General features: G+C 46.0%; 1 protein-coding gene and 1 long non-coding RNA gene across 3 annotated transcripts; both read left to right on the top strand.

Moving 5' to 3' along the window:
- The first annotated feature begins 43,098 nt into the window (after window positions 1-43,098).
- On the top strand, window positions 43,099-88,094 carry LOC146859040 (uncharacterized). 2 transcript variants are annotated; one of them, XR_014980054.1, is made up of 6 exons: window positions 43,099-43,394; window positions 46,940-46,981; window positions 52,690-52,731; window positions 84,306-84,537; window positions 85,264-85,480; window positions 86,294-88,094. It is a non-coding gene; the product is annotated as an uncharacterized LOC146859040 (long non-coding RNA). The 2 variants fall into 2 exon arrangements; XR_014980055.1 differs by having other exon boundaries at window positions 43,213-43,546.
- Window positions 88,095-213,429: 125,335 nt separating this feature from the next.
- On the top strand, window positions 213,430-949,308 carry MLXIPL (MLX interacting protein like). Its single transcript, XM_085649671.1, has 17 exons — window positions 213,430-213,711; window positions 539,927-540,033; window positions 545,912-545,994; window positions 581,296-581,385; window positions 593,485-593,532; window positions 593,994-594,189; window positions 594,739-594,819; window positions 840,465-840,616; window positions 841,101-841,680; window positions 843,458-843,528; window positions 848,823-849,021; window positions 854,777-854,871; window positions 856,646-856,765; window positions 901,243-901,370; window positions 901,626-901,749; window positions 906,282-906,411; window positions 947,820-949,308. The coding sequence occupies exons 1-17, from the start codon at window positions 213,488-213,490 to the stop codon at window positions 947,939-947,941; spliced, it is 2,550 nt and encodes an 849-aa protein (XP_085505797.1). The 5' UTR covers window positions 213,430-213,487; the 3' UTR covers window positions 947,942-949,308.
- The last annotated feature ends 83,832 nt before the right edge of the window (window positions 949,309-1,033,140 follow it).

The raw sequence follows: 1,033,140 nt of genomic DNA, 5'->3' as shown, positions 1-1,033,140 counted from the left end.
GTAAAGTTCAGTGGAATACCACCCCGTGTGTATGCCAGTCACTGCAAAAAATAACACAGAAATGAACGGCTCCTGCCTTGCATTGGCTTCGCCGCCCACATGCCAAAGCTCTGTTATGCATCCTGCCCCAGTGATAAACGTACCTCATTGGCTGAAAGAAGCCTCTTCTACTAACTTAATCCATCCCTGCCCTCGCAAGGATGCACCTCCTCCTACTTTCCACAGATACCACCTCCATCCTATGTTGTTGGAAATCTCCCAGTACTTGTATTCTCTAGAGGTCTGGTCATCCCACTTTGCTACAAGCACCATTGTTTGGCTCGCTGAGTGGTTCTGTCGAGAGTGGTATGTGGCATGTGTCCACCTTTGAGATCTGAACTCTTTGTAAATCGAAGATACCTTTTTTGTACCTTTTCGAGCCATACCAACTCCATCTTTCCCCTTGCTGGATTTGACCCCGCTTACCCACTACAGCTCGAGGGTGTGAGCCTGTGGTCCAAGGACCTTTTAAGAAAGAAGAACAATGTCTTGCTATATATCTGCATGGGCACTTCCCAGTGAAAGGTGAAAAACCTTCTGCCCCTTTCCCCTTACAGATTGATGAAGACATCATGGCTACTGCTGTTGAGCTTGTTGACACTGCCTATGAAATGACTTGTGAAACTTGAAATGGAAGCATCTATGTGAGCGACAGTGATTGTGATTTGTTCCTTGCAGACAGACCGGATTCCCAACTTGATTCTTACCATTTTGAACTTCCCTCAAGGGTCCTTTATTCCCACAGCTGCTCGCAAGAGTAACCTGGTCCTTTCTTTGTGTGTGGAGACTGAGCCTATACCCGGCTACTGCAGGACAGGTCTGGATCCTGCTGTCCCGCTTCCATCATCCCTGCCATAGAGTCTGCTACACTGCTCTGCCCAGAAAAATATCCCAAACTGGTCATTTATTTGCTGAAAGTTCAGACTGAGGCTAAGGTTTTAGATAAAATTGCCAATTCTACCGCCATTGTGTTAGGATTAAGCTACAACAATTAAAAGCTCAAAGAACTGTCCTTTTCATAACCGAATGGCTATTGATGTTGTCCTGGCTGCCCAGGATCAAGCTTGTGCCCCTAATGGATTCAAAGGCTGCTCCCTCATTCCAAATATTTCATTGAGTATACCTGACCAAAGTGATCAAATCCACAATCGCGTCGGGGAGTTACACCAACGTAATCATGGTTGTAGTCTTGAAGGATTGAGCTATGGTATGGTACGAAAATCTCATTGTGGTTCAATTGAATGTTTGAATGATGATATGTCTGACAGCGTAAACAGACTTGTGATAAGTGATTTGCTTCAAAAGTTGCAGAATAAATAGTTCAAAAAGGAGAGATTGTGGAATTGCAAATATTGCCTTAACATAACTGTAATAGTGGCAGCCATCGTTTTGCTTGGTGATATCCAATGCTACAAAGTTATACCCATCTCTGACGTGTTAACTCACTCTCATTTCTGTTAATTTAGACAGGAAATTCTGGAACAGCTTGATCGGCTCTGAAAGTTTTCATTTTTGTATCAGTTTGAAAGTCACCACTGTACTACCCCATTGTTTTAGTTTCTGCGGTAAACATCGTTTACAACGATGTTTACACATCGCATGCAATTACAACGCGGACATTACAACGACTGCCTTGTTACATCGCATGCCGTTATAACGCAAGCCGTTACAACGACTTGCTGTAAGGGGCAGAAGGTGTTGGATTTTAAATCCAACGCCTTCCCTACTGTTGCACAGAAACAGACTGGAGTTGGAAAAGTAAATTATACTATTCCAACATCCAGGGCCCCCCTACAGCAAGTCGTTGTAATGACTAGCGCTGTAATGGTCTGCGATGTAACAACGCAGTCGTTGTAATGGCATGCGTTCTAAACGCATGCTTAGTAACGTGGCATATTGTTCTCTACTTGTGTGCTTTAGATTTATGCTGTTGGGTGCCAGAGTCTTGTCATCCGGCTCTGTGATTCACAGACTATTTTTCTATTTGCTAATAAACATTTCCAGGCTTCTAATTCGGAGTGAGGCCAGATTTCTTTGACAGCACCGACGAGCAGGCTGTTATTGGGGGCGTTATCTTGCACTTTATCAGATTCCCATCCTGATAGAACATGCTGCACGGCAGTGTGTACCAACGACAAATTTGGAAGATACAGAAGAGATGCATATTGAAAGGATGCCATCGGCTCTGTCATCAGACACAACATTATACAAATTAATTCAGAAATTACCTACATAACAAAAGTAATCCTTATTTGTAAGTAAAACAAAATATATATTTATGATGACTTGAAAATGTAGCAACAAATGTATATGTTACACCGCAAAATACCCTATGTTCTGACAGATCCACCCCACCTCCACACTATTATCAACAGATCTTGGCAGCTCCAACCCAACACCAACATGCCCTGGCAGTTCCATTCCACACCCACCATAATCCAAAATGACACAGTTTTGGTCCGCACTGTCCTACCCGACCTCATCCCTGGCGAGGACCGAGTGGCCTCGCCAGGAACTGTACTAGAGTTTCTTGAATGGTCGGTTGCAAAGTATGGGGGAAAGTTGTGTTGTATGGCCGATGACCTCCTCGACTGTGGTGGGGACGTCTGGGAAAACGCAGTGGGATAGGAGAAGGGGAGAGAGGATTGGGTCGGAATTGTACTCACACAGAAGGCAAAGATCTGAGAGAAGGACACCTGCTTCTCCAGGACCATACCAAGTGCTTCAAATGCTGCCCAAAGTGGTCGTGGCCCTCTGCTACTGATACCTTGCTGTTTGGATGCCGTCAATCTGTTTATTGCATGGCATAGCGCCCATTTGTGGTGGTTGTGCTCTGCCACTAGCAACATGCAGATGTTTAATATTACTGTGATGTGATTTGGCCTCCTTCCGTAGGATGTTTCATATTCCAGTGATGTCTCTACACAGGGATGCAGTAAGTTGGCATTCTCCACACCTCGCCTGCCTCCAGAGAGTCGGTCCTCCTAAAGAGATCTTGGAGGACTTTATGATGTCACTTTCTCAATCACTGTCAGGTTCTAAACAGGTGAATGAGGCATGATCTCTGTATCCTCCTCTGTGATGACGGTGAGGATATCCCCGGGCTGTAGTTGCATGACGCTCCATGGCCACCATGGGTGGGGATGTGTCAGTGGTGATGATCAGCATGGTGGGCAGCTGGGTTTGCTGGTAGCGGGTGCACATGGGTGTGTTGTTGAGACTAACCCATCGTCATTCATCTTATATGAGTCAGAATGCTGTAGAGGAACATGGTGGTGACCAGTTTGTGGTTCATGCATATTCACCCTCTCTCCAAGTTACAGTTGCTATCACTTTTTAGAGCCAGCTGTAGGAATTACCGTCACTGCACCGTTGCGGCAGCACATCAGGCATGCCAGTTTCAGCATCAGTTCTGAAGTTTTTCCTGTTTGGTTGGGATAGTACACTCAGTTTTGACATTACTGATCAGTAAACCCACACCGTATACCGCTTTCTGTACCTTTTATTTTTCTGAAATTGATCCAGTAATTACATTCAGGTATTTGCGTGGGCAAAAACTCTGGTCCAAGTGTTATTTCACCCGAATTCACCCGAATCAGAATGTGAACTCAGGCGCTAACATCATTTGGGCCAAATTTCACATTTGCCACTGGACTCTGGATCTACGTGATGAGCCGTTTCTGATTGGTGAAAGTACCCGTACATCTCTGCTGCTGGAAGGGCCCTTCAACCCCAGTGCCTCTTGGGACAGAATCCTCTTGCCTGGATCAAAGGGTCAATTCCCTGCTTGAAGTCGCTCCACGTCTTCTTGGTCTCCTGCACTTCCCAGGATAGGTATTCATGGCATTGATTAGGTCTGTATCGATGTGCCCTCTCTTCAGCATTTCTGAGATTGTTTGTCATGAGATCACAAAACATCTTAGCCTCCTTCTCTGACCTCCTCCTCAGCAGCTGCAAGCCTCTGGTCAGAACACGTGAATATGAGCTTCCTGGCAGCTGTGGCTGCGGTGGTGGTCAGATAGGCAGTGTTGAGGGTCAGAAGGATGCCTGGCTTGGCAGCTGGATGAGGAAGAAGGTATTGGGTGGTGCTTCTTCACCACACAAACACAGTGACCTCATGATCTGCACCGCTCAGGGTAATGGCAGCATACAGACAGCAGGAGTGTCTTCAGGTGCCTCAGGGTCTCTGTCTTCTCAGGGATCTCCATTGTGCTCCTGGACACACAGGGTTGCTCCAGGGCAGCGACATTGTGATCTACATGTTTAAGTGCGAGCTCTTGCTTTGCGCCATCACCCGGTGGCTAGACCGCAACTACATTGTTCAAAAACATTATGCTTGTTTAACATTTTTGTGGCTGGATAAACTGGAATTTTGGAAGAAAAAGCTAATGGAGGGAGGAGGATGTGGATCAGGTCTTTGTTTTGGTCTGACTAGTGTTGTGTAGGTTTATCAACCAGGTGCACCGGAGAGGTTGAAATGTACTGCATTAAATTAATTTCGCAGTATTTTACATAGCGCAGCGTACCTCCAAAATCGTTATTTTGATGCGTTAAGAGTGGAACAGCATTTTTATTGCTCACTTTCACTGTGGATCCACAATGCCGTGTTTTTTGTTAAGCAAACATGAAAGACTTTGCGTGGTAGATTTGATCTCGCAGTGAGAGGGCTGGTTGCCTTTTCTGTCTATTCAGAAAGGGAGGTTTTTTTTAGGTGTTTATTCTAAGCAAAATATAATTAATTACTAGTAGTAATTTTACACTCGGAAATCCTGTTTTGGCAGGTTCCACCCCTGGCTTTAAGAGGGAGGAGACATGCAAGTCTGCACCTCATAGTAAATTTACACTTAGAAATGATAAATAGCAAAAAAGTGTAAAGTTACGACTAGATGCAGTAGTAAGTGTATACATAAGTAAATCGGCAAAAAAGAAAAAAAAACTTTTACAGTGAATAGTGAGGGAAGATCTTGAAATAAAATCTTTTTCTGCGTCAACTCCTCTTGTGCAGCATACTGACCCTGTACTAAGGTTGGGAAACTCCAGACTATGGTTAAAACGGCTGTCCTAGGCTTGGCACACAGCAGGCTATATTTCTAAATGTTTAAATGATGTGAACACATGGACTCGCATGTATACGCTGTCTGCCATGGATATGGAGCACTTTGGATAATCTTGATTCTTTCTACAGCTTACCTCCTCAAGGTGCCGCTATCTTAGAAAGCCTTCTCCACTATATTCCTAATAACCTGCATGAAAAATTGCCATTGACTAACTTCCGTTTGATTCATCTGGTTTCTTTTTTTCAGGTTGACAATCTTCCTACCTTCCGTCCTCTGCATGCTTTTTATTTCTGAGAATAGTTCTTACAGTCTCATGTCTTCTGAGACTCATAATCCCTCTTATAGTAATTCTGCAATTGGCTGACATGCTATTTCATACATCACAAACTCTCTTTCTTTAAAAACTCTTTCCCTGTAATCTAACATTACCTAATCTCCCCAAGCCTATCTCACCAACCAGTCACCTGAAACCACATAGCCCCCACTAATGATCACACCTAACTGGTATTATATAATGTATCACAGAGTAACTGTAGTAAATGCATCGATTTCTTTTTTCTTGAAAGCACAAATAATCCCAATAGTCAATAATACCACTGGACTAACTACTAATTTTGGGTTCCAGACATGCTGCTCAGCGTAAAGCGTGTCAACACCTTCTCAGGGTTAGTAAGCCCTACATAAATACAATTACAAATCTGCTCGCTAGAAATGTTCAAAAGTGTTGCGTACGAAAATACCGCTGCTGAAAAACTCGGTTCTTACTAAGCATTGTTTACAATGTGTTTTTTTCACGTGACAGTGGAATTATCAGATGTGTCTTTTTCTTGTGGTTTCACTGAGAGTCCTGGTATGAGACAACTAATGTTTCTGGTTTTTGGTGGTAATGGAGAGTCCTCCAATTTCAGGGGGAAGTGCTAAATGGAGTGGACAATCCACCATAGGTGCAGTCTGCTGGAGGATATTCCACTGGTAGATTCTCCTCTAAATTTAGCAGTTCCCCCCCAAATCGGTGGATCTTTCATTACTGCCTACCTGTAAACTAGACCTCAAGCTGGTCTTTGCCTTCTTGAATTAAGAGTCAATACAATTGTCCGAGATTTGCATTGGTGCCCATGCTTGACTCAACAGTGCACCACTGAGGCAAAGCTAGGACCTCATACTCTTCTGAGCATCAACACATGTCCACACTGCACCAATCTAAAAGAAGTCCTCCAAACACCATCTGTATGGGTGTGTCATCCTCGCTGGAATTACAGTGACATGCCTCTACTGAATCAAACGGAATACCTTCTTTAGCAAACGTACCCCATTGAACCAAAAATGATCCGCCTCTATTTTGTTGAATGGGATTGCCCACTTAAAGAGCTCACTTTGTCATCGCTGGAGAAGCAAGAAGCTAACACACATTCTGTCAATCACGCAGACACATTAAGACAGACATGTAGACAACCAGACAAAGTTACATTAGACTGCTCTATATGTAAACCAGGGATTCCTACTTTGACCTTCTAAAATAAAACTAAACCCCTTGGCAAATGTACAAGCAGACCCCAGAACCCCACCCCACATGCCAAGACCAGATAGGCTTAGTACATTTTTATTACTTATTATACATAATGTGCCGAGAACTTAGCATCCGTGTCCTTAAATAATCAAAAGACACACAATAATCAACCAGCTTTCTTTGAAAACAAATGACGTTATGTTGTTAAATGGTGTGTTATGCTAGGTACCTGGATTAGCATTTAGAGTAGCAGGCACAGGAATGCAACGCCCATTGGGCTAAAGGGGCTTAAGCCCACGTTGCATGTCTTAGCAGGGCTGCTGCAGCTTCCAGGACACAGACTATTCTTCAGCTGATGTGTGCTGAGCTGCACTGGGGGCGGGGCATCAGTGACAGCCTCCTACAAATTATTTTGCAGTTCATCCAGAGGTTTAAGCGTGTAAAATGTACAGGAACTGTGTTAAAGTAATCAATGGGAAAGGCATTATTTTATGGTATGAAAGCTCAGTTGATCAGTGTGATAACTGCAGATGTCTGTGGGTGTGTAACAGGGCAGGAGTGGGAACCATCTACTAACATTGGTAGACATCCGTCTGCGCCAAAAACGTATGCCCTTCTCAAGGTAGATATAACAGTGGAACAATTTAAAAAGTCACCACATTTTTCCTACTTTGCATTTATACTACACTGTACAGCACACATGCAAAGTTGGAAAAGTATTAAAGCATAGTTTTTTGTCCTGGAAGACCCTCCTTTCAGTACAAAATCTATGCTCGACATCATGCTCACTGCCATGCACTATGGTGCAAGGGTGTGTGCACAGTGCAAGGCAGCTTAGAATGCAACAGCACAGGGAGAGAGGAAAACAGTACCATATCTTAGAAAATATCTTGCCCTGCTCTGCTCTCCCTTTCATGCAACTCAGTGGAGCAATTTTGGTTGCTGAGCTGAGTTCTGTGAAAAGTTTCTACATTTGTCTTTCAGTTTTTCACATAAAATAAGAGTATTACAAATACATTAAAAATAAAGTTTTTAGTAATACACAACCAGACTGTACTACTGCAAACGTGTTTTTTAAAAATACGTTCCCATTAGAAGTAAATAAGCCAGTGCATAAGAGGGCTCAGTTCAAACTACTCTGTCACACGTATAGGTCTCTGCATAGCTCCGTCCCACTGCTCCTGAGAATAGGGCTGAATTTTATCCACCCACAAGAAATCTAAGATCATATTGCTTGTCCTTAGCTAAAGTAATTAGCCACTCTTTTGGCAGCCACCCATTGGATTTTGCTCCCCCTGGATGTTCGTTGTACCGAGGATTATCTCAAATTTAGGAAAAACCGGAAGACATGGCTTTTCCCTGACTAATGTAGCTCTGACTCCACCCTTCACGCTGCGGAAATCTAAAGGCAGTTACAAGCGCTGTGATATCCCCGTGGGGAAGAATGTTTGCGGTCTATAAAAAACGTCAAATAAAAGAAGGGCACACCCCTGATCTGATCTAAGCTGCAGCATCCTTACATTACCTCTCAAACAGAAGACATCTTTCTCGCCATGATGCCTCAAATGACTCCATCAATTAAATCTATATACTGGCTCTAAAGCTGCCTTTAGATTTTCTGATTAACCAATTGCACACATTGAAAACATTTCTGGTTACACAGACCAGGAGAATGAAGAAACATGGAGGGACCCTGAAATGTTAGGTGGGAGGGGAAAGGAGTCAGGGAATAATCAGTACAAAAAACAGGAACACATTCCCCCCACTAGCACAGTATATACAGGCAATACGTCCGTTTGTTGACCATCATAATCTTCTGGATGACACGCAGTTCGGATTTAGGAAATATCATGGCACTGAAACGGCCTTGATAAAAGCTTCTGATGAGATTAGGACCATCATGGATCAGGGGGGGGCAGCAGTCCTGGTGCTCCTCGACCTGTCCGCCGCCTTCGACACGGTCGACCATTCCATCTTGGTCGACCGTGTCGCATCCATGGGGGTAACCCATCTTGCAAAGAACCTAATCGCTTCGTTTCTTGCCAACCGAACTCAAACGGTTAAGATGGGTAATTTTTACTCACCCACTTTTGTTCTTCCTTGCGGGGTTCCTCAGGGATCCTCGCTAAGTCCCACTTTATTTAATATATATGTGGCAGATTTGGCGAAGGTTATAAAAACTCATAAGCTGCGGTTAACCACTTATGCCGACGACACCCAATTGGTGCTGTCTATTCAAAAAGACGGTCCTGCAGTCGCCGCCCAATTTCAGGAAGGGATGTTGGCCATTAGCTCATGGATGGCGGATAATAGTTTAAAATTGAATTCGGACAAGACCGAGGTGCTGACCTTTGGTAGGCTCTCCCCTGAGTGGTCTGCGATTTGGTGGCCCAGTGATATGGGTCCCCCTCCCACTCCTGTAACCAAGGTCAGGAATCTCGGTATCATGTTCGATGACAAACTGTCTTTCAAGTATCATGCCAACGCTGTGGCGGCATCTTCCTTTTATATGCTTAGAAAGATTAAGAAGTTGCTGCCATACCTTCCTTCAATGGCGGGAAAAACTTTAATTACTACACTTGTCTTTTCAAAAATGGATTATAGTAATGGCCTTTTTCTTAACGCTCGGGAGCAAGTTCTAGCTAAGCTGCAATCTGTACAGAATGCGGCAGCTAGATTAATGCTTAATGTTCCATTCCGTCACCCCACATCTGCGGCTATTCATCAGTTGCACTGGCTGAGAGTAAAGAGTCGGATAAAATTTAAGGCTCTATGTATCGCTTATAAAGCCATTCATGATTCGGGACCTAAGTTCCTGAAGGATGCTTTTCGGATTTATGTTCCCAATAGAACTTTACGATCAGCCTCTACTCATCTTCTCCCAGTGCCACGCACTAGAACCTCCACATGGGGAGACAGACGTTTTTTGGTAGCTACTCCTAAGCTGTGGAACTCCCTTCCCTTTGCTATAAAAACTGCCCCTACCCTTATCATGTTTCGTAAACTCCTGAAGACTTGGTTATTTAACCAATAGCTTCTTCATATGTCTTTGTCAGGAGGATGTTCTGTATGCGCCGAGACACCTTAGGGTAGTCGTGCGCAATAAAAGTTGAGTAAACATAAACAAACATAAACATAAACATGAATCGAGCTGTGTCCACAGACCAAACAAAGAAATGTAAATTATTTTTTCTTTCATTTTTTCATTTTTTTATCTAAAATGATGCTATACATTATGTTATGAATGCTGTAGTGAAATCACTACTAATGTGTTCCTGTTTTTTACACAGACCAGGAGAACCCCTCCCGTTCCCTTGCAGCCAGAGGCACCTGCAGATGAGAATGATCTGTTTTGGGATTGGTTGTTTTTTTTAACACATAGTAAGGGAAGTGTTATTATAAACTTAAAACAAACTGGGAACACCTTTCCTACTAGATCCCACCACCCCCGTCAATCACTGAGAACATCCAAAAGCCATTTCCAGAAGGAGGAGGCTTTGTTTTTTCAAAGCTTTTACTTCCTTATGGCGTTGTGCTCTCTCTGGCTCTTCAGCCCACTTGCAAAGTGACTATGAAAGGCGTGGGCCTCAACTGGGAACTGTGTGGGGCAGAATTCCAGTATGGAAATCCGTTCCACACTAGTAAACACGTTTTATGCACGTGATTTACTGGAAGAAAAACAGGTACAATCAGGAAAAGGTTGCATTGTAGCCGTAACCCCTTCTGTTACCCCTGCCTGTATCTCAGACAAGACACAGGGGGGGGGGGGGGGGCAATACCTACTCTCCTCTTGCCAGCCAACATGCTCCTCCTGCTCCTTCCTTCAGCCCCAAACACCCATTCCCCCACACGCCCACCTTGCAGCAGCTCCCTGCACATTTTTACCACCTGCTCAGACCAGGTGGAAACGTGTGTGTTAAATCCTATGGAAAAGGGAATACCCTGCAAAATACCGGCTGGTAAATCCAGGTCTGTACAGTAATTCACCATTTGTGGGATATAACTCGTAATTAAATCATGGACATCATTTAGGGGTCGAGAGGAGTTGCTGCTGCTACCCCTGGCATGCCCCTTGTGGCATGCCCCTTGTGGCGCCTGGCACTGATTTGCGACCCCTGGCATCCGCAGTGGCAAAATCAGTGGCAGGAACAGACGCAGCTCTTCCTTGTGGACGTCAGTGGGGGCCTCACTCACCTCGTTTAGTGTTCATTTTTTAGTATACTAATAGTGAATGATATTACATTATTCACTATTCGTTCAATAAAAAATGTAGTACAAATAGCTGGAATATGACTTTCCCTGGCAGCTGAGGTAAGTTAAACACAACTGCTTTTAAATGTATGTCGGTTGTGTGCGTGCTTGCAGTTTTATTTTTAAAGTGCACAGGGGATCCCTATTTTCGTGCATCGGCTCTAAGGATATCTCCGCCCCATTGTTTGGAGTGCTAGCTTCACCGCCATTGGTTGAACTGTTATTCTCTCCCCCACACACCCATTACCCCCACCCAAAGGTCGGGTCTGGTGTCGACCGTGGGTGGACAGTCAAGATTCAAAAGCATATTTAAGTGTAGGGGTTTGACTAGTTTTTAAAGTGCGAATGGCCTTGTAAGTATTTCTTCTATCACTAGATGGTACTGTTGCTCCAATAAATTTAAGAGGGACTGACTAGGTTACAACTTGACTTTGTAAACATGCTTTTTGTCCTGCAACATTGTACTGATAGAGCAAATGCAAAGTTTCGGAAGCTTTCGTGTTTGTGGACGTCTGCGAAGAAATGAGAAAGTGTATATATACATATAATGCTCTTCGAAAGAATCCGGTGGCCTCATTTAAGATGGTTTAAGGGAGGATGGAAGCATCTCTGCCTTATTTATAACAAGAGATGTCATCAGGGGTCGCAGCTGCGTCCCTGGCAGCACCCGTGTGACCCCTGGCAATGCTCTTGCGACCCCTGGCCTCTGAGGGGGCTATGGCAGCACCAGGAAGACGACCAGGACATTTTACTGAGAAAAATAACTCCAGGTTCAGAAACCAGGGGCTGCCGATTGCAGCAGCTCGCTCAGATGGTAGCAGCTGCAGGTTGCAAATGTTACAATTCAGAATGGGGGTGGAATCTCTACACGAGAAATGAGTTGGCACAGCCAGCATGCCGATGCGTGCATTGTTGTACTAGGACTGCGGTGAGCGGCAGAGCTGCTTGTGAGGCCAGTACTAGCAGATCAGTGGTAGTTGCTTTGGGTCCAGAGGCCCATAGAAGAGCCTCACAGAGGTCTCAATACCTGGATAGCAGGAGGTGGGGACTACAGGCCAGGAGGTGAACGGCAGAGCTGCTTGTGAGGCCAGTACTAGCAGATCAGTGGTAGTTGCTTTGGGTCCAGAGGCCCATAGAAGAGCCTCACAGAGGTCTCACTACCTGGATAGCAGGAGGTGGGGACTACAGGCCAGGAGGTGAACGGCAGAGCTGCTTGTGAGGCCAGTACTAGCAGATCAGTGGTAGTTGCTTTGGGTCCAGAGGCCCATAGAAGAGCCTCACAGAGGTCTCAATACCTGGATAGCAGGAGGTGGGGACTACAGGCCAGGAGGTGAACGGCAGAGCTGCTTGTGAGGCCAGTACTAGCAGATCAGTGGTAGTTGCTTTGGGTCCAGAGGCCCATAGAAGAGCCTCACAGAGGTCTCACTACCTGGATAGCAGGAGGTGGGGACTGCAGGCCAGGAGGTGAACGGCAGAGCTGCTTGTGAGGCCAGTACTAGCAGATCAGTGGTAGTTGCTTTGGGTCCAGAGGCCCATAGAAGAGCCTCACAGAGGTCTCACTACCGGGATAGCAGGAGGTGGGGACTGCAGGTCAGGAGGTGAACGGCAGAGCTGCTTGTGAGGCCAGTACTAGCAGACCAGTGGTAGTTGCTTTGGGTCCAGAGGCCCATAGAAGAGCCTCACAGAGGTCTCACTACCTGGATAGCAGGAGGTGGGGACTACAGGTCAGGAGGTGAACGGCAGAGCTGCTTGTGAGGCCAGTACTAGCAGATCAGTGGTAGTTGCTTTGGGTCCAGAGGCCCATAGAAGAGCCTCACAGAGGTCTCAATACCTGGATAGCAGGAGGTGGGGACTGCAGGTCAGGAGGTGAACGGCAGAGCTGCTTGTGAGGCCAGAACTAGCAGACCAGTGGTAGTTGCCTTGGGTCCAGAGGCCCATAGAAGAGCCTCACAGAGGTCTCAATACCTGGATAGCAGGAGGTGGGGACTGCAGGTCAGGAGGTGAACGGCAGAGCTGCTTGTGAGGCCAGTACTAGCAGACCAGTGGTAGTTGCCTTGGGTCCAGAGGCCCATAGAAGAGCCTCACAGAGGTCTCAATACCTGGATAGCAGGAGGTGGGGACTACAGGCCAGGAGGTGAACGGCAGAGCTGCTTGTGAGGCCAGTACTAGCAGACCAGTGGTAGTTGCCTTGGGTCCAGAGGCCCATAGAAGAGCCTCACAGAGGTCTCACTACCTGGATAGCAGGACGTGGGGACTACAGGTCAGGAGGTGAACGGCAGAGCTGCATGTGAGGCCAGTACTAGCAGATCAGTGGTAGTTGCTTTGGGTCCAGAGGCCCATAGAAGAGCCTCACAGAGGTCTCAATACCTGGATAGCAGGAGGTGGGGACTGCAGGTCAGGAGGTGAACGGCAGAGCTGCTTGTGAGGCCAGTACTAGCAGATCAGTGGTAGTTGCTTTGGGTCCAGAGGCCCATAGAAGAGCCTCACAGAGGTCTCAATACCTGGATGGCAGGAGGTGGGGACTGCAGGTCAGGAGGTGAACGGCAGAGCTGCTTGTGAGGCCAGTACCAGCAGATCAGTGGTAGTTGTCTTGGGTCCAGAGGCCCATAGAAGAGCCTCACAGAGGTCTCAATACCTGGATAGCAGGAGGTGGGGACTGCAGGTCAGGAGGTGAACGGCAGAGCTGCTTGTGAGGCCAGTACCAGCAGATCAGTGGTAGTTGTCTTGGGTCCAGAGGCCCATAGAAGAGCCTCACAGAGGTCTCACTACCTGGATAGCAGGAGGTGGGGACTGCAGGTCAGGAGGTGAACGGCAGAGCTGCTTGTGAGGCCAGTACTAGCAGACCAGTGGTAGTTGCCTTGGGTCCAGAGGCCCATAGAAGAGCCTCACAGAGGTCTCACTACCTGGATAGCAGGAGGTGGGGACTACAGGTCAGGAGGTGAACGGCAGAGCTGCTTGTGAGGCCAGTACTAGCAGATCAGTGGTAGTTGCTTTGGGTCCAGAGGCCCATAGAAGAGCCTCACAGAGGTCTCAATACCTGGATAGCAGGAGGTGGGGACTGCAGGTCAGGAGGTGAACGGCAGAGCTGCTTGTGAGGCCAGTACTAGCAGACCAGTGGTAGTTGCCTTGGGTCCAGAGGCCCATAGAAGAGCCTCACAGAGGTCTCAATACCTGGATAGCAGGAGGTGGGGACTACAGGCCAGGAGGTGAACGGCAGAGCTGCTTGTGAGGCCAGTACTAGCAGACCAGTGGTAGTTGCCTTGGGTCCAGAGGCCCATAGAAGAGCCTCACAGAGGTCTCACTACCTGGATAGCAGGAGGTGGGGACTACAGGTCAGGAGGTGAACGGCAGAGCTGCTTGTGAGGCCAGTACTAGCAGATCAGTGGTAGTTGCTTTGGGTCCAGAGGCCCATAGAAGAGCCTCACAGAGGTCTCAATACCTGGATAGCAGGAGGTGGGGACTGCTGGTCAGGAGGTGAACGGCAGAGCTGCTTGTGAGGCCAGTACTAGCAGACCAGTGGTAGTTGCCTTGGGTCCAGAGGCCCATAGAAGAGCCTCACAGAGGTCTCAATACCTGGATAGCAGGAGGTGGGGACTACAGGCCAGGAGGTGAACGGCAGAGCTGCTTGTGAGGCCAGTACTAGCAGCCCAGTGGTAGTTGCCTTGGGTCCAGAGGCCCATAGAAGAGCCTCACAGAGGTCTCACTACCTGGATAGCAGGAGGTGGGGACTACAGGTCAGGAGGTGAACGGCAGAGCTGCTTGTGAGGCCAGTACTAGCAGATCAGTGGTAGTTGCTTTGGGTCCAGAGGCCCATAGAAGAGCCTCACAGAGGTCTCAATACCTGGATAGCAGGAGGTGGGGACTACAGGCCAGGAGGTGAACGGCAGAGCTGCTTGTGAGGCCAGTACTAGCAGATCAGTGGTAGTTGCTTTGGGTCCAGAGGCCCATAGAAGAGCCTCACAGAGGTCTCACTACCTGGATAGCAGGAGGTGGGGACTACAGGCCAGGAGGTGAACGGCAGAGCTGCTTGTGAGGCCAGTACTAGCAGATCAGTGGTAGTTGCTTTGGGTCCAGAGGCCCATAGAAGAGCCTCACAGAGGTCTCACTACCGGGATAGCAGGAGGTGGGGACTGCAGGTCAGGAGGTGAACGGCAGAGCTGCTTGTGAGGCCAGTACTAGCAGACCAGTGGTAGTTGCTTTGGGTCCAGAGGCCCATAGAAGAGCCTCACAGAGGTCTCACTACCTGGATAGCAGGAGGTGGGGACTACAGGTCAGGAGGTGAACGGCAGAGCTGCTTGTGAGGCCAGTACTAGCAGATCAGTGGTAGTTGCTTTGGGTCCAGAGGCCCATAGAAGAGCCTCACAGAGGTCTCAATACCTGGATAGCAGGAGGTGGGGACTGCAGGTCAGGAGGTGAACGGCAGAGCTGCTTGTGAGGCCAGTACTAGCAGACCAGTGGTAGTTGCCTTGGGTCCAGAGGCCCATAGAAGAGCCTCACAGAGGTCTCAATACCTGGATAGCAGGAGGTGGGGACTGCAGGTCAGGAGGTGAACGGCAGAGCTGCTTGTGAGGCCAGTACTAGCAGACCAGTGGTAGTTGCCTTGGGTCCAGAGGCCCATAGAAGAGCCTCACAGAGGTCTCAATACCTGGATAGCAGGAGGTGGGGACTACAGGCCAGGAGGTGAACGGCAGAGCTGCTTGTGAGGCCAGTACTAGCAGACCAGTGGTAGTTGCCTTGGGTCCAGAGGCCCATAGAAGAGCCTCACAGAGGTCTCACTACCTGGATAGCAGGAGGTGGGGACTACAGGTCAGGAGGTGAACGGCAGAGCTGCATGTGAGGCCAGTACTAGCAGATCAGTGGTAGTTGCTTTGGGTCCAGAGGCCCATAGAAGAGCCTCACAGAGGTCTCAATACCTGGATAGCAGGAGGTGGGGACTGCAGGTCAGGAGGTGAACGGCAGAGCTGCTTGTGAGGCCAGTACTAGCAGATCAGTGGTAGTTGCTTTGGGTCCAGAAGCCCATAGAAGAGCCTCACAGAGGTCTCAATACCTGGATGGCAGGAGGTGGGGACTGCAGGTCAGGAGGTGAACGGCAGAGCTGCTTGTGAGGCCAGTACCAGCAGATCAGTGGTAGTTGTCTTGGGTCCAGAGGCCCATAGAAGAGCCTCACAGAGGTCTCAATACCTGGATAGCAGGAGGTGGGGACTGCAGGTCAGGAGGTGAACGGCAGAGCTGCTTGTGAGGCCAGTACCAGCAGATCAGTGGTAGTTGTCTTGGGTCCAGAGGCCCATAGAAGAGCCTCACAGAGGTCTCACTACCTGGATAGCAGGAGGTGGGGACTGCAGGTCAGGGGGTGAACGGCAGAGCTGCTTGTGAGGCCAGTACTAGCAGACCAGTGGTAGTTGCCTTGGGTCCAGAGGCCCATAGAAGAGCCTCACAGAGGTCTCACTACCTGGATAGCAGGAGGTGGGGACTACAGGTCAGGAGGTGAACGGCAGAGCTGCTTGTGAGGCCAGTACTAGCAGATCAGTGGTAGTTGCTTTGGGTCCAGAGGCCCATAGAAGAGCCTCACAGAGGTCTCAATACCTGGATAGCAGGAGGTGGGGACTGCAGGTCAGGAGGTGAACGGCAGAGCTGCTTGTGAGGCCAGTACTAGCAGACCAGTGGTAGTTGCCTTGGGTCCAGAGGCCCATAGAAGAGCCTCACAGAGGTCTCAATACCTGGATAGCAGGAGGTGGGGACTACAGGCCAGGAGGTGAACGGCAGAGCTGCTTGTGAGGCCAGTACTAGCAGACCAGTGGTAGTTGCCTTGGGTCCAGAGGCCCATAGAAGAGCCTCACAGAGGTCTCACTACCTGGATAGCAGGAGGTGGGGACTACAGGTCAGGAGGTGAACGGCAGAGCTGCTTGTGAGGCCAGTACTAGCAGATCAGTGGTAGTTGCTTTGGGTCCAGAGGCCCATAGAAGAGCCTCACAGAGGTCTCAATACCTGGATAGCAGGAGGTGGGGACTGCTGGTCAGGAGGTGAACGGCAGAGCTGCTTGTGAGGCCAGTACTAGCAGACCAGTGGTAGTTGCCTTGGGTCCAGAGGCCCATAGAAGAGCCTCACAGAGGTCTCAATACCTGGATAGCAGGAGGTGGGGACTACAGGCCAGGAGGTGAACGGCAGAGCTGCTTGTGAGGCCAGTACTAGCAGCCCAGTGGTAGTTGCCTTGGGTCCAGAGGCCCATAGAAGAGCCTCACAGAGGTCTCACTACCTGGATAGCAGGAGGTGGGGACTACAGGTCAGGAGGTGAACGGCAGAGCTGCATGTGAGGCCAGTACTAGCAGATCAGTGGTAGTTGCTTTGGGTCCAGAGGCCCATAGAAGAGCCTCACAGAGGTCTCAATACCTGGATGGCAGGAGGTGGGGACTGCAGGTCAGGAGGTGAACGGCAGAGCTGCTTGTGAGGCCAGTACCAGCAGATCAGTGGTAGTTGTCTTGGGTCCAGAGGCCCATAGAAGAGCCTCACAGAGGTCTCAATACCTGGATAGCAGGAGGTGGGGACTGCAGGTCAGGAGGTGAACGGCAGAGCTGCTTGTGAGGCCAGTACCAGCAGATCAGTGGTAGTTGTCTTGGGTCCAGAGGCCCATAGAAGAGCCTCACAGAGGTCTCACTACCTGGATAGCAGGAGGTGGGGACTGCAGGTCAGGAGGTGAACGGCAGAGCTGCTTGTGAGGCCAGTACTAGCAGACCAGTGGTAGTTGCCTTGGGTCCAGAGGCCCATAGAAGAGCCTCACAGAGGTCTCACTACCTGGATAGCAGGAGGTGGGGACTACAGGTCAGGAGGTGAATGGCAGAGCTGCTTGTGAGGCCAGTACTAGCAGATCAGTGGTAGTTGCTTTGGGTCCAGAGGCCCATAGAAGAGCCTCACAGAGGTCTCAATACCTGGATAGCAGGAGGTGGGGACTGCAGGTCAGGAGGTGAACGGCAGAGCTGCTTGTGAGGCCAGTACTAGCAGACCAGTGGTAGTTGCCTTGGGTCCAGAGGCCCATAGAAGAGCCTCACAGAGGTCTCAATACCTGGATAGCAGGAGGTGGGGACTACAGGCCAGGAGGTGAACGGCAGAGCTGCTTGTGAGGCCAGTACTAGCAGACCAGTGGTAGTTGCCTTGGGTCCAGAGGCCCATACAAGAGCCTCACAGAGGTCTCACTACCTGGATAGCAGGAGGTGGGGACTACAGGTCAGGAGGTGAACGGCAGAGCTGCTTGTGAGGCCAGTACTAGCAGATCAGTGGTAGTTGCTTTGGGTCCAGAGGCCCATAGAAGAGCCTCACAGAGGTCTCAATACCTGGATAGCAGGAGGTGGGGACTACAGGCCAGGAGGTGAACGGCAGAGCTGCTTGTGAGGCCAGTACTAGCAGATCAGTGGTAGTTGCCTTGGGTCCAGAGGCCCATAGAAGAGCCTCACAGAGGTCTCAATACCTGGATAGCAGGAGGTGGGGACTGCTGGTCAGGAGGTGAACGGCAGAGCTGCTTGTGAGGCCAGTACTAGCAGACCAGTGGTAGTTGCTTTGGGTCCAGAGGCCCATAGAAGAGCCTCACAGAGGTCTCAATACCTGGATAGCAGGAGGTGGGGACTGCAGGTCAGGAGGTGAACGGCAGAGCTGCTTGTGAGGCCAGTACCAGCAGATCAGTGGTAGTTGCTTTGGGTCCAGAGGCCCATAGAAGAGCCTTACAGAGGTCTCAATACCTGGATAGCAGGAGGTGGGGACTGCAGGTCAGGAGGTGAACGGCAGAGCTGCTTGTGAGGCCAGTACTAGCAGATCAGTGGTAGTTGCTTTGGGTCCAGAGGCCCATAGAAGAGCCTCACAGAGGTCTCAATACCTGGATAGCAGGAGGTGGGGACTGCAGGTCAGGAGGTGAACGGCAGAGCTGCTTGTGAGGCCAGTACTAGCAGATCAGTGGTAGTTGCTTTGGGTCCAGAGGCCCATAGAAGAGCCTCACAGAGGTCTCAATACCTGGATAGCAGGAGGTGGGGACTGCAGGTCCAGGAGGTGAACGGCAGGGCTGCTTGTGAGGCCAGTATTAGCAGATCAGTGGTAGTTGCTTTGGGTCCAGAGGCCCATAGAAGAGCCACACAGAGGTCTCACTACCTGGATAGCAGGAGGTGGGGACTGCAGGTCAGGAGGTGAACGGCAGAGCTGCTTGTGAGGCCAGTACTAGCAGATCAGTGGTAGTTGCTTTGGGTCCAGAGGTCCATAGAATAGCCTCACTGAGGTCTCACTACCTGGATAGCAGGAGGTGGGGACTGCTGGTCAGGAGGTGAACGGCAGAGCTGCTTGTGAGGCCAGTACTAGCAGATCAGTGGTAGTTGCTTTGGGTCCGGAGGCCCATAGAAGAGCCTCACAGAGGTCTCAATACCTGGATAGCAGGAGGTGGGGACTGCAGGTCAGGAGGTGAACGGCAGAGCTGCTTGTGAGGCCAGTACTAGCAGATCAGTGGTAGTTGCTTTGGGTCCAGAGGCCCATAGAAGAGCCTCACAGAGGTCTCTCTACCTGGATAGCAGGAGGTGGGGACTGCAGGTCAGGAGGTGAGCGGCAGAGCTGCTTGTGAGGCCAGTACTAGCAGACCAGTGGTAGTTGCTTTGGGTCCAGAGGCCCATAGAAGAGCCTCACAGAGGTCTCACTACCTGGATAGCAGGAGGTGGGGACTGCAGGTCAGGAGGTGAACGGCAGAGCTGCTTGTGAGGCCAGTACTAGCAGATCAGTGGTAGTTGCTTTGGGTCCAGAGGCCCATAGAAGAGCCTCACAGAGGTCTCAATACCTGGATAGCAGGAGGTGGGGACTGCAGGCCAGGAGGTGAACGGCAGAGCTGCTTGTGAGGCCAGTACTAGCAGATCAGTGGTAGTTGCCTTGGGTTCAGAGGCCCATAGAAGAGCCTCGCAGAGGTCTCAATACCTGGATAGCAGGAGGTGGGGACTGCAGGTCAGGAGGTGAACGGCAGAGCTGCTTGTGAGGCCAGTACTAGCAGACCAGTGGTAGTTGCTTTGGGTCCAGAGGCCCATAGAAGAGCCTCACAGAGGTCTCACTACCTGGATAGCAGGAGGTGGGGACTGCAGGTCAGGAGGTGAGCGGCAGAGCTGCTTGTGAGGCCAGTACTAGCAGACCAGTGGTAGTTGCTTTGGGTCCAGAGGCCCATAGAAGAGCCTCACAGAGGTCTCAATACCTGGATAGCAGGAGGTGGGGACTGCAGGTCAGGAGGTGAATGGCAAAGCTGCATGTGGGTCCCAGTATTGGCGCAGCATCTGTGTGAGGAGGATACGGAATAAGAAAGGCAGCCACAGATTTATTTAGTTTCAAGAAATTCCTATGGATTAACATTTGTACCCAGCTTCTTTCCAGTCTACTGCTTAAAGGATGTCTGTCAGGAGAGGCTGAATTGACATTCCAAAACATGTTTGGATGTTGTATTACTAGCCCTGTAACACAAGAAAACATGACCCATGCTGCTACTACCACTGTTTCACCAGAGTACACAACCTGCACACTATATAGAAATATATTACTACACGTATAGCGCAAGCGTTACTGCCACCATTTTATACGATCACTTCCAGCACTGGCAAACAGTCTCTGATTCTATAACATGAATAAAACCTGGTCACGCACTCATGTTGAAGGAATACTAACATCACCCATTTTGCAGTGTCATGTGTTTCTGGCATGGGCCACTGTCGTTTTCCGTATGTTATCCTAGTTGTACACTTTGTAGGACGCATTTCTTTTGCGCACGTTACTACATAAACATGCTTGCTTTTGTGCCACTTTGTATTTTCACACAGACCCTGCATAGGTTTTTGTGTTGTGTGCTTTTCCTGGCATTTAGTCTGAACACCATAGACAAGGCAAAGAGTAATGCTCCTTGTTATTCTCACTGGTCGGACACTAACACCTAGACATACCATGAAAATGCAACTTCTGTTTTTGAGCACCTATGTCTTGTCCTGTGACTAAAGATGAGCGTTAAAAAAACACACAGCGAAGGTCCTGGGGAAATATTACTGCATCAGCTGAGATGTAGAGCATCCATCTATGTATGCTAAGGGTACGGGGTCCGCCACTCATCCCAGAGATCTTCTATACATACTCATATAGCTTCAGTCGGAAGGGGCGGGGGGTTTAGACTAATCTATCATAACATGACAGGGCTTTTTATGGTATATGGTTTGTTAACCATGCTAGTGATTTTTTTGCTATCCATTTGTTTTTTAATCATGGCGCAAATACTGCATCTTCGAGCACAATAGTTTAAATCAATATGCAAAACTTCCTTTGTGTCTCTTGCTTATCTGATTGTGGACAAGTATGAGAGCGAGAGCAAAAGGGTGTGTCCTGTTACCGCAATCCCTGAGAGGATTGAGAGCGTTGTGTTCTGGCGTGCCAGCTCACTTGTTCCTCTGGAAAGGTTAGGAGAGCAAGCAAGGCACTATAGCTAGTCGGACTCGGTCTCATGGATACTGATATGGTATGTTGACTCAGTCTCTACATGCTGATGTTCTATGGTCCCAAGCATAGTTCTGTTCCTGAGCAGAATCACTGCAACAGCAGCCTGGAGATTCAGTATGAGAAAATCAATGGAATTACTTAATTATTTTATTACCTACATTTCTTATCCCTGTATTTTCTTGAAATAAACTTAGCTTCAGTGTTTACCATTCACATTTGTGGCTGGCCTCCTGCTGTTTACACCTCTTCTTTCATTTCCACGCCTAAACTCTCCAGAAACTCTGTCGGTCACTTGCTAGACTTCAAAACCTTCAGCTCAGAAAAAGCGAAGGAACTTTACTCTCGGACTCCCAGGTGATTTACCCCAGTAATTATATATCCTACAACACTATAGTTTTTGAAAAAGGAGACCTTCCCACAACACTATAGTTTTTGAAAAATGAGACCTTTCTCAGACATGTAGAGTCAAACATAATATAGAAGTAAAAAAACGTGCAGTCAAGGAAGTGGTGATCCTTTGCTGGAATACTTACCATTGTGGGCATAACCAAGCCAACCTTCCTTGAACTTGACCAACGGAGAGGCAAGACAAACAGAAGTTCATAAGATTAAGTACATATGTTATGTTAAAATTATTTATAGAGAGCTCGTTCACCAATTGGTTTCATGGCTCCTACTATAGGAGTGACCAGAGTCCTGGATGGATAGTCAGATATCTGATTGGGCAGCCATGTTTGAATTAATCATATGCCTGAATAAAAAGCCATGTTTTGTGGAGCTTCTTGAATCTCAGGAGATCTGTGCAGGATCTGATGTCAGGGGGCACGGTATTCCAAAAGCGGGGGGCTAGTACCACGAATCTGCTGCCACCGAGCCGTTTTGATTTGTAATACAGGACGACCAGCAGATTTGTGTGGGCTGAATGCAGATTGCTGGTAGGTGCATATTTTTGAATGAAACTGGAAATGAATTCTGGACATGCGCCGTGTAATAATTAAAACATTAGACAGCCAATTTTGAAGGTACATCGTTGGAGTACAGGGAGCCATGGTAGTTTCTTCGTGGGAGGGGAAGCATGTTGCCATCTAGGCTGTCGATAGAAGAGTCTTGCAGCCTGATTCTGTACAAGTTGTAGTCTCTTTATTAGGTATGCGGGTAGACCGAAATATAGAGAATTAGCATAATAGATGCGCGACATGACCAAGGCTAAGACTACCTGCATCAGGTTTTCCCTTGTGAGAAATCTTCTTATTATCCTTATTTTCCAAAGCTGAAAAAACAGGTGGAAACGACCGTTCCAATCTGAGATTTCATGGATAAGTCGCAGTTGATTGTAACTCCAAGGCTTTTAGCAGAGTAGGATGGAAAGGGAGGAGAGCCCAGCTCTGCTGGCCAGAAATGAGGACTCCAGGGGTTGCAAATGCCACCTATCAATACCAGCTCAGTTGTGTCTGGGCTCAATTTCAAATGATTGTTGTTCATCCAATTCCGGATGTGCAGCATGGTGGCTTGAAATTCGGATACGGCGTCAGCTGTATTATCAATGGAGAATATTAATTGCAGGTCATCTGCATAATTAAATGTACTCTCATTCCTTACTCTTAAGGAAAGTATGAGAGGAAGTAGATATCAGCTAAACAGCTGTGGGGATAATGAGGAGCCCTGGGGTACACCGCATGTGATCTTCATATTAGGTTCAGTGAACTGGGAGAGGTGACCAGACTGAAAACGGTTCTCCAAAAAGGACGTGATCCAGCTGAGGGCTGGCCCCTGGATACCTGCTTCCCTGACACGGTCCACCAGAATATCATGGTCGACCGTGTCAAAAGCAGCCGATAGATCCAAAAACACCAAGTCCTGCAGGGACCCCCTATCTGCTTCCCTCCATAGCTCATCCAATACAATCAATATCACTGTCTCAGTTGAATGTGCTGGTCCGAAGCTTGTCTGCCTAGGGTCCAGATAATGAGACTGTTCACTGAACGAGCAAAGGCAGTTTGCCACATAGAATTCCAAAACCTTGGCCAAGAAAGGGAGGAGGGAAATGAGGCGGTAGTTCATCAGGGTCAGAGGATCTGCCCCTGTTTTTTTCAAAAGGGGAGCTATGATAGCTTTTTTAAAGGCTCTTGGAACATAGCCCTGAGTTAATTATTTATTCATGAGAGACAGAGACGGCTCATGGTTTGCGGTAAAAACTTCTCTCAAAATGCAGGGAGGACAGCTATCAGTAGGAGATCCAGATTTAGCTTTCGACAGGAGCTCTAAAAAGGTGTCTCTACTGATTGCCGGAAAATGGTGGAGGAGGCAGGCATTCCATAACATCTAAGGTAATGCCTTATGAGCATGGTTAGCATGGATGCTAGCTTTAATCGAAGTGACTTTGTTGATAAAAAAAGGTGTTTAACAAATTGCAGAGTGCCTGAGAAGGTATAGGTTTTGTAGTAACTCTGTCCGGGTTAAATAGCTCATTAACGATTAAGAATATTTCTTTTGATTTATTGGTGGAACTCATGATCCTAGCGGAGAGATAAGTGGCCTTCGTAGATTGAATCGATTTTTTGTATTCCTCGAGTTGAACTACGTAGATCTTTTTTTTTTATCCAGAGAATAACTCCTTCTCCACTTCCTTTCAGTTGGGCGCAAAGCTAGTTTTAGATTTTTTAAGTCTTCTGAGAACCAGCACTGGGCGTCATGGCGTCCAGCTGCTTTTATTGTCTTCAGGGGGGGCGTGTTCGTTACTAGCTACTGTGACCCATGCACTAATGCTTTCCTCATTTAGGTCAACAGAAGCTTTGTTTGGCGGGAACAGCAATGGCCAGTGACCTATAGAAGGCATTCATGTCGATCTTGTTCCAGCCCGGAGTCCTTCTTTTGCAAGGGGCTTGTTTGTCATCCTATTGTTGATCACAAATTCTATTAGAAAGCGATCTGACCAAGTGCACTGCGACACTGTTAGAGCGGACACTGTAAGGTTAGATGTCTAAATTTGGTCAAGTGTGTGTCCTTTGATATGCGTAGGGGATGTTACGTGCTGGATGCAATTTAGTCCACTAAGTACATCGGTCAATTTCGGCGAGTGTGGACCGCCTGTTGTGTCATTGGCCCAGTAGTTAAAATCACAGATCAGCGGAATTTTGGCTTGATTAATTATTAAGTGGACCATGTGCTCGCCCAATATTTGGGGAAAGAGGGGCATGTTCTGAGGGGGTCTGTTTAGCAGTTCACATATTAGGGGGGCCAGAACTGACTCCAGTTTAATAAAAAGGTTATCCACCGAGGTAATGTCTAGTGTTGTTTGTCTGGTGAATTTCAGTTCCTTGTGTATGATGGCAGCAACACCTCCGCCAACTTTCCCCATGGGACGGTTTGCCTGAAGGATGTAATAATTGTTGGGTAGGGCGGCCAGGATGTCGGGAGCGGACTCCTGTGTAAGCCAGGTTTCAGTTAGTAAAAGAACATATGTCTTTGTATATGACAGGTCATTCTCTTGGGATAGCAACATATTTATTTTTTGGTAGGGCGTATTAAACACATTCTTATAAGAGTCGTAGGGCCAGATGTACAACCGTTTTCTGCGGTCGCAAACAGGAAATCAGCCTGTTTGCGAATGCAAAATTGGTCTGCCCTATGTACAAACCCTATTTTGTGAGTTAGTAACCTATTACCGAGTCACAAAATAGGGTTTGCGACTCGCTATTAGGAAGGGACATACCATTGTTTTGCAATCACAATTGTGGTTGCAAAACACTTGCAGTTTAACATCTAGTTCAAGTATGTGGTAAGCCACTCGCAAACGGGAAGGGGTTCCCAGGGGACTACTTTCCCTTTGTGAATGGATGCGAAAATATTTTATAAGAGGAGGCAGTGGTTGCACGGACCACTGCCTATTCTCAAAATATGAAACAGAAATGTTTAATTTTGCTTTTTTAAATGCATCCCATTTTCCTTTGAGGAAAACGGGCTGCATTTTTTTATTTTACAAAACTCCTTTATTAAATGAGCAGTCACAGATATGGTGGTCTTCTGACCCCAGCAGGCCACCATCCCTGCGAGTGCTAGCCATTCCCTATAGGGTCACAAATTGCACCTGTCTCATGAATATTAACGAGGCATGCAATTTGCGACACCATTAGGAATCGCAAATAGTGTCTGAGACACTGTTGTGATTTACATTTTGCAAGTCCTCAAATTGTGAGTCGCAAAACGATGCAATTTGGAACTCGCAAATTGTAAGGGTCGTACATCTGGCCCATAGTCAGTGCAAAAATACTATAAATATAAATATATGACTTTTGGTTCACATTTACCATTTTCTGTTGTAAAGTCAGGGTCCGTAAAAGAATCATAGAAATAAAAGAAACCATGTAAGAAGAGAATATTTGCAAGAGATGACGATGAGAAGTCATGGACAAACTGTGATCATGTAGTTCACACTTAAACTGTTACAGTTGGTGAAAATGCATAATTCCCATGTAATTCTGTGCTGGTTTCTGTAAATCAGCATACATCACACTTACCACAGGATAATGACCTATGACTTGGGTTAATCGCAAAGTTGAGAGTGGGATGTTGGAGTAGTTCACTTGGGTCTAGTATGTACTAATATGTCCTTCAAAGTTTGCTCTGTTTGAAAGCAAAAGAGGGTTTGTCTAGTAATAAATTGCCAGCGTTAAGAATGTGCCAATTCGGTTGCTCACCATTTTTAACTTAGTTGCCAGAATAAGTGCTCACACACACTAACTGATCTGATGGATGTTTATTGTGGGTCTCTTAAACGGCTGCTCTGTTATTGTTTTTGACCTTGTTTCCAGCTCATTCGGCCACTCTTCCCTTGTAGGCTCTCTCAGTCAGTTTGATGGTAAGTTTTAGTGAATGGTCATCAAAAGTACTAAGGTTATAGCAGTTCCTCTTGAGATGAAGGAACTGTCCCAACTGTAAATGTATCTTTCTGTATCCTTGGATGGAAACTACTGAAATGCAGTAATTTATACCTCAGTTGCTAATTTGCCATTTGCAGTGTAAATGAGAAGGTCTAGAAAGGTAAGGAAGTCTGTGCTGCATTCAAAATTGAGATATGGATTATATGTGTTGAGCCAAATGATGAAAGCATTGATAGAAGTTTCATCATCATCCCATAATTTTAAGATATCATCAATAGAACTTTTCCATGATTTGCTATTCATTTGATACATGTGGAAGGAGGTAAATATGAGTACTTAAAAATGTGTGCATGTATAGATTCACCATGGTGGGGACAGTAGTACTGTCCATAGAGGTTCTGGTGATCTGAAGGTATAATTGTTTCTCAAACTGAAAGTTTTCTTTCATGGCTACCATGGCACATGACACCATGAAACTAACCGGTGGCGTCTGTTAGCTTGGGGCTGATTTCAGCAATTCTTCCAGTGTTTTAAGGTTTCATCTTGAGGAATACTAGTGTATAATGCCTCAACATCTATGTTACTGAAAAGTACTTTCCTGGTACAAAAGAAACATTCTCCAAAAGGTTAATGAATACCTATGGGGGTTTTATCTTAGGGATGTGTGTCTTGCAATTCCAGATTGTGTACTTCTTTCCTATGAATATGCATGGTCCTTGAGATATCTTTTAATTAGAGTGGAGTCCGCCAGCAATCATAACTCTATTGAGGTATGTTTGACTTAAAAAACCTTTGCTTGCAATAGGCTAGCCAGAATACCAGATGATTATCATCAACAACAATTTGCATAGTAAAGTAGGATAATAATACTCCTTCAAACCTCACACACTTACTATTTTTGTGGAGAGACGTTGGCCAACCTTTAAAATTGACAACTTTAAGTGTTTGTGAAAATTTCACAAACAGTTTGTCAACGCGATTGGAAAAAAATCTCCTCTAGAATAAAAGAAAGGGAAATTGCATTTCTCTTAACGCCTTCCCATTAGGCAAGCTGACGAACTGGAGGTAGCAAAACCCTGATATAACATTAACAATACATTATCTAAGGGAATCATGCAACAGTTCTCGTTTGATGTTGCTACTATGATAGAAACTGGCGTTCCAAAATGCTGGATCCCGTAGGCGGAACACCTTGCTGTACCCATTTTCAAGATCCATATAAAACATTCAATTAGCTACTAACACGCCATGGGATTTTTATAACTCATACCCAAAATTGTTGAACCAGAACTATGGTTTACCGAAGATAACATTCACAAGTATATCAAGTCTTGCAGATCCTTCATGCCAGACGGGCCAGATGGAACTCCTTTTACATTGTATCAAACAGATCATACAGTTTGAGCAAAGATCTTATTTAAACAATTTTAAATTTGTATTGAAACATTCATTATCCCATCTACTTACAGAGGCTTGCTAATTATTTACGTATATAGAAGGGATATAGACCGCTTCTTCAAAACTAACCTCCAATTGCCTTACTTGAATTTGCGGGTAAATATTTGCAAAAAATGTATTATCTTCTCTCTCAGATTGGGTGGAAAGTAATAATCTTCTTGCATTTGAACAAATGGGTTCTGGAAGACAACAATTGACAGCATACTGGTACTTAACACAAAGAGAAGTATTATCTTGATTTCAAAATGATTATGTGTGTTGCATTTGTCAATCTTTAGTCAGCATTTAATTAAGTAAACTATTTGGATTAAACTTGTTAACTCCTACCTGCACTCTTAGCTATTTTGAATCAACGCCACTGCAACGCATGGACCAGGGTTCTTTTGGGCTCACATAGTCAATGTTTAAAAAAGATATAGGTGAAGAAACGAACTAAACCATGGGTGTGTTCTAGCTCTCCTTTTTTTTCATTTTATATCACCGGACTCCCACAATATCTAGAAACAGTTGACTCTTCTATTTTAATAGGAAAGAAGATACATCTTTTAATGTATGCAGATGCCATTATATTATTTGATTGAACCACTGTTGGACTTAAAAATAAGCTACATTATTTCACACAATACCTAAATAAAAGTATGATTATGGTCATAAGTCGTTTGACTCTTCCAAACAGATACAAAGGGCTCGTTAAAGCCCAGAAGTTGGAGATTGTCTATCTCAGAATATAAATCTGGGTGTTTTAATGCTGAGCAACGTTTCTACTAAAGTTCAGGTTGCTAATGTCTTATGCAGACAGAAAAATGCTGCTCTTTTAAAAGGTTGTATATCTAAGATACCCGGAATCATATTATACAATTTTGAATGCTACAAGATTTGAGATGATCACTTTTTGACATATGTTGAAGGTTTACTCTGGAAATCTTATTTAATGAGCCCAAAAAGTTGCTATATCAAAGTGTTAAGATTAGAATTAGACATGGCAGGTTTATTATATCGGGTATATATGCCCAACTATTTCAGACCTGATTTCCTCTAAAAACAAGTGAGATACTGTCATTAAGAAGACTAGTACCCAATGAACTTTGGAAATTAATTTCTAAATCAACTTTTTATTTTGCTGTAAAAAATACAGCTAACCATTTCTTAATTAATCTCGATGAAACTGTTAATACAATATTCAAGACCAATGTAAAGAAATGTTTAAAAAGGCTGGTGAAGAAGAAACATCAGTTATATGAATTTAATTGTTGCCAAAATGTTCAGAGACTAGGGGGCATATGTATCAAAGGATACATTTGCGATTCTCAAATAGTGATTTTTAGAGAATCGCTATTTGAGAATCGCAAAACGCTATTTATGTAGGATTTGCAAATAATTTTGTGAATCCTAAATATTCCTTAATTGCGAATCGTAAATTGCGATTCGCAATTAAGGAATACCTCACCATTCATTCCTATGGGCCTATAAGCCCATAGGAATGAATGGGAAGACATTCTCAATTTGCGATTCTCAATTAGAGAATCGCAAATTGAGAATGCAATGCCAAGGGTGCCTGGGTGTCAAAAGGACACCCTGTTGCACCCCTGAAATGTGCATGTGTGCACATGTGGCACACATACATGCCCTAAGGGCGTGTATGTGTGCCACATGGCACTATGAAAAATGCAAAAAAGTGCATTTTTCAAAGAAATCGCAAATTACCACCAACTTGAAGTTGGTGGTAATTTGCGATTTCGTAAGGAGAAATCGCACAACTTGGGTGTTTTTTACATCGCATTTAAGGAATCGCAATTTGTGATTCCTTAATTGCTTTTGCAAAATAAGGAATCGCACATTTCCCTATTTTGCAAGGGCCTTTTGGGATGATACATCCCAAAAGGCTTTTTCCCGTTCGCAAACGGGCCGATTCTGAGAATCGGCCCGTTTGCAAACAGGAAATGGGCTTCATACATATGCCCCTTGGACTCTTTTTAAAAAAATTTTTTTACTAAATCATAACATGAAGTTTTATCTAAAAGCAAACTTACACATACATGTTGGTTATTTCTATCTTTTTTTCCCAACACATTTGATTGATTTTAACAATTTGGAACAACGTACATCAGTGGTAGTAGACCACATTCGCAATCAGTATATGACTGTCGGATATGCAGGGTCAGATTCTTGGTGATGATTCCACCACATACCCCACACCATGTGATACCTCTGTGGGAATAACCTTGATCTATATACATGTTCTTCCATCTTAACACAGTAGTTGATACAGTGGGTCCATTTCCCTATAGAAGGGGCTCTATTCAGCCGCCAATGGTGGGCAATTTCTCTTCTTGTAAATAGTAAGCCCATTGCCACCAGATGTTTTGTGGCCCATCGGCTCCCCACTCATCCATCAGGCTCAAGAGTGCCATCTTGAGATCAGCTATGATCATCTGAGTCAGTATTTCTGTATGACGGGTCATTCCCAAACTGTGTGAAAGAAGGTACACAGCTCCACCTTACACCTCAATGGCGATCTATTCCTTTCTTCATTCTACTTAGTCTAGTGAGGCTATAGTATACACAGTGTGAATATTTTAATTGAATAAGCCTCTATAGTGTGGACAAAGCAAGGATTCTAGAGGACCACCTTTGCTTCTGCCCAATCTGCATCATTCAAGGTGCATACATCCTGCACCCACAGCAGTTGTGGAAGGGGGTCTGGGGTGTTGGTCAACAATGTTGGATTTAATTTAGAGATACTCTTCCCATCAAGACATGTTATTGTAATGTTAGATTCTAGAGGGCGGTATTCGGGAAGAACACCAGGCCCGCACTATGCATTTCCAGGGCATGGCATAGTTGCAAATAACTGTAGAATTATGACATATGAATGACATGGGTCTCTATTATGTGTGTAAATGGTCGGATATGATCGATTGCTCAAAGGTTTCCCAATGTGGATGTGTCCAACAGTGGAAACACTAAAATACCACTGTGTGTTTAGCCACATACCACACCAAAAAGGGGTTTCAGCAGTCATGCCCCTCTCCCATTTGATCCAGCAAAAAGGGTGATGCAAAAGAAGTAGTGTCATCTTCATGTCCAGGAGAAAGTTTGAACATTTAGTTGGCATATAAAGCAAGTTGAATGCGTATTGAAGGTATTTTAGACATTCCAGTTCGGAACTAACACAAGGGTCATTTCAGTCCTCCCACAAAGAGCCCATCATTGATGGGTACCAATTGGTTTGCAAATAGTAAAGTTTAACATCTGCCAATTCTAGCCCTCCTCGTGACCTGCACAATTTGAAATCAGAAAACCTGGGGTCAGTCCTTGTTTCCCCACTTTCTCCAAATTGTGTAAACCTAAGCAATTGTTTTATTTTACCTTTGTCTTCATTACCACATATGAGAGCACATTGAAATACATAAGCTCAGGATGTGTTCTGTACAAAACCTTCTCTTCTGTTTGAATTAATAAAACGTAGGCTATACAAGAGGTGCACCTGACAAAGGATTGCATCTTTGAACATTAATGGCATTGTTGTCAGTATGGGGAATAAATGTTTCCCAGTTCATGTTTGAAAAGAATCCCTTCTAATAAACGCCTCTCAATGCAGGGATATGATCTGATGCAGTACAGTAAAATGCTTATACACATTAATGAAATAAACTTTCTTCAAAAAAGTGTATAATGTTTTTACATGTTTAGTGCAAGATGTCTTTAAAAATAAAGGTATTCCTAAAGATAAGTTGGTCAGGACACCATATTTGCTTCTTTACTGTTGCTTTAGCTGAGGTGTAAGTAAATGTTTGCCAGATTAACAGCTTTCTGAATGTTTTTGCTCTATCAAGTGAACAGCAGTTCAGCGCTGGTGTTCACCAGGGGCCCGCAATTAAAGATCAGAAGGGCCACACTGAGTATTCCTGATATAGAAGAACGAGGCCAAAGGCAAAATAGCTTTACAGGATTATGGAACTCCAAGGTGACTTACAATATTTTTATCATGGTCGGCAGGGGGTAAATTATCCCTTATAATACATGGATACACCATCATCTTTCCCACAAACCACTTAAACCCTTGGTACATAGTTTTTTCTTATAAAGAATAAAAATGTAATCTGTAGTGCAAAATAATTAACAACAAAAACGCTGTGAGATATTTGTTGTTAGAAGATATTATAATCCATTTAATACAAGTCAATTTTTTTTTAAGTTGCAGTAGCTTGGATTCTTTAGAAGCCTACAGAAAGATTCTAACTTTTCTATAATTACCAATGGAGTGCCATCAAATAAACCTGTTGCCATAAATATCTCCTTTCTGGTTGTCACTGTACAGCTAGATAAAAAAAACAGAGCAGAATGAAGAAAAGCCACATTTTTCCCCTCCTTTAAACTGCTGTTTTAATTATGCTCCATGTCTTACATCTCCCCTTTGCCGCTGGCCCTGGCAGTAGGCATCGTCAGTTCAGTTGAGTTCTGATGTAATTTCTTCATAATCAGCAACTAGGTGTGTCACAATTTGCTGATTCTAAAGAAATTTGAGGCAGGATTTTAGACAGAAATTGCAGAATCCCATGAATAATAACGTTTTTACTAAGCTGTAGATCAACAGGTTGCTAATATTGTTAGAATTTTGAATTCATCCAGACCAGAACGTCTTTGCTCCTAAGACAAATATTGCAATAAAGGTAAATTTTCTCATAGAAGCCATAGATTTGCTGCAAACAAACAGAGTACCTATACTGGATGCCATAGGGAGGGAATGCTTATTTATTGCACCAACAACAATGGGTTTTACCTCATTATCAATTATAATAACTAGAGAAATAGATACAGGAGTACAAATATTGATCATTATTAATGCCCCAAAATTTGGGATGGTACCAATATCTAGGGGCACACGAGAGGGTTGCCTACTGCTCTTTCATTTATTTAGAGACCAGTTGGCAATGGCCTCGTCTAGTTCTTGGAACATACAAGCAACATTAATTAGTGATGAGCAAGCTAAACACTACGAAGACAACCTGGTGTAGTTTCTGAAAGCAGGTCAATAATAGAAAGACAGAGTATGACAGTTAGTAGAGAAAATCACAACCCATTAATTTCAATAAAAACTGACACATTTTTGATACACACAGTGACAGAGCCATCATCTCAGGATATCATAAAAAATAAAGCAATGCACCTTCATGGTCCAGATGGTTTTCCCTGACATATAAATTTACCCAACCCCAAGCCGATCCTGGTTCCGGAGAGGGAGGGAGTCTGAAGGGGAATGATGTGAGTATCAATAGGGATTGCACGTATTAGAAAATCCATTAGTTGTGGAGCAGTTCATGTTGGGAGGTGAAGTGGGTGTATTGTGGCGGAATGCAGTGGACGGATTTTGAGAGTGACCATTATGTGGCTTTGATCGTTGGATTTGTGAGAGCAATAGTTTTTGTATTCTTGGTGATGTTTTGGGGCATTTGAAATTGATCGGTATATTAGTACTTCTACATGTTGTACAGCTAAGAAGAGGTATCTCCAGTTAGAACACTGAATTGTTGAACATGCCTGCTAAGGTGAGGTATGCTGTGAGGCGCTAACAGCTACAGCCAGATAGGGAGGGATATCATCTTTTCTTACATGAATGTACTAAACTTGGTGGTGGCACGATCCGTAGTGCTTGGGAGGAAGGTACCAAGCATAGTGACTTTCCCAGGTCGAGGGCTCACTGTTGGATAAAAGTAGGTAGTATTTTTACTGTAATAGAAATGTCCTGTTTAGTGGAAGTAGGCAAACAGTGAAAAATGTTGCAAAGGTGGTGCAGAAGCGGTCTGGTGGTATTGGAGTGTTGCATCATCAAGGTATCCTGCAGGGATTGGATGTCAGATGCCGAAGCTGCGCTGTGATACGGTGACCTTTGACAGAGGTGTGCTAGTATTGGCAGACTGATTGTGAGCTTGTTGCTGTGGAGCAAGTGAGAGTTTGAATCAGGGAGAAACTGAGAGCTTGCTAAAATGGGGAATCACTTGTCAAAGAGTGAGAAAGATGTAAATAAGGAGGAGAAGTCCCCCCCCCCCCCACCTCCCCAGCTAGGGAAGTGGCGGCAAAAAAGGGTTACACATGAGCATGTGGCTCAGCCAATGGCACTAATATTTTTCCAAAGATGGAGAACGTTAATTCCCAGTGAGCTGGACTTTTCATCTTCCTTGAATAGAGAATCCGAGAAGGAGAATGTGCGATTTAAAACCACGGCTCAGGTCCACACAATTTGAAGCTCTACATTAAGGTGGCAAGCGAAAAGAAAAATATTATTTTGAATGAAAAATTTGCAGTAGAGCTCATTCATGGAGAAGTGTGCAGGACAAGGAAGGACAGCGGAAATGGAAGGAGGAGGTCATTGAGACCATTGGGGCTTATCTTTTAATAGAAAATGAGGAGGAGGAGAAGAATAAACTAAAAGGAGACACAGAGTCAAGGAATGAAGAGGAAGACGCCTTTATAGATGAACTCTTCAGTGTAAGACCATCCCGTGCAATATTACAGCAGCTGCCCGAGTGCCACTGCCCTGGCCATAAATGAGGACGTGACTAGTGTAGGACCCTCCACAGACATCCGTGCACCCACAAGCTATACATAAACTGCAGTCCCATCCTTTGCAAGTGCTACAATAATTTCTCCTGATGAGGCACCATTCCGAGGCAGCCTATCCCAAGTATACCTCAGGACTCAGCACTGAGTCTGGAGGGATTACACTGCTACCCCTACAAGGAGGAAACTCAGCCAGTGGTGGGATAGGAGGTCAGACAACCAGCAAAGACTCGCTGAGTGCAGGGCAACCCCCATAAGGAATTAACATCGACATGCTGAAACCTGAATTTGAGGAAATCGTTTAGGGAAATGTGGGAATGGACTATTAGGAACATTATGGTGAGAATGAGATGTTTTACATGAGTAAAGAAGCACCATGAGTGGCAAGAGTAGTGCGTATAAGGATGAAAAAAGTGGCGGATGAATGTGGGCTTGACGTAACCCTGTGAATGAAATTACGGAAGAATGCTTGGATGGCAATGGGTGAGAAGGAGCTAAGAATGTTAAAATTGAGGGGGCTTAGGACACACATGAGGGAAGTAAGAGAAAATATTAGAGAATGGAGTGATTCTGAAAAGGTTAGGGAGTTGTGGTCCCAGAAAGAGAAGGTCAAGGTACGGTAAAAGAGAGAAGGATCAAGGGAAGATGAGGGAGAAGCTGTAGGAGGGGCAGTAAAAGAGTACCCGATGTGAGAAGTGCATCCCTATGATGCTGGAGACTTCCAAAGGTTTCAATCAGGACCTATGGTGGTGCCTGAGGGAGAGGAGGAGAGCATGCTTGGTGCAGTCCTGGAAGTGGATCAGAGCAGACCGTATGTGGACAGAGAGGTTACAGACATCCTATTTCTTTCCTAATAGACACAGGAGCCTCTTGTTCGACGTTTAGGACAATTGAGGACTGTCACCAAACTATTGCTGCTGGAGCTGAAACCGCGATTCAGGATGCCAGTTCACCTTGAATCGGAACAAGGAACACACTTTAAGAGTAAAGTGATGCAGTTACTGTGCAAAGCCCTTAGGGTTGACCAAAGATTCCACTGTAGTTACAGGACTCAGGCATCAGGTATTGTAGAGACACTGAACAGGACAAATAAAGCCAAACTGGCCAAAGCATGTGCTTCCATTTTGCTCAAAGGGCCTAACTCTCTTCGTTTAGTACTAATGAACATCCAAAGTACCCCCTGAAGAGAACAGGATTGTCTCCTCATGAGGTGCTGATGGGGAGAGGTATGCACATTCCTTCAGTCCCAGCAGCCATCCATGTGAATATCACAGATGACCTGGTCCTCGAGTACCTTAAGGGATTGTCTGATGGGGTGCGTTCTATCTCTCCTCAGGTCGGCTCTGCTACTCCAGCTCTCCGAAGTTCTTCAGGACATGATCTGAACCCTGGTGATTGGGTTCACATCAAGAAGCACGTCTGCAAGTCTTGCTTGGAGGAGCACTGTAGAGGGCTCTACAAGATGATCCTGGTCACCAACACTGCTGTTAAGTGTGCTGGTCTGCTGAACTGGATACATGCCTCCCATACCAAGAGGGCAAGGCACAAAGAGGAAGAAGCGGAGCCAACATCCAATAATTTCTCAAATTGTAGCAGGTTTGAGGTGTCTAAGGTTTTGTCGTGTACCCGCTGGTTTCTTCTCCTCAGGATGACGCTGATGCTTATAGGGGTCCACCTCCCATCTGCCCCTAGTCCGGAGAATGTATAACACACTCGGACGGAGGAGGCAGGTGAGCGAGGGAAGGGAGGATAGGGACGGCTGGGAGGGAGATCTGAAATGAGACAAACACACTATAAGCGATAGTCTACTCTATTCGTCTCCCCTGGTTCCCTTATGTGGGTGGCTCGCTTACCTGACGTCTCCTCCCGCCTTGTTGTTGGGAAGCGCGAAGGGAAGCAACTCCTTCTCTGAGGCAAAGGAAGAGAGGTGGGGACCAGGCAGGGCGGAATGCACCGCTTAGTTGGTATGACCCCAACAGGGTGGTTGCGCCTCTCGTACGAGGCGGTCCGGTAAGGGTATCTTTGGTGGCGCTGCTACTACAAGGCTCCTTTAAGTCTTGTGAGCCGAGGAGCGCGATACCCCGAAATCGCGGCGGCCCGGAAATCCTTGGGCAGAGCGGGAACGCTACCACTCAATGCTTCCCGGTGGAGCCCGGAGCAGAGGAGCGTAACCCCACTAGGCGTAGCCCGGTAATCCGTGGGCTGGTGTAGACACAAGGCGCTACTACTCACGACTCTCGGGGGAGCCGGGAGCCAGGGAGCGCGGTCTCAGGAGGAGCCTCACGGATAGCCGAGGGTGGGAAGGATCGCGCTGTGCCTCAACTCTCTGCTCGCGGAGGAGCCGGGAGGGGAGGAGCGCGACAGCAAAGCAGGAACAGCCTTTTGGATTCCACGGGACTCAGGACGGGTGAGGCTTCCGGGAAAGCCGAGGCGGAGAGTCTCTGGTCTTCAGGGTTCGTAGAGGTTTTCGCCGAGTTGTACGTCTACGCGTACCGATGATCACTGAATACATCTGGGAATATTCGGCGCCCGCTTGCGGGTGAGTCGAGCTTATATGCGTATCGGCCATGTGACCGATTACTTGAAACGGGAACTTCCGGAGGGTTTCTGGGATACGTAGTTCATGTTCGAGCTGGGTTGTTCCGTTTTGTTTTGTCCCGGGGTTTGAAGGGCGAGGCACTCAGCGCCTTTACTGAGTGCGATCATGACAGTATCCCCTCTCACCCCTCAGGGGGTGCGAGGCTCTGGACCGGGTTTGTCCGGACACCGGCGATGGAAAGCCGCCACCAGACGGTCAGCGTGGAGCGACGACGCCGGTTCCCACGAGTTCTCCTCCGGCCCATACCCTTTCCAAGCCAGGAGATACCAGATCCTTCCACGCACCTTCTTGGAGTCCAGCACCCGTTGCACCACGTATTCGCGCTCATGGCGGACCCATACGGGAGCAGGGAGCCTCCGGACGGGGCCGAGCGAGGGTTTGAGCAAGGAGACGTGGAATACAGGGTGGATGTGTAAACGAGCTGGAAGTTTCAGTTGCACAGCTACAGGATTTACGTGTTTCATGACTGGGTAGGGGCCTATGAATTTAGGGTTAAAGAGGCTGGGACGTTTAAACCTGATGTGCTTTGTGGACAGCCATACCCTATCCCCTTTATGGTACACTGGATCGGGCCTGCGCCGCTTGTCAGCCTGGTGTTTGTATCGAGCCTTTGCTGACCTAAGGCTCGCGCGTGCCTTCGTGAGGGTTAGACGAATTGAGGTTAGCCTGTTTTGTACGTCTGGTATGCTGAGATCAGTGTGAGGGAGCAGGAATGGTGTGAACCGAGGATGGAACCCTGATGAGAGAAAAAATGGGGTGTGTTGTGTGGAAGCATGTATGGAATCGTTATAGGCCACTTCGGCGACCCACAACCAGTCTACCCACGCGTTGGAGGCCTGGTCCACATAGCACCGGAGATACTGTTTCAGGGTCTGGTTGAGCCTCTCAGTCTGTCCATCGGTCTGCGGGTGGAAGCTGGTGGATAAGGAGGACTGGATCCCCAGTTCGGCACACCATACCTTCCAAAACCTTGCTGTGAATTGGGATCCCCGGTCCGATACGATGCCAAGAGGAAGGCCATGGAGCCGGACAATGTTGACCAACAGAAGTCTTGCGAGGGCACCGGCCGTAGGTAGTTGTTTACATGCCAGGAAGTGCCCCATTTCCGTAAGGTAGTCGACCACCACCACTATGGCCGTACATTTCTGGTCTTTAGGCAATCCAACGATGAAGTCCACCGAGATCCTCTCCCAGGGAGTGCGGGGGGTTGGCAGTGGACGCAAGAGGCCTTGCGGTTTGCGATGGTCGGCTTTCATTTGGGAGCAAATGGTACAGTGAGCGACCCATAGCAGAACGTCCGGTCTGACCGATGGCCACCAGAATTGTCGAAGGACCTTCTCGAGGGTTTTTGTTCCTCCCATATGCCCGGCACAGGGCAGTTCATGGCACCAATGGAAGACGAGCTTCCGTAACTTGAGCGTGGGGACCAGCAGTTGTGAGCCCCGCATGGGGATGCCATTTCGAAGGCGCCATTCCTTGTGTCCTTTCAACCACGAGATCCACGAAAACGAGGCGACCCCTCGCTTTACCTCGATCAGGAAGGTTTCCGATTCGGTTCTTCCGATCACTTGTCCAGGGGACAGGATAGCCTGCTTGGGCTCCACCGCAGGGAGGCGGTTCTTTAGGCATTAAATGAATCCCTAGTCGGTCTGCTTCGAGTTTATCCAGAAAACATCCGGTGGCTCCGGAGTCTATCATGGCTCTTATGGTTCGTGTTCGCTGGTTGATTACCGCCTTCAGCGAGATAAAGAAGTGGTCGGGTTCTTGCTCCTGGTCGGATTCCATCGAAGGGATGAAGTGTGGGCTTGAAGGCTTCCCTCCCTGGTCCTTCAACCTTTGTAGTTTCCCTTGGCCCCTTCTTCTGTTGTGAGTGCGGCTTGACTGGGACGTGGTCTGCTCGTCTTGGGTCTAACCGGGCATTCCCGTAGGAAGTGGCCTTTTTTGCCACAGTATAAACAGAGGCCCTGTTTGCGGCGATGGTCGCGTTCGCTCAAGGTCAGCGAGGCCCTTACTGTCCCGATCTCCATAGGATCCGATCTGGGATCAGCTGGGTCGGGAGCTCGGTGATTCTCAAACGTGGACGACGTCTTGTCCCTCCGTTTCGGGTCTCCTTTTCTTTCCCGGAGACGATGCTCCAACCGGGAAGCCAATTCGACCATGGCAGAGCAGGTCTGAGGTTGCGGGTCGATCTGGGCGATGACGTCTTTTAATTCGTCCGTGAGCCCTTGGTAAAAGATGGCCGACTGCTTGGTTTCAGGCCAGTCGGTTTCTGCCACCAACCGACGAAAGCTGTTGAGATAGCCTATAAAGTCATTGGGTTTTTGCCGGAGGGCCAGGAGGTCGCGGTCTGCTGAAAAGGTGTCAGCTCGTCGGTCGAAGGTCCCTTCAAACGCACAGCAGAAGGCGTCCCAATCGTATAGTAGGGCTTCGTCCCTACGGACTATAGGGACTGCCCATTGAGCCGCGTCTCCTGCTAGGTAGAAAATCAGGAAGGCAACCCGGGCCTGGTTGGTTAGGAAGAGTGTTGGCTTGCAGTGGAAGTGTAGCATGACTTGCGTCATGAAGACTTGGACTTTGTGTATGTCCCCATGAAATCTTTCGGGTGGAGCCAATGGAACGTGGGCCGGCATTTCTACCACTACCTGCGGGGTCTGCGGGGAAAAAGGGGCCCCTGCATCGAAAGGGTTCTTCTGCAGACGATCTATGCGTGCGTGTAAGGCGGCTGTTTCTGACCGGGAAGCGGCTAACTCCACCTGCATGTTGGCTAGCGCAGCCAACACGTCTTCTAAGGTGGCCATAGCTAGATCAGCGTGATCGGGAGGATAATAAGTCGTGGGCCGAATATTCTGTCGTGTACCCGCTGGTTTCTTCTCCTCAGGATGACGCTGATGCTTATAGGGGTCCACCTCCCATCTGCCCCTAGTCCGGAGAATGTATAACACACTCGGACGGAGGAGGCAGGTGAGTGAGGGAAGGGAGGATAGGGACGGCTGGGAGGGAGATCTGAAATGAGACAAACACACTATAAGCGATAGTCTACTCTATTCGTCTCCCCTGGTTCCTTTATGTGGGTGGCTCGCTTACCTGACGTCTCCTCCCGCCTTGTTGTTGGGAAGCGCGAAGGGAAGCAACTCCTTCTCTGAGGCAAAGGAAGAGAGGTGGGGACCAGGCAGGGCGGAATGCACCGCTTAGTTGGTATGACCCCCAACAGGGTGGTTGTGCCTCTCGTACGAGGCGGTCCGGTAAGGGTATCTTTGGTGGCGCTGCTACTACAAGGCTCCTTTAAGTCTTGTGAGCCGAGGAGCGCGATACCCCAAAATCGCGGCGGCCCGGAAATCCTTGGGCAGAGCGGGAACGCTACCACTCAATGCTTCCCGGTGGAGCCCGGAGCAGAGGAGCGTAACCCCACTAGGCGTAGCCCGATAATCCGTGGGCTGGTGTAGACACAAGGCGCTACTACTCACGACTCTCGGGGGAGCCGGGGAGCGCGGTCTCAGGAGGAGCCTCACGGATAGCCGAGGGTGGGAAGGATCGCGCTGTGCCTCAACTCTCTGCTCGCGGAGGAGCCGGGAGGGGAGGAGCGCGACAGCAAAGCAGGAACAGCCTTTTGGATTCCACGGGACTCAGGACGGGTGAGGCTTCCGGGAAAGCCGAGGCGGAGAGTCTCTGGTCTTCAGGGTTCGTAGAGGTTTTCGCCGAGTTGTACGTCTACGCGTACCGATGATCACTGGATACATCCGGGAATATTCGGCGCCCGCTTGTGGGTGAGTCGAGCTTATATGCGTATCGGCCATGTGACCGATTACTTGAAACGGGAACTTCCGGAGGGTTTCTGGGATATGTAGTTCATGTTCGAGCTGGGTTGTTCCGTTTCGTTTTGTCCCGGGGTTTGAAGGGCGAGGCACTCAGCGCCTTTACTGAGTGCGATCATGACAGGTTTAAAGAAGAAGAAGAGGGAGAACAGGCTGAGGATCACAATCTCTATCAGACAAGCATCATTCGGAGCGAGAGACTAATGAGAGTGATGTTGTTCCTTAGACTACTGTGATACCCACAACAGGATTGAGAATACTAAACTACTGGGACAATGAAAACTCACGGAAGGCCAAAACTAATCTATTGCAGCAAAGGCTGCAAGACGTAGAGGTTGGTGCGGGACAATGAAGCTCCACCTCATCAGCGAATCAGCTTCATCAGAACCAGAGATCTCAAGCACCTCCAAAGATCGAGATTAATCTGAGGAAAGCTGGCCTAAAACTACAACTAATCAGAAAAAAGACTGTTGACGGCTACGAAGAGACCAGAGATGATTAGGGAAGATAGTGAGTTAGAAGAACTGATGCAGCTTTACCAGACCGACACTAAGGACCGCAGCTCGGACTTAATCCATACCAAACGACCCAGAAGGGAGAAAAACATCAATCCAAAGTATTCAGGCCCAGACCGGACAGATCTTTTCAAAATCAAGTTTGACTCTGATGACTGCCCAACTGACATTGACGAGCCTCCCTGAAGACTAAGACAAGCCACAACAATAATATATTCACATTGATCACTTACAACGTTGAAAAAACGTGAGAAAGTTAGGGTAAAGGTTAGGGTAATTGACAGAGGACCATAGCTTCTTTAGGCCTCCAGTTGACGCCGAATAAAAATCCTGGTAGCATTCGAGATAGGGTAGAGACAATAGAATTTATTTCTTGCAAATTTGGAAGTTGCCACTTCTGTTTCCATGTTTGGATGGCTGTTGGATGTGTATTCACTGGTAGGAGATATCCCTCACGTTCCGACAAGCTTCACTCTTGAACCTGTAGTCAGATCTTCCCCACCCAAGACCAAGGCATCACATGTTCTACAGCATGAGAGTGATTGCAGTTATAACATGCATTATAAAATGTTGGCTGAGTATGTAAAAGGTATGGAAGTAGAGGATTGCTTGGTTTGCTCTTACCTTCCAGCTCCTGCAGCCAAGGGAGCAGCATATTTTCACTTGTCCCTTTCTTATTCTTTCTCCTTCTCTGTCTTCTTAAATCTTTTCTATTACCAAAATTCAATTAAACTGTTTTATTCTGACTTTCATGATCCATTATAAAATGTGCCAATTGTTAGTGGTGCAAATCTGTACTTGTGGGATACTAAACATGTTTCTCGTTCTACAAAAGATTTAAGACAAGGGATCAGCGTGAGTATATGATGAAATTCGTTACCCCCGTGGCTAACTTGAGCTTCACTAATCAGAGCATGTATGATGTAACCGGCAAAATTATCAAGGAGGAGAGGGTATTTGTAGATGAATTAAATGAGAGGATAAGAATAGATGAGGAAAGGGGGAAAAGGAAGGCAAGTGCTGAACACATCATTGGAAAAGGTGAAGAGACTTTAAAGGAACCACCCTCAAGATTAAGCATTGATGTCACCAAGAAGGGATCTTTATGTATAATACGGCAGCCAGAGGTGAATGAGATCCCAAGAAACTAGGATGGAGCGAGTGCGAGCACTATTATTTAGTTAGGGGAAAAACTTTCTCAAATTTAGAGGTGAGCATAAAGGGTATCTATTATGTGTGTGGTAAGGCAGTTTATTTTTAGCTTACATACAGCCTTACAGGTAGTTGTTATGCAGCCCTAGTTGTTTCTAGGATTTATCACAATAACAAGCTAGAGTTTCCCCTTGAGCAATATATAAGGTGAAGTAAACCTTGTTTCAAACAGATTATCGATATCTTTGGAGCACTTATACCGTCTATAGGAGTGTCATTAAACAATGTAAACATCAGAAAGTTGTCCACCTTAGTTGATCGGCTTGCCTCTAACACCGCAGGTGCTTTAACTGTAATCAATAAAGAATTGCTTGCAATAAGAGCTATGATTATGTAGAATCGCCTTCCATTTGATTTACTACTCGCGAAGGAAGGCATAGTTTGCAAAGTCATTCATGGTCGGGAATGCTGTGCCTACATTCCATGCATAGATAAGCAGCTTGACGGCTGTATCACTATAAACTTAATGCATAAATTAACTGAGCTGGACGAGTCGGAATGGTTAAGATCTATATTTGGATCGCTTGCAAAGCGATTTGCTAAGATAGGAGAATGGCGTGGTTGTGTAGGTAGAGGAATTGTGAAAAAGCTTCTAACCCCTTTGTGATGGTTTTGTGCCATCGGACGGCGGCGACCTATCCAGCATGGCCGCTGCCATCGAACAACCAGTAAGTAGGGTCAGCGGTCTAGCTGACACGCTACGTCGGGCGGACGTGCCTGCTGAAGAAGGCTGGTGGGAGGTGAAAGCGGCATCTGGCGGGTCCGAGTGGAGTTCAGAAAGAGAAAGGACTACGCGACCGGGACCAGAGAGAGAGTGGAGAGCGAACGTCAGGAGTCACGCAGAGGAAGAGACCGGCGTCTGGAGCAGAGAGGGGAAGACGCGGGACGACCACAACAACCGGGAGGAAGAAGGAGAGGACAGAGGCCGCTCAAGGAGCACTGCGCACGAGACCACTGCTTTCCCCACGAACGAGGAGGCAGGGTCTTCCATCACCACGGCCCAGGAGGGTCGTGGGAGCAGGCATGTGCCAAAAGCATGCACTGTATTGGTTGAGGGGTTGTGGGCGCGTTTAAAGGGCACCAGGGAGTGAGCACTTACATCCCTACACTAGGCACCCACAACGATAGGGCTCTGGTGGTGGTGCACTTCTCCCTCCCCCTTCATTTAAAAAGGTACAACAGTAGTCTGAGCCTTTCCTTTTTTTTTTTTGTTTCATTCGCTGGGTCAACGCTCGCCTGCCCTTCCAGAAGAACCCAAGAGTACAGAGACCAGAGGAGCCAGGAACAAGGACTCAACCTGCGAAAAAAAAAACCTTCCCCAGAGACTTAAAATACGTACTGTTTCGAGTGTGTGCTATCAACATACTTAACACATTAATAAAACAGAAAAGCGCACCTTCTGTGTATCTGACCTGCCTAAAAAGAGGGTTGGGAGGTCCGGGGTGGGAGTTCACGACCACACCCTCTTTGGATCATATTAATCGGCATCGCATGTTTGCTTATCTTTTTAAAGTTTTGCAAAGGAAATTCATCACAGAATGGTATGGATTGTGGGTATAAAAAGCTGTCAGCAACGAAAGTAAGAAGGAGAAAGAGACTTGACGTAAAGGTTGAGGAAATGCAAAGTCAGCTCCACAACACCTTGAAGGATTTGGGAGAATCTAAGAAGAACCCAAAGCTAATTAATGATGTTTTCTAATAAAGAAATGGAGTGATGATTCAAAATCATTAGAGGGGGGTTGTGGGAGTGTCCTGTTCTTTCTTACATTAAACACAAATGAGCTAAGCTTATGCTAACCTCAGATGAGTTAACTCTATCCTCCATCTTTTTTTTTTTAAACTTCGATTTGTTGAACAGGTGTCAGTATCAATATATATTTTACACAATCAATGGTTTAAATACAAATTACACATCGTACTTCAAAACCTTCAACATATGGATATTTGGGAACAATCTATAATGTAAGTGGATTCCTCAGTAATGTGACCCCCCCCATCAACCACCCCCTCCTCTTCTAGCAGTCAGGTACCCCCAGTTTCATCTCTACACTTCCCACCATTGCCAAACTTTCTCCCATTTTTTGGGACACCCCCGGCTCTCATAGATTGTCTTTTCCGCAGCACAGCACCAGTCCATATCTCTCTTCCATTGTGAAACTTTTGGCGGTTGAATAGGCCCCCAGAGCCCAGCAATATTTCTCTTGGGCACCATTGCAGCCACTAGTAGCCAAATTCTTTGGTATTTGGGCCATATCTGTCCCCAGAGACACATAACACGTGCCACCTGGCGTCCAGAGGGACTTCCTGCTTAATCTCCTCCGACATAATCCGTGTCACCTTCCTCCGATATCTCTGTATAATTGGGCATTCCCACAGAATATGGAAGAAGGTACCCCTCTGAGTGCATCCCCTCTGACATTCCTCTGTCAATATACTAAGGGTGGGCGTAGTTCGCGAAGTAGCACTTCGCGAAGCTACGCAAAGTGAAGTTCGCACTACGCGAGCTACGCGTAGCACTTCGCGAACTGCGAAGTAACATGTTCGCACTGTGCAAGATGTTGTTTTCAATGATTGCACAGTGCGGACAAGCAACCGGCACTGTGCAATCATTGAAAATGGCATCTTGCACAGTGCGAGCTGTAGTTTTCTGCTGTTCGAGTAGATGTTTCCTCGAGCTTCAGCTTTCTCAACGCGAACTGGTAGTTTCTCATCGCGAGCGGTCGTGAGCATACGCGACCCCTCGCAATGAGAAACCTGACCTTCTCGCGTTGGGAATCTCGCCGGGAGGTTTATTTTCCATGCTCGCGATCGCGAACAAGGAAAAAGTCTCGCCAGGATGTCATTTTGCTTGCTCGCGGTCGCCAACTTGACGTTGAGGACCGCGAGCAAGCAAAAAATGACCGCAGCACTACGCAACACTACGCTACGCGTGTTCGCACTGTGCTACGTGCAGTTCGCGTAGCGCGAAGTAGCGCGAACTTCGCAAACTACGCGAGCGTAGCGTAGTGCTTCGCCCAGGCCTACAATATACACCCCAACTGAAATATGAGCGTGATGGTGGAGTACGACCTATGCAGGATTCTTAGTTGGATAAGTCTAAATCTCGCCCGGAACCCTACCTTCCTTGGACTCTGCACTGCCTCCGCCCAATCATCGTCTTCTAACAAGCCCACATCGGACTCCCGGGCCTCCCTCTTCTTTGTGAGTAGATCCGCGGAGTTGTTGATTATCTTCTTGTACGTACATGACAGTGCTTTCTCCAGAATTGGGTCTAATACTAATCTGTCATTTAACGAGCTATATTCGGGGATCTGATCACCATCTTTGAGGTGTCTGCCCAGCGCATGTTTCAGTTGCAAATACCTGTAGTGCTCTGTGGGCGCAAATTGATATTCTTTCTGTAGCTCAGGGAACAAAAGCACGGCCTGTCTCCTCCACACATCTCCTAGGCGTACGCTATCAATTTCCATTTAGAAAAGCCCTGCAGTCTACCCACTTCCAGGAGCAATTCGCTGTTCCACAGAGGGGTCTGTTCCATCAGTCGGTTGGCCCACCCAGAAATTGATTGTTCCTTGATCACACTTTCAGCACTATCTGTGTATGTGATGGAATGTTTCCTTTCCTTCCTCGCCCCTAAGTAGCCGCTAGCCCCCATCACCCAGTTATCCACCCTATACGCCGGGTCATTTCTATCCGCAAATACCCAATCAATAATGACCATTAGATGCGAGGCCCAGTAATATTTTTAAAACGACCGCTCTTCCCATGAGGGATATAGGTAGCATCCTCCAGTGAGCTACGTCTCTCCTTAAGCGTTCCAACTGTGCCTGCAGATTCCACGCCAAAAATGCTGATTCTGTTTTGGCTCTCTGTATACCCAGGTATTTAAAACAATCTATAACCTGTAGTTTGGAATCTGCACCCAGTAGCGGCGGTGGCCTGTTCGATAAAATGTATAGGAGTGACTTATCTCAATTGATCTGATATCCAGAATACCCTTCAAAGAGCTTAAAGATCTGCAGTAGCCGGTTGATTGTGAACCGTGGTCTCGTCACTGTCGAACAGTACCTCCTCCCTAGTCTCACTCAACTGCTTCTGCAACCCTTTCAAGTACTGACGCCAAAGCCTTAACATCGATACCTTCAGCCATTCTGCTCAAGTGTAGGAGAAGTAAGGCACTTCAATCTGTCGAACAGTACCTGATAAGTGTGCCTCCACAGGAGCAGAAGGGCTGAACCGATCTCAAGATGAAATTTGCCCAACCCCACTGCGCACCAGAATATGCTCTGCCCGCAGTAGAGAGGGAGAAAGGGGAATGGGAGATAAACAGAGAGACTGACACAGCGGTGCCTACTGGAGCTCTTTCTTTCGGGTCTCTCAGCACCTGTAATTAGAAGCACAACATTACTCGGAATCCAATCCCATTATAACGACACTAAATGGCCACCTAGTCACACTTTTTTTCTTATACCTGTATTACACTGTGGTCTAGCTTCTCTCTTTGAAGTATATGATTTGTAATTGCTTTTGCCAGCACTAGGAATTTACAATTCTTCTTTTCTGTAGGTGCACTAGATTGCGCTGATGGCGGCAGTTCCAGTAGAGTTGGTAAGTATAAATATATATATATATTTCTATTTACTTGCAGGTAGTTGCTAGAGCGCAGCATGTTAGTAGATAAGAAGATGTGGCACAATTGAATTGAAAGTCTCTCAAACGTTTCTGTAATAGACTGGCGAAAGATATGCGCTAAATCCTAAACAGTTTTTTGAAAGCGATAATTCTGAAAACCTCTGAGAACACAGCTGAGTTTGACTAAACGGATGATATTACTGTGAACTCTCAGTCTGCTGAAAAAATCACTTCAAAGAATGGTCTGTCAAGTTCAAGTAAAAATGAGTTTAAAGTACTGTCCTGAACTCACCAAATACGCTCTCAGATTAAGGAAAAAATGTGGTAATGGTTGGCAGACTGTAGAGAGTAACACTGACCAGTCACTCTCCCAGCCCGCTGACGAAATCCATGAGAAGTCCTGCGAAGGCTGAAAAAGATGCCGCAACTGACCTTGAGGATTCAGGGACTATAGACTGGATACTAGGGAAAAGCGAGTGGAAAATCCCTTGCGGAAATTCCTGTCGGAAAACTGGAGCAAGGAGAAATACTTCTTCTCTCAGTAAAAATGACGGTTGAAGTGCGACGCTCTAAGTTGCGCAAGCACAATAACCGGCAAGTCAGAGTGAAAAATGTGAAACGCTATAATGCTATCTTAGATTTGGGTCAGACGCCATGTTGGAATTCCGCTCCTGAAACAATCCGCTTTCAATGAGCTTGCAGAGGAAAATCCTTTAGCGACCAACTGACTCCAACTCCCTGAACCTTGCCTGTAACTAAATATTTTCATAATACCAGGAACAGGTAAGTATTGTTTTGGCCTAGAAATGGGTCGCTCATCCCTGACAGTACCCCCAACCATGAACCCTCCTCCTCCTTCTTTAGGCTTCAGGGGATGAGTCTTATGGAATTCTCTAACCAACCTGGGGCATGAACATCAGAACTGGGTTACCAGGACCTCTCCTCTGGGCAAAAATCTTTCCAGTCAATCAGGTAAAATAATATCCTCCTTCTAATTTTGAAATCTAGTATTCTCTTCACCTAAAACTCTTCCTCACAGTTCACTAGAACCGGAGCTGGTGGCGAAACCTTCCTTAAGTTTGGGGGATTTCTTTTAATCAAAGAAACATGAAAAACTGGGTGTAACTTAAACCTCTTGGGAAGTCGGACCTTCACACTAACTGGGTTTATCATTCTTTCCACAGCATATGGGCCTACAAATCTGGGCTGAAATTTCCTGTTTCCCTTTAAGCGCATGTTTCGAGTGGAGATCCAAACCTGGTCTCCAGGCTCAAAAACTGGACTTTCCCTTCTACTCTATCTGCCTGTTCCTTGTGTGAATTCTTTGCTCTTACAAAATTTTCAGTAGCTACTTGATAGGCCTTCTCTAACCCCTGCATCACTTCTTCCACAGCAGGCACCTCACTCTCGATCTTATCTACTAGCGTGTTTGGCTGTCTGCCAAAATTCAGAAAGAAGGGAGAGAAACCTGTGGATGAGTGTATAGAGTTATTATAGGAAAATTCTGCAGTCCAGAGCAGAGCGGGCCAATCTCCCTCCTGATCCATAAGATATTAAAGCAAGTATTGCTCCAAATCCTGATTCACTCTTTCCATCTGTCCATCAGTCTCCGGATGGAAACTGGTTGACAAACGGGAATCCACTCCCAAACACTTCAGAAATGATCTCCAAAAGTGAGAAACAAATTGTGATTCCCGATCGGAAATCACCACCTTGGGAATTCCATGCAATTTAATAATTTGCTGTGAGAACAAGGTGGCTAATTGGGTTGCATTGGGAAGGGCTGTTAATGGAATGAAATGGCTCATCTTGGTAAAGTGATCAACCACTACCCAAATTGTGGAAAACCCTTGACTAGAAGGCAAGTCTAGAATAAAATCCATAGAGACTGTATGCCAAGGATAAGGGGCTACTGGCAGGGGCATTAATAGTCGCTGAGGTGCCTGTCTGCTGACCTTTCCCTTCACACACTGTTCGCAAGATGCAACATACTGCCTCACCTGAGATTCCATGCCTGGCCACCAAAATGATTGTTTCAACAATTCCAAGGTCTTCTTAACTCCCTTGTGACCAGCAAGTGGATTATCATGAAACAACTGGTTCACTTCATTCTGAAAATTGTGGTCGGGTACATACAGCTTTCCTTGGAAATATGGTTTCCCTTCCTTTAATTTTCGATCTGGACCTGGCAAAATCCAAGCCTGGATTTCTGCTTGTGGTACACTAGCTCGTATCTTGTCTTCCAATTCTGGGTACAAATTCGTTCCTACTATCTTTTCTTTTGGAATAATGTGACCTTCTTTAGGAATATTTCTTTCTTCTCCAGTGTGCAACCGGGATAAAGCATCTGCCTTGCCATTTACTGAACCAGGCTTATAGGTAAGAACAAAGTTATAGTCGGCAAAGAAGAGTGACAACCTTAATTGTTGTGGGGTAAGTGTTCTAGCTGATTTGAGGAATGGTAAATTCCAATGATCTGTAAAGACTGTGATCTCATGTTTAGCCCCCAACAAATAATACCTCCATTCTTGAAACGCATCTTTTACAGCTAACAATTCTTTGTCCGCTATGGAGTATTTGATTTCTACCGCTGTTAACTTACAGGAGCGAAACACCACTGGATGCAGTTGGCCAGTCTCCTTATGACTTTGTGAGAGAATTCCTCTGATGGCTAAATTGGAAGCATCCGCATCAACATAGAAAGGTTCCTCTGGATTCGGATGAGCCAATACCGGGGCTGTGATGAAGGTGTTCTTCAGTAGTTGGAAGGCAATCCCTGTTTCGTCGTCCCAGATAAACTTTTCCTTCTTCTTCAGCAAGTGAGTGATAGGACTAACCTTCTCAGAGAAATTTGAAATGAATCGCCTGTAGAAGTTTGCAAATCCAAGGAAACTTTATATCTCCTTGACAGAACGGGGAGCTGGCCAATCTTTTATAGCTCTCACTTTTGAATCATCCATCGATACTCCTTTAGAGGAAAGGATGAAACCCAAGAACTCCACTCGGTTGGAATGAAATACACCTTTCTCTAATTTCACATACAATTGATTCTCCAATAATCGTTCTGAGATTGCTCTAACATGTTGGACATGTTCCTCTAAGTATGCAGAGACTATTAAGATGTCTTCAATGTAGACGACTGCAAAGCGATCCAAAAACTCACGTAGAATGTCATTAACAAAATTCTGAAAAGTGGCGGGTGCATTACACAGGCCAAATGGCATGACCTGGTATTCAAACAGGCCAAAACGAGTTCAGAAAGCAGTCTTCCACTGATCTCCTTCAGCCATGCGAACCAGATGGTAGGCCCCTCTCAAATCCAACTTCGTATAGATGTGGGCTTCCTTGACCTGGTCCAATAATTCTGAGATCAAGGGTAAGGGGTATCAATTTTTGTTTGTGACTTGGTTCAGCGCTTGATAGTCAATGCAAGGTCTGAATTTTCCATCCTTCTTAGGAATAAAGAACAATGGGGAGGAAACTGGTGACTGAGATGGTCGAATGAAACCATTGGCTAAATATCTGTCCAGGTAATCCTTCCGATGTTTGTTTTCCAGATCAGATAGAGCGTAAATACGACTGCAAGGCAACGATGCTCCGCGTTCTAGGTCTATCTTGCAATCGTATTCTCGGTGCGGAGGTAGTTTCTCAGCCTCCATCTCATCAAAGACCGCTGTCAATTCCTGTATTCTTCCAGAATGCTCTGAGTCTCCACTGCACAAATCATCCGTGCCTGGTCTGCTAAAAGAACTGATGCAGTGTACCTGCTGCGCGAGATTCTAAGCAATGTTTCTGACAATACTCTGAATCCAATTCAATGGTTCTTTTTGCCCAATCTATCTTCGGGTTGTGTTCCATCAGCCATGGCAGGCCCAAAACCAATTGAAATTGTGGGGCATCAATGAGGCTAAAACTCAAGATACTCAGATGTCTCCCTGGACCGACCAGTGTTATATCTTCTGTGTCATGGATGATTGGGCCAGAAGATAAATTGGTGCCATTCGCTGCACAAACAGGTTCCGGCTTCTCCTTCTGGACAAAATGAATTCCCAGGGCCATAGCGAATTTGATGTCACAAAAATTCCTGGTTGCCTCCGAGTCCACCATGACCAAGGCCTCGCCCACCTCAAAATGACAAAATCTTATCAAGCTGGAAATTATGAGATGAGGTGCTTCAGACTGCAAGGTATTAGCTAAGGACTGAGAATTTGGAGTTGTCTCCTCTTCAGCACCCACCAGAGCAACTCCATCTACTGTTGGGGCCTGTCTTTTACCCATGTGTTATTCTTGCGTCCCTTCGGGCATTCTTTGACAAAATGACCCGCACTACTACAATACATACACAGTTTGCCGCTTCGTCTTTTCTCTCTTTCTTCTTTGGTTAAAGTTCCCCGCACTGAACCAATCTGCATTGGCTCCTCACCAGGTCCCACTTCAGTGGGCTTGGTTACTTCAGTCTTTGATCGATCAAACCGGGGTGGTAACTGTCTGAATTCCTTCCAACGCTCGCTTCTTCTCTCAAACTGTCTCTGGTCAATTTGTAGACCAGATCAATTAATTTGGACAACTCAGTGGGTCTTTTGGGAATTTGGGCTAAACCGTCCTTCAACTCATCGTTTAGCACTCTTTAACAGATGGCAGCTTTCTTAGCTTCCACCCAATTAGTTTCCACTATTAACTTGTTAAAGTGTGCCAGGTAGGCTACCAACTCTCGATTTCCCTGTTTCAGATCTAACAGTTCATTGTCGGTAGTTTGCGAGATGGCTCTTCGATCAAAAATGCGGTTCAACTCCAACTTAAGTTCCTCCAAATTATAAAGATTTGGATCATTGGTGTTCACTAAAGGCATAGACCAAGCAGCAGCATCTCCACTCAGGTAAGACAGTTTGAAAGCTACCTTGGATTGGTCTTCCTTGAAGATTATTGGTCTACACAGGAAATGTAAAAAACACTGCGTGAAGAAAATCTGTGCCTTATGTGGGTCCCCATGAAACCTATAAGGAGGAGCCAAAGGGATAGTTGGTGAGATGGCATGGATAACTTGGGTAGTTAACTCTGCGGCCAAGGGAGAGGGGGAAAAAGACTGGGACTTAGGTTCTCTAGTACTGGCACTGGTACCTGCAGTGAATTCCTCAAACCTCTGGCGAAGATAACTAGCCTCCTGACTAGATTTCCTAAACTCCTCCCTAGTATCACTCAACTGCTTCTGCAACCCTTCAAGCACTGACGCCAAAGCCTTAACATCGATACCTTCAGCCATTCTGCTCAAGTGTAGGAGAAGTAAGGCACTTCAATCTGTCGAACAGTACCTGATAAGTGTGCCTCCATGGGAGCAGAAGGGCTGAACCAATTTCAAGATTAAGTTTTTCCAACTCCCCAACCCCACTGCACACCAGAATATGCTCTGCCTGCAGTAGAGAGGGGGAAAGGGGAATGGGAGATAAACAGAGAGACTGCCAAAGCGGTGCTTACTGGAGCTCTTCCTTTCGGGTCTCTCAGCACCTGTAATTAGGAGCGCAACATTACTCGGAACCCAACCCCATTATAACTACACTAAATAGCTGCCTAGTCACGCTTTTGTTCTTATACCTGTAGTACATTGTGGTCTAGCTTCTCTCTTTGAAGTATATGATTTGTAATTGCTTTTGCCAGCACTAGGAATTTACATTTCTTCTTTTCTTTAGGTGCTCTAGATTGCGCTGATGGCGGCAGTTCCAGTAGAGTTGGTAAGTATAAATATATATATATATTTCTATTTACTTGCAGGTAGTTGCTAGAGCGCAGCTTGTTAGTAGATAAGAAGATGTTGCAAAATTGAATTGAAAGTCTCTCAAACTTTTCTGTGATAGACTGGCGACAGATATGCGCTAAATCCTAAACAGTTTTTTGATAGCGCTAATTCTGAAAACCTCTGTGAACACAGCTGAGCTTGACTAAATGGATGACATTACTGTGAACTCTCAGTCTGCTGAAAATATCACTTCAAAGAATGCTCTGTCAAGTTCAAGTAAAAATGAGTCCAAAGTACTGTCCTGAACTTCCCGAATACGCTCTCAGATTAAGGAAAATATTTGGTAATGGTTGGCAGACTGTAGAGAGTAACACTGACCTGTCATTCTCCCAGCCCGCTGACGAAAAACCTGAGAAGTCCCGCGAAGGCTGAAAAAAGATGCCGCAACTGACCTCAAAGATTCAGGGACTATAGGCTGGATAGTAGGGAAAAGCGAGCTGAAAATCCCTTCTTCTCTCAGTAAAAACGACGGTTGAAGTGCAACGCTCTAAGGTGCGCGAGCACAATAACCGGCAAGTCGGAGGGAAAAAATGTGGAACGCTAGTACGCTAACTTAGATTTGGGTCAGACGCCATGTTGGAATTCCGCTGCTGAAACAATCCGCTTTCAATGGGCTTGCAGAGGAAAATCCTTTAGCGACCAACTGACTCCAACTCCCTGAACCTTGCCTGTAACTAAATCTTTTCTTAATTCCAGGAACATTTGAGTATTGTTTTGGCCTAGAAATGGGTCGCTCAGCCTTGACAGTCGCATACAAGAGGACCTCGTCTGCGTATAACGATATCCTCTCTTCCCACTGATCTCCCCCGTAGATGCCCAATATCACCAGGTCCCACCTTACCCATCCTGCGGTTGGATCGAGCGCCAATGCAAATAAAATCGGTGATAGAGGGCACCCCTGCCTCGTACCCTTCCGGAGAGCAAAAGAGCGGGACACCGAACCATTCACTCGAACTCTGGCCAGGGGCTGTGTATACAGCAGCTTAATCCTGGACCGGAATTAAGGACTTCGAATAGATAGTGCCACTCTATACTATCAAATGCCATACGGGCGTCCAGCGACAGTAGCGCTGCCTCCACCCCGGTTGGTCTTTACCAGGTGCATCACCCATAGAGCCGACGAAGATTGAGCCTGGTACTTCGGTGAGGCATAAAGCATGATTGGTCTGGGTGTATCAGTGTCGTGATTGGCGCCAGAAGTCTGTTCACCAGGACCTTGGCCAATATTTTAACCTCTAAATGTAACAGGGATATTGGCCGGTACGAACTACACTGGTCCGCTGGCTTGCCCGCCATGGGATTACCACAATAGTTGCAGTCCGCTGGTCAAGCGGCAAGCACACCCATTCTCTTGCCTCGTTAAACATATCTAAGAGATATGGGGCCACAATGTTGGCCGTGCATTTAAAGAGTTCCGCTGGCAGACCACTAGGTCCCGTTGCCTTCCCTGCCTGTATATCCTGTATGGCACCTACTATTTCTTCCATCGTTATGTCCCGCTCAATGTTTTCTCTATCTTCCTCTGACAGTACTGGCAGTTGCATTTCTTCCAGCAGCTCACAACAGTCTGTGGCTGACCTAACATGATTCGTCTCACATAATTCCTCATAATAATCGGCAAATACTGGTGCCAATGCCTCCCCAGCGGAGTGTGCACTTCCGCTTTTGTCCTGTATTTCCGCAACCCAACTCCTTTCTCTGTCTCGTTTCTCTAGTCAGGCGATCATTTTATTAGCTTTATCTCCCAGATCGTATACTCTTTTCTGTGTTGTCAGTGCAGCCGATCTTGCCGCATTATTTGCCAACTCTTTTAGCTCATGTCTCCGAAGGTCTAACTGGTGAGCTAATTCCTTATCCTTCCTCCCACCCTCCAGAAAGGCAGCCTTCATCTCCATTATTGTCGCCTCCAACCTATCCCATAGCAGACTCTTTTCTTTGTTATTGCCTCCTATGAAGACTTGGACGTGCCCCCTCATAACTGGCTTAAACGCTTCCCAGAGAGTACAGGCCTCCTCTACCGGCCCCTCATTTTCCTGGAAATAGAGTTGAGCTCGTTCCCGGACCTTTTGAGCGTTGTCTTTGTTCTTAAAGAACCATGCACTCAGTCTGGGTGGCAGAGTATATTGATGAACCGGACCTCTCACCTTTACCTCCACTGGGGAATGGTCCGAGATACCCCGTGGACATATCCGTGCATTGGAAAACCATACCTCCCTTCCTCTATGTGTCAATATGTGATCGAGCCACGAGTAGCTGCCATGGGCAGCTGAGTAGAATGTGTATTGGCGAGTGCTCGGGTTATGCGACCGCCAGAGGTCTATCAAACCCATCGCCTCGATGACCGCGCGAAGTGGCTCCAACTATACTCCATCTTGAACCGACGTCACAATATGTCACGTGATGACTATTGCAGTCCTTTTTTTTTACTCTTTTTGTTGCCATTTCTATCAGAAAAAGGACAAGTACTGTGCAGCTCACTTTAGGTGATTGTACCATTACATATACGTCCGTCAAACAACCCACATGCATTGCAAATAACCATTAAGTCTTCCCTACCCTCTCCAATCCTTGATCTCCTGGACCTTCCCGACCCACCCTACATCATCACCCGCCATGTGGAACAGATTTTGTGGTATTTCGTGGGGGAACCCTCTACTCGTTCAGGTATACCCGTTGCTCAGCAGAAGTACAAAAGCCCCTGGCCCTGGTCCAGCTGAGAGTGATGGCAGATGTAGATCCCTGGTTTCGGGCTAATTCTCTTTTTGGCGATCATCATTCCGAGTGCAACTGGCTTCTTTCCGGCCCAATTACCATCCCAACCTGACATTGCTCCCGGTATTGCTCTCTGAGAACCGTGTCGCTGGGTATGCCCAGCTCCCTAGTTAGAGATGCCTGTACTTTTCCCCAAGTATTTAGATATAATTGGGCATTCCCAAACCATGTGTATGAGTGACCCTATGTAGGATGCACCGATTGCAATCCAGTGCAGAGGTCCTTCCCATTAAGTGTAGCAGCACAGGTGTAAAATAGACCCAGTGAAAGTGGTTGAATTGGATTAGATTAAGTCTTGCTGAGATCAAAAGCATTGTTCCCTGTGACACGTGTGCACACACACTGCATTCCCCCAGCATGCACATGCTTGCGCACACGTCACTGCTTCACGCGAGATTAAGAGATCGTTCACTAGCCAAGGCCTTTAAAATGTGAGTGCTGTGAAAAGAATGGTCTTTTGCTTGTCACTGAAGTACAGGGAGAAGTGGCGGCACATTTATAAGGCCTGACGCAGGAGCAGGACATCGTGCAACAAGACTTTCAGGAGGTAAGTCTTTTTCTGCCATGGGCCAGTGGAATTTTAAGAGCCCCGAGCAGACGACAGTTACACATGCCATTTGCGCTATTCATGTCAAGGGCCTGCAAGCAGTGTCCCGATTGGTAACGCGGGCACTCGGGCAATGCCCGAGGGGCTGGCATCCGAATTTCAGCTGTGGGATGCTTTTTTGAGCAGCCTGGGGGGCCGATTTGGGCGGTTTCTGCGTTGTTCGATGCCGCTAGTAGGTGCCTGAGTGGCCTTTCTGGAGGTAGATTGGCGTCCATTACCTCCCTTTTATCAATGGCAGATGTGTCACTCCCTTTTTCTCGCTGGCCCGGCCCATTAATATATGCATATTGAGCGGAGGCAGGTGGCCTGAGTAAAAGTGGCCTCACTTGTTTTCAGGTGTGTTTCACCAGTGTAAACTAATCCGTGCATTTTTTTAACCCTATTCCCCCCTTTTTATAAAATTTCGCAGACACAGTGTTTTGCGGAAAGGCAATATGCAAATGTGGGCCGCATTTATTTTAGCGTGCCCGGCCGATATATAATTCCAATCCAACCTCGCCTGCAAGGATCATCACATACGGAGTCACAGTACAGAAATATTTATTTTATTGTCCGTGGCACTGGTTTTGATTTACTCCCCGCAGAGTGACCCTGATGTTGGTCACGGGGTGCGTGGCTGTGTCCTTTCTCTCTCTGGTGCTTAGCCTCCTTGCACAGTCCTGTCTCTGGAAGAGGAAACCCGGGCTTAGTTCTCCACCTTGTTCTCGGCAGAGAAATAGGAGATAGCTATTTTGGTGCCGATTCGGATCCTGGAAAAATGTCCCCCGTCCGAATTGAATCTGGACTTTTTTCCGTCCGAATCGTACAAGTAGCGTACAAACTGCCAAGTACGATTCGCATGGGAAAAACTCCATACGAATCACATCCGGAACATTGCCCCACACGTCCTCGGGTCGGAAATTGTGTCCGACACATCCCCGGACGATTTACCGTACGATTCGGAAAAATGAAGTCCGACCGCGCAAGTACGATCACTCCCGTCCTTTCGATTTCACAACTGTATGCAAAAAACACCGTACGGATCGAACTCCCACAGCAAGCATGGAGACACGTGACCGCATACGCGCCGAACACCCCACCACAGACCCAGCATGTACGCGCAAAATGCCCCCCGGCCGCAGATGTACGTGCCGAACCCCCACCCGTGTATGTACGGATCGTACCCCCACCCCACCCGTGTATGTACGGACCGTACCCCCACCCGTGTATGAATGGAGCGTACCAACACCCCACCCGTGTATGTACAGACCGTACCCCCACCCCACCAGTGTATGTACGGACTGTACCCCCACCCCACCAGTGTATGTACGGACCGTACCCCCACCCCACCCGTGTATGTATGGACCGAACCCCCACCCGTGTATGAATGGAGCGTACCAACACCCCACCCGTGTATGTACGGACCGTACCCCCACCCCACCAGTGTATGTACGGAACGTACCCCCACCCCACCCGTTATTTATGGACCGTACCCCCACCCCACCAGTGTATGTACGGACCGTACCCCCACCCCACTCGTGCATGTACGGACAGAACCCCCACCCGTGTATGAATGGAGCATACCAACACCCCACCCGTGTCTGTACGGAAAGCACCCCCACCCCACCAGTGTATGTACGGACCGTACCCCCACCCGTGTATGAATGGAGCATACCAACACCCCACCCGTGTATGTACGGACCGTACCCCCACCCCACCAGTGTATGTACGGACCGTACCCCCACCCCACCCGTGTATGTACGGACCGTACCCCCACCCCACCAGTGTATGTACGGACCGTACCCCCACCCCACCCGTGTATGTACGGACCGAACCCCCACCCGTGTATGAATGGAGCGTACCAACGTCCCACCAGTGTATGTACGGACCGTACCCCCACCCCATCCGTGTATGTACGGACCGAACCCCCACCCATGTATGAATGGAACGTACCCCCACCCGTGTATGTACGGACCGTACCCCCACCCCACCCGTGTATGTACGGACCGTACCCCCACCCCACCCGTGTATGTACAGACCGAACCCCCACCCGTGTATGAATGGAGCGTACCAACACCCCACCAGTGTATGTACGGACCGTACCCCCACCCCACCAGTGTATGTACGGACCGTACCCCCACCCCACCAGTGTATGTACGGACCCTACACCCAGCCCCCCTTGTATGTACCATGCGAAACACCACCACCGATGGACGGTGCGGACCAACACCCTGCCCGTGTTTGTACGCACCCTACCCCAGGCCCACACACCAGCACCCTCACCCAACATCGGGCATGTACAAGTCGTACTAAGCCATAGCAAAGGACAGCACTGTACAACAACATGGCCCATGTATGCACCGTACAGAGGCTAAAAACACTCCTACTGAACCAGAACTAACCAAAAAAACACAAGGACAGTCAATCCGAGGCACACAACACCACAAAACAGATCCAACAAGGCCAAATACATCCTATACACTGACCTCCAACTGACAAACAGATAAACAGAGGCCCAAACCACTACCACTCCTTATAACACACCCACCCAAAGTTCAAACACAGCCACACCCACAAATGGACCAATAAAAAGACCCAACACACAAAAACCATGATCCTTTGCAACAGATCCACTGCTGCCAGACCCCAGAGACAACGCACTGCACCATACTTCAACCATCAATACACCTTACACTTGCACTCCTTCACACAACCACCATCACAAACACACCCTCATCACATTCACACACACACACCTGCACACCCACAACCATCCACACCCACACCCATCCACACCCCCACCCCCACAACCATCCACACCCACACCCCACACCATGCCCACCAACAAGAATCCAAAGTTCACAAAGGACGAGCTGGAGTCCCTTGTCGCCGAAATCATCAGAGTCGAGCCACAGCTCTTTGGAACATTGGTCAGACAGACCAGCATATCAGAAAAAACTGCCATGTGGGAGAGGATAGTCAATTCCGTGAATGCTGTTGGGGCCACCAGAAGGACCAGGCATGAGTGCCAAGCCAGGTGGTACGATCTGCGGAGAACGGTCCGCCGCAAAATGACAGACGAGCACAACCAGGCCAACATCACTGGAGGAGGGCCGGCCCGCAGACCGGTACACTACCATCCCTGGGAGGAGAAGGTGATGGCCACGCTGGAGCCGTTGGCAGTAGACGGACTAGAAGGAGTCCGAGAGCCTGGTGAGTACACAAACAACTCACCTCACATGGGGGGAACGCCATATACAACCCAAATACCAATCATGCACGCAACCCCCCCAAAGCCAGCACCGGACACAACCACACTCCAAAAACACACACATGCCACTAGCGCCTCCATGCCCCATGCCCCAAGCAAGGCCATGCCAAGTCACAGGCCACACAAAACACTAACACAAGACAGGATGTCGCCCGCTCACTACACTGCTGACTGCGTTCCCAAAATATGCATCAACTGAGATTGTGTCACACATAGGTAAAGTGTCGAAAGCTGTGGCCAAGGGACATACCCATGCACAAGTGCACTGTGTGAGGAATGCTAGCTAAATCCAACCACCCAGAGGAACTGTGCCAAATCAAAAAAGAATGAAACATGGATGTCGCATGTAACACAATTAACACTGTCTCTCTCACACACAGGTCAACGTCGTCGATCTCCCCCCAACACTGGGGGGGAAGACTCACAGGACCAGGCTCTGCGTGAAGAGGACCCCACCGGCAGCGACGACTCTCACCACTCCGTGGATGACCCAGACCAACCTGGCCCCTCTGGTGTCCAAGCACCTGCAGCACCTGCGTCAGGTACAACTGTGCCAACCACCACCCCCATTCCTGCCACATCCCAGGAGACACCCAGGAGCCCTTCCCGCACACAACAACGCAGCCAGTCTGTCCAGGAGGGACAAGGTTCTCCGGGCACCCAGGAGGAGGCAGGCGACACTGCAAATGCCATCCCTCAGGGGTCCCGGAGACCCGATGTGCCCACAACGGCAGGCCAGGCGCCAGTGGGCAGGGGTGGTGGGAGTGGAGGACGGCAGAGGCCCGAACCTGCCCAGTTGGCTCAGGACCCGGCTATGGCACACGTCAGAACTATCCTGGACGCATACCGGCGTGACTCCAGAGGCATCGCCCAGGTAGTGGAGACCCTCAATGAGATGAAGGCCCTGCAGGTTGAGCATCATGCCAGGATGGAGGCAAGACATGCAGAGCACTTGGCGGTGCACAGGGACGTGAGCCAATCCCTCCGTCAGATCGCCCAAAGCCTGGCAAGCCCTCCCTGTGCCACCAGGCGTAGAGCAGCACCAGACCCAGGGAGGGAGGAGGAGGATTCATCTGACGGAGCGTCCCTTGCACTGTCAAGCCAGGTGTCTGAGGGTCCCCGCAGGAAGGTGGGTCGTCCACGCAAAAGACCGTGAGAGTCAGCGGAACATCACCATCTCCCAGGTCACCTGGCCTGGCACCTGGCCCTATGGCCCAACAGCAGCACAGCAGCAAAGGACATTCTCTGCCACATGGCCTTGCTGGTCACTGTCTGACCAATGTTGACAAAGACTGTGGCACAGACTCTGATGACTGTCAATGGCAAGGACACCAACTCCCCCTGTGAACTTTGGATTCTACACTCCTGCCAAGCACCTCTTGTCACCCCCCCAAACACGTACCCCAGCACTAAAAAAAATTCATCACAATCACAAGATGATGCCGTCATTTTGCATTATTCCACTACATGTGTGTGTTGTAAAGTCAAACCATGCCTGATTTCTGAATTAACTCCGAACCACCATACCCTGGGGTCTGAGTCTGGCACAGGACACACATGGGTCACAACGTACCATCCAAGACAGACATGGAGCACCATACTCACCCGTGATGGGCCCAACCAGCTGAGGGGGTGCCCGCACAACTGTGCCCACAGACCTATTTAGAAGAGCAACAGTCATGCGCAGAGGTCAGGGATCATGTGGAGTGTCCTGGGGTGGGAGTCCCAGGTATGTGTAGACACGTGGCAGAACCATGTCCTGCATGCTTGAGTCAGGTGGATGTGGAGAATGGTGGGCCAGCCAAGGTTGGATGCATGGAGATGGCACAATTGGGTGTTGGATCACAGTGCCACAAGGTTGTTTTGTGGGTGTGGGCTGCATCCTGAGGGTGTGCGTGGATTGAGAAGGTCATTCTGCAGCTGGCAGTGATCCACTCCCCCCATCTCTGTTGGACGTTGATATGGCCTGGTCGCCGGATGTAGTAGCAGAGCTGTGCAGATGCACCCTGGATGTGGACAAGTATCATGGGATTTCTAACGCACATGTCCGTAGAGTGCAGGGTAGGAGTAGACACGGATGTCATAGTTGACCTGGGAGATGGTCTCCCTCTTGCCTTGAGGTGGATGGAACTGGGGATCTTGTGCATAATGCAGAGTGTGCTGCCGCATAAGGCACAGATGCTGCTGATCAGCATAGCACATGTCAGCAAGCAATCCATGATGGACACCAGCTCGTTTGCGTGGACACTGGGTGCCCTTGCAGCAGGGCCTGCAGCATCATGCGCCATGTCAAGGAAACAATGCCACAAGTAGCACACAAAGACAAGGATCTCAGGAAGGAACCATGCAAAAGGTGTATGTCAAGGAATGAATGTCTGGTTCAACATGGCACACACACACACACACAATGGATTCACATGCGGCACAGTGGCCGTCGTGGAGACTGACATGCCACAAAACCTACACAGCCATGGACATCATGCACAATACAGAATCTAATCCCTGACAAACAGCTTGCATCTTGCTACTCTACACATAGACTCATATGCACCATCTCAGAGAACAATGCCAGACATGCCGCATGCACAGTGGCAACAGACCACCATTGACAGAGATGAGGCACCTTGGAGGCAGAGGGACACCTTTATTACTCATGTGTGTCGGAATGCTAATGCAACTCTGTCAACACATACACAGGTCATGTGGATGAACACGTGGGACCAACACTGGCACCCCCCTTAGCACCACAGATGCTGGAAATCCATGGCACTGGCACACAAGTGACGGGTTACAGCTAAACACCCCCTGCTGCTCACGGAGAGCCTGCTATACACCATTGAGCCCCTAATGGGGAATTCACACACCATGTCAACCCAGTGCAACCCATATGTTTCCGAGGCCAGTGTTACACAAATTGATGGCTCCATCACAATCCCATTACAGATGACTGTCACCAAGTCTGACCATCAATTCAGGTGAATTCTGCTCCAGGTCATGTGCCCCATGGTGATTCTACATGTATGCAAAGTAACCAAACATGAACAGGAGCAGTGCACACACATTCAAAACAAATACCACTCCCAAAAAGCCGTGCTGCATCCCTTACCCGAAGGAGATTTTCAAACTTGTCCGTGCATGTAACGCTGATTCAGCACATGTTGCTGTGTTCATGAGGAATAGCAGGAGCACAACAATGCCACCAGCAGACAGCATGCGCAAGTACCTGTGGATGGGAGACACACCAGAAGTCAGCCAAAAGAAGTACATCCGCATGCATGTGCATGTACTCGACACGTATTAGGTTGTCAACATGCTAGGTGACAATGATGACTCTGGAAAAACATTCTTCTATTGCACCATCACTCGAGTGACACATCCAAACACACCTCAGACTCACTTGGAAGACATGCAGATGGACACACACATTGTAACACATGCCACACACAGCCCAATGCGTGCACACTCAGACACTGGAACTCACCACTAAGCAAAGAAGTCGCGTATGAGCCGACTCCGCATGTCCTCTACCGCCTCCTCCTCCTCCACATCACTTGCCTCGTGCCCAAGCCCTTCATCCTCCACGGGTGGATGGTCCTGCTCATCTGGATCCAGGATGAGTGGCACAGCTTTCTCCACTGCCATGTTGTGCAGCATGCAGCACACGAGGAATATCTTGCAGACCTTCACCGGTGCATATGGGAGTGCGCCACCGGTCTTGTGGAGGCAACGGAATCGGCTCTTCAGGAGGCCAAACGTCCTCTCTATCACTCGCCTGGTCCGCCCATGGGCGTTGTTGTAGCGGTGATCGGCAGCCGTGCTGGGGTTGCGGAGAGGCGTGATCAGCCATGGCATGTTGGGATAGCCCGCGTCCCCTACATGGAAACATCATGGACAAGAGTGGGTCAGGAGAAGCAGTAAGACAGGAAGATGACGTTAAATACAGGACTGCCACAGTATACCCACCAACAATACATGCTCTTTCGTTGTGCAGCTGCAGCATCATTTCAGGCACCCTGCTATGCCTCATGATGTACGCATCGTGTGCTGATGCTGGAAAACGAGCACAGACATGTGAAATCACCATGTTGGCAAGACACACCGCAAGGGAATTAATGGAGTGGTAATGCTTGCGGTTACGGAAGGCTACCTCCTGTGCCTGTGGTGGTACCAAAGCCACATGTGTTCCATCTATGGACCCAATGACATGGGGCATCCCTCCCAGGGCAGAGAACTCATGCTTGACAGCTGTCAACTGCTCAGGAGTTGGGAATTTTATGAACTCATCAAGGTGCTCCAACAAGGCCTCTAAAAAATCATGCAGAACGCGGCTTAACATGGTTTGGGACATCCCACCGACATGGGCAATGGTATGTTGAAAGGTACCCGTGGCCAAGAAATGTAGGGCTGCCAACACCTTCATCTTGGGTGTCAGTGCACCAGGATACCTGTGTAGCGGTTGGAGGTGTGCTGCCAGCCGTATCGTCAAGTCCTCAATCAAACGTTGGGGGAAGCGGTAGCGGCGTATACAGTCATTTTCCCGCATGTCAGCCAAGTCCGGAATTGCTCGAGGGAGAGGCGGAGCCCAGCAGTGAATTAGAAGGGACAACGAAGAGTGAGTACAGTACACCACCAATGTCAATGTACTGAGCACATGGTCAACAGGCAATACACATATGCTACATACAGAGTCAGGTCTGTGCAATATGCCCTGGACACGTATGCCAGCCATGTGACACTCCTACCAAGAGACAGCTCCAAACGTTTATTCTCAACCTCATAATGCCATGCAACTAGCTGTGGGCCAGTGTAAGTGAGCAGGCAGACGCATTACAGGAGTTACAGACAACCAAATATGTGCAGAGGAAGGATGTTTATTGTACAGACAGGTTGCGGAACACTAGAGGCACAGGTCACATGTAATAGAAAAAGGACAGACCACACACCTTGCCATGAAGGATTACATTTCAAGAATGATCACACATACATTGAGAGTATGCAGATATGTCCTTGTTTTGAAACTCCGTGTCGATGCATACACACACACCTTACGTCGGATTCCACATGTGGCCTGGTATGCGTAACACTGTGCCATGGCCATCTACACACAGACACATGTTGGTTGCAGCAACTGCAGATGCATTTGACCAAACACCTACAGCAAGCTAATGGGAACACACGACACATACATGACATAGTCACATCGTGCAACGCGGGTAGTCACATGTCAGGTGTGAAAACCCCTGTAGCTGGCATCAGGGGACAGTTGCGTGTGTTGTTGACTGTGCCATGGCAGTGCCTCTTTTCACAAGTGTTCTGTACTACATGCACACATGTCAAAGGAGAGAAGGGGATGTCTGGCACATAGTCCACCATCACACATGACATCTGTACACATCTCATCATACATCTATTGCCTTCACAACTCAGGAGTAATGTGCCACATTACAGCCTGACACACCTGTGCCCCACACATGTAGTACTGCACAGACAATGCCTTGATGTCCAGCCTTGGACAAGTATGTCAGCTCTATTCCTTTCTGTGTGCTGCCTGTCACCACTGTCAGGTGTGAAATGCACCGTACATGCGCTCTGAGGGCGTGTGTACGTTCCCCATCACTATGGGAGTGCTGCCATAGGCCTACCCATAGTGAAACGGCCCGTACACGCGTGTGTACGGGGCGTATCACTATGGGTACGCATACGCGAGCAAAGCCATAGTGAAACGGCCCGTACACGCGTGTGTACAGGGCGTATCACTATGGGTACGCATACGCGAGCAAAGCCATAGTGATACGCGCGTGTACGGGCTGTTTCACTATGGCTTTGCTCGCGTATGCGTACCCATAGTGATACGCCCCGTACACGCGCGTGTACGGGCCGTTTCACTATGGCTTTGCTCGCGTATGCGTACCCATAGTGATACGCCCCGTACACGCGCTTGTACGGGCCGTTTCTATGCATTTGGGGTGCCCTAGGGCCCTGGAACTCAACGTACCTGTGTGTGAATGTCCAAATTACATAGGGGACACATGAGGGACAAGTATAAAGCCCTACATGCATGCTGGTTGTCATGGAGACCGAGTTTAAAGTTTGAATTTTTTTCATCAGGTGCCCAGCTAAAGTCGGTTTGAAAGAATCTACTTTGTTGCAAAGTGGTTGTTGAGTTGACATCATGCTAAAAAAAAAAAAAAGCAAAGCCACTGACTGTGGTAGGTTTAAAGGGATTGGAGGAAACATAGGATGCAAATGTGAGTGACCAATCACTCTGTACTCCTGTGAATGAAACAGGGCAGCAAGGTAGATATAAGGCAGCCAGGTCCCATGAGAGAGCACTTGCCTGCACATCCTTTGATTCAACTACACTGCTGCTGCTCGTGAATCCTCTGGCACCATGTCCAGGTCTGTGGAGAGGGCCCAGCCTTTCACCCAGGAGGAGAACCAAGCCCTGCTGGATGTGATCCTCCCACAGTACCCCATGCTGTATGGTCGACCAGGGGTTCAGGTGAGTGCTGAGTCCACTAGCAAAGACTGTGCCCCTTTTTTGTGACTGTGACTTCTGCCATTGTGTCCAGGTGTAACACACATGCAGTGTACTGTAGGGTGGGTCCCGGGTGGGGGAATGCCTAATGTCTCCCAGCCAGACCATGCTGTGGTGCATGTCTGCTCTCCTCACTTGCATTGTGTGTACTGTGACAATCACTGCATGTGGCATTACACATTCTGCCTGTCTAATCCTCCTGGGAATGTTGTTACTACAGTCCTTATGTGAATCTGTGGTCCCCCCAGTGTGACAGGTGGCAGTACCCACAGATGTGTGTTTGTTTAGTGTACATGTGCTGAGAGTGTACAAATGATGTGTTTGTCCCCTGGACATTGGTGTGTGTGTGTAAGTCCCCTGTCATGTGGGTGAGTGCATATGTGGAGTGTAGCACCCCAGCTGCATGAGGGATGGATATACCCTGCCCATCTGATGTGAGCAGGGAGCAGTGCTGTGTGTCTGCGGTGATGGGCCAGCCCCACACCTGTGACACCCCCCAGTCTAGTGGCACATGTGCAGAGTGAGGTGTGTAGCTGCAGTTGGCAATGGCAGGTGATTGTCCTGTGGCTATGTGTGTCTGTGTACTCTGCTGAGTGCGCCTCAGTGGCCTGTGGCATGTGACTGCATTGAGGTGCTGAACATAATCCTGGTGTCGCTTGTGATGCACAGTGTGAGCCTGGATGATTGATTGTGTCGTACCCCTCATGCCACTTGTGTACTCTACAATGCCACCTAGTGCTTTTTGCCTTCCACAGAGGAAAGTGTCCCTATGACACAGGTGTAATGAGCTTGATGCATTCTATGCCCTGTTAAAACCAGCCAAATTGCTCTAATGTGTGTCTCTGTGACATGTCGCAGGTGTATTGATGTTGTCTCACTTTTTCATCCTCACAGGTAGGCGCCTGTGCCAAGGAGCAGATCTGGAAGGACGCCGTCAGTGCCGTGAGGCAGACGGATGGTCGGAAGCGGCGCCTAGCCCAGGTGAGGAAACGCTGGCAGGATATCCGGTGCTGGACGCGGAGGATCGCACGGGTCCTGCTGGGGGACTCACCTGTGAGCCAAAAGAACCATGGGCGCCGCCGTCTGACCCACATCCACAAGCGTGTGCTGGCGGTCGTCTTCCCTGACATGGACAGGCGCTTACGGGAAAAGCAGCAGCAGGAAGGGGGTAGGTACATGTGTGTTTGTTGTGTGTCACCAGCATTTGTAAGTGCACAGTTGCATGGATACACTGCCAGGGTTTACATGTGCAGTGCAGTTCCTGGTCCCCAAAGTGTAGCGGTGCTGTCCTTCCTCCCTTCCCCTCCTTGGCATGTGTACCCTGGTCTGTGTGTAGTCACACTTGCAAAAGGTTATCTAGGCTGCCAGTTTATCGATGTGCCCAATGCTTGCAGCTTCATGTGTGGGGGTGGTGTGTAACAGGTTTTGGGACCTTGCCTGTGCCCTGTCCAGTTCAGTACTTGTGGGGTGCATGTCAGATGTCACTGATGCTGAGTCCAGACATAGGAGTGTGTCTCTAAAGTGTATTGCTATACAGCATGCATGTCCTATTTTGTGGCCTGTGACATGATGTGCATGAGTGTGAGATATGCAGAGTGCAGGGATGGTGGCTTGTGTTGCAGTCATTACCATTCAGGACCATGGAGTAGTGTGGCCACTACTGTCCCCTGGGGCATCTTTTCCAAGGTATCATGTGTGTAATCCAAAAATGTCGACAATCTCTGTGTCTACAGCATAGGTTGTGCTCTGTGCCATTGTACCCTGGCACCATTTGTGTTTACGTAAACTCTGCTACATGTGTCCACTGTACAGGCTGACCAAATGTCCCTTGTTCATACTCACGGGGCCAGTGCCTGTGTGTCTTGGTACAATGATCTGATGATGGCCATATGTAGATGATGTATTTGTACCGGCGCACCAGGGGTATTTTGTGTCCAATCTGGAATTCTTGCAGGCCATGTGTTTTTATTCCAGACTAAGAGATGTAAGTGCTTCCTGTGTCTCAAAAAATTGTCTCATGTAGGGGGTGGTTGGTGCGGGCAAGGCCTACATGTCTAGACCTGAAGTCTCCTTGCTAGGTCTGGCCAGTGTGTGATGTTTGTCTGGACATACACTCAAGGTGCAGTGACCCATTAATGTTGGGCATGTTTTTAAGTATTGCCTTTGCAGCATGTGCCTACAGTTAATAGACATGGTTCCTGCTCATCCCTTTTTACGCCAACGCTGTGTGCTGCAGATGCTGTGCTGGATTGTCCCCAGTGCCTGGTTCCTCTGTCCAAATCCATATCATGTTATTTGCTTTTGTGTCATGCACTCCATAGTTGGTCAGTGGCATGGTGGGTCAACCAACTGTGTGTTGCAGGGCCTACATATGTACCTTGTATTGTAGATGTTACTCATGTTGCTTTTCAGGCTATGCACTGTGACCTATGTGGATTTGAGTCATGTGACATATGTATACAGGTGTCTGATTATTTCCTGTCTCTTCACCTTGCCCACAGCATCGTCGGGGGACTCCGAGGGAGACACTGACACGGACCATGAGGAGGGAGCGAGCACCAGTGCCAGCAGTGCAGAGTTGTCTGGCACATCGAGTGGCACGGAGGCCGACGGGAGTGCAGCGGAGGACCTGTCCAGTCAATCCACCACCGACTATGACGCAGACGGGTCCGAGGCTGAGCACTCCGAGGGGGCGGTGGCTGGTCCCACAGCTGACACCAGCACTCCATCACTACCCGCCCCCTCCATTCCGATCACCGACCTCCCACTTGCTTGTGTCCCTTCCCGCCGTGCTCGGTCAGCACGTGTCTACGTCTTGCCAGGCACCGCACCCCCTGCCCCTGTCTCCACTGCTGCCACCAATGCCGAGTCTGTGGACATCCTGCGGCAGTTGCGGGTTGGTCAGACTGCGACGCTTAATGTCCTCCATGGCTACAGCCAAGTGCTCAACCAGATGGAGGCATACTTGGAGGGCATTTCAGCCGCGCAGTCTGACCAACGCAACTTGCTGAGGTCCATAGACTCGACACTGACTACAGCAGTGGGTCTCCTGCAGCGCTACGTCCCACCCCCTACCCCTGCCCCATCCACACTTCCCACTCCCATGCCTGTCCCACGTACACCCAGACGTCAGCATGCACGCACCCCACCAGACACAGGCACCACACCAGCAGGGCAGGGCAAGCGCACACCTCCTGGCACGCACACACAGGGTGAGGTAGGCACACCCACTGGGTCGGGGGGCAAACGTAAGTCACGCAGCCAGAGTGGGAGTCCGCTTTCCGCAAAATCCACTCCCTCCAAATCCACTCCCCTCAGCTCTCCTGGCCACGAATCCAGCAAAGATTCCTTCATGGCCGCTCTGTCCCTGAGCCCAACAGTGACACCACCCCGCAAGCGGGCAAAGGAGTCCCCGGTCAGGGTAGTTGAGTGCCCCCCCCTGTCCACGCCCTCCCCCAGTGGCGCTGTGACCCATTCCTCCGCCCCCCCCCTCCTTGGGGCCTGTGGTTCCTTCGGGTGCAGGGGATACGCTGGGGGACCTTGCTGACGTGTGCAGCGCCATCCTCACCACCTCCTTTGGCGCTGCCCCACCCCCTGTGGTGGAGTCCTCCGTCCCTGCACCCACAACGCCTGCCCTTGCCCCTCCTGTCCCTGCGGTGCCTGGTCCTTCCCCCCACATGATGCCCCTCCCCCTGTGGAAGACAGGGTGGTCTGAACTGTGCAGGCAAGCTAGGGGACACGCGTCCCACTGTGTCCCCCATCCAGCTGTGACTTATGGACTGCCCTATGGGTTTTGTAAATATTGAACTTTATCCACACAAACATTTTTTGATAATGCTGAATAAAGCCATTTTTTTTTCCTTAGAACACTACTGCTTTTGTGGTATTGCTGTTGGTGGGGCTGCTACATGATTTTGGGTGGTGATCATGTGTTGGGTGTGTGGGAAATGTAGCAGTGTGCTGGTCATAGGGGGGACCCTGGTATCTGTGTGCCATCACAAGGTGTTAGCTAAGTTTCTTTGTTCATGTAAGCAGTTACTGCATGGTGAAATTGTCCCAAGGTGTGTTCCTTCCTCTGTGTACCCTGACATCTTCCCTGCAGGGTGTTTCCAATATGTTGTGCTGAGCTGTGTCTACATTAGCTGGGTGTAAATGTAAATGTAAATGTCAAGGTACTTATAGAGCGCACTGTCACCAGACGGCCACCTTGCGGTGTCACCTTTGCGGTTTCCTGGCGCTGATACTCATACCGCTGTGGAACCCCTCCTGGCTTTCCCTGTGAAGTGTCCACTCCTGGGCACCCCCAGGGTTAGCCAGGCATCCTTAGCGCTGTTGGGGCCGGTGTGGAGGCTAAGCAAGCTATTGCCCAGAGTTGCAGCGTGGGGCCCGTGATTAGAATAGGCACCGAGGCGAGAATAGACAGGTCCGAGGAAATTGAGCCCGAGCCCCGCTGAGGCGGGAATCGAACCCTGGTCCCAGGCCAGAACTCTGCTTCAGGGTCTGCCGCTCTAACCATTGAGCCACACATTGACCCCTTCAACTTTGGCCATGCATGCAGAGCGATGTCTCCACCTGCATCATTCGTGGCATCCTTGGTGATCACTGTACTTGTGTATGTAGTCTGTTGACATGACTTCATGTGGACATGTTCCCTTTTAGGCAGTATGCATGTGTGTACTCCCAGCCTCGCACACATGTGTTACATGTATTGCAGGGTCTTTGTGCACCTGACTGACAATTGTGGCCATTGGATCTGTGGGTACTCCACCGTTTTTCTTTCCATGGGCACTGCTGGGGGCCTCTGCACCCACCCCTCCTATGTCTGGGCACTGCTGGGAGTGATAGGCACCCACCCCTCCTGTGTCTGGGCACTGCTGGGGGGACTCTGCACCCACCCCTCCTGCGTCTGGTCACTGCTGGGAGGACTCTGCACCCACCCCTCTTGCGTCTGGGCACTGCTGGGAGTGATAGGCACCCACCCCTCCTGTGTCTGGGCACTGCTGGGGGGACTCTACACCCACCCCTTCTGTGTCTGGGCACTGCTGGGAGGACTCTGCACCCACCCCTCCTGCGTCTGGGCACTGCTGGGAGGACTCTGCACCCACCCCTCCTGTGTCTGGGCACTGCTGGGGGGACTCTACACCCACCCCTCCTGCGTCTGGGCACTGCTGGGAGGACTCTGCACACACCCCTCCTGCGTCTGGGCACTGCTGGGAGGACTCTACCCCACCCCTCCTGCGTCTGGGCACTGCTGGGAGGACTCTGCACACACCCCTCCTGTGTCTGGGCACTGCTGGGAGGACTCTGCACACACCCCTCCTGTGTCTGGGCACTGCTGGGGGGACACTACACCCACCCCTCCTGCGTCTGGGCACTGCTGGGAGGACTCTGCACACACCCCTCCTGTGTCTGGGCACTGCTGGGAGTGATAGGCACCCACCCCTCCTGTGTCTGTGCACTGCTGGGAGTGATAGGCACCCACCCCTCCTGCGTCTGGGCACTGCTGGGAGGACTCTGCACCCACCCCTCCTGTGTCTGGGCACTGCTGGGGGGACTCTACACCCACCCCTCCTGCGTCTGGGCACTGCTGGGAGGACTCTGCACACACCCCTCCTGTGTCTGGGCACTGCTGGGAGGACTCTGCACACACCCCTCCTGTGTCTGTGCACTGCTGGGAGTGATAGGCACCCACCCCTCCTGTGTCTGGGCACTGCTGGGGGGACTCTACACCCACCCCTCCTGTGTCTGGGCACTGCTGGGAGGACTCTGCACCCACCCCTCCTGCGTCTGGGCACTGCTGGGAGGACTCTGCACCCACCCCTCCTGTGTCTGGGCACTGCTGGGGGGACTCTACACCCACCCCTCCTTTGTCTGGGCACTGCTGGGAGGACTCTGCACACACCCCTCCTGTGTCTGTGCACTGCTGGGAGTGATAGGCACCCACCCCTCCTGTGTCTGGGCACTGCTGGGGGGACTCTACACCCACCCCTCCTGCGTCTGGCACTGCTGGGAGGACTCTGCACCCACCCCTCCTGTGTCTGTGCACTGCTGGGGAGACTCTGCACCCAGCCCTCCTGTGTCTGGCCATGTACGCTCCATACATACACGGGTGGGGGTACGGTCCGTACATACACTGTTGGGGTGGGGGTACGCTCCATACATACACTGTTGGGGTGGGGGTACGCTCCATACATACACTGTTGGGGTGGGGGTACGCTCCATACGTACGCGGGTGTGGGTACGGTCCGTACATACACGGGTGGGGGTACGCTCCGACCATACGCGGGTCTGGGTACGCTCCATGCATACACGGGTGGGGGCACGGTCCGTACATACACTGTTGGGGTGGGGGTACGTTCCATACGTACGCGGGTGTGGGTACGGTCCGTACATACACGGGTGGGGGTACGCTCCGAACATACGCGGGTCTGGGTACGCTCCATGCATACACGGGTGGGTGTACGGTCCGTACATACACTGTTGCGGTGGAGGTACGCTCCATACGTACGTGGGTGTGGGTACGGTCCGTACATCCACGGGTGGGGTGTTGGTACGCGTCGTACATACACGGGTTGGGGTACGGCCCGTACCCAGGCCTTTGGAACGTGGGTACGGGCCGAACCACCATTATTGGGGTGACGTAGGGGTGGGCGTGGTACGACTCGTACCCACGCTCTTAAGGCGTGGGTACGGTACGTACCGGACTTGTTGTGTTGCCGGTTCGCGTGTACATCCACTTCCGTTGCTGGACACACCCCCACCCCCTCGAAGTGACCAGGCCCTGAAGGTCAGGTATGTCCAGGGCATGTATGATTTGTGACTTGGGTGGGGGTTTTGTGTCCTGCACCTGCCCCCCCCTTTGCCCCTGGGTGTTGTTCTGACCTTCTGCGGCATCTGCGTCAGTTCCTGTAGAGCAGGTGGACTGCTATGAGTGCTGGGATGACACGTAGGTTCGGGTCCATGACTGTCCGTCGCGTACAGGTGCTCCTTGTGCGCATCGTCCTGATTTCCCGGCAGTTTTTGGCAGGCGGAGAATTTTATCCGTGTGGGGTGACGTCGGTGCGGATCGTACTTCCTGGTTCGTGAAGCGCAGCCTGCATGCGTCCCGACGTCACGTCGGCGCTTTCCCGGATCACATTTGCATGTATATTTTCGTCGGTCGGTGTTTTTTACGATTCGTACGGAAATGGTGTTTCCGTGCGAATCGTACTTCCATGTTTGTAATGTTTTTTTCCCGGGTACGAGTCGGACGGAGAAAACGCTCCGACCGACGGTTCGTACCCGGTTTTTCCAGGATCGGAATCGCCACCCTATCAATCAATCAATCAATGACACTTGTAGAGCGCGCTACATACCCGTAGGGTCTCAAGGCGCTGGGGGGGGGGGGGGGGGGGGTGCCGCTACTGCTCGAACAGCCAGGTCTTCAGCTTCTTCCTGAAGGAGAGGTGGTCTTGGGTCAGGCGCAGGTCGGGGGGGAGGGAGTTCCAGGTCTTGGCGGCCAGGTAGGAGAAGGACCTTCCTCCTGTAGTAGCTCTTCGGATGCGGGGGACGGCGGCGAGGGCGTGGTTGGCTGAGCGGAGGTGGCGTTTGGGGGCGTAGAAGTTGACTCGGCTGTTGAGGTAACTCGGGCCTCGGTCGTGTAGAGCTTTGTGTGCGTGGGTGAGGAGGCGGAAGGTGATTCTTTTGTTGACGGGGAGCCAGTGAAGGTCTCTCAGAGGTCCGGAGATGTGGCTGGTTCGTGGGATGTCGAGGATGAGTCTGGCTGAGGCGTTCTGGATCCGCTGGAGTCTCTTCTGGAGCTTGGCGGTGGTACCGGCGTAGAGGGCGTTGCCGTAGTCCAGACGGCTGGTGACGAGGGCCTGGGTGACGGTCTTCCTGGTCTCGGTGGGGATCCACCAGAAGATCTTCCGTAGCATGCGTAGGATGTTGAAGCACGTCGAGGAGACATTGTTAACTTGCCTGGTCATGGAGAGGGAGGAGTCCAGGACGAAGCCCAGGTTGCGTGCGTGGTCTGTCGGTTTGGGTGCGGTGCCCAGGGCGGGAGGCCACCAGGAGTCGTCCCAGGCGGAGGGTGAGGAGCCCAGGATGAGGATCTCCGTCTTGTCCGAGTTCAGTTTCAGGCGGCTGATCGTCATCCACTCGGCTACCTCTTTCATCCCGTCGTGCAGGTTGGCTCTGGCGGCGGCGGGGTTGTTGGTCAGGGAGAGGATCAGCTGGGTGTCGTCGGCGTAGGAGATTATGCTGAGGTTGTGTTTGCGTACGATGGCCGCGAGGGGGCTCATGTAGACGTTGAAGAGGGTGGGACTCAGAGATGATCCTTGGGGGACGCCGCAGATGACTTCGGAGGCCTCTGACTTGTACGGTGGTAGGCGGACTCTCTGTGTTCTTCCGTCGAGGAAGGAGATGATCCATTCCAGCGCCTTGTCCTGGATTCCGACGTTGCTGAGGCGCTGTACTAGGGTGCGGTGGCAGACAGTGTCGAATGCCGCGGAGAGGTCCAGGAGGATGAGGGCCGCTGTGATGAGTTGATCAACTGCTGAGAGAGATTTGTGAACAGTGTTGACGCCTTTCCAGGGGAAAATACCACCATTTGTTGTTGTTTTAAGAGCCTGCAAAGGCCCGAGCATGAGACTAAGTAGGACTTGAAATGAAGTAGTATGTATTCATTTGTAACATGAATTGTCTGCCTTTGTTTATTTAAATATTAGCCTGGGATTGTTAACCCAGTTCTAGAACACATGTAAAGGTGCTTTCTATTTATATTTGCTGTTTGAAGTATGTAGAGATAAGGGCCAAAGATACCGGCTTTAGGTGATTTTGGTGATGCCGGTAGAAAACCTTCCCAGTGGCAACCCTATTTGTGAAAGACGTTTGGTGAGCAGGTGAAATACACAGTAAAACTCACTTCTCTACTCTTACCTTTGCTTCCACCTCACTGAACACTGCACATATCAGTGGCAGCTGGCATCTGCTGAGGGGGGCATACAAATGGGAAGGTGAGCGCATGGGTAAACAAAATAAAAAGAGAAAGCAAAAAGAAAACACTTACCGAATCGTGACGTCCTCCTCACTCCGAACCTCTTCTGTTGGGGCTGCAGTGCAGGCCCCAGCAAGCTCCCTCAACTGTTAAGCAGCATGTGAGCAGCTCCCTGATTGGTGGGAGCGGCCTCTCCCGGTGCTCCCAAGGCACTGGAGGCCTGCACTTGCTCTCAGCACAGCTGTCTTAAGACAGCTAGGTTGAATGGTTTAAAGTGCGCATGTCTGGCTGGCCATCGCAAGAACGCTGGCCAAAGAGACATGGGCACTTTAAACAGTGCAAAGGAAGCCCTCTGCCCACCACTTCTCTCTTCTGTCACTCAGCAGGCCCCACAACGTCCTGACGCTCGGTTAAGGACGGGCTGATGAAAAATATAATGGTATTGAATTAGCATTTTATTTTTCATCTTTGGGGCTTTGTGGGGCACTTAAATGGGGCAAAGCTCTCCCGCTCCAATAGAGGAGCTGCCCCAGTAAAATTCTTGCATGCAAGCCTTCTCACTGCAGCAAACCAGGCTCTACAAACTGTAAATTTCGATTCACTGCCACCAGGTGCCTAGCACTTCCGAACCCCACAGAGGAAGGCACCATTTCTGGAGACAGCGTCACAATTGCTCTACCCCGTGAGATTCTCTTTTTAACGTTATTTAGTATGTCTCAAATAACCCCAGGTCCACGGGGTCATTCAGTCAACATATATCCGGCTCCATCTTTTTCTATCGCCCTCACCCCGAACCCAGCTGACAGGTTAGTTGTACTTGGTGGAGGACAAATTGACCAGTCAAGGGACATTCCCTAATAAAAAAAAAGACAGACTCCGGCTTCACTTTAGAATAAATACTTAAAGCACACCATATTCAGCAGCGACTGATGGATCCATCGGCATTCCAGGACAGTGGTCACTGGCCAGCTGTTGAGGATCAAATTGAAATACACTGGGCAGAATAGATTCAATTGTGGGGCCGCTCCATCTCTAAGCTGGAAGACATTGGGTAGATTAGACTCAATTGTGGGGCCGCTCTACCTCTCAGCTGGAAGACATTGGGTAGAATAGACTCAATATTGGGGCCGCTCCATCTCTCAGCTGGAAGACATTGGTTAGAATAGACTCAATTGTGGGGCCGCTCCATCTCTCAGCTGGAAGACATTGGATAGAATAGACTCAATTGTGGGGCCGCTCCATCTCTCAGCTGGAAGACATTGGGTAGAATAGACTCAATTGTGGGACCGCTCCACCTCTCAGCTGGAAGACATTGGGCAGAATAGACTCAATTGTGGGACCGATCCACCTCTCAGCTAGAAGACATTGGGTAGAATAGACTCAATTGTAGGGCCACTCCACCTCTCAGCTGGAAGACATTGGATAGAATAGACTCAATTGTGGGGCCGCTCCATCTCTCAGCTGGAAGACATTGGGTAGAATAGACTCAATTGTGGGGCCGCTCCATCTCTCAGCTGGAAGACATTGGATAGAAGAGACTCAATTGTGGGGCCGCTCCATCTCTCAGCTGGAAGACATTGGGTAGAATAGACTCAATTGTGGGGCCGCTCCATCTCTCAGCTGGAAGACATTGGATAGAATAGACTCAATTGTGGGGCCGCTCCATCTCTCAGCTGGAAGACATTGGATAGAATAGACTCAATTGTGGGGCCGCTCCATCTCTCAGCTGGAAGACATTGGGTAGAATAGACTCACTTGTGGGGCCGCTCCACCTCTCAGCTGGAAGACATTCGGCAGAATAGACTTAATTGTGGGACCGATCCACCTCTCAGCTAGAAGACATTGGGTAGAATAGACTAAATTGTAGGGCCACTCCACCTCTCAGCTGGAAGACATTGGGTAGAATAGACTCAATTGTAGGACCACTCCACCTCTCAGCTGGAAGACATTGGGTAGAATAGACTCAATTGTAGGACCACTCCACCTCTCAGCTGGAAGACATTGGGTAGAATAGACTCAATTGTAGGGCCACTCCACCTCTCAGCTGGAAGACATTGGGTAGAATAGACTCAATTGTAGGACCACTCCACCTCTCAGCTGGAAGACATTGGGTAGAATAGACTCAATTGTAGGGCCACTCCACCTCTCAGCTGGAAGACATTGGGTAGAATAGACTCAATTGTAGGACCACTCCACCTCTCAGCTGGAAGACATTGGGTAGAATAGATTCCATAGGGGCAGGCTCCGGCTCCAAGCTGTCATGAATATAATGGGCAGGCAGAACAGACTGAGAGTGAGGCAGGTTTCGGCTCCATATTGGAATACACTGGGTAGAAAAGATTCAAAAGTTCGGGAGGCTCTGGCTGCAATAAAAGGGAGGAAGCCTGTGCTCAGACAGCAGGGCTAGGGAAGACGATGTTTCAATACAATTTTACAGGCTTGTTTCTTTGTTTCTGGCGCTGAGGAGAGTATTCAACCGCCCACTATCAGTGGAGTTGTGCACTTAGCAGCTTTCACTTCACATTAAGAAGGATAACAGCTTGTGTTTTGTAAAGCACTGCATTCCACACTTCTAAACGCTGTAAATTACAGATATTAACATTGCCCAATGTTGGTGCCCCCAGACTTTCAGGCAGGGGAAAGTTGACTTGGCACACGCCCTCTTTCCCTAGCTCTTCTTCCTTCACAATCCCACCTGCGTGGTTGAAGTCTGAAGTGAGCCTTCTACAAGCAACGGCAGGCGACACACTACAGGGACCTATGATATCATTTTCTTTTCTCCACTTTCTGCTACGCTGTCATCTCCTCCTTAAAAAAAGTATAATTCCCTTTGTGACCTTTCCTCTCTCATGCTCACCCACAACCCTTCAGGGCGGCCTGAGGACAATAAAAGCGCTATACGTGACCAACATGACAACACAATTTTCCCATTCCCCCATTATCGGTTCTGAGACACCTCAATGCTTTGAAGTGGCTTAAATGCTGTGTTGGCGCTATCTGAGCAGAAAAGTAACTTAACATGATGCCCTTTCTTCACTCGTCTCTCACTACTCATTCCAGCCCAGCTCTTACTTCTCCTTTCCACCAGCTCTCTCTGTTTCGTTTACAGTGTTTTGAAGCAGTCCAATAGTACATTTAGGGGCATATTCTCAAGGAGTTATCGCTGAGTTATCGGCATCTTTTCGCAGCCAAAGTCGCGATAAATCTATTGCCCCATTCACAAGCTGGTGCAAACAGTCGATATCACCAGTTTTCCTGCGAAAGCATCCTCAAAAAACATCACCACAGATGACCTCGGCAACTATCGCTAACGAGATGCAGAGTAGGCGTTCCCGAGCAAAAAGCCGTGACAATACCACACCTCAACATTCTCAACGACCAGCCAGATCAGCGATAAGAACACAAAACAAGCGATAACAGCAGAATAGTAACACCTGCTCTGACCTGGTGCAAAGCAGGACGACAACCGGCACAAGAAAAGGGATCCCAGACCACAGCCACACCTGAAGACCAACAGTTGCCATGGAGCCACTGATCATGCAGCTCGGAGCCCCAACAGGACCACAACATCCACCACCACCAAGACCGCCACCGCCCCCGGACCACCACCGAGTCAGCGCAGCCAAAGACAGCGGACCCTCAGAAAACACACCAGCCCCACAGACCCAACACCAGAGAATGTCAGTGCCCACCACAGGCTCAAAAGGACAACCATCCCACACATCCTGACCACCATTGCCCACAGGCAGTCGGCACCAACACAGCGGACAACCAACATCCCACCTCAGACAAAGCTGCTGGCCGTGCTGCACGTGTTGGCCTCTGGTACCTTCCATCCAACAACTGCCAGAGTCGGAGGAGTCTCACAGCCAGCCCAATCCAAGTTCCCCACAACTGTCTTGGATGCCATCATCAGCTTGGTACCACACTACCTATACTTCCCCCACACTGCGCAGGAACAGCTGGAGACCAAGCAAGGCGTCTATGCCAAAGCTGGCTTTCCGCATGTCTTAGGGGGCAATTGATTGCACACATGTCCTACTTGTGCACCCTGGCAACACTGCACACAATAACCCCATCCTAAAGCACACGTATCCCATCAATTTGCAGGCAACTGTGGATCACTGGGTAATCTCCACCAACCTCGACACCAAACACCCAGGCAGTGTGCATGATTCCTACATCTTCCGACAGTCCATCATCAACCAGCGCTTCCAGGCTGGCACCTACGGAAATACACAGCTTGTTGGCAAGTACCAAATGAACACACCACACACCTCAACTGCACAATCATGCAACTCACAACACTGGGAATGCACACGTCACAAACTTACAAACAACATGCCCACCCACCAGACACAACAGCACAACTTACTGTGGCAACCTGGGCCAGCCATGCACATAAGCCATCAACGGCATGGCACCTCAGCCACACAATAGCAGATTGTGGGAAGAGGTGGGGACCAGGCATGTGCGAAGGAGGCAAGTGACCTATGAATGAGAATGTACACAATGCCAAGTGTGGCGTGGATGTGATGGCCAGACTGCAGTATGCAGACAACACGCATATCCATGTCGACATACACCGCTGGTGTCTGGAGTGTAGTGGACAGTGAACGCAACCATATCACCCCAGCCAGTGGGGAAGATCCTGGAAATGTAGCTTGTTACGTCCCCCTCTGTAAGCGTGAGCCGAGTGGGCTGGTCCGGTGTATGCCAGGCACGCGTAGGGGTGTGAATAGAAAGCACGTAGCTCTGGGCGTGGTTCTCTTCCGGAATGCCCAACATCTCTGCCAGGGCAGCACCCCTCACCCCGCCACGAGGCCGATGCCGTCACCGTGAGCAGTGTTGCCTGTGATCCTGTGCGCCTGCTGCACCCCGGGCCGCTGGTCTCAGAACCAGTCCTGGTTGAGGCCTGCGCACCCAGGCCTCAATGCATACCTGCCGACACCGGCGTGTGTCGAAGAGGGCCCACCATGTGCCGGTGCAAGCTGCAAGCCCGAGTGCCACGACCCTGGCAGCCTCCTCAGACTATCACGGCCTCCGCGACACAGTCCCGCAGTACTCCTTTCTCGTTGATGTACCCCACCAGCATACACAGCGGACTAGTAGGTCACACATTTGGAACTGAGTCTTGATTACACTATGGCAGAGAACATCAATTATGGCTGATTTTATGTCACTATACTCCCTTCAATGTGGTGACACCAAGTCTGTGCATAGCATCCCAACCACACTTGTCTGTGGGCCCTTGATGATTACGCCTTTGGCCTACACTGGGGGCCAGCAGGTCTCACACCAATCCAATCCAGTCCGTACCAGGCAGGACACGGCATCGTCGCTGACTGAACACCCGCTCAGCTCTGGTGCTCCTACCTCCGTCAACCACAAGTCACCCCCACATGCCATTTCAACGTCATGTGTTAGAGTTCTAGGAGGAGCTCGCTGAACAGAGGTTGTCCCAAGCTGACTGCTGCCTTGGGCCTACACTGCGGTCGAGTAGGACACACTTTCAGAACTCAGTCTTGATTTATGCATGGCAGATTTTATATCTGTGTACAGGCCTCATCACAGACTGCATCCCCTTTCAGCTCCGGTGCCATTAAGTCTGTTCTCCCACATCCATGGACACTTTCTGGTTGAACTTTGGTGGCGACTGAGACTATGGACTGGGGGGTGTCATCATCATCTTGTCAGTGATACTGACTTGGTGGCAAAAACGAGGCAGTAGCATTCCACTCCTCCATTTGCCGCTTCCGGCCAGCTTCTACCCTCTGCATCATGCCCTGGAGGACACCTTCCACTGTCCCCCGCAACACTCTGCCACATTCACCTCGGACATTTATGAGGACCCACTCAGCTCGTGTGGCCCTATCTCACTGCACCGCAAGTCACTGACCCATGGTGGTGTGCCTGTGTCCCGGCCGCAGTGCATCTGAGGCCACTAACTCTGTGCAGCTCAAGTCAGGGACCGTGTCTGCTGAGATATTGGATGGCCTCTGAGACGATGGCCTTGGGTCATCGACGCCATGTGTCTGTGGCCCTGCGCTGTCCGCTGCCTACGGCCTCAACTGCGGTCCAACAGGGATCACATGTCAAACCGAGTCCTGACCGGCCGGGACGTCACAGCACCGCAGGAGGCACACGCCAATCCCACCAGGACCACCTCCAAACGTCAACTGCAAGATTCGGAAATGTCTTACTGTCAAACTATCAGAGTTGCTCACACCTGTCGTGGATGCCATCATCTGCCTGATACCCTGATCAGCACTACAGGTGCCACTGACTCATTGGGTGACCTCTGAACTTGCTCTGACTACCACCATGATGCTCCGCAGTTGTCTCTGTAATGCAGGTGTTTTTTGTTTCCGTTTTGATGGTGTTCGCTGTTGTTGCCAGCACCATCCACTCATTGCGGGCTGGCTTACACTCACACCACCACATCAAGCACAGGCGTCACTGTACATGTGACCCTGCCAATAAAGGGGCCGGGCGCACGTGCCTGTAGTAAGACCCACAAACTATCTGCTTGTGTCCGTGTGGTCATAATGTATGCATGAGGGCCCTGTCCCTACAACATTACATTGTGCTGTATACAGTGGCCACAACCATGTCCCTGCTGGCAGCGGGTAGGACCTTGAATGTGCAGCTTTGTCATCACCCACTCTATACGTTAGGGGGTGGACTGGGCCGTCGTACGGAGGTCCGGTGTGGGTGTGTGCATGATGATTCCGGGGCTCTGGGAGTGGTTCATTACAGGACATGTGCAAATGCATGTGTCTCTGTCGCAGTGTGGGTCTCCTTTGTGGGGTGTATGTGGTTCCTGATGGGACTGAGACACCCACGTATGGGATCTAGTTTGGCTTCCATAAGCTCTGACCCCACCTGCACCTGTTCTGCTACCTCCTTTTGGCATTCTGACACCTGGCATTGGAATGCGATGTGTGCCTCGGTGGAGTGTTGGGAGCCAGCCGTGGTGGCGGGTGCTTCCTGCTGTGTGGTCTGTGCAGGGGCTGGGGTCTCCTCTATGTAGCTTGACTGCCCTGCTCCTGGGCGTGAGTTGCCGAAGATGTCCATGAGCTGTTGTAGGGCATCGGTGTCAGAGGTGTGGTGGTCCTCTCCAGCATCACTGAGGAGTTGTCTGGTCTGCTCTGCTGGAGGTGTTGCTTGTCCCTCTGCAATGTGAAGGGGAGATGCATGTTGACATTGTGTTGACATGTATGTTGGCGCATTGTTCTTGTTTACATGCAGACTGTATGACAATGTACATTGTGACTGTTTGGGAGGTGCTGCAATTTGATGCGTGACATTGGACATGTGGACTACATGACGGATGTGAGTTTGTACACATACATTTCAATCTCACAGTTTCCTGCTATGTTAGATGTGATTGGCCTGTTTCTGCGCACGGGCGGACCCAGTTGTGTCCTCTGTTCTGCAGTGTCGGTGTTGCACTTTGTACCACATTGTCGTGGGATGTGCTGTGATTGCTATGTGTGTGTGCTGCAGTGTGCCACAGGGATGAGAGACATGATTCAGAGTCATTGTGGGTGTGAGGTGAGCTACACATCGTTGTGCATGTGTGCCATTGTGCCCGTCAGCCCCTATCCCCCCAGTCCCTGTTCGTTACTCGCCCTGTTGATGTTGTGTCAGGTCCTATCGAGCTATGGTTGTACTCCCAACTCCTTGCACCGTCTCCACACTGATGACTGTGGCCTCCATTTGCTCCTGCTGTGGCGCACGACTCCCACCTCCAGTCACCGTTGCTGCCTTCCTGTTGGCAGCGGGTTTGTGCTTGGTTTGGCTTTTCACTTCATGCCAGCGCCTCTTGTCCTCCTCCATAGACCTCCTGGACACTCCGACTGCATTCACGTTTGTCATATTGACGTTCAGTTGATGGTAGAGTTCTGTCACCTCCGTGGCGCTGATCTGGTTTTCCTGCGGACTGCACCCCGTCTTCCTCTCTTCTCCTTGGCCTTCCCTGACACGTTGTTCCTTGCTGGTGGTCTGTGGGGCTTATGGGGTTCGCGTTGCCCTCTGCATTAGGTCCAGGGGCATCCATGGTGCTACGCAGTTTCTTTTGGTTTTGGTGTGGTTTTTTGTTGCTTTTATGGTGCATTTTCCCACATGACCCGTGGTAATTGCTGGTTTATGCTGATTTTTGTATCGCGATTGGCATTATCGCAGCTTTTTTTGTGTTTGTGTTTCGCTTTTTTGCAGCATCGCGTTGACTTTATCGCGGACATTTGACACGTTCTCGTGAGCCTATTGCATAGTACCCCCGGCTTGTGAATACCACGCTAACACGAAGTTATTTTCCGGCGACAGACTGCGATGTGAAGGGTTGCGTTAAGCTACTTTTGCAATGAATATCACACGTTCTTGAGAATATCCCCCTTAGTTTATTGAATATACCCATGGCTTAAGCACTCGCCTCAAAGTGCTACACGCGCAGCAATCTTTGCCTGATTCTCAGATTGAATGAGACTTCTTTACATAAACAAAAAATGGTGCAATTACAACAGACTCAAAGTAGGACTGTGCTGCCAGATGTGAGACTCGCGGTTAATGTGTGAGTTTCGAAGTAACCAGGTGTTTGCTCTATACACACACACACACTTTCAGGTCATATTCTCTCTCTCTCTCTCTCTCTCTCTCTCTCTCTCTCTCTCTCTCTCTGTCTCTCTCTCTGTCTCTCTCTGTCTCCTCTATGCCCCATACCCACTCCCACCGACAACCTGCTCAAGTGCAGAACAGGCCTCTGGATGAGGTAGCTAAAAATTTAGCTCTTTTTGTTTGGGTGTGTGCAGACATCTTTGAGTCAAGAGGTTGCCGGAGTCAAAGGTGAGGGATTGGAACCAAAATGTTATGTTCCAACAGAAAAAGGTGCTGAATCTCACGCCTGAGACTGAAGCTGACACCCGCCTCTGTGCCAGTAATATTGGAGGTTCTACTGATTACCGCATACACCAGTCTGCCTTCACTGAAATCAACAGTCCTCTCATATGGGGCCATGTAAAAGTGCACCTGGAAACTACATTCATTTGTCACACCTGACGAACCCCTGTAAATCAAGTAGTTACTGAGAAGGCCACTTCAGCTTAGAACTAGTTGTCTGTCTGCCGAATGGCTACAAGAAGTCCTTCTGGTTGATTTTTGTGAAAAATAAATTGAATCTCACTCATTGTTTATTTTGGGCTATTAGATTGATAAGTGCTGCCTTCAATGTGTTTTATTACAAATTTGTACATACTATATTGTAGTTTGCTATAGCTGTGCTACACCAGGTGGACTTTTGGTGCTTGTCTGTGGTGAAAGAGCAGTTGCGTCTGTGTGCTCATTCAGTCCTTGTCTTCTACTCATAGATATCGATTCACCAAAATGCCAGGGGTAGCGGAAGTGATATCACATGCCCTTTGACGTCTGATTACATCTGATAACATCACAGGATGTGACATCACATACCCTCACTGCGCTCCGTCCATCATCCCCTTTGGTATCGCTTCGTTCGCCCTAAGTTGGCAGGGTATGCCCAGACGTGGGTCCCTTGCTTCACTTTCATGAAGATCGGGCGGGAAGGATAGATTCCCGTTATTGGTAAGTTTTAGCCTATATTGTTTGAACTTTTTTACTTTTAACTTTGGGCGCTACCTCTTAATGGGTGTAACCTTTGGGAATATCAAGTGGCACTAAAGAGTCCGGGGATCGAGTCCGTCAGCTTATACCCTTTAAATAAACAATTTTGCTATTATTTTGGGCTCTATTTACTATTCTTGTGATTTTAGCAATATATGTTGGCTCTACATTTTGACAGCACTGTTTGTTGGAATGTGAGTAGCGCGTTGACGCTTTTTGGTGAAATATACGCCCTGTGTTGCTTAGCGCTATTCTCTGCGTAAATTTGGGATCTGCAATCTGTTTAGTAATGTTAACCTCCTGTTGGTAGCGCATTGGTGCTTTTCGGTGAAATGTACGCTTTGTGTTGTCTAGCGCTACTCACTGCGAAAATTTGGGACTTGCAAATTGTTTCACATTTATCGATTTCCTGTTGGGGATTGATGGCTGCACGCATTATATCAATTTTGTGAAAAAACTCTTTATATGAGTGATCTTGAGGATCCGAATAATTTCTTGAATAGATTGTAAGCCATGTGTGTTAATGTAATGTTACATATGGCTTAATTTGATATTAAATAATAATTTAAATTGTCCGAGTGGGTGTATATCACACTCCTCAATAGGAATATATGTCATTTATTTGCTGGTACAGGACTTCACTACTATTGGGTCATGCGGTTTTGTTGTTTCTTTTTTACCTTGTAGTCCTTTATGCAGGACCCCCCATTATGGGATGTTGGAAATCCATTAATATGCTGAACTAAGAACTGCAGTAATATTGCCTTGATCCTATTCTACCGGTTGTCCAGCTATCATACTGGATGAGATGGTTGTTTCTTTGGGACTGGAATGAAGCCACCCTTTCGCACCTGTTTGGATGTTGGTGATTACCTCCAATACAGTAATAAGTGGAACAGTAAAGGTAGGCTTTATTTAACTTTGTATTAATATCACTCCTTATAGGATGGATATATTATATTACAGAATGGATGTTTGATTTTGGTGTATTGGTTATTGATTACAGAAGTATAATACCTTTGGAAAACGATTGATCTTGCGACATATGATCTCTTCATCTTTGAGAATCGTCGCCAAGATTATATAGTTGGTAGGTAACACGGTGTTTGGGAAATATTGTAGTTTTATGAAATTAAATATATGTTCTTTATATGATCACACTGCTGGTGATTTTGGATATTTTGGATCTATCTCTTTGGATATGTCCCTCTTTTCTTTGGGTGCACTTTCTGTTATTGTCTCTTTAGATTAGGTAATCAACCAAGTATGAAGTCTCTATGTGCTTTAGATTGATTTTTCTGATTGTGACAACGGGGGGTTCTGCTTTTTGCACAACTCCCCTTGTGAAAACATTCCATAACGTTCTGGCTAGTCACTAGGGGACTTTTTTCTATGTAAAATTATCTCTATGTGAAAGAAGGACCCTGTGGTTACTGTTGCTATATGTCACTGTCACCTTGGAGTTGGTGATTTAATTAAATAGCAAAAATAATTGGCTATGCACTGAATGTATAAAGATGATAATTCAAGTAAAATTGTTTTTTAATGAGTCGTTGGTTAGGTTTTATACTTATATTTGTATGTGAATTTGTATGTTTACTTAATGCTTTATGTATGAAATGACTTGTCTTAAATTTAGATCGGATGTGAAATAATGTCAAAATAAGATAAGTCATTTATGCGATGCTCCCCTTCTTTTTCTTTTTGTAAATTTCAGCCCTGAAGAAGTCCTATCAGAATAGGACGAAACGCGTTGGCTGAAGGATTGTTTGAATAATAACAGTCATCAATTGGATTAAGTGGCCTCTCCTATATGTATTGGATCGAATGAGAATTTATGGACATTTAAGATTTGTGTGTGGAAGAGTGGTGCGATTCTGATCTAGTAGAAAAAGGAAGTGTACTGGGTATCTTTTGGGGCAACACCAAGAGGCTTTCACTCTGTGGATGGACTTCAATGCTAAAAAACCCTGAGAGAGAAAAATACTCTGCCTCTACAGGTATAGATGATAATATAGTATTGGTGTCAGGCACAACAGGCTCTAAGGGATCCACAAGGTCATAAGGTAATCACATTCATCATATCTCAACACATACACAAGTCCCAATTGAAATGTAATATCCATAGTTCTTTGTTAGTCCTGAAGGCGTTTGATCATGAGGCCCAAATGTTTAGGGCAAAACCTATTTCTTCAGCTATAGACCGTGTTGTTCTGAAGCTAGCACTAAAATAATCTCTCTACTTGTGGGCCTAATTTCATACTAACTGACACCCTTCTTTTCCTACATTCAATGCGTCCACAAGCAACTCCATTTTCCAGTACAAATGTTTGTCTGCCATGTAGGCGTACCATTCAGGCGCTGACCCTGTGAAAAATGCTGTAGTACAGAGTACAGGCTCAGGAACTAATGTCAACTGCACTAAATGAGTGACAAAGTCACTCTCAATGTTGGAGTTGTATTTAAACTCTTCTTGAAACATATTCTTATCGTAATCTCCCTGTAAAGGAGGTGCACATAACAGAGAATCCTTACTTAAGTGGCAAGCAGTAAGTGCTTTATTCTAACCTGTCCTCAGGTATTTGTAAGTAAAATCTATTTATTGAAAAATATACTGTTGCAAAAAAAAAGTTTGCCGGCGAGGTATATCCCCAGCAAATCAGTGGGGCACATCCATTTTAAAATTTAAGAAATTGATCCCTTTATCACTTATTTTAGGTCGAAACTTAACATTTTCTTTGGGCGTATCTGATACTTTCATCTTGAAACTCTGGGATGGGTGTTCCGCTATGCTGAATCTTTGTTTTCCCTGGAAAATGTTCCTCATGTAGCATTTGTTCTCCTGTAAGACTTTTGGCATCGGCAACAATAACACTGATCCTTACTCTTGGCTCCTCTCTGGTATTTGAGCTGCGTCCTTTTGTAATGTTATTCAGTAGGGTAAGCTCCACCTTGCGTATCTTCCCCAAAGGTACTATTCCTCAAGAAACCAGTGATGTCCGCTCTGCCTCTAACAGAATTTGCAATGCTTCCCATAGCCAGTCTTGTTAGTGGCATTGTGATGGTCCTTGAAGCAAGTTACTATTCAGTGACACACTGTTTCTTTCTTTTAGTAATGTGTTTATTGACACTGCAAGATGCACCATAAAGGGATCAATAATTTGTGTTCTAGGGCCTAGAACAGACCTGTGGTATCCAATCTAATTCCAGGAGGGCTGAATCAAGCCCATAAGTTAATTGCAACCACTATGTCAATTCTTTCATTTATTAAATGTAGTTAAATTACTAATGACGATATCCTGAAAATCTTACCATGTATTTACCACCAATTTGACCCTATTTTTCCTAGGCACATAAAAGCTTCAGACATCATCAGAGCCAAGTTCAATTTACCATTTTTATACATCAGCACATTTGAACTGCTATGTTCTTGTCTGTACATCACCCGAATTGTGTTATCCCATCATGGAATATTTAGGAAATATAATACAATTAAATTAAGTTTTTGTTAAACTATTATTCAAATTTATAAGCATTTTTTATATTTCCTCTGGTCTGGAGTGCCTATTTAGAACAAGTTGCAATCTAGTGTGTGTTTGCTTAACATGTAGGAAACTGTTCTTCATTCAGTGTGGTGATAGCTAACACAACATGTGCGTGTGTGGTTACAAGCTTTTTTACACAATGATTTGCTGCAGACCAAAATAGAAGAACAACTGCTGAAAAGAAACATCTTACCCTCCAACCAGTTCAACCTGTTTATTTTCTTTATTATTACTACAAGGGCTATAGACTAAATATATAAATCGCATTTACACAATTAAAAATGTACATGTATACACGAGGATCTGCTTTACCGAAAAGTTCGGACATATTTATTTAAATACTACTTTTAGCTTGCGCTAGTGAGCTTGTGCGTGCTACTCTCTCAAATTATTTAGATAAAATCAATTTTATCAGTGAACTTCTACAAATGGTGTAAAAAAAGGACTGTCCCAGTGGCTAACTTCATATTTAAAAAAATGCTTAGAACCCCTGGACAACAGTTTGCTTCCAGCAATGCTAGTACGTGCTAAATATAGAACTAGGTATCTGACACTTAAACATGTTGTCGTAAAATCAGTCCTTTGTCTTAGCTCAGTCACCATAAGTGTTTGACCTATTTCAAAGTCCCATCAGAGCTCTGCACGGCCAGACTGGCTGAATATGCCTTTGCGCCACCAACTTTGAGTTTGTGAAAAGGTAGGATCTAAACTTTGCTGCTTTTTTTAAAATTGTATTTCTTTGCATTGCGATCTGTAACACCTATTAACACCAGTAGTTGAGAATGCCAGCATGCGCCTAGAAAGTTTGTGCAAAAGGACAGGAAATGTAGTCCATATGTCTCCAGAACTACTCTCTTCTTTGAATAACTTTGAATAGACGGTCTATTTTAAGACATACTGCAGCCATAAGGCCACACTGAAAATCACACTTTAATTCTGTCACTAAGATGCTAGGATATTGGCATTATTTTATTTTGATAATCAACTTTATTGGCATTTGAGAAACAAACAAGATGACAGCACACAGGTTGCATGGTAAATCAAAATCCATCTCCCAACAGACAGCAGGAGCCAAAGCCCTGATAGGGATAATCAGGCAAGCTGTCCCAACTGAAAGGCAATACATTGGTGCATAAAAGTCAGAGCAAATAATTTAAAACAGTAAGTTCAGCCACTTGCCCCATACCTTGTGGAACTTCCCAGGACATACCCGGGCCTCAAAGAGAGGTTCCCCCTGGGCCACACACCAGTTCACCCCTCGGCTCCACTTTCGCAGGGTAGGGGGTTTGGCCTGAGCCCAGGCCGCCGCAATATCCCGCTTGGCCACAGCAACCGCAGTGCCCAGAAAGTGCTTGTCGGCTCTAGAGCTGTCCAATCCATCAAACACCCCCAGAAGAAGACGCAGGAGATCGTGGGGAACCTGCCAACCCAGAGTCTGCGTAAGCTCAGATTCCACTCCCGACCAGAAATGGGGCAAGGCCCGGACACAAACAGACCATGTGGTAAAAATCAGCCAGAGCTTGGCCACATCATATGCAGTCCGGGGAGGGGCGCAGTCCCGCCTTTTTGTAGGCGCTCAGGAGTGAGGAAGGCCATGTGTAGATAGTAAAGTTGAATGAGACGGACTTTAGAGGAGGTTGTATGGGTTTTGGGAGCCATGAGGGCATCACACCAGTCAGCCTCTTCTAGGGGACCCAATCATCCCTCCCAGCGGGTCCACAGCGGGTCCAGGGTAGTGGGGCCATTCTTCACTAAGGAGCGGTATATCCGTGACACAACTCGTCTTCCCAGGTTTCCCATCATAACCTGCGCTTTCAACGGGCTAAACTCGGCCAGCGACGGGCCTGGTGGGATGTGTACGGTGAGGGCGTGACGGAGTTGTAAATACTTATAAAATTGGGAGGCGTGAAGGGAATGGCGCTGCTGTCGATCGGAGAAGGCCCTGACGTGATCCCCCACCCAGACATCCCCAAGGAGTGAGATCCCAATGTGATCCCACTGCCGAAAACCTGCAAGGGTCGATGCTTCTCGCAGCCACATGCCCTGCCACAGAGGTGTATGTTGAGTGAGTCGCTTGTCCAAGTGTGTGTATCGCAGGGCAGAGTTCCAGGCCATGAGGACCATTCTGGTGATTGGTGGGGTCGCCTGTGGAATGATGGGAGCCCGGTATAAGTAGGCTTGGATTTGCGGGAAGTCCATGGTTCTAAGTTCAGTCCAATAGGCCGAGTCAGACCACTCCCAGTGAACCAATCGTGGATGACAAGGAGTCTGGTAGCCAAGTAGTAGAGCGGAAGGTTTGTCATACCCATGCCTCCATCAAAGGGCAGGATCCAACAGCGGGCTAAGGCGATACGTGGCCTCCACCCCCCCCCCCCCCCCCCCCCAAGACACCTTGTAATCACCCCATCAAAGTCTCGGAACCAACTACTCGGGAGATGAAAGGTGGTATTCTGAATGATGTAGAGGAAGTGGGGAAGGCTCATCATTTTAAAAAGTGCCCCTCTTCCAAGGGGGTTAAGCGGTAGTGTTTGCCAGCGCTTGAGGTCAGTTTTGGCTTTCGTGACCAGGGGGATAACACTAAGCGCCCATTCACCCAGATCCCAAGGTACTTGAATGATTGTCTCCTGATAGGGATATTAGACTGCCAATCAAAGCAAGCCCTTGAAAGATGGAGGGGGATCAGGATGAACTTAGCCAGGTTGAGTCGCAGGCCTGAGACATTCTCGAAAGCCCGGAGCACCTCCAGGCAGCGGGGACCAGAGCACTGTGGATCAGCCAAGAAAAGCAGGACATCGTTCGTGTATAGGGCGATTTTGTCCACTTGGTGGGGGACCCAGGACCAGCCGCAGATTTGGGCGTATTTACATATGAGGGAGGCCAGAGGTTCCATCGCAAGCGTGAATAAAAGGGGTGAGAGGGTGCACCCCTGATGCGTGCAGCTCCGGATTTGAAATGCCTCTGAGAGGGCACCATTGGCAAGGACCCTAGCTTTGCGGCTGGAAGACAGGACATGGATGAGGCATCGGAACTGAGGGCTGAAACTCATTGTCACAAGGACGTCTTCTAGGTATTTCCAGTCAACCGTATCAAAGGCCTTCTCAAAGTCTATAAGTAGCAGTGCCAGATATGGTGTTCGGGTGTGGCTGTGGGCCAGGGCAAGATGGAGGCGCCGTATACAGTGCCAAGTGCCGCGTACCGGCATGAAGCCACATTGGTCCGGGTGGACCAGTTTATGCAAAAGGGGGCGGAGACGTTGGGCCAGGGCTGTGGCAAAAATCTTCATTTCAGTATTGATTAAAGAGATCGGACGGTAGTCCGCACAAGAGGAAGTGGGTGGCTGGGTCTTCGGGAAGACCACGATAGTGGCCACGTCGGTCTCTGAGGGAAAGGAGCACTCCTCGGCCACGTGTTGGAAGAGGTCTACCAAACGGGGCACCAACAAGTCTCTGTAAGCCGCGTAGGATTCCTGCGGGAAGCCATCCGGCTCTGGTGTCCTCCCAGGATTCAACAAGGAAATGCGCCCCTTGTATCTCCTCTGGTGTAAAGGGGAGGCTCAAGGTCTATCGAATCTGCCTGGATAAGGCAGGGGAGCTGGACAGCCACCTGCCCCAGCAAGTCGAGCAGAGAGGCCCCGGGGGGTGAGTGGAATACAGCTGGGCATAGAAGCCCGCAAAAGCCTGGGCAATTGCTTGTGAGGTGCAGTATTGGGTTCCAGAGGCCTCACGGATTTTGGGGACGATTCTGTTGGCCCTGAGGTAAGAAACCAAGTTATGAAGCAGTTTCCCATTCTTGTCACCCCATCCATAGACACGGGCCACAGAGGAGCGCCACTGCATGTTGGCAGAATCGAGGGAAATCTGGTGGATTTCATCCCGGATTGCTACCAGCTAGATAGCAGGTTGAGCTTCGGCTGTATCTGTGAGTGTCAGTTCCAGTCGTGTGGCCTGCGCCTCAAGTTGGATCAGTCGAACAGGCTGCGCCACACGTTTCGTGTGCACTTAGCCCGATATTGGCATTACTTAAGCTCAAAATCATCTTATTTTTTACACTAATTTAGCTTTAGTCATTATTAACTAATAATCACTAACAATTTTGGTGCTTTTTTTATATCACATGTTTAATTTCTTTCATTAAGTTTAATTCTAATGTGGAGTTTATTTCATGCAAACCTAACAATTGCCTGTACATGCATTTATTTATAATACTTACAAAATGTCTTTTGAAACTAAGCACAAAATGGTTGTCACCCCGAAGTAAGCTTTACTGAAACATAGAAATATTTGTTTTACCCTTTAGTAATAAGTAATTATTTAACAACAAGACTACAAATGTGCTTCCAAATGTAAGAAATAGTAAGATAATGTATAAAAATGAAAAAGAGTTTTGCCTTTCATCTTGTTTTTATCCAAAATACTAAAATAATATTTCTAAACTTTCAAGACTTGTAGCTTATAATGCAAGTGTGTAGGTTTGGCTGCTCTGTGCCATTTGCAGCCAGCCCATCACTTCTGTTCCTGGGTTTTGGTCTATTTATACCTTTGCACAGGTGCCCATAAATCTTACCAAAACACTATGTTTGAATGAAAAACTGCCACAGCATGTCCCAAGTCAAATGGATATTTTTTAAAGAGGAGGAAAGTGAACGAAATTGGATTAGCTGCCATGGCGTGAGTGGATGGCATGCAAAACTCTGTATCAACCCTTGTATCTAGCTTTGCACCCCTTACACTAATCTTAGTTGTCCCTGTTTGCTGGACGGTGCACTGAAAAGAACGCGAGAATAGACCTTGTTCAATACCAGTTATTGGGTGGATCTCAGCAGCTTGTTAAAGCTCTCTTGCTGATGTATACCATGTTCCCAGGTCCTGCAAATTAAATGCGAGTAGTGGGCCTGCTTCTTCCACCTTCTTCAGCCTTCCAAACCTGTCCCACTCTGCATGTGCTGTTTACTACTACTTTGAGTTGGCATTTAAAACTACTTGCCATGGCTTAAATTCCCATTTTACTACATATAAGTCACAACTAAGGTAGGTGCTAGGTAGCTAATAAGGAACAGCTGTTGAAGCTTGTCCAGGAAAGGTCACATGTGTATTAAGTGCATACATATGGCGATATATATATTTTTCCTCAACGCTGCTCTTTGGAAACAAGACGTCCTCATGGGACTCCACCTGGTGGCCATCAGAGCTAGAACCAACACCCACACCTATATACCACGCAAGAAATCTAGGGATCATTCTAGAAAATGAGCTCAATATGACGGGTCAAGTCAATCCAGTGTGCACCTCCTGCTTCCCCAACCTACGCATGCTAAGAAAGATCTTCAAATGGTTGCCTTAGAACACCAGCCGGACCATCACACATGCACTCACCACCAGCAGGCTGAACTACAGCAACACACTCTATGCCAGAATCTCCAAACCACTCCTACACAGACTCCAGCACATCCAGAACACAACAGTAGGACTCAACCTCCCATGCCACACCCACATCACACCACACCTCAGAAAGCTTTACTGACTCCCCATTCACAAGTCCAGCCAATTCAAACTTCTCACACACACATAAGAAGCCCTACACAACATGGGACGAGAATACATGAACAGCCGCATACACTTTCTCCAGCCCACCAGACTCCTATTTTCTGCCTCACTCTCACTCACACATACTCCCCGCGTCCACATAAACAAAACTGGAGGTCACTCATTCTCCTACATCCCACTGAAGACATGGAATGCCTCCCTCAACTCATAAGAGCATCCTCTTCACTTCTTGAATTCCGCATGAAGCTGAAGACCTGGCTCTTCGTATAAGCATCTTGGAGACGACACATCTGTCCAAGCACCTCTCGGGTGATTAGTGCGCTATATGAATCAATATACCTTAACTGTCACAATTGGCCTACGAGTGGTGTGCTGCCCTCCAACACATATAATTTGCTGTTCGGGGCACTCACAAACTTCATAAGGCAGTATAGCCTCACAGTAATTGGAAAGCCATGGACAGAACTGCAACTGACTATGATTCACCGTACTGACAGATTGTTCTAAAATGCCTGACTCTTCAACCTGACAAGTAGGCTCCTTTGACCCTGATGTGGCTGTTGGTCATTCCACCCGCAATGATTCAGCAACATGAACCAGCAAAGACAGCAAAGAGTGCCACCAAACTTTTGACAGTGATTGCCACAAGGGAGTGCACTGGGTCAATTTATTTGACCATTGTACATGGCGCAAGGAGGCCCGCCAGGCCAAGAACACTCTGCGTGTGACCTCCGGGAGAGCTTGGGAAACAGTGTTTCCGTATAGCATCCCCTGAATATTAGACAGCCTGGGTGTGCAGTTCCAGACGATATGCCGGGTCGGACCAGCTGCCATTAAACCAGTCGTGCACGGTAAGGAGTTGAGTCGCTAAATAATAAAGATATAGGCTCGTCATCCCAAGACCTCTGTCAAAGAGTGGGATCCGGCATTGGACCAGGGCCAGCCTGGGCCTCCGCTCTCCCCATAAAAACTTGATGGCCTAGCTGTCCATCTCGCGAAACCAGGATCTGGAGAAGGAGAGAGGCGTATTTTGGAGCATGTATAGGAATTGCGATTCTCCTATTAACATGACAAGAGAATCTGGATTTCATTAAAGACTCGAAGGCTAACATTATGCATTAACTTTTAATGCGTCTCCAAGCAGCCGCATACATCATAAAGCATAGGTGTTCCAAAATAGCACATTCAAAACAAATTAAAGGCATGAGCCCATAATAAACAGCCTCTTTGAATGTGGCGTAAAACAGGAAAGGTCTTCTAACGTTGAAGAAGTCGTTCAAACAGTCCATTAAATCAACACCAAACGAAAAATGTGAAGAACAGAGAGAGCGATGAATGTCGGGATCAGTTCATGAGAGATTATCTGAAAAAAGGTAAAAAATAAGTAGATAAATTCTCCAAAAGAGAAAGTAAGGAGTAAAAGGTTACTTGGGTTAAACAATGAAATTCCAATAAGGCATTCCTGAAAGGAGAGAACAAAATGTGAGTTAGGTATAATGATAAAAGGCACAATCGAAAAATAAAGATGAAAATATGTTTTAAGAAACAAATTCAGTAATAGAAAACAAGGATAACATTAAATGAACAGTAAGTATTTATTAAAGTCTCAGGAGAAAGGGAGGGTGGGATAATGTTAGCCTCCGAGTCTTTAATGAAATCCAGATTCTCTTGTCATGTTAATAGGAGAATCGCAATTTAATTATAAGATCGGAGGCTACATTATGCATTTTGGTAGCCATGTAAAACTACATCAGACATGTGACTAATTGGTTTGCAGTAATGCTGAGCAAAATTACTAGCATTAGACCAGTGGGCAGCTTTTAGAATATCATCCAACTTACCACCAGACCAAAAGGATTTGCTGGCCATAGCACCTCTGATCGAATGAGCTTGGAACAACTTCAAATCGATGCCAGCTAAATTCATAACTATTTTGACCCATCTAGAGATAGAAGTAGAGGATATAGCTTTGTGCGGTTTAACAAAGGAAATAAGTAGTTGGTTATGGAGGGCGAAGAGGATTAATTCTGCAATCATATTCTTTCATACAGTCGAATACGCAAAGTTTTTTGCATGAATTGAAGCGGGGATAGAAAATAGAATCGGACATAGTCTTAGTTCTTTTAAAAAGATCGAATTTGACTCCGAACATGTTATAGGACCTACATGAAATCTCGAGAGCTTTAACATCAGAGACCCCACAACAAGAAATTAGGCAAAGTAAAGTGGCCAGCTTGATAGAGAGGTTTTTTCTATTGAGGTGAATATTATCGGGCCAGCTAGAAAAAAGATTAAGAATTAGGTTAACGTCCCAGAGAGACTGGTATCGGGGTTTAGGCGGTCTCCTGAGTCTAATGCTTTTGAGGATTCTACAGATGATGGCGTTTTTACCTACCGTCTTGCCCTTGACGAGAGAGTGACCTGCAGAAATAGCTGACCTAAACCAATTAATAGATCTATAGCTAAGACCTCGATCGAATTGTTCGACAAGAAAGTTGAGTATGTCAACAATAGGTGCTTCCACGGGATCCAGGTTCCATTCCATGCACCAACGTGACCATAATTTCCAGATATTGTTATATCTGTAATGTGTACCGGGGGCCCGAGATTCTCCGAGGAGAGCTGCAGCTGATTACGAAAGTTTTGAGAGATGATTGGATCTCCTGACACTCTCCAGGCAAGTAAGTTCAATGTCCCTGTTTGGACTAGTCGGTGAATTTGCCCGTCTACGTCTGTAAGGAGGTCCGGTAGGGAAGGAATTAGGAAGGGAAGATCGTAAGCTAGTTCCAAGGTAGTGGGGAACCAAGCCTGAGATGGCCAGAAGAGAGTTACTAGGACTATGGAGCATTGTTGTTGTCTCACTTTCTGAAGGACTCTCTGGATCATTGAGAAGGGGGGAAAGGCGTATGCATTGGTCCCCTTCCAGCATTGAAGGAAGGCGCTCACTGCTAGAGCACCCGGGTCGAGCATCCAGCTGAAGTAGTTGTCTAATTGGAAGGTTAGCCTGCTCGCATAGAGGTCTAAATCTAAAGGACCCCAAAATGTGTTGATGGAATTGAAGACTGAGACGTTTAGTTTCCAGTCGCTGCGATCTAAGAGGAACCTCGAGTTCCAATCTGCAGAAAGATTGGTTTCTCCTGGAAGATATTCGGCTTTTAGGGCGATCTTGTGTTCCAGGCAGAACATCCAGAGTTTTTTGGCTAAATTCGAGAGATCCGCAGATTTCGTTCCTCCCAGACGGTTTATATAAGCAACCGCTGACATATTATCCATCTTTAAGATGACTGATCTGCCCTGAAGAGAATGTTTGAAACTCATCAGTGCATAGAGACCGGCAGTGAGTTCTAGGTAATTTATATGGTGAGAGGATTCTTCTTGAGACCAAACTCCGCCAGTGTTTTGGTCTAGGAGGCAGGCTCCCCAGCCATGAAGGCTTACGTCTGATTCTAGAATAAATTCTGGTGCAGATCCAAAGATTGCTCTGCCATTCCAGACATCCAGGTTGTCTAGCCACCATGTCAGTTCCAGTCTGGCTTCCTGGTTTAGAGAAATGAGATCCCCATACCAGAGCCCCGATCTTAAAGCTCTCCCTTTTACTCTTTGGAGAGCTCGATAGTTCAGAGGGCCCGGAAAGATAGCTTGAATAGAGGAGGAAAGGAGACCTAGAAGTCTGGCGAGTTCTCTTAAGGATAATTTCTCTTGTTTCAGGACGTGTCTTATCTCCTTCCGGATCCTGGAAATTTTCTTCGGTGGGAGTAGGAGAAGGCAGTTCGTGGTATCTATTGTGAAACCCAGGAATTCCAGGGATCTTGAGGGAGATAATATCGATTTCTCTCAGTTTATAATGAACCCTAGGCTCTCTAGAAGATCTATTACCGACTTCAAGTCCCGAAGGATTGAGAATGGTCCTGGGAAAGGATGAGGATGTCGTCTAGGTATATGATTAGACAAATGCCCTTTTCTCTTAGGGAGGAGACGATCGATCTCATCACCTTGGTGAAACACCAAGGGGTGGAGGAGAGGCCGAAAGGGAGAGCTTGGAACTGGAAGAGGTGATTCTTCCACATAAACTGGAGAAAGGGTTGGTGATCTTTGGCCATAGGGATGGTGAAGTAAGCGTCTTTTAGGTCTAACTTTACTAGCCAGTCCCCTTCCAGTAATAAGTCTCTCAGAAGATGGATGCCTTCCATCTTGAAATATGAGAGATGAGGTACTTGTTGAGCTCCCTTAAATTTATGACCGGCCTCCAACCTTTGTCCTTTTTCTTTACGAGGAACAGAGTACTTAAAAAGGTTAGCATTTCCAGATGAACTTCTATCGTCGCACCCTTCTGAAGCATAGAGTGTATCTCTTCTTCTATTATTTTCTCCTGATCTAGGGTGAGAGGGATGTCTCTGGGGAAAGAAGATTGAATCGGAGTTTGAATGAAATCTATTATAAACCCTTGCACAGTATTTAGTACCCAAGGATCTTGAGTAATCAATTCCCAATTCTGATAGAAAAATTTGTGTCTACCTCCGACCTTCGGGGAAAAGCAGGGGGGGGGAGAAAGAAAAGTTGTACTCACTTTGGGAGTTGATGTCATTGGAGATTCCTCTTGTTCTGAAGCCTCTGGAGCATGGGCCTCTTCCTCTTTGAGGGTAAAATTGAGGGGTATTCGAGGGTTGGTAGCCTCTCCTGAATCCTCTAGATCTTGGATATGGCCTGCTGTTGAAGCGGCCGGAAGGTAGGCCCCTTCTTCCGGCCCTGCCAAAAAGGTTATTGTTGAAGACCCTTTTCATGTTTTGGTGTGCCTTGTCCAAGGCCGTAAAGGTCATAACATATTTGCCAAGGGTCTTGATGAGATCCTCTCCGAAAAGTAAGCCTCTTGGATTAGCTGAGAGTTCTTTATCCACTAGGTCGCCTAATTTAGGGCTGATTTTGGTGAGGACCACCCTTCTCCTCTCAGAGTTTAGGCTTGCGTTTGCGTTGCCCAGGAGGATTAAGGTCCTTTGGGACCAACCTCTAATAGCTTCTGTGTCCAGGGGTGTGCCACTGATGTGGCTGTCTTCTGCAGAGTCAATGATTCTTGCCAGGGGGCCTAGGATGTCTAACACGCGATCCTGGCAACCTTTAAGGGACCTCTCCATTCCTTTTCTTGGGTCCCTACCGAGTTTGAAAAGGTATTTGATTAGCTCGGGATCGAGATTAGGAGATTGACATACTTTATCATCAATACAGGGTCTGGAGCATTCCGCTCTGAGTAAGTTACGGGTATACCTCTCCAAAGTGTTTCTAAGCCACTTCTTAATTAATTTACTGACATGTTCTTGAGGGTACCATTCAGAGCTGTGAGGGTGTTTGATATTAAGGGGGGAAAACATCTCTTCCCCTGAGGGGTCTAGGATTACGTCTTTGGAAGTAGAGGGGAATTCATCATCCAAGGGATGTTCTTAAGATTCTTGATCATCATCATCTAAGTCCAAGACGTATTCGTCGAAAAGGTCTGAGCCATCATCGTGTAGTGACTCCTCATCCTCTCCCAAAAAATTACATTGAGCACTAGGATAGTTGTGCCGCTAGGGACACTCATAAATTGTGTGCCGCTAAGGACACATTTATAAGTCGTGCCGCCAAGGACACCCGATGTATTCGAGGTGCGGTGACCTCCCGTGAGAGGAGTTTTGAACTCCTGAAGTGCTCTTGGGGGTCATGTAATCGATGTTTTTATTCTTTTTCATTCTTTTCCCCCTTGTTTCAGTGAGATCGTCAGAAAGGCTATTTTGCATGTCACTGGTATCGTCCACCACGATAGGAAGTGACCTTTTGGGTGGCATAACTTTTGATAGGGTCTCCAGCATGCAAGATCTCATCTCGTTGTGGATGATGCTCTTAAAGGCTTGGTTATCCATACTAGGGATAGGGGCACTGGCCTCATCGGAGTCTATGTCAGACATTATGTCTGTGTGCCCTTAATCTTCTTTATTATTAATTTTAAGAATATTTGTTAAATAGATCAATGGGACCTTTAATCTAACACTCTTTTTTTAAATTAAAAAAAATATATATTTTATGTTAAATGAATGGCACCCTTTTTTTTTATATGGAGAGAGTGCGAGGAATCAAAGGTATATGGCACTAGGAGGTAGAAGTAGCAATAAAGAGCTTTAAAAAATTCTTTTTTTAAGAGCGCGTCGTTAAAATTCCCAGCTGATCATGAAATGCGAGCAACTGAAGGCAGGCTCGAGCATCGATCAGCTGGAGATTGTTTTGACAAAGCGAAGGATCGTGCGAGGTTGAGGAAAGATCCCTGGCAACGCGACTTCGTGACTTGAGCGTTGCCAGGGTATCTCCCTCTAAAGCACGATAAACAGACTCCGAAGGAGAAACGCGATGAGTGGTGTGAAGCGGGTAGAGGGAGGCGCCGGTCTCTGTAAATTGGAGAGCAGGGTGATCGGGGTGAAGGAAAAGAGGAGCACGAGCGCCCTGAAAGGTAAAGAGGTAGTGAAGCAGCAAAATAATAAAAGGCATGGCAATTCACAAAGCAGCAAGTGAAAAGACAACAAGTAAAGTATTAGGCAATGAAGAAACATCGACTAGCAATTTAGTATTAAGTAAAAGGAGGCATAAAGGTAAATTAACTTATCTGCATGGAGCCGCATTCAAAAGAGGCTGTTTATTATGGGCTCATGCCTTTTATTTGTTTTGAATGTTCTATTCTGGAACACCTATGCTTTATGATGTATGCGGCTGCTTGGAGACGCATTAAAAGTTAATGCATAATGTAGCCTCTGATCTTGTAATGAAATCTGGGCAGAGTCATCATTTTAAATAGGGCTATTCTGCCCCGAGGGTTCAGTGGTAGCGTTCACCATTTTAGGAGGTCAGCGCAGACTCGCTTAACCAGCGGGGTGACATTAAGTGACCAGGCGAGGTCGGGGAGAAGGGCCACCCGGATCCCAAAGTACTTGAAGGACTGTCGTTGAAGAGGGATCGTCAACTGCCAATCAAAGCACTGCCACGAAAGGTGAAGGGGAACCAGAACGGACTTTGTCGGGTTCAGCCCGAGGTGCGCTCAAAGAGATCCAAGGCCCGAAGGCATCGGGGTCCAGACCAAGCAGGGTCAGCCAAAAATAACAGCACGTCGTCGGCATATAGCGCGATCTTGTCCTCTTCGAAGCCGGGCCATCTCCACCCCTTGAGAGACTGATCAGAACGGACAAGACAAGCAAAGGGCTCCATTGCCAATGCAAAAAGAAGCGGCGACAGGGAGTACCCCTGCCTCGTGCCCCTCCTGATGGGAAAGGGACGGGACGGAGCTCCGTTGACTAGAACCTGAGCCCATGGCTGACAATACAACGCCTAAATCAGGTCGCGGAAGGGGATGCCAAAATCCATCTCTACCAACACCGCCTCCCGGTAGCTCCAATCCACCGAATCGAAGGCCTTCTCAAAGTCTACGAGAAGGAGACACAAATAGGGGGACAGCAGGTGCCGGTTTGCGAGGGAAAGGTGAAGGCATCTGAGGCAATACCTGGTTCCTCTGAGGGGCATAAAGCCGCATTGGTCGGGGTGGATCAGACTGGTCAAGTGCGGCCGTATACGGTTGGCCAAGACGGAGGCGAATATTTTAAGCTCCGAATTAATAAGGGAGATGAGACGACAGTCAGAGCAACAGCTCGAGGGGGGCTGAGACTTAGGGATCACCACAATGGTGGGCAAGTCCGTCTCTGGACGGAAGGAACCGCGATCCACCGCCTCTTGGTACATCTCCAGGAGTGGCGAAACCAGGTTGTCCTGGTAGGACGCGAAAAACTCCTGGGCGTGCACGATATGGCGTCGAGAACCTCCTCAGGGGTGATCAGAAGGTCAAGCGCCTCCTCCTCAGATTCACTATGGCGCGAAAGGGTGAACCATTCATGCCAGAGGAGCTCCAAGAGTGAAAGGCTAGGTGTCCCGAGCCGAGTAGAGAGTGGCGTAGTAAGTGGCGAAGCATTGGGCCACTGCCGCCGGGGCACGATGGATCTCGCCGCCTGAGCCAATCACCTCCGGGATTATACGGTTGGCCATGGGGTAGGTGGCCAGGCGATGGAGGAGCTTCCCATTTTTATCTCCCCACTCATACACTCGGGCTACGGAAGATCTCCATAGCAGTTTGGCAGCCTCCAAGGAGGTCTGTCTGATCTCATCTCTTAGAAACGTAAGCCTCCTATCCTGAGCCTCTGTTCTGTTCTCAGGGGGCAGAGTCTCGAATTGGGCGACCTGGGACTCCAGAAGTGTGAGCTGGGAATCTCGTGTGGGGCGGGTATGTTTGAGTTGGCCCTTGGCAAAGCCACGAATGGTAGCCTTTCCAGCCTCCTAAAGGGTACAGGAAGAGGACACGAACCTTGATTGTTGGCGAAATAGAAGCGAAGCTCGGCACCTACTTGCTCTTTGAACCCCTTGTCCTGGAGGAACCAAGAGTTGAGTCGCCAGATCGAGCGTGAGGATGGAGGAAGAGAGCCTACCCGCAGCGCCACCGGAGAGTGATCCGATAAGCCCCTGGGGAGGATGGTGATAGCTTGGATCGCTTGACAGTCCTGAGCCGGCAGGAAAGCATAGTCTTTTCGCGCCTGCATGTGGTGGGAGGCTGAGGTATGGGTGTATTGTCGAGTTGTCGGATGCCAGAGTCTCCAGGTATTCCCGAGACCCAGGCTGGTAGTCCAGGTCGAGAGGAGGCCGGATTGGGCAATCCTAGAGGCGGAGGGGGGCGAAGCAGTGTCAAGGCCGGGATCCATAACTGCGTTAAAGTCTCCCCCAATAACGGTCAACCCCAAGGGCAAGGCAGCCACAATGGAGGTGAGTCATTGGAGTGCACTGGCCAGCATGGAAGGAGGAGAGTAGACAGCAAGCAGGTTTAGGGGCCGACCCCCAAGGGTCCCCTCCAGGAGGACGAAACAGCCCTCAGCCCTGGGGGTCATATGCTACTCTGCGTGCCACCAGTGGAAGAGCACAGCGCCTCAGGAAAGCCACCCCCCTCGATCCCCTATTGAATCCAGAGTGCCAGACTCCGCCATAACCATGTCGCGCCAGGAAGGGGCAGTGGTTGCTTATCAGATGAGTCTCCTGAAGCAGGAGTATGTCTGCGGCGTGACGCTGGGCATATCTCAGGACCGCTGCGAGCTTAACCTTATCTAACAGGCCATTAACATTCCAGGACACTATATGGAGCGGTGTCGCCCCATTACGATCATCAGGCAGTGGGAAGGCGGACAAAGGGCCGGACAGCCGGCAAGGATGTTAGGCTGGGACAGGAGGTGATGGATGTGTTACCTTAGTGTCGAAAGGTGCACACCTGCCTTGTTGCAGAAAGGGGATGCTGGTGCAAAGAACACTAAAAACAAAAAGCAATACAAACCGGGGCCCTGGCCCCTTCCCTCCCAACCCCCCTCCCCCACCCTCTACTTCAGGAATGGAAGCATCTGTCGCCCGAACAGTAAACAACTAAGATTAAAACCAAGCTAAAACGCTTGGGAACAGGGAATCGTGGAGGACCCCTCCTCATATTAGGATGTTCATATCAGTGTCCATCGGGGGATAAAATTAATGGCTAAGCAGAGCACAGGCTCTGTGCGAAACCGGTCACCATCTGAGGAGACAGGGAGGTTCAAGGGGGGCCTGGAAGAAGCGTCGGGCTGAGGGAAAGGTCAGTGTCTTGTAGGTCCAGCAGTGATGGATGAGGCGATGCATTTCCTTGATCGCAGAGGCCAGAAGAGCCGGATCACCGCCTGGCAGGAGAAGCCCGGCAAGTGGCTCGGGTGTAAGCCGCCGAGAAGGGCCCAACTTAGAGAGTCTGAACGGGCGCGCCTCTGGCCCCTGTGCCTACTGGAGCGGTTACGTCTCGGTCAGAGAACTGGCATGTCTCGTCGGGCACCCCCAGCACCGTTTGAAGGGGGCGGATCCGGGGCGCTAAGTCTCAGCGGGCGGTCCTCTGTCACCCATGTCCATGCTTCACCAGGGTATCAAAGAAGAGAGTCCTGTCTTGAAACAACACTCACTGATGGGCCGGGAAAAGGAGCCTATATTGTATGTTAAGAGAGCGGAGCTTCTGTTTAACTTCTCTGAATGAGCGGCGCTGGCCCTGGTCCTTCTGGGTGTAATCAGGAAAGATCATGATTGTCCAATTCTCATGCTTAAGATGTTGTTTCTTACGGGACTGGGCCAGTATAGCGTCACGATCCTTGAAGTTGAGGATCTGCAGGATGAATGACCTGGAGGGCACTCCCGGCTGTGGTCGGAGAGCAAGTGAGCAGTGCGCCCGTTCAACTGTGAACCATGGGGAGAGGGAGCCCTCGTGCATCCATGAGCGCAGCCAGCGTTCGACAAAATCCACCGTCTGACCCTGCTCCACACCCTCCGAAAATCCGACCAGGTGAAGGTTGTTACGGCAGGACCTATTTTCGGCATCTTCGGCCGGCGATGCAGCTCCTGAGTATGAGACTGGAGTTGGGTAACCTGGATCTTGAGTTGTTGAACGTCGTCTTCCACGGTGGATATGCGGGATTCAGTCTCTTTAATCCGGTCTGTGGCGTTGCGGAGATCCTGCCGGATAAGAGTCCTATCAACCCGGACTTCCGCAATCTTACCTTCAACCAAGGCTTGCGATGCGTGGATAGCCTGGAGGATGGCAGAGAGTCCGCAGTGGTGGGGGTCCCCTTGTCCGCAGACCCCCCCAACCGCTCCAGAATCCGTGGTGGTGAAACGGTCCATTTTAGTTTGGGTGGCGGGAGTCTTGGGTGCCCTGTTTCTACCCATGACTACCATTCAGCAAAGAGAGAGATGCAGTCCGGGCTTCGGGTGTCGAGGCAAGCAGATGAAGGAATAAAGGAAGTTGCCTAAGGGGGGAGGGGGCAAAGCCCGGCTACTGCACACCCACCGCTCGATTCACAGCCAACGCCCGCCAGCAGTGGATCCACGAGGGTCGGCAGGAGACAGCCCCAAGCGCGCAAGTCTGCAATGGGGCTGAAGTTGACATCAGGCCAGGGCCCCAGGGCCCCAGGGCCCGGCATGGGCAGAGAATAGAAAGCAGTCTCTAGACGCCGAGGCGAGGGACGAGGCCAGAGTCACGGGAGGGAGCAGAGAAGAGACAAGGTGACCAACTGCGCACCGCTACCCGATACAGTGGCTGAAATCTTCCAGTGGAGGTTCCAGTAAACCCCCACGCCTGGCATGGAGCCGCCCCGGGAGGAGGTGCCGCTACAGATGGGGCCACCACTACCCGAAATGGCAGTCGAGGTACCCCCCGCACCCCACCAGAGCGCCGGGAGGGCCGCCGTGGGCCAGACCGTCTCACCACATTGATACAGTCCAGGACCAAGCAGGACGCGGGGTGCCCACCATAACATGGCCTCAGCTCGCATCAGTGGTGGGGGGTGAGAGAGGGGACGAGAGCCACACCAGTGAACAGGTCGCTCCCGCCGCCCGATCGTCGGCCGAGTCTCCACTACCCAGGGCCAGGCAGAGCAGCAGGTCAGCTCTAGTAGGCAGGCACCCCCACTCCTCACCTCGGCAACAGGTCGTCGCTAGGTCTTCAGGCCTCCAGGCCTCCTCATCACCCCACACGGACAGGCAGGATGAGGGCCCACAACAGACTCCGGCACCTGCTTCCCTGGCCCCGTACTCACGTGGTGGGCCGGAGGAGGCAGAGGGAGCGCACAGTCCTCGCCGCTGCCACTCAGATCGCCACCCCGGTATTTCCAGGTCTCCGGCACCTGGCCGGTGCACATGGCAGCTTCGCAGAGTCGCCGCAGGGGAGCCAGCGAACAGGCCCAGTCTCTCCTCGGGGCAGCAGGTGGGCACCAGACGGTGAAGCGCTGCAAAACACCAGGGCAGGAGATGTGGATTTCTGCTGCTCGCTGCCCATTCGGTGGCCGATCACGCCCCCGGACACAATCAGGCCGCAGGAACGTCACCTGAGTGTGGGACAGGTCGGCCCTCCTAGGCCGCCCGGGGCACTGCAGGTCTGGCAGAGCGGGTTGCCGCCAGGGAGGGCCGGCACACAGGATCAGCTGGGCCGCACCAGGTGCCGTTGAGGGCCAACAGCTCCAGTCTGGACCAGTCAGGACCGCAGGCTAGGTGGGGATCGACAGATCTCTACGACGGCTGCCATCTTAGATATGCCGCACGGCAGACCCATCAGTCACAGGCCGCCTGCATCGCTCGGAATCAGCATACATCGCTCCTGAAGGGGGCCTCAGGGGTCCCAGGCAGCAAGGCACTCAGTGTGAGGGTCGAAGGGGCCCGATGGCGGCGGATTACAGAGCAGATGACGGAGGGGTCCGGAGCACTCCTAAGGTGCGACCACCATCTTGATGTTCTTGGCCAAGCCCCCTTTAAAGTATTTTGTTATTAAATGCACTCTGTTTTACATAAAGGAAACAGAGCTACATTTAACAAAAGAAAATCTTTTTTGAAAAGTTTGAGAGTAAGGATTGGTCCCTTGGACCACTGTCATTGCCCTAATATTTTTTTCTAACAAACCAAGGGGATCCGTTACCATTTGCAAATGTGTCACTACCCCAACTCACACACTTTTCGCCCTAAGTGGGATGGGTATGCCCAGACGTGGGTCCCTTGCTCCCGGTGCCACTGGAGTCAAGCTAGCCTGACTGAAGAAGGGTGACATACCCTGAAACCAGTCCCAGGATGCTTGTTTCCGGTTCAGGAAGGACCTGGCCTGGAAGTTCGGTCTGGACTGTTTCCATGGGGCACAGGCTCAAGACTGATTTGCATATGGCTGGGTCCAAACTGGGGTGGTGTAGTGGGCAAAAGATTGATGAATTTAACCCAGATCTTTTGACTGGAGGCATTGGTAACTTTTCAATGTTTTGTGACCAGATTTGAGTCACAAAACATGGCCACATTACTTTGTGAATTGCAATTTCGAAGGGACTCGTTAAACACATCTATTTCATAAAACGATTTGTTATGTATTTCAAAACCCATTTTACGACTCAGTAACTACTTGCAGTGGTGATGCAGGGGTACGCGTGGTATGGACCGTACCACGCGTACCCCTACATCACAACTACAATGGTGGTACGGACCGTACCCATCGCCTCAGAGCGTGGGTACGGTCCGTACCACGCATACCCCTACATCACCACTACAATGGTGGTACGGACCGTACCCACGCCCTCAGAGCGTGGGTACGGACCGTACCACGCGTACCCCTACATCACCACTGCAATGGTGGTACGGACCGTACCCACGCTCTGAGGGCGTGGGTACGGTCCGTACCACGCGTACCCCTACATCACCACTGCAATGGTGGTACGGACCGTACCCGCGCTCTGAGGGCGTGGGTACGGTCCATACCACGCGTACCCCTACATCACCACTACAATGGTGGTACGGACCGTACCCACGCCCTCAGAGCGTGGGTACGGTCCGTACCACCATTGCAGTGGTGATGTAGGGGTACGCGTAGTACGGACCGTACCCACGCTATGAGGCCGTGGGTACGTTCCATACCATGCGTACCCCTACATCACAACTGCCATGGTGGTACGGACCGTACCCACGCTCTGAGAGCGTGGGTACGGTCCGTACCACGCGTACCCCTACATCACCACTTCAATGGTGGTACGGACCGTACCCACGGCCTCAGAGCATGGGTACAGTCTGTACCACGCGTACCCCTACATCACCACTGCAATGGTGGTACGAACCGCCTCACGCTCTGAGGGCGCGGGTACCGTCCGTACCACGCGTACCCCTACATCACCACTGCAATGGTGGTACGGACCGTACCCACGCTCTGAGAGCGTGGGTACGGTCCATACCACGCGTACCCTTACATCACCACTACAATGGTGGTACAGACCGTACCCACGCCCTTGGAGTGTGGGTACTGTCTGTACCACCATTGTAGTGGTGATGTAGGGGTACGCGTGGTACGGACCGTACCCACGCCCTCAGAGCGTGGGTACAGTCCATACCACCGTTGTAGTGGTGATGTAGGGGTACGCGTGGTACGGACCTTACCACGCCCTCATAGCGTGGGTACGGTCCGCACCACGCGTACTCCTACATCACCACTACAATGGTGGTACGGACCGTACCCACGGCCTCAGAGCGTGGGTACGGTCCGTACCACGCGTACCCCTACATCACCACTGCAATGGTGGTACGGACCTCCGTACCACCATTGTAGCGGTGATGTAGGGGTACGCATGGTACGGACCGTACCCACGCCCTCAGAGCGTGGGTACGGTCTGTACCACCATTGCAGTGGTGATGTAGGGGTACGCGTGGTACGGACCGTACCCACGCTATGAGGCCGTGGGTATGTTCCGTACCCCCATTGCAGTGGTGATGTAGGTGTACGCGTGGTACGGACCGTACCCACGCTCTGAGGGCGTGGGTTCGGTCCGTACCACCATTGTAGTGGTGATGTAGGAGTATGCGTGGTACGGACCGTACCCACGCCCTCAGAGCGTGGGTACGGTCCGTACCACCATTGCAGTGGTGATGTAGGGGTACGCGTGGTACAGACCGTACCCACGCCCTCAGAGTGTGGGTACGGTCCGTACCACCATTGCAGTGGTGATGTAGGTGTACGCGTGGTATGGACCGTACCCACGCCCTCATAGTGTGGATACGGTCCGTACCATGCGTACCCCTACATCACTACAATGGTGGTACGGACCGTACCCACGCCCTCAGAGCGTGGGTACGGTCCGTACCACGCGTACACCTACATCACCACTACAATGGTGGTACGGACCGTACCCACGCTCTGAGGGCGTGGGTACGGTCCATACAATACGTACCCCTACATCTCCACTGCAATGGTGGTTCGGACCGTACCCACGCTCTGAGGGCGTGGGTACAGTCCGTACCACGCGTACCCCTACATCACCACTACAATGGTGGTACGGACCGTACCCACGCCCTCAGAGCGTGGGTACGGTCCGTACCACCATTGCAGTGGTGATGTAGGGGCACGCGTGGTACGGACCCTACCCAAACGATGAATGCGGGGGTACGGACCGCATCACCCGTACCCCTAGGGCACCAGTACATTTGTGAGACAAGGCGTACACACGCCACGAATGTTGGTTTAGGGCCTAGTGCAGCATATAACCAGTACATTGGGGGGGGGGGTGTATGGCCAGGACAGCAGTGTACTGCACCAAGGGTGCAGGTGGGTGGGTAGCTGCCTAGGATTCTCAGCAGTGGACAAAGACATGTGAGGTGTGGGTGCAGAGGAATACCAGCAGTGGACAGAGACATGTGAGTGGTGGGTGCAGAGGACTCCCAGCAGTGAACAGATACATGTGAGGGGTGGGTGTAGAGTACTCCCAACAGTGGACAGAGACATGTGAGGGGTGGGTGCCTATCACTCCCAGCAGTGGACAGAGACATGTGAGGGGTGGGTGCCTATCACTCCCATCAGTGGACAGAGACATGTGAGGGGTGGATGCAGAGTACTCCCAGCAGTGGACAGAGACATGGGGGTGGATGCAGAGGACTCCCAGCAGTGGACAGAGACATGGGGTGGTTGCAGAGGACTCCCAGCAGTGGACAGAGACATGTGAGGGGTGGGTGCCTATCACACCCAGCAGTGGACAGAGACATGTGAGGGGTGGGTGCAGAGTACTCCCAGCAGTGAACAGAGACATGTGAGGGGTGGGTGCCTATCACTCCCATGAATGGACAGAGACATGTGAGGGGTGGGTGCCTATCACTCCCATCAGTGGACAGAGACATGTGAGGGGTGAGTGCAGAGTACTCCCAGCAGTGGACAGAGCCATGGGGGTGGATGCAGAGGACTCCCAGCAGTGGACAGAGACATGTGAGGGGTGGGTGCCTATCACTCCCAGCAGTGGACAGAGACATGTGAGGGGTGGGTGCCTATCACTCCCATCAGTGGACAGAGACATGTGAGGGGTGGGTGCAGGGTACTCCCAGCAGTGGACAGAGACATGGGGGTGGATGCAGAGGACTCCCAGCAGTGGACAGAGACATGTGAGGGGTGGGTGCCTATCACTCCCAGCAGTGGACAGAGACATGTGAAGGTTGGGTGCCTATCACTCCCATCAGTGGACAGAGACATGTGAGGGGTGGGTGCAGAGTACTCCCAGCAGTGGACAGAGACATGTGAGGGGTGGGTGCAGAGTACTCCCAGCAGTGGACAGAGACAGGTGAGGGGTGGGTGCCTATCACTCCCATCAGTGGACAGAGACATTTGAGGGGTGGGTGCCTATCACTCCCATCAGTGGACAGAGACATGTGAGGGATGGGTGCAGAGTACTCCCAGCAGTGGACAGAGACATGGGGTGTGTACATCATTATCAGATGACCACAACTCCATGGGTGAATGTACGCATCCCTAATTTTCGACTATGTTGAAAGTGCCATAACAACACATCACTGACAGCAGTGTCCCACTCCCATGAGGATGGATGTCTTTCCCCCACTGCATGACACACCACATGTGGGTGTGAGGACAAATGACACATGCACACCCACCCCTGGCGGATGCAGCACAATACACACACAGAGATCATGCCACAAGACTGTATAGTCATGTCAATGCCTACTAAACTAAGAGAGCCAAAGGGAACACACACTGTCACGCACATCCCAGGACTGATAGGAACGTACAGGTGCTGGGACAGCCACCAAGATGTTGTCTCTCATGGAAGGAATAGGGTGGAGTTCCCGCAGATACAATGCCCACAATTGTCAGTCAGGTGCCCAAATACCCTGCAGAACAAGTACCATATGTGTGCTAGGCTGGGATTACACACATGCATAGTGCGGAAAAGGGAGAATTACTCCCTGAAGGCATGGCAACATACTCAATACACAAGTACAGCTACTAGCAAGGATGGCACAGACGATGCAGCCGGAGACATTGCTGAGCAGGCATGGCCATAGTTGAAGGGACCCATCACCAACAAAGGGAATGTATACACAGGTCAGCACAACAATTGTGCAACTCTCTGCAGGGAAGATGTCAGGTGCCAAGGAGGAAGGGACACACCTTGGTACAATGTCTCAAAAAACAAATAAGACACACAACCAAAGATCCTTTGCAGAGACCTTGTGATGGCACGCAGATCCCATGGGCCACCTCCTGACCATCAGACTCGAACCTTTGCCCGAAACATAACACATTACCACAACCCCAACTCCTGGAGCATCAGCACCAACATCAATACCTGAAATGCAATAGTGTGCAAAGTCAAAAGAAAATGCTTTAATCAGCATAAGATAAAAATTGTATCAACGACACTATATACAAAGGCCAATGGCCAGTCCAGAATAGAAGTCCTTGGGGGGACACATGGGCACGTGTCTCCCCTAGCTTGCCTGCACATTAGAACCCTCAGGTTCGTCGACTAGGGGGGAGGGGGGCATCATGTGGGGAAGGACCAGGCACCGCAGGGACAGGAGATGGAAGGGTAGGTGTGGTGGGTGCAGGGCTGGACGCCTCCACCACAGGGGGTGGGGCAGCGCCAAAGGTGCAGGTGAGCTCGACGCTGCACACTTCTGCCAGGGCGTCCAGAGTATCCCCTGCACCGGAAGAAGCCACAGGCACAAAGGAGGGGGGGGGGTCGGAGGGATGGGGTGCAGCGCTACTGGTGGAGGGGGTGGACGGGGGGGGTATCAACTCCCCTAACCGGGGAGTGCCTTGCCCGTTTGCAGGCTGGTGACCCAGTGGGGCTGAGGCCCAGGACAGCCAAGTAGCTCTCCTTGTCTGACTGTGTGGCAGGGGAGCCAAGGGGAGTGCCTTTGGAGTGACCGGGTAGGTAGGCATGCGGACTCAGACTGTGGCTGCGTGTATGCCTGTGTTCCCCAGACCCAGTGGGTGTGCCTTTATCCCCCTGAGTGTGCGTGCCAGGAGGTGTGTGCTTGCCCTTACGTGTTTGTGTGCTGCCTGTGTCTGGTGGGGTGCGTGCTTGGGAATGTCTGGGTGTGCATGGGACAGGCATGGGAGTGGGAAGTGTGGATGGTGCAGGGGTAGGGGGGGACGAAGCGCTGCAGGAGACTCACTGCTGCCGTCAGTGAAGAGTCCATGGACCTCAGCAACATCCGTTGGTCAGACATCGCTGCTGACATGCCCTCCATGAACGACACCATCTGTGTCAGCAGTCTGGTGTGGCCATGGAGGACATTCAGCATCGATGTCTGGCCAACCTGCAACTACCACTGAATGTCCATAGACTCTGCAGTGAGGGCAGCAGGGGGGACAGGGGCAGGGGGTGCGGTGCCTGGCACGAAGGAGACACTCTGGTGCCCTGCACGGACAGAAGGGACCGGAGCAACTAGGAGGGCGTTGATGGGAATGGAAGAGGCGGTGACAGAAGTTGTGCTGCTGCCAGGTGTTGTAGCAGCCTCCGCCCCCTCGAGGAGTTCAGCCTCAGACTCGTCAGCGTCGTAGTCGGTGTCGCCACCAGACAGGTCCTCCGCCTGACTCCCCTCGCCCTCCGTGCCACTTGCTCCCGCAGACTCGCCAGCAGTAGTGGCACCGGTGCTGGATCCCTCCTCAAGGTCCGTGCAGGTGTCTCCCTCGGTGTCCTCCGATGATGCTGTGGGCAAGGTGAAGATACAGAAAATAATCAGTTACCTGTATACATCTGACACATGAGTCCAAACAAAATAGGTCACAGTGCATATCAGGAAAAGCATCATGAGTACCATCTACATTACTCCGCACATATGTAAGCCCTGCACTCCCCAGTTGGTTGACCCACCATGCCACTTGGAAACAAGGAAAATTAGGACACAACAGCAAATGACTTGATATCGAATTATACTGAGAAGGTAGTGTCTGGGAACAGTTGAACACAGCAATACTATGAAGGCATGCCACCTCTTGTTTACTGTGAACGAAACAGTATTGGTGCACCTAAGGCTAAATAACAGACCGCAATGCTGAAGGTGTCCCCACAATCAGAGACCTGTGAGTACTTTGGAAACCCAAACGAAATACATTGTGATCCCTTGGGAATCACAACACTTTACACAATCTACATGTTTAGAATGTGTGAATGTGCCACTTTGTGAACAGAACACACATGTGCCTGTATAAAAGAAGTCACACAAGGAGGTGCACACAAAACTACATTTACACAGTCATTGTATGAGCTGCCAGCCTTTTTCAAACAAGCCACTGTTAGAAAGAAATGGGGTTTCAGTAAGTACATATACATGGCCCCACGGCGGTCTGGATGACTTGACACTCGTAAGTTGGTATCAGCAACAACCAAGGACTTACCCAAATGCCACCACACTGTGGGAACATGGATATGTATAACCTTGAAAAAAGTGTTATTCGAACTGTGCCTTTTTTTAATATGTGCCAGCGTGTCCCCTGAAAGTGTAAAGGTGGTTTCTTGTGCACTTCCGTGGGAGAAATCTGTCATGCAGGCACATTACTGTCCTACACAACAAAACATCAAAGTCAAGCATTGAAAACATGAAGACATGTTGACAAGTGTAGTGAGTGCCAGGGTACAAGACTTCTTGACCAACAACTTGAATCATGCCACCTGTCACATGGCCATCCGTACCATGATGACACAGTTGGCAACACATCTGACCCACTGTCTGTCATGTGGAGTGGCACACATGTCCAAACACAGGACAATGCATACGATAATGGGCCTGCAATTGTGTCGGAATAAGGAGCACATGTCAAGCAAGAATGTCCACACAGATGTAACCACACAAAGACCAAACTACGTAGCATCTGGACCACACACTGGTGCCTACCACCATTGCAGTGGTGATGTAGGAGTACACGTGGTACGGACCGTACCCACGCTCTGAGGCCGTGGGTATGGTCCGTACCACCATTGTAGTGGTGATGTAGGGGTACGCGTGGTACGAACCGTACCCACGCTCTCAGAGCGTGGGTACGGTCCGTACCACCATTGCAGTGGTGATGTAGGGGTACGCGTGGTATGGACCGTACCCACATAGCGTGGGTACGGTCCGTACCACGCGTACCCCTACATCACCACTACAATGGTGGTACCGACCGTACCCATCGCCTCAGAGCGTGGGTACGGTCCGTACCACGCATACCCCTACATCACCACTACAATGGTGGTACGGACCGTACCCACGCCCTCAGAGCGTGGGTACGGTCCGTACCACGCGTACCCCTACATCACCACTGCAATGGTGGTACGGACCGTACCCACGCTCTGAGGGCGTGGGTACGGTCCGTACCATGCGTACCCCTACATCACCACTACAATGGTGGTATGGACCGTACCCACGCCCTCAGAGCGTGGGTACGGTCCGTACCACCATTGCAGTGGTGATGTAGGGATACGCGTAGTACGGACCGTACCCACGGTATGAGGCCGTGGGTACGTTCCATACCATGCGTACCCCTACATCACCACTGCAATGGTGGTACGGACCGTACCCACGCTCTGAGAGCGTGGGTACGTTCCGTACCACGCGTACCCCTACATCACCACTTCAATGGTGGTACGGACCGTACCCACGGCCTCAGAGCGTGGGTACGGTCCGTACCACGCGTACCCCTACATCACCACTGCAATGGTGGTACGAACCGGACCCACGCTCTGAGGGCGTGGGTACGGTCTGTACCACGCGTACCCCTACATCACCACTGCAATGGTGGTACGGACCGTACCCACACTTTGACGGCGTGGGTACGGTCCGTACCACGCGTACCCCTACATCACCACTACAATGGACCGTACCCACGCCCTCAGAGTGTGGGTACGGTCCGTACCACCATTGCAGTGGTGATGTAGGGGTACACGTGGTACGGACCGTACCCACGCTCTGAGGCCGTGGGTACGGTCCGTACCACCATTGTAGTGGTGATGTAGGGGTACGCGTGGTACGGACCGTACCCACGCTATGAGGGCGTGGGTACGGTCCTTACCACGCGTCCCCCTACATCACCACTGCAATGATGGTATGGACCGTACCCACGCTCTGAGGGCGTGGGCACTGTCCGTACCACCATTGTAGTGGTGATGTAGGGGTACGTGTGGTACGGACCGTACCCATGCCCTCAGAGCGTGGGTACAGTCCGTACCACCATTGTAGTGGTGATGTAGGGGTACGCGTAGTACAGACCGTACCCACGCAATGAGGCCGTGGGTACGTTCCGTACCACCATTGCAGTGGTGATGTAGGGGTACACGTGGTACGGACCGTACCCACGCTCTGAGGCCGTGGGTGCAGTCCGTACCACCATTGTAGTGGTGATGTAGGGGTACGCGTGGTACGGACCGTACCCACGCTATGAGGGCGTGGGTACGGTCCGTACCACGCGTACCCCTACATCACCACTGCAATGATGGTACGGACCGTACCCACGCTCTGAGGGCGGGGGTACTGTCCGTACCACCATTGTAGTGGTGATGTAGGGGTACGCGTGGTACGGACCGTACCCACGCCCTCAGAGCGTGGGTACAGTCCGTACCACCATTGCAGTGGTGATGTAGGGGTACGCGTTGTACGGACCGTACCCACGCCCTCATAGCGTGGGTACGGTCCGTACCACGGGTACTCGTACATCACCACTACAATGGTGGTACGGACCGTACCCACGGCCACAGAGCGTGGGTACGGTCCATACCACGCGTACCCCTACATCACCACTGCAATGGTACCACCATTGTAGTGGTGATGTAGGGGTACGCGTGGTACGGACCGTACCCACGCCCTCAGAGCGTGGGTACGGTCCGTACCACCATTGCAGTGGTGATATAGGGGTACGCGTGGTACGGACCGTACCCACGCTCTGAGGCCGTGGGTACGGTCCGTACCACCATTGTAGTGGTGATGTAGGGGTACGTGTGGTACGGACCGTACCCACGCTCTCAGAGCGTGGGTACGGTCAATACCACCATTGCAGTGGTGATGTAGGGGTACGTGTGGTATGGACCTTACCCACGCCCTCATAGCGTGGGTACGGTCTGTACCACGCGTACCCCTACATCACCACTACAATGGTGGTACGGACCGTACCCACGCCCTCATAGCATGGGTACTATCCGTACCACGTGTACCCCTACATCACCACTACAATGGTGGTACGGAACGTACCCACGGCCTCATAGCATGGGTATGGTCCATACTACGTGTACCCCTACATCACCACTGCAATGGTGGTACGGCCGTACCCACGCTCTGAGGGCGTGGGTACGGTCCGTACCACCATTGTAGTGGTGATGTAGGGGTATGCGTGGTACGGACCGTACCCACGCCCTCAGAGCGTGGGTACGGTCCCTACCACCATTGCAGTGGTGATGTAGGGGTACACGTGGTACGGACCGTACCCACGCCCTCATAGTGTGGGTACGGTCCGTACCACCATTGCAGTGGTGATGTACGGGTACACGTGGTACGGACCGTACCCACGCTCTGAGGCCGTGGGTACAGTCCGTACCACCATTGTAGTGGTGATGTAGGGGTACGCATGGTACGGACCGTACCCACGCTCTCAGAGTGTGGGTACGGTCCGTACCACCATTGCAGTGGTGATGTAGGGGTACGCGTGGTATGGACCGTACCCACGCCCTCATAGTGTGGGTACGGTCCGTACCACGCGTACCCCTACATCACCACTACAATGGTGGTACGGACCGTACCCACGCCCTCAGAGCGTGGGTACGGTCCGTACCACGCATATACCTACATAACCACTACAATGGTGGTACGGACCGTACCCACGCTCTGAGGGCGTGGGTACGGTCCGTACAATATGTACCCCTACATCTCCACTGCAATGGTGGTACGGACCGTACCCACGCTCTGAGGGCGTGGGTACGGTCCGTACCACGCGTACCCCTACATCACCACTACAATGGTGGTACGGACCGTACCCACGCCCTCAGAGCGTGGGTACGGTCCGTACCACCATTGCAGTGGTGATGTAGGGGCACGCGTGGTACAGACCCTACCCAAACGATGAATGCGGGGGTACGGACCGCATCACCCGTACCCCTAGGGCACCAGTACATTTGTGAGACAAGGCGTACACACGCCACGAATGTTGGTTTAGGGCCTAGTGCAGCATATAACCAGTACATTGGGGGGGGGGTGTATGGCCAGGACAGCAGTGTACTGCACCAAGGGTGCAGGTGGGTGGGTAGCTGCCTAGGATTCTCAGCAGTGGACAAAGACATGTGAGGTGTGGGTGTAGAGGAATACCAGCAGTGGACAGAGACATGTGAGTGGTGGGTGCAGAGGACTCCCAGCAGTGAACAGATACATGTGAGGGGTGGGTGTAGAGTACTCCCAACAGTGGACAGAGACATGTGAGGGGTGGGTGCCTATCACTCCCAGCAGTGGACAGAGACATGTGAGGGGTGGGTGCCTATCACTCCCATCAGTGGACAGAGACATGTGAGGGGTGGGTGCAGAGTACTCCCAGCAGTGGACAGAGACATGGGGGTGGATGCAGAGGACTCCCAGCAGTGGACAGAGACATGGGGTGGTTGCAGAGGACTCCCAGCAGTGGACAGAGACATGTGAGGGGTGGGTGCCTATCACACCCAGCAGTGGACAGAGACATGTGAGGAGTGGGTGCAGAGTACTCCCAGCAGTGAACAGAGACATGTGAGGGGTGGGTGCCTATCACTCCCATGAATGGACAGAGACATGTGAGGGGTGGGTGCCTATCACTCCCATCAGTGGACAGAGACATGTGAGGGGTGGGTGCAGAGTACTCCCAGCAGTGGACAGAGACATGGGGGTGGATGCAGAGGACTCCCAGCAGTGGACAGAGACATGTGAGGGGTGGGTGCCTATCACTCCCAGCAGTTGACAGAGACATGTGAGGGGTGGGTGCCTATCACTCCCATCAGTGGACAGAGACATGTGAGGGGTGGGTGCAGGGTACTCCCAGCAGTGGACAGAGACATGGGGGTGGATGCAGAGGACTCCCAGCAGTGGACAGAGACATGTGAGGTGTGGGTGCCTATCACTCCCAGCAGTGGACAGAGACATGTGAAGGTTGGGTGCCTATCACTCCCATCAGTGGACAGAGACATGTGAGGGGTGGGTGCAGAGTACTCCCAGCAGTGGACAGAGACATGTGAGGGGTGGGTGCAGAGTACTCCCAGCAGTGGACAGAGACAGGTGAGGGGTGGGTGCCTATCACTCCCATCAGTGGACAGAGACATTTGAGGGGTGGGTGCCTATCACTCCCATCAGTGGACAGAGACATGTGAGGGGTGGGTGCAGAGTACTCCTAGCAGTGGACAGAGACATGGGGGTGGATGCCGAGGACTCCCAGCAGTGGACAGAGACATGTGAGGGGTGGGTGCCTATCACTCCCAGCAGTGGACAGAGACATGTGAAGGTTGGGTGCCTATCACTCCCATCAGTGGACAGAGACATGTGAGGGGTGGGTGCAGAGTACTCCCAGCAGTGGACAGAGACATGTGAGGGGTGGGTGCCTATCACTCCCATGAATGGACAGAGACATGTGAGGGGTGGGTGCCTATCACTCCCATCAGTGGACAGAGACATGTGAGGGGTGGGTGCCTATCACTCCCATCAGTGGACAGAGACATGTGAGGGGTGGGTACCTATCACTCCCATCAGTGGACAGAGACATGTGAGGGGTGGGTGCAGAATACTCCCAGCAGTGGACAGAGACATGGGGTGTGTACATCATTATCAGATGACCACAACTCCATGGGTGAATGTACGTATCCCTAATTTTCGACTATGTTGAAAGTGCCATAACAACACATCACTGACAGCAGTGTCCCACTCCCATGAGGATGGATGTCTTTCCCCCACTGCATGACACACCACATGTGGGTGTGAGGACAAATGACACATGCATACCCACCCCTGGCGGATGCAGCACAATACACACACAGAGATCATGCCACAAGACTGTATAGTCATGTCAATGCCTACTAAACTAAGAGAGCCAAAGGGAACACACACTGTCACGCACATCCCAGGACTGATAGGAATGTACAGGTGCTGGGACAGCCACCAAGATGTTGTCTCTCATGGAAGGAATAGGGTGGAGTTCCCACAGATACAATGCCCACAATTGTCAGTCAGGTGCCCAAATACCCTGCAGAACAAGTACCATATGTGTGCTAGGCTGGGATTACACACATGCATAGTGCGGAAAAGGGAGAATTACTCACTGAAGGCATGGCAACATACTCAATACACAAGTAAAGCGACTAGCAAGGATGGCACAGACGATGCAGCCGGAGACATTGCTGAGCAGGCATGGCCATAGTTGAAAGGATCCGTCACCAACAAAGGGAATGTATACACAGGTCAGCACAACAATTGTGCAACTCTCTGCAGGGAAGATGTCAGGTGCCACGGAGGAAGGGACAAACCTTGGTACAATGTCTCAAAAAACAAATAACACACACAACCAAAGATCCTTTGCAGAGACCTTGTGATGGCACGCAGATCCCATGGGCCACCTCCTGACCATCAGACTCGAACCTTTGCCCGAAACATAACACATTACCACAACCCCAACTCCTGGAGCATCAGCACCAACATCAATACCTGAAATGCAATAGTGTGCAAAGTCAAAAGAAAATGCTTTAATCAGCATAAGATAAAAATTGTATCAACAACACTATATACAAAGGCCAATGGCCAGTCCAGAATAGAAGTCCTTGGGGGGACACATGGGCACGTGTCTCCCCTAGCTTGCCTGCACATTAGAACCCTCAGGTTCGTCGACTAGGGGGGAGGGGGGGCATCATGTGGGAAAGGACCAGGCACCGCAGGGACAGGAGGTGGAAGGGTAGGTGTGGTGGGTGCAGGGCTGGACGCCTCCACCACAGGGGGTGGGGCAGCGCCAAAGGTGGAGGTGAGCTCGGCGCTGCTCACTTCTGCCAGGGCGTCCAGAGTATCCCCTGCACCGGAAGAAGCCACAGGCACAAAGGGGGGGGGTCGGAGGGATGGGGTGCAGCGCTACTGGTGGAGGGGGTGGACAGGGGGGGGGATCAACTCCCCTAACCCGGGAGTGCCTTGCCCGTTTGCGGGCTGGTGACCCAGTGGGGCTGAGGCCCAGCACAGCCAAGTAGCTCTCCTTGTCTGACTGTGTGGCAGGGGAGCCAAGGGGAGTGCCTTTGGAGCGACTGGGTAGTTAGCCATGCGGACTCAGACTGTGGCTGCGTGTATGCCTGTGTGCCCCAGACCCAGTGGGTGTGCCTTTATCCCCCTGAGTGTGCGTGCCAGGAGGTGTGTGCTTGCCCTTACGTGTTTGTGTGCTGCCTGTGTCTGGTGGGGTGCGTGCTTGGGAATGTCTGGGTGTGCATGGGACAGGCATGGGAGTGGGAAGTGTGGATGGTGCAGGGGTGGGGGGGACGAAGCGCTGCAGGAGACTCACTGCTGCCGTCAGTGAATAGTCCATGGACCTCAGCAACATCCGTTGGTCAGACATCGCTGCTGACATGCCCTCCATGAACGACACCATCTGTGTCAGCAGTCTGGTGTGGCCATGGAGGACATTCAGCATCGATGTCTGGCCAACCTGCAACTACCACTGAATGTCCATAGACTCTGCAGTGAGGGCAGCAGGGGGGACAGGGGCAGGGGGTGCGGTGCCTGGCACGAAGGAGACACGCTGGTGCCCTGCACGGACAGAAGGGACCGGAGCAACTAGGAGGGCGATGATGGGAATGGAGGAGGCGGTGACAGATGTTGTGCTGCTGCCAGGTGTGTAGCAGCCTCTGCCCCCTCGAGGAGTTCAGCCTCAGACTCGTCAGCATCGTAGTCGGTGTCGCCACCAGACAGGTCCTCCGCCTGACTCCCCTCGCCCTCCGTGCCACTTGCTCCCACAGACTCGCCAGCAGTGGTGGCACCGTTGCTGGATCCCTCCTCAAGGTCCGTGCAGGTGTCTCCCTCGGTGTCCTCCGATGATGCTGTGGGCAAGGTGAAGATACAGAAAATAATCAGTCACCTGTATACATCTGACACATGAGTCCAAACAAAATAGGTCACAGTGCATATCAGGAAAAGCATCATGAGTAACATCTACATTACTCCGCACATATGTAAGCCCTGCACTCCCCAGTTGGTTGACCCACCATGCCACTTGGAAACAAGGAAAATTAGGACACAACAGCAAATGACTTGATATCGAATTATACTGAGAAGCTAGTGTCTGGGAACAGTTGAAAACAGCAATACTATGAAGGCATGCCACCTCTTGTTTACTGTGAACGAAACAGTATTGGTGCACCTAAGGCTAAATGACAGACCGCAATGCTGAAGGTGTCCCCACAATCAAAGACCTGTGAGTACTTTGGAAACCCAAACGAAATACATTGTGATCCCTTGGGAATCACAACACTTTACACAATCTACATGTTTAGAATGTGTGAATGTGCCACTTTGTGAACAGAACACACATGTGCCTGTATAAAAGAAGTCACACAAGGAGGTGCACACAAAACTACATTTACACAGTCATTGTATGAGCTGCCAGCCTTATTCAAACAAGCCACTGTTAGAAAGAAATGGGGTTTCAGTAAGTACATATACATGGCCCCACGGCGGTCTGGATGACTTGACACTCGTAAGTTGGTATCAGCAACAACCAAGGACTTACCCAAATGCCACCACACTGTGGGAACATGGATATGTATAACTTTGAAAAAAGTGTTATTCGAACTGTGCCTTTTTTTAATATGTGCCAGCGTGTCCCCTGAAAGTGTAAAGGTGGTTTCTTGTGCACTTCCGTGGGAGAAATCTGTCATGCAGGCACATTATTGTCCTACACAACAAAACATCAAAGTCAAGCATTGAAAACATGAAGACATGTTGACAAGTGTAGTGAGTGCCAGGGTACAAGACTTCTTGACTAACAACTTGAATCATGCCACCTGTCACATGGCCATCCGTGCCATGATGACACAGTTGGCAACACATCTGACCCACTGTCTGTCATGTGGAGTGGCACACATGTCCAAACACAGGACAATGCATAAGATAATGGGCCTGCAATTGTGTCGGAATAAGGAGCACATGGCAAGCAAGAATGTCCACACAGATGTAACCACACAAAGACCAAACTACGTAGCATCTGGACCACACACTGGTGCCAAAAATGGATGAGCAGGAATCATGTATTTAAACTTTTGACACATGCTGCAAAGCACTAAAATTAAACCCTGCACAACATAACTGGGTCACTGCATGTTGAGTGTCTGTCCAGACAATTATCACACACAGGTCAGACCTGGCAAGGAGACATAAGCTTTGGACATGCAGGCCTTGCCCGCACAAACCCCCCATACCTGACACAATGTGATTGAGACAGATCAAGAAGTTACACCTCTTAATCTGGGCTTACTAAAATGTGCATCAAGAAATCCTAAATGTACTCCACATCACCTCGTGAGGCTGCCAACACATATTTGTGACAAACAACCATCAACAGATAGTTGTACATAGACACTCAGGCACGGCCCAGTGTGAGGATGCACAAGCCAAATGGGGTCACCCTGTCCAGTGGACACTTGTAGCACACTTTACATTAATACACATGAGGCCAGGGAACAATGCCACAGAGGCCAACCTATGCTGAACACACTGAAAATGGGCACAGTGTTGGATGACACACATGAATCAGAGGCAAGAGTGTCTCAGGGGACTGTAGTGGGCACACTGCTCCATGGTCCTGGAATGATCTGACTGTAACATGAGCAACCGTCCCGGCACTATGCATATCTCCCACTCATGCACATCATGTCTGAGGCCACAACATCGGTCATGCATGCTGCAAGTCTGTTAATTTGAATCCTCACACTCCTATGTTGAGACTCAGCATCAGTGCCAACAAATATGGACCCCCAAATGACTGAACAGGACAGGGCACAGGCAAGGTACCAACACATGTCACAGACCACCCCCACACATGATGCAGAAAGCAATGTGCAATGTTAACTGGCAGCCTAGATTACCATGTGCAATAGTGTTTACACACAGACCAGGGAACACATGTCAAGGAGGGGAAGAGAGGAAGAACAGCACCGGTTGACTTGGGGGAAAAGGATATGCACTGCACATATAAACCCTGGCAGTGTATCCAGGCGACTGAGCACTTCCAAAAGCTGGTGACACACAACAAACACACATGTACCTACCCCCTTGCTGCTGCTGCTGTTTCTCCTGTAACCGCCCATACATCTCAGGGAAGACCACCGCCAGGACACGCTTCATCTGGTGGGTCAGGCGTCGGCGCCCGCCGTGGCGGCGTGGAGGTGAGTCCTCCAGCAGGACCCGGGCGATCCTCCGGGTCCAGCACCGGATGTCCTGCCACCATTTTCTTACTTGTGCTAGGCGCCGACTGCGACCCTCCACCGATCTCACAGCCCTGACAGCCTGCTTCCAGATCTCCTCCTTGGCGTAGGCAGTTACTTGTGAGGATGACAAAGTGAGACAACATCACTACACCTGCTCCATGTCAGAGAGACACACATTTGAACATATTTGAAATGTTGAACAGGGCATAGGATGCTGCCAAGGAATTGCATCTTAGTCATATGGACATTGGCCTCTGTGGAAGCCCCAATGCACTACATGGCATATGAAGTACACAGGTGGCATGAGGGGTGCGACACACTCCATGAACATGGCACACACTGTGCATCACAAGAGACACCAGGCTGATGGACAGCACCTCCAAGCAGTTACATGCCCCAGGCCACTGACGCAACCTCAGCAGAGTACACAGACACACACAGGCACAGATCAATCACATGCCATTGGCAACAGCGGATACAAACCTCACTCTGCACATGTGCCACTTGCCTGTGGGGTGTCACAGGTGTGGGGCTAGCTCAGCAAGTCAGACACACAGCACGGCTTACTTCTCACATCAGATGGGTAGAGCTGTTGCCTCCTCCATGGAGCTGTGGTGCAACACTTCACATAGACCCTCACCAACATGACAAGGAACATTCACACACATCAATGTCCAGGGGGCGTACACATCACTTGGACACTCTCACCACAGCTCCACTCAACTCAGACACATCTGTGGAAACAGTCACCTGTCACACCGGGGGACCACTGAATCACCTCAGGACAATAGACAAAAAATGCCACAAAGGATTAGCCAGGCTGAATATGTCATGCACTATGCAGTGAATGTCACAGTAAGCACAATGCAAGTGAGGAGTGCACACATGAATTACATCATGCTCTGCATGGGAGACATAAGCCATTCCCCCCCTGGGACCCACTCTAAACAACATTGCATGTCTGTCACACCTGGACACAATTCTAGAAGTGACAGTCCCAAAAAAGGTGCACAGTCAAAGCAAGTGGAGTCAGCACTCACCTGCTCCCCTGGTCTCCCATACAGGCTGGGGTACTGTGGGAGGATGACATCCAGCAATGCCTCATTCTCCTCCTGGGTGAATGGCTGGGCCCTATCCACAGACCTTGACATGGTGCCAGAGGAAGCACAGACAGCAGCAGCGTTGTCGACAGGAAACTTGTGCAGGCAAGTGCCCTCTCATGGGTTCTGGCTGACTTATATCTGTCTTGCTGAGGGGCATTCATTTGGAGGAGTACATAGTGACTGGTCAGATTCATTTGCATCTTACGTTTACTCCAAATCCTTTCCACAAACACCAGTGACAGCATTTGCATCGTTCAAAATTTCAGAATCATGTCAAGTCAACAACCACTTTGAAACATTGTATTTTGTGGCCAACTGACTTTTCCAGGCCACCTGATGGAAAATTTTAACTGAAAACTCTGTATGCATGACAACCAGCATGCATTTAGTGCCTAATACTTGTCCTTTATGTGTCCCCTATGTAATTTTCAAATCCACACACAGGTACGGTGTGTTTCACACGTAACCCTACGGCACCAGTTGCACAGTGCCTTTGACACGTACGTGTCGGCACTGGTAGTACACGTACGTGTCCACAATGGTAGTACACGTACAGGTACGTGTACTACCAGTGCCTACACGTACGTGTACTTACAGTGCCTACACGTATGTGTAGGCACTGGGAGTACACGTACCCGTACGTGTACTACCATTGCGGACACGTACGTGTAGGCACTGTTAGTACACGTACCCATACGTGTACTCACAGTGCCAACACGTACGTGTAGGCACTGGTAGTACACGTACGGGTACGTGTACTACCAGTGCCTACGCATACGTGTACTACCAGTGCCTACACGTACGTGTAGGCACTGGTAGTACACATACGGGTACGTGTACTACCAGTGCCTACACGTACGTGTACTCCCAGTGCCTACACATACGTGTAGGCACTGGTAGTACACGTACGTGTAGGCACTGGTAGTACACGTACGGGTATGTGTACTACCAGACCAGTGCCTACACGTACGTGTACTCACAGTGCCAACACGTACGTGTAGGCATTGAGAGTACACGTATGGGTACGTGTACTACCAGTGCCAACACGTACGTGTAGGCATTGGGAGTACACGTACGTGTAGGCACTGGTAGTACACGTACCCGTCAAGTCAACAACTCCTTTGAGACATTGTATTTTGTGGCCAACTGACTTTTCCAGGCCACCTGATGGAAAATTTTAACTGAAAACTCTGTATGCATGACAACCAGCATGCATTTAGTGCCTAATACTTGTCCTTTATGTGTCCCCTATGTAATTTTCTAATCCACACACAAGTACGGTGTGTTTCACACGTAACCCTATGGCACCAGTTGCACAGTGCCTTTGACACGTACGTGTCGGCACTGGTAGTACACGTACGTGTCCGCAATGGTAGTACACGTACAGGTACGTGTACTACCAGTGCCTACACGTACGTGTACTTACAGTGCCTACACGTACGTGTAGGCACTGGGAGTACATGTACCCGTACGTGTACTACCATTGCGGACACGTACGTGTAGGCACTGTTAGTACACGTACCCATACGTGTACTCACAGTGCCAACACATACGTGTAGGCACTGGTAGTACACGTACAGGTACGTCTACTACCAGTGCCTACACATACGTGTACTACCAGTGTCTACACGTACGTGTAGGCACTGGTAGTACACGTACGGGTACGTGTACTACCTGTGCCTACACGTACATGTACTCCCAGTGCCTACACATACGTGTACTCACAATGCCTACACGTACGTGTAGGCACTGGTAGTACACGTACGTGTAGGCACTGGTAGTACACGTACGGGTATGTGTACTACCAGACCAGTGCCTACACGTACGTGTACTCACAGTGCCAACACGTACGGGTAGGCATTGAGAGTACACGTACGGGTACGTGTACTACCAGTGCCAACACGTACGTGTAGGCATTGGGAGTACACGTACGTGTAGGCACTGGTAGTACATGTACCCGTACGTGTACTACCAATGCCTACGCGTACGTGTACTCACAGTGCCTACACGTACGTGTAGGCACTGGGAGTACCCGTACCCATACGTGTACTACTATTTCGGACACGTACGTGTAGGCACTGGTAGTACACGTACCCGTATGTGTACTACCAGTGCCTACACGTACGTGTCCGCAATGGTAGTTCACGGACCCATACGTGTACTACCAGTGCCTACACGTACATGTAGGAACTGATAGTACACGTACGTGTAGGCACTGGTAGTACACGTACCCGTACATGTACTACCATTGCGGACACGTACGAGTAGGCACTGGTAGTACACGTACGTGTAGGCACTGGTAGTACACATACCCATACGTGTACTACCAGTGCCTACACGTACGTGTACTCACAGTGCCTACACGTACGTGTACTCACAGTGCCTACACGTACGTGTAGGCACTGGGAGTACACGTACGTGTACTACCATTGCGGACACGTACGTGTAGGCACTGGTAGTACACGTACCCGTACGTGTACTACCAGTGCCTACACGTATGTGCCTACACGTACGTGTAGGCACTGATAGTACACGTACGTGTAGGCACTGGTAGTACACATACCCATACGTGTACTACCATTGCGGACACGTACGTGTAGGCACTGGTAGTACACGTACGTGTAGGCACTGGTAGTACACATACCCATACGTGTACTACCAGTGCCTACACGTACGTGTACTACCATTGCGGACACGTACGTGTAGGCACTGGTAGTACACGTACCCGTACGTGTATTCACAGTGCCTACACGTACGTGTAGGCATTGGGAGTACACGTACGGGTACGTGTACTACCAGTGCCTACACGTACGTGTACTCACAGTGCCTACACGTACGTGTGGGCACTGGTAGTACACGTACGTGTGTATGGTCCGTACCACGAGTGCTCCTACGGGCACACAACTCTAGTGATACGGACGTACACACGCCCTCAGAGCGTGTGTACGGTGCGTTTCACACGCTTACACTGTTGATAGGATGCCCACATGAAAGGAATGGAGGTCTCAGACCCGCAGAAGGATGTACATCAAGTCATTGTCATTGCTGTCCTATATGTGCAGGGCCTAGGTGTGTCAGGCAGTGATATTGCACATGTCTCCTCGTGTATTTGCACAATTGATGTGTGATGACCTGTGTACACATGTCATGTGTGATGGGGCACTATGTGGCACACTTCCCCTTCACACTTTGCACATGTGTGCATGTAGTATAAACGTGTCAAGCACAGCATCACTGGTATGGCACAGTCACCACCACCCGCAACTGTCCCCTGATGCCAGGGACAGGGACACTAACAACTTACATTTAACGACCAGCGTGCACCGATGTGACTATGTCATGTGTGTGTCATGTGTTCCCATGAGCTTGCTGTTGGTGTCCCGTCAACTGCATCTGCTGTTCCTGCATCCAACATGTGTCTGTGTTTAGATGGGCATGGCACACATCTACGCACACCATGCCACATGTGGATTTCCACATAACGTGTGTCTGTATGCATCGAACTTGATATTTTGACATGAGGACATATCTGCATCGTCTCAATGTCTGTGTTTTCTGTTTTCACATGTACCCCTTCATCGCAATGTGTGTGATCTGTACATTTGACCTTCCATGTGATCTGTGCGTCTAGCTTGCCGTCAGCTGTCTGTATGAGATGACATCCTTAAAATGCAGAAATGTTGATGTATGTCACTCTTGTGATTTCTCTGGCTATTCACTGACACTGGCCCACAGCTCGTTTCAGGGCATGTCATGTACACTTGCCAATCAACGGGTGTAGCTGGCTTTTCGTAGGAGTATCATCTGGCTGGCATACGTGTCCTGGATGTATTGCACAGACCAGACTCTGTATTTAGCAGATGTGTTTTAGCAGTTGAGCATGTGCTCAGTTCATTGACATTGATGTTGTTATGTTCTCACTCTTCGTTATTTATTCCCAATTTATGCAGGGCACCGCCTGTCCCCAGACCAATGCCAGACTTGGGTGCCATGAGGGAACGTGACTGCATACACCGTTACAGATTCACCCAACAGTTGAGTGAGGACCTGACAATTCACCATGGCTGATGTTGGTGGCATGTCCCAGACTATGTTCAGCCGTGTCCTGCATGATGTTTTGGCAGCCATGTTGGAGCACCTGGATGAATTCATCCATTTTCCGACTCCTGAGGAGTTGACAGGTGTCAAGGATGATTTCTATGCCCTGGGAGGGATGCCCCATGTCATTGGGTCCATTGATGGGACACATGTGGCTTTTGTACCACCACAGGCACAGGAGGTCGCCTATCGCAACCGTAAACATTACCACTCTATAAATGCCCTTGTGGTGTGTCTTGCTAACATGCTGATTTCCCATGTATGTGCACGTTTTCCAGGGTCAGCACACGATGCCTACATCATGAGGCATAGCAGGGTGCCAGAAATTATGCTGCGGCTGCACAATGAACGAGCATGTCTTGTTGGTGGGTATACTCTGTTTGTCCTGTGTTTTGCTGTATCTTTGTATCTTACAGCATCTCCTGACCCACTTTTTTACATGATGTTTCCATGTAGGGGACTCTGGCTATCCCAACATGCCATGGCTGATGACACTTCTCCGCAACCCAAGATCAGCTGCAGATCACCGTTACAACGATGCACACGGGCAGACCAGGAGAGTGATTGAGAGGACGTTTGGCCTCCTGAAGAGCCGATTCCGGTGCCTTCACAAGACAGGCGGGTCCCTTCCATATGCCACTCATCCTGGAGCAGCATGAGCAGGAACATCCACCCGTGGAGGATGAAGGGCTTGGTCACGAGGCAAGTGAGGAGGAGGAGGAGGAAGATATCCGGAGTCAGCTCATACGCAACTTCTTCTCATAATGGTGAGTCACTGGGTCTGAGTGTGCACGTTTGGAGCCTTGTGTGGCATGTGTTGCAATGTGTGTGTCCAGCTGACTGTATGCTAAGTGACTTAGATGTGTGTTCTGATGTGTCACTCGGGTGATGATGTCATTCCAATCATTTTAGCTGTGTCCCTAATTTTTCTAATCGCATGGTGAGAACATTATTCCTGTAGAGTAAATGACCATGTATGCGGATAACAATCTTTTAGCTGACTGCTTGTGTTTCCGTCATCCACAGGTTCTTGTGCATGTTGTCTGGTCGTGTCATCATTGGCCTCCTGCTATTCCTCATGAGTATTGCAACGTGTGCTGAATCAGCGTTCCATGCACGGACATGTGGAAAAGTCATTTTGGGTGAGGATTGCAGCAAGGCATTTTGGGGTTTTTAGGTGTTTGAAATGTGTGGGGAATGCTCCTGTGCATGTTGGGTTACCATGCATACATGTCGACTCACCATGGGGCACATGACATGTAGCATGACTCCCATGAATTGATAGTCTACCTTCATGACAGTCATCTCTAATGGTTTGTGGATTCTGATGAAGGCATCAATATGTGTATAACTTCCCTCAGAAACATACGGGATGCTATGGGTGGACATGGTGTGGGACATCCCCATAACAGGCTCAATGGGGAATTGCAGCCTCTCCGTGTGCAGAAGGGGGTGCTTGGCTCATCCCCTTAACTTGTGTGCCAGGCCATTAGGATTTACTACATCTGTGTTGTGAAGGGGGTGTCCTGTGTAGGTCCCACATGTTCAGCCAAATGACCTGTGTGTCTGTTCATATTGATGCTTTTCCCTTAGTGTGAGCCTGAGTAATAAAGGGGTTCCTCACTCTCCAAGGTGCCTCATCTCTGTAAATGCAGGTCTCTTGCCACTTTGCATGCGGCATCTCTGGCATAGTTGTCAAAGATTGTGCATATGAGTCTATGTGTAGTTTGGCTACATGCATGCAGGTCTTCATGGGTCAGAATCTCGATTGTGCATGAAGTCCATGGTTGTGTATGTATTTGGGCATGTTGGTCCACACGACGGGCCGTCAACGCCTGCTGAGGGTGTGTCTCCTGTGCGCAGCTCGGCCTTCTGTTTCCTGATCCTGTGTAAGTCATCTTTGGTGATTGTGCATCCATTTTCTCTGGGTGTTCCATGGGTAACCGGACACTCCTTCCTTTACTTACGCCTGTTGCATTTGTCCTTTCTGACATCCTTGTCTTTATGTGCTACTTTTGGCATAGTTTCAAGGACATGCCACCTGCTGCTGCGGCCCCTGCAGCAAGGACCCACAAAGTGGCGGGATTCGGCAACACACACGCCTCAAAGATGCTCCTCCCTGCCTACCTCCAGCCATTCATTTAGCTGTCATCACCTTGTCTGTGCCACTGTTGGGTACACGCGGTGCCAAAGGCAAGACCGTCAGCACATGCAATGTGCACATTGCACGACCCTCATGTCCTTGCATGACCCACATCACACTACAGTCTGAGGTTGTAGCCACCCTCCAAGCAATGTCTATCCGAAACTCAACCGCCTGCTCTCAGCCATACCCTAAGCACACACATGACACGTTTGCATGCTGAGTGTGCAACTCCAACTGCCTACACAGCGCTGCCTCGCCTACCAGGCCCTGTCACACCAACCAGATCATGTCCCTCCTGCTCCACACCGGCTCCATACACCAGCAAGGCCATGGGAGTGGGACTCAGGCCTTCAGCATGTGGTATAGTGGCATCATCTGCCACATGGCCCAGGATCATCTCTCAGCGTGTCAATCTTCAATGTGTCCAGGACCCCCCTCTCCACCATCACATGCGCACACAACCTCATCATCATGTCGTATGCCATTGACACCCAAGTGCTCCTCACGCTCACCAAAGACCCAGCCATTGCCAGTTCCAACATTCAAGAAGGCATGAGGTCCGTGGATGAATGGCTGAACATCAGCCACCTGAGGCTGGACTTGTACAGGACTGAGGTAAGCATCGGAGGATTGTCCCCTTACAGCTGGCTCAACTCCTTGTGTCCCACCCACAGGGGCCCTACACAAGCACCCAGTGGCCACGCACACAAGATGTTGTGCATCATGGATTTGTCACTCACATTTGCCATGCAAATCACCATCATCTGTACCTCATGCTGCAGCACCCTCTGCATGATGCACATGATCCTCTGATAGATCCACTCCAAGGAAAGACAGACCATCCCCCAGGTCCATGACACCAGCCGTGTCAACTACTGCCCCGCCCTCTACGGAGCAAGTACATCCAAACACACAGGAAACTTGTCCACATCCAGGGTGCATCTGCACAACTCAGCTTCAACATCACCGTCCACCTGAGATAGCTGCAAGGGATCACTGTGTGCTGCAGGATGACCTTCACACTCCTCACACACACTCAAGCGGCAGTCAACAACCCTAGACCCCAAAACCAACGTCTGTTATCCAAGACCCCGTTGGCCCAACTCAATGCATCCGAACTTGGCCTGGCCACCATTCTTCACATCGACAACACTCCAACATGAAGGAGATGGTTCTCCCACCTGGCCAAACATACCTCGGACTCACTCCCCGGGAACCTCCACATGAGCCATGACCTGTAGGCCTTCATCATCGTCTTCCTGATTGGTGTGTGCGCACAGTACTACAAGCCCCCCCTCAGCAGCTTGAGGCCATCACAGGTGAGTATTGGGCTCCCAGGCTGTATTGGATGATACATTGTGACCCATGTGTGTCCTGTACCGGACTCAGATCCCAGGGTATGGATGGCTGGAGTTAGTTCAACACTCAGGCATAGTTTGACATTAACACACACGTATGTTGTAGACTAATGCAAAATGACGGCAACATCTCATGACAAAAAAATAGTTTTATTCTCGGTGGGGTGCGAGTTTTGGTAGATAACATAAGGTGCTCTAACAGGTGCATAGAATCCAAAGTTCACAGGGGGAGATGCTATCCTTGGCATTTGAAGTCATCAGAGTCCAGACCACAGTGTTGGTCATCATTGGTCAGACTGTGACCAGCAAGTTCATGTGGCAGAGAATGTCAGTGAATGATGTGCTGCTGTTGCGCATGAAGGCCAGGTGCTAGGCCAGGTGACCTGGGAGATGTGGATGGTCCCCTGCCTCTCACGGTCTTTTCCGTGGATGACCCACCTTCCTCCGGGGACCCTCAGATGCAGGCCTTGATGATGTTTGGGACGCTCCGTCGGACGAATCCTCCTCCTCCCGCACCTGGTGTCACAGGGAGGGTTGCCCATGTTGTTGGCGATCCGACGGAGTGAATGGCTTATGTCCCTTTGCACTGCCATGAGCTCAGCCAGTCTTGCCTCCATCCGTCCTTGGTGTTGTTGTTCACTGGCGTGTTTCTTAGCCTGCTGATTCTTAATGTCTGTGAGGGTCGCCACTACCTGACTGATGGCCCTGGTGTCACGCCAGTATGCCTCCATGATGTTGCGGACGTGTGACATACCGGTCCCTTCAGCTGGCTGGTCAGGTTCTCACCTCCGCCTGCCTCCACTCCTACCACCCCTGCCCACACGGGCCTGGCCTGCCATTGTGGGCACATCGGGTCTACGGGACCCCTGAGGGATGGCAGTGTCGGTGTTGGCTGCCTCCTCCTGGGTGCCCGGCGAACCTTGTCCCTCCAGGTCAGACTGGCTCAGTTGTTCAGTGTGGGCAGGGCTCCTGGGTGTCTCCTGGGATGTGGCAGGAATGGTGGTGGTGGTTGGCACAGATGTACCTGAAGCGGGTGCTGCAGGGGCTTGGACACCAGAGGGGCCAGGTGGGTTGGGGTCATCCGCGGAGTGTTGTGAGGTGTCGCTGCCGGCGGGATCAAGTTCCTCCCGAGCCTGGGACTGTGGTTCTTCTCCCCCATTGTTGGGGGAGATCCATGATGTTGCCCTGTGTGTGAGAGAGAGACAATGTTAATGCTGTTTAATACGACATCCATGTTTCACACATATTCTATTTGCCACAGTTCCTCCAGGTAGTTGTATGTGCCTAGCATTCACATCAATGTTCACTTGTGGATGGGTATGTTGCCGGGGACTGATTGAAATGTTCTCCACAGTGTTTGAAATGTCGAATTTGGGCTTGGATGCTTCTTTGGCTGTGGCTTGATCTTGTTGTGTCACATGTCCATTGTGAGAGTGGGTAACTCCATTGGGTGTGTGCTTGTGTAAGGGGTGAGTGATCATCCCTCAGCCCGATGCTGTTCAACATCCACATGGCCCCCCTCACACAAGTGGCCCGCCACCACCACCTCAAAACCATCTCCTACGCCAACGACACCCAGCTCATCCTCTCTCTCACCAAGGACCCTCACACCGCTAAAACAAACATCCACAAGGGCTGAGGTCCATCGCCGACTGGATGCGGAGCGGCCATCTGAAACCGAACTCGGACAAGACGGAGGTCCTCATTCTGGGACCCACACCCTCAGCCTGGGACGACTCCTGGTGGTCGGTCGCTCTGGGGACAGCACTGACACCCACCCACCACCCACGCAACCTAGGATTGATCCTCACATTCTCCCTCTCCATGTCCAAGCAGGTCAATGCCGTCTCCTCCTCCTGCTACGACACCCTACGCATGCTCCGCCGGATCTACTGGTGGATCCCGACCAAAACAAGTAGAACAGTGACACAGGCCCTCGTCAGCAGCTGACTGGACTACGGCAATGCACTCTACGCAGGACTCCCAACCATACACCAACGGCGGATAAAACGCTTCCAAAAACCCCCCTCCTGAGTGACCTGCACTGGCTCCACATTGACAAGAGGATCACCTTCAAGCTCCTCACCCACTCACACAAGGCACTCCACAACGCCGGACAAGCCTACCTGAACATCAGACTCAGCTTCTACAACCCCACCCGCCAGCTCTGCTCTGGCAGCCTCGCTCTCGCAGCTATCCCCCGCTTCCAACGTACGACCGCCTGCGGGAGATTCTTCTCCTACCTCACCGCCAAGACCTGGAACACCCTCCCAACCCATCTACGACTGACCCAAGACCTACTTGCCTTCAGATGACTCCTCAAGACCTGGCTCTTCGAGCATTAGTGGAACCTCCCCCCCCCCCTCAGCTCCTTGAGACCCTCACAGGTAAGTAGCGTGCCTTACAAGTACCCTGATTGATTGTTGATTGATTGACGGTGCCTGCTGGTGGGTGTAGTGTGATTTGGCAGGGGGTCTCCCAGGTGATGTATCTGTCCCCCCATGGAGCATGCTGCCATGTCAGTGAGTGTGAGTTCCTGTCCTAGATATCTGAGCTGGTTGTGTTTGTGTTGCAGTTGTCACAGGAGGGCCTTGTGCTGCCTACAGCAGGGCCAAGTGTCAGCTCCCTTGTCAGTACTTTGCCAGTCCCTGTGCACTGTGCATGGTGCATAGGTATGTACCTGGGCCATATGGGCTGAGGGCAATAGTGTCTGTTTCTGAGTTGTACAATATGTTTAGTGATCCCCACCCTCCCAGCATCCCGGACCTTCAGTCTTGGGTTTGTGGTTTGTGTAGGCTGGGACATGGCATGGCCTTGCTTTGTGAATGGGGCATACACATGTTAGTGGCATGAGCGTTGTTTTTGAGTTTGGTTGTGTCCGGTGAGGGCTTGGGGGATAGGTGTGTGCATTTGTTGTAGTTGGGGTGTGGATGCCATTACCCCCATGTTACGTACGTTGTTTGTGTACTCACCAGGCTCGGCAACTCCTTCGACTCCGTGTACTCCCACCGGCGGAAGCAGGGCCATCACCTTCTCCTCCCAGGGATGGTAATGTACCGGTCTGCGGGGCAGCCCACCTCCTGTAATGTTACTCTGGGCATAGTCCTCGTTCATTTTGCGCTTGACTGCCCTGCGCAGATCATACCACCTGGCTTGGCATTCATTCCTGGTCCTTCTGATGGGCGCAACAGCATTCACCCGATCGACGATCCTCTGCCACAGGCGTGATTTTTCAGCTATGCTGTTCTGTCTGACCAATGTTCCAAAGAGCTGTGGGTCGACTCTGATGACTTCGTTGACAAGGATGTCCAGCTCCTCCCTTGTGAACTTTGGATTCTTGTCTGTGGGCATGGTGTGGGGTGTGGGTGTGGATGGTTGTGGGTGTGTGGGAGTGAATGTGTAGGTGTGAATGTGTAGAGGGGGAATGTGTGAAGGAGGTTGTGTGATGGTGTGTAAGTTAAGGTGTATGGGTGCTGTTGTTTGTGTGTGGTGTCTGTCAGCAGTGGGTCTGTTGCAAAGGCTCATGGTTTGTGAGTGTGGGCCCTTTTTATTGGTCCATTTGTGGGTGTGGCTGGGTTTGAAATTTTGGTGGGTGTGTTATAAGAGGTGGTTGTGAGTTTGGGCCTCTGTTTGCCTGTTTGGATGTGCCAGGACAGTCTTTTAGATGTTTTTAGTACTGTAGATGTGTTTTGTGGTGTTGTGCGATTCGAATTGACCCTCCTTGTGCTGTTTTGCAGTGTCCTGGTTCTGTACGAATCGTTTTAGCGTATGTAACGTGTGTACATACGCGGTGTTGTTGTACAGTGCTCACATATGCAATGTTGTTGTACGGTTCGTACATACGGGATGCTGGGGTACGGTGGTGGGGTACGGTGCATCCAAGTACGCGGCTGGGGTACGGTGGTGGGGTACGGTTGTGGGGTACGGTGGTGGGGTACGGTGGTGGGGTACGGTGCGTCCAAGTACGCGGCTGGGGTACGGAGGTGGGGTACGGTGCATACAAGTAAGGGGCTGGGGTAGGGTGGTGGGGTACGGTGCGTCCCAGTACGGGGCTGGGGTACGGCGCTGGGGTACGGTGCGTCCAAGTACGCGGCTGGGGTATGGTGGTGGGGTACGGAGCATACAAGTATGGGGCTGAGGGACGGTGTTGGGGTACGGTGCGTACAAGTAAGGGGCTGGGGTAGGCTGGTGGGGTATGGTGCGTTCATGTATGGGGCTAGGGTACGGTGGTGGGGTACGGTGCGTCCAAGTACGCGGCTGGGGTACGGTGGTGGGGTATGGTGCGTACAAGTTTGGGGCTGGGGGACGGTGTTGGGGTACGGTGCGTACAAGTAAGGGGCTGGGGTAGGGTGGTGGGGTACGGTGCGTACATGTACGGGGCTGGGGTACGGTGATGGGGTATGGTGGTGGGGTATGGTGCATCCAAGTATGCAGCTGGGGTACGGTGGCGGGTTACGGTGCGTACAAGTAAGGGGCTGGGGGACGGTCGTGGGGTACGGTGCGTACAAGTTAGGGGCTGGGGTAGGGTGGTGGGGTACGGTGCGTACATGTACGGGGCTGGGGTACGGCGCTGGGTACGGTGGTGGGGTACGGTGCGTACACATACGGGGCTGGGGTACAGTGCGGACATGTGGGGGTATGATGCAGACATGCGGGGGGAGGGGGGGCTGTATGACTCGTATCCCGGGCACAAGTTTACCCGGATACGAGTGGTACGGCGTTCGATCCGTACGGAGCCTTTTCCATGCGCTTGTGTTTTCGGACGGCCGGTACGGATCGTACTTGCACGCTCGGACTTCACTTTTACAATTTGTATGTAAAAATGTCCGGGGACGTCTCGTAGACTTTTCCCGAAGTCATTCGTATGGATTTTTCACGTACGAATCGTACTTCGCCGTTTGAACGGGACTTGTACGATTCGTATGTAAAAAAATACGGATGCAAGTCGGACGGTAATTTTTTTTGACGGATCGGAATCGGCACCATAATAATTAATATATATATTTACTTTTAAACAAATAATAAACTATTATTTTTAATGTATTTTACAATTTTTACTTTATATAAAATTGTACATATATATATGTATGTGCACAGAAACACCTTCTCCTTGCCGAAAAGATGAGAGGGACACAGCGGAGCACGGTGAGGCAGTCTTTATTAATCTTTAAGGCATGACGCGTTTCGGAAATATCTTTTTCCTTTCTCAAATGCCAGAGTTCTCATAGCTGTTTAGACTGCTTGTATGTCTTAAAGTAGTCCAGCCTCTCCTTAAATAGAGTGAGCACACCTGATCCCCATGGATTCTAGCACCAGCCATGCAGCTTGAGATGTAAAAACTACATGTCCCACAATGCAGCGCGATGTCAGGCTGTGGCGGGTGATACATGTGGCCTGGATTGTAGTTACTCACAGTGAGTCAAGGGCCAATTTGAGAGCGTGGTCAGGTGAAAATTACAGCTTGAATTGAAGAAAACTGCCTCGCTTGCCCCTACTTCCAGCCGCACTTCCCCACTTTGGGCCAAAACCGGAGATGACGGCACAGTGTCCACGGCTCTCCATGCAATGATGGACTGGCTTGGCCAGCAGTTCTTCTTCCCTCGTAGGTCGGGTGGCGGTTCTCAGCTACCGATTCCTCGGAAAAACGAAAGTGTTGCCACTGGTGCCTTTGTTGCTGAGAACACTTGAACGGAAGGGTCCCTCTTGCGTGCCAAGGGCCAACACGCTAAACATGCACAGAAACACCTTCTCCTTGCCGAAAAGATGAGAGGGACACAGCGGAGCACGGTGAGGCAGTCTTTATTAATCTTTAAGGCATGACGCGTTTCGGAAATATCTTTTTCCTTTCTCAAATGCCAGAGTTCTCATAGCTGTTTAGACTGCTTGTATGTCTCAAAGTAGTCCAGCCTCTCCTTAAATAGAGTGAGCACACCTGATCCCCATGGATTCTAGCACCACCCATGCAGCTTGAGATGTAAAAACTACATGTCCCACAATGCAGCGCGATGTCAGGCTGTGGCAGGTGATACTTGTGGCCTGGATTGTAGTTACTCACAGTGAGTCAAGGGCCAATTTGAGAGCGTGGTCAGGTGAAAATTACAGCTTGAATTGAAGAAAACTGCCTCGCTTGCCCCTACTTCCAGCCGCACTTCCCCACTTTGGGCCAAAACCGGAGACGACGGCACAGTGTCCACGGCTCTCCATGCAATGATGGACTGGCTTGGCCAGCAGTTCTTCTTCCCTCGTAGGTCAGGTGGCGGTTCTCAGCTACCGATTCCTCGGAAAAACAAAAGTGTTGCCACTGGTGCCTTTGTTGCTGAGAACACTTGAACGGAAGGGTCCCTCTTGCGTGCCAAGGGCCAACACGCTAAACATGCACAGAAACACCTTCTCCTTGCCGAAAAGATGGGAGGGACACAGCGGAGCACGGTGAGGCAGTCTTTATTAATCTTTAAGGCATGACGCGTTTCAGAAATATCTTTTTCCTTTCTCAAATGCCAAATATATGTATGTGTGTATGTATAGATATCTTTAAAAGACCAACTAGTACAGAGTCATTTAACTAAATAATTTTCTCTCTCAGGACTGCAGAACCTTCATGGTTCATTCTCATGTGGGAAATGCAAAGCATGCAGTACCAGTAAGAGAGTTTTGACTTACCAAATTCCAGATAAAAATTCTTGTAATAAGATTACTAAATTCATGACCTGTACTACAACGCATGTGGTGTACTGTCTTGAGTGCCCATGTGGCTATCGCTACATAGGTAGCACTGTGAATGCAGTAAAAATGCACATACTAGAACATCAAAGAGCTATTGTCAACAAAGATGAAAACTACCCTGTAGCGCGCCACTTTGCTAATCACCATAATAGCAACAGAACCCTTCTAAAGTTTTTCTGTCTAGACTGCATCCCAAATGACATCAGGGGAGGTGACAGAGAGAAAAGGCTACGACGTCTGGAATCAAGATACATTATTGAACTCCAGACAAAGTCACCTAATGGCTTAAATGCTGGAGAAGAGTTAATAACTGATTTATAATGTATATATAAATACAGAACTCTATACAGTATTCTACATGTTTGGGTTATGTAAACTTGGGAGGACTAAAAAAATGATGTATCTATGGATTAAATTATATAAGGGGGATGGTCAATGCAATATGATTCAAATATAAGCAAGCCCATCTAGGGCGTAATAACGACCAATCATGTTGGTTCCTTTGATTGAAAATATTGAAACTATGTATAGTAGTAAAATCAATTGGGGATTATTATAGATTTCTTTAGGAATCCCTTATTAACGAACCAGGAATTATATTACTTAAAATGGCACACTCTGATATGATAATAGAAATTGATTATGTTAGTCCTTCCTTTAGTTTGGTCAATATTTGTTATGAAATTGAGGAGGACCCAAATACGATATGCTCATGAACCAGATGATATACGAGTTATGAATAAGGTAATGTGATTGAAGCACAAATGAGAAGATTTAATTGAATTTCTTTTTGCAAACTGAACGGCAACCCATCCAGGGTGTATTATCAAAAAATCATGTTGGTTCCTTGAAATCGGGCTATTTTGATTGAAATCATTTTAGGTTTATTATTTATTTTGTAGGAATCGCATTACAATGAACTAAGAATTGTATTGCTCATGAAAAATAGAAAAAACTGAAAAAACGTAAATGCACTGTTACGAAGCTCTTTTTGCACATTCCAATATGGCGACTGAATACTATTATGTGAGTTCTTCCTCTAGTCTGATTAATTGTTGTGAATATAAACTTCCGCCTCAAGACACCTGCCGACACTGACGAAAGCTACGGCTGAAACGCGTCTGTTTTGATTTTTTTTGTATGAATAAAATCCTAACCGGGATTGGAACTAATGTGAGTGCTGGTCCTTAGTTGTTTAACATTGGAGCGTTATGTATATATATATATACCAATAACATAAATATAATCAAAAAACAGTCTATTATAAATTAAAATATTAGCCTATTGAAAAATATTTACACTTACATTTCCCAATACAGTCAGTGCAACAGTAGGGAAAGTGTTGGATAGCGGAGGGGTAGAAATTATTATTCCCACTCCAATGGGTGCAACAGTAGTGAAAGTGTTGGATAGCGAAAGGGTAAAATGTACTATTCCAACTCCATTGAGTTCAACAGTAGGGAAAGTCTTGGATAGCGGAGGGATTACATTTACTATTCCAACTCCAGTCAGTGCAACAATAGGGAAAGTGTTGGGTAGCGGAGGGGTAAAAATTACTATTCCCACTCCGATGAGTATAACAGTAAGGAAAGTGTTGGATAGCGGATGGGTAACAATTACTATTCCCACTCCAGTGAATATAACAGTAGGGAAAGTGTTGGATAGCAGAGGGGTAAAATGTACTATTCCCAATGCAATAAGTGCAACAGTAGGGAAAGTGTTGGATAGTGGAGGGGTAAAAATTACTATTCCCACTCCAGTGAGTGCAACAGTAGGGAAAGTGTTGGACAGCGGCAAGATCAAATTTACTATTCCCACTCCAGTGAGTGCAACAGAAGGGAAAGTGTTGGATAGCGGAGGGGTAAAAATTACTATTCCCCCTCCAGTGGTTGTAACAGTAGAGAAAGTGTTGGATAGCAGAGGGGTAAAAATTACTATTCCCACTCCAGTGAGTGCAACAGTAGGGAAAGTGTTGGATAGCGGAGGGACAAGATTTACTATTCCCACTCCAGTCAGTTCAAAAATAAAAATAAAACAAATATTTAAAAAAATCTAAATATTTTAAAAAACAAAATAAATAAAGAAGTGTATGTTAAAAATTAAAATAAAAATATATTTAATATTAAAAATACAAAAATAAAAACATATAATGTTAATTACATATGACCAATACCTACAAATATTATATAAAATAAAATAGAAAATAAACTTCAAACAAATAAATATGTTTAACTAGAAAATATTTACAAACAAAAACATTAATTATTACATAAATTGCACCACACAAATTACAACCCACATCTAAATAAAAAAAATGTACTTGTATACTTAAAATAATTAATTACTGATTAAAGAAATGTTATTAATAAAAAATAAAATAACGAATAAAAATATATTAACTTCCCACACTTTAACCCTATAATCCCCACAACACACAGCTAAAATTAAACTGTATAACAATTAATGACACAATTAAAACTTATTTTCAAATAAAAAACTAATACTACTAAATACCAAAATATAAAGTAAGTAACATTTATTCAATACTGACCCTTTACCCCTTTAAAAGTAGAAAATCATACACAACAAAATAAACAATTACCCTAAATAAATATCAATTAATAATAATAATTAACAACAAATTATTAATTAAACCCAAATTACTTCCCAACCTTTACCACTATAAACCCCACAACAAACACCTAAAAGTAATTACGCAATTTTCATATTTAATTTACAATTAATTAATTAATATTAATTAACATCTAATTATTAATTAATCAAAAAGAAATTACTTTCCACCCTTTACCCCTATAAACCCCAAACACACACTTAAAATTAGTTATACAATTACTATAATTATTAACCAATTAATTGCTTAATATTAAGTAACAACCAATTATTAATTAATTAATTAAAAAATACTTTACACAAATAACACTATAAAATCTCAATTAAATAAATATTAATAAATAAAAAAGTATCATTATTTAATATAATTAAATTACTTTCCACCCTATTCCCCTATAAACCCACAACCTGGTACAGAACTAAAAAACACAACATTCAATAAAAATAAAATTGAAAACTACTAAAAATTTAACACACATATTAAAAAATATAAACCTGAAAATGTAGAAGGGTTCACTCTGACTGAAGTGTTGAATGCTATTGGGAAGCTTCCCCTTGGAAAGGCCCCTGGTTTAGATAAGATCCCTGGGGACTTATTTCTGGAACAACCTAATATCTGGGGCCCCTATCTGTGGGTAATATTTAACGCCATTTTAAATGGCATGAAAATACCGGCTACCTGGTTAGGGGCTGACATTTTTCCAGTATATAAGAAGAGCTCACCCCTCCTGCCCACTAATTACAGGCCAATCAGCCTGATTGACGTCACTCAGAAGTTGTTTGCCAGGATTGTCCTGGAGCGTCTCCAGTCCTGGGTTGACGAGCACGAAATCCTGAGTGCGTACCAGGCTGGTTTTCGTAAAAATATGACCAAATCTTCAGGCTCCAATTATTATATTGGAAGACGGTGTCAATAGAGGGTGGGAGCCTCTATTTGATTTTTGTTGATCTTAAATCAGCCTTTGATTTGGTAACTCAAGATAAACTGTGTGTGGTTCTTGAGCAAATGGGCATTCAGCCCTACTTGCTGAGTTTGATTAAGCGCCTGCATACTGGAAATTTAGCCCAGGTGAGATACGGGAAATATGGGGAACTAATCCCCCGTTTCCCAGTAAATAGAGGTGTAAAGCAGGGGTGTGTTCTGGCTCCTACACTGTTCTGTCTTTTTATTAATGCTCTGGTGGACCAATTAAATGAGGTAGCTAGCAATGATGCCCCAAAGCTGATCCGTGACAAGGTGCCAGCAATGATGTTTGCAGACGACACCTTGTTACTATCCAAGTCTCCCATGGGCATCCAAAGGATCCTTGACAGCTTCTCTTTATTTTGTAAAGACAGGGGGTTGGAGATCAACACATCAAAAACCAAGTATATGGTTTTTAACCCAAGCAAAATATCTCACCCAAATCCCTCTCTAAATGGCACCCAGCTGAATTGATTACCTTGGTGTTACGCTGACAGAAACATTTGGATGTGGCCCGCAGCAAGAAAAGGCAGGCTTAAGGCTAGTGCAGATGGCTGGGGTTATAATAACATCATTCAGGAACTCATCAAATAGACTGTCGGGCCCGCTGGCCGAGATTTACAAGGTCCAAATCAGGAGTGCTATAATGTATGTGGCAGAGCTTTGGGGTTATCTCCCTGCAGGTGGATTTGCCAAATCTGGGAATAAGCTTATGAGGAAGCTCTTGTGTCTACCACTAAGTACACCTCTCATCTCCCTATGTATGGATCTTGGGATTAGACCCACAGAGGAGGAGATTGGACTGCGACCCTTGACTTTCTGGCGTAGACTATGGGCGACCCCAGAACTAAGAGGCCTATTAGGATGGCGATCGGAAAACCACCCGACTGCCATGGAAGCGGAAAACAACCGCCCGCCGGCACCGTGGAAAAACCGGCAGCCAAATTAGGATCATCTGCCAAAAAACACTGGGCCCGATTCACAGAACAAACTTAAGACAAAATCCTAAACTTAGTACCATTTTGGTATTCACAGAATGCACTTACTACTTCTGGTATTCACAGAATGAGCTTGCTACTTTTGCGATTCACAGAATAAACTTACTACTTTTGCTATTCACAGAATGGATTTACGACTACTAACTTTACGTCCGCACTCGGGCTGGAAATTCCGGCCCGGAGGCGGAGCTTCGGGCCCGGAGGCGGGGCTTCCGGCCCGGAGGCGGAGCTTCCGGCCCAGAGGTGGGGATTCCAGCCAGTGGCGGAGATTTAGCCATGGCCAAAATCTCCACCTCTGGGCCGGAAGCTCTGCCTCCGGCCCGGAAGCCCCGCCTCCGGGCCGGAAGCTCCGCCTCCGGGCCGGAAGCTCCGCCTCTGGGCCGGAAGCTCCGCCTCCGGGCCGGAATTTCCGGCCCGAGTGCGGACGTAAAGTTAGTAGTCGTAAATCCATTCTGTGAATAGCAAAAGTAGTAAGTTTATTCTGTGAATAGCAAAAGTAGTAAGTTCATTCTGTGAATACCAGAAGTAGTTAGTGCATTCTGTGAATACCAAAATGGTACTAAGTTTAGGATTTTGTCTTAAGTTTGTTCTGTGAATCGGGCCCACTGACCGCAGCGGAACAGGGCCAAGAAAAACCACCCGCGGTGGACGGAGTCGCAGCGGAAAACACCAACCCGCCGCAAGTATAGCGGAGACACCGCACGGGAAATTAGGATATCCCCGACGGTTCCACGGTACGTACCGTTGTCTCCGACTGCCACGGTCGCACAATGGGATGAATGGGAGAGCCAGCGGAAGACCTGAAGCACAGCCACCGCTGCGGACGATCCGTAAAAAATATGGCGGACGAAGCAAAAAGCCCACAATAAGGCCAAAAATTGCACACAGAATACTAGCTATGCCCCCCAAATACACAAAACACACCCCAATGACACAACCACATGGCAAAAAGAAACATACAAATCCCAGGACAACCACCTGACAGCAATACCCCAATTGGACACACCCACATTGCTGAGTATAAAACCAGCCCCTTCCCTCACCACAATCCTTTGCAATACTCCATGAGAGAAGAGACACACACCCCAGCTGACAGGAGAGGCGAGGGACACAACAGCACTAGCCACACCACACACAGCATCACCACCACTTCCACACCTGCACAACTAACCCCCCTGCACAACACACGCCATACGCATCACAACCACAACCACCACTCACACCCCTGCACCCACAACCACTTTGCACATCACACACCATGGCCACACAGAAAATGCCTAAATTCACAGAGAGTGAGTTGACAGTCATGGTAGATGAGATAGTCAGAGTGGAACCACAGCTTTTTGGTAGCCTGGTCCAACAGACACCATTAGCTACAAGGACACAAATGTGGGCAAGGATAGTCCAAAGGGTCAATGCAGTAGGGAACACCCCAAGATCAAAAAAGGAGATCATGAAGCGGTGGCATGATCTGAAGAGGGTGGTCAAGGAGAGAAGGAGCAAGAACCGTGAGCTGGCTCAGTGGACTGGCGGTGGCCCTCCCATTCCACAAAAACCATTCACACCATGGGAGAAGAAGGTGCTTGTCATACTGCATCCAGAGAGTCTCACAGGAGTGGCCGGGGGAGTGGAGGCTGGTAAGTACAAACAAATGTCTACCACCACTCTGCTATGTACAGTCCCGCACAGCTACAAAGCTACACCACCTAGGACAAATTCCATCCATCTGCACCACACACTCACAAAAACATGTCTCACAGATCCAACATTCACCCACGCCCATTCACCCCAAACGTAGCTACCAACATTACCCTGGGGACATGTGTACAGGCAGATAGCACTACAACTCCCACCAGGCCCCCTTGTCCCACAGCATCAGCAAGATGGAGCCCTCCAGCCACCTCACCCAGAAGCATGTGTCAGCCATTACATTACCCACATCAAACTCACAAGTAGGTAGCCATCTTCCCTGGGAGGGTGTTTGGGGGTGGGAGGCCTGCACTACCACTCCCACCAAGCCCCCTGCCCCCCACCTCAGCAGGATGGAGCCCTCCCCCCACCCCACCCAGAGGCAGTTGGAAGCCATTGCAGTACACCAAACAAACTTACAGGTAGGTAGCCACCTTCACAATGAGAGTTTGTGGGTGGGAGGCCTGCACTGCCACTCCCACCATGCCCCCTGACCCCCACCTCAGCAGGATGGAGCACTCCCCCCACCCCACCCGAAGCAGTTGGAAGGCATTATTTCACCCTCATCAAACTAACAGGTAGGTAGCCATCTTCACAGTGAGGGTGTCTGGGTGTGGGAGGCCTCTACCACTACTCCCACCATGCACCCTGGCCCCCACCTCAGCAGGATGGAGCCCTCCCCCCACCCCACCCAGAAGCAGTTGGAAGCCATTACATCACCCTCATCAAACTAACAGGTAGGTAGCCATCTTCACAGTGAGGGTGTCTGGGTGTGGGAGGCCTGTACCACTACTCACACCATGAACCCTGCCCCCCACCTCAGCAGGATGGAGCCCCACCCCACCCAGAAGCAGTTGGAAGCCATTGCAGTACAACAAACACACTTACAGGAGGTAGCCATCTTCCCTGGGAGGGTGTTTGGGGGTGTGAGGCCTGCACTACCACTCCCACCATGCCCCCACCTCAGCAGGATAGAGCACTCCCCCACCACACCCCGAAGCAGTTGGAAGTCATTACATCACCCTCATCAAACTAACAGGTAGGTAGCCATCTTTACAGTGAGGGTGTCTGGGTGTGGGAGGCCTGTACCACTACTCCCACCATACCCCCTGCCCTCCACCTCAGCAGGATGGAGCCCTCCCCCACCCCACCCAGAAGCAGTTGGAAGCCATTACATCTCTCATCAAACTAACAGGTAGGTAGCCATCTTCACAGTGAGGGTGTCTGGGTGTGGGAGGCCTGTACCACTACTCACACCATGCCACCTGTCCCCCACCTCAGCAGGATGGAGCCCTCCCCCCACCCCACCCAGAGGCAGTTGGAAGCCATTGCAGTACAACAAACAAACTTACAGGTAGGTAGCCACCTTCACAATGACGGTGTTTGTGGGTGGGAGGCCTGCACTGCGACTCCCACCATGCTCCCACCTCAGCAGGATGGAGCCCTCCCCCACCCCACCCAGAAGCAGTTGGAAGCCATTGCAGTACAACAAACAAACTTACAGGTAGGTAGCCATCTTCCCTGGGAGGGTGTTTGGGGGTAGGAGGCCTGCACTACACTCCCACCATGCCCCCTGCCCCCACCTCAGCAGGATGGAGCCCTCCCCCCTCCCCACCCAGAGGCAGTTGGAAGCCATTGCAGTACACCAAACAAACGTACAGGTAGGTAGACATATGATTCTGTCCTGTGGCCCCACTGAGCAGGATGTAAGCCACCATCACACACACATGTGTGACATAACCACCCCAAATGTGGGCACATTACAGGTAAGTAGCCAGTATGTGCACCCACCCATTTGTCACAAATTAAATGGTGCCATATGACAACACCAACCCTCTCATTGCACAAAGAGGCACACCTACCCCATTGCCAAGCACAGTGTGCACACAGGTAAGCTAAGGAAACTGTCACAGCTACCAACATGTGACACACCAATGCACAAGTAGAAGAAAGTCAGGGCACAATCATGCACAGCACCTATTTACATGTGCATCGCCATGGGGAAAGTGCAACAAGGACCATTCGAAAAATACGAAAGCATGTGTGGTGGTACAAATCAAGATATGAACATGACAGGAGGTATGCAGGAGATGACAATGGCCAGTCCATGGCCAGATGTAACGCCTGCCAGGTCAGACAAATCAACAATGAGTCCTCAATTAAAAACATGTTGTGCCAGGCCCTAGATGGCAACGAGTCCCTGTAATCATTAATTGTGCACGGGTCGCATGGTATGGCTTGACACCTCACACCATGGACAAGTAATGCATGTACCACTGCATCATGTCAGGAAGCACAGTAGTGCACATAGGAAACAATGTGATGATCTGTCAATTGTGCAGTGTACAAAAAGTGAATGACATACAGCTAACACAAAGCTTGCCGGGTACACTACAATGACCATTTCCCATCTGACCCACAGATGACCAAGAACTAACTGCAGAGGACAACACTAGCAACCTGCAGAGCCAGTCTCCCCCCCTCCGGTACATGGACTCCCGGATGTTGACTCCCAGGATTCCATGGACGATGAGCTCGAAGCCGGCCCATCTGGTGCGCCAGGGAGCTGCAGGTCCCAGGACCCCATCGTCCCCCCACCACATCTGCGGCAACAACAACTTCACAGCAGACCCCTGCTGTCACGGCCTGTGCAGCCACCACCAATACCACCACCACCACCCGTGCTGCCTGCAACACACTCCCTGTCCCAGAGGATGACCAGCACACCCCCCTGTCTGAGGAGGGCAGGGAGAGGATGCGGGTGCCCACAGTGGTGAGGCAACAGGTCTGTGGCAGCAGGGCAGGTGAGAGGGGAAGGGTCACCCACGGACACCAGGAGGCTGGGACCCAATCCCTGGAACACATCACCAGAGTCCTGGGTGCATACGAACAGACCCAGGGACGAACGGGCCGGTCGGACGAACTGTTGCACGAGCTCATCCTGCTGATGAGTTCCATCGACACCCGCATGGGACAAATCGTGGACATCTTGGGCCAGCAAGTGGCGGTACTGAGGGACAGGCACCTCCCTCTGGTGGGCCGCAGGATGACAGTTCACCATGCTCCCCTGCGGCCACAGAGAGGGGTGAGTCCTCAGACCCCACTGGCCCTGTAGCAGGGCCCCCCATTCCAAACGACGAAGGGGCTGTCCTAAGAAGACCCTGGGAGTATCTGGAGGCAAAGCACCTGCCAGACGCCAGTCACAGAGCCAGCCATGATGGCAACCCTCTCCACCACTGCATTGACTTTTTGGACTGTCCTCCCCCACACTGCCTTGTGAATGGCATCTGTCTGTTGGACAGGGTCACCACATCAATGTGGTGACTACTCGATTATCTCATCTACCACAACTGTCAACTCACTGCTCCACCCCCCAATGGAAATGTACACCCCCCCTTGCATATCACCATTGCAAATAAAATATCCTTACACACATGTTGTTGTGTCTGCTCCGTCTTTATTGTAGGATGTACAGTCTTCAACATGATCACAATGTACCAGGAGCATGGACTGCATGTAGGCTAAGATAAGTTGAAGGCACCTAGGGAAACACAACAGAACTACTTTCACTGGTCTGGGTGTGGCATCACAGACATCACACAACCCCTTCGAACAGGATAACCCAACATGCACACGTCACAATGGGCAACAAGTGTCAACATACACGTCCTGTCGATGTTCCCAAATGACTTCTTCCAGAAACATTGCCAAACACCGCTGAGTTTACAACTGGCTGCTGTTAAAATTCTCACATGCCCCTTCATGACAACAGCAATATCAGCAGACAATGGGTATGTTGCACATTGTCACCCACCTTCAAGTGAAGTAGCGTGTGATGAGCTGTTGACGCAGGTCAACACCTTCCTCCTCTCCACTGTCCTCATCACTGGACACGGGTTGGTTTGCAGGCTGGGGCCTTGGGTCCTCACCATCATCCAGGAGCAGGGGAATGTCCTTGCGAATGGCTAGGTTGTGGAGCATGCAGCATGCCACTACAATCTGACACACCTTCCCGGGCAAGTATGCCAGTGTACCTCCGGTCTTGTCCAGGCAGCGGAAACGTGACTTGAGCAGACCAATAGTACGCTCTACCACACGACGTGTCCTCCCATGGCCTCATTGTAGCAGACATCAGCTGGGGTCCTGGGATTCCTCAGTGGGCTCAGCAACCAGGGACGGTTGGGATATGCAAAGTCACCTAGGTATGACAAACACAAATAGACATTGCAATGTCACTGAGGCTGAGGGCAGCAGCTCACACACCCAGCACACAATACGACTAGGCATACTCACCCACAATCCATGCACGCTCGGGAAGCAGATTAGCCATCAGCTGGGGCACAATGCTGTTCCGCAGGATGTAGCAGTCATGGGCCGAGCTTGGGAATTTGGCACACACATGGGAGATGATCCTATCTGCCAGGCACACCACCTGCACATTTATGGAGTGGTAATGCTTGAGATTCCTGAAAATGTGCTCACTTGCCTGTGGTGGCACAAGCCCGACATGGGTGCAATAATAATAATAATCCACATTTGTAAAGCATGAACAATCACCCGTAAGGGTCTCTAGGCGCTGGGGGCCGTCGGAAAGATTAAGCAAGCTATTGCCCAGAGTTTCATGGTGCTGGGCTAATCTGCCGCCAGCGCTGGGGTTCGAACCGTGATCCCCAGATTCCGGAGTCAGTCGCCCTGGCAGCGGCGCCACACCTCTTTGCAATCAATGGCACCAACAACATTGGGGATGTGTCCAAGGGGATAGAAGTCTCCTTTCACAGCTGGCAATTCAGCACCCCTGGGGAAATTGATGTATCTGTCCTTGTATATCATCATGGCGGAAAGTACATCACGCAGCACCATGCTGAACATCAGTTGTGACATCCCACCTGTGCTGGCCACTGTCTCTTGGAACGATCCAGTGGCAAAAAAATGCAGGGCCTCCATCACCTTATAAGTAGGGGTGAAAGCTGTTGGATATGTCCGGCGAGGCTGCAGGTGGGGCTCCAACAGAGCACAAAGGGTTTTCAGGGTGGCTCTATCCAGACGGCATTTCCGTATGATCGCAACATCCTACATGTCCTCCACCACCGTCAAGGGACGAATCAAATTTGGCCTCCTCCTATTTGAGATAATAGTGGACACATGTCAATGCAATACATCATGAGATGTGCACAGTATATCACGTCCTGGATGACACAACAACAACAATGACTGACATCAATATTGACTGACAGACCAGCTTACATGTAGGGACACCTTCAGCTACACAAAGGGCTCACCTGTCAACTTACACAAGACAAGTACCTCAAACACCATCTTGGTTAATGTGAATGCACATAGGGAGATGGCCACATTTCACATGGGCACGCCTGGGAGTATAGCATCCAGCATATGTGCAACAAATCAAACCCACTGTCTCATACCTAGCTGCTGTACTGGTCACACCTTAATGCGTCATTACAACCTGGCATACATCCACCATACAATGACCACCATCGGCGCAGGAATGACGAATGTGTGCATGAGCAGACATGAGAGGCAATGTAAAATGGATCATCATTCATTAAGACGAGCATTGCTGTGATTGTCACTGCACCTCAACACATTGACATGTGTACACATAGCAGAGCCCAGAACAACACTGTCCTGTCAACCCAACCATCGAATCCATAAATGACATGTGAGTGAGTACAGGCCAATCTACGAAATCACACACACAAACATGGCATGTGTAGCCATCAGTGGAGTAAATGGAACATTGCCATTGTGTGCACAATGATGTGCCATTGACCATGTGGGCACTGTGCACAGTTGATGTTTGCCAGATGGCCATTGCGATTGTATGGCACCCATATCGCGGTAGCTACCGCCTGGCCCCGGCAGTGTGTCACCACCACCCCCATTCACACATGTGCGGTAGTGATAGGCATGGAGACATGGGGAGATGGCGGTTGGCATGCTCAGCCATCCATATCGTGGTAGCTACCGCCTGGCCCCGGTGGTGTGTCACCAGCACCCCCATTCACACATGTGGGGTAGTGATAGGCATGGAGACATGGGGAGATGGCGGTTGGCATGCTTCGACACCCATATCGCAGTAGCTACCGCCTAGCCCCGGCGGTGTGTCACCAGCACCCCCATGCACACATGTGTGGTTGTGATAGGCATGGAGACATGGGGAGATGGCGGTTGGCATGCTCCGCCGCCTGAATGGCGGTGTCTCGTGTCAATGTATGGCGCCCATATTGCAGTAGCTACCGCCTGGCCCCGGCGGTGTGTCACCAGCACCCCGATGCACACATGTGCGGTAGAAATCGGCATGGAGACATGGGGAGATGGCGGTTGGCATGATCTGCCATCCATATCGCGGTAGCTACAGCCTGGCCCCGGCAGTGTGACACCAGCACCCCCATTCACACATGTGCGGTAGTGATAGGCATGGAGACATGGGGAGATGGCGGTTGGCATGCTCCGCCGCCTGAATGGTGGTGCCTCGTGTCAATGTATGGCACCCATAACGCGGTAGCTAGCGCCTGGCCCCGGAGGTGTGTCACCAGCACCCCCATTCACACATGTGCGGTAGTGATAGGCATGGAGACATGGGGAGATGGCGGTTGGCATGATCTGCCATCCATATCGCGGTAGCTACAGCCTGGCCCCGGCAGTGTGACACCAGCACCCCCATTCACACATGTGCGGTAGTGATAGGCATGGAGACATGGGGAGATGGCGGTTGTATGGCACCCATATCGCGGTAGCTACCGCCTGGCCCCGGGGTGTGTCACCACCATGGAGCTTGCCCTAGAGCCAATGGAAGCTCGATAGCGGTAGCATGATGCAATTTTGAAAATCGGGGTAGGCGTGCTCCGCCTCCGAGGAGGTGGTCATTAGATGCATTTGAAAGATGCACCATCCCGCTAGCGCACACCAGACCCCTGCGGTGTGTCACCGCCATGGAGCTTGCCCTAGAGCCAATGGGAAGCTCGATAGCGGTGGCATGATGCAATTTTGAAGATCACGGTAGGCGTGCTCCGCCACCGCGGAGGCGGTCATTGGATGCATTTGAAAGATGCACCATCGTGCTAGCGCAACCGGCCCCCGCGGTGTGTCACTGCCATGGAGCTTGCCCTAGAGCCAATGGGAAGCTCGATAGCGGTGGCATGATGCAATTTTGAAAATCGCGGTAGGCGTGCTCCGCCACCGCGGGGGCGGTCATTGGATGCATTTGAAAGAGGCAGACCTGGACCACCAATTGCTGCAGCTTGGCACCTTCGAAACGACCCCAGGGGGCTATATATGTGTGGAATTGAGCCTCACATTTCCACTGCTCCCAGAGCCTGCTGCCAGAGACCCCTCACCTGCTGCTGCCTCCAGGGACTGCTGCCTGAGACCCCTCACCTGCTTCTGCCTCCAGGGACTGCTGCCTGAGACCCCTCACCTGCAGCTGCCTCCAGGGACTGCTGCCTGAGACCCCTCACCTGCTCCTGCCTCCAGGGACTCCTGTCTGAGACCCCTCATCTGCTGCTGCCTCCAGGGACTCCTGCCAGAGACCCCTCATCTGCTGTGCCTCCAGGGACTCCTGCCAGAGAACCCTCACCACCCAATTCCACCGCTGTTGTCTCATGTCCACAGTGATAGCAAGGACAGAGAAGATCCGTGCCAGTCCCTTCATGAGCGAGGAGCTGGAGGTCCTGGTGGACGAGGTGCTCACACAGTACCCAAGGCTATATGGTGCCCCAAATGTCGTGGTAAGTCGTAAACGTGGGGGGAGGGCAGAGGGGCAACACATGTAGTTGGACTGATGCAGTATGTACCTGGGAGTGTGGGGTAGTGTCATGCACTGCATGACATGCTGTCTCCAGGAGAAAGGTGTGTGTACCCAATGCCACAGGTTTCCCTGCCTGCACATGTATGCATGAGTGACCTGTGCTGTGTTGTCAGCCATACAGTGACACAGAAGGTTTTTCATGTTGTAGTCAGGACAGTGATTGCTTGGCTGGATGGCTGTGTGTGCCCCTGTAGTCCATGTGAGCCCAGGTGGGCAGCACAGTCCCCGTCTACAAAGACAAGGACATATCACTTCACTTACAGAGTATGACCTCAGTCTTTTCACATTACACTCCAGCTATGGGCCATCTCAGCACTGTAGATTGCACACAACCACCCTTGTGAATGGCATTTTGTAGTTGTGAGATCATGTCCCTCAATGTGACATCCATGACACAGTTATCTATTCACAGGGCAGGGACATTGGGGCTGCGCAGTCTTGGACACAGTGGGTGACCCCCCAAACACGGGTTGATATGTAATATATGTGTTGCTCAACCCAACAATGGACTGGAGATGTGGGCAGGCTACATAGGGGTTCCAGTGCTGGCATCCTGCATGTGTGTGAGATGAGCAGGGACTGTGTTCCCCCTCACACCTGCATGCATTCACATCAGCTTTTCCCATGCAGATGTACCATGTGAGATGTACTCTAGTCTCTGATAGACATATCATTGGATATATGATGAGTTTGTATCTTGCTGCTATACTGATAGATGTCGGTACATAACACTGTGTCACTGATCATTTCCCCCTCTTGTCTCCCATGCCTGCAGCTCAAGGTACACCAACGTAAGGCCGTGTGGAGGGACATTGCAGCGAAGGTTCGAGCTCTGGGGTTCTCAAACCGACAGCGCACCCACTGCCACAAGAGGTGGGACGACATCAACAGGCTGGCAAAGAATGTGGCGGAGATGACCTTGGGGCTGCTTCCTCGCACTGGGTGTTTGGCACGGCGCAGCATGACATCACTAATGGGGCGCATCTTGGCGGTGACACAGCCTGAGCTGGATGCACGTTTGAAGGAGCATCAGCAGCAAGCCAGGGGTGAGCATTTGGGAAGGGTGACTTTGGCTGGGAGTGGCTACATGTGTACAGAGCCTGTGCCAGCGCTGGCCTATGTGATCTTGGTAGTGTGATGCTGTGGCATGTAAGTGGCTGATGGGCTGGGTGCCGGTGTCATGCATTTGCCCTACCTGTACTGACAACGGTGATTCGGATGCTGTGCATTCACATTACATTCTGAGTTGTGCTCTTCAGGTTTCTTCTGCATTGGGGTAGTCTTGGGAATCCCATGGGAGGGAACGGCAGTGTGCCCAATCTGACTGTGCCTTCATCAATGCGTCCATTGCATGCACCCACATTGGGGAGGCCTACACATCTGACAGCAATGTGCACCAATCTGTTGTCCCCATAGTACAACATGGTGGGTGGCATGGGCTAATGTCCATTGTGGACTGTTATGTTGTAGTCTGGGTCTGTGTTGTCCCATCCTGTTCCATCCAGATCTGTCATTGGCAAGAAGTAGTGTGCCCCCATCATGCCCCTAGGTGTGCTCAGAGCTAGTTATGTGTCTGGTTGAACAGAGCCACAAGCAGGGTGTTGTGCTGTGTGGTCATCACATGGCTCACTCATGCCTGAATTTCCAGTTTCCACGCACTGCTTGAGTCTATATTGTGAGTTGGCACAATGTGATTGCACAGGGTGGTGTGCAACATGTAGATTGGTCATCTTTTGTAATGCATTGCTTGCATATGTTTGTTCTGTTCCTGTCACTGACCTGACCCTACATCTCTCTCATGCAGCATCTCCTGTGGTCACGGAGGGACAGGGGACGGACACTAGTGGGGGTAAAATTAGCACAACAGCTGCACAGGAGCCCAGTGACACAGATGTCACCAGCACCTCACGAGGACAGGAGTCTGCTGGAGGAATCCCAGCCAGAGACGCAAAGCACCACATCATCTGATGCCATGTTGGAGGGCACAGGGAACGGGGACTCTGCATCGTCTTCCACCACACAGGGGCCAGTGCCCACCCTCCCAGCCACTTCCGCTGGTGCTGCCCGTGTCCGCCTCAGTAAGAGGGGAAGAGTGTCCTTCACCCCTGGCACCGGTGCCCCTGCCCCTGTCCCCCCTGCTGCCATCAGTGCTGAGTCTGTGGACCTTTTGCGCCAGCTGTGTGTAGGCCAGACAGCTCTCCTCAATGCCTTCATTGACCACGACAAAAAATTAGCCTAGGTGGTTGCTTTCATGGAGGGCACCGGACAGTCCAGGCTTTGTCATCGACAGTGACGTCTGCCCTTCAACAGGCACATACTCACAGTCCAGCTCCGGTCCCTTTGTCCACGCTCCTGGCAGTGGCCACGTCTGACGATAGTGACCACGGTCCTCATACATCAAAGTCACGATACAGCACACGAAGCACACAGCAGCAGCAATCCAAGCGGTTCCGGTCGCAGACACCATCCCCACAGAAGACCAAAGCCACCCCAGAGAGCAGGGAGAAAAGCTTGTCAGGCGACACCAGTGGACAAAAAGCAAAGCAGCAGGCCTTAGGCACACATGCCTCAGAGGCATCCCCATCCAAGGACTCTCCTGCCCTTAAAGCATCGTGCAAAGAGAAGCATACAGTGTCTGTGCCCACCAAGGAGGTGGTGCATGCCAAGGGTACACCTAGGAAGGGCTCCAAGGCAGATTCACCCACCACCTCGACTCCCATTCCAAGCCCAGTGAAGCAGGGGCTGGAGCGCACTGTAGGGGTAACAACTAGTAAACAGGGGAAGGGGGGGGGCAGAGGCGAAGACAGGCAAAGCGTTACACTGGGTCCAGCACATCACCAGAGGGGGTGCCAGTGCCTGCACCTGATGCAGCTTTGGTGGTGAGTGTGCCTGTTGTGCCCACACCACTTCCCATTGATCCAAAGTCAGGCAAGCCATTTAGAATCCCCAAGAAGTGGAAAGGCACCTCCCAGCCCCACCATGTCTCCCCTCTGCATGACTCCACCTCCACTACACCACCTGGTCCAAGGAGCCCTATCTACCCTCTACCTGACAGCCAAATCTGAGTGTTAGTCACCCTCACACACCTGTCTCTCACACAGGTGGGCCAGCACTGCACATTGTTACCCCCTGACTGTGTTGCTGACCATGGAAAGGTACAGTCACACACATTCCCTGTGCAGCTTCTCATGGACTCACTCTGCACCTTGGACTGGCCACTGGCCTTGTCGTTCACTGCTGTGTGCCCCCTGCCTGTGTAGCTTCTCATGGACTCACTCTGCACCTTGGACTGGCCACTGGCCTCGTGTTTTGCCCCCTGCCTGTGCAGCTTCTCATGGACTCAGTCTGCACTTTGTCCTGCCCACTGGCCTTGTCGTTCACTGCTTTGTGCCCCTGCCTGTGCAGCTTCTCATGGACTCACTCTGCACCTTGGACTGGCCACTGGCCTTGTGTTTTGCCCCCTGCCTGTGCAGCTTCTCATGGACTCAGTCTGCACCTTGGACTGGCCACTGGCCTTGTGTTTTGCCCCCTGCCTGTGCAGCTTCTCATGGACATGCTCTGAACTTTGTCCTGCCCACTGGCCTTGTCGTTCACTGCTGTGTGCCCCCTGCCTATGCAGCTTCTCATGGACATGCTCTGCACTTTGTCCTGCCCACTGGCCTGGTCGTTCACAGCTGTGTGCCCCTGCCTGTGCAGCTTCTCATGGACTCACTCTGCACCTTGGACTGGCCACTGGCCTTGTGTTTTGCCCCCTGCCTGTGCAGCTTCTCATGGACTCAGTCTGCACCTTGGACTGGCCACTGGCCTTGTGTTTTGCCCCCTGCCTGTGCAGCCTCTCATGGACATTCTCTGCACTTTGTCCTGCCCACTGGCCTGTTCATTCACTGATGTGTGTCCCCTGCCTGTGCAGCTTCTCATGGACATGCTCTGCACTTTGTCCTGCCCACTGGCCTTGTCGTTCACTGCTGTGTGCCCCCTGCCTGTGCAGCTTCTCATGGACTCAGTCTGCACTTTGTCCTGCCCACTGGCCTTGTCGTTTACTGCTATATGCCCCCTAGTTGTGCAGCTTCTCATGGACATGCTCTGCACTCTGCCCTGGCCACTGGACTTGTCGTTCACTGCTGTTTTGGCCTTGCCTGTGCAGCTTCATGGACATGCTCTGCATTTTGTGCCTTGCTCTTCTCTTGTCATTGTGCCTATCTGTGCAATATGTGAATAAAGACAGTTGCTCCTGTTGTCTATTTTGTTAGTGTCCTTACTGAATAAAGTTATTTTGCTGTGTGTATATGGTTTACTGTGCCACATGCTCTGCGTGCCACTTCAACATGGGCAATGTTTGGGCTCACTTACGAATCAGTTTTCTGGGGTGACAGGGTCTTCAGTTCTTCCTGAACCAGATACTTGTGGGGGAAATTGTGTAATTTTACAATGTGCAGCAGTTGTCATTTACTTGATTAGTTCATGTTGACTATATTGTACACATGTCAGGTTGGGGGGCACTGCCGGCACAGAGTGGGTTTCTGCACACAGTTTTGCAGGCAGGCTGTCCAGGGTCATCATGTATGTGAGTTCTTCATTTATGTGTGTCCAGTGGTGTATGTGTGTGGTCATCTTGTGAAGGCCATTCATCCTAGTCCCATGGCTTACTTTCCATGTGTGCTCTTGGATGTCAGGTGGTGTGCAGTGTGAAGGGGGTGAGTTTGTGGGGAGTGTTGATGTGTGCATGCCCCTGCATTGTGAACTACACATGTCACCCAGGAGTTGTATGCCTGTTGTTTTGATTGTTCAGCCCTGTGGATGTGGTTGTATGCACATGTGTGAGTTGTATGTAGTGCACTGTGCAGTGTGTTGGTGTGTCCTTGCAGTTTTGTCTGACTCCTACTTGTTGTTTTTGTCACTTGTGAGTATGCAGAGTGTGTGACTGGCGAGTCAGTGTTGTGTTTTGTTGCACATCCATGTGTCTGGTGGCTGTTTGTGCGGACTGTGCAGACCTGCTGTTCCACACTGCCATTGTGGTTGTGTTTTCTCATGCCTTGCTGTCAGATGGTGCCTTCTTGCCTCCAGTGTGGCATGTTGTGTGTGTTGTCATGCCATCCCCTATCTGTGCTTCAGATGCCTACCCATTGTGGGTCTGCACTCCCTCTCTTTGTGTATGGTACACTCCTGCCATGTCCCCTACTGGCATGCAGTACACTTCACTTTGGTGTCAGCTGTCCCCTTGGTTTCCATGTGTGTATGCCCCCCATCACTTCATTTGTGAGACTGTGCTTTGTGGTGCAGTTCTTTGTCCAGGGTCAATGTGTCACTCAGGGCATTTCCCCAATGGGTTGTATGTGATGTGCTGGTGCTGTTTGGCAGTCATGGTTGCTCCTATGCAGTCCAACTGTGTGTGCTGCCAAGTCCTCTGGTCAAGTTGTTTCCACCTTTGTGTCCCGGACTTGTGCATCTGTTGGTGTTGTGTTGGATGTATGTGTGTTGTCTGTGCTATTGCTTCACTTCCTGGGTGTGCTGTTGTCTTTGTGCTGTGCTGTATGGTGTTGTGTGGGTTGCTGTTCTGTCACTGATGTGTGTGTGTGGCTGGTATGCTTGGTGTGCACACACTGCTTGTTGTGCATGCAGTGCTGTGTGTGTCTGTTGCCTTGTCATTGCCTGGTATGCATCCCATGATGTCCTGCTGTGTTTGCTGTGTGATTTTTGTGCCTGTGCATCTTTTGTTTGTTTGATGTGGCTGTGTTTTTCTGTGATGGTGCACTTCTTGTGTGTGTTATTGTATGTTGTCTGTGCATTGTTCCTTAGTAATGATGTTGTGCCCTCCAGTTGTGTCTGTGCTCCCATTGCCTTTCCCCAGTTTAGCTGCACAGGGCATGTCTGTTCTTGTTGTGGTTCTGTGTGTGTTTCTGTTGGGTTATGTGTTTGTGTGTTGGTTTTGTGCAGACATTTGTTGTGGCATCCCTGTGTGTGTGTGATGTTTGTGGCTCCCCCAGGGCGTGTGAGTGTTTCTGTGTGTGTTGACTGGCAAGTATTGGCAGCCTTCAGTGTGTTTGGCACTGGTGTTTTGTGCTGCTGGTGTGAGGGGGGTATGAGTATAGATTCCTAATGGTGTTTATCAGTCATGGCATGTGTCAATGGTCCCTCTGTGTAGTGCTGCTGGTGTACTCCTGTGAAGTAGTTGTATAGATGTGTGTCTGTTCACAGTTTGACTTCAGGGCCTTCCTTTCATCCTTGTGACTCTGCATGGTTTGCCTTTCTGTAGCCCTGTGTTGTTGCACTGTGATGTCTGTGGTTTGACCTCACTGACTGTACCAGCCATGTGTGCATTGATGGTGTGAGGGTGTTGTTCTCTGTTCCTTGTCTTGCATGTGATGTACACATGCTTATTGTGTTGCTCATTGGCCTTCCATTTGTGTGCATCCCACTTTCCTATTTGTTGTGCTCCATTGCTGTTGGCATGTGGGGTGTGTATGTTTCTGTGTGTCAGTCTGTGGTATGTATGTGTGACTATGCAGGCTGTGTGTCAATTTGGATGTTAGTTCCTTGTATGTGTTCATTTGGTGCTTGTCCTCATTTTAGTTTCCCTGTGTGTGGTGGTCTGTGTGTTTCCCTGGCCCTGTGCACTGTGCTGTGTGTTCCTGTGCAGCCACTCCTGCAGTGTCTGTCTCCCTGGTTGTTTGTTGTGTGGTGCAGGGTGTGTATTGACCTGGCTTGTTGTTGTGCATGGGGTGCACAGGAGGGGCACATGGCATGTGCCTTCATGGGGTGTGCTAGTGTGTGGTGGGAGGGGTTGTGGCCCTGTGGTCTTTGTGCCCTGCGCATGCCTGGCACTGGTCCTGCCTTCTGCATTGTGCGCATGTATTTACTTGTGTTCACCGCTGCGGTGACATGACCGGGACATTGCTGCATGGTCGTGGAAAATGTGTGTCCAGGATGCAGAGAGGTGACTTGGTGGCAGGTGGGTGATCTGTGGGTGCTCTTGTGGATGTGTTCCTGTCCCCACCAGAGTGTCTGATGTGGATTTGGAGCCTGTGTCAGCCCATGTGTTGTGTGTTGTGTTATTGCGTACCGCGGCGGTCCATGAGTTCCTGGTGATGTAGCAGGTACAGCACCGGAAAGACGTGTAGAGCTGGTTCCATGGCGGTCGTGACCGGGACTCTGGTTTCGCGCTCCGCTGTCGTACTTCCACCGTCTCTGGTTGGGCGGTTTCTCCGCTGCGGTGCGCCTGCTTGTTCGGGTCATCCTAATTTGTGGAGCGGGGCGGACGTCATTCCGCACGGCGGAGAGTCTCCATTGGCTCCCACCGCCACGGTGGCGGCCACACTTTGATGGCGGTGCGCGTCGCACCGCGGCGGTCGGGAAATGGGCTATGTTTGGCCATACTAATATGGCGGGCGTGAGGACCGCTGCTCGCGGGCGGAATAAAGCATTTTTCTGCACCGCGGTGGTGCCACCGCCTGACATCCTAATGGACCACTAACAGTCTACCAGTTTGAACTTAAGGCGGGAAAACTATCCTGGTTTGCACATATAAGAGATATGTGCTTCAGATTAGGCCGGCCAAACCTATGGACCCACCCCTGAGGAAGTGTCCCCGACAATATCACGGATAGAACTAGTTAAAGCTTACAGACTGCTCAGACTGGATGAAACTCCGGGGAGTACAAAACTATGCCGCCTAACTTCTGACTTACTTTATTTTAAAGAACAGTATCTATTTGAGTCTTTCCTTGATGTTGTTCAACCATCCATGGCAAAGAAGCTATATATACAGTTCAGATTGGGCTCCCTGCCGGTTCATGCATTTACAAACAAATGGTCAAATGCTTCTCCCATTGGATGTCCTGCTTGTGTCAGCCAAGAAGAGTCAATCATTCATGTTTTCTTTTTCTGTCCTGGCTATAATGCAGCCAGGAGGTACTGGCTCTTCACCACTTTGCAGGAACTTGGGGTATAGGCAGTGTCTGGAGGCCTTTAGAGATTTGAGAACTGACACCCATCCTCCGTTTGTTTTTGCTGTGTCCCGTTTCTTCAATTCTATGTGGCTTAGGCGCCGTAAGTTTTTAAACTCCCCCCCCCCGCATATGTTAAACGCCCTTTTTGTATTTTCTACTGTTTTAACAGTATTAATTCATAAAATCGCTGTTTTGACTTCTTTTTAAATTTTAACATCTTTTTAACTGTTATGAAACCTGATCAATTCATCTGCATTCTGGTTATGTTTTTTAATGTTTATTGATGGATTTATCGCTCAAATCCAATGATGTATGTATTATACTTTCTGCTTTTATGGTCTATAATGACCGAAATAAAGCTTGAAAATTGAAAAAATATAAACAATTCTTATGAAAAAGAATACATCACGTACTTTTAAAATATACACTAAAATATATAACACTAATTAAACTATCTATATTTTAAACAACTATGAGGTCTATTAGGATGGTGGTTGGAAAATCTCCCCGACCGCCATGGTAGCGGGAAAAGACCACCCGCAAGGACCGCGGCATATCCGCCGGTCCAATTAGGATGCTCCACAGTCAAAATCCGACCGCGGCGGTCGGATTCTGGTGATTACCATTGCGGCGGTTGCTGCTGCCAGCAGCACCGCCGCGGTGTGCAAAGGAGCATGTCATGCATGTCACTGCACTGCGTGGCAGGCACTGCACAGTGCAAAACCAAAGGGGATGATGGACGGAGTGTTGAACATTGCAAGCACTCACCCCCAGTCAACTGATCTGGGTTTAATCCATCATCATTCTTTAGCTCACTCCGCCACCCCAGTTCAGACATGGCCATATGCAAATCAGTCTGACCCTGTGCCTCATGGGAACAGCCCAGCCCGAACTGCTGAGCCATGTCTTCCCTGGACCAGAAATAAGCATCCCAGGACCGGTTTCTGGCTAATCAGCCGTCATCAGCCAGGCTAGCTTGAATCCAGTGGCAAAAAGAGCAAGGGACCCACGTCTGGGCATACCCTGCCAACTTAGGGCAAACAAAGCAAAACCAAAGGGGATAATGGACAGTGCCTGCCACCTGGTACAGGGACATGTAGGGGGTACCATGGGTACCCCCCTAGTGCACCCACACACCCCCCAACACATTGGGGGCCCGCAATGGGCCCCAGAGACATTCTCCGCATGCCTTTCCATGGCTTACAGCACCGCCCGCCACAATGCAATATATGCGGGATGCGACCACCAGGGTGGCAGTCGCATCCTAATTGGCGGTGCGGGACCGCCGCACCACTGGCGGCTGGTACCTGCACCGCTAGGGTGGCGGGCGGACAGGAGTAATAGACCCCTTAGCGTTGACGCATTTCGGTGGTTGTGACTAAATAAATCCCACCTTCCTCAGGACAAAGAGATAAGGCATTATTTCCTCCCTCCTTGGAGTACTAAATGAATGAATAATCACTATTGGTGGTGTTTGTCCCAGTTTAATAAATATACACTATAGTGTGGCCTAGTCAAATGAGTCCACAGTCTCACCGCCAAGTGGGAAGATTCCTTTTCGCTATTCTGTATAACAGATCAAGTCTGGCCTTGTGTGTAAATGGACAAGCTGTCCAATACGGTCCAGGGAATATATTTCTTCTGCTAATGGATTTATATTCAGATACCGCTGGCCTAGGGATAATATAATTCTTATCTTTATATCCTCTTTCTGCTAGGCTGCAGTTCCGAGTTGCCCGTAGTTGAGTTCCCACACCATAGTGATATCATTCTATGTTAGGAACATGTCCCTCGTAGTTAGGGTGTCTGCAACACATCGGGTTCTGCTATTGAATTTCTTGAAGCCATTGACAGCGTGACATGCTCTGAAGCCAGGCAGAACATTGCAATGCTTGATGTCACACATTGAAAATTGATGAGAGCATAGACATTTCAGTTACCAAAATACTCATCCTATACTTCAAGTTTAGATCAGCAAAATCTACAGAGCATAAAAGAGTATTTGGGGGAACAGTGAAGCTGAGTAGTTGTAATGCCGAGGTTATCACTAGAGCTGGGAAAGACTTCTACATTGCCAATCAACTGGACATTTTTTGAAATGGTCATATTTATGTCAGATTGTGCATCTGTGATGCTGGGTAAAAACAATGGTGTTGCTGCTCGCCTTAAACAAAAAACTCTGCATCTAGTTGAGCAGCATTGTGTACTGTCTATACTGTGTTCTCTTGATCTCCTGCAAGGAAGTCCAAGCTGGACAAAATTGCATAAGTAACTGAATTTGAAGTGCTATTGTTTCGACCACTGAATGAAGTGCGTATTTCAAAGCATTTTGCAGTAAATGCATTAATGCGTAATTATGAGGTTGTACTTAAGTACTCCGATCCTGAGAAAATTAAGAAAAATTATATAGTTGCTAAATATTGCTACAGAAATCTGTCTGACTCCAACTGCCATATTTCCCTTGCAACTCTTAATACTGTTCTTGCTGTACAGTCATCTTTGTTCAAGCTGTTTCAAAAAATCTTGTTGACAACTGTTGAAGCTGTACAGTATGCCAGAGCCAAGATTGGCCAAATTAAGGGACAGTATTGGGGCAACACTCTCTTTTACAGCAGCACAGTAAGAGATCTACTCGCTTTGCACAGGGAAGACAGAGAGTTTGACAGTGGGCCTATGTTGTCTTTTGTTTCATTTCTTTGTGAGCATATGCAAAAAGGTTCCCTATGGGTGAACTGAAGGAGCTGGAAAGCTTTGACTTCCAGTCAATAGTAACACAGTCATAATTTGACTTTGGGACTGAGAATGCACAGAGACTTGTGGAAAAGTTTAAGAATATCTTGGTCCTGAGCAATTGTGAAGCACCTGTCTATGTTCAACAGTACATGAATATAAATATATTGTGGCAGAACATGTAAAAGGTGGACTGTTTACAACCTTTCAAGACATGGTGAATTTCACTCTACGGAATGCTGCTGAGTATAATGTGGTAACTCGATGTGTAGATGCATGTGCAACGTTTCAAGCATCAAGTGCAGACTGTGAATGAGGATTCAACCTCATGAACACTCATGAAGTTTAAATCAAGAAACAGGCTGGAGGGGAATCACTTGGATATGGTGATGAGGACAAAGGCCTATCTTTTTGAATGGCAAAGTTTTTGGTTTATTTTACATGTATTTTATTCATTTTTAACAGGAAAAGATGGCAGTACATAGAAATACTTTATTGCAAGTTACCTACACCCCCTAATTTCCTGGGGGACCTCATGTACTGATAAGAAAACAGAAAAACAACAAAAAAGTGGATCCATACAATAATCGTATGCGGTCTCAATAACAGTGATAGCACCAGGCATGTAAGGAAGAGCAAGTGGTTTTGAGCAACTACCCATTTAGCAGTATAAATAAAACAACAAGATACTATTAGCAGGCCTGTCAGCAGTGTTCACAGTAGCGGCCAAGACTATGGATCCTCTCCCGCAGTTTCCTTTCTGACTCCTCGTCATGTGGCAGTGCCAGGGGATTGGTGACAGCGGAAGCAGGTCACATACATCTATCCCAATGCAGGGTGTCATACAAGTAAATGCCAGCCGTCTATTTATTCCACTCACACTCCTATCAATCCCTCTGTGTGGGTAGTCCATGACGTGGTTTAAATCCAAGGAGGGTGGTCGTCGTTGTTTGCCTCAACCCTCCCTATGTCGATGTCCCCAACAGTTCTCGCCCCCTTCGGTCACACACTGGAGACACAGTCATGTAAGCACATTGAACTCAGCTCGAGCCCATGTCAGGAGTATCCCCATCCACCCCTAATGCCTGGTACTGTGGGTGCCTTCCATGTCATAGCGATTTTCGAATAGGATAAGCACCAGATCAATGAATTTTTGGACGTACTTGTCCCCCTTCACTTTGGGACGGATCTCAAGTACACAGTGTTCAGGGGTGGGTAATAGCGTGTGTTCAACAAGTCCAGCTCTGATTTCAGTCACCTCTCCCCAGGCACATTGGAGCATTGCACAGTCCCAGGTCATATGATAAAAACCAGCATCTGGGACATTCTGAGGAGGACCCCGGATTCATTCGCTGTATGCAGTGCGGGGTGAAGTATGTGTGGTGCACAAAGTTAAACTGGGTAAATTGGAATCTCAGATTGAGAGACACCTCATTAAAATGCCGCAGAGGTTGATCTCACTGTCTGTCAATGGAATGATTAAAAAAGAGTCCCATCCGCCTCTGGATTTCCCTAATCCTCCGTTTGCTGTAGATTGTAGAGCATTGTATAAATTCCTAATGGTGTGGCGCCTGCCCCTACAGGATAGCCTAACATGTAACAACTGGGATTGGGATGGTTCCTTACCTTCAGCTCCCAAATGGTGTGCATTGTGTGTTGGATCGTATGGTAAGCCAGAAGTTGTCCCAATGCCATCCCATATGTGTCAATAATCTCTTGAAAGGACATAAGAGGCTCCTTGTGCTATAGATCTCCTAGAGCTAAGATTTCTGCTGCCGTCCAAGGCATCAAGTCGAGGCGACATGTCACCTCCCGAAGTGCTGGCATCTGAAAGATCGAGATGAGAAAGGTATAAGGCAAGGGGTCTCCCTGGCCCTTCATGGAGCCACACCAGCTCAAACAGGCCACCTTCATTGTTGGGACTCCTCCTGTGTTAGGACTCTCTGGGATGTTAACCATGTGAATGTCGATACTTCCCCAAGGATTCTTGTAACTGCCACTGTCTCTGAACAGGCCTCTGTGCCCAGCCATCGCATTGGCCACTGGAGTTGCGCTGCTGCATTGTACCACTCATAATCAGGGGCACCCAGCACCCATCAAGTAATGGTCTCTGCAGCACCATTGACGTCTCTCCGTCACCCATATGAACCCCAACAATACCCAATGTAATTCTGTGAAAAATGTTCTGGGGAGGTATATTAGGAGGACTGCGAAGAAGTACAAGAGCCAAGTCAATAGCAACATCTTAGCAATTGCCGCAAGGGACAGAGGCAGCCACTACCAGAATGGAAGGGGCCTGCTAATTCCAGCAAGAGCCCTATTGATCGTCCCGTCTCTTAGGTCTCCTTAATCATGGTAGATTTGCACACACAAGTATTTAAATGTGGTGTAACACCAAGGCAGTCGGAAGTCCAGGTGAGCCCCCTGTTCCGGCTCCAGGACTGAGGACAGCGAGTAAATACATGACTTGGCCCCATTGACTTTAAGGCCAGATATCGCGACAAAGTCGTCCAATACCGACATCAGGGCCAGGATCGTGGAGGCAGATTCATGAAGATATACCAATGCATCATCAGCATATAAAGATATCACAGGGTATTTGCCCTGAGCTGGTATCCCCCACTGTTGTGCACACAGTCGCAGCTCCTTGCCAAAGGATCCATGGACAAGGCGAAACTTAATGGAGAAAGAGGGCAGCCTTGCCTGGTGCTTTGCATGTCAAAACTGCTAGATATTGTGATGTGTGTGCACCCACTAGTTGTTACGTTTCCATGTAGAGCACGGATCGAACTCATGTAGTTAGGTCCAATGCCAATTCGTCTAAGAGAGGCTATCAAGTAGTCTCAGCCCAGGGTGTCAAATGCCTTTTTTTATGTCCAATGACACTATTGTGTGCCCTCGAGTCCCCGCAGGGGTGAGATCCATCAGATGGAGCAATCTAAGGATATTTATGAAGGTGCTGCGGCCTATGTGTAAACCCGGATTGATCTGGATGTACCAGTAGACAGTCAAGGTTCAAACGGGATAGCGGCAGGTAAGGCCGGACATCCAAGGAATCTTAAGGAGGACCACAATTAATGCCTTTCAAAGAGAGTGTGGTAACTGACCCAGCTGTCTGGCCTCATTAAAGACCTCTAGTAACTTCAGCACCAAGGACTGAGGTGGATGTAGCGTTGTACTCTAGTGGGAGTGTGTCCATTACCAGTGTTTTCTTTGGAGCTATCAGTTTTATGGCCTGCTCAGTCCTATGACTTGCTGTCAGTGAGGGTAGCGGTAGGTCACGCAGTAAGTCCTGTAGCCATGCAGGGGATGACGCCTCCCCTACCAAATACAATGAGTAATAGTCCTTTATGTAGGCAGTGTTAATGGCTGCCTGTATATAGACCACTGCACCATCGAGTAGTTGAATGGCACCAATCGGAGGTCGGTGCTGATCTTCCTTTATCGACCGAGCTAATAGCCCACCAGATCTATCCCCCCCCTGAAAGCAAGGCATTGTCTATGATTATGTTTCCCTAGCCTTGTCTCTGACTCTCTGTGCCTCTGACATAAAGAACGCAACGGATCTAGGTCATCCGGCAGGTATTCCGTCCCGATTCCTACTGTCTGTATCTCCCTTTCCATTGTGAGTAGTTCTGTGGTTAAAGCCCTGCGGATCCCTCTACACCAATCCCCATTCATGGCTACTCACAACAACTTTGTGGGCGTCCCACTCCACTGCTTGAATTAGTGCTGTCTCTCTATTCAGTTAAAAATAGGTTGTAAGTTGAGTAGATAGGTCCTCTTTAAAGGGCGGGTCTAGGAGGGACTCGGTTTGAAGCCTCCAGGTTGGAATCTGGGGACGTGGTCTCCCCCAATGGACTGTGGCCAGTAACGGGAAGTGGTCCGATAACATGAGTGCCAAATACTTTGCTCCTTTAACTCGTATCCCAAGAGAGTTACTGCAAAGAAAAAGGACCAGTCTCGTATGAATACCATGGACCGCGGAATAGAAGGAATACTCCTCAACTGTGGAGTGAAGCAAGTGCCATGCGTCATGCAGACGACTGTGAGCCATCCACTCCCCAAAGTGCTGCGCAGTCCATATACTCGTGGCCCCCTGAAGGGGAGGAACAGAATTTATCCCTGTCCACATCGAACACACAATTGTAATCGCTGCCCCTTATCCCAGCTGCCAAGGGATCCCAACGTAGTGCTGGGGTAAGATCATCAAAGATGGCTGATTTGGCCAAAGTTAGGGGTATATACGCCCACCACTGTGAACAGAAGCCCATCTAAATGGTCTTCCAGAATCACAAAATGACCCCCCTCATCAATCCTGTGGGAATCCACCATTTATGGGACTCCTTTGGCTACCCACACCAGCACTCCCTTGGCATAGGTTGATAATACAGTTCCATAACCTTGTCCCCTCCAATTTGCCTTCACCTTGCCTATTTCACCATGTATGAGGTGTATTTCCTGTAAATCACAACATGGATGTGGCGGCGTTTAATATATTAATGTAGTTTATATTGCGTGGAGGGACTGGACATGCTTCTCACGTTAACAGTTTATATTGGGGAGCAGTGTTGTGTATTAGAGTGCCCATGTGTACCTGTGTATAGGAGTGCTACACCCCTGAGTCTCATCATAGTTCTGTAAGGGCCCCATTTAGAGAGCATGTGGCAGTACCCTCCACTGTATAACCGCCCAATCATCATATACATAAGAATATAAAAGTAAAAACAATATGAAGGAAGAAGAAAGAAAACGAGAAAACATAACAGTCCCAACTCCACCCTTGCCTGTATGACTACATGTCCCTGGCCTATAATGCCCACACAAATAACAATACAAATGAAAAAAAGAACCCATGAAACAAACCCAGTCCATACCGGAAGCCCTACGGGGCATTGCATACTTATGGCTGCAAGGTTCCGTCCACGGTGCACGCTGTCGTGCTCATGTCATCTGGCCGTGACCCAACAAGTGCAACCATCTCTGCAAGGAGGCCAAAGTAGCAAATGACAGACATGGAGCAACAAGAGAGAAAACAAGAGGCAGCATACCCATCAGAGCAAGTCATCAGACATTCTGGGTGTTACAATGGACCCTTAGTCAGTGCCTCCGAAGAGGGCCCAAAGCTGCTTGCTACTGAACTAGTAGCAGAAGGGGGCTGTTGTCGCAGCACCGAAAAAGGATTAGTCCCAAGTAATGAGGCCTCCTCCACAGCTTGCGCCTATTCCCTAGATACCTGTTCCAAAGTGTGGCAATGGACTGTCTTCCTGAGTCTCCTGCGGCATGGCCTAGGTGTTATCCAGTCATCAGACAAGTGATCAACACCGGTTTCTGTAGTCAATCCTTTAGCATGCAGCCAGGTCCATACGTCTTTGGGGGTAGAGAAGAACTGAATAGAATCGCTCGCTATCCACCACTTTGAGCTTGGCTGGATACAGCACAGCATATTTCAGAGACAGATCTCGCAGTTTCCGTTTCATCAGTATGGACTTGACACTATTAAAAAGGCCACAAACACAATAAAAGGTCCAGCAAAGTTCTCAATTAATTATTCCTTTGCTCAACCCTTGTTGAGGTCAATGAGCAGGCAGGCTTAACTTAGGAGACAGGTGTGCAAAGCATTTAAAAACACCAATACATTCAATTAGTAATACACAACACACAATAAAAATCAAGCACTAATTTATAAAAAAAAGAGGTTATATTTGTATGAACCAATAGACACAAAAACGACAATAATCAATTTTAGGAAACCAAAGATATGAATTTGTAAAGATTAAAAGTAAAACTAGCGTCTAGAAGCAAATAGCTTTCAAAGGATTAAAAAAAGGTTGCGCTGGACCAGGACAAAGTCCAGATTTCAGGCCACTCATAATAAAACACTTTCACACTTATTTCCTGTATGCAGGAAAGTGGTCAACAGTACCAGCCAAGGATTCAGATGCTCTGGTTTGCCTCTTGGGGTCTGGGACTACAACTCTCACAATGCACCTGGTCAACTTATGAAGCTTTTTACAAACGTTGCTCCAAACGTCTGGAACTTCTTCCTGAAGTTCCTCTTGTGGGTTTAAAGTGTTCACAACACCAAACCAGGGGTCTATATTCACTAAAATGGTTCTTTGGATGTTGGGACCACAATTCCCACAATGCACCTGGCCAAAACCTTAAACGTCCACTGGACGCAATCCTGGCTGAGAACTTCTTGGTGAAAATAGTGCAGGTGAGCTTTGTTAACCTGTTGCTGTCAGGGATTCCACTCTCTAATTCTTGTGAAACGAGGCAAAGTCCTTAGGGCTGTGGTTCCAAATCGTGCAGCAGGTGCAGTCCTCCAGAGTACAATTCTTTAGGTGCAGATCAGGGTTCCAGCAGGGTAGTCCTTCTTCTCCGTGTTGTTTTAGACAGGGGAATTGTAGGAGAGTAGGGTCTGCTTTCTATGTTCACCCCCACTTTTTGCTTTTGCTTCACTGGTTTTCGACTTAGATGTGGCTATGGGCCTGCTAATCAGACCCAAAGCCCAGCTGTTCTCTCTCTAAATTCATACTATGTGCATTAGGTACATAACCCAATTGGTAAGGATCACCTTCTAGGGCCCTGTACAGTGTACCTTAGGTACCCAGGGCATAGGTGTACCCTAGGCCTACCAGGGGCTGCAGCATGTATTATGCCACCCCTGGCTGGCCTTCCATTATGACACAACTGGCTGATCACTCAGGCTGGGGCAAGGTCGTGTAATCACCCCTTGCTTAGGTGTAGTATTCCTATACCTACCTTATATATAGACACATGGGTAACCTATCAGTCACTCCTATGGCAGGCCTTAACAATCCTGAAGGCAGAGTGCTTGGTAACATGTGTGATGGTGCTCTAGCATGAGCTGAGCCTGTCTGCAGCTTTCGGAACCATGTCCTTATAGCTGTTCTATGATATCGCCTACCATATACTCTTAAAGTGCCTTATAATCCTCGCGGTTATGGTAACTATGGTTTGGCTTTATCGAAACATGTCGTGTAAGGTGTCTAACACTTTGGAATACTACCCCCACACCATTTCCGGCGATGAGGATAGTATTCCTCCCTTCTAGAGGGAGAAGACATGTTGAAGACCTACTACCCGGTTAAAGTTAACCAGAGCCCCAGCATCACAAAATGGATGCTGCTGCCACAGACACAAGTCTGACCTCCTGCTGCTGGGAGTCCTTCCAGCGAGGGAGGCTTGGACAATAGGTTTCCTGCCTTGGGAGGTGCTAGCACCACCCTAGACAGGCCTTAGTGTATTGGGGCAGGGAGGGATGAATGAAACGAGACACTGCCTGGGGCACACAAGGTGTCCCATGCATAGTCCAGTTAAAACCGGTGCTGGGGCACTCCAGCCCCAGTCCTGGCGCGGAACTGGACAAAGGGAAGGGGGAGTAACCACCCCCCACCCTGGTCCCACCCATAGGAGGGACCTAGCAGGTAACCCGGCCCCCCAGATTATTATAAGAGTGGGAGCTGAGTCCCTAGGACTTTGGATTATCCTGATAACTGAAACTTGAACAGAAACTCAGGACCTTCGACATTCGACTACGGAAGAAGACTGAAGAATCTCCCTTGTGGCCAAGGAGTGGCCACCCTGTGCAAACAGGCACCATCAAGCGACCTGCCGTTTGCTTTGCTCAACGTTCTACGAGGAACCGACTGCAGAGCCCGACCAGCGCCTTGACTTCCAGATTTCTCCGACCCTGATCCACATCCACAGCAAAGCTGAGATCCGTGGAGGCGACGAGAGACGTGGGACCGGCTACCTGGGAAAATTGGCTACTTGCTTCCAGCGCAGCTTCTGAGGCATCCTCGAAGTTGTGCTCTAGGGATTGAGAAGCCCCAACCCCGAGCACCATCTTCACTGAAGATCAGCCCTCCACACTCCACGAGTTCTGCGTGGGGCCCTTCTGCATTTTCCTGCTCGACGCGTCTGTCCGGTTGCTTGCCCGTTGGCTAGTGACCTCTGCAACGATGAACCTTTGACTTTCCACTGCTGGTTTGGCTCCTCCAGACTGGCCCTTGCTTCCCTGTGAAAGAGAAGTACCTCAGGCCTTCCTGGTCTGAAACAGAAGCGAATCCTTCATTCTGCGTGGGTTGCGCTTGCCAAGGCTTGTTGTGTCCCAACTCGACATCGATGCCGCCGACAGCAAGAGCCCTCGTGGGACAGCTCGCCTCCTGGTTCTGGTCGTCCTCGACGCCTCCTGGTACCCGTGGCTGCTGCGACAAGCTTCACCTCTTCACCTGCATCTTCACGACATCGCCTGGTTCCTTCCTGGTTCCTTCCCGGCTCCTGGCTGGTGACCTAGACTCTGTCCCCTCTGCTTGCAGGTATCCTCCTTCTAGATTCCATCCTTGGAATCCACCGGACACTCTTCACTGACTGCCTGTCAGCAACTTTTCTTCAGGCATCCATAGGAGTCGACGACGAAACCCGACGCAAGTTCACACCTATGCACCCGCAGCCCGTGGGCTAGGTAACTTGAGTACTCCGGTGCTCACAAGGGTATTGACTATCCTAGTGTCTAGTGTCCAAGTCTCTAACTCCTAGTTCCTTCCGAAGTGTCCTAAAACTCTTAATTTCTAAATACTACTATTTCTATCGACTTTAACGCATTACGCGTGAGTGTTTCCACTCTGCACCTGAATCCCGTGGGCCTCCCACTGCCTAGCAACGGATAGGATAGTGTAGCTCCAGCGATTCCCTAGGCCTAGGCCTAACCTGTGTTTGTGACAGGGGTTCTTATACCACTTACTTAGTATATGGTTTGCGTGGCCCCTAGGGCCTAACTGTATTACTTACCTGTGTGACTTATGTATGCTTAAATAAGACTGTGTTGTACTTACCTCGAATCTCATAAAGAGTGCTGAGGGTATTGTGACTAGAATAAATACATTCTATTTTTATAATATATCTGTTGTGGTGTCCTTTCATTTGGTATTCAAGGGGTTGCAAATGGTATAACAGCTGGTTTCACATGCCATACAGAGTTTAGCCTAAGACTGCTCTTGTCCATGCTACCAGTAGGATAGCTGGTCTATAAGGTTGACTTTAGAACCAATCACCATAGGGGTTGTTTGGACTGATGCAAGGTGTGCACTAGAACTAGTGACATCATATATCAGGCCAACTTCTCACAGGAATCACTTGTAGATCTTTTTTACCTGTTGCTTTCAAGGAGTCCATCCTTAATCCTTTTTAAGCAAGGCAAAGTCCTTAGCGCTGTAGCTCCAAAGTGTGCAGCAGGTGCAGTCCTTATGAGTGTAGTCCTCCTGGGGTGCAGAACAGGGGTTTCGGCAGGACAGTCCTTCTTCTCTTGATTTTTCCAGGCAGGGATTTGAGTTGCTTGGCAACTCTCCTATATTTATTCAGTGTTCCTGGGTGATTGTGCCTCCCTCCGGTATGACCACTTCCTTAAAAGTGTGGAATATTCTTGATCCAGAAAGCACTATTCTTCCAAAATCCAAAATGAAGAAACACTGTCCTGGAGGGTTATATCTGGCTGAGCCAACCCACTGGTGTGGATACGTTTGCCTAACACCCCCGTTCCAGCTCCTGTGCTAATCAAATTCCTGGGGCTCCGATCTGGCTGGGGGTGCAGGGTGTGGGGGTGAGCTTGTGCTGCTCTAAACTGTCATTCTCCCTCTGAAGCCCAGTTTGGCTACTCCACCCCATCCTGCCTTTTGCTTTGCAGCTTGCAGTTCCCCTGCCACTTGAAATCCTTTGTATCCAGGCCACTTCACACCTCATTAAGACAGCTTGGCTCAGCAGAGGGCTGCTGGAAGGCTGGATTGTGGCTTACAGAAAATAAAGTTCTATCGCTTATTTTCTGTGATAGTTATAATAAATCTAACAGTGGCAGGTTGTTTGGTGTATTCTAACTAACATTTTGATACCTTAAAGTATCTGTTTAGCTCACTCCTATCAATAGTTATACTTTAATAAAGTATTCCTACGTTAGCCTATGGAGCCATTGGGCTACAATGGGCAAAAACGGAATTGGAGGTTTTCCCCTCACTGGGGAATACAAAACATATTTTATAATGTCCCTGCTTATAATTACAAGGCATCCTACCCTTGGAGCACCTAGGGGAGATCTTACGGTGACTTATATGTAAAAATAAGGTAGTTTAAGACTTTGGATGTACCTTTAATTCCAAAGTCGAATTTGCATATCATTTAGGTTTTAAAATGACAGCAGGCACCATAGTAGTGTACACTTAAGTGCATTAAATCTACTGGGCCTCTAAACCTACATGCCATACTATATACTAGGGACTTACAGGTAGGTTGTCAGTACCAATTGTAATTATACGTAATTACCATGTATGTCAGAAAACCAGCATCTAGTAGTCAAAATGGGTGCAAAAAGTGGGGAGACACTGCAAACAGGTCCTGGTTTCTCACACCACAGCATAAGAGTTGCTTTTTTGTTGCAGTTCTGCTGTGAAATCCGTGTACGCCGTTATCGTGGCAATTTCGTAGTGCCAAGGACCTTTGGTTCGGAACAATTGCAAGATCAAGACTCTGTCCCTATAGTTGAGAAGGCAAGAAATTACTAGTATTGGAAGAGTTTCAAGAGGCAGCAGTCTGCTCGGTATTCAGTGTGTCTTCTCCACAGAAAAGAACTTCGGTACTCTGCGCTCTAGAACTGTAGTCATCAGCCAGTCCTCCAAGAACAGTTCCACATTATGTCCTTCAGAGCGTTTGGGGTAGCCAAAGAAGTGAATATTGTTCCAAAGTGAGCGGCCCTCCACATCCTCTGTCTGCCAGTGAACAGAAGTGACTTTGTCCGTAGATCCTGTATTTGGGATTGGAGGATCTGTAGAGTAGGCTGCTTGGAAGAGAAGGCTGATTCGCCTTCGTCCACTTGTTCCATCAGCTTACGGTGATCCACTCTAAGCAGATTGACATCCAGTGAGACTAACGATCTTGGCCTCCAGGGTGGTTTTCGTATCGAAGATAGCTTGGAGTACCTTCTCTAACTGCACTGAGTGGCCATGGAGGGTGTCATCAAGGCATGTCATGCCGTCTATGTTCTGATCCGAGGAGGCCGACGGAGGCGTGGCATCTATAAGATCCAGATTCTGGCTCCTGGCACTCTTAGGTAACACCATCATGTTGTCAGGAGACGGGGAGGGATGGGTCAAGAGGGCGTAATATCGCTGTACAAGTGGTTAATGCAAGCCTACGGAGGGTACAACGCCCCCAAGCAGTCAGAGCTGAGTAGCAAGGCAGAGATCGGCTCCCTTCAGATCACCCGTTCAAACAAGAATTGCTCTCATGGGCTCTCCTGCCAGCCACATGGTCCATAATGAGCAGGCCACAGCTGAGGACAGACCAGCCACACCAGGCAGAGATTCAAGCAGAAGCAGAGGGGCCCCATATGACCCCCTCCAGCTCGCCTTCCACCACTGTCTCGGGTCTGATGGGTTAATGCTGCTCTAAACTGTCATTCTCAGTCATGGGGTGCCAGGATGCAAATCACCTTAATGTTTTGGGCGGTGCTCCAACTTACGGGTTCACCTCAGTGCAGTGCCAGGAGCATGTGTGTCCAAATAGCAGATATGAGCAGAAGCTCTCACCCAGGCACTGGCGCTCAACAGAAGCCAAGGGGGCACAGATCTAAGCATACCTCTGGTGCATCAGTAGTGGGCTCTCACACACTGAGTTCCAGACTATTTGCTGGGCCTCATCTGGGCAGCTAGGTAAGTTTAAGGACCAAGGTGCACAAACTCATTGATCGGGCTTTGTCAGGCGGTCCAAGCAACAATTCCAAAGCAGAGGGTCTACACTTCCTGCAATAGGCGCCTGCTCACCGTTCCTCACCGGTTTATCTCACTCCAGGGCATGGGGCGACTCACAGCAACAAACAACGGTTTACAGCCTTAGGCTGCAGGATCTGATTATTGAAAGGCTACGGCCGCCTCCGCTACCACATACCACATTCACAGATGCACCGCCGCGGCCGCGTGTCAAGGGCATGTACCAAGGGTCATTCAATTCGGGCAATCAGGCCTGTGGATAAGCCCACCACAGTCTCTGGTCCCCACCGCAGGTCTCTGGGGTGAGGTCGGCGTGGATCTGGCCCATTGACTGTAGGATTTCAGGTGAGGCCAGGATGGAGCTCTGCAGAGCACGTCTTTCACAGTCGCCATCTTGGCCACGCCCCACCTTCAATGGCAAAGTTGCCCTTGATAGAGTTTATCAGCACTGGACGAATGGTGAGGACTGGTGAGAGAAGCAAACATGTCACACATCTAATGACAACGCTTTATTTGTCTGAGCCACCCTTTCCCACAGCCTTTGCTTGGCCTGGATGTTAACATTTCACACATCGCCTCTTAAAAGAAAAAATAATCATTAGGTGGTACATCACAATGTAAATGTGTTATGTAATTGTCAATTTGCTAAATGTATATATTCTTGTATAGGCTCCCAACATTCTCCCACCAAATGAGCAGTAGCCTTGGCTGCAGTGCACAGAGAACTTGCACTGCCGCACACAGAGGAAAAAAATAGAGGCAACATTGATCACAAGTTCCCAGGCAGCCATTTTTGCTTCATCGCAGTCCTCCTCGAGTGACCCCAGGTCAGTTTCCCATTTGTTTCCGAGTGTGAGGAGAGAGTCAGGCGTATTCACTATCAGTGTTCTGTATGTTTGCAAAATTGCTCTTTTTCTCTGCCGTTCCATGGTCAGGTTGACCTCAAGCAAGCTAAATTGCAGCAAGCCCACAGAGGCATTCGGAGGATTGCATCACAACATGTCGAAGTTGGAGGTAACGAAAGAACTGTGTTCTGTGAAGTTGAAAGTCCTCTTCCATTTAGGCAAAAGATTTAATATGGGATGCTTCCTATATGTCTCCTATCTTAAAGGATGAGATGGCATCCCGTTTCAAGAAGCCACTCAGTTTTTGCACCCCTAGTAACCATGTTCTATGCCAGAGGGGTGACTCCCTCGTGAGCCTCCCATGCCATTTGATGTCATGCAAATCGGTGGTGCTAGCAGTCTATTGTGATTCTGGTCACCATCGGTAGGTGTCTACTTGTTTTATGACTATACAATTGCAACAGTAGTGCTGGGATACCTCGGGGGAACACTTCCAACTTAGTAGCAGAGTCTGCCTTGTCAGCATAAAGGCAGCCATTTATGGCCAGTAGGTGGGAGGCTTGGTACGATCGCCTGATATCTGCCAGCCCCATCACCCCGTCATAGAGGGAATGTATGCATTTATTGAAGGCCACCCTGAGTTGGTTCCTGGCCAAGAGAAAGCTGCTAATTTTGGCTTGTAAAGATGTAAAAAAAAACTCAGAGGAGGACGTATGGGTAGTTTTGAGGGAGATACAGCCATTGTGGCAGGACAATCATCTTGAACAAGGCCCCTCGCCCCAGTGTTATCAGGAGCTTGTCCCCTGTTTGGAGTTAGGTGTGCAGGTGGCTGAGTCCCCTTTTCATGTTTAGTTCTCAGCTCTGTGCAGGATCTAGAGAAATATGCATTCCAAGGTATTTGAAGTGAGAGACCAGTCGTAGTGTACAGCTGTCGGCTCAGGTTGGTGCCGCTGTGGGACTCACAGAGGGAAGAGGAACGACTTTTCCCAGTTAACTGTGAGGCCGAAGTCTTCTCTGTAGACCTCCACAATTAAGCATAAGTCTGATAATGCTGCTGGATCTTTCGGCAGCTTTCGATACGGTCTCTCATGCAATTCTGCTTGAGAGACAAAAAGGCTTTAGCATTACGGTTTCGCGCCTTAGCTTGGTTCAAGTCCTTTATCTGTATGCGCACTCAGACGGTTTTCCTCCCTCCTTTTACCTCTGCAGCCAAACCTTCAAAATGTGGAGTCCCTCAGGGTTCGGCGCGCAGCCCTAACCTTTTTAATATATACATGTCACCCCTAGCCTATATTGTGGAGTCTTTTGGAATTAGAGTTGTCTCATAAGCGGATGATACACAGCTGTTCCGGTCTTTTCATGAAAGTGATCCTTCCACATTGACCTCTCTCAAAACATGCCCTACCTTAGTTTTACAGTGGATGAATGCCGACTTCGTGAAATTGAGATCGAAGTCTTATTCTTTGGGCCCAAATACATACCCGATTTCAACTTCTGGTGGCCACCTGAGATTGGCAATGCACCTTGTCCTACCCCGATGGCCAGAAATGTGGGTGTTAAATTTGATGCAGAGCTCACTTTTGAACCTCAAATAAACTCTCTGTCTAGTTCCTGTTTCTTGATGCTTAGATCCTTGCAGACTGATAATGCATTTTATTCCTGTGGATCAGCATAAGACCGTAGTGCATGCTATGATCACTTCCAAACTAGACCATTCCAATATCTTTAAAAAAAAAAAAAACTTTGATAGCTTTATTTCGGTCGATGACCATAAAAGCACAGATAAAATATGTACATACAGAATAAAACATAAATATTTATACATACGAGTAAAAAGTTATTAAACAGAGTTATCAAAGTTGAGATTTACACATTAATGGTTCAGTTAATAAAAGTGGACCTCCTTCGCCACATGCTGTGCAAGAAACGGGAAACAGTAAATACGATAGGGGGCGAAGTGTCATAACGCAATATCCTACATGCTTGTGCGCATTGTTTTAAGCCTAGATTTCTACATAATGGTACAAGCCATGATCTACGAATTTCTTTATAGGCAGGGCAGAAGAATAAGATATGAACTAAATCTTCTTTGGTTGTGTTGCAAGCCGGACAAAGCCCCTCACTTCTTCCTGGCCATTTGCAAGTAAAGTCCCCGATTGGGAGGCAGCCGTGCCTTAACTGAGTGTATAATTTTTTGGCAAACGGGGGCTGAATTTGATCTAGGAATTCCTCCCTGCTGGGTGCCATCTTGACTTGCAAAAATTCTGTGGTCAACCTACCCATAGTCTGTGAGCGGTACAGCAGAGTTAGCCTGTGCTGCTTTAGTAGCACTAGCAACTCCTTCTTCTGTACCGCTGAACAGCTCACCCATGGAGAGTCCCAGAGTTGAGGCAGACCTATCTGGTATATTAATGCTTTAAGGTGAGATAGCCAGGGTATACTTTTAGCCTTCAGTTGGTCCCAAATAGCCAAGAATTCAGCTCTATAGTCATTGAGCTCGGGCACTGTCCATAACCTTCTCCAGTATAGGAGGGGTCGGTTTGACAGAAATTCAGAAATGGGTTCCAGGTCTAGATCTAACCTCAAGGGGACGAGAGGTGTACTCTGGGGGAGCCCTAGCAAGTTTCTAACAAATGTGTGTTCAGCCTTTGATAGGGGTAATACACGAGTGTGGCCCCAGAGTTCTGCACCGTTTGTAGCGGTAGGTCTTGCTTGAACCCTATACATTTCAAGGGCTGGAGACACTGGTTTAAATTGTGTTTTCCTGTGAAACTTGCTAATGCCACCAGCTACCTGTGTCAGCTTTAGGGCAGATTTGGTCACCTGGGGGCCCCAACCGAAATCTTCGGTCAGGGTAACACCCAGGTAAACAAAGGTTCTGACCCTTTCGAGCGGAATGCCATTCAAAGATGGGCAGGGGCGGGTGCGCTTTGGTGGGCCGAAAATCATGTACTTTGTCTTATCTAAGTTCATTTCAAGTCCACGCAGAGCGCAGAATGTTACAAATCCATCCAGGACCCTCTGGATGCCCGTTGATGTCCGTGATAACAATAAAGTGTCGTCAGCGAACATCAAAGCGGGCACCCGTCCAGATGACAGGCGAGGGGCGTCATTATTCCTGACCGCGTCCAGGTCACCAACCAGGCCATTTATGTAGAGACTGAAGAGTGTGGGTGCCAAGGCGCAGCCCTGGCGAACTCCTCTGGTGACGGGGAAAGGGTCGGATAAATCGCCATTCTTCCCACAGCGTACCTGGGCATAGTTCCCTTTATGGAACCGCTTTAGGAGCTCTAGTAAATATGGGGGGAGCTTTAGATCTCCCAATACCCTCCATAACTTTTCCCTGGGCACGAGGTCGAAAGCGGCCCGTAGGTCAACAAATACCAGGTATAAGCTACAACCCTCCAGTATTACCGTCTTCCAATACAAAACCTGCAACCTAAAAAGTTGGTCCAGAGTCGAAATCCCGGCTCTGAACCCGGCCTGTAGGGTGGTTAGTATTTTGCTTTCATCTGCCCATTCTAGGATTCTGACCAAGATGATCCGACCCATAAGTTTCTGTGAGGTGTCCAAGAGACTTATCGGTCTATAGTTTGAGGGCACCAAGGGGGAACCTTTTTTAAATATAGGGACAATTTCGGCCCCGGCCCATGTATCTGGGATGTTAGCTCCCTCGAGTACTGCATTGAACAGTGCCGCTAAATAGGGTGCCCAGATCCTAGGTTGGGAGTGGAAGAGGTCACCAGGGACTTTGTCAAGGCCGGGTGCTTTATTATGAGGCTGCCTGGCGATGGCATGCTCTACTTCCTTGATTGATATTCTAGCAATGCTTTCTGAAGCTACCCTGACTCTGGCATCTACGGGGTCCAGGAATTCCACAGGTATCATGGGTCTTTGCGTACTGGGGTCACTCTGGCAATCCAAGTTTGTTAATGTACCAGTGAAGCCTTCCAGATGAGGTGCCCTCTCGCCGAGGGGGGAGCTGTATAGGGTCGCAAAATGGGCTTCCCACACTGCGGGCGCAATGTTTGGGAGAAAAGATTCCGCACTATTTCCCCTAGTGTTATTCACTAGGGCCCAAAAAAGTTTGGCGTCCTTGAGGTTCAGGGCATTCTTCAATTTTCCCCATATATCCTCTTCCCAGTCCAGCCGGCTCCTACGTAATTCCTCCTTATATGCCTTCCTAAAGGTTCTGATATCTGCCATATTTTTTGACTTAATTGCCATTAAAAGTTCCCTGCGTAATCTCCTGCAGTCCGTATTATACCAAGGATGGGTGTTTGGTATATGTTTCTTAGCACGGATTACAGGATGGAAAACATCCGCCAGTGCCACAACTAGTTGTTTATGAGCGCCCAGTATTTGCGCGTGCTCTTTACCTTCGGCCATCTGAGCTATAAATGGCGTGGCCAGTTCATAAATTTTGGCAAGTTGTTGGGGTGACTGTGCCAATTGGGGCCATTTCACCCGCCTTCTGTTATTGGTTAGTATGAGGGGGTGAGTTGCTAGAGCAGGATTAATCGCAGTATTTTTCAAGCCAAAAGACCCTGGCTTCAAAGTAAGGATCAGTGCATTGTGGTCACTGTCCTGTCTGTTCTCGATTCTGAAATCCAGCAGCTTGTCCCAGTTTTTAGCCTCAATCATTACATAGTCAATGATGGAGGCTTTGTTGGATCTGTTGAATGTTCCAGCTGCTGGGCGATCGGATTCCAATCTACCATTGCATGCCCGCAGAGACATTGCAAGGGAGAAGGATTTTATTTGTAGCGCCAAGGGTGTCCAGGCTCTTACTGGTGCAATATCAAGAGTAGGGATGTGCCACAGCTCATCAACTTCGTCCTGTTCACCCAACTCGGCTTCTCCCAGCGGTTCGAACTGGCAGTTAAAGTCCCCTCCAATCACTAGGGCAAAAGAGGGATCAAGCCCTAGAATAAATGAGGCCAGGTCGCTAATTACGGGTGATTCTTTTCCGCTTTTGGTAGGTCTTGAGTATACATTTATTATTGCCACTGGGGGGTTACCTAAGGGTTTTAAAAGGACGCACTGGAAGTCCAGGGATTTTGTTGGTACTTGAATGGCCTGGACTCCCAGGTGTGTGGCTATCCAGATTGATAGTCCACCAGAAGGCCGACCTTTTCCTGCAAATGATGCCAAGGTGTCGTAAGTGGCAAAGGTTGTACAGGCGCTGTTTTCAAGTGCCCAGGTCTCCTGCATAAGGCAGATGTCGAATTTGGCCATAAATCCTGCCCACTCCGGGGAAGGCAATTTATTTTTAATACCAGCTATATTCCATGAGACCAAATGAACACAGTGTTTGTTCGAATCCTCAGAACCCATATTATCCTTGGTATTGGCATTGAATGCCCTTTCCTTAGGTCTTTGTTCAAGTGATAAGGTAGTTCTCAGGTCTTCCTGCAGTATTTTATCCACCCTTGTCTCTACCCGGGTAGAAATCTCAGCAATGGGATGGGAGTTTAGTTTTCCTTCTGGGATAAGTCAATCCACCTCCTCCAACACACTGAATCTATTCCAGTGCGATTGTATCGGGGGAGGAAAAGAACGGGTGAATCCGCATTCCCTATATAGCCCTCTATTTTCTAGGAGTGGCGGACGATAATGCCCTCTTCTTGTTGGTCTGACGCATTGCCAGGGTAGTTCCAAACTGGGGACGGAGTAAAAGTGTGAGAGATGTACTGCAGATATTTGAGTGTTTTGTATATAGGTCTTAGAGCTGCATATATAGTGCACAGCACTGGTATCCCTGAAATTTAAGATTATCACATCTCCTGCTATGGTCTTGGGGTTCCTCCCTATCCATTCCACTCTTCTAGCAAGAAGGATTTCGCCTGAAATATTATTTGGTAAGGGCATATTGGCCGTTAGCCATTGGATACATTTATTTTTGAGTTCATCATCCCTTTCTCTTTTTCCCTCAGTTAAGGGTGGCACTCCCACAAGTGCTACAACAAATGGCTGAGCTTCTGGGGGTAAGTTTATTATTGGGAGCTGATAGGAACTCGTTCTCATTATAGTGTCATTTCCCATGGGTATGGTGGTTTTAGGCCCCTGGCTCATTTCCTTCATCCTCGTCACAGTTTTATCTGATGTACCTGTCAAAATTGTTGTCGGACGGGCACTGGTATCTTGGTGGTCGTTTTTTGATGGAACAAAGGTTAAGCTTGGTGTGTCTGTGGTTAAATCTATATTACTACTCTGTGTTGGAATTTTCTTACTTCCGCCATTTAAATGGGAAGAGATTTTGGGTGGTTCAGCTTCCACGGTAATGGGTCCCATGTTTTTAGGGGGATTGGCTATCCCTGTTTTGTCTCCCCCTTTAGCATTAATTGCAGAGATAAGTTTATCAATTTTTGACACTAATGGCTTTAATTGTGTTATTATTATCCTCTCTAGGGACGTTTGTAGCTCCGTAACCATACTGGCAACCCAGCATGGTATCCCTGTGGTGGAGTCAAGGGAGCTATTAGAGGGGGTCACCAGATCATGGTTTGTATGGTTGAGTTTACCTGGCCTAGTGGTATTACATTTTTTCCTAGTTCTAGAGCAGGATTTTCGTGTGTCTAACTTATTCCCAGCAACAGCGGGCGGGATTAAAGTATTGGGCCTAGTGTGGGGCTGCTTGTCGTTCTCTACAGGTAGCTGGCTACAAGGCAAGTCTACATATGAAGATGACATGCATAAGCTGGCTCCCAGCATCTCATTCGTGGTAGTAGAAATGTTCATTTCCTGTGTTGGAATACATAGAGATGGAGTGATGGAGAGCCTTCTCTCAGTGTTCTCGATAGCGGTGGCCACAACCCCAATAGTCTGCTGGAGCATTTTATCTATAGCAGTCAGGGTTGGTAAGGGCTGCGAGTCCGTGGTCTGCAATCTGGTATGTGACCGTGTGGCAGGAGATTTGGTGTTAGTCTTTTTCCCCCGTTTCATCATTTCACCCAGTGCTGTGAACTATTATTACAGCACCGGCTGGTGCCTGGTCTTATGGTAGCAGATAGTAAGCTTGGTCAAACAAAAATAGGGGGACTAATAATCACAGTGCAAAGCGTACGTGCCAATGCAATATACTAGTTCCCAAGGGTCACGGCCTAACAGACTTCAGAGTAGAGGTTATAATCCAGCAGAGAAAAATAGATCATTAACAGCGGTACTGACCAGGAGATATGGCCCGGCCCGGCCTCGTCCAGCCCCGGACGGCCACAGACGGCCCGCCCTTTGCCCGGGCTTAGCCCGGCGCTGCCCGCGCACGGACCCGCGGGGCGGGGGCTCACGTTGCTTTTAAGCGCCTCCGGGCGCGAGACTACAGGAGGCGGGTTCAAGTTCCGCTTCCCGTCCGCTGCAAAGGGTCCTGGGAAGGGTAGTCCCCCTCCGCACAGCGGCCGCGTTGAGGATGGCGGCGGCGGGAGGGAGACGACGAAGATCCTTTATCTTGGACTCCCCTTCTATCTTATACACTGGCGAAAGATTATTCAGAATGGTGCGGCCCGACTGATCCTTAAACTTCCTCCCTGGCATCCCATCTCGGATCACCTGTGCCAGCTTCACTGGCCGGTGATTTCCAAAAGGTTTCAGTTCAAGGCCCTCACTTTTGCATTGAAGATCTTTAAGGCCTGGGGTCCTTCGTAATTTAGGCATTGTTTCAAACACTCTCTCCAGACACGATCCCTTCGCTCTAATAAGCTTAAGCTATTTCAAATCCCTCGGATTGCTAAATCCAGAAGAGGAGGCCGCTCCTTTGCTTACTTAACAGCCAAACTCTAGAATTCCTTTCTTTTGGCTTTATGAAGCAGCCCCTCTGAAACGGTTTTCAGAATGAGGATTAAAACTTTTCTTTTCAACTCAGTAACCAGCCGACCCTGATCTGGTTCTCCCTCTCAACTTGGTGGGCACGCTCATTGATAGTGCTGGGACACTTTTTTTAGGTAGCTGTGCCCTTTACAAATTAATTGATTGATAAGTTGCTGTATGGTCCAGTTAGGGCATTCCACATAGAGCAGAGCATAGTCAGCATAGAGTGCAATGCAATCCTCATGGGCCCTGATATCCCAGACCCGTGCATCTATCTGGACCCAAGTTGCCAGCGGCTCCACTGTGAGCGCAAATGGGGCAGCCTTGTTGCGTGCCTCGCTGGAGTGGAAATTGTGAGGGCAGGGCTCTGTTAACGCTAACCTTGGCCCAGGGTAGGTTATAGAGGAGCTTCATGAAAGCTTAGCGCATGGGACCAAAGTTCAGTTTTTTTAGAACTACATTTAAAAAAGACCATGCAACTTGTTGAACGCCTTCTCGAAGTCGATCAACAGGATTGCCTGCGATTCCACTGAACCAAGTCCAGATCCAATTGCAGGTGGTCAAACAGTTTCTGGTTCCTCTGTGGGGCATACATCCGTTTTGATCCCAGTGGAGCAGGGTGTGGATCACTGCCACCAAATGATTGGCTAGCACTTTAGCCTGTATTTTGGCTTCAGAATTGATTAAGGAAATTGGTCTATAAGAAGCACAGTCTGTCGGTGGTTTGTCTTACTTGTGTATAACTACCAGGTGGGCCCCCACTGGTTGTACGGCGAGATTCCCTGCCGCAGAGATTCCTCAAAAAGGAGGTGCAGCTGTGGGGTTAGAATTGCCGCGTATCTTTTGAAAATTCCATTTGGAAGATGATGGGGCCTGAGGTCTTGCCTGAGGGCATGCTATCAGTTGCTTCTATAATTTCCTTCTACAAGATCGGGACGTCCAATGCCTCCCTGTCTTCCTGTGAGGGGTAGATCTTTGATGATGAGATTGGTCCGCGACTGCTGTGTCTGAGCCTGGTTCGCATCTAGTGCTTATCGTACATAATGAAATCGTCCGCTATCACTTGAGGGTAAGTGACCAGACCATGTTCTCTTTGCTGTATACAAGGGACAAAATGTATTTCTGTCTCCCTATGAGCCAGCCAGTACAATAGTTTGCCGGCTTTATCACCAGTTTTGTACACTCTATATTTTATGGCCAGGACCGCCATGTTCGCTTGCACCCAAAACTTGTTGTTTAGCGCCACCCTCTCCCCTTCCAGATTGGTGGGGTGTTGGCTGGTCTTAGTGGCAGGCAGCCTCTTCATCCCAATAATCAATTGTCTGCTCCAACATGGCAATTTCAGCTATTTGTGACTTTTCGTGGTTCACTGTGTAAGAAATAATGTCACCCCTGATCACTGCTTTCAGAGACTCCCATAGTGTAACATCAGATAGGATGAAGACCCTGTTATGGGCTAGAAACCTTTCTATGGCTTCCCTGATCTTGTCTTGAGGGTTGTTTTTTAATAGGAGCTAGGTGGGCATGTGCCATGCCGTCCAACCCCCCCCCCACCCTCGTGAAGTCTAAATGTCAGTTCGACCAGGGAGTGATCTGGTAAGCATATTGGGAGGACCTTGGTATCTGAAATATCGTTGAGTATCACAAAAACTTTATTTCGGTCAAGAGACCATAAAAGTACAGGTGCAATACAGCTCATACAGATAGTTTTAAAAAACTGACAATATACTATGGTAGCCTACTCTAAACAACAATCAAGCCAATAGGGGGGAGAATGTGTCCTAACGGGCTACGGCGGTCGATCTCAAATCTGGGGAACCATGTTTGAGTCTTGGCAATGACGCTTAACATCCTGTGATTCTGGGCAAAGTACTTACACTCCCCGTGCCTATCAAAAAAAAATGTAATGTGTCCTTGTGTAACGTTACTGGTTCTCATGTAAAGCGCTATGATACCTTATATCTTCGGGTCAAGTTTGCGCTATATAAAACACCCCCAATTAGATTAAGCACTATTTCACAATACAGGGCCACAACTACTGAAAACTTTGCCTATTCCAGGACATACAACGTGGCCCTCTGTCTTCATTCTAAAACAGTACAACGCTCAAGACCGATTTAGATATTATCGATAAAAATGGACAAACAATCCAATTGAAACATATAAAAGCTACTAAAAAGAGATAAAAGGATATGCAACTATCTCACTCTTTGAGTAATTTCCTTCTTATTGCCCACATATTACCCAAAAACTTTGGAATCGAGCAAGCAATCGTCGGACTAGGGCCTGCTCTGTGTTGAGTAGTCCTGCCAAGATTAGGATATAACTGAGGGGCAATTGCCTGTGATGACTGTAGGGGTAATACGTGTAAATTGAGGACTGGAGGTGCATGAGTCGCCAGACATCGTAAATCCTGGCTTCCTTCAACCAGAGGTTCAGAAGCGTCCGTCTGAGGAGTGTATTGGAGGGTTGTGGTATCCATCCCACTATCTACGATTGAGTTAAAATCCACATTAACACTGTGCCCACCGGTAACTTATTAAGTGAAACCATGAGTTCTTGGAGTGTCCCTTCAACAGCACTGGTTGAATGTACACGCTGGCTATAATAAGTGGTTTGCCCACCAGGTCACCTGTAATCATTACCCTTTGGCCCAGGGGGTCATGGAGAACACTTTGCTTGTCAAAGGGGAAGCTTTGGTGGAGAGGATTGCCGACCCCTGGGAATCCCTGGTATACCCAGATTGAATTATGCGAAAGTAGTAAGACTGCAGGCATCAACTATTCCGCTCGGATTATCACCCTCTCTTAAGCTTACTATTAAGTTAGTTCAAATTCCAGAAGATTATTTTATAGAGGGCATTGTTCATTGCATGTGTCATTATAATAGGAAGACTAGGGCTGGTAAGCAACATGGTACCATGCAGAGCTGAATTTGTAAAACAATAAGTGCCACGGACTTCGTCAGAAGGCCACCGCAGTTTGCACCACACATTGTCACTGTACTTACACAACTACTAACCAGCACACTGTTACATATTGCAGCTATGCTGCAAAAATGGCCCTGTAACAAAATCGGCTCCCAGGGTCCCAAAACCGGCCCCAGCCCAAGCGGCCCACCGGGGGAAAGCCCGGTGCCGGCTGCGGCCAGTCAGGCCCTGAGTGTAACAGTTCCGACTGTTCAAGACCGCCACAGCTTTAAGATTAGCTTACGTGGCAGTTATTCATTGTTTTTAATGTATACTGAATTAACAAACAACTGTTTTTATGCTGATCTTTAAATTGCACAAACAGCACCACCAACTGGCAGCTGTCATAAGTGCAGGTTCTGGCAATTAAGTGCTGGTGCTGAGCACAAGAAACCACTGGCTCAAATTAAGAACTGGTACCATGGAGCTTCATGAAGCAGCAAGAAAACAAAAAAGAATATGGTAACAAATTCAACTCCCCAAATTGCCCAACACCCACCCTATACTTCTACATTTGAAACATCTGTCGCCCACTGAAAGGAAATTTAAAACTGAGTCAACTGAGGAGGTGCATTAGCGCCTATGATGATGTTGTGCTTTGAAGATGAATGATAGGCATTCGGCAGTCATCAATAGCAATGTAGGGGGGCTGTCATAACCTGCGCCAGGCCCAGGTTGTCAGTATAACTGGGCTACTCCCCCTGCTCGCCTCCGAGGAGGAGGCCTCCCCGGCCCAGTTCGGGCAGCAATTGTTCTCTCTGCGGCGCATAGCTATTCTTCTTGTTCTAAATAAAGAATTGCGAGACTCACATTAACAAACAGGAAGTTTTCCAGAGTCATTCTCTCGCTGTACCCAGTCAAGGACATTTCAAATGCCCCAGGCTAATACTGTAAAATGTATCAATTGAGATGCTTGAATAATCTGTGAGAATGTCTTAAAATCCAACATATTACTACCATGAGAGAATCTCCTAATTGTTTCTGTAGTAATTGCTCTTTCTTGCTCATTCCCTATTGGTGCATACATGGCTGGACTGGGAATGCAAACCAGCCCTGGCAATCAACTTGGACCGGCCCCTGGTGTGGGGTCAGGGGTGCTGGTGGAAACCCTTCTCCTGCTACACTGCTGCTGCTTTTGTTACAAGGGGACGATATTGCAGCGCTTCTGCAAAACCGGCCCCTGAAACAAAAAAGCCCCCCATCGGTCAAAAACCGGCCCCCACCCTTCCGGCCCACAGGGAAAACTCCCAGTGCCTGCTACAGATAGCCCGGCCATGGGTGCACATCCTGAGAACCAGGTACCAGAGTAGAACGTATGAATATATCTGTCTGATGTCCTATGAAAGGACATGAAGATTCTTTACCCGAGGAGACGCTATCCACCACCTTTAGATGGCGAATCTATGCTGGACCTCACTTGGGGCCATATGTAGGTAGCATACAAGTTACCACTTCTTAAATACCGAACTTTACCGATTCGGTATTTAAGAAGTGGTAACTCGTATGTAGGTATTCAATCGGTAAAAATTACCGATTCGTAGAAATTCGGTAATTACCGAATCGGTATTTACCGATTCGGTAATGAGGCATACCTTCCCATTGATGGGAAGGTATGCCTCATTACCGATTCGGTAAATACCGATTCGGTAATGGGGGGAGCACATGCAAGGGTGGCAGGGTGTCACATTGACACCCTGTTGCACCCCTGATTAGGCCATGTGTGCACATGTGGCGCACATACATGCCCTAGGGGCATGTATGTCTGCCACATTGCACACTTAAACGTGCACAAAAATGCTTTTTTACACATATTCGTCATTTACCACCAACCTTTAGTTGGTGGTAAATAACGAATCCCCACACCCACCACACACTCCCCCTACATCTCATTTCATGATTCGGTATTTACTGAATCGGTAAAATTACCGATTCGGTAATTTTACCGATTCGGTAAATACCGAATCATGAAATGATCCCCCTACATCTCAAAAGCCTAAATACCGGTCGGTAACGGTATATTTACCGAAAATCGGCCGTTACCGACCGGTATTAGGCTTCCTACATGAGGCCCTTAGAACTGTATTAAGTCCAATGTACTTGTGATCTGTATGCTTGGCTGCTAAATTGCTCGTGCCATATTTTATGTAATTGCCTAGTAATCCATTATATATAAAATTTCAAACGAAAACCTTTGTCTGTCATTCTTACAAGAATGTTGTAGCATAATCCTTTATATATCAAATTTCAAACGAAAACCTTTGTCTGTCATTCTTACAAGAATGTTGTAGCATTTGTTACTAAACGTGACCTATTACTGTTAAAGGCGGATCCAGTATGGGAGCGCCAAAGTCCGTATAGCAGAGGTCTTCAAACTGTGGGGCGCGCCCTCCTGGGAGGGGCGTGAATGGTTTCCCAGGGGGGCGCAAATGCCTCTGCAAATACATGTAAATGAAGATGGCCTGGAAGTACAGCATGTATTTGCTGCATTTCCAGGCTGTCTTAATTTATTCCGAGCCCTCGAAGGGAAAGTGAGAACTGAGGTGAGGGCGGGGTCAGTGAGTGAGCTGGCAGAGTCAACATACAGATGACGATTATACTTCCAGATCAAAGAATATAAAGTGCTCTGCACAGAAAATCACTTTCTGATAAACTAGGTAGCAAATCAGAATCTTTCTGCTTTCTTGCTCGAGGTGGTGTGTATTTTGCAGTCTAGCAAACTAACTGAGGAGAAAATACATATCATAGAAACGTTATAGTTACATACTCTGGGAAAGCTGTACGTTTCTTTCAACTAGAGTCGAGCCAGAGCCGAGGGTCTGTCTCGCATCCTGGAGCCTGTGCAGGTGACAAATACTGAAAATATTTGCTAATTAAATCATACAACAAACATGAAGTAAAATATGATAAGGTCTCCTCAAAATTCCTAAAAGTGTATTTCTTTAACCTGTCAAAGCTTTGACATTAATAAGGCACACTATATTCTGCAGAGAAAATTACTTACTAAAAGTGATAGTTTTGTAAAACTGGTCGTCTGAACTCACATTTAAAAGTGCTTTCCCACGCAATAATGAAGAAAACAGTTTTGGTGAAATAAAATATTTGCCTAAGATCACACAATTTAATAAGCAAGGAACGATTTATCCAGGTTTTCTGGTTACATTTTTTGCAAATCAGCAGAAATTGCATATCTAATTGCCTTTCCTCATGTTAAGGGTTTGTTTTTACCTCTTACTTCATTTTTCTGCAGTTTTTAAATACAGCGTGAACTCGACCAGAGATGGCCGAGCGCTTTACATGAGCAGCAGTTACATTACACAAGGTTACATGATTGTTTATAGGCACAGGGAGAGTAAGTGATTTGCCCAGAATCACAGGTTGTTGAGCCGACGCAAAGACTCGCACCTGGATCCCCACTTCCGCATAATGCAGCTCTGTCCCTAATGCCAGATCCTGGGCAAAGGGACGGAGGCAGGTAGAAGCCACATGAAAGCTCTGCTCCTTATGGGCTTGAGGTTCCAATAGGACCTCGAGCTGAGCCAGAGCATAGATTCAGACTCGAGCTTTCATTGGCTTGCCCATCTATACTTTCAACTCTACAAACTTGTGGGATTTGTGATGCCATAGAAGAGCACACTGTTCAAGTTGATTAAATAATCTTCTGCTTTTTGGTGCACATAGAGGCACAATTCGCAACTCTTTTATGTATCTATGCCCAACCTCGCTGCAATAAAATTAAAATAAATATTTGTTGTTTAAGTCCAAGTCTTTGTTTCATATATTGAGAATGCGCTGACAACAGGGTGACCATGAAAGATGTTTCTAATTTCAGACTTTTTGCATTCTGAATTGACCTAGTGCTTTGTGGCCCTCTGCAAATAACACTAAACATCTTTTCTATGTACGCCATCCATTTTTAATTGGACATGAGTTGCATTATTCCACATCCCGTTGATTTGAACCTCTACGTCCATTTTCATGTGTATAATCCATCATCTCCCCAGGATTATTTTTCAGTAATCTCCCAAATAGTTCCTTTAATCACAACCCCCTTTACCTCTTGTAATCATGTTATCCTTCTAAGACCTATACCTCTTAAATCTGTTACACAAAGAACTCGTTGGAGACTGAAACATAAACATATTGAGCAGAATTGAGGAACTAAGGAGCATATTTACCATAAAGTGGCAAAGCGTGTCGTTAAGCAAAGAAGGCTATCAACACACTGTCACGTTAGAAATGCAGGGCTGCGCCATATTTACAAAAATTTGGTGCAACCCTGCGTTTTCCCCTGGGCTGGCGCTAAATTTAGCTGTCTAGCGCTTACGCAGGCACCCTTGCACCACAGTGCAAGGAGGTCTGCGTTGAGGTGAAGATTGTTTATGTTAGAGGTCTTCAAACTGTGGGGCGTTCCCCTCTGGGTGGGTGGATGGGTTCCCGGGGGGGCGCAAATACCTCTGCAAATACATGTAAATGAAGATGGCCTGGAAGTACGGCGTGTATTTGCTGCATTTCCAGGCTTCAGAAAGGGCCATTCATCAGTGCAGCAGGTACTGCTGCCAGGTGTGTAAGTGGCCACTGGGGAGAGGAGCTGGCCTAAGGGCTAGGGCGGTCGACCTTGAATCTGGGGAACTGGGTTCGAGTCTCAGCAATGACGCTTAACATCCTGTGATTCTGGGCAAATCACTTAATCTCCCCGTGCCTAACAAAAATGAATGTGTGTCCTCATGTACCGTAACTTGTGCTATATGAAGCGCTCTGATACCCGATTCGGGTCAAGTTGACGCTATACAAAACTCTGCACAAAAAAAAAAAATTATTAATGAAGCAGATGCAGCCGGGCTGGGGCCCAAGGGTTGGAGGGGCTTCACAATTATGACTGTCTACCTTTAAAAAAGGGGCATGGGAGCTTATTTTCCTTTCTAGCATAATGACCAAGGGCACCCTTGTAGAAAAAAAAGGGATACAACATGTAGGCGCTCTTTTTTTCAAACAGGACAGAGAGCCTGTTTAAAGATTGGAGTGAGGGTCAGGCATGATGTGGAAGAGTTAAGAGATGCGGAGGAGATAGCCTCCTAATCGGGACTGCAGTTATCATTAGTGCAGTAGGTGTAGTTGCATTGGGGTCCAAGATTGTGAGGGCTCACAAACACCTCAATTATAGCGAGCGGTATTTTTGGGACTGGTGGAGCAGGTAAAACAAAATTTTGTATACCTTCTCTATTCTGCATGATAAAATACTAATTACGTAACTTTCTAACTATTAACTGTTTGGAGTGTTGACATTAACCAATATCACACTTTGATAAACACGAATTACACGCGGGTCTAAAATGCTAAGTGCATGGCAAATAATTCTAATGACTAACTGAAGTACGCATATTAATTGTAGCATGTGTTGTGATAGGAATTTTGCATGATTTATGTTGCTTTTGTAATAGTTTGCGTTCCTGGTAGGACGAAATGGTGAGTATTATTGCTTTAAATGTTGCTATAAGCTAGGAAAATACCAATATATAAAGGGATTAGTGTGGGTTTAAACATTAGAATCTTCATTTCCGTATATTAATTACTCTTTATGTTTGTTTCGCTTAAGTTGGCATTCGGGCCTACTAGGCCGCAGTATCCAAAATGGAGTTTGGAAGTGGCCACCGTCGTGTGAGCGCGATGTCTACTGCGCAGACTCGGATGGCTTTGAAGATCTCCAGGCGTCCTCTGACCAGGTCACAGTGTTCCTTGTCAAGGATAGGAACGTGGAGGACTGCCAAAACTCAACTAGTGTGACTGACAGAGAATACAAAGGACACCTGTCCCTAGAAGTTTGCATATTGATACTTCGGACCCTTTCGCATGAGAACTGTCCAAACCATGGAATGACATCTTCGGTCGCGTGAGAAACAAAGAACTCTGTGAATAAAGCTCGACATTGCAAATTGTGATGACTTAGCCAATCAGAGACATTCCCATTGTAGCAGATGTAGCATGTTACCCAAATTTTATTATAAAAGGGGGGTTAGTAGAGGGGTGTAGGTTGTTGCGTTCCAGGAGTGTGATCCGAATCCCGTTGACCGATTTGCTTGCACGAGTCCCGGGTCCCCGGAGATCTATGGGACTGTGCTATGCCGAGCGAAATAACTTTTCTCCGGACCGATTGGGGTTGTAGCCTGCATTTGATTGGAGGGTTACATCGGAAGGGATTTGATTTATGCAGGGCTGATAGGTTGCGGGAGAATGGTCGTCAAAATCAAAGATTAGGTAAATATAATTGTCATACTGGTTATGCCAATGTTATTAATATTCTGATTGATTATAATGCTGATTATGTCAATGAGGGTGAATTTAATTAGATAAACTAAACATTTATTAACAGAGAATGAGTTTGTAATTCTTTAAGGGTATTGATTAAAGATTCTGAGACTTTAAATGTGTTTTAGCTGGTTCTAAATCACCATCAACCAGTCCAACTAATTGGTCCATCGACCAAGTGGTGGAGTGTCTTGAAGTTTAAAGTTAGGATTCTATGAGTGTAGATGTATAATATGTAAATACTGTAAATATTTCTTTCTATAGGTAATAAGGGTCCCCCCCACATGTCCAGCGCTTCTCTACCTCCTGTGTGCAGATTCGAATGAGACGTATGAGTGTTGGTGTTATGGGCCCCACCAATGAATGTATGCGTGAATGAATTAGTGTGATGACAGGTCTGTGACGCAGGGAGGATATGTAAATTTGCCCTTTTCCGCTGGAGCAGTTTTTCTGGTAGCAGTGTTATGGTTTTATTGCGTTGGTTTGGTGATTATTGATTATTGATTGCGGATGTTTGATTGATTGTTGATTTATGTACTAACATTCTATGTTAAGTCGCGTCGCGTTCTATGTTGTTTTGAAGACTTCCGGGATGTAGGAAGTTGGATGCCCTGTAGGTACACAGGGAAAACGTGTGGCAAGTGAAGTCGCACGGTGTATTGTCTTGTTGTAATGATCGCGGATGTTCTGCAGGAGCGTCCAGAGCCTTGGAGAAAAGTCCGCAGTCGTCCCCCACGTTCCTCCGACTCTATCAAACTCTAGAGTGCGGAGATACCGCTGGGGAAAACAGGGAAACAAAACAAGGATAGGTGGGGGGAACAGGTAGGTCTTGATGGATGATCCTGGCAGGAGGAACAGCAGGAACTTGATGGATCTTGGCAGGAAGAATGATAGGGCCTCCCAGCTGTAACACAAAGAAGGTTATAGGAATATCTATGTACCACTACCCTTGACCTTTCTAATCTTCAAACCCCAGGCACCTACCAGGGTTATCGCCAGCCGCTCTGGTAATAGTCTGCGGGATTATGTAAGTATGGCTCTGTACGAAACACCTGTGATAAATCCCCAGAGTAGGACTCAAGCTCACTATGCGTAAGTAGTCACTTTTAGGGCTGCGGAAAACAGATAGGCAGGGATCATGAACAAAGGAGGGATAATGTTCCACACATTCATATAAGATGTTTAGGAAGAACAAGTACCGTGCTTCTTATGAAGAACTATGGGAAACCTAATCCACTGCTCAATGGTCCTCGCAGTAATCACCACCTGATACCTGATATGTGTTCAGTAGGGTAGGGATACGAAGCGGAGGTGCTTATACTTGGTATAAGCAAAAGGAGGTAAAAGAAACTTAACACGTGGTAAGAACACAAAGTAAGACTCCAACCATTCACAAGACTCGGAGTCGCCTTAACAGCAGGCTAAACACAACAAAACACAAGCCTGATAAGGCTTTAGTCTGGATTCAACAAGAGGAGCAGTGCTGGAGATAGAGACCCACGAACCGCCTACCAACCTCTGACTCCCATGTAAGGAGTGACGAGTGACTGGAGACCCCCGCACTACTAACTAATAAGCAGACCTTACTTGGGAAGTACTTTGTCTGCCTCCACATCAACCAGAAGAAGAGGGTGCAACACGCGCGGCCGCTCTTGGGGATAGAACACCGCCAGCGCCACGCTTCACCAGGACCAACAGCGTGAACAACACAGGAGCCAGGACTCGTCCGCTTCGACTCGTCCGCGACTTGAAACAGGAAACAGGAAATGCGTCAACCGGAAGTCAGGCAAAAACACACGGGACGGAAATGGGGCTCAATGCAAGAACACGAAGCGGCGTTTGCACGCCCTTTGCCCTTTAAATACTCACTGCACTCAGGGGCATGACCGCGGGGCATGACAGCACTCTTCCCCCACAATGCCCTCCCCTAGGCTTAGGTTTATGCGGGTACCTTTGATGAAACAGCCGCACCAACCGGGGAGCATGCACGTCACAAGCAGACACCCAAGAACGTTCCTCCACCCCGTAGCCTTTCCAATGCAGTAGATACTGGAGTGATCTACCAGCGGAGCGGGAGTCTATAATAGCTTCCACTTCATATTCGTCAGCATCTTGGATGGTAACAGGAGCGGGCCTCCTAGGGATTCGTGTACCAGGTTCAACAGGTTTAAGCAATGATACGTGGAACACAGGATGGATTCTAAGGGACGCAGGCAGTTCGATCTTCACCGCCACCGGATTGACCAGCTTCACCACCTTGTAGGGTCCGATGTATTTGGGATTGAACTTGCGAGGACCACTGAGTTTTATGTGTTTCGTGGAAAGCCACACCTTATCCCCAGGAGCATATATTGGTTCCAACCTCCGGTGTAAATCCGCCCCCTCTTTGTATCTCACTTTGGCCAAATCTAGGTCTACCAACGTCTGTGTATGTATGTCATGTAACTTCCGTACTAAATCATTGGCAGCAGGAGTCGGACTGTCAATAGGAATCCATATAGGCAACAGCTTGGGGTGAAAACCTTGAGAACAAAAGAAAGGAGTAAGGAGGGTGGAAGAATGCGGGCTGTTGTTATATGACATCTCTGCCACCCACACCCACTCATCCCACTCAGCTGCGGAGTGTAGGGCTTGATTCCTCACATATTGTTCGAAGCACTGATTAACTCTCTCGGTTTGGCCATCCGACTGCGGATGATGACTGGAAGAGAGTCTAACGTCAATCTGCAGCATATTACAGAGGTACTTCCAAAACCGAGACACAAATTGGGCTCCTCTATCCGAGATCAAGACCGAGGGAAGACCATGGAGACGGACAATATGTTGCAAAAATATAGAGGCTAATGCTGCTGCTGTGGGTAACCCCATCAAAGGGACAAAATGAGCGGTCTTTGTAAAATGATCCACCACCACAAGCAAGGTATTATTCAGTCTTTTGGTAACTAGTAGTTACACGATGAAGTCAAGGGACACGGTGTGCCACGGGCCAGGAGGAGAGGCGAGTGGGAGCAGCAGGCCCACCAGGTTCTGATGAGACACCTTGGTTTGCGCACAGACATGACATGACTTCACATACCGTTCTATGTCCCTCAACATAGTGGGCCATCAGAAACGCTCTCGTATAACCCTGGTAGTTTTCTTAATGCCCGGATGTCCCGACAAAGGGTGTGAGTGATACCAATCCAATACCTGTGCCTGTAAGTCAGAAGTGGGCAACACCACCCCCCCACGAACACAAACATAACCATCCGTACTGACCCAATCCTCAGCCCCCACAAAGTCAGGCATATTCACAGAGAGTTGACTTTGACGAATCCGATCCCTGAAAACGTCCTCCGTGAACACCCCACCTATGATGCGCCCTTCGGGGATGACAGGGGGCACGTCATCTGGCTCATCGGGAAGCCGAAATCCCAACCGGGACAGGGCATCGGCCTTACCATTCCTCCTCCCAGGGCGGAACCTGATAGTGAAGTCATATTCGCAGAAGAACTGAGGCTTTGGTTGACTTAAGGTATTGGAGTTGCGATGATCGGAGTATACAACAACCGGGAAATGCGCACCTAAGAGGTATTGCCGCCACTCATCAAAGGCCTTCTTGATCGCTAGGAGTTCTTTATCTCCCACCGCATAGTTGTATTCCGCAGGAGTGAATTTGTGGGAAAAATAAGCTACAGGATGGCACACCCCAGTCTCCGGATCAGTTTGGCTCAGCACCCCTCCCACTGCCACTTGAGAGGCGTCCACCTCGACCACATAGGGCAAGGCCGGATCTGGCTGTCGCAAGACAGGAGCGCGCGTGAAGGCCTCCTTCATGCTCTGAAAGGACGAGTCAGCAGCTGCCGACCAGACATACGGAACACCTTTTCGCAATAAGGTCGTAAGAGGATGTGCCAACTCTGAGTACCCCTGAATAAAACGCCGATAAAAATTGGCAAACCCCAAGAATTTCTGTAGGTCTTTAATGGTACCAGGTGCCGGCCAGGAGAGGACGGCCTCGACCTTAACAGGATCCATACGAAGTCCGTGTGGGGAAACAATAAAGCCCAAAAAGGGCACTTCTCGTGTATGGAAGGTACATTTTTCCAACTTGCAATACAGTTATGTGCACGTAAACGTTCTAATACTTGTCGGACGTGGCCCACGTGTTCGGCCATGGATGAGGAGAATATCAGTAAATCATCAATATAGGCGATGACATGGAGATCCAGCAAATCCCAGAGTACTTCATTTATGAAGAACTGGAACGCAGCTGGAGCGTTACAAAGCCCAAAGGGCATTACTAAATACTCAAACAATCCGTATTTAGTACAGAAGGCAGTCTTCCATTCATCTCCCTCCTTGACACGCACTAGATGGTAGGCGCCCCACAAGTCTAGTTTGGTGAAAAAGTTAGCATTGCGTACTCTGTCAAGGAGAGAGGTAATCAGAGGCAATGGGTATCTGTTTTTAATAGTGACCTCGTTCAATCTCCTGTAATCGATGCAACACCTAAGACCCCCCTCACGCTTAGGAATAAAAAACAGCGATGAGGAGGCAGGAGATCTGGAAGGCCTGATAAACCCTTTCTCTAACATAACATCTAGGTATTCTCGGAGGTATGTATTTTTCTTCTCAGTGAGGGCATACACTCTACTGCACGGGATTCGGGCTCCAGTCTCCAAATCTATTCGACAGTCGTACACCCTATGTGGGGGAAGGACGTCCGCCTCCTTGGGATCAAACACTGTGCTCAAATCACTGTAACAGAGGGGCAACTCAGGTACGGGTTCTTTCTGGTCTACCACGACGGTCGTTTGAGCATGAGCTGCCGCTATCCTAGAATCAAGAGGAGCAAATCGACGAAACGTGAGTGTGGATGCCTGCCAGTCAATGATAGGGTTGTGTGTCTGCAACCAGGGGATGCCTAAGAGGACTGGTATCTGAGGTGAACGGATTAAGTCAAATTCGATTGTTTCTTGCTGGTCCGGGTCTATATGCATGTGGAGACTGAATGTCCTGTGGGTTACTGGGCCTGAAACGAGAGAACGGCCATCTATCGTAATGACCGTATTGGGCACCTCTTTTTTGATACAGGGAATTAAATTGTCTCTTTGCCACTTCTCATCCATAAAATTACCAGAGGCCCCGGAATCGATCATAATGGCCACATGTAAACCTAGCTGTTCCATCGAGAGGAAAGCTGACACATAGAGATGATTAACTGGTCTGGTTTCAGGTTCAGAGGAAGAGACTGGTAGTTCAGAATTGCCCAGGATTCCTGTCTCCACGCATCCCAGGCTTTCTAGTTTCCCGAACTCTTAGGGGGGGTTGGTTTAACAGGGCATGACCGCAGAAAGTGACTGGCCTTCCCGCAGTAGAGACAAAGTCTGTTGGTTCTTCGCCTTTGTCTTTCTTCTGGTGTTAATGGCCCTCTCACTATACCTATTTGCATAGGTTCACTCTCATCAGGACCTTTAACCGCCTCTACTCCTTTTGCTTTGGTGGGAACATATCGTGAATCACCCTTCCCTTTCTTCTGCTTCCGTTCCTGAATACGGTGTTCGATCTTAACTACAAGGTCTATCAGCTCAGGACAGGCTGCGGGAAGGTCCACCATCTGCGAAAGGGCGTCCTTTAAATCATCGCGCAGCCCTCTATAAAACAGTGTACCGCGCTTTTCTTCGGGCCAGTTAGACTCAACTACTAGTCTTTGAAATGTAGTAATATAGGACACCAGGTCTTGACTACCTTGTTTCAAGGCCAATAACTCAGAGTCTGCGGAGTGTGTATACGTGTGTCTGTTGAATAGCTTGCGGAATTCCCTCTTAAAGGCAAGGTAATTATACAATAAAGGGTCATCACGGTCTACTAAAGGTATGGCCCAGTCTGCGGCCGCCCCACTAAGGTAGGAAACCATAAACGCAACCCGGGCCTGATCAGTAGGGAAGCAGGTGGCCTTACAAGAAAAATGTAACTGGCAGTGACTAAGAAAGGCGGCGCACCGAGAAGCATCACCTGAGAACCTTTCTGGAGGAGCTAACGGGACGGAAGTAGGGGTGGTGACCTGTATAACAGGGTGGGTTGCGTCTACTCTCCCTCCCGTGGCCCCCGTCTCCTGTCGTTGCTGGAGGGTATCTAATCTGGCAGACAAAGCCTGGGTTTCCGCCTGTAAATTGCCGAGCATGCCAGCAACATCCGCAAGCGTAACCACACCTAGTTCCATGACGCTCGGGCAGAATATACTATTAGGGCTTCGCGTTCTGTAATGATCGCGGATGTTCTGCAGGAGCGTCCAGAGCCTTGGAGAAAAGTCCGCAGTCGTCCCCCACGTTCCTCCGACTCTATCAAACTCTAGAGTGCGGAGATACCGCTGGGGAAAACAGGGAAACAAAACAAGGATAGGTGGGGGGAACAGGTAGGTCTTGATGGATGATCCTGGCAGGAGGAACAGCAGGAACTTGATGGATCTTGGCAGGAAGAATGATAGGGCCTCCCAGCTGTAACACAAAGAAGGTTATAGGAATATCTATGTACCACTACCCTTGACATTTCTAATCTTCAAACCCCAGGCACCTACCAGGGTTATCGCCAGCCGCTCTGGTAATAGATTGCGGGATTATGTAAGTATGGCTCTGTACGAAACACCTGTGATAAATCCCCAGAGTAGGACTCAAGCTCACTATGCGTAAGTAGTCACTTTTAGGGCTGCGGAAAACAGATAGGCAGGGATCATGAACAAAGGAGGGATAATGTTCCACACATTCATATAAGATGTTTAGGAAGAACAAGTACCGTGCTTCTTATGAAGAACTATGGGAAACCTAATCCACTGCTCAATGGTCCTCGCAGTAATCACCACCTGATACCTGATACGTGTTCAGTAGGGTAGGGATACGAAGCGGAGGTGCTTATACTTGGTATAAGCAAAAGGAGGTAAAAGAAACTTAATACGTGGTAAGAACACAAAGTAAGACTCCAACCATTCACAAGACTCGGAGTCGCCTTAACAGCAGGCTAAACACAACAAAACACAAGCCTGATAAGGCTTTAGTCTGGATTCAACAAGAGGAGCAGTGCTGGAGATGGAGACCCACGAACCGCCTACCAACCTCTGACTCCCATGTAAGGAGTGACGAGTGACTGGAGACCCCCGCACTACTAACTAATAAGCAGACCTTACTTGGGAAGTACTTCGTCTGCCTCCACATCAACCAGAAGAAGAGGGTGCAACACGCGCGGCCGCTCTTGGGGATAGAACACCGCCAGCGCCACGCTTCACCAGGACCAACAGCGTGAACAACACAGGAGCCGGGACTCGTCCGCTTTGACTCGTCCGCGACTCGAAACAGGAAACAGAAAATGCGTCAACCGGAAGTCAGGCAAAAACACGCGGGACGGAAATGGGGCTCAATGCAAGAAAGCGAAGCGGCGTTTGCACGCCCTTCGCCCTTTAAATACTCACTGCACTCAGGGGCATGACCGCGGAGCATGACACTTGTTGCCCTGTAGGTACACGGGGAAAACGTGTGGCAAGTGAAGTCGAACGACGCATTGTCTGGTTTCGAGTTGGTAACATCGTCGTGTGTTACCGTTAGGGACATTTCTGTGTGAAAGTGCGTGGGAGAAATAGCAACAGGTTCTCTCGTGAAACTCTGGCCTTAATTCTCAGGAGCAGTGTAGTCTCCATGTGTTTTATACCCAGAGAAACGGTTAGCCTTTTTGCTTGTTAGAAGGGTAAGGTAGAGGGAAGTGCTACTTTATCGGCGAAACTGAATAATTCCGTGGAATGGCAGAGGTAAGCGCTGCTCTAGAGAAATACAGAATTCTTGTGTAATTGGACAAAACTATCTCTTTGGTTTAGCGAAACAGGCAATGGTGGTGTTTTTATGTTGTTATTAACAGATGATTGATTGAAAAGAACGTAAGAGAAAGATTGCCAATAAATTTTGTAAAGGAGGGGTCAGCAGAAACAGGGGTAGTGAGAAAAGCTGACGTCAGTAAGACTGCGCTGGGATTGGCCAGCCATTGAGAGACGAAGTTTTCACGGATTAGTGCGTCGGTGTATGCCGCGCTAGGAGTGGAGAATTCCAGAGTGATGTAGACGCCCCTGATTGGTGCGTTAGTGTGAGCCGCGCAGGTATTGGAGAATTTCAAAGTGACGTAGAAGATGCTCCTGATTGGTGCGTTAGTGTGAGTCGCGCTGCGATTGGACAGCAAACAAGAATAGTCGTAGAACAGCGATTCAAGAAGTCTAGCAAGTCAAGATTACAGAATAAGAAAATGATGTACTATGATCCACCCGAGAAAGAGAAAAGGTCATGGTTTCGGAAGATCAAGAATTTATTTAAAAAGGATAAGCCGATTGTGACTAGAGGAGGACAGTTACTTCCTCCACCGAAATCACCCGCATCCTTCATGGTAGCGAAATAAGGGTATCATACATGTATCTGGCTGAATAATTGGGCAAAGTAGACAAAAGATGATGGAGTTTTAGCATTTCCAGAAAATGGTTCATTTAATTTAGCGGTATTAAGGAACTTAAGAGAAAGGATGATGAGGTTAGAACCGAGACCTAGACCTACTCAGTTTGAAGCTTTAACGGAATGGGAAGATGAGATGTACGAAAGAGAACGGCAGCGAAGTGGTGGAAGATATAATTACATGTTTGGTAGACCGTGTGGACAGGAAAGTCATGATGACAGGATGAGGAGATGGCGGAGTGCGAACATGGCTGATGGAATGTTTCTGAAGAGACCAGTGGTAGAAAATGTACAGAGAAGCGAAACAATACAGGGTCAGATGGCTACAAGTATGGTGTGAATGAGTCAGAGGATGATGTGCTTGAAGAGATGTTTTATAAAAATCCTCCCCCGTACCAACCAAACTCAACATTGCTGACACCGAATGTGCCAGTAAAAGAAGTTCCGCGAAGTAAAACCTTTGAGCAAACACCCCCTGATTTAGGGAAAAAGAATCCCTTTAGAGAGTCTGAAATATCACAACCCGTTAGGATGGTAAATGAAAATTCAGCAGAACTGGCTAGGACTACTTTGGAACTAACTGAGAAAATTAGGGAATTGACTAAAAATATGGAAGATGTAACTGTGCCTGTAACTATAGGACCAGTGATGCCTGTCTTTGATAAACAGAAGGATAGCGAGCATTGTTTGACCGTTCCATACCATAGTAATAAACCGATTGAGACAGAAGCAAGAAGTTCGAGAGAAAATCTATGGGGAAAATTAGTAGGAACCTCAGGATTAAGTACTCCTAAAAATTTGACAATGAATCAAAGCCCAGCAAGTAAAACGCTAATGACAACAGAATCAGCACCAGAGACCCCAGAGAGAAGCGTAGAGCGAATAAGAAATGAAACCATTCCTGTAGGTCCCACTTCTGATGAATTGAGTGACTGGTTAAGGAGTTTACAGCGAAAAGATACAGAACCTCAACCTTTAGATGTAGCAAAACTAAAAATAACACTGGAAGAATTAATACTAGGGACGATTCCAACTGAAAAATTAAAAGCATATCAGGACGAAGAGTTAATGTTTCTGTGTAAGAGTATAACTTGGAGAGCAAGAAGTTTGCATGAGAAACTAGAAGAACCAGCAAGCGAAATGGGTATTGATTTTGAAAAAATAAGGACATTACAGAAACCATATAGAGTAGATTTCTCCGAAAAGGATATCGAACATTTAAATACTGCAGGAAGATTAACTCAAATCAAAGAACTGATTGCCTTGGAAATGGGGTGATGTAGATAGGTGGAAAAGCAGGTGGTTTCGGAAAAGAGATGAGGCCACAGATAAGACCTTTTCAGTGTTTCCGGTAAGAGAAAAGGAGACAGTGGTAACAGAATGTCCCATGAGGGAGATCCCAGGAGGAGGGTATGTGCATGTTCCTTGGACTAGACAGGACATTTTGTCATTTACAAATGATTTTCCCAGACTACGCGAGAAGCCCGTGGAGTGGTACCTACAAGTAGAAAGATTTGTCAAATTATCAAAAGTACTGTGGATAGATTTGAATGGTCTGTTCGATATAATTGTGCCAGCAGACCTATGGGCGGAATTTAAAATTACAATTGGTTGGCCCACTCAAGATTATCCTAGGGACCCTAAAACAGGTGCCCCTGATCCAGATGTAATGAGAAAGTATGAGCAGGTAATCACCTTTTTGAAGAATAAAGTGCCTCCAAGAGAAACGGATTGGGTAAAGATTGATAGAACTCACCAGGAAGTAAAAGAATATGTACATGCCTATTATGAAAGATTACTATTAGCTTTTAAGCAATACAGTGGTGATGAAAAACTGAGTGAGAAGGATTTGAGTCATTTTGTATATCGATTCGTGTATGGGTTGAGACCTGAGGTAAGCAAAATGATTAAACAGCATACAGTGGATTGGCAAAATGAAAAGATAGATGGCGTGTTGAAACATGCAAAATATTTTAGTGACGAAATTGAAGCAAAGCAACGCAAGTTAAAAGAAAAAGCCATGTGGGCTCAGGTTAAGGTAGCGGAACGACAGGAAGCCCAACTGATTGAACAAGCAAATGGTTTGGGCCACGTAAAACTAAAACCTAATATTGGAAAGGGATAGGGACAGATTAGTTTAGAAGAAGCCAAAAAGTAGTGGCCGTGTCATAACTGCGGAAAGGTAGGGCATTGGAAATCCGAGTGTAAATTGCCCCCAAGTGCTAATGGCGATAATGCATCATTGAATCCACAGGTGCAGAATGAGGTGAGTGTCAACCACAGCGACAGCAGCAGGTTGTTGCCCAACAGTGTCAGGTGCCAATGCCACCTTTTCCACAGAGCGTAAACCCTCAGAAAAACAGTAATGAGACAGGATTCTACACCGAGGAACAGGTAACAAAGTTACCGCGCGCTAGTGCTGTTTCGCAGTATTGGCTGCAACGCGATAAGAGTGAGTCAGAAGAGAGTTATTGACGGTGCCGAGGAGAGGAAGAAGAGTGCGTACTTGGCGCAACTCTAGAAGTAGACCAAACAGGCCCTTTTGTAGACGGAAAGATAAATGATGAAAATATTGCTTTCCTAGTAGATACTGGTGCTACTCGTTCAACTGTTAGATCAGCTGATGTTAAAAAAGTAGTCGGAGTCTCAAACAGACAGATAAAAACGTATCTTACTGAACCAGTTAAAGTTAAAATAGGGACATTTTCTGACATGCACCGCTTTGTCGTATGTGATACCAGCCCTGTAAATTTGTTAGGGAGAGATTTGTTGTGTAAAATGAATTGCACGATTTTTTGTACTCCTGATGGCATAGCTTTTGAAACTCCTGATGAGGATGTACTGTACAAAATGACCATGGCCAATATGGAACCCAAGGTTCCTGAGGCATTTGCTGTATTTGACCCAGAGGAGCTACCTCAGGAATTAAAGAAAACAGTGAAACCTGAGGTATGGGATTTCACAGGAGAAGATATGGGATTGATGAGAAATGTAGACCCTGTAAAAATAACTGTAAAGGAAGGAATACGTTACCCAAATATTTCCCAGTGTAAATTGATCCCCGAAATAATTGCAGGAGTGACTCCTATAATAGACAAAATGATTGAACGGGGTATTTTGAGAGAGATAATGAGTAGTCCATGTAATTCACCAATCAAGGGTTTGAAGAAACCTAACGGAACCATCAGAATAGTGCAAGACCTGAGAAAAGTGAATAAAATTGTTGTACCATGTTGTCCCATAGTACCAAATCCTTCAGTGATCTTATACCAGATTCCTCATGATGCAGAATGGTGCACTGTCATCGACCTGTGTCATGCTTTCTTTTCTATCCCATTGCACCCTGACAGCCAACAGATGTTTGCGTTCCGATTCGGCGACTGTACCTTGGCATGGTGCCGAATCCCACAGGGGGTAAACAGAAAGTCCATCGATATTTAATCAGATTCTAAAGAAATCCCTGGAAGATTTAAAAATGCCAGAAAGTTCAGTACTAGTGCAGTACATCGATGACCTACTGCTGGCATCGAGAACCCGAGAAGCCTGTGTGGTAGATACAGTTGCATTGTTAAATCATTTGGCAGATGGAAGACTTAAAGTTTCCCCATCGAAATTACAGTTTTGCAAAAAGGAAGTACAATATTTAGGCCATAAAATTGAGAAAGGGTTGAGGAAAGTGACTACAGACAGGATAAGAATAATAAAAGGAATGGGAGCAACAATGACTCAAAGAGAAGTGAGAATGTTTCTTGGAATAGTTGGATATTGCCGACAGTGGATCAGCAATTTTTCACTGATCGCAAAACCTTTGGTGAGATTGACGAAGAAAGATGTGAAAGACCCCCTTGAATTGAACAAAGAAGTGTTGAAGGCTTTTAAACAAATAAGAGACAGTTTGTGTGAAGCCCCAGCTCTTGGAATGCCTGACTACGAGAAGGAGTTTGAGCTCTATTGCAGTGAGCGGGATGGATGTGCACTTTCTGTGTTAGTACAGAAACATGGAAAATTGAGACGACCAATTGCATATTTTTCAGCTGTATTAGATCCTGTAGCTGTGGCATTGCCTGGTTGTTTGAAAGCAGTGGCTGCCACCAGTAAGAGCTTGGAACAGAGTGAAGGAATTGTGATGATAGCCTGTGAGAGTGTTTGTACCACATGGTGTGGCGATCCTTTTAACCAGGAGCCGCACACAGTTTATGACGCATAGTCGTCTAACTAAGTATGAGAAAGTCATTTTGGAAGCAACGAATGTGAGCTTTGTGAGTTGTCTCAATGTAAACCCCTCAACGTTGTTGCCTGATGCTGAAAATGTGGAAGTAAAAGATGATGTGGATCATGATTGTTTGGAAGTGCTTGACTATTGCACCAAGCCGCGTCCGGACATAAAAGATGTGCCTCTGAAAGAAAGTGACTATGTGATGTTCGTGGATGGGTCATGTTTGAGAACAGATGAAGGTAGCTTGAGTGCAGCATACGCAGTGTGTACTGTAGCGGCTGTATTGGAAGCGTTTTGTTTGAAAGGAATAAGATCAGCTCAAGTTGCTGAACTGTTTGCATCAACAAGAGCGTGCAAATTGGGAAAGAATCTGAGAGTCACTGTGATTACCGATAGTCAGTATGGCTTCGGAGTGGCGCATGACTTTGGGCAAATATGGTCCCAAAGGGGGTTCTTGACATCGAGTGGGACTCCCATAAGGAATGCTGAAGTGGTCGGAAAGTTGCTTGACGCGATACAGCTGCCTAAGCAATAAGCAGTGGTAAAGTGTGCTGTCCACTCGAAGACTGCTGACTATGTGTTGGCGGGAAACGAGTTGGCAAACGACATAGCGCAATATTGTGCGCGCAATCAGAATTCGGTCAACAGAAACGGGAAAAGGAAATGAACTCATGTCCCTTACTTTTTACTAACACTGTAAATACGTGGGAAGAGGTAAGACAGTTGCAGGAAGAGGCAGGAGATGAGGAAAGGAAACAGTGGATAAAATCAGCATGCGCACCCCGAGAGTCAGACCGAGTTTGGGATTATCGGGATGGAAGACCAGTCATGCCAGATAGCATGGTCTCTCCCATGGCACAGATGTACCATCGACAGGCACATGTAGGAAAGATGCTATGATCAGACTTTTCAAACAGACATGGTATAATGCCAAGTTTCGGCTTGTAGCAGAGAGCCTTTGTCAAAGATGTCTCACATGTCAGCAATACAATCCAGGAAGGAAGACAGTGGTGAGTTTGGGAACAATAGGACGGGAAGGAGGTCCTTTCACCAAAATGCAGATTGATTTAAATGAAATTCCCCCATGTAATCGGATAAGATATGTCTTTGTGGTGGTTTGTCTGTTTTCACGGTGGATAGAGGCGTGCCCAACCAGAAGGAGTGATGGGGATACAGTAGCCAAACTCCTATTGAGAGAGTTCATTCCTAGATTCGGTTTCCCAGTTAGGATTGAGTCAGATAGAGGAAAGCATTTTAAGAATGAAATCATAAAATTGATTTGTGAAGCATTGAATGTACAACAGAAACTGCATTGTGCCTACCGTCCAGAGGCTTCTGGAGTGGTGTAACAAGTGAATGGCACCATTAAAAACAGATTGGGAAAAATATGTTTGGCCACAGGGTTGAAATGGCCTGCTGTCTTGCCTCTAGTGCTCATGACTATTAGATCTATCCCTGCTAGGAATACTGGACTGAGTCCTCATGAGATTATTATGGGTAGGGCGATGAGACATGTTTTCATTCCTGTCAACAAGCTACTGCCTATATCTGATGACTTCTTGTTGGATTATTGCAAGGGGTTGGCTGATTCTGTTCATTATGTGTTACATCAGGTTGGATCGGATGCAACCACTCTTGAAAAGAAGCCCGCTCATGATTTGAGTCCAGGAGACTGGGTCAGAATCAAAGTACATAGAAGAAGAAATTGTCTGGTCCCACGTTGGGGAAAACCACGTCAAGTGATTTTGACCACGACGACGGCTGTGAAATGTGCCAGAGTAAAGAATTGGTTCATGCGAGTCACACTCTATGAATCCCTAGTCCAAAGAGTAGACCAGTTCCGAGTCAGACTCAGAAGAAACAAGAGCCAGACCAGCTCCGAGAAGGGGAGAGTTGGAACCAAGTCAAGTTACAGAACCAGAGAATTTGCCATTAAGAAGGCGATTGGAGATCTCTGATACTAGCTCAGAGTCAGATAATGAACAAGAGAAAATACAGGAAAATGCAAAAGAGAATATTGAAGAGACTGTTAAGGAAATTCTTGAGAAAGAAGCTCCACATGCAAGTACAAGAGAAATTTCACCTGAGGCCGTAGAAGTAGAAGGGGAGGAATTAGATACAGAGAGTGAGGGAAAGATTGTTGCGGAAGACCCCCGAGGAGGTGTAGGGAAACCACACATTCAGGTAGAAGAAGGGACAGTTAGTCAGCAGGAAGATTGCGTGGAAGAAACACGAGGAGGGACAAATTTAGATAAGGAACAGGAAGTTGTTGAAGAATGATCAGCAGAAGGTAAAAGTCACACTGAGACCGAATCTGAGGATAGTGAAGGAGAAATACCAGAGGGACGAGTCCTGATAAAGAGAGCTTGGAAAGCAGAGAGAGGTGAAAAGGGAAGTAAGTTGAAAAGGCCAGCAAAGGAGGAAATTTGGCCAAACCAAATAAAGAGACTAAGGTATCGATTGACCCGAAGAACAAGTGAATGAGGTGTCTAGCCAAGAGAAACCTGAAGACACTGATCAGACACATTTGAAGAAGGGAAAGCGAATTAAGAAACTCAACCAGAAGTATAAGTCACCGGAATGGACGTATGTGGCACTTCCTGAAGTACAAGAGGAAGCAGATGGCCAAGAAAGTCTAGGAGTGGCTATACCAGAAGTGGTTGAGGAGGAAGAAGTTTCGGAAATCCTGAGAGTTATCCTGTCCGATATCGGAGAAGAGACGGATGTTCAGGAAATTCTGAACCAAGATTGTGAAAACAAAGTAAAAGACGATCAAATGCCAGACTGAAGTGACAAAAGGAGATAACAGAGAGATTTAATTATTGGAAAAGACATTTTACCGAAAAGAACCAAGTAGGCGTTCAGAGCCTTGGGTTTAGACAAAAGCTAGTTGTGGGTAGACGAGGCTAAGTCAAAAGACACTGATCATTTCTGAAATGGCAAACACAGAAGGTAGAAAATCTACGTGTGTGTTCCTTCGAAGATGGTGCAAGGTGTGTTGTTGTTGTACAGGATTACTAATGCTTCTCTGGAGTGTATTAGCCTTAATAGTTTCATTTAAGGTGACGTTCGAAATGATCGAGGGTCATATTGAGAATAAGACTAATGTAGAAAAGATTCATGATACTCATACAACTAGATTGATAGACATGACTAATTTACATAAGGATAGGTCTATAACTGATTTTTCTAACAATGTTTTCTCAAAGTTATTGTATGAATATGTAAAAACTATGGACGTTAGGGATTGTTATGTTTGCATTCAATTACCTGCATCAGTGTCAGAAGGTGTTACATATCACCACCTTCCTGTGACCTATGGAATAACATGTAGTGTGTTAGCAAGTTTGTTTTACAAAACAGGGAAATTAAAGTACTTTTTCTCCGATGTAGATAACATTTTCTCACAAGTACCTGTAGTTCCTAAATTGAATAAGATAAAACCTGGTAACGTTTTAGGTGAATATTTCTTAGAAACTAGAGAATTGACTTTAGAGGCAGTGTTTAAGAATAGTCTTACTTGTAGTCTGAAGAAGAAAGAAAAGACTTTCTTGGACATGGTGGAAGAGAGGAGACTTAAGATGCAAAGAAAGATACCTGAGGGAAAAGGAGAGAAGACAGTTTGGGACGTAGAAAGAGAAAAACATTTAAAAGGAGAAACCATGACTTTAGATTGGCCTCAGAGTGGGAAATTGTGTTTCAGAAGAAATGAAACTGTGTATGATAACTATTTTATAGGTGCGAGTGAATGCCATGATACGTATAGAATCATGGGAGGATGAAGATTTAAAGGAGGAAACGATCCGGTGTTCCCTGAATTATATTTTATCTGCGGGAACAAAGCTTATTATCGGTTGCCGAACCATTGGTATGGCGCATGTTACCTAGGCCTGGTCTTCCCAAAGATATTTCATGTGGGAAGGGGAAAGGATGGTGCCCATGAGATAGGTAGACAACTAACACGTAGAAGGAGGGTAAGTTGGTCAGAAATTGTAGGGGATGTTTTTGGAGCACTGATACCAGTCGGATTATCTCTGAATGCCCATAAAATTAGAAAATTGTCTACAGTAGTGGTTCGCTTATCGACAAGCACTGCTGGAGGGTTCTTACTAGTAAATACCAAAAGGGTAGCCATGAGAGCCATGGTGATGCAAAATCGTCTTGCTGTTGATATTACGTTGGACAAAGAGGGAGGAGTCTGTGGAATGCTAGTGCAACTTTGTTGTACTTGTATTCCTGACGAGAGTCAAGATTTAAAGAAATACATTAAGAATATAACGGACTTGCATGAGGAGATTGTTCCATTGGAGTTTGAAAGTGTTTGGGAGAAGATTGGTAAAGGTTTTTCTACCATTAAAAACTTCTTGATTAAGTTAGGTAGTACATTTATAGGTAAGATTCTAATTCCAGTAACTTGTGTGGTAATTTTAGTATTAATACTGAGATTAGGGTGTGTGTGTATAAAAAGAAGAAAATTACAAAATAAAATAAAAAGAGAAGTTACCAAGAAAAGAAAGAAAGAAAGGAAAGAGAAATGGGAGATATAGAACTGGAGGAATGGAAAGATAATATGTATAAGAAGACCAAGGAGAGTGAGTTAGGGGAAACAGAGATGTAACGTAACATGTTGTAAGGGAATTGAGACATCATTTCCATATAAATTGAAATTGAAATTTAGTGGGATTTGTGGTGATATTAAAAATCACCAAAGGGGGGATTGGTGGAGCAGGTAAAGCAAGATTTTGTATACCTTCTCTATTCTGCATGATAAAATACTAATTACGTAACTTTCTAACTATTAACCTGTATTAACTGTTTGGAGTGTTGACATTACCCAATATCACACTTTGATAAACACAAATTACACGCGGGTCTAAAATGCTAAGTGCATGGCAAATAATTCTGAAAAGTATGCATATTAATTGTAGCATGTGTTGTGATAGGAATTTTGCATGATTTATGTTGCTTTTGTAATGGTTTACATTCCTGGTAGGACTAAATGGTGAGTATCATTGCTTTAAACGTTGCTATAAGCTAGGAAAATACTAATATATAAAGGGATTAGTGTGGGTTTAAACATTAGAATCTTCATTTCCGTATATTAATATTGCCTTATAGCCCGCCGTAGCGGGCTATACCGGCTGTTAAAGGCCCGCTGCAGCGTTAAAGGCCCGAGCCGAAGGCGAGGGACTTTAACAAAGAAGAGGGACTTTAAAAGCCAGTATAGCCCCGCTACGAAGGGCTATAAGGCTATTAGAACATTCTGCCACTAGAGGGCAGAATGTTCTAACAAAACGAAGCCTTCAGGGAGCGCGAGGGGATTCAAATCCCCTCCGGCTCCCTGAAGTCTTTGTTCACAGCCAGAGCTGTGAACAAAGACACATTGGAATGTTGGCGCTCCGGGCTTATACCAGCCATTATAAGCCCGGAGCACTCCATTGTTTTCAATGGAGCTGCCAACATTCCAATGTTCTAATTACTCTTTATGTTTGTTTTGCTTAAGTTGGCATTCGGGCCTACTAGGCCGCAGTATCCAAAATGGAGTTCGGAAGTGGCCACCGTCGTGTGAGCGCGATGTTTACTGCGCAGACTCGGATGGCTCTGAAGATCTCCAGGCGTCCTCTGACCGGGTCACAGTGTTCCTTGTCAAGGATAGGAACGTGGAGGGCTGCCAAAACTCAACTAGTGTGACTGACAGAGAATACAAAGGACACCTGTCCCTAGAAGTTTGCATACTGATACTTCAGACCCTTTCGCATGAGAACTGTCTAAACCATGGAATGACATCTTCGGTCGCGTGAGAAACAAAGAACTCTGTGAATAAAGCTCTACATTGCAAATTGTGATGACTTAGCCAATCAGAGACATTCCCAATGTAGCAGATGTAGCATGTTACCCAAATTTTATTATAAAAGGGGAGTTAGTAGAGGGGTGTAGGTTGTTGCGTTCCAGGAGTGTGATCCGAATCCCCGTTAACCGATTTGCTTGCACGAGTACCGGGTCCCCGGAGATCTATGAGACTGTGCTGTGCCAAGCGAAATAACTTTTCTCCGGACCGATTGGGGTTGTAGCCTGCATTCGATTGGAGGGTTACATCGGAAGGGATTTGATTTATGCAGGACTGATAGGTTGAGGGAGAATGGTCGTCAAAATCAGAGATTAGGTAAATATAATTGTCATACTGGTTATACCAATGTTATTAATATTCTGATTGGTTATAATGCTGATTATGTCAATGAGGGTGAATTTAATTAGATAAACTAAACATTTATTAACAGAGAATGAGTTTGTAATTCTTTAAGGGTATTGATTAAAAATTTTGAGACTTTAAATGTGTTTTACCTGGTTCTAAATCACCATCAACCAGTCCAACTAATTGGTCCAACGACCAAGTGGTGGAGTGCCTTGATGTTTAAAGTTAGGATTCTATGAGTGTAGATGTATAATATGTAAATACTGTAAATATTTATTTCTATAGGTAATAAGGTACCCCCCACATGTCCAGCGCTTCTCTTCCTCCTGTGTGCAGATTCGAGTGAGACGTATGAGTATTGGTGTTATGGGCCCCACCAATGAATGTATGCGTGAATTAATTAGTATGATGACGGGTCTGTGACGCAGGGAGGATATGTAAATTTGCCCTTTTCCGCTGGAGCAGGACAATACATGTTTTTGTTTGATTGACAATACATGTTTTTGTTTGATTAATTTGCTGTTTTATAAGTCTCATATTTAGTGTGCTTCATGAACTATATAAAAAGTACTCCTGTAATCATCTCATAAGCCCGCCTCCTGCACGCAGCCATGTCCCTCCCGCTCTCCCAATCCTTGCCATAAAGTTTTGGAGGGGAGCCCTGATCTCAAAACATTTTGCTTAGGGGGGCTCAGTGCAAAAAAGTTTGAAAACCTCTGCCGTATAGGGACTAAACCGCGCCCGGCCCTAGGTGTTGGAGGGGATTTTAGGATAAGTTTGCGCGCTGACATCTCTTTTAGGTCACAATGTTGGCTGTTGCAAACGAATGCAACACTCGTGAGGTAAGCTTGAATTGGTACATTCAAGATTAAAAACAGTGTCTACAAGAGAGCCTCATTCCAACTGCCACTCTCAACCGTCCCCATCACAAACTCTCGGTACCAAAGTTCTAGTCAGAACAAATCAAGAAGAAAGGTGAAGAGGGCAGGTGGCAAGGAAAAGGAAAGATAATAATGCAATATTACAATATTGGCAAATGTAGAAATGCCCTCAGTTTATAAAGAGGGGTAGTGTTTGCTCGACAGGGACACGCACCCTCACTCGTCACTGTGGTATTCTGGGATTTGGAGGGCACGACATCGTATTCCAAAAAGTCTGACTCAGTCTTCATTCCCTTCGAGGTCGGTAACGTGAGTACCATTAAACTGGTCAACAGTACAGCCTTAACTAAACACGGAAAGGCGCGATGAAGCGCCACATTAAAACATATTCGTTTACCCGGGCTCCTTTAGGTCTCTTACAAAGTTCGAATATCACTTTTCAGAGTGTTGACAACTACAGGTGGTACTTGGACCGCATTTGATAGGTCTGTCTGCACATGACTGGCATTATTATTGGTCCCTGCAGTTTTTGTGCACACATGTGGAGCCGGTCTTAATTGGTTAGAGCATCGTCTGAAGGTGAATAAGGTGACGATTGGATTGTGTAGGTCTATTTATAGCGTTCTCGATAAGGTTGCTTCTGATAAAAGAGCAACTGCAGGTAAATCTAATTCTTGATTTGTCAATTTATCATAAAGCACAGGTGGAACACTAGGCGATTGGACGTTCAAGTGCATGCCGCACACGGAAGGAAGTCTGTGATTGGCCAATTCATCACAAGTAGTTCTGCCTACTATTGACTGTCCCACCTCCGGCTGCCCGCTCCGCCTCTGACCCAGAGCCCCGCCCCGCAGTCCCCCAGGCTTCCCTGTCCCCATGGCTGTCTATCGGTCGTTGCCGCCGGGCATGGCTCAAGTTTTGGACTCGGACACGGACTCAGAATCGGAAGGGCCGCAGCAGGTCATTCACAGCGGACACTTCATGGTGTCTTCTCCTCATGGGGGCGGTCGCGAGCCAGAGGGGCGCAGGGAGGGGGCGGCGGAGGACATCATAGACCCCACTGTGACCCGATTGCTGGAGTGCATGAGCCTGGCATACAGGTGAGGAGCTTTCTTCATAAACTAGACATTGCCTGGTGGTGGAAACCAACAATGCTACCGGGGTGCAAGATAATAATACAAGGGAGTTCTAAGAGATAGGTGCTTGTCAGACTATGCTTTACTGTCAAGTGATTTCTGAAGTGCACGCATTGAGTCCCAGAGGTGGGCAAGTAATAAAAAACGCCGAGCAAGGGATCTGGAGCGGCCCCAAGAAACAGAACAGCAAAGCCGAGCTATTGAAAGACATGTCATATATATCACGCAACAGGTGGCATGTAAAACATAAGCTATTTTCAGTTTCAGAGAAGGGCAATTTGTTGCGATTTGTGTTTCAGTTTGATACAATACTTTATTTATTCAAGATAATAATTGCGAATATAAATATAGAACTATTAAAAAAGTTTCCCCCTTGAAGTTGCTTTGAGTGTAGTGTGAGAGAACATTTTTTTGGGTGTGTATTTTATAAATCGTCAATGTTATATAGAGCAACACCATACCAGGTATAGATCAATATTTATGTATGATGCACACGGTGGACTGAATCTCTTCTGGTAGCTCTTGGATCTTGCAGTTGAGAAACATAAGGCACAACTAGGGTAAGTGTTTTTTCACAGGATCAAACAAAGTGGCCTAGCAGGGAAGCAGGGATTTGAGTCGCAAGTCTGCATACAAATCTGAAGTGGTTATTTCATCCTGTGTCTAGGTTCACACGATAATAGTTTGTTCGTGGGAGTCTCTTTACAGCGAAAATGGTGTAGCTTCAATAAATCTGATGTGGAAGATATACGAATCACATGATAAATCTACCTGACTCTATCCCAGCACAGAATCCTTACACTTTTACTCACCTGTATTCAGATGATAGGAACTCGTTGGCTCCCCTTGTCGTTCGGTCTTGTTTTAGATTTATGTGGGCATCATCCCAGGTTTCACTGGCTCATATGGCCTAAAGATTGTGTTGTGAAATCTGTCTGTCTGCTTTTGTCAATCAGTACAGGGATCAGAGCTTCTTTTCTTCAAAGTCATTCTAAATCTCATAGTCATCTGTCACTTCAGTCTGCTTTAATAGCACTACTTACTCTTCCTAAGATTCGCTGAGCTTGGCGTTAGCCTTTCGCTCCAAAATTTAGAGCACCATCAATCAGGTTGACCAGATGACTCCTTGTCACCAGTATACAACTTTCTAGTTCTGTGTTTTGATTCAATATATAAGTTCGAATTATGCTAAAGCAACTTGTCTTCATTTAGCATGGAGCTTTTAAAAAAAAAAAATCTGTGCAAAACTGCGTTAGAGAGTGGCTTGGGTGTGGCCATCATTGAAACTGGACACAGTGCCAAGCCAGACACCTGGACTGCATCAGACTTGAGCTTACCTTGATTGCCCACCTCTGCATACCTCTGGCATGTTGATGAATACCTGGAGAAGGCAGGCCAGCAAATAGTATGGCAAATTTGAGAAAAACGTATATATTAGTTTGCGTAATGGAATACAATTGCTTATCTTAAAGATCACCTGGCTGCATGTATGAATTCCATCCTTCTACCTCCCAATTGTGTGGATACCAGCAGGTCTTAGTTTCTTTAAAACGTAAAACTTGTTGATATATGACTTTTATATACTTCTTCCCAAATGTTCTGAGTATGAGCATACCAATCATGTATTTAGGACTGTATACTGTGGAGAGGTGTGGCTCACTGGTTAGAGGCGGCAGATCCGTAAGCAGAGAATCGGCCAGGGACCAGGGTTCAATTCCCGACGCGGCAGGGTCGTGGACCAGTGTCAAAAACGGACTCCATAATTCTCACCTCGGTACCTACTCTAACCAGGAACACACTCGGCAACTCTGGGCATTAGCTTGCCTCATCTCCACAACGGCCACCCACATTTGCCGGGGATGCCTGGTTTCACCTTGGAGATACCCTGGAAGGACCATCTCACAGGGATAGCCAGGACGGGTTCCCCAGCGGTCTACAGCGCCAGGACGCCTCAGGGCAGCAGTGTGCTTTACAAGACACATACATTCAAGACACATACATTATACTACCTGATTTTTGGAAAGTAAAGAATACATATGTATGTAGTTGGGCTTTCTATTGTGTGAACCTAGTTAAAAGGTGGCAAAGTGCTTTGCAGGGACAAAAAATGAAGATATGTTTGAAGGCAGAATGAGGCTGGCTCCTAAACAGCTACGTTTGTGTTGGGTTACCCGTTGCATTTCACTCAGTCGTGCTGAGACTCTGGAATGGGGCTTATGTCGTCTCGGATGGAACAGTAATGGGGGAAGGTTGGATCTCAGTATACCTGGGGACAAACAAGGATAAAAGGAAGAAGCTATTTCTTGTGTGACAGTACCTCACATTTGCTGTCCTTCCACCCTCTGGCAAGTGCAATAAAAGATTGTGAATGAGGAAGTCTAGTATACTCTTAGAAATGCAGGACAGAAGCAGTCATTGTTTCTCAGAAAGGAACATTTTCCTGATGGACCAGGGAAAGACCCTCTGAGAAGTCCTTGGTTGGAATGTGCCCTCATGTCGATAGTGTGGCCTAAGAGGAACTACTTCCAGAGAAAATGGAAATGGTGGCTGTTCCATTGGAATCTATCCGAAAGTCAGGGAAGCACTGCAGAATGGAAAATCTCCCCCACTAATGTGACAAGACATTTAGAGTCTATTAAAGGCACAGAGCCTAAGAGTATGACTTAATTTCTTTACTGTTAAATTCTAGCATAAAAGAAAGTAAGGAATGCACAGACCATGGATGTAAAAACACTATAACATGCAATCTGAGGTTAGCGCTCTAGTAAGCCAACTGCCTCATTTTAGGGCCATCAATCAGCAGCCAATCTGCTGTATAACTATCTTTTAAGAGCAGCAATCGTCCTCTTCTTTGGAATCTCAAAATATCAGTTTTTGTGAAATTGTTCAAAAAGTAAACTTAGATAGAGTGACTCTTGTTTAAATGGAGAAAAAATGAGATTGAAGGTCAGACTTGGCCGTTAGTCAGCCACAGAATGCCGGTGTGCAAGTAATCTCAGGATGGGAAATACAGTCGACTTAAACTGGAAGAAAAAGGTAAATTGTAACACATAGGAGTGGCAGGAGAGAAACCTTCGTTTTAGTGTCTTTATTAGATTCCAAACCTCCTATCACTTTAGTGGGAGAGATTTTCCATAAAATTTCGAAACGGTAGACTCGGTTTTGACAAGTTCAAAGCTGTGCAATAACATTGCTAGACGCATGAATGATTGTTTGTGATAAAACGTTCTAAAGGAAGACACACTTGACCAATCTGCTGCTTTAAGAATGTTTTCCAGGGAAAACCTGATAGATATTCTTTGGATGCCAAAACATGTCTGAGTGGGTACCAAACAGGAAAATTGTCAGTCCCAGCTTAAGCCATAATCTATCTGACCAAATTAGAAATAGATGTATATATAGACTTGAATGGTTTCTTGTAAGAAATCAGTAATTCAGCAGTGAGAGGAGGATGAAAATCAGAAGTTTGGGTGTTGTAACAACGCAGACAGGAAACAAGCAATAACCTTCTAGAGTCATGAAAAAATAGATAAAATAGTAATCATGACGTTGTTTTGGTATGTCTAGTCACATAGGATGCGACTCCTTGTGGAGAGAAAGACCTGTCATCCACATCCAAGGCTCCTATGTCAGATACTCTTCTAAATGAAATCAAACTCAATAGCATGGTTAGCTTAGTTGACAGTTGCTTCAGCAAGAGCAATACATTTTTGGCTGAGACACAATTAAATCTGACACGTCCTTCATGTCTCATAGAGCTAAGTCTTTCTGCCTTGCTAGAATTGTAAGATGTATTGATCTCAAAGCTCTGCAGACTGAGACATGTTTCCGTACTGGTTCTCCTATAACCAGCGTTTGACCTGCAGAAATAGCTGATTTGTAGGAATTAACTGTTATGTAGGCCTGAAGCAAAAAAGGTTGTTTAAAATTAACCACTTCAAGTAGGCATCAATATTCTGTTCTACACAACAGGTAGCCTAAGTTGCACAGGCCTATTCATAAATGAACAAGACAAAATAGTCAATGGGTTTTAAACCTTGTTTGGTATCTTGAACATACAATTATTAGGAAAGCTTTTGAAGTATCACTAGGCCAACACATGTTTCATGGCTATCGTCACTTAATCAGGACTAAATTAAAATGAATCAGTTCAATCACTTTAATTAGGTAGCATACTATTTTCCTTCATTTAATGAATCTCCCAAGGTTCGATTTCTCTAATCCATGATAGTTTTCTACAAAATACATATAAATATAACAATTTCCAGGCAAGTAAAAGTTTCGAAAGTAAGTATCCTGTCCTATTTATAACCAGATTGAGTAGAAAGACCCCAGGATTCATCGATAACTGACAACCCTTTAAGGAAAAGTAGCAGAACATGCCAAGCTGACCCTTAATCTTCCACACTATAGGATGAAGATGGCCCTGGAGAACGAAGTTGTGGGGTGACCTTAAGGATCTGTGAGCAAGAGGGGGAAGAAAGGGAGGATTCTTGGAAAGTCTACAGAGAGCTCCAGAATGTAGGGAACCACACTTTATACGTCCAAAAGAGTGTGAGTAAGGCTAATGAGGCTAGGTCCTTCCTGACATGTTCAAAGTCCTGAGAATCGTGGCGAAAGTGGGAAAGGAATAAGCCAGAATTGAGTCCCACCTTTATAGAAATGCATTTACTGCTTTTACCTGTGGATCTGGTCTCCAGCTGAAGAAGTGCGGGACTTTGCAATTCAGCTGAGAAGCAAATAGATCTACTTAAATTGGGCCCCAAAGTTGGAGAATATTCTTGAAAACAATGGGATGAAGTGACCAATTTCTTTTGTCCTGAAGAAACCTGGAACCCCAATTCCACTACTGAGTTGGGGAGGCCCAAGAGATGCTCAGCTTGAAGCAGGATCCCTCTGTCTAGACTGTAATGCCAGAACTCATTTGTAAGGTCCGCTAGGCTCTCTGATTTGACTCCTTTAAAAAAAAAAATGTAAAACATATCTGAGATATTGCCCTCTTGGAGGGGAATACAGTAATTTACCTGGGATGAAGGCAAACATTTTATGGTGAAGAAGTTTCCAACCAATTTATATGATATTGAGTTTCATCTAGAGACCATTTTCCCCATGTTGCCACCTTTCTACACCTTGCCTCTGGGGAAAGAGAAACTGATGCCGATTTTGGGAGTCCTCTGCATGTTATTTGTGTTGTTTACTTTCATTGCTGCTAGAGTTTAACAGTAAGGAAATTAAGTTATCCAGCCGCTAGTCTTCCCATTCGATACCATCTTAAATTGCTTCTGGCTACCATTGTGCTTCACTCTGTAAGACTGAGCACCAAACAGATGGGGTAAGAGCACCAGGTACTCTGTGCGGTCTCTTGAAGGGGCCCAGTGCTTGCAATGAAAATACAGTTGGGCAAGTTCTCATGCATATGTTCTGACACTCTCTGATTGAAAATATTGCATCCCTATGGAGAAGTGCTGCTACTCTACATTTCATTTAAACAAGTGCCGGTACTGGTACCTCAGAGTACCTGCCCATTGTAAGCACCAAAGGTTCCAAAACAAACCTCTGCTTGTAGCAGTGCTTAATTTGAGCCGGTGGTCACCGGTGCTATAGTTTCATGAGCACCAGTTAAGAAGACACTTATTTTCGGTAGGCACAGGAGATTAAGTGATTGGAGATGTTGATCCAATGCTGAGATTCAAACCTGGATCCTTAGCTCCAAAGTCGGTTACTCTGGCCATTACGCCACATCCTCTCCCCACTTCATGGTTAGTTGTTGGTTCTGTTTTAGGCAGTGCTTGCAGGAGAAATGGGCTGATGCAAGCTGTCTCCTGACGAGAGCCCCAGCACTTATTTGTTTTACAAATGAACCACCGCTGTGGCGGTGATGCAGAGTTTCTTACTGGCAGCTGTACACCAGAGGGAGAAGTTCTTTGTGGCTTTTTAGTTGGTGTGTTGTTTCAGAGCAAGGAGTGAGCAGGTAGAGTTGAATTTCTAGTCCTTTCTTTTTGAACTTTCCTATACCCATGCTTCTGACTTTTAGAAGTTTTCCCTAATTATTTCCTCAACGATAGTTGACTCGACGAGCAGATGGCTACTTTTTATGAGATTAAAAACTAAAATACACTATGAAGAGGTTAATAATTTATGAAATGTATATTCGGGCCAATAGATTACTAGTGTATTGTGAACATGAATAATATGCATTGTATCACCTTGTGCCAAAGAACAGGATGCTTAATAAAAGTTAACTAATTTCAGAAAGTGTAAGTATTTTTAAAGTACTATTTTCAGAAAAAAGCTAGGCCTTCCCAAACCTTCATTGCACAGTTTTTAAATAATTCAGTTTTAAAATTGTGGGTAGTTTTGGAAGCAGATCACCAGAAAACAGCCTTGGTAAATTTAGCATATGCTGCAATATTTCCCCACAGTTCTACTGCTACAGACAAATCTCTCATCATTTATATTTGAACCAATGAGCTTTACAATAGGTAGCTATTATATCTGATTTTGACACAACAAAAAACGGCAGTATTATCTAGGTGCTCGTTCATGCAGTGCCAGCTGCTAAATGTTTACTTTCTGCTGACAGTAGCCGTTATTTGAAAGAGCCATTTCCACTTAAGTGCCTTTAGTTTTTGATACAGAATGTTGCAGTGGTCCTAAAGGGATGCCGCAAGGGTACGGCCCCAGGACCAGATGGCGTTCCACTGGACTTGTTTATAGAGTGCAATGAACTGTGGGCCGCACTTCTTACTAATGTCCTGAATGCCACTGTTAAGGTTGGCCCTCCTTCTTTCTGGAGAACATCTGTTATAGTAACAATTTTTAAGATGGAAGATAAAGCCTACGGAGCCTATTACAGACCCATCTCGCTCCTGGATTCCTCTATGAAAGTGAAAGGAAGGATCATTTTGGACAAACTTGAAGGGGGGCTCAGGAGCACAAAATTATCTCGACAAGCCAATATGGTTTCAGAAAGGGTAGTGGTACTATTGAAGAATGTTTCGATCTAGCGCTCATCATTGGTAAATATACTGTGGCTAAACAAGAGACTCTATCTTTTATGTACCTCACGTCAGCCTTTGTTCTAGTTGATCGCTCTTTGCTTTGGGATCTTGTGTCTGATCTGGGGGTTGATGTATGTATTATTCATTTTGCATGTCAGTTTTAAACAGATACTACAGCAGCAGTACGTTATGGCAACTCTGGGGAAACTACCATTTTTTTCAAAGGGTAGGGGAGTGGGACATGGCTGCATACTAGCTCTCTTCCATTTTACCCTATATATCAATAAGATCAATAAGTTCTTGTGTGACAAAATGACAGATGTCCCATATATTGGAACTCGTCCAAACCTTGTTTTATTATATGCAGGTGACGCAGTACTGATGGCCCGCACTGGTAATGCATTACAGAGTCTTTAGGACAGCTTTATGTCTTTTATAGAATGCCTAGGTCAAGTTAAGTCGTTTGTTATGACAACAGGGCCAGGAAAAATAAAGGCAAGGTCATTTTTTATACATGCAGAAAAAATTATGTCGACTAAAGATTTTCCGTATTTGGGGATTACTTTTAGTTCCCCTTATTTCTGGTCTCGCCATTTGTATAATAGGAAATTGTATTTTGAGAGAATGTAAAATACGGTCTATAGGCTTGCTGTAAGATTCAAAAGCAAGCCAATTAAGGACATTTTAACTCTTTACAAAGGCAAAGCAGTCGCAGGTGTTTGTTACGGGGCAGAGTTTGGGGACATACTGGTGTAGTCGTGCTTCAAGTTGTAGAGTACAAATATTGTAAGTAGCTTTTAGCAGTTGCATCTAGATGTGCAAACTATATCTGTCATAATGAGTTAGGCATCCCAGATAGTGAGGATCTAATCTCAATTGCCTCTTTCTAGGTTAAGCCTGGGCAGTGCATGTGCTGCTTTGCGAGCCTTGCTGTTTTGGAGTATGGAATAGAAGCCCCGACCACTCTCCTCCTATATTTGTTATTGGCTTGTGTCGTTGTCCTTCGTAAATGCTGGATTCTCATTCTTAAATAGGCTTGTTAGTCCCTCCTTAGTACCACCTTGTCTTCATTCGTAACCTCCCATGAGGACTGGCCTTTTTACTTTGGTTGTTACACTGTGAGTCATTTTTAGTCTGTAAGCACTATTGTCTTTAATGAGTTTCTCCTACTGCAGGCACAACATGGTTTCCTGCAACATTCAAAGCGCCATGCGCACTTGCACTTTCGGAGCAGCCCGGGACAATGGCGGCCGCTTCTTTGAATATGTCTCGCATTTACAAGAGTTTAAGCTATTGGCATTGTAAATGACAATGCCTTTTATTTATTTGTTTATTAGTAAAACAGATAAATAAAAGGCATTGTAATTTACAATGCCAATAGCTAAAACGTTCGCAAATGCGAGACCTATTGCATTGCAAATGCTTGTTTATTATAGTATGCAGTGTTGACTGAGCCTGAAGCGGAACTAACTTAGGATCTGATTAGGGATTGCCTATCGTTGGCTGGCTGCATAAGATTCCCATGGCTTGAACATGTTTGTTTGCTTTGAGTGCAGCTGGGCAAAAGTCTTTTTTACAGACCCAAAGGAAGTAGGGTCAGTAGAAAGAACTTGAGGTCTCCCTTGCTGGAACTGAGAGAAGACGAGCATATTAGTGCTGAGACCAAATTTCTGTCCGTGCATATGTCACTTTATCGTCTCGAACTGGTATTCAACCATATTTGTTTTGGGTGAACAGTTTCAACGTTTTTTGTTAACCAGTTTCCGATTTAAATATAATACAAATGCATATTGCCTTTCCAGAAGAGATGAGGGAGCCATTTGACCTCCAAACGTGTATCTGTGATTACTTTTCAGAGCAATCTGTTTTAAATCATCTTTTTCTGCGACTTTTATCAGAAACCAAGAATAAATATATCTTACCACTGTTGAGGGCTCTATGCTTTGTTCAATGCAGACCAGCCTTTCTATATTTACAGCAATTACAAACGCACTAAATATGTTTATCTGTGGCAAAGTTTTAGTCGTGGTGGCGAGGCCAAGGAAGTTATTTAAGCTATTACTGTTTTGCATTTATTCCTTATGTGATGATACTAAATGCACCATGCTTTCTATCTGTTTTTAAAATGATACATTGGGGAATCTGTGATGATATTTAATTGTATTACATATTTTATTGTGTATCTGTTTTTATTTATATGTCTTTTATGGAACTATTCAGGCTTCGAATAAAGAATAATTGAACTGATAGAGGATATTGTGCTTCGTTGACAATACAACCTATAAACTTTGGGATATTCTACCCACAACTCCCCTTTGAATGAAGATTAAAGGCTACCTAAATTGTCAGATGAAGTGCGATTAGCGCAATGCAATTTTCACACGGATTTCAGCATTGGTGACTTGCCTAGTTGGCTACAGCAACCTTGGCTTGCAGGCCGTGGCTCCAGGCCCAGGGAACTTTGTCACTTCTGGAAGGGGGCCTGACTGACTTACTGGTTAGATTCGGTCTGTCGCTGTGTTGTGAGAGTCTATCTCCACTTGTATTACTTAGGATGTGTTGTGTCCTCAGCGGCACAGGCTTGCCACATCACATTTGGTTTTAGTCACAATATATGGGATAAAGTGCCCCCACACTACATCATGAGATGATGCAAGTCACAGAGGAGCTCCAGCACCATAAAGAGGAACGAGGCCAAAATCAGATTTAAACAAGCATTGGCATAGCCAATAGGTCTCGCCTTTGGGACCTTATAAGTATTTACTTATGCAGCACAATATCCTTGGTGCAACAACACCAACTGTTGCATGGCTAAACACTTATAAGGTCCCAAAAGCGAGAGCTATTGGCTATGCCAATACTTGTTTCTGGTGTTTTTCTGTCAAACTTTCCCAGACTTTTCAAATACGTTTTTTCATTTTGGAAACTCACCAAAATTGAGTTTCACCAGCCTGGAGTTTGCATTGAAATGAGGCAATGGCTATTTTGGTAATGTAGGGTACAGCCTGCTCCTATCTATGGACTTTTCATAATTTCACTTTTGAATATTTGAAAGAAATACAGTGTGCAACCACGTTTGAGTTAGCTTACTCCAAGGAAACAGATTATTTCAAGCAATTTGTCCATTACTCTTTGGTCTTCTGAATTAGACATGACATTGGTGTGACCCATGGGAGCACACAGAGTCAGAGGTCCCACACAATCTAATACCTCCCCATGGGAAGCAAGTGGTGCAGTCGTCTGCATTTGATGAACTGTGGTAATATGGGTCACATTCAGTGATGTGCGAAGTCGCACAGTTTTATTTACTGAGAGTACACATAGTTCATGTGAGAACTACAAATATTATGTGCATTTGACATAAATATTGTACTCATTCAAAAATCTGTAGTTCACTGCGTTTTTGGTCACAAAGATGGCTTTATGACCATCTGTTTACGACAAAAAAGGACACAATTGATCATCAAAATGCAGTACTTGGTGGAAAAAATGTGGGAGTGTGCAATGCATGTGTCACAACTCTACTCTGAGACAAATACATAGGCCAGAAACGTCCAACCAGCAGACAGACAAATAAATGATGCGACTATATAAACGCAGTTCATATAATAACTCCGTGAACTAGACATACCCTGCAAGGAGATCTGCACGAGATTACGCTCACGTAATACAAACTACACACAGCCCTAGCTCACATTTCCTACCAAAGTGAAGCTCGTTTGCTACAAGATGTACAATGCAGGGAAAGGGGGCAGGTTGTCGTATGGCACGAGGCGTCTTCTATAGCTCGTGGCCCAGACCGGCCGCTGTCACCAGAGATGCGCGAGGGGCCCTTCCCACACACTAGAGCCCTGTCATGATCACTAAACAGCAGAGAGCAGAGGGATATGGCATGGTGGCTGAGAGGTGACAGCTGCAATTTCACGCTGCTGCAATCTGTTTCCCATTTGTCAGGTCTAATTTAGCTCGTAAGTGGTAGCCCATTTAACCCCTTTCTCTATAGGAGGAAATGTGCGGTGCAGTTCGCTTATGTTCGGTTTACAATGATGGATCCAAATCATGCTCGTTATACGTAAGCAGCTACTCGCTTGATCTGAGGGCAGTAGCTTTTGTAGTTTTGGACTTTCTCCCATTTCGGATCAGTAGAAAAATATCTTTGAAGAAGGACCTTGGTTTTAACTGCTAAGCTCACAAAGAAGTAAACAAAATCAAAGGCTGGCAACAGACACCCATGCACTGCCTTTTCCTGTTTTTCTTTCTCCTCTTGTAAGACGCCCTCGACTGCGTCAGTGAAAATAAGCCACATTTTTCTCCAAAAGAGATTTGGCTAGATAATGTGAAAATGGTGCCACCATGCTTACAATTGAGGTAGCTTTTGGTCCTAAAGTGGATAACCAAAATACATAAAAATATGAAAAACAGTCCTTATACTTTCGAAACCGATTTCCCCTGGCCTATGAGATCCTGTGGGAGGGATAGCAATGCGGTAGAACTTTGTATTGAACAGCTTCTTTGAGAGGTATCTTGCACATCACCAGCCTCCCTCCACCTGCAGTGATAAGCATGGGCAAATGTGTGACGCATCGGACAGGCTAGCTCAAAACGTACATGATACATAGAATGAGTTTTTCATTGGGAGTGTGTCACAAGATAAAATACATACAAGGGGAAGCATTTTATTATTAAAAAAATAGATATTGCCTCTTGTTTTTACAGTGTGAAAGCTTTCTTTCTTGAATGTAATTAAACACAAGCATTGGCCGCGCGACAGTAAAAGTAACGCCGCACGGCCGTAAAAGTGAAAGTCATTGCGATTGCTCTGAAAGCGAAAGTGATCGCGATGACGCGCTAAAGCACAGTTTTCAAAGTGCTGCTGGCGGCTGGCTGCGCGCGTGCACGATCGCGTGAACGCAAGCGCTAGGCCAGCCAGCAGCACTTTGAAAATCCCACATACAAAATGTCTCTCCGAGCCAGCGCATGCGCTGGGCTCAGCGAGACCTAAAAAACAAAGCTGCTGCTTCCAAAGAATGGAGAGAGATTCAGTTTTTCATATAATTATCTAAAGCGTGCCATAAGTAAACATGTTGAAATGAATATCTCATTTCTGCTTATAATTTAATCGCAAAAAATAGAACAAAAGGAGGAAAAACTAGGCTCCATTTCCATTGTGTAATCTGCAGCCTTAATTAGTTACCTGCTTTTCACCTTGGCTGATGGCTCTGGCAGTAGGCATTGTAGCAGCAGATCTCAATGTGATAAGTTATTACAGGCGACAAGAGACGTCACAAGTCGCCTGTAATAAGGAAATAAAAAATGGGATTTTATGCAGGGAATGCAGGCTTCCTTCTATTATAAATGGATTGTAAAGTGTAGATTACATTGTAGACATTATCTAATTTAAAATAACCTAATTGGATCTAACAAACTTTCACATAAAATTCTCCATATTTTCCATTATTGGCTTTACACTTTATGTTACTATTCATTTGGGACAGGGGGTGCCAAGGCAAAAACAAGCAACTAGTTTTTATTAAGTGCTTCATACCGCACCTTTGCTGCTTGTAAGCACTTCACATAACAAGTGTTAATTATCTGGTTGAGTGGCATTTAATTTAGCGGCTTTGAAGGGTGGAAGTCTGTCGATTTTGCCATTAGTCGAACTTGTAACCAAAAGATCACTGCAGATGTCAGAAGTGAGCATTAATTTGAGGAGATATATTGCTGGTTTATTAGCATATAGCTGCTCCCCGCCTGTGTAGCACAGTCAAGCTAAACAACAGGATTGAACACTACCCAGGAAAGTTATCAGGGATTAAAACTGGTTCGCCGCCATTTCCCCCCATAACATTTTGGTCGTCTCGGAGAGTTTTCCTAATCTGGATGGAAATGCCAAGGAATAGTCCCAGAGGCCTTTCTGCCCGTGGTTTCGAGCTGCACCTCGCTGATTATTCCAAGATGTCGAAGATTATTTGTGTAAACATTCAGAAGTAACACTGGCTATTTTGTGATGGATTGATCCTTGGAACTACTGCCAAGGCTGATCTGCATGTGTTTCTTTGCTGCTGTACTGGCACAGACAAAATTAAGTCAGTGGAATGGAATGGTACCTAAAGGAATTTTCAGTGGTTAAGCAGTGTTAGAGAAAGCATTTCCATCCATAACTTTCATTTTCTTACACATTGGTATCAATTCCCGTTTCACACTGCTCTAGCTCACACGTAAATTTGCTAGAAACAAAATCTCACCTTCTACCACTCTCTTTTTCATTCCATTTTCTTCCCTTCCTCTCACCCTCTCTTTCTTGCACTCACTTTCTCTCATCCCTTTTCCTCTCCCTTCTCTGTCACCCCACAAGTGTTGTAAATGTGTCATGCTTAGAAATAGATCGGTACATTACAAGAAAGCTTACTCAGCATATTTTTGTTATTTTCTGAATTTGATTGGACCTGAGTATATGGCAAAGTGTGTTCCAGTTCTCAGGCCCTCGGCTTGTAGACGTCGTTTGCCTCTGTAGATTATGTTGTAATTGCCAGGGGGTTGACCTATGCCGAAGGGAGGAGGCTACTGAATCCGCCTCACAATTATGCACTGAAAATCCGCTTTAAAAAAATGTTTCAATGACCTGGTAGTTTTTCCTTGAAAACATTATATAACTGAAAAGGGCTAGCTGACAATAGTAAAACGTGGTGTATTCCATTACACTTGTATGGCACAGCTCTGCGTTTGTGTCTCACTCACAGGCATCACGTAGTCTCACTCAATCCTTTTCTCTCAACACCATGAATGTTTTAGTGATAACTTCCTTTATCCCTACAAAATTCTGCCCAGGAGCAGGTTATTGATAGTGCTCCAGCGGGAAAGGGCGAATTTACATACCCTCCCTATGTCACAGACTCGTCATCATATTTACTCATTCATACCTTCATTCATTGGTGCGGGCCCAAAACACGAACACTCGCACTTCTCACTCTAGTCTGCACACAGGAGGGAAAGAAGCGCTGGACATCTGGGGGTACCTTGTTACCTATCAGAAGTAATTCCTTTACAATATATACATTATATACATCTGTACCTATAGAATCCTAACTTTAACATCAAGGCACTCCACCACTTGGTAGATGGACCAATTAGTTGGACTGGTTGATGGTGATTTAGAACCAGCTAAAACACATTTAAAGCTTCGGAACCATTCGATTAACATTCAATACCTTATTAAAGAATCACAAACTCATTTCTTTGATCCAGCGCGAAACTGGGGGCGAAATTTCCAAATCCTCCCTGCGTCGCAGACCCGTCGTCACGCTAACTCATTCACACACACATTCATTGGTAGGGCCCATAACAACTCATACGTTCTCACACAAGTCTGCACACAGGAGGAATGATGTGCTGGACATGTGGGGGGTACCTTATAACCTATAGGGAAGGAAAAACTATATTACAGAATATACATATTTGCATCACCACCTATAGGATCCTAACCTTAACATCAAGGCACTCCACCACTTGGTCGACGGACCAATTAGTTGGACTGGTTGATTGTGATTTAGAACCAGCTAAAACACGTTTAATCTTCATAATCCTTTAATCTCCTATTGAAAAATCACAAACTCATAATATCTTGTTAATCAAATTATTTTATCTAAATCTTATTTGCAATTAGCATTTTAGTCAATCAAAGTTGAAATTTAGTCAAACAACACCAATCGCATGACATTTTATATTTACCTATTCTTGCTATTGGGTGGCTTTTCTAATTCAATTGGCTCTGCATAAACCAAATTTTTCTGCTCAATTGTCCCAAAAAGCAGGCCAAGACTCGAAGTGCAGAAAGTTCTTTGCTCAGCATGTCACAGTCCCAAAGATCTCCAAGGACCAGGAAGCATGCAAGCATCTAGCTCGTCTGTCATCGCCTGTGGGGTTGGTAAGGGTGTGCGGTAACTCCTCCCTATTCTACTACCCTTTTTATAATAAAATTCGGGATAACATGAAACATTCTTTAAACAATACTATAATCCGATTGGTCCATTTGAAGGAAATGTTAACATCATCCTACTTTCCCATACTTTTGGTTCCCAAAGAAGTGTTAAGTCACTTCCTCGGTCCAGGACATGTCCATGAAACATTGTAATTTCTCCTGGTTGTGGATATTCATTGTTCTTCTATTGGTTTTTACTAACTGAAGTTTGGCAGTCCTCCATGTTCCTATCCTTGACCAGGAACACTGTGCTCTGACTTGAGGTTGCCTGGATGTCTATGGAGCCATCCGAATCTGCGCAGTAGACAACGCGCTCACGAGACGGTGGCCACTTCTGAACTCCATTTTGGATGTCATGGTTTGGTAGGCCCAAATGCCAACTTAAGCAAAACAAACACAAAAGTGTAATTAATACACAGAAATGAAGATTCTAATGTTAACCCTCACTAATCCCTTTATGTATTAGCATTTTCCTAGCTTTTAGCGACATTTAAAGCAATAAAACTCACCATTCGGTCCAAACATGAACGCAAACGTCACAAAAGCAACATAAATCATGCAATATACTTTTACCACACGTACTACTAATAATAGGCGTACCACAGTTAGTTATTAGTGTTATTCTGCCATGCAAATAGCAATAAGTCCCGCGTGTAATTTGTGTTTACCAAAAATTGCAAAAGGTTGGTTAGTATAACACAGCAAACAGTTAATTCAAATTATAATATAAGTCGATTAAGTGATTGGTTCTTTCATGCAAAATAAAGGAGGTATACACCAATTTGCTTTACCTGCTCCATCAATCCCCCCTTTGGTGATTTTTAATATCACCACAAATTCCCTTAAATTTTGATAAAATTTGTAATAGAAATGGATTCAGTTCTCTTAAGTTTTGTTAGGTCACATAATTGTTTCCCTTGTCTCTTCCTCTCTTGTCTTTTTATACACATTCTCTTTCCATTCTTCTAATTCTATATCTTCCATTTCCCTTTCCTTTCTTTCTTTCTCTCTTTTCTTAGTAGCTTCTCTTTTTATATGTTTTCGTAATGTTCTCCTTTTACTACATAAGCACCCTAATCTCAGAATTAATACAAAAAATATCACACGTTACTGGAATTAAAATCTTACCAATAAATGTACTACCTAACTTTAGTAAAAAGTCCTTAATAATAGAAAACCCTTTTCCAATCTTTTCCCAAACACCTTCAACCTCCAGTGGAACAATCTCCTCGTGCAAATCAGTTATATTCTTTATGTATGTCTTCAAATCTTGACTTTCGTCAGGAATATAAGTACAACAATGTTGAACCTTCAGCATTCCACAGACTCCACCCTTTTGGCCAAAATAAAATCAAGGTCAAGTCGATTTTGCATCACCATGGCTCGCATGGCAACCATTTCTGTGTTTACCAATAAAAATCCTCCAGCAGTGCTTGTTGACAAGCGATCCACTACTGTGGATACATTTCTAATTTTGTGTGCATTCAGAGATATTCCAACGGCTGGTATCAGTGCTCCAAAAATATCCCCTACAATTTCTGCCCAAGATTCTCTCCTTCTACGTGTTAGTTGTCTACCTATCTCATGTGCACCATCTTTTCCCCTTCCCACATGAAATATCTTTGGGAAAACCAGGCCTAGGTAACATGTGCCATACCATCGGTCAGGTAATCGATAATAAGCTTTGTTCCTGCAGATAAAATATAATCCAGGGAATACCGGATCATTTCCTCCTTTAAATCCCCATCCACCCATGATTCTATAAGTGTCATGGCAGTCACTCGCACCTATGAAGTAATTATCATACACAGTTTGATTTCTTCTAATACACAATTTCCCTTTCTGAGGCCAATCTAAAGCCATAGCTGGACTAGTTTCTCCTTTCAAATGTTTTTCTCATTCAACATCCCAGACTGTCTTTTCTTCTTTTCTCTCAGGTATCTTCTTTTTCATTTTTATTCTCCTTTCTTCTACCATATCTAGAAAAGTCTTTTCTTCCTTCTTCAAACTACAAGTGAGATTATTTCTAAATACTGATTCTAAAATTAATTCTCTAGTTTCTAGAAAAAATTCACCTAACACTTTACCAGGGTTAACTCTATTTAGTTCAGGAACTACGGGTACTTGTGAAAAAATGTTATCTACATCAGAAAAATAATATTCTAGTTTCCCTGTTTTATAAAACAAACTTGCTAATACACTACATGTTATTCCATATGTTACTGAAAGGTGGTGGTAGGTCACTCCCTCAGACACTGATTCAGGCAACTGCAAGCAGACGTAGCAATCTCTCACATCCATCGTTTTTACATATTCATACAATAATTTTGAAAAAACATTGTTAGAGAAATCAGTTATGGACCTATCTTTATGTAAATAAGTTTTATCTATTACTCTAGTTGGATTAATATCATGAATTTTCTCTATACCAGTTCTATTTTCAGTATGACCTTCTATTGTTTCAAACGTAACTTTAAATGATACTTTTAAAGCTAATGCACTCCACAGAAGCATTAGTAATCCTGTACAACAGCAACACACCTTGCACCATCTTCGAAGGAACACACATGTAGATTTTCTACTCTCTGTGTTTGCCATTACAGAAAAATGATCAGTGTCTTTTGACTTAGCCTCGTCCGCACACAACTAGTTTTGTCTAAACCCAAGGCTCTAGTCGCCTACTTGGTTCTTTTCGGATATGTCTATTTTTCGGTAATTTTCAAAATTTCTCTTCTGGAGCACTTTTGTCTCCTCGATTTGGCATTTGATCGTCTTTCGCTTTGCTCACAATCTTGATTCAGAATTTCCTGAACATCCGTCTCTTCTCCAATGTCGGACAAGATAACTCTCAGGATTTCCGATTCTTCGTCTTCCTCAACCACTTCTGGTATAGTCACCCCTAGATCCCCTTGGCTGTCTGCTTCCTCTTGTACTTCAGGAAGTGCCACATATGACCATTTTGGTGACTTATACTTCTGGTTAGGTTTTCTAGTCCGTTTTCTTTCCTCTGATGGTGTCTGTTCAACGTCTTTTGATTTCTCTTGGCTAGGCATCTCATTTACTTGTTCAGCTCTGGATGATTTTACTTGTGTCAATCGGTATCTCAATCTCTTTATCTTGTTTGGCCAAACTTCTTCCTTTGCTGGCCTTTTCAACTTATTTCCTTTTTCACTTCTCTCAGTTCTCCATGCTCTTTTTCTGAGAACTCGGCCTTCTTGTACTTCGTCATCACTGTCCTCAGATGCAGTTCCACCTTGACTCTTACTTTCAGTAGTTTTTCTTTCCACCACTTCCTTTTTCGTATCTACTTCTGTCCCTCCTCGTGTTTCTTCTACACAATCTTCCTGCTGACTAACTGTCCCTTCTTCTACCTGGATGTATGGTTTCCCTACACCTCCTCTGGGATCTTCCGCAACAATCTTTCCCTCTCTCTCTGTATCTGGTACCTCACCATCTACCTCTGTGATTTCAGGTGGAATTTCTCTTGTTTTTTCATTCGGATTTTTTTATGAAGAATTTCTTTGACAGTCTCTTCACTGTTTTCGTTTACACTCTCATGTACTTGTACTGGTTCAGTGTCTGACTCTGAGCTAGTGTCAGTAATTTGCAATCTCCTTCTTAATGGTAGATTCTCTGGTGCTATAACTGGACTTGATTCTGACTCCCCCCTTTCAGGAAGTTGGTCTTGCTCTTGTTTCTTCTGTATCTGACTCAGAACTGGTTTCAGATTCTTCAAAGTATTCTTCTTCACTGTTATCCACTGAATTTGGAATTCGCAAGGTATGGCTAGCATGAATACAATTCTTCACTCCTGCACATTTCACAGCTGTCGTCGTGGTCAGGATCACCTGACGTGGTTTACCCCACCTTGGGCCCAGACAATTTCTTCTTCTATGCACTTTTATTCTTACCCAGTCACCTGGGCTTAGATCATGAGCTGGCTTCTTTTCAAGAGTGGTTGCATCCGATCCAACCTGATGAAACACAGAATGAACGGAATCAGCCAATCCCTTGCAATAATCCAACACCAAGTCATCAGATATAGGCAATAGTTTGTTGACAGGAATGAAAACATGTCTCATCGCCCTCCCCATCACTATCTCATGGGGACTCAATCCAGTATTCCTATCAGGAATAGATCTAATAGTCATGAGTACTAGAGGCAAGACATCAGGCCATTTCAAACCTGTGGCTAAACACATTTTTCCCAATCTGTTTTTAATGGTGCCATTTACTTGTTCCACCACACCAGAAGCCTCTGGGCGATAAGCACAATGCAGTTTCTGTTGTACATTCAATGCTTCACAAATCAGTTTCATGATTTCATTATGAAAATGCTTCCCTCTATCTGATTCAATTGTGACTGGAAAACCAAATCTGGGAATGAACTCTCTCAATAGTAGCTTTGCTACAGTAATTCCATCACTTCTTCTAGTTGGGTATGCTTCCACCCATCGAGAAAACAAAAAACTACCACTAGAACATACCGTAACCTATTGCAGGGGTGCATTTCAATGAAGTCAATCTGCATTCTTGTGAAAGGCCCTCCTTCTCGTCCTATCGTTCCTAGACTTACCATTGTTTTTCTTCCAGGATTGTATTGCTGACATATAAGGCACCTTTGACATAGGCTCTCAGCTACAAGTCTACATTTTGCATTATACCATGTCTGTTTGAAAAGTATGATCATAGCATCTCTTCCTACATGTGCTTGTCCATGACACATCCGTGACATGGTAGAAACCATGCTATCAGGCATGACTGGCCTTCCATCCCGATAAACCCACAAGTGATCTGTCTCCCGTGGTGCACATCCTGATTTTACCCATTGTCTTCTTTCCTCATCTCCTGCTTCTTCCTGCAACTGCCTCATTTCCTCCCATGTATTCGCAGTGTTAGTAAACACCAAGGGACATGAATTCATTTCTTTTTCCCTACCGCGATTTACTGAGTTCTGATTTCGTGCACAATATTGTGCCATGTCATTAGCAAACTCGTTCCCCGCTGATATATAATCAGCAGACTTCGAGTGTGCAGCACATTTTATTACTGCCAATTGCTTAGGCAGCTGTATCGCCTGAAGCAACTTTCCAACCACTTCAGCATTCCTTATAGGAGTTCCACTTGAGGTCAAAAATCCTCTTTGGGACCACATTTGCCCAAAGTCATGCACCATACCAAAGCCATACTGACTATCGGTGATCACAGTCACTCTCAGATTCTTTCCCAACTTGCATGCTCTTGTTAATGCAAATAGTTCAGCAACCTGGGCCGATTTCACTCCTTTCAGACAAGATGCTTCCAGTACAGCTGCTACAGTACATACTGCGTATGCTGCACTCAAAATTCCCTCGTCTGTTCTCAAGCATGACCCATCCACAAACATCACATAGTCCCTTTCTGTCAAAGGTACATCTTTTATATCAGGGCATGGCTTGGTACAAAAATCAAGCACTTCCAACAATCATGATTCACATCATCCCTGACTTCCACATTCTCAGCATCAGGTAACAGTGTTGAGGGGTTCACATTCAGACACCTCACAAGGCTCACATTTGTTGCACCTAATATGACTTTCTCATATTTAGTTAGACGACCATGTGTCATAAACTGAGTGCGGCTCCTAGTTAAAAGGATCGCCACATCATGAGGCACGAACACTCTCACAGGATATCCCATCACGATTCCTTCACTCTGCTCCAGACTCTTACAAGTGGCTGCTACAGCTTTCAAACAACCAGGCAATGCCACAGCTACAGGATCTAGTATAGCTGAAAAATATGCAATTGATCTTCTCAATTTTCCATGTTTTTGTACTAATACGGAAAGTGCACATCCATTTCTTTCGCTGCAATAGAGTTCAAATTCTTTCTCCTAGTCAGGCATGCCAAGAGCTGGGGATTCACACAAACCATCTCTCAATTGTTTAAAAGCCTTCAACTCTTCTTTATTTAATTCAATGGAGTCTTTTGCATCACTTTTTGTTGAGTGTACCACAGGTTTTGCAATCAATGAAAAATTACTAATCCACTGACGGCAATATCTAAACATTCCAAGAAACATTCTCACCTCTCTCTGATAAATTGGGGCTCTCATTCCTTTGATTATCCTGATTCTATCTGCAGCCACTTTTCTTAGCCCTTTTTCAATTTTATGGCCTAAATACTGTACTTCCTTTTGACAGAATTGTAATTTTGATGGGGATACTTTAAGTCCTCCATCTGCTGAATAGTTCAGCATTGCAACAGGATCCACTACACAAGCTTCTCGAGTCCTCGATGCCACCAATAGGTCATCGATATACTGGACTAGTACCGAGCTTTCAGTCATTTTTAAATCTTCAAGGGATTTCTTCAATATCTGATTAAATATTGATGGACTTTCTGTATATCCCTGTGGGATTTGGCACCATGCCAAAGTACGTTCGCCAAACCGAAACGCAAAAATTTGTTGGCTATCAGGGTGCAATGGAATGGAAAAGAAAGCATGACAAAAATCAATCACTGTGTACCATTCTGCATCATGAGGAATCTGATATAAAATCACAGAAGGATTTGGTACAATGGGACAACACGATACAACAATTTTATTCACTTTTCTCAGGTCTTGTACTATTCTGAAAGCTCCATTAGGCTTTTTCAGACCCATAATTGGCGAATTACATGAACTGTTCATTATTTCCCTCAATATACCTTGTTCAATCATTCTGTCTATTATAGGAGTAACTCCTGCAATTATCTCGGGTGTCAATTTGTATTGTGGAATATTTATCTAATTTAGTTCACTCTGTATTGGCATATTCAGGATTACAGTTCAAATAATTTCTCTTTTTGAGAGACTTCCAATCTTTGATCTTTAACATAAAATTGACATAACATTTATATTTACCGAATTTTGAACATTGGCGACCTTCCGACCACCCCGAATATTATTCCATTCTCTGCTACAGTCTCCAGAAGAACCCGTCAACCCACAGCAATAATTAAAACCCTTCAGATGGAATCGTCATCAAAGAAAACCTAGGTAAACAAGGAAATCTCCTTCAGCTCGACGCAGTCCCCACGAATCAGCCAAAATGGCCGAACGATCGAACGAACGAACCCCCCTTATCCAGATTACGGACTTTTTATACCTTTTTTCCTCCTTACTTTTAGGTCAATGTGCAACAATTTAGGGGTAGAAAGTGTTCTGATTGGCTAAACCCTTTGCAACTTGCAAGTCTCCTGAATGTTCCCAGGTTTGCCTGTTTCCCATGAGACCGGGCATGATATTTCTCAATTGTATTATTTTTGGTAATTCACAGGCAAAAGTTCCGAAGTAACAACATGCAAGCCTCCTTGTACAGGTCCTTTATTGTCCCCTCGGTCATTTGCACCTTTCTTCATCTTGGCAGTCCTCCATGTTCCTATCCTTGACAAGGAACACTTCGGTTCACGTTGGAGGTCGCTTGAAGATCTCTAGAGCCATCCGATTCTGCGCAGTAGACATTGCGGTCACATGACGGTGGCAACTTCAGAACTCCATCTTAAGTACTACGGCCTAGTAGGCCTGAATGCCAACTTAAGCAAAAACAAACATAACAGTAATTAAAATATAGAAATGAAGATTCTAATGTTTAAACCCACGCTAATCGCAATATATATTAGTATTTTCCTAGCTTGTAGCAACATTTGAAGCAATAATACTCAACATTCTGCAGCGCTGGAAGCACAAACCATCACAAAAGCAACATGAATCGTGCAATTCTCTATTTCACCACATTCTAAAGTTAGTTTGCATACCATAGTTAATCATTTACCAAGCAATTAACATTTTAGTCCCACGTGAATTTTGTGTTCATTAAGGTTGATTAGTCATGCCATTTTACACTAATTAGTACAAGTTAATATTTAGAATGATTACGTAATTAAATTTCATGCAAAATAGAGGAGGTATACAAAATTTTGCTTTACCTGCTCCATCAATCCCCTCTTTCGTGATTTTTAACATCACCATAAATCCCAACAAATGTCAAAATTTCCGCGGAAATGATTACTCAGTTCCCTTACATTTGTTACGTTACATCATAGTATCTCCCATCTCATCTTCTCTTGTTTTCTTGTACATGTTTTCTTTCCATTCTTCTAGTTCTATATCTCCTACTTCTCTTTCTCTTATTTCCTTCTCCTTTCTTTTCGCAATTTCTCTTTTTATTCTATTTTGTAATTTTCTTCTTTTTATACATACACACCCTAATCTTAAGATCAGTATCAGCATTACCACACAAGTCACTGGTATTAGTATTTTACCTACAAATGAACTACCTAATTTTGTTAATAAACCTTTTATAGTAGAATTTTTTTTACCAAGTTTCTCCCAAACACTTTCAACCTCCAGTGGAACAATTTCCTCATGCAAATCAGTTATATTCTTAATGTATTTCTTTAAATGTTGCCTCTCGTCAGGAATATAAGTACAGCAATGTTGTACCTTCAGCATTCCACAGACTCCTCCCTCTTTGGCTAATATAATATCAAGGGCAAGTCGATTTTGCATAATCATGGCTCTCATGGCAACCATTTCGGTATTTACCATTAAGAACCCTCCAGCTGTGCTTGTCGATCAGCGATCCACAACTGTAGACAATTTTCTAATTGTATGTGCATTCAGAGATATTCCAACGGCTGGTATCAGTGCTACAAAAATATTTCCTATAATTTCTGACCAACTCTCCCTCCTTCTACGTGTTAGTTGTCTACCTATTTCGTGCAAACCGTCCTCTAACCTTCCCACATGAAATATTTTTGGGAAGACCAGGCCTAGGTAGCATGTACCATACCAGTGGTCCGGTAACCTATAATAAGCCCTGTTCCCACAGATGTAATATATTCCAGGGAATACCGGATCATTTTCTCCTTTAAATCCCCATCCTCCCATGATTTTATATAAGTCATGGCATTCACTTGCACCTACAAAGTAATTATCATAAGCAGTATTATCTCTACTGATGCACAATTTCCCTCTCTGAGGCCAATCCAAAGCCAATGCGGGATTTGTTTCTCCCTTTAAATGGTTTTCCTTTTCAGCATCCCAAAATGTTGTTTCCATCTTTTCCTCAGACACTTTTCTTTGCATCTTAATTCTCCTCTCCTCTACCATGTTCAAGAAGGTTTTTTCTTCTTTCCTCAGACTACAAGTAAGATTATTCTTAAACACTTCTTCTAAAGTTAATTCTCTAGTTTCTAAGAAAAATTCACCTAAAATTCTACCAGGAATCACCTTGTTTAGTTCGGGGACTACAGGTATATGTGAGAAAACATTATCTACATCAGTATAATAGTATTCTAATTTCCCTGTTCTATAGAAAAAGCTTGCTAATACACTACAAGTTATCCCATATGTCAAAGGAAGGTGATGATAGGTGACACCTTCTGACAACGATGCAGGTAACTGTATACAAACATAACAATCTCTAACTTCCATAGTCTTTACATATTTGTACAGCAGCTTTGAAAAAACATTATTAGAAAAATCATTTATAGACTTATCCATATGAAAATCTGTTCTATCTACCCGTTTAGTAACATGAGTATCATAAATCTCTCCTCTATTAGTCCTGTTCTTGGTGTGGTTTTCTACCCTTTCAAATGTTACTTTAAATGAAACCATTATTGCTAATATGATTCACACAAGCATTAGTAATCCTGTACAACAAAAACATATTTTACACCATCTTCGGAGAAACCCACATGTAGGTTTTCTACCTTCTGTGTTTGCCATTTCGGAAATGATCAGTGTCTTTTGACTTAGCCTCTTTTCATTCACAATTTAATTTTGTCTAAACCTAAGGCTTTGAGTGCCTACTTGGTTCTTTCAGTTACGTGTCTTGTCTGGTTTTTTAATTCTTGGCGTCTTTCTTTGTCACTTCAATCCGTGCATGGATCGTCTTTGTCTCTGTTTTCGCAATCTTGGTTCAGAACTTCCTGATCATCCGACTCTTCTATGATATCAGATAAGATAACTCTCAGGATTTCCGAATCTTCTTCTTCTTCAACCACTTCCTGTATAGTCACTCCTAGACTTCCTTGGTTGTCTGCTTCCTCTTGTATATCAGGAAGTGCCACATACATCCACTCTGGTGACTTGTACTTCTGGTTTGGTTTCTTTATCCTCTTTGCTCCTTTCAAGTGTGCCTGATCAGTGTCTTCTGATTTCTCTTGACTAGACACTTCATTCACTTGTTCAGCATCAGAAGATTTTATTCTCAATAGTCGGTATCTCTATCTTTTAAGTTTATTAGGCCAAATTTCCTCTTTCGACGGCCTCTCCAACCTTTTCCCCTTCTCACCTCGCTCTGTTTTCCAAGCTCTTTTCCTTAAAGTTCTTCCTCCTTTATCTTCTTCTTTACTCTCTTCAGATTCCGTATCGGTCTGGCTTTCACTGTCTTTGGATTTTATTCTCAGGACCTCCAGGTTCACTACGTTTATCTACCTGGATGTGTGTCGTCCCTACACCTCCCCGGGGGTCTTCCGCAATAATCTTACCCTCCCTCTCTGTATCTAATTCCTCACTTTCTATTTCTATGATTTCAGGCGGAATTTCTCTTGTGCTTGTACTTGGTACTTCTTTATCGAAAATTTCTTGTTCAGTTTCTTCAATATTTTCTTTTATCCTTTCTTGTATTCCCACCTGTTCAGTCTCTGATTTGAAGCTAGTGTTGGAAATTTCCAGTCGTCTCCTTAGTGGTATATTCTCCGGCTCCGCAACTTGGCTCAAATTCGCTTCTCCCCTTCTTGAGGTTTGTCTTGTTCTTGATTCTTCAGATTCTGACTCAGAACTGGTTTCAGACTCTTCCAAATACTCTTCTTCAGGTCTATTTATAGGACCAGGGACTCGAAGAGTATGACTAGCATGAATCCAATTCTTTACCTTGGCACACTTCACAGCAGTCGTCGTGGTCAGAATCACTTGACATGGTTTCCCCCAGCGTGGGACCAGACAATTACTCCTTCTGTGTACTTTGATTCGTACCCAGTCTCCAAGACTCAAATCATGAGCTGGCCTCTTTTCAAGGGTGGTTGCATCTTGTCCAACCTGATGAAACACAGAATGAACGGTATCAGCCAACCCCTTGCAATAATCCAAAACTAAGTCATCAGATATAGGCAGTAGTTTGTTGATAGGAATGAAAACATGTCTCATTGCTCTACCCATAATAATTTCATGGGGGCTCAGGCCAGTGCTCCTATAAGGAATCAACCTAATAGTCATGAGCACAAGAGGCAAGACATCTGGCCATTTTAGACCTGTGGCCAAACACATTTTTCCCAGTCTGTTTTTAATGGTGCCATTCATTTGTTCCACTACTCCAGAAGCCTCTGGGTGATAGGCACAATGTAGTTTCTGTTGTACATTCAATGCTTCACAAATCAATTTTATAATTTCATTCTGGAAATTCTTTCCTCTATCTGATTCAATCGTTACTGGGAAACCAAATCTAGGAATGAACTCTCTCAATAGGAGTTTCGCTACAGTAACTCCATCGCTCCTTCTGGTCGGGTAAGCTTCCACCCAACGTGAAAACAGGCAGACAATTACTAGGACATAGCTTAGCCGATTACATGGGGGCATTTCAATTAACTCAATCTGCATTCTGGTGAAAGGACCTCCCTCCCGTCCTATAGTTCCCAAACTCACCACCGTTTTTCTTCCTGGATTATATTGCTGACATATATAAATATATACAAGGCATCTTTGACAAAGGCTCTCGGCTACAAGCCGGAACTTGGCGTTATACCAGGTCTGTTTGAAAAGTCTAATCATGACATCCCTACCTATATGTGCCTGTCCATGGTAGATCATGCTATCAGGCATTACTGGTCTTCCAACACGATAAATCCAAACCCTGTCTACCTCGCGTGGTGCACATCCTGATTTTATCCACTGTTTCCTTTCCTCTTCTCCTGCCTCTTCCTAACTGCCTCACCTCATCCCACGTACTCACAGTGTTAGTAAAAAGCAAGGGACATGAGTTCATTTCTTTTTCCCGATTCCGATTTAAGGAATTTTGGTTCCTCACACAATACTGCGCTATGTCATTTGCAAATTCGTTCCCCCCGACACGTAGTCTGTACCCTTTGAGTGGGCCGCACATTTTACAACTGCAATTTGCTTAGGCAGCTGTATCGCCTCAAGCAATTTTCCAACCACTTCAGCGTTTCTGATTGGAGTTCCACTTGACGTCAAGAACCCTATCTGGGATCAAATCTGTCCAAAATCATGCACCACTCCAAACCCATACGGACTATCAGTAACCACAGTGACTCGTAGGTTTTTTCCCAACTTGCATGCTCAGATCAGTGCAAACAATTCAGCAACCTGAGCTGATTTTACTCCTTTCAGGCAAGACGCTTCCAACACAGCCGCTACAGTACATACTGTATAAGCAGCACTCAGAATTCCCTCTCCAGTTCTCAGACATGACCCATCCACAAACATCACATAGTCACTTTCTTTCAGAGGCACATCTTTTATGTCCGGATGCGGCTTAGTGCAAAAATCAAGCACTTCCAAACAGTCATGATCCACATCATCCTTCACTTCCACATTCACAGCATCAGGTAGCAATGTTGATGGATTTACATTAAGGCACCTTACAAGGCTCACATTTGTAGCACCCAGAATGACCGTTTCATATTTAGTTAGACGACTATGCGTATAAATTGTGTTCGGCTTCTTGTCAAAAGGATTGCAACATCATGGGGAACAAACACTCTCACAGGATATCCCATTACAATTGCTTCACTCTGCTACAGACTCTTACAGGTAGCAGCCACTGCTTTAAAGCAACCAGGCAAAGCTACGGCTACAGGATCTAGTACAGCCGAAAAGTATGCAACCGGTCATCTTAATTTTCTATGCTTTTGTACTAACACAGAGAGTGCACATCCATCTCTCTCACGGCAATAGAGCTCGAATTCCTTTTCGTAATCAGGCATTCCAAGAGCTGGTGCTTCACACAATCTGTCTCTCAGTTATCTAAAAGCCTTCATCTCCTCTTTATTTAGTTCAAGAGGATCTTTCACATCACTTTTTGTCAAGCGTACCAAAGGTTTCGCAATCAGCGAAAAGTTGCTGATCCACTGGTGACAATATCCCACCATCCCAAGAAACATTCTCACTTCTCTCTGAGTCATTGGTGCTCTCATTCCTTTTATTATTCTCATCCTGTCTGCAGTCACTTTCCACAGGCCTTTCTCAATCTTATGACCTAAGTATTGTACTTCCTTCTTACAAAATTGTAATTTTGATGGGGATACCTTGAGTCCTCCATCCGTCAAATGATTCAACAATGCAACTGTGTCCACCACACATGCCTCTCGCGTCTTCAATGCCACCAATAGGTCATCGATGTACTGCACGAGCACTGAACTTTCGGGCATTTTCAAATCTTCTAGGGACTGCTTTAGAATCTGATTAAATATTGATGGACTTTGTGTATACCCCTGTGGGATACGGCACCATGCCAAAGTACGTTTGCCGAACCGGAATGCAAATATTTGTTGGCCATCAGGGTGCTTGGGGATAGAAAAGAAAGCATGACACACGTCAATGACTGTGTACCATTCCGCATCATGGGGAATCTGATATAGGATTACCGAAGGGTTCGGTACAATGGGGCAGCAGGGAACAACAATTGTATTCACTTTTCTCAAATCTTTTACTATCCTGAAAGTTCTGTTAGACTTCTTTAAACCCATGATCGGAGAATTACATGGACTACTCATTATTTCTCTCAAATTTCTTTGTTCAATCATCTTGTCTATTACAGGCGTCACTCCTGCAATTATTTCTGGTGTCAGTTTATACTGAGGAATATTCAGGTGGTTTACTCCTTCTTTTACAGTTATTTTCACAGAATCTACTCTTTTCATCAATCCCATATCTTCTCCTGTGAAATCCCATACCTCGAGTTTCATTGTTTTCTTCAATTCCTGAGGCAATTCCTCCGGATCAAATACAACAAATGCCTCAGTAGTTTCAGGTTCCACATTTGCCATTGTCATTCTATACATTACATCCTCATCAGGAGTTTCAAAAGCTATGCCATCAGAAGATAGTGCAATTCATTTTGCACAACAAATCTCTCCCTAACAAATTCACGGGGCTAGTGTCACATACGACAAATCGATGCATGTCGGTGAATTTCCCTATTTTAACTTTAACAGGATCAGTAAGATAAGTTTTTATCTGTCTATTTGAGACTCCAACTACTTGGATTGTGTCACCAGAGAGAGGAAGATTTTTAACGTCAGCTATTCTAACAGGTGAACGAGTAGCAACAGTATCCACTAGGAAAGTAATATTTTCATCATTTACCTTTCCATCCACAAAGGGTCCTGTCTGGTCTACCTCTAGAGTTGCGCCAAGTATTCACTCCTCTTCCACTCCTAGGCACCGTCAATAACTCTCTTCTGACTCACTCTCATCGCGCTGCAGCCAATACTGCGAAACAGCACTGGCGTGCGGTAGCTTCGTTACCTTTTCCTCGGTGTAGAATCCTGTCTCATTACTGTATCTCTGAGGATTTTCGCTCTGTGGAAAAGGTGGCTTTGGCACCTGACACTGTTGGGTAACAATCTGCTGCTGTCGCGGCGGTTGACAACTCACCTCATTCTGCACCTGTGGATTCAATGATGCATTATCACCATTAGCACTCGGGGGCAATTTACACTCGGATTTCCAATGCCCTAATTTTCCGCAATTATGACATGGCCATTTCTTTTTTGCTTCCTCTAAGCTGATTTGTCCCTTTCCTTTTCCAGTATTAGGTTTTTGTCTAGCTTGGCCCATGCCATTAGCTTGCTCAATCAGCTGGGCTTCTTGTCTCTCCGCTACCTTAACATGTGCCGACATTGCCTTCTCTTTCAGTTTGCGTTGTTTGACTTCGATTTCATCACTAAAATATTTTGCATGCCATAACACTTCATCTATCTTTTTATTCTGCCAATCCATTGTATGCTGTTTGATCATTTCGCTTACCTCAGGTCTTAAACCATAGACAAATCGATATACAAAATGACTTAAATCCTTCTCACTTAATTTCTCATCGCCACTGTATTGCTTAAAAGCTAACAGTAACCTTTCATAGTAAGCATGAACAGATTCTTTAACCTCTTGGTGAGTTCTGTCAATTTTTACCCAATCAGTTTCTTTTGGCGGCACTTTATTTTTCAAAAAGGTAATTACCTGTTCACATTTCCTCATTACCTCCGGATCAGGGGCTCCCGTCTTAGAATCCCTAGGGTGCTCTTGAGTTGGCCAACCTATTGTAATTTTACATTCTGCCCATAAATCTGCAGATACAATTACATCAAAAAGACCATTCAGATCTATCCACAACACTTTTGACAATTTAACAAACCTTTCTACCTGTCGGTACCATTCAACTGGTTTTTCTCTTAACCTCGGAAAATCATTGGTAAATGACAAAATATCCTGCCTAGTCCAGGGAACATGTACATAACCCCCTCCTGGGATCTCCCTCATGGGACATTCAGTTACTACTGGCTCCTTTTCTCTTACCGTAAATGCCGAAAAAAGAATTATCTGTTGTATCCTCTCTCTTTCGGAACCATCTACTTTTCCACCTATCTACATCACCCCATTTCCTTAACAAGGCAATCAGTTCTTTAATTTAAGTCAATCTTCTCGCAGTATTCAGATTTTCAATATCCTTTTCAGAAAAATCTACTCTATATGGTTTCTGTAATGATCTTATTTTCTCAAAGTCAATACCCATTTCACTCGCTGTCTCTTCCAGTTTCTCACGCAAACTCCTCGGTCTCCAAGTTATACTTTTGCAGAGAAACATTAGCTCCTCTTCCTGATATGTTTTTTCAGTTGGAATAGTCCCTACTATTAATTCTTCCAAGGTTACCTTTAATTTTGACACATCTAAAGGTTGAGGTTCTGTATCTTTTTGCTGTAAATTTTTTAACCAATCACTTAATTCTTCAGAAGTGGGACCTACAGGGGTTGTTTCACTTCTTATTCTATCCGTATTTCTCTCTGGGGTTTCTGTTGCGAATTTTGTTGTTATGTTATGTTATGTTAATAAAGCTTATAAAGCGCACTGCAACCCTGAGGTGTCCTGGCGCTGAACGTTGCCTACTTGGTAAAGGAGGTATATCTAATTAAGAAAAGAGCCAGGTTTTCAGACCCCTTCTGAACTCGAGGAACTCAGCTGCACTTCTAAGCTGCAAAGGGAGGCCATTCCAGGCCTTTGCGGCGCAGGAGAAAAAACTCCTGGCCCCCCAACTGGCTATTTTGACCCGTGGAACTTTTACTAGCTTTGCCTCAGCTGAACGCAAAGCCCTGGTAGGAGTATACCATTGAAGATGTTGTCTCATATAGGCAGGGCCGGATCCTTTAAGGGCCTTAAAGACCATACAAAGGGCCTTAAATTCCACGCGTTGTTTCATCGGAAGCCAGTGGAGGTTCCAAAGTCCCTTCTTAGCTGAGACAGACCAAGGGATACCCAGAAGGACCCTGGCAGCTGCATTTTGCACAACTTGCAGTCGGTTAAGTTGTCTTTTTGGATGTTAAGATACAGGGCATTACAATAGTCAAGGCGAGATAAAATCAGCGCAGTTATTACTGTCCTGAGGCAATCCCCAGGAATAAGAAATTTAATTTTCCTCATAATCCTGAGGAGATGAAAGCAGGAAGAAATAACTCTGCCAATCTGATCCCCAAAGGATAGTTTAGAATCCACGAGCACTCCCAAATTCTTCGCCTTAACAGTAGGGGCTGGAGGTGGACCCAATATTTCAGGCCACCAATCGGTTGACCAAAGATTCGAGGGGTTTCCGAAGATGATCACCTCTGTCTTCCCTGCATTTAACTTGAGGCAGTTTACTGACATCCAGCCTGCGATAGCCTGCATGCAGTTGTAGCAGTCACGACCGGTCTCAGCCTCTTTGCCCTTTTGTATTGATAACACTATTTGTGTGTCATCAGCATAGGAGGTCAACTGGAGACCAAATGATCGTATAAGGACTGCCAGCGGAGACACATATATATTAAATAGCGTGGGACTGAGCGCCGACCCCTATGGAACCCCACAGGGCAAGGAAAAAGGCCTCGAACAGTCTTTACCCATATCTACTGTTTGGGTTCTGTCTGTGAGAAAAGATTTTAGAAAGGCGAGAGCCTTGCCTGTAACCCCCCTATCGACTAACTGGTCCAACAATACTTCATGGTGGACCGTGTCGAAGGCCGCCGAGAGGTCCAGCATAATCAGGATGGCAGCTCCACCCCGATCTAATGCTTCTCTGATTTCTTCGGTTGATTTAATCAACGCCAGCTCTGTGCTGTGTTCCGCGCGGAAGCCAAATTGAGTTGAATCTAATAGACCGTTGATCTTAATAAAGGAGCTTATTTGAAAGTTCATTTCCTTTTCAATCATCTTCGCCAGTAGCGGAAGACGAGAGATAGGTCTATAGTTATTTGGCTCCTTAGGATCCAAATTGGCTTTCTTGAGAAGAGGAAGAACTGAGGCTTTTTTCCAGACCTTGGGAAACAGACCTGACTTGAAGATGTTATTAAAAACTGGAGCAAGAGCCGCTCCGATGGTATTCGGGACTAGTTTAGCAACTAATGCTGGACACGGATCTAGAGGGGAGCCTGATTGAATTGCCAGCAGGAGCTTGGTGGCGTCTAGTGTCGCCAATGTCGCAAAGCTATCCAAAGTGGGAATAACCTTAGTGTCTTTGAGTAGGCCCCAGGCTCCCATCTTAGTGCCATCCTTTGGCAGAGTGCAGAAAGACGAAAAAATAATATCCACTTTTTTCGTGAAAAAAGGAGGTTAAAATTTTAACAAATTTAGGGCTGCTCCGTGGTTTTGCCCTGATAGGAGTTGTGAGTTTTAGAACAGTATTAAAAAGTTTTTTTGTAGAGGATTTCGCATTGCTAATCTGTTCCCCCCCCAAAAATCTTTTTTGTGTCGAAAAGCACTTTTTTATAATTAGAGAGACTAACTCTGTACGCTTTTTTAGTTGAATTAGTGTACCCTCTCCTCCGCGCACGTTCCAACCGTTTACATTCAGCTTTATGCAGTTTTAAAACTGTCAGAGTACCAGGGGGCTGAGGGCGTTGCCCTCTTGGGGGTGCACATTCTAACTTGGACTAATGTTTTACAGGCTGAATCTGGCCATTCGGTGTATCCCGCCGCAGCCTTATCCACAGATGAGGACCAAGCGCCCATAGTAGTCTTCAGATGATTATCAAATTCCTCGCTATTAATATATTTCCAGACGCTAGTTTCAACCCTGGGTATGGGTTCAGTTTTTGGTTTGAGATCCTTGGTAAGAAAGATCTCAAAGAAAACGGCCGCATGATCCGACCAGGGGACTGGCAGAGCTCCTCGGTAGTGAATATTGGAATGGTTAGAGAATATTCCATCCAAAGTGTGACCAGCAGTGTGGGTGGAATCTAACACTAGTTGAATGAGTTCCCCACCACTTAGGATTTGTTGCAGTTTGAGATTATCAGAGTCCGTAGGATCCTCAAGATGGAAATTAAAATCTCCTAAAATGGTAAAAGATTTAGCACTAAGTCCCTCCTCTAGTAACATTCCAACTGAGTCTAAAAACGCACCTCTAGCCCCAGGAGGGCGATAGAGGAGGATTGCTTTGAAGGTATCATGAGGGGAGATACGGACATTTACTGCCAAAGCTTCACAGGTTTGATTGGAGACTGAGAAAAAAGAGGGCTCCAAGGAGTTATGATAAATTATGGCCAGTCCACCGCCTTTCCTACCGGGTCTGTCTTGTGTGAAGTAAAGATATCCCAGCGGCAGGGTTTTTACTATATCCGGGCCAGAAGAATCATCAGACCAAGATTCCGTAATAAAGGCCACCATCATTTTATGTTCCTCTATTAGCATTGCGCATTCCTCGCTATGTTTCATTAGGGATCTGGCGTTTAGGAGCATGGCTTTAATAGGTGCAGGAAATCCTGCCATCAGTGTCTTACTTGCTGGACTTTGATTTACAGTCAGAGTTTTAGGAGTACTTAAACCTGATGTTCCTGCCATATTTTTCCATGCATTTTCTCCATATCCACTTCTTTCTGTCTCGTTTTGTTTACTACAATTGTAGGGAACTGTTAAACAATGCTCACTATCTTTCTGTTTATCAAAGACAGGCATCACCAGCCCTATAGTTACAGGTACGGTCACTGCTTCCATATTTTTGGTTAATTCTCAAATTTTCTCAGTTAATTCCAGAGTAGTTCTAGCTAGTTCAACCGAATTTTCATTTCCAGTCCTAACAGGTTGTGACATTTCAGAGTCTCTAAATGGATTAATTTTTCCTAAATCAGGTGGCGTTTGCTCAAGATTTTTATTTAGCATGGTTTCTTTCATCGGCGCACTCGGCGTCAGCAACGTAGAATTTCATTGATATGAGGGAGGATTTTTAGGGGCGTGGCTTGGACGCCGATGGCGATGGTCGCCTGAGAGCTCAGCTCCGGGACTGAGCCCGTGATTATCCTGTAAATCGGCGGCTACGGGGCACCCCGACCCCCAGGTTTTGGTGATCGGCCCAACGGAGACCTGCCGGGGCCCCCAGCGTGATCGGCACGAGCGGTGACCCGGTGCAAATCGGAGTTAAGGGAACTGCGGAGTGTGACCCAACATGGCGCCCGAACTTCTTTGTCCCCGTGGCTGGATCCGATAGACTGGAAGATCGTCGCTGACGACGGGGCGCCCCCAGCTCGGTGGTCCCCCGGTGGGGATTGAAACTGGACATTGGTCAGAGTGGTCTCTTCTACTGGGGATAGCACTCGGATGACCGGATGCCCACACAATAGCGGAGCCCACGTTGGGACAACTGGAGATCCCAACGGTGGCCCCACTCCCTGCATTGTACTTGGCTACTTTCTCCTGGCTGACCCACTCCCATGGGAGGCGCAACCCTTTGGAACCGCGAGTCGCCTGGTGGAACTGGTGACACTGGGTCGGCCGTGTGGGCCTGCCCGGCCCGGAGACGATTGTCCCCGCCTCCTCCGAGGTGTCCCCGGACGACAAGGTGGTGGCACGGGCCGCGGCTGGGACGATCCAACGGGCCTTGGAGACGGAGATCTCCAGCACTTGACCTGAGGCCTAGCACCCGAGGGAGTCGTAGCCGGTGCCGACACTCGGGGACGCCTGCTCCGGGACCTGGGCGGAGAACGGCCGGCGACATGGGGAAACCTAGAGGAGCCAAGGGGACTGCCCCGGTCGTCTCGGACTTGGAGACCCAGGACAAGGAGGAACGCGGAGGTCCAGAGGAGGCCGGTGGTGCACCTCTGCAGCAGCAATTCGACCGTGTTTTGGAGGCGATAGCGACCACGCGCTCGGCCCTCCAGCAGGACATTGCCCAGGTGGCGACGAGCCTGGGTCTCCTTAGAGCGGACCACGGCAAACTGTCGGACCGGGTCAAGGAAGTGGAGGGCTCGGTGAAAACCTTGGAGCCGGCGCAGCGCACTCTGGCCGCGGAGATGAAGGAGGCTTTATCCCGGATCACGGTCCTCGAGCAGAGAGCGGAGGATGCAGAAGGCCGCAACAGGAGGAACAACATTCGTGTGGTTGGACTGCCGGAAAAGGTCGAGGATGGCGACATGGTGGCATATCTGGAGGCCTGGCTCCGAGACACGGTGGCCCCGGAGGGTTTGTCCTCCTTCTACACTCTGGAGCGTGCCCATAGAGTCCCGGCGAGGCCGCCGCAGCAGGGACGTGCCCCGCGGCCGGTGGTGGCGCGGTTGCTGCACTTCAGGGATAGGGACCTGATCCTCAATGCCGCCAGACACAATGGACCATTCAAAGTGGCGAATAGTCAGGTGAACATCTTCCCGGATTACACCTATGAAACCCAACGCAGACGGTTTTCCTTCCTGGCGATCAAGCGCGAGCTCCGGAGTGAGGGTATCCAGTACTCGCTCTTCTACCCGGCGAGACTCCGCGTAATTGTCGATGACAAAACCCAGTTCTTCGACACCCCAGAGGACGTTTGTCACTGGCTCGAACTCTATAGAGCGGGGAAAGGTGGATCCGGCTCCTCGCCTAGACGGACGGCAGAGCCGGGACAGAGGCGGAGATCCAGGAGGACTAGAGGTCGCGGAGGCCGATCGGGGGGTCCCTCAACTATGGAGACAGCGACGGAGAGGAGGGGAGTGCTGGAGGTGCTGACGGCGCTAGCTGGCTCTGGGGACGATGCCGCGGTGGAGGAGGGGATCCCGGGTGACGAGGGGGGTTCAACGGACTCCGAGGGATCTGTACCGGACAGTGGCCATACGCCGGAGATCACACCACAATCGGTGGAGGACATACTGGATGGACAGGGGTAACTGGGTGTGCTTCTTCAGTTTGGGTGGGGGCCCGGCGGGGGGATGGCGGGTGATGGTAAGAGTGGTTGTCTACCGGGGTAGGATGGGCGGGGTGCCCTGGACTGGCCCCCAGGGGGTCTTTTCGTGACACTGTTGTGGGCTTGTTCTAGTCCTGATGGCCCGGGCGACGAGGGCCCATTGCCTCCGTCCGGCCCGCACCTGGCCCTTAAGGCCTTCCTGTGGTGGCGACTGCAGGATTAGTAAGGTGTAGTGGGTTGTTAGGGAGTGTGGTTTGGATGGGAACTCGATGGTGCTATTCGGGTCCTGTTCTGGGGAGGGTGGATGGGGAGTTGATTAATATTTGGGTTGTTCAGTTTCGTTTGGGGACAATGGCCGCCATCAGTGCTATGAGGATCGATGTCCTTTTATGGTTGGGACCCAGCTGGGGAGACTTTGCGAGACTGATATGGGACAATGGCTGAGATTGCCAATCTGAAATGTGTTACTTGGAACGTACGGGGGCTGCATACAATGTCCAGGCGTCACAAGGTCCACGCTTATTTAGTGCGTAGGGGGATACAAATGGCGCTGCTGCAGGAAACCCATCTGAACAAGGCGGAAGGGGCGGCGCTACAGCGTAGATGGAGGGGGCAGGTCTTTTGCACCTCGTACTCCGCGTATGCCAGAGGGGCGCTGATCTGGGTTAGAGCTGGGGTCCCCTTCCAGGTCACGAACACAGTGATAGATCCAGAGGGGCGCTATGTGGCCATTTCGGGGACTTTGGGAGGGAGAGACCTAAACGTTTGCTGTGTGTATGCTCCTAATGTCGACCAGACTGCCTTCCTTTCCAGGTTATCGGGCTCGTTGGCCCACTGCCTCTCCGGGCCCATCCTGCTGGGTGGAGATTTCAATTCCGTAGTGGATGTAGATAATGACCGCTCGCACCCACCCCTCCCTGATTCTCCGGTTCGTCGTTTGGCTGGGGACCGTCGGGACTGGCAGACTCACTGGGGCCTAACGGACATTTGGAGAGCGCAACACCCCACAACTAGGGACTACTCCTACTTCTCGAGCCTCCATGAATTGCACGTTCGATTGGACGGCTTTCTTGGTTCGCCCGAATTGGTTTCGGCGGCGGTCCGGTCTGAATATTTGACCAGAACCATTTCTGATCATAACCCCCTCCTGTTGGACCTTCGCTGGTTTCCTGGGGTGCCGGCGGTGCCCACCTGGAAATTACGTCCCGAGACCCTTGAGGACAGTGTCTTCAAGGCGGACCTGGGTGACACGATCTCGGAGTACTTCGCGTCCAACGGTGGCACCGCGAGCACGAGAGCGCTAGAGTGGGACGCTTTTAAGGTGGTGGTGAGAGGGTATTGCATATCTAAACAGGTCGGTGTGCGGCGAGTTATCCTCGCGGACCTGGAGACAGCGGATCGGAAACTCCGCGAGTTGGAATTACGCCGCCCAGGGCACCCAGACTTACAGACGCGCACGGCGGAGGCGAGGGAGGCGGTGGCAGCAGAGGTCGAACGGCTCCGCTGTTTTGACTATAAAGCCTATACGGTTCGGGCCATCGCGGAGGGGGATAGATCGGGCGCGCTGTTAGCGTGGCTGGCCAACCCTGCGCGGCAGACTTCACTGACGACGTCCATGCGTAGGGCAGACGGAACCCAGGTGTATACTCAGCCTGCGATTTTGAGCTGCTACCGGCAATACTATGAGCGCTTGTACCGCAGTCGCTCAGTCCGAGACCCTGCCCTGCTAGATAATTATTTGCGGCCCCTAGAGATTCCAGCAATGGAGCAGGAGGTGGCTAAAACCTTGGGGGCCGACATAGAACTGGGAGAGATCCGTAGCGCCATTAAAAAGATGGCGAGAAATAAGACCCCGGGCCTGGACGGGCTCCCTGTAGAGTTCTATGCGGCTTATGCCGATCTCCTAGCCCCTAGGCTGTTGGTGGTATATAGAGAGGCGAGGAGGCTGGGGCGCCTTCCAGGCTCGATGTGTGAGGCATTGGTGGTCCCGCTCCTCAAGCCCGGCAGGGACTCATCCGATCCGGGCTCCTACCGTCCCTTATCGATGCTGACGGTGGATTATAAAATACTGAGCAGCATCTTGGCCACGAGGCTGCTTGGGCACATGAGTTCCTTAGTGCATGAGGACCAGGCTGGCTTTATCCCCAGGCGTAACACGACCATGAACATTCGCAGGTTGTGCCGCTTGCTCGGGGAACCGCTTGTGGACGCCCCATGCCCGGTTGTCCTATCAGTGGACTTAGAGAAGGCCTTTGATAGCCTGGAATGGGACTACCTCTGCGCTGTGTTGCGGAGGTTCGGCCTCGGGGAGGGTTTCGTCAGCTGGACCAGGGTGCTGTACGCCTCGGCGTCAGCCAGGGTTCGGGCGGGACCGCTGATTTCCTCACGCTACCCGGTGGAACGGGGCACGAGGCAGGGCTGCTCGCTCTCCCCACTGCTCTTTGCGCTGGCGGTGGAGCCTCTTGCGTTGCATCTCCGGTCGGGAGCCCATTACGCGGGCCTATGGACCCTGTCAGGCCCGCACTACGTCTCGCTATACGCAGACGACCTGTTGCTCTTCCTAGAAGACCCGCTCGCTGCCCTACGTGGAGCTGCGACGGCGCTCACGGAGTTTGGGGAGGTCTCGGGCCTTCGAGTGAATTGGACTAAGACTTGTCTTTTCCCGATTCGCAGGGGCACCCCTGCACCTGCCTTAAGTAGGGAGATTAGATGGGAACCCGACTGCTTCAAATATCTAGGGGTGTATGTCTACCACGAACCTTCTGGCCTCCTTGATGGGAACATTGCCCGGGGCATCCGGGCACTTCGAGGCAGTATGGGCTTTTGGGCCACGCTGCCGCTCTCGGTGGCAGGGCGGATCGCTCTGCTTAAAATGGTGGCGCTCCCCCGGCTGTTATATTATTTCCGGACACTACCGATCTGGATCCCACCGACCACGTTTCGACTATTACGGTCCATGATAGTCGGATTCCTTTGGGGCTCGGGCCGCCGGCGGGTGGCCCTCAAGACCCTGATGAGGCCGAAGGAGGAGGGTGGGCTTGCGGCGCCGGACTTCGAAAAATATTACTTAGCGGCGCAGCTCCAGACCTTCACCCAGGAGATCGCTCGGGAGTTCCGGGGCCCCGAGGATAGGAGGGGAACGGGTATGGCCAGGCATGTTCTCTCCTTCATAGTGATGAGGCAACGATTGGCCTTGCAGGACTTGTCTATGGAGGAGCGGACTGTTCGCCTGTGCTGGAACCGGGCTCACGCCCGGGGCCACCAGCGAACACCGTATGCACCCGAAATACCGCTGGGGATGCTAACGGCTTTGCCCCATGGGGGTGATTGGTCGCGGCTGGCGACCTGGGAGGACGCCGGCCTGCAGCTCATCGGTGATCTCTATGAGGACGGGACGCTCTTGCCATTCCAGGAGCTCATTGATCGATTCGGGATTCCCCGCGGCGACTTTTTGCTGCACTCGGCCCTTGTTCGAGCGATCCAGGCGCACTGGAGGTCCGGGCAGGCAGAACCCCCTCTATCCCCAGTGTGCCAATATGTGATGATGTCCGCGGGCACGGTAAGGGCGGTCACATGCCTTTACGGTAGACTGCTCAAGGAGGGGCTGGCCCCCCTCACCTCCCTGAGAAACCGATGGGAGGAGGACATTGGCAAGGAGATCCCAGAGACGACCTGGGCTCAGCTGGTGCGGCGTGCCTGGAAGGGCACACGCCACGCCCGCTTTCAATTAGTCCACTATTATGTGCTCCATAGAGCATATTTGACCCCGGTGAAAATCAGGCGATATTTTGCGGCGGCCTCAGCAGAGTGCCCCAGGTGCCCGGCCCAGGAGGCGGACCTTCTCCACATGCTGTGGGCCTGCCCGGGATTGTCGGCCTATTGGGAGGAAGTGGGGAAGACCCTGGAGGAAACGACGGGGAGATCCCTTTCGTTGGATGCGGCGGTGGGTCTCCTGCATTGGTTCCCTCATACCCCCAAGAATAAAATGTCTAGTAAATTCATCGATTTGGGGCTGCTCCTTGCTAAACGGGAGGTGACCAGGAATTGGAAGGCACGGACCGGCCCGACAGGGAGCCGGTGGCACAGCGAATTTTTGAAGTGGGCGGCGGGGGAGAGTACGCTTAGATACCAGCTAGCTTGGAGGCAGCGTAACGAGAAGGCCGAGGAGACAGCGCTGGAGTGGGAGATGCTCGTACAGGCCCTTAGGGAGTATTGCGCCCCCGGCGATGCTGAACGAGAGGAAGCGGCGCGCCCTGAGTCCCGTTAGACGGTTGCACTGCTCAGCTTTATTGCTTTCCCCATGGATCCCCAAGAAGATCCGGTTGCGGTGGATGCCGCGCGCTGATGGCGGGGGGGGGGGGAGGGGTTTTTTCTGGGATTGGGGGGTTTTAAGGGTGGGGGGGTGTTTTTGGAGTTATAGGGTTGTTTAGAAAAGCAGATGAAGGACAACGAATCCTCCGGGCCGACCTTGACAACCTCCTGAGCCCCCACGGACTTTCGCCGCCCGACCCCAGGGTTGTGGGCTGAACGGCTGTGTAAGCAACTTCCGGAGGGGATCGGAGGGTTGGGTTTTAACGCTCCGGCTTGAGATGTAATGCTGGCCAATTATGTAAAGATTTACTAATTCCTGCTATAAAAATATTTAAAAAAAAAAAAAAAAAAAATGAGGGAGGATTTTTATAAAACATGTCCTCTAGCACTTCATCCTCCGATTCACTCACACCATATTTATAACCTTCTGACCCTGTATTGTTTCTCTTTTCTGTACACTTTCTGCCACTTGTCTCTTCAGTATTTCTCAAAGGAAACATACCATCAGTGTTTGCATTCCGCCATCTTCTCATTCGGTCATCATGACTTTCCTGCCCACACTGTCTACTAAACATGTAATTATACCTTCTTCCACTCCGATGCCGTTCCCTTTCATACATCTGTTCCTCCCACTCCGTCAAAGCCTCGAACTGAGTAGGTCTAGGTCTCGGTTCTAACCTCATCATTCTTTCTCTTAAGTTTCTTAATACAGCCAAACTAAACGAACCACTTTCTGGAAACGCTAGAACTCCATCTTCTTTTGTATACTTTGCCAAATTCTCTAGCCAAATACATGTATGGTACCCATATTTCGCTACCATAAAAGATGCAGGCGATTTCGGTGGAGGAAGTATCTGTCCTTCCCTAGTCGCAATCGGCTTATCCCTTTTAAATAGATTTTTAATTTTCCCAAACCATGATTGTTTCTCTTTCTCAGGTGGATCATAGTACATCATCTTTAATTTTCCTAGTTCTGAATCACTAGACTTTTCAAATCACTTCCCTTGCAACTATTCCGTAGGTTCTCCAATCCCAGCGCGACTCACACTAATGCATCAATCCTGTGCGTCTACGTCACACTGGCAAATTCTCCACTCCTAGCTCTGCTCACACTAACGCACCAATCCGTGAAAGCTTCGTCTCTCTACGGCTGGCCAATCCCAGCGTGGTCTTTCTGATGTCAGCTTTTCTTGCTACTCCTGCTTCTGCTGAACCCTCCTTTACAAAATGTTATCGGCAATGTTTTCTTATGTTTTCTTTAATCAAAATCTGTTAGTAACAACATAAAAACACCACCATTCCCTGTTTCGCTAAACCAAAGAGATAGTTTTGTTCATATACACAAGAATTCTGTATTTCCAGTAGGCAGCGCTTACCTCGACCCTACCACAGAATTATTCAGTTTCGCCGATAAAGTAGCACTTCCCTCTACCTTACCCTTCTAACAAGCAAAAAGGCTAACCGTTTCTCTGGGGATAAAACACATGTGGAGACTCCAATGCTCTTGAGAATTAAGGCCAGAGTTTCACGAGAGAACCTGCTGCTATTTCACTCACGTACGTTCACACAGGAAATGTCCCTACCGATAACACACGACGATGTTATCAACTCGAAACCAGACAATGCGTTGTGCGACTTCACTTGTCACACTTTTCCTCGTCTACATACAGGGCAACCAACTTACTACGTCCCGGAAGTCATTAAACCAATTGACAACATAAAACGCAACACGACTCAACATAAAGTGTTAAAACATAAATCAATAATCACCAAACCAATGCAATAAACCCATTACTTATCACCAAACTAGCCAAAAATAACCATAACTCTGCTACCAGAAAACTGCTCCAGCGGGAAAGGGCAAATTTACATATCCTCCCTATGTCACAGACTCGTCATCATATTTACTCATTCATACCTTCATTCATTGGTGGGGCCCATAACACCAACACTCGCACTTCTCACTCTAGTCTGCACACAGGAGGGAAAGAAGCGCTGGACATGTGGGGGTACCTTTACATTATATACATTATATACATCTGTACCTATAGAATCCTAACGTTAACATCCAGGTACTCCACCTCTTGGTCGATTGACCAATTAGTTGGACTGGTTGATAGTGATTTAGAACCAGCTAAAACACATTTAAAGCTCCGGAACCATTCGATTAACTTTCAATACCTTATTAAAGAATCGCAAACTCATTTCTTATTAATCAATTTTAGTTTATCTAATTTAGTTCACTCTGTATTGGCATATTCAGGATTGCAGTTCAAATGAGTTCTGTTTTTGAGAGGCTTCCAATCTTTGATCTTTAACATAAAATTGACATAACATTTATATTTACTGAACTTTGAACATTGGCGACCTTCCGACCACCCCGAATATTATTCCAGTCTCTCCAACAATCTCCAGAAGAACCCGTCAACCCACAGCAATAATCAAAACCCTTCAGATGAAATCGTCCTCTTGTAATCAAAGAAAACCTAGGTAAACCAGGAAATCTCCTTCAGTTCGACGCAGTCCCCACGAATCAGCCAAAATGACCGAACGATCGAACGAACGAACCCCCTTTTCCAGATCACGGACTTTTTATACCTTTTTTCCTCCTTACTTTTAAGTCAATGTGCAACAATTTAGGGATAGAAAGTGTTCTCATTGACTAAACCCTTTGTAACTTGCAAGTCTCCCGAATGTTCCCAGGTTTGCCTGTTTCCCATAAGACCGGGCATGACATTTCTCAATTGTATTCTTTTTGGTAATTCTATGTCAGGACCGGAGGCTTCGGATTATGCTTATTTCTCTCTTCGCTTTATTCTTATCAAAAAACACAGCAGCCAGAGTGATTTCACAGTAATCATTGAACAATAACCATAGAAAAAAATACAACTCCCCACAACCAGGGAGGCATACTGTAATATAGTCCATCATCTATTTCCATAAATCATTATTCAAAGTCCTCTGTCAGCTTCCTCCCTTCCTCTTTCTTCGCTGCTTCGCAGCCAGTTAAGTGCTCTTTGTCTTCTCTTGTCATCTTTATCCGTTTGGTAATCTTTTCTGAGGTGTAATATTGTTGTTGCGCAGCGGACTGTATTTCTGAATATATTGAACGCCCCGGCGGGGGTCCGTAGTGCGGTATTGTAACCGCGTTTGACGCGCTTGTCAAAAGAAGCGCTGTAAGCACCTTGCTAAATCCCACGCATTGCACGGGCGTCATTCACGATTCTGGGCACAAATTCTATTATTTCAACGCGCTGGGAGGCAGACACCTGGTCAGGTTGTTCCTGAGGGTGTGCGCGCATTGTGGGTTGTGGTGCAGCCCTATTTGTAACCCTTTGGGCTACCCTAATTCTTGCAGCCTCCGGCCTGCACTAAAAACTTTTTACCTGCGAGTTTGGGGTGTATTCTTGTGGTTGTTACCAGACACTTTGAGTTTGTAGTTCCCTTGGAGTACTTATCTTGTCGCAATGGCGGGTCAGTCTAAGTATTATGATGAAGAGGTTCAGGATTACCTACCGTATAGTGATGATTTCTTTGACGCAGTTGATGATTCAATTTATCGGGTGGTTAATGAGGTAGTGGGGCCTATGGAGCAACGTCTCTCGGATAGAATAGTGCAGGAATGTAACAGGTTGGTGGCGGTGCGTGGGGGCACTGCGCTGGTCCCCGGCGAAAGTCATGAGGGTACCCCCCAAAAAGCAACATCCGGACGGTGTGGATGTAGATGCCTTTGCGCGCCTTAAGACGGCGTTTTTAGCGAAGGCGGCCCCGTCTGATCCCTTCACTCCATTGGAGGGACCGCCCCAGGATATCCCGGACCCCCCATCCCCGGCAACGGACAATGACACCCAGGGGGATACCGATGAGGAAGCGGGGTCATCCCGTCCTTGGCGTCTGACTCCGACTGCCTCTTCGGCGGCTCTGGAGGAGGATGCAGACATGCTGAATCCCGACGATATCATGCATCCCCGGTCCTCAGCTTGGGTCCCGGGGGATAAGGTTGTTCGTTTCCTTGCGAACCGTCTCCGCAAACCTCTGGAGAAGGAGGCGTGGAGTTGTTTGAGGGCGGAGTGTCCGAGACCCTCTTTGCCGGATAAAATCGCGTTTACGCCAGAGTTAGACTCCAAAATGGCCACTCTTTTGGCGAAATATGTGAAAGATCCCCGGAAGGGCATTGATGGGTCATGGCGATCCTGTCAGGACAAACTCCTTGATGCCATCGGTCCAATGGCAAAAATCTTGGACATGGCGGAGGAGGCTAAAGTGACAGGTTCGACAATTTCTCCTGAAGTCTTATCTAATTGGGCCCAACACGCCATCATTTTTATGGGGAACGCGAATTGCGCTCTTTCAACCGAGCGTCGCCGCTCGTTGTTGATCAAATTGGATCCCAAACTTGGGGATCTAGCTTCTTCGGAAGCTGGGGCAGTGGCCCAAGGGGGCCTTTTCGGTGAACCATTCGTTAAAGAACAGGCGAAATTTGTGTCTACTTTTACCTCGTTGGACAAAGCCCAATCCAGTATTAAGAGAGTGTTTACCCAGCGGGTTTTCCGCGGGGCCGGTCGAGGCAGGGGCGCTCGTCCGGCCGTGGGTTCCAGCAAAACCCTTCAAGGGGACAAGGCTCTGGCCATGGCCAATATAATTAGACCGCGAACTACACCAACTTTTATCCAACGCGAAGACAGCGTTTCAGAGGCCGTGGAGGTTTCAAATCCAATTCCGGAGGCGGAAATTCAAACGGTAAGTGTCCTTCCCGCAGATCAGATTCGTATAGGGGGGCGACTGGCGTGCTTCCAAGATGCTTGGGCGGCGTTAACTTCCGATGCATGGGTCCTTCAGACTGTTCGGGACTTTCATGTAGAATTTCTAGACAACCCTCGTCAGGGGACGCGGCCTCGCCCGCTGCAATTCAGCCCTCAAGACGCACAGTTGATCGACGAAGAGGTCGCCGAGTTGTTTTGCAAGGGAGCCATTTGTCGCACAACTCTGCACCCTCATGGTTTTCCCAGCAATATATTCCTGGTAGACAAAGCCGACGGGGGTCGTCGACCCGTAATCAGTCTCAAGGAATTCAACGCTTGGTTAGTGTATCGCCATTTCAAGATGGAGGGAATCCATCTGCTGCGCGATCTGCTGCGACCATCCGATTGGATGGCACGTCTGGATTTAAAAGACGCCTACTTGGTAATCCCCATTCATCCGCCCCACCGACGGTTCCTGCAGTTTTGTTGGGGGTGTCTGGTGTACGAGTTCACGGCCCTTCCATTCGGACTTTCCTCGGCACCGTGGTGTTTCACCAAGTTGCTTCACCCTGCGGTGGAGTTTCTCAGAGCGCGGGGTATTTGCATGATCGTCTACTTGGACGATCTTCTTCTGATGGCCCCGTCTCCTCAAGTCCTGTTGCTTCAACTCCAACAGACCGTGTGTCTTTTACAAGATCTAGGGTTTGTTATCAACACAGCGAAGTCAATTCTTCAGCCTTCGCGGTCAGTCACCTTTCTTGTTTTTGTGGTGGACTCCGTTCAAGCGACTCTGAGTCTTCCGTCTCGGAAGATGGCGAAAATTTGTCACGAACTCTGCCGGACAGCGTCCAAGCCAACTATCTCCCTACGTCACTTGGCCAGAATTGTGGGCCTTCTGTCGTCCTCGATCCAGGCGATTTTTCTAGGTCCCTGCAACGTCTCAAGGCCTATCACCTCAGGAGGGGTCGGTCGTACGATCATGTGGCACTGCTTTCGGCAGAGGCCAAGGAGGAGATTACTTGGTGGCTCACCCATATGGAGGCATGGAACGGCCGCGTGATTTTCGGCTCCGTTCCGGATTTGGTCATCGAGTCCGACGCCAGCAGACTGGGTTGGGGCGCTCGATGCGGGGATTATTCCCCTGGAGGTGTTTGGTCAGCAGACGAGCAGGATTTTCATATCAATTGCTTAGAACTGCTAGCAGGTTCTTTCGCGGTACGCTGTTGGACCAAAGACAGAGTGCAGTCTTGCGTCCTTTTGAAGATGGACAACATCTCCGTAGTCCAATATGTCAATCGGTTGGGAGGGCCCCGTTCTCGGGCGTTGGCCAACCTGGCAAAGGACTTTTGGGGGTTCTGCCTGGATCACCACATATCGGTGACGGCGGAGTATCTCCCGGGCCAACACAATCGTGTCGCGGACTGGCACTCCAGACATCTCTACGATTCCAGCCTATGGAAGCTGGACCCTCCGGTCTTCCGATGGTTGAACACTTTTTCTTTATTAATGGTTTGCTAAAGGCTTTTGCTTCTTGGTCTGACGGTTCTTTGATATGTTATTGTTGCATCGCAGGCTGTCAAATGTTACCAATTTCTGACCTCGTTGCTTGGTTCTTTTAGGGAATGACGGATCCAAACAGGACCAATTATGAGATGGCGTGACTTGCGTGAAGAAAGAGGAAGGGAGGAAGCTGACAGAGGACTTTGAATAATGATTTATGAAAATAGATGATGGACTATATTACAGTATGCCTCCCTGGTTTTAGGGAGTTGTAAATTTTTCTATGGTTATTGTTCACTGATTACTGTGAAATCTCTCTGGCTGCTGTGTTTTTTGATAAGAATAAAGCGAAGAGAGAAATAAGCATAATCCTCGCCTCCGTGTCCTTAATAGAATTGGAACTTACCGTCATGGTACTAGGCAAATTCCGATTCACAGGCAAAAGTTCCGAAGTAACAATATGCAAACCTCCTTGTACAGGTCCTTCATTGTCCCCTCGGTCATTCGCACCATTCTTCATCTTGGCAGTCCTCCATGTTCCTATCCTTGACAAGGAACACTTCAGTTCACGTTGGAGGCCGCTTGAAGATCTCCAGAGCCATCCGATTCTGCGCAGTAGACATCGCGCTCACATGACGGTGGCAACTTCAGAACTCCATCTTAAGTACTGTGGCCCAGTAGGCCCGAATGCCAACTTAAGCAAAAACAAACATAACAGTAATTAAAATATAGAAACGAAGATTCTAATATTTAAACCCACGCTAATCCCAATATATATTACTATTTTCCTAGCTTGTAGCAACATTTAAAGCAATAATACTCACCATTCCGCAGCGCTGGAAGCGCAAACCATCACAAAAGCAACATGAATCGTGCAATTCTCTATTTCACCACATTCTAAAGTTAGTTTGCGTACATAAGTTAATCATTTAATTATTTTCCATGCAATTAGCATTTTAGTCCCACGTGAATCTCGTGTTTATTAAGGTTGATTAATCATGCCATTTTACACTAATTAGTAGAAGTTAATATTTAGAATGATTACGTAATTAAATTTCATGCAAAATAGAGGAGGTATACAAAATTTTGCTTTACCTGCTCCATCAATAGTACAGGGCATAATTAACAAGAGTCTCAGTGTCTTTCCATTTCCAAAGCCGTCAAGACCAGACTTAATGGAACAGTCTGCAGTTTTATGAAGTCCAAAACTTTGAACTTGACTGAGGTTGTATCTCAGCCCTTGTGCGCTTCTTTTAAAAGGACCAACCCGCGGGGTGTTGCTATGCCGGTTGCCTGGAAAGATACACTTCTCTTTCCTCCAGTTGAATGGCATGTAACATGCTGACCACAGAGCTACTGTAAACTGAGGTGTAGCTGTAACTGGCCACTGCTAGGATGAGGCTTCTCCCTAGCATCCTGACTAGTGGAAAACGCGATCTGACCAATGGAGGGTGCCCCCGGGCTTGTTGATGAGACATTCTAGATGATGCGCCCTATTTCTGCGTGGGTCTGATGCAAAGGAGATTTGAGTGACTTTGAACTGTGGCCCACCAATGACTGCGGACCACAGTGAGGCACAGGGAGAGAACAGGATTTGCGAGTGACGATACAGATAAGCGAACTAGAGCTGTCCTATTACTAATGGGAGCTGATGAGCCCTTGTATTTGGTTGATTGGTACTACTGTCTGCTGTAGACAATGTGAGTCCACAGGCCCCTTAGAGATAATGGGGGATTTGCCTGACCTTTTTTAAATCACCCGAGGGCTCTGCAGCATAAATAGAGGTATGGTTTCTTAATGGACTAATGCGTTCACTGTAGGGGTCTGTGTTTGATTTCATGGTCACAGGTTCAAATCTTAGTGGGTCCACTCAGCCTTTAATTCTTCTGAGTTCGATAAAATGAGTACACTTGATTTGGATAACTATAAACATCTGTTATTCAGTGCCAAGATACCCTTCTGGGTGAATGTGTGCTTTTCAAATACACATATTATGTTAACATCAGTATTAGCGGAGTCAGCGCTTTGCCTGCTTTGCCAGTGTGATTGCAAAGTTGTATGACCAAAATTGTGTTGTGTGCAAACCCCCCCCCGACTTGTGACCCCTAGATTACCTGCAGGGATGAGAGGTCCTTACACTTTTACATAGGAGTTTCAAATACGGGATAAATGGCCAACACCGGAGCACCTCAAGGGACAGTATCATTTTTGATCTAGGAGGGACAGACCCCAGTATGAGAAAACGGAGGTCATAGGTAACTTAAAACACCTACGACACTGAAAAAGATCCTGGACACAAACGTCTGGAGATTTCTCAGAGGGCTTGTTAAATTGGGTCTGTGGACTAAGATGAGGCATGGGGTAATCATTAACCTGTGGCCAGGGAAGGGATAAGCATATTGAAGCTCCATAACTTTACTGCAATCAATATGAATAAGGATACACATTGACACTAGTGCAGCAACAGCTCAGCATACCGCTGGCAGCCACTGATCCCACCCTTTCTTACTGGCTGCAGCACAGGGTCAACCAGAAGAAAAGACAACTTTCCTCATTTCTCCCCGAAACATGAGGGCTTCAGAGGTGGGACTCCTTTCAGATGAAATAGCAGTGGAAAAAAACACAGAGCTTACCCTCACCATAGTGCACCCTAAAGTGATACCTGGGTTAGTTTCAAGAAGAATGGACAGACCGCTTTAGATCGGAAAGGCTAGTGTTGAGAAAGGGTCAGAACTGCTGCAAACCTAAGACACCACTTAGACCTGATGAGGGACAGGCATGTGGCGCATGAAGAGAAACTGTATTACCTAATAGAAGATTACACCAGTCCTGTTAGAATGGCCATTTAGGAGACCTATTCTTGGGCCCCAGGGCAGTCAGAGGTTATTGGGCGTTAATTTTTAAAATAACTAGGGGGCGTGGCCGAGATGGCGGTTCGAGCAGACGTGTAGTGTCTGGGCTCCCGCCGACGACCCGTGGAAGCACCGGCCTTTGGGTCGTATTCGCACTTGCTGACCCTCGCAACGGGGGCGGTTGTACCCCGGCGTTGTGGTGCTGTTGGTCCTGGGTGCCAGTGGTGAGCGAGGACTGACGACGCAGCATTGGCAGGCTGCGGAGAGGCCCGCCGGGGACGGTGTATCAGCGGAGATACCTAGGCAGAGGCTTGAGCGTCTGCCCGCGGGCTGAGGACGGTGGCCGGTAACCGCGCCGCGGGCCCGGTGAGAGCTGCATCCGAGGAGCGGATTTGCAGCGCTGGTGTGCAGAGACGGGCGCGGCGCTCCAGAGAAGGCGTGGGGCCCGTCCTTGGCCGGCAGTCAGCGGAGCGGACCTTGGCGGGAGTGTGCCTGTACGGGGACCTGGTGGGCACGGCGGAGGCCTACCCTCAGACGGCGCTTGGTGGTCGCGGGCCCCGCCGCGAGTGCTGCCAGAAGTAAGAAGCTGCTGGGCGAGCCGGGGGGCCTGGTAGAAGGTGTGATCAGCGTCCGGGCCCCCGCGCGCAGTGAGCGGCAGTCGGCGCGGGCGAGTCCCGCCTTCGGATCCTGGTGAGCGGTGGGCCACGAGCTGAGGTGGTCGGTGTGGAGCTGGCGGTGGCCAGAACGGAGCAGCCGTTCTTACAGGAGCAGGGGGGCGGCGCCGCCGAAGGAGTGCTGGAGGGCGAGGTCCGCCATCTTGCTGGGATGGAGGGAAATGGCGGCCAGCTGATCATCGGCGGTTGGATCACGACGTATGGAGGCGACGATTCCCACTGAAACTGCGCAGGAGTAGGCGGTGAGGTGTCTGGGCCATTATCAGAGGGGTCCCTTTCCTGGAGTGGGCAGCGGAGGGGACGGGCCCCAGGGTTCTTGGCCTTGTGGGTCCTGTAGCCTCTCATGGGACAATAACCGGTTGAGGAGCATCTGGCGAGTGTCGTCTGGCCTCATCTGGGTGACATTGCTCCGCGCCTCGCTGTAGAGGTGACTTGCTGCGCGTTGCCCCAACCGCAGGACGGGGCTTGGCGCGGATGGGGGCATCGGAGCTGGGGGTGTGAGCGCCTGACGGGACTGAGGTCTCTGGCCGGACACTGTGGAGAGACTGCCTGCCGAGGGGAGGGGGGGGCCTCGCATTTGGACTGCTGTGCCCCACCGGGGAGTGGGCCAAGTGGGTGCTGGGAGAGCGCCTGTGCGTTGTGGGTCTGGGGGGGCGGAGGGCTCGGACGGGCTGATGGGCCTGGAACGGATGTGGCGCGGTTTTGCTCTTGCAGCGGATGAACGTGGGGACGAGGCTGGACACCGCGCACTTGACCTTCTGAGCCAGCGAGGTGAGCAGGGAGGAGGAGATATTGACGTCAGGAGCCCTCTTGGATTAGGGTGCACGGCATGGTCCCCCTGAAAGGGCGCAAAGAAATAACCTTGAAGGACCTGTTCGCGAAGGCGCAGGCGGCCTAGCACTTGGACGATATGGCGACAGGTGATGTACGCTCGGCAACTGCACGGGGGATGGAGCAGAACCGATTACCAAGGCCTTCCTGGAGTCCATGTTTGCAGGCCTTCGGGATGATATTCACACCCTCAAGTGGGAGTTCACGGCAGAGCTCAGAGAGGTCCGTAGAGATGTGGATGGCATAGGGGAGAGAGTGGCCGAGCTCGAGGGCAAAAGCGACGGACGGGACACGGAGCTATCGGCGTTGCAGCAGGAAATCCTCAGGATTCACGACCAGCAGGTCGACCTTCAAACACACGTGGAGGATTTGGAGAACAGGTCCCGGCGCCACAATATCTGGATCTGTGGAGTGAGGGTGGATGATGCTTCGAAAGACCTCTTTAAGTACGCGCGAGAGCTCTTTAATCACATTCTGGGTCGGCCTCTGGAGACGGAGCTACGGATCGATCAGGCCCACAGGGTGGGGGGCCCGTGGGCGCCGGCGGCCCCACCCCCGGACATCTTAGTGTGCGTCCAAGACTACCGCACCAAAGAGGACATAATGAGAAAGGCCCGCCAGATGCACCCGGTCTCGTTTCGCGATCAACAGCCGGTTCTGTTCCAGGACCTCTCGGCCCTTACTCTGCATAAGCGCAGGACGTTTAAGCCAATTACGGCACATCTCCAGCAACGCAAGATTCCCTACAGTTGGGGCCACCCTTTCCGACTGGTGTCCCGGATTGACAACACACTCTACCAACTACGCTCCTTGTCTGAGGTGGGCAGATTGCTGGGTGTGGGGCTACCGGCGGGGGATAGCAATGATGAGGCTTCCCTGAAGGAGGGCAACGCCACGTGGTTCCGGTGACGCCAGCAGGGACGCCGACGGCGCCCCGGGAAACCCCCAATAGCAGAAATTCTAGAGGGCCAGCGGGCCACACTGGAGTCTATATCCACGGAACTGACCGGCTCCCAGTCAGGCTGATTCAGGCAGCAGCGAGGGTCGAGCTGGTTCAGCGTTCTTGATGCGGGTTGTTGGCGGGAGTGGGGTGTCCCACCGCAGGCTGCTTACTCCATGACGACATCCTTCCATTCACCCGGGGGTGAAGGACAATTGGTTACGATCCATGTTTTGTTTTGGGGGACCTTTCTGTTTTTGTATTTGGGACTTTGTTGGGGAGGGAATTGGGGTTCCATGTCCACCGGGAGGGGGGACCTCCAGAGTTTGCGTCAGATGCCACTACACAAGCAGATCCCCCACTCTGCACTTCCACCAGGGGGGGGTTTGCAGATTTTGACCACGCAATCTGGCTCCTTGAGACGTCGTAGATGCCAGCTTCCACACTTACAATACTAACTCTCAATGTACGGGGTCTCAACAACCTTGTAAAGCGTAAGGCGGTCTTATCATGTCTTGAAAACTCACAGGCCGACCTATGCCTTTTACTGGAAACGCACCTATTTGCTAGGGACTGCCACCCCCTCCGCTCACGGAAATTCCCGACACAATTCTTTTCCTCCTGCTCTACCAAGTCAGAGGGGGTGGCGATATTGGTGGCGCAACGGTTCAAAGGGGAGGTCCTCCGGAAAGAGGCAGAAATAAGGGGTCGGCTGCTGGCTTATAGATTCGCCCTGGGTAACATGACTTTCACTGTGGGTTCCCTTTATGTCCCGAACGAGGGTCAGGAACAATTTCTCCAATCCGCCCTTATGGACGTCACTGCTGCGGCGGACCGCTTCATCCTTATCGGGGGGGATCTGAACCTAGTTTTCGACAACACACTGGATAGATCATGTCAGCGGACACACCAGGCCGGTGCGCTTTTGGCCCAGGGGAGGGGACGGTTGCTGGACCTAGGACTTTGCGACTTGTGGCGTAGATTCCATCCACAGAGCAGGGAATATTCCTATTACTCTAACACCCACAAGACTTATGCCAGACTGGATTATCTCCTGGCATCTACCTCGGCCCGGGCGATAGCAACAGGGGTGGAGATAGGGGTTGCCTCACTCTCCGACCACGCACCGGTGCTTGCCACCTTTGCCCTTCCGCCCCAGTCACAGCCTGCTAGGATATGGCGCCTGCGAGACACCCTCCTACACCGCACAGACATGGTCACACTCATACAGGGTTCTATTACTGATTTTCTAGCACATAATGCTAACACTGACACAACCCTGGCTACACAGTGGGCGATGCTGAAGGCAGTTCTCAGGGGGGAATTCATTGCCATATCGGCGGCTGATAACGTAGAGTGGCGGCGTAAAAGGGACGACCTCACCCGGCGGACTAGAGAATTTCTAGCAGATGCACCAGAGAACGGGAGCTCCCCGGGTGTGGCGTCAGCTTAAGGCGACACGCCAACAACTTGCGGCCTTAGATCAGGATAGAGCGGAGTTTGCAGCCCTGAGGTTGAAGCATGCCTACTACACGGGGGGGGATAGGTGCGGGCGCCTTCTTGCCCATAAATTACGTGAAGTCCGCCAAAAGCAGGGGGTTCGCGAAATCTGCAGAGGAGATGGCACGCGGGTTTCGGAGGACGGTGCCATTGCCGAGACGTTCCGCGATTTCTACGCCACGTTATACACAGCCTCACCGCTGGATGAGGTAGAGGGGGACGATTTTCTGGACTCAGTCACTATTCCAGCTCTGACTCAGACTCAGGCCGATCTGTTGGAGCAAGATATACGAGTCGAGGAGGTCATTGCGGCCATATCCTGGCTGAAGCTTGCAAAGGCCCCGGGCCCCGATGGCTTCACAGCCATCTTCTATAAAAAATGTTGTGCCAGGCTTGCTCCGCTCCTCACCCAGCTCTTTAACTAATTTTCCGAACCCGCCAGATCTGTTGGAGGCTTCCATAGCGGTAATCCCTAAGCCAGGGAAAGATGGGACTCAGTGTGGCGCATATCGCCCTATTTCCATTTTAAACGTCGACCTTAAACTGTACACAGGGATTTTGGCCAATCGTTTTGCACCTCACATGCTCGAACTCATCGACCCGGATCAAGTGGTTTTAATCCGGAGCGCCAAACATCAAACAATACGAAACACGCTCTTCATCTGATTGAGAAGGCCTCGCGCACGGAGGGAGAGTACATGCTCCTCATAATCGATGCGGAGAAGGCATTCGACTGAGTGTATTGGCCGTACTTGGAACGTGTATTGCACCGGATGGGTATGGGGGAGAAATTTCGCACACATATCTTTAATTGTTATAAGTACCCGTCTGCCTCGGTCCGGGTGAACGGCTACACGTTGCCGGCATGTCTGGTGGAGCTGGATGCTTTTGCACGGGTTGCGGGGTTCAGGGTCAAAGTCGACAAATCGCTGGCCCTTGATCTCTCCCTGTCGCGTTCCACCCAGGAATATCTCCAGAGTTTACTGACCGTCCAATGGGCCCAAGACACAATTCCATATCTGGGGACTCAATTGGCGCCCACTCTCCCGCAGGTGGTAGCTATCAACTATGCCTCTCTGCGCCGGAAGATCCGTCGGGAGCTTGGTCAGTGGAAGTATAGCCCCCTCTCGTGGCTGGGGAAAATTGCAGCGGTCAAGATGACCATTCTACTTCAAATTCTCTACTTCTTTCGCACCATTCCTCTACACCCGCCCGCCAGCAGACCCAGGCTGACTTCGTCCAGTTCATATGGCACGGTCGGAAGCCACGTATGAAGCGGTTATTGTCGACTCTGCCTCCAGAGGGTGGTGGTCTGGGCATTCCCGATCTACAGCTTTATTATCAGGCAACCCAACTACGGCACTTGGTTGAATGGAGCCGTTGGGAATCGGAGAAACATTGGTTATTTCAGGACCAAGCGGTGGCAGCGCGGCCACTGCAGGAGATCCCCTTCCTCCGTAGGCAACACAGACCCCCCTAACTGGTATGCTTCATATATAACTCGTGTCACTCTTGAAGTGTGGGACCGCACTAATATTAAGCACGCCTTTACCACCTTTCCCTCCCCACTGACTCCCCTGCTGGACAATCCGGATTTCACTCCGGGAATGGACCCGGTTGTCGCTTCCTGTACCATTTATATGAGGCAGACGGAGTTATCTCTTTTCAGCAACTTAAACAGGATTACGCGATGCCGGAAGCGGAAAGGCTCAGGTATATGCAAGCCTCTCATTGGGCGCTGGATGCGCGGGTTCGTCCGGAGGCAGATCGACGCTTCTCCACATATGAACAATGGCTCATTACCCGCACCTCAGATAAACAATTAATTTCAGACTTGTTCAAGATGCTCCAGAGTAGGCTGGCATACATTCACAATCCGGGCAGGTCCCGTTGGGAAAGGGAGCTAGGCCGGTCACTTAGCCACAAGGAGTGGGAGGGTATTTATTATAGGGCCCGGCATTCCGCTTATCATATGGGGCTCAGAGAGACTCTCACGAAGGTGGTAACTTATTGGTACTACACTCCAGAACGTCAACACTCAATGGACCACACGAGGGAGGCGCGATGCTGGAGGGGGTGCGACCATATTGGAACAATGGTGCACTTATTGTGGGAGTGTGAACACATTCAGCCCTATTGGACACAAGTGATTGATGAGGTCGATAAACACTTTGACACCGTGCTACCTAGATTCCCAGCGTACATTCTACTTGGTCTTCCCAACCCCCTGACTTATCCGCTTCGCTCACGCAGAGGTCGCCAAATGGCCATAGCGCTGGGGTCGGCGATACAGAATATACTTACACATTGGCGTACCACTACGGTCCCGACCTTCACGGGTTGGCTGTATCGTTTGTGGTACATCCTCGGAATGGAAAAGGTCACGCTGACCATGGCGGGTGAGGGCCCCAAGTACAGAGGGTTATGGCAGCCTTTTTTGGCACAATTAGCTACAGAATTTCATGAGGTCACCTGCCCACGTTATCTACGCTTATTGCGCCTCGCATATACACCAGGGACAGATGAGTGAGGGAGACATGGGGGGGGGGGTCCAAGGTATTGCATGGAACAGGGAGGGGGTGGGGGGGCTTTGGGTTTGGGGGGGAGGGTAGTTAGGTTGTTTTGCGTGTTTAGTTCTCTTTAAAAACTCAAGAAAGACTGTCATCGATTCATGGAGCACTTTTCAGAGGCCATAGGCCTTAGCGGGTCCGCTTCTTTGGGATGGGGACTTTTAGCATCTCGAGAGTTATATGCGCTAGCATCAGCCCATAGCGGACAGTTCCTTTCCCTCTCCTCGCCTTTTAAGATGTGGCCGGCCCGGATGGGTTGTAGGCGGCAGGCATGCTGTGTTTAAGTCTGCAACGTCTGCTTTGATCTCGGCTGTACTTTGCCTTGCTGATAAACCTGAGCAGTAATTTGCCGGCCCGCTGGGTTGTAGGCGCTAAGTGCTGATACCATTGACGATGTGCTTTCAATAAAACAGATTTAAACCTAAAATAACTAATGTCGTTTACCACTGCTGTTTTCTGCTGTTGCAGCCTACATGATGACCATTATCTTTTACCACTTGACTCTTACAGCATAATGGGGTCTGGCAACCAAGGCATACTTGAACTTCTGGTGTAAGTGTATACACATCAAATAAGAAATGTTAATTTCAATGTCCAGGTTCTTGTGACCTTCAAAAAGAAGAAGACATTACTTACAGGTAAGTAACATGTTCATTACTCAAAGTAGAGATAGGCTTTGCAAGTACAGAGCTCAAACTGTGTCATAATTCTTAAGTTCTATAATGTTTTCTGATATTGGCTCATTGGCCAAGCTCTTGTATAGGGGAACTCTTACCTGAGGGTACCACAAAGTATAGCTAACCCACCTATTTGAGGAATAGATGATTCTTCCACTGGTCATACAAAATTAATTCCGCCTTTCCCATCCAATTTCAAAGTTGCTCATAGGTCTACAATAATGTATTGTCATGCATCAAGCAATACAATGCTAAGCCCAATTATATGCAACAACTCACTTTTTTATTTATTAGTACAAACAATTATTTGTCGACTGTTATTGTTTTCTTATCATTTTACAAATTCATTATTTCACACTAAAACATCAAACTTGTTCTGTTCATATATTGCACCCATCAGACCTCCACAACCACATGCCGCCAACCCCACCTACACAAAAATAGTTAAAACCTACCTCTACTAGTTTTAATTCGGCATTCATTCATACTTCGCCTATATAAAATATCACACCCAACAAAATCCACAGAAAAAGTTCCTGGGCCTAGCTTCGACACAGATAATAGATTCTCAGCAATTAATCATTGTTACATTTCATTCCTTTATAGTTTTTTCTTTTTATTGACTTTTTCTTTAGAAACATATCATTTTCCATATTATTGACATAATTACATTCTCTGTAATATAGGAATACCACCATTTTCGCAGGCAATTTACACTGTTAGAAACGGTAAGGCCCATTGTTCCTGTGAATAGGGAAACAAAGTATGCATGTCTACATATGGCACGATAAGTTACTCACTACGATCTACATGAAAAAAGCCATAATATACACATAATTAAAAACAGAAAAAGACGAAAGAAAGGAAAAGCAGACAGAGCTCTGAAACAACTCATGCCCATAATACCATGTAAGGGAAACTTACTTAAACAACTAAAATGTAACTACCAGGGGTCCTCGCGCTCCTACGGTAATGAGAAAATACGCATCAATTCTCTAGGTAGGGACGGGGGGAGGGATGGCGGACCGACGAGGGAAGGGGAACACCACTCAACAGGCGGGGGGCATGTCTCTCAGTCTCAAACATTCATGATATTTCATTCCTTCATAGTTGACATAATAATATTTCATCACATCTACATTTTATCATCTTAAATGGTGGGCTGGAGGGCAAGCGGTTGGGTGGGGGTCTGATGGCTGTGACGTTTATTATTATAACTCCAGTCCTACAATATTTGGGGATAGAGCAAATTTCTCCCCAAATATTCCAGGAGGCTTATTTATTATTCTAGCTCCAGTTCTGGAATATTTTGGGGAACCTTATATATTCCCCAAGTGTTTTCAGGAAAGGTTGAAAAGAAGTTATATTGAATTGGAGAGAGTGCTGCCCTGAGGGCGCACCTCATCGCAAAAAACTAGCAATGCCTCTTTGGCCACACTAAACTTAGGCTCAGAAGGCTGGGGTTGTGAGTGGGGAGTGTACTATGGGATTCCTAGTATCCTACCACTTCTAACACCAGAATCCAGTTTTACGCGGTCCCTGTACCCACAACAACCTTAGACACAGAAGTGTGGTAGAACAAAGCTGAGTTTTGAGCAACCGGACATGGGATACACAAGAATTGTTTTACCATCCTACCTTCACCCTTTGAAGAGCACCTTAAATGTTATGTGGAATCCCAGCAGAGCAAGCAGCACATGATTCTTTAACGTCAAAAAGGACTCACCCAGCCCCTTCTCCTGCATATTCTGTTAAGTTCAGATGTGTCATCTTTGCTCCCTCTGGTCAGCCTATTGTTTGCACCTGGCGAAAGTTCACACCTCATTCCTGCCTTTTCAATTGCTAATTAGTGGATGGCTGAAGTAGGAGAGCAAGTGTAGATTTAGCTTCCAGGAACTTCAGAGAGGGCAAAACTAACTTTCATAAAGTTACATTTCCATAAAATTTAGAAAAAAATCAGCTCCACCATTAAATTTTATTTTTAATAACATTTAAAAATAGTTGTTTATTTTTCTAGCCAGTCCCATCACTGAGATACAGTATTAGTATTAAATGTGTAGTTTTCCTGTTTAACATTTAGCATTTACATGTCCTACTTTTAAATACCATGCACCTTGCCTTATGGGCAATAAAGCCTACTTAGGGATGACATATAAATATATAGTATTATGGTTTAGGCCTATTAAAAGGGATTATCTTAACAGGACGAGTTTGCAGTTGAAATCCGAACAGCCAGCTTCTGGTGGCTGTCCTGCAGACATGTTTACATTGCCACTGTAGTGGATGGTACAAGGGTGCTGCAGTCCACTTGTAACATTTAACTTACAGGCTCCGGGTACTCCTTGGTACCATGTACTAGGTGCTTAAAAGTAAGTTAACCTTGCCAATCACAGTATACCAATTTTACAATTTGGAAAGGAGGAGCAGGAGCACTTTACCCCTTGTAAGCAGGGGTAACGTTCACAGAGTTCTATAGCCAGCAATAATAGGGTTCAGCAAACTACTTTGGGTCGGCCCTGCTTTTATGAGGCCTGTATTCAGGAGACTCCAAATCTTATGACCCTTGATCTGAAACCATACTTTGTAGGCAGTGTGGTTAGCAGAGTTGTCTCTCATATAGCAGTTACATCAGTTATCAAAGAGGGTCATAGCAAGATGGTAGAAGCGGCTATAGACCCAATTGTTTGACAAATGGTGCCCCAAATTATGGAACATGACAGTTAAGTAAAGACTTATAGCCCAGAATAATAGTGGGGAGGTAGAAACACGAATCCTATGACAGTGGTGATCTCTTATATGAGCAAACATGTTTTTTATAAATTAGTTTTATTATTTTTGCATAAATAACACGGTGTGCAATAGAATAACAATAATCAGAGTCTTCGTTCCTAGCACAGTTATCTAGGTCACAGTTGTACCGTTATATGAGCAATGATAACAGAAATGTTATGTCTTCATCATCTGAGAACATTTCAGTTCTTTGAAGTTGATCTGAAGGCTAGTGCAGGACATTTGAGCTGTGTAAAAGATTTAATGCAATTAATTGTTTGGCCAGAAGTTATTGTGTCATGGGGAAGGACAGTGGAGATGTAGAAGGTTGCATGTTATGTTGAAGGAAAGGAGAAGAGGGCTATGAGTGTTAGGGGTATATAAATGAGACAACCATATTGGAAAGAGTCTATACATGTTAATTCTCCATTTCAATGTCTCGTCTGTATAAAAGTGAATAGAAGTTTTAAAACTGTTACTATTATGCACCATGAGGCAACAGACATAAGCAGTATACCACGGGATTGAAATTATTAACCAAACCTCACATATCTCGTCAATAATTTCTTATATAATGCTACTTGGCTATCAAAATATATATTGTAGTGTTCGATCCAAGTGCAAGGCGTAGTTGGGGTGGGGAATAGCAGATTTCAACACAGAATTTCCATTGATAAACATTTAGCAACCACAACATATTATCCACTGTAGTAAGAAAATACAGAAGAAACCTTTTGTGATTCACTGGGTAAGATATTCTCAAAAAAGCCCCACATCCCCCAATACAACTTAAACTTCCCTCTAGTTGGGCTGCATTCACACTTTCTGAGGACAAAGGTTCCCTTGCTGCTCGCAAAATATTGAAAACATACATGCATCTTTTCTGCATCCCTGATAAGCACATTTGCTGGAAACCACAGTGTGGCCTTAAGCCCTACAGACATTTCTTTTTTAATAGCCCGCAGCTCTTATCTATGTCTCAGGTTGATGACTCTAATGTCTGAAAACATGAACTCTTGTGTTGCCCCATTCAGTCTTCCTTTTTTTTGCATCCTGCCCAGAGACTAATTCATGTTGTTGGGGGGAGCACGCCAGGTCAACCAGCATTGTCCCTATTTTCCCATCGCATGGTCAGCTTCTGGTCAGCAATCGGTTGGCATTAATGACTAACAGGACAATAAATCTCTTTTTTATCAGCTAAAAGGGCCTCAAGCGAAAAACTGATGTGGTGCCATGTGCAAGTCCACAAAGTCTGCTGTGTCAGAAAAGCCCAGTATTATAATCATCCTTGCCCTTTAATAGAGCCACCTTGGGGAGGGCGGGCTTTCTCAGTTGTGATTCCCCAGCTCTGTAACAAGCTACCAGACAGTATGCGCGGGGAAGCCACCTTATTCCCGTTCAGGAGGAAACTCAGGACCATTTTGTTCACTGAGGCATTTGGATAAGTTCACCATAATTTGTGATGAGCCCAGCAGGAATAAGGGATTCCCGGGTTCTTGGTCTATGCTGCAAGCGCTTAGAGACCTCTTGGTGATTTGGCGCTCTACAAATATAAATTAACATTAACATTGCCTCCTTCTCCAGTGTTTAAGGGGCTTTCTCTGGCTATCTACTGTCTTTTCCATAGAGTCCATCCGCTTCTTCCAAGCATCCCACATTTAGCTCCGTAGTCCTTGCTCAGCCTTTGATCTCTTGTATTGTTCCCACAAGTGAGGACATTTGTATGTCATTGCTCCAGGCTGTACATTGCAGGTCTTTCACTATTATCAGATCATTTCCCTTTATAAAGGGCAGGCTCTGAATCTTTGGGATCTCCTCTTCAAGACTAGGCCCATGTCGGTAAAAGGATTCTTTGGTTCTGACATTGCTAATTATTCTTAGGGACCATTACTCCTAACCGCATGCTGGTTGCAGCTCCATTCTAGTGTGGATAGTTTTGTCCCCTAGCCCTCGTCATCTGGTGTGGGAGCACTCTCATACCTGTGAGAGGCATTCACCCACCTCTCCCCGTTTAGTCGCTCACTTCCATTGGTGTCAACACCACGCCCGGCTTCCCAATACACCCCTTGTTATCTGGTTATCGTAGAGATCACCATGCTGACCTTAACACTCAGGTTCCTCAATCTATGGTGTGTGAATCGACAATATGGGCAATTCACATCCAAGTTCACCATCTTGGAATGCCTCGGGGGCATGCGATCAGTTGATTCATAGGCACATTGTGGGTCTCTGTGCAAGAGACCACACCACCAGTCACTCCCAGCATCTAGTCTCCACTGGCTGCCTAATGCTGAGCCCAGCTCCAGACCTGGGCAGCTGTATGTGGTCTATAAACTAGAGATGGAGCTCCCAAAGTATCAGCCATCTTGCATCAGTGCCACAATTTAAAAAATAAATAAATAAATAAATAAACACTACATACCGGCAAGCCTGGTACAAAGCAGAGGCCTAACACAGATCAGGGGGCTTGGCATTTATATTTATAGAAGGGCCTCATTAAAAAATTGTAAAGGTCGTTTTTTTTAATGTAGACGCAAAATCCCCAGCCAGCTGGTTGCTGCTTTTAGAAGCACATTGGTGAAAAGGCAATTTCTCCTTTATGCTTGTTGCCTATGTGCTGGACAAGCCCATACGCAATGTAAGACCTACATGGTTATTGCCTAACATATTTCTTTAAGATCTCCTTAGTTGCAGATCCTATAAATATGAACATTTAAAGACCTCAGTAATATTTTATGACTCTTGCATTTCGTTTGGTGAGATTTTCTAAAAACTGGTATTAAAAACATCACTTTAATATTTTAAGCTGTGCACATAATGCATTTTTAATATCTGCTTGAAGAGATTATACATTTGCAGAAGAGTTTGTCTGGGAAGGTATTTGTAGAATACCACAACTCCACTCGACCCAGATAAGATTTCCAGTGAGCCAAAATGACAGGTGTGTTCTAACTGGGGCTAGAGAAGAAGGTTGACTTCAAGTCCAGTAGGTGCTGGTCACCTCTCCCCTCCCTTGTCAGTAGACCGACAACACGTGCAACATGAGTAGAAACCAAGAGACGCATCTTTGGTATCAAGTGATGTATTCTAGGAACACAGGAAAATTCAATCAATCATAAAACTTTATTTCGGCACACAATGCCATAAAAGCGTAATTAAAAACACCCAATATAATATATTGAATTCATAGAAAATGTACACAGTTTAAAAATTTGATATTAAAATTTGGTATAAAAATAATCAATGATCCAGTTTCTGGTGTAGCTCCTCCCATAAGCCCAAATTATGTACGGAGACGTACAATATTTGAGTCGGACGCATCTTTGGTATCAAGTGATGTATTCTAAGAACACAGGAAAATTCAATCAATCATAAAACTTTATTTCGGCACACAATGCCATAAAAGCGTCATTAAAAACACCCAATATAATACATTGAATTCATAGAAAATTTACACAGTTTAAAAATTTGATATTAAAATTTGGTTTAAAAATAATCAATGATCCAGTTTCTGGTGTAGCCCCTCCCACAAGCCCAAATTATGCACGGAGACGTACAATATTTGAGTCGGTCATACAGATTCTGCAATGCTATTCTGGTGGGCCATCTTTTTTAGGATGGCCCTTCTGGTGCACCACATGGTAAATAAGAACCTTGAAATGGGGAAGACAATTGGCATTTGTGTGTCAGATTTCAGTAGCCTATACACTTCACTACAATGTCTGGAACTCAGGTTCCTGCAAAGTTGGAGTAACCAGCGTGACCTAGCCCTCCTATAACCCTTACAAAAAAATAGCACGTGGAGTTTGGTTTCGTCAGAGGCGTTACATGCCGGACACCCCCTGTTTGTGGCCCCCTCCCACTTACTAGTAAAGGAACGCAGCGGGAGGACTCTGTATCTAAACTGTTACGTAAAGCTTTTTGACAAGGAGTGGCTGGATATCGTCCAGCACCAGTTCTAAGCTGTACCTGTTTTTTACTTCCAGGAATTCCACCGTCAGGCGGCCAGCGGTGGATCTCCTTTTGAGCTCGTTGAACTTAAGCTCTCTATAGCTCTCTACCAAAATCCTTCTAGCAGTTATTTGGGAGGTTTCTTCTGCGTTGCTCCATAAATTACCCCTACCCAAACCCTCACAAATACTCTTAATGTAGGCCAACCAAGGTATCCTCCCTGAACCTCGCAGACCCATAACATCAATCAATTCATCCCTATATGCAGCTAATTCTGGGGTACTCCAGAGGCGGCGCCAATAAAGAAGAGGTCTAAGGGCAACCTCGTCCGCAATGGGTCTAACCCCAAGGTCAAAGCGAAGTGGTGTTAGCGGTGTACTAATAGAGAGGCCCATAAGGTGTCGTATAAAAGAGTTCTCAGTGCGGACTAACGAGCCCGATGCGCAATGTCCCCAAAGTTCTTCTCCACAGAGAGCAGCACTCCTGGTCTGAACTTTATAAATTTCTACCACTGGACTAACCAGTTTTTCAGTGCAGCTCCTATATAGTTTTAAAATACCCGCGTGGTTTGAGTTAATTTCAACCCTTCTTTGTTAATTTGGGCACCCCAATCCATTCTTTCGGTCAGCGTCAAACCCAGGTACTCAAAGATGGTTACTCTCTCCAGGGGTCTGCCATCCAAGCAAGAGTTGGGGCGGGTGGAGTTGCCTATATTAAATGCCACATATTTAGTTTTCTGCAAGTTAATCTCCAGACCCCGATGTTTGGAGAAGGCACTGAAGTTGTCAAGGGGCCTCTGGATTCCCATAGGGGATTTTGCGAGCAGGAGCGTATCATCTGCAAACATCAGGGCTGGGATCTTGCGCTGCACCAACCTGGGGGCATCGATGTTCTTCCCTGCAATCCAAAAATCTATTAATCCATTAAAGAAGAGGGAGAAGAGTGTTGGGGCCAGGACACAGCCCTGTCGGACGCCTCTCTCTACGGGCAAGGGGGCTAAGAGTTTGCCATTCTTGCCATATCTAATTCGAGCAAAATTACCCTTGTGAAGTCATTTTAGCTGCTGGCACAGATATTCTGGTACTCCCATATCCATTAAAATTGCCCATAATTTGTCCCTCTGTACCAGGTCGAAGGCAGATTTTAAGTCTACAAAAATAAGATAGAGGTTGCCCCCCTCAATGTAGACAGATTTCCAATATATCAGCTGTAACCTGAATATTTGGTCAATCGTTGATGTTCTAGCTTTAAACCTGGCTTCTAGGGGGGTAAGAATATTATATTCGTCCATCTAGGCTTGGAGACGCCCCAATAGGACTTGGGCAAATATTTTCTGGCCAACATCTATGAGGCTAATCGGTCGATAATTGACAGGCAAGAGCGGGGAACCCGTTTTATAGATTGGTATTATTTAAGCCCCTGCCCAAGTGGTGGGGATTGCCATGCCTTGTAGTATGGCATTAAACAAAGTGGCCAGGTAGGGGGCCCAGATAGTAGGTTCGGAACGGAAGAGATCGCCAGGGATCTTGTCCAAACCTGCCGCTTTTGCATGTATTATCTTCCCTAAGGCATTGGCGACTTCTCTTACTGAGATTGAGGGAACATCGTCAGGGTTTGAGCCCGGATGCAGCGGCACGCTTGCCACACTTGCTTCCCCATCCTTAGCTTTTGTGTAAAGGGTTTCATAATGTGCCTTCCAAACTCCTTCATCTATGTGATGTTCAATGGCCAGTCTACCAGCCTGAGAACCAGTGTTTATGATGTTCCAGAACGACCGCAGGTCGTGTAAGATTAATGCATTTCTAGCGTCCTCCCATTTTTGAGCTTCCCATAATTTTTTTGCTTTGGTCGTGGCTCCATTATAAGAAGCTCTTGCTTCTTTAATCGTTTTCTTGTCACTACTTTTCATGGCGGTGATTAGGTCGAATTTGGCAGCTCGGCAACTGGCATTAAACCATTGGTGCTTAGGCTTATTGGGCGCCCTAGACTTTTCGTTTTGATAGAAAAGGGCAGCCAGAGAGGCAACCAGATCTTGGTGATTTTCTGAAATCCTTAAAAGGGGTTTAGGGGCTCCTTTGCTCGCTATTATTTGGGATGTGGTTAAAAGGTGTGGAATTACTTGGTGGTAGAGCTTGGTCAGTTTATCCTGCGATTGGGAGATTTCAGCCCATCGGACTCTCCTCCCTCTATTGGTCAGGATCAGACTTTGGGCTGGAGTTGGGGCTTTATTCGGTGCCATCCTGGTACATGGCAATACTATTTCTAAAATTAGAGCATCGTGGTCACTATCATGGTGGGGCTGATTTTAAAATCTATCGCCCTATGCCAAGACTTAGAATCTAGCATGATATTATCGATGATTGAAGTATGGCCCGGTCTGTTGAAAGTATGATTCCCCGGACTATCAGCTGTAGTGCGTCCATTGCAGGCTCTCAGTGGGAAGTTTAATGTCAAAGTGTATATCTGAAGTGCTAGCGGTGTCCAGGCCCTCACTAGGGGAATGTTAGGCTCTTGGATGGACCAATATTGATCCTCCTCATCCATTGTGCCTGTGACCAGACCGTTCAGGGCCTCAAATTGGCAGTCGAAGTCGCCGCCAATAATTACCCCACAATTTGGTGGGTTGGTTGAGAGAAGAGTATTAAGTTGGTCAAGAGTGATAGACTCTTGGCCCCGGGACATCGGACGCGAATATAAGTTTATTAAAAGAATACTTAATTTTGACTGGAAAGTTAGAAGGACACAAAGGATATCATGTGAAGAGCTCTTAATATATTTTGCCTCGCAGCCTAAATGGACTCCAAGCCAAGTAGACAGCCGCCCTGAGTGTCTACCACTCCCCACATGGGTGGCTGGGATACGGAAGACCGCGTATCCCATTCTAGTCGGTTCATCCCTAGCCCATGTTTCTTGGAACATACAGATTTCATGATGTTCAATGAAGAGTCCCCAATCCGGACTCTCCAGTTTAGATGCTAGTCCCGCTATGTTCCAGGAAAGTATTTTTACACTTGAGGGGTGCACTGGGGTAACATGTGAGGGAAGTTCGATGGTTTGACTGGTTAAAGTGCACTCCTTGGGGGCAGGAGAACTTAAGCTAGGTTTCAGGATATGTGTGCTTTTAGCTGCTAGAGGGGAAACTACATCTCTGGATGCAAATGTAATTGTTTGTGTGTCATTATAGGATGTATCAGGATTCAATATACCCGTGGAATCTGGAATCTGGATTTGGTTTGCCCTTTAATAAGCTGTGTTTCCCTGCGTCTTTTAGCTGAACAATAGCCACAGGTTGTATTAGGGGGTCACTCCATTGATCGGTCCCCCTAGGGTGGGCGGTAAGCATTCTAAATTGAGTTTGATCTTCTGTTAGGGGGTCTACCTTCCAGAGTCAATGCACGGCCTCAAGGGGGCTAAACCTATTGTTCACAGGGATATTAAAATATAATGGTTGTGCCTGCAGAAGTGGAAAGAATTGGTTGTTCAATTGGCTTGCCCTCCTCGGGTAATTGAATCATCTAGGCTCTTGCGAGTGCTGGCCTGGAGGGTAAAAGTAGGCTAGAGACAATGAGTTGATGGACCTCCTCATCCTGTAAAAGTGGTGATCTAAGAGAGAGTCTACAATCGCCATATTCCCGAAAATAATCACAACGCAGTCTCCAGTGATATCTTTGGGTCTCCAGCCTACCCACCCCACCCTTCGTATCATGATAATTTCATTTACGTCTCTGTTGGAGAACTATTTGTGATTAACTAGCCAATGTATACATTTATTCCTTAGATTGAAATAGGATTCCCTAGTCCCTTCTTTTAATTCTGGGACTCCTGACAAAATGACTACATTAGGGGTTGAGGCCGGGGGGAGATTGATACACGGGAGGGATATCCCTACCTTGTGTGGTCCCTCCCGTGGCGTGCTCTTCTGCCTGGCCCTCTCCCCAGAAGGATTACTCACAGAGGCCCTAGCTACCCCTGTTTCAATGGCTTTTCCCTTCTGAGCCCCCTGCTTGTGCTCCTGTTCGTGAGTGCTATTTCCTTTCCCCACCCCCTTGGCGCTGCTGGGTCACTTTCCCTCATTCTCTTGATTGGGTTGTGGTGACCTGTTGGGAGGGGGCATGTTATCTTTTAGGGACTGAGGACTAGGTCTTATATGAAGCATTGTGTTGGCCGATTCCTTTTCCCTCAAAATCGCCTCGGTCCTATCCACCCAGCGTTCTACCAATTTGGCGAGACTGTCAACCCGATCCCATACATTTTTTAGTTCGTCCCTCACTATTGTCCTTACTTGGACTTGCATATCCACCACCACATCCATGACCCAGGCTGGCTGTTCTGGACCTCCTTTAGATGAAAGTCTTTGATCATTCGCCCTTACGGCGCTCGGTGTCTCTGGGGCTGGAGCTTTATGTTTGGGCCCCATTGGTGCAGTGATTTTGGATTTCCCTTTTTTGGGGCGAGCCCCCCCAGGGTATGGTTCATCCACCCTGCTTACTGTGTGACTTCTTGTATCCCTGGAGGTATGTTCCTGGTCCGTGGACAGTGGCGATCCTGATATATCGAGGGGACTAGGGGGCGCGGCAAGATTCGGTGTGAGGGACAATCGTCTTTCTGTTAGTTCGATATCAATTGCCACTACACCAATGGCTCTCTGTAGCATCCGGTCTATTGATGTTTGCTGGATAGAAGAGGCCGGTTGCACTGATGCCGCATTAGACTTCCCCGCCCTTGCTCTCCTCCCCATGTTAGTAAGGAAGTCAGATTAATACCCAGTAGTAATCAGCGCCTGAGGCCTTATGTCACTGACCTTGATAATGGCTTTTTGTGAAGTCCGCTCTCCAGGGATCAGTCGAACTCCCCTTCGAAGGCTTAGAGGGGTGGCCCAGCCCAGCCTCTTACGGGCAAGGACGTGCCCGCCCTTGGCCCGGGCGCGGCCCGGGCGCGTCCCGCGGGTAGAGAAGCAGCGCTTTGAATGCGAGGACAGCTCCTCCCCCTCGTTAGCGGTGGCGGGAAAGAGAGTCCGTTGCACCCTGGGACTTGTGGTCCCCCGGGAGGTGGAGCAAGTTGGCAGGGGTGTGAGAGAAGGCAGGCAGTGCTCCCTCGGACTTCGGTCCCACCAGGGTGATGCTGCAGGTGCCCCCGAACTGAGACCCAACTTCCAGGCTCAAGGTCCGCGTCCCGTGCCGCGGGGAGAGAAGCAGCGCTTTGAGCGCGATGACAGCTCCTCCCCCTCGTTAGCGGCGGCGGGAAAGAGAGTCCGTTGCACCCTGGGACTTGTGGTCCCCCAGGGTGTGGAGCAAGTTGGCAGGGGTGCGAGAGAAGGCTGGTGGTGCTCCCTGGGACTTTGGTCCTACCAGGGTGATGCTGCAGATGCCCCTGAACTGAGACCGAACGTCCAGGCTCAAGGTCCGCATCCCCTAGGATGTGAGATTTGAAAAGGTGGGTGCCTGCCAGATTTGAAAATGTTGTGAATCGTACGCTTTAAACTTGTAAGCTTTATCAATGGTTGTATTTTAGTTCCCTTATGTCATGGCTAGCAGGGCTCTACTATTTTTGATGATGTTTTTTTTTTCCAAAAAAATATCTGAATCCAGGTCCAAGCAGATCATAAAAGATGTTTTCTTTCTCTCTCTCTCTCTCTCTCTCTTTTTTTTTTTTTTAAACTGTTTTTATTGGGTTTTACCTTTTGGGAGAAGAAAGAAAAACAAGGCGGACAATCACAAACAGGTGAATCAAATTTAGAACTTACGCTTATGTGGCCACTTTAAAAAGCAATTACTGTGCACCGTTTATATTATCAACACTTAGGGGTCTATTATATTGTCGGGTGGATCGCCACTGCCCGCATGGCGGTGGCGATCCGCCCGACATTATTCCCGTCCGCCTCCCATTTCCCCCGCCATATTATGATGGCGGGGGTACCGCGGCAGACGGGAAGACCGTCCGACTCGTCGACCGGGCGGAAAAGGGTTGACTATGGTGGCGGTGTCTGCTAGACACCGCCATCCATATTACAAAATATCTCCGGTAAGCAGCCTTTCCGTGGCGGCGTTGCCACCACGGAATGGCATGCGGTTTTCTCAGTTGGCCCCCAGGAGGTTGGGGGGTCGGGGGGGCCATATGGGGGGACCTATTTTACCCCCCTGCATTTGCATGCACGACATGCCTTTTTTCCATTGCGACGGGAGCTGCTGACAGCACCGCCCACCGCAATGCAAAAAATGCAGGATGCGCCCGCCAGTGTAGCGGTCGCATCCTAATTCTGTATGCGGGACCGCCGCACACTTGGCGGGCGTTCCCATTTCACGATGCGATGGCGGGCTGACTTTATCCGAGGATACATTCATTATATAGGCATGTGGGTTGGGTTTTCAATGAGAAACTTTGTGCCATAAGCTGATTATCTTACTTCGGTCAAATGACTAAAATATACGCGCTTCTTTCTTTTTTTATATTTTAGGGGCATATCATAGCCCTCCGCTCCTTGTATTGATTTTTGTTTGCAAAAACAATTTTTATTGCTTTACACAGTTACAATTACCGACATCAATTATCATCGTGCCGACAGTCATATCCAGCTGCTATGAACCAATGCATAACCTAAGCTAAACCACTACCAACTAGCAATTCGTTGTCCGTCAGCACTCCCATATGCATATACACCCTCCCCCATGTCAGTGTGCCAAAATACCAGGTATAAGGATAATTCTCTCTTTTTAAGTTGCCGTGTTATTGGTTGCGGGCCACTCCCCACCCCCACAGTCAGGCTCAGAGCTGTAGGGAGATGTGAGGTACTCTTGCCATCGCGCGTGTTCCACCAAGTACCTCTCTATGACTGCGCTTCTGCAGGTTGCTCCAGCGTTTCATCATCCTCAACTACATCCGTCCCCCACCCTTGGAGCTCAACCACTAGTGCCTCCCATGCACGCGCCATGTCCAGCGCCTCTTCGTCGTTCCCCCTTAACGCTAACTGTAGCCTGTATGTGCCCTCACTACCTGCCCATTTGGTGAAGGTCGCCTTCCACCTCTTTAAGCTAGGACCAGCTCTCGCTTTCCAGTGCAGGGTTATTTCTCTTTTGGCCACGACTAGCCCTAAATCGCAAAACTTGCTCGTGATTTTCGTGCGTGGAGTATGGGGAAACCATAGCAGCAGACAAACTCCCAGTTCCACCTCCAGATCTCGCCCTGTCATCTGGGTCAAGCAATCAATAACCTCCTCCCAGTAGCGACTTAATGCCGTACAGGACCAGAACATGTGTTTGAAGTCAGCCCCCTCCTCCCCACAGCGAGGGCACTGCAGTGTGGGGCCCCCAAAATACTGAAATAATTTTGCTGGCGTCAAGTATGCCCTATGCAAGATGAAGTACTGCACCAGTTGAAACCGGGCATTACGTGTGCTCTTCCAGGCCCGTCTCTGCAGCGTGGGCCATGTCAGTGCTGGGATAGGTTTCCCGATATCCATTTCCCATTTGTCCTTCAGTGCGTGCAAGGGGGCTAGATGTTCCGTCGCCAGTCTCTGATATAGGCACGTAAAGGCCTTAATTGTGCCCGCCGCCATTACCACATATTGACATCCTGCAGCCGTCTGGGGTTTAGAGAGTCCCGCGTTCCAGTGCTTCTGGAGACCTGCCACCAGGGCTGCGTGGAGTAGATAGTCTCCCCTCGGGATCCCACAGGAGTCCTGTAACCCCCGGAATGGCTGAAGCACTCCATTGAGGTACAGGTCCCCCACCATCTGTATCCCTAGGTCTTCCCAGTTTGCCAGTCCCGACCAATCCCCTCCATGGGGGAGGGCCGTGGACATACCTAATGGGATCTCCGGGGCGTAAGGGTGAGCAATGCCGGCCTTCCGTAGGCTCCGGTTCCAACACAGCCGGAGCGTTCGCTCTTCAAGAGTTAACTGTGACAACTCGAGTCGTTGTTGGAAGACAATAAAAGAAAGCACATGGCGCTGGATCAGTCTGCCCTGTGGGCCTTCCGGGCCTCTAAACTCCCTAGCCACCGCCTGCGTGAGCCATTGTAGCTGGGCAGCCAGATAATACCACTCGAAATCGGGTACCGCAAGCCCACCCTCAGCTATGGGCCGTCGTAGGGTGGCCAGCGCCACCCGCCTCCTGCCAGCTCCCCAGATGAAGCCCGTGATCATGGCCGTGAGCTTGCGGAATAGCGACACCGGCACCCAAATAGGGAGCGTACGGAAAAAATACAGCAGGCGTGGGAGCGCCACCATCTTCAGTAGCGCCACCCGTCCAGCCACCGAGAGTGGGAGAGTGCTCCAGAATCCAATACTGCCCACCAAGCCCCTGATTGCCCTCCCCACGTTCCCCTCCAGCAGGTCGTGCTGGGTGTGGTAAATATGCACTTCCAGATACGGCAGACAGCTGTCCTCACAGCGTATGGCTCCCAGGGAGGGGGGTGTCCGCCCATGCTGTGTAATGGGGTACACACAAGTCTTACCCCAGTTGACTTTCAGGCCCGACAAGTGGCCAAAGTCCTTCAGTAGATCCTTGGCGCCCCGGAGGGCCCCATCCGCATCAGCCAGGAAGAGCAATAAATCATCCGCATAAAGGGAAATATAATGGGTTTCCCCCCGTAATAGTAGTCCGGCATATGCACGTCCCAGTCGTGCATGAGACGCCATGGGCTCGACAGCCAAGGCAAACAGCAATGGCGAGAGCGAGCAACCCTGCCTCGTTCCCCGTCGCACTGGATAGGTAGCTGAGATCGTGGTCCCCGTCCGCACCCTAGCCACCGAGTTGGTGTAGAGCAACCTTGTCCAGCGCACAAACCCTTCCCCCAGACCGAACTCCTGCAAGACCCTAAACAAGTAAGGCCACTCCACACTATCGAAAGCTTTCTCCATATCTACCGATAGTGTCAAGGCGGCAGGGTAGGCCATGCATTCCACCTCCATAACTCGCAACAGGCGCCGGATACACATCGACGTGTTACGCCGAGGGATGAACCCAGCCTGGTCAGGGTGTATCAAGGAGGTCATATGAGCCAACAGCCGCGTGGCCAAGATTTTACTCAAAATCTTATAGTCCACTGTTAGCAAGGAGAGTGGGCGGTAGGCCGTCCTGGCACCCGGGTCCCCCTTCCGCTCCTTGTATTGATACGTAAGTTACTATCTTCAAGTATTTCAAATAATTTTGTAATAATTTGTGGCTAAAATTTAGAGGAGTGTTGTTCTTTCTTACAGTATCTTACAGGGGCTTATATTGGCCCTGGATACTACAAGACATGAGTCTCCTTATTCAACTTTTTAGCTTCTGGCGATGTTTTTTCATAAACTGGACATATGCTGAATGAGTTTTTAGCTGTGTTAATTTAGTAACGTCTTTTCTCTTTTCAAGTAGGAACCTATTTCCTCTATGATTGACTGCTTTTTAGAATATCAAGGAACTTGGGAGGATTACATTACTTGGGTAAATTGTGGCGATATAATTAGGCCTTTGCCTGACTACTATACGGACAATGGGCACTATTTATACAATACGTTCTCGTTTCTCTTTCTTCACAGTTTCTATATTCCGTGGCCGCACTAGGTAATTTCTGACAAAAATAGTCGGCTGAAATATATGGGCCACCGCTTTGTGTAAGTTCCTTCTTTGTGACACAAACTTGTGCTTTATTAAATTTAGTTTATGGCTAAAGCTATTTCTTAAAAAAATTTATAAGAAAGACTATCTAACACCTAGCATTTTAAAAGCTTTTTAGATACTTGAAGTCAATCATTTGATCCACTAAAATTTTGTGGCCCTATTATCGTTCTGGACGAAGCAAATAAAGTAGTCAAATAGGTATATATGCCAATGATGGCGCATGCTTTATTAACATTAAGAGAGCTAAGAAGAGAATTGTTGTCATAAAAATGATGGTTCCTTATTAAACTACCCGCTTTTTCTTCTTAACCTTGTTAGGATTTGGTTATCCTTATTGGAAGACCTTTTGACAGTTATGGAATATGAATGAACCTTATCCATTGAGTATCTAAGGTACATGCCTTTGTCTTTACAAAGTCACGGATTAACTTATCTTGGTTCCTACTTTTCTTCACCACACTTTGAATTATTCGATCTACCAACATTCTTTTCCCACTTCTGATCATTATACGGAGGTTCTTATTTGTTAACTGGACTTTGGGTCTATTCTTTTCCATCACTTAAATCTTTTCTTTTTCTCACGACACTGCGGTTCGGAACTAAGGTAGACTATCAATCAATACCCTTATCTATTTCTTCTTTTTTCCAAAATCCTTTTTCTTTCTTTTTTGAGTAAAGTTTAATATTTATCCTTTTTGGCATTATTTGCAGCCTTGAAAAAGTTACTTTGTAACGAAACACGCGTCGGCTGCCGATCCAACGCTCAACAGGAGGCTCACTGTACTGTGCCCTCCACCTTCGGAATGCAATGCTATTATAATTCTTACTTCTGAATTTATTGTACTTATGATATTGCCAAATTTGTGTGGTTTTTGGACATTAGAAATATGACTGAACAGTAAGCTATAGTTGCTTGAAGATTGCCTAAATTGATTTGTATATGAAAAGGACAACTATCCATGAATGAATATTTGAATTAATTAGAGTGCCGAGGTTCTTTCTATTGTTTGATACAGGTGAATCAGTGGTCAGTTCTTCATATTGTGACTATACAAAATCGTGTTGAAGATATCTTCATTGATATAGTGGTAATAGCGTTTATAATTGTTCATACATTGGTTTTCAGATCTTGTAACAGAACTGAGTCAGTTCAAGTCAAACATACTAAAGTAGATGTTCACAACCGTTAAACTTGGGATATGGAAAAGAGAAAAAAACGAAAGTGTGTTCTCTCTTGTACCACAGTCTCTATTTGGCTAAACCTACTGAAATGCGTGGAAAAAGCCAAGGCGTGAGACATTCTGTGAGACATTCACTGAAGCTTCACCACTCTAGCCTGGTAAAATATAAGGGCAGATGTATCAAGCATTTTTGAGTTCGCAAAAGGGCATATTGGCAGAATCTGCCCATTTGCGAATGCAAAAATTGCTTTTCCGATGCAGCAAACCTAATTTTGCGGTTCGGTAATCTGTTACCAAATCGCAAAATGGGGCTGCGATGCGGTATTAGAAAGGGACGTGTTTAGGGCGTCCCTTCCTAATTCCGAATCGCATCGGTATGTATGAATGTTTTGTGACCGTAATTGGGGTCGCAAAACATTTGCATTTTACCACCTACTTCAAGTAGGTGGTAACCCATTCGCAAATGGGAAGGGACCCCTTACCCTTTGTGAATGTTTGTAAAACTATTTCTTAAAAAATGAAAAAAAACTTTTCTTTTTTCGTTTTGTAAAGCATCTTGTTTTTCTTTAAGGAAAACGGGCTTCTTTACAGAAAAACATTATTGCTTTATTGGAAAGCAATCACGGACATGGTGGTCTGCTGATCTCAGCAGACCACCATCACCGTGATTTTTGCGAATCCTAGGGGGTCGCAAATTGCGACCTATCTCATTAATATTCATGAGGTAGGTCATTTGCGACCCCTTAGAAATCGCAAAAGGTGTACTATACACCTTCATACATTGCATTTTGCGATTTCTTAATTGCAAATCCTTGTGATTCACAATTAGGGAATCGCCAAATGCTAGCTACATACATCTGGCCCTTAGGGGCATATGTATCAAGCCTTATTACCGTTCGCAAACGGGTCGATTCTCAGAATTGCCCCGTTTGCGAACGGAAAAAAGACGTTTGGGATGTATCATCCCAAAAGGCCATCGCAAAATAGGGAATCTCAAAATTTGCGATTCCCTATTTTGCGAATGCATTTAAGAAATTGCAGATTGCCATTCCTTAAATGCTATTCTGGAAGCACCCGAAATTAGTGATTTGCCCTTAAGGAATCGCAAATTACCACCAACTTCAAGTTGGTGGTAATTTGCGATTTCCTAGAAAAATTTACTTTTTTGCATTTTTCAAAGTGCCCTTAGGGCATGTATGTGCGCCACATGTGCACACATGCATATTTCAGGGGTGCAACAGGGTGTCCTTTTGACACCCTTGCACCTTTGAAATTACATTCGCAATTTGCGAGTACCTAATGGGTACTTGCAAATTGTGCATGTCATCCCATTCATTCCTATTGGCCTGTAGGCCCATAGGAATGAATGGGAAGGTATTCCTTAATTGCGAATCGCAATTTGCGATTCGCAATAAAGGAATATGTAGGAATCGCAATTATTATTGCAAAACCTACACACATTGCATGCTAGTCCTTAATAGCGATTTGCAAAAATTCTCTATTAAGGATTAAAAACGGTTTTTGGATACATATGCCCCTTAGTCTCTAGAAAAATGGCCTGTGCCAAAAGGCTCCTTTGATCACCAGGCCAAACCTCCAAGCCCTGTCTGTCAGTTCCCTTTGGCAGTTGCCTTGCTTTTTGCCATTGACCCAGGAAAAAGTCATTTTATTTCAGATGTTTTACTTTACACTGAAGTACTTTGACTTCCATGAGGACCCAAGATGACATTTTCCTTTATCATTCTTGTGTGATTAGGTTGTGGTAGTGAGCTGCTTCATTTTCTAACTTTCGTGAACTTGCTTTGGTTTTTATATTCTTTGTTCTTTTACCTCTTTTGAGGTTTTTTTATCCTTGCTTCCTCCCTTCTTTAGAAACAGTTTTGAGTTCATCCACAGTGTGAGATCAGGATATCGCTCAAGAATTTGTGGTATAGGAGCTCTGCCAATATACATAATGAAGGTTTTTGGTCCTTCTCTGTCAACGGTAGTCTATGAGTTATTTCATCCTGAAAGAATTTTTTGTTACTGGCCCATAACTTTTTCCAATGGACCTAAAGAGCAAATCGTTCATGATAGGCCTTTTTAAGATTAACACATTTTCTGTGCTATAAGAGTGACCTATTTATGACTGTATCAGCTTTAGGCAGTCTCAAACGGAGACCTTTCTCTTATTGTGAAAGTCAACACTATAAGATCTCGTCCTATGTGTGGCAAACTGTTCTTGGAGCCATTAGTGGGTGTTGTAAGCTTCTGTAAGCAGACTGGATAGGAGAGATTACCCATCGTCACTGCTGTCAGACCCACAGTAATGTCTCCACCTTTCCAGCAACAAGTCCGCTGATTCATCTAGCAACTCGTAGCTAAAAATAGACCTGTTAAAAACGATTAAGCATGGTGGAGTAACATGTTTTTATGTGTTAAATGCTGACGTCCGAAACAGACACATGGGTCTTGGTAAGATTGTTTTCAGCAAGAAGGCAGGTAGGTTACATCCAAGAGAATATTCCTGCTTCTCTTAGGATAACGAGACCCTCTCAAGTCTGTGCTGCCGCAAGCTTCTACCAAAATCTCTCGCTGGCACATCACTAGTATACCCGTTGCCACCAGTGCTGGCTGGAATAGTGTATGGTTCACAAGTTTGATATGTCTTCAAACCTGTATGTGACTGCTACTGCCTCGCTGGCAGCAAAACCATCTTTACTGGTACAGTCTCTGTTATGTCATTGTGTCCATCTTCACTAGTAAGGCCTTTCTGCCTGCTAGAGTCTCACAGATGCAGTACCAATACTAGTAAAGTAAGACTATCCTTATGCTGTATTGTCTCCCAGTCTGTCTATGTTAGTTTCCTAGACTTTCTGCATCAATGACTATTTTTTCCTCCAGTACTCTTAAAGTGAATCCCTCTCCTATGGTGGACTTGACCACTTCTCTTTTCCTTAGTATCAGTCAAATAATTATTCTTGGAAGTTTCAACTTCTAGATTGAGAATAGTGTCTCAAAAGTCTCTAAGAATCCCATTCAAAACCTGTTTCTCTCCTGACCGACTCATCGCCTGGATCATACGCTTAAATTGTATTTGCTGCTGATAAGGTTAACTTGGTGCCTCTCCTTCAGTCTTTTGTTGGTGCCTTTACCTTTTCAGTCTCTCTTGGCTGATCACTTAGTAGTTTGATTCGTTCTCCAGACAGCAGAATCTCCTCAACGTGCCTGTTTCTTGGTACACAGAAGAAAATACCAGTGGTGACTGGCTTAAAACAAAACGGAACAATATTTAAAAAGTTAGCCACTTTTCTTACACCCTTTTGTTTCTTAACACCCTGCTGTAGTGTTTTACACCTCCTACCTTTGGCTATTATCCACGATTTCTGAGATGATCTTAATAAAAAAACAAATTAGGGTACTCCTACTTCGCTGGCTGCTGGTTGGAGCACTAATCTGCATTTAAATCTACAGGGTGCAAATGTTGTGAAACCTATATCATTTCTCTGATCATCATTCAAAAAACTGTTTCTGGATATATAGATAAGTTCTTCTAGGAATGAAACGTATTCCTTTATTGTCTTCACCTAGGGCATCAGCTAATGAGGTTGTTTGTATTTGCACACTAAACCTGATTTCATTGTTTATTTCTTTTTATTACTCTGATGCAAAAAATGTGTAAATTACATGAACCATGTCCTGTGGCTCAGTGCATTGAATGCTTGCTGACAAATGCGATGTTCTGATGGGCACGACCCGGCCTTCCGTCCTTCGGGCTCTGTAACTTGAGGATCATGCTGCTTAGAAACGGCAGAAGTCCAGTATGAACCGCTATGTAAGAACGTTTTTGTTATTATTATGAATACATTATACTCCATCTTTGGGATAACTCCTCATAACTCGGCTCTGATGAATCGTTCACTGTTTTCAGATCAGTTCTTTCTGGCTTTACAAAGTGATAGCGTCTTCCTTGTGGAAAGTGCAAAACCGGTCCCTTCTGCCCTTTTTTTCCCCCTCCAGTTTCTTGATCTTGCATCAGTTCTGTGAGTTTACGTAGAAGAGTGGATGCTTTGATGATGTCCATGCGTGCTTTTGCCTCATGGCAAGTGCGCAGACTGGCCGCCTGTCAGTTCTGGGCCACACGAGTGGGCTTCTGATGTCATCGGTGGCTATACTCTTTACCTATCATCAGCTTTTGATGTTTAAAAATACCATCCTTTTGCCCTTCATCATTGAGATTGGACTATCCAGAAACTGCTTTCTCTCTTTGCCTTGCCCACCACCAGATGTTCCCGCTTTTGTTCTGCATTCTCAATTGTGGTGTTCCTCTGGCCTTCTTAAGGAGGTGAAAGGATCTTCTGTTATTACAGCCATTGCAGCCAATGTACCCCATCTGCTTTATGAAAATTCCATATATTTGAGATCTTGCAAAAAACTTATGGCTAAACATCAACTTGCCCATAACTCTGCAGCCCTTATGTTATTTACAGTATGCTGATTTGGCCGTAGAATACCACTTTTGACTCTCACCATTGATACGTTTATATCTTTAAGATGTTCTGTGTCATTCATAATTGTCATAATGCGAGGTTCCTCATTTATTGATGGCTTAGATGTCTCTCTAAGCTCTTCCTTTACAATTGTTGTCCTCATTAGTTTGAATTTCTAGTTACGATCACACCAAAATCAAGTATGTTCCCTTTAGGTACTGCTCATCACTTTCTGAAATAAACTGCTTATTGATGTGCATATTACTTTATAACTCTTGAGCTACCTAAAGTAGCTAAAACTTGGTTGTCTAGGATTTCTCAGTTTGAATACCACTGATCCAAAACCATTAGGTTAGTAGCCTCTGCCCACCAAGCATAGTGAGTTGATTGTGAGGCAAAATATGAAGAGCAGTGCATTAAATAAATATAACAAATGAGACATACGCCTAAGTATTCGCAACACTGAGCTGGGAAGTGACAACTTGCATTCCCCTGAAACGCTTGAATCTGTGTACAGATGTGTGGGAGAGAGCAGATGGCCAACCTTCATATCTACACCTCTCTCAGGTCTCTGGAGACCTGGAAAAAGTAGGGGAAGTCTGGGATAAGTGATCGATGTACCTGGTAACATGAGGGCAGTAGAAAAAATAACTTTTGGTAGTTGAATAGCCAAATTCAGAATCTGGCATTCATGCTAACAGATTTCTGCTAGAGCCGTGTATAATAGTAGAGTTATTGTCTTAAGGGATTTAGTGGAATTGTTCATTAGCTATCTGTAGAAAATTTGATACAAAATGTAGTCTCTATGAAAAGTGAAGTAATCACAGTAATGTGTTCCATGCTTAGTACAAAGCTGGGTTTGAGCTTGACCTAATGTCTGGTTTTCTTAATAAGAGTTCCTCAGGATTAAATCACTACAGTGAGAATTGTGGAGAGCAGGAAGAAGATGTACCCAGGATCAGAACTGGCCCCACTATTGAATGAATGATGGAGGAAATGCCTTTGATGGGCAAACTATCGTAGGAGCATTGTGTCACAACACTTCCTAAAATCATGATAATCTCAGATGTTACCTGACATTCTTCTACTTGAACATTGCTGGACTGCAGCAAAACGTGAGGTCAAGAGATAATCTGGATTTATTTTTGTGCTTTCCATTTAATATTAATGCAGAGTATATCACATTGGAGAATGTGTAAAATAATGTATTGGCCTGCAGCTGAGACAGTTAGAGAGAGGGGTAAAGGAGGGAAGGCAGACACAGGGTGTGGGTGACTGCTTTTTGGTAAGAGGGCTGGCTTGCAAGGTGAAGCCATTGGCCCAGACTTTGAATTCTGTTTAGTGACCTGCATCATGCATGAGTAATGTGTCAAATGGAAGTTCATTCCAGAATTTAGTCTCATTCCAAGGGACCCTGATTGTCAGAACTCGAGTGTTTTGTGGGTTGATAAAAGTGAAGTGGGAAATCTTTTAAAACCATGCACAAGTGCTAAAATTAAAAAGAAGAAGCAATACCTAGCTGTTGGACTGTCAGCCTTAGGGTGGTTTTCCCCCAAACTGTTTGCTTTACTCATACATTTTTGCTGATCTTGTTTTTGTTGGACTTAAAAAGCTGTACAATTTACCACTGTTGACCAGTGCTAAAGTGCATGTGCTCACTCATGCTGAAATTGACTTACACACAATTGGCACATTTAATTTACTTGTAAGTTCCTAGAAAAGGGCCTGTAAATTAAATGCTGCTAGTGGGCCTGCTTAATTAGAAAACCACACAAGTGCCAATACTGATATCATTCTACACAATCATTCGCCCTCGAGATCCCACCCCACGTGTTATGACCATCAGGTATTTATTCATTATTTCATTTTCTTTTCACTACTAGTCACTGCTAAACCTTTTTGTTTTTTTTCTTTAAAAAAAATCATAAACTTATAAATAAAGAGAGAAGACATCAAAATATATTTACAAGAAAGAAGAAAAAAAATCACAAATGTATACAAAATTAACAATGAAACAATCACAATTTTCCATACAACAATGTTCAAAAGACTTGCTTATGGCCTAGGTTCTGTTGTTAAACATAATTTGAAACAGTGCCCTTGGAGCATCCATTTCTATGAAAGTTCTGCTCCTTTTTAGACCGGCCAAACCCATACAGTGTCCATACTGAGTTCACATAAACTTTCTCAGTTGAATTTGTTCAGAACTCCAGTAGTATCACATATATGATATACTTGTTTGGATGATAGGAAAACAGTTGACCTGTTTCGAACTCTTTTATGCAAATTTGTAGGGTTCTCCTCAGGACTCAGAACACTAGAGCGCTGTAAAAAATAATAATAATACTTATATTAACCCAACACTTGAAAATCAACCCTTACATCAAACTCATACTCTTCATACACACCACTGCTCAACATTACCTTTGTTCTCAATAAGTTCTTGGCTGGATATATATTGAATTAGTCACCAATAATTGGACATCAAAAAATCTAAGAAAAATGTAAAATGCACAACAAATAATCACTAAATGATAAATAGCCCACTATGGTCTATTAACCACTACTGTTAAAAAACTCACATCTACTGATGGAATCATGCTTCAAGTGCTAATTCAATGGAATTCTAATCATATCTTGTTATTGTCGATATCCTAAAACAAAATGACAGGGATGTGGAATTCCTATAGCCCAACGCCCAGGACATATTGTTTGGGGTCAAGGGCAACACATTTTTATGTGTGTTTTGTCCTTGGGACAAGTAGGCCCAACCCCCTGCTACACAAACCCTTTAGCTGCCAGTTTTCAGTACCACATTATGGATCAGGGAAGGGCACTGTCTGCAGTTAAGGTATCTGTTTGTCCATATGTTAATGCTGTTGAAACTTGTATTTATGGTTCATTAATTGAAAGCCTTTATTATTAGGGTGAGCGCTCTAAGTAAATGTTCTAAGCTCCGACTGCACTACTGACCGTGGTTCCAGTATAAAAATGTGTACACACGTTTGCAAAGTTTAGCAATATGAGGCTATGTATAATGCTCCCAGAATGCTCTCTGATTTGATGCAAATATTTGTAGAAGCTTGAAAGCAAGATTGATGATTCTTTGCTTTCAAAATAAAATGTTCATTAAAAAAATGAAAGCAGGAAAAAAAACATTTTGCTAAACTACTGTAAAATTTCAGGTACCATTTCTTTGCAGCATCATTTAGTAACATGTTTTTATGCATGCTAATATTTCCTAAAAATATTCATAATGGAAAATCAGTGTAACCAGGTTCAAGAAGATTATGGGAAACAAAAATAAAGAAGCATTGGCAAAGCCAGTAGGTCTGAAATTGGTGGTCAGCGTTTTAATGTTGTCAATGTGTGAATTGTTCTGGCATGGGTTTTGTAAAACCTTATTGGTGTGGGAGCTGCCGGGCACTCACCATTATAACAAACATTGGCAAAAGGAAAAATAGTTTTTGGTCTCAAAAAGCACACACTGCTACAGTAGTTACTGTCACTGAGCAAAACTATTTAGTGTGCCAATATGCTCTTTGTGAAAGAGCAGAATGCGGTTACTCACAGTGAAGCCAGCCGATACAGAGAGAGAGAGAGAGACAGAATTTTAATAAACGCAAAAGGTCATGGTCAACGCCAGACCAAATTAGGGGCCCAATTATTAAAGAAAGTCTCAAAAGTGCACCCATGGCAAATATTAATGTGTAGATTTGCTCATGCGCAAATCTGAGTGTTTGCAAGTTCACTTTCCCCCCAACCACTTTTTTCCCAACTCTGGAAGAAGGTTTATGTCTGCCATTGTCAGGAGTAAATTTCCAACATTTCGTAGTATGGGAAAAGATTAGAGAAGAGTTGTTGAACATCCTTAAAACATGCAAGTTAGTAGGTGCAAGTTAGTAGGTGTGCACAGACTCAAAAGGGCATTATAACCTTGGAACTATTGCTTACCACTACCTTCAGCCCCAGTATGTAGATCTGCGGAAACGTGGCAACATAATGGGATTGCAAGTATTCAAACACTACTATGGTATGAGCCCTGACATAATCAGAGAGGCTATATCAGAGCTCTTATATAATGGGATTGCTGCCATGATTTGGCAATGCACTACATTGCACCATAGGGTCAAGTGGATTTTGTTACAGGACAAGTAGATTTTTGAAGCAACCTGCCCTATGGACAAGTAGATATTTTATTAAATTGCACACCCCTGAAAATGAACAAAAATCACCTCCTTGCAGAACTTCCTACTGTTTGCAACTTTTCACATTCTGTTTAACAAAAACTCAGTACCACAGTCAGGCTTCTTGATATTGCCGCAAATCACTGTAAACGGCCGGCAAAGTCCTAAACTGATACATTCTACAACCTCTCAAATAGTCAAGTCTATGTTGTTATTTATTTACATTCATCCACAACGTTTAATATTCAGAAGCCTGCCTGGCACTGACCTTAAATGTCGAGAAGTTGTATCCGTAGATCTGAACCAGGTTGTGTTGCAGCACAATCAATCAAAGTTCTTCCTGGTATTCTGGCCTGCTGTCGATTGGTTAAAAACACGATGAGCCGAAGTGCTCTGCTGCCGTCGTGATAGGAGGACAGCACAGATTGTGTCACCCACTTGCGTTTGTGTGTCAGGCCTGCCGTTGCAGCCTGTGTTTGCAGTTTAACACTGCCATTTCGACCTGGCAAAATAAACCATTTTCTAGGCCTACACCTTCATTTTTGATACATGTAAGTCACCCCTAGGTAGACACTATACAGCCTAGAGAGCAGGGTGCAGTGTATTTATGGAACCATTCTGTATATTGAAAGATCCAAGGCTCAAACACAGCTAAGTGCCTACAACCTTGGGGCTGGCAGCGTTTCAACAGAGAGTGGATTACACAGCTTGTATGCCAACAACCAAGAGGGCTGGCAGTGATCATGAATCTCGTAAGGCAAATAATAACAAAATGAAACAGAAAGAAAAGCAAAATCAATGGAGAAAGGAAAAAGGGAAGGAGAAGGGAAACACCCTCCCTTCCCCCCTCCCCTCCTCAACCCAGCAGCATCAGCCCAGGCAAGTGGTCAAGTTTATCTATTCCCATCAGTCTGTGGGAGGTGATCGCATGAGCACGTTCCGCATAACATTTGGTGTTAACCTGTGTAATGATTCTGCTTTTCACTAAAAGAACACACCCAACCCTTGCACTTCCTTTCTGGGAGTCAAATATACCACTGCACCATTAAAAATGCACTTTGAACAGCACTTCCTAAAGACGAGGAAAGGACACAGCACTCCCTTTAGGCAAGGCAAGTCAAGAAAAACGAATTCTGGTGCATTTAAAATAACACACACAAGTTTATTAATGCAACATTTTAAAAAGACAGGCTGAATATATCAATTATGGCAGACTCAAAGAAAACTGTTGATTAATGCAATGTTCAAAAAGGTAAGCTAAATATATCAGTAAATTTAGATTCTCAAATGTCAAATGAATGGTTAAAGGAGCAATTGAAATAGAATGCAATATATATACAGATGTCAAAGAGTAAAAAATATATACAAGAGAGAGAAAGAGAGAGAGTGGTTAGGAACACCTCACCGACTGATTCTGCAACATCCTTGCCCGCTCTTTAGCTGGGAAAGCCCTTTCAACAGCCAAGGTTGAAGTGTCATTCAGGACTCAAGCGTCACCATTCCACAGCAATACGTCTATTCTGTGGTGAACTTCCATCTGACCTACGAAAGCTTCCAGCTTAAGTATCATTATTCAATGTGAGGTGAAGTTTCTAGAAAACCCTGCCCCTTTCTCATTGGAAAAAACCGAGCAGGCTGTACCAGTCTGCGTCAAGGCCAAGACAGTGGCTGGCCAAGCCTCTGTATTTTGACTCTGAGACAGAGTTTGTAAATTTCACAGATAATATCCAGTTCACTCTGGTCAGTGAGGTGCGAAAAACAAGTGAAGAGCAGAAAGACCTTGAATTATGAAGCGCAAGCACTGCTGTGTAGGCAGGAATAAGGCAAAGTGAGACATGAGGCCATGCCAAAGCCAATAGTAAGAACTCATAATTCTGTGCACGCAGTAGCAAGGCAAAGTCAGAAAGCAAGATGACATGAGACCATGTCAAAGCCAATAGTCATTAACTTGCAAGCACTGCTGTGCACGCAGAGAAACTGCAGCAAGGGAAAAAGATGACAGGAAGCCATGTCAAAGCCAATAGAAAGCACTTATAATATAAATGTACTGTTCTTCTCTGTGACAGCTCCCACTAAAAGACAGCAAGATTATAAGACAGAAGAGAAGCAGGCATATGCAGGACCGTCCTACATTAAGGCTGGGGTAAAATAACACACTAAAGTCATTTAAAATGATGGTAGTCGGGGGTCATCATAGGGTGCTAAATCACAAGAGCGCCTCTTTTATTGCACCCTGTCAGCTAGGGATGAGTCGCAGGATACATAAATATTGAGGGCAAGTGGCTTCCTGCAATTCGGTTGAAAGTATCTGAATGAATGGGGACCAAAGGACACTATAAGTCTCCTCTTTGTGATCCGCCACCATTGACATGCGTTCAATTGCCAGAATTAGCCACAGTTTTTTGTTGCCATGTTACATGGTCTGGGAAGTTTGGTGTGCCCCACCTAGCCAAGATTACTTGTCATACAACCAGCAGCGCTAGAGCCATTTGTCGACCTGTTAAGGAGCGCAGGGGAAATGTCAGAGGATTCGGACGACCCAAGAGCCTGTTTGCTGGAAAGCATGGGATTGCAGTATCAAATGCTCTATCTTTGTCATCCAGGACTGCCCCCCAGAAGCGCTCCAACTTGGGGTAGTACCAAAGCAAGTGGATAAACGAACCTGTCTGACCGCACCCCCCTCCAGCACTTCTCAGAACGGCTTTTGTCCCAGCAGTGAATGTGCGCCGGGGTAAGATACCAGTAAGAAAGAACTTTATATGTTGACACTGCCCCTGCTGTATTATGCGCTGTGTGAGAAGCTCTTAAGTATATGTCCTCCCATTCCTTCTCTGAGAGCACCCTCCCCAGTACCTTCTCCCATCGTTGCTCTCCCTTGAAGCGGCGCCCTCCCGCACTCTTTGTCAGCATCGCATAAAGCTCCGATATGAGGTGTTTATCGTCATGTTTGCGTACTATCCATTTCTCAAAGGCCATCAGCTTCCGCAACGCTGCCTCTTGATATGCAGGTCTGGTAACCCAGTGATGCATTTGGAGGTATGGAACATATGCGACTGAGGGAGTTCGTAGTCCTGTTTCAGACAATCAAAGGGAATCAAGCCGCCCGTTCGAAAAACGAACCGACGCGCTTACAGCTCTGCTCTCGCCATCTATCGAAACCGCTGAGTTGCACCCCGGAGGAAAGTCAGGGTTCCCAGTTATTGGAGTCATCGGGGTGGGTAAAGAGGTCAGGTCCTTGGCATATGCCACTCTGTCCCATGTTTTCATTGTGTGTGATGTCACTGGGGAGGAGTACAAGCCCCATGCCCTATACTTACGCGTGAGCCAAATCTCCCTCCATATGTTGACCCCTGCAACTGTCTGATCCATGAAGGACCAATGTTTTTCTGACAGAGGACGGTTCCATTCAATTATATACTGAAGGTGTGCTACCTGCAGGTATCTATGAATCAAAGGGAGTCCCACCCCTCCCTCCCGCATGGGGCAGCTTAGTTGGGCAATAGCTATTCGTGCTTCCCCCTTCTCACCCCAAGATGAATTTGTTGATGGCCATCTGCAGGGATCGGATCACTTTCGGGGGGGGAAGGGAGCCAACGGAATGGTCTGGAAAGTGTATAAGATGCGCGGCAAGACTGTAATTTTAACTGCCTCCACCCTTCCGAACCAGTACAGTCCCAATCGGCCCCAGCTGCTCAGAGCCTGCGACGTCTGTGCTATAAGGGCCGAAAAGTTCAGCGCCAGGGTCTTAGGAATGGTGGAGGCCAGCGAGATGCCCAGGTATGTAATGGACTGCTCTGCCCATGGTAGTGGGAGTGTTCTTTTCAGTTGATCCCTCTGGTCAGGGGCTACCAAGAGGTTTAAGATCTGGGACTTACTTAGGTTCACTTTGAATCCTGACACTTCCCCGAAGCGCTCCAACTCCGCCAGCAGGGTCGGTAGAGATGTCTGTAGGCACGTTAATGAGAGGATCACGTCATCGGCATATAGGTTGATGGTATGTGTATCCGCTCCAAACTTAATACCACTGATCCAAAGGTTGTCGCGGATTTTCTGCGCGAACAGCTCCATATAGAGTGCAAAAAGGAGCAGCGTCAAGGGGCATTCTTGTCGCGTGCCTCTTGCTTTAGGGAACCGATCTGAGGACACTCCATTGACCCAAACAAAGGCTCTCGGAGCATGATATTTACAGTTGACCCATTTAATAAAGCCCTCCCCGAAACCGAAATGCCGCAAAGTGTCAAAGAGAAAAGACCATCTCACCCGGTCAACGCCTTTTTGGCGTCAATGAAGAGGAACACCGCCTCTTTGTATGATCTGTGTATGACATCCGTGAGGTGTAGCAACCTCTTCGTGTTGTCTCCTCCTTGCCGGGTGGGGATAAAGCCCGATTGGTCAGGGTCTATCAGTCCCACCATCAGCGGGTTTAGCCAAGCCGCTACGATTCCGCCGAACACCTTGGCATCGATATTCAATAAATAGGACAGTAAGAGCCACATTCTACCAGGTCTTTCATTGGTCTTAGTATAACTGATATCGAAGCTTCCAGAATCGAGTCAGTTAGTGAGCCTGTCTTCTCCCGGAAGGAGTTAAATACTCGTGTCAATAAGGGCTCCATTTCGGAGCAAAACATTTTGAAGAATTGCGCCGTAAACCTCTTGGGACTGGGGCTTTATGCCCTTGGAGGTGCGCGATGGCTGTGATCACCTCTTCAGTTCGAATTGGTTGGTCCAGCTGCTGTGCGATGGCTTCCAGCAGTCTGGTGACATGTATATCCCACAGAAAGGGCGGGAGGATGTCTGAGTCACGTCTTCTTCCGAGTATAAGGTCTGGTCAAAGTTATGAAATGCCCCCACTATGTCCCGGTCTACCTGCACTGTGTCTCCTGAGACGGTTTTTATGGACCGAATCGATGTCGCTAGAGTCTTTGCTCCAAGTCTTTGTGCCAACATTTTCCCACATTTGTCGCTGCTTAGAAAGAATTGATGATGAGGCCTCAACAGTGCATATTCTGCCCTGTCAAGGTCCAGACACGTCAGCAAAAGTCTTTTCTTCTCTAATTCCCTCCAAACTCTAGGCAACCCAGTTCTCTTATGTATTGCTTCCAGCTCCCTCACTTCCTGCTCTATGCTCTGCCTTTTCTGCTGGCGCAGTTTGTTTTCTCCCGCCGAGATCGCAATGCATTCTCCCCTAACCACTAACTTCAATGCTTCCCACACTGCGGCTAAGGACGTAGCCCCTGTATCGTTGATATTTAGATAGTCTAAGATTCGGGCGCAAATCTTCTCTGCTGCAGGTTTGGATTGTAGGAGGCTGTCCCTCAGGCGCCATCCCGCCAGGTGTGGAGAATGCGTGTTCCTGTGTAATGAAACGGTAATCATGGCGTGGTCTGACAGAGAGCGAGTCTCGATGGTGGGATCAGAGAGGTTCGGGCCCAGCGATGGCGAGGCTAAGAAGTGGTCTATATGCGCGTACGTTTTATGTGCTGCCGAATAGTATGTGTAATCTCTGGTGTCTGGGTGGTGGCTGCGCCAGATATCGAGGAAACCGTGATCCGAGAGCCAGCGCTAGCCATCCGCCGATAGGGACCCTGATTGTGCGTGCCGCTGTCCTGAGCAATCTAGAATCGTGTCCATTACCAGGTTAAGGTCTCCACTTACCAAAATTTCTGCATCTGCGGATGCCAAAGTCTTTCCGAGGGCTTTGTGTATCAATTGCTCCTGTTGTGTATTCGGGGTGTATATGTTAGCAAGCGTGAATTTTGAGGTCTCCCATTGAATCCTGACAGCTAATAGTCACCCCTTAATTTCTGCAATTGTAGAGAGAAGCTTGCAGCTGAATTTTGCGCTAAAGAGAATAGCGACCCCATTTGTCTTCTGGGACGTGTTGGAGGACCACACCTGGAGGGGAAATCGCCGGGAGCGTATGCGATGTACGTCTCATTGTAGGATGTGGTTTTCTTTGCAAGACGCAGATGTCCCCTGAGAGTTCTCCAAGAAAGACAGGATCGCCCAGCGCTTCACCGGTTGGTTAAGGCCCCGGACGTTAAGGTTAACGATTTTTAGGGTTTGGCCCATCATTTATGTGCGCAGGAGGGGGGAAGTGCTTAGTCGTACATAAACCTTGTAGGCACTAGGCCTGTTTGCTCCATAACTGCCCTCGCCCTGCCAGCAAAGCTCCATTATCATTCATCGGTGAGGAGGAGAGGAGAGGAAAAAAAGAAAAAGGGAACAATAACAAACCCAAAACAGACCCCAATAATTCCCCCCCCAATAAGAACGAACAAACAATCTTATCTCAGTTGGTGACATCAGTTCGTCAAAGTGAGAAGACTCTAGGGGGTGCGCCGGCTGCCAGAACGCTGGAGTCGCTTGGTTGACTCTCAAGAAAGAACTAGCCGACTGAGGAGAGTCCCCCAGCGCCATCCGCTTCCATGAAGTCGGGTGCCCAGGACGAACACGTCAGCGGTAAACTGGGCGCTCCTGTGAGTTGGTCAGTGCGTTGATCACTGCTTTTCTTTCACTGGCTATTGTTTCTAAGTCAGGTTTGTGGCTAGCGGCGGGCCCTCCGATGTACCTCTAGCGAGAGTCTTTGAATTTCGAATTCTTCATGTGTCTGCCATTTTCTTCTTGAGGTGGCTCTGCTGTGAGGCCCAACGCCTCCTGTGCTTCTTTCAGGGATTTTATTTGCCATAGCTTGCTCTCGTACCGGAAGATGATGCGAAAAGGAAGACCCCATGAGAATGAGATCCCTTTCTCTCTGAGATGCGTGGTGACGGTCCTGAACTCCTTCCTTTTGAAGAGTGTGGTTAGGGAAAGATCCTATAAAAAGGATATTGTGTGGCCCCTGAACTGTACCGGATGGGCATTCCTGTCCTAGAAAATTATAGATTCTTTAACCTGGAAGTCGTATACGCCTACCAGGATGTCAGGCGGGGGAGCTTTGTTGCTTTTAGGCAGTCCCACGCGGTGCGCTCTGTCAATTTGGATCTCTGCAGGGCTCTCGTTGCCTGGCACCTGTTTGAAAAGAGTGAGAACGTATTGGCGGATAGCGTCCTCTTGATGCGCACGTTATTTCTGCGTGAGCAGTTTTCTAGGTCCTCCGTAGCCGCTTGCAGTTCGATATGTTGCTCACAGAGTCGCAGTATTTCCTATTGCGTCATCTCCAGTTCTTCATCTCTGCTAGTTTCTCGCACTTCCAAGGATGCGACACGGTCTCCCACCTCGTCCAGATCTTTTCTAAAATCCTTCAGGTCTGCTGAGAGTTGAGTTTGCATTGAGAGCAGGTCTTCATGGAGAGAGATGAAGAGCGTGGTCATGAATGCCTTGGTCGCTGGGGCATCAGAGGCCTCCGACCCCTCTTTTTGATCTTCATCTCGCCTTGGTGGACGCCAGTGGTTGCTTCATCAACATGTCTTTCACTGACCTATCTTTTTTAATCCTGGTTGCAGCCATTGGAGCTGTATATGTAGTATCGGCTACTGGGATGTGGGAAGTCAGAGGGAGTCACCCTCCAATTATAAGCTCGGGCTTCCCTCCTTTTATTGTGTCACACAGCCTTACTTGACGATGTCTCTTGACTAATCTTAATTGTTCCCTCTGAGGCCCTGGCAGCAGAAGGGAGCGCCGAGTCAGGTCCCCGCAGGGAGTTCGATAATGCCCTCCAGGCCCAATTCGGCAACAGTGTTCTACCTACAGGGGCTCCGCTCAGTGTCGCTGACGCTCCTGCATCTTGCTCGCGGCCGTTAGGCTCTCCATTCAGGTCGGTGACCACAGGGAAACTCGTGATGCACAGACTATTCCTGGAGGCTCGCCGGGGAGGGGCACCTGTCGAGACCCGGCCTCATCTCGCCCCCCTTCACCGGATGCAGGTCCCTGGAGCTCCAGGCTGGGCGGGATGCAGGAATGCTGTAAAGCAGCGGCCGCCTTGTCACTCGTGGTTGGCTTTGCCCGTGGACCTCTCACCGATCGTGGCCACGTTGGGCGACCACAGTTCCGCAGGCCTCAGGTGCCACCACCTTGGATGTCTCGCCCCCACCTGCCGCAGGGCCCCCTCACAGCCTCCTCCGAACTCTCAGAGCTCACCTTGTAATAGTTGACTTGGCCAGCGGGCCCAACGGGGCTTTCAGCAGGAGCGAGCTTTCGTCTGGGTCGCGGGCCCCGTTACCGGGTTGCAGGCCCAGCCTCAATCCACTCTCATCTGCTGTGGGTCTCACTGATCCGGCCTCTTCGTTTCCGCACTGTGGGCAGGGACGGACTACCGTGCTCTCAAAGTGCCCTCCCCGGAGGAAAGATCCGACACCGGGCAGCAATTAAGTAGCTAAATGTCGATGGCGCCTGAGAGACTCAGAGCCGCATTTCACTCTGTCACCATCTTGGCCACGCCCCCTGCGCAGTGTATTTAAAAAGTTGGACATGTACTTTTAAGTTTTACATGTCCTGATAGTTCAAAACTCTTAAATTTGCTTTTCACTACTGCAAGGCCTGCCTATCCCATAAGATAACATTGGGTTACCTCATTACATTTAATAAGTTATAACTTTCAATTGGGAATAGGTAGGAATTTGTATTTGTGGCTAAAGAATTGTAATTTAAAACCCTCTTTAATGGTAAAGTAGGATTTTAAGTCACAATTCTGAAAATACCACTTTCAGAAATTGCAAAAAGAGGGGGAACCTGGTTGTTGTGAATCCTTTAGCTACTTGTTTACAGCAGGACCAAAAAATCATTTTTTTTTATTTGATCCGGTTATTTATTTAACCTGTTTCTTAAACAAATTTGTAAATGTATTAACATTCTTTAGTGCATAGATAGGAAAAAACAACTTTTCATTTCAGAAACACATAGTGATTTAGAAAAACATTAGAACAACATTTAGACAATTATAGATATATAACAATGTACCAAAACAAAACGTGAATACATCAATACAACAATTTATATTCAAAAACTGACAAAACCCTTCTAATGTATCATTCAAAGTGAAGGGAATGTCTCAGACTGGGACCAAATTATGTAAAACAGTGGAACACCCTTCTTATGTATCATTCAAAGTGAAGGGAATGTCTCAAACTGGGACCAAATTATGTAAAACAGTGGAACTAATAATTTCTCAACCTTAACCTACTGTACATAAGCTCTACACAAGTTACAAATCCTCAGTGTGCAATACTCAAATGCCAACGCGTTTCGAGTCCCGGTGAAACCCCAGGGGTTCTCATCAGGGCTTCTGAATTATGGGTACTGGTGTAATCTGATGGAGCCGATTTCATCCATCAGGGCCAGTTCTTATTAATTAGTTGTCGTGGGTCCTAGGTGGTCCTTCATTGACGGACACAGCCTGCTTTTCTTTCGTTTGATGCAGGTGGTGGTGGGAGAGGAGTTGGCCTAACGGCTAGGGCGCTCGACCTCGGACCTGGGGAACTGGGTTTGAGTCTCGGTAATGACGCTGAATATCCTGGGATTCTGGGCAAATCATTTAATCTCCCCGTGCCTAACAAAAATATGGTTGTGGGTCCTCATGTAACGTAACTGGTGCTATATAAAGCGCTCGGATACCCAATTTCGGGTCAAGTTCGCGCTATATAAAACTCTGCAAAAAAAAAAAAAACATTGTATCAACCCGTTCCCGTAGACAAGATTCGGAACTCCAAGTTATTTCCGCAAGTGTGTAGTTACACTTTCTATCTTGAAACCATGCCTCGTACTTTCCCAGCACGCCAATGCTCATTAGCAGCAGTTGTCATTTTTTTGTCTTAACCATTTGGTGCCTGCAGCCCGTATCCTGGGCCACATAAGTAGGTGTAGCTGGCAGTTGGTCTTTGTGCATTGACTTGATGAGGGGGAGGATCTGTCATCTACCACACTTGCCAATCACAAAGGCTCTGCCTCAGCACACTCATAAATGGTTTCACAACTGTCTATTATGCCCTCAGATAACCTGAGGTCAGGGTAGAGAGGCAGGAAATTCCAAACACCTCTGGGAGTGGAAACCTCCAGAACCTTCTCCTACTTCTAAGCTGGCACCAAGTATAAATATAGGACCCTCAGAACAAACTCTTTAGTGCACCTCTGGACCTGTGAAACACTCAGAAGGACTGCTGTTCAGCTCTGCTGCAAGGAATTGCTGTCCTGCTACCCTGCTGCCTGCGTTAAAAAGGACTGTACCTGCATCTTGAACCCAGGACCACCAGAGTGACTCCAAGGGCTAGTTGGCTGGCCTCCTGATCAGAGCCTCAGAGACAGAAAAGGCTCCAACATTCTTGAACCCAGCACCTGGACTCTGACTGCATGGGTTTTGCCCCCCAAGTGGTGCCACCCCAGTCATGGACTCTTTGAATTTGGTCTGAAGATGCTCTGTCAGCCCAGCTTTGGTCTTGTGGGCAGAACCAACTCATTGCGATGCATCTCCTCTCAGCACCGCATTGCAACCACTGCTGTGGGAGGCATCCCTGACGCAGGACACCACAGGCTCTCGGATCCGCCACTGTGCGACAGTAGAGGACTTTGCTTCACAGCCCCACAGCTCCCCAGAACTGCTGCAGCGTGACGCATCCTTTACACTGGACTCCTCATCCCTTCCCACAGCTCCTCTGAACCGCAGCTGCACAACTCATCTTCGAAGTGGGATCTCGCAACGTTCCGCAACCAGGATTTAAGGTAGTGCATTCTGTGCCTAACTTGGTCCCCTTATCCAACCCGTGCTCCTTCGCAGTCGGCCTGAACTTGTGAATTTGTCCTGATCTGGCATAACCAGATAACTACAGCGCTTTGTGCTTTTAGGCACTATTTTCACTAAAATCTTTTTTTGTCGTTTTGGTCTTAATTTATAAAATGTTACTCTATTTTTGTGACTTGGTGTGGTATTTTTCTTGTGGTGTGTTCTCACTTTATCACTCTTTAAAGTGATGCATACATAATGTAGACAGCGCCTCTAAGTTAATGCTGACTGCTTTTATGCTAAACTACCAGAGGGTTGAGCACAAGTTAATTTGCGGTTGCTTGGGACTTCACCCTGACAGGAATTGTGGTTGCTGCTTGAGTAGGTTTTCACCCCTCTCAACCAATAACCCGATTCCCTACACTAACCAGGCCATCTGGGGTAAATAAGGTATACTGTGTAACATAAGTTATGATTCTCTCATCATTGCTTCACCCCACCAAGCCAGATATTATATCTTTGTTTTCTAGGTACATGTTAAAATGGGTTTCCATCATGGCATTATTCACTGGATTGCATTTATTTCACTATTTTTAGGTCGAGCCTAGACAGCGCATGCGCTGTCGCAAGACCTCCAGTAAATACAATATTGATGGTAATTTCTCCTCCCGCCTGCCATTGGTTAACTGTGGCATTGCTTCAGTTAGCAGGCTTATGGTTGGCTCTGGATGCCATAGGTCACTTCCGTTTTTGGAGGAAGCAGCACCGACCAACTACTGTTAAGTTACGCTACAGGGCTGTATCTTTTCATTAAAGGACTACTTCGTTATGTTTTCGCCATGACGCCTGGTTCGCGCATACGCTTAATATATGCACGGCCGCTTTCCTCGGTGGTCACCCCCCCACCATCACCCGCCCCTCGCTCCTTGTTTTAATGTCCAACTCTGTATTTACTGCGCTGACTGAAACCCCGCTGTCACGGCTAAGGATGGTTAGACGTTTTACTCTCACGCCCACGTTGTGTAATTAAGTTATTTTCCGAGATATGAAAACATTTCTCTGCTAATCATTTGAGCTCCTGACATCTGGCACGCGCGTGCCAACGGAGTTTAAGTGGGAAAATGCATTTCTTTGCATCTGAGCATTATGGGCACAGAAACCTTAACAGGTCCTAATGACAACATTGCAAGATCTGTTTTTTTCACGCAGGGGAATTCACACTGCGGTTAGCAAAAAGCAAGTTTCACCACCTCTTGTGAAATATTCTGGCGCCCAGGACGCAGCCATTAACCGTAGCTGACCCCTGTCAGCACCTAAAGTGTGAACAGGTATGTTTGCTTCTGAAAGTAGCTGGCAGCAGACGGGGACTCGTAGCACAGAGTTCAACACTCACTGCTGACATCTTCTGTTACTGTAACCTCCTGGACATGAGGTCAAGTTCTGCCAAGGGCAAACTCAACTGTCTTTCCTTAGGTGGTTGCTAAAAATAAGCGCTTAGAAACTGGATAATAGGTCTACATATTATTTACCCCCGCAGTGAACGTCAAATTGTACTTTTTTATTTAAACAACACAAAAAACGATTATTCAAATATTAGCTTCAAAAAGTTTAGGCAGACAACGTTCATTGGCCACTCTGCGTAAAACAGAATAAACGTTTTGGGAGAAAAAAAATGCCCTTTCCACAGTTTTTCAGCATGCTTAGCAAGAGTGGAGCAAACAGGGTATGCTCATACCAATTCGAAGCAGGCAAAACTCAATAGAGCTCCATTTTTGGGGATTGTGTATAAAAAGAAATTGAACGGATGTAATTTTCTCCACATTTATAATAAAAGTATGTGTCAGGCAAAATCAGTTTCTCCCGTTTCTTACTATGGAATACGCGTAAAGAATACAAGGATAGCATGCTTCGGTCAGTCGTGTCATCGTTTTTCACTACAAACACCCGTAATAAGTCTGCCCCATATAAAACAAGCATTTGCAATGCAATAGGTCTCGCTTTTGTGAGAGTTTAAGCTATTAGCATTGTAAATGACAATGCCTTTTATGTTTTAAAAACCAAAACATAAATAAAAGGCATTGTCATTTACATGTCAATAGCTCAAACTCGCGTAAATGCGAGACTTGTTGCATTGCAAATGCTTGTTTATCCTGGTTCTGTCTACTGTTGTGAATAGAAGTAGGGGCGTGGCTTGGTCAGTATGATTGGTGGGGGGGAGGGGTTGGCGAGCTTCAGATTTCCCAATAATCACCCAGGACATCTTGTTAAACACATTATATGAGAAGCAGGACAAGAGGGGGCTTAAGGGGCAGTGAAAAGAGAGCGTGGCTTGTTAAACGGACTTAAAACGCAGTCTTTTTAAAGAAAATCAAACTTTTAAGGCCTTTAAAACATGGAAGAGAGTGTGTGTGTGTTTTTGTCAGTGTGGGCATGTGAGCATCCCAGGTGAAATCCGACAGACATTTCACATTACCCTAATGAAAGCACCGGTTTAACACCGCCAAAACACCCGGGACACCTCCGCTGAAGAGAAACTTTAAAAGTGGTCCAGTAACCTCGAAGGCGAGCCGCCTGGTGACTTCATAGGCGTTCCTGTTTCATACATGCCAACATTTTAGAAGAGGGAATTGGGAGATTAAAAAACATAATAATAATCCGGAAGATCTATGTTCCCTGTTGACATCTATTCAAGCAGAGGCAATTTCAGGCGCGAGACAGCCACAATAGGGCCTCTTTGGGCCTCGAGGAAGGGAGCTGTAAAGTCACTCCATGACCTAACATAGGTGGGGTGCTGCCTCAAAGTGGTACTGCAGAATACACCGGCTGGATAAACCGTGGGTGTTCAGGTTAAGGCACGAGCGAGTGTTTGCTCTGTTTTGGGACCAGTTCAGTTGTGAATGATGTAATCATTAACTCTGTAAAGGTTGAGGCAATCTGGGCGGAACAGCCTTTAGTGGTGGGTGATCATAGGTCAGAAGGACAACGTTTAGGAAGGCAGTTTATTAAGGTTCTGGGATAATCCTTTTTGACTGGACGATAGTGAAAGTTTTTGAGGTATTTGTGATCTGGTTATAGCTATCAGTATTGATTTTTTTGTTTCTATGGTTATTTATTTGATATGCGCACATGTTGAACTGGTGCAGTTAAAGGGACTGTGAAACTGCTTTGTAATACTAGCTTGTGGTGTGCTTGTGGAGAAGTGGATGGGGTGTTTTAGATCTGGCGTTAACCAATACCTTTTGATTTTATTAAAATGATATGTAGAATAAAACACTTGTCATTCACATTTTTCTTCTACCCACTGCAGTATACAACATGAGGTAAAGGTAGGGTGGCCAGAATTATAAAGCCAAAAAACGGAGCATTTCACAAAAATAGAAGAAGGACTACAATTTTACTTCAAGCGAGCGCACAGTATGAGACCACTCCAAAGGGTCAGTCTAGTTCAGCCTTTGCCTAACTTCACGGTGAATGACTGCATTCCCCCTTTCCCAAGGAGCACATCCCAAAGTAATCCGCTATAGTGGTATTTGTGTGCTCTTAGAGACCAAAAATATTTTTCTTTCAATCAGTGTTTTTCAGACAGATGAAGGCACAGCAGCTTCTCAGTCAATAATGTTTCAGTGACAAACAAGTATTGGCAGAGCCAGAAGGTTGTCAGCCAGCGCAGACCTAATGGCTTTGTCAGTGTTTGTTTGGAGTAGTTCTGGGCGGAAGCAGGAGCCACCATGGGGCAGCGAGTTTCTAGCATTATTGCCTGTTGCTGCTCTCACCACTTCTTCCTGTGCCCTAGTCTGCTGCAGGCGAAGGCCGTCATCTAGGCCCTGCTCACAGGTTCCTGTGTCTGTATTCTGGGGCTAGCCCTTTCCTAGGCTCTAGGAAAAGAAAGCTGCAACCTGTATTTCTCGTAGAGCCCAGGGGAAACTGAGAACTGTGCCACAAGGCTTTAAGTGGGAAAAACATCTGGGGGTGCTCTAAAAGGAGTGGGGCAAACTTTAAAGGGGTGTGGCCTATCTAAGTAATGGTGTGGTCCAAATAAAGATAACTAGTGTAGCAGTACCCCCCTGCTCTGACAAGCCATCAGCTCTAGGAGTCCTCAGAGAACAACTGCAGTATACACAAACATAGACATGACACAAGATATTCCGCTTTACCTCAATGCAGGTAGAATTGTGACACAGGTTGTCGAAGCACATTTACTTCAGTACAGCCTGCCGTACACCTCAGGTCACATCTACCACAACCCAGCTGGGCCTGTAAACATGGGTTAGAGTACTCCCTACTTTACTCGCCATGCAGAATAAACATAAAACTATGCTTATTTATTTGCATTAGTACTATTACATTATCATTCTTTTAAATTACTAACTGTTTATTGTATTTTTGTTTTCATCGTTATCAACCAATATTATTATTCGTGATGATGATAATAATAATAGCAGTAGTAATGGAACAATAATAAATATAGAAAGCAGGTTAGACAATATTTACTTTATAAAATCTGATATACTGCGTTCTTAGGTGATCCGTACCACTGAAAAAGAAAAAACCTGACAGTGGAACCTTCTAATTACAGCACCTAACCTGTTTTAACAGGCCTCACATAATGTCCCTTCTATACTCAATGGGCTTTGTGTGCACACTGGATAGTAACCACCATCACAGTACTTGTTCCTACAGGAACTTTAACAATTTAAAACCAAGCACAGGTGCAGCACTTAAGAACAGCTTATGTCAAAAAAAGGACACATTTTTACGTCCAAGTCCATTAAAGAAAGTTCTTAAATTTGTTCTTATTTTTCTTTTTCTCTTTTATTGTTTCACTTTCATTTTGCGTTGATGACACACAGCGTTTAACACACAGAGCAGCCAACGCGTTTCCTCCCCTTGCAGGACTTCTTCAGGGCTGTTGAACATAAACATATACAATATACAGATATAAAAACATGACTTTACCATAATTTAATTTGACTTGAATCTTTCGACACATTGATGGTTTTATTTCGTAATATTAATATCGTATATGTGGTATCTTTAATACATGCTACTATAGACTATGTTCTTTGCCACTACAAGATGGCCGCTATTATGGAACGTCCGTGACGCTCTTAGATGGAATGCCCCTTTGACGTCATGTAGGCGTTTGGTCTCCTGAGTTTCCCGGGGCTATTTAAACTAGACGCGGGCTTGAATGAGGTTTCTTGCCTGTTTGTTTTGCTGACACGCTCTATTGAATATATGCCAGCAGTGAAGCCGCAGAGACTCAAACCCTAACCTGACCGGGAACCAACCGAATCCTGCCTTTCAGGACAAATTCTCCTATGCAAGAGACAACAAACCGCAGCGGCTGTCAAATCACAGTTGTCATGTTATCTTATGCAGGGGCCGCCACGCTGCAAGAAACACCAAAACACAGACCCTAAGCAACTCGCACAAGCTTTTTTAATCACAGCCGAGATTAAAAAGCCGTTAAGGCACATGATGTGCATGCTCTCACTGCAGTCCAAGGGAAAAAAAAGAAAACGGACTACCTCTGAGAGGCCCGAAAATAGAGCCCGATAGAGACCCGTTTCGAGGCCCCCTGAAAATAACTGCCGGTGCTGACAGACCAGGCCCACTTAAAGCCCTGCTGTGCCATAAGGTTGGGGAACTCGAGCCTCTTCTGGAAGGTGCTTAGCCCCACACATCGTTGGCTGGGAGTGGAGCAATCCCAGCTGGGCAGTGCGTCCGAAGAAGCGAGAGCACAGTGAATGTGAAGGTGGCTAGCTGGACTTTCTGTATGTAGGTGATCGTGTGTCAGGAGGGTTGAAGAGTCATGTGTGTCTGCACGTGCAAGCCTGCACGTGTGTGTGTCTCTGTGTATGCCATTTTTTTGTGGTGCATTTTTGCATGAACTCTGTGCTTGTCCTCCGTGCTTGTTGCTTATCCTCAGAAAAACCGTCGGCTCGTGCATATATGGATAAATTATTTAAAATCACTACACATCTTGAAACAAATAATTCCACATTATTTCAGTTCTTGCTTCCCTCTTCTCATATAGCCCTTTAAGTCTGTATCTCTGAATTCCATCATTCCACAAAATCATGCCATTGGTTGCGTTGCGTGTGATATACATGGGGTTCCCTTTAGTATGACCGTTCCTTTCTTTTTTCTGCACGCCGATATGCCCATTCTGCTGAGGTCTGAGACGCGTTTGCCTGCCTGCGTTCTGGTCAAGTAATAAACACTTCACCTGTAGGCATGACCCACTAGTAGCAGGAGTGAGGCCTACTGCAGATTGCGCCCAATGCTCTGGAAAATAATAAGGTATTCTTATTCTCATTTTTTTTTTACAGACTGCTTCCATGTACAAGTCTGGTACATGAGAGCTATCTGCTTCTGTACAACTGTGTGGTGTTCTCTGCTCTATTAATCATTTGCAGTACCGCTGAGTGTTTGTCAATTTACAGGCCAGTGTATCTTCTGAAACTTATTTGAATTCAATTTGTAGACGTATATTCTATCGTTGTCAAACTTTCAAGGCATATTTAATTTACATTGAAGTCAAAGTGTTATGATTCTGAGTCATTTGAAATGTGTTCACTGTGTGTGTGGACTAAATGGTATGCCTTTCCGAAGTTTCAGTTGTTTAAAGGCAATTTTGTTGACTGTTAATCTGGGGTAAAACGGATATTTGGGATTCACAGAGGGCCCTAGGATTGCATTTCTTGAGTGAGGGAAGTGGGGAGTTCCTTTGGAGGCCTGCCAATTCAAAGGTAAGGCTTTGCTTGTTCATGATCTCAGATTGAGGCGCATTGACATAGAGTTTGTTTCAGTGCATCCTGTTCTGCATGTGTCAGGCAGTCCGTGACTTGTTGAGACCCAATTACTTCCTGGATCCTGAGTTTAATATGGGTAAACAATACAGATAGTCCGACATCATATCCTTTCCCTCCCAGGGAGGTATTGGCATATATTAATAACTGATGTCGTAGGTAACCTGGCTATGGTGCAACAGTAACACTGCCATCTAGAAGAAAATTGGGAAGAGCTTCGAGATGTGGTGGCCTCCAATGGAGACGTACATGGTACAAAAAGCACTCACTCACCTAAGGGTTGGCATGCTTTGTCATTGTGCCCCTTCTTGCACAGATTATTATGGTGGAGCTGCAAGCTGCTACCCTACTGAAGGGGTGCTTGTGATGAGCTCTTAAGGTTAGTACCAGGGTGGGTACTGTATTATGATGAGCGTCAGTGGTTTTTTGGATTCAGAGATGGTTGCAGAGGAGAATTGCTATGAGCTAAAACTACCTATTGGTAGAAAGTGCAGATTTTATTACATCCCGGGTGGTAGGACTAAAAGAAAGTGGGTGTTAACTTGACCCACATAGAGAGGTCCACATGTTTCTGCCTACTATTGGAGGTGTTATCACTTCTTAGGTAACAAGGAGGTATGTTACTTGTAATCACCTCTTCACAAAAGACTTGTGAGGCAGTTAGAAGTCTAGATGGTGGGTGGGACATCTTCATATACCTGAAGAGTTCTTTTGAGTTGATTGAAGTCTTGTAGATGCAGGATTCAAAGTGGGCTTTATTTGCCCTTAGTGTTGCCTGTTTGCAGCTCATATCATGCATGTGGCAGGTCATGGGTTCTATGTTGATTTGATACTGCCGCCATCATTTGGCGATGGCCTCTGCTTGTTCAGGCTAAGCTAAAATTCTTTATTTTTTTCAAAGATTGTGAGATTCTAATGCAAGATTACTGCAGGTGTTGAATTAGTGCTTGAGAGTGCTTGGTAAAATGCACCTGCCTGGTTATTGACACAGTGGAGCCAGTGGCACAGCAGTCAAGAGTAGGCATTCGTACCAAGCTCACTGTCGATGTGCAAGCTGGCCAGGATAGTTGTTGGTAACCAGTGGTGTGGCGATTTGAGAAGAGGAGATGCAGGCTGTGGCCTTTCTGTTTTTTTAAAGACGGGTTCTGATGACAAGATGGTCACAGGCTAGGTTATGCAAGCCTTATAGTACCTTAAAAGTGCGTAACAGGCATCAAATCAGATAGGAGGGATGTACAAGATCAGTGAAACCTGAGAGGAGGGATTGATTACATTTCTTTGGTTGAGGATAGAGAAGTTTACAAGGAAAGGGGTCTATTTTCCGGTGATGTATTTGAATAGATAATATTTTAAGAATACATGAACGACCTTCAGTGAGTTTACAGAAAATAGCTTGTCTGGCCTTTCTTCAGGTCTAGGGGCATTTGCTGGTCACTGGACAGTATCATGGTGGGTCTTTCAAAACTCATGCCCCAGGGCCTTGTGTTTTGATAAGCAAATTACTTATCTTGTTCACTTAATTCTGCGATAGTAGTGAGCCAAGCAGTCAATTCAGGTTCCAGGAGGGCATAGTAATCTTACTCAGTATTTCTAATACCCAGTCAAATCTACTGCTTTAAAAAATATCTGGCCCTTATTTACATTTAGGAAAAATAGGGGAATTAGGTTTGAAAAGCACATAAAGCCAAACAGCTTAATGGTTAAGCTCTCTACTTCATAATGACATTGGGACTATCAACAATGTTATCCTAGGGAGGGAGCATCATCAGTGAGTAACTCTCAACCCAATATGCTACGCAGAATGTTATAATGAATCCACTGTGCTATGGTTTGCACACTCTTTGTCTTACTCAGTTGCCTTACGCCCTGGTAGCTAGAAAGGAAGACCACTCGAAGTCCACAAGCCAAAGCCATTTGAAGTTCTGAAAGGGATTGATTTCCAGAAAAAAGATGCAATGTCTGAGTTCCTATACACATATTTTTTTAATTTGTAATTGTTTTACATAGCATGGACTCACCCCAGCTGGATTGCAGAGCTCTGTACAACATGTGGGAGTTATATGAGATAGTAAAGCCAAGCTATGCTAAGTGATTCAAGGTTTTTTACTATATAATATTAAAGGCGAAGGATACTGAAATAGTATAGACTGTTATAACTTATATATAATTGGGTTTATACAAAGTGTTATCTCTTTTGTAAGAGCAATAGGCTTTGTCAAGAATACAAGAACAGTGGGCTTTACAATAGTTTACATAGATATATGCAATAGGCTACAGAATGTTTAAGAGGGGTGCATAGGTACAGTATGAATGATGTCCTAATTTAGAGTGTGACAAAGAGGGTACACTGTAGCAATTGTGATGGAGTACCCTCTTCGTCAAATCTTTGGTCAGTGGTCAGCCAGTCTGATTGTCAGTTGGGCGCACCTTCAATCTCTTGATGACGGAGCCTCCTTCGGCTCTGTACTAAGGCCAGTTTTCGCTGTCCAATACTGCCGGGTAAAACCTGACTATAAGAGACAGTGAAATTATTTAAATGACCCCGACACCAGGAGAGAAAACTCCCATGTTGTGGGAGACATTCATTTTTGATTTTTCAAAAACAAACTCCTGCTTTGGTAGTTCATTTTTGAAAAAACAAAAACATGTTAAAAGTTTGAGGCAGGTCCACAAATTTTACTGTAACATTTTCATAATTTTAACATATTGACAGGAACCGCCATGAAGGCAGATCCTGCCAATGACTAAAGACGTCTGCTGGGCCATCAAGGAGATTGATTATTTTACTCTATAACCCTGACTGAGCACAAACCATACTCAGCAGTCTAAATCAGGCCCAGAGTCTTCGGTAACTTCTGCATTCAGGTGATCAAGTATTTGTTGATGTAGAAGTTTTTGAGTTATTTCTTGAAAACAGAGAATGAAGGGGTATTTATCATGCCATTTTGGAGAGAGTTCTATCATTTGTGTACACAGTCTGACTAGATTCTGTGAAGGGGACTCTGCTTCTTGAAGTGAGGTGTATCAAATATGAATTTCTTTCTGATTGGTATTGACCTGCCTGCCTGAAACCTTTAATTTGAATATCTTGGAGTGTCTAGGTGTAGTATTTTGTAAGTTTTGCATGCTTTTTTGAATGAGTTCCTGGCCGTTAATAACAGTGGGCTAGGGTCTGTGAGTGCAGGTGGAATATGTTCATAATAATATTTTGTGTTTTCCTGGGAGCAGGCTACTTCATAGAGAACTATGTTAAGCGGTGCTAGGTGAGTCTTCAGAAGGTCAGTATGTGGTGCACGTCTATATTCTAGGCATGACATAACTAATGGTTCCACTGCTGTATTCATGTTCTGTCTACATAGTGCGTAATTGAAAGTTTTGATTCTTTGTAAGTGAAATGCTGCTGACCTTGCCATGACTTGTATGTTGTCTTGGAATTGAAACTCCGTATCCTGTTAGAACGTGGGAATTTTAGGTGAGTTTAAAGATGGCACTGTCTGATCATTTGTTCCATTTTACATTAAAGTCCCCAAGGAAGACTTTGCATAAGCATGCGACAAGTTGGAGGGAATAAGTTCAGTAATTTCACTTGTGAAAGTGAACATTTTCCATGGAGGTAGAAATATGGTGACATTCTCCAGTTGGAAGTGTCTAGTTTGCACTAAACTGCACCCAACAGGAACTTTGCTAATATCCACACTTGCATGAACTTTCTGATAACCAGGTAACACATATTATGCTGGTGAGCAACAAACCAGGGGAAAGGGGAACGGGATAAGAGAGAAATTGAGACACTGGATATCTTCACTCTTCCTGTCCTTACAGCTGGGCTTAAGGTTCGCTGCATAAGCATTTATATTGAAAACACGAAATAACTCTTTTACTACTTTTTAATTTGAAATAGAAGTCGTTATTCCTAATATGACATAGAATATACCTTGGGACACTCTGTATTTCCAACTCTCTGTAGTTAAAAAACTATGACTTCCTAGACATGAAATACAAATGAAACCTAAATAGCAGATTTAATCAGTATCCTATGATCCACATTCTTATGGAGAGGACTACCTTCAGTTATTCACAAGTTAAATCTATGATATGAATGATTTTCAATGTTCATCAGATGTAACTAATGACTACGTATTAGCATTGTTCTTTTCCTCCTGACAATAGGCAGTCAGAAACACGAGAAACTTATACTTCATGAATCCAAATGTCCACCATCTTTTCTAGTCGTGTGAGAGACCTGTGCAGCTTTGGGACTTGTAGCCTGTCTTGACTCCCCTAGTGTGTTCTGCATAGTGCAAGAGACTCATCTGCAAAGCCTCATACCAAACGGCCCCCTTACTCTTTGAGCACTACCGATCTCTCCTGCCCTGGACGACTCGAGAGTTGAAAACCCTCTACAGAAAGCACTAAGACAGGAAATATTTGTAAACCTGAAGGGGAAAAGTGTTGTCTTCAGGAATCATGCGAAAGCGGCAGACCTATTTGGAATTGGGCATGGTGGTGTAGGCTCTTTATGAAAACAAGTTTTGAAAACGTTAATGAAAAAGACAATTTATGAAGTCTGTCGTAAAAGAGATACTGCCCTGTGCTCAGGGCATCCCAGAAATGATATAATAGTTGGGAGCAGTATTCATAAACCACCTTAACCTTATGCTGTATGGAATCTCCCCCATGGAGTGCGCAGGATTATCCTGTTGTTAAGGTTAAATTTGCGGCCCCTACGAATCGTAACAGGGGTGTGGGAGGGATTAGCTAGACAGGACAGACTCTGTCACCTATGTGGAAGCTGGATACAGGATTTAAATCATGTTTTATTTGTTTGTTTCCTATGACAACCATCATGACGCCGTTTGCTGAGACCACTGTACTTAAAATACAACATTAGTACAGCCGAGGAGGCCGTAAAGGCCGTAAATCTTCTTTCGACCCCCCCCTCGCCTCCCCTCGGAACAATTGTGTTTTAAAATGTATCTTTTTTTAAAACAATTTTTAAATATATTTTAGAGAAAATTAACAGGATGTTGGAAATTGGTATTATACCTATGCATTCGCGCCTTTAGTTATCTTGTATGCTGCTATGAATTCTGTACGTAGAAACAAAACCTGTAACTGACAGGTTTCTGCATATAGTTTGCTCAGGATCCTCTCTGGGCAAATCTATTTGACATTATAGAATTTTAGGATGTTTGTATAATGTAGTTAAAGCTATTGGAGCATTTAACGGTACAGCTCGATTTGTATTGCCTTAGTTAGCACTGTATTTTTAATAGAATGGTGAAATTGACCTAATATTTGCACACACGCACTTTTTATTCCTAGTACGTTGCTTGCATTTTGAACTGTTTAATGAAATTGGTGAATTTAAGGTTTTTGTAGGTATTTTATCTTGTCATTGGTATTAAGCTCTGGATGATTATATATATTAGAGCCTTTTACTTGTATACTTGTATGTGGAACTTTTAGGAGCTCCAAATCATAATAAAAATTGAATTGACTCGAGCACGTAAAAAGTTTGCCTCCCTGGTATATACTGTTGAGCACAGTTCACACGGTTCATGACATTAGGTTGATGAGGTTCTTGGTTGGAGGTGGTTGGTTAGCTTGAGTTATTGAGTTGGGTGAGTCCTGTCTTGTTACGACTGTGCTCCGGGATGTTACAATGACTGTTGGCCAGTTCATACAAGGCGTAGGGAGTCTCTGCTTCAGGGAGTTGACTTTGAGTGCATGGAATTAATAGTAGAAGTCTGATATGTTGTTGTTTTCCTGATGTTATTAGCTTGGTGAGGTTGGAAGTGTCTGGGTTGAGGGATCAGTCCATACACACGAAGCAACCCAGAGAAGTAGATCATCTTGGATGCCAATTTAATGAAGAGTAGATTGGTAGATTTTGTTTTGTTTTAACACATCTTTATTGTTTTAACAATAATCATGAGAATCAAAATCCAACATGACAGTTATGCTCTTTTGAGATTCCCTTACACCTTATCATCTTGTACAGAAGGTCAGTTACATTGCAGCTCCTTTTATAGGACAACAGCATCGAAGAACAGATTTTGAAATATAATCTGGTTTTCAAAGCTTGATATGGTTTCCTTTCAACTCTGTACTGATATTGTTGCATTCTCCCCCACTTTAATGGAACAATCCTATTCTATGTAGATCTAACTAGAGTCTGAGTTTGGGCCTTACAGAGAAGAAGACACAGCATATAATCTGTTAGTTCTGTGACAGTTCGAGTCATGGAGGTGGAGCACTATCTAGTTTTGAGTACTGCCAGGATTAGGAATCACACACCTAGTGCCCTCGAGCCAGAAGTGCAGTGTGCCATGTTATATATGAGTAAATGTCACCACCTCCAGCATCATCACCCCCGCGCAAGATCTTAGCAACAAGCTCTCTGAATTCTTTGGTAACAAAATCACTTCCACACACAGCATCTTAGAACCTCAATCGGACCCTGTCACTCTTGCAACTCAACTTCCCATCACGGCCAGATAACACATGCTGACTTCGTAGCCTGCTGTCACTACAGTCGAAATCTCTGCTACCATGAAGTCCATCTGCTTGTAGGGCCATCTGAATTTTGCCCTCGCCATGCCTTTACCAAAGGACTCCTTCCGATCAGTGAAGCACAAACACCCATCCTAAACGCCTCCATCGGCCCATCTGCATTCCTGGACACCTAGAAACATGCCACCGTTATGCCTATGCTCAAGAAACCATCCGTTGACCCAGCCACACTTTCCAACTGCAGACCCATCTCCCTCCTACAATATCTGGCAAAGGTCTTCAAGAAACTAATCAACCAACGCCTTACCGATAACTTCAGCAACCACCAGATCCTCGAACCCAAGCAGTCCAGATTCAGGCTCAACTATAGTACGGAAACAGACTCATCACCACCACAGATGACATCCACATGATCCTTGATAGACAAGACACAGCAGCCCTTATTCTCGCTGACCACTCAGCAGCATTTGACACTGTCTCACACACAGGGCCGTACTGGCCGTAGCGGGCACTGGGCATTTCCCCGGTGGGCTGTAGGGGTGGGGGGCCGGATTTGTGCCCGTGGGGGGAAGTTTTGTCACTTGTTGATGGTTTTTCAGCAGTGCTGCAATTACGGCCCCCTGTAACAAAAGCAGGAGCACTGCTTCTTGCTAACACCCCCTCGCTCCCAGAACCGGTCAAGCAGCAATCTGCCAGGGCTGGTTGCAGTTCCCAGTCCAGTCCTGCTCACACACCATCCTCACCAAGTGCCTGCACAAAATTGGTATTTAAGGACCCGCTTTCTGCTAGACAAACTCCTAAATGGATAGAGCACAAGCTATCAGTCTGGCACCTTACTCCTCTGAAGACTGCAAACTCATCTAAGGCGTGCCTCAAGGTTCACCACTCATCCCCAACATCTTCAACACATAACATGATCTCTCTGGCCAGCATCATTGCACATACATCAACATCCTTTCCTACACCGACAACATTCAGTAAATACCCAGTTTTAGCTCATTTGTAGTTGGTATAACTGAGCACTGTGGTCTTAGAGCAATGTTTTGAGCATCTAATTGGACAGCAAACTATTAAAAAATTTGCCAAGTTGGCTGTCAGCTGGATTGTGCTAGAGGGTACAGCACAGACCACTTACCTGTTATTGAAACAGGTGTACATCACAAACATATAAATTCTGTACGCAGTTCACCTTACAAAACTACCGTCCTCACTATACATCAGTCTTCATCTACGGTTTATCCTACCCCACTCCTAGATGACCCCCCCCCATGCTTACCCCAACCATCCTACCTGCCCCTTGTCTACATTCTGCTTTCTGAACTAACTTAACTTCCTAGAACCGCAAACCTTTAACTTCCTGCTTTCAGCAACTGTGAACATACTCCCCCCGCCCCTTCAAATTGCTTCACCCACCGCAACACCGATAAACAGACTCAACCAAGCCAACGTCTCCACAAACTGCCACCCACAAAAACCCATTGATACGGGTTTTTCGGCCCCCCACCAAATCCTTCCCTTTTCTTCTCACTTGCAGCTTTATTGTCCTCTGTCATTACTCACCTACTTAAGTGGACGACCATAGCCTCACCTTCCATTACATTCGCTACAGCTTCTCTCTCCTGCATCAGGTATAATTCCATGCCCATCGTAGAGAAATGTACCCCATCCTGCCGTTAAAAACTCACTGCCTCGTACCTCAAATCCTGGTGCACAATCCTGCTAATCCCTTGCTCCCTACAAAATTTACATAACCCATTGTTTTTTTTGCTCCTGACCTTGTCAGTTACTGCTGGCTTTTCCAGTCCTCATCATTCCCTCCTTGGTATCAATTCTGTCCACAGCAAAAATGATACTCGCCCAGTTTTCTTTAATTGCTTTCAAGGCACTCTTCATTGCCTTCATTAAGGCCAGGCCTTTTATATGCACCAGGTCTTTCTTCCCCAAGTTCATGACTAAAACACGCAGACATAATCTCCCGTCCAGAAAACAGTTTAGTGATGGCAGTAGCTCAGGCCACAACATTCCTCCTTTCCCACACCACTGAACCTTTGCTGTCTCCACAGCAAAAGTCAGGTGAGTTCCATGAAGTCTGTTGACAGCTTGCTACTATGCACATTTTATGTTTGAATAACCCACAATCTACACTGATAATTCCTCTCTTTCCTGGCCCAGTATGCAGCCTACGAAAAATACAGAGCCTACAGAAAACCGCATAATTTCAGTTAGTCGGAACATCCACTTGTTCTTTATCCCTCATCGCCCTCACATACTGCTTGTAGCAACCAGACGACCACCAACCTAACTTCTGGATCCTGACCCTCCTACCTCTGTGGCTGCCTCTATACGAAATGAATGTGCACCAAATTCTGCTGGTGGCAACCCCAGTCGTGCTATAGCATTCCTAAGCACCCCTAACAACTGAAACAAAGTCACACGTGATCCATCCTGATAATGGAAACCCCGCCACCTGCTCTTCCTGACCCCTGTCTAAATTGTTTGCAAGGATACACTGGACAAACACACTGCACTGGGTATTCTCTCAATGTTACTGTCTTGCCTTTAGCCCTTTGGTTTGTTTTGGCCTACACAGTCTTATCACAGTCTTGTCTCCCCCTATATCCACATCGTCCCAAAAAATTCCTCGACTGTTCCTCCTCCCCAACAATTATGCCACCCAAAAAACTTCCAGCTCATCAATCAGGTGAACAGTTCTGCCTCCGGAACATCGTGGCAAACTGTGGGCAGCTCCCCCATTACTATCTGCAACACTCACCACAATAGCTGTTGTCGTTTCCTTCCCATATTGCCAGTCTCTCTGTCCCACCATTCCAACAACTTCTCCCCCAACTCATCTGCTCAAGGTCGTAGCCCCACATCAGCTTTCCCACAAATGCAATGCCCGCCAACTTACCGTTGATTCTAACATCCTCGCATCTGACCAAACCTGTACATATGTTCGTCTCTTGGACTTTGACAGCAATTCTGATACCAGCCTCAGAATCCTCCGACACCTATCTGCCATAGCTTCTGAGACATCAATGTCTTATCTTCATCCACTCCCAAAGCAAGCCCACAGAACCTCTGCCATTGCGTACAAGACAGAGTGTCTGCTATATTATTGTCAATGCCCAGGACATGCCGAACTCTAAAGATAATGCTGCGCTTTAGGCAGCCCAGTACAAAGACACGCAAAAGCTTAAGTACCTGCATGTCCCTAGCTATCCATCTGTTTACCACATGCACCACTGTCATGTTATCCACTTTGAACAAACTGTCTTATTAGCAAATTGATCATCCCACAGAGACAGCCACGACTCACAGGAAAAACAACAAAAAAGCTATACTACTCCTCTATTCTTTAATGTTTGGGGCCATAACTCTGTGCACTAGTGCCCCTTACAATACAGGCCAAAACCCACCCCGCCCGCTGCATCAGATAAAATTTGCATATCCCACTCTGTTCTGTCCCCCACTTTCTCCAGCGGAATGCCATTAAACTGTTCCAAAAATGGTTGCCAAATCCTCAAATCCTCCCACACCCCTGCTGACAATCTTAACCTGTGATGTGGTATGCTGCCCCCGCTTGGCCTAATCTCCTGCAGAAAGTCATACCCCCACTGACCACCCTACACGCAAAATTCAAATTCCTCAGCAGAACCTGCAAGTCCCTCATCTGAATGTTTAAAAAAAAAATCTGTTCATGAAGTCATTACGTTTACATCCAACAACCCTTTACATAATATAAATTAAGGTCCACTATCAGAGCACAATATCCACCCTAATACGTATGTCTGCCCATGTTTCTTTCGTCATGCCCAACGTCACCTCAACTTTTTTCTTAGCCAGCATGATGTCAATAAGGGCTATCATTGCCATTCTCTTGTCCTCCGGTAATCTTGCTTCCATCCTCACCTTGTTAATCTCTATCCATAAGAACGTCATTGCTGTGTCAGGTCTCACCATTTTTTTGTCTGCCATGGGCACCCCCATGTCGTCCATTAGCTCTTTGAAACTGGTCAGCTTCTGCTGACAATTCGTCGGACTCGAGGACCACACAAAAATGAAGTCTTCCAAATAATGTGTCACTGCCCCATGTCCTGTCACAAATAAAGAGTCACTTTAGAAAGGTGCTGAATCACTCAAGGCACATGAGATAGAGCAGCCTACAGGCAATTCTTGATCCACCTAGCACTGTCCTTAGACGTGTATGCCCAGGAGCTCAAAATCAAGAGGGTGTTCTGGTAGCAGACGGATAGCTAACTTAATGTTGCTCTTTTCCATCTGGGCTGATTTAATTGTGCTCTTCTTCATTCGATCTCCTTTCCCTACTGAATTCACCACTTCAATCACCACATCAACTGATGAGTGGCACACTGATGACAATTCAACAGTTATGTTATCATTCACAAATTGGCCTAAAGGCCACAAGAAATGTATCAGACGGAACTGGCCGTTCTCTTTCTTCAGGACCACTCCTATTGGGGACACTATCACATTGTCTACTGGCCACCCCTCATAAGGGCCTGTCATCCTGCCCTCCAATATCTCCTTCTGAAGCTTGTCCCTCACCAGCTGTGGCTGTTCTTTTGCAGATCTCAAATATTCCGCGCCCAGCTTCTCTCTTGTGGACCCTTGTTTCCCAGTCAACACCCTTTGTCAAAACTTTCACTAAACAAGTCAGTATACTCCAGTTTGCCATACCACTGTAGTCAGTATGACAACCACTTCAGTTTACCCAGCATAAGAGTCATTTCCTGCAGGTCCCATCACACCTCACCCTCCTCTTGCAGGCGGTTGCTGCCAAGACCCCTTTGTGTTCCCTGCTGGCCCAATGACTCTTCTGCAATGTATGAGCGTGTGTCGAGCCAACAATTAGAACACTTGTGCAAGGGAGTATTGCAAATTCCAGCATAAGAGCCCCTGTTGAAAGCCCAATATACCCCGACTGACCTGCTGTTCTCCTAGCCACTGATCCCACCCCTCCTTGGGGGGACGGCCCTTGAAAGGGCCTTTACAAAATTGGCAACCTGCTATCTGTAAACACTGTGTGCACTCAGGACTTATCAGAACTTGGACTTCCAGTCAAAAACATAACGCAGATCGCCTCTCCAGCAGACAAGAACAAGAAGTTTCCCCTCTTTGTTGTAACCCTGTCGACAAGCAAGGACGGGAAGCCAGCAGACCTCTCAGCAGTCACACGGCTCTTCAGTTGCACCGTCACCTCAGAAGCACCTAGAGGGAAACGAGGACCGGTCATGTGCTACAACTGCCAGTGCTTGGGGCACACCTCTGCTTTCTGCCACCAGAAGCGTACGCTGTGGAGGCGAGCATACCTCTAACCAATGCACTAGGAACTGAGAAACCGAACCAGCAATATGTGCTAACTGCACAGGACCCCACCTAGCAAGCTATCGCGGCTGTCCCTACCTGCAGAAGGCAAAGAAGGATGGACCGCGCAAACCACCCCAACAACAAAAGACTTCCCCACACTCAACTGCAATAGACCAGGGACAAAGGAAGACTTACAACCCGCATTGGCACACAGGACCCCAACCGGCAATCCAACCAACAGCCATAGCGACGCGTGTGTGGATGGAAGGACATACGCAGAAGTAACAGGACAGCCCACCACCACCACCACCATCAACTGCCCCAGCACCATCCTGAGAAATAGGCTCAGCCATCAACTGGCAGGAACTCATCACGAAGATTGCGAAGACAGTCGCAGACATGAACATCCACCCTTTGGTGACAATGGTGGCGAATCTCATCGCCGGACTTTTCCACGGTGAAGAAAACACCCGCAATGGCAGCAAAATCTAAAGGAAACTCCCTCTTCTTGATGTGGAATGCTAACAGTATTCAGAAGAAAACTGCAGAACTCCTGCACCTGATGGAAACCATGGATGTGGAGTATAGCGCTTATCTCCGAGACCCATCTCCAAGGAAGCCAGAAGCTCAACTTAGCAAACTACAGGGTGTACCGCACAGATCGCACCACCGGAGTCAAGGGAGGAGGAACAGCGGTGATTGTCAGCACAAAAGTGAAGCACCACGAGATCTCACTACCAGCAGTGGGGAGCATTGAAGCAACTGGCATACAGATCCAGACATCTGCAGGCCCCCTACGGCTGATTGCCGCCTACTCACCCCCAGGCAAGCTAAGCCCGAAGGACTTGGATGCTTTATTGGACCCCCGCATCCCAACATCTATAGGCGGAGACCTAAATGCCAAGCACCAGTGCTGGAACTCTCGCGCGGTAAACAGCAAAGGGCACGCTCTACTTGCCCACTCAAAGAAGGAGGACTTTGTAGTGGCTGGCCCAACTCAACCAACACACTATCCAGGCACTGCACTGCATAAACCGGACATTCTGGACATCGTCGTCATGAAGAAAGGAGCTGGAAACCTTAACTGCACTGACGTCCGACCACAACCCAGTGTTGATCACAGTTGGTGACGTGCTTGAAGACCAGCAACAGGGCACCAGACACAACTACAAGAAGGCAGACTGGAGCCTATACAAGAGAAGCCTGGAGGAGACACTGGTCCCTGGCCCCCTACGCTGCATTGAAGACATTGACCAGGCGGTTCACCACTTCACAGCTGCAGTCCACACTGCCATCGAGCGCAGCGTTCCTGAGCAGAAACTCCAACGCTGCTCTATCTACGACCTCTCGAAGGGCATCAAGCAGTCGATTGCTGACAAGAACAGAGCCCGCAGACAGTGGCAAAGGAATCGCACCCCCGACCTGCTGAAGAAGTACAATGAGCTGACAAGACAGCTGAAGATGCAAATAAGCCAGCACAGAGGCGAAAAGTGGGAAGCAGCTACGGCTACCTTAAAGGACGCGGACAACTCTCTCTGGAGAATGACCCGACGCTTGACTGGGAAGAAGGAACTAAACCCACCGATACAAGGGAAGACTCACTTGGCATGCAGCAACAGGGACAAGGCTGAGGTCTTCGCTGACACGTTGGAGGCATCCTTCAGGCCTAACCAGGCAAGCAAACTGGCAGCAGAAGTCGAGCAAGAGGTCGCTAAGCACCACCGGGAGAACCCACCAGAAACAGAAGCTGCAAACATTGAGGAATGCTCCACAGGCGAGTTACTGGCCCTGGTAAAGATACTAAAAACGGCAAGGCACCAGGAAAGGACAGAATAGCCAACCAAGCCATCAAGATGCTCCCAGATGCCGCAGTGGATCACCTTGCTGAGATATTCAACGCGTGTATGCAGCACCAGTATTTCCCTAATGCCTGGAAAGAAGCAAGAGTCATCGTATTCCCCAAGGCTGGGAATCCACTACGAGATCCGGCAAATTACCGCCCTATAAGACTGCTATCTGGCCTATCAAAGCTCTTCGAAAAAGTTATCCTTGCCCGTCTTGTGGACTTTGCAACAAGCGAAAACCTCCTCGCCAAAGAACAGTTTGGGTTCCGGGAAAGACCACTCAATCAATCACCAACTCCTCAGATTTGTGGACATTATCAGCCATGGATTCAACAACAACAAGTCTACTGGAGTAGTCTTTCTGGATGTAGCCAAAGCATTCGACCGAGTATGGCATGAGGGACTGCTTTACAAACTTATCAAGCTCAAGTTTCCAAGCTACCTGATTAAACTGCTGTCTAGCTACTTGTCAAAACGGACCTTTCACGTGGCGGTACGAGACGAATGCTCAACGCCACGCCCAATCCTTGCTGGAGTGCCTCAGGGATCAATCCTAAGACCATTCCTCTTTAACATATTCACAAACGACACCCCCACGGACCTAAAGAAGACTGATCTGGCTCTTTACGCCGATGATGCAGCAGTCATCTCCCAATCCTTCAGTGAAAAGGAAGTGGCTAAGAACCTTGAGGCATCACTCAGCAGACTCTCCGAATGGTACAGCGACTGGCAGATCACCCTGAACACAAGCAAAACCACAGCAACATTATTGTCCAGGAAGCTGAACAGAAAACACCCAGCGATCCTCCTCAATGGGGATGAGATCAAATGGGAAAACAGCAGCTCCTACCTGGGGGTGACTCTGGACTCTAAACTCACATGGAGAAACCACATAGAGAAGACCTGCCAGAAAGCAGCAACAAAACTGTCTGCATTATACCCACTCCTGAAGACCAAGTTGATGCCCTTGCAGAGCAAGTGTCAAGAATTCCTGTCATACAAGGGAAACACGCCCTTATGTAAACAGGAGAGCTGTTACATAACTCAAGGGAAACACGCCCTTATGTAAACAGGAGAGCTGTTATATAACTCAAGGGAAACACGCCCTTATGTAAACAGGAGAGCTGTTACATAACTCAAGGGAAACACGCCCTTATGTAAACAGGAGAGCTGTTACATAACTCAAGGGAAACACGCCCTTATGTAAACAGGAGAGCTGTTACATAACTCAAGGAAAACACGCCCTATAAAGGGAGGAACCGGGATGTACAAGGCTGTCGGATATTGTGTTTACACCGACGTACCTGCTTCGTGAAGAGCAGTGTTCCGGAGTGGTGCTCCAGTAAGGCAAGAACGGAGGTAGGTCGAGTCGTTACTCCCTGGGCCGTGTCTTGCCCCATCGTCACCTGTGAAGGACCCGGAAGCTCTACCGGTCAACCATTGAGCTTCGCTTTTTGACTCGGCTGAGTCCAAGCGCAGTGGCGCTTTTGCTGGTTGGAGTCGTAACTCCCAGCCCGACCAGAGACACAGGGACTGCCAGCTGTAACGCACACCAGGAGGTGTTTGCTGCGTTACAGACTCGGAAGTCCACAGGATCGATCGAGCGGCTGCTCTCGGTTCAGTCTTCTTGCTTGTGATTGGGGTATCGGTGACGCATCACCAGGAGGTGACTCCGCGTCCCGGTGCAGTCTGAGGAAGAGGTTGAGCGGCTGCTCCCTTCAGGTAGAGACCCCGGCTGGGTGTTTCCCTGACTCCTCGATTCTCCCCAACACTCTTCGTGCCCCTCACAGCCTACCGATTGGCATTGTCGGCCATTTCATTTCTGCCCTCTGTTGGCATACGCCGGGATCGGCGTATATGCAGAGGACGGTTAGGACCATCCGTGCTGTGGGCTGGTAACGTACTTAGCCTGGAGGATTCCAGTGACTATAACTTTTGTTCGTTCTTTGTATTTTATTTGCCTTCATTAAAAGAACTAACCCTTCACAAGTGGTTGCGTCCTCATTGTCGTGTCTGTTAAACGATCCTGAGACGTTCAGGGCGTTACAGCAAGGTGCGAGTAATCACCGCAATAATTCGATCAACCATGACGTACGCTTCACCAGTTTGGAAAGACATGCAGAGACTTCAGAGCAGGGCCTTACGGATTGCAGCAGGTGCTCCAATCTTCACAAGAACAGCAGACCTCCACAGAGACCTAGGTGTTGAGATGTTGGACGACCATCTCCGCAAACTCAACAGGACATTCTACAAAGGACTGGATCAAAAAGATAACCCATTGATCAGGAAACTTGCAGACATTTCTACAAACCCATTTGACCGCTACCCGAGGCCCATCGAAGCGCTAACCTTGTGAAAATGAAACTGCAACACAGCATCCAAAAACTCATCACTGCCTGAGGGCAAATCGCCCCAGCAGGTACCCAAAACTCATCACTGTCAGAAGGCAACCGCTGTGGCAGCCATTAAAAGCTCATCACCGCCAGAAGACATTTGGCAGACGAATACAAGACTCTGCGATAAAACTTGCTGACACTTCCGCAAACCAAATTGACCGCAACCCGCGGCCTATCACAGCGGCCTATCACAGCGACTAAAAAACTCAAAGTGAATGTGGAGCAATGAGGCTATCGCCTCGGTATCCAAAAACTCACCACTGTCAGATGGAATCTGACAGACGAAAACAAGACACACGGATGGACACAGGTGCTTGGCTTAACCAATCAACAATCCATACCCCAAGAGGACGCAGGAGCGTGCCTTTCCATTTCATCTCTCCCAGACTCCTATCCTGAGAGGGCGCTGGAGCGTGCCTCTCCAGAAGTGAGTGCCGAGAAGCCGCGAGTACTTCACAAACGCAGCAGGAGCCGTGAGTTAAATTTCAGCTGTGGCAGAAGCCGCGAGTGCATGTCAGCTGTGGCCGGAGCCGCGAAACATTTCCTTCGCGCGGCAGAAGTCGCAAGTGCATATCAGCTGCGGCCGGAGCCGCTAAACATTTCCTTCACGCGGCAGATGAAGTCAACTGCGGCAGGAGCCACCAAATATTTGCACTAAGCGGCAGAGGCCGCAAATCTTTCTATACGGCGACAGGCGCCGCTACCCATTTCCTACTGCGGCAGAAGCTGCAAGACTTTCTTTTGCTGTGGCAGAAGCCGCGAAGACTTTGCCTTCACGCAGCAGAAGCCGCAAGACATTTTCACTGCGGCAGAAGCCGTGAAATATTGTTTCACTGCAGCAGAAGCTGCGAGTTGGCCTCTGGTGCGGCCAGGGCTGTGAAGCTTTTTTCTATGGTGGCAGGTGCCGCAAGAGTTATAACCAACGCTGACCGCAAGTGCGGTCACCTGACCTCTCTCCGATCTTTGAGGCGCACGGCAGATGCCGGCAGCACCGCCTCCAACGCGAGCACAAGTTTGGCTTTCACCTTTGTTTATTTGCACCCTCTCTGGAAAGAGCGCCATCAGGAGAAGTCAGTGCTTTGTTCTGTACTGTATGCACCAATACCCCTTCTGAGCTGTATCCAGAATGTATCTCTAGGACCTCTGGATCTGTTCCTAGACGCCCAACAGGATTGTGCTATATGCTGCCATGCTGAGTCACCCATGGTGAGTGTGTGTGCCTTTTTTCTTTTCTCCCTTCATTATGTCAGATAATGGCTTTAACTAGAGTCTAGTTCCTGCATCTTTTCATTCTCCTCTTATAGTCCTCCCCTCACGTTTGTCTTGCAGATCATTCACTCATTCCTACCGTCTCCGAGGCTACCCTGCAGACGCTGTCTGTATTCCTCCCGTCTGATCCCGTCCTATCTGACATCCCTCCTAGTACCTTTCCTTCGTCTCCCAGCAAACCAGGGGTGGTGTATTCCTCTTCCCTTTCTCCTTGTGACCAATCGCCCATACTGTTATTGTCTGTGTGGAGGACTGGTCCAGAGGTAAGAGGGGAGGCTCTCTTTGTTCCTGTGGTACCTGTTGGTCAGGTGAGTGGCGGTTGTAACAGGCGCCCTCCCAAAAGTATGGAGTTTGTGACAATCATATTAGACCCTATGGAGTATTTAACTGTGTGAGACATACGGGGGATATGATAGCTACCTCCCAGTGTTGCATCAACACTGCCTCCTACTCCATGCCTTCAAGTTTACCCACATCCCGTTGCCACCTCCTTCCTTACTGACTCAGGGAATATGGCATGTTGTTATTAATCGTTTTGCACGTGGCAGAAATTGCACTCCTCCCCAATTCTTTTTGAATTGTTGAAATTGTTTATTAGTATTTTATAAATATAATACAATACAATAGAAGAGTTGGCAATACAAGAACTTGAATTACATTGCAATTACAGTATAAATAGTCAAATATATTATTTCAGAAATATGTAGATATTTGTAAATTTGAAGAAAAGGGATTATTGGATGGACAATCAAATTTATCCTACTAGAAAACAAATAATATAATAATCAAAGGAAGAAAAATATAAGAATCCAATTATGAGCAAAACAATAAGTAGTCTGTTATAGAAACTCCAATAATGAATGATAAAAATGAAGAATAAAGATTAAAGTCAGACGATCAGGAACGTTATACAGAGTGAATTATTAAATTACAATCTATAATGGATTAAGAAAGACAATAAATGTGTTTAAATATGAAAGAAATAATAATAAAAGAAAAATATCAATATATAAAGCATAAAAGAACAGAACATATAGTATAGTATACTCTATGAAAGAATTATACAAATACAAAAGGCAAGATGCAAGATATGAGATAGGAGGGAATTCATCACATCTTCACCATGTTATTACCCAAACCTGTAACAATAAAGTTGAAAAAGGGGAAGGAGTATAAAGATAATGACAAGAAAGAGAAGAAAGACAGAAATGAGATAGAGATAAAAAAGAAGGACGAATTATGGTACTGTATTATCCACTATGGAGTGAGCTACATTGTCTATCACAGAATCAGTATTCATTTGCAGAAATGGGGCCCAGACTTGATTAAATAATTGTGTCTGGTCATGCAAAGTATAAATGACTCTTTAATAGGAGGCAGTTTGAACCCTAGTCACCAGCCAAGACTCTTGAGAGGGTGGAATCGGATATTTCTATTGTCGTAAAACACATGTTTTAACTGTGGCTAGATCATACAAGAGAATGGTAGCTGATGTTGACAGTAAACCCAGATGTAAAGTATGCTGTAAAATCTGGCCTATGTAGGACCAATAGGATTAAACCATAGGGCAGGTACAAATAATGTGGACTATGTCGCAACAAGGAGCATCACATCTCCAACAATTGGTGTGAGGAAGGAGTCCAGCTTTATTTAATTTTGCTGTAGACCAGTGCCAATCATGTAAAATTTTGAACAAGCAAAATTTCAATCGTGCTTCTCTGGTCCCTCTAGTTAAATTTTCCAGGAGTTCAGTCCATTCGTCATCATCATAAGTAACCGATAGTTGTGTTTGCCATTTGAGGCGGAGAGCACATGATACGGGTTGGGAAAATAATTGTAGTGTGAATAGTTTGTATAAACCAGATATAATCCCTTTATGAGTTCCCCAAGTATACCGGTAGGATACTATTGGTGAATTTTGGAGGGACCATGGATGAGACCCTCGAACTTAGGTAAGGCAGAGATGAAGTTGAGTATAATTTGTTGCTTGATGTAATGGAAGACCACATTCGTCAGACAGTTGGGCAAAGGGTTCACCATCATGCAAACGTTTATCAATAGTAAAAATACCCACCTGTTTCCATTGGGGCCAGTAGATAGTTTTTCCTTAACGCTCATGGCTGTATTGTTCCATATTGGAGCTTTGACATGAATGCGTGAATTAAAACCCAAAAGGCGGTGAGCTCCCTGCCATGTTTTGCACATTGCAGCCAATAGTGGGTTGTGAAGATCCAGGCGACTGGTACCTGTGCCATAAAAAGCTGAGAGACTAAGTTCAGCGGACAATAGATGACGTTCTACATGTACCCATTGTGGTGTGTGAGAATTATCTTGCAACATGTATGTTTTTTGGGATAATTGTCGTGCCAAATTGTAGTGTTCTATTGATTGATGTATTGATGGTAGACCCAGACCTCCAATAAAGTGATGTGCTTGCAATTTATGTACAGCTAGATGAGGTTTGGTAGAGCCCCAGATAAAGGATTTAATCTTAGAATCTATAAGACGCTGTGAGGATAAAGGTATCTGAAGAGGGAGCATTCCAAGTGTATAATGGAAGCGTGACCATCTTTACAGCCTGAATTCTGCCCCATATAGATAATCCCAATACTCTCCATTTATCAAAGTCATGTTGCAAGGACCAAGATTGTCCGCAACGATTCCAGTTGTCCCTTTATTCACCAGAATACCCAGGTATTGTAGATGTGAGCATTGCCAGTTAAAGGGAAAGCCCTGAATAGCTGCTTTAGTAGTGCCATCTGATATGGGAAGTGCTTCGCTCTTATCACAATTGATTTTGTAACCAGAGAAGGAGAAGAATTCTTCTATGATTTTAAACAATGATGGTAGGGAACGAGGCAAAACAGTAAGAGTGAGTAATATGTCATCAGCATATAAATACATTTTCGAGTTTCTGACTAGAAGAGGGATACCTACAATATTGCATGATTGACGAATTGCTGCTGCTTGGGGTTCCAAAGCAAGGAGCAATAAAAGAGGGGATAGGGGACAGGCTTGACGTGTTCCTCTACAAATTGGAAAGGAGTCTGAGAGGAAACCTCCACATTTAACCTGAACCGTAGGGTGTTGATATATAGTAGCTTTACTTTGTCTATAAATTGGGATCCCAAACCAAATTTCTCCAGGATTTCAAAGAGATAATGCCACTCCACTCGATCAAATGCCTTTTTGACATCAAGTGATAATGCCAATGCATCGTTCTGAAGGGATTTGGCAGAGTGGAGTGTATGCGCCAAAGTATGCAGATGATTTCGAGAAGAACGTCTAGGCATGAATCCCACTTGGGAATGGTGAATTAAAGAGGGCAAGACTTTACGAAGGCGAGAGGCCAGGATACTGGCTAAAGGTTTTACATCACAATTGAGAAGAGATATGGGGCGATAGCTGCTACAAATGAATGGATCTTTTCCTGATTTGGGCAGGACTGCAAATATTGCTTTATTAGATATACAGCCGAAGGAGGCTTTGCTGTCTGTTTCTTGAAAAGCAGCATATAGACTGTCAATTATTTGTTCACCTGACCAACGGTAGAATTCTGAAGGAAAGCCATCTTCTCCTGGAGCTTTATGATATGGGAGTTTAGCAATAACTTGTGAGATTTCTTCTTTAGTAATTTCCCCTTGAAGAAGCGCCCTGCCCTCCTCTGAAAGAGAAGGTAGATCTACCTTCGAAAGGAAAGAGATTATTTTGTTGTGATCTATCTGGGCACCTGGGGTATATAATGATTGATAGTAAGAAGCAACTTCATTAACAATATCTTGTAGATGAGTCAATATGATCCCCCCAGATGTTTTTATAGCTGGAATAGCCATTGCAACCTCCCGTTGTCACAACTGAGCCGCTAAAAGTCGCCCTGCTTTTTCCCCCTGTTCATAGTGGCGTCCTTTCATGTTTTGTAAAGCATATTCAGCTTTAGATGTAAAAAGGCTGTTTAACGCTATACATGCTTGTTCTAGTGATTTGCAATGCTATAAAAGAGGTTTTTTAGTATATAGTTGAGTAAATGTCTCAATATCATGTTCTAGTTCCTTCTGCCGAGCAGCATTTTGCCTATTGGCCTGTGCAGCATCCTTTATAAGTTGACCCCTATTGGTAGCCTTGGCTGCATCCCATAGGATTCTGCTTGAATGCACAGACCCTTGATTAAGGGAAAGATATGTTTGAAGATGAGTTCTAAGCTGTAATTTGCCCATAGGAGTTTTATAACGCTGAATATTAATTCTCCAAGGTTTACGTCCCGGTGTAGCCAGTCTTGTCTGGATGGATAGTAGAACTGGGGAGTGATCAGAGATTGATGCTTCTAAGATGTGGGATACGTGAACTAACTCAACAACCCTTTGAGAGATTAAAAAATAATCTAGTCTAGAGAGAGTTCCATGAGTGGGGGATAGGAGGGAATACTCAGTATCAGTCGGATGAGATAGGCGCCAATGATCAATCAGGCCATGATCTTCAATGATGTCGCCCATAAGAGCTCTATACGCAGCATTATTCTTATCAAAAGGACCTGTTTTATCTAACACTGGGTCTCTGACTAGATTCCAATTCCCACCTATCAGATATTGGGAAGCACCTATCTCTGCTAAAATACGATCCAATTGGAGAAGAAATTATTTTTTTGCACCCGTCGGAGCATAAACTGATCCTACACAAATATATGTGTCGCCCCTTCGTATCTACCATCTGGGTCTTCCCAAGTTTTCGATATTGTAACTGGTAAAGGTTTCCTAATCATAATGGCAACACCACATTTACGAACGGGAGCAGTGTCTCAGGGCCGTTCCGTATGAATACTGCTGTGATATACTTTACCCACCCATTCTCTGCGCAACGTTTTAGATTCTGACGCTTCAAGATGAGTTTCCTGGAGTAAAGCCACATCTACCTTTTTTGAGTTCAAATACGAAAAGGATTTTTTTCCTTTTGATATAGTGCGTCAAACCGTGAACATTCCATGTTATGACACGCAGAGAATGAGTATTAGTCATACCACAAATGGAGACCAGTACTCTTGAAAAAATTGAGTAAGTGAGGAACTAGGATAGAAGTAGGAGCGAATTAGAGAGCAAATGCAGAATTTATTAATTGAGTAATCCAAGAAATAAAAAAATGGAAGAAATGGAAAAATTGAATAATACTATTTAAATAACGTGTAGCATAATATACTGTAATAGGAGAGAGTTGCCAAAGAAAAAGATATCAGAAATAAGAAAAACAAACAAGAAACTATAAAAAGGTAAAACAAAAAGTTTAATTCAGCCGCAGGTCAAGGTTCACTAGAGCACCGCCGCGGGTAGGATCCCCATCAGGAGGGTTAAGACCTAATAAGGACTATGTAGGAGGGAAGTGAAGATCTGGAGAGCCAAGTGTGTGTAAAGGGGACGTAAAGAGCCAAGCTTGTATAGAAATGACTGTTAAAAGGAAGAAACGAAAGCTAACAGAATACATAATACCTAAATATACATTAAAATATATATAAGTTCAAATATATAGAGATTCAATATCACAGCATTATAAGCTAAAATGTGGAGCAAGTTACTAATAATTTACAACTGTGAATAAGACGCAGTTAACAATAAATATAGTTATAATAAAAATGGTAAGATAGAGGTAGATACGGATATATATATAAATAGTAATGAGAAACTGGAGGAGAACAACTATAAAAGGGAAAAGTCGTGAGCTAATAGAATACATAAATATATACTCAAAGATTTACAAGGTCATTAATGCATGCATACAAGTGCAAAATGTGTAACAATTGATTGATAATTTACAACATTAAATAAGATACAGTAAACAATAAATATGTTTGGATGAGTAATAGTAAGATAGAGTTAGATAGGAATATAAATAGAGATATAAGTGAGAAGGAGTAAAGGAAAAGAACCACTGAAAGGGAAAGACAGAAGTTAATAGAATACATAGTTAGACATAAGATATGTTGAACAGCAGTGACAGAGAAATATAGGTATAGAATGTGAAAGAAGTTATTAAGGATGTACAAGTATAGATAAGATACAGTAAGCAATAAGTACACTTTGTATTAAAAATAGTGGTATGAACTTAGATACAAATATAAATGCTTGTAAAGAAATAATGTCAAGTACGAATAAAGAAATGAAATAAGATATAATCAATTCATCTAGTTAGGTGGTATAAAACATAATAAAAATATAATGAGCAACTATTGCTGCTAGGAATGTAAAAGAGTTATATAAATGATATTAGCTATAGTTTTACCTGTTAGGAAAAATATATCTCTTTTAAGACAATATTCCAGTGGAGCAGAATAGAAGAAAGAACATGCTTATTTCCAAATGGAGTTTGGGTAAAGAGAAACACAATCATAACAGGAATAATATGTACAGAAAATATATTAACAATGGAGTTCATTATATATAGTATTGATTATTGAAAAAGGAAGACCAAATCTAATAAGCGATGTAAGTATGTAGCAAAATATCTATAATCCTAAAATAGTGAGAAACATTTATCAGATGACATTTTAAAAATTGCAGACAATAAACCTACATTGATAGGGAAAATAAACAATATGGGAACGAGGATCATATGATATATAACAAGAAATAATAAGCAATAAATAATCCTCTATAAAACTAGTTGTAAATTTAAGAAAAGGCATATCAGTAATTAAGTGCAGAACAATATGCAGTTACAAAGAGAAATATTATCTAATATATGATGATAACATATATAATGTTGATTATTAAAAAGGAAAATCAAGGTTAACAAGACGTAAAAGTATATAATAAAATACATATAATTTTAAAGTATAGAGAAAGATAAATAAATTACATGTTGAGAATGGAACATTGAACCAAAGCATGTAATGTCAGATAAAATAATTGTTAGGCAAGGTAAAATCTGATAATACTTTGTGATAAATAACAGAAAATATAGAATCCTTCAACAGCTCTAGATGGAGGAAAGCCTTTCTCCGTTCGTTAGTTTCTCGGGAGAAGTCAGCTGCAATGCAGATTTCATGGCCAGTATAGATGTACTAGCCTTGCATGCGTGCTGCCAGTAATATTTGTCGTACTTGTTCATGCCGCAAAAAGCAAGCAATGAGGGGTCGTGGTCGAGAATCTGAAGCAGGAAGCGGAGGACCGATACGATGAGCCCGCTGGATTTCAAGCGGTGGATTGATATCCAGCAACTTGGGAAGGACATTAGATAAGAAGGTTCCAGCATTCTGACATTCAGTCTTTTCAGGAAAACCAAAGCGGATGTTGTCTCGTCGACTGCGATCTTCCAAATCAACAAGCTTACTGCGGAGAAGTAAGAGGTCTTGATCTCTACGTTGCATGGAATCAATCCTGGTTTCTACTGCTGTTAATCGTTGGTCTAATTCGTCTGGTTTAGTATTAAATTGTGCGATCTCTGCTCTGAATGATTTGGCCTCTGTGGTGAGAGAGAATATATTAATGTCCATATATGTTAAACGGCAACGGATAGTTGAAATATCTTGTAAAATACAATTCATAGTTTCCCCCGACATTATAGAGGAGGTTGCCAAAGATGGGTTAGACATTGATGAGGCTGAGCCATTCACAGACATACTTTTTGGTTGTTTGAGAAGTTCTGCGAAAAGAGGTTGCTTGGAGTTTTTGTTATCGTTCTTGTAATTAGACATTTGAAGATTGTCTGTTGTGTAGTAAAAGAATACTAATAACAGTAGCACGAATCCTCTTATCTAGGTGGTAACGGTGACTAAGTTTGGCAAATGAAATAGTTGTACTGAAGAAAAATCAGTAATAGCAACAGTAATGAAACAGTGAACTGGGACAGATTCAGAGAACCATGGAAATTATAGGCAAGGATATCTGTCTTGTATATGTAGTAGTCACTGCACCTTCACTTTGGTGAGACCACTATCGCAGTAGTAACGCAGTTAATGCAAAAATTACATGCCAGGAGGAGCTCAGTTTGTGAAGAAGAGTTTGCATAAAAGAACGTAGCAAATCTTAATCTATCAGCAATGTGGAAAGTACTGTGTCTGTTATTATGTTGCACACTATAGTAAAGGGAACCTTATGAAGAGACACTGTAATAGTGACAAAACGCCAAAGATTCAGGATTTAGAGGACGTCACAGATAATTGTCAGAGTCAAGGCATGCAAAAGTTTTAAAAATATCGTGCGCAAATAGCCGGAGAAAAGTCACCTCAGGTCATGAGCAAATAAATAATGCAGAGGGCTCCAACCACAAAGAATTAAGGCTGAGGTGGCCTGAACATAACGTTGAATGGTACCGTTGATATAATGAGCTTTGAAGTGAGTTTACAATATTCTGAAAATATTATTGTCAAAAATGCTGAATATAATAAGCCTTTTTTTATTTTATTTTTTTTGGAAACGTTTGCACGCCAGTAGTTTATTTTATGTATTTAATGTATTGGAGAAAGGCCGGTACTCTGGCTGAAATGCTCTGCTTTTACAGCTGCATACAAAAGATGATTTATTGAGGCATTATAAAGGCAGGACAAATAATTTGTTGAAGAGGCCTGTCACGGGGTTCCCTACGACCCTCTCGACCCCCATGCAGAATGGTGGTCGGTTCCCCCTGTCACTATGCCTTTTATTCCTCAGCAGAAGGAGTGGACCTCCGACTCGTTTTCCACACAGAAAGCGGACGATTGTGAATGGGAGTGCGGGCCTTTTAACTCAATCCCAGGCTGTGGACAGAACGCCGCCCTCAGCACCAAGTGGCCAATAAGAAGGGAGGATGACGTGATCACAGGGAAGCACACTTCCGTAAGGAACGAGGAAGAGGAGAGGACCGACGCGAGAGGGAGAGACCGGAGACTGGCGCTGGAGGTAGCGGGACCGAACCCACGAACCGCGGCGATTAAAGAGGAATCAAAGCAGCCAGGAGGCCACCGTCCCAACGCTTAGCCGGGCCCGCTTCAGGAAAAGCGTGGTTTTCCAAGGTACGGAGCCGGGTTGCCGGGTGGGTTGGGGCACAGGAGAGGTCTGACTCGTAGAGGGTGTTTTTTCTCACTCCGACCTCCTGCTCCGTTTCCTGACTTCCTTGAACACTTGCACCTGTTTTTCATAGCACCGAGCACTCATGGGTTGTTCCCTCACTCCCCTTTTCCCCACGAACATCCAGGCAAGGACATTGATAGCTTTCTCCTCCTTCTTGCATGTACCCGAGTGACTTCGGATCAAGATACAGACCAGACCCGGTGCCATATCGCAAGCAGCCAGGGAGAAGAAGACCCAGACAAGGAGTATTGTCACGTGCCTTAATACTGGCTTCCCACAGAAGGAGACGATTTTGTTTAATAAAACCCGCTTTACCAAGATACGGCCTTCGGAGCATTTTGTCCCCACCCCCACAAGGCCTTACCAGTTGTCAAGGAGGAGCGGGAGGCAAAGAAAATGCTGTTTCTTCAGTACCGCTCGCGCTGAGGAAAGCCCCACATGAAGGAAAAGTGCCGCGCACCAGCTACGCACGGGCCAGGGATTTGCGTTTCAGTGAAAGGCCCAACGCACAGCTTCTGAGGAGAAGACCACTGTGTCAAATGTGGGCATTAAACGAGGGAACAGACATTTGAAATTCCGCCTAGCCGCTGCTGCCACACTTAGCTTTCTGAAAACGTTGGCGCCGGGGTCCAAGGCGTGTTGGTGAGAGCGTCTCCTCCTTTCGGAGCTCCTCCGGAAGTGGAGCTCGACGCTCAGGCGGCCATCTTCCTGTGTGGCCAGACCATGCCCCCTCTCCTCCCCAATTCTTCCATTAACGTTTAGCCCTCCAGCAGGGCATATATTCAGGTAACTGTTCCTTCTATCCCTTTGGCACACCAGGCGTGGCTCAATTGGGCATACTTTAAAAATTGTGTCGGATGTATATGGTATTCCCTCTGTAGCGAGGAGAAGGGCAGGATGGCTCCCTGTTCAAGGATGTCTTCCACCTTGCAGATACCTAGAATATCCCACTGTTTAAGCCCCGCAATTTGGTGAGCTTTCACAGCCAAGTCCCTTTCCAGATGGGTGAGTCTCTGGTGATCTTACGAGCTGAACCAAGAGCCTTTGTTGCTTTATCCATGGCTGCCAGGGCGACCTGTGTTGCCGGCGGCAGTGACCGACAGCCCCTCCACCAGTAAAGATAATGTAGGTGGGTTTTGCATTCTAACTGGGCCCGTTCAAGATGAAAGGTGGGGTGATACTGTGAAACCTATATACAATTATGTATATTTATCAAGTGGGCTGCCGAGTAGAACCTTCAGTATCTTGAAGAGCTAGCTCCCCATTATATTGGTTACATTTTAATGTTTTGAGCGAAATTCTTAGGTGGCGCCCATCCCACAACAGGGTCCTCAATTCTCTATTAATCTTAGCGAACACCCTCTGGGGCAGTGGGCAGTTGGTATACTGTAGTGTATAGAGGAGTTTGGGGAGCGTAATCATTTTAAACAGGGCCGCCCGCCCCATCAAGGTAAGAGGCAAGCCCTTCCATCTTGCAACATCAGCCTGAGAAGCTGTGAGCATCCTCTCAGCGTTTTGATCCGCACAGAGTTCCCTGTGATCTTACAAATATCACCATCGCCGACCACCCGTAGCCCCTGTGGCAACGGTAATGAGTCTGGGAGTCCGGGGGGTATAAAGCACTGGTTTGTCTCAATTGATCCTATAGCCTGAATGGGCTACCATAAGTTGTAAGAGTGTGGGAATTGTGGTTGCTGGATTGGTTATATAAAGGAGACTATCGTCAGCATACAATGATATTTTTCTTCCTGGCCATCCGCGGTGAATATAAGAAACCTTCCAACTCCAAGGTGCAACCGCACAATCCAGGGACTCAATCGTTAGGTCGAATAAAAACTGGGATAGAGGACAGCCCTGCCTAGTCTCCCTATCTATTGGGAACTTGACCGATGTTCTCCCATTAACCTGTACTGTTGCAACTGGACTCTTGTAGAGCACCGCTACCCACTTACTATAGAGGGGGCTGAAGCCCAATTTCAGAAGTGTCTGTTCAAGGAATGGCCAGTGGACCGCACTGAATGCTTTCTCCGCATCTAGGGAGAGAAGGATGTGAGGTGTAGAATGTGCTTGTACTGTGTTTTGCCAACTGTGCATGCGTCGCAAATTGAGGCGGGTCGACCTGCCAGGCATGAATTCCAACTGGTCCCTATGTATCAGGGGGGTAATTACCTGTAACAGTCGAGTGGCCAGGATTATGGCCAGTAGTTTAGTCTCAACATTAATCAAGTAGAGCGGACGGTAAGAGATGCACATTTCCCTGGGTTTCCCTTCCTTGAGAAGAACCACAATAGTGGCTCAATGCAGATCTGGAAGGAGCTCCTCAAGTTTTGGGTTTCTATAAACAGATTTAGAAGAAGGGGCCAGAGGATATTCGCATACTTTTTACAAATTTCTGCAAGGATCCCTTTGGGCTACAGGATTTTCACCGACCTCAATTTGGAGATCGCGGCTTGTATTTCATCCAGTCAACTCTTATTCCTAAAAGTTGTGGCCTTCTGCATCTAACATCGGTGTGGGAATCGTGGCTAAATATTGTGAAATAGCATCTGGGTCTTGAAGCAATCTAGCTTCATAAAACTCTTCATAGTAGCGGCAAATTCAGTTCTGGGCCATATCACGGCATCCTGTCTTGAACGCTTTCCACAATGTAATCTTGAACTTCACAGACCCTTTGTTTTCCTTAAAATAAAGGTTGGTATCAACACTGAAACCCCACTTTACTCCTCTGTCCTTTAGGTCCCATTGGTTCAACCTCCGACCTGTTGTCCGCTTGCTTCAGAAGCATCCCACCCGAACAATTTGGGGTGAGTGGTCGAATAAACCTCTCGCCAAGTACTCGGCGTGCTGTATTTCCCCTATTTCTCCCTGGGGCACAAAAAGTTAATCTAATCGGGAATGTACACCGTGGGTACCTGAGAAGTAAGAATACTTCCTGTCCACATAATGTACATCCTGACAGAGGTCAACCAGTCCCAGCCCATCTGCAAACTGCCCCATGCAGTGATCTAGGGGGTGTTTGGGCCGTGTTCCATATTGGTTAAGGGCATGGGTCATGACATTGTTAAAGTCCCCGCCTACAATATGGAGCGTGGAGGTAGAATCTAAAACAATTTCTGTTATCTTGGCCATTGTGTGTGTCTGTAGTCGCCAGTGACGGCGTTTACATAAGGTAAAGTCGTTTCAGTCCGTCCCCTACAGCCCTGTACTCCTACGTAGCTGCCATAGGCGTCCACCCACGTCTGTGTTACCCAAAAGGGGAGGTTATTTTTTATTAAGATAGCCAGCCCCGGATCCCTGAAGCGAGAATCCTGTATGTGCGAGGGTAGTGTAGACCACCCCAACTCAGAAATCTGCAGTGGGTCCCTTGTAGCTGAGTTTCCTGTAGGAAAACAATATCGGGTGCACCCGCTTGATATACTGCACCACCAGACCTCTCTTAATTTTGCTGCCCAAACCACTGACGTTCCAGGTCAGCAGCATAAGCTGCAGGTCCTCTAATGGGCACTTTGTGCAATAGGAAAGAGCCAGTATATGTGTCCCTGTGTGTTCGTGTGTGTGTCCACTAAAACAAGATTATGACCCACATATGTAACTAAACAAAGAACGTTAAGTCCTAATGAACCCCCAGCATTGTTTCACAACCACTGGCGCATCAAACGTATTAAAAAAGCATGACAGGTCTGTTGCCCTCTGTACAACCATTGTTTACAACTTCCAAATGTGGAATACAGCAACAGTGAACTTGAAACCTAAACCTAAAGAAAAGGAAAAAAAATTAAGAGAATAAAGCAAGAAAGGAGGAAGAAACAAACACTCTCCCTGAAACGGTATAGAGGTTCTAATCATTACCTTTGATATTAACTCACTACTGCCATTCATTCACCACTCCCATCTGGTTCCACTATGTCAATTTTACCTGGGGGAGTTGTTATCTTCCTTTCCCTGTTCCAGTCGTGCTATATCCTTGGCCAGGGGGTGCAGGCCATCTGTATCTGAAGAGAGGTTTCTCTCTGTTACATCCAGAGTCTGGCCGATCTGTTCACGAGCAGGTTTCGACTTTTTGTGGTTCAAGGGCGCATCGTCCTTGGCGTATGAGGACATCCCTGATCGCCACCATTGGGGTTGCCTTAGACCAAGGCCCATCAGCTTGGCTTGCCCTCCGTCTCCCATATTGGCACATCTTAAGTTGCGCCCCGTCGGATAGGAACCAACCCCACCTTGTTGCTCACCCCCTATCTTCCGCAGTTGCGGACGCTCCTCCAAACAGCCCCAGGCTTCCTCTGGTATGTGAAAGAAAAATTTCTTGCCCTCAAATTTAACTTTAAGCTTTGTGGGAAACAACACAATTTAGTTCAATTGGAGAGCTCGTATTTTAGCCTTAACAGAATCGAAGGTGTATTGTTGCTTCTGCACTTCTCAGGTATAATGTGGGACACCATGATTTTTAAATTTTCGTGTCAAATCTCTTCCAGGGTTTGTGATTCTTCTTGAACTGCTTATCTGGTCTTAAGTTTGGCGCCCGCACCAAAGCTTGCCACCTCGCGAGTCTCACCTCCTCCTTCGCACTGATATTTGCCACAGCAGCCGCTAGTGCACTGCCCGGCAACACACTAGCAAAAGGTTGTTTTGCTGTATCCTCTCTAGCCCTCCATCCTGCAGACCACCATTCCTATTTATCTCGTGAACCCTCTTCACCACTGTCCACCACCTCCCCTTCCTCCCAACATGTCTTCCTCATAATCCAACATTAAGGCTTCACCTTCTCCTTGCAATAACCGTGACCACTGTTGTCACATACTTTATTGTATATGAACTTCTCATCCTACCAAGCGTTAAGTACCCGTGTGCCTGAAAATCAGTGGTGGCTCGCCAAACTGTCCACCCATCGCTGCAGAGGAGGCCTCACCAGACCTTCCCCATCTCCTTCTGCTACCATCCAATTATGCTTTTGGCACAGCCGCCTGGGACCATCACATCACCCTTGGGGTATGCAAGCTACACTAGGGACTCTCAAGTCTGGAATGATGTCCTGACCTGGAACCCAATCACACCCAATGAAACCCGGTGGGGCTTTCTCTCCCCATTTCTTCCCTCTACCCCCTTTTCAGGCACCCATACCCACCTCCGCTCACTGCTGGATCCTATCTGCCCCATGTGCTTATCCCACCACAACTTCCTGTACCCTATTATCCCTGTGCATGCTACATGTCCTCTCAGCCATACCCATATGGCCTGCCCACTGTGTTCCCCCGCTCACCATGGAATAGTCACCTCTAGCCTTTGGCAACCTCCCAAAAACCCTCAAGGGCTCAGGCAAGCGCCCCATGACCTGCCAATCCTCCTCCTCACCTTTCCCATGTTTCCCCCATTGTGTTACCAGGTAATGCCCCCTCCTCCTCTTCGCACTCCACTCCAACATGGAAGCCACAAGAGACCTCTAAACCAGTTCCACGGTGGGGCCCCTTTTCCTCCTTTTTGGATTTTGGGTTGTGGTGGCGAGCAGGCAAAGATCAACGACGCCTTGCCCTCCAATGCTTGCCATGAGGGTTGGCCCCACTGCATTTCCTGCCCATCCTTCACACCTCCGACTAGAACGTACTCGCACCCCGCCTCGTGCAAGAGGTAGAGTGCTAATGCAACCTTTTCCTCCTTATTCGACTGACACTAGCCCTAACCCAAAATTATTTACCTCACCTGACTCTGTGGTACCAGCCACAGAGTCCAACTTACTAAATGGTGGCTAGTAGCCCAGCCTCTCTCCCATTATATCAAAACTGCTGGCCCCACCTACTAAAATCGCACAAAGTCTCCCACAGTCCTCTGGACAATACCACTCCTCCTAACATTCTTGTGGGGGGGTGGCATACCTCACCCATGTCGGCCGCCCCTAAGCCCCTACTGAGCAACTAGCAGAAGCAAGCTAAGTTACCTCACACAGATGCACTCACCTGGCCTTTTATAGGGTATCTATTAACTTGAAAATAGAAGGAAAATAACCAGGAAGTAGTACATGTCTGCCATCTTAAAAATGAATCCGATTACCTATAGGAAAGAAAGAAACATTCCTGGATTAAAGTCCTGACCTTAATTAAATGATAATTAGATTGGGGCGCTCTGCGTTGTGAACCATAACATCAGAACACTATTAAATGCTGAAGAAATGCAAAGTTTGGAGATGAATAAAACGATGTTATTATCTTTTTATTTTTCCCTGCTGAGGAAGATTTGTGGGGTGGGGCTTGGTTGCTCTGCTCACAGAGCAGGGGGAGGAGTGGTGGGCACTCTGTAAGTGCGTATGACAATTTGGCTGGCTGTCTTGGGTTGGCCAAACAGTCATGCACACTTAGCATAATCTCTACCAGACTGTATTGCACAGCCTGGGTGGAGAACATGCACAGGCTCCCAGTTCCTGTCTGAGCACCGAACCACAGCGCTCAGACCAATCAAGACGCTGCTGACAGCAGCGTTGTGATTGGCTTAGGGGAGCCTGTGTGATTCCTGCTTCTGTTCCGGCCGGATTCGTCAGAAAGAGATGCGGAGAGACGACAGAAGACAGACGCAGTGAAGAGGTAAGTGTATTTTGTTTTCTTCACTCCCCCCGCACGCCACCCCCAATCCTTGCCAGCCGCCACTGAAAATAGAGTGTCTTTTTTACCCACAGGCTCATAATTGGAAATATTTCTAATTCTGCCCAAAAAATGCCCTTTGGGTCCCAATTGTTGCTGCTTCCTGACAAGCCTGTCTTTGATTTCCACTATTTCTGCAGCTGTGTTTCAAGCGCAATTGAAGCAATGGCTGGAAAGCACACGTTATGTCATAATACAGTGGCACGTGCCAATGAAGCAGTAGATTTCCTTGCTTGTGGCATCTTGGAACTGGGTATTTTATTACGAAGGCTAACCTTTCACTTGCCTGCTACAGTTCCCTTGCCCAGCCTGTCAAATGTGCGAACCTCTCAAGTTAACGCACGTGAGCAGGAGCCTTAGTGGCACGCACGTTAGAAGAGGGCTGGAACTGCCTGTACTGCCGCTGAACTCTCAGCAGGCAGGTGGAGTTGAAATAAGGATGTGTCAGTGTGCATGGATGCCATGAGTTTGCATGCTCAGTATATGCAGTAGTGAATTGAAAGATGGCTAGACTCACTGTAACACTGGTCTTTACATTGGTGGCTGTCATAGACAGAATATAAGCAGTGTAAGGTACCGAAGGCTCAAGAACAGAGAAACGCAATTTATTACTGTCAAATTTGACGTGTATATCCTCCACGATGAAGACCATTGCATTGACTCAAACTTCTTGGATGTTGAGTCCTTACGCTTAGGTGGCATGCTTCATCACTAGCCTCATTCTCCTCACCACAGTCCAGGTTTTTTGATGGTGGTGGGCTTCTCATAAATAGGAAAAAAATGTTGGCGTCTCTACAATAATGAATCTATACGTGAGTTTTGACCTGCACACCTTACTTTATCAAGTTCAGAAAATGTAATCTAAGTGAGAAATAAAATGAGTCACTTGAGCGCGCTACTGTATGATGGGGTATAGCCCTAACCCCAAATGTGATAATTGTGTATGATGAGGACAGGGAACAATCCGAGCCTGTACAGTGCACAGCTGAAGTTCCTAAGGTTTCAAATACTTTGTCTTATTTTGTTACATTACATGAAAGAAGTAAATGTTTTTAGACAAGACTAATTTCCAAACAAAGTTTCTATTTCATCCTTGCGTATCACAAGCTTTTTACAAACAAAATATTAATATTGACAAACATGATGAGTACAATCCTTGTACTTAAAACAATGACTGAATTTCTTAACTCTCACAATTTTAAACAAAAAGCGACCCATTTCGGGTTGAAAACCCTTCTTTAGGGGTACATGTTGCAAGATAACAGTCATAAGCTGCAATTAATCAACAACTGATCGCTGCCTCCGTTCGGAACTACAAAGGTAAAATGAAATAAGAGAGTGAAATTCAAGATCTGCGCAAGAGTAAACACAGAATAAAAATAAGTAAAATGTGATGGTCCCTGCGTGTTATGCTCCCGGTGCCCTATGAATTTGAAAAGCGTCTTACTGAAAACCAGTGGTAGTGCGCTCCAATTCTATGGTAAAGAATCAAATGTTACCAAGTGTATTCTCAGCTTACGAGAACTAAAACACAACAACAAAAGTCGAATTTCAAACTTAACTAGCGAGTCTGAACTTACCGGTGACTTTTCTCGAGGAACGCTCAAACAAAAGTGTCCACGTGGTCGCGGTAGAGCGTGAACACGTAGTGACGTGTGCAATTTAAAGGAAAGTTGAAAAACAACTTTGTTAGTACTCTATCTAGACGCTGATTAAAATGTGGCTCCGTAAAAGCTGTCACGTACTTCTTGGTGAATGTAACACGGCAAGTAGAAAAGCCCGTTCTATGTGTTATCTAAAGATCTAAAGTGTACACTTACCCTTGTATGGACAATAAAAATCACAGCCTACAAAGGGTGATCAACTGTATCCCCCGAGAATTTTCATATTGATACAAAAAAAACGCAATGAGTAAACTGGTGCGAAAAAATAGAGAGAACAACAAAGAAAGGGAGAGAAAAAATAGATGAAAGAAGAGAGATCTCATTAGAATGAAAGACAAAGTCTGATTGGTCTATACATTGGTGCAAATCCTTTACAAATGTAAAGCGGATGCATTTATTTAAAGAAATGAGAGTAATTCATAGTGATCATTTAAACCTCCAGGGATAATCGTGCCTAAGTATTGGATCCAAAAAGTTTCTTTGCGTGCTAGTACAATATTAAAATCTCTGCCGGAAACAGTATCGATTTTTTTCTAATATCGTGAATCTAATTTGTGTTGTGTGTTCACCCAGTGTGCAGGAGTTACAATTTCTATTCCGAATCATACTTTTATGCTCAATGATGCGGGTCTTGATCTTACGTGAGGTTCTTCCTACATATGTAAGTCCACAAGGACATTGAATTGCATAGATTACACCCTCGGTATTGCAATCTGATGTGTGTCTTAGTTGAATCTTTTTGCCAGTGTGTGGGTGAGCATAAGTGTTTCCTGGAATCACATTCCCGCATTGCCCACAGTTCCAACATTTTCACATTCCTCTATATGCTAGGGCTGTGGAGATATGTGTCGGTTTTAACATTTCTATGAGGTTTTTAGAGCGAGTGTGAGCAAACATAGGTTTGTCCACAAACACAGGTGAAAAATCAACCTCTTGCTCCATGATTTCCCATTGTTTGGTTATTATTTTTTTAATTAGTGTGGCTTGCTCTGAATGTTTTAAAACAAACACCTCCCGTTTGTTAGTTACCTTGGTTCTTTGTTGTAAGAGATCTTCACGTCTCTTTTGAGCTACCACGGCTCTGGCTGATTGTAAAATCTGCGGGGGTAACCCCTCTCTCGGTATCTGTCTAATTGATCATTGATGAGGTGCTCTGTCAACTCATAGTGAGACGTAATTCTTTGATCCTGATGAGTTGTGATATGGGTAAGTGCTTTTTCAAGGAAAACGAATGTACACTTGTATAATGTTAGGCATTATTCACATCTGTCGGTCTCCTGTACACAGCTGTCTGTAATCCAAAATCTGTCTTTTGGATCTCCATATCCAAGAAGTGTATTTTCTGTGGATGAATTGTAGATGTAAATTGAATTTGTGGGTTGCATCGATTGAGTTACTTAATGCATGTTTCGAATGTGTGTTGGTTTCCTTTCCAAATCTCCAGAATATCGTCAATGTAACGCATGTATATAATGAGGTTTTCTTGCCACCGTGGGTTATGTAGTATGTGCTTGTCTTCAAAATGTGCCATGAAAGTATTAGCATAGGAAGGGGACCCCGGAAAGCCCATAGATGTTCCGATGCGTTGAAGAAAAACTTTTCTTTCCAAGAGAAATACCTGTGGTAAAGTGAAAAGTGAAGCAATTCCAACAAGAATACTCCATTGAAATCTTCAGGCGGATTGGATATCATGGGAAATCATAGAGCAAGAGGTTGATTTTTCACCTGTGTTTGTGGACAAACCTATGTTTGCTCACACTCGCTCTAAAAATCTCAGAGAAATGTTAAAACCGACACATATCTCCACAGCCCTGGCATACAGAGGCATGCGAAAATGTTGGAACTGCGGGCAGTGCGGCAATGTGATTCCAGGAAACACTTATGCTCACCCACACACTGGCACAAAGATTCAACTAAGACACACATCAGATTGCAATACCGAGGGTGTAATCTATGCAATTCAATGTCCTTGCGGACTTACATACGTAGGAAGAGAACCTCACGTAAGATCAAGACCCGCATCATTGAGCATAAAAGTATGATTCGGAATAGAAATTGCAACTCCTGTTTAGCCGCACACTGGGTGAACACACCACACACTATCCCTCAAATTAGATTCACGATATTTGAAAAAATCGATACTGTTTCTGGCACAGATTTTAATATTGTACTAGCACGCAAAGAAACTTTTAGCATCCAATACTTAGGCACGATTATCCCTGGAGGTTTAAATGATCACTATGAATTACTGTCTATTCTTTAAATAAATGCATCCGCTTTACATTTGTAAAGGATTTGCACCCATGTATAGACCAATCAGACTTTGTCTTTCATTCTAATGAGATCTCTCTTCTTTCATCTATTTTTTCTCTCTCTTTTTTTGTTGTTCTCTCTATTTTTTTCGCACCATTCTACTCATTGCGTTTTTTTTTATATCAATATGTAAATACTCGAGGGATACAGTAGATCACCCTTTGTAGGCAGTGATTTTTATTGTCCATACAAGGGTACGTGTACACTTTAGATCTTTAGATAACACATAGAACGGGATTTTCTACTTGCTGCGTTACATTCACCAAGAAGTACGTGACAGCTTTTACAGAGCCACATTGTAATTAGCGTCTAGATAGAAGAGTACTAACAAAGTTGTTTTCAACTTTTCTTTAAATTGCACACGTCACTACGTGTTCACGCTCTACCGCGATCACGTGGACACTTTGGTTTGAGCGTTCCTCCAGAAGAGTCACTGGTAAGTTCAGACTCGCTAGTTAAGTTTGAAATTCGACTTTTGTTGTTGTCTTTTAGTTCTCGTAAGCTGAGAATACACTTGGTAACATTTGATTCTTTACCATAGAATTGAAGCGCACTACCACTGTTTTTCGGTAAGACGCTTTTCTAATTCATAGGGCACCGGGTGCGTAACACCCAGGGACCATCACGCTTTGCTTATTTTTATACTGTGTTTACTCTTGTATAGATCTTGAATTTCACTCTTTAAACCTTTATGGTAAGCATTCTGTGTTTTACAACTTTAATATTGACCCTCTGGCATCATCACCGCATACTCACTTGTGCTCTCTTTTGTAGAAAGATTTAACTTTGAGCAAACTGGAAGGTACTAGCAGCATTTTACTCCGTGCACATACGTGTTCAGACACCACACGAGTTACGGTTTGGGCAGTGGTGTCACCGGGATGTTGTTGAATCAACGGGTCTATTCTCTCACATATAGCCTATCGCAGGATTCATTTCACTAAGCTCACGACGGCATGCTCCACTTCTGTTCCTTTCCTTTTTCTTTATTGATTGGATATCGCGTGTGCAAATTCTATACTGGTTATTGTGCTTTTGATTGATATTACACACCTGAGATAACAGCTCTTTTATTTCATTTTACCTTTGTAGTTCCGAACAGAGGCAGCTATCAGTTGGTGATTAATTGCAGCTTATGACTGTTATCTTGCAACATGTGCCCCTGAAGAAGGGATTTCAACCCGAAATGCATTGGGTCGTTTTTTGTTTAAAATTGTGAGAGTTAAGAAATTCAGTCATTGTTTTAAGTACAAGGATTGTACTCATCATGTTTGTCAATATTAATATTTTGTTTGTAAAAAGCTTGTGATACGCAAGGATGAAATAGAAACTTCGTTTGGAAATTAGTCTTGTCTAAAAAACATTTACTTCTTGAATGTAATGTTAAAGAATAAGACAAAGTATTTGAAACCTTAGAGATATCAGCTGTGCACTGTACAGCCTCGGATTGTTCCGTGTCCTCATCATACACAAGTCTCTACAATAATACCAGAGGGCCGCCAGTAAATGAGCATGTAATGACTGGGTTTTATTTTACTGTAAAATCACCATCTTGAAGCCTCCAATTTGCGAGACCAAGTACCCTAAGTATGAAAGGGCAGATTTACAATGAACTGACACATCTGCTTAGATACGTCAGTTTCCTTGTGCCAGAGTCAATGTCGTTCCGCCACCATGGATGCGCTGTATTTATAATACAGTGCTCCATGGTGCAAGGATTAACAGATGCATCAGAAATTCTGAAGCATCTGTTGGCCCAAAAGTGATGCATTGTTGGAGTTGTGTCGCAAGCACGACACAACTCCAGCAATGTATTTTGAGGCCTATACTTACTGTACTGTGTTACTCCTTACGCCTGCTTAAAGCAGGCGTAAGGTTTTGACGCAGTGGCGTCCTAAAAGTGGCACAGTGAAATCTTGTCACTTTTATGAGGCCTTTCTGCGTGGGAAGATATAATGTGACGCAGGGTTTACAACATGACTCATCTCCCTAGGTGCGTCACGTTGTAAATAGGCCGCAATGTTTGCGCCGCCGTTGTGTCAAAAAAAGTCACGCAATGGCGCCGCAAGAAGGCGCAAGGAGCTTGTAAATCTGCCCCACAATTGCCTTGTGGTAGGCCACATTGTTATTGGTGTCTCCCTGTTGCAAGTATGACATCAGCATGGCTTTTAAAAGACATTTCATGTCTTTTGGTTCTCCCTCTATGAACCCTGATGTGTCTGGGTTATTCTTTATGATGTTGGTCAGAAGACTAGTATAATGATCAGGAAACGTGCATAAGCACATTACAATGCTTTTCAGGTCTAATTTTTACAATAAAGGTTTGTTTTTTTAATGCAGTATATTTTGGCTCACAAAAAATATGTCAGTTTAAAAATAACACCTGATACACATTATATTGTATTTACATAAATTTGTAGATCACATTTGAAATAAGTAATTGGGTACAATGCTTAACGTGTAGTTTTTAGTCACAAGAAGGTGGAAGAGACTACCCAAAATGTTTTGTGCGTTCAATCATTAGTTCTTGCTACTGCTGCTCCCAAAAAGAATGCCCCACATGCTTTGCAATGAAAACACTGTCTAGGAGGTGAAATTATGTAGCTATACAGGCCCTTCGCCGATTGCATTACAGCAAGAGAGAATACTCCTCTGGACCAATGCAATGTCATTAATGCTGTCTTAAAGCACTGTCTGAAAGGAGCTGACCCAAAGCAACCAGTAGTTGAACGGGCTGACCCAAAGCAACCTGAGACTAAAGGGTCTGACCCAAAGTAACCAGTGGCTTAACGGGCTGACTCAAAGCAACCAGTGGCGGAAGGTGCTGACCAAAAGCAACCAGTGGCGGAAGGTGCTGACCAAAAGCAACCAGTGGCGGAAGGGGCTGACCCAAAGCAACCAGTGGCTGGAGGGGCTGACCCGAACCAACCGATGGCCGAAGGGGCGGGCCCAAAGCAACCAGTGGCTGAAGGGGCTGACCCAAGGCAACCAGTAACTGAAGGAGCTGACCAAAAGCCTGTTTCTGCTAATGAACAGACCTAAATATGACTGCATAGGTTGCTTGCATGTGGGCCAAAATGTAGCATTCTACATTTAAGCAGTGGATGAGATGGGGTAGATGGAACCTGGGTACACAATGAGGAACGTTTCTGAGTTACAACTCTTTTCAGTCTCAGCAACTACTCATGGGGTTGTCTTTTGCCTCCTAACTGGCTGTGGTGGGTAGAGACTCTTGGTGGGACCATGGAATTGACTACAAAATTACAAGCTTTTCCTGCAGCACCTGCTTCTTTCCGAAATACAGTTTTTTTTCCTGCACCACTGCCCACTTAGCAGTGCTGGTTTTCATTGCCTTGTGCCCCTCAAGGTAAACTTGATACATGTCCAATTACTGGAATGCTTCTCTTTGCACTGAGAGTTGTAATATATGGGTGCACTTATTTTTTTTGCAAAAATAGAATGTCTGGTGTCTTTTTAGAAAAACACAGTGACTTTGACCAATACTTGAGTTTAGCCACACCAGCCTGATTAAAGCACCATCGGGAAACCCAGGTATTTTTGTTTACACTCCTTTCCCCGCCATGTTTTTCTGTAGGGAAAGCTCCATACCACAATCAAAGGGACTGTCACCTGAATTTCAAAGTAAGCAGCTCATTTGTGTTCCAGCTGTGTATATTCACATGCTTTCCATACATGCACTTGCCTACATCCGTAAGTCAGCAGGGATATCTATCTTTATTTTTAATTAACTTTACGTCCACCTACCTTCACAGACACCAGTGTTCATATCGCTTCCCCTGTAACTCTTGTTGGCTTGCAGCTATGCATGGCTTTCGCCGTTTCGTTACCAGGCTTGGTCCATCCTTAGAACCCTCAAATAGTGTGAACTGATTAGTTCTCTCATTTCTGTTGATAGTTTGGACAAGAATCGTGTTTTGTAATTATGTACTGTAGGAAAGTAGGGTCTTTCTTTTATGGTTACCCCCACTTTTTGCCTGGTGTCAGTATGTTTTGACTGTAGTTTGCTGGGATCCTGCTAACCAGGACCCCAGCATCTGTGCTCTCTCTCCCAAAATGGCTTTGGTAAGTCCTTTGGTATCTACACAGTTGGCTACTGGTGTACCCTTGTAGGTCCCCAGTATATGGTACTATGGTACCCAGGGCATATGTACACCTGGGGTCTTTCATGGGCTGCAGCATGTATTGTGCCACCCATGGGAGTCCACTTAAACTCTGACTACAGACCTGTCATTGCAGCCTGTGTAAGATGGTGCTTGCACCTCTTACAACAGATATATGTTTTCTTATATTTGAGGTCACTGCACTTAAAACACATACGCCACCCCTATGGTAGGCCCTTCAGTCCGGAGGCCAAGGTGTGGGAGTATAAGTGTAAGGGTGCCCCTGCATGAGCAAGACACCCCTAAAAATCTCAGTCGATTCTCCAGGCTTTGTGAGTGTGGTCAGCCATTTTAGGATATACAGTGTACATCAGTCATTATAAGTCTAACTATATAATGACTGCGCCAAACCTGGTCATGTTTGGTATCAAACATGTTGGAATCAAACCCCAACACCGATTCTGGTGTTGGAGGCATGATCCAATGTACTGGGGAGCCCCTTGGAGGAGCCCCTTCTGCTCCCGGTTACAGCCTTTGTAAATTGTAAATAAATTGTAATTGATACTATCACTCGCAAGCCAAGAAGGTACGGAACAGTATGCCCCTACGAGCTACATGTAAACAGCCCACCGTCCTTTCTTTAAATAGAACTAATATCACGCGCCGTACCGGGACATGCTCCCTCACCGTATGGAATCGTGATTTTCACCAGTAACAATCACGGTGTTCACCAGGGCACTGCGAAGCGGAGCTCCCCCACACAAAAAAACTCTCTGTATGCACAAATAGAGGTCACGCCACCGCAACTCAAAAATAAGCACGTTCAAGGCACGCAGTAGGAGAAAAGAAATCCACTAATCACAAAAGCATGCACAGCGACAACAACAATAAACTACCGTACTTAGGTACCTGCCAGAAATCATGTCACAGCTTCAGGCATTTTCAAGGGGATGTAGACTCCAACTCCTCTCCCTTTCATTTGTTTTAGAAAGAAAACAACGAGATTCAGACAAAGAAAGTCATTCTACTCCAGTCGGCAGTACACAAAACAAGGCATCACATAGAAGACAAGTTCCCCTACCTGGAGTGAACGTAAGTTGACATAGAACAACCTTTAGAAACTCCACAATCATAAAACATGATACAAGGAGTAACCACATATCATTACTATCAAATTACAGGAACAGAAGTCCGATTCCACCATAAACACCCGCCCTGAAGACGACCTCATAAACATCACACAGGTCCCCAACTACACAGGTCGAAACGCGTTGGCGCAAAAGCAGAGATCGCAGAGGATTTTGTAGAAGATCAAGCTAGAACCAGCTTCTCTACATAAGCAAATGCAAATGCAAAGACAGACTGCAACTTGCATTGCTCATTGAAATTATATACAGACACAAGTACCCGACTCTGCTTAGGACCGCAATAATAGCGAGAACTATAGGAGCCAACTGCTCACGTTCCATAAATCAATTAGTTTCGGACATTTGACTTCAGCTTAGAAAAACAATTCTATTTTGACAGACTGTATGTTGTATATATATATTTTTTTCCGTTTTTAGTCACATTTTGAAGTCACTGTACAAATGTAAATATCTATGTCACCATATTTTGTATACAATAAGTGTGTGTCAAACCAGTAGTGTTCATCGAATCAAAAAAATCAAAAAGCAAAAAAACAGGGCTTTGTAGATCACAGTCATTAAACAGGCTAGTTGATAAAATAATTGTTGTAATTAATGGTGTCAGAGGCAAAATGTATGTTGAAAACAGTGGAACCCATCCTGGCTTTCCCTGTGAGGCGTCCACTCCTGGGCACCCCCAAGGTGGAGGCTAGGCATCCTTAGCGTTGTGGGGGCCGTTGTGGAGATTAAGCAAGCTATTGCCCAGAGTTGCAGAGTGGGTCTCCATGATCAGAATGGCACCGAGGCGAGAATTATCAGGTCCGTGGAATTTTTGAGCCCAAGACCCGCCGAGGCGGGGAATTGAACCCTGGTCCTGGGCTAGACCTCTGCATCAGGGTCTGCCGCTCTAATCATTGAGCCACACTTCTCCACAGCTAGTGCTGCAGCCGACCACAGACACTGTTCTGCCTTCTGCTGCAGAGTTGAGCTCGAGCAGGGAAAGTAGAACAATAGGTTTCCTGTCACAGGGAGGTGTGATCATCTCCCAGAGAGGACTTAGTGTATTGGGCTAGAGTGGGAGCGATTTTCAGGGCCACCAGACTGCATTGAAGAGCACATTTGGAGCCCTCCATGCATACACCAGTTTGAGCCAGTTCACGAACCCTTGGTTCCCGCTCTGGTGCAAAACTGGACAATGGACAGGAGAGTATCCTCCCCTATGTCCAGCCCCCTTCTCCCTGAGTCGTTCCAACACTTTCCTTGGGTATTTAAGGGCTCCCCGTGGGTGGATCCTCAGATTTGTCATGGAACAAGACTCACCTCTGAAACCAAGACACTCTTTGACTGTCTGGACACTTGGACTTCGCTGGAATTTGCCTGGAACCGAGACTGCATCAAGGAAGACACCTGCTGCTCCTAGTTTCACTTTTCAGCAAGTATTCTGCCTCATCTGTGTCTGTTCTTCTCTCAGGATCTTCAGGGACTTGTGGGCATCAAGGACATCTGAAGTATTCTTCTTTGGAGTGAAGGAGTCACTCCCCTCCTTCTGCAGGGTCCCCATTGAAGCTTACCTGTCTGCTGCTCCTGTCGTCCTACAGACTTCCTGAGGCTCAGCAACACAGGTGGTGGATCTGTGGTTCCCCCGAGGCCTGACCTGTCTTCCTTGCAATTTGGAGGACAGTATCCCTCGTCAGAGCCGCTGAGTCTACCCCTGTGCGCCACTTTGACTTGGCGTTGCCAAGGCTTGTTGGCTGTGCACTCCAGAGATCTTCAGGCTACAAGAAGCTCCTGTCTTCAACACCTCATCACTCTAAGATCAGCATCCTACCTGCATCCCTTGCATCGTGGGCAAACTTTGGTGAACTGCCTGATGTCCTTTTGCGTCATGGTGGGCATTGTGCTTCTGTGCCGCCAGGTCACCTCTGAGGGGCATAGACTTTGTCCCCTCTGCTTGCAGGTTCTCCTCTTCAAGAATTAAGTCTTGGATTCCACCACACATCTTCACAGACTTCTCCTGAGGCCTTTCTTTCTGAGTCGCCCATTGTCCTCTACTAGAGGTTCCGACGTCACTTCACCCCTATGCACACGGCTTCCCTGGCGCAGGTAACCTGGTTCCTGGGGCACCCACGGGAGGGGTGGTTCTCCAACCTTCTGACCTCCAAAGGGGTTGCTTCGGGCTCCTCTGGAAAAGGTAATTTTTCTTTAAAACTGCAACTGTGACTTCTCCATTGACTTCTATTGGACACACGGCTCTGTTTCCACTGTGCACACAGCCTTCCTGGGGTTCTTGGGTACTTACCTTGGGTGTTTTCTGGTTCTCCAAACTACTCTACGTCCTATGGTCCAAGTCCTGTCCTCCTTTGCAGTTCGAAGTCCACTTATTTAGTATACGGTTTGGTCTCCCCGGGGAGACTAGTGTATATTTGTGCTACTTACCTGATTTCTTTGAAGTATTCTTATGTGTATTATTGATATCTCCGGCTAGGAGATATACCAAGTGATAGTGATTGTGTATTGTTAATAAACATTTTTTTTTCATAAACACTGTGTGGTCCCTTCTCATCCAATCTACACTATGGTTTAAATGTGGTAAAACAAGCTGCTTTACACTCCTTCAAGATAAGTCTGAAGGCTGCTCTCCACAGCTACCCCTTTGAGAGCTTTTAAGGTTATCAAAGACCACTAAAATCACCATAAGGGTTGCCTGTATTAGCGCAAGGTGCATCACTCCTTTAGGTGTGCACCATATACTAAGCCAGCCTCCTACATGTACCCAACCTTATGTATTGTTTCCATTCCCAGGGCATAACAAATCCTATATATGTAAGTCCTCACGTGTGCTTTACCCCACAGTGACGTGATTGTCTGTTTTGCCAGGCCTAGGGAAAGTGATGCCATCTTTTCCTTCTTGGAGGGATAGTGGAAATGTTTTTGTATTGGCTAGCCCTAGAAGAAGGTAGGCTGGTAGCCTGGGGATGGCTGTTTGAAACATTTTGTCAATTGCATCAAGGACCATCGTCCAATAAGGCTGTAGCTTGGGGCATTGCCGAAAAATATGTATTTGTGTATAATCTAGACAACACCCTCTAAGGCATTTTGTTAGATTGTACCAGTCCCAAACCCACCTCTTTGCGGAGCATGCTACTGATGGAGCAGGTAAAACAAAATTTTGTGTACCTCCTCTATTGTGCATGAAATTAATTACGTAATCATTCTAAGCATTAACTCGTACTAATTAGTTTGAAGTGAGACGACTAACCAACTCTTACACCTTGATAAACACGAGATACACGTGGGACTAAAATGCAAATTGCATGGCAAAACAATTAAAATAATTAACTGTGCTACGCAAACTAACTTTAGAATGTGGTGAAATAGAGAATTGCATGATTCATGTCGCTTTTGTGATGGTTTGTGCTTTCAGTACTGCAGAATGATGAGTATTATTGCTTTAAATGTTGCTACAAGCTAGGAAAATACTAATATACATTGGGATTAGAGTGGGATTAAACATTAGAATCTTTATTTTTATATTCTAATTACTGTTATGTCTGTTTTTGCTTAAGTTGGCATTCGGGCCTCCTAGGCCGCATTATTTAAGATGGAGCTCCTGTGGTGCCGCCGTCATGTGAGCGCAATGACTACTGCGCAGAATCGGATGGCTCTGGAGATCTCCAAGTGACTTCAACCCTGTACCGGCGTGTTCCTTGTCAAGGATAGGAGCATGGAGGGTTGCCAAGTGATGAACGATATGAACTACCAAGGGGACAATGGCTTGTTATTACTTCGGAACTTTCGCCTGTGAATCGAAGGATACAGGACATTTCTTTCGCTTTGCTATGCCAAGTCTAATGGAAAACCAGTTGGTCATGAGAAATTTTTAAGAACTTGCAAGTTGAATCGGACTAGCCAATCAGAACACTTCTACCCCTAAATTGTTGCATATTGATCTGTAGTAAGAGGGGAAAAAAAGTATAAAAATGGTTAATTTGCCCAAAGGGGGGTTCACTGGGATGATCGTCTATTGACGTTGGGTCTGCGTTGAGCTGAATAAAGATTTCCATGGTTTACCTTGGGTTTTTGTTTTTTTATTTCCGGGAAAGTTATTTCATCTGATGGTTTGATTATTGCTGTGGGTTGGACAGTTTATCCCGGAGATTGTAGCAGAGACTTTGAATAATCCTCTGTGTGATCGGTGGGTCGCCAACTTCGATATTTTGGTAAATATAATGCAATGCGAAATCTATGCTTATGTTCTAAAGATTTGATGTCTTCTTGAAATAAATCGAATTATGTTATATTCTGTAGCACCAAAATGCTGATGCAGAGCAAATTAATATTAGATAAACAAAATTTGGATGAATAAGAAATGAGTTTGTGATTCTTTAATTAGGTACTGAAGACTAATCAAACGTTTCCGAGGCTTTACTTGTGTTTTAGCTAGCTCTAAATCACCATCAACCAGTCCAACTAATTGGTCCGTCGACCAAGTGGTGGAGTGCCTTGATGTCAAAGTCAGGATTCTATAGGTGCACATGTATATAATGTAAAGAAACTTAATCCTGATAGGTAATAAGGTACCCACATGTCCAGCGCTTTTTCTCCTGTGTACAGATTCAAGTGAGACGAGTGCGTGTTGGTGTTATGGGCCCCACCAATGAATGAGAGTATGGATTAGAGGTTGTGATGACGATTCTGTGACATAGGGAGAATATGTAAATTTGCCCTTTTCCGCTGGAGCACTACCAATAAGTTGTAATTTCATCAAATGTTTGCGCTCCATCAGTGTATAGGTAGGCCGCCATTTTGGGCATGCCTTGCTCTAATGCTGTTCTTCAAAGTTGTCACTGTTAGACTCGCATCTCTCTCATCTTTGGTGTCTCGGATCCCTTGTCTCTGTCACCCATTAATAGGTTATCCAAGAACTCACTTGGGGCCGAATTTGCAGCATAACTCGCTTTTATTGGGCCGGCGGAGGTGAAACAGAGCCGTTCTAACACAAATGCTACTATGCCACACCCCTTGAAGCCCCCACTTGGACACCGGCTTTCCCTCAAATGTGCCTTTTGAATGAAAGAATACTGATCACCAGCGTACAACACTCCATCGGCAAACATGTTAATACTGACTAGTGATGTCACAAAGGGATGTTTTTGTGTTATTGTTTATTCTTCCTTTCCGACATACATTCAGCAGATCGTCAGCGTATGCTTTCTCCCATGAATAGATCTGTTTCAGACACTTTCGGCCAGCTGCTAAACAGTAGCATATAACCATGGATTTGCGTTAATTGCGTAGTATAGGAGTTCTAATTAATGGCTATGTTTGTAAAGAGCTTGTTTCAGTTAACGAATTGTATTAGATAAGTTCACCAATGGTAGTTGATTATTAATTTTCTGTTTGAGAATATAGCCCTGCATTGATTTTTGTCTGTTTACATAGTACCTGTTGAGTTGAGTGGGAGGCTGCCACCTTTGCTGGTGCACATAAAGCACTTAGACCCTGGCACAGTGATTATGGGGCAATTGTATGGTGCGAACTTACACAATATTGTATTTATCCCCCAGACATTGAGGATGAAACCTTTTTTTGCTGGGGTAGAGTTCATAGTACCCTTTTAGGAGGCTTGGCCTTCTGGGCTGTGGAAGCTAAATGTATCCTGAATCATGATATAGACTGGCATTATTTGCACAGAGCCATCCACTCACTGGACCATTCATGCACTGGACCAGCCACCTAGTGGGCCATCCTCCCACAGGGCCATCAACCAGTGGTAGCTGGCATGTACCAAGGTTGGTGAGACAGAAGAACAAAAAAAACAAATAATAAATAAAATAAACTTACTTTCTGGGCTTGCAGCATGACATCCTCCTCCCTCGGGTGTCTTCTCGGGCTGCTGACCTAGGAAACTGCACTACCCAATCCTGGCATGAGAGCAGCGCCAGGATTGGAGGGAGTGGCCTCACTCGGTGCTCTCATGAGCATTGGAGGCCTATGCTTTCTCTAACCCAGCTGCCTAAGACAGCTAGGTTTGAGAAGTTTAAAATGTGCATGTCTCGTTGGCCGTTGCAAGACAACCGGCCAAAGAAACGTGCATATTTTAAACTTTAGCAAACAGTTCTCTATTGCTGCCACTCGGCAGCAATGGCCCGCCCTGTCCTGACACTTAGTTCAGGACAGGTCACTAAAAAATAAAATGGTAATAATTAAACTTTATTACCATTTTATTTTTCATCTCTGTGGCTTGTGGGGAAAACGCTCCTCCGCTCAAATGGAGTAGCTGCCCCTGCCATCGACCTGCATTGGAATCCTGATATACAGACTGTCATGTGTTCTGTGCAGGGCCCATTGAAGTTTTCCCTATGTTAGCCTAACTGTGCATGACCCAGGCTACTTTAGCTTTGCAAACATTACTATATAATCACGTTTACTTCAGTGCCACATTATATTTTCACACAGAACCTGCAGTTTTTCTCTCGTTCTATTCTTTCCTGGGATTTAGTCTGAACAGCAGACATGGTCCAACAGAAAACTGTCTCTTGTTTTTTCTCCTGTTCAGGTACTCGCACCTAGACACAACACAGAAATACAGCTGTGTTTGTGAACATGTAAACCTTGTCATATAGGTACGCACCGCAATGTAACACACAGAGAGAGACAGATATTTTCTGAGAGACGATCACAGCTGTATCTGAGATCTAGAACATTCATCTTTGCATGCTAAGGTATGGGGTCCGCTGCTAACCTCAGAGTTTTTTGCTGCATAATCAGTCTGTCTCTGTAGAAGGGGAGAGGAGTTAGGCTATTCTGTCTTATAATATGACATGGCTTTTCATAATATAAGGTTTATTGACATGCTCATAGTATTTTTCCTAGGCAGTCTGGTTGTGGCACGTATACTGCATTCTAGAGCACAATAGTTTAAATAAACATTTCAAACTTTCTTCGTGTCTCTGTCATATCTTATTGTGGACGAGCACGAGTGTGTGAGAGAAAGGGGATGTCCTGTTACCACGATCCCTGAGAGGGCGGAAGTGTTATGTTCTGAGGTGTTAATTCGCTTGTGTCTCTGGATATGAGTAGGAGTGCAAGTGAGACACTATAGCTAGTTGGACTCGGGCTCCTGGCACTGTGGCAAATATGGTGACTCAGTACCTATCTACTGATATTCCTGGGTCCCAAGCATAGTTCTGTTCCTGAGCAGAATCCTTGCAACAAGATGCAAAATGCACATTCGGCTGAAAGGGTCATGTCTCTTATCCCGGGCTGCTGCAGCTTTCACAACACACACAGATCTTTAGCTGATGTGTCCTGCACTGCGATGGAGATGGGGCTTCAATGGCAGCCTCAAAGTATTTCCAATGTATTAGTAGTGCATAAAAACAGTGGGACAACTGAGTGGAATGGGTGGCAGGGCCAGCAATGTGCCTAAACAATTAAATGAAATATTGTACAACAATTTTTTTTGCTTTTCACCTTCAGGCAACTGCATACGAAATATAAAGCACACAAACTAGCGGACCTCCTTCCTAATATGTTCCTAGCTACTAGAGACTCCAAGACCCTCTTGGAAGACCAGAAGACAGCCACTATTTATTTTTTTTTAATATCTTTATTGCATTTTATCTTTTACCATACAGTTATAGCACATCAATGCACATAATGAACATACAGTAATTTCTGCCATGGGCCTGTGTACATAAGGTTGGGTGTTCCCTCCAAGCATTTGTGACAACATTTTACATCCGAAGCGCACATAGCGGTATGTATGTATATGGACCGTTAGTTCAAACTGCATACGCATACCATTGTCCCCATTAATATGTCAATATGTGTATCCCATGCATGTTCCGCTCATACAGAAGCTGTCAGTGTGCAGATGCATCAGGCGCCAAGGAGATGCCCATCGCATTCCCGGCATCTCCTGTGACTCAAATCACAATACCTCTTGTGTAGTATGTGCTCATAATAGTAAATGATGCAGGATACCAACCATTTTTTGATTTGTAAAACATGAACTACAACTGGAAATAAAAAGAGGGGGGAGACAAAAACAGAGAGAAGAAGGAAAATAAATAATAGAAAGAGATGTCAGATACTAGCTGGAGTATGAAACCGTTAGGTGAGTGGTCGTCTGAGGTAAGTTGCGGCGAAGCCGCATTGTTGTAATGAGTGCGGGCTACATTGTCTGTTTCGATCACAGTCGTGTGAATGCTAGGGCAACTTTTGACTAAATATGTACCTACGGAATGTCCCCGAGGCCTGCGTAGCTGTGTTTCAGATCAACGGATACAGTTAAATTCAGCACTATACAGGGCAGAATGCACTCATCAATCAAGTCCTCCAGCGGCATCGCCTGCCTGTTGTATGGGAGGTGCACGTGGTATTGCTTGTGGGTATGTAAGGGCTTGGAGAATTTCATCCCAGGATTGTGCTATGGGGTACTTCCGTAACTAGAAGACAGCCACTAAAGTAGTAATCCCAAAAAGGGCAAACCAGCGACAAACTGTGCTTCATACCGCCCTATCTCCCTGGTTAATGTTGAACCCAAAGTATGGGCCAAGGTCCTTGCGCACTGTCTGTCGGGGGTCAAAGCGTCAGTGATCCACCAGCCAATCTGGCTTTATTCCAAGACGGAGTATTCGCTTGAACCTGCGACGCCTGTACGGGGTACTCCACCTGACGGCAGAACAGGAAATAGAGGAAGCAGCCGTCCTCTCCCTAGACGCACGAATGGAATTCGACAGCGTCCAATGGGATTACATCTTCGCAGTACTGCCCCAGCTGGGTTTCGGTCCCAGCTTCTGCTCCTGGGTCCGACTGCTATACAACTCACCACTGGCCAGAGTGCAAGTGAACGGCTTTACCTCCCACAGCTTTAAATTGGGTAAGGGCATGTGACAAGGATGCCCCCTATAACCCATGATCTTTGCCCTAGCCCTAGAGCCTCTGGCGGCATGGGTCCAAGGAGACACCCTAATCCGCAGAATCGCGGTTGAAAAGGACTGGGAGGAAAAGATATCCCTATATGCGGATTACATCCTGCTATACGTGACAAAGCCCATTTCTCGATATTGGGAATCCTTCACATCTTTGATATCTTAAGGAGCTACGCTGGCACACTACCCCTTTCGTTGATGGGAAGGGCTGTGCTCTTCAAAATGATGACCCTCCAATTCATGCTCTACATACTACGGAACATACCATACAAAATCCCTGATACATACTTCTGCAAAATTAACAGCACACTGAGGTCACTATTATGGGACAGAGGCGCGGCACGAATCTCCTTAACGAAACTACAACGCAGAGTTTTTGATTGTGGACTATCGGTCCCAGACCTCTGTGCTACTATTGGGCGACCCAGCTGGTAGCGGTAAATGAATGGGTTTTTGGAGAGAGAGACGAACCGGCATACAGGGTCAGCCGTGGGGAGCAGGGGATACCCAGCGCTCCTCTATGGGAGAGCAAAGAAAGGATCGCTTCCATCCCACACCCAGGCGGCATGGCAAGCGTGTAAAGCAACCAGTCGAAGACTGAGGCGGCACAATAAACTTACAGCGGAAACCCCAATATAGGATAGCGACAGCCTGAGTGAGGTGAATAAGTTGAGTATACACACGAAATGGCACACAATAGGGATAAACAAACTGGGAGATGTCTGGAGAGGGGGCAAAATGGTATTGTTCACCGAACTACAGTCCCAGTATGAACTAGCGCAGGGAGAGATCTTCCGGTACTGGCAGCTGAGGCATGCCTTGAAATGGCCGGAGGAGGAACAGATCCCAGATTTCTCCCCCATGGAAGACCGACTGATCCTAGACCCTATGCCCACCAAGCCAGTCTCCCTAACATATAAAAAGATAATAAATAACACACCAGATAATCTAATCCCGCTTAGAGAGGCCTGGAAAGAAAATATGGGCTCTTTGAAAGATGACGAGCAGAGTGAGGCATTGCAGAGCCCCAGAGAAAGCCATACGAGCACAATTCCACCGGATGCAGCTTTGGATATTACATACGTTGTACCTCTCTAGGTCCAGAATACAGAAGATGGGCCGCAACGAATGGGCTGATTGCACCAGAGGCTGCAACAACATAGGCACATTTTATCACACACTTAGGACCTGCCCACTGATTTAATCTTTTTGGTCTGTAGTAATAGAAGTGATGAGGGAGGTAACTGGCCTATTGATCCCACTCGAGGCCAAGTGGCTGCTACTGGGCATAACAGGGGAGGAGAAGTGGCCTAAACACTCACACACCTGGTTAAACATGGCTGCTGGGGTGGCGAAGCGCAATCTTGCTAGACTAGGGAAAGAATAGGCCTCCCACATTCAGGGACTGGGAGGAAGACCTTGACTGGTGCGAACTGGCTGAGCATGCTGCGTATTAGTCCTGTGGCTGCCCTTGCAAATTCGAAAAGATCTGGGGACCGTGGAAGCAATACAGGGGGTACCAACGTACTGGGAGGAGAAGGGTGGTAGGGGAAAATTGGCACAAGGCAACAATCAGACGATGAGTCAACAACCCGCCACACTACGCAATGTGTCACCCTAGGGGATAGTGACTGGGTAGACACTGATAATTATCGATGCTTGGGCCCCCTGCGAGCGGCCCAAAGTGTTTTTACTAAACTGTTTGCTGATGATCTGTGATTCTCAAATACCTGCTCAATAAAAAATATGTATTAAAAATATATATATAAAGCACGCACCTTGATTGGAAAATGTCAAAATATTTGGTTGGAAATGCATTCGTTTATGCTATGAAAGCTGAATTAGTTAATGCAGTCACTGCAAGATGTCTGTGTGAGAAACTAATCACACAACGGAATCCTGGATAGGGCACCGGTAGAATATTGAGTTGTATTTGTAGTGCTACAAATCCCAGACTGCGACTGAAAGCATTATGAATATACTAATCCTTATCATATAATTGTAATACACACAGTATAAGAAAGGCTGCCACAAAATGTGCAAAGAAATTAAAAGACAGACTAACTGACTTTTCACACAATGCAGCTCAGCAACCAGAGTTGCGTTGTTTCAAAAGGAGACAGCAGAATGTGTGCTATACAGTGCCGCATGCAAGAAAAGTTGGAAAATTCTAGAGAAATAGAAACATTTCTCCAGCTAAACCCAGCCTCAATGATGTGTTGTTTTTCGGAGCAAAGCCCTGTCTACAAAGTTTAGTAGTAAAGGCTTTGCATAAAAGGAATATGGGTGGTTGCATCAGAACACTATGTACCATCCATGGTACGCCCCCTTGACGCAAAGCAGTGCTAGCGCTATTTTGTGTTACTTTAGGGACACTTCCTAGCACAAATAACGTTTTTGCAGTGGAAAGTAATTCCCAAATCAACCGTTTGCACTTTTATGTATCAATGTTTGTGCCCAAACCTGGCGCGATTTCTTAGTAAATCTGTCTTTACGTGTTCATGATAAAAAAGAAGTGCATTAAAACTATATATTCTTAACAATACACAATCCTTATTTTTCCTAAGTTTCCATTAGAAGGACACCCTCTAGAACGCAGCTGATACAACCCTTACAGCACCTCTAAAATAAAATACGCCTTTGTCACTGTGAAGTCCCAAATTCCTCAATCATTTAAAGCCATCGGCTGACTTCTAATTAGCCATTAGATTTGCGAGTTATACATTTTACATTATTTGCCAGGGAGCAGGCACCCTAGCAAGATATTTTTTTTTCAAATTTCACTTTCTGCCTCTCCCTTTGGTTCACAGAAAAGGAGACACCCCCCCTCCTTTCAGCCAGAGGCACGTGAAGGTCATCTCAGTTCTGAAATGATAATTTTCATTAAAAAAAAAGAATGGAATCTGTTATTGTAAACATTTTAAAAGATAGAGGTGTTACCGATTTCAGCTACTGACGCATCTACAAGCCATTTACTGGTAGAGGAGTCTGTTTGTATTTCATTGCTTCTCATGCCTCATGGTGTTGCACTTTGTCTGTTCAGCCCACCTGCAAGGTGCCTATAAAAGGCAAGGGCTGTGTTTGGGAACTGTGTGGAGCAGAATTCCCAAGTGGAAATCCGTTCCACACAATTATAAAAGGTCCAGTGTTCCTGCTCCCAGATTTACTGGGTGCGTTAACAACCAACTCGCTGTTACAGACCCGAAAATCCAGCAGATAAACTCACTTTGGGTAAAAGATGCTTTGTAGCCAAGAACCTTTTCATTTCCCATTCTGCGGGCTTTAACTCGTAATTGCACAGTATGGGTGGGTTGTTATGAGAGAGAACTGGTCTGTGGTGGGCTACTTAAAGCACCTGGGGGGTAGATCAACAGGGTTGAAAGGCTAATTCACCACACTTTAACTTCAGATTCCATCAGAATGTAAAAGGGAGGACCTTGAAGAAAAACCTTTTTATTCTATGCCACTGAAAGTGTGTGTGGTTAGTGCTACCATAATTTCTAGCTTGAACTATACACGCTTGCTATGCTTGCCTTGCTTGATAATCAGCTATAGACAAGTTTCAAAGCGTTCAGAATAATGCAGCGCGACTTGTCATGATTTTTCAGGAAATTTGCTAGGTTCTCCAAGGCTCGCCGTAAGATGCATTTGTTGCAAGTTTCTAGAAGGATCCATAGTGTGGCACTCTGCTTTGCCCACAGTGCCTGTTTGATGCTGCTTATGTGTTTGCTTCCAAATTTAAGTGATCCCTTCATTTTGCTCTTCCCTCCTGCTCAGTCCCCTTACTTAGTAAAGGCTATATTGGTGTGTGGGGTGAGATGGTAGAGGGAATGTTCATTCTCATTTGTTGCTTCCTCTATTTGTAATATACCCAGTCTTGACCTGCACAAAACAAAGGACCCTTCTATGTTTAGAAAGGCACTTAAAAGTCATCTGTTTTTATTTATTATCTTCATATCTTTTCTGATGCTGTTAGTTCAGCACCAAGATGCCCTCGGGGTTTGTTGCATTTTATAAATAACCACTCAGTTCAGCTTATATTTTGCATGCATGTGTTTTCAATATATTTAGAGGGTGCCCTCTGGCAATAAACACAAGGCTCATGGCACATTTGAAAAAACAAATCGAGCAGAAATGATGAACTTGATGAACTGTGGGTTTTGTCCTCTGGAGATGGAGTATTGTCACCGGAGGGCTAGTTCAGATGTCTCATACTTGACCTATGGGTAAACTGAGAGATAGCGAAGCCTGAGCATATAATTTATGTCTAACCAGAGACGTATCTCTCCCACCTAAAGGAAACACATTTAGGAAAAGGTTGTCGCAGTGCATTGTAAGAAAGATAGAATTTGCTTCATCGTATGTCTTGTGTGTTTTTCAGGATGGCGTCTATGCAGAGGCAGTATGCCAGTACTCCTCCCGAGTGGGCTTGGCATCTCTGTGTTCTGTCTCTTCAAACCAGGGTAGTTTGGCAACAAAATACATGAGAAACCTTATTCTACTGTTAAACTCAGCATGGGCATGTTAACAGCAGCATGATTCTGATGTTGTGCAGAATAGATTACCAATACAAAAGCATTAAATAGTGAAAACAGTAAACTACATTAATTGTTCCAGAGTTACAATGAAAAACTGTCTGCCTTATGTCTCTCTTGTGGCTCATTCAAAGTTGTCCCTTACTCTACCGAGGTTAAACTAATTGCTATAATTACTACAGCCATTTAGGGACAACCATTATAGAGAATGTGGTCCTTCTTTTCAAATTAATTTTGGAGAAATGTGTAACAAATATTGTACTTGTTAATGTACATTGCCTCTGCAGGATATACAAACAAAATAAAGGTTTTTGTGATTTTCACTCTTAATGTGAACAAATGCATGGTTGCTGTTATAACATATGCTATTAAGTGGCACTATTTCTGTTGGTGTGACCTCTTTGCAGGACAATGCCCACAGGCATACCTTCTATGAGTTCTGGAGCTTAAAGGAATACTTGCGTCCTTTGCTTGCTAGAACACCATTTGGTGCAAAGATATTTCAAGGTAACTACCCTTTTTCAGTTCTTTAGGTCTGGTGGCTACCTCCATGGATTTAGCCTAGTTTACCTCGTATGAGAATTGCTCATTGTGTGGTGCTACACCAATTATTTTGTTTTGATTAAGAATAGCGCAGATTCCTGGCAGAGTTATTAATATCTGGTAATATTGCCACTCATTTCTTTATTCTCAGGAGGAACGGAAAAGGAATTAGGAATCAAACCGAGACATGCCAGTTACGCATCCCAAAATGAGTTGTGTTAACCCACCAAGCAATGTGTTCTGAGACCTGCACGTTTGTGGCCTCAAACACGCATTTGTTGCAATGTCCTGATGAGCGGACTGAAAACATAGCTTTAATCAACAGTCAAACTGGAGCATCTTTCTGAAGATGAAATTCAAAATAGTTCATGAGCTCATTTCACAGAAGAAATAGTTTTTTGAGGACTGGCAAAAACGGTTAAAAAAGCTTTTCAATAACTGATTCTAAAGTTCTTTGGATTGAAATGTTCATAGTCCCCTTCTGGGAGGCTTGCTTTCTGGGCTGTAAATTCTAAATGTGTCCTGAACCATGAACTAGATGAGCCTTATTTGCACAGAGCCATCCACTCACTGGACCATCCTCCCACTGGACCATCCACCCACTCGACCATCCACTCACTCAACCATCCAACCAGAAGGCCATCGACCAGTGGCGGCATGTACCGAGGGTGGTGAGGCGGGGTGCACAAAAACACCCAAAATAATAAATAAAATAGATTTACCTTCTTGGCGTGTAGCGTTACATCCTCCTCCCTCGGGTGTCTTCTTGCAGCTCCGGACCCAGGAAACTGTACTACCCAATCCTTGTGCTGCTGTCACAGCATGAGAGCAGTGCCAGAATTGACGAGAACAGCCTCACTCAGTTCTCTCAAGAGTACTGGAGGCCTGCGCTTTCTCTAACCCAGTTGTCTAAAACAGCTAGTTTAGAGAAGTTTGAAATGTGCATGTCTGGCTGGCTGTCGGAAGACGGCTGACCAAAGAGACATGCACATTTTAAACTTTAGCTCACAGAGCCCTGCTGATGCCACTCAGCAGCAATGGTCCCACGCTGTCCTGACACTTCGTTTGGGACGGGTTTCTGAAAAATAAAATGGTAATAAATAAACTTACCACCTACCACTTTGTAAAGCTCGCGCTGCACTAGCGCTGTGTTTTTAACAATTTTCCCGTTTTGTATTTGGGTTTGTATTTGTTCTGCACTTACCCTTGCTTTTAATTGTACTGCCTCGTGCTGCTGCTTGCTCGTAGCGCGTGCCCTCTGGCCCCTCACTGCATTTAAAAAAGCGCACTCTGCGCCTCCAAGCACCACCACTTTGGTGGGTCCGGGATCCGGGGATTGATCTTGGGTGCCATTTTGGTTTGGGGCATTACTTTCAGTGGCGGACGCCATCTTGGAGCGGACTCGCGCGCGTAGGGTGACGGGAGAGCCTACTTAAAGTCGCCCCTTCCGCGCAGCGGTATGCGCAGGTGGTAGCCTTCGCTTAGCCTGAGTCGTGCCAGAGTCCTGCCCGTCTGCGCTCGTCAGCGTCTCGGAGGCGGCGGGGCGGCTGAGGATTCTGATTGGAAGCGGGGAGTATGTTATATTATACCTCTGCTACGCTTCGAGCCTTGCGTACTACATCTAGCCTGTGTCGCTCTGTTTTCCCCGGTCGACACAAGGGTAAACGTCGCTGCCCAGCGTGTGGCTGGTCGCCCACTGGGTCACTCTGCTGCGCCCCTAGGGCTCTTAAAGTACATGCGAAACATCTCTGCCTGCTGTTGAACACAAGATCGGTAGGAAGACATGCCCAGTATATCTACGATCTTCTTGTCAGGGATAATCCCCTTTGCCTGCTCCTGACCGAAACTTGGCTGGGAGAGGCGTCCAATCCGGACATCTTTACTGCGATCCCTCCAACCTATAATATTTTCCGCCAGGATAGGGCGAAGGGTAGGGGGGGCGGAGTTGCTGTGGTGGTGCGGAAGAACATTTCCTGCTCTGTTCTTCCTGTTAACTCCATTGAGGGCTCTGAATCCCTTGGTTTCACGCTTAGACTGTCTCCAGTTCAAGCACTCAAGGGTCTGTTGGTCTACAGGCCTCCTGGCCCGGTGGGTTCCTTTTGGGAGGACCTACAGACTGCCATCTCGGAGCTGGCGTTGTCTGCACAGCACTGCTTGCTGGCAGGCGATTTCAACTTTCATCTCGATGTCACGGACGATCCGAATGGGGTTAAACTGCTGGATATTACATCTCCGCTTGGCTTGGCACCGTTTGTGTCAGGGCCTACACATGAGAGAGGGCATACCCTCGATCAAGTGTTCTCTTCTGTCCCAATTGTTGACATCGAAATACGGCCGGTGCTCTGGTCGGATCACAGTTTGATTGGGTTTTCCGTGTTGGAAAATGGGCGGTTTGACATCTGCGCCCCCACGGTGCCCAGAACGGCCTCGAGAGCGTTGTACAGAGTGACGCCTGATATGTTGGAGCAGGCGCTCACGGAACATCCCTGTCCCCTCTCGGGGGATCCGGAAAGAGACACTGAGGCCCTGCAGCTATGGCTTACTGAGAGATTAGACGATCTTGCACCAAGGGTAACCCCCCGGTCCTCGGTGATACGGCAGTCGGCGCCGTGGTTTACGGAGGCGTTGCGTTTGGCTCGCAGTCAATGCAAGGTTGCTGAGCGGGCCTGGCGCCTTCATTATGACGGGGAGGCCAAACTCACCTATAGATCGGCGGTGAAGGCCTACCATCGTGACATTCTTGGTGCCAAGCGGGAATATCTTGCTAGGCGGTGGCAAACTCCTGTAAGGAGATCTTCACGATTGTGAAGGAGTTCACGGCCCCCTCCCCCTATTCATCCCCGCCTGTATCATCGGATGCGTGGGCATGTGATCTTGCCACTTTTTTCACCGACAAGATCAAGGCAATTCAGGCCTCCTTCTCGGAGAGCGTGGCGGAGGGTTGCTGTGGCCTCGAGGCAGGACTTGGAACATCGTCCCTGCCTATGGCAGTACTGGCTGACTTTCCTCCTGTTTCCAGCGATATGTCCCGGGCTTTGCTGGCCAGTCTTAAATCTGGCTCCCCACTTGACCCCTGCCCTGCCAAATTTTGGCCGGGATGGCGGCAGTGGTGAATCCCCTGGTCAACCCGATCCTCAATGCCTCCTTGAGGGAGGGGAGTGTCCCTCGCACCTGGAAAAGGGCGATGGTGATCCCCCTTCTGAAAAAGCCTGGCCTTGATGCCGAGGTCTTGGCCAATTACAGGCCAATTTCACTTCTCCCGGCCTTGGCTAAGATCACCGAGAAACATGTTCATGGTGTATTGTCGAGCTTTTTGGAAACTAATAATTTGCTCCATCCATCCCAATCCGGGTTCCGCCCTAATTTTAGTACGGAAACGGCGTTGGTGGAGGTCTCTGAGATCATCAGGGAGACCTTGGATGTGGGTGGCAAGGCCATGCTAGTCATGTTGGACCTGTCGGCGGCATTTGACACCGTCCCCCATGAGGCGCTCCTCGCTAGGCTTCATGACATCGGCCTAAGGGGGACGGTGTTCAGATGGTTTTCATCTTTTCTAGAGGGCCGCCGCCAGACGGTCTGGGTGTCCCAGAGCTCCGCCGAGATGCCGTCATTGGGAGTGGGTGTCCCCCAGGGGTCTGTATTGAGCCCGACATTGTTCAACATCTTTATGTCCCCCCTGGCGGCCGCGGTGGAGGCTTACGGAGCCCAGATCGTGTCCTATGCCGACGACACGCAACTCCTTTTCACATGTGCTAAAGATCAGCCATTTGATGGGAAGAGAATACGGGACTGTCTGGATATGGTCTTTGGCTGGTTCCAACGGAACAGTCTAAAGGCCAACTCCAGTAAGTCGAAGGTGTTATTCTTCGGCTGTGTCATCGATCCCGAGTGGCGGCAGTGGTGGCCGGCCGCCATGTGTCCCCCGGCGCAGTCTTCCTTGGTGGCCAAAAATCTCGGCGTTAAGCTTGACAACCAGCTTTCTCTTAGATCGCATGTTCTTGGCCTGGCTGGCACCTGTTTCGGGGTTCTGAAAATGCTCCGCAGGTTTCTTCCACTACTATCTGCGGAGCATAGACGGATTACGGTGCAGGCGCTCATCGGATCCAGGCTGGACTATGCCAATGCCCTTTTTCTGGGTCTTCCCGACTATTTGGTCCAGCGTCTGCAGGTGACACAGAACTCTGCAGCGCGCGCAATCTTTGGCTTGCATAGACGCGCACGGGCTTCTGGTCTTCTGCAGACGCTGCACTGGCTCCCGATCCGAAAGCGGATTATGTTCAAATCCCTGACGCTGGTACATAAGGCTTTGTTCGGCTCAGGTGCAGGCTATCTCCAGAAGAGATTGGCTTTCTATCGTCCTGCCCGCTCACTGCGTTCGGAATCCCTTTTCACGGCTGTGGTTCCACGCGTGAGGAAGGCACGGATTGGGGGGCGCTCTTTCAGCCACAAGGTCTCCCAGCTGTGGAACTCGCTCCCACTGGCATTGCGCAGTACCCCCAATCTGCTTCAATTCAGAAAGAATTTGAAGACTTGGCTTTTTAATTTTTCTGTTTAGGTGGACTTTTTTTCCTTTTCTCTTTTGGGGCCTCTGCTTTTCTTGTTATGTTGTTATACACTGCAGCTGTATGTGGAAAGCGCCGGGACGCTCTTTTAGAGTAGCCGAGCGCTATATAAACGCATTTTAACATAACATAACATAACTTTATTACCTTGTTATTTTTCAGCTCTGGGGTTTGTGGAGTGACACACCTCCGCTCAGATTGAGGAGCCGCCCCTGCTGATGTACAGAATTGCAATGCCCATTGGGCTAAAAGGGTCGTGTCTCTTACCTCAAAAACTGGTTCTAAAGTTCTTTGGATTAAATTCTGCAAAAGCTGCTTATTGGTTGTCTCACTCGTTCCCCATTTTTAAACATCTCTCTGATCAGCCTATAAACCTTGTCAAATCTGCTAAAACGTTTGTTATAATCATATCACATTTTACCAATATATTTAAAATGAGCAATTCATATCTCTATTTATTGTACTGGATCTGAGTATAGGTCTGTCTCATTGTTTAAAGTGTTAGCCCTGTCTCCATTGGTTGACATGTCACCACCCCCACCCCCCTCACCTCACCCAAGTTCAAGTCTAGTTGTTCCTATGGTGATGTCACCTTAACAACATGGGTCGTACAAAGTCTTTCCGTAAGCAATACAGATACAAGTTTATACTGCATATTTGTAAAAATTGAACATCCCATTGAATTTTGAAAGATCACATAGTTAGGGAGTCTTTTCTGGTCTCGTTTTTTTCAGGGAGGGTCTTTTCTGATCATTTTCTTCTGCTCCTATTCTTTAGTTTCCACTCAGTAAGTGGTGAGATGGTTTTATCCTAAAGAGAGACTTTGTATTGTTGTTTTGTAGTTTATACTGTTGTTACTAAACACAATAAGGGGATATTGCTGCCTTAAACAAAAGATTACGCCTGCCTTCTGATATTATTGGGCCTCTTGTTTGCCTTCCATAATGTTAACAACCCACCCCCAGCCACACCCTGAAGTAATTACAGGAAACATCCTTGACTGGTGTTACTTCTACTTATTCATCCAATTCCAGTTATTTCTCATGGGCTTCTCCAGGTCCCACAAGATTATCTGCAGAGTTTCTGAGGAGTCTGACTTGTCCTCCTTCATCTTCAGCCTCTACAATGAGCTGCTTGGTGCTCTACTCACAATTAACAACATCAACATAAACTAATATACTGATGATACAAAACTATATTTCAAGGTTTTCTCTGCTTCTGAGATCCAATGCTTCAAACACTGCACGAACCATAGTCAGACCTGCATGTCCAATACCTACCTGAAGCTTAACCCAACCAAAACAATATTCCTGCTATTCTCCAAGAACAAGCAACAACTAGACCACACCTGGCCCAAAGAGATGAACCTCGAGGGTTTCGAACCCCAAGCTTCACCCTATTATAAGTCACTCTGATTCACCCTTGAAATCTATTTCACCCTCATTAAGCACATTGCCAAGAAAACTAAGATGGCTGGATAGCAGCACTCTCTCTATGGGGCAATGGCCAAGAAGGCGGTGGACTAGGAGCTCTCTGATGCTGCTCTGAACCACTCCCATTCTGCACTTGTCTCCTGCTGAGCAGTGACAGACAGAGGAGTGACAAGCTACCCCTGGAATGAGCAGGGAACCAAGGGAGTGCTCTGAGACCAGTCAGCTCACCGCCAAGCCTGTGTCGGAGAAGAGCAATTGCACCGCACTCCCAAGCCTAATGGGGCTAAGAGCTTGTATGGCAGTAACAGTAATGTAAGTGAGGGTCATCTCCTAGACCCAAGATGAGCACTGAGGAGACCAGGCCCAAGCAAAGTGATCGTCCGTGCAAATGGCCCGCGGCGAAAACGCTGTGAGACACGGTTGCTTACTGAGGGCCTGATAATGTGAACCATGGCTTTTAAGCCCAAATGCCCCTCTCCCCCAGGAGACAATGAGCCTTCTTCGCCCACTCTTGCTGATCTTCTTGAGCGGCCTCTGGCAAGGGGACAGGTGTAGGTGATACTGGATGGTCCCAGGCTGGGAATGAGCAGCACTAGGAGCACAAACGGGTCACCCAACAATGGCCAGTGACCTAGAAGCCGGTATTACCCCTTGGGAGAAAACGAGCATGCAGAGCTCACTCTCAAGAATCCCCCCCACACCTGGCATGAAGCAGGTACCTAGTGTATGGTTCTTTTATAGGGCTGACTGGGTCCCTCTGTCCAGGCCCTGGAGCATCAGTGAAGGCATGGCCTTTATTGGTTTATGCTTTTAAAGCACACCTCAATAGGCAAGACTCATCCCCTGGACATAAACGAGCACAAGGGCCATGCTACCCGTTTGGATGTGGGAGGTCACAGCAGACCTGGAAGGCAGGGAGTCAGACCCTGTGGAGGAGGGAGGCTTGAGTGGCCTCCCAGACGGTACCCTGATGGCTCACCTGGACCCTAACCCACAATACAAGAGAAAGGGGGGTATTGACCGCTTTCCAAAGCATTTCGTGTTTGCCAGTCATCGGAGGATCGTGGTGGAGTTTGTGCCTTGCAGTACAAGTGTTGGATTGGAACCTTGACTTCGTTCATTTGTGCTATCTTCTCTTCTCAGATCGTTCTCATGTTTATTACCATTTTATTTGTACCTATTGTGCTTGCACTATTTTCAATGAATTTTTTGGGCACATTCATTTATTGCACTTTGTGTTTCTCCTGTTTTCATCATTGACATTGAGTATATCAACAATTTTCCTGGATTTACAAGATTGGAACCAATCTTTAATTTATGTGCATTGAACTCTCTAGTAAGTTCATAAGAGTCATAGTTTTAGAGAAGAAAGGCCTGAGCTAGAGAATTTGTTACTTGCAGTAACTAGGTAAAGGATCTAATACAATATGAATATTACAAGTTTCTTTTCAAATCTTGTATTCATTAATCTCAGACTTCCATAAGAAGCTCGGAAGGAAGTGTGACGAGCCTTGCATCAGTGTTTCTCTGTGGAGGGGAATAGGATTAGCTTCATGGCATTCCTGCACATCAAAAACGACACCTGGAGTATGCCAAATTGTTTGCCGCCATCATAACTATCTCTGCAGAGAGGACTTGATCACTTCATGCGTTAACCCTATACTAAGGTATTTGACTTCTTAGGAACCCCACAGCAAAATGGCAGCCCACAAAAATAATTGGACGGTTGGCTGATAACGCTGCTCTTAAAACGCTTCATTTATTTTGTTGTATTACAACCTGCCAATCGCTACTAATTTCTTGCCTTTTATAAACTTCGTCTTGTTGAAGTTAAATATACTTAGCTTTGTGTTTAGTTGCTAATATTTTTAACTCACTTGTCATGCTTGTTGAATTACACCCTCCGGTCCGCCACGGTTATTCCGATTGAGCGGAGAGGGTGTCACGGGGTTTCAGCTTGTTCGGGGCTCTTGCTGGGACGGCGCCATCTTGGTGGTGGTTGGCGCTCCAGCCGGGGAAAGCCTCTGACTTCCGGGTGGGGGAGCATAAAAACCATATGGAAGGGCGAGCGCGCAGAGGACGCGCCAAAGGCAAGCCCGTCTGCGCCCATCCGCGGCTGATCGGGGCCTGGGGCCCCAGATTCTGCCCGCCCACTGGAGTCTTCTTCTTTTGACCTTAGGGCCCTTTGGGGAGACTGGGCTCTTGACCCTCACAACCAGAACAGGCTAGACTCCCTGGGGATTTTAGGCCTTAAAAATGGCGATTATATATCTCCTATTATCCCCTCCGCCCTGAACAACCCTAGCACACCCAATGTACTCCCAACTCCTTTATCCAGTCCCACATGCCTGGGACAGGAGCAGCTGCTTATATGTTATCTCAATACCCGATCAATGGTGAAACACCAACTTGAGATCTTGTTGCAGGGATTCTGCTCATGCACAGAACTATGTGCAGGAAACCAGGACTTCAGTGAATTGTGGTGTACCAAAAACTCACCTCAGTACCCAGAACCCCTATCCGACCAGCATCAGTGTCCCATTCGTTATCCGTATTCTCTCGGAGGTCCCAATGTATAGACTACCCAGAACAAGCGACTTAGAGTACTCTCAGGAATGGTGGGAATCAGAAATACCTGTTTGTTATTAATCTCTAATCAGTCCACAACAAGAGTAATCAGAGACACGGTAAAGTTTAAAAGGTTTATTTTATAAACTGCGTGTCCTAAGATGCAGTACTTTGACTAACATAAGCAGACAAATGATTATAATTAAAACCATCAGCATTGTTACAATACCATAGAAAATGAAGGGAGAAATCCTATTACCAATGCCAGTGGAATACAGCCACCTTCCCTTCGCTAGTAGGCTAGTATTATTATACTAATAGAAGGTCTCTAGGCTTGAATGGGGAACCCCATACCGTAAAGATCAGCTTAGGTGAATCACATCACAGGATCAGCTTTGCTCTGCGCCTGGAAATGTTCTTCTCCAGAATGTGTTTCTAACGCATGCAAACAGTAATATTAAAGGCTCTCGACACCCAGGTATTTGCAGCTGTGTGCATATTAAGGCTAGAGAGTGGGCCGATCAACTTGAACTCAAAAATATACATTGTCTGGCGGCTCAGAGTGTTTTGCACACAATGTTCAGACCAAGGTCGCAGTGAACGTCTAGGGATGTGAACAACAGACAGTTCTCATGTGAAGAAAAGGCAAGCAAGCAGTTTCCAAATAATAACATGTCTCTGCAGTGTCGTGTGCAAAAGCAGCAAAAGTGTCAAGATGGCTTTTCTAACATCTAACGTGCTTATGCTAACATAGCAATGAATGTATCTAAATCGCTGCCTTCACTACACCCCCTCTTGATCAGACCACAAACAAATTGGAATACAAAAAGGAACACAGAGTTCAAGTTCGACAGAGCGGAACCAAGTGCATGTATTGGAAATCCAAGTAAAGAGGAGGGAAAGTTTGGGAAAAAAAACTTTAAAAAAAAAAAAAATGAAGGGAAAAAAGAATATGGTAAGTCAATACATCATGCAAAGGCTCAACGAGCCCAGATGTAGGAACACACACAAAAAATGTGTGGTTTGTGCAAGGGAAGCTGGACGATAATCAAGTTAATCCATCAATGTGTAAGCACAGTACGTAGCAACAGCTTCCAAAAGGAAGTCATTGGAACGAGTTGCAAAAGTGTCCGCCATCCAGTCTAATAAGGTAAACGAACATACATGTTCTTCGACCACTGGAGCCTCTAGCACATTCAGAGGACAACTGGCATGTTCTTCCAGATAACTACTTGCCAAGAAGTCATAAGCTGCCATTCAGATGTCCCAATTCCCTAGGACTCCATGTGCCGCACCACAGGCCATAATCCTAACACCAGAACAGTCCAACTCATGAGCCACTAGTGGACTCATCAGTCGATCATAATCCGGGGCAGGAGACACCGAGTTTGACAAGCACAAATCCAGAGCCCATTCAAAAGGAGAATCTAGGCAATGAAAAACACGTTGTACGCATGTAAAGTATGCAAACCGGAAGGATAATCCATAGGCTATGCTCAGGGTAGTCAGTGGTAAAGTTCCATAGTATTCAAGCATCCGGTTACGAAGCCGGGATAGGATGTCACGTGACACAAAGTGTGCAGCCATTGCGCAGTATGCAGACCAACAGCAGCCCTCCAAAGACGCTGGAAAAAATAGAATGAAAAAAGGCCGGTATCACACCAAAAATAGTTTGGAAGGAGGTCACGAGGCCAGAGCCCACAATTTTGAAAAAATGCGCCAAGCCAGTCGTTGACGAGGCGTTAAATATAGTTTGAATCAGGGCACCAAAATGAAGTGGGAGATCAGTATTTAAAAGCGCCTGCACCTCGGTACAAGTGTTGGCTACGTGAAGGACAAATGTTTCACGGGACGAAGTCAGAGCGACTTCTCTTTGAGACAATAGAGCCCTTATTCTGCTCATCTTGTTGAACTCTGCTTTCAAGGTTGGAATGGAAGGCCAGATGGATACATCCAGCCGCCCATGCGGGGGTGGGAAAAGGACATTTTTACAGCAGACTACTCTCTGTGATACAGTCACAATCTAAGGAATTCCCACTAGCATCCCACAGCAAGCCTAATTATTTAAAAGCAAATAACTACCATTAGCTAACAGCGTGAAAGAGGGTGTAATAGCTGGCACTGGAATCCCTTTCAGGATGCATGCTAAATTAGGCGCTTGCACATTGCACGCGCCATGCAATTGAAAGGTGCCTACAGACTACAGAGTGATCATGTGTGGAAGAGCATTCCTCACCCTTCAAATAAACTTCTTTACCTTCTCTCATGCACCTGTATGTAAATGGGAGTGACCATACTTCATGCAGGAAAGCAGTCCCCAATGGTTCATATCTGCCTAGGGCATAATGTTTCATGCACGGACTGAATTTAAACAAAGGAAATGACAATGTGATTAACCCGTGGAAAAGCCACACAGCTGAATTTAATTCGGCCACTGAGAAAGGCAAAAGTTCTAACTTTTCAATATGCAGTAATGAGTATGTTGCATCTTTCATGGGCATGAATTGTTGTTTCGCAGTTAGATTAAAAGGAAGGAATAATGATGAAGTATTCATGTAGTCCCAGGGGACTTTCCCAGCTTTTAACGTTTGCAATGTCCATGCAAACTGCATTATAGAACGCAATTGATTCTGACCATGATACAAAACAGACACATCATCCTGCACAGTATCAACAACAGATGAAACAATATTATCTAATGTGTAAATTCTGGAAGAAAGGGTGTTAATGCTATTATCTATAACCGCTAGCACTTTTTCATTATTAGCTTGATCAATAGCTCTCAATCTGGAAGCAGCTTCAATTTGTGATAACTTCCAAACTTCGTTATAAATAGCATACACCCATCTTTTGGACCTGCCACCCACAGGACCTTTAACAAAATCATTCAAATCTATTTTCTCATGTAATTTAGATAAATGAACTTTTGACAGATGCCAAGGTGGAATGTTGCAGCCAAGGCTGGCATAACTTTCCAATTGAGTAGGTAGTAACAGAATGAGAAGATTCAAAGCGGGGGTCTACGCGAACCTGCGTATACCCAGGCTGCAGACCCAAAAAACGATGTTGACAGGAATCTGAGCTTGTCTGCCAAGTCAACCATCCTTCCGAATTTAATTTGGAAATATTGAATGATGTGTTAGTAATGTATGACTGCAACGCATCAAGGGACAGATCTGTATGATTATCCCAATGTGGATAAGCACCCAGATCTGGAATAGAGGGGGAATTCAGCTTTTTAGAAGTAGCCAATCCAAAACAGGTGGTCTGAAAAATAGTCGAATTCAAAAACATTATGTGGTTCGGGATGAGGCAGGCACCATGCAAAGCTTCTGTTCCTTGTACCTGCCATGGTTTAGAACCCCAAACTGATTTAAGATCAATAGTATCTTTCCACAGATCATAACCCCTGACCGCTAAATCATCCATAAAGGATTTGAAATACAATAATTTAGTGTGTGTCAGCCTAACCTTCGAGGCAGACTCCGCTGCCATTTTAAAATAAAAGGCGGCAGGTTTTAAAACACTGAAATCAGTAAAATAGGCAAATTTGTTCACCAATGTGCTTTAGCTGCCTAACATTGGCGTTGGACAGTGTTCCCATTGTGTATAATTTACAAAATTACGAAACATATTGGCTTTATGTAGGAAATGATTGCCATAATGTTGATAGCAAAACAACTCTCCGTAATTAGCAGTGTCTAAATATAAATCTTCAGCATCAAAAGCGGCATAATATTTCAAATCAGAAAACAGTGCTTCTATGGCCTGAACGTCCCAATCATCAGAGCGGATGTTTTGTTTAACCACATCACCCATAGAAACACGAAATACATTCGGAACATTAATAACCTCAGTGGGTCCATGAATTTGAAATTTAATAGCATCCCACGCAATCCCATCTAACACAGGCCAGGCAGTAATATTCACAAACGTCTGGTCTCTCTTCATGATGTGTGATGAGGAGTGGGGGGCCAAAGTTCCATCAATTAGTCTAATTGTAGATCTTTCTTTTAGGTAGTGTTCGTTCACAAGATGAAAAAATACCACCACAAATCCGATGGACATAAATAAAAAAATACATATGAGCATTAGCCAAATGTAAGTCCAAGGGGGAATCAAAAAATGTCTTTTAAAACAAACAGCAAAAATAGAAACTTTTGATGGGGCCCTGGAAGTCATAGAGTTGGTATCAAAGGAGAAACGTGACTGGGTAACTGCGGTTGATTGTAAAACAGGTAATGTTACATCTGCAGGATAAGCATACTCAGTATCTGCAGGTAGACCACCAGCCTGTGGTAGCAACAAAGGATCAGTAACTGTATGCATCTCGATGGCAACATCAGGCATGTTGGTAGGAGCCGGAACCAAAACAGAATTTCTCAGCATCGCAGGGCAAGAGACCGCTGGAGTCATACTAAGAAGAATCGGCCACTCGCTGTAGTTTGACATTGTCAATGGAGATGTACCTGTTATCCTTGCGACCATGAAGTGGAGGTAAAATGACTGTTCTTGTACCCTGCACGCCAAGCACTGCAACCGGGCACGATAAAAGGGTCCAAACTCCTTCTTGTTCTCCACCTTCTCACAGACCAGGTCACCAACTCGGGGTAGCCAGCCGACTACCGGAATCTGAAGTGCAGCATCAGATGTGGAGGGCATGTGTTCCTTCGTGACACTATCTCTGGTCTCTTGTAGACTCTGTAACACAGCACAGTGATCATCTACGTCCAAGGGTGCGGCAGACGCCGCCATGTCTAGACCATCAAGGTCCGGGACAAACATTTTTATGCCAAAGAGCATCATGTATGGGTTCCGCCCACCCAGAGACCTTCTAGGGAGATTATTAAGTGCACGTTGAACGTTATACAGATGGGCAAACCAGTTCCGGCCAGTGCCTAAAACCCTAGCTGTCAAGGATTGCTTTAAGTCACGGTTCATTCGCTCCACTACACTATTACCCTCAGGTTGGTATGGGGACGAAAATTTGACTTGGACCCCCAAGGATTTCATGGCTACTTTGTACGCCTTAGAGGCGAACGCAGAGCCCTGATCAGAATGAAAGGTACCACACGCAAAACTTCCCACAAAGACACGCAAATCCCTGATGACATTGCGAGCATCAACACTCCTTTGTGGCCATGCCCAAAGAAAACCTGTGCACGAATCCACTGCAACTAAGATATACTTGTACGCAGTATCAGAGGAGAAAGGACCGCAGTGATCTAAATAAACACAACCAAGTGGTTTATTAGATATGTACAACTGAGTTTGTGGGTGGGCACGCAGCAGTTGAAGGTTTAATCTGCTGGCAAATGTCACAATCAAGAACATAAGTGCGAGCCTTTTTATATAACCCGCGCCAGCAGTAACGTTGTTGTAACAGGGTAACAGTTGCTGCAGCGCCGGCATGGGCAGAGGCCATACCCTCGTGGGCCGCTGTTATCAAGGATGGTCTGCAGTCCGCGTTGGGAATCAATCTGTCACCAACGTCGTTAATTCTCACTAATGGGACGTTATCAGGACTTAAGTGATAATGGTAACGAGAAGGGAAACTTCTCGGGTAATTACTTCCCTTCTCTGTTGCAGCGATAGCTGCCAAAATGTCATCATTGATCTTACTTTTGGATCTTGTAACTGCTGCTACTAGATATGTCGCCACTGCTGTTTTCGCTGCCTCGTCAGCCAAGCTGTTGCCGACAGCGTGGACACCAACTCGTTGATGACCAAGAGTGGGAATTACATTCACGAGAGGCAGATGGTCTTTAAGTTCTGCCACTCGAACCCAAAGCATTTTATGCTTAATTATGCTACCTTTGGAATCACGATATTCATTTTGAGACCAAAAGAATAGATTGTCGTTAAAAGACTGAACACAGTAAAACGAGTCACTCACTATAAGAGTAGTAACCCGAGGATCAGCAAACTCCAGTGCAAGCACCAGAGCACGGAGCTCCGCCAATTGTGCGGTACAATCACCCAATGACTGCGTATGCACGACATCAGACTTGAATTCTCCATTCTCGAAAGTACCTGCAACAATTGTGCAAGCTGCTGAATAGGCGTGCTTCGATCCCGTCGCCGGTTGCGCCGAACCGTCAGTATAAATGACACAATGGTCATCTTCGAGCGGGCGCAATGACAGAGGAGCCAGATGAACGAATTCATATTGCAAGTACTCCTGCGTCTGTAATGAGGCATCAAAAATATAAGTGACATCTGGCGATGTCAGAGAAGTTGCACATTGTATCCAACGTGGATGCAAAGCTTTTGAATTGGGCACACTGGCTTTCGTCACTGCCTCTAGGGCAGGATACGGTGTGACCACCATCATGCGTTTTCCTTGCGACAGCGCTCGTTCTTTAAGAATCGCTATATGCACCGCAGTGAAAACTTTCTCGACTGAGGAAAAGCGCAGTTCAGCCGAAGTGTACAAGTGTGATTTGTAGGCAATGGGGACTGTGTCGCCCTCATTGAGCGTTAAGTACGTGAAACCCTCTGCGCCTGGTACTATTCTTATCACCAGGTTAGTGTGGTTCTCACGTGTCAGTAAGTATTTTGAAGCAAGAAGATCAGCCTGCAAAGATTGCAAAATAGCTGAATGCTCTGGCAGCCAGCTCGATTTGGAAAAAGTTGGTTGTACCAAGGCATATAGCGGCTTGATACGCTGGGCATAATCGGGAATGTACGTATGACCGAAATTCAGAAAGCCCATCAAAGATTGTAATTTTTTCAGTGTTGTTGGAGCACGCAGACATGCGCACTTCTCCAGAAAGTGAGGAGCTAATCCTCGACCCTCATTGTTGAGCTCGTAGCCCAAAAACAACACTATACACTCTGCAATGTGAGACTTCGCAAAATTGAATTTGTAACCGAAGTCTGCAAACATAATAATAATGCGATCAACGCGACACAGATGTGGCCACAACTCGTCGTCCGTGAGATAGATATCATCAACATACGAGTACGCATCTGGGTCAATGCTCTCTAATAGAGAGACTACACGCACGGCAAAGACGCCAGGGCTGTTTTTATAGCCCATGGCCAATCTTTTAAATTGTTTTTGCTTGCCGCCAGAAGTAAACGCTGTCCACTGACTACTAATAGTGGACAGGTTATGGCTGTAAAAGCCATTGGATATGTCAAGTGTGGTTTTAAAACTTTTACGCACAAGACTATCAACGAGGGCAGAACTGTGGGTATTCTGTACCGCGCACGTCCGGCAATGAGAGTTTATATGCCGGTAATCCAAAACTAGGCGGTACGACCCATCAGGTTTCGTTACAGTGAATAAAGGATTATTCATTGGTGACACACATGTTTCAATAACTCCCTGATATTCCAATTGCTCAAGGATGTCCGCGACATGAGATCTAGCTTTGCGACGCATGGGATATTGGGGTTGTGGTTGAGGCATAGACTGCAAGGGAATCTCATGGCTGGGGGACGATTTATCCCAGCCTGCCTGAGTACGATACAAAGCCGGTGCAAGCACCTGAGCCCACTCTTCGGCAAACCTTTCAGCGTGCTCCCTTGGCACTGTGTGCGCAAAGGACAGGAGGATTACCTCCTCCCCTCTAGGAGCATCTAAAATGAAAGCCGGGGGCCAGTCTGCCTCTGCCAAGAGAATGTCATAGGAAGAGGTCAGATTATCCCAAAAAATCCCTTGTATTGTGCATTGTATGTCACCTTCAATTAAGAGTACTTTGTCATATAGTCTGTCAGGGGGAGCCACTCTAGTGTCAGCAGTTTCTACAGTAATGAACGTGTCAGTTGCTGTCGCCTCCAGAAATGGACGTAGTGCTTGCCGCACTACTGTAACCTCCGCTGCGCTGTCGAGCAGCGTTAGTGCCCATGTCAGGTTCCAAAACTGCGTCCGCACTATCTGTGGCATACCTCGCTGTTAGCGCAGCAACCTTCTTCTTCTGAAACGGGGGACGTTGACGTTCAAACTCGTCTTGCTTGCCTTTACCGTCAGCCTGACGGGGTTGCTCACGTCCTTGTTGGGCACCCCGACCCTTGCCACGTTCTCCGCCACCGGACTGTGAGGCCGATGTTTCCTGTGAAGAACGAGGAGAGCGTTGTTCAGTAACCTGAAATCTATCAGGTGACCTAATTCTAGTACGATTGCGCAAATCGTATGTGCGTTCACTAGTCGGCTGTAAGGGAGACGCAGGACGAGACCCCTGTTTCTGTTGCTGCTTTCCCTGTTTCTTTGTTCGCCAATTTTGCTTTGGAAAAGTTGGACGATCGTCTTTAACAGACAAACTCACCTTAGTGTGTTGTATTAAGTCAGGAATGACTATAGTTGGTTTAACCCCTAAACTACTGCGGCCAATAGTTCTATATGCTTGCGCAATAATTTTAGGCAACTCTTTGGGCTTATCGAGCTCATCGACGCGGGCTAAGCCATTAGCCACTTGGAACTGTACCGCATCTCCCTTGTGGTTACCAAGGACGAGAGGGGTAACTACATCGAACACCCCGACCAGCCGCATTCCCAACTCAACAGCCGCCTCCGGACCGTGGTTATCTTGAACACGTTTAATGACGGAGGGAAGCACAGCCATAGACGGAGTGCCAAAGCACTTCGAGTAGACCGTGGCAAAAACCTTACCCCGGTTGTCACAATCGGACATTTCTAGGATCAAATCTTTCGGCAAACTAATGTCCAATAAGGCAAATCGTCTTTATTCTGGGGGCGCTTGCCCATCACCGAATTAACAATGACGGGGCTAATAACAACCGCGGGATGACCAGCTGGTAGCCCCGCAACAGCAGGTGCCCCCACCTGCACGTTGCGTGAAACGTATTGCACTAAAGCCCTATATACTGCAATAAGGGCTGTATGGAGTGTACGCAATTCATCCACCGCAACAGTCAAATAGCGGGGGTGAGGCGTAAATCCGGCCTGCACCGGCCATGTGGCCCCTCGAATCGACAAAGGGCCCATTCTAGCCAGTGCAACCGCATGGGGAAGGGCGCCATTAAACCAAATGCTATGCTGCCAGGCTGAAAGAGGAATCTCTTGCGTCCTATATGGTGCATAATTTGCTGGGACCCGCGTGTGAGTATATGAGTGAAACGTTTTATCATCCGCTTTCACAGCCGGCAGGATCACCCAAGAGTAAAACAACTCATAGGGTTGTGACGCATCGGCACTCATCACAAAAATAACGGCCATCCCATCGTCCGGCACCCCATACTGCGTCAAATGACGCCGCAGAGGCGTACGGCTATGCGCTGCAATATTGACCGCCATAAGGACACAAAGAAGAAAAACAATGGATTTTACAGTAGCACCAGGGTTCAGAAATATAAAAACCTTTTTAATTAACAAGCTTGTGTGAACCTATTAGGATACTAACAGGTAGGTGAAATCCGTCACTCCCGTTATCCGGAAACAAGAGTGAGGGTGTTGTGGACTAATATAAGCACTACTAAGGCGTTTCAAATCAAAAGACCAAACTTTAGGTGCGCCATGTTGCAGGGATTCTGCTCATGCACAGAACTATGCACAGGAAACCAGGACCTCATTGAATTGTGGTGTACCAAAAACTCACCTCAGTACCCAGAACCCCTATCCGACCAGCATCAGTGTCCCATTTGTTATCCGTATTCTCTCTGAGGCCCCAATGTATAGACAACCCAGAACAAGCGACTTAGAGTACTCTCAGGAATGGTGGGAATCAGAAATACCTGTTCGTTATTATTCTCATATCAGACCACAACAAGAGTAATCAGAGACACGGTAAAGTTTAAAAGGTTTATTTTATAAACTGCGTGTCCTAAGATGCAGTACTTTGACTAACATAAGCAGACAAATGATTATAATTAAAACCATCAGCATTGTTACAATACCATGGAAAACGAAGGGAGAAATCATATTACAAATGACAGTGGAATACAGCCACCTTCCCTTCGCTAGTAGGCTAGTATTATTATACTAATGGAAGGTCTCTAGGCTTGAATGGGGAACCCCATACCGTAAAGATCAGCTTAGGTGAATCATATCACAGGATCAGCTTTGCTCTGCGCCTGGAAATGTTCTTCTCCAGAATGTGTTTCTAACGCATGCAAACAGTAATATTAAAGGCTCTCGACACCCAGGTATTTGCAGCTGTGTGCATATTATGGCTAGAGAGTGGGCCGATCAACCTGAACTCAAAAACATACATTGTCTGGCGGCTCAAAGTGTTTTGCACACAATGCTCAGACCAAGGTCGCAGTGCACGTCTAGGGATGTGATCAACAGACAGTTCTCATGTGAAGAAAAGGCAAGTAAGCAGTTTTCAAATAATAACATGTCTCTTCAGTGTCGTGTGCAAAATCAGCAAAAGTGTCAAGATGGCTTTTCTAACATCGAACGCGCTTATGCTAACATAGCAATTTATGTATCTAAATCGCTGCCTTCACTAAAATCTTCTACTTCCTTGACTCTAACAAACCTGATATTCTTTTTTTATCTGAAACCTGGCTGACTGAAGTATCTAGCCATGACATTCTAGCTGCACTCCCAGATAATTACTATATCCTTCAGTCCAATAGGTCAGAAAATAGAATTGGTGGTGGTGTGGCAGCTATAATCTCCCACAAACACAAATTCAATTCTTTTGCCGCCTGGCGAATCCCATTAGTTGACCATCTTTTGCTTAAACTTGAGTCCGACCATTTTTCCTTTGCTTGTGCTGTTTTTTATAGGCCTCCTGTACTTATGCCTACATTCTCGCAGCTACTGGGTGAAGCCATTGCTGATTTGGCCATAAATCATGCGAGAGTACTGATTGTTGGCGACTTTAATTATTGGCCTAACAATGTGCGGGAAAGCCCACATTCGGCCGAGTTTACTGATCTACTGACAGGTATGAACTACACCCAGCATATTAAAGCTCCTTCTCACATCAAGAGAAATATCGTAGACCAGGTCTGGACCTCTAATTTAGATTTATCCAATATATGTATCTCCCCCTGTTCAAGGTCAGACCACTTGCTCATTACATTTACTATCCTGAGCACCCCTGCTCCTAAACTCTCTCCTCCTGCCACCATTATGTCCAGGAACTGGAGCCGGGTTGACACTAAGGAATATAGCACTATGTTAGCGGCATCTCAACCCTCTGCACAGCGGTTTCCCTCCATTTCCAGGCTGAAAGCATTATATCCTGGCTGGAATTGGCTAGAGACAGTATTGCACCGTTACAGTCAATTAGAAACAAAAGACCTCACGACGCACAACGCTGGTTTTCTGACAATCTGAAGGCCATGAAACTGGCCCTGCGACAAACTGAACGGAAGTGGAGACAGGGCTATTGCCTCCATAAAAAGTTCATTTTTACTGCCGCACTTAAAGAGTATAAAAATGCTATCATCAGAACTAAATCTGATTATTTCTCTTCCAAAATCCTGGCATCCACCAACGAGGCCAAAAATATTTTCTCAATAGTAGATGAACTTGTCAAACCCGACCGTGTCACTGTAAAACCCATTCCCTCTCAATCTTTATGTGATTCACTCAATAACTACTTCATTGAGAAAATTGTCAACATTAAATCAAGTATTCCTCAGCCCCCCACATCTGTGGACTTTTGTGGTTCAAAGATTAATCCTCACTGCTTGGACCGCTTCCCTCCCATTACCCAAGAAGTTTTTTTCTCCTTACTCAAGAAGGTTAGGTCAGGATCCCCCTCTGGCAGCTCTTCCCCCTCTATTCTTCTGGAAATCTTTCTCTCGTGCCCTGAACCTCCTATGTCTCTTCTTAATAACTACCTCACCCTGGGCATTGTTCCCAACCTTTTTAAGCATGCCGAAGTGGTACCTATTTTTAAAAAAACTGGTTCTGATCCTTCCATTCCCAGCAATTTCCGCCCCATCTCATTGCTGCCCTTTCTGGGAAAAATCTTGGAAGCTTATGTGGCTGATTGTCTCAGCACCTTTGTTGAGAAGTCACATTATTTGGATCCTCATCAAGCTGGGTTTAGACCCAAACACTCCACTGAATCTGTTATTCTGGCAGTCCTTGATGAACTACGAAGGGGGGCCGACCAAAGCTCCTCCTCTGGATTGGATCTCCACATTTCTTTGTGACCGCTCTCAGGCGGTCCGTCTTGCTAGCTTCTTGGCCCAGAAAAGGAGATTAACGTGTGGGGTTCCTCAGGGCTCCGCTCTTTCTCCTCTCCTTTTTAACTTATATATCCTTCCTTTGATCCTGACCCTTCAGAAGAGAGAGCTGGTTATATTTAATTATGCTGACGATCTCCAGCTAGTATTTAACATCGACTCCTCCCCTTCATCTATAGAAAGCTTCCAATCCACTATGATATTCATCAGCAATTGGATGAGTGCCAACCATCTTAAGTTAAATCCAGACAAAACCGAGCTAATCCTCACGGGTGGCTCAGGGAGTCCCTGGAATTCTAACTTTTGGCCTCTTTCTCTGGGATCCCCTCCATCTCCTGTCAAGTCAGTCAAAAGTCTGGGAATCGTAATTAGCAATGACCTTACAATGAAGGCACAGATTAATACTGTGGTATCTGCTTGTTTTTTTCATCTCCGAAGAATTCGTAAAATAAGCAGATATCTGACCTTTGAGGCCCGGATACAAGCAGTTCTTGCTCTGGTGATATCGCGTATTGATTACGCCAACTCTTTGTACGCCGGTATTCCAGCTTACCAACTACGCCGACTCCAACTGGTGCAAAACCAAGCCGCTAGGCTTGTTTATGGTCAACCTAAATCTTATCACGTGAAACCGCTATTGAAAAACTTACATTGGCATCCCGTGTGCCAACGCAGTCTTTTTAAACTTGGCTGCACTGTTTATAAGGCTCTCTCGGACTGTGGCCCGTCTTTTATTGTGTCTAAACTACAACGTTATGCCCCCTCTCGAACCCTGCGATCTGCAAACATGAATCTATTAACCCCTTGTCTGTATAAGCGTAAAAAACACAGGGGTCTTCGATTTTCTATTCTGGCACCACAGTTCTGGAATTCTCTTCTCCCTGAACTGCGCTTGTCTTCTTCTTATACAACTGAACTTTCCTTTTTTCTATGCTTTGCAACTGACCGCCTTCGCTTAGCGCCAAGAAACCGTTGGTGAATGTGCGCTGTATAAATGTTTTTTAACATAACATAACAATTGAGACATCACTTTGAAAGACATGCTATCAAAATGTGTGGCGAAGAGACAAGATTATCCTAGAGACAGAGAAGGTCAGAGCAAGTCCCAGTTTGGCACACAGAGCGGTGCACGAGGCTCTGGAAGCCCCCACTCAACCGCTCAGTCATGGAGGATCTGTTCAATGAGTTAAGAGAAGACTTTGTATCCCACCATAAAAATGTTGCTAAGGACCTCTAAGATCTAAGACATGAGATAGTTAACCTGGGGCGATGACTATCCACCCCGGACGATTCAGGGGATGCCAAGGAGGTCGAGTAAGAGCCACATTTGCAGAAAATCCTTGACCTTTAGGACCACAATATAGATCTACAATGTCATCTCAAATACCTTGAATACTGATCCAGGGGATCTAACATGAGAATCCTTGGAGTGCCTACAGTGGCATAAAGGGGTTATATTGAGGGGTACGCCAGAAGGTTGTTCAAATATATATATCCAGAAACGCTAGAATCTGACATCTACTTTAACATATGGAGAAGGGCATCCCTCCAGGTTCCAAGATACCCCCAAGATGTCCTGACCAGTGTTCACCACTTTTAACAAAAGGAGAACATTATGAGAGCACACGTTCAATGGGTATGATTACTTTGAGGGAGCGATAATCTTGCTGTATCAAGACTTGTCCAACTCTATGGTGATCAAACATGGACTCCTCCGACAATCAACAACCTCATTAAATGACAAAAGAATAAAATACAGATGTGGCCGCCCTTTTAGCTTTATTGGTATCTGGAACAATGAGCTCTGCCCAAGTACGTAACCCACATAAACTCAATCTTGGCAAGTGTTTCTATCCTCTGAGAGGCAAGATGAACTACGGTGGCCTCAAAGAAAAATGGCCTCTATCCATCAACAGTAGAAATTCTGCGCAAAAGACTGGCCATCATTGACATCCTAAACATGGTCTCTGACAAGCAAATGCATAGGTTGACAAAAAGAACAAGTCAACATGGTGCATTGTCCCGTGACTGCCAAAGTGACTAATGGATCTGGGGCTGATAACCCTTTGGAGCATCAAAACCCCATCACAAAAGATAATATTTTCTACTCTGCTTCTAGATTAACCTATGCTAGCCTCTGGATCATTTCCTGACTCACAATATATCTAGGACAGCACAGGTTGAGATTGGAGTGTTTCTCCTCTTTAACCCCTTTGCTGCTAGGCCTCCCCCCCCCCCACCCTGTGCTAAGACTTTTTTGGGCTATTTGGGGTAGTGCGCGCTTAGGCCCCTGTAACTTTTTGACCACATAAGGTATTCCTGCCAAATTTGCGTCCTTTTCTTCCAACATCATGGGGATTCTAAAGGTACCCAGGGTTTGTGGATTCCCCTGGAGGGGTCCCAGAAATTAGCCAAAATACAGCAACATTTTGTTTTTTGTGTGAAAAATGGGAAAAACGGGCTGCAAATGAAAGCGTCTGGGTTTTTCTCTGCAAATGGTATCAAAAAAGGGTTTGTGGGGCTGAAATCACCATTTTCCCAGCTGTTAGGGCATGACAAACTTTTGTCAGAAAACCAACATTTTTTACAGTTTTGGCATTTTTCTGGGACATAGCCTATTTTTGCTATTTTTTGTGCTTTCAACCTCCTTCCAGTTAATGGTAGAAATGGGTGTGAAAGCAATAATGGATCCTGGAAAGCTATACATTTTAGGAAAGTAGACAGAATTCTGAATTCAGCAAGGGGTCATTTGTGTAGATCCATCAGGGTTTCCTTATAGAAACTAACAGTTAAATATAGGAAAAATTGAAAATTAGTTGAAAAAAACAGCCTTTTGTGTCAACGTGTTCACCTGTAACTTCTTCTAATTATGACAGCTCTTTGAAAGCAATATAACGTTACATACACTGGACCTTCCTGGTTTTGGGGATATATAGGACTTGTAGGTTCACCAAGAACCCGACGAACCCAGAGTCCAAAACAGAGCAGCAATTTGCAATGGTTTTTTATTATGTTCCGGGTATATAGCAATTATTGTGGGAAAATGTATACATGGAAAAATCGGTATGAAAGATACCTATGTATTTCTGTAATGGGAACAAATTATATAGTTTAGAAACAGTACATATTTGCACATTTTCGAAATTGGGAATACTCATACTAGCATTAGAATTATCGGTCATTTTTCAAAATGACTTTTTTTTTACACAATGTCTTTCATTTGGAAGGCAGAAATGCATCAAAAATCAATAGGTAATAACAGTTGCTTTATAAATCTGAATTACCCTAAGTCTCCCGATAAAAATGGTACCTCACTTGTGTGGGTAGGCATAGTGCCCACGACAGGACATGGCTCAAAACCCAACGTGAACACACCACATTTTCACAATGAAAATTTACCCTTTTTTTGCAAAGTGTCCAGCTGTAGTTTTTTAACACTAGCTCTGCCGACACCTAGGGAAACCTAGCAAACCTATACATTTTTGAAAACTAGACACCCAGGGGAATCCAGGATGGGGTGACTTGACTGCCTCCCACCAGGTTCTGTTACCCAGAATCCCTTGCAAACCTAAAACATTGTAAAAAAAAACACATTTTCCTCACAATTCTGTGGTGGAAAGTTCTGGAATCTGCGTGGATCCACAAATTTCCACCCACCCCGCGTTCCCCAAAGTCTTCAGAGAAAAATGGTACCTCACTTGTGTGAGTCGGCCTAATGCCCGCGACAGGAAACGGCGCAAAACGCAACGTGGACACACCTAAATTTCGCAGTGAAAAATAACCCTTTTTTGGCAAAGTGCTTAGCTGTAGTTTTTTAACCCAAGCTCTGCCGGCACCTAGGGCAACCTACCAAACCTATACATTTTTGAAAACTAAACACCCAGCGGAATCCATGATCTGGTGACTTGACTGCTTCCCACCAGGGCCTGTTACCCAGAATCCCTTGCAAACCTGAAAAATTGTCAAAAAAACAAATTTTCCCCACATTTCTGTGGTGGAAAGTTCTGGAATCTGCGTGGATTCACAAATTTCCACCCACCCCGCGTTCCCCAAAGTCTTACGAGAAAAATGGTACCTCACTTGTGCGGGTCGGCCTAGTGCCCTCGACAGGAAACGGCGCACAACGCAACGTGGTCACACCTCAATTTTGCAGTGAAAAATGACCCTTTTTTGGCAAAGTGCCTAACTGTAGTTTGTGAACCCTAGCTCTGCCGGAACCTAGGGAACCCTAGCAAACCTATACATTTTTGAAAACTAGACACCCAGGGGAATCCAGGATGGGGTGACTTGACTGCCTCCCACCAGGTTCTGTTACCCAGAATCCCTTGCAAACCTATAAAAGTTTTTTAAAAAACACATTTTCCCCACATTTCTGTGGTGGAAAGTTCTGGAATCTGCGTGGATCCACAAATTTCGACCCACCCCGCGTTCCCCAAAGTCTTCCGAGAAAAATGGTACCTCACTTGTGTGAGTCGGCCTAGTGCCCGCGACAGGAAATGGCACAAAACGCAACGTGGACACACCTAAATTTCGCAGTGAAAAATGACCCTTTTTTGGCAAAGTGCTTAGCTGTAGTTTTTTAACCCTAGCTCTGCCGGCACCTAGGGAGACCTACCAAACCTATACATTTTTTAAAACTAGACACCCAGGGCAATCCATGATGTGGTGACTTGACTGCTTCCCACCAGGGCCTGTTACCCAGAATTCCTTGTAAACCTAAAACATTGTAAAAAAAAAACACATTTTCCTCACATTTCTGTGGTAGAAAGTTCTGGAATCTGCGTGGATCCACAAATTTCCACCCACCCCGCGTTCCCCAAAGTCTTCAGAGAAAAATGGTACCTCACTTGTGCGGGTCGGCATAGTGCCCGCAACAGAAAATGGCGCAAAACGCAATGTGGTCACACCTCAATTTCGCTGTGAAAAATTACCCTTTTTTGGCAAAGTGCCTAGCTGTAGTTTGTGAACCCTAGCTCTGCCGGCACCTAGGGAACCCTAGCAAACCTATGAATTTTTTTAAACTAGACACCCAGGGGAATCCAGGATGGGGTGACTTGACTGCCTCCCACCAGGTTCTGTTACCCAGAATCCCTTGCAAACCTAAAAAAGTTTTTTAAAAAACACATTTTCCGCACATTTGTGTGGTGGAAAGTTCTGGAATCTGCGTGGATTCACAAATTTCCACCCACTCCGCGTTCCCCAAAGTCTTATGAGAAAAATGGTACCTCACTTGTGCGGGTTGGCCTAGTGCCCGCGACAGGAAACGGCGCACAACGCAACGTGGTCACACCTCAATTTTGCAGTGAAAAATGACCCTTTTTTGGCAAAGTGCCTAGCTGTCGTTTTTGAACCCTAGCTCTGCCGGCACCTAGGGAAACCTAGCAAACCTATATATTTTTGAAAACTAGAAAAACCAGGGGAATCCAGGATCGGGTGACTTGACTGCCTCCCGCGAAGTTCTGTTACCCAGAATCCCTTGCAAACCTATAAAATTGTCCAAAAAAACACATTTTCCCCACATTTCTGTGGTGGAAAGTTCTGGAATCTGTGTGGATCCACAAATTTCCACCCACCCCGTGTTCCCCAAAGTCTTACGAGAAAAATGCTACCTCACTTGTGCGGGTCGGCCTAGTGCCCGCAACAGGAAACAGCGCAAAACGCAACGTGGTCACACCTCAATTTCGCAGTGAAAAATGACCCTTTTTGGCAAAGTGCCTAGCTGTCGGTTTTTAACCCTAGCTCTGCTGGCACCTAGGGAAACGTAGCAAACCTATACATTTTTGAAAACTAGACACCCAGGGGAATCCATGATCAGGTAACTTGACTGCCTCCCACCAGGTTCTGTTACCCAGAATCCCTTGCAAACCTACAAAATGTCCAAAAAAACACATTTTCCCCACATTTCGGTGCCTGTCGCGGGTACTTTGGCCTCCCACACAAGTGAGGCACCATTTTCACTGGGGGACCTTGGGAGACCTGGGGGAACGCTGGGTGGTGGGAAATTTGTGTGAGCCCGGTGATGCCACAACTTTCCCACACAAAAATGTGTGCCAAAATTGAGGTTTGCAAGGGAATTCTGGGTAAGGAAACGTTGGGGGATCCACGCAAGCCATACCTCCCTGGAAGCCCCCGGGTGTCTAGTTTTCAGAAATGTGTGAGTTAGGTAGGTTTCCCTAGATGGCTGCCGAGTCCCGGGCTAAAAACTCATGGGACCCCCATACAAAACCAGGTTGGGTTCTGATAGGTAATTTTGATGTTGCATCAATAGATTTTGGGCCCTTCCCTGCCGCGGGTACTTGGCCCACCCATACAAGTGAGGTACCATTTCTATTGGGATACTTGTAGAAATGCTGGGGGGGTTGGAATTTTGTTGTTACTTTCCGCAGTGTGAAAAATTGGGTACAATAATGCAAGGAAAATGTCACAGTCACATTTTGAGGTTTGCAGGACATTGTGGGTAAGATAACTTGATGGGATCCACAAGAGAGACATCACCATGCACTCCCATGGGTGTTTAGTTTAACACAAAAACTACAGTTGTTAGGTTGTTCTTAAATGAAATGTACAGGTTGGCAGAGAGACAAAACAGACAAAGATTACTCCACAGCCACCTATTCCTCAAGCACACACCCATACTGGTTGGATTTGGCACAAGGGCGAGTGATGTTTCAGTATATAAAATTGTATTAACAAGAGATTTCACAAAAATGAAATGCACTGTCAATAATTGAATGGACAAAAAACTGAACCAGTGACTCGCAGCTTGTGAGCTGTAAAGCCACTTCAAGGCACCAACCGCTTTACAGGCCATTCACACACCTTTCATACGTGATACACACAAGACCATTCACACCACCAGGCATGAAACCAACGCATTACAACATTCACAAAAAGGGACAAGGTACACCCTGCTTCAGAAAGAAAAAAAAATATATTACTGCGCAGCCATCTAATCCTCAAGCACACACACATACTGGTTGGATTTGGCACGAGGGTGAGTGATGGTTCAGTATGTACAATTGTATTACAAGTGATTTCACAAAAATGAAATGCACTGTTAATAATTGAAAGGACGAGAAACTAAACCATTGACTCACAGCTCGTGAGTTGTAAAGCCACGACAAGGCACCAACCTCTTTATAGACCATTCATACACATTTCATACGTGTGACACATACAAAACCATTCACACCGCCAGCCACGGGCCCAGCACATTACAAAACTCACACCAGCAGACAGCGCCATTCAAGGGCCCATCACTTTCACACTCCCACATTCCTGACACAGCAACCACACAAGTTGATGGATTGCGTGGAGTGGCGCTCAGCTAGCAGTGCGTGTAGTGACCAGCAGCAAGTCACTACTCACATACCGCCAGCCGAGTGCCAGTCCACGCACACCGCTAGCCAAGCGCCAGTCCACGCACACCGCCAGCCAAGCGCCAATTCAAGCACACCGCCAGCCAAGCGCCAATCCACGCACACCGCCAGCCAAGCACCAATCCACGCACACCGCCAGCCAAGCGCCAATCCACACACACCGCCAGCCAAGCGCGAGTCCACGCACACCGCCAGCGAAGCGCCAGTCCACGCACAACGCCAGCCACGTGCCAGTCCACGCACACCGCCAGCCTTGCGCCAATCCACGCACACCGCCAGCCAAGCGCTAGTCCATGCACACCGCCAGTCAAGCGCCAGTCCACGCGCACCGCCAGCCAAGCCCCAGCCTACACACACCGCCATCACATTTAGGATTTTTTTATACAAAAAAAACACAAACAAATTGCAAACAGATACAAATCTACTAACACAAAATCTGAAACTAAATACATTGCACTAATGCCAACCTTGAAACAGAATAAAAAACGTTAAACAATACAGGCCAGGCAGTTCACTTTACCACTCATGGATGCTCCCAAAAATTCTTATGCGTGTGGTACGATTTAAAACAAGCAGACACACACAGTCCAGGGTTAGAAGGACAGTCGGGGCAGTACATACTAGTCTCCTTCCGCACACCTCTTCGCCAAAAGACTCTACATCTCCTAGTGGGAAAGCCTTTTGAGGTTGTGGGAGGACGGTATTCAGGAAAGTGGCGATCTTTCAATCTAGCTACATCCTCCACCACTCCAACTCTAGGAACACTTGCCTGTTCCACAAGAACAAGGCTGCCTATTACAGACTCCTGAAACTTAGCAAAAGTCATCTTTGACTCCGGACAAGAATCCGTGAACACAACAAAACCATTCGAGGTTGCCAAGTGGAAAAGATGGATAGCCAACTTCTTATACCAATTGTAAGCCTTACGAAGAGCAGCGTAAGGTTCCAACCTCTGATCTACTCTGTCAACACCACCCATGTGCCTATTATAGTCTAAAATGCACACAGGTTTGCGCACTTCAGCAACCTGACCCCAAACAGTCACAGGTGCAGTGCTTTCATCATGGATGGCAGTCAGCATGTAGACATCTCTCCTGTCTGAAAACTTCACAGCTAGAAGCTCCTCGCAACGCAACACACTGCGCTGTCCCCGCACAAGCTTTTGACAGACAAGTTATTTTGGGAAACCTTTACGGTTAGAGTGGATTGTGCCACAAGCAACAGTGCCCACTTTGGCCAATTCCCTGAACAACCGCACACCATTGTAGAAGTTATCTACATATAAATGGTGGCCTTTGTTTAAATAATCCTCTTACAAGTTCCCACACAATTTTCTCAGTCACTCCAAAAGTGGACGGACAACCAGGGCGGTTAATGCTGGATTCTTAATCGGTGTACTCCCTGAAATTAGAGACATATCCAGTCCCACTGTCACACAGCATATACAGCTTAATTCCATAGTGTGCCCTCTTACTAGGAATCTATTGCCTAAAAACCAAGCGGCCCTTGAACAACACCAAAGACTCATCTACTTCTATTTCTTTTCCTGGAGCATAGATCTCAGAAAATCGATCAACAAAGTGATCAAGGACAGGCCGAATCTTAAAAAGACGGTCACAATCAGAGTGATCTCGTGGCAACGCTAAACCATTATCGACAAAATGCAGCATCCGAAGCAGAAGCAAATACCTATCACGACTCATCACTGCCTGAAATATAGCCGTTGCCATCAACGGACTAGTAGACCAATATGAAGACATTGATGGCTTCCTTAGCAAACCCATCAAAAAAGTTAATCCCATGAACTTCTTCATCTCTTAAAGATTTGTGGGAGTCCACCGGGTAGCTCTAGAATGGGGCTTAAGGCTGGCACTGTTGTCCCTCAAAAACTGTTCAGCATACAAATTAGTCTGCTCAACAATCTCTGCCAAAAACACATCGTCCATAAACAACTGAAAAACATTTATCGGCAAAAAGTTCTCAGTATTCACTCTACACCCTGGAACACCAGTAAAGTCTGGCAATGCAGGCTGCACCATGCCAGGGGCAACCCAGAGGCCATCACTTTCAACGGGAAGCCTTGCAGCCCCAGCCTGCAGCCCAGATGCCTCTTGCCGCACTACACCAACGGGGAGCCTAGCAGCCCCAGATGCCTCTTGCCGCACTACATGAACGTGAAGCCTTGCAGACGCAGGCTCCAGCCCGATGCCTCTTGCCACACTATCGGCACATCAATGTCCTCCTCTAATACAGGCACTTCATCAGCACTGAGAGAAGCTTCATCATCCGATGATTCCATGTGGAGAGAAAACTCACTGCCTGAATTATCCCCTCCCACCTCTGCCTCAGAATCAGAGTCATCTCTGAACCAAGGTCAGAGGAAGACTCAAAAAGCATACCAACAACATGCTGAGCAGTAATCCTGTGGCTAGCCATTATCCTTACTAAGAAAGGAGACTGCACAAACAAGTCAACAACAACCAACACTGTGCAAAGTAAGTAGTAAACAAAGTGTGGCTTTAGCACAAAGATCTATATACTCAAAAACAATATAACTCTTACCAAAGATAGCTACACTCACCAGCAACTACTCTGCAGAGAGACAGCAAAAAGCAATGATATCCCACTAGAAAGAAAAAACAAAACCAATTACTCATAAGACAACAAAGTACGCATCAAGCACAAATGCAAAAAGATTTTGAAACTCAAAACACAGAAGCCAAACATAGTGCTATTACTTCACCATTTGAAAAAAAAACACATTCATGTAGGGAAATTAAACTAATTTAGAGTAAATAGTACAAAATAAATTCGCTTACCAAGCACATGCAACTACACAAGCTGCAAAACCAGCAGTAACAAAACCGCAACCTGGAACAGTCTAAACTGCAAAAGCCTTGAACTAGAATAAAATAGAGAAATAAAAAAATTACTATCACATTTCACAAACAATATGACAATTAAAATTATAACACACAATGTCGCTACCCAAATGGTCATTCGGCCAGATGGGCCTTCAAATAGGGCTGAGAAAAATGGGGATTAGGTGATGTTTTCCACCAAGCCACTCTATCTCCCAGGTGGGGCAGAAAACAGACAGATATTTGTCGCCCCTTGGAAGAAAAAAAATAGATCCCTGGTGCCTAGTAAGATTTTCTGCCTTACCCTCCCACCTAGGGCATAAAGACCTAAACAATGGGGCAGATCTGTCGGGGGCAGAAAATACACGAACATATTTTAACCCCCTTGGAAGCGACCCTTGGCCAAGGGGTCACTTCCATCCAAATTTAAATGCCCCCAAATGGAAATCCTGGTGGCTAGTGGCGTTTTCTTCCCCCGTGGGGGCAAAACCGCCGAAAAAACATTGGAATATTGATGGGCCTCAAGGAAGCGACCCTTGCCCAAGGGGTCGCTTCCATAAAAAACATTTGCCCCCAAAGTAGTCCCTGATGCCTAGTGGCGTTTTCTACACCCCCTGGGGGCAAAACGACAGAAAAAACAGGCCGATTTGCCCCCAGGGGGAGCTGAAAAACATTCCTTAAAATTTGTCCCCTCTAGGAAGCGACCTTTGCCCAAGGGGTCGCTTCCAAAAAAGAGATATGCCCCCAAAGTAGTCCCTGGTGCCTAGTGCCATTTTCTATCCCCCCGGGGGCAAATCGGCCGAAAAAAACAGGCCGATTTGCCCCCGGGGGGCAGAAAAACATTGGATTAATAATGGGCCTCAAGGAAGCGACCCTTGCCCAAGGGGTCGCTTCCCTTTCAGAAAAAAAAAATTCCCTGGTGCTAGTGGGGGCATTTCCGCTGCACGATCGCAATGCTGTGCGCGATCGTGAAGCAGAAATGCCCTGCAAAGAGACATCAGGAGAGAGGAAAATCTCTTTCCTCTCCCCCGATGCCTCGATGCATTCTGCAAACCCCCCCAGGAACAAGGAAACCTACCTTGTTTCTCCTACGCTCAGGAAGCAAATGGCTTCCCGAGCTTCTGGGACTTCCTGATGTCACGCGCGCTGATGTCATGGGATTACCCTGGGGGGTCGGGGGTGGCAGCGGAAACTCTTACGCTGTCATCCGCCTTTGTGGGGGCGAAATTGGACACCCGTGGGGGAGCGCCAGCGCTTCCCCCTTGGGTGGGTCCCATGACGAACTGAACTCGTCATGAGCACACGTCCACTATGTGCCATGACGAGTCCAGCTCGTCATGAGCAGGGAAGGGGTTAATAATTCTCCAGTACCCATAATCTTACAGGATCCTAGAGAGACAGCCACTCGTCACTGCTTGAGACTGAACGGCCAAACTCTACTGAGGGGATTGATAACAGAGCTTCCTAAGGAATGATCAAAACACATACCATAACACTGTAGCAGTGGTGAGGGTAATATCATATCATAACAGTATGGGACACTGTAGTAGTGGTCAGGGTAATGCTACTCTCATCTCTACAAATTTTAACAAGTAAGTGAAAGTTAAAAGGGCTGAGCTGGAGGGGAAAGTCAAGGCCCTTGAAACCAAATAGAGTTTACAGGAGCCCGCAAGACGTGATGACATCTAGCCCCTGTTCCCCTTAGACAACAACTCGAGGTGCTTGATATGGCCTGGGCAGAGTACGCTCTGCACCAGTCTACAATATTATAAGGGGGTAATATTAAGTGGGTACGTTCTTGGCATGCAAACTAAGGGCAAAGATACATAGTGAGAGGATATTTCAGATTATTACCAACCCCCCCATAATAATACGCTTCGTACGGATTGGGAGATCTCACATGGCAGAGTACATTGCAGAGTCGGCTACATAGCCTTACTTGGTGTCCTCTGCAATGCCCTCACTGACCCAAACCCACGCAGGGTCTCTCGAAAACAGCTATCACCCTCGATGAAGTGATATCCAGGTTCCCCAAACTTCAGCCCTTTAAGGCCCCTGGCACTGACGGCTACACAGAGATGTTTTATAAAACCATCTGTTCCACGCTAGCCCTAGTCTAAGTGGACCTCTACAGTTCTGGGGCAACATTGGCCGTTCTTTCTGCCTTCATGAGTGAAGCTTTTATAACAGTGATACCAAAGCCTGGGAAGGACCCATTATATTGCGTCTTATATCAGCCTATTTCACTCTTCAATGTTAACATCAAGATCTTCACAGGTATCTTAGTGCAGTGTCTTAACCGATTTATTGGGAGGCTAATGTACCTGGACCAGTTAGGATTTATTTTAGAGTGTGGGTGCAGTGATAACTCTGAACAAATCCGGCAAATTTTAGACAATGGTTCTCGTACCAAGATTCCGGCCCACCTATTATCCTAGAAGGCATTTGATCTCGTACAAACTAGGGTTAGCCCCCAAATTCAAAACCCAGGTTCCGAGTGATTACTCTTAGTCCCTAGCCATGGTTAGGGCCAATGGTGTGCTCTCAGCCCCTAGGCGGTGCATAGGGGAGTGGAACAGGCTTTCCCCTGTCCCCCCCTTTGTTTGTGCTTTACATGGAACCTCTGCCTGAAAACATCAGGGCCAGTCCTGCTAATGTTGGGCTATTGACAACCATGAACGCAAGCTGGTATTATACGCTGATAGTGTCCTTGTTACACAATTAGATCAGCTGCAGTTGATCCCAGTCTTTTTGACTGAGCTCAACGTCTTTGGCGGTATCAGCCTTCAAAATGAATCCCCAAAAATTACAGATATTGAATGTATCCACCCTAAAACGCACAGGCCACTCTACAAACCCTGTATCCACTGGCCTGGGCAAAGCAACATATCCAGTACCTGGGAATTACAATCTGATCCCTCTAGACAAAACTCGCAGCCCTCAATTACTCTGATCTGCTTAACTTATCCATAGGGACCTCCAGTCATGGCACGGCTGGTCTTTCCTGGCTGGGCAGAACTGCAGAATTAAAATGACTCTTCTGCCTAAGATACTTTGTGTTTCAGACTCTCCCATTGCAACCTCTCTGAAAATACAGGATAAATTATGGAAACTGATGGAAAGCTTTATCTGGGAGGGCATGAATCCTTTCTTAGAGTGGAAAGTTGCCTATCTGCTCCAAGAAATGAGAGGCTTGGGGATTCCCAATCTCACTAATTACTACCTCGTGGTCTAACCTGGGTACACCGTGGGATGGAACAGAAACAAATCTGGTGTTTTACAAACCAGCACATCACGGGGATCCACATATTGCAGGTTCAGTGGTTGATCAAAAAACACAGGCTGTGAAAGATTTATTCCTCACCGGACAATAGATTTATGCTACAGGCCTGGGACAGGTTGAATTGCTTGAGGGGACTCTCTTCCATCCCATCACTGTTGACTCCTCTCATAGGGAACAGCAATTTTATGCCTGTGATGTCTAGGGAAGCTTACATCGAATGGCAGGAAAGCTTACATCAAATGGTGGAAAGCCAACTGTTAAAGAATTTGGGATAAGTATGACACAGCGGAGATACAATCTTTTGAATAGGTCAAGGCTAGATTTGGGGTCCTCGAAGAAGGGCTAAGTTATTGACATATTAGACACCGAGACACTCGGCTGCACAATCCTCAATTAAACTCCATGTTATTAGCCCTATTATTCCGCAAAACATGTCATAATCAATATGAACAACAAACTCCTATTATGATATCTACAGGTTCCTCGATGATAGTCCCCCCTCCGGCAAGACCCCTGCACAATAGAGTTGGGAATCAGAGCTAGATCGCTCCCTTCCAGAGGTAGACAGGGCCAGTATTTATCACAGGGCATGCCTTAGAGCAGAGACGGTGGCGGATAGGGAGGCTGCATGAAACATATTGCATTACTGGTACTACCCGGCAGGAATACACACATGGAACCCCACAGCCCCACAAATTCAGAGATGCTGGAGGAAGCGTGGAGGGACAGGCTTATCAGCCCACTTACTTTGGCGATGTTCCAGTCTAAAGAGGTATTGGCAGGAGGTTTTGGCCGATATAAATACAAAGTTTGAGACTGATATTCATCAATTCCATGTCTATATTCTTCTTGGCCTTCTTAACAGGCAGACCTACCCTCTAAGGCCAAACAAAGGAAAAGCCATAGCTCTGGTCCTATGTGCAACCAAATAAGTCATTACAGCACTATGGGGCTCTGACGAAAGCCCAGATCACAGATCCTGGCTGAACAAGCTCTGGGACCTCCTTGGCATACAATAACAACCATTTGCAATCCAATAGGTCTCGCATTAGTAAAATTTAGAGTTTTTGGTGTGTCAAATAATAATGCAATAGTAATGTTAAAAATTTTATTAAAGTGATATTTAACAGTGTAGTTAGTTAGCATGCAAAACAGTCATTTAAGGATCACAGGGCAAGTGTGTAACTTAACAATAATATGCAAGGGATGGTAGGGAGCCAATAAATGAGAGAGCATGATGTGTGAGCACACCGTGCGTCGGACACTTGCATATATTTTGAAAAAAAGTATTGCAAGACACGTGCATATTTTTTTGTCTTTTAAGTTGCGCAAACGGTGCTGTATGCATGCGAGCAAGAAAGGAACAGGCGTGCTAATACGCCGCCAGCCGTACTCGTGCACATTTCCTGTGTTTGGAGTTTTTCTGAGGACGCCATGCGCATGCACAACGCCGTCTTTGTACGCACGCAGATATTATGTGCGCGTTGCGGGGAGCTGAGCAGTTTTGGAGGACCCACATTGAAGTAGTACAATAAACTGTAAGTTATTTTTAAACAATAATGAGTAAGTGTGTGGCTTGTAGCATGCAAAGGCTTTGGGCTTGTGTTAATTTGCAGCAGAGTTTTTTGCTGGCGGTTGCAAACGCGGTAAAGCTGAGTGTTAGATTAAAGCGGCGTTGGTTGCAGCAACGGCCTGGACTGTGTTAGTGACTTGAAAGTTTGTGAACTGGGAACGTCGCTATTTTATCCGTTGCGGCTAACCTCGGCAGTGGATTGCAAATTAGAGGCAATAATAAGGAGAAACGGTATGCGTGCTTTCTGTTTTAACTCATTGTGGCATCGTACGGGTTCATTATGGCTGTGCTGAGACTGAAAGGAGGTAGAAGGGTGGTTGATGACAGGCAGCGTATTGTTGCCAGAGGTGGCTAGGAGTATGGAGGGGGCGAATGGTGAGAGGGCACCCAGGGTTTGGGATATTTTAGTTATGCCCTAGGGGGATGGCAAAGTGTTCTAAGCTTTACGAGTGGTGAGGGGCATGTGAGAGGTGCAAAGCAGGAAGAGCTCGCTGGGAAATCGGAGGGCTGATCAGGGAGTTTGCTGGGTTATCGCTGTTTGTGAGCGGGCCCCTATATGAGTTTGAGTTTAAAAACATTTATAAAGCGCGCGTTCACTAGGCGGTTTCTTGGCGCTAAGGAATGCTGAACCATTTAGAGAGCAGGAAAATCGGGGGAGGGAAGAGATTTATAGTGGGAAGGCTTGTAGGAACAAAAAAGTTTTCAGCGCCTTTCGGAAGTAAGAGTATTCGGTGGAAGATCTGAGGTGAACTGGTAGAGAGTTCCAAAAAGAGGGGGCGAGTGTGGAGAATTTCGATCCCCCCCACTTTTTGCACCTAAAACGGGGAACTATCAACAGATGTTGGGAAGACGAGCGTAATTCCCTGACTGGAGCATAGGAATTTATTTCCGAAGAGATGAAGGCAGGAGCAGTGCCAGCCCGGGCCTGAAAGGTGATACAACCCATCTTGAACTGAGAGCGTTCTCGGATGGGGAGCCAGTGTAAAGACTTGAGAAGCGGTGTGACGTGATGGGATTTGGCCAGGTTATAGACTAGGCGGGCAGCCTGGTTTTGAACCAGCTGTAGTTGCCGGATCATGTAAGCGGGCATACCACAGTATAGGGCGTTGCCATAGTCTAAACGAGAGATAACCATAGCCAGAACAATGAGTTTTAAAGCAGGAAGGGAAAAGAAGCGGGAAACCTTACGAATGGTGCAGAGTGACAGAAAGGAGGAGGATACCACTGAACTAACCTGGGATTGTGAATTGAGTTGGTCTTTCAGTTTGATTCCGAGTGTTTTTACGGAGGAGGATGGAGAGGGAGGGGGGCCTAAAGAGGGGGGCCAGAAGAAGGGAGTCCAGGGACTGGAGGAGCCACCCGTCCGAACCAGCTCGGTTTTGTCAGGATTTAATTTCAGATGGTTGTGGTTCATCCAGTCTTGGATGAAAATCATAGTAGATTGAAATTTAGCAATGGACTCAGGGGATGATGACAAGGAAAAAATGAGCTGGAGGTCGTCCGCATAGTTGAAGACGGAGACCTTCATTTGTTGAAGGGCAAAGATGAGGGGGGCAATGTACAGATTAAACAGAAGTGGGGAAAGGGAGGAACCTTGAGGAACCCCACATTGAATCCTTTGTGGCTCCGCCGAGAAATCACCCAGGCGCACAGCCTGGGTTCGGTCCATGAGGAAGGAGGATAACCAGACCAGGGCGGAACATCCAACCCCTGCCGCCCTGACACGGGAAAGTAAAATGGAATGATCAACCGTGTCAAAGGCGGCGGAAAGGTCAAGGAGGACAAGGGCCTGGGGGAGATTGGTGTCCAAACCCTCTCTAAGATTGTCGAGGACCGAGAGAACCACGGACTCCGTGGAGTGTGCGGGGCGGAAGCCGGCCTGACGGGAGGCAAGCACCCCGTTTTCCTCCACGAAGGCAGTGAGCGTTCTGGACACGTGTCGCTCCAATACCTTCCCTAGGAAGGGAAGTAAAGAGATGGGGCGGTAGTTAACAGGGGCAGAAGGATCGGCACCAGGTTTTTTTAGGATGGGGACAATGGTGGCAGTTTTTAGGGAAGGAGTGACAATGCCCTGAAACAGAGAGCTGTTCAAGAAGGTGATGGGGGGATGCACACAGATTGAGTAGATGTGCCTGAGGATGTGAGCAGGACAAGGATCTAAAGGCGAGCCAGATTTAACCAAGGGGAGAAGGGACAGGAAAGCCTCTTCCGTCAGAAGGGGGAATGAGTCAAGGCGAGCCTCGATTGAAGGACAACATGGGTCGATGAAAGAGGGGGAGGTGGGGGGGGATATTGGCTTTGATATTAGAGATTTTATCCATAAAATAGGTATTAAGGGAGTCGCAAAGAGTCTGGGAGGGGGTGGGTTTGAGGGTGGTTCTATCGGAGTAGGCGAGGTCATGGACGATAGAAAAAATTTCTTTAGGCTTGTTTTCGGCAGCTAGGAGTTTAGAGGAGAAGTAGGCCGTTTTTGTGGTCAGAATAGATTTTTTATATTGAGACAAAAGTGTGGTGAACTGGGTTTTAAATTTAGGGCAATAATCTCGCCTCCAGGCTCGCTCAGCATGACGGACTGTAAGTTTTAAGGCCTTCAATTCCTCGTTGAACCAGAGGTTGGCATCGTTCACTCGTCTGGAAGACACTCGTCTGAGGGGGGCGACCGAAGCACAGCCTGACAGAAGCCAGGATTTGATAAGGTCTGCTTGCGCAGAGATTGGCTGGCCGAGTAAGCTAGGACAGGAAGAAGAGAGTGTGGAGGAGAGAGAGGTCGCGTCCACCTTGCTCCAAGAGCGTGCCCAGATGTTTTTAGGAAGAGAAGGCTTGGTAGCAATGCTAAGGTGTAAAGAGAAGGAAATCAGACAGTGGTCAGACCAGGGGCATGGGGAGATGGACAAAGAGCTTACTGGGCAGTCGAGGGACCAGATCTGGTCAAGGGTGTGGCCCTGAATGTGAGTGGGTGAATGGACGTGGGATTCGAAATTAAGGGAACGAATGGTGTCGGAAAATTCTTTGGAAGTGGAGCATTCTGCAGGATCGGAGGGCCAAAAGTTGAAGTCGCCTAGTACCACGATGGAAGAATTGTTAACCGCTAAGGTGGCCACAAGATCTTGGAACCCTGTAAGAAAGAGTTGAGAGGGTTGGGGAGGGCGATACATGAGCAGGCAGGTAAGTGGAATTGTAAAAGATGGGGAGCGAACAACTAAGAGATCTGACGAGCCAATGGAGGGAAAATTTAGAGGCTGGAAGAGGAATTCTCAGCGGGAGATCAGGGCGACACCGCCACCCAGTTTACCTGAAGGTCGGTCGGTGCGCAGCACGTAATTATCGGCGGGAAGAGTAGCTAGTAGGGAGGGGAGGGAACTGTCGCAATACCAAGTCTCTGTAAGAAATAAGAGATCTGGTTTATGCGTATCTAGTAAAATAAAAAGTTCTTGACAGTGCTTGACAGCTGACCGAGTGTTAAGATAGTAGATGGAGAGGGTAGTGAGCGCAGGGGAAACAGTGGGGCGGGGGGGGAGGGCCAAGAGGGGGTAGAGGAGAACAGGGCAAAAGCGGAAGAGACGGGGAAAAGCGCTAGGCAGTCAATCCCAATCGGTCAATGCGCTCAGTCACAGGGCCAGCTAAAGGCCACGGGCCTTGATGTTTGTGGAGTTGAGCAGAGGAGTAGAGTAAAGATTGGGCATGGTGTGGGGGCCCTAGGCCCGGTCGGTCGCGGACGGGCGCAGACGGGCTTGCCATAGGAGCGCCTTCGGCGCGCCATCGTCGCGCCCGCTGCGCGTCCGAGGGAGGCACATGATTTATAGAGGGTAATGCGGCGGCGGGGCGTGGCCTCTGAAAAGGGGCGTGGCCTCGGCGCTCGCCGAAATGGCATCAGGAGGAGGTTTCCGCCCTCGGGCCGCGGCAGCGGAGTCAGCTGTAAGGGGACCTCGAGGCAAAAGGTAGGTTAAAAACCAGCAATTCAATAGTGAGGAATAATTGTAAAAAGAAACAAATCACACTCCCGGCTTCCGCCTCAGGAGGTTCGCACAATCTAGTTTGGCGCTTTCAATTAGCGTCTTTTTATGTGCGGCGGCGGGGGGCGTGGCCTCTGAAAAGGGGCGTGGCCTCGGCGCTCGCTGAAATGGCGTCAGGAGGAGGTTTCCGCCCTCGGGCCGCGGCAGCGGAGTCAGCTGTAAGGGGACCTCGAGGCAAAAGGTAGGTTAAAAACCAGCAATTCAATAGTGAGGAATAATTTTAAAAAGAAACAAATCACACTCCCGGCTACCGCTTCAGGAGGTTCGCACAATCTAGTTTGGCGCTTTCAATTAGCGTCTTTTTATGTGCGGCGGCGGGGGGCGTGGCCTCTGAAAAGGGGCGTGGCCTCGGCGCTCGCCGAAATGGCGTCAGGGGGAGGTTTCTGCCCTCGGGCCGCGGCAGCGGAGTCAGCTGTAAGGGGACCTCGAGGCAAAAAGTAGGTTAAAAACCAGCAATTCAATAGTGAGGAATAATTTTAAAAAGAAATAAATCACACTCCCGGCTTCCGCCTCAGGAGGTTCGCCTATATGTGGACAATGGAGGCTAAGTGCGGCTTCTGAGTGCTAGACTATTTGCACAGAATATAAAGCTTTGTATAGCGGGGGAGTTAGAGCTGTAACGGGCTTTGGGAGTATGCAAAAAAAAAATTGTTAGTATGCAGTGGTAAAAGGTAACTTGCGAGGAACTTTGTAAAAAGTACTGTGTTAGAAGAAAGATTGTAGATTAGACTTGGGCAAGAAATGGCAAGCAGGCAGCAAGTGGGAATAAAAGAAAATTAGCATGCAAAACAATAACTGAAGATCGCATGGTATGTGTATAATTGAACAATAATACACAAGGGGCAACAGGCACACAAGGGGCGGGAGGAAGCCAGTGAACGAGAGAGTGCAACGTGTTATCACGCCGTGAGCCGCACACGTGTAAATGTATTTTTTTTTTAAAGTATCAGAGAACTCGTGCACCTCTCCAATCTGCGAGTTGTGCATCGCTGTACGCGTGCAAGGAAGCAAGGAGGAGGCGTGTTAATGCGCCGCAAGCTGTACCCGTGCGCATCTCCTGGCCTCCGAGTCCTGCTAATGACGCCATACGCGTGCACAACTGCTATGTTTTGTAATAATGCGCAAGAAACGGCAAGCAGCCAGCAAGTGTGGATAAAAGAAAATTAGCATGCAAAACAATGAATAAAGATTGCAGGGCATTTGTATAATTCAACAATAATACAGAAGGGGCAACAGGCACACAAGGGTCAGTAGGAAGCCAGTGAACGAGACAGCACAACGTGTTATCACGCCATGAGCTGTACACGCGTAAATGCATGAGTTTTCTGATACTTTTTAGAATACATTTACTGCCCTGCGAGTTGTGCGTCGCTGTACGCGTGCAAGGAAGCAAGGAGGAGGCGTCTTCATGCGCCGCAAGCCGTACGCGTGCACAGGTCTTGTCCTACGAGTCCTGCTAACGACGCCATACATGTGCACAACTGCTGTCTTTTGTACACGTGCACATACCCTGTCCCCCTTCGCAAATTAAGTCGACAACAATAGATCTCGCCAAGGCGAGCAGCGCGTGGCGCTGCGTCGCTAGGCGAGAGCTAAAAATCACAGAGGCCCTAGACTACAAGCCAGACCACTTTGAGAAAGTAGGGGGCCCTTGTATTTTGTTCTTGGCCAGAGACTTTGAAGAGATTTCCCGCCCGAGGTGCTTGAAAATTCGGCAGATAACCTAAACACCCTGAGACCTCTAAAAGCACTGATTGACTCCTTGCTTATTCCTCAGACTGCGGGTAGCTGCTAAACGAACAGGAAAGAAACCTTCACTAGTGAAGGGTGGGTTCTGCGTCAATATATACAGATTGTTCAGGCATGCTACAGAGGGGACCTCTTCTGGTTATTCTGAAATGTTGTGGTTGGCCTTGTTCTTTCTTTAACCGTTACCATTTCTAACCCACGCCTCACCCCCACTGGCCATTCATTGATTGTAAGTCTTCAAATGTGTTAAATGATACATAACACAAAAATGAGTTAAACCATAACAAAGTGAAACTGAGAATAACTTCAGAACTTCTGATAAAGCTCTTGCACTCTCATATCTGGACGGTGGTAGTGCCCTGCTCCACTGACCCAAGACTCCACACTTAACGACATCCTGCATACAGCAAGCACACCTCTTCAAGGGAGTGACAAGTTATGACCAAACAAATTACATTACCTCCACCCTGATGGAACTCCACTGGCTGTTCTTGCCCACTTAGGCCAACCATAGAGTCATCCCAACCAGCACCTTCACCTATCTGGCTGACGAGCACACTATCACTGCTGGCTCTTGGCACACCAGCAGAGAGGACGCCATGAGAATGAGGAGGAAGAAGAACACAAATTAAAAAAACAAGGCAGCAGGCTTTCTTCCATGCACTTGTGATCTGGAACTACATCCCCATATCCATCAGGAGTGGCCCACCCCTTCAGTTTTGAAAAGAGCTGAAGGCACTCCTTTCTAAACAGTACTACATCATTATGCAGTAATATTTCTCTTTCACTCTTAGAACCCAGTTACCCCATCCAATCATTTGTTGACTGTGCCTTTGCGTTTAACCATTTAGAGCACTACACCACCTTTCGGCTAGGTTTGCACTATATAAACAAACACTATTTCTCAGAGGACATGGCTAAGTGGACTGGGAAATTGAATGCTTTTTATGAGCTCTGCACACCTATGCCTTCTAAAACTATTGTCTGCACACTGCTGCGACTTTTTCTCTCTCTCTGCAGGAGAAAGACAGGAACTGCAATCTGTTTGGCAACTATTGTTAACCAGAAGTTTTTTGCTGTGTGAGGGTTGATCAGTGACTGCATACCGAGATGGCTGAAGTGCTCTCCTGCTGTCCTTTTAGGCCCGTTGTGATACTGAGTACTGGAACAGTGCATGTGCATAACCTAAAAAGACAGAAATGGAGGACTTTTCGGAGAAAGAGTTTTTGCACAAGCGTGCCAGGCAGAGGCCGGTGGGAGCTAGAGGCGGCCAAAAAAGAATACCAGTCTGTCGCCCGCTCACCGCCCTGTCTCCCTGTTGAGATCTGCATGCGGTGAAGCATATATTTTGTATGATACGGATGAGAATACATTTTTCTGATGAGCAATGAGTGCATCCTGACTAGCCACATGGACTTTGATTGTGGAGGGACACCAAATTTGGCTGGTAACCCACTCTTCTCAGGAAGGGGGGGATAGGCTAGTTGTAGAAGTCCAGATCAACGGTGGGTTGAAAGGGTACCTGATACTAAGGGTATGGAGCTGAATTGTAGCATAAATTCTAGTTATGGGGACCCCCCTAAAAAGGGAGAGGGACGAGAAGCCTTAAAAAGTAGGTGAAATACAAGAGTTAAAACAAATAAGAATGCTTCAGATTACTAACCGATATGGAGAAGTAAAGAAACGTCAAAGTTCAGGTGGCAAGTACCAGTGTTCCTTCTAATTGTGTTTGTGGCAACCACATGTTCATGTGCAAACTCTGCTCATTTGTGTGCAGAATGATTGTGGCGAGCGAGCTACCACTTCTGAGCACTGTTTACTTGGGTGAGGGAGGGAGGTGTCTGAGGTAGGAGGCAAAAGGCACCCAGTAAAGATATAATAATGATAACTTCAAGCTGAAGAGATTCAAGTATGTCCTCTGCTGCCTCTGATAGGTAACAAGTTATAGAGTTTGGCCTCTTGCTGGGTAGATTTATCCTAACCTATATGTTGATGCTCACCCGCACTGCATCAATCCCAAGTATGTGTACATATACACTGAAGGGTCTGTATAAACAATGAGTTCTTAATTCACTGTGTCCCACTGATGGTCAGTTACATATACAGAACATTTTTACAATTCAGTATTAACTTTGAAAAAAATGTGTTAAAAGTTGTCAGGCTCCCCAATAAAGGTGGACCAGTATACAGGTCAAAGAGAGATCCAGAAGATAAGGGAGAACAAGACCATGGGAGATCAAGAAAAAAAAGAGAAAACAGAAAAAGGAGAAATGCTGCAACAACAGGAGGAACGAGAATAACGAGCGAGAGAGAGAGAGAGATATGAGGCTCCACAATGGAATGGAAGCACTATAGAAGTAAGAGCTAAGGTGAGAGATTGAGACAACCAGGGCCCAAAGCACGCGAGACTTGGCCAGGAGGATGTTGCCATTTACAGATCTTTTTTATGTTACCTGTAAGGTTTGTTTTTTCAGTGGTAGAGGGGGATGTACGGTATCTTTAAACATGAATCATGTCACTCATTTTGTTGCTCATTTTGAGTTATAGCTAATTCCTGTTTTGTGCAATAAATTCTGTCGCTGTGGGCCTACTTCAACAATGAGTCGCTGATATGGTGTGTAGAAGACAGGGTGGGACTCAGCGACCCCAATTTGATCCAGCAGCAGAAGGGTTTTGATGCTTCTGTCCAGGTGCAAGAAGATGACAACACATGCAAGTGGTCTTGATTCCCCCACCACAGACATCAGGGCGTGGTCAGGAGTTGTGTGGAAACTGCTAATCATCCCTGGTGACAAACCGCTCCGACAAGATGTGGCATTTGTCTGGCATCCTGTCCTGGCACCAAGGTCGGGAGGGAGGCGAAGCATGTACCTCTGAGTGGCAAAGAGGGGAAATTATCAGGGTGTGTACAAGGAAACACTTACAGTGCCTTTGGCTACGATTCTGCTTGTTGAAGAGACTTCTCCTATTCAGGGGTTTGTCTGTCAACCTCTAGATTATTTCTTTTTCTATATTGAACTAAGGGGCACAAGCATCAAGCTTGTTACCGGTCGAAATCGGGCCCATTCACAGAATGGGCCCGTTTGCAACGGGTAAAAAGCCATTTGCGACGCGTCAACCCAAAATGCATTCGCAAAATACGTCATCGCAATTTGCGATTCCCTAAATGCAATGCAAGAAGCATTTTCAAATGCGACTTTGCATTAAGGAATCGCAAATTAACATCAACTTCAAGTTGATGTTAATTTGCAAATCCTTAGAAAAGTGCAAAGAATTGCATTTTTCTAAGTGCCATGTGGTGCATACACATGCCCTTATGGGATGTGTGTGCGGAACATGTGCACACTTACCTTTTTTGGGGGTGCATCAGGGGGGCCTTAGGCCCCCTGGCACCCCTGCAATTGCATTCGCAATTTGCGATTACCTCTTTGGTAATCACAAATTGCGTATGCTTTCCCATTTATTCCTATGGGCCTCTAGGCAATTTGCGATTCGCCATTAGGGAATGTGTAGGAAGCGCTATCATTTTTGCGAAACCTACGTGCATAAGGAATTGCGACTCCTAAATAGCGATTCCTTAAAAATCGCTATTAAGGAATCGCAATTCTTTATCTTGATGCATGTGCCCATTGATCTTATTTTTTATCCTATGCTGCGGCCTCCCCAAACTAAAGGAACTGGAATACTTGGCTTGCAGAATATAGGACCATTATCCCCTGTTGAGTCCAAGAAATAGTTACAACCTAAGTGGCATTTCAGAAAAGTACTTTGCGGAGAATAAAGGATTTTGTAACATTTACCCTCCTGTTCTGGGAGGCATTCAAGGCAATCCTCTGCGGCCAGGCTGGCCCACAAATATGGAGAGTAGCGGTATGAATCATCGGAGGCTAAGGTCCCTGGAAACACCCTGGAAATGGATTATAATCAGACTGATTACCTGAGATGGAACCACTTCTTGAAGTAAAAAAGAATAGATACCGTAATCTAGCTGATAATCAGGGCAAAGCAGAATAAATGCAGGGAGAAATTTTATGGCATTTGTAACAAGGCTCAGCAAGCCAAAAGAGTAAGTATAATGGTTAAGGAAATTAAAACAGTGACTAAGGAGCTCATTACAGAGCACGTAACCATTGCTCAAGTCATGGCCAAGTATTATCAGAATAGGGGTGATGGAGCAAAGACTCGTATAAAAGAGACTTGCTCGGATGCAATTCTCTCATATAACTCGGAATGCTGTACTAATAAGGTATTGTGTAAATTAATATGCACTACATTACATTTCTAGCAAGATGAAGCTTGCTTACGTGTTTTACTAACAAGTAACCCGAGTGAAACTTTAAATGGCTGCTAACTCGGGAAATTGTACTGTGCATGTGTCAACTACATCTACGCAGAATGACGTTCTTTCGCTTGGAGGGAAATTTCTGCACCTGCGCAAATGCATTTAAAATGGCTGCTTGCAAGCTCACATGCTAAGCATCTGCTTCGCTGAAACTAAACCAAGCTATTTACTAAGTGCTAATGCAGGGAGAGCTTTTATAAGTAAATGGGATTAGAGTAGAGATAGGTGGTATACAGTGTACTCATTTTATTTTGAATTTAATATTTATTTTTTACTTCTCTATTAGTTTGTATTTGGGCCTCCGAGTGGGACTGAAGCCTGTACTCCACGTGATTTTCACGCAGGCGCAGAAATAACAAGCCGGGAAGCCATGATGTAGATTTTGAAACCCGTCCAAGGCCATCATTGTTGCATGTCCTGGGAACCTTCTGGACATCCTGCTTATGAAGCAGACAACTGTTATATGTATTCATTTTTATTGATAAAGATGTGAAATGTGGGTGGGAAATAAAGCTTGGGAATAAGAATTAAGGGGCGGGAACATTAAACAAAGAACCAAAGAAAATTATTAAACTTAACATAGTGTGATGATCATCCCTCCTTGCCTGTCCAATCAGATTTAGGAGTTTCATAAAGTTGAAACATTAATGGGTGGTACATGAGCAATGCAAGGTATAATTGAGGTAGTTTAGTTAGTTAGAACACTGAAGCAATACTGAGATGCTGAGAGACCGGTATGCTGTCCGAGAGCTGAGCTGATGCTGAAGAAGAATCGATTTGCAGACTTAGAATTAAAGCCAATTAATTCGAAGAACATTGCGCAAGAATCGAGGAGGGAACTAAGGCAAATAATTAGAAGAAGATCGCAGAAGAATCGAGGAGGGAGAGGGGTGCGACGCAGGCGTCGTATCTAGAAGAGGTCATCTATCCTGTCCTGAATCCTGTCCTGAAACCTGTCCTGAAGTCTTTGTCACCTGGTCTTTCCCAGGGGACCCTTCCAGCTCCTTGGCCAAGGGGTTGGTTTCCACACCATTGTAGGTAAATATACTTCTGTGTAGTATGTCAATGTACTGCTCTCTCTAGCCTCTCTTTTCTGAGTACTGTCGTTGTGAAGCTTCGTTCTAATGTAGGTGACTGATTATTGAAATAATTGACCTTTCCTCCTTGGAGAAACGGAGTTCATACTGTATTTCTGTTTTTGGTTCTAACGAATTCAACTAGATAAAACATTTAAACTTTTCCCGAGTCTGTGGTTATTTCAAAATTAATAAGAAATATAATTCTATTTCATTTCACCATCAACTAGTTCCAACTAATAGGTCCATTGACCAGAAGAAAGAACTTTTTGATCAGTGAAAGATTAGTTAAAACTGACAGGTAACTAATCTCATAACAAGGCATTTATATTAAAATTGACCCCCAGCGGTATTTACTAGCCTATGTGAATGTGTGTTTATGGGCCCAGGTGAGTATATTGTGTTTGAGTACCAGAGGTTGGTAACCTGCTATATCAGGGGGAAGGGTAAATAAACTCGATGGAGAACTTTAACTACCAAAAAGGGAAAGTGGAAAAAGTTAAGTTGAGGAAGAAATTCAACAGCAAATAGAATATTCCCATTTTTGCCCTCCTTATCCTTTAAGCATGAGTCTGATTTCTTGCTGAAGTGCTGTTGCATGGTAGCTGTCCTCTGTACTTCTTTCCACGCATCCTGTCATACGACCTTCTGAAGCTGGCCAAAATAAATACATGGCACTGTGAATGGCCCATCTATAAGCAGGTTGAAATATTGCAGCAGGTTATTTGTCCATATGACTGGATGAATCAGTGCAGTTAATCTTATGTCAACATAATTTATGTACTAAAGGATACACTTCTCAATGATACAGAGCAAGGAGAGCTTCAAAAACACACATTAAAGCGGGTAGTTGTGTCTTTTGTGTAGTGAGGTGTTCTCAAGCTGCACCGAGCTTTGTAGGCTTCCCTCACAGCAAACAGGTGCAACATGTGGAGTAACAAGCTTTACTCCGCCACATAAAACAAATACTAGTGCAGCATTAATCACAGTGTCATACATCCACACATAACAGGCACAACATGTACCGCACCAGGCTATTACATGCACAATGCGTGCAGGAACAGTACAGACTTTAGTCATTCACACAGAACAGGTATAACACATACAGTTTTCAAGCAAGGCCCACACAGAAGAAGCACAGAATGGACAGCAACAGTCTAAAGTTACATTACAGAAGGTGAAGATGTTAGATGATTGTTTTTATCACTTGAAACATTCAAAAGGTGATGGGGGGCTGATTGCAATAATTCTAACCACTGGCAATAGCTCAGTTTAGCAGTTCAACCCATTGTTCTTTTGCCCACCATGCCACCTCAGTTTGGACCCTGCGATATGCAAATCAGTCTTGACCCTTCGCCTCAGGGGAGCTGTCCAGGCAAAACTACCAAGCCAGGTCCTCCCTGAACCGGATCACAAGCAACCCAGGAATGGTTTTGCCCTCGTTATGGGCTCATCAGCCAGGTACAGCTTGGTTCCAATGACACAGTGAGCACAGGATCAGTCTTAAACCGGCTCCTGAAGGGAGCAGTCCAGCTCGAGCTGCCAAGCTAGGTTCTCCCTGAACTGAAACACAAGCACTGTAACCAAGCTGTACCTGGCTTATGAGCCCATACCTAGGGCAAAACCGCTTCTCTGTTGCTTGTGTTGCGGTTCAGGGAGGATCTGGCTTGGTAGTTCGGACTGGAGTGAGGTGGCATAGTGAGCCAAAGAACGATTGGTTGGACTGCTATCCCGAGCGATTGCCAGTGGTAAGAATTCTTGCAAGCAGCCTCTCATCACCTTTTGTGTGTTTCGTGTTTTTATTACTTTGTCATGAATTATTATGCCATGCATCATGTTAACGAACATTACTCTGGTTTCTTTGCCTTTCTTTTGATGAATGGAAATCATTTTCATTACTCTGTATTATACTACCAAATAAGATTACTTGGAATACAATACTCTATATTTGATTGCTGAAGAATTCGGTTTTTTACTATTCACTAGACTATAGGAGGAAGTTATGTTAATTGCCCCTTTAAAATATGTATATTTGTTATTTTAATTTCTTTACCTTGCTTCAAATTAGAAAAGGGGATTACTGTGATTACTTAATCCTGTAAAAGAGTATCGAATGAGGGGACTCTGTTTACCTTACACAGCATTAGATTAGTTATATTTTCCTCCAAAGGAGATTAGTACACTGTCTTCTTCATTCGTCTATAGAAGATCACTTTGACTGATTTACTGTGAACACTCTTACAGATTCACTCCTGTAATTCCAATAAATTAGTATCCCAATGGCAATAAATGTGATCTTTGGAGCACCTCGCAAGTAGCTCCTTCATCTAGGAAGTAATCGAAAGAGATGTGCAGACTTTAAAAATTTCCCAAATAAAGAGGCCACCAGTTGATATTCTTCTCTGCCCGGAGGAGTGCATTGCACTTCATGATGCAGCTGCTGTTTGCTGTCCTGTGCAAATGAGTTGATTGCCTCGTCTCAGTTCACAGCAAATAAGTTTAGAAATTTGTAAATGTTCCATTCACAATTTGTTTTAAAAAATAATCAGAGGCCGTCTAATTAGAGGGGCCACAGTTTGAAGCTACCTTGGAGAATGAGCAATCAGTCTCACCTGATAATACCCATTAGGAGAGGCCATAGGTAGGCATGGTGCCATCTTCCTTGATTCCCTGTGCAGCTGTAAGGTCATCTGGAAGTGCTCGCTTAGTTGCTGACTAATACTCTGTGAAAATTTGGCTGTAGAACACTCATAGGGCTTCATTAGGTCTAGTGTTAGCCAAAACCTTTTGATTTTCCTCAAATTATATTTCTGATGGATACTTCTAACCGCAGATTCCTCACCTTGTGAATATTCCTCAGACTGGATCTGGAAACTTTTAAGACTGTTTTCCTGTGTGCAGATAAGTGGTGATGCACGTCTTTCCGCTTCTAGAGACAAACGGAGCAAAATACAAGCGCCACCCTTGTGCACCGACTTCTCTTCAATTCTTTGCTTACCTTCAGACGCATGATCCAGAGTTTCTCCTTGGTCTTTTGTTCTTTTCTCCAAGGGTATCAAGTGGGCAAGGGAAAATGTTACACCGGTCTGATGGAAACAGATGTCTGTGACAGATCCTCACCAAGTCTGTTTGTGGTGCCTGTGGTTGGACTATGACTCCAAGGCCAGCGATGACTTTGCCCAGATGAACCAGAAGGCCATATGAGACCGTGAGGCCAAACTTTACATCACCAAACACAAGAAGACTCCATACCGTGACTGGTTGAAGTCAAAAGGTAGGTCCTGTTCCTGGACCAGATCATCGGCACTGTGGAAGCCTTTGGGTTAATCCAAGTAAAGATTAGGAGGTCAAAGCAGGAATGAGCACTGTGAGGAGTTCCCTGTGGAGGAACGTGAGCGTAGCATATCCAATATGGCAAAGGATGCTGACCAACCAGGAAGTGAAGGAGGTGGTCTAGATCACCAGTCACGTCATGAGCACGTGACCGCAATCAACGAGGGACTAGAGAAAACAGCAGAGAAGTACGCACTGGTTCTTTGGCAGGCGAAGAGTGGAGAAGGCGAGGAACCACGGCGGACGGAGAGTGAAGAAGACGAGGAATCACGGAGAGAGAGACACTGAGGAGCAGAGGAGGACGCGAGGACCCGAGTTGGGGAGGACAAGCCCCTGATGCCACTGGAGGGTTTATCAGAGCAGGAAGAGACCCCGGAAGACGTGAGATGCTCCCAGAGCATTGCTTTCGAGACTGGTACTCCAAAGGGGAACAAGGAGGCTGGATCTCCACTCACCACGGCCCAGGAGGGTCGTGGATTCAGGCAAGTGCTAGCTGCAAGATTATTGTCTTCAAAGGGTTGGTGGGGAGGGTTACGAGCCACACCAAGTTAAAAACACAAAATCCCTCACCTAGGCACTTCACATATAGGGCACTGGTGGTGGTGCACAAAACCCCAAACCCCTATGACTAAAAAGAGGCAATAGCCTGAACTTGTTTTGTTTTCTTTGTTTGTTTTCCCTGGCTTGTGTCATCCCTGCTGAGAGTTGCACCCAAGAAAGAGGCAAAAGCAGCAAGAGGAGAGAATACACCACCAATTTTTGTTCAGAGACTGCCTTAAATTCATGACAAAAAGGAGCTGTCGCCCTATGTTGGTGATAAACAACGCCTGAATAAAAAAAAGAAAATCCTTAAATGTGGCATAGCTATTTGTGTTTGAGGGAGGGTTCTGGGACACCCCGATGGGCTTACGCGAGGACATGCCCCATCCCGTAACTCTCGTACTCCAGAGCGGGCACAATAGCGTCAACATGCCTTCAATCCAATCTCCATGGAAGATGATTCCGAGTTTAGGGCCGGTTCATCCTAACTTCCCAGGTCCATAGGAGTTGTCCCATCAAGTAGAGACCTCAGAGAGGCCATGCTGCATATATTTGGCATATTAGCAGCTCTCTCTGCTGCGCTTTCAAGCCCTAAGAAGCCTCAGGGGCCTCCATTCAGAATCCCTCCAGGCACAGTCTATGTCCCTCTGACCCACATCGAGCCCAGCACCGGCTCTTGTGCCTATTTCAGTTCTGTCGCCATCCCTTGAGGTGGTTCCTTTAGCATCAATGCTGACACCATTGACACTGGAGGGGATTGTGCAGCCTACAGTGCTATCCAACTCCAAACAGAATCCACCATGACCTCTACCAAGATCAGGCTGGCTTGGGCAACACTTTTGATTCTGATACTTTACTCTTGCCACTTCGTAGGGCCCTGACTTTACACAATCTTTTTAGCACAGACTCGAACAGTGATAACTGATGAAGTATGATGAAGAAACCCGGAATGAAGGGCTTCAGAATGCTAGTGGGCTGGGTACTTCCCCAGATATGTGCCTTGGTTCACTTCAGTCCTCCTCTTTCCCTGTTGTGATGCAATAGGTAGCAGAGGTTCTAGCATCTAGACTTACACCCACCCACTACGAAAGTAAAGACCAATGTATAACAGAAGTACTTCAGGCTGGTCAGGCTCCCACAGAGACACTATTACCATTTAGTCTTATCCTTACAGATACTCTTTGTTCAGCTCGGCCAATCAGCGGGCAGATTGCACATCGTCATCGCCCCAACATCAGAGAGTCTGGTAGTACAGACGTCCACCAGCAAAATGAATCCCAATCCTTTCCCTACTACTCCACCTGATCATAAATTCACAGGCATAGAGACAATTGGGAAACAGATTTACTCATCTACCGGGCTGGCCCTCACATCTGTGAATGCTAGCTGTCTTCTGGATTGCTGTTCACATGCCCTTTTGGATTCTGTAAAAAAACTAAACCGGGTTTTGGCTCAAAAAACTCAGCTGAACTGAGCCCAGTTAACTAGAAGAACAGAACAAATAGTTCAAGCTAAGACTGACTCAACCAAATGCTTTTGTAACTCCTAAAATGAAATGAAACATAAAAGGAGGGTTTTTTGAATTTCCTTTATAATCAATAGAAATGTTTTAAATTAATTTCACATTTCAAAATTATTTTGCGCTATAACATTGCTTAATTGCGCATTTATATCATGGACAAATCCCTATCTGACATAACATATAATACATCAACAAAATAATCATGATCCCCTAAATTGAATCAAACAAACATACATACACTCATCAAACATTCATGGCCACTATACTCATACAAACTCCACACTGTACATACACTCTAAAAGACTTGGTCCTTGTAGCAACCTTACTTCTCTTAAAGATTGATTACAACACCATTTAAATAACAAGAAACGTTTTGTGTTTTTGGTAGAAACAATAAAGTTCCAGTATTATTTTTGAAACTAACAGAGAAAGAATTTTTATGGGTGGTGCAACACAAGGACCGATCTGGTCGACGCGTTTCGAACCGTTATACTTTGGGTTCTCCTCAGGACCAACCAATTTCTGTAATGAACAATAAAAAATGCATTTTAGAAAGAAAACTACAGCTCAGAATTTCTACAAAGCACCACCAAGACAAAACCTCACCCACCTTAGAAATTGAGATCTATCTGCCTGAATAACTTCAACTCGTTCCAAATGACGAGGAACCTAAACAGAAAACCATTTGCGTTATCGTTACTGACTTAACTGAATCCAGCTATACATACAACACAGGACAAACAACCAACTTTTGGACAACAATGGGGTGCTATAACGACTTACCGGGTCAGGGGAACGTGCCCTCTTTTCCGGCTAGCAATGTTTGTTTGGCTGTCGCTTTACTAAAAACAGACAAATCAATGAACTCCGATTACTACACACGTCAAATGACGTACATTTGCCGATATTCAACCTGCTTCGAGAGTAAAAACACTTACCCAGGTGAGTTAGTGCTTTCGTCTCAAAATGAGTTCCCGCGCCGGATTCTAAAACAAAAATGAAGCAATATGAGTCGTCACCAAAAACTCCTTAACAGTCCATACTATAGTCCTCTGAGCTTACTAACTCATAGTGTTCTTACTAATGTCGCCAGAACACTTACCGGGAGTTCACCTCTCATAACTCGATGTCTGTGTCAAACCATCCGTGAGATTCACTTAGCATTGTGGGAAAATTATGACGATTTAAACCGAGCCGACTGCCGGAAGTCTGAAGATTGCTGGTAGATGTAGTTTTATCTGGCGACCAGCGAGTAATGTGTAGAAAGATAGTAGGAAGGGCGACGTGGGCTTGTGGACAAATCCTTAAAAATGTTTAGAAAAAAATAAAGAGTGAAGGCGCTTTAACCTGAATGAGTTGAAATCACGTAATTGTCCACAGCAACCAAGTGGCTGCTGGGAAATGTGGTTTGAATCCCTTTGGAACAAGTGAGGAATTCTAATGGCGGTTTTTTATATTGTAATGTAAGCTACAACAATTCTTGACGTTTAACAAAAAGCGGAAGGGATTCCAAAAAGGACTAGCGGTGGTGTGACTATATATCAGCTGGCACTATCAGCAATCTTTCATAAAAGCAAATCCATGCATTGTTTGTTAAATCGGAAAAACAAAAAACACAGGGACGCCAGTCGGTGCATCTGGACAATATCATTCTCTGATTAAACCAATGGTCTGAATATCTCTGCTACTTCATTCAGGCCATTGATTGCCGTATTGAATTTCATAATGAGCAATGCCTCACGTTGGTTTAATCTGCCTTCCAAATCGCCTCCACGCGGGTCTCGATCAATCTTGGACAACACTGTCCATTTCAAATCCACCTCACTGTGTGACATAGTGACCCAGTGGCTGACTAATGGGGCATTTTCCACTCGTCGTCTAATCCTTGATTTATGCTGGATGAAACGTTGTCGGACCTCCTGGGTTGTCTTCCCAATGTACAGCTTTGGGCAAGGACAAGTTATTGCATATACAACATTCTTCGTTTTGCAATTGCTAAACGTGTTGTGTTTCCAGTGGGTAGTATTAAATGAAAAAACATCACCCTCAATGGTTTGTTCGCAACATATACATGTTCCACATTTGTGGTGACCAACAACTGGCGGTAATTCCAGCATGCTCCTTAAAGTCCGATGTTCCTGTTTTGGTAGAGCCGCCCGGACTATATAGTTGGCTACACTTTTCTCCTTCTTGTATGCAAACATGGGAGGGGTAGAAAATTCCTCATGGAGGTCCTTAATTAAATGCCAATTGCCCAAGATGAGTTTCCGGAGTTGGTGGCTATTCGGGCAGAATGTTGTGACACAAACAGATCTACTGTCCTTATTCCTAGGTTTTTGCTCCAACAATGTCTCTCTTGGTGTCCACCAAGCTCTCTTTAAAGAGTGTTTGAGTAGTTTTCTGGGGTATCCCCTCTCCAGAAGGCGATCTCTCAATTTGTTGGCATGCATGAAGTATTCCTCTTTTCTTGAGCAGTTCCTACGAATTCGCAAGAACTGCCCATACGGTAAATTTTGTCTCAGACTCCGAGGATGGTTGCTGGAAAAATGTAATGCCTTGTTCCTGTCTGTCTGTTTCCTGAAAAGTGTGGTTTCAAGCTCTCCATCAGAAGCCACTACCTTAACATCCAAAAATGTAATAGATTCGTTTGATGATACGCTGCTAAATTTAATATCAATAGATCTTTCGTTGAGCCAACAAACGAACTCATCCAATGATTCCTTTGTGCCAGTCCAAATTAGGAAAATATCATCGATGTAGCGCATATAGTTAGAAATGTTTGCAGCAAATGGATTGTTGTTATATATGAAATTCTTTTCATATAACCCCATAAATAACACAGCCAGCTCCGGGGCAAAAGGACATCCCATAGCCACGCCCCTTGTTTGATAAAAAAACTGCGAATCAAATGAGAAATAATTTTTGGATAGTGCAAACTTTGCCAAAGACAGAAGAAATTCGGTTGGAACTTGAACTGGTCGCTCTCTTTGACCTAAAAACCACTCCAAAGCCTCCAAAGCTTGATCCTGAGGAATCTGGGTGTAAAGTGACACCACATCCAATGAAACCATCAGTTGTTTCCTTTTATCAAACTGCACAGATGCTATTCTGTTAAGGAAGGCAGTAGTATCTTTCAAATGGGCCGGTACTTCATTGATAAATGGTTTGAGGAAAAAATCAATATATTGAGCGACTGGCTCAATAAGTGATTCACACCCCGACACTATGGGCCGTCCTGGGGGGTCAAGTGCGTTTTTATGCAGTTTGGGCAAAGCATAAAAGACCGGTATTCTCGGATTCATGTTTTTAAGAAAGAGGCGTTCTTTGGGGCCTACAAAACCTTGTGAAAAACCCTCTTCGATGATATGGAAAAGCTGATCCTGTAGTTCTTTTGTTGGATCTTTCTTAATTTTACGATAGCAAGTCACATCTTCAAGCTGGCGTAATACTTCCTTCTTATATTTATTAACGTCCCATAGGACAATTGCCCCACCTTTGTCCGCCTGCTTCACCACTATAGATCTATCATTTTGCAGGTCAATCAGGGCATCTTTCTCCTGTTTGGCTGAGTTAAACTTAACGAAGCTTTTTTTACTCTCCATTGCCTGAATTCCAGATAAGATAGTTCTTTCAAAGGTGGTAATTTCTTTTGGGACCTTGGGTCCTATTGGACAAAAGGTAGATTTTCTTTTAAGTCCAGTTATTTCTGCCGTGACTGCTTCAGTAGTATCCGAAAAGAACATTTTTAGCCGGATTTTGCGACAAAACTCCATAGTTTCAAGCTTCATTTTAACAAAGTCTGTTGTTCGAAAAGGAACAAAACTAAGTCTTTTTTGTAAAATAGAAGTTTCCGCCTCTGTAAGGATTTTATCAGACAGGTTGAAAATTGACGATGAAACTAGCTCCTGTAATATTGGCGGCGTGTCCTCATTTCCCATGGTTGGGAATATCGCAACCGTCCTCTGCCTTGTCGTTGGCCTCGGCCTAAAAAACGTGCCTCCTGATTAGATGTTTGCGGGTCCTGATTCTGTTGGATTACTCTTTGATTCTGGTTCGCCCTAGTATTAGCATCTGTGGTCTCACTTGATGATGATGATGATTCCGAGAAATTAATAAATCTCTTCCGTGATCGTCCTTGATAGTTTTGAAGGTAATTTCTTGAATCATTGGTGGTATAAAAGTCTTTGTTTAAGTAGGGATAGGTGGACTCCAAAGAGAAATTCTTTTTGTCCGACTCAAATTTATTACTTTTTTGGATCACCGTATAGTCTTTAAACTCCAAAATTTCCTTCTCAACCTTTTCCAATAGGGCTTTGGCATCAGTTAAATTAGGGTTATTTTTTATTTCGTTTTCCAGGTCGGCGATCTCTTGTAGTTGTATCAATGATAGTCTATGTGCTGTCTCAACCGTTAGTACCATGAGGTCCCTGCTGCATTTCGTCTCTATGCAGCTATATCCTTTCTTATAGATTGGATCGTCGATAAAAACCACCGGAATGTTCCGAATCTGAAGCCCCGACGGAATTGTGCCTTCCTTTAGGTGTTGTAATAAAAAATGTCCGTGAAGGTCCGTGCGTATTTGTTTTTTTCGTAATCTTGTCAGTTTGTCCGACTCATTCTGTGTTTTTGCTGTAACACTCAAGGTGGCCGATGCAAAGACCGGCGGTGCTCGTATTAAATTCTGAATGTGTTCTTCGCTATAGGCGAAGGCATCATTCTCTGCCATAACAGACTACAATAGGGAATCACAAAAGACTCAGACAGACAAAGACGAACTACACATTAAACATTCAATTAACAATACTGACAAATGAAACTACAAACTCAACTGGAGTAAACAATGAAGATCTCTAAAGGATCGTGGCTATTTAGCCACTCTACTCAACCTCGCGGGCATCTGCCCGCTCCTCAAGCAAAAAAACTAAACCGGGTTTTGGCTCAAAAAACTCAGCTGAACTGAGCCCAGTTAACTAGAAGAACAGAACAAATAGTTCAAGCTAAGACTGACTCAACCAAATGCTTTTGTAACTCCTAAAATGAAATGAAACTAACAGAGAAAGAATTTTTGTAGAAATTCTGAGCTGTAGTTTTCTTTCTAAAATGCATTTTTTATTGTTCATTACAGAAATTGGTTGGTCCTGAGGAGAACCCAAAGTATAACGGTTCGAAACGCGTCGACCAGATCGGTCCTTGTGTTGCACCACCCATAAAAATTCTTTCTCTGTTAGTTTCAAAAATAATACTGGAACTTTATTGTTTCTACCAAAAACACAAAACGTTTCTTGTTATTTAAATGGTGTTGTAATCAATCTTTAAGAGAAGTAAGGTTGCTACAAGGACCAAGTCTTTTAGAGTGTATGTACAGTGTGGAGTTTGTATGAGTATAGTGGCCATGAATGTTTGATGAGTGTATGTATGTTTGTTTGATTCAATTTAGGGGATCATGATTATTTTGTTGATGTATTATATGTTATGTCAGATAGGGATTTGTCCATGATATAAATGCGCAATTAAGCAATGTTATAGCGCAAAATAATTTTGAAATGTGAAATTAATTTAAAACATTTCTATTGATTATAAAGGAAATTCAAAAAACCCTCCTTTTATGTTTCATTTCATTTTAGGAGTTACAAAAGCATTTGGTTGAGTCAGTCTTAGCTTGAACTATTTGTTCTGTTCTTCTACTTTTGGATTCTGTGGCGCATGTATAACTGGCTGTTCTGGACGACCTTCAGGCATCCCTTACAAAGGCTTTTCACAGCGGTTGCCATACAGCAAAAATGTGTCATTCGCTCGCTATTGAACACAACCAATTACTTAGGGCGAGTTATGGACACTGGTGTGGCTCTCTGGCACAATGCCTAGCTGACGTCTGTGGGCTTCTCCGGGGATGTCTAAGCATCCCTAATGGACATGACATTTGACAGTTCTAAACTTTTCAGTGAAAAGAGCTCTCAGCATTAGAACATTTTAAGAAGAGCAGAGCCATAGCAAGTTCCTTGGCCATTCCTGCTCCAACACAACAGTTCCACCAGCAGTTTCATCCTAACTGTGGCCATGGTAGAGATGCTCCATTTCACCAACGTCAGACTTCTTCTCCAGTTAAGAAGGCCTTATAACCCTTTCATAGCTAGGGCTGGGTTTCTCAGTGAGACAACGTCAGGTCAGTCAGGACAATGTGCAGCTCGGTCCCCTGTCCCCCCAGCAGCCCCAAAACTGCTTTAGGGTGTCCTTGACAGCACACAGCCACCCTGATGGAGGCAGTAGTTTATATTTCCTTCAAGGGTGGCATGCCATGGCTTCAGATAAATTGTCCATGAGGACTACGCCCTCCCATTTCTTTCCACTTTGCCGTAACTTCCATCACCATCAGGGTGGCTGACGGAGGACCATATGTCTTGCAGCAGGAAGATGCCAAAGGGGCCGTAGAGAGGGTTCTGATCTTGGAAGTAGGAACTAGATGTTACTCAAACTACTACTTTGTGCCAAAGAAGTATGGAGTCCTTTGTCCTATTTTAGATCTTTGTCCTCTCAATGCCTTCCTGCAAAAAGTTACATTTGAGAGGCTCAAACTTGCCCAGGTCCTGTCTGCCCCAAACTCCCGGAGACTGGATTGTGGCATTAGATCTGCAGGATGCTTATTTTTATACTCTGTCCCCCAAGCCCGTAGTCACTAACTGCGGTTCTTGGTGGGTCAGGAGTATTTTCAGTTCACAGTACTACCTTTTGGGCTCACCAGTGCCCCTCGGTTGGTCACGATAGTGATGATGGTGGTCACAGCACACCTTGGAAGGTTGAGGCACCAGTTTTCCTGTTATTTCGACAACTGGCTGCTGAAGTCGGGATCGCCAACCACCTCCAGATGATGGTAAACCTCGTAACATCAACATGCTGGTCTCAAACCATCAGTTTCTTGGAGTTGAGGGTGATTTGTTTGGTGTTGAAAGCCTTTCTGCCCACCGTAAAAGGGAGGCTGTTGCAGGTTCTGATAGACAACTCTACTGCCATGTGGTACTTGTGAGTATTGAGGTGTATTATATGGTGGGACTGTGAGACCTCAGCGTGCAATAAACTGTCTTGGGTCCAGTAAGGCTCTTTGTAAAACCTCTTGCTTCACCCTAGGTAGCTGTGCATTAGAGCAGTTAAGCTTAAACAAAGGAACTAATGTAAAGCATTTAGAAGCAGCAAACAACAAAATAAGATAGTCATACAACACAAAAGAATTCCTACACCAATTTCTAAAAATAGATTATATTGTTATGAATTTCTAGACTCCAAAATGAGCAAAATCCACCAGAGTTCCAGAGATATAGATATTCAAGTAAAACGTAAATCTCTGCATTTTAGTCCAAAGCACAAACAAGCATTGGTAATCTTAAAATTTGGGACCGTTTAAAGAGTTGTGTTTGACTACTGCGGTCTGGACTAGCTGATCAACTCTAACAAGGGGATGGTTAGGTGGGCCAGTAAGGAGTATTTGTACAGTTACCTAGTCACTAAAGCAGTCTCAAATCCAGTTCCACACTTTACACACATACCCCCATATACTTCAGTGGAGTGGTACTGATGCTGAGGATATAGGATACTGAGGATGCTTAAAAATGCTGTGGTTACTGTGTGATCGACAGGGGCCTTCCTGGGGTTACTCCTCGGTCAAGGGGTGCGGTGTTGCGGCTTTGGCCACAGGAGTCGGTGTCACTTGAAGTCCTTGTCCAGGCAACAGAAGTGCAGTTACAACTACACTACTGGTCTCCCAGTTACAGCAGGTCCAGCTGTGTTTCTAAGAGGGATTTCCCTAAACCTTTTTTGCTCCGGGTTTTTGCCAACTCTTTTTTCTTGACTTTAGGACTCTGTGCACTTTTTTTTTCTTTTTTGCATATTTATATAGCGCGAACTCGACCCGAAGGTATTGGAGCGCTTTACATGAGCACCATATTTCCATTACACATTCAGGCACGGGGAGATTAAGTGATTTGCCCAGAATCACAGGATGTGGACGCGACCTCGATGCTCGAACCCTGGTTTCCTGCACCAAAGTTGGCAGTTTAAGCCGACGGACCACATTCCTACTATACTACAGCGGGAAAGTGCACCTGTCCTTCATGCACATGTCAGGATAGAGTGCTTACTTGATTGGGTTAGGTGTGACCCTGTGAGGGCCCTGTAAAGAGGTACACCACATACCCAGGGCGGGTGCGACACTAGCTAATAGGACGTCGCCACTCACCTGAATAGCATGTCAAAAATGTCTCATACTCAGATTGGCCAGTCTCACTCCATAGCCAACCATGAGGTGGCCGTTCACTACCACCAAACCGGGGTAGGTGAGTGGCTTGGTAGGTCCATCTGTGTGTGTACTGCCCAGGTAGAGATGAACCCCCATGAGCCTGCCACTGATTTGCACTCCATTTCAGGCAACTGTGCACGTGTGATCAGGGAAAATGTCATCACTCATTTTGCAAGACAGCCAATAGATGGAGTGGGATTACCCTTTGCCTCATCTGCATGATGTGGTGGATGAAGCAAGATGTAAATGACACTCGAACAGGCCAATGGATGAAAAGGGTTGTCTAAAAACACCTGTAAGTATACATCTATGTATTTTTTTTTTTTAACAAGACGATGATGAGGCAACTAAAGCTGTCTCTAGGCCAGACCTGAAAATGTAACACAAATTGTGGTGTGGCAGGACAGAGGGGGTAAAGTCAGCACAGGTTTATATCTCAGATATAGCCCCTAGGCCCTTCCTCCTCTTGGTTGAGCTCGCTGTGGAGAGGCCCTCTTATTATATTCTTAAGTCTCTGCTGCCCGATTTCCTGGCTGAAACAGTGTTTAGTAATGTAGTGCTTGCCTCCTCTTCATGGTAGCTTAGTGCTTATTGCTGTGGTACCTCTCTGCTCTCCTTCATGGCCTAGTGCTATGTGCTGTGGTCTTTACTTCCTCTCTTTAGCAGCTTCCTGTTTAGTGCTGTTGTGCCTTCCTCCTCTCCTTTGTGGCTCAGTGTTTAGTGCTGAGGTGCCTGTCGCCTCTCCTTCATGGTTTAGTGTTGTGCTGTGGTCTCTACCTCTTCTCCTTGATGGTTTAGTGTTGAGTCTTGTGGTGCCTGCCCCTTCTCATTGATGGTTTAGTATTGGTGCTGTGGTGCCTTCCTCTTCTCCTTGCTGGGTCAGTGTTTAGTGCTGTGATGCTTGCATCTTCTGCTTGTTGGCTCAGTGTTTGGCGCTGTGCTATCTGCCTCTTCTCCTTGTTGGTTCAGCGTTTGGTGCTTTTAGTGCCTCCCTCTTCTCCTTGGTGAGTCAGTGTTTAGTGCTGTGGTGCCTGCCTCTTCTCCTTGTTGGCTCAGTGTTTGGTCTGTGGTACCTGCTGCATCTTCTTCATGGCTTACTGTTGTGGTCTCTACCTTCTATCCCGAATGGTTTGGTGTTTGGTGCTGTGGTGCCTGTCTCTTCTCCTTGGTGGCTCAGTGTTTAGTGCTGTGGTACCACCCGCCTTTCCTACATGGCTTAATGTTGTGCTGTCATCTCTACCTCCTCTCCTTGATGGTTTAGTGTTTGGTGCTGTGGTGCCTGTCTCTTCTGCTTGTTGGCTCAGTGCTTAGTGATGTGGTACCTGCTGCCTCTCCTGCATGGCTTAATGTTGTGCTGTGGTCTCCACTTTCTCTCCTTGATGGTTTAGTATTTGGTGCTGTGGTGCCTTCCTCCTCTCCTTGATGGTTTACTGTTTGGTGCTTTTGGTGCCTTCCTCTTCTCCTTGGTGAGCCCGGGTTTAGTGCTTTGGTGCCTGCCTCTTCTCCTTGTTGGCTCAGTGTTTGGTGCTGTGGTACACGACTCTTCTCCTTGTTGGCTCGGTGTTTGGTGCTGTGGTACTTGCCGCCTCTCCTTCTTGGCTTAGTGTTGTGATCTCTGCCTTCTATCCCTGATGATTTAGAGTTTGGTGCTGTGGTGCCTGCCTCTTATCCTTTGTGGCTCAGTGTTTAGTGTTGTGGTACCTGTCACCTCTCCTTCACGGTTTAGTGTTGTGCTGTGGTGTCTACCTCCTGTCTTTGGTGGGTTAGCGTTTAGTGCTGTTATGTCATTCTCTGCGTGAAGCATAAATCTCACCTGGAGAGGGGTGCGTCAGAGACTGGGTCAGTCTCTGCTTAGTGCTGTGGTCTGTGATTCCTGTTCCTTTGTGGTAATAAGGCTAGTGGTGCCTGTTCGACGTCACGCATTTTGCTGAAGTGCTTTGTTTAGCACTTTAGTGAAGTAGGTCTTGAAAGCCCTGGAAAGACCTAGTGGTGGCTGGGTGTGTTATTGCGTCATTGCATCAGATGTAGAGAAATTAGTCCGTATGGCTTTGTGTGTCACAAGTGTTCAGGTTACACGTCTGAGTACGGAGGAGGCTGAAATGTGATGCATTCTGGGGAGCCAGCAGGCACGAGAGTTCCTCCTCCCTCCCCCCTCACTAGTCCAGATGGCGCGGTCTTGGAGCTGTAAACAGATGTGTTTTGCCCAGTGTTCCGTGTGCTGGATTAATGTGACGAGTCCACACGCATGTACCCGTCTCCTGCAGCTCACATCAGCGGCCAGATCGCCTGCAAAACAAACAGCCCAGGAGGCGGCCGGGCCGAGTACCTGCAGCCTGGATACGGGGGCGGAGGGAGGGCGAGGTGGGGAACTAGCGACAAAAAGGTAGAGGGAACTGGGGACGGTGCACGCTAAGGGAAACGGGGTCATGGTGTCCGTCCATACGCTTTCAAAGGACTCGGTGCCACTTCTTCACAGTCGTCTTGCCTGGTCTGGTGGGTCTCTGGCCTAATGCTTCTGTTCCAGAGGTCTGTGTTTGACCTCATGGTTTCAGGTTCAAATTCTCGTGTTTACACTCTGCCTTTCATTTTTTCGACTTTGATCAAATGAGTACCATTGAGTTTGTGAACAAAAAACTTCAGTTCTTCAGTGTCAAGGTTTCCGAGGTGTGAACGTACGCTTTACAGCCATACATTTTTGTGATACTTCACTTGGTGATAAGTGACTTTGGGAACAAGCTTTGGCAAAGCCAGTAGGTCTCGCCTATGCAAGAGCTATTGGCTTTGCCAATATGTTTCAGCCATCTTGTACACCACAGTGGCTGCTGTACAGGTTGTCTAAAATAGCGGGGTAACTGAGAGTGGTGTGGAGTAGAGTGTCTTATAGTGGAGTGGTGTACATTAGAGTTGAGTAGCAAGAAGAGGAGTGAAGTGGAGTGCCATGGAGTAGCGTACAGTGTTGTGGAGGGAGTAAAGTGTCGTAGGGTGGAAGGGCATAGAGTTGAATGGTGCAGAGTGGAGTACAGTGTCAGAGTTGAGAGGAATGACATTAAGTGTTGTTGAGTGGTGTAGAGCAGAGTGGCATAGAGGGTGTTGCATAGACTTTTGTAGACAACAGTTGCGTAGATTGTTCCAGAGTGGCATACCTGCCAACTCACACAGTGCCACCATATGTCACACGATTTTGGCTGCCATCACACAGTCACCCAGTGAGGAGCCAAAATCACACAGTGGTAGGGAAAACAATCTGAAAACTACTGTAAACAGTGGATTTCCTGCTTGATTTTTGGAGGCTGTAAGAAGCCATGTCCATTAAAAGGTGTGAAAACAGCCCAGGACATCGGCAACAGCCTCGATGACCCTTCGTTTCGGAAAGGTTGGCTGGGGTGAGTGAGTGAGGGGCAGAGTGCCTCTTAAATAGCTCTAGGCACCAGGCCCCACCCCCTCCTCATATGGTGAAATTATTGTGTAAGTTGACATGTATGGAGTGGAGTGGAGGAGTGTGTCATAGAATAGAGAGAAGTAAAGTGGCATGGAGTGGCAAAGAAGGAGTTGCGTAGGGCATCATAGAGCGGATCAGTGTCATAGAATGACAGAGAGAGTGTGGAGTATAGTAGAGTAGAGTGCCATTTGAGTAGAGTTTGATGAAGTAAAGTGCCGTAGAGTGGAGTGGAATATAGTAGAGTGGAGGAGAGGGGCTTAGAGTGAAGTGGCGTACAGCGGTGAAGAGTAGATAGGCAAAGTGGGCATTGGCGTAGAGTGCATTGTTTTTGAGTACAGTAGTGTGGAGTAACTGGTGTAGAGTGCAGTAGTTTAGAGTCCAGTGGCATAACGTAGAATCCAGAGGCACAGAGTGGCGCAGCATAGAGTGCAGTGGAGTAGAGTGACGTAGGTTGCTTCAGAGTAGAGTGGGGTGGTGCAGGGTAGAGCATGGTGGTGCAGGGTCGAGAGCAGTAGCATACGGCAGAGTGGCCTAGAGTGGAGCAGACTGGCATATAGTGCAGTGGCATGGAGTAGATTCATTCAGAGAAGAGTGAAGTGGTGTAGAGGGAAGTGGTGCAGGGTAGAGTGGAGTGGTACATGGTAGAGTGAAGTGGTATAGAGTGCACTGGCGTAGAGTGTAGTGTTAAGTGGCATAAAGTACAGTGGAAGAGAGTGCAGTGTTGCAGAGTATATTTTCACAGAGTGTAGTGGTGTATAGTAGAGTGGTGCGGAGTGTATTGGACCAGAGTAGAGTGGCATAGAGTACAGTGGTGCAGAGTAGAATATAGTGGGTAGAGTGCAGTGACGCAGAGTAGAATAGTGTGGCGTAGAGTGTCGTGACAGAAAGTGTACAATGGCGTAGAGTGCAGTGGCATAGAGTATAGTGGCATAGAGTGCAGTCATGCAGAGTACATTGGCATAGAGGGCATTGGTTTTGAGTAAATTGATGTCAAGTGCATTAGATTAGAGTGCAGTGGGGAAGAGTGGTGCAGATTAGATTAGAGGGGAGTGGCGATGAATGCAGTCACTTCGAGTTCAGTGGCATAAAGTAGATTATTTCAGAGTAGAGTGTACTGATGCAGAGTGAATTAGAGTGGCGTAGAGGGGATTGGCATAGAGTGCAGTGGTGCAGTGTCATAGAGTGCAGTGGTGCATAGTGGATTAGAGTGGCATAGAGTACAATGGCGTAGAGTGCAGTAGTATGGCATATAGTGGTGCGGAGTAGAATGGCATAGAGTTCAGTGCCAGTGAGTGCAATGCTGCAGAGTAGAGTGGCATAGAGTGCATTGATGTAGAGTGCAGTGGCGTACAGAGGTGCAGAGTATAGTGATGTAGAAGCCATGGTGTAGAGTAGAGTGGCGTACACTGCAGTGGCATAGAATGTAGTATAGTGGCGTACATGCAGTGGTGCAGAGTAGATCGACATAGAGTGCAGTGGCATAGAGTGTATTGGTTTTGTGCAGTGGTGTGGTGTGGGGTAGCGTAGAGTGGAGTGACACAGAGTAGAATGGACTGTCGTAGACTTCAATGGCATAGAGTACAGTGAAGTGGCATATACTGCAGTGGTATAAAGTAGAGTGTCGTAGAGTGCAGTGGGACAGAGTAGATTAAAGTGACTTAAAGTGGCAGGTGTAGAGTGTGGTGGTATAGAGTAAAGCAATGCGGAGTTCAGTGGCTTCGAGTTCAGTGGCGTGGAGTTCAGTGGCGTAAAGTGGCATAATGTACAGTGGAAGAGAGTGCAGTGTTGCAGAGTATATTTTCATATAGTGTAGTAGTGTTTAGTAGAGTGGCGCGGAGTGTAGTGGCGCAGAGTAGAGTGGCATAGAGAACAGTGGTGCTGAGTAGAATATAGTGGGTAGAGTGCAGTGATGCAGAGTAGAATAGTGTGGCGTAGAGTGTAATGACATAAAGTGTACAATAGAGTAGAGTGCAGTGGCATAGAGTATAGTGGTGTAGAGTGGTGTAGATTAGATTAGAGGGGAGTCGCGATGTGCAGGTAAGAGCGGTAGGGTCGAGCGGAGTGCGATGCGACAGACGACAACGAGGGAAAATAATTTATTTAATTTTCCCTCGTGGTTGTCTGTCAAATTCCCCCTCAACCCTGCCCCACCACCCCACAGCTCTTACCTTCACGGGCCGCTCTTGGAGAGGTGTAGAGTGTAGTGGTGCAGAGAAGAGTGCAGTGGTAGGAAGCGGTGCAGAGTAGAGTGGAGTGTGCGTGGTATGATAGCGTACTGCCGTTACAGACAATCTATAAGCGAAATTACCATTTCATTTGCACTCACATACAGTTTTACTGATAAAAGTATACAGTGCACAAACAATAATGTGCAGAAATGTCATCAGCCAATGTATTGTTTTGATTGTCCGCACAGTTTATTTGCAGACATTTACATTTTGTTGTGTGCTAGAACAAAAACCATTGGTTCAGCCTTCCTCAAGCAGACCCCAGTACCCATCATGATTAATGAATCTGACTTTGAAGTCAGAGAAATAAAAATAAACACCAACCACACTGGAAGACAAAGTGTGAAATGCACAGCAAATGTGACAAGATAAGAACAAGATTTAAAGAGTTGTTTACAAACATCGAGTTTGTGGAAAGATACAGTAAACAAGGTTTGGCCAACAGTAAGGACAAACTCAAGCTGGACAGCTTAAAGCAAATAAATCCAGCAAATAGAAAGCCAGAAACTGTGAGTTACAAACCACAAAGCCAATGGTAAGCAACGGGCTGAATGCATTCCTAGGTCAACTTTCTGAATGTCTCCAAGATGTGTTTAGCAAACCAGACATAACTGTGCTGCGATCTAAAAACGCCTTTTATAGGTCCTCATACTAAATGTAGCAAGGGCCTCTTTATTTACTTATCTAGAGTTTTGTGCAGTGCCAATGCGATCCAAGAGGATGTTAAAGGCACTTTAAATAAAATCAACGTCCATTATATATTCATATATTTGACATATTTATTTAATTTGAGAAAGTAGAAGCGGTTAAGGAAGGAGGACATTAAAATACGTTCCATTTACAGATTCGTGACGACAGATACTCGCGTGGCACGTCATTCAGCAGAGCTCTGAGCTGTTTACAGGCTCTTTGGTAGCAAGAGTTCATACTGAGTTGTGCAAGCGTCTGTCAGGGTACGAGCTGCGGTGTCGGGAGTACGTCTTTTTGAAAGATGCGAAACAGGGGTCAATGTCATGTCTGAGTCATAGGGGTGTGTCTTTCCAGCCACCTGAAACACATGCTCTTCTTGGCTAGATTTATTGCCAAATAAAAAGCCTGGAGATCTGGCATTCTGTGTGAGCGCAGAGCAAAGACCTGTCTCTTTGAGGTGTTCGTCATATGTGCAGCATTGTTGGGGAATTCACTTTCGTTTTTCAATTGAGTTTTGGTTTCTGGTTGGTTAGTCGGCTATTGTATTCTATCTAACAATTAATCAGTGGATTAAAGATGCAAGCTAATAAGCTGGGGGTAAACATGGGTCCTTGTGAGAGTCCAAAAGGTGTTTTTGGGTGTAAGAGTCATATTTGTATTATCTGGCCCCAGCCATATATATATGATTTGACTCATTTAAGCACTATATTGCCAATACTGAGGTTCAAAGAAAGAATGTTAAACATGGTATGGTGGTCAGTTGTACCATGATAGAAGGAGAGAAGTCGATCCAAATGAGTAGACAAGTTTCATTTCTAGTCTCCATTTGCTATGCTTTGTCTGTAGCTGTAGCAGTGCTGTGGCCCGAGATACAACCTAATTGTTACTTCCTTAAGAGACGGTTTCCATCGATGAAAAGATTTAGCTTTTGGCTACTTTTCTACAAGATTTTTGTTACGTTCGATAGATCCAGATGGGGCGGCCGCTCCTTCTCGGTGGCTGCTGCCAAGCTCTGGAACTCACTCCCCCAGCTATTGCCAATGCAAGCTCTCTTCCTGCCCTCAGGAAACTCCTGAAAACATGGTGATTCCCCTCCTAATTTGCTGTTCCCTTCTCTCCCTTACTGTGTCTGCCTAGCGCCTTGACACCTTCGGGTATAGTGCGCTTTATAAATATTATCTTATCTTATCTTATATTTGTTTTTAAGCATAGGATGAGCACAATGCCATCCATTCCAGAAAAGAAAAGTGACAAAGCCTTAAACTATTACTGGCACAGTATTACAACTTCCGATTGGTAAAATATCATCAGGCCAACCTGTAATGAATTAAAATAGCCCCTGACTTGTTTTGCTCTTAAAGAGCTCTTTGGAGAAGCATAGCTTATGCCCAGACTCTCTGTCTCTCTCAGTTACGGTGCAGTTACAGTTATGGTTACGTATTAAAACTGAAAACTTACTGAAATTCACAAATTATGGTTAGGAGCACAATTGGTAACTTGCACAATAACCATGCACAACAGTACCTCGCACACCAGATGCAATGCTCATCACCTCCTCCTTAATGAAACTGGAGTTACAAGTACAAATATAAGTAGTCTTACAGATGAAATATTACATATTACATCATCCTTACCCCAGAGATGACTATGAAGGTAGTATCAATAATTGGTTTACTTATATGTTGTTGTTGAATTACATTTTCATTTTATGTTTTGATATTTATTGATATAAATATTGTGAAATCATAATCATTGCCTGTGGGTTTGCATTACATTTCCTATGCTGGGTTCGCAAATCCTGAGGCAAGGGAGGCACTGCAATAAACATTTTTTTATTGATTATGTTATTGTCAGGGAGGGGTCCCTCTAGGGCCCCTATTGTGGGCCTGAGGTCAGAGCAGGTTCACCCTGCCTCCTAAGGCCCTTTTTCTTTTTTCCAACACAGTGCTCAGTGCACCGTGTTGGGTAGTGGCAAATGCAATAGCAATTTTCCTGTGACGGGCAACTAATTGCAGTGTGGCTTACTTGCTGTGAATCTGCACTGGATGATGGGAGAAAAGGATCTCTAGCGCAACGGTGTGCCTTAAAGTTTTTTAATTGGATTTGCAAATTTTCAGTAGATTTGTGAATAAATGGAGGATCTACAAATTAACAGTGCAGATATCTCTGAAGTTAACCTCTTCATGTCCAGATCGAAACTCTTTTTAAATTATTGGGATGATTCTAAACTGATTTGGATCGAAACACGCAAAGGCACTACCTTGACTAATGTTCTATTTAAATGACCAGTTTGAAGTAATTCTGTTGTGTTGGTTTTGTGTATCAAGGAGCAATGATTCGTATGGGAGTTAAAATGGGAAATTTTACTTCTGGGACCTCCTCCCACTATTTTAGAGACAATTTGCTGTGGGAAAGTATATATATAGGTTCAGTTGAAGGCTTGGAGCCGAAACACGTCAGCTGGCTTAATTTTGTAACTTTTTTGTGCAAGCTAATGAGTAAGAGTGGGTGTTCACCAATAAACTGTTACTTTTTTTTGCACCTTTTGGCTACGAATAATTCTGTGCCCATGCAGCTGTGTCACAAGTTGAGGGGAAAGACTCTGTGGAGGGGAACTTGGTTCTGATATTGTGTGTGCGTGGCCACAGCACACTGGAGCCCCCACCCCATAAACAGTTCGGCGGCAGCAGTGGCAATTTTTTGGGCTTACCTCATGAACTGTGGAGACCGCCGAACTACCGCATCTCGCAGCTGTGACCTGCTATTTGTTTGGACCGTGACTGCACAAGGGAGCGTCTCACACTGAGGTGATGCTCTTGGGATCGAGCTGTGCCCTGCGGGGGGGTGAATGTTCCAAGTCAGCCGCTTGTTTCCACAAAGATCTGGGTGCAAGGTGAGAGGAGGCAGTCATCGCCCACTTGGGTGAGTACTTACAATGTATGACTGCCTTTTTGGAAACTTGGAATGCCAAGTTTTTACGACGCTCCCTAGTACCTGCCAGAAGGCTTCACCCAATCGTAGCGAGGCCAGCTGATTTTAAAAGGTGGACATTGCAAGCATTTCTAAATATTTTGGGCATTTGAAAAAGTCATTAGACGAAACGCGTCATGCCTGGAATGCTGAATAAAGCGCGTTTTTGACTTGTTGGACTGGTGTGGCTCGTTCTTTTCCTTTGGAGGGGAACTTGGTTCTGATATTGTGTGTGCGTGGCCACAGCACACTGGAGCCCCCACCCCACAAGCAGTTCGGCGGCAGCAGTGGCAATTTTTTGGGCTTACCTCATGAACTGGGGAGACCGCCGAACCACCACATCTCGCAGCTGTGACTTGCTATTTGTTTGGACCGTGACTGCACGAGGGAGCGTCTCACACTGAGGTGATGCTCTGCGGATTGAGCTGTGCCCTGCGGGGGGGTGAATGTTCCAAGTCAGCCGCTTGTTTCCACAAAGATCTGGGTGCAAGGTGAGAGGAGGCAGTCATCGCCCACTTGGGGGAGTACTTACAATGTATGACTGCCTTTTTGGAAACTTGGAGTGCCAAGTTTTCACAACGCTCCCTAGTACCTGCCAGAAGGCTTCACCCAATCGTAGCGAGGCCAGCTGATTTTAAAAGGTGGACATTTCAAGCATTTCTAAATCTTTTGGGCATTTGAAAAAGTCAGTAGACTAAACGCGTCATGCCTGGAATGCTGAATAAAGCGCGTTTTTGACTTGTTGGACTGGTGTGGCTCGTTCTTTTCCTTTGGAGGGGAACTTGGTTCTGAGATATATATATATATATATTCACTGAAAAAACCATAGGTTTCACACATGTTATAGTTAGCGGAAATTTTACTGATAAAAAACCAATGAAATTCCCCCGTTATAGTTAGTGCAGGCAACTATAACTCACGCGACCGCAATCCTCTGCTGATGCTAATACTGTATTTAGACACTTATTTGCCCATGTCTTCTTCCATAAATTTTTAGCTATACATATATTACAAATATGTTTTTTTCATAAAGACACATATGTCATCAGCAGAAGATTGCGGTCGCGTGAGTTATAGTTGCCTGCACTAACTATAACGGGGGAATTTCATTGGTTTTTTATCAGTAAAATTTCCGCTAACTATAACATGTGTGAAACCTATGGTTTTTTCAGTGAATTTGCAAGGTTTTTTAAATGCTAATTCCTAACTATAACGTGTGTGAAACCTATGGTTTTTTCAGTGAATTTGTACGTTTTTTTAAATGCTAAGTTACTTTACGCCATTCGTGGCGTGCGCGCCCACTTAACGCAGTTCGTTCCGTGTGCGCGAAGCGCACCGCGCGCCCACTTTACGCAGTTAGTGCCGTGCACGCACGGTGGGCACGCGGTGCGCTACGTGCACCGCGTGCCCACGTTACGCTAGATGGGCCATGTACGCACGATGCGCTTCGCGCACCGTGCGCACATGGAGGACATATGATGCACTTCGTTTTGAAAGGTAATATTTTATTTTTTGACACCTGTTATAAGCCATGCACAAATGGTGGGGAGAGTGTGGATAATTTTTTTTTTTATATATTTTTTTACCGTACGCGTACGGTAAGCGTAATCGGCGAAATTAGCGAAAAAATAAAAATTCCGTTTTTGGCCTTGGGGGATGTTTGGGGACTCCCTCAACATGGCTAGGTGCTTTGGAGCTGTCCAAACAGCCCCTTTACATGTTTTTGTCCTTTGTTTTTTAATCCACACTCTCAGTGCGAGAGAGAAAATGGCGGCCGCCGCTTCCTGGTTTCGGCCGATTCGAATGTTTACTAAGATCTAAGAGCCAATCACAATCGCGCTTGCGCACGCCACCGTACGCGTACGGTAAGCGTACCGTAAGCTGGCTTAGATATATATATTGATTTAAAGGCTATTTTCTCAGAATCTACTGAACAGATTTACACCAAACCTACAAAAGGCACTTCCTTGACCTGAGGACTACCTCTCTGCCAAATTTCTAGTAATTCTGTTCAGCCGTTCGGGCTGTAGCTGTGTCTAAAGGTCCTATGGAAAAATGCATGGGAAAAACGCGTTTTGGGACCCCCCTTTTATCTCAGCCTCCGCTTGACGAATCCCCCCGAGACTTTCAGGGTAGGAGCGGAGCGTAGCGCCCCACCTATTTTGAAAAATTCGCGAGCATTCGTCGACCGGCGCAAAAGTTATTCAAAATAGAATGTTGCGGATTTCCTATGGAAACGTGGTCCTAACTATAACTACCTACTGGCGACCGCCAGTAGGTAATATATATATATATATATATATAAAACCATATATTCTCTGGTTAATTCTGTCTTTGAACATGCTATGAGTGATGCAATCTTTGAAGTCATAAGCAGTGCGTGGCTGGGCGCAAGTTATGGATAACTGTTCTGGCTATAACTGGTGATTTTTATTTTTTATTTTAGTTCAGAATGCTAATGTTGTCACTGACATATATACCTAACTATAACGTTACTTTAACCTTTGTTTTTTTCAATGAATTTCTTGGGTATTTTTAATGTAAGGTAGTATTTCATTACCATACTTAAAGCCAACCCCCCGCCGTGCATGTTCAAAGAGCCTTATGTTTTTTAAGGGGTGGGCCAAGTAGCACCCCCCTCCCCAAGCCTCATTAAGCTCATTAGGTCCTGGAGACCCTATACCCCATGACTTTATATTTTATAAAGGGGAGGGGACCAAGTGGCCACTCTTCCCAAACCTTATCAGGCCCTGGAGATACCATCCTCCGGGGCCATTTTTTTTATAGGGGACGGGGCCACGTGACCCCCCCCCCAAACTTGAGCCTTATTAGGCCTTTTGGACCCCATCCCCAGGGCCAGGGGAGTTGGGCCACGCAACCCCTTCCCAAGCCTAAAAACATTCTCTGGGTACCCCATTCCCAAATCTCTTTTTAATGGGGGAGGGCACGTAGGCCCCCTTCCCCGAGCTTCATTAGGCCGACAGCTCCACACAGCTATGGTGCATTATAGGAGCACAAGCATTTTGTAAATACTTACACCCATCAGCTGGACCCAAGCTGTAAAAAATTACGTAGAAAAGTAATATGGTAGTTTCCCGCCACTATGTAAAATGTAAAACAAACTAGCACCTCATTGGATGATGTCCACAGTGATGACATTAGTGATGTGATCAATGATTTCATTTGATATATTATTAGTGATGTGATAAATAATGTCATAGAACATGTCATGAGTGATGTTATATGTCAGGTCATAAGCAGTGCATGACGGGGGTGCAAGTTATAGTTAGGGCTGCTAACTATAAATAATGAATTTCAGGTTTTCTTTGTTCAAAACGTTAATGTTGTCACTGCAAATTCACCTAACTAAAATGTTACTTCCACCTTTGTTTTTCTCTGTAAATTTCAAAGGTTTAAAAAATAAAATAAAACCCATACTTTTATCACGACAATCTATAAGGTTACTTTGACCTTTTTTTCCAGTGAATTTCTAGTTTTTTAAAAACATAAAGTAATACTTAATTATTATACTTAATTGCAAACCCCTGCTGGTGTGTGCAGTAGATTGTGGGGAGGGATTCGCCTCTCCCCTGAGACCTCTCTTTTGGATGATGGGTCTGAGTATTAGGGTATGGTAAGGGATTTCCTCTCCTTTCAGACCTCTCTCACAAGACGGGTGTGCGTAGTAGTGTGTGGGAGGGTCTGCTCTCTACTGAAAGACATCTCTCTCAGATAAAGGGAGTGCATAGTACAGTGTGTGGATAGACTGGCTTCACCTTTCAGCTGTGTGGGTAGGGACTGTCCTCTCGTGTCAGACACCGTTTTCAGATGACAGCTGTGCATAGTAGGGTGTGTGGATAAACTGGCCTCTCCTTTCAGGCCTCTCTCTCAGACAATGGGTGTGCGTTGTAGGCTGTGTGTAGAGGCCTTAACTCTACTCATAACTCTTGCCAAGCCAATGAGCATAGATAGTGTTATGAGCCCCATTGTACCCCAATATAGGCCTAGGTAGCTGCACGACCATTTACCTACATTTGTTCTACCTGCCCCTACATGACGGTTCTGGTGCTGACCTTTTACCTAGTTATATTCCTAATAGATGTTGTGTGGTTTTCTTCGAAAACTAGCCTAATGTATTATGCATGAGGATTCTTAGTATCATATCTTAATCCCCTGCCTAGGACATGCACAGCAGGGTTACCATCTTTTGTATAATAACTCTTACAAAAGTCACCGCTATCGTCCTCCTTGAACGACAGACCCACAGTACCATTACACATCTAGGTAGACCCCTGAGGGTACTTTATGGGTATAAAAGAACCACATCTTTACTGGGCAACCAAAGCAGAAGCTTCAATGCTGACACAAGACACTATTTAATGTATTAGCACCGTAGTAGAATTCTACCTTTTAATTACAGGTGCTTGTAATCTTATATATCTGTTTATGTGTAATGATTGTCGCAGCAAACATATTATATACTAGAATGATGCTGGTTCAATAAAATACTTATTGAAAACGTCCCCATCGTTTATCCTGTATACCTCTCTGAGACTAAGGGAGAACGATTGACTGAGCGAAAGGTACTGTAATGTGTCCACGATTCCCAAAGTATCAAGGGTTGTCATGTTTGATAGTTGCCAGAAACTATTTGCTCCTTGGTAAGGTTAGGGGACTTATGGTGGCACTGTGATCCAGCTGGTCTAAAGGCTAACATATAATTTTGGGTTGTCTGGAATCAATCTGGACACCAATCCCTTAGTTTATGTTATCTAAACGGGCAGATCCTATGTATTAATAAGAACTACACGACATGGCACCGCCAATGTTGGTTTGGTTCTTATTTAACTGTCAAATCTGAGTAACTCAGCCGTGATTTTTCAGAGACCCCTTCTCATGTTTACCCAGAGACGTCTGGGGTGGGAAGGGAAAAAATCTGCTGCAGCCGAGTAGGTATATCCTATGTATTGGCTGTCGGTCTGTTCAAGCTTGAAGGATTATAGTTCCCCACATGGTGCATAAACCTTATCTTTTTTTCATAAATACTTCCTCTCATAATGTCTCTGAATGGAGGCGCCGGTATGTGTGGTGCTGGTGTGGAGGAAGCAGAGCTTGAAGGAGCTCTTAGCATTTCAGAAAATTGAAGAGATGCCCTTACTATAAAATTAGCAAATTATGGTCTCTCATTATTAGGTGCGAGCATTACCTTCGTGATTGAGGCACACGAGGCATATAGGACAGAGGTGTTCTCTTCTTGGGTTTGATACTACCCGCAGATGCACAAACACAAGTATTCCATAGTTCCATCCCAGATGAAATACCGGATGAATACTGTCCAAGATCATATAAATTGGTTTAAAGGCGGACTCCCCATACCACAGAAAAAGTGACGCTCTGTCCACTCAGCAGAAACGGAGCTACTTGGCCGGTCTTAGCTGCTTACACACCGCATCCAGAGATTGATACATTGCAGCAGCAGACTTAAGCACACTACACAAAGAGGTAATAAATCTATATAGAAATCTTGTACAGTTCGTGATGCGTACACTAACAATTTAACCTACAAGGATCACTCCTGTGGGCCAGCTACAAAGGACTGCAACAAAAATCACCCCACAAACACCAAACGTAATTATGGGAAGAATGCTTACTAAACGTGAGCAAATGCCATTTTGGATAGCACAGAAAATAGCACAACTTGAGGCAGTTTTTCCGTACACAGGCCTGCAAGAAAAACACAGAATACTGACAATTTGCTTGCCAATGGGGATAGCTCCCCCAATAGAGGGCTGTACCACATGGGGTTCAGTTTTCGCTGCCATTTATACTAGAACTCATGGTACCCCCTCAATAACAATGCTAGCAGAGGTATTGAAAGAGAACGATTTTGGGGCAGAACCTGCCCTGGACTTGGGGATGAAATTAATAAAGCAAAACCAAAGGAGATGATGGACGGAGTGTTGAACACTGCAAGCACTCACGACCAGTTAAATGATCTGGGTTTAATCCATCATCATTCTTTAGCTCACTCCACCACCCCAGTTCAGACACAGCCATATGCAAATCAGTCTGACCCTGTGCCTCATGGGAACAGTCCAGCCCGAACTGCCAAGCCATGTCTTCCCTGGACCGGAAACAAGCTTCCTAGGACCGGTTTCTGGCTAATCAGCCGTCATCAGCAAGGCTAGCTTGAATCCAGTGGCAAAGTGAGCAAGGGACCCACGTCTGGGCATACCCTGCCAACTTAGGGCGAACGAAGCAAAACCAAAGGGGATGATGGACGGAGTGTTGAACATTGCAAGCACTCAACCCCAGTCAACTGATCTGGGTTTAAATTTATAGGCAATTTAACCAGGTATGAACAGGAGCAAGAACTACAGAAAATTATTGAAGATACCCATGCTTCGCTGGGTAGAGATTACTTGGGAGCTAGACCTATAAAACCACAATTAACGAGTAATACGGTAAAGGACAACTCAAAGATAGCCCCTGATTCTTCTAAAAGGAAATGGGATAATAAACAATCAAAAAATAAGCAGAATGCATCACAATCACTGTGTGGGTCTCCTCAACAGGAACCCTTTGATAGAAAGTATAATCTTAGAAACCGTGATAATATTTAAAAAACTGACAGTTATCAGGATACTGATACACGTTCCTCTCAATCCTTTCAGGGTTCATCCAAAAATTCCGAGAGGGAAGGACAATCAGAACGCAGATCAGAAGAGCGAGCAAAACCAAGGGAAACACATTGCACTTCAGACTACATTATCAATCAAGAAGATAAACCCAAAAGTAAACCTCAATTTAAAAAGAAGAAAGTAGCTGGCCTTAAAATAAGAAATGCGAGGCTTCTGAGGACTCCACTATTGAACGGGGAATGGGCTCTGACGATGCTAGACAGTGAAGCAGAAGTAACAATAGCTCACCAGAACCTGATGGAATTTCTGGTGACAGCAGCTTTGAATTAGCATATCATGGTGGGATCACCTAATACAAGGGTAAGTGTCCCACATTGTTTATACGAAATAACACTCCAAATGGAGGGGGACATATCCGGAAAAGTGAAAGGTCTCTTTTGGGAGAGCTTGACTTTTGGATACGATAACCTTTTGGCTGAAAGAGATTGGCTGCCAGAGTTCGTCAATGATTGCCCAAAGGGGGATGAGGTAATATTACCAGCTTTCTCAGACCTCATTTCAGAGTCACTAAAACAAACATACGCGCAGGAGTGTGCGGCAGCACTAGCTCCTGAAATTAAACCGCAATCATGTAGGATGGGATGGTGAGTCACCTCACCATAAAATCCCAGTTAAAACTATACCTACATCACAGAGGCAGTACCCTATAAAACATGACCCAAAGAAACACGTCAGGGAGATCTTAGATCAACTTGAATACCAAGGTGTTATTGAGAATTGCACCTCCCCTATGAATAATTCTTTGTATCCCGTAATAAAACCCAACAATTCATACTGTCTAGTTTTAGACTACAGGTATTTGAACACATGTACAAAACCATTTGCAGTACAAAATGCACATTAATGAATAACATTGTGTGAAAGAAATAAAAAACAAATTTGATATCTCAAATGGATTCTCCTGCCAAAATATAGCACCTAAAAGCTGACATTTGACAGTATTTTTAACGCTCGACTCTAAGCACCAATTTGGTAGACTGCCGCAAATGTATAAGAATAGCCCCGGGTTGTTCTCAGCAAGAGTGACAAAGTTAATTCAAAATTGTGATGAGGGGGCGTTGTCGTATGTAGAAGATATTTTTCTAACGAGCGATAAATTATTGGATCACTTGCACAGGGTGAACAACATAATCTTGGGTTCGCTGCGGAGGAATACAAATTTAACTTTAAAAAATCAAAAATTGCCCACTTCAATGTCCGAGTTTTAGGATATAAACCCTCAAGTGAAGGAAAAATGCTAGCAGCTATTTTTTTTTTTAAATGTGCACTGCTCCAACCTCCAAAGACTCTGAAAAGCTCACAATCCATTTTAGGATTCCTGAATTTTGGCAGAACATACATTTTTGATTAATCAGAAAAAGTAAAACCTTTCTACGACTCAATTAGACCTGATTTTTCAGTTCGAAATTGGACACAGGCACACACAGAAAGTCTACGTTCATTACAAGCTGACATGATAGCTTCTAGACACTTACACACATGTGTAAATAGTACAAACTTGGTGATCCGTGTAATAGTGGGTCAATCAGAAAAAACGTACCTGAACTTCAATGAAGGCGAAATGGTACCCATTGCATAAAGTGAGGAGGTCTACCCCGGTCCCCGAGATGTACTTGCAATCCAGGACTTGGGTCCGCTTTCCGAGGACCGGAGTCAGAACACGACCCGAAAGGAAAACAAACATCGTGATCTTTCTCTGGACGTAACACCCCCTTGTCATGTTTACTGCAGGAAGATAGGGACTGGACGAACCCAGTACCGGAAGGCGGGGATGACCCTGGAGGGAGTCTCAAGACGAGAGATAAAAAGGACCACTGAGAGACGAGAGGAGGAGTTCCGTAGTCATTGGAGGAGGGAGTAACCAGCCCGAGAGTAGAAGGAATCCAGTCCAACCGAGAAGAAGAAGCCCAAGAAGACGGCGAGGTGGTGGGCAAACCTGAGAAGTGGAGTGAGGAGTGATGAATCCCTCCGGAGGATGCGGATGTGCGGCCACAACTCTGGAGAGTTGCAGCGGAGTGGGTAGGTCCAGACGGGACGGGACGGGTGGGTAAAAACTTGAGAAAAGGGGGGGACCACAAAGGTGAAGTAAAAGCACTCGAATCCCCATCCTTCACTTAGTCACGTACCAAAAGCACCTTATCACTGGACAATACAAACTGCACTTTTTGGCATGCAACCTCGGTGTCTTGGAATTACCTACGTAAAATAGAAACCGTTAATTTTGTGATCTACGGGTGGGGAGAAGACCTGCGGGATACACTGTCGAGAGGGAAGGTCCATTCCAAGTTTGTTTGTTTTGTTTTCCCCTCGACCCCAATACACCGAACGGTGTGGTGAAGGGTAGACGTCTTCCCTGAAAGGTCCTAATACTTACTGCTCCTTCTTGTCTTCATTTCCGAGCCTCTGGGAGGTGCCATCGAGAGAAGACGGTCAGAAGTAGAAGAAGGAAAGAAGAAGAATCCCTTGATAATCCGAGGAGGCTTTTTTATGCTAAATACCGGAGAGGAATAATAAAATTCACAACCATTAAGAAATATATACAGCCTCCGCGTCTGTTTATCTGGCCCGCCCTCCCACACATGTGTCAGAAGTGGGATCCGGAGACATGGAGCCTGTGATTACCAAGATGGCAAAAAGCCAGGAGAAACTGGAAAGGGTCATGGAAAAGTTCCTATCAGTGGCGGAAGAAGACCGGGGAAAACTGCAGCAGGCCCTGTCAGGCCAAAGTCAAACACAGGAAACCGCCATGGGGAAACTGGCAGAAACCATAGGACAGCAGAGGGGCCACACTCCTCTACTCTCTGTTGTCATGCAGAGATATGCAAGTGGTGAAGACCCTGACTATTTTTTTAACAACTTCGAGCGGATGGCGTTAGCAGCCGCCTGGCCTGCAGACAAGTGGGGACAATTCCTGGGTCCACTGTTGTCGGGAGATCTGCAGGCACCTATGAGGCAGCCAATCTACAGGGAGTGACCCCCTATGCGGACATTAAGCAATGCATTCTGGAACAACTGGGCATTGATGAGGAAACGTACCGGTTCTGGTTGCAACAGATCAAAGAGGGTGCCCAGGAGACTCCCCGGGCATTATACTTTGGAGTCAAAGACATGGCGGACAGGTGGCTGAAACCACTTACTGCAACAAAGGAGGAAATAATGGGCAAGATATATCTGGAACAATATTTGTCGTCCTTTCATCTTCCAGTGCAGAAGTGGGTTCAACAGCACGCCCTTCTTATGGTCGAAACAGCTGTAGAGATAGCTAGTACATACAACCGGGCTCAGGAAATCCAGAGAGGTCGAGAGGAGACATCCTGGAGAAATGGAGGAAGCGGGGGCCATCGTCCACCACAACCCCCTCCTGTGAGGAAACCAGAACCGGTCACCACTATACCCGGCTCTCCAGCTCTCAGACTGTCCTCAGAGGGCCCTCAGTGTTTCCATTGTGGGGCACCTAGGACATATAGCGCGGTTCTGCCTGCAGAAAGAAGAACCAATGAAAATCGGAGTAGACCGGTCCTACTTCTGTTCCACCCAAGAACAAAAACCTCCTCCTTACCACTGCCAACTCTCGGTGAATGGGCAACCCGTTACAGCCTTGGTGGACATAGACTGTTTACAAAGTGTTCTACGACCCCAAGGCCTAACACAAGGGATAACCCATACTACTGGAAATGTTACAATCCATTGTGTGCACAGGGATAAAAAGCGATACCCTACCACGGATCTCTATCCAACGCCGATCAGAACTACCATTGACCCTACGAGTTGGGCTGATCCCACAATTGCCTGAGCAGTTAATCGTAGGAACCGATTACCCAGGCTTATGTAGGTTAATCCAAGAAACCCAAGACGAGGGAGAAAGATGGTGGTACCCCGCTCCCTTTTCCCAGGATGCAAAACATGAGTGGCCTCCTTCAAAAGCTAGAAAAAGTTGAAAACAGAGACGAGAAGAAAGGAAGAATCCTGCTCATGTTTTCCCGGTCATAAGAGAAGAGTACCCCTGGGAAAAAGACAGGAACTTCCACGTAGCCCAAAGAGAGGACTCTGTTCTTCAGGAGGCATGGAGTAGAGTGACAGAGCAAGAAGACCCCCTTCAAGTAGGTCCCCAGTTCTTCCTTAAAAAAGGTCTACTATAGAGAAAGAGGGAGCCAACACAAAACCCTCAGTTATTGGTACCAGGGCCGTTTCGAGACAAAGTTTTATACCTTGCACATAGTCATCTTTTGGGTGGGCATTTTCGTATCAAAAAGACAGAGAGGGCCATCTTAGAAAAATTCTACTGGCGAGTGATATACCAACAAGTATAAACCTACTGTCATGAATGTCCCATATGCCAAAAGAATAGTCATAATAGGCCTGCTGGAGCACCCTTGAAACCCCTCCCTATCATAGATGAGCTCTTTTGTTGGGTAGGTATGGACATCATAGTTCCCCTTTTACCCTCGTGAAGCGGGTGTCGTTATGTTTTGATCTTGGTCGATTACGCCACCCGTTTCCCCGAGGTGGTAGCCCTTCGACATCCAAACGCCTCGTATATTGCGAAGGACATGGTAAATATATTTTCCCGGGTGGGGTTCCCAAAAGAGATACTAACCGACCCAGGTATGCCGTTTGTATCCAAATTAATGAGACAAGTGTGCTCGCAGCTAGGAATCAGACAAATACGTGCGGCCGCGTACCATCCACAAACTGATGGATTGGTGGAACGGTACAACACCACCCTAAAGACTACCCTGAAAAAACTCCTAGCCTTAGAAGCACTGGCACCTCCCTCTTTGAGTTATTATACGGCAGACAACCCCGTTCTTTGTTGATGATGGCCCACGAAGCATGGGAGAGCAAAAAAGACGGAACAAAACCCTTGTTAGAATACGTGTCCAACCTCAAAACCCATTTAGGTCAGATCCCATCTATTATCCTAGCCAAGATGGAAGCGCACAGGCCGCGCAAAAATTCCAGTATGATAAAAAAAACAAAGGAGCGGTCTTTCAATGTTGACGATTCGGTCCTACTGATGATGGCTTCATCTGATCACAAGCTGTTGGGCCAATGGCAAGGCCCTTATACGATCATTGACAAAGTGACTCCTGTCACCTATCGAGTTGAGCTAGATCCAAACCATGGTACTTCACAGATTTACCACATAAACATACTGAAGAAATGGGAGGGTCTTGTTCCTGTGCTGGTAGGGGTAACATGAGAAACCATTCTGCTTTTCAACCAGTGTATAGATGCTGACCTCCCAAAATCCTTAAAACAGGAGCTGACAGAAAGTCTCCAACCTTTGAGAGAGGTGTTTTCTCTTTCTCCAGGAAGAACGTCCTTACTGGAACATGCCATAAAAACCCTTCCTGGAAAAAGGGTGCGCCTAAGACTCTATCGTATACCTGAAGCACGTAGAGCTACTGTCAAAGAGGAGGTTCAGCAGATGCTCCACAAGGGCATCATCGAACCCTCAGTAAGCGAATGGAGTTATCCCATTGTCTTAGTCCCAAAACACAACGGATCAGTTCGGTTCTGTATAGACTTCAGGGAATCAATAAAATATCAGAATTTGACTCCTATCCATTACCCAGGGTAGACAAAATGATCGAGAGAATGGGCAAGGTGAAATAAATCAGCACACTAGACCTGTGCAAGGGGTATTGGCAGATTCCCCTTAGGAGCCAAGATAAGGAGAAAACAGCCTTCTCCACCCCTGATGGGCTATACCAGTTTACTGTGTTGCCATTTGGCCTGCATGGAGCCCCAGTTACCTTTCCGAGGGTTATGAACATGATAGTCCAACCCCATAAAGGTACTCTGCAGCTTATATCGATGACATCATCATTTATAGTGACTCATGGGACCAACACTTGGACCATCTATATGCGGTTGTACAAGCCTTAGGTACCCATGTTCTTAAAATCAACCCGCTAAAAGTCACGTCGCTGCCCTAACTGTCCGATATCTTGTTTATTTGCTAGGGAAAGGTGTCATTAAACCCCAAAGTGGCTGCCATCTCCCATGTCCTCTATCCCAAAACAAAAAGAGACCTCCAAGCCTTTTTGGGTATCCTGGGTTATTATCGTAGATTTATTCCCAATTTTTCCCAAACTGCAGCACCTTTAACTGATCTATTGCAGAAATCCATAAAAACAGAAGCCATGTTGTGACAACCCTCTCCTGAAATACTACAGGCCTTTGACACTTTGAAAGAGTCCCTGACTTCCAAGCCTGTACTAACCAGCCCTGACTATTCTCTGCCATTCCTGCTACAGACTGATGCCTCAGAGAGGGGTCTTGGGGCTGTCGTATCCCAAACAACTCCCCAAAGAGAAGAAAAACCAATCCTGTACATAAGCTGTAAACTCTTTACCATAGAACTATGCTGTCATAGAAAAAGAAGCCCTGGCCATCAAGTGGGCCATCGAAACCACCATGAGATACTATTTAGAAGGACGAGAATTAGTGCTCTTTATGGATCACGCTCCCCTTGAGTGGTTAGCCCACAATAAAGGAAACAACGAAATACTACTGAGATGGTTTCTAGCCCTAAAGCCCTAACGTTTTCACACCTAACATCGGAAAGGGACCGAACAAGTTAATGTGGACTTCTTGTCCAGATATCCCTAGGAAAATGATCCTACTAGAACGACAGCTAAGGAAGAGGGATGTGAGGAGGTCTACCCCGGTCCCTGAGATGTAGGACTTGGGTCCGCTTTCAGAGTACCGGAGTCAGGACACGACCCGGAAGGAAAACAAACACCATGATCTTTCTCTCGATGTAACACCCCCTTGTCATGTGTCTGCAGTAAGATAGGGACTGGACAAAGCCTGTACCAGAAGGCGAGGCTGACCCCGGAGTGAGTCTCCGGACGAGAGAGAAAAAGGACCACCGAGAGACAAGAGGAGGCCTTCCGGAGTCATTGGAGGAGGGAAGAACCAGCCAGAGTGGAGAAGGAATCCAGTTCAACCGAGAAGAGGAAGCCTGAGAGGACGGCGAGATGGAGGACGAACCTGAGAAGTGAAGTGAGGAGTGGTGAATCCCTCCGGAGGATGCAGAAGTGCGGCCACAACTCTAGAGAGTTGGGGCAGAGCGGATAAGTCCAGACAGGATAGGTGGGTAAAAACACGAGAAAGGAGGTTAAAGCACTCGAATCCCTCACCTATCCACTTCCCAAAAGCACCTTATCACTGGACAATACAAACAGCACTTTTTAGCATTCAACGTCGGTGTCTTGGAATTACCTACGTAAAATAGAAACCGTTCATTTTTGTGATCTACTGGTGGGGAGAAGACCTGAGGGAAGGTCCATTCCAAGTCTTGTTTGTTTTGTTTTCCCCTCGACCCCGATACACCGAACGGGTGTGGTGAAGGGTAGAAATCCTACCTGAAAGGTCCTGATACTTACTGCTCCTTCTTTTCTTCATTTCCTGGCCTCTGAGAGGTGCCATCGAGAGAAGACGGTGAAAAGTAAGAGAAGGAAAGACGAAGAAAGAAGAACCATGTGATAACCCAAGAAGGCTTTTATGTGTTGAATACCTGAGAGGAATAATAAAATTCACAACCATTAAGAAATATATACAGCCTCCGCGCCTGTTTATGCGGCCCGCCCTCCCACACATACAAATCTCATTTGTACACAAATGCTGAAATGCGCTTTGCATCCACAGAAAAAATACTGACAGCAGTACAGACTGCTATAGTGAGGGAAAGAGCACTAGCCCAGGGGAAACAAATAATTGTTGTGACTTCAGTACTAACCTTAAAGGATGTCACCAAAGCAAGCATTCCAAATGCAAAAGCACTGCATCCAAGATGGATACAGTGGGCTAATTTTCTCACTGCAACAAATGTAGACTACAAATTTAAATCTACATTAAAAACACAAGCATTCCTGCAGTACGAACAAGAATATCCTCTCCTGAATGAAATAACGTCTCTAGATCAGTATGAATACATCATTTACACTGACGGATCTGCCCAGCCTGCTGTAGGCAGTAATCAGCAATACAGCGCAACATGTGCGATTGTGAAGGAACGAAATGCGGACCGTAAGTTCTGTCCTAGCAACACGCAGACGCAGTTTGAAGGAGATTGCATGGCATAGCTGGCAGAACTAAAAGCATTGATACTGGCAGTAAAAGATACGGATCAGGAATTCCCAACACTTATTGTGCACAATTCGTTTTACTGTGTCCAGCCATGCAATGAATATCTTCATTATTGGGGCCAGAATGGGTTTAGAGATTCCAAAGATTGCATAATAAAGCACAAGTTGCTTTGGGAACAAGTGGCAGAGCTGATAAAAGGCTTGCCACTGGCTCATGTAATTCACACATTGAATCAGCGTGTTGGCATGCACCTTGAAGGGAATTCACCGGCTGATAAAGCTGCTAAGGGGACAGTAAAAACTGCTGCCGTTGCTGCAATCACTCGTTCTAGTACGAGGATAGATGGACAGATAATGATAGGTGTGAACCCTACACGCAATAACAGCTCAGCCTTGCCAAACGGTTTTCCACTCAAGTACGCCTACAAATTAGATGCGCAAAACATTCCGTATGCTCAAATTCCAAGAGTGGGGGATAGAGTAATACCAGACATGGATCGCAGATTAAGTTTAATTCTAGCTGCACATGAGGGTCTGGGTTCAGCACACGCAGGTATTACTGCAACAGTTTCCACTACTGAAACAACGTTATTGGTGGCCAGGTCTTATCAAACAGACCAAAGGTTTTATCCTTAAGTGCGACATCTGTCAGCAGATGAACGGTTCCACCGTAGCACGTCCACCACAAACACCACTACTGATATCAGACAGACCTCTTACATGTGTCTATTTGGACTGCTGTGGCTCCTTACAATCTGACAGAGCTTACAAGTACATCCTGGTGGCAGTGGATTCATGCTCTACACTCCTGTGGGTTTGGCCCCAGCGCTCGGCTGACGCACAAATTGTTGTAAAGGATTTGCTAGTCTTTATAGGGATAAACGCAATTGTCACATTACATTCTGACCATGGCCCTGCATTTAGCTCAAGGGCTTACAAAGAAGCCATGGGAGCTTTGGGTGTGGTCTTGCGGTACTCCTTTCCGTATGATCCCTTGATAAATTTATGAAAAGGAAAAACCAGGTCTTAAAGCAATCATTAACAGCAAGGGTATTAGGCTTGGGAAGCATTTGGGTCAATCACCTATATGGGGTCCAGAGGACACTCAATAACATGCCAAGAATTTTCCTAGGGGCTGTACTCCATATGAAGTCCTGTTTGGGACTAGAATGTGGGTACCCAACCTTGATTGTGACAGCGCAGTGGTGGATGAAAAACCATTTGACATCAATGATCGTTTGGCTGTTTTATAGGAACTCAATGAACTCCAGGCATTACAAAGCAATGTCCAAGGAAAACGCACAGCCACTGGGGAAGTGAAAGCTATACCGGCAAGACCTGTATGTATTCCGAAGGTTGGGGATGTGGTCTGAGAAAATATTGTGGATATAAAAGAATTTGAACTATCTTACAGAGTGCCTGTACCTGTGGCTGTTGAAGTAACAAGAACAGTACTTCTTCCGCCCCTTGCCGTCAAGAGATTTGTCTCCATTGAGCTGATCAAACAACACTATGTGGCCGATACTCAATAGTATGCTGTGTGGGCACCTTGGTAGCCGCTGCTCTCCTCTCGCAACCATACAGTTAGTTCAGACAGAAAGATTAATAACCTTTGATGATTCTACTCTCCGAAGTGAAGGAGTTACCAACAATGGAATGGAACTCGTGCCTATTGAAATTGAACAACAACAAAATAAATATGAAACACAGAGCTCAATTCGGCCTAATACCCACAGCTATGTGAAAATGTCTCGAAACGAGTCATCAGCCAGTTCTATAAAACCTGTTGAGCTACCAAAGGTAGATCGAACTGTGCCTGGCTACTTCCTCAATTTTGATTCTTTCTCTCAGGATCCAAGTGAACCAGAGCCATCGCCACCACCTGTTTCCCACAAACAACAAATTTGTGATTTCTACCTTTGGCTGAAAAAGACCTACCTTGTTTCTCCCTGGCTACAGCTCTGGATTGCTATAGGTATAATGTTCCTAGTCTTTTGGATAGGTGTAGTGACTGTCTTTTTCCAGCTCCTGAACAGACATTACCTCCCTGAACACTTCACATTACAGAATGTGAACTTGGTCCTGAAACCGCACGCATCATCACACCCTTCACATCCTTAGTGAACATTACAGCCGTTCCAGTTCCTTAAGGAATAGTTTGGAACAGGGTTTCATATGATGTATAGGCTCCAACTGAACTTTTAAAAATACCACACGTGTTTATATGTTTTTTAAGTTATATCATCACCTCCAATACTTTCTTTAATGATTGTAACTTTGAAACAGTAAATACTATGCTGTGCGATTTAGAGCAATCTGCTACATTTTCGAGCGATGAATTATATGATGATACAACTGATTTTGACACCCAGTGTTGTTACCAATACTATGGCCATCATGTTCTGCACAAAGCTAGTATCCCACGTAATGTTTTCTCTTACCATCAATGGGAACATTGTCCAACACCTCCTGAAGGTAGTTCAGCATTTGCTCAAAAGTTTGCTTATTTTTCTGGGTTTAACACTTCAGACCCGAGATCTTATTATTATAATTTTGCACCTACACCTGCAAAAAAACATATGCTCACAAATACGAAACAGATATACTCTGCTTCCTTTATTTCCCAACTGTCTTTACTGGGTTTCAACTTTTGGAAGGACACCATAGACACAAAATGTGTCAGGGGGACTAAAGATTGGCACGTTCAGGGAACTGAGGCTTTATTTAGAGCATGCATCATACCACAGCAAATCATCTTCCTGAACGACAGAGTGCAACAGACTTCCTGTCATGGTCTAGCCAAGATCAAGGTCTTAAAAATACCTTAGATTCCCGCGCCTTTACACTTTGAGGCATGGCAACATTTTATACGAAATAGTGAGGATACATTAGATGACATTATACATGATGGCCCGTACAATTCATCAGACCCCAATTGGAAGGGATGGTTGCTTTGGCCTACCAACACAAATTGAAGATTGAGGGGTACCACCGAAGGGTTTAGTATCCATAGCCCTGACCAATGCTAAGTACAACGAGAACACTCGGGTGGTGACATCTTACAGTGTTGGGAAGTTATGCCTAGAGTGGCTAAGAACCTCAACACTGTCCCTGGTGAAACAACACTTATCCTTACTCTCCGATGACATGGATCTTAGGGATTTTTTGTTTGTTCCCCAGAAACCACGTCAGAAGTGCTTTCTTAACACTATTTACAACAGAAATGGAAAATCTCCCAGCAGGAGGCTGCTGAGAGATTGCGTGAGATTGACTGGGTTAACCTAAAAAAGGCTTTTGCAGTGCTCCACAATGGCTTGACCACGCTTACATCCAGGATTTATTCACTGGGCAACATTGTGTCTTCTGCAATAGATATACTAGAACAGGATTTGTCTATTCTTCAACATGGGCAATCACAACTGCGATCCATTCTATTATTGAGCTTCACGCTGCAATCATTGCATTCTGGTCACCTGCCCAGGCAGTATATCAATAGTACGTCTTTGTTTTCTGGATACAATCAAACAGAAAGACAGACAATAATGGCACGAAAAGATGTAAAATATACAAAGATGCACATTGAAACATTGGACCAATTTACCCTTTATTATGGCTGAGTCACCCTCCACAGAATGGTTAATCCATGGCCATATTACATTGCCCGTCACAACATTCCAATTTCAGTACTGTATACAGTATCACCAGGAAGGCAGATATCAGATATGAAGTGTTGGGAGAGGGATACATACATGAATAATTGGAATTACTGTACAGATTTAGATGCAGGAATGGGCACACTGAACGTTTTCTCAGAGGTGCAGATTGTGAGAGTTCTTTAAGAGGTTCTCTAATTTGTCAGGATATTTTGATTCACGGAGCCTGTAATGCTCCGATTGCAAACCTATCATGTCACTTGAAAGGATCTCCAGCAGCTGTGATTCATCCGGTGTTCAAACTACTCTCGAATGGGAGTTATTTGATGTTGAATGATCAAGGTTGCTGTTTCCACTGACCCACACAGTTAGGGAGGCAAATAAATGGCCTTCATTCTTTGTTTCCCTTATACGGTCTAATTCTCTGAGCAGACTGAAAGTCATGCTGTTACAGAAGGATGTGGCCTTAACCTCAGCCCGAGAGACTTTTGATCTCCAGGTTGCAAGGTCTTCAGCTGAGATACAGGCACTAGTCCAAAAAACTTCCCGCTCCATTTTGGAGAATTTGTATATCGTATCTTTAACATGTCTGATATGGGTGGGATCGTGTACCTATTTAAGAGCATAGGTTCTGGACTATTGAGCACCTTTTAGACAATCTTCAGAGTTATTCCATCTTTAATACACTCCGTATTGGGAAGCGTTTTTAGAGGACTTCCGCTGGTCCTACTACTTGTGGTGGGTATTCTTGTTTTAAATTTCTTGCTGCGCAACGGGCGGCCCAGTTTCCAAAGAGATTGAATAAAGCACTCCTGGTGCGACGTTGCCATGAACGCATGGTACTCCGTCTGGGTACACCTTGGGTTCTGGAGCTAAGTGAGCATTGGTTCCTTTCGTTCAGGTCAGTCTGGTTCAACTGCATCTTGCCTGTGCTCCACTGCCCATTCTGCGGATAAGAATGCGTGTTGGTGAAATGTCTAACACTTCCATCAGTTGCTCCATCGGACGTAGACTTACTACTGGACCCCTTAAAAGCCCACGTATTACAGGGTCCTCAGCATATTCCTATGTTGATGACGGCATTCCTAGAGCCTCTGTGGATTGCTTCAGCTCCTGTCAGACCGGACAATGGTTCTACAACCAGCACATAGGTTTCAGGCGTTTCCTCAGCGGCTGCTGCGGGAACTGAAGATGATCACCATTGCTCCATTGACCTGATACAAGAGGTGTTACAGGGACCATCGTCTGAGAATGCAAGCGACAGTGATGTTGAGTCTCCCATACAGGACACATAAACATTTGGCTCTTCATGTGTTGGCAACATTTCAAACTTTCTCCAAAACAAGCCAAATTAGAATTCGAAAACACAGTTTTGTTTTATTTTTCTCTCCTTTCACTGAGCCCTATGGCTTCAATGTGCTCAGTTGGTCTAACAGTATATTGACTATTTAGAAGACTTGTAGAGCTTTTTAACTTTTGCATCATTTTTAACAACCACCACGTTTTTATACTCGTATTTTACCAATGCTTTTTTAAACAGGCATATTTTAGCATTTGTTAATATTGTCGTCCAGTCGGATGACGAGTGGGTGTTATGAGCCCCAATGTACCCCATTATATGCCTAGGCAGCTGTATGACCTTTTACCTCCATTTGTCCTACTTTGCCCTACATAACGGTTCTAGCGCTGACCTTTTACCTAGTTATGTGCCGAATAGATATTGTGTGGTTTTCTTCGAAAACTAACCTAATTTATTATGCATGAGCATTCTTAGTATCCTATCATAATCCTCTGCCTAGGACATGCACAGCAGGATTACCATCATCTGTATAATAACTCTGTACAAAAGTCACTGCTATTGTCATCCTTGAAAGACAGACCCACATTACCATTACACATCTAGGTAGGACCTCTGAGGGCACTTTTCGGGTATAAAATAACCACAGCCTCACTGGGCAACCAGAGGAGAAGCTTCCACACTGACATGAGACGCTGAAGACCCTACATGCAGAAACTCAAGCATGCAATGGTCTGACATCCCTTGTGGGATGTCCAACTCGAGACCAAGACAGGGCCCTTCGTTCTCTCCCATAAGGTAATGGGGTTGGCTCTTTCCTAGGGGATTCGTGGCTTTACACCTACAGACATGCTAGGTACACTCAGGTACCTTTAGACAGGGTTGCCTCGTAGGAGTGCACTCCATTACTGCCATGTGTCGACATGCCTGCATATATTTACTGTATTAGCACCATGGCAAAATTCTACCTTTTATTTACTCTGTTGGTGCTTTTAATCTTATATGTCTGTTTCTGTCTCATGATTGTCGCAGCAAACTTGTTTTATACTAGAATGATACTGGTTCAATAAAATACTTATTGAAAACGTCCCCATCGTTTATTCTGTATACCTCTCTGAGACTAAGGGAGAATGATTGACTGAGCAAAAGGTAATGTAATGTTTTCACGATCCGTGAAGGATCAAAGGTTGTCCTGTTCGATAGTTGCCAGAAACTATTTGCTCCTTGGTAAGGTTAGGAGGCTTATGGTCTAAAGGCTAACATATCCTTTGGGGGTGTCTGGAATCAGTCTGGACACCAGTCCCTTAGTTTATATTATCTAAATGCACAGATCCTATGTATTATTAGGAACTACACGATAATAGTAGACTCACATCTCCAGTAAGACTCTTTTCTACAGTATCAAGTGCGCATCAGAGACATTTTAAGGCAATGACAACGTCTGCTCTGACCCGGGGCTGCAGCCTTTCAGGGGGCACTCTGATAGAGCCAGCTCTGTTCTGCAGAGAGTCTATTAGATGTAAACACATTCAGAATGTGGATGAGTATGCGTATGCACTGTCAGGGACTGGCCAAAGAGGGCATGAAAGAGCTGAAATTGGATCATAAATTCAAAGCTGTTCCGAACAGGAGCCCCAAAATGCATTTAGCCCAGGGCCCTCAAAATCCTTAAGATGTCCCTACTGCATTCACAGATCACTTACTCCATCCTTCTTTACAGGATCCCACGAGACTCTAGTAAGATTGTAACATTTAAAAAAAAAAAGAAATTTATAAAAATTAACCTTGAACTCATCACAGTAATTATCTCTTAGACATTTCCTCTCAATAATAAGTACCACAATACTCTGTAATCCTGCAAGACTCCTGTAAAATTAAAGATATATATTTTTAGAACAATATACATTTATTTTTATTACATTAGTTATTCCTTAGATACCTCCTATCTACATCGAAGGGGACAGCATGCCTTTCTGCTGTTCCTTTATATAGCTCTTTTACTTTGTTTCCACAACACCTCCAACTTTTCACAGTATACAGTAATGGCAGACATTTCATTTCTAAAATTCCAACAGCCAGCCAATCAGAGCACTCGCGGGATGAGAGCTTGAAGACTCACGGGAAAAACAGGCATCCCGACCAATCCCAGGCCTCCATTTTTTAATTTGGGCTCTTACAAGCCTTTCAGGAACCCAACTGCCAAAATATACATTTATCTTTTACCCTTACTTTCTCAAAAACTACTGACCGGATTTCCACCAAACCACAAAAATACAAATCTGCTGACCAACATTTAGCTACCTGCCCTAATTTTGGGTAATTTCGTTCAGCAGTTTTTGCTATAACCCTGCCTAAAGAGGTCTGTGGACAATGCATGGGGATTTTGTGTTTTTGGAGCCCCCATTTTTTTATCACCATAAACTTAACATTCATAAGCTAGTTGAAAAGTAGCACCTATTTGAAAAGTTTTGTGGAGATTCATCAAACTGTGCCAAAGTTATTAGCAACAGAAAAATGTATTTTCCTATGGAAGAGCAGACTAACTATAACTAACTAATGGCGACGGCCACTAGGTAATATATATATATATATATATATATATATATATATATATATATATATATATATCTATGTATATAATCGTTGTTGTGCTCCTTCTGCCCCCACATGCCGTTGTTAGTTGGTGCGCTGCGCCTACAAAGCCCACTGGACGTAATTATTCCAAATTCACCATAGATTTTATTACCAGTAAAGCGTTTCGACTGACACGAAGTCTTGGTCACTCACTCGATTCTTTACAAATCACATGTTTACATACAATTACTTCCAGGGCCGGCTTTAGGGCAGTGCGACCAGTGCCACCGCACCGGGTGCTGGCTTCCTGGGGGCGCCGTGTTTGCAAGTTTATTATGTTTTTGAAGCACCTGCTGCAGCGTTTCTTTCCTCCAGCAATTGCCAGGCCTCACAAAAATGTCAAAATAACTCGTGTGATTAATTATCTTCCTGGGGAGAGCTCAGTGTTTTGTATAGTTGAGGTTTTGACCTCTGTGAAGTTAGTGCAGAGGGTTAATATGCCTGCTGCAAAGAACGTGTACCAAGTCGATTTCAGAGTGCATATAATGTGAACACATCAGCAGGTTACTGCTTTTAAAAGAGACATCCTTTTGTCACTTGCAATTTATAACTTAAAGTCCTAATATTCAACAGTGAGCTATTAACTTTCATCACAGAACTGCATACACACTGCAAAGCATACATTAGAACATTGATTAATGTTGCATAAAGGGTTAATTTGACTAGAAATTGATTCTTATTATTAAAGAAAACTCCCAACTATGCTGTTTCTTTTTCGAGTGTGTGCTTCTCCACACCAAGCATTCTTAAACTATACTGCCTACCAGTATGGATGACATGTGACTCATACACTTTTAGTCCTTTGGCTTATGTAAACATTTTCTATATTCTGATTTAAAACACGTATGATTGATTGTCTGTGTAATGTGTGTGTGATGCAAAGTGCTCTGACACCCTACACTGGTATGAGTGGCGCTATATAACTAATTCAATGTATCTGAGAGAGTGTGGTTATGGAGACTGTTAAAGGGTGCTAGTGAGAGAATCCGTGGTGGAGGTAGACATGGGGGGGGCGGGGTGGCACCACCAGCGCTAAAGCCGGCCCTGATTACTTCAACATAGAAAACGGGCAACACATACTTGAGTCTTGTAAACTAGTGTAACTGTGGCATCCATTTTGTAATGTGCAATTCTCGATACACAACTTTACAAATATACATGCAGCCAATTCATTGTAATATTAAGAAACTTTTCACAGACCCTGTTTGTCATACTTCTAATAAATCAAAAAATGTGTGTTGAGGTTAATATTTGAAGTGGCATAAAAAATCAAGAGTTATCAAGTTGCGAGCTCTTGTTAAAATTATGAGTTTGAGTGGTGGCCAACTTGGGACAGCATTTTTATGTCCGCTGGTGGTATAATTCAATATCCTGGTGTACTTCTATGTCACCAGATATAAGTATGATGTTGCATAATGCATATATGCCTGCTCAAAAAACAGGGCTTGTTATTGTTATTCTCCCCATGACTTATTTTCAAAGTATGTATTTTGTGACAGTACCGGAACGGGGTATCTGTTGGTATTGTTTCAAAGGCCCTAATGCCGCCACGATTATGTTTTCGCCAAGTAGCTTCAGCTGTATAGTTAACCCCTTCGCTGCTAGGCCTTCCCCCCGTGCTTAGCCTTTTTTTGGCTATTTGGGGTAGTTCGCGCTTAGGCCCCTGTTACTTTTTGACTACATAAGGTATCCATGCCAAAATTGTGTCCTTTTCTTCCAACATCATGGGGATTTTAAAGGTACCCAGGGTTTATTTATTGCCCTGGAGGGGACCCAGAAATTAGCCAAAATACAGCTAAATTCTTTTTGAAAAATGGGAATAAAGTGCTGCAGATGAAAGCGTCTGTTTTTCTCCCTGCCAATGGTATCAACAAAGGGGTTGTGGTGATGAAGTCACCATCTTCCCAGCTTTCAGGGACTGATAGACTTTTGTCAGAAAACCAATATTTGTTTACACAGTTTTGGCATTTTACTGGGACATAGCCTATTTTTGCTATTTTTTGTGCTTTCAACCTCCTTCCAGTTAGTGGTAGAAATGGGTATGAAAGCAATAATGGATCCTGGAAAACTATACCTTTCAGAAAAGTAGATGGAATTCTGAATTCAGCAAGGGGTCATCTTTGTAGATCCTTCAAGTTTTTTTTATAGAAACTAACAGTTGAAAATAGAAACATTGAAAATAAGTTGAAAAAACAGCCATTTGTGCCAACCTTTTCACCTGTAACTACTCTAAGTATGACAGATTTTTTACCCCTTTCAACGCGGCGCGGATTACCGCGCTGTGCTGAAGGGTCCGTGCGCGGGCGGGGCCATGACGCAGCGGTTCCGTCATCCGCACAGCACAACCGATGCGCATGACGGAACCGCTCCGTCATGCGCATCGAAAGGGTTAAAGCAATATATCGTTACATCCGCTGGACCCTTCTGGTTCTGGGGATATATAGGACTCGAGAACCGGAGGAACCCAGAGCCAATAAATGAGCAGCGTTATGTTTTTATTGTGCACTGGGTATATAGCAATTCATTTGGGAAAATATAAACAGTGAAAAATCGGTATGAAAGACACCTATGTATTTCTGAAATTAGAACAAAATATAGAGTTTAGCTATTTGCACATCTCCACAATTGTGGGTACCAATACTAGTATGTGAATTATAGAACATTTTGAAAGTGAATTTACTTCACTGAGTTGGACCACAACTCATATCTTAAACAGCCACTCTCCTTTACTTCACTGAGTTGGACCACAACTCACATCTTGAACAGCCACTGGATACATCCATACGGCAGATTTAAAAGGAAGTGGTAGGGTGACAAGCAGTCATTTCACACCCTAACATACAGACCATACCTTTGGTCAAGTCCATGGAGTAAGATCAGGCAGGTCACAGGTTGGGGCCGTCCGATGACTGGACACTGGTGGGGCCGGCTTGCCTTTTACTCCATACTGTTACATGTACATTTCTTTATTAGTTCCAGTTCCAGGTAGCATCAGTCTAGGTTAAGCCATGTACCAGCTCTTACTCCAGCCACAACTTAGGCCCTTGTTACAGCCCATATCACGGCCCCACCAGGAGCAGCCTGCCTAGCTGCTCAGCCCATCTCCAACTGTCATCACTCACCCACACAGGCACCCAGGCATTCCATTCATCACAGTCACACCAACATTCCGTTACCATCTCTCACTCTGGCTGAACAGCTAGGAAGACCTAGGCTAATTACAATAAGTAAAACTCAGGATATAACATTAATCATCCATCAAGTGGAATTATATTTAATCGCATTTTCCCACGGGATATTGTTGTTCAAGCCTTTCTTGTTTGTTGCTAAAGTAAAGATCCAAAAAACTTCAAGTTTTTTGCGAATCTCATCAGTTTTAATGCGTTGATACCCAAACATTTAACTTTCAAAAATTTGCTGCAAACCTCAAATTTAGCTAAAAAGTCAAATTTCCCACTAATATCTGGGTGGAAAGTTGTGGGATCACTGCTTGGCACAAATTTCCTACTAGCCAGCATTCCCCTCAGTCTCCCGATAAAAATGATACCTTACTTGTGTGGATGGGCCAAGTGCCTATGACATTGAAGGGCCAAAAATGTGTAGAAATTGAGGGGGGCCCAAAGCGGATCTAAAAGTGCAGTTTGTTTATATGTTTTTAGGCTGATGCTACTTTGGGCATCCACACAAGAGAGGTATCATTTTTCTCAGGAGACCAAGGGCAATGCTGGGTAGTAGGAAATTTGTGCCTGCACAGTGATCGTACAACTTACCCACACAGAAATGTGAGGGAAATGTGACTTGCCCATTCTCGTCTGCCCCCTACCTCTACGTTAAAACAAAACCAATCCCTCTGGCCTAGTGGAATTTCTGCACCCCAGGGGGCAGATCAGGGGCTATTGCCCCATCTGCCTCCGGGGGGGCAGAAAGATTGTGGGATTTTGGCTGGGGGCATTGGCATGCCCATTTTGGACAGCCCCCACCCCTACGCATAAAAAAACCAATCCTTGGTGCCTAGTGGGCTTTCTGCCCCCCTGGGATGGGGGAATTGGCTTGCCCATTTTGGGCAGTCCCTACCCCTAATTGAAGTGAAAAAATAATCCATGGTATCTAGTGGCCTTTCTGCCGCCCAGAGGGGGCAGAAAGACAGGAATTCTGTGGGGGAGGGGAGCATTGGCATGCCCATCTTCGGCAGCCCCCACCCCTACATTCAATGAAAAGAAAATCCCTGGTGCCTAGTGGGATTTTTGTCCCCCGGGGGCTAGAATGTTACAATTTTTTTATAGTCTTCTGAAAATCTTGTCTGATTCTGTATTGTATGTGAAAATCACTCTGGTGGTGTTGGTCTCTTTCTATTTTTTACTTATCTCCTGTTTTTCTGTCAGTGTCTGTTCTCTCATGATTATCTTGGCTTTGTTTACCACTCTCTTCAAAGCCCACATGGGGTATCCCCATTCTCTGAACCTTTCAATCATATTGACTTGTCAGCGAGTTATGATTCTTCTGTGCTGCAGTTACTTCTTGCTCTCAGTAGTTCGCTGAAGGGATACTCCATTTTAAAGTATCAGAGTGACTACTGAGAGCATGAAGCAGGCTGTTCCCTGCTGTGGTTTTACGATGTAGTTTGGTGTGAAGCCTATTTCCAGCTACCTCTACTAGAACATCTAGGAATTCTATTGACGGTCCGCTAGTACTTTAGGTCAATTTCAGATTATATTCGTTTTCATTCAGTTTAGGAACCTTACTGCACTGGCCTCACTCCCTCTCCAGATGAAAAACAAGACATCTATGTAACAAAGTGATACAATGACTTGGCCAAGCACGGGGAGTAGAGTCTGGTCTTTAAGAATTTCCTCCTCCCATGCCCCCAGGAAAAGGTTGGCAAAACTGGGGACAAAACATGATCCCATGGCTGTCCCCAGTGTTTGTTTGTAAATGTTCCCATTGAACATGAAAATATTGTTGTATAGGTAGAATCTTTTCATCTCCACTAACATATTAGTGTGTTCAAGGTACTGAATTTGTCTATTCTCTAGGAAATGTAGGCAGGCTCTGATGCCTAATTTATGGTCGATGATTGTATACAGTGAATTCACGTCCATCGTGATGAGAACATCTTCCCATTTAACTTTGTTAAGTTTGCCTAAAAAGTCTTTGGTGTCTTTGATATATGATGGAAGAGCCATGACATATTGGTGAAGGAAATGGTCCACGTATTTGGAGATGTTTTCTAATACACTGCCTTTGGATGAAACAATGGGTCTTCCTGGTGGTGTTAGCGGGTTCTTGTGTGAATTGTTGGGTGTAGATAGAAGATGGGTAGCTTGGGGTAGTCTTGTTTAAGATAGCAGAATTCCTCCCATTGCAAGATGCAATACATTCAACATGTCCCATATATTAATGATACTTTCATTGTATTGTTGAATGTGAATTTGGGTATAGAATCTTCTGTCCTCCAGTTATCTTAATGCTTCCTTATTGTAAAGCTCTTTATCCCACAGGACAATGTTGCTGCCCTTGACTGCTGGACGTATGACAATAGTGTCATTGTCTGCTAAGGGTTTAATTACTTCTCTTTGGGCGGCTGTGAGATGTCATTGTGGGAATTTAGTAATGTTTTGTTGTCTAGTCTGGATAAGATCATGCATAACAGTATCATGGAATGTATAAATGCTGTCATGTGACAGGTTAGGATAGAAACTAGAACTAGGTTTGAAATCTGTGGAAGCTGGTCGGTCAGTAGTGCTATCCAATGCACTTAGTGTATCGGTCTGTTCCAGACCAGTCTCTACAGCAATTCTTGTAAAGTGAGGAGGGTTTCTGCATCTCTTATTTTCAGATTAGTACTTAGATCATTATTTGTGTTAGGATTATTGTTGGACATTGTGTCTATACCTACTGAATTCATAGGCCTAGGATTCTTGAGGTGATGCTTTTTTTTCAATTTAAGCTTCCTGATAAATTTTAATATATTGATCCTGGTCTCTGGATAGTTAAACTGGTCTGAAGGACAGAAAGAGAGGCCTAAGCATAGTATTCTTTTCTTTAGCAATGTCAGTGGTCGATTGGACAGGTTAACAACAGTTTTATTTACCATAGTGTCATCCATTATGCTTGTTTCTTGGACGCAGTTGATTTGTTTCCCACTGGCCCGCTTCCCTGTCTTCTGCTTTTTCTGTTAACTCTGTTTGTTTCGCTTGTTTGTCCGCTTGAGTGAACGATTACTTGGTCGAATTTGGAATATATATGTATGTGTGTGTGTGTATATATATTCACTGAAAAAACAAATGTCACAGGTTCGATATAGTTAGGAAATAGCATTACAAAACATAGACATTCACTGATAAAACCCAAAGGTTACAGGAATGTTCTAGTTAGGTTCAGATTTTACACACACAATACCATACAAATTAAGCAGTTCTAGTTCTAGTTATCTCAAGTAACTATAACTCGTGACACGCCATGCACAGTCTTCCCATAAATAACATTACTGTAAATGTTGCAGTGCTATTATCAATGATGTCAAGAGTATTGTAATATGTGAGATAATTAGCAGTGCATGGCAAGAGCACAAGTTATAGTTACCTTAGGGTAAGAGTGGGTGTGTAAGTGGGTGTGTGGTGAGTGTGTCTGTGCATGTGTGGGTCTGTGAGGTGGTGTGTGAGTGGCTGTATGGGTGTGAGTGGTTCTCTGGGTCTCTGAGTGGGTGTCTGAGTGGCTGTATGAGTGTAAGTAGGTGTGTGAGTGGTTTTCTGTGTGTGTGTATGTGGCTGTATGGGTGAGTGGGTGGTTTTCTGGGTCGCTGAGTGGATGTGTGATTGGCTGTATGGATGTGTCAGCGCGTGAGTAATTGTGTGGATGTGTAAGTGTGTGTGTGACTGGCTGTGTTAGTGGTGTTTTCTCGTTCTCTGAGTGGATGTATGAGTAGCTGTATGGATGTGTCTGTAAGTGTGTGAGTTGGTGTGTGAGTGAGTGTGTAAGTGGGTCTGTGAATGGGTGTATTTTTTTTTTAATTGGGATCTGGATGCACGGCTCCATTGCGGATTCATAAAGTGGGGCTGCTCTGAGCGGCGCAGTAGTTCCACGGATCCTCACATGGCCAACGTTTTTGTGCAATTTCTTCCCTATGAGGGATCCCTCAAAGCCCCCTCTGTCAGTCCCTTGGGGTCAGGATACCCCTAGCCTGTCCCCATATATCCTATTTACACTTTAACCTGGAATTTGATAGAACTAAGAGATCTTGATTCAGGAAAGTGACTTTAGATCATTGTTTTCGTATTTTTCGAAATTTTTGGCACAGTACTTGTGGTTTATAAATCTCAGCAGAATCGAATAATAGTTTTTGTTTCGCATAAATGGGTGAGCTCAATGGGGCGCAATCTGAGGAGAACTCCACTAGGTTGCATTTTCCCAATAGGGCGGAATGAGCACTGTAAGGGGCCGCACATTGAGTTAATGTTGTTATGCAACCCTATACGGGTAAAACTATTGGGATTACCATTCATGTATTTTTGGCTAACAAAATGCACTAATGCCATGTTCAATTTAATTGCCCAATCCATGTTGTTGTATAATGATTACAAAGATGAGCAATGATGCACTTGGTGATGTGTGTGTTAAAAATCCCATAGGCATTTGGCCCAATGAGACGTAATCAAAGGAGAAATTTACTGAGATTGCATTTTCCCAATGGGGTGTGGAGAAATTTAGTGAGATTGCATTTTCCCAATGGGGTGTAATGTATATTGTAAGTGGTTATTACAGTACAGGATTGAACACTGTCCTGTAACCCCAAGACGGCAAAACAATAATGTTTATGTATTACTGGGCTAAAATAATGCAACAATGTTAAGTTAAATATTTTGTCTAAACTGTATAGTTTCATATTGGCCACTAGAACAAGCAATGATGTGTTTGATAATGTTTATGTTATTAATATTTAAAGTACTTGTATGTTCCAATATGGCTGCCGAAAATAGGAAAGTACAGTTAGTCAGTAATTCATTGTAACTAAGTTACTTGTAAACAGAGAGTGTTCAGCATACACAGGCATTTTGAAAAAGGCTGAACAAGCTGAAATGCGTCCGACGCCGCAAGGTGAAATGCCATGTCTGTCACATAATGAATAACATGATTTCTACTAGCGCTCGCGGTGTTCTGGCCACACACGATTAATTGGAGATATATATATATATATTACTGATTACATCATCCAATGAGTGTGTTAGTTTGTTTTATACTTTACATAGTGGCAGGTAAGTATCATCCTACTTCTGACTACCTGATTTTTTACTTATAGCCTCTTTCCTGCTAATGGGTGTGCTTACAAAATGCTTCTTCTAATGGGTCATATCTATGGAGAGGTGTTGAGCTCCTTATGAATATTTGTGTACAGGACTAACACTGTATGCATGTGATAGTTGATGACTTGTGTCCATTATATTGATTACAAGTCGTTTGGTTTTGCTCAAAGGATTCCAACAGGGCAAATATTCTATGTAGTAGATACTAAGTATTGTAAGCAGCATTGAGCATTTTGAGGAAATTGTCTCAGCATGACGATTTCCACATAGGACATACAGCTGTGTGCACCAGGTACTTACTCATATACGTGTGCTTGATTAGCCACCAAAGGTGATCTAGCTATAAAGTTCTCAGCATAGTATGTGGGCTGTGGGTAGTATGAACTTTAGCAACTTCAGGCCTTGGGTGTTTACAGTGAGTAGTTTCTCTTTGGAGAGGATTTACATAGAGGGAACACTGTTCTTAGTAGATGCTTTTATAATGGTTTGTGTTGTTTTCCTCATGAGGGTTTAGCTGTCTGCAAATAGTATGGTACAAGGTAAGGTCTCTGCATAGGGTAAGCCCTGTTTACAGTAACCACTTTTCTACTCGTGTCTGCTTCATGTCTCAGAAGAGGCTTGCTAACTGTGAAGGGTTAGATACCGGCTAAAGCTGTGCATAGTAGGGCATTAGTTAGGTAACACAGCTTAAGTGTCTGAAGGAAGTTGGTTTTCTCTGAAAAGTTGTGTACAGATGGAACACCGTGTGCAGTAGAGGTTACCCATCTATGTGTTGTTGATTGTCAGCATGAGCACGGCTACCCATGAAGTGTATGGTATAGGGTCAGTGTTGTACAAAGCAGAAACTTGCTTCACCTAAGGTGGTTGTATGTATGATGGCATTAATGATGCACAGTTTTTGGACTAAGATTTCGATTCCTGACAAATTTGGAGTAGTTCCGTTCTGCAGTTTTTGCAGTAGCACTGCTTAAAAAAGTATTTGGAAAATACATGGGTAAATTTGGTTTATTGGCCGCTTGACGGATCTCCCCAAAACTTTCCGGAAGGAACGGAAGTGGGTGAAGTTTTGTTTTGAAAGTTTTGTGAAGATTTGTCAAACGGCGCCAAATTTATTAGCAAAACCAAAAAAGCTCTTTCTATGTAAAAGCTGACCACTATAACTACCCATAGGCAATCTATATATTCACTGAAAAAAAAATTAAAGTCTTGTTATAGTTTGGTGAAAATTCAGTGCCAACTTAACATTTTAAACTAAATACAAAACTGAAATTCAACAGTTATAGTTATCTCTAGTAACTTCAACTTGTGCGGTAAGGTAACTAACTCACGCCCCCGCCGTGCACAGTCTTCTCACCAATGATGCCATTTCACCTGTTGAAGTGATGTTATCAGTGATGTCATAGAACACATCATCAGTTATGTAATATGTTGGGAAATTAGCAATGCATGGCCACAAGGGCGAGAAGGAAAGGGCATCCCCAGCCTGCCCCCTTTTGATTAAGCACCCAAGTCATGTAATGGCCACCAGCAACATTTTCTTCATATTGCTCAATCCCGTGGGGCCAATATCGCCCAAGAGTAAAAAAAAACTCCCTGGGCCAATCAGAATGCTCTATTATTTTTAAAATTTGGTTTAATGGACTCTTGCAAGAGTCCTTCGAACCCAACCATCCACATATACAAATATGCTAAATTTGGTATGATTCTGTTCAGTCGTTTTTACGATATCACCTTGTAAAAAGTCTTTTGAAGATACATGTGGATTCTCTGTTTTAGGACCAATCTTTTTTCTTGGCCCCCTGTTTGAGGGGTCACCATAAAACCTTCCAGGGAAAAGCTGAGGTAGAGGATCTTTTTTGTGAAAGTTTAGTGATTAGTCAAACTGCGCCAAAGTTCTCAGCAAATCAAAACGAAAAATGAATGGGGTTTTGGGAGGGGCATCAAAAAAGTTGTTTTTTCCCATGCTAGCTCTCATAGAATTATTTTTTAGCAAAAACCGCTTAAGAGATTAATGCAAAACTTGGCATTAATGTAGACCTTTACTCAGAAAGCGTGCTTTCATTTTATTTCTCTCTTGAGATGAGTCTCCCCATCACTGCAGGCACATTGCCAGATATAGATGGCAGATACTTTTCCTTCATGATACTGTAGAACCTGTATTAAAGAAACACGGATAATTGTCAAGTTTCATAAGCAGCTTTATATGTGAGTCACAGGAACATGAGCTAGTCTGCAGAATGTCCAATTTGAGGAACTTTCTGAAGGGTGTTTTATATGTGAAAAACAGAAAAAGCATGATACAGAGCCAGTCATATTACAGAAAATGTCATTTCTTCATCATACATGATGAGTTGTTGACCACAGGAAACAAAACGTTTCTCAAGCATTAAGCATACAACCAATCACAGTGGAATAACATCTCGTGATACAAACGTGATACAAGATGGCTGCAGATGTGATGTCCACACTCTGACTTGACACCATCTAGTTTGTCACCAGACAACATTTGCACAATACCCGTCTATTCAAATGCAGGCACTTGCGACTTGGTCTTTTCTCAAGGCCTTGTGGTTACAGCTAAAGTACAGACAGTTCGCGTTCACTTTAAGGCTAACACCAGTGTACTTTCTGCATGCATGCTCCTATTAAATGTCACAAAATGGAACCTGAAATAACATTAATTCCATAATACTGAGGCTAAAGATAGTGAGGTCTCCGTCTGAGAATCATATTCACCCCAGTCTTCTCACTCCTTCATGTCAAGAAATTCTTTGGTGATGATATTGTGACCTACCATAAGGTCAATATTAATAATATTTCTAAAGCTCTCGTACACCCTACAGTTTCATGGGGCGAGTTATGTAGAGGCTGTCAGAGATTCCTGGGGCCCAACTGAGCACCCGTCCTGTGTTGTCGCGGGCAGGGCATTTCCTGGGTTTCTTCAGATGAAGGCTGCTTTAAACAGCCATGTTTACAGTGCTGCTCTAAAAGATGCCAGATCAGGTTTGAAGCGAAGTTCAGGTGGAAGAGTTCCATTCTGTCGGGCCTGGCTACAAAACCTACATCCTTGATATCACACTTTTTAAAATCTGGGTGTTTACAGCAGGTTTGCAGTGAAGGAGCGCAGAATCATTCAGGGGGCTTTTTAAAAAATTCTTTTAGATAGGATTTGGGCAGATACTTCATTAATGGCTTTATAAACAAGACAACAGCTTTTGAAATGGGTATGTTGTTTTATTGGTACCCAGTGTTGTCTATGGAGAGGGGTAGTGTGGGCTTTCCTGGGGTGTTTAAATATCATCCTGGCTGCATCATTTTGTGTCAGCTGTAGTTTTGCTAGATCTCCATTAGGGAGGCTGAGTTAAATGAAGTTTCCTTAACTCAACCGAGAAACAACTACAGCAGACATGATCGTCTTCAATGCGTCGGCTGAAAAGTAAGCATATAGTTTTATGACACTTCGAGTGGTAAAGATATATATTTTGAAGCAGCAGTATTGACATGAAGTTTCCAGGGTAGCAAATTATCAGCAGTTACTCTTACGCATTTTGAAGACTTCTTGGGTTTAGGCTAAGGTCCCATCTCTTGTGACCAGTATTGTTGAGTCCAGAGTTGCGGATTTCCCTTCATTACTACTATCTCAGTTTTATCAGCGTTCAGTTTCAGGCTTCAGATAGGGGGATATACAGCATTAGTTTACTCCTTCAACTTTAAACTTCTGTTCTTTGTGAGGCCTTGAAGCTGAAACCAGAAGCAATACCTGTAGTGTTGATAATATTCAGACTTTTGTAGCTCATCATGAAGGAATTTCTCCCCAGGTCCCCCATTAGGGGCTATATAGAGGCAGGGTAAAACAATTCAGGTTTAATGTTGAATACTCTCTTTCCTAACTGCGAAGGTGGTTCTAAAGAAGTTCTGTTCCCCTTTTTGAACATCACTGGCTCCTCTGAATCTGATAGATAATGGTAACTCTGATTTCTCTATAATGTTATATTTATGCTTGTTTTCAAAGGTGTATGTCGTTGCTGGAGAGTGGGTTGTTCGAGAAAGCAATCTTGATTGTGGTCAAGTCAGTTGTAACAGCTATCTGTGTGGCGTGCTGTAGATCTGTTTCCTCTCGCACTGACTACTTTTTTGTCCTGTTTAAACTCACTTGAAGTCTCACCTCCTTCCTGCCACATTATTGAGGGAGGGACCATGCCAAACTCTTCAGACAGAAAGCAGGCGAAGGGCACTTCTGGGAATCAAGTATGGCAAACACCAGAGACCTATTTGGAGCAGTGAGCTTGACAGTGATCTTTGGCTGCTATGTGTTTGTGGAGCAGTTTGTGGACATACTCCCTATCTATTGTATGCAGAAGTTTTGAGAAACAGATGATATGTGAGTACTTCTGCCAAATACTCAGAGGTGCTGTAAGTGCACGGTCACTGCCACTACGGTTGTTGTAGATATGCCTTACCTCTCTTATCCTAAACATACAACAGAACATTCTGTACTTAGTTTTTTATGACAAGTCTCTTTGTGGCTCATAAAGAGGAGGCACTCGAAAAAGTAAAACTGAAGCAACAACCCAAGAGAAGGTCCTCAGAATTCAATGATAATTCATGTAAGAGGCATATCTCACCAGCAGGTTTAACAGTGGCGGGCGTCACGGCTCGCGGGTGGTGCGGCACAATGTAAAATAGAAAATACACTTACCTTGCCGCCGGGTCCCGCGTCTCCACTCCTGCTCTCCCCCGTCTCGGACTCCAAGAAGCACGCCAGGCTCCCCTGAACCGATCACAATGCTGCAATGCCGCGTTATGTTTGGTAAGCACCAGGCTCCCCTAGCCAATCACAACGCTGCACTGCAGCGTTGTGATTGGTCTGAGTGCCGTGGTTCGGCACACAGCCAGGGACTGGGGGCCTGAGCATGTTCTCCATGCAGGCTCTAATGCAGCCTGCATGAAGAACAGGGAAAGTGCGCAAGACTGTTATGGGCGGCCCGAGAGGTCCGGCCAACCAGTCATTGCGCAATTGTGAAGGTTCTACCACTCCTCCCTTGCTCTGTAGCCATGCTCGGCTTTGTCACGCAAAGCTGCCGCAGCAGGGGGACAAAATAAAATGATAATAACATTATGTTATTATCAGTTTTATTTTTTCCTTTTTTTACTGCTTCAGCGCAGTGGGTCGAAGCTCCTCCGCCTTAGCGGTGGAGCTGCCACTGAGGTTCAAGCCCCTTATTTGTAGAGTTAGCAGCACCGATTGCAGTAACTGTCACGCCTTAAGCAGTCCAACAGGGCCAAATGAAACAAGTGACCATCAAGAGTGATGGGTGACTTAATCATTCTGCCTCCACTGTTTAGCACCGTGGAGAAGAAGCATATCCAACTGACTTCGGCCTAATTCACGGGAACGCTTTGCTGACAAATTTGTATTCACAGATTGTAGCAGAAATGGGATGATTTAACTAAGCCGTTTCCTTTAGATCTGATGACCATATTTTCTTTTAAAACACTATGAGCATTGCCTTGAAGTCAGTGCCATCATGCACCGGTATGAAATACCTGATCCTCAAACCTTTAAAAACCTCATACCAAGACTATGTGAATGTTCTTGCGTATAAACAAATCAACTTGAGTCACCCAAGATGCATCTTTGGAATTTCCTTTCAATACACGAATGCCAGTAGCTTTTCTTTGTTAGAGGCTTTAATTCTCACAAGAGGGCCACTCTTAGTAGGGCCCACAACACCTGCAACAACCAGGGTAAAATAATCAAACCGCTAACAGGCAGCTCCAGCTCACATGCTGACCCACAGGCCTTACAGTGCTCCTTCCAGCATTGCAATTTGTAGTGAAGGACAGATGGGCGCCACATATTGCACAGAATGGTGTCTTCTTACCAGTGTCGCCTCTGGGCATCAATCTGTTTCCCCCTTGGATTTGCTGATGTGAGGGAACATGTTACAACTCTTACTACTGAAAAGAGCAGTTAGGAAAAGTAACAAAACAGTAGTAGAACAAAGAGATACTCTTTAGTTATTTTGTAATACAAAGAAAATGTTTGCTGTAGGAATTGTGGCCTATATTAGCTCTAAAGGCAGCCAACAAACACGTTAACAAAAGAGACATTCGGGATGATGTTGCTAGACCAAATTTGCCCCATTACAATTGAAAGCAGGAAACATAGTAATTTCCTTTGCTTTACTGAATTGGTGTTAAAAGTACAGAGGTCTGCCCTTTTACTTCAGATTGATCCACTATGCACATAGTGGTGGTTTGCAGGTTGTCTGAGATGCTGGAAGGTTTTTGTTCTCCCGTATTTTGAGGACCTACTGTTAAAGGCAGCCAATTGTAAGAAGCTTGAGCAAGATCTCTTGGAAACATCCGCAATACTGCAAGGGTTTGGCAGCCACATGATCTGTTTTAAGTCAACAACTAGCAACGCCAGATAAAATGTGTCCCATTCTTAAGGCCGATTTGGGAAAAAGGGGGTGGTGATGGACAGAGTTTCTGAATGATGCAGAATACTCTTACCAAGTCAAGAGATCATGGTTTTAATCCATCACCGTTTTTTAGCTCACTGCACCATCCCAGCTCAGAACCTGGCTACATGCAAATTAGTCTGTACCTGTCCCAGTGCATGATGGGAACAGGGCAAACCAAACTACCAAGCCAATTCTTATACTGGGAAGGAAACAAGCTTCCGGGGACCGGTTTCTGGCATCACAGCCTTCGTCGGCCCGGCTTGCCTGAATCCTAATGGTGCAATGAGCAAGGGACTCACGTCTGAGCATACCCTCCCACACTGAGTGTGGTTAAAAACGATTTGGGAAAAAGGGGGTGGTGATGGACAGAGTTTCTGAATGATGCAGAATACTCTTACCAAGTCAAGAGATCATGGTTTTAATCCATCACCGTTTTTTAGCTCACTGCACCATCCCAGCTCAGAACCTGGCTACATGCAAATTAGTCTGTACCTGTCCCAGTGCATGATGGGAACAGGGCAAACCAAACTACCAAGCCAATTCTTATACTGGGAAGGAAACAAGCTTCCGGGGACCGGTTTCTGGCAACACAGCCTTCGTCGGCCCGGCTTGCCTGAATCCTAATGGTGCAATGAGCAAGGGACTCACGTCTGAGCATACCCTCCCACACTGAGTGTGGTTAAAAACGATTTGGGAAAAAGGGGGTGGTGATGGACAGAGTTTCTGAATGATGCAGAATACTCTTACCAAGTCAAGAGATCAGGGTTTTAATCCATCACCGTTTTTTAGCTCACTGCACCATCCCAGCTCAGAACCTGGCTACATGCAAATTAGTCTGTACCTGTCCCAGTGCATGATGGGAACAGGGCAAACCAAACTACCAAGCCAATTCTTATACTGGGAAGGAAACAAGCTTCCGGGGACCGGTTTCTGGCATCACAGCCTTCGTCGGCCCGGCTTGCCTGAATCCTAATGGTGCAATGAGCAAGGGACTCACGTCTGAGCATACCCTCCCACACTGAGTGTGGTTAAAAACGATTTGGGAAAAAGGGGGTGGTGATGGACAGAGTTTCTGAATGATGCAGAATACTCTTACCAAGTCAAGAGATCATGGTTTTAATCCATCACCGTTTTTTAGCTCACTGCACCATCCCAGCTCAGAACCTGGCTACATGCAAATTAGTCTGTACCTGTCCCAGTGCATGATGGGAACAGGGCAAACCAAACTACCAAGCCAATTCTTATACTGGGAAGGAAACAAGCTTCCGGGGACCGGTTTCTGGCAACACAGCCTTCGTCGGCCCGGCTTGCCTGAATCCTAATGGTGCAATGAGCAAGGGACTCACGTCTGAGCATACCCTCCCACACTGAGTGTGGTTAAAAACGATTTGGGAAAAAGGGGGTGGTGATGGACAGAGTTTCTGAATGATGCAGAATACTCTTACCAAGTCAAGAGATCATGGTTTTAATCCATCACCGTTTTTTAGCTCACTGCACCATCCCAGCTCAGAACCTGGCTACATGCAAATTAGTCTGTACCTGTCCCAGTGCATGATGGGAACAGGGCAAACCAAACTACCAAGCCAATTCTTATACTGGGAAGGAAACAAGCTTCCGGGGACCGGTTTCTGGCATCACAGCCTTCGTCGGCCCGGCTTGCCTGAATCCTAATGGTGCAATGAGCAAGGGACTCACGTCTGAGGCCAGCTCTGGACACATGGGTGGCAAAGCTTATCCTTCTGCGGAAAGCTTGACTCCTGTAAAATCAGTAATGTGCTCAGCTTCAGCAGTGCCATTAGAGAGTTATTGCCATTTGTGATTGATTGACACATCCATCACATGTCTACTCTTTGAGTGTTTACCATAGTGGAAGGAGTATGCCCTGGGATTCTTACTGAGCTCACTTTTCCCTGGGGACTCAAATTGCTCAATAGGTGAGAACCAGTAAGGCGGAAATATCTTTGGGGTTGCTTAAGTTTCTAACCAGAGCGGACATGGTATAGCAGTTGGACTGGCCTATTTTGGGGGCAGGACCAAGACTGGTTTGGAGATGATGGCCTGTGTCTGTCACTGCACAAACTAAAGAAAAGGATGGTATTGAGTGTGCCAAAATGTCGTTTTCAGTGATTCAGTTTAATTCAAGCATATTCATTCATCAAGTTTTCATTTTCTCATCAAGTTGAAATGGCACAAAGATAGATGGTCCTCTGTTCTTCCAAATGGCAATGGTAGTGATAATAACCCAACATTATTATTCGTATTAAATACACAAGAAACTACTAAAGCTGCTTACTGCAGATATCAACAAGTATCTTTTTTCATCAACACAAATAATTTCTTGGTTGGTCTTTGGAAGGTCTTCCATCATGTCAGGAAACCTCCTCCTTAGGAGTTAAATATTGTCTCCTTTAACACCCCTGAATTAGACAGAGCTGCGGAATAATTAATCGCATGTGGCTTTTTGAGTAGCTATACATCAACTAAAAGAGTATGTGAGCTTCAAGGTTTCTTTGCCGATATATCTTACACAGTTCTTAATAACTCACATTTTCACATTAATACACATTTTCATTATCCACATTTTCCCCCGATCTTACATCTTTAGTAGAAGGTCTCTTATTTTAGTTGTCAAAAGGGCGCCAGTTATACTAAGACATCTGTTTGTGAACTGTCACTTTGGGTTTGGCATCATCAAAACAATTCATTAGTACGTGGATATTATCCTGAATTGTGTTGTATTGTAATCGCATTTATATAGCGCTTACAACCCCAGACAAAGCGTTGAAGCTCTTTTTCGCAAGTAGCACGCTACTCCGGATCCCAAAAAGGATTAGTGGTATATTATTGAAAAAAGGAAAGTAAAGGGATGGCTTCACGTCTCCAAAAGTTTCAAATATGCCTAAAAAGATGTGTAAATCCTCAAATTATGACACACTCGACTCATTCACATTTTTAAAGAACGATTTATAAATTTCAATGGCACAGGAAAGGAATAGATGTACCTCTAGATTAGGACTGCTTTGTCAGGAAAGGTGGCAGCTAAACCTCAAAATCTTTTGTGTATACATAAGCATACATTACACTTCTGTAGGAAAGTCCCAAACTCCCCTTTAACTAAAACTGACTCAGACACACAGCTCAGTTTCTCACACCTCAACATGAATTCCGTTACATCTATGTTTTGACAACGATGGCCAGTTCCACAATTTTAAATTAATAATTTCGGTAGCTGTACCCAAAGGACACGTTTTATTCCCTGAAAGAAACAGGACGTATTCTACTTCTTGATTAGAAGTCAGTTTCACCTGAGGCCATTTAGCAACAATGATGCATGCCAGAGACTACACATATTCTCTGGAGTTTGGAACATTATTTTCAGTGAGCAATGTTCTACACCTCTTAACACGTGACTACTATAGTGATATGGTCACCATCCATAGAACAGTGACCTCAACGGCCACGTCATTCGCATATTCTCATCTCTTGTTGAAGACCTCTGGCATATTTAGCCACATCTTCCAATACTGTCTTTTTGCCTCAATAGTTCCCTCTTTGATGCCAAAGCAAAACACTGCTGCGTAATCTCAACCCCACGCCCCAGGGCTTGAACACCTAGCAGACCATGGACAACTAAAGAAACGATGTGACACCCTCCCCTTGTCTAACCATGGAATGCCAGTGCCGCTGAAACAAGACTACCTTGATCACAGACGACATTGTGTAGGTCATTCTTTTTATGCAACTGTTATTATGAAAATGTTATTCAGCCACAATTCAATGAACGCCCCTCCCTCCCTCTCTCAATGTTCCCCTAACCATTACTTGCTTTCCACCCGAAAAGAAGATATGCCACATTGAAATACTGGTCCTTTGACCTGATTTTGTTTTTTATTTCAGAAGATTTTTATTGATTGTTTCCAAAGCAAAGACTTACTTACAGTACAATACATGGGGGTTCTAACAGAATAGACATAGACATATCAAAATAAACAATAGGAATAGAGCAATAATTACACGACCAATCATTGTCACAAGTACACAGAATGATATGCTGTATCTTACAGAATAGCACATGTAGTATCCCTGTAATAAGGCTATAACAGTCTTTGTTTGGCTGAATCTGTCGTCGCTCACATGGGTAAAATTGAAGGGACATCGGAGAGAGTTAGTAGAGAGCCCTGGCATAAGAGGTCTTGTAGGGGGATATAGCTATAAGTGGGGAGATTCATGGAGGCTTGTGAGAGGTAAAGTAGTGGTCAAGGGTGTCCCACATGTGTCTGGAGGAAGGCCTCCATGGAGAGTTCTGGAGAGTTATATTGTCCGCTCCCCTTAGGTTAGTGATCCAGTTTAGCCAACACTTAAAGGAGGCTTTGCGGGTGTCTTTCCAGTTGTTAAGGATAGTCTTAGCGGCAGCTATAAGTAGTAAGTCAAGAAGTGCCTGATCATTACCGTTGAGTGACCCCGCTTTGAGAAAACCAAACACTAGTGTCGGGAGATCTCTACTAGGGAAATATGAAAAAAGATCATGTATGAATTTGAAAATCTTGTTCCAGAATGGCGTCACACAATCGCAATGAATTAGTAAGTGTTCGAGGTCCCCTGTTTTGTCTTTGCAATTCCAGCAGATGGGGTCCTCCCTGAGTTTATGGGAGTGGAGTCTGGCTGGAGTCCAGAAGGCCCTATGCAACAGCCAGAATTTTGTCTGTGACAATACTGGGCTGATCTTATATCTCATGGTTGATTTCCAAGTTTCGGACCAATCTTGTTCCGAGATCGCAAAGGGGGCAAGTGTCTCCCAGAAGGAAATGAGTTCCTTATTGAGGGAAGAATGTTGTGGGCGTATTAATTTATAGATCCAGGATACTTGGTGACCTAGTTTGTGTAGTTTTAATAAGTAACCCGGGAGGGAAGGAGGTAATGTTGAGAGTTTTGCTTTGGATATTGCTGACTTTATTTTTAAAAAGTTATAGAATTCTATCGGTTGTAGATTGTATTTGGCCTGTAACTCATTAAAGGAGAGGGGGTAGGTCTCATTGGAAAGTTGGTAAGAATAATAGATCCCCTTACTGATCCATGATACATTATATAAGGTTTTCCCTTTATAGCGTATTTTATGATTATTCCAAAGAGACTCAAAGTTAGAATACTTAAGGCTAATCTCTAAGTGTTTGTCAATGCTCAGTAGGGCGGACTTAGTGTTCTTGAATATTGACTTTGAGCAGGTGACAGAATTCAGGTGTGTGGTCAGGAGGGCTGCAGGCGCGAGATTCTTAAGGATTGATTTCTCAATGTCTAGCCAAACAGGAGTATATTCGGACGGTGGCAACAGCCAGTAAGAGCCTTGTTTCGCCAAGAATGCCATTTGATAGAGCTTGAAGTCCGCTAAATTGACCCCCCCTAGTGTTTTGACCTGCTTTGAACACTAAATTGAAACTTGTTCCGTGATAACCTGCAAGCAATCACCTCCATCCAAAATATCAAGACTGCGCTAAAAAACACCAATTCTGATAGTGGCAAAAAATGGCTGATTACCTTATAATCTCCTTCCCCAAACGCCCCAAATCACACCCCCAGCACACAACTATGTCCTGCCCATTAGCCTAACAGATCAGGATAATGTAACGTAAAGTATGTCTACGTCATTCTCTGTTTCTCCACTCATCACTACACCATGAATACCTCCTTAAACCTCAACACACTCATGTCGATTAGACATTCTTGTGTGGTTGTTATCAAGGACAATACTTTTCTGTTCCAAATGCTATAACCAGTCAATAAAGACAAATTGGGGGCGTGGCTACTCGGCGTAGCGTGATGGCCGCCGCTTAGTGGAGCTCCGGTGAACCCAGCCGAACCCGCATATCCTTCTGACTGTACATCTGTGGAGGAAACTGCAGACCGGAAGGCATCCGGACCACTTTACCGGAAAAACGAAGACCGCACCTAGTCCCCGGACTGAGATAACGCAGCTGACGTGGTGGGGCCTGCCAGAAAGTGAGAGCCGGGGCCTCGAGTGATGGCGTGTGTCACTTACGTACTGCCGCGAGCGGGAATTGGAGCCTGGTCCTGGCCTCGTCCTCCGGTCTCCCAGCTGTCGTGTCCCCACTGCAGTGCGCGGCTGGACTGACCGCTCTGGAGGCTTTTGGAAGGCAGATGTGGCGCTGAGGCAGCGGGGCGCGGCGGACTGGCCGGGAGCGTCGGCATTGAAGGAGTGAGTGCGCTGATCCTGCGCCCGGACAGGGGACGCACCCGGAGGTCGGGAGGCACTTGAATTGCCGTGAGAGAACCCCTCCCCCCTACCGGCACCATTATACGGGCGGAGCTGCCCTCTCCGAATCACCTCTTGACTGATCCCCCTCTTGGGTCTGGACGCAGAGGTACGGCTACATCATCTCCTTGCCACCTCATCGTGTGCTGAGACGGGGGAAAGGGAGAGGGGGAGCCGCAGTGAACCGGCGTGGTGTACCCCAGAGGACAGGTGATAGACCGCTCCGCAGTGATCGAACAGGGACACCTACCTACCTTTGATTGAGATTCCAGATAAAGCCGGTCGAACTCTTGGGTCTGACGTGTGGGAGCGCGCTGACTGCTTTAGGTCTCCCTCCACATGGTCGGTTTGTGACACAGCTGGACTCCGCCTTAATAACTTGGGAGCCCACTCCCCCAAGCACAAGGCAGCCGGTGATCAAGGGACGCCGGACAAAGACCCCACACTCAAGGATGTCATGGCGGCAATCGCTGATATTAAATCCTCCCTTGAACAAAAAATGTACACTATATCCCTTGAAGTTAACCTTATTCGAGCAGATCTTAACAAGAATAATGAAAAACGTAAGCAGGGGGAACTAAAGACTTACAGGTTAGTGGAGGACACTTCTAACATACAATCCGAGATCGGCGAGCTGCAAGCCTTCAAGAAAATCGCAGGGATAAAAATGGACGATTATGAAGGACGACTTCGACACAACAATGTCCGAATACTAGGGGTCCCAGAAAAGGCGGAGGGGGAGGCAGCGGACCTGTTCGTGGAGGACCTTATGCTTCAACACCTCAAACCCAAAGGCCTTAGGAACTTTTTCATGATGGAGCGGGCTCACAGGGTCCCTGGGGGTCGTCCGAAGCCGGGGGCCCCCCCACGTCCGATCCTGGCCAGGATCCTCAATTATCGGGACCGTGACGCCATACTTCAGCACGCCAGAACAGGGGCCCGCTTCGATTTGAAAACGCTGACATTTCCTACTTCCCCGACTTCACTCAGATGGTTCAGAAACAGTGACGGTCATTTCTGGGTGTTAAGAAACAGCTACGAGATAAAGGCCTCAAATATGCAATGCTTTTTCCTGCTAAACTTCGAGTGGAGATGGATGGAAGGGCCTGTTTTTTTTTACCTCCTCGAGGTGGCGGCACACTGGTTGGAGTCCCGTAGTGCATCAACGAAGGTGCCGGAGAGTCTGCCTCCGGAGCGCTGAAAACAGATTGGGCGCCATTTGAACACTTGTGTGTCCTGCCAGAGAACTGTGGGGAACGGGGTGCACTTTTGGACAACTGCTGTGAACGGTAAAAGAGGTGATGCCGATCAGACTTTCGTAACTCTCTATGATAGTTTGTTTCCTCTCAGAGCCTGGTGAAATGCTTACCGGGGTTGGGTAGGGGGAACCGGGGACGTCACACTCCCCAATTTTCTTCACTTAGTATTAGACATGGGGCGACAGGCACTCTGCCAGTTTGGTATGGGCAGTTACAAGTCCAGAGGGCAGGGAAGCAGGGAGGGGGGTTTGAAGTGGTTTTTATTGTTATCTTTCTCATCAACGAAAATGTTGCAGGCGCGGCGGACGATCAAAAGGCTTCCTACATTACCAATGCATACACAGTGGGATAAAAGTGCCAACATTTTAAGCTGGAACGTTAATGGGCTTGGGGACAAAGTTAAGCGAAGTATCGTCCTTCAATATATTAGGAAACAGGCCCCTGATATTGTGCTTCTTCAATAGACGCATTTAATGGGTCACTCCTGTAGAGCGTTAAGAAGGGGTGGGTATAAACTAATGGCGCATGCAGGGTTTACGTCTGGTTCCAGAGGTGTGGGCATTCTGGTAAAGAACACATTCCCCCTTAGTGTGGACTCCATTCGGACCGACGATAGGAGTCGATATGTAGGCATCACTGGGTCCTGGAAGTGGCGTGTTATTACATTATTGTCCGTGTACGTTCCTCCTGGCCTCCAGACCACCACGTATCAGGACCTCCGCACTACCCTTCTTTCTCTGCCGGTGGGAGATGACTTTAACTCTGTGGGTTTGGGTGGGTTGGATCGCCACCCCACTCATGATTTGCGGCCCGCCTCTCGCTGGCTACCTGACTTCCTCGAGGCTATGGGGCTGGTAGATGGTTGGCGCACATTTAACCCTGAGAAAAAACAATACACTTTCCATTCCGGTGCTCACCACAGCTTCTCTTGACTTGACTATATTTTGGTTCCCAGCTCCCAAGTCTCACATATTCATGAGGTCCGACTCTTAGGTATATCCGACCACTCACCGTTATGGGTACATATACTTCTGGATCACGTACGGGTGGGCAGGGTAGCTCCGATGAACCCCTGGTTCCTACGTCATCCCAAAATCCGTAAGGGTCTTCTAACCACAATGGACAGCTATTTTAGTGAGAATGAGGGTACTGCGTACAGATGCTCTGGGAGGCCTTTAAGACTGTGATCAGGGGGGGAAGCCTTATCCTTAATATCAGGTCACAAGAGGGAACAACAGAGGGAGGTCTCCAACATAGAAAACGATATTCATAGACTTGAGAGGTAGTTGGAGAGGCAGGATACTCCTGAAACACTCCATCTATTGCGACTTAAACAGGACGAATATAAGGCGTTAGTCACAGATGCAGCTCGAACACTGGGGAGAGAAAAACTTGGTAGAATTTGCGATTTGGGTGACAAAGCTAGGAAACTAATAGCCTGGCTTGACAAACGAGAATGGGCTAGTAGACTTGTCCCGATCCTTCACGACACTACCAACACTAGCATAGTGGACCCACAAGCCATTGCACGTCATTTCGCCATCCACTTCGAGGCAGTGTATAACGCGGTGGCACCCTATACTGAAGATGAATCCAGTGCATTGTTGAGAGACATAACTCTGCCCACCCTTTCTTTGACTGAAAGACAATTAATGGACAGTCCTCTGACTACGGACGAAGTAGCACAGGCAATTAGGTCGCTTCAATGGGGTAAGGCCTCTAGTCCCAATGGGATCCCCATAGAACTGTTTAAACTTCACCCTGATAAATTGGCAGCTTATCTTAAAGTTATGTTTGAGGAGAGCAGGGAGATAGGGGAATTACCACTGGATCAACGCATAGCTAACGTTGTACTTATTTACAAAGAAGGCAAACCCAAAACGGACTGTACTTCGTATCGGCCTATTTCCCTTTTTAATGCTGAACCTAAAATTCTTGCAAAGGTCCTAGCTAATCGCTTAGTTAAAATCATACCGAATCTCATTCATCCTGACCAGTCTGGTTTTATCCCGCGTCGAAATACAGCGCTGAACCTACGCCGCGTTCATGGGATTCTTGGCAGGGCAGACACTATACGTGAACCTGCGGTCTTGGTCTCCTTAGACGCCACTATGGCATTCGACATGGTCGAATGGCCTTATCGCTTTGCAGTGCTCCAGAAGCTGATGTTTGGTTCCGAGTTCATTCGGTGGGTACGCCTCTTTTATGTGGCACATTGGCGCGGGTAGTGGTTATCAACAAACAATCGGACACATTCGGTTTGAGCCGGGGCACCCGTCAGGGATGCCCGCTTTCCCCTCTCCTATTTGCATTGGCACTTGAAGCATTGGCAGCCTGGATCCGGCGGGACCCAGTGATCCGTGGACTCCGCTGGACACCGGATTGGGAGGACCGCATATCACTTTACGCTGATGACGTCTTGCTCTATTTAACTGGCCCCAAAAAATCTTTAATAACTTTACTGGACATCTTGGCGGTGTTTGGGAGATATTCGGGGTTCAAGATTAACTGGACTAAGTCCCATCTGTATCCCCTTTATGGGGGAATACCAGCACTGCCCCGTAACTGTCCAATTCAAGTCAGTAGGGTTTAAATACTTAGGGATATTCATTTCCTTAGACCCCCTCGCTCCGCTACAGCAACAATCTCCTTCCCCCCTTCAGCGCCTAAAACGTGACATAGCCAGTTTGAGAACCCTTCCTTTGTCCCTCTCAGAAAACTTACCTTGAAATAGTATGATGGAGGCATTGCCCTCCCCGACATAAAAAAATATTATTGGGTTGCTCATATGGCTGCCATTAATCATTGCACCTACGGCACCCCTGAAGACCCGGGCTACCGAATGGACAGGTGGATTCTTCTAGGAGGGAACTATATAATTGTATTCAAAACCTGCCCGGGCTCCCCTGTCAGGCCCTACTGGACACTTGGTAACTGTCTGGCATGCTACTAACAGGTCCCTGGGTTGGGAGGGTAAACTGACGTTGGCCACCCCCTTATGGGATTATGCGCAGCTGGGAAACCTGTGGACGACAAAGGGATTTGATAAGTGGGATATGATCGGCATCACTCGTGTCCAAGACCTGTGGGAGAAGGTATACATAAAAACGTTCGCCTCCCTCCAGGGTCAACATGAACTGGCTGACTCAGAGCATTTCGTTATACACAGGTACGACATGCCCTACGTTCAGTCTTTCCTATGGGTTCATTCCCCCCCTCCCCGAGTCCTCCCCATTGGAAAGTAGGTTATTAGATGGGCACCTCCCGGAGAAGACCGTTTCACTGATTTATAACAAATTAATTTATAATATGGAGGACCCTCTGGCACTGCTACGACAATAGTGGGTGGCGGACGGCATTGAGCTTGATGACGAAGACTGGCAGGAAGCTGTGTCATCTCCCAGAGTGGTGGCGATCCCAGCAAGACTGCGACTGGTTCAATTTAAAATCCTACACAGGATATATATGACGGGACCTAGATTGATGCAAATGGAAAGGGCACTCACCGGGGATTGCCGTAGGCACTGTGGCCAAATGGGCTCTTTTCTGCACATCATCTGGGAGTGCCCGCTCGTCCAGTCCTACTGGAGGGTGATACATGGAGTGGTGGGGGCAGTCCTGGGGGTGCCTCTATTCCTACGTTGGGAGCGTGGAAGTCAAATATGGACTGGTACATGTTCCGTGAAAAGACAGTATATGTTGCTCGGGGCTGCCCCAAGAAGTGGTCCCAGATATGGGGGCCCTTGAACTCGTATAGAGGGGACATTTGTACTCCACCTCAGTTGCTTGCACTTGAGGAATTGCCTTCTCCTTGAGTTGTCCCAACTGTGTACAATGTGCATAATTGTTGTCAGATTTTGCCACATCTGATCAGAGATTGTATCGCCGCAATGATTATTTGTAAGTCGATGATTGTTAATAAAAAGAGTTACAAAAAAACAAAAAATAAAATAAAGACAAGCATTTGCACTGCAATAGGTCTCGCAACTGCGAGTTTTGGAGCTATTGGTATTGTAAATGACAATGCCTTTAATTTATTCACAAGCATCAGGCATCAGACATCCACAAGCATCATACATCAGTCATCAGGCATCACACATCCACAAGCATCAGGCATCAGGAATCAGACATCAGTCTTCCACAAGCATCAGGAATCAGACATCAGACATCCAAAAGCATCAGTCATCAGGCATCAGACATCCACAAGCATCAGGCATCAGGAATCAGACATCAGACATCCACAAGCATCAGGAATCAGACATCAGACATCCACAAGCATCAAACATCAGGCATCAGACATCAGGAATCAGACATCAGGTATCACACATCAGACATCAGGCATAAGACATCAGGCATCAGACATCCACAAGTATCAGACATCTACACGCATCAGACATTAGACATCAGACATCAGGCATCAGACATCATGCATCAGGCATCAGACATCCACAAACATCAGGCACCAGGCATCAGACATCCACAAGCATCAAGCATCAGACATCAGGCATCAGACATCATGCATCAGAAATCATGCATGAGACATTCACAAGCATCAGACATCAGGCATCAGACATCCACAAGCATCAGACATCATGCATCAGACATCAGGCAACACACATCCTCAAGCATCAGGCATCAGACATCAAACATCGGGCATCAGACATCAGGCATCAGACATCCACAAGCATCAGACATCAGGCATCAGACATCCACAAGCATCAGACATCATGAATCAGACATCAGGTATCAGGCATAAGACATCAGGCATCAGACATCAGGCACCAGACATCAGCCATCAGGCATAAGACATCATGCATCAGACATCATGCATCAGACATCCACAAGCATCAGACATCAGGCATCAGGCATCCACAAGCATCAGACATCCACAAGCATCAGACATCATGCATCAGACATCATGCATCAGACATCATGCATCAGACATCAGGCAACATACATCCACAAGCATCAGGCATCATACATCAAACATCAGGCATCAGATATCAGACATCAGGCATCAGACATCCACAAGCGTCAGGCATCAGACATCAGGCATCCACAAGCATCAGGCATCAGACATCAGGCATCCACAAGCATCAGACATCAGGCATCAAACATCAGGCATCAGACATCCACAAGCATCAGGCAACAGACATCCACAAGCATCCGGCAACAGACATCCACAAGCATCAGACATCAGGCATCAGACATCCACAAGCATCAGGCATCATACATCAGGCATTAGATATCCACAAGCATCAGGCATCCGTCATGAGACATCAGGCATCGGACATCCACAAGCATCAGACATCAGGCATCAGACATCCACAAGCATCAAGCATCAGACATCAGGCATCAGACATCCACAAGCATCAGACATCATGAATCAGACATCAGGCATAAGACATCAGGCATCAGACATCAGGCACCAGACATCAGCCATAAGACATCATGCATCAGACATCATGCATCAGACATCCACAAGCATCAGACATCAGGCATTAGACATCCACAAGCATCAGACATCAGGCATCAGACATCATGCATCAGACATCATGCATCAGGCAACATACATCCACAAGCATCAGGCATCAGACATCAAACATCAGGCATCAGATATCAGACATCAGGCATCAGACATCCACAAGCGTCAGGCATCAGACATCCACAAGCGTCAGGCATCAGACATCAGGCATCCACAAGCATCAGACATCAGGCATCCACAAGCATCAGACATCAGGCATCAAACATCAGGCATCAGACATCCACAAGCATCAGGCAACAGACATCCACAAGCATCCGGCAACAGACATCCACAAGCATCAGACATCAGGCATCAGACATCCACAAGCATCAGGCATCATACATCAGGCATTAGATATCCACAAGCATCAGGCATCAGACATCCGTCATGAGACATCAGGCATCAGACATCCACAAGCATCAGACATCAGGCATCAGACATCCACAAGCATCAGACATCAGGCATCAGACATCAGGCGTCAGACATCCACAAGCATCAGGCATCAGACATCCACAAGCATCAGACATCAGACATCAGGCATCAGACATCCACAAGCATCAGACATCAGGAATCAGACATCAGGCATCAGACATCAGGCACCAGACATCCACAAGCATCAGACATCAGGCATCAGACATCCGGCATCAGACATCCACAAACATCAGGTATCAGACATCAGGCATCAGACATCCACAAGCATCAGACATCATGCATCAGACATCCACAAGCATCAGGCATCAGACAGCCACAAGCATCAGACATCTACAAACATCAGACATCAGGAATCAAACATCCACAAGCATCAGACATCCACAAGCATCAGACATCATGCATCAGACATCAGGCAACACACATCCACAAGCATCAGGCATCAGACATCAAACATCGAGCATCAGACATCAGGCATCACACATCCACAAGCATCAGACATCAGACATCCACAAGCATCAGACGTCAGGAATCAAACATCAGGTATCAGGCATAAGACATCAGGCATCAGACATCAGGCATCAGACATCCACAAGCATCAGACATTATGTATCAGACATCAGGCAACACACATCCACAAGCATCAGGCATCAGACATCAAACATCGAGCATCAGACATCAGGCATCACACATCCACAAGCATCAGACATCAGACATCCACAAGCATCAGACGTCAGGAATCAAACATCAGGTATCAGACATCAGGCATAGGACATCAGGCATCAGGCATCAGACATCCACAAGCATCAGGCATCAGACATCCACAAGCATCAGACATCAGGCATAAGACATCCACAAGCATCAGGCATCAGACATCCGCAAGCATCAGGCATCAGACATCCACAAGCATCAGGCATCAGACATCAGGCATCAGACATCATGCATCAGAAATCATGCATGGGACATTCACAAGCATCAGACATCAGGCATCAGACATCCACAAGCATCAGACATCATGCATCAGACATCAGGCAACACACATCCTCAAGCATCAGACATCAAACATCGGGCATCAGACATCAGGCATCAGACATCCACAAGCATCAGACATCAGGCATCAGACATCCACAAGCATCAGACATCATGAATCAGACATCAGGTATCAGACATCAGGCATAAGACATCAGGCATCAGACATCAGGCACCAGACATCAGCCATCAGGCATAAGACATCATGCATCAGACATCATGCATCAGACATCCACAAGCATCAGACATCAGGCATCCACAAGCATCAGACATCCACAAGCATCAGACATCATGCATCAGACATCATGCATCAGACATCATGCATCAGACATCAGGCAACATACATCCACAAGCATCAGGCATCAGACATCAAACATCAGGCATCAGATATCAGACATCAGGCATCAGACATCCACAAGCGTCAGGCATCAGACATCAGACATCCACAAGCGTCAGGCATCAGACATCAGGCATCCACAAGCATCAGGCATCAGACATCAGGCATCCACAAGCATCAGACATCAGGCATCAAACATCAGGCATCAGACATCCACAAGCATCAGGCAACAGACATCCACAAGCATCCGGCAACAGACATCCACAAGCATCAGACATCAGGCATCAGACATCCACAAGCATCAGGCATCATACATCAGGCATTAGATATCCACAAGCATCAGGCATCAGACATCCGTCATGAAACATCAGGCATCAGACATCCACAAGCATCAGACATCAGGCATCAGACATCCACAAGCATCAGACATCAGGCATCAGACATCAGGCGTCAGACATCCACAAGCATCAGGCATCAGACATCCACAAGCATCAAGCATCAGACATCAGGCATCAGACATCCACAAGCATCAGACATCAGGAATCAGACATCAGGCATCAGACATCAGGCACCAGACATCCACAAGCATCAGACATCAGGCATCAGACATCCGGCATCAGACATCCACAAACATCAGGTATCAGACATCAGGCATCAGACATCCACAAGCATCAGACATCAGGCATCAGACATCCACAAGCATCAGACATCAGACATCATGCTTCAGACATCATGCATCAGACATCAGGTGTCAGACATCATGCATCAGACATCCACAAGCATCAGGCATCAGACAGCCACAAGCATCAGACATCTACAAACATCAGACATCAGGAATCAAACATCCACAAGCATCAGACATCCACAAGCATCAGACATCATGCATCAGACATCAGGCAACACACATCCACAAGCATCAGGCATCAGACATCAAACATCGAGCATCAGACATCAGGCATCACACATCCACAAACATCAGACATCAGACATCCACAAGCATCAGACGTCAGGAATCAAACATCAGGTATCAGGCATAAGACATCAGGCATCAGACATCAGGCATCAGACATCCACAAGCATCAGACATTATGCATCAGACATCAGGCAACACACATCCACAAGCATCAGGCATCAGACATCAAACATCGAGCATCAGACATCAGGCATCACACATCCACAAGCATCAGACATCCACAAGCATCAGACGTCAGGAATCAAACATCAAGTATCAGACATCAGGCATAGGACATCAGGCATCAGACATCAGGCATCAGACATCCACAAGCATCAGGCATCAGACATCCACAAGCATCAGACATCAGGCATAAGACATCCACAAGCATCAGGCATCAGACATCCGCAAGCATCAGGCATCAGACATCCACAAGCATCAGACATCAGGTATCAGACATCAGGCAACACACATCCACACGCATCAGGCATCCGACATCCACAAGCATCAAGCATCAGACATCAGGCATCAGACATCCACAAGCATCAGACATAAGGAATCAGACACCAGGAATCAGACATCAGGCATCAGACATCAGGCACCAGACATCCACAAGCATCAGACATCCACAAGCATCAGACATCCACAAGCATCAGACATCAGGCATCAGACATCCACAAGCATCAGACATCAGGCATCAGACATCAGGCATCAGACATCAGGTGTCAGACATCATGCATCAGACATCCACAAGCATCAGACATCAGGCATCAGACAGCCACAAGCATCAGACATCCACAAGTATCAGACATCAGGAATCAAACATCCACAAGCATCAGACATCCACAAGCATCAGACATCATGCATCAGACATCAGGCAACACACATCCACAAGCATCAGGCATCAGACATCAAACATCGAGCATCAGACATCAGGCATCACACATCCATCCACAAGCATCAGACATCAGGCATCAGACATCCACACGCATCAGACATCAGGAATCAGAAATCAGGCATCAGACATCAGGCATCAGACATCAGGCATCAGACATCCACAAGCATCAGGCATCAGACATCCACAAGCATCAGACATCAGGCATAAGACATCCACAAGCATCAGGCATCAGACATCCGCAAGCATCAGGCATCAGACATCAGACAGTGTGCTCAGCTGTATTATGTCCGCTGGAATAATAGCAAAGTAAACAAAGCAAAGTACTAACTTGTACTACAAAAAGTATGTGCGCTGCTATTAATATAAAGCTTAGCGTGCACCGCAGTTATGTGCAATATAAAGCTTAGCGTGCAGCGCAGTTATGTGCTTATGGCAACCTAAAAACAAACAAAAATGTAAAAAGACCGCGCTCTGTTGGCATTAAATAATGTTAAAGACGTACATCGTAAAGCCCTTCGCTCTGAAAATAAAGAAAGCCATTTCGAACATGCAGGCTTTTGTAATCACATGATAACGTGAATGTTTAAAAAGACGAACAAGACAAGCCCGGCAGAGCGTGGCGCACGCGCTTGGCGGGGGCGGGGGGAGCGCTTTCCAGGCGGGTGAGCGGACGCTTTGAAGTACGATGCCAAACAGATTGCATGGCGGCACGATGCACGTGATTGTGCGCGTGCTCGCCATGCAATCCGCTTTTGGGAGCACTTTTGGGAGCCCCTTACTAGAGTCTCGCTGTGCGTTCGCTTACTCGATAGCCAGGCGAGACCTAACAAATTGTTCGAATCCATTGGCTGAAAAAACACTGACTTAAAAAAAAACGTCCAAGCAACAAACTAAAATAATGTATGTTAATAGCTTTTTTTTTTTTTTTAAAGTAAACAAGTTGTGGTGATGGATTTTCAAACATTGTTTTCAGTCATTCAGATTTAACATTTAGCTATTTTTTTCCCACTTTTACCCCTCCGTCTTTGTAAGCATCCTAACGTTAAAAAAGCAAAAATAATAATGAGGTTCAAAGTAGGGTCAAATTGAGTTCAAATTAATATTTTTTCATCTATCTCTCAACGCATTGCTTTGGAGTTATGTTTTTTGTTTAGCATTGTTTCAGCTAAGTGGTGAAGCTTCTGAAGATGGGATGGGGGTAGGACCCTTCATCTGCCTATACACAGTCCACACCTCTTGTAGAGGGTCAGCGGTACAGTTGTTGGGCTGGGTGGAGCTAGGTGGGCCAGGGGAAGAGGAGGGGCTAAGACACGAGGAGCGGCATATAGAGTAGGGACAGGGAAGGTGATGGACGCAGCCTAATAAAGTTAGAATATCACGTAGTCCAGTGTCTGTCGTTATTGCTGCTGGACATCACAGCTGGCGACGAAGGTGGGATGCTGCAGCCCAGTGTCCCCAGCAACTAAAAAAAAACGACGTGCCCCTGTCCCGCGGTGCAGCCGGGGAAGCAAACGCGCCCATTGTCGAGCGCCAACGTGAGGCGGAGTAAATGGCGCCAGAAGTGTGAAACAGAAGCGGGAGCCCACACCGGTGCTGTAGACAACGTGAGTGTATGAGCGCTGATACACGTTAATTGAAATCCTCACGCCCGATGCGTGATAAACGGCACGTGAGCGGAGAAGAGCGTCGGGAGCCCACCCCGAGCTTGGTGTGCCAGCGAATGACCCCTGGGATGCATGGGAAGCACTGAAAGTGGTGGCAGATGCAAGGCCCTGATGAATAGTGTGGCAAAAGGGGATGAGAGAAGCATGCCAGGCCTCCTGAGAGTGAGAGACCAGGTGCGGCGGCCATCTTGAAGTCAGGCAGTCATCTGTGGGACATCTCCATAAGAATAAGTGGGGCGGCCATCTTTAAGTCAGGCCAGGAACGAAACAAGCATTCGACAAGCCAAGAGAAGGAGAAGTCTGTCCGGAGAGTGGTCAGGCATCTGCTGAGGCAGACGAGGAGGAATGGAAAGTGACCAGGCACTGACTCCACGCAAGCTAAGAATAGACGGACGAGTTGGGTGCGTGTTGCCACCATGTCGAATCACAACTCGCCGCAAAGACCTGAAGCCACACCGATTGTGACAAGCGTGTCGCACCTGCGCCCACCAGAGCCGCTACCGTTGACGGTTGGGGAGAGTATGGGCCCCAGATGGCAAGAATGGCTCGAAGATTTTGAGAATTACATTAAAGGGTCAAAGGTGACCGAGGATGAGGACAAAGTGATTGCACTGCGCAATCTGTTCGGCAAAGAGATTAGCAAGATCATCAAAGAACTACCTCGTGCGGACACCGGAACTTATGATAAAGTGCGTGAGGCGCTCAACAGGAAGTTTCTGCCGAAACGAAATGTGGATTATGAGAGGTACACCTTTCATCAAGCTCGTCAAGGGAAAGAAGAGGTGATGAGTTCGTTCATAACACGACTGCGTCGATTGTCCCGATATTGCGATTTTGATGCGTTTTCAACGGATGATGCCATCCGGTCGCAGATCATTGATGGGTGTCAGTCTGAGACACTGAGGAGAAGGCTGCTGAGGAAAAGTCACAATCTAGAAGAAATAGAAGAGATGACTCGAGTGTATGACCAGGCGGAGGAGCAAGCCAAGAGCATGGAAGCCGGGCGCCCTGAAAGACGGGAGCAAGCATGCCGGGTGCAAGACAGTCACCGACGCAGACACTCGAAGGAGCGCCGGTACCACTCTAGGCCTTCCTCGCGCCAGAGGTATGCCGAGCACAGAAGACACGGATCGAGGAGGAAAGACAAGAGACAGGAAGGGGGAAAGAAGTGCTACAGATGTGGATATGACTTCCCGCACCGAGAAGCGTGTCCAGCCATGTGGCAGTAATGCCGGAAGTGTGGGCGAACTAACCATTTTGAGGCGACTTTTGGTGAATATCGTCGGGAGAGGAAGGATGACGCGATGAGGCCGACCCGTTCGGACACTAGGCGACACCACGTGAAAGCGGTGCAAGATCGGCCAAAGTCGTCCTCCAGTTCATCTCATTCCAGCCGGGAATCGAGGAGATCTCGCTGGGCAAGAAGGTCACCGTCCGCGGACTCTCGATCAGGGTCGTGCGAATCCGAGTACACGGCCGAGTATGCCAGCATGGTTGCCGATCCAGACCAATTGAAGACCTACCCCAGACTGGACATCAGTGTGGGCAATCATGACACGCAGTTTGTCCTGGACAGTGGGGCATCACTGAATTACATCCCGGTGACGGAGTATAAAAAGATGAAGCCACCACCACCGCTGTGCCCGGCATATGTCCGAGTCTTCACCTGGATGTCCAAGAAACCACTCCCCTGTCTAGGGAAATTCCAAACCACTCTTCGGCACCAGAACAAATCGATCTCTGCTGTAGTACACGTAATTGATGACCCGGAAGCTGATTGCCTCCTCAGCTTACCGACGGCCGAGAGACTTCGTCTGGTTGAGATCTTATATCATGTCAGTGGGGATCAGGACATACTACACAAATTCCCCAAGCTGTTCACGGGTTTGGGAAGGCTGAATAAAGGTCAAGTCCGGCTCCACATCAATGAGCAGATCCGACCTGTCGCTCAACATCCCCGACGGGTACCATACCACCTTCAGCAGGCTGTGGAGGATGAGCTGCAAGAACTGCTTGCGTCAGACATCATTGAAAGGACTGATGGCCCCACCCCATGGGTGTCACCCGTCGTCATCGTCCCCAAGAAGGGCACTTCTGGAAAAGTGAGACTGTGTGTGGACATGCGGCTTCCCAACACCGCGATTGAGCGTGAACGACATCCTGGGCCTCACTTGAGTGATATGATCGCTGCGTTGAATGGGGCCAGAGTGTTCTCCAAACTGGACTTAAACAAAGGCTACCACCAGCTGGAACTACATGAACGGTCCAGGTACATAACGACGTTCGCGACGCACCTGGGTCTGTATCGTTATAAGCGATTACGTTTTGGCATCTCTTCTGCTGCAGAGATCTTTCAGGAAGCAATACGCCAAACCATCTGTCACATACCTAACACGCTAAACTAAAGCGACGATATTCTTGTGTATGGGTCCAACGTCCAAGAGCATGACAAGGCCCTTGATAGAGTATGCCACGCTCTCCTGGACGCCAACCTGACATTGAACAAAGAGAAGTGTGAATTCCATCGGTCCACACTCAAGTTCTTTGGGCATGTGTTTGCTGGAGCAGGGATGAAGCCCGACCCTGAGAAAGTGCTGGCTTTAAATGACACCAAGAGCCCTCAAGATGTTAGTGATGTCCGTTCCTTTCTGGGCATGGCCAGTTATTGTGCGAGGTACATTAAGGACTATGCTACTATCAGTCATCCACTTCGCACTCTCACCAAGCAGGGACAAGTGTTCAACTGGACCCGTCAGTGTGAGCAGGCCTTTCAGGACATCAAACGGGCAGTCGAGACAGCTGACAACTTGGCATACTTTGACCCCAAACGGAAGATGGAAATAACCGTGGATGCCAGCCCGGTGGGCCTAGGGGCGATCCTGGCTCAGTATGACCGCGAGGAGGATCAGAGACACATCGTAGCGTATGCAAGTCGCAGTTTGTCTGACACCGAAAGGGCCTACTCTCAGCCAGAGAAAGAGAGTTTGGCGGTCGTCTGGGCCTGCGAGCACTTCCATGTGTTCATCTACGGCAAGCACTTCACGATGGTGACAGATCACCAGGCGCTCGTCACCATATTTGGAAATCCACGGTCGAAGATGCCACCTCGGATAGAGCTATGGGGTCTGCGTTTGCAAGAGTACACTTACACCATACTGCACAAGCCGGGCAAGTCAGCCAACCCGGCCGATTACATGTCTCGTCACCTGAGACCTGCGCCGGCACCAAAGACATCAATTGCTGAGGAATATGTCCACTTTGTCGTGGGCCAGGCTCAACCGCCGGCGGTTCCCCTGGAGGCCATTCTGGAAGCGACGGCGCAAGACGTCATTCTTCAGAAAGTACTCAGGCGCCTGCAGACCAACAGGTGGAGAGCTGATGATGATGAGGACCCGGAAGATCCAGCGAGCAACCAAGAGCTGCAGGCGTTCAGACACGTGAGTGAGGAGCTGTCTGCCACCGCGGAAGGGCTTCTGCTAAGGGATTACAGGATTGTTATCCCGACGCGACTACGACAAGGGATTGTCAATCTAGCTCATGAGGGTCATCGTGGGGTAGTTGCAACGAAGCGGGCCCTGAGAGAGCGAGTGTGGTTCCCGTTATTAGATCAGATGGTGGAACGTACTCTCAAGGACTGTCTGCAGTGTCAGCTTGTGAGCCAAGGAAGTCCCCCGGCTCCCCTGCGAATCACTGAATTACCCAGTGGCGTGTGGCAGGAACTTGCTATGGACTTCTACGGACCCCTTCAGTCAGGGAAATATGTCCTGGCAATTATGGACGAGTATTCGCGGTTCCCGATAGCCCAGTTTGTATCATCCACTAATGCGGCCAGCACTATTGCAGTACTGGATGAAGTGTTTGCGGCGTGGGGTATTCCAAAGGTGCTCAAAACGGACAATGGCCCCCTGTTCAACGGACATGAATTTAGTGACTTTGCACGGCACATGAACTTCACGCATCGGAAAATAACGCCCTTATGGCCACAGGCAAATGGCACCATTGAAAGATTCATGGCCACTCTGAAGAAAATGTTTCAACAAGCGACCTGTGAGAGAAGGGACCTCCAGGTGGCTCTCAATGAGGTTCTCCGGGCCTACAGAACAACTCCCCATGCCACCACGGGTAAATGTCCTGCCACCCTAATGCTAGGAAGACCGATCCGGAATAGGATACCCACATGGGAAGGCGCCCTACGAGCGGTCTCACCTGTTCGCATGCATCAAGAGGTTGTGTCTGCAGATCGTCGTGGGAAAGAGAGAATGAAATCGTATGCAGACGCCCGAAGGAGAGCACGGTCACCTTCCTTCCATGAAGGAGACTGTGTTCTCGTCAAGCAGGAGCAACACCGGAAAACAGACTGCAGGTTCCGAGCTGAACCATTGACAATCACTCAGACGAAGGGTACCATGGTGTCGGCAGAATCGGACAGTCGAAGAGTCACCCGAAATGCGTCTTGTTTTCAGAAATGCACGCCTGGTATGAAGGAGTCGCTTCAAAGACTGAGCGGGCAACCAGAGAGTGAGGCTCGGGGGCAACATGCTGGAGCTGCCGAGAGTCCGTGCCCTGGGTCTGAAGGAGACTCAGAGGTTGTGACAGGAACGATGTCACTGAGACCGAGGCAGGACATTTGCAGGCCGCGACGACTGATTGAAGAACTATAACCAAGTCAGTCATTTCTTTTCGTTTGTTAAATAGGGGGAAGATGTAGAGGGTCAGCGGTACAGTTGTTGGGCTGGGTGGAGCTAGGTGGGCCAGGGGAAGAGGAGGGGCTAAGACACGAGGAGCGGCAGATAGAGTAGGGACAGGGAAGGTGATGGATGCAGCCTAATAGTTAGAATATCACGTAGTCCACAGGGGCGTAACACAGGCCCCCGCAGCCCCCGCGGTGCGGGGGGGCCCCCAAGCTCCAGGGGGCCCCCTCAGAAGACTACTCCGGACAGACGCAGGCAGCTTGTGCAGTATTATTACAACTCTTCGACACAATGTAAAATATTCAACCTTGAAATGCAGCCGGATTAAAAGAAAAATAACCTCTGCAATGAGGCCCCTTCGAAAACACAGTGCGTTTTAGACAGCAGCCTGCAGAAGCAGGGGGGCGGTTTGTCCAGGGTATGACCTCTTGACAGGGAGGCACGATAGACCACGTGACGTGCATGAAAAGTTAACCCCTCTCAGCATTGTCTCTGCATGCGTGCTGGGAGTCTGACCTGACTAGAGAAAAAGAGCGGGCAATTCCAAAGAGGGACAGAAAGTCTCTCTCTTTGCCTGTAGCCTGTCTGAATCTTTCCGACACACAGGAAATGGAACTGAATCTTTCCCCAGACATGACACCCTCTTTCAAACTTTGGTATGGGTAAGTTTTGCATTTCTTTCACTTATGCACTCTAGCAGAAAGGGAACCATTGGACAACTTTCATGGTATATTGCAATGAGTAATAAATACAACAAAAGAAATGTTTGAAATGCATAGTTAGTCCTGCAAGCGCGATGCCAGAAATCCTTGCATGTTAAAGTTTGGAGCGCTAATGTACATTTTAACAACAACAATCGACTACACTGTCAGGATGATAACTGCAATTGGTGTTTTAATGTCTTCCCAGAACATCAGGTATTACTTTCACACTTCAGAATTGTTGCTTGCACACCTATAAATGGTGCCAGTGGGCCCTATTATGTGTAACACAATCAACCACTCAAACTTTTAATCCAATCGCACTTTGAATTTCTGTTTTACCACAAACATCATGCCTGTAAAAATCAGTTAATGTAAGGTACTGTTACGTGAAATCAAGTACAGCTCTAATGCCTGCTACATGACCTAATGCCCCTTGGTAGATTTGCACACCTGTCCCTGCTAGCAGTATGTAGATATTTTGTGAGGGAGTCTTGAAATGATGGCTTCTTAAAATCGTAAATCTGGTATTTCTAAAGCGCGAACTACCCACCATATTGGTCTCAAGGCGCTAGGGGCCATCGTGGAAATAAAGTGAGCTATTGCCCAGAGTCGAATGGTGCTGAGCTCAGCTGCCGCCAGAGCTGGGGATCGAACCGTGAGCCCTGTGCTCCGAAATCAGCTGCCCGGGCCACTGTGCCACACCCCTCCCTCTCCTCTTCCTGTCCCTCTATTTTGTAAATGATAGTGAGGTTTGCACAGTTATCATCTACGGTATTTGTTTTGTAAAGGTGAGCTTCAGCACCTGAAAACACGGTGATAGTGCGCTCTACAAATTTGCATGATATATCATTTACTTCCAGTGACCTACCTGTTTTAAGAGCTGCTGCCCATGCTGCTCATGTTTTGTGCAAAGTGTTGCACTCATCTCCTACCATTCTCTACCTATATTGTGAGGGAGCGTTCTCCTGCTACTTCATATAACTATATGAAGGACACCTGCACAACTCATTTCTGTGATGCACCATGTTGTGGGAGAGATGCCTGCCCAACTGATTTCCATGGATCAGCTGCTTTTCCTAAGAGTTATTTTTAGGGTCCAGCCTGCGAGAGCATGTGCCTCGCTTATGAGACACTCTTGTATAGAGAAAAGGGCTTGGAGCCCGCCAGTTTCTTACCATTTGTCGGCGTGTGTGGCACACTTCTTTACAGCCCAATAATTCGTCACTGCATGCCTAACATAATTTCCGTTAATCTCTGTGGAGCAGGGACCAAGAACTGATTGATTCAACTTAATCAGTGTCCGTCCGCTGCTCCTGACGTAATTGAGGTACTATTTTGTTCTTTTTAACTTTTAGTGCCCTGCAAACAGACGGCGTATGACTGGCAAAAACATACCCAGCAGGACAAATAAAATGGCAAAAGTTCAATTTCTATAGTTAACTTTATTTTATTTTGCCAAGTCTTCTTTTCTCACTTTGCACTCATGTTTTATATTATTTTTGATCATGGGCGCTATTCTAAAAAAAATTAGGATTACGTTATTGCAAAAAGACATCCTTTCTTTCTTATGTGAAATTTCTGAAATGATGTTTTAACACATAATCATGCAGTACACCCAAAGCCACCACTCTCAAATCAGCCCCACTCAATTTAATCCACACCAGACCAATCCAATCCAACTCACTCTAATCCAAATCACTCTCCTCAATCCAAACCCCTCACCCCAATCAAATCCACTCCAAACCTCCACACTTCAATCCTCCCAACCCGTCCCACTCTAGTCTGCCCCACTCCAATCCATAACACTCTGTCACACTCCAAAACAATCTGCCCCACTCCAGTTCAAAACAATCTGCCCCTCTACAATTTGCTCACTCCAAACTGCCCCACTCCAATCCAAAACAGTCTCCTTCATTTCAATCTGCCTCACTCCAATCCAAAACAATCTGCCCCACTCTAATCCAAAACAATCTGCCCTACTCCAAAACAATCTTCCCCACTCCAATCCATCCCACACCACTCCCAAACAATCTACCCTATTCCAATCTGCCCCACTCCAATCTAAAACAATCTGCCCCAATCCAAAACAGTTTGCCCCACCAGTCTGCCCCACTCCAATCCAAAATAATGTGCCCCACTCCAATCCAAAATAATGTGCCCCACTTCCATCCAAACAATCTGCCCCACGTCAGTACAAACAATCTGCCCCACTTCAATCCAAAACAATCTGCCCCACTTCAATCCAAACAATTTGCCCGCTCGAATCCAAAACAATCTGCCCAGTCCAATCCACCCACACCAATCCATAACAATCTGCCTACTCCAATCTTCCCCACTCCAGTCTGCCCCACTCCAATTCAAAACAGACTGCCCCACTTTAATTCACCCACCTCAAATATAAAACAATTTGCCCACTACAGTCCACCCACTCTGATCTGCCCTACTATAATTTGCCCCACTCCAATCTAACTCGCCCCAATTCACCTACTCAATCCCAATTCACCACACTTCAGTCCACCAGAATCCCCACACTCCAATTCAATCCACCCCACACCAATCCAATCTACCCCAATCCAATCCAATCCACCATATCCCCATCCAATCCACCCCACTCCAATCCAGCCCACTTCAATCCACTCCAATCCAAAACAATCTGCCCCACTCCAATCAATCCCACTCCAACTTTCCCCAATCCAGTTGAAAACAATTTACCCTACTCCAATCTGCCCCACTCCAATCTAAAACAATCTGCCCCACTCCAATCTGCCCCAATCCCAAACAGATTACCCCACCTGTCTGCCCCACTCCAATCCAAAACAATTTGCCCCACTCTAATCTGCCTTACTCCAGTCTACCCCACTCCAGTCTGCCCCACTCCAATCCAAAAGAGACAGCCCCACTCTTATCCACCCCACTCCAATCTGTCCCACTCCAGACCCCTCCACTCCAGTCCCCCACCCCAATCCAATCAAATCCACCACACCCAATCCACCCACACTCCAATGTGCCACAATCCAGTCCACCCCACAGCAATCCAATCCAGCCCAATCCAATCTACCCAACTCCAATCCAATTCACCTCATTCCAATTCAGCCAACCCCAATCCAATCTGGTCCACTCTAATCCAAAACAATCTGCCACACTCCAATGTGACCCACACCAATGTGCCCCACTCCAATCCAAAACAATCTGCTCACTCCAATTCAAAACAATCTGCCCCACTCCAATCCAAAACAATCTGCACCACTCCAATCTGCCCCACTCCAATTCAACAGAATCTGCCCCACTCCAATCCAAAACAATCAGCCCCACTCCAATGCAAAACAATCTGCACCACTCCAATCTGCCCCACTCCAATTCAACAGAATCTGCCCCACTCCAATCCAAAACAATCAGCCCCACTCCAATGCAAAACAATCTACCCCACCCCAATGAGCCCTACTCCAATCCAAAACAATCTACCCCACTCCAAATTCAAAACATTCCACCCCACTCCAATCCAACCACTATACCCTAATCCAATCCACCTCGCTCCAATCCAATCCATCCCACCCAAATCCAATTTACCCCACTCCAATCTAATCCACCCCACTCCAATCCACCCCACCCCAATTCAATCCACCTCAATCCAATCCACCCTTATCTGTTCAACCCACCTAATCCAATCTACCTCAATTCAATCCACTTTATGTAATCCAATCTAATCCACCCCACTCCACTTAATCCAACCCACTCTATCCCAATACAATCCACCCCAATCTACTCCAGTCCAGTCCACCCCACTACTTCAGTCCAGTCTACCCTATTCCACCACACTTCACTCCATTCTGCACCACTCTACGGTAGTGCACTCTGACACTGCACTCTACGACACTCTCTGCCACTGAACCAGTGAACTCTACTCCCCTCTACTCAACGCTATGACACTCTACTCTCCCTACTCCACTCCAACAAATACAATGTACTGGACTCTACTCCCCCCCTCTTTCCCCCCCCCCCACTTCACTCTAGGACATCCCTGCCACTAACTTGTAGCCACGCTGGATAGCAGCCACACTGGCATACAACATGGCAAAACCGCATTACCAAAGCCAATCGCTTTTGTATAGGCAAGACCTATTGGCTTTGCCAGTGCTTGTATTAGTTGCTGTCTATATTGTGCCTTTTTTGTCGTATTCTGAGGAAAGCTTGCACTGCATCTGCCAATGTTTCTATGTTTGAAGAAAACTTGCAAAGGTACTTTTGTGTTTTACCTCTACTGCTTGTGTGAGCGAAGCTTCTAGTCCTGCTGCCTAAGGTACATCTCTTCTCTGTGTGATTAAATCTCACCTTCTAGCCTGTGTTCTATCTGGTTTGTGTTGCCAAGAAGCCTGCAATGCTGCTATCTGTGCAGTACAATTACTGCATATGAGTTATGCTTAAAATGCTGTTGCTTCTGTCCCTTGCACCCTATGAGAGAAACCTTATTTGTTGCTTCTTTTACATTCTGTTGCAAATATTTCAGTGATTTATTTGCCCTCACACCATTGAGCTATACACTCAACCACAGTGTCATAAGTAATCTGGGTGAGAAATATACACTCAACCACAGTGGCATACGTATTCTGGGCGAGAAACTGACTTGACTGGGCTGAAGGACAACAGTGATGGACTGCAGAGAACAAGTTGCGAGAGAAGAACAAACACAATGCTGTCAAGGAAGAGGCAGGACAACAGGCAAAGATTGGAGGAAATAAATCAAAGTGGGAGAGGAAAGGAAAATGAAGTGACCCCTTGATTCGATAGACCTTTGCAACTACCACACTATTTCTCTCCTTCCAATTTCAAAATAAGCTTTAGATTTGGGCATCTTGGTCTCAAATCAGTATCGCATAGCACAGCATGGCCTCCCCCATCATGTATATGCAGACTTTCTTCCACACTATAGAATGGGACTGATAGTGCTGTTGAATCTGGTTAACCTGAGAGGAGAGGTGTATGCTGGCTGTTCGTGTCCACATTCTTTTAGATCTGGTGGCATCATTCACAATTAACATCTGTCATAATGGATTTGACAGAGGTGGGTATTCAAGGCAGTCTAAACCAACATTGCTAAGTCAGTGCCTTGACTACCTAACCATGATTGAATTTAACAAAATCTCAGCAGCCTTGGTTTCCCAGTTTTGCTTGCTGTAAGAACTTGGAGTATTGGTTGAGAGAGTGAAAACCCACCTCAAATAATAATCACAAGCCTTATCAGCATAAACCACTGGAGTCACTAAATAAACCTATGCTTAACTCTCTGATAGCTTGCCACACAACAGTCAGTCTTACCTTTGAGGTAATGTGTAAAGTATTTATGCAGTACTCAAACAATAATAAAGTGAAAACACAACAAAACAAAAATCCCAAGCCAATTTAGGAAAATATAGTAAAGTTTAATAAACAAGACTATACCAAAGCGATAAAAGTCCAATAAGTAGAACCGGAGATACGAATAAGTGTCAATCGTGGGCATCTGATCGTGTTAGACCAGTTCAAAATATAAAGTTAAGGATGACCGTGATGGAGCATGGGTCAGAGGCAGGGACTAGGTTCCTGCCAGTGGAAGGTTTACCTTCTGACTTAGAAAGTAAACCTTCTGACTCAGAAAGTTTTATGGGGAAAATGTGGTCTCTGAAGAGTCATCGGCGGGGCAAGCTGGATCTGAAGTGGTGTTTGATGACGGTGTGTTGCTTATGAGCGGAATCATGGTGCGATTGTCGACGAAGGCGGGAAAGAGAGCGGGCGAAGTTTGAAGGCCATGCCTCGGAAGGCCTCAAGGTTGATCGGATGCTGTTTGGCATGGTGTAGCCCTCTACGTTCAGACTTAGAAACGTTTCTAGAAGTCATATCTCCTTCAATGGGGCAAACAAGAAAGTCGAGACCGACAGAAGGGGGGTTGAGAGCACACTGCCTCACATCCCAGCACGACTGGCGATTTGACATCAATGACAGAGCTCGGTCTGTCAGTCCTCCAGGCAGAAAGCCGCCAGAAAGTTTCTGAGTCCCACTTCTTGCAGTTTAGGGACAGGAGGAGTAGACTTTAACACCAGCCAAGGGTCTGTGCATAATTAAATTAATTTACTATTGAATGGTCACCATTTGTGAATGCCTTGCACTTGAAAATGAGCCATTTACCTATGTACGACTACCAGTCTAGCTTCAGATCATGCTGTAGCTTTGAGACTACTACCTCACACGTCGTAAACAATGCCCTCCTAATCCCAGATGAAGTTACCACTGCCTCCTGATATTTCTGGACCTCTCAGCTTCCTTCAACACACCAATGATACACAGTTTTACTTGAAAGTCTCCTCCACTTCTAACATCCAGTGCCTCAAACACTGCCTGCATATCATGCAAAGCTGGATGCCGAGCACCTAGCAGAAGCTCAACCCAACCAAGATAGAATTTCTGTTGTTTGAAAAAGCACCCAAAAGCAATGTGCAATTTCAAATCTTGCATACTGTACATTTCCCCTACAAATACTTGGGAAAGAATATACGTATAGCGCACAGCATTAATGTTTCGTCATAGCTGAGGGCCATGCCCCCTAAAATTATCATTCTGGCTATGGGCCTGTGGAAAGCTCCTGATTGTGTCCGGAGGGGGCCCCTCCACGTACCTTGCAGGGGGGCCCCCTCACGTTTCGTTACGCCACTGGTAGTCCAGTGTCTGTCGTTATTGCTGCTGGACATCACACCTCTGAGTTCCGATAGAATGGGGTCCATGACAGCAGAACAGTGAAAGCAGCAACCCGATTTCCCAATACATTTTTATTCCAGACCGTCATGTCAGGATGAAGGGCACAGGTAGGGTGAAATTGATGCTTGCCAGAAAATTTAAAACAGACACTTACCAGGGAAAGCAAAGACAAGGAGTAAAGCAACTACAGCTGATATAACGAGAAATATCTCAATTTCTGAAATTCGTAGAGCAGATATTTGATTGTCTGTATTTTTATATTTCAAACCATTTTATTGGGCTTAACTTACAAACACAGTCATAGTCACAGGAGTCAAAAACTATTTTTTTTTGTTTAATAATACATAAAACACCATCCAGTAAAAACATTTGAAGTAGCCAAAGCACGTTACTCTACACATCATCACACAAATGCCTTTTGGCGTATAATTTGGGGAAGGAACGGGAAAGGTGAGAGGCAATACAGGAAACCCACGGAAGTGACATATTTGAGCAGAAAAACCAGCTCCAAAAAACTTGCACTAATTTCCCCCAGAGGAAAATCATTACACGCTTATTAACACCCAGGCCCAGGGGTCACACCTCTCCTAAGTCTTCACGAGATTTAGGTCGATATCTTAACCGAAGATACAATCTCAAAAAAGCTCTGGCAAACTCAACTGAGTAGATGCTACTCTTCCCTTGATATTGATCCTTCAGTCTTATTAGGAAGTGAACCGTTATCTCAGTGCCACATGCAGTCAAGTTCATTTTACTTCCAGCCGTGGGGTAACCACCCCTCAGAATATTCAACACCTTCAGATTTTGCTTCCAGCTTCAAGATAGTTTAAATTGTGCAGCCCTTAATTAGATGTTGGAGGAGTGGGCCTCCTTTAGGGTCATATCTGAGGGTTCCCAGTTTCTGTACCCTGCCAGTGATCCTTGCCAATTCTGGTTCCACACCTACATGTGATGAGCCTATTTCTCAATTTTTCTTCTCAACTGCCATTTTAATATCATTATTCTTCATGCTGAGCTCTGCATACATAACATTTACAAAGTGGAGTTGTGTTCTCTCTCTTTTTATGAGTTCTTCATCCTCAAAGGAATCCTCGGTATGTGATGTCTCCTTTTTTTGTTTGTGCAAGACATGGACTTAAAAAAATCTTCCTTTTATTTCTCCTTTTTGTCTCTCTCTCACAGAATAATCAGGAATCCAGGGTGCCACAATGAGAGCCTTCCTTTCACCAATTTTATTCTGATATGTTCTATAGTGTACTCAGGTGACAAATGCACAACTGAAAGGTCTGTGAATGAGGCCTTGGCTCAGGACCAGTAAGGGAAAGTTGTTGCACTGACTCCCTGGTGGTGGACCGTTTGCTCCTTCCGTAGTCTGGGAGCTCCATTGGCATCACACACAGCCCATCTGCGGTTCCGGTTCTCTCGACTTCTACCACTTATTGTTGAACTAGAATGTATTGCCAGGTCTTCCCTCGCCATTCCTGCTCACTGATGAGAGACAGCTGCGATGGTGTCTCCATCGGTTGTGCTTGCATCTCTACAGCAGAGAACACAAGGCAGTCTTGGAGGGGAAGAAGGGTGTACTTTGTCAGATCTCCTGTTGGAGTGACTCTTGTGGTTTCTGCACAATCAGTGGTACTACACTTGCCCCTGACTTTACTACTTCCTCCCCACAGTGCCTCAGGGACAAAAGTCAGGCAATCAAGCGGGGCCAAAGACTGGAGTGTCACAGGATCACGGGCATCTTTGGCTTCCATTCAACCAGCCCTAATTGCCGTTGTAGGGAATCTGGTTATTAGTTGTGCAGGATGTGAGGCCTCCACAAGTAATAGGCCCACAATTATTCCCTCACTGGGATCCAGGCACCTCATTGTATCTCTTGACTCTTTCTGGGTAGTAACGCGCAGCAGTTCAAGGCCTACTAAGAGGAGGAGGTGTGGGATAGTAATCACCATTCACTGGCACACAATAACATTCAATAAATGATTGTCCAGTATGTGCTTTTTCTTTGAAAAAGGAAACAACATTTATTACATACCCACTGCCAAGTACCCAATGCTGTGTACTACATACTAATTGACAAATATAGATATACATAAGGTAGATGGGATCACCTTTGGTGACATTCTGAAATCACATTTGACCCCTAATGGTCATGAAACCTCCCCCACCCAAAATCACAAAATCCCCATACCATATAGAACATTCTAATATAAGGGGCTTCACTTTAAATGAAACAGGCTTATTGACTTTGTCAGGAGGGCTCCACATCAACATATAAGGCAAGCATATTGGCTTTGGCAGAGTCACTACATTAAAAGACCAATAACCACATCTTAGAAAATCACCATTTTATCTCCAGAACCAGTAACCATGTTAAATGCATTTGTTATTATTAATAAGAGCACTGCGATGTTCAATGAAATCACTGACAACAAGTTGTTTTTAAATAAAGCATTTAAATTCAACATAACGTGTTTCAATCTTTCTTGTACTACTTCAGGCCACATATAATGCAACCATAGGACCAATCACTAGAGGTCCCTGCACTCTAGAGCTGTAGAGCAAACACTCCAGCTCAGAGTGCCTGAGGAACTGCAACAATTCTCCCTTGGATAAGTTTTATCATACCTGGGAGATATAAGGGGACTTTTGAAAAGGTTGTAAATAGTTTATTTTTTGATTAATTAAAATCTTTAAAATATTGTAAATAAATACATTAAAATAGTGTAAAAACATCGATTTATGCAAATATCTAAAATGGGTCGCAAAGGGTTTCCTTAGTTGATGTCTAATAAGTGCTTGCACGTAGATAAAGTGATGTATAGTGCATATTGCTCTGAAAGTGTCTGTGACTGAAAGAAAGTGCAAAAGAGAAAATTACTTGGCAGGATTTGTATACATTGAGGGCAAATGATCGGACTGTTCGGGTACTTAGTGGGAGAGTATTATCCTTCCCCAGCATGTGCTCACATTTCAAAACCATTGTCAATCTGTGGTCATCACAGTGTTTTTAGAATAGGCTCTGCTTTTTAAGTCAAGCCTAGCGCAGCGCGCATGCGCTGCTCTAGGAAAACGACCTCTTGGAATCACTCTGGACTTTTCACACGCTTGTGCGTGTGATTTGGCATTATTTCTATTGGGCTTTGCATGCGTCCTCCCAAAAGACAGCACGCAATTGGGCAAAGGTGGATGCATGTTCCACCTTTCCCAGTTATTGTATCCGCCTACGGCCAGCGGTTACAAGATGGGGCGCCATCTGTTCGGGATCATGTTTCTAATTGTTGCAGTCGCCGTGCGGACGCGCTGGTTTGTTTTTCTCTTGGCGTGAGCTGTTGTATGTTTGTTTATATCTGCTCACATCCTCTCTCTTTGGTCTTAAAACCGTGTACGCCATTTTGCTAAAAACATGTCTGCTTTGTTTCAGCTCAGCAGACATTATGCGTTCTCTTAGCTGCGTCTTGCTCTTTCCTCCGTTCATTTAACTAACGGCGGACCGGCGTAATGGTTTCAAAGTGCGTGGCTCATATATGTGACACTGATAGTCTGTGCTGCCTTCTGCCATGGGTTTATCGCTGCATTGCCACTAACGCCAGGCCTACTTGGCTCCAGACATTCCTTCGCCTTCCTTTCTGCTGAGTTAGAATTTTTTTAGTTGATTTTAAAAGCAAAATCAAGAAGCACGTCATATATATGTCTGCTTATTAGAGGGATTGGCCTCCTAGTTCGATTCCAAGTACCCTGTGACCTTTAACCCAGACAGCGGGTAGCAAGGACGCCAATAGCCCGTACGCAAGGAAAAGGCTGCTCTCCCGCCAGTTGGATAGTAAAGGACAGAAAGAATCAGGGTGCACTGCCACCTCACGCTCTGGTGGCACAGCGCCACTGCAAACAGCAGCTGCACTGGTGACAGTAGCCTAGCGCCTTTAACCACGTGGTACGTCTGGAGTGCCCTGAAATCGGAGCCCTCTTTCTGCTTGCAATTTGATGTTAGTGTTACAGACTGTTGTATTCATCCTGGGCAACAGTAAACACAAATTTCAGCAGCATTTCAGCCCAAAACGTTATATCCTAGGTGACGGGGTGTCATGTCTTGTTCCCAACATTTGTACAGCAAACTGCTATCATTCTTACTCTCAGGGGATGGGTGCCAACATGAATGTGGGGCAGGCGCAGTGAGGAGTCAAGTTGCCCACTCATTGGCAATGTGTGGCTTAACGGCTAGAGCGGCCAACTTTTAAGCTGGGGGACCAGGTTCGAGTCTGGCTGGAGACTCAAAACATCCTGTGATTCTGGACAAATAACTTAATCTCCCAACGCCTAAAAATGAATGCGTCCGTCTGTAATGCAACTGGTGCTCATGTAAAGCGCTCTGATACCTTTGTGTCTAGTTTGCGTTTTATAAAACTGCTAAAACAATGTCTGCAGTGCGCTGCACAGTCATAGTTGGCACTGCACTGCTGGGTGGAATATATTAGTTTAACGATTTATCTGTATTAATGTAGCGCAAAATCACTTGCTGTTTATTGCATTCTGCTCTGTTGCCCGGCCTAATAAGGCTGCCTCGTTGAGCCGCATTATTACCAATTACGCGGCTGCATGCGGTGTTGTGTGGGTGGCGACGTGGCATGTTTAATCGCCTTGCTCTAAATGGTTTGTGGGGGGCTGTGGATGGGCTGTGGATGTGCTGTTGAGGGTAAAAAGGCAAGGTGAAATTGGTATTTAAGGGGGCAGTAGCTACGTCAGTCCATTACAGGGTTCGGGAAATTGAACAAAAAAAAAATTACTTACTTCATCACCAGCACCTCACGTGAATAAATCTTTGCCATGCCGCCTGCGAGGGGGCCATGAGAATTTAATTGTTTATTAAACTGCGGCCTTTGACACCCAACACAGTGTGTATTGGTTTTGTTAAAGGTATGATCAGGGTCTGGGTGTTAAACTGGTACTAAGTGGGTGCAACCTATGTCCAGACAGCGTTAACAAGTGTAAAAAAAAAGACAGAAAAATTAACTAATCCTGTCAGAAAATGTGCCGGATGATGCCACATAATTTGCCATTTCTTGCCACTTAATTTAGTCAACCCTGCCGCATAATTTGGCTGTACCCTGCCGCACAGTTCCAGGGGCCCTGAATATGATGGTTTGGCACGAGCCTAAATCAGGAGCTGAGTGTGTTCCACTAGTGACTTATCAGCTCATTAAGCAATGGGGGAGGCTCTTGACAGGTCCCTGGTGGGGGATTCTTCTAGAATACTTCACATGTTCCGGCTGGTGTACTTACAGTATGATGTGTAGCCACCATTTGCACATGCCTGCATTTTACCACATGAGTGCAAGATACGTGTTTTTTAACAGACATCTCCACTGGTCGAACTGCATAGACTGATAGTGTGTACTGACTTCTGCAGCCCAGTGTAACCACGGTACATTACAAAGCATGTTTCTGTCCATGACACACAGTTATAGCGTCCTTAAACATCATCGGGCACAAAATTGTGTGGCTGGATTATTAACAGGATAATGTGCTGCATGGCTAAACACTTATAAGGTCCAGAAGGCGAGACCTATTGGCTATGCCAATGCTTGTTTACAAAGGTACTTCTGGGGTGCTGCTGTGCTCCTGCAGCCCTCAAACACTTTCTTGGTTACCTGGGTGGTGGCCCTGCCCAGTTGGGGGATTTCACAAAAGCGAGAAACATTGGACAAAGGTTCCTTGTAAGGTATTATGGGGCGCTCTCTCGCAGAGCATTTAATTTTATAGTAACAGCTTCTTTTGGTGAGCGGGCCTTTACACCTTGTGTTTTTTTTTTTAAGAAGTGGCCCAGTCCCTTTTAGGACACCCCCTCTTTGGGCCAGGCAGCCAGCTCCCTCACTGGAGTGGGAATAGTAAATCTTACCCTCCCGCTATCCAACGCTTTCCCGACTGTTGCACTCTCTGGAGTGGGAATAGTAATTTTTACCCCTACGCTATCCAACGCTTTCCCTACTGTTGCACTCTTTGGAGTGGGAATAGTAATTTTTACCCCAACGCTATCCAAAGCTTTCCCTACTGTTGCACTCTTTGGAGTGGAAATAGTCATTTTTTCCCTCCCGCTATCTAACGCTTTCCCTACTGTTGCACTCTCTGGAGTGGGAATAGTAATTTTTACCCCTACGCTATCCAACGCTTACCCTACAGTTGCACTCACTGGAGTGGGAATAGTAATTTTTACTCCTACGCTATCCAACGCTTTCCCTACTGTTGCACTCTCTGGAGTGGGAATAGTAATTTTTACCCTCCCGCTATCCAAAGTTTTCCCTACTATTGCACTTACTGGAGTGGTAATAGTTAGTTTTACCCGCCCGCTATCCTATGCAAAAAATATTGCATTTTTTAAATTAATATTACGTTAATATATATGTATTATTATTTATTTTTTACTTACATTAATTATTTATTAATTTTAAAGTAATTTAAGTATTTTTAAGTATGTTTCAGTTAATTATATGTTTTATTTCATTAATTTTACATTAATTTTAAGACATTTAAAATAATTCGATATTGTGACTATATTTTTTACAACGATATTTTGGATTTTATATTTTTGTACTTACCTGTTTGGAGATAGGGCTTCGATATTTTGGCATTCTATATTTTTCCTTCGATATTTTGGCAATTCGATATTCTTCTTCTCGATATTTCGTCAGTGATCCGGCAAAACACCTAGAAACGGCCCTGGTCATGGGTGCCTTTCATGAGTTCGCCACCCCTGGAGATGGGTTTACTGGGCCTCAAAAAACTCTGGGGGTGGTGCCTATGCAGACCCCCTCTCTGGACAGGGATTATTTATACGCTGACGCATCTTGAAGAGTTTCTGAAAAACATACAACAGAGCCACAAGAGCTGCCCACTCGGCCCGGGTCAAAGTTCAGCTCTTTTCCTCATGCATATCTCAGGCCCGTCTTTCACTATTAGGACGATCTTGAGCTCTTTTTGCTCCTAGTCTCGAGCCATAGCCAATTGGAGCAGTTTCAACAGGATGTCTGGCCTCAAAAGTGGTGCACTTTGCAGGGAGCTGGTTTCAGTTGTTCCCTGTGCGGGCTTTTTTTATTTGCCTGGTGTTTGTTGATCCACTCTTCCTGCTGGGCACAGAAGTCCAGGTCTTCTCCCAACTGGTCCTCAGGGAGTAGGCTTAAGGTGACCGAAACTGCAACTTAAGTCAGATTTCCCCCTGTATGTAAGATACAGTGACACAGCAAATAATCCAGTAAAACCTACTGAATTTGTCTATGAGTGCCCACTAACATTAGAAGGCTTATCACAGGTCAGCATCTATCCCTGCAGAGTCCCTTCTGCGCCATGCTACTGGCACAATAACCGGGCTGTGCACGACGGTGGATTCACATGCGCAGCCCACACACATGTGTACACCACAGTAAAGGCCCAAAAATGGGTGATCAAAAAAGAGAAACATCTGGGTAGATTAAGTGGTCAGGACCCATTTTGATACAGCCTCACTTTGCAAAACATTACTTCTTTGATCCTGACTACAAAGCTGACAGCTTGACGGATCTGGCCTCCCGAGGCAATTTATTTGCTTTATTGGATTCACCTTTTGTCTATTATTCGTGTTCAGTTATCTCTGGTGTAGAGGGTTGTGCTTCTTCTTAATGATGAAGTTAACCCCTGGATCTTTGTTTTCATATTTTCTACAATAACTGCGATTGCGGATGACATTCTTCTGTCTATGTAAATTGTACATTAGAATTTGCTGAACATAATCTAATGTTTTTCAACTCTCAGGCCCTTGCACACCTTCAGTTTTCACAGGCATGTGTCTGAACACATACTTGGCATATTTGTTTTACTTTTTGAAGTGATTTTGATGCTGAATGCTAATGCATTAGCAGCAGTCTTGTGTACAATGAAACTTATACTTTGACTGTCAAGCCTATTTTGTTGTGAATAACATTTTATTACAATGTTCCTTGAGCTTATATTAATCACCACCTGTCACAAAAAACACACACAACACAGAATTACACTTTACATACCCCGTATCCTACATAATTGTCAAGGTGTATCTCATACACACACACTGAACTCTTTATTATGTATAAATGACGCTACAAGGGCTTTATTGCAAAATTGGTAATTATAATGGTTTCATGTTCCTTTACTTTTCTGTTTCAGCCATTCACATAGGTATTGAAAAAATACTAATCATAAAGGTAAAAAGTTACTTACTTTGGGTTGGGTTAAGGAACATCCCATGATAGACATGCGAAAATACATAGCTCATTATCATCTTGCAGTGATATAGTAAATCTTTCACATACATTTTTCTTGATTAGGAAGTAGGAAGCTCTGTTTAGGTAGTAGCTTTTCATTGCTGTGGCACACACTCTTGGAGGGCTGCAAGAAGTGGAAGAATTTATGATTAGTGTTTTTCAGTGTCTATGCGAAATGTACAAAAAGAAAAAGAAAGGGACTGCCAACCGGTACATGTCTATATTTTGAGAATTACCCATTAGGATTGAAACACACTGACTTGTGGCCGCCTGCCAGATGAATTATGAAATAAATCATACATCAGAGAATGCAGTTTTTCCTTAATCAGGAACTGTGACGATATGGATCAAGATTACCACACAACCACTAAAGAATCAGCATTGGGATCTTCAGGATGCTACTAAACCAGCTTAAATATATTAGTATTTTGTATTTGCGATATTTATAAAGTGCTCATTCTTCATAGTTTCTTGGCACTATGCAGAATGTTGAGGAGAATAGTTAAATAAAGAACTTACATTGATAGTTAAAAGGAATAAGTGACCATAAGTTGGAAAGGTATATTGTCATGGCCGTCTAATTTCACAAAACAAGGAAGAACGGCTACTAAAAGTGAGAAGGGAGGGTCTTCCAAAGATTGGCTGCTGCAATAGAAAAGTTCTTTTCCATAGGTGGGAATTTGGATTAGCAATTTCTATCCAGAGCGCAAGAGTTTTGCTGGCTTATGCCAAAGGTAAAAATGTTTTAAAGAAATTCTGCCTTGTTCGAATTGATTTTTTGAATGATTGCAATTGCTTTAAATTAATCCTTTTTTGGTAGAAATAGAGTTGGATTTCTTTAATCCACAAAAAAATCTGGATGATACATTTTGAATGACTTGAATGCGAGAAGTTGTCTTAATTGGGGTGTCCAGCAAAATTGCATTTCCATAATCTATCTAGGAATTAGATCAAGGCATTAATTAGAGGACTCTTCAATTTATTCTCAATCGCGTGGGATCATTTTCCAAAGGGACTTTAATTGAAAAAATGTGCTGGTATTTAGGACATAATATTCTTGACCCATATTGGAATCAATACATTTGTACCACAAAAAGCAGCTGTGGATGACGGGCCAAGTAGCTCAGGCCAGTGCAAATCATTCATTTGGATTTTGGAGGATGTTAAAAGAACTTCAGTTTTGTCTGTCTTCAGTTTCAATTAATTGACTGGCAACCACCACGAACAGCCAATAGGCTGTCAGTTAACAGCAGCTCAGATTTGCAGTTAGAATTGCAATGATGAGAGAGACCAAAATTAAGCTGAGTGCTTCCTGCATACATGTATAACTTAATTCCCATTCAGTGGAACAATTTGGCGAGTGAACACATGTACATATTAAAAGGTAGTGGTGATAATCTTGAATTGTGCATGATCCAACCGTTGATGTAATCTAATCTTTTTATTCTTTAAAATCATATTTTCCATTTTCATGTATTTGTTTTATTTGATTGTATATTTTTTGCAATTATTAACACATTTTGCCTTTAACTTTGTGTGGTTTTCACAAATATATTTTATGTCTGTTTCAGTATGATTTGTTAGGTCAGCAATTATGTGCTTAATGTAGCTAAAGTGTTCACAGATGTTTCATTTTGTTAAATGTTGTTTCGTGCCACTTTTCAAATCTGTATTTCACCAGTCAACAATGTGTTGCAGGACCAGAAAGTAGGTGTAAGGTCATATGAACGTTGTTCTCTGTAACATTTGATAAGATGTAAACTGTCTTTAATAACATTCAATAAAAGAGCCCTGTTACTTGCCAAAACAACCCAGAAAAGTATATAAACTCGATGCAAACAAGAGATAGAGACAGAAGTTCCAGAGATTGCTGTTTTGGTGCAGAAGCTGCAAAAATCTTCTTTACAGACACGGATAGTGGATGTTACTTTGAGAAACCTAGTTTGCCTCATCTGTTTGCTGAAACGCCATAATCACTGGGAACAGAGAGAGAGAGAGACAGTATCTTCTTTTACGCTGAACAGTATCTTGGCTGTTGCATTTAGGTGTGCTCAAGCAGTTTAGCTAGAGACAGGAAGTGAGGGCTTAGAGGACAAATGCCGTGACTTGGTGAATTACCGTTTTGATGTTGAAATGTTTCTTCTTATTTAGCCAGATCGCCACTGTTATGGCCACTATTTCGTTTGTTCCTATAGCTGCTGCCATGCAAATCTCATGTACCAGGATAGGACTGTTATTCTGTTATTTTAAATAAAAAATTATAAAGATCGATCATTAGTTTGTTTTCTTGAGTGTGTCACATAGTGAAAGCGGGTTTGGAACCTACTAACAAGTACTCCTGTGATCTTTATCCAGAACGCGTCATCTCCGTTTAGTGTGCAGGAGGGTCATGGGGTTATAGTCCAATGGATTGTTCTCTCTCTCTCTCTCTCTCTCTCTCTCTCTCTCTCTCTCTCTCTCTCTCTCTCATAGTATTGGTACATTGATTAAGTCCTTGCCACCAAAGTACCTAGGGGGGCCATGTCGTTGATAAATCCAGAAAGTGTATCACAGTAGTGGTGTTAAAATTGAACTTTGTAGGACTTCACGATCAATGGTTCTTAAATTCAGAAAAGACGGGGATATCATAACTGTCTGGTGACAGTTTGAAAGAGAGTGTTTAATCCAGGTTATGACTGAATCTTAGATGCCCACCTCGTTATGTCTGGAAACTAAGATATTATGGTCAGTGGTGTCGAAGGAAGCCGAGAGGTCCAGGAGCACCAGGGCCCCATAACCTTTTTTTTTTTGTTTATTGTCTAAAGCCACCACAACCTCAAGTTCAGTGCTCTGTCCTGATTGGAATCTTGCCTAATATGGTTCAAGAATAAGATAGGATTTCATGAAATAAGATCATTAGAAAAAATTGTTTATTTATTTATTGGAAGCTCCAAAGTATTGAGAGCAACGAAATTGGTTGAACGTTGTTTGTATCAAAAGAAATCAGCAAAGGCTTCTTTGGGGCTGTGGTTTAACCTGAGTCACAGAGGGCCTCTGCACCCGTGGCAGAAGCCCCGCAGTTGTGGGGGCGTCCCTGCACTTGAGGCGGAATCTCTGCCTTAAGAATTCTCATTGTGGAGATTACGCCCCAAGTGTGTTGACCCCCCATGGCTGCGGGGCCTCTGCCATGAGTGCGGAGTCCCTTTGTGAATCAGGCCCAGTGTTTTTCAAAGGCTGGGGTATCATTGCAGATTTAATAGAATAGTTAAAAACAGAAAGCAGCTCTTCAGTTAGCAAAACTGCCATTTTCTTCATGTATTTTGCTGGTCAAATATCAAGTGGAGAACCTGAAAGAGATCTGTTTGAAATTACTTCAGTTAAAAGAGATTGTGAAAAATCTGTAACTTTTATAACTTGTATCCATTTTGACAGTAGTAAGTACTTCATTGAATGTTTCAGACTTGGCCATTGCTTCTGCCTCAATATGTTGTCTAAAGGCACTATATGTAGCATTGTATAAGTAGCATGGATATTGGATTGAAGAATTTTGCCAATTAGTATCAAGCCTATGCAGGGCAACTATCATTTCAAAATATTATCATTCCATTGCAACCTCCCTTCTCACTACTATCGGCGAAAGCCCATGGCTTTCTCAGTCCTTAGTATCGCTTTATGTTGGGCTACTACACTTAAGATGAACAATTTTTCATTTGACCTTAAATTCTTTTTCATGAAAATATCAGACTCTACAAGATCATCTACATTAGACACTATGTGATAATGCTGTTAAGTGTCCTATTCTGCTACAGCCTAACTGATCTGATTACTTGGGATTTGTTTAAACAGCAGTTTGGTCGTCAGAATGCAGCCATCTGTCTTAGTTTTAACCAACTAACTAGCTTTATAAGAGATAATTATGTGCTGTTCAGTGCTTCGGCGATGACGATACTCTCGCAAATATACGAGAATAAATTGCTTGGAGTGATTAGCTGGTATCATGTTTTACACCAGACTATTGAACAGAAAGAGATAGATCGATATTTGTTAAAAGTAGGACAAGAAACTGGTACTAGACTTCCCATCAAACAGTGGTAGTTATTAAGTGACGTGAGAGCAGCCAATTACAAAAGCATGACTTTTCTATCAAGATGTTTGACTTATTATTCACCTAAGAGTTTACATAAGATGTTTCCACTGCTTTTATTTAGATCAATGTTTTAGATGTCAAGCTAGAGGAGCAAGAGGCTGGAATCATGTATTTTTTCACTTCTGCCATTTCCAACAATTCTGGGAAGATGTGTTTAAAGTTATTAATCAATCGCTGTCTGTGCAAATTGCGCCGTCATTCATGTTGGTGTTGTGTGGTTCCTCATACGAGGTTTATCATCTTAAGAAATATCATCAGTAGTTTGCCTCAATTGCTATAGGATTAGCTAGATCTCTGATTCTTCAGAATTGGAAATCAGATAGGATATTATAAGTACAGCAGTGGTATGGTAAGATGGCTTTGCCATATGCGTTCGTAGAAGCATATGCTAAACATATCGGTGCTATACGCAGATTTAACAGGATATAGTTATGTTTTTCTTCATTAATGACAGCAAATGGATGATGATTATGAATTCCAACGTCTTTGCTTCCTGGGAGCAAAATAAAGATTAAGTGTAATATTAAGCGCAAGATGCTCAGTACTCTGTTCCTAATGACCAGTGCTAAAGGTATATTTTTTTTAAGTTTATGCTATTAGCAAGTATACAAGGATGTCAGCAATCTATATTTTGTTTTTGTATGAAAGTGGGAAATAAGAAGATATGCTTAATTTTCAAAATTGCACTTAACACTTTGCATTTTGTATTAGGCACTTCTCTTGGGATTAGCAGTAGAGTATTTTGCTTTTTTTAAATTTCTATTATTTGGTTGTTACTGGAGCTGAGTTAGGAGGTGCTTGGAATCTAGTAAGACTGTTGTTTTTACTTACTTTCAAAAAGTAATAAATGAAAAATAGCGCTCCAGGATGTATGGTTGGAAAATTGCACTTTGTAAATGCACTTTATGCACCATGACTTTACAACTCCGCCTCCACAGTGCCTCAGGGACAAAAGGCAGGCAATCAAGCGGGTCAAAGACTGGAGTGTCACAGGATTTGGTTGGACATTTCACTAGGTTTTGTAGAAACAAATAAAAACAGACTGAGAAATGCATTTCTGAGGGCTTTAACAGTTCGGTTTCCAGTGAGGATGACTCAAAACCCTTTCCTAGTATCAAGTAATAAGTAGTTTTGAATGTGAAATAATCAGAATACAACAAACTTTTATATTGGATAACCTTTGGTGGAGTATGTCTCCAAGTGACACCCTATGCTATCATTCCCAAGAAAGTTTGAGAAGATGAATTTGCAAAACATGTTGTCATCTGAATCCTCATGATATTTATCTTGAGAGTTACACTGAGGGAAGTATTGAATTGTTTGGCCATAGAACTCTTATTTTCACGTTTAAGGATAGGAAAGCCCTGTGCAAATGATGAATGGAGGCACAATCTGGGCTTGGATGGAAGGATCAGAGAGTGTTGCTCATTGTTCTTGATCCTAATAGTGTTGATCAGATTCTCGGTGCACGAGATGGTGAAATCATGAAAAATTTTGTTTTAAAGGAATATCCTAGTGTTAGTGTTCTTTAAGGAACAAATGAGAGGTTGCATGGATTCATAAGTTAAGTCAGTGAGAATGTGAGAATTGAATTCAAGAAACTGTGTGAAGCAAAAGTTATTGAACCTATTGAGTTGGTCTACTGGATCTCTCGGTGATGGCGGCACGCCATGCCAACCAAAAAAGGTAAGACTACGTGTCTAAGTTCTATTAATGTCAATATTGTTATTGACCAGTTTTCTTTTTGATGGATTGATTAGATGCCTACTATTATGAGGAATGCAGGGTGGTTTTGAACATCCAATCTGTTCTTGGCAAATCACCAAAAAGCACTACACCCAGAAATTCGTCCTTTGACTGCTTTTAATGCACCTGTTGGGTGAGATCTATTCTGTCGGATACCTTTTGGGTTGGCATTGGCAGCTGCTGTTTACTAAAAGTTGATGACAGAATTATTTGTTGATCTGCTAGTGGTGGAATGCTTCCAAGATGACATCTTGGTAATGGCTAAAGACAACAAAGAGCATGACTTATCTTTATGCAAAGTCAATGGAATTTTGGAAAGTGACAAAAAAAGGTCTCACTGCTGAAATTAGTAAGCGCAAGTTTGCTGAGCAAAAGGTCACTCACTTAAGGCATGAAGTCACCAAACCAGGCATTACACCTCAGGAAACAATTGGTGGCACCGCCAACCCTATCGAAAGATGATTTCAGGCCATTTCTTGGTATGGCTTAATTCTATTCAAAGTTGGTTAGAAATTTCTCTGAGAGGACTTTTCATGAGGGTCCTATTTAAAAAGAGGTCTAAATTTGCTTGGTCTAAGGAGTGTCAAGATGACTTTGAAAAAGTGGAAAAAGCGATGTGTAAATATTGCACTTTACAGGTATATGATCCCAGAGCTGACACATTTGTGACAACTGAAGCCAGTGGTAAGTGTTTTGGGAATTTACTTACCTAGCTAGATGGAGAGGGTAGGGAAGTGTCATAGCCTGTGCATCTCGTTCACTTTCTGCTACTGAGGAGAGATACTCAGTAAGTGAAAGATACTTTGGTTTGGGTTTAAGCTCTAGAATATTTTTGCAAATATATGACCACAAATCCTTGAAGAAACTATTGACCACTGATGATAATAATGAGGTTTCTCTCAGGGTATCCAGGTTGTCTCTGCGTTTCCAACCCTCCTTATTTGATGTGGCTTATGTTCCTGAGATTATAAATGTCACTTTGTATGTTATTAGCAGAATGTAGTATCCGATGATAGAAGTAGATGAGATTGGTGGAATGATTTTCATATTGTTTGTGTGTCTGATGTGCTGGTTGGTAGATGAGAATTGCAGAAGATGAAGTGTGCCATAAGGATGTTGTTTTGCAAGAAGCGAAGAGGTGTGTAGAAGTTGGTTGGAAAAATAAGAATGAAGTGGATCTCAAACTGAGAGCATTTTGAGAAATTTGTAATAAGTTGGGTACTCATGAACAATTCTTATTCAGGCAATGCAGCGCGATTCTGCCCGTTAATTGAGAGTCCAAATCCCTGACTTGCGCCATGAAGGTCATATGGGTATTGTAAGGACAAAAAGGGAAGGCGTAGGAGTTGTACTGGTGTCCTGGTTTTGAAGAGTAGTAAGAAATTTCGTAGTGTGTGAAAATTGACAATCAGTCCCCAGAATCTTTGGTCTAGTGAATCTCTGGATCTGCTGTGAGAAAATGTGCCTTTAGATTTAAGTCTTTATGCAACAGTGGTTCTCATTGGTATCATTTGATAAACATATTGAATTAGAGGGCTAAATAAACTCATACAATCAATGCCGTAGTATTAATTTTTTGATAATGAAAAAGAACGACCACAATTAGAAGATCTAGAAAGGGAGCCTATTGATTATCATAATGACATGTGAACTGTACATTAACCTGTGTCTGATTAAAATATGCAAGAAACTTCTCTAGATTCGTAGATAGAAATACTCTTTTATCATACCATAGTTTCATCAAAGGTCTCTCAGAGATGGTCTGCCGAATGACCAGTTTTTAAAGACAAGGCTCAACTGCATCCACAAAACTGATTATTTCAAGGAAGCTTATACATTACAGGGCACACTACTTAATACCACACATTTACAAATATGTACAAATAGGCATGCGGAAATAACGATGGTGAGACCCTCCTAACAATCTACGTCCCTATGGGACTCTAAATCCTAGGATTATGATACCCCCACTGATACTGGACCTGAGGGGGTGTAGGTACCAAAAGGCAGGCCTACTGTTTTTGTCTGTCTTTTGCCACATTCATAATAGCAAAAACATACCATAACAGACTAATGCAATACCATGAAAGGTTCAAGGGAATGAAACCACCTTACAGTGGCTCTATTTTAACTGAATGAAATTTGATATACAGTCCACACCCCTAGGGAGCCCTGAACCCTAGGACCATGAAACCCCCATATATACTGGATCCACAGAGGTGTTGTACCAAAAGGCTTGTCTACTGGTTTTGTTAGGGTCTTCCCAAGTTCATTAAAGCGAAAACGTTACATAACAGACCAATGCATTACCATGAAAAGTTCAAGGGAATGACACCACCTTACAATAGCTCTCTTTTAACCTGATGCTATTTGATAAAATATTCTTATGATCTTTATTAAAACATGTAAAGCATCACTGTCAATTATGTCATTGTTAATAAAACACTAGAATTTTCAATTAAAATATGAACATAAGTCTTTATTTTACTTTCAACAGGCTGCAACTGTCGTCTTAGGACTCACCAACAGGGGTCCCCAGAGTCTCTGAGCAAATGTCCAACCGCTAAGTGTGCTTGAAAGTGTACGAAAACTCTCCTGGGGTGACTATTTGAACCCCATTGGAGAATTAGGGTGATTTTACGGGGCTTCTGTGAGGACTGCGGCACTCTTGGCAGCCACAACCTAAGTCTCTCAAACACTAATTCCTCAAAAACAACTGAAATGATTTACACCAAATCACAAATAGCATGCTTTCCGAATAATGTTCTATCTTTTTGACAGATTACGTGTAATTCTGTTCAGCTGTTTTTTCTGTTTCAGAGGGCCAATGTTCTTAAGGAAATTAACACAAGAAATCTCACTGTTGGGACCCCCCACCTTTTTTCTTGGCCCCTGCTTGACAGATTGCCACAAAACTTTTTATTATCAAAACAAAATAATTTCTTCCTGTGACCTAACTATAAGTAGACAGTAAAACATTAAAATATAATGGATAAAGTACCTCTGCCGTACATCATAAGGATATTGCAAGTTGCAGAGGAGTACCATTACCATATAGTGAACGAGGCCAAAGGTTACGGAACTCTGAGGTGACTTGCAATATCCTTATCACATATGGCAGGGGGTACTTTATCCCATATAATATATGGTCACACCATCACCTTTCCCACAAACCACTTCAAACCTTGGTATGTAGTTCCTCCATATGAAAGAGAGAGCATGTTTACAAACATGAAGAAAAAAAATAGAACCACTTGTGCAGAATTAGGTACATCAAAAACCTGTTAGATACTTGTTGAAAAAAAAAAATTAGAAACAGATCAATACAAGATAGTTTTTAAAAAAAGAAGAAGCTGCAGTAGGACAGAATGTGCAGAGACATGCAGAAAGATTCTTTTTTATAATTATCTAAGGAAAGCAAAAAATAATCCTTCTTTTTGCCTGTCACTGTAAAGTAGAAAAATAGAGCAGAAGGTAAAAAAGCGACGTTTCATTTTCGTTGTTCTAAACAGCTGCTCCGTGACCTGACCTGCCTTTCACCTGGCTGCTGGCTCTGCATTGTGACGTCAGAATCGACTGCAGTAACTTGTTACAGTTAAATTCTGACGTGGCTTATTTATAATCGGCCACTGAGTGCATCAGTAGTCGCCGATTATAGAGAAATTAGAGACAGGCAAGCTGACCATGAAGTCCCAGGTAAACCCCGTCTCCTCGACCTGTTTCTTCATCCTCCACATTCTGCATGAAATCTTCAAATGGCTACTCCAGAGCACCAGATACACAATCACACAAGCCCTCATCGCCAGCTGGCTGGACTACAGCAACCCTCTTTTACTGTTCCCCAAAAGGGATTTTTTGTCAGGCTGGTATTCACAGTTTGAAGCATAAACTGATGGAGACTGGAGTTAAGCTTGAGAGAACAGAACAAAATAACCTTTGTTCACAAATAGAAGGGTGTGTCTTTAACCACCTTCTGAAAGGAGAGATTTTCGGGTGGGATTGGTGTTCCACAGGACCAGAGCTCCTTTTGGTGGTCTCGGCACCCGAGAGTTTTGATTTTGAGCCTTAAGAAGTGAGGAATTTCTCACTTGTGAGACCCAAAACCCTCAACCTTCCTGCAGTGGTGAGATGAGATAAGGTGGTTTATTATGGTAAGTTTTGTTATGTGCGATGACAGCTAACCTTGAATTTAATTCTTCAGTTGAGAGCGAGAGGCAGTTGTTTTTTGAAAGGGTGAGAGGTAGCTGATTGTTTCTTGAGGATATGTGTCTGACCGACAAATGTACATGAACGCTTTGAGGGGCACGTGCAGACTTTGATGAACTTGTCACCAAAGCATCGTCAAAGTCTTCAAAGGAAAGCTTGTATTTGTTGTTTTCAGATAAGCCAAAGTGATAAAGTGTTTGTAATGTGTGAGAAAGAGGAAGAAATTACTTGATTTGGCCACGAGCTTCATAAATGAAGTGAGGCTTGGGGCAGCTGGCTCTAAGATAAACCCCAAAGGCGTGGCTCCGAGAACAAGCCTATGCATGAGCTATTGGCTTTGCCACTCGCCCTAGAGGTGGACAGCGGTCAACAGTACAAAAAAAGCAATAAAAATGCAATAGGTCTCGCATTTGTAGAGTTAGAGTTATTGGCATTGTAAATGGCAGTGTGCTTTTCCTATGTGATATAGAGTGTATGTATGTGGTGTGTAGCGGAATTATGTGGGTTGGATTTGATTAGTTAGTTGTGGAATTATGTGGTGTGGAGTGAATTTGTGTAGGGCCGAGTTTGCGCTTATAAAACTACGCATTTGCTTGCATGCATCTCCCACCTGTATGTTTTGATGTCCCTCTATTTTTGTACATTCCTGGGCAGAATGTACACTTGTCTCAAAAAGTACATTATCTGATGGTATTTAAGCTTGTACTTACATGACTTTCTCGCTGCTGGTAATTAGTTATTCTTTAGTCCATCGCTGCAGGTGGATCTGAGGAGGTGATCAGTGCTTCCAGAATAGTGTGCGCCTATCTCTCACACTTCATTTATCGTGCTTCTAAGCGCTGCATCCCAAAACACGACAACCGCACACTGGTGGTCCTCAAGCAAGACACGGAAACACTTTTCACATGAGATCAAACTAGATTTCTCTGACAACAAAGAGTGCAACTCACTTACTTGTGGGCAGTGGTGAAGCCTCCAGGGCGGGAGCTGTTATGCAGCACTAGTATCACTAGCATGCACAGTGAGCAGAGAAAGTGAGCAGTCACACATCACCATTGTGACCAGCAGGCGCGCAACGCCCTCCTGTGTGTCAGCCCGGGCTGAGACAGCTTTCCGGGCACACGCACAGACAGTTTTTGTGCTCAGTACTTCGCAGGTCTTTAAAAGACCATTTACTTGCTGACGAGTCTTTGTTATTTTTTTCACCCCTTATTAGAGCCCCTGCATTGCCACTCTGTCTATTACTGAAAGAAATACCCCCTCCCGAAATTTGTCGTAGCCATACTCCCCCTACCTCCCCCCACCCCCCAAAAAAAGAAATTGGCTCTAGTTGCGCCTCTGGTGACCAGTGTGGACATTCTCTAAGCCCATGAGATAGTGGCATCATCAGTGAGTTGTTACCAGTTATTAATGTGAGAAGTGAGCAGAAACTAAGCCTAAGACATAGCGGCGATCACACGAGAAGCCTGGCACATAGTGACAGTGAGTGAGCGGTTACACGTAGTGAGTGGGTAAGTGAGCGGTTACACATCGCTAATGGGAACAGTGAGCACACGATGAGCCTAACACGTAGTGACAGAATAAGTGAGCCGTTACATATCACTAGTGTTATCAGTGAACACGATAAGCTTCAGTAAGTGAGCACATGATGATCCTGACACATAGTCACAGTAAGTGAGCCGTTACACATTGCTAGTGCAAACAGTGAGCACATGATACGCCCAACACATAGTGAGAGAGTAAGTGAGCCGTTACACATTAGTGTAAACCACACACACATGATAGATCTAACACATAGTGAGAGAGCTGTTACATATAGCTAGTGTGTACATGATGAGCCTGACACATGGTGAGTAAGAGAGCTGTTACACATCACTTGTGTGAACAGCAAGCACATGATATATTTACCACATAGTGACAGTCAGTGAGCTGTTACACATCACTAGCGTTAACAGTGAGCACATGGTGAGCCTAACACAAAGACAGAGTGAGTGAGCTATAACACGTCGCGAGTGTGAACAGTGAGCATGTGATAAGCCTAACACAAATTGACAGTCGGGGAGTTGTTACACAATCAATAGTATCAGCAGTGAGAATGTTCTAATTTTAACACACAGTGAGAAGATCAGCATGACTAGACAAAGTAGAAGTCAGTGAGCAGTTAGCGTCCCTCCAGCGAGCAGCAGTGAGCGTGCAGTAAGCCTTGGGCAGAAGTGATGCAGCTCTTTGTGCAGTAGTGGTGCATCAGAGGTACCAACGGCTCTGGTGAAAGCAAGGGTATGAGCCCCTTTCACTACTGGTTGTGTACAAAAACTATCTTCATAATTAGGGTTCAGTGGGCCCTCCACGGCTCCGGTGCCACTGAACATGCTTCACAATGATGGCTGCAGAGCCTGAAAGCCTCACGGGGGCGTAACGCTAAATGGGTTTTACTCCCACCGCCCACGCAGGTTGTGATAAGGCCCGGCCTATTCTCCAATAAATCATTCATTCATTTTAAGTGAGATGGGGCACCTTGAAGAATGCCCCCCATAAACACACACAAGGGCTGCAGGGGGTGTGTTACACCCCTGGTAGCCCAGATTGCCCCTTCCTCGTTGCCGGGTCCATGGCAGCATGGTCAGCCAGCCCCTCCGGATGCTCCCTCCCTGCACATGCAGCATCTGCAGGTGTTGTTCACGCAAGTTTTCTCTGTCTAACGAGGTTTCCTTCCGAAGACAGGGCCCCTGGCCCACATCTATGTGGGCGCCGCACCCTTCCCACGACTCCCTCTTCAAAAGTTTCCTTCCACACTCTGCAGTTCCCGAAGCTCTTAGCCGGTCTCGTCGGGTATGTGTGACACTATTTACCGCGGGGCTGCCGGAATGCGTTTACAGTGAAGGGGTCAAGGGGGGCGAATAAAGCCTTTACAACTTCAAATTTAAGCCGGTGATCTCTTCTCTGAACTCAGATGGCACAGGTTCTGTGGCAGGTGGGGATGCTTTAACACGACGACAAACTACCGATCATAAAGCCGCCCTCTCCTCCTCCACGACACAACTTGTGCCTATTGTTATTCAAATTTTTTTAAATTCCTTTTTTTTCCATATAGTGCGAACGTGATGCGAAGGCATTTGAGCGCTTTACATGAGCCGCAGTCACCTTACACAAGAACACATTCCTTTATTTCATTCATTGACTGTACCTCACTTGAAGACGGAATGAAACACAATCTCCCTCGCGAACCCCTGTGCGGCATGTACTGGCAGTGGTCGAATGCAACCGCGTGTTTGCAAAAGCCGAATGAAAAGAAAAGTGCTCACATACCTAATTGAAGGAGACCGTTTCACGCCACCAGCACACGATCCAGTCCGGATGGGCTGACCGAGAAGGAGACAGGGCGTTCACCTAGAAGCCTCGTTTCCAATTGGAGGCCAGCATTTAACATAAATAATGACACCGGCCAATGGTAAAGATGGGCGGGGCATCAATTCCCCTTCCGAAGTCTCCTCGACGACAATAGATCTCGCAGAGCGAGCAGCCCCTGCGCTGCAACGCAAGGCGAGACCTAAAAGCACTATGAAGCAGTCGGTGCTGTCCATGTTATAGAGCTTCTATTCCTTATGATGGTTGGAGGAGAAGGGCGGGGGGAAGCAATAGGGACAACAAGGGGGTGGGATCAAGCAGTGGTCGAAGTGGGCGGGAACGGGAGGGCACGGCGTGCCCCTACTTATTTAATTTAACATAGTCCGTTCCCCTACTTCTTCATTTCAAAAATGCGTCCCAGGACGACAGGAATGCTCTGAGTTTTAAAAAAAACTACACGATCATCCAGGCCGGCTACCTCTGATGGGCCCGGCTGTGCAGTGATTTACACCTCATTTAGTGAGGAGGCCACCCACCTGCCCCCACTGTGACCAATACAATGGACACATTAGGACGCATTGGCGGCCCCGCCCTTGACCTCATCTGCCCTTTATTTTCCAGCTCACCCAGACTGACAATACCACACGGAAAGGAAGAGGACTTCATGTGGAATTTGTGGCAGACTGTGCTCAAACCTTGGCGCTTTTTAAAAATAAATGTGGAAAATGTTTAATGTCTTATCTGCTGTTTTCCGTATTATATTTTATAAAATGTGTACTGCTTCTCTGTCTATGTTCAGGGATGTGGTCTTTTTGAAAATACTGTTTACCCTTTTCTAAGGATATAACATAAAAGCAGCCCGAGGTGTCCATTTCTGTGACACCCGAGCACCAGAGCCCCTTGTGAACCCCATCCAGTGTCTGACTGTGAAAACAAATAAGCCCTGGCTCCAAGGCCGGGCTGGTGTACTGGGCATCGGAAGGGAGGCTGATTTTATTACTGGAGGCTGCAAAACCCACCCCCAGTAACAAAACCCGCAGGGCTGTCCAGCACAATGACTCACTTCTCACTCTCAAAAACGCAAAAATCACTGCAGGATTCCTTGTAAGCCCAGCAGATTTCAGGCAACAATAAAAGAGTCAAGATTTATATCTCTGGTGATTGATCTTCCTGTTGTACAGAGATTGGAGTATTGTCTATTGCCAGTTTTGACCCATCCATTGTAGCGCAGAGGGTTAAAATGCCTGCTGCAAAGAACCTGTACCATATAGATCACAGAACTGTATTTAATGCGCAAAGCTCAGTGGGTTGCTGCTTTTGTCACAGAGAGCTGCATGCAAACTGCATGGTGAGGGTTTAGAAGTTATGTTTTTCCCCAGTCATTCGTTATCCTAATACTGCTAAAATTGGTTTGTTTGGAAAGAAATACATTCTTATTAGAAAATCCAACTACTGTGTTACATTTTGAACCCTCGGGTTGTGTTCCAGATCTTAAAAAAATGCCAACCAGAATTGATGGCATGTGAATCCTAACACCTTGTAGCCCCTTTTGTCTTGTAAACATTTTCTAAACATTGAATTACACACGTATGATTAATTGTCTCTGTATGTGTGCGTGATGTAAAGTGCTCCAAGTCCCTCACTGGTATGAGAGGCACTATAAAACAATTTAAATACATGTGAGAGAGGGGCAGTGTAGAGGTGAGGGGCGCTGTTGGAGGGTGATAGTGAGGGAATCCTTAAAGGGTCCCAACAAGATTGTCATATCCTGGTGCACCGTAAGGTCATCATTTACTGTTCTCTAAAAGCTAATACAATGGAATACATAATACAATGTGTTGTAGAATGCACCATTTATGTAATTTTTTCCAAAATTTTCTAGGGGAGAGAACACCCTCTCCCCGTGTCCCTTTTGCAGTCATCAGGCTTGCTTGCTGCGTTCGTATGCATCACACTGTGCAGGGGATGGACACAAATTTGCCAGGGCTGTTTTGGGTTCCCAGTTTGGCCCCGTCTCGCACCAAATTAAAAGTGCCCCATTTAGCAAATGAGATATCTAAACAAGCATTGGCAAAGCCAATAGGTCTTGCCTTTGGGACCTCTTAGGTTTGTGATTTTGTTTTAGCAATGCATTACAGCCTAACTAATGTACGATTGTGTCAACACAAAAAATAAAGTGGGATGTATCCTTCACTTCCCGAATGAAAATATAATTTTGCCTTTTACCCTCAAGAGCTCTTTCAAGTTTTTTGTGGGTAGGAGAGTTAGCAAGCCAGACAGTTCAAAAGGTATAGTTAGCAGGATACTTGAATGCATGTCGATGTTTGAGCAGCTAGCTGGCTTACATGAATGTGGAGGAGCCCTGTGGGTTTCTGTGAGTCAGATCAGATTTTCCTCAAGAATCCCTTAATCTTCTGAGCCCTGCTTATGCCCTTCCTTGCTGTCCACGAGTACACCAAAGGCACACCTGTGTACACTAAGAGCACAATTTTCATGTCCTCAACGTTTGAGGCAAAAAACACTCCTTGATTTCTAAACAAGGAGTGTAAAAACTAAAGTAGCCATGTCGTACCTGCTTATATTTCGCACGCTTTACATAATCTTCCTGTGCCTATGAGTGTTTGCTTTTTCCAGGATGTTGTTACTTTTTTCAGGCAGTGCGTAATTTGAATTGAGTCACAGCCAGGTGTTTATAATGGGGCAGAATTGGGTTGTAGCTGAAGGCAGTGCAAGTGTCTCTCAGTGGGGCAGAAGGGTGCTCAGGGAGGGTAGGATGTGGCACTACGGCCAGAGCAACAAAATCTGGAACTGGGGAATCGGGCTTCATGACCAGTCCACCAGACCACTCTCCTGAGGGAGCACATTTCCCTACTAGACCTTAGAAGGCCATACTAGACCATAGAAGCCCTGGTCTCTAAGCACCAGCAAGTGGATCCTTCCGGTGGCCAGTATGGGTTAACCTTGAAGGCCTGTCCGTCACAATCCATACTGAAGTTCACCTACAGTCTTCCAGACAGGCCTACGAAGCAGCACACCCTAGAACAGCAGTGACTTTGTCACTGAGGTCACAGGACCCTTGAGGCCAGTCCGCCTCACACATAGGTGCCTCCATTGGCCTTGTTCCAGCAGTATTAATGCAACTCACCAGGGATTGGCAATGCAGGATTTGCATGCACACCAGACTAAGGGGCATGTTTACAAGGGCCTTGTGTCATGCTTGCTCCACGGAACGTGGTAAATGCACGTCACAAATCTGCAAGTCATATTTATGAAGCCACGCAAAGCCACTTTGCATGGCTTTGAATGATTTCATAAATATGGAGTAATGCAACACAGCGCAAATTGCTGCTTTGACTTACTCTGCACAAGGGAGGCGTTGTAGTGGGTGTTCCCACTCAACTCTCACGTTTTTTATGCATTCCCAGATTTACAAGGACTTGTAAACCTGGGACTGATTCAAAATCTTACGCCTCCCAAGGGAGGCACAACAAGGAGAAAAATCTTTATTTCTCCCTGTTTTCCTCTTTCTATATGTGCAGCACTCATACAAAGAGGAAAAAGCCTCTCAGGTTTGCTTTTTTGCACAAAAACAATGCTGCATGCAACGGAGGTACCCTTGCACCATGGTGCAAGGGTGCCTGCGTTGGCGCTAGGCTGACGAAACGGCACCAGCACACTTGGAAAGGGCAGGAATGCACCGTATTGGTTAAAGACGGTGCATTTCTGCCCTTTCACTGTGACGCAGGGCAGCACAGCAAAGTAACTTGATGCGTTGCACCACCATTCCCGTAAATATGTCCCTAAGTTCTCAAACTTCACGGTGTCTCTTTCCTTCAAGCAGCAAGCACTTTTAACATGTGCTGCCTGCTTTTGGGCCGCTGCAATTACGCAGTAATGGAGGGCAAAATTATGTTGCAGTGATGACTAAATTATGCAGCAAAGAAAGACTGCAGCTTAATGTGGTACATTTTCTAATACTTTGTTATTTTGAAATTTTTACACATACGAACAGTCTCTGCAAAGCTTTCGCCTCATTAATGGCAGCCCTTAGAACGTGACCAGTCAACCTTTGTAAAGGGCCCTCCACTTCACGGCAACACAAGTCACGTTGTTTTGATCCATTTGAGATACAAACAAATTTTTGGGTAAAACCATCAGCTTATGAAGCAGATGGTGCTTTATGTGGCAAACACGGCAGAGTTATAATTATGTGGAAAACATTTGAAAACTAGGATATTTTGCCATTCATGTTTGAACTTCTCTCATGCAGTCTCTGGTGGGTGGTATTCCTAGACACCTACAGTGCTCATGGAGAGACAAAGGAGGAAGGTGCCTAATAGTGATTGCAGAGGATAGTAGCCTGTAGGGGAGAAAATAACTGATTGAAATAATCTGAGGACCACTACCTATTTTTGACTCTACTAATGTTTGAGTCTCATAATTTCAGAATTGATGCATTTGCAATTCTGATTGCTATCTAACTTGAGTGGTATTTACACAAACTACTCATAAAATAGTTGTATCTCATTCATCTGATACTGCTAAAAGCATCTGCAAAACCAACAGGTCTGGGTTGTTTTAGAGTGCTAGGTCTAGATACAATAACAGGAAACTAGGAGGCATCTAATGCTGGCTTCATGACGTTGCGTGAAGCATGTATAAACACATGAATACAATTTTGCATTGACCGTGGGACACAGAATGATGTCATCAACAGTGCTCCCCAACACGTGGGGCTTCCTGTCATCGAATCTAAATTCAAATGTTATGTTCAGAAATGGTTAGAAAAAGGGAGGAGAAGTGCTAATGAAAGAAACTGCATGGCTCGGACACAAATGGCTTATGATTCCACCTATATGCGTATTTGGGACATTCTGTGATTGAATACGTATCCCACATTGTAAATGTATTTTAATGTCAATAACTCATCTATTAAACCTCAAATAAACGTGTATCTATTGGTTGCATTAAATAACATTATAAGCTGTAACTCGTCAGTGAAATGCCAAACATACTAAAAATTGGGATGTTTTGCTCTATCTAGACCATGGGTACTCACAAACTTTCTCTCGGGGGCCAAATTTACAGTGTGGTTTCTGGCTGAGGGCCGCACCGGTGGGGGCGGGGCCAGTGGGTGAGGGGGCGGGGCTAGAGCAAAAAAAACTATGACCATGAGGTTGAACACAGGCCCCTGCAGTGGACGCCTTCATCCACTGAGCCACCAGACCCGGTATGCACACATATCTATCTATCTATCTATCTATCTATCTATCTATCTATCTATCTATCTATCTATCTATCTCTCTGTTTCCCTCCCTCTCTCTCTCCCTCTCTCTATTACTCTCCCTCTCTCTCGCTCCGTCTCCCTCCCTCTCTCTATCTCTCTCTCCCTCCATCACTCTGTTTGTCTCCCTTTCTCTCTGTCTCCCTCCCTCTCTCTATCTCTCTCTCCCTCCATCACTCTGTTTGTCTCCCTTTCTCTCTGTCTCCCTCCCTCTCTCTATCTCTCTCTCCCTCCATCACTCTGTTTGTCTCCCTTTCTCTCTGTCTCCCTCCCTCTCTGTCTCACTCACTCTGTCTCACTCATTCTGTGTCTCCCTCTCGCTCCCTTTGTCTCACTCACTCTGTCTCACTCATTCTGTGTCTCCCTCTCTCTCCCTCCATCACTCTGTTTGTCTCCCTTTCTCTCTGTCTCCCTCCCTCTCTGTCTCACTCACTCTGTCTCACTCATTCTGTGTCTCCCTCTCGCTCCCTTTGTCTCACTCACTCTGTCTCACTCATTCTGTGTCTCCCTCTCGCTCCCTTTGTCTCACTCACTCTGTCTCACTCATTCTGTGTCTCCCTCTCGCTCCCTTTGTCTCACTCACTCTGTCTCACTCACTCTGTCTCCCTCTCGCTCCCTTTGTCTCACTCACTCTCCCTCCCTCACTCTGTCTCCCTCTCTCCCTCCCTCCCTCTCTCTCCCTCCCTCTGTCTCACTCACTGTTTGTCTCCCTTTCTTTCTGTCCCCCTCCCTCTCTCTCTCTCCCTCTCCCTCCCTCTCTCCGTCTCCCTCCCTCTCTCTATTGCTCTCTCTCTCCCTCTGTCTCCCTCCCTCTGTCTCCCTCCTCCGTTCTCCCTCTGTCTCCCTCCCTCTCCCTCCCCCTCTCTCTGTCTTCCCCCCTCTCCCTGTCTTCCTCCTCTCCCTGTCTTCCTCCTCTCCCTGTCTTCCTCCTCTCCCTGTCTTCCTCCTCTCCCTGTCTTCCTCCTTTCCCTCCCTCTTCCTCCCTCTGTCGCACTCTGTCTTCCTCCCGCTGTCACCTCACCCCCTGCTCTCACTCCCTGCTGCCCTCCATCACCTCACCCTGCTGTCCTCTGTCACCTCACCCCCTGCTCTCACTCCCTGCTGCCCTCCATCACCTCACCCCGCGCTGAGACTGCTTCCAGGGAACGCACATGGCCGCCGCACCCAAGTACTTCACAGGTCTTTTAAAGACCATTCATTTGTTAATGAGACTTTGTTGTATTTCATCTTTTCTTAGCGCCCCTGCATCTACACTCAATCAGAGGGGAGATGCAGGGGCGCTAAGAAGAGGTGAAATACAACAAAGCCTCATTAACAAGTAAATGGCCTTTAAAAGAATCGCCCGGCCTCACAGCTCCGTGCTGCTGTAACTGGCGGTGTTCGCTGACAAGCACAGAGCACAGGCACTATGTCTGCAAGGTCCGCGGGCCGCCAGGGAAGGCTTGCCGGGCCGCTGGAGGCCCGCGGGCCGTACTATGAGTACCCGTGATCTAGACACACCTCTGACTCCGCCCACTGACCCAATCCTCGGAATATTCCCGCCCCCTGATGCTCCGCCCACAGTTCCCCTACTTTTTTTTTCCCACTTCGACCACTGGGATCAAGGGAATATGCAACACGACCAGGGTTGAAGAGGAAGACGCAACATTGAGGGGGGGGGGGGGGGGGGGCGAATCAGACGGATGAGAGTGACAATGAAGCCCACGAATGAGAAATAGTGGGTGGGCATCAGGCCCCTTGAAGAAGACAATATCTCATGCAAGTGAGAAGGCACGCGCTGACGCAGTTGAGACCTAAACAAATTCAACAAGCATTGGCATAGCCAATAGGTCTCGCCTTTGGGACCTTATAAGTGTTTAGCCATGCAACAGTTGTGTAACTAAATACTTATAAGGTCCCAAAAGCGAGACCTGTTGGCTATGCAAAGCGGCCCTGCGGGCCGCGAAAGTGAAAGTGATCGCGATCACAATCAAACATCAAAGCGGCCGTGTGGCCGAAAGTGAAAGTAATCGCGGTAAAACGCGGCGCGCGCGCACATGCACTGTACCTCTAGGATGGCCTGGTAGCACTTTTTGGAGCCCTCTCAATAAGTCTCGCCAGACCAGCGCATGCGCTGGGTCAGGCGAGACCTAAAAAGCCCTTCCGGGTGAATAGAAGGAATTTCAGGAATTTATGGATTGAGCATCAAGAAATTTGTAAATATTTGAAAGGCAGGTACAATGCAAGAGAATTGAGTTATAATGGCCTTTTTAGGTCTCGCCTGAGACAGCGCTTTAGCGCTGCTCTCACGAGAGCTTTTGTAAATGGGGGATCTGGAAGTGCAAACGAGTGCTTTCAGGCCTCCAAATACCGTGCATGTGCGCCGGGCGCGTGCACCATTTGGCAGCCTGCACACCATTTGCTTTCACTGTCGCGGCCGCACGGCCGCTTTGATGTTTGATCGCGATCACTTTCACTTTCGCTTGTTTGTCATGTGAGTCTTGTTTGCTCCTTGTGTCCAGAACTCACTGCCTCTGATCGTCCCTTCCCCTCCCCCTGCCTTTGTCAGCAGGGTTCCGTCTGTCCCTGTTTTCTAGTCTCCTTGTGTCCTTCCAGCCCATCTCACCCGGTCTGTTGCTGCCTCCACTGCTTCCTTGGCCGGTTGATCTTTTTCTCCTCTCCCCTGTGTGATCTTCAGACTGAATTTCTCTTTCGTGTCTGCCTCTGCCCGCCACCTTTCTGTCCCTTCGCCCTTCACTGTCAGTCGTTGACTGTATCTCAGCTGCATTGCTTGGTTTGCTTCACCCTTACTTGTCTCTTTGTTTTCTGCCTGTTATGATTCAGTGGCATGTGTGTTTTTGTGATGAGCTGTCTCACTCAGAGCTTATGGTTGACAGTGCAGTGAGTACAGGCGAAGACCAAGGCACATGACAGCCGAGCTTCCCTTCACGCTGCATCACCGAGTCTCTGATTCACAGTGCTTTAAATGGGCCAGTACTCACCGGTACTGAGTACCGGCACTTCTTATTTTTACCGATCAGAGTACCGGCACTTCTTCACTGCTAAGGAGAGTACCGGTACTCATTGGAGGTAAATTAATTGGTTTTAGTGCTGCGAAGCTCAAGGCAGTCAGAGGGGAGCAGATCTGTACGGCTCTCTGACAGCCAAAGCGCCTCTCCAGCTCGTAGGTGAGTAACTGCTGAACCATTCAGCAGCGACTCGTGCTTTATGCAAAGGATGTCCCTGTTTTGGAATTTTCACGCCCTGCTGTGTTTGATAGAGAAGGGCCCATTAAGGCCCTTCTCTGTCAATCACATTCACACTGTGCTTGCTGTGCCGTAACGATCTCAAGTGTAGAGAGGAGTGTGTGCGTGCGTGTGCACCAGAGGCGCAACTAGAGCCACATTTCTGGGGGGTAATTCTTCCACCAATAGGCCGAGTGGAGCTGCAGGGGCTCTTAAAAGGGGTGAAAAAACAACCAAGCCTCATGAACATGCAAATGGTCTTTTAAAGACCTGTGAAGTACTCGGGTGCGGCTCTGTGTGAGGCAGGGAAGCTGTATTGGCCCGGGCTGACACACACGATGGAGGGGTGGGGGTTGGGGGGGGGGGGTCGGGAGGGGGATTGAAGCCCTTTGATCCCAATGGGCGTTGCGCACCTGGTGTGCGCGCCTGCTTCCCTGTATGTTTCAGTGTGAGAGAAAAAGCGAGCTGAATAGTGCTGTTGATGGCTTGAATGTATTGATTTAAAAGCTCCTTCTATTATGATTTAGGGCCTGCTCCCAGCAGGTATTCACACCACTCTTGATTATCATATGCAGCTGTTAATCTGCATATATGGGAAGTTTGAAGCTACTATCAAAGGAAATGCACGGGCAAAATGAATACTCTATAGAAATGTCCTAGTATCATGTCTCGCCCCGCCTCTAACCCCGCCCACTAGCCACGCCCCTAGCTCAATTTAATGAGTACCTACACTTATTTTTTCCCATTTAAAGCACTGCTGATACACATCTATTCACCAAAATGCCAGGGTTAGATGAAGTGGCGTCACGCACCCTTTTACCTAGTGACTGACACCATATTGTTGTTCTCTTAGCCCCTCGGCTGTCTCTTCATTGCATCTGAGGGTCAATTGGAAGCACGAGCACTTTTAAAGCAAACACAAACAAAACAAGCATTTGCAATGCAATAGGTCTCGCATTTACGCGAGTTTGAGCTATTGGCATTGTAAATAACAATGCCTTTTATTTATGTTTCAAAAACAGAAACAAAAATAAAAGGCATTGTCATTTACAATGTCAATATCTCAAACTCACGTAAATGCGAGACCTATTGCATTGCAAATGCTTGTTAAGGATTCTTAAAACCTTCCATCGCTTGAAAGACCAAGATGATGAAAATAGTCCTTTCCTGACACCTAGTGGTCAGTCAGAATATGCTGCTGATTACATCTCGTTTGCGGACCGAGTTTAACAGGACGTGAATCCCAGTCCGCCTTTCTCGTTCTCTCTCTGGTGTTAAAGCTCCTCCGTATGCGTCTAACTTTTCTCTTGTGCAGTCAATCCCCAATCACTCTGTTTGTCTCTCAGTTGCTAAAGCCGGGATGCTGTACTCCCCTTCACCCTACCTATTTATGCTTTTCTCATGCCACCTCTTCTTGCCCCAGCGGTGCCCTGAATAATATTCCCCGAGAGGTGCTTGTTCCCTGATGCTTTTCTCGCCTCCTTAAATTGCAGTTGCTCTTAAACCTCTCAAATGTATTTTCATTTTCAGTGGGAAACTGGTGTCTCCAAAGTGGAAGAACTTTAAGGGCCTGCGTCTGCTGTGCAGGGACAAGATCCGCCTCAACAATGCAATCTGGAGAGCCTGGTACATCCAGTGTAAGTGACCTGGCTACACCATAATAAATACAAACTTGAATTTGTAGAGTGTGGCTTATCACCCATGAGGGTATCCAAGCGCTGCCCATAGGCACAGGGAAATGAAGTGATTTGCTCAGAATCACGAGATGTTGAGCCAACGCCGAGACTCGAGCCTGGATCCTCGGCTCCAAAGTCATGCCACATCCAGCGTTCCAGCATTCCTGCTGTTCTGGCAGTAACACCTGCGCTCATGCACCTCAGTCCTAGGTACGGCACCTTGCGATTCTGGAAGTGAAATGCAATCCCAGTGCCCAGGGCCAGCTTTAGCACTGGTAGCGCCCTGTGCGACATTGTTTGTTTGTTGGCGCCCCCCCCAGTGACCACTTCTGCCGCTTACCTCACTACCACCATTTAACAGTGCTCCTCAAGTCTCTACAACCACTCTCTCTCATACTGATTTAGATTTATAGCACCACTCATACCCGTGTAGGAGGTCAGGGCAATTTAAATCACACCCAGATTAGCACAGAGACAATCATATGTGTGTTAATCATTTTATAAGAACTGTTACATAAGACAGAGGACTACAAGGTGTAGAAGTCACATGTTATCCATACAGGTGGGCAGGATAGTTTAAGAGTCCTTAGTCTGAAAAAGCACAAATTCAGAATTTAAAACATAACATCTTTGTAAGGGGTTCTCTTTAATAATAAGAAGTGATTTCGATTCAAATGAACCCTTTTTGCAAATTTAGGCTAATGAAAGACAGGGCAAAAAGACATATAACTCTAATATATGGCTTGGAGTTTGCATGCAGGTCTTTAATGACAGTTAATAGCTCACTTTACTATAATAGGATTTTAACTTAGAAACTGCAAGTAACTAAAGGATCCCTGGCACACAAGCAGTCACCCACTGACCTATTTACATTATATGCACTTTGTGATCAGCATGGTGCACCTTCTTTGCAACAGGCATATTAACACACTGCACAACCTTATGATGAGTTAGAACTTCCACTACCAGACAAACCTCCATCTCTCTTCAGCAGGAAAATTAATCACTGGAGTGATCTTGACATTTTTATTGATGGCTGAAAATTGCTGGAGGCCAGGAACACGGCAGCAGGTGCTTTTAAAACGAAAATATACTTGCAAACTGGGCGCCCCCACCCCATCAACGCACAGTGCGGTGGCACCGATCGCACCGCCCTAGAGCCGGCCCTGCCAGTGCCCCTCATCCCTGACCTTCAGCAGCGAGGCGCTCTGCCAGTGCTTCTCAGTTCTGACATTCATTGCTGTTAATCCAGCACTGGGGTCCAATAGAGGCCTCCATGAGGTTTCCTCAGTCACGACAGACTAGCGGTATTAATGCCAGAGTACACAGCTCAGATCTTGCAGCCAGTCCTGACTTTGCACTCCTGCTGTTCTAGTATTGAGACAGTGAGAGAACTTGAGCTAAACCTGCTGCCCCGCCGCTGTTCTAGATTATAAACAATGCTGCTGTTCCAGCAAGGAACCCCCCCCTGCATTCATACCTAGCACACAGCTCTTCCAGAACAGAAACAAGGCTGATGTTCCAGCAAGGAGCTCCCCGGCACTCATGCCTAGCACACTGCTGTGCCAGAACATAAACAAGGCTGCTGTTCCAGCAAGGAGCCCCCTGCATTCATACCTAGCACACAGCACTTCCAGAACATAGACAAGGCTGCTGTTCCAGCAAGGAGCCCCCTGCATTCATACCTAGCACACAGCACTTCCAGAACATAGACAAGGCTGCTGTTCCAGCAAGGAGCCCCCCTGCATTCATACCTAGCACACAGCTCTGCCAGAACATAGACAAGGCTGCTGTTCCAGCAAGGAGCCCCCAGTATTCATACCTAGCACACAGCTCTGCCAGAACATAAACAAGGCTGCTGTTCCAGCAAGGAGCCCCCTGCATTCATACCTAGCACACAGCTCTTCCAGCACATAGACAAGGCTGCTGTTCCAGCAAGGAGCCCCCCTGCATTCATACCTAGCACACAGCTCTTCCAGAACATAAACAAGGCTGCTGTTCCAGCAAGGAGCCCCCTGCATTCATACCTAGCACACAGCTCTTCCAGAACATAGACAAGGCTGCTGTTCCAGCAAGGAGCCCCCAGTATTCATACCTAGCACACAGCTCTGCCAGAACATAAACAAGGCTGCTGTTCCAGCAAGGAGCCCCCTGCATTCATACCTAGCCCACAGCACTTCCAGAACATAAAGAAGGCTGCTGTTCCAACAAGGAACCCCCCTGCATTCATACCTAGCACACAGCACTTCCAGAACATAAAGAAGGCTGCTGTTCCAGCAAGGAGCCCCCTGCATTCATACCTAGCACACAGCTCTGCCAGAACATAAACAAGGCTGCTGTTCCAGCAAGGAGCCCCCTGCATTCATACCTAGCACACAGCTCTGCCAGAACATAAACAAGGCTGATGTTCCAGCAAGGAGCCCCCTGCATTCATACCTAGCACACAACTCTGCCAGAACATAGACAAGGCTGCTGTTCCAGCAAGGAGCCCCCAGTAGTCATACCTAGCACACAGCACTTCCAGAACATAAAGAAGGCTGCTGTTCCAACAAGGAACCCCCCTGCATTCATACCTAGCACACAGCACTTCCAGAACAGAAACAAGGCTGATGTTCCAGCAAGGAGCCCCCTGCATTCATACCTAGCACACAGCTCTGCCAGAACATAAACAAGGCTGCTGTTCCAGCAAGGAGCCCCCCTGCATTCATACCTAGCCCACAGCACTTCCAGAACACAAAGAAGGCTGCTGTTCCAACAAGGAACCCCCCTGCATTCATACCTAGCACACAGCACTTCCAGCACATAAAGAAGGCTGCTGTTCCAGCAAGGAGCCCCCTGCATTCATACCTAGCACACAGCTCTGCCAGAACATAAACAAGGCTGCTGTTCCAGCAAGGAGCCCCCTGCATTCATACCTAGCACACAACTCTGCCAGAACATAAACAAGGCTGCTGTTCCAGCAAGGAGCCCCCAGTATTCATACCTAGCACACAGCTCTGCCAGAACATAGACAAGGCTGCTGTTCCAGCAAGGAGCCACCCTGCATTCATACCTAGCACACAGCTCTTCCAGAACAGAAACAAGGCTGATGTTCCAGCAAGGAGCCCCCTGCATTCATACCTAGCACACAGCTCTGCCAGAACATAAACAAGGCTGCTGTTCCAGCAAGGAGCCCCCCTGCATTCATACCTAGCACACAGCTCTGCCAGAACATAGACCAGGCTGCTGTTCCAGCAAGGAGCCCCCCTGCATTCATACCTAGCACACAGCTCTGCCAGAACATAGACAAGGCTAATGTTCCAGCAAGGAGCGCCCTGCATTCATACCTAGCACACAGCTCTGCCAGAACATAAACAAGGCTGCTGTTCCAGCAAGGAGCCCCCCTGCATTCATACCTAGCACACAGCTCTGCCAGAACATAGACAAGGCTGCTGTTCCAGCAAGGAGCCACCCTGCATTCATACCTAGCACACAGCTCTGCCAGAACATAGACAAGGCTGCTGTTCCAGCAAGGAGCCCCCAGTATTCATACCTAGCACACAGCTCTGCCAGAACATAGACAAGGCTGCTGTTCCAGCAAGGAGCCCCCAGTATTCATACCTAGCACACAGCTCTTCCAGAACATAGACAAGGCTGCTGTTCCAGCAAGGAGCCCCCAGTATTCATACCTAGCACACAGCTCTTCCAGAACATAGACAAGGCTGCTGTTCCAGCAAGGAGCCCCCAGTATTCATACCTAGCACACAGCTCTTCCAGAACATAAACAAGGCTGCTGTTCCAGCAAGGAGCCCCCTGCATTCATACCTAGCACACAGCTCTTCCAGAACATAGACAAGGCTGCTGTTCCAGCAAGGAGCCCCCAGTATTCATACCTAGCACACAGCTCTGCCAGAACATAAACAAGGCTGCTGTTCCAGCAAGGAGCCCCCTGCATTCATACATAGCACACAGCTCTGCCAGAACATAAACAAGGCTGATGTTCCAGCAAGGAGCCCCCAGTATTCATACCTAGCACACAGCTCTGCCAGAACATAAACAAGGCTGCTGTTCCAGCAAGGAGCCCCCTGCACTCATACCTAGCACACAGCTCTGCCAGAACATAAACAAGGCTGCTGTTCCAGCAAGGAGCCCCCAGTATTCATACCTAGCACACAGCTCTTCCAGAACATAGACAAGGCTGCTGTTCCAGCAAGGAGCCCCCTGCATTCATACCTAGCACACAGCTCTTCCAGAACATAGACAAGGCTGCTGTTCCAGCAAGGAGCCCCCTGCATTCATACCTAGCACACAGCTCTGCCAGAACTTAAACAAGGCTGCTGTTCCAGCAAGGAGCTCCCAGTATTCATACCTAGCACACAGCTCTTCCAGAACATAGACAAGGCTGCTGTTCCAGCAAGGAGCCCCCTGCATTCATACATAGCACACAGCTCTGCCAGAACATAAACAAGGCTGATGTTCCAGCAAGGAGCTCCCCGGCACTCATACCTAGCACACAACTCTGCCAGAACATAAACAAGGCTGCTGTTCCAGCAAGGAGCCCCCTGCACTCATACCTAGCACACAGCTCTGCCAGAACATAAACAAGGCTGCTGTTCCAGCAAGGAGCCCCCAGTATTCATACCTAGCACACAGCTCTTCCAGAACATAGACAAGGCTGCTGTTCCAGCAAGGAGCCCCCTGCATTCATACCTAGCACACAGCTCTCCCAGAACATAGACAAGGCTGCTCTTCCAGCAAGGAGCCCCCAGTATTCATACCTAGCACACAGCTCTTCCAGCACATAGACAAGGCTGCTGTTCCAGCAAGGAGCCCCCCTGCATTCATACCTAGCACACAGCTCTGCCAGAACATAAACAAGGCTGCTGTTCCAGCAAGGAGCCCCCAGTATTCATACCTAGCACACAGCTCTTCCAGAACATAGACAAGGCTGCTGTTCCAGCAAGGAGCCTCCCTGCATTCATACCTAGCACACAGTTCTGCCAGAACATAAACAAGGCTGCTGTTCCAGCAAGGAGCTCCCCGGCACTCATACCTAGCACACAGCTCTTCCAGAACATAGACAAGGCTGCTGTTCCAGCAAGGAGCCCCCAGTATTCATACCTAGCACACAGCTCTGCCAGAACATAAACAAGGCTGCTGTTCCAGCAAGGAGCCCCCTGCATTCATACCTAGCTCACAGCTCTGCCAGAACATAAACAAGGCTGCTGTTCCAACACAAAGCCCTGATTCACACATCAGCTAGTGCAATCTGTCTCTGTCCTGCAGCCCCCCTTGATTCATAGCTAGCACACAGCTCTGCCAGTGCACTCCTGCCTAGCCCAGACCATCTTTGCTATTTCCTCACGGCTATCAGTATGCAGGGCTGCTCTCAAACATCTCAGCCTCAACCCTTAGCACTGCCTTCTGTTCCATGACTCAGGCCTGATGCTTAGCTGTGCAGTTGAGCCTCAATCCAGTACTTACCTACTGTACTGCCTTTTCCAGCAGTACACTGCAGTCCGGTACCTGTACCTTCCTTCCTGGATTAGCCATGTTAAAAATAGGCAGGTGTGGTCATGCACGTCAGCCATGCTCTGCAAGGTTCCAGTCTGCTGTGCTTCTGGAGCAGTGCATACAACCCTGTCCTTGTAGATCAATCCTTGACTACAGCTTTAGCCATTTCACAACCATGCCAGCTCCCCTCAAACTCAGCCTGCTCCACCATAGGGGCTCACATGCAGCTTCAGCAGTGAAGGGGCGCCTGCTATGTACGTTGGGACCAGGCGTGCTGCATGTTCGGATGTCTGTGTCCACACTTCGTGTACCATACCAGGGCTAACACTGCTGTGTTATTCTTCAGATGTTGAGAAGAGGAAGAATCCTGTCTGTGGATTCGTTACTCCGCTCGAGGGATCAGATGCTGATGATCATCGCAAGCCAGAGGTACATCGTATGTTTGTTATTTGTACAGCACACATTTGGCCAGTATTGGCATTGCAACATATTTTTGAGAGTCTGGGGTGACTTTTTCCAGTGGTTCTAATCTTACCTTCTGAGACCGGAGCCTGGTGTGGTTTGTGGAGATGTGCAGTCAGTGTGCCCGAGATTGTGTTTTTCGCTGATTCAGTTTCAAGAGTTTGCTGTCGGCAGTAACTGCGGGGACTCTGTCTCTTCAGAAAGGTGGTGTGTGAAGGTGGTATTCATGAGCTCATCGTCCTCTTGCTCTCTACAGCCTCCTTTTGGTACATGCTGCTGCTGGTGCAGATCGGAGCTTCCAAATCCCCTCTACTTCCACGGACGGAGTGATCTCACAGTCACACATGGAGAGGTGTGGCTCACTGGTTAGAGGCGGCAGATCCGTAAGCAGAGAATCGGCCAGGGTTCAATTCCCGTCGCGGCAGGGTCGTGGACCAGGGTCAAAACGGACTCGATAATTCTCGCCTCGGTACCTACTCTAACCAGGAACACACTCGGCAACTCTGGGCATTAGCTTGCCTCATCTCCACAACGGCCCCCCACATTCGCCGGGGATGCCTGGTTTCACCTTGGAGATACCCTGGAGGAACCATCTCACAGGGATAGCCAGGACGGGTTCCCCAGCGGTCTACAGCGCCAGGACGCCTCAGGGCAGCAGTGCGCTTTACAAGACACATACATACATTTACACACGCACACACACATCACACGCTGGTGGGGCCCATTACACCAACATTCAAACCTAAATCACCTTGTCCATGCCTTGCATAGGGGAAACACTTTCTGATACCTAACCAATCTGCATATACCTTGAGGTCGATGCGACCAACTAGTTGCTTATAAATCTAGCGAAAACATTTCAAAGAGTACACAATTTGTAAATAATTCAATAAACATGACCAGAAATAATCACCCGACACAGAGATTCAAACAGAATGATTTGTTTATCTAAAATTGTAAGAAAAGCCAATTAAATGCAAATTCATTTCTCTCATATTTACCTATTCTGTCTAAATGTCAGATCCTAAGTCAGAACCGGTCCTCAGTAGGAGAAATAGAGTTTTCTGCAGTCATGTAAAGTCACCGTCCGTCAGCATAGGGACCTCGGATCATCAGTTCGGGAAGAAGTGGCAGTAGACCTTTCTAGTCTACTAATATTTATACTAAAATTTGCATTCTGTAAAGTTACAATTTAATGTTCAGAACGGATGAATGGCGGAAATAATGTCATCTTGGTACATTTACGCTACTGTGCGAGATTTTCTCACACTTAGATTGTCCCAAATAATGAATAGGAAAATTGAATGTCCATGACTAATTTGATACATCCACGGATGTTTTATAAGATAATTTGTATCCCAATGGTGGGATCAACAGTTCATGAGTTCAGTTTTACTTTTTGCAACATCTTCATGTTCAGGGGCTCTTGGCAGCCATCCCGGACTTGTCATCATGATCATGGCTTTTCAGTTTTGTCGAGTGGGCAAGGTCACAGGCAGCGCGAAGCTTTCTTGCAAAAGTTTCCATCAACTCAAATGCAGGCTGCGGGTGGTGGCCATTTTGTGGTAGGCCACATTAGTCAACTTAAGTGAAAATAAACATAAAACAGAATTACTGCACGGAAATGATTAAACAGTGTTATTCCCCTGCTAATACCCTTATGTGTATGTATTTATCTAGCCATTTGCGACATTAAAAGCCATTAATGCATTTTAATTATAAGCGCAAACACAATAACATTACATAAGCAACATCGATTTCTGTCAGTTTGCTCACCATCTTAGTTCACTTATTATTTTAGCCATGCAATAGCATTCCCACGTGTAATTCTCTTGTTAATAAGGTTGGTTAGACAACATTTGACAAACTTTTAATAATTAATAATTAATTAGTAGTACTTTTAGTTATAACATGCGAAAATGAAACAGGTATTCGGTTTTAAAGAAAAAACCCTGCTCCATCAATCCCCCCTTTGGTGATATCTAATCACCACAAAAATTAAAAACCCCCAAAAAATCAATTTAGTTTCCCCTTTTGGAAAGATTCAAAATATCTTCTTGTTCATTTCTTTCAAACCCTTGTTTCCCTCTCATCCTCCTTCTTAGTTTCTATATACATGCTTTCTCTTAGCTCTTCTAATTCTATTTCTTGTGGATCTCTTTCTGGTTTCTTTTGTCTCTTTTTAACAATTTCTTTTGTATTTTTCTTTTTATTTCTTCTATATCTACAACACATACACCCTAATCTAAGGATCAATAATGCAACAATTACACAGGTTAATGGAAATAATATCTTACCAAATATGGTACTACCTATCTTAGCTACAAAATTCTTAATAGCAATCATCTTATTAGCCATTTTAGTCCAGATACTTTCAGCTTCCAGTGGTACTAATTCTTCATGCAAATCAGTAATATTTTTTATATAAACTTTTATATCTTTGCTTTCGTCAGGAATGTAAGTGCAACAATGTTGAACTTTCAGCATTCCACAGACTCCACCCTCTTTTGCCAAAAGAATGTCAAGAGCAAGTCGATTTTGCATTGCCATAGCACGCAAAGCAACCATTTCTCTATTAACCAAAAAAAAAGCCTCCAGCGGTGCTTGTTGACAAGCGATCCACCACTGTTGACAGCTTCCGAATGCCAAATGCATTCAAAGAAATTCCCACTGCTGGAATTAAAGCTCCAAAAATATCTCCTACAATTTCTGTCCATGTTTCTCTTTTATAGCGTGTTAATGGATTAGTTTGTTCAGCATCATCTACTCTATCCATGTGAAAAATCTTTGGAAAGACCAGGCCAACATAACATGTACCAAACCAATGGTCAGGCAAACGGTAATAAGCCTTGTTCCCACAAATATAATACACTCCCAGAAAAACTGGATCTTCTCCTCCTCTAAAACCCCATCCGGTTGCAATAAAGTATGTATCATGGCACTCACTAGTCCCTATGAAATAATAATCATACTGGGATTTCTGTCTGGTAATGCATACTTTTCCCTTCTGTGGTGTGTCTAGAGCTAAAGTTGGACTAGCTCCATCTTTCAATTCTTCTTCTTTCTCAATATCCCACATTGTGTCACTCATTTTATGCCCTTCTGCTTTCTTGTGATGTTCAACCTTCTTCTCTAAACCATGTCTAGAAAATTCTTCTCTTCTCCTTTCAAACTGCAAGTTAAATTGTTTCTAAAAACATGTTCTAAGGTTAATTCTTTGGTTTCTAAAAAAATCTCACCTAAAGTGTTAGCTTTTTTTGCAGGATTCAGTGCTTTATTCATAGGCAGTTGCCCAAGAATATTATCTACATTAGACATATTATAATCTAATTTCCCTAACTGGTAAAATATACTAATCAACACACTACAGGAAATTCCATACGTAGCCGGAAGATGATGATAAGTCACTCCTTCCGAAACAGAGGCAGGTAATTGCATGCAAACGTAGCAATCCCTTACTTCCATTGTCTTTACGTACTCATACAACAATTTAGAAAAAACATTGCTAGAAAAATCATTAATCGACCTATCTTTATGTGTATGTACATTGCTAGTTCTAGTTGGAACTATTTTCTGTGAACTTTTCCCTATATTAGTTCTGTTCTCAGTATGACCTTCTAAAGTGTCTATAGTGACTCTAAATGAAATCAATAGAGCAAGCACGCTCCAAAGCAGCATTAATAAACCTGTACAGCAGCAGCACATCTTGCACCATCTTTTCAGAAAGGTACATCTACTTTTATTATTCTCAGTGTTAGCCATTTGGTTAATTTGACCGTGTCTTTTGACTTAGCCTCTTCTACTCCTCTACCGAACTTAAGGGCAGCAAGTACCCAACAGATTTTACAATCTACTAATTTTAATATTGCTTTTTCTTCTCTTCTCCAAGTGATTTTTCTTGGATTTACTCAATTTGGATTTTCATCACTTTTCACTGCTACTTCATCATCATCAAACTGTATCAGGTCCTGAACATCCGTCTCTTCTCCAATGTCGGACAAGATAACTCTCAGGATTCCCACAGCTTCTTCTTCGGCAACCTCTTTCAGCAAACCCTCCTCTGGACTTCCTTGACTGTCTGCCTCTTCTCCTTGTTCAGCATTACAACAAACAAATGATGGACGGAATGCTGACAATGCAGACATTCTCCCCCAGTCAAGAGATCTGGGTTGAATCCATCGTTCTTTTGCCCACTACACCACCCCAGTTTAGACATGGCCATATGCAAATCAGTCTTGACCCTGTGCCTCATGGGAACAGTCCAGCCCGAACTGCCAAGCCATGTCTTCCCTGGACCGGAATCAAGCATCCTAGGACCGGTTTCTGGCTATCAGCCGTCATCAGCCAGGATAGCTTGACTCCAGTGGCGTAGTGAGCACGGGCCCCACGTCTGGGAATACCCATCCCACTTAGGGCGAAAAGCATTACAACAAACAAATGATGGACGGAATGCTGACAATGCAGACATTCTCCCCCAGTCAAGAGATCTGGGTTGAATCCATCGTTCTTTTGCCCACTACACCACCCCAGTTTAGACATGGCCATATGCAAATCAGTCTTGACCCTGTGCCTCATGGGAACAGTCCAGCCCGAACTGCCAAGCCATGTCTTCCCTGGACCGGAATCAAGCATCCTAGGACCGGTTTCTGGCTATCAGCCGTCATCAGCCAGGATAGCTTGACTCCAGTGGCGTAGTGAGCACGGGTCCCACGTCTGGGAATACCCATCCCACTTAGGGCGAAAAGCATTACAACAAACAAATGATGGACGGAATGCTGACAATGCAGACATTCTCCCCCAGTCAAGAGATCTGGGTTGAATCCATCGTTCTTTTGCCCACTACACCACCCCAGTTTAGACATGGCCATATGCAAATCAGTCTTGACCCTGTGCCTCATGGGAACAGTCCAGCCCGAACTGCCAAGCCATGTCTTCCCTGGACCGGAATCAAGCATCCTAGGACCGGTTTCTGGCTATCAGCCGTCATCAGCCAGGATAGCTTGACTCCAGTGGCGTAGTGAGCACGGGTCCCACGTCTGGGAATACCCATCCCACTTAGGGCGAAAAGCATTACAACAAACAAATGATGGACGGAATGCTGACAATGCAGACATTCTCCCCCAGTCAAGAGATCTGGGTTGAATCCATCGTTCTTTTGCCCACTACACCACCCCAGTTTAGACATGGCCATATGCAAATCAGTCTTGACCCTGTGCCTCATGGGAACAGTCCAGCCCGAACTGCCAAGCCATGTCTTCCCTGGACCGGAATCAAGCATCCTAGGACCGGTTTCTGGCTATCAGCCGTCATCAGCCAGGATAGCTTAACTCCAGTGGCGTAGTGAGCACGGGTCCCACGTCTGGGAATACCCATCCCACTTAGGGCGAAAAGCATTACAACAAACAAATGATGGACGGAATGCTGACAATGCAGACATTCTCCCCCAGTCAAGAGATCTGGGTTGAATCCATCGTTCTTTTGCCCACTACACCACCCCAGTTTAGACATGGCCATATGCAAATCAGTCTTGACCCTGTGCCTCATGGGAACAGTCCAGCCCGAACTGCCAAGCCATGTCTTCCCTGGACCGGAATCAAGCATCCTAGGACCGGTTTCTGGCTATCAGCCGTCATCAGCCAGGATAGCTTGACTCCAGTGGCGTAGTGAGCACGGGTCCCACGTCTGGGAATACCCATCCCACTTAGGGCGAAAAGCATTACAACAAACAAATGATGGACGGAATGCTGACAATGCAGACATTCTCCCCCAGTCAAGAGATCTGGGTTGAATCCATCGTTCTTTTGCCCACTACACCACCCCAGTTTAGACATGGCCATATGCAAATCAGTCTTGACCCTGTGCCTCATGGGAACAGTCCAGCCCGAACTGCCAAGCCATGTCTTCCCTGGACCGGAATCAAGCATCCTAGGACCGGTTTCTGGCTATCAGCCGTCATCAGCCAGGATAGCTTGACTCCAGTGGCGTAGTGAGCACGGGTCCCACGTCTGGGAATACCCATCCCACTTAGGGCGAAAAGCATTACAACAAACAAATGATGGACGGAATGCTGACAATGCAGACATTCTCCCCCAGTCAAGAGATCTGGGTTGAATCCATCGTTCTTTTGCCCACTACACCACCCCAGTTTAGACATGGCCATATGCAAATCAGTCTTGACCCTGTGCCTCATGGGAACAGTCCAGCCCGAACTGCCAAGCCATGTCTTCCCTGGACCGGAATCAAGCATCCTAGGACCGGTTTCTGGCTATCAGCCGTCATCAGCCAGGATAGCTTGACTCCAGTGGCGTAGTGAGCACGGGTCCCACGTCTGGGAATACCCATCCCACTTAGGGCGAAAAGCATTACAACAAACAAATGATGGACGGAATGCTGACAATGCAGACATTCTCCCCCAGTCAAGAGATCTGGGTTGAATCCATCGTTCTTTTGCCCACTACACCACCCCAGTTTAGACATGGCCATATGCAAATCAGTCTTGACCCTGTGCCTCATGGGAACAGTCCAGCCCGAACTGCCAAGCCATGTCTTCCCTGGACCGGAATCAAGCATCCTAGGACCGGTTTCTGGCTATCAGCCGTCATCAGCCAGGATAGCTTGACTCCAGTGGCGTAGTGAGCACGGGTCCCACGTCTGGGAATACCCATCCCACTTAGGGCGAAAAGCATTACAACAAACAAATGATGGACGGAATGCTGACAATGCAGACATTCTCCCCCAGTCAAGAGATCTGGGTTGAATCCATCGTTCTTTTGCCCACTACACCACCCCAGTTTAGACATGGCCATATGCAAATCAGTCTTGACCCTGTGCCTCATGGGAACAGTCCAGCCCGAACTGCCAAGCCATGTCTTCCCTGGACCGGAATCAAGCATCCTAGGACCGGTTTCTGGCTATCAGCCGTCATCAGCCAGGATAGCTTGACTCCAGTGGCGTAGTGAGCACGGGTCCCACGTCTGGGAATACCCATCCCACTTAGGGCGAAAAGCATTACAACAAACAAATGATGGACGGAATGCTGACAATGCAGACATTCTCCCCCAGTCAAGAGATCTGGGTTGAATCCATCGTTCTTTTGCCCACTACACCACCCCAGTTTAGACATGGCCATATGCAAATCAGTCTTGACCCTGTGCCTCATGGGAACAGTCCAGCCCGAACTGCCAAGCCATGTCTTCCCTGGACCGGAATCAAGCATCCTAGGACCGGTTTCTGGCTATCAGCCGTCATCAGCCAGGATAGCTTGACTCCAGTGGCGTAGTGAGCACGGGTCCCACGTCTGGGAATACCCATCCCACTTAGGGCGAAAAGCATTACAACAAACAAATGATGGACGGAATGCTGACAATGCAGACATTCTCCCCCAGTCAAGAGATCTGGGTTGAATCCATCGTTCTTTTGCCCACTACACCACCCCAGTTTAGACATGGCCATATGCAAATCAGTCTTGACCCTGTGCCTCATGGGAACAGTCCAGCCCGAACTGCCAAGCCATGTCTTCCCTGGACCGGAATCAAGCATCCTAGGACCGGTTTCTGGCTATCAGCTGTCATCAGCCAGGATAGCTTGACTCCAGTGGCGTAGTGAGCACGGGTCCCACGTCTGGGAATACCCATCCCACTTAGGGCGAAAAGCATTACAACAAACAAATGATGGACGGAATGCTGACAATGCAGACATTCTCCCCCAGTCAAGAGATCTGGGTTGAATCCATCGTTCTTTTGCCCACTACACCACCCCAGTTTAGACATGGCCATATGCAAATCAGTCTTGACCCTGTGCCTCATGGGAACAGTCCAGCCCGAACTGCCAAGCCATGTCTTCCCTGGACCGGAATCAAGCATCCTAGGACCGGTTTCTGGCTATCAGCCGTCATCAGCCAGGATAGCTTGACTCCAGTGGCGTAGTGAGCACGGGTCCCACGTCTGGGAATACCCATCCCACTTAGGGCGAAAAGCATTACAACAAACAAATGATGGACGGAATGCTGACAATGCAGACATTCTCCCCCAGTCAAGAGATCTGGGTTGAATCCATCGTTCTTTTGCCCACTACACCACCCCAGTTTAGACATGGCCATATGCAAATCAGTCTTGACCCTGTGCCTCATGGGAACAGTCCAGCCCGAACTGCCAAGCCATGTCTTCCCTGGACCGGAATCAAGCATCCTAGGACCGGTTTCTGGCTATCAGCCGTCATCAGCCAGGATAGCTTGACTCCAGTGGCGTAGTGAGCACGGGTCCCACGTCTGGGAATACCCATCCCACTTAGGGCGAAAAGCATTACAACAAACAAATGATGGACGGAATGCTGACAATGCAGACATTCTCCCCCAGTCAAGAGATCTGGGTTGAATCCATCGTTCTTTTGCCCACTACACCACCCCAGTTTAGACATGGCCATATGCAAATCAGTCTTGACCCTGTGCCTCATGGGAACAGTCCAGCCCGAACTGCCAAGCCATGTCTTCCCTGGACCGGAATCAAGCATCCTAGGACCGGTTTCTGGCTATCAGCCGTCATCAGCCAGGATAGCTTGACTCCAGTGGCGTAGTGAGCACGGGTCCCACGTCTGGGAATACCCATCCCACTTAGGGCGAAAAGCATTACAACAAACAAATGATGGACGGAATGCTGACAATGCAGACATTCTCCCCCAGTCAAGAGATCTGGGTTGAATCCATCGTTCTTTTGCCCACTACACCACCCCAGTTTAGACATGGCCATATGCAAATCAGTCTTGACCCTGTGCCTCATGGGAACAGTCCAGCCCGAACTGCCAAGCCATGTCTTCCCTGGACCGGAATCAAGCATCCTAGGACCGGTTTCTGGCTATCAGCCGTCATCAGCCAGGATAGCTTGACTCCAGTGGCGTAGTGAGCACGGGTCCCACGTCTGGGAATACCCATCCCACTTAGGGCGAAAAGCATTACAACAAACAAATGATGGACGGAATGCTGACGAGGCTGAAAGCACGAAACCGGTCCTAGGATGCTTCTTTCCAGTTCAGGGGTCCCTGGCTTGGCAGTTCGGGCTGGACTGTTCCCATGGGGCACAGGGTCAAGACTGATTTGCATATGGCTGGGTTCAAACTGGAATGGCATGGTGAGCAAAAAAACGATGGATTTAGGCCCAGATCCCTGTACTGGGGTGAATGTATGACATTGTTCTGCATTCTGTCCATCAATTGTTGTTTTTGCATTTGTCACCCCGAGTGGGAAGGGTATGCTCAGACGTGAGTCCCTTGCTCTCCATGCCACTGGAATCAAGCTATCCTGGCTGACGAGGGCTGAAAGCCCGAAACCGGTCCTAGGATGCTTGTTTCCAGTCCACGGAGGACCTGGCTTGGCAGTTCGGGCTGGACTGTTCCCATGGGGCACAGGGTCAAGACTGATTTGCATATGGCTGGGTTCAAACTGGAATGGCATGGTGAGCAAAAAAACGATGGATTTAGGCCCAGATCCCTGTACTGGGGTGAATGTATGACATTGTTCTGCATTCTGTCCATCAATTGTTGTTTTTGCATTCTTCTCCTTGTTCAGGCAGTGCCACATATGTCCATTCCGGTGACTATACCTCTGGTTTGGTTTTCTTATTCTTTTAGTTCTCTCAGGTATCTTTGTTTCTTCTTCTTTAGTAGGATTTTGACTTGACACTTCGTTCACTTGTTCAGCTTTCGAAGAGTTAACTCGTGTCAGTCTATACCTCAGTCTCTTTATCTTATTTGGCCAAAGATCTCCTTTAGCATTTCTCTTTTGTTTTCCTTCTTTATTGTTTCTTTCTCCAAGCCAAGTTCTCTTTCTCAGAACTCGTCCTCCATGTATCTCTTTGTCACTCTCATCAGACTCTGTTTCAATTACCTCTTGTACATCAACAGCTTTCTTTTCTCCAACAACTTCCTTTTCTTCAACAGTCTCTTTTTCCACCAATTGAGATTTCCCTACTTCTGTCCCTCCTCGGGTCTCCGACACGCAATCTTCTTGCTGTCTACTTGTCCCTTCACCTAGCTTGTTGTTGATGTTCCCTACACCTCCTCGGGTTTTTCCGCAATCTGTCCCTCTCTGTCTTTGTCTGTCCCTTCTTCTTCAATATTTATCTCAGGTGGAACTTGTTCAATTTCCTCATTTGATTCAGGTGTCACTTCTGTTGGAATGTTCTTTTCTTTTCTTTCTTTCTTTTTGTGTTGGTCACTGTCAATTGGAACCTCGGGTAATTCTTCTGAGTCTGAACTTGCTTCTGCAGTTTGCACTGTTCTCTTCAGACCCTCTTCTGGTGGGATGAAAATTTCCCTTGACTCACTTTCCCCACTTTCAGGATTCTTTTTCCTTCTTACTTACTCACTGTCTGCATCATCACTGGAATCCGATTCTTCAAAGTATTCTTTTCCAGTACCATCCCTTGGATTTGGAACTCTCAGTGTGTGACTTGCATGTATCCAATTTTTCACACCAGCACACTTCACAGCAGTCGTTGTGGTCAAGATGACTTGTCTTGGCCTTCCCCACCTTGGAACCAGGCAATTCCTTCTTCTGTGGACTTTTATTCTTACCCAATCCCCTGGGCTCAGATCATGGGCTGGTTTCTTTTCAAGTGTGGTGGCGTCTTCTCCAACCTGGTGAAACACAGAATGAACTGCGTCAGCCAGGCCCTTACAGTAATCCAAAATCATGTCATCAGTTATTGTCATCAACTTGTTGACTGGTACATATGCATGTCTCATTGCCCGTCCCATGATAATTTCATGTGGACTTAAACCTGTCGTTCTGTCTGGAGTAGACCTAATGGTCATCAGGACTAGAGGCAAGACATCGGGCCATTTCATTCCTGTGGCTAAGCAAATTTTTCCAATTCTATTTTTGATGGTACCATTCATTTGTTCAACCACACCAGAAGCCTCTGGTCGGTAAGCACAATGTAGCTTCTGCTGTACACTCAATGCTTCACAAATTAGACCCATGATTTCATTATAAAAATGTCCTCCTCTGTCTGATTCAATGGTTACTGGGAACCCGTACCTTGGGATGAACTTTCTTAACAGTAATTTGGCCACTGTTATCCCATCATTTCTTCTGGTTGGATAAGCCTCCACCCACCTAGAGAACAAACAGACCACCACCAGGACATACCTCAATCTGTTGACTGGGGGCATTTCAATGAAGTCTATCTGCATTCTTCTGAAGGGTCCTCCCTCCCTGCCTATTGTTCCTAGGCTCACCACTGTTTTCTTTCCAGGATTGAATTGCTGACATATCAGACATCTCTGGCAGAGACTTTCTGCTATCAGTCTGAACTTTGGACTGTACCATGTTTGCTTAAAGGCTCTTTTCATAGCCTCCCTCCCCAGGTGTTCTTGGCCATGATACATCCTTGCCATTGTTGATAGCATACTATTTGGCATGACTGGTCTTCCATCCCTATAGACCCACACATGATCTTTTTCCCTAGGTGCACAACCTGCTTTCACCCAGTCTCTCATTTCCTCATCTCCTGCCTCATCCTGCAGCTGTTTTACTTCCTCCCATGTTCCCACCTCATTAGTAAACATTAAGGAACAAGAAGACATTTCTCGCTCTTTACTCCTGTTAATCGAATGATTGTTTCTTGCACAGTATTGTGCTATGTCATTGGCGAACTTGTTTCCCACAGTTACAAAATCATCACCATGACCATGAGCAGCACATTTTACAGCTGCTAGTTCTTTAGGCAGCTGTATCGTCTCTAGCAGTTTTCCAACCACTTCAGCATTCTTTATGGGAGTTCCACTTGAGGCCAGGAAACCTCTTTGTAGCCATAGCTGGCCAAAATCATGGACAACTCCGAAGCCATACTGGCTGTCAGTCATCACAGTCACTCTCACACTCCTCCCAATCTTGCATGCTTTTGTCAGTGCCACCAATTCTGCCACCTGAGCGGATTTAACTCCTTTCAAGGGTGATGCTTCCACAACTCCCGAGACTTTACACACATCATATGCAGCACTCAACACTCCTTCATCTGTTCTCAGACAAGATCCATCCACAAACAACACATGATCACTTTCAGGCAGTGGCAAATCTCTTATGTCTGGCCTTGGCTTTGTACAGTAATCAAGTACATCCAGGCAGTCATGATCAACGTCATTTCTCACTCCCACATATTCAGCATCAGGCAACAGTGTCGCTGGATTCACATTCACGCATCTCTCCAGGCTTACATTGGTTGCACCAAGAATGACTTTCTCATATTTAGTCAACCGACTATGAGACATGAACTGTGTCCGGCTCCTTGTCAAAAGGATTGCTACATCATGAGGTACAAATACCCGTACAGGGTATCCCATTATGATTCCCTCACTCTGTTCCAGACTTTTGCAGGTAGCAGCTACTGCTTTCAGGCAACCTGGTAAACCCACAGCTACTGGGTCAAGAGTTGCTGAGAAATAGGCAATCGGCCTCCTCAGACGTCCATGTTTCTGGATCAACACTGAAAGTGCACATTCATTTCTTTCACTACAATACAGCTCAAATTCCTTTTCATAATGCTAACTTAAATGGTGCTATCGATATCAGTTATTTATCAACTGTTATCACTGACTGTGTTAAGACGGCTCTAGATAATTTATTTCCTTCCTTATATGAGCGCTTTGTTAACTCTTTCCCTGTCCAGCAAGTACATCCTACACCGCAGCATTTGAATGAAGTGTCCCAGGTTATTGATATTATACCTGACCCCAATCTTAGCAGTAGGTCAACTGTGCCCATCCCACCCCAAAACATCAACGTACCACAACCTCCAATTCAGGGAGTCAATGATTGTGTAACCTGTAATAGGATTCGTACTTGCTTTGAATTAAGGGAAACCAGGGACGCTAAGGGGCCATCGGATCATACATCCAACTATATTAATGGCAAACTAATAAGTAACTCTGCCATTAATGTCCCCTCAATTAGACCCTCTAGCGACAATCTGGTTAGGACAGAGCAAGCAGTCGAAATTGACCCTGACCTTTTAAATAACACTGAGGGTAACAATGTGGTATTAAATTTGCCCCCTGAGGCATGCCCATATGTTGTGACTTTAGCAGGGGTTCCCCCTTTGAGAAAAGATCAAACAGAGTCCTGGGAGCAACTACGCTGTAAATGCGTTGATTGGCTCACTAAACACAGGAGATTTAGACCCTCATTAATAGGAGAAATCATCATGGTAAGACGAGTGGGTTGGTTAGGAAAATCTCATAAAAACATTAAGGGTGATTGCATCGTTATTAATTTTCGGAGGCAATCGGTAGCCAAAAATATCTTGACACTACAGAGGGATCAGACTAGTCATAGTACCAGCATATGCACTTTACCCCTGGGTTATTTTTATAAACCTGTATTTGAGCCAATGCCCTGTAATTTGTATAGTCCTATCCCGACTTCGAACAAATTCTCATTATTATCTGGCTTGGACTGCCAAGATTGACTGCCCACACAGGTAACCAACGTAGAAAGCATGGACGTATCTACTTTAGCACCAATTACGTGCAGTTCCCAACCTCTTAAATCTGACCCTTTAATTAAAACAAAAGAGGATCACCTATTAAAAATATTGAGTTGGAATATAGCCGGTTTGAAATCTAAGTTACATTTACCAGATTGGAAAGCATTAATTAATTCTCAGGACATTGTCATGTTTCAGGAGACCTGGGCCACTCAAGATTTGTACATGGAGGGCTTTGAATGTATTAACATCTTGTCCCCCATTCCCACATCCGGCAGACCTGTTGGCGGCCTTTCAACCTGGATAAACATTAAGTCAGGTGGACGTTCCAAAATTTTACCCACTAATAGTGATAAATTTCAAGTAACCCTCTACACTCGGGGGGATTCCATTTACTTGATTAATTTTTATAACGACGATTTTAATTCTGTCCCTAATGTGAACTTTTCTTTGTTGTTTAATTTTATTTTAAAATTACAATTAGTTAATTGTGGTACCCAAACCAAGGGTATATGCTTAGGCGGAGATTTTAATGTTAAAATCCCAAAGGACATTCATTCCGCCATACGGCTTGCCACTGATGTATCATTAAGTAAAAGAGGGGAACAGTTAATGAATCTTTTAAGAACTCATAACTTTGTGAATGTTATGCAAATCGCTGCTATCCCGTCACCAGACGAATGCGTGATTCCAACTTATAGAAGTCGAGGCTCTACTTCTATTATTGATTATATATTTGTTAACACCCCTCTAGAAGGCCATGTTTTAAGGGCTGAAGTTATCCCCACTATACAAGGGGATCATAACCCCATCAACACTATTCTGAGCTTTTCGCGTCGTCCAGTGTACGATCGTACACCTGGGGCCTGTGATTTAACGATAACTACAGATAATCTTAGAATTGTCTGGCGTAACATCGACAACAACGCCCTTTTTGAAACAATGATAAAATCTTATCCTAACTTAGTTAAAACATGTCTGATGTTTAGTACTGGAAATATAGAGGTAGTTGCCGCTTTTTCAAAGTTATGTAATGGGATTAAACAAATACTGTCCAAACCATTCAGAATATTTAATTCCGAACCCGGTTGGTTTAACACAGAATGCTCAGTGGCCAATAGAGAATTAAGAAAGGCCCTCTTAAGTAAACCAAGAGTAAGCTCCCTCGTGACCTCATGTAGGAGTAGTTACAAGAAAGCTATTACACGTAGAAAGGAGGAGCTTATTAATGACCATTGGGCAAACCTTCTGCGGGCAAATGCTCTAAAAAACGGAAAGAACTTTTGGAAGGCAGTTAAAGATATGAAAAATGTGGGTACTATTTCCTCACCGCTTGGATGCAATATATCCAGCGAATCTTGGGAGGCTCATTTTACTAAGATCTATGCCTCCCCAATCCCTAATGAACCTGAAAAAGTTTATACTTTTACCTCTGGAATACAGATTGAATTAACTGAGGTTGAAGATGCTATAAGCCAAAGTTTAGGAGGCAAAGCACCGGGTCCAGACGGGCTCCCGATTGATTTAATTAAGAATAAACCCGACTTCTGGGCACCACTTCTTACCAACATTTTTAATAATCTCACTGATTCATTTATTCCTGACTCTTGGTCATATAGTACTATAGTCCCAATTTTTAAGAAGGGGGACCGGACGGATCCCAGTTGTTATAGGCCAATTTCATTGATCGATAATACCCTAAAAATTTTGGGTAGGGTATTATTTAATAGGATCAACTTATGGGCAGAGGAAAATAAGGTCTTGCACTCGTCCCAGCTGGGGTTTAGGAGTAATGTCGGAACGGTTGAAAAATGCCTCAACCTTCACCTGATCATTAGCAAATATACAATAGCTAAAAAAACACCAATGTACCTAGCATTCATGGATCTCACGTCAGCCTTTGACTTTGTCAACAGATCACGGCTGTGGCAAATTCTTCTGAATTTTGGGCTAGACGACCAACTGGTTTCCTTTTTGGCATATTTACATAGAGACCTGAAAGCTAGGGTGCGTATAGGAAAGAATGGCGAGATTTCGAAGGCTATTAAAATTGGCAGGGGGGTCAGACAGGGCTGTGTCCTGGCCCCGCTTCTTTTTATACTGTATATTAATGATCTAACTAAATCACTTTTGTCTACAACTGAAGACGTCCCAATTATCAAGGGAAATAAGATCCCCGCACTGCTTTATGCCGATGACGCCGTGTTAATGGGGCGCACCCCTAAAGCTTTGCGCGCCTTGGTACACGGTTTTGTGAATTTCATGGCAACTTTGGGCCTATGTACTAATTGTAAAAAATCATTTTTAATGTCATGTGGGTCCAAGAAATACTCCAATTTTTCTATTATTTTAAACTCTAACCAATTGATAAGCACGTGCACTTTCCCTTATTTAGGCCTGGTATTCGCATCAAATGGTTTATGGAATGATCACATTTGACACTGCAGAAGGAAATTTACCAATTCTATTAACACAATCTTGAGGCTACCAAAGCCAAAAAACATAGGGGTAGTTCCTTCTATCATTAAAATTTACAGATTACAATGTGTGCCAACTGCCACATATGGTGCGGAGGTATGGGGGTATTCCACCTGCACATCTATTCAGTGCGAAGAGAATAGATTTTGTCGTAAAACTCTGGGAGCCCCTTTCTTTTCTTCCACATATGCTAGCCATAGCGAATTACATCTGCCGTATATAGAAGATTTTATAAAGGCTCGCCCGACATTGTTCTGGTTAAGAATTTGGAAGAATAAGGCTGCACAATTGACCAGAGAGATAATTACGGATTGTTTGAATTGTGACAGAGGGATGGATATACCGTCGCTGGCAGGAGTCCATAAAAGCTTGATTAATTTGAATATGGAACATCTGTTCCTAAATCCTTTAGATTATAGCCCTGCTAATATTAAAACTATAGAAAGCTCACTCTATGCATCTTTTAAAAAAACTAGACTAGCAACTGAATATAATAAGACCTCAGTTGCTAGATATATGCAAGCTGAGTTCGTAACCCCAGACTTGCCTAAATATCTATTAAATCCTGTTGGTCGATGGGAAAGGGGCTTATTCTTCAGGCTGAGAACAGATACAATGAAATACTTGTTGTCTTTTCCTACTGGCTATACTGCTAACCTTGAATCCTCCCTCTGCCCATGTAATAATAGCTCGAAACAATCAATGTTACATTTTTTATTTTTCTGTTCTTTCTATTCCTTCCCCACAAAACATTTTTTGATCCCATACTTTAAGTAACAATGTGTTTCGGACTATAAGACTGCTTATGATATGGTGCTTGCTATCAATAATGATGAATTGTGTTTTAGAGTTGGATCCTTTTTAAAATTGGCGGTACGCACTCGTAATACTATGTACTCGATATAATTCCGCTATTTGATATGCTTATATTAACTGTGTTTTTATATTGTGTCCTATTTTAACTGCACTTTTATGGATATAATGCATATCCGAATAAAGTTCACATTCATTCATTCATTCATTCATTCATAATCAGGCATTCCCAGGGCAGGAGCTTCACATAGTCTGTCTTTTAACTCTCTGAATGCGGCCATTTCTTCTGGGTTTAGTTCTAATGGGTCTTTCACCTCACTTTTGGTCAATTTAATCAATGGTTTGGCAATCAGGGAAAAGTTACTTATCCACTGACGACAGTAACCCACCATTCCTAGGAACATTCTTACTTCTCTTTGTGTCATTGGGGCTCTCATTCCTCTAATGATTTTAATCCTGTCAATAGTCACTTTTCTCAGGCCTTTCTCAATGTTATGTCCCAAATATTGGACTTCTTTCTTGCAGAATTGCAATTTGGCTGGAGATACTTTTAATCCTCCATCTGCCAAGTGATTCAGTAAAGCAATGGTGTCTACTTCACAGGCTTCACGTGTTTTTGATGCCACCAGTAGGTCATCAATATACTGGAGCAGGACTGAATTTTCAGGCATTGTCAGACTTTCCAGAGATTTCTTTAACAATTGATTAAATATTGAAGGGCTCTCTGTATACCCCTGTGGAATTCAGCACCATGCCAAAATCCGTTATCCAAATCTAAAAGAAAATATTGGCTGGCTGTCATGATGCAAAGGAATTGAAAAGAAAGCATGACACAAATCAATGACAGTATACCATTCTGCATCATGGGGAATCTGATACAATATCACTGATGGATTTGGCACAATGGGACAACATGACACAACAATCTTGTTAATTTTTCTCAAATCCTGTACTATTCTGAACTTCCCATTTGGTTTCTTTAGTCCCATTATTGGTGAATTACATGGGCTGCTCAATATTTCTCTTAACACCCCCTGCTGGATCATTTTCTCAATTATAGGGGTTATTCCTTCAATTATTTCAGGTGTCAGTCTGTATTGCGGAATGTTTGGGTAAGCTATTCCATCTTTTACAGTAATTTTCACTGGATCTACATTTCTCATCAGGCCTACATCTTCTCCAGTAAAATCCCAAACTGCTGCTTTCACTGTCTGTTTCAATTCTGGGGGTAATGCATCTGGATTAAACAAAGCATATGTTCCCAAAGCCTCACATTCCCTGTTATCCATCGTCATTTTGTATAGGACATCCTCATCTGGTGTTTCAAAGGTTATTCCGTCTGGAGTACAGAAAATAGTGCAATTCATCTTGCATAGCAGGTCCCTGCCTAGCAAGTTCACGGGACTAGTGTCACACACCACAAATCGGTGCATGTCTGAAAATTTCCCTATTCTAACTCTTACTGGTTCAGTAAGTAGAGTTTTAATCTGTGTATTGGACACACCAACTACTTGGATTGCTTCGTCCGAGAGAGGAAGATTCTTTATATCAGCTGACCTGACAGTCGATCTTGTGGCTCCTGTGTCAACTAGAAAAGTAACACTTTCACCATTTATTTTCCCATCTACAAAAGGCCCTGCCTGGTCTATTTCTAGAGTTGCACCAAGTACGCACTCTTCCTCCTCTCTTCGGCACCGTCAGAAGTCTCCCTCAGAGTCGCTTCCTTCATTTTTCAGCCAGTACTGAGAAACTGCGCTTGCGCGTTTTGGTTTGATTACCTGCTCTTCATCGTAGAAACCCGACTCTTGGCTGTACTTCTGAGATCCTTTTCTCTGTGGCAAGGGTGGTTTTGGCACCTGATTCTGCTGCTTATCAGCCTTCTGCTGTTGCTGATGCTGACCACACCCCTCACTCTGCACCTGTGAATTCAATGATGGATTATCATCATTAGTAGACGGTGGATTCTTACACTCGGATTTCCAGTGCCCCAATTTTCCACAGTTGTGGTATGGGAACTTTTTCTTGGCTTCCTCGATGTTTCCCTTTCCTTTTCCTGGACCAAACCTGGGTTTATTTCCTGGGTTATTTGCCTGTTCAACCAACTGAACTTCCTGTCTTTCTGCAACTTTCACCTGTGCCCACATTGCCTTTTCTTTTAGCTTCCTCTGCTTTGCCTCAATCTCATCGCTGAAGTATTTTACATGTCTCAGAATCTCATCAATCTTCTTACTCTGCCAGTCTACGGTGTGCTGCCTTATCATGTCACTGATTTCCGGCCGCAAACCGTACACAAATCTATATACAAAATGGCTCAGCTCCTTGTCACCCAGATGTTCATCTCCACTGAACTGCTTAAAAGCTAGTATCAGTCTTTTATAGTAAGCATAGACTGATTCCTTCAATTCTTGGTGTGTTCGATCTATTTTAACCCAGTCTGTTTCTTTGGGGGGTACTTTATTTTTCAAGACGGCCATAACCTGCTCATATTTCTTCATTACCTTCGGGTCTGGAGCTCCTGTTTTTGGATCTCTTGGGTATTCCTTAGTGGGCCAGTCTATGACTATTTTACATTCTGCCCACAGGTCTGCTGGTACAATTATATCAAACAGACTATTCAGGTCGATCCACAGCACTTTTGACAGCTTTACAAATCTGTCGACCTGTCTGTACCACTCAACGGGCTTTTCCCTTAGTCGAGGGAAATCATTTGTAAATGATAAAATATCCTGTCTGGTCCATGGGACATGTACATAACCTCCTCCTGGAATCTCTCTCATGGGGTAAGCTGTCACTGCTTTCTCTTTTTCTTTCAGGGGGAATGCTGAGTATGTTCTATCTGCCCCATCCTCTCGCTTTCGGTACCATCTGTCTTTCCATTTCTCTACTTCTCCCCATTTCTTCAGCAAAGCAATCATTTCCTTAATCTGTCCTGGTCGGCCTGCATTGTTTAGATTCTCAATATCTTTATCTGTAAAATCCACTCGGTAAGGCTTTTGTAAAGCTTTTACCTTGTCCATGTCAACTCCCAATTCACTGGCTATTCCTTTCAACCTGTCATGTATGTTCTTTGCTCTCCATGTGACACTCTTGCACAGGAAGAGGATCTCCCCTTCCTGATAATTCTTCAGTGTTTTTGTAGGAATTGTTCCTACTATCATCTCTTCCATTTCCATACGTAGCCTAGCCACATCAATTCCCTGAGATTCCTTTTCTTTTCTTTGTAAAGTTTTCAGCCAATCATTCAAATCTTCAGCAGTTATCACAGATTTTTCTGCACCCCCTGGTTCTGTCACTCTTTGCGGTTCTAGAATTGATCCTCTGTTCCTTTCCACACATCCATAATTCAAACTTGAGTTAGTCTGCACACTCAATTCTCCTCCACATATGGTATGTCTCCACTGATTTTCTCCTGTTCTCCCCTGTGTTTCTCCTGCTTTCAGTTCTGCCTGCTCCGGAGGAACAATCAATCTATTGCCCACATATGGTACCGTCAAACCACTTTCGCCCGTCCTCTGCTTGTCAAAAATCGGCATAACCGGGCCTATTGTCACAGGCACTGTAACTGCCTCAAGATTTTTAGTCAGCTCTCTGATTTTCTCTGTCAGTTCAAAGGTAGTTCTTGCTAGTTCTCTGGTCTTTTCATCCTCAAGTTCATTTTCCCTTTCTATCTCTCTCTCTCTCTCTCTCTCTCTCTCTCTCTCTCTCTCTCTCTCTCTCTCTCTCTCTCTCTCTCTCTCTCTCTCTCTCTCTCTCTCTCTCTCTTCTCTCTCTCTCTCTCTTTCTCTCTCTCTATCTTTCTCTCTCTCTCTCTCTCTCTCTATCTATCTATCTTTCTCTCTCTCTCTCTCTCTCTCTCTATCTTTCTCTCTATCTCTCTCTCTCTCTCTTTCTCTTTCCGCCAGAGAACAACTGCTTTTCAACCCAGGGGTGGTACCCTCTGTCTTAATAATCCGCAGGGTGTCTCTCATCGGGGTCACTGCTGTTCCTACCTCTGGTTCTCGTCTATATGGAGGTGGTCTTTTATAGAGTATTTCCTCCAAAACATCATCATCAGACTCATTTGCCCCATATCTCCTGCGTTCTACATTATGTTCTTTCTCTGTACACTTTCTCCCTCCTGATTCCTCTGTCGTTCTTACAGGATATAATCCCTCAGTCATATTGGCATCTCGCCATCTTCTCATCCGATCATGATGAGTTTCACGATCATACTTTCTACCGAACATGTATCGGTAGTTACCTCCACTCCTCTGCTTTTCTCGCTCATGTACTTCATCTTCCCATTCCACCAATGCCTCGAATTGCGTCGGCCTAGGCCGAGGCTCTAGATTCATCATTTTCTCCCGTAAATTTCTTAACACTGCCAGATTAAATGAGCCATGTTCCGGGAAAGCCAAAACCCCATCCTCTCTAGTATACTTCGCCCAGTTGTCTAACCAAATACAGGTATGATACCCATATTTTGCAACCATAAAGGATGCGGGGGTTCTTGTCGGAGGAAGTAACTCTCCTTCCCTAGTCACTATATCTTTATCCTTGTCAAACCAGTTCTTTACTTTACTAAGCAAGGATTTCTTCTTCTTTTCCTCAGCGTGGTAATACATTTTCTTATTTTCCACCAGCTGTTTGCTCTTTCTATAACTGTACGATCTTTTGTCCAATTGCAGCGCGACTCACACTAACGCACCAATCCTGGAGCGTCTACGTCACTGACTCAGTCCGCGAATCTCAGCGCGACTCACACTAACGCACCAATCCTGGAGCATCTACGTCACCCTGTACGTCTCCCAATCCTAGCGCGGCGTACACTAGCACACCAATCTCTGCGCTTCCACCGTTCTAACCCACTGTCCAATCACAGCGCGGTCTCCCTGACGTCAGCAGTCGCTGCAGCAGCTTCTGCTCCTGTCTCCTGTCTCTCACGTCTACCCCTCCTTTACAAGACCACCTGGTAGACTTTGTTTCAACTTCTACGAGTCTGTTAGTTACAACATACAAACATCTCCATTGTCTGCTTTGCTAGCCACAGAACAGCAAAAGACCTTTCCCACGAGAATTCTGTCTTTCCCGAGAGCAGCGCTTACCTCTGCCTTACTACAGAATCGTTACTTCCGTTGATAAAGTAGCACATCCCTCTACTCTACCCTTCTAACAAGCACCAATTAACTGTTTTCTCCGGAATGCTCCTAAGAGTTTCACAATTAACCAGAATGCCTTCTCATTCACGCACTTTCATACCAGAAAATGTAGTACATTCACACAGAATTCTGTCTTTCCCGAGAACAGCGAACAGTCTGTCCTACGACAGAATTATATCATACGTTAACAAAGCAGCGCTTACCTCTGCTCCGTCCTTCTAACAAGCTTAGAGAATACCTATTACCTTTCTAGTGATAAGCTTTAACGGAATACCATACGGATCCCTGGGACTTAAGACCAGAATTACACAGACAACCTTCGCTATCATATATACTTCTCTCACACAGAAAATATGTTTCTAATGGCAACACACGGCGATGCTACCTCATCGAACCCAGACAATGCGACGCGCAACTTCAATTGTCACACGTTTTTTTCCTGTCTGCATACAGGGCCAACAATCCCGCCTTTTTCCGAGAGCAACACTCCCTCTGCTCTACTACGGAACTGTCACCGACTCCCTACATCCCAGAGGTCGCTTACAATACATAAAACTCAACACAACTCCAACATATAGTGTTAGTACAAATTGCAATCAATAATCAACAAGCCTATATACACGCAATTTCGCCAGACCAAGACAATAGTTAACCATCATTCTGCTACCAAAAACTGGTGCAGATCGGAGCTTCCGAATCCCCTCTACTTCCACGGACTGAGTGATCTCACAGTCACACATGCACACACACATCACACGCTGGTGGGGCCCATTACACCAACATTCAAACCTAAATCACCTTGTCCATGCCTTGCATAGGGGAAACACTTTCTGATACCTAACCAATCTGCATATACCTTGAGGTCGATGCGACCAACTAGTTGCTTATAAATCTAGCGAAAACATATTCAAAGAGTACACAATTTGTAAATAATTCAATAAACATGACCAGAAATAATCACCCGACTCAGAGATTCAAACAGAATGATTTGTTTATCTAAAATTGTAAGAAAAGCCAATTAAATGCAAATTCATTTCTCTCATATTTACCTATTCTGTCTAAATGTCAGATCCTAAGTCAGAACCGGTCCTCAGTAGGAGAAATAGAGTTTTCTGCAGTCATGTAAAGTCACCGTCCGTCAGCATAGGGACCTCGGATCATCAGTTCGGGAAGAAGTGGCAGTAGACCTTTCTAGTCTACTAATATTTATACTAAAATTTGCATTCTGTAAAGTTACAATTTAATGTTCAGAACGGATGAATGGCGGAAATAATGTCTTCTTAGTACATTTACGCTACTGTGCAAGATTTTCTCACACTTAGATTGTCCCAAATAATGAATAGGAAAATTGAATGTCCATGACTAATTTGATACATCCACGGATGTTTTATAAGATAATTTGTATCCCAATGGTGGGATCAACAGTTCATAAGTTCAGTTTTACTTTTTGCAACATCTTCATGTTCAGGGGCTCTTGGCAGCCATCCCGGACTTGTCATCATGATCATGGCTTTTCAGTTTTGTCGAGTCGGCAAGGTCACAGGCAGCGCGAAGCTTTCTTGCAAAAGTTTCCATCAACTCAAATGCAGGCTGCGGGTGGTGGCCATTTTGTGGTAGGCCACATTAGTCAACTTAAGTGAAAATAAACATAAAACAGAATTACTGCACGGAAATGATTAAACAGTGTTATTCCCCTGCTAATACCCTTATGTGTATGTATTTATCTAGCCATTTGCGACATTAAAAGCCATTAATGCATTTTAATTATAAGCGCAAACACAATAACATTACATAAGCAACATCGATTTCTGTCAGTTTGCTCACCATCTTAGTTCACTTATTATTTTAGCCATGCAATAGCATTCCCACGTGTAATTCTCTTGTTAATAAGGTTGGTTAGACAACATTTGACAAACTTTTAATAATTAATCAGTAGTACTTTTAGTTATAACATGCGAAAATGAAACAGGTATTCGGTTTTAAAGAAAAAACCCTGCTCCATCACTGCCATGGCCTGTTTGTCACGTATTAAAATTAGTGCTGTCAGTTTTCAGGTCATTGGGATTTACAATCAAGAAGATGCCAATAACAATACATTTGAGCGCACCTTCCTGGCTCACTGGCATGTGCTATATATGGTCGAGTTGCAGGTACTAATGTAATAATGACAGCAGGAACTTTCTTTTTTTGAGCACCTCTTGCCACATTTGCCATTTCATAGCACAATAAAGGACAGTGTTACTATTGCTCTAATTTGAATACATAGAACGCAGAAGTGGAGGAAACAGGAGGAAGGTAGAACAATTGTATCTGGCGCGCAATCTTCTTGATCTCCAGTTCTTTAAAACCTAAACCTAGAGCACGAGTCCTGGGTAGGAAAGAGAACTTGAGCCCGCACACAAGCCTTCTCCATATTAAACAAAGCACTTGTGCTTGGTCGGCGAGTGTGCTGTTGGCCAGGATGCGAATCTCCTTGCATTTTTGTACTTGAATGACTGGCTGGTGAAATGTCTCCTGTGCTGCCTACTCTTAAACTTGTGCTTTACAATCAAAGCCCAGAAAGCTCATCTTACACCAATGCAGAGGCTGATGTGTGTTGGTACTGGACATGACCCACATTTAGGCTTTTCCTCCTCGGAAGATTGTGGAGAGGATTCCAATATGTCTGACTTGGCAATGGATTCCATTACTGCAAGTCACACCCCTGCTTGGTCTGATGGCCTTGCGCATCCTTTTGGTATCTCCTGCCAGATGGCGGATGAGAGCCTTCCAGTGGTGCCTGAGAAAGCAGTGGCTCCAAGAGAGCCTCTCGGCTTGGGTGCAGATCTTTGAGTTGGTCCATCTAGATCTGAACTGTTGGTGTGTTCCTCCAACCTGCAAGTGGATCGTCCCTCGAGTCCTCTGCTGGGCCAGGCTATCACACTCAGAGATGCCTCCCCACTAGGGCTAGGGCACCCAGCTCGACATAATGTGAGATGCCTTTGGTCAGCATCAGAACAGCACTTGCACATAAACGTACTGGAGCTGCAGGTACTCTAACTTGCCACAAAGACCTCCTCATTTCCACCTGAAAGTGTACCTTTTATAGTCTCCCCACCATCCATTATATCAACGGACAGGATGTTGTTGGGTCATGAACCCTGTGCAGGAAGCCTCCCGGCACAGTCTATGACAGTGGACTCAGCAGTAGGGCATTTTCTCAGGCGAAACTTCATCCTGAAGTGATGGACATGATCTTCTCAAGTTTGTGGTGTCCATGCATGGGTCTCTTCGTCACGGTCAAGAACAGGAAATGTCCTCAGTTTTGTTACCTGCAAAAAGAACAATTGATGGACAGAATGCAGACAATGTCATACATTCACCCCAGTACAGAGATCTGGACCTAAATCCATCGTTTTTTTGCTCACCATGCCTTTCCAGTTTGGACCCAGGCTTATGCAAATCAGTCTTGACCCTGTGCCCATTGGGAACAGTGCAGCCCAAACAGCCAGGCCAGGTCCTCCCTGGACTGAAAACAAGCATCCTAGGACCGGTTTCAGGGTTCCGTACATATCCAAATGGATGTAATCAGATTCAGGTGGGTATGGGGCCTGCTATACACCTTTCCCCTGATTTCTGTTCTGTTGAAAGTCCTGTGGAAGATCAAGCACAGCCAATTTTGATGTCCCCAAACTGGGCCGAGAAGATTTGGCATGCTGATAATCCACCATTCACCTCCCACACAGGTTTATTTGCTTTTGCATCAGGATGGTCAGGTCCTCTACCTAGGTCCCAAACCACTATAGCTGCACACATGGTGATTGAGTGTTTTCAGCTAGAGCCCTATTGTTTACTATCTGAAGTTGCTGTTGACATCTTATCTTCTGGGAAACCAGATGCAAAATCTGTTTTTGCGAGTCACTGGAAAAAGTTTGTTTATTGGTGCGAGTCAGGGGGCCTCAGCCCCTTCCAGGCTTGCTCTTCTGAGGTCATGCATTTGACTCTGTTACTTGCCCCACAAGATCTAGCAATAGCTACTGCTAAAGGTTATCTAGCTGCCCTGTCCACCTTCATGCACTTTCTTGACTAGCCTTCTCTGTTTAAGTAGCCATTAGTGGCGCGTTTACGGAAATGTTTATTTGTTCGCTCCCACTCCTTTCAATGTTTCTCTGTGGGATTTGAAATTTGGGTTGACTGACCTCATGGCATCCTCAATCGAGCCCATTGCACACTTGCACGGTTTCGATTCTCACTCTGAAAACTGTCTTCTTATGGCAGTGATTTCAGGTGCTTTCGATTCGATCAACGTTTGTGATATTTTACCCTCATAGATTTGTTCTTTACACATGGCCATCCATCTTACCTAAGGTGAGGTGAGGAATTTGTCAGAAGATTATTTATCCACCTGAAACATTATTAGATAAGTAACGTTTTCTTCGCAGTCAGTAATGCCTGAACGAAAAGTGCCCCACTCATGAAGTTCGAAGTGGAATCTTTGTAAATCATATCAAATATTGTTTGTTGTATTTATTCATTGTGTACATTATAATACCCTCAATAACAAATTATTTGAAAAAAAAAGTAATGCACATGACTCATTGTCCCCTGGGACAATGCCTGTGGGTGTCTAATCAGATAAAGTGAGGTAGTCCCTTTTGGGAGAAAAATACCTCAGGTTGTGGAATCCTATAATTTGAGCTAGGACCATCAGAATGTTATAATAAGTGCAGAAGAGCAAATTCTTCATCCAGACTGTTGTATGAGTTTACAGAATCAGTACATTATATTGCTGGGGATGTCCAGGTTCAATTAAGAGAGGCCCCAGTGAAGGCACATTGCACTAGGACCACGTTTGAATCATCAGGTCCCATTCATTCTATTGATAGTTCATTATTGATCAATGATGACACCTTGCTAGATGGGAAGGCAGATTATTATTAAAAACTAGGAGAGGCAAATAGAAAGAAGTATTGGTAAATGCATTAGGTTTCGCTTATATGATTAATAATAAGCTGTTTTTTGTTGTAAGTTGTAGCTTGCTGAGTAGTTTGATAACTGCAATTATGACTGTCTGTTTAGTTGAAAATATAGCAAAATTAGGTGTTTAGAGGAGTTCTGACAATGTTTGGGCACAGTGCCACTGCTCCTGCTGCACCATTCAATTAATGAGACCATGTTGCCTGATAGATAATTGGACTTTTGGCTGCCTGTAAAATATAGCAATAATCTGTGTTTAGTGGGGTGCTCAGAGCTTTTGATCCCAGTGCCACTGCACCGCTGTACTATTGAAATCATGGCCCTACTCCCTACTAGATAACTACATCACTTCCTGATTAGTAGTAAAATATAGCAACATTTGGTGTTTAGTGGTGTTATGACAACTTTTGGCCCTGTTGCCACTGCACCTGCTGTAACCATTCAAATCATGACCCTGTTGTCTGGAAGATAACTGCACTTGTGACTGACTGTTTAGATGTAAAATATAGCAATATTAGGTGTTTAGTGGGGTGCCTAGAACTTTTGGTCCTGGTGTCACTGCACCTGCAGTGCCATTGAAATCATGATACTATTGCCTGCTAGATAACTACACTTGTAACTGTCTTGTTAACTAGTAAAATTTAACAGTAATCTGTTTAGTGGGGTCCCTAGAGCTTTTGGTCCTAGTGCCACTACACCCGCTGCACCATTCAAATTATGCCCTTTTAACTGAAAGGAAACTGCAATTGTGACTGCCTGTTTAGTTTTAAAATATAGCACTATTAGGTGTGTAGAGGAGTTCTGAAAACGTATGGGCCCCGTGCCACTGCAGCTGCTGCACCATTCAAATAATGACCCTGTTGCCTGATAGATAACTGCACTTGTGACTGCCTGTTTAGTTGTAAAAAATAGCAATAATCTGTGTTTAGTGGGGTGCTTAGAGCTTTTGATCCCAGTGCCAATGTACTGCTGCACTATTGAAATCGTGGCCCTCCTGCCTACTAGATAACTGCATCACTTCCTGTTTAGTAGTAAAATATAGCAATAATTTGGTGCTTAGTGGAGTTTTGAGAACTTTTTGCCCCAGTGACACTGTACACGCTGCACCATTTAAATCAAGCACCTTTGAACTGCAGTTATGACTGTAGTAACATCGATCCGATAATGCCTAAAAAGTGCAAAGAAAGGTACTGATGCATGAATAGGGCATGCCACAGACGTTCTAAGGCTAAATCATCTGTTTTACTTTACTTTAATCTTTATTTCGACTCCATAGAGTCATAAAAGAACAAAAGAAAAATATACAGTCAAATAATAACAGAAAACAAGCACCCAGGGTAAAGGAAAAGTTACATCGACTGCAAATAATATAATAGGTCAGGAACATAGACTTCATAGATACAATTATATTTCATAATGTCAAAAGAGTTCTTCTAATGTTCCATACAGCGGCTAAATACTTGGTAATAGCAAAAGCAGTGGGAGGGGATAGGTCAGATTTCAGCAAGCGATAAGCATCCAAATGATTCCTAAAACCCCAATTTTTACAAATAGGAATAATCCACTTTTTCCTGGGTTTCATATAAAATGGACAAAAAAACATTAAATGAATATCATTTTCCAGCTCATTTATACAAGCTGGACAATTTTTAGAAGTGGGTGGGTGCCAGCGACTAGTAAGGGCTCTAATAGGTAATGCGTTGTGTCGCCATTGCAGGAATAGTTTCCTAAGACCAATGGGGTTAATATCGTCCAAAACTGTCTCCAACATATAATAATCCTTCACTATTAGGAAGGAGGTAGACATGGGCCCCAAAGTGGTCATTGTTGATAAAAGAGTCATATTACGGTCGTAGTACAAGGCAACCAATTTTTTTCGGGATATAGTACTACATGCCTCTTGAGGATTTGTCCAAAGAGGGAGTAGACCCATCACCGAAAGCTCCTCCTTAATATACTTAAGCCAAGGGATATTACGTAGAGCTGGGTGTTGATGTATCTCCCTGAATTCACAGCGATAGCTCGAGAGTTCAGGGGTTGTCCAGAGTCGTCTCCAAAAAATTAGAGGCTTCACACCTAATTCTTCCTTTATTGATCTTAATCCCATATCAAGCCTGAGTGGGAGAAGTGGTGTGCTCGGTGGAAGAGCGGCCAAGTTCCGAAGGAACTTGTTTTCCGTTTTGACAAGATCAGGGGAACAATTGTTGCCCCACAGTTCACCGCCATATGTTACTGCCCCCCGTGCCTGCATTTTATAAATTTCTAGTGGCGGGCCAATAGGGTGTATCATAGATTCTTTCCATAATTTCAAATACCCCCGCCTTTTGAGTCAGCTTTAGGTTTGATTTTATTTGATGATGAGTCCAAGTCATCTTCTCATTCAAGGTTAGTCCCAGGTACTCAAACGTATGAACTCTTTCTAGGGTGATACCATGAATGACAGGGTTTGGGCGAGATGACCTAGGAGGGTTGAAGATCATGAATTTTGTTTTATCAGTATTGATCTCCAACCCCCGGTCAGCACAGAAAGAGACAAAGCCATCCAGGACTCGCTGGGCACCCATTGGGGTCTTAGCAAGTAACAGGGTGTCATCAGCAAACATAATAGCTGAGACACCTATACCATCGAGTCGTGGGGCGTCTCTATTTGGAACTTCATTCAGATGAGAAATGAGACCATTTACATAGAGGCAAAACAGGGTTGGTGCCAAGACACAGCCCTGCCTTACCCCTCTTTCCACTGGGAAGCTAGCTGATAAGCCTCCCTCTCTCCCACATCTGACCCTTGCAAAGTTATTAGTGTGAAGGCGCACTATAATCTGCAAAAGAGGTAGTGGAAGGCCCAAATCCCTCAGCACGGACCAGAGTTTCGTACGTGGGACCAAATCAAAAGCCGCACGTAGATCAACAAAGATGGTATATAGGGAGCCCCCCTCCACCATGACTGTCTTCCAGAAGAGCATGCATAATCTAAAGATCTGGTCAGTTGTTGAGACGCTCTTTCTGAATCCAGCCTGATAGGGGCTCAGAATCTCAAACTCTTCCATCCAATCCAAGAGGTGGTTTAAAATCAGCCTTGAGAAGAGTTTCTGAGCCACATCTATCAAACTGATGGGCCTATAATTTACAGGGAGCAACGGGGACCCCTTTTTGAAGATAGGGACAACTTCCGCACCCAACCAGGTAGGAGGAACTGGCATACCCCCAAGAATTGCGTTAAATAGTGCAGTAAGATATGGTGCCCACACTCTTGGTTCGTGTTTATACAAATCACCAGGGACCCCATCCAATCCTGGAGCTTTGCCCGCAGGGAGCATCGATATGGCAAGTTGGACCTCGCTCAGGGTAAAGGAGACATGTGCCGGAACATAGGGAATTTACACAACAAAGTAATCAAAAAGCAAGCATTCCTGCATACTGTTGGAAGCTGTTCACCTTTTCCCTGGGAAGAGATCTTATCTTATAGTTTAACAGTCCCTGAAGTCTGGACAGTGAATGGGGGTTAAAGAGTTTGAAAAGCTTTAGTAGAAGATAATTATCGTAAATGCATGCAGCCAGGGGAAGATAAGTTTCTGTAAACAGTACATGCTTTGCAGCCTTAGTGTAAGAAAAACAAATTCCACCCACTAAAGTGGATTGGAATGAGTAGTTTGCCCTTGGGAACTGATATTAGAAGCTCCTTTTATGATATATAAAAAACAATAGATTTCACAAGCACAGTGCAAGCGCTGTGCAGGTGAAACCTGAAAATAGGCAATGCAAACTCCTGGAACAATGTGTAGAGTCAGAACTGTCAGTATCTCCCCTTGTACAGGAGATCCCAATTTACTAACTCCCAGGAGAGCATGGTCAAGTATCTGAGAGAATGCAGGCTCTGTACGAATTCACCCTTTCACGAAACTCTTCAGTGAAATTTCTGAAATGTGCTTTGCTTACACAGGCTGGACAACAAGAATAGGAACTCAGCCTATTAATGATAACACATAAGCTCTAAATTCTTTCCTTACCCTTTTAGTAAGAATGGGGAAAACAACTGTAAAGCAAAGATTAGGTGTCTATAAAAAACATGGAAGACAACGTAGAGCAAGGTTGAATATGTATTCCACCTTAGAGAGAACTAGAATCAAAAGATGAATGAATCAACTGGTCTGACACCATTACAACCTCTGAATTCATTGACAGGTCATTAATCATAACAGAAGCTCCCAGATTTCAGAAGTAGAGTGAATCAAGAAGGGCACCCACTTTAAGGCCGTCTCGTTGCTTAGGAGATCGCAGAATGAACAAAGAATATTGATGGAAAATCTGGTGGTTGTGGGAGAATAATAAATTAATTGTTTCAGCTTAATAATAATGAAACGAAGACATCAAATGGTACAGAATATCATCTATGGGCTGGCTCCCTGCAGCTTTGAACAGAAACAGCATAGGTTCAGAAGATATGTTGCATATTTATTAAGCATATAGGTGTAGCTAATCTGAACCTTTCGGGCTTGGAGGCCCACTTCGCCAAGATGGAATTCTTGAAGTGAAGGGATTTAAAAATGTCTCCAGCAGACATAGAAGATTAGCCTTTAAAAACAAATCATAGTTATTATGTTATAACAAATGTTGTTGAAAAATCATTGATGGCCTTCTAGGGCGGATGTGGCAATTTCTGTTGTGCACAAATGTATCCTAAAAGATGGCGAGTCTGAACATCTCCAGTTTGTACATTTCAGCTGTAAAGTTACCATACGGACTTGAAGGAGGGGCATGTTCTGAAGCCAGTGATTTTACCCCCCCAGGAGTGAGTTTCGATAACATTGTTGTGGAAGTATCACAACAAATGTATCCAGTTTCCCTAAATGTTTAAATGATGCAATTCCGGTTTATGACACTCCCGTTCTAACCCCATTAATCCATGCACCATGTATGCTGTTGCTAGTTCCCACCGGACTCAGTTCATAAGCAAGAACCTTAGCCGCGGCTCCAGGCAGACAAAGTCCTGGCCCTTGTTACCACAATCTGACCCGTCCACATGTATGATCTGAGTCCCTGACAGGAGCAGGGTAATGTTACCAAAACCATACACTATGGTTCCCTTAAAATGTAACGTGTTTCACAGTGTATCCCTGAAGTTAAATGTAAACTCTGTCTGCTAATTCCATGCGCCTGCGTTGAGAACCAATGGAGCCTTGCAGTGTGCATGATGCAAGCAAAGCAATCAAACCATCAAGAAATCATTAGTTAAAAATAAAGTGTTTTAAACCTATGGCGAGAGAGTGGTTGATTTATACTCTGTATGTGGATGCAATGACGCGAAAAGAATGCAGATGTTGTTCCACATGATAATTGATCCCACAGTGAGGCGTTTCTTCCTAAATTTAAGACTAAGGTGGATTCTACACCAGCAGGGAGGAGGACTCATTTACGAATACTAGCTCGTCCATTTACGTTATCAGGGCGTTCAAGATTTGGATCATGTATTGTTTATTTGGCCTAATCTGTAATGTTATCATAAAAGGTTTCTCCGATCTTTATAAAGAATAACGTAAAAAAGTGAAATAGGCTGTGTGATTTGTGTTGCCGCTAGTATGTGACCTTAGTAAAGTGTCTTTTCTGCTGAAAGGAATTTTGCCACCTGCACTGCACCGCATAATGGCGAAATGCCACGGGAGGGTGGTAAAATGGAGCAGGTGGTATGGAGGGGTGGGGCTACACCCGTAAAGAACAATCATTGGGAAAGCTTATAGGTCTCATCTATGTGAGAGCTATTGGCTTTGCCAATGTCCTTTAGCCATGCTGTAGGCCAGTGTCTGCAGCATGGCTAAAAGTTACTTAAAAAACGCTTTAAATGTTATTTAAAAAAAGCCCTATGATGGGGTGAGATTAAAAAAGACACTTGTAGCCCTTTTTTTCAACAACTTTTAGCCATGTTGCACGGCTGGCCCGCTGCTTGACAACATGGCTAAAAGACATTGGCAACACAAATAGCTGTCACATAGGTGAGACCCATTGGCATTGCCAGTGCTTGTCTTTCTTTCTAGTATAACACAATTAAATTCTTCAACATCGTTTTGTTTCTGCCATTTCATTGAAAAGGCACTAGGCACCCTTCCACATATTCTATTATCTTTGCCTTGAAGGCAGAATCTAAAAAGCTGTGCATGTGCTTCTAACGATGGCTTTTATAGATAATGGCTGTGTCATATCGTTTTTTTCTTGTGGGTGGTGGGTAACTCAGCCAAAGGCAAGGTGGGTGGTGAAAGAGGAAGAAGCAACACGGGCAAGGAGTAGTGGTAGGGGGAAAAAGCAGCATGAACAGCTGAGGGGTGTGAAGGGTAAGAAGTAACACAGACAATGGGCTGGGCTGTGGGGGTGGGAGTGGAAGGAAGCAATTCGGACACCAGAGGTGGGAGGGGAAGAAGCAACATGGGGTGGGAGGGGAAGAAGCAACATGGGGTGGGAGGGGAAGAAGCAACATGGGGGTGGAAAGGAAGAAACAACAAGGATGCTAGGGAAAGAAGAAAAAATCAAAGTAGTACTTTAACCACAGTGCGATCAGCAGAAGGACAGCAATGAAGCTGAAGCAATCTGTACTTGGTCCATGCTCCAACCGAAAGTAGAGGAAGTGAACCCGGCACGCGCGGACCAATTAGAAGGCAGCAAATAAGAGTGGCAATGAAGCCAACAAGTGGTAAACAATGGGCGGGCTGCAAGCTCCTCATTGCATACAATATATCTTGCATGCACTGTCACAGGCGAGACCTAAAAAAGGAAGGCACAGTGGGGAGCAAGGTATGGGGCAATAAATAAAAAGGGGGGGCCATGGAAACACACATGTGGCTGGGAAAAAAAGCCTGCCGCTCTTCCACAGGAAAACAGAAAAGCAGCAAAAACCAAAAAGGTAGGGGGAAGAGGGGCAGACAAAAAAAGAGCAAAATGAATGTGGAGCCAACACCCGCGCTTAGGGTGCATCTGTGTTTGTCCAACAGTTAATTATTGGTACCGCATACTGTAGCAGACTGATGACAAGTAATTAAAATGTTATTCTGTTTTTTTTAATTGATATTGATATTTGATTATGTAATTTTTAATATTTTTTTTATTGTATCACATTCTTTAGTCTGTGTGTTGTTGCCCTCCTTCTGTGGTCTGTACTGTACTGTAAAAATGACCAGACAAATCTACGTGCATGGAAATATCAATTGGCAGGGATCGCAAGACTGTGTCCAAGTACAGCTATATTGTGTAGCGGGTCCTGTTGCCTTGTTGGTAATACTTTATGATATGCCACTATCTCATGGCACGATATCCAGCAGACCAAATATTGAGAGGGGAAGATGAAGCTTAAGGCAAGCTTGACATATGTGAGTGAAATTGCAAAGTACTAGCACCCACCTTCTACAATTATGTCCATTTTGTCCAAGATTCTGTATTAACTTGGAGTCACAATAGTGCAATGCATATCGCACATATGTGGTATGGTTACTTCAGAGTATAGAGATTGAGAAAGTCCTAGAGGGGAAGCTAAAGGCCAAATGTTAAGGGCGATACAGTACTATGAGCAGGCGTGTCAGAGGTGATTGCAGGGCCTGAGTCAATGTTCTCCCTCACCTTCTTTTGATATAAACAGGGCAGGCTTGAATCAAAAAGTTTAAATACATTTTGCAGCATGAGTGTGGGGCACTGAATATGTGCTAGACTTGGTGAATAATGCCCTGTTTGGATCCTTGTTCTGATGACCATGTGGAGGTGCACACACATTTGTCTATAGACACTGGCTCTAATGGTAAGAGGCAACAGTTTATGAAGCATGAAAACCTCACTGGATAAACCAAGCAATTAGCAAATGAATATCTCTTTTGTGTAGACTACCTTTAGCGATATATCTTTGGAGTGAGCAGCGAAGGTAAAGTTAGAACCCTGTATCCAGTGAGATACTGCAGGAAAGTGTTCTGAAATGCCGTCAGCCTGAATGATGAGTCCATCCTTTAAATGTGGTGCATTTAACAGTGTTTGTGAATATTTCGTGCTGGATTTGTGATCTTTTAATGTAAAAGGAAGGCTCAATACTTTTTAGAATCATTCATGGTGATTACTGGGAGCATATCTTGAATGCATGCAACACCTACATGTGTTTGTTGTGACATTTAATGAGGTCTATATTTAGTTATTTTCTCTGCCAAGTGTGCTTACAAAATGCACCACTCTTGTGCCCAGTCTTATTCTGGTCCATCTGTTATCATGTTCTCTGATTTGGAAGGAAAACTCTGTACTCATCTCTTTGTCCTTAGAACCTTCACCTTTTATTTTACTCCGAGTTTAGGGTTTCCTACTTCATACAAACACACATCTTTCCATATGACAGCCAGAATCTTTGTGTCGACCGTATGCTTACACCTTGTTTCCTGATTTCATAGGCTGTGGTATTGGAGGGTAACTACTGGAAGCGCAGAATTGAAGTGGTCATGAAAGAATATCACCGCTGGAGAATTTACTACAAGAAACGGGTGAGTAGTTCACTTTATTCCCCTTCCCCATTCTTTAATAGTGGTTGATGTGGTGAGAACTCATCGTCCTCCTGGTAGCCTCTCTTGCTGACCAATCTTTTAGAATCCCTAGTTGAGGCCATTCTCACTCAACGGATCGTCATAGTTCTCATTTAACTCATTATTAAAATACAGACAGAAATTATGTTAGGGTTTTTGTGTTGCAAAAGGCCTCAAAACACTCACATTTTTGTATGCCCTGCAATGCTACAGCCATTACAGTTTCCACTCTTGGAACGTGAACATCTGCCTTTATTTTATTTTATTTTATTTTCATTTTCAGCCCCACAGAGGTTATTTGAAGGTTGTGTTTGAGCTCTTCTTTTCGCCTGTGGTTTCTCTGTACCACGTTCACTTCCTTTATATTGATCAGTTTTTCCTTCGGGTTTGATTCTGTTCTTTCTATATTCTACCACAGTTATGTAATAAGTTACTCACCTTTCTCACAAGACCACATGGCTCTGCTCCCAAAGAAGTGCTCCCCATGTTGCTGGAATATCGAGGAAAGAGGGGGAGCATGAAGGCACTAATTTACAGGTGGCCGAACATGGGGAATTCACTAAATATCAGCAGATCCCCTGTCTTCCCACCTTGTGATTTTGCCACTTGAATCACTTGGGGTTCAGCTGGCTCAGCCGTCTGAAAAACTTTAGTGGCCAGCCAGCTCTAATAGGACCTCGGACTTCAAAAAAATGCACAAATATCCTTCATGCATTGGGACAGTTAATTTTCTGTTCCTATGAAAAAACAAGAAATGCTGTTCAGGCTACCCTGACACAGTTGTTCAGCTGGCATGGTTGTTTTGGTGAGATTGCTAATGGTGAAAAATCTCTACCAGATCTTTGAGATCTCTAAATATGGTGAGATGGTCCCTGATGGGTGGGCAAAACTAGTGCATGTGCCATCCTAGCCTAATGGCAACCATCCCACTATACTTTGAATTAGGTTCTGAGGTTTTATTTCACTTTCTCTAAACCACAGTAGTGATGGGAGACTTGAACAAGAAGGTTGCAAGATTTCCAGGCTCTAACTTGGTTTGCAGGTAGTAAATCTAAGCATGGCCTACAGTAGACATGGCCTCTTTCTTGATACTGTCAGAGGTCAGTCTTTCAATAGGCAGGTGCATATTCAGCTTATAGCATGACTTTCCTCTACCATCACCTTAAGGTGAGTTCCCATTTGAAGCATTTAGTGGTAGTCCTTCAGATGTGGTCTTTACTGCCTCCCTGATCATTGACCACCCCTCCCCTTGAGAATCCCCTCGACAGTTAAAAGGAACGCGGACCACTCCTTCTTTAGTTTCACTACCTCAGCCGCATGCACAGACTATCTATTAATACTGGATGTTTCCTCGTACCAAAGGCTGCAGAGAGGTTTAGCAATATCAAAACAAGTTTTATCTAAATTGTGATCTTACTCTGACCTAGGCTCCATGAACTCTTCATATACACTGAGGCTGTATCTGCTCTCCTTTTCCAGCCTGGATGCTCCTAATACGAGAGCGCTTATCTTTAGATGGTAAAGGGAAATGCAATGTTTGAATCTGAACGAAAATTTAACATTTCTCTTAGGATTAATGAAATACTCTAGTTTCAAGGTGGCTGTGTCCCATCCTGTCAGGTCTGAGTTCTCCGCTACCCCAAATGATTGGCTGAATCTGAGAGCTATTATTATTTAAAAAGGAAACAACAGATTGTTCTCCCAGTAGCATGTCACACTAGACAAGAAGGTCGAAACCCTTGCTACCCCAGCAGCTTGAGGATGTTAAGGATGTCTGATCTGCATGTGTGGCTGAAAGATGACGTGTGCGGACCGCCTAATCAATTGCTGAGTGACTTAGTAGCTTCTTAGTACTTCTGAGCACCTCTGAACGGCTGTGGAACTCACACACACCCAAGGGCCTGAGGCCGATGCAGCAATGCCCAGCTGCAGTCCTTCAACACGCGTGTAGGCGGGCGCCAGATACAACTGTGCCACACCTGCAGAAGCGGCTTGTCGCTCGTACATTGCTTGTGGCCACCTGTGAACATGGATACATCCCTGCTGCCATGGGACTAACGGATTCCTGCCCGACGGGGGAGCCAGTGGGAAAAGGAAGTCTATCTCACTGCAGTAGGGAAAACCTGGGCTGCAGCTGCGAGAAGGTCTCAGACTTGTGGCGGCAAACGTTGAGCAGGAGCTGCAGGGGCCTTGGAGCACCCTAATAATCTGTGCCTCCTCAACTGAGGCACCATTTGGAGGCCCTTTGCCATAGCCTCTCGTGCAAATCAGCGAACAACTTAATCAATGACCTGAGGAAATCAGGAGCAATTTTTGGCAACCAACAAGCATTTATTTACTTGAGCAACTGGAAAATTAAATTGCAACTATCTGTTTACAAGCAACATATGTAATTATTTAACTGCTCTCAAGTTCTTGCACTTGTTCCTGCAGACTGTTTATAACCAAGTAGTCCTCTGTAATCTAATTTTACTCGCCTGTAGCAAACCACACAGCCACCACTAATATAAAACAGATAATCATAAAAAGACTGATAAAAGGAGCATATCCAAATACACTTCCCCTCACACTTTTGGGGGCATAGCCAACAAGCAACCAAAGGACATGATAAAAGAGTCTGCAAGAGGAAGCGTACAATCCAACCAGCTGGAAAAGAGTCACGATTGAAATGTCGTGCAATAAAACTCGCTGATCATCTATTCCATCTGTGTAGTTTATCCAGATTTTACAAGGCCATGGCCCTTCATACCTGATCTTAGAAAAGTTCCAGTGCAGACAAAACTAATCATCAAATGAGTAATGCAAGATTCTGTCAACCCAAGCCAAGTTGTAAGCTTTAAGTCACCTGTGGCTTTACCGTCACCACCTCCAAATCATAATCAACGAACAAGGGACTGAAATGCTCACCTCCAGCCTTCCAACCAGAGTGTTTACTCCTGCACATATCAGGTAACGGATGAGGATCTTCTAGAATCTAGCATCCCAGAGTTCTTGCAACCGTCAGAAGATGATACAATTTTTATAGAAGACGATGAAGCCAAAAATGAATCCGCCAATTGATAGGCACTCTCTGCGGCGCTAAATATGATGATATTCACACTTTCCAGACTAATTCTCGTTTCGGAAAAAACATCCAAACACCATGCTAGAAGTGTAAACTTCATTGGAAGCCATAGATTAAAAATTACACAAACTGAACACACTTACAATTTGTGAGCCAGAAGAGGCCAACAGGGTCACGATAGATTGCCCATGTTCACCGATACGCTGCCAAACTTGTAAACAATCCAAACATTCCGCAATCAGTGGTGGACGACTTGAGGGAGAATTTTCCCATCAATTAAGCCTCCAGCAATTTCGCTAAACCGCAGAAATTGGCAATGATTTTTGTAGCAAAAACTACATAGACAGAAGATTTTAGACTCAGCAGAGATTCACCAGCAACTTATGCAAGGCACAATCCCACTGTACCTTGTTACCCAGCAGGCGGTACTGAATATTCAAAAGACCAAAGTGGCTCATGAAATGCCACATAACAAGGACACCAACTTCACAACAAATGACTATGCTCCCCAATCGCTGAACTGTGCTAAGACTCAAGTTTTCTAAATGGCAAATGCGCCTTCACAGGGCCACACCCTTAAGAAAATTGACCATTTGGCCAACAATGCACCCTTTCAGGCCCTGAAAAGGTAAAAAAAGGCCACTTGTAAACTAAGGGCCACATGTATCATTATTTCAAGTAGTGATTACCTAATTGCGATTCTCTCTGAATCGCAGTTAGGTCATCACTATTCCTAAAGCGATTCCTAATGGGTCGCAAATAGACCTACCTCATGCAATTTGCAACACATTAGGAATCTACGGTATCACTGGTATGATGGCCTGCTGAGGACAGCAGCCCACCATGTCTATGATTGCAGGGCACAACAAACAAGAACTGGCTCAGCTCATCAGGGTCAAGGAGTCCCCTATGGTGAACCACCAGGGCAAGCAGAACACAAGTCCAACCAGTACTCTCTGAAACAACATTAACCCTGGCAACATGACCAACTGTCCATGGCAAAGCTGCAAATCAATCAATACCAACACGACAGACAAAACAAAACATAATGTGTTTATCTCCCCAAGTACTTATGTAGAAAAAGCAAACAACTTAGAGATGACACACTAATTAAGTTTAAGAGCAGAAAAATGGACGAATCTCAAAACAAAAATCAGTAATATCTCTGCTAAAGTAAGCCATCAACAGGTCGAGTACGAGTGTGACATCTCTAGTTATGTCATCTTACTAGCACCTCAATATATCGGGAAGGGACCTCACAACTGCTTAAACCGCAGTTATATTCTTAAATTATTGCAGTCTTTCTGAAGGTGATATATGTTTTCAAACCAATCAATAAAAAACATAGCATTCTTACCTCCACAGCCAGGTGAAGTCAATGAATCCGCTAAAATGCTTTTGAGATTAAAAAAAATAATTTAAATGTATAATGTCTTAAAAAACACATTATTTTCTGACTGAGCTCTTAATTTCTCAGCTAGAACTATATCCCAAAATTATCATTACAAGCTACAACAATCCTTCAAAACACCCAAGGTCCAACCATAAGCCCTCAATCCAAAAACTCAATTCAAGAGGCAATTCTATAATATTATTCAGTGAAAATATCAGAAGAGAGGTTTGCAAATTGTATGTTTAAGCAGCTTTTGAACCCTCTCCTCTATGAAAATAAATCTTGATCAGCGTCAGAAATCAAGGCGATAGATATTGCAGGTTGAAAAATGCAGAAACAACAAACCAGGAGTGGTTGTGGCTTCCAGAAGGCCTTTTTAAGAAAACTCCATCCTAATTAATAACAGGAATTCAACCCACTATTCCTAATAAAAAAGTCGAAAAGTCATCATCCCCTTAGAACCCGCAAAATCAACAATCTACAAATCTGATGATGATGGTGGTATATAGCGAGTTAGAACCAGCTCCACATTTGAGATGATGCAATAACCTATTTATCAACATTTGGCATCATATGTTTACAAGAGGCATGGAAAAGTGAAGCTCCTTCCTTACCAGGCTATAAAGTACTCTGTAGCCCAGCAGCAAAGTTCTAATTATTGCACAGGCTCGTAGGGGGACTGACATTACTCATATGAGCCATTTTTAATATAAAAATTGATAAACAAGACACTGGAAATCCCTCTTTACTAGGAGCAAAGTTGTACCTTACTAATGGAAGAGCCCTCAAACTGCTTCAATATTAAGTCTGAAATTTGATTCAATAATTGCAAGGGACTTCTGACTCTATTTTCTGCACAACTCCGACATCAAGCGAACAAGAGAAGAAGATGCAATATGGAGAATATCAGAATCTTCCACCCTTCCTCAAACAATTGATCCCCTGGGCACAACGTAATCGAAGCACTGCACGCAATGAGTGTGAGAGCCCTAAATGGCCGCCCGATGTCAGATAAACTGGCTTTCTTCAAGCATGCCGTGAAATAACGCATGTTGGTATTAGACTACACAATAGTCTCGATCAGAGTCTATTGTTAACCAGTTTAAACTATTCAGAATTAACTAACAGCTTTAAAGCAATCATATACCTTAGAATTTTATCTTAGATATCAAGAATTACAGCCGTCCATGAGCAAAATCAATAGGAAGCAAGGACCTAGCTTATAAAGCCAGACCAGTAAGATGGTTCGCAAAAGTGGAAGAAAGGCTTAGTGAGTGGACGACTACCAAAGCTCCACACCTTATGGACTTTTTAGCCACTATTTCAAAGTCTAACAACCCTTATAATCACATTGTATGGAATGAAGTCTTAGAGCAATTAGGAATGTTACTCCAAACAGACAAACAAAGCTACAGAGTAAATACTAGGTATATAACATCAAGTCATGATATACAACCAAATAAAGGCAGATAAAAAGGAAACTACATAGAATAATCAGACTGGTGAACATAGCCACCTTTAGCAAGGAGCAATAAAAAATTGTTCACTAGTTAAAGTGATATAAAAGCTCATATGGGAGTAAAAAAAACGCCAAGGAGAACCACTTGGTGCACCTCCATAAGTAATGTTCTTTAAGAAATCCAAGCACATTCTGGAGATGGGTCACATCGATTCGCCGGCAGTCCCCCAACTTGCACTCATATAAGCTCTACAGATTGAGAAGAATACATAAAAACCCTACACATGATGTATAACAGCACAAAAGAGGAATTACTACCAACAAAGACTAACTGTCATTGAACTGCCTTACAAATGACAACAACCAATCAGCCGGAAGAAGATGATTCACACGTTTCAGTCTGACAATTAAGGTTTAGGTGCCGCTGTTTCGAAGACGAACATCACAGTAGATATTTCCTGCAGTAGGTTTTGCTACAAGAAGGTCATACCCGCAGTAAAGGCTTCTAAGAAATGGTTTAATTTAGACCGGACTAAACTAAAAACTAGCCCAAATGCAGTGGCTGGCAGGCAAACACAAGAAAAACAGAGACTAAAGAAGTACCTACCTCAACCAAGTATATCATTCAATGAAGGAAAGCTTATCATTTTTAAGTGGTAAAGATATATGTGTGGATGGTATAGAAAGCCTGCAGAAATACCCTTCTGTACATCTGACCTCATTTTCTAGTCTATGATGCTGCCGGATACAAAAAGCAAGAGCCCTAGGCATCGTATTTGATTTGTAATCTTGTTCACCCTATGGACAAACACTACCACTGAGAGAGTGACCTTTAAACTTAACATGTTAGAAGGGTATTCGAGCTTCTGCGCTGTAACATTTAAAAGCAGTTCACCAGGTCACCAGAAACAATGCAATAGACTGCTGCATAATGGGGAATCAGGGCAAACCCAAGCAGGAGTACATTGAATCTAGTAGCCATTGTCTTTTTAGGGCCCTGTTAACAATGAATAGGTAAGAACCCAGGTGGTCGTTAAGTTTCTTGAAGCATCATGGACAAATGTAGCAGTTGGTCAGCACCCACTGTGCATTCCTCTGGAGGGGATGACACTTTGAGCTTGGTATCACAAAAAGAGCAATTCTGACAGTCAAATGTTTTGGGTGGCAGTGGCATCCACCAGAAATCCTATGACTCGGTTAGTCCCACCAGGTTACAATGGAATATGGCTTGGGCCCAACTGTTAATCTAAACTTCAGTATTTCCAAAACTTTAATAAGGTTGGGCCCTCTGTGGCTGAAAGCTGGCAGAAATGGCTACCTTAACTCTTTGTGGTGGCTCAGGGACAGTGCAGGCTCACCACAGCGTCTGTGCAGCTCTAATTTTGAGGCAATTGAAAATTGTTCTCTTTGGTCACTGGCGAATTGGACTGGACAGATCTTGAATCTCCTGTGCAGCTTTTCTATGTTGGGAAATTGATATACTCATTTTCTAGCCTGTAATAGTAGCAACGATTCTCCACGCATCCAAGGCTTATGCCCAGCTATACAAAGTACAGCCAGTAGCATATTTTCTATCCCAGGCAAACCTTTCTCACAACACTATTGTAATCGGTTCTGTTGAATACCATATGAAGTTTAAGTTACTGGCTTATGAGGGGGCAGTATATAGCTCACTTTGTAGGCAAAGGTATACGTATAGCATAAACTAACAAATGTTAGGTTTACTTCAAGGCATCTCCCATTGTTCAGAAGGTGCTTCTTGTTCCTTGCAGACTCAAGGAGGCCTGGGAGAGCCATATTGGTGCTGCTGGAGAGCTATCTTTGCCAGGAAATAGCCATCATCACAGCAATCGAGGGAAGAAAGACATTTCACTGAGTCCAGCTGAAACTTTCACTCGCTGTTAAAGGGTTAGAAGTTCCTTCCACCACCACCCAGATTCTCCAGTTTCTGGGAGAAGTTCCTGGTAGAGGTAACAGGCAAGGTGTCACACCCACCACCAAGGACAGCCTGCAGGGCAGCCCACAATCTTGTGCAGCCAATCACACAGTGTGACAAACGAACAGGTTCTATTGAGGTTAAACACTAGTGAAATGCACACAAATCCACCACATGAGGCTGAGCAAGGCATTTCAGGAGAGGGCCACGGGGCAGCCATTCCATTAGGGGTGAAGGCTTAGAATCCTTAGACATATGAGCTCTAGCTGTTGCCAACACCACTATTCAGGTCACTATGGGACAGTCACAACCTTCACTACAGTTGGAGATACACTTCACAGTGTACCTAGTTTGACCAGAGCTCGGCTCTCATGTTGAAAGTCACTCATTAAAAGGTAGCACATCTCCAGTCACTCTGATTTTTGAAAAATAACCTAATGTCGATCAGAAGAAAATAGGCAGAGTAGCTCAGCTTCTCCAAGTCGTAAGATTTCCCCACCAACCGCGGCAGCTGAACCGATCAGCAGACTGTGGACAGAAGATGTGACACCTGCATTTACCTAAAACTGATTATCTCTCTGAGCGCTGGTAGCAACTAAGCAAATCTGTGCCAACCGGTCGTTTGCTTGACGTGATAAAAGAACAAATTCTACCATAGCCAAACAATTGAGGGCGTATTTGTGTTTTGAAGACATCAGAGTCACCATGGACGTCATTACATCAAATAAATAGAAACCATTGAAATGGAATCTACACCACAACTGTGGCCCTTTGAGCTACTGTACCTATTAGAGTGGATTGCAGTGCTAAGGCCTGGCTATCTCTCTACGTGTTTCAAGCATTACTTTGGTTCCGTTTGCAAAGCAGCCATTCAATCAGAGCACGTTAGGCTTATGAATCGTTTTTGTTAAAGACTATTTATACTTTTTCCTAATCTGAATGTTCTTCTCCTTGAGTACAATTTCCCGGTAGGTGTTGAAGGAGCCACTTGCTATATTGTTCTCCACAATATGAATAAGTATTTTGATATCATAGTGAGAAGAAGAGAAGCGGCTCTGACCTCCTCCTTTCTTAGTTCTCCTCATCTCCTGTCTTTGCCCATTTTTTTACTTTACTAAGAGTAGATATGTCCTATGATAGGCTGCAGTTATTGGATGTGATAGATTGCCACCATCACTTTGAGTAATGAGCAATGCAATTCCATGTTGCTCGGTGGCAGGAGTCCACAAATGTGTGGCTTGTGCTTAAATTCTGTAAGTTATTTTTTCTTGGCTGGACCTTCCACCTGTTGTGTTTCTTGGATCCACTGTAAAAGTTTTCATCCTTTCTCCTCTGTCAAGGTAGATTTGACTAATCTCTGTTTTTGTTCATTGAGGGTTATGAAGGTAAAGTGGATTCCTAGTAAAGAACATGGCTTTCTCCCAGAAACACACACGCGCAATGATGCCCTTAGGGCTAAACTGTTGAAGATGATCTGACTACCCACAGGCGCTTGCCGCAAGCTTTTGCTGCATCTCTGTATCTTATCCAACATTTACAGATGCGTCCTCCCTAGATATTGATTGATTGATTTCTTTTGTTATTTGATTATGAAAATATAATCATAAAAGAACAAACATGATGATACATTAAATCATAATAACATACGAATACAGATTTGCAAGGATTTATTAAAAACATTTGCAGATAAAGGGACACAATTAGATACAAGTTAAAAACATAGCCCCTCCATGTTGCTTTCCCCATAAAAATCTTAACACACTGCCATACTGTTGAAAGGGCAGCCAATAATAAAGAGAAAAATGTGAAGACAGTAAATGTGCCCGGTGAAAAAGTGCACAATCAGCCTTAGGAAAGGTCTAGAAATTGATCGACTTTTGCCAGCGCAAGGCATTTTTTAGGAAAGCACCCACTGAATGGCATACATCATATGCCTGTGAAATACAGCGAAAATAGAAGTCTGGCTTGTGCTTAGCTTGGCTGAGTTCTTGTAAAGAACGTGGTTTTCTCCCAGGCACTCGCACGCAATGAGGTCCAAAGGGCTTAAATGTTCAAGATGAACTGTCTACTCACAGGCCCTTGTCACAAGCAGGTCCTGCATATCTGTATCCTATCCAGGCGATGCAGATGAATTCTCCTTAGATATTTAATTTGATCAGAATTTGAAATGGAATTCACTCAATTCATGAGAATAATTCTTCAGATTGCAATTAAGATGAAGTTCCCGGGATCGATAACTCAGATTTCAGGTAGGTAACGTTTCCTGTTTTATTATGATTAGATGCCATAATATGCTGTCTTTGAGATTCCAGCTTGCAGTGGTGGCTGCATATAGGTGCTTCAGAATACCCTGCAATATGTCTAATCATTTGGTGGAAATCCCGATTTTGTCTGTCTATAATCACGGACTAGCGTGGACAAACCTCACAACTCCTAAAGTCTAGCTATTTTCCCTCCTGGCAGTATTTGTGACTAAGATTGAATGTTTAGGAGTTTAAAGAACTACTTTATAGTGCTTTGTTTAAGCCTATTCGTGTCGCTGAAAGACCTATCAAATGCCAGAAAATGTGAACAGCTTTAATCTGTCTACCATTTACCGTATCAAGAGCACTTTTCCATCACAATTTGATCCCAGTGCCTCCACATAATATGTCATCTGCCTCTGATCTGTCAAGCTGTTAGTCAAGCATGCTATGCGGTATCCTTGGGCAGCACGCAACTATTCAATAGTAACTCAATGGGCATAACAATACATATAGTAAGTAGCTTGATGTAGTTGTGACTGGGCGTTGCTGCATTTTTGATTATATGGTCAATGGTCATATTATCAGCCCCTTAGGTTTTGGCTTTGTTGATTTTAAGGTTTTGTGTACTTGTATGTTGGCGATTGGATAGATGAAATGTGCTTCCAGCTCATGTTTATAAGTTAGTAGATTTACTCCTACTTACTGCTTGATAGAGATGAGGCTCATAATCTTCATTCAGGCTTTGATGATGATGAAGATGGTGTTTAGTTGTGCAGTGACTGTTATGGGTCCACTTGTGAGCTGCATGAAAATCTGGAGTTGTGGAGAGGATTAGTAATTTCAGCCAGTTCTTGTCAAGCAAATCATTGCCTGCAAAAGTGTAAAGCTTTTCATGTGTTTCAAAGTTAACTGTTGTTTTGTCGATTCTGATTGTCTTGGCTTAGAAGAAGGGCAGAAGTGTAGAGGTAGTGCTGGAATCGCCTAGTAGTAATCTTGATGATAGGTCATATCCACAATTCTCTTGGTTAGTATTGTGTGACTAATGTGTTGAAAGCTGCGGATAGATCAAGGTAGGCAGGGAGTGGTTTTCCCTTAAATCAATTGGAACAATTGCTTTATGTGAGGGTTGGGTTTGTGACCAGTGTTGGTGATGGTGCTAGATGGCTGTTTTTGTTTTAAAATCCTGAGACAGGTGGACAGATTTGATGTTCACTTAATGTATTGCCTTTACTTGATCTGACACACATGGGTGCAAAAAATGTTTCCACAGTGGCATTTGTAGCAAATTTGACTTCACCACCAAATGTTGCATCGTCGAGTCTCAGGAGTGCGTTCTATCGAGAAGCATCATTAGCTACTTATAAGGCTTCAGATATAAAATGTATGCACTTGGCTGTGGTATGTGTACCCATTCTTGTTCTAACTGCTTTTGGTTTGTAGGTTTCTGAGAGGATGGCATTGGTTAGACAACTACAATGCGTTGGTGACGTCTCCATGTGATGGTGCCAGATGGTGCCAGGGAATGTGTCTAATGGGTATTGCAGCTGAAACTTGAATGGGTGAACTCTGAACTCTCCGCTGCCTACTCTAGTGCTTTCAAATCCAAAGTGCAAGTGTTTCTGAGCTGTAACCCTTCCAACACCACTTCTGTGGTGTTTGAGTTTTGGAATCAGATTGTGAAGACAGAGAAAGTGAGGATGTTTCCATCACTCTTGTCACTGATAGCCCGTACCTCCAGTTTCAGGCCTGGAGCGCTAGATGTCAGATTCATCAGATGGCGATCTTGTAACCCGCTGTGACTAGATGAATTGTTCTTGGACGTGGTGGCCCTGTACAGTAAGTTTGGTGCCAGTGCCTTCTAATTGTCAACCAAGGATAGTTTTTGTTTAACCCCTTACAGCACTGGCTAGACTTGAAAAAGGTGACTGAGTTGTCATTTTCTGTTGTCCCTTTCGTTTTTAGCTGAGGAAATCACCACACAGGAATGGAGAGCAGGCTGACGCCACAATGGTGAGTACAAGCCATCGTCTACTCTCTCTTTGTAGGAGGGGTTTTTCGTACTTCCGTTGATTAGCCCAGAATGAAAGTCCTTTGGATTGTTTGTTTTAAGGAGAACAATTGCAGAACTCTCTAATGTTCGGAACTCTGCTTAACAACATGCCAGAGGCCCCGCCCCCTAAGTCCTCATTTATGATTACTTGCCCATTTTTCCTATTGGGGAGTTTTTGCTCAGTGGTAATTATCAGAGAATATGAGGGAATGCCTCCCCTTTTGGGTGTTGGGTTGTCGTTTTGTGTTTGTGCTGTGGTTTGGGTGGACATGTGTAGGTGTAGTGGGAAGCTTGTCTAGGTGGCTTGATTGTTAATCCACTGCTTTGTTTTTTCTTTCGTCGGGTAGAGGTCTTGGTGTGTTGATTTGGTGTATTGGGCGCGTTTTTTCCTGATTAGATGCTGTATGTTAATCCTCTACAGGACAGCCCCCTATGGACTTCCACTTCGGAGAAATGGTGCAGTTCTCTCTTCTACCCTGGCGCTCCCAAGGTTGGGGACGGAGCAGAGGATTATGACAGACAGCTCTTCGATCTGGATTGCTTTTTAGCAGATATTTCTGACACACTCTTCACCACCACGCAGAACCATGAAGCGCACCACACTGTCCAAGACTACGGTAGGATTTTGACAGACTTACTCTTGCTGAAATGAGAGACTTTCATTCTGTCCAAAGGATTGTATGCCTGTGTTCCAAATCCACTTATGGCAAAACTGCCTTTATGCCCTTGCTCCTGAAGCACACCTCCTTTCGTGCAGTGATCGGGCGTCTTACAACTTAATGTACTTCCTGCGTGATTCATTTTTGGGTGTTGTATATAGCAGCCTAAGACAGGACAAGTAATTGGCCCTAAAACCAATTTTTTCCAAGATCTCAATCATATATGGCCACTCCACTGAGTCAAAGTTTTGGCCGCCTATAGAGAGAACCAAAATCAGCTCTTGAACTATCTTCATGATTCTTTTTTGGTGGGCTGAGCAGTTGGAGCAGTGTGGGCCTCCTCGTCAGGGTGAAAGGAACTCTTAGATTAATAAGATGTTGTGTCCGTTAGGGCATTGTATCATCCAAGGAGTGTCTGCCTGTGGTTGATTGAAGGGAGTACAGCTGTTCACTGCAAGTTGGAGAAGGGAAGTGAGTGGCATTTCAATTCATATTTTCGTTTTTCAGCTTATGCAGGAAATGCAGACATGATCCAGCCAGATCTGACCCCACTGCAGCCAAACCTGGATGAGTTTATGGAGATCTCAGGTAGAGTCAATGCTTGGATATAAACTGTGCCATTGTGATCTCTCCTTTTCAGGGCTAGAACTGCCCTTATCCTGGGTAAGGTTGTCCTGGCATTTTCGAGGAATTAATGTCGCAAACCTTCTGTTTTCGAGAACTGGGCTATCCTACGTAAGAGAAATTCCCTGGCTCTCTCTCTAACAAAAAAGGCATTGCGTTCTCTTGAGAGATCGACCTGGCTATGTTCCTCTTTAGGAGGAGACTGGCCTGGTCTTCTCTGAGAGGGGACTGACTTGAGCTTTTAGACATGACTTTGCCTTTTCAGGTAAATAACTCAGTCTGGTGTGTGTCTGAGTGCTGGCAGAGCACTGCAAGCGCTGATGTATTTCACTATTGAGATGGGCAGATTAGTCATAAATCGACCACTTTAGAGAATTGTTTACTGTTGCTTCGCTTTAATATTTTCTTTTACGTAGCACGTCATAAATGATTCCTCCTGCTCTAAGCTTTGTAGTAGCAGTTATTACTAAATCTCATTTTATCGACATCAGAAAGTGTTTTCTGAACGTATTAATTAACTTATAATCTGTTTATTTGTTTTAAATATGACAAGTGCCAGTTACAGTGTGTTACATCTAGCTGTACAATCAGAAGATATGCAAGAGAAGCATTATAGTACAGTGTAAACCATTAACAATCAAAGAGATAAGGCAAAAGCAGGTACGAGAGGCGCACATTCTGCCACTGTCTTATAATAAGCATAATGTAAATTCCAAAAATGCACATCAGAACCAAAGGCATACAGATAGTCAGCTGGAACAGTTTGATCGATTAAAAGGAAACAAGATGTAAGACTAGCACAAAAAGCCAAAATTAATAGGTACAAGTTGCAGCAGCTTATCAACTGATTTTGGTTTTATTTTGAGCAGAATAGTGTACTAGTGTTGAGATGGAAAAGGTCCTCCCATGGTGACAAGCATGCATACCCTGAGTGCCCCAGCTGCAACAATATCAGGTCCCTGGTGCTCATTTTTGTTGTCATGGGTGAACACGGCTCATCCGTGTGCACAATGTGATAGGCCTGTCGCTCAGATTGTGATCTTGTTCGGCCGGGAGGAGTACCCAGAGTGCTACCTTCATAGTGGTGAAAGGCTGCTACCTTTGAAAGGAGTTAAGTAGTGCAAGCGTAATGGTAGTAGCGTACTATGTAGTGATCAATGCAAGTGAAAAGGCCTTTTTACCTGTGTCACCGAAGTGGGGTCTGTGGGTTCACTCATTCACTGATGTGAGGTCTATGGGTTCACTCATTCACTGAAGTGAGGTCTGTGGGTTCACTCATGTAAAGTTCCACTGCTGTGTTTGTAACTCTCTTTTGGCCTATATCAAGTCAGTATGTAGTGCTTTGCCTCACGTTTATTATGCATTTGCTGGGTGTATGTGCCTGTGAAGGGTGCAATACATGGAAGGCTCTGGATTCCATTTTGGGTGACTGGGCTCCATTTTGGGAGACTGGAGGAGAATGAGGAGGAAGAGGAGATTTGTGAATTGCTGCATTTCTGTGAGCTGGGCGGGTAGGAAACACACACTGGAAGAAGGAGAGTGGCTCTTCAGTACACTTAAAAGGTGCTCTTTGTTTCAGGGAGATGTCACTGGAAAGGGGCCTGATCACATCTCAGGAAGGAGATATGGCTGATGAGATAATCATAAAAAATAGGGCTGGTACCCTGGGGTAACCTTTTCATTCACATATCACTGTGGCTGACATGCAGGTGGGAACTTCTAGCCACTCCCCTGGCCTGTGTTATGGGGCTATTAGATTTGGAGTCACACCTGCTGTACCAGATCACTTTCTGGAGGAAAGGCAAGACAGAAGAATAGCCACTTCAAAAGGAAGCAGACCTTCAACGTAAACTTCAAAGACTCAGATGGGATGCTCAGTACCCCAAAAACTATCAACTGTCAAGCAGCCAGTCAGCCTATGTGAGGAGGAGAAGCTCTGCAATTCCTGCCTGTGACCAGGGCTGGGGACTAAGAACTGCCAGTCTCCAAGGTGGGTGAGAGGACCACCTACCCCTGGAGCAGGAGGCACCAGTGCTTGCCTGCTTGCCAAGATCAGTGTGCTCTACGAGGATAACAACATCACTTGGAGGGAGCGAGGTCTAGTGGGGGTTTTTGGCAAGTGCAACCCTGTAGAAAGGTGTGAGAAAACAGTTGCTGCACTGATCTGTTTGTCAACCGTGGGCAGGTTCAAGGTGGCGAACCCATATGTCAAAAGGGTCTGCCGTGAACTTAGCTGTGGTTTCACTGATCAAGCCATAGCCCATGTAGAAAGTGAAGGTGGGGACCCCGTATAACAGAGAGGGCCACCATGAAGATTAATGCTGTGCCAATCGGATCGTAGCCCTGTTGTGCGGAGTGAAGTTGGTAACAGAGGAGGCTGTTGTAAAGAGGAAATAACTGCTGTACTGATTGGACTGTCGCCCGAGTGCAGAGTGAGGTCATTGACCCTATATGCCAGAGGGGGCCACAGTGAAGAACTAGGGACATTGCCTGGTTCAGCTGCCGTCAAGAGGAGAAGACACTGGGGTGACCATGCTTCCTCTAGCTCAGACTAAAGATTGTAACCCGAGTTATCATCACCCCACCTGTGGGAAGGATCTCCAGAGTAAGCACTGCGGATGCCCAACCATTGCCCTGCAGAGTCATGATGTACTCACCGTCAGTAGCTTTTGAGCCCTCTATGTGGTCCAAGAGTGAAACGCTTCTAAGGACTCCGGTAGCACAACCCCTGAAGGAGCAGGAAAGATTGATCGCAAGGCCGGAAGGCCCCGGGGTTTTGCCGTATAGAGCTTTCGGAAGCCAGAACACTTTTGACTTTTTGAAGAGTCAGAGTGGGACTTCTGAGACTTGGACTACTAGTGGGGCTGAACTTGAATGTTGCCTATAGTGAATGGGTAATAACTACTACCATTAGTGAGAGGAAAGTGGGACTCTGGGACCTGCTTAGCGAACATTAGAACCCTGACCTCAGGGGGCTCTGTGTATTGTTTCTGTATATATAAAAGCAAGTACTTGACTGGACAATTATATTACTACTATTCAACATATTTTGAGTTGTGAGCTTGTGTTCACCCCCTTCTATCTATCTACCCCTCCCTCCCGAGAAGTCTTGGACTGCTCGACCGACGCTACCACTGAGAGTCAAGTGCTGAAGGGGTACTTGATCCAGTTGCTTAGGACCTATAGTAAGCCAGGCCCCAGGACATCAGAGTAAAATGCCTCAACCACCCACTGTTAGACCAGGTGGCTCCTGTTTGCCCTGTGGCCCTCTAAAAGAGGTTCTGTTTCCCAGTCAGTTACTTCGACTGGCTTCTTCACATGATATTGCATAGGTCTTGGTACAAAATCTTCTGCTTGTGCTGATTTATAAAACTCAGATCTCCGTTTGCTGGTTTCCAGTGCTTGGGGTGATTTCAAGTGTATTGCGATAGCTCGTTTAGCTTTCAAAAGAGCTAAATCAATAATTCTACAACTCATTCTGTCTGTTTTGGGTCTTGACATTAGTCCCATAAGACAGCTCTTTGGATCCAATAAGCAGTTTTTACTTGTCCAACTCGAAATTGTCTGTTATTTTACCACAAAATATTCAAATGACTGGGCACATCTATCTCATGGAAGAATGTTGCATCAGGGTGGGAACATCTAGGGCATGTATCATAGAGTGCGGCATACATATTGTGCAGTTTTCATGGGGTAAGGTAAGTGTGTATCAGATAATTGAATTGTATACATTTTAGACTGAGAGACGCCTCCCATTCTGTATCCGTGAGGTCTGTCACCTGGTCCCTCTCTCAATACCCTTTAAGGATATTTAAGTTCCTTCAGTGCATGGACCTGTGGAGTTTGTATAAAGTGGCAGCCACGCAACGACCCCCCACTCCCTCCACATGAAGAGTAGCTGCATAGTTTGATCTTTTGTAATGTAATGTAATGTGTACTTATAAAGCGCACTGCAACCCATCGGGTATCCTGGCGCTAAAAGAGATGGAAAAGATACCTATAACAGAGACAGGTAGGCATTAAACTATGGTATAGAGCCAGGTTTTTATTTTATTTTGAAACGGCATAAATATCTTTCATCTGCCGCAGCTCTGTGGGCAGCTTATTCCAGAGACTTGCAGCAGCAACACTGAAAGCTTGCCCCCCCAATTTAGCTCTTCTGACCAAGGGTACTTTCACCCAATTAACTGAGGAGGACCGAAGGCAACGGGCGGGGACATACCAGCTAAATTTGTTCTGCAATTGTATAGGCCCCAGACCGTGCAGTGCCTTGAACACGACAGAGAGGGATTTTAAGTGGATCCTCTGAAAAATAGGGAGTCAATGCAGCTCCGTGAGGGCCTGAGAGGAGGATGATTGATGAGGGCGCATCAAAGCCAACTTGGCTGCCATATTCTGGATTCTCTGTAGTCTCCCAATTAAATACTTAGGAGACTCCAGCAACAAAGAGTTGCAACAATCCAGCCTGATCATAATCACACTTCTTACTACCAAAGAGCGTGTAGGTGCAGGGAGCAGGGGGAGGATTTTCCTAAGGGTTCTGATAAGGGAGACGCAACTCTCCATGGTCTTAATAACTTGAGTTTCCAAGGTCAGCTTCTCATTAAAACAGATTCCCAGATTGCGAACCAACTTAGATGGTACCAATGGGGGATCAGCAGGAATAGGCCAGAAGTCGACTGGGAGGGAGTAGGGCACTCTCCTACCCTCAATACAGAGGATCTCTGTTTTATCTGCATTAAATTGCAGAGAGTTGTTTCTCAACCAGTGAACCACATTCTGCATGCAGACATGGAAGTTCTCCAATGTGGATGACTTTTCTCCCTCCAGAGATAGAAATCAACTGGGTATCATCCGCGTAGTTTACCAGGCCTATGCCATAGGATTTAATGACATGCACCAGGGGACGCATATAGATGTTAAATGGAATAGGACTGATTGCAGAGTACTGCGGCAGACCATGGTGGATCTTGGTAAACTTGGACTGAAAAGGAGGTTCTTCATAAGATGAGCCCATAGAGACTTAGTTCCCCTATCCAACACTGCATATTTTATACACTGGTCTGCTGGTATGTTATTTACATGTCTTAATTCTGCGAAAGATATAAAAATACCCATTGTTACAAAGCTGCCCTGTACACGTGATGTTAGCAGTGTTCCCTATTTTCGTCTTTGTCATTTCTGTGACTCATATAAATCCTGCAGGGACCACAATGACAGTTCAAAGGCATTTACAGCTTGTCGTGTGATTTCTTTGAGGATACATATGTCAATAAGGTCTATCTACTACCAAAAAGCAAGGTGTGTATTGCCGCCCTCCAAAGAGAAGCTGAGCTATAGTTACTTCTCTCAATATAAGTCTTATATATTGTAATTCAAGAGTCTGATTTGTGGTTGATGCAACTTAAAATATTACATAGAGGATATTATGCTTGAGTCTTCCTATTTAAAACGGGGAAAGCTACTGTCAAGAAGTGTCTATGGGGATGTGAAGGGGCACCTTCTTTCACCCACTGTGGAACTCCCCACAACTTCTCCAATTTTGGGCAGGAATTGTACGGAGCATGAAGGGAGCAACGGGGACACATATAGTGCCCAGACCACAGCTGGTATTACTGGGGATTTTGAGCGAGACAAATGTTACCTCCTATCAGAAACTCCTTATTAGTTTGGGCTTCCTCCTGGCTAAATAGCGCTTAAATAGAGCTCCACAACGGTTCTGAAAGTACAGAGCTGGAAATGAGAAATGAACATTTGCAATGCATGAGAAAAGATACATAAAGGGAGAGGTTGCTACAAACAATTTGATATAATATAGAAGGGATGGGCTATAGAGGACTAACTGTGGACTGAAGGCCACAGATGAATCATGGAGGGGGCATGGAAATGGCCTTAGCAACATGCTGGCAACCAAGAGGGGAATAAGGGCAAATGCCGACAGCAGTTAAACCTGTTAGACCTGGCAGCTTGGTGTGGGTCTCCCTTCCATTTTTTGCTGTTGCCTCTTGTGTTTTTGCTGGTGTTAGATGCTTTGGGCACCCTGCCACTGCTATCCAGTGCCAAAGTGCAAGTGCTCCCCGTTGTAAATTTATGTATGGATTAGTGATTCCATGATTGGCTGGTTTGGTTTACCTGTCAGACCCTAGTACAGTGCACCAGGAGTGCCCAGGGCTCGTAATCCAAATGCTGCTAGTGGGCTTGCAGCACTGGTTGTGCCACCCACAGAAGCAGCCTGTTAAAGTGTGTCTAAGGCCTGGCATTGCAGAGCCTGTGGGCAGTCTGGTACTGCCATGCTGACTGGGCAAGTGCACCCACTTGCCAGTCCCTAAACCTTCCCTTTTCTTCATATCAGACACCCCTATGGTAGGCCCAAGGGCAGGGTGCATTGCAAGTATAAGGTAGAATGGGCAGTTTGATTATTACATCTTAGAATCCTAACTGACTCAGGGAACATGGTAGAAATTCGAGTTTAGTATGCCTGAACTCAGAATGATAAAATACATCTTTTTGTGAAGTTGGTTTTAACATTCTGTGTTTGAAAATACCACTTTTAGAAAGTAGGTATTTTCTTGCCTAACCATCCAAACCTGCCTCTGCTAGGTTGTGTATTCCTTGTCTGGAGTTTGAGTGACAAGGGCTGGGGGATTCCAGGAGAGGGCGGAATAGAGAGATCTGCATCTAGATGGGTGGGAGGAGTTGCACCTGGGACCTGAATAGGGCTGTGCCTTCCCTCCACAATGCTGGCTCCACCTCCTGTGGTGCGTCTGATGTCTCTGCCCTGCACTCTGAAAGGAAAGAAGGAGTCTTGTCACCAAAGTGCTCCAGGACTGACCAGAACTGGTTTGGACTAGGCAAAGGCCTCTCTGCCTTCAGAGAACAAAGAGAAACTGAGTATAAATATTGGGACCCAAACCCAGAACTTTAGATCACTTTGGGAAACAAGAAGAAACCTTTGCTGAGGAGTGGAACCAGAGAGAATGAGGAGAGACTAGCCCTAAGCTTGAGGGATTGGCCTGCAGTGGTTGCCTGACTGCCAAAGAGAGGAGAAGGAACTTTGTGTATACTTTATTCAACTTGTGAAGGATCTCCAAGTGCTTGAGAAAAGAGCTTGCCTCCTGCTAAAGACTCAGGGACAGCAGACTTCACCCACCAGCTCCCCAAGAGTTTTTGGGAAGTGCCTGCTGTTTTGCGAGGCTTTCTGAGGGACTGCGTGTCTCAAGGAGCTGGAAGCGGGACTCATGAGCAAGAAGCGTGTCGCCGCACTGCCGCTGTCACTTCACAACGAGAAAGCGCCTCGCATCGCTAGAGAAGAGGATCGACGTCGCAGCAGATGCCACCGCATCACTGGGAAGTGTGTCGCAGGGCCTGTCGCGGCTCGCATTGTTGTCGAAGCAACTCGCATCGCTGGAGAAGAGGATTGACGTTGCATCAGACGCCGCGGCATCACCGGAAGCGTGTCGCAGGGCCTGTCGTGGCTCGCATCATTGCCGGAGCGTCCCACACCATCGGAAAAGAGGATCGACATCGCAGCAGATGCAGCCGCATCACCGAGAAGCGTGTCGCAGGGCCTGTCGCGGTCCGCATCGTGTTGCATCAAGAAAAGACGGCATCTTTGTTTCTTTGCACCTGATCTGCATCGCATCACGGCGTTGCGTGCCGCATCGCCACGGAAGTGCATTAAGAAACCGACGCATCACCTCCCCTCGCAGAGAAGAACCAACGCATCCCCTATGCAGCAGTAGGGACCCGACGCATCATCGTTCTTGCGTGTAAGGAATCGACGCATCGCCTTCCTTGCAACACTTTCGTTGTATTGCGTTACGCATCTTAAGGTACATTGAACTCAAAGTGTCGCATTTTAACATCTAAAGAGAACTAAGCTAATTCTACCATTTTAAGTACAGTATTGTGGATGTTTGTCGTTTTCGGTCTTGTGATAAGCCTATATAAAGAATACTTATTTTTGATATAAAACTTGTGTGGTGTCCATCTGTAGTGTTGTCACTTGGTTACTGTATGTGTTCACAAATGCTTGACACACTGCCTCTGAGATAAGCCTGTCTCCTCGTGCCAAGCTACCAAGGGGGTGAGCAGGGGTTATTTTAGGAGTGTACCCCCTTACCCTGACTAGACGCAAGGGTCCCAATTTGTCAAAGGTACCTACGTCTGCCAAATAGAGACCCCCAAATCTAACAACCACCATAAGGAATTTTAAAAAAAGAGGAGGTAACCACAGAGGGAGGAGGAGGGAGGAGTGAGGATGAGTGGTACCTTGTGTAGGGGATTATTAGTTTAAGCATGATATTATGATACAACCCCCAGACCAAATAAAAGCACGCTGTGGCCTCATTAACATCAGATCCATTGCCAAACATAAGTATGAGGTAGCAGACACCATATCATCATATAAGCTAGATGTCCTGTTCCTCACGGAAACCTGGGCCAACGGTGCCTCAGACCCGGATTTTGTGGTAGCAGCTCTGCAGGGTTTCCTTTCATTTAGGGTAGACAGTCCAATAAAGAGGGGAGGTGGAGTCTCTGTAATCTATAGGGAAAAGTACGAAGCCACCTTCTCACCATCTCCCACACCTTACTATGAAGCCCTCCATTTCACCTTAGCAGCTAATGCAAAAAAAAACTTTATGGGCATTCTGCTCTACCGTTCCCCCAACCACCAGAGACGTACGTTTACCAACAACCTAGATATGCTCATGGAACCCATCCTCTCCACCGATGAGTTAACCATTCTGGGCGATTTTAATGTTTACCTGGAAGATAGGAGGGGCAAAAACACCAGTTCTCTACTAGAGACCATAGGGACATTAGGCCTATCTCAATTGGTGCACAAGCCCACTCATGAGGCAGGACACACACTGGATGGCATTTTTACATCCGTATCAGGCCTAAAAATAAATGACGTTCACCCTCTGACATGGACAGACCACTCTTTAGTCACATTCAACTACACTGTCCTTAAAGTCCAGAAAACAGGAGTAGCCGAGTCTCACTCATTAACATACAAGGCCTGGAACAAGTCTGATAAAGCCACGATTCGCATCCAACTGGATAGGACACGACCTTCTTTAAATATGTCCCTAGACTTAGCAGTTAGTGAATATTTGGATTGGCTTAATGAAGCAGTTGGGGCCACAGGACCCACCAGAACATTTTCAGGGAACCGCAGCTTACCTTCAGCCCCTTGGTTTACTGAGGCCTTACGACAGGAAAAACAAAAATGTCGTAGACTGGAAAGACGCTGGAGAACAAAATATGAGACATCAGACAAAGGCATTTATAAAGCAGCTTTAATTCATTACAAAACTCTGCTGAACGCAGAAAAAAGGGCATGTTTTACGAGGCAGATTGAAAAAGCGAAGAACTCCGCCAAAGAACTGTTCAGGATAGTAGAGAAGCTGTCCTCTCTGCCAAAGAAAAAATGCACTAAGAACAATGACAGTTTATGTGAGGTAATTGCTGACGCTTTTAGAAATAAAGTCAAAAATATCTATGATTCTTTTGAACCTATCCCCACTCCGGTTCCTATTGACATACGCCCATGCGCAGATCCCAGTGATAAGATTTTTCACAGCTTCTCGCGGCTTAACACGGAAGTAGTGGAAAAACATATCAATGAAACTAAATCTGGGTCCCCTCTAGATCCTTGTCCGCCCACTTTTTTGAAAGAGATAGCCAAGGAAGTTAGCCCTTTGCTTACAGAAATCTTTAACAATATGTTCATTTCCGGTACCTCTCCCTCGCCAATACTGCCTCTGATTAAATAAAAAACAATCTAGACGACCCTGACCCCAATAACTATTGCCCGATATCTAGATTGGCACTCCTGTCAAAAATAGAGGAGAAAATTATGAACAGGCAGCTATCCCAGTTCATACAAGAACATGACTTACTTCATCCCTCCCAATTTGGCTTTCGCCCAGAACACAGTACAGAAACAGCATTAATTAAAGCCACCGAAGAGATCAGGAAGGTGATGGATAATGGGGGCACTGCCGCCCTCATCCTCCTTGATCTCTCGGCGGCCTTCAATACTGTGGATCATAATCTACTGCTAGCGTGGCTGGAAATGCTAGGGGTCAAGAGCCTGGCACTAGCCCTGCGGTCCTCTTTTCTAAAGGATAGGAGACAAACGGTGGCACTAGGCCAGTCCAAATCAACACCTTACGTCCAACCATGCGGGGTCCCACAGGTCTCATTGCTTAGCCCTGCACTTTTTAACAATTATGTTACAGAACTTACCCTGTTGATCCAAGACTTCGGCTTAAGCCTTACTTTATACGCCAATGACACCCAGATGGTGGTGGCAGCGTATAAAGATCAAGCCCCCCTATCAATGCAGTTTCAAAGCTGCATGGTGGAAATAAATAGATGGATGGGAAACCACTGTCTTAGGCTCAAATCCGGGAAAACTGAAGTGGTAATCTTTGGGAATCTGCAAATCAGACGGGATGACCTTTGGTGGCCGGTGGATATGGGGGAACCGCCAAAACCAGTCCAGAAGGCAATAAACTTGGGGGTGCTGATCGATAATAAACTCATCTTATCTCAGCACACCAATGCCATCATTTCTACCTCCCATTTTCTGATCAAAAAATTGAAGAAGGTTCTATCTTATATTCCTGATGACTCCAAAAGGGCAGTAGTGACTACACTCGTGCAGTCAAAGCTAGATTACTGCAATGGACTTTACCTTAATATGCAGAAGCAATACCTAAAAAAAGCTTCAGATGATTCAAAACGCATCTGCAAGACTTCTTCTAAATGTCCCTAAATATGAGTCTGTAACCAAGGAAATTCGAAGACTTCACTTGCTCCCGGTGGCACATTACGTTCAAGGCGCTATGCTATGTCTTGCTTACAAGGCCTTGAACGACACCGGAACAGTGTTTCTCAAGAAGCTTTTCTCCTGGTATCACCCAGCCAGACAACTGCCCTCTTCTGGCGCCAGACTCATGATGGTTCCAAGGATCCAAACCTTGTGCTGGGGAGGTCGTAGTATCTCGTACAGCACAGCAAAATTATGGAATAAGCTACCATTTGCTATTAGAAATGCCGACTCTCTCACCACTTTCAGAAAGGACCTAAAAACATGGCTTTTTCAGAACTAGTTAGTTCCTCTAGGGCTCACCACTGTCTAAGCACCAAGACACCTCTGGGTATTTGTGCGCTCAATAAGTTTTATTATCATAACATAACATAAATAATAAAATACTATGCAAAAAAAAGAACGCAGACTCGTAATAGAAAGCACTCCCTTTCTTCTTCTTCGTATACTTTATTTCGGTCGAATAGACCATAAAAGTGCATGTACAATAAGCTTACAAACATTGAAACAAACCTGATAAAATGTGCAGTCCCGTTAATAAATGTACAGAGTTAAAATGTTTCCCAAGGTTCACAACACAATAGCCCCAAGCAGTCCATAGCTTGTTGCAACGTTAGCCCCCCTCCTACAACATCACCAGCCTTCTGCTTCCAGCAAGCAGCCAGCTGAGTAAATATTTGCCCCCTTATTAAAAACAATTGTGACAAGAATCACTACACACATAATATTAGTGACATCTACAAACCGTTTAAAAACGAAATAAGCTTTAAGAAGTTTGGGAAGAATGAAATTTAAAACCATATAGGAGAGAGAGAAAAAAATGCATCAACCTAAGACCGTGAGGTGGACTTCAAGGACAACCTGCGCGCACACCACATAGAGGTTAAAAACCGTGACACTGCATATACAACTGGCATGCAGGTGTTATATTTCAGGATCCTAAATATATCTTGACAATGCTCGGACCCTATAGTTCTGCACAATTGGATTAGCCAGCGCTGCCTGGCTATTTTATGACCCAGGCAAAAAAAAAGACGTGTTGCTCTGTCACTACCTCACAATTACAGGCAGGACACCCTGAAAGGATGGCCCCAGTCCATTTATTGAAAAATGCACCCAGCGGAAGGATCCTATATCTAAATTGAATATATAATGTCCTGGCAAGAGCTGGTTGGATGTCATCCAGGAAGACTCTAATGTATACTGGTCCTTAATTCTCATAAAGTTGGCAGTTAAGGATCCAGTTGCTAAACTCTCCTGTAATTCAGCAAGTTTGCCCATCCTGTAGCACCTTACCAGTTCAGTTCTTGAGATTGCAGGACACGCTTCTCGGTTACTCCATAAGCTCAATCTGCCCATCATACGGAATGCATCCTTGACAAAAAAAAAACCATGCTGCTTTTCCTGTGCCCGGAAGTCTCAGTACCTCCTTTAACTCTAACCTATAAGCAGTGCCCCTTTAACGAAGGCACCCAAAGCACCCTCAAAGCACTGTCTGGCTCCTAAAACCCCATTGACACCAAAACCCTCTTTGGTGCCGAAGCACCCGGCACCCAAAGCCCCATCAGCTGCTGGATCCAAGAAAATGGAACAGCCCTTTCTTCATTGTCTCCAAGAGGATCTTGATGACAGGCAAAAATTGATCTTCATCCACCCGCCGACTGGGAGAATTGTTACCTAGCCTCCTCTAAAGGTCTAGGACACTGTCCCTGATGGGAGGAAATTAACGTTTTAGGAGGAGCTTGCATAGAAGCCTACACCTCCAGCCAGAGTTAAGAAGCACCAGGACAGAGGCACAAGTCCTCTACCACCTCGTCTCAGTCCTCCTCCTCCACCTCCAATCCCTCCTCCACCTTCCACTCCCCCTATCCATCTTCCACACCACCACAGAGACCCCCATCTGCCTCATTTAGCAGATGGTTCCCCACATTCTTCTTCCTAGGGGAAGCCTCTTGTACCAGCTAGTTCCTTATGAGGCCTGTTCGATACCGAGCCTAGGGACGATCTGTGGGACAACTAGGACATCGACCCTTCTGGAGATACTTACCTAGACCTCTACCACATAAAACCATCCCCGCTAGAAGATACCACCTCTTACCACGAGGTCATTCACAGGGCTATATCCTTCCACAAGGTAGAGTTGCATAAAGTCCAGGAAGATGATGACTTCCTTATTGAAACGCTGTCCACCACTCAGCGTTCTGTACAGTTCCACCCGTGCTAAAAGGCATGTTTAAAGCCACACCTGAGACCTTCAAAGAGCCTGTGAAAGCCATAGTGGTCACCCCAAGGGTTGATTTAAAAAATGTAAGCCTTCGACTCAAATACACCCTAGATCCGGTGCCAACACCCATCGGACTCCTTAGAAGTCCATACAGCTCTGGAACATGCAAATGCCCATTGCACTAATTATGCCCCTCTGCCAGATAAAAAGAGTAGGAAGATTGACACAGCCTGCAAGTGGATTGCCGCCCAATCAGCGGCTCACAGAATTGGCAACTCAATTGGACTGATCTCTACATATGATCTAGTCCACTGAGACGAGATGGAGGAACTTCTCCATCATCTCCCAGACCAGCATAAAGAATGTGGCATTGAGCTTGTTTCAGAGGGCAGGATCATTTCAATCATCATATTTGGATGTATCCTAGTCGCAGCTGATACTGAAGCGTAGGGCATAAGTTTAAGTGTCCTTGTAAGATGCCTGGCTGCGAGTCTCCGTCTTTAACCTGGAAGTTCTACAGCATCTGCTCAATCTGCTGTTTAATGGGGAACACCTCTTTTGATTGCAGGTTGATCAGATGCTGTAGAAAATCAAAAAGGACACTGATACAGCCAAAGCTATGGGGGCTCTCCAAACACCAACTCCCATGGTTCTTTTTGTAGGACGCAGTTCTCAGGGGGTTCAAAATCTACCTCCCCCACAGCATATGCCTCCTTCTAGAGGCAGCAACAACCTACACTGGGCTATGTCAGGGGAGCCAATAGAAGTAACAACCACAGGGGTAGAGGCAGGTTGAGGTGCGGTTTAGGGAGCTACATCCGCTCCAAAATGACTCCCTTTCCCGTCACCCCAATCACTCTACACCTGTTGGGGAAAGACTAGAGGAGTTTCTTTCATGGTGGGAAGAACTCACCTCTGATATGTGGTTTCTCCCGACCAGTAGGCGGGGTTACTGCTTAGAACTCACTGCAACCTGACCAAATGTTGATCCAAGGAAACATGCCCTCTCCCCAGAACATCAAAACCTCCTTCAGAAGGAAGTAGAGACACTATTTCAGAAGGGTGCAATAGAGCCAGTGCTCCAGTGTACTTCCTTATCCCCAAGGAGGACGGGACTCTCAGGCCTGTACTCGACCGCAAGCCCCTAAATAAGTACATCTTGTCAGAACATTTCCACATGATCACACTCCAGGACCTCATCCCTTCACTGCAGCAAGACAACTTCATGACTGCACTCAACCTGAAGGACTTTGGTTTCCGTATCCCAATGCACCCTGCACCCCACTGGTACCTGCGCTTTATGGTAAGTGGCTAGCATTCTCAATTCACAGTGCTGCCATTTGGGGTCACTGTGGCCCCCAGCGTGTTCAGAAAATACCTCGCCGTGGTAGCCTCTCATCTCAGGAGGGGCAGCATCCATGTGTTCCTTACTTGGACCACTGGCTGCTCAAGAGCACAACAAACAACAGTGCTTGGCACATACCTATGCAATCAAAGACCTGTTGCACAATCTGGGGTTCACCATCAACTTAGCGAGAGCAGTTCTCAACTCAGTCAGCGGGAAGACATACCCCAGCACAGGTTCAAGCTTTTCATTTGTTACTGTCTCTTTTTCAGCCAGATTACCAATCTGTGGTCAGCATGAATATGCACACCCTCGGCATAATGGCCTCCTGAATTTCAATAGTCCCCATGTTTGATTACAAATGTGTCGCTAAAAGAGTGCCTAGTCGCACAGTGGTCACAAGCGGGATCTAGGGCCACATGTATGAAAATATCATTTTGCGATTAACAAATAGCGATTTTTAAGAAATTGCTATTTGGTAATCGCAAAATGCGATATAATAAAACAGACAGGAAATAGCAATTCCCTAATTGCAATTTCTTAAAAATCGCAAACGCAATTAGGGAATCGCTATTTGTAATTGCGACTCCATTCATTCCTATGGGCCTCAAGGCCGATGGGTGAGAATGGTCTTGCATTTCTTAAATTGCGATTACCTAATTGGTAATCGCAAATTAGGTAATGTAAAGGCAGGGTGCCCCGGGGGCCTAAGGCCCCACTGAAGCCCCTAACAAATAAAGGTGCACATGTAAGGCACGCACATGCCCAAGGTGCATGTGTGCGCAACATGGAACTTTGAAAAATGCTGTTTTGTGCATTTTTCAGATTTCGCACATGGTTACTATCAACTTGAAATTGATGGTAATAGCGTTTCCTAAATGCACTTTTTGCATTTAGGGAAGGCTTCTTACATGTGCATTAGGGAATCGCAAATTGCGATTCCCTATTTGTATTCGCTATTTAGTTAATCGCTAAAAATTGCGAATCCAAAAGCCTTTCATACATGCGGAAAGGCCATTGTGCATTTGCAAACGTTGAATTTTGCGTTTCGCACAGTTTGCAAATGCAAAATTTTTTCATACATCTGGCCCCTAATGTTAATTTGGGCAACACCCATCGCTGTCTGCAGTGGTGGAACAGCAACAATCTGTTGCGGGTCCGGCCTTTTTTCGACCCAATTCAGCAAATGACCATCACAATAGATGCTTCCCTCACAGGGTGGGCGACGCATCTACAGAACTTGGCCATTCAAGGCATGTGGGCACCACACCAACTGGGTTTCCACATCAACTACCTAGAGCTACTGGTCATCTTGTTTGCTCTCAAAGCTTTCTTTTGCCACCTACAACACAAGGTAGTCCTCATCAGAACACACAATATGACCGCCATGTACTATCTCCAGAAACAACAAGGCACACACTCTCAACAGCTGTCAGTGTTAGCACAGGGCATTTGATCTTGGGCAATCCACCACAAGTTCAATCTACTGGAAGAGTACCTATGGGGAGAAGACGACATTATGGATAAACTGGTCAGGGATATTTGCCTATGCTTTTCCTCCTCTGCCACTCCATAAATTTGTGGTCCAGAAAATTTGGCAAATGTTGCTCACTCTCATCCTGACGGATAGAGTTGTCCGTAGGACTAACCCACAAATTCTAGCTAAGGTGGTATCCTCCTTCCACCCTAATCAAACTATTGAACTCCTGGTGTTCTTCCCACACTCAGACTCCATAGCAGAGAGGGCTGTTCACACGCTAGATGTATCAAAAAAGCCCTCATGTACTGCAATGATAAGACAAAGCCCTTTCACAAGACACAACAATGCCTTGTCTCTTTTACTAAACCATACAAAGGCCATCCTCTCACTAAAGGCAGCATATCCAGGTGGCTTGTCAAGAGCATTCATACTTGCTATATCAAAGCCTAGAGGCAATTGTCTGCCCCACCCAGGCTCCACTCTACGCACAAAAAGGGGGCCTTCATAACTTTCCTTGGTAACATTCCCATAGCTGACATTTGTAAGGCAGTTAATTGGTCCACTCCACACATATTCACTAAACACTACTAGGTGAATATTTTAGCTTGCCAACAAGCAAACATTGACCAAGCTGTCCCCCATACACGTTTTAGGTCCTCTGCAAAGTTCTCCATTTATCCACGGCTCAGGGGAGAACTGCTTTACAGTCTATGCAGAGCATGTGTATCTACAGCTTCACATGCCACAAACGCAAATGTTACTTATCCTGTAACCATCTGTTCGTGACATGTAGTGCTGTAAATTCAAATGTGCCCACCCTTCTCCCCAGAAGCCTTGGTTTGTTGCAGATGCCTTTCTTTTTCTTTTTCTTTTGCATGGTCATCCTCATCTGCTTCCCTATGCCCCTTCTTCATCCACATCTGCCCTGCGGAAAACAAATCTAACAATAGAGCTGATGTCCCTGCGCAGTACCAGGCATAGGAAGAATCACTATACCTTGTGAAGCGGAGACTTCTTCGAAGAAAAAAAAGTTGCACACATCCGAGGCCAACACTAGATGGCAGGAGTATGCAGAACATGTGAATCTACAGCACTACATGCTACAAACAGATGTTTACATGGTAAGTAACATTTTCCCTACTCATGTTAGTAGTTGCAGCGAAGTACAGTTCTAAACCATCACTTCCAAATTTTTAGATGTAGCCTGGCTTTTATCCAGTGACGCCTCCTCTAAATAGGGAAGGGAGTCAATCGCAAATTCATAAACCACGTTAAGGAGAAGACATTGAGCTGTATTGCTCACTTTGTATGCAAGTGCTTTTTCGTCATAAGAAATCAACTATAATATTCCTAACATAAACTACCCCCCCCCCCCCCCCCCCCCATGGCTTGAGGCCCGATTCACAGAACTAACTTAAGACAAAATCCTAAACTTACTACTTTTGGTATGCACAGAAGGCATTTAGTAGTAGTAAAGTTAGGATTTTGTCTTAAGTCTGTCCGTCCTAAGTTTGTCTTAAGTTTGTCTTAAGTTTGTTAAGTCTGTCTTAAGTCTGTTTTAAGTTTGTCTTAAGTCTGTCTTAAGTCTGTCTTACTACTTTTGGTATTCACAGAAGGCATTTAGTAGTAGTAAAGTTAGGATTTTGTCTTAAGTTTGACTTAAGACAGACTTAAGACAGACTTAAGACAGTCTTAAGACAAACGAGACAAACTTAGGACAGACTTAAGACAGACTTAAGACAGACTTAAGACAGACTTAAGACAAACTTAGGACAGACGTAAGACAGACTTAAGACAAAATCCTAACTTTACTACTACTAAATGCCTTCTATGAATACCAAAAGTAGTAAGTTTAAGATTTTGTCTTAAGTTAGTTCTGTGAATTGGGCCCTTGGTTTTTAAATATCTCAAGTCCAAAACTTATTAAACTTCATTGCATACTTGGGAGTGTGTAGTGTAGCTGGTATTGTTAGGTCTCACAGTGAATATAGTTTACAAGTGAAGAATGTTTTAATTACAGAAGATGTCATTCGATTTAGTCACAACCAGCCACTTTTCACTTAGCTAAAGACTTATGAAAAAAAAAAATCACGTTTACTACTGTAGGTAAATTTAATGCTTGAGCACTAAATGCGCAAGAGGCTGGGAAATCCAGAAATGTAACTCCTGAACAAAATAGCTGGTCCATATAAATATAACCACGTGCACCTTTTATACTAATATTTCATGTTATTTAATATGTTGGTGCAATTAGGTCCCAACTTTGGAGAATCATTTTGTTGAATCATTTATGCAAATATTTAGCTTTCACATTTTTGCTCCTACAAATGCACTCCGGGTTTACCTTCTGTTTTTAATATCAGAAGTTTGTTTAAAACAAAACAGGTGCTGAAAATAAGCTGTTACTCGACCTGCATAATGCTCTGGATATAGATCTTGGTTGTACTAATGAGTCACTGTGTGTGGTTGGTTATATCTTGGGCTGTAGTAGAAAGCGTTGTCTTATCGAGTGGAACATTTGGACAAATATGGTTTAAACAGATAAGGTTTCACTTAGCAGTATGAATGCAGAAGGAAATTGGTGCTGTGGTGATGCTACATGGTTATGATAACGCTCTTATTTTTTACTAAATGGGGGACATGGGAGGCACACAAAGTTTCAAAAGTGGTAGGATTTCATCTAATCCTTCTGTTGGCTATTGCATTTGGATCCTTTCACTTAAATAAGGGTTTCCATACTTGCTCTTCTCCAATGGGACATGGGTCTTTGTAGGTGTCAGGGGCAGGAAGCAGTCATGCATACCTTTGATTCTTGAGTCAGATGAAACTAACCTAACTGTCTGGACACTAAACTCAAGAAGTGAGTAGTAGATATGCTATCCTGGTTTTATCTCCCAGTGAAGGAGGTGAGAAGAGGCTGGTGCAGGGAAGCGAGGCTGGTATGGCGTCATTCTCCACGTACACATGACAAGGAACCAGACAAAGAGGGTTATGGTGTCCATCATGAAGCAGAAGTATTAAAGCAGGGAATCACTACATGCACCTTCAGAAACTATGAAAGTGTTGGCTCGAATGTTAAATGATGAAAAATGCCTTATTAAATATGGTGCCCCGCTTGGGGAGGTTTACATCTTCCTCCCGGTATGCTAGGACTATATTTTGGAGTAGTATATGGTCCACTCATGAAATATTGTTTGAGGAGAGAGGATGGGGAGGATTGCTGCAAGTCTGCCATAATTACCATAGATTGGGTGTCCGATGTCCCAAGATATTCTCTGCGGCTGGAGTTACGACTAGTAAATATTTCTCTCCTAGAATTTTAAATTACCATGGAGTTGTCTACCCTAAGTTGCTGTAATGTACTGCTATTTTCAGTTGGCTTTGTGATTGAGAACTCATGAGAGGATGGGTATAAGCATTTCTCCAAGAGTGAAGAATGCGGCAAAGCTGGATAGCAGAATGTGTTGGTCGAAAACAGCCATCTTGTCCAACCCAGAAAAGGGACCAAAGAGATGTAGTGCAGGTAATCTGAATATTCACACGGTCAGTGACATTCTCAGGCCTGGAGGCAGAGTATCAGCATGTTAATGGTATTCACGCCAATATTAGGAAACAGGGCTATAAACCAGGCTTGGTAAGGTATTGAAATCCATCTCTGAGCAAACTCGCAGGAAAATTATTATATCAGGATTAGTTGCATCAGCATTCATCTCCAAATGGATGAAGCAACTTTGAAACTAAGCGAGCCGGTGGAAGTGGCTGTCAGAGCAAAAAAGGAAAAGCAAGGGACAGGTCTTAGAATATGAGCTTGATTCTCTGGCTGTGGGCTTGGAGGTTCGGAGATGGGGTACCAACCAGGACAGGCTGCGTGGGGTATATGCAGGCGTTGCAAGCCAAACGTGGCACTCCAGGACAAGTTGTATAGTTTTATCCAGTTTAGAGGGGTTTCATAAGGAAAAGCAGGATTGGTTGGTTGTCTGCATTTATTTTATAGAAAAGCAAACCACTTTGGGCCTTTAGGCATAAATCCATCTCAATTAAAGAGGAAGGTACGTAGGGCTTTCATTGCACCCTCAGATGAGGTTAGCGAGCGGCGAATCAGGAAATTTAGACTTTCCCTATCAGGTAGGCCCGGTGAGCATGTGACAAGAAGTGGTAGTCAGGAGTGCAACATCTTCCCCCCCCCCTCACATGTGTGTAAGAAGGCTTCAAGGTCTCTGATGCGTATGGAGGAAGTCCTGCCTTTCCACCTACCAACTGATCAACAACATTCAGTTTGATAAGTAGAAACAAGGTCAGTGCTGCATTCAGCCTTCATATTAATTTGGCCTTACAAATTCATTTGAACAGTTTGCTGGTCGGGAATGCCATCAAGTTAAATGTGTACTGTAGGGTCAGTTTTGTTAGCTTTAATAAAGTTTAAAAAAGACAACTTCATGAGAACCACGCTTTTATATAGAGCAAATCTAGTTAGAAAACACTGTACGAGAGTGGGGATTTCACACCGGGTAATGCAGACGAAAGGTTCTGTGGACAATGGGGTACAGCATCCAAGTCTCCAAGTGTTTATGAAATCAAAAACTGGGGTGTCATATGATTCAAATTAAACTTTGTAAAATGCTATATACAACTTTAAAATGATGTTACACTACATACAGGCTAACCATGTGTGCTTAATACACATGCTGGTAAGGGCACCTCCGATAGGTTGTTTACGCGTCCTGTACCCTTCCTCCTGTAGACTGGTGATCACTGAGCTGCATACCCCTGCCAGGAAGCAGAATGACTCCTACCGACCGGCCTCCCATGTATCAGTCCAGGGAATTCATATGGGAGAGTTTACTGCTGTTGGTGTTTTACTGTAAATGATTATTTAAATCTATACGGTACACCTCTACCGACATGTAGGCAGTAAGAAACAATAAACCAACTATGAATAAATATGCAAAATAGCAACAGAGACAAGGTTTAAACACTGGATTACCAAATCGCAATCAAAATATTCCAAACATTACCCTGATCGCAGCGTTTGTGCTGCTCATAATCCAAGGTTTGAGTATCGCGTGAGGAACAGATGAGGATGACTGAGCGTGTGCCAAATGTCTCCCAGTGAACTGGTCACAACCACCTTGGTGACCTTAACACTCTGTTCAGAGGGTGCGGAGCATAATACATTCCCCTTGGAAACGACAGACTAATGTTATCCTGTGGAAGGAAATCTATTAATCCAACAGTTTGATAAAATTGGGGACCTTTACTATACTGTCCGCTACAGTTGATGAAACCTGTATAAACCTATGAAAACCTTGCTAAAATATTGCAATGTGTGTATGTCTGGTTTCAGTGACCTTGTTCAGTTTTTTTCCATCAGAAATACGAGGGAGATCATCTGTTTTTCCTGTTTAGGGTTAAGATGTTCCTGAACCTAAAAAGTTGCATATCAGGTGGCCTGGGAGTGCTCGTGATATCAGGTCAAGAGCTCGAATCCACCAAGGATGTGCCTTAGAGGTGGCGGGCCTAATGTTGTGCTTTGATCTTCGAGGGTGATTGGAGTTTGTGCCCACGAGGGGAATGACCCCCACGAAGAGCCAGTCACACCCAAACTTGTTCGAGTTCTGGATCCTGCTGCTAAAAAAGCTGTACGGCTTCCGTAGTATGGAATTCCCTAGGTGTGAATCAGGGACCCTTCGTGGGCACTGTAGTCACCAACAGTGGCGGGCCTTTCCTCTCACCTCAGTGGATGAAGGCAAGTGTGACCCAGGCACAGGACAAAAACAGTTCATCCCTCACGGATGAAACAAACACTCGTTGGCAATGGAAACGAGGAGTGGCAGTGCTTTCCAGGCAGCGTTGCTGCTCAGCTGACCTGCGCTGGTGGGATCTGGTTGGTTCTTCAGCGGCCTCGGTGTAGACTCTGTTGAGGTGTACGGTGTGCTGCTTAGTCTTCTGTGACTCTGTGTCTGGGCTACTTGTGCTTGTTGGAGAGTGAAAGCACAAAATGGCGGCCATGTAGGATGAGGTTTTCCTGTCACTGGACCAGGGGGCCACCTCATCTGCCCAGTCCTTGGCATTTAGGCAGCAGCCATTGGGGAGGGTGGACCGGCCTTGCTTCCATGGGTGGTTTACATCCCTCATATTCATTTAAAAAAAAAAAAAGATGTTTGTGTTCAGCTACAGATAACTCTAATGGCAGGTCTACATGTCATCATTAAAAAGAATCGGCTACCAGAGGGTATTGGACCCCTGGAAGCAACAGCTGCACCCCAAAACTATAGCTGTGCCGTCACCAGCTGGGGTCTCTTTATTTATAAACTTGTGGGGTCCAGGCGCTAGGAAAACCTGCAAATTGATCACCATAGAAGGACTGTTAATGCCTGGATAGCCAGGTTTTGATTTTTTTCAGAACTTCATGAAATTCACGAGATAACTGAACACCAGGGAGAGCGCGTTCCAAGGCTTTGCTGCCTGAAAGACCAACACCGAACACCACCCCCACCTCGCCTCCGCATTCCTGGATTTTCCTACCGTTAGCCCTGTGCATGAGGGAAGCAGCACTGGAGCGAAGAGCCCTCTTTGGAGACACCGTTAGTGATGGAGGCGCGCGAAGCTTAGAGATGACTGAGAATTATCCCTTTTGAGGGGTACGGCAAGCGAGTGGAGCGTGTGCTTTTTAGGATAACTATAACAATATTTGCACAATCTACAGTGTGATTGCATTTTGCTAAAATCTATATTTTGCATGCATTTTTTTTTACCTTAAACCTAAATCTGTTTGTGCATGTTTTGGCATGCTACATTATACTGTGTGTAATGCAAGGTTAAAATGATGACATATTCACAGTGCTTTCTGTCACTGACTGGGACCTCGTAGCGCTACAAATACACAAGTTAACCTTCCTCACTGCCCCAAAAAGGATTAACTTCAGTGGATCTCTGTTTATACACACTGGCATTGGCAGTGATCACATTAACGAATACATATATCATAATGTAAATGTGAATTTCCCACTGATTCGTTTGACTTGCATTTATTTTTCACTTACGGCGTGAAATATTTTTTATACAGTTACCTGAAGGTCATAGGTCAAACAAATAGTTACAACATGTTTTGTTCTTTTTAGCCACGTTTTGACCCCGCCCCTACACTCACAGGGCTCTGGGTCACAGTTCCCATACTTTTTACAATTTACCTCGATCTCTGTATAGAGCGGACATTACCCAAAGGTGCCAGAGTGTTTACAGGGGATATATTTGGTTACATGGAAGTTACAGGTGGCTTAAGATTAAGGCTCCCTGTATTTTTACAAATACAGACAGAAAACAATGTGTTTTCTGTCTGCCTTTATTTTTTAAGGAGGATAAATACAGAAAATGGTGCATCTTTATGTGAACTTCCTTGCTGTCTTTCATGAATTATAGCCCAAAAGCTGGACAACATGGGAAATGAAAAAACAGGATGAAATGTCTTTAAATAATGGCATATGTCAACATACATGTGTTTTATGATGCTAATATTTCCCAGTGGTTGTATTTTTATGTAATATTTGGCAGCTTAAATAGCTAAAGCACGACAGACATTAAAGTATAAGTGCACGTCATTCAGTTAAATGAATATGGAAATGTACAGTTTTACAACTTCATTTTTCCGCGAAACACTAAATAAATATGGATAAATACAGATAAAAGGGCCAAAAAATAAACCGGGAGCCCTACTTAAGATAGACAATACAACTAAAAGTAATTATAACGGTTGAAAACATAATGAGGTATACAGACTTTTTTATTTTATTTATTAGGGTTGTCAGGTAATCCTGACTTGACCATGTTTATAAGTTTAGCTAAGGTCAGGGAATATTGGAGGAGAGTACCCTTTTATTATTATTATTATTAGTCGGATTTGTATTGCGCATGGCTGCCCCAGCGACGGGGCGTCCCAGCGCCACCAAAGACCAAAAACATGAGCCCAGGAGAGAAAATGCAGAGTTAACCATGGAAAACGGGGAAAAGCCAGGTCTTTATGGCTTTGCGAAAAGCCAGATGATTCTGGATTGCTCTGATGGAGGCAGGGAACGAATTCCAGAGTTTCGCCGCCAAACTACGAAATGAGCGACCACCAGCGCTGGCTTTCGAGACACGAGGAATGCAGACCAGCGCTTGGTCAGCGGATCTCAGAGGGCGCCCTGGCACATAAAACTCTAGCAAGTTGGACAGCCCCGAAGGAGCCTGAAGAGTCAAGATCTTATGTGACACGCAGAGAGCCTTAAACTGAATGTGCTTGTTAACAGGCAACCAATGAAGTTTAGGGAGTATGTGGGCAACTGAGCAAGATTTCGGAAGTGCCACCAGTAGACGAGCTGCTGCATTCTGTACCCTCTGCAGGTGCCTAATGCTGGCCTTGTTAGCGCCCAAATAGAGGGCATTCCCACAGTCCAGCCTGGACAAAATTGACGCATGGACAATGGTTTGTCGCACCTTGGGAGGGAAAAAACCCAGCAACGGTTTTAAGCCACGCAGAAGCCCAAAACAAACCCCTGCCACAGCTTTCGATTGAATGTCGAAAGTCAGGCCATTGTCGAACCACACCCCCAGGTTCTTCACAGCCTCCTTGGGCAAGGGGGCGGGTTTAAGACGATCCGGCCAACACAGCTCGGACCACAGCTCCCGATCCTTTCCAAACAGTAAGATCTCAGACTTACTAGCGTTCAACTGCAGGCAGTTTGCCGCCATCCAGTCCGCGACCGCTAAAAGGTCATCTTTAAACTTGTCCAAATTGGTACCGCATTTCTTGGAGAAAGTGATCACCAATTGGGTGTCGTCGGCGTACAACACCAATGACAGCCCCCTACCTTTTGCTACCGCAGCCAGGGGTCAAACAGATGTTGAACAATAAGGGGCTCAACACTGAGCCCTGCGGCACCCCCTGATGCAGAGCAAACTCTTGTGAGTGAAAAGGTGGCACAGAGAATTGAAAGGACCTCCCCTCCAAAAAAGACTGAAACCAGTCCAAGGCCACATCCCTGATACCAATTTCCTGAAGGCGTTTTAACAATGTCGCGTGAGAGACGGTATCAAATGCGGCACTTAAGTCCAAAAGGACCAAGGCCGCTGAATCAACGACATCCAAGCTACCCCGGATTGCTTCCGTTACTGCGAGCAGAGCGGACTCAGTGCTGTGACGCACTCGGAAACCGCGCTGTGACGGATCCAGGATGGCATTCTGTTCGATAAACTTGGAAAGAATGGAATTCACTTGCGATTCCACCAGCTTCGCCAGAAAAGGCAGCTGGGAAATAGGACGATAATTGCCTGACTCCGCAGGATCCAAGGAAGATTTTTTAAGCAGCGGAATAACTTTAGCATGTTTCTAAGGAGGCCTTTCCTCTGTATGCTTTAACCGAACAACAGTTGTGTTGTTCTGTAATTAGACGTTTGTCTTGTGTCTCTGCATTTAGCTAGATGAGGCGTGCTGAGCTAACCAATAAGGCCAAGCTGTCTCTGGAAGCCTGCCTGTGACCTTCCTGGAGGATTCTGCAAGCGTTGCTTGCGCAAACTAAGTTGTTTATTAGGATAATGGGCGGATCGCTACCGCCCGCATGGCGGTAGTGATCCGCCCGACATTCCCCTCCGCCCGCATGCCATTTCCCCCCGCCATATTAGTATGGCGGGGGGACCCTGGCGGACGGAAAGACTGTGCGCCAGTTTTCCGCAGGTCACACAGGTGACCGGGCGGAAAAGGTTTGAATATGGTGACGGTGCCGCCATCCATATTACAATGCATTTGGGGAAATGCCTTTCGCCGCAACGGAAAGGCATGCAGATTTTGCTAAAGGGGGCCCGTTGCGGGCCCCCAGGGTATTGAGGGGGTGGTGGGTGCACATGGGGGTACCTATGGTACCCCCCTACATTTTCACGGACAAGGTGGCAGGCACCGCGCTTTGCCTGTCACCTTGTTCATGACAGTGCACAACGTGCATTCCCAGCATTGTGACGGGCGGTGCTGTGAGCACCGCCCTCCACAATGCTGGGAATAGAGGTTGCCACGGTGGCATCCTAATCGCCTGTGCCGGTCCCTGCACTAAAGTCCGCCTGCCATCCTAATAGGCCCCCAAGTCTCTGAGGAAGTTTACGTTTCTCCTCTGTACTTGATACTTGTCTGTGCCAAGCTTAAATACACTTTTCTGATTATTTTAAAAAGGGCAGGCTTCCAGATGAACTATACCTAATGCAAGAATTAACATATTAATCTTGCTGCACCTTCACTTTTCTATGAAGCTTTATAAATCATGTGACTACATATATATGAATAATTTATGCGCTGTCAAAATATAATAAAGTAAATTTTATACGCGTAAACAATTGATATGCATGAATTAATGGAAAACAAAAACTGAGAAACCACATTGGAGGAAACCAAATCATGATAAAACAATTTTAGGAAAGGACAGTTTTATGGAAATAAAATAAAAAATTAAAGGACATTTTTTAAAGAAAACATAATTTAAGGAAAAATACAAAATTACGTTAAATTTGCGTGGCGTTTAGGACTACTGTGGGGTGTTTCGGTTCAGGGATGGGTAATGTTTAGGTTGATGAGGGGTTTTTAGGGGTTAGGAATAATTGGCAGTCAGGCAAAAAAAGTGCTTTTTAGAGTTCAGAGATGGGTGGAGTGTAGGGGTGGTGAAGAGTTTTTAGGGTTCATGGATGAGTGGTGTTTAGGTATGTAAGGTGTTTTTAGATTTCAGGGATGGGTGAAGTGTAAGGGTATTTTTTTTTTTTTTTGGTGTAAGAATTTTATTGCACTTTATTTTACACATACAAAACATGCCGAGAATCACCTATATTGCACTCGCCTACATCCGCAATGGGCCGGCGACATGCAATCACAGTTTTCTGCTACAGTGCTAGGTGTACACAGCCCATCAGCCGACATCCAGCGGACCGGCGGCGTATTATCAGATAGTATCCAGTTGTGTGTCAGTGCTATGCTCGCTGCCTGATACATCAGTAGTCTTACATTTTTACAGTTGTTGTTTATTTTATGCGTATTTTTGGGTTTGAAACTTAAACTTATCTTAACATTGCATTCCCCAACTTTGAGGTCTCCCCCTGCATCCGTCCCTCTGCATCACGGCATCCTCCCTCCCAAGTGTCAGTACTGTACAATTGGTCGCCCTGTGTTGTCATTTGCAGGCTTTCATTTTACTCAACTTCCGTTTCTGTGTCCGATGTGCCATGTTCAAGCAAATAGGCTCGTAAGTACCCCCAATAGTCTTTGGGCCTAGAGCCGACCTGCAATTCCTCTTCGTATGTGACGAGCGTATCTCGACAATACACCATGTCTTCAAGCCAGCGTTTAACCTCCGGCGCTCTTTTGCTATTCCAGTGAAGCGACACCCTTCTTTTAGCCAGCAGTAGCGCAATAGCACAGAATCTACGCCTCAAAGCTCTCAGGTGTGGAGTAATACCCAACAGACAGACCTTCGCCTCGCACTGCACGCCAACCCCCAGCATTTCGCTCAAAACCTGTATGACCTGTTCCCAATATCCCGCCACTTTACGACAGTGCCATGCTAGATGCATGAAGTCCGCGTCCTCCTGACCACACCTGCAACATTTTGAATCATCCCGTAAGCCATGTTTGTAAAGCCTCTGAGGTGTGTGGTACACCTGATGCAAATACTTGTAATGTATAATTTTCAAATTCCCGTTGGGTGTCAGCATCCCCGTGAGCATGCAAGCGGAATCCCAGTCTACATCCGTCAGGGGTTCTGCTAGTCCAGCGCTCCATCTATCCCTGGCCTTGTGTGTGTTGTTCCCTATCGCCCCTTGTATACTCGCATACAGTTTGGAAACCAGGTGGGATGCTTTGGGTGTAGTCAGGAGTAGTCGTAGAGGTTCAAGGGTAGGCGGTTCTTCCGGATGTGTCGGGTAGTGTTCCCGTAGTGCTCTCTGCAGCCTATAGAAGTTGAAACTGAACAGTGGAGTTGGGTTGCTGATGTATTGTAGCTTATCAAGTGTCTGGAATTCGCCATCAGTGTACAGGTCCCCCAATGTGTCTATTCCGGCCCGCCGGAACAGATCCATGCCAACCCTCTCGTGTGTTACCGAGAGGGCTGGGTGATGCGCTAGCGGGAGTGTGGGTGCGTATAGCGGCAGGCAGCCTGCTTCCCTGCCCAGTAGTCTCCATGCCTCAGCGGTCGTGTTTACTGTGTTAATATCACGGTCGTGTAGCCTGGCACGCTTATGTGTGAGCATACTGGCCAAAGGGATCGGGTCAGTGTCCCCTGCCTCCACCACCACATGCGTCAGGAAGGGCACTTCGTGGTACCAGAAGTGCGCGTACTGCGCCTGAGCGCATAAGTAATATAAGTAGAAGTCTGGAACTTTGAACCCCCCCCCTCGCATATGGCAGTGTCATTGTGCGCAATTCCATCCTCGCCTGTTTGCCTGCCCATAGTAAACTAAGGACTAGCGTCTTGATATTGCGGAAGACGGCAGCGGGAGGTTTTATTGGGATATTGTTAAACAAATATAGGAATTTCGGTAGAAGTACCATTTTTACAATCGCAGCCCTGTCCGCCAAAGAAAGCGGAAGTCTGTTCCATTTTTTAATTTTGTCTTCCAGGGCTGCTATCGCCCGCCCATAGTTCGTCCTGATGACCACTTCAGGGTCTCTGTGGAACCATATGCCCAGATATTTGGTGGGTCCCTCTTGCCACTCTAATGGATAGTCCAATGTGGTCGGTTGTGTGCTGTCTGTCAGCGCCAATACAAGGGATTTATCCCAGTTTATCTGTAACCCTGCCTGGTGACCGAACTTTATATACTCTCTCAGAAGCGGATTCAGGTGTTGTTCAGGGTGTTTAACATATAACACCATGTCATCCGCGTATAGTGAGATATGTATGGGTCGGGAGGGCATTTGAATCGCAGAGTGATGGTAATGTTGCCGGATTTTGCAGGCTAGTGGCTCCAGCACTAAAGCGAAAAGCATCGGCGAGAGTGGGCACCCTTGCCGAGTGCCTCTGCATATTTGTATGGGGTCTGAGATGTATCTGTTTACTCTGATGCGTGCCGTCAAGTTTGTGTAGAGCATTGCTATCCATCTCTGAAATATCCACGGGAATCCCATGCGGACCAGTACTGCGTGGATAAAGGGCCAGCTAATAGTGTCGAATGCCTTAGCAGCGTCTAGTAGCACTGCCACAGCTTTCGTTTCTGGAGCCAAATAGTGTGCTAATGCGAACAGTGTGCGAGTGTTGTGTGTAGTGGCCCTGTCCGGGATAAATCCCGACTGATCAGGCCTGATCAACAGCGGCATAAGTGGTTTAAGTCTGTCTGCCAGTAGACTAGCTATAATTTTGGTGTCTACATTTAACAATGATAGGGGACGGTATGAGTCACATTTATCTACTTCTTTGCCCGGTTTCAGCAATGCAATGAGCAAGGCTTCCCTCAGTGACTTCGGGAGTGTCTGGGCCTCATGCGCCGCCCGGTACAAGTTTACTAAGTGCGGGGCGAGTAAGTCAGCGTACGCCTTATAAAATTCCGCTACAAAGCCATCCGGCCCTGGCGCTTTGTTGTTAGGTAAACGTCTAATGGTGTCTGTGACTTCTTCTACAGTTATGGGGCGTTCTAAGTATTTTCTATGTCCATCAGCCAGCCACGCCATCTCTATATCCTCCATGTACTTCAATAATTCAGCCTGTGACGGTGAGGGGTGTGCCTTGTATAGTGTGCCATATGTGTTCATGAATTCTTGCAGTATACCCTTGGTGTCTGAGATCACCTCCCCGGCGCTGGTAGTTATGGACGTGATATGTTGTGATGATTTGCCTGAGCATATCTTTGCGGCCAGTTCCCTGCCGGGTCTACCTCCTTCCCCATATCTTCTCGCAGTAGCTCGTTTAGACACATATTGCAGCTCTTCAGTTGCAAGTTTAGCATGCTCCGTCAATAGTACCTGGATATCCCCCAAAATTTTGGTGTCTCCCGTCTGGGTGTATGACTGTTCCAGTTTTTGAATGGCCTGTTCGCGCGTGTGCAGCTGCCGTCTGATAACTCTGAGGATGCCTGAGGTTGTACTGAGGCAGACTCCCCTGATTGTAGCCTTAAAGGCCTCCCATAACAAACCCGGGTCTTCCGTTGTTGGGCCGTTAAGATCAAAGTAATCCCCTATTGCCTCATGTATTGTAGTAACGTACACTGGGTCTCTCAGTGCCGCTGCGTTAAAACGCCAGGTGAAAGGTGGTGGGTCGTAGTGTGGGACATCCACTTCCAAAAGCACCGGACTGTGGTCCGATAGTGTTCGAGGTAAGTGAACAACATCTAGCACCCATGAGAGTACATCCTGTGTGCCCAGCCAGTAATCTATTCTGGACCAACTGTTGTTCGCCGCGTTTATGTGTGTCGCCGTCTTTACCCCAGGGTTACGCGCCCTCCACAGATCTACCATGCGCAAGTCTTCCATTGCGTCCCGCAGCATTGTCCTGGCATTCCCATGATGTTCCGCAGTGTGTGCTGCTCTATCTAGTGTGTCTTGCAACGTGACATTGAAGTCCCCTCCCCATAGAACGCGAGGCGCCTGCATGTTCGTGATGGTGTCCCATACCTTTCTAAAAAACCCCGGGTCATCCACATTAGGGCCATATGTGTTCACTAATAGGATCTGTTGCCTTCTAATCCTGCCAGCTATTGCCATGCTCCGCCCAGCTGTGTCTCTGTGAACGTCGGTAATGTCAAAGCCCGTACCCTTCCTAATCAATATGCTCACTCCCCTGGAGTAAGATGAGTAGTTAGAGTGGGTGACCGATTCGGCCCATTTAGCACCCAGTGTGGAAGTGCCGTCTCGATCTAAATGTGTTTCCTGCAAGAAAACAATGTTAATTCGCAGTCTATCAAAGTAAGCAAACAGTCGCCTAATTTTCCTTGGGTTGCCCAGACCTCTCACATTCCAAGTGAGTAATTTCAGCGAGTCACTACGTGACATGAATTTGTATAGGGTGATGGATTATCCCCTTCAGACGTTCAGTCAGGGTTCCATATCGCGTGTGCACAGTTTTATACTCTACTGTAGGTGAACGTGACAACGGCATACGTTGATTGCAAACATTATATACGTGATAGTACATTACTAAGGAGTTCGCCATGCTTCTCAGACACAGAGGTTGCAGTCGGTTAGAGTCCAAATTCCCCACCCTCCCCCCACCCACTTTAGCACCCAAACTTTGCCAAAGCCATCCCAGAATTAACTGTAACTTCAACTGTAGTATAATTAGACTTGAAGTGGGACGCACCCTCCTGGGGGTGTCGCCAGGTTCACACATCTCCATCCACATAGTGGATGTGGGCAGAAGCTTAAAGCATTAATATTGATTAACTTGCATGTTCCCTTCCGTCTCCTCCCCCACCCCGTACAGGTCTGCAACCGTAACCCCCGGCCCGGCCGCCGATGCACAAGTTCGCCATGTCCCAGGTGTCCAGCTTCTCGCTGTACACTTGCAAGCTTCATTTACTGCTGTCTCTCACAGCTGGAATGCACCTCCCTCTACCGGTGGACCGCCACCTCCCAAGGGGCTAGTGTCACCCAGTGTCTCAGGCCGATGTGCCAGCCCTCCGCGTGCTGCATGCGCATTGTGTCCCCCATCTTAGACGTAAGTCTATGTCCACCAACGCCTCATTCCCAATGTGTTTACTGTACTCACTGCGAGAGGGGACACCTCCGGTGCAACCGATCAACTGTTCCAGGCATGGGGTGTGTCATAGGTTCTTACTCCCGCACACAGTGGGAGAGCAGGGCCGCCCGTCGTCTCACTGGGCGCCCACCGCCACGCTGATCGCAGTCCGTCCCGCGACACTCGGCGTCCGGTATATATCCACAACTGGGTGTATAGTAGTTCTTACTCACATCGTCGCGCGTGGTCCAGTGCGCCCAGGGGTTATTCGACGCCGCTGGTTCGATCGGTCCTTTCCTGCGATTCCCTTCGCTTTCCCAGCTTCTTGACGTATTCCTGCGCCGCCTGCACTGTTGGGAGTATTACCGGCTTACCCGCTGACATGATCTTGAGTTTTGCTGGGTAGAGCATTGCATATCCTAGCCCCATATCTCGTAATTTTTTCTTTACCGGGGCAAACTCCTTGCGCGCCATCTGTACCGCCATAGTGTGGTCTGGGTAAAATTCCAGGTTATTTCCGTGCTGCGTCCCTGTCCCTGTAGTTCAACAACCTCGCTATTATCATGCGTGGGGCTGCTCCCGGTTTAGGTGTTGGTGCCAGTGACCTATGAGCCCGCTCAACAAGGAAGACAGGTGAGAATTTATCAGCCCCGAAGATTTCTTTTAGCAGTGTTTCCACATAGGTCTCCATCTTCCCAGTGTTTGTGGACTCCGGCAGGCCAGAAATGCGTATGTTGTTCCTCCTGGACCTAGCTTCCTGGTCCTCCACCTTCGCTCGCAGAGTCTCCAGCGCTTTATCCTGACCACTGCACGTTTTCAACGCAGCCCTGGAGTCGTCTTCCGCTTTTGATATCCTTTGCTCCGCTTCCGTCAGCCGTCCATCATGCTTCTCAAGCTTTGCCGCCATGGTATCGACCCTCAGCATCACGTTATCCAGTTTGTTGTTCATTTCTTGTAGGCTCTGCTGGATCGCCTTCAGGACAGTCTCCATTCCCGAGCCTTCAGACGCCTCACGATCACCCTCAGTGTCTGGGGTGGCCGTGCTATTCTTGCCTTGTTTGCGGGTCTCGAACTGTAGCTTGGACTGTTGCTTGTCCGTTTTGCCCATGGCAGCCGCTTGTGTCCGGGAGCTGTGGGTGTGTGGGTCAGCGTGTTACTGGGCTATCGTCACGGCTGTGGCGCGGTGGGCAGGTGCTCGGGGTCACAGCCAGGCAGTGAGTCTACCTATCAGCCATCCATCGGTTGTTGGCAGGTGTTTCACCACCCTCAGCCCCGCCAACACTGGCCTCAGCAGCCGACCCAGGCTCTATGCGCCGTTACAGCCGCACACCTGCCGATGTGAGTATGAAGGCTCCTAGGTCCGCCGCCGCGCCCCGTCTCCCGCAGAGCAATGAGGTGCTTCGTCCAGTGCCACGAGGTGACGTAGCGCTCCAGTCTGAGGCCGTCGCATCGGTGTCTAGCTATTTCGCGCAATGGGGTACTGCTTCAGCAGGGACAGGCCGCGCCTCACTCGCCAGCTGAGATCGCCCTTTCAGCAACGCTGTTTTCGCGCCTGTTTCTCCCTCGCAGCCGAAGCCGCCATCCAGCCGCGTTGGTTTGTGCACTCCAGGTTACCGCCCATGTCATATCCCGCCACCATCCATCCGCCGTGTGTCTCCCGAGTCTGAGATAGCGGTGGTCATCTGGCTTCACTCGTTCGTGCCACCCTTCCTCGCGGTATCTCGGGTTTGCAAGCCAGCCTCTCCGCCATTTTGTGGTCGCCGGAACGCACGTTATTTGCCAGTGCTTTTCTCGTGCCCCAGGGCTCACCTCCAGAGTGCACCAGCGCACCGCTAGTGGCTCTCCGCTTCTTACACCCCAGCAGGTCCGGGTAGCAGCAGGCCGGTTGTCAGACGTTCAGGGGCGGCGGCAGTTCCGAGCGACGGGCGCGGCCATCTTGTATCGGCTCTCGGGACCCCGTCCACTTTTGGCCGAAAATGTCCTGTCACGCCGCCGTTTCAGCCCCGCAACTGCATTCCCTTAAGCGCCGAGGGTTCCGATTGCCATATTCGTCGTTTCCGCCGCTGTTGGGGTGGTTTAAGGGGGCGAAAGTCCGCTAGTTATCTTCCGCCCGGCGGAGCTGCCTTTCTCAGCCAGCCATTCCGAAGTGCGCCCTCTAGCGCCCCCCGAAGTGTAAGGGTATTGAGGGGTTTTAGGGTTCATGGATGGGTGGAGTTTAGGGATGGTAAGGGTTTTTAAGGGGTGGTGAAGAGTTTTTAGGGTTCATGATGGATTAGAGTTTAGATGTAGAAAGGGAATGTTAGGGTTCAGGGAGGAGTAGTATAGAGTGATGGGTTCATGAAGGGCTGGTGTTTAAGGGTTTTTAAGGATTATGGGAGGGGTGGAGTTTGGGTGTGCTGAGGTGTTTTAAGAGGTATGGTATGGATGGGCTTTAGGTGTGGAAAGGAGATTTTAGGGTTCAGGAATGGGTAGAGTTTGGGGTAGTGAGTGATTTATGGTTCAGGCATTGAGGATCTTTCAGGCTTTTAGGAATGAGTGTAGTTTAGGTGTGGTGAGGGGATTTAGGGTGCAAGGTTTGATGATGTCTAGGGGGCGTGAGGGGTCAGCGATGGATGGTGTTTACAGGGGGTGATCGGTCAGTGAAGAAAATGCATCCAAAGCAATTGTGTGAGAGTGTAACATATATAAATATGAAATGATATCCCCTGAAGTAAAGCACTGAAATAAATATCTCCAAAACTGTTTCTGAAAATAAGACCTGCAGCCACTCTTAAAAACTAAGCATTCAAAAGCCAACTTCGACCAAAAAGACATTCTATAGTTTCTACAAAAAGGTAAATGTCATTCATTCTAAAAATGTCCATTTAACAGTTTAGATGAAATGCTTTCTCAGTAATTCTATTCCATGAATTGGTTTTTCTATGAAAGCACATACAACCCTGTACCATACAAAATGTAGGATCCTTTTATGAATAGAAAATGTGCACTCAAATAAATGAGTTTATGAATATAAAATGCAGTTGGGTACATAAGCAGAACATGAGAAGCTTATGTCAAAACCATAAAAAAGGTCCATTGCTGCTTCAGAAGGAAAATAAATTGGCTTTAATGGTATATCTTGTAATCTCTTATGTCCTTGCCTTTGTGTTCCTATGAATAAACCCCTTTGATCTTTGCAGACAACAGCATCTGAGAGTTCGTTCATAAAGAAATACACTTTAACCTCAATGTGTTTCTTCGTATTATACAGAGGATCTCAAACAATAAACTATTGTTGAATATTTGTCATTTAGCTAACTTGGTGATTTAGGCACTAATCCTCTGCACCAGTATCGGACACCAGCAGAATTTCTAATCCTAGACGGACCAGTTACCATCGTCGTACTGTAGATTCACAGATCAGTGCTGCTTCTTTTGGTTTGCCCACCAAGTTTGAAGTTTTAGTCCCTCTCTTTCTCAACTGCTTTCCATCTGGACACTCAGCAGTTAGTAGGATGGATTTTAATTTGTTATTAGGAAAATTTCTATCTTCTGCTTGAAAACTCTAACTGATTTCAGTCTATTTGCTTTACATTGTCATTTCAATACAACTACAACCTCCTGTGATGATTTCAGCTCAGCGACCACTAACTCTGGGACTGCTTCTTCGCTGCCATCCTTCATTCCCTCTGAGCAGTCTGAACAGCTACCCGCGCGCAGTAAAAAAGGCTGAATAGGTAATATTCAGATGTACCTAAAAGGAGTTTGTGCTTTTGATGCAGGAGGTTTAGAAGGAAGCAGAGGCAGACATAGGGGTATCTTGGAGGAAGACCATCTCATCAGTTCTAGTGCTTCTCAACAATATTATACATATGTTTTTGTGGCAGCTCCTCGCACTTGCCTTACCAGGCTTGTGCTTCTCGTTGCTTGTAGTCCTATCTAAGTTAATCTGAGGCATTAAAGAAAAACTTGGCCTTTCATTGTATTGCATTGTACTTGTAACTCGTGCGGCGTTCTACTCGGAAGATTTCCACAACAGCCCTAACCCTTCCAAATCAATATTTAAGGCCCTTAAAGATCTTTTGGCCAAAAGAACCTCGCCCCCGGTATTGGCCTCCACCATTCATTGTGAGGCTCTGGCATCCTTCTTTTTGGAGAAGGTGCAAGCCATTTACCGGTCATTTTCCTCTATGGGCCCGCCATTGGGACCTCTGGTGATGATCCCGTGCCGTCCCACTATGGAGTCTCTTCCTTTGCTTTCTCCTGAGGATTTTGATAGGGTGACCCAAAAAATTAAGTCTGGCTCACCCTTGGATCCATTAAAGCCTATCTTCTTTAGAGATCAGTCCTTTGTAGGACGCCCTATATTGCGATCTTTCATTAATACCTCGCTGGCGACGGGCATGGTCCCAGCGGAATGGAAGCGGGCTGTGGTTTCCCCTATTTTGAAGAAGCCTTCTTTGGATCCTTAGAAAACGGAGAACTAGCGGCCTATTTCTTTACTTCCTTGGCCGGCAAAAGTTATGGAGGCCCATGTTAACCAGGCTCTTTCTGATCACCTCACCCGTGCCAATATCCTGGATGATACCCAGCACGGGTTTCGTGCTGGGCATAGTACGGAGACAGCTCTTCTCGCAATGGTTGAGCATCTACGTGGAATGTTGGATGCGGGGCAGACGGCGGCGCTAATACTTCTAGATCTAAGCGCCGCCTTTGATACTGTCTCACACCCTATTCTTTTACGTCGTCTGGAGGAAATGGGCATTGGTGGTGTAGCCTTACAGTGGTTCCGCTCCTTTCTTGACGATCGTTCCTTCTGCGTTGCCATACCTCCTCATCAGTCCAGTCCAAATTCCATCCCCTGGGCCTGGGGGTGCCCCAAGGATCCTCGCTGAGTCCCACGCTTTTCAATCTGTATGTGAGGCCGCTGGCTGATGTTGTCAAGCAGTGGGACCTGACGATGGTCTCTTATGCGGACGACACTCAGCTAGCGGTCACTATCAGCGGGGATGCTGAGTGTGATGCCCCCAGGTTCCAGAGTGGACTGAGAGCGGTGGCGAGCTGGATGAATGCTAATTGTCTCCAGCTCAACGCGAAGAAAACTGAGGTGATGGTTGTCGGGAAGGGGCGAGAGCTTTGGGGAGACAGATGGTGGCCATCTGAATTTGGGCCAGCTCCAACTCCAGTTACGGAGCTGAGAAACCTGGGAGTGTGGCTGGAGCCCGCCCTCAGTTTTGTGGGGCATTCCAAGAAGACTGCGGCCTGCTGTTTTGGGGTTCTTCGAGGCCTGAGATCCGTCTTGATGTTTTTTGACCCCCCCACGAGGCAGCTGGTGGTTCAGGCAACTGTAATCTCTCGCTTGGACTATGCCAGCTCCCTCCTGGTGGGGGCAAACTTGGCGGAAATTAATCGCTTCCAACGCGTCCAAAACGCGGCGGCCAGAGCCATAGTTGGTCTGCCCAGGTCCTGCTCTGTCTCCAGTACTCTTCGATCTCTACACTGGCTGCCGGTGAAAACCAGAATTGACTTTAAAGTTCTATGCCTGGCTTTTAAGATCCTGAAGGGTTTAGCTTCTCGGATCCTGTCGAATCTCCTGTCTTTTTATGTACCTTCTCGCTCTTTGAGATCGATGGGCCAAGCGCTTGCGGTGGTCCCGAGATTCAAGTTGAGCCGTATGGGAGGTCGTTCTTTCCGGGTAAAAGCAGCTATCCTGTGGAATTCTATCCCGGTGGAGATTCGCCTTCTGGACGATCTCCTTTCATTTCGCAAAGCTTTAAAGACGGTGTTATTTTAATCCCTTCCTCTCTGCGCTGTCTGTTTGTTCATTTCTTTGTTCTGTTAGGTGCGGCTATGTCTATCTTGTCAGGCGCCAGGACGCCCCTTAGCTGGGGCAGCTGTGCGCATTACAAATGCCCCTAACATAACATAACATAACATAACATAACATAACTTATATGGCACCTTCTGTAGACTTTGCGTGGCTCAACGTGCTTTTGTGGGCTCTTGAATAAAAAGCTGCTTTGTATGTGACCTTCACAAAGTTCTTCATAGCCCTGACGAGGTCATGGAAGCGCTCTGGTTTTTGCTGGGTTCTTGGGCTCCCTTCATATGTATGCTTGAAAGAGTGTTGGTTATTGCGTGTCCTGGGTGGGAATCATTTGTTGTAGCTCTTGGTGGAGTTTAATTTTCTGTTTTTCACTGATCTTTCATTGTTAATGGCTAGAGTCCACACTGGCATTCTTCTCTCATGGAAGAGCAGCTCTCTGTCCTGGTATTAAATACTATGAGCTAGGGATGAGAACTGTAGTTGTACTTGCAATACTCCTCCCCTGCTGTTCAGGAGAGTGCATAGCTAAGGAAGCGGTATCCCTCTGATATCTTGCCACATGTGATTGTACCTTTGGCCACTGATTCAGTCTTTCAGCTGGTTTATAGCTATATTTGTGATGGAGATAAAAACTGGCTTGGAGAAAAAAACGTGCATTAGTGAAGGTAACAGTGGTGGCGTGGGAGAGATTAGTCTTCATGTGGACGCAAATAGGCTAATTTTTCTCATAATTCAAGACGGCCTGTTCCCTGAGCTGCGCTCTTTACATGGTTTCAGAAAGGTAAAACTTTTTCCCTAGTAAGTCCTGTCCCATTGACAACCGTGAAGCAGATTTTCCCCTTTTTGTGCTTCACATGTCTTAATAGTGTTCCCTCTGCCCAGGTGTCAGTCTCTAAAGTTATAGTTCCCTCCATGCTCCTGTACCACTTTGTACCTGTTCCATTGCCCCCTTTGCAAAACAAGAATTTACTTTCACAGTTGCTTCAGCTTTTTGCAATGAAAAGGTTTTCTCAAGTTTGAATAACATACAGAAGTCCTCCCTGCCAGCAGAAATAAATGCTTCGGTTGAGCATTGTGGGGTTCTTGTTTTGAATGTCCTCAAAGTGCATATCAATACGATAAGGTTATGTTGAGAATACGAGCAAGGGATACAGAGAGCAACATGTACCAAGCAGAAAACCAAGATTGCCTTCCTGTGACTGATAAGACCTCATATAGAATATTGTTTTTAGTTCAAGAGGCCATATCTGGAATGTGGTGTCCAGTTCAAGCACCATCATCTGGATTGGTGCAAACTTCTGTGGGCCACATGAATTGTTTCCTGTTCTAAATGCCACCTCTTGCATGTTGGGTCCAGATCTCAAACCATTTATGTTGCTTTCAATTCTTGAGGCCTTGTTTGAAGTGTTCACTAGTACTGGGGATGTGAAAGAGTATTGTTAAGTTTAGACTATTGTCAAGTTCTGTGACCCTGTCTGTAGTATTATAATCACTTCTAGGGGCCACAATTGTCATAATGTCTCCATTCCCAGATGCCATATCTGGAGTAGTTTGTTAAGTTCTTGGGGCCTCAATAACTATTCTAAAGTTCTCTTCTCAAGTGTTGTACAGTTCATGCAACCTCACTTGGAACCCTGTCCTATGTTCTGGATGCTGCCGCTGCAGTATCCTAAGGAAATGCCCACAAATGAGTTGTGGGAGAAGGTCGGGTTTCTACCCTCCACAATGTGACATAGAAGCAGTTTTGGGGAAATGGAGCCGATTTTAGACAAATTGGCCCCAGAAAACCAAAAGCTTGGAAAAGCGTGGTGGGCATAGGATATAGGAAATGGAATGAGGACTGAGGTTGGGTTGGGTTGGTAGACAAAGCCATTTAAGTGCTATTGCCATTAGTTAATCAGTGGACATCATCTCTACTCACCCAGAAGCACATCCTCCAATAATATCACCAATAGCTGTTTTTACGGTGATTAACCACGCTCTATATTAACACAGGGTCCTATCACATAGGCTGGTGGAACTCATTAACATTTCAAGATAAAATATGCCCCTTCTAAATGTGAACCCAGCTCACACACAGATCCTTGCAGAGTTCAGATCCACTATTACACTCAGTTCAGTACAACAGAAGGAGTGAAGTTGGCAAGATTGATTGGAGGATGGTCTGACCAGAGCACAGGCGGAGAGAGACGCTCGTCCAGTGAATACCTGGGGTACAGAGAAGAGCGCAGTCCAAGGAAGATGGTTTATATTTGCCCAGGTCTGGGTGTGATGATGCCTCTCGCCCAAGCCATCTGTATGATGTGGATTAATCCTCCCCACTAGTGAAGACATTAATTCACCCTGATCAAAATGGATTTGTCCCTACCAGGAGTACATCCTTTAACATATGCAGGCTGTTCCGTGTACATGTGTATGCCTAGCTTCTCACCTACAATGGGTATCAAAATGGTTTTGCGGGAAAGGGCTGGAGGATACTGCGGATACGACGATGTTGTGGTCGCAATCCCAGCTGTACTACTACTTTCACCCTATTGTGCGTAAGTAGGACTCTCACCAGGTTTCCCTCTTGAATATGTCATAGTTGGATCTATCTAGACAACAGCATACAAACCTGTGTCCATTGGGTTTCCTTGTGTAGATTGATATTGATATTTTTTAACTGTATTGACTTACATGTGTTTTTTAATTAGATATGAATTGTATGTCATCAATGATTGTAATGTGTTTTTAATTTATTGTCTCGAGAGGGTCTGAATCATTGCTAACTCTATTGTATAGAGAAATTGCCTTTTTTAATTGTCCATATTGATTGTTTTAATAAAATCATATATTTTGTAAGCGCTACATCTGAATTTGAGGGGATTTATGTTTTTCTCTATATTGGTTCTAGGTGGTTCCAATCAAAGCCTAATGCTCTAGCAGAATGATGGGAATGTAAATGCATGTGAATCAGTAGACTGTTTGAAGAGAAAGTGTAGAAGTGCATATTCCTACCCACCCAGGGAAATTTGGTGTTTTTCACTGTTATTGAGTGCTCGGTTCCCTGGGACAGTTGAGCCACCTCTCTAATTTTTCACAATTACCAGGAATATAATCCGTTACTTGCAGGGGACTTCCAATGCTGTGGAGAAGTCACATTAAACGTTACTACAAAAATGCAATCCTGGTAACAAGTTGCACACAAACTCTTCTTGTAAAGAGAAATATTCCTTTCCGGTGGGCAGAGCTTAAAAAACCCTGGTTTTGCTTTAATGAAGGCGGTGCTTTCAGGGCAGCGGATTAGTAAAGTTCCTGGCCGCAAAGTCATTCTAGGTTCCTGGCCTGAAAGGAGAGGGCAGGCCATATGGCAGTGATGGCTGGGAACGGGATCTGTGGTACGAGTATAGGGTCTCTAAAATGCTTTGAGGGCGAACTATAAAGTAAAAACTGTGATGGTGGGCTGTAAAATAGATACTGAGGGTCTACAAAGTCCCAGTGTGAAGGTCTGATGGCTAGAAGAGGGGCTTTTCCGGACTTGGTGATGGGGTGTAAGGGTCAATAGAGGGAGTGTCTGTTGGCTGTGGTGGGCAGTAGGGTAGGTCTGATGGTCTGTGAAGCTGTTGTGAGGCTAACTGAGAATTGACTGAGGAAATGTGAATACCAGCTAAGGGCTGGCCGAGGGAATGTGAGGGCCAGGTAAGGGCAAAAGTGAGCTGTGGTTGATCAGAGATGGCAAGCTAAGCTGCCTCTCAACAGCACGCCAAGACTGACTGGGCCCAGGCTTAAGGGGTGTTAGACGTCCGAGACACTCTATAGCTTCCAGAGGATTGGAAAACAACCTCTGGACGATGACAGAGGTCCCAGCAGACAGTATGTCTTAGTCTGGCCCTCTGAGGAGGCCCTTTTCCCAACTCCCCTCATTTGTGTACTATTCGAGAAGGGGCGCTGGAGCAGGCACCGCCGCCTCCCACCTTTTCTTTGGCTCACATGGTCACAAGCAGAAGATTCTCTTAGCAGGAGTCTACTTTACTTTACTTTACTCCAGGCTCCTTACTTTACTCTGGCTGTTTGGCGTGTATGTAAGGGAAGCTTGCACTGCTGCCGCCCAGGCTACTTACTTTGCTCTGTCTGTTTGGGGCGTATGTAAGGGAAGCTTGCACTGCTGCCGCCCAGGCTCCTTTGCTCTGTCTGTTTGCCGCTTATGTAAGGGAAGCTTGCCCTGCTGCCATCCAGGCTCCTTACTCCTACTGTTTGGCGCGTATGTAAGGGAAGCTTGCACTGCTGCCGTCCAGGCTCCTTACTTTACTCCTACTGTTTGGTGCGTATGTAAAGGAAGCTTGCACTGCTGCTGCCCAGGCTCCTTACTTTGCTCCTTCTGTTTGGTGCGCATGTAAAGAAAGCTTGCACTGCTGCTCTCTTTGCTGTATACATTGTTGGTCACTCTTTACATTTAATGCTATCATGGCAGTGCATATATATCACTGAATATCATGCTTTTTAGCATCGTTGAGCTTTCCCTCAGCATAAAACCTTTCATCTGCTATATTCAGGCAGCATTAATGTTCACCAATAAACATTTTAGTGGGTTACTTCAGTTGGGTGGGATTTTGGGGTTTGTTCAAGGGTAGGGGCGCTGATTATAAAAAAATATCTGAAGACCCCCTCACCTACAGTAACTCATGACCTTCGCTTAACCCAAGTGTTATTCCACCCCGCTTTATTCCTTGTTCGCTACATTCTTCCCTGTGACCAAGGAGATATTGCAACTGGCCCAAAGAACTGAAGCATCCAGCTTCGTGTCCAGCCGCATGTTGTAAACACGCAGATGGGCCTTGTCAGTCAGTATTAGCTTGTTTTTGGGCAATACCCCCAAAAAACAAAAACAGGACAATAAATCACATACTATAAAAGGTTTTAGAAGATTAGGCCTTTAATATCTCACAAAAAAGGACTTCCTGTCATTTGCATAAAATAGCACCAGATGTTGATAGTTTTTTCATTGTGGCCAGCAGTATAGGTGAGATTGCAAAAACCACGGTCTTGAAGTATGAAATTAAATTAATTCATTACAAGTTTCACCCTCGCTTGATACCCTGGTTTTCAGCAATTGCTTAAGCCATTTTATCCCTGGGATAGCTAGCATTCATCAGACAAAGGAGCAGAAATTGTCTTTCATCCACAAGCCGCTCGGGGAAAATGTGGTACCCTCTTGATCGTGTATGGGTAGCACTTCATTTGCAGGTGAAGCAGTTTAATGGTGGAATGCCAAACCTGAACTTGATACAAAGGCTTTGGCCAATGTGGGTTCTACCCCATCCAGATAGGGCTCGTATTTAGCTGTCTGCTTCCTAGCTAAGATGTCCTCAGTTCTGCCATTGTTGTTTGTGACGGTAAACACACAAAGTGAATTTTTGTAGGCTAATTTGACTTCCTATACTGATTCCAGGGTAACAGATCCAGGTGAAAACCAAAGCTCAGGCATGCCTATTTTTCCCAGTAACTCAAGGATGTGTTGGAACCATCCCACAGAGTGACTGCCTGTGAGGCCTAGAACATCTTGTAATGCCTCCCTATAATGGCTTAGCTCAGTTGTCCCCCACACGAGGACCTAATATAAAATGGGTCTTAACTTGGTGATAAAGGAAGTAACCATAATTCCAAGTACAAAGACTATGTAGGGGTACTAAGGAGCAATCTCAAACTATTTTGAAACCCCTTCTCACAGCCTGACAGGTTGGAGACGTCTGAATGAGCCCACAGTCCTGCTGGTCGCTTTTTGATAAGTTAAGACGAATGCTGCCCGTCTGTTTTGATTCATCCCCCAGCATAAAGAAATGTTTGGATTTCCCAGACTAGGCACAGCTGCAGGATGATGATGTCAACTACTGCTTAGACATGGGGAACTGAGCATAGCTCGCAACTTAAGATACTCCTAGAATGGTTACTCTCAGCAAAGGGGATGAAGGCTTTCCTAGGACTGTGGATAAGTCCAAGAGGCGCAAGTCACCTTATACTTCTCCAGGGATCTGGATCTAAGACGTGTCTCGATTCATGCACAGCAAATCTCCTTTCCATACAGTGGAAAATGTTCAAAAATGTTTTTCTAAAAAGGAATGGATATGTGTAGTGTCACTATGCATTCGAGACTCATAAGGTGCTGGTCTAAGAGCTGTACCAAGGGAAGCGTGTTGACATGGAAGAACAGCCACTAAATTGTTAATTCCTATTCCACTCTGCATGTCACCAGTGAGCGAGACTGCTTGTAAGCGCCTAGCCGTTGTTTCAAGTAGCTGGGGCTAGTTCCATGGATTGACCGGAAAGCTAGGGTTAAGGCCTTAAATTTGATTCTTTTGGCTACCGGGAACCAATGTAGTTCCTTGATATGCTGAGAGATAGATGCTGGAATGGAACACATCTAATCAATCTTGCAGCCGCATTTTGAACCATTTGAAGTTTCTTAACAAGGTAGGCCCAAGTAAGGGCCGTTTGCTTAGTCCAGCCGAGAAGTCACTGTGGCATGGACACCGACCCGACGGCAATGCTCTGGCAGCAGATGTAAAACATTTTGCACATTTTTCAATCTGCCGAAGCAGGCAGCTGTCACCTGCTGAATTTGGGCCGAAAAGGATAAGTCAGCCTCCCACTTTACTCCCAAATTTTTGGCAGTGCCTACTGGAGTGGGTGGTGATTCCATTTCCACCTGCCACCTCAGGACTGCTGCAGGGGGCTGGTTTTTACCAAAAAACATCACTTCCGTTTTTCTGGCATTGAGTTTAAGTATGTTGTTGTTCATCCAATCGGCAATGTCTTTTAGACAGCCCTTAAAGCTCTTAAAAGAATCTTCCGACTGATTATTAAAGGGAAATACCAACTGGGTGTCGTCGGCATAGGAAATCGCCTTCACACCCCGGTTGGCTATCAGTGAAAATAATGGGGCTAAATAGATGTTGAACAACAACGGTTTTAGGGCCAACCCTTGTGGCACCCCGCACCATAAGTGCTTGCGGACGGCCTGATATGGTTGTAAAGCCACCCTTTGTGTACGCTTATGGGGGAATGACTTCAGCCATGCCAGGGCTGTACCCCCAATTCCAATGTCCAAACGACGTTGAGCCAGTATTGAGTGGTCTACCGTGTCAAATGCCGCTGAAAGATCCAGGAGCAACAGCATAGCTGATGCCCTTGAATCCAGCGCCATCCGCACTGAATCAGCCACCTCTAACAACGCCGTCTCAGTGCTAAAGCCAGGACGGAGACCAGATTAGGTGTCGTGCAGGATACTGTGGCTCTCGATAAAATTGCCAATTGTCGCTGCACTACCTTTTCTAGCATTTTTGCTGGTGCTGGCAGCAGAGAAATCGGTCTATAATTATGTAATTCCCCTGAATCAACATTGGGTTTCTTCTTAAGGGGAAGGAGAGTGGCGTGCTTCCATAAATCAGGGAAGATACCGGAGGTAAGGGAGGTGTTCCATATTTTGGACAACACATGGATGGAGGAATGTGCCAGCTCTTTCCACAATTTAGGGGGGCACGGGTCATCCGGTGAACCTGACTTGCATCCCTGGATCACAGCTCATGCCTTCTTCTGGGAGATAGGAGCAAATACAGAAAAGAGAGGCACAGGTACTCTCCTTTCAATCACATCTAATTTGGCCGTTTCAACTACTGCTGAAAAGGAATTGTAGACCTTACGAATTTTACTATAAAAAAAATCTGAAATTCTCTCACACAGTGCCACAGAGGGCTGGGCGTCAATCACCAGTTCACGAGGTTTGAGGAAGGAATGGACAACCTTGAAAATTACCTTACCAGGTTTATCTGCGTTAATACTCTTATCTATGTGGTCCCTCCTAGCATCCTTCATCAATTTATACATTTAATTCAAGGATATCTTATATATCATTTTAGCAGTAGCATCATAGTCCACCCTCCACTGTCGTTCCAGGCGTTTGCACCTACTTTTCATTGTCCTAAGCGACTCAGAACCATGGGGCTAAGGGTTATTTTCTTATAGATTTAGTGACTCTGGCTGGAGCAGTAGACTCTACTGCAGCGGTGATCCACTTATTTAAGGCCAGAGTATCTGCATTAGGATCCATAGATAATAAAGGTTGGCTGGCCAGCAAAACTTGACCTAAGAAATCAGCAGTCAGCTGCTTCCAGTTTCTCTTTAAAAAGTAGCGAGAACCAAGTCAACTGGCTCGGGGCTTCCATTTTTAGTGACGGAATATTGGAAAATACCAAATCAAGGGTATGCCCTGCTTTATGAGTGGGAAGTATAACATGTTGAGACAAATTGGCACAAGCGAGAGAAGAAACAAGCTGCATTGCCTGGGCACAGGTAGGGTTGTTTACATGCAGATTGAAGTCCTCTAATGCAGTGAAATTAGAGAACAATTAAGATTTCTGAGCAATATAATTGCAAAGTTCCGGATGTATATTTGACAGGCGATCTGGAGGTCTATACACCAATAGCCCTGCAAAGGAGGTTGTAGGGTTAATCTTGATACAAAAATTAAGGCCCTCAATCACATCCATGTTCGACAGTGCTGAGGAAGCTATATTCCAGGAATCCTTTAAAATGATCGCAACCACCCCTCCTCTTTTTCCTCCCTCCCTATTCGCACAGCAAACTTTAAAGCCAGGTGGAATGGCTAATGCTACTGCTGCTAAGGTATCTTCCCTCAGCCACGTTTCTGTCAAGAACATAACCTCACACTCATTTTCTGCCAGTAGTAGCCATAAATCCTCTGCATGCTTTGGCAAGGATCTACAGTTTATTAGGCACGCCCTAATCTGTTCAACTTGCTTACTCTGCCTCTTTTAAAGTCCATTTTACCTGGATAACCTGCCGTGTCTCCTAAAACCCAATTGCACTCAGTGCACGTGCTGGGGAACGCGTCAGTTGCCAGATTACAACCATGTAACTTGGAGCAGATTTTATCATTAAGGGCCAAAAGATCATGTCTAGACCATTGAATTACCTCATTATTGGGCAAACGGGCAGCATGTCTGGCGCTGGCCGCGATACAGCCGCGGACGGGCACAGACGGGCTTGCCTTGCCTTTTGTCCAAAGATTTTGCTGGGAAGTGAGAATAATGGATCAGCCAGTAGTTAGAAGTATCTTTGTATCAGCTGCTGGTTGCTTCATATAAAGGGACAATGGTAGTTATCTCAGTGAGCTGGGAGCGACTCCTTGAAGAAGGGATGCTTTAATCGAGAACACAAGGTTCAAGACATCCATTAAAAATGTTAGACCAGCTCCTTGTGTGACTAATTTGGGCAAGGAAAAGAAGACGCAAGCTCAACACTCTGAAGCTTTTCAGGGAAAAAGGGGACAACTGTGGGTACTGAGACAGAACTATTGTACATGGTGTTGCCGTTGCAGCATGCAATCTAATGTTACAAAATCAATGAAACCTGGGAAATTCAGTTGCTGAGAGAAATGACGGGAGAACATTGACTGGAGGTGGCTTGTTGCAGGATGCGCTGATGATGGGAAGTAATGCCTCGGCACACTGCCCGTTCACAGTAAGGCAAGTAGCCATAGTATGGGAGAGAGCGGTTGAGGGAGTACTCCATATGTGGCAGACATTTTGCTACATAGCATAAGCCCCTTTAAGAAAATAGAAGACGACATGTAGTTGACACTATGGAAGTTCAGTGTGTGTATTGTATGGGGGATCTGTACCATAATGATACCTTCCTCACATCTGTGGAATCACAGCAATGTTTTTAGGATGGAGTGGGCCGTTCTTGCACTACATGAATTTGTCGAGGTCAGATCCTGTGGAAAACCTTCTGCAGGGCCCCAGAGATCACATAGACTATGGAGACACTCTTGAATATGCCGCAAGGAATGACAATGGTAGCAAGCCTGTATAAAGCACTACACTAGGATAAAGGTGTGCAGGCACATGTGGCCTGGGAACGATGGGCAGCTGACTGCGGTGATCCGATTATGGATTTGGACTGGGAGGCTGCACATGAAAGTATGAAAAAGAAAACACATTGTGCAACACTAGATTCAAATTAACACAGTTCAGTTATTTCCACAGGACATGTTAAACTCTGCTGAAGGTCAGTTAAATCTACCCGACTAAGGTACATGTGTGTCTTAGGTGCAAGGCGCCAAGAGCAGATTTCGTACAAGTGACATGGACATGCCCATGACTTCAAAGCTATTAGTCAGGTATAATATTGAGGCTACATGGAGTGAGAAGGCAATATGCGCACAATCTATACACCATTACTTTATGGGAGTACCACCGAAAAACAAATAAGGGAAGATTTAACTGAAAGGTGAACTGCGGACTAAACCTTGTTGCTGGCAATTAGCAATGAAATAGCTTTGTCTGCAACTGCTGCAAATCAGTATGCAAAATGTGATGGATGGAATGCTTGAATTAATCAGGTAATCACTCGGTTGCATCTCAGTCCATTGTTATTTTGCACACCATACCACCTCAGTTTGGACCCAGCTATATGCAAATCAGTCTTGACCTCCCAATGGGAACATTCCAGCCCGAACTGCCAGGCTAGGTCCTCCCTGAACTGGAACACAGGCAACCCAGGACCGGTTTTGCCCTTGTTACGGGCTCACCAGCCAGGTGTAGCTTGGTTCCAGTGACACAGTATGCACAGGACCTACGTCTGGGCATACCTATCCCACGTAGGGTGGCACACTAAAGTACATAAAAAATGATGGATACATTAATTAATGTCAGCCACCGGTAATTATTCAGGCCACATCCCAGTCCATTGTTGTTTTGCACACCATACCACCTCAGTTTGGACCCAGCTGTATGCGAATCTGTCTTGACCCTTATCCAGTGGGAATAGTCCAGCTTAAACTACCAGGCCAGGTCCTCCCTGAACAAGAACACAAGCAATCTAGGACTGGTTTTGCCTTTATTATGGGCTCATCAACCAGGTGTAGTAGGTTCCAGTGACAGTGTGTACAGGACCCATGTCTGGGCATACCTGTTCCACTTAGGGCAACATACAAAAGTATGCAAAAAGTTAGTTCATGGAGAAAGGATGTAGCGGAATGGGCTGTAGCTGAGGAGAGGCACGTGAAAAACACCAGCCAAGGCATCAAACTAACCTTGGTCCTGGCACAGTGCAGAGCAGTGCTTCAGGTCCAGAGGTACCGGGTCCCCCAAGTACCAGGCTCCCTTAGAGGCTTATGAGGAAGAACAGTAGGAGGGGGAAGTGGGCAGGCAGGGAACAAGACCAACATAACATGTTCAGTTACTCATCTGCATCTACTGCATGCCTGTTTTGAATATTTCATTTGAAAAATCAATAAAGATATTTAAACGATTAAAAAAAAAAAGAACACCAGGTATGTGATATTCTTCTTTTGACGCATTGTTGCAAATGGTAGTAAAAAAAAATCAAAAGGCCAGGGAACGTGAGCTGGGTTTAGACCGTCGTGAGACAGGTTAGTTTTACCCAACTGATGATGTGTTGTTGCAATAGTAATCCTGCACAGTACAAGAGGAACCGACTTTTTGTTTATCAGAGAAGGCCACTGGTGTGCACATTTTTCATTACTGTATTCCATTCCAAATGTGCTTTGCAGGAGAGCCTCCTGTCCCATAGTTTCTGCGAGCTAAAGAACCTTGGGTCTTTCTCATTGAGTGAAATAATGCTTAATGCTAATAGACAAATAAGGCCGGAAGGCACCTGGCCCAGATAAAACACCAGCACGTTATATGGGTCAGATCCCATCTTATGGGGCTATTAGATCACCTTCACTGAGTGGCACTTTATTAGCTGGCGCACCGGTTCCCACAAGTAGGCTAGGAGTGGAACTAGTTTCTCTGTATAAGGAAGATGATCTAAATGATCAAGCAACCTATCATCTAATAAACCTTTAAACAAATATTTTTTTAAAAAAAATGCTTTTCTTGTACTGTCCAGAATAGAGAAATGGGCTGACGATATAAGGATTTTTATCCTACTGTCAGGCAGGTTTTAGACTAAAAGAAAAAACAATGCGATGCTTGAAAAGTGCCAACTTATATTTCAGACCGGCAGTGTGCCAAGGCACCTCTTAAGGTCCTCCTATGCCCAGGGCATTCCGGGGGGTGCCTTGCACATTCTGATAAGACCTCACGAGGGGAAGTTCGCTGAGGTCCTGCCGACAGAAATACTAGACCAGTGATTCTCAACCTGTGGTCCGCGAACCCTACTCTGGGGGTCTGCAGCTGTTGAGAACAATAATAGCAGATTGATAGATTATGCATACACAAAAAAGGCAAAAATGAAAATGCCGAAATGCTCTATGAATGTGAAGCAATTTGAAATTAGTCTAAAACTCTGGTTGGTGTCCTTATTCTGATCTGTGGGCGCAGTGAAAGCACACCAAAGGAATCTAGTATGGACGAGTGGTGGCCTCAAATGAAGCACTGGGATGTGCCCACAAAACAGAGTATGCATTAAAGCAAAAAAGACAAAATTATATGCTGGTGTGTAACATATCGCTCGGTCTTTTAGAAACGAAACAGCATTTTAAACATCGCAACCTTCTGACTTAAATATCGATTTTTCATGTTTTAGTTCGTGAATTAAATAAAAAAAATCACAATAAGTTAATTTGTTTGATATACACTTGTTTCTGTGTTTTTTTCTGTGTTACTTTGAGTGTCAAATTTTAGAAATCTCTTAGGTGTGTTTCCAGGTTTCCCATAGTGGTTCACTGGTGGTCTTCAGAAGAAAAGGTTAAGAAGCGCTTTAATAAAATATTCCCCGATAATAAAGGTGTAGGGCGGGGTTGCTCCTTAGCTCCTATTATATAAACGAGGCAGTGGGGGCTGTTGAAGCCTGCACGAATGATGCTCCAAATTTGGGAGGTTTAAAAACTCTAGTTCGCAGACAATGTCTTATTGGTTTCCAAGGCAACATGAGGTTTACAGAGCTTACCGGATACATTTGGCAGGTTCTGTTCCGCCAATCGTCTGGCTTGTAACACGTCTAAAAGTTATTGTTTCGTGCGCACAGGTGCTCAGAGCAACTTCAAGTTAGATAATTCCCTCCTGAGCAGGTGCACGAATTCACTTACCTGGGTGTGGATTTTACTCACGAGATAAAATGGCTGAGCGAGGAGGAGTTATCCTATGTTTTGCACAGGAGAGGGGTGGACGCTTGATTTTTCTGGCACTGCACAGTGACAGAACGCTGCCCTACATAAGATAAGGTGTATTTGTAAAGCGCACGTTCTCACCCAGAAGGGTATCTTGGCGCTGAATAACAGATGTTTATTGTTACCCAACTCGTTGGTACTCATTGTATCAACTTCAGAAGAATGAAAGGCTGAGTTGACCCACCGGGATTTGAACCTGTGCCCATGAAGTAAAAAAAAGGCCCCTACAGTGGACTCATTAGTGCCTCCAGACCCGACTAAAAAATGATCAAATGGTGACGATGAGTAATTCACAAAACCATGTACATGAATACAAGACCTAAACACGTGTAAAGAGGGCAAATCCAGTCACACTGAGAGACCGAACAGGAGTCAAAGGACCGAAAACGTGTTTCTCAGAAAACAAATACTTTCGGCGTTGCGTTTTATTCCATCAAAATATCGGAAACCACAAGCGTTGCTTCGGCCTCAGACAGAGGAAGCTGAGACTGGCAAAAAATACTTTCTGCATGAAGAAGCGGAAATGGGGAGACGGGTAAGGACCTCCAGGGAGGGTTGGGCTGGGGCATAAACAGTGTGAGTGGGAGGGCAGGGTGGAAAATATCAGAGGAACAATGCATCTAGGGCCCTTGATGGCACGATTGTGAATCAAGCAAATGCATCTCTGGACATATGCTCAATATCATTTTTAATGTAGCCTTCACATTGAGGGAACGATCTATATGATGTGGCAGTTACGCAGATCTTGTTGGGAGTAAAGTGCTTTCTCTTAATGATGGTATAATTTTTTTTAATTAAATATTATAATGTATCATAGTAAAATAATGGAAGAACCTTGCTGTGTTATGGCGAAAGACCTATTTTCATTAAATAATAATACAAAACTTCAGCCCTGAAACGAAAAGTAAAAAGGTGGGTGTGTCACTCGTGCAAAGGAGAGCTTTATTATTATATTTGGGGTCCAGGGTCAGTGAAGTTCTAGCGCCAACTCTTCCACGATATTTTAATCTGAGATCCTGGTCCTTGACTGGCCCACTAAAGCTTTAAAGGATGATGCTGAAGAGTTGACAGTTGCACCTCTGAATGCTTTTTAATGTGTGTAGTCACACATTCTTATTGCACCACTGGTGACACTGCTCTGACAATGTGCCTTGGGCTCTTCTCTGATGTGCTTCGTCACCAGAAACCCAGAGCCCCTTTTTCGGACTGTACTCCACCTGTGGACCAATCAATGCTTAATTTGAGCCGGTGGTTTCCGGTGCTCAGCACCGGCACTTAAGTGTCAGCACAGCACTTAATTGTCATCACTAGCACCTATGACAGCCTGCCACATGGTGGCACTGTTTGTCTAATTTAATGATTAGTACAATATCAGTTGTTTTATAAATCAATATGTATAAAAAATGACAGATACCTGCCACCTAAGCCATTCTTATTGCTTTGGGGGCCTGGAATCTCTGAATTACCACAACTGTAGGGTTGTTATGGTTGGTAGTTGTATTGGTGCTGTCTTTGGTAGTGCTGTAGGGGCAATGGGTGATGCCAGCTCCAATGACCTCTTGACGAGCGCGCTTCCACTTATATTTTTACAAATTAAGCACTGGGACCAATGAGCCTCCTATGTAAACATATGACTCCTATGGTGAACCCTCCCCATGGCTATTCCTCACTACTGCCCCATTAGGAGCCCCGGTCGTATACTGGTCCGCCAATCAAGCTTAGGGATAAGGGTCACTTTCAAATGCCCTGAGAGGCTTCAGGTATGGAGTACCACAAACTGCTCCACCACCGATACCTGGTGCCCCTTGTTTGCACTTTGCATACTGGCCCCAGTGTGGCTACAGTCAGTGCCCGGCGCATGCACTGTTCCACTGTCCTCATGCTGTCCAACGTGGACGTCCGGGGCTCAAGCAATGCCTCTGCATCATTAAAACAAGCATTTGCAATGCAATAGGTCTCGCATTCGCAGGAGTGTGAGCTATTGGCATTGTAAATGACAATTCCTTTTATTTATGTGTTTTGAAAACATTCAAGGGGCGTGTAAACATGCATTTTGTACTTATTGTCCTTGCTAAGGAGAAGCAAGGCTGTCAGTAAAAGAGCCGCAGTTACTGCCAGCTTTGCTTCTCGTAAGCAATGACTAAGTGGAAAGTATGTGTTTACGCATTGCTTTCAGGTTTTTAAAAACACAAATAAAAGGCATTGTCATTTACAATGCCATTAGCTCAAAGTACAGCAAATGCGAGACCTATTGCATTGCAAATGCCTATTGAGCATATTCATGTGAAACTGCTATTGTAGAGGCCTTTGGAAAGGGAGGGGAGGTGTGGGCTGAATATGCGGCTCCGGGTTTGTATTGTGCACAGTTCATAAAACAGTTTATAAAGCCGTACTAGAGTACAATTGCTTGTAAGTGTGGAAATTAATCAATAAGGGCAAAATGAAATGTGAAGAAGCTGATTAAATGTGGGTAGTAATAGTGTGTGGGCTTGTGTTTATTGAGGGATAGCGGCTTAAACTGCTACAGCGTTTGTTTATTGCTATACGATCTTTAGATCAGCAGTAGAAAATGTGAAAGGAGGGCCAACACGGGGGGGGGGGGGGAAGGTAAAAAGAAAGTAAAGGGCGAATAGATTTATGCGAGAAGGCGCTGCCAGATGGTGCGAAAGATAAGATTTAGAAAACAGTGTTTGAAGCAGCCGAAAAGGGCTGGAGGGCATGTGTTGAAGCCGACTGTTTATACTTGCGTTGGCGTGTGACTAGCAGCAATTGAGTGTAGGGAGGAGGGGCTGGGCCGAGAAGAGAAAGTGTGTGCGCAAAGGGATACCAAGCATTGGCATTGCCAATAGGTCGCGCCTTTGGAACCTTATAAAGTGTTTAGCCATGCAGCACATTATCCTGGGTGCTACAACATCTACTGTTACTTAACGTGCCACTGGTGATGTGACAAAGCTAAGTACAACAAGCACAACATAAAGTGGCTGCCTGTGCAGGAGGAAGATGCTTACGTCAAGAGCCTTGGCACCACGCACTCTTCACCTCAATCCACCTCACCTCGGTTTCTCACAAGCATGAACCAGTGCTGCAGGTATTCACCTAATGTATTACAAAGCCTTGCTAACCATTTCCTATTGGGATGTAAATAGACTTTTAAAGACCTGTGAAATGCTCTGGTGAGGCGGAGATAAGACCTGAGACACTGATCATGGAGCGCACAGCAGTTCATGTGTGTGTGTGGTTTTTTTCTCCTGTCCGGGCTGAGACACAAGAGGGATGGGCTGCTAAAGCCTGCTATGGGTATATAGGTATACTCCCTAAATGGCAGACAGCCAGAGACGGGTGCAGTCAGGGTCATGGAGGAGCAGGGACAATACAATGGGTTGAAATAATGAACTGCAGGGAGAGGAAAAGGGAATGAGAGGAGGATGGGCAGCGTGGCATGTCAATTACAGCACATTAGCCGTGAACATTTGAAATTGATGAGGTATGTGAATCAGCATCAGCAAAAAGCACGACACAATCAATAATGTTACACAGTAAATGGGGAATGGTAATGGTGCACTTCAAGGGCGGTGGTGCCGATAATTTTGAATATGCCAAGTGTGTCATTAAGCAAGGTGTCTGGTAGACGCAGTAACATTTGTTTAGGTCCCCTGTGCGTTTGCTTATGACGGTGGGCAGAGGACTCCTAACACAACGCTGGAGAGCAAAAAATGCAAGCATTTGCAATGCAATAGGTGTCGCAGTTATGCGAGTTTGAGCTATTGCTATTGTAAATGGCTATGCCTTTTATTTTGGTTTTGGTTTATAAAACATAAATAAAAGATAATCATTTACCATGGCAATAACTTAAACTCGCATAAATGCGAGACCTATTGCATTGCAAATGCTTGTTTAACACCATGCTGTCGCTTTCAAAATCAGCTGCAGAGACAAGGCTGTTCAGCCCTTTTAACGCTCTTGTCACTGAGTGAAAAGCTGCGCTACATGGAAAACAGCTGCTATGCTTGCTGTTGATTGAAAGCGCCTCGCATGGGGAGGTGGGGTGGGGGGTACATGTAGCCAGAAAATAATGCTCCTGTTATCTGTCATTAACAAGTTTACATGTAATACATTGCTGGTCAAACAGCGAAAATGAGCAAAAGTACGCAAACAAATTTGTGCAGCCATGTTAAGTTAAATAAATGCCCCATGAAATAATACAAGTGTCGTATAAACAAACAAATGTAGCCGTGCGTGCTTCCACAAGAAGATTTTTCATATGCAAGGACAAAGTATGCATAGATTAGTTAAATGGAGTCTAATGCTAAGACGCAAAGAAATGTGTGAAGGCAGAGAAGTTAATTAAAGTCTCAAATAAATAGTAAAAGTATTGGCGAAACAAAGAAATGTAGAACGGAGTGCTCCCGCAAAAAAATGCATTGGCTAAAGTACGGAAACATTAGTTATATGGAGTCAGTTGCCAACACGCCAGAAAGTGTGTGCAGACAGGGAAAGTTAATTAAAGGCCCAATGAAAAAAATAAAGTTGTCAGAGAAACAAAGAAATGTAGATGGAGGCCGCAGCTTACTGCGGCCCACAAGTTTCAGGGTGCTTCAATCCGGCGATCCGCGGAGTACAGAGCTGGCTGGCCTCTGGAACGGGTTCTAATGCAGTAGTTATATTGCCCTATCATGATCCAGTACAATGTGTAAATCTAAACAAGCGCTAGTAATGTTGCCAGTTGTGGGTGTGCCGGCAGAGGAGGCTGGGTCTGCGCGAAATTGAAAGTGATCGCGATCGCGATCAAAGCGGCCGCGAAAGTGAAAGTAAGCGCGGCGCGCGCGCCCGCGCACATGCACTGTAGCTTTAGGCCACGGCAGCACTTTCAAAGCCCAGATATAAAATGTCTCTTCGAGCCTTTGGCTCGCGAGACCTAAACATTGATAGTATCTTCCCCAGCTTGGGAGCATGCAAATAGATTATGCCACAGAGGAGCTGCAGTTAAGCATTACTTTATTTTTCAGCATTCACTCCCACACTGCGCATTACATCATACTTCCCATAACCACACCCTAACACGTACTCGCGTATTATATAGTTCCTGTTCAGTGTCTGCCCCAGAACGACGAGGGTCCCTAGTGCGTATAACATCAATATGCTACTTTGTTAAATAAAAAGTGGCAGACGTCATTAAAATAACATCTCCTCAATCAGTTGGCTAGGTGCTCGCACTTGTCTGCCCACTCGGGTGATCCAAGGTGATCGAGGTCCACCCCGATCAGGCAACGGCGACACAGGCTCAGGCGCTTGAACCAGACCTTTGGGCAGGGTTGCCTCAGCCATAGTTTCAGGAGTCGACAAGGGTCGAGGTGGTGTTTAAAGTGTGATGTGTCCCGAGTGATGTATTTCCCAAGACGATGTGCTGTTACCATGTGTCCTTTGCACGTTACGACCTGCAGAGGGTCAACAGTAAAAGGAGTGTCAGTTTTCTGCTTTTGTCTCTGTTTGACCAGTACCCTGTCTCCTTTGTAAAAGACTGCCTCCAGGTCATGACACATCTGATTTTCATACATTTTATCTTTCTTTTTGAAGTGGCGTCAGTGTCTCAAACTTTGTCAGTATTCACTGATCGATCCGGTTTCCATTGAGGTAGTTTTGTTCTTATGGCTCTCCCAAATAGCAAGGTGGCTGGACTCTCAGCAGTTGTAGAGTGAGAAGTTGATCAATAGGCTTGGAGGGCTGGCACATGGCTTGGTTCAGATTGATTCCCTCCATGGACGCTCGTTGAATGATCCTCTTGAGGGTGCCCATGAATTGTTCAATTAAACCATAGGCTTGAGGCCAGAGGGTTGTACTCTTTTGGTATTTGATGTTGAGTTGGATAAGAAATATTTCGAACTCTCTGCTATCAAAGAGTGGGAAATTGTCCGATTTGAGGATCTCTGGGATACCCCAGGTTGAAAGATGTCAAGTCATTCTATGACTTTGTCATGGGTTGTCGACGACAGGGTTTCCACCAAAGGAAAACGCGAATATGTGTCTATGACTACCATAAGACGATGTCCATTTCCTAAAGGTCCATCTCCTTAATACCTACAGAAATCACCTGCAGGTATGGCCAGGAAGTTCAGACATTGTCACTGGGTGCTGCGTCACCTTGGTGGACAAACAATTGCAAATGTGGCACGCTTTCAGCTCTTTCTCAGCTGAACCACACTCGATTGCTTAAGATTCTTTTGGCTACTACCCATCTTCTTTGCTGGTACGCGATAGAGACGTGAAGAACCTTTGTATGACAAACTTGATGACAACTGATCTTACTTGATGTCTACTTCTAATAGCTGATGTTGCTGTTTGGATGTATAGACATAGCAAGAGTGCTTCTGAAACATTTTTGCATCCATCTTTTATTTCCTCTGTGACACACGTTAGTTTTCCTTGGATCAGCCAGTCATGAAATGGTTCTCTGTCCCACAACCTTTGCAGACCTGTCCCAGGGCTAGACCTTTGCCCTCATGGGGGAAACAAAAACCCACATCAGAAGCATAGCTTTGATTTCTTCGGAGACGTCAACTTACATGCATCTTTTTTGTGCTTGTTCCTTCTTGTCCCGATCAATGCTGATTTGTTTTATGCTGTTCCTACTTCCATGTCAGCAGCTTGTTGGTCTGCTTGTTCTTCTGTTCTTGTAGCAATTAGCATTTTCTTTAGATTGTGTGTTTTATCTCAACATGCAGTTTCTAAAAGAATCTGAAAGGCAGTCATCGATGACTCTGAGGTGTATGGCTTATTTGTCGGTAAGGTTACAGAACTTGCAATGTGTAATGAGTGCATCAAGTCTTTCAACAAACCCATCCATTGTTTTACCAACCTGTTTTTGTGCTTGGTTGAAGATGTATCTTTCATAATCGACATTCGGCATTGGATTGAACTTGGCTTCGAGCATTTATTTTACTTTTCGGTTGCATCAGTCTGCAAAATGTTTTTACGCACTTCTTTCACTTCATCACCTGCAAGGTTTCTCAAATATTTGATGATCTTGTCATCTTCTTTCTTTAGCGCATCTATGAAGTCATTGAATGTTTCATCCACGCAGCCCCCCTGACACCAATGTTCTGAATCTTAGAGGTGTCAAAGGGCAGAGGTGGCTTCAGGAACACAGCTGCATTGTATTTCGTGCTCTCTTCTACCTTCATTGTGTTGGCATGTGCCGTTAAGCGATCGCGGTGCAGGCTGGCTCCTGCAACTTCTGCAAGCAGAAGTCGCTTTCGGAGCATGTGTCGCAGTATGCTTCAATCGCCCTTGAGGGTAAGTAAGATCTCTTTCACCTGTACCTTGTTGGCGTTATCGTTATTTCCTGCTGCGTCTGACTAATTGCTCTGTATTCGGGGCGCAATGCTGTCGACCACCTCACCAGTGGTTTTAGGGGGTGTCTGAATATACTACTCTGCAAAGTCTTAGATTTCTTTTTTAGCCATGGATGGACAGGAGCAGTGCTATAACAACATGTGCCGCTTGTAGACTTTATTGTGCCGATTCTGGGCACACGTGGCACACACAAGCAGTTTGGCGGACCGTTGCAAACTCTGAGGGAGAGCAGTCTTGTTTACGCAGACGTACATCCCCTACTCGTCACCAATTGTAGCGTGTTCCCCAGGACGGGAGTTTGCAAAAAGATTATGCCACACAGGAGCTGCGGTTAAGCATTACTTTATTCTTCAGCATTCACTCGCACACTGTGCATTTCATTATACTTCCCATAACCGTACCCTTACTCCTCCTTGCATAGTACGTAGTTCCTGTTCAGGGTCTGCCCCAGAACCACGTTGGTCCTAGTGCATATAACATCAATATGCTACAACATTCTGCTTGATAGCTTTAAGTGGTACATAAAGACGGATTTGTCTCTATACTTGGCATGGCTGAGAGCAGAGGGTGTGCTTGAAAGTCAGGTTGGTGATAGTGATAGAAGTCGCGGCTTAACAGGGAGGCGTTGGGTGCAAACCTACGGTAACTGCAGGTGTCCGCATCGCCGCCTCCTGCCCGGCACGAAGTCTGCAGAGACCCGTCCATCGTGTTTTTTACAATTAATGCATTTTCCTTCTGGGCTGAAGGGAATAGGGCAGGGGAAGGACTTTCCTTATACCTCATTCCACTTCCATGGGCGCTGTGTATTCTGGGACCACAGAACCATTACAGTTCTGTGGTAACTTGAGCTCTCATTGGGGTGCTTGAGGTCCGTCCCCATCACCCTGGTGTCGCATTAGACGAGGGTTCCACATCACTAGAGGTGAGCTTGAAATATCTTGTGGGCTATGCCAGTGAGGCCATGTTGCGTTGGTCATGCAAGGGTTTTGGTTCCTATTGTAAGGGTTTGGAGGATGCCGAGTACAGAACTCTACTTCCTTCACTACAGGATTTGCGGGGGACCACTAAAGCAACATTAAAGAACCATCCACGTGGAGGCCAATTAATGGGAGAGCCTGTTCACTGTCAAGAGGACTTATATACTCCGGCCAAGGTAATACTAAGTCTGGCGTTGTCTCTGGTTCACTGGGATCAAGGGAGAAGGTATCAAAATCGATGAAGTAGCCAGATGCAGTTCGATCTATCTTTGATAGCTCAGCAGGTTTTGTGGAACTGGCAGACATCTCTTGTAGAGGCATATTGATGTAGACATTGGTGTTAGGTCGAATTGATATTTGTCTTTTAATTGTGTTCTGATGTTCTGTTTCAAGAGGAACGAGTTCCATTTCATTGTTGGAAATTCCTTCATTTTGTATTGGTGACTCTTCAAATGTTATGAGTCTTTCTGTCTGAACTTCCTGTACGGTAGCGAGAGGAGATCATTGGCTACCCAGGAGCCCACTAGGCCTACTATTCAGTATCAGCCACATAGTGTGGTTTGATAAGATCAATGGAGACAAATCTCTTTTCTTTTCTTCCAGCAAGAGGCGGAAGAATTACTGTTCTTGTTCCTTCGACAGCCAGGACAGGTACAGGCTTTCTGTATGATGGCCCAAATTCTTTCTTGTCCTCAGTCATTTCTCTGAGCAGATCCCCAACTTTTGGGATCCAGACAGGTCTTGGCGTGACTGATTTGACTTCCCCAGTGGCGGTGGGTTTTACTTGCACGTTGCTTAGTAGTGCCCGGGATTCATTCAGATCCTGTAAAACAGCCAAACGTTTATTGATGTCAAATGATTTTTCATCCGCCACTATGCTCTCACAATCGAGATCAGGTACCCGCATTCTCATCCCAAATAGTAACTCGTAAGGAGTGACAACTCCTAGGGAACTTCTTGGCATATTATTAAGGGCTCGTTGGACCCCGTATAAGTGATTGACCCAGCTACCACCCGAACCTAATACTCTCGCTGTTAAAGACTGCTTTAAGTCTCGGTTTTTCCTCTCCAGAATCGATTTTCCCTTGGGATGGTACAGAGAGGAGTACCGCAGTGCAACACCCAGAATTTCCATGGCTTCCTTGTAAGCCCTAGAGTTAAACGCGGGGCCACGTTCAGAATGTAATGTGCCAACTGCGTATGTCCCTATAAAGACTTGCAAATCTTTTATAACAGTTCGAGAGTCAGCCGAGCACTGATGCCATACCCATAGGAATCTAGAGCATAAATCCACTGCCACCAAGATAAACTTGTAAGCCCCATCCGATTGTAGGGGGCCGCAGTTTGGTATTACTCTAGCCTCCACTCCTGGAATCTGAGCATACGGAATGTTGTTTGCATCTAACTTGTAGGAGTACTCGAGTGGAAAACCTTTCAGTAAGGATGTGCTGTTTTTGTGTGAAGCAATGACAGCTACCATTATCTTTCCGTCTATTCTCGTTTTTGAACGAGTGATTGCAGCTACGGCAGCAGTTCGTACCGCCCCTTCGCGGCTTCATCAGCCAATGAATTCGCTTAAACGTGAACGCCATCACGTTGATGACTCAGCGTGTGTATCACGTGAGCTCTTGGTAGTTCGTTTTTCAACGCAGCTACCTGTTCCCATAGCATTTTATGCTTAATTGCGCCATCTTTTGAGTCTTTAAACCCATTTTGACCCCAGTAGTGAAGATATTCGTTGTACAACTGGACAAAATAAAAATAATCACACACAATCAGTGTGGGGAATTCTCGATCCGTATTTATTAGTGCCAGTAACAGGACTTTTTATTCTGTTAGCTCTGCTGTGCAGTCTCCTAGAGACTGTGTCTTCGTACTGCTGGAATGGAACTTTCCATCCTGCATAGGACCCTTCACACGCACATGCGACGCTGTATTGCTGTTTACTTCCTATGGCCGGCTGAGCAGATCTGTCAGCCGGCCATACTGATCTAGAGGCATTATTTCATTTGGTAGAGGATATTCTTGTTCATATTGCAGGAATGCTTGTGTTTTTAGACTAGGGTCATATCTGTATTCTACATCCCTTGCAGTGAGAGAATTAGCCCATGGTATCCATCTTGGATGTAAGGCTTTAGCATTAGTAACGCTTGCCTTTGTAGCAGCCTCCAAGGCTGGTACCGGAGTTACGACAATTATTTGTTTCCCCTGAACCAGTGCTCTTTTTATTACTACAGCGATCTGTACTGCTGTCAGGATTTTTTCTCTAGAAGCAAATCGCATTTCAGCGTTTGTGTACAAGTGTGATTATTATGCTATGGGTACCTTTTCTCCTTCATTGAAGGTTTAGGTAAGTGTACCCTGATTGACCCACTATAACACGGATCACCAGATTGCGGACATTTACGCGTGTCTGCAAGTGTTTTTAAGCTATCATGTCAGTTTGTAGGGAACAAAGGATATCTGTGTGTTCCTGTGTCCAATGCCTAACTGAAAAATCAGGTCTTATTAGGTTGTAGAAAGGTTTTACTTTTTCTGCATAATCTAAAATGTATGTTCTGCCAAAATTTAGCAATCCCAATATGGATTGTAAGTTTTTCAAAGATTTAGGAGGTTGGAGCAGTGCACACTTTTCTAAAAAGTTAGCTGCCAAGGTTTTCCTTTCACTTGATAGCTCATATCCCAAAAATAGGACCTTGAGGTGGCTATTTTTGATTTTTTAAAGTTTTAGTGCATGTGTTCAGATGTCTGTAGTCTAAAACTAGACGGTATGAATTATTGGGTTCTATTACGGGAAACATAGGATTATTCATTGGAGAGGTGCAACTTTCAAATACACTCTGGTATTCAAGTTGAGTTTGAAGTGTTATCTCATGTAACCTATGTGGGACCCTCAGCCTTGCATCAGGTATTTCCACCATGATATGCTCATTCAACTCCTCTGTCACCAGAAATTCTATCAGGTTCTGGCGAGCTATTCTTACTTCTGCTGCGCAGTCTTGCATCGTCAGAGCCTATTCCCCGTTCAGAAGTTGAGTCCTCAGAATTCTGGGCATGTCTAACTTTAAGACCTGCTACTTTCTTCTTTTTAAATTGAGGTTTTGATTTTGGCTTCTCTTCTTTTTTGGAAGTATAATCTGAAGTGCGTGGCGTGTCTCTGGACTTGCTCTTCTTGTCTGTGTTCTGACCATCCTTCCCTCTCTGAGTTTTTTGATGAACCCTGAAAGGAATGAGAGGAACGTGTATCAGTATCCTGATACCTGTCAGGTTCTTTAAACGTTATCACGATTCCTAAGGTTGTATCTCCTTTTGGAGGGCTCCTGTTGAGGAGACCCACCCCTGGATTGTGATCTATTTCCTCTATACTTTTGTTTTTTATTGTTAGTATCCCATTTCTTCTTGGAAGAATCAGGTGCTTGCTTGATGTTATCCTTTTCAGGACCTCCCATCAGTCGAGGCTTTGTTGCTCTAGCTCCCAAACTATCTCTACCTAATTTAGCATAGGTGTCCTCAATAATTTTAGGTAATTCATGTTCCTGTTATAAAGGAGTGAAATCCCTCAGGCGTTGGCCTATTGCCACTGCTGCTGCATTCCCTTTAACATTAGCTAATATGATAGCTGATACTTGGGCAAAATTACCTAAGAAGTTCATCCCTAAGTTCAGAGCAGGTTCAGCGGGATACCATCAGTTCTGGTATATATTGGCATATATTGCAGCGAAAACTGTACCCCAAGTGGTACAATCCTCCATCTGGCGAGCTATCCCCATTGGCAAGCAGATTGTTACCATTCTGTGTTTTTCTTGAGGGCTTGTTTGTGGAAATAATGCCTCAAGCTGTGTTATTTTTTTAGCTATCCAGAATGGCATTTGCTCACGTTCAGTGGGCCTTTTGCCCATAACTGTGTTTGTAGTGTTATTTTAGTTATATATCCCAGAATTTGTCCTGTTTGTAGTCCTTGTTGGCACCCACCTCACACCTCTATGCCTCACACGCCCATTCCCCATTCCAGTTCACCCATCCCGATCTAGAGATGGAATCAGATAGGACACCCCACAACAACTTAGATGACGTGCCTCCCTCTTACCACCCACCTGACCTAAGCACCCCTCCCACAATCACACTACATCCTCCAATCTTGATCACACCCTCACCAGACCCGAGACTTGAAGAGGTTACAGCAAATCAAAGAAGATTTACAAGCTATATCGGAGGGTCTTCTGAACCAACCTTTGCACACTAGACCTACATGACAGACTAAATCAAACGCACACCTGACCCACTCATTAGTCACTTTGAAATTCCCATCCCCCAGGTTGAATTCAGTGCCTTCTCACAATAAATCAACACGCCCAATCCGCAGTACCAATCCGCTTGTAGAGAAAGATTTACTCTCTATACTACAATCCTATGAACCCTCACTCCTGAACCATAACACTATGTCTCTAGCACACCCGCCCAATATGGCCCCAATACCAACTATTCCCCCCAACACTCACAGGCCCACTAAACACAACCCGAGAGGCATCATCGAACACAACCTTATACAAGTTCCCCGCATTCAGGAACCAAGTTCATCCCACATCACGCCCCGTCTCAAGTGGATCTAAACTGTAGATCAGCCTCAAGCAGGGCCGGACTGGGAACTGAAAGCAGCCCTGGCAAATTTTGGCAGACCAGCCCCCGTCCGGCGCGTAGCGAGCGCGAGCAGCACGCGAGCCCGACCGCTATCTCCCCCCAAGAAAATTTTGGAAAACGACAGATCAAAATGGTGAATTTTACAGCACATTTATCATTACATATTCAATTGTATCAACTTTCAAAGCACAGTAAATAGTAGGTGATGACCTTAAAGAGAACCAGGTTACCCAGTCATATGTACCCATAGACATTCTTTCAGAGAGCACCAAAAATAGACAAGTAGTGACTCAGAGGGAACAAAGTAAAAGTTAGACCTGCCCACCACATGGTGTGTAGCGAGCAAGCACCCAGGCCAGCAAGCATGGAAATGTCTCACATGAGCCACCAGCTCCAGGTCACTGAGGCCAGAAACTAAGGAAATAGTCCACATAATTAAGCACCCAGGCCAGAAAGCATGGAAATGTCACACATAACCACCCAGGCTGACAGAAGGCATGGAAATATCTCAAATGGCATGGCACCCTGGCCAGAAAGCATGAAAAATTAACACAAAGGCCCTGGCCTTGACATGACACATCTTTAAATAGTGTTGCAGGTCCACTAGCAGCATTTAATGTACAGTCCCTGGGTACATGTAGAACCACATTTCTAGGGACTTACAAGTAAATTAAAATTGCCAATTCGGTGTAAGCCAATTTGACCATGTTTGAAAGGAAAGAGCGCAAGCACTTTAGCACTGGTTAGTGGTGGTAAAGTGCCCTTGGGTACTCGTGGTGGCACTGCCCTTGTTGGTTTCTACCCCGGCATCAGGGCTAATGGAGAAGGCAGGAGCAGAAAAGAAACTAAGGAGGGTTTTAAAGGACCTATTGGTGTGTGAAGTGCCCCACACCTGACGACTTAAAAAAACTTTTCACTGTAAGAGAGAGGAGGAGGAGGGGGCATAAACAAGGAGCCTCTCCCCTAAAACTCGCGCAAAAGCTTCAGAGGCTACCACTAATTTCCTAGGGAGGTTGCAACCCCCTTTATGGACGTCAGCAATGCAGAGCCTCCACACACGAGCTGGAAGGCTGCTTTGTGCAAGGGTTACCAGCTCACCTTGTCTAGCACTATGATAACAGCTCTTGCCGACCATGTGAAGGGAGCTAATAGTGTGACACGCTCACACCGTGTGAGGTAGCAGTTCTAGCTTCCACATCTTGCCCTTGCTGCCCCTGGGCCCTTAGGAGCAAGTAGGAGGCTGTTGAAGGGCTTGGGCTGGGATCAGAGATCAACTCTGTGATGTCATCAGAGGATTGGTGATGTCATTTGCCTAACACTGCGCCTTCTGTAGAGAACTCTGTGCAGCAAATTTGTTACAGATTGGAATCGATGAAAGGCAGACCCAGCCTTTTCAGCTTTCTGAGGCCAAAAAGCACAAATACTATTCAGCTGGATATTGTGTTCCTTAGACATTGAAATAGAAACATCATAGAACACACAGGGATTGGGTATTATGAAACAGCAAGTCTCTTTCGAAAACTTCTGTCAGATTGCACACTGGGAACTGCAGCTACCGTCACTGTGGCCCGATTGCATCTTGTAGAAGTGAACCATCCGCTGAACAGTGAACATTGAACACACAAGTGCGCATTTTAACAGCGCAAACTCCTTTCTTGTGAAATTCGGACTGAAATCCGAACAATTTAAAAAAATGTAAGTCACGAACCAACTGAGCCAGCATCAAGGGAACGCACTGAGGGCTCCTACAAATGTACACGTTAGCCTAAGCGGCAAGTGCCAGTGGCAACACCAGTGGCCAGTGGAAAACAAAACAAAAGGACTCACTCGTGTAAAAAAGAAAGAAAAAAAACACTAGAAAGCCCTGTTGTCTGCTTAAAATATATTTTTCAGCACAAGCCCCAAGTTTGGGCTTGTGCTGAAAAATATATTTTAAGCAGACTTGCTGACCCCAACCTTTGCCCCAGTTACAGCCCCCAAGAGTCAAGCAGCACAGCGCCACCAAAGGGAGCACACGACATGTATCCTGCCTGCTGGCTCGGAACATTTCAACTGGCCTGGCCCTGCTCGGAGTCTGACACACACACACGAACAACAGACAACACCTGACCCTGACGAAAAGAAAACCCATTTTTACAGAATCTGACCTGAGCACATCAGGGTTTGAATTCAGTGCTGCGCTGCTGGGGGCAGCGGGCGGCCCGTGGGAGGAGGAACCAAAGCAGGCAGGCCTGCTCACAAATAAATCCACACTCAGGGTCCAGGGCACTAGTGTGCTGTGCGCCTGCGCTGCCGGCGCAGAACCGGGCCGGGGATTAAACAAAAAGTTATAGGCCAAGGCCCAGACTGGGCCTTAATTGAGTGTTAACAGGCATTTCCCGCCTAGAATCTCTGTTAACAGATCACCATCTGCTTTCATTTCATTTTGTCAACTCCCATTCTGCTTTTTTGCCTATTTTAACGGGCCACCCAAAGAAGAGGAAAAAATGCGGTTTTATTGACCCAGTCCGCATCACTAACTCGCACCAACCGTACGTAGCCATTTTAGAATGCTATTTTGTTTGTTGACGTCTGATGGGGATCTGAGACCTACCTTGACATCATTTCCTGGACAGCGCCTTTAAATTTGCTGTTTCCCAGTGGGTGTCTATCATTGTTGTGTCAAAGGAGAGGATGTGGCGTAACAACCAGAGTTGCCGACTTTGGAGCTGGGGAACCGGGTTCGAGCCTCGGCGTCAGCTCAACATCCTGTGATTCTGGGCAAATCACTTCATCTCCCCGTGCCTACCAAAAATGAATGTGTTTCTTTGTAATGTGACTGGTGCTCAAGTAAAGGGCTCCAATACGTTTGGGTTGCAAAAAAATAACAAGTAACCGACTTCCTGCTCATTCGAAGAATTCCTCTGAAGCAGAAAGATATACGATGCCATTTAGAAGCTGATAGTGTCAACAACACGTGCCAACACATTTGATGTTATGATACATTTTAGAGGGCCCGCCAAGTGGATGAACGTCATTCCTTGATTGTTTTGAGCACCTGTTTTGCAAAGTACATAAAGGGCTCTTTTTATTCGGAATAGTTTCTCTGCAGTAACATACGAACCTTTTTTTACATTTATGAAGTGCAGCAGCTGATAAAGAGGGCCGCCTCGCTTATTGTGTCGCTGTGCGCGTTATTGAAAGTATTTGCCCTGTTTAAAGAGCATACCAGACTCAGAAACTCGCTGAAACTCTGAATTAGTAAATGAGTTGCAGGTAGCACAGCACAGTTTGGAAGAAATCGTGTCAGTGGGGAACCAGCTTTGAATTTGGCTGGACGCTCAAGCATCTTGTGATCCTGGGCAAATCACGTAATCTCCCCATGTAAAGTGCTTTCATACCTTCGAGTCGAGTACGCGCTATATAAAACTGCAATAAAAAATAAAATAAAAATACCGCCATAGCAATCATACCTACGTACTTCCGAGCTATGCTGTCGTTCAGCTCATGTTCTAATTTATACAACTCTTCCAGTTTAACTGAAAACCGGCATCATACAGTTCTCTTCTGCTCTTGTGCGCGGCGCCTTGTTCATGATGAAGCCCCGCGGGCCTTTGCTTGAACGCCTGCGCAGGCCCAGATCAGAGCTGTGCACCTGTGTCTGAATGTAATCACACTTTCTGCAGCACATGAGCTAATGGATAACATTTCCAAGAAAGGCAAGATTTGTCAGTTCGCTCATGAGGTGCAGAAAGCAAAACTTAGAAAAACCTTTTGTTTAATCCCGGCCCGGCACACAGTGCCATGATGAATCTATCCACCCCCCCCCCCCCCCCTCTTTTCTACACCCTCCAGATGCCGACCCCTTATAGTCTATGTGTTGTCATCTGCCTGCTGGTGACAGGTAAAGGTAATGCTCATGTGAGCTGGTTACCTGCCAGGGGCAGGGCAGCCCCAGAGACCAGGGCGCAGCGGCACTCTCAGCAAAGCGCATAGAAAAGAGAAAACCGAAATGGGGCGCTGCGGCTGTGCAGAAAAAGCCGCCGGCCTCGTTATTTTAGCGCTATGTTTAATAACTCCACACATAACCTGAACAGCATTCTTGATGAAATGTCAACTTAATGTTACAAAGGCAAACAATAAAAACGCGCAGACCCGCACACGATGTGAAATGATGTCTCCAATAAGCTGCCCCCCATAAATGACAATGGAGCTAATACAAGCCATGCACGTTTCGTTCCTGCCCCACTGTGGCCCTCTGGTCTTAAGACTTCAGCTCTGCCCCTCCCGCAGTTGCCTACATGTACTTCGATCCTACGGTTATTTACCCGCGTTGACCCCGCGCTCCTACTGCACCTTCTGGCTTATGCTGTGGTATTGTGTAATATATCATCTGATTGCAAATGCAAACAATGTGCAAAAATGCAAATGGCACTCACCTGCGGGCGGCAGACAGTCGGCAGCAGGGACACTGGGACAGGCAGGGGCCAGGGCTAGAAATAATTAAATTATGGGGACGGTGCCAAGAGAGGGCCTCTCTCGTCGTCTGGCTTAGTTCTCTGGAATGCGGGTAACTCACGCGCACTTTTTATTGAGCGAGCCCTAATGCGCATGTCACCAACAGCCGCGCCCGCCCCACCCCCACCCCCCTAAGGTGGGTGAACTGTAGAAGACTAAGAGACCACACAGACGCGGCGGTGGGCGCCGGGCGGAGACATCTGCGTGCTGCGCGTGCGCGCATGACCCACCCCCTAAAATTGCACTCGCACTCCAATGCATATGCATTATTTGATTAGCAGCAGAGATTAAGTTTTGCGTGGAGCGCGGAAAGAGTGAGAGTCATCATGCAGACGCACGCCGCCGCGCAGCAGAGTACAGTAGTGACGAGTCAGTGACTACTGTACTAGTGACTGTGTACAAAAAAATCGGCCCCAACAACAAAACCGGCCCCCGGCCAAAAAACCGGCCCCCACCCCTGGCAGCCTCCCGGGGGATTGCCCGGTGCCCGGCATTGCCAGTCCGGGCCTGGCCTCAAGACACGCAGCCGATATAGCTGACCTCATTCTCACACAAGAACCGGACTTGCTAATTTTAACCGAAACTTGGCTAAAGGAGTCCTCAACACCCATCATTGACATACTAGTACCCCCAAACTATGAAATCATCAGACTGGATAGAATTGACAAGACAGGGGGTTGCATAGCCTGCATACACTGTAACAATGTTTCAATAAACAGATCCATATCCCCTGTATTCCCTTCTTGGGAATACTTATGCCTTGACATAACTAGCAATGGCAAACCAGTATTCTCTCTTCACACCCTCTACCATCCACCTGGTGATAACCTGACCTTTATCGAACATTTCATGGATATTGTCTCTTCTAATAACAGACGTCAAAATACCCAAATATTTCTTGGAGACCTCAATCCCTACTGGAATGACCCCAATGATGCAGTGGTCAATAGTCTCAAAAACTTTTTCTCTGACCACGACCACACCCAAATCTGTAACAGCTCTACACATGGTAAAGGATCAATCCTTGATTTAGTAATCTCTAAAGCTGACTCCATCCAGTTAGATACGATCCATCATTTTGATTGGTCCGACCATCATATTATCACCTTCTTCATCAATGAAACTGTGAAACTCAACTCGGTTCAACCCACGAGACCTAAAGTATGGAAGAGGAATTTGAAAAACATTGACCCTAACATAATCACAACCTCCAGCTATAACCTACTTCTTCCCCCCGAAGAGATATCCGAAGTTCATGATCTCACCAACCACGACTTAAATTCCATGAACTTCATACTAAATGAGGTAGCCCCCCCTTCAATTAAAGAGAATCTCCACAAAAGATTCTAAGACTTGGTACAATGGAAAACTTAACGAGGACAGACGATCCCTAAGAACATTGGAACGCACATGGAGATCTGATCCTTCCGCCAATCACCTCAAGATACTAAGAAAGAAGAGAAACGCATATTACAGAAAGATCAAGCGCACCAAAGCAGACTTCTTCAGCCACCAATTAGACCAGGCAAAAAATCGCCCCAAAAAACTTTACGAGTTAATCAAAACTCAATCTAAGGATGCAGCGCACCGCCCCCAAGATCAATTAGGCCCACGACTCAACTGTGAAGAATTCGCTAGCTTCTTCACCCTGAAGACCGACAGCATTAAGAAGGACCTTCTCAGTGATCTAATCACGCACTCTGCCTCACATACGAACCCTTCACCATCCCTTCCAATTGCGCCACATCGAAGCTCATTAAAGTTTGTCCTAAAAAACAATGCGTCTTGGTCATCCTTCAATACGTACAATGAAGAATCCATTTGCAAAATGCTTATTGCCCTGAACCCGTCCAATCACTTCACTGACCCTCTCCCAGCAAACGCCGTAAAAGACTTCACTCCGCTGCTGTTATCTGTTGTGGCCTGGAATTCTCAGGATCGCACGTTGCATATAATGGTCCACCTCTCGACACCACCACGGTCTGATTTTGTTTACACAGACTCCATGGAGTGGTCAAGCGGGGGAAGGGTAGGAAGGGGGCTAGCAGGGAGAGAGATCTGAAATGACAACCAGACAAGTATAAGAACACAGTAGGATTATGTGTATTCTTCCATTCCCCACCGGGATCCTTTCTAAAGAAGGCCCATCTAATCATGCCCCCTACCTGTAAAAGAAAGAATTATCTCTTCGGCTAATTCTGGCAGTGCCACACACCTGGTCAAATGCTGTTTGGTTCTGCAGAGAGAATATCAGGGTAAGTACTTGCACTACATAAGCCCCTCACAACGGTGCAACTACATGGTAGGCTACCTACCTATTGGAACCTTTCTGTAGTTGGAAACAGGGGAAGGAAGAGCTGATGTTCTGCTCACTCGCTATCCCTCTGCTAGAGAATATGTATATAAAAGAGCCAGTGTGAATCATACAACCAGTGTTCACATTTCATAGACCTTAACAGCTCATCATGCAGTCAGCCTCTCCTATGAGTCTTGAGAAGGACTGATCAATCCAGGGAACATCACTTTATAAGTCATAAACAAATAAAACTTGATACCACAATGTCTTGTGTGCATTCGTAATGATGGGTACAATCAATGTATATATCCAGCTCTCTGTTTCTGGAATTACTCATGTGCTCTTCCATGCACGACATATGTAACAATTATACACAGGAAAAAATAGGTACTTAGGCTATCCGGCCTCTCAAAGGGCAACTTATTCTCTTTCCCTGCAAGAGCTAGAAAATGCTCGCCAACAGGGAAAGACAAACGAGGTATTCCTGTTTCACGAAGGATTAACAGTCGTCTTCCCTGCAAGAGCAGCCGAGCGCTCGCCAACAGGGAAGAAGACGCTTCTAGAATGAGTCCATGAGCTAATTCTCAATGCATGCGCAGAGGTAAGCCAAAGTATAGCATTAGGAAAACAGAGTTCTCCTTTCTTGGTTCGCGAAGGATTTTTAGCGGGGGTCCATGGAACCACTGGGCGTCTCACCACGAACCTTTAAGTCGTTCTGAAAAACGGAGCGTCGTGAGCGCCCACAGTTAACCCCCACAGCCACCATTAGCAGCGGAGCGGATACGCTAATCAACCACCAAACGCGTAGATACTGAGTCGGTGCAAGAGCACCCTTACCAGCCTTGGCTCTCAGCGACTCCCTCCGGGAAGAGTAAGCGGCAGCCTCTCGCCGCCATGGGATTCCTTAAGACGCGCTTTCTTGTGTGCGGGCTGACGTCATAGATGTCGCCGCGCCGAGGCCCCAGGGACTTGTAGTTCCTGGTGTTAGTCGCGCTGACGCGCTAGGAGGCAGTGTTCTTCCTGCGTCCAACCCCGTGGGCTGTGACAGGACATCCCTCTCCTGAAGAACACTGACAAAGACATGGTTTATTCGGGAAGCGTTTGTGGAACTGTCGGATATATTTCGGGGCGTGAACTCCCTCTGCAGGTTCCCACGTGTTTTCTTTCTCCCCATATCCCTTCCAAGCTATTAGGTACCACAATTTGGTCCTATATATCTTGTAATCAGGGATACCCCTTACTTCGTACGCCGCTTCATCGTCCACCAGAACTGGAGGCAACCCTCTTTTGCCAGGTGAACGAGCGGGTTTAAGTAATGACATGTGAAAGGATGGATGGATTCTGAGGGAGGAGGGCAAGGCTACCTTAACCGCTACAGGATTTATGAGTTTTACCACCTTGTACGGGCTGATGTATTTCGGATTAAAAATGCTATATTTCTTGAAGCGGATATTTCTGGTAGACACCCATACATAATCCCCCAACTTATAAACAGGTCCTGAACGTCTATGTCTGTCTGCGTAGGCCTTGTAGTGTGTTTTTGCGTCTCTCAGCCTATCCTGTGTTTCTTTTAGTGTTGTTTGTATGTGTTGGATTATCTGCCTTACTTCTGGTACTGCCTCATTCCTAACCGGATGTATAAAAGGAATGTATCTAGGATGAAACCCATAGGAGCAGAAACAAGCATTGGCATAGCCAATAGGTCTCGCCTTTGGAACCTTATTAGTGGTTAGCTATGCAACAGTTGATGTTGTTGCGCCAAGGATATTGTGCTGCATAACTAAATACTTATAAGGTCCCAAAAGCGAGACCTATTGGCTATGCCAAAGCTTGCTCTAAAATGTTTTTGTTCCTCAGAGATAGAGAAATCTTGCATTACTTTTTCCGCTAAGGTCCCTGCAGATGGCAAACCAAAGTCAGCTGCCAGCTGAACAAGCTTAACTGCTTGCTCTTTGTTACCACTCTGCTTGGTGCAGTTCAAAAACTCAACCCTCACTTCGTTGTTGGGTACTCTATTACATTTTTTGAAGAGTTCCAGCATTTTCCAAGCTTCCTCTGTTCTTCCAGCCCTTGAAAGCAAAGTGGCAGTATTGGCCAAACAACTGCTTGTCCGCGCCATGGGCGCTCGCCTCTTGTCTCTGATCTCATATGCAGCTTTTATAACAAGAGCAGTATCAGCAAATGCAGCCTGGATCTCTGGAGTATGTCTGTCCCTTGCCATCAATGACACAGTATCAGCAAATGCAGCCTGGATCTCTGTTGTATGTCTGTCCCTTGCCATCAATGACACAGTATCAGCAAATGCAGCCTGGATCTCTGGAGTATGTCTGTCCCTTGCCATCAATGACAACACTTCTTCCACTGAATCGCGTGTGGTGCATGGGAACCTAAAACACCTTCATACTGATACTGGGGTTGGTGTTGGGACACCAGAAAGCGAGGCTTGAAGAACGTTGCGTTCCGAAGCTCACAAACAGTTGAACAATAGACGGGTTGCACGCATAAGAAATATGTAAACAATAACACTAATAATGCGGCTTAGAAATGCTGGGGAAGCTGTAGCGAAAACAAAAACAAAAACTTCACCTCTCGCCGAAAGAAAAGCTGCTGCTGCTTGTATTTTGCAAAAGTAAGCCTTCGCTAGCAAGCAAACACCAATGTAAATGACGGTGTAGCTGTAGGTGAAAGTAAAACATTGCCTGGAAGTAAATGGCAAAGTAAAGCAAGCTTCTGTGTAACTCTGCTGCCTATATCTATAACGAGATAAATGATTTCGGCAAACATCTAGTAGTTTATAATAACGTTATTGCTACATAGTGTAAATAAGGTGGTTGTACAACGGAGGTGGGGGGAGATCTGTAGCTAAAATGAAAATAAAACAAGCTTTGGCAACGCGGCCGAAAGTGAAAGTGATCGCAATCGCGATTACGATCGCGTGCAACGGAGGGCGCACGTGCACGTTCACGTGCACTGTAGCTTTAGGCCAGGCAGCACTTTGAAAAAGCCTGTTTACAAAATGTCTCGGCCAGATCAGCGCAAGCGCTGAATCAGGCGAGACCTAAAAAGGGGAGTATTTGGTGGAGCTGTGTATAGCGTTGTTATATGATATCTCTGCCAACCCTAAATCGTCCACCCAGGTTTCGGTAGTTCTATCTACATAGCATCTCAAATATTGTTTAAGGGTCTGGTTTACCCTCTCGGTCTGGCCGTCTATCTGGGGGTGACAGCTTGTAGATAGATTGGGTGTTATTCTGAGTGCCTTACACCATGCCATCCAGAATCTTGCCGTAAATTGCGGCCCTCTGTCCGAAACCACCACTTGTGGCAATCCATGCAGTCTTACCACATGTAGTAAAAGCAATTGAGCCACCTGACTAGCGGAAGGTACGGATTTACAGGCAATGAAGTGAGCCATCTTGGTCAAGTAATCCACCACAACCAGGATTGTCGTGTTCCCTTTATCTAGAGGCATCCCAACGATGAGGTCTAATGAAATGTTTTCCCATGGTTGCTCCGGAGTTGGTAGAGGACGTAGCAATCCTGCAGGTTTGACGTGCGAACTTTTCATCTGGTTGCATGTCTCACACTCCCTGATCCACTTACGGAGGTCGGGTCGAACAGTGGGCCACCAAAACTGACGTAGAACCTTCTCAGTGGTTTTTCCGACTCCGTTGTGACCGGAACAAGGAAGAGAATGACACCAGGTAAACACCTGCTTTCGTAGTAGATTAATGGGAACCAACAACTGTTTTCCTCTGACGGGAAGACCATTTTTCAGGGTCCACTCTGGATGCCGGGCTAGCCACATTTTCCAGGCTTGGGTACAAATGTTCTTTGCTACACTTTTAATGAACGGCTCGGTGATCGTGGCACATAGGACGTGTTGAGGGCTTATTATGGGTCTTGCTTCGGGATCTTCCCGTGAGGGGTGGAAGGTCTGACGGGTTAAGACGTCTGCTTTTTTGTTGTCCTTCCCTGGTCTATATGTAACTCGAAAATCGTACTCGGAGAAGAAGAGGGTCCATCGCAGTTGCCTAGGTGACGGGTGGCGGTCATAAATTGAAGATTACGGTGGTCCGTATACACCGTAACAACATGGCGAGCCCCCTTGAGGAAATGTCTCCCTTCCTGGAAGGCGTCTTTGATGGCCAGAAGCTCCTTTTCGGCTATGGTGTAATTACATTCCGCCGGATTGAGCTTCCGTGATCGATAAGCCACTGGGTGTAGTTGTCCTGTATCGCCATGCCTTTGTGACAAGACGGCCCCTACCGCTAGGTCCGAAGCGTCTGCCTCCACCACATATGGTTGGTTGGGGTCCGCATGTACCAGTACCGGGGCTGAGGTAAACGCCTCTTTCAATGCCTCAAATCCTTTTTGTGCCTCCTCAGTCCATCGAAAGGAACTCTTCTTTTTTAATAACTGCGTTAGGGGGGCAGCTAGCGCGGAGAAGTGATGGACAAACCGACGGTAAAAATTCGCGAAGCCTAAAAAGCATTGGATGTCTCGGATGTTCCCAGGGATAGGCCAATCTTTTACTGCGGCGATCTTCCTTTCCGCCATTTCTTGTCCCCTGGGGGTCAGCATTACCCCTAAAAATTCTACTGTAGTCACTCCAAACTCGCACTTGCTGATCTTGCAAAAAAGATGGTGTTTTTGCAGAGTTTGAAGGATGGTACGAACATGATGTGTGTGACTCTCAACGGTGGGTGAATAAATCAGGATATCGGCAATGTACACGACAACATAATGGTCCAAGTACTCACGTAACACCTCATTCAGAAAATATTGGAATGCAGCAGGGGCGTTGCAGAGTCCAAAGGGCATAACCAGGTATTCGTATAAGCCAAAACGTGTTTTGAAGGCTGTTTTCCACTCATCTCCGCTGCGCATTCTCACAAGGTGATAGGCCCCCTTTAAGTCCAAACGTGTATAGATGACTGCATCCTTCACTTGTTCCAGCAAGATGGGAATCAGAGGTAATGGATACCTGTTTTTCACCGTAATAGCATTCAGTGCCCTAAAATCAATGCAAGCCCTCAATTCTCCGTTGGCTTTGGGAATAAAAAACAATGGGGAAGCTGCTAGAGACTTAGAGTGTCGTATAAAGCCCAGGGCCAGATATTTGTCTATATACTCTCTTAAGTGCTTATTCTCTGGTTCCGTTAAGGCGTAGACCCGTCCTGTAGGTACTATGGCTCCCGGGACCAAATCTATCTGGCAATCGTATTGCCTATGAGGTGGGAGCGTTTCTGCCTTCGTATCATTGAACACGTCGGCCAAATCCTGGTATTCACAAGGTAAGGTAACCGGGTGTTCCACAGCTGTAGCGATGTGATGCAACGTAGACAATACTTGAGATGGACTCCTCGTTGGGGACACACAGTGTCTGGAACAGTAAGCAGACGTATACTGTATAGTGTTCTCGGTCCAGTCAACTAGGGGGTTATGCAATCTCAACCAGGGTAACCCCAATATTATACCATATCGAGGGGCTTGTATCACATTGAAGGCCAACATTTCCGAGTGATCCAGGCCCTGACGCACTTCTAGAACATCGGTTTGATACCGGATAGGACCTGCTTCTAGACACCTTCCGTCGACGGCCAAGACAGCTTCCTGCAGTTCCTTGGCATGTAAAGCCAACCCTAGTACTGAGGCCATTTTGTCGTCAATAAAGCATCCGGTTGCCCCAGAGTCCAACATAGCCGATACTTGACACCACTCCCCTTGGATACGCAAGGAAAGATTGAGAACAAAATGTTGTCTGGCACTCGGTTGTTCATTGCTGAGTGAAGGGATGTAGATAGGGCTTGAGGAATCCCCTCCTTCTTTCCTCAAGCTAGTGCGTTTCCCGCCGAGCCTTCTGAAGTAGCAGCCACTTGTTTGCGATGGTCAATGCGAGGACTTCTCCCTCGCAGGGTACATTCTTTAATAAAATGACCCTTCTTCCCACAGTATATACAGAGGCCTTTCTTCCGCCGGTATTCTATTTCCTCTTGGGTCAGGCTTGACCTGACCACTCCTATCTCCATAGGTTCCGATCTGGTAGTAGACGAGCTGTTAGCGGGTTTTGGGGCATCCAACCGCCACGAAGAACGATCTCTGCGCTTGTTTTCTCCTCTTCTTTCCGTGAGGCGGTGATCCAGACGCAAGACCAAGTTGATCAGATCGTCACAAGTAGCAGGTTGCGGTTCAATCTGTGCCAGTACATCTTTCATCTCTTCTCGGAGTCCTTGATGAAAGATGGCTGCTTGTTTAGCCTCTGGCCATTCTGTCTCGGTGACCAGCCTGCGAAAGTCGTTCAAATAGGCTATGAGGTCCCGGTTTCCCTGTCTCAGTTCCAGTAAATCCTTGTCTGCCGAGAGCGTGGCAGACCTACGGTTGAAGTTCTTTTCGAAGTCCTTGATGAAAGAGTCCCAATCATAGATCAAAGGGTCGTCTCTTTTGACTAACGGGACGGCCCACTGAGCCGCATCTCCTGCAAGGTAAGAGATCAGGAAGGCGACTCTAGCCTGGTTGGTAGTAAACGCCTTGGGCCGACAGGAGAAATGTAACATGACTTGGGTGAGAAAAACCTGCACCTTACTACTATCTCCATGAAAGCGCTCTGGGGTAGCTAAAGGGACTGGCGTGGGAATTTCTACTACCAAAGGGGGAGCGGAAGAAGCAAAAGGCACTCCTGCGTTGAAAGGACTCCTTTGTATCCTTTCTACCGTGGCTTGCAGGCGGGCGGTTTCCGCCCTAGAAGCAGCCAACTCTGTCTGCACTATCTGCAACGCCCCCAACAGATCCTCCAGGGTGGCCATGTCTCGACGTACGACCGGGAGGATTGAATTCTTGGGCCGCTCACTCTGTTGTGGCCTGGAATCCTCAGGATCACACGTTGCATATAATGGTCCACCTCTCGACACCACCACGATCTGATTTTGTTTACACCGACTCCATGGAGTGGTCAAGCGGGGGAAGGGTAGGGAGGGGACAGCAGGTAGGGAGATCTGAAATGACAACCAGACAAGTATAAGAACACAGTAGGATTATGTGTATTCTTCTATTCCCCACCGGGATCCTTTCTAAAGAAGGCCCATCTAATTGTGCCCCCTACCTGTAAAAGAAAGAATTATCTCTTCGGCTAATTCTGGCAGTGCCACACACCTGGTCAAATGCTGTTTGGTTCTGCAGAGAGAATATCAGGGTAAGTACTTGCACTACATAAGCCCCTCACAATGGTGCAACTACATGGTAGGCTACCTACCTATTGGAACCTTTCTGTAGTTGGAAACAGGGGAAGGAAGAGCTGATGTTCTGCTCACTCGCTATCCCTCTGCTAGAGAATATGTATATAAAAGAGCCAGTGTGAATCATACAACCAGTGTTCACATTTCATAGACCTTAACAGCTCATCATACAGTCAGCCTCTCCTATGAGTCTTGAGAACGACTGATCAATCCAGGGAACATCACTTTGTAAGTCATAAACAAATAAAACTTGATACCACAATGTCTTGTGTGCATTCGTAATGATGGGTACAATCAATGTATATATCCAGCTCTCTGTTTCTGGAATTACTCCTGTGCTCTTCCATGCACGACATATGTAACAATTATACACAGGAAAAAATAGGTACTTAGGCCATCCGGCCTCTCAAAGGGCAACTTATTCTTTCCCTGCAAGAGCTAGAAAATACTCGCCAACAGGCAAAGACAAACAAGGTATTCCTGTTTCACGAAGGATTAACAGTCGTCTTCCCTGCAAGAGCAGCCGAGCGCTCGCCAACAGGGAAGAAGACGCTTCTAGAATGAGTCCATGAGCTAATTCTCAATGCATGCGCAGAGGTAAGCCAAAGTATAGCATTAGGAAAACAGAGTTCTCCTTTCTTGGTTCTCGAGGGATTTTTAGCGGGGGTCCATGGAACCACTGAGCGTCTCACCACGAACCTTTCAGTCGTTCCGAAAAACGGAGCGTCTTGAGCGCCAACAGTTAACCCCCACAGCCACCATTAGCAGCGGAGTGGATGCGCTAATCAACCACCAAACGCGTAGATACTGAGTCGGTGCAAGAGCACCCTTACCAGCCTTGGCTCTCAGCGACTTCCTCCGGAAGAGTAAGCGGCAGCCTCTCGCCGCCGTGGGATTCCTTAAGACGCGCTTTCTCACGTGCGGGCTGACGTCATAGACGTCACCGCGCCGATGCTCCAGGGACTTGTAGTTCCTGGTGTTAGTCGCGCTGACGCGCTAGGAGGCAGTGTTCTTCCTGCGTCCAACCCCGTAGGCTGTGACATCACCTCTCTGGATCAAGATCATAAATAATTCTTTACTACAAGGTTGCATCCCAGACACCCTCAAAGCCGGGCAGGTATCCCCCATTCTAAAGAAACCTATGGCTGACCCTGCGGACTTAAACAACTACCGCCCTATATTCAACATTACTACCTTGGCCAAGCTATTCAAATAATTTGTACATCTCCAGCTGACATATTGATCACTTTAACCTACTCAACAAATACCAATCAGGTTTCCGTACAGATCACAGCACAGAATCAGCCATGACCCATATAATTGACGATATACTACAAATCCTAGATCAAAATGGAGCCTGCTTACTCATCTTGCTAGACCTTTCCTCGGCCTTTGGTACCGTCAAACACGATAACCTGATTGACCTTCTGAAACTCACAATGGGATTATCTGGATCAGTTCTAAATTGGTTCTCCTCGTTCCTGCAAAACAGACTCAACAACGATTCAAGGTCAACCAATCCCTGTCCAAACCAGTCCCAGTCACTTTAGGAATCCCACAAGGGTTCTTCACTATCTCTGACTTTGTTCAATCATTTCATGGAACCTCTCACCGAAATTCTCCACGCGTCTAACGTGCAATATCACATATACGCTGATGAAACACAACTATACCTTAAGATCCACACCCTAGAAGACATCAAATCGCTCAACACAACTCTTGGAAAAACCCAGACCTGGCTTGTAGAAAGCCATCTAAAATTGAATGCCCTCAAAACCGAATTCCTCCTAATCGCCCCTCCCGCCCAAGGACCCATAATGCAAGACTGGATGAAACACCTCACTGCACTCAACTGCCAGCCTTTCATCGTGGACTCAGCAAAATCGCTGGGAATAACACTGGACAGAAACCTCAATATGCAAAAACTCATCAGCACCGCAACAAAAGGAGCAAACTTTCAAATAAATACGTTGAGAAAGCTTGAAACCTTCCCTGCCGGAAAAGGGCTTCAAGCTGGCAGTACAAGCCCTAGTCATCCCAAGAGTGGATTACGGGAGTGTCTCTCTCTGCGGCCTACCCAAAGCCACAACAGCCCCGCTAAGAGCATCAATCAACGCCGCAGCAAGACTTATCACTGGCTCGAAAAGAAGCTCCCACATATCCCCTGACCTAAAATCCCTCAATTGGCTACCTTTTGAAGCCAGAATGCATTTGAAAATAGCATGAATGACACATAAAGCCATTCATCACAATGCACCCCGATATCTGGCACAGAAACTGGCGTCCTCATGTGGTGTCAGATCTTCAAGAAGTGCCAGAAACCTGCTACTGAAACCGCAAAGATTCAACAAGAAGAAAACTTACAAACAAACCTTTTCAGGGATGGCGCCCAGAATCTGGAATGCTCTACCCCCAGAAACTAGACTTATTCCCTCTACTGCATCTTTCAAAAAAGAAGTGAAATCGCTTCTCATGGCGAAATACATCTGAGCCTGGATCACTGTTAATATACGACCCAACGTATCTTCAATATGGAACTTTAGAATGCCTACTGTCCACCAAGATATCCCAGATACTGTAATAACATGATGCGTGTGATCGTTTTGCTATGTACCATATAACTAGGTACCTACGAGATTATGTCTATTCTATCATTGACTTGCATTGAACCCCATGTCATGTACACTTCTCTGTAAGGCGCTCTGATGCCCGCAAGGGTATTGTTCGTGCTGTATAAAACCCTCAAAATAAAAGAAATAAATAAAAAAAGTGTGAGAGTTCTCATCACGAACTGTGTCAGGTTTCCTTAAAGTTTAATTATTTCTTTATGAAGTGGACATAAGTCTGCCACTGGCATTGAGTCAATGTCTGGATGTGGTGTGTAAGCTGCAAGGACTGGCCAATTGGCTCCATCTCTTCCGAGTGGACCTAATCTTACTTTGTCTTTTGTGTGGGGGAAGGCACCTTTAAACCAGTTTATGTGCTCCTAGTAGGTGAGCAGAACTTCAATGTCCTCATATTGACAGTATTCATCTGGTGTTTCATCTTCAGTGTAAGAATTAAATGTATTGGATTGTGCATCTGCTCGTGGGATTTCGACCCATGAATAGACTACCTCTGTACTATATGACTTGTGAGCCTCAAACTCGAATGTTACTGTCCAACCGGTAGCTGTGCCTCCATAGTCTGCTAGTTTTAAAATAAGCGGCACAAAAGGGGGTGGTGATGGACGGAGCATCAGAACCAATCAAACACTCACACCCAGTCAACAGATCCGGGTTTGATCCATCACTGTTCTTTAGCCCACTCTACCACCCCAGTTCAAACATGGCCATATGCAAATCAGTCTGACCCTGTGCCTCATGGGAACAGTCCAGCCCGAACTGCCAAGCCATGCCTTCCCTGGACCGGAAACAAGCCTCCTAGGACCAGTCTCTGGCACCTCAGCCGTCTTCAGCCAGGCTTGCCTGAATCCAGTGGCAAAGTGAGCAAGGGACTCACGTCTGAGCATACCCTGCCAACCTATGGCGAACAAAGCGGCACAAAAGGGGGGGTGGGGGTGGGGTGGTGATGGACGGAGCATCAGAACCAATCAAACACTCACACCCAGTCAACAGATCCGGATTCAAGCAAGCCTGGCTGAAGACGGCTGAAATGCCAGAAACCGGTCCTAGGAAGCTTGTTTCCGGTCCAGGGAAGGCATGGCTTGGCAGTTCGGGCTGGACTGTTCCCATGAGGCACAGGGTCAGACTGATTTGCATATGGCCATGTCTGAACTGGGGTGGCAGAGTGGGCTAAAGAACGGTGATGGATCAAGCCCAGATCTGTTGACTGGGTGTGAGTGTTTGATTGGTTCTGATGCTCCGTCCATCACCACCCCCTTTTGTACCGCTTTGTTCGCCATAAGTTGGCAGGGTATGCTCAGACGTGAGTCCCTTGCTCACTTTGCCACTGGATTCAAGCATGCCTGGCTGAAGACGGCTGAAATGCCAGAAACCGGTCCTAGGAAGCTTGTTTCCAGTCCAGGGAAGGCATGGCTTGGCAGTTCAGGCTGGACTGTTCCCATGAGGCACAGGGTCAGACTGATTTGCATATGGCCATGTCTGAACTGGGGTGGCAGAGTGGGCTAAAGAACGGTGATGGATCAAGCCCAGATCTGTTGACTGGGTGTGAGTGTTTGATTGGTTCTGATGCTCCGTCCATCACCACCCCCTTTTGTACCGCTTTGTTCGCCATAAGTTGGCAGGGTATGCTCAGACGTGAGTCCCTTGCTCACTTTGCCACTGGATTCAAGCAAGCCTGGCTGAAGACGGCTGAAATGCCAGAAACCGGTCCTAGGAAGCTTGTTTCCGGTCCAGGGAAGGCATGGCTTGGCAGTTCAGGCTGGACTGTTCCCATGAGGCACAGGGTCAGACTGGTTTGCATATGGCCATGTCTGAACTGGGGTGGCAGAGTGGGCTAAAGAACGGTGATGGATCAAGCCCAGATCTGTTGACTGGGTGTGAGTGTTTGATTGGTTCTGATGCTCCGTCCATCACCACCCCCTTTTGTACCGCTTTGTTCGCCATAAGTTGGCAGGGTATGCTCAGACGTGAGTCCCTTGCTCACTTTGCCACTGGATTCAAGCATGCCTGGCTGAAGACGGCTGAAATGCCAGAAACCGGTCCTAGGAAGCTTGTTTCCAGTCCAGGGAAGGCATGGCTTGGCAGTTCAGGCTGGACTGTTCCCATGAGGCACAGGGTCAGACTGATTTGCATATGGCCATGTCTGAACTGGGGTGGCAGAGTGGGCTAAAGAACGGTGATGGATCAAGCCCAGATCTGTTGACTGGGTGTGAGTGTTTGATTGGTTCTGATGCTCCGTCCATCACCACCTCCTTTTGTACCGCTTTGTTCGCCATAAGTTTGCAGGGTATGCTCAGACGTGAGTCCCTTGCTCACTTTGCCACTGGATTCAAGCAAGCCTGGCTGAAGACGGCTGAAATGCCAGAAACCGGTCCTAGGAAGCTTGTTTCCGGTCCAGGGAAGGCATGGCTTGGCAGTTCAGGCTGGACTGTTCCCATGAGGCACAGGGTCAGACTGATTTGCATATGGCCATGTCTGAACTGGGGTGGCAGAGTGGGCTAAAGAACGGTGATGGATCAAGCCCAGATCTGTTGACTGGGTGTGAGTGTTTGATTGGTTCTGATGGTCCGTCCATCACCACCCCCTTTTGTACCGCTTTGTTCGCCATAAGTTTGCAGGGTATGCTCAGACGTGAGTCCCTTGCTCACTTTGCCACTGGATTCAAGCAAGCCTGGCTGAAGACGGCTGAAATGCCAGAAACCGGTCCTAGGAAGCTTGTTTCCGGTCCAGGGAAGGCATGGCTTAGCAGTTCAGGCTGGACTGTTCCCATGAGGCACAGGGTCAGACTGGTTTGCATATGGCCATGTCTGAACTGGGGTGGCAGAGTGGGCTAAAGAACGGTGATGGATCAAGCCCAGATCTGTTGACTGGGTGTGAGTGTTTGATTGGTTCTGATGCTCCGTCCATCACCACCCCCTTTTGTACCGCTTTGTTCGCCATAAGTTGGCAGGGTATGCTCAGACGTGAGTCCCTTGCTCACTTTGCCACTGGATTCAAGCAAGCCTGGCTGAAGACGGCTGAAATGCCAGAAACCGGTCCTAGGAAGCTTGTTTCCGGTCAAGGGAAGGCATGGCTTGGCAGTTCAGGCTGGACTGTTCCCATGAGGCACAGGGTCAGACTGATTTGCATATGGCCATGTCTGAGCTGGGGTGGCAGAGTGGGCTAAAGAACGGTGATGGATCAAGCCCAGATCTGTTGACTGGGTGTGAGTGTTTGATTGTTTCTGATGCTCCGTCCATCACCACCCCCTTTTGTACCAGTTTTAAAATAAGAGCAGTTCTGACATTTTCTGAAATGTTAATTTCACCTTCCTGCTCTTCCTCCCTTGCTGCATTCCCATGCTGTGCTGGCGCAGCAGTGTCTTCGTCAGCCATTGTTGACAAAGAGTTTCAAGGAAACTGAGATAAGGTTTTATGCACAATAATAACTGTTTGCCCTACAATCTTGATAAACCTACAGCCAATACATAGGATATATCTACTCACCTGTGGCGGATGATTCCCTTTCCACGCTAGACGTCTCTGGGGATATGTGAGTAGGGGTCTCTGAGAATAGCACGACTGAACTACTCTGATTTGACTGTTGAATAAGTAGCAAACCAACGTCGGTGACGCCATGTCGTGTAGTTCCTATAAACCTATATAGGGCCTGCACGTTTAGAAAACATACACTGTAGGATTGGTGTCTTGACTGATTCTAGACACCCACATCAGGTATGTTAGCCTGTGTACCAGCTAGCTCACAGTGCCACTAGTAACCCCTCTTACCAAGGAGAGAATAGTTCTTGGCAACTGTCGAACATGACAACGCTGATCCATCAGGATCATGGAAACAGTGCAGTACTTTTCACTCAGTCACTCCTGCTCACTATGTCTCAGAGAGATACACAGAATATACGGTGGGGACGTTTTTCAATAAGCATTTATTAAACCAGCGTCATTCTACTGTAAAATCGGTGTGCTGAAACAACCATTAGACAGAAACAGATATAAATGACAAGAAGCACTAACAGAGTAAAAGGATGGTAGATTCCTACCATCATGCTAAAACAATGAATACAGACAAGTATATAAAATATATGACAGTAATACATGCGTACTGCTACGATGAGACCCTAACTAAATGTACCTAAGTGTACCTAGCATGCATGTAGGTGTAAAGCCAAGAGTCCCTCCAGTATAAAGTCAACCCCGTTACCTGAAGTGAGAGACTGTGGGACCCATCTTGGTCTCGAGATGGACACCCCGCAAGGGATGTCAGACCACTGCGAGCTGGAGTATCTGCATGCAGGAACCTCAGCGTCTCATGCTAGTGTGTCAGCATGGAAGTCCCTTTCTCCTGTGACTACCTCAGTAAGATTTGGTGTTTATATACCCCAAATGATACCCTCAGGGGTTCTACCTTGCTGTGTCATGTTAAACTTAGTATTAGGGAAGGGAAGGAGTGACCCTTATACATTGTTATTATGCAGGAGATGGGAGTCCTGCAGAGTTTCCAAGAATCCTCATGCATAATGGATGGGGCTAGGTTTCAGGGAAAATCCTACGTCCTGTATTGTAACTAGGTAAAAGGTCAGCCTCAAGAACCATTATGTAGTGTAATGGTAGGTGAGAATATAGGTGAAAGGTTAGGTGACTTCCTGAGCCTATATTGGGGTACCTATATGAGACATAACACAGTGAGACCATATCGCCTTATATTTGCGCCAGTATTGGTGCATTTGGTTCTGCTCGCGCTCATACTGTAATAAAATTGCAGTTATAATGTTATTGTAGCTGCTGGGGAGTAATGGTAAATTTATTGTTACTCGAACAATATATTCCTGATTGTCCGTGTTTATTCAATATGATCGAGGTCGGGTACTGCCACACACTATTTTATCATTAGATTTAAACAAAAAACTGCCTCGTTGACGGTTTTGGAATTCTCTGATGCCCTTTGCTGCTAGTGAAATATATTCTCCTGGTGAGGGCTGGAAAGCCATTTCTGAGATAAACATTTGTTTCAATGTGAGGAATTATGTTGGGGCCTAAAGGCCTTCGGTGGTTGATGAATAGAGTTCTGCTTGGGCACTTCCGTAAACCACTGTTGTTGCATCTTAACACTTTACATCCTTTGTGCACTACACTGCCCAGAAGAAACAAGGTCGAGCAGTCGGCTTAGTTTAGGAGGTGGTAGATGTTAGCAACTCGAAGAGGTACATTAGCAGCAGCTGGGAGACAGCTGTAAAAAGTACTGGCATCTCTGCTCACTACAGCACATCAGCACGTGAGTTGAGAAGTTTAGGCAGAGAACAGACTACACCCTGGTGCCAATCTGTTGCAGGGGGTCTTAAAACCTTAAAAAATTTAAAGACACAGACTCCATTTTGGCAATGGAAATCCAGCTCTTTACTTTCGTGACAAGGAGGCTACCCCCTCCTCACATAGGCAGGTAGCTGGTCTCAATGTGCTACAGCTTCTTTTATACAGAATTTGACAATGTTTTATTACAAAACAGCAAATAATAATTGACTTAATCATTACAGATTGAATATGGAAAAACACTCAAAGACATGTGACCCCATAACCCCCGAAGACTACAGGATTCAAGCTGTGCTGAGATCTTTGGAAACAAGGTGTTGGGGGCGGGGGGGGGGGGGGGGAGAGAGCAGTTGGGGTGTGGAGGGTTGGGAGGAGCCGATGAGTGAAGGAAGCCGAAGACAGAGGGTCCAAATGAAGAGGTGAGTGGGCAGGTGTGGTGGTTTGAGTCAGTCAGGAAAGGTAATAAGGGATCCGGATGGCAGACTGGAGTCATTGTATGGGAGTTCTACCAACTATGGAGAGGCCCAGAGCGTTAGAGTGCCGCTCCTACAAGTCACCGTGGGGGTGGGAGGGGAGAGTAAGGGGTGCAGTATACAGGGACTGCTAGTTCAGGCTTTGGGCTCTACTGCCACTAGGGAGGTACCCCAGACCCTTTTGTCATTAAGTTTATATGTGAATCATTCATGTAAAGGAGTTTTACTGCCATTTCTGTTACGGTGGGGTCTGTGGATTGGCCCCAGAGGTGGAGCATGCATATTTTAGCCACTGCTAAGGCCATGGGCAACCACCTTGGGGAGTGGGCATCCATTTCAGGAACCACATCAACATCATGGAGGAGAGTGAGGTGTGCCGTTGGGTGGACACACTAGGGGTGAAGCTGTCGGAGGTATACCCACACCTCAGCCCAATAGGGCTGAATCTAAGGGCACCTCCACAGAATACGAAACATGTCACACTCTGCCGCTGGGCATCTACAACAGTGGCTGTGGGGCAGGAGGCCCGCCCGGCTTAACTTCGATCCAGTTTCTAGTAAGGGGTCTCATTCAATTGGCTGGTCCCATATAAATCTCCATTCTGGTTTGAAATCTTCTAGTAAGTTGAAGTAAAAAACGCACCATAAGAGCAAAAATGATATGCAGGACTTACCCCGTGCCGCCATTTGAAATCAGACGAGAAGTTGCAACGGTGTCAATGAAAAGATCATATCCCGCAAGCATCTTCTGACTCGGATCTGGTCATGAAATTGGTTCCCGAATCTTCTGCGCAATCGTCGGCAGCCCAGCAAATAGCAGAATTTCGGGAGGCAAAGCTGCATGTTTTTCAGACTCTCCAGCTCCCTAATGGTGCACCTTCGTGCCTCATAGAGCTGCAGTGGTCCCAGTTGGCCAGCAGCCCTCCTTTGGCTCCAAATAATAATTTGGGAGCAATTCCTGGGTCCATACGGCTCCAACTCCTATACCAGTCTCTGAACCTGAACTGTCTCAGTCCTATATCACACTACATGATTACAAAGCTAATCCTTGACATCTGCATAGATGCCAGTACTATCAGGGTCTAGTGGCTTTATTCTGACACAATGTTTTGATGCAGTTCAGGGGATACAAAATCTTCCCTGACACTAATCATGATGAGGAGGCAGACATCTTGATTTTGGCACTGCTGCCGCGGCTCTTCTCTGAGTGTGCCGACGCAGCTGTGACCAAAAGACGGGCTGTCAAACAGGTACCAGTCTAGACTTTTCAACCTGATCATATGCGTCGGATGGCACACCCACCCAGGAAGACTACAACCTTTGCGTTTTTGGCATTCGGGCGCGGACGGTTAAAAGCAGTTCCCTTATACTAGCGCCTGTCTGCTATACAAAAAACTTACCAGTGATTAGTTACCTTGCTGATAGTTACTTGCTGAATCTTGTCCTCCTGGCCATCTGTTCTGCTGACAGCCTGACCTGGGCCTTGGGTGCTTGATTGACGTCCCTGACACCTGCCTGTCTTCTGCCTCTTGGGGAGGCTTGGAGTTTGTCCATTTCTTCATGCTGCTTCACCGCTCCATAGAAGGAACTTGGGAATCTACAAAAGAAAGTAAAACCACTTTACCAACAGAGGACTGTTTCTACAAATTGGTAATGTGCATGAACAAATGTCATATGGAGAAGGATTTGCCAAAATGGATGTCTGTTCTTGAGATACTTCACTTCTGGATTTCCTGAAGTTCATGAAAATAGAAAATACTGTATCTGAGAAATAGAAAGGAATTTATTTTGTTGTTTTGCAAAACCTTTCGTCCTAAAATCTGTTGTGGGACATTGGGAGTTCCTGAGGGTACAGAATGCGGCCTCAAGATCTCTCCTCGGTTTGCGCAGAGCCTGCTCTGTGACAAACGCCATTCGCCGTCTCTACTGGCTGCCTGTGGCCAGGCGGATTGAGTTCAAGGCTCTCTGTATAGCCTTCAACGCCCTGAAATCTGCCTCTCCTGGTATTTTGGCCAACCTGCTTTTACCTTATGTTCCCCCCCCCCCGCCAGCTCTGTTCCATGGGACAACACCTGGTGGTGGTTCCCCGGGTTAGGAGGGTTCGTGCCGGAGGTCGCTCTTTCCGGAACAGAGCGGCCATCCTTTGGAACACGCTGCCTGCCCACATTCGTGGGCTTAACAATTACCTAGAATTCAGGAAAGCCATAAAAACCTTTCTCTTTCCCACTCCGTAGGCCTTCCCTGGGGCCCCTCCCTGAACCCCGATCTTGTCCACCTCACTGCTGTCAGCGCCGGGACACCTCTTTGCTGGGGCAGCTGTCGCGCTTTACAAGTCCATTAACATTAACATTCACAATGCAAGTTCCTGTCTTGATCACTACCTGGAAGTAATGGGGGAATGGGGTGATAATTCCCGGGTTATTTTTAGTGAGGCACTGACCCTCCCTATGTGGTTAAATAGGTAATGGGAGGATTTCTATAGGGAAACTACGTATGTAATGACATTCAGTCAGAATCATTTAGCAATGGTCAGGGCTCGAGTCGGTGATACACGCGGGTAGACAGCGTCCGCCCACTCTTTTTACAGGGTGAACGCCGTCCACCCTGCCAAGAAGTTGAACCCCACTCTAAAATATGCTGAACTCGTCCCGGTGTAAGTTTGAGACACCGGGATTCATTCAGCAGTGCCTGCTCGTTATCTGCTTTCCTTCTGAGCAGCAACGTTTAGACAGGGAGGGGGTTTGTAATTTGAGACTCCAGCTGGGCCATAACAAAGGCCGAACTTAAGGGCCCATTTGGCCTTCTTTGTCCGAGTATCCAGGCTGGGGCCTACCTGTAGCTGTAACCTACTTACCTATCAACATAAAATAAAATCTGCTATCTGCATGTTACATGATGTGCTTTGCAGGAGGCGCATTAACCCTGTATGCTATTTTAAGTCAAAACTAGGACTAGACAAAAACAGATCTTTCCATCAAATCTGTGTTACCCACCAGGCAGCTAAAGCAATCACATCTACATGGAAATGTGCTGCCTGGTGGGGTAGACTGGCAGCAGAGTTAGTTTGTCAATCCTTAGGTAAAGGAACCTGTCACACGCCGTGATGTCACTTCCTGTGATGTCACTGCCTCACGCTGTGATGTCACTTCCTGTGATACTACCTAACTTGGAGAGTCCCCCCACTTCTTTTTTCAGGACAAGTGCTGGTATTGTTTGTGTTTTAAAAGGCATTATCACACACACATACTATTTGTCAAAAAAACTAAACTCTAGTGGGACAGAGGGAAGTTTTTGGTAAACTGCATTTGAGGCAGGCGAACATAATTTTTTAGACTTTGTATCATAGCGACCTAAAAGAAAACAATAAGAACTACCTGCGCACGGAAGGAATAGATTGTCGGAGGACATAATTTCTTCTTTTACCCCAGGCTCTCCAACCTTTTCTATAATAAGAACTACTTATGCTCAGTGAATATCCTCCCGAGCTATTAATATTATTAGACAAGAAATAGCAACTACGTCACATAAGATTACCTTAGTGCCCGCCATTCGCAAGGTAGCAGTGATCACCTCAGTGAATCAGGAATGGTTGCCAGCAGTAATGCGCAAAGTGCTTTGTCAATGTGGAATGCCTCTACATGGGTAATTCATAACAACCTTAGCTGCAATGGCCCTTGCACCAAGGTAATAATATTAGCAGCTCTCTTCAACACCATTTGATTTTTATGACTTAAATATCTGTTTTAAATATGCTTTGGAAATTCATCCATTTTCTCCAAACATCAGCTCATGAATTCTGAAAATATACACATTTTTGTCTTGAATGCAAGCTTATCAATTTTCCTATATATATATATATATATATATATATATATATATATATATATATATATATATATATATATATATATATATATATTAATTCAACCAAACAAAAGCTTCGGATTTGGTTCACAGGACTGCACACAGAAGAGCTACTTGCAGGTAGCTAGAGAGCTACCAGTAGCTAACGAGCTACTTATTGGAAAAGCTGGTTTTACCCACTTCTCCTTTTCCCTTGAGTAATAGTGTTGTTTGAGTCTTCTGTCAGGGCTCAGATGGAGTCAGCGGTTGGGTGGCATAGGCAACTAGCTTTCGAGATCACATCTTGCTCCTACGGTATTGCGCAACCTGAACTAAAGAGCAGGTTAGTGCCAAGTGCTACAGATTCGCCCTCACTTTACTGATGACTGGCTATACAGGAATTTGCAGGTTGCTAGTATACTATAAACACCTCTGGATATTGAGCTGGACTTCCCACCTGGGCCACCAATAGAGGAAAGTGCCTCTTTCACAGTAGTAGTGCAAAGGGGAGTATATGTGCTTGACTTACAATTGCCTACTTTTGAAACTAAGGTATTAACTGAGATCATTGAACGTGATCCAACCTTGTCTGAGCCACTTTTGCCTTTCAACAAGGCTCTTGATGACATGGCTATTTCGGCTAAGCCATGCTCAGGCACTCCGGTGAGTCTACCTGTGCCTAGTGGCATAGACCAGTCCCCAGTGATCTTGATATTTTTCTGTTTTTTTAACAAAACATTCTACTCCTGAAAACCTGTTGGTCAGGTGACGACCAATAAAGTCACTCCTAATGCCTTTCTGACTTATCTTCTGGACAGGGTCAAAAGGTATTGATACATTTGGAATGGGAATGCTTTCTTCAGCTAGTTAAGCCTTAAGATCTTTGAACGCAGCGTGCCTTCTGGGTAGGATAAACATGCTTATGAAACATCGTCAGCAAGATTTAGCCCACCTTCCCGAAGTCCCTTGCTGGCTAAAACAATCCCTGATGGACAGGATGCAGGGATGTATGTATTGCCAGCTGGCTTGGACACTGCAGACAGTATTGGCACCAGTGTGATGCTTAACAGGCACACCTGGATAAAATCGATCAGGTTTTCAGGACATGTCCAAGCACTCTTGATATGTCCTATAATGACTCAAGATTGTTTGGAGAGGTATCCAATTTGGTGCTCAAAAGATTTAACAACATTGTAGCCAAAGCACAGTACTTGGAGCTCTTGTCTCCCACCAAGCAGTTGTTCCTCAAGAGTACAGAAACATTTGAGGCTATTCCAGGGGGCTAGTTTACAGACATCTGCAGCACTCCCAACCTGTGCAGCAGGAGCAGACCCAAACCACAGATCGCGGCTGAGGTCGTCGGCAGTTGCGGGGACAGCTTTACTCTAACTTTTCCCTATTTACTTGTTGTGCCTGACATACTTTTTTAATTTGCCCTCGTGGGCCCACACTCGGTGAGTAAAAGGCAGGATATATATAACATGTCCTCCCTGGCTGGAGATCCATCGCATCAGACAGATGGGTTTTGCAAATCATTCAAAGAGGCTATGCTCTGCCTTTCATTACATCCCCACCCCATTTACCCTACCCCGCCCAACCTAGCAACTCTCAGCAGACCATTCCGTTCTGCAATCTTGCTGCAGGAAATTAGTCTTCTGCTAGCTAAAGTTGTCAGCAAGCGGGTGCCAGATTCAGAGAGAGGAGCGGGATGCTATTCATGCTACTTCCTCATATTAAGGAAGGACTGAAGTCTCGAGTCTATACTGGACCTCCGCCCACTAAATGCATTTCTGAGGAAAGTCAAAGTTAAAATGCTCACACTGTCTGGATCTAGAAGACTGAATTGTGTCCCGGGGCTTGCAGGACATGTATTTTTACACACTAGTCCTGTAGTCCTACTGGCATTACCTGCGATTTGCGGGGAGGTTTGAACACTTCCAGTTTGCCATGCTCCCCTTCGGCTTTACCTTGGCCCTTCTGGTGTTCATGAAAGTGGTGCTAGTGGTCCTGCCCACCTTCAGAAGTCGGAGATGCATGTGATCCTGTACTTCATCGACTGGATGTTTAAGTCTTGCGCCGTCAGTCATAAGCCACCTTTGGACAATGGCTGAACTCCTGACATCTTGGAGATTTTCTGTCAATGAGCCGAAGTCCCACCTGAGTTCCACGCAGAGGATTCCTTTCATAGGGGCTATCTTGGACGCAATGGCAGTCAAGGCCTTTCACCCACCTAAACGAGTGGAGGGCATTCAGGATATGATCCTGATGTTTTGTATTCAGTCCTTGGTCTTTGTGAGGATGACTGTGAGGCTTTTTGGGCTTCTAACCTCACCCATCCTGCACATATCGTTTGCCAGATGGCATATGCAGGCCCTGCAGTGGAACGTCAGTTTTTAGTTGGCCAGCATCAGAGCTGCCTCTCTGACTCCATCCAGATCTTCCACAAGACTGCTCAAGATCTTCTGTGGTGGCAGACAAGTACCAACATGATCTGAGGTAGGCCACTCTCCCTTCTACACCAGACTTCATGGTTGTGACAGATGCATCCCTGCTGGGTTGGGGGTGCTCATATGGGTGATGTGGAGATCAGAGACCTTGGATTGCTGGCAGAGAGTTAGCACCGCATCATTCCTCTGGAGCTTCAGGTGATCTGTCAGGCCCTGAAAGCCGTCCTACCATCTATCAAGAGAAGGATGCTACAGGTCCTCACAGACAACACGACTGCCACATGGTACTGCAACAAGCTGGGCAGTAGTTTCCTGAATCCTGTGGCAGGCGGTCCTATATTTCTGGAGGTGGCTGGACATGGAAATCTTTATGTTAGCCAATCATCTAGCACGATCCTTGAATGCCAGAGCAGATGAGCTGAGCAAATGTCGGATGGCAGATCGCAAGTAACATCTCTTCCCAAAGTGGCAAAGGACATCTTCGTTCATTGGGGCGTGCCACGATTCGACCTCTTTGCCTCCATCTAGAAAGTGCAGTGTCAAAACTAGTGTGCACTGGAGTTTCCTCAATGAATGTCACTGGGAGATGAATTCCAGCAATGTACACTTTCCCACCACTACCTTTTGTTCCTTTAGTTCTGGGGAAAATAAGAATGGACTGGTCCTGAGTTATATTAGTTGCCCTAGCCTGGGTCAGTAGTGAAGCTACCCAGAGTTCCTAAGCATGAACATTTGCCTTTCGATCTGGCTACCACTTCTTGAAGACCCCCTGTCTCAGCAGCAGGGCAAGGCCATGCATCCATGTCTCCACAAACTACACCTCAATGCTTAGAGATTGGGCAGCAGCAAATGAACCCTTTTGACTTGCCAACCGAGGTAATTGATGTCATCCTGACACAGACCACCTACAAGCCAGACCTTGTTCTTTTGTTAACCCAGCAAAGTCTTAAAGTGGGCACGTTGAAAAATTATTTTTCAGCCCTTTTGGCATTTCTGTATTTGCCAGACCAACTGTTGTTCTTTAAGTCTCCAGTTGTCATGCATTTCATAAAAATTTGACTTGCAGGTTTCTCCCTAGGGAAGAGGTGTGGTGCAGCGGCCAGGGTGGATGACACAGGGGCTCACGGTTGGATCTCTGGCGCCGGTGACAGGTTAGCCCAGTACCTTGTGACTCTGGGCAATAGCTCGCTTAATCTTCCCGACGGCCCCCAGCGCTGGGACACCTCTCCGGAGGTAGCTGTACGCTTTAAAAATGCTGGTATTACATTTTTCATTTTCCTTAGCTGTTTGCTACGAAACAACGGGACTTCAACTTGGTCTTGACATACCTCTGTGCACCCTTTTTGAGTCAATGCACAGCAGTTCTTTACATCACTTGATTTTATAGACCTTCTTTCTCATAGCAATTACATCAGCATGCTGAATGAGTGAAATACAGGAACTTGTGATGTAACTGCCCTACACCTCTGTATTTCTGGGCACATTGGTACTGAGGATCAGGATAGCCTTTCTACAGAAGGTTGTGACTCCCTTCCACAGTAGCCAATCGATTATTCTGTCAGTGTTTTTTGCTCCACCTCACCCCTTGACTCCTTGAAGTACAGACTCCATCAACTTGAACCTAAAAGGGCTCTGATTATTTGCATCGACTGCTCAAAAGATCATCACCTTAACGATCAGCTTTTTGTGGGTTTTTCTGGGTCAAAAAAGGAAAGTCTATGCAAAAGTTGGATGGTTCTCTGCATCGAATTCTGTTATGCACTGGCCAAGAAACAACCCCCTGAAGGCCAACAGGCTCTCTCCACCAGAGGCAAGGCTGCCACAACAGCTTTGGCACAAGGGAGTATCTGTTCTGGACATTTGCCAGGCTGCAGTGTGGGTGTCAATTTATACGCTCACAAAGTTCTACTTCCTTGATAGTCAGGCCCTGCAGGAATGTCACTTTGCCCACTTAGTTCTGCTAGTGTTCTTGGTCTGAGGTTTTTAGAGTGAGGAGTCTGCGGTTAGAAAAGAACAGGTTACTCATCTTTGGTAATGCTCTTTCATGTTAATATTCTATTTAACCACAGATTCCTCACTGCCCACCCACCTCCTCGTCCTGTGGAGTGGCCTCATTAACATATAAAAACGCTCCAAGTTAGAATCTAGTCTGGCACGAGATATTATTCTTAAGGTGAGAAATCTGCAGTTAGCTAGGGTATCCACCAGACAGAGCATTACCAATGCTAAGTAACATGTTCTTCTTGACCGTTGTTTGGCCCAATCATCACATATCCTCGGTTGAGGAATTTAACTTCAGTGCAACATCAAAATGTCTGATACCAAAATAAAATATTTGAGCAGGCTGTTATATAATGGCCAGTGTCCCAGTCTTCGTGTTTTTTTACACAGATGCAACCTTTCCACTTTTCCCTTTCTATGCCATTTAGCCACCCTCGCTCAGCTTCCATTCCAAATAGTTCCTTGACATCGAACTTCATCCCATCATTTTTATATTTGTTGTTAGTTTCCAATGCATCTTCTTTCCAGTTCCTATGATTCCTTTCTCAGTAGTACCCTTGGTTTTCTCATGATTCTTATGTCAATATATATTTTCCCTAAGTGAGCTATCCACATCGTTTTTACTAAGCTTTTGCAAGGGCACACATTTTCATGCTTTGGTCTCTTACCAGCTTGTGTTGTGATTTTTTTCAAAATTATCAGCTATAACAACAAACTGACAAGTTTAATATTTGCTAGATTAATAGCAACACCCATTTCCATCATCAGTGGGAGCAAGGACATAGGCCTACTTGCGTCCGCTACTTTATGAAACGAGTGTGCATGTTTTACATAACACTATTTCGAGCTAATCCCTATACCTCCACCCCTTATACTGCCATCGGGAACGTGGTATGCTCATAAGATTTTACGTGATATGCTAATAAGCTTTTAAGATATTTAAGCTTTTAAGACATTATTGCACATATCTAACGAAAAAACACTGTATGGGGGTGGAAAAGTGTAATTTTGGGCAGATTTCTTTATTTATGGTATGCCGCTTTTGTTCTGTGAGATGTGTTTATGCTAGCTTAGCCAAGGGTGTTTCACTCTCTCTCTACAATCTTTCTTTTTGACGGGATTTCCTTTCTTAAGGCTACTAACCTTGTTTTATCAACAGTGACCACATTCTTTTGGCCACAGTACCCTACAAAGCTATTTAATAAAGCCCTATTTAACAATAACTTTGAGCCCAGAGTACATCATTGTCTGACACAGGTAAGACAGAAATGTGGCGAGACCCCGCCCTAGGAACGCCACCGCCTATTTTCAGCAGACTGCTGTTAAAGATCGTTTTGGTGCACATTGCCTGGGCCAGCTGGGGACCATGCCACCCCGCGGGCACACTGCTCTTGCCTCTTGTCTGTGACTTCATCACTGCACCCAAATCACCGATATTCCAAAAGCTAGACAGTGCTAGAACCCCAGTACTTTTTCTTCAGAGCCTCCGAAAGGAGTGTGAGATTAACAGAATTAGAGGCTTGTTTAAGACCAACAAAACCCGCAAAACGTATTCTCTTCTTAATTTTTAAATTATACCTTTATTCAGAATTAAGGCAGGGCACATTCACCACTATGGGGCCTTTTCCTTTCCTGACCCCTGCCAAAGGAGATGCTAAATTATGCTCATCCACGGACCACGACTCAAAGTGATTAAGAAGAAGTTTACCAAAATGACTGTACAGTACAATAAAGGACAGAGAAAGGATCGTGGATTTGGTCTCCCTATCTCCTGTTTTTTCAAAATTGGAATGATTTCTGCCAATTGCTAAGATGTTAGCTATCTCCTGTTTAGCAAAATGGAATTGAACTAATCTGTTAAATTAGGTATCCAAATGGTACCATCATATCTGAAGAGATCAAGCGGTATTAGATCTACTCCACAAGTTTTGTTTGCTGGTCGGGACATTAGTGCCACCTCTGCCTTCTTCATTCAAAAGTGCATAACTAGACCCTGTAATTTTTCTGGGATAGAATAGGCACAGGATTTTTCATAATAACAATCAAATGGAAGTTCATTGCATAACATGAAGAAAGAAAGCTATTTCTACAGTTCTTCCTGAATATGGTTTGCATTAAACAACTATTGGAACGACCGCAGGACACTACCTTGCAGATTTCTTTCACTATCATACCAAGCTTAAGCACTTTTCTCCCGCTTATTCCTTTCAGGAGGCATTTATATTTTTTCCATAGCTCCACTACCCCTGAATGATTACTCCCTATCAGATATCTATTCTCAGTAGGCCCAGGGCAAATTTAAGTTAGGTCGGTGTACTTTGCGTATTGTGCATTACATTTGTAAACGTGAAACTTCAAAAATTTTATCATTTACTACATTACGCAATTGGTAAAAAATTACATTCAATTGGTGCATTTTGCTGTAAAAATGTTATCGGAAATACACAGAAACAACAGCATGCGATCTGCTGTTCATGCTGCACTTGTTTAAATGCATCCTTGCGTCAAAAATTGATGCAAGAATGCATTTTGCGTGAAAAATGACTAATTCACATTTCACGTAATTATGCAAAAACAAATCACACAAATGTTGTGCTCCCCGAATTCTCAGTATCCCCTTTAGTTTCTATTTACTTTCGAACATTCAGCATTATATCAATTTTAGGAGCGTTTCCTAATGTGTTCATTTGTCATTAGAATTCGACGTAATGTGTTCATAATCACCACATTATTCTTTTGAACCCGTATGAGTTTCTGTATCAGGAAGGGATATTTGTCAATATATATCGGAGAAACTTTACACAGAATTCTCCTCGCTATCTTGTATTCTTATTAGTAAGGTTAGAGCTAGGCTAGTGTGATCTTAGCTACTAGCTGACTGTCTTACTATTGATGCATCTCTGAATGCTTCTTTTTCTATCAGCATAGGTACAGGTTTCTTCCTATCTGAACCAGGATTTCCTGTATCAGATGTTTGGAAGCCAAAAAACGATATACTAGTGAAGCTTTGGCTGGCAGGCAGCAAAAGTGACAGACATTAAAGGCACTCAACAACTGAAAAATGTGGTTGCAGTATCCTTCTGCCTTAACTGATTCATGTTCAATTCAGAGAAGAATTTGCTCCTTAAATATATTTTGGTTCCTGTTTTAAGTAGTGTGTACTTCAGTGACAAAAAGACTTTCTACAATTGAGAAGGAAAAAAGATCAGAGGGGATAGCAAGCCCTGATATGCTGGAATATTGCAGAGCATTTCAATTTAAATATACAATAATACTACTGGACAGATACAAGCTATAACCCGCACACCTACAGGCAATAGTCAGTACAGAAGGAAGCCATTTCATATACAAATTTGGGCGCCCCAAGTACTCCAAAAAACATAAAGTTGAAGACTCTTTGGTCAGCCGCAAAGCTATGGTACCAGATAAGAAGCACCCTGAAAATTCCCTACTACAGCGACTTCGCCCCCATCTGGGAATCTCCTGGAACCCCTGACTGTCTCAGGGGTAAGCTAGCTAAACCACTGAGGGGAAGCAGGTATAATCAAATGGGGCCAACTTATAGCGCAAAACTCTATCATTGACTGGTTAGTCCTCGTAACCAAGACTAATGGTACCCTATCAAAATTCAAATATTATCAACTATTGAGCTGGGTCAAGAGCCTTGGAGAAGAGGAAACGGGAACTATGGAAGTTGAGAAAACATTTCAGGGAAACAGGATACCTAAAAAAGAAATCTTATGTTGGTACTGGGCTCTTATACAGGCAGGGGAAGAGGACTTCAAAATTCCGAGCAAGATCTGGGGGAGAGAGCTGCAGACGCTGGACATACTACACAGATGGCAAGTATCTATGGCTACATGTAGGCGTATTGTGAAATCTGCCCCCCCTAAGATAAAAACATCTGTTTACCACACTGTTCACCAAAGAGGCTATCCAACCTCAACAAGCAGAAGGTGAGAAGCTGCCCAAAATGTGGGGAAGAAGGAGCGGATGATATACACATGTTTCAGCAGTGCCCCAGTTCGAGGAATTTTGGAGGGAGGCAGGTAAGGTCTTCTCGAAGTTATTGGGCCAACAAGTTGAGGTAAGCATAGACCTTGTTATTTTGGGGATTGGTCCCATCAATGAGGGTTACCCGAAACTAAGCAAAGATCAGGAGAACCTACTTTTCCTGTTGATACTGTTGGCTAGAAGAGAAATATGCATTAACTGGGTGAAACCTATACCTCCAACACAAAGGGAATGGCTGGCCTCAATTCAGAGGATAAATAAACTAGATAGAAGGCGGAGGAAAAGGGAGAGATATAAATGTTGGGATATCTGGGAACAATACAACCAGTCCCCATGATGACCTTTTGAATGTACTATGAATGTCCAATGATTAGGCAATAGTAATAACCATCAAGTAAGGGCTTGAATGAGTAGCCAAAATGTCTAGCTCCCCCCGCAAGCGGTTAACTTTGGAAGTGGAAATAAAAGGGCCTCCATGAATGGAAAGGTTGGGAAACCCCCCTTCTAATACAGGTGTCTCCTCAAAGGGGTGACCCAGATCGGAACAGATTGGCCAGCAGCCCCTGATACCTCCCTCTCCAAAATATTGCACAATGAGGACAAACAATAAAAATAAAAAAAGACTTTCTACAAAATCTTGACATTTCTGTAACATCATTCCTGTAATCTATGTGATTACTAAATTCCTGAATGCAAACATTAGTAGATGAGGGGATCTGCCTTAACCCTAATAAGTCATTGAATTAAAACATTAGTAGATGAGGGGATCTGCCTTAACCGTATCAAGTCCTTCCTAATAAGTGATTTACATACCTAGACAAATCTTGCCCGTGTGTCCAAAAGTAAAGTTTAGTGTTAGATTTAATCTGTGACATTAAATAGCAATACCTCGAAAAAAAAATCAAGAACTCATCCTTATTGTTGGGGTCTCCCTCCATCTACCCCTTCACATTGATCAGGTTGAAAGGGATTTCTCCTATTTAGCGTTGTTTTCTATCTTGCAGTAAGTCATCTGTTTGGGGTCATTCATCTGCTTCATTGTCATCTTATTATTATTATTATTATGTTTCTTATATAGCGCCTGAATCGACCCCCGAAGGGGTATCTCCGCGCTTGCCTTGGGAACCCGTCCTGGCTTTTCCCTGTGAGATAGCCCCTACAGGGCATCCCCAAGGTGAAAGCCAGGCATCCCGCCGCGGGGGGCCGTTGTGGAGATTAAGCAAGCTTAATGCCCAGAGTTGCAGAGTGTGAACCCATGATTAGGTCAGGCACCGAAGCGAGAATTATCGAGTCCATGGACATTTGAGCTCAAGACCCTGCCGCGTCGGGAATTGAACCTTGGTCCCGGGTCTGACCTCTGCTTCAGGGTCTGCCTGCTCTAACCAGTGAGCCACACTTCTCCAAGTCTTCAGACTTGACTCCGGTCCTGTCCTGTTTCCGATGCTCCAAGACACTCTTCCAGAATTTCTGACACTTGATGCTGACCTGCCCGGGTGAAGGCACTAAGCCAGCCCTTGCTGGGCAGGCTTTGGCTACATCCGTCTCCCTCTGGAGGGCCTTTGGGCCCTAGGATTTTTAAGTGCCTGGTAGTTGTTACCCCAGCACTTATCAGCTGCGGACAGATAGTCTGCTTCATCCTGGCCTTGACTTCCTCCACTCTGTTGCTGATTACCTTCCTGAACATATTGGCATCAGCACAGATGATGGAGACATTTCAAGCCCGATCCCTGAGGGGCAACACTCTTCCAGAATATTACTTTTCAGTTGCACGGACTCTGTGTAGTGTAACCACCGGATTTGAGGAGCCAAATAAGGGATATGGCATTTAAGAGGGTGCTTTGGGGAGAGAGATCTGCAACAAGACGAAGAAACCATGTAGGCAAAATTTTGCAGTGTGAATCCTTTTCTGGATTCACGTGCTGTACATTATTCTGCCATCTAGTGGTTGGGTCTGGAATTGTCTTTGTTTTTTTCGTTTTTTCTCGTTTTGTCGGCCACTATTTGGTGCCAGGTGCGTCCCCTGTGTGATGTCAGATGGTATCCCGGAGGTCGACGTTCGTGTTAGCCATCTTCCGCCGTTGGGTCTGGAAGCAAGACAGGAAGCTCCAAAGAATTTTCAGTTTTTTCCCCAAAAACTTCAAGAAAACAGAAGAAAGATTGCCAAGAAATCTCATCGTTCATCGACGCCGTAACCGAGGACAGGTGTAGAGCTCAGGTGTCAACACCACAGAGGACCCCATCGGTCCACAAATGGTGAGGTAGGGGACATGGAGGATACCCCCTTCAAGTTCTGCCCCAAGTGCCAGCACAAGTACTCTCAATGCAACCCACATGACGTCTGCAACCTCTGCTGCCCAAGAACCATCAGGACAAGGACTGTGAGGCCTGCGCGGCGTTCCTGTCGAAGACACTTAGAACCCACCGAAAACAAAGAGAGGCCCACTAGGCAATTAATGTCGCAGACCACAAAGAAAACCTCTCTCAGAGACCTGTGTTTCTCCAGCGACGAGAAAGAACATGGAGCACTAGCAGAATCGACGCACGAGGGATCAAACGTGGAGGTTCTAGAAGGGGACTCTGAAAAAATCCACACCCAGAAGAAGGCGAACGATCCAAAAAAGAAGGCGAAAAAGGTAAGATACCATAAAAAAACGTCTGAACCGAAAGGTCACGAACATAAGGCACCCAAGGCAGCCCCGGCGCCGAGCAAAAAGGCGATCGAGGGTCAGCTGCGATTCCAAGAACCCCACGGAACCCAACCAAAGGTTATCGAGGAGGAAAAATCGCCAGAAACGCCGAAGCCAAGGGTCGAACACGAACCCGCGAAAAAGGTCAGAACACCATCAAAATCTAACGTCAACGCTGGTAAAAAGAGAAAATCTCTGATCTCCGACGCCAAGAGGGCTCTCGAAGTTGAAAGGAAAAGAAAAAGACTTGAGGATGAAATGGTGACGCTCCTCCAGAAGAAAAAGGAGTTTGACGCATCACTGAAGGAATTTAGAATCCCTAAGGTACCTGTTGCCGAACAGGAGAACGTTGACGCCGAAGAGGCAAAAGACGCCGAGGGAGAAGAAGAAGGTATCTTCGATTCACCCCCAGCTCCAGAACCGCGAGACGAAGAACACGAGAAATACGGGGGCGTAACTGAAGAGGAGGGAATCTCCTAAAATTTTGAGAATTCGTGGAACGATCTCGAGACCGAAAGCCCGGGGGAAGAGCTATGTAGTTATCCTTTGAAAGCTTCACCTCCAGACGACATAGCATTCTACAATGACCTAGTCAAGAGGGCAGCAAATCAATTCAGAGTAGCCCTAGAAAAAGAAAAAGGAGACACCTGTTTCCTCCTGGAAACCCTGGCCCCAGATGCTAAGGAAACTCAATATCTTCCTATGCTTCCTAGCATTCTGGATCAAGACAAAGAAGCTTTCAAGGGACCACCTTCAAACAAGGGGGCCTAAATATATTCAGGGAAACACGGTGCCTGACTCAATTATTGTCACTAGAGCCAGAAAGAGAGCTTATGCATTCTCCAACACCGGCCCTCCACCAGAGAAGGAGAGTAAAAGGATGGACATGGTGGGGAGAAGAATGGAAAAGTAAGCGGCAACACAGTGGCGCATCGCAAATTCCAATGCCGTACAAAACAGATATGGTCACCAACAGTGGGATGAGATAGAGGAGATTCTTAAACTCTCTGAAGAGGACAAGAAAAGGGCAAGATCTATTGTCCAGGAGAAAAAACGTGGCAATCACCTGCCTTAAGTTGGCTTTGGATGTCGCAGATACTGCTAGTAGGAAAATGTGCACAGGAACCATGCTGAGAAGACATGCCTGGCTCAGAATATCTGGTTTAAAACAGGAAGTTCAAACCTCCATCATCAATAGACCATTCAATGGGGAGGCACTTTTTGGAAAGGAAGTGGATGAATCCCTTCCACAGATAAAAAAGGACAACAAGGCGGTAAGGGCGAGGGGAGCCCTACCGCAGAGAGGTTCCTTTAAAAGGGGTGGATTCAATAACAGAAAGCCACAGGTAGAGGCACCTTTGGTCAGGGACAACAAATGTCACAGCAACCACAACGGCAGAACCCAGGACAACAAATAGGTCAGCAGTCAAGCTACCAAGGTTGGCAATTAGCAGAAACAGCCCTTTCGGGCGAGAGACAATGGCAGAGGGAGAGGCCAATCCTCTAGAGGAAGAGGAAACTGATTTGTTTTGTGCGCACTCACAAACAAGGACCCACACAAAACACCAGTGGAGGGGAAGAATATCCTTGTTCCTCAAACAGTGGCAAAATATCACAACAGACAATTGGATATTACATTTGGTAAAGTACGGGTATTGCATAGAGCTGACAAGAAAACCACCTGCAAACCCACCAACAACAAGAAGATTCCTAAAATCAGAACACATACTGCTAGAGGCAGAGATCAAGAAACTATGCCACAAACAGGCAATAGAATTGGTACCAAAGCAAGAATGGTTCAAAGGAAACTATTCCCCATATTTCCTAATACCCAAACAAGTCCTAACTCTAAGGCTAATCCAGGACCTAAGGTTCATAAATAAATTCATACTAACACAAAGCTTCAAAATGTGTACTCTTCAAGAGATAATACCACAAATCCAAAAGGGAGACTACATGGCAACAATAGACCTCAAAGACACCTACTTAGATATCCCTATGAACAAGGGACACAAAAAGTACTTGCGATTCCTGCACAACGGACACATTACCAATTCAAGGTCCTGCCTTTCCGAATGAAATCAGCTCCACAGGTTGCGGTACACCTGAGAAGAGAGGGAATCCATGTCTACCGTTATCTGGACGACTGGCTGATAAGGGCACATTCAAGTGATGCTGGGATGTCTCGGGAGAGGGGGCATATCCCGTATTTTACCGATCACTGGTTAATAACACCCCGGTGGATTGGGAAGGGTTGAGGCAGCGGTGGGAGACGTGGGTGGGCTCTCTAGACGAAACTGACTGGAGAGACGCCCTTATGGCACCCAGGACGATCACCACATCGGCGAGACTGCGGCTTATCCAGCTTTATTATCTCCACACGGCATATCTGACCCCGGAGCGTCTGTTTCAGGCGGGCCTGTGCCAAGTGGCTTCATGTGCACGCTGCGGGGGGGAACTGGCAGATTTCTTTCACATGGTCTGGTCTTGCCCCCGCCTGGAGAACTTCTGGGCGGAGATCGAAACTGAGTTAACTGACGTCCTGGGGTGGGAGGTTCCCCATGACCCGAGACTAGCACTGCTGGGACTAACGGACGGGCTAGACGGTTCCCGTAATGAGAAATACTTCCTAACTACGGCTCTGGTGGTGGCCAAACGGGACATCGCGGCTACCTGGAAGCAGGCGGACCCGCCCAGTGGGGCTAGATGGAGGAGAGGGGTGGATTGGTGCGCTGCGCAGGAACGGGCTCTGTACACTGCCCGGGGTTGCCCCAAAACGTTTCGCAAAATATGGGGAAAATGGCTGGGGGGAATAGTATAGGAGGAAGGCTACAGGGGGTGGGATTGTCAGGGAGAGGGGGTGGGGGGAGAAGGGTCGTACGACTGATTGTCAATGAATGTGTGACAGGTTTTATTGATGCCAAGCTACTCATATTGTTATGTGTCCTTTATGACTTTGCTGCCTTCTGTGGGAAAACAATAAAAATGTGTTTATCAAAAAAAGGGCACATTCAAAGCAAATATGTCACAAGCATGTTCAAGCAGCTATCCAAACGCTACAGATACTGGGTTTCTCAATAAACCACAAAAAATCTTCCACAAAACCAGTAAAGTTAGGAGCCATATTGGACACAACGAAGGCCAAAGCGTATCCCACGCAAAGCAGGATACAAGCTATCCATCAGGAAACGACCCTCTACCAGAAAGGACAATCTCTGACAGTGAGGAAGGTCATGAAATTGATGGCATCATGCACCCCACTTATCCCTCACGCATGCTTACACATGCGCCCATTCCAAGAATGGCTTACCAACAGCTGGTCTCAAGCCACAGGAAATTGGGAGGATCTAGTGGGTGTTACACAAAGGTTGCAAGCAGAGATTTAATGGTGGCCATCCAACAACATAGCACAAGGGAGACCTTTCAAAAACCCAACTCCCTCTGTAACAATCACCACGGACACATCTCTCAACAGTTGGGGAGCACACTGCAACCAGCTGAAAGTACGGGGTCAATGGAACAAACAGGATTTAATAAAACACATCAACTTCTTGGAGATGAAAACGGTCTTCCTGGCACCAAAATCATTCCAGAAGCACATTCAGGGGAAGACTATCCTAATCCAAACAGACAATGCAGCAACAATGTTCTATCCGAACAAATAGGGAGGGATAAAGTACTTTCCCCTCAGCAAACTTGCGCAGGAAATCTGGCAGTGGGCAGTAGATCACAATATCAATCTACAAACAGTACATCTACCAGGAGTTGACAACATTACAGCGGACCAGCTGAGCAGACAGAACAACTGCTCCCACTAATGGAAGTTGAAACAACAAACAGTAAATACCTTTTCAATCTGTGGGGGACACCAGTGATAGACCTGTTTGCAACAATGCAGAACAAAAAATGCCAGTGCTTTGCCTCGAGGGTTCCACACCGCCTGTCAGAGGAAAATGCACTTTCACTCAGCTGGTCACGGACATTTGCTTACGACTTTCCACCAATACCCCTGATGCAAAGAGTGTTAGAAAAAGCAAAAAATCCAGGAATAAACATGATTCTCATTGCCCCTCAATGGCCAAGACAAACCTGGTACTCAACCCTCCTAGAACTATCCAAGGGGGAGAGGTTCAAGATCAAAACAGACAAGGACCTGCTAACAATGCAACAAGGCCAAATCTTTCACCTGGAACCAGCAACGCTGCACCTGGTAGCCTGGCGCCGGAGTACATAGAATTTGGCCACCTCAATCTGCCTCTACGAACAATGGAAATTCTAAAGGAGGCAAGAAGGCAGTCGACAAGAAAATGCTATACAGCAAAATGGAAGCAATATACCACCTGGTGCACCGCTAACAAAAAGGTTGGTTCAATTAACACTCAAGAAACAGTAATTACATACCTGACTTACCTCCTAGATAGCAACATATTCCTACTCATGCATAAAGGTACACCTGGCTGCCATAGAAGCATACACAAGAGGAAAGACATGTAAAAGCTTCTTTACAAGGCCTTTTTAAAAGGAGCAAAAAGAATTGCCCCACCAAGAGCAGCTCCAGTACCTACATGGAGCCTAAATAGAGTACTATCACAACTAATGACAAAACCCTTCGAGCCCATGCATGCAGCGGACCTCAAACTCATTACTCTAAAAACTGTTTTTCCCATCGCTATCACGTCCCTACGAAGAGTAAGTGAGCTACAAGCTCTAACAATACAAGAACCATACTTACAAATCCACAAGGATAAAGTAATCCTAAAGACAAACCCACACTTCTTACCAAAGGTGGTATCAAAATATCACTTAAATCAAAATATCATCCTACCGGTTTTCTTCAAAAACCCAAAAACTAAAGGGGAAAGAAGCCTCCATAACCTGAATGTAAGGAGGGCGTCGATGTATTATTTGCAAAAAACAGAACAGATCCGGAAAACAAAACAATTGTTTGTCACCTACACACATACTAACACAGGATCACCAGTCACAAAGGCAACTATTGCAAGATGGATAGTACAAACCATCCAATCGTTTTATGCCAATGCCAAAAAAGAACTAACAATTCAGCCAACAGCTCACTCCATAAGAAAGAAAGGAGCAACCCTGGCTTTCATGGCAAATGTACCCATTGACTCTAATTGTTCAGCAGCAAAATGAGCATCACAACACACGTTTATAAAGCATTACTGTGTGGACATACAGTAAGGAAGCTAAAATTGGACAAAAGGTGCTTCAACACCTGTTTGCAAAGTCTTCCTTTCACCACAGCCTCCCAAGCACCGGAGAAACTGCTACATAGTCTAATGCACAGCATATGAATCCAGAAAAGGATTCACATTGCAAAACAAAATGGTTACTTTAGGAATAGTTTTGCAGCTCAAAGAATTTTCTGGATTCACATGCGACCCACCCGGCCTCCCCTACAAGGAAAACAAACAGGTGGAGAAGCAAATGATTAAATCAGTTCATTTAATTTCATGAAGCTTTATTCGGTACATTCAAAGAAACAATGACCATAAAAGCACACAAGCAAAAAGCAATACAAAGAGAAACACATAAAAGATTAAAAAATCATGCTTTTCCTAAGCTGAATAGACTTACATAAAAACGTGGCAATAAAAAAACATTTGTCCGGAGAATTCAATTCATAAATCAATTTCATAGCATCCTCCACAATGACAATAGCATATTTTTTAAAAATTGGTTTTAAATAAACAATCCTCAAGTTCAGAAAAAGAGTGCAAATTAGCATAAAGTGCAGGGTACTCTGTTTAGAGTGACCATCACATGGGCACGGACCAACTGGCTGTTTCTTTAGTTGTGGAAAAGCCACCAATCAATGGGCCATCCCAAGTCTAAGTCTAGTCAGAACAAACCTATGAGCTGGTTTAGTCACCAGGCTTAGGTACATCAGTTATTCAACAACCATCTCAAAGACTACAAAATACTTATGAGAACAGAAAAAAGAATCCGAAGATGGCTGCCACGCGCATCGACCTCTAGGATACTGTCTGACGTCACATAGAACCAAATGGTGGTCGACAGAGACCAAAACAAGAGACAAAAAAAACAAAAAGACAATTCCGGACCCAACCACTAGATGGCGGAACAATGCACAGCATGTGAATCCAGAAAATTCTTCAAGCTGCAAAACTACTCCTACCGGTAAGTAAACATTTTGTTTTCTCCATTGTTTTTAGGTCTCGGCTGTGAAGGCTGCGCTTGCGCAGTCTAGCTCCGAGATTTAATGACTTGGAGAAGAGGGGCTTGAACCCGCCCCTCTTCTCCCCTGTTCTCCATTGGCTGGCCTCTTGAATGCTGGCCAGCCATTGGAGAAGAGGTCAGTCATTCAGGTTAGGCCCCGTCCTTTTCGGATCGGGGGGCGTGTTTTTTGCAAGAAGTCTCAAGGAGGAGACAACAGCAAAACACGCCCCCGAATCCGAAAACGACGCTGCCTTTCTCCGAGGCATTTCTGTTTTGCCTCGGAGAAAGGCAGTGGTGTGCCTTTTGCTCTGCCTTGTTGTTCCTCTGGGAAGGCTTTAGTTTTTACCTGGTCCGGAGAGAGGCTGGCTGTGCCGCCCAGACAGAGGCCCATTGACGAGTGTGACACAAAGGCAACCGCAACGGGCTACTCCCAACATAGCCAAGTGTCTTCCCGGAGTAAATGTTTTTCCATTTCCGGCACCGTTTGACTAAGAAATCCGGTGCCAGTCGCAACGCTATAATACCAAGGTTCTGTGCCAGTATTTACTTAGAGCGAGAAAAGCTTTAAAAGTGCAGCAACAAATTGCGTGGAATAAAACTCTAGAGTAAAAGTGTAAGCGATTTATACAGTCTGGGGCTGGGATTTGGTTGGGGCGGAGGCTCTCTGTTTTGGCTATTGCAGAGCTTCTCATTCATTGGCTTTTAGGGCTCTCATATGTATAAAGGGCTGGGATTAGTTCGCGGATAATCTTGCGACTTATTGATTGGTTGTGGTACCCTGGAGCGTGCACGTGCCTTTTCCACAAAATTTGACTGTACTGCGTCTCCCTTCCGTGAGTAGGCGGGCTCTGTGGTTGCCTGACTGTGGCGTGTAATACATTCTGCTCAATGGAAAATCTGCCTCTATTCTTTCTGACTCTATTGCTCAGCTCTTTCTGTTACGCCACCCGCTACTGAGAGCCACCCGGCCTTAATGTACATAATGAAAAAGTATTTTCTCTATAGCCCCGCCTTCTAGAGGAACACGGCTCGGACACAGGCTCCGCCCCGTGCCACCACAGCGGAGTGCTGCACGTATGCGCAAAACTACTGTCACCAACCTGGGTTTACAACCCGCTTCGGGCGAGTGCGGTCGTCTGGAGTTGCTGCTACAACGGTGAGTGTGACGCGGTTTACCCAGTACCGATGCCCCCAGCGGGACTCGTTTCTGCAGCCTCTGCATCGTTTCTTGATTAAATGATGCAGTCATAGATACAGTAATCAGCCAATTTCTATTGATATTTAAAGATATGGATGCATTTTATTATTAGTTCGTATTGTCATGAAATACGTCAAGAATGTCGTGGATGAGACATTTTTGTTTGTTTATTATGTATGTATGACAATGTAGCTGATGTGTGCATATTTTTGTAATTTCTTCGGTGTGTCACTTGGACTCCTAATTGCTTCCGACTGCACAGCCCTGAATTGTCTTGGTGACGTCCAACAAATTGCTTTTAGAGTACATACAGTTCCCTACCTTGATAGTTACGTAATCCTTGTACCCCCTTGTCACGCCAGTTCTTCCCCACAGGTAGTTTGTTGAGTGCAGTAGCTCTTCCCACTGCACACAAGATGTATTGTAAGGCGAATTACTTTGCCTTGAGAATTCATAATATCGCCTAAGCAGTCTGAGCTTCAATTAAACAAGCATTTACAATGCAATGGTCTCGGCATTGGTAAAGTTAGAGCTATTGCCATTGCTCATTACATTATTTTTGTTTGTTTTTGTTTTTAAAACATTTAAAGAAACGGCATTGTCATGAGCAATGCCAATAGCTCTAACTTTACCAATGCCGAGACCATTGCATTGTAAATGCTTGTTTCCTTAATAGTATTGATAGCTATGTCTAGCAAATAACAATCATACACCACTTACAAGACTAGGGAAGCATTCTGCTACAAAGACTTACTCCTATTTAGAATCCAATGAACGTGTAGCCAAGAAGAGTTTCAAGGCTTACGCGTTAACATTTGTTGCTTACTTACCGATATATTTGAAAAGGTTTACCATGATTCCAAGATAAGTTATACTGAATCATGAATACATATGTTACATCAAAGTAACCAAAACTACTTTCACTCTTACTGGTTATATTTACCCAATGGATTGTCAGATGCACAACTATTGATGGTAATGTTTCTCTACTTATTTTGAATCTCTTGACCTGATAACTCCTCGGGCACTTTACTTGGAGTTTAAGCACAGTATGTCTTTGAATTTCGCAGAGTTTGCTGGCCTTTTGTTTCAATGAAAGCGTGATATCTTCTCAGATATTTTGTTACGTTTGTTGACGTGGTCTACATTATTGTCTAAAACCACATACCTCAACTCAACATAGTGTTGGGATAGTTCTCTGGTTTTTGTAGAAAATATTGTAGTCAAAATAAAGGGTTTATCCTTCCTCTTCCTACTGTGATTGCAATGATTCTCATTACCTCTCCTTACTTGACCATGATTGCTTTGAACTTGTTGCAGGGTGACCTACAACCTTAAAAAGGAAGAAAAGACAGACTCCGCTTTGGCAATGTAAAGACAGCTCTTTACTGTTGCGACAGGGATATCGACCCTCCGCACACAGTCAGGCAGCCGGTCTCAATTAGCTGCTTCACAGGTAGCTATTTATATAAAGAGTTAGACAATGCTTTATTACCATACAGCAAATAATAATTGACTTGATAGTGACAGATTGACAGTAGAAAAACACTCAAAGGCCTGTGACCCCGTAACCCCAATCTCTGACCTAATCCTCTTAGATATTCTTTTTTGAAGTTCTAACAATGCTTAACAAATGAAGCATCCTTATACTCATGAATGCATGTGTATTTGTGGTAAATGCAGTTCTAGTTGTTGGTGTGCTTTAACATTGTGCATCTACGACCTCAGTGTGTGCTTTTTAAAAAATCTTTGTATTGGTTTTTTCAGAACTTTACAGGTCACATGATATATTTTAGTAAGAAACACCAACAAGATGTAGAACAGTGACTTCAAGAACCACCTAAAAACTTGTATATCAAAGATCGTAAGAAAAACAAAATACAATACAAAATAAGACAGTGCAGCATCAGTTGTATCGTGTACCAACACATCGCAGACCTCTGTGTGTTCTTTGCTAATTAAATCTACTGCTCATATTGTCTAATCATCTTTCCCAATCTATTGGAAACACAAAGTACTTGTTGGTGCATCAGTGTGCTAAGGCCACAAATTCCTTCAAGCTTGCTAAACACGAGCTGGCCTTAAACTCCAAATCTTTCAAGTTATTGATTCTGTTGCATCCTCAAGTAAACTCTTCACCTTTCTCTTGTCTGCCCAAGCTTTTGGCCTTCGCTGTTCTTGTACTACGTATAACTGAGTGATGTTTTCTTCTGTTTTCTGCTGTTGCGTTATGTTTTCAAATTTCGCATTTACCACGACAAACTCCTCCACAAAAGTGTGAATGATTCACTGCTTTTAGAACTACTCCACTCAAGACAACCGTTGAAGCAGAGGATGGTATCAGCACCTAAACCACCAAAGGAATAAAAGGCCAGGCAATTTTGTGTGGTTCTCTTATTTAAGAGAACGGTTGTCTTGAGTGGAGTAGTTCTAAAAGCAGTGAGTCATTCACACTTTTGTGGAGGAGTTTGTCGAACTCATACTGGTGTCGACCACTGCATTTATATAACACTTTAAGACTGAAGTCAATCAATCAATCAATCAATAGTTCTTTATTCGGTTGTTAAAAACACCATAAAAGGATATATATACACAATGCTTTCTTCTTAAAAAACAGTTATATCAACATCATAAAAACTCTGGTAAAAAGAAGAATGCATATTCACAAGAGAGGTACATAAATTCATAGCAATCACAATTTACACCTGTCCTCTAGTTGCTCTTAATCTCAGTGCGATTTTTATAAAGTTCAAAATACAGCACAGAGTCAGTGAATCACCTGCCCTTTGTAAGAAAAGTAGCGCAGGTTTAGTTTGAGTCAATTTGGCCTTTTTAATAATATCAATTAAAAATCTCCGCCTTGGCATTAAATAAAAAGAACAAAAAAATACAAAATGAAGGGTGTCCTGCGGAGACATATTGTCGCAGCCGCAGGCACCCTTCTGCTCAATCGAAACAGTGTAACCTAATGGGTCAGCTAAGAAATGTGGTAAAAGATTGAGCCTAAAACGAGATATTAAAAATCTGTCCTGTGCGTTATGCATGAGGTAGAGATAAGGTTCCATTCCCTCAGTAGTCTTAACGGAGCTATGCGCTTTCACTGTTCCCTTAGTTCCTTCTTCTGTCATTCTGCTTGTGTTTCTTTGGGCAAGGAACAATCTTTTTAGCTTGGGTTTGTCCTGAGCTCTGATTACTGATGGGTTAACAAAAAAGTCTGTATAGCCCAGGTTCTCCAGGTTGGTCTTAACATACTTAAGCCAAGGTATGTTCATGCATCTTTCTCTTCCTAAACAGTCTCTCAGTATTTCCCTGCTTATCGCAGCTTCTGGATTTGTCCAGATATTAAGCCACGATAAAATGGGTCTATACTTAACCATGTCTTCAATATATGGCCTCCCCAGCTCTCTATGGGCAATTACAGCGGGAATACTCTGGGGGATTTTTAGTACTGACCGTACAATTTTATTTTCCTCCCGCTGCAATTGTTCTATGTTTACAAATCCCCAGACTTCAGCACCATACATGACTTTAGAACAACAAATGGAGCTGTACAGGTTCATTGCTTGTTCTGGAGACCATCGCCCTAGCCTCCGCCCATAACTAGTTATTGCACCGTTTGATGATAATAATTTCCCACATCGCTCCTCTACCAAGGGGGTGAATTTTAACGTCTCGTCAAACAGCAGGCCCAAATAAGAAAAGGTCTTTTCCAATATGTGACTCCCAATTCTGTCCGTGAACTTTGACCGAGATTTATTGCCTACCGTCATTACAAATGATTTGCCAAGTTTGACGGAGAGATCTAAAGTTCCCATAAACTTCACAAAACCATTGATTAAAATCTGTAAACTTTTTGGGGTGCGGGCTAACAGAACCGCATCATCTGCGTAAAGCAGGACTGGGATATGGCGTGTACCAACTTTTGGGCAATCAGTGTTTAGATTAATCAGGGTCTGCTCTAGATTGCTAATATATAGTGAGAATAAGAAGGGCGCAAGAATGCAGCCCTGTCTCACCCCACTAGAACATACGAAGGGCTCAGTAAGGCCCCCCTCGATGTTATAACGTACCCTGGCTGTAGTGTCCCTATGTAATTCCCTAAGTATGGTGATCAGGCCCTGGTCAATGCCAAGCTGACTCATCATTAGCCAGAGACTGAAGTCAACATTGTAAATATCCTCACCACGTGTGCCCAGGACTGTGCCTACTTGAAAGTGTGGATCCCGTGATTCACACACTCCCAGGGGTTATCGGGTTATTCCCCTGACCTGGCAGCACCGTACCGCCACAGATTCATAGGTAATACACACAATAGCCTAAGCGCCATTTCTTCCTGACTTAACTAAAAACCCCACCTCTAACTTTAGCTTTAGCAAACATGTTTTCTGGTAATTGCACACAAGTATTCACCACAAAATGTATGCAAAAAGTATAACCAAGGCACAAAAGAACAACGGGACCTGACACAAAGTTTTGAGCATTGTGATTGGCTTAACGAGATGAGTCACTGAGCCCACCATGACAGCTGGAGCTGGACTATCCCTTAATTATCTGCATATTGGGTGTTCCTTCGGTCGGAGCCAACCAGAGTTTTTAGGGTACTCCTTGTAAGGCATCAGTTGGTGCCTTGCATTATTGATCCCAGGGTATTCTGCTCGCTCTTCTGGGACAAATACTTATTTCATTTTGACTTTGAGAAGGTGTGTGAAGAGGTGGATGGTATTAAGGAAGCTTTTTGTGCCCCCTCCCTCCCTGAAGCCTAGGGAGGGTTCTATCTTGCCTTCCATGCTGCCAATGAATGGGGGATGAAGTTTTGAATGGGCCGTAACCTTTTCTCTGAGGGCATCTCTTCTTTTAATCAGACACTGTGTAAACCCGTAGAGGTTCAGTTTTTTCCACTGCCCAGGACTGAAGTTACTACTAATGTTGCAGTCTGGTACTGCCTTCCTAGATCCCTTGCTGCCCTTTCATGAGACGCTAATGGAATCCATTAAGTGTTTTTGGACTAGACCGGCTTCTCCTATGGTGGTCATTGGTTTTGTCGCACAATATCATTGCTTGTCTCCTAATGGCCATTCTTTTCTGTCTTTTAATCCTGACTCTGATACATTCTTTGATGACAACCCTCTCTCTCTTCGTCTCTGTCCGCTCGGTTGCAGGTGATTTGAAGTGGTTTAATATGTTGGTTGAAAGCGGTTTTCTCATCAGGAGCTATTTCCCTCTGTTATTTTAATTTCATAAATCTACTTACCTACTACTCCTATGCTGTCTAGAAGATGATGCACGGGGTGGTTCTGAGTCTAACTGATCATGTGAGTGGCTACCGTGCCAAAATGGTTTGTGTTGGTGTTTGAGCTGCTGAATTACTCTTTAAGTGTCACTGTGGGCTCGCTGGTCAGGTCCGTGGGTTATTCTGCGTCATTTTGCCACAGTTTATGGTTTGTTGCTTCTAGTCTTTAGAGGGCTACCCAGGCTGGCTCACTGGATTTACCGATCAATGCGTCCCAGCTCTTCGGAGCAGGAGCTGAGTGAGTCCTGGAGAACCACAGAGGAGGGCACATTTTTTCCTAGTATAGATTGCTGGCTTCTCCTATACATACGCCATGGCTGTAGGCTGTTTGAGGACTGGACTGGGCAAGTGTTGCTCATCTGTTGAAAGTGCAAAGAATTGTCATGCCTTCTCTAGAGCTTGTGAAGAGTGGCATAACTTGGAGAGTCTCTTCCTAGCTACGGAGGCCCATCTCCTGAGATTTACCCTCTTCTTCGTGCTGGTCTTGTGCACCTGCACTCACCTGTTCCGTGGTTTGAAAGATATCACTTCTGGTGGTCCTGTTTTTCTTGCCCTTGTACTTGAGGACTGTGCTTTAGTTCTGGTGGGAGTTGATGCTTGCACATTTGAACTACTGTAAGTGCCAGGGTCTGGCTTTTCTTTATTTATTCCTTTTCCAGGGTGTGAAATTCTGCCATCATTATTACCTTCGTTCTAGTAGAGGGGTGTGGCATTTTATAAAATATCAAGTAGATTTCTAAAGCATCTTGTCCTTTAGAAATCTACTTGTCCAGTAAAATAGCCACTTTTCCCACGCAGCGCCATGCCGTGAGGCACCAAATTCTGTCAGCGTTCCTCTTTTCTCATTGGTCTGATGATAGCCTCTCTGATTTTGCCAGTGCTCATATTTTGTCAGGTTTTGGATTCAAGCTTGGCTCTGCTTGTGCCACCTTTCTGACAAGACTCAGAACATAGCGGGGTTTTATTTTGTCAGATATTTGAATATTCACAGGCCCTGTGTATACAGAGGCTCGGTTTAGGTATAGGATCCGTTCAGGCCAGCTTTATGATCAAGGAATCACTCGACACATGCCCGCTGTATCACTATGGCAGACTTCTGATTATAGCAAAGATCAGGATGTATCATTTTTTTGTGTACAACTCATAATGCATCATTTTTTTTACTGCACCATTGTGTCGTTGTTAGTTTCTGGGGGACTGTTTTGAGAAATGTGCTGGCAAATTTACTCTTATGCATTCAGCACATTTCACTAAATATTACTTAAAATAAATCCAGTCTATACTTGCAGTCCAGTGCTTAGTTTGCATTGATGAGACTGCTCGCAATCTGACCTTCTCGACTTGACAACATTGTGCAATTCTTGGCAAAATCATTTTAACTCACAGTCTTTCACTTTCCTAGATTGCATATACTTAGCATGTACTTAGCGCTATGTAAATGACTTGACATTTTCATTTCACAAGACTGACCACGCAGGGTCAGATTCAAACATGTTATGGGCCTGAGTCTGTAATCCTTTTAGGTGTGTAAGTTTGGCATTCATGTCTAAAACGTGGTTCTACATTCAGTAAACGATCTACTCACAGGGGCTGAAAGCAGGGGTGAGGTGGTAGTTTCAGATCTATAATGCTGTGTGAGTTAGTGCACAATCGTTTCCCATAATGCTGTTATGTTTAAAGTTATTCACCGACTTCTTTCCAACTCCTTACTGCCCTGGAATCTCAGAAAGTTACTCTTGACAAGGGCAGGAGTAAGCATTTTTCTAGGGTTGGAAATAACCTAATCTTCTCCAACAAAAAGGTGGAGGTGTAAGGAAAGAGGTTTCTTCAGGGGGTAAAATGTTTTCGCCCCGGAGACAAAAATAGTTCTAAACATTTAATTTTGACAGATATTCTCATGACAAAGTATACATTTTTACATTTGTTCATATAAAAATGGAATTCACAAATGTTAGCTAGGAGTGTGCCTGGAAACCTGCAACTATTGCAGGTTGCTAGACCTACCTTTGTAAACACTTGTACATTCCTAAGAGTTGCAAAACTGTACTAATGCAAGCTTATAGGTTTACTGTTGTAAATTTAAGAATGGAATCTCCCCCCCCAAATTTTTTTTTCGTTTCCCATAATGCTTTTATGCTGATTCTCCAATATTGATTGTTTCTACATTTTGCCGTGCATCAGCATGCCACTTCATAAAGGCATTGATTAATAAAACATGCGGTCCTGAAACATTGCTCCATATTTTAGCAAAACAGTCTGTGAACTTCATTCGTTTTTAGGTCTCGGGACCATCCGGTCGGCAGACCGGAAGTCCGGAGATTTAATGACTTGGGAGAAGAGGGGCTTGAACCCGCCCCTCTTCTGCCCTGTTCTCCATTGGCTGGCCTCGTAAATGCTGGCCAGCCATTGGAGAAGAGGTCCCGTCACTCCACTCATGCCCGTCCTTTTCGGATCGGGGGCGTGTTTTTTGTGAAAAGTCTCAGGGAGGAGACAACAGCAAAACACGCCCCCGAATCCGAAAAGGAGGCTGCCTTTCTCCGAGGCATTTCTGTGCTCGTCCGCTCCCCCTTCGTCCGGTTGCTGCTCTGGTCGGCTCAGCACTTCTATCCGTTGACTGCATTTCGCACATGTGCACCGTGAACCACTTTAAAAAGCTTCCACTCACCCGACATTACAGTTTTTCCCTGGAAGAAAGCTCCAAGCAGGTGTTTAGAGTCACACTGCAGCAGGACGCCGAAGCATGTGCAGGTCAGAGAGGCACACACACGGACAACTGCGTTCAGGCACCCAGCAACAATCTGATAGTGCTAACAGGCCCGCCACTTTTTAGGTATCGGCCGTGTAATTTGTTTTTTTATTTCTGTTTTGTTCAGGTGGCTTCTGTAGCAGTACACCGGAAACACACATTTCCTAATTTTTGTTTTTTAACTCCTAGCAGCGGGCGGAACGTTTTTAGGTCTCGTCTTCATACAATGTCAATTGGCTCTAAAAAAAAAAAACAAGCCCAGAATGGAAGCTCATTGAACTCGTTCGGCGCATGGTGAGGCGCTCACGCGGCAACAGGCAAGGCAGGGTTCTAGATCATAATCTACGCACACATTTTGGTTAGGCTGCGTTTTAGAATTATTTTTGCCATAGGTGGTTTTACAGTCGACATCTTATCAATATGAGCTCAAATCACCTTTGCCCGTGAATAATGAAGTATATTGTGTTGTGCATAATTTACACGCGTCTGAAAGAGAATGTGTATGAATTTCCGAAAAGAAACACACGTTAGGAAGAGTAGGGGAGGATTGCCTCTCTGGAGGGCAGGTTTCTCTTTGTTGTAAACTCTGGCAGTCTAGTCCCCTCCCCCAAACCATCGCCCTCTCCGTGTTTATGTATGTGAAGGGTGCTACATTCTTCGGCTGCAGCCCGGCCTGCTTTAAAAGCGGGCGCTGCCATTCCCTCATCCTTCCCGGATGCCTGTCTTAGGGCACACAACAGGCGTTCCCCTCCCCATGTGGGTGATCGCAGATCCGGTTTCCACGTGAGCCTTTTTAATTCAGTGTTTCAAGTGATCCTATCGGCGCGCGGCGTTAGTCACTGCAGGGACTGCACATGTCCCCGCAGGCCTAGATAAGGCGAGTCATTCCACGGCCCTTTTATCAGGGTGGGAGCAGCCCAGCCCTAATCGCTCTTCCCTTAAATGTCCAGCACACAAGCCAGCAAGGAACGCACGTTAACACAGAAGCAGTGGGTGCTGGGCACCCTGAGGTCTTTTGAAATGAGGTATATCATTCAGCAGAGAAATGTATCTCAACAAATTGACTAAAACTATTAGAACTCTGATTTTTCAAGGGATCGCCAGATAGTGTAAAGAGAAAAACTATTCTCTTTGCCCAGCCCAGTATGTCGGACACTCACTAACAATAGGCCCGCTAGAGGATTTGATGACGTCCGATGGGCTTATAGACCTGGTATGAATGACATCATTCACCGGATGTTCCGTGGATTTGTGGAGCGGAGCTTGACCCTCCCTGACAGACGGTAAAGTTCTCAAAAGACCGGTTAAAGCATTTTGAAGTTTGCTCCTGTAGTATTACCCATACTTTTGGAATTAATGTTCAACTTTTATGTGATTTTCGTAGTTTGCCAGGAGTCGTCACAATTGACCGTTTAGGCTCATAAATTTTGTTGTGGGTGAATAATTCAGCACCTTGAGGCCTGGTGTATGAATCGTGTCCACAGGCACCTACTCCGCCGACACACTGATTACATGTAACCGGTATCACCAACAGACTGAGTTCAAACCGACCCTGCTGACGTCCTTCGAGATTTTAAGCAAACTCTCTGCTACACTGTTTTTTTTAACAAATCATTTTTTTCCTCTCGGAGATTTTAAGACAATGTTGGTCCACGAGGGCCCACGCCATGACAGATCTTCCAGAGATCCATGTGTGATCTTTATAGATACAATTAATCAAATGAGAACAGTTTATTAACTCCTGTTGATCCTGAATTATGGGCCCAATTTGGCTCTGGGCCCAACTTTGGACACCTCTGATTCAAACCAAACCGTATTTCCTGTCGTGAAATTTTAAACCGAATCCACTGATGCCCAGTGAACACGTGACCACACTGCGATGAGTCCTATTGTGAGCCTTCCTCACACAGGGACATTACAACCGGTACAACTTTCTAATTCCGATGAACACACCGTCCTTTCACAGTGACATGAACCACGGGCCAGTATTTCCGTGAGCTTTTGTAAATAAAGTCATTGTCATCCCACGAGTGCTTGGAGTAACCTCAATGGCACACTGTGAGATTCTAAATCAACCCCGCCCAAATATCGGTGAGATGCTAAAACAATCCTGCTGCCAACTCGAGATTTTAACCAAGTTCTATTTTAAAATGCATTTTTTACCGTCCTCTTTTCTGTCCAGAAGAGGGGTTCCTCACAACAAACCAGCAACTTCAACTGCAAAGGACACATCTTTTGAACATATGGCCGAGGCAGGGATTCTGTCTGCATCGAAGTGGGACGTTTAAGGGAACTCCCCCCGCCCATAAAATACCCGTTCACATTTTGGAAGACATGTGGCTCACAGAAAGACCAAAACATGTTGACCACTCGTACCTATTTTTTTGTGAACGTTTATTATGAAAATATACCTGGAAAAGTGTTACTGGAAAATGTGCTTAGTTTAACTCATTTCTCGTTTTACTGCTCTTTTTTTATTAAAAGGCATAGGATGAAATGATTTTATGGTTGATTCTCACAACCCTTATTTATATGTAATTTGCTTTTCTCTTAGCTCGCCAAACTGCACATTATGTACCATTAGCCACGTGAGCACGAGACAAGTGTCTTGAGCACCCATGCAGTTTAGCCACACCTGCGCTTGTTTTTCTACCAGAATCTTGACAAATGGTTCCTCCATTCATGAAGATTTTGAGGAAGTTTAGACAGTGATAAATTGTTTGCTAAACTATTTCATGCTTTGGGTTTAATAAACAAGGGTGGCATGAGCTTGCCAAGGGCAGGTCCTTCATACATACATATATACTTACGTATTTTTCTGGATTACCAGGTTGTCCTAAGGGGGAGGGGGTTGGTAGGAGGTTAAAGTACCCTACTGACTGTACGCAGAGCGTTGTTGTCTGCAAAGAATAAATTGAGTTCAGGATTAGTGGCTTTAAAAATTACATTGGTTCTGGGAACTTTTCAGCTGTATGTAGTTTTTTTTAAGTGTGCTGATAAGTTGGTATTTCTAGTGAGATTGTTTAAAAAATAATGTCTTATTTTTTTATACGGTTTACAAATATTTTATATGAACTTTATCAAAGCCGCAGTTTAAAAAATACTGCAAGCAATCTGCCTGAAATCCTTTTTTAATTGAAAAAAAATGAAATGTGAAATGTGTCAGGCCCCTTAAATGAACATTCCTGCCATGTCAGACCATTCACAAACATGCCCACAACAGCACAGCGTGTGTTCCTGTGCTAAGAGGTGGAGTGTGGATTTGGAAGATCCCTGGAGAAAAAGCTCATAATCTGATCCTGCTGCTGGTTAAATAATGGCTCGAAAAGACTGTGAATGGTACTTGCGACAAACGCAGATGGTTCTTTTTGAAATTCTTTAATTTTTCAGACATGCTCAGAACATCGGACGGTGCAGCTGTACAAGCATTAGGAATGCCTATTTCCTAGTTGCGATTCGCTGTGTATTGCAATTAGGACATCGGAATTCCTAATGTATGAAGCTCATTGAGTTTCCTTTAGAGATTCATAATGGGTCGCAAATCGACCAACCTCATGAATATTATTATAAGGTAGGTCACAGTTTGTGAATCATCAGGAATGGCAGCCATGCAGCAGACCACCATGTCTGAGATTGCTGTTTAAACATTGGTAAAGTTAGAGCTATTGGCATTGCTCATGACATTATTTTTGTTTATGTTTTTGTTTTTAAAACATTTCAAGAAACGGCATTGTTATTTACAATGTCAATAGCTTAATCACTCTCCAATGCGAGACCTAGTGCATTTGCACCCACACACAGATTAAGCTATTGACATTGTAAATAACAATGCCGTTTCTTTACATGTTTTAAAAACATAAACAAAAATAATGTCATGAGCAATTCCAATAGCTCTAACTTTAACAATGCCGAGACCGTTGCATTGTAAATGCTTGTTTTAAGTTGGAAACAATTGCAAACGATCTCTTTCTTCTGCATGTATTTGATAGCATCAAGGAGCATTCTGTGAGCAATATAAGTAGCCAAAAATAGTTACATTTTGCAAACATGTATAACCATTTTTATGGAACATGTGTCCATAAATTAAACTGATTTTACAGATTGATGTTCCCACCCTAACATTAACAATTTTTCAAAAAGTGACTACATATACAAGTTTGAACCTCATATACATGATTTGGATACATATCATGCAATATTAGCAGACTGGAAACTGACAGCCAGAGAATGGTGCTGCAGGGGGACTGGTGTCTGTTGGTCTAGGGTACAAAATAACCGTGAAGTTGTATTGTCCAAGACACCAAACAGAATGTCCTTGGCGATGTGTGCGATGAATTCCCGCCCCTGTAGTAGTAATCAGCTCTTTAAGACCTGTGCGGAGTCCTGTTTCCGGTTTTGGGGGCTCCTTTTCTTGTGCCCTGTTTGTTTTGTTTGGTGAGGTGTATCATTGGCCGAGTGATCCCTGTTTGCATTTGGTGGTGTTCTTTGATCGTATCCCTGGTATTGCATGTTCCAAACTTCCACATGTTGTGTTTAGCTATGGTGGATTGCGCTCTTTCACTGTCTGTTCGGTCCATGGTGCGCTGCTTGCTGTTCTGGCCCCTCTTCACTTCCGAACCTTTTTCCACCACCTGCTCTCACCAGTAGTTCAGTGTCTCTCAGGTTTTCCCTGCGGGGGGCCTGTATGTTTTAATTAATGGTCGCTATAGTTTGTTGCGGTTGTGTTAGGCAGGGCTGTGCAGTCTTGCTGCAGGGCTGTGGGTGCTTACGCTGCAGCCTTTGCTGGATCCCACTGCCTGGTGTTCTTGGTTTCTGCCTTGCACTCTGGGGCAGGTCCCTAAGATCTGTTCGGTGATATACGCTCCACATCGTAAAGATGCCCTCCATTACACCCTCGGACTTTAATCCGTTCTTGTTGTGACCAAGGCAGATGTGCTGCTGCTCATAATGGGACCATGTGTTAGCTCTTGATATGCACTATTGACCCAGGAGGGGCGGGTGGGGTTCGGGCTACACTTGGCTGTTTGGGTGTAAGTGGTGTGCAGCACCTTGGATCCTCATGTGTTCTTAGTTTCCACTCCTGTGATAGGAGGTCTGTTCCTTGGTGACCCATCCTTTGCTTGGTTCTTTACATTGGATTGGCTTGGCATTCGTTTGCTGTCTGTCTTTAACCTTTTAAGTAGTCTAACAGATGTCCTTTGTGTGTGTCGCATGTTGAGGCAAGCTACCTTTTCTTTTTCATTTAGTTGCAGGTTGGGCTGTTCAGATTGACAGGCTTTCTACACTCTATCCTTGCCCTTGTACCTCTGGCTTCTGCGCAATGGCCCCTTCCACTCTTTTCGCCATTGCGCTGTGGTTTTTCATTTGTGGCCCCTGTGTTCCTGCCACCCGTCTCTCCACTGTGTAGAGTGGTTACTGTACTGGCTATAGCTTACTGAAGTTGGTTTTGTGCACTGCAGTCCTTCAAGTTGGTCGGGCTCATCTCTGCCTTGATGGGTGTGAGCAGGGCACAAGTCCTATAAAAAGAAGTGGGGGGACTTACCAAGTAAGACAATATGCAAATGACCTCATGACATCACGACGTAGCACTATAAAAGAAATAAAATAGTGCTATTTAAATTATTACTGTAAATACTGGGACAGACTAACCCACCTGACAGTCTTACAGTGTCTGCATTTATATACAGGGACAGAACAAAGGCAAAAGCATGCCTCTCTAAAGTACCTGTAAAGAGAAGGAAAGCTGTGTGCCTTTGTTTCCTTCTGTGGCATTTACATTTAAATGTAAGGTTCCAGGTCACCTACAGTCAGGATATTCAAACAAAAGGAGGCCAGATGGCCACTTAACTTCGGCCCAGCTGGAGGTACAAAAAAGCAGTTGCTGCTGGGAATGGAAAGCAGGCAACGTGCAGGTGCTGCTGAATATACACCGGGACAAGTTCCGTGCTCTCCATGCCACTGGAATCAAGCTATCTGGGCTGAAGAGGGGTGAAACCCCGAAACTGGTCCTAGGATGCTTGTTTCCAGCCCCGGAAGGACTTGGCCTGGCAGTTCGGGCTGGACTGTTCCCATAGGGCACAGGGTCAAGACTGATTTGCATATGGCTGGGTCCAAACTGGGATGGCATGGTGAGCAAAAAAAAATGGATTTAAGCCCAGATCTCTGTACTGGGGTGAATGTATGACATTGTTCTGCATTCTGTCCATCAATAGTTCTTTTTGCATTTGTCACCCCGAGTGGGACGGGTATGCTCAGACGTGATCCCGTGCTCTCCATGCCACTGGGATCAAGCTATCCTGGCTGAAGAGGGGTGAAACCCCAAGACCGGTCCTAGGATGCTTGTTTCCAGCTGAGGGAGCACCTAGTCTGGCAGTTCGGGCTGGACTGTTCCCATAGGGCACAAGGTCAAGACTGATTTGCATATGGCTGGGTTCAAACTGGAATGGCATGGTGAGCAAAAAAACGATGGGTTTAGGCCCAGATCTCTGTACTGGGGTGAATGTATGACACTGTTCTGCATTCTGTCCATCAATTGTTGTTTTTGCATTTGTCACCCCGAGTGGGACGGGTATGCTCAGACGTGAGTCCCGTGCTCTCCATGCCAATGGAATCAAGCTATCCTGGCTGAAGAGGGGTGAAACCCCGAAACTGGTCCTAGGATGCTTGTTTCCAGTCCAGGGAGGACCTGGCCTGGCAGTTCGGGCTGGACTGTTCCCATAGGGCACAGGGTCAATAATGATTTGCATATGGCTGGGTCCAAACTGGAATGACATGGTGAGCAAAAAAACGATGGATTTAGGCCCAGACCTCTGTATTGGGGTGAATGTATGACATTGTTCTGCATTCTGTCCATCAGTAGTTCTTTTTACATTTATCACCCCGAGTGGGACGGGTATGCTCAGACGTGAGTCCCGTGCTCTCCATGCCACTGGAATCAAGTTATCCTGGCTGAAGAGGGGTGAAACCCCGAAACCGGTCCTAGGATGTTTGTTTCCAGTCCAGGGAGGACCTGGCCTGGCAGTTCGGGCTGGACTGTTCACACGGGGCACAGGGTCAAGACTGATTTGCATATGGCTGGGTCCAAACTGGAATGGCATGGTGAGCAAAAAAACGATGGATTTAGGCCCAGATCTCTGTACTGGGGTGAATATATGACATTGTTCTGCATTCTGTCCATCAATAGTTCTTTTTGCATTTGTCACCCCGAGTGGGACGGGTATGCTCAGACGTGAGTCCCGTGCTCTCCATGCCACTGGAATCAAGCTATCCTTGCTGAAGAGGGGTGAAACCCCGAAACTGGTCCTAGGATGCTTGTTTCCAGTCCAGGGAGGACCTGGCCTGGCAGTTCGGGCTGGACTGTTCCCATGGGGCACAGGGTCAAGACTGATTTGCATATGGCTGGGTCCAAACTGGAATGGCATGGTGAGCAAAAAACCGATGGATTTAGGACCAGATCTCTGTAGTGGGGTGAATGTATGACATTGTTCTGCATTCTGTCCATCAATAGTTCTTTTTGCACCGAGACAAGTTCAGCATATTTCTCTGGACCCATCTTCTTGGCAGGGGGAGTGGCGTCCACCCTGTGAAAAGAGTGGGGAAGACTTTGAGGGAGGACGCTGTGTACCTGTGTGTAACCCCGACTCGAGCCCTGGGGGTGAGGGAAAAAAGGACGAGAATCAACGTAAGAGTGATGTGTGGGGCCATTTCTGGCTTTGTGGCATCACATCCAGGAGTTGCTGGAGCCAAATTGGAGCTATGGCACCACCGGCCATCACAGCAGAGCTGTAGAAATAGGTCGAGATCCAGTCTAGCGCCTTTGGGGCTCCTCCTGAGGTGAAGGTAGGTAGAGTGTCCGCCAGAAGGATCGTTATCCCAGGTAACTGTTTCTTCAGGTCTGGCTCCGAAGAATTTCTTCACAAGTGGGCGGTTATGAGGGCAGAGACCCAGTGCTCGGGCAGAGACCCAGTGCTCAGTCAGAGGGCAGGCTTCCAAACAGCATGGCACTCGGTTGGAGCTTAGAGGTGGCCCTTGACTGGTCAGCCTGGTTGAGGCTGCCCTGGTATTTATTCAGGTCCCATGCGCTATATTATAATGACAGCTCCTTCCCTGGAGCACCAGATGCTGGCAGTGGCGGGAAGAGGGCCATGCTCACGTGGACGGCCTTCTAGAGTAGCAACATTGTAAGCAGACGTCTCACAAGGTGGAATGTCATTCATACATCGCCCCACACTTTGCGGGGGACAGTGAATGTTCATTTATGAGGGCTGCATAGATTTAATGAGAATCAATAGGTCACTCATCCCCACGTCCAGTGCTTCAGTAAAAAGACTGCACCCCTATTGTGACAGACTGCCACGAACCAGACAGTCTTGAGACATTGAGCTCAAGAGAGACCACTCCCTGGATGCTGCAGTGCGGCCGGTCGCCGTAGGTATCCCCAACCACCCCGAGCCCAGCGTTTGACTGTAAAACATCAAGAGCTCGCGCCAGAGCAGACTTTGGCTCGGGTCAAAAAACACCAGGTGAAAAGTAGCACGGCGAACCTTTCTGGGTAAATGAAACACGCAGTGTGTTAGAGTGTGATTACGTACCTTCTTACACACAAAGAGACCACGCGGACGGGCGCAGCGGGCGGGCGCCGTCAGCGCGCCGAAGGCGCGCCTAAGGCAAGCCCGTCTGCGCCCGTCCGCGCCAGCTCCGGGCCAGGGGCCAGCCATGCTGTCGGTTCCCACCCCGCACAGAGACAGATCTGGACAAGATCAACGCTCATTGATCTAGGTAAGACTATCTGCACTCCCTCAACACAATGCAACCTTTCTATGCCCAGCCCTCCCCTGTTTAAATGTAACAGCTGCCCTTTCTCCTTCGCCCCTCACACAAATTTCCCCCATGACTCACTAGCCAGTCATCCCACACCCATAAAAACGTACTCCATGGGATTATTGAACTGTCGCTCTTTACCATGCCACGCTAATGACATCTGGCTGTTGTTGTCTTCCATGTCCTGGGACCTTCTGTTCCTGACGGAGACATGGATTAAAGACTCCTCCAACCCAGACATTTCCCTTGCCTTGCCCTCGGGCTATCGCCTCACAGGAATAAGTCGCGAAGGCTCCAAGACGGGAGGCGGAATCGTGGTAATCTTACAGACTCACCTGACGATCACGTCGAGAAAAATCATGAATATAGGGCCCATAGAGGCACTATATTTCTCCGTCTCGGACACTACTACAGCCGTCCTCTCAGGGATCCTGGTCTACAGCCCCCCTAATGCCCCACAGCCTGCCATCTCTGAACTATTAGCAGTTAGTGCAGATCTGTCCCTTAAACATCCTCACTTTACGGTATTGGGAGACTTTAACCATCACGTAGATGTGAGCAGCTGCAGCCGCGCCACCCACCTCCTAGACTCCATGCAAAATATGAATCTGACCCAAGGGGTTAGGGGTCCTACACACATTGCGGGACACACCCTTGATCTAATTTTCTCCAACTGCACGAAGCTCAAAATTCTTCCTTCCACACCTCTGACATGGTCTGACCACTTTCTAATTCCGTTCGAGGTGTCATCACCCCAATCACTTAAGAAGCAATCTGCCATTAGAGCACAAGGCAGAAAATGGCACAAGATCTCATATGCCGCCTTAGAGCAATCGTACAATAATAGCTCAGACTTACACCCGGACGATCTCAATGGAGCGGTTCTCACTTTTAATAAAGACCTTATGACCGCAATTGAGAAAGTCTCACCCTTACAGACCCTCACCTCCCGTAGATCAAAACCGTCAGCTCCCTGGTTTACCCTGGAGTTAAGGGAAAACAGAAGCAGATGCAAAAAACTGGAGCGCCTATGGCGCCGGACCTATGATCCTGCTACCAAATCTCTTTATAGACAGGCCCTTAAAGAGTTTCATAAACTCAAACGTAACACCATGAGTGTATATTTTGCAGAAACTATCGTTAACGCAAAAAACTCTACAAAGGCCGGGGGGGGGCGCTAGGTGGCATCATGCAAGATGGCCGCACATTTGTGAGGCTCCTGCCGTCCGGCGCGCTGATCCGAAAATTATCCTGCCCCACGGCGATCCACGCGACCTGCCTGCAAGGGCTGCATGCCCCAACACTGTCCACATACCCGAAGGCCACTTCTGACGGCCGAGAGAGCTCCGGTTGCCGAGTGGAGGTGGTCTCCGCCGGACGGCTGCAGTGGAGAAAGTTGCGGAGGTGGTGCTGCCCGGTCGATGATCTACGGGAGCCCGCGGCTTCCCACGAGGCGCGCAGGCCGCTGGGCCGAAGTGTGACGTGCTGTGGATTCCCGGTGGCGGACGGCTGGTAGACGCGATCTGGGGGACCCGAGACGCCAGCAGGTGCCGCCGGAAGGAGTTAGGCGGTGGTGCCCTTTGGCTGCGCTGGGCAGGGCGAGCATCACCGGAGGTCGGGTGAGTGCGGCCGTTGCTGCTGGGCAACGGAGGCCCCAGAGGTGCTGACGGCGGGAATCAGGGGCTGACTACCGCATCGGAGCAGGGCCCCACGAAGGAAGCTGCCTGCCTTGGGGTTAGCTAGGTGAGACTTACCCACTGCTCCCCCCCGCTCGCCGTGGGCCTGGTACGAGAGCTGGGAGGAACCCCCCGAGTGCAGCGGGAGAGGGGAGTGTGCCGCGACCTGCTTTGAGGCCTCCCTCCCGGTGCCTTTCCTCCATAGCCACATGAGAGATAGCGCTGGGGCGCGGGATCGGCCGCACCGGTCGTGGGAGGTTGAGCTCCAGAAACCTCCCCCGGAGGACTGGGAATGATAATCTTTTTGAGGCCACTGGACAGAGAACGAGCGGAGTACTGTGTTTGTGCTATCACCCATCGCCAGTGGTGTGACATTTCGCGACGGCGACCGCGCAGTGCCGGTGGACCCTTGGCGCGGCTCCCTCTGCGCCTCTACTGACTCCGAGAACGAGGGGGACGGTGCACCGGTGCGGAGAACACGAGACTGGATTTGAGTGTGGAGGCGGACTGGAGCCTTGGAAGGTCCGGGGCGGCGGAGAACAGCGACTGAGGCTACAGTTGGTGACTTTCCGCGCAGCGCTAGATATCGTCCCTCTGGCGGCGCCTGGTGATGGGGAAGGCCGATGCTCGACAATCCCGCCTCACCTTTGAGGCGAAGAAGACGGGCCGTGCCCCTCCGGCCGAGAGGGTGGAGATGGCCGACTCGGATCAGGCTGCTGGACCTGCGGAGAGTGCGGGGGAGCTGACGTCGCTTCTCCGGGAGGTCAGGCAGGGCTTTGCCACCATGGGGGAGAAAATGGATGGCATGTCTACCCGGATGGACGCCATCGTACAAAAGCTCGACAAACATGAAGATCGCATCCGCGAGACGGAACGTCGCATTTCAGATACAGAGGATACCACCACTCGGGTCTCGGCGCAGGTTGCACAAATGGACAAGCTTCTAAAACTAATTGCAGCCAAGAACGAAGACTTAGAAGCGAGAAGTCGACGTAATAACATCCGCGTTCTTGGACTACCAGAGTCCACAAACACGGGCCGCTTAGAGGATTATGTGGAGAGGATGTTGATTGCAACCGTTGGGAAGGAACAGCTCTCTTCCCAGTTCATCGTGGAGCGAGCTCATCGGTCCCTGGGCCCCCGCCCTCCGCCGGGGAGCACGCCTCGCCCCATCATTGCCCGACTTCTTAATTACAGAGACCGGGACACAATACTACGAGTAGCGAGAAGTAAGCAACAGCTCCAATACGATGGGGTCTCCTTCTCCATCTACCCGGACTTCACGGCTGCAGTACAGGAGGACAGGCGCAAATTCATGGTGGTGAAAAATAAGCTGCGTCAGGCGCAGGTGGACTATGCTTTGTTGTACCCGGCACGCCTCCGGGTTACCCATCAGGGCAAACAGAGATTCTTCACTAACCCGCAGCAGGTGGAAGACTTCCTTAAACAGCTCCGGCGTTCCGGCGACTGCTCTGATTCGCTGCCCGCCTCGGGCAGACCAGCCTCCCAAGACTGACATATATCGCTGCCAGAGGTGCCCTGGCCAAGAGACGGTGAGCAGGATGGCCGGGAGGGAGTGGCGGATTGCTAGTGGGCCTTGCAAAGCAAATTCTGACTAGCCTGCTGATATAAAGGGCTTGGAAAGGCCCGCGCCAGTGGGCGGAACATTTGGAACTGCGCCGGACACCCTCTCCTGACCCGCATAGGGCTTGCCCCACTATCCATCAGCGGGCTTAGGGGGAGGGGATACCCGGTTCGCCACCTAGAGGTTGCACCCCAGCGGGTAGCACCCATTGACTCACTTAAATATGGGTAAACCTAACAGTATTGAAGTTTTCGTTGTTTTGCGGGTGGGGGGAGGGACTGGGGATTCTGGCAAGTTGGGGCTGCTTCAGTGGGAGGTGGGAGGGATGTTCACGGGGGTTCAGTATCCAGGCAGCAATTGTGGAGTGACAGAGGAGGTGTGCAGGGACTCAATATGCGGGACTGGTATGTGTATTTGCAACACCGATGGCTCGGGAGGGTGACGATGTGATTAACATAATGACGTGGAATGTGCGGGGATTGGGGGACCCGAGGAAACGCAGGAAGATTTTGGCATACCTAGACAGACAGAAGATTCAAGTGGCATTGTTACAGGAGACCCATCTAGACCCAGGGGTGGTTAGCACGTTTGCATGCAAATGGGCAGCGCATCGGATGTTTTCCTCCTACTCCTCATATGCCCGCGGGGTGGCGATCCTTTTTAAGAAACAGCTGCGCTGCGAGATAGCAGGCACGATCTCAGACCCACAGGGCCGCTATGTGATTGCCTGGGGCAGGTTAGGAGAGGACTCTATTACGATAGCTAATTGTTATGGTCCGAATGCTGATAGCCCAGACTTCTTTCATGATATATGGGGCAAGATAATGACGATTGGTTCTGCACACATAATATGGGGGGGAGATTTCAACGTTGCCCTCCGGCCAGCTCGGGATCGCTCTCACCCCATGCCGCACCACTACACTAAGTCCAGGGAGGCGTTGTCTGGCATACTTGAAGAGGAGGGGTTGATTGATGGGTGGCGATATACACATCCCCTGGGGAGGGAGGGCTCGCATTTTACGTCCCACTTGGGCAGCTGGGCGAGAATTGACTATTGTCTGCTATCCCGAGGACTGGCCTCGGGCATCCGAGAAACCTCGCACTTGGCCAGAACGTACTCGGACCACTGTCCGGTAAAGCTATCGCTTACACTGCCAGGGTATACTGCTCCTAGACCACGCTGGCGATTGCAGCCCACCGCGCTGCTAGATGCCGTATTTCAGATGGAACTCGAGGAGGAGATACTAGATTTCTTCGCACGGAATAAAGATTCGGTCAGCAGTGTAGAGGTGATATGGGAGGCCTTTAAGGTGACGATACGTGGCTATTGTCTCTCTAAGAGCTGTGGAGTGCTCAAAGACATACAGCGTACTCTCAGTCGCCTGGAGCAAGAACTGAAAGAATTAGAGGGCCGGATGGGTCAGGGACAGGCGGAGGCAGCGCATGGTGCGTTCCGAGAAACGCTCACTAAATACGAGGCTGAAGCGCAGCGCGAGCTGAAGTTCCGTGGGAAGTACTGGGTGGCCCGCAGATACGGAGAGGGAGAGCGCCCCGGGAAAGCTCTCGCGGAGGCGACGCGCCCCCCTCGTTTTGGTGCCCACATATTAGAAGTACATAGCTCGGATGGCGCGGTTCACAGGGATTCACGCGCAATACTTGACACGTTTGTGGACCACTACCGCACGCTCTACACGTCTCGAGGATCGGGGACACTCGAGATGGCTGATTTCTTGGAAGATGTGGCCTTGGGATGGTTGGGGGATGCACAGCGTGAGTTTTTGTGTCACCCGTTCGAGCTCGACGAGGTGCGGGAGGCGATCATGCAGCTGCAAAATGGGAAGGCGCCGGGTTCCGACGGACTACCGGCAGAGTTTTATAAGAGTTACATTGATGTGATGGCACCAGTCCTCCGGGAGGTGTATGCGGAATCCCTAGAGGTGGGTGTGCTGCCGCCGTCAATGAGGGAGGCGGTGGTCACCTCGTTGCTGAAGCCCGGAAAGGCCCCAGACTCCTGCGACTCTTATAGGCCACTCTCACTAATTAATTGCGATGCCAAAATCCTGGCTAAGGTGCTGGCGAATCGCCTTACGTTATTGATGGACATGCTTGTCCTGCCGGATCAAGCGGGGTTCGTGCCCGGGAGGTCAACCTCCCATAATCTCCGGACGAACTTTTCCCTGGTGCAGATGGTGGATCAGGAGTTCCCGCTCGCCGCTGTGTTCCTTGATGCCACAAAGGCGTTTGACTCAGTGGAGTGGGACTACCTGTTCGGTGTCCTCCGACGGATGGGTTTCCCTCAGCTTTTTCTATCCTGGTTGCATTTGCTGTATAATCAGCCGACGGCCCGTGTGCTTATCAGTGGGCATCTATCCCCACAGATACCGATCTCGCGGGGTACCCGACAGGGGTGCCCGCTGTCACCCCTGTTATTTGCACTTGCTGTGGAACCATTAGCTGCTAGGCTCCGACAGGTGCACAATGACAAGGCGTTCCGCTGCAGCCTGCGGCAAATATTGATCTCGCTTTATGCGGATGATATAACATTATACATCAGGGACCCGCAAGACAATATTAACCCCATATTGCGGGAGTTTATCCGATCTGGACGACTCTCCGGAGTGGGCATTAACTGGGGAAAATCTATGGTGTTCCCGCTCACAGCGGCGGTGACCCCCTTCCCACTTGATTTCCCGCTGGAGTGGTGCCAGGAAGATTTTCGGTACCTGGGAATTCAAGTTACCCGTGACAGGGACGAGATCATTAGGGCGAATTACGGCACGGCTGTGGAGCGGCTTAAGACCAATGTCATGAGGTGGATTGCGCTGCCATTATCAATGGCGGGCCGCGTGTCGCTCATTAAAATGAAGGTACTCCCGCAATTCCTGTACCTTTTCCTCAACATTCCCTATTACCCTGGGCGGGTTTTTTTCGCCACGCTGCGTTCGGAACTGATACGATTAGTATGGGGCGGCAAGCGGTCACGTCTGAAGTGGTCTATCCTCACCAGGCCGTATTCTCAGGGAGGATTTGATGTCCCGGACCTCGAATTATACTATTTATGTGCTCAGGCACATTATGCTTACTATTGGATGCGTCCCCCGCGGTATATGCCACAGATAGCAGTAGAGGCCTGGCTGGCCGACCCCATCCCCCTTACTGGCCTCATACACGGCTATAAGGAAGCGCCTGTTGTGGCATCCACCACGATCACCGGTACGGTGGAGGCGTGGCGACGTCTGGCAGCCCTCGTGGGAGCCCCGTTCCTATACTCCCCCAGGTTGCCACTCACGTATCATCCGAGTCTGACATTGCTACAGGAAAAGGGGTTTCAGGATCTCTGCACCAGAGCGGGGGTCGCGACTTGGGGGGACCTCTTCCGAGAAGGGACCTTTCGCACTGCTGAACACTTTTTACAGGGCGCGGCGGGCACGCCGCTCGATGTCTTTCTTTACGTGCGGTTGCGGCAGGGTATGCGTTCGTTACTTCCCTCTTTCCCCTGCGAGCCAGAGTGTTTCGCACCGTTGCATCTGCTTTTGGGCGTGGTGGACGGGGGGCATTTGGTGTCCAGATTATACGCCTCCGTGCGCGAGCGAGACACAGGAGAGTGCAACTCGTCCCGGAACCGATGGGAGGGGGAGTTGGGAAGTGACCTCACGGATGAACAATGGCGATACTGCTGTCGCCAGACGGCACAAATATCGGCTAGCAGTAGGTTCCGGGTCATACATTTTAAATTCCTGCATCAGATTTACTATACACCGGTCAGGAAGCTACGCTTTGGGCTGGCTGACGATGATCGCTGTGGGAGATGTGGCCAGGCGGGGGCGGGCTTTCTGCATCTTGCCTGGAGCTGCGCTGTGGTGCGGGGCTATTGGGAGCAGGTGTTCACGGCGCTTGGTAGTATGATCGGGATTCAGCTAGACGGAGACCCGTTGCTTGCGCTCTTGGGACATACGGCTCATATTCCCCCAGCCCATAAAAAATATGTTGCCATCGCAATGCTCCTGGCGAAGCGAAGAATGGCCTGCAGATGGGGTAGGGGCCGGGCCCCGAAATTCAAGGAGTGGCTGGCGGACATGACGTTTTGTCAGGAGCAAAGCACCACTTACGCTGAGCTATTGCCACGAGCCTCACGGCCCAGAGATGTGTGGGGACCGTTGGTGGGGTACCTCCTGGCGCAGGATCCCGTAGGGGGGGCCCCTGTACTGGGTGCGGCGGGAACTGCCACTGAGGAGTGAGTGGTGCGGCTGCCTTTGCCGGTAATGTGGCTGTGCACTCCTGTCTGATAGGGTTTGAGCGGGCTCCCTGGAGGTTTGGTGGGAAACGGGGCTTAGTACATGGAGGGGTTTTACATGCATTGCGTTGATGGAATGCCTGTTTTATTTTGCTGGGTCTGCTTACTCATTTGTCTGTCTCCTTCCCGCTGTTGCCCCTGCCTGAATTATTTCATGGGTCCCGCAAGGGCATAGGTTGAGTTCACTACATGATTGGACTTTGGACTGCGTACCTCCTATGGTCATTGATCCTTTGATATTGCTGGTACTGTAACTTGGTTTGTTCCATAACTGTTCAAAAACTACAAATAAAGTTTATAAAAAAAAAAAACTCTACAAAGGCCCTCTTCAACATCGTCAAAGAGTTTACCAATCCCACTGCTCTGTCCGCTCCCGTCACCCCCTCCCAAGCACTTAGCGAAGGCCTATCTGATTTCTTTGCGGAAAAAATTGCCAATATTACAGCAACAATCCTTCAGAATCGTACTGAAATCGCCTTAGATCCTGACACCACTTGCACTAATTCATTTACTGCTTTTAAACCACTCACCAAGGAGTATGCCCTGAATCTATTTTTAAAATGCAGATCAGGCTCTCCTCTTGATCCAGCCCCGGCCCTGATCCTGAATGAGATAGCCCCGCTAGTTATTAACCCTCTGCTTGAAATCTGGAACTCCTCCCTATATTCAGGTGTCGTCCCCTCCGCATGGAAACATGCGGTGTTAATCCCCATTCAAAAAAAAGCCGGTATCGATCCAACATGTTTGAGCAACTATCGACTGATTTCACTCCTACCCAAGCCAGCCAAAGTGCTCGAGAAGGCGGTACAAGAACAGCTGTCCATCTATCTTGAGTCAAATTCGCTGTTCCATGACTCTCAGTCAGGATTCAGGCCGGACTTCAGCATCGAATCAGCCCTATTAGAGGTGTCCGAGTCGATTCGTGAGTGCACTGATAGAGGAGAGGAGGCCATGCTGGTCCTCCTCGACATATCCGCTGTATTCAACACCATCTCCCATGAAACACTACTCACACGCTTGCAAGAGGTGGGAGTTGGTGGGACCCCTCTCGCCTGGGTCAAATCATTCCTCACGGAAAGATTCCAACAAGTGATGCTGGGCTCCTTCTTTTCCACCAAGAAACCATTGACATGGGGAGTACCACAGGGATCTGCCCTTAGTCTGCTCCTGTTCAATGTATACCTGAAGCCTCTGGCAAAAGTGGTGGAATCACGGGGCCTCAGAGTGATCTTCTATGCTGATGACACTCAGCTAGTGTTTTCCTTCAAAGATCATTCTGAAAGCTCTTTGCTTAACTTTCGCCACTGCATGGTGGATATAGCCGCATGGATGTCCTCAAACAATTTAAAACTGAATACAGATAAGACGGAAGTCTTGTTTTTTAACCAGAAATCCCCCATCCCTTCCAGCCTCTGGTGGCCGGCTAATCTAGACCCTCCCCCTGTACGTGTCCAAGCTGCCCGCAATCTCGGCTTCCATTTCGACACTGCCCTCTCTTGTAAAACCCAAATTAACAAAGTTACAGCGTCTTGTTTTGGAAAGCTCCGTATGATCAAAAAAATCATCCCTTTCTTGCCATTAGACTCACGTAAGACAGTAGTCCACGCCCTCATTACCTCCCATTTGGACTACGCAAATAGTCTGTACGTTGGAGCCCCGGCGTACCTCTTAAGTCGACTACAGACAGTACAGAATTCAGTTGCTAGGCTGATCTGTAACGTCCCTTACCATCACTCCATTACACCCCATCTGATCAAACTCCATTGGCTCCCAGTGAGATTACGTATCCAGTTCAAATCACTGACCCTTGCTTTTAGAGCTCTTAATGGTCGAGGCCCCGCCTACCTGAGACACAGACTGAAGATCTCACAAGCATCCCGAAATCTCAGATCTAACCATCTTCGCTTAATGACCTGCCCCCGTTTTCGTCTAGCGCGAACGGGAGGAAGAGCCTTTGCGGTAGCCACCTCCAGACTGTGGAATCACCTTCCAACAGAACTGAGACTCCTGACTTCCGAGCCTCTGTTTCGGAAGAAACAAGACCTGGCTCTTCTCCCTGATCTAGCCCTATCTTTCCCCCCTGAACTTCTCTGAACCTCACGAGATATTGTCTTCAGCGCCAGGACACCTCCGTTGGAGGTAGCTGCGTGCTTTACAAACCTCTAAATAAAATAAATAAATTAAATAAATAAAGAGACACAGCGGACATACAGACAGGGCCGCCTGAGCAGAGCGCAGGCCGGGCAGCTTCTGGCCGTCGAGCTGCTCTTTGTGGAGTCCTTAGCAGCCGCTGTGTCCCACACACCCGCAGGCGCCGCCGCCACGCACTGTCTCACTGTGCGGGGCCTGGGCAGGGCGTAATGTTAAGTAAGACCCTACAGCGCAGGGGGACATTCAACACTACAAGCGAGTTTATGTGAGATATGAAAGTCTGGGGCTATTTCTCCGGTGGGAGGGGGGGGGGGGTCGGGGGTCATTTTGCCTTACGCCACTGGACATGGCAGTGGCCATGCACGCGCACAGAAACTTTCCACACACCCATCTCATATCCGGCCCTTTCACCAGAGATGCTGGACGTATTTTATGCCCCTGCGTACACGTTAGCAGGCGGGTGAGGTGACCGTGCTTTGCCGGGCTCTGGTACCATATACAAACACACCACAAACGGGGAGTGCGGCACTCTGCCAGGGGGGCCACCGCCACTGTAATGTAAGGGGAAGTGGTTGGGCCTTAGACCCCGTCTGTCTCTTGGTATTTATATCTGTACCTCAGATAACCCCTCGCAGAGCTTTGGCTGATGCAAGACTCGAGCAGATTGCAATCACCCTGCTGAAAACTTCCACGAGAAAACCAGAGCTCCTTGAAGCCCAGCCCTGCCAGCAGCCCAGGGTCTTTACATAGCGCTTAGAATGGTAGATTAGTGTACTGTGAGCACCCTCTATCTTTGTTGGTGGTGGAACGGAGACACAAGAGCACACCTGCCAACTAAACCAACATTGGCACTGTGGTTACATCAGCACCCGGGGACCTGCGCGTTCGTGCACTAACCCCCACACTGCTCGTGCACGCGAATTCCTGGCACCAGCCGCTGGCATCCCTGTCACTGCCGTCTCATCCTCATCCCCTGCAGTGAGCAGTCTTAAGCAGTCTCCTACTGTCAGCATAGGCATAGCAGCAGTCTCAGACAGACGCGAGACATCACACCTGCATCACCCCTTACTGCCAGCTGCCGCGGACACCATTTTTGGATGTCACGGGCACCGCGTGTACCCGACCCTTGAACTTCCTACGCCGTTCGTTGAAGTCTCTGCTGGCACCCCGCTTTCCACGGCAGGCGCCTTCACATCACATTGCTCCTTCACAACGAGCGTCACACCGTATGTCCTACACCCTCTCACATTGCTCCTTCACAACGAGCTTGGTGATAGCAAAGATGTATTCTTTTTGAGATGTATTGTAAGGGTGTTACCAGCTGAACCGCGGGGCGCGTTTTTATTGGATAGTTATTTAAAAAACGTGTGCATTAGGTATAGTCCGTGTATTACTATTTTGAAAGCACTTTTTTTTTATGTTGAGCCTAAATCTTTCCGTGCGTTTCGTGGCAGCCTGTCTATTTCGAGCTGGTTCATTTGGCTTGCGTTTCTCTTTTATTCAGAGCGCGCGTTGTTTTCTCTGCAGTCACTTGAAGGCGAAAGACCAACAAAAATAGTTATAGAATTGAATATTTCGTTCTTTTTAGTCACACCTTTTGCCCCGCCCCCTCTGCTCTTAAGATTACAGCACTCATACTTTTTTAAGGCATTTCGACTCTTGACTGCCAACGCTGATTATACATACTCACGCCTCAGTCATTCCCCTCCTCAAACCACTTTTTTTTTTAGCACTGCGCAGGCGATACCCCATCCCATCTTTATTCGGGGAGCAGTCCCAGTTCCATTCCAGTCTCCCCTTCGGACTGCAGTTAAACACTTTCCCTTCATGTTTTCACTCTCACTGCTGCCTGCAGACTTGCGGCGCCCCCACACCTGGTGTTCCCACACCGCCGCTCCACGGCCTAACATTGGCAGAACGCAGCGTGTTCACGCGCGCCGCCCTGTACGGCCATGCTCTGTACGGCCATGCTCTGTACGGCCATGCTCTGCTCCATAGGGAGATTTTAACTGAATCCGCTCGGTGGTCAGTGCGCATCACTTGGAAGGCCCGTATTCACGGAGAAGGCAACATCATGCCCTGCCGGTGTCCTGGTAGGAGAGAATTGCGTAATCTCCCCTAAAATAAATATACAGTGTTTACGGGGATACATTCCCTCTCTCCCCCGCGCATCGGCGCAGCATAAATGCACAGTTGGCGCATCTCACCTGGAGCGGTAACGCAGCACAGGTGCAGCTCAGATGCAGTGTGGGTGCAGCTCAGATGCAGTGTGGGTGCAGCTCACATGCAGTGTGGGTGCAGCTCAGGTGCAGTGTGCGTACAGCTGACCTGGAGCTGTAGCGCAGCGCACGTGCGGCGTTATGGCAGATCGTGTGCAGCGTTGGTAGAGGCTTGTTGTGAAGCGAACTAAACTTGCCTCACGTTAATTAGGAGTCCCCATTGCCCCGGATGTGAGGCTTTACTCCAGGATGCAAGGATGGAGTGACTGTGGGGGGCATGAAATGACTCGGGAGGCTAGTCGGCTCCGGACTGGATGCAGCACGCGGTTTCGTGGTTGGGTCGTCCATTAAAACCGTGCTCAGCCAAGGGGTGCCCTCGCAGAATCTCTAGTGAAACCTGGAATTATTCTCGACATGAGCGAGCTGAATCCCCACGATTCTGGGATGGTCTGACCCGGCTCTGATGACAGCTGTCATCGGGATGGGGCGACCTGTCACTCAAAAGGGAAGAAGCCTGTACGGAGGCGCAGCGAGAATGAGGAAGCAGCGCGCGCGCTGTCTGTGGGACAGGGCTGATATGGTGTGTGCCAGAGAGAGGGGAAGGCAGTAGCTGTGGGACCGATGGCGGACCAGGTGGGCATGGCATCTGACTGCTGCTGGTACACTGGACTCACTTCGGCAGGTAGGATGTGTGTGCTCTTGGGCAGAATTTTCCAATCTGTGATTGGAGGCAACTGCATAGACCCCCAGTATTTTCAGTCGTGTGATCAACTGATGTAAGGGGGGTGTACTGCTCAGGTGGTATTGGAGGAGACTGCCTTCCCTTTACAGAATTAGTCCCTGATGCGGCAGAGCATGGAGAAACCGGACTCCCCCCTCCCGGCTGCGATTCATCAGTACAGGGTGGAGGTATTCCTGCAAAATGGAAATATATCGCAAGACACACCAGGGCCCATAGGCGGCTGGCACTTACTGTATACAAAATTCTAAAGTGCCCTGTCACATGTCAAGCAAGACCTCTCCAGACCCATTTAAAGTGGTTGTCCGGGTCCACATGAGATGGATGACCGGCTCTAGCAGACTACACTCTGTTCATTGATCCTCCATGTGCATGGGGACGTCTGTCTAGGCCAGGGGGTCTTCAAACTGAGGGGCGGCCCTCCCTAGCTTGGCCTGAAGTGATCCCAAGGGGGGCACCAGGCTCTAGCTGAAAGAAGCATTATGCTGATACCTGTGCTTCATTTTTACGTGCAGTAAGCCGCTCTGTAATGGACCATCACGAACATCTTTTGTCATTTGTATCCTGGCTGGAAGAAGATGTCAAAAAGGAAGGGACTCCAAATATTCTTTGAAACCCCCACATCATTTCTAATAATCACCTTGTCGATACTTTTACATGTTAGTAAGGCCTGCCCGACCAGAATAATATGTTTGACAGTCATGTATTTGATTGTATTTTTAAAACGCTAACAGAACTTGGCTTCAATGTTAAAATAAGTCTAGACATATTTAAACATTGCCAGTGTAATAGAATAATTGTGTAAATTTTTGAGCTGGGGCTCTGATGATTTCTTTCTGTCACGGGGGAGGCGGGTTGTAAGGGGTTCTGGACTAAAATGTTTGAAGTCCACTGCCCTAGACACACCCACACTAAACACAGCCTACTAACCATGCCGGTAATCTGGGATTCATCATCGATGACCACCTCTCGATGAAGCCTCAAGCAATAAAGGTGGCTGCAACATGCTTTTCCATACTTAGATGGCTCAAATTTTTTTTATGGATGTTGCGGGACTCCACAAAAAGAACGGTAGTCCAGGCCTTGGTCACCACTCGCCTGGACTACGGCAACATCTTTTTTCTTGGAGCCAATAAGGAGGTCATTTGTAAGTTGCAAGTCGTTCAAAATGCTGCTGCTCGCCTGCTCTGCCGGATTCCAAAAACTGCTCTGCCGGATTCCAAAAACTACATCTGTCTCCAGTTCCTTGCGCGATCTCCACTGGTTGAAAGTGGAAAATTGCATTAAATTTAAGACATTAACTTATATGCACAGGATTAAAACAGGCAAGACCCCCAATATCTGAGTTCCATTGGTCAACTGTATGTCCCCTCTCACCCTCTCCGCTCAGCCAACCACATAATTCTCGGTTCCGAGATATAGATTATCCAGGGTAGGCGGGCGATCTTTTTCCTTTTTGGGTCCTACTTTGTGGAATTCTCTTCCTCTGTCTTTGAGGAACGAGTCCAGTTTTGTGCACTTTTGTAAGATGTTGAAAACCTGGCTTTTTAATCAATAGGTCTTCCATCTCTCTTTTGATTATTTTGACTTCCCTCAGGCGGCGCTGGGAAACCCTTGGGTAGCTGAGCGCCTTATAAAAGTAAATAACATAACAACACACTCGTCTTTAAGACTGTGTCTCATCATGCCTTTTAGTTGCACTAACTTTTCAGTAATGTATTGTATTGCAACATTTATATAGTACTTACTATCCCTATGTGGGGCTCTGAAGTGTTAGCTTACATGCGTAGCACACTACCCCATATAGAGTGTGTAGTTGGAAGTGTGTTGTCTTTTGTTTTGATCCTATGCTGGAAAGTCTTTCCTAGGTGTGGTTATAGTGTTATAGTACGCAGCCCTTAGCAGTGTCATGAATGCAGAGGTGTGAGAGAGATGTGCGCAGTGTATGACGTTCAGCGAGCTGGCAATTGTGAGTAGCTCTGCAAGTCACTTTATGGTGTTCATTATTATCATAGTCCATGTCAGAGGCACAACTAGAGCCAAATTTCAGGGGGGGAGGCTACTAAAAATTTCGGGGGGGGGGGCTGATTCTTCCAGCAATATGCAGAGTGGAGATGTAGAGGCTCTAAGAAGGGGTGAAAACACAACAAAGCCTCGTTAGCAAGTAAATGGTCTTTTAAAGACTTGTGAAGTACTCGGGTGCGGCTGTGTGTGTACCCGGGAAGCTGTCTCAGCCCGGGCTGACACACACGATGGGGGAGGCTGAAGCACTTTGAGCCCAATGAGCGTTTCATGCCTGGTTCATGTAACAATTCACTGCACTAGGTTGCCCATTCTGAGATATTTTGTTTAAAGTTTATGGCCATGAGCAGCCATTGTTTGAGGAAAAATGGCAGAGAAATCTGCTGGGAATTTTTACTTTACTATTTATTTTTAAGTTTGCAAACTTCACAGAGTCTAAACCATCACGGCGGGGTTCGTGGACTCCAGTAAGTTTACAGAGTGGAGATTCTGCCCCGAGAGTGGAGATTCCGCCCCAAGTGCAGAGGCTCCAGCCCGAGCGTGGAGATTCTGCTCCGAGAGTGTAGATTCTGCCCCAAGTGTAGAGAGTTCGCCCGAGTGCGGTGACTTCAGCCCGAGAGTGGAGATTCTGCACCGAGAGTGGAGTTTCCGCCCCGAGTGTGGAGATTCCGCACCGAGAGTGGAGATTCCGCCCCGAGTGTGGCGATTCTGCCCCGAGCGCGAAGACTCCGGCCCGAGATTGGAGATTCCGCCGGGCGTGGAGATTCTGCCCCAAGTGCAGAGACTCCGGCCCGAGAGTGGAGACTCTGCAAGGAGTACGGAGGCCTTTTGTGAATCAGGTCCGCAGTCTCACAACGCATTAGTGAAACGGTTCACCACATTGCATCTGAGGCATGTACATTACGCCTGGAGTGTGTGCAGAGTACATACAGATTTTTTTTTCTAAACAAACTTTATAGAGAGTACATACAGATTGATGTTATTTTGTATTTAAACCCTTTAAATTGCCCTTTCAAGGCAGGTTTTTTGAAAAGTTGCAAATATTTTGAAGTGTACTGAACAGCTTTACATCGACCTACAAAATGATTATTCTGCCACAATTCTGTTTTTTACTAAGTTTCACGTGAATCTGACCAGTAGTTGAATATCCTATGGACGTCCAAAAAATGCATTTTCCTTAATAACTTTTGGTTTCCTGCAAATCTGCCCCAAATTTGGAATAACTTTCAAAAAAGTAAATTACATAATCTCTGCCAAAGTGAGCAAATGGGATTTCCTCTGGACTCGCCTGCAACGTTGCCGTAATAGTAGGTCTAGTTATGGTTAAATCACAAGAACGTCAGTGTGAAGACATTTGCTGTGGCATGTAGGTGCAAATTAGACACTCTAAGCATGGAGGTACGAGGGTGCGCACCATGGGGGTGGAAATTGTTATTTTTACACCAAACAAAATAGTGATTGAGGCGTGAGGTTCATGAAACTTAAGTACCGGGTTCATAAACCGGTATGTACTTTTTCGTTAACCCTTTTATAGTTAGTGCGCTCAAAACCGATGTTTGTGAACTTAATAGAAAAAGGTAAACTATCTTTTAACAAGCATTTGCAATGCAATAGGTCTCGCATTTACGCTAGTTTGAGCTATTGTGCTTGTAAATGACAATGTCTTTTATTTAGGTTTTGGTTTTAAAACCTAAATAAAAGGCATTTTCATTTGCAATGCTAATAGCTTAAACTCTCACAAATTCGATACCTATTGCATTGCAAATGCTTGTTTCTCTATGGAAGCCTACGCATGCCATGTACAACAGGCTCCCATAGACTTCAATGGGACTCCGAGTGACCCGAGTCCGTCATTGCGCAATTGTATCGTACTCGGTCACTCGGAGCCCGAGTCGTTCGGAAAGCTGTACGGGCCCGAGGCGGCCGTAGGGCTTTCCCAGCGAGATCGTAATGGTGCCCAAAGAACTAAAACAGCTAAAAAAAACAGGCACAGTAACTATCTAGCCCAATGCTTATCTTAGTAAAAAATTAAGTACTTTAATAGCCCAGCAAAATGAGACACTACATAGAGTAATGTGGGTTCATATACAGGCTTCTATTTAATACAGCTATGGGGCTCTAGCCAATTTCTTTAGTCCCCACAACAAATAGAGTGTTTAAACACAATTGATATAGTTCCCACACTACTGTTGTAAGCAAAGCAACAATTATGAGGGGGAAATCAAGCACACCTGTGAGTTCTCTATCAGGCTTCTGCGAGCAAATATTAGGTGTGGGAACCATTAGGTCAGTCCAGTTTGTATCTGGAAAAAAGTTTACATTGGCAATTGTTAAGCCCTCAGACATACAGATGTATCCTTATAATATCAAGACAGTCTCTCAGTATTTCATGAAAGGCTTCATGTTAAATATCCACTGGGACGTGGTATGGCATGGCGGTTGGGTGGTGTGCCCTTCGTTGAAGCACAGTCTGCACCACAGTGAGCAGGAGTGGATTCAAAAGTCAGCTGTGCAACAACTCTCAGATCTTGCTGCTGGGAACCACCAGCACAGCAAGCCTCCGCAGTAGTCACTCATCTTAAGGTCGGTGAAGGGTCCTCCTTTACGATGATGTTTTCAGGCCTTGCAGTATGGTGTGGGAGGGAGTAGTGGGCAGCAGCAGAACAGGTCACAATCTGGTGATGCTGGACGGCACGCTGTCACTCTGGGTGTATGTCACACTAGACCCAGTTCACCAGATGAACCCAGCAGAGATGCTAGTTGATCCCTCACAGCTCAGATTGGAGACGGTGATACCCCGGTAACAAGCACACACAGCTCTTCACAGCTCTGCACTCCAGGAAGATGGCTGAACTTCTTCTCCTGGACAATCTTTTCTCCTGCAGGGCCAGACATGCTCATTCCCTCTTTTTAAAGGCAAGCAGCAGGAACCCTTGCAGAGGAGGAAGGGCGCGCGGGGCTGTCGGACCGTGAGTCGGGGAGTCGAAGCCACTGCGCCGCATCCCTGTAGGACCGGATCACCCTTCGCCGAGACTCCCAGGTAAAGATAAGCGCAAAGGGGTGACCCCACTGATAGGAGATATTGAGGCTCCGCAACTTATCAGTCACTGGTTTGAAGGCACGATGGCGCCGAAGGGTAGTGGAGGCCAGATCCTGGAAAATCTGAATTCTATGTCCCTCATACGTGAGGTCCTGTTTGGCCTGTGCCGCCCCTAGGATAGCTTCTTTTTCTGTGAAGAAATGGACCCTGGTTAATATATCCGGAAGAAGGCCCGGTCTGCCCGCAGGCCCAGTGACCCGGTGGGCCCGATCCATGGCCGGGGGAGAGGCGTCGTCGTCACCCCATACTTCATGCAGCAACTGCACCACATACGTCAGGATGTCCTTCCCTTCTGCACCAAGAGGGACCCCCCCGGATGCGGAGGTTATTCCGGCGACTTCTATTCTCCAAATCCTCTTGCTTCAGCTGCAGCTCTATATGTTGGTCTTCCAGAACAGCCAGGCGTTGCCATAGCTGCTCCTGGTCTTCCGTCCGGGCGTCCAGTGTCTTCTCCAAGCTGTCAACCCGGCCCCCTAGGTCCGCCACCTCTCTCCGGAGCTCTCTGACACAGGAATGCACTTCGGTGCGGTGTGAGCCAATCTCAGATTTCAGTTCAGTCATGAAGGAGGTCATAAAAGCCTGTGTCACCGGGAGCGAGTCCACCCCGGCCGACACCTGTCCCTCCGCTGACGAGCCCATCTTGCCCCACAAGGCCGCCACCGAATTATCCTTCGGGGCTGACCCCGGGGCATCCTTGACTCTATTAGTGCGCGTCATACTGGAGGAGATGTGGTACAGCCGACGTGGAGACCCAACAGGCAACGGAGGTCCCCCCGCCGCTACTGCAAAGCACCTGTCCCGGGAAAGATCCACCCCTCCACCCCAGGCTCCGTCAGAGGTACACAGTCTCCCCGCAGGACCAGTCCCTCCGCAGTACTAGCAGAACCAGCAGGACCAGCAGACCCAGGGATTGCCGAGCAGGGGACGTCAGCGAACAGGCCACCCCCACAGCTCTGCTGCGCTGGATCACTCAAGATACCAGGAGCCCCTGTCAGCCCCCTCTCAGCCCGGGAAAGGCCTGTGTAAGCCCGTGTAAGCCCTACAAATACAAGCAGGCAGGCCCCGGCCCCTGCCTTCACCCCACCACAGCAAGAATTGTCAGACCAGGCTCAGGCCAGGCAAGTGATGCCCAGGGCGCCCCGCTCGACACCACCAGCAGCAGGCAAGATGACAGCAGTTAGCCTCCAAGCAGGGGTTGGGTCACGGAGCACCGGGATGATGCAGTCCAGCAAAGTGACCAACACGACCAACTACAATGCCCAGTCCAAGAAGCAGGCCCCCCCCACCGGCAACTAAGCATCCCCCCAACATCAAGGGCAGCCACCGGCCAGCAGGAAGAGCAAACCAGGCAAGTAAATCAAACTGGGGGGCCAGGGACTGGTACAGGAAGCTCAGCGGGGAGCAGGAAACATCCAAGGTAGTCTCTGGGATCTCCCCCAGCTCAGGGAAACCCCGATCTCTGCGCCTGCAAGCGGCACTCGCCGGAAGGCTCACAGTTCTAGATGGGATGGTGGCAGCCGCTGTGACGAATTCCTGAGGGCCTAAAGGACCCCCGTGCTGCCGCCGCCATCCCCTCTGGTCTCCGCTCAATCCAGGCCCCAGGCCGAAGAACGCGGGAGCCGCACAACCACAAGCTGGCGCAGTCCAGGCTCGTCACAGCCCTAAAGGCGCCAACGCAGTGTCCCCAAAGCAGGGAGGGCGAAAGGGCGACAGGAAGCTAAGCCTCAGCCTCCCACCAGCTCCCCCTGATCGCCACCAGCTCTCCGCGCAGGGAGACGCCCCCCTGGGACCGGGAGTGTGCACGTAACCAGTAAACGTCCAGAATAAATATAAAGCCCAGTTCACTTATGATTTTACTGTTTAAGTAATAGATCGATATTTAAAGTCGCCCTCTAAATCCCATAAAAGAATGTCTGACAGTGACTAATTTTACGTTTATCATAACAAGTTGTACTTCTTTAACAAGATTTATTAAATTTCACATTTGATGGCTCTTAACGCCCCAATCCTTTTTAATAGCCCTTATTAAGTTTCAGAATAAAGTATTGGGCTACCGGCGAATATAAGTTTAAAGGGATCTCTCAGGGGTACAGTACAAAGCACAGATGGGAGCGAATATGCTACTGGAAAGTGCAATTTCAGATTTTGCCCGTCACTAAGTGAGACCCACGCTCTTGTGACTTGCACACTCAGCTGTAATGGTGAGGGGGGTTAGGGTGCCTGCGCACACTGCCGCTTCGTTATTCATGTCAGGCAGCAGCCCCTTTAATTGGATTAGGGCCTGGCCAGCTTCTAGCTGCTCATCAGAGTCCCGCAGTCCAGCTCCCCGAGCGAGTCCTCTGCATGCGTGGCGCACAGGCTTTTCTGAATGCTCTCCAGCAGGATCTTGCTGAAGCACCGCCACCCCCACTGGAAGCTCATCACCAGCGCCTCGTTCATGACTTGCTCCAGCAGCACTGAGATCCAGGAGCCGACCCGCAGCTCCCCGGCTCAGAGGCACCCCATTGCCTTCTCCTCCCCCGTCGCCATGGCCTGCCCGTGTAGTGCAAGTGGTGGCGGTGACAGGTCACTCCGGAGCCGGCCTCTGCCGCCCCGCCTCCTCCTCCTTCTGCTCCTGCGCTCCCGGGGCCTCGCCAGCTCTCCAGGGCACTGGTGCCGGGCTGGGCAGGGACATCACGGAGGCGAAGTCACCTCTGACAGGAAGGGCTGTTGTGGGCGTGATGTCACTCCGGGAGCTGTTCTGGGTGGGGGTGGCAGGTTACAGTGCAGGGGTTCATGCAACACATGGTTGCAAACTGTGAAGCACAAATCAACCCTGGAGACAACGCCACAGGGGAGCAGGAAGTTGCATCAACAACTATGCGTTCTGAAGCTCAGGTGCTTTGAATGTGTATTAGTGTTTAGATACATACATGCTGTGTCCTTTTTTTGAAATCACACGGACATTCCTGGTTTAACAAATGAAGGTAAGGAATCAACTGTCAACGTTATTGCTAGAGGGAGAATAAGGTTGGCGTGTTATGGTTAAGATACGCGGCTACCTCAAGATTCATATTATTTCTTACCACCAACTGGTTTTGCCACTTCTGAATTTAATAATGTGGGACCACAATTTAAGCTGGTGGCAGTGACCACTCGGAATTTAAGAAAGTCTCACACATTGGAGCCGTACTTTCTAAAACACTACTTTTTTTGTACTCCTAAAATCCAACTCAAGCAACACTTTCAACTGAAATCCTAGTAATTTTAGGTTTCACGGACAAAAACGCATAATGAACAGCTGATTACAACTACTAACTGAGCAAGCCACGGCAGGCAGAACAAGCGCAGTGAAAGCAAATCGCTCGGCAAATCTATGTCACATGTAATCCCCAGAAACGCTGCGCGGATGTTGCCAGTGTGAAAAATCGTGCGTCCGTCTCACGCCATAAGTAAAGCATCCAGTCCCCGCGTGCACATCTTCTGTCCGTCCACGTGCACATCTGGAATCCGTATTTATTCCAAAAGGCCCTCGCATGGCAAGTGCAGCGCATGCGTGCTGCTAACGCCAGGCGAGAACTAAAAATAGGCTTTCTGGAAAAAATATCAAAGTGCGTTGTGATTGAATACTTAAACGTCTGAGACAGGCGCTGTAGTGACACACCATTGGCAAATTGTGCTTTGTAGAGGTGCTAATTACAATAACAAATCGAACAGTTTAGGTTTTTCGGCACTATGAGAACTATTAGGCACTCTGTGGCAAACCATAACTGTAAGAAGACTAGGTTTAGCATGTGCTAGGATAGAGGTGCTTCTTTTAACCGTAACTGGCCACATTCAGAAGATGTTACTTCTTCTATTGCATTTAAAGAGTCCCATGAAGTGTTGTTCTCACAAATAACACTTCATTTGATGGATCACGGAGTTAAGAAATAACACACAAAAAATTGAGTTTTGAGCATTTAAGTGAGCTACAGAGCCATAATACTGCCTAAAAGCATTGCACAATTTCCCAATTAGCAGTGGTGATATAATTACATTTCGTTGAACTAAAACATAATTTTCCCAAAAGTTGTTATTGTAAAGGCTTAAAATATTTCAGCCCAGAACCGTTTAAAATAAATAAATAAAATAAATGCAACGTAGGTAAAAAGCATTGGCATAGCCAGTAGGTTTCGCCTATGTGAATTGTATTGACTTTGTCAATTTGTTTTGCATATTGCAGAGCAGTTGCGCTGCTGTTCAATATAACTTAAAGTAAAAAATAAAACACCATGACATGGCATTAGGCGAAATCTATTGGGTTTGCCAATGCTTGTTTAAACAAGGCATGCTTTCAGTGCAGGAAGCGATGAAGCCAGGATAAAAGAGGGTTGAGCAAGTGCTTTTCACTTGTGTCATATCTGTGGGAAACAATGCCCCGACGGGAGAGCTGCACTCCCCAAACCCAAGTGTCTCCCGGACTCAAGCCTACGGTTCAGTTTCGTGGTTTTCCCCAGGAAAGAGAGTCCCGGACATTCAGGCTATGATCCTCAGCTTTCAGCCTTCGTCATGGGTTTCATTGAGGTCGAATCTGAGGCTGATAGCCTACTGCAGCCTTCTGGTCGAGCACGCCAGGTGGCAGATGCAGGCTCTGCAGTGGGATCTGAAGTCCTAGTGGCCCCAACATCGAGAGGACCTCTCAGACCACATCCAGATTTTGGAGGGGACTGTGAAAGATCTCCATTTGTGGCTACTGGACCGCACTTGGGTCAGCGGCAGACCCCTCTCCTTTTCCTGCAGAGAGCTGGCAGTGATGACCGATGCATTGCTTCAGAGATGGGGCATTCATGTGGGAGAGGTGGAGATTTTAGGCGTCTGGTCACTGACAGAGTCCAGGTTTCATTTCAACCTTCTGGGGCTAAGAGCCGCCAGGTGGTACTGCAACAAACAGGGTGGATTAGGTCATGGACCTTGTGCCAGGAGGCCTTGCACCTCCAAATATGGCTGGACCACCAGGGAATTTTCCTGGTGGCGAACCACCTGGCAGGATCATTGAATGCCAGGGCGAACAAGCTCAGCTGCCTCCACCTAGCGGATCACAAATGGCATCTCCTTTTGGAGTTGGAGGAAGGTCTCTTCTGTGAGCGGTGAGAAACTTGGCTTGATCTGTTCACCACTGCCAAGAGCGCACAATATCAGCACTTCTGACGCCTCGGAGTTTCCAAAGTGTCTCATTTGGAGACTTGTTCAGCTGCAAGTGGAACCCGTTACTCCTGTATGCCTTTCTGCCAATACCATTCCTGTCCCTAGTTCACCATAAAATTAGGGTGGACATTCCCTAAGTCATCCTAGTGGCTCAGGACTGAGCTTAAGTATCTGCCCTCAGATCATTCTGCCCCTCCTGGAGGATCTGCTGTCACAGCAGAAGGGTTAGGTTCTCTACCCTAGCCTCGGCAACCTCCACCTTCATGCATGGGGATTGAGTGGCAGCAACTGAACGCATTTAAATCACTAGTTGTGATGCGCTTCTTAAAAGACCTTCTCCGTTTGTGATGCCCTAATGGGACCTCCATTGTGTCTGCACTTATCTGATGCGCACTCAATTTGATCACCTCCACAGCTGTCCTTTACGGCCTCTTACCATCAAAACTGTGTTCCTGGTTGCCATCACCTCTGCACGGCATGTGAGTAAGCTTCTTGCTCTGTGTTCATCCACCAAACACCACTTTTTTACCTGATAAGCTGGTTCTGTGAACTAGGGCATCCTTTCTACTAAAAGTTGGTCCACCATTCCACGTCGGTCAAGCTTTCTTTGCTCTGCCTTACCACTCTAAAGAGGAGGAGAGACTCCATTGCTTGGACCCCAAAAGAGCACTCAGCTTCTACATCAATCGTACCAAAGATCGTCGGGTGAACATTCAGCTCTTTGTGGGGTTTGCAAGAGTGAAGAGAGGCAAGCCAGTGCAGAAACATACCATCTCACACTGGATTGTGCTCTGCATTAAGATCTGCTACAAGATCCACGCATTGGCGAAGAAAGAGTCTCCAAGAGGACTCCACGTCCTCTCCATCAAGGCCAAAGCTGCTACCACTGCATTGGCATGTGGAGTCCCTGTCCTAAACATCTACCAGGAAGCTATATTGGTGTCTCTCCATATGTTCACAAAGTGCTATTGTCTGGATAGCCAAGTCCACTAAGAAGGGCATTTTGCCCGCATGGTTTTTCAATACTTTCTGATTTGAGTCCATACCTAGCCATCCTCACTTTAGGTACTGGGTACTGTGTTGGTATCTATTCAAAAGGTGAGGAATCTGCAGCTAGAAGTCGTTATCTGTAGAACAAGTTACTTACCTTTGGTAACGCTCCTTCTGGTAGAGATCATCTAGCCATTGACCCTTCACCAACTGTTGCGTCCACACAGAGCTTAGGGTAGATGTGTTTATTCTTCATCATACGATCACACTCTACACTCTCCTTACTTCAAAACCATTATTAACCACACCGTAACACCACCCAGCTAGTTATATAATCTCCTATTGAGTCCGCTCAGAACTGCAAGGGTCCTAGCGCACATAGTCTCACGACACCACACTGATCCTCCCCATTCTATGTTTGTCATGAACAGTCTAGAAAGCAACTGACATCAGAGCATGGGAGTGGCGCCCATATAGGCCTGCAGAGAATTTCTGGAACAGCGTCAGTGCGGAGCGGCAAGGTGCCACCTTTTGGCGCACAAAAGCATTGCTGAAGAGTTTTCAGATCCAGATAGATGCCTTGGAAATATGCAAAAGAAGAGGAATATGCAGTTAGATAGAGTCTGTACCATAAAAAGCGTTATTGAGGGTAAGTAATTTGTTCATCGTTGTCAACAGCGGTTCATTGGCTGGTTAGAGCTAAGAGGGTGAGAGAGCACACCTTGTAACCTAAATGAATCTGAGAGAAGGCCACCCGCTGTTTTCTTTGCATTTGAATTGGAGTAAAGTGCCATGACCAGCTTTATGAAATTGTCATCCAAGTCAAAATTCTGAGTACATTTTGTAGGAAAGACCTGTCCACCTTGTCAAATGCCTTTTTGGCGTTGAGTGCTAATGCTTCTACTGGTGATGTTTAGCATTAGGCAAATTCTAAACTGTGACGAAATTCTAAACTGTGACGAAAGATCCTTATGTTATCATTCGCCAAATTACCTCTCATGAAGCTTGCTTGATACGGACCAATTAATGAGAGCAAAATTCTCTCTGCGATTACCCAATTCAGGGACGCCCTGGATGCCAAAATAGGGGCGGTGGGTTCAGACGTTATGTTACTGCGCCAGGACCTGCGAAATGCGGTGGCACGCATCACTGAGACTGAGACGCGGATCTCTGGAGTGGAGGATGTGGTGACGACCCTGCAACAACGAGTGGCATCTCTGGAGACTGCTCAGCGGGGTTTGGGGTCCAGGGTGGAGGATGCGGAGGGCAGGGCGCGACGCAACAACGTCCGCTTTGTTGGTTTTCCGGAGGGGTGTGAGTCTGGAAACATGGAGAGGTTTATCACCCAGTGGCTGGAGAGCTGGCTACCCCCGACTCCTTATCTAAATGCTTTGTGGTGGAGCGTGCACACAGGGCCCTGATGCAGAAGTCTCCCCCGGGGGCTCGGCCGAGGCCAGTGATTGCTAAACTACTTAATTATCACGATCGGGATGTGATCCTGAAGCAAGCCAGGGCCCAAGAACCTTTGCAGTATAATAATGCCCGTATCCTGATATTCCTGGACTATACTAAACAGACCCAACAACAGCGGCAATCATTCCTCGCAGCTAAGGCACGCCTGCGAGAACTCAAACTTCCGTATGCATTGCTCTACCAAGCCCGGCTGCGGGTTGTCGCACGTATTTTTTTGACTCCCCGTAGGAGAACTTCCGTTGGACGGACGAGACGGTGCGGCTGCGCCCCCACTCTCCGCCCAGGAGAGAATCTGACTCCTTGAGTGAAGTGGTCCGGAACGTTCCTGGTGGCCGGGTGAGGGGGTCTCGCCGCTCCAGGTCCAGGAGGCGGTCCAAATCCGGCGATGTTCCGTCACGTGTGGGATCTGCGGCACCAGCTGACTGATTAATTTCTGTGCATGTGCATCCACGATTCTTAGAGATGTTAGTAGTGGCCAGAGGAGCCCAATGAGGGCCAGTATCTCTGTTGGTTATTCCGGACGGGGATAGGGGCTAGGGGACGATGGGCTGTAGTTTGGGGATCCATTGGCGGGTGAGGGGTGGTGCCCTCTGTTGGGGTCTGCCTGCTCTGCCTGCAGCGACAGGTACTTCACTGTTTTCGAGGTATAGGGTGGAGGTAGGGGGTTGGTTGGGTTGTTCAGGGGAACTGTTGTTGTTCTTTCATCGCACTGTTCAATTGCAGGTAGGGGCCGCGCTATGCTGTGTGTCTTGGGCCACCAGGGCTCTTCATGTTTCTGATGTTTTGGCATGGCCGCCATTGCGGGTAGATCGTTAGACTCCTCGGGGTCCCTGCGCATTTTGAGCTGGAATGTCAGAGGGGGCGCTAGATAAGATTAAGCGTGGAGCTATCCTTAAGCAGGCTAAGCGCGTCAGCGCTGATATCTTGATGCTACAAGAGACACACCTTATGGGGACTAAAGCACTCTGTTTTCAGCGCTTCGGATATATCCAAGTGTTTCATTCGGGCTTTGTGCGGGGTTCGAGGGGAGCGGCAGTCTTGATCCACAGACGAGTCCCTTATATTCACATTAGAACGTGGGTTGATGCGCAGGGCAGATATCTTTTCCTACAGGGTACGTTGAGGGGTGAGTCCATGATATTGGGTAGCGTCTATGCCCCACCGCCGCTGTCCTGAGGTTTTGTAGAGAAACTTGTGACCGTGTGGACAGATATCCCAGAGGGACTGTCAGTGGTTGGTGGGGACTGGAACGATGTGTTAGATATTGCTCTTGACAGGTGGAGGCCCGACGGGGTCCCGATGGTTCGCAATCCCACCAAGCTTCATTCCCTCTTAGTGGGCCAAGATTGGGATGACCCATGGCGTCGGTTGCATGGCGGGACTCCGGGGTTCACCTATCTCTCAGCGGTCCACGACTCCTTCTCTCATATTGATTATATCTTTGTGTCTCTGGGGGATGCTGGCAGGGTGGTGGAGGCCGACATTCTCCCTCGAGGGCTCTCTTACATAGATTGTGCCAAGGGGCGACGGGCTCCCTGGTCCTCCCAGGTATAGTCGGTTCCGATGGAATACCGATCTGGGATCCGTCGGCCATCGCAGAAAGTTTTGCGGTCTACTATGCGGACCTCTATGCACCCCGAGAATGTCTGTCGGCAGAGGTTATAGGCCGATTTTTGGATGATCTTCCGCTCAGAACTCTGACCGACGAGGTAAGCGTGGACCTTGACCGCCCATTATCAGCAGATGAACTGAATTCTGCTCTCCAGGAGCTGCGGCCTGGTAAGGCGCCGGGTCCCAATGGTTTCCCAAATTAATTCTTTAAACGGTACTTCCATCAGCTTGGTCCCCATTATTGTAAGGTCGTGGAAGAGGCTAGGGAGCGTGGTCGTTTGCCCAGAGACTGGCGGCATGCTGAGGTGGTAGTTTTCCACAAACCCGGCAGGCCTCCCGAACACCATACATCTTACCGTCCCATCTCTCTTCTCAACGTCGAGGCCAAGGTTCTGGCCAAGTGCTTGCTAATCGCCTCCGTCCCCATGTCTCGTCTATTGTTCATCCGGACCAGGCCGGGTTTATGCCTCAGCGGGCGACCCGCCATAATATTCGTAGAGCTCATACAGCAATCGCGGCAGCCGGGAGATTGGGGGTACGCGCGGTCTTATTGCTTGCAGATATGGATCGAGCTTTTGATTCACTGAGCTGGGAGTATTTATTCGCCCTCCTACGCAGATTGAATCTAGGACCTCGCTTTCTCTCCTATCTGACTTTACTTTACACGGACATAACAACATCTGTGCGCGTGGCGGGTTCTGTTTCGTCGGTCTTTCTCATTGGTCGAGGCACCAGGCAGGGGTGCCTCCTGTCACCATATTTGTTCGCCCTGGCCATGGAGCCCCTGGCTGCATGGGTGCGTATTGATGTGTAGGTGGCTGGGCTTGAATGGGCCAATGGACTGCCGGATCGTATAGCCTTATATGCGGACGATGTGCTGTTCTTTCTCACTCAGCTGGATAGAACTGGCCCGCGGTTGCTGCGCATCATGCAGGTGTTCGGGGAGACTACTGGCCTTTTTATGAATGAGCGAAAGTCTACCCTGTGGGTCTTGGGTGGAGGGGCTGACCCTGGTGCTTGGGCCTCCGTGGTGCAGGTGGTGCGTGGGGGGCTGAAATATTTGGGTGTGTTCCTCTCGGACACGCGGTCGATTGCCTGGGAATGGAACTTGGTGCCGGTGTGGAACAGGGTGCGTGAAGATCTTAGAGTCGGGTCCCACATGCCCCTATCTATATATGGCCATCTTCAAAATGGTCTCTCTTCCTCGCTTGCTGTACCAGCTGCAAAACCATCCATATCCTATTTTCCGCGGGCTGGTTCTGCCAGGTTAATGCGGCCTTGGGCCAGTTTCTCTGAGTGGGGCAGGGGGGTGGTTACGGCGGCTCTCTGTACTTGCTTTAAATCCACGCACTGTGGGGGACTCGCTATTTCCGACATTCTTTCGTACTATAGCCTCACACCTGTTGGTTCTTAATGAATTGTGGTATGGCGATAGGTCTGATCCGGCGTATATCCTGGAACGCCGTTTGATGGGTGATCACTCACTACATATGCTCCTCTATTCTGCGTCCTTGCGGCGTTCTCTGCCGAGTGTGACACAGCTGGTGTTTCAGGTTTGGCGGCAGGCGTTGCGGAGGATGAGCTGGTGGAATCGCCTAACTCGAGAGACGCCGCTTTGGCAAAATGGACGTCTGCCGCAGTTGGTGGCCTTGTCTGGCTTCCAAGATTGGGATGCGATTGGGATCTCCACCCTGGGGGATATCATGAGGGGACCCGTACTGAAATCGTTTCAGGGCTTGCAGAAGGACTTTCAAATGCCACGTACACAATTTTTTAAATATTTGCAATTTTGGCATGCTCTCTCCCCTAGCTTGGTGGGCCTGGAGGAGTTGGCCGACTTCAGTCCGGTAGAGGCGAAAGTTTTCATGGGGGACCTGCAAGACCATAAGATATCAAAAATTCACCAGTCCCTGGTTACACACTGCTCCCCATCTTTACAGCGTCTCCGCGGGGCATGGGAGGAGGATGTGGGCTCACTTGAGGAGGAGGACTGGACGGAGGCCCTGGCCTCCCCACGCGGGGCAGCTATTGCTATGAGCCTTCGACTCATCCAGTTTAAATACCTGAAATGTTGTGAGCTTTGTCCACCGAGCCCCTTTCTTCTGGATGGGTTTTTTTTTTTTTTTTATTATTTTATTTTATACTGTTATGTGGTTTTTTAATGTATATATTACCTATGGCTTGATCTATTTTTAGCCTTGTTTTTAGCCCTGTTTACTTTTTATATCCATCTAGAGAATTAGAAAACTGACCATTCGCTGTTATGAATTTCCCTGGTCTCTCTGGTTATCAACTTGTGATGCATTTTTGTATTTTGTACTTTTATGATTGATATTTTTATTGATCGAATAAAGTGATTTGAAATACTTCCATAGTGTATATTTTACTAGAGTCAGACTGTACAGGGCTGGTCTGGTGGCATCCCCGAAATGCCTCCGCTGCTTGCATGAAGAGGGTACTCTGCTGCATACTATATGGGATTGTTCTGCGCTAACTAGGTTTTGGCGGGGTGTACTGGCCTCTCAGAGGTTCTGGGTTGGGATTTCCCTCGGTCTCCTAAATTAGTGCTCCTGCATGTTATGGATGATATAGGGGGCAATGTCTACAAGCGCCACCTGATGCTCCTGGGCTTTACCCTTGCCAAGCGCAATATTGCGAGGGCTTGGAAGGCGACGGCCACACCCTCCGTCTCAGTGTGGAAGGAAGGTCAGGATTTCTGTATGGGCCTTGAGGCCCCCATTTTTATAGCACGGGGCTGCCCGCGTAAACATTATAAAATCTGGAAGCGCTGGGCGGATTACAGGGGATTGGAATTGGAGCCCATTCCAGCACAGGGAATGTGTGGGTTGTAGTCTTCTCCTCCCTTGTCTTTGGGGGGCCTATATCATACGTATACCGGGCGGCATGGTGGCTCTTGGACATTTTTCATAGCGAGGGTAGGACTGTAGCTCCAATCATACTTGCTGATTTTGCTGGGTTCACTGTGCGATGGGGTGTGGGGTGGGGGGTGTTATCTGTTTTTTTGTTTAATTTTGTTGTATTTTATATGCATGTCCCTTCATTATTCCTTTTTGTTATTACATGAGAAAACTGTCAAAGTCAGGATATTGTTCATTGATGCTACGGAAGCCTCTGGGTTACAGAGCTCCGCTGTATGTGCATTTGACAAATAAAATTTGTAAAAAAAAAAGAGAGCAGCATATGCGAGGTAGGAGGATCATGCCACGGTATAGCCTACACCCTGGGGCCTGCCAAATGATCAATTATAGCACCACATATCTCCATACCAAATCTCCGTTTTTGCACCCCTTTAAGCGCATAGAGACTGTGCTCTAAATTACAGATAGAGTATAACTTCCTTCTCCACAGTTCAAATGGCAGTGGTTCTTTCTGTCACCATAATGTCGTTATACACAATCGAGCGACAGCCATGGTTATAAATACCAAGTACCTAAATTTGTGCTTCTCACCACTAACCATTGAGTCTTCCAGAATTCCTAATAGCATAACAGTGGGAGTGATCAGAATCTGTACACCTGTAACCTCGGTTATAAAGGCCTCTATCCTACTAATCAAATAATCAAATGCTTCAACTCTGGGCAGGCGAAAAATGTATGTAGACTATCAGCCTGATCCCCCTTGCACTGTGTACATTTGCCCTCATTTAACCCGCCCCAACATGCAATTTTGGCAGGGGTATCATATAAATTAAATACAGTCTCTAATGTTGCGTTTGAAGGCTGGAGGATACCAAAAGCTTTTCAGCTAAAGCAATCGAGTTATGTAGTATGTCCTCTGGCTCCATTTTAAGCTCTGTGCCTCCAAATCATCAGATTGCGCTTCAATGAGAAGTTGATATCGAGTACCAATCTTCCCGTGCCCCCTAATTGTCTCTAGTAGGATATTTTTTGGGAATAGAAATCCTACATTTGTCTTTTTTACTAGATAATCCAGGACTTGCAGATATTTGAAAAAGTCCGCTTTTGGCAAGTCGAATACAGAGACCAGCGAGGAGTAAGACCGTATACCGTTTTTATCCACTAAGTCTCCCAGAGTTACGACACCCTTCCGTCTCCAGCTAAGCATTATGGTGTCAGAGAAAATAGGTGGCAATAATGCTGAAGATGCGGTAGGTGTATAAAAATTAAACCGCCCTATCTGCATATACTACCGCACCTGAAGTCATACCTTGGTAGCAGCGGGCACCACCTTGAAGCGGGTTTTCTTGTTATAACTAGGCTCTAGATTTTGAAAGAAACCCTTTTCTGCCTCAATGCCTAACAGGATTTGAAAAATGTGAGGAAATTCAGCTGCTACAACTTCCACTTCCCCACCAATAATATTCCCATATGCTGAAGTAAGCATGCCCAACAATAAAACGTGAAGTTGGGTACTGACGGGCCCCCTCGCAATCGTGATAGATTTAGGTATTTCATAGCTCAACGGGGTTTACCTTGAGCCCTCAAGAAACTGCTACATATAGACCATAGTTTTTGAAGCTGCTTTTTAGTAAGTTCCAAGGGTACAGACCTAAAGTAATACAAAACTTTAAGGAGAATATCCATTTTAAAAACATTCCGCCTGCCCACCATTGAAATATGTAAACCTTCTATCCTATCTAGCTCCCTTTTGATTTCCTTAACCATGGGGTCCCAGTTGGAGAGCACCATTTTATCTAAGCACGCATTTATACGGATCTCCAAATAGGTTGCCTCTTCTGTGACCCTGAAGTCAGTAAAAAGAGCTTGATTTGTACAAGGTATTTGCATCTTGGCTATGTGTAATTTGTAACCAGAGTTTTGTCCAAATAAAGTAGCTAGCCGCTCAATCTCTACCACAGCCTTGGCAGGATCCGGCGATACTACAGTGATGTCATCCACATATGCTAATGTTTTGACATACTCTTGCCCAATCCTCACAGATGGCATACTTAAGCTATTCTCCAATAAATTTAGAAACAGATTGATATAAAGATCAAAGAGTAGAGGGGAGCACGGATAGACTTGCTACGCAGCCCACGGGGTCGGAGTCGACTCGGCAATCCTCCCCCCCCCCCCCCTCCACCCTCGATGTGAGCCTCTACATCACCAACCAGTTTTGGATATTTGGGGCCATTTTTTGTTTGGGTCCGCCATTGATATGTAATGCGGTGCTCTTCCCCCTATTGGAGCTACAAGACATCTCTTGATTGTTTACTGGGGCGCCACACCTTCAGCGGTCCGGATCCACAGCCAGGGTGTGTCGGGGTCTTGGTGTACACGTAGTGTCTGGCTTCCTACGTTCCTGACTGCCCGACCTCTTCTTGATATCCACGACACGAAGGCTTGGTGAAGAGACAGTCCTAGACACATGCCTGATTTCTGCTTATTGTCTCACACATTGAGATCCAGTGGGGGCTTGTTACATGCTTTTTGATACCTGGACCTTTCATTTTGAGGTTGGCATCGGCCCCGCAGTGGAAGTGCCCCATCAGCCCTGGCACTTGCTTATTATAAGTGATAGAGGAGTCGACAGTATGACCTCAAATAAGGGCTTCAGGCAATCCAGCTTACAGAAACTCTCTACATTCGCTCACTCCAAAGCTGACACATCGGAAGAAAAACTGGCTCAGATGGAGGCTACGCAGCCGAAAGCCCGTCTCTCATAGATGTCATGGAGGCCATTCAAGGGGTTCGCTTGGCGTTGGAACAAAAGATTGACACGGTTACAACGTAGATTACCCTCATTCGCCCTGACCTTTGCAAAATGAACGACAGGTTCAAAGAAACCGAATATTCCTTGAAACCCTCCATACCTCAACAAAGACCCTCAAAGTAACGGTGAAACGACTACTGAGCCACACACCAGACTTGGAGGCTAAATTGGAGGATTATGAAGGGCGCTTACAAAGAAATAACATACGCATTTTGGGGGTTCCAGAAAAGTCAGAAGGGCAGACCGCGGATTTGTTTGTTGAAGTGTTGATTCAGAAACACTTACAACCCCGGTCCGTCTCCAAATATTTCTCTGTGGAACGGGCACATCGCGTGCCGGGGGGCCCCTGAAACCGGGTGCACCTCCACGGCCCTTGTTGGCGAGGATATTTAACTTTCGTGATATGGTTATAATCCTCCAAACAGCCAGGGCGGCCCCACCATTAAAATTCGAAAATTCAACTAATACCTTTTTTCCGGATTTCACTTACAAATTTCAACAGAGACGCAGATCTTACCTTGAAGTTTAACGGGCACTTCGCAGTCACGACCTTAAATATGCCATGCTCTTTCTGGATAAGCTGAGGATACTTGCACAGGGAAAATCGTTGTTTTTCCAGACCCCGAAGGAGACCTGGGACTGGCTTGAAAGTTGGCGCTCCGCCAACGCTCGTCAGCAATCATCCCCGAGTCCGGAGCGGAGTCTGGACGGTCAACAAGAACAAACTGGAAGAAATGTGAGTGAATGACTGCGAATTCAATTCTCCAGCATCCGAGACCCGGCTGGCCCAACTGAACGATGTGGGACCCTTGACAACTTATAGTCATGATGAGTATTGACTGTTCTCATGCGGGAAGAGGTTTGTTTATATAGTTTGCGATGGAGGCGAGGATAGCCAACCTCCCTCTTATTTGTGGTGGCTCTGGGGTCTAATGGGACAGCCGGTGGCGCTGTTAACATCTTGTATTGACCTGTAACACTGGGGCAGGGTGGCGGTTAGATTATGCGTGCATGTACTGCACAGGCAGACTCTGGGCTTAGACAACACTGTTCCTACGGGCTTCTCCATAGGCTTCTGGGGGGATTAGCAGTGGAACTAATTGGGTAATTCGGCTGAGTGATGCTCCCTCCATAGAGTAGTTGATTGGGGTTTACAGGCGCTCTGCAAAATTGGGGGGTGGGCAGTTCAAAGTCCACATTGCAGGGAGGCGGGGTGGGAACCGGGGTTTGTTGGTGGGTGTTGTTGCAGTCGTTCTATATGTACACGGTACAGTTTTACTGATGAAACTTCCTTCATGGCGTATTGGGTTGTCCCTAATGTTGATCTCCATATTGCACTGCTTTGGTATTTATTATTTTGTGCTGCCGCGGGGAGGAGGGCAGGAGACATTTTGTCAGTCTTACCTTTTGGGGATCCGTCATTTATCAGTTTCCTTTACTACAGGGTAAATGAGTATTGAACAAAACACTGCCCCACAACTGGGGTGCCTTAAAATGCTTTCCTGGAACGTGAATGGCCCGGGTGATCGCGTCAAGCGAGGAATTGTGCTGCAGTACTTGAAACAGCGGGCCCCTGATCTGGTTCTGCTGCAAGAAACTCATATCCCGGGTACCTGCTCTTGTGCTTTTAATAGATGAGGATATAAGTTGGTGGCGCATGCTCGTTTTGCGAGGGGGTCCAGAGGGTTTGGGCATCTCGTACGCAACTCCCTCCCATTTCAAATACAAAAAGTCACCCGGGATCCACTTGGTAGGTTTGTTACGGTTTCAGGACGATGGGAGGGAAGACTCCCTTTATGTGCCCCCCCGACTTCAGTCTACCACATTTGCTGACCTGGGACCTCACATGTTAAACTTACCAGACGGCGATGTACTGGTGGGAGCCAACTGTAATGCTGCTTTTGATGTGGAACTAGTTCGTCTGCCACCTAAGAAGGGGGAGGGAGGCGGCGGGGAAATTATTAGGTGGGTGGCCCAGATTGTTGGACAAGGTGGAAATGTCGTGCACCATATTTCCAAACTTAATATAGTTCTAAAGGAAGTTTGTCTGGTCCAGCAGCCTTGCCTGTTGCTAAAGAGCCTACAGCCTCCACAAGCTCTTGTAATGTTATAGGCTCTTCCAAATATTTCTGGTCATCCAGACAAAGCATCTTTCTAAAAGGGTCTTTAAAGAAGGACTGAGTTTTCTCCTGGCTACTTGGATCCCCTGAATACAGTTCCTCGTAAAAAGTCCTAAAGGCTTCGAGTATTTCCGTAGGTGTTTCGACTAGTCTCCCAGCTGACTCTTCAATTGCAGTGATTGCGGATTTTACCTCCTTGTACCTAATTCTGTTTGCCAGACGTCTGTCTGTTGCCTTGCCGTATTCATAACAATCCCTTCTAAAAAGATGATATTTCTTGGCATAATCTTTAGACCAAAAAGCATTTATCCTAGCCTTGCAGCGGGCTGCCTCCGTTTGAACCTGGCTAATGTCAAGGTTCGTCTGTAAAGCTTGTATAAGAGCATACTCTGCATTCTGGAGGTCCATGTATAGCTCCTGTATGACCTGTCTCTGTTGTTTTTGATCGTACTATCCAAAACTCAGAATTTCCTCCCGGAGCTCTGCCTTTAAGGCATCCCAGACTATACCATGAGTGGTAGAATTGCGGTTAATAGATAAAAATTGGTTTAGCCATTGTCGAATGTGTGAAATAAACTGGTCATTAAATAGTAATTTCCTATCAAATGAGAATATCCCATGGGACCGAACCACGCCCTGCATTACAAGTTTTATTTTTAATGGGTTGTGGTCTGAGGTAACCCTGGGGTAAATTTGTATCTGCGCCTCTGCTAGATATTTACTCAATACAAAAAAATAATCTAGTCTGGCGAGTTTTTGATGCAGGCAAGAATAATGTGTGACCCCCGGATCAGGATGTTTTAAGCTAGGCCCTACATCAACTAAACCATGTTCATACAGAAGTTGTTGGAGGGCTTTGTAAACCTTGGGTTTCCGACCCCCATATTTGTTACTAATAGGACATTGTGTAGCTTCCTCCAATTGAATATTTAAGTCCCCACACAGTATCAAACCAAGAAGCCAGCTCTATATTCAGGTAATCCAATATCTGAGCCTCATCAAAGTTCGATCTATATACAGAAATGTTGGAAAGTGGGTTATTGGTAGGGGCAAATGTAGGTCTGCCACTGGCAATAAGGCCACTAACACATAATAGGATAGGATTGGTCTTAGAAAATTACTCCTATGCTCAACCCTTGGTAATGTGGCTGTGAGCAGACAGGCTTAACTTCAAAGACAGGTATGTAAAGCATTTAAAAACACCATTTCAGTAAATAATTAAGACACAACACATAATAGATATCCAACACCAATTTATAAAAATAGGAAATATTTCTATCTTTACAATGACACCAAAATGACAAACACCCAATGTAGGGAACCGGAGATATGAATTTTAAAAAGATTTAATAAAATACAGCACTTAGAAGATTATAGCACCAGATTGTGATACCTGCTCGTGATAGACCAGACCAAAGTCAAAGATTCAGGCCGGGCGCGATGGAGCCCTGAGCGGCTACAGCTCCCGGCAGATCCCGGTCTCAGTTTCTACCTTCACACTTAGAAACTTTTCTGGAGCTTTTCTTCCCGAGGGTCCTCAAAGCTCCCAGCCAGTCCGGATCCGGTGAGGGTTCGCCGGCTTGACTTCTGACGAGGTCCCGGTCAACTTCCCTGGAGCGGACTTAGAAAATATTTCAAGATTGTTTCAGCGTGACAACCCAGGAATCCAGGCCGACATTCGATGGATGGCAGGTGCTCCCGGTCACTTTTTCTACGATTTAGAAACATTTCTAGAGCTTTTTCTCGCGGGGTCTCTCGATGATCCTCATGTAGCCGGATCTGGTGATGGTTTGCCAGCTTCAGTTTTCTTCTAGTCCCAGTCAAACTCTGGAAGTTGGACCCGTGGAGCTTTTAGCGGGACGAACCTGGATGGCTTGGCCGGCTCGCGGTTGAAGGCAGGCGGCTTGGCTGACCAGGTTGAGTCGGTCCCTCTATGGAGCTTTTTTTCAAAGTTGCTCCAAAGTTCTCCAAACTTCTTGAACCTCTTCCTGAAGTTCTTCAAGGGATCCCAAAGTGTCTCAAACTTACTCCAAGGGTCTGGAAGCTCCAAGATGATCCTTGAAAGTTGAGGACGTCAGTTCTCACAATCCACTGGTACAAAACCCTTACAAATCCACTGATGGTTCTCCAAGGTGTAGATTTAGTTGGTGATGTTCCAGTTGAGCTCTTTTAACCTGTATCTTTCAGGGAGTCCACTCTTTAGTTCTTTTTCAGCAAAATAATCCACAGGGCAGTAGTTTCAGATGGTGCAGTTTTCAGAGGTCAGGCCTTAGAAATCTTGGCACAGCGAAACTTCCCAGCACGGCACTTCTTGCTTCAGTAAGTTTCAAGCAGCAGATGTGGAGGGCTCTGCCCCTCTCAGCTACTTATTCCAAGTTCTCTGGGTCATGCAGGAGGTCACTTCTGACCAATGGGAGCACCGTAACTCTTCAAAGTTATGACCACATCCTGTAGAGTGTGGCATTATTTTGTACCAGAGTGCATCAAATCTTCCAAATCCATAATGGCTGATTTTCCAGCAAGGAGGTAAGAGCTGGCTAAACACACCCCTATGATGGCCAATTTACATAGACTCTCTCCCCTGCATCTGCCCATACCTTCCTTATTCCTACCAACTGAGGTGGTAAGTTCAGAGCTGTAAATGACACTGGCCTCTGCTCTCTTTGAAGACCATGGTTTACGACTCCTCCCCCTGGCCTGGCATTCCTATGGAACAGCACACTGTCCTCCCAGCAGAGCTGGTCAACCCCAGGGGCTCTTTATCACCTCTACAAGGCAGCCTGGTTAATCCACTTAACTCTGACCAATCAGGGCAGACGACTGGAAGGCTGAATTTGGACTTACAAACAAGAAAGTCTTATAACTTTGTGTATGTACACTTTAGGAGAAATTCAACAATATGATATCGTTGGATTTATTAATACCATTCTGGGAAGTGTTTAAATGGCATTTCTATCCCTCTCCTATCCATAGTTATTAATCAATAACAGCCTACCATGTTAACCTATGTAACAGGGGATTTGTAATGGGAAAAATGACTTGGGCCATTTTTCCAGCACCAGGACTTACAAAAACATATTTTATAAGTACTTGCCTTATATCTTCAGGAACCCCACCCCATGTGCAACTAGGGGAGCCTTTAGGGGTGTGGAATCTGTGGAAAGATTGCAAATTCTCCCTCTACAGTGCCCCTAGCATCAAAGTGGAATTTGAGTAGCACTGTACCACAATGTGGGGAGTGAAATGTGAAATTTCACTTTACCCAAGCATATAAAAACTCATTTTATAAGGGTGTACCTTATAAATACCTGACCCCCCCCCCCACCCCTGGGATACCTAGGGGAGACCCTGGGGGTCCCTAATATGCCAAAACATTGTAGGTTATCCATTTTGCAGTGGCCCAAACACCAAGGTAAAGTTTGGAAACAATTTACTTTTTAAAAGCAGTCCTGGCACCTAGTGCTGCTTTTAAACTGACCTCAGGCTTCAGCAGTGCACACATGCAAGTGCCAAAAGAGCTGCTGGCCTCTAACCTGCCTTGCCCATGGTACTAGGGACTTCTAGGTAGTTTCAATCCCCCTCCCTATTATATACTAGGGGCTTATATGGTAGGTCATGCCAATCACAGGGGTACCCCACCATACCATTGTGTACCCTAGTGACTGTAGGTGTTTTAACTGTATACTAATGTGTCTCTTTCAGCATAGCACTGGCCCTGGGCCTGGTTAGGCAAAACCCAGAGTCAGTCACAGTCAGTTACCACCAGCATCAGTCAGCAAAAAGTTGGGGGCTGCCCAGGGCACAGGATGACTTTGCAACAAGAACATATTGTAAATTTGTTATTGCCGAGTTAGCATTCAGCTGTCGCCCACCGCCCACTTTTATCTGCCACAATCCCGCTACAGGAAAGAATATTAGGCCTAGCAAGTATAGCCACACCTCTTGTAGTGGTTACTTGAGATGTACATACCAAAAGCTTGTACTCTCGTTCCGTAATAACTTTACACTTACCCCAAGGTATATGCATCTCTTGTAAACAGACCACATCAGGGACACGTCCTTCTGATATCCAGAGCCACAACCACGTACGTTGACCGAACATATAGATAACTTAGCCGTCATTTCCCCATCTTAGGTTACTTTGAGAATGCTCTCTCCCCCTTAACATCACACTGTTTGCGCGTACTATCTGTAAATCATTTATTGGCTCAATTTCAATTTTCACCCCCATGACCCTGAAGCAGCCCCCCACTACCAAGAACACCCCCCAACCCCACACCTTTGCTTCCTCTGCTAGCAGAAACACCCCCTAACACCCCAAACAAGGAGGCTAAAAGACCCATGGGCCTAGGGTGATGGAAAACCTTGTATCATTGCCCACCTCCTCTCGGCCCCTTCCAAATTCGTCCAGCCCATCCCAAAGTGATTAATATCCCAAAAAGAAAGTAGACCGTGATTTATACATAGCCAGCCACAACATACAGTAACTTGCCCGCCTAATCACATGTCAAATATATTCCTACGGTTTAATACCCAGTAAGGATTCTCTAGCCTTGACCTCAAAAGTAAAGAATTGGGCTTTGTCCTTATGTATAACCTTAAGTTTAGCGGGATTCAGAAGAAATGCTTGAGCACCTGTTGAAGTTGCCACCTTTTTATTACTGTTGTATGAAAACAATCAGGTCGGACAAAGAACTCAAATCCTTTTCCCTTTCTCTTCATATCTGGCCTCGCCAGACAAGAAGTTGGACAAACAAATCATGACTGCTCTAGGTCGGGGAGCAGATTGGCCGGAGTCAGAGTGACTGTTCTGTCGGAAAGGAAACCGATGAGCCCGTTGCACCACCATGTCCCAAGTCCATTGTGTCAGTTCTGGAAATGCTTCAGTGAAAAGTTCAGCAATAAACTTCTGAGGATCTGGGCCTTCGGCACCCTCCGGCACACCAAGAACTCTCACGTTATTGCGCCAAAGCCGATTGTCCATGTCCTCGAGCCTCAAAGCAATGTTATACTTCTGGGACACCAAAGTCTCTGTAGTGGCTTTCTGTATGGTCATCTCGTCCTCGAGTGTAGAGATCCTGTTCTCCGCTTCAGCTATCGTCTTGGCGAATTCTGAGCAGGATTTAGCTACTCGACGGAGTGAATTTTGCAACTTACGGCAGACACCTTGAGTTTTTAGACTCTCTGCGCGAGTCTCATCTCTATGTTATTATATACTCATAGATGAGAGCAAGGGAGATATCTTCCAAATGTGTTGACGTATTGTGATGCCCTTGTCTCACAGCTTCCTCCTTCTCTGTTCCCATATCAAGTGAAGGGGAGTACGCCCAGGCAGGTGCAGTAGCAGAGTCCCCTTGTTCTCCAGGGGCGGATGAAAATACCCTTTTCCGAACAGTACCTGTTCCAAATGCCATAGTTCGGGTTCCCGGCCCCTCCTTATCCTGGTGCATACTACTGGTCTCACTCCAATGTCCATTTGGTGACCCCCCCGAGAGCATATCCGACGTCTGAAGCGACTCATCGCCTGATGAGTTAGAATGATCTGATAAAGAGAAAAAATGTTCAGCAGCATCTACCTCAGGTAGATCTATGGGGTTGTTATTTCCCGCATCCATTATTTGTTTCCCCCCAGTCGGTTTGGCAACCTCCACTTCTGACCCAGTGAGTGTAGATTCCTGAACATTCTTAGAAGCTAACACTCGCTGTGGTTGTCCCCAAACCTCGTAATGCCCCAAACCATTGCTCATTATGTTCCCTTGCTCGCCCCGTATTGTCTCAGCAACTACACCCAGTCCAGTATCCCCCGCATTATCAGGGCTCACCTCCTTGACTCTATTAGCAGAAACACCTTCCTCCAGCAGACAGCTCTCCAGTTTGGCATTTTTTCCTGTTCTTTGGGGCAAAAATCGCAGGGGTGATCTTCTTCCCAGTAGTTAAACTGCTTTCAAGCTCCAGAACAACTTCGCTATTAGCAGCCGCTCCACGTCGTTTTTCTTGGGTTGTTTCCGGGACCTTCACGTAGACGGAGATGGAGGAATCTCCTGCTGTGCGAGTCTTGCCCCCACGTGCAGATTTTGGCAGCATAGCGACTCCAACAACAGTGAACAGGCTCAGGAGTCGATAGGAAGCAAGACCTTGAAAGCGGGACCAGATCAGGCGAGCAAGCGAAACCACGAGCCAGCGAGAGGTGAAGATACTTCACAGCATTCCTTAAAAACATGAGTAGGGATCACCAATTTTGCCTCAAAAAAGTTCTCCGGCATGTCGAGACGAGTGAAGAGGCGGGTGATCGGCTACGAGTGCTCGGTCAGCCGACAAAGCGGCTGCCATCTTGCCTCCCCTGTACCTCTGTATCCAGCATTGACTTTGTTATGGAAAATTAAAGTATAATCTATTCTAGACTGTGTCTGGTCCAGAACATATAATTTCATTTGTCTAGTGTTTTAATCTCCATGCAAATTGACATCTTACTTGTCACACATTTTATGATTTGTTTATAGGATGCAGTTGGTCAAGATTTGAACCTAGATAGAGTGCCAGTGTGTGGAAACACATGCTTATTGCAGAGAGGGATACCTTATTGGCCCCGGAAGTAGCTGACCAGATGAAATATGCTACCATGAAGTAAGCCTTTATCACAAAGTTTCGCCTAAAGATGAAGGATAGCCATAAGCAGACACACCAGTCAAAAGTTGATTTTGTGCATTCTTCCAGTAAAACATACATTTAATGGTTTGGTGAAGGACAACCAAGTGAAAGGTGTTAATCGGCTGTACAATTTGTTCATGAAGGGTTATATCCTAAGTAACTGCTTTACAGAGTTGCACCAGCACCTAGTAGATGCCAAGATCACTGTGCCCAAGGAGCTTGGAAAAGAAGCTAGCCCCTGGAACAACACCAGAGTGTCCAAAAAAGTACCCAGAATCCTGGCAAGGGTAGTTCAGGTCCCCCTCAGCAGAGGGAAGGAGGGGGGCGGCATAAAACAGAAGTTATCCAAAGGCCACCGAAGAATTTGGAGGGAAAGGATTTCCATACCCCTTCAGAGCACTTAGAGAAACTAATGAACCCATGCCTAACCAATCAACAGCTCCTCGATGCCACGCAGCCCGGATTCATGCCCGCAAAAAGCCCTTATCGCTGCCATAGACGACATCTGCATAATCCGTGACAGAGGAGATCCTGCAGACCTCATTCTCCTTGACCTCTCTGCAGCATTTGACAGGCTCTCACACCCCATCCTCATCAGGCACTTGCACAAGATTGGCATCCAAGGACCTGCTCTCTGCTGCATCTGCTCCTTCTTAACGGATAGAACACAAGCTGTCAGCACAGTACTTTACTCCTTGGAAACCTGTAAACTCAGCTGCAATGTGCCTCAAGGTTATTCGTTCAGCCCCACCCTCTTCAACCCATACATGATCCCTCTAGCCATTGTCATCCATGCACACATCAACATCCTCTCTTATAATGATGACATACAACTCATACGCTTCCTCTGAGATAGACCCCCCCAACACGAGGTTCACCACTTGCATGATCAAAGTCGCTAATTGGATAAATGCCAACTGTCTCAAGCTCAACACTGACAAGACAGAAGCAGTGATCTGCTGCAAGAACACCTCACCATGGGACTGGTGGCCTGTCGAACCTCGGCAGCCATGCCAGGAACCTCTGAATAATCATCAACACCAAATTGGACATGATCACACCAGTCAATGCCATAACAGCATCCTGTTTTCACACCCTTAAGATGCTGAGGAAGATCTTCAAATGGCTCCCAAGCAACACTAGAAAAAGGATCACTCTCTCCCTAGTCACTAGCAAGTTGGACTGTGTGAACACCCTCTATGCCGGGATTACCAAGCAACTCATTAAACGACTACAAACTATCCATACTCAACAGCCAGGCTCATCCTCAACCTCCCTCAAAGAACTTGCTTCACACAACACCTCAGAGAGCTCCACTGGCTCCTGGTACACAAATGTGCTCATTTTAAACTCCTCACACACATATTCAAGGCACCTCTCAACTGAGGCCATACCACCAGCGCATCTTACAGTGACAGCAAGTGGCGTTGGGATTGCACCCATTCGCCATAGTGTCTCTGGGTTGAAATTTACCCTGTGAAAGTACTTAAATTGGATGAAGCACAGTCAGGCAGGGATCACCAGGTTCCTGGCTGCCATTTTTGCCTCTGTCCATTCATTGTCCAGTAGGTTCCCTAAGTCGCACTAACATTTTTCTCTCAACTCCTCTCCCCCCCCCCCTCCCTCCCCCCTTGGGATCAGGTACGTTTATTACCAGTGCCTTATAAATCCTCAATATCACTTTTTCTGCTATGGGTTCCATGGAAACTTGCATTCCAAGGGGTCAAAGTCTGGGAGGGCGTTAAGCCCGTTCCCATGCACATCAAGTGCAATTACAAATTGTGGGAAAAGACAGGATTGTGATAGCTGCAGCCCAAAGTCTTCCATTAGTTACGCATAGGACAAAATGATCAAAAGCTCAAATATCCACAATTTGTGAGATCCAGATAGTTTCCCACCCCTGTAATATCTGCAGCCCCAGACAACCATCAGTAACTGTCCATATCGTAGGGACGTATCCCTTGTCTGTTTTCCATCCCAACCCATCCATTTATGGGCCATGTGCGAGCATTCTAGAGGTATGGCCTTCACCTGGGGCAATGCACGAGAGTCTTTGGATTCATACATTGTTGACCAATACCTGCAGCTGCCCGGAGTGTCGATCTCCAGCTGGATTGTTGGATCTGATCTAGCTCTGAAGATCCAGTGATTAATAGGAATCAATTGTGAAGTCGGGTAATATAATTGAACATCCAACGGTCCCAGCCCTCCATCGAATGCTGACTGTATACATTTCTAGTGGGCCCCTCTGGGGTTGGCCTGTCGCCCAAATGTAGTTTTTCTTTGGATGGTAGAGAACCAGGTGCGGGGGATCCTATAGGGATAATTTTGCAAGGTGTACAATTTTGGGGCAGGACTATCATCTTCATCAGGATACCCCTCCCTAGCATGTGCAATGGGAGTCTGCTCCATTTTGAGGTGTGGTCTTTAATTTTTTGAGTTAGTGGGTGGTTATTGATCTCCCAGCTCTCCTGTTGGAATCCAGTGACGTACACCCCAAGATGGCAAATACAGACATAAGATATTGTGATTGTAGGTTCAGAAACTCTCATCTCCCCTTTCCGGCCTTGTGGACCACCACCGACTTCTCCCAATTAACTTGGAGACTGGATACCTCCCCAAAAATTGTTAGGATTTGTGTCAGTCTCTGTAGTGAGAGTTCTGGCTTCTGCATGAACAACAGAACATCATCTGCATTTAGGGAAATGCGGTCTTCCACACCTCCCCGCCAACTGACACCCCACACTTGTGCATCCTGTCTGATGTACTTCGCTAATGGCTCGTGGTCCGGGCGAATAAAAGGAGGGAAAGGGTTGCATCCCTGACTGGTTCCTCGAACTAGCAGAACTGATTTAGACAGCCCTCCTTTTGTGTGTACTCTGGACCACGGGGAGCAATAGAGTACTCTTAAACAAGTCCAACATTGGCAAGGCTTTTAACTCGCATAACTCGTTTACGTGGGCCATCGCCATCTGCAGGTGACGGATACTGTGAGTTCACCGTTGGGGCATAAATCCATTTGGGACTTTTTTGATTAAAGTGCTTATCAACTTGACCAGCCTATTGGCAAATGTCTTGCCCTCTATCTTTGTTTCTATATTAATTAAGGAAATTGGCCTATAGGAGGCGCAATCTATAGGTGTTTTGCCTGACTTAGGGGTGAGCGCAGTGGTTGCCCAACATAGATCCCTGGGCAGTACTCTTCCCCGTAGGACTTCATTGAATATAGACCAAAGGCATGGGCCCAGGCGGGAGTCACCGGCTTTCATTAATTCCAGTGGGAAACCATTCAGTTCCGGCACCTTACCAGTAGGCATACACTGCATGGCCTCTGTCAGTTCATCCTCAATCATTGGGCTGTCTAGATTCGCACTGTCCAAGGCAGTCATCTTGGGTTATCGGATATTGGCGCTCCAGCTCCTCTGGAGGTTGAGACCTATATAAAGTTTCATAGTACTCTCAAAACATTTCTGTACTCCCTTACGATGTGTATATCAAATCCCCCGAGGGGGCAATTTTTGGGAATTAGTCTGGTCTCAATGCCCCTGTTGGCAAGCCAGTAAAGCAGTTTACCAGTCTTGTCACCAGGTTCGTTGAATCTGTGTTGTGAGGTATTCCAGGCAGTCCATGCTGCGTCCAGCAGCCTCTGTTTCTGGACCGCCGCCTGTTGGCGTTTAGTCTCCTCACTAAGAGATACGATGTTGAGCTGCTCGAGGTAAATTATATGCTCTTCAAGATCTGCGTTAATCCTCACCGTCCTTTTTCCGGCTACCTAAATGACTGATAATTTGGCTGATTAGGATCACTTTTAGGGTCTCCCAGAGGACCCTGCCATATATCTAGGGGTTGGAGTTGATCTCCAAGTAGTCATCTATGCTCTCCTTAAGTAATTCCTGAAATCTCGCATAGTGCAACCACCTGGGTTTCAGGGTCCTTTGTCTACCTTCTCGTGGGAAGGGGCGTCCCAAGTGTTATCTTCAGCAGTGAGTGGTCAGATAGGGAGCAGGGAAGTATCTGGGATGCCGCCACCCCCCTAGGTCTCCCTCTGGGACAAAGGAGTTATCCAATCTTGAATATTTTTATGGGCATAGGAATAGAAAGCATGTTCAGGTGCCTCTGGGTTCTGCATTTTCCATACATCATGAAACCAATCAGTTAAAAATTGTGTGGGGTGGAGTCCCTCTGCATCCTCAGGAATCCCCAGAAGTCACAGATTGTTCTTCTGTGAGCTCCCTTCCTTGTCTTCCACTTGTTTCTCCAACTGAGCTGTGGGGGCCCGCAGAAGTTCTAGCTCTTGGGCTGAGGTATGCTTCTCATCTTCTGCAGAGGAGATGCAGTTCTCTGCTTCTCTCGTGCATGCTAACAGTTTCCTAAAGTTCTGCCGAAGGAGAGCACTCCACTCCTACTCCTCTGATTTGTCTATTTTCTCCTGTTGCTGCGCCTTATCTTTGGCCATCTCTGCACCAGGGGGAGGCAAGGACCAGGTGAGTTACTGGGAGCAGAAGGCGAAGCCCAAGTACTCCCAAACCGAGACACCGCTGCAGGCAATCCATCACACCTCACCCCAGTGCCCATGGCAGGCCCACTGCCCAACAAGGCTGGCCGGCTGCTCTGTAGCAAGGCCCAATACAGAGCATGAAACCCGGTGGCGGGAAAAACACTCCTGTCTCTCCCACGCCAGGCTGCAGGTTACTCCCCTGCAGCCTCAGTCTTAATCTGATGTAGAGAGAGAGGACTGCCCCGGCAAAAATGGGACAGTTGTCAGCTATGGAGGAGATAGATGCACCCACTGAACCGAGAGTGAAGTGCCGCCTCAGTCAGAGCTGCCCCCACCCCACTGCAGGGAGCACAGCGGCCACCCGCTCGGGCGGACCTGCACGTTCATGAAGGCCCAACAGGCCGGATGTTACAGTGCAAGCACCATCTGTGTGTGTGATTCTGAATAAACAAATGGGCTTCTTAGTGGGTGGAAGCTTTTGTTGCAGAGATCTGATTGCAATCTGTAGTATACGGTTTTGTTTCAGGCTGGCACTGCCAGGCACGTCAATAGAACAGGTTAGTATAAAGCTTTAGAAGATGCCAGAGATACGATATCAAAAATGATTAAGCACCCATATCTATCTTTAGTCATTCTTTCTGCATTAATTAGGTGCTACCTGCGTCATTTTGCAGTGCTTTTGTTAGCAGGTGTCCCTAACACCCAGGTCAAGGGAGCAGTTATGGTATAATACAGTGCCTTGTGAAATGCACTATATTTTTTTACACAATTCCTTTTTGCGTTTTCATGATGTAAATATTTTCAGTTTTGACGTTTCACCATCGGGAACCATTTCCTTGATATCGTCTCAGCACCTCTCTGCTGTGCTGCTGTGTCCGCAATTAACTTCATGGTGTCCCCGCATTGGCCTTTCGCAGTGGCTTTGGGCCTGATTCACGAAGGGAAACTTACACTTCTGTGTAAGTTTACGATTGCTTTGTATTCACAAAGCGATTTACAAGTAATATATTTACGGCTGTGGAGTACCGCACATAAAAAGATAGGACAGTCCTAAATCCCTTTGTGAATACCAAATAATAATAAACTTACACAAAAGTGTACGTTTACCTTTGTGAATCAGGCCATTCGTGTTTAACCTACACATTATTGGTTTGGATCCTGGCAGTGGGTACTCAGCCATTCATCAGTGCTGGAAATGGAAAAGGTTTACTCTGGGATTCCTTAATTAGGTATAGTAGAAAGAGGGGGTGGAGTCACAAGGTGGAGTGTCGTTTGGGGCGATGTCACAAGGAGCAGAGCTTAAGACAGGCAGCCTATGAGTTATATTTAACAAACTGCCCCCAAAGAAATTTCCAAATAAAATTATGACAGTAAAGATCCAATTACAGATATAGGCTGCACCTTAGGATAGCTGAGAAGGATTAGCAGGGCTTCAAGTGGTCTGAATAAAGCAGGGGAGTTCCTAAAGAGGCTGAGTCCTAAAGAGTAAATTAGAATCGATTGTAAGAGGAATTGTCTCGGTTACCAGTGGCGCGTTCTTATGCATGTGGCCTCGAGTCACATGTAACTCCCTTTCTTAGCACTCATCTTCCTTCTGGTCCTCCTAATCAGCCTCTTGTGGCCTTTCTCCTCCTCCATGTCTTATCCTCCTCATCATCATCCTCTTGACCCCCCCCTTTCCTGGTTCTTCTCCTCCTTCTGATCCATCCCCCCTTTTCCTCCTAAACCTGGTCCTCCTCCTAGCTTTCTTCCTGGTCTTGGTCTGTCTCTTCCTGTTATTTCTGATCATAGATCACTGTTCCTTATCCTCCTCGTCCTTTTGATATTTCTGCTTTTGGTCCCCTGCATCATCATGGGTCTACCTTGTCTTGATTCAAGTCCTCTTGACCCTCCTGGTCTCAGTTCAAGTCCTCTTGACCCTCCAGGTATTGGTCCTGCTTGTCCTCCTGGTCCTGGTATTAGTCCTCCTCATCCATGTGGTCCTAGTCATAGCCCCCATCTCAGTCATCTTGGTCATGGTCCTCCTCCAGTTCCTAGGCTTGTATTGAGTCCTCCAGGGGCTGGTCTGCTCCTCTTTGTCCTACTGCTCCTCATGATGATACTCCTGGTGTGTCTACGGCCTTGTTTCCACTGATCCTGGTCGTCTTGCTACTGTTCCTCCTAGTCTTGATTCACCTTGCCCTTGTCCATCTGCTCTTTATTGCCCTGGTCTCTCTGTCCTCGTCCTCCTGGTCCTTTCAGTCTTCCTGGTTTTTCAGCCTTCTTGGCACTGATTCTCCTGTTTGTACAGGTGATCCCCCTCTTTCTAGTCCTTATCCTCAACTTTCCGTTTCTCCTCCTGGTTCTTAATTAGTCCTCCTGCTCTTGGATCACGTTCCTTTTGTACTTCTAGGTCATAGTGGCGGCAGCGGCCATGGGTGGAGAGGGCAGGGCGTTTGGGAGGGTGGGAGTAATAGAAGTAAAAATATAAAAGAAGACTTACCTGCCACTCCCGCTGACGCCTGCCTCACTCTTCGGGCGTGAAGTGGGTGGGCCCTCATGGCATAGGCTCCACACACAATCCAGAGGCTGGTCTCCAAGCCGGAGAGAAGCGCCAGGATTGGTCTGAGCGGCCTCATTTGCAGCTCAGACGGTGCATTGGAGCCTTTTCTCTAACCCAGCTGTGTAACACAGCCGGGTTGGAGAAACATAAGTGCACATGTGTGTTTGGCCGGCTAGGACGGCCGGCCAAACAAACATGCGCACTTATGAGTGCACACTACTTCTCCTCCCTGCCATGGCTGGCCCGCCCTATACTTTGAATATTTGAGAAGAATTGTGACAATAGGTGGTCTGTGGGCTGAGTTTCTGATGAGTACAGATGTTGATAAAAAAGAGAAAATTAATTTAGAATTTCAACATCCTTGAATTTTAAAACCGAATGTTCGTCAAAGATGGATTCAATATTTAGTTTGTTTTGACGAGTCTTTAAGTAATTGGCTAAAATCTTTCCAGCTTTATTTTTACCACTGTAGAACTTTGCACTGGATTTCAATAAATAAAGGGAGGCGTCTTCTGTTGATTTCTTATTAAATTCCAGTTTGGCATTGATGAGAGCCTTTAAACAACCTTCTGAATGTGACGAGTAATATAAATGGTCTAGTGTCTTAATGTCTTGAAGGAGGCCATTTCTACGCGCAGCTTTCCGTTTCTTTGAAACGTATTGTAATATGAAATCTTGTGCAGATGCCTTAAAGGCGTCCCAAATGGTTGCGGGAGATAAAGAGTCTGTGTTATTTCTCTCAAAATATTCAGTGGAGAAGGAAGTAAAAGCTGTGGTAAATTTGGAATCTAAAAGGAGTGCATTATTAAAACGCCATCTTCTGAGAGCATTATTTCTAGGGAGTATATCAAAACCAATGGAGACTGGGGCATGGTCTGATAAAAGAATGGGACCGATTTCTGCATGTTTAAGGGTCTGTGAGATGTTATGGGATACAAAAACGTAATCAATTCTTGATTGGGTATGATGGGTTGAAGAATAGAAGGAGTATTCTCTGGCAGTTGGATTACAAAGGCGCCATGCATCGAGCAATTTATTTTGGTGGATAGTATGAGTAAATGATTTATGCGACTTGCTGGGCACAAAGGACACTTTGGAATTTCTATCTAGAAAGGGATCAAACACTTGATTACAGTCTGCAGCCATAATAAAATTGTCATCAATGCACTGAGAGATTTGTTTGGCCATAGCGGCCCAAAAAGAAGTATCTCCGCCTGTAGGTGCATAAATGTTAAGAAGAGAGACTGAAACCCCATTTAATGAGAGCTTAACAAAGAGCCACCTCCCTTTATCGTCTGAATCTTGTAATAACAGTGTATGTGATAAGGATTTATGACATAATATCAACACACCATTTCGTTTACCATCTCCCGAGGTAAAGTAAGCTTCACCCACCCATCCCCTTTTCAATTTCAAGGATTCAGTATCCGAAAGGTGGGTTTCCTGTAAGAAAACAATGTCAGCATTTAACTTAGCTAAGTGCGATAAAATTCTTTGCCTTTTGATGGGAGAGTTCAGGCCCCTAACGTTTTATGAAACTAACTTAAGTGACATGAGATATTAAAATGGAATAATAATAACAGCACAGAATAACAATTCAAATTGATAATATAAGAAGTCTACCAAAAGAATAATCTAATTTTATAATACAGAAGTCCAATTCGTTACAAAGAAGTAATAGGACAATGGGAAGGATAGATGAAAAGTGAAATGGTAAAGCGAATAATTGAAATTGAGGAACATAAAGAATAACTAAGCAGAAGCAAAAAAAGATGAGAGAGTTAGGAAAGAAAAAGTCTGAGGTCAAGATATTGAAATGAAGTTCAATACGAAAGAATTGCTTCTCGCTTAAAGAAGTAAGAAGGAAAAGAAAGAGGAGAATGAGTACATGGTGTAGAGAGATATATAATGTAAGTAAGTGGATATAGAGATAGGAAAAAAGAATGATCATAAGAGAAAAGGCAGGTAAAAAGAATAGATGAAAGGTAAATAAAGTAGTAGAACATAATACAGTACACACAACATAAGACAGAACATAAAATAATCCTACAAGGAGAGAGCAGCAAGATAGAAGAATACTATTCAAGAACTGCAAAAACAGAACAAAAGACAATACAAAAAACATACCTACGAAAACTGAACAAATATGTGGGGGTAGGGAGGACCACATGGAGCAGACGAAACATCCAAGGGAAGCTGAACTGCGTCGGGGGACATCACGTTATACTTAAGTATAACTGCAAAAAGCGAAGAGAAGAGAGAAAAGAGAAAAATAAATAAATCAAAAGAAAAAATAAATAAATAATAATAAATAAACAGATTAGCCAACAAATTATACATTAGACAGAGAAACAATACTGGAAGGATATGATAACTTAGTCAGGATATTGTAAGTCATAAACAACTTAAAATCAATAAAGGAAAGGCAACAACCCACAACTAAGAATAACATCATCAAACTGGTGATTGCAGAAGCAAAAAATCTTAAGGTTCATGTCTGAAACAAGTCAAGGAACAGGAAAGGGAGAGGGTCTTGAGGAGTCCATGAGCGACATGCTGTGAGAATTAATGAAGCTTTGTAGACGTAAAGGATCTTCGTATGATGTTGTTTTGTTGTTATAAGTGACTTTAAATAAGCACGGGTGATATAAACCGTATCTGGCTCCCATGGAGCGCAAGTCAGGTCTCATATTTAGGAAGGCCTTGCGTCTAGCTGCTGTAGCTTTCGAGTAATCCTGAGCGAAGAACAGTGTAGAACCTGACCAAGAAATCTGCTTAATAGCTTTGCAAGCTGCCAATACCCTCAGTAGATCCGTGTATTCGAGAAAGTAGAGAATAACACCTATAGGACGTTGTGAAGGGGCTGTACTGACAGGAATTCAGCCAAGTCTATGAGCTTTTTGTATGTTCAATAGTGTATCCTCTGGTAAATGAAGTATCTTAGGAAGGAAGGATTTGAAGAAGTTAATAGGGTCCGCACCTTCCGTTCCCTCCGCCAGACCATAAATGCGTACATTGTTCCTCCTATTGCGATTTTCTAAATCCTCGACCTGCTTTTGGTGTGATACAACTTGAGATTGCAAAAATGTTACGCATTTGGTGGTTTCGGTAAGGGAGGAAACATTATGTTCCACAGTCGTGAGTCTATTATCCAGTTGGGACCAATTGTCTGAAAGAGTTTGCAGCTTAGAATTAGATTCTTCAATGAAAGGTCTGAGAGCTCTTATCTCATGCAATAACATTTCCATTGAGACTGGAGAAGGTGGTTTTAGTGGTGAAGGTGGGTCTTTTTTTAAGCGCTTGACATTAGACTTCCCTGGCGGCGCTACTGCTGAATCCATTGTAGTGCTCTTGTTTGCTGAGACTAGCAAGCCAGAACCCTCCAGTTTGGAAAGTTCTGAAAAAAGTTTTGAATTTTTAATGAAGGAGCGCTGTGGTTTGGATTTAGTACAAAGAGATCCTTTAATCCTGCCCATTTACATCGCCAAGTCAGAGAACATTTAAATCTGGAAAGCACTGTTAGAAGCACTATGAAAATGTCCTGCGTCTTCCAAAAATACCATCAGTTGATCTCATTTACCACAGAATGTACAGAGTCACATCAGGTTATGAACAAATGAAAGATGCTAGCATTAATACTGAGTGAATGGTGTGATATTTCAAAAGGTTCACTTGAAAGCCTTCAACTGAAGAGAATATTAGATTGGTGAATGCTGTGCACAAAATGGCAGTTGTCTGACAGTTCCTCACAACAACTTCATCAAAAGAGGTGAAAAACAGGTGAAAAATAGGCCTTCCGCTATGAATAAATCATGTTAGGGCATTTGGACATAAACAGCCTACATTGCGAGTGTCAGCATGAGAACCAGTGTAAAGAAAACGCTTCCGTGCGAGAGCTGCCGTTTCTGTGGTTACAGCATTAAGATGGCGGCCATTTCAGAGCGTTTGCCATTTACCTTATAAAACGCCTTAAAAACGAGCAGAGGGACGCCGAAATGAAGTTTGTTATGGAGGTCGACCCTTCACATGCCAATGCCTTCGTTTTTCTACGCTAAATATTCCCTCAGGCGTGATGTCGCCACGCCGACCGCGGGAGCTTCACCGAGGCGCCGCCATGCTCATCGGGCGCAAGCCACGCCCCCTGCCTGCCCTATACTTATTGTATTGTGGGGCTCAGACAGCATAAATAAAATGATAATAACATGGTGTTATTATCATTTTATTTATTGTCTGCTGGCGCGGGCTTTGGGTAAAGCTCCTCCGCCATTTCGGAGGAGCCGCCCCTGCTAGGTCATAGTCCTTTAGGTCTTCATGGTCCTGTTCATGATCCTTTTGGTCATACTGGGATTCCCCTGACCATCGCCCTGTTAGGTCTCTGACCCCTGGGTCCTCTTGGTCTTGGTTACCGAGTCCCGGTACTATTAATCTTACTTGTGGTACTCCTCTTGTCTTGGGCCTTCTGGCTCTGGAACACTGGCCTGTCTCCTCCTGGGCACTTTGGCCTTTTTGGTTTTGTACTCTTGTCCTCGCTCTAGTCTTCTTGATCCTCTTGGTCACGATCCTACTTGTCTTCTTGGTCCTAGTGCCCCTGGTCCCTGTGACCTTCAGCCTCCGTGCTGCGGCTGCCATTTTTAAATGGTTTTATAAGACTTTATTAATTATATGTAATAATATGTAGAGAATTGCACACAGCACCTGTATCGTGTCAGTTTAAGAATTCATAAAGATGCCTCCAACTGAGCTCAACATAAAAAGTGTCCTTGAAGTCTTGAGCACAGCATTCTGCCCGAGTTGACATTGGAAGAACACATATACCTCACAACCTATTAACTCTCCAACGAGGGTGACGTCAGGTGTTTGTGCCGTGTCATCCCACTGCAGTTAATTGTTTGAATTCTGTGAGAATTATTTGGCTTGTTGAGTGGTCACTTTGATGTATTGTGGGTGACACCCTCCAGGTGGGGGTGCATTTAAGCTTGGACCGGGTCACCACACCTTAGCTATGCTTTGAATTCAGTCTGCTTTGGGAGTCTGGCCTCTATTAGAGGAAACCTGGTGGGAAACCTGGTGGGAAAGCTGGCGGAAGCTTCTGCCCAGTTTGTGATCTCTGCTGCTAGGTTTCTGGGTCCAGTTGGCGGTTCTTTCGAACCCATTTGGTCTGTGCGGGTCTCTTTCCGGTTGGCTTAAGTACATGTTGACAGGAAACTAGACTTGTTTTTGTAAACAAGTGGAGTACAGTGGTTTCTCTCTCTTTGCGGATGCTTATAAAAGATGTGGTTTGTGTTACCGCTTGAACCACTCAAGCTGCCCCTGCCACGGAAATTCTAAAAATATATTTCTGTCACAACCCTTTGTTTCTGTTAAGAGACTCAGGGCGCTGCTGCCTTTAAATAATAAGTTTGTCACATGTGCACTTTATTTACATCCGGACTGGTCTTGACAAATGTTGGATTTTCACTACCGCATTTTTACAGAGAAATGCCTGAGTCAGGAAGGGTGATTGTTTTCTTTATTCTTTTATTGAAATAGAGTAAAGGCCGGTTAAGTCAGTCTGCGCACACCAACATCACAATTTTAAATCTGTCCTTTCAACCTCAAGGTCACTTTTTGGCGAACGTTCACTGAATACACTGTCTTTTCTTTTTTTAACAACATTATAGTTTTTTTGTGCTGTAGCTGCAACTACTTCAAATTGGATGACTATAGTCCGCGCAACCAATCAGATGTGGTGTTACTTTGACTCACAGAGATTATCGTACCGTTTTTAGGTACCACAACACATAAATACACATACATTTTAATACAAACTGCTAAATATAGGAGTTATTTAGTTCTGTCTACAAACTTGAAAAATGTACCAGTTTGTAGTAAACTAAACGTTTTTTAAAACTTTCAGGTCCCACAGCACTCGCAGGAGTGACGCAGCATTCTATCATTAGCACTATTCGTCCTGCAGGAGTACTGCTGTACCCGAGAGACCACCCCCCCAAAAAATAACAAGCATTTGCAATGCAATAGGTTTTGCATTTACGAGAGTTTGAGTTGTTGGCATTATAAATGACAATGGGCCAGATGTGCGACCATTATTTGCTGTCGCAAAGGGGATTTCGGCCCCTTTGCAACCTCAATATAGGTAAGCCCAATGTACTAACCCTATTTTGCGAGTCGCTGATCAATTAGCAACTCACAAAATAGGGTTAGCGACTCACTATTAGGAAGGGGCGTGCCAAGGGCGTCCCTTTCTAATAGCGAGTACAAAACCTATGTATGAATGTTTTACGACCGCAGTTGCGGTCGCAAAACAGTTGCAGTTTTCCACCCTTCTCAGAAGGGTGGTACAGCACTCGCAAACGGGAAGGGGTCCCCAGTGGACCCCTTTCCCTTTGTGAATGGATGCACAAATATTTTTCAAGAGCCGGCAATGGTCCCTGGGACCACTGCCTGCCCTTAAAAAATGAAACTGAAAAGTTAAATTTTTCTTTTTTAAGGAAAACGGGCTGCATTTATTAAAAAAAAAAGATGCTAGTTTATTGACAAAGCGGTCCCAGACGTCTGTTGACCCCAGCAGGTCACAATCCCTGGGAATGCCAGCAATTCCCAATGGGGTCGCAAATTGCGACAGCCTCATTACTATTCATTAATATTCATGAGGCATGCATTTTGCGACCCCATTGGGGATCGCAAACAGTGTCTGAGACACTGTTGTACATTGGATTTTGCGACTCGCAATTTGTCGCAATTTACGAATCGCAAAATCCAGTGGCCGTACATCTGGCCCAATGCCTTTTATTTATGTGTTGTTTTTAAAACAGATAGATAAAAGGCATTGTCATTTACAATGGCAATAGCATAAACTCTTGCAAATGCAAGACTTATTGCACTGCAAATGCATCCGGCGCCCGTTCTATACAAAACAACAAAAAAAAAAGAATTAGGAGAGAGCGTTTCCTGCCTGCAACAGCAGGTAGGACAACGCTATTTGAGAAAATAGTGCTTGGAGGCTATAATTAAAGCCTAACAAGTAACAACACATGTAACAAAGGAGTGTCGCCATGGGAGGTTACAAAATGAGACATGGGTGTACTAAGGAGGGACTACAATACCTATTGACCAAGGAACAGCAACAGCTTACAGTGGACAATGACACAAGCCAATAAAAAATATGGGCGGAGAGTGGACGGAGCTTCAAGTCCCTACCTGAATACAGCAAGCCTTGCAGAGCAGCGCATGCGCTGCCCAGGCTCGACCTAAAAATGAAAGCGCTTATCTGATTGTCCACTTAAGGAACAGTACTCAAGAAATAAGCCCACAGAAAAAAGCTCTCCTGAATTTCCTGAACATCATTAGAACATTGGTGGTTTACAGAGGCAGATTGGTATTAAGGCAATTTAAGTCTGTCTAACTACCAACATCTGCAGCAGCTCAAGCAACTAAGTCCAAAAAGGAATCCGCAGTGTGGATTTTATTTTCCTTTTCCAGCTGATTAAATAGAATAAACTCACAAGAAGTTATGTGCAACCTGTCAAAAAGATGCGCCATAAGTGAAAACGTGGCAGTACTCCATAGGTACAAGCGGAATGTGGACGTACCAGCGGACTATGAGTCTTAACTACATAGCTCATGTAGAATGTTATTGAACACAATAAAGGTGCGTAAGAAGATGAGACTGCACGACTGAAACAAAGTGCCAACAGCAAGAGGAGGAAGGCAATATGCAGTATTTTGCTACGTACCTTAAATATTGTCTCAAAGCTGCAGTTACTAGTGAGACAAATAAAAAATAAATTCTAAAAAGGCATGCAGAACCATCTCAAAAACACACACTGAGACTTGTACAAAAAACATAAGCACAATTACGTTACATAAAAATAATTTTTAAAAAATACAACGTTAAAAATACAATAGTTAGACACTATTCAGAAAAATATTAAATGTTTTTTAAAAGTTCCAACCAAAAAAAGGTTAACATTTAAAAAAAAAAACATTCAGAGAGCAGCTAAAATAAATCACTTTGTCCAGAGGCAAAGCCCTGCATCATATCTCCCCTAGACACAATTAGAGGTTGCAGACCAAGCCTTGTGCCCAACCCTTACTGCACATTGCCATGTGTAGTGGGGTTGCCCACCCGATGAATGTGTTACGCATGCTACATATAGAAAACTATTATTAACAAAAAATGAAATTCACAGAAAAACAAGTCAACATTATGAGTGGATGACGAAATGGGACAAGAACTGTTGTTTAAAAATACAAAAATTACTGAAATTCACTAGTTTAGTCAGGTACCTATAATTTACACCCTCCTTCATGCTCTGTTTATGCCCTCACATACTACATCATTCATGGCATGTTATATTCCATCATTGATGACATCACAGCATCAATGATTAATTCACTGATGACATTACTGATGACATCATTCAATGATTGTGGCAGTGTGCTACAGACTTTGTGGACTGGAGTTACATGAATAGGAGTATCAAGGATAGTGTGAGAAGTTGGCCTGGTAGATGTTGTCATCAGTGATGTCATTCAACATGTCATAGGTTTTAGAATTTGGGGTTTAAAAAAATGAGTTCTTGTCTCATCTTACCTAACTGTAATATTACTCTATGCTTTGCTTTTTATACACACACACACACACGCATGCACATACACACACACACACACTTGGCACTGTGTAGTTATGGTTCAGTCGCACTTTCCATTGAAAACCCATTTTTTGATTTACTTATAACTTTTGACCCCATATACTGATCTGCACAAATTTGGCAATCACCTGACATAGTCAGCTGAGGTATAGTATGGTGATTTTGCAGATGTGTTTTCCTATTAGAGCTCCAGTAGGAAATTTTCCTCATGTCTACAGCCAAAACCACTTAACGGATTTACACCAAACTTGGTATGAAATAAGAACTTTACTCATATGGCATCTTTTGTTGGTTTGATGTAACTCTGTTCAGGAGTATTTGCGATTTACTTTTAAAAATTTCAGAGAAGGTTTTAAAAGTTAACACATTTGCATATCTCTCGCATGTTGCATCTGAGAATTCAAACTTTTTCAAATAATGAAATCCGATTGGAAGAGGGACCGTTATATCCTGTTGCCCTTTTCCGATCCGTGGTTCCAGAGTTGGAACTGCAGATTTGAATGATCCAATTGGCTGGCCATAAGACAATAAATTATTTTGCAGCTGCCATTTCAGGAAGGGGAGCACTAGTGCAGAGTAAGGGGGTAGGTGGGCACATTTTGACCTCTGAGACTATTATAGGAGGACACGCAAAGGGCCTCTCCTTGGTGTAGATTTATGAAAAAAATTGTAAAGGGTTGCTGGATCGAAGGGTAATTTTGGGGATTCCTGGATCTGCAACACCTGAAATGGCAGCAAGAGCACGCGATACAGGGAAAGGTACCGCGGACCCGCAGCCTACATTAGTGGCATCTGCAAATGCAAGTGCTGTAAAGGAGGTGCAATTGAAAAGCAAGCTTCATGCCAGAGTAATGCGATCCCGGGGCACAGTTTACCAACCCATGCATCACCTATTGAGAATTTGCAAAAATGGTCTCAGAACCACAAATCCACAAAAAGAGCCACTTGAGTCAGAGAAACTTGTGCTAGGTTTGCGTTACCCAGTCATGAAGATTGCCCTGGAATTGCAGCAATGATATAAGATGTGTGAATAAAAATATATTAAAAGAAAATATGCCCTTGCAAACTTGTATTGCGCAAGCCAACTGAACAGTGGGAGTTGGCTGCCCACAGAGTGTTGGGCACCGTGCCTGAATGGAGACCAAGCCCTGCTACTTCCCCTAAAGGTGCATAACAAAAGCATGTGCGCAGCTGGGATTGACTGCTGTGGTGGTTTGGGTGCAGGCACTGGGTGGAGGCCAGCCCTTACATAGCAGCCTGGGTTGGTGCCTGCCGAGTGTTGGATGCGGGATGTGGCCGGAGACTCGTACCTGTGGCCAGTCCTTGCTGTGCATTACTGATTTCCACGCACAGTAGGGGTTTGGCTGCCCATTTAGGTTTAGGTGTAGGACCTGCCAGATACCACACCCTTTGGCCAACCCCTACTGTACACGACTGAATTCTGTGCACAGAGGGGGTTGTTCAGCCACAGAGGGTTAGATGCAAGGTCAGGCCAGAACCAGCAGCAGAGGTTGGTGCTCACAGAGGGTTGGATGCATGGCCTGGTCTACGACCAAAATCCACTACACACAGCCAAAGGCTGTGCCAAGGAAGGAATGGTCAACCCCCACTGTATACAGCCCGCAGCTGGGCAGTGCCCCTGCTCACACTACCTCACATTACCAAAGAAGCTCAAACTAACAATATCATTACCTCCAAAGAATTTGCCTTCCTTAACAATGCCCATCCACGCACACCTGTGATCTACGTCTTACCCAAAATCCACAAGGACCTTCAAAATCCCCCTGGCAGACCCATTGTGTCTGGTTGCGGTTCCATTCTGGAACCCCTGGGGAAATTCATAGACTCCATTATCAAAGAATTTGTCCCGCTCACTGACACTTTCATTCGAGACAGCATGGATCTCATTAAGACCATCGAAGACAGACCCTTTGACGTGGATACAGAATTGATGGCCGGTTTGGATATAGAATCTCTATACACAAACATCCCACACGAAGAAGGACTCCTAACTATTTTCGAACTACTGGAAAACAGACCGAAACCTACCCGGATCCCCACAGAATTTGTCATGGACCTACTACGCATCGCCCTAGAAAACAACTATTTTCTATACAAAGATGACTTCTATCTACAAATCAAAGGCGTATCAATGGGTGCATGTTTTGCCCCGAATTTTGCCATTCTCTTTGTTCATAAACTTGAGACTTCCCTTATACTTTCACCTACCAACCCATTTAGACATCAAATTTCCCTGTGGCGTAGATACATCGACGATGTTCTCCTACTTTGGAGAGGTTGCACCACCACTTTGAACTCCTTTGTTGATTGGTTGAACAACTCCCAAACCCATCTGAAATTCACATGTGAACAGACTACTAATGACCTGCCGTTCCTAGATCTGAACATACATGCAGAAGATGGTCTAATCGGGACATCATTATACCGGAAGCCTGCCGAAAGAAACACACTGCTACACTACTCAAGCTACCACCCACGTGGCCTCAGGGACGGACTACCATATGGACAATTTCTTCGCATCCGGAGAAACTGTAAATGGCGTAGAGACTATTTCAAAGAATCTGAAATCCTATGCAAGAGACTCACAGACAGGGGCTACCCACGCAGATTAGTCTCAAGGGCTCGTAAGAGGGCTTGGTACTGCCATCGCGATCTTTTGCTGACGCCTCAGCCCAAAAAAACTAATTCCCGGATTCCATTTGTTTCCCAGTTTAGCCCTAGCAGTAACCAAGTCAAAAAAATCATCACACGGAACTGGACACTCTTGCGAACGAATAAATCTTTTCAGGAACCGCCCCTTTTTTCATACAAACGTGGCAACAATTTATCCAACCATCTGGTTCATGCCATCACTTGGCCCATCAACACGACCACTACAAATACCATCACTTCCAGCTGGGGTTTACAACCCATACTGGGTCATTACAAATGTCAATCATGTAGTGTTTGTGATCTTACAACCAACACCAAGGATTTTAAATTCAACAATCAATCGCATGCTCTGAAAACATTCACCAACTGTCGCTCACAGAATGTGATTTATGCCATCGAGTGCCCTTGCCATCTCATCTACATTGGACAAACAACACAGATGATTAAACAAAGAATCATCCAACATAAGAGCCGTATAAATTGTAAAACCATTACTGCACCACTGGTCTCACACTACTTAGAACGAAATCACAAAGCTCTGGACATGAAATGGCAAGTCATTGACCGGCCCCGCCTGCCTCCCAGAGGGGGCAATCTCCAAGCCCTCCTCAATAAAAGTGAATGCAAATGGATAACTCGCTGCAACTCAGTACACCAGGGCCTGAACACAATCGATGAGTGGAACAGTACCATCCACTACACCACCTGATCCAGTGCCCAAAATTGGCCACCTCATACCTGATCCAGTGCCCTAAATTGGCCCCCCCAGACTCTTGCCTCACCTCCTTGTGATGTCCGGCCTGATTAACTATGATGTTCACTTCTCTTTAATGTCAATTATTATTCATCCCTATGTATAACCCCTCGGTTATACACTAGACACTTGTCCCGAATGCCAATTGTTATTCATTCCAATGTATAAACCTGTTTGTTGTTTATCAGTCCCTGTTTTTGACCATATTGGTTGTAATATCCTTATATCATGTCTCCCCTTCTTTCCTTTTTTCCCCAATGCCAATTTCACATTCCTTCCAAAAAAAAACGCCTTCGGTTATTTAATTGTTCGTAATGTTGAAATTGTCCCTTATCAAGGTTTTTTTCTTGCCGTTCATACATTCATGTTCCATCCAAATTGTTTTCCTTCCAGACGGATTGTGGTCTCCATCCTTATCCCCGTGCTTAATCCAGCCTACATCTATTTATAAATTGGTTGTTGTCGACTCTTTTCTGACCAACTACTTGCATTGGTCCCCTTACCGTTATCTCCCTCTCTCCTTCCGTGGCTTCCCTCCCTTCCCCTCTCGTGCCCTCTTTCCCTTCTTTTCCAATACAATTTCCCACCCTGTCATCTTTGGCCAATTCCACCGACCCTTGGTGTTCCTCCGTCTCCCAGGCCCCTCCCTCCCTGTCCGCCCCATCCCAACCGTTCGTATTCCTTTTCCTCCCCACTTAGCGTCCATAGTAACCATTCCGCTGACACACCCCCTTAGTTTCCACTTCTGCCGACTCACGCTGTTCAACTTTTCCATTTCCTTCTGCCCCGCGCGTCCTTAGCAACCTCACCCTCGACACACCCATAGTCACCTGTTCCTCCTCCCTCCGCTCCTCACATCCAATGGACGACCTCCCCGTTTCCGCCAACCCCTCCCTCTTATAGGAGCCTTCACGTGTTGCACTGCAGACACTGATCGTCTCCTCGGTGATCACACGTCCGTGGCTCCCCCGTTCCCTTTTGGATTTTTTCCTTCTCCAGATTCATCGCATACCCGCTGCTCCAATCAGACGCCACCGCGACTCCTGCTCACACCACTTCTGGTAAGCCTCCCCGCCCCCGTTTGCGCTCCCTTCCCGATCCTGTGCTTTTCACGCTAGTTACTCACTGCCGTTGATTCTTCCTTAGGTGGTGTCCCGAACCCCTGCATTCGTTGCCCGGCCCGCTTACCCTCTTCCCCCTGGTGAGTTTCCAGCTTCTTTTCTCCCTTTCTCCCTTGGTTCCCTTCACAATTACCCTGACCCCATTTCTCTGGTCTTCAACAGACTTCGAGGCCAAGCCACTCTGCATTACCTGCCTTTACTGCGGAATTGCTCGCAGCATAACAACACCCCCTTCTCACGGTTGCGCTCACTACTCTTGCGCCAGGTATGCCTTTACACCTACCGTGACCCCCCTCCTTCCCTTTCCCCCCCCCTTTCCCTCTCCCCTTTTCCATTCCTTCCATTTCCCCCCCCCCTCCACCCTTTCTCTCCCCTTTTTTCTGATAGCCGCTCTGATACGCAATTTATTTTCCACAGAGCACCTCTGAAATAGGCAACCCAGGTCCTGAAGATGATCCTAAATTGACAGGATCGAAACGCCGTCGACCTTTACCCACCAGCCCAAAACACCCTTGGCGCATGCCGAACTGGTTCACTGAAATAATGGAAAATACCAATTATACCTTTGAGTAAATTGTTATGTGAACCTTTTAGCTGTATATATTGTACTTCCTTTTGCACCGCCTGCTGTGGTTTATTCACGTTGTCACTTGCGCCGTTGTTGCACGAGCACTTTTGTACACTCTCTACACTATGGTTGCCTGAGTATTTTTACTCTGCTGTGCTCTTATTATTATTGTATAAATATTCCTTGATCTTCTGAATATATGACGCCGATTGGCGCTTTGAAAAACATCTTTGAGCCTCCTCTCTTTTTTGCTTTTTGTAATGTCTTGTACATACCAACCTAAATAATTCCAATATATTCCTGCTGAGATATTGTTGCTATCATACACCTGCTCACACTGTGTCACTCAGTTTTCCCTTTACTCACTCATTCAATGTCTCTCTCACTCCCTCTCCCTCACTTTTCTTCACTTTCACTCTGTCTCAGTCTCTCTCTCTCTCTGTTTCACACTCACTTATTCACCCCCTCTCACTCACCTACTTACTTTCACACACTCTGGCTTATACTCACGCACTTTCACTCACCCATCTCTCTTACCGTCCATCACTTTCACACATACTCACTAACATGCACGACCAAGAGCATGCATTTTTTATCTTCCTTTCAACTGTTAAAGTTGGGTCTGATAGTTTGGGCTTTAAAAAAATTTTTTTTAGTTTTAGTTTTTACTTTTTTGGTGAAATAAAACAAAAACATAACACGAGCAATGGGAAAAATGGATTAAAAAACACACACAAAATATTGTACATGTATTTTGGAGAAAGCACTTGATTTTTGTACACTCTTCGCTGTGCCCTCCAAAAGAGATCTCCTTCCAGCACACCGAGCAATACATACCCACGGTCGCATAGCAGGGCTCACTCAGTCTCTTCTTGCTCCTCCTTCAGGGGATCTTTAGGTAACCTCTGTCCAAGAGAGATGGCGTATTTCAATACTGAAGAAGATGTATTAGCCTCTTCTGTGTCCCTCTTTCTCTTTTCAGCTTTGAACTGATGTTCATACTAAGTTTTAAGGTACTTGTGAATGAATCATGTCTGGAAGTTGTATCACCTCAGCTACCCCGGCTCAGCTTCTCATCGCTCAAAGTTCATGTTGCATACATTCATCCAGTGGAATAGAAAAATATTCAGAGAGCAGATTCTGGTGGCGACCTTGAATCCACAGTCTGAACGTCTTATACTTTTTCATTTCTTTCTTCTTCTTGGTCCTCTTGATCTCCTTTCTCCTGTTCATCTTGACCATAAGCCATTGCATAGGAGCAAAACGTTTTGGTTCCCAAAAATAGAAAACAAAGCAAAACGCTGTGTGGTCTCCTACCTACTCTCCTTTGGCGAGTAGTGCAGTGGTCCGTCCTAGTTGAGTGTGGAAAAGTACATTCTCAGGAACCAGGCAGACCGTTTTGGTGGTTTATAAGGATGTGATAAACCTCCGCAGATCCTTGGTATTGGGCATGGGTTGATCTGGCACATCCTGGATCCGCACATCCTGGATCCGGGGTTCCTTTTCTGGGTACTGCGAATCCTGGCTGTCTTAAAACACTGACAAATAGAAATGTAACATGACATATGTGATTTTCTTTAGCTGCACTTCAGTAACCCCTATTTTCAATCAGCATATTATTATCCATTTTCATACCAAACACTACTTATATTAATTAGTTTGCGGAATTTGGAAAGAAAGAATTCCCACTTCTGTGGTCATGCGAAAGCTGCAAACCCTGAAAAAAACACTTGTGGTTCCATAGTATTGTCTGTTGGAGATCCACGAAAGATCAGTAACTGCCGAAATAGGTTTTTTAAAGGAGAAGTTTGATTTGTTAGAGGCTCTGCACTTAAAAAAAAAAAAATTCATAGCCTGTAGAAACAAGCATTTGCAATGCAATAGGTCTCGCATTACTGAAAATATGAGCTATTGGTATTGCATTACTATTAGGAACGTTAATAGCTTAAACTTTCAGTAACACAAGACCTATTGCACTGCAAATGCTTGTTTTGGGAGTGCCCAGACCTAATTGTGATCCCAATCCGACCCTGCCTCGGGGATATCATGGGTAACCTTTTAACTTTCACTAGAGGATGTGGTCTAAGGGCTAGAGCTGCAGACTTCGAGTCTCGGCGTTGGCTTAATCATCATGTAATTTTAGGAAAATTACTTAATGTCCTGTGCCTACTAAAAATGAATGTGTCCTTTGGTATTATAACTGGTGCTTATGTAAAGTGCTCCAATGCCTTCGGGTTGAGCTCCGCTATATAAAACTGCAAAAAAAACTATTCTGGTAAAGCTCTCGGGAAGCTGACACAATTCTGCTAAAACCTATGGCTCAATTCTCCGACAGAGTCCATGGTTCTTGCGAAACAGACCCATCTTATTCAATCCAACACAACTCCCAAGCACATGAGTACAGCTCTTTTGCAGCTTGGCCTACCTGTCGGAAGGACGACACACCACTAATGATGATTGGATCAGTCTGCAGCATGCTGGCTCGGTTTTGTCCAGATTGCCTCCCAGAAGACAAACCCTAGAGTAATGTTTGCTTCACAGTTCCAAACAGGTTTGAAGCCTTTATTGAAGGGACTTGCACGGATGAGAGGAGCAAGATGGAGTCTGTGGGGGCAGAGAGCGAAGGAGCCAAGACGATTAGAAGCTAGAAGTGAGGAGAGAGAAACTGGGTGAGAAAAGTGAGGAAGTGAGAGAGAGAAAGAAGATGGGACTAAAATGAGGCAGCAAGGAAGGGAGAAAGCAATCAAAGGAGAACTTGGTGACAGAAAGGGCAGATTGATATACGAGGTGGCGAAGGATTTAGTGTATAAGAGGGAAAGGGCCAAATGAACCATAAAGAGGATGGGAGGGGAGGGGAGGGAAGGGAAGGAGAACTGGTGAGCAGAGAAGGGTGAGCAGAAGGCTGGGCGAAGGCAGGATGCACGGTAACACGTTTTCAGTTGGGCTTGACCCGGGCCCTCCAGCAGTAGCATAGCTCTGTGTGCGGCGAGATAGAGGAAAGTGCTGAGCAGTAAACCCTCCTGTTTAGGCCCTGCAGCCTGTATGTAGGCCGGTCCATGCTGTTTATGAGACACAGAGGAAGTGCTGATCAGTAAACCCCAGAACCCCCATGTGCTTTCTCTGATCACAAAGAAAGCCCCACTAGTAAAGAGATTCTCTTTTTATGGAGTCTGTTTTCACCTTCTCCTCTTCCATATCTGAATGCTGCTCACAGCATTTCAAAACAGAATGGAAACCGCCTGGCTGTGGCGCTGGGCTTTGCTGGTATGCTATGCTCCTCTTGTCATGCACATATTTGGGCTTGTTGCCCTTGGTCTTAAAAAGCTGCATGTTGTTGGTGAAATGGGTTTGTGGCTGCTGTTACTGTTGGCTTTGATCTGGCTGCAGTTGCATAAAACATGTTGGCGGGACAGTGGGGTGCTGCGGCTGCACTACGGGGGAAGCGGTGCCATTTCAAATCAAAGTTAACAACAGAAAAACATTAAAGCGTAACAAAATCCATCCCACTCAAACATAATGAAGGCTGCAGGCTAGCTCGCGCTGTACTAACGGGACTATGCAAGTCTGGTATTTTGGGGGAAGAGCACATCGCAACCGATTGTAGGGCAAAGGCCGTGATCAGCTGTAGGATGCACCCATAAAACATGTCGGCAGGACAGTGGGGCGCTGCAGCTGCACCGCGGAGGCAGCTGTACCATTTTAAATCGAAGATTAACAACAGAAAAACATTCTAGCTTAACAAAATCCATCCCACTCAAACATAATGAAAAGAACAGAAAAATAAACTAGCAAGTGAAAGCGATGGAGAAAACGAGCAATGGGGTGGAAATACAGACTTGCACGCCAGTGCACTCTACAGTCAAGGTACGAAACTGAATGAAAGTGACGCGGCTGTGGGAAGAAAATGAAAGTAAGCGGCCGCGAAAGTGATTGCGCGCTGTAAGGGTGCCGCGAGCTATGCGATGTGCGTGCACCATGACGAGAGAGGAAAGCCAGATGGCGCCTCTGCTCGTCATTGTGCACGTAACCGCACGCTCTATGCCACCCAAAAAGCTGTGGTCGGCTTTTTAAAGCCCACACACTAAATGTCTCGCTAGTGCAGCACATGCGCTGGCTCAGGCGAGACCCCAACAAGAACCACCCTTTGGAGGATACTGTTTTCACGTTCTATCCTGAGACAGAGAGGGAAGCTTCTGGTGTGTACAAAATGTCTGGTCAACAAATTGGACAGAAGCAGAAAGCAGCTAATGTATTGGGGTTGGTAACAATTTACATAGGTGGAAGAGCAGACTATTCTGCTTCAGAATCATTAGTATGAACATTTTTCAGACATCCAGAGTGGATGAAAGTAAATGCATAAAAGGTGACCAGGTCCTGTAGCGATAATATTACTTGATGTACTTTTTTGGCATGAGTGAAATGAATAGACACCTATGAGCCATGCACCTGAATGAGTACTCCCACGTGGAATTGGAAACAAAGCATCAGGATGAAGGGTAGGAGGAAACAATTCCACTGCAATTATTTGAAGCTGTGGACAAGCAAGTGAGGTTGCATAAGTTCTCCACATACTGTGACAAATGTTAAAAATATATATACATTGTGCAGAAAACATTTACAAATTGGTCATCTTTCATGCAGCAAACCAACACTTAGAGAACAAATGTTCAACAAATTAGTTTTTAAAAAAAGTTTCAAAGCTAAAAAAAACATAAGGTTAACAAAGCTAAAATGATTAACTTAAGAATTGAGAACAAACCAAAAAAACTGGTTCTGTTAGACCTGGCTTCCTTGGTGTGGTTTTCCCCCTAACTTTCTATCTTCAGACCTCCTGTTTTGCTGACTTCGTTTTTGCTGGCCTTAGAATTCTGTACACTTCACCACTGCTAACCAGTACTAAAGTGCTCGAGCTCTCTGCTTAAAACATGATGGAATTGGCTTAGACCCAATTGGCATATTTAATTTACTTATAAGTCCTTAGTAAGGTGGTGCTACCTGTGCCCCGAACCTGTAAATTAAATGCTACTAGTGGGTCTGCAACACTGATTGTGCCACCCACTTAAGTAGCTCTTTAAACATGTCTCAGGCCAGCCACTGCAGCCTGTGTGAGTGCATATTTAAACAGTCTTTTCGAACTGGCAAAATAAACCTTTTTCCAGGCCCAACTTCCTTTTTTATACATATAAGTCATCCTTAGAGTAGGCCCTGGACAGACTAGGGGGCAGGTTGTGATGTATTTAAAAAGTAGGACATGTACTTTTATGTTTTACATGTCCTGGTAGTGAAAAATCCTTAAATCCATGTTTCACTAATGCAAGGTCTACCTCTCCCATAAAATTTGACTTACCTTATTAAGTTTTAGAAGTGTGATTTCCAAATGGGAACAGTTAACCCCTTTATGTTTGGTGTCTCAGGAATCGCAATTTAAAATCCAAACTTAGGGTGAAGTTGAATTTTAAATTGCAATTCTGAAAATTACATTTTTAGAGAGTTGACATGTTCATGGCTTAGCCAGGTGGTGCCTGCAGCCTGTCTCTGGGTCACTTGACTGGTTGTGGGGGACAGTTGGGCTTTGTGTAATCCTCCTAGACAGCCACACACAACGGGGTGCTTAGGTGTGACTCGATGGGCCATCACTGGCAGCATGGGAGGGAGAAGCTGGACCGAGTCCACTTATTGACAAGGCTGTGTCTTGTCTCAACACAAAAGGATGCATACCCCTGTAGTTAGTCTGGAGCTAGGACCTGGAAGGCAGGGCACCTGTGCACTTCAAAGACATGCCTCTAGAAGAGTATCCTTATTCAAAGAAACAATTGGTTATAAATATTGGACCTCAAATACCACCACTTCAGTTCACTTCTGGACCTGTGGATATTCTGCCAGGAACAAGGACTGCTATGCTGCTACAAGGACTGCTACTCTGCTGGGCTGCTGCTGTGAAGGAAGTGCTTTGCTGATTTGGTGCCTGCTGCCCACTTGCCTGGGTGAGAAGGACTGGACCTGCATTTCTTGAACCTAGAATCCAGAGTGACTCCAAGGTTCAGTTGACTGGCCTCCTTATCTGAAGTCTAAGGGAGATAACCGGTTTCCAACATCCTTGCTTTTGCAGGTAGGCTCTGCCACCAGTGAGTTTACCCTGCCAAGAGGTGCCACCCCAGTTCTGGACTCTTGGAAGTGGGTTTTAGGTGCTTTTCTGGCCTCTGTGGACCCAGCAGAATCAACACATTTCCTCTGCTGTGTGGCGCAGCCCCCAACGGAACCCACGTATCTCATCTGCTGCATGTATTAGAGCCATCGCAAAGATCCACATCGCCACTGGAACGCTTTCGGAAAACACAGCTGCATGATGCATTCTAGGTTCAGGCCCTCGCATCTCTAGTTGCCACTTGGCCAATAGAAGGGAGGGTCCACATTCCTTAAATTTTGCAGGAACGTTTGTAAAAATCACAGCCTTCTTACAAACGTGCCAATTTCACAATTTTATTGCAAATCGTGAAATCCTGGAGGGTTTGATTATACATTTAAACAATAGAACAGCCCGCATAGGCACTGACTTTAAATACGCTGTGTGGATCTCTGCAACTCACGCAGATGTCAGGGACAGCCTCATGAAGATCGTGAGCATATGGCCTTTACTGCAGTCCATGCCGATGTGACCCTCTAATGGTGTGGGTCATGGGCATCCATTTGCTATATTCAGCAATCGTGACTGACTAATGAGAGAGGCCGGTCACGTCATAATGCCTCAGTGTAAAAAAACATCATGCTTGCTAAGGGAGTATGGCTAAACGCATGGACTATTCAATATGTTTTATTAATACAACCAGAAACGTGGAGTAGTGGTGCAGCTAATTGAAACAACCGCCCTGTGCTAAAAAGAACAAAAGAGGCACTTCTCTGTTTAAAAACACTAGCTATACACACACATTAGGGCAATTTACAAAATGCGGTCTTTCTTGCACATTGCCTCACATTTGGAAGCCAATAATGGAGAGAAATTCATTCCATAATAACACTTGTTATACTATTCTGTGTTCCCACTCTTCTCCGGATAGAAATGCTGCCCTGCTTGTGTTGCTGGGCCTAGCATCTGCAACATGAAAGGCCCCAAAAGGCAATGTCGACACATTGCCTTCTCAGGAAGAAAACAAGGACTTCTTTTATCATTGTGGATAGCTGCAGATTTTGCTCTGGGGCACAGACGTCACCCAGGAAACCCTTGTAAACCCAAAAATTGTTGCACTTTTGTAAACTACAGGGGAGTCCATGGTGGTGTCACTTGTATGTATCCCAGTACCTTTTCTTAACCATAATGCATTTCAAACTTCAAACATTGGCTGCATTTTTTCCTCACATTCTTGTGGGAGAAAGTTCTGGAAGCTTCAGGGATCTACAACATTCCTACCACCAAGATTTCCAAATAAAAATGGTACCCCACTTGTGTGGCTGGGTTCAGTGGCTAGGACACAAAATAACCCCTTGTGAGCTTGGGTATCGGTATATACAAGGGCTACAAGAGGATCATTTACAAGTATATTTGCAAGTTATTCCTAATTGTATGTGTCTATATATTAAGACAAATAGAGGAAATCAAATTATCAGTGTATGCTTAAACATAGATATCGAGAACAATAGGCGTACAAATGCAAAAGCATTTAATTATTGAGCTATAGGGTTGAATTAAGACAAACAGCAAATAAATCGACATGAGGTACATCACGTAGGAATGATTATACACATATAATGAATGAGAAAGGAGATTATCACTAAATCCAGATTGCATTTGACATGTTTTATGAGTTGAAGCATAGTTGGCAGACTCTTCTAGAATCTAATACATTGTCTCTGAGTTCAACTGTGGTATGTGTTTCAATTGGAACAAGAAGGAGAAACACCGTAGAAGTCCTAATACCACAAAGGTGCCAGGTGCAAATTGTGGCAGCTTACTTAGACTCAGAAAGACTATTCTGCCAAGCTCCTTTAGCGCAATGGCAGCACTAGATACAGCTGCTTCCAGTGTGCGGAAGTAAGTTGGGGATGTCCGAGAATAGCTTAGGGCCCATACGTCAGACAGTGTGGGCATATCTATAGAGTAACACTGGAGTAACCATGCTGGGGAAAACTCTGCTAGGATTCCTAAAGTGCACTTCCAGAAAAACTAAAGGCTGTAGGATTTCACACACAAGGTACTCTATCAAAATGTGATGTATGTCTTGTCTGTCTTTATGTGTAGAGTATTTACCGTAATTCGCTTGCAGTACAGTGAACAGAACATCTGCCAGGTTCTGATGGAGGATGAGGGTAGTAAGTAAATAGACCAGACTGCTCACAATGTTTATAATAGTGAGTGTAATAATCTTTATGTCACTTGTGCCTTGACCATCTGCTTTCTACCTACGCAAGAACCCTATGAAAACAAACCTAGGCTAAGCTTTGACTACCTGTTTGTCTGTCTTATTCGGAATTCTAGTACCACAAGGGTACCAGACATACCTTAACTAATGCCTCACTGTGGCAGCTTGCTTAGGATCAGAAAGACTTGTCTGCATGTGCTTTTACTGCACTCCAAGTACTAAACCAGCTCCTTACAGTGTGTGGAAGTAAATTGAGGTGTCTGAGAATGCATTTGTGGCTTATTCATCAGACAGTAAGCATTTCTGCTGGTTAACACTGGGGTAAACATGCTGGCTGAGATCTCCATATTCACATAAAGAGCAATTCCAGAAAGATTAAGGGTCATACGGGTTGGCGGCTGTTGTACTGTATCACAGCGTGGCACATGTCCTGTCCACCATTATGTGGACTGTGCCGACCATAATACCATGGATGTAATAGCCACCACATTCTGGTGAAGGATGAGTCAGCAAGCAGACCATAAGCAAGACCAATTTCTACTTATTTACTGCAGTCAGTGAAGCCCCAATGACTCCCAAATCTAATTTAGGAAGAAACCCAGTCTTTTGCTGTGGTACTTCTTTAGCGGAAAACTAGTAGAGAACAAGTATCATTGACTTGTTATTCAAGTGCCAAGAAACCCCAAAGCTTGGGTAAACGTACTGTTTAAAAATGCACAATATGTTATGCAACAATGTTCCAAATTAGATGAAACAATTTGAAAGGCTTCTTGGCTAGTCAAGTAGTGGCCTATGAAAGATATGTATTCATGCACAGCCATTTAAAGGAACATACTATCAGATTAAGCAGGTGCACAGGACTAGCCCCCCCTCGACTTACCTGCGACCAGTCTAGCACTTTAAGTCTTGACTCCAGCACCTTGAGGCACCCGCCTCACTTCTTCTCCCTCCCTCCCTCACCCTCTAGCCTTCTCTTTCTCTGTGGGACTTTTGTCACTATCGTTCCTCTGCTGGGCCTTGTACTTTCTACCATAGTTCTGCATCTGTCATTCACTCTGTCTCTGTTTTGCCTGCTTTTCCCTGTTTTTTCATTTGCTTTGTGCCTTTGTTTACCCATTGTGTCTTTTCATTCGCTTTGTGCCTCTGTATCTGCCCTATCGCGTTCTCTCGCTTTGCTCCTTCCTGCGCTCCCTTCCCGCCCTTTCTGCTCTCTCTTCCTCCTCCCACACCTTACATGGTACTGGCGCTTCACGCTCTCCTGCCATCCATGTTCCTCCTCATCCTATCCACCACCCCCTGCGCTGCTCCCCCCTCTAGAACCTATTTATTGGCGCCCGCAGCGCAGATGCTCAGTGGATGCACCACTAGTGCACCAAAGGCAAGCCCTTCTGCTCCTGTTCATGTCTGGACCCTGGTACACTCCCAAACCATCAATAACCCGCGGCACTCCTACACACCCTCATCCCTGCCTGCTGCTCAACCCTCTACTGCCATGCCGGATGGCACAACACAGAGGGTGACTTCATCTGTACCCGCTGCCTCTTCACCTGCACAACTCCACCTACAGCTCCAACACCAACCAAGAACACACCAACAAGACTCAACACCTCACCCACTTGAGCACCTTACAACAAAAACTCACCGGCTCCCCAAAAACTGATATCATGTATGCTCATAACAGCTTGCTCAGCAAATATCCCACAGAGATCTGGGACTTACTGGACAACAGCGCCATCCTCTTAAAGGACACCTTCATCTTCACTACCTCTTTAGAATCTGGAAACAACTACATGGAAATCACAGACAATGTCAGGGAAGACCTTGGCGTCCACATTTATCAGGGGGATTGGCTGATAAGAAGTCTGTTCTTCAGGGGGTTTACCTTTTTTGAGAAAACCAAAATATTAGTCCGTCCCCATGATAGTGGAGCAGTGTCTCCATTACCAATAGCAGTTACCAAATCATAAAACTCTGGTGCAAGAATATCTATAAATACTTTATAGAATTCCAAAGGTATTGAATCTTCCCCGGTTGCCTTCCCTGAAGGTAAAGCGCTTATAGCTACCTTGACCTCCCTTAGGGTGGCCTTTTCCTCTAAAACACATAGCTGCTGGGGATCAAGTCAAGACATACCACTTTCCTGTAAGTACTTGCCTGTAGCCTGGTGATTATTACTATCAGGCCTTTAAAACACCCTTTGATAAAACATAGCGAATTGCTCCCTAACCGATTGATGATTCGTGTATACTACACCACTTTCCCCAATAATCCGGGGTATAATATTGTTCGCACTTCTATCAGAGATCTGATGAGCCAACAAAACCCCACTTTTTCCCATACTCATGCTGAAAAGGCCTGTTTTTCTGAAAGCTGGCAGCCACCTTCTCCATTAATCCCCTATTAAGCATTTCTTGCCTCTCAATTAGCTTTAAATATAGCAACTGCTCCTGCGGATCCTTTGAAAGGATTGCCTGAGCGTGATTTTTTTCTAAATCCAAACACACCTGCCGAACTTGGGCCTCTTCCTGCTGTTTACATCTGTTCTGAGTCAGAATAAACTGAAACGTCACCCCCGTATATATGCTTTCATGCAATCCCAGTGTGACGAGGTCCCTAACCTCCCCTCGAATGGCGACCCCGAGGATGTGGAGGCCGACTCCTTACCGGCTCATGCTGTACCTTTTCTCCTGTTTCAGACTGCTTCTACCGCACACGATACGGACTACGGCGGTTTCTTTAAGGGGGGGTTCCTAGATTTACCTTCCGCCCCCAAAGATTACGTTGCCGCCGCGTTTCTGCCAATGGGAGCCAACGAGGGAGGAATGGGATATTCAAATCCCGGAACTTCAGACGAACTGAGGAGAGTGTCAGTATCCGAGGAGATGCCAACAGTCGCGTGGAAGGAAACCAACGTCCAAGCAGAACCCTGGTATCGACCTCGGAAGGACGACTCCAGTCAGAGGGAGGCCAGGAAGAACAGACCCGACTCGGTTCTGGAGGAGACAACGGTAAAGGCTATGACAGTAGTGGAGAAGAAGGAGACAGATTCAAGACCCCACGCAGAAGCCTGCCACATTCCAGGAGGAGCTTGGCTCAGATATACGGGACCGCTTGAAGGAATTAAGGGGGAGGCGGGCTTCTAACACCAAGTAAAGCATACCTAGAGGGGGAGGAGAGGGATATGAGTTACGGGCTCAGTCGGAAAACCTCCCGGCACTGGTGAAGGATTGCTAATGTGTAAACCCGTCCCATCACTACCCACCCAACATCCACTAAGGCCAATGAAAAGGCCATTCACTCAGGTCTCTCTTTTCCCTGAGGTACTCCCGACCCTTAGAAAATTCAAGGGGAAGACTCCGCCACGCCAGTCAAGAAGGAGCTAAATAGATGAGACCCTTTGTGTGTGTGTATATATATATATATATATATATATATATATATATATATATATACGCTGTTGAAACTCACTATGAAGTAAAATAGTGAATAAACCAAGATGCTCCTCGTTATTTAAGCTCATTTCCTACACCCAGACAGTTGCGCCTGAAGCTGTACCTTTATTGTTTCTGATATATTCTAAATGTAGGTGCTTTGTATTTCCCCTGTATTCCATATTGGCAAGCAGGTATCGAGAAAGTGAAAATAGTCGTCGGCCATCCCTTCTACTGACCTGGGCTGCATATTAAACATAATGGAGTTGTGATCTTAGATAATCTTTAGACAGATCTAATAGATGCCCCTCCCAACAACTGTCCTTGCACCAATATCAAATCTATTCAAGAATACTGTCATTGAGGAGAAGAATAATAAGGATAACCTGGTACCAGAGGGAACAGAGTTCTCCATCCGTCGACTAGACAGTGCAATCTCATTATTTCCATAATAGATGCACGAGTTTTGACCATCCTAATGCTAATTTGTCGATTAGTAATATTAACACGATAGTCCACTACACAGTTAAAATTCTCCATTAAGATCAATTCTCCAGGCCAATCCAACAATTCCAGACTTAAGTAATCAAAAACTGTCGGATCGTCCAAATGAGGCCTATACCACACAAATGGTATATGTCTGCCTGTTAATGACAAGCTGTGCTATAGCCCATCTGCCCTTACTATCTGAAGCAGGTCCAAGAATCTTAACGGCCAGCTTCCTAGCTTTCATAATGGCAACCCCCTGTATAGACACTGTTTGAGAAGTGCAGATAAGCGTTTCAGATCCCAATTGCTTCAATACTTGCCGATCTTTAAATGCCAAATGAGTTTCAGTTACACCTACAATTTATGGCTTACATGCTGCCAGTTCTTACTGTATTAATTGCTGACTCCTCGCTTGATTTTGGCCTGTCACATTCCAACATTTTAAACTAGTCATTGTATTTATCCGACTGTCAGACCTTGAAACTTAAACACCATCTCACACTGCCACCCTCTCTCCTTTCGTATGTTATATACTAAATACCATTTCCAGACTTTCTGACTCTCAAAGCTACTCCCAGCCCCACCACCCCATACCATGTGATTCACATACCAATTGACACAACCACCCACCACAAAACCCCTAAACCACCCAGGTCCCACCCATCTCACCCTGTACCTAGAAAAGGGAATCATCCACCCTTTTTGCTGTCAGCTGCTTTGACAGCCCACTGGGATCACTGCGACGACCGCCCCCCATACCCTCCCGCCAAGATCACCATCACACTGATGCTTTAGTGAACTACCCCTCAATGATGGAACTAATCATATACATGACCTCTTAGCACAAATACACACCCTGATTAGATATTCCAAATAGGGCTAAGAGGAAATCTGTGAAGTCCCTTGTCGCCCCTGTCTAAGAACTTGTGAGACGTCCAATTTCGTATGAAAAACCTGTGGCTCTCCGTCCTTGATGACCTTCAGTCGCTCTGGCTCGTGTAAGAACACCTGTGCCCCTGCAGCTTTTAATGGATAAATTAGCTGGTGCTTATCCATTGAGGTCTTGCATAGATCTGATCGAATAAAGATAGACAAGGAATTGACTGTTAGTGTAGCTGTTGGGCGAGCTTTAAAATAAATCGCCTGCTGCTGCAAAAAAACATCCCAACATGGATGAGAATAGGACTAGGGTGCGGGTGCTTAGAGTTCACTGCTTGCTTGGTAAATAAAGGAAGCCAATGAGCTAGCTGAATTTGAGAATTAATTTCCCAATCTGCCAGGTCCAGGGGAGCTTTCTGAAGTAAACTTACGATGTAGGCTCGGGGATTATTACCTTCTTTTCCTTCTGGTATGACAAAAAGCCTAAGATTATTCCGACGTTGCCTGTTCGCCAGGTCCTCGATTTTACTTTGAACATATGTAAGTTGATGCTCATGCTCCTTAATTGCCTTTACCGTTGCTGTACCAACTTCCTCTGCTCCTGCCACTTATTGTTGAAGCTCTGCCACATCGAGAGTTAGGCTAGCCATTTTACTAGTTACTTCCGTTAATGCTTGCTTCATAGCCATATATCCCCTTTATCTTGGGCCTAATGCTCCAATGCCTTGGCTCTTTGGATCCGCAGAAACTGAAGGATTATTGATAATGAAGTCGCTTTTGCACTCAATAAATCCTCCTAATCAGTCTGTTTCTCCATATCTACTTCTGAAGTGGCAGGGGGCGTCCCACGGAGAAATGAACAACTTGAAGAATGCAACGGATCATCAGTCACATATCTGAGACTAAGTTCAGGGCTCGGAGTTGCACTAGTATTAGAGCTAGTGTCCTTTAGTGTTTGCGTATCATCTCCTAATAACGATGAGTGGGATTGGAGGGCCGGTCTGCTTTTAGATAGCCTTGAGATCAAAGCCTTCACCTCTCCCTTGGAAATAACCCACTTGTGGAGGGGCTTTCCTTAGCGCACCCCCTCCCCCCCCCCCCCTTGGAGTGTGGAGCTAGAGTACTGGAATCAGGGCAGCGAGCATCCTGGGATTTCCTAAAGCCATGGCGGACTTTCCCACTCTTTGCTTTGGCCTTCTCATGGAACACCCCTCTCTTTACAACTTCATCCTCCCTTGGTGGGGAGCCCTGGGACGTCACCTTGAGAAGATCCTGCAATTACTTTTGTCCAATTGTAGCACCAGGCATGGCCTCTGATCTAGGTTCCAAGCTTTCACTGTGACACTGTGTTCCACAAATACAGCTTGCATCCATACAACTATTTATCTCATCAGACCCTGAGCTTTATGTGCCTTCCATGCATGTCTGTGGGTCCGCAGGTCCTATACCCTCTTTAGCCACTCCACCTAAATTTCGTACACCGCTCAGTCCAGCCCCATCTACCTGGTCCGAAGAGCCCAGCAGCTTGCAGGGTTCAGAGGCTGCCAGGATAGAGGGATTACCGTCATCCACTAACCAAGAGGACCCCATTGGAGGAGTTAGAGAATTCTCATTATTAGTCACAGCACTCAACTTAGAGTTTACACAGGTAATTTGAGGAAAGTCTTTACCAATTAAAAAATCACCCCGACGAAATTGTCTGTTGAGGAAGAGTGAAACTCCGATCTTGCTGCACCATTTCCCTCTTGCACAGCACTCAAAAGTACATCCACCAATGATGACTAAGTAATTCTCATATTGCCAGCATGTAAGAGATTGTTCGCGCTGCTTGATTGAAGTACCTTTAATATGGGTTGTCCAATCCGTGTGCTAGTGGCTTTGTGCTTTGAATAATGGAGGCCACTTGTTTCTCCATCTTCTGCGCTTTCCGCTATTGATAGAGGCTCAATGGCCACAGATGTAGAGGCACCAATGTCCCGGCCACCTCGCTGCGCATTTATACGAGATGGGGCCATGATCGGGTTCAACTTCCCCCAGTCCGTAGGAGTGCAGAGAAGACAGATGCAGCAGAGGCAGACAATGTGGAGGCAGAAGCAGTTCAGCCAGCGAGCCTGAACCAGCAGTAGTCGGCCCAGCACCGGACCAAACAACTGACACTACATGCAAGATAATTAATCCCTCCGCCCTGCACTGATACTAACGGTAGGTGAACACACTACCGTGTAAGGTAGCAGAGCCGAAAAATGCTGGATGCGAGAGGCAAAACACACAAGATGATGGACAGAATGTTGCACATTGGCAAAACATTCACCCCCAGTCACAGATCTGGGTTTAATCCATCGTTATTTTACTCACCACGCCACCCCAGTTCAGACATGGCCATATGCAAATCAGTCTTGACCCTGTGCCTCATGGGAACAGTCTAGCCCGAACTGCCAAGTCATGTCTTTAATCCATCGTTATTTTGCTCACCACGCCACCCCAGTTCCTACGATGCTTGTTTCCAGTCCAGGGAGGACCTGGCCTGGCAGTTCGGGCTGGACTGTATCCATTGGGCACAGGGTCAGGACTGATTTGCATATGGCTGGGTCCAAACTGCAATGGCATGGTGAGCAAAAAAACGATGGATTTAGGCCCAGATCTCTGTACTGGGGTGAATGTATGACATTGTTCTGCATTCTGTCCATCAATAGTTCTTTTTGGATGTGAGAGGCCGCATTATGGGAACGGTCTCAGCGTGCACTCCTCGGAGCGGGATCAACCCGCTATCTTCCCTAAGGTCTTCTCTAAAATGTTAGCTCTACGTCTCGCTCTAGTCATGTAAATTTGGTTTCAGAACAGCAACATGGTTTCATCCCTGGTAGAGATACTACTGCACATATCAATACTACAATCACAGCGTTTGACGTGGCTGGTAAAACTAAGGACTACATAGGTATGATTATGCAGAGAAGGCATTCGACCGGGTTACTTGGGAAGCGCTCTGGCTGATTATGGATATGTGTGGGTTAGGCAGCCATTTTATAACACTAGTGCAGACGCTCTATAAAAACCCGGTCGCTAAGGTGCTGATAGGTAGCCACTCCTCTTTTTCTTTTTCAATAGCTAAGGGCACGTGTCAGGGGTGTCTAATTTCTCCTTTGTTGTTTGCCCTCTACATTGAACCTTACTTAAGACTTCTCAATTTGAACAAGGGTATATAGCCTGTTTGGTTAAATGGTATTAGTCTTAAAATAATGGCTTATGCTGACGATGTAGCAGTTTTTGCCAGCAATCCAAGGGGCGCTGTTAATGTTATATTCAAGGAGGTTGAACAATTTGGTGCTTTCTCCAGGTATAAGTAAAATCTCTCTATTTTAAATTTTAGATTGCCTACTTTTACAATAGGCGTGGTAGATACTGCTTTATATCATGGCATGCGTTTATGTAGTCGTGTGGAGAACATCATCTCACTTAATTATGAACCCTTTTTTGAAAATGGTCATAGCGAAACTGCGACAATGTTTGGAAGGGGCAGTGAGTAGTTTTATATGGGGCTATAGGAGGCTCAGGCGTGCTATCCGTTTTTTGAAGTTACCCTATATGCAGGGCCGATTTAAATACCGGATTTAAAATTATTCTTCTGGGCATCATTCAGTGGCCGCATTCAAAGTTTATTGGTTGAAAGTAAAGCTGGGCCGATTGCACTCGTGTATCAATTATCACTTGGCTTGTGCTTTAGATTTTCTTTGCATAGGTTGATGGACCCTAACTACTTCAGGAGGGAGAGGTTTAAGGTAATAAGAGATATTGCTGGAATTTGGCGTGAAATATGTACAACATTTTCCTTACCATCTTTTAATTTGCTCATTCCGCTTTGGGGCAATCCACTATTTCCCGACATATTTTATGATAATGTTGGACAGCTTTGGGGTCAGCTAGGCATAGTTAACTTGGGGCAGCTGTGTGATAGTCAGGGGTTACGGACATTTGCTGCATTACAGGATGCACATGTGCTCCCACAGTGCTATTTCTTTAAATACCTGTAGGTGAGGGATTATATTGTAAACAAGCTTGATTATAGCAATGATGAAGAAATATCCGACCTTCTTACTTGCTATTACCAGCCTGCGCAGGAAACAAGTATGGTCAGCATAAGTATGATATATCAGAAATACATAGCTTGTGGATGTTCAAAATGATTTAGCCCCTGCAAACCAGCCTCCTCCTCTAGTGATGCCAAACAGTTAAGGGGACAAGGGCGCGTGTTAAAATCTCCCAGAATTAGTGTAATAATCATCAGAACTTTCCCCATAGGTAGTTAGAAAACCCTCCAAAGCCATTAGGTGCTCCGTCTCATTAACCCTTGTTGAAAGAGTTGTAAAAATTTACCACAAGGAGTGTCGATAAGTTCTTTCCTGTCAATTCTACAGCTAACACGTGAGGTGAGCATACATCAATCAATTTAATATTAAAGGAGAGTTTAAGACTAAACAGAAAAAGGAGAACCCCCCTTGCTCTGCCCATACTTGACTTTATAGCGGGTTTCCAGAATGATGTGTAGCCATCCAGAAAGAAGTGGTTAGTGGGCGCCCACGTTTCTTGTTATGCTATGATATGGTTACGGCTGCTGAGATAAAGGATGCATTAGCAATCTTAGCTCAGTCAATCATCTCGGTTAGTCTTAAACTACAGCAATTTAAGACAATTTGCATGCTACCTTACACACCAGATCGTATCTCGAAATGGGAGGTGGCTGGGACTTCAGAGCGTTCATATTGCCCCAAGTGCAACATTATGTGGCAGATATAGTGCACATGTTCGCTGACTGTCCTATGGTTAAAGGATATTGGGAAAGTCTATTTGAATTGATTTTAGCACATGTGGGGATTAAAATTAATTTGAGTTATAAGGAAATTATGCTGGGTTATCAACCTGGATTGGCTCCCAACCTCAATGCACTAATTATGATAATAGTAGTTATTTATTTATTTTGAAGGTTTTATATAGCGCGAACAAGACCACTGCAGGTATCAGAGCGCTTTACAGGGGTAGAAATCAGAAACAAAAGCATACAGAGAGTTGCAAATTGAGTCTTGATAAACAGCACATTCGTAATGGTAATTAGATATAAATGTTCATGTGAATTTCCTTAGGAGTAGAGACTTAACTTCTTTCTTAAAGGAGGTAGAAGAGAGATTCTGTCTGGTTTCTGGGGTCAGTGCGTTCCAAATCCTTGGAGCGATTCCAGAGAAGGCACGGTGGTATGATTTCTTTTTGCCAAAACATTGTGGTTTCAGAAGAAGATTGTTGGAACTTCTAGAGGATCTGTTGCAACAAGAGAGCACACGTTTCTGGGCCAGGTAGCTCGGAGTATTGTGATGTAAGGCTTTGTGGGTCATGCAGGCTATTTTTAGTTGAATTCTAGCTTCGAAAGGAGGCTAGTTAAGAGTTCTAAGGTCAGGGGTAATGTGGCAATTTCTTTTTGAGCCCATAATAAGCCTGGCCGCTGAATTGAGTGAGGCTCTTAGAGGGGCCGTTGTCGATCTGGGAAGACCGCAGAGTGTTGCACTCCCATAGTTAAGTCTTGGGATTACTAGTGCTTGAACTGCCAGTTTGAAGTCACTTGCGAGGAGGAAGGGTTTTAATTTTCTCAGGGTGTTCATCTGAATGTTTGCACCTTTTGTTGCGGCACTGATATGTTTCTGCATGTTTAGATTTCTGTCGAGTGTTATTCCCAGCGAATTCGCTGAGTCAATGATATGGGGTTGGCAGTTGAGCGCTGTTAGTTGTTGAAGCCATTCTTCGATGATGGATGTTTGGTTGGGTGGAGCGCTTAGGAGGAATTCCGTCTTGAGGGTGTTTAGTTTCAAGTGATTTTCCACCAGCCAAGTTTGGTTTTTTTGTAGAGTTGAGTTGAGAGATTTTATGTCCTCCAGTGAGGTGATTTTTAAGTGTAGTTGAGTGTCGTCTGCGTACATGCGATATTGGATGTTTGAGTAGCTGAGAATAACGGTGAGTGGTTCCATGAATTGTTTGAAGACTGTAGGTGAGAGGGATGAGCCATGTGGTACACCTAATGTGATTGGAACTGCCATAGATAGGGATTGATTGACCTTGAATCTTTGGGATCTATTTTGGAGGAAGGAGTTGAACCAGTTTAGAACTGATCCTGATAATCCCATTCTATATTTCAAAAGGTCCAGAAGATTGTCCTGTTTGATGGTGTCGAATGCCGAAGATAGATCATGCAGGATTAGCAGACAGGCCTCGTTTTGGTCTAGGATCTTCAGTGCGTCATCTACTATGTGGGTCATGGCCGACTCTGTACTGTGTCCTGCACAAAAGCCAGATTGGTATTGGTTGAGCAGGTTGAAATGGTTGATGTGGCTACCTAGCTGTATCAGTACGCATTTTTTTAGGAGTTTAGCCAGATTTGGAATGTTAGAGATTGGTCGGTAATTGTTTAAGTCCATGTGATCTGCAGTTGGCTTCTTTAGGATGAGGGAAACCTGCCCAGATTTAAGGTTTTCTGGGATGAGTGCTTGAAGTAGAGCGGTATTGACAATATTGGTTCACAGTGGTAATAACAGCGGTGTGAACTCTTTGAGGTAGTTTGCAGGAAGCAAGGTAAAGTGGTTAGAGGGGTTCAATGATGTGAGAATTTTTTTAATTGCCTCTTCTGTATAAGTATTGAAGGAGGACTATTCAGCATTATTTTTGAGGGCGAACTTTGGTGTGCATAAGCTAGGGGATGCTAGAGAGGGAGATGGGGAGCTCTTGTGCGTGTCAGAGTGAGTTACTAAGGCCTCAAGTAGGTCCGCCTTTATGTTTTCTGTCTTCTCATTGAAGAAGGAGGCAGATTGTTCGCAACTGGGTAGTGCGCTTGGGCCAACGTGGGGATGGGAGGGGGTGTAGGGTAAGCCCTTAGATTGTGATTTGACTAGTTTAAATGGTTTTTTGGGTCGATTTTTGGCTTGGTCTAGTTGGTCCCTGAAAAAGATGGCTTTGGATTTTCTGATATTTCTATAGTAGGAGTTTCTGGTAGCTCTTAATAGTTTAAGGTGGTCAGGGGTTGGGGATGATCTCCATTGGGGTTCAGTTAATCTTAGGGAGCATCTGTCATCATTGAGACTTCCGTCATAACAAGGTTTGGAGTCTTTCGAGGAAAGCCTCTTCAGCTGCAGGAGGGCAACTGTGTCTATCTATGACTGTGGTTATAGAGGTGAAGTAGTGGTTTGTTAGCGCTTAAACATCAGATAGGCCTTGGGGGGAAGCAAAAGGTTGGCGCTAGAAGATGTCAGTAAATCCGTGCCGGGATTTTTAAAGTTTTGTTTCCATATTTTAGGTTTGATGAGTTGGGCTGAATATAGTTTTATTGGTTTATTAATGAAGAATATGATGGTATGGTGGTCCGACCAATCACATTGGAGGATAGTATTCAATTGAATAGAGTCGGCTTTGGAAATGATTAGGTCTAGGATGGAGCCCTTTTCATGTGTGGGGCTGTCACAGATTTGGAAGAGGTCGAGGTCTGTGAGGAATGCTTTGAGGCTAGTCACTGCAGAGTCGTGAAGGTCGTTCCAGTGAAGATTGAGACATCCGGGAAGATTTGGGTGCTTTGTTGTCCAATATTTGTGGTCACGATATCCATAAATTGTTTGACAAAGGTGAGGTTGTCACCAGGAGGATGGTAGAATGTATGCAGTGAACAGATTGGTTTGTTGTTGCTAGTGACGTCAATACATAGGTATTCACATGAAAATAGTATCGGTGAATGTGGTTGGGTCACTACGAGACTATTCCGATTAATGCAGGCAATTCTGCCCCGTGGTCTATCAGTTCTGTCTAGTCTGGTGATATCATGATTAGGGGGGACCAAAATATCTAAGATAGGTGCAGACAATTCATTTAACCAGGTTTCGGTCACAACTAAGAGGTCGGGTTCATAAGTGAGTATAAGGTCCGCAATCACAGTCGCATGTCTTGAGGCTGATCTACAATTAAATAGAATACATTTGAGATGTGGTTTGGTGAAAGCTATAGGTTCTTGTGTGAGGGGGACTTGCATAAGATTGTCTTTGGATATTCCTCTAGGGTTATCTTTTGGAGCTCTGTGTGGATTAGAGGGGATGGTTTGTATTAGAGTATCATTATTTATGCTGTCCACGTACTTTGTGTTCTGGGTGGGATGGGGGAGATCGTAAGAGCGGAGTAGGGAGTATATATCATTGGATGATAAAAGGTCCTTCACTCGGATCGGGCGGGTTGTGGCATTGGGGTATGGAACTGTTTTCCATATTGGTGGCATGTGCTTCCTGGAGAGAGAGTGATTGATGTGGGTATGTGGGGAAGTTACTGAGGTCATTCGTGCAAGAATCATGATCATGCCTTCTAATCTTAAGCTGGTGGAGAATCAGGTCCCGTAGGCACGGGAGGTCATCTTTGACTTGTTGCAGTGACAGTAGAATTTCATCCAGTCTAGGTTCCAGTTAGGGATGTGTGTATAGTGTTTGGCATGGGGGTAGGGGAGGGGTGGGTGGGCTTGAGGGGTTAGAATAGCCTGAGTCGATGTATTGAGGTCCGCATGGATAAGTAAACGTGATGGTAGGGGCCGGGATTGGAGGGAGGTGGAGAGGTAAGCATCAAGTAGATGTACGGAGGGGTAGGGTTGTAGTAGTGTACGGGGGGACAGATTGGGACGAATGCTACTTGTTCGGATATTAGGTGAAGGCTGGGTGCTAGGGGTGTGGTTATCGTATCTTAGGGTAACTGCTGGAGAGGGACTGAGTGGATAAATCCGTTGGGTCGTAAGAGGTGTCTGCCTTGTAGGGGGTCCAGAAGAGAAGTTCGACGGCGATATGGAATTGGGAGAGCTTGGGGAGGGGGATGGGGTCCTCGTGACTTTTTCCTTGATGAGAGGAAAGCTATTGTCAAAAAGGAATAAGTTGCAGTCTGATGATTGTATGAGGATGATACGATTATGGTAAATAGAGATTGTAGCTGCCGCTCTGTAGAATGTTGAAGGAGTGATCGAGATCTTGAGACCATGAGCTGTTTTCTTAGAGGAGGAGATCGAAAATAGGATGAAAAGGGCTTTTCTTCATTGGGCTCTTTTCTTCGTGTAAAAGATGAGGTCTTAGTTAGTAGAGTTAGTGAAAAGGGTGATAATAGATGTGCATGTTGGGAAGGGAAGTTATGGTTAGTGCTCAACTATGTGTTACCATGGTATGGATAGACCCCACACCGCCCTAGGTGTCTGAATTCTGGGCATTGTTCTGCCAAATTTATGAATGTGAAACTGCATTGCAAAAGCTAGGGGTCCTCGATCAGTCAAAAAAGTGGGAAAAATATGGTCACATTGGCATTGGTCTTAGCTGATTATCGTATTCTCTGTATGACTGTTGTCCTATTTTGGGATATCCCAGTTTGTTTACAGTTCCCTTACTTCTTCTTCTTTATTTCATCCTTTTGTTTTGCTATATTCTATTTATGTAAGTGACTGTATTGACTGCTCTGACTCTTATTAAAATCAAATAAAAATGAATTTTAAAGAAAAGGAAATCCCAGACAATTTCACTCTGAGCATAACCCTGGCCTACCGACCATCATGACATGAGCCAACTTCACTAACATCACTGGCTTCGTTGCCCCATTAGTCATTAACTACAGCGTATACATCCTCGTAAGCGACCTTGATTTCCTTCTAGAAGACCGGACTGTCCCCAACTCAACAGCAGTGTTAGATAACCCCAGAAACTTCAGGCTAACCCAATGCCTCCCAGATCCCATTGACGCCAATGAACACATCCTGGACCCCATCTTCCTATCCTTCAACAATTTCACAGTTAACACACCTTCACTCGTCACCCAGACCGACCATGCCCTAGTCAGATTCACAATCATACCCCACACAAATTGGGCCCAGTGCACCTACACTGGAGCAACTTAGTTGATGTGGATTTGTCTTCCACTTTCCACAGGAACCAACCGGAGTACACAAGCCAAATAGCATTCAGTATCAACAACTCCAGCAAATGGATCACTGCCTTCACCAACACCCTAGCACCCAAAGAAAGAAATCACATAGCAAAAACAAGAACACAAGTCAGCTAGTACACAGAAGATCTTAGAGCGACAAATAGACATTGCAAACAACTAGAACAGAGGTGGAGAACAAGCCGGGAGAAGTGAAAAAAGACGTGTTCAACTCTGCCCTGAGAATGTACCACCAGAAAGTCAGGAAAATCAAGAGGAGGGCTGTAGCAAAATGCATGGATGCCATCTCCAACAGCAGCAAAGAAATCTTCACTATTGTCAAGGATTCCACCACACCCACAGCAGTAGCTAGCAACATCACCCAAACTCAAGAACTGTGTGATTACCTCTCTAACGTTTTCTGCAGCAAGATCACAATCATATACAGCAACTGCGCTCTACCACCGGACCCCTTGAATCTTTCCAGAATTTTCCCAATGATGGACAAAAACTAAAAAATAACCGTATGGGACAGTTTCAGCATTGAGGAAACCACAGCAGTCATGAAGATCATACACTCCAGGGCCCCATTGGAACATTGCTCCATCACACCTTCGACAAAGGATCAGCCTCCATTCCCATGTTCCTTACCCCAAACCTCAACAGCGCTATCAACTCAGCCACCTTTCTGGAATCCTAGAGGCACGCAGCCATCAAAGTTCTCCTGAAGAAGCCCTCGAATGACCCAACCAAACGCGCCAACTACCGACCAATATCCCTCCTCCCATACCCAGCCAAGGTCCTGGAGAAAGCCACTAACAGACACCACTCTGACCAATTCGCCAACAACCAGCCATCCACACAATCAGGCTTCAGACCGAAACCCAGCCCTGAGGCCCCCCTCATCGCAGCAACAGATGACATCCAGATGATCCTCGAGTAAGGGAAAACTTTAACCCTCGTCCTTCTAGCTTTCAACACCGTCTCTCATCTCATTCTGATCAGACGACTCCATGACACAGGCATTCAAGGATGTGCCTTCTATTGTATCTACAAGTGTATCACCAGAAGAATCCAAACTGTTCATATGCCGCCATAGTCCTCAGAAGCACAGGATCTCATTTGAGGAGTCCTCGCTCAGCCCGACTAGCTTCCACATATACATAACCCCCCCGGCACACAAAATCTGGGTCCACAACATCAACATCCTCACCTATGCAGGTGGCACGCAACTGACACTGTCCCTCTCAGACACAACACGCGCCACAAGGAGCAAGTTCACTGCATGCAAGTATGCATGATCGAAGTGGCTACGTGGCTGAAGTCCAACTGCCTTAAGCTGAAAACGGACAGGACCAAAGTGGTGATTTTCCGGAAGGATGCCTTGCTGTGCGACTCCACCTGGTGGCCAACAGACCCGCTTCCATGTCCAGCGCACAAAGCAAGAAACCTTGAAATCCTAATATGCAGCAAACTGGACATGTCCACGTAAGTCAACGCAGTTGCATCGTCCTGTTTTAACGCCATGAAGATGTTGCAGAAAATCTTCAAGTGGCTACTGAACAATGTCATGAAAACAGTCATGCCAGCAGACTGGGCTACAGGAACACCCTATATGCAGGAATAGCCAATCAATTCACAAATATACCCCCAGACCATCCAGAAGACAGTAACCAGGCTAGTCCTCAATATCCCATTACAGGACCACATCACACCTCACCTAAGGGAACTCCACTTGCTCAAGATACACAAGTGCGTACACTTTAAGCTGCTCACTCATATGTACAAAGCACTACACAGACCCTACCTACTGCTTGCACAGCTGCATGCAATTCCACCATCCCTCCAGGCACTTCCGATCTGCCAGACTGTCACTACCACACACCCCATTCATACAGAGAAGCAGATCAGCAGGTCTTGCCTTCTCATACATTACTCCTAAAGCCGGGAATGACCTCCAACAACAAATCAGAGCCTCCTCCTTCCTTCTTAAATTCTGCAAGAAGTTGAGTAAAGGGTCCATTACAAACTGACTTTTCCTGCTATGGTCTGGGAAATGCTGCAAAATCAAAGACCTATCTCTGCTGATAATCGGTGCAAATCTGGGTGTTGCCCAAACCAAATAAGACCAGTACAACAGGTGGTTTGTTTGTACACAATTCCCATGTTTAACGTAAGGTCCAGAAATTCTTTCATCTCCTGAAGTGAAATGGAAGTCTAACAGTGTGCCCTAGAATGAGGCCAGAGGTTGCCTCCATGCCTCCTTCAGAAATTGTTTGGCATGTAAATTTGTTTGGTGCACAGTTTCTTCAAGGATGTTTTCTTCCAGAAAGAAATGGAAGTAGTCAATATGTAAACTTTTTTGCCATATTGAGTTCCAGCATCTGCATTGAATGGGCGAATCTGGGTCTGAAATAAATTGGGGGACTGCCAAGTGAGCATTCTGCCTGTGCTTGGCGTGAACCTAGCCTGCATTTTGGATTGGCCAGATTGTGCTTGCGAATGGACTACCTGACTTCCATTGCCATGTCCCTCAGAATGACTGGAAGACGAGTGATCATCGGATAGACCTCCACTGACTAAAAAATCACTTACAGATTCTGCTCCATGATCCTCTCCTTCAGATGTTGTTTAAGTACCAGATCCTGCCTCAGAGATCTCATCAGTTTTTTTCAAGTTAGGGCTTGAGCAGTTATCTAAAATGTTCTTCATAAAAATACTATGTCCTAGGTAGAATGCAGAGGTACTCTTAGAAATGAATGACGTATGTCTGTAAGATATGAGCTGAAGTAAAGTGCAAGTGAAAATGAAGCACTAAGAATTACTAAGGATTAAGAATTAATTGAATTAAATGTGAAAAGGCACTTAAATCACTCTTCTCGCTGGGATCCGAAGAATCTCTGCGAAGAAGGTAAAAGAGACAAACTTGTAACATGTGCATTCCCACAGCATACATCAGTGGACAAGGGAAGAGCCCATTTCACCCATACTTCCACCAACTGTGTGATTCACATTTCATTTCTGCTTACTACAGCCCAGGGCAATGTGTGCGCCCACCCCAGTCATTGATCAGTAATTGCGTTATTCTCATTTTGCTTCCACCTATCACAGCCGACATTGTAGGGCAAGGGTAAGCACAGTTTACCCACAGTTCTTCACCTGCGCAGCACAGGCAAGTGTGTCACCCCATTCCAGCCATTGATCATTTACAGTGCTATTTTCATTTTGATTCTGCTTATCAGCATATATCGTAGGACAAGGGATAAGCCCTCTTCAGTCGTGGTTCTGTCAGTGTGCTGTTGACATTTTGCTTCTGCTCACCACAGGATAGGGCAATGCGTAAGGCCACTCACCAACTGTTGTGCCATTCTCATTTTGCTTTCACTCATCTCAGCATACTTTGTGGGGCAAAGAGTAAGTACATTTCATCCCTTTTTAGGTCTTGCCTGCCAACAATGCATGTGCTTTTATCATTGCAAGGGATTTTGTTTACTGTAGAGTGCTTGGAGCCTACCCATTGCTTGCCATTCATTGGCATTATTGTCAGTCGTCTTTGCTGCCTCTTAATTGGCAAGATATCAGGCATCACTTTTCTTTCTGTGCAGTATGGACCAAGCACATATTGATTCAAGTTAATTAGTGTAGTCCATTGCTCATGCTGTGATAGAGGTACTGTTTCTCCTTCTCCACTACCCCTTCTCCTTGTTACTTCATCCCCCTTCCATCCACCCCTTTTCTGTGTTGCTTCTCCCCCATCCCACCCACCCTTTTATGTGTTCCTTCTTCCCCCACCCCTTTTCTGTGTTTCTTCTCCCCCTCCCACCTACCCCTTCTCTGTGTTCCTTCTTCCCCCTCCCATCCACCCCTTCTCCGTGTTCCCTCTTCCCCCTCCCCTTTTCTGTGTTCCTTGTTTCTCCTCCCACCCACCCCTTTTTTGTGTACCTTCTTTCCCTCCCAACCACCCCTTCTCCATGTTCCTTCTTCCCCCACCCAACAGCTGAGAGAGTCGTCATAGAGCTACCGAATTTTCAAGCCTATAATATCTCGAGTCCACGCCACATAATGCCAATCCACTCAATTCCATTGCACTCTGCACAATTCCAATCTGCACAATTCAATTCCATGCTACACAATTCCACTCCACTCCACACAATTACATACCATTCCATGCCACACAAATCCAAACCACACAGTGCCCCTCCACGTCACATAATGTCACTTCACTCCTCACAGTGCCACTCTACTCCACACTGCACATTGGCACTGCACTCCATGACACTCAATTGCACGCCACCTCATGCTACACAGTTCCACTCAACGCTACACAATTACACTTCACTTCATGCCACACAATTCCATATCACACAATTTCACTCCACTCCATGCCATAGAATTCCATGCCACATAATTTCCCTCCACACAATGTCACTCCACACCCCACAGTGGCACGCCTCCCCAGACCACACAATGCCATTCCATTCCTCTCAATTGCACGCCACTCCACAATTCCACTCCACGCCACACAATTCCACTTCACTTCATCTCACACAATTCCACACCACACAATTCCACTCCACGCTATACAATTCCACACCACACAATTTCACTATCCTCCACGCCTCACAATTTCATTCCACTCCACAAAGATCCACTCCACAGCACACAGTTGCTCTCCACTCCATCCCATACAATTTCACTCCACACAATTTCATTTGGCTCCATTCCACACAATTCCATTTCACCCCTCTCTGCTGACCAAATTTCCACTCCATGCCACACAATTACAATCCACTCCGCTCTACACAATTTCACTCTACGCCGCACAGTTCCACTCCTTGCCATACTGTTCCACTCCATACCATGCTGCAAAATTCCTCACCACAAAATTCTACTGAATGCCACACAATTCTGCTCCACACCGCACAATTCCACTATAATCCACAGACGTCCATGCCACACAATTTCAATCCACACCATGCCACACAATTTTACTCCATTCCCCACAACACAGTTCCACACCACAGAATTCCACTCCACTTCACACAATTCCACTCCGCTCTTCACCACACTATTTTACTCCATGCCACACAGTTTCACACCACACAATTCCACTCCACACCACCCAATTTCATGCCACATAATCCCATGCCACACAATTCCACTCCAGGCCACATAATGCCATTCCACAGAATTCCACACCACACAATTCCATGCAACACAATTCCACTCCATTCCACACAATTCCACACCGCACAATTCCATTCCTTTGCACACAATTCCGTGGTGCATAATTCCACTCATGCTGCACAATTCCACACCACACAACTACACTCCACATCACACATTTCCACTCCACTTATTTCCACTCCACTCTGCACCATCCCATTGCACACAATTCCACTCCACACCACACTGTTCCACTCCACTCAATTGCACTCAACCCCAGAGTGAGGAAACTACAACTTGCATATTTTAGTGTTTTATTTTTTTTTAATGTTATTTCATGTCTTATTCCAACACCTGTCACTTTAACCATTGGTTTCTTCATTTACATGAGTGATAGAAGAGATAGCTGGGTTATGGAAGGCTAATGCATTGTGATATATATGATATATGCAGATGTGTAGAATGTGTAATATGCATTTTATTACAATTCTTGACTATGGGGAAAGACCAAGACAAAGCCTTAAGTGAGTCATGATGCACCTCCCCTCTTTCAAAAATGGTAGTAAAACCATATTTTAACTCTACAGTGCAGCCATCAGCAACAGTTCAACACTAGATGGGAGTTTGGAGAAACCTCTGGTGCAAGCACAGGACGCTTCCCCTTTCAATTTACCTGGTGGGACCTAAAGGGGACTCGCTTTCGATTCAACCCTCACCTCTCCAACCACCAGTGACGTCAGCACACATTAATGCATGATAACATCACAAACCCCAATGCAGCAACAAGAAGGAGCAGGTGAGTTGCTCTTCAAGCGGGGATATCTCCCTCTATAGAGCACTCTCAAGTTTGAGGGAGGCATCCAGCAATGCCTCTTTCAAACTATTACCTGTTTGTGGATCCACAATCAGGAACGCCACTAGCTCCAAGGATTGGGTGTTTTTGGAGGGTTCGGCCTCCCCATTGGCAGTGGTCTACACCCTTCCAGGGGACATATTTTATCAATTTGTTGTTTTCCTTTCTGTTGGAGGGGACAATCGGAAGCACCCTCATCATCCACTGCTTATGACCTCTCATATTACATCACTTATGACATGCCGAATGACATCATTGGTCATATTTAAATAACAATATTGTTGAAATCACAAATGAGATCAACCACTGATTCTGACAGTGTGATAGAGGCTTTGTAACTGAGTAATACAACAACCTAAATTTATGGTTGGACTCCTATAAGCTTGTTTGTAAGCTTTCAAAAGAAGAAAAAGAAATTGAATATTTTGGAAGTAAAAAACTTTTAATGAATATAATTTACTTTTTACTTGAATTCGCCCAAAGGATGGGTGAAGTGTGGTTACAGTGTGCTGTCATTATAACTAGATACTAAGCCTGAAGAAATTGATTTTCAACGTGCATCGCTGAAATGTATTAAAATGTATCTACAAACCCCGATTGTTTTTATGAATGTATATTTGAGTGCAAAAAGATCGATCAAAATAATCTAGTTCACCACCATCTGGGAAATAATTAAAAATGTGACTCATCAATATCCTGCTACCAGTCTAATAATCTCTAGCGATTTCGACATGCATATGGTCTGTTTTTCAGATAAATCAAGCATGGATATAATCCAGACGTGCTGTTCCCAACTACAAAAATGTGATCTTATGTTGTTACAGGAAGATCCTTAACACAATAGCGAAATTCTATAATTGATTACACTATCTTCTCAAAGGATTTAGAATCTGGAATTGGTGGGTACCATGTTGCTCCCTGAGTGGAAAGTGACCACAATCCTCCAATTATAACCTTGGCTATAACACCTAATTATCACCTAAAGTCTAGAAATCTTGAGCAAATGCAACGGCTTTCAATTTAAGAAGTATGATATGGCACTCATCTAAACAACCTGAGATCCTTTCCTTTGCGGAAACCAAAATAGAATCGGCACTCTGCGAGCTTCAATTAGGAAACAATTTGGCCTGGTCTATGTTCCTCATTAATAGAACACTTCCCAGTTAAAACAACAGCTGGGGCAATCCTATCAGGCCAACAAATAACAGGTGGTACTCGCACAAACTTTACCAGGTATTGAAAAATCATAAAATTGTTGCTAGACCATTAGGTCTAGTAACTTAAAAATCTACTTAACCTAGCTGTAATGCACTTGACCTCTGTCTCTCAAAGCTGCGCTAATGTGACAAGTTAACGATATTTAAAGACATTTTTATTGTTCATTCACTTTGTAAGCAATAAAGATGCCTTTAAATCTTGCTATCTTCTCACAATTCTGCTGCTCTCAGAAACAGAGGTCAAAAATCAGTTTGTCTTCCTACTCGCCATAAAGGTGGAGTAGGACCTAAAAATAGCTTGTCCTGATGAAATTTAGCTCGCAAATGCGAGCGGGCGAGTGGATTTTTCGAGTCCTGTATACCTTCAAAAGAAGGCTCTTAATAAAGCAACAAGGGCAATATATAAGCAATCCAATTGTGCTTACAAATTTTCCAAAATGCGCTCACTAAAATGTTTGATAAGAATATATAAAAATTAGGTTTGGAAGGCAAAAAGTTCCATCATGAAGAAATATGGACAAAGCTACATTACTCCGGTAGAACCCAAAATTTTAAAACCTTCTGGGGACCAATCAACGATTTAGAATATGGTAGCAGGAGGGAGAACAGGGCTAGACTTTTTGAATCCAGCTGGGACTTCTAAATCTCCAAATTGTATGGGGCTTCTCCTGTAATTTCCACGGGAAATATTATCCAACAGAATATGCCAGTCACCCCCACTGATAAAAGCTGTGGGCATAATGGAAATGAAAATCCTCATGAAGAAAATCTATTACTAATTGATTCTATACAAGAGGAAATTATAAAAATGACTGATTAGATCAAACGGTGCACCTGAACCTAACAGTATTCCGAAATCTGTTTTTCAAGCTAAAACAGGTATGTGGGCAAGAATTTTAACGCCGTTATTTAAAGAAGTGGTAACATCCAAATGAGTTCGGAACCCTCGTAAGGGAGTATTATACAGTCTATTTATAATAGCGGCCTACAGGTAATCCGGCCAATAACCAGCTAATAGCGAAGGTTTTTTGTAACATCCCTACTTAAGGATTTGGAAGAGTGGGCCTCATCAGCAAAAACAAATCTAAAAAAAAATACAAATATTTCAATATTTAAACCTGGTATGCGCCAATGGAAAGTTAATGGGTCAATAATCGAATCAGTAACATTTTACCTATAAATCACATATGATGGTAGAGTATCTTTTAAAAATCATTTTACTGATTTAAAGTCCAAGGCCACAACTCTTTCATCTGCTTTTAGAACACTGCACGATAAGCTTTCATGTCCTAGCCACGAGCACTTAGTCAAAAAAGCAAAGTTAATACCCTCCCTAGCCTATGGGTCAGTAATTTTCCATGCTTAAGACTCCAAAATTCTGGACGATTTACAAATAAAAAAATGTAAATCCATTTTCAAAATCACTAAAAATATTGGACATGCTAACGTCCAACTCGAGTTCGGCCTGACCAACCAAACTCTAGTGAGACAAACAACATTTTTAAAATGCTTATGTTCTTTATTTTTATCTGACCCCGGCACCATTGCAAATTTGTGTTGGCGAGAACTCATAAAATATGACGCAAGTGTTTGGAGATCCTACTTCACTGAGAGCGTGCATACTTTTAACTTTGAGCCTTTTTGTCATTCGGATAGAAACAAAGCATTTTTTTAAATCGATCAACAAATTTCCTATCCCTATTGTTGGATAAGGAGGCAACTGCACTAAAAAAGCATGCCTGGTCGGTCATTAATTTGTTTAATAAAATAGGGCCCCAACCATACTTATTCCCTCACTTACACTAACAAAGGATGGAACTCCAAGATGGGTTAAGAAATTCGTCAACGTCCAGTTGTAGACTCTGTGGTGTTCCCAAAGAAACATGATTACATATTTTGTGTATTCCCCCGCCTCCCTCTTTCCCCCCCCAACAACTACAGGGGCTGCATGCATTGTTGAAACCTGCTCTTATCGAACATGGGATGAGAATATATTGTCAAGCGATAATACTTCGCAACATAAAACCAGCCCAGCGCCCGACTATCTAGGCTGCACCTCACGCTTTGATCATCACAAGTAAAGTGTTCTGTGCAGAAATCCTCTGGCACTTGCCACCGTTTGGCGCCACTGTTCAACATATCCTAAACTTGTAATACGTATGGAGGTGCACCAGGAAAAGAAGTCCAATCCCGTATGTGTTTAAATTATATCCTTTATTAACAATCTTTCATTTAAAAATTACAATCCAGCCAACGCATTTCATTCCATACCCTCCTGGAGCTTCATCAGGGCTTCAATTTGTGTCATGGCACAACAGTCATTGATTACGTTCATAGCCAGTGCTCCAGCATTGTTTGCGGGCCGCTACCAATCCCAATGGGCATCTTCGAGCCCCATGTCTGATACCTTAATAAGTATGCGTCTCGAAGTATCTTGCCGTCTGCTTTCCAAGTTTCGGGAGTGTATGGAACAAAACGCAGTGGCTGGATTGGAATTTTTAAATGGAAGATAGATAATAGAGGATATCATTAAACCACATACAGGATTGGACTTCTTTTCCTAGTGCTCCTGCCTACGTATTACAAGCTATAATACTTTGCCTCTCTGGGTAATTAAGATGCTAGGGGCTACAGGTGGACTGTGAACCTCACCGCCCCATACTCTAACTAGAGAGTACTGTGCGAAAGCATCACACTGTTCATGTTGTGTAAGATCTCATTATAGTGATCCTCACTGCCTTACTCTACCCCTCCAGCTGTGACCATGCCGTACTGTTACAGGCAGGAGCACGTGAGTGGTGTGGTCTCCGCTCACTCCACCCTTCCCTTCCTCTATGTTGGCAACATCCGAGCTCCCTTGGGTGAACTCCAGGGAGTGCCAGAAGGTCACGAAGCCTTGATTGTGGAAAGAGGCAGGATGTGGTTAACCACAGGCAGCACGCAGTGTGGGTGCAGTGGCAGACCCTCCCTGAAGGAGGGGTGGGGGTGGTATAAGCACAAACTTACCACAGCTGACACCCAGCTTGGCATTACCCCCTGAGAGTAGCGTGATCTTGCATGTGACCACATCCTAAGAGCGGCAGTCATTCCTCTCCTGGCTTCCAATTCTTGCCACAAAGCCTTCTGTGAAAAGTGGTTTCTTTGCTGTGGGCGAGGTTGGAGGACTGAAAGGGGATGTTTCTAGTGGTCTATTGTCCCTGGAAAGGTAGAGCGAGAGCTACTGGATGTATGAAATGAGGCCTTCATCTACAGTGTCAGGAAGGAGGTCCTGTAATTTAGTTGGTGCCACCTACGAGTAGAACATTGTCTATGACAGACCTTGTTGTGATTTGTGTGGTCTCAGCCAGGGTTGCCTTTCCTCGCTTTTGGTGACTCCCACACTGCCAGTGAGTTTTTGATTATATTGGTCATACTATTACCTATGAATTAGCCCTCGGGTGTGGGCCTGCATAGCTGTAGGCTAGAGCAAGACTGCAAGCAAATGACGAATGAATAAGAATCTTGACTAGGCGCTGCCAGCAACGCAAACTGAATGACTTTGCAGCACTTCTTTTCTGATTGCTCGTGTGTTTGAACAGTTAGTATTTCTTTGTGAAGTTCAGGTGGGTTTCCTCGGTCTGGGTCATCGTGCTTCACAGAGCAGGCTCTGAAACTGCTGAGCAGCACCCACTTTCAGATTTGGAATATGTTGCTGGGATTTGCTGCAAATAATGGTTGGTGGAGTCTAGAGAACAGCCCATGGGCTTCGGCTTTATTTTATTGTTTAAGTGTTGGAAAAGTTTATGTGGATGCGTTTTCGGGTGAGGCAAATGTACCCCGTTAGATTCTATTAACTTAGAGTGTCTTAGGGAATCCCGTGAAGAGGTCAATAAGTGGTAGGTGGGGTACCCATTATTACCAATGCATACACGGGTCAACCTTACCCATATATTAGATTGCTCATCGACTGCACTCTCAGTCTGTGGGCTGCACCTTGCCCTGCTCTGGCACCCTCTTACATATCGACCTGAGACTTTCTCGATCGTCTGATGTGTTTCTTGTGCCCACACACTTCCTGATCACGCGTAGCCATGCCCCTCAGGCGGCTTTATAAAGAAAGTGCAAGATTTCACAACTTCCCCTCACAGGGTGGTTTGCATCAGTGGAAATAACTATTTACAAACAGTGTTAAAAAAGGTTTCATTTTATTGCAAAAGGGCAGAGGATGGGCAGAGAAAGTAGCAGTCAAATGTGCCTGGGCACTTTGCCCAATAATCACTTCCCCTGTCATTTGCAATGTTTCAGTGAGGCATACACTGTTTACATAGGTTTTCTAACCTGTTCTTTGTGGTACAAGTTCATGACTTCATCCTTATCCTGCCCCAAAACTAACAATAGGGAACCTTTAACACAATCATCGTCCTCTTTTGTGTGAACATAACATAACATACCATGTGTATTTATAAAGTGCACGTTCACCCAAGGGTATGTTGACGCTGAATAACAGATGTCTATTGTTACCCAACTCAATGGTGCTCATTTTATTGACCTCAGAAGGATGAAAGGCTGGGTGGACCCGCCGAGATTGTGAACCTGTGACCATGAGGTCAAACACAGGCCCCTACAGTGGACACATTATCCACTAAGCTACCAGACCCAGCTAACTGCTATCGCTTCAGGGGAGATCACAGCATATTACATTTTGGAATGGAGGATATTCTACCCATAGACTGGTCTTATCATTACTTCATCAAGTTTGTGGTATTCAATAGTAGAAAGAGTGACTCCGCCACCACTAAGGAAAATAATCATCAAGGCAGGGACTGGAAAGGACTTTTGAGAAAAGCAAAGACATCGCCGATACTTCTGGCACAAAGTCCTTTTGATTTAAGTCTACAGGAGGACGAAAATTATATGTTATTTTGTGAACAAATATGTAACACGTTAGATCAGATCGTTCCTACGAAAAACCACAAAAAACCATGCAGACAGGCTGCCCCATGGTACAATGAAAAGTTTTAAAAAACTTAAAAATGGGCTGCAAACAGGCTGAGCGAAAGTGGAGAAAAGAATATGAAGATGAGGACAAAATCACCGTGAAAATAGCCAGAAGTAACTACAAGAAAGAAATATCCACAGCAAAAGCAGAATATTATGCAGTCACTATACTAATAGCATCTAACAGTACTAAAAGTGTATTCAAAATAGTGAAGGATCTCACCAACCCTGACTGCACAAAAAAATAGGATTAATGCCACACAGGATCTCTGTGACAGTCTAGTGATCTTCTTTGAGGAAAAGATCAGTAAAATTATTGAGGGCCTAAAAGTGGCCGATTTAAACAAAGGGGAGGACTTTAGTAGTACGGGCCAAAAGCCACTACCACCAACTCGGAAAGAGGAATAAACAGGTAGGGGTAAATTGGTAACTCTTGACCACTTTGTGATACCTTCAGAGGAGGACTTTAATAGATTATCTCTAAGTGTTTCCTCAGGCTCCCCAATGGATCCTCTACCACATAGGATCTGGAAAGAATTAGGTACAGAGCTCTTTCCGCTACTCCGACAGATATGTGGACAATCACTGAGCAACAGGCAGTACCAACCTGTAGGAAACAAGCGATAGTAACACCTCTTTTGAAAACAGATACTCTGGACCCCCTGTGCCCAAAAAATTATAGACCGATCCCCTTTTACCATATCCTGTTAAGATCTTAGAACGCTTGGTCAGCAAAACACTGTCGCTGTTCTTGGAAAATAATAACAAGTTAGAGGATGTACAATTTGGCTTCCGCCCGGGACATGGAAGAGAGATCGCCCTGGTGACAGTGTTGGACGAACTTCGATTGCGAGCGGACAAGGGACAGTCAGTCATGCTGATCCTCTTAAATCTGTCTGCCGCATTCGACACGGTGAATCATAAAAACGTTCTGGCAAGTCTTAACGAAGTCAGGGTAACGGATGTGGCCTTAAAATGGTTCCAATCATATCTGTCAAATAGACAACAGGCAGTAGTACTACCCCCATATCAATCAGACTTCACTAATAGTCGGCATGGTGTACCTCAGGGCTCGGCAATTAGTCCAATACTATTTAATATCTACATGAGCCCCCTGATCTCTGTCATCAAGTCTTATAATGTCAGCCTGGTGAATTACGCAGATGATACTCAGCTTATCCTATCTCTGGAAGGGGACCAATCACTATCACTGGAAAACGTTCACACATGTATGCTGGACGTTGCACACTGGCTTACAAATAAGTCTCTACAATTTAACAGTGATAAGATAGAGATCTTATGCTGTGCAGCCCAGCAAATTCCACGCCAGCTCCCGGACAGTTTCCGGCCAATCCCAGTGGATAAGCCACTGACACCAACTGAGGCGGTACCCAACCTGGGAGTAACAATTGGTGAGAGGTTGAGTTTAGAGACTCACGTAAATAAAACAGTGGGGACCAGTTTCCCCCTCATAAGAGTACTAAGGAAGATCCTCCCAATGCTGCCAATTCCAACAAGGGCACAGATAGTAAGAAGCATTGTTCTGAGCCGGCTGGATTACTGCAATGCCCTTCTTCTGGAGGCCCCAGAATACCTGATCGAGAGACTTCAGAGAAGTCAGACAATTGCAGCCACATTAGCACTTATGAAACCTTGGCGATCATCAGCCTCTCTGGCCCTTAAAGAACTCCACTGGCTCCCAGTATTACAGAGGATTCAGTTGAAATCTCTCTGTATTGTTTTTAAAGCCTTACACGGTCTGAGACCCAAACCATTGCAGAGTAAATTTTAATGGTATTCCCCCATCAGAAGCCTGCAATCATCCTCAGCCAGACTTGTAAAGGCGCCCAGGTTTAAGAGAGTAAAACTAGGAGGAAGGGCATTCAGCTCTGTAGCCGCCTGACTGTGGAATGCACTCAGAGAGGTGGAAGATCTTCTGCAGTTTAGAAAGAAATTAAAGACCTGGCTCTACCCTAACGGTGCTGCCTAGGCCCCTCTTTGAGTAGGACCCCAACTGCAATATGGGTGTATGGTTGAGTTAATGTACACTAGCGCCAGGATGCCTGTGAGGTGACAGTGCGCTCTATGTATGCTTAACATTTAACACAATAAGGGGCAGGTGGTAGAGAGAAGCGATGAACATTACATACATTTCTGGGGATATGGGGAACAAGAGAAATAAAGAGTGGGACGAAGGGTGCGAGAAAGGGGGGGACTACAGGACACCTGTTAAAATCAGCACACCATTCAGTTGCGAGACCTCAGGCAGTCTTCCGATTCTGGTAACAAGTTTACAAATGCTTCCGCTTTCTGGTAACAGTGGTTAAATATTGTTTAGGAAATAAGGGGACTTCTTTCAAATTCCAATGTATGTATTCAAGGAAAACTCGGTGTTAGGATCAAAGTTTTTTTCCTTTCTCTGATGTTGCGCTTGGGGTTTCAACCCACCAGAAGACTCTTCTAACAAGCCCATAATAAAAGCTCTCTATATGTCATTAACATTAAAATGTGCATCTCCGAACCAAGTCATACTGAAAGAAACATGCTCAGCCACGTGTTCTTCACCATGCATACTCTGATCAACCCCTGTCCAATAACATAGGGTTGGTTCGACAACACTAAATATCAGATGACTTGTCCCCATCATAGGAGATGCCAGTGACTTGTGGCATATTCCAGTGTTCGATCTTATCTCCCATCATCTCTCACCTTTACATCACACAACACTGCATGTTCCTGGTTCATCTCAAGATCAAAATACACCAGTACAACGACACCCAGCACTGGGTGTCTGCCTGGCAACGTTGGTGGCAAAACCTCGCCCATGCGGATCCCCTACACTCTTCTTATTATACTTAAGACACCTTGTGTTCAGCTACCAGCTAGACTCGAGGATTAAAAAATGATGCACACAACACAGCTACACACCACCTTGATAGACGTTTACTGATCCTTCACCCACCTCATATCCCCTTCAAGGCCTGTCAAACCTCTCAAATGACCAATGCAATGCTTCAGGTCACAAAATCAAGCTTAAAATTAAACAAGCACTGGCATAGCCAATAGGTCTCGCCGTTGGGACCTTATAAGTGTTTAGCCATGCAACAGTTGCATAACTAAATACTTATAAGGTCCCAAAAGCGAGACCTATTGACTATGCCAAGCGGCGTGCGGCCGCAAAAGTGAAAGTAATCGCGGCGCGCGCGCCCGCGCACATGCACTGTAGCTCTAGGCTGGCCAGGTAGCACTTTTTGGAGCCCTCTCAATAAGTCTCGCCAGACCAGCGCATGCGCTGGGTCAGGCGAGACCTAAAAAGGAGGTGACAAGAAAACACGTTTCATCAGTATATATTCCTAGAATTTACATAACATTCCATTGCTTGTCTGGCTCTCCCTGTCATTCCCCGACTTCAGAGAGAACATGAAAACTAATTTTTTAAGAAACACTTTGTCCACCACTCCTAGTTCCAACCTCGGACTGCACATAGAGCCCTTTATATCATTTTATAAGTCAATACTGCCCTCATTAATGTGCACAGTGCACCATCTCCCTCTGCTAGGGGTGCACTATTTAAGCTCACCTGGAGCAGGATTCTGCGTCAGGCGCCAAATGGAAGTCAGCGAGCGTGGAGATGGTCAGCGCGAAACGGGCTAAAGGGAAACAGCCTTTACAACAAAGTCTTTACCACGCAGGTAAGTACCACGCAGTTAAGTATTTGTGCAGGTACCACACATGCCTTTACCACGCAGTTAAGTATTTGTGCCAGTACCACACATGCCTTTACCACGCAGGGAAGTATTTGTGCCAGTAACACACATGCCTTTACCACGCAGGGAAGTATTTGTGCCAGTAACACACATGCCTTTACCAAGCAGGGAAGTATTTGTGCCGGTACCACACATGCCTTTACCACGCAGTTAAGTATTTGTGCCGGTACCACACATGCTTTTACCATGCAGGGAAGTATTTGTGCCGGTACCACACATGCCTTTACCACGCAGTTAAGTATTTGTGCAGGTACCACACATGCCTTTACCACGCAGGGAAGTATTTGTGCCAGTAACACACATGCCTTTACCACGCAGGGAAGTATTTGTGCCAGTAACACACATGCCTTTACCAAGCAGGGAAGTATTTGTGCCGGTACCACACATGCCTTTACCACGCAGTTAAGTATTTGTGCCGGTACCACACATGCTTTTACCATGCAGGGAAGTATTTGTGCCGGTACCACACATGCCTTTACCACGCAGGGAAGTATTTGTGCCGGTACCACACATGCCTTTACCACGCAGGGAAGTATTTTTTTTAAAATAACATAATTAATATGTTATTTAAAAAAAAAAAAAGGGTTTAGATTTAGGTTGTGGTAAAAGGAGGTAAGGGTAGTGGCATACCCAAACCTCATACCCAATACCAGGCACACGCCGCATGCCCTGAAAATATACAACTTTTCTCAGATTCACTGGCTCTGCAGTTATTGACAGCGAGGCATATTGGCTGTTGGAGTTTAAGAGTTGATAACGTGAGTGCCTTGTCTCACAAACATCTCTAGGAGGTATATTTTACATTTTTGAAGACTAAGGCTACGTTTATGAATAACGCGGTCCTGGGGGGCTGAATTGCTTAAACTAGAATTTGATTATGACTGCCTGTTCCTCTCTGCACCGCAGTAATTTGAGGTTTGGGGTCAGAACTGTGACTATCATGCGGTGGCTGGAATTACCGGCGTCCCAGTCCCGTTTCTGCACATATACTCCACCTACTTTCGATTTGTGTGCAGAAATGCTGTTGGTTTTACCTGGTGTAGTAGTGCCCCAGGTGAATCTGCTCACCTTTCTCCCATACCCAGCAATTCTGAGTCTGGCAAGAGTGATGGCCCCTGGCATACCCTCCATCCAACCCATGATCCCCTAGATACTCTTCATCACCACTTGCAATCCAATCCAGCCATTGAAAACTGGTTTCCAGGTGCCTGTATCTGGGATTGGTCATCATTTTTTTTTTCTACAGGAGTGGTACCAAGTGAGCACCATAATTATAAAACATCCCCACTTTTCCTATACACAAAATGCACACAGCTAACCAAGTGAACAAAGCTGGTCCTTTTTAGTCAACGTCGAGGAAATTCTGTCCCATAGATTTCGTTTTTTTAAAGACTGGTACAAATATTGCTTTTTAAATCACAATTATTAATAAAATTGGCTAACGAGTTACAAAGACAGCCTGCTGAAGCTGACCTTCCCCAGGTTGCCCATGAAAATTCTGAAAACTGGGTCAGAATTGTGCAGGCACAAAGTCACAGTCTGGGATTACAAATTCCTCTGCTCAAATACTTGTTTGTTCAAGGGTCACATTGACAAGACATACAGAGTTTACTGCACTTGATAATTATTGGATGTGATAAAGATCACGGTTTTCCCAAAGCTGATAATGGCAGATCAAAGCTTGTAACATTTAGCCAATGAAAATCTGTGTAAATAGCAGAACATGAGGATTTCGGTTTAGGAAGCACAAAAACCTGCTTGCAATTCCCCATGATGGGACCTAATTCATAATTGGAGCAGTTTATTGCCTCCACTAAATACCAATCCATGGGGTATCAGTATATCATGTGCGTTACTAAGGGTTTCACCCACATTTCCCACCAGGCAGCTCTGCACAACAGGGGTAGCTGAAAATGTCCCCACAGCCCCCTACCTCACTCTCACCAACGTCTCCACTATTTGCACCAGAGGCTTCAAGAAGGATTGTACTCCCATTTAAGACCTACTCCAAGCAAGTGAAAAATGGATGCAGATTTGGGACTGTTCTTTTCCGCGCCTTGGGAAAAACACGTAAAATTGGACCTGGTATTCTTATTCCAGGAAAACTTTCAATCCCTGTATTTCAGGGCAGGGATATCAGCTGGAATTGATGATTCTGGTTTCTGGATTCCACCACCAAATTACAGTGAACTTATAATAGGGGCAAAAACAGGCACAGTAAAGACGGACAGCTGCTTTGATGCCGTTGTCACAAAAACATTCACTTCATAGGCAATAGCTGCGCATGCCTTCCTCAACCTTGGACAGTTGCAGAAATTCCAGGGAACCCCACAGCACATTGCAATGGAGACCAGCAGATCTCTCTGCCCAGTCAGATCCATTGGTGGTGAATTGCAGATGTGTGCAGTTATAGAGGAGCAGCCCAAAGTTACATGAGAAAAGGAACGTACTCCAGATGTTATGGTCCTACATGCAGTGGGCCCTATACTGTGGGATGGAGGTAAACTCACTTTGACTTTCGGCCTTCCGTTTCTCTTACTTTTTCCCACTATTAGTCTTCTAATTGTTTCCAAACTGAACTTGTCTTTGATTACACAGGATCTCTGATCTTACCTTTTTGTCCTTCACTTTTCTCTATTAAGCCTCTGTTTCCTATATCTTTCTTTCAGACACTCTTTCCATTCCCATTCTTTGTTTTTGTGTTCTCATGCCAGCCCGGCATGCCTGGCAGAAGACGGCTGAAATGCCAGAAACCGGTTTTAGGAAGCTTGTTTCCGGTCCAGGGAAGGCATGGCTTGGCAGTTCGGGCTGGACTGTTCCCAAGAGGCACAGGGTCAGACTGATTTGCATATGGCCATGTCTGAACTGGGGTGGCAGAGTGGGCTAAAGAACAGTGATGGATCAAACCCAGATCTGTTTACTGGGTGTGAGTGTTTGATTGGTTCTGATGCTCGTCCATCACCACCCCCTTTTGTACCGCTTTGTTCGCCATAAGTTGGCAGGGTATGCTCAGACGTGAGTCCCTTGCTCACTTTGTCACTGGATTCAAGCAAGCCTGGCTGAAGACGGCTGAAATGCCAGAAACCGGTTCTAGGAAGCTTGTTTCCGGTCCAGGGAAGGCATGGCTTGGCAGTTCGGGCTGGACTGTTCCCATCAGGCACAGGGTCAGACTGATTTGCATATGGCCATGTCTGAACTGGGGTGGCAGAGTGGGCTAAAGAACGGTGATGGATCAAACCTAGATCTGTTGACTGGGTGTGACTGTTTGATTGGTTCTGATGCTCCGTCCATCACCACCCCCTTTTGTACCGCTCAGCCCGGCCAATGAAGGCATGGTCTAGAAAAGAGGGAGATCAAGGAAGACCTGACCAATTATAGACCTATTTCATTGTTACCCAGTCTCAGCAAAATAGCTGAAAAGCACGTCAACCATGTCCTCTCTTCTTTTGTTGAATCCTCGGGTGCCCTTCATTCTTCTCAGACTGGTTTCAGACCTAAGCAAGGTACCGAAACAGCGCTGGTGGCGGTAGTCGAGGCTACCAGGAGGATTGTGGATGCTGGAGGCTGTGCTGCGGTGGTACTATTGGACCTCAGCGCAGCTTTCGATACGGTAAATCACTCTCTCCTGCTACACCGGCTGCGTCTTGCTGGGATATCAGGATTGGCTCTCAAATGGCTGCACTCCTTTTTATCCGACAGGTATTTCTCTGTCTTTGAGGACGAGGTGTCATCAAACCAGTTGCATCTGAGCCACGGCGTTCCCCAGGGATCGTCACTCAGCCCTACACTCTTTAACATTTATATGAGACCGTTGGCTGATGTGGTGCTTCCTTGGGGAATTCAGCTTGTCACATACGCCGATGACACGCAGCTGGTGGTTTCTTTGGCAAGGGACAATAATCTACATCATGGGCTCAACAATCTCACCCCTTGTCTCTCCAGTGTCCTGGAATGGATGACTTCCTCTTGCCTAAAATTAAATGGAGCCAAAACAGATATCATGCTGTTGGGCTTCAAAGCTCCGATAAACCTTGATCCCTGGTGGCCCAGCTGTCTCGGAACCCCCCCCAAACCTAAGACCAAAATAAAAAGTTTGGGGGTTTGGATGGATAACACTCTAAACTTCCAACATCAGGCCAACAAGGTAGCGGCAACCTGCTATGGTCTCATGAGATCACTAAAAAAAGTCCTTGACCTTCTTCCCTTTGAAGCAAGACGCATTCTGGTCCAGTCGTTAATTCTCTCAAGACTGGACTATGCTAATGCTATATATCTGGGGACATCAGCAGCCACTTTAAAAACTTTGCAAAGTGTTCAGAACTGCGCAGCACGTCTGCTCATGAAGATCCCTAAACGCTGCTCAGCAAAATCTTCAATTCGTACTCTTCATTGGCTCCCAATTCAGGAGAGGATCACATTTAAGGCTCTGTGTTTGGCTCATAAGTCCATTCATAACATGGGCCCCTCTATTCTGAACCCTTGGTTTCAGCGCCATAAATCAATAAGATCCCTCAGATCCAATCATCATAATCTTCTCGTGGTGCCCAGGGTGAGGCTCGCCCGGATGGGCGGCCGGCTTCTCTCTGTACAAGCAGCTAACCTCTGGAATAAGCTCCCCGATAACATCAGGCATGAATCAAACATTACCAACTTCAGGAAGCAACTAAAGACTTTCTTGTTTAAGTAGGTCTATTTTCATCCTCTAGGTCTTACAGCGCTGGGATGCCCATGGGTAGCCATGCGCTATATAAGAAAGTATTCATTCATTCATTATCGTGCTGGGTCCAGGATCCCTCCTGGCCCCAGTGAAATGTGCTGATTGTGTCCCAGAGCAAATGGGACACCGAGACCTCTGGTAGCAGCTCTCTAATGGAACACACCAGCGGTTCAGAGACAATGACATAGAGTATGGGTGGCAAAGGACAACCTTGGCACATGTCCCTTTCAATCTGCTTGAGCCCTGATAGAAGGTCATTTAAGCAGATCTGAGTCATAAGGTTCTGATACAATAATTTGATCCATTTGATAAAATTGTATGGCAGCCCCATCCTGGCCAAAGAGCGAATATGAAGGCCTATTCTAATTAATTGAATGCTTCAGTGGCTTTGATGAAAACCTCTACTGAATTAACTCAGGGTTTCATTTATGTAACACTGCAAATAGCATTCTAAAGTTGTGGGACTTAGATCTCCTCAGGATAAATTCCGCCTGATCTGGGAGGAGCCATAAAAGCCGAACCTTGGCTAATATTTCTCCCACCGCATTCAGTAAGGAAAGGGTCCTGTAGGTGTTTCACTGAGTGGGGGGCTCTCTGAAGGTTGGTTGGTGGAAGAGCCCCACCCCCATTGTATGCTTCATTATATACTTTCAGCATTTTCGGGGCAAGAATTTACGAGTATTCTTTATAGAATTCCGTGGTTAATCTGTTGTCCTCCGGGCTTTGCACATGGGGAGGCTGGAGATTACACTCACTATCTCTTTGAGTGTGATTGGAGCTTCAAGGAAGTGACACTTAGGGCCCTCTATCCATGTGAGGGCCAGTTAGTCAAAGAATGTGGTGTATGCATTGGGATCCGAATCCATGCAAGAGGTGTATAAGCGGGAATACATTTGTACGAATTTGTCCATGATATCCTCTGCTTCGTGCACCGATTGCGCAGTAGCTTTATGATTTGGAGAATCTCTTGGGCAGGGCGATCACGCCTCAGTAGCCTGGCCAGATTCCTGCTCGGGTGCACCGCCTCACCATATATTCTATTGTGCCACAATTTTTGTGATGTTTGACTTCTTGGTCAGCCACCGCCGTAAACTCATCAAGGGTTGTACAGAGTTCCACCAGCGAATGCTCAGATCATAACTTCAGTGCAGCGGACTCCAGCCCCTTTATCTCAGCCTCCAGCACATCTAGGCGAACTCTCAATGCCTTATGGATCCATATTGTTTGGCTGGGCATACGCTGCGCGGATATGTCTTGAAGGTCTCCCTCTCTATCGACTTGTCGTTTGTCTCAAAATAGGTAGGGAACTCAGATCGTATTTCATCATGAAACACCGTATCCAGCAAGCCCGTGGGGTTAAGTCGCCATGTGAATGCGTGGTGTTGGGATGCGGGCATCTCTATGATTAACTGGACTGAGGCATGATCTGAAAATGTGTGAGGAAGATGATCGATCCCCTTCACCCATGCACATATCTCTCGAATCCCCAACCAATAATCTAAATGTGCCCAAGTATCAAATACTAAGGAGATATGAGTGCCTTCAAATCACACCTGATTTTGAAGGTGCCAGATATATACCAACCCCTCAAGTTGCAATATTGTTCTTTAACACAGTGGCTGCTGTTCGGTGACTACGACTTGTGGCATTAGAGCAGACCAAAGGTGCGTCGAGCACCAGGTGGAAATCTCCGCAACCCAAGTACAGTCCACCTGTTTGAGGAACTCTGCATCATCTGTGTTGGGACCGTAAGTGTTAATAGTACTTAAGTGCTTACCCTGGATCATGGCCTGACATGTTATATCATCCTGTGGAGTTCTGTGTCTCGTTTAACAGCCGGAAATGGATCCCCCGGCTCACCAGGATTGCTCTGCTTCTTGCATAGGAGGAGTACGAGGCCAGTGCAATGTAGCCACTCCATTTAATTAATGTACTTGGGCTAGTCTTTTGCACTCTAATGGGTCTCTTGGAGTAACGCTTCATCGGCCCGATACCTGCCTAAGTTGGATAAGATTTGGTTAGTCTTCCGGGGATTATTCAGTCCGCGCACATCCTACGTCAGAAATGTTAGTCATAGTGTGGTCAGGTCATCTGATGCTAAACATCTGCATTATAGCATAATTGTAGGCAAACTATAGATCTAAATGTATTAGTGGGAGTTGTACAGAGTAGTCTGCGGGAAACAAATAAAAGGGGGAAAGGGACCATCTGTTTGAGTGTGTCGTGCTTACCAATCCATTCCAGTTGAGACGAATATAGACCACCACATCACCCCACCCACACCAGCAACCTCTAACCCATACCCCTCCACGAAGTCCCAACACTGACACCATCAGGGTGCCATTAGTAAAAATAGCCGTAATCTAAGTTTAACAATGAAGAACAATGTGGGGGTTACCCCTTTGGGACGTACAGAGGGCCAGCTGCACAATTCCTCTGCCATGAATAGGGGGTGTTCACTGGGCTAGAATCTCAGTTTGTTGGCCAACCACCAGCATACCCAGGCCTCCTCCCTGGGCCATGCATAGCATTCCTCAGTGATCTCTACTTTCACGGGAGGCAGCCTCTCGATGGACCATACACGATGTCAGTGTACATATGATGGCAACAACAGGTATCACTGTCAATAGCAGAAGCAGCCTCCCAACCTTTACTCATGGGTTACCAGGGCTGTAGTCCTGAACTGACAGTACCACTTCCCCCGGTGTCTGCATGTACTAGCCTCTTCAGTCCATCATGGCATAAACAGTAATTGTTCAAATATTCATTTTATTCCACATCACTCAGTGTATTTTCAGTAGCGTCATAGTGCCTGGGAGGGCCACCTCCGGTTTTACAAGCAATTGTTTACTGAAGAATCTGGCGCTCTTGGGTGACTGAAATATGTGAAGCTTATTACGGTGGGTAATTTTCAGGCGGGCCGGGAATATCATGGAATATTATACGCCAGTCTCACAGAGCTTGTGCTTTACTGAGAGTTATTTGTAACGCACCTCTTCTACTGCTCTTGTGAAGTTAGGGTAAATTGAGATGGCTCGCCCCCGTGCAACAACGGCTAATTTTCTCATCCCGGTTGAACCACTTTGTCACAGTTGCGATAGTTAAATAGTTTTATGATTTGCTGGCCAAGCGTTGAATCGCCATCACTTAGATGGGCCAAATGGCACCCAAGATAGTTCACTGGCCCAGGGACATACAGGAGTGGTCTCTGGCAGAGGAGACACACATGAAACTCATTAGGCGGGATGAAAAGGTCGTCGAGGACCTCTCAGTTTGGAAAGACCTAAATGAAACACTCCTAGACACAACAGCCGACACAGACGTAACAGACAGTGATAGCTCATATGACAATGAGGGAGGTAGTGCAGACACAGAGGGGGTAAAGAACCCCACATAACAGGGTGGATGATTGTAGCATGTGCATATGGGGTGATAAGATGTGACCTGCAGGTAGTTTGAGGAATCGAGTAGCGATGGATGGATGGGGGTGTTCCTTCTTGGATTGAATTTACTATGCTATGTACTTCACACTCAGATAACTGCTGTATTGTTTTTGGGCGCCATCTTTAGCGTCCTAGCGGTGCTGCCTTTACGCTGCCACCCTATTTAAGGCGGTCTTTCAAGGGGGTCAGCCTTGACAAGCTATCCTGCTCACTAGCGCGCATTAGAACTCGCGTGCCTAGCGCTGTTGAAGGCGTGCTTTGCCTACTTGTTATTTTAAAATTCCCGCGTTTTGTATTTTGTTTATATTTTACGTATTGTCCCCTGTTTTTATTGCTGGGGGGTCGCCCTCTTACCTGCACGTTAAATCTATCGTCTCACCGCTGTTAGAGCGGGTCCTGTCCTAGGGGTTCGATAAACGGGGTGAATTGGCGGACATATTGGACTGGGAGCTGCGGTGACGCTTTTTGGGCGCCATCTTTAGCGTCCTAGCGGTGCTGCCTTTACGCTGCCACCCTATTTAAGGCGGTCTTTCAAGGGGGTCAGCCTTGACAAGCTATCCTGCTCACTAGCGCGCATTAGAACTCGCGTGCCTAGCGCTGTTGAAGGCGCGCTTTGCCTACTTGTTATTTTAAAATTCCCGCGTTTTGTATTTTGTTTATATTTTACTTATTGTCCCCTGTTTTTATTGCTGGGAGGTCGCCCTCTTACCTGCACGTTAAATCTGTCGTCTCACCGCTGTTAGAGTGGGTCCTGTCCTAGGGGTTCGATAATCGGGGTGAATTGGCGGACATATTGGACTGGGAGCTGCGGTGATGCTTTTTGGGCGCCATCTTTAGCGTCCTAGCGGTGCTGCCTTTACGCTGCCACCCTATTTAAGCCAGCCCTTCAAGCGCGCAGCGGTGACGCGCAGCGGGAGCGCCTTCCCTGCGCCTGAGTCGTGCCAGAGTCCTGCCCGCCTGCGCTCGTCCGCGCCGAGTCAGGGATCGAGTTGGGCCCTAGAGCCCTTTAAAGTGATGCTGTGACTGGACTGGTTAATGCGAATGTATTCTCGAATGGAGCTGCTTAGTCTTCGCGAATCTTCGCGTTGTACTCAGGTACAGGTACACCCTCTTTCTGGCCCTTTCCAGTGCCAGGAGTGTGTCTTTGGGCTTACATCTCCTGCTCTCATTTCTGGCCATAGGATAGCCCCCCCTGAGTGCCCAGACTGTCCAGTTCCACCGCCTGCAAATTTACAAGCCCCTTATGATTTCAAGGTTTGTCATCTCAATGTGAGATCGTTGGTCAAACATCATCTGGACATTCACACTTTACTCATGGAGGAAAGTCCTGACATTCTTTTCATGTCAGAGACATGGCTGCATGAGGAAGCCTTGGCTGCGGTCAACCTAGCCCTTCCCTCTGAGTATGCGATTTATACACATAATCGTAACTCGCGAGGAGGTGGTATTGCGGCCGCTGTCAAATCCTGTTACTCATGTTTATGGACGGCCTTGGATATAGTTGGCTGTGAAAGTGCCCATTTTCGTATTGCTGTTAGTCCGCACTTTACCTTCTCCGGACTACTTATCTATCAGCCACCAGGGCCGGATGCGGCTTTCAGATCTGCTCTTCCTGAAGCTGTTAGCGCTTTTGCCCTAAGGGCTGCTAACTTTAGCATTATTGGTGATTTAAACCTTCATCTTGATGCTTTTCATTCTTCTGCGGCAAGTAGCATCCTTGCCGATTTGGAAGCTCTTCAGCTACCCCAGCTGGTTAAACATTGCACTCATACTGGTGGGCACATTCTAGACCCTATTTTCACCAATTTACCTATGGTGAAAGTGCTGCCCCCCAGGCCCATGGCCTGGACCGATCATCATCTCATAGAATTGCACCTTTGGATCGATGACTCTCCTCTTAGAGCAGCCGTGCCTGCGTCCCTCAGACTCCCTTGGAAAAAACTTAAGTTAGCTGATTTTCATCGGCTTCTTGGTCTATATCCCCTGGGCCCTCTTACCGATGCTGAGGCGGGCTATGATCTCTTCTGCAGATGGCTGACCGGAGCCTTAGACTGCTTGATCCCTATGACTGAGAGTAAGCGTCGCCGCACCGGACCCAGTCCCTGGTATGACGACTCACTTCGGCTCCTAAGGAAATCTTGTAAACAAGCGGAAAGAGCCTGGCGTAAGTCATATTTGTCTGATAAAAAACTACTGTATCTTGCCAGAATAAAAACATATCACAGAGCGGTCTGTAAAGCCCGTGCCGCCTATTTCTCTCATGAAATTAATATTAGCACCAATCCCACTAAATTAATATTCAAGGTGCTTAAGGACCTTACTGCCAGTAGAGCCCCAGTCGCCGACATTTGCTCTGCCACTCATTGCGAGGGCCTGGCAGCCTTTTTTGTGGAAAAGGTGGAGGCTATTTACCGTTCTTTCCCTGGTTCATCTGTATCTCAGGAGAAGCTTGACTCCGGCCTGAAAACAACTATGTCCTTGAGCTCTTTTCCTGAGCTTTCGATGGAGGAATTTAATAAAATTGCGGTGAAAGTCAAATCAGGTTCTCCTATGGATCCTCTACGACCTGCCCAATTTAGACAATGTGCGACATTTTGTCTTCCTCCTTTATGTGATCTTGTCAACTTATCTTTAATGTCAGGCTCTGTCCCAGACAGTTGGAAACAAGCGCAGGTGATGCCTATTTTAAAAAAACCTGCTCTGGATCCTTTAAAATTTGAGAACTATCGTCCCATCTCCCTCCTTCCTTGGGTGGCAAAACTGACCGAGGCCCATGTTAATACTATTTTATGTAACCATCTCCATTCTGCTAATATCCTAGATCCTTCTCAGAATGGTTTAGTCCGGGTCATAGCACTGAGACCGCACTTCTTTCTATGGTTGAGTACCTGCGAACTTTGATGGACTATGGTCAAACAGCGGCTTTAGTGCTTTTAGATCTCAGTGCCGCGTTCGATACCGTCTCCCATGCAATGTTATTACAGCGTCTGGTTGAGGTTGGTGTCGATCACGTGGCTCTTGAATGGTTTCGATCATTCTTATCGGGCCGTACTTTCAGGGTTGCTACCCCTCCCTTCCAGTCTAGACCTTATTCTATCACACAGGGTGTTCCACAGAGGTCGGCTCTCAGCCCCACACTTTTCAATATCTATGTGCAGCCGCTGGCTGCTGTCGCCAAGCGCTGTAATCTGACCATGGTGTCTTATGCTGACGACACGCAGCTGGCGGTTGCAATAAGTGGGGCGTCCGACCTAGAGGCCACCAAGTTTCGTGAGGGAATCAGGGCAGTGGCCTGTTGGATGACAGACAATTGTTTGCAACAGAATGCAAAAAAAACTGAGGTGCTTATTGTTGGCAACCAGAGCCATTTGTGGGGTGACCATTGGTGGCCATCTGAGCTCGGCCCTACCCCTCTTCCTGCCACTGAGGTAAAAAACCTAGGCATCTGGCTAGACTCCAAACTTAGTTTTGTCTCTCATACCAAGAAAATCGCTGCCATGTGCTTCGGGATTCTTCGTAGGCTTAGACCTATTTTTAAATTTTTCGATGCCCCAACCAGACAGCTTATTGTACAAGCTACTATTCTGTCTCGGTTGGACTATGCGAGTTCCCTTCTGCTTGGAGCTAATCAGGCCGAACTTTGTAGACTCCAACGCGTTCAAAACTCTGCCGCCAGGGTCCTGGTTGGCCTGCCGAAATTCTGTTCGGCCAAAAAAATCTATCTATGGACTTCACTGGCTCCCTGTCTCTCAAAGGATTAAGTTTAAGTCTCTCTGCCTTTCGTTTAAAATCCTGAAGCACTCTTCCCCTCAGATTTTGGAACATCTAATTTCACCGTATGTACCATCGCGGCCTCTAAGATCTTCAGGGCTTCATTTGGTTACAGTTCCTCGCTTTAAAAGGGTTAGGGCCGGGAGCCACTCTTTTAGTGTGCTCGCTGCCAAGCTCTGGAACTCACTTCCTGCCCATATCCGCGCCATCGATGAACTTTTGATTTTTAGGAAGGCCGTCAACACCTTCCTTTTTTCCCTAGATGCTTAGCACTGTCATGGCCTGTTCACTGGGTTGTTTGTGTGCCGGTTTCTTGTTCAAGGTGCGCCGGCACGCCCCTTTGCTGGGGCAGCTGTGCGCTATACAAATCCGGCTAACATAACAACATAACAAAACTGAAAAATAAATGTTTTACAAAAAAAAAAAGTGTTTGACCATTATCGGCCATGGGTGCATGCTCGGAGGAGGCCTTGGGATCAAGGGACCTGTGAGCTCGCTACCACTGAAAACATTGTGGAGGAGGCCTCGGACCTGAATAATGTCTTTAGTAGGGTTTGATGTAATCCACCATATTACCAGTATCTGTGGACTCAGAGATCCCCACTAGGAGTATGTTATTTCAGCAGGATCTAGCTTCTAGGTCCTCATTCTTGGCTTGTATTACTTCCAGGAGCTTGGAAATCTCATCCAGTGATTTGCTGAGTTTTGCTGTGTCATCGTCAAGAATCAAAATGCGGAAACCTGCCATGCTGAGACACTTATTGTGCTTTTCCATACTGGTTGTCATTTTGTCTACCCTCATTGTGAGTGTGTACAGTTTGCTATTAATGGTGCCGAGGCTACCCTGTATGTGTTACAACAAGGTGCTAATGTCTCATCCGCCATATGTGTGGCTGTCGGTGGGTCATCCATCTATTCAGGTGAGTGTGCCCCTTGAATCCACTTTGTGTCAAATTTCAGCTTTGACTGCTTTTGCTCCACCTTGCCCGTGTCGTGGCAGGCTACCTAGGCAACTGTGAGGCAGTTGAGTCATATTTTGGGTTTACGTCGCTCTCTTTGCTAGATGTCAACAGTATCCATCTTCAGACCCAGCTCCTACGAGGCACCCCACTTCCATCTCAAAAATCACAGGCTGTCCCTTTAGGGGAGGTTCCCTTTCCACCCCCAAGTTAGCGCAATATCCCTTCAGATGTTTTTGTGTCTTCAATTCCGAATATGTCCGGGTTGGGCAGGGAGGGCCCCACACCTCGACGATGAGCTGGTGACTCTGGCTTCCATCCTCTTTACTTTGTGTTGGCCCTTTGGGTATGCCCCGCTGTTGTGGCTTACCTTACCAAGCCACTGGCAGCTCACTTCCTGCAGCATGTGCCAGCTATGTAGGGCAGGGGGGCAGTTGCCTCAACTCAGTCTTGGCTGGCATTTGACCAAAAGCACAGTGCTTCTGCATGTTGGCGAATCCCCGAACATGAGATGCCATCTTGGGTAAATCCGCACGGCTCTGCACTGTGTCAAACGGGCCCGCAGCAGTGCCTCCAGTGGCACTGCTGTTTCCCACCTCTTTCTCCTCGCTAGTCATCTCACAGGATGGGAGGTCCATATGTATGGCAACCGACTTCTGCTCCCTGTCACATCGGACCCCAGCTGTGCCATTTTGCCTCAGTTCTACCGCCGAGAGGCCTCCTCGGGTACTGAGGAGGGATAAGCTGCGGCCCTCTGCACCCCACATCAACCTCTCCCCGCACAACAGCCAGTCAAGTGAACTATGTTGCACCTGTGGTGGCCAGATCTCACAAGATTACCGGCCCAGCTCAAGAAGCAGTGGTGGCTCCTCCACCAAGGCAGAGTAGCGTCGCTCACTGCTTTTTTGCAGTGACACAAAGGGAAAATAAAATGATAATAACTCGCGTTATCATTTTATTTTCTCCTGCTTCAGCCCGCTTTGCATTAGGGGCAGAGGGCAGGGGAGGAGTGGTAGCACCTTCCTAAAGTGCGCAGTGACTGCTTGCCCGGGCCTGTTGGGCTGCCTAAAACAGTCTTGCGCACTTCACATGTTCTCCATGCAGGCTGCATTACAGCCTACATGGAGAACATGCCCAGGGCCTCAGCCAGCGCATGTGCGGTGAAACACGGCGCTCAGACCGATCACAACTCTGTTAAGGCTGGTCGCCTAGGTGTGCTTCAGGGCCGGACTGGCCGTAGTGGGACAGGGCGTTTCCCCGGTGGGCCCCTGGGGTGAGGGCCAGTTTTAGGCCCCTGTGGGGCTGTTTTTGTTACCAGGGGCCTGCAATATCGGCCCCCGGTAACAAAATCGTCCGAAACCGGCCCTTGCAAACAGCTCGGCCTCACCCCATCAGCCCCCCTAGGGGGGCCGGCCAAGCAGTTTGCCAGGGCCGGTTTCAGTTCCCAGTCCGGCCCTGGTGTGCTTCCGGTAAGGCAGAGCGAGGGAGGACCACGGAGGCGAGGAAGCGTCGAGAAGGTAAGATTGAAATTTTTTTTATTCCCGCTTCCCCTGCATCTTTCTTCCCCATCCCGCCCCCCTACCGCCGATCAATGCCAGCCGCCACTGTCAAGGAGCCCTACGGATGTGCGGCCATCTTGGAGCCAGGCACTCTGGCGCCCCACTGTGGGTCAGAGTTGTTTAAAAATAAGTGTAGAAGTTGACTGTTTCCAACACCCTTGTGCTGCCACCACTTGACTCCCAATTTATGGGATCCCAAATGATTTTGTTTCCATTTCCAGGATTGCTATAATATATATATATTTTTTTAAATGCTGATGGCGACATTAAAACCTACACTTACAGCCTCTTGCAAACATCTTTGCTGGTAATCCATTTGCATCACATAATAGACAGATACAATATTTGGTTTTAGATTTGAGTTCACAGCTACAGCATTCGTTTTTATATTAAAGCCATGCATCAGATGTATGATTGGATGGATGGATGGATGGATGGATGGATGGATGGATGGATGGATGGATGGATGGATGGATGGATGGATGGATGGATGGATGGATGGATGGATGGATGGATGGACGGACGGACGGACGGACGGATGGGGTGTATGAAGAGATGAATGGCTGGTAGGGTGGATGGAATGTTATGGTACAGCAAGAGAATGACATGCAGTGCGAGAATAGAAAAGGATGAGATATACAGCAAGTGGTGTTAGAAGCGCAGGATATGAGGACGGAAAAGTATAAACAGCTATAAAATGGGGGCGTATTACTGAGGAGGGATAGGGCTGCAAAGTTAAGCATCAAGACCGAGAGCTAAAGAAGTAAGGCAAAAAGAAAATCAGGGGAAGGGGGATAGAAATGCAGTGACAGGGCAAAACAGAGTGAGGGGAGAGGGATGGAGAAAGATTGGGAACAATGAATAGAAACAGAGGAAAGACAGTAACGCAGAGGAGAGAAAGCAAGAGACCCTGCGCAGAGAGAGTGAGGAAGAGGAGGAGGAGAAAGGAATAGAACAGGGTCAAAAGGAAGCTCATGGCCAGAGTCGTTTGCCAGCCGAGTGTGACGGATAGGAGGTCACAAGCATCTCTGTGGCCAATACTTGAAAATATAAAGTCTTGGTTGCAGACCCTTAAATAGGTGAAGCGTAAACGCACTGCATGCTCTCTTGTCAACAGAGGTAACAGAGTTCTCTGGTGAATAATCTTATTTCTGAGGCCCCCACTCTTCCAGGGGGACTGCTCTCAACTTATCTATTTGTCTGTCACCCCTGCCCTTGTGAAGCCCGGATGCCTGGTGCTCGGTAAGAGGTCCTTTTGCGATTCTTAGTGGTAAAGGGATGTTAGGAGTAAATTAAACAAGCATTTGCAATGCAATAGGTCTCGTATTTATAAGAGTTTGAGCTATTGGCATTGTAAAATTACAATGCCTTTTATTTATGTTTTGGTTTTAAAACAAATAAAAGGCATTGTTATTTACAATGTCAGTAGCATAAACTCGCATAAAAGCAGTGTGTGGAGTGCAGCAGTGTGCGGCGTGCAGCATTGTGCGGCGTGCAGCAGTGTGCAGCGTGCAGCAGTGTTGGACGTGCAGAAGTGTGCGGCGTGCAGCAGTGTGCGGCGTGCAGCAATGTGTGGCGTGCAGCAGTGTGTGGTGTGAAGCAGTGTGTGGCGTGCAGCAGTGTGAGGCGTGCAGCAGTGTGTGGCGTGCAGTAGTGTGTGGCGTGCAGCAGTGTGCGGCGTGGAGCAGTGTGTAATGCAGCAGTGTGTAATGCAGCAGTGTGCGCAGCAGTGTGTGGCGTGCGGTAGTGTGCGGCGTGCAGCAGTGTGTGGCGTGCAGCAGTGTGTGGCGTGCAGCAGTGTGTGGCATGCAGCAGTGTGTGGCGTGGTTTGTAAACAACAAGAAAAGCGGACTTCAAAGGAAGGGTGGGAGGGAACGAGCATATGGGGTGTGAGTTATAACGAAAGTTAATTGTTGTGAGAGGGGATGCAGGAAGTGAGGCCGAGCGCGCGCTGGCGAAAGCAGTCTGCTGCTTTCAAGTCCGATGCCAGATGCCAGCTTCGCGCTTGAATGCCTCACATGCACTGGCCATAAACCGCATTCCTAAGGTCTTGTGCCCATTACTAAATCTCTCTGAATGCGTGAGGCGGCGCACGCGCAGGAAGTAGCTGGTGGCAAATGGAATGCGCGTGGTTGTGCGCGTAACCGCCACTCCATCCGCCTGGGAAGCATTTGGGAGCATTTTCTGAAGGCCCTACATAAGTCTCGCTGAGCGATCGCTTACGCGATAGCCAGGCGAGACCTAAAAAGAAGGGAGGATTGGGGGCTTCCCACCCCCCACAAAAAAACAATGAAATAATACATAAAAATTAAATATATGTATATGTGGGAGGTTTACTTAGCTTATATATACTTATCGTTCATGGTAAAAGCATCTGCCTGGTAAAGGCATGTGTTGTAATGTCCTACATTTGGGCTAAACCTTCCTAAGAATTCAAGCAGACATGTCTGTACCAGATGCTGTTTCCTCATCGGTACATATTTGCTTTGCAGCAAGAGTTGTCAGCCCTGGAAAGAGGAGGTGATTGTCACTGAAATGTGGATGTATCATGTATGTAGTATTTGTATTGCTCATACCCTGCTGAAATACGCCATTATAAGTTTTCTACCTTCTGCTTTCATCATATTTCCAAATTTACGTTCTTTTTTGTGTGTGTAAAAGCATTTCTAATGCATTTTAAATGCTGTAGCTTTGATATTTATAAGTACCTTTCATGTTTGGGCAGGTGTTTTCTTCTTTGAAGTTTCCTAGACAAGTTTCCATAGCGGTCCAGTCAGCATTTATGATTTGTTTCATTTAATGTTGATAAAACCATTTATAGATTCAGGAATTGGCAACTAAAGATGTAATCTGTCAGTCAAGTACTTTATTGCGCTCAAACCCTAAAAACATTTGAACATCAAACATGTATGATCAGACATGTACAGGTTTAATTAAACAAAGAGACATCTAGGACCAGGGCTCCTGCTAAAAAGCACTAAAGTTGCTTAACTCTCTCGGATATTTGACAAAGTATTTAAAATGGAATAAAACATCTGATATGAGTTTCTGTGGCCTGCCGCTTGTTGCGTCAGCCTTAGCACTAAAGAAGAGTTTAGGTTGGCACTGCATTGCCCGGCCCTAACAGCTGTACTTCTAAAAGGGCAAAATAGTGTTTATTTTAGTACTAAATTATAGGGGGATTGAGTGAAACCTCAAAAGAAAGCAGAAGAAAGCGGGAACAGCCAGGTTATGGATGGCTTTGGCAGAGGTCTGTTCATTGTTAGTAGCATTAGTGCACTGAGACACTTGTGAAGGAATTGTGAAAATATCATGACCCAGAAGGTGGACTGAGAAGTGTCCTATTGTATATTCAAACACCAGCATGTATGTATATGGTGTTTTGATAGGGTGAACTTAGCTAAAAGGCAATCGAGTCCTGTACATGATCAACGACAAGCACAAAGTCACAGGTAATAGAAGAGGAAGCTGAGTTGGTTTTCCAAATCATAGGTGCATAGATGGAAAAGACCTGTTGTCTTGTTTTTTTTTCTTTTTTACACTTCTTCGTCAGAAGTCTGATGGTGTCCTAGCTGCAGGTGTGCCGAGTACCATCAGAGATAGTGAGCAAGATAAGGGGAAATGCTGGTCATGATGGCTTTGTAAATGATGCAGCTGGTTTTGAAGATGGTATGGTCTGGCAGAGGGAGCCAATGGACTTCCATCAAGATAGGAGTGATGTGATCATATTTCTTGAGGCCCTGACAGAGGCAGGCCATGGGGGTATGGATGTCCCTAAGGGACGCTAGTGTAAAGTCAGTGAGACCATGGAGTAGGGCATTACCATATTCTAGATGTGAGACTACGAGGGTTTGAACAGCAGTTGTGAAGTCGCTTTGTTGAAGAAATGGGTTGTTTTTCTCTAGCAGAGATAGTTAGTATCAGACAATCTTTTTTTGGCAATGTTTGGGGTGAGGTTGGTGTCTAGAGTGAATCCAAGGGGCTTGGTATTTGGCGAAAGATGGGGTTTAAAGCTGTCAAGGTTTATGTCGCTGAGCCAGCTTTGTGCTGCAGTAACAGGAATTCTTTCTTGGTTGGGTTGAGCTTCAGGTAGGTGCTGGACATACAGGTCTGGATGATGTGCAAGCAGTGTTTGAGGCGTTGGATTTTTGAAGCAGTGGAGACTTTCAAGAAGAGATGTGTATCTTTGGCCATATTGGTTAATCTTGATGCTATTATCTGTGAGTAGAGCACTAAGCGGCTCCATGTAGAGGTTGAAGAGGACAGGAGACAGTATGGAACCCTGTCAGACTCCACAGATGATAGTGATCTTTTGTGACCTGGAGGTGCTCATGTGAACAAACTGGTGCTGGTTGAAAAAATAGGCGGAGAACCAGTGAAAGACATTGTTGGTGAATCCCATTCAAGATTATGAGATACATATGATGGTCAACTCTGTTGAAGGCAGCTACAGAGTGAGCTGAAACCAGACAGGTAGTCATGCAGGAGATGGTTAGCGCTGATATAATTTTGAGGCTGAACATAGACGACATAATTAAATACCCGGATTGTTGAGAAGGGATTTGGACAAAGTGTTATAGTCTGTTCAGTATCTGATATGTCACTATGATTGTATGTCTTACCTTACAGATCTCTTCAGCAATCATCGCCCATGCCCCTCACAGGTGCACATGTGTTACCAAGACCATCTGTGTTATCCTTCCATAGATGATAATCTTTGCACCAGCAGCATGTCTGCTGTCCACGCAGAAGCCCCCATCTCATCTAGTGGGTGCCTACAGGTGAGCATGGGGTACTGTGTCTTTCTCATCTTGTTGCTGTCTTTTTTACTCTCCACACTATTTCTTGATAGTCTATACTTTGCTGCTGACATCTCTCTGCCAGACAAATCTGTTGCTTCTTTCTTGTTTACATCTGTCTTTTCCTTTTTTGTGGAATCTCTAGTGAGGCTGCACCCTCTGTAACACATCTCTAAACTGTTTGGAATTTGCAATGCTGGCTGGTGTGGACCATGATGCACCTTAGAATGTTACTCAAAGATTGACCCATTTGGATGCTGGTAGACTGTGATTATTATCCGTACAGACATGAATGTGGACCTCTACTATCTTCACATGCACTTCCAATTGATTTTGAGTTCGACAGACCCAAAACCTGTTGTGAGAACTTTTCATCTTTCTTCTTATCTTGCAACTCTTTCTACTGCTGTAATTCATATGACTTTTCATATGTCCAGTGAATTGTATCTGTTTATTTTGATCTTAGTCTAACAGCACCTGCTCATCCAGGCTGGATCCAGGCCCACACTGCACATCCTTCGTCGGTTCCAATTTTCACAGTTCTTCGTTGCCATTTGACTCTATGAGCACAAAGCAGAGATCCTTCTTGCATTATGCTCCACCCAGTGACTGCTTGAATGTAGAGTGCTTTGAACCGATGTACCCCACATCTGCCATGGGATCCCCTCTGAACATGTCGATGATGAGCCAGGGTCCCTCTGACCAGCCTGTTTCAGTGCCTCAGTCCAAGTACAGTTACCCAAGCACGGCCAGCCCTTCGTCAGTCATTACACACACTGCTTCTTCGCCATATACGTCATGCTTTTCTCCACTAGCTCCTGGCCTAGGTTACTGTTTGGACAGTGTGGTAACTGGATATCCTACAACATCAGGCCTCCAACAGCTGAGCACTGACAGGATGAATGTGCCTAAAGAACAGTCCATCCAAGAGGATGGCCGGCAACGTGCAACTACAGGAAATGTCAGGACAAAGAGACCAATGTCTTCACTTGCTTCATCATCTAGGCTTAGACAGACTGGCTGCCTGACCCAACTCCTGACGACAGGTAAGAAATATGTGGAGCAGATAGTTTGATGGAAACCCATGTTTGCTGTGTAAGGCTATTTTCAGTGAATTGCTGTTCTGTAATCTAGACTGGTAAGGTTTGTATCCTGATATTTCAAAGATATTTGTATAAGAGTTTTCAAAGCCAAAGACCCCATGTGTAGGTTTAACCTCGGGTCGTACACCAGCATAACGCTGCACAAGAGATCTTTTGTTGTAGAGGCAGAAATAACACTGCTCAGAACCTGGGACCATGTACATAGGCATCTTGTCGTAGAAAAGATCTTTGAGCAAGCACGTAGGAGAAACTATTCACAACAGTTCTGTGACACTGCAAGATAACACAAGAAATGTCGACAGTATGTACAGACAAAGTCTTGGGGTGTGTGGGAACCAGCATGAAGGCATATGGCCGCCCGAGAGACCTGGGGCACATCTGCTAAAGTATTGTCACTTGTCTTTGAGAAATGGTCTGTTTTGACCCATGAAAGACTGTCCCGCTTTCCCTATAATTAATGGTTGGACATCAGATGTATTTTCCTGTTTTTTTGGTTGTCAGTCTCACAGGTTAATTGCTGTGCATCCTCCTGACATTTTAATTTTGCATAAGGTGCATGCTGTCTGGAATTTGTTATTATAGGGGTGTACACCATTGCCAGCATGTTGGGTGATTTAAGGTAAATATTCCATCTCATGTAAAACCCAAATAGTGCCTGCTTGCCATGCTCCTAAATATAAATGCAGTCATTTGTTTTCTGTTATTATAAGACTTTACAGATTTACAAAGGTATTTTGTTGTTAGTCATTTTTTCAATGTTCGCTCAGTATTATTAGGTATTCTATTTTCAGAGAGGGCACTGTGTGTGCCCCTGTGGCCTTTGTGCACATTCGCTGGTTCTAGTTAGAGTGTAGTATTTGATCTGTTTTGTATTGGTCATGCCTGTGTGACATCACCTTTGCTGTGACAGGAACGTGCATCTGCTAATGTTACTGAGGGTGAGGTCTTCACCTCCAGTAGGGTTCTAAATTTCCTGTCATTCCTCTTGTGTTCTTGCATTAGCAAGCAAGCGCAGCGTGATTTTTACGGTTGTTGTTGTGTGCTTCAGGACGTTTGCAGGAGTGGTACTCAGGAGCCCTGTGCCAATTAATGTAGGTTTAAACATGCTCACATGGTCAGAAACCACAGATCTGTGTAAAAGTGATACATTGATACCTTCCTCCTTCTGAACATCACCCTGCTGGCCCTGAGGCACATCACTCTGTGAGACTGAAATGATTTGCACAGCTCGGTATTGTAACTAACCTAGTGCTCTACTGATGCACAGCACCCTGTGCTCACCACAGACACAACATCCAGTGCTGACCTCAGATACACCACAACATTCTCGCTGGAGGTGCATCGTCCGCTGCTCCCCCCTGGCCTGACACTTCCCTGAATCTCATCGTCTAGCAAACATGTAAGGCACATGGCCACTCACTCCCATCGGGCATATGGCCCTCTGCTCCTTGGTGTGTGATTTACCTAGTGCTCCCCTGTGCCCGTCGCTGCACATCAGTGTGGGACCTGAAAGCTCACACAGCCCTAGGCTCCTGAACTATACACCCCTCCATGGTCCCATGATGCACTGTACACAGTTCTTCTCTAATACATAGCAGGCAGTGCTCTCCTAATTCCCAGCACCCAAGCTTCCAGTCACAGGTTTGTTCCCATATCTTAGCTGAGCTTTGAAAACTCCTTGGCCATCCCTGGTTACCTTGCGCACTTTCCTCTTTTGCAGTGAAGCCAGAGCCTGCAGTGGAGTCCCCTACTCCTGGTGGCCTCATCCTTCCTGCATCAGCTGGATCCCAGGTAAGATGACCATCGAGGTCTGATGTTCTGCATTTATAGCAACGGCTTCCACGGTGTGTGAACATGGAGTTGAATGGTGCTCCAGGTAGGAAGAAACCAAGTTGAGGGCCCAGGTGCGTCAGGGAGGATCCAATAGTTACCAATGCAAAATCACAAATGTGGAAAAATATTTTGCCGCCTCTCTGGAGTTCGTGGAAATGTTGGTTTAAGTGGGTATTAAAAAATCAATTGAACTGCAACCAAAAAAAGGTTCTACTTTGACACAATAACTGGTATATCCATTGATCAGAAAGGAACGCTAAAGACTTGAAAAAGAACAATAATTTGAAGTTCTCCATGTTTGCTTGTTCCAGATGTGGCTTCAATTCCTGTCTGGCCCAGAGGTGAAATTACTTACCTATTCCAGCTTTTGTTTGGTGACACATGGCCCAGTCATATAGTAGTGGTGCTGTCAGCTCGAACGCAAGCAAAGAAAATGGCCCGCCATGTGTGTCAGGCACAAAAACACTGCATAATTGTGAAATGTCCCCTCACAGTGGTGGACCGCGGTTCCATGCACATATTGTGTTAATGATTGCTACTTTCTTGCAGCTGCCCCTGCACTGCACGGGTGCTGCAGCCTGGCTGTTTTTGTCTGCATAATTTTGCAAAGGATACAAATGAGGAGAAAATGTATCTGCTTTGAAGCATCTATTCCAGTTACTGTATCTCCAAGAATGACTTCTCTGGAGCTTCTGCTAGGTCATTTGTCGTCTCTGCATCCTGCCTTACAGGTCCTTCTTCATTCTAGTGCACAGGTCACACACTGCCTTCTGTATCTCCATAGAAGCTCAAGGTTCTGGAACCGGCTAACTGAGACCTACAAAGCAGCGTGCAGCACAGCTGACGGGATGTCGAATCGGGCTGCAGAATTGCATGGGGTGCTCAGGATTAGAACGGTGTCAGGACATTGAAAGCAGGCAAAGCAGTGCCTGGACTGACTTGGATTAATCATCAGAGCTGTGTGGTGGACAAACACTAGACCAGCAGATTGGATGGTCTGTAGGTATGGATTAGAGGCTTTGGCAGAGCTCTGTGTAGGATAAGCAAATGTTAGCAAGTTGGGTGTTTTGTAGACCTTGGTGAAGTACGTTATACAAACAGGTTGAGTGGTGTGCTGGTCAGAGTGAGGGTGCCTTAGCAGAACCTTGTGGAACAAGGACTTTTCTAGCTGGTGTGGGATAGATCATAGTTGGTTGTGAAACGTGTCCGGTCCAAGCGATGACAGATGCGGCTCAACAGCATAGGGAACATTCAGGCAGCGCAATCTGCTGATCTGAGTACTAGAATAGTAGTCGTACTAGCACAATTGTAGCAGTTGTGTAACGTCTCCCTGTGATACTTGTATGGGGTTGTGTAATAGTAGCGGTACCAACAGGATTGTAGCAGCTGTGTAACGTATCCCAGTGATACTTGTATGGGGTTGTGTAATAGTCGTAGTACTAGCAGTATTGTAGCAGTGGGTAACATAACCCTGTGGTACTTGTATGGAGTTATGTAACAGTAGTTGTACAAGGAGGATTGTAGCAGCTGTGTAACGTAACCCAGTAATACTTGTATGGAGTTGTGTAATAGAAGTAGTACTAACGTCTCCCTGTGGTACTTGTATGGAGTTATGTGATAGTAGTACTACTAGCAGGATTGTAGCTGCTGTTAACGTCTCCCTGTGGTACTTGTATGGAGTTGGGTAATAGTAGTAGTACTAGCAGTATTGTAGCAGCAGTGTAACCTATTCTTGTGGTACTTGTATGGAGTTATGTAATAGTAGTACTACTAGCAGGATTGTAGCTGCTGTTAACGTCTCCCTGTGGTACTTGTATGGAGTTGTGTAATAGTGGTGCTACTAGCAGGGTTGTAACTGCTGCTAATGTATCCCTGTGGTACGTGTATGGGGTTGGTTGATAGTAGTAGTACTAGCAGTATTCCAGCAGCCGTGTAACATATCCAGTGATACTTGTATGGAGTTATGTTATAGGGTAGTACTAGCAGTATTGTAGCAGCTGTGTAACATATCCAGTGATACTTGTATGGAGTTATGTTATAGTAGTAGTACTAGCAGTATTGTAGCAGCTGTGTAACATATCCAGTGATACTTGTATGGAGTTATGTTATAGTAGTAGTACTAGCAGTATTGTAGCAGCTGTGCAACATATCCAGTGATACTTGTATGGAGTTATGTTATAGTAGTAGTACTAGCAGTATTGTAGCAGCTGTGTAACATCTCCAGTGATACTTGTATGGAGTTATGTTATAGTAGTAGTACTAGCAGTATTGTAGCAGCTGTGTAACATATCCAGTGATACTTGTATGGAGTTATGTTATAGTAGTAGTACTAGCAGTATTGTAGCAGCTGTGTAACATATCCAGTGATACTTGTATGGAGTTATGTTATAGTAGTAGTACTAGCAGTATTGTAGCAGCCGTGTAACCTATTCCTGTGGTACTTGTATGGAGTTATGTAATAGTAGTACTACTAGCAGGATTGTAGCTGCTGTTAACGTCTCCCTGTGGTACTTGTATGCAGTTGTGTAATAGTGGTGCTACTAGCAGGGTTGTAACTGCTGCTGATGTATCCCTGTGGTACGTGCATGGGGTTGGTTGATAGTAGTAGTACTAGCAGTATTCTAGCAGCCGTGTAACATATCCAGTGATACTTGTATGGAGTGATGTTATAGTATTAGTACTAGCAGTATTGTAGCAGCTGTGTAACATATCCAGTGATACTTGTATGGAGTTATGTTATAGTAGTAGTACTAGCAGTATTGTAGCAGCTGTGTAACATATCCAGTGATACTTGTATGGAGTTATGTTATAGTAGTAGTACTAGCAGTATTGTAGCAGCTGTGTAACATATCCAGTGATACTTGTATGGAGTTATGTTATAGTAGTAGTACTAGCAGTATTGTAGCAGCTGTGTAACATATCCAGTGATACTCGTATGGAGCTATGTTATAGTAGTAGTACTAGCAGTATTGTAGCAGCTGTGTAACATATCCAGTGATACTTGTATGGAGTTATGTTATAGTAGTAGTACTAGCAGTATTGTAGCAGCTGTGTAACATATCCAGTGATACTCGTATGGAGCTATGTTATAGTAGTAGTATCCCCATGGTACAATGCACTTTGTTTTATCGGAGTAATAGCTTTGTATTCCAAAAACAAGATTCTGAATTCCATTATATTCGCTGATAATAACTTCTTCCAAACTAAAAAGGCCCAAGATGTATCCAGGGATTCACACTACTGAAAAAAGCTGATCTTTTTATAACTCTTTATCCCCCGTTCTTAAGACAGACATTAATTACCCACTGACTCGATCACAGGCAATTATCGATAGAACCGCATTAGTAAAAATATCAATATTATTACTTGTTATTTTTATTTTGAAGCCTCCTTGTTTTCTACTGTTGAGTTGCTTTGATACAATTGGTAGGTTACTATATGAGTTTTCTTTTGGCCCATCACTGACCTCTTATAAGTCTACAGACCTTTTTCTCTATTCCAGAGTAGTCGGCCTTGCCCTTCCAAATGTTTTACTTTGTCAGGCCTGTTTTGTGCATTCTTTTTCTCATTGTTTTCTTATGAATTATATGTTCTTTTGTTTCTTTGATGACTCACTAATCGCAAACATGACAGGAAGGCCATGACTTACCCTTTTTTGTGCAAACCTCTTAATATTAAAGTATATGACATTAGCTACATTAATTAAGCAGAAATGTTTTTTTTTAATTCCGCGGTTGTGCGCGGAGCAAGTCAAAATATGGGAGAAGATTATCCATGTCAAGCACTACTTGGCTGGGTGGAAGACAGTCAGCATGCAGTTTCGGAGGGGGGTTGAAAGTATACCTTTTTATATTGTCAAATATTTAGCACCTTTCAGACTCTGCCCTTAACCAAGATACATGGTGCATTAGGTATGGCAGAGTTTTTTCAATCAATCCCATAGTTATAGGGATTTTTCTTAGAATGAACTTCAAGTGAATATAAGAGACAAATGTAGTATTGCACTAAATGGATGCTATAATACACCCATTCCTTTCTGCATAACATCTACACTAATGTTTCTAGTCAGTGTCCCACTTGTCAGGATGACAATGTCAGGGATTGGGTATATATGGCTTTAGTGTGTCCTCCTACCTGTTTCTTACCTGGTGGGAGTTTCATGAGGTCCTGTATAAAGCTAGCCATGGAGCCGAACCCTCGCCTTTTAGGCAACACACCGTATGCCTAGGGCTTGTGTACGTCAAAAAGGAAATTCATTTCCCTCGTCATGTTAAAAGCAAATACTCCTCACGCAATTTTGGTAATCATTCCAACTACTGACGTATGCGTCATGCTGCAATAAACTAGATACAGTTTGAAAATGTGAGTGTTCGTGTGCTTAAATTAATGGGCCAGATAGAAAATTTGGCAAAACTCTGGGGAAATTTATAAGGGAAAGTTGACTCTTAAGGATCAACTACTAAGAAAAGCTATTATAAAGGATCAAAGCTTTTAGCAATATTGATGATGTACAAATTATACGAAAAATTCTGTCTACGTTTTGACCTGTAATGTTTTATATACATATTTGTAACATGGAATTCACAATACAAATACATTTACAAGACATGGCTTTATAACCGAAATGATGCCAAAAAAGATAAAATGTTGAAAATAGAAAATGCATTTCTTGTTTCTATTTAGCAGTGACTGCAAAGCTTCACAGTGTAGCCCTCACTCCCCGCTGCAATCTGTGCAGTTGTGTCCGCTGGGACTTCTGAAGCCGGCTGTGCTTTTCAATAAATAGGCACCAAGGACTGTGAAAGGAAACATGCATGTTAGCAAGGTGTTGCAAATTACACACTCACTAGTCCTCACAGACAAGTTCATAGTCATGTGTACTAGTTAGTGGGAAATGGGTTATGCCTGGAGCTCCTGTGCTGCATAGTGTGAGCCTGGATGCTTGTGTAAAGACTGTGTACTGGGGTCACAGCTGCACTGGGGGCTGGCTTGAATTTGCAAAACTAGGTTTCCTTGTCGATGTACCCGAGAACAAATAGTAGCTGCACCACTGCCTCCCACTAACATACAGAACAAGATCAAGAACAAGAAAGTCTCCCATATTGCAAGTCTATTTCTTCTTTTATCCTTGATACGTCGATTTATTAACACCAATACTAAGAGTTCACAGCTTTACTTGGTGAGTAGATCAGCTTCACCTTCTTAGAAGCAGTGTAACACATGTATCTGAAAATATATGTATCTTTTCACAGCTGTGCCAGGTATCGGATCTCTCTCCTCGTCTTTCACCGAGTACAACACAGCAGGTGCTGTTAAACCCACTGGTGTCGTCAGGATCCAGCCCCACTTTGTCTGTTCCTGCTCCGCTGCAAAGAAGCCCATCCGCCTCTTCTCAGACGGGCTCCATGCTGGTCCCAAAATCAGAGAGACTCTCGCCGACATCAGCCTGTGGTGAGACAAGTGTTTCTGGTGATGTACTTATCTCTTCAGGAGGATCTGGTACCTTCCTGTGATGATGGCCTAATCTAACCAACACTTGAGTCGTGAGAAAGACCTGATATCTTTTCACAGTAAGATGAAGGCCCAGCATTTACATTAGGAAGTGGGATTCTCACCCTTGGAACATATTGCTTCTTTTATTTCTAATAGATTTCTGTGATGCAAACCTAGTCTCCCTGATGCCTTCCTGGGGTGAGGACCAAACCTCCTGGAGCCCATCAGTTGTCAGAACCATTGTGTGCGCCCTCACTTTCTCTTTTGTTGACAACACTGACTTGCTAATACTTTTAGATAGAGCAAATCTAATACCAGATAGCATGCTGAGCACTAAGCCTTCTTCTTAAATTGCTTTAGAAGGGGAACTGAATGTTTGCCATTCATGCTGTCTTGTATTGATTGTTGTCTTCATGTGAAGAGAGCCTGTTGTACTGGAAAACTTCTTGTTGTCAAGAGCTAATCTTGGTGGCTCAGACATAGGCTCCAGGACACCATCATAGAGTGAGAGTTTTGCTTTATTATGGTACTGCTGCTCCAATGTCTTCTTACCCTAGTGCAGAGGTCTTCAAACTTTTGTACGTTGAGCCCCCCCAGCTGAATATTTTTAGATTTTGGGCCCCCCCACCACCTGAAAGAAATTCTGGAATCGACCGCCACGCGCATATTCCGGGCATATCCAGCATATAACGTTCAATACAATAAGAGTGTTTAGTAAACTGCAGGTTTGTGAGTGGGTGTGGTGAAATGACAGAGGCTTATTACACAGCTCAAAACACCACTTTTCAAGATAAAATGTGCGCAGATTGTTTTTACTAGGATGCTTTGTTTTACACATGACATAGATTGATATTAACACCCTCAACATAAATGTGACACGGTGTGCCTCTTTTTCAGAGACTATCAATCTGTGGATGGATTTTTTGCTACTGCCATCCTCAGATTCTGCTCCACATCCAGTCTTGAATGGTACTTAGTATTTAACACCGCAACTGCTGAAAACCCAATCTCACATAAATAGGATGAGCTGAAAGGCAAGAGAGTTTTGATAGCAGTTTCTCCCAAAGCTGAATATTCTGCAGACATTTTCAGCCAAGACAGGGACTGTAAGGGAGACAGTGTTAGATTTTTCGAGCTCTCCCTAGCTCAGAGCTCATACACGAGAAACAATTCTTCTCTAGAAATCATTAACAAACATTTTAGGCAGCATTATAATGGGATAATTGCCCACCAGCCAGTTATGGATCCGAAGACAGTTGAAAGTCCACAGAGAGGGCATTGAACGAACACCTAATTGAGAATTCCTAAGTAGTACGATAAGTTGCTTGCCTGAAGCAGTGGGAGTTTAGGACACGTCGGGCTTATGTTTAAAAAAAATAGAACTAATAATAAATTAATGATGTTGTCTATTTTACTTCATGGTAATGTTGTCTGACAGACTTTGTGATGGCATGGACATGTTAGTAATTTTGGGTGCCCTGGGCCAAAACTATTTTGGGGGCCCCTGTTCAGTACAGCTTTGAGTTTAAATGATTTACTTTCAGCTCTGCCATACCCTATTTAGCCAGGCAACTAACGGTGCACAGGCACTGTAGTCGAAATTCTAAAAGCGTTTACATCTAATATTCCGAGATAGTGATGTGCTTTCACTGTTGTAACAAAGCAGCAGCCCACTAATTTTACAGTGATTAATATCTGTGATATCCTCCAATTTCTCATACGTGAGGACTCGCTTGGAGCTAACTTTTTTATGGTTAACGTTTTTATGGTTGTTGCATGAAACAAACACATTTCTCTTCAAATAGTAATAGACTCCCTCACATCAATCACATTAAAAAGAGATTAAACAAAACGGTATTTGCAAGAATCTGTTTAGTAATTATTCCAGGCCATCAAGGCAAAAACAGAACTCTCTCTATCAAGGAGCCCCTGGAAGGCAGAATTGCAGTGCATTTAGATGTCTCCTTTTGTAATTTAGGACGAAAACCTTGATGGGGCAGGACATGCCCTTACTTGTGTACAGGGGTGAGTGAGGTGACCATATGAATTTGGGTGCGCATGTTGGTGCAGAGTGGGACGAATGAATGTATGGTTAGTGGTGGGCTTATTTGAGTGAGATTGCAGATTGAACAGTGAGGGGGACAGTTGAGTGAAGTGTCACGAGTGCAGGTTGAGTCGTGGGCTCGTGTGACTGCAGGGTGAGGTACAGGGTGAACAGCGCAAGTGCATTGTGAGTGCAGAGTGATCACTGTGAGTGGAGGGTAAATGGGTCAATGGTGTGAGTGCATGGTGATCAGTGTGAGTGCATGGTGATCAGTGTGAGCGCATTGTGATCAGTGTGAGCGCATTGTGATCAGTGTGAGCGCATTGTGATCAGTGTGAGCGCATTGTGATCGCTGTGAGTGCAGCGTGATCACTGTGAGTGGAGGGTAAGTGGGTGAATGGTGTGAGTGCATGGTGATCAGTGTGAGTGCAGGGTGAGCGGGTGAATGGTGTGAGTGCATGGTGATCAGTGTGAGTGGAGGGTAAGTGGGTGAATGGTGTGAGTGTATCGGATCAGTGTGAGTGCAGGGTGAGGGTGAAAGTGAAGGGCGAGAATGAGGAGCAGTTGTCTAAATGCAAGGTGCAATCCCAGACACTTGAAGTAACTCAGCATGTTATTGACTGCAGCGTAGGGTTTCAAATGTGTTAAACTATTGCTATTATGGCAGTAACCAGGGATCATGGTGGAGGAAATAAATAGTGTGCTGATCCCGCAACAAACTTCCAGTCTTATGATTAGGGTAGCCAGCTCATTATTTTGTTGTCACAGATGGTATAAAAATAAGCAGTCACCTAAAGCCGTATTTTCAGCACTTGTCTGTGCATACTTTGAACAGCAAATATAAATAGAAAGAACTTTTAATTGTTTTCTAGAGCTGCCTGAATGATCCATGACTGATAATAAAAGGAAACAAAAACAGAAAAGTCACATTACAAATGAATACATACTACTTTATTTATAACCATATTTAGTGTCAAGACAAGCAATTTGCATGCTGTTTAAACAACACATGGCTGGCTGGCATTTTGCGCGCCTGCCTGTGTAATTTTAAAAGAAACTTTCAGGGATGTTTTAAGGATTTTGAGGGCCCTGGGCCAAATGTATTTTGGGGGCCCCTGTTCGGACCAGCTTTGATTTTATGATCCAGTCTCAGCTCTTTCATGCCTTCTTTGGTCAAATACTAAATGTGTGTACATATGATATTCAGGGATAGTGATGTGTGTTTTCAGTATGTAACACAACAGCACTTCACTAATATTACTTCTAATCTTTGTCACACCCTCCCGTTTCTCATATGCGAGGTCCTGTATTGATCTAAAATAACATTTTATATGGATGTTACATGACGCATAAACAACTTTTGGCTGCAAAATGTCTGTAATGGACTCTTCTTTACATTAAAAATGAATGATAGAAAAACACTATTTACAACATTGTGTTTAAAAAAAATTTCAAGGTCACGAGGGCAAGACTCTGTAGAACAGAGCTGGCTCTTTCAGCACCCCCCATCCCCCCCCCCTGTTTTAAAAGGCTGGGGCCCTGGGCCAGAGCCCACCTTGCCCATGCCTTAAAACATCCCTGGAAACTTTGTCTCCTTTCTGGGAAGAACTATCTCTCCCAGGAGGGGGTTAATTCATAGACCTGAAATGCTTCAGCTGCAGTGGGAGGCAAGGGGTCTCCTCTGCTGTGATATCGAACGTGAAGGAACAGGACTGTCTGTTCGTTTGCTTTCGGTTTTCGCAGAGGAGACATCCTGCCTCCCACTGCAGCTGAAGCGTTTCAGCTCTATGAATTAATTCAGGACCTACTTAACAAATGTCCCAGACACACTGGTAGTTTTCTCCTAGCATGTGAGGGACATTTAAAACGTTGTTCTGTCTGGTTCCACCAGGCTGTCAGTGGCAGGCCAAGAATGAAGGGGCATTGGTGTAAATGACATTGGACGGCCTACCCTTATTTGGGCCTTTGGCTTGGCATTGGGTAGTGATGGTCTTTGAAACCACCCCTAGATTGTCCCAGTGGTGTTGACAGAATATCAGCTCAGTAAAGAAAACTAGCACCTCACCCAAGGATGAGCTTCACAATACAATTGAATATGACCAATGCTCCCCATTCATATGATCCATCCTTTTTTCCATCCAAAGGCCCAGAGCACCTTTATCACACATACATTGCTATTCTTTAAGAAGATCTTCTCCTTCACCAATTTGAATATCTTCCCAGAGCCAAGGTGGCTTCACTTATGGTCTGTGGGCATGTCTACTGAGCATGTCTACTTCAGAGACGCATGCAGGTACCTGTTTCAGTTTGTTCCGCGCATTCTGCAGGGGTTTTACTTGTGTTGCTGCTTCTCTGAGCAATTCACAGTTCTATATGTACCTAGACAGTCACAGTCCGAGACTACATTTCCTCATACTCCGTTCTCTCTTGTTCGTCCTACTGCAAAATCTACCAAATGGCTAAGAATATAAAACGGACAGAATGTAGGTGAGTAATAAGGGTGACGTCATGGTGATTGTATGACTATTAGTTTAAGGGTTGGCCTTTCCCATCTCTCTTTCCACTCATTATGTCATTCAGTAGAGCGCTACAACAATAGGGTTATTTTCATTAGGACATTAGTGATGATGCACCACAAAGCGGGGGCAGTGGAGAAGGTGTATGGGCCACATATAAACAGGCGTGATGCTGACTAGGATTCGTTTTGATGAACTACACTAAAATGAAGTTTTCAGTTATGTCAGTAGATGGCAGATTTTATTGGGTACAAAAAGAAGATAAACTTGTAATAGGGGTAAGCAAGTGACCATAAGCGGAACATCTTACTGCTATACCAGGCCGGGTCAGAACATATAACAAAACAATACATTCTAGAGGGGAAAACATAGGAATTGACTCAAGAAAAAACAGAGATAAAATTAATTTAGAAATGGCTTTTTAGAAATTAGAATTAAAGGAAAAAGATAATGTTTTCTAACTGATAAATCTGTGCTGATGATGCCTTGTGGTCCCTCTCACATCGCATCAGTGTTTTCCTGTGGATCGAGTTTGCTTTGTGGTTGCCTGTCATGGTAAGGATCATGATTGTACATATTATGCATTAGAATAAGAACTGGGTTTATAAAGTACAACAAATGAATTTGCAAAATAGCTCACTCCCCCTTCTAAATAAAAACATGACACCTTTTAGAATGAAGCTATCTAGTCTTCCAGTGCAATTAGACTAATTGGCATGAGTATGAGCAACCATAAACTAGGATCCTCATCAGCGAACCACAGAAAGCAAATCTTGATGGGTAGTTCATCCAACCCAAATACATTACCTCAGCACAAGAATACAGTTGGTTGTGTATCAACCCTGCTGTCAGGGGGCACTGAATCTAATCTCTGTTCACTGTTTAGATGAGTGAGAAGATCATTTCTGCCTACACTAATATAACATACTACTTCATCACAGGTCAATCATACAACTGTTAGATTTGCACACACACATTAGTGGAAGGGTGGAACCCTAAATCTTGGCGGTCATACCCTATCTATAAAGCTGGAGTAATCTGAGATTAAACATTTCGTGTATGCAGTGTGACCAATTTCAGAACTTGCCTTTCTCCATTTACGACCTTCATATCTTCCCCTTTTTTTTCATTCTGTGTGTTTCCTCACCTCCAGGTGACAGCAGGCGGAGTTCTGGATCAGTGTCACCAACTCTGTCCTTGGGACTTCAGTCTTCTTTCTCTAGCCCTGGCAGACCAGCGTCGATCAGGGTGAGTCCTATATGGTGGTCTCGGAAGCACCCAAGATTGGAGAGTGTAGCTGTAAAGCATTTTACAGAATTATGCTCAAGACCTTGGCAGATTCAGAGCTTTTACAACTACGTAGGGTGTTTAGCAGTCCTCTTCATATATTTCTTTACTCCATATTTTCAATTTATTTGTTAAGCGCAAACCTGTCTTCAGAGGTCAACAACTGCTGTGGGGATACAAAAAGTTGAGTAAACATAGTACACTTGCAGAGGTTTATGTAGGTTATGTAACTGAATTTATCATTCAGTAATTATTATATGTCACAAGGGTGGCTGTCCCATTGTTATACATTCGAGTTATTCATTGATCAGTCTTAATTGATTGATATGATGCTGTGGCTAGATTACTTGTTATAAGGGTCCTCTACTGAAGTGGATTCCTTAGATGAGCTGGGAGTGACAGTAAACGCCAGGCCAAAAATGTTTGCAAACTATTCCTGCAATATACTAATGATGGGGTGCAGTAGAAAATCATTCCACAGTTTTGGCACATAGCAGAAAAATGCCTTGTTTGAAGATCATACGCTTGGTAGGTAACTCATCTGGTTTGCTGGTGTTGAAGTCTTTTTGGAAACTTCAGTATATTCCACTTGATGCAGGCTGAAGAGGAGGGGAGCCAGTGCAGATCTGTGATATATAGATATAAAATATTGCACAAGAGTGAGGGTGATATCCCAAGGTTCATGCCAGATAGAGACAACAGAATTAGATGTTTATGAGTTACCCCAAGAAGGAGAACACATTCTGATATGTTGGTGTAGTTCAGCTTTACAGCTGCCATGCTCAGTTAGATGAGACGGAAGCTGGGATTTGCTTGTGCTAATGAAATCCTGCAGTAAAGGTGAGTGTTTTGGCTTACTAATGGGTTTTAAAGGCCGCGAGTGGTAGGGTATTTAACTGAGCACTAAAGAGGCTTCACTTAAAGATTGAAGACAATGGGTACGTGGTTGGAGCCTTGTGGAGTTCCTCAAGAGACTGGGAGCGTAGGGGATCTGGAGATATCCCTTTTTGAAGACGATGTATTATCCAGAGCGGAAAGAAAACCACCAGAAAATGGTCTTGGTAATACCTCATAGGAGCAGCAAGTAGTTAGGATGGATTGTGGTCAGCAGTAGCAAAAAGAGGTGCTTGTGTCCTCTCTTGCCCTGAAGCAAAGTGCAGCATTGACTACCTGAGTTTCTTGAGGGGTGGAAACATGAGTAGCAGAGTGTAGAAGGCTGTTGCAGTAACTGTGGGATCGCTGCTGAAGTGCTAATGTTTTGATGATAGTGTTTCAGAAGAAGTTGGGGAGGCAGTGGGAGTTTCAGAATTCACATAGTTTGAGATGAGTGTTGTATTAGGAGGTGAGGTATGCTCCTTTTCATCTGTCGAGGTACATGTGCCTGATTGTGACACAGTATTGGCACTTCCTTACTCCCCCCACCTTGGTGGAGAGCTTCACGGAAATTACTTTGAGGCACTCCTCATTCTTCATAAACATAGCTTTGGCAGCCTCTTTTGTCCTCTCCATCAGGTGAGTGAGGCAGTAGCCCTCACTCAACTTTGCAGAAGTATTGAGACTGCATTATGAAGATCTTATTGGGTATGATAATTTATTTGGAGACAATTCCTGGGGTTATGATTTAGCTGCAACCACAGTAGGATCCTACTCTTCCTCTCTGATGACCCACAGTGATTGGCTGACTGATAAGTTTTCTACAGGAGTCTTGAGTAAATGATTTTCTTCCTTCTCTTAGATGGAAACCCGTCGCATCACACACATCTCAGCAGAGCAGAAGAGGCGCTTCAACATCAAGCTGGGATTTGACACCCTGCACAACTTGGTGACCACGCTCCACTCCCAGCCAAGTCTGAAGGTAAATGCAGCTTAGGAGGGACCAGAGCAAGAAGGACATTTACTGTAGACAAGGTGCATACAGTACAAAATAGGAGTCCAGGATGGGTGATGGTTTGAAGCAAGACTGAAGGATGTGATCACTTTAGAATACATGGGTTTCTGCAGTCCCTGTCTAAAACAGTCTCCAATTTCTTTGGTATAGGCGACTTGTGATGCACCTAGTCGCTTATTATAGAGAAATTACATAGCCGCTCAACTGTAATAACTTATTATAGTTGAGTTCTGACATCACAGTGCCTGCTGCCGGTGCCAGCAGCCATGGGGAAAGGCAGATTAGTTCGCAAAACGTTCATTTTATATCTTCTGCTCTGATTTTCTAACTGTACAGTGACAAACAGAAAGGAGAAATGTATGGCAACATTTTCTTTTTTGCACTGCCTGATTATTATACGAAAGTTAGAATCATTCTGCATGTTTAAATGCATTCCGAGCCACTGTCCCTTTTGTTTTGTTTTTTCACAACTGATTTGTATTAAACCTATTCTCGTATCTTTTTACAGCAAACATCTAACAGCTTTTTAATGTGTTTTATTTTGCACAAGAGAATCTATTTTTATACCTAATTTATGCACACTTTTAAGTGGGTTTTGGTAAAGCTTACGGTGTGACCATGTATTCAATTCTCTGCCACACATAAGGATATTGCAGGTAACCTTGAAGTTCCAAAACCTTATAAAGGAACTCATTCTGTATGGGCATGGAACTCCTCTGTGACTTGCAGTATCATCGTAATGTGTGGTAGGGGATACTTTACGTAGTAATCAAAAAGAGCTCACTACTTGGTTTATGTACGTGTTGTATGTGTCTGTTTGGGAAAAACCGATTGTTTTTTTTATGAAGGCCCTCACCCACCAACCTAGTTGGTGGTATGCTTCATCATCGGGCCCCACCCGAGGCACCGAGTGTGCCTCAGGTGTGCTTCGACGCCTGGTTACAGCGGAGCAGGTTGTGTCAAGTGAGTGTGCAGTGGGGTGTTTTGAGTGGGGTTTTAAAATACTGTCCTAGAGGTCCCAAAAGATTACTTTATTAGTGGGCCCTGGGCAGGGTTAGAAACAAGGCTTTTGGACGTGGTTGGAGAGACTTATGGCTTGTAGGAGCCCCTGGCCGGACACAACAGGGGATTCAGAAGATCCAGAGACAGTGCCAAAGTGCATAGGAGTCTCGGATCCCCGCCAGAGACTCATGAAGTTTGTCCTCCGAAGTTAGGAAGTACAAACTGAGAGGAAAACCTCCTCCTACAATTATAGCACCTTAGCGTGTGCTTCACATGAAGGCACTGACAACACGTGAGTCCCTTGATCCAGCCCCTCACACATAGGTCCTGACGAAAGCCAGTTTAACAAATAAGGCCTGGCTGAAACTAGTTGACCACACTGGACACGGGAGACCATAAGTCTCTCCAACCACGTCCAAAAGCCTTGTTTTTAACCCTGCCCAGGGCCCACTAATAAAGTAATCTTTTGGGACCTCTAGGACAGTATTTTAAAACCCCACTCAAAATACCCCACTGCACACTACCTTGACGCAACCTGCTCCGCTGTAACCAGGCGTCGAAGCACACCTGAGGCACACTCGGTGCCTCGGGTGGAGCCCGATGATGAAGCATGCCACCAACTAGGTTGGTGGGTGAGGGCCGTCATAAAAAACCAATTGTTTTTTCCCAAACAGACACATATAACACGTACATAATCCAAGTAGCTAGCTCTTTTTGATTACTACATATCCCTCGGGGAAACAAACTAGCTACTCTAGTTCCTCACTCTCCTCGTGGTTTCAAGCAGGGGATACTTTACCCCATATATATTAGAACATTGGAATGTTGAGAGTTCCATTGAAGACAATGGAGTGCTCCGGGCTTCTAATCGCTGTTAAAAGCCTGGAGCTCTAGCATTTCAATGTTTATTGTTCACAGGTGTTGCTGTGAACAAAGGCCTCATGGAGCCCGAGGGAATTTAAATCCCCTTGGGCTCACTGAGCCCTTTGTTTTCTTGTTAGTACATTCTGCCCTCTAGTGGCAGAATGTTCTAATAGCCTTATAGCCCGCCATAGCAGAGCTATACCGGTCAGTATAGCCTGCTACCTTGGGCTATAAGGCTATATTAAGCCACTATTAGATAAGGTCCAATAATGTTTCAAAGTGAAGAAAATTAAAACGAGTTCCACACATCCAGCAGTTAGTGTCTAGAACACCTTCCCACAAAGGTGGTTACGTTTGGATTTAGTATGATCTGTGCGCTCTCTAACTCTACACTTCTGGGATCCCTCAGCTCATAATTTCTCGGCTGCAAGCGAGTAAGGTGGTCTGGCTTAAGATCGGGAAGGCAGATACAATAAGGACATAAAAAATGAATCTGGGTTCACATAGATGACCAGGTAAATATGGTGTAAAGGAGGCCCTTATCTCTACGCTTTGTTATAGGTGTTTGAGAGCAGAGGATTGGGACCCTAGGCTGTTGTACACAGATCGGTTTAATAGTGACATCCCTATGTCAGAATACCCTCATCAACCATACCAGTTTAATGCAGTCCGTCTCCATCACTCTTATATTAGAGATTCATTGTTATCTCTGCATCTAATGTATAAATTAATTCAAGACAATGGAGTATAAATAATGTGACCACCTCACTCCAGCTCATTATGAGCACTGTCTGTAATCTTTAACTTTTCACCAGCAAATCTTTGATTAAAAATGTGTTAGCTTAATTAGTTCAGTGGAATGCAAAACAAGACTACAGCACTTAGAATGCTTTAGGTTATCACATAAGAGTCCAGGACTGGCACCAGTAGTCATAATGACCTCAAAGGAAGTGGCCGTTCCAAGTATAAATAATTCTTACAAACTAAAATGTAAATTAGAACATTGGCATTTTAGGAGCTCAATTTCAGACAATAGAGTGGTTCAGTCTTCTAATGGTTGGTAGAACCCAGAGCTCCACCATACCAGTCTTGCCGTTCACAGCTGCCGCTGTGAACAAACGCCTCACGGAGCCCGAGTGGAATTTCAGTCCCCTCGGGCTCCGTGAGGCCTTTGTTTTATTTGTTAGAACATTCCGCCCTCTAGTGGCAAATTGTTCTACTAGCCTTATAGCCCTCCGTAACTAACCTATACCGGCATTAAAGTCCTGCTCTCTGTTTGAAGGCCCTTGCCTTCGGCACGAGCCTGTAACGCTGGACCAGGCCTTTAATGCTGTATAGTCCGCTACGGCGGTTTATAAGGCTATAATATAAATATTTTGCTGCTCTCTCATTGTAGTATGCCATGTGTGCAGGGGCTTAACACATTCACCTGCAGCGCTCAGGCCCCACTCATCATGACATCCGTATTCAACTTCAGGACTATGATTAGCGCTGATTTATGGGCGTCTGAGGCCCCTAAGACATTCTTCAGGGACTCATCATTTTTCGGAATGCCACTGGATGTGTGATCATTCACATCATTTTGAATCTCACGAGTTTCACGTGTTTCATGTTGTAAGCAAACTGTATTTTTTATTCAGAGCTTTAAATACATTTCTTCAGACCTGTACCCTCCGAATCAACACTACTGGACAGTGAGTTATCAGTTCATTGAACAATTCTGAAAGTAGAGATTATGGAGACGTGTTGTGCTCTGTTGTGCCTGCACGGGTAATTTCCAGGCCCACATTTGTTATTTCGTTATGTTGTGTTATTATAGTTATAGCGTTTTATAAGGCACAGTGACACCACTGTAGCAGCCTCAGTGACAGAAACACTCAAAAAGCCCGGTTTCAGCTTCTTGCCTGAAATGAAGATAGATTTTAATTTAGTGAACCGAGCTGAAGGTTCCTGAGGAAGCGCCCAGAACCGAGAATGCCTGACCTGCTCTGACTCACAGAGGAGGGGCTGGTAAATGTTTCAGTCAGTGTTAGGTGCTTGTCTGGGATGTCCTGGAAAGTAAAGAGGTGCTCCCTGCGTGGAAGGAATAATGCATGAATGAATGAATGAAAATGTATTGTTCAGTTAATAAAAACTTACAATAAGACACATTTATACACATTTCATACGGATTACCATTATTGAACCATTATTTTAAAACAAGCATGATAAAAATAAGGATTAGTCTCGCAATAAGAATACTCAATTTATCTAGTAAAAAACATATGAAAAAGCCCAAAATGAAAGTACATTTGCTAGTAACACAGTCTACCTGCTGTTTCCTCTTGTCTAAAATACCCCATTTGATCAATTCATTACTCACTTGCTGTACATTATGAGTGAGTCTAACCATTCCTGATGTGTGTCGTACAGAGGGTCCTAGTTGGATTATTTTTGACACCTAGAATTACTGAGCGTACCTACCACATGCAAAACTTTGGGTTACAAACTGCTGATTATAAAAACCCCTCTCAAGGCCTGCCAATGCTAAACCCTAATTATTTCAGGATATTCCAACTACTCGTAGATTGGGAACATCGCGCCACTTGTCTAAGGTTCACCTGCCCGTCTAAATGCCTGATTTCTCTAACCTGCTAGATGTTTTTTTTATTCGTGAATTAATAGAATAAGAACAATAAGAGCTCTTTACTGGGCACTATTAAGCAGTCTCCACTCTGCTATATCTGCGAACTTTAAGAATCTGCCAGTAAATTATAACACTTCTCCCTGCAAGCAGGCTATAATTGCTTGACGGCATGTTCGTATAGTTTGTCGATTAAAATCCTGAATAATGCATTGAATTAGTGAAATAGTCTGAGGGGGGCTTGTATCGTCACTCCTATCAATATTTGAGTTGCCGTTAGGGTGCCAACATTTACTTTGATGGTCCATAGTTTAAGACTGCTGTCCGTTGTCCGTGATGACTTCAGCGGGCATAGTTTGTCTGTAATTTGTATGACGCAGGGTGCCATCCAAAGCTGTGGCGTGGATACACCCTCCAGTGGCTGTCCAGGACGGTGGCCAGAGCATGTAAGGTTACCTAGGTTTGGCTTGTAGGTTCGAGTCAATCCTAGGGCCCATCATCCCATACCTCCCCCCCCCATCAGATTGTTTTCATTGGCCCTGGTTCTTGGGCGTGGAGTTACTTTCAGGTGTATCCTAGTGTGATCACTTTTGACAGGCAACAGGCTTCAAACCTATCCCTGAACCAGAACCAGACCCTGCCTGCCCTGGATGGCGAGAACTGACCGGGTTTGACAATCGTAGCTCCCGCAACTGAGAAGGTAGGTTGATGTGTTTGAGGCCAATCGGTTATTGTCCGACTGCCTCACGTTTGAAAATGGAACATTATTTCTTCGGGCCAGGTTTGTTTTTGTTTTCACATTTTGTCAGGTGCATTTTTTCTTTCTCTATCTCTTGCCCCTCTTTCCATCAGTCTAACTAGCTTTCTCCTACTTCCCGCTCTCACAGTCTTCCTCCCATTCACACTGTGCCTCGAGACACTCGTTCTCCCCGCAGCATTACATTAATGTTCTGCCTTCGTTTATTTGTCTCGAGTGAGAGTTTTACCAATGCAGCTGCACACCTCCGGGCGCTCCTGGAACATTACGCTGCATGCTTCTTGACCAGTTGAGTGGTCATAGGCAAATCTATTAATTGTGAGAGCCTCCTTTAGCTTTGTTGTACATTAGAGGTGGCAGAGCCGAGCCAAGGATCTGGCTTGGCTTTAAGAGCCCATGTATGATCCGAGCCCTGAAAATATTTGCCATGTCAATTATGCTACAACAGCACATACAATATGGTAAAGTCTGTTAAAAAATCAAACCATTTCTTCAACATGTGGAATCTTTCTCCTTATTAAGTCTGTTAGAAGGTGGTCCAGCCCATCTAATTTGACCAGATTTTTATCTTCTTGATTACCTGTTTTTTTGACCTTTTACTGTGGGGGCGCCTCATAACCTGTGACTCACCCACAGTAAACTCATGGAAAAAAGGACTGTGTGTTTACCACCAGTGTCCACCTTTTAAGATTAGGCCACTGCGACACAACAAGGGTAAGGGGCCCATGGCTGGTTGCATGTGAACTGAGAAGGAAAGGGATAGGGCGGCCTGCCCTGCATCAGTCAGCAGGCTGTCATCCTGTGCCAGGAGGAGGGCCTTACCAAGCCCACTAAACAAAGGAAGGAGCCCAGACCGCATGAGCCAAACCAGAAGGGGGACTCCTTTGAAGTTTGCTGGAAAGACACTAGCAGTGATGTCAGCGAGTCGTGGAGCTGAGACCCCCAGAGCTGATGTGGCAAGTGGCCCCTGAGTGATGCCATTTTGAAAAATCCTAGAACGCTGTGCAGGGAGGGTTGGACAGGGGCAGAGAGGTGATGTGGCACCCCAGGATAGACCAAAGGTGCATCCCTGAACCTTCCGTCCCCTTTTAAAAGATCTTGTGCAGGGGAAAGAGCTCTCTCTTGGTTGTACTTTTCTGCTGGACTCTGGGACTGGAGGCCAACGCCATCGGCAATTGAAAGGAAGAACTCCCCTAACTGCCATCTGGACTAATTAACCTCAGGACCAGTGGGGGCAGACCCAGGACTAGGGAAGCTGGTCACCCCCTGAGGACTAGTTGGGGGAAAGACTGGGCTTCTGCACAAGGAGGAGAGAGGCCCAGAGGGAAAACAAGGAGAAAGGCTGGCGCATGGAGCTAGTGAAACCAGCTCCCTGGAAGGTTTGTCACCTTGGATACCCAGAGGCCTGAAGTGCTTCATGCGGCTAAGGCTCGCCACCAGGAGCAAAACAAGACCAAGATTGTCCGAATCGGCCCAATGTGGCCCAAGATATGGCAGTTTTATGTTTGGGTGACCTTTGACCCCAAAAGAGGACCGGAATGCATGGAGCTTTCTTAACCTCCAACCCCTCCCTCCCCCGGGGACGGGCCAGAGCCCAGGGGCCACTGCAAGTTCCCTCCCTGGGGACAGGCCAGGGCCCCAGGGCCACTGCAAGGAAAGATTCTCTTGGTAAGGGAGCTGTGAGATGGTGTGCCTGTGGCCTCCTCCCCGATGCTCCCTGGGGCCTTGGAACCCCACCCTCAGGCTGATTTTATTCCAGGGGCGCCCTGGACCACACATCCGGACTCCTGATCGCCATAACTGCGAGGAAGCACCATTGCACGTCCCCCAACAGAGGAAAGAGGAGAAGGGGCCCAGAACCTCATCCCTGGGCCCGAGAACCAAAGGCAGTAGGAGGAGCGCTGCTGCTCTCCCCCAGATGTGCTTGGCCCGCCCCGTTCTCCTTGCCCTTGCCTGGGGGAGCCGGCGGCTACCACATCACTCGGTTCCTGTCCGCAGGATCGGGCAGGCAGAGAACAGCGCTACTGGTCCCCGCGGGCAGCAAACGAGATGCTGCCGGTGCAGTGAGTCGGCGGGGGTCAGCCAGCTGTGGGCTCCCTGGGCTGCGCCCCCATTGTGGACCATACCTGGGGTGCTTAGGTGGGACTGGGCACCCCTAACAAAAAACCAAAAAGGAGAGCAGGACATACTGCGGAGCATGATGCTGCACAGCACCAGCAACAAAACTGCAGCAGCTCTCCCCATCACAGCGGGAGAATCGCTCATTGTTTATTCACAAGCCTTCGAGGAGCACCCCATAATTCCTGGTGGGGCTTGCTCACTTTGGCTTGTTGTGGCCTTGTTTTCCCCGTTGTGGTGGCCCCAGGACGACTGGGTCACGACCAAAAGGATCTCTATGTGTGGGGAGAACTGCAGGAGCAGCGCAGCCTCACCTCAAAAGGATTGTAGGAGTCCCCTCCCAGGTTGGGTGGGACTCCGAAAGAATAGCTCCCAGGATTTCTGAGGTAATTTAAACTGCTTCCCAGGCTGGAGCATGTGCTCTACAGCAGTGAGTGTTGCACCCTCTAGGGGCAGGGTCCAGGGCTGCAATTACTGTGGCCTAAAGGTTTTAAAGAAAGTGTACCTATGATGCAACACCCTCTAGGGATGAGATATATGGTTACATGTGTTTGTGGGCATAATCTGATACCCTCTAGGGAAGAGGGCGACGTGTACAATTGGCATTTTTCATGTTGCAAGCTTATTATCAATGGACAAACCAGTAAAACATGCATAGATATTTCTCTTGTAAATCCTTTATTTAAATAATGAGATTGACAGCCACCTCTGATCAAAGTAGATATGCTTTATTGCCAGTATTAAGTGCTTTCATCCCAAGTTATGGTGAAACCTTGCATTTAAGTACTAGTTAATATTTAGACATGTGGTTTGTTGAACTCGACCCCCTCTCGGGGGTGCGGAGGGGATCAAAAGCGATTACACAGTGTCACCAAAAAGTATTTCTATTAGCCTCATGTATATTTCCAAATTACTGCATAGTATAGAGCAATATGTGTGTAATAAATGTACTTTTCCTTTTTCAAAAGAAAAAGCACAGACTGGACAATCTTTTATTGAGTGTTATTGCTGCATGCTAGCAAACGGGGACTACTAGCCCACACCACCTACCTTGAGTAGGCCTTGGACAGCTGAGCTTCGCTGCCCTGAGAGAGTCAAGCGCTACAATGAGGTGTTTGGTTCCCAGTGGAGGAGATATTTAGACCCATTACTTGTGCTGGCCACACACCTAATGACCCATTTTCTAGCAAAGTTACATTCTATCGCTGCATCAAGAGGTACTTATATGAAATGATATTTTTAAAACATGAATTTAGAACCATTCTTAACCCGCTTGTGCCCTGGAGACAATGCTACCTAAGAGACACGCCCGTTTTCATGTGCACTCTGTATGCTGCCCACATTCGTATAGACAGAACAACATTGTAGTCTATTAAATCAAACATGATATGTATGCTTTTCTACAGGTCATATTCTGAAGTCACGTGTTTGAAGGTGCTTTCATATGTACCTATGACCTAGCCTTCTTGATACGTGGGGTACTGGCCAGGAATAGGTTCGCAGAGCAGAGATTTCTCTGTGGGGCATAGAACAAAATCCTGGTTTTTAAGTAGCTAGGGCCCATGCCGTATAAGGCTTTCTGAGTCACAAGCAGCGTCTTAAAGATTATCCTTTCCTCACTGGCAGCCAGTGAAGACTCCTAAAAAGGCTTGACACGTGAGTATCACGGGGGAGACCAAAATAGTTTGGGCTGCTGCATTCTGGAACAGCTGAAGCCTGTCCATCAAATACTTAGGCATGCCTGAGTAAAGGCCGTTCCCATAGTTAAGGCGTGAGATGATCAGGGCTTGAATCACTTGTTGTCTGGCCGCCAAGGACAAAAGGAACAGAAACATCTGAAGAAGTTGCAGGTTTTGCAAAGCAGGTGCCCACTACCGAGTTTACTTGGGTATGGAATAGCAATTGACTATCAAATTTAAAGCCCACGTTTTTCACCTTCCTGACTTTTGATAAGAGGTGGGACGCATACGGTGGCCAGAATGACAGCAAGGGTGTCTGTGCATTTGAACGGAAAAAAAACATCTCCGTCTTTCCCGCTTTACATTTAAGTTGGTTTACGGACAACCACCCAAATACCGCTGAGAAGCAAGTACGAATTTCCTTGCCTGGGCTGGGCTCATTGTTCTTTCACGAGAACAGCAGCTGGGTGCCATCTGCATAAGACACAATTGTTGCCCCTAAGGATTCTGCCAAAGTAGCCAAAGGCATGAGGTAGATATTTAACAAAGTCGGGCTCAGGGCAGAACCCTGAGGAACACCAACATTCAGCTTGTGGGAATTGGCCGAGTAAGGATGGCACCATACCTCTTGTCCTCTTCCCTCGAGGAAGTATGCAGCCATTTCCAGGCCAGCCCCCCCATTGCCTATCGAGTGGAGACGGGCCAGGAGAATATAGTGGAAGATCGTATCGAAAGTGGCTGATAGACCTAACAGGACCAGCAGCGCCCTGTCACCCACTTCTAGACCAAGTCGGATGGAGTCAACAACCTCCAACAGCGCTGTTTCGGTAATGTTTTTAGGGCAAAAGCCCGATTGGCTGGCATGAGTAGGCAATTCTTTTTAAGGTATGACGATATCTGATGGTTCACATGTTTCTCTAGAACTTTAGAGAAGGCAGGGAGGAGGGAAATTGGCCTATAGTTGGATGGGTCAGAGGGATCTGCCTGGGTTTTTTAAAGCAGCGGTATAACCTTCGCTTGTTTCCATTTGATAGGTACATTGGCTGACGAGAGAGAGGTATTCAGTAGCCGATACACCACCTCTGCCCCCCAAACAAGAATAAAGGAGGGGGCCGGGTCCAGCGTAATAGCACTCGTTACAACGCATGCGTTTTCTACGCATGCCATTACAATGCAATTTGTTACAATGGCGCGTTTTTACATCGCATGCCAATACAACGCAAGTTGTTACAACGACTTGCTGTAGGGGGGCGCTGGAGTTTGGAATAGTATAATTTATTATTCCAACTCCAGTGTGTGCAACAGTAGGGAAGGTGCTGGATTGAAAATCCAACATCTTCTGCCCCCTACAGCAAGTCGTTGTAATGACTTGCGTTGTAATGGCATGTGGTGTAACAACACGTCGTTGTAACGGCTTGCGTTGTAATGGCATGCGATGTATCGCATTCGTTGTAAACGGTGTTTCCCGTCCAGCTGGGATCCTGATTTGAGGTATTTTATGGCACGCAGGGAATCATCAAAGGGAATACGAGAGAAAGAGTTCAGAAAACAAGCTTCACCATTGTTGATTGGGTCATAGGCCCTTCCTGATTTCCTATCGCATTTAAGGCGACAGCCTAGAGTGGTGGGATTCCTAAAAAATTGCCTTACTCTAGTACTTGTCACAAATTCCTAATATAGCACAATCTTCATGCGCAAATATTGTTCCTTTGTACAGTCTTAAATCCTTAAATTGTACACTGTCTCAAAAATACTCTCTATATTCCTAAACTCCAACACAAAAGTGACCTTTAACTAAAACATCTGATTGTGCCATTTACTTTTTCTTTGAAAAGGCTCTCTCCTTCCTTTTCATCCTCTGCATGCCTTCTCTCACTGAGCCCAACCTTCTCTGTAACAAGCATTCGTGGCTTAATCTCTGTTATTGTTTTTCTACGAATCGCCTGTAACTCATGTACAAGATCACATCCTCTCCTCCTCCCTCTAACAGTCAGACCTGACTAGCCTGATAATGCCTAATCTCCCCCAGCTCAACTGTTAATCACACCAACCATGTGCATGAGCTCACAGACCTCCCTGCCCCCACTAATGATCACAAGTAGCTCCGAATTATTTACTCCGCCACAAAGAAATGAATGCACGGGATGGTTTGCTTGGACACACATGAGCAATCCCAGTAGCCAACAACCTAACCACTAACCTTGGGTTTCAGAGCATCATGATGCCTGGCGTAAAGCACTCGAATGCCTCGCCAGGGCTAGTAAGCGCTATTTAAATCCAATTTCAATATGTAAGTTCAGGAAGTGCACTACACGCCTAATATGCTTGTATTTCATTTACCAGACTCAAATGTTGCTTCACCTGTAAGACTCTAGTCCACATATAGGTTACACAAAAATACTGAGTAGTTCACTGGTGGCATTTTTTATTATGGTAGGGGCGCAGGAATGTTTCTATGCTCATTTTGATATTCTATCACTTTTAATACGCACGCATCAATTCAGTGTGGCTAGACTGTAACCTCCTGTTACATTTCTACTGGCACAATGGATCTGGTGAAATGGGGAATTACACTATATAGGAATGCAACATTCCATCCCTAGAAGAGGTGTTGGGGGTGGCAGGTAGGGTTCCATCTTGAACAGGGAAAGGTATCAAAGATATTTGTTGTAAACCACAGTTGCATGTAAAAAGCTTACGGGGAATATCCCCTCCAGAATCATAGTGGAATGAAACTAGCTACTCTGTATAGTGTTGGAGAAGAGGCATACTAAGTAAGACAGTGTCAAGGAGTCAAGATGTTTTCTGGGGTTCCCTGACATGACAATGGACATCTGTGAAGGAACATGAGGTGGTGCATATACAGGGTGGGATTCATGTGGTGGGTAACCCATAGTCTACTGATAGGTCTTAACAGTTGGAGCTCCGTTTATGTTTCTTAAAATATTTATGATGCTTTCTAGTCTATTTTGCATTTCAAATGTGTTGACCCCTACTGAGTAGTTAATTTTTCCTAACTCTGTGGAGGTTCGGAAAGTGTTCACACGTCTCCCATCTGTGGTGTGCATATTCCTCTACACCAGAGAGAACTTCTCCAATTCCACTGAGTTGTCTAGCCTCCTGTGGGGTATTTTCCTCAGCAGTGTTTTGGTTGAATATCTGTCTCTCATTATGTTTCAGGCTGGTGTTAGCCTAGACCTTTTCATTTTACTAAAATTAGACAAGTATAAAAGATATTTCGGTAAAGATATACATAGATATCGGTGTATATATATTGTATACAGTCTTTCAGCCATTGGGTCTGTTGTCATTCACATAATACTTCCACCCTCTTCAGTATACAGCATGCAGCCGTGGATCATTTTACTGTGAGTGACTAAATTTTCTATTTCCTAAGGAGCACATCCGTACACAAGTAGCTCCCTTCATTGCTAAGGACTACTTTGGCCACTTGTGCTTTTGAGACCCAAAATATTTTTGCTACTGGCCATTTTTAGCTTTCACCTACACCACGCTTGCTCTGTGCTGGCAAAGTCTTTTGTATTTAATAAAATAATTTTAAAAGGGGCTTAGAACCCCCCCCCACCCTTACTTACCTGAACTTACCATTCGTGGCTTCCAACTTCACTCTAATTTACTTGCTTCTCATTGGCCAGCAATCCTCTGCTTTCACTTCCTGCTCTACATTTGCCCTCCATGCCGTTGGGTGGAGCTTGAACCAAGTACAGCTTCCAGCCACTGGCTACTGGGCAGTGTCCTTCCACTGACCAAGGTACTTTTTGTTTTTGCTTTTACAAATTCACTCTCTAGGAATGCACATGTATGCAGTCCGCCTGCTCAAGCGCTGTGTATTAGCTTTTCTGACTTCAGCATTGTGTCCCTTCCAAAGCATTTTCTGAGCGTGGCCTTGGTTTTTGCTATCAGTTTTAGGTACATGGAGTGTTTCCAAATATTGACCACTTTTTCTCAGAATTCTCCTTTAATTTATTAATTGAATTAGTTTACTGCTATTTTATATAACACACTGCCTGGGTGCTAGGTTCCGTTGTGTGCACTGAAGATTACAGAAAACAGGGGTCAATGCACACATCATGTGCTTTTTAAAACATAAATGCCCGCACATTTTGTGAAGACTAGGGGTTCGCCTGTTTGTAAGCGCTTCCAAATGTGGCAGGTAATGTAATGGAGAACAGAAGAGATAACTTGATTTGCCCAGGATCACATAATGTACAAGGGGTAAAGTCACTATCAACGTAAGAATCCAACATGCAAGACTCGGCTCCCATCTCGGGACTGGCAGTTGGAGAAGGAGGACCGGAAGTGACTGGTCCCTTCCGTGAGTTCACTTCCTAGCTCCTTTTAGCTTTTATTTGCTTTAAAATATCAGGTTACACCATTGAAGCAAGATTGGAAAATCATAAGATGCATCAACAACAATAATACTAACAACAAAAATAACAGCAACAATACATATAGAGAGCCACTCCCACATTCTTTCAGCTGTGTAGAACTATTTCCAGCCTTAACCGTTAATTTCTACTATTGTCTTTGTGAAAGCATGGACGCTCAGTGGGTTTAAACCCAACAGCAACCGTCAGGTAACGGATACGAATACCTTCCAAGAGTGGCCGCGTCCCTTTTTGGGGCTGATAAAATGAGTGCCACAAAGACGGGCAAGCATTAACACCTTTTATCTCAAGCGCCATGATGAACAAGATTGCAGGAGTGCCATCAAAACGAGTTATTATCTTCAGTTCCGCTCCGTGATACTTCCTGGGTTGATGTCAGCAGCGCTTTTTATTGTTTTACACCAGGGATCTCCAACCTTTTTTGTAATGTGAGCAACTTCTGATCAATGAAAATCTTTGTGAGCTACGGAAGGGCAAGTAACTTGCGCATTGCTACCAGACACCTGCGCGCCCAGCTTCATTGACTTTAAACCTATTCTCGATGGTGCTTGATAATATTGGTTTTGACAAAATACTGTGACTAGGGGTACTATGATAGGGCTGCTAAGCGTGTCAGGGAGTGCATGGTCGCTGAGGATGTATGAGGATGTGTGTGAATGATTGGGATATATGTGTATGGGTGACTGAGAGCCTGTTTCGTATGTACTTGTGGCACAGGACATAAATTTCTCCCGATGTACAGTTACATGTACAAAAAAACCCTTACTTTTTTTATTTTTTTAAATGAAAGAAATTCAAAGTGCAGAAAAATGTTCAGAAGACATGTTCCTAATAAGAAACGTTTTTCTGCACGTTAAATTTCTCCCATTAAAAGAAAATGGCTGTATTTTTCATTTATAAATATGGCAGCGTGTCTACCACCCACTGGGAGCAAGATGCCTGCTATGCCTAAATGTAACACTCTGAAATTGGAGAAAATTCAACTATAGAGTTAACTTCATGTTTATATGCATACCACAAAACTCATCACAAACAGCAGACCAGCAGGCATATTACTACCAGTGGTCTATAGACATGGTGCCATATTTATAACAGGAAAATACAGTCATTTGTTTAAATGTAAGAAATTTAAAGAAACATGCTTCATAAAACATTAGTGTTAGAATCCGGGTTCTCTGGTTGGCACAGGTAGGTACTTGTGACAAGCAGGGAACCTTTCCTCTAGACAGGGAAAGGGGTTACACTACTAAAACAACCCCTGCTCACCCTCTAGGTAGTTTGGCGCGAACAGACAAGGCTTATCTCAGAGCGTTATAGGTTAAGCATTTGTGAACACATACAGTAACCAAGTGACAACACTACAAATGGACACCACACAGGTATTTATATTAAAAATAAGGATTCTTTATATAGGATTATCACAAGACCATTAAACGATTAAAAATACACAATACGGTTGCTTAGTTGGTAGAAGATTGCTTAGTTTCTCTTAAGTTCTTAAATGCGACACTTTAAGTCAATATACCTTAGATGCGACACGCAGGGCAACGAAAGTGTTGCAGCGATGCAGGTGCGTTGAAGTTCTTGGTGCAAAAGAAATAAAGACGGGATCTTCCAGATGCGTTACGCTTCTCCGTTGTTGCGAGAAGACTCGACTCGATGCGTCAGCTACAGCGGCGTCACCTTTGACGAGATGCGACGACAGCGGCCTTGGCAGCTGCACTCTTCTCCGACGTTGCGAGACGCTTCCGATCGATGCGATGCTGCAGCGGCGACACCCCTTCTGCGATATGCGACGACAGCGGCTCCGACGGCGGCACGCTTCTCCGTGGATGCGAGGTGCTTTTCTGGATGCGGTGCAATGCGACAACTGCGATGGCTGCGATGGCGACACGCTTCCTCCTCGATGCGAGACTCTTCTCTCGATGCGGTGCAATGGGACAGCTACGATGGCTGAGATGGCGACACGCTTCTTCGGCGTTGCGAGACACTTCCGGAATGATGCGAGACGCTTCCGCTCGATGCGATGCTGCAGCGGCGACACTCTCTGCGAGATGCGACGGCAACAGCTCCGACGGCGGCACGCTTCTCTTCCTTGCGTCGCGCTTCCAGCTCCTTGCGACACGCAGTCCCTCAGAAGGCCCAACAACAGCAGCAGGCACTTCCAAAAGACTCTGGGGAGCTGGGGGTGAAGTTCACTGGTCCTGGGACTTAGTTCAGTGGGCAAGCTCAGTTCAAGCCCCTGGAGATCTTTTCAAAGCACAAGTTGAAGCAAAGTCTTTAGTAGTCTTTCTCCTCTCCTTCAGCAGCAAGGCAACCACTGCAGGCCAATCCCCCAGCTCAGGGACAGTACTTCTCCTACAGCTTTCCCAGTTCCTTCTCCTCTGGCAGAGGTTCTTCTTGTTTCAGCAGGATCTAATTTCTTGGGAGCAGGGTCCCAATACTTATACCCCTAATTCCTTTGTTCCTCTGGGGTTGAGGGGCCTTTGCCCAGTTCAAACCAGTTCTTGAGCACTCTGTTGACATGACTCTGCCTTTCTATTCAGAGTGCAGGGCAGAGCCATCAGCCGCTCCGCAGGAGGTGGAGCCAGCATTGTGTTAGCAGAGCACAACCCTATTCAGAGCCCAGGTGTACTCTTCCCACCCATCTGACTGCCAATCTTCCTATTCACCACCAGGCTACCTAGCCCTGCCCCTCTGGGTTTCCCCAGCCCTGTCACTCACACAACCAGACAGGCAGATACACATCATAGCAGAGGCGGGCTGAAATGGTCAGGCAAGCTAATACCAACTTTCTAAAAGTGGTATTTGCAAACACAGAATATTAAAATTAACTTTACTAAAAGATGTTTTTTATTATTCTGAGTTCAGGCATACTAAACTCGAATTTCTACCATGTTCCCTGGGTCTGTTAGGATCATAGAATGTAACAATTCTAGCAGCCCATTCTGGCCTATGGAGAACAGGTAGCCTTACAATAGTGAAACACGAAAATGGCTGTAATTCACTATTAGGACATGCCACAGACATCAGGGCTTGTCCTACCTTATGCTTACAATGCACCCTGCCCGTGGGCCTACCATAGGGGTGACTGATATGAAGGTTTAGGGACTGGGAAGTGTGTGCACTTGCCCAGTCAGCATGACAGTACCAGACTGCACGCAGGTTCTGCAATGGCAGACCTTAGATACATTTTGCCAGGCCGCTTCTGTGGGTGGCACAACCAGTGCTGCAAGCCCACCAGCAGCATTTGTATTTACAAGCCCTGGGCACTCCTGGTGCACTTTACTGGGGTCTGACAGTAAACCAAATAAGCCAATCATGGAATCCAACCAACATATACATTTTACATAGGGAGAGCATATGCACTTTAGCACTGAACAGCAGTGGTAAAGTGCCCAGAGTCATAGAATAGCCAACAACAGGTCAGAAAAAGTACAGGTGGAAGGCGAAAAGTCTAGGGACCATCCGGCCAAAAGGGACAGGTCCAACAATTAGGATTTAATAGGCTTAATTTAAAGTAGAGAAAACATTAAAACAATGTTTCATTGAAAAAAAAAATCTTTACTTTAAATTTCTACCATTTAAAAGCAAATGACTGTATTTTTCAGTTATGAATATGGCACTAACAGCCAATGGGAGCAAGATGCCTGCTGTTTGTAAATGTGACACTTTGAAAAGAAAGAAAATAAAAATGAAGCGTTAAACTTAATAACTAAGTTAACTCTTCATTTTAATTTTCTCATATTTAAAATCATTTAGAAATATCATTTTGTTCTCATGCTCCAATATTGAGTTGAGAATTACTTCTTTTTTTAAAAATAATTTTTATTGAGAGAATGAACACAGAATTAGAACATTACATACAAATTTTTGGCGCAAGAGTACTACATAGTGACATTAGCAAGTATTATAATGAGAAAGAAAGAAATATGTAAGACAAGAACAGAAATAAGGGTAAAAAGAAAACACATTATCGTAATAAAGGAGTGTGTTCCATTAGAGAAGATGTTATATTTGAATGATTTGATATATAAAAGAGATAGAGGAAAGAGTAGAGGAGAGAGAAAGAAGAAAGGAAAGAGGGGAAAGAGAGAAAGAAGAAGAGAGGGTTAAAAGATTAGAGCAGAAATGGGTGTTATAAGAAAGATGAGTTTGAGGATAAAAAGATGGTAAAAGGTAACTATAGTAAGTCAGACTTAATCTTTAAATAAATAGAAGAGTAGGAGACAGAAGCAATTCTATGTTCATCACAAATCAAATTCCAACAAAACAAAAAGGATATCTTAGAATTATCTTTCCAACATGTTAATATAACTTTAAAGGCAATAGCAATAAATAGGTCAAATAAAATAGTTTTAGATGGGAGGTGATCAAAATCTGTAGATATGGGACCTAAAAAGATATTGTGAATAGCAAATGGTACGACACAAGTAAAAAATCAATAAACATTTCGACCATATAGCTTTCCAACTTTGGGACAATAATAAAGTAAATGCATCAACGAGCCTTCAGAAGAGAGACATGACCAACATAATGGAGAAATAGAATGGTCAATTTTGTGTAGAAATAGGGGAGTAATTACAACTCTGTTATAAATAAAATATAGGGATTGTGTAATATTGGCAGCTTTGGAGGTTTTGAAAAGCTTTTGCCACATTCGGTCCCATTGATGAACAGAGAGTGATTGAGATAAGTCTTGTTCCCAAAGTAACTCGATAGATTTACTCCGAGTGTTGGTAGGTGAGGATTAGGTTTTATATATAAAGGAAGCACTTGGAATTGGGTCAAGGGGAGTTTGAAATAGGGGTGTAATAGGAGTAAAAGAAATAGGAGTAAGGTTGGAATTAAAGTTTTGCAGAAAGGTTTCGAGAACAGGAAATAATGTATTATATTGGTGAATACAAGAGTCAGGAAGGTTACATTTCTCTTGTAACTGGGGAAAGGATAGAAGCAAATTATTAACCATCAACTGATGTACATAAAATATACCCTTTTCCTTCCAGTGCTTGTAATAGAAAGATTTTTGGTGGAATTTAATATGTTTGTTAAACCATATGGAAGAGGCTAAAAAGGATTGATAGGGATCAAAACCTTGGAAAAAGGGGCATGTAGAAGATGGTGAGAGTGTTTTAAGATAGGATATTTGGAAATGAAAGTACAATTAGTCATAAACGTAATACTCTGAAAGTCATTTAACAATGAACGTTCAGCAGCAACCCAAGTTGGCATAGGAGAGTCTTGATAGTCTTTGGACATAGCATAAAATTGACGAATCAAAAAAGCAGTGTGATACAATTTAATATCAGGATATTGGACATCACCCTCAGATTTTGGACGAGTTAATTTAGATAGAGCAATACAAATTCGTTTGTTGTTCCATTAGAATTTGGTATAAATAGAATGAATCTGAGAAAAATAATAATTGGAAATTTTAAAAGGTAGCATTGACAGTATGAAAAGCAACTGGGAAAAATCATCATTGTAATCGTATCAAGTCTGCCCCACCAGGATAAAAATAATGGGGACCAAGAAGATAATAAATTGGTAAGTTTGATTTTAAGGCAGAAAGATTATGGGTTCAAATATTAGGAATATTTGATGAAAACCATGTTCCTAAGTATTTAATCTTTTGGGGGCACCAAGTGAAGTTGGTTGTATCAATCAATCAATTTAACTCTATTCGATTCATAGAAAGAACCATAAAAGTTTGCAATTTAATACAGATTTAAAGAGAAAAAATTATTCAAGTCAATTAAAAACAGATTCAATAAAATTCATATAAAAATTTAAAATGCATCAGTTAAAAACTTCCTTCTGGCAATAACGGACCTCAAAAACTTTGCCACTACTACGCATGTAAACAAATCCGGGAGCAGTTGTAAGAACAGATAAGCCGGTCTGCATTGTCTAAAATTTAAAGATATCATTAAAGGCTTGATAAAAGTAGTCCTTAGGTCAATACAAAATGTACAAAAAAACAGTACATGGATAGTAGATTGTTTGGAGATCTGGTCACAAGGACAACATATTAGTCGACGACACTAATTATTTCTTAGGGAAACTGGTCCAGCGATGGCAAATATCCAGTCTGAATCGTGTCAAGACAAATCTATGCTGGGCATTTAAAACACCGATTAAATACGGTTGCATCGTGTAACAGGTCAATATCATTTGATTATGTTGAATGGTGGGCTTCACAAGTTCCAATGTTAATCTTTTTCTTCCAAATTGTTCAAACATACTCTTTTTAGTGATTCTCTAGATATTTGCAGTAAGGATTCGGGCTTTGCATAGTGGTCAGAATGACAAATATCATGCATGAAATTTTTTACGTATTTCAACCATGCTATCTTCATTGCATGATCAGCCCCGCAGCAGTCCTGCAGAATGGCTCTGTTAAACCTTGTATAATCCGATGTCCCTATCTTGTGCCATAAGAGGACTGGCTGCACCCTTATCAAGTCCTCTAGATAGGTTATACCCAATTCTGCATGACAGATAAAATTAGAACAGCTATTAGGAAGCCCTAACAGGTTTTTGAGAAACCCATTTTCTACCAGCTTTAAAGAATCAACATCTACATTACCCCACAATTCAGAACCATACATAGCTATTGACCGGCATTTCGCGTTATAAATGCTCAGCATGTCCCTAGGGAGTTTATGTCCCAGTTTCCTAGAGAAGTTACTCAGACCCGCAATTGATCTGAGAAACTGCCTTCTTCTTGGTTTAACTGCGCTTTTCCAGTTACCAATCCTATCAAAAATTATTCCTAAATATGAAAAAGTTAGTATTTGAGGTAGAGTCTCGTTTCCTATTAAAATGTTGCGTCCCTTAGCTGACTTACGGCCGGCTTTCATTACATACATTTTGCCTATATTAATTAAAAGACCCAGATTCTCCATAAAATTAACAAATTTATCTAAGAGATATTGAAGGGCATTAGGGGTGCGGGCCATAAGCACCGCATCATCTGCGTACAATAATACTGGTACTGGCCTATTGGCAATATGGGGCAGGTCCTTACAGGAGTCCACAAGGGTATCACCCAGACCATTAATGTACAAATTAAATAAAAAAGGCGCAAGCACACACCCCTGGCGGACCCCCTTTTTGATGTCAACTGAGCTAGTGCATTTGCCGTTCATACCATATTGAATCTTGGCTGAAATCCTTGAATACAAATATCTAAGAAAATTGACAATTGCACAGTCAACACCCATGACGGTCATGATAGACCAAAGTTTATCATGGACCACACAGTCGAATGCGGAGGACAAGTCCACAAACGCCAAAAACAAATTACCCCCTTTTATTTGTGTAGACTTGCTCACTATCAAATTCAGGTTAATGGCCTGCTCTATGGTCCCAACACCCTTGCGGAAGCCATATTGGAAGTCAGTCAAAATGTTATTACAATCTGCCCACTCCTATAGCCTGTCTAGCACAATACGGCCCACCACCTTAACCAAGGAATCCAGCAGGGAGATGGGTCTGTAGTGTGCAGGGCAATTTCGATCTCCCTTTTTAAATATTGGTACAATATGTGATTCCGACCATGACACTGGAAAGCCAACTTCCTGAAAGGACTTAAAAACCAGGGTCACAAGAGGACCCCAGAGATCAATATTGTCCTTAAAAATATCAATCGGAATCCCGTCAGGGCCAGGTGCTTTTCCTCCCTTGCTCACTCTGAGTGCCTGTATCACCTCCTCCAGTGTTAAGTTAAAATCTAAATATTGCCTTGAGGAGGCAAGCCCAGTACGGACGCTCTCCCCCCCTGTCACAGAGTTGTCTTGTCTTTCTTCATTCGGGCCCATATATAATTTCCCAAAGTGGGCCATCCATTCCTGTTCTGTGATTGCTACCTCTATGCTAGGTTTGTCATTATCACAGCAAAATGGTGAATTTACTACACGCCAGAACAACTTCGAATCTTTATTCTGGCTGGCCTCTTGCAAGTGATCCCAGGCCTCTTCTTTCAGAATCTTTTTACGATGATTTAAAGCTTGCTTGTAAGCCCACCTACAATTCTGTACTACTAAGGTGTTCCCGGGTACCTCCTTCAAAGCCTACTGTAACTTCTTATGAGCAAGTGTGCACGCATGGTCAAACCACCCTTGCTTTTTCGTGGCCCCTCTAATCTGGTTAGTAGTCAACCCTGCACTAATTTCCTCCCTAATAAGTCTAAAGGCCTTCACAACCGCGTTGGCGTCCGCAGTCTCGTACAGACAGACCTCGAAGGCCCTGCTCTGATTTGTGCATATTTTCTGTAAAAATCGAGATGAGTCAACCATGGACCAGCGCAGGGCAAAGCCATTTAGACGGGATAGTGCTATGTTATCCGCGGGAAGGATGGGTTGCCCTATGCCAGGCTCACCTTGAAGACTAATATCCAATGAAAAACTCTGTGGAAAATGATCACTTAATGCAATGTTATTTAGAGTAAAGTTAAAAACTAGTGCTGAATAGCGATTAGAGAATAAGAGAAAGTCAATAACACTCCTCCCTGGACTGCCATCAAATGTACAGGGTACTACAGCTGGGCTGCCTCCAAATTCGTTACTAAAGCCTAGATCATATTTAAAAAGCAGCTCATTGAGTTTCTCTCCGTACCCTGAATGAGAAAAATGGGTGACATCGTCACCCTTTCCAAAGGTCATACCACATACTTTATTAGCCACCAATTGGCAGGGTTGAATTTTGAAATCATCCCCCCAAAGCAGGATTTTATCGTTAGGGCCCTTGTCCAAAATAGATTCCAAATCATTATTAAGTTGACAGAGGGAATCTATTATATACAATTTACGAGCGTTATTGTAGAAATTAACTAATATCAAGGAAATAGAAGTCGTACACATGACCTGGACGATTTGATAAAACCGGTTGGCTGGATGAATAATACCACTGGTAGAGGCCAATTTGTTGGATACGTAAACACAGAGGCCGCCCTTTGATCTTCCGTGACTGGATGGAGTTGCTTTGGAGTGAAAGGTCTTAAACCAATTAAGATGTATAGGGTCGTTGTCCCAAGTTTCTTGCACCATCGAGATCTCAAAAGACTGTCATGAACTCCAGCCATTCCGGAATACTACACTTACTTCGTAACCCCGCCACATTCCAGCTTAGGATATTAATACTGTTCGCTGGTGATGTTATCGGAATCATATTGTCGTCATCAGTATCAACAATAGTATTTGCGGTTGAAGTACATGGGTCAGTGGTATTATCAGCCAAAATGCTGGGAATAATTTTCTATGGACTACACCTATGGACACCCTGGTCAACACAGTTGCTGCTGGAGGCATCATAGTTATTACAGGGAGAAAAAGCATTGAGAAGTGGGCTATTATTGTTTGGTGTAGCTAAAGGTACACAAGCAATCATTATATTTAACTGGGATAAGCTTGGTTCTTTGTTACATAGTTCATTACTATCATTACTGTCACCTACCCCCCCGCCCCGGCATCTAGGTTGATATCTGCCAATAGCCCCTTTCTACATAAATTTCTATCATCTGCTTTAGAATCACAAATGTTTTGATCATCTATCTGCTAAGGATGTGCAAGGGTCGAAGTTAGAATTGATTAGTGTGGGTTGCTTACAGTGAGCTTACTCTGTGCTGCGTGTCTAAGTGGCCGGTTAAGTCAATCTATCTCTTCCAGGGAAGAGAATATGTCAAATCTAACACTTAATTGAAAATGAATATTTGATGGTATAGGTCTCTGCTGTGGTACCTGATGCTGGACATGATTTTTTGGAGGATAAAAATACCCCAGGAGAACTACATTTATACTTCTGGGTGCCACGTAAACACCACCAAATCTTCGCAGTATCTCCCTTATTAGGCCGGGCAATCTAAATGTGAGAACTATACAGTCGCCGGCTAGCGTTTTCTCCCTTGTCCCTACCCAGCCTACCCTTGTTACCAATTTAAACTCGGCAAACAGAGCTTCTGCTAGCCCAGTCTTGGTTCCGAGCCAGCAGAGCGCCTTATTCCTTAATACCTCCCAGGTTTCATTAGCCGAGGTGGTAAGGGGCGGTACATTTGCCAATATAATTATATATGGTGTGGCTTCTGGCGGCAGATGCAGTCTTGCCCCTTCCTTATTCTCCCCATTCATGGGGAATGCATAAGGCCTAGGCAGTGGTTGAGAGCAACTAGTGTTATTGTTTGTTGGGACTTCAGTGTGTTTCCAGTTTATATTACTCTCATGGCCTGCAGATGCCCCAAGTGTGGTTTGAGGGATATCTTCATGGGGGGCGTGAACTGTTCTATTGTTGTCCGGGTTAGGAGTGGGTATTACAAGGTTGTTTGGATTATTAGCAAAACATACCCCTTGGGCTCTACTCAGTACATCCTCAATAGCAGAAACCCTAAACAGTATTCTCTCTATTGGGGCTTTAACTGACAAAAGTAAGTTATCAAAACCCAAACCCTCCCCTTTAGCAGCATCAATATTAGAGGACACACTTTGAAGTGCGCTTAGATCGTTCAGCTTCAAGTTATTCAGGACCGTGTCTATATGTTTGAGGCGTTCATTCATTATGTCAATCTGGTCTGTAAGCTGGGTTAAAGCATTATCCAGAGCAAACTTGCTGGCCTCAGCATTCACATTCTTTGGAGAGATACCCGATGTTGTGGGCAGGAGATCATCAGTCTGGGTGCTTATGGTGTTTGTTTCGGTCAGAGTAGGGTAAGTGTACCGGGGGTCCTTTTGTGCTTTAAGCTTATATATGTCCTTGCTTTTTGCCCCGTTTACCCTTCGCTGTAAAGTCTCTTTTCGTATGATCACTCTGGAGTTTAGAAGTCTGAGTCCTAAAGGCTATACTAGGCTCATTAGAAATGTCCACTGTGGAGATCTTCGATTCGTGTATTTGAGAGGCCTGTGGCGTCCCCAGCGGGGTAGCTGTCAGACAGGCTTGAGGGGGGATTGGAGCAGCAATACTCCCTCTTCCCTACAGAGGAGCGCCTCTGTAGGGAAGAGGGATCTAGAGATAACCATCTCTCCCGAAGTTCAATTTCATGATTTAGGAGTGATTCTACCCTTATAATAAATGCATCCAGTGTCCCTGTAACCCCCACACACCCCTTGCTTTTGCTCATTGTAGAAGGAAGGAAGGATCAGTACCACCTCGTCATGTACAGAAACAGCATAAATCTATGTCAGGGGTAGGTCAAGGGTATAGCAACACTATAGTACCTGGCAATGTAAGATCCTCAATCCTGTCCGCGCTACCAGTTTTTCGGGGGGTGGGGGGGCCTGCCCTGCCTCCTCCTGTCGCTGACGGGAGCGGACGTACCCGCCCTTAGTCCCGTGCCGTTTATATGCGCCTCTGGGTGTAGGATGGTGACGTTGCGTCAAGCGCCGCTGGGAGCGGTAGTCCCTTGACTCCTCCGGTCATCAGGAACACAACCCCAGTGACTCCAATGGCGGCAGAGAAGATAAGCAGGTAAGTGGTTTGTTAGGGAACCCGCGCTGCGGGAGTTCCGTGCCGTTTATATGCGCCTCCGGGCGCAGGATGGTGACGTTGCGTCAAGCGCCGCTTGTGGCGCTGGGAGCAGTAGTCCCTTGACTCCTCCGGTCGTCAGGAACACAACCCCAGTGACTCCAAATGGTGGTGGCGTCAGAGAAGATAAGCAGGTAAGTGGTTTGTTAGGGTTAACTTATTAATTAGAAACACTAAGGAATTCGCCGCCGGAGCCAGGCTAATCCGATCGGGTACGGATGCTGCCAAAATAAATGTGGTACCTTCCTTAAGTTAGCACTGGGGATGAAATGAATGAAAAACCCCTTCCATCTCCCAAGCCGTCACTTACTGCTGGAAAACAAAAAAAACAAAAAACTCGATCCAGTGCTGGAAATGAATCAGAGGGCAGCCCATCGTTTGGTAGCCAGCGTATGATTCAGCAAAGCTTTCTTTAAAAAGTCCCAAAGCTATTAAAATCCAGTGCTCGGCGAGACCTGCTCTGTTCAAAGCATCTGCAAATGCCGGCAGCCGGCTCCCGCTGATTCCACTGGTTGTATCAAACATATAACAATAACATAATGAATTTAAAGGTAAAATCTAAGTTTTGGAGAAATTAAGTTTGTAACCAGAGACAGTGGAAAACAAAGCAATCTCTTGTACAAAAGGGGGAAGAGAGTTGCAGGGATTGGACATGTAAACAAGGATATCATCTGCGTATGCAGAAAGATTGATTTGATGGGAAGTGAGGTTAAAACCAGTGATATTAGGGTTGTGTCTTATACGTTCAAGAAAGCGTTCTAAACAAAGGAGAAAAAGTAATGGAGAAAGAGGACAGCCCTGACGGGTGCCTCTTTGCAGGTGGAAGTATGAGGAAAGAAGACGGTTGACAAAAAACACAGGCACGTGGGGGCAGTATATAGTAATCTGATATAAGAAATAAACTTTGGACCAAATCCAAACCATTTAAGAGTATAGAGCATATATTGCCAATTTATTCGGTCAAAAGCTTTTTCAGCATCAAGTGAGAGGGCAGCTAAAGGAGAAGAGTACTTTTTTCCAAGGGCAAGAATATTTGAAAACATTCTAGCATTGTCAGAGGCAAGTCGGCCCTTAACAAAGCCAGCTTGATCTGGTGTGATGAGATAAGGAATAATCTTTAATAAGCGGGAAGCCAAAATCTTTGCAAACATTTTGCAATCATAATTAATCAGTGAAATGGGTCAAAAAAGTTTTACAGAAGGAAGAGTCTATGTGAGGTATGGGAATAACAACAAATAAGGGCTTCTAAAATAGGAATGAATTAAAAAGGTCCAATAATTTGGGGGCAAAAATTGTGGAAAAAGTTAAGAAAAGTTCAATTGAGAAACCATCCGGTCCGATTTAAAGGCATTGATTATCTCCTGAAGGGAGATATCATCTTCAAGAGGTAAAAAGTTATCAGGGATGGAGGGGGTTTAGGAATACCTTTGAAAAATGTTTCAAAATCCTTTTCAGAAGGAGTTGTATCTTCTGTATATAAAAGTTCATAATAGGATTTAAATGTATACACTATATCTGAATCGGAGTGGATAGGTCCAATATTTTGACGATCTGATTTAATTTTTCAATAGTTAGCTAACATTTTCCCCTCCTTATTTTGGCCTCCATTAAATTTTTATTTCATCTTAAGAAGAATGTTACAAGCATCAACAGTGGCAATCTTATTCAAGGTAGATTTGGCTGTAATCAATTCTTGCAAAGTGGAAGAAGATTTAGAAGAAAAGTAGTTGTGTTCCAGGGTTTTAATCTTTTGAAGAGTTTCCTTATATTGAGCATTGAGGAATTTATTTTTCTTTGCAGAGTAAGCAATGGTAAAGGCTCTAAATGATGCTTTAAAAGCATCCATCGCAATTGTTATGAGTTGAGGTATCCGAAGGTTTGTTGAGTTGGAAAAATTCATTAATAAAAGAGGTCGCTTAAGTAATGAAGGTTTGGTCTGAGAGTAAGTGATTATTAAAACGCCAACGGCCTTGTTTGCAATGTTAAGGGACATATCAAAAGAGGCAGACATATGTGCATGGTCAGAAATAAAAATAGAACCAATTTCAGATGAATGAATACAAAGGAGTAATGATTTAGTAACTAGAATATAATCAATACAGGGACATAGTATGGTGAACAGGTGAAAAGAAAGTAAATTCGCAAATATATGGATTACATGTTTTCCATACATCATACAATGGACGAGAGGCGATGGCAGATTGAAATAATTTGTGGGTCTTATCAGGTTTAAATTTGCATTTAGATATTCTATCAGAAAAGGGATCCAGCCAGTTGTTAAAATCGCCACCAACGATTATATTGGGGTTAGGGATAGAGTATAATTTCAATTTAATACAATGCCAAAATTGTGGGTCAGGTTTGACCAGGCCATAAATGTTAAAGATAGCTTCAAGCAAAGCCCATCGCCCATTTGAATTCCATTCAGTCGATAATATTTGTGCATTAATTGATTTATGAAATAAAATAGCAACACCACCATGGCAGTCAACAGCTGGAAAGAAAACAATTTGGTTAACCCATTGATGTTTAAGCTTAAGAGATTCCACATCGTTGCAATGAGTCTCCTGTAAAAATGCATCATGGGCATTAAGTTTGTGTAAATGAGACAATACCTTTTGACGCTTGACAGGATGACCCAGACCCCGTACATTCCACAAGACAACGTTTAACTTGTTGAGGGTTGGGGGGAAACATATGGAAACAGGAACAGTACGCTGTAAGACCGATAAAAAAGAAAAAAAGACAACATTTATGAAACGTTAAGCAATGAAGACAGAGAATTACGAAATTGAAAAAGAAACAATGGAGATAAAGCAAGACACTCATAGAGGTAATAAAATAATAAGAAGAAAAAACCGTAAGGGAAAATAGCCAAGGAACCAAAAGAAAAGGGGGGAGAGAAGAAGAAAAATATAGAAAAGTAGAATAAGTAAACAGATCAAGGAAAAAAATCCAGACCTGAAGAGAGATAAGCAACCGTTATGAGAGAAGCATGGTGACGCCGAAGACAAGGACGGCGGTAGGAGTGAATAGGCACTAAAAGGCCTCTTAAGAAATAAAGAAATAGGAGACAGGAAATGAAAGAAGTAAAACAAGAGAACAGAAGTAATTATGTAATATAAGACATAAAAAGAGTAAAGGTATTACTAGAAAAAATGGAGAACAATAAGGAGAAAAAAGGAATGAAAAATAGAAAGAACAAGATAGGTATGATTTAGAAGAACAATATCAACCAGTTAACTAAAAGAAATGTAAACATTAGTATCCATATTGCGAAATGCTGTTTAGAAAGAGTTTCAGTTTCTCAGGATCGTCAAAGGAGCGTGAATTTCCTTTGTGAGTTACTTTGCAAAGACAAGGATGGCGAATGCCATACTGAATATTCAAAAGTCTCATCTGTGGGCGAAGAGACAGAAATTATTTACGTGGAGCATTCATTGCATTGAAGACATCTTGTGAAATGAAGATATTATGTCCCGACCAAGTAAGACTTTGTTTGAGTTTAACTGCCTGCAAAACATGCATAAGTTCAGTAAATTCTAGGAAGAGCATTATAATACCACGTGGCTTGCTTGAATTAGGATGAAGAGGACCCAAACGATGTGCACGCTGTATGTTGAGAGGTGAGGAAAATTGAAGGTCTAAGAGATCTGGGAGGAACTTTTTCAAGAAGGATGTAAATGTAAAGATATTTATATAGCGCAAATCACCAACCGGTCTCTAAGCGCTTGCTTAGGGAACCCGTCCTGGTATTCACCTGTGAGATAACCCAGCAGGGCATCCACAAGGTGAACGCCAGGCATCCCGCCGCGAGGGGCCATTGTGGAGATTAAGCAAGCTATTGCCCAGAGTCGCAGAGTGTGAACCCATGAATCGAGTATGCACTGGAGCGAGAATTATCGAGTCCATGGACAATTTATGGACTCAAGACCCAGCCGAGCCGGGAATTGAACCCTGGTCCCAGGCTGACCTCTGCTGCCAGGTCTGCCTACTCTAACCAGTGAGCCACACTCCTCCACCGTATATTGAAGGCCCGGATAGCATATCCGGGCCTTCAATATTTTTGGGAAGACAATAAAGGCGAAGGTTGTTCCTCCGATTTCGATTTGCAAGGTCTTCGGTGTGTAGTTTTAGTTTATGGATCTCTTGCTCTAGTAGAGGAATTTATGCGGTAATATCTTGAAGGTCTCCAACACGTTGCTCCAACTCCAACACCTTTCCCTCCATAACAATTCATCGGTCCTCTATTTGTTGTAACTTTTCATTGGCAGCGGACATAAAAGGTTGAAGCCCGCGAACCTCGTCTAAAATCTAGTCAAGTACCGGATTTTATGAGGAGAGAATAGGAGAAGGTGGGTCATTTTTGTGCCTTTTGGGTTTTGCACCTGAAGAGGATGGTTTAGAGGTGGTGTGAGGATTGCTGGACATCTTAGCTTGCTGATAGGAACGGTGAGTAGTAAGTATAATCGGACAGAACTGTACCATACGCCAATGGAGAAGCAGGCAAAGTCAATGAACATCCAAAAGTAGGTAGGCAAATTGGAATGAAACAGAGGGGTAGAAGTAAAGTATATTAGTCACTGAAAATGCCTTTAATAATCACCCCAATGAGGAGAGGAACTGCCACCTCAGCAAATGTCCAGTATTAGTAGAAGTATAAAATATTACACCAGCCAAGACATAGAGACGAAAAAAGCTTCCTTAGCGCACAATGATGAGGCGAGAGCACCCTGTAAAGCAGTCCATCTCGATTTAAGAAACCCGGAGGATAAATTGCCAACAAAACATTTTCCAGCACATAATGTTATAACCTGAAGCCATGAACAGAGGACCATATAAAAACATGGTCCCGGAGCCAACACAAGACTGTATGACATTACAAATTGTAGAGGGAGCCCAGCTGTGAAGAAAAAACGTAGCGTGAGCGCCGTAATTCAAAATGGCGGGCGCTTGTGTTTCCTGAGGGGATAAGCACCGCTGCGGCTCCTGGGCTCAAAAATAAACGCTGGGAAAGCCAAGAGGGGTCTGAGGACTCACCACCACATGATGCAGGCGGGACCGGCGTCGGAGCCCGAAAAACTCTGTGACAAGAGGCACTTTTTACAGCAGAAGCTCCGCATCCAAGCGGAGCTTACGGCAGGACCGCCATGTTGCCGGGCGTCCAGGCCACGGCCCCCCGAGAATTACTTTTATTTAGTTAAATACCTCTGTGCTTCAGTTCTGAACTGTGTGACCCACATGGGTCATAAATCTGAGTGTAACACTACTCACTATCAGGCTCTGCTATCTGGAGCCTGATAATAATGTAAAATAAACATAGCCTTTCCTTGACTTTAAAAGGAAAACACAACACTTATTTGTTGCAGTTCTTAGTTAAAAATAAACTCAAGGCTGGGAGTTACTCTGAAGGTTTCCACGAGCTACTGGTATCTCAGTGATCGACTGGTTGCAGACACCTGTTTTACACCCTCAGAATTTAGGCTCAGCATTTCATCTTCCTGAGGTCAACCAATCAATGGCTGGTCAAAGCCCATAAAACTTAAAACACAAATTAAATGCAATAAATGCTTGTCGTAAAGAAGAAAAGAATTAAAACCACCTCAAAATAGTGAATTTCCACCCATTTCTTTGGAAAGAACCTACCCAAACCCCCCCATGCTAAACAAAAAAGGTACATAAATTACTTCAGTTACACAGAGCAGCTGCAAGCCTGTGTCTAGCCAGATTTATTACTCTAAGAAGCAACGATTGAAGCTGTTGGCCTGTTACCAGCGCTAATGCCTAGGCAAATAACCAAAAAATTGCACATAGCATAAGAATTGCCAGCCCGCACAAATGAATATTATAACTCACACATGGCAACAATTTAGACAGATTGTGCAAGATCTAGCCCAGTCTGTCAATCCTACTTGCAGATACACTCTGCGTCACTCTGACAAGTTGATATTTTGGGTAAAATGGTTGAATTTCCAAGATATATTTAAAGCTGATATTTGAGTAATAAAAATAAATTAGTATTCAGTAGACTTATTGCTAATATTATTAACTAGGTGCTAGGAGCAGTGCAGCATTGACTGTTACGTTTTACATATGCAGAGGCATTTCACATTGACAAAGCATTTTTACATCATTGCTGGCAACCATGCCTAATAAACGGAGGTGATCACGGCGGCTAATCTTGCATACGGTGACCACTCATGTAATCTTGTCTTCTGTGGTCCTTATTACATCTCTTTTAATATTAGTAGCTCTAGACGATTTTAATTAAACGTTAATAATAGTGCTAAGTCGAATAAACAGCAGCCCAGTGCTGTTGTCGACCAGGGGGCCGCATGGAAAGGTCAGGAGGGCCGCATGCAGACCCCGACTGTGCTTTGAATATCACTGCTCTAGTTCAATGCCATATAAAAATGAGGTACTACATTAAGGAGCTTTTTTCCCTTGGTAATTGCTTCAACATTCGTCACATCCTGAACATCTAATAACAGTTTCTAAGATTTTATACAAACAATAAAATTACCTTCTTCAAAATGTAATAATCAAGTTAGATGGCAGCATGGACTGCAATCAAAAATGTATGTAAAACAATAACAATGCTAAAAGATGTTATGTAGGCAAAACCTATTGGCTTTGCCAATGCTTGTTACATTGCTGAGTGGCCAGCATCTCCCCTAGCAGGAAGGTTTTACAAAAACCTTGACAAAACAAAACTAGCAGTGCCAAAGCCCGAAGGTTGGCAGACGTGACCTTCGCCGATGTGTCCATAAAACTGGCACTGTGGCTTGAATTGTGACCCTTTGTCCAGATTTTTTGTCCCGAATGTTGACCTTTTTGTCTTGAACTTCTACACCCACTGGCACTGCCCAGAATTTGCCTCCATGCCAGGTGTTTCCCCTAGTTGCCGTAATGTTTTAACCTGATCCTGTTTATGGCTAAATAAGAGTGTTGCGTTGATCTGTGCGCGTAACCCCGAGTTCCATTCCGTGACCACTTGCCGATGAAAGCCAGAAACAGAACTCGAGTGCACAAAATATTTTCATTCTAGATTGCCATGCTGGGAGTATTATTCCACGTGGTGGTAAACCGCGGTATTGCAACCATAACAGTCCCAGACCTTGACCAATGGCGGGTCTTTTTGGAACTCAAATTGTCTAACGTCGGAAAAACATTATTTATTTATTTATGCATTTTTATATAGCGCTGACTTTACCCAAAGGTGTCAGAGCACTTCACAATAGGACCAGTTATGTTACAAGAGGAAAATGTTACAAATGTACATGTTACAGAAGCAAATGAGATGGGAGAGGATGTGGTCCGTCGGCTAGACTGCTGACTTTGGTGCTGGAAACCAGAGTTCGAGCCTCGGGGTCGAGGTCGCGTCCACATTCTGTGATTCTGGACAAATCACTTAGTCTCCCCTGCCTGAATGTGTAATTTAAATAGGGTGCTCATGTAAAGCGCTCCAATACCTTCGGGTCGAGTTCGCGCTATATAAATATGCACAAAAAAAAAGATCGATATAAGAAGAGGTATAATACAGCAATAGATGGCAGTCACACAAAACACACTGGGATGACACTTGCACAGGCATAGAATATACATTTACAATAGTGAAAGAACTTCCTTGAGGGACTTGAAAGGGCATGTATTAGTTCTGGAAATGTCTTTGGAAGAGAAGAGATTTAAGGACAGTTTTGAAGGTCTGGGTTGAGGTGGTGGTGCGGAGCTGCCGCGGAAGCGAGTTCCAGATTGTCACCGCATTGCCTGAGAAAGATTGAGCCATCGATCTCTCCCTTTTGGAAGTGAGAGGCTCAAGCAGTAATTTTTCCGCATTACGAGACGGTCTAGAGCCTCCAGAGATTTTCAGTTTATTCGCCAGGTAGCGAGGGAAGGAAGTGTGCAAGGCTTTGTGTGTGATACAAGCCATCTTGTAGATTGATCTTGCCTCGATGGGAAGCCAACGGAGGGAAGGCAAAATAGGTGTGATGTGGTCACTTCTTTTGGCCCCAAATATAAAACGAGCTGCTGAATGGAGAACGGATTTAAGAGGGGAAAGGTGGAATTTGGGGAAGCCAGTAAGAACAGAATTGCAGTAGTCCAATCTAGAGAGAACCAGCGATTGGACCAGGGATTTCAGGTCTTGCTCCGGGAAAAAGCATTGAATCCCCTAAAGAAGGCGCAGTTGGTAAAGAGCATTCTTTGCAATGGAATTGATGTGGGAGAGTAGATTGAGCCTTTTGTCGAGTAAGACAGCAAGGGATTCTGCGCTGTATGATGTACCCTGACAACTAGACTTTTCCCTCAATGTTCCACGCCTGAGATGTATTCAGGCGAAGCACCGTATGTGCGTGCCATGATTCTATAGCCGAAAGTCGGGGCGCTTTCTGAAATACCTATTAGTCTTCACCAGTTCCGTTGAAACTCATTTACAGGACCATCTCTGTGTCAGTCCTTAAGTTTAATAAGTCTCTGCGAAAACCAGTAGACGCTGAAGTACTGCGCGTTGGTAAAGTAACACACTCCTGATGTAGCAGAACGACATACCTGATGCGTCTTTTGAAAACCTGTAATGGTGGGATTTTAGGAATATTTAGTTAAATGTAAATTAATCTAACTTTGATGCAGTGAGATATTCTATAACTCTAGGAAGGATTCCGCCTTGTGACACATTTGGTTACATTTCTGTGGGGTTTGTGCAAACAGATGATGTGGCGTAACGGCCAGAGTTGCCAACTTTTTGGACCTGGGTGTGACGAGTTGGCGCACCAGTTGTTGTTGCCGGCGTACGCGCCGGAAAAGGCCGACCCCGCGCCGAAAGGCAAAGCGCGTAGATAAATAAAGGTGGGCGGGATTGCGAAAGGCAGTCCATAACCGAATAGCCATACTGTGTGTGTGTGTGCAATTATTGCAGCGGCATTGTGGTTCCGTCCCACACCACGGGACGTAACATTGGCGACGAGGAGCGGAGCGGGCCACGATCCAAGCGCGAACAATAAAGCCTTGATGAAAGGAGTTGCTGATATGAGTAGAGATATCGATGCATATTCATCTATTCCCAAGGATGAGTTGCGAGCTTATGTGGGTTGGAACGCGACGGGGTATAGCATTAGTCTGGGCGAGAAACAGCGTAAAAGTTCATCTCCGATTTGGGTCATACCCCACATAGGTCGGTTCTGTTTACAAGGCAATGGTCAGAATCCAAGAGCTCAATTAGGGAAGAGTGACTGTGCTGAAACGTACATTTTTCCATCACAGTTTTCCCCTGCGTTTTTGGCTGCCAAGGGTACATACTTTGTTTGTAATGACCGAGCATATACATGGTTGCCCCCTGATTTCTTGGGCACGTGTTATGTCGCAAATTTGCTACCGCCGACATTTACTGCCGCCTCTGATTATCACAAGACCAGAGTTGTGAGAGGCGTTGCTAGTAAGGAGGATACTGCCGGTCAGGAAGCGGGAGACTTCTTCTTGGGTTTCCTGCCGTTTTGGGGACCAATGGTCAATAGCAGGAACCTGAGACAACTGACTCGTGTAGTTGAATCCACTGTTAATGTAACGGCTGGTGCCCTTGGTAACTTGACAGCTGAGCTCCAAGCGGATCGCCTCATGACGTTGCAGAACCGTATGGTTCTAGATGTCATACTTGCAGACCGTGGTGGGGTATGTAAGGTTATCCAATCAAGCTGCTGTATTTTCATACCAGATAACGCTCCGACAGTCTATCAGGCCATTTCCAAACTGCATAAGATTTCCGAATCCATTCATGTGGATAAAGGAGACTGGTCGATAATGGGGTGGTTCTGGGGACTGATATCAGCTTGGGGATGGAAGATTCTAATAGTCACTGGGACGATCTTAGCCATTCTTTTCCTGTTCTGTCTATGTATACAGTGTGCTCCTGTAATGTGTAGCCTCTGTGTTACATCATGTGTAAGGAAACCTGTATCAAGGGACGAGCTAAGCAATAGGATGATGCTACAGCAACATCTTCATGACTTTATGAATATAGACCTGGACTCAGATTAGTATGAGTATAGTTATTGCCTATGTAAGGGCAAAAGGAGGGTCTGTGGTACTGTAGATTTCGGAACCAGGTTGGTAGCACGGTCCTACCAGGCCGATTGTGATATCAGCGAACCGCAAATGACTAATGCGGTATGTATGAGTGTTTTCGTCATGTTTCCTCGATGAATTCACCGTGTATACGATACTACATATTAGACCCTCGGGTTCCATTTTAGAATGGTAACCATTTTGTGGTTGCCCTCACATAGGCTGCGCATTAAGGCCATGCCTAGGCCTAATGGACACGCAATCCTCCTGTGACTTCTTTGTGACCTGTGAAAACTGACTCCGCTGCCCGAGGCCAGTCCTGTCCGGCCGGTTCCTTTTACTGCGGCCTGTCTGGCCGGTTCCTTTTACTGCGGCCAAATGGGATTAGCACCAGGGCCCGACACATCATAAAGTCGTGCATCCCACACGAACCCTGACTAATCTCTTTCACACCTGACTCTGTTTCCTACTTTATGGCTTGTTTTACGAGAAGGGGGTGCCCGTTTTATTGGGGTCTGCTGATATCTGATGAGGGTTCTGAGCCTCGCTGGGTAAATAATTATGGGCTGACCGAGCTGAAATGTGGGATTATCGTCATGACTTTGCTCTTTCTTTGAAGCGAAAATATGTGAATGACCACTTGTAAAATAGGGGCGGTGTTGCCCAGAGCGTAATATTCTGTATATAAGAAAAGACTGGGTTTTGGTTCAGGGCAGTCTCCTGAGAACATACACCATGCTGTACTTCTCGGATACCTGTAATTGGTCTGCAGCCAATAAATACGATGTTTGACTTCACCTAGAAGACTCTGTGTTTCTGTAGTCTGAAACAGGAAGAACTTGAAGTCTTCGGGTGCGTCCCCTGGAACCGCTGGGTTGGTTCTGAAAAACCCAGTACTTCAGAACACGGCGCAATTGGTCAGACCACTCCCACATCGACGCGGGTGAGTTGCGCTCGACGCGTGGAGGTGGCAGCTGTAATTGCTTGGTGCAGCAAGACCGGCCACGTGCTAGAAGGCCGCACTTACAGGCGCTAAACACACAAGGCCCCACAGATTCCGGCTCTATGGCCTAGAGCGTCAGCACTGTTTTCTTGAGGCGCCACACCCTCGCTGGGTCACACAGACAATTCACCTGCCTGCATCATGGGAGATCAGGGAGAAGGCGCTCAGCCCCCAGCGAGAGCCGCAACACAGCACCCCCTACTGGTGTCCTGCCACCTTTCAGCGAGTCGGCAGATCCCGCCACAGCGTCGCCGAGGTGGCAAGAATGGCTCGGCCGCCTGGAAAACTACTTCATTGCCACCAGGGAGACGGACGGAGCTGTCAAGCGCTCACTAATTCTCCACTATGCAGGGGAGTAAATTTACCTGCTCTTCAAACATCTCCCCAACACGGGACCCCCTGACGATTATGCAGCGGCGGTGACAGCGTTAAATGCGCATTTTGATCCTCAATTAAACCCAGACTTTGAGCATTTCAAATTGAGGCAAACGAGGCAAAGAGAAGGAGAATCAGTAGACTCTTTTCATGCAAGACTGAGAGAGCTCGCCGGCACTCACCTCGTGGGACACAGAGCGGCAGAAGAGATCAGAGTACAACTGATCCTAGGGATCCGCAGTAAGGTCCTCATCTTAAGGCAGCCGAACATACCAATGAACGACATACTGGTGTTAGCACGGTCCCATGACCTCTTGGCTGCACGTGCGGAGGAAATGGACCTTGCGCTGATGCGCAACACAGAAAAGGGTGTGACCGTCAAGGCTGAGCGAGTTGACGCCGTCAGAGTGCGTGACAAAGCCACCAAACCAAGGGATCACCCGCCGCCGACCCCAAAAGGCCAATGTGGATACTGCGGGTATGAAGAACACCCCCCTCAACAATTCCCAGCCCAGGGGAAAACGTGCACCAACTGTGGCATTACGAACCATTTTGCTTTGGTCTGCAGAAGGAAGACACAGCGGAAAGAAGGGAGACGGCCAAAACAAATGCGGAAACTGGTCCGCCAGCTGTCGAGCGTCTCGCTGTCGTCCACGCCGGGATGTAGGAAGACGGAACAAACCGTCTCCCAGACAGATGACATCTCGTCTGATGAGAAGGAGAAAAGTACCTGGTTTTGTTCACCCAGGCACTGAAACGACGTAGACGTCCCCAGCCCCGATGCTCTGTGCGAATAGCCGGTTCGGACGTCAATGCAGTGATTGACACGGGCGCGTCAGTCACCGTCATGTGAATCCAACAATATAACAAACTCAAGCCTAGACCAGAACTCCAGCCTTTGTAGACGAAAATCTTCGCTTATGGAAGTGACTCACCGTTGCCCCTCCGAGGTAAAATGACCATGCCAGTGCGGTCGGAAGACACCGAAATCATGGCTGACATCCACGTCATCAACCAGGAGGCAGATACGCTGCTGAGCAGCCATGCAGCGGAAGACCTAGGACTGGTAAAGTTCGCCAGGAACGTGCAAGCCGAGCAGACCAAAGAACTAATCGACCAGTTTGAGGACCTGTTCAAGGGGCTGCGGCGGATCAAGAAAGCCCCAATCAAGCTGCACATAGACCAAACCGTCATGCCAATAGCGCTGAAGCACAGGAGAATTCCTTTCCACCTACGGCTGCTGGTGGAAGAAGAGCTACAGAAGCTGGAAGACCAAGAGGTCATAGAAAAGGTCTCAGGGCCCACGCCCTGAGTGTCCCCCATGGTGATCGCTGAAAAGCCCGCCTACGAGGAAAAATAAGACTCTGTATCGATATGCGCCTCCTCAACAAGGCCATTCGGCGCGAACGCCACATCACGCCGACCATGAACGATATTGTGGCCGACCTGAATGGGACCAGATGGTTTTCGAAACTAGACCTAAACGCCGGCTACCACCGGCGTCTTAAACGTGAGTGACGACATCCTCATCCACTCGCAGACAGCTGAAGAACACTACCGGCACCTGAGAGCCACCCTGGAGCGGCTTCAGTATCACGGAGTTACCCTACATCGGGAGAAGTGTCTGCTGTTCCAGCAACTAATAGAGTTCTTTGGCTATACTTTCACGCAAGTAGGAATTCAGGTCGACCCCCGGAAGTCACAGGCCATCAAGGACGCGCCAGCACCACTGACAGTAGTGGAGGTCTGCAGCTTTCTTGAGATGGCCACATACTGTGGCCGCTTTATCCCAGACCTGGCTAGAATCGCAGAGCCCCTCCAAAACCTCACCCGAGCAGACGCCTCGTGGCAGTGGGGCCCAGTGAAGAAGCGGCATTCCACGCACTCCTCGACCACACCACGCTTGTCTACTTCAACCCCACCAAGCGAACTGAGATACTAGTGGACACCAGCCCTGTAGGTCTCGGGCCGGCCTCACTCAGGAGCAAGAGCCTGGACGGTGGGCCGCCTTAGCCTATGCCAGCAAAGCGCCCTGCCCGACCGAAAGACAATATGCCCAGATTGAGAGGGAAGCCCTAGCCATCCGCTGGGCATGCCAGCACTTCCATTTGTACATATGTGGAAACCCGTTCACGATCATCACGGACCATCAACCCCTAGTGCCATTATTCAAAGGTTCGGTGCCAAACCCGCCGCCACAAATTGAACGAAGGGCTATCAGGCTCCAACAGTATGAGATGGACGTCACATACCGGCCGGGTGCCAAGAAACCTGCTGATTTCCTCTCGAGGCACTCGACCCCAGTGGAAGCTAAGGGTGAGGAGGCTGAGACCGACCCCACCGAAGCCCACCTGAACATAAGCTCGGCACTTACGTGTCCCCGAGCTCTAACACTTGAGGAGGTGACAGTCGCAGCGGAGGCAGACCCGGTCATTGCCAAAGTCCGAGCAGCCGTCCAAGGGGGACACTGGCATCAATTTCTACAGTCAGCTAACGAATGGAGAGGCCCAGAGAAGGAAAGCCTAATACACATGTGGAGAGTCAGGAACGAGCTGAGCGTTACCCAAGGAAGAACCCTGCTAAGAGGATCGAGGATCGTCATCCCAGCATCTCTCCAAGCGCGAGCAACGCAACTCGCCCACGGAGGGCACCAGGGGGTGGAGAAAATGAAAACCTGCATGCGGGAGAAGTTCTGGTTCCCGGTAATGGATGCCTGAGTCGACGAGACAGTCCGGAAGTGCCCCTCCTGTCAGCTGACGAGTGGCCCCGAGAGACCCTTGCCCATCCACACAGAAGAGCATAGTAGATGTCCCTGAGAGAAGCTAAGTGTGGATTTCGGGAGCTTCCCGGATGGCAGAGTCACCCTAGCCCTGATTGACAGCTACTCGATGTATCCTGTCGTGGAGGTGGTCAACTCGACGGCTTTCTCCCATGTCGGCCCAGTGCTGGAGAAGATATTCGCCATGTTTGGGTGTCCGGAAGAACTCAGGAGTGACAACGGACCCCCGTTCCAAGGGCACGAATTCCAGGAATTCCTCCAACGCCACGGTGTCCAGCACAGATGTATCACCCCACAATGGCCCCAAGCAAACGGCGAAATCGAACGCTTTATGAGAACCATCAATAAAGCTCTTCGCATTGCCGTAGCGGAGCATGCTGATCCTGAACAACACCTACAGAAATTCCTGCGGGAATACCGAAGCACCCCTCAGAGCTTCACGCGCCAGGCACCATGGGCGCTAATGTTTAACGGGACTCGCCGGGATGGCCTCCCTACCGCACCGGAGTGGACACCCCCTCCATTTGACGAAGAAGGCGCCCTCAGGAGGTGGGAGAAGCACAACTTCACGGCCAGCCAGGCCAGGAGGGCTAGGTCTCGTCAGCTGCACAGGGGTGACACCGTTATCATGAAGGACCAGAGGCCCAGAGGGAAATTCCGGACTCGGTACAAACAGGGGTACTGGACTGACCGACGTGAAGGGAACCATGGTAACGGTCAGCAAGGAAGGGGAGGCCGTGACATGAAACATCTCCTGGTTCAAAAAAGTGGTCGACCCCGCTCAAGGTACCGAAGCCACCAGCGACTTTGGAGAACCGAGAGCCAGCCAAGTTGAGTCCAGAGAAGGGGAGGGCCACAACTCAAGGTCTACCTCCCCACCAGGAACTCAGGCAGTAACCCAAGCTCCCCCACTCCGTAAACCAGCTATTGAGCCTTAGTCCTGCCGTGGCCAGTCCAGGTATGCCCTGAGAGACAACCCCCAACCGAGCACTCGCCTGAAAGACTTTGCCTGCCAAGTAAGTGATTTGTGAGACACTGGGGAGCTAGTCAAGGACCGAGTTGGGATGGGAGGTGACTAGTTGGCGCACCAGTTGTTGCCGGCGCACGCACTGTAAAGGGCCAACCTCCGCGCTCGCGCCGGAAGGCAGGGCGCATAGATAAATAAAGGTGGGCGGGACCGCGAAAAACAGTCCGTGCCCGAATAGCCATACTGTGTGTGCGTGCAATATTTGCAGCGGCATCTAAGCGCAGCGCCCCCGCTGCAGTTCGGTCCCGCACCACGGGACGTAACAATGGGGACCAGGTTAGAGTCTCGGCGTCGGCTCAACATCCTGTGATTCTGGGCAAATCACTTATTCTCCCCGAACCTCCCAATAATGAATGTGTCCTTATGTAATGGAACTGGCGCCCATGTAAAGTGCTCCATTACCTTCGGGTTGAGTTCGTCCAATATAAAACTGAAAAAAAAACTGCCTAAAGTGTGAGTAACGAGTAAGGCATGGAAAGAAGAATCAGTCCTCAGTAAACCCACGTCTTGATGAAGTCTGCAGCTCGTGTATCATTGCTGCCCTCTTGTGGCATGCTGAAAATGCTACTATTTTATTAAAACGGTGAAGTTGGATTTAACACAGGAAGCCGAGGGACTAACTCTCTTTCTCTATGAAGGCCTAGAACAATCATCTGGAGCTTGGGTACTCACAACATTTTTCCTGGGAGGCCAAAAACTTTGTTCTGTGATGTGACCAAGGGAAAGAGATGCCAGCAGGGTGGCGGCCAGGGGTTCTGGGAAGTGGGAAAGGGGGAGTGGGTTGGGTGTAAGGTGGGTGTAGGGGGAAGAGAAGCATATATATCAAGTGGTTGAATTGCACAAGGTGAAACAAAAAAGCCTGGCATGATTCCTTGGTTCTCTACTTAAATTGTGTAATCCGAGGCAATTGTTTTATTTCACTTTCCCTCCTTTTTTTCATTATCATATATAAAGGACCTCAAAATACATGGCTTTAGGATGTGTGCGGTACAAAACCTTCTTGTGTGCTTGATTTAATAAACTATAATGTTGTTCATGTATAATAGGAATCCAGGCCACCCAAGAAGTGCGCATTAAACTGACTTGCCTCTCACTTCACTAGTGCCATTGTTGTCGGGGAGAAGGGGCGGAGGAGAATGATTGAATTTTAAATTATGGAAGATGCCAGTTTTAGAAAGAAGGCATTTTCTTGCTTAACCATCCTGTGTGCCTCTGCTGGATTGTGGATTGACTGTCTGGCTTTGGAGTGACAGCGGGTGGGAATTTGCATTAACTGTAGACGGCCACTGGGGAGGTTGAGGTGTGTCCTGCCTTCCTGGATGTGTCAGGGCTGGGCTGAGACCTGGTCTGGCTTACAGAATGCCGTCTCCACCTCCTGCAAGGAAGCTGGGCCAGAGAGGACAGAGCTGGGTTGGACTAAACGCAGATACTCTCTGTCACAATAGAACAAAGGGCTAAGTGGAATAAATATTGGGGCCCAGAACCCAGGACTTGAGAACTCTTTTGGACTCAGGAACCTGCCACGAAGAAGAGCTGGAGAAGCTGTGAGGAGGAACTACCACTTTGCTGTGTGCTTTGCTGTGTTGGCCTGCAGTGGCTGCTTCTGTCTTGGGCAGAGAAAAGACTGGACTGAACTTTCTGCAACTTCTTTGTTTGAGTTTCTCCAAGGGCTTGAGATAGAGCTTGCCCCCTGTTCAAGAAGTCTCAGGAACAGCAAAGGCTTTACCTTCCTCTGGGTACTGCCTCTGGAACCGCGTGTCTCAGTTGCCACAGAGGGAAACCACAACCCGATGCCGTCACCAAGACCTCCAGTGGTTCCGTGGCACTGCCGCACTTCGTACCACAACTCTAGTCTCAATGACGGCCGCCGATGCCACCGAGTAGCTGCTTGCACCGCGACCTGTGGGCAATGCACTGCGCACAGCCTCGCTTAACTCCGCTGCCCTGGTATCACTGATGCCGCCTCTGCCAGCTGATATTGCCACTGTGGTCTGGGGGCACTGCTCATAAGCTACACAGAGCACCCCCCGTCCCACACCACAGCCACGACTCACCGATGCCAGCTCCATCAACCGCCGATCTTTGACAGCCGTCGCCGCTTACACTGTGATCATCAGCAGTTCGACGACCACTGCCCCGCTTCACACGCCAGCCCTGGTCTCACTGAAGCCACAGGACGACCGGCAGCGAGCCCCAGCCTGTACTGTGACCTGAGGGCACCGCACGCCTCGCCACTCTTATTCACACCACAGTCTTGACGACCGCCACCACTGGCCCACACTGCCGCGATCGGCCGCAACAAAAGGTACTGTTTGCAAGTCTTCAGACACCGATGTCAGTCCACACCGACGCGGTCGACTGAAACTGTTGGATTTGGTTGTCTTCAGCACCGCGGTAGCACTGGACAGAGCTACCAACTTCAAGGAACTGCCTGTTAAGGTTATTTTCGCAAAGTGCATATTTTGATCATTGTATGGTGGATCTTTATCGTTTGGTCTTGGTTTACCCAGATAAATATTGGTTATTTTCATAAAACTGTAGTGTTTTCACTGTATTACTGTTGGTTATGTGCAAATGCTTCACACACTGCCTCTGAGATAAGCCTGACTGCTCGTGCCAAGCTACTGAGGGGGGGAGCAGGGTTTTTTTCAGTAGTGTACCCCCCTTATTCTTATTAGGAAGAAGGGTCCCTAATTGGACAGGGTAGCAGCCTTCCCACTGGAGAAGCCCATTTCTAACAACATGCAAGTCAGCCTCGGAGTGGTAATGTGGGCTATCGCCAACAGCCGATGGGACTGTGGTTGAGGCCCGTCGGTGAGCCAGATTTTTGGTGGCCTCAGACTCCACTGCAAGTGCACAATGTCGCAGGCTGTAATTAAAGCCATTGCATTCATATAATGAGCCTGACCTGATGCACATTAAGGTCAGGCTGACGCATTGTCAAAGAGGCAGAATGACAATAGGCTGCTCCGGCTGTCACAGCATGAGTTGTGTCTGCCCTTGGACTTCCCCTAGGTGTGACAGCAGCTGCTGATAAGAAGCCATTAGCACTTGCTTTGCAGAGGATTGGGGCAGGGGAATGGACTAGAGCGGGTAGTGGGGCGTTGGTGAGGGCCTGCCAGGGGGCTCTTCAGTTCTGTTATTTTTGTCCCCCTCTCCTGCATGGAACAGGCATAGATAAATTAGTCTCTGCTGATCTCCTTTGCCTGGCATAAATCAATTACTGCTGTCAACAGAGAGCGATTGTAGTCTTAGCTAACTTTGGTAACTGGGAAACTGGGTTTGAACCCCAGCTTCAGCTCAACATCCTGTGATGCTGGGCAAGTCGCTTAATCTACACGAGCCAAACAGGTGATTTGAGCCGTCTGCCATGTTGTCTGGGGCTCATGGAAAGCACTCCAATGCATCTGGGCCAATTTCATGCAATATGAAGCTGCTTGTATTTGAGGAAAGTGACACGATTTTGTTTATTTGTTTTTGCATTTACACACTAGCATCATTCCCTTTCTTGTAATGTTTACGTGATGTTAGCATAAAACAAACAATACAGATACACCTTTCATCAGCCTCTGAGCATTGGAGGGCCTCTCTTAAGTACTGTAAAAAAAGAACTATCTAAAATCCCCGGGTGAGTGTAAAGGGCAGTCTATGCCTGTGCAATTTCCTTTTTCCCAGCGGACATTATTCAGAACATCCACAGCAAACATATAGCAAAAAAAGCTATTAAACATTACTTTCTAGTATTTATCATAATTTTGAGCTTCCAGCGTATATTTTTCCATTGGAATGTAAATTTTCAATTTAACTACTGGCCGCATTGGCCTTAGAATACTTTCATTGCCAGAGATGTTTGGCAACACTTCGCTCCATAAACGTAACCAGCAGTGTATTGCGAAAGGTTGCAATCTGCGAATGTGGGCCACTATTTTGGGGCTGCCCGGGCCTAGCTGTGCCCCCAGCACAAACCTTGTGCAAGCCCATTCACTCTTTAGGAATGCATACTATACATTTAAAAACCCAGTGCCCAGAAAGCTCAGTGAGGATGTTGAGCACACCTGGGGTGTTTACTTGGGAGCCTTAAGAATGACTGGGCGGGGCATGGGGCAGGTGAGATATTCCCATTGTACATAGCCCGAGTCCCTGTGAGTGCATGTGAAGCGCCATAAACACAAGTGTGCGTAACAGAAGCTCTAGAGGGGCCTTGGCCCACTTTACTTTTCTCTGCACTTACCCTCCAGGTCAGCAAGGCTACCACCCTGCAGAAGACCGCAGGCTACATCTGTAAACTGCAGCAGGAACGGTCGTACGTGCAGGAAGAGGTGCAGCGGCTGCGAGAGGAGATCGACAGCCTCAACGCTACCATCAAGTAAGAGGGCGGGCGGGGGTGGTGAGAAGTGCTGCTGGAGGGGGCTACAGAGCTTGGGAAAGATGGCTAGCATACTTTGAGGAAGAGAACTGGAGACCTTGGTGAGTGTAGTTGAGACACATGAGGTTTAAAGATGAGGCGGGGCAGCAAGCGAGGGATGATGTGTTAGTTGATGGGATGGAGGCCAGACAGGAGTTAAAGAAGATGTAAGATGATGGCATGGGTCACCGTCAGCCTTTGTTTTGTTCCCTCCAGCCGCTGTCAGCAGCAGCTTCCTGATACCGGGGTCCCCATCACTCGCCAGCGATTCGACCAGATGCGCCAGATGTTTGATGAGTATGTCCAGTCACGGACATTGCAGAACTGGAAGTTCTGGCTGGTATCCTTTGAAGACTGTGTGCCTTCTCTCTAAAGCTAGTCTTTTAGAGGGTAAGGTGGACTTTAATTTCAGAAACTCTGGCCTGGGCGGACCTAAAGCTGCCACCTTGCATGACCATTTCCTGTCTGTCTGTCTTGACATGATCAATCCCTCTTTAAAGAAGCCCCAGAGTGTTTCCTTCCCAGACTTCTGTACGCGTCATCTTTCTTTCTCCCATCTTTTCATTCCTTACTCTTGCTTCCTTCTGACTCGACCTGGAAAATTCAGCTATCTGTTTTATCTATCTGATTTATAAAACTGGCTAAAAATTGCTCTATCAAAATCAGTGTGGCCAATTTGAGACATTATTAAAATCAGACATGCACCAAGAGCATCGGCTAATATCTTACGCTATATGTTTATTCTTAAGGAATTGCAGAAGGGATGTTACTTTATGTCATACACACAGATATAACTCACACTCACATTTGGCAACATCCTCTGCGCCTGGCGTTAAGCTGCCTTCGGAATTGGCGTGTAAATCTTGAAGAATTTGTGAATTATTTTTCTTAACTGCGCGAACTTAGTGTAGATTGTAAACATTACTGTGAGAACAAATGAAAGCACAAAATAGATTTTGCTGGTGCACTCTTAAGGAACTCCCACTTTTATCACTACTTGCTTGCAAGGTCTTGTTACAAGTAGGATTTGTAATAGTTTGTTAGATTCTCCCCAAAGTTTTGCAAGCAAAATTAAAATGTTGCCCACCTGTGCTTCTCACTTTGTACTCAGCTATAAACTACTAACTCCCAGCACCCCCCTTTTTGTTTTCAGTCCAGATCATCAGCCTCCCTGCACTAAACTTTAAAGTGCGATATGTGTAGCCCCATCTCTCCAGCACATAGCGCTTGTAGGCATGGCATGGCACGTGGAGTTTTATGTAAGCATTGCATCAATGGCACTTTGTAGTAGTTTCACTTACTCACGACAAAACTCCTTACAAAAGCTTTTTCAACAATGTTAGTCAATATATACTTTGTGTCATTTATTCCTTTCTATCCCTTCTCGCTACCGCCAATCAGTGCTTAATTAAAAAAAAATAATAATAATGATCAATAAGTGCAGGAGCTCAAAGTGTTTCTTAGTAGCTCCTCATGCTGGAGTTACTGAATATCAAGGCTGCCTAGTGTTGATTGCACCTCATGCCTCTTTCTTCCATCAACAGACACTTCCCACATTTGTCTCTCACTCATGCAGATTACTTTCACATCCTGCTTTCTACCTTTTGTCACTGTTTATCTATCTTTCCCCTTAGTCCTTTTTAGGTCTCGCCTGACCAGCGCTTTAGCGCTGCTCTGGCGAGACTTATAGTAAGCGCGTTTTGGAAGTGCAAACAGTGGCTTTGCAGGCCTCCAACTACAGTGCATGTGACCCGTCCGGGCGCGCGCACCATTTGGAGTCCTGCAACCACTTGTTTGCTTTCACTTTAGCCGTGATTCATCGCACCATTTGGCAGCCTGCGTGCCCGCCCCCACTCCCCCTCCCACTCCGTCAGCTTCAGTGCGCGCTTCTTCTTGTTTTATGTAGGCAGCGTGCTAGCCTGGGAAAGTATAATGGTGGCCGCGCCTTTGTTTTATTATTTATGTCGCGGAACGCTGTCCCATGCCTTTCTTTTATGTGTATTTTTTTTTCTTTTCTACACAATGGCTGCACCATGGTATAGCTTTAAACATCCGGCGGGTGCCACCATTGTACCAAAACTATTACATTGAAAAACAACGCCTGGCGGCTTGACTAAGCATATCTGCTTTTGGTGCAACATTTCCTGCTTTAAGATTGCTGGCGCTATTTTTGTTACTATCAAAACGTAAAAACTCCACCCTCCCCGAAGTGCAAATACAAAATTGCCTTCCTCCTAAATGGTAGTCTGCCAGCACCGCCCATCCTCGGAACTCCAGCACACTCAGCACAAGCTTCCCCCCGCCCTCCACTAGCCCCGCCCAGAACTGTAACCAAACACTCAGCACAAGCTTCTCCCACCTCATCTTCAGACCGCCCTCCGCTTCCCGGCCCAGAACTGTGTAAAAAAACACAAGCTCCTCCCATTCCCACCTCAGCTTCGTACCGCCCTGCACTCCCCGGCCAGAACTGTGGCGGACGTTCGGGTCAGTTTGTGGCGTACTCACCTTCCACCTGTCGCCGTCGCAGCACTTCTTACAGAACTCTGAAGTTCACAAATGCATCCCGGCGTTTCTTTTTCTGCTCCTACCTGCACGTTTGTACAAAGTAGGCATGGGACTACAATTCAGTTGTTTCCAGGTGTTTATGTTGACTGGTGTTTATTTATGTTGACTACTACCTGCCGCAGATCTTTCAGTACGTAAATTAAAGCCCCTTAACCCTAGTTATTGTAAAATGCATATTTCGCCCACCCAGACCTCTCCGCGATTGGTAAGGTGTGTGTCAGGGTTGCTCTTTGAGCTCTCAAAAAAAGATAAACAAAGTCTACACGCTTTAACAAACACCAAAGTATCTGCTTTCAAAGGTGCTCGTAGCTGCTTCTGTAGCAGGACTCGGACGTGTAGAGGGTCACACATACTCCAGCTGCCTTTTGTCTCCGGCCAGCATGTGTTTGTGGGGGCGGGGCAATAACCTCCTGTTATCTCACTGACTTTGTCTTATAAAACATATACACGCACATAACCATTTAGAAACACCTGATAAGGGTGTAAAACAAGGGATTTTTTTCATTTGCATGGATCGGCACACAGAGTCAGGAATAGTTCAACAGAGAAATCTACCATCTTTGTCTAAAAGGAATGTCTCTTTCACAAACAGAAAAGACCGTCAAGCCTGCTTACAAACCTGCCTCCAAGCAGTTTAGCCTCGCCTTGTTTGTGTTTTGAGCAAAACAAATGTCAACCCTACTGCATGACTTTTGCACGTCCTATGTATGAAACCTATAATCCTCAATGTTTAACAATGTTTTTATTGCTTAGCCCCACCAAAACCAAGTTATGTCTATTAGCCACACTAGGTACTGCACCCTTTCCTTGCTTCATGGAATGTCTTGTATTGCTTATGCTACGGATGGGATATTTTTTAACAAAAAAATTCATAATTTAACAAACATTAGCATTTGCTATTGGCATTGTAAATGACAATGCCTTTTATTTATCTGTTTAAAAAACAACACATAAATAAAAGGCATTGTCATTTACAATGCCAATAGCTCAAACTCTCGTAAATGCGAGACCTATTGCATTGCAAATGCTTGTTCCTTTTTCTGCCTTTGTTTCGTTTCCTCAGGGTCAAAGTTTGATGATAAAAAAAATCCAGGCCCCAAAATCGAGTGCTGGTCCACCTGCAGCCCAGCTCGGTGACACTGTACATCACCGACTGCAGAAAATGATCTATGTACATCTGGTTTACTTCTCTTAAGTGAAAGAAATGTAGAGCTTGATTCATATCTTGGCGGTAAGGATACTCCATTGCAATGGCGACAGAGTATCCTTAGTGCCAAGATGATGGTCGCCCGCCTGATTTAAAGGCTGTCGGACCCTTGGTGTAACCACAGTGGAGGCTACGTTGTCTGGGCCATAGTTGCAGCCCTCCAGTGGCCCGATGGAGTAAGGGCCATCGAAGATTGACCTCTATGTCCGCCTACCTAATTTAGATGGGTGGATATACAGGTCGAATGTATGACGTTACAATGCATACATTTACAACTAGCATTTTACATTGCGTTCGTTACAACGCAAGTCATTACAACGACGTGCGCTGGAGGGCGCTGGACTTAGGAACAGTATGATTTACTATTCCAACTCCAGTCTACGTACAGTAGGGAAGGTGTTGGAATAGTAAATCATACTATTCCTTAGGTTAGAGCGCCATCCAGCGCAAGTCGTTGTAACGGCTTGCGTTGTAATGACCGCGATGTAAAGGCATTGCGATGCAATGCCCGCGTGGTAATGGATGTCTCCCATACAGGTCACTTTTCACTACCCGTCACTGCCAAAAGGCTCTAATTGTAAGGGCAATGAAAAATGCTCAGTGCTCCTCCTGCAAAGGGAGTGAACTCACATGGCGAGGGGAGCATTTTTTTCTTTTCTCTAAGAAAATTCAGTTTGGGTATTTTTTCTTTTTTTAAATAAAAAAAAAGAAGTTTGCAGATGACTTCGTTATGTTGACGGAGCCGTGCATCAAACTTAAAAGTGCATTGACAGCAACCACTGTGACGGCGGTACCTGCCAATTCTTTTGAAACCACTGCCAGTTTGGCTGTCATTTCTAAATTTGGCGGGTGGAGTACTCTTGGCCTGGCGGACGGAGAATACTCTGTCTACCAAAAATTTAATTATGCACTATTGCCTGGTCTTACTCCTTTCTCCTCCTGGAATAGAGAAAATCTCAGATCTGAACCCAGATGCAGAGAGCTGCCTGTTAAACTTAGGGATGCATCGTAAATCTGAGGATTTAGCGCGCAGGCTAATGAGATTACTGTATATGATCTGTGCACTTCGTTTTTTTCCTTAACTGCTTCACCTCCCTTAGTTCAGCATCATCATTCGGCCGCTGTTTGAATCGTTCAACGGGATGGTCTCCACTGCCAGCATCGACGACCTGAGGCAGACATCCATGTCCTGGCTGAGCCAACACTGCTCACTGCCTGCCCTGCGGCCCAGTACGTACAGATGTGTAGGAAGGAGGGTGCCAGAGGGGAGCTGGGGCGGTGAACCACTACCACATAGTATAGTATGCTTTGTAGATCTTCTTGTCATTTTTGATAGGTAGAATATTTAGGAGTCCATAGCTATAACACCAACTTCTGGCCTACCTCACTCACTGAACCTTTTTTATAGTCATTAACTTCACGGTGCACCTAACTTCATGGTGCACTTAACATACGGACCCCAGGGGCTGACAACCCGCAAACAAAAAAGTCAGTTAGACTCTCGCTCTGAAAACAGCAGTTGGGTGAAGAAGGCGATAAAAGGAGCGTGGGGGTAGAAATCGTATGAGCTGACCTCTTTACCCATTACAGGTTTGTATGCAACAAATAGTATGATATCATTTTCAGGCCGCCTGCATTTCCGATCTAATTTGTTTATTGAGACTCCGGCCCCTTCTTTCTCCCCATCATCCTCTTCCACACTGGGCGAGGAATCCGCCAGGGCGCGCACTAATTCAATTCACTGATTCTTAGAGCATGAAAACCAGTGCTGAAACATGTATATACACAAGCATTGCCCGCTAGATTCAACGCTGCCTGGCAGGTCAGAATCCTGGTTTGAATGGAGTTTTGACAAATCCTGCCTAAAATTGTAGGGCCCTTTCACACAAACATTTATGCGAGATACGTAAGCATTGTAAATATGGTGGTCTACAGCGCTGCGCCCACCCAAACACATTGGTGGTATTGGGTGAAGACCGAAGGATGGAGCATGCCACCAGTGGTTCTGGTGATGAGGGTACTTTTTATAAAAACCAACTAGGAATCCTCTACCCCATTCTGATCTAAAAGAGGGCCGGGAGAGGTTATCTCTCCAATTATATTGTCCTTTTTAGGACTTGCCCATCAGAAAAGTCACATCTTTAGAGCAGTCTACACATGGTCTGATTTAGATTTATTTGGCAATTGTACAATTCTTAAAAATCATTACAATCGGGAAAAACCCACTGCTAAAACACTATTAAAAGTGGCCACGCTTTAAAACTTAACAATATCCCATCATCATCCAATTGCTATTGAAACCAATGTGATAAATATAAAAACTGAGAAATCATGATATTAACCATTAGCAGAGAGAATTAAAAAAAATGGCAGTCTTAACTACTTTAAAAGCTTTTCCCTAAACAATCATAAAAGTGCAGCTGCTGAATATGGGTTTGCTAAAAAGGGCCAAAGTCGACACCAAAACTGGATTAAACGTACACTAAAACTTTACAATGGGTAAACGCTGAGGTTAATGCGTTAATAAAGATGTAAATATACAAGCCATATAGGTTGTACAAGAGGGTCTCCTATTCGAGGTAAGTAACGTAACTAGCGGTGCAACTGCAGAAACAGTTGTACGAGTGGGCTCCCTCTTGGAGGTAAGTGGCGTAACTTGCTGCAGCCTTTTCAGAGAAATATGCAACTGCAGATGCAGTGAGCTAGTGCTCTACTTGCAGAGCAGATTTGAAGTGCTTCTAAAGTGCAAAACATTCTAACCATCTGAGGTGAAACCCCCATTAGATGGAATGTAGCTTAGATTACTGTGTTTAGTGCTTAGTGATTATAGAGGCACGCTGCTTCAAGGGTAGCTGGTTAGTAATCTGCCTAACATGCATAATTAAAGTGCTTCAGTGTAAAGTGCTACTTGCCATGAGCAATTAAAGTGCTAAAGTGCTGTAAGTTCCCACCCAGTGCCCTCTTGCTGGCTAAATGAAATGCCGGGCAGCTTACTTGGTGGGAGGGCTGAGATCCTCTCGCCTTCTTACCCGTGAATTACTGAGGGACAGGGCTATGCAGTGCATATAAAAGAATAAATGTCTCCCGGCTAATATATGGTGTGCAATAATACCCACCCAGTGCCCTCATACTAGTTAAATAACATGCCAGGCAGCTGAGTCGATCCGGTGACCTGAGGGCCCCTGACGCACTTTCCCCAGAGTCACCTGGGATCAGAGCTACTTTGGGGATTGGAGGGACCAGTGGAACCCATAGCTTCCGGCGCTACCTGGAGGGAGCAGTGGAACCCATAGCTTCCGGAGCTACCTGGAGGGACCAGAGGAACCCATCGCTTCCGGAGCTACCTGGAGGAAGCAGAGGAACCCATAGCTTCCGGAGCTACCTGGAGGGAGCAGAGGAACCCATAGCTTCCGGAGCTACCTGGATGGACCAAAGGAACCCATAGCCTCCGGAGCTACCTGGAGGGAGCAGAGGAACCCATAGCTTCCGGAGCTACCTGGATGGACCAGAGGAACCCATAGCCTCCGGAGCTACCTGGAGGGAGCAGAGGAACCCATAGCTTCCGGAGCTACCTGGAGGGACCAAAGGAACCCATCGCTTCCGGAGCTACCTGGAGGGAGCAGAGGAACCCATAGCTTCCGGAGCTACCTGGAGGGAGCAGAGGAACCCATAGCTTCCGGAGCTACCTGGAGGGACCAGAGGAACCCATAGCCTCCGGAGCTACCTGGAGGGAGCAGAGGAACCCATAGCTTCCGGAGCTACCTGGAGGGACCAGAGGAACCCATCGCTTCCGGAGCTACCTGGAGGGAGCAGAGGAACCCATAGCTTCCGGAGCTACCTGGAGGGAGCAGAGGAACCCATAGCTTCCGGAGCTACCTGGAGGGACCAGAGGAACCCATAGCCTCCGGAGCTACCTGGAGGGAGCAGAGGAACCCATAGCTTCCGGAGCTACCTGGAGGGAGCAGAGGAACCCATAGCTTCCGGAGCTACCTGGAGGGACCAGAGGAACCCATAGCTTCCGGAGCTACCTGGAGGGAGCAGAGGAACCCATAGCTTCCGGAGCTACCTGGAGGGAGCAGAGGAACCCATAGCTTCCGGAGCTACCTGGAGGGACCAGAGGAACCCATAGCTTCCGGAGCTACCTGGAGGGAGCAGAGGAACCCATAGCTTCCGGAGCTACCTGGAGGGAGCAGAGGAACCCATAGCTTCCGGAGCTACCTGGAGGGACCAGTGGAACCCATAGCTTCCGGAGCTACCTGGAGGGACCAGTGGAACCCATAGCTTCCGGAGCTACCTAGAGGGACCAGTGGAACCCATAGCTTCCGGAGCTACCTGGAGGGAGCAGAGGAACCCATAGCTTCCGGAGCTACCTGGAGGGAGCAGAGGAACCCATAGCTTCCGGAGCTACCTGGAGGGAGCAGAGGAACCCATAGCTTCCGGAGCTACCTGGAGGGAGCAGAGGAACCCATAGCTTCCGGAGCTACCTGGAGGGAGCAGAGGAACCCATAGCTTCCGGAGCTACCTGGAGGGAGCAGAGGAACCCATAGCTTCCGGAGCTACCTGGAGGGAGCAGAGGAAGCCATAGCTTCCGGAGCTACCTGGAGGGAGCAGAGGAAGCCATAGCTTCCGGAGCTACCTGGAGGGACCAGTGGAACCCATAGCTTCCGGAGCTACCTGGAGGGAGCAGAGGAACCCATAGCTTCCGGAGCTACCTGGAGAGAGCAGAGGAACCCATAGCTTCCGGAGCTACCTGGAGAGAGCAGAGGAACCCATAGCTTCCGGAGCTACCTGGAGGGAGCAGAGGAACCCATAACTGAAAGAGCGACTTAAAAACATTTAGGAAGCGAGCAGACAAGTGAGGTTCCCTTTACACAACATTGCATTACCGTGTTGCAAGTGCGAATATTCATCGACTTCAAGATGGGACGTAACCAATATTTTGTGTGCGGTGGTAACACTTTACACATGCAGATGATGGTGTGAATCTAGCTTGAGACTTGAGTAAACCTGTTCTAAAGCTGCTCCCCAATCTAGCAAAGTATGCAGGAGGAAACTAAGTAAAGTTAATGATTATCTTTAACAACTTTGTGCGAATACAAACAAGAGAGTCCATCTTAGAGTCCTTTGTGAGGAATAGGTTTCCTTTTCCCCCGCATTTCTTGCTTTGTAGTGACGGAAAACAAAGCAGTATTGAAGCTCACTTCTACTGGTGCTCTGCAGTTTGTCTTTACTGGTCTAGTCGCCTCCTCAGTTGAGTCACAGAGTTACTCTAGGGGTGGTGTATAAAGTACAATCCCCTGTAGAATAATTCAGTAGATGAATGCGATCTGCAATATTGTTGCAATGAATGCCTTGTAAACACGGGGAGGCTTCTTCCTAAGTGTGTCTGCAAGAAAAGATGACTCTATGTCCCTGGAGTCTCCATCTGCTATGAAACATTTCTACTTCTTTTGTAGGAGAATGTTGAGGGTTTTTTGCTCAAGGATTCAATCACTGCACCATACTGGTGCATCATTTCCTGCTACACATACTGTTTGGGAATTCCTAAGTAAGGAAGCAGAACACAATGTCACAGCACAGGTCTGGTTCTGAAAACGTAAGCCTGAGTGCAATGCGATCCACCTGTATTTGGACCCTGGAACATGCTTCAAGAGTCCTCATTTATTCTCTCTCTGACATTAGCGGTAAGCGTTCGGACGATGCTTGCGCTTTACCAACCTGGATCTTCAATTTCCTTCTGATCTCATTACTTGGAGATTGGCTTCTGTAAGAAATATACTCAGTGCTTTGCGGTCCAATTCTACATTGATTTATGTTTTTGTGAAGGTCTTAAACACTCACTAGTTTAGGGGGACGTGGCCCCCTAAACAGACCTCAGGGCATGTGCTTGCCTGGAGCACCCTGCACCAGAGCTGGAAAAGAGACGTTACCAGGGCTTGGTTGACCAACCAGAACACAGGGGAGCATTTTGTCCTTGACCACCAGACGATCCTGCACCTGGATGCAGAAACTGAGGCGGAAACTAGCTCCAGTAAGAAGAAGGTGCTTGGCGGTGGATGTAGCACAGAACAGTAGCTGCTTTTTGCACCCACTGTGTCACCACACCGGCCAGTATTGGGTTTAGTACAGAGCATTAGAAAGAGGTGTTGTTCTGGTACCATAGTTCCGAAGGCAGAGGCTTGACCAGCATTCCGCTCTGGCACTTCGAGGAGGTCATCTATTGGAGATAGCCAGATATGGTGGCATTTTCGTGATGTAGATGTTTGTGGAATTGTGCGGCGAGAACCTCTCTCCGCTGAAACAGAAAGGAGCGAACCAGGACCTGTATTTTTGTTTTTTAAACTGATGTTATCAGAATAAGGATGGCGTCTGGCAAGAAATTCTGTGACATTTGGTGGAGGCACATAGGGTGATGGAGGAGGAGGTGATGAAAACTAGGCAGTTGAAGCCGCTGCCCTCCAGTGAGTAGGGTGCATCCATTCACAAAATCACACAGCGTCTTTGTGCTACCTGCTGCCTGTGTTTATATTCTAAGAATGCAAGTGCCCTTATGTACCCTGATGCATTGAAGAGCAGGATGGCAGCCTGTGGATTGGTAGCCCTGTTGTTAGAGGAGAATGTGGTGTCCTGCCCATCCATTACATGTCTAAACGTATTCCAGTATCTCCATCCCCCTACACCTCACCACGCAGGTGTGGGATTAGCAATAGGGTAGAAGATGTTTTTTTTGGAATGAGCTTGTGATTATACACCGCATATGAATGAGAGCTTCACTGACATGGATGGGTTTGCGCCATACCTAAGCTTGAAATCAAGTAACATGCCCTCCTGAAAGCACTAGACTCCCACGTCCTGGAGGAAGTGTCACTAAGTATGCTTCTCAACCATTCTCTCACATAGGTTTCTCTTCACAATGTAACCTGGGAGTTGCCAGGAAATCCGTCTCTAAGTCCCAACACAAAGACATGTTGTTGGGTGTCTCCCATTTGCTGCTGGCCACAACCATCTTTACTCTAACGGGCTTATGAATGAGGTCATGTTTTTCTCCAAACACCTGACTCAGTTAGGCTTGCAAGTGAATAAGACCCACTTGGCGGGAATTAGTCCCTACATGAATAATACAGAGACAAAAGAGAAAATTAGAAGATTTTTAGAGAGTCTAGCTCAGTACCACCTACCTACTTACATGCATAAACACAACAAGCATTGACAAAGCCAACAGATCTCGCTCTACAGAGCCTGGCTTTTTCCCAATGCTGTGCAGCATAGTCAGAAAAGAAATAAGGCAAGATCATGTGACTGCTGCTGGTGGTCGTGTCATTCTGCTGGTGCACACAGGGGTGCTGATGCATGTGTCAGAATGTATGAATGTGTCAGCGGAATGATGCAGGTACAATATGCTTTAACTTTTTTATTTACAGATCCAAGATGGGGATGCCAACTGGATCGGATTTATTTGTTTATTTTATTTTTATAGATTAAAAGGGACCATGGAGGTGGGAGGTTTACGGAGATGCGAATGAGGCTAGTGGGAGAGCAAGTAGGGTAAAAGCATTGCATGAGGGAGAGAGCAACACGAGGATGGGGAAAAGCACACCTGGAAAGAAAAACATTGTAGCACAAGCACTGGGGTAGAAGCACATGAGAGACCAAAAAAATGCACGAAACTGACATCAACACAGGGAGCAGAAGAGAAGCAAACATGGACGAGAATAACACTGAGACTGGTAAGACAAGTACACGAGACAGAAATACAGAGCACTTGGGTGGGTATTTGAATGGAAAACACAGAGGAGAGAAGGAGAGCTGGAAAAAACATGCACTTTCATAGAGTGCTTAACCAAAGAGAAAAAAACATTCTGAGAGATATTAAAGAGGTTATGCTCCAGAGGAGGGTAAACACAAGATGGATAAACTGGGATAAGAGCAAGCAAATAAAACTGACAAAGCCAACCAGTGATAAGCAGTGGGCAGGCTGTAAGTCTGTGTAAGCTTCTGGTAAGCCCACAATGTCTTTTGCAGCCAGACAACTTACAATGTCTTTTGCAGCCAGACAACTTACGCTGTCTGGTAGGCTTGTTCTAAAAAGGACTGGTAAGCTTTATTTCTTTCCAGGAGTCACAACGGGTGCTCCTAGAAACAGTTTTTATATGATTGTTTCAGTTATTTGTAATGATACACTTGACAGTAATCGATGTCATGATAGACATATTGTTGATAGAGGAAGTTACTCCTCATGAAGGATGCAATTCCTTACCTACACTAGGTGGCGTGCTTCATCATAGCGGTTGATCCTTTGCCAGCACCTCCATAGTGCTAGGCAGGTTTATCATGAGCTCTAGAAGTCTTTTGATATATGTTTAAGAGTAAGGTGGATAACATGTAGGGCTTCCATATTGTCTGCCAAAAAATTATTAGGATAGGTATATTCAGAGAAAACATTAATTGTGAAATTTGCAGTGTCATACTGTATTCAAAACTAAAATCATATCAAGGAGTGGGGTAAACTAGGTATTTATCATGATACCGTCCTCACACTCTTTCTATGGTCGACATGTTTCGGCCCTGTCATGGTGACTACAGTATCCTATGGCATTCATCACAACCATAAGGCCATACCTATATTTATATTATCCTAGGTTTCCTTAAGCTACTGAAGGAAAGGGGAATAGCACCTTATCCATTATCAGTCTGAATCCCTGTATCCTAGCGAAAGTTAACACGGTAATGATGCTCATATAAGTAGGGAACAAATAGTCCATAATAATGCATCTAGTATTATTTACCATAAAAGCCCTTGTGTGATCACAGCAAATGTAGCACACAGTGCTTTATTAATACTACCCTAAACCATTTTGCCCTCATCCTTTAGGAGACTGGTAATCGGTAAACAACACCTACCCCGTGGAATACGTTGAAGGTGCTGTGTGGAAGGAAAAGTGTAGTTAATTCCAGTAGGTATCAGATTCAGTGTCCATCAATATATCCAGATAAACATTCCCCTGGCCAGCGTAGCCAGTATAACATAAACATACTAGGTCATATTATACTTTTTGTCTGCAGTAGTTGATTCTGCTCTAAATTGGAGAAACATTTCAATGTAATAATGGAGGTGATTTCTGGTAATGCATTATGGAGTCAGTTGGCTGTCTTGTAAGTGTATAAAAATAGGCAGACCAGTATGTCCCTCAGGGTTATCTCATAGGTAGCCCAAAGTAGTGATTTCTCTATGAGAGAAGGACCCTCATCGTATGCATTGTCATCAAATGTGGAAAATTTTGGGCACCTTAGAAGTAGTATTCAACACCGACCGCGATGCCTACAAAACTACCTTGAACAACTACTACCGCCACCCTAGATCCAGTAAAAAAGAAGCCCCCACCTGTCGCATCGCAGCTAGCTCCAACCAAATCAAAGAACTTTTCACCATTGTTAGATAATTCTCTTTCCCCTCAGCCGCAGAGAATGCGACCCCTCCCTCGCAAGAGCTCTGTGATGAACTTGCCAACCACATCCACAAGATCGCAGCTATCTACAAAAACTTCGACCCTCAGCCATCCACCTCCTAAAACTCTACGTCAGACACCACGAAACAGCTTTCGACATGGAACCAACCCACAACACCTACCACCACTGCCCTGTTATAGTGCATCCACTCAGCCGTATCCGACGACCTCTGTCCTCACGATATCTTCAACCTCGGAAACAGCAAAATCAGCCACCAGCTCACCACCATCATGAACACTTCCATCAACACCGGTACTTTCCTGGAAGCCTGGAAGCATGCAGAGGTCAGGCCTGTCTTTAAGAAGCTGTCAGCGGACCCCAAAAATTCACAGAACTACCGTCCAATCTCCCTCCTTCCCTTCCCAGCCAAAGTCATGGAGAATGCCATCAACTCTCAACGGACCAGTCACCTGGAAAAACACAACCTACTCAACGTATCCCAGTCTGGTTTCAGGGCCAATCACAGCACCGAAACAGACTTAATTGCAGTGACAGATGGCATACGAGCACTTCTCGACAGAGGTGAGATGAGCGCCATCATCGTCCTATATCTCTCCGCAGCCTTAAACAGCGTCTCCCGCTGCACCCTCATCCAATGACTCCGCCAGATCGGAATCACAGGCAACGCACTCAATTGGATAGAATCCTTCCTCTCAGGACGTACACAGAAAGTTCACCTCCCCCCATTCACCTCGCTCCCAAACACATCATTTGCGGAGTACCATAAGGCTCTTTCCTGATCTCTACCCTCTTCAACATCTACATGACACCACTGGCGAATATCGTAAGAACACACCACATCAACATCATCCCCTACGCTGACGACACCCAGCTAATCCTTTCACTATCAGCGAACCCCACGGAGACCAAGAACAACTTCCACAAATACATGCAGAGCATGGCAACATGGATGAGACTGCTGCCTCAAACTTAACACCAACAAGACTGAGGTACTGGTCTTCGGCAGAGACAACACCCTTTGGAATGACTTCTGCTGGCCCTCAGAGCTGGGTCCCACTCCATACCCAAAGACTACGCACGCAACCTAGGCATCATACTTAACAGCAATCTCACAATGAAATCCCAGATAAACACCGTCACCTCAGCCTGCTTCAACACGATCCGCATACTCTGGAAATTCTTCAGATGGATCCCCACAAGCACAAGGAAAACAGCCATGCAGGCCCTCATCACCAGCCGATTCGACTACAGCAGTGTACTCTATGCATGCAAGATCTTTGACCCTCAGTCAGAGATCTGCTCTTCCCCAGCAGCTCTGCCGTGACGTGCTCTGCCTCTGGTCCCTCCCAGCCAGGGTTCGAGACCACACCTTGCTGGTGCCCATTTGCCGCGCTGCCCCTTGATGTGCCGGTCTTTTTGACTTTTGTTTTCCCTGCATTGTGCCCCTACTGTGTTAATATTTTTAACAATGTTCCCCCTGTTTTTTTCATTTCTTGTCCGTGCTGTTGGTAATTCTGTAAGTTCTGTTTGACTTTTTGTTATCCCCACTGTGCCTGCGTTCCTGCCAAACCTCTCCGCCCTACCCGCCCCCCAGCTGCATGTCCCTCCCCCTCCCCTACTTAATGGCGGCTGCTGCGGGGGATTACGAACAAGACCTCTGACCCTCGGTCAGAGATCTACTCTTCCCCAGCAGCTCCGCCGTGCTGTGCTCTGCCTCTGGTCCCTCCCAGGCAGGGTTCGAGACCGCACCTTGCTGGTGCCAGTTTGCCGTTCTGCCCCTTGCTGTGCTGGTATTTTTTCATTTCTTGGCCGTGTTTGTTTCCCCTGCATTGTGCCCCTACCGTGGTAATATTTTTAACACTGTTCCTCCTGTTTTTTTCATTTCTTGTCCGTGCTGTTGGTAATTCTCTAAGTTCGGTCTGACTTTCTGTTATCCCCGTTGTGCCTGTGTTCCCGCCAAACCTCTCCCCCTTACCCGCTTCCACCTCCCAGCACGTCCCTCCCACCTCCCCTACTTAATGGCGGCCGCTGTGCCGTTGCGTTGAAGACGCGAGCAGCGGGAGTGCCGCTGGCGCGCCAAAGGCAAGCCAGGCTGCACCCGTCCGCAACCCGACTGCGACCAGTGCCAGGAACCCTGGACCTCCGACCATCGCCGCTACGACACTACCACCCTCCTCGCACTCAACCACGGAAGACTCAGAGACTGCCAACAGGCCTCACCGAACACGACCGACAGCCATTTCTCCTGCCTCTACTGCCGCCAGACCTTCACCACCACCCCGGCCTCCAACACCCCCGACGGCACCCCCAGAGACTCCCTGTGAAAACCTTAACTTCCACCTCGACAACCCCAATGACTACCACTCCACCACCCTCCTTGACAACCTCACCGACATCGGACTCAAACAACTCGTCACCTCACCAACCCACAGCGCAGGACACACCCTCGACCCTATCTTCGCCGCAGGAAACAATGTGCACCTCAGCCACACAACACAACCGCCATGGACCGACCACCACTGCGTACACTTCACCGTCGACAAACCCAAAGCACCAAACCTGCCCCGTGCTCACCGCGGAGGAACTGGAGCAAGGTGACCGAGGATCAACTTAACACCACCCTCATCCGAGGCAACCACACCTAGGCACCCAACGCTAACAACGCAGCCAAAGGACTCCACACCTGGATCTCCAACTGCGCAGACGAGCTCGCCCCGCTACGCAACCCCGGCAAACAGCACCCCAGGAAAGCCGCCTGGTTCACCACCGATCTCAAGGAAGCCAGGTGCACCTGCAGACTCCTGGAGAAGAACTGGAGAAACACTAAGATAACCGAAAACTACTCCACCTACAATGATGCCATGACGAACTACCACAACCAAATCAGAACCACCAAGAGGAATTTCGTCCACAACAAAATCCTCGCCACCTCAACCAACTCCTAGGAACTCTTCAGTGTCCTTCAGGAATTCACCAACCCACACATCTAAGTAACAGACGTCGCCCATCACAGGACCTCTGCGACAATCTTGGAGCCTACTTCCCCTCCAAAATCAAGAACCTCTATGACAACTTCATTGACCGCCCACCAGATAACCCAGCCGGACCCCTGCCCCCCAGAGACACCAGCCATCCCACCATCGACAACTGGACACCCATCACGACTGAAGACACCACCTAGACCATGAAAGGCATGCACTCGGGGGCCCCCACCAACCCCTGCCCCTCTCAAATCTACCATAGAGTGGTGGCCGCCACCGCAACCGAACTACAACAAGCCATTAACACCACCTTCAAAACCGGCACCTTCCCAGACGACTAGAAACACACTGAAGTCAGGCCCCTGCTGAAGAAGCTCACAGCGGACCCCACCGACCTCAAAAAGTACTGGCCCATCTCGCTCCTCCCCTTCGCAGCCAAAGTTGCAGAGAAAACAGTCAACAGGGAACTAACACGGTTCATCGAAGAGAACGCCATCCTCGACCCATCCCGAACCGGATTCTGAAGCAACCACAGCACCGAGACCGCCCTACTCGCCGCCACAGATGACATCCGCACCCTCCTGGACCAAGGCCACTCCGCAGCCCTCATCCTACTCGACCTATCGGCGGCCTTGGACACCGTCTCCCACCGCACACTAGTCACAAGACTACACAACGCCAGCATACAAGGAGCAGTCCTGGACTGGATCCGATCATTCCTCACCGGAAGAAGCCAAAGGGTCAGACTGCCACCCTTCCTGTCCGATCCCACGAAAATCACCTGTGGAGACCCACAGGGCTCATCTCTAAGCCTGACCCTCTTCAACATCTACATGGCCCCCCGCGCGGCCATCGTCGACAACACAGCCTCAACACCGTATCCAATGCCGAAGACACCCAGCTCATCATCTCCCTCACCAAAGACCCCGCCAACGTCAAACTCAACTTCCAGAAAGGAATGCAAGACGTTGCAGTCGGCATGACCAACAGCTGCCTGAAACTCAACTTCCTCATTCTGGGAACCACACCCTCGGCTTGGGACAACACCTGGTGGCCAACTGCCCTTGGAAGCCCACCTACCCCAACAGACCACGCCAAAAACCTCGGCATCGTACTCGACGCATCATTCACCATGAACCGACAGGTCTATGCCGTCACCTCCAGTTGCTTCCACACACTCAGCATCCTCCTCAAGACTTTCAAATGGATCCCCCTGATTCAAGTAAGACGGTCACCCACGCACTCATTGCGAGCAGACTGGACTATGGAAACACCCTCTACGCCGGCATCAACAAATACCTACTCTACAGACTACAGACAATACAGAACGTGTCCGCCAGACTGGTCCTAGGCCTCCCCTGGCATGAACACACCAGCCAACACCTACGTAGACTCCACTGGCTCCCCGTGGAGAAAAGAGTCACCTTCAGGATCCTCACCCACGCCTACAAATGCCTACACAATAACGGCCCAAAATACCTCAATGACAGAATCAACTTCCACGTACCCAGAAAAAAACCTCAGATCTGCCAACCTCGCGCTGGCCGAAACCCCGCGCATCCACAGAGCCAGAGCAGGCAGAAGATCCTTCTCCCACATTGCAGTCAAAACATAGAACGAGCTACCGGCAGTCATCAGGTGCGCCCCCTCGCTGAACACTTTCAGAAAAACCCTCAAGACCTGGTTCTTCGGCTAAGCAGATCTGCAACCCCCTTCCCCCTACCCCCTCTCCCCCCAGCGCCTTGAGACCCCCACGGGTGAGTAGCGCGCTTAGAATCCCCCGATTGATTTTATTGATTGAACTGAACTCATCCAAAGACTCAAAACCATTCAGAACACAGTGGCCAGACCCATACTAGACCTACCGAAAAAGGTCACACATCTCCACTCACCTGAAGGACCTCCACTGGTTCCCCGAACAGAGGATATGCCAGTTCAAATTCTCCACCCACGCATATAAAAATCTCCAGAACATCAGACCCCACTAAATGAACCACCGTCTGACCTTCCAGCAGCCCATGAAAAACCTTCGCTACGCACACCTCGTCCTCATACACACATCACATAACTGCCTCACCCTCACTGGAGGACGATCCTGCTCTTATCTCACTGCCAGATCACAGAACTTCCTCCCTTTCCACCTATACACCGCCCCTTAGCTGACCACCTTTAGGAAGGAGCTCAAGACCTGGCTCTTCGACCGACATGGCTCACCAGTGCCTGGATACGCCGCTGGGGTGATTAGCCATGCTACACAAGTGATTGATTGATTGATTGATTGATTGATTGATTGATTGATGCAGGAGTTTAGTGTCCAAGTGGAGATACACAGTGCCATTTGATATTGAAAGTCTGAAAAATTAAAGTCAGGCAGCCGTAGTGTTATGATTCAATGATCCCAGGCATGAAGGTAATGAAGTAGCAGAAAATGTTTGAGCCAGAGGTCCACGGTGGAATATTCTGGTGGCCCAATATCCCAAACAAATGTCATGGTATCAAAAATGGCTGGTGATTAGAGTCAGGGGAACGTGGTGAACTACTTACGTGGCTGTATGCCCATATGTGCAACAGAGGTGAGGTAAACTCTATAACCTGAAAAGAATTAGAGTTTGACACAGCGGTACCTTAAACTGGTGGTGTACACTCTATACTCGAATAACTTTAGGCCCATCTCTAGACTCCCACTACCTGCGAAGATTACTGAAAAAATCCTGAATACACAACTCAGTCGGTTCTTGGAAGAAGCGGAGGTACTGGACCCCACCCAATATGGTTTCGAGGGGGGCACAGCACGGATTCCGCACTCCTCAAATCCACTGAAGAAATTAGGACCACTTTCGACCAGGGAGGAAACACCTTTTAATGTTTACGTGTCATAGCTAGCCTCCCTGATTGAATCCTTTGGCTTTAAATTAACCTCGTACGCAGATGACACCCAAATTGTAGTGTCACTGCTGCCAGGAGGGGTTCAGGGAATGGCGTCCCGATTCCATGACTGCATGACAGCTGTGGGTAGCTGGATGGCCCCCAATTTCTTTTTTTTTAATTGATTTTCAAAGAAGACAAATACCATCATCTCCACGCAGGGCGGACTGCGAGCAAATTAAATCAACACAATACAGTGTGATTGACCTTGTATCCAACATATTTGCATATTCAAACTATGACACTCAGTTACAGACATATGGCATGATAATCACAGTTCCCACCTTAACATCCCTCGACATCCGAAATCCCTTCATCCCACGTTTGCAAAAGGAGATATTGACGTAAAGGTTCCCATATATCTTTAGGCTTAGATTTTGAGGGGAGCTCCTCAGCATATAACTCAAGGTTATCTTTGCAGAAGACCATGTCCCGGATCCAGAGTTTTATGTGGGGAGTTAGAGTGCTCTCCCAAGTGAGTGCTACATGCCGTTTTGCTAGTAATGATGCAAGCCTCCCAAATTTACCTATCATTCCCTTCAGTGGAGGCACATAGCCTAACAAGCAGATCACTGGTGTGTTCTCTACTGTAACCCCTGACATTTGCTGAAGACAGTTTACCACTTCCTTCTAGTAATGAGCTACTGATGGACAGTGCCATGCAAGGTGCCAGAAGTCTGCATCCGATAGACCGCAGAGCTTACAGTTGCTTGTTTCTCTGAGGCCAAATGTGTATATCTTAAGAGGTGTGTGGTATATCTGATGTATGTACTTAAAGTGTATAATTCTCAAATTGCTGTTGGGAGAAAGCTTGCCCGTGAGGGCACAGATGTGTTCCTAATCTAGCGGTGTCAATGGGGGGTCCAATCTATCATTCCAGCTACTCAAGTTTCTATCAGTGCCTCATACCCTTTCTTCTCTCACAGCTCTGTACAGTTTAGTTAACATTTGGCGTCTTGTAGGTGCTACTAGGAGAAGCTGTAATGCTTTTAATGAGGGCGGGTCAACAGGGAATGACGTGTAATGTGTTTTAACTGCTAGTTTCAGGCGATGCACTGCAAATTGAAAAAGGAGAGATTGGTTGGTAATATTGTAGATGTTCTGATGTGAGAAACCGCTCCCCTGGATATATGTTCTGCATTCGAGTAATACCGACCTCTGCGAGCAATTTCATTGACCTCGTTCGTGATTCACTGTGAGTGCTGCATGGTGTGTCAACAGCAAAGCTGGGGCATACAGGGGAAGTTTGTCTGTAAGTTTGCTGATTGTCTGCCAGGCACCAATGGTGGCATCTGTCGTGTTAATTTCCGAGCGAGGAGTGCCTCGTCGCGTGTGTGTTAGTATTCCAGCTAGTGGGATGGGATGCGCATCGCCATCCTCCTCTGCAACGTGGGGTGTAAACGCATGAGGATGATACCAATGATACGCATGCTTGGGCACACAGGTAGTAAATGTAAAAGTCAGGAGCATTAACCCCCTCTATCGTAGTCCAATCTGAGCGTGTTGCAGCCCACACAAGCTTGCTTACCCCCCCCAAATTAGTCTGAGTCGGTGAGTTCACACAGTCTTTAAAAATTGGGATGTGAGTTTTATCGGAATATTACAAAACAAATATAAAAAACGCGGTAAAACAACCATTTTAATGAGAGCAATATCTGCAAGGGATAGCGGTAGGGTCGACCATTTATCAATTTGTTGCTCCAAAATAACGCAAGCTTTCCCGTAATTTTCTCTTATAACCACCTCGGGGTCCCGATGTACCCACACGCCCAGGTATTTCACCGGGTCAACTGATCACATCAATGGATATTCCATAACTGGAGGACTGGTTATTGTCGTTAAAGGTATCACTACCGATTTGTCCCAATTTATGGTGAGGCCGGAGAACAAGCCAAAACTAATGTATTCGCGTAACACTGGGGCAAGATGCAGCTGTGGCTCTCGAATAAACAGCACCATGTCATCGTCGTATAACGAGATGCCGATCGGTCGGTGATTAAAGTTTAATGCTGACTGTCTATGGCGCTGTCTGATCACGCAGGCCAAAGGTTCAAGTATAATGGCGAATAATAATGGCAACAGGGGACAGCCCTGACGAGTGCCCCTCTCGATCCGAAAGGGTTTAGAGGTGAGCCCACTAACCCGCACCATCGCTGCCGGGTCTGTATAGAGCAAGCGCACCCACCCCAAGAAGACGCTCGGGAATCCCATTCGAGTCAGGATATGAAACATATATGGCCATTCAGTCGAGTCGAATGCTTTAGCTGCGTCGAGCATGACCTCAGCTGCGGGGAGATCGGGATTTAGGACATGAAACATGGCAAAAATGGTTTGTAGGTTATGGGACGTGGATCTTTCGGGTATAAAACCAGATTGATCTGGTAGGATCAAGTGTGGCATTAATGGTTGGAGTCTAGTAGCCACATTTTTTGCAACGATGTTTGTATCCAGGTTAATCAATGAAAGAGGACGATAAGAATCACATTGGGATGGGGTTTGTCTTTCTTGAGCTGTGCAATAATCAGAGCCTGCCGAAGGAAGGATGGTAATCTACTGGTTTCATGCGCCTCAACATACATTTCGAGCAAGTAAGGTGTTGTGATGATAACCCCGAGAGCCCATCCTGGCGCGTTATAGAAAACACCGAGAACTCCAATATGGCCGCCGAGTCACCCTCAACTGGAAACAGGGGTGACGGTCTAGCGGTTACATCTCCTGGTGCCAGAACCACAGGCCGGGATAAAGAAAAAGACCTGCAGTCTCTTGGGGAGGCATCCAACCGGAGGTACAGCAAGCACACGGAACGATCTGAGGAAAGGAATGACGCGCAATCCGGAGGCGAGGACAACCCGCGGGACGCAACGGAAGGAGGCAGCCAGACGGGCAGAACTACGGATACAGAAGAAGACTTCCCCACAAACGCGAACGAGACCGGCTCTCCAGGAGAGGACAGGGAGGTGGGTTCTCCCCATACCACGGCCCGGAGGGTCGTGGATACAGGCAAGTGGCGTCTACACACCCATTTTCGTTTAGAGAGTGGTGGGCAGGACTGAGGGCCACAGCAAGCTGAGCACATTGAATGTGCCTCACCCCAGACACTGCACAGTTAGGGACACTGGTGGTGGTGCGCACATCCCTAATTCCCCTCTTCGCTGTACAACAGAACAGGTGTCTAAAGCCCTCTTTCTTTCTTTCTTTCTTTTGTTTTGCCTCGCCCTGATCTTCCCTCGGAGTCATTCAGCCAAGGCCAGACAGCCCCAGGACTACGGATTAGCTACAGAGACGACCGGACTACAGAAGAAGAGGACTTTAGTTTCTTTATTTTCTTGTTTTGGTTGAAAGTAACTTTATTGGGGATTCTGACAATTGACAATAAAACAGAATAAATAGGTCAAGCGTCACTACTTTATCCCGGAGAGAAGGGGGCGGGGAACCTCCCAGCAGGGTAAAACTATCACAGGTGTCAATAAATCTATATAAGCTTTATAAAACTCCGCTCTCAGGCCATCCGGCCCTGGAGCTTTTTTATTCAGAAGGGACAGGATTGCCGCCCGTATGTCAGTTTCATCAATGGGCTGGCTGAGATATTCACGTTGGCCATCTCCGAGCCATGCACATGCAATATCAGAGAGAAAGTCCTCTAAGGCGTCCTCACTAAGCCCGCCATGTGAAGCATACATAGCTTCATAACAGTCTCTAAACTGAGCAACGATATCCGGAGATGCAAAGTGCTTGCTCCCCCAAGCATTCACTATCTTGGTGATGAGATGGTGTTCGGCCCGGAATTGAAGTTTAAAGGCTAGTTGTCTGCCAGGTCTGCTCCCTTCACCATATGACCTGGCGATGTGGCGAAGTGATAGATAGTGTATCTCTTTTTTGCTATTGAGTTATAATCCAATATTTGCTCGTGTATGCAGGCCAGTGTAGACGTGCGTGGTTGGGACGTGTAGTCTTTTTCCAGTTCCCTCAGATCAGTTTCTGTTTTATGTAGTTGGCCTCTGATATCACGCAGTATGCCTGCTGTGGTGCTGATGCAGAACCTTCTTATAGTTACTTTGAAGGCTTCCCAGAGAGTCACCACACTATCAACCGTGCCCACATTCAATTTAAAATACTGCACAATCGCCTGCCAGACAGTGTCTTCATAAATGGGGTCTAAGAGGGCTTCTGCATTGATTCGCCTGGTGAATGGACGGCGAAAAGTAGTGGGGATAATAAGGATTAGGCGCACTGGGTTATGATCCGATATTGTGCGAGGTAGAGGCCTGATCCAGCGCAGGGGACAGAAGTTTACATAATCTCCTTATGTCACAGATCCTTATTCACAAAAGTTCATTCATACATTCATTCATTGGTGGGGCCCATAACACCAACACGCTTCTCATCCACACACTCACTCGAATCTGTACACAGGAGAAAGGCTGCTGGACCTAGTGGATACCTTATTACCTATCAGGACTAGTTTTCTACTAAATTATATATACATTTTATATACACCCTTCATAATCCTGACTTTATCATCAAGGCACTCCACTGTTTGGTCGATGGACCAACTAGTTGGACTGGTTGATGGTGAATTAGAACCAGCTAAATCACGATTAAAGCCTAGGAAAATATTTGATATTCTCAGTAATTTATTAAAGAACCACAGACTCATTTCTTATTATTTCAATTTTGTTTATCTAAACATTTATAGAACTTTTAAATCTTGCATTTACTGACTAAAGCTCATTATTTAAATTTTGATATATTAAAGAGAAATTAAACATATAGAAAATACTCTTAGACATGGATTTAAGGAAAAGCAATTCAGATCACATAGGGAATTATCTGCATTCTCAGGTGAAGACTCCCTCGGACAAATGACAGCCTGACCCTCATCAAAGGATCAACCCGTCGCACAAATTACAGGATGCGGCGTGATAAAGTTCAGATATTCAGCAAAGTCCATACATCAGTCCGGAGCATGGATCAATCCCACACTCAGAATGACAGCATAGAATAAATGTTAGAATTCGGAAAAAGAACAGCCACCCAACAAGAACTTCTCCTTAAAGGAAATAAACCCAAAGACAAACGCAACCACAACTCCAACACCAACCATCCACACACCACAATACCGCACATAATGACTGATGAGGGTTTTTTAATATCCTTTTTCCCATTACTTCATACAAGATATGGCAACTTTAGGGGCAGATCAAATGTTCTGATTGGACAGTTCGGGGTTATCAATGGTTCATGTCACTTTTCCCAGATCAAACTGGTTCTCCATAGTGACTTGCACAAAGTTCACAAATTGAAAGTTATTTTCCTGCTTCTCAGCCAGGAACAGCAAATGTATCATTTCAAGGTTAAAGGGTCCTATTGACAGGTTTGTCCCTTGTCTTCTCCCAAGTTTCTAATTAAATCATCTTTTGGCTTGCCATCAAGTCACCAACACATTGTCCTTGGCAGGAAACACAATATCAGGAGTTCAAGTCATCTCATAATCCCAAAGCCATCTGGGCATGCGCAGAAATCATTGTGCGTATATGGTGGCATCTGCTTCAGTGAACGCCATCTTGGGTACTGCGGCCTAGTAGACCCGAATGTTAACTTAAGCAAAAATAGATATAACAGCAACTAAAATATAGAAATGAAGATTCTAAAGTTAAAACCTGCACTAATCCCATTATATATTAGTATTTTCCTAGCTGCAGTGACATTTAAAGCAATAATACTTACCATACGATAAATTTTAAGCCACTATACAATCACAAAGCAATAAAAATCATACAATTTTACTATTTCACCACAATCTAAAGTTAGTTTGCGTACCAATTGTTGATTATTTAATTCAGCCATGCAATTTGCAATTAGTCCCACGTGTATTCGGTGTTTATCAAGGTGCAAATGTTGATTAATATCACTTCCACTTCAAACAGTTATGTAAATTGTTTTTAGAATGATTACGTAATTAATTCAATGCAAATTAGAGAAGGTATACAAAATGTTGTTTTACCTGCTCCATCAATCCCCCCTTTGGTGATTTTAAACATCACCACTACTCACTAATTTCACGAAATTTATCTAAGGAAATGGTTTCATTCGAATCCACTTGCATTTGTTAGTTTAAACACTAGTGTTCTCCATACTGTTCTTTTGTTCTCTTGTACACATTTTCTTTAAATTCTTCTAATTCTATTTCCTCTATTTCTCTTTCCCTTATTTCTTTCTCTTTATTTTTCTTGTTTTCTCTTTTTATCTTATTATGTAGTTTTCTTCTTTTTATGCACAGGTATCCTAATCTCAATATTAACACAATAATAATCACAAAAGTCACAGGTATTAGTATTTTTCCCACAAAAGAGCTACCTAATTTTGTTAATAGATTCTTAATAGTGGAAAAACACTTACCAAGTTTCTCCCATACACCTTCAACCTCCACTGGAATAATTTCTACATGCAATTTAGTTATATTCTTAATATATTTCTTTATATTCTGACTTTCATCAGGAATGTAAGTACAGCAATGTTGTACCTTCAGCATTCCACAGATTCCTCCCTCTTTTGCCAATAAAATGTCATGGGCAAGTCGATTTTGCATTACCATAGCTCTCCTGGCAACCATTTCGGTATTTACCATCAAGAACCCTCCAGCTGTGCTGGTTGATAAACGATCCACAACTGTAGACAATTTTCTAATTTTATGTGCATTCAGAGATATTACAACTGCTGGTATCAGTGCTCCAAAAATATCACCTATAATTTCTGACCAACTTTCCCTTCTCCTACGTGTTAGCTGTCTACCCATTTTGTGCAATCTATTCTCTCCCCTTTCAACATGAAATATTTTTGGAAAGACCAGGCCTACATAGCAAGTTCCATATCAATGGTCCGGCAACCTGTAATAAGCTTTGTTTCCACAAATGTAATATATTCCAGGGAATACTGGATCTTTTCCTCCTTTAAATCCCCATCCTCCCAAGATTTTATATAAATCGTAGCATTCACTTGCACCTACAAAATAATTATCATATACAGTATTATCTCTACTTATGCATAATTTCCTTTTCTGGGGCCAATCTAAAGCCATTGCCGGGTTTGTTTCTCTCTTTAAATGATGTTCCTTTCCAACATCCCAAAATGATGTCTCCAACTTTTCTCCAGTCACCTTCTTATGCATTTTAATTCTCCTCTCCTCTACCATATTCAGGAAAGTTTTGTCTTCTTTTCTTAAGCTACAAGTAAGGTTATTCTTAAACACTTCTTCTAAAGTTAGTTCTCTTGTGTCTAGGAAAAATTCACCAAGAGTTTTACCAGGAATCACCTTATTTAATTCAGGAACTACAGGAATTTGTGAGAAAATTTTATCTATGTCAGTGTAATAGTATTCTAATTTTCCTGTTTTATAAAACAAACTGGCTAGGACACTACAGGTTATTCCATATGTTAAAGGAAGGTGATGATAAGTGACACCTTCAGATACAGATGCAGGCAGCTGCATACATACGTAACACTCCCTAACATCCATTGTTTCTACGTACTCATATAATAACTTTGAGAAAACATTTTTAGAATAATCATTTATGGACTTGTCTTTATGAAGTTCTGTTCTGTCTACCAGTTTTGTAATATGACTGTCATCAGAATTTTGGTTAATGGTTGCATTCATTGAGTGTCTGTCTGTCTATATTTTCAAATGTTACTCTAAATGAAATTGTTATTGCTAATATAATACAAACAAGCATTAATAATCCTGTACAACAAAGACACATTTTACACCATCTCCGAAAAAATCCACATGTTGGATTTCTTTTCTCTGTGTTTGCCATTTTGTAAATGATCAGTGTCTTTTGACTTAGCCTCGTTCTTAAACATTTTCCTTTGTCTAAACCTAAGGCTTTAGTTGCCTACTTGGTTCTTTCTGGTCATGTGTTTTATCTGGGCTTTTCAATTCCTTTCGAGTTCTTTTGTCTCTTAATTCATGTGCGACTCATCCTTATCCACAGGTTCACAGTCTTTATTCAGAATTGCCTGAACATCCGTTTCTTCTCTTGTGTCAGACAAGATAACTCTCAGGATTTCCGAATCTTCTTCTTCCTTGTCCACCTCCTGCACAGTCACTCTTAGACTTTCTTGGCTATCAGCTTCCTCTTGTATATCAGGAAGTGCCACATATGTCCATTCCGGTGACTTGTACTTCTGGTTAGGCCTTTTTATCCTCTTTGTACGTTGCAAGTGTCTCTGATCTGTGTCCTCTTGTTTTTCTTGACTGGACACTTCATTCACTTGTTAGGCATTATCTCGCTTTATTCTCGTCAATCGGTATCTCCGCTTCTTGATTTTGTTGGCCCAAATATCTCATTTCAATCGCCTTTTCAATTTTGATCTTTTCGCTTCTCTCTCAGTTTTCCAAGCCCTTTTTCTCAAATTTCTTCCCTCTTCATGTCCTGTTTCACTTTCTTCTTATTCTGTCTCCATTTGGATATCGCTTTCCTTTGTTTTTATCCTCAATATTTCAGGTTCACTGTCTGAATCTATCCCTCCTGGTGTTTCTTCCACACAATCTTCCTGTTGACTACCTGACCCTTTTTCTACCTGTTTGTGTTGTGTCCCTGAACCTCCTTGGGGTTCTTCCGCAATCACCTCACCCTCACTCTCTGTATCTAATTCCTCTCCTTCTATCTCTATAATTTCTGGAGGAATTTCTCTTGTACTTGTACTCGGGATTTCTCGATCAAAGATTACTTGTTCTGTTTCTCCAGTTTCATGATTAGTTCTTTTTTGTACTCCTGCTTGCTCCGTCTCTGATTCAGAACTAGTGTCTGAAATTTCAAGGCGTTGTCTCAATGGTACATTTTCCTGCCCAATGATTTTACTTTGGCCTTGTTCATCTGTTTCTGGGTTTTGTCTTGTTTTTGTTTCTTCTGATTCTGATTCCGAACTAGTATCCGATACTTCCCGATGTTGGTCTTCAGATTGATCTTCCGGATCTGGGACTCGAAGAGTGTGACTGGCATAAATCCAATTCTTCACCCCTGCACACTTCACAGCAGTTGTCGTTGTCAGAATCACTTGACGTGTTCTTCTCCAGCGTGGAACCAGACAATTTCTTCTTCGGTGTACTTTTGTGCGGACCCAATCTCCAGGACTCACGTCATGAGCTGGCTTCTTTTCAAGAGTGGTCGCATCTGGTTCAACCTGATGAAACACAGAATGCACCATATCAGCCAATCCTTTGCAATAATCCAAGACGAAGTCATCAGATATAGGCAGCAGTTAGTTGACAGGAATGAAACATGTCTCATTGCTCTGCCCATTATGATTTCATGAGGGCTCAGACCAGTCTTCCTATAAGGAATTGATTGAATGCTCATTAAGACAAGAGGCAAGACATCTGGCCATTTGAGACCTGTGGCCAAACACATTTTTCCCAATCTGTTCTTTATGGTGCCATTCATTTGTTCCACCACGCCAGAAGCCTCTGGTCGGTAGGCACAATGCAATTTTTGTTGTACATTTAATGCTTCACAAATCAATTTTATAATTTCAGTCTTGAAATGTGTCCCTCTATCTGTTTCAATCGTTACTGGGAAACCAAATCTAGGAATGAACTCTCTCAGTAGGAGTTTTGCAACAGTGACTCCATCATTTCTTCTGGTCAGGTAAGCCTCAACCCAACTAGAAAACAGACAAACGATCACCAGTACATATCTTAACCTGTTGCATGAGGGCATTTCAATGAAATCAAGCTGCATTCGAGTGAAAGGACCTCCCTCCCGTCCTATTGTTCCCAAGCTCACCGCAGTTTTCCTTCCTGGATTAAATTGCTGGCAAATGAGACATCTCTGGCAAAGGCTCTCAGCTATAAGCCGGAATTTGGCATCATACCATGTTTGTTTAAAAAAGTCTAATCATGGCATCACTTCCAATGTGTGCCTGCCCATGGTACATCCGTGCCATGGTAGAAATCATGCTATCAGGCATTACTGGTCTTCCATCTCTGTAAACCTAAACTCTGTCTACTTCTCGTTGTGTGCATCCTGATTTTATCCACTGTTTTTTCTCCTCTTCCCCTGCTTCTTCCTATAACTGTTTTACTTCATCCCATGTATTTACTGTGTTAGTAAAAATCAAGGGACATAAATCCATTCCCTTTTCCCTGTTACGATTCAATGAAGTCAAATTTAGAGCACAGTATTGGGCTATATCATTTGCATACTCATTTCCTTCTGACACATAATCCGTTCCTTTCTTATGGGCTGTACATTTCACAACAGCTATTTCTTTAGGCAGCTGTCTCACCTCAAGCAACTTGCCAACTATTTCTGCATTTCTAATTGGAGTTCCACTCGACGTCAAGAAACCTCTCTGGGACCAAATTTGCCCAAAATCATGCACCACTCCAAACCCATACTGACTATCAGTAACCACAGTGTCTCGCAAATTCTTCCCCAACTTGCATGCTCTAATCAGTGCAAACAACTCAGCAACTTGAGCAGATCGTACTCCTCTCAAACAAGATGCTTCCAAAACGCTTGCTACAGTGCACACGGCATATGCAGCACTCAAAATTCCTTCTCCAGTTCTTAGGCATGACCCATCTACAAACATCACATAGTCAGACTTTTTCAGAGGCATTTCTTTTATATCAGGATGCGGTTTGGTGCAAAAATCAAGCACTTTTAAACAATCATGATCAACATAATCCTTCACTTCCGCATCCACAGCATCAGGCAGTAATGTCGATGGGTTCACATTAGTGCATCTTACAAGATTCACATTTGTAGCACCCAAAATCACCTTTTCATATTTAGCTAGACGACTATGCGTCATGAACTGTGTTTTACTTCTTGTAAAAAGGATTGCCACATCATGTGGAACAAACACTCTCACTGGGTGTCCCATTATAATTCCTTCACTTTGTTCCAAACTCTTGCATGTTGCAGCTACTGCTTTCAAACATCCAGGCAATGCTTCAGCTACTGCATATAGTACAGCTAAAAAATTGGCAATTGGTCGTCTCAATTTCCCATGTCGCTGTACCAACACGGAAAGAGCGCACCCATCCCTTTCACTGCAAAAAAGCTCAAATTCTTTTCCATAATCAGGCATTCCAAGAGCCGGTGCTTCACACAAGCTGTCTCTCAATTGTTTAAAAGATTGCATCTCTTCTTTATTCAGCTCAATTGGATCTCTCACATCACTCTTTGTCAGACGTACCAATGGCTTTGCAATCAAGGAAAAGTTACTAATCCACTGGCGACAGCACCCCCATTCCAAGAAACATTCTAACTTCTCTCTGTGTCATTGGGGCTCTCATTCCTTTAATGATTTTAATCCTATCCAATGTTACTTTTCTCAGGCCTTTTTCAATCTTATGACCTAAGTATTGCACTTCTTTCTGACAAAACTGCAATTTCGATGGTGATACCTTAAGTCCTCGATCTGCCAAATGATTTAACAGTGCAATTGTGTCAACAACACAAGCTTCTCATGTCTTAGAGGCCACTAACAGATCATCGATATATTGGACTAACACTGAACTTTCTGGCATTTTTAAATCTTCCAATGATTTCTTTAAGATCTGATTAAATATGGATGGACTTTCTGTATACCCTTGAGGGATACGGCATCATGCCAAAATACGCTCGCCGAACCGGAACGCAAAAATTGGTTGGCTATCAGGGTGCAATGGAATAGAAAAGAAAGCATGACACAAATCAATGACTGTGTACCATTCTGCATCATAGGGAATCTGATATAGGATTACTGAAATGTTTGGCACAATGGGACAACAAGGAACAACAATTTTATTTACCTTTCTCAAATCCTGCACTATTCTAAATGTCCCATTCGGCTTCTTCAAACCCATGATCGGTGAATTACATGGACTGTTCATTATCTCTCTGAGAATTCCTTGTTCAATCATTCTGTCTATTACAGGCGTTACTCCTGCAACTATTTCTGCTGTCAATTTATACTGAGGAATGTTCGGATAATTTACTTCTTTTACAGTTATTTTCACAGGATCTACCCTTTTCATTAATCCAACATCTTCTCCTGTGAAGTCCCACACTTCTGTTTTCACTGTTTCTTTTAATTCTTTAGGTATTCCTTCTGGATCGAACATAACAAATGCATCAGTAATTTCTGGTTCTAAATTAGCCATTGTCATTCTATAAAGAACATCATCATCTGGCGTTTCAAAAGCTATACCATCAGGTGTACAAAAGATGGTGCAGTTCATTTTACAAAGTAAGTCCCTTCCTAACAGATTTACAGGACTAGTGTCACACACTACAAAACGATGCATATCAGCAAATTTCCCTATTCTAACCATAACAGGTTCGGTAAGATGGGCCTTTATCTGTTTATTAGAAACTCCAACCACTTGGATTGTTTCACCCTAGAGAGGAAGATTTTTCACTTCAGCTGATCTAACAGTTGAACGAGCAGCACCATTGCCCACTAGGAAAGTAACATTTACTTAATTCACCTTTCCATCCACAAAGGGTCCAGTCTGGTCAACTGCTAGAGTTGCGCCAAGTACGCATTATTGTTTCTCTTCTCCGTACATTTTCTACCACCTGTATCTCCAGCACTTCTCAGAGGAAACATGCCTTCAGTCATGCTCGCATTTCGCCATCTTCTCATTCTGTCATCATGACTTTCTTGTCCATAATGTCTACCAAATACATAATTATACCTTCAACCACTCCGATGCCTTTCTCTTTCATACATCTCTTTTTCCCATTCAGTCAAAGCCTCAAATTGGGTAGGTCTGGGTTTCGGTTCTAATCTCATCATTCTATCTCTTAAATTTCATAGTACAGCTAGGCTAAATGAACCATTTTACAGAAACGCTAGTATTCCATCATCTTTGGTATATTTTACCCAATTTTCCAACCAAATGCATGTATGATAACCATATTTCGCCGCCATAAAGGATGCAGGCGTTTTCGGTGGAGGAAGTATCTGTCCTTCCGTAGTTACAATCGGCTTATCCTTCTTGAATAGGTCTTTCATTTTCCCAAACCATGACTTTTTCTCCTTTTCAGGCGGATCGTAATACATCTTGTTTTATTTTTCAAACTCTCAATCAGTGAAGCTCCGCGATTCACCTTTTCACGGCTTCTCAGTTTTCTAACTAATCCTAGCGCGACTCACACTAACGCACCAATCCGGAGCGTCTACGTCACTTATAATTTTCCAATCCTAGCGCGTCTCACACTAACGCACCAATCAGTGAAAGCTTTGTCTTTCCGCAGCTGACCAATCCCAGCGCGGTCTTTCCGGCGTCAACTTTTCCCACTACTCCTGCTCTCGCTGACCCCTCCTTTACAAAATTTATCGGCAAGCTTTCATCAAGTTTTCTGTTAGTAACAACATAAACACATTTCCATTGCCTGTTTCACTAAACCAAAGAGATAGCTTTTCTCATTTACACAAGAATTCTGTCTTTTCAGTAGGCAGTGCTTACCTCTACCCTACCACAGAATTTTTCGTTTTCGCCGATAAAGTAGCACTTCCCTCTACCTTACCCTTCTATCAAGCAAAAAGGCAAACCCGTTTCTCTGGGGATAAAACACATGTGGAGACTACAATGCTCCTGAGAATTAAGGCCAGAGTTTCACAAGAAAACCTATTGCAATTTCACTCACACACATTCATACGGAGATTTCCCTAACATAACGCAATTCCGTATATCACAATTCTTGAAACCAGACAATGTTAATTCCACAGAAATCCACTCCCTACTTCCCGGAAGCTTCAATTTTACCGACTACGCTCAACGTAAACAATACTCAACACATAGTGTTAATCATAAATCAATAATCACCAAACCAATACAATAGTAACCATCACCTCTGTTACTACGAAATACTGATCCAGCGAGGGGGACAACATTTTACATAATCTCCTTATGTCACAGATCCTTATTCACAACAGTTCATTCATACATTAATTCATTGGTGGGGCCCATAACACCAACACGCTTCTCATCCACACACTCACTCGAATCTGTACACAGGAGAAAGGCTGCTGGGCCTAGTGGATACCTTATTACCTGTCAGGACTAATTTTCTACTAAATTATATATACATTCTATATACACCCTTCATAATCCTGACTTTATCATCAAGGCACTCCACTGTTTGGTCGATGGACCAACTAGTTGGACTGGTTGATGGGGAATAGAACCAGCTAAATCACGATTAAAGCCTAGGAAAACATTTGATATTCTCAGTAATTTATTAAAGAACCACAGACTCGTTTCTTATTATTTCAGTTTTGTTTATCTAAACAGTTATAGAACTTTTAAATCTTGCATTTACTGACTAAAGCTCATTATTTAAATGTTGATTTATTAAAGAAAAATTAAACATATAGAAAATACTCTCAGACATGGATATAAGGAAAAGCAATAAAACATTTACCAATGGATAGATGACGATAGCTTCAGATCACATAGGGAATTATCTGCATTCTCAGGTGAAGACTCCCTTGGAAAAATGACAGCCTGACCCTCATCAAAGGATCAACCCGTCGCACAAATTACAGGATGCGGCGTGATAAAGTTCAGATATTCAGCAAAGTCCATACATCAATCCGGAGCATGGATCAATACCACACTCAGAATGACAGCATAGAATGCATTTTAGAGTTTGGAAAAAGAACGGCCACCCAACAAGAACTTCTCCTTAAAGGAAATAAACCCAAAGACAAACGCAATCACAACTCCAACACCAACCCTCCACACAGCACAATACCGCACATAATGACTGATGAGGGTTTTTTTATATCCTTTTTCCCCTTACTTCATACAAGATATGGCAACTTTAGGGGCAGACCAAATGTTCTGATTACACAGTTCGGGGTTATCAATGGTTCATGTCATTTTCCGAGAGCAAACTGGTTCTCCATAGTGACTTGCACAAAGTTCACAAATTGAAAGTTATTTTCCTGCTTCTCAGGCACGAACGGCAAATGTATCATTTCAAGGTAAAAGGGTCCTATTGACAGGTTCGTCCCTTGTCTTCTCCCAAGTTTCTCAATAAATCATCTTTTGGCTTGCGGTCAAGTCACCAACACATTGCCCTTGACAGGGAACACGATGTCAGGAGTTCAAGTCATCTCATAATCCCAAAGCCATCTGGGCATGCGCAGAAATCATCGTGCGTGCCTAGTAGGCCCGAATGTTAACTTAAGCAAAAATAGATATAACAGCAATTAAAATATAGAAATGAAGATTCTAATGCTAAAACCCGCACTAATCCTATTATATATTAGTATTTTCCTAGTTGCATCGACATTTAAAGCAATAATACTTACCATACGATAAATTTTAAGCCACTATACAATTACAAAGCAGTAAAAATCATGCAATTTTACTATTTCACCACAATCTAAAGTTAGTTTGCGTACCAATTGTTAATTATTTAATTCAGCCATGCAATTTGCAATTTAGTCCCACGTGTATTCGGTGTTTATCAATGTGCAAATGTTGATTAATATCACTTCCACTTCAAACAAGTTATGTAAATTGTTTTTAGAATGATTACGTAATTAATTCCATGCAAATTAGAGAAGGTATACAAAATTTTGTTTTACCTACTCCATCAGGCCCAACCTCAATAACCCACTCGTTGGCCCCCTCGCTCAGTTGCCAGTAGTCCAAGCGAGACCAGCTGTTATGTGCAGGCGTTGCATGTGTCCCCCCACGAGTCTCCTCGTTGCGTAAGCGCCAGGCATCCACCAGGCCGAATTCCATCATGGCAGTTTTAATACAGTGGGCTACTTTCACTGTGCGCGAGATATTTGGACTGGATTTATCCTTACTAGGGTTCAAGTGTGTGTTAAGGTCGCCTCCCCATAAAAGAGCCGCTTCCGGCCAGCCACGTAATTCAGAAAGCATACGATGAAAGACTTGCGGTTCGTCCACCACAGGACCATAAACATTAAGAATAGTAATCAGGGACATGCCCAGCTTACCATGCACCATAGCGCACCACCCTTCGGCATCAGTGTATGTTTTAAGAGGTGTGAAGGGTATACCTTTTTTGACCAGGATCAAAACCCCCCCTAGCGTAGGATGAATAAGACGAGGCGAGTTTATACCCCACCCATCTGCACGAAATCTTAGCCTCCGCCGTTAGCGGTCAGATGCGTTTCCTGTAGGAAAGTAATTTGGGTAACCTGTCTGTCTAGATAGGCAAATACTTGTCTGATCTTGTGAGGGGAATTGAGGCCGCGAACATTCCATGTCAAACATATGCATTTGTCACCCATTTCCAGTGTGTCCTTGGTGATAGGATAGCGTGTTATGAGGCAGGGAGCACATTGTCGCGCAAGTGCATGTCAATCGTGTCCAGTCTAGAGGTGCAATCACAGATAACCAAATCCAAATAACATCAAAGAAATCCTAGCCCCCCGCCCCCTTCCAAACGTATCATTAATATCCTTCAATACTACCCACTGTAACTATCCGGAACTGCCAGGCCCCACTTCCCCCACCCACTTCAGCAACCCTAACCTGCCAAAGCCATCCCATCCCCCACCCCGCATTACCCAGAAAACAGAATAGTCCAACAGTGTTGGGGATCACCCATCGGGAAACGCAGAGGCACATTTTCCCCTCCCAGGTTGTGCGGGAGGTGGATGAAGAACAGTGTGTGTACAGTCCCCGCCCCATTAGCTTCATCCTAAACACATGAGTATGCTAGACAATTCCCCTCAGTAAAGAGTAAATAATCTTATCTGTACAGCCAGTTCTCAAAGCCACAGGTTGTGTGATGTCAGCTGTCCGATGCCGGTGCGTATCACTAGTATGCAGTTCACCAGCAGGGGTCTGTTAATGTCTCGGAAGATCATCCCACGAGTCCCAGGCCAGCCAACGTCAGCGATCAGTCTGAGCCGTGTTGCGATGAACCGGCACCGTTCTCGTCTGGTTGGACAGGAGACTCTCGATGTTTCCGTTTTCGCATATTCCAATGCCGACTTCGGAGTGTTGAAGATCTTCGATCGCCCGTCAATGTCTCTGCACAGACGCGCAGGATACAGCATTGCGTAAGGGATCTTCTCCGCGATAAGGAGCTTTTTGGTCGGCTGATATTCTTTTCTTGCCGCTTGCACAGCCACAGTAAAGTCCGGATAGAAGGCCAGTTGATTACCGAAGTGAATTATATTCCCCTTCTCTTTAGCAAGACGTAGTATAGTGTCCCGATCTCGATAGTTAAGTAATCGCGCAATTATGGGGCGCGGGGAACCCCAGGTGGTGGCCAGGCCACCAGCGACCTGTTCGCCCGTTCCACTATCAGCATCCTTGAGAGGCTCTCAGCTCCAAATATCGACTGTAGTAGGTTTTCGATGTAGGGTTCTAGGCGTCTGGTTTTGATGGATTCGGGCAGTCCTGCTATACGTATGTTGTTTCGCCTGGACCTCGCCTCCAAATCCTCGTTCTTTGCCTGTATCACAGCCAACACCTTCTCCATGGCAAGAGTTTTTTCTGTCGTTTGCTGCAGTTCATTCTCAGCTTCAGAAATGCGGGTTTCCGCCTCTTCTAACCGCATTGCATGTTTGTCTAATTTAGCGGACATGTGGTCCATTCTGAGGTTCAGATTATCTATCTTACCATCGATAGATTGCAGGCTGTTCTGTAAAGCTAGGAGTGTCTTTTCTATAGTACGAAGACTGTCTGATGGGACGTCTGCTTCCGTGTCCGAAGCAGCCTGTCGTCTGGTTTTGCTGGCCTTGCGTGGTTCAAAGGTCAATCGGGGCTGATTGCTCTCAGTCTTCCCCATGGTATCTCCTGTAGTGCTGTGGCCCAGGATAGTTTTCAGTAGCAAATGGCGATAGACAGAGGCACCTCCTTTCCTCTGTGCAGCTACTGCCGTATCAGTTCACCTCCCCGCTCCGCAGAGACACAGTCGCTAATCCTTGGTGTCACCACAATGTGAGCTCCGCTGCCACTCTGAGCAAGCTATACAAAGTATGATCCCTGCCCAATCCGCCCAACAATGCAGCGCAGTCCCAAAACGTTCCTGAAGCGCCGCGGGCAAATTCAGGCCTCAACACTGTACATAGGAAGTCAGGCAGAATCAGCTTCTGTAGTGGTTTCACCCAGTCTCAAGTTGGGCCTTTTCACTGCCAATCCCGTACCGATTGTAGGCGCTCAGAGCACCTAGGTCCAACGGGGAGAGGGGGCCATCACCGCCACACACACCAGCTCCATGATCTGCGCAGCCCCTTAGGAGTTCAGGGATCTATTCCTCCTTCAATCTTCTTATCTGTACCGTGTCTGCGCCTTCACTCCACTCTGTGAGGCAGGTATGCACGCCAGTCCGTTGCACTCAGGGGGTGTGCCGCCTCAGATAGCCTGTCACTGCTCGCATCGGCTCCAGCCGCCCCAGCGCCCGCAGGCCCGCATACGAGGCACAGCCACAACCGGCGCTCTAATCGCCCACAGTACACCGGGAGGGGCGCAAGTCGGAAGGCCTGACGCAGAGCCACCCCACCACGGGGATTCGCATGCCTCACCGACAGTAGGCCCACTCACCGGGGATGCGCTCAGCTGGTCTTCAAGTCATGCGCTGCTCGCTTGCTGGTATGCCGGCGGTAGCACCGCGCGGGACCGATCGTAGGTTCCTGGCTCAGTTTCTGCCTACCACTCACAGCGGCCTCTCAAAGCTCTATCTGAGCAGCGCCGCCATTTTATGAGCGCCGGTCCTTGTTTCGGGCTCCGATATTAGCAATGAAAACAGGCTGCCCCACGGTATTTTCTCCGCTTCAGGGTAGCTATGGACTGTCGGCAGCACAACGTCGTTTTTCTTAGTGCGGGAGCAGCAGGATTTTAACCGTTATTCACTCTGTCCAGCGGACCTGCGTTACAACGCAGTCATCTCGCCTTGCGCCCTCTATCGCCCCCTTGGATTGCCCAAAGTTGCCTGAAACTTAACTCCAGCAAAATGGAGGTGGTACTGTTCGGCCATGATCCTAACTCCTGGACCCCGGCTTGGTGGACAGATACACTGGGTCCTCTCCCTACTCCGGTTAGGAATGTAAAACATTTGGGAATCTATATTGACAATAAACTTAGTTTTAGGGATCAAGTGAATGCAGTGGCGTCTTCGACATCGTACATTCTGAGATCCTGCAAAAAAATTATGCCATTTCTGCCCAAAGACAGTCAACAAACAGTCATTACTGCGTTAGCTATGTCAAGACTGGACTACTGTAATGGTCTCTACCTCAACATTCAGGAAGGCCTTATGAAAAAACGTCATCTTTTTCAGAATGCAGCCTCCAGGTTACTGACATGGCATGCCAAAATATGCCTCAATCTCAACTGAGATTAAAAGACTCCACTGGCTGCCAGTCAAAAAGTGTGTTCAGTTTAAAGCTTTGTGCTTGGTCCACAAAGCCCTTCAAGGAAATGGGCCCCACTACCTAAAATGGCATTTCCACTGGTATATACCCACAAGATCACTGCATTCCTCAGAAGCAAAACTAGTAGCGGTGCCACTTGCAAAAAAAGCCAACTGGCTGGCAGAAGCTTTGTGATTGGTGCAGCCAAGGAATGGAACAAACTCCTATTGCCTCTTCGAGGCATGACTCACCTTCTTGATTTCAGGAAGGCCTTGAAAACATGTATTTTTACAGTTTAATCTTTGTCATTCTCCTCCTATGTTAGGCCTCTGTACAACGTCATTCTAGCGCCAGGACACCCTTGGGTAACAGATGCGCTTTAAAAATAACAATAATTCTCAATTTTAATAGGGCAATTCAAAGTGATCCTCTATCAAACGTGTTATGTTATGTTAGGTATTATTTATAAAGTGCATTATTCACCTGAAGGTTTTTTGGTGCTAACAGATTAAGAAATAGCTATTGAGAGGGGTAAAACTCCTGCTGTTTTAACCAAAAGCTTTCCTGAAATGCCTTTCTGAATGAAATTAGGTCCGTGATCAGGCGGATCTCACTTGGTAAGGCGTTCCCAACTTGGGGTCTAGCACAGAGAAACTACACCCCTCTGCTCCAGTTTTCTGAAATCTAGGTACTACCAATATTAGTGGATACGGAGCAAAGCTCCTTTTTAGGGGAGTAACTATGTAATCGAACTTTCAGAAATCCTGAAGCCATCCCTCTAAGGGACTTAAAGACTAAACTGCAGATTTTAAAAGTAATGTGCTTTTTAATTGGTAGCCAGTGCAGCTTCTTCAGATATGGAGTTGTCCATGTTCTATGAAGGATTCAAAACACCAGCCTGGCCGCCGCGTTCTGGACCAGCTGCAGTCTCTTGATGTTACCTGTGAGGAGCCCAAGAAAGATACGGTTGGCATATTCTGATCTGGCACCAATCACGACCTCCATAATAGTCTTCGTAGCATTCAGGATAAGAAAAGACTGTATTTTACTTATCATTTTTAGCATAAAGATACATTTGGGTCCACTCACTGATGTATGGTGTAAAAGAAAGATGTTGATCCACACATACTCGTAGAGTCTTTGCCACTGGTTTTGGAGAGGGGAGCGAGCCCATAGCAACAGGCCAGAAGGACTAATGCATAAATGGTGTTTTTTCCTAACGCCCCAATTTCGACTTTGTCTGCATTTTATGTAAGGCGATTCTGCTTCATCCTACCACTGATGAAGCACATCACATCTCTGAAATGATCTTGTACACATTCCAGCAAGTCCAGTTGAAGTGTAATTTGACAATCATCAACATATTTGTATATCCTACACCCTCTTTTCACAAGTTCTTCAATAAGAGGTTGGGTGTAAATATTAAAGTGGTGAGGAGATAAAGCAGACGCCTGTGGAACCCTACATTCAATCTTCAGATCTTCTGCTCCGAATGATTTAAATTACAATGCTTGAGTTCTATTTTCCAAAAAGGAGGTAAGCCATCTTAAAGCAGTCTCTCTGAAACCCGCCAACCACAAACAATCCAAAACAATCTTGTGGTTGACGGTGCAAAGGCCGCAGACAGATCTAACAATATCAGAGCTGGGGTGAGGCCATAGGCCAGGTCCTTTCTCAAGTCATCTATGACCGACAGAAAGTCTCCTTCAGTGATTCCGCTGAAAGTGTCCCACTGAGTCATCCCTGTCCGTTGCCCTCCAGGCTTTGTTTTCCATGCTGGAATCAGACGCAATAGGCAGCCACCTAAGGAGATTAATGCTTCCTGATGCGGTGAGTGTCCTTGCGCTTTCCACATTCAGACGTTCTACTGTCATAGTGTACGCATAACCATAGCAACTACATTATATCGGTAACTTGTTGGAATATATTAACGTCCCAACCTCTATTATGTTGGAAGAGAAATTGACTTTCATTTTGCTCCAAAAGAATGCTTGTCTGTAGTTAGGATACATAATGTTTCAGAAAATATCAAAACATTATCGGAAAAGGGTTATGAATTACCGATTGACACAAATCCGAGAGTAATGAATCTTATTTGCAAATATTTAAAAAAAGCATGGACACTGGAAAGTGGAATTGTGTGTTTTACAGATAGGAAAGTCGAGAGAGTCAGGCAACATCATGCTATGAAGAAAGAGGTAGGTAAGTATAAGGATGCTGGGATCTCAATGCTGTGATAAGCATTGAGAGTTAGGTAGCAAACACAAAAAATAACTAGGGTCAAAAACATTGAATTTCTATTAATAATGAATTAAAAACATATCCTGTGGTTATTTGTTGATAAACAAATTAAGGATTAGCTCTTCAACGGTGAATCTTAAATTAAAAAGGTTCCACAGCATAAAAGGTCAAAAACAATTACATCACGGCTCAAACCCTTTATTGTTTGTCCCCCAGTAGCAGATGACTGTTAGGAGTTGCTAACACATCACTCGTATTAGAGAATTGTCCAGAAATGATAACCTTCCTTGTTAAATGGTGTGTGGACCCTCCATACCATATAAAACCCAGAGAAGAGGAAGAAGGCATGCATGAAATTTCTGAGACAGGCAAATATCAAAGTGCGGTTTTTTGTTCCACTTAATCTCTTCATTTAGACCTGATTTATCAGTGCCCAGCTGATATATCCATTTCTGTTCTTTCCACAGCAAAAAACTGTTTCAGGTTTGGACCCTTATTGCCTTTGAGTTTCTCAATAGCGGTCTAACTGAGCCTGTCAGGGGCATGTTGGTGTTCTTGAGGTGTGTAATCAATTCTGGTGGTCAAGACTCCCCATCTAATGATTTGTGTGCTTGTATCCTGATCTATATCTTTCTGGTGGTCATGCCCACGTATCTGCAGTGGCATGGGCATTCTAAACGGTAGATCACATTAGTGCTTTTACAGGTGGTGAATTTCATTCGTTCCCAAACAGGTGTCAGACCATAGTCAATAGTTTCAATTGGTCTAGTCTGTTAACAGGTACTACAGTCTCCATAGGGGTAATAACCTCTGAGCTTCTGTAGACCCCAAAGAGTGATTTGTCAGTGCTTATGATCTTTCCTTGATCATATGTGTACCACTCTATTACATTGAACGCAAATAATGTTGGTTACAAATCGGTATCAAAATGTTCTGTTGAGTCTGAGGAATTGTACTACTGTTAAATTCTCTGAAAGTGACACGGGCTGGTGGCTGTCAAAACTTCTTTATGAATTCCAGTCAGTAGGCTTTATGTATAACGTAGTGGTAAGGCATCCATCTGCTGTAATCATTTTAAAGTTGAGAAAGGCGAGGCTCTGTTTATGTGTTGACATGGTAAATTTCAAGTTCTTGTTTGATGTAGTTGATCCAAGTGATGAAATCTTCAGTTGAATTCCCTCTTACTGTCCCAGATGATCAAAATATCATCTGTGTATCTTTTTCAAATGTTTATTTTATTCTTGAAGAGATGTGAGTCAGGATAAATAAACCCCTGTTTGAAACTGTGAACATAGTGGTTTGCCGGGATTGGTGCACAAGTATATCCCATGCTTGTACCTTCAATCTGATTCTAATGAGACCTAATCTAATGCGATTTTAGCAGACATTGAGACCTTCCATTTTCTCCACCTTAAACATATATCAAAAAACTTCAAGAGCTCTGGACGAGTCTGCCTAGCATTAGGAACGTGCTGGTAAAGGATAACCCCGATGAAGCATGCCTCCTAATGTTGGTGAGAGGTTGCATGTTTTTAAGCAGTATCTCTCTCTCTAACAACATTGTGTCTATTATCACAGGGGCCACTGACAAATGTGCCACTAAAACAATGGAAATATTCTTATCAACACTATCTCCAGGAGTACCATTCGTGGTTCCTGGAAACATATAGAGTCTACCAGTCCTTACAAAAATAAGGCTGGAAATATTTTTTAACCTCGAACAAGGCCATCAAACATCATTACCTTGGCCAATTGCATTTGTTCCATCAGCTGAGAAGCTTACTTGCAGCTGGCTCCTCAATCTTTGTCTGTTGATGTTCAAGTACTTAGAAACATTGGATGCTTGCAGCATGAGATGCCCTAAATTAAATCAGCTTTCCTCAGCACATTTCATAAGTACATGAGCAGCCTCTGAGTGTGGGTACTGAGGCTCCAATTAGAAAGGGGAAGGTGGATTACTGATAAGTGGGCCATTGCGCAGTCTTTTCCTTCCTACTACTCACACCTCTACTCCCCCTCTAGCTCTGCAGCTGCAGAGAAATATTGCGAATTCCTGACTGACATACCACTCCCCACTCTCTCTGCTGATGAAAGAAGCCTCCTTGAAGGAGACTTAACACAAGAGGAAATAGTACAGGCAAATCGCGATTCAAATGTAGGCAAAGCACTGGTCCCCAATGGGCTACCTATAGAGCTCTTCAAACTCACAGCACCAAAAATTGCTCCGCATTTATTATGGATGTTTGAAGATTGCCGGGATTGTGGGAAACTCCCTAGGGACCAAAGAATAGCAGCGATCGTCACCATACATAAGGAAGGGAAAACACAATATAACTATGCCTCCTATAGGCCTAGCTCTCTCCTCAATGCTGAAGTTATAATATTAGCTAAATTATTAGCCTCCCGGTTGCTGCAGGAGATAACCAAGCCGGTACATCCAGACCAATCCGGATTTATGCTGGGGAGAATTATTGCTTGGAGTGCTGGGTAGGGCGAGGTACTTTGAAGAGGATATGGTTATCTTATCACTCGACGACCGCATGGCGTTTGATACCTTTGAATTGCCTTACCTCTTTGAGGTACTAGTAAAATTAGGCTTCCGGCCTAGATTCCTGAGCTGGATGCGACTCCTTTACACTGAACCACTGGCCCAGGTAGTGACCAATGGAAAAATATACTGCGCATTTTCCCTCTACAACGTGGCCCCCGTCAGGGATGCCCGCTTTCCCTTCTCCTGTCGCCATGATGTTGGAACCTCTGGCTGCATGGATCCATATGGACCCCGTGCTCTGGGGTCTCCGTTGGTCGGATCAGTGGGAAGACAGAATATCATTATATGCCGATGACATCCTGCTATATATGACTGAACCCAAACACTCCCTTGCCAGTATAATTAATATACTTGCTATATTTGGCCGTTATTTTGGCTACACGATAAATTGAGCAAAATCAATTATATATATTCTTCATGGCCAACTGCCAGCCCTACCTAGGGACTGTGAGATCCGAATAACCATGGAAGGCTTCACTTACTTGGGGATATTTGCTACAGTGGATCCCGCTCTATTCTATGAGAAAAACCTCCTTCCCCCATTGGATAGGCTGAAGAAAGACGTCCAGCACTGGAGATCCTTGCCTTTGTCCCTCCTTGGGAGAGCGGCACTCTTTAAGATGAAGGCACTGCCCCTTCTTTTGTATGCCTTCCATAATGCGCCATACCCTGTCGCACTGCAATATTTTAAAGCAATAAACCCTACACTGTGTGTACACTTTTATGAAACGGAGGATCAGCAAGAATAGCACTTTGTAAGCTTACGAGGGGATGGTATGATGGTGGCATTGCACTACCAGATTTGCAGAAGTGTTACTGGGCGGCACAGTTCGCTACGATTAACTAATGGATGCACCTACCAGCCAATGAACCATCGATCCGTATGGATTGCCAGATGATGTGTCCTGGAGGGTACCTAGAAGCCCTCTAATCTGCACCGTTGAGGCCGCTGCAACAGGGCCCGATGGCAGTGACGATCGGCCTCTGGCATGCAGCCCATGAGGCTTTGAGGTGGAAGGGTAGATTGACGTTCTCCACACCATTGTGGGACTCGGCGGCTTTGGGTACGCTGGGGGCATTGCCGGACTTTGACAAGTGGGGCCCGATAGGCCTGTCTAAAATAGGAGATCTATGGATGCGGAGAAAAGTCTTCCCTTTCGCTGATCTCCAGAGGGACTACAACATGGGCAACACTGAGGTATTCCCCTACCTGCAGGTTAGACATGCGCTCCCATCAACAATACCCACGGGGGACAAACTGCCTGACTCCTCTCCTCTGGAAGATCGCGTGTTAGACGAGCACATGGAACGTAAAGCGATTTCATTCACGTACAGGAAAATCATCAACAACTTCCCTGACACTCTTCTCTGTCTGCATGAGATGTGGGATGTGGGCTGTGGACTTGGGAGGTATGGAGGGCAACGAGTGGTCGGAGGCACTGGTCTCGCCAAGGGAAGAAGTAATCAGGGAGGGAGTTCAGTTGGTACAACTTAAGATACTACATAAAGCCTACTTCGCTTGTACCACGCTGGTGAAAACGGGTCAGGTGCCGAATGATACCTGCCATAGAAACTGGGGGGCAGATTTACAATAACTGGCGCATCTCTGCATATCAGCAGGGATGCGCCAGTTATTTTGCGTGATTTTAGAAACCCCTTGCGCCACCATGGATGCGCCCCATTTACAATGCGGCGCACCGTGGCGCAAGGATAGAGAGATCCATGACGCATCTGTCAGCGTATAGGTGAAGCAGTGCTGGAGTTGTGTCGCAAGCGCAATGCAAATCCACCACTGGTCAGGGGCGCCCTATACTTGCTGTGCTGCGTCGCAGCAGGGACATAAAAGTGACTCCGTGAAATCTTGTAGATTTCACTGCGTCACTTTTACGGGCTCCCTTGCGACAGAACGCCCACCCTGCATACATTATACCTAACGCAGGTATAATGTAGCGCAGGCCTTTACAACGTGACACATCTCACTAGATGCGTCACGTTGTAAATATGTCGCATAGTGGCGCACAAAAGTGACACAACCACGGCGTAAAAGTGTCGCAAGGGGCTCGTAAATCTGTCCCTGTGCTCAGAAAGGTACCTTCTTTCATATTATTTGGGAGTGTCCGGCCATACAGTCTTATTGGGAGGCAATTGTTAACTGTATGAATGCCCTATGGGACACGGCAATCCCTCTTACTCCCAAGTGGTGCCTACTTAACATCTGGGTGGAGGCAGACATCAATCAGATGGGACGGACCTGGACGACTCCAGGCCTTGCAGTGGACAGATTTCAGGAGTACTGTGCATCCTTCTCCTCTCCTACACAATCAGCAACATGTAGAACAAGATTTTTAAGAAATGTCACACACAGTTGTCAACTAACAAATTATAAAATATTATGGCAAGTATCATTGTTGTCCTTTAAATTAAATTATATCCTCAAATGATACATAGTACTTCTTGAGTTTAGATCCTCCCTTTCCCTGTTGTGCTATAACAAACTCCAGGACATGATTTCTTCAAAATTGTTGGTTGAAACCTTCAGAGTGTTGGGCTGATGCCTCTGGCAGTGTCACTTAACGGAAGAGGAGCCAACCCTAAGTCCTGTGACCAACAAGCTTAGCTGCCAAACTAAAACACTGTTGAAAAGGGGAATGGGGTGATGCTTATGCAATGTGTAGGAACCTCTACTTTATTGATGCATGCACTTTCACTTATCCTACTTCAATTATCCATGAGTAGGGCTTGTGCCCTGAGCCAAATATTCCAACCTGGAGGTGAGTGCTACTGTTTTCAGAGAATCTTAGTTATAGAAGTGATGTGAGCTACAATAAAAAAGTAATTGCACCGCACTGAGAAGCATGTAAACCATTTGTTCAACTAGTTGGTATTTTCCTTACCTATGTTGCTTGTTTCTAACTCTCATAAATGGTTCTCCCAGGGTTCTTTGTGAAGGAGCTCTGTATGCTTCAGATTGACTGCTGTTGTGTCGCACTATACTGTATAGTGTGAAAATCTGTACAGATCCCTTGACTGATCTTCTCTGCTTTCTGATCAAGCAACCTCATATCAGCAAAATGTGGAAACGTTGTTGCTTAACATTGTTTGCCTTTTTCTTTCTGCAGAAGTTTTGGCCTCGCTCCGCGAGCTGAGTACATCGACCTCCATCCTGTCTGACCCAACCCTGGTTCCAGAGCAGGCAACCCAGGCAGTGACCAGACGGAACCACAGTAATAGCTTCTCATAGTCACTCAGGGTCACCATGACAGCGGGGAATAGCAGTCACAGCAGTGTCCCTCCACAGCAGACTCTCAGTCGGAGTGGTGCCACCACACCATATGCACGATGGAGATAAAGCAAGAGAAATGCCTACTTATAAACAGTGAGCTGCAAAGAATGCACAGCTGGTGCCAGGAGAGCAGCGTTCTACCCACCTACTGCGAGAAATCATTACCCATAGGGAACGCTATTCAGCTGGAAGGAAGCGTGTCCGCAGAGCTTTGACTGCGTTGGGCAAGGTATTCTGCAGTTACATGTACCGAAGAGGAGGATCGTGGAGGTGCTGTGCTGGCCACTGGAATTCCTGGACACCAGACCAATTCTGTACTCTGATCAAGTCAGAAATGTCATCGTCATAAGTATCATAGCGCCAAGTCACTTTACATGCAAAGCTCACTAATAATGTATCACTCAAGGGAACTGATTGCAAGCAACCTTTAAAAGTTATGGACCTTAGCAGGCGTACACTCTTTGTTGATCACTTGTTCATCGAATAGCATGGAAAGAGTCCTCTGTGCCCAGACTGTAGAAAAGAGCAGGCAAAGATGTTGTCCTTTGACTTTTCATTGGTGGTTGTGGCTACCACATCCCAGAAGATAATGCATGTTTACTGCACCTAGTGCCTCGATCGAAAGGCTTGCATTTTTTAAGCAAGTAGGGTTGAACCTTAATGGAATATGTGCTTTAAATGTATGCAAGGAAAATAATGAGGGGTGGTCATAGGAGACATGACGGGTTTCTGACTCTCACAGGATACTAATAGCATACTTCAACTAACGCCAGCCCTTTCGGGGCTTTACAAGGCAAGTGCAGCTCCTACTTCCCACCCAAACACTCTGCTCCCTCTGTAGATTGAAGCTAACATGTGCTGTAGCCTATTCAGAAGATTCAATTAAAAAACTACTGCTGACCAATGGAGGCCTACCTTTAAACTGGTGATAAACCGCAGCATTTTTTAAGATCACTCCCATACGATTTTAATATAAACAGGTCACCCATAATTATACAATTCCAAGGTCCCTTGAGCTTCTTCTCTGAGATATATTGATGGGAGTTCACCATCACATCCATGTTTAGATAAATTAAATCATTCATCAAGTGAGTGCCAAACTGTGCACAGCCTCCACCCCACTAAAAGCAGACTTTTGTGCCAGTGGAAATAGTGTTTTGCATGTTTGACTGTAAGTGTTTCTTTGAAGCCACAAGGTCATTGCGAAGGACACAAGGATATGCTAGCAATTTCTTACTGCTAACGGAGATGCCAAAATCCCATTGCTAGTAAATAAGATGCCAGTGTTGCGTAACTAGTGTCTAATAAAGGAACAATGACTACTCAGTGACTTGGACTTCATTCTTCTATTTAATAGTTGAGATTAAAATATCCATTATAATGGATGAGCAAAAGTTAAATACTAATATTGGGTTATTGGTGATGTAGAAACAACATTCCTTTCTTCTTGGTGGAGAAATAACATTCCAGTATTTGTAACACTGATGACAGAGTGACATTATTAGTGCAGCAGGAGCCAACATGCCATTGATGGTGACACAGAAGCCAATGTATCATTACGCGGAGCAAACATTCCATTATAAGTAACACAAAAGCCAGCATTCCATTATTGTTGACACTGAATCCTGAATGCCATTATTGGTGACATGGCCAAAAAGCCATTATGAGTGATGCATAAGTCAACTTTCCTTTGTTGGCGCCAGGGATGCTCGCATTACCCTGTTGGGGTGTCCATCAATTGCTCTTTTTGCATTTGTCACCCCGAGAAGGACGAGTATGCCCAGACGTGGGTCCTGTGCTCTCCATGCCACTGGAGTCCAGCTATCCTGGCGGATGAGGACTGAAAGCCAGAAACCGGTCCTAGGATGCTTGTTTCCAGTCCAGGGAGGACCTGGCCTGGCAGTTCGGGCTGGACTGTTCCCATTGGGCGCAGGGTCAAGATTGATTTGCATATGGCTGGGTCCAAACTGGAATGGCATGGTGAGCAAAAAAAACGATGGATTTAGGCCCAGATCTCTGTACTGGGGTGAATGTATGACATTGTTCTGCACTCTGTTCATCAATTGTTCTTTTTGCATTTGTCACCCTGAGAAGGAGGGGTATGCCCAGACATGGGTCCTGTGCTCTCCATGCCACTGGAGTCAAGCTATCCTGGCTGATGATGGCTGAAAGCCTGAAACCGGTACTAGGATGCTTGTTTCCAGTCCAGGGAGGACCTGGCCTGGTTCGGGCTGGACTGTTCCCATTGGGGACAGGATCAAGACTGATTTGCATATGGCTGGGTCCAAACTGGAATGACATGGTGAGCAAAACAACGATGGATTTAGGCCCAGATCTCTGTACTAGGGTGAATGTATGACATTTTTCTGCATTCTGTCCATCAATTGTTCTTTTTGCATTTGTCACCCCGAGAAGGACGAGTGTGCCCAGAGTGGGTCCCAGGCTCTCCATGCCACTGGAGTCAAGCTATCCTGGCTGATGAGGGCTGAAAGCCCTAAACCAGTCCTAGGATTCTTGTTTCCAGTCCAGGGAGGACCTGGCCTGGCAGTTCGGGCTGGACTGTTCCCATTGGGCGCAGGGTCATGACTGATTTGCATATGGCTGGGTCCAAACTGGAATGGCATGGTGAGCAACAAAATGATGGATTTAGGCCCAGATCTCTGTACTGGGGTGAATGTATGACATTGTTCTGCATTCTGTCCATCAATTGTTCTTTTTGCGGTGGTGAAGAAGCCAGCATTCCATTAGATGCAACTCCAAACATAGCATTCATTTATTGCTTACACCAAAGCTAACTTTTCATAATAAATAATGTTAGATTCAATGATAAATGACACAGAAACCAACAGTCTGGTATTAAAATCTCAAACTGTATTATAAAATATTGCTAAAATGGTATTTGACTCTGACTCGGTTTAACGTCATGTGTGGTTACCCTCACCCCTCCCACCCATTCCCCCCCCTAATCCGGGATGCTGGCAGTGTGGTGCTGAAAAGAGTGATATAGCTGATATGTGGTGGTTCTGTAAGTCAATAAGGATTTTTGTGGATACAAGTCCTTTTTCAGATAAAAAACATTTGTGAGATAACTCTGAAATCTAATCCTCTGACCTTGATCTTTCGGGTGGGCACTGAATATCCATCTACAACATTGATGGGGAAACTGATAACCCATGTGTTACTGGTCGCTAGAATATGGATAGCACATACCTGGAAGGCACCTGCAATGATCACAATTAGTATGTAGTGGGCAAAACTCTGGTCGATATTTGTAATGGAGCAATTGATTCTATAGTCCATGGTAAATTCTCCAAATTCGAAAAGACCCGGGTGCCTGTCGGCACATTTATCAAAACACAGGTTTATCACTCAGCAGGCCTTCATCTACTTCACCAAGCTAATGCAGATAATAAAGTTTAATGGCATTGGAAACTGAAGGTGGTGCACAGTATGATAACTGTTGGAGGTGCCAGCAAAATGTGTGGAACCTTGCTTTAATATAAATATTTGTATCCCTGTATGTTATTGAATTAACGTTCATTTTATTAGTCCTCTGTAAATGCAAAGTTGTATGAGAAGAATGTGCCCAAGTATAAAACCTTGTTAAATAAAGTCCGGAAAAAACTGCAATATCCTTCGTTTGTAACTTTAAAACTTCTCGCTGTTAGCGATGAGCAAAACCAACATTTCACTGTTTCAGAGACTGGAGCAACTATAACACTGACACGTTGACATTTTGATTATAGACTTGGGGCCAGATGTACGACTACTGAATTTTGCGACTCGCAAATTGTGACAAATTGCGAGGCGCAAAATTAAATGTACAACAGTGTCTCAGACACAGTTTGCGATTCCCAATGGATCGCAAATTGCATGCCTAATGAATATTAATGAGGCTGTCACAATTTGCTACCCCATTGGGAATGGCTGACACTCCCAGGGATGGTGGCCTGCTGTGGTCAGCAAACCACCATGTCTGGGACTGCTTTGTCAATAAAGAAGTTTTTTTTTTTTAAATGCATCCCGTTTAACATAAAGTAAAACGGGATGCATTTAAAAAAGAAAAATTCAACTTTTCAATTTCATTTATAATACAAATCTTTGCGCATCCATCCTGGGGACCCCTTCACCGTTTGCGAGTGCTTTATCGCCCTTCTGAGAAGGGTGGTAAACTGCTTGTGTTTTGTGACCGCAATAGGGCTGACCTATTTTGCGGTTGCAATGGGGCCGAAATCCCCTTTGCAACCGCATATAATGGTTGTACACCTGGCCCTGAGTCGCCTATATTGCCTTATTTGACTTGATCACCAGCAATCCTTTATTCACACTTCTGGTGGAACTTTAGGAAGAAAGTAAGGGCCTCATAATGATGTCAGTCAGAAAGCATTCCGACCAACTCGGTCTCGGAATGGTTTCCGACCGACTCGGATTTGGGGAGTCCGACCGACCGAATACAATGGTTCCGAACACCGTTCGGTCGGACTTCTATTGATTTCAATGGGAACCTGTGTTCTGACCGACTTCACAGGCTCCCCTTGAAAAAAGGGGGTGGGTGGGGAAAATCATGAACCCTGTGGCAAGCACCCCATGGTGCCTGCCACACTGTGCATGATATTGAAGAGGGGTACCATGGGTACCCCCACGGGCCCCATTCGGAAGGCACTAGGGAAGGGGGGGCCTGCTACTGCACCCCAAAGTCAGATTCCCACAACCGATCCGTCTCGGAACAACCGATTCAGAAAGCCTGTCTGAATCCGACATGGTTATAAGTCGGTCGGAAACAGGATCCCTAGACCCATACGAGTCGGCTCCGAAGGACTCAGTTACTCCAGTAAGTCAGAAAGTCCGATCATTTTCTGACTATCGTAATCGGTCGGTCGGAAGGCTTTCCGATTCGGTCAGAAAGACGGGTTCCGAATCAGATTCGGAGGAACCCAGTGCCTTTCGGAGCCTTTCCGAACAACATCATAATCGGCCCCTAAGTGTTGTTTCCCTAGGTTACAGGCACTGGAAAATCAAGGTTTTATGAGGTACAGTAAGGGGCATATTATGTACACAGTCTCTTAAATGAAATGTTACTCCTATAACAGCAGTACTATGGAATTGAAGCTTACAACATTAAAAAACGTTATATTGATATCTGTGCTGGGAAACCCTGCTTCTGTTATTCATCTCCAATAAAGAAAGGAACTTTGAAATACTACACAAATCTTCAATACCAAATGCATATCTCTTCTAACACCATATCAGTGCTTAATTTGCGCCTGTGGCTGCTGGTGGGGGTCACTGGCAATCATTTTTAGGGACTGGCACTTATTTTTTCTCTTCAGACATATCCCAAGAGCAAAAGAGGGGAAAACACAAAAAGAAGAAAAGCAGGAGGAAGAGAAAGGCAAATGACAGTCATAAAGAAAGAAAGCAATGCTAACACACTCTTCCTGTAACCCTAGTCGCTCATACGTGCACCCTTACGTACCTGAACCCTCACCCCATGTTCACTGTTCAAGAAGTATTTCTACCTGTTAACAACATGCTGGAGCTTCACTCGTCTAAAAACATACAGCGTGAATTGCATAGCTATCACGTTTTCCTTCTACTCATCCGCTGGTGACCAACAGCGAGCTTATCCCATGACTAACGCGTTCATGCCACTACTTGACAATTGTAATGCAAATGTCATGTTGATTGTGCTAAACTGTATTAAAAGGGAAAAACCTCAATAAAAAGAGTTTTACTTTTTTTTAACTGAAGGAAGAAAGCAGGAACCCCCAAACGTGAGTTAAAGGCGCAGGAAGTGTCTAGTACTGTATTAAAGAGGCCTGGGGCGGATTTAAGACTAGCAGCCTTTGTTACTCGGCCGCCCACTTTTGTTAGCGCCAACCGCATGTTTCTAAGGAGAACTTTGGGCACTGGCACTCATTCGTTTGCAAGTTAAGCACTGGACCACACTCTTTAAAAAAAAAACTGTTTGTAGTTTTATGTTAGCAAACCATAACATTACATGACGGGAGGCATATAAGCTTTACCTCTCGTCAGCGGGAAATTGTAATATAGTTGAACATCAATGGGCTCACCAGTTGAACCCGGCACATGACTGTAACAATTGAAGGATTTGTAGCTAGTGTGGGGTACTTTTTTGGGGCAGCAATAACCAAAACATTGGAATATGTAAGAGCTGGACACATGCATTTTGAAAAGGGACAACCCCTTGATGCACTGTTTGAGAAATGCAGAATGGGTAAAATAGGATGCGAAACACTGTATGAAAAACAATATTTGACTGGGAAGCATGTACGGAATTAATCTGTGGAAATAAAATATTAAAAATGAAGAGTTAAAAAATGTTTTTTTAACATCAATACAAGTCTTCCAATACACCATACAGTTTCAATTATGATACACCAGATATCAGTCGATACTTAGGTTAACTGTACCTATGTGAATCCACAGTCCAAGTGATTTTGGTGACTCCTCCATGATCCCCACGCTTTTTCAAACTTTTGAGGCTCCCTTACACCAGTCCTTATCATTACACCAGTCCTCGAGGGGGGGAGGCAGGGACAGTTCTCACAATCTGGCCATGTTAAGGTGGGCCACCACCATACTAAGGTTACAAAATAACCACTGATTACTAGTAACTCCTTTCTCCCCCCAGATTCCGGTAATACATAGTTACTTCTCTAGGGCAAGCTGCAATGCCTAAACCTCTGCTATACAGCCTGTCATCTTCCCCAGTCGTATTTAATTGCAGTGGCAATCTAAACTAGTATGTAAAAACTTGACCACCATAGCACATCCCCTGAGACATATATTAGTTTCAGCTCGTCCTATTTTCGTCAGCAGCTCCCTCGTTGAATAAACCTGACATAGTATATACAGTTGTATTAGACTGAAGCTAGCCCTGATCAACACACAGAGTCGGAACAAAGGTGTTCCAAATCTCCCTCCCATTTTTCCCTTAGGCCTCCTGTGAGAAATTGGGTCATTGGTTGAGGGTGGTGGAACCCCCACTCGGGCAACAAACATAATTCTTGTCAGGGTGAACCACAAAAGTCACCAAATTAACCTGTGCTTAACCCTCTAGTTGCATGGCACAAAAGCAGTCAGGCTGAACATAGTAAAGCATTAATGCAGCATATAAACAGTAATTAAGTGAAAACACAACAAAAGAAAACTCCAAAACAATTTAGAATCAATGAGTAAACTGTGATGAATATAATTACACCAAAACAAATGAAATACAATCAGTAGAACCAGATTTATTAATTTTTAAGGTTTTCGGTGCAAAATAGCGCCTAAAAGATCAAAGCGCCAACTGCGGATATCTGGTCTGGCGAGACTGGAGCAAAGTCAAAAGATAAGGCATAGCGCGATGGAGCACGGGTTGGATACACGTGGTGATTTGAGCCAGGTCTCGGCCTACCTTTGTACTTGGAAGGAATTTTGAAGAAAAGTCCAGGAGAAGGCGTAGTCCAGCTGGGCAGGGCAGCAGGCTGTGTTTGAGGAGTTGTCTTCATCACTGAGGAGCTAGATTTCCAGGCCAAGGAGTTCGTCTTCGTCATGGAGCCTGTCACCATCCAGCCTGGTGAACATTTTTACCTTCAGACTTAAAAAACTTTTGGGAACTCGAAAACCTCCAGCGGGATGAAGCTGCAAGCTGTAGTTGAAGAGGGCTCCATGAGGCTGGATGGTAGTGCTGGATCCACCCAGCAAGAAGTATGGCCCGTTGATGAAGCATGCCACTTTGGCGGATGAGGGCCAGTGCAGCCAATAAAGGGTGCCCCTAGTGATCAGTTTAACTTCATCTACCTCAGTGTAACGTTGATAATGCCATGGAACAGCACATTATTGCACATGTTTTGATACTGACAGGGGAGGACATGTGCTGAACCATTAATCACCTCTCCATAACCTCCATTTTTTAAGGAATACACAAACCCCAACAGCAGAGCCATTCACAGTCATGTCAGCCAGAACACTGGCAGAGGCACAAAAATGGTTAGGGCAGGGAAATCAGAACACAGTAATTGGGGGACTAGGAGCGTGTCTAGGTCCAGCATGCTAGCTCCCTAAATGTACATGTATACCTATAGGGTATGCAGTCCCTTCAAGTTACCCGGAAAAGAAACATGTAAAGCAGTAAGTCAGGAAAGATCTGAGCAAGCAGATCGTGGGGATGTGATTGCTCAGAAGCAAGAGCCCTCACACACCCAGATGGGTGTCATGCTTCATTATTGAGTAGCACCTTGTTGGGCCTGGGCTGCAATGCCCAACAGGCTGTCAGATTGCAGACAGGTTGCGCACTAACCTTAAAAGCCGGATACAGCAGGAGCGATTCTTGACGCTAGTTTACCCTCTCCCCGAGAACGGTATTACTCAAGAGGATTGTCAAAACCCCTCCAGAAGCAACACCACCCCTGGGGAAAACAAGGGAAGAAAGGAAACAGGGAAGGGGTGAAACGACAGCACGACACCTTCACTCAGGGCGCCTATACCTGTTGAGAGAGAAAGGACAGGCTGAGCTATAGGAACCTTTTACACATACATCTAGGGATAACACAAGCATCTATGGGGGAATCTCCTATACACTCACTCAGGCTGCATCCGTAGCGCGTATGGTAGTCTCACTCAATTAGAATGTACTCGTAGAAAAGTACTCACGAACCAGCCAGTACAGGAAAAGAGAGGAAGGTTATTCTTCACCATCCGAGGTCAGCACGTAGTGGAGGCAGAGCCGCTCTCCGAGCCTTTCAAGCGGCTCCAAGCGCTGGGACAGGGTAGCAGAAGGATCCCACAGTCTTCGTCTTCCTCCAGACGCTCTCCGAGCCATTCAGTCTGCTCCAAGCGGAAGGAATGGTGATGCGGGAGATGAGGAGTCTTGCTCCTCGTGGTTGGGCAGGGGCGCCACCTCGGTATTCAGCCAACGCTGGGACAAAGGTACAAAAATATACACGAGTTCAAAAAGGTCCATGCGGAGCGCTTACGAGCGCGAATTCCGTCCGTTAAGGGTTGCATGTAAATGAGCCAAGAAGCGGCTCTCGAGTCAGAGATAATGCAGGGTACAGGTCGCGCGAGGTCCGTTACCTCGCCGAACGTCAGATAGGACTTGATTGACAAGCCCCTGGCCTTCCGTGTACGAGGCTTTTGTATCCGCCTCAGGAAGTGCGTCCGCGCGTTCGCTAGGGGTGATGGGTATTGTAGTTTCATACCCATTACCCGAGCGACGCGCGGAGCGGCAGAGTCGCGGCACGCTCTGACTTAGCGTCGCACCCTGACACAGGCCCATCGAGGGGGCTCTTTGCCAGAGGTCTTTCAAAATTAAGACGCTGAGAGGGGTGATATGGCCTACAGCATGAATTTCTCTACAATTGCCTAATGCGTTGCCATGTCACAATGGAGTAAGACTGCCTGAATACACTCCATGTATTACCTCTCATTCTCTGTATTTTCCTCTCTCCCTGCAGCTCAGATTTTAGATATCTTAACGTATACCCTACAAGTTAAGGGTGACTTTTTGTGATTGGGTATTTGGTTAATCATCACTACCTTAACCCCAATCATTTGTAGATTAGGTAACATGGTCCTGATGAGTTGCCCAGATCCACAGGGACTATGGCAAGAAACCTACTGACCCAGTTTTTCACTTTTCTGTGAGCTGTACCGGATCATTGTTTCGAACACAACCACCCTTTGTTTTTACTTATAACAATAGGACCCGTGCATTAAAACTCCTTAGGGTCCCTCTTAGTTATTTTTATACTGCACCCACACCAATCTACACACACTGCACTTCCACCCACCCTTCATCACGGCATCTTAATTTTAAAAGACCTCCATCAAAGAGTCCTCTCAAGGGGCCCATAGGATTTTGCTGTGCCGGCCCAACGAGGAGATTCCAGATGATGAAGCATGACACCCATCTGGGTGTATGAGGACTTTTGAGTACCAGGACATGGAAAACTTAAAAACACATGTCCATCTTTTTAAATAAAATGAACCCTGCCATATGAGCTGTTTAGGGCCTAAATTAGGAGTGACTAATGTGTTAAAAAGGAAGTTTCAGGGCTGGCAAAAGGTTTATTGTGCCAGTTCTAATTGGCAGGTTAAAACTGCACTACAGGCTGCATTGGCGGGCCTGAGACATGTTTTAAAGTGCTACTTTAGTGGGTGGCACAATGAGTGCTGCAGGCCCAGTAGTAGCATTTAATTTACAGACCCTAGTAAAACCATTTTACTAGGGACTTACAAGCAAATCAAATGTGCCAATCAGGGCTAATATTACCATGTTTAAGAGGAGAGCACAAACACTTTGGCACTGGTTAGCAAGTCCTGATGCCAACAAAAACGAATTTCAGAAAACAGGAAAACAGGAAGGGTCAAGGCAAAATGTTGGGGGGAAGACCACACCAAGAATGTAAGGTTTAACATCTCCTAACATATCCAGGAGATTATTTGTTATCTTTTTATATATTATCTGTCAGTATTCTGTCTACCAGGGGACTAATGTCTTTCACCTGCGTATCTTTTGGCACGTCCATACACAGGGTGTGCAACAGGTGTAGGGAGTGAAATATCTCCTCTTCTGGCATCTCATATTCCTTCCTAAAGACTTTACATTTTTTAAGGGTCCGTCACCACATATGTCCACCTAATCATATACAAAGAATCCCGAGCTTCGTTTTCCAAAACATTTCCACAAATGCCTGATATAGATGTATTCTTCCACTTTATTTTATATGTTTCAATCCTCACATATGTCCATTACCATCAGAGTGAACATGTAGTCAATATGTGTTTCGTCTGTTGCAAGTCTACCAAAGACTTCCTCAGGGCTACAAAATAAATCTAAATTTACTGTCAGAACAACCATTGCAGCATCTTGTGTTGTGACAGATAAATAAACTCACAAGGTCTAATGTAATATAAAGAACATACCGAACTAGGATCAGCCTATTTAGTTAGGCACTGCACACACAAATTCAGCCTATACCAAAATACACCAAAACGTCAATCAAAACGTGGTTAAAGCACTTGCTACACTAATAGTAATCCCTTAATTATATGGCACCACATTTTATATTGTCGCCGTAATAGGTAGTGTGAGAGCCGCCCAAATATTAAATAAATCCTGTGTGCAGATTGCAACAGTAATCACATATGACCGGGTGAGGAACCCCAAATGTACATATATAAACAGACCGCGTGACCGTAACGGACAGGACACCACCTTAAACCTGCGTTAATTGTAACTTGAGAGACCAGCCTAAACCAACTTAATGGATGCTTTATTTATCCCAAAATACAATCAAGTACTAACACTTGTCTCGCTTACCTGAAGCAGAGTATTTCACCGGAGTGTATTCCCTTTTCCGTAACAGCGTGCCAAATCAGCGCTATCTTTTAACAATCTATTTATTCTTCTGCCTCATATATAAACATTAAAAAAAAATGTCCCAGTATCAGCGTGTAGTGTCAGCGCCATATTTGTTAAGTCTTCCATTCAATACTAACTTTTGTTCTCAAGGTCCAAATCCTCATATCCACACTAAATTGTCATATCTATATATGTACCTATCACCTAGACGTCATGAAAGATGTGTCGATATAATAACAATATGCTTTCATCTCGTTTTACAGCGGGAAAAGCGGACTATGTTAATATCAGCACTCAATGCCGGTGCCATATTTATAAAGTACTATCCTCCATAATATTTATAGCAACACAAGCACTGGGCGCACCTACGTAATAACAATTTGTTAAACTTGCGCCATCGTTATACATTTCCCTAACTTAAAACGTATGTGAATCGTATCTAAAGCTCTAGTATGTTAAAAACAAAATACCAAATGAAATATATTCCATTCATCCATAGCTCATATTTGCGTTACCTCATCGTAACATGAGTATTTAATTTTGTAATTCAACAGTCACACAACTGTAGCATCTCATACTAAAGAGCTAAAATATCACTATCAGACATAGACGTCTGACATTCCTTGTCAAATATATTTATAGAGTGCTATCATCCATAATATTCTTAGCAACACACGCCCTGGGTGCACCAGCGTAATAGCAATTTATTAAGCTTGCGCTATCTTAGTACATTCCCCTAGCTTGAAACTTTTACAATTCATGTCCCAAGCACAAGTATGTTAGAAACAAAATGACAAGTAAAATATATTCTAACTATCCATAGTTCTTGTTTTTGTTACCTCATCATTACATGAAAATTAAATGTTAGTAATTAGAATCAGACACAACAGTAGCATCTCAAAAAGAGTCAAAATATCACTATCAGACTCAGGTGTCTGTCATTCTTTGTCAACTCGATTCAGGTAAATAAAAGTGTGAAAAAATATAGTATCTCTAAATTAAAATCAATTATAGTAGGATTAGATCATCCAGAATCCATACGGTCAGTCGCAGAGTGATGAAACAATAAAACCAATATCCATGTTTGCTGTTCCCTGTTGCTTGTGTAGTAAGAAAGCCCGTACTATTCAAAACTGTTATAGATTATCAGTCTACATCTCAAGATCATAACAACCTGTCTCATTCGGAAAGGGGGTGCTCCAACTAAATCAATACAAAGTTGCGCTCTAAAAAATCATATGATATTCAACTTTTAGTTAATCTCAGTTATTCCCTGCCTGTGCCTGATTCCAAAATATATATTTCAATCCCCAGATATCTATATATCAGTGGAAAGCGAGCCCCACAATAGGTAACTTTTCTTGTACTTCAGATGTAACGTGTAGAAAAGAGAGGACGGAATAGAGAGGAGGAAAATTCATAAGTTCATGTAAAGGTAAACCATTGGCATTCCCTTCATGCAAATCATGTATCCAAAAAATATTGAAGCTCGTGCTCTATATTCAGACCTTTTTCGACTGCATGTAATTTCATAATCCAATGCGCTTCACATTGCCTGAGTCTCAATTCCTGATTAACACCCCTCACATCATTCTATACAAATTCAATTCCATGGAAACTAAAGCTCAAATGTACATTTTGAGCCTCACAGTCTTTCGCATGCATAGCAATTGGATATCTGTTTGAGATGTTCAAAAATACAATCTTTCAGTCACCGGATCGTACTTCCTATGTATATCTTGCCGCATTTACAGACAAAAGCATAAATAACATACTTGGTCATACAGTCAATATGTGTACCATGTATGTGAATCAAATTCCTGAACACCATTCACAGAAAATCTGCACATATTTCAATTACCACATCTGTATGAGCCCTCACTTATTTTATGCAACCATATTCCTGTCAACTGTTGTATTTTGGGATAGCTAGGGCTCACTATGTTACGTAATATCGTACCCTTACGGTATGTCACACTAGGATGATCAGTTGCATAGGATTTTAACATCTGATCTAACGTAAGTATACTCCAGTGCCGTTTGAGTATACTGTATACTTTGTGTGAATAGGTATGATAACCTGTAACTAAACAAACAGGTGTCTTAATATCAAAAATACCTTTTCTGGAACCTTTAATGTTATCACTCTGTTTGAGGTTCAGGACCCTGCTCTTCGCTCTTAAGATGACAGCTTTGTCATAGCCACGTGCCAGAAATATTTTTTCTAGGTCTACAATATTATGTTCGAACTCAGTGTCATCACTACAGTTCCGCCTGGCTCTGATCATTTCACCAAAGGGCATTGAGTTGACCTGACATCTTGGGTGTTGGCTACTGGCACGCGCAAAGAATTGCAAGATGTTGCTTCTGGTGCATCCTGCTATTGATCCTATTACCACTGATATAGAGCTCAACATCCAGTAACACAATCTTTTCCTGGCTTTGTTCCATGGTGAATGACATATATGCATTCAGTCATCAATATATCGTCCATAGTAATAGATGCAATTATTTCATCTAGAGCCCAATGGGCCCCAGATACGCACCACACTTTTTCATTTTCTTTCACCTCTAGTTTTAATTTGGGAGTTCATTTCTATGAAGACACATGCTTTGGTGATTGGACACTTTTGAGGTGAATCTTTGATGTGACGTTATCATTGGTTACTATTTATAACTACAATTATTAGGATATCCCTGGTTTGGAGTTTATATACTCACTCTTGTATGGTTGCGTATTACTTGTTGGTGGACTAGCTCAAGGTTGGAATGATTTCAGGACTAAGGTCAAATTTGATTTATTTTGTAGTTTGGTATGTTCCTTATGTTACATTAGACCTTGCAAGTTCATTTTTTCTGTCACAGCATAAGATGCTGCTATGGTTGTTCTGACGGTAAATTTGGATTAATTTTGCAGCCCTTAGGAAGCTAGTGGTAGACTTGCCACAGACGAAACACGTGTTGGCTACATGTTCACTCTGGATGTAATGGACGTATGTGAAGATTGAAAAATAGAAAATAAAGTGTAGGAATACATCTATATCAGCATTTGTGGAGATTTTTGGGAATACGGAGCTCGAGATTCTTTGTACATGATTAGGGGGCAATTCTATCCTCTGCTTGGAAGGGCGAGTGGCCGCCTCACACCTCTTGAGTACCGCCTGGACTTACTGTGCTTTTGAACTTTGAATTCGATTGTGCGCAAGAGTCACCCTGCCACTTCAATGGTTTTGGTTACATATGTCCCCACAACTTACTGATCCCAATCAAGTCACATCCTACAAACCCTTTACGTTTACTCGTCTTATAAAGCTGTTGGGAGTCACACAGTAGGGTCTCCCTTGTCAAAGCTGCATTCCACCCCAGCTGTTTTTCAGCTGTTTCCACATTCTATCCCAAACCTGCAGGACTACTTTTAAATATACCGCCCATCCCGACAACTGGCCCTTACCATAAAAAGCAGCTAGGTACTGGAGGATGCATCCAGTGCCTATCATGCCTGACCGATGGTTCACCCTGCAGAGCATATACCCAATCATTTACTACCACCAGTTGGGTAGACCAGTAATATTTCTGCACAACTGAGAATGTTATGGCTCCATTATACAACCTCGTTGTAAGCAATTCTCAGTGTGCCATTATTCCAGAGCAACTGTCACAGCTCTCCCTCCAAAGATTGAATGACTCCCTTAGGGATTAAATTCGGGGTGTTCTGTATAACATATAGAAATTTGGAGAGGACTGGCATTTTAAGCATGGCAGTTTGCTCAGCACAGTGTACAAGTACACCCTTAAGGCATCATGGACTTGTATGACAAACATGCCCAAGTATTTGAATCTTTCGCGCTGCACTTGCAGCTGTCCTCTACTTGGTGCACTGGGAGTCCAGGTTGTCAGAGGGTAGATCACTGATTTAGTCCAATGTATTATAAAGATATTGGCCTGTATCAGGAGCAGAGCCTAGGGGGTTACCCGCTATATGAATAACAACAGTCATGGCCATTCTGAGTTTTTCTGAGAGGGATCCCGCTTCTTTCGCTGCATTGTACATGTGTAGTACATGAGTAGACAATCAACCTACATTTGTGTACCTCAATCGGTAAACCTTTAGGTCCAGGTGGCTTTACTCATTGCAGTAGTTGTATAACTTCTTCTAGTTGGCTAATAGTTATCATTGCCTCCAACATCTCCCTATCTGTGTTACTGAGGCGTGGCAATGCCACATGAGCCAGAAAATCATGCATCTCTACCTCAGAATAACCAATAGATGAGGCATATAGGTGCTTGTAGGGCTCAATGAATGCTTTGGCAATTTCCTCATTTCCTGTTACTCTTTCGCCCAAGGGCCTCTGGATCTACCTCACCCACCATTGGCCACTTCATATAACCTCCTTTGAGTCTCCAAATAGCAGTTACTGGCCTAATCAGTGGTCAAGTCATGATACTCTAAGTGATGACATATTTCATCATGGTCTTGCTTTGTTTTGGCACACCATATTTATTAACTGTTCCTCCACCCATCTCTGTTTCCATTTAGTCGATGTCAGTGACATTATCGACATTATCTGACCCTGGAGCATTGTTTTGTATGCTTGCCACAAATCCACCCTTAATTCTTCTGTAGTCTCATTTTCAGTTAGGTACAGGTCTGTAATTGGGCATATCTCATCTACAGCCTCCCTCTGTTTCAACAACCATGTAGCGCATCATCAAACGCGGAAGTCCCTCTGGGCTCAACCACCCATCTCAGCCATGTAAGACCACGCACTTAACAAACTTCAAGATAACGTAAACCCAAAGCTATTGATCAAGACTATTTAAATGAAACATACCCATTCAGAACAAAGTAAACAGCTAATCAATAATTCTGATATTCATAGTCCCAGCAAAAATCCAGTTCTCACTGATCTAAAATAAAATGTAGACAACTAATATCTAACACTGTAGGTCATCTAAACAAGGTATTAACATTTCAGCATCTGACAAAATAAAAAATTCCTTTAGAGTTTATAAATACAGTTTTATAGGAAATATATATGTAGATCCCTTGTCTGAATTCCATTCCAAATAAATCACATCTATATGCTACCTTTTACAGCAAACTAAATCAAAAAAGTAATTAAGTAAAAATAGGAGGAATATTATGATCCTCCTTGCCATTAATAATATCTGATATCCCAGTTGCAATAAGCTACACAAATTATGTCAATGCAGAAGCCTCATACTTTGTTCATGTTCAGCGCCTTTGCATTACATGAAATCATGTTTTTATTGTCATAATGTTAAGTCTTTAGAAGGCATATACTTTAGCCCAGTCTACAGATTTCAAAATGTCTTCCTATCTTCCTTACAGATAATAAGCTTTAGGAAACAGTTGCTCATCCTAACAGAGGAAGCTCTATAATTGCAAACGTCTATCTCAGCCTCCAGTTTGACATATTGAACCCAACAAGAAATTGTTGATGAAGATAGAGGCTTTTACAGTGTCACAAAAAAAATGATAAAATTGTCTCTTGCAAAAGACTGGAATTCAGCTGACTTTTGCATCAAAATCTCTGAGAAATCTAACCATCATAATTTGGGAAACCTAGGGTAAGAAAAAACACATGAGGATTTTTTTTGTTTGCCGTGTTATGTAGAACAATATGCTGTAGAGAGAGCAATACTCTATGCAAAATATCCATTGCCTTTACATTTGAAACCAAAATCTGATATAACATGACCTTTTTCAAAATTAAATTCTTTGAAAAAAGATCAAATTTCCAGCAAATCTAAAAAGACCAAGCTTTTAACATCCCACATAGAGGCATGCCTATACCCTACAGAACATTTCCACTTTATACTCTTCAACAGGTTAGAGTTCTTGCCTACAGGGACATCATCTACAAACATGCGCCCCACTGCCTTTGCTGATCTACAGATGCTCTTGTCAGATAAGATATATGATGTAGAAAAACTGCCACTGTAAACCCCAGAGGATCACAATCTCTTCCAAGCTCCAATGCTTTTGAGGATTCTAAGCAGACCTGTATCTCTTTTCTGTGAAAGATGCATGTCACAACCTAGTGCGATGTAGAAGAATAAAAAGGGCCTGTACTCTCAACATACCTCTGAAATTTCTCAAACTGTCAACTAAAGATGCCCTGACACCACCATATGCAATATATTTTTCTCTGAATCTCTCTAAAGGGTCTGAAAAAGCAGAACAAGGCCTAGGTACTGGAAAGGTCTAACTGACATAATCAACACTAAATGGTCCCGGTTCTTCTTTATCTGTAATAACACATTGGAAATTATAGCAAACTAAGGAAAAACATACTGATTACACACCTTTAGAAATGCATCTGGTGGAGCAGGTAAAGCTAAATTTTGTATACCTTCTCTATTTGCATGAAAAATACTAATTACGTAATCATTCTAAATATTAACCTGTATTAACCGTTTGGAGTGTTATTATTAACCAACCTTTGCACCTTGATAAACACTAGATACACGTGGGACTAAAATGCTAATTGCATGGCTAATATTAACTTTGGTACTTAAACTATCCGTAGGATGTGTTGAAATAGAGAATTGCATGATTTGTGTTGCTTTGTAATGGTTTGTGCTCTTAGTGTTGCGGAATGGTGAGTATTATTGCTTTAAATGTTGCTATAAGCTAGGCAAATACTAATATATATTAGGATTAGTGTGGGTTTAAACATTAGAATCTTTATTTCCGTATATTAATTGTGTTTGTTTGTTTTTGCTTAAGTTGGCATTCGAGCCTACTAGGCCGCGGTATTCAAAATGGAGTTCGGAAGTGGCCACCGACATTTGAGCGCGATGCCTATTGCGCAGACTCAGATGGCTCTGAAGATCTCCAGGCGACCTCTAACCACAAGTCTACGTGTTCCTTGTCAAGGATTGGAACGTGGAGGATTGCCAGACCCAGCTAGTGTGAATGACCAAAAGACAATAGAGACTGTACTCGGAGGTCTACATGTTGTTACTTCGGAACTTTCGTCTGTGAAAGAATGTAATTTTGAAAGATGTCATAATCTGTCCCATGGGAAACAACTGGATTTGGGAATATCACCACTTATTGCAAATTCGGAAGGTTTAGCCAATCAGAACACTTCTGCTTTAGAAAATGTTGCACATTGTTTTAGAAGTAAGGGGAAAAAGAATATAAAAGGGGATATTTAGTAGAAGAAAAAGGAGTTCGTTCCAAATTTCCGTTGGTGACTGTGAGTGTGAAGGATCAATTTGCTAGCGCGATAGCCTGGTCCCTGGCTACGTGGGGACTGAGTCGTGCTGAGAGAGAAAGAACTTTCCGGACTTATTCGGGTCTTAATCTGAATTTCACCGAACGATTTCATTTGAAGGGATTTGCATTAAGCTGTGGGTTGACGGATTCTTCTGGAAATGGTCGCCAATATTCAATATTAGGTAAATATAATTGTTTTGTCAATTTGTGTCCAAGATATTCATTAAAATTCTGATTTGATTGAATTTTGACTATGTTAATGAAAGCGGATTAATGAGATAAACCAAGTATTGATTAACAAAATGAGTCTGTGATTCTTTAGGGTATTGATTAACCGAAAGGTTCCGAAGCTTTAAATGTGTTTTAGCCGTATCTAAACCACCATCAACCAGTGCAACTTTTTGGTCCATCGACCAAGTGGTGGAGTGCCTTGATGTTAAAGTTAGGATTCTATAGGTGCAGATGTATATAATGTATACAATGTAAAGGAATTACTCCCGTTAGGTAACAAGGTAACCCCCCACATGTCCAGCGCCCTTTTTCCTCCTGTGTGCAGACTAGTGTGAGACGTATGAGTGTTGGTGTTATGGGCCCCACCAACGAATGAGTGTATGAATGAGTTAGTGTGGTGACGAGTCTGTGACATAGGGGGAATATGTAAATTTGCCCTTTTCTGCTGGAGCACATCCATAGCAACAGCCTCAGGAACTGATCTCTGGCTGAAAAACATGTCCATTTACTGTGACAATACAAAGAGGGCTGCACCATAAGGACCCAACAGATTCACTAACTTCTAAAAGATCAGAGTTAAGCTTCCACGCATTGGTGTCCTAGAGATACACTGAATATCAGTTCGCTGTTGTTTTCGATACTCCTCTTTTACCAGAACTTGATGATCTGGAAACAAAATATAATCTCTGTTCATTTCTTCATCCTGGTATGTATTAAACCGCTTACATACTGTTCACCTTCAGTAGCACATTATCCCAGACTCCATACTTCACTAAGCACCTGAGAATAAAAAAATTCATAAAACATCTTGGGCCATATGTATGAAACAAATTTTGACTCGCAAATGCTGCGAATCGCAAAAAAACGCGTTTGCGACTAACAATTTGCTAAACGCGATGTATGAGACATTTTCGCATCGCAAAAATAAAAAATATTTACTCATACTGCGAAGCAATAAATCTGCGAATATTAGTGCGAATTCCAAAACTGCGATTTTCAATTTGCGAAAATCGCAATTTGAAAATTCGCATTATCAGAAATCGCAATGAAATGTATGAAAAAATCGCAATTTGCGATTTCACAAAATTCGCAATTTTGAGAATCGCAATTACCACCAAGTCTGAGCAGGTGGTAACCAGGTGCAAACTATTTAAGGAGGCCCACAATGCAACAGATTTTTCCACAATGGCTGGGCTGTATGTGATAGCCAGGAGGCTGCGACTCAGAGCTGCTGCATAGAGGAGGAGACGCCAGGAGAGGATCTTTCGTGCGCGCATAACCCTGTTCCAGCGGACTGAGGAGGAGACCCATACAAACTACAGGCTGGATGAAGAGAGCATCCTTGATTTAATTGAGGAGCTCAAACCTATCCTTGAACACCCCACACACAGGACACACACCATCCCCACCCACGTCCAGGTCCTGTGCTCTCTGCACCTCTTGGCATCAGGTAGCTTCCAGGGGGTGATAACCTCAGCAGGAGGGGTCTCACAGAGTGCATTGTCGCGCTTTTTCCACGCGTTCCTTGATGCCATGGTACAGAGGCTGCATCACCACATCCACTTCCCCAGCACACCACAGGCACTAGACCAGACCAAGCAGGAGTTCTATTAAATAGCACAATTTCCCCACGTCATTGGATACATAGATGGGACACATGTCGCCATATCCCCCCCCCCCTCCCAGAACGAGTATGTGTTCAGGAATCGCAAATCTTACCATTCCCTGAACATACAGGTGGTGTGTAATGCCAAGCACATCATCACCGACATTGTCGCAAAATACCCAGGCAGCACGCACGGCGCTTTCATCTTCCGCCACAGTGGGGTACACCGTCGACTCACAAGTGGGGATTTTGGTAAGGGATACCTACTAGGTAAATGCATTTGTACAAAGGACACCTAGTAAAGGATAGCATTGGCAGGACAGCGTTTAACCATATTCCTCCCACCCCACAGGTGACAGTGTGTATGCGGTCCGTGATTTCATACTGACTCCCTACCTGAATCCTGCCAACGCTAGGGAGCGGAGGTACAACAGTGCCCACATAGCAACCAGATGTACCATTGAGCGGACCTTCAGGATACTCAAGAGCAGATTCAGATGCCTACATAAGAGTGGAGGGGCACTACAATACAGCTCCCAGACCTGTTGCAAGATAGTGGTAGCATGTGCCATGCTTCACAACATCGCCACCAGGAAAGGCACCCCAGTGGAGCTAAGTGAATCGGATTCATCAGATGATGAGGGGCCAGTGCCAGGACGCATGCCAGCCTGTGTAATTGGTGCAGCTGCTGGGCGCCAGAGGCGAAATGAGATTACACGCAACTATTTCTAGGTAAGAAAATATGACAAAATGCTAAATATCAGTTGTGAGACTGTGCTTTATTTCCTTTACTTCAGGATAAATGACGGCACACAGCCTGTGTACCACACAATGTATCGTCCAATGCCCAGCACGTTAGTATCACAGTGCGATTGTACAATCAGGAGCAAGTGTCCATGTAAACTGGGTTGATGCACCCATCTCCTGGTCCAAGTTAGTGCACCTCAAGTGCGGCGCTGTCGGGTCGGAGCCCCTGGCAGGGGGTGCACAGTGCCCTCCTCACCTGTCCCAGTAGCCCTACTGTGACGCCCACTACGGCGCCTATCGGGGGAGTTTTGGGGGGGTGATGCTGCTCCTGCCTGATAGTGCATCCTCATCTGTTGGAGTAAGGACTCCTCGGCCAGTAGTGCGAGCTGCCCGCAGCTCATCCACAGCAGATGTGATCTGTACCAGGGCCCTTGCCACGTCCTGGCTGTTGTGTGCCACCTCACGCTGCATACATATGCTGCGCCTTGACAGCACGATTGTTGCTGAGGAAAGGCGGTTAACCGCCCAGGTGTAGCGATCTAGGCGTTGCATCTCCCTGTGCCTAGCAGCACGATCTGCCTTTAGTTCCGCACAGAGGGCACCCGTCATGCCCATGAAACCAACCCTGATTTCCCTCTGTAATAACTTTATGTTTTTCGCCTGCAGGCGCTATACTTCCAATATGTGCCCCTCCAGCCCGCCGAAGACTGTGTCCTCTCCTGGGGCTGCTGCACTGGTGGATGCACGTGCCGTGCGTCTGGATGGAACTAGCGGGATCAGATAAGCACGGTGTTGTGGCTCTAGCTGTGCTGCGAATGGTTGGACATCGCCATCGGTGTCCTGGCCTTCATCCTCCAATGGGGGCAGTGGTGGCACTACAATCCACCTGCTGCGTTTTGGAGGGATTACTGGGCTGTACTCCTCCTCCGTTTCCTCCTCTTACCCTGGTGCCTCTGGGTTGGGGGATTCGTCCTCTCCTCCTCTGACTATTTCCTGTGTTTCTGATGGTGCTGTGGACGTAAAGGCACACATTAATTTTCTGTCCTGACTTGCACTTGTCATGCATTAAATTTCACTGTTTGGAATTACATGGGTCCAGTCTGTCTGTATTTTGCCTTTCCTGATGCACACATGCTGTTAGGGACTGGGTGGGTGTAAATGCACCACTGTAATGTGCATGTGACTACATCTCCCATAATGCATTCTGTGTGTGCTTGTGTACCTGCACTGGAGTTTTAGTTTTGTTCTGCCCATGGGTCGCTACTGGGTGTGTGGGGGAAGTTGGGGGGGTATCAGGGGTGTGATGGCATGCTTCTTACCTTGTCTTGGTACCGGGGGGTTGGAGCTGTCCAGATCAGACACGCCCATTACACTCTCTGGTAGCAGGGTCCCCTAAACCAGTTCCTCTAGTGGTGTGGAGTCAGTGGCGGTAGAGGTCCCAGCATCAGTCTTCTTGGCTTGCTCCAACCTGGCAGCCACCTTCTCCTTGGAGCGCTTGCGCATATCGTACCAGCGCTTTCTTAGATCTTCCACGCTTCTGTGGGTGACACCAACTGCATTTACTTTGCGCTGGATGTCAGCCCAAATCCTCCGCTTGCGTGCCTCAGGCACCCGCAGGGACTTTTTGCCAAAGAGCTGCTCGTGGCTTATCACCATTTCCTGGATCAGGACCTCCAGCTCAGTTTCCGAAAACGTATGTTTTCTTTTCCTCTGTGTTTCCCCCTGCTGCTGTTTGTCCTGGCTAGCCATGTCTCCAGTGTCTGCCATTGTTTCTTGCACTGCAGAGTTCCCTCAACCTCCACTCCTTCTCTCTCACTGTGCTTCAGAAACTCAGGTGCAGCATAGGTAGTCACACTTCCTGGTTGTGATGTCATCATGCTGCACCTGAGTTTCCGATTCTCAAATTAGCGAATTTCGCTAAATTGCGATTTTTTAGAATAAAGAATCGCTATTTGAAATGTCGCAATGGAATAGCGATTTTTAGGAAATCGCTATTTTATTGCGATTTTTTAATCAAATCCCGTTTTGCGATTCTCAACTTGCGATTCGCAAAAAATCGCTAATTGAGAATCGCTAAAGGGGAGTTTGATACATATGGCCCTTAGCCTCTTCTCCTATATTGGTGTCATCCCTCCTGTTTTCCATCAAACGTTGGCAAGTTCCCCAATCCCTCTGGCCAGCATTAGATTCTAAAATTGACAGTCTGTAAATACCGCACTGCCAATTTTTGCTTATATATTGTGGAGGCACAAAATGAGTTTCTTGTCCTGGCTTTAGACTAAAATATTGATACAGACAAAGATTGCTGTACCCTAACAACTACCCCCTCTCCACTGTCCCCCCCCCATCTCAAATGAGAAGCATTCAGGTGTTGAAGGGCCTTGTAATATTGGAACCCTTAGAAAATCAATTGTTGTAAACGAATTGCACAGGCCTAAACAATGAGCATATATCTTAACAGATTAGGCCTTTACATTTTGAAGTGCTGATAAATCATCTGTTTCTTTAATTCTCTCAAATGTATTTCTGGGCATAAGTCATTCTTTCTTTACACCAGGAACTGCTGCTAAAAAAGTCTACTCTTCCTAAAGGAACCTGCTGTATTGCTTCTGAGAACAACATTTCCCGAATTTACAAATCAATACTGTTTGGTGCTGCAACCTGCTCTGGGGATTAATGCTCTCCTGTGAGACCTCACTTTTTATATGGTCCACAGATGTAAAGTCATCAATTGAAATTTGTTTTGTAAAACCATTTCAGTCCCCCCCATCTTTGGTTGGAGAGAAAAAAAGCTTGTCATTATACTTAAATGTGACTCCTTTACCTTTAGGCTGCATACATTCAAGTCCTCTTGTCTGCTAAATTGGCTTTGTCGTGGGAAACAACCTTTGTCAACTTTAACTCTTTGAAATCTGTGGGCCTGACCTCCACATTCATAGTGCTCTCAGTCGGGCCCAATTGATCTGGATGTAATGTCCATAGGCCAACTAGCCAACCAGCAGCTGCTTTGTGCTCGCTCCAGTGGGCTTGATACTTCCCCTGATACCTGGTTGATTTTCCTCCTTGGGACGCCAATAGAACAGAGTGCTTCCTTTGCTGTAGGCATCAGACATGCTGCTAAGATTCTGGATTTACAAATGCCTTCTGTTGAGGTTAAAACAAATGTGTTTACTGAGTTTCTTCAACATAGCCCATCTTCTTCAAGAGCTCTACTGTACCCTTCAGCGAAGACCACTTGGATATCCTGATCTACACATTGCTCTTGCCCACAGGAAAACAGGCAAGTGACCAGACATCACCGACCAATGCCTTGTGACCCTGATTTTTTTCTTATGCAGCATTCTACTCCTAGAGTCTGGTGGTCCAAGCTTTCACCATATAAGGGAGTCCCTATTTGTTGCCCACAACCCCTCAATAGGGAGTAGAAAATGATTAAGAAACGTTTGTTCTCTTCAACCAGCCAAGCCTTGAGGTTAATTTATGCCAGTTGCCTACTGAGTCTTTATATTCTTGCTGTTGTGGACATGGCCTCCTTGGATCAAACCATTCAGGATGCAGACAAATATGTTATTCAGGCTGGCCTGTATACTACTAATTGTTTGGGATGAGCAATCAGCAGTAATATAGGCCTCCATCAACAGGTGTGAAGGCTTTCCTGAAGATGTGCTAGTATCCCTCATGGATTCTTTTCTGCCTTTTTTTGGTGAAAAAGCTGATTCTGCCCTGGAGCACTTTAAGGAAACCCATGCAACGGCATGCTATTTGGCCCTTTCAATGCCTGCAAAACAGTTCCCTCATCACTTTTTGTCCTTCCTGGTCTGCTCTAGAGGGTTGGTAGACAATGCCAGGCCCCTCCGCCTCGATGTAGTCACCTCAGCCATTTCATGGGCGGGGTACAGGGATCAGGCGGACAACATGCAGGTCACAAGGGGCACTGATCTTTTCAGTCCCCTCCCCTGTGACATCAAGCTGCAAGGCACTTAATCTGCACTTAGAGGCGTACAACCACCTGTGGGAGGTGACATGTTTTGTAAGCACTTTAAGTTGGAGGTCCAGGACAGGTTGATTAAAATTTTTTACAGTGATATAATGTGACAATGATCGAGCATCAGTCATTATAGTACAAAACACAGTATATGTCGGTGAATAAAGCATTTCTCGGCAATTGAATTATAGCATTACACCATTGTGTTATTAATAATATTTTATAGCATTCTCAGAAATATGGAGAGTTACTGGCATACCCATGACAGTCCTCTCTCTCTATAAACATATGTCTTGAAGGGCAACCATACTTTGTCAAACTATTTTTTTTATAACAATATTTATTGGGTTTTTTTCTTTTGTCTCCACTCCGCAAGGAACGAAGTGGCAGCATAAGACATATAAACAAACATCATGTATGGCATGTACACAAATGCAATATATGTATTATTAGACTACCATCTAGCCATCTATGCTCTTGAGGATACATGTTGCACAATGGTTACCCAGTCAGTCTTGGACTAGTATATAACGATAAACCAGATATAACTATCACCTCCCTCCCTCCCCCAACCACCTGGAGCAACAAGCAGGAAGCGGATACTGTGATGCCCTATGTTACCCCTCCCCCAGCCCGTGAGTCATTAGCTGTGAGGGGAGGCGTGCACAGGCTGGGGCTGTTTCCAATGGCTGACTCCTCTGGGAACCCAAGCTCCAGCTGGGCTGGGGTTCAGGTCCTAACATGCACAGCAGGGAGACGTCCTTGTAAAAGGATATTTATCTTGTCTGGTGTGCCAGGTAACAAGTTGGGTCTCAGTGCCATCCAAGCGGTGCATCTCTGTATCCTACAGATCAGGGAGGTCTGTCATTCCCCTCCCTGTACTTCCTTAGGTCCTGCACACGTACGTCCCATTGGTCAGCAATGGGGGGACGCCTTAAGCACCTGCTCTGCTCCATGAGGATGGTTCTACCCTCTGCTTCATCCTAGTATTGGGTGTTGGTGTGCAGGTGTCGTTCTACAGCAGGTGTGCGGATTTATTTCTCATGGTGATGCAACCTTTGGCCAGGAGAAACAGGAGGTCGAGCTTTGATACGTTATTACTGGAGGGTCTGGGGGAAGTGCCTATCAGACAGGACTCAATAGCTGTTAAGTGTGGTTTTTCTGTGACCCTTGCTATTGTACTCTGAACTGCATCCCAATATCGTCTCAGTGAAGGGCAGTCTCACAGGACTTGCCAGACGTCCAAAGGGAAATGATGGCAGCGTGCGCAATTCAGTGTTGGCTCCCGGCAAGAGGTGACCTGTTTTCCTGGGCGTTAAATAGGCCTTGTGTAGAATATGTAACTGTATGAAGTCAAAATTTCGCATGGCGGGAAACCCTTTGGGCCTATTTTAAAACTCTTCGCCATTCTCTATCATGAAATGCCTTCCGTGAGAGTTCCTAAAATGATTTCCCTTTGGGGCTGCAGGGACATGTTCGGGTGTTATTGAATTGCTCTCTACATCCGGATTACAGGTCTACGGCCGTGCCCCATGGTGTGTAACCCTTGAAGCATGGCATTAGTAGGAGGTATAGTGGGGGCTTTTCCCAACACCATCTAAGGTCTTCTGTAATCCTCCCATACCGGAGGAACTGACCCTGTGGGAGGTCGATCTGATCGTGTAACAGCTGGTGGTCCACTAGCACTCCTCCTTGATATAAGTCCCCCAGGGTGCAGAGACCCGCCTCCTCCCACAACACCAACACTCAAGCGGTTACCGGTCTTAACTCAGTGGGCAGTCCTTGCAGGGGCAAAGGGGAGCACTGGAGATGTGTAGGTGTAACCCTTTGCGCATAAGATGAGGCGTCAGCTACCAGGAGAGGGATCTGCTCTCTCTTTCTCCGCCCTGGGAACAGCAGTGTGTTCAGTATTCCATCTTGTAACTGAGTGGCCAGATACCCCTTTTCTTGCAGATTGAATTCCCACCAACCATCTGTTAAGCCACAGAAGCTGAGTTGCCAAATAATATCCATAAAAGTCCAGAAACCCCCCATTCTCCCCTATGCGGCGGCAACCTCAACTTGTCAAGTGCTATACATCTCCTCCCCTTTACAAATAAAAGGGCAGTCAGAAGTGAGTCTAATTGTCCAAAGAACCTTTTCGGTATCACTAGGGGAAGGTTCATAAACTAATAAAGTAGTCTATGGACCATCACCATCTTGAATATAGATATAAGGCCCTGGGCGCATATCGGTAGAGCAGTTCAGAAAGCAATCTGTGAGTGCAGGGAGCCCATGGCTCTATCTAGGTTACAATCTAAAAGGTCAGACTGGGCATGGCAGATATTAATTCCCAAATATCTGAATGCTGTGGCTGCCCATTGCAGGCCCTGAGCCCTGGACCTAACGGTTCTGTTTGGCATGCCTTGTTTCAACGGGAAGATCTGAGACTTCGTTGGGTTAACTCTTAACCCTGAAATGTGCCTGAAACCCTCAAGCCCCCTAGACATTAGAGTGAAGTTGGCCTCCACAGTTCTGACATGTACCAACATATCATCCGTATAGAGCGACACAGCATGCATGATGCCCCCCAGCAGCAGGCCTCAAGTCAGGCTGCTACACCTCAGTCACATGGCTAGGAGTTCGATGGTGATTGCTAATAGTATAGGAGATAGTGGGCAGCCCTGTCTCGTACCTCATGAGATTTTAAATGGAGCCAATATATGCTGGCCCGTCTGTGCCCTAGCCATAGGCGTCCCATATAGGAGCGTGAACCATTTGAGCATAAGGTTTGGTATCCTAAATAACCTCAGGGTTCGAAACAGATATGCCCACAGGGGAGTGTAAAAGGCTTGTTGAAGGTCGTGGGCTACGCATGCTGATTGCGGTAAGATATTGGGGGTCTTTTCCATAACTTGATACAATCTCCTTATGTTCAGGGATGTTTCTTCCCTGGATGAATCCGTTCTGTTCACTGTGGATCAACAAGGAGAGGCTTGAGAGTAATCTCAACACCAGGTTTTTATAATTCGTATTTAGGAGGAAGAAGGGGCGGTAGGACGACAGGTCGTTCGGTGGTCGCCCGGTTTCAGGATCAATGTTACGATTGCCTTGTTGGTCATGCCGGTGAGGCTGCCAGATCCCAATTTTTTTGGATCAGTTGTGCGGCAAAGGTTGAGTAGAACTCGACCGGACAGCTGTCAGATCCCAGTGCTTTGCCCATCTGTAATTGATGTATTGCTTCCCTGATTTTCTTTTCAGTGATCGGGCTGTTAGGCTCTCCAGCAGGTTCTCAGGCATTGTCGAGAATCCGCCAGGAAAGCTACTGTGGCCTCTTCATCTGGGGGTAGGGGGTCCGAATAAAGCACCTGATAATAGTAATAAAAGTCTGTATGATTGTCTTCCTATGTGTTGACCTCACGGAACTTCACCGATCCTAATGGAGGGCATCAGCAAGTGGGACTGTTGGGGTCTAATTACCCATGCCAGTAGGCGCCCTGTCCCATTTCCATCGGCATGTGCCCATTTATGTAAGAGTTTTAATCCAGGCGTTCAATCCTTTCAAACAAGGCGGAGTAGTGGTTCCACAGATCCCGAAGGCGCGTTTCTGCGGTTGGGTTGTGCATGGCCCTTCACTCAATGGTCAACAGGGAGGTCTCCAGGGCCTTGAGCTCTGCCAGCAGTGCCCCCCAAGCTCCAATGATGGTGTGTAGACAGGCGCTACTGATCACTACTTTAAATGCCTCCCACTCTACCATGAGTGAGGAAGTGTGAGAAATGAGGGTCTCTAGTTGGCTGAGGTAGGTACCTTTGTCCAAATAGGGACCGTTTCTTCTAGGCAGGGTAAGGGGGATACACATTCTAGATAACCCCTGCTCACCCCCTTGGCAGCTTGGTTCGAGCAGACAGGCTTATCCCAAAGGTAATGTGTAAAGTATTTGTGCCAGCACTCACATTAACATATTGAAAACACCATAAATGGACACAACACCAGTTTAGAAAACTAAAATATCTTTATTTAAACTTAACAAGACCAAAATGACAAAAATCCAACATACAGTTAAAAATATGACTTTCAAAAGGTTTCAAGAACCTGTACCACAGAAAACTATGGATTTGTGACTTCTAAACAAATTACCTGTAGTTGCGTCAAACTTCACAAGGCCAAACAGCCGCAGAGTGAAGAAGCGTTGAAAACAAAGAGATGCGTCAGTTCCTGAGACCTTGGGGAGGCGATGCAACAGTTCTGCTGCACGCAGGAGAAATGATACGTCGAATCAGGTCTGTAGTGGGAAGTGATGCGTCGATTCTTCGTGACAGTTCCGGTCCGCAGGTGATGTGTCAGGAAAACTCATCGCACAGGTGTGATGGTTGGAAATCCAGGATGCTTCGGTAATCGATGCGGTGGCAGCGAGGGGCGCTGCTTCGGTTTTCTTCAGCCGCAACCCCTCGAAGCGTCGATTCTTGCAGCGGCGACAGGCGCTGCGTCAGTTTTCGGAGCGGCACGGCAATGCGTGGAAATTCTTTTCACGCCATCAAGATGCTTCAGAAAAACAGCCACAAGAAGAGCGATGCATCGTTTTTATAGTTCTTCAAGTTCCTTCTCTCTTCCAGCTCCCAAACAGCAGCAACAACCTTCAAAGGTCCAATACTGGCACAGGCACCTCCTGACAGGTCAAAACTCACAGCAGCAGAGTTGAGGGGAGCTGGGGGTGAAGTCTTTGTGTCCCTGAGACTGCAGAACAGGAGGCCAGCACACACAGGCCATTGGAGATCTCCTTCAAGCAGGGTACACAGCACACAGCAAAGTCCTTCTCCTTTCCTTGGCAGAAACAGAAACTGCAGGCCAACCCCACACAGCAAAGGGGCAGTACTTCTCCTCAGTCTCTCCAGTTCTTCTCCTTGGCCAAGGGTCCTCTTGATTTCCAGGGATGATCTAAAAGTCTGGGGTCTGGGCCCCTCTTTTTATACAGTAAATCTCTTTGTTCTCTCCTGGCCCAGGGCTCTGAGCCCAATCCAAACAAGTTCTGGGGGGCCCATAAAAATCTCCTTACACTTATCCATCTGTTTCCGGCATTCACACCGATTCATGCTGTTTAATAAAAAGAATTATAAAAAAAACAAATCTCCTTACAGTGCATAACACTCCCCATTGTAAGTTCCCCCCTGGCCCCAGACACTCCACAGGGGGGTGGAGCCATCATTGTGAAAGGCAGGCATAACCCTATTCAGGTGCAGGTGCTACTCCTCCCACCACTCGCAATGTAGACCAGCCCTATTGAGGCTAGCGCTGACTCATCCAGACTCTCTGGAGCCACTGCACTTCCCCAGCCCCTGTCCCTCCAAAGCCAGACAGTCAATACACAACCCAGTAGAGGCACGCAGGATGGCTAATCAAGAAAATACCTACTTTCTAAAAGTGGTATTTTCAAACAAAGAATGTAAAAATCATCTTCCCTAAAAGATGCATCTTTAGATTCTGAGTTCAGGCATACTAAACTTTATTTTCCTACCTTGTTCCCAGGAGTAGTAATGTTTATAAGATGTTACAAGCAAACTCCCCATTCTATCCTATGGGAACAGATAGCCTTGCAATAGTGAAAAACTAAATTGGCTGCATTTCACTATCAGGACATGCCACACACATCAGGTCATGTCCTACCTTTTACATACACTGCACCCTGCCCACAGGGGTACCTTGGGCCTACCTTAGGCGGGACCAGGGCACAAATCCTAAAAAAAGTGAGGGGACTAACTTAGTTAATCAGTATGCAACTTACATCACAGCGCGTGACATCAACGGAAGTGGTATTATAATTGACATCAGATCTTAAGCCGTCGCATATATGTTTAACATGTCTATCATGAGTACATTGGTTCACATTTCAAGTATACAGGAAAACTCTCCTGATTTAGGCAGAAGATTCACACTTTTGTATGCTACACATAAAACAATGTTGCCTTTTGTCAGCGTAAACTTCTGCTAGCCATAGTGTTTTACAAGAAAAAATAGTGATATTTAAATTATTACAATGCCTCTTCAGGGGTAGTAAGCACTATATAAATGCTATTTATTTTGTGTAAATACTGGGAAAGACCAACACATCTGCATCCATATCTGCTAAACAGAGCCTGAAGAAAGTGAAAAGCTGCCTCTCTTAACTATGTGTGAAGTGCTAACAAGGTGTGAGCCTTTGTTTCGCCTCTGCTACATTTGCTTCTAGGTGTGAGACTCCTGAGTGCTGCCAGCCAGGAGACTCGAACAAAAGGAGGCCTGATGACCCCTCAAATTCGGCCTTTGTTAGGGGCCCAGCAGGAGTCTGAACTAAGAAAGCCCTCTGCCACCTGCACATTGTTGCGGATTGAAAGTAGACATGTAGGTGCTGCTGAATGTGTCCCAGTGTTTGCAAATTACACCGGGACGAATTCAGCATATTTTTCAGTGGGGCCCTACTTCTTGGAAGGGTGGACGGCGTCCACCCTGTGAAAATAGTGAGTAGACGCCATCCACCCGCGTGTATCCCCGACTTGTGCCCTGGGGGTGACTTACATGTATGAAAAGGGAAGGTTAGGGCCTGGCAATTTGGTGCAATTGCCAGGTTGACATAGCAGTTTACAAACAGTGCACAGGCACTGTGGTTGCAGGCCTGAGTTACATTTTCAGAGCTACTCATGTGGGTGGCACAATCAGTGCTGGGTCACTAGTTCAAAAAGAACAATTGATGGACAGAATGCAGAACAATGTCATACATTCACCCCAGTACACATATCTGGGAATAAATCCATTGTTTTTTTGCTCACCATGCCATTCCAGTTTTGACCCAGCCATATGCAAATCAGTCTTGACCCTGCGTCCAATGGGAACAGTCCAGCCCGAACTGCCAGGTCAGGTCCTCCCTGGACTGGAAACAAGCATCCTTGGACCGGTTTCGGGGTTTCACCCCACATCAGTCAGGATAGCTTGATTCCAGTGGCATGGAGAGCATTGGACCCACGTCTGGGCATTCCCGTCCCACTCCGGTGATAAATGCAAAAAGAACAACTGATGGACAGAATGGAGAAAAATGTCATACATTCACCCCAGTACAGAGATCTGGGCCTACAGCTATCGTTTTTTTGCTCATCATGCCAATCCAGTTTGGACCCAGCCATATGCAAATCAGTCTTGACCCTGCGCCCAATGGAAACAGTCCAGCCCGAACTGGCAGGCCAGGTCCTCCGTGGACTGGAAACAAGCATCCTAGGACCGGTATCGGGGTTTCACCCCTTATCAGCCAGGATAGCTTGACTCCAGTGGCATAGAGAGCACGGGACCCATGTCTGGGCATACCCGTCCCACTCAAGGTGACAAATGCAAAAAGAACAATTGATGGACAGAATGCAGAACAATGTCATACATTCACCTGAGTACAGAGATCTGGGCCTAAATCCATCATTGTTTTGCTCACCGTGCCATTTCAGTTTGGACCCAGCCATGCGCAGTTCGTACAAGATGTACGAGAGGAGGAGGAGGGCAGCCCGGGGACGCCGCAATAAGGTAAGTTACTTTTATTTCTTTTTAAATTATGTTGTCCTAGTATTATAAATTATGCAGGATGGACGCGGGGGCTGGCTAACTCGGCTCCGCGTTCAGTGGAGCGCGGAGCAGGGAAATCTCCGCAGACTCTGCTGGCGGAGCGGAGTTCTCCGCCCGCGCCTACTGATTAGCAGTGGTAAAGTGCCCAGAGTCCTAAAGACAACAACAGGTCAGGAAAGAATAGGAGGAAGAAGCAAAAAGTTGGGGGATAACCCTGCAAAAAGGGCCATTTCCAACAGGAGGCTTTACCATAATTGAATCTAAAGTAGTCCTCGATAGCGTCACACAGGACGTCACAGGTTACTAGGTTCTCCAGCCATTGGGTCTGGAGTTTCCAGTTGGGGATCGGAGTCCACACTTGCCCTCATCAAAATGTGATCTCTAAGGGGTTATGATCAATGAGTGTTTTCCCTAGGTATGAGGTGTGGAGGACTCCTCCCTGGTCAGCAGCGGAGCCACATATGTAGTCTAATCGGGCATGCAGTCTATGTGGGGTTGAATAGAAGGAGTGTTCTTTCATACCTATATTCCGGACCCTCCAGTAGTTCGCCAAATGCCAGACATGCACCCATGTCTGTAGAGCATTGGCATTGCGGTATGCAAGGGGACTAGGTAGTGGGGGGTGCGAGTGGTCCTCCTCAATTTTGTGTACTGAGTTAAAGTTCGGCCTACCCCCAAGAGCAACAGGAAGCCTACCCGGTTTGCTAAACACTGTAATAGGGATACCAAGAATGCAGCTAGAGGCGACCTCGGATCCTGATAGGAGGTCTCCCCACGTCCTGGGCTGCAATCGCTGCCACTCCTACCTTCTGACGGACCTGGCGAGGAGACGAGCTGAGGCGTTGAGGAGCCTCACTGGGTCTGCGACGCACAGCCCAAGTACCGCTGGCTGCGGTGAGAGAGACCACTAGCGAGGAGAGGCTCCCTTCTCACTCCCCTTCGTGCTGCTGTGGTGAGAGAGAGGCTGCGCCGCGATCCTGAAGAGACGGGAGCCTTCGGCGGGACCGTCTGGACGCAGCGTGGCTGAAGGCATTCTGCTCCCGGACTGAACCACCGGGCCGCCATACGGCGGGCGCCGGGCATGCCTGGCGGTGGTACGTGGCTGCCGAATAAGGAGTCCTGGAAAAGGGAAAGGGCCGCCGTTGTTGTGACCGCCATCCCCTCCCCACATAAAGGGGGAGTGGGATTGCCCACGAAGGGCTTCTTAAATTGTGAGACATCTTCTGCCTCTCACCTGGACTCGAGGCACTGCCGGTTACCCCAAGGACCTAGAAGCCATAGAGGGGCCTGCGTCACCGTTGTGACTCCAGCTGCAAAATTGGACAGAGAGACTGGCGGTGGCCATGCTGAGCGCCGCCACACAGGCTCCTGCTGCACTGCCCAGGGTGACTATACCGCAGCCAGGAAGCCCCGGGAACTGGGGGTGAGTGCCACAGGCGGGCACACAGTCAGCTGGGCAGTCATCTACACTCTCTGGTCCCGCAACTCCATTGCTGAAGAGGCCAGAGCTGGGGCCGGTAGCCTTAAGAGACGTGCCCAACAGTACATTGGAGCAGTAAATGACCCCAGTTGCGGTGCAACAAACGTTATCCAGAGCCACGCAAAGCCAGTTCCGGTATCCTACCCAAGCCGGATCCCTCCCTATATGGAAAATTACTTTGGGACCCGCTGCGCTAAATGGACACGAGAGCGGGCGCACTGCTGACCCGCAGACACAGCTGGGCCTCTAGTGCTGGCAGGGTAGTGCGGGGACGGAACCTCTGAAGGGCATGACACAGGGGGCCTGGTGGAAGCATTGCTAAGGACTGAGGCACTGACGCTCCCCGGAGTGTGGTCCCTGCTGTTACGGCACTACTATATGCATTAAGAGGTCTCCCTGAACACTGATCTGGCCGCCGGAAAGTCCTTTCTGTAGCGAGACACGGGGTGAGGATGTCTGCCGGCGGACCTTCTACTTGATCCACGCTCTGGAGACGTGCTGTGCCTGCCTCCCACACATCACCATTATAATAGCCTTCCTGGAACAGGCTTGTCAACACCCCCCACTGGTGCTATTGGCCTTTGGTTGTGTGGACGGCAGCAAGCACTTCCCGTACCCGATAATGGCTAAAGACAAGGAACCCAAGACGCAAAGGCAAGGAAAAATGGACAAGTACACTAAGGTGCTTCCTGCACCTGCAGAATCGAAAGGGGACAATGCGAGTACACCGGATAATGCAGCCATTCTCCAGGCGATCCATGGCTTGAGAGAAGCCATTGAAGGTAAAATGGCGGCGATAAGAACGGAAATGACCCTTCTTTGACAAGACGTGCGTAACATTGCAGACCGCATCACTCAAACTGAGGCCTGCATATCTGAGGTGGAGGACACGACAGGGAGACATTAAGAAGCTCCAGGCCACCATGAGGGAGGTAATGTGGAAGGTCGACAATGCGCAGAACAGGGCACGACAAAACAACCTTCGCTTTAATGGGATACCTGAAGGACATGAAAACACTGGCCCCATAGCCTTTCTGATGACATGGCTGAGAGAAGTCCTCCCAGGAGCTAAGTTCTCCACTTGCTTTCTCATGGAACGAGCTCACAGGATGCCGGCTATGAGACCCCTGCCTGGGGCCCCGCCGCGTTCCCTAATCGCACCATTTCTGAACTATCAAGATTGCTATGTAATCCTGACTCCCGACTATTCTAGGGAGGTGCAGAAGATGTGGAGGTCCTTCGACTCCGTGAAAGTTAAACTCCGGGCCCTTCGCATCCAATGTATGCTTCTTTTCCCAGCCAAGCTTAAAGTCATTTTTCAAGACTCGACCCAGTTTTTTCAAATGCCTGATGAGGCCTGGGCTTGGATTGAGGAGCGCCTGAGGCTCAGACCAGAGACTAGTGGCACAGCGGCACACACGGAAGACTCACACTCAAGATGGGAGCCTAGACAGCAGAGAACGAAACCGAGAAGGCGTCTAACTGTAAGAAATCCGAAGCGCTCAGGTACTATGCAGCCTGGGACCCCGTATCGATGGAGAGGGGGACCCTCGGAGAAGGAGCGGAGGGGCTCGGGCCGCCAATGGAGATTCGACCCATGGGGATAGTACTCATGCTGACCATTCGGATCAAGAATCCCCGGAAGACACTGAGGGAGACCACCCCATGCTTCAGGCCATCCAAAACATGGAGGGAGCTGGAGCGGCAGGCCTGGAAAAGACGGACAATCGTCTATTGCATCAGAGCAAAAGTGGCGAAGAAATGTGAACTAAGGGCATGCTGGAAGAATATGCCGGCGGCACAGCGACGGTGAGGAGGCCATGCCTCCTAGACTTATTTGTATCCAGGAAGAGACTTTGTGAACCACCTTCCTGGACTAGAGACCTATCCTTTGCTGTTTTGGTTATCATTTGGGGAGGGCGCGACAGACACCTCAGTGGACACTTATGCTTGTTTTCATGTTGACAGTTGGAGAGTTAGACGTAGGGTACGTGAAGATGTGGGGTGGGGGTTTAGGATGGGGGAGGGAGGGGAGTTTGGGGTTTGGCGAGTTGAAGGTTTCTCGTTGTTAGTAACAGCAGGTTTTCTTAAGCTATAGAGCCAGAAACTACAAGACGGGGATTGGGAGATTGGGGGCCACTTCTTACACAAACAACGTGAGCCACAAACATCATGGATGACATGCCATATACTGTGTTGACGTGGAACGTTAACGGACTGGGTAGTAAGATTAAGAGGGGCCTGGTGAACAGATATATCAAACGGACCAAGCCAGACGTAGTTCTCCTACAAGAATCCCATCTCCGAGGCACTCAATGTGCATTTATCGGAAGAGGGGCATACGTTAGACTGGTACATGCTGGATTCTCCCCGGGAGCCCGTGGAGTTGCTATCCTTATAAGAAAAACCCTTCCAAGTAGTTCAGACCTGGGTTCAGGGAGTTTGGGGTCAGAGGGAGTTTACCCTGGCTAGTGTTTATGCCCTGCCGCAACTGCAACCACATACGTTGCAGGCAGTGGCTAAGATACTGCTAGACTCAGACTCCTTGACTCATATAATAGGGGGCGATTTTAATTATGTGATTAACCCGCGCCTAGATAGATCCCGTACAGTGACTAGTACTCAGATGCCCACCCCACTACCAAACTTTGTACACTCCCTAGGATGGACCGATCTCTGGCGCCGACATCATCCATTTGACCGGAGCTACTCTTACTTCTCTGGGGTACAGAAGACCTTTACCTGGATTGATTACCTTTTTGCCCTGGCAGGGAAGATTCCAGCTATTGAAGACGCAGAATATCTAGCAAGAGGTATTTCCGATCATTCACCATTACAGTTAAAAGTAAGGGGTAGAGAACATAGACCCAAAACAGATTGGAGACTGAACCCCTGGGAGCTACGTGACAAAACGGTAGTAGATACCGTCGACGTCGAGACTAAATTATTCTAAGATAATGAAGGCTCCGTACCCTCGGAGGCCACTCTGTGGGAGGCATACAAGGTAGTCCTTAGGGGGAGACTACAAGAGGTAATTGCCCAAAAGCATAGAGAGGAAACGTCGCAAGTACGGGATCTTGAAAGTAAATTGCTAGAATTAGAACAGACTATATCCCTGGACAACGAGGCCGGGATGCTTAGACAGTTGGAGATCACACGGAGGGTACTCCGGGCTTTAGTGGAAGGACAGGCCCGCACCCAAATCCTGACCACCCACCACAGGCTTTACGAGTCAGGGTATAGGGCGGGGAAGCTATTAGCCTGGTTAAGTCGGAAGGAAAGGGAAGCAAATTGGGTAAATCAAATAGAAGAGGCGGGGACACAACATACGACTGCACCCACAATTGTGGCAGCATTTGCAAACTATTACACCGATCTGTATGCGACCTGACTGATGAATCACGAAGATAGCATAGACGACTATCTCGCAGCCATTTATATGCCACCTTGCAAAGTGAGGACATGGCGGCCTTAGACGAGGAGATTACTTTAGAAGAAGTGTATGCTGCTGTTGCCAGTCAGAAATCGGGGAAACCTCTAGGGCTGAACGGACTTCCGGGGGAATTCTTTAAACAAAATGTTAATATACTAGTCCTACGCTTATTAAACATGTTTTTGGCAGTAAGGGATGAAGGAGCACATATCCCAGACCTCCGTCAGGCCACAGCAGTGGTCATTCCAAGCCCCCGGAAAAGTGTGGCTCCTATCGCTCAATCTCGCTCCTTAATGTTGAGACCAAGAAATTGGCCTCTATACTGGCCACACGACTACTTTCGGTCATTATGTCCCTGGTACACAAAGACCAGTCGGGCTTCATGCCCAAGCGTTCTACACGCCTCAATCTTCGTAGGCTTGCGAACTGGTTGGACACTACTAAAGCGAGTTAGCTCCCCCATATGCTTCTATCACTCGATGCTGAAAGGCATTTGACACGGTACACTGGCCTTTCCTGTGACGGGTTCTCGTATAATATGGTATTGGACATCACTTCCGGACGTGGATTGATCTTCCATACACAAATCCTAGGGCGAGAGTGCGAGTAAATGGTGTCAAATCAGCTGAGTTTCCCATTCCGCGGGAGACTAGAGAGGGCTAACTGTTGTCCCCTCTACTCTTCCCGCTGGTCCTGAAACCTTTGGCGTGCCTGATTAGAACACACCCCGATTTAACTGGATTCCAGGACCCCAAGGGGTGACTGCTTGATAAACGAATCTCACTCTATGTAGACGATATCCTCCTATACATATCTAACCAGGACACGACGCTCCCTATTATTTTTCATGTAGTCGAAGACTACGGTACGCAGACGGGGTACAAGATAAACTGGGGAAAATCGACCATACACCCAATAGGAGGCCACACTGACTTCCGGTCCGTACCAGTGTGTCTCTCTGTTGCTGAAGAAGGCTTTAAATATTTAAGACTCTACATCTCGGAAAACGTGACAACCTCTGTAACTCACAACATTCAGCGCGTCCTAGCGGACTTCCGGGAGGACGTGACTAGATGGAGGCGTTTTTTCCCTGACATTACTTGGGAGGGCTGCTGTGTTCAAAATTATCACATTACCCAAGCTACTCTACATTTTCCAAAATTCGTACGGCAAAATACCGGAAGCCATCTTTAGGGCTATAAACGCTGAATTGCGAATCTTACTATGGGACGGAGGCCACCCCCGCAGCCAGTATAACAGGGGAATTGCACTGCCGGATGTCCAGGCGTACTATAGAGCGGCACATCTCGTAATGAATGGGGACATGCCTCCCAGGACCTCCCAGGACCACCCCACATACGCCCTCGAGAGACTCCAATTTTCTAATCGCTCATATCTTCACTACATATATGGGGGCCCTGGGGTGAGAAGCCTGTTACCTGCAACACAGAGGGCAGTTGAGGCATGGAGGGAAGCCGAATGTGTAATGAAATGGGAGCAAAGACTGACTAAGTCCACGCTCCTACGGGAGGGTAAACGGCTACCTGAACTTTTAAAGGGCTTTAAAGGATGGGATACCACTGAGATCATTACTTTGGGAGACATAATGTGACAGGGCGCCCTGATGATATTTGCAGATCTACAAAGGGAATATAGCTTGACAGATACGCAGCATTATAAGTATATTCAGCACCGACATGCTTGGCAGGCACAGAAACATGACACTACTGACATACCGGAATACGCCCCACTGGAAGGTTGAGTGCTCCAAGAAGAGATACCAGAGAAAGCAGTGTCCTGGACATATAAAAGTCTAATGAACAATATGCCCGATAATCTATTAACGCTTCGGGTCAAGTGGGAGGACCTCGTAGGCACATTAGAGGACATTGATTGGGAGACAGCCCTAATGTACCCTAGGGAGGTGGCGATTAAGCTCAGGCTACGACTGGTTCAGTATAAAATTCTACATAGGGTATACTACGACAGGGCCAAAATACATGCGATGGGCAGAGCAGAGATGCCGGAGTGTCTGCGATGCAGAACAGAGCGCGGCTCCTTCGTCCACACTCTATGGGACTGCCAGCAAATTTTGGCTACTGGACATGGATCGTGCAAGAAATAAATAATATACTCGATGTACACATTCCGATAGACCCTAAGTACATTCTGTTAGGCATCCACACGGACGTTGACATTACACGGTATCAACTTCTATTTAGTAACTTAGATCTCGCAGTGGCAAAACGTGACATAGCTACTTACTGGGGGAGGCAAGACATTTCCACCCTGAAAGAGTGGTGTACCGGCATGGACATGTACATGGGAGCCGAAAAGACGGTATACAAAGCGAGGGGATGCCCGCGAAAAATTTAGGAAAATCTGGCAGCCATGGCTGAGTTACTACCATCTAGAGATGGAAGAGGACGATATAGCAGTATTGCAAAACATATGAACTGGCCCCTGGGAGTGGGGTTCGTGGATCTAGGCACATACTTAGCTGAGGGACTTGGGAGCTATTTAGTACGGGGGGTGGACGTCACCAAGGAAGATAAGAAGATAAATCGTAACACCGTCTACTTTGTATTATTACTTATTGTAAATCTTTTTGCTTGTGATCGATGGACTCTGATTGACATGTACCTGCTGAGTTGTTTGTTGTTTTAAAAAAAAAATATATATATATATATATATACATATTTAAAAAAAAAAAGAATGCAGCCTGAACGACATTTGGTGCGTAGATGCTGCAGAGGACCAATGGGGACCCATCTAGTCTGCCTCTTAGTAGGACACACTGCCCTTGCTGGTCTACACGCACCTCTTCCATCTGTAATGTAACTTTAGGTTTTAGCAATATTGCTAGACCCCTTACAAATGTGGAGTATGTGGTGTGGTACAGTTGTCCATGCCATTTGCGTCGCAACCTGTCTCCTTTCTCGCTCGTCAGATAGGTCTCCTGCATTAATACTATTTGGGCTCCCTGCCACCACAAAAACGATTGTATCCCATAGAGTTTGCGTACTGTCCCTACCTGGTGCACATTCTATGTCACAACGGTATATTTATCTGGGTGTGTCATAACGGCTAGCAGGGTAGCAAAAAGGCGGTCCCCAATGATGGCCTGTGGTGCTATTTGCAAATCTGTAAGGGGAGCAGTGCTTTCAGGGATATTTAGGGTCGTGAGTACTACTCTCTATCCAGGTGCAAATAACCTTATGTTCTGCAACAACTCCCGGTCTGCAAAAGGAGAAATGCCGGACCAAAACAAAACAAATGAACCGTCCAAAAAGTTTGTGTACTGTAAAACGAGGATGTTATGCTGCTCATACAGAGGGCGTTGACACCAGTGATCGTTAACACTGGGAAGATGTTTTACCTATCAAGAACTGTTGTGTGTAGGCCTCTGTATAGTAGTGTCATGGGGAAGGGGACGAGCTTAGTTATGCCGGGGGAAGGAGCAAAAGGCATAGATCACAGCTGTAGTCATGCGTGCACTGCCCTGGATGGGGTGGGGGGAGCGAGAAGTGGGCCGCAAGCCAGGACCTCCTGTACACTATACAATTCCCATGAAATGGTCTTACACCAGTTTATTTGCTGTCTGCTGGGTCATCCCAGGTAGGACACTAGAGGCTGCACTCTGCTAAGAGCCAGACCAGTCACTTCCTGATTTGTCAGACTGCAGTGAGGGTCGCCTAGTCCAGAATGCCGCCAGAGCAGCCACCACTGATGTTCTGTCATCTCTGATCTGCGGGTTAGAGGTCACACCACACGTTTCCTCCCTCTTTCGGGGCGGGATTCCCCCGGCTGCCTTCGTCACCGGGGAGTGTCCGGAGCCCTCCTAATGTCTCCAGATCCAGTCCGGAATTGGTCAACCCAGGTACAGGCATCCTCTGTCCAGAAGCAGAAGTGAGTTTCTTGATTTGCTATTACCTTTAGCTTCACTGGGAAAAGCAGAGCATACTTTAGGTTGATTTTTGCAATCATCTCTTGACAGACAAAAAGGAGGTCCTTTGGCATTGAAACACTAGAGTAAGGTCAGGAAAGAGCATCCGTTTGGAATTATCCACCATCAGTGGCCCCGCTGACCTTTCTGTGTTGAGAAGTAGATTGCGGTCCCGGTAGTTGAAGAGTTTGACTACAATGGGCCTAGGGGGAGCCCAGAGCGCTGCTCCGCAGCGTACATGGGGGAAGGCACTGAGGGCACACTTGTTCCTGCATCCACTCCTCAAAGAAGGGAGTGGAGTTGGAGCCCACAATGCGAAGGTTGTTGCATCGTGCCCTGCCCTCAGGATCCTCCACTCAGTGCTCCAAAAGCTTCACGAGTTCCGTTAGCGCACATAACTCTTGTGATGCGCTTTCGACTGATGCACAAGTTTGGCAAGGGTCATGTCTGTGCTGTGTAGTCACTCTTTAAATTTCTTTTGGTCGTCCCACAGTGTATTTGTTTATGGCTAGCGTGTCTACTTTGGTCCTTAGTGCCACGCAAAACTCCCCTATAGCCATGAGGATCTGGGAGGTGCCGCTGGACTTCAGTGGTGTGTCCAAGGAAGCCAGGACAAGTGGTCCTCATCTCTGGAGTCTATACTTTGGCCACCTTAAAACATCCTATCAGATATTATGGCTCAAGATCTTTTCATTGAATTCATATGCCAAGCATTAGACCACCATAGTGATAGTCCAGGAGGGACAGGCCTTTTCCAAGACTGGAAGCTACTAAGAAATGTGTTAGTAATTTACCTCTGGGTGTTGTAGACAGGTATCCTGCTCTGAGTCACCAAACAACAAAGTCAATGGGCGAAGGGATAGATTCACATTACACATGTTATGAATCCGTTGCAGAACTACCGCCCAAAATTGCTTCACCAGTGGACAGAACCAACACATATGCATGGAAGTGCCCCTCCTACCACATCCCCTCCAACACATATCAGCAGTTCACATATGTAGACGCACTGGTGTTAAATAGCATCTTGAAAGTATTTTGTAAGCATTAGCCTTGTGTTGAAGACCGAGGATAATTTTCGATGGCCATGACCAGATACATATGCAAGTGTCTTCATCAAGAGTTGTGTCTAATCTGAGTCTTGTTCCCATTTTTTGTTGTAAGTGTGTTTCCGTGTGTGACAGTGTGGTCAAGGTGGTATAGAAGTGGCTGATTCATTTCTTAGGTGAGCCCTGTGCTACCAGGTTTTCCACAGAGGTCATGTTTTTACCCCACCATGCCTTAACATCTCTAGAACCTGCCCAGTTCAAAAGCAGGGTGACTCTAAATTCATCAGGTTGAATAGATGCTTACATGTTTGTCTATGTAAAACCTCTCATTCCTGGTAATTAATAGGCGTGGGTCTCTCATTCACCAGTCTTCAAAACATTTATCTTCTAAGCCTAGTCTGACGTCTGGGTTGGCAACAATTGGGATCAAAGTGATCCCGTATTTTTTCATGAGTTTGTTCCAGCATTTCCATAGGACACTCACAGAATGGAGCGGTGATGCATTTATAAAGCTGTTTTGGGGGCTTTTTTTACAGCACATTGTTCAGGGACAAAGGGGGAGCTATCCTGTATGAGTATTTCCCAGGGTTTATTACATGGGAAATGGTAATCTAAGGTTGGGTGTAGCTGTGATGTACATATGTAACGCGCTATATTCGGAAGTCCTAAACCCTCCACGGCTGGTCTCCTGTATAGTGTAGCCTTGGGTGTTCTCAGTGTGTCGTAGTTCCACATAAACTGCACCAACTTTTTTTAATGGTATCGAAGACCTCTGAAGGGATCCATATAGGGAGTTTGTGTTACATGCATTAATCTGGGTAGGAAGTTATTTTTTATGCTCACAATTCTTCTCAGCCAAGAGATTTCCACCTTGCCCCATCTATAGCGGTCCTTAAGGGGGCTTTGAGTAACGGAGGTATGTTATGTTCATTAAGCTTGCTGATTGAGTTAGTTAAATGGATGCCTGGTTTATTTATTTATTTTTGTCATTTGTAAAGCGCTTCAATCACCCCGGGTGGGGTATCTCCGCGCTGAGGACGAAAAGGGTGAAGGCTGAATGAGTTTAGAAAAGTGTTGTTTTAAGTTTTTTTCTAAAAGACAGGTAGTTGTTACAGAGCCGGATGTCCAAAGGTAACTGGTTCCAAAGTTGGGGGGCAAGGTAGGAAAATGACTTGCCTCCCAATCTGGTATATTTTATCCTTGGAATGGTAAGGAGACCTTTTCCTTGGGAACGGAGGGTACGTGAAGGGGAATACCTAACTAGTTTGTCCGCCAAGTATGTTGATCCCATATTATTGAGGCCTTTGAACACCAAACAGCAAATTTTAAACTGGATCCTCTTGCGTATAGGTAACCAGTGTAGTTTACGGAGTAGGGGAAGAGAAGGTGTGCGGTAGGGTGCACTGGCTAACAGGCGAGCTGCCGTGTTCTGGACCACCTGTAAGCTGTTCAGGGAGGACTCCTTTGCGGCGATAAGTAGGGCATTGCTAAAGTCCAGACGGCTGAGTACTAGAGCATGTATCAATGTTTTCCGAGTGGAAGGAGGGAGAAAATGGAATACTCTACGGAGTAGGCCAAGGGCATGGAAGCATGCACGTTTAGTTGAATTTATGTGTTCATCCAGATTGAGTTTGCTGTCAATTAGAACCCCTAAGTTTTTAATCACTGGTTTAGGGGAGGGGGGCGGGCCTAGTTCTTCGGGCCACCAGCTCGGTGCCCAGCTAGTAACTGCATCCTTGAATAGCATTATTTCTGTTTTTCCTGCATTGAGCTGTAGGAAGTTATTGCTCATCCATGATGTTATAGTTTTCATGCCTTCTGAAAAAATATTTTTGGTGTTGGGGGAGTCTTTATCAAAAGAGAGAAGAAGTTGAGTATCGTCAGCGTAAGAGAGTGGAGTGAATCCAGTGTTTCTCAGGAGAGTGGCCAGAGGAGCGACGTACACATTAAAAAGGGAGGGGCTAAGGCAAGAACCTTGAGGAACTCCCTTTGTGACCGACGTGGTCTTGGAACTGAAAGGACCCAGGTTTACTGTTTGGGTTCTTCCTTTGAGGAAGTTCCTTAGCCAGTCTAGAGCCGTGTCCTGTATTCCTATAGTTTGTAGTCTTTCTAGTAAAATCTGGTGTGAAATGGTGTCGAATGCAACGGACAGGTCGAGCAGTATGAGAATTACTGCTCGGCCAGCGTCCGTCTGTACTCGAATGTTATCAATGGTTACTTCACTGAAGCCGCCGCCCATGAAAAACCTGATGCCATAAGAAGCTCTTTACAACACCACTTTCAAATTTATGAATACACTATTAATAGACCTTATCTGGGGGACAGGCAGGCGGCGAATTAGCCTTAAGAAGCTACAATGCAGCACCTCGGGAGGAGGCTTGGGAGTGCCTGATCTCAGAGCTTATTTCTATGCCGGTCAATTGCAGTGGCGGCCTACTGGACAGCAGGCCGCAACCTACAGGAAATAGGGATGACTGAGCTGGATGTTGAAAGAGGGGCTCTGCACACCCTCTTGCTACCACACAGCAGGATCCAGCGGGATCTCCCCCCCCTTTTGCTCACGGCGTTGCGCTGTTGGAGGGCAGCCTTGCAGTACACTGGAGCAACCCCTGCATATGCGGGGAACATACCCATGCTCGGTATACCTTTACAAGATGGACGCTTGACGACGCGTAGGCTGGCGCCTTGGTTGGATGTAGCGGTCAGCACAGTGGCGGATCTTTTTAGAGACGGGGAGCTAATGGACCACGATAATTTTGTGCGAGAAACCGGAGCTCCGGACCACCTGTACCTCTTACACGCATCACTATTGCAATACGTCAGAACACAGTGGGCCCCACAAAGACAAGAGCCAGCCACAAATGATCTGGTTAAAACACTGTACTATATTGGGAGGGGTCGACACCTCATTAAATGGCTGTATGTAGGGCTGCGCTCCCATACACAAATAGACCTGCTGCCGGTGCGCACAGCATGGGAGAGAGACATAGGCAGAGCCTTAGAGGACAGGGAATGGGAGAGGGTAATGGCATACCCGAAGAAGATATCAAGGAATGCAAGGTTCAAGTACATCCAAACCATGATCTTACATAGGGCATATCTTACACCGCATAGATTAGATAAGATGTACCCCACTACAGAACATCACTGCCCTAGATGTCGATTAGAGGAAGCGGACCTTATACATATGATATGGTCCTGCCACAGACTTGGAGGGTACTGGGACTCGATCAGACGCCATACGGCGGAGATTACACGCAGGGACGTGCCTGCTACAATCGAGAGCTGTATCCTGGGATTAAGGGCGGGGACTTCAAAATATAAAGTACAGACAAGGTTTGTGAACCTAGCACTTTTATTGGCAGTGCGAGCGATCACAAAGAGATGGAAATCAAAAATGCCGCCTACAATCTATGCATGGCATACTGAGATGGTGAGATGGGGGGGAGCAGAGAGTGCAGCACTGAGACGGGAGGAAGCGAGAGAGTTAAGGAGGATTCCTATTGCGATGGAATGGGATGTTATGCTGGAGACGGGGCGAGCCTTAGATGTAGACTTTCCTGCCACTAATGACAGCACGCAGGGTAGTGAATGAGGCCGGGATACGGGCAGACAAATGCAAAGCAGAAAAAAATGTGCAATGTGTATGATGTGTGAAGCAGTTAGATACAAGCCGAACACGACGATGGAAGATGTGTATGGACCCAGGGAGAAGGGGAGGGGGGAGGGAATGTTATTGTTGTGGTTATATATTATTTGCTGAATCAACCACTATGGGAAGTAATTGCAGGAGTTGAGAACAGATGCGGAAAGCGGACAAGATGCTATTTCACATTGCAAGGTATATATAAGAGTTATTAAGCAATGTCGCGCTAATGTATGAAACGTGCAACTTTGGTAAACTAATAAAATTATGTTTAAAAAAAAAATGCTAATTGATTTCAAATGGTTGATACGGAACTCTGAAACTTCTTCGAATTATAGTAACTCCTTTAATAGATTTGGAAGTGGACTCTCTGGGCATGTTAGAAAGCACAACACATCGTCTGCAAATAAAGCTAACAATATTGTTCACTTCCAATCTCCATCCCTTGTATGCATGAGTTGCTTTTGATTTGTTGAACCAATGACTCCATTGTCAATGCGAATACAGTCAAGCCAAGCACTGGTGTTAGACTAAAGCATTTCAGTGTGGTGCTCCGCATTACAGCACTGAAATGCATTGTCATGCATTATAGGCATAGCTCCTCAGCTTCAAGCAGTTAGCGCTGCCTACTGCTAAACTAAACCTGGAGACTGGAGTAGCTGGCATGTGCGCACTGCTCCTGCAGGCTTGGGGACTCGGCTGGCTGAGCTAGTAGCAGCTAGCTGCTACAATGTATCAATATAGGAGATTCCCGCTGTGGTGCGGCTCTGACTGATGTCACGCCCTGCTGCAGTTTGTGGGTGACTGGCTAGTAGGTGGTTGAAGCAAATCATGGCATTGCTGCTCGCACTGCCGCATGGCTGTAGAAAATTAAAAATCACAATTATGACCCTGCCGCAAATTGAGGAGGGAGTGACGTTGCAGCAGCCAGGATTGGACTATGAGTAGGTGGGTGGCCAGGCCGGCCCTCCACTGCAGTAAACCCAAATTGCAATGGCTCGCGGCCTGACTGAGCCTAGCAAGGAAGTGAGACAGTGCTTGCTGCAGCCAGCCGAGTTTGTTAATATTAACTCTTACAAATTATTAGTTTTTTAGCAGCAGCGCACAATCAGCTGCCTTCAGTGCCGGTCCGTGTTACAGTAACTGTAGCTCAAATGTTCTGCCCTTTCATGACTGCAGGCTCGAGGCTGCAGGCGGGCTTTGACCAAGTGTGCGCCTGAGGCTGCCTTGCCCAAAACGCTCAGGGTGCGTGCTGCTTTCTGCCACCATTGCTGGAAGAGCTGTACACCCACTATAGGTTTAAGAAGAGTCTCCACGAGGTCCAGCTCATGATAGGCAACATCTAAATATCGTAATTGATACGTAATCAACCTCAGTGAAAACAGGAGAGGTGGAGGCTGAGCAGTCAGACCTGTGCCAGTCGGCGCACCACACATGAAGAGGGGGCGTTTATGTCAGAATAAGAAGTAACTGAGTAACTGAGTTGTGAATAGTGAGTACCGTTTCAGTGTGAGAGTACAATGGTTTAGATTGTGCTGCCTTTTTAGGTCTCGCTGAGCCCCAGCGCTTGCGCTGGCTCGGAGAGACATTTTGTATTTGGGATTTTTAAAGTGCTGCCTGTAGCCTAAAGCTTGAGTGCACGCGAGCGTGCACGCGGGCAGCCGCCAATCACTGCTGCTCGCGTGCTTGCCACACAGCACGACCCGTCCTAGCGATCACGATCACTTTCGCTTTGATCGCGATCGCTATTACTTTCGCTTTCACGGCCACGCGGCCGTTACTTTCACGGCCGCGTGGCCAATGCTTGTTCTGTATTGCTTTGTGCCAGTAGATCAGTGATCACCCAAACTGTGCTCTGTTACTAGGAAACTGAATCATCACTTCATTTACAATGTGCCGCAGGTCACAGTACTCGGGGTCTAGCCACCGACTTACACAATATCGCACACCGTTCCAGCTTGGCTCTGTGCCCCATTGTTCGTGCATTTTTCTATTTGTGTTTTTTGTGTTCTCTTCTACTCTGTGAGCCACAGCCAAGGTAACCCTACTTCGTCTTCCTATATTTGTGCGTCGTCTGGAGAGGGATCATAGGTTTTTTGCTCAAAAGCTAACAGTGACATCCCGGGTCAGCCTGTGTCGCATGGGCATGGCTCTATTCTCCATCAGACAGAGGCGCATGCCCTTGTCACTCGGCTAATCGCATCAATGCCAGCCGGCTGCCTGCTCTGAATGCCAGACACAACGGGTCGCGCGGGTCTCTAACCAGCAGCGCGCGGGCCCGGGCACAGAGAACTCTTGTTCCTGCTCAGAGCCACCCAAGGAACAGCGTGAGTTCTTCAGAGGAGTCAAACGGGGGCGCATGCTGAATCCTGTTTTAGGCGCGCGACTGGCTTGTTGATGTCCACAAAGAAGCTGCCTGACTGAACGGCAACCTTTGACCTCTGTGCTAAATGCCACCGTCTGTTAGGGGGCAGCTGTCCACGGGGCGCAACGCAAATGGGATTGGTAAATTCAGTTAAGGTAATTTGCAACTCAAAGAGACTCATTTATTAAACAAATTATCAATTCATTTACAGACCCACGCATACTATTTCACACGCATGAGAAAATATCTGGAAAGATCATCTGTTGAACTGCAGATCATTGAATTATTTAATTCCAAATAAAATGAAAGAGTCAAGCAGGAAAACATTCAGCAAAATACCGAGATCTTGGAGAGCTGTTCTGTATAGAGGTGTGGTGAAAATACGAACTAGATGTTTAATTGCCCCTAAGCACGTAACGCCTCAAGAATACCCGTAGAAAAATGAAGAGTGCTTAGCTGGGATTCTCTTTAAATTCATTTTTAACTTTGCTCATCAAGAATTCGCCAAAATGATAGTTAAATACCTGGAAAGCATACATCAATAACTTTAATGTCAGTTTCCTAATTATGGTTTTTGAGATTGGCATCCAGGGAAATGTTTGTGCCCAGTCATGCCTGACACTGTACTATTTTAAGACATCCTACTGCGAACAAGCTCGGAAAATTCAGCAGATTTATTTCAAATTGATAATCATAACCAATTGGTGATCTTGTTTCACATGGCAGCAAAATAAAGCAATATTGCTAATACTTTTAGAGGGAGAAGTGTGGCGTAGCGGCCAGAGCAGCTGAATATGGCTCACGTATTGATCCCTGGCGGCAGCTCAACTCAGCATCATGTGACTGGGCAATAGCTCACTTAGGGCCTCATGTAGGTAGCCAAATACCGGTCGGTAACGGCCGATATTCGGTAAATATGCCGTTACCGACCGGTATACAGACAAGTGAGATGTAGGAGTCCAAAAACCACTTTTCGGTAAATATGAGGCGGTAAATACCGATTCATATTTACCGAATACCAAAATACCGAATCAGATTTACCGAATACATAATTAACGATTCGGTAAACATGAAGTGGTAAATATGAAGTGGTAAAAATTAAAATGACATGTAGGAGCACTCGGTAATTAAGAAATCCAGGAAAATCGGTAAATAAGAGTCGGTAATTAACACGGATTGAAAGCAGGTGGTAACCATCAACAGTGCAGATAAGCAATCCCAAAATGCAACAGCGTGGACAACAAGGCCGCTATGTACGTCATTGCAAGGCGCCTACGTCTACAGGCAGCAGGACTGAGGGTGTGGCGACGGGAGGAACAAATCTACAGACAGCGCATCACACTATTCCAGCTGACTGATGCAGAGATACATGAGAGGTACAGGCTACACCCCGAAACCATCATGGACTTAATCAGGGACCTACACCCACTCCTGGACCATCCAATAAGAAGGGCGCACGCCATACCCCCACATGTGCAGGTGCCCTGCAGCCTACATCTGTTGGCATCCGGCAGTTATCAGGTGGTGATAGCTGCGGTGGGTGGGGTATCCCAGAGTTGCCTGTCACGTTCCTTCAGGAATTTCTTCCCCCATTTCATTGGCTGCATTGATGGTACACACATCCCACTCTGTCCACCAGCTGACACAGAGCACATCTACAGGATCAGGAAGTCCACCCACTCCATCAATGTGCATACCGAATGGAATGATTTTGTGAATGGTCCTGTGGGTGGCAGAACCAAAAGGTGGGCGTATGCTATTTACAACGAAGTCTGCAAGTTGTCGCACAGTGAGGCGGCTTCCAGATTGAGAGCTATTGACCAAGCAAACATGGAGAAGGCTTAAGCCGTTATAGATAATAGCTTTAGCACTCTCTCCTCTAGGATTCATACATGAGACAATAGGCACATGCAAGTACACGGCGCATGCAATGTACAAGCCCAGATTTTTGCGTGCGTACTACGAGGTATCCCAGTGGCTGTGATTACGCCTTCTTTCACTGTGCTTGCAAACGGTATATATTTAATTTTGAATAATGGAGCTTGCTGCGGGATGTGAGTGGGAATCCCGTACATAACTGTCTCGCATAAAGTTGTCTGCTGCAATACTGTTCTTTTTCCACCCCCGCATGTGCGGCTGGATGTTTCCATCTGGCCTTCGATTCCAACCTTGAAAGCAGAGTTCAACAAGTTGAGCAGAATAGAGCGCTATTGTCCCACAAAGAGGTGCCTTTGACTTCCTCTCGTTAAACATTTGTCCTTCACGTTGCTAATACGCGCACTGAGGTACAGGCGCCTCTGAATACTGACCTCCCCCTGCATTTCGGCTCTTTGATCCAAACTATTTTCAATGCCTCGTCCACGACCGCCCTGGCTCATTTTTTGAAACATGTGGCCTCGGGTCTCGTGACCTCCTTCCAAACTATTTTTTGGTGCAATTCCGGCATTTGTTCATTCACTTTTCTCGAGCATCTTTGGAGGTGTCCCGCTGCTCCTGGCGCTAGTGGCAGGTGTGCTGCTTCTCCGTTTCATACTCCGGAATGGCTGCTCCTTCTGTGCCACACGAGCACCTGTCCCGTCTGCATCTTCTTCGTGATAGGATGCTTGACTACTATGGTACTTTGCCATTGGCGACTTTGAGCCTGGCTTATGGTTTATCCTTCAGGTATTCCTACTTCACCTGCGTACAACCTGTATTTCACTGCCTGGATTGTCCCTTTGAATGGCCTCTGGATTTGTGCTTGACCAACATGGTGTCTCCGGTGCCGGATTTCGATCGACTGATGAGGCCCTTAGTGTCTCACGAGTTGTCCTGTTCTGGTGTCCGGATCATGGCGTGTGGTGCGGCGCATGGTATCCTGGGTAATTGGGACATCTCAGCGGCAGCCTACGACTTCTTGTCTATGAGCTATTTGGAGGAACATTCCGGGTGCCCTCTGATTGTGCTAGAGGCTCCGTTGGTTGGAGAACACGTATGTTCCTTTTCTTTACTTAATTGGATGGCTGAGACTTTCAGTGGCCCTGCAAACGATTTTTTGTTGGAAGCCGTGGCCACATATGCTGCCTATACATTCATGGATTAACTGGATTGTCGTCCATTGCGCCTGTGCTACTGGACAGCACCCTGGCGCAACATTTATTTTGTTTATTTCTCTTATTTCTCTTCCTGATGGTCGGTTTGAGTTTTTGACTATACTTGCATTGTGTTTTTTTGGAATATTATGCTGCTATTAATTGGACTTTAGGACTTTGGCGCTGCATTGGTTACGCCTTGTTCTGCTCTGACGAAACAGAACTCTGCGTTCTCTCTTTTCTTGCCTATTACATCTTGCTTCGCTCAAGGGGGCGTGTAGTGAGTTCTCCCTGAATACGTACATACATTGTTCAGTTAGCATAACCACGTTGAATGTTATGTAGCCATCTTTTTGTCTTTGCACACTGTGGTAAATAAAAATTCCTTTACCGGGACTGAATTTGATACAGAAACATTATAAAATAGCTCAGTAAAATGAGAGGCAGAATCCGTGATATTAGAGTTTCGGAATGGGCTTTATTCCAATAATCGATTATAATCGGATGCTTCAAGTTCCATCACCACGGGGGTTCAGGAAGTGAAGTACATACTTTATTGACAGAGAAGTAACTTTTATAGTACATACATTATAATGAAGTGAATACAGTAGGCGTGACAATTGATAAGGACATTGACGTTTGTCTGCGTAACCGAAAATGGGTGTAATAATGAGTAAAAAGGAACATGATTGGTTATGATGTCATGTATAGGTGGATCTATAAGATAATACTTGGCATAGATGCGCGCGCAGCAGTATGACGTGTAATTGACGTGTAACTAGGGGGTGACGAGGACTTGACATTTAGCTCTATATGTGGAGACGAGAAGTCTGGGGGGTCAAGTCAACCTAATCCCAAATCATATCTAACATCCTATGTTTAAAGAACTATGTTATCCACAAAAGAAGGACTCTCGGACAGAATCTACTCTATACTGACTGTGCGTGCATGTACAAGCGTCTAAGTGTCTACACTGAATGCGAGGGGGTAGGAATATTTCCTAGTAACAGGGCTATGAATTACTTGTATGAGGACAGAGAAGATGGGCCTTTTTGCTTGATAACTGGAAGAATGTTTACTTAAACTACTAGGCAGGAATGCATCGGCTGAGGGAGAGGCAGATAATTCGAAGGTGAAATACAGTTCTTGGCAGAGAATAGGCTGATGTCAGGCTTCGTGAGCCGCGCAGAGAATGAGACAAAGTTCATGGTCATAGATGCAGGCTCGGACCGGAGCTTTCAGAGGCAGAAGGGAAAAGGAGTTTTGATGACAGAATCAGGGCCTACTTGCCTGGACTGTAAAATGGCATAAGTGAACCATATTAAGCCGATGGCTTTTCATACTTAGGAATGGAATATCCGGCCTATTCATGGCGGATCTGACAGAGGACATGTTGACGGTGGACGCACATGTATTTGCGTCTTCATAACTGGAACTGGAGGGAACCTACATGTACTTGTGACATGCACATAGAACCGTTGGGGTCCAAGATAGGGGACATAACTGACCAGGAAAATCCATATTTCCACATTCCCTCCTTGTCCCCTACTTGCCCTTCAAGAGATATCAATATTCATCAATCCATTGATCTGTTCATATAGCATCATTTGTTCTTCTTTCTTCTTCCGGGATCCTGAACGTAAATCTTGATGTGGAATGCACGATGTGGCACACAGACCACAAATCGCTGGTCCACATTGTAGACATAGACAGCAACTGAATAGTATGAGAAGGCCAATACCTAGGAAGGATAAAACTCTCCATCCCCAGGCTGATACCGCATTCCAAAACCAACTGGACCAAGTCCAAGTGCCTGGGTTCTGGTGTATCTGGCTTACAATCTTATGAAGGCGAGTGATGGCTTTATATACAGATGGCGAATTTTCTGGTATGAATACGCAGCAGCTTGATCCGATGACCCTACAAGCTCCGCCCCTATCAGCCAGGATGACGTCAAGGACAAGACGATTTTGAAGCACAACAATCCGCATAGCAGACTGCTCTTCCGTTAAATTGCCTAAGGCGGAAATAGTCTCATTCACTACTGCTTCAAGGGTTCTAGTTAATCTACGTATCAGCTTACTATTAGTAACAGTACCTATATAGGGAAAGATGCCTTTATTAAAATCTACATACTTGTCCCATGCCGTTTCAGTGTAATCGACAATGGGGAGATCTCTCCGTTCTCTGTTGTGTACTAAATGAATATTTCTGTAATAATCAGGAGGAGCTAGGAAAACAGGTGGCAAAAGGAATGCAATGTAGCAGGTACCATCCCAATCTAGGGGTAGACGCATATATGCAGTCTGACCACATATGAAGTAGGAGTGGCGAGAAGCTCTAAATGAAGATTTTCCTTGATCACTGAATTCTACTATAGTAGTGCATTTACTATGGCCCATATGTATGGAACCAACCTTTCTTACACACAATTCACCTTTTGCTGGGAATACTGACATGGTGGGTAAGACTAGTTCAACTTCGGATACGACATTTAGAATCATGAGATTAGGTGTAAAATTACCTAATCCATACACTTCATTTTCTAGATCAGTTCCTGTTCTTTTGGGGCGACCCTCCTTGTCAGGGTAGCAGACTTTGAGTAAAACTAGGTTCAGGTTTCCCCATATCCAATGATCTTGGTAAACTGCTGTGTCTGAGTCTATGGAATTGATTAAACTGAACCATGCTCCACAGGAGCCATTGTGTGTAAATGGGTGTGGAAAGAATGGCAGGACTCCTTCATAATTCTGATAGGGAGGGAGTCGGCCACACACCCAACAATTGGTGGCATTACTAGTCTGATGGGAATGATGTAACATACTGATGAAAGTGTTATTGCGCAGCGCAAGTCTATAAGACAATTCATGCGGAGGTAAGTCACTAAAAGAATGTTCAGCAGTAACATTATAAACATGTCTAGAAATAGGGTAATATATGTGCAACAACATACTTGTAATAATTATTAAAAGACTCAATAAAAACAAAATTAATAATGTCACTATACAGTGGCTACGCAGTGATTTACAATACGCCTGTTGTTTCAACATTTTACGGGTATTTCCTCTACTCAGGTCCAAGGGATACATGTCAGAGACAATTCAACCGCTTCACCTTGGAGAGGACTTAAACAATCAAATTGCTCGACTGGTTGGGCCTAAGCTTTAGTTTATAACTTTCAGATTTGTTCGGTTCAACAAAAGGGAGTTTTGAATCAGTCTGTGAGGTAGTGCAGGGCACAGTGTCTATATCCGAGGATAGTCCATGAAATTTCTTAATATGGCTTGAATGAATCCAGCCCTTGCGGCCCTCGATCTTCACGGCTGTTCTTGTGGTCAACAGGACCAACTTGGGTGCTTTCCACCTGGGCTCCAGCTGAGTCTTTCGGTCGAAATTCCTCACAAAGACAAGATTACCCGGAACAACGTCATGGGGTTTCACCTCAGTGTTGTCGGGAAAGGCTGCAGCTACCTGTGAACGAGAAGATTGTAGTGCAGACATCAAGGAAGCCAAGTAATCTGTCAGCATATTACAGTCAATATCAGTTATTTTACGTGGTATAGGCGTCCCCCACATATTTGGTGGTCTACCGAAGATCACCTCATACGGGGATAGCCCTGTTCGAGAGTGTGCTACCATTCTCATGTAAAATAGTGCAACTGGTAACGCTACTACCCAGTCGACACCTTTCTCTCTGCATATTTTGGACATTCTGATTTTCAGTATCTGGTTATGTCTTTCTACGAGACCTGCTGCCTCGGGGTGTCGGACACAGTGGAATTTCCACTGATATCCTAACAGAAGTGAAACATGTTTCATTAATTCTGATGAGAACGGCTGGCCGTTATCTGAGTAAACAGCACGTGGTAAACCGTATCGTGGGAAAAATTCTCGAACCAACTGTTTGGCAGTAGTCGGAGCAGTGTAATCTGAAACCGGGTATGCCTCCGTCCAACGGGACAGAGCGCAGACAACTACAAGAACATATTTGAATCCTCGACATCGTTCCATCTGGATATAATCCATCTGTAGGACTTCAAAAGGGTGATCAGGAGGATGAAATCCACCCTGTTCTACGGGAACACTTTTTCCTGGGTTGAACTGGCAACAGATCATACAGGTACGGACCTTTTGTTTGGCTGCTGCTCGTAAATGTTTATTAAACCAAATGTGTTGAATGCTGTCTAGCATAGCTTTTTCTCCTAGATGTGCCGGACTATGTATAGTGTTAATTATAACTTGGACCATTGAATCAGGAAGGAACCATACAGACTTTTCCTTCATCATCCATCCTTGGTCCGTTTGGATCCCTCCTAATTCAGTCCATTTCTTTATTTCGTCTGGTGTAGCATGTGTCTGTATGTCAATTACGTCAAGAGTAGGATCTTTAACTGTCATACAATGTGTCGGTGTCAGGACTATTGTCTTTGTCATGTCGGGGGTTTGAGTTTGAGCGGTCAGTTTAGCTGTTCTGTCGGCTAGATCATTGCCTTGGGAAATGATATCAGTAACCTTCGTATGGGCCTTACATTTCATAATTGATATTTCAGTAGGTAGATGTATTGCATCTAATAAGGCATGAATGAGGGGTCCGTGCTGAATGTGGGCACCGTGGGAAGTTAAATAACCTCTCTCTCGCCACAGCACGCCGAAGTCATGTACAACTCCGAATGCATAACGTGAGTCAGTGTATATGTTGACTTTTTTATTCGTGGCTTGAATACAGGCTTGTGTCAGAGCGATGAGCTCTGCGGCTTGAGCTGACAAAGTATTTATACGATTAGTTTCAATGACTTCAGTATCTGTTGTGACTGCATAAGCGGCCACTAATTCTCCTGTACTTGTTCTCATACATGAACCATCGACATAAAATGTCAAGTCTGGATCTGACAATGGAACATCGGTCAAGTCTTGTCTGGGTTTTGTCGTTACAGTAATAACTTCAATACAGTCATGGGCTAGTGGGTCTGTTCCGGTTACTGGCAAAAGTGTGGCAGGATTCAATGTGTTACAGCGTCTTATTTCTATATGTGGCTGAAACAATGTAAGTTCATACCCTGTAAGTCGTGCTATGGTCAAGTGTTGTGTTTGTGTTCTATTTATAAGAACCTCTACTGCGTGTGGTACTTGAACTGTCAATGGATGTCCTAACACTATGGCATCGCTTTGTCTGATTGCTAAAGCTGTCGCTGCCACTGATTTCAGACATGCAGGCAAAGCCTGAGCTACGGGATCTAATGTACTAGAAAAATAAGCACATGGTTTGTGTGCTCCTGCTTGTTCCTGTGTGAGTACTGACAAGGCAGTACCTTCGCGTTCTGTAACAAAGAGTGTAAACTGTTTTCTGTAACATGGTGTTGCTAAAACAGGTGCTTGACATAAAGTTTTCTTTAGGCTTTCAAAAACTTGTGTATGTTCTTGAGTCCAAGGGAGAACAGTCGATGTGGCTGCCTCCTGGGTTGTCAACTGAATGAGTGGTTTTGCTAGAAATGCATATTGCGGGATCCACTGTCTACAGTATGAAGTGAGGCCTATGAAAGCCCGCACCTCCTTTTGTGTCTTGGGTATCGGCATGTTAGCTATTAACTGAATGCGGTCTGGTGTAAGCTGCCTTCCCTCCTTGGACAGCGAGTGTCCAAGATAAATAACTCGCTGGACACAGAATTGCAGCTTAGAAGGGGACACCTTGTGCCCTTTTTCGGCTAGAAATTGTAAAACTGTCAGTGATGCTTTTTCACATTCAGGTTCGCTTCGGGCGGTGATCAGCAGATCATCGACGTATTGAAGCAGAGCAGTGTTAACTGGCATGTGGATACTATCGAGTTCTCGTTTCAGTGCTTGGCTATAGATGCTGGGGCTTTCTGTAAATCCTTGAGGTGCGCGTGAGAATTTAAAGCTACGTCCATTTAAACTAAATCCGAACAAATATTGGCTTTCCGGATCTATTGGGACGCTGAAAAAGGCATTCTTGAGATCGATTACAGTGAAGAATGTCGCTTCGGAATCAATAGCTGTCAGTAATGACGAGATATCTGGGACCACAGGGAATTGTGGCACAATGCATTTGTTTAACTCGCGCAGATCAATAACCAATCGATATACTGGCGGGGCCTTCGGATCTGTTCGTTTAAGAATCGGTATTATCGGTGAATTACATATATTGGAGTCTGTTTCCACAACTACTCCTTGGGCAATGAGCTCGTCAATGATTTGTAGTAAAGCCACTACAGCATCTGGTGGTAACTTGTATTGTCGCATTCGTGGTAGCACCACTCCTGCCTTTAATGTGACTCGATATGGTGTAATATTCATGCATCCAACATCAGTAGGGCCTTGTGCCCATAGACGTGTAGGTAAAATCTGTAATCGGGGATCCATGTCTCTAGACACATAGTGACCTTTAAAATCACGTAAAAACAATCTTACTCCTTCCGGAGAACAACATATTATAGCTCCTAGAGCTTTTAACGTTTTTATTCCTAATAGATTTTCTGGACATGATTTGGTAAGCAATAAATCTGTAGTTCGGGTCAAAGGTCCTATCGTAAGTGGCAGAGGTTGTGACACTTCATTAACAATAGGTTTTCCTGAAAAACCAAGGGAAATATTCTGTGAGCCTGAGAGGGGTGCCCCTGGAACTTCACTACGTTTTATGGTCGTTCGACTTGCCCCTGTATCGAGTAGAAATTTTCTATCTTGGCCTAATAATTCACTATGTACATAAGGTCCTTCTTGGTCTACTGGAATTTCAATAAGGGGTAAGTCAACTTCCCTCTCTAGGCTTGTTCATGCGTAACGCTGATACTCGGGATATTCATACTGTGCGGTCTGATACATTTGTCGTGTTGTTGTTTGTGTGGCAGCAACAGGCAATGGGGGTGCAGCTGGCACAAACTGTATTGGCTGTTGTGCGGCTGGCATGGCCTGGGCATGCTGCATAGCTCCTTGTTCATTCTGATCTTGTCTTAGTGGCCGTGATCTTTCTTGTGTTTTACCTATGGCGATATTATGTTTTAAGACTGGACAATCGTGTACGTAATGACCTGGCTTTTTACAATAATTGCATGTCCCTTTTACAGGTCCGGTTGAATCGGAATGTGTCATACCCTTTTTATGTCCTTCAGCTGGAACTGTTTGGGAAACTAGCATTTTCATTTTCGTGTCTTTCATGCGTCTGTGTTCATGTTCCTGTTCCTCTTTAATTCTATTGTGGTGGTACTGTAACATTTGTAACATTTGTGTTGGAGTGTTACCTTGCCAGGTACTCTCGAATTTTAATACTCTATTCTTTACTGGGGGCAGGGCATTTTCCACTAATTTTGTTACAAACAGATGCGGGTATGATTCGCTACTTGCTTTTATGCCACTATTTATACCAAAACATTTCTCGAATCGGGCATAGTAATCGCTAGTGTCTTCATCTTGCTTCTGTTTACAGGCTGAAATTGTACCCCAATCTTCCTTTTTAGTAGATAATAAACGTGGCAGTACCTGTACTAGTAGACCTGGTAGTGCTTTAGTTTTATCCCCAAGCCCCGAACCTGGACCTCGGGCCCTTTCTTCTGCTTCTAATGCTGACCATTCTATCTTTTGATCTCCTACCTCCCACTCTTTTTCCTTGAGTTTCTCATAAATGCCAGCAGGCATCAACACCTTTAATATTGTCATAATGTCGGGGTAGGTATACTCTCCCATGAGTAACATGTCTTTAATTTCTCGGTGAAAACCCGCTGGGTCTTTGTCATGACTGGGTACCACTTTCTTCATTTCTAACAATTCTATTTTCGATATGGGCGTATATACAAATACACGTTTAAACTGATTGTCCTCACCCTTTATTGGGTGCACTTCTCGTAAGGGATTCTGTCTATCTATGTGATACGTAGTTCTTTCCTTGACGGACAATGGAACATGTTCTGAACATACAAAAAGAATATACTGCTTTCTTGATTCTAGAATTTCTTTAATTAATTCAGTACCTGGACCTCTCCATTTATTCATAAGTAATTCAGTCAGTATGTCAGGCAAGGGACCAGGGTCCGAATGCCGACTCCGATATAGTATAATGAGTTGTTGAATCATAAAAATCCCAGCTAACCTTTGTTCATCTGGGGTAAGATTCAAAAATGTGCGTACTACTGTATCATCGCTATATTTTCCGGGACTGTCCACCCAATGGACAGCTGCCCTGGCTAAATCTTGTTCATCCATAGAATCGAGGAAATGATAACCCCTTCGTTCTCGGAGTAGTTTGTCGGTGGTTTGGAACGAATGCTCGTTAGACCTTATATTAATTATAGGTATTTGGAAATTCCTGTTATTATCTGGACATATCGGATGTATTGAGTCAGTATGATATCTAGTCTGATTCCTATTACAAGATCTTCCTCTACCCACATAGGCTATGGTGTCCGACTGTCCTGTGGGCAGTCCTGACCCTTCTTCCTCGTTTTGTTCGAATTCGTCTACCTCTAATCGCTCTTCGTGTAGGCGTTCTATTTCTTTACGGATCTTTCGACACATGGCTATTATACAATTTTGTTTATCATGTCTCCCTTCTGATATATTCTGGCTCCATCTTGTAAGAATTTTCATTACTTCCGGGTCTACCCCCGGTCGGTCTTGATTTCTGATCACACAGTTTATGAGGAAACGTAACAGTTCCCCCTGTATCTCTACTTTCTGGTATTCCATAGCTCTGTAAATACATTCTGGATCTCGCCCTGTTTGGACAAAATGATATATATTATCTAGATGCGCAGTCATTCCTGGTAACTTCGCTAAATACACTGCGGCTCGTCTGATACGCAATGATGCTAGGGTCATTTCGTCCTCCTTTCCAGGCACCGGGTCATATCTACAATCTATAAGAAGTTCCTTAAGCGCACGGGCACTAAGGAGTTTGGGTGTACGTGAATGCGCTGACTCTTGAAAAGTAAGTTTATTTATTCTGGGTGGCGTAGAAAAAATATTGGTAGCACCTCCCGTGGCCCCATCTGGGGCGTCGGGTGTGAAAGGATTCGTCGAACGTGACACAGCAACTATAGGTGTGGACTCAGCTATGGAAGCACCTGTAGAAACAGATGCAGAAACAGATGTGCTTGCCGGAACTTGTGACTCGATTTGCTGCTGTAGGGATACGGGCACTGGATCTTGGCGTTGAACCTCCCTGGTATGCGGTCTATGTGGGGCAGAATTAGCATACTCGGGAGCTGCGTCATCTAAATATGAGGAAAGAAAAACATCTTCTGCGGTTCTAGGATGCCCCTTAGGATGTACCTTGATTGGAAATAATGGGGGTGGCAGGTCTTTCGGTATCTCTGGAGTAGCCTTAGGTAATCCTTCGGCCAGAAGGGGATACATACCATTCATAAGGGCATTTCTTTGTCTGTCTACTTGTTCTGATTTCACTCGGATACCTTCCTCAATTAATAGTTTTTCTTGAACCTTGCTTGAACTTTCTTTACTCTTCTCTTCCTGTCTACGTGCTTTTTCTGTTCGTCTATGTGATTCTTTACGCCATAATTCAACGGCGTCTTTCTGTGACTGTCTGACTTTCCTTTTCCATAACTCTTCCTCGACTTTCATGATGCACTCTGCATCCCAGGTCCCCGCTGTGGGCCACCTCTGACTTTCTGGTAATCCCTTGGTATAGTCTACCCATAAATCAAGAAATAATATAGCGTCTAAGCCATGTTTGTGATACATAAAGTGCCCTGGAGTGTCCCTAGGAGGAATAGGGACGGCTTCTTCGAGAACCCCTTTTCTGGTAGTGATCTGTCTTAATTTCGAAAAGAGCGGCATATTGAGAACCGACCTTATACTTGATTTTGACCTGATACTTGAATTTGAACAGACATAATACAATAAACACGATAATGAACAGTCATTCATACCACGATATACAGAACATACTTAAACACTTTAAACATTAAACATTAAACTTTTAACTGAAACAACAATGATGATCGTCTGCATAACTAATCACCAAGCTTAATTCTCGACAATAACTAGACAATAACTAGACACTTCGGAATACTTCGGAATACTTGATATACTGCTAAACAGTACAGATACACTGCTAAAACAGTGCAGACCGGATTTGTGTACCCAAACCCGTCTTGACCGGCACAACCTATGTGCACGTCAGAAATGCCTCCCCAGCAATGGTACTCACCGGGTAGCTTCGGAAACGGAAGGCCTCAGTAACTTGAACTTGAACCGGACTGGACTCGACTCGACTCGACTCGTCGGACACTGGACTTGACTTCGGACTGGTGGGTCTCTGTATACCTCGGATCTTGCTCTCTCAGCTAGGCTCTGGTCGGGATACTTCGCACTTCTCACCGCCTCGTCTGGGTGTTGATCGCAGTCTCAGTCGCCCCCGCTTGACCGGAGGGAGATACAGGAAATCCTGCTGGTACGCGTTATTGTCCGTCCAGCTGTGGCAGGAGACCGGGCCTGCAACGCACCGCCGGCGCGTGAGATGAGAAAGTGTCCCTATTCGGGCGCCATCATGTGGTAAATAAAAATTCCTTTACCGGGACTGAATTTGATACAGAAACATTATAAAATAGCTCAGTAAAATGAGAGGCAGAATCCGTGATATTAGAGTTTCGGAATGGGCTTTATTCCAATAATCGATTATAATCGGATGCTTCAAGTTCCATCACCACGGGGGTTCAGGAAGTGAAGTACATACTTTATTGACAGAGAAGTAACTTTTATAGTACATACATTATAATGAAGTGAATACAGTAGGCGTGACAATTGATAAGGACATTGACGTTTGTCTGCGTAACCGAAAATGGGTGTAATAATGAGTAAAAAGGAACATGATTGGTTATGATGTCATGTATAGGTGGATCTATAAGATAATACTTGGCATAGATGCGCGCGCAGCAGTATGACGTGTAATTGACGTGTAACTAGGGGGTGACGAGGACTTGACATTTAGCTCTATATGTGGAGACGAGAAGTCTGGGGGGTCAAGTCAACCTAATCCCAAATCATATCTAACATCCTATGTTTAAAGAACTATGTTATCCACAAAAGAAGGACTCTCGGACAGAATCTACTCTATACTGACTGTGCGTGCATGTACAAGCGTCTAAGTGTCTACACTGAATGCGAGGGGGTAGGAATATTTCCTAGTAACAGGGCTATGAATTACTTGTATGAGGACAGAGAAGATGGGCCTTTTTGCTTGATAACTGGAAGAATGTTTACTTAAACTACTAGGCAGGAATGCATCGGCTGAGGGAGAGGCAGATAATTCGAAGGTGAAATACAGTTCTTGGCAGAGAATAGGCTGATGTCAGGCTTCGTGAGCCGCGCAGAGAATGAGACAAAGTTCATGGTCATAGATGCAGGCTCGGACCGGAGCTTTCAGAGGCAGAAGGGAAAAGGAGTTTTGATGACAGAATCAGGGCCTACTTGCCTGGACTGTAAAATGGCATAAGTGAACCATATTAAGCCGATGGCTTTTCATACTTAGGAATGGAATATCCGGCCTATTCATGGCGGATCTGACAGAGGACATGTTGACGGTGGACGCACATGTATTTGCGTCTTCATAACTGGAACTGGAGGGAACCTACATGTACTTGTGACATGCACATAGAACCGTTGGGGTCCAAGATAGGGGACATAACTGACCAGGAAAATCCATATTTCCACAACACGACACTGCGTTTACATGTTCTTTCTTGAATAAACTGCTGACTCGAGACTTCCTTCAGACGAGTGCAATCTGTTGTTACCATCCCAAGCTCTGCGCAGCGACCTTGGTCTGTACATGCTGTGCCACACAGTCTGGAATTTTACACAATGCATGTTTTCCAGTCTAGGTTGTTCGACCCACTATTTAGCCATGACACACGCGCAGCTGCAAATACCTGCAAGTTGGTGCTTTTCATATCACAGACGTCATGTTTATTATTCAGACCGAAGACGAGCCTTCCTGCGAGAAGGCTCCTGATGCTCCTGTGATGTGATTTCACTAAGCTGATTTTTGAGGTATGGGGTCCCCTATTGAAGCCTAAGAGACCTTCTATTGTAGCATTATTATGATATTTGCTACTTAGTTAAGGGAAGGTGGTAGTATCCTCGGTATTTTCCGATTCGCTAAATACCACCTCGGTATTTACCGATTCGGTAAATACCACCTCGGTATTTACCGATTCGGTGAATTCCGATTCGTGATTACCGAATGTTACCGAATCGGTAACTGTTACCGAATTTTTACCTACATATAACTTACCGATTCTAATTTACCGATTCGGTACGGCTCGGTATTTAAGAACCGGTAAAATTTATTTTCCTACATGAGGCCCTTAATCTCCCCGGCAGCTCCCAGCGCCTTGAAACCTTAAGGGGTGATATTTTCGCGCTTTACAAATATGAATTATTATTACCCTTCCAGTGTAAATGAATTGTGCAAACCAATATACTGTGCTGTACTCCAAAGAAGCAACCCTACATGTAAACCCTTCTTGTAATAAAAGATGTGCCTCTTTTATTCCGTTGATACACGCTATGTTTTAAAACTTGTCTACAGGTCCAGGTGTGTACTGTTCGCACTACAGAGCCACTAGAAAAGAGCCATTCAAGGTGGCTTTGTACACTATGGGGCATATTTGTGAGCCCCTTTGTGTCACTCTTGCACCATACAATTTGGTGCCGGAGCGACACAACTTAAAAATGAGATTTATGTAGTCATGCAAGGTCACATAGCGTGGCCCAGAGTGGCTTCATAAATCTTGAGTAATGCAGCACAGCGCAGCGCAAATAGCTGTTTTGCAGTACTGTGCACCAGGGACGCATTTCCATGGGTGTTGTGTGGGTGTACCCATGCAACCTCCATGGAATTTTATGCATTCCCAGATTTACCAGAAGTGGTAGATCTGGGAATGCACCAAAAACCTACGCCACCCCAGGTGAGGCATAACGAGGAGAAATATTTGTATTTCTTCTTGTTTTTTTCCTCTTTCTATGTGTGCTGCATTCTGCAGCATACATAGAAAGAGGTACAATCATCCTTACAACGCAGGCACCCTTGCATCCCGGTGCAAGGGTGCCTGCATTGGCGCAAGGCAGCCAAATATGCGGCAGAGCAAGGAAAAAGGTAGAAATGCACCGTATTGACAGGGCGTGTTCCTGCTCTTTCCCAGTCATGCAGTGCTGCAAGGCGACTTGCTGCGCTGCACGGCATAACATGGCCATAAATATGGCCCTATTTATTTATTAAGTAAGTTCCTTACTAGTAGACATTTTAAGAATCAAAACATAACCAGCATTGGCATAGCCAATAGGTCTCGCCTTTGGGACCTTATAAGTGTTTAGCCATGCAACAGTTGATGTTGTTGCACCATGGACATTGTGCTACATAACTAAATACTTATAAGGTCCCAAAAGCGAGACCTATTAGCTATGCCAATGCTTGTTTGTGTTGCCGTCCTGTCAGGGCACCAAGCAGTGGGCTCCTGTTGATCGTCTCTAATCTCGTCATTAATCGTCCCATGATGACAACCTGTTGCTAAGGCCAGAGACTGATGATGAAGCTATGAAACGAAACTGACCAGGCTGTACTTTCGATTTCTTCCTATGATTGTTCTATAAAATGAAGCTAGGCCACATTGTGCAGCCAGAGGGTGAAGAGGGAAAGCAGAGCTGCGCCGGGTCACCAGACGCAGGTATAAAGACTCGCCTCAATCTTTTCTACTTGTTTTTAATTCCAAATATTATATAGTGGAATGGAGTCTTCCTTGGTCGACTCTCGGACCCTGCCCCAGGCCTCTTTGTTAGGTCTCGCTGAGACAGCAAAAGCTGTCTCTTTCAGACATTTTGTAAGTGGGCTTTCAAAAGTGCTACCCACATGGTTTTGCTGACCTAGGGCTTGAGTGCCCGATGGCGTGCATGTGCACAGCTGCTCCTCTGCTCCTTGCATTCCCCCCTCCCTTCTCACCCAGCCCTTTGATGCTCTGCTCGATTACTTTCACTTTAGCCGCTTTGACCCTTGCATTCCCCCTCCCTTCTCACCCAGCCCTTTGATGCTCTGCTCGATTACTTTCACTTTCGCCGCTTTGATATTTGATGCAAACGCGATCACTTCCGCTTGGCATAGCCTGTACTTGTTCTTTTTGTCCTCACATATGCTCTTCCCTCTATGTTTTTCTCTCTGGTCTCACATGTGCTATTCCCTCTGTATTTTCACTCTGCCCTCACATGTGCTTTTCCCTCTCCATTTTTCTCTCTTTCCTCACACATGCTATTCCCTCTGTATTTGTCTATCTTCCCTCACATGTACTCTTCCCTCTGCATTTTTTCTCTATGCTCTCACATGTGCTCTTCGCTCTATATTTTTTTCTCTGCCCTCGCATGTGTTCTTCTCTCTATAATTTTCTCTCTGCTCTCACATGCTCTCTTTCCTCTATGTTTTTATCTCCGGTCTAACATGCGCCCTACCCTCTGGATTTTTCGCTTTGCTCTCACATGAGCTCTTCCCTCTATATTTTTCTCTCCTCCCTCACATGGACTCTTCCCTCTGTATTTTTCTCTCTGCCCTCACGTGCTTTTCCCTCTGTATTTTTCTCTCTGCCCTCACATACTCTTCCCTGTATGTTTTCCTCTTTGCCCTCAAGTGCACTCTTCCCTCTGATCACATGCATACACAACTATGCACACATACAAACACACACATGCATTTACACACACATATGAACATATACAAACACACACAGACATGCATAAACATATGCATATACATGCACACCAACACACCAACCCCACATACACATATAAACAAGCACGCACACCAATATACTCAAACACATACACACAAACATGCATACACAGACATAGGTATACACACAAACATATGTGTACACATCCATGAAGACAAATGAACACAATGACACACCCATACTTGCACACCAACTCACACATGCATACACAAACATATACACACACACATGCATACACACACAGATATATACATATAGACACACACACTATGCACACACACGCATCTCCCGTACTGTCTCAGGGGAAGAGTCGGTGTCAACTGTCTCCTAGAGGGAGATCTCGCATGAGACAGTAAGACTCAGAGACATGTGGCAGTGGGGAGAGACAGACATGCCTCCCTTTAATTGTGTTGTTGCAAGATGGTGACTATCTTCTGCCACTGGTGCATTCAGATAAGCGGCAGGAAGTTCGTCGGACACATGCACTGGTTTCAATTTCGAGAAAGTGGGGTGAACGTTTCACAGATCGGGAGTGTGTGTCAACACGTGTTTCTCCTTCACGACAAGGCCAATCAGTACGTTTTGTTTAACCGTGTGGTCATGAATCCTTTAATTGCATAAGTGAGCGGGTATGGATGTAAACAAAAATGTAACACTAATACCACATTTTCTGTCACTCTTGTGAACAGGTTTGCTGTGAATGTATGAATGAGAATGGCGTTTTAGAATACGTTGCATGGAAAAGGGTCAACATGGTGTATACGTGTTTTTTTATTTTTTTTAAATTTATTTTTTATTGCATGGTTAACATCATGATATACCGGATTCGGATGCTTCATTGCAGATCAGTTGTTTGGCCCGTGGTTATTTACGAGTTTGGAAAATACTTTTGTATTGTTTCGATTCTTTTTGTCTCTGCCCTATCTCTTGGCTGCGTCCTTACTCTCTCCCATCTTCTCTCTCCACCTCTTTGCTACATGTTCTCTCGTAATGTTTTCATTTTCCCCAACTCTCCTCTTTACTCTCTCTAATTATTTTTTTGCTCCTTTTCTGTCTCTGTCCCTTCTCTCCCCACCTGTCCCTTCTCTAATCCCACTCCTCTTCCTCTGCCCGCCCCCCCCATCCCTCTCTCTCGCAGTACTGCAGCATAGGCAGCACCAGGTCTCTGATGCTTTCTCAGTGTTGGCCCTGGGGGTGGAGGAGGTAAGTCAGCCCCCCAAGTGAATCACATTATCAACAGATAGTGAACCTCTATTTACCAACAAGTACGGAGCAGTCTCTGGTGACGGCTGATGCGAACAGTGATCTGCTCTCAGCCCCGGCAGGGCCTGTGGGGTGGGGGGCGTTACCTTACACTAGGAGAGGAAGTAAAAGTGATATCCTCCCCTCCCCCCCCACTCCACCACTGTCTCTCCTCACCCTCCACCTCTCTCTCTCCTCCACTTCTGATTTCCTTCCAACTCGGTCTCTCCTTACCCTCCACCTCGGTCTCTCCTTACCCTCCACCTCGGTCTCTCCTTACCCTTCCCCTCGGTCTCTCCACACCCTCCACCTCGGTCTCTCCTCACTCTCCACCTCGGTCTCTCCTTACCCTCCACCTCGGTCTCTCCTCACCCTCCACCTCCGTCTCTCCTCACCCTCCACCTCGGTCTCTACTCACCCTCCACCTCCGTCTCTCCTCCCCCTCCGTCTCTCCTCACCCTCCAACTCTGTTTCTCCTCACCCTCCACCTCACCCTCCACGTGTCTCTCCTCACCCTCCACCTCACCCTCCTCACCCTCCACGTGTCTCTCCTCACCCTCCACGTCTCTCCTCACCCTCCACACGTGTCTCTCCTCACCCTCCACGTGTCTCTCCTCACCCTCCACACGTGTCTCTCCTCACCCTCCACACGTGTCTCTCCTCACCCCCCACACGTGTCTCTCCTCACCCTCCACACGTGTCTCTCCTCACCCTCCACACGTGTCTCTGCTTACCCTCCACACGTGTCTCTGCTCACCCTCCACATGTGTCTCTGCTCACCCTCCATGTGTCTCTCCTCACCCTCCACACGTCTCTCCTCACCCTCCACACGTCTCTCCTCACCCTCCACACGTCTCTCCTCACCCTCCACACGTCTCTCTCCTCACCCTCCACCCGTGTCTCTCCTCACCCTCCGTGTCTCTCCTCACCCTCCAAGTGTCTCTCCTCACCCTCCACGTGTCTCTCCTCACCCTCCACGTGTCTCTCCTCACCCTCCATGTCTCTCCTCACCCTCCACGTGTCTCTCCTCACCATCCACGTGTCTCTCCTCACCCTCCACACGTCTCTCCTCACCCTCCACACGTGTCTCTCCTCACCCTCCACACGTGTCTCTCCTCACCCTCCACACGTGTCTCTCCTCACCCTCCACATCTCTCCTCACCCTCCACACGTGTCTCTCCTCACCCTTCACACGTGTCTCTCCTCACCCTCCACACGTGTCACCTCACCCTCCGCCTCACCCTCCACATGTGTCTCCTCCTCACCCTCCACATGTGTCTCCTCCTCACCCTCCAGAGGTGTCTCCTCCTCACGCTCCACATGTGTCTCCTCCTCACCCTCCACACGTGTCTCTCCTCCCCCTCCACACGTGTCTCTCCTCACCCTCCACACGTGTCTCTCCTCACCCTCCACGTGTCTCTCCTCACCCTCCACGTGTCTCTGCTGCACGCCTCACACTGCTGCATGCCACACACTGCTGCACGCCTCACACTGCTGCACGCCTCACACTGCTGCACGCCTCACACTGCTGCACGCCTCACACTGCTGCATGCCTCACACTGCTGCACTCCACACACTGCTGCATGCCCCTGCACGCCACACACTGCTGCACGCCTCACAATGCTGCATGCCACACACTGCCACACACTGCTGCACGCCACACTCTGCTGCACGCCGCACACTGCTGCACGCCACACACTGCTGCACGCCACACACTGCTACACGAAACATTGCTGCACGCCACACACTGCTGCACGGCACACACTGATGCAACCGGCACACTGCTGCACGCCACACACTGCTGCACACTGCTGCATTACTCACTGCTGCATGCTGCACGACACTGCTGCACGCAGCACACTGCTGCACGCAGCACACTGCTGCACGCCGCACACTGCTGCATGCCGCTGCACGCCACAGTGCTGCATGCCTCACACTGCTACACGAAACACTGCTGCACGCCGCACACTGCTGCACGCAGCACACTGCTGCACGCCGCACACTGCTGCACGCCGCTGCACGTCACAGTGCTGCATGCCTCACACTGCTACACGAAACACTGCTGCACGCCGCACACTGCTGCACGCCGCACACTGCTGCATGTCGCACACTGCTGCACGCCTCACACTGCTGCACGCCGCACACTGCTGCACGCCGCACACTGCTGCACTCCACACACTGCTTTTATGCGAGTTTATGCTACTGACATTGTAAATGACAATGCCTTTTATTTGTTTTAAAACCAAAACATAAATAAAAGGCATTGTAATTTTACAATGCCAATAGCTCAAACTCTTATAAATGCGAGACCTATTGCATTGCAAATGCTTGTTTTTTACCTGTCTTCCAGCGGCTCTCTGGTGTGAACTTGGACTCCACCTGGCTCATAGGTTTCTAATGCACTGTAGCTGAGTCTGAACCAACCTGCTCGGTATTTCAGAGGTCTGATCCAGCCATGTTACAGACATGAGCCCAGTTACGGACCCCGCCACAGCCCTACCTGCTGTGTTGATACATCCCTAAGATACACAAAGGTTGGATTCGACTGCAGCACTTCCTAGGTCTGCTGTTAACACTCTTCTGTGAGCGGGTGGGTGTCAAGGGCCCTGAGCAAGAGAGGAAGGGACCCTCTGCGTTAAATATTAGGCCCCAGAGGCTTAAAAACAGCAAGGCTATGGGGTATTCTCAGACAGCAGGATCGTCAGGGCTCGAATCAAGGGTTAACGTAGCACTAATGCTATTACATTTATGACTGCTAAAATGTGATTTTGGTGCCCTGAATGTCTCATTGGTATTAGTATCTTAACCTTCCATTTCAGGGGTTTTCAGCAGTTCACGGATATTTTGACATTGACAAAAGGCTGTAATTTCTAATATTTGTCCCTTTCCATGCTCTTTATTGCTTGATTTCGCTTGCTAGAAAGTGTCACTCATAGTCGTTGAATGTCACTCATAATTAAGGCTCCCTGTTTTCCATTTTCTTGTCTGTATTTATTTTTAAATGTGGATGAAAACGGAAATTGATTCTAAATCCTGTCTGCCATGACTGCCAGGCCTCTGGCTGTGTGGATTGATAGGTAAGGGGGTTAAAAAAGAAAGAATTTTAGTTAAGAGGCTTTAACAGCAGTAGATATGCACAAGGTTGATACTGAAATTTGCATATTTTCTTTTAAGTGCATTGATTTATCTTCTGCTGGTGTTTACAGCACTGAAACCTAGAACGCATTCAAGCATGAGTGCATATTTACTGGTTAAATAAGTGTGGAAATACACTAATTTCTGCTTAATTTTTACACAAAACCCAAAATAAATATGGATAAATACATATAAAATTAGCAAAAAATACATATGAATAAATACAGACGGAAATGACAATAAAATAAATACCATAAAAACGGGGACCCTTACTCATAATTACACTGGAATTATGAAAATATCCCACATAAGCAATTTGAAAACCTTGGCAGTTATGCAAATATAAGGGGTGCCTATGGGCACCCCTGGCAGATCCCTCTGTGCCAGGGGAACCCTGATGACTTTTCTCCATTAACCTTTACCTTTGTGATAGAGGTTATATAATTAGCTAAGATGATTGTGTTTGAGAGGACTAAACGGAGATACTGCCAAGCTACCCTATCAAACGCCTTCTTTGCATCAAGCGAGAGAAGGTTGTTTTCTTGTTAATACATTCTGTTACATCAACTTTATTAATGGCCATTTAGAATCAGGGGTTCTGATTTTAGATCGCAATATGCTTGTAAAAAGAAACAGAAACCCTGTCAGGACAGCAGTCTTGCTGGCCTACAAGTTGTGAATGGTGGCGCACACCTCAACAGATGTAATGGGGCTCTCAAATCCTGACAAAAGTGCTGGATCAAGATAGGAAAAGGAAAACCCCTGTAGGTATGATTCTTGTTATTCTTGGAATAGAGTCTGTGTCCCATAGAGTACCATAACAAGCTGTACATAGGTTTAAGATTTTAGGAGTAATTGTGGCAGAGGCCCCCTTATTGTCCCTAATACAATGGATATAATTTTGGTTTGTCGTTGGGGCGGCCTAAATGCCAACAGCCTGTTTGCCTTGGCCCATTTTTCGTAATACTTTTGGTTAAGGTAGAGTAGTTTTTCAGCAGCATCGTCATATACAGTTGTTTCAGCTCGCTCCTGTACTTTACGTTGGCCAGTAGTTTTCTGATGAGCCTCTTGTTGCCCCAAACAGACTTTAAGGTCTGATTTCTTTTCTTTTGTTAATCTAAAGAAAGTAACTGTGTGTTATTTGAGTTCTCCTCGTAACAAGCTTTCGCCGGGTCCCAGATGATGTCCCATATGTCCTACCCATTATTGTTCTCTTTAAAATAATGTTCCATACGTACAAATGGCTTCCAGTATTGCTAAATCATGAAATGCTATCTCATTAATTTTGGGGAGGGGATTGGGGGTAAACACAAGTAAGAGCTAGATTGGAGCATGGCCCAATAGCACATTTGGGTCTAAACCACCATCTAACATTATCGGATGTTGTAGCGTGTGAGATTAAGAAGTAACTGATTTTTAGTATATGTTTTGTATACATTAAGATAAAATATATAGTCTGTTTCCTCTCTGTGCAATTCCTGCCAATATCCATCAGGTCTATACCTAAAATACCCTGTGTCAGCGAGGAAGGTACCTGGTAGGAGTAATATTGAGCACCCGACCTATCTAGTACAGGGTTGAGAATTGTATTGAAATCATCCCCTACTCCCTATTAGCTCACTTCTAGTGAAGTGTTTTGTAAAATTTAGATGGAGACAATTATGATTTTGTGGGGGCCCAGGGAACCCCGCAGCTCTCCTATTCGCCATTCTGCGTCACAGTCTTTCTGGTCAATAGGCCCTACAAACCCGCATTTAAGCTGTATAGCCACTCTCCTCATCTTATTATGGCTAGACAAGTAGGCTAGTAGTGGATACAATAGTATTTCAACCTAGCTGTATCTCTTACCATGAGGTGGGTTTCTTAGAGAAGAGCAATGTGTACCTCTTTAGTGTGCAATTGTTTCATCAATGCCATACACTTCATAGGCCAGCTAAGCCCTACAACAGAGAGTTAATGTTAAGACAAGTCATTGTAAGTTCCCAATAGTATTCTAGCATGTCGGTCAAAGTACTAAGCTTAGCCAATCACCCATAGATGCCTTGATAATTCTCTCACAGTTTTGTCTTTGAGTTGCAAGAAATGAACCCTCGTCAGTATATCCTGTGGCAGCCGGTTACACTGTTGATAGGATGCAAAAAGGTGCAGGGACAGAATATTGAATCAAATATATTGATTTACAAAAATATCGTAGCTCAGAAATATCGACAAATTCTCGTGGTCAACAATATCGAATTTAGGTAAGTAATATCGAAGTGTAAAATATAGTTTGCAAAAATAAAGTTGTTAAAAATATCGATTTTTTAATTAATTATATGTATTTTAGTATATATTTATATGTATGTGATATATTTTTTTTGTATAAGATTTGTTTGTATTTTTAATAAAAGTGTTACATTTTTAGAAGCTATCATTTTTTATTTGATTTTTGCATTTTTAGTTCTGTAGCAGGTTGTGGGTTTAAAGAGGAATAGGGTGGGAAGTAATTTAATTATATAAAATTAATTGATTCGTTTTAGCAGTTATTAATATTTTGTTTATTTGAATTCTGTGTTTTTAGTTCTGCAGCGGGTTGTGGGTTTATAGGGGAATAGGGTGGGATGTTATTTAATTATATTAAATTTATTGAATATTTTTATGTATTATTATGTTTTTTGTTAACAACAGATTTTATTGTCACTCGCACAATAAGCGCAAGGCTCTCTACCCCAGAGACCACTGCCTCATCAGGTTGTACAGTAGCATGAACGCCAATGACAGTTTTTGTTATTGTTAACGTTATAAAAGAAAAACCAACACCATTCCGGATGCCCATTTCAAACATCCTCACCTCCCCCCCCCCCCCCCCCCCCCCCGAGTTGCTCAATTCCCACTGAAGACTGCCCACCCGCTAAAAACCGAGGACCAGAGAAAAAAGATGAAAGACCAGACCATTCTAACACCCCCCCACCCCCCCCTAAGCATCCGACCCAGCCACCCCATCTCTGCCTTATTCCACTGGGACATCGACTATTGCATTTGGAGGCTCCAACCACAGGCCTCTATAGTCCGCCCACCGCTTCCATATTTTGTGATGCTTACGTGGGCAACCCCGAGCCACAAAGATGGGCTGCTCCAGCCCCATGCAGAAGTCCAGGCCATTTTTCCAGGAGGCCACCGAGGGATCCCGCGTGTCCTTCCACAGTCTATCAATATCACGTTTCGCCAAAGTGAGGCCTAGCAGCAGAAGGTGCCGTTTATATATGTTGCCCCCGATATCTTCCATCACATGTAACAGAGCTAGCTGTGGCGTGCATGGGAGCATCCACCCCAGGACCTCAGACAGACAAGAAAAGACTCCCCTCCAGAAACGATCCAGCGATGAGCATCGCCAGACCGTGTGTAGGAATGTGCCCTCCGCCCTGCCACACCGTAGACATTCCGGGGAGGCAACCAGGCCCGCTCGGTATAGCCGAACCCGTGTATAATAAATCCGGTGAAGATACTTGAATTGGACAAGTCGGAGGCGCATTGCTATGGCAGCTCCCCTGGGGGAGGCCAGGGCCTCACTCCAATCTTCGTCCTCCAGCGTGCCTATGTCCTCCTCCCACCCCTTCCGCAGCTTATCTAGTGAAGGCCCACTGTGGATGACCAAGGACTGGTATATCCGCGATATTTTTTTGGTGGCAAGGTCGCCCATGAATACCTTCGCCTCCAATGGGCTGAACTCGGGGATGGAAGCAAAGCCCTCCAGACTAGGGTAAAGCGCATGTCGGAGCTGGAGGTACCGGTAAAATTGTGTCCGAGGCATACAGAATTCCTCCTGTAGATTCTGAAACGATTTGATGGACCAATTCCGCACTACATCGCCCAAGGGTGGAGATGCCGATGGCATCCCATCCGCTAAAGCCCTGCAGGGCTGCTAGGTCAGGCAGGCGTCCGTTGTGCCACAGTGGAGTTTCCTCCGTTAGGGTATTCCACCACCCCATTCTTCTTAAAGATTGCCACCAGACCTGGAAGATTAACCCGTCACCGGCGGAAGCGCACCCCGCAGTCTCGCCGAATAGAGGATCGTGTGCAGAGTGTACTGCCCCATGAGGTGCCGCTCCAACGCATAAGCCGGGTCCCCCCTGACCCCATACCACCACTCATTGAGAACTAACAGATGTGAGGTTTGGTAGTATGAGAGGACATCTGAGGTCGCCAGGCCTCCACAATAGATGGAGAGAAAGCATGTGCGCAACGCCACACGCACCGCCCCTTGCCCCCACAGGAACCGGCTCAGCCGAGTTCACCAGCCTGAACCAGCGAGGTGAGATCGGGTACGGGTGGTTCTGTAATTGGTATAGCAAACGGGGGAGTGCGACCATCTTAAAGATCGCCGACCTACCGTAAATAGTCAGCGGCATACGGGACCAAGTCGCAAGATCTGCACGTACGCGCTCCCAAACCGGCGCCAAGTTCCGCTCCCAGGATAACGTCGCTACCTCCGACAGAAAGACTCCCAAATATTTAAGTTCTCCCTCCGCCACCTGTAGCGTCGACGCCCACGCATCTACTCTCACCCGAGGACCCAACACCCACAGTGTGGACTTGCGGGGGTTCATATACAGCCCGGACGTTTCCCCAAATATCTGCATTATCTCCAGTATGCGCGGCCCCAACTTGTCCAATGCAGTTAAAAAGAATAGGACATCATCCGCATATAATGCGATCATGTCCGAAAGGCCCGGGGCCCACTCAAATCCCTCCAACTGTGCATCCATATTCACCCAGGCCGCCAACGGCTCCATGGCGAGGGCGAAAAGATAGGGCAACAGGGGACACCCCTGTCTGGTACCACGTCTAATAGGGAAGCTGGACGAGATCGCTCCCGCCACGCGAACGGAAGCCATTAAGTCAGTATATAAGAGCGTCACATACGACAGGAACTGAGGACCGAGGTTAAGCCGACGAAGGAGGGCGAACAGATACGCCCAGCTCAGGGAATCAAATGCCCTGTCCATGTCAGCCAGAAGGAGCGCAGCCGGCACCCCCCGTCTGCCGGACCGCCGCCAGTGCCACGTATGCCCGCCGTATATTGTGCCGTGTTGCCATCTGGGGCATGAACCCAGCCTGGTCCGGGTGTACCAATGTCGAGATGTGAGGCAGAAGGCGATTAGCCAGAGCCTTGGCCAGAACCTTAGCCTCCAGGTTGAGGAGGGATATAGGGCGGTATGAAGCATGCTGTTCCGGGGGCTGACCAGGCTTATGAAACACCACCACTTCTGCATGCCGCCAGTCCGGTGGAAGCCGACCAGCATCCCTGGCCTCCTCCACCGCCGCCCGATAATAAGGCGCTAGTTGTAGATTATATCTACGATGGAACTCACTGGGGAACCCATTGGGTCCCGGTGCCTTCCCAGAATTGAGCTCTCCTAGGGCCTTACCCAGTTCCTCCACCGAGAGGGGGAGCTCCAACTGCTGGCGCGTTTCGGGAGATCCTCAAGGAATTTGTCCACCATAGCCTCCGACAGGCACTCCCTAGAGGCGTATAAATCTGCGTAGTACGTGGCAAAGCTCTCTGCTATGGTCGTAGGGTCAATCATCGGTACCCCTCTCACATCCAGCACCCCCGGGGTAACCTGGAGATGAAAAACACTCTGGCAGAGCCGATGTAGCATTTTGCTCGATTTGTCGCCCCACTGGTAGATCCTGCTGCGTGTAGCCAGCCATGCTTGGCGAGCCTCATCCATCAAGAGTGAGGCATAGTACTGCCTCGCCAACAGGAGCTGTCATACCCCCGGACCGCTGCCCTCCTCCCGGCATCGACGCTCAAGCCCTTCAATCTCTGCCTCGGCCCTGACCAACCCCTCGTGAGGCTTCCTACGGGCCGCCACACCCCATGCAATGTCTACCCCCCATAGAGTGGGCTTCAGTGCCTCCCAAAGTGTTACAGCACTAGGGACCGACCCCACATTGGAGACAAAGTAGTCCGCGATCGCCTCCCTCATTGACTTCTCGTATTCGACGTTCTGCAAATTCCACAGTGCTAGTCACCAACGAAATGGTTGCCGCCCCCCACCTAACCGCAGCACCACGAATACCGGCGAGTGGTCCGACAGCCCCCTAGAAAGGATCCCAGCGGACCGCACCCGCATTGCAAGCGCCCGAGGGATGAAAACATAGTCGAGCCGAGAAAACGACTTATGGACCGCCGAGAGGTGCGTAAATTCCCTCCTATTGCCGTGTACGTGCCGCCAGGTGTCCACCCAATCGAGGCTCCTAACCAGTGAGTGCAACTTCATGTGCTGAGTGCCACCCTGGGCCCCTGCTCCTGTCCCTCCCCAAATCCATCACATCATTCCAATGGCCACCCACCACCGCAGCCACGTCCGGCATGTCCGCCCACATGTATTAATATGTTTAATTGAGATGTTATAGTGTTAAATAGGTAAAGTAATTTATTATGAACTAATAATTGGTTATTAATTAATTTTAATTTGTTGATTGCTAATTAATTATGGTAATTGTGTAATAACTTTGAGGTGAGTGTTGTGGTGTTTATAGGTGTAATTTATTTTTAATTGATGAATTAATAATGTGTTATTAATTCATTTTAATTAATTAATCATTAATTATGGTAATTGTGTAATTAATTTTAGGTGTGTTGTGGTGTTGATAGAAGTAAAGGGTGGTAAGTAGTGTGTGTTTAATTATTATATAGTTGTTAATTAATGTTAATTATTTGATATTTATTTTGTGTAATTGTTTATTTTTTTGGTTTTTTTACTTTTAAAGGGGTAGAAGGTGTTTTTTAAATATGTAATTATTAGTTGTTAATAGTAATAGTTTTTCTTTTAAAAATAATATTTGTGTTTTATTATTTTATAGTTTAATTTAGGTGTGTGTTGTGGATATTATAGTGTTAAAGCATGTGTACTCAATACTTTTTTTTATTAATACGATTTTTTTAATTGATTGTTAATTATGGAAATAAATGTAATTAAAATGTTGAAGTGTTTTGTTATTGGTGTGGTGTTATTGGGTAGGAAATAAAATAAATACATGCATGCTATGATAAAAAAAAAGTTTGGTAATATTTGCTACCTTTAAATAATTGTTTATTATTTGTAGGTTTTTGTTATATGTAATTAATATTATGTGTTCTTTTTATATGTTTAATATTTTAAATTGTATATTTTTAAAATATTGTTTATTTATTTTTATGATTTAAAAAATATATATATATATTTATTTTTTTGTAGGTTTTTTTCAATTGTTTAAGTGTTATTAGTAATTTTTGTTTCTTTGCTATCCAACACTTTCCCTAATGTTGTAATCACTGGAGTGGGTATAGTAATTTTTACCTCTCTGCTATTCAGCACTTTTCCTACTGTTGCACTCACTGGAGTGGGAATAGTAATGTTAGCCCCATCGCTATCCAACACTTTCCTTACTGTTGCACTCAGTGGAGTGGGAATAGTAATTTTTACCCCTCAGCTATCCAACACTTTCCCTACTGTTGCACTCATTGGAGTGGGAATAGTAATTTTCACCCCTCGCTATCCAACACTTTTCCTACTGTTGCACTCACAGGAGTTGAAATAGTTAATTTAATTCCTCAGCTATCCAACAATTACCCTACTTTTGCACTCACTGGAGTGGGAATAGTAATTTTTACCCTTCCGCTATCCAACACTTTCCCTACTGTTCCACTCTTTAGAGTGGGATTAGTAACTTTTGCCCCTCCGCTATCCAACACTTTCCCTACTGTTGCACTCATTGGAGTGGGAATAGTAATTGTTTACCCTCCACTATCCAACACTTTCCCTACTGTTGCTATCACTGGAGTGGGAATAATAATATTTACCCCTCCGCTATCCAACACTTTCCCTACTGTTGCACTCACTGGAGTTGGAATAGTATTTTTAATTATTCCGCTATCCCATACTGCTGCACTTATTGTATTGGGAAATGTAAGTAGAATTTTTTTTAAGTTGAATTGATTAGGGAATGTGTAACATTGTGCCTATTTATTTATGTTCATTTACTTGTCTCCTTTAAGTGCTTTAGTTATTGTTTAAGCAGCACCACGGCAATGGAATGTGTAAAAGTGGTTAGCAAGTGAGTTGCTCCTGACTGGATCCAGCTGATGGATGGGACATTTTCTTCTTCTGAAATAAACGTAACTTTATTCATCTTATTGAGGATCTTTCATAATTTTACACTGGCGACAATGGTCTGAAACCTACCCTGCGTATCCAGCACTTCATTCATATGGATTTGTCCCAACATCAAGAAATCACTTTTTTTAAAAGAGAAAGAAGAAGTATGACTGATGAAACCTTCATTTTTCTGCCCTGCTCTGCTCTACAAGGAAACTGACAGTTTTCAAGTGAGTAGTAATTTCCTATCATTTTTGAGCATCGCCACATGCCTCACTCTGACAAACTCTAATTTTGAGGTTTAAGGGTTGGGAGGCTTTGATGTGGGCTCCTTTAGTGTGGTTGGAAACCATTTTGTCTTTGTCTTAATTTGGCATCAACCTTCTCACTGAAGATTGTCTGTCTGTTTGACCTCCATAAGTGTTTCCTTTCAGTAACAGCAGCACCTTAATTTTGTTGGTATTCAGTCTATTCGGTTCTTTGAAACTAAAACCTATCATTCCTTATCTTTGTTTTGAGGACTGACACCCATGGAGTTGCTTTAAAGCAATGTGCAAGTCGTTTGAAGAATTTGAAAGGCTTTGGACATGACTGTGATTGTCTTGGGAAGCATTTTCTAATTTTAATAGCGCAACATGTGGAGAGCTAGTACGTACTCAAACAAGTGAAGAATTCCGTTCCTGAGTGTGCATATAAGCTAAAAGACTCTACTTCAGTGCGCTCAACCTTTAATAACTGTTACTTATGGTTAGCGAAACTGCGTGAGTTTTAATCAGCTTTAAAGAACTATTTCTATTTTCAAGATTCAAGTGCTCGGTGTGTTAATTGGCATCTTTTAATTTGCATATTTTGAATCCCAATTGCATCCGAACAACTGTTACTTCCCTCGTACACAGTTTGAACTTCAGCGAGGTTTCACACATTGAATGTCAACAACTCTATCAACCGTTTCAATCTCGTATGTTTTCTCACCTGTTGCCGTGTAACGCTTAGAGGTCCATTAGGATGAAGGGCGGAAAAACACCCCGATCGCCATGGAAGCGGAAAACAGCCGCCCGCCGGCCCCGTGGGAAAACCGGCGGACAAATTAGCATTAACCGCCAAAAATCGACCGCGGCAGTACTTGGCCCAGAATAACCGCCCGTAGCGGGCAGAGATGGCCAAAATCCGTCTGCGGCGGTCAAAATCGTGGCGGAAAAACAACAACTGGCCGCAAGTATAGCGGAGACACCGCCCCGGAAATTGGTATATCCCCGACGGTCCCGCGTTATGTACCGCCGTTTCCGATCACCGCAGTCGCACAATGGGATGAATGGGAGAGCCAGCGGAAGAGCTGAAGCACAGCCACCGCGGCGGACGAACCATCAAAAATATGGTGGACGAAGCCAAAACCCCACAAGAAGGCCAAAAAGTGCACACAGAAAACTAGACATGCCTCCCAAATACACAAAACACACCCCAATGACACAACCACATGGCAAAACGAAAAATACAAATCCCAGGACAACACACCTGTCAGCAACACCCCAATTGAACACACCCACATAGCTGTGTGTAAAACCAGCCTCTTCACTGACCACAATCCCTTGCAAAACTCCAGGAGAGAAGGGACACATACCCCAGCTGACAGGAGAGGCAAAGGACACAACATCACCAGCCACACCATCCACAGCACCACCACCACCTCCAAACCAGCACAACTAACCCCCCTGCACAACACACACCATACACAGCACAACCACAACCACCACTCATACCCCTGCACCCACAATCACTTTGCACACCACACACCATGGCCACACAGAAAATGCCCAAATTCACTGAGAGTGAGTTGAAGGTCATGGTAGATGAGATAGTCAGAGTGGAACCACAGCTTTTTGGTACCCTGGTCCAACAGACACCATTAGCCACAAGGAAACAAATGTGGGATAGGATAGTCCAAAGGATCAATGCAGTAGGGACCACCCCAAGATCTAAAAAGGAGATCATGAAGCGGTGGCATGACCTGAAGAGGGTGGTCAAGGAGAGGAGGAGCAAGAACCGTGAGCTGGCTCAGAAGACTGGCGGTGGCCCTCCCATTCCACTAAAAACTCACACAATGGGAGGAGAAGGTGCTTGCCATACTGCACCCAGAGAGTCTCACAGGAGTAGCCGGGGGAGTGGAGGCTGGTAAGTACAAACAAATGACTACCGCCACTCTGCTATGTACTGCCTTGCACAACTACAAAGCTACACCACCTAGGACACATACCATCCATCTGCACCCCACACTCACAAAAACATGGCTCACAGATCCAACATTCACCCACTCCCATTCACCACAAACATAGCTAACAACATAACCATGGGGGCATGTGTACAGGCAGACAGCACTACAACAACCACCAGGCCCCCTGGCCCACACCTGAGCAGAATGTATCCCTCCCCCACCCCACCCAGGAGCAGTTGAAAGCCATTGCAGTACAACAAACAAACTTACAGGTAGGTAGCCATCTTCACAATGAGGTTGTCTGGGGGTGGGGGCCTGCACCACTACTCCCACCATGCCCCCTGTCCCACAGCCTAGCAAGATAGATTCCTCCCCCACCCATTACACAACCCTCATCAAACTTACAGGTAGGTAGCCATCTTCCCTTGGAGGGTGTTTGTTGCTGGGAGTGCTGCACTACTACTCCCACCATGTCCCCTGTCCCACACCTGAGCAGGATGTATCCCTCCCCCACCCCACACAGGAGCAGTTGGAAGCCATTGCAGTACAACAAACAAACTTACAGGTAGGTAGCCAGTACGTGCACCCACACATTTTCCCCAAATTAAATAGTGCCATATGACAACACCAGCCCTCACAATGCACAAAGAGCCATACCTACCCCATTGCCAAGCACAGTGTGTTCACAGGTAAGCCAAGGAAATTGTCACAACCACCAAAGTGTGACACGCCAATGCACATGTAGAATAAAGCCTGGGCACATTCATGCACAGCAACTAGTTACATGTGCATTACCATGGGGCAAGTGCAACAAGGACCATTCTCAAAATATGAAAGCATGTGTGGTGGCACAAATCAAGATATGCACATGACAGGACAAAGGGATGCAGGAGATGACAATGGCCAGTCGTGACGTCTGCTAGGTCAGACAACTAAACCATGAGTCCACAATTAAACACATGTTGTGCCAGGCCCTAAATGGCAACAAGTCCCAGTAAACCTCAATTGGGCACGGTTCGCATGGTATGCCCTGACACCTCGCACCATGGACAAGAAATGCTTGTACCACTGTATCATGTTAGGGAGCACAGTACTGCACACAGTCAACAATGTGATGATATGTCAATTGTGCAGTGTACAAAATGTGAATGACACACAGCTAACCCAAAGCTTGCCGGGTGCACTGCAATGACCATTTCCCATCTGACCCACAGGTGACCAAGAACTCACTGCAGAGGACAACACCAGCGACCTGCAGAGCCAGTCTCCACCCCCGGTACAAGGACTCTCGGATGTTGACTCCCAGGATTCCGTGGACGATGAGCTCGAGGCCAGCCCATCTGGTGTGCCAGGAAGCAACAGGTCCCAGGACCCCAGTGTCTCCCCCACCACATCTGCGGCAACAACTCCACAGCAGATCCCTGCTGTCACGGCCTGTGCAGCCACGGCCACCACCACCACCAGTGCTGCCGGCAACACCCTCCCTGTCCCAGAAAATGCCCCGCACACACCACCCATGGAGGAGGGCAGGGAGAGGTTGCGGGTGCCCACAATGGTGAGGCAACAGGTCCGTGGCAGCAGGGCAGGTGGGGGGGGGGCAGGGTCACCCAGGGACACCAGGAGGTTGAGATACATTCCCTGTAACACATCACCAGAGTCCTGGGTGCATACGAACAGGCCCAGGGACGAAGGGCCGGTCGGACGATCTGTTGCAGGAGCTCATCCTGTTGATGAGGTCCATCGACAGATGCATGGGACAAATCATGGACCACATGGGCCAGCAAGTGGCGGTACTGAGGGACAGGCATGCGCCCCAGACAACACCCCTGCCTCCCTCTGGTGGGCTGCACACTGACAGTTCACCATCCTCCCCTGCGCCCACAGAGAGGGGTGAGTCCTCAGACCCCACTGGCCCTGCAGCAGGCCCCCCTGCCAAACGACAACGGGGCCGCCCCAAGAAGACCCTGGGAGTATCTGGAGGCAAAGCACCTGCCAGATGCAAGTCACGGAGCCAGCCATGATGGCAACCCTTTCCACCACTGCATTGACTCTTTGGACTGTCCTACCCCACACTGCCTTGTGAATGGCATCTGCCTGTTGGACTGGGTCACTACAGCAATGTGGTGACTACTCGACCATCTCATCTACCACGACTGTCAACTCACTCCCCCCCAATGGAAATGTACACCCCTCTTGCATCGCACCATAGTAAATAAAATATTCTCACACACGTTGTTGTGTCTGCTCCGTTTTTATTGCAGGGTGTACAGTCTTCAACATGATCACAATGTACCCGGACCATGGGCTGTATGTAGGCAAGGAGAAGTCGAAGGCACCTAGGGAAACACAACAGAACAACTGTCACTGGTCTGGGTGTGGCATCACAGACATCACACAAGCCCTAACACCAGGATAACCCAACATGCACATGTCACAATGGCCCCCAAGTGTCAACATACATGTCCCATTGATGTTCCCAAATGACATGTCCTAGAAACATTTCCAACCACCACTGAGTCTACAACTGGCTGATGATACAATTCTCACATGCCCCTTCACGTCAACAGCAACCTCATCAGACAATGGGTATGTTGCATATTGCCACCCACCGTCAAGTGTAGTAGCGGGTGATGAGCTGTTCACACAGGTCAACACCTTCCTCCTCTCCACTGTCCTCATCACTGGACACGGCTTGGTTTGCAGGCTGGGGCCTTGGGTCCTCACCATCATCCAGGAGCAGGGGAATCTCCCTGCGAATGGCTAGGTTGTGGAGCATGAAGCATGCAACAACAATCTGACACACCTTCCTGGACGAGTATGCCAGTGCACCTCCAGTCTTGTCCAGGCACCGGAAACGTGACTTGAGCAGGCCACATGACGTGTCCTCCCATGGGCCTCATTGTAGCGGACTTCAGCCGGGGACCTGGGATTCCGCAGTGGGCTCAGCAACCAGGGATGGTTGGGATATGCAGAGTCACCTAGGTATGACAAACACAAATAGACATTGCAATGTCGCAGAGTCTCAGGGGAGCAGGTCACGCACACAGCACGCCACACAACTAGGCATACTCACCCACAATCCATGCTCGTTCTGGAAGAAGATTAGCCATCAGCTGGAGCACTATGCTGTTCCTCAGGATGTAGGAGTCGTGGGCCGAGCCTGGGAATTTGGCACACACCTGCGAGATGGTCATATCTGCCAGGCACACCACCTGCACATTGATGGAGTGGTAATGCTTGCGAATGCGGTAAATGTGCTCCCTTGCCTGTGGTGGCACAAGAGCGACATGGGTGCAATCAATGGCCACAACAACATTGGGGATGTGTCCATGGGGATAGAAGTCTCCCTTCACAGCTGGCAATTCAGCACCCCTGGGGAAATGGATGTATCTGTCCTTGTATAGCATCATGGCGGACAGTACATCACGCAGCACCATGCTGAACATCGGTTGTGACATCCCACCAACACTGGCCACAGTCTCCTGAAACGATCCTGTTGCAAAAAAATGCAGGGCTGCCATCACCTTATAAGTAGGGGGAAAGCTGTTGGATATGTCCTGCGTGGCTGCAGGTGGGGCTCCAACAGATCACAAAGGGTTTTCGGGGTGGCTCTGTCCAGGCGGCATTTGCGTATGATCGCAACATCCTCCATGTCCTCTAGCACCGTCAAGTGACAAATCAAATTTGGCCTCCTCCTATTGGAGTTGATAGTGGACACATGTCAATACAATACACCAAGAGATGTGCACAGCATATCACGTTCAGGATGACACAACGACAACAATGACTGACATCTAGAGTGACTAACAGACTAGCTTACATGGAGGGACACCTTCAGCTACACAAAGGGCACACGTGTCAACTTACACAAGACAAGTACCTCAAACACCACCTTTGGCTATGTGAATGCACATTGGGATATGGCCACAGTACACATGTACACGCCTGGAAGTCTAGCATCCAG

Source organism: Triturus cristatus, chromosome 3_2 (assembly GCF_964204655.1).
Source record: "Triturus cristatus chromosome 3_2, aTriCri1.1, whole genome shotgun sequence".
NCBI classification, from domain to species: domain Eukaryota; kingdom Metazoa; phylum Chordata; class Amphibia; order Caudata; family Salamandridae; genus Triturus; species Triturus cristatus.
Note: the sequence above shows the minus strand (reverse complement) of the source record. Positions and strands in the feature narration are given on the sequence as shown.

What these genes read in the sequence shown, in the direction of transcription:
- MLXIPL (XM_085649671.1), top strand. Translation starts at nt 213,488, where the DNA reads ATGGCTGTCTATCGGTCGTTGCCGCCGGGCATGGCTCAAGTTTTGGAC. An exon ending in CCACACTGTCCAAGACTACG is followed by an intron (nt 594,190 to 594,738) that starts GTAGGATTTTGA and finishes TTCGTTTTTCAG; the next exon opens with CTTATGCAGGAAATGCAGAC. An exon ending in ACTCCCAGCCAAGTCTGAAG is followed by an intron (nt 856,766 to 901,242) that starts GTAAATGCAGCT and finishes CTTACCCTCCAG; the next exon opens with GTCAGCAAGGCTACCACCCT.